General features: G+C 48.8%; 2 protein-coding genes across 3 annotated transcripts in view; one reads left to right on the top strand and one right to left on the bottom strand.

Moving 5' to 3' along the window:
- Positions 1 to 385,904: 385,904 nt before the first annotated feature.
- On the top strand, positions 385,905 to 944,192 carry NPR2 (natriuretic peptide receptor 2). The gene is made up of 22 exons (XM_069626775.1): positions 385,905 to 387,156; positions 594,257 to 594,459; positions 616,147 to 616,260; positions 652,653 to 652,788; positions 700,807 to 700,901; positions 719,896 to 720,028; positions 727,550 to 727,634; positions 733,734 to 733,854; positions 750,088 to 750,162; positions 750,255 to 750,332; positions 754,635 to 754,739; positions 767,873 to 767,944; positions 776,171 to 776,330; positions 780,195 to 780,350; positions 829,913 to 830,081; positions 835,341 to 835,487; positions 838,999 to 839,122; positions 869,032 to 869,100; positions 916,346 to 916,520; positions 920,439 to 920,537; positions 926,126 to 926,217; positions 932,439 to 944,192. Exons 1-22 carry the CDS (start codon positions 386,358 to 386,360, stop codon positions 932,499 to 932,501), a joined length of 3,270 nt encoding a protein of 1,089 aa, XP_069482876.1. The 5' UTR covers positions 385,905 to 386,357; the 3' UTR covers positions 932,502 to 944,192.
- A 112,664-nt stretch (positions 944,193 to 1,056,856) lies between these two features.
- Positions 1,056,857 to 1,124,102, bottom strand: part of SPAG8 (sperm associated antigen 8) — a 419,928-nt gene continuing 352,682 nt past the window's right edge. For both annotated transcript variants that reach the window (XM_069626773.1, XM_069626774.1), the window contains exons 5-7: positions 1,096,919 to 1,097,033; positions 1,076,353 to 1,076,415; positions 1,056,857 to 1,059,215 (exon numbers count right to left, since the gene is read on the bottom strand). In XM_069626773.1, the coding sequence (XP_069482874.1) occupies positions 1,059,093 to 1,059,215; positions 1,076,353 to 1,076,415; positions 1,096,919 to 1,097,033 (301 nt within the window). In that variant the 3' untranslated portion in view covers positions 1,056,857 to 1,059,092. The remainder of the gene's footprint in view (positions 1,059,216 to 1,076,352; positions 1,076,416 to 1,096,918; positions 1,097,034 to 1,124,102) is intronic.

Genomic DNA, 1,124,102 nt, shown 5'->3' with positions numbered 1-1,124,102 from the left:
TACCCCTACACCCCCCACCACCCCCACTACCCCTCCCACCCAACCCCTACGCCCCCACCATACCACTACCCCCCTCCACCATACCACTACTCACTAACCCCACCATACTACTACACCACACTCCACCATACCCACTACACCCCACCATACCACTACACCCCCACCACACCACTACACCTCCCACATACCACTACGCCCCCACCATACACTACACCCCCCACCATACCACTACACCCCCCACCATACCACTACACCCCCCACCATACCACTACACCCCCACCATACCACTACACCCCCCACCACACCACTACACCTCCCACCATACCACTACGCCCCCCCCCATACCACTACACCCCCCACCATACCACTACACTCCCACCATACCACTACGCCCCCCACCATACCACTACACCCCCCACCATACCACTACACCCCCACCATACCACTACACCCCCACCACACCACTACACCTCCCACCATACCACTACACCCCACCATACCACTACACCCCCCTCCATACCACTACACCCCCCTCCATACCACTACACCCCCCACCATACCACTACGCCCTCCACCATACTACTACACCCCCACCATACCACTACACCCCACCATACCACTACACCCCCTCCATACCACTACACCCCCCTCCCATACCACTACACCCCCACCACACCACTACACCTCCCACCATACCACTACACCCCACCATACCACTACACCCCCCTCCATACCACTACACCCCCCTCCATACCACTACACCCCCCACCATACCACTACACCCCCACCATACCACTACGCCCTCCACCATACTACTACACCCCCACCATACCACTACACCCCCCTCCATACCACTACACCCCACCATACCACTACACCCCCCTCCATACCACTACACCCCCCTCCATACCACTACACCCCCCACCATACCACTACACCCCCCACCATACCACTACACTCCCACCATACCACTACACCCCACCATACCACTACACCCCCACCACACCACTACACCTCCCACCATACCACTACGCTCCCCACCATACCACTACACCCCCCACCATACCACTACACCCCCCACCATACCACTACACCCCCCACCATACCACTACACCCCCACCATACCACTACACCCCCACCATACCACTACACCTCCCCACCATACCACTACACCCCCCACCATACCACTACACTCCCACAATACCACTATGCCCCCCACCATACCACTACGCCCACCATACCACTACGCCTCCACCATACTACTACACCCCCACCATACTACTACACCCCCACCATACCACACACCCCCACCATACCACTACACCCCCCACCATACCACTACGCCCCCACCATACCACTACACCCCCACCATATCACTATGCCCCACCATACCACTACGCCCCCACCATACCACTACACCCCCACCACACCACTACACCTCCCACCATACCACTACGCCCCCACCATACCACTACACCCCCCACCATACCACTACACTCCCACCATACCACTACACCCCCACCATACCACTACGCCCCCCCACCATACCACTACGCCCTCCACCATACTACTACACCCCCACCATACCACTACACCCCCCTCCATACCACTACACCCCCACCATACCACTACACCCCCCTCCATACCACTACACCCCCACCATACCACTACACCCCCCTCCATACCACTACACCCCATCATACCACTACACCCCCCTCCATACCACTACACCCCCTCCATACCACTACACCCCCCACCATACCACTACACCCCCCACCATACCACTACACCCCCACCATACCACTACACCCCCACCACACCACTACACCCCCCTCCATACCACTACACCCCACCATACCACTACACCCCCCACCATACCACACACCCCCACCATACCACTACACCCCCCTCCATACCACTACACCCCACCATACCACTACACCCCCCTCCATACATACCCCCCACCATACCACTACACCCCCTCCATACCACTACACCCCACCATACCACTACACCCCCCTCCATACCACTACACCCCCCACCATACCACTACACCCCCACCATACCACTACACCCCCCTCCATACCACTACACCCCATCATACCACTACACCCCCCTCCATACCACTACACCCCCTCCATACCACTACACCCCCCACCATACCACTACACCCCCCACCATACCACTCACCCCCCATACCACTACACCCCCACCATACCACTACACCCCCCTCCATACCACTACACCCCACCATACCACTACACCCCCCTCCATACCACTACACCCCCCTCCATACCACTACACCCCCCACCATACCACTACACCCCACCATACCACTACACCCCCCTCCATACCACTACACCCCCCACCATACCACTACACCCCCCTCCATACCACTACGCCCCCCACCATACTACTACGCCCCCACCATACCACTACACCCCCACCATACCACTACACCCCACCATACCACTACACCCCCCTCCATACCACTACACCCCCCACCATACCACTACACCCCCACCATACCACTACACCCCCCTCCATATTACTACGCCCCCCACCATACCACTACACCCCCACCATACCACTACACCCCCCTCCATACCACTACGCCCCCCACCATACTACTACGCCCCCACCATACTACTACGCCCCCCACCATACCACTACACCCCCCTCCATACCACTACACCCCACCATACCACTACACCCCCACCATACCACTACACCCCCACCATACCACTACACCCCCCTCCATACCACTACGCCCCCACCATACTACTACGCCCCCACCATACTACGCCCCCACCATACCACTACACCCCCCAGCATACCACTACACCCCCCACCATACCCCTACACCCCCCTCCATACCACTACACCCCCCTCCATACCACTACACCCCCCACCATACCACTACACCCCCACCATACCACTACACCCCCACCATACCACTACACCCCCACCACACCACTACACCCCCCTCCATACCACTACACCCCACCATACCACTACACCCCCCACCATACCACTACACCCCCACCATACCACTACACCCCCCTCCATACCACTACACCCCACCATACCACTACACCCCCCTCCATACCACTACACCCCCCTCCATACCACTACACCCCCCACCATACCACTACACCCCCCTCCATACCACTACACCCCACCATACCACTACACCCCCCTCCATACCACTACACCCCCCACCATACCACTACACCCCCCTCCATACCACTACGCCCCCCACCATACCACAACACCCCCCACCATACCACTACACCCCCCACCATACCACTACACTCCCACCATACCACTATGCCCCCCACCATACCACTACACCCCACCATACCACTACACCCCCCTCCATACCACTACACCCCCCACCATACTACTACACCCCCCTCCATACCACTACACCCCCCACCATACCACTACACCTCCCACCATACCACTACACCCCCCACCATACCACTACGCCCCCCACCATACCACTACACCCCCCACCATACCACTACACCTCCCACCATACCACTACACCCCCCACCATACCACTACGCCCCCACCATACTACTACACCTCCCACCATACCACTACACCCCCCACCATACCACTACGCCCCCACCATACTACTACGCCCCCCTCCATACCACTACACCCCCCACCATACCACTACACCTCCCACCATACCACTACACCCCCCACCATACCACTACGCCCCCACCATACTACTACGCCCCCACCATACTACTACGCCCCCCACCATACCACTACACCCCCACCATACCACTACACCCCCCACCATGCCACTACACTCCCACCATACCACTACACCCCCACCATACCACTACACCCCCCACCATACCACTACACCCCCCACCATACCACTACACTCCCACCATACCACTACACTCCCACCATACCACTACACCCCCACCATACCACTACACCCCCCACCATACCACTACGCCCCCACCATACTACTACACCTCCCACCATACCACTACACCCCCCACCATACCACTACGCCCCCACCATACTACTACGCCCCCCTCCATACCACTACACCCCCCACCATACCACTACACCTCCCACCATACCACTACACCCCCCACCATACCACTACGCCCCCACCATACTACTACGCCCCCACCATACTACTACGCCCCCCACCATACCACTACACCCCCACCATACCACTACACCCCCCACCATACCACTACACTCCCACCATACCACTACACCCCCACCATACCACTACACCCCCCACCATACCACTACACCCCCCACCATACCACTACACTCCCACCATACCACTTTGCCCCCCACCATACCACTACACCCCACCATACCACTACACCCCCCTCCATACTACTACGCCCCCACCATACTACTACGCCCCCACCATACTACTAAGCCCCCCTTTATTGTGAAATCCCAAAAAAGAGCCTAGCTCTTAAGATATTACTCGCTTGTCTGTTTGTGTTTCCCTCATGTCTTCATGGCGGTGCGTCTCTATGGCATGATCACGGGTCAGAGGTGAAAGGTGAACAGATATTGTCAGTGTTCTAGAGATGTCTGAACAAACAGAGGCTAAGGGTAAAGAAGCTTCGGACTCACCCTGTCAGAATGGGGATGGCACAGAAAGGGCCCAAGATAAGCTTCTAGGTAGAGGCGAGCAAGAGTTTGGGAATTGAGGGGCACGTGAGGGATTGTGGAGTAGGTTGAGGGAGTAGAGGGAGAAGATCAAGATGGATCCTCCCGGCTCCCTCTTCAGCCGCAGGCTGCCATTTTCTTGTCACCTCCCTCTTCTCCACTCTGCCTGCTGCCAGGCCACGTACTGGAAGCCGGGATCGTTGGCCATTCGGTTATCAAGTAGGCAAGCGTGCACGGTAAGATGATCAGGAAAAGGAGGTATGTGTTGCGGCCATTTGCTACCAATGTACTTGCATTGTTCTGATTCATGTGGGTAAGAAGAACGACTTAGCAATGGGTCTGACCCCCAACCTAGTGAAGGGCATGCATTCATGTGGGCAGAGCTTCTGCTCCTGAGGGTTTGGAAAGTGGCACATACACCGGCTGTGATCGAGGGGAAACTTAAGCAGAAGCGTGCAGAAGTTCTGTAAAGTCTGGAAGATGAGGGCAGTAGCGCACAGGGACCTTAAATAAAAGTACTAGCCGTGTCTAGGGAAGATGGGTGCTTCTCTCCATGACTGGCAATTCATTTCACGGTTCATTTCACTCAATATCCCTAAAGGCTCCCATTAATCCGTGTGGCGCGACGCAAAGCCCACTGGCTGCCAGTCTACGATCGACTCGTCTTCAAAACCCTTGCATTGTCACACAAATGTATCTCATTGTCAGTCCCCAAATACCTATCGAATACATTCTCACAGTACAAATCCAACAGACCTACTCGCACGGCCTACACGGATCTACTCATCATTCCAAAATACAAACTTCAGAAAACAGGGGGCAACAGCTTTCCAGTGGTCGCTGCTAAACACTGGAACGCACTACCACCATCACTTAGATCGGAATCCTCCTTCTGGGCCTTCCGCAAGAGTCTGAAAACTTAGCTCTTCACACATGAGCAATCTCACTTAGCCTAAGCCTGTTATGCCACTCGACTCACCCATGCTCGTACCTGCTTGATGTTATTGGCTTACCTGTATTGAAAATGTACTTCAACATGTATGTACTAACCAATGTTGTACCACCTTTGTATTGTAACTCTCATTGGAAAATGCCTTAACTATCTTCAGTATGTCAAGCTAGCTCTTCTCTTCCTTGCTTGAACAACTGCTGTACCACCAAGTGTAACTTCTAATTGCTTTATGATCTGCTTCACGGTATGTACTGCTCCTAAGAAACTCAGCGCCCAGATTACCTTAGGGTTGGGTGCGCTCAACAAATGCCAATATAAATAAATAAATAAATAAATAAATATTTTAGAATTGGTGTAGGCGGTTAGGGACTTCTTGATGGCACGGAAAGATGGGGCGTGGTTCAGTACTAACTCGTTGTGTGAATTTTTGGTGAGTGCTGAGGGGATGTAGGGGTTTGGTCCCTGGGGTTTGGTTTGTTGAATTTTGATGTAAAGCAGTTGCACGTTACTTTTAGGGAAGGATTCGTTCGGCGTCCATGATCAAGCTACAGAGGGTTGCAGAAACAGTGTGGAGCATCGGGCAAGAAGGAGGAGTTGGGACTCTGGACTTTGGAAATGAACTGAGAAATTTATTTCAGACAGATTTTCCTTTTGGAAGGTGGAGTGGGGGCGCTAGAAGGGGGGAGCTTAGTGTCAGGTGTATTAAGAAGAGTTGTTTGTTAAATAATGTTAGGTTTAGGTTATATGGCACTAAGCGTAGGTTAGCATCTCGAAGTGTCACATTAAAACTGCCTTCACCACCCAATTGGGATTCAGGTGTCTGCTTGAGGTCCGTCCGGCCGGTGCTAGTTTTGATTCGACTTTAAGATGGATCTTTAGCTTTGGTCCGGGTATGTACTTTGGGGCTCCCAACTCCCTGCTCCGGGTAATGTTCCTCTGTGTTTGGAGGTGTCGGCATGGGGCTCACTGGCAGATGTAGGCTTGGAGAGGAATGATTTTGCCTTTCGGCCGAGGTTCAGCTGCATGTTCTTCCACTCTGCGTGGCCGGGGCATGGAGGTACAATATCATTGCATTACTGAGGAGTGAACGGAGGAGGTTGCAGGAATTATGCATCTCCTCCATGGACAGTGGATCATTTGGACAGGGCTGTCTCAGGATCTAATCCTCCATGGACAGTGGATCTTTTGGACATAGCTGTCTCAGGGTCTTATCCTCCATGGACAGTGGATCTTTTGGACATGGCTGTCTCAGGGACCATCCTCCCTGGACAGTGGATCTTCTGGACAAGGCTGTCTCAGGGTCCATCCTCCATGGACAGTGGATCTTTTGGACATGGCTGTCTCAGGGTCCATCCTCCATGGACAGCGGATCTTTTGGACATGGCTGTCTCAGGGTCCATCCTCCATGGACAGTGGATCTTTTGGACATGGCTGTCTCAGGGTCCATCCTCCATGGACAGTGGATCTTTTTGGACAGGGCTGTCTCAGGGTCCATTGATCCCTCTGTGAACAGATCCCTTTCTGGAATGCCTTCTAAGGTAGGGAATACCACTGCTCCTTTAGTCAATCAAACCCAAGGGTCAAAGAGACATGGTTTTAATACCGGTGGGGGGGATGCTCACCGCCGCACTCCTTTGATATTCTCATTAGGAAACACCTATACAGGGTCCTCTCATCCCGAGATCGTGATGTTGGTTATTGCGTCCAAGACGATCCTTACGCTTTAGTCGCGAGGGTTGTCTGCTGACTAAGAGAGCATGGGTGCATCCTGCTCAGCCCCACCTGCATGCCCAAAGGATGGGTTGCCTATTCTATTTGATGCCCTGCCTTCTCAGGATGTACTGGACAATTTGGACCTGCCAGGTGGGCATAAGGACCCTAAGGGTTGACTAGTCTTAAACCAAGTCAATTATTCAACCTCGTTCCAATGAGTGGATTCCTCCTCCTTACATTGCACAACATGCACAAGTTCATATTTATACAGAGATAAACTCGACTGAGAGAGGTAGGAGGAAGTCAGAATGTTCCAGAACATCCTTGTCGAACACATCTACTCCAAATCCTTCAGTGCATCCTGACATGGGCAGGACCCACGCAAAGAAGTGGATAAAGCCTGGCAGCTTTGCCGGAACAAGGGATTGGGTGTTTCAGGTCGTCTGGCAAAGATTCTGGCAATAGCAGAGAATGTCAGGTTGGATTGATCTGCTGTTGATCCTGAGAATTTGTTTGGTTGTACTGAACGAGCTTCATGGTTCCGGGACAATGCTAATTCTGTTCTTATTATAGAACGAGAAAGATTGGGTTCATACATGGGGAAGGAAAATCATTTGGTTCGTAGACAGAAATGGAGAATAATGGGCTTCATAGACATAGTAGGAGACTCATTGGGTTCGTAGATTGGGTGAGACAATCACTGGTTAAGAGGGAGAATGATTGGATTAATTCACAAAGAAGGAGAACCATTCAGTTTCAAGGCTAAGCGGGAGAATCTTGTCTTCATAAATGGAGTCAGAGAATCTTTGAGTTCATAAATAGAGTGGGAGAATCATTAAGTTAATAGATGGAGAGGGAGGCAGATTGGGTTTGTACATGAAGAGGGACAATCATTGGTGTTGTAGATGAAGAGGGAGAATGATTGGATTAATTGACAGAAAAGGAGAACCATTCAGTTCGAAGTCTATGAGGGAGAATCGTGGCTTTATAGAAGGAGTGGGAGAATGGGAGAATCACGGGGTTCATAAATGGAGAGGGAGAATTAATGAGTTCATAGATGGAGAGGGAGAATGATTGGCTTCTTAGATGGAGAGGGGGAATCACAGGTTAATAGATGGGGAGGGAGAATCATTGGCTTTGAAGATGGAGAGGGAGAATGCTTGAGGTCATAGATGGGGGTGGAGAATGCTTGAGTTCATAGATGGAGAAGGCGAATGCTTGAGTTCATAGATGGGGAGGGAAAATTATTGGGTTCATAGATGAAGAGGGAGAAAGCTTGAGTTCATAGATGGATAGGGAGAAGTATTGGGTTCATAGATGGAGAGGGAGAAAGCTTGAGTTCATAGATGGAGAGGGAGAAGGCTTAGGTTCATAGAAGGAGAGGGAGAATGCTTGAGTTCATTGATGGAGAGGGAGAATGCTTGGGTTCATAGAAGGAGAGGGAGAGTGCTTGGGTTCATAGAAGGAGAGGGAGAGTGCTTGAGTTCATAGATGGAGAGGGAGAATGCTTGAGTTCATAGATGGGGAGGGAGAAGGCTTGAGTTAATCGATGGAGAGGCAGAATGACGGGTTAATAGATGGGGAGGGAGAATGCTTGAGTTCATAGATGGAGTGGGAGAATCACAGGTTCATAAATGGGGAGGGAAAGTTATTGGCTTTGAAGATGGAGAGGGAGAATGTTTGAGTTCATTGATGGAGAGGGAGAATCACGGGTTAATAGATGGGGAGGGAAAATGCTTGAGTTCATAGATGGAAAGGGAGAATGCTTGGGTTCTTAGATGGAGAGGGAGAATGCTTGAGTTCATAGATGGGGAGAGAGAATGCTTGAGTTCATAGATGGAGAGGGAGAATGCTTGGGTTCTTAGATGGAGAGGGAGAATGCTCGGGTTCTTAGATGGAGAGGGAGAATGCTTGAGTTCATAGATGGGGAGGGAGAATGCTTGGGTTCTTTGATGGAGAGAGAGAATGCTTGAGTTCATAGATGGGGAGGGAGAATGCTTGATTTCATAGATGGAGAGGGAGAATGCTTGAATTCATAGATGGACAGGGAGAATGCTTGAGTTCATAGATGGGGAGGGAGAATGCTTGAATTCATAGATGGACAGGGAGAATGCTTGAGTTCATAGATGGAGAGGGGGAATGCTTGGGTTCCTAGATGGAGAGGGAGAATGCTTGGTTTCCTAGATGGAGAGGGAGAGTCATTGGGTTCTTAGATGGAGAGGGAGAATGCTTGAGTTCATAGATGGAGAGGGAGAATGCTTGGGTTCTTAGATGGAGAGGGAGAATGCTTGGGTTCTTAGATGGAGAGGGAGAATGCTTGGTTTCATAGATGGAGAGGGAGAGTCATTCGGTTCTTAGATGGAGAGGGAGAATGCTTGAGTTCATAGTTGGAGAGGGAGAATGCTTGGGTTCTTAGATGGAGAGGGGGAATGCTTGGGTTCCTAGATGGAGAGGGAGAATTCATGGTTTCATAGATGGAGAGGGAGAGTCATTGGTCATTAGATGGAGAGGGAGAATGCTTGAGTTCATAGATGGAGAAGGAGAATGCTTGGGTTCTTAGATGGAGAGGGAGAATGCTTGGGTTCTTAGATGGAGAGGGAGAGTCATTGGGTTCTTAGATGGAGAGGGAGAATGCTTGAGTTCATAGATGGAGAAGGAGAATGTGTGGGTGCTTACATGGAGAGGGAGAATGCTTGACTTCATACATGGAAAGGGAGAATGCTTGAGTTCATAGATGGAGAGGGAGAATGCTTGAGTTCATAGATAGAGAGGGGGAATGCTTGAGTGCATAGATGGAGAGGGAGAATGCTTGAGTTCATAGATGGAGAGGGAGAATGCTTGACTTCATACATGGAAAGGGAGAATGCTTGAGTTCATAGATAGAGAGGGGGAATGCTTGAGTTCATAGACGGAGAGGGAGAATGCTTGAGTTCATAGATGGAGAGGGAGAATGCTTGAGTGCATAGATGGAGAGGGAGAATGCTTGAGTTCATAGATGAGAGGGAGACTGCTTGAGTTCATAGATGGAGAGGGAGAATGCTTGAGTGCATAGATGGAGAGGGAGAATGCTTGAGTTCATAGATGGAAAGGGAGAATGCTTGAGTGCATAGATGGAGAGGGAGAATGCTTGAGTGCATAGATGGAGGGGGAGAATGCTTGAGTTCGTAGATGGAGTGGGGGAATGCTTGAGTGCGTAGATGGAGAGGCAGAATGCTTGAGTTCGTAGATGGAGAGGGAGAATGCTTGAGTGCATAGATGGAGAGGGAGAATGCTTGAGTGCATAGATGGAGAGGGAGAATGCTACAGTGCATAGATGGAGAGGGAGAATGCTTGAGTTCATAGATGGGGAGGGAGAATGCTTGGGTTCTTTGATGGAGAAGGAGAATGCTTGAGTTCATAGATGGGGAGGGAGAATGCTTGAATTCATAGATGGACAGGGAGAATGCTTGAGTTCATAGATGGGGAGGGAGAATGCTTGAATTCATAGATGGACAGGGAGAATGGTTGAGTTCATAGATGGAGAGGGAGAATGCTTGGGTTCTTAGATGGAGAGGGAGAATGCTTGGGTTCTTAGATGGAGAGGGAGAATGCTTGGTTTCATAGATGGAGAGGGAGAGTCATTTGGTTCTTAGATGGAGAGGGAGAATGCTTGAGTTCATAGATGGAGAGGGAGAATGCTTGAGTTCATAGATGGAGAGGGAGAATGCTTGGGTTCTTAGATGGAAAGGGAGAATGCCTGTGTTCCTAGACGGAGAGGGAGAAGTCCTGGTTTCATAGATGGAGAGGGAGAGTCATTGGGTATTAGATGGAGAGGGAGAATGCTTGAGTTCATAGATGGAGAAGGAGAATGCTTGGGTTCTTAGATGGAGAGGGAGAATGCTTGGGTTCTTAGATGGAGAGGGAGAGTCATTGGGTTCTTAGATGGAGAGGGAGAATGCTTGAGTTCATAGATGGAGAAGGAGAATGTGTGGGCTCTTACATGGAGAGGGAGAATGCTTGACTTCATACATGGAAAGGGAGAATGCTTGAGTTCATAGATAGAGAGGGGGAATGCTTGAGTGCGTAGATGGAGAGGGAGAATGCTTGAGTTCATAGATGGAAAGGGAAAATGCTTGAGTTCATAGATGGAGAGGGAGAATGCTTGAGTTCATAGATAGAGAGGGGGAATGCTTGAGTGCATAGATAGAGAGGGGGGATGCTTGAGTGCATAGATGGAGAGGGAGAATGCTTGAGTTCATAGATAGAGAGGGGGAATGCTTGAGTGCATAGATGGAGAGGGAGAATGCTTGAGTTCATAGATGGAGAGGGAGAATGCTTGACTTCATACATGGAAAGGGAGAATGCTTGAGTTCATAGATAGAGAGGGGGAATGCTTGAGTTCATAGATGGAGAGGGAGAATGCTTGAGTTCATAGATGGAGAGGGAGAATGCTTGAGTGCATAGATGGAGAGGGAGAATGCTTGAGTTCATACATGGAGAGGGAGAATGCTTGATTTCATAGATGGAGAGGGAGAATGCTTGAGTTCATAGATGGAGAGGGAGAATGCTTGAGTGCATAGATGGAGAGGGAGAATGCTTGAGTTCATAGATGGAGAGGGAGAATGCTTGAGTTCATAGATGGAGAGGGAGAATGCTTGAGTTCATAGATGGAGAGGGAGAATGCTTGAGTTCATAGATGGAGAGGGGAAATGCTTGAGTTCATAGATAGAGAGGGAGAATGCTTGAGTTCATAGATGGAGAGGGGGAATGCTTGAGTGCATAGATGGAGAGGGAGAATGCTTGAGTGCATAGATGGAGAGGGAGAATGATTGAGTTCATAGATGGAGAGGGGGAATGCTTGAGTGCATAGATGGAGAGGGAGAATGCTTGAGTTCATAGATGGAGAGGGGGAATCCTTGAGTGCGTAGATGGAGAGGGAGAATGCTTGAGTGCATAGATGGAGAGGGAGAATGCTTGAGTGCGTAGATGGAGAGGGAGAATGCTTGAGTTCATAGATGGAGAGGGGGAATGCTTGAGTGCGTAGATGGAGAGGGAGAAAGCTTGATCTCGTAGATGGAGAGGGAGAATGCTTGAGTGCATAGATGGAGAGGGGGAATGCTTGAGTGCGTAGATGGAGAGGGAGAATGCTTGAGTTCATAGATGGAGAGGGAGAATGCTTGAGTGCATAGATGGAGAGGGAGAATGCTTGAGTGCATAGATGGAGAGGGAGAATGCTTGAGTTCATAGATGGAGAGGGAGAATACTTGAGTGCATAGATGGAGAGGGAGAATGCTTGAGTTCATAGATGGAGAGGGAGAATACTTGAGTGCATAGATGGAGAGGGAGAATGCTTGGGTTCATAGATGGAGAGGGAGAATGCTTGAGTTCATAGATGGAGAAGGAGATTGCTTGAGTTCTTAGATGGAGAGGGAGAATGCTTGGGTTCTTAGATGGAGAGGGAGAATGCTTGGGTTCTTAGATGGAGAGGGAGAATGCTTGAGTTCATAGATGGAGAGGGAGAATGCTTGAGTGCATAGATGGAGAGGGAGAATGTTTGGGTTCATAGATGGACAGTGAGAATGCTTGAGTGCATAGATGGAGAGGGAGAATGCTTGGGTTCTTAGATGGAGAGGGAGAATGCTTGGGTTCTTAGATGGAGAGGGAGAATGCTTGAGTTCATAGATGGAGAGGGAGAATGCTTGAGTTCATAGATGGAGAGGGGGAATGCTTGAGTTCATAGATGGGGAGGGGGAATGCTTGAGTGCATAGATGAAGAGGGAGAATGCTTGAGTTCATAGATGGAGAGGGGGAATGCTTGAGTAGATAGATGGAGAGGGAGAATGCTTGAGTTCGTAGATGGAAAGGGAGAATGCTTGAGTGCATAGATGGAGAGGGAGAATGCTTGAGTGCGTAGATGGAGAGGGAGAATGCTTGAGTTCATAGATGGAGTGGAGGAATGCTTGAGTGCATAGATGGAGAGGGAGAATGCTTGAGTTCATAGATGGAGAGGGAGAATGCTTGAGTGCATAGATGGAGAGGGAGAATGCTTGAGTGCATAGATGGAGAGGGAGAATGCTTGAGTTCATAGATGGAGAGGGGGAATGCTTGAGTGTGTAGATGGAGAGGGAGAATGCTTGAGTTCATAGATGGAGTGGGGGAATGCTTGAGTGCATAGCTGGAGAGGGAGAATGCTTGAGTTCATAGATGGAGAGGGAGAATGCTTGAGTGCATAGATGGAGAGGGAGAATGCTTGAGTTCGTAGATGGAGAGGGAGAATGCTTGAGTGCATAGATGGAGAGGGAGAATGCTTGACTTCGTAGATGGAGAGGGAGAATGCTTGAGTGCATAGATGGAGAGGGAGAATGCTTGGGTTCGTAGATGGAGAGGGAGAATGCTTGAGTGCATAGATGGAGTGGGGGAATGCTTGGGTGCGTAGATGGAGAGGGAGAATGCTTGAGTGCATAGATGGAGTGGGGGAATGCTTCAGTGCGTAGATGGAGAGCGAGAATGCTTGAGTGCGTAGATGGAGAGCGAGAATGCTTGAGTTCATAGATGGAGAGGGAGAATGCTTGGGTTCATAGATGGAGAGGGAGAATGCTTGAGCTCATAGATGGAGAGGGAGAATGCTTGGGTTCATAGATGGAGAGGGAGAATGCTTGAGCTCATAGATGGAGAGGGAGAATGCTTGGGTTCATAGATGGAGAGGGGGAATGCTTGAGCCCATAGATGGAGAGGGAGAATGCTTGAGCTCATAGATGGAGAGGGAGAATGCTTGGGTTCATAGATGGAGAGGGGGAATGCTTGAGCCCATAGATGGAGAGGGAGAATGCTTGAGTGCATAGATGAAGAGGGAGAATGCTTGAGATCATAGATGGAGAGGGAGAATGCTTGAGTGCATAGATGGAGAGGGAGAATGCTTGGGTTCATAGATGGAGAGGGGGAATGCTTGAGTTCATAGATGGAGAGGGAGAATGCTTGGGTTCATAGATGGAGAGGGAGAATGCTTGAACTCATAGATGGAGAGGGAGAATGCTTGAGCTCTTAGATGGAGAGGGAGAATGCTTGAGTTCTTAGATGGAGAGGGAGAATGCTTGAGTTCTTAGATGGAGAGGGAGAATGCTTGAGTTCTTAGATGGAGAGGGAGAATGCTTGAGTTCATAGATGGAGAGGGAGAATGCTTGGGTTCTTAGAGGGAGAATGCTTGAGTTCATAGATGGAGAGGGAGAATGCTTGAGTTCATAGATGGAGAGGGAGAATGCTTGAGTTCTTAGATGGAGAGGGAGAATGCTTCAGTGCATAGATGGAGAGGGGGAATGCTTGAGTTCATAGATGGAGAGGGAGAATGCTTGGGTTCATAGATGGAGAGGGAGAATGCTTGGGTTCATAGATGGAGAGGGGGAATGCTTGAGCCCATAGATGGAGAGGGAGAATGCTTGAGCTCATAGATGGAGAGGGAGAATGCTTGGGTTCATAGATGGAGAGGGGGAATGCTTGAGCCCATAGATGGAGAGGGAGAATGCTTGAGTGCATAGATGAAGAGGGAGAATGCTTGAGATCATAGATGGAGAGGGAGAATGCTTGAGTGCATAGATGGAGAGGGAGAATGCTTGGGTTCATAGATGGAGAGGGGGAATGCTTGAGTTCATAGATGGAGAGGGAGAATGCTTGGGTTCATAGATGGAGAGGGAGAATGCTTGAACTCATAGATGGAGAGGGAGAATGCTTGAGCTCTTAGATGGAGAGGGAGAATGCTTGAGTTCTTAGATGGAGAGGGAGAATGCTTGAGTTCTTAGATGGAGAGGGAGAATGCTTGAGTTCTTAGATGGAGAGGGAGAATGCTTGAGTTCATAGATGGAGAGGGAGAATGCTTGGGTTCTTAGAGAGAGAATGCTTGAGTTCATAGATGGAGAGGGAGAATGCTTGAGTTCATAGATGGAGAGGGAGAATGCTTGAGTTCTTAGATGGAGAGGGAGAATGCTTCAGTGCATAGATGGAGAGGGGGAATGCTTGAGTTCATAGATGGAGAGGGAGAATGCTTGGGTTCATAGATGGAGAGGGAGAATGCTTGAGCTCATAGATGGAGAGGGAGAATGCTTGAGCTCTTAGATGGAGAGGGAGAATGCTTGAGTTCTTAGATGGAGAGGGAGAATGCTTGAGTTCTTAGATGGAGAGGGAGAATGCTTGAGTTCTTAGATGGAGAGGGAGAATGCTTGAGTTCATAGATGGGGAGGGAGAATGCTTGAGTTCAGACTTCATAGATGGAGAGGGAGAATGCTTGAGTTCATAGATGGAGAGGGAGAATGCTTGAGTTCATAAATGGAGAGGGAGAATGCTTGAGTTCATAGAAGGAGAGGGAGAATGCTTGAGTTCTTAGATGGAGAGGGAGAATGCTTGAGTTCATAGATGGAGAGGGAGAATGCTTGAGTTCATAGATGGAGAGGGTGAATGCTTGAGTTCTTAGATGGAGAGGGAGAATGCTTGAGTTCTTAGATGGAGAGGGAGAATGCTTGAGTTCTTAGATGGAGAGGGAGAATGCTTGAGTGCATAGATGGAGAGGGAGAATGCTTGGGTTCATAGATGGAGAGGGGGAATGCTTGAGTTCATAGATGGAGAGGGAGAATGCTTGGGTTCATAGATGGAGAGGGAGAATTCTTGAGCTCATAGATGGAGAGGGAGAATGCTTGAGCTCTTAGATGGAGAGGGAGAATGCTTGAGCTCTTAGATGGAGAGGGAGAATGCTTGAGCTCTTAGATGGAGAGGGAGAATGCTTGAGCTCTTAGATGGAGAGGGAGAATGCTTGAGCTCTTAGATGGAGAGGGAGAATGCTTGAGTTCATAGATGGAGAGGGAGAATGCTTGAGTTAATAGATGGAGAGGGAGAATGCTTGAGTTCATAGATGGAGAGGGAGAATGCTTGGGTTCATAGATGGAGAGGGAGAATGCTTGAGTTCTTAGATGGAGAGGGAGAATGCTTGAGTTCTTAGATGGAGAGGGAGGATGCTTGGGTTCATAGATGGAGAGGGAGAATGCTTGAGTTCTTAGATGGAGAGGGAGAATGCTTGGGTTCATAGATGGAGAGGGAGAATGCTTGAGTTCTTAGATGGAGAGGGAGAATGCTTGGGTTCATAGATGGAGATCGAGGGTCATTGGGTTCTTGCATAGGGTATTTATTGAGCGCAGACCTAGCTTCGAGAAGCAATGACGAGCATCTACAATCCCAATGCCTCTACCCTCTTGACTTAATAACAGAACGGTTCTCTCTCTCCATCAACAAATCAAATGGCTATCCGTCCACTTCTTTACTCCTTCCCCTGGCAAAGACCCTATGGGCTGTGCTGGGTAACACTTGCAGCTAGAGCAGCACGTGGCATTGGCAGTAGACCTGCAGATAATGTGCATGCGCGTTGGCAAGGCACGGGACGTCATGTCAAGATTGGGCATGCGCACTCGCAGTATTCGTGTCAATCAAAACAGGCAATATTTGCTATCGTGCAAGAGTGGGTGCTCACCAATGAGCGCTTCTGGTGCATTGGAGTCACACCTTCCAATGCACCAGACACAAACATTCTGTAATATCTCGCATCCTCCATGGCTGCAAACCAAAGGGTTCTTCTCTTCCCTGTGCCAACTCAATGATGGGCCCTCCCCTCTCTAGAAACACAATGATGTGCCCTCTCATGTCTACACAATGGTCTGACTATTCCTGTCTATAAACACAACTGTTCTCCTACCCAATGCGCAGATCCAATTCTATCCCCTCTCCTTATACAAAACAAACAGCTGTTCATTCCCTTTCCACAATAGCAAAGCTACTACATTGTCATCTACACACCAAATACTCTCTCGTTATCATCTACAAAGCCACATTCTCTGCCTAAGCTATATCCCACTACAATGTTTCTACCAATCGCATCTACCGACCCAATTATTCCCTCATCCCCATCTCTTCACCCTTAAACCAATTGTTCTCTCTCTGGATAAACACATGCTGATGGATTCGTGCAGCTTTCGTTGCACACACGGCTCTCTCTCACATCAATGAACACAGTGTTCTCCCTCCACATCTCCCACTCCACTGGTTCCTCCACTTCCTTTACAGGCACAGCGATTCTCCCTCCTCATCCATGAATCCAATAATTCTCCCTCTACAAACAAAATGCTTCTATCCTCCCTTCTCTAAACCTGATTATTCAATCCTTTCTCTAGACCCAATGAGTCTATCCTCCCTTCTCTAAATCCAAAGCATACATCCTCACCTTCGCTAAACCCAATGCTAATATCCTCCCTTCTCTAAACCCAATGCTAATATCCTCCCTTCTCTAAGCCCAATGCTTATATCCTCCCTTCTCAAAACCCAGTGATTCTATCCTCCCTTCTCTAAACCTCATTATTCTATCCTTTCTTCAGACCCAATGAGTCTATCCTCCCTTCTCTAAATCCAAAGCATACATCCTCACCTTCGCTAAGCCCAATGCTAATATCCTCCCTTCTCTAAGCCCAATGCTAATATCCTCCCTTCTCTAAGCCCAATGCTTATATCCTCCCTTCTCAAAACCCATTGATTCTATCCCCCTTCTCAAAACCCATTGATGCTATCCTCCCTTCTCAAAACACAATGCTTATATCCTCCCTTCTCAAAACCCAGTGATTCTATCTCCCCTTCTCTAAACCCAATGCTCATATTCTCCCTTCTCAAACTCCAATGATTCTATCTTCCCTTCTCTAACCCCAATGCTTATAGCCTCCCTTCTCAAAACCCAATGATTCTATCCTCCATCCTCTAACCCCACTGCTTACATCATCCCTTCTCAAAACCCAATGGTTCTATCCTCCCTTCTCTAAACCCAATGCATACTTACTCCCTTCTCAAAACTCAATGGTTCTATCCTCCGTTCTCTAAACAGAATTCATATATCCTCTCAAAACCCAATGATTATATCCTCTCTTCTCAAAACCCAATGATTCTATCCCCCTTCTTAAATCCCAATGATGCTATCCTCCCTTCTCTAAACCCAATGCTTATATCCTCCCTTCTCAAAACCAAATTATTCTATCCTCCCTTCTCTAATCCCAATGCTTGTATCCTCCCTTCTCAAAACCCAATTATTCTATCCTCCCTTCTCTAAACCCAATGCTTATATCTTCCCTTCTCAAAACCCAATTATTCTATCCTCCCTTCTCTAAACCCAATGCTTATATCTTCCCTTCTCAAAACCCAATTATTCTATCCTCCCTTCTCTAAACCCAATGCTTATATCTTCCCTTCTCAAAACCCAATTATTCTATCCTCCCTTCTCTAAACCCAATGCTTATATCTTCCCTTCTCAAAACCCAATTATTCTATCCTCCCTTCTCTAAACCCAATGCTTATATCTTCCCTTTTCAAAACCCAATTATTCTATCCTCCCTTCTCTAAACCCAATGCTTATATCCTCCCTTCTCAAAACCCAATTATTCTATCCTCCCTTCTCTAATCCCAATGCTTATATCTTCCCTTCTCAAAACCCAATTATTCTATCCTCCCTTCTCTAAACCCAATGCTTATATCTTCCCTTCTCAAAACCCAATTATTCTATACTCCCTTCTCTAAACCCAATGCTTATATCTTCCCTTCTCAAAACCCAATTATTCTATCCTCCCTTCTCTAAACCCAATGCTTATATCTTCCCTTCTCAAAACCCAATTATTCTATCCTCCCTTCTCTAAACCCACTGCTTATATCTTCCCTTCTCAAAACCCAATTATGCTATCCTCCCTTCTCTAAACCCAATGCTTATATCTTCCCTTCTCAAAACCCAATTATTCTATCCTCCCTTCTCAAAACCCAATGAGTCTATCCTCCGTTCTCTAAACGGAATGCATATATCCTCTCAAAACCCAATGATTATATCCTCTCTTCTCAAAACCCAATGATTCTATCCCCCTTCTTAAATCCCAATGATGCTATCCTCCCTTCTCTAAACCCAATGCTTATATCCTCCCTTCTCAAAACCTAATTATTCTATCCTCCCTTCTCTAAACCCAATGCTTATATCTTCCCTTCTCAAAACCCAATGATTCTAACCTCCCTTCACTAAACCCAAAAAGTATATCCTCCTTTCTCTCAACCCATTGATTCTATTCTCCATTTAAAAAAAACAATGATTCACCCTCTGCCTCTCCAAACCTAATATTCTCCCTCTTGACTACAAACCTAATCTTCCCCCTGCAAATCTGAAACCCAATGTTTCTATCCTTCATTCTAAACCCAATGATTCTATGCTCCCTTCTCTAACCCCAATGATTCTATTCTCCCTTCCCTAAATGCAACAGTTATATTCTCCCTTTTCAATATCCAATGAGTGTATCCTCCTTTCTCTAAACAAAATTAGTACATCCTCCCATCACTAAACCAAATGATTCTATCCCCTTCACTAAACACAACAATTCTATCCTCCCTTCTCTAAACCCAATGTTTCTATCCCTCATTCTCTAAACCCAATGATTCTATTCTCCCTTCCCTAAATACAACAGTTATATTCTCCCTTCTCTAAACCCAATGTTTCTATGCTCCATCTCTAAACCCTCTTCCTCTACAAACGTCCTGTTCTCCCTCTCAACTACAAACCTAATGATTCTCCCTCCCAATCTAGAAACCCAATGTTTCTATCCGACCGTCTTTAAATTCAGTAATCCAATCCTCCCCTTTTGCAACCCAACGCCCTATTCTCCCTTCACTCTCTCCAAACCTAATGATATCGTTCTCTAACTTCAAACCTACTAATTTTTCCTCAGTGTTTGTGTCTCTCCATCTCTAAACTCAATTGTTCAAATCACTGTCTACAGTCCAATGGTTCCCGCTCCCAATCTGGGAAGTCAATGATCCTCCCTGTTCCCCCTACAGCCCTGGTATGTCTTCCTAGCTTGTCTAAAAAGACAGCTTCTCCTTCCAGATCTACTATCACAAGGAGTCACTCTATTGTCTCCAAACACAATGGTTCTCCTTCCCCATCACAATCCCGAAGCTTCTTCCTCCTCATCTTCAACCCCGACCCTACTCACATCCCCGTTTTAAACCCTATAGGCAGTATTATGAAATGTGTGCAACTGGCGCACCACACGGCACTCACAGCACACTCACAGACGTGTGTGCACCGCAATCAAGACATTTATGAAAAGGTGAGCATTCACTGATGGTCCATGGTAATTGTGATAGGAATCTAGCAAGCAGTAACCGCGGTTGTGCATGTGTAGGGGGCCACACGTGCACATTTACCTGTGCATCTTGATGGTCACAATTGCTTTGCACCTGCACGCACATGCTACCTACATGTCTGCGACCTTCACCTTACGATGGGCTGGATGCTTCAAACATGTCTGCCAAGACTGCGGTTTACCTTCGCTTGCGTACAAACACAACAGAGTGCCCTCACATGTCGGAACGCACAAGGATTCTCTTGCCTTATTTACAAACCCAACTGTTGTCCCTCCTCAAATGAAAAGCAAATAGTGCTTCATCCCCTGTTTACAAAATCAATGATTCTCCTAAATCCACACACACACACACACCATCTACAAAGCCAATTGTTCTGTCTATCCATAGGCAATCCAAAACCCAATAGTACTCCCAACTCAAACCCAATGGTTCCCAACATATAAATCTCTACTGGTTCTCCCTCCCTATCTACAAGCCAAGAAAGACCCCCAGTTATACATGTCATTGTCCTCCATATTACTCTACATACCCAGTGCTTGCCCAATGGTTCACTGTCTATATTTACATACCCAAGAGTTGTCCCCCCAGATCTACAAAATGGTGGCTCGTCACCCCAAATATACAAACCCAGTTGTTCTCCTTGCACATGTACACACCCAGTAGTCCTTTACTGGGATCTGCAACCTTTGGCTCACCAGTTGTTTTGGTCTTCAACTCCCATCATCCCTAGTCAGAACAGTCAATGGTGAGGGATCATGGGAATTGTAGTCCAACACATCTGGAGAGCCAAAGGTAGCAGACTCTGTTATATCCCCATCTAGAGCCACAAATCTTAACCATGCCTCAGTTGTGTTTCTTCCAGAGTCTACGAAAGATTTAAGCTATGCAAGTGGCAGAAGAAAGAGGGTGCTCGGCCAGGATAGAAAGGCGCCCCTTCTGTTCCTGGGCACGGGCAGCATTGGGACTGTGGGCGCCCTGGAAGGAGGTGCTCGTGAGATGCCACAGACCCCCCTGCGACAGCCAGCTCCGGTAGTGGCAGGAGGCCCTCACAAAACAGGAACCCTGGAGTGCCACAAATCCCAATTCTTTCCAGCAGGCAGGCTGTGCCAGGCAGGGGGGCACATGTCTCCCCAGAGGGCCAGCAAGGTCAACACAGCTTACGGAAAGGAAATTCCAGCCTCGCTCAAGAGGAAACAGGGAGCCCGGCGTTCCTCACTCTCCCCAGTGACAGCTCGGAAGGAAATGGTGTGGAGTGGAGTAATAAAAATGACTTTTGAAGGCGGCCGACTTTGTGCCTTATGACAAGTAGGCAAACTATGCGACGCGTTGCAATTAAAACGAGTGAAAATGGGCTTCCTCGTTAACTAGCTCCGCCGGGTGTTGCCAGTCTATGGGCAGAGTGAGGAGGTCCAAAAAAAATCCTTTTGCGCACACAGGGTCTGCCCCGGCCAGTTCTGGGGCTATTAAAACCCACTGTTATTGCAGCTTAATTGAGAACCTCTGTTTCTACGGTCTGGGCCAGTGTAAACGCCAGAGTCTTCCTGCTGGAAGCCAATGGGTACAATAACACCGCTGAGTGCCAGGAGGCCATCCGCTCGAACCCGTCGCTCAGTCCTGAGTCCGCGTGCCCGCGCGGCTGGCCGGCTTGCAGGCACACCTCTGAGAGGAGTGCAAAGGCCTGAGGAGCGCGAAGGCCTCAGGAGCGCATTTGATGAAAGAAACTTCTGCAAGAAGAACCTTATGCCCTACAGTTCCTGTAATCCTGGATGGATTTGTTGCACAGAATAGCAGAGATGTCCAGAAGCACATACCAGGCCTGGTTATTATTGATAAATGATATTGATTTATGAAGCTTTTTTGAGTAGAATCAGCTCCTCACCGCCATGTCGGCCTATGACCAGTTCAGGGAAGAGAGGCCCTTGGGAATTAGTGGTTGCTCCTGTAAAGGCTATTTCGACGATGACTGCTCTACCATGAAATATAAGGGCAGGAGTCAATGTCCTGTGCTAACCAGTGGGTGGTTGGGTTGGGAGGTGCTAGGTGTAACGAAGAGGCTCCCCACGGCTTTGTATGGTGAAGGATCTCTGAATGGTAGTCCTGATCCCTCAAGGAGGAGTAGGGGGGATCCAGTAGGTTTGTCTAACTTCATGAGGGTCAAGAGAGCTGCAGATCGCGGCCCGCCAGCCTTGAGGATCTGCCACGGTGTTGCCTGTCGGTCAAGTGGCACAGCGAGTAGAGCACTAGCTTTGACATTGGTGCAGAGCTTGCTAACGCAGGTTCGAATCCCTGCGGGGCCAAACTCAGCCTTTCATCCTTCCGAGGTCGATAAATGAGCACCGGTGGGTTTAATCCAGGTGGGATGAGAGTGGTGAAACTATTGCTTCCGAGGTCGAGAGAGGGTTAGTAGCGCTATATAAATGTCAAATTATTGTTATTTATGTAAATGTAGCCTTGCGCGGTGTGCTTGGGATCTGAGGCATGTGGGCGTTGGTAGCTGCCTTTAGACATTTTTCTGAGCGGCCTTGTCCTTGGAGCAGCAAAGTTTGGTTATTTATCTGTGTCCCCCTGGACCCATTTTAAAGACGGACTTATTTGCTTCTGTCCTTGCCAGGATGATGCTTATTCTGGCTTCCTGTGTTCACATTCTTTGTAGCTTTTAGATATATTTATTTAGTAGCTATTTTGCACTTTATTTTTGACATACCCTATTGCTGTAACAAAGACTGAGTTCATTTATAAAGCACCTAACTGGCCAAGCCAACTTCCCTGAATCTGGGCACTAGCTTGGAGATGGATACTGAAGGCTTATGCAAATAGGTGAGACTTAATTCCTTACTGAACTTGAATTGACAATTTGTGAGCCAAATAACAATAGGGAGTGAATTCCAGAGTGGGGAACCGTGGACAGAGAAACCCTCACCTTCTGTGTTAGTGACGAAGAGCTGGGAAATGGGCAGTACCTTTATTCGGTAGATATGTGCTACAGTTTTTTTAATACCACACATTTTTAGACGAGGAGCCAATGCAATTCTCGCTGAAAAGGGGAAACAGCTTGACATTTCTGCAGCCATTATTGGTGAAATAGGAATATTTTCCAGGCAAGTGCCACCTGGTAGCCTAGCAGAACTGGAGCAGGAGAAGGGCAAGCGGCTGGATTATTGAAGAGTTCTGCAGGCAACAGAGGCAGGACCTCGGCTTGGGCAGAACTGTACTCCAAGCCGCTTTCACACGTGACAGGTTCAGGACCATTTGCAGATGCAGGAAAGTGGCCTGTAGAGCCAGAAGCTCTTACCAGAATTACTACTGGAGACCCAAAGAATCTAGCAGGTGAACAGCGGGAGTGAATATTGATGAACGTGGGGGGAGGGGGGGCAATGGAGATCCCTGTGGCACACGTCATTCTACTGTAAGTAAATGCGATTGAAGAAGTCCCACACTGTTTTTGGTTGGTGAGGAAGGACCTAAACCAGTCCAGAGAAAGTTCATTCCCACCAGTATGACAAGATGATCCCGTCCGCAGCATATCAGGATGCGCGGCGTTGAATGCTATGGACATGTTCAGAAGAAGATTGAGATACAAGCATCCCTTAGTGGCCAGGGTAAGGGCAGAAGATGGACTGCAAGGTGTTCCTTCCACTGGTGGGTTTAATCCAGGTGGGATTAGAGTGGTGAAACTATTGCTTTCTCTAAGTTTCCAGAAAGCCAGGGAGGACCAGCAGTCATTATTAAAGAATAGTTCCCAGCGAGGGAGCAATGAGCTTGCAAAACGCAAGCTCAGTGGCCCTCACCCGGGCCTTACCTGCCCCAGAAGGCTCAGAGATCCATGCGGCCTGGAGTTCTTCCTGCGACTGGCCACCATGGAAGGGGAGGAGGGACTAGGTGTAGTTCTTTCTCCCTGTTCCATGGCGGCCATTTTTTAAAAACTTTTTTTTTCATTCTACTTTAATGGCCGCCATGGAAAGGGAGAAGGGACCAAACATAGTGTCTTCTTCCCTTCCATCGCGGCCATTTTCCTTGTTTACTATGGCCACCAAGGAAAGAGAAAACAAACTACCTTTTCTGTCCACGGCGTGCATTCTTTTAACTTTTTTAATTTAATATTCCTGCTGCGAAACACAGCGCGGTTCATAACAGGGAAAAAAAAACATTAGTGCCCCAGTCTAGCGGGCCGGGGTACTAATAGGAATATGCCCCTCGATTGCGGGTCTTTACCGCTTAAGGTAATTTCGTCTGGCTGAATAATTTGTGCTCATCTGGAATGTCATTATAATATTCTACTGATTTTGCTGAGAAATAGTTCTCCCGCTTCATCCAGCGGAGGTTAAGCGACCTCTTCTTTCACTCGTGGGCATCCAATATGGAGGTCACTTTGGGGAATCACTAATGCAGGAACATGTATGACCACGATGGAGCATACTCCTCCCAAATTTTTAGGCAGCTGCATATAAACTCTGGATCCTCAGTCCCAATATCGATCCATCAGCATGGCAGTTATTCTATTAATTCCTCGTACTTCAAGCACCTGCTTGCATCCTTTATTTTTTCCAACCAGAAGCAGGCCTTCATTTCTGAAGCATGTTGTTGCATTTTTCAGTGGTATTATAGACACAGGTCCTCCAAATTAGAATTCATACATATACTTTTGCTTGCCCACCCCTTTCTTTTCCATCTCTTTTGTTTTCACGTAAGTATCTTCATATGGAAATGTTCTCCTTGATCGCCATCATAGAGTTGGACATTTTCCTTCAAATTTTCCTCTGGTTGTGGACGCTGCTAAATGGCTGAGGTACTTTGCATCATGTGCGTATATCTATTTTGAAATAAATGTTCTTGCTGCATTCATAGAATACGGAATTAAGGAACAGACATAAGAGCTTTCATCTGAGGTTCTCTCTCCCACCTCCTTCATATGCTGATATCATAGATTATTCTTTAAATCAGCCGAATGATCAAGATGTGTATTTGTATCTTGATGATCTTCCCCAACATCCCTTTTAAATTGAAATAGGTGTCTAGTAAGATTATAAAAAATACTGTCTGTACCTTCAGTGGGAACAATAATACATGTTTCATTATCTCTCACCATGTCTGCATTGCTTTTTATAACATGCCTAAATGCCGTAATAATTAGAATGAAAACACAAATCATAAGACAAAATGAAATCACAATCATCATTCCATTAAAACCTTTCGACTTTCTTGATGGCAATGTGCCTCTTATATTCTGAAACCTTCTCATCTTGTTTTGACTTTTAATAATATAACTGTCATTTTCTATAAATCAAACTTTTATATCAAGAACTGCAAGATAATTGCTATAAGTATTCTATATATGATGTGATTGTTCTTGGGATTTCTGAGAAATGTCACGGCGTCCATGTGTCTTCTTACTAGAGCTGGATAAGACTGTAATATGTAGGTAAAAACAGCATATAAGAATGTGTGCAATGATATTTTAATGGGTAACATAAAAGATGGAGTGTGCTTCTTTTCTTCTAACTCTGGCTTTTTAACATTGTCTCTTTGACCTGCCTAAAAATGTGTCACTATAACTGCATGTCTATTTATTCTTTTAGCAAATGTGAAAGATATTGGTCCTCAATTCAAAGTGATTTTGTGCTCTTCATTTTCTTTACCCTTGCTCTTGGCCATTGAATGAGTCTGCATGCGCAAAACTTCTTTTCTTGTGTCACTGTCAGTAGATGTAGGAGGGTTCGATGTTTCTCCTTTACACGGTTTGATGTCATGTAGATCCAGATAGGCTCTCCGCCCTTGTAACTTGACAGCTGTGGGAGTAACTTCTTTCACCTCATAGGGTCATTCAAACCAGGGCTTATTTCAAGTGCGTACAAACTGTCGTACCAGCACCTGATCCCCTGGATACAGAATGGGTGGCTTTAATGAATCTTCTGAATGAATAGGTTGGTCATCTTTGTCACTTCCCTTTGACCGTTTCCTTCGGTTTTTGATCTGTTGATACATGAAAGAAACACTTTCAGTCATTCTCGCCAGCTAATTATGCATCTCATCACCTAGTTTTTTCGCTACACTATGGGCATCAGTTTCTACCCTAGTCAGAGGAGCAAGAGGTGTTCTCATTTGGCATCCAGTCACCAACTCATGAGGATTTAAGTGGTGATCTGAGCCAGGCTTGTTTTGTAGTACACATAGTGCAAGGGATAGGTAATGTAACATTACTTTCTTTAGATTCATCTTGATCTTAGCTATCCTCTCTTTAAGTAATCTGTTTAATCATTCACAAATTCCATTCACCTGTGGGTGATAGACCCAAAGAGAATATGTTTTTTTTTTTCTACGAAAAAAAGAGTGACTTACTCAAACAAATCATTTTATAAAATCCAGTCAATTATCAGACTGCAGAACCCTGCACACACCCCATCTTGGGAGCACCTCACGCACAAGGAACTTGGCAGCGCACGTGACATCGCGGTTTGTGCATGGACCTGCCTCGATCCATCTAGAAAAAGGACACACACACGACCAGCATATATCTACAGCGATTGCATGTCTGTAGCATATCTATATAATCTATATGTAGATGCTGAAATAGGCCGTTGAGTCTAGGGATTGCTCCTCTCTCTGTTCGCAACATATGTCCTACAGTAGATTTCTGGCACACGATGCAATTCACAACAAACTGTGGCAACTTCTCTAACAAATAAGGCCAGAATAAATCTGCAATGGTAGCATCAACACTCTCTCGAGTCATATGCGCTTGGTAGTGAAGCTTCTCCAGTGCCACCTCCAATAATACTAGAGGCATAACTGGCTTTCCAGTGCCATCCCATCTCCAGATCGCCTCAGTGGGGAATAAAGTACAATCCCGTATCTCAATCAATTGAACAATAGACAGCATGTTAAAGCCCTCCTTTGCCCTCCTTTGCCATCATGCACGATCATGCACCATCCTATCATCTGTTTAGAACTCTTTATTTCGAAATAAGAAATGTTTGGAAAATATGCTGCCTTTTTGGCTTCTAAGTCTGTGGCTTCATTTCGGTGACTGTCCAATGGGAGTCTTAATTCCTCAATAAGTTAATGCAAGAGTGCTGCATGTTGCACTGGAGTTTCATCTGCATGGAGGTAGACCCACATTTTCCAGCGTGCCAAGCATGCGTGTACAGTTGACATCACATAGGTGTAGTCAGAATACACCGTCACTTTCTCATCCTCATATCTTTGGAGTGCAGAAATAGGTGTCACTAAGTCGCTGCCTGTGCCAAGCAATGCGAGTGCAATCTCGCGCTTGTGACTACTTCAAATTCACCCTCCTTTCTCAGCTTTACTACTACTGATCTAGTATGCCTTTTGCCCGTAGCTTGGTCAATTTTCTAAGAATCATCAATAAAAAGACCTGCCCACCCCTTCGAGGCCATTTTCCTTAACATGGGGAATATCTTCATAAAAGCATCTTCCTCTATTGGTTCTGCTATGAACGTTGCTGGATTCACTATTCTGCATCTAACAATTTTGATTGCAGGGTTCAAAATAATAACCGCATAGCCTGATGCTCTTTGTGTAGTCAGCATATTCTTGGGCTTTTTTAGAATAGCAAATAATGCGTGCTCAACAAATAATATTACTGAATACCCATTGTAATACTTGAAGCCTTTTAAATTGCAAATGCATCAGCAGCTAAGGATTGTTCACAAGGATAATTCCCTTTCATAACTGGACCTAGAATCCCAGTGTAATAAGCCAGTGGGTTGTGACCATGTGCTAATGTTGTTTTTTGTGTAAGAAGTGCTGTCAGGACGTCTTCATTTGAATGGGAGAATAAGTATAATTCTTCATAATAATCTGGAATCTCTAACACAGGGGCTGTACTGATTGACTTTTTTAATTCTTCAAAACCTTCAGTAATTTCATCTGTTCATATTATCTTACTTGTCCACCTATGCTTCTATAAGTCCTTTTAAAAGTGGTTGAATATATGTACTGTAATCGAAAAGCTAGGCCCTACAATAATTGCACAGCCCTAAAAATGGTTGCATTTCCCTCTGAAGTCTTCATGCTTGCTTCTGCTCTTTCAGGTGTCACTTTTCTCCCTTCTTGAGAGGTGAATTATCCTTTATACAGGACTTTATACAGGGGTCCGGTGTCATTGATAGAACTGAACACATCAGGTCGCTCTGAGGGCTGTCCTATTGTGGATATAAATTCCTCCCTGTACCTGTAAAAGGATTTCTTCCCACCATAGTCACATTCTCTAGTCTAGGTGCAGATGTTTGCGGTATTCCTGTTTTTGCGTTCCATTGTGATACCATGGCCTGTTGTGACTGCGTATGCTGGGCCTCTACCTGTTGGACTTGCATAGGCACTTGCTGTGGTTGCCCTTGTGGCGATTGCATTTGAAATGGAGCTTGCTGTATCTGTTGTGGTTGCGGTGCACGTGTCTGATTCTGTGTCTGATCTTGGGCATAATATCACTGTGGCTCTACATTGAACTGTGGAACATAGCCCATCCTCCCTCTTGGAGCTTGCCAATTTTGCTGCATGCCTTCTCTGCTTATACATGTTCTAGCTATATGTCCTATTCTTCCCCGAGTCCAGTATTGTTGCTGATGTCCGCAATTAAATCCTCATCCTCCCTGAGGGCTTTGAAATCCACCTGATCCTCCTCCCCTAGGCCTATTCCCTCTTCCAAATATTGTATCCATTCTAGTCGATAGAATAACCTGCATTACTTTGCTACGCTGGTCGCATTTCTTGTGTCGCCACATTTTCACCACTTGTCAATACCGCTCCCTCTATGGCTAATTTTGACAGTTTTTTTCTGAACTAACTTTGCTTCCTCCTTTTTTCTACTCTCACCTTTGTTCCAATTCTTATTTCTGGCCATGGCTTCACCTCTAACCCTACCTGTTTCTTCATTTGCCTTTGCACTGACTCAGGCAGTCCCTGAGATAAAATGTGGTAAAATTATGCCACTGCTTTGTCCAAAGGCTCTCTCTTCTCAAGGCACCATCTCTCTTGAATATCTTGAATAAAAGCAACAGGCTCTTCATCCTCACCCATTTTCCTAGTCATAATTGCACCCATATCTGATTTATCAAGACATTGCACTGTGAGCGCCCGCCATACATCTGCTGTACAAACATTAAACGGTTTTGTGCTGTCACACCTAAATAACCTGCTCACTTCCAAATGCCATCAGCCTTCTCCTCTAGGATGGCTGCTAGCAGGACTTTTACATCACCTATAGCTAGCATCATTCCTGATGTCATCCTCTCTTACTCATAAATCAATTTTCCTGCACATGAAGTCAAACCTGGTAATTTACATTTCAAATTATCCTTATCCATTTGTGGCCATGGAATATATTCTGGATGTCCTCCCCCTTTCACGAAAACCCCAATCCATAAAAATGCCCACTTACACTTCTTGCCTTCCGGGTGGGTCTAGTCTCGCCCAATTGTCGCCGTCCTGCTAGTGACCTTAACCTGTTGATATATGGCAGGGATGCATCCCCTGCACTGCACGGATGTGCTTGTGCTTGCTTAGTATATGGTGTTGGTTCTGGTGTTTTCTCCTTAGGGTCCTCTAAATCTGACCATTTTACCCTGTTCCCTGTGCTTGATTCTTTTGAAAAATCACTGGTGCCCTCTCTTTGTGCTTTCTCATTTTGTTCCCTCTCTTTGTCTGAAATCATTATGCCTCAACTTGTATGACGTTCATCCCTTTCCACATCATCAAGATCTCGTCTACTTAAAGACAGCATTATGTGCTCGCCTGTTATGATATCATCTGACCTACCTCCTGTCTCCAACATTCCTTTGGCTCCACGCCACACGCATCATTATCCCTTATTTGCCTACATAAATCCCCAATCCTCTTCCCAATGACTTCTGCCTCATGCTCGTCAACCCATGTCTGTATTCTCGGTATGCCCTGCAGCGTCCTACGGGGCAGTGGTGATCCTCTCTCTAACTCCAATCGTTCTTGTACTTTGATCGGCACTATGCTTCTATGACATAGTCTATCTCATCAACCTTTAGTGCCCTACTTCTGTTCATTCCCTCTCGCTTCTCCTCCAGTCTCGCCTGTTCTTTCCTTGCCTTGTACTTTCTCTGGTCTTCCTTTTGCTCCCTCTCTTATTCCTTATCTTCTTCATATGATCTCTCATGTTCCCTTTCTTTCTTTTGCCACTCTTCCCTTTCTTCTCTTTTTCTCGAACCCCGTCAATGCCCTTATCGTCTATTTGAGTAATATATGTCCTCTCATCCATTCATTCTGTACTATTGTCACTTCCTTCACCTTATCTTTCACTTCCCTTTGCCTTCTTGCTTCTTCCTCTATTTTTATCTGTCTATCATGTCTGTCCTTTTTCTCATCACGCTGTTTACATTCATCGCGTGTTGACATATATTTACTTCACAATGTCCTCACTGTTATATGCGGGGGCTCATATATCGGATTAACATACCCCACTGCGGCTTTCAATTCCTTTAAAGGATAAAATCCCTGCTCCTCCTTATCTGCACTCTTGTTTTCAGGAGGGGAAATAGGAGTTTTTTCATGAGTGGAAAGAGGGTCCAGCGTTATAGTGCCCTCCTTATGCTGATTAAGCATCCACTCCTTCTCAGGAGGATCTTCCGTCTCACTCTCTTACATTTTCCACAATTCTAAAACAGCCAATTGTTTCTGTAATTTCTTTCCCTTATATGTAGCATGTAAATATGTTGTCATATGTCACAATACTGTTTTTAACAACAAACCATGTTGAGGCCACTGCATGGCTGTTTTATTAGTCATGCCTCTTACCCAATCTGCGTGATACTGTCTTATCATGGGAGCATTTCTCACGAGGGTCCTGCATAGGTGTAACAGAGGAGTGTCCCCCATGATGACAAGTCGATCTCGACTCTCGATACTTACCAGATATTTTATTCTTTGATTTATCGTATCAAGTATACTAGACTGATTAAATTACGTGGGCACCATCAATCGCCGCTTATTACTCGATAATGTTCTTTTTGTTCTCTTCTTTACACCTTCTATCTATCTTAACTGTTTGGTTGCTCTATTATTGATATTCTAAGAATCTCTTCTTTACTTATTTAGTATTCTCCTTTAATTGTTATCCTCTTGATGGACGTCAATCTCTTGATTTAAAAACTTTGAAACACAATTTACTGGAGGTATGAGCGCCTTACAAATGCACAGTAAAATAAATACATACAAATGAAATAATAACCACCTTAATTTTTTACTAGCCTTGTATAGCTCCTCATCTAGACACAATAACAGTTTTATACTGACATATTTATAACCCCATACATATGTGTACTTTTTCTTTTTTTTGCATACACCTTCCTTTAGTATCTTTTAGTAAGTGTATCTCCTCTCACTTTTTTACCCCACTTTGGAGTTTGATACGCACTCGTCTCTATTGGATTTGGCCTGAAGAATCCTCAATACACCTACTTAGATGTTCTAGAGCGTACCCTTCTGCCCCTCTTGGAACCAGGAATCAAGGTATCTATTCTTCTTCTTTCTAATCCCCAAAAACCTAGTTACTTATATACATATATTTATAAAACAGTCCCTCGCCCTATTGTTACCACCTTCGATGTTCTACTTACATCCGTGGCTCAGCTCGAGTCCCTCGGCATTGACTGTCCCCCAATCAACCAGTTCTCCTTCACTCCACAGGGCACCTGCAGGAAACGGACAGGAATTTCATTAAAGGGGCACCTGCTGACCGAATTTTCTTAAACGTGTATATTGCACGTCGCTCTCCACAGGAAGCTCCACGGTCTTCTGTCCGAGGGCCTAAATCTGGGGCTAGGTCGAATGGACCCGAGCCCTCTGCGCCGCTACCAATATGTGCTCTAGCACCTTGAAGCATCTAATGTGCTAGATGGAAATACCAATAAATGTCAAGACCCAAATAACCGGACAGACTCAAAGAATATGGCAAAGTACTACTTCAATATAACATGCAATAAAGTAGGGCAAACTGGCATACAAGGGACTAATGTTAGCACACTCATCACCCAAACTTGTTTATGCCAGGGTTTTATACCCCAATGTACGTCACATATGATGTCATCCTACATGGCAAACCGAAAACCTATTGCAGGGAGGTATTGGTTAGGGGAACATATGTACCTATTGTACATATGTATATTCAAATATTAGTAACACCATTGGCTACCCCTTCTCTGGTGGGGGTGCCTCACCAACCTATAAAGACATATAATACTGTTTATTGTAGAATACTAACTGCGGTTTGGCCTATGCAACAGTGTATAGCATGTTGCCACATTGGACCCTCTGATTGGTTGGCATCTCTTCCTAACCTTGGACTTTCGGCTCGTTAGCAGCACGCAAACAGAATGGACCACAGGTGCCTAGAGAAATTTCAGACTACAACCCACCGTCTCAATTAGTCCATCAACTCATATTTCTGGCTTATGCCAAGGCTTCAGCTTTGTTAGTTGGCCTCAAAGCCTTCTCTCTTTTCTAGGACGTTTATGGGAATGTAGAAGCACCATTATCTTTGTTTGTGTTTAACGAATAGCCCTTGTTTTGAGCTTCTGAATCACGTGTGAAGAGACCACAGATTTGTCCATTCCAACCTTCTATTTTCTGCTATTTGATTCACTTGTGCTGGTTGTCATTACCCGTCTTAGCCTCTAGAGACTTGCTCACTCCACCTTACATAGGCTTTCCACATCTTTGATTGTCCAGTACTTGGCTCTTGCAGATGTTTTCACTTCTGATTAATGTAAGAAATATCGCTTCATTCATAGCTTATCCTGATTAATTCCCCTGGTGCATTGCAATTATTCTTTAAAATTGCATCCTTGATCCCAAGCCAATAGACTCCTCTTTATTCCTCACACACAGCTGTTTTTCCCGCATCTCCTGACAGCCGTGGTCTGTCCCTGAGGTAGCTTGAATGGTTTTAATACGAGTCCGGCGCCCATCTCCCTGTCATTGCTGCTTTAGCCACGTTATATTTTTCTCTGCAGCAAACTTCTATATGTCTCATCTACCTTGCAGTTCTGCTCATATACACGTATTAATCAGCAGGTTACTTTATTCTTCTTTGCAATTTATGACCTTTAGTTACATGTTTTTCTTGTCGCTTCAGTTACATTGTTTCTCTTAAGAATGTTCATCATTTCAGTATGTCTTCATATCTCCTCTTTATAAAATCACTCTGCCCTCGTCAGATTTCACTTATAGCTCTATGATGTCCAATGGTACGTGTCAACATCCTTCCACTCATTCAGTGCGAGGATAAATTTGATACGGTTGTCTGAGTGCATATAGTCTCTCATACACTCAATGCGTTATTGGGATAATACCTGGGGTCTCACATAGGGTATTACCCGAATTGTTCGATCACAATTGTTCAAATGAACAATTGACTAAATCTAAAGTGTCCGAATTGACCTTTTCACAATTGACCGAATATATATATATATATATATATATATATATATTCCATGAACTGTGAACAAGCCACTAAGTTGTGGCGAAACGCGTCATGCTGCCGTCTGGCAAGAGACTCTTACTGGGACAATTTGATTTTTAAACTGCTCAAAATTAAAATAAAGGTTCTTTAATGACATGCAACATGCGTAGCAGTGTTTGTTGATTGCTACCCGTGATTGAAATTTGGAAAACTTTGTGTGGAGTGCTGCTCGCTGGAACAGCGTCTTGTATGCGTCTTGTATGCTGTTCAACATTGGAATATATATATATTTATATATATATATATATATATATATATATATATATATATATATATATATATATATATATATATATATTGGCCGTGGAACACAACCTATATATATATGGGGTTTTGCGTTGGGTGAGGGGTTGCAGGGGGTTTCCCCCAGCATATATGTTACAATTGACCTTCACAATTCAGTCAATTGTACAAAAGGTCAATTGTGACTGGAACAATTTGTATAGAACTTCACATAGGGCTCTTCTCCTACTGTTCCAGTATGACAGAGGTGAGGGGGCAGGGGCTAGATATGACGTGTCCAACTGCTCCTCTACACTGCCCAATATATGCACACTGCCCGCCCCTATTACATAAGAGTCTGTAATCGCAGGTGTATGTAACTCCTCCATAAGCGGCAGCCACTTTCCACCACTCTGAAAGCAACTGTCACCCCTTTAGTAAAAAAGATAATTCTAGTGCAACAGAACCTAGGAACATACATTCTATTTTCTGTACTTGCCCTTCCGGGCTCCCTCCCCCTGCACTAGCCTGGCTGGGCCCACACCCCTTGTGAGCCCATCCAGCCCCGTTCCTCCCACTTAGCTCGTGAATCTTCTTTCCCCTGCACACTCTGCACTCCCCTGGCACCTGCCCTCCCTTTAGCACTCGCACTTCAACCTCCCTCTCTCCCTCGCACTTCTTGTTACAGCACCTGCACGATCCGAAATGACATAGGTCCTAGTAGGACCATTTTTGTTTTTCATCCCTGTCCTCCCGCCTCTTTTGTCTTGTTGCGCCTTGAAACACCTTTTGCTGTACGGGTGCATTATAAATACCCAATAAATAAATAAATATACCATTTGGTGCCAATACCCGGGAGAAGCTATAGATCACCTACCTGTCCAAGTCAGTGCCCCCCCCTCAAGCTGCATCCAACCCTATGTTTTAGACTTCAGCTCTGACGACCCCTCGCCATTGATTGGGCAGTCTAAGGCAGATGTGAATTGTACCACAAAACATCTGGGGAGCCAACAGTTTCAGGCCCCTGGTCTATGTACTGTGTGCACAATAATGGTTTCCAAGGGTAGCCATCGGGGCACCCTCTTAATTAATTACTTTAGGGAACGCCCCACCATCCGCTCAGGGAAGTCATTTCACCAAAATGCCAAGGGTAGCGGAAGTGACATCACATGACCCTTGACCCCATGATGACATCACAGGAAGTGATGTCATTTGACCCCACCCCGAAGTGATATCGCGGGAAGCGATGGAACACGACCTTTCACCTGTTGACAAAACAGGAAGTGGCATCACATTGCATTGTACACTATGAAAAATATGGTTACGATATCACTATAATGTGATGTACATTTCATAGAAGAATGGATCGTCATATGTATCGTTAATATCAGTGTGTATAGGCCCATATTACCAAATTACTATGAATGGAAGCAGACGTCCATAACCAAATGATAATGAGTTATTATATAGCATTTACGCTTTATATAGAAAAAATATACACCCAACCTGTGTTGGTACTCATTTATCGACCTCAGAAGGATGAAAGGCTGAGTTGAGGCGTTTAAGAACAGACGAAATCAGTGACTCACCCCCTCAAGTGTGCCTGAAATAAACCTTTAATGAGTCTAGCAATGATTGTATAGAATTCCAGAAAGACACATTATTTGGTATTCCTATTCTTTCTTATTTAGGGTCAGTGCTGAAAGTGTTAGACTTGTGTCACTCCTGTTCTTATTTGTCTTCTTTTTTTAAGAGGCCTGAAAGATAAAGCCAGACACTCCAGAAGTAAAGCGCCACATGGTGCTGGCCACAGCCCTGGAGCTTGCATTACCACAAAAAAACCAAAATAAAAAATGTTTTGTGCTTTTTTTTTTAGAGGTTGCAATGGAGACCACACAGGTCGCAAGGGAGACCTCAGAGGTCACAGTTGCGACCTCTGGCGACCCCTAAATGACGTCCCTGCATCCGCTACATTCGCCTACAAGACCTGCAAACACAAATATTTGTACACAATAGATAACTATGAATAACTATACCTAATGTATACAAATGTTTGGTCAGTCTGTGGTTTCACCCTGTGTGTTTATCTCTATCATTCTTGGGTCTGCAGCCATTTTGCACTACGGCTCCCATGATCCCTTACCATCGACTATGCTTGCTAGGGCTGAGTGGAGTTGTAGTCCAACATAGCTGCAGAGCCAAACGTTGCAGTCCCCTATGAAAGCATCCTACTAAGGCACTCGCTGTTGCTGTCTTCATCTGAAGCTTAACAAGATCATTGATATTGGCCGAAACGAGCAGCTGCACAGAGCATCAACTCATCAAACTGGCCACTTTTTCTCACACAGGTGTCTCTATTGAGCCAAATGAACTGGCCTTGCGGTCATCTTCCTACATCCCTGTGAGCTAGCTCATGACTGGTGGAGCAGCACAAAACCCTGCAAAAGGTACATTTTCATTTGTCTTTTTAAGTTGCGATATTAGGTGGCGTGTGTCCAGCTAGGGAGACATGGCATATGAGCAGGGACCCAAAGCTTGCAGGTGTTTGCTCAGTTGTCCAAGGCAATGCTAATCCCTATGGCTATTGCCATCCTGTTCCTGCCCCTCCTGGCCCAAAGCACCTCCTCACAGCAGTCTTCAGAAAGTTAATGACTTAAATGGAGCTGTGAACATGCATTTGGTGGCTTTTCCGGTAGGCATTGCTAAACTTGCACAGACACTGGGTCATTCTTTACACTTGGCACTTAGGTTGAAGGTCTTGCTACTGTTTAATTTTGGATATTAGGTGGTGCTAAAGCTCTACCTAGAATTCAAAACTATTCCATTACAACACAGCTAAGAGAGGATTGGATTAGAGGAGGGACACACCTCTTGTGTGTGTTGTGTGGCTATTTGCCCTCTCAGGGAACTACCCACGGCCGTGGTAATCTCCATGACCATTCCCAACCATGGCCTGATCCTCCAAGCAGACGACGTATCCCCTTGGGATCTCTTTGAACTAGAGCTATCAAGCAGTAACATTACACTTTGTGATTTAAATCCCTAGCAATTTTCAAAGCAGTCTTCGGAGAGTTAATAGCTTCATTGTAGATATTAATGTGCTTCTAGTAAAAACTACTTAACCAAGTATACCTTCAGCCAGTTGATTTATAAGGAGGAAATCTGTTTAATGAAAAAAAAGTGACAAGGCCCAAAGTTTGAGCTTTTGTATAGGCATTAGATAGACATGTGCAGGTACTTGTGTCATCTGCCCTTGTACTCACACTATTTTGCAACTGTTACCATCATAGCCCCTGCACGGTTGCAGTATCACTCTCATACCAAGGCCTGGTGCCACGTCAAAACCTGGTGAGTTTGTGTCTGTTGGTGGTGGTGGAGAGCGGGATTTCACTGTGAAGTGTGAAGTGCACAAGAAGAGTTTGGGATTTGAGGGAGACAGCATGGTAGACCGCTACGTGAAATCAGAAGACAGTCTCGCCCCTGCTCCAACCAATGCCTGACAAACACCGGACAAAGGCCTTCATACCCTGCCAAGACAGGCCCTGCGCTGTTGGGGCAGAATTTCCAGCAAGCCGCTGGGCATTGCATGTTAGCGTGGTAGAGTGAGCTTCCGGGCATCTCCCATAACCCTTAGCTGTAGGTTATAGTAATTGACTGGAGTGCACAGCCGCCTTATCAGGCAACTCACAGAAAGAGAGAAAGAGAGAGAGAGAGAGAGCAAGAGAGAGAGAGAGAGAGAGAGAGAGAGAGAGAGAGAGAGAGAGAGAGAGAGAGAGAGAGAGAGAGAGAGAGAGAGAGAACTGGTCAAATGGGACCTGCATGCAAGAGGACAGTGGTGGGAGTGCAGGGTTGCATGTTGTTTTGCCTTGTAAGGAGTACTGCCCCAATTCCCATGACTTACCGTTTCCCCTCTAAGATCTCCTACCACCTTACAATACACACATAAACCCCCCCCACAGAGGTCCACCACAGCCCTCACTGTTAGCACATCAACACTCACCAAGCCACGGCTAAGCTCTCCTCTTTAGCACTGTTGCACACTTCCCCATCAGGGGTTAACCAGACCAAACACGCTGTAGTCTATCAGATTGTGGGCTCTTTGATGTGACAGACTCCCAAATGTCTGAGCTAAACCCAAAGAAAGCAGACGGGCACTGAGGAACCAGTTACTTCCGACCCGCATCCTTCACTACCACAGGTTTCGCATCTGTCTTTCCCATAGTCCCACTAATGAACCTTAACCCCCTCTTTTCTTACAGAGCCAAGCGCAGTGAGGCCACCAATAGTGACGGACGGGCATGACCAGGTATGGGGAACGAAGCAATGGTAGCCAGGAAAGACAATGCGACGGCAATGGCAGGGATTTGCTCCAGAGGGTTGATGCAGCTGGATCTGGAGTTGGGTCTCTCGGCATAAAGCAATTTCCATTCTCTGAAAGCTCTGCACAGCAGGGCGTGGAAACCTTGAGGTTAACAGCTTCCGCAGAGTCTTTCCACCATGGCAATTGTGCACAGAGATCTTCAGTCTGACCTGCTCCCAGTCGGGCTCCCCATGAATCGATCTTTTGGTTGATCCTCAGAGTGCGTCACTCCCCAGGTTCTGCTCAAGGTTTCCACCTCCATGGAGTAGGGGGAGTGGATGCCACAGCAATCCGGTGGCCTCCAGTTCTGCTCTGCGCCTTCCATCCTCTATCACTGCTTCCCAGGGTGATTACAAAGAGATCCAGCTTTCCCCTGCTTGTCCCAAATGGTTGCCCTTCACCTCTCCCCTCAATTCATGGGGAACCAGGCTTCTCTCCGGTGTCATATTCTCAGATGGGGGCTTGGATATTGAGAGGTAAAGCTTTGTCCATTTCTGCTTTTGATCTGCGGTTGATAGCGTCCGCACTCAGGGGTCAATGGCCAGCTATTCAGGGTTTTGGAGAACCTCAGTCTCTTGGATCAGAGGTAAAGGGTCTTGTGACAACACTTCTTAAGGGCTCTTTGCTTTCTGTAGAGGATTTTTATTACACAGCACACACCAACCATGGACTTCTTCCACTGACAATGAATGTTGGACACAACAAAAATACCTTTTTATTTTTATTTGAACCCTGGGTTCTTTCTTGAGAAGGCTGCCAAATCATCTGAAAGCGACCTTAACAAATACTCTGTGTCGCAATGGACTATGAACCAGGTCGGTGTGTAACAATGAAATATTTATTAATTTTTAGAATTCAATGGAAATCAAGCAAAATTGAATAATAGGGCAGTGGCCACCGCTATTGCAGCAATGCAAGGCAACAATCCTACAACACAAATAATTCGAATTCCTAACATCATCTACACAAACCTTTAATAGAAAACAGAAGAAAAATGACTTTTCTCTCTGAAATAACAGATGGCACACAGGTTATGCACTCCCCCTGCAACACTTCCCCCAAACACCTGCTAACTAAGTTCTTTGTGTATGGAAAGTAGTGGCAAGGAGTCAGTATGAAGAGAGAAAAATCAGATTTTAAATTCAACCCACCACCCCAAGATGGGAGGCCAGATATGGAAATGAAAACCTTCAAAAGGAGCAAAATGACATTCTTGGATTTTACTTGTCGCTTGTCTATCAGTTTACAATTGCAGCAGCAACGCTAGGACAGAAATTCGTGTGGCAGCACTTAAATAATAAGGATGTTTTCTGACTATTGAGCAGGGTACCGGGGCAATGTGAACACAGGTAAGAACATCGATTTTGGGAGGGAAAGATTGCAGGAAAAGAACACGCAGCAGAATTTCTACTCGTTTTTCACACAGGCTTTAAAGTGACAAGAAGCTAAGAAAAGGGGCGTAGCTGTCATAATCGGAATTCGGTTTTTGGATGAGAAACAAAGGCACATAACAGACAGGATTCTGAAGGAAAGGGAATATTCTTAATGGGATGATGTTTGGGTTTTTTGAGGGAAAAAAAGGAATTTAGAGAAAAACACAATACATGCACAAATTAGTTTTTTGTTGCACAATGACATGTTATACTGAGGCTATATTTTAATTACTATATTATTAAGGAAAGGCACTACGCGCAAGAGGATTAATTTCAAATGTTAACCAGCTCACACTGCGTACCTGCTTATAGGGGAATTAATTAATTTATTTCAAAATGGTACTAAGGATTTACACAGATAACTGAAATAAATATAAAAGGAATACGCTATCAGATATGGACTAACACAGATTCTTATAGGAAATGTGAACAGATGATACTAGCAATTTTGGGATTTTGGATGGGATTTTAATATGATTTGAATAAGATGCAAGGGTAAAGTAGCGGGATATGCAGTTTCTGGGGACTGGGTGATGTGATACTTACAAGGTAAGCTTGAGTTTGGTAATTTGGACAGCCAGTGAGGTATCTGGACAGCAGGGCCAAGGAATCTGGTCACTGGGACAGCAGTGCCAAGTGATCTGGTCACTGGGACAACTGGGCTCTCCTGGATGGGAACAGCTGGGCAAGGTCTGGTCACTGGGCTCTCCTAGATGAGTCAGCTGCCTTTCCTCCTTTCTCCCTGGACTATTGGGAATGCCTGCATCTGGATGGGTGTTTCTGCGTGGATAGATGGATCTCTGCAATCCTGGATCTTGAATGGATTTCAGTGGCTTTTTTTCATGTGTTTCTCCGTCTCCCACTTATATACGCAAAGTGACATCATAGGATTTTACAATCTTGGGGGAAGTACCCAAGAATTAGTTCTATCCTAGGATAGGCCAGCCTATCGGTTCTCCCACCTCCCCTTGGGCTGATTGGTTCAGGGAAAGTGGCATAATTTATGTGTGTGCATCTTGCTTTTTCACACCAGCCTAATTCTTGACAAAAAAGGGGTTATGGATCAAAACATCAGATCTATACTAGCCACCTTCATGAGAAGTAGATATGCAAATTCAATAGGTCAAAGGGAATTGGGCAAGCGGATCGCCAACTCTGTATGAGGTCGCAACCTCTTTTGGCACAATTTTTCCCTTTTTATGCACAGCATAGTACTTAAAATTCTACAAATAGCTACACATATGCCCACCGATATTTTGCATCTTTTCACCAAGTTTCATGTCTGTGTCATTTATGGTGCACCCTGAAATGCATTTTTCCTGCCATTCCAGTTCACCAAGTGCCAGAAACATGCCCTGGGTCTCTTTATTCTTGTCCAAAAATCCCATAAAATACTGGCATAATATAACATTACTGCTTATTCAGGGCATTGGGAAAAATGTGTTAATATCAAATGTTCTTCAATGTCAATGGGCTGGATTAGTCCCTTTGTGGGCGGTCCTGCAACCCCCACAGCCAAATTGTCTTCCTCCTGTGTCAGCTTGCACAAAGGACTTTTGGGAAAGGGCGCTGAAGGGAAATCGCACCTATGGGTCAAACACAGGGCCCAGTCACTTCCTTTGTATTTAATGGCAGTCCTGCCAGCCAGTCTTGTAGAAACAGTAATTATCACGCTCTTGGGCCTTTCATGTGCCCTTGTGTGCTTGTTCCCGTATGGGTGCAACTTCTTCCCTGGGAGCCAGTGCATCCTTGAAGTCATTGCATGGCCAAACCAGTTCTGCTGGTTTCTGAGTCCTTTCCAAGCACCACTTCTGATGGAAACAAATATAATGTACATTTAGGTAGCCATGTCACTGCAAAACCCCCACCCACATATACAATACTGTTTCTGTGAGAGCAACAGCTGTCATTTGACATTTGACTTTAAATGTCATTTTTCCTACGTTTTGCAAATAGCAATATAACACGTGTGCAAGCTTTACATTTCATGTTCCCAATGCGGTTTTGGAAATAATATTCTCTTCCCAGTGATCCCTTTTTGAGTGGGTTTGCAGGTAATATTGATTGATGAACACAGATGGGAAACTTCAGAGAGTTTCTTTGCTTTTGACACGGAATGAAATAGAACGCTGTATTCTTTTCTTTCCGAGTTTCACATTGCGGTGATTCATATTGAAGGAAAACAAAGCTGAGTCAGTTACACTGTGAGATTCTTGCGGCTCAAGTGAATGAACAGTCAGCCGCAGCTGTTATTGTGATGGATTGCCTAACGTTCCTTGGCATTTCAGATGGAATGAAGCATGCAGAGTTATTTTTTTTCAAAGTAGCGCATAACTTTTTGAAGTTTCACAAAGTTATTCCGTTTGTTATTCCGGGAACACACGCAGGGCTGTATTTAAATAGAGTGTACACTTTGTAGTGTTTAAATGGAGAAAAAGAAAAAATTGCAATGCCGTCTGAACTGCTGTGCGCAGCCTTTAATTTTCAAATGACAACGCAGCCAATGCAGAACCATTTTGAATGTAGGTTATTGTCTTCTTGATTTCATTGACATAAGCAAATGCAGCCATTCTTTGTGTGGCAGTGTTTCAAGCTTGCCACCCATGTGCCAGGGAAAGAAAGCACAGCCGTTTTTGGGCAAAATGTAGAAATGTAGTTTTGAGGTGAAGGGTATTTCTGTTGTGGCCCGTACATGTACCCCACATTTCTAAACTGGTGGCCTACTTGCACGATCCCCTTTGGGATCCTCATTTGGTAATCAAGTCTTTGAAAATGGCTCATGTTGAACCTATTGCCTCTAATAACATCAAGAGGCTTGCTCCGAAGGCAGTTTTTTGGTGGCAGTTGCTTCTGCATGAGGTTAGGGGAGACGGTTACTTCCCTCCTTCAGATCCAGTCTGATGCCTTGATTCTTAGTTCCAATCCTTCCTTTTTACCAAAGGTAATTTCTAAATTCCATCAGTCTCAGGACATAGGCCCCCATTACAAAGTTGACAATAGACCGCCAGTGTTACCGGTGGCCTACTGGCAACCTTGGCTTACCATTTCCGCTGCCCGATATCCCGGTAACACCAGGATATTACGGATGGCAGAGGAACAGTAAGCTCCCATTCCCGTGGAGTGTGGGAATACTGAAGCACCGCCACCATTGTTAACGGTGCCGGTGCTTCAGTGATTTACTTTCCGGTAAGGTCCTGAACTACCAGCAGGTCAGGCCTGCCGGTAGTTCACAGCCCCTACCAGCAGACTCGGCGTGAGCCTGTCTGGAAAAGGTGCTGGTAATTGTTGGTACTTGAACTTTATTCCAGCCTTATTTCATAATCCATCCTCTTCAGAGCGGTGATGACATGCCTAGCTAGGAGTGGTGTCGTTCTGGCAGTTAGACGGCCTGTAACGTTTGGTGGCTCACATCCGGGAAGAAGGCTTCTGTTGCTACCATCGGCAGATGGATTGGTCAGGCCATATCTACAGACTATTCTTTTTCAGGAGTCCCGTTGCTGGTCCTATTCTGGGGTGATCAACACAGGGAATGGGGGTCTCCTGGGCCGGTACAACGTCGTTTCATCGCAAGATGTTTTTTCGAAGGGGTTTTTACCATGATTTTTTTCAGGAAAAAAACGCCTCAAATGTTTAGGGGGGTTAGACAAATATATATATGAGGTGTGGGTGTTCGAGAATAGCAAAAATCCCAAAAAATAATTCTATGAGTTTTTTTGTTAAAAAATATGCGGTAAAAACCCCTGCGAAAAAACATCCTGCGATGAAATGACATGGAACCCCTGTGCCGAGCCCCATGGGTTGATCACCCAGAACATATGTAGTGTGGCAGTTTAGGCACACCAGAACTCATTTGTTAAGCAGAATCGCCGGAACTTGCCCAATGGGGTTTGACTGTGTTTGGTGCAAGGGTATTGAATTCTGGCGCCCACTGATAAGTAGGCACTAATTCATGCTTGATTAGTGGTGCTGGTGGATGCTTGCAGCATCCTTGAGGGTCTGTGTCTTTTCTTTGGACCACTCATCTAGTATTTGTTATTCCTTATATGTGAGTACTGGGTCGGTGAAGAGGGATATGGGGTGGTAATGATAAGATTACTTATATCAATCTCCATTGGTCCTAGTCCTGCTTTTCTTTGTCACGGTATTCTCAGCCCACCTCTCCCACTCAGAGGGCGATGAAATGGTCCTTATTGACAATAGTAACTGGGACCTTGTGGGCCATTGGCAGTGTTGTACTCTCTGCATGAGGGGGCGGGACACAAAGTAAAGTAGGTAGGAGTTCCTGTCGGGGGTGGTGGATACCCCGGATGTGAGTACTGTGGTGAGGAAGAGTAGGTTTAGGAGTAATGAAGATTACCGGCAAGTAATCCCATCGTGTCACTCTGACTGGGGAATGCGTTCAACACATACATAAGGTCAGGAAAATGATCAGAGTGTATTCTTTCGCTCCCAGTCGCTGGTAACAGATCGTGAGGGTAACCGGGTGCTTTTTTTTAGTTGCAATATGTTTTGACCAATCAGAATCCGAGGACAGAACATAATGACTTCAGCTATTTGAGGTGGGTGGCACTCAGACTCACACTGGATAGTTCCTGCTGATTAACACTGTTCCATAGAGGATTGTATGAGCGGTAGTTTCGCATGAAAGACATGACTAGAGGATTGCCAAGTTCTTATGATGGACTTACCATAAAATTGACTGTCTGTGGAGTTCATAGGCGGCACTCCCTGCCAGAGCCACGCTCTCAGCTTAGAATGTCGTTTTATAGCGATTAAGTAGGAGGGTGGGATTATTCGGTCCCTCCATACGAGCAACGCTTGCTCCGTTCATTTTTTTCTTACTATTTATTTGCTGTTTTGGTTTAAATCAAATCTTTCACCCCTAAAACAATCCAATAAACATATTTATGAATACATCCCATCGAAACAACCCCGGGTTAACACGAGTTCATTATATCAAGCTCACCACAATGAAGTAGTCACTTCAAATATTTAAATGAAGTGGTTTCCCAAAAGTGCAGGCCTCCTAGCACCGCAGCCACCTGTTCCCGAGTCATCAATCGGTGCCAGAAGATGACTAGATTTCAAAATCTCAGATGGTGAACACACCTGCCAAAGGGTTCCTTTCTCAAGTTATCCAAAGATTCACAGACCAAGCACAAGTGTTTTAAAGTTTCAATTACCTTTCTTTTTCCATGTTCCGCAAGACCTCAAGGCCCAGGGAGTGTATTCTAACAGCGTCTCTCAAGTCTTCTCTTTCTTATGAAACCCTTGCATAGGTAGGTTGGGAGCTTGCAATTGCTACATCTTGCTGGTTGGAGAGGGTATTTCATTTCATGATTTCTCAAGATTGTAATTAAGACAAGTACAAATGTTTTCCGCTTGCAGGAAGGACTCGTGTGCCAGAGAGCCCGACATATTTCCCCAGAGAGTTGGTGTATCTGTCCTCAAGATCACAGTCATTGTTTTGTAAGCAAAGCTCTATTGGACTGAGAATTCACTTTGGGAGGAATGTTGACGTGTATGAGAAAAGCCCTTCGCTGAGAACCTCGTACCCCAGAATGAGCAAAGCTCAGACCCAGGGAAGGCCCTGTTTCATCGGCTGGCAATGTTATTAATCGCACGGATCGGTTACATGCCAAACATGTCAACGTGCTGCATTTCATTCAAGTAAGTTCTAATGTCCAGGGCGATTACGTTCATATATAGAGAAGGGGTGTTATTTGCAGAAGTGGTGCGCAGAATGGTGGAAACAGGTGGAGTAAGGCACGGACGATGGCGAGAAATTCAGGGAGATCCCCATTCAAAGAAAAACACTGTCACAATGAAACCAACCGGGATGAAAGTCACGACTTTCAATGTTTAAGGATCAAATCACACAGAACTTATATAAATAGGAAAGGGTCTAAGGAGGACAGGTGAAAATGCACGAAATGTCATCAAACCATATACCAAAGCTACCCAGGATAAAAAAAAACATTGGGGACTTTAAGAGAATTGTAGCAAAGGTGTCTAAGAACCTGGTCAATGGAGAAGATGGAATTTCAATGCATTTCAAATTACAAAATGATTCTAAACAAAAGCATATCAGTATTAGCCACGAGGTGGCAGCATAACACAGAAATTGAAACGAATCTTTAAAAATTGAGGGACACCGGTGCACATGGAGGAGCTGAGACCCTCATGAAATTAGATCATTAAAACTAGCATATGATGTTCCCCAATACAGGGTTCTCTAAACAAATACTGTCAGACTTGTCATCATTTAACATATGAAAAATAGAAACATTTTTTATAGCTGTCTTGTCGCGCCTACAAGCACTTGTGTACAGGCGCGTTATAAATGCCACATCATAACATATGATATCATATCCACCAGCCCCTCCCACTCACAGCTGTCTAAGCAGCCTGGAAAGTGTATTGGCCGAAAACAGCATAACCCCTTCTGCAGCAATCAGAAATATTTCTTCTGAGAGTTTTCCCCAAGTCCGCTTTGGTCCAGCCGGGGCAGTAACACATCAGTTCCCTGTAAACAGAGGCCTTTGACAGGACTGTGAGCTTGCCCCAACACTCTTTAACTTCTACATTAACAGACTGGCCTTCAGCTTCTGGAGATGAACGCCCCTGGCTTGGGTGCAAGGAACGCTGCCAGGCTTCTCTCTGCAGACGATGCTGTTCTAATCAGCAGAACCTGCAGCGGCGTGTCACGCGCCCCATGGTTTTTCAGAGTAATTGCAGAAATATAGAAGACATTGCCGCAGAAGACTTGGTTACTGCTGTCAAAACACATCCCGATTCGTGGAATTATTTGCGTGTAAAGCGGGAATTTGCGGGCCATTCTGCCCGCAAATCCCCGTTTGACGAATGGGGATTTGCGGGCAGAAATGCAGGCAAATCCCAATTTTATACGCAAATAATTTCCCTGAATCGGAATATTCTTCCTGGGTACAAAGTTTGGTACTATAGTCAGTGGTGGAAGAGTCCGAAAAGAAGTAGTGGAACTATGTTCCCTGCTGGCCTGCCCTATCGTCACACCGCCTTCCACGCGCGTTCCAAACCCCCAAACAAACGCACCTGCTATTTAAGGGACTGCTCAGTGCCGTCCAAACTTCAACTTCTTCCTACACTTTTATTTTAAAACTAAACCATTCCGGAACAGATTCTTTTTAGCATGACATTATTTTTTAAGTAGCGAAGCACCACTCGCAACCGCTCCCGCCCCCTCCGACCACTGACATCAATGAGGAATAGCAGACCATCTGGTTTCATGTCTACTTCCCCGTATTATAAAAAGTACCAGGGCCTGGAAGGCTACTTACTGAGAGGCGAGAAAGCTCTGTGTGACACTTAGACTGGCAGGACTTCATTATTTATTTAAAGTTGCCTGCCCTGTGCTCACATCTGCGTGGAACGCGCTTATTTGCGATTTACAGAAATGGGACTTCGATAGGCGAGGCTATTCAATGCAGGATTACTCTAGGTTTTTAACGCCGGGCCAATATCTAAAAAGTGTTTGGGGGTTAGACATCGATTTGCCCCCCTCTCCCCTCTCCCATAAACAGTCAGCTACTTGGTACTTTTAACCGAAACTACAAGTGCACGTTGGTCACGTGGGAAAGTTGATTATTAAACAGCAGTGTTTACGTACATTTCAAAAAAACTAAAAATTGTATCATTTAGGATGTTTTTATGCTTTGCAATATGTCTGTTTTTTTTTGGTGATTTTATGGTTGTGTGCCGAAGTAATGCAGAGGCTTCCCGGGAAATCTCCAGAGTTCCCTATAGGCCAGTCCACCCCGGCCGAGGGTGCAAAGGCCTACCGGAAAATCTCCATAATTCCCTACAGGTCAGTCCACAGCTGCCGCTGACCATAGGCACCCCAGTCCCCTCAAGCAGTGCCATGACAGGGCGCGTGATTGCAGCTGTCCCTACAATGCCCCTCCCTGTCCTTTGCACACTAACATCACTGCCTAACCGCCTTCAGTGCCCCTGTTGGTTTGAAGCATATGCTAAAAACGAACACCGTGGAGATCCACGTCACCGCATGCCCCGCCCACATTCACAAAAAGCGAACACAGCAGCAGGATGCCAGAAAAGGGGTCAGGATTTCTTCGCTGTGCTTTCTATCCACCCACTCTCCCATGTGATTGGCTACACACATACTGCTGGTGGCCAATCACATGAAGGTGTGGGAAGGGTTTCTGGCACTCCTGGAAACCCAAGGACTCCAAACTCTTCCCTGCAGACCAACAGAAGAGCCTGGAAAGTTGAAACCCAGAGTCTCCGGGCTGAACCCAGAGACTAGGCAGGCCTGGTCACATCTTCTGTTTTGATCCTGCAATGTGTTCCGTGTTCACTGTAGAACAGCTAGTTTGCACGTTCTCTGTCGCACAACTCTTGTAGAGTGTGTATCTCTCACTCTGCAGAATATTGCGCAATACGTTGAACTACATACTGGCACGTTTAGTGCCACCATAGTTAAGATGCCATGTCGTAGTACCCCATCGTGGCAAGGCCAACTCAGCCTTTCCTCTCCCTGAGCTCGATATCTGTGTACATAAACGCTGTTGATAGTAAGACTTTCTCTGCAACTGAATAACGTACCTGAAAAAAGCACAAGTTGTAAAACTAGCATAACGTCAAACCACAGATGAATAATACATTTACATTATACACACCCGATGCACACTGTATCGTATGGGACCATGCATGCTGCTTGACCCAAAGTACATGGTTGCATGATGGATCTTTTAGGGCCGGTGACCCTACCTTTTGGCAATTCCCATCACTATCTAGACCAGTGCTCTTCAAACTTTTTTGGCCTGGGCCCCCCTGAGCAAAGTATGGGCAGGCCGGGCCCCCCCAAAAGTGCCAGATGGACAGTATGTAGAAATGGCTATGAACATTTGCGTGCCGTCACCGCACCCTATTCCCAGTGCAGTACCTGGGCTCTCCCCACCCTACTCCCACCACTATCCCAGTGTTTCCGCCCACCCTGCTCCCACCACAGTCCCATTACACAAGCATACACACATCCGTACACATTTAAATAAAAAATAAATCGCCATAAACGTACCTCGCTTGGTTGCTAAAATGCCCCGCTCCAGGTTGCTCTGCACCCCTGCGCAGGAGCACCCCCTCGCACATACATACATGCAGTGCCCCAGCCAGCATTTCCAATGAGCTATGCAAGGCTGGCGAAGCAAAACACCCTCAGCGTTGCATGGCTCAGTGATCATGTGCGGCTGGGGAACTGAACTGTCAAAGGCAAACAGTGTTTCCCTTTGACAGTTCAACCAGCCCAGGAGCACTCCCTCAGCTGGAAAAAGCAGCTGAGGGAGTGCTCAGTGTTTCACTGGTTTGGCTCCTTGGCTCCTCCATAATGGGTGAGGTGGCCAGTGGGTGGACGCCCCCTCACCCATTATGGATGAGCTGGAAGGCTTGGACTAGGGCGATGACCATACCAAAAATGCAAAATGCTAGTGTAGGCCCAGTAAAAATGGGTAAACAAAACCCAAAAGGAGTGGGAACCTCAACAATCACTGGTACCTTGAGGTAAGAACATATAATAATACACGAAAGGTGGTACCAGGAGGGGAGGAGACTCTAAAAAGAAGGGCGAATGGATGCAAATTCAAATAATCATTTTCATTTTATTTTGAATTATATAATACATAGTACTTAGAAAGTATTATTTTACTACTCATACATTCAAACACATTCATTCAAAATTATTTGCACATCTAAAAGTTATATAAATGTAATAAAGTGCCATAAAAAGAATAATTCATTTCATTGGTACATTTCATTATAAACCTAATTACTGATCATAGTTCATTCCAGAAAAAATATCGACTATTGGTGCTTTAACAGATAGTTCGTTTTTTCGAAAAAGCTCCCCAGATGGTGAATAGTTTCGACTTAACCAATTTAAGTGTCTTCATCAGGATTGGATGAACATTTAACAGATACTTCTGCAAACCCCATTTGGTTCACCCAATGGCTTGAGTTCCAGCAGCCTCTGGTAAAGAGCTAAGTGCTGGATATCCTTCTTTCCCAAAGAATATCTTCCACACTAGTCCTTTGAACAATATCAATTTGCCGTAAGTGCCGATTCTCTTCTTGCATTCAAAAAACGGCCGGCTATAAAGCCCCAGAGGTACTCTACTAGAGCCTACGGCTCTGTCCTGGATATCAGTAAGAACGGTACGCCGGTTTCACAACTAGCCACGTATCCTTCCCACAACGGTGATCTTAAGGTCATTTAGCACCGAGGGTGTTTACGTCCGCCATTTATCCACAGTGGTCCGATATTATTCAAAGGACTAGTGTGGAAGATATTCACCATCTGGGGAGCTTTTTCGAAAAAACGAACTATCTGTTAAAGCACCAATAGTCGATATTTTTTCTGGAATGAACTATGATCAGTAATTAGGTTTATAATGAAATGTACCAATGAAATGAATTATTCTTTTTATGGCACTTTATTACATTAATATAACTTTTAGATGTGCAAATAATTTTGAATGAATGTGTTTGAATGTATGAGTAGTAAAATAATACTTTCTAAGTACTATGTATTATATAATTCAAAATAAAATGAAAATGATTATTTGAATTTGCATCCATTCGCCCTTCTTTTTAGAGTCTCCTCCCCTCCTGGTACCACCTTTCGTGTACCAGTAAAAATGGGTAACTTTTTTGGCCAATGTGGGCCAGTTTGAGGAGTTACTTCACTATGCAGCTAGTAGTTTTGACCATTGTTGCCGAATAAATATTCTTTAAATATCACCATTTGTTTACATTTGAACAAAAAACAACCCCTTGGGTACTGTTCAAACAGTCTGTGACTAAACACTGAATATCCATTTGCAACTGCTGGCAATTTTTTCATTGGTGCCTAAGGCCGTTTTATGGCCCAGTCTGACCATGTGAGCTGCCCCTTCCCATTTCCTCCAATCTAAAAAAAATAAAAAATAAAAATAAAAAACGTTTTTTTTTTTTACTTTTCAAGCTGGGCTCTGGCGACCCCCCCCTGGGGATGCACGCCCCACAGTTTGAAGACCTCTGATCTAGACCGTGACTGAAATTCCGGACACGCCTCCTTGACAGAAACCCCTCTTCAAGCACCGCTAAGCAGTGATCAGCATTTCCCTCCCGCAGGCAGTTCATACATGTGTGAAGCATTGAGGTGCTGCTTATAACACATGGCGGCCTGAAATACGCTTCTGTGTGAGTTTACCCAAGATTTTTTATTCGAGGCATGTTTTAGCTAAACCTTTTAACTGAAAAAATACTGAAGCCCCCCAAACCCACAGTGTCCCGTCATTTTTAGCCCCTGAATCCTTTCCCCACCTATTTTAACCCCTTACAACGATATATATATATATATTTAAAAATAATTAAGTATTATATCTGTAAAATAGAGTTGGGAAAACATGCCTTGAATAAAAAATCCTCTGTAAAATAACTGGATTCCAGAAAATACCCATACAAAAGCTTGCAAATAATGCTTCTATCACAGGCTACTTGTGACATCAGTATTCACCTGTAATATGAAATGTATTTATTTATTTATTTATTCATATTTTTAAAGCGCACAATCAGCCCGTGGGCAGCGTGGCACTGTTACATATAAAGCATTTGGCTGGTTACAAGAAGGAAGGTTGTTAAGATGACAAGGCATTTTGATTTACAGTAGCATATTTTAGTTACATATGTTGGCAGTACAGACATCAAGGCGTTAAGGCAAGGTGTAGTTCATGTGCGAGGGGGAGGGAGGGAATAGATTATGTAAAGAGCGTGGTTTTGAGGGACTTACGAAAGGAGAACAGAGAGGGTTCGTCTCTGAGAGAGTTAGGGCAGTCATTCCAGTAATGACATCACTTCTGCTCTGCAATGAGTTATTCCACTTCATTTGTGATGTCACAAGGCCTGCTGCTTGATCCAGCGCAGAGCAGAATATCCCAACCACTACGGCACTTTATTGAAGGCATGCCAGCTTTTACAATTCCTATCTTGTAAAAGGCTGTGAAAATAAAGACACCAGGCGAACAAGACTCCAACGGGAGTTTATTGGTCAAAACAAACGTGACAGTTGGCACTTGACCGAGCGGCAGCTCCAACTGAACTCCACTGACGCTCCGGTCCCGGCGCATCAAAACCAAACATTCCTAGAACCTTATGACTCATAATGGAGTTGCTCTGTACGAAATACACACCACACAGTACTCTCGTGAGTCAACATAAAAGGATATGTGAATGCATAATGGTGCTGTGCACTTTGCCCATCACAACACATATCACCCCTTACATTTGGAACAGATGTATTCTACATAGCAGTCTTTAAACCAACTGGGTTTGTTCTTGACTCTCCCTGACCTTGTCTCTGTTCCAATTCTTGTTAAACCATTATCATAAGAGTCCCCATCCGACAGCTGATTGTTTCCCTTATCACAAAACTCATCAAGATTGTTGTTACCTTCATTGCATTCACGGTATTCATTGTTTTCAACCTCAACTGGACATTTCGCTAATCGGGACATTGACCAACATTCACCTCCCTCCATAATGACCATATTGCCCCTTATAGCAGAAATCTTTTTCGGACCAATATATTTGCTCTCCACACACTTGGACGCAAGTCTGGGATTCTTAATGAGTACAAAATCCCCCACTTTCCAAGTGTTAACCTTGGCCTTCATGTCCTCATCAAACCTCCCTTTGTACACATCCTGTGCCTCCTTGATGAGCGTCATAATTTTTCCTCGGTCAACATTGGCACTTTTAGCCAAATCCAGCCAACATGGACAAAGCTTCGTGCCAGGTTCCTTCCTTTAAGGGACATGAATGGAGAAATGTTTGTAACTGAGTGTGACGTAGTACAATAGTTCCATATCATTTCCTTCAAAACACAAGACCATTTCAATCCTGAAGCCATAGCTAGTTGTAGACCACCCTTTATAAACCTGTTAGCTCTCTCGACAAGGCCATATATCATCAATCTCCACAATAGTAATGGGTTCAAGAGCACTGGCCTGCACCCTGACCCTCAATTTTTTCTGTTCCTCCCAACCCAATAGGGAGGCACCCTCCTTTGCAACCAGAATGTTAGCCTTGCATTCCTTCCCCTTATATGCAACTCTTGCAGAAAATTGACCCAGAATCTCGATCGGAGACTCTCCATAACCACAGGGTTGAATGTCAGGTGGGTTCAGAATTGTTTCATCCCACTTAAGGGTTCTTTTCAAGGTGTCTTTCGATATGATGGTACATGGAGAGCATGTGTCTACTTTCATAACTATTTCCTGACCATCAATCATGAACACATCCACAGTCCCCTCTTTCTCCCCTCCTTCTCTCCTCCAATGGCTGATACTTCAAAGACATGCCTGGGACTTGAGTCCTGTGCAGTGGACACTTCCTGTTTATTGTAACTCAAACAAACACTTTCCTCGTTGTCGTTCCTGGATTCCAGGAGATTTATCGATGAGCCCTTACAAACATTAGCAAAGTGTCCCTTGCCTCTGCACTTGAAGCATTTAGCACATTTCGCCGGGCAAGAAGGATAATTTGATCCATGTCTGAAACTGCCACATCTGGCACATTTCGTGCTCGACGTTCCCTTTCGGTTCATGTTGACACTTGGCTTCCTCTTTTGATCAACAGCACACACGGCTTGGGCACTTTGTTTGTCAACTCTCAGTTCCTTGACATATTTTGACGTTTTCTCTGTACTTCTGGCTAGATCCACAGCCTCATCCAGCTTCATGTCCTTGGTTAGCAACTTTTCTTGGATTCTGACATTGTTCATACACCTTACCAGCTGATCCCTGATGAGTGAGTCAGAGAGGTGTTCGAATTCGCAAGAATGACTTAGAGTCCTCAAGGAGGCTATGTATGATTCTACTGACTCCGATGGCTCCTGCAAATGCTGGAAGAACCTGTGCCTTTCAAAACTCACTTTCTTTCTCGGTTCAAAGTGATCCTCTAATTGTTTGAGGGTGAAAGTATACTCATCCACATCTTCGGCTTCAGTGCTGTGACCTCTGCTTAGTCCATCAAACACAGTGCGCCCTTCTATTCCCAGATTATGAGGCAACAAAGCCTTTTTCCGAGCCGCATTGAACCTCTCTCCGCCCATCGCTACCAAGTAGTTCTCGAATATGTTCTTCCACCTGTTCCACCTGATGGAGGGACGGCCAGGCTCGTTCAGGAACAGCACAGGTGGGGGTATCGTCGCCGCCATGTTGCGGCCGACAGCAGAGGCTACTTGTGTGAGGCAACAGTGCAGGGAACAGAGCCTTCGATTGATTGCAGGGTCATTCAGTAGTTCATTGAGAGTGTGTCACAATGCCTCTCCAAGAAGACAGGTACATTCCAAAGAAAGCATTGGAAGAGCATTGCTCGGCAACCTAATAACAATGTCAGCATGGAAGGAAAGCTCTTCCTACGTCCGAGGGAGATCCCACTTCCTCACAGATGCTCGAGCTCAGGGGGCTGCAGGCACGTGGAATGGCTTGTGTTCAGTCTCGAGCTGGGCTGCAACAACGTTGCAAGCACGTGCTAATTTGGGAAGTGCAACACAACGGCAAACCAGGCCCCCACCCTCCGGGGTACGCCTCCTGACCTGGTCTTGATCCCGCTTCCACTGGACTCAATCTGCTCTGCCTGCTGTCATGCACGGAAGCAGAATGAACAGTGTTGGTCCGACGCAGCCCCGGCAGGGTAAGGTAAACAAGCCAGTAGCTCGACAATCCTCGTCGCCACTGTGAAAATAAAGACACCAGGCGAACAAGACTCCAATGGGAGTTTATTGGTCAAAACAAACGTGACAGCAGGCACTTGACCGAGCGGCAGCTCCAACTGAACTCCACTGACGCTCCGGTGCCGGCGCATCAAAACCAAACATTCCTAGAACCTTATGACTCATAATGGAGTTGCTCTGTACGAAATACACACCACACAGTACTCTCGTGAGTCAACATAAAAGGATATGTGAATGCATAATGGTGCTGTGCACTTTGCCCATCACAACAAAGCCATGCCAGCTTTTACAATTCCTATCTTGTAAAAGGCCTTCCTGTGGCCTTTTACAATCATGAATTGAAAAGGTCCGGTTTATGGTAGTATCTTTACTTTGTGCACTGCTTATTATAGATCACAAAATGAACATGTTTTTAGATGTATGTTCATTAAACTGCTTAAACTATTTCAGCAATAATCCCTGAACCGGAGGGGGAAAGGGGGGGAGTTCATTACCGAGTCAGGCCCGAGTGTAGCAAGGGCCTGACTCAGTAATGTTGGACCGGGGTGCTAAAAGCTTCCTTCTTCTTTGTGAAAGAAGAAAAAAAAGAAATGGCCGCCGTGGAAGGGAAAACAAAGTCCATTTTCCCATTCCATGGCGATCATTGAAAATAATACAAAAAAGTAAATAAATGAAATGGCCGCCATGAAAAAGGAGAAGGGACTAAAGGTAGTCCCTTCCCCCTTTCCATGGCAGCCATTGAAAAAATAGGGAAAAGGTCAACAAAAAGAATGGCTGCCATGGAAAGGAAGAAGGGACTATGTGTAGTCCCTTCTTCCTTTCCATGACAGCCTGTCACAGATCGGGAGTGGACGCGCCTTGGACTGAAATGTTCCTAGCTCTTCCGCTCCCGAATGGACAGAAAAGAAGGTGGGTGGAATTCTGTGGATGGGGGGAGGTGGGAGGGACGAGGGGAGAGGAGGACCACTTACCTGGTTCTCCTGCAGGGTGAGATAGCAGCCTCCAGCAGTGAGGAGGCTCGGAGTGGGGGATTACCATTTGGTAATTCCCCTGTCCGAAGCCTCCTCATTGGCTGAGAGGCTGCCACACCCCCCCCGCCACGTACTAATGTTCAATGACACATTAGGAGCTGCATATTTGTTTCAGCAACTGGAAGATCTCATACAATGCATTGAGCAATAGGCGAGGTATTAAAGGGCTTGGCGTGCGGCCATGTATTATAAGGAATAAAATACCCTGAACCGTACCGAAAAAGGATATTGCAAGACACCTCAGAGTGTCATGACCTTCGTCCTCGTTCCTCTATTTGGTCACGGAACTCCTCAGTGACGTCCAACATCCTCATTACGTGCGGTAGGGGGTGCTTTATCCCATATGTAAGCTGTTCACTCACGGTTTATTCATTACCATTCATTGAACATTTACTAAAAAGTTAATTACATTTTAAAATAATATAGCATTAAATATTTACTTGTGTAAAACTTGCTAAAAAGGCAGTTGCTAATCAGTTTTATGCATTTGCTTGACATGTTGAAATCAGCATGCACGCATTATCTAATTTAAATGTTTAGTGCCCTAGGCATGCATCGGTGTAGGGATTTTGAAAACAGTTTACTTAGTAAATGCTTAAGAAAGGTCTCCAGTCATGACTGGGGGAGTTAATAGAATTATTAGCTTCTATGAAGTGGGAGGTGGGAAGCAGAGACTCTGGACCTAATTCACAGACGCGTTTTATAATGGCAAACCCCCATTGAAAAACCCTCTGTGAATAAGGGAATCAGCCTTTATTGTGTTTTTTAGTGATATGTAAGACTGATATGTTTTGGAAATGTCTCCTCTGTGAAAGATAGTGAGCTAAAGAATCTGGATAAGGCTCTCACAACCAGGACTGATGTCTGGCAGAGAGACTCCCAGGACCCCCCCCCATTGTTAATTTGCATAATTTAAGTAGCTTTGGGTCTCACCCTAAGTTACTACGGCGATCCAGACGTGGACCCCTTGCTCACTATTCTTGGTGAGCCACAGCTCCACCTTACTGATGAGGTCCAACTGAACCAATGTGTCGGAGGTTGTTGTTGGTACTCTTGTTCAGAGGAAAGTTGTTGTTGGTACTCTTGTTCAGAGGAAAATTGCCTAGCATTTCGGTGCTGGATTGCCCCAAGACAAAGACTGTATGTTTTGGAAATGTCCCCTCTGTGAAAGATAGTGAGCTAAAGAATCTGGATAAGGCTCTCACAACCAGGACTGATGTCTGGCAGAGAGACTCCCAGGACCCCCCCCCATTGTTAATTTGCATAATTTAAGTAGCTTTGGGTCTCACCCTAAGTTACTACGGCGATCCAGACGTGGACCCCTTGCTCACTATTCTTGGTGAGCCACAGCTCCACCTTACTGATGAGGTCCAACTGAACCAATGTGTCGGAGGTTGTTGTTGGTACTCTTGTTCAGAGGAAAGTTGTTGTTGGTACTCTTGTTCAGAGGAAAATTGCCTAGCATTTCGGTGCTGGATTGCCCCAAGACAAAGACTGTATGTTTTGGAAATGTCCCCTCTGTGAAAGATAGTGAGCTAAAGAATCTGGATAAGGCTCTCACAACGAGGACTAATGTCTGGCAGAGAGACCCCCCCTTGTTAATTTGCATAATTTAAGTAGCTTTGGGTTTCACCCTAAGTTACTACGGCGATCCAGACGTGGACGCCTTGCTCACTATTCTTGGTGAGCCACAGCTCCACCTTACTGATGAGGTCCAACTGAACCAATGTGTCGGAGGTTGTTGTTGGTACTCTTGTTCAGAGGAAAATTGCCTAGCATTTCGGTGCTGGATTGCCCCAAGACAAAGACCGGTATGTTTTGGAAATGTCCCCTCTGTGAAAGATAGTGAGCTAAAGAATCTGGTTAAGTCTCTCGCAACCAGGACTAATATATGGTAGAGAGACTCCCAGAGCCCCCCTTGTTAATTTGAATGACGCGGTGCCTTCATGTTATCACAATCCTCTTCTGCCGGTCCCCAGTGTGTAAGTGAAAGAACCAACATAACCAATCGCCTTGTGTTGTCATGCCCCTGCACTGCACACAGCACACAGCACACCATCACAATGTTAAAGCCAAAATGTTGCAGGCAGGTGCGGGGTCCCGCTGCATGAGTCCCGCTGGCTCGCCCATGAAGACCTCTCGGCATACACTGTAACATGCTTTCAGAATGCTCCACTTCACGTGCATGTCCCGTTTAGCTGCATGCATTTTAAAGCCTTCAGTGCCTCATCTGTGCACATTTAAAAGTCTTCAGTGCCTCATCTGTGTGCATTTCAAAGCATTCAGTGCCTCACTGCGTGCATTTTAAAGCCTTCTGTGCCTCATCTGCATGCATTTTAAAGCCTTCAATGCCTCACCTACGTGCATTTTAAAGCCTTCTGTCCCTCATCTGCGTGCATTTTAAAGCCTTCAGTGCCTCACTGCGTGCATTTGAAAGCCTTCCGTGCGTCATCTGCATGCGTTTTAAAGCCTTCAATGCCTCACCTACTTGCATTTTAGGTAGGTATTAAAGGGCTTGGCGTGCGGCCATGTATTATAAGGAATAAAATACCCTGAACCGTACCGAAAAAGGATATTGCAAGACACCTCAGAGTGTCATGACCTTCGTCCTCGTTCCTCTATTTGGTCACGGAACTCCTCAGTGACGTCCAACATCCTCATTACGTGCGGTAGGGGGTACTTTATCCCATATGTAAGCTGTTCACTCACGGTTTATTCATTACCATTCATTGAACATTTACTAAAAAGTTAATTACATTTTAAAATAATATAGCATTAAATATTTACTTGTGTAAAACTTGCTAAAAAGGCAGTTGCTAATCAGTTTTATGCATTTGCTTGACATGTTGAAATCAGCATGCACGCATTATCTAATTTAAATGTTTAGTGCCCTAGGCATGCATCGGTGTAGGGATTTTGAAAACAGTTTACTTAGTAAATGCTTAAGAAAGGTCTCCAGTCATGACTGGGGGAGTTAATAGAATTATTAGCTTCTATGAAGTGGGAGGTGGGAAGCAGAGACTCTGGACCTAATTCACAGACGCGTTTTATAATGGCAAACCCCCATTGAAAAACCCTCTGTGAATAAGGGAATCAGCCTTTATTGTGTTTTTTAGTGATATGTAAGACTGATATGTTTTGGAAATGTCTCCTCTGTGAAAGATAGTGAGCTAAAGAATCTGGATAAGGCTCTCACAACCAGGACTGATGTCTGGCAGAGAGACTCCCAGGACCCCCCCCCCATTGTTAATTTGCATAATTTAAGTAGCTTTGGGTCTCACCCTAAGTTACTACGGCGATCCAGACGTGGACCCCTTGCTCACTATTCTTGGTGAGCCACAGCTCCACCTTACTGATGAGGTCCAACTGAACCAATGTGTCGGAGGTTGTTGTTGGTACTCTTGTTCAGAGGAAAGTTGTTGTTGGTACTCTTGTTCAGAGGAAAATTGCCTAGCATTTCGGTGCTGGATTGCCCCAAGACAAAGACTGTATGTTTTGGAAATGTCCCCTCTGTGAAAGATAGTGAGCTAAAGAATCTGGATAAGGCTCTCACAACCAGGACTAATGTCTGGCAGAGAGACCCCCCCTTGTTAATTTGCATAATTTAAGTAGCTTTGGGTTTCACCCTAAGTTACTACGGCGATCCAGACGTGGACGCCTTGCTCACTATTCTTGGTGAGCCACAGCTCCACCTTACTGATGAGGTCCAACTGAACCAATGTGTCGGAGGTTGTTGTTGGTACTCTTGTTCAGAGGAAAATTGCCTAGCATTTCGGTGCTGGATTGCCCCAAGACAAAGACTGGTATGTTTTGGAAATGTCCCCTCTGTGAAAGATAGTGAGCTAAAGAATCTGGTTAAGTCTCTCGCAACCAGGACTAATATATGGTAGAGAGACTCCCAGAGCCCCCCTTGTTAATTTGAATGACGCGGTGCCTTCATGTTATCACAATCCTCTTCTGCCGGTCCCCAGTGTGTAAGTGAAAGAACCAACATAACCAATCGCCTTGTGTTGTCATGCCCCTGCACTGCACACAGCACACAGCACACCATCACAATGTTAAAGCCAAAATGTTGCAGGCAGGTGCGGGGTCCCGCTGCATGAGTCCCGCTGGCTCGCCCATGAAGACCTCTCGGCATACACTGTAACATGCTTTCAGAATGCTCCACTTCACGTGCATGTCCCGTTTAGCTGCATGCATTTTAAAGCCTTCAGTGCCTCATCTGTGCACATTTAAAAGTCTTCAGTGCCTCATCTGTGTGCATTTCAAAGCATTCAGTGCCTCACTGCGTGCATTTTAAAGCCTTCTGTGCCTCATCTGCATGCATTTTAAAGCCTTCAATGCCTCACCTACGTGCATTTTAAAGCCTTCTGTCCCTCATCTGCGTGCATTTTAAAGCCTTCAGTGCCTCACTGCGTGCATTTGAAAGCCTTCCGTGCGTCATCTGCATGCGTTTTAAAGCCTTCAATGCCTCACCTACTTGCATTTTAGGTAGGTATTAAAGGGCTTGGCGTGCGGCCATGTATCATAAGGAATAAAATACCCTGAACCGTACCGAAAAAGGATATTGCAAGACACCTCAGAGTGTCATGACCTTCGTCCTCGTTCCTCTATTTGGTCACGGAACTCCTCAGTGACGTCCAACATCCTCATTACGTGCGGTAGGGGGTACTTTATCCCATATGTAAGCTGTTCACTCACGGTTTATTCATTACCATTCATTGAACATTTACTAAAAAGTTAATTACATTTTAAAATAATATAGCATTAAATATTTACTTGTGTAAAACTTGCTAAAAAGGCAGTTGCTAATCAGTTTTATGCATTTGCTTGACATGTTGAAATCAGCATGCACGCATTATCTAATTTAAATGTTTAGTGCCCTAGGCATGCATCGGTGTAGGGATTTTGAAAACAGTTTACTTAGTAAATGCTTAAGAAAGGTCTCCAGTCATGACTGGGGGAGTTAATAGAATTATTAGCTTCTATGAAGTGGGAGGTGGGAAGCAGAGACTCTGGACCTAATTCACAGACGCGTTTTATAATGGCAAACCCCCATTGAAAAACCCTCTGTGAATAAGGGAATCAGCCTTTATTGTGTTTTTTAGTGATATGTAAGACTGATATGTTTTGGAAATGTCTCCTCTGTGAAAGATAGTGAGCTAAAGAATCTGGATAAGGCTCTCACAACCAGGACTGATGTCTGGCAGAGAGACTCCCAGGACCCCCCCCCCATTGTTAATTTGCATAATTTAAGTAGCTTTGGGTCTCACCCTAAGTTACTACGGCGATCCAGACGTGGACCCCTTGCTCACTATTCTTGGTGAGCCACAGCTCCACCTTACTGATGAGGTCCAACTGAACCAATGTGTCGGAGGTTGTTGTTGGTACTCTTGTTCAGAGGAAAGTTGTTGTTGGTACTCTTGTTCAGAGGAAAATTGCCTAGCATTTCGGTGCTGGATTGCCCCAAGACAAAGACTGTATGTTTTGGAAATGTCCCCTCTGTGAAAGATAGTGAGCTAAAGAATCTGGATAAGGCTCTCACAACCAGGACTAATGTCTGGCAGAGAGACCCCCCCTTGTTAATTTGCATAATTTAAGTAGCTTTGGGTTTCACCCTAAGTTACTACGGCGATCCAGACGTGGACGCCTTGCTCACTATTCTTGGTGAGCCACAGCTCCACCTTACTGATGAGGTCCAACTGAACCAATGTGTCGGAGGTTGTTGTTGGTACTCTTGTTCAGAGGAAAATTGCCTAGCATTTCGGTGCTGGATTGCCCCAAGACAAAGACTGGTATGTTTTGGAAATGTCCCCTCTGTGAAAGATAGTGAGCTAAAGAATCTGGTTAAGTCTCTCGCAACCAGGACTAATATATGGTAGAGAGACTCCCAGAGCCCCCCTTGTTAATTTGAATGACGCGGTGCCTTCATGTTATCACAATCCTCTTCTGCCGGTCCCCAGTGTGTAAGTGAAAGAACCAACATAACCAATCGCCTTGTGTTGTCATGCCCCTGCACTGCACACAGCACACAGCACACCATCACAATGTTAAAGCCAAAATGTTGCAGGCTGGTGCGGGGTCCCGCTGCATGAGTCCCGCTGGCTCGCCCATGAAGACCTCTCGGCATACACTGTAACATGCTTTCAGAATGCTCCACTTCACGTGCATGTCCCGTTTAGCTACCATGACATGCCAAAGTGCTTCCTAGTTCCACCAGGTCACCTAACACATATTTATTTTTCACTGTAATATCTATTCAGAAAAGGGTCTATGACCTTTGGCTTTCCTGATGTTGTGAACTGCAACTTCCTACACTCCTCGCCAGCACGGTTAAAGGTGAAGGATCATGGGAGTAGTAGTGCCAAACAAATGGAGGGGAACGTGTTGCAGACCCCATATGAATGTTAGCAGACACAAATATAGGCAAGGCCAATAAATATCACTATCGCAGGATTCTGGGTTCTTTTTTATTTATTTTAATAATGACTTGTAGAATGGAAGCGGAGATAAACCTTTCATTTTTTGGGAAGCTGGACTATTTCAATGAGCTAAATACGTTGTGTTTGCCATCTAGTGGTTATTATACGACAGTACAGGTAAAACATGTAAACCAATTCTTTAGCAATCTTTTTGGTCTGCCCACTGCCTAAACCTCTAACGTCCATAGTGGATTGAGGGCCTGATTTCGAGGTGCATGTTATAAAAGCTTGTGTCTTAGCTGAAAGACACTTTACCATGAAGCGACGGATTCTGACCTAAACGAGAGTGCCGGTAAATTGCTACTCCTGGAAAGCTGTGATTTTACTGCCCAGCAACCAAGGCTGAAGTCGGGGGTACACGCGGGTGGATGGAGTCCACCCCCACTTTTTGCAGGAGTCCCCCCCCATATTTTTCAGAGGGCACCTGGATATGCCAATTTCTGGTAACACCACATTCAATTGGTATGTTAATGAGTCCCCACACTTATTTTTTTTAGGACATGACCCTCGCCAGCAACAAGCCTTGCCAACCAGCTCATGTGCAAGGGGCTGGCAGGGACTGTATTCTAAAGCCGAAGCACCCTTAATGAACCAGCCTGAAGAGGCACTCATTAATGGCACCCAAGAAAATAGGCGGCACCCCTTGTATGGTATTAGGTTTTAAATAAAAAAAGAACTATCTATGCGAAGAATATCCTGAAAAGACATCAAAATAATAATTAGGCATTTATATAGCGCTACGAACCCTCAGGTATCTGAGCGCTGCCTATTATTACCCACGGTGTGTGGTGCTCATTTATCGACCTCGGAAGGATGAAAGCTGAGTTTGGCCCCGCCGGGATTCGAACCTGCGCCTGCGTTAGCAAGCTCTGCACAGATGTTAAAGCGACCGCTCTACTCGCTGATTGACATCATGAGATGGCAGACTGTGCAAGTTGCAAGCAGACATTCTAAACGCAAGGACTATTTGCAATATGTGTTTTCAATCTGTCAGTGCCACGTTTCGGCGGTTCCATGTAATGATGTCCCTGCAAAAATGTCTCCTGACAAAATATTCGCCGTGTTTTGGCGGCGACATTCTTTTTTTTTTTTTGGTTATTTATATAGCGCACATAGCCCGAAGGCATCTAAGCGCATTTCTTGTCAGATAACCCGCGAAGAGAGTTGCAGTGGTTACAAAGTTGCAAGTTATTATATTTACTGTGTTGCAGTGCAGTACAATACTACACAGTACAAAAAGTAGTTATTACATTGAACATGCCTCCATACAAAATGTCACCATATATAATGTCGCCAATGGCTTTTCCCGGCCACATTGGGGACACTATGTATGGGGACATTATGTATGGGGACATTATGTATGGGGACATTATGTATGGGGATATTATGTATGGGGACATTATGTATGGGGATATTATGTATGGGGACATTATGTATGGGGATATTATGTATGGGGACATTATGTATGGGGACATTATGTATGGGGACATTATGTATGGGGATATTATGTATGGGGACATTATGTATGGGGATATTATGTATGGGGACATTATGTATGGGGACATTATGTATGGGGATCTTATGTATGGGGACATTATGTATGGGGATATTATGTATGGGGACATTATGTATGGGGATATTATGTATGGGGACATTATGTATGGGGACATTATGTATGGGGACATTATGTATGGGGACATTATGTATGGGGATATTATGTATGGGGACATTATGTATGGGGATATTATGTATGGGGACATTATGTATGGGGATATTATGTATGGGGACATTATGTATGGGGACATTATGTATGGGGACATTATTACCTGATACCCATTTCTACATTACACAAAGTGAGGTTGAGGATTTGCAAGCCCGCCGACACTTTCTGTATTCTGGAAATGTGACTTTCAATTTTGCATTTGGGTCAGAGGTGCTCTACACACAGGAAGCCTTCAGTGCCTCACCTGCGTGCATTTTTTTAAAGCCGTATGTGCCTCATCTGCGTGCATTTTAAAGCCTTCAGTGCCTCATCTGTGCACATTTAAAAGTCTTCAGTGCCTCATCTGTGTGCATTTCAAAGCATTCAGTGCCTCACTGCGTGCATTTCAAAGCCTTCCGTGCCTCATCTGCATGCATTTTAAAGCCTTCAATGCCTCACCTACGTGCATTTTAAAGCCTTCTGTCCCTCATCTGCGTGCATTTTAAAGCCTTCAGTGCCTCATCTGCGTGCATTTTAAAGCCTTCAGTGCCTCATCTGCATGCTTTTTTTCTTTGATTTTCTTGGCTGCTGCCACACCCAACATCTCTCCTGCGCTCCTCCGGTCACCCTCAGAATGAAGGTGTGAGGACTTGGAGGGGGAAGTGCTGTGTTTCTACATGGCATTACCTCCACGTCCACTCTTCCTCGTCCCAGTACTTACTTCATGAGGCACCCGCCTCCGACACAGGACCTTCTTCTATTTCTTTAAATCCCTATAACTCCTCCCCCACATCCATGTCACTCAGTTTAAATTTTTCCTGCCTCCGGCAGGTTGGACTTTTTCTTCCCGGTGCGGGGCACTGGGGAGCACCGATTGCTGGCCCCCTGGGGGGGGCTGTGTGGCGGGGCCCTCGGCTCCCTCAGGTGCGGCACTGCTCCTGGGCCCCCTGCGGGGCTTGGGGTCACAGTTGAGCTGGATTGCCTCGCTCGGTTCTTTGCTGGGCTCCGGACCGCAGCGTGAGCATTGTGTCCCGGGTCCTGCACGGCCCGGGGGAAGGTAAGGAGAGGGGAGGACTGGGCTTGATGTTTTTCCCCTCTCCTCCTGTTTTGGCCATCTTGATTCGACTTGGCAGTATGGGCTAGCCTTCCCTTTTGTTGTGAGGCCTCTCTGCTTCTTGTCGTGGGGTGACAGTGGCAGAGAGTCTTTGGGAGGGCGGGGGCTCTGTTCTGTCGCAGGCATGTCACATACCACCCGCTCCTCAGACACACACAGCACAGGATGCACCGGATGTTAGCTGCATTATCTGGGGGAAGGTAAGGAGAGGGGAGGACTGTGCTTGATATTTTTCCCCTCTCCTGCTGGTGTGGCCATCTTGACTCCTTCAACATGCCGTTTTCCTCGTGCTTTGTGTGCACATCTTTATTGGAAATGATGGCAAGCACTTGGCAGTATGGGCTAAGCCTTCCCTTTTGTTGTGAGGCCTCTCTGCTTCTTGTCGTGGGGTGACTGTGACAGAGTATTTTAAAGTGTGGGGGCTCTGTTCTGTCGCAGGCATGCCACATACCACCCGCTCCTCAGAGACACACGGCCCAGGATGCACCGGATGTCAGCTGCATTCTCTGGGGGAAGGTAAGGAGAGGGGAGGACTGTGCTTGATGTTTTCCCCTCTCTTGCTGGTATGGCCATCTTGACTCCTTTGAAAGGCCGTTACCTCGTGCTCTGTGTACACATCTTTATTGGAAATGATGGCAAGCACTTGGCAGTATGGGCTAGCCTTCCTTTTTTGCTGTGAGGACTCTCTGCTTCTTGTCGTGGGGTGACTGTGACAGAGTATTTGAAAGTGCGGGGCTCTGTTCTGTCACAGACATGTCACATACCACCAGCTCCTCAGACACACACAGCCCAGTATGCACCGGATGTTGGCTGCATTCCTTGCGTGCTGCCTGTGAATACGGCGCAGATTTTGGACACATCTGCAAGCGGCCGGAAGGGTACCGGCCTGGCATAGTCTACACTTCGGGTTCGAGTCTCAGCGGTGCTGACTCGGTCCTTCATCCTTCCTAGACCGATGCATTGGAACGATTTAGAGCATGGGGCTACCAGCTACTGGATACAGGGCTCAAGCCACCTCTCAGTCATGTGGTGTGTTAGTGGTGTGTTTGGGTCTGTGCTAGCTATGGACGCAGACTCCTTGTCCTGTCCTCTTCCTCTAAACTGCGCAAGGGAAAGTCAAAGGAGTTGATTTGCTTTTCCCTTGTCCGGCATGGGATTATGGAAAATGATCATGGAAGTAACGGCCATGCAGGGGGTTCCCAGTGTCTCTTCTTTTAGGCCCTAGGTCCTCCGGTGCTGACGTGTTGCTTTCATGCCTCCTCTCAGACTTGTGGGAAGTGATAGGGCACATGGTGGCACATGTCTGTGCTTAGAGGGGTTCTCAGAGCCCCTGGTGCCGGTGGAGGGGGATGTCACTTCAGTGGGTTTTCCAGTATAGGCATACCTCAGGTAGGGGGTTGCCTTTGATGTCGGCTATCCGGGATGGATTGCTTTGCCCCGCTTTGTGACAGTACTCTGCCCTTTTGACGCCAGCCTGGTGGCTCCTCTGTCGGCTGAGGGGGCCATAGTCTGCTGGACTTCTGGGCTGTCCAGTATCTTCCTTTTGATAGGTCAAATCTTTTTGTGGGCTGACAAGCATGCTGTTATATTGTGGCGCAGGCCTGTTTCAACGTCCTGTGATTTCCCTCTGGTGCAAGTGCAGTGACTGGCGGTTTTCCCTGGCTCCTCGTCTCTATCTTCTCGGAGGTGTATGGGACCGGTGGGGTTCGGCTTCCTGGGTAATGGGATCCTTCTGGAGGGGGTATCAGTTGCCGTTCCTGTCTCCTCCTGTCCAGGTTTGCATGGTTAGGACTTTGGTACCCAGCTCACGGTCCAAGTAGTTGGCCATGGGATCCGTTCTCTCCGAACGGTTGTTGTGGGTTACCGTCTTGCCCGTTCCTCTCCCTGTTCAGGGTCAAGTTTTCTACTTGCGGGTGTTCCTGGTCCCAATGCCTTCTAGGATGTGTCACCTGCTTATGGGTCTCAAGACCCTGCACTGCTTGTCCGGACGTCTGGGGAGAGCATACTCTGGATGTTGTGCAGGGGGGGCGCTTGCTGGCTGTTCTGGGCTGGGTTCTCAGAAGGCAGTATGTCTCGACTCACCTGTTGCTGAAGTTACGGGGCACGTGGCGTCTTGCATGTTTTCCAGTTCCTTGAGCCTGTCTTCGGTTACGTCTCCTGGTGTCTTATACTCTCTCCCACTGGCTCCCGACATCTCGGCTTTCGTAGTTTTGTTTTCAGTGTCCCCAGCGCTGCGAGTGTCCCTGCTATGGTGGCGGGGGGTTTCAGGTCTACAGGCTGAGGTGTGCTTGGTCCTTCCTCCTGTGACCTCTCCTACTACCAACACCAGCAGAAAGGGTATACATTGGGGGTCCTCTCAGCTCAAGGGTTGTGAGATCTGGGGAGAGCCGGTGATCATCCAATTGGCAAGAGTTGTGCCATTGTGCAAGCTCTGGTGTACTTCGAGGAGTTGCTGGACGGTCGGCGGTTTTTGGTCCGATCGGACAATACGACGGCCTTGGCATATGTGAACTGCAAAAGGGGTTCCGGCTGTTCCTTGAATGCTCTGGCAGCGCTGATAGGCACCTGGGAGGAATCTCATCTGGTGTATCTGCTGGCCTCACGGATCAGAAGGGTGGACAATGTTCAAGCGGATCTTCTCAGACGCCGGTTTTCACTCCTCTGCAGAACTGGTCCTGTTGGCCCAGGTCTTTACGGTGACCTGTGTCAGATTAGGGTCCTTGGTTCTAGACCTGTTTGCATCCCCGGCCTCAGCAGAAGTTCCCCTCTTCTGCTCTCGGTTTCAGGTTGAGGGGATTGGGGGATGGACGCCCTCTCTGTACAGTGGCCTTGGGGTTTTCCTTTATGCCTTTCCGCCTATTACCCTTCTGCCCCGGGTGGTTTGGCGCATCTGAGTGTCCAGGGTGACTGTGTTGTTGTTAGCTCTGTTCTGGTGCCGCCGGAGTTGGCTCCCCTCTCTGTTGGAGCTTCGTTCCTAGGAACCTTGGCTGGTTCCGAGGTGGCCGTGTCCCCTTCAAGGGGATCTGCGGTTAGAATTCCACCGGATGCAATGGGCGGTGTGGCTATTGCTCAGTCTAGGTTGATATCTCAGGGGTTCTCAGATCCTGTAGTTGAGTCCAAATGGATGCTCTTAGACCCTCCACTCTGAAGGTGTTAGGCAGACATTGGGGCCATTTCCGAGACTGGTATGGGCAGTCTGGGATCCCTCCCCTGCGTTCTGGCCTCTGCTATCCTTCGGTTCCTCCAGGAGGGGTTTTGACAGGGGCCTGGCAGTTTTTCCAGGCTTCGCTCTCAGCGGGCCTCCATGAAATTCCTTTTGGGGGACTCTGACGGTCACTTGGATGGGGAGGTGTTGGTGGGGAAGTTGATCCAGGGTTTTTCTTCTTCCCTTCCTTGTGCTGATAAAGGGCTTTCCTTTTGGGATCTCCCTCTTGTATTACGGTTCCTTCATGGGCCTCCTTTTGAGCCCATTTCCGAGATTGATATCAAACATCTTACACTGAAATCTGCTTTTCTTATTGCCCTCACTTCTGCCCGTAGGCTTGGGGAGATTGGGGCTCTCTTATGTCACGCTCCTTTCCTGAGGGTGCTGCCAGACTCGGTGGTGCCGGGGTGTGGTCCGAAGTTTCTCCCTTCAGTTGTCTCTCGGGTTTCACACCTCTCAGGGTCTGGTTCTCCCTGACTTCTTTCATGATCCAAGAACGCCTGAGGAGGTGGCTCAGCTTAACATTGATGTCCGGCGGGACGCGTTGGAGTATTTGGCTTGGTTTGCCTTTTCCACCAATCTGATAGTCTTCTGATTGCTTGTGGTCTGGCTGGGGCTGGGCATAACGCATCTGTGGTTTCCATTTTCCGGTGGTTCCGGGTTGTGATCTCTAGGGCCTATGTGGCTTCTGGCCTGCCTGTGTCTGCGCACAATCAGGGGCGGTCTACCAGGGGTTTCGCGGCTTCCTGGCCCGATGTAAGGAGGGTTTTTCTCTGCAAGAGATTTGTATGGCTGCCGCCTTGGCTGGTCTAGGCATTTTCATCAACCGCTATGGGTTGAGTTTCTCCCACTCGGGGGTTGGTTCCTTCGTGGTTGGAGTTTTTGTCTGTGGGGATGTGATTTAAGAGTTATTGTGGGTGTGTTTTGCTGCACTGTTTTTGGCTCTGTCTCATTGGGACCTTTTCCCCGTTGATGCTTTGGTATACCTCATGAAGTAAGTACTGGGACGAGGAAGAGTGGACGTGGAGGTAATGCTCTGATTACTTACCGGTAATCTTCATTACTCCTAGTCCTACTCTTCCTCGTCACAGTACTGACGACCCTCCTCACCCTCCCTGCGGGGAAGGTCCCATGCTCCGGCTTGGTAATATGAAACTGAGTGACATGGATGTGGGGGAGGAGTTATAGGGATTTAAAGAAATAGAAGAAGGTCCTGTGTCGGAGGCGGGTGCCTCATGAAGTAAGTACTGTGACGAGGAAGAGTATGACTAGGAGTAATGAAGATTACCGGTAAGTAATCAGAGCATTTACCACAACCTCAGAATCAGGGGCTCAGTCTCTGAACTCAGAATCATCTAGATTGTGCTGGTAGTCCTTTTTAGGTTTGGCAAGAGTGAGCCCGGTTTACTGCCAGAGCTAATGAAGATTCATACTCGAGAGGGGCCCGTTGTCAATTAGCTGCTCCATCATGCATAACCTGTGCATCCAGCTAAAAGCTCTGTTAGAGCAGCAGCAATTTTGAAGGAGCAACTGAAGATGCCCATGTTGGCCTGAGATTTGCTTAATGTTGCTTTTACATGCTTGTTTACCTGCTGGTATAATAATAGGCTTTCATTTTAGGGCTACTTTCGTTTGTATCTGTCTTATTGATGCTTATGACTGCCTCTGTTCGTTTGATCAAACTAGGAACAAAGTTGATATTCCATGGGCTCCCCATTAGCAGAGCAAATGCCGCAGTCCTTTCTTAATTTCTATTCCTTTGGCCATGCAAGTTTAGTGAGACCCAAGCTGGGGCCACATTTCCATATTTGCCTTTTCACAGCGTCTTTGTAGCTAAAAAAAATCAAAAGTCACAAAATCCAATGATGATCTTTCTACAATGTACAGTAAAGAGGCACTTCACCGCTTTGGTCCTTTGTTAATTTGTACAAGCATAATCATTATCTGATAACAGGTTATACATTGTCTTTATACACATCACCGGAAGAAACCATTTCTTTCCAAGATGGCCACCGCCTTTCCTGAAGGTGCTCACAGGTTCACAGGGTTAGGCAAATCACACAGTGTGGAAACAAAAGTAGGACTATAATGACCCAGCTTGCGTTTCTAGCTACCCAATTTGCCTATGGCAAGTTCTACACTGAATGCACTACTCTGTACATAGGAAGCCAGAACCTTATACCCTGATAGAAATGGTGCACTATTTCATAATAATACAGAACATAATGGGGGAACCAATCAATATTAAGACTTATTTGCACTGCAAACATGTCTTGTTTATCAGGTCTGGACATTTCAATATATTTTTATCACCTGTGCATCCACTGCCACTTGCACATTGGTAGTGCCCTCGCAGTTTGGCACTTCATCGTGGCACTGGTGATACTATTTCCCTTTTCAAACTTGCAAACCCAAATGGACAAGCTGCTCTCCTCTCCACCTCTCACTGGCCGAGTAGTGGGGAACCGAGAGCCAGGCATCTGGGAGAGCAGAGTCTCACACACGAGCCTTTTATTGAAGCTTCCTCTCCCCTTTTACATTACAAATCACCAAGGGGGCATGCGTTCCCTGTCTGGGCCTCTGTGAGGGACTGCAGCACATCTACACTACACAGTGTTTTACTTTCATTTGAAATCCGTTTTTTGGCTTGGTTATGGTACCTTTGGAGTGATTTGTGTGAGCGTTTGAATCCATGTTTTGGGCTGGTTGGTGGTTTTCTGTGCAGTTTATGTTGTGTTCTCCTTGTTTTTGGAGCTGGTCTCTATCTAGAGTGCCCTGTCTTTGTGTTGTAGTCCTTTGTTTGTTTCTGTTTTTTCCTTTCCCCGCCCAAACCCCTTTGCAATTGGCTTAGGCAGTCCAGGTGTCTCTAAGCTTTTGTCCTGGCGGCCACCTCTAACTGCTTTCCTCTTCCTTCTCCCATCCACCTTCATCCTTTCTCTGACACTCCCTCCCCACTTTCCCACTGCCCACCCGTTTGGTTCTTATTGGTCTGTGTCCCCCCACGTGACGGGAACAACTGCATTTCAGAGGCCCTCCCAGGGCAGCCATGCCTGGGCAGCCATAGGCTAAGAGCCAGAGGCAAAAGGCAGCTCGTTACTGACCAGCTCCACTCCATGGCTGCCCGTGTTCACCTGGGACACCCAACGCTGACTACCTACAGCAACCGATAAGGTAAGTGTGGTGTGGGTGGGGAGTAAAGCCATTACTGTACTCCAGTAAAATTCCACCACTCTTACTACCCAATATCCTATTCCTCCATACACCAAGCCTAATTTACGTAACTGGTATTCATTGTGCTTCCAAAGTTTAATCTATCTGACCCCACATTTGGCACAATTCCATTGTAAGTGATTTTATCTACACTGCCAAACCTGATTGGTTCTCATCACACTGCCAAAATGTTAGGTTCATTTATTTATTTATTTTATTTATTGCATTTATATAGCGCGCCTAACCCTGGGGCATCTGGGTGCTAGTGCTTAAGAATACGGATACAGGTACAAGTGCAGTCTTGAGCAACATGAAGTCGGTTAAATCCAGTTACATTCAAACTTTGATCAAAGGAAGTTGCTTGCGGTTGGTTACAGCCAGTTACTTTTGGCTTAGTCATAATCGCGCACATGATAGCGTCATACAAGGGTGCTTAAGGATTTTGTTACAACCAGTTACTTTTGGCTTAGTCATAGTCAGGTACATACTTTCGGCGTGGTCTTTGGGTTCCATTTGGGCAACATTGCACCCCCAGGTGAGACTGAAGGTGGAAGGTGGTGGATCAGTGGTCATTTTTGAGATCTTGGTGACATTCACATTGTTGTGCCAGAGTTAACTTTAGATAGTTTCCGATTGATGTGCCACAGCTGAATCCTCATTACGACCCTGGCGGAAGACCATGGTGCTACTAGCACCATGGTCCATGCCGGTAAGTTACTGACTCCGCCATGGAGAAAGGGGAAATTACCACCCCATTACAAGGTTGGCGGGGCGGTAATTCCCCCTTCCTCCATGGCCCTTCCCCATTCCCATTTTTTCCCCATAGGGCTCAATGGGAATGGGGAAGGCGCTAAGTACGGTGCCGCAAATTGCGGCACCGTAATTAGCACCAAGGTCCCTTTGCGGGTCCCTACTTAAACGGCTGGTCTACACCAGCCGTTAAGGTCGGGTCCCGCAAAGGGACCTCGTAATTAGGCGCTAATAGGTTAACGGCGCCGCAGCCTTTTACGGCGCCGTTAACCCATTAGCGCCTGGGTCGTAATGAGGCCCATAGTGTTTTTCTATTGCTGTGCCAAAATCGATTCTAGGTGGTTTTCTATCACTGAGCCCAAGTTAAACCTGTGTCTTTTCAATTGCACTGTCAAAGTAGAATCTGAGTGTTTTTCCTTTCTCTGCCAAAGTAGAATCTGAGCATTTTGCTGTGCCAAAGTGGAACACCAAATCCAAGTGTTTTCCATTACAATGCCAACAATTTTATTCTAGGTGGTTCTCCATTGGTCCTTCCGTGCCCTTTAGTTAGCCACTGTGATTCGCCCATAGTTAGCTTGTGTGAAACTGTGCAGTGCCCTATTAGCCAGACAGGGTGTCGAACTATGCTGCGCCCTACAGTTAGCCACTGTATTATACTGCGCTGGACCATATAGTTAGCCACCATGTTGAAATGTCCTGCCCATAGTTAACTTTTGTGTTCTACCCTACAGCTGGCTGGTGTTGAACTGTGCCACGCCCCATAGTTAGCCATTGGGTCTTGCTCCATAGTTAACTTGTGTTGAACTGTGCTGCACCCTATTAGCTATCCACTGTGTTGAAATATGCTACACCCTATAGTTAACCACAGCACAACACACCCAGACCACTCCAATCCCATAAGAAACCAGGATCGCATGGAACTATAACGTTGAACCGGGAAACAACCCAACCACGAGGGCTTACGCTCCTGGTTCACAATTCACAATTAATCAATTACAAGTTACAACTAGCAACACACATACACCTCAACTACAATGTAAACTGCAAAAGAGAAGGATACACTACTGGGGACCAGGAAGCTGCCTAACCAAGAGGACTTCGGCTCTGGGAAATGTAACCCACAACTTAACAAAAACACCCTGCCATGCCTCACCACAAGAAAGACAAAGAAGCAAGAAAGGAAAACAGAAACCGGAGGGAATCCACAACCCTACAAGAAGGAGATCAACCTCCAGAATTCACAACACCTGACAATGCTAAATGGACAAAGGACACAGACCAAGAAAAGAGCAAATGCAGAATATATCTCGTGCTACCTCTCCTCCTACGATTCCATCACAAGAGCAAATAAACGACCAGTAATCAACCCACATGCAAGAACCCAAACAAATGTAGACACCACCGGCACCCCAACCAAACACACCAACAAAACAACCATCACAACCCAGATAACACCTTAAAAAAACACCAACTAGAATCAGGGGCAAACTCGAGTCCATAACTATTAACATACCGTACATTACCAAAGACTGAAACAAATGACCCACGCGCAAACAACTCACCAACCTGCACAAACAAAACTAAGCAGCCCTGCCATCAACCTAATTAGCCTACTCGGCGAACGGATGTAACACACAAGAAAAATCCCATATAACAACCCAAATCAGGAGAGAACCCCAAGTAATGAAAACCCGACAAACACCACACCGACTCAGACAGTCAAAAGAACAAACAACAATACACAGGGAAAATAAACCAATTACACTGCAGCTTACTCAACGTAAGATCCATGGCAAAACACAAAACAAAGATCCACAACCTCCTAAGCGAGGGAGGCACAGGCGCTTTTCCTCACAGGAACATGGCTTTCAGGCAACTACAAAACTATCATGCATGAAGCCATACCGGAAAGTTTTAAATTAATACACGTCAAAAGAGAAGAATCACAATGCTGAATTTAAGAACGCATCTGAGTCTCGCAACTCCCCTCAACTGACATTGAAGACAGTGAATCCCTCGTCATCAAGATAACACTCAACAACCAAGCCAACATAGCGTTCCTCCTGATCTACAAACTACCATCATACAACCCGAACTTTGCGACAAAACTAGCAGACTTCATCACAATCCGATCAACCTACCATGACAACCTAATCGTATTAGGAGATTTCAACATCTGGTTTGAAAGAGAAATAAAAGCTAAGCAAATTCCCTCTGCGCACTCCTGGAAACACTCCACTTCAAGCAAATAGTAAACGGATCCACCCACAATGCCGGACACACCTTGGATGCAATCTTCTGCAGAGAAGGACTCGGTGTATACACCCCAACAACACCAATGGCATGGAGTGATCGATACCTAATACCATTCTACATCAAACTTCAAACCTGCTTACCGCCCGAGAACACCATATTACATGCCACTAGGAAAAGAACCTGGAATAGTCTTGACTTAGAAACCTTAACAGATCTGCTGGAATCGACACAACCAAACATCACTGAGCTGAACAGATTGACCCCAGACTCAGAGCAAAACATAGTCAACACCTGGATCACTGAGGCCCAACTGGCACCAGCGAAACCGTTCCAAGCCAAAGCAAAGAAACTGCCAGCAAGATGGTTCGCTGAAGAGCTGAAAGAACTCAGAAAAACTAACCACAAAGTGGAAAATATATGCAGAAACCATTACAACCTACCGGACAAAATTAAATACCAAAGACAAATACGATTATACAAATCGACAGTCTTCAAAGCAAGTAAAAAATACTACGCTACAAGAATCGATTTTAGTAACCAACCCACAAAAATAACTCTTCAGAATCATCAAAGAGATTAAAAAAAACTTCATCCTGCAACAAAGGTGTCATCCCAACACAGCCACTATGTGACAACATCATCAACCATGTCAGATCAAAAATAGAACCAATCCAACAGACCATTGACACAAACCACTCAAATATAAACATAATCCCTGAATCACGTATAAATGGCGAAACACTGACCACAGCAAGACTTGCCTGTTTTAAACCAATGAAGAAAGACATTTTCTCCAGACTTATAAAGGACACCAACCTCGCATGATCCCCAAGTGACCCTTTCCCACCGGACACTTACAAAGTAATCCTCAAACACAGCTCACCAGCTTCACACTTCCAGCACCTAATGAACCTGTCCATAAACACAGGAAGAGTACCAAACTCCTTCAAATCGGCATACATCAAACCACTGATAAAAAAGAAACGGAAAGTGCAGAAGACCCCAGAAACTACCGACCTATATGCAACCTGCCTTACCTGGCGAAGATACTGGAGAATCATGCACACAAAATCCTACTTTACTACACAGACGCTAATGGAATACTCGAACACTCGCAAGTTAGCTTCAGACCAATGAGAGGAATGGAATAGGCACTCCTATCCAGATGGGACGACCTAAAAATATATCCAGACAACAGAACTCAATCTGCCCTCATACTACTGGACATCTCAGCGGTAATCAACACAATCAGACACACAACACTAATAAAAAGACTGGTGGAAAGCGGCATAAAAGACTCCACCCTAAAATGGCTAATCGCCCTCCTCACAAATTGAACCGAAAGAACTTACCTACCGCCTTTCACCTCAAACACCTAAAAAGTACCTCAAGGATATAGCCTATTCGCACTCCTCTTCAATGTCTAAATGTCCCTTGATGAAAATCATTCAAACCCACAGACTGACCACCAACAACTATGCAGATGACACACAACTGATTGTGAAGATAGCCATGACCCAAGCACCAACCAATACCCTCAATAATTGTCTCAAAGACATATACAGCTGGATGACAACAAACAAGCTCCCGGCCAAAACATAAATAATGGTCTCACCCCCAGAGGGCAACAAAACCAACCCCCAACTGGACTGGCCGCCAGGCATGGGAACCCAAACGGAAACTTCAAGTGTGATAAAGAACTCAAGAATGCTCATGGACAATGGATTATCCCTAGAACCACAAGTCAACGCTATCACAAAGAAGTGCGTCTATCTCCTGATACTCTGCTGAGGGATGCTCCCATACCTCTCTTTTCCCCAGTGACTATGAAAACCACCTCTACGTCAGAAGGCTTGAAAGACTCACCAAAAAACGTCAACCCCTCCAGAACACTGCAGCAAAGGTACTCCTGAGATTGAACAGAAAGGAATACACCACACCAGCTCTGAGGTGCTTATGTTGGCTACCAGTAAAATAACTGCATTCAGTTCAAGGCATTCTACATTACTCACAAATCCCTACACAGACAAGGAGCCAGATTTCTCCAGGCCAGGATGAGCTGCTACCAACCAGGAAGAGACCTAAGATCGAGCGACTACCTCAAAATCAAGACGAAACAATACGAAAAAAAGGAAATTCTGAGGAACTGTATCCTCACGCCTAATTGCTAACCTATGGAATACAATGCCAAAGGAAATTAGAACCACAAAAGAACACCTTCAGGAAATGTCTAAAGAGATGGATATTCAACTGCCAATGACCAACAAAAAAGGACAATAGCAGCGAAACCTATGAGGAACGAAAGATACACATAAAGGGACAATAGCAGGGAGACCAATACAAACCGAAAGGAATGCCCCAACCCCACTCTCCCAGTCACGCATTACACCTTGAGGGACATGCGAAGAGTAGCCATGCAATACATTAGACAAATCTATGAAGACACCCCACGCGCCACAGCTAGACAAACCTTGGGAAGGTCAGCCATTCACAGTATTAAATTGAACTATGTAGACAAATCATGCATCACTCCAGATAGTCAGGGTAGATCAGCCATGCACCACTTCCTGAAGGTTTGTGAAGATCATCCATGCTCAACTTTAGCTGCTAATCTGACAACACACCGAAGCACAATTGTACCGAGCATATAGGGACCAATTGGGAGCAGCCAATGTGTTGAGTGAGTCTTACCCTTATGGTTACAGCAAGGCAGGTCGCACAACCAACCCACACGCAAGACAACATACACAGACGCCAGTTCCTCCTGGTTCTGAATCTATCCCATCATCCTATCCTTCACTAACCCACCCCAACCTCTTTTTCTTGCAGAGCCACGTGAGCACCTGAAGACTGCCCCTGGGTGGTAACGGTGCACGGTATAAGTCAACATAACATAACAACTACATGATTACTATAGAACAGACTAGGGATATAGCAATTCTTTGTCTCAAAACTATCTCCCTAACTGTTATTATTAGTACATCAACACCCAATTATTGGATATATTCTGGCACCTGATTATTTGTGCTTTGAAGCCGGGACTGCAAGCATCAGAATCCACAGGCAATAGTGAGCTACTTGCTTGCAATTGCACATGTCAGTGCCACACTTGTAGTGCCAAGTAAATGCAGAATTTACTCCTGACCTTGAAAACCGAAGACCTTCTAACTGAATTTTAAGGGCTGCCTGACTGATGCTTTTTGATATTGGTTTCTGGGCTGCACACACTCCCCCCTCTTTCCTATTGCTGCCTTTGACTAGCTGTCACCTCGGTATGGCAGAGTGAAATGCCCCCACCTAAGAGACCTCGCAGAGGGATTTCATATAGTGAGATGTCTTGTGGGCCAGTCTGCCAAAATTGAATGTTCCAACACCCCTGGATGAATCAGCTTCCGGGGAACTAGAGGTCCAGGAATTAATATCGGTTTCTAAACTGGCATGGGTAGTATAGCTCAGTAGCAATGCACTCCTCTTGGAAGTAAGATGACGCAAAGCAACACTGATTTGAATCCCGGGTCCATGCTGAGAAACCTCTTCAGTATTAAGCGCTTTATAAAAAAATAATTTTAATTATGAAAAACCCATCAATCAACACCAGGCCTCTAGTACATTAGAAGGGATCTGAACAGATTGGAAACACAAGCAAATTATAAACCTCCTTGTACAATGTTGGTTATGTGGACAGAAAGGCAGGCTTATTTCCACAAGATCCTGGATCGTTGGTTAGTTGCAACACAGCAAAAATGCAATGGGCCTCATTACTAGTAGGGCACAAAGGGATACCGGGCACCGGTAATGACACCGGTGCCGGTAATCCCTTTGCGCCCTACTACAAGTTCCCTTTGTGGGCCCCGTCCTTAACGCCTGCTTTTAGCAGGCGTTAAGGACGGGACCCGCAAAGGGACACTGAGGTCAATAACGGTACCATAATTTACAGTACAGTTATTGCCGCCTTCCTCCTTCCCATTGAGCCCTATGGGGGCTCAAATCGGAATGGGGAATGGCCCTGGCGAATGGGGAATTACTGGTACCTCCGACCTCGGAATGGACCGGTAATTACTCCATTCACCAGGCCAGAGTCGGAACGATTTTGGAGGCAGCCTTGCCGCAAATAGCGGCGTGGTTACCTCCAAAGTCGGAATGAGGCCCAATGATTACCTAATGATAAAAGGGACTGTCCAGTCAAGGTTGTGTACAAATATCTACTTTATTATTATTATCACAACAGACAATTCTAGGGACACTAAAAAATACAACACACCCTGTAAAGGAATATAGAGGACAGACAGTTTTAAAGAAGGCAAAGGGATGCACTCCGGATGCTGGCAGGAGGGTAGTCGGTATAGTATATAATGTCAGCAGTTGAAGAATACTTGGTTTCAGTACATGGGGAGCAATAGGTCGCAAAATGTCTTGAGGGTCCTTCTCAGAAGGACCAGGGGGATAAAACCACCATGTACCTTGTGATGTAGAAGTTCTTGGTGCTCAACATGGTCGAGACGGTTTGAGGGTGCTTTGCAGCTTCTGCGACAGAGTTCAAGATGGGAGACAGCTGCGGGTATCAGTCGGCAGGCAGTTCAGTGAGCGAAACTGGACAGATGACTGCAGGCTCGCCTACACAGCAGCTTGGGTTGAGGAATCATTGTCTCAGTGCTGATCGGCAGTTCTGAAGCACTAGTCGAGGCCTCACAGACGGCTTTAGCAACTCTAGCGTAACAACAGTCAGCGGTGCTGTCGGTTGTAGCTCAAGGGGCTCGACTGGCTCCGAAATGTCCTTTAAGGTGGACGGTGGTAGATGCTTGTCGAGATACACTTCTATCTCCTTCACTGGGCTTGTGTCGTCTTTTAAGGCGGATGGCCCAAAGCTGAGGAGTGTTACAGGCAGGTGCCTTGTCCTTGGTTTTGGGTTCAGAGACTCTCTGGCACTTCCCATCTATGAAGCTTACTGGAGAGGCTAGCAGGGGACGCTGCATGCTGGCTGGGTACTGGTTTTGGATCTGCTGGAGGGTCCTCTGGATTCAGTATCTTCCTCTGTTACTTGGGAGATGTTTAGGGGAGGGATCTTGCTTCCCTCTCGGAGGTCTTAGCCTTCCTTCACTGGCGGAAGATGTAAGGCAGACTGTACATTCAGCCAGGGTCCAATGCTGAGTTCTTCTTTCTGCTTCTGGTGAAGCCTTCATATGATCTGCCAAAAGAGGGTCTCAGCCCTCTTTTAAAGCCAAGTGGGCCACAGTGATTGGTGTAGGCTAAACCTACCTTAATGAACCATTCTTCGGGTCCCCACCAACAATCTTCTGTTTGCTTGAGGTCATAACCAGAGTGCTTTGCAACAGGAAAGGTAAAGAGGTCAAAACATGGGGTACTAAGTCCCACCCATCTTCCTGTCTGTTGTGGATCACAGGATCTCTCTGGTTAATGGAGCTCTCTGTGGTTCCAATTAAAGTGGCAGGTCTCCCTTGAATCTGCAGCGAGACCAGACTCTCTGAATGCTGAAAACCACATCATCATACCTTATGAATTGGGTCCCCCTACGAGGAGAACTTCTGTAACCATGCAGTCCAAGACATGACAGTTCATGTCAATCGATACTGAGGGTGGGAGCTGACTTCAGGTTGACACAGCTGCATATTAAAGGTTTTTGGGGTTTCCTGTCTCCTTTGTTAGCCTCTGCAGCCAAGCTGCATATGGGCATGTTTGAAGTACACTCTATTAGTATGTTAATCCCTGCCACCAGCTGCATGGGCCAACAAAAGGACAGGGAAGGCCGGCCATGGCAGGGGGAAAGTTTGTCCCTCCCCCTTCTGGAGATGCATTGTGTACTCCTCCTGTCATATCCCAACAAAATATTACAGGGGGGACTGCCTCTATAGGCTGTGTCCACCCAGAGTACACTGGTGTTTGTGTATGTCGTGCGTTGAGCATAGGAAAATGTGTGCAGATTAGCTGTGCAGATGATGAAATTCATCACATGCCCCTCAGCCTCAAAATGTGAACCACCACCCTACTGAGGGTCTGGTTTGTCATCAAGGCGAAAGTAACCGCTGAGGCCATATGAATTTCCATGCTGGGAACCTGGCTTGTGCTGGATGTCCATATCTAATCCCTGTAGGGATATGGCCCAACGCAAAAGCTTAGGGTTCTCCCCTTGCATGGCTGTTAACCATTGCAGAGGCCTGTGGTCCATCTGGATCATAAAGTGTGACCCAAAGATGTGGGGTTCAGCTTCTTTACTGCCCACAGTACAGCACAAGCCTCTTTTTCAACGATGGCCAAGTTCCTTTCCCTTTTTGTCAATCGCCTGCTAATGAAGGCAGCAGGTTAGTCTAGCCCATGAGAGTTTAGCTCTTCTAAAACTGCTCCAATCCCAAAATTACTGGCGTATGTCTGGATAATGAATTCCTGACCATAGTCTGACACTTTCAGAGCTGGGGTCCTGCACAATCCGTCCATTAAATCATGAAAGGAGGTTTGACAGGCGGGGGTCCAAGTTACCTTTTTCTGCATTATCTTGGAAGTTACATCATTCGGGGGCATGGCAATGGTCCCATACCCCTAAATGAATGACCGGTAGAACCCGGCGAGACCTAGAAGGCTCTCACCTTTGTCTGTGTGGGTGGGGATGTCCCAATCCTTCAGAGCCTGTACCTAAGGTTGTTTCTTACCTCCACCGACCAGGTGGCCTATGTAAATCATGGTGCACTGCGCTATCTGGCACTTTGTGGCCTTAATAGTCAGACTTGTGTTATGCAGTGCCTGAAGTGCTTGTTTCAGGTGGGATCATCAAACAAAAAAAGTAATGGATGGAAGGTTTTGAATGAATCTGAACCACTGGCATTGCACTGGCCAACCTCCACACCACTGTCTTTTAGCCCGTCTGCACCATTGCAGAAGGGGTCCAGCCATATACAAATCAGTCAGGTACTGCCACCAATGGTAGCAGCCCAGCCCGAACTGCTAGGCCTGGTCCCCTCTGCATAGAAACACAAGCAACCCCCGACATGTTTCGGCCTTGTTGGGCCTTCTCAGTGAGGTGCAGCTTGGTTCCCAGCTTGGTTCCAAGTGATCTTGCGAGATTTGGCTGAACACAGCAATGTCTTCTAAATAGGCGACACGGAAGTTGTCCAGACCAGACAACAACTGGTTAACCATCCTCTGAAAAGTGGCAGGGGCATTCTTCAATCCGAAGTGCATCACAGTGATCTGATAATGTCCTTCTGGGATTGAGAATTCTGACCTCTCTCTCGTGGCATCTGTCAAGCCGACCTGCCAATACCCCACTGTGAGGTCAAAGGTACTCATGTACTTGGCCATGCCGAGCTTGTCAATGAGCTAACCTGCCCGAGGAATGGGGTGAGAACCTGTCTTCGTAACAGAATTGAGTCTCCTGTAGTCCACAGAAAAGCAGACTTCAGTCTTCCCAGCACTGGTCTTATTAGGGACCAGTACCACCGTGCTAGCCCAGGGGCTGTGGAGTGGCTCTTTCTATCCTAGTGACAGCATCTTGGAAACTTCCTCCTTGATGGCATCTGGTAAATCCTGTTCTTCACTGTCTTACTGTCTCGCGTCCACATTATGATGCACCAATCTGCGCTACCTGGAATCAGCAAACCTGGAATCAGCAAAAGAAGACTGGCAAACTGTCCCAGTAAATGGCGACATTCTGTCAGTTGCTGTTCTGACAGGTCTGTTGCAATGCCAAAATGTTTCATAACTCATTGGCCTTACAACCAATCTTTATTTTATCCAAATATTTATCTATTTTCATAAAAACCTTTCCTAAAAAATGACAGACACTCATCACAAACTCTTTTCACATTAATTTACAAAATACTTACATATACATTTAATCATAATTTGTGCCCAGGGGTTAGTACAAGAAAAGTGTTTTGTCTTTACTACAGAAACCAATAAATGCAAGACAACATTTTCTGGATTTCTTAACGAAATAAACCACCTCACTTAACACAGAACAACATCACTGCCAAATGACCTGCTAAAGGAATTTGGAGAGCCATATCCAAAGGAACATTCTGTGGCATTGGGGAATCACCAACCTTCTGGTGCCCTTGCCTTCAGAGTCTTTTGGCTCACTGTATAGGAGGTATGTATAATATATGGGTGCTGGCCTCGTTTTTGTTTTTTGGGGCGACCTATGTTAAGACGGGAAGGTCTATGTAACACAATATATCAGCGAAAGAAAACAGGTTACCCCTCCCTTTTCCACAAACTTAGTTGAAGATTGCACATAATAAGGGCCAAAATGTTTCATAACTCATTGGCCTTACAACCAATCTTTATTTTATCCAAATATTTATCTATTTTCATAAAAACCTTTCATAAAAAATGACAGACACTCATCACAAACTCTTTTCACATTAATTTACAAAAACCTTACATATACATTTAATCATAATTTGTGCCCAGGGGTTAGTACAAGAAAAGTGTTTTGTCTTTACTACAGAAACCAATAAATGCAAGACAACATTTTCTGGATTTCTTAACGAAATAAACCACCTCACTTAACACAGAACAACATATCAGACAGGATATTTCCAGCGTACAAAATTATAAACCTGTTCTGACGTTGTCTTTTCTGTTACTTATTTTTTATACACATATGTGTAATGTTACGGAAAGGAAACCAAGATCCCACTAGAGATTATTTGTTGACCAGTCTTTTTTTCCCATTAAGAACAATATTTCTCCTTTCCATAACATTGCACATATGTATATCAAAAAATAAGTGACAGGCCAGAAAAGGTCAAAAGTAAAGCTGAACCGAGAGGGTGAAATCGAAGTAGTCACAATCACAAAATTGCCTTCGTATTGCTCAGCACAGGCTGCAGAATTAGTGGCACTTATTTCCGCACTCCAAAGAGGATGAGGAAGTGATGGTGTACTCTGACTCTGCCTATGTGACGTCAGCTGTACACGCAGGCTTATCACGCTGGAAAAGGAGGTTTTTTTATCACTCACCACGTCTGCATTGATTTTTATAACATGCCTGAATGCCACATGACCCAGTATGCCGTCTCTAAAACGTCAAAATTCCTACTGCACCTCCTCAGAGGTACTCTGCCTTTCCTCTCCTTCCACCAGAAGCTCACTGTCTCTCGAGCCCTGGTTCTCTCTAGGTTGGAAAATTGCAACAGCCTCTTTCTAAATCTACCTGCATCTACTCTCCGGCCTTTGCAACTCATCCAGAACAGGACTGCAAGACTTGTCCTGGGCCTCAAGCCCTGGGATCATATCTTATCTCTCCAGCTCAGAAATCTCTCCATTGGCTCCCAGTGGCTGCAAGGATAAAATTCAAGACCCTTTGCATTGTTCACAAGGCTTTCTGGGGCCTGGGTCCAAAATACCTTCAGCTTTCCCTCCGTAAATACCTTCCCTCTCTAGCTCTTCGCTCCTCTACCTCTACCTTCCTCAAGATCAGTTGTTTTTTCTAATAAAGAAGCTGGGGGTAGATCTCAGTCTTCAGCTGGGGCCTCCCTCTGGAACACCCCCACCCCCAGCCACACTGAAACTTGAGGCAAACCATCTCCGGTTCCGGAAGGACCTTAAGACCTTCCTCATTGCTTCTGCCTTTGCTCCTCCTCTCCCCTGCTGGTCTGTTCTGTCTCAGCATCATGCACCTGGACACCGCCTGACTTTCAGGCCCAGGTACCTGCTCACCCTGCCACACACCTGCACTGCCTCCCTGCAATCTCCTGCAGTTGGGTCTGTATCTGTAACTCTACAGTATCTCCTTTGTTCTTTCTGCACTTAACAGACACACCCTGTCTGCTGTCCTAAACCTAGCACTTGCCACTTGTTGTCTGCACTACCACTGTTTGGTGCTTTTTATTACTTATTTACTTATTTATTATTTATTTTTATGTTCATTTATTCTTCATTCCTTTGCTCAGCACTTTCCCTCTTTCCCTCTCCCATGCATTTTTCCCCTTTCCCTCTACTATGCACTTGCGTGTTCTCAATGTCACTGGGCCTAGTAAGATCGCTGTTTTGTTTCTCCCTGTGCCCCTCCCTTGCCTCGTTGTGCTCTGAAACACTTGTGTACAAGCGTGATACAAATAGAATATCAATATCAATGCCTATCACCAGCAGTTTGGTCAATTTTCAAAGAACCATCAATAACCCCCCCCCCCTCCGAGGGCATTTTCCTTAGCATGGGCCATATCATCATAAAATTCAGTATACGTTGTGCAGTCATGTACATAATCATCCTCATCTATTGGTTCTGCTACGAATGTTACTGGATAAACTATTCTGCATCTAACACATTTGATTGCAGGGTTCGAAATATTAACCTCATAGACTGATGCTCTTTGTGTAGTCAGCGTACTCTTTGGCATTTCTAGAATAGTAAATAATGCATGCTCAACAAATAATGTTACTGAACACCCCATTGTAATACTTAAAGCCTTTTCATTTGCAAATACGGCGGCAGCTAAACCTTATTCACAAGGGTAATGCCCTTTCATAACTGGATCTAAAATCCCACTTAAAGGTTATAAGGGTACCTGTAATCTGAAGGTCCTTCAGGTAAGCAATATAGTAAAATTCAAAAATGGACCTCGGTAATGAAGTTGGACAGATACAGTTAACAATTGATTTGTATATACAAAATGAATTTATTTCACAAAATACCACAATATTAAAAACCATACAATTTATAAAGACAAATCACTATTTTGACAACTAAGTCATTCCACATTTCATACCCAAACTCTCACTCACACAGCCAATGTCAATATTAAACACAACTAAAGGTCACCCTTTACATGGAACCCTTTTTGTATTTCTACACACAATTTTTTATTTGTGTTACATCCGTGTCTCCTGATCATGTGTATATCTGTACAATAGCAAACCAAGCTTATTGACCACGTCCACATATGTTTCGGTCTGCAAAATAGAGGCTTTCAATTGCAGCCTGGCGTAGTTCCAACCTTCTTCAGGACAAACAATGAGGTATCAATCTTCCCTCACATTCATAGCACAATCTGGTGGAAGATCTCTTCCAATATTCACTCTACATGGAACAAAGAAACAAACTCGAATTACAGTCCAACCTCTTTTCATCATATTTTAGGCATACTTTAATTATGCTAGTAAATCTTTCATGATTTATGTGTCTGCACTCACCTCCAATACTGGTTGCTGGGGTTAACGCAAAATCAGGACTTAATCCACTATGCTCCAGGACTTAATCCACAATGCTCCAGGGGAAAATACCACGAAGCCTGTAAGTGACATAGGCAAAGAGATATATAAACAACTGAGAGGAGTGAGCTTGGGCGCAACCTTTTCACCCAATGTAGCTAATTTGAATTTGTCTAACTTCGAAGACTTATACATCTTGGGTTCAGACAACATCTTAAGCAACTAAATTTCACTGACATACTGGTTGTATGGAAGCGTTACATAGATGACGTTTTCTTGATCAGGAGAGGCACGAATCACTCTTAACTTTCTTTGAATGGGCCAATACCTGCGATCCTAATATTAGGTTCACCATAGAATGGGGCAAGACACAATTGAGCTTTCTAGACCTGGTGATCTGAAAATCAGGCAACCATTTAGAAACTACACTCTATAGAAAGCCCACCAACAATAACTCACTTCTACATTACTCTAGTTTCCATCCCAATGGTTTAAAACACGATTTGCCTTATGGACAGTTTCTCCGTATTCATAGAAACTATACGAGCAAAGCTGACTTTATAGATCATGCAACTAAATTGAAGGAGAGACTTGTTGACAGAGGATACCTGAAAAAACTGGTGAGATAAAATATGAAAAGGGCACTAAATACACACCGAGAGGTGTTTTTGAACACCAAGGTAAAACCAGTGAGAAACCAACTGATGTGTGTTTCCACCTACTCCCCATCAGTAATGCTCTAAAACAGAGCATTAACAAGAACTGGCTCCTGAATAGACAACCAGGCAGCTTGGGAAAAAAAGAAACTATTTTTGCCTTTACGAGGAACAATAACCTAGGGCAAAAGCTTGTACATACATGTGTGGACAAGGAAGTGAATCAGACAATAATGAACCAGTGGGGCCTGCCCCTGATCATTGGCCACTATAAATGTGACAATTGTGCAGCTTTTCCATACACTGAGACCAGACACGTGTTTGAACACGGGAACATCAAATGGCAACTAAAGGTGTATGCTAATTGTTTGACTAAGAATGCCGTCTATATCATCTCATGTCCTTGTCCCCTCATTTATGTGTGCAAAAGGCAGATCCGACAGAGAATTTCGGAACACAGGTCATGTGTCAAGAACAGGGTAAAAGATAAGCCCCTGGTTGAGAATTTTATAAAAGCCAGATATACAGAAAGAGACATCAAGTGGTTTGTATTACTAACCATAAGGGCTCCATCACGGGAAGGAGATGTGAGCACCATGCATCATCGGCTAGAGCAGTGATGGATTTACTCCCTAGATTCAGTGAGACATGGCATGAATATTGCCATCGAGTGGAATAAATTGTTCTAACATAGGAACACCTTTGTTAGATTGTGTGCCTCTATTAATACACTGGGCTAAAGAGCACAGTAACAGCATCCGGCATCTTTACCATGAATTTATTCTGTTAATATTATACACTGGCATCTGTTTGCCCTTTCGCCCCTATACAGTGCTTATCCACTATCAGCAATCACATGTTCATGAGTCCCTACTGGTCTAATGTGCACCCACTTGTTCGCTTTTGTTGAGTGGCTGCCACCGTACATAGCCCTGATCTTTCCTGAGTGGATTCCTGCCACTACCATTCCCACTCAGATCTACTCCTCTTTTGAATGCCTTGTCTGCAGGCTCTCAATCTCGCTTAGTCACTCTCTTACTGTGTCTACTCTCTATCGGCGCCCTCGTCAGATCCCCATCTTTTCGCTCTGAGTGGGCGTCCCTCTCCTCCTCCCTCCAGGCCTCAATCACTCGACTCCTCTTCCTTGGTGACCTCAACATCCATCTTGATTCTGCCTGTCCCTCTTCTTTGCTCTTTTGCAACCTCTGTGATTCCCCCTCTCTCTCGATTCTCCCCTCTGGCCCGACTCATTCTGCAGTTCACACACTTGATGTCTTGATCTCCTCTGGCCACCCCCTCTCGATCCCTCTGAGCACTCCTCTCTCCTGGAGTGACCACTGCCTCCTCTCATCTCTCGCTCTCTTCCCCACAAGCCAAGTCTACCCCCACACTGCCACCTACCTTCTCGGACATTCAGCCTATGAAGCACGTTTCAGTTGAGGCTTTCGCCTCCACCTTCTCCCCCCCTTCCTCCACTGGCTGACTCACACTCGAAGTCCAAAGCCAAGTGCAATTCCTGGTTTGACTCTGACCTAGCTACACTTAAACGTAAGTGTAGGGCAGCTGAGAGGAAATGGAGTACTTCTTACTCATCCTCTGATAAACTGGCCTGTTGCCTGCTCCAAAGGCAATACCGACTCTCTGTCCGCATCAAGACGAGAGTCCACATTCAAGCCCGTGACTCAGCGGCATCTAACAACTCGGCCAAACTCTTTCATCCTGTCCACCTTCTCCGTGCTTGTTGACCCTCCCTCAGCTGTCCCCCAACCCCCTTCTCATCCTTTCCTCTTTTCTCCCCCGATGAGGTCGCTAGACAAGTCCGATCTATGAAAGCCTCGTCAAAACAGGTTCATCCCTGTTCCTCCAAAACCATCAAGGACCACATTGACACCCTTGCTCCGGCCCTTGCCAATTTCTGCAACCACTTCTTTGCCTCAGGATCCTTCCGCTCCCCTCTGAAGCACTCCCTTGTGCATCCTCTTCTCAAGAAACCCACATCTCATCCTTCTTGTCCTGCCAATTATCGCCAAATTTCCATTACTCCCTTTCTGGGCAAACTCCTTGAAAAGCTGGCCATTTTCCAGCTTAAAATTAATTCTGATTCTGTTGGCTGTCTCCACGACCACCAGTCTAGCTTCAGAGCTGCCAGAAGCACGGAAACTGCTCTCCTGAACATCTTTGAAGACCTGCTCTCCAACCTTGACTCTAGCATTCCCTCTCTCCTCATCCTACTCAATCTCTCTTCTGCCTTTGACACGGTCAACCATACCATCCTGCTCAACCATCTCCATGATAACTTGGGTATCACTGATCAGGCTCTGGCCTGCCTGACCTCTTTCCTCTCTGATCTACCCTCCCCAGTCATACAGGGGTCCTTCCTATTATCTATCTCCCTCTCTACCTGTAGTGTTCCCCAGGGGTCTAACCTCTCGTCCTGGCTTTTTAACCAATACTTGGAAACTCTCGCCCACTGCATTGCCATTTTCTGCTCAAATTTCCAGTGTTACGCTGACGACACTCAACTCATTTTCAGGCTGCCCTCGGCCACTTCCTCTCCCTCTCTCATCTCTGACTGCCTTACTGCCATTCAAGATTGGTGTTCCGCCAATGATCTTGTCTGAATGCCAGCAAGACTGAGATCCTCCTCATCGGCACACCTTCACCATCCTTTCCCCTCACTCTCTGGCCGGCCCCCCTTTGCCCTCCTCCTATCCCCACCTGCTAGGCTAAGAACCTCAGGTCATCTTTGACACCTACTTCCCTTCTCGGCCCATATCTCTGATGTCTCTAAAAAATCAAACTTCCTACTGCACCTCCTCAGAGGTACATTGCCTTTCCTCTCCTTCCCCCAGAAGCTCATGGTATCCCAAGCTCTGGTTCTCTCTAGGTTGGACTATTGTAACAGCCTCTTTCTAAATCTACCTGCCTCTACTCTCCGCCCTCTGCAACTAATCCAGAACAGAACTGCAAGTCTTGTCCTTGGCCTCAAGCCCTGGGATCGGATCTCTCCAGCTCTGAAATCTCTCCATTGGCTCCCAGTGGATGCAAGGATTAAATTCAAAACCCTCTGCATTGTCCACAAAGCTTTCTGGGGCCTGGGTCCAAAATACCTTCAGCTATCCCTCCGAAAATACCTCCCCTCTCGAGCTCTTCGCTCCTCTACCTCGAACTCGCTCCGGGTTAGTCGTTTTTCAAAGAAAAATGAGATGGGGGTAGATCTCTGTCTTCGACTGGTGCCTCCCTCTGGAACAGTCTCCCTGCCACTCTAAAACTTGAGGAGAAGCACCTCTTTTCTTCTGCCTTCGCTCCCCCTCTCCCCTGCTGATCTGTTCATACCTGGCCCCGTGCACCTGGCCACCCTCTGGCCTCCAGGCCCAGGTTCCTGCTCACCCTGCCATCCTCCCTCACTGCCTCCTGGCCACGCCTTGTACTAAGGCGTTCATCTGTATCCATACAGTGCCCCCTTTTTGAAGTTATCTGACCTACCCCGTACGCGGCCTTAAACTCAGCACTTACCACTTGCTTGCTGCACTACAACTTTTGTTTGCTTTTGTTATCTATTTATTTATGTTTCTTAAGTATTTATTCTGTTCTCCTTTTGCTCGGCACTTTCCACCCCCCCGTTTCACTTTCCCCCGTCCCCTTGCACTTGCACGTTCTCAATGTCAATGGGCCTAGTAAAATCGTTGTTTTGTTCTCCCATGTTTCCTCTCCCTTGCCTTTGTCGCGCTCTGAAACACTTGTGTATGAGTGCAATAGAAATAAAATATCAATTCAATTCAATTCAATACCTGTTGGGCTTGCAGAGGCACTTGCCGTGGTTGCCCTTGTGGTGATTGCATTTGAAATGGAGCTTACTGTATCTGCTGTGGTTGTGGTGCACATGTCTGATTCTGTATGTGATCTTGGGCATAATATCATAATATTCCTGTGGCTCTGCATTATACTGTGGAACATAGCCCATCCCCCTCTTGGAGCATGCCAATTTACTGCATGCCTCCTCTGCTTCTACATGTTCCAGCTATGTGTCCTATCCTTCCAGAATTCCAACATGGTTGTGGATGTCTGCCATTAAATCCTCCTCCTCCATGAGGGTTTTGAAATCCACCTCAGCCTTCTCCTCTAGGTCCATTCCATCTTCCTCTTGGCCAAATATTGTACCCACTCTGATTCATAGGATAAACTGCATTACTTTGTTGCACTGGTCGCATTTCTTGTGTTGCCACACTTATACCACTTGTCAATACCGCTCCATCCAAAGCTAATTTTGACTGTTTTTTCTTAACTAACTTCGTTCCTCCTGTTTCTGCTCTCTGCTTTCTTCCTATTCTTCTCCTATAGCAATCAGCAATGATGCATTATCATCAACTGTATTTCTGGCCATGGCTTCGCTTCCATCCCTGCCTGTTCTTCATTTGCCTTTGCACTGGCTCGGGCAGTTCCTGACATAAAATGTGGCAAAATAATGCCACCGTTTTGTCCCAAGGCTCTCTCATCTCAAGACGCCATCTCTCTTGAATATCTTGAATAAAAGCAACAGCATCTTCATCCTCCCCCATTTTCCTTGTCACATTTGCACCCATATGTGATGTATGATGTACAGCCAGTAGGAACCGACAGTATAGGCTATGTGTGAGTCTAAGTTTCTAAGATGAGATGGGAGAGAGTTCCAGTGGGTAGCTGCCATGACTGGAAAGCTGAAGCCTCCTGCACGAATCCTTAGGGTCTTGGGGATGGTGAGGCTATTAGAGTAAGCTGTCCTAGTGGGCCTGAGTATGCTGGGTTTAGAGAATCTCTGAGATAAGTATCAAGGGGCAGTGTTGTGGACACACGTGTGTGTGAGAGCAAGGATCTTAAAGAGGATACGCTCTTTGATGGGAAGCCACTGAATTAGTGTCCGAGTTTCAGAGATATGTTCCCTCCTGGAGATGCCAGTGGTGTCCCGAAGGGCATTATTTTGAACTGTCTGTAATTTACAGATGTTTTTCGCAGAGGTGCCAGCTAGGAGAGCATTACAGTAATCTAGCCTGGAATCAATTATTGCTCTCGCTATAGTGAGGCAGTTCTGCTCTGAGAAGATGGGTCTTGCGCAATTGAGCAGTTTGGAGTGGTAAGCTGCAGCCGAAGCAATCGCATTTACCTGCCTGACCATAGATAGGTTGAAGTATAGGTAGAACGCCAGGGTTTTGACCGCTTCCCCCACGAAGGAGCTGTACTGTTTGTCAAGCTTTTTTAGTGTGGCCGGTGAAACGATTAGCAGTAGTTTTTTTTTTTTTTGAGGCACAACCAATTTTCAGCCATCCACTTTTGAATAGTGGAGTAGATAGAGTTGAGGGTTTCCATGTCTGAGTCGCAATTGCCAGAGAGGGGGATGAGAACCTGTGTGTTATCGGCATAATTTGTGTAGGTAATGCCTTGCGCATCCAAGAGGTTGAAGAGAGGCCTCGTGAACAGGTTATTCAGGGTCGAGAGATGTAAGACCCCTATGGGACTCCACATTTGATGATGTTTGGGTGAGCGCAGGCTTCGCTGGAGAAGACCTTCATGACTCTTTCCCTAAGGAAGGAGGGAATTCAGGTTATGGTTTATGGGGGTAAGTTGGCCGTAGATGAGAGATGGTGGCATAGGGTGTTATGGTCCACCAAATCAAAAGCCGCTGATAGGTCCAGGAGTAGAAGGAGTGCTGGTTTGCCTGAGTCCCTGAAATCATCCATTCAGTTTTTCAGGTCTAATAATGCGTTCTCTGTGCCGTGGCTTGGGCACGAAGCCATATTGGCGAAGACCTAGCAGGTTATTAGCCTCAAGGAATTTTTGGACTTGCAGGTAGGCTGGTTTGTCCAGGATCTTCAAGAGAAAAGGGACTGTTGTAATCGATCTATAGTTACCAGGAATTGTGGGGTCTAGTGCAGGTTTCTTAAGGATTGGTCAAACCCACGCTTCTTTTAGGCAGGGAGGGACCTGGCCTTCAGTGAAAGAGGCATTAATGAAAGCTGTTAGGAAAGGGGCGAGGGTGGGGGCACAATCCTTGATAAGTTGTGCAGGGCACGCATCTCCCTTACAATTGGATGGTTTAATAGTTTTGAGGAGGGCTAGAACTTCAGTCTCGTTCATTTCTTTGAAGGAGAAAGGTGGGGAGTCACCGGATGTGCTACTCTGTAGGTGGGCAATTTGGTGGCTGAGAGTCTTTTGGTGAGCGAGAATTTTTTCTTGAAGGTTGTTGAGTTTGTGCAGCGTGGCATCTTGCATGCTGTTACACCACTCTTCGTTTTTGGTGAATGTCTGTGGGGTAGGAGTTGGTGATTCTAACGCCCTAAAAATGGGGAAACTTCTTTCGTGTCAGATTTGGCATTCGCTATCCTGGTGTTTAAGGATGTCACCTTGGCTTTGGGTATGGCCCTTTTGTATTCTTTAGAGATATCCTGGAAGGCTCGTTTGGTGGAGTCAGTGGGTTTGGCCTTCCATGCGGAGTGTGCTGCCCTTTTCCTGTTGTGCAACTCGAGAAGCTCCTGTGAGAACCAAGCATTGGAATGCTTGGAGCGTTTGGCTTTCCTCATGGTAAGTGGGGCAATGGCATCCACCGCTTAGGTGATAATGGAATTGAAGGAGCTAGCTAGGGTATTAGGGTCTCTGGAGAAGGGGGTACGAAGGGCAGGAACAAGGAGGCATGGGGTAACCCTTTTCTTGGTGAGAAGGCAGAAGGGAGGGGTTTTTCTTGTTTAGGAGGCCCCGTTGCGATGTTGAGATCAAAGAGGATGGGGTGGTGGTCTGACCATGGATTGGGAGAGATGGCTATGACTGTAGGCGGGCAGTTATGGTGAGCCACCCAGTCGAGAGTGCTTCCTTTGATGTGAGTAGGCTGGGAGACGGCCTGTTTGAAGCCCAGGGTAGTTAGTGCTTTGAGAAGCATAGCTGCTTGGGAGTCGTTGTGGTCGTTGAGCCCTAAATTGAGGTCACCTAGGAGGATGGCTTTCGTAGTCTTCTTCAGGTTGTTTGAGAGGTGGTGAAGGAGGGTTACTTGGAAGTCAGTGGCAGGGCCTGGTGGTCGGTAGACAATATGCAAGGTGATGGTGCAGTTTGGTGAGGGGTTCACTTTAAGTAGTAGGTAGTCCCACTTGTGTCCAAGTTGTACTTCAGCCTTCCTAATAGGTATGGTCTCTTTGGCTGAGGGCAACCCACCCCCTCCTTTCTGACCAGTATGGTCTTACCTGTAAATGGTGTAGCCCTGAGGGATTGCTAGGGTAAGGACAGGGCCCGAGGCTTCATGCAGACATGTTTCACTGATAATAAGGAGATCAAGGATGCTGCTAATGATTAGGTTGTGAATGTCGACAGCGTGAGCTGGTAGAGAACGGGAGTTGATAAGTGCGCATCTAAGCAGTGGCGTAGTGGGTTGCAGTGTAGCAGAGGTATTCTCATAATCAACAATAGAAGGTGAGAGCTTGGGAGCACGCACTAAGGTATCTGTACATCAACAGTACATAGTGGAGGTAAGCTAGCATTGAGTGTGGTGACCAGCTCATTGGGTATTACTAAATCAACATCAACAGCAGTGGTATCAACAGCAGAGACCTTAACGGTGGTGGTGTCACAGCTACATCCGCAGCCTGAAGAGTTATGGGAGCATACATAGTGGCATTAGTTTTGTTAGGTATTTATATGATAGTGGTTTGGGATCATACATAGTGTTATCATTGTTGTCCAGAACCGCTAATGCGGGTATAGGAGCATATATAGTGACATTTGGAATGTTAGGCATTGCAGCCAGAGAAATAGAAGACATGGGCACATATGCCCTACTCGGAAGGGGAGGTGTCTCTGAGTAAGAGGTTATGATGTTGGTTCTGGTATGCAAGGGTGCTGGTGATTCAGGCCCGGTGGTGGTGTTAGGTAAGAGATTAAGGCATGGTGCATAGTTTGGAATTGCTGCATGTGCACTTGGTGCCTGAATATGGGATGGCCGTGAGACTGTGCGAGTGTTACCCAAATACTTAAAGAGTGGGCCTTTGTGAGCCGATCTGGCAACCGACCCTAAGTGTTGGGCTTAGTCTATCAGATTTGTGCGCGCGGACTGTGCAGTGTGCACAGCTGGTGTCGGCTAGGTATGAGAACCTCGCCCGCAGCCGCTGGTTTCTGGTGTGAGGGAGCGAATGGAGGGAGGCAAGTGAAGCTGTGTGAAAACGAGTGCGGAGACGCGTACCTCTTATGGCTAACCACATTGAAAGAGTGCTTATAAATCCTCAATCCTCTTTCTTATGTCTTCTGCCTCATGCTCGTCAACCCATTTCCGTATTCTCAGTGTTCCTTGCATCTCCCTACGGGACAGTGGTGACCCTTTCTCATCCTCCAATCGTTCTCGTGCTTCGATCAGCACTATGCTTCTATGACATAGATAATCTCATCACCCTTTAGTCCCCTACTTCTGTTAATTTCTTCTTCCCTTCTCTTCATCTCTCTTTGCTCTTCTTCCTCTTACCTTCTTTGAAACCTACATACTTTCAATCTCTGTATTTCTATCTCCTCACGTTTCTTCTCTTCTAGTCTCTCCTTTTCTTCCCTTGCCTCGTACTTTCTCAGTTCTTCCTTTCACTTCCTCTCTTTTTCCTTCTCTACTTTATATGATCTGTCGTGTTCCTTTTCTTTCTTTTCCCCTCTTCTCTTTCTTCTCTTTCTCGAACCCCATCAATGACCATATCGTCTAATTTGAGTAATATCTGTCCTCCCATCCATTCGTTCTGTACTATTGTCACTCCCTTCGCCTTATCTTTCACTTCCCTTTGCCTTCTTGCTTCTTCCTCTATCTCCATGTGTCTATCCTGTCTGTCCTTTCTCTCATCACGCTGTTTACTACCATCAGGTGTTGACATATATTTGCGCGGTCTGATTCTGCTTTTCTTCTGATTAGTCCTCACTGTTACACGCGGGGGGTTCAAATGTTGTATTAACATACCCCACTGTTGCTTTAAATTCCTTTAAAAGATAAAGCTCCTTTGTATCTGCGCTCTTGTTTTTCAGAAGGGGACAGGGGAGCTGAAGGCGTTACATCTTCCACTTTATGCTGACTAAGCATCCACTCTTTTTCAGGCGGATCCTCATTCTCACTCTGATACATTTTCCACAACCCTAAAACGGCTAATCTTTTCTGCAACCTCTTTCCCTTATGTTGTCATGTGTAGCAATACTGTTTTTGACAACAAACTCTCCCAAGCCCACGACATAAGTGTCTTATTAGTTGTGCTTTTAACCCACTCCACGTGATATTGCCTTATCTTGGGTGTATACATGGGCAGTGTCCTGCATAAGTGTAAAATGGGAGTGTATCCCATGATGAGGAGTCGATCTCAACTGTCGATACTTACCAGATCTTTTATTCTTTGATTTATCCTATCAAGAATACTACACTGATTAATTTGCGCGGGCACCTTCAATCGCTGCTTATTATCACAAAACGATATTTTTTAAACAAATTGAAAAATCTATGTGCTGACGTTGTTTTTGTTCCTTTGTTTACACCTTCTATTCATTTTATTGGTTTCGTTGTTCTATTATTGCTATTCTAAGAATCTCTTATTTTTTTATTTATTATTCTCCTTTGATTTTTATCCTCCTGATTGACGTCAATCTCTGGAATTAAAAATCTGATAACCCCCTTAAGTTTTTATTAACATTTTATATCTCTTCATCTAGATGCAATACATGTTTTATACTGACATATATATAACCCCATACACATGTGCACTTTTGTCCTTTTTCTATATCCGCCTTCCTTTACTATCTTTTAGTAAATGTATCTCTCACTTTTTTTACCCCACTTTGTAGTTTGTAACACACTCTTCTATATTGGCTTTTTCCTCAGGAATACTTAACACCCCTGCTTGGAAGTTCTAGTGTGTACCCTTCTGTCCCTCTTGGAACCAGGAATCGAGGTATCTATTTCCCTTCTTTCTAATGGTCGGACTAATCAAGAGTCCAAGGGCCTTATCTGGCCCTAGGTCGATTGGACCTGAACCATCCACACCGCTATCTAAATGTGATTCTAGCACCTTGAAGCATCTCATGTGCTAGATGGAATTACCAATAAAGATGAAGACCCAAATAACAAGACAGACTCAAAGAATATGGCAAAGTACTACTTTATTATAACATGAAATAAAGTAGGGAATACTGGCAGGCATCGGACTGATGCTAGCACACTCACAGTCAAACTTGTTTATGCCAGGGTTTTATACCCTAATGTACATCACCTATGATGTCATCCTATGTGGCAAACCAAAAATCTATTGTGGGGAAGGATTGGGTAGGGGAAGATATGTACCTATAGTATATTCAAATATTAGTAACACCACTGGCACCCCTTATCTGGTGGGTATGCCTCGAACTACCACTAAATACATATAATACTGATTATAGTAAAATACTAACAGCGGGTTGGCCTATGCAACATTGTATAGCATGTTGGTACATAGACCCTTTGAATGGTTGGCATCTCTTCCTAACCTTGGACTTTCGGCTCGTTAGCATCATGTAAGCAAAACTAAACCCAGGTGTTGTGAGCAACGTCAGACTACTCCCCACTTTCCCAATTAGTCCATCATCTCTCACCGGCCATGCCTCAAGCCAAGGCTACATCTTTGTAGTTGATCTCAAAGCCTGCTCTCAGTTCTGGGACATTCAATGGAGTGTAGATACACCATTATCTTCGTTTGGCCTTAATGAATAGCCCTTCTTTTGAGCTTCTGAATCATGTGTGAGGAGACCATGAATGTGTCATTTTCGACCTTCTATTTACTGGTATTTGATTCAATTGTGCAGGGTGTCGTTACCCTTCTGGGCCTCTAGAGACTTGCTCACTTCACCTTATATAGGTTTTCTGAATCTTTGATTGTCTAATACTTGACTCTTACAGATGTTTTTGCTTCTGATTAATCTAAGAAATATGCCCTTCATTTATAGCTTATCCAGCTTAACTCCTCTTGTGCCTTGCAATTATTCTTTAAAGTAGCATCTTTGATCCCAAGGCAATAGACTTCTATTTATTCTTCACATTAAGATGTTTTTCCAGTGTCACATGACTCTGCAGCCCTCGTATGTCCATGAGGTAGTTTGAATGGTTTTAATATGAGTCTAGCGACCATCTTCCTGCAATGGCTGCTTTAGCCATGCTATTTTTCTTCTGCAGCAAGCTTCTATATGTCTCATCTACATTGCAGTTCTGCGTATATTCACTTGTTAGCCAGCGGGTTACTTTATCTTCTTTGTATATATGATTTCTTCATGTTTCTCTTGTCACTTCCGTTACATCGTTACTCTTAAGTAGGTTCATATCATTTCAGTATGTCTTTGTATCTCTGCTTTATGACGTAACTCTGCCCTCATCAGATTTCACATATAGCTCCATGATGTCTAAAGGTGTGTGCCGACATCCTTCCACTGTCTCTCATTCACTCGATGCTGTATTGGGATAATACTTGGTGTCTCAAATAGGGCACTTCTCCTGCTGTTCCAGTATGATGCAGGGGCGGGGGTAGGAGCTAGGGATAACATATCTAACTGCTCCTCTACAAGTCTGATCTTGGCCCCCAGCTGATGCAAACTCATCCAACTTGGGCAGGCCCTACAGATCTGTGCTCACCTGGTCCTCCACCTCAGGTTCCTGCACTGCGGCAGACAACTCTGAAGCCACTGAGTCCCCTGCTGGCAAATTGGGGTCCTCAGTAGCTATTGGCCCCTTTCCTGCATGAGTAGGCAATTCACCAGTCTCTGGAACTGAACTAGGGGCTAATGGCCACACCGTTCCCTCCAACAAGCCCTCTGGAAGCATTCCAGACCCTAAGGCTCTGAGAGAGTTTAATCTGGCAATCTCTATGGCACTGGAACAGGTAGCCGCCGTGACTATCTCGGGGTCAGCAAGATCATCACCCAACAGACATGGGACAGGGATGGAATCTTTCTCGGCTACATGGAGCTGGGTCATTTGACCTCACCAGATGAACTCTACTATCACCAAGGGGGACTTACTCTTTCCATCAAACCTACTAATGCTACAATCAGCCCTATCGATATACTAGCCTGACTGCATCCACTGCCGGGTCACAGCAGTGACGCGAGCCGTGGTGTCTTGGAATGCAGGAGGTTTGTGTCCATTAATATACACATGTTCTAAATAGAGTTAAGTATCATTGGAAACTGGGATCTCTTCTGGAGACCCGGTACCATTCCCACTCAGTCTAACCAATCCACATTCAGCCACTCCTTGGCCTAGTAGGAAGTTCTTCTCTAGGAGGCCCACACTAATGATGGCCTCCTCCATGAGTCCAACATTCACTTTGGCTTGCTTGTGTAAGCCCTTGCGAGCAGGATCCCCTTTCCTATGGCCCAGCTCCTTTTACACGAAACAACCTTTGGGTGGTGAACTTAGGTGTCCCAGTGTTAGGGCTGCCTGCGCATTTCTTTTCAGTGTTTCTGGCTGTAAAGATACTGGTGGGGGGTGTCTGTACTTCTGCTCTCTATATGGTAGAGGAGAGGTACAGTGGACCCCAGCCAAGATTCTCTATAAGGAAGCAATGGAGACTAATCAAGGCCTAGCTTCTCAGGAGGTGATGCTGGCTGTATCTTAAGTACAGTATAGTCCCCAAACCCCCACAAAGGAATGTCCACACACTGTATTACTGAAAACACAGTCTTTATATAATTAATATTCAAAGGTATGTACACGATCACAATAACGCACTTTGTACTCGGAAATCAACAATGATAAATATATACAATTCTAAAGTGGTACCACCAATGTTATGAAATCTCATTAAAGTGCATGAACTGTACGGTTAAAATGTCACACAGATCAATAACAAGGAAACCAGCAATAGAGCTAGGAGGGAAAGCAAGATGGTTGAAACAATAGGCAGAATACTGGCCCTTACTGATAAACACAGTTTAAAAAACCTGCGAACCCTGGTCGACAGCAATAGACTTCGACAGCGGCGAAGTCCGGGTGCTTTGCTTCATTCTCCTCAGCGGTCCCGTCTCGGGTCAGCAGCCTTTCGAGGGTCTGACTTCCAGGGAGCTTCGGCAAAGGTTAGCGGTGCTCGATGGTCCCTCGGAGCATGGGAGGAGGGCGCATTACCAGGTCCTCTCTCGGATCAGTCTTCGACGAATTTGGCAGCTTTCAGATCAGGCCGAAGCAAATGCAACAGCAAGTCTTATTCTTCCAGCTGGGCGTCGAGGATCAGCAGTTCCAGTTACTCTTCAAGTGTAGACACAGCTTCTGAACAATTTCCAGTGGTGAGAGGTCCCCCGATATACTGTCCTGTCTCTCATCCACACGGCTGGGTCACACGCAGCAGCCAATCATACAGAAGGGCATTCATGCAGTCAGTCAGCCAATCAGGCACACAGTGCATTCAGGCCATCCTCCTCCCTCTCAGACACTAACAACAAGGAATGTGGATTGGGACAAGTACCCAGCCATTCAACACTACACACTGCATTCAGGCCAGTTTCGGGCAGGGCTGTCTCAGTCTTTGTCTCTCTTACCAGAAACCAGACAGCCACAACAAGAAGTGCATATTGATCACACACTACATTCACCCGGGTCCCACCAACAGGGCGTACCCACAACATACAGTCACTGGGAAGGCTCCAGCCAGTCTGGACTGGACTTCACAACGACACCACATATGGAACTTCCACCCAACAGCCAGTCAGGGGGAAGGGACAGAGTCAGGGCTTCCCAGGACTTTGGGAAAACAAGATAACAGGCAATAGAAAGCAAGTGGCCACAGGGGCCATCTTGTTTTCCATCAGGAATCAACTGATTCCAATGGCAGGGCCTGGGTATCCCAAAATGGAGGATACTCAGAGCACTTGTCAAATTCAGCATGGAGCTGCCACCAGCCCATACCCTGCTCTGTGGGCCACCCACAGGTGCCCAAAAACAAACACTAGGGGCACAGGGTTGTACCCCCCACCCATGGGTGCCGTAAGGGTATCTCATGGGTCTGTTCACCAAACCAAAAGAGAGAGAGCTGCACCGCCAGGAGTCCCACATGAACTCTTGCGCGGAAAACACGACAGAACACACAATAAAAAGGCAGTAAAGGGAACTGACTTGACTCCAGGGATTTGTTCTAGCGTTCCATTGGTGAGTTTAAGGTTCGCATTGATATGTATTTTACATATATGGTATTCCAATTGGTAGGGGCTTCGTTTCCCATTGCACTTTTAGGATATAAATTGTTCCCTTCTCTTTTCCTTTTTGCTTTTCTGGATTCATTACCTTTTCTTACTTCTTCTTTTATATGTAGCTGAATTTGCCACTTTGGATACTCCTGTTTTACTGCACATAAACCTTTGGAGACATTCTTATGTGTGATTTTTATACCCTCACATCTAGGTCTAATTTATAGAGACCTAGTCTATGGCACGGCCTGATTAATACTTCCTGGATTTATCGTCATGATTCCGGGACCAGCCTAATTGGTTGAGACTATGGTAAATATCTTTTCTCCCACATTGTTTTTTAGACCTCATGACGCAATTGAGCTATGGTTAACTCACAGATCATCCACTTTTATATGTCTATTTTTCATATTGTTGATGGAACTGTTAAAATTTCTATTTTTGTCTCTTTTTTCTTTTTTCCTCTGTGTTTACATTTTAGGTGTGTTTTATACATTGTGAAATGTTTAACCCTGTTCTCTAAATATATTGTATAAATTAAGACACAGATGAATTTCAAAGAATCATGATGCCTACGGGAATGCCACGTCCTGATGAAGACGGATATCGTCGGCTTTTGAGTTAGATGTGTTGTCTCCATCGAAACTACTATCTGTTAATTGTGCCAGGTCTATTGTACTTTATGTCACATTGTTCCTGTCCTGACACAAGAGTAGTTGACGCATAGCATCCCTTGGCTAATTTTAGCGTTTTTTTCAATGTTTATATGTTCATTATATTGTGCAGTGCTGTAACTAACCATTGTGATTGGCTACATGATCCTTTAGTGACCAGATTGCCCTTTGTTGATTTATTTTTTGGCCCTTTTGCCCTCAGATCTGAATAGGCGATTGTGGTTTCCCTTACCGAGTGACTTTCTTCGCTCGCACGGGAAACCCCTTTTTGGGATCAATCTAGTAGCATCTAGGTCTACTGTGATTTATTTCTCTGACTTTTTCACTTACAGCCAACAGTGAAACTAGCATTCAGTCACTTTACACAATGCACTTTATGATTGATACATTAATGTTGTCACTTTGCGTATTTTTTGTACAGAATTTCAGATGATTTAAACCTTATTTTAACGAGTACAAATTCTAAATAAATACAGTATTTTTAACGATTGCTTCGTTCTTAGTGGATTGATCTGTGTTGTGACCCTTGGGGGTCCTCCCCCGTTTTGGTGGCCTTTTAGCGCCCTGTTTGAGTATCTTCAATTCATTCCGCTGGCTGGTTTTTCATTTATATTGATCGCTGCTTCCCCTCTGCCAGCGAAGTAGAGGAAACCCACCTCTTTGTTTTGCGGTAACATTTCTCTCAAGCAGCTCTGGAATATGCCCAGGGACTAGGCTCCAGGATACGGTGTCATGGGATAGCATTTCTCTTGGGAGGCAAAGGGAATGTGCCCAGGGTGCAGGCTCTAGGATACAGTGTCATGGGATAACATTTCTCTCCAGAGACAACGGGAATATGCCCAGGGTCTAGGTTCCAGAATACAGTTTCATGAGATAACATTCCTTATTTGGGCATGCAGCCTCCCACAAAAACCACATATTTCGTGGGCTCCTGCATGCCACGTGTGCTAGTGCCCAGAAAGAGGGTTGGGACTGCCTAGTCCCAATCCACACTACTGGTGCCAGTATGTCTGGTAGTCATGTATGACTGGAACCACCATGGGCCACAATTGGCCCATGCCTGGTGTGCATGCAAGAGAACAGATCTTCCAGCTATCTGAGATTAGGGCACAACACAAATCTTGGATAAAATGAAGGGCTCTGCATTCATTCCAGGTTGATCTACTGAGGTTCAGATCGAACTTCATAAGGAGCCAAGTATCCTTAATGAGAGCGCAGATTCCATGAACCGCTGATGATGTGCTAGGAAGGTTTGGCTGCCTGACCCCGCTGTTGTCCCATCGGATCCCTGCTTTTTCATCAAACCAAGAAGGCCTGCAAGGGGGATTCATCTCTTGGGAGTAGTGGGAACAACCACTCTCGGCACCTCCTACTTACCCTCGCAAAGAGCCTCTTCGAAAGTGTTTCTGGGCCATCTAGTGAACTGTCCAGCTCAAACCTACGGTATCGCACAGGAACGTTGCCATCCCAAGTTGAGACTCGAGACTTTGGGAGTTGCTAGCTTGTCGTCCTAGGCCCTCTCCCACCAACTCATTGTCCTAGCTCCTCTGGGTCACGATTTATGAGAGTGCACCACCCACAAGCATTTGCGATACTGTTTTGCCCGCTGTGGTGACCGTCGCTGAAAGTGCCTGCAGCTCTGCCCTACAGTGTTCTGAGACGTGCTGCACCAGAACTATCCTTCTCCTTTCTCCGAGAGCTGAGTAAAGGCTACTGTCCCGCCACAATCATCCTGTCCCCCAGCTGCTGAGAGCCAGAGCATTCTGAAACTGCAGGGTTAACAGCTACGAGCAAAGTTGGCTAGACTGCCAAAGTTTGGTCTGGACCGTGAGGGTCGGTGAGTATTTACCTAACTTACTGGTGGCCCCCTGGCACATCCATCCCTTTTTACACACGAGAATCCATTAAAAGATGCTCATCTTGGCTGGGAGAGCCTGCGCTCCCCAGCTCTCTCCAGCTATTCCTGAACTCCGAAAGTTGCTCTATCTGCAAGCATTGCCCTCCTCTATGAATGGGAACTAGTTCTTCATCGCCTCAAGCCCCTTTCTGAGAAGCTACAGCCCCCTGAAGAGAACCCATTTTTCGCTGCTGTTAACGCACAACAGTACTTTGAGTGCTAGGCTCCTCACTTCGTAGGCCTGGACTACATAAGTTAGGGATTGCTGATGAAGGACTGCCTAAACTGACATTTGTACCGATCTAACCCCTTTCTGTTGCAGGTTGTGGTTATTTTCTCCCCCATCATCAGCATTAGGCTAATCGTATTATTGTATATATGTTACATAGTGAATATGTGTGTGTGGTAATTGCTTTCTTGATAACTGTGGTTTAATCATGTTTTTGTTATAAAGGCCTATAATAAATGTATTTTTGATATACATCTGTCTAGGGGTAATCTGTGGAGTATTACTGTGTGTGTTAATTGTAGGCTTCTGATCACTCTCACCCCGCCCTAGATTTAGGGGGTCATTACAAGGTGGGCGGTAAGGGATTACCAGCACCGGTAAGGGCACCGGTGCCAGCAATCCCTTACTGCCCTACTACAAGGTCCCTTAGAGGGTCCCTTCCTTAACGCCTGGTTTTACCAGGCGTTATGGTAGGGACCCGTTAAGGGACTTCAGAGCTAATAACGGGCCCGCTAATAGCTGGCCCGTTATTAGCTCCATCCCCATTCCCATTGAGCCCTATGGGGCTCGAATGGGAATGGGGAATGGTTCCCGGAATGGCGACTTACCGGGTCCTCCAAGGTCGGAATGACCCAGCAAGTCCCTATTCCGGGAACCCGGACCCAGAATGCGGTAACGGGGTAGCCAGGTCGCTAATAGCGCCATGGCTACCTTCAACCTTGTAAGGACCCCCTTAGTCTTGACCATCTGCCAAGCTACCGTAGATTGGTCTGGTTTGTCCAGAAGGTTCCCCAGTTCCACTAAACTAGGGCGGCCTCCTAAACGTCTGCCCACCAGGTCAGAGTTTCGAAATCCATCTTAACACTATCCCTGCTTGCATTTTGAATATTTCCCTCTACCAGTGTAGTGAGTCACTTTTATAATGTATGCCTGAACCTGCCTCCTGTATTGATGTCAGCAAACTGTGTGCTCTGTTATTATCTAATTTTAGGTTCTACACTAATGTCATATTAAACTAACTACTTCTTCGTGGCACTTGACATACCCATTGCATGTTTAAATGTATTCTGTTTTAGTGCATGTGTGACTTTTATATTTCTGGAATGGAGTAAAGTTGCCTCTGCTTATATTTTTTTTTCACATGCTCGGTACTGGTATGTACTAGGGGAAAAGGATGGTACTTGCATATTCATCTGTACCCTCACAGAGGAATTACCACGCTCGATCCCTGAGATTTTGCTCTAGTTGCGCCCGACTTCACAAATGGTTAAACTACAATGTGGCACTGCAGATATTTAGGCTGCTCATAAATAAACCTAATTGTAACCAGACTAACATTTTAAACATAACCAAACGTAAAAATGCACCAAGAAGGGACAGTAGGCATGCACAGAATTTGCCTCCTGTCACCACAGACATATTCTTGTGCAAAGCTTTCAGAAGCTGGGCAACCTGTTACTGAGGTTACATGTCCGGCTCCATCGCAGCAATTATTTTGGGCCCAGTATGGAATGGTGAGCTGCCTCTGCAACACAGTTCTTAGTTCTCAGGTGGCTTCCAGGTGTAGGGATATATTATGAAGGGTTTCCATACTTCCTTGTGCTAATCCAGAGCCTCCAGAGAGAAATGTTATCCCATGACACCATATCCTGGATCCTGGACCCTGGGCATATTCCTGAGCCTCTGGAAATAAATGTTATCCCATGATACCATATCACAGACCAAAGACCCTGGGCATATTCCCGAGCCTCTGAAGAGACATGTTATCCCATGACATTCTATCCTGGAGCCTAGTCCCTGGGCATATTCCTGAGCCTCTGGAAATAAATGTTATCCCATGATACCATATCACAGACCAAAGACCCTGGGCATATTCCCGAGCCTCTGAAGAGACATGTTATCCCATGACATTCTATCCTGGAGCCTAGTCCCTGGGCATATTCCTGAGCCTCTGGAAATAAATGTTATCCCATGATACCATATCACAGACCACGGACCCTGGGCATATTCCCGAGCCTCTGAAGAGACATGTTATCCCATGACATTTTATCCTGGAGCCTAGTCCCTGGGCATATTTCTGTTGCCTCCGGAGAGAAAGGTAATCCCATGACACTCTATCCTGGAGCCTAGTCCCTGGGCATATTCCCGAGCCTCTGAAGAGACATGTTATCCCATGACACTGTATCCTGGACCCTGGGCATATTCCCATTGCCTCCGGAGAGAAAGGTAATCCCATGACATTCTATCCTGGAGCCTAGTCCCTGGGCATATTTCTGTTGCATCAAGAGAGACATGTTATTCTATGACACTGTATCCTGAAGTCTGGTCCCTTTGGGCTTATTCCTGAGCCTCTGGAAATAATTGTTATCCCATAATGCCATATCCCAGAGCACGGACCCTAGGCATATTTCCGAGCCTCTTAAGAGACATGCTATCCCATGACACTCTATCCTGGAGCCTAGTCCCTGGGCATATTCCTGAGCCTCTGGAAATAAATGTTATCCCATGATACCATATCCCAGAGCACGGACCCTGGGCATATTCCCGAGCCTCTGAAGAGACATGTTATCCCATGACACTCTATCCTGGAGCCTAGTCCCTGGGCATATTTCTGTTGCATCAAGAGAGACATGTTATTCTATGACACTGTATCCTGGAGCCTGGACCCTGGGCATATTCCCATTGCCTCCGGAGAGAAAGGTAATCCCATGACACTGTATCCTGGAGCCCGGTCCCTGGGCATTTTCACGATCCTCCGGAGAGAAATGTTATCCCATGACACTGTATCCTGGAGCACTGACCTTGGGCATATTCCTGTTGCCTCCAGAGAGAAATGTATCCTTATTTAGGCTGCATGCCCAAATAAGGACTACCTGGGTCTCTCGACCTGGGGGAAGGCAAAGGGACAAAATGGCCAAAGGACAGAACAAAAGACTTTGTGGCACGGCCATTTTCAGCACTGGCCACATTCTGGGACCAAACGTGGTAAATGCAGTATGGTCCATAAAAATGACGTAAAAATACTTTAAAAGTAAACTGCTGACACCAGTTTGTGCCAGGCACATTTGTATAAACACCCAAAATCCTTAGAGGCTGGCTATGGCGATAAAATAAAAGGACGCCAATGCGCGGTCCTGTAAGGTACTTTACCCATAAATAAAAAGTTACCAAGAAATGGCAACATAGTCAAAGACTAAGGGAAACATAGTTTCCCAGTACTGACAGCCTGAAGGATGTGTCGGATTTCCCATAAAAAATTAGAGAAAGACCAGACGAGTGCAGCGGAAGGCTGTGCTCCACGGGAAAAAGTCAGGTTAGGTAAGCCAAACAAAAGCAAAAGGTTTGGGGGCTTCACAAATGGAGGGAAAATTGCATCTACGGGAAATCTTTCCTAACAGATAGTTGCAGAATACACTTACACGGCAAGCAACATATGGCAGAAAATGCATCAAAAACCTGTTCACTCGAAAATTGTCAGCATTAACAATAAACGTGACAGCCACTGCCATCTTTTAAACTTTGCAAATGAAAAGCAAGATAGGCTTTACAAATTGGGCAAAGCTGCAACTGGGCCATGGTACAAATAAATCTCAGCAAGTTGCAAGAGCTGCAGGAAAAATAAACCACCCAGACGATGCAATGAGAAATGCTTCCAGTAATTAGCCGGACAGGATGCACCTTCCGTGGTAGTAAAAATCGGAACAAAATATAGGTTTTTCAAGCTGAAACAAGGCCGGGGAGCACGTGAGTCAGACGGAAGTTAGTCAATGTGCCGAAACTAAGATAGCACATCTGCCGTACTAGGAAGAGACAGGGGGTGACTCAAGGAGAGCTGCCTTGGACATTTGCAGACATGGCGCTGGGCTAATGAAGGGCTGTTCTTTAATTGCTGCTCTATAATTGCAATTATTGAAGTACGCTGATCCCCTCCTTATAAAACACCATATCTCCTCACACCTGGTCAGTGCAAGGTTGGCCACATCATATGCACAACAAAAGAGGTCCCAGTCTCGCTGCGTCAAGGAATCGAAATTTATTAAAGGTGAAAAACGCCTAACACGTGTTTCAAGCTGCATACAGCTCTTCTTCAGAGGCTACAGTTATACAAAAATGGCAAGCAGATTATAGATAAATTACAATGTATGCAGTTGGTGCAATTTATCAAAAACAAACAAAGGTACAAGGGAAGGGAAAGGAATCAGGGCAAGGTGCAACCACAATTAACACGTGTAATACATGTAAAAAGCCAAATAATAAATGAGGTTAAATTACCTTAAATTGTCAATTTCATTCGTAGCAGCACGTGTGCATGGAAACAATTACAGAGAAAAATGAAAGCACAATTTTTGGAAACAAAGGTTGACCATAGCAGCGCAATCATGTACCAAACAAATCAATCAGATAAGTCTTAAAATAAAAGACTAGTATGTGCCCCATAATTGTGATGTAAACGGATTTACCTTGAATTACAGCAATTAGTCGTCAAAATTGAACGTAGGACAATGCCCGGATAAATTCTTAAAGGACCCCAATATGTAATTAATATAATCAACCAAAATTAGAACAAAAACATTTATAACCAAGATACCAGGTTCATTAAAGATTATAACATACCTCAAACTGCCTCGCTATTGCGGAAGGCTAAAATAAAAGAAGAAAAACCGAGTCTCAATTAATGTTACAAAAGGCCAGCAAGAACCCTTTTAAACCATTCATTGGCTCCTGATCAACAAGGAATTAAATACATCAGCCGTAAATATGCCGTAATATACAAGTATTGCAAGAATAATTGTACCAGGAAACAACCAATTGGGTCGTTGACCATCCTTAATTAGGGGGAGCGTATTAACACACCACCCAGACACCTGCAGCCTTGGTTGATCTCTTTAATTGTTATACAAGCGCTGTGGACCTGTGACTTTATCTGCCATAACCTCGTTTTTGTCACATCATATGCACACCGATGTGCGCCCACACTTACCCCAATCTAGTGCCAAAGCGCTTTGGCGTAAGGTGCTTTATAAATAAAATAAAATACAAATACAAAATACAAATGTAAAACAAAGTGATGTAAGTGTATGTGTTATCTAAAAATGGGTTGGCCAGTAGATAGGGACCCTCCAATCCTGATTGTTGCACCTATGGAATGTATATGTAGCCTAGGGATGGAAATCAATGAATGTTAGAGATGTTGTAACTTGTTGTCACCTTGACATCATGAATGACAAGGTAGCACTTTAACAGGAATTGTCAAGTGACGACACACAGGAAGAAACTTGAGTGAGGGCATAACTGCGAATCGTCTTTCCCCCCAGCGTTTGTGTATTCTCAATAAAGGCTAGGTTTACCTAGCACTTAGCAACCTCCATCCTCTGTCGCCCATTTCATTGGCAGTTACCAGGTAGTGGGCTGAGTTACTTCTTGGGAACCCGAGATCCCGCCGCAAATGGTGGCTGAAGGGACACCTTTAGAGACTGTGCGGGGGCAAGGCACTCTTAATATTGGGGAGGGTGTTTTCCACCAAAGAATGTTTGTGAAACCTAGTGCCACGTTATTAGAAGAAAGTGCGATTCTAAGGACACCAGGGCACTGACACTACCAGTAAAGATGATAAACTTAAAGGACAAAATGCACATTTTGTATTGGGACTTGCCAGCACGAATACATGGTGGTTTCATGCGTGTGGGTGACTTGGTCTGCTGCTAGTTGAGTGGGCATTTCCACCTGCATTGTATGCATGACATAGGCCCTCATTCCGAGTTTGGAGGTAATCATGGCGCTATTTGCGCCATGACTACCTCCAATACCGGTACCGAGTCCGCCCTGGCTCAATGGGGATTTACCGGTCTATTCCGACCTCTGCGGGACCGGTAAGTCCCCACTGAAAAAGCCATTCCCCATTCCCATTTCAGCCCCCATAGGTCTCAATGGGAAGGGGGAAGGCGCTAATAACGGTACCGCAAATTGTGGTACCGTTATTCGCTCTGAAGTCCCTTAACGGGCCCCGTCCATAACGCCTGGTAAAACCAGGCGTTAAGGAAGGGACCCACTAAGGGACCTCGGAACAGGGCGCAAAGGGATTACCGGCACCGATGTCCTTAACGGTGCCCGGTATCCCTTTGCGCCCAACTCGGAATGAGGGCCATAGTGTGACTTGACCTGGCTTCTCAATAATGCATTATGTGCTGTTATCCGCTTCACTCCTAAACTGTGTGTCTACCTGTGACTCACTTGGATTGCCTTGTAAGCAGGCACACATTTTTAGGTAATTGCAGCTGGGTGGGAGCTCTAAGCTGGAAATACCCCAGCAAGGTTTAAATGACCTTACTACATATGTCTGCATAAGAAAAGCACTGCTGCTAACAATGGGAGCACCACTGCTCATTGCCATTGCGTATAGGCACTATGTTAATAAACTATCATAACATATCATCTAATTATAGGCACCCTGTCCTGCACAGGACAGCTCTGGGGGTGAGGGAGGTCCAATCAGGAGACTAATGGGTGGGCTAAAGGCCCACTAGCCCAGTGGTTGTTCCACGCCTGCGTGCAGTAATCAGAGATCATCCTGACTGTTCATCCTCGTTACCCATCCTTGGGTTGCACACAGTCGCCGGCTTGGAAACCACGCGTGCCCTCAGATAGTGCAGCTTTTGTCCTTGTAAAGATTCAAAGGTCGTAGTAGCCAAATTGCACTTCACATGGACAATTACCGAGGGCCATTGGAGAGAGTGCAAGACGGATAGCACACGGCACCGCCCCCCCCCCCTCCGGAGCACACCTGTAGCCTCAGAGTTGGGCAGATGAGTGATGCAAGGTCCGAAGATATGAGGTGTGCCACCCCCTGGCTGCCCAGGAATGGATCGCCAGCTGCAAGCGGGCTAAGGCTGCAGCCAGCGAGGATGCTGAGGTAACAGGGCTCGGTCTCCGCGGCATCTCATCGTTTGTCTTTTGGAACCAATCCTAAATATTTCCTGTTTGCCCATGTTCACCTTTAGTTCATTTGCCCCACCCAGATGGCGACTTAAGCCCGTTGTGGAAGGGCCTCCAAAAAAGGCCTTTCAACCCTTGAAGTTGAAATGGCCCTTGAGCTTCACGGGCTCCCCGAGCCGTCACCCCTATGTTGTCAGTCTTAGCATAAAGCAAAGTTTGTGTGTCTTCTTCTGGTCGAACCCACCTGTTCACCCCCCCTCAACTTCTCCCCCATATTATTGCCTATGAGCAGTTGCATATTGGCCAGCTCCAGGTGGCTGACATATGCAACTGCTCGACACCCCCCTTACAAAAACGAACGCCCACCTCCTCTTCTGCCTTATTGCTTCTCCACCGGTGGCCTCCCTGTTCTCTTTATTTCATAGGTGTACCCCTAAATCTATCCTTCCTACCCCCACATCGCTCCACCCAAATGCTGCCACCCACTGACCCTGTGCTGCACCACCCCTGATGCCCCCTGCCCACCGCATTTAAACCTTGTAGTCATGTACCCCCTATAACTCTGTTGGCCCATCGTCTTCTCCGGATCTGCCACCCCATGCGTTCCCCCACCTTATCCCACCCCGACCCCCTCCCCAGCTTACAAGCCACCTCCCACAACAAGTATAGGTTGTGGTCCCTGCTTATCACTAAGCGGTTGATTAGTTGCACAGTTTGACCTTTGTAAAGTGCCTACCACTGCAAACTGGCGACCACTTAATGACGAGCAGGGCTCGCAATGGGCAGGTGGGGGGGGGGGTCAAGCTATTTATAACGCGCTTAATACCGAGAGGTTCTAAGCGCAGACCCGGGGATCGAACCTGTGTTGCTCAGTGTTGTCTTGCTTCCACGTTGCCCCTGAGCTATCCTCCCGAGACTATGTGCACTCTGCAGCACGCACGTTACTGGCTGCGCTGGTCAATGGGCCGGCTCTTGCCGGGTCCGATATCCGGCAGCAGATGTCTCCCGGGATCTGGATCCCGTAGCCAGCCTGCCTCAGCCCAGACAAGTCTTTCCAGGGTCCCCAGCTTCGCCAAGGGAAGCTGGGGACTCGGTGATCTAATCTGCTCTTTCTTGATGTCACTCGCGCGTTTGCAGGTCCCGTTTGCTGAACCTGTTTTTTTTCTTCCAGCCTGAAAGGGCCACCACCCGAATTAATGGGCCATGACTATCACTGGGGTGGGGGCCATCACTGTTAAAAGTAGGCTTTCTACATGCCGGGCACACTATTGTTTCCCAAATGTGCAGCTTACATTTTCATGCAAAAAAAGTCTGTTCCAAACTCTACTGCTTAAACTTGCTTTCACTAGTTTTTTTTTTAAAGTGTTTCTTTTTTTGTCAGACTTCTTCACAACTACCCTGTACTCTGTGTGTTCTTTCCTTTGTGTGTTATCACAGGTCATATTTATAAAGATGTTATATGCTTGTCAAACTGCTTAATCACAAATACATGTTTCGGTTCTGCTGACAGCAGTTATTAGGAAATTAAACTGTGGGTTCATGGGGGCCAACTTTTGATTTTCATTACAGGGGCACAAATACCCCCACCTCTGCCCTGAATATAAGCAACCGACCAGCCCAACCCATGCCCTGGCCAAGCACATTTTTTTATAAGAAATTGCAAAAAGTCAGACGATTAACAACCAGTTGTGAATATATCACATCTCAGCAACGGTCTCTCATCCTGCTTAGCTACCCTGGCAACCTTCTACTGTAGAGCGTGTCTATGGATCCCTCAATGTACTAAGAATCACTGCATTACCAACAGTACTTTGGGTGCACCACTGCCATGGAAGTAATTTAAAGTGGAATTGATGTACAGCGTGGAGTTTGGAAAGAAGCAGCATGAAAGAAATTGCATCATTTTAAAACTATTATTTTGAACATTTCCTTTGAGTGTTGTTCAAATACCAACCCTGCCCACTCGGAACCACGCCCCCTCCTCCAAACTCAGCCCCCACCCTGGCCTTTGTGGGATCTCTCTTTAAATGTTTTCCATTTCCACCACTTCTTACTGGTAATGGTAACATCAGGCCGTCCTCTCCCTCTGGCCTTGAAGATCTAGCATAGCACTAGTTCCCATAGCTTCATTGCCACAGAAAGTTAAATAACTTTTCTAAGTGGTCATTTAGTGTTTCAAATCCCAGCTGGTTGACTTTCTTTGTTCTACCTGCAGAAGCCCATAAAGTTGTCCCGTGGTATTCTGCAGCTACTCGCCCCTTCCCTCAGTTGCTACCCACCCGCCCCCCGTGCCTCCAGTCTCTTAAAAAGCATCAGTTCTCCCAAACTAAAGGCTTTCACTTTAAAGGTGTACTTGCCAGCCAAAGACGACCCCCTATACATGGTGTAAACTATACCACAGACTGGCCAGGGGGAACCCGGGCCTCATTTTGAAATGGGCCCCCACAAACTCCCAGGCATTTTCAGTTGGTCGCGGTTGTACGGCTGCCTTTGAAAGAGGCTTGGGGTAGTGTGTGATTAGATACAGGTGTGTGTGCAGGTGATATGTGCCAGGCACCTGGCCTACACACTGCCCAAAACAGGGAGATGAGCGAAAACTTCCGAACACCAGACTACCCACTAGCGAGACCTGGGTTATCCGCACTGACCAGCTGGGTCCTACCTGAAAGAATGAGGGGACCCATTGAAGAACCATTGCTAGGTCTCAGAGGCTGACAAGCAGCACGCAGAGGTCAAAGGTTGCACAATGACACACCCTTGCCTGATTCGTGCCTGATGTCAGTAAGGGGGGGGGGTCTCGGCGGCAGTTTCCAGGCAATACTGGTCCCTGATCAGCTACAGATTTGCAGTCCAAGCAGTTTAGCTGCTAGAAACAGACGACTTGACGCGCTATGGGCGATGCAAACTCATTATGTATTCTGAGTTCCATGGGTGTACCTTCCCTCGATGTGCTGTTCTTGATTCGGGATTGTGAAGCTCAGGTGCTCTGATCTTGTGTAAGAGGGAGAAGTGTGGGGGGGGCGGATAGGGAGGTGCGTGAGCGTTCTTCTTTTCCGGGTGCGAGTGCACCAGTGCAATGTGTTGTGGGCCACTGGGAGGAGGCATTTTAAGAATGGGATCTGATTACCAAGAATACCTCCCTCTTAGGGATCCCCGCCTCGCCCCCCCTCCCCCCGGTGCCTCCTAGTATCCCGGGCAGGGTGTCTTCCCAGGGGCCGGAGCCCCTCCCTGCGTGTTTAAGCCGCCGCATTCCGCCCTTGCTTCAAGTCCCATCCGGAGGCACCCGGCTGCGGCTGCTGACTTTATTTTTTTTATTTTTTTTTTGTTGTTGTTGTTTTATTGGTTAAGTATAGTTAAACCTTAAACATGACATCCTTATTCCTTTAGTAAAAACATTGTTCCTTTGTTAAAACTTCTTTAGTTCCAATTCTCTTCAGACAGTAATTACCAAATCATTGTCATAGTCTCTCCGTTATCTTATGATCCACTGCTCCATTAATTCAAGGTTTGGGCAATCAAGGTAACTCGATCATTAATTACCTAGGACTACTCTTAACTTTCTCTTACAGATCAGATCCTTACTCCTCCTGATTCAAGTTCAACATTTCAACAAATTTTAATGCATCAAGAGTTTTGCCAATTTTTTCAACTGTGAGGATTCTTTCCCAATAGTTTTCTTCCGTCTCCTCTGTGATATTCATTATGTAGCTTCCCATATAGATCTCTCTTTTGCATTTTAAAGCTGGGCAAATTAACATAACATGTCTTATCGTTTCCAGTTGGTCCTTCCGTTTACAGAACCGACAATATGCAGCTGTTCTTTCAATTTGCCTTCTTTTCCATTTCACTTCTCTGCTATTCCAGATGTTGAGTCTGCAGCGCAGCAGCAGGTCCCGGTAATGCTCAGTTGGAAATTTCAACAGATATGGAGGTAAGATGTTCAAGCCTTATTTTTCCCAGATGATGTTATAACATAGATTTCTTTTCAATCTTTGTTCCTGGGTTTCCTCCCACTCTTTTCCCTGAATCACTCTTTTTGCTTTATCCGGGTTATTCTTTATTCTTTATTTCGGTATGTTCCGTTGGAGATTTACTTGCTCCAACTGAGCCTTACATCTGCTTTTCCAGTCATTAAGCATTTTGTCTTCATTCAGGATGTTCGTCTGGGCTAGAATTTCAAATGGTTTTGATGGTATATCCAGAATGCACTTTCTATACAATGATAGAGTTTTCCAAAGTACGACAGAGTTTACTGATTGGAGTCTGAGCTCAGTTCTGATGAGCTCCACTGGTAATGAGGTTGGTAGGCGCAAGATTTTACGCCAAAAATATGCTTCACAGAGATTCCAAACCTCCCATCTAAGGGCTAAGAGTGCTTCAGTGCCATAAGTGATGACCGCCACCACTTTTTGCTTGTAGAAGGTTACAATTGGAGTTAAAGAAAACTTCCCATATCTGCGATGTAAGCAAATCCCTTGGTTTGTCAGAGCCACTAGTTTTTCCCGGATCAGAGAGTAGTGCGCCTGTTCGTTGCAGTTTTTGTTTATCATTATCCCCAGGTAGAGTGTCATTTCTACTTCTTCCAAATTCTGGTTTTCTAATGACCACCTTATAGTTTTTCCGGACTGTTTCCTGCCCCCACTAGATTTCATAGTTAAGATCATGGATTTTTTGATATTCATCTTCAGGCTATTTTCCTTTAGGTAGTTGTTAAACGTCTCAATCCGTCTTTGTAGGCCTATTGGTGTTTGATCGATGAATACCGCATCATCAGCGTACAGCATCCAAGGTATTTCTTTTCCATTTATTTTCGGCGGGAATGCACAAATCTTCTCCTGAGCTGTGTTCATATTGGCCATATATAGGACATATATAGGACAAAGAGGAATGGGGCTACTGCACAGCCCTGCTTGATTCCTCTAAAGGTTCTAATCCTCCTCGAGAGTCCCCCATTACTTGTGATTTGGACTTTAATTGAGGTATCAGTGTATAATGTTTTAATAGCTTCAAGTAGATCCTTGGGGCACCCCCAATTTCTCATCTTTGACCACAAGAGCTCTCCATTGATTCCATCGAAGGCTTGTTCGAGGTCAATAACTGCTAGATAAAGCTTTTTTTTTCCCAGCTAGTGTCTTTGCCTTCAACAAGTTGATCAAAAATAGATTCAAGGCAGTGCCAACTCCACTTACAAAGGCTGTCTGTCTTTCATCTAGGATTTTCGCCTCGGAGGCCCATTTTTTTTAGATCTCTCAATAGCAGTGATGCAAATAGCTTGCCAATTGAGTCTAGGAGCGCTATGGGCCTATAGTTCCTAGGGTTTTCACGATCTCCCTTCTTATATATCGGTACTATAAAAGCCTCCGTCCATGTAGCTGGTATTTGTTTGGTTTTCATGATTTGTTGAAATAGTATATATATTAGATCCGTCCAGGTCTCACAGTTTTCTTTCAGTAATTTGTTGGAAATGCAGTCTGGGCCAGCTGCTCTTGAGGTAGTACATTTTTTTATTAGGATTCGGATATTATCCTTATCAAAGTTCAAGGCCCAGGGAGTTGTGTCCGAGATCTCTTTTATGGTTTTTCCCCCACTTTTACCTTCATAAAGAGCAGTGTAGTGTTCGAACCATTTGTCTTCTGAGACTTGATTGATACCTACGGCAGATTGATTGTGCTCTCTGTCGTTAAGTAAGTCCCAAGTGCTTCTAGCCTTGTTTGTCGATATGGCTGCTATCATTTTTTTCGGCATCTCTCTGCAATCTTAAATATCAAGTTTGTCTCAGCCAGTTTTTATATGTTTGTTGACATTTTCTCTGGAGTTCGTATCTTTCTGGGCCGTTTTTCATTTTTATGAGTCTCAATTCTGACCTATATTGTTTCCTTCTCAACACAAGTTGTTCATCATAGGCATGTTTTTTTTAATGTTCTTTTTTTTAGTTGGATCATACTTAATCTCATGGGCTTCCAACAGCCATTTGTAATCAACCAGCTCCTCATTGTTGTTTCTCGCTTTTTTATATCCTAGTAGTAAATTCGGGATTGCCTGATTTTTAATTCTCAAACAGTTTCTTCCCCCTTTAGCCTCGGTTTCCATTGTTCTTTCGGTCCCTCTATTAGTTCTTATTTCCCAGGCAAGTTCAGTTGCTAACAGGCAGTGATCAATACTCATTTGTTTTGGTATTGTAAAGGAAAGTATCCACTCCGTGTTTCCTCCCACAAAGCAATAATCTAAGCAAGCACCTGATTTCCCACTGTGCCAAGTATTGGCCCCCTGGAGATTTCCCTTAGTCTGGCCATTTAACATCTTCATCTCACGGATTCTCATTTCTTGCATCCATACTTTTTCCTTTCCTAGCAGATGTTCAGTTGCTTTGATCTTACCAACTATATCCAGCAGTTTGATATTTAGATCACCATTTAATAATATCAGCTGGCCATCTCCTTCCACTGATCAATTACCTCCATGATTGACGTTATAAAGTTCATCTGACCCTGCATATTCTCACTCCAGTAGGCATTAATCAGGACCATTTGTTTCGGGCTTTTTGGGTATTCCACTTCAGATGTTACTTTCAGGATTTGCACGTATGGGTTTGGTGTCAGATGTTCCATTACTTTTAGTGTACATTCCAGTTTCTTAAGTATCATGAGGCCTCCAAACGGTCTTCCCTTGGGCCCCTTCCTAGCCGGGTTTGTGTAGACCTCATAGCCCTCGCATATAGGGTTTACGTAGCCATGATTCTTGTATTGAAATAAAATCATATTGGGTCAGGAAGTCGCTTTTACTTGAGAGCAGATATTTGAAACCTCTTGTGTTCCACGATGCACAAAGGATCAGGTTCTGCTCATTCTCCGTACTCTATTGTTTCTTCTTGGAATTCAAAGCATTTGCCATCCAGGCCCATTCCTTTCCCTGACTATCTGCTTTAGTGGGTTTGTTCTTGTCCCGCCTTAAGTTTTCAGAGTTATCCACTGTGAACCTCAGGGTTTTCAATATCTCCTTACTCTTTTTAGTTGTTAAAGACTCTTCCTCCTGAGACTCTTTCTCTTCTTTGCTCTTTCCATTGTTTTTCTTCAAATTTTCCCCCAGAATTATTGATCTAGTTTTTACTGAGATCTCCTTCTTTGTCTCCTTTCTTTGTTCTGTTTGGGCTTTTTCTTTTAATTGTCTAGATTCCTCGCCCAGGTCCTCCAGCAGGAACTCTCTTTTTCTTAAAGTGTCTGACACTTCCAAAAGTTTCTGCTTTGTATTTTTAGATGACAAGTCTAGCCTCTGTTCCTTTGGGAATTCCACTATTCATATATCTTCCGTTGATATCGTCCTTGGTGACAGGACTTGCAGAGCTCCACCACATATCTTCTATTTAAGATCACCCTTCTTGGTCCATTTGCAGCTGTTTCTAATTTTAGATAACATCCTTTGAATAAAATGGATATCTTCGGGGGTGATCTTAGCGGTAGCTCTTTCCTTTTCTTGACTTCAATGTCCTTTTCCTTCCCCTTATCAATTAATTGTTTAAGACAAGGGTTGTCCTGGATTTTTTTTTCTATCCTCTCTTTAGTCACCATTTCTTTTCTTTTTTGTTCCAATGTCTTAAATCTAATAGATTCCTGGTCAGAATCCAATTCAATTTCATTTGTGCCTGGTCTTCTTTCTTTTTCCCTGATGTTTTCTTGGGCATTTTTCTTGTGGGACTTTGGCTTCAGATCTTCCTTAGATTTTTGGGTTAGGTCTACTGTTTCCCAATTGTCTAAAGTTTGCCAGTCCGATATACTTATGCTATCCCAGTCTTCCTTCTCACTATCGGATTCCATCAACTCAATAAGATCATTCAAATTTGCTAGCTGTTCTGGATCCTCCCTGCTTTCTTCCCTTGACACCTTTTCTTGATCTTTTAGTCCCTCGGTCTCTATATGTCCACTCATATTCATCTCTCTTCTAGATTTCTTAGCACACTGTGTGTTATCTCTTCTTGGTGGAGTTCTTAGATTTTTCAAAAATGCTCTTGAACCATTTACATTAGGTTTGAGGGATTCATTTTTGTTTTTTTTCCCATTTCGATGGGTCGGATCCTTCGGCAAAAGATCGGCAAATATTGCAAAAGAAGATCGTTCTAAATCTGCAGAGGTCAGCTTGTTAGTTTCTTTTATCTCGGACGGGATCAAGATCACCTCCTCTTGGTGTTGCTCCTTTTGGTTTGGGTGGTCAGTTGCATCCTTTTTCAATTTCGTTGGTCCCTTGCCTTTTTTAAGTTTTGTATCTGTACAATCCTCCTTATTCCTCTGGCTGTTGTGTTTGTGGGTGCTTCTCATCCATTTACAGTCTTCTAGGACCGCTTCCATTAATACAGATTTGTCAGTCGCATCTCGACTAGCTAGATCACTAAGGCGAGATTGCCAAATTTGAGTTAGCTCAGCTTCTTTGTTTGTTCTTTCATTTAAGCTCTGCAGGACCGAGGTCATATTAACATGATTCTCTTTTATTTGAGTGTTGCTGATGGTTACCTCTTGAACAGAATCTTTAATTGCCTCATAGAGCTTAGGAAAAGGGGCCATTGTTATAGTTAGCGAGGACATAACCACTTTTTCAATATGGTTCAAGTCTTTTTCTCTTTCAGTTTTACAGGCCTCAGTTATTATCCTTAGAATTTGTTTATTCCATATGTCTCCTGTAGGCCTGTTTTCCTCTTCCAAGGTTAAGAGGCTGGCTAGATTGCTTCCTGTTTGGTCCTTCCTCACTTCTGCATTTTCCATACCTTCATCCACCCTAACCACTGGCAAAGTTTTATTTCTCCCGTCCCAAATTGGCAAATGAGTGCCTTTCAGGGCTGTCCTATTTTCCCGATGGCCAAAAGGAGGTGTAGCGTTATTCTCAATCTGTTCTTTATCCAAGGCAGCCATTTTTTCATTTATGAAGCAGAAACTCCTTCTTTTTTCTCTTCCTATTTTATCCGTCAATACAGTGATGTCGTGCATGATTTTATCTGCAAGGCATAAATTACTCAAGCTTGCCGGTACAGTGTCTACCGCACTGTTGGTATTCAATCTTTCTAATGGCCTCCGCCCTCCCAGGCAGAAATTAATAGATTCTGCGTCATAGTCATCTGTATGAACTCCTTTATTTACTTCATTTGGGGGATTTGCAGATCGATTCCCCTTCCCCTTTGTGGGGTTAGCTGCTATGGGGCATTTCTTCAATGTGGGACTAATCCTCTCTTCCCTATATGGTTGAAAAAAGTCTATAGGGTCTTGCAATATCATTGATGGCCTTCTGTGGTCAATATTTTCATTCTGATTGATCGAGTCCTGTAGAGCGTCTGTGATATGTCCCAATTCCAACACGTCCCATTTGTCACCTTGATCCCATGATGTTTCTACTGTTTGCTGGCTATTTACAATACTAGTCACGCCAGAGCTAATCGCTACCGCTGGTGGCCTTATAGAGTTTTCTAGACTCATGTCCAGTCTTTCTTCAGTTATTGATTCACTGAGGTCCACCCTTATCCCATCATTAGGTACTGTTCCGATGACCTCATCCTTTGTTTGTAGAGTCTTCTGATTACCTACAATTTCTTCAAATGGATGAGTTGACAATAAGTTTGACTTTGTTGTCTCCTTTTCCTGTGTAGAGATAGAGTCCTTACCTGCTGGCACTTCATCGGGTGGAGCTACTTTCTCCTTGCAAATATCCTCAATTTTTATTTCAACTACTTCATTGGATTCTAGAAAGCTTTGTCCAGCTACTTTCCCCTCGCAAGTAGCCTCAAATACCGCCTCTACCTAGCCTGCAAATGTTGATGGGGAAAGCATTTTTATGATTTCTCTTTCCGTGGGGATAGTACATGCCATGGGTAGTTCTGGAGAATTAGGTGCCAACCACAACTTATCACCTTTTTCCGCCAGCTGTGAAAGTGGTTTTTCCATATTTGATTGATTGTCTCCCACTGATAAACTTTTCCTTTTATCAGTACAAAATGGTAATCGGCTTTGTTTTAGCATCGTAGTTCTCAAGGTTTGCTCCGGGCTCCCATTTACTTCTGGGAGTGAAGCAAATCTCTCTCTTACCTGCAGGCGTGTTCTTAATCCTGTTCCTTGCGTACCCTTTGAGCCCGGGATTGACTTCATTCTCTCGAAGGGGTCTTCGTTATCTCTCGCCTCAGTAGCTTCCCGCAGCTGGTAGTCAGGCAGTACCTGTACCACCACCGCAAGCAGCCAAACAGCCTAACAGCTCCTTCAATCCACAACAAACGATGCCCTTTGCGCGCCAGGTTTAGCGCCGCAAGGGTGTCCGGGGGCAGGTCTTCTTGCACTTCCTGATGTCATCACAGAGGGCGGGCAGGGGGCGGAGCCAACTAGCGCAATGGCACTCGAGCCTGCACGGCCCTCTCCTCGCAGGCAGGCACCTCAAATCCTCCAACGGCTGTCAGAGGGCAGGTGAGGAGGGCGAGGGGGGTCGCAGCCACAGCCTAACAGATCCTTCAATCCACAACAAATGATGCCCTTTGCGCGCCGGGCTTAGCTGACTTTATGGCAAGAGTCTGTTCGCAACTCCGACATAAACGAGCAGAGCAAAACTCCGGGCACAGGACCCGACTCTCCATCCCCCGGAGGAGAGGATCAGAGGGCTGCCTGCCACCCCTACAGCCGCCCATCACTCACCCGCAACAACAGCCCATTGTTAGGCAGCCAAGGTTGAAAGTGCGGGCACAGAGGCAATGCAAGACCCCAAATGTTATCCACTTATTCCGCGCCCGTGTGGTTATTACCTAACGCAACTTCATCTATTTTATCAAGGATGAAAGGACGAGTTAGCTATGTGGTATACAGAGCATAAAATCGCCAATGCTTTGAAATGGGTGCTTGGCCTTCCCAGACCAGCAGGAGGTCCAGGTCGTCTGACAGCTGGCCCATGGCCTGTATGGAAGACCAGACCGGACACTGCACGTATAGGTCAAGGAGAACACCCATTGCCAGGCACAACCCTGCACCAAGCATCCGTAGGAAAGACAGACACTCATTATAAGAAAGGAGTTTCTGGTTAGCCCGCCCCCGCCCACTCCTCCAGAATTCAGGTGATGGGCACCAGTGTGCGTCCCTATCACGGAGCATGCTCACACCGTCTGTAGCTGCTTCGCCCTAAAACGATACCAGAAAGGACTCAGAAACAGCCAAGTGAAAGGAAAATGTAACAGAAGGAGGTCCTTCAGTATTGCTTTTCCTTAATTTCTCTCAGTTGGTCAGATCAATGTTATGGCCTTGTGAAATCCATCGCCTCTACTCGCTGATCTGGACTCTGCTGGACTCCATACTTGAACGCCTACCTCAACAGCTGCAAATTCAAAAGGGTCCTGCCACTAGAAAAATATGTGCTGTAATATACCGAATTTGGTAATTTATTACAAAGTCTAAAACCCAAGACTGACACTTTGTTTATCTCCTCTAGTCTGACAGAGTCTGAGGATGAATAGTCTTTGGTCCTGAAGTATCTCACAGGAGTTCTTTGCCCGCTGTACCTCTCCCGCGTCCTCTACCACCTCTACTCCTGCCCCAAAAAAATGTGGAATCCTGGCTATATCTTTCAGCATCATAAGTAATATTCCTCACTGGTGTCAGTGTTTCCCACTCCTGCTCCTCCATGTATTTGCCCTCTGCCCACTCTTTACATTCTCTTACAGGAATCATTTTTCGTACCGCTAGCCATGTATCATCTGCTGCATTCAACACACATGCCCATCCTTGACATGTTTTGAGCCTTTCTTCAACATCCAATTTCCCTTCCACCACCCTTGTAATCTCATCCGGCAGCAATTGCCAAATGGTCATCTTTTCTTCCACCCCCAAGTCCCTCATTAATGTCTGTGTTAACATATCCGCGAAGTCGGACGGGCTCTGGTGCCTTCCAATCTTTAGTATCTGCATTAGCTTTGGGAGCGCCAGTATCCTGTGGTGTTTTTTCATTAGTCCCATAATGGGTTCTATGTGCACCCTCCATCTTGTGCCTGCCCCTTTATCCACATCTTCTACTAAGTTCCTATCATCCACATCAGAAAATCCCGGAATTATTAACGAGATGGGTTGCATACTACCTTCAGTATCATAATTACTTGTCCCCTATCCAATCTGTCTGCATCCAAAGTTTTCTATGTGGAGTGAAGTGCGCTAAATAGTTCCATCGGGCTAGCCCCTCCATACCGTGGCATTTCTTTTAGGAGTGCTAACATTTTCATAATGTCCTGTGGCCTGCCTTGGTGGGGTTCCTGTGACTCCCGTGTACCCTCAGCTCTTTTCAGGTCTTGTTCGATTCGTATCCCCACTTCCCTGTCATTGCGCGCAATTTTGTGCACAACATCCTATTTACCTATAGCCTCTTTCACCCTATCCCACACTACCTTCGTCACATTATTGTAGTTTATATTATCCAAATCTAAGTCGACCTGTAATTCCTCCACCGTTGGTGTATCATCCACTTCTGTTTTTTGTGAAATTTCCCCCAGTTGGCAGTGATATTGGTGCCATTTGAACTGCGTTATTATATGGTGGGAGACTTACATATTCCTCCGGTTGCGTAGTTTTTACAGGCAACACCGGATAGTGCTCTGACTAAAACTGCAGCTCTGTTGCTGCCCTTTGACCCTGTACCAACAAAAAATAGTACTCTGAGGCAACTGACCCTACCAGACAGACAGTTGGCGGCACCTCTACATATGTCTCAGAGACCCCAGTCCTCGGAAGTCAGTCTCCCTTGCAACAATAATTAATCAATTTGTAGTGCTACTTTGACCTAAAAAAAAAACAAAATTACACATACATTGGTACAGCGAAAAACACTCTTTTCACTTACCGTATTTGATGTTGCCTCTGTGACTGTGCCAGTGATAGGCGAGAAAGAGAGCTCCCGGGTTTCAGCACCAAATGTTACAATCGTCCGTCTTGCTCCCTCCTGCAATCGCCCTGCTTCACTGCACACTCAGCAACACTCCGAAATGAACACACGGGAGACCAGAGGTAGAAGGGTATTTGCATATAATGAAAGCACAGGTCCAAACCGCCTGGGTGGACTGCTCTGCTCCCTCAGGCCGGCAACATCCTTATATACAGTTTAGGTGGCTATCCCAGTCCTCAACAACATTACTCATGTCAAAGGGGATGCCTGCGGCCTGCATCCGGGCTCATGTATGGAGGTTAGCAATCAGAACCCAAGCGATAAAAGTGTTCAAGTTCCTATAATGGACTGTTTCCTGAGCACAGGGCAATGTGGCCGTGGGTTCTGGTTACAGCTTGTTAGGCACTGTTCGGTCTGTGTACATTCTCTCAGAAATGGTTGTCCATCCCTGGAGGCATGACGGTCACGCATTCCACAGCCACAGTGACCTTGCCGGTGCCAGATCCCATCTCCTCCTGCGCAGGGGCCTCCAAGAAAATAGAAAAAACACATAATTAGATCACGTAACAATAGTCACTAAAACTCCACCTATAACTGCACATTTGTTCAGTGGCATGAAGGAGCAAATTCCATGCAGCCAACTAATGTTAAAAGAAAATCCTCGGGAAACGGCCTGGAATCCATAAACTGCAACATCCTAATATTTAACATTAGATAACTAGATAGGTTTCTAAAAGTCAAGGGGAGATGGGGTGTTGCAAAGCATAATTTCTAAGTGTTAGCAGAACCTCGTCCAGCTTCCAATAGTGTACATGAAGCCAGACGGAGCTCATCCAGGCCGAGATGTACATCAAGTTACGTATAATACACCACTGCACTGGCCGCAGGCATGGCTATCCACACACATCAGAATACAGCAAGGGCTACGACAAAAATTGGGTTCTGCTGTTCACATAAACTCTCCAGCTACCTACACCCAACGACGCTTCAAGACCTCTGATACCGGAACGCAGCGCAGACCAATGATAAATTCAGGCACGCTGAACACATAGCGAGTCTCGGGTACTGACGCCACCCCTACTCCGCTCAGCACGCATCCACCTGCCTGACCGCATGGGATGCTTCTCTACCGGAGCCTAGACAGTAATGCTCAGCCTTTTTCGGCCAAATGCACTGATGCATCATAATCATGCTCATGACCTCAAACTCTCTGGACCTCGGCCCTCCGAGGGCGTTCCCACTAAGAGTGCATTGAACCTATAATAACGGTAACATTGGTGATATACACATAACAAGTACAATACAATACAATATGAGCTGGCAAGATGTTGTGGTCACTTAGGAATGTATCTCTGATCCTTACTTCTTCACAAATATCTCGGAAGACATAAACAAGTAGTCTGAGAATTATGTTTTTCTCCCAAGTGACCATCTGAAGTTTGGAGGAACGTCACCAGAAATAGCACGATGAACCATCTTTAGATTCCAGGTATCAATGCTGTCTATCCATTGAACACTCTCAATTCTTGTCCTGCTGAATTATTAGACTTTGCCAAATGATTGCAATGCACGGCAGCAATACAATCTGCATTTACGTCCTGACAATCACACTCCAAGCCCCATGTGCATTTGCCCTTCCTGTCTCTGGTTGCAATCCCCCCATCCCTTATCTGCCGAGGCAAGCTTTTCCCTCACAATGCTCATTATTAAATGCTTGTTTCTCTCTGATCACAACCTCATTTCAGGTATCTCCTGAAGAGCCGCCGGGGGCCCCCTTTTAGACTCTTGCACTCATCCCCAAAACACCCCTTAGGAGCAGGGCATTGACCCTGGCGATAAGCAACAGCCATCAGTCTGTCAATTCTGCAAATGCATGCAGTGTACCACCCTCGGTGGTCTTGGACTCAAGGTGCAAGCCACTAGATGGCCAAACGCACTGCAATAATCTTTACATGCAGTAGAGGCGGAGTCATTGCACGCCGTTCGATGCTTTTACTAGTGTCGGTCACCACCACGGAGAAGGTGGGTGAAGGCTCTGATTCCACTTTGGACGCATTCCCCAATCTGGCATTTGTGTTCTGAGGATTACGATCACGCTCCTGGTCGGGTCTATGGTTGGGTGTGTGGTGACTCCTCCCTCCCCAAATATGTGACCCGTCAAATCCCACACACAGAACTGCCCCTCCTACCAAAACCAATCCCACCGAATCTTCCTATTTGCCATCTTTCCTCCTGCCCCATCTCTGCTCTGAAATGGGGGAGGGGGTTGTACGGTCACCACCATCTACCCCAGTGCACAACAAACCTCAACTTGATCTTTTGGATATGGTGTGACTCTGTGGGGGGTAAGCGGGGGTATCTTTCACTGTACATAGTTTGTTGTTCCTTACTGTGTTTGATGGATATTGTTTTGCAATTGTCTATGTATCTTGTTATTGTTTACATTTTTGAAAATAAAAATGTAAAAAAAAAAACAAAACAAACAAACCTCATCTCCCCTCCTAGACAAGCCCCAATGCCTTCTTCCCACGATCACCCCCATCACAGTTCATTTATATCTGTACCCCTCAATGTGGGCTTCGAAACCCCTTGCGTCTTCACCGTCACCTAGTCACCCCATGCACCCTAACCCCACCTCCATGCTCTCCTTACCTCTTCTTTCTTGGCAGCCGATCCTCTTCCTGCCTCGGTGTTGAGTAGACTAGCCATAGAAAGAGGACCATGCTTTCTTCGACTGTGTTTGCTGTGCGGAGGATTTAGCGGCCACCATTCCGGAAACTCGGGATCGGCGGGAAAGGGTTCGGTGAATCTGCCATTGACCTAATTGGGTAAATCGCTTCACTTATCTGGGGTGATGTTCCCACAAACCAGCTTTAAACTGAAATGTGGAAGAAATTGCAAAAATACAAATTCCTTGTTCCGGTCCTTGGATGAGCTATGACTGGGGAGTCAATTTTATATACTAAGATGTCTTCTTCTAGACCAGAGGTCGACAACCTCTGACCCTCCAGATGTTGTGGAATGTTACTCCCATGATCCCTCAGCATTGACTATTTTCTGTTTATGCCTAATTGGAGTTGTATTCCAAAACATCTGGAGATCCGAAGGTTGCAGCCCTTGTTCTAGCCAGTAGACCCCATGAAATCCCATCTTTAGATGAAAACCCAGATGGTGCAATTACCTTACTGGTGTCCCCTGCTATCTGGTTCTTGAAGGGGTACACAGCTCCCCTTTGGTTTCTCTGGATACTAACACACACAAGAGCTCTTTAAACCTTTTGGTGAGACACCAGTGCATTGGCGCGTTATAAATGCCATATCACATCATATCATATCCAATGCACCACCTGCATGTCTTCCGAGTTACTCTCCTCTATACGAAAGGAGCGGCCCAATCTATATTATTAATCTTCTGGGCATCGCCTCTTCCTTTTGGAGGAGGTAGTGGTACAGATAGTATAGATTGCAGACCATCAATGCCACGTCTGAAGATGTAACCAGTCTAAGTGCCGGAATTGTGGGTGCATGGGTGTTGCTAGGTCTAGAAAAGATCTGGGGCTATGCTAATGTCGGGACTTTTGGGACTCGGGGCTACCTGGCCTTTTGGTTGCAGCCCCTGAGCTTCTATCCAGGGATACAAGCAAATGACCCGGGGCTATAGCCCCCAGATCCCCATAGCGACACCTCTGGGTGGGCGTAAACATTGGCAGGGTTGTTTTTGTTTGGAGGGACAGCCACTTCCCCCAGAGCACTCTGCCACACAGGCGCGAATGGTCTGTGTATTGACAATGGGCTTTTTAGCATGGGTTACGTGTAACACTCAGAACACAGAATTTTAGCAGAACTTACTCTACACATGTATGAATTATGCTCGATGCCATTTTATCCCAATACTCCACTGCACTCTACATAGTTAAAACACACAAACAATTGAAAATGCAGTTTATGTATCTTTGGAAGGCAGTGCCAAGAAGGGTCATATGCACAATATCCTACCAAGGCACGGCCAAAAAGTTGCCAAAAAAGAAGAGGGTACCAACCAGAACAGGGGTCTGTCCTATGGCTCTCCAGATGTTTTGGACTACAACTCCCATGATCCCTCATTATTGACTATGCTGGTGGTAGTATCTTGGGAGCTTGAGGTTGCAGACCGCTGAACTAGAACCTTTTATAATGCTACTCTTTTGTCTTTCATGGGCTGCTGAAACCTCTCCAGAGTTGCTTTAGTGCAGGGAGCGGGTGGGCATCACCATTCTCCCACTCTCGCCCCGCTGCTAGGCCCTGACAGAGAGACAGCAGTGAGCACCGTTGCATCAGGCCCCTGTAGCCAACTTAACAGTCCGTGCCCCTGAAAGCTTTTTAGAGCAATGTATTCTTTAGATATTACTGAAAATTCTTGGTAGAAAGACAAACGAGCTCCTGAAGAAGGGATTCTCCCGAAACGCATTGAGCTATTTTTATGTTATGTTGAAATTGAAGTGTGATTGTGAATAATATTCATTGTCATCATTAAAAACATTGTGAATTTTTTATGAACACTATGGCTAAAGAATGTACTTTATAAGAATTATCATTACGATAGATCTAAAATCTCGATCAAAACTTTGACTGCGTTTTTTGACAGCACTATAGGTGTGCAGGGGACGGGAGTGTCATCAACGAGGACACTGTTTCATGTATTAGGCATTGTAACAGTTCACTTGTGTAAGGACCGTAGTTTTCTCCTCAGCACCCTTATATTCTGATAAAAAATATCTTACAACATCACTGAATTTGATTATAAAATTAGGTGTGCAGCACGGCCATTACCTGAAATTGTAGAACGTGTTGTGCGTTACCACCATCTAAATATGCTGCCTAAATGTGTGGGGCCCTTGTGAGAGTCAGTCAAGGGTTCCAAACCCATGTGCCAGTGTCCATAGGCATCTATACATCTGGTCCATTCTACCCTGATCTCACTGCTGGAAGTTCATAACGGTGTCAGCCCCCATTGCCCCCCCCCCCCCCCTTGTCGTGTACAGATGACATATCTTGGAAACCACACCTGAGCAGTCAGTGAATAATAGTCCAACAACCTTTTACATTTTGGAAACACAGATCACAGTTTATTGGAGCATACAACAAAATTGGGGGGGGGGGGCAGTCCCAGCCCTAAAACACCATGTTTCATGACCATCTATACCACAAAAAAGTCCTAGCCCCCAAAAAGGGTGGGGCATCTTCTGACTGTTCCGGTGTCCCCTTGCTGCCTCCACGCATGTCGCAAGGCACCAGACATTTGCGCCAGATTGGTGCACAGAGTGCTTCTCCCTCGGGCCACTGCACATGAAGGTGAGGAGTCTCCATTGTCCATAGGGATCCAATGCCCGCCATTCCGACTTTGGCTCGGGTACGGCCATCGGGAAACCGCCCACGGTTCAAGCCGTGGCGAACTCCTTCCTGCTAGGAATGCCCCTAACTCCGCCACGCTTTGGGGGTGGCCGCCTTGCTACCCCCAATGCCCACATTCTCCAAAAACCTACCAACACACCATCGCTCATTTACATCCGACCTTCAAGAGGCTGCCCAAAATGGCCGTAAGGAACAAGTTGTATCCCTTCTCCGACAGATGCACGCCGTCAAATATATAGTGGGAAGGTTGCGAGTTTAGCAATGTGTGTCTCACAAAGCCAAAGCCATTTGCTAGTGTAAACCTTTCAATACCTCTATTGAGCCTGCGTCTAGATTTTTCCATGGCCCTCTGCGATTCAACCCCGCGCCATTGCAGCCTGGGCACCAACTCCGACCATATCACCTCTGTACCCGGTAACTCCTGGGCGAGTGCACGTAAGCCCACTTGGATCTGTGCCCATAATCGTCCCCTTCCCATGGTTGCGAGGTCATTGCCACCCAGGTGGACCACCAGCACCCTAGGAGCGGGCCTCCATTGTAAATGCCTATGGACGGCCGGCAAAAGAGAGTGCCATCGCATCCCTGATCTTCCTAACCACACTGTTTTATTATGGTGTTACGAAGGAATGTCCCACAATCCATACTGTGTCATCTGTGGGTAAAAAGTTTCAAAAGAGTTAAGAAAGTGGAATTGTGAAGAAAAACAGAAATCAATGTATTATGCAGTAAACCAGTTCTCTCCTGGCTGCGGCAACCTACGTCCCTGCTGCTGGGTGCCCCGTGGCCCCCTGAGGTCTTACATAAAGCTGAAACCTGTTTGACTGCCATCTCCTAATCTTCATGATATCGTGTGCTGGAATGCCCTGTAAAAATGTTGCCGTGGCAGCACCTATGCGAAAGCTGTGGGATGACCAGCCCTGCTCCCTTATCCCCAGAGCCCCCAACGTGGTAGACAGGACCTTTCTAAACTGGTAGTTAGTCAGTGGTGAACCACTTTGGTGCACCAGTAGCGTACCCGGCTGTTGGGGCCTCGTGGCCAGGTACCTCTTTAACAAACGCACTGGTCAGCTGCTGTTATGGTTGCATTGGTGGAGCACCACCGTCTTCCCCTTCCCTGCCTGGTCCGTCTTACTTTTCCGTTTTCCGATCCTTAGCTTGACCCTGTCTGCCTCTGGACAGATCTGGACATCCCCCACTGCTATTGTCCTGCCCGAAACATCACCTTTCCCCGCTGCCACTAGTTCGCTGATCCTAAAGGCACCAGAAAATGCCAGTGAAAATGTGGCCCCGAAGAGTGCTGTCTCAAATCCATCAAAAATATTCCAGGTAATGCCTCAATTAGCTTATTCAACAAATCTAAGTCAATTGGCTTCCTGCTGTCCTGCTTAGGCCCCTCTGTCCTTCCCCATCCCTTCAAAGCCATACGAACCCTACACCCCCCCGTTGGGTTTCCCAATCCCCTCAGTTTGCAGTGGAAAGCTATGGCGGGCAGGTGCTGCCCAGCTCCTGCTCTTCCCATTACCATGGGCCCATACCACAAATGCCTGTACCTGTTCCTCCAGAGAACCACCCAAAATGACATTGCTCTCAATCATTTGGATGAACATACCATAGCCCTGCCGGTACCGGGATCTGACGCCTGGTGTGAGTGATCGCTCCCCCATTTCCCAGAGCGCCTGGTCCACATCACCAGCTGCCACCACTCGTCCCTGAAAGCCATCCCCTCCGTGTTTGCCTTTGGATGTGCCACCCGGAACTTGTGCCACTGGAAACGAGAAAGAGAGTCAGCCGCAATATTTACTACACCCTGTAAATGTCTGGCCTGAATTCAATGTTTCTTCTCAAACACACCTCCACCAGCCTTCTGAGTAAGCTCAAAACCACCGGGCAAGAGGCTGACTGCAAGTTGATGGCCTGAACCACTGCTTTGTTATCTCACCAGAATCACACCCTTCTGTTGCCCAATTCGCCGGGCCATAGCATGAGTGCCAGTACAATAGGGAATAGCTCCAAAGCCATGATGTTCTTAGTCTTCCCCTGCTTATGCCACTGGCCTGGCCCTTTCTGGGCACACCACTCACAGCCCAGTATCACCCCAAAGCATTCACTCCCTGAAGCATTGGAGTATAACTGCAGTTCTTCACTGGACTGCCAAGGGCCCCTCCATAAAGTGACCCCATTGAAATCTTTGAGAAATGCCCGCCACATGAGCAGATCTTCTTTCAGCCCTGCCCCTAAGCGGATGTGATGGTGTGCCATTGTCACCCCCGCTGTTGCCCTGGCTAGCCTGTGTGCGAATACCCTCCCAGCCGGGATGACCTTTGCCGCAAAATTCAGCTTCCCCAGTAGTTGCTGGACATTCCCCAAAGTTGTCCTGTTTTTTTCCAATGTGGCCCCAATTTCCTCAACCAATTCTGTCACTTTGTCTCGGGGCAGTCTGCAGGTGCGCTCCCTTGTGTCTATCTAAATCCCCAAGAAAGTCAACACCTCGGTGGGCCCCTGTGTCTTTTCCGTTGCCAATGGGACTCCCAATCTAGCTATCAATCCCTGAAATGAGGACACAGCCTGCATACAATCCCCAGAACCCTCCTGGCCAACAAACAGAAAATCGTCCAGATAATGTACCATGTTCCCGCTCCTCTCCACTCTCCGGGCAACCCATTCGAGAAATGTACTGAAAGCCTCGAAATAAGAACAAGATACTGAGTAACCCATTGGCATGCACTTATCCACATAAAACAGACCCTCCCAATGAAAACCCAATAGATGAAAACTCTCTGGGTGTACAGGGAGGAGTCTAAATGCAGATTCGATGTCTACTTTTGCCAAGAGAGCCCTCCGGCCTGTGGCCGCAACCATCAACATTGCCTGATCAAGGGGGCGCTGTTGCGCACATTGGAAATGGCCGCCTGTTCTAAGAGCTCCCGCTGCACCGAGAAATCCTGAGCTAGTTTATCCGTCCATCGCTGCCTGTTTCGGCTCGGACGACCTGGGGGGCTGGCCCGGCCACCCATGGGTGACCAGACGAAATCCTGAGGCTCGGGGTCCAGGGACGCCAGAGATACGGTGCGATTCAGATTGACCGGTACACGGAGGGACAGGAATCCGGAGGCGAGCTCCAGAGCAGTCTACTACAGAGCCGCGGCGCGGCTGAAACGGCTGGGCCCAAAGGGGGAGGAGCTTGGTCCCGGCTCGGCCCTGACACTCTTCTGGTGACACGTTATGACATCTGGGCTGCCGCGGCGTGGACGACTCTCCGGCCCGTACCTGCCCGAGGCCCGACCCAGCCCCGGTAATGATTGCTGCAGTTGCTAAACCCCAGAGAATTCCTTACGAACCCTACAGTGCGGTGCAGGGCGAGGCATCCGGTGCAAATCGCAGTACGTGGCCTGAGGAACTCTGTGGTAGTAATACCCACGCTGACGACCGGTAAGGAGACGAGGCTGGGCGGAGAGGGATGCCACATGGTCGGCCGGAGTAGCGGCTAAATCGGAACGCAATCACCCTTGTTGAGGCGGGAGGCTCCAGTGCCCGAGTGGGCGGGAGACCAGACGGGGTGTAGGCCCTGGTTCTGGCGGTGGCGCGGGACCCCTACTGGAAACTGTAAAACATTTGGGATACAGTATACTGCACCACCTGGAACGCCGTTCATCATGGGGGAACCACGGAGGCCGGCAAAGGGCTCCAAGACTCCGGGGAAGCTGAGGAAGGGCCCCATGGACGCCTACACGGGGGGTCAGGGTCAGGACGCGGCCGACACCGAGAACCCCGCTGCTGAATCCAGTGAGAATTTGGACAACCTAACAGCTATAGTCCAAAATGGGTTTCGCTCAATAAACACAAAATTGGATGACATAGTCTCTACCATCGGCTCCTTAAAGGCTAGAGTGGAGAAGGAAAGCCTACGCATAACGGAAACTGAAACCCGCATCAGCACTAATGAAGACACTATCTCGCACCACAGCCGTGATATCATCCAAATTAAGGAAAGCATGACGAAGCTACAGAACAAGTGTGAGGACCTAGAATCGCGCTCCAGGCGCCATAACATTTGTGTCGTGGGCGTAGCGGAATCATTTGGAAAGGGCCAAATGGAGAAACATCTTGAGACACTGCTTAAAACCCTATTCGGACCGGAGGCTTTCTCTGAACAATTTCTGGTGAAACAAGCACATCGTACGCTGGCCCCTGCACCTAAACCAGGCGCGCCACCACGCACCATAATTGCTCGGCTCCTCAACTATAGAGACAGGGACACAATCCTACGAAAAGCGAGAGAGGCAGGGATCCTTCACTATGAGGAAAGTCGCATACCTTTCTATCCTGATTTCTCCTCTGGAGTTCAAGCGAACAGAAGGTCCTATGAGCCAGTTAAGAAGCTCCTAAGAGAGCGCCAGATTCCATACGCTTTAATGTTACCGGCAAAAATGAGGCTTCAACGTGCGGGCAAGGCTCATTTCTTCGAGTCCCCAGCGGAGGCCATGCATTATATTGAAACTTCCATACCCCTTCCTCCCAGAGGGGGCAGACCAGCACAAAACAACAGGCCCAGACCCGTGGAATGAGAAACACTTGTGTGTCGACCCTGCTTGGGCCCGGGGCCCATATGAGTAACTGATTAAGGTACATCAGGCACTTTGGTTTGTGGAGTTGTTGGACCTGATCGGCGGCCATGTGAAGCAACATGGCCACCCGTGGAATGTTCCATAAATTTGATGGGCTACATCGTCAAGTTGGGGGTGATGATGAGGGGGGGCGGGTGGGACAGGGCGAAGGCGAAGTTACGTTCAGTAGTTGGTTGGGCTTATGGTGGCATTTTGTTGAGGATTTTGACTACCTTCCGGAGCTACCTCTGAAGGGAGGGTGGAATGGGACGACCTTTTGGTTGAAAAGTAAAGTTTTGGTCACGTTTGGGCTGGCACTGATTGTATGGCACGAATACTGTGAACTCGTCAGATTTGAAAATGGCTAATGTTCCATCGCGGGTCCCCGGTGGTGGGCTACAGGTTAAACTACTGACGTGGAATGTGAGGGGGTTGAACAATCCAGTTAAGGTTAGGAAGATCTCCAATTACGTCTCCAGGCATAATCCCCAAATACTGATGTTGCAGGAGACCCATGCAGTGGGGACGGGTAATTCTCACATCCTGCCCGGGTGGGGTCCCCTGAGGTTCCACACGGACTACTCGACTCAGTCCAGAGGGGTTCTCACCCTTATTCACCCAGGCCTTGGGTTCCGGGTTGGAGGTCACAAGGTCGACCCCCAGGGAAGATTTGTCATGGTCTGGGGAGGTGGCTAACCAACAGCTTGTCCTGGTCAATACATACGGCCCCAACATTGATGACCCAGCCTTCTACTTGGATACATATCAGATGGTTATATCACTGGATGTTTCGGGTGTCTTGTGGGGGGGGGGGGACTTCAACTTGGCCATTGATCCGGTTCTTGATAGATCCTCTACGGTAATGAGACCCCCAAGCAGGACAGCACTGAATCTTAGACATGTCATTGCACAGCTCTCACTGGTTGATGCGTGGAGGGAGGTCCACCCGGGCAGTAGAAGATACACGTTTTATTCCTCGGTACATGATTCCGAGTCCAGGATTGATTACTGGTTGGTCTCCATGCCCAAGACGCCCTCGGTTGAGCGATGTGAAATCCTGCCCCGCACCCTCTCAGATCACTCCCCAGTATTGTTGGAACTACTATTCCGGAACACCCCAAGTCCCTTCAGGAGGTGGAGGATGTCTGGTGGAATGTTATGTGACCCCGGGGTAGTGGAGTCACTCCATGTTGAAATTTCGGAGTTTCTGTCCAATAATATCGGATCGGTCGACAGACTCTTGACAGTGTGGGAATCATTCAAGGTCTGGATGAGGGGTCTGTTGATGTCTAGAACTACGGGTATGTTAAGGGCTGTGAGGACCGAACTGTCGTCTGTTGAAGGAAAGTTAGATGCACTTGAGAAAACATATTCAAATACGCAAGACAAGACAGTACTAGCTGATATACACACACCTCCAGGAATTTGACAAGCTTGCACTGAGGGAGGTCTGATGTGTGGCGGCCCCGATTCGGGCGCGCAGGTACGGGGAGGGCAACAAGGCTGGCAGGGCGCTCTCCAACCTAATTAAACACGATAAACAACCCACACAGATCACAAGCATACGCACGCAACAGGGGAGGGTTCTCCTTGGGGATAAGGACATTAACAGGGAATTTATGGAATTCTATAAGAGGCTATACTCAAACCAAGATAAGAAAACATCCGCAGAAATCAAGACCTATCTTGAAGCCCTCTCCCTCCCTAGGCTCCCTGACGAAGTGCGCCTGGCGATGGATCAGCCGGTAACGACGGAAGAGATTGGGGAGGAACTTGTGAGGAACTTGTGCCGATACTATTACTAGTGTGGGAGGAGGCACTTGAATCTGGTAGATTGCCCTCAACTATGAGAGAGGCCATAATAGTAGTACTCCACAATCCCAGGCTACCACCTCAGGATGTTTCGTCCTACTCGCCCTTGTCACTCATCAACACGGTTGCCAAAATCTTTGCAAAGGTCCTGGAGAATCGCCTTCTGCCAGCAGTCCCAACCCTAGTCCATCCCGATCAGAATGGGTTTGTCCCTACTCGATCTACAGCCCTAAACCTCAGACGACTCTTTGGTATTATGGCACAGATCGACCCCGCGAGGAGCGCAGTGGCCATGTCCCTTGACGCCGAAAAAGCATTTGACTCGGTATCGTGGGTCTATCTCCTTTCGGTGCTTGAGGCGTTTGGGGTGGGTCCCCACCTTTATACGATACGTAAAACTCCTATATACGGAACCTGGGGCCCATGTCCTGACCAATAAAGCCATTTCCGAGATGTTCCTCCTGGAGAGGGGGACCAGACAGAGGTGCCCTTTTTCGCCCCTACTATTCACACTGACCATTGAACCTATGGCGGCCGCTGTCCGTCTTAGACACTCAGACAAAGGGATCACAATGAAGGGATCCACCCAACTAATTTTGCTTTACGCGGATGACACATTGCTAAATATCAGGGAGCCTGAGGTAAATATAACACCCATCATGACAGAGATCCAGGGGTTTGCAGATTATTCCGGGTATACTATAAATATGTCCAAATCGGAAATATTCCCTCTAACACCTGCCACCCGATGCCCTACAGACACAGGGGGACTCAAGTGGTCCGCAGACTACATTAGATACCTGGGAATACTGGTCTCCAGGGACAAGCTCACACTCTATGCAGATAACCATGAGGGCTCCCTGTAGGCATTAGGCTCCAAGCTTCAGATTTGGGGGCGGCTCCCAATTTCCTAAGCCGGCCGCGTTGCCATTCTTAAAATGGTGGTCCTCCCTAAACTTTTATACTTATTTGTTAATATTCCTATATGGCCAGGCAGGGCCTTCTTCTCCAAGCTCAGATCCATGGTGGTAACATTTCTCTGGAACGGTAAGACAGCTAGGATTAGCTTGGAGAAAATGACAGAGCCCTATTTCTCTGGAGGGATAGCGGCCCCCGATTTCGAGCTTTATTATTACGTCTCCCAAGCCCAATTTGCGAAATATTGGTATAATGACGAGAACAGTACACCCCATGCATGGATAGAGGAACATACCACACACCCCACGAATATACAATCAGTTATTTTCGATCCAAAGTATAAAGACACATGTGCATATAATCCGGTTAGCTGTACAGTCAGGGCATGGATGGCTATATTCAAGAGGCTGGGAGTGGAGGTCCCCTACAATCCAGAGGTACCGCTTTGGGACTTCCCGGGTATACCCCCCATGCATGACGCTAACATACAGGAGTCCTGGGACCCTAACGGGGAAATGAAGCTGGGTGACATGTTTGTTAATGGTGTTTTTGTGGACCGGGGTCTCTTGCTGAGGGGAATGGGGGGTGGACCCCTGAAAACGTTGCAATATTACTGTATGAGGTCTGCATTCCAGAAGAGGTGGCCTCTCTTCCCGGATGAACCCCCACCCCATCCATGTGTGCAGTTAGTAACATCTAAAAATGGCCTGGGGATTTCTAGGTTATACACAGCTGTTCAAGCTCATACCCCCACATCAAATCAGATAAAGGAGCAGTGGGAAGCGGATTTACAGGGGACCATTGAAGAAAAGAAATGGGCCAGCTATTGTGCGTTATCCAAGAAGGTCTCGCTTAATGCTGGCCTAAGGGTGATCCAATTTAAAATCCTGAACAGGCTACATTATACGCCGGCCAGAATCGCAAGGTTTGCACCGGACGCCTCTGACGCCTGTCCTAAATGTAATGCTCCCCAGGCTGGATCCTTTCACATGTACTGGGACTGCCCGGGGCTGAAGGGATTCTGGAGGGCGGTGGCTGAGCTGCTGGAAGAAATCACTGAAGTGCCCCCCAAATCTCTGATTTGACTCCTCAGAAGTACTTGTTTGGGGACATTGGCAAGAAAACAGAAAATTAGATGATTATTTAACATCTCATGCGCCATTCCAAAAAAATGTATTTTACAGAAATGGAAAAGTTCTCTCCCGCCCACCATGAACCAATTCCTACAAGAATTGACACATGTCAACGAGTCAGAGGAACAGTTTGTTTTAACCCGACCCTCGGCATGCAGACCTAAGGACATTTGGGGCCTGTTCAGATTTTACCTATGTAATATGATTACTGATGCTGACTTGTCGTCATAATGTTGCTATGTGAAATGTAACAGATTTTTTTACTCCTGATGTAACAGTTAAACAGATGTGCTGTGGTGTAACAACCTATACGTGACAACTAATAAAAAAGAGTTTTAAAAAAAACATTGCCTGATCAAATGATGCATAGTGCACTGAACATTTGCCCTGGTCCAACCAGTCGTTCACCGAATCCCCCTTGGGATAGGACAGGTGGTGTATTAATCTGAACTTGCCCTCCTCCTTCTTAGGTACAATGCCTAGTGGTGAGGTAATGCAGTTCGGGAGAGGAGGGATGGAAAAAGGGCCCGCCAACCTGCCTAGTTCAACCTCATTTGCAATTTTCTGTGTGACCACCAGAGGATGCTGAAGTGCAGAGGGGAGATTTTTCGCCATCCGTCCCATCAAGGGACCTTCATACGGAATCCTAAATCCCTCAGAGAAACCTTCCCACAGCAAATCCCTATCCCCGGCCCTCGGGTATTCCTGTAAAAATTCCAGAAGCACCCCTCTATCCACCAGGGATGGCCCCATCGCCCAAGTCCCTTCATTGACCACCTTTTTGTCCTCCCTCTGCCCGTAGCACCCCCTCTGTCTTGATGCATGAAATGCTTGGGTTCGCCCCCGCACTTTGCACATTGATGCGAGAAATGGCACTTGATTCCCCATGTGCAAGCACCTTTATTGAATGACCTGCATTCTTTCCCATCCCTGAATCCTCCACCTGTTTGGTCCCTCCCCTCCTGTCTCTGTTTTCCTTCCATAGATCCCTTGTTGGTCTGTTCCCCCCCTCCCTGCTTTGGAGGGGGTAGTTGAAATGGCTGCCACTCCTTCTTCACCTCCCACTTATTCGCCCATGGCCACCCCGCTCCCTTGATCCCCACATCATTGGGTATGCTGGTCCTTTCTTTACCTCCCATAAACTCCATCCATGCATCCACATCCTTGTGATCCCATCTCATCTCCGGTTCCCGGGCCATCCTTCTTCTAAAGGCCCTATCATAGTCTATCCAGCCCGTGGTCCCATATTTTCTATGTTCAGTCGTTATTCCCTTTTTATATGTCATCAAGGCCTGACCATCGTTTGGGAATTTCTCCAACCAGACAGCTGCCAACAGATTAAATGCCAACTCCCAATTCTGTATGTTCTCCTCTGGTCTTACCCTCTTCTGCCTTTTTCTGTCCTCTTCCCTGCTAATGTTAAAATCGTGTCCTGCGTTTTCTGTTTCCAGAATGCATAGTATGTCGCATTGTTCCCTTGCCCATATTCTTTCTTTAAAATCCTTAGGCACGTGCCAAGCAACCCCCAGAGTAGAAGTTATTAAGGGTGTGTGTGCAACCCGCTGAATGGCAGGTTCTCCTCCCCCACTAGCCGGTGTGATGGTTGTGGGTGTGATAGTTGTGGCCCCATTGGCTGTCGTGATGGTTTTGGCCACGCTAACTGTCACCCCTGGTTGCTGGGCCGTCACCTGTGTCGGTAAGGTCGTTGTGGGTGCTGGGACCACCGCTGTTAACACTGATGTCGCGCTACTTGCTGTTCTACCCCCCGTACCTACCTGTGATTGTCCCACAACCTCAGACCCTGGTGGGACATTGCTTTTCTCTGCCAGGATTTGTAGGGCAGTGCTCCCAAATACTGCCTGGCTCTGTAGAGGTTATCCCTCCCACAATGCCCCCAGTTGCTAGCTGTGTTGTGGCTCCCCATGCTTCCCTTAACCCATTACTAGGTGTCCCTGCAGGTGGAACAATGGGCCCCCGTGATAACTTCAACATTTCACCCAGCTTTTCGTTCAATTTCGCGCTCACCCCTGCCATCACCGCCGGTAATGTACTCAATAAATCATTTACTGGTGCCGTCGGGATGGGCTCGTCCAATCGTAAAGCAATAGTTGGCGACTGCCCTCCCATGTGGGCCGGCCGCACCTCTGATATTTGTGGAAGGCAGATCGAAGGCTCTGTCACCTTGCTTTTCCTAACCGCCCGTTTCTTTGGGGTCAGTGTAACCCGAACCCCCAAACCTGCCCCTGCCTGCTCTATCTCAGGCGCCACCAATTGCCCCTCACCTTGCCTGGTGCCCTCTTAGGAGCCTGGAACTTGCCAGGGGTATTTCCGTGAGCGGGGGGGTGTCTGGAACAGCGTGTGCTTGAACAGTGCTCTGGTGGGGAAGTGGCCCTTGTTCTTCGCTCAGCACTTTCTCCGCCCAGTCCTTGCCTCTCGCCCGCATTTGTTCCTGGAATCGTGCAAACAACCTGGCCTCCTCATCAAATTCATTGGCTGATGTGTCCAAAACTATCTCTACCCCCGAGAACAGGTCCGGTGACCCTATATGAGACATTGCTACGAGAACCTAGACTGAATGACAAAATTAAGAACAAATTAATTACCATACATTTGCTTCCTCACTTTCAATATATTAACCTGATTTCCTGCTCCCTCCTGCTTTTTGCACAGCCCAACCTGGGATAAAGTTATTAATTGCAACCTAACCTCCCACCTCCTTAGCTCTGACCCCTGCTTCCCCTCCCGAAACACCCGTCCTGATCCTTCCAGCAAAACTTTTGTGCTGCTGTTTATTTCTTCCTGTATTTCAATCACCAAAGACCACCTTACCAGTGTGTGAGCGTTGTCCACTGTACCTCCTGTACTTTTAGAAATTGGTCCTTTTCAGCTGGCCTATAAACCTGTTTTGGTACAAAATTGACAGTTGTTATTCAGATATGGTGCAAAACCCCTTTGTCCTTTATAGAACACCTTGCCTCCGGCCTTTACCACTTCTGTCCTCGGTGGTGCATCACACAAGACCCCGATCAAGTTGCCCCGCCTGAAACAGTAGAGATCCATCAATTCCCTTGTTAGACACAGTGGCAGTCAGCTATGTTAACTGCGGCTCACGTCCCCGTGTAAAGAATTATTATTATTATTATTTTTTAATTGATTTATTTATTATTGTTATGCCCCCCCCCAACACCCTTCCTACAGACACCGAAACACGTGTGGCTAGTCGTGCTTTAAATATTGCTTCCTTGTCTCCCGGTAGTCCCCTGAAATTGGGTGCAACCGACAAGTTATTAAGGACCCCTCAAAATCTGTTTCCTGATGCCCTCTATTTGTAACACTATTCAGCCTCAGGGAGCCCCAATGGAAGCAGACCGATAAAAACAGCAAGAAACCACCTGACTGATGCAAGTGAATCACTAAAAAACCAGCCCGTTACCTCCTGACTGACCTACGTGAACCAACCAACCCGCGAGTACATCCTGACTGGTCCATGTAACCAATCCTTCCCATATCATTGCGCCTTGAAACACTTGTGTATAGTCGCTTTATAAATTACCCCCGTGTGGCATGAGACCACAAGCATTGCCCCCTCCTACAGCAATTCCCTCTCCATAGACCACCCGCTGGCTCACTGAAACCCTTGTGCCTAAGAGTTAGTTGTCTGTGAGCCTTGAAACATAAAAACAACCATTCCCAAAATGCATCTGGGTATAGTTGCCATCACACCATACTCCGAAATATTGCGCATTACTCACATCGAATGCACTACCCCCACAAAGCATTTGCTGTAGCCTGCTGACCTAAACCGCGCACCTTGGCTGTAACTGCGTGGAAATGGAAATGCAGCTGATCTTACTTTTTAACACGTAGTCCAAAATATTCCTAATGGGGGCACCGCAATAAAGAAAGTGACATCTTCATTGAAATATGTGTGGTATTCCACGTATCTGCTGGAAAGGGGAGCGAGCCCAATCCTTAAATTAAAAAGTGTGCCTTGAAACTTGTGTATAGGCGCGTTAGAAATACCTCATCATATTAACGTGCAGCGCAAAATTAAACCCAAGGCAACCCACGCCAACGGAGCCGTTTTGCCGACCAGTCAACCCTGATAGTTGCCTGCTGCCCTCCATGTGACTGAAGGATAAAACGTGCAGGTTACCACCACTACTTCGTGCATAAATACTCCCTCATCAAGCATGCGTGTCATGGTTTGCCCATTGGCTATTTGCCACGGCCGATTAAAGCGAAACGGCACCAGCTGACCACATTCATCCAACCACGGTTGGGGGCAAAATTGTAAATGCTTTCCTGTACGTTTACTGATATTCTGCAATACATCTTATTACCAAGCTCTGATTGGAAACTAAGGTTTTAAACAATTGTGTCTAGGCGCTACTGTCGCACGGGAAAAGTATATCGTGCCTCCTATTTGATGAATATATGTTTATTGGCCTACGCCAAGCTGCTTATAAGCCACTTGCGAGGAAATCTGCTTTGCAAGGTCCTGACCTTAGATCAGTGTAAACCGGCATTTTAGGTCTATCTGCCATTTTAGGTTCTCTCCGTAAAGTCACCCCGTGAGCTAAAATGGTGGACAGTGCCATTCCGAATGTAACATGGCCGTCTTGACCTCTGTGTACAAACTAATGTGTAACTTGCCTGCAGGCCATAGTTTAGGGTCATGAACTGAGACCTTGTCCTTCGCGGACCTGTGGGTAGAGGATTACCTGCGTCAATGAAGCTAATCCGCGAGCATATGTTAAACACAATGTATCCAAATACTGAACTGTGGACACTTGTTTGACTACATTGTATAAAACTGTTTGAGAAGGCTCTACGAGAAATCCTAAAATATACTGTTGCCATTGAGGCTTGTTGGCGAATGTATTAAAGGCAAAACCCTAAATGTATAGATGTACGAACTCGGCGCGAACCCTAGATCTGTAATGTATTAATTTATATTAACTTGCAGGAAGGTTGAACATCATGTTTTCAAGAGTATATAAAGTGAGACTATTCTAATGTATAGTCTCACTCACTGAGCACACCGAACCACGCTGGAATTCGCTATGTTGTACTGAGGACCGATAGCTATCTATTCCTTTGTCCTTTGAAACTGTTCAGTATAAAATAAAGATCTTTGTATGTTCCTTTGTAACCCGTGTTCGTTGTATCTCCTTTTGGGGCACTCAGCCTCGATATCTTCTCTTTGTTTTCACAGATGGCGCCCGAACAGGGACCCTCAAGATTGATGCCGGATCGTCGAAGGTTGACGCACGCTATCGGACCGGGATCAGACGGTGTGACAAAATAAAGGGGCCCCTTTTCAAATGAGATGCGACACCTCAGCAACGGTGCACGACCCGATCCCTGGATGATGAGCTTGTGGTCCAAGACAGCATCTTGACGAGGGTTCACTTATTGAGGCGGGCAGATTTGCCGAAATCACCAAACACGAGGTAGTATTAGTTAGAAAAGAATTTTGAAATCCGATCGGACCTTCTTAGGATTGATCAGGTGTCTCGTGACCCGATTCTTAAGTATCCTGATAATTTGTTTTGGCGCATTGTATCTGCAAATACATTTATTGACCAGGTAACACCAATATTTTGATATGCCTCGGAAATTGTCTACCTGCTTCAGGGCGTTATTCCGAAGCGTTAGGCAATCTTTGGAATTTAGCCATCCGGCACCACAGGAGGGGTCGCCGGCTTGTACTATGTACTGTAAGCATGGCATTGGTAGTATAGTGTTTAATGATATTTGGCACAGACAAACCAGACATGCTTCCGAACTTCAGTTGCCAATCAATGGTAGTTTTGAAATCCCTCATATTGAGTATTTAGAGTCAATTTTGTTAAACAAAAAGGGTAGACCTGCAGCATTCGATGTTTTGCAGAATTGGAAAAAAGAAGCTTTACAGCAGCCTAACAGTAGAGAAAAACATGTGCGTCGTCATAAGACGAATGCCGAAAAAGCATTGTTATATGACCAAGATAAACAGACTGAGTCAGCTAGGAATATGGATAGGGCTTTCTCACTCGGTATCCAGAAAACCTATCCTTCTAAAGACTTGTTTCCGACAAATTTATTGACAAATTGTTAAATGAATGAAGGCCTGGTGCCACTGCGCTACCTCCGTATGTTCCTCTTCCTGCTTTGCCTCTTCCTTCTGTTATTCCTGCTCTTCCTGCTCCTCCTGTTGTTCCTCTTCCTCCAGTCGTTGTTCCTCCTTTTGTTGTTCCTCCTCCACCTGCTCCTCCGCCTCTTCCTATTGCACCAGTAACAGGACCGCCGTTGAATTTGCCTGCTCCCCCTCTTCCAAGTGGTCCTGCACTGCTTGTAGTCGATCGGGGTGCGGGATCGAGGGTTGTCACTCGAAATACTGTACCTCCAGAGAAGAAACGTGACTTGATTGCATGGGCTAAGCATTGTATGGAGAGAGATGATCGAGCTAATGTTCTTGCCACACTTTCTAATATGGACAATTTTCCTGATAAAAATGTTTTTATTGAGGGATTGGGAATTCACTACTTATGTGTAATGTGGGACAGATTAAATAACGCAGATCTCCCACAAGGGTTAAGGGATCTGAACACGTTAGCGTTTTCAAGAGATACTGTGGACAAAGTACAAGAGCATGTTGAGAGGATATTTGAGTATAGAAAGGAGTTGGAAAGGTTACAGAATGAGGATGACGATGAGGATAGTATGTATGTACAGAAACGGTTCCTTCCTTGTCGTAAATCGATATCTGAGGAAGCACGAATTTGTACGAAAGACGCGATTAGATGGATCTCAGACATGTCGATAACTCCAGTTGAGGTATATGAAACATATAGTCAGTATACGCCAGAAATGCAGAGGAAAGTGATACAGGTAATGGTAGAGTACCTGCAGGATGAATGTGTAAAGAGAAAGATTAGTTGTCCCACAGAGTTATTGAGTATTTATAAGAGAGCTTTTTCACTTGACACTTCTTCAGCTGCTTTAGCGCTCGATTTGGCTCTGTTGCTTAGTAAGCGTTCAGAGTTGCCTACTTCTCAGTTGCCTATGAGAGAGGTTCCTCCGACATTTGACCCGAAGGTTGAGATTGGGGCTGATCCTGCAATGGGTGCAGCTGCTGTGGATATTCCTGCACATTATGTGTCGCAGTTCGTTCACGTCCCATTCTCGAGACAGGAAGTGAAAACCATTAGACAATCTATTCCAGACATTAGGAAAAATCCGACAGGGTTCTACAAAGAAATAGAGTCTGTCCTACAATCCTCAGTATTCACCTTAAGTGATATCGATTTGTTATTTCCTGTACTCCTGCCCGTAGATTTGTGGAAACAGGTTAGAACTATAGATGATGTAGCAGGGTTAGGAGATACATGGGCTAACATAATTAGACTCGATGGAGAAAGGCCAGCTGGTGAGGGGCCGCCTCAGGTGATACTAACTTTACCTGATATAATCATTGCAAAATTGAAAACTATAATTCCCGAGAAGAGAATTATTTGGGACAAGCTTACAGCCTGTGTCCAAGGGAAGTCTGAGCGTGCTACCGAGTTCTTTAATCGGTTCGAACAGGTATTCTCGGATTTCAGTGGACAAGACTTAGGCACAGAGTCTGGGAAAAGATTATTTGTTGACAAATTTGTGCGTGGATTGTTGCCTGACATCCAGTCGCAATTTATGTCTTCCAAGAGCGCTTGGCAAGCGAAGTCTCAATCAGAAGTACTGCACATGGCTCAGTACTATGAGAATTTTGTCAATAATGAAAAGGAAAGAGCCGAAAAGAGAAAAGGTGATTTGAAGACTAATGTATTATTACAGCAAATGGTTAGAGGCCCTAGAGGAGGTAGGTCGCAGATTAGAGGTCAGTATGTTCCACAAGGAAATGTGCCCTTGGGTCCTGTGAACATTAACCAGTGCGCCTATTGTAGGCAAGAGGGTCATTGGAGTGCACAATGCCCCGTCCTTCGACAAAGGTCAAATAACACATTTGGCAATATGGGTAGACGATCCAGAGGTCGCCCGGGTGTAGGGGGCCCTGGCATAGGTCAGTTTGCACAGGATCCACAGCAACCTTTTTCGCAGGATAATCAGACTCCGAATGTGGATACTAGAAACATATTTGATCATCCTTCTGCCGCTTACCTCTCTGAAGAACTTCCTTTTGACGATATTCTGTTTCGTTAGGATTGCCCAAAGCAGGGTTTGGAACCAACACCTATTCCCGTTAATCAGAAAGGTCCCTACATTGAAATTATAGTGGGAAATAGGAAACATCTGTTCTTAAAAGACACAGGGGCACAGAAGTGTTCCATTGATCATTCTTGGGTTCCAAACATTCCACTGTCAGGGCAAACCAATGGTTCTGTAGGGTTTTTTGGCACACCCATTGTCTGCCCAGTTTCTTCATCGGTACCTATTTCTTTGGGTCCCTTTACGGACCACTGTCCATTCCTTTTGACTTCAAATTGTGGAGAGAATTTGCTGGGGTTGAATTTGTTGAAGGAATTAAATGCGGTAATTCATTGTTCTTCTGATGGAGTGCGTTTGACGATTTCACCACAGTAACTTTCTGTCTCACGATTCTTAACCAGACCTTTGCCGCCAGAATTCAGTGATTTATTGATTTATTTGGATTTATAAAGCGCCCAGCGGCCCGAGAGCATTGTGGCGCTGTTACAGAATATTCACTTATGACATGGTACAGATAGTTCATAGGCAGTGGTACAGGTAAGAACATGACAACGTTCCAAGGTTACATAGGAACAGTATTAGAGGCAGTACATTTGGCAACAGACTAATTGAAGAGATTAGTTTTTAGCATCTTCCTGAAGGTTGTGAGGGATTGTTCATTTCTAAGGTTGCGTGGGAGCGCATTCCAAGCTTTTGCTGCTAGGACTTCAAAGCTTGTGCCGCTAGCTTTGGCTCTGTTGAAGGCTGGGACGGAGAGCAAGCGAGCGTATTTGTCACGTATTGGTCTGTGTACTGGGGCTTGATGAATTCTTTCTGCTAGGTATGCCGGGGCTGTCAGGGCAAGGCATCTGTGAGTGATAGTGAGGGCCTTAACTGTAATACATTCCTTGATAGGGATTTACCAGAGTGTTTATGGGCAATTGACGACAATGATGTTGGTGTTTTACAGATTGAGCCTGTTAAAATAGTCTTGAAACATGGAGTAAAGCTGCCACGTATTCCACAATATAAGATTTCAGTTGAGGGCGAGCAAGCTTTGAAATGCATCGTTTCTGATTTTGTACATTGAGGGGTAATTGAGGAAATTGCAGGTAATTTGTGCAATAGTCCAATTTTGCCCGTGTACAAAAAAGACGATAATGCAATTCCATTTCGTTTCATAATTGATTTGCGTGCCATTAATAAAGTCGTCGCTCCGCAATTTCCAATTGTGCCTGATGTGACTACAATACTAACTATGATTCCGGCTTCAGCTACTTACTTTAGTGTTGTGGATCTAAAGAATGCTTTCTTTAGCATTCCTATACACAAGGACAGTAGATACTTGTTCGCGTTCACCTTGGGGGGACTCTCGTTCACCTTTACCCATGCACCACAAGGTTGCACGGAAAGTCCTAGCATCTACAGTAGGGCTTTGAAAGAACAGCTTGATACCCTTGAATTGCCCTATACTTGTACATTGCTTCAGTATGTTGATGACTTGCTTTTAGCTGCTGACTCTGAGAACATTTGTAAGGAGGGCACTGTGTTATTACTTATTCATCTGGCTAAACATGGTCACAAAGCTTTGCTTAAAAAGTTTCAATATTGTTGTCAGGAGGTCGCCTATTTAGGCTATCTCCTGTCAAAGGAGGGAAGAAGACTGACACCTGAATGGATAAAACTAATTTCTGGCATGTCTGTCCCAACTACACTGAAGGAAGTCAGAGCCTTGATAGGTATGGCTTCATACTGTAGGTTGTTGATCCCGAACTTCTCACTAGTGATTAAGCCTATGTTGGCTTTGACGAGGAAAGGCATTTCTTCACCATAGCCGTGGAACACGGAGCACCAGCAATCATTTGATCTGCTCAAGACTGCATTGTGCTCGGTACTGGTTTTTGCACACCAAACTATGAAATGGCCTTTGTGTTGTTTGTGTATGAATGTTATGGATGTGCTTTGGCTGTATTAACGCAGGAACATGGAGGGAAGAATAGGCCATGTGGTTACTTTTCTTCTGCCCTTGATCCTGTAGCATGCGCTTTGCCAAGATGTTTGCGAGCTGTCGCTGCTGCTGCTGCGTCTGTAAAACAGAGTGAGGGAATGGTCCTAGGCCATGATCTAACCCTGACGGTGCCTCACTCTGTAGATGTTCTACTGAACAGAGCTCAAAAGCAACACCTCACTTCCGCACGGTTGACGAGAGATGAATTGATCTTGTTTGCTCCCCACATACAAATTAAGAGGTGTTGTGTTCTTAATCCGGCTGAACTCTTACCTTTCCCGCAAGGTACTGCTTGCAGTAACGAAGAGTCACATGACTGTCTGTACACTACCGAACAAGAGACAAAGGGTACAATTGATCTAAAAGACACTCCTTTGAATAATCCACAAGGGGAGCTGTTTTGTGATGGCTCCTGCTTCAAACTCCCGGATGGTACATGCACAGCTGCTTATGCAATCACCACATTAAGCACGGTCGTGGAAACCAAGAGAATCACGCATACCTCCACGCAGGCCACAGAGATTATAGCATTGACCCGAGCTTGTGAACTTTCCGAAGGGCTCACAGTAAACATATATACTGACTGTCAGTATGCTTTTGGGGTGGTTCACAACTTTGGGAGACTTTGGTCAGAAAGAGGGTTCTTAACTTCACACGGTACAAAGATTCAGCATGGCTCCCTAATAGTACAACTGCTCTCAGTGCTTGCGCTCTCTACTCAGTTAGCTGTTGTGAAATGTGCAGCACATCGAAAGATTGTAGATCATATAGGAACAGGGAATGCTTTCGCTGATCAGATAGCTAAGCAGACTGCCACTCATTTCTCTGCAGAAATGTACATTTCAAGGGAGACTGTAAATGCCTATGCAATGGATGAGGGTGTTGACTCTGTAAGGGATATCCAAGCCGATGCCACATTAGAAGAGTCCAAGAGGTGGGCTGAAGGCTTGGGGAAACTTGATGATGATGGATGTTGGGTGGACATAGTTGAAGGGAATAGCTACTCCTTGATGCATATATAATGATGATGGTCGTTATGGCTCACGGCCCTACACATATATGTGCCCGGAAGCTTACAAAAATGTTGGAGAAAGTTTGGGCGAATGACAAAATCTCAAAAATAGCTCAGCAATATGTTCAGAACTGCATGATCTGTTTGCAGCACAATGCAGGAAAAGGAACATCGACTCCTAGGGGAAGTTTTGGGCCACCTTCTGTCCCCTTTGAGGTTATTCACTTTGATTTTATTGAAATGGAACGGTGTAATAATTTGAAATATGTCTTAGTTGTCATCTGTGCTTTCAGTAAATGGGTTGAGGCTTTCCCTGTCAAAGACGTTACAGCCATGACTACTGCAAAAACTGTGTTAAAGGAGTATTTTCCCAGGTTCGGGCTACCAAGAGTCATCTGGTCGGACAATGGTCCACATTTTGTCGCTGCTGTAATTCTGCAGATATGTGCAGCATTGCTGATCGACAAACGGTTCCATTCGACCATACACACTCAGAGTGCCGGACTAGTAGAAAGACACAACGGCATCATCAAGAACAAGCTCGCTAAGACGTGTGCCGGCACCAAACTAAAATGGCCGGACGCCTTACGGATCATGTTACTAGCCATGTGTACAACCCCTCAAACTAAGAATGGGCTCTCTCCATTTGAGATGGTAATGGGGAGACCTGCCAATATCTGGAACCTTCCAAAATGTCAGTCTCCGAAAAATGTTGAAAATGTACTTCTTTCAGATTACTGTAGCCAGATAACTAAAAACTTGTATTTGATTTATCACCAGGTGCGAAAGGCTTTACCTGTACGATACGAGGGCCCGGGCCACAGCATTCGGCCCGGAGACTGGGTGTTAACAAAGGCATTTGAGCGATCTTCTTGCCTTGCACCTCGGTGGCGGGGCCCATTTCACCTACTGGTCACACAGACGGCGGTGCGTGTCGCAGGCAGAAAGAACTGGATCCACGTGACGCATGTCAAGAGACTTCCTCACCCAGTGCCATACGATACAGAAGAAACAGAGCCCTTCGCTAACGCTGCAACCAATGATCCCGAAGCAGTAAATAGCATTGAGAGTGCATCGGAGTCCCTCTCTGAGCCCGTGAGGCCTGGGGAACCAGACATTTTGTCTCCACACTCTCCAAAAGTTTTGCTTCCGGAAACTGTTGTTCCGGATCTTGCATCTTCACTTGCTCTTGATACGCTGCTTCCAACGGGAAGTGACGACACGTTGTTCTTGGATCAATCAGTACCAGGGACAACAAGGTACAATTAACGTCCAAGAAAATAGACTTACGGCACGGTTCGGCTGTGCATTTGAAGAAAGAAGGAAAATCATCAAGGGCTTGCTTTTGGGCCAAATAATTGTTTGAAAAAGGGGATTCTGTTGGCTAGGGTTGTGGAAAGACTAAGAAGTCGCTCGGCCTGGAGGCCGCCAGCAAATAACATTGGAGTTTCCGTTTGAGGACTGCAATGCTTTCAACCGCTACCGCTCATACAGGACTGATAAATGATCGTGTGACCAGCCGGGAAAATGGACAAACTGTTTGGGCCCCGAAAACTTATTGCTGTCTTTTGATAATGTTAATAGGTTTTTTAATAGTCACTGTCTTAGGCTTTTGGCATCTCGAAGAAGTACATCTATTAGAGACCTTGTTACCGACTGAAAATGTACCAACTGTTCCTACTCCTTTCGTGCATCTGCACACTTTATCTCCTAGAGACTCCCAGCATAGACAAAAATATTACAACAATACATTGTTACTTATCATGAATGCTACACATGCCATTTTTAATAAGTCCAACTGTTGGGTCTGTTCGCATTTACCGCAACATGGGGATAAAGGGCTAGGTTGGTATATTCATCCTTTACCTTTGACAACTGCTTGTTATGCCTCTCTTAGAGCACTGTTCTTTGGCCGATGGAACGATAGCATTTCGGGGAACTTTAATGGTACTAATTTGAATAGTTTTGAGAAATGTGTCCTTACGCCCCTGGGATGCTCGCTTTTCGCAAATAGGAGTAAGCTTAACGTTGCTTCTATTAGGCCTTCTGACAGACTGTCTCGTCCTTTTCAATCTTTGATTTCTTTCAAGATGGCTCCTATAGGCAATAAGGATGCCATGCCTCCATTTTACGCTGTTAACCATAGCCTCGATTCAGTTTCTTTCTACATACAGAGGAATGGTACTCAGTCAATGGGAAATTTTAAAGCTTGTGCCAACATTGCAAATTTGACTTGGGAAGACAGACCTTTGTATGTAGGCGAACCTGTCTACTTTGTTTGCGGTAATGTAGTATTTCCATGGTTACCCAGGGATTGGCAGGGAACTTGTTATTTGGGGATCTTGTTACCTGGGGTATTCATAGCCAGTACTATAGAGGTTTCAAAGGCTCGTCCACGGCGGGACGAGAATCGTGACACTCCAGCACAGGTTCTGGGAGATGTAGCGAAAGCCTTTGTGCCATTTTGGGGACAAAGAGCGAACTCCGAAGACATCAGAAGACTAGCGAGATTTCTGGAGAGAACCATCAACCGGACAACGGACATACTCTATAATATGACATTAGAGCAAAAAGCAATAAGATTAGTAGCACTTCAGAACCGGATGGCATTAGATGTAATTCTGGCGGAACGTGGTGGAGTGTGTAAATTAGTGGGGTCCACTTGCTGTGTTTTCGTGCCAGATTCCTCCCCAACTTTCTTTAAGGCAATACAAAATCTGCACGTCCTTAGTTCAGAAGTGCATGTTCTCGAGGGAAACTGGGATTTTGGCGCTTGGCTCTGGGACTTCTTGCGATCTTGGGGTTGGAAGGTGATTTCGGTCTTGCTGATCATTTTGGGAATTCTGTTGTTTCTTTGCTGTTGTATTCAGTGTTTACGTAGTATATGTTTGATGCTAGGGGGATGTTGCGCACAGGCGATAGGTACAATAGGACATAAGGTATATGCCCCAGATAAGAACTCCAATGAATACGTGCTAAAAGAAATCCTGATAGACGATCTAATGGCAATAGATATTTCCGACAGTGATTCAGGGTGTATGGACGATGAGACTTGGAGTTGTTCATAAAAGTGATCAGAAGTAGTTTTAGCACTTGGCATAGGCCAAAAGGAGGGTTTGTCGAACGGGAAAAGTATATCGTGCCTCCTATTTGATGAATATATGTATATTGGCCTACGCCAAGCTCCTTATAAGCCACTTGCGAGGAAATCTGGGTTGGAAGGCCCTGACCTTAGATCAGTGTAAACCGCCATTTTAGGTCTATCCGCCATTTTAGGTTCTCTCCGTAAAGTCACCCTGTGAGCTAAAATGGTGGACAGTGTCATTCCGAAAGTAACATGGCCGCCTTGACCTCTGTGTACAAACTAATGTGTAACTTGCCTGCAGGCCACATGTTAGGGTCATGAACTGAGACCTTGTCCTTCGCTGACCTGTGTGTAGAGGATTACCTGCGCCAATGATGCTAATCCGCGAGCATATGTTAAACACAATGTATCCAAATACTGAACTGTGGACACTTGTTTGACTACATTGTATAAAACTGTTTGAGAAGGCTCTACGAGAAATCCTAAAATATACTGTTGCCATTGAGGCTTGTTGGCGAATGTATTAAAGGCAAAACCCTAAATGTATAGATGTACGAACTCGGCGCAAACCCTAGATCTGTGATGTATTAACTTATATCAACTTGCAGGAGGGTTGAACATCATGTTTTCAAGGGTATGTAAAGTGAGACTATTCTAATGTACAGTCCGACTCACTAAGCACACCGAACCACGCTGGAGTTCGCTGTGTTGTACTGAGGGCCGATAGCTATCTGTTGCTTTGTCCTTTGAAACTGTTCAGTATAAAATAAAGATCTTTGTATGTTCCTTTGTAACCCGTGTTTGGTGTATTTCCTTTTGGTGTACTCAGCCTCGATATCTTCTCTTTGTTTTCACACTACATAATGCCCCTTCATATCATTGCAACAGTCATAATTGTTACTGCAGGACCCGTGTGTATTCCGCGTGCACAATCCTTAAAGCCGACCACGGCCACCATATCTGTGTGCAAAAATTGTGTAAATGTTCCCCTGCTCGTCACAAATGTCCTGTAGCAACTAAGGTTTTAAACACTTGTGTATATAGGCGCATTACAAATGCCTGAACTAAAACGAACCCCCATATTCATAATTCAGAAAAATACCCCGATTCAAATTGCTCGCGTCTTTGCCATTTTTTTTATGCCGAGGCTCAATAATGGGTGCAACTCAGGAAATCCCTCATGCCCCATGTTTAATTGTGTAAGTGATGCCGACTGCCGAGCCACAAGAAGTGAGTGTGCCTCCCCTGTCCTTTAGCATGACATCCCATTCTCTGGGGGTGGCCCTGACACTTTGATAAGACATGCTCCCAAACTCGTGCCGTTCATATACTGGCAATCGGTGAAAAAACGCCCATGCTGCATGGCGGCCACATGCTTTGAATTTGCAACAACCCTAGCGCCAATCCGTGCGCACATACATATTTCATTTCATTTTTATATAGCGCCGGTAGCCCAAGGGCATCAGGGCACTTTAAACGAACAGAGACACACATAGAACACAGAAATAATGCATATATAATGCAAAACTGCGGCATGTCCTGTTTCGGATAGACCCGCCATGCGGAACGTGTGCCTGATTATGGTACATCCTAATCTTGATCTTCCCAATCATCATTATAGGCGCGCCACATGTTCCGGAAGCAAAACTAACTGCAGCCGCAAGAGGCGCGTAGCACCACACATAGCTAATTATATAAAGTGCAACTGCGACGCTAGCCTGTAATCCGACATACTTTACCCATCCCGGCACTGCCCCCCAGGGCAAGGCGGCCAACCTGGAGCACATTTATTCACGGGAAAACGAAAATGCTGTGCCTACACATAGCATCTGTGCCGTAGCCCCCACTCCACAGCCCGCAACATTGCACCTGTTGGGGCGACCTGTCTTAGCATTAAACTTTGCATTTAAAACGGAAGTATATCGTAAATAAGACCCAATGGCGTGGCAGCCGATTGTGAAAGACATAGTTTGAGAAATGTTCTCATGCGTCGCTACAACAGAGCTTTTGGTGAAACCAATCCAAATCGGCCATAACCGCCCAATGTGGCCCAAAACCCATCGCCGTGCTCCACCTGCCTCGCGGCACTACTCCTAGTAAACCATGACAGCATGACTCGGGGCCCATTTCATACTATCAATGGCCAGCCGTCCAAGGCCAAATACCTGCTTCAAACAACTTAGTACCTAGCCAAAACCCATCGCCCTGGACCCCCCACCTTCGAGGCACGACGGTACCATTGAACAAATCCCCATGCGGCACGGCGGCCGTCCATGGGTGAATGCACACAATAGAACCAAGCCACCCATGGATGCACACAATAGAACCAAGCCACCCATGCGGCACGGCGGCCGTCCATGGGAGAATGCACGCAATAGAACCAAGCCACCCATGCGGCACGGCGGCCGTCCATGGGTGAATGCACGCAATAGAACCAAGCCACCCATGCGGCACGGCGGCCGTCCATGGGTGAATGCACGCAATAGAACCAAGCCACCCATGCGGCACGGCGGCCGTCCATGGGTGAATGCACGCAATAGAACCAAGCCACCCATGCGGCACGGCGGCCGTCCATGGGAGAATGCACGCAATAGAACCAAGCCACCCATGCGGCACGGCGGCCGTCCATGGGTGAATGCACGCAATAGAACCAAGCCACCCATGCGGCACGGCGGCCGTCCATGGGTGAATGCACGCAATAGAACCAAGCCACCCATGCGGCACGGCGGCCGTCCATGGGTGAATGCACGCAATAGAACCAAGCCACCCATGCGCCACGGCGGCCGTCCATGGGTGAATGCACGCAATAGAACCAAGCCACCCATGCGGCACGGCGGCCGTCCATGGGTGAATGCACACAATAGAACCAAGCCACCCATGCGGCACGGCGGCCGTCCATGGGTGAATGCACACAATAGAACCAAGCCACCCATGCGGCACGGCGGCCGCCCATGGGTGAATGCACACAATAGAACCAAGCCACCCATGCGGCACGGCGGCCGCCCATGGGTGAATGCACACAATAGAACCAAGCCACCCATGCGGCACGGCGGCCGCCCATGGGTGAATGCACACAATAGAACCAAGCCACCCATGCGGCACGGCGGCCGCCCATGGGTGAATGCACACAATAGAACCAAGCCACCCATGCGGCACGGCGGCCGCCCATGGGTGAATGCACACAATAGAACCAAGCCACCCATGCGGCACGGCGGCCATCCATGGGTGAATGCACACAATAGAACCAAGCCACCCATGCGGCATGGCGGCCGCCTATGGGTGAATGCACACACAGAACAAAGCGACCCATGCCTTCTGCCCCCTTTTCCTCCCTCGCCCCTGGGCCTGAGAAAGGACGGTGCACGTCCCCTTCCACCAGCCCGCCCAAATGGACGGAGGAAGGCCCATGCTTACCTGTTAGTTCAAACGGCCGACGATATTTCCAAGCAACAGCACTCAAGCAATTCGACCTAATTCGACGGATGAGGACTGTAACAGAGGCTGCTTTTGCAGTCCTCATCCATATTTAGGCCATCCCCAGGGCCCGGCCGGAAATGCCCGCCCTTGGGCAGCCCTCCTCTACGTACTACACAAAGCACGCTAGGATCCGTCATCCTTTAAAAACTCGACACCGAAACCTCTGTGGAAAAACCTGCTGGGAGTGGCTTTGCCGGCGTGCACCTCACGCAAGACTGTTCTATCAAAACTTAGCCTTCTAGGCCTCACACAACCAATGTAGCCCACCCCCCCGCTGGGAGTGGCTTTGCTGGCGTGCACCTTGCGCAGCACTGTTCTATCCAAACTTAGCCTCATAGGCCTCACACAACCGATGCAGCCCCCGGGCTCCACTGGGTGTGGCTTTTCCGGCGTGTGTCTGCAACCTATTGTTCTGCTGTTCCCCATATAGGTCTTGCTGTGATCCTGCACGCCCACTGTGCTTTAATATAGACCCAGCAAGAGGGGTGTGTCTCGTAAGTTATCTATGTAAACTGGGAAGACATCATGAAGTAAGACACAGACAACAGACTTCAATTTCAAACAAAAGATATTTATAAACTTCAATGTCAGGATGGTTAAAGGCCTAACTTGTCCTATGCTAATGTGGGATTTCCCTACCTGAAGGGCACTAAGGAAAGTCTGAGTCAGGAAGTTCAACTTAAAGGTCTGTCTGTGTCCAAAACCTATCCCTGCCCTTACAACTAAAGCTAATCAATGTGTAGGGATGCCAAAGTAAAAAGAAATAGTGTTCAACTTAAAGTTCTGGGCTTCTTCCAGCTCCTAGCTTTCTTTCAGCTCTCCTTCCCCAAGCATAAGAAAGTTCCATGAACCAGTCTCGAGATTACCTTCCTCCTGTTCAAGGTAATGCAGCTCAAAATCAATCCTTGGGGTTTCCTTTCCCCAAGTTTCAATTAACACAATTCATAAAAGCAAAGGCTTTGAAACTCTGTTTTCAAGACAAGTGTGGTCCTTTGAGGCTCAAGGTTCCCTTCCCCAAGACTTCAACGTTGCCACTTATTCTTGCTTCAGTCTTCTCAAAGAGTCTTAACCAAACTCTATTTGCAGTGGTTTCATTGGGCTGTTTCATGGTGTTCTTATGTTTCACCATTCCGGGCTCTCTGGTCTAGGTGCAGTTGTTCGACCGCACGGTCCACCCACAACAGGTCACTCAACCAGGATCCACGGGTTCCTCAGCCCACACAGGTTCATTGGCATGTGCTCCTGTGCACCAAATCACCTCTTTTAGTTCCTTTTATTGGCCTCTTGGCTTTGTGAGTATTCTTGCACTCCTCTGGCTTCTCCTTGTTAGCCGTGTGGCCCTGCCACCACGTGTTTCACACCTCTGGCCAATCTGTGGCCTTGCCGCACCGTATTCACTCATAAACGTTTTGCTTCCTTCAGCCTTTATATACTTGACTTCAAGGTGTGAGTTAAATCGGTGTGCAACCTATATTCAATATTGTTTACTTCCAGTTCAGTGTTCAACGTGCACTTATTCTGCTTAATTTTAAGTTTCATTTTTTGGTTCGTATTCAATATGAATTTGTTTGTTTAAATGTTAGGTTTCCATTTAGTTCGGTATTCAATTTGCATTAATTTGCTCACTTTCATGGGCCGTTATTCATTTGTGGTCCCATAGAAGTGCCCCGGGCCCTCAAGCACCCTCCCGACATTCACCGGCCTTCTGTCTCTTCCCAGTGGTTTTCGCTACTTCCTCTTGTCTTCAGAAGCCGGGAAATCCACTCGTGCGAGCGCCGCTCACATGCTGTGAGTTTCTCTCTACACGCCAGCACTTATGCGGCTTCTCCCTAGACGTGGGTGGCGTCCTCTCTGCTGCAGGCTCATTAGCAGTTCCTGCTGCTCGCTCTACGTTGTGGAGGCTCTCAGGCCTGTGGCGAATAATCAGCCCACTTGTTTCGGGTCCCACAAGTCACCTGGAATAACTGCTGGCATCCTGGCTCCTTCTCCGATCCCACCACGGCTGCCTCCTCAGAAGGGTCTCCTGCTGGCCTCCCTGTTGTTCTCGTACTTGCATGGCTGGTCTCTCTTTATACGCCTGCAGCCACTTGACAGGCTGCAGGTGTGGATGCTTGTTTATCCCTGCCTGACCATAATTAAAGGGGCATGCCTGACCGTTACAGCTCTTTGTAGGCATCCATCTCGTCCCAGTACTAAAGTGGTGAAAGGGTGTAATCTTTATTACTCTTAGTTGCCTCTTCTTCGTCCCAGTACCGTCAAGTGTCACATGTGGGGAATTTAAGGGAACTGGCTTATATAAGCCCATAAAGGTCGGGGGAGGGTTAGGTTGGTTGTCAATAGGGAAAGTACTATGTCTCACCGAATGGCACCCCACTCCCAATCCTCAAGGACCCTCCACCCAGGCGATCACCCCTCGCTTCTCCACCCCAGGGACAGGATCCAAAAGCAATGGCCTTTCCCTGGCCTCCTGCGCAGAGGACCCAAGGGGAGAAGATAGGGAATACCTTCAGATTTCTCACAAAACATTATTCTCTATGTCAAGTATCGCACTACAACTGTCTCGTAACTCTGTAACTAGCGACCGCCTTGAAATTCTGTAACTTGTCACGGTCGTTCAACTGTGTAACTTATATCATAGTGGCAAGCCGTCAACCAGCAGCAACTAAATCAGGTAGGAGTAGCCCAGGTTAGGGATGGAGCCCTCACTCTACCCTAATAGCCTGGCCACATAGTAGACTCTCAGACTTAGGTGTGTTTTCTCCTGTATTTAACTTGCATTGAGAAAGTATCTTAAAATTGCATTGTGAAACCTCGGCCTTTCTTCCCCACTATACAGGACTCTCAGACTTGGGTGCCTTTTCTTCTGTATTTAACTTGCATTGAGAAAGTATTTTAAAATTGCATAGTGAAATGTAGGCCTTTTTTCCCCACTATACAGGACTCTCAGACTCTGGTGTGTTTTTTTCTGGTATTTATACTGCATTGTGAAAGTAGTGCAGTCCTGTGGTGTTTGCCTCCTATCAGAGCATTCATCTAGCGAACATTTCTACCATTATCTAAACTCCTGTCATCTTGTCAAACTGTCTACTTGTCTCATCTCTCTCTGTCTGGTCTGCTTGCGCCCCGCCCTGTGTCCTTCACCCTTCCTCCCAGCTCACCCTCTCTACCCCTCAGGCCAAGCCAACTCCAGCACTGCCACTACCTTCTCGGTTATCCGACCCATGAAGCGTGTGTCAGTTGAGGCTTTTGCTGCCACTTTCTCACCCCTCCTCCCCTTGGCTGACACACACTGTGACACCGCCCTTTCCATGCTCCACTCTGCTATATATGATACTCTCGATGCTCTTACCCCTGTCATGAGGATCTGCTTGAAGCCCAAAGGCAAGTGCAACTCTTGGTATGACTCAGACCTAGTCACCCTTAAACGCAAGTGCAGAGCAGCAGAATGGAATAGGGGTGCTTCAGGTACACCCTCTGTCACACTGGCCTGCTGCATGCTCCAGAGGCAATACCGGCCTCTCTGTCCGCACCAAGAAGAGAGCTCAAATCCAGGCCTGCGTCTCTGCGGCATCTAACAAACTTGGCCGAACTCTTTAAAATCTGCAAGGAGCTGGCCAATCCTGCTGCAGCCTCTACCTCTCCTGTCCCCTTCCAGGCCCTCTGCATGGCCTTGGCTTCTCATTTCATCTCTAAAACTTGGACATCCTGTCCTCTCTCTCTTCTCCCCCTCCTCCCTCTACTCCCTGCTCTTCCCGTGGTCCTTCTTCGGTCACCCCTCCTCCTTCTCTGCCTTTCCCCTGTTCTCCCCAGACAAGGTTTCTAGACAAGTCCGATCTATGAAAGTGTCATCAAAACAGATTCACCCCTATTCCTCCAAAACCATCAAGGACCATATTGACACCCTGGCTCCTAGTCTGGCTGATTTGTGCAACCACTCGTTCGCCACCGGAGTCTTCGCTTCCTCCCTGAAGCACTGCCTTGTGCACCCTCTTCTTAAGAAACCCTCTGCTGACCCTTCCTGCCCAGCTAACTATCACCCAATCTTCATCACTCCTTTCCTGGAAAAGCTGGCCATCTCACTGCTCAATCTTCACACTGAATCTGTCGGTTGTCCCCATGACCATCAGTCTGGCTTCAGAGCTGCCAGAAGCACAGAAACTGCTCTCCTGAACATCCATGAAGGCGACCATCAGTCTGGCTTCAGAGCTGCCAGAAGCACAGAAACTGCCCTCCTGAACATCCATGAAGGCCTGCTCTCAAACCTCGATTCCAATACCCCATGTGTCCTCATCTTACTTTATCACTCTTTTTCCTTTGACACTGTCAACTATGCCATCCTGCTCAAATGTCTCTGTGATAACCTGAGTATCACTGATCAGGCCCTGGCTTGGCTGACTTCTTTCCTCTCGGACCGACCCTCCAGATCCAACTTGGGTCCTTCCTCTCCTCTATCTCTATCTCTACCTGTGGTGTTCCCCAGGGGTCTAACCTCTCTCCCTTCAACCAATACCTGGCACTTCTTGCCCACAGCATTGCCGCTCTCTGCTCCAACTTTCAGTGCTATGCGGATGACACTCAACTCATGTTCAGGCTCCCTTCTGCCACCTCTTCTCCTTCTCCCATCTCTGACTGTCTTTCTGCCATCCAGGAGTAGTGTGCCGCCAATGATCTCTGCCTTAATGCCAGTAAGACTGAGATTCTCCTCATTGGCGCACCTGCTCCCTCCTTTCCTGTTACTCTCTGGCCGGCCTCTCTTGACCCTCATCCTGCTCCCACCTGTGAGGCTAAAAACCTCGGGGTCATCTTCAGCTTCACACTTTCCTTCTCCTCTCACATTTCTCACCTCTCTAAGAAGTCACACTACCAGCTGAACCTCCTCAGAGGTATTCTTCCTTTCCTCTCCTTCCCCCAGAAGCTCACTGTCTCCAGAGATCTGGTTCTCTCTAGGCTGGACTACTGCAACAGCCTCTTTCTAAATCTGTCTGCCTCTACTCTACGCCCTCTGCAACTCATCCAAAACAGGACTTTGGGACTTGTCCTTGGCCTCAAGCCCAGGGATCGTATCTCTCCAGGACTGAGATCTCTGCGCTGGCTCCCAGTGGCTGCAAGTATTAAGTTCAAAACCCTCTGCATTGCCTACAAGTCCTTCTGGGGCCTGGGGTCTCAATACCTTCAACTCTCTGTTCCTAAATATCTTCCTTCTCGAGCTCTTCGCCCATCTGCCTCCAACTCCCTCAGGGTCAGTCGCTTCTCCAAGCAACAAGTTGGTGGTAGATCTCTTTCTTCTACTGGGGCCTCCCCCTGGAACAGCCTCCCTGCCTCCCTGAAACTTGAGGAGAACCATCTCCGGTTCCAGAAGCACCTCAAGACCTTCCTCTTTGCTTCTGCTTTCTCTCCTCCTCTCCCCTGTTGATCTCCTGGCTTAAAGTGAAACTGCATTGTCTTGGGAGGATAGCTCTGTGGCAATGTGCTTGCCTTGGAAGCAAGATGACACGGAGCAGCACAGGTTCAATCCTCAGGCCCGTGCTTAGAAACCTCTGGGTATTAAGCACATTATAAGTAACCTATTATATCACTGGTCACCTGGTTACCCTCTGATCTCGGGCCCAGATCCCCTCTCCGCCAGTTGCACACCTGCACTGCCACCCTGGCAACCCTTGCACTCTGGGACTGTTCTGAATCCCTACAGTCCCCACCAGCACTTGACACCTGATGTCTGCACTGGCCGCACTTTATTTTGACTGTCTTTGGTTTTTTTACTGTTATCCTATGTACTGCACTGCCCTCCCCCCCTCTTTCCCCGCACACTTTTCCCCTTCCCTCTCCCCTGCACTGCGCGTTCTGAATGTCACCTGGCTTAGTAGGATCGTTATGTCTTCCCTTTGTTTCCCCTCCCTTGCCTCGTCATGCCTTGAAACACTTGTATATAGGTGCATTATAAATGCCATATCATATCATATCGTATTAATCCTGTAACTTTAACTAGTGCCTAGATGCCCCAGTGCTTGGTGCGCTGCTATGAATGTATAAATAAATGAAATATGCCACATATGTGTGACCTAATGTACAGTTTGTAGAACGGATAAGGGTGGAGAGAGTCTCACAATTGGGCAGGATAATGGGACAGGGAGAGCAGAGGACCCCTTCTGGCAAAGAAGGTGGATTTTCAGTGTGGCTTTGAATGATGGAATCGTGGTTATATTTTTATGTCTGCGGTGTGAAGGCGCTGCAGTGATGGAGGCCTGAAGAGAGTATGTGGGAAGCGGGAGGCGGTTCCTGGTGGGCTGAAGGTGGACAGGTTAAGAAGGCCTCCGGAGCTGAGCAGCTCAGGTTGGGGGGGGGAGCAGTGGGTGGTGGAGTTACTGCCCGGTGATTCTGGAATTCAAGCAACGCCCAGCTCGGGTCACGGTGCAGCGCCAGAACAGGCTTCAGTCCGTGTGTCCTGCCTCAAGGGTTTGCTGGTGGCTTTACCACACACGGACCTCACCCTATTTAGGTGCCTTCAAAGAGGGAGTAATTGCACCCCCGGCGTTTTAACGGCTTAAGTTCCTTTTCTAAGCGTAGACTCGTGCGTAAGAATCTCCTGTTTGCCCACAGAACTGTCCCCCGAAAGACACCTTGCTGCCGAATTCCCTGTAAGGACCGACAACTCCCCCTTAACTTATACCCATTTACTAGCCAGCTGTCGGCCCCTACTTATCCGATGCCTTTCAGAAATGTAGCGCCACCCTCTATCACATCCTTGCCTCACTCTGATCTCTGACACCGCACAGTTCTGTGCTTCCTCGGGGCGCAAGAACAACACACTCCCACATCTGCATTGCTTTATTTTACCACCCTGAGGCATCTGGTGACCCCGACTGATTCCCTCCATGTGGCACAGCTAAGTTACCTCCCAAATTATAGCGCCTAGTTAAAATGGGGGAGTATGCAGTTTCCGTTAACCGCATGTTCGCGTGTCGAGGGCACTGTATAGTCAATGGCTACTGGTGCATATGGCAGCACACCCCACGCGCCTGTCCCGCCAGGTCCACCCTTTATAATTGACGCTAGAACTCCGCCTCTGACCCATGAAAGAGCCAGGCAAGCACCCGCACAGCTCGGCGCTTATGGAATGACTACGCGTGAAAGAACAAGCTTTATAATGCATGGGGTCACCAGAGGAAGTTACAGTTTGCTTTTCCTGCAGCTGTGACCCGTATCAAAGTGAGTCTGAGTGGTAAGTCTTATGTAAAAGATGACACACGCACACCTGCAGAGTCAAAGCTGCCTACAATGCACGACAACTACCCACACCCCACTGCACCTCCCCTCCCATCAGAATGCCAGCACAAAACCAATCAGTGATAATGGCCCACCACTAGCAGTTTCGTGCGCTACATTGTGATTGGAGGAGCTGGTCATGGCGGCAATGTGCTGCTCCGCTGTCCTACTCCAGGCCGTTGCAGGCAATTTTTTTTTCTTATTTTTTTCCCCAGTGCAGAGCATGGGTTTGGGGCAGCTGACTCTGGCCGGATCCCCAGATCCGGCTACACATCTGGTGCCAGATCTCGGATCCGGTGGGAGCCGACCCAATGACCAGCACTGATGGCAGTAATGCAAGATTTTGCTATAAGGCCGGTGTCTGTAACCTGCATCTCTCCAGATGTTTTTGCACTACGACTCCTATGGTCCTTCACCAGTGACTCTGTTGGCTAGGGCTGATGGGAGATGTAGTCCAAAACATCTGGAGATCCAAAGGATGCACACCATGTCGTCACAACGCTCTGTTGCTTCCTGAATCTAGGACCCCGATCGCTAAATATTTCAAATAAACCGAAAGCAAAACAAATATGGAATACATCAAATATGTTTGGTAAATAGCGACTTGTGACCTGCAAGGCTTCAGCAGAGCGCTAACTAGTGTTCACGCAACACTTTGGTTAAGTTGCAGCCAGCGCAGCGCCGGCTCAAGTGTCGTTGAAGCGTTGCAGCTCGCAAGACAATTTCCCATATGTAGGGGGATAAAATGAATGACCACCAGAGGGTAGCAGAGCTCCACACATGGTAATCTTCCGCAAAGCGTTCTTTTATTGGTGTCTGCAGCAGAGTCCGGCAGGGTCTCTGGGCCCTGCATTGGGGCACTCTCCGAACACAGGCACTACAGAAAAAAAAACACATGTCCCGGGTAAAGAAGAGCCAATCGCAGAGCAAGTCCACAATGAGTGCCCGCTCTGGAGTAAGCCCCACACGAGTGCCCCAGAAGGCGGGTTCGGGGGATTGGAATGAGGGGTTTCACCCCATCTCAACACTCGGAGAATGTGGTAAAGGGAATTTAACGCGCGCCACTGAGATGCACGAGTGTTTATTTGCGGACATTTCTCTACGTCAAACCCAGCCCTGCTAGCGTGCATGCCACATCTGAGTGAACTGCAATGCCAGTTCCCTGTGGTGTCTCTTGAAACCGCTGCGTGCACAGGGCACCTCGACGGGGACACCCTCCTGCCAGGTCATGTGCCCTGCCTGGGTATTTAGGACCCGGGCCAAGAAATGAGCCTGGTTATCGCTCGCTGTGTCAATTCCCGCAAACCCTTCACATGCCACCCCTGCCCCTTCCTTCCTCTGCCTGCGGGAAGCCATCTGTCCATCCTCACATCAGCTGTCGCCGCGCTGCAGAGGACACGGCCACTCAGGGCCACTGGGAAAGCCCTGTGGCGAGCACGTCCACCCAGCGTTACCGGGACAGCTGAGGAGGACATGTCCACTCACGGCTACCAGGAACACTGAGGAGGACATGCCCACTCAGGGCTACTGGGAACACTGCAGAGGACACATCCACTCAGGGCTAGTGGGAACACTGCAGAGGACACGGGAATACTGAGGAGGACACGTCCACTCAGGGCTAGCGGGAACACTGAGGAGGACACGTCCACTAAAGGCTACCAGGAACACTCAGGAGGACATGTCCACTCATGACTACCGGGAACACTGAGGAGGACATGTCCACTCAGGGCTAGCGGGAACACTGAGGAGGACATGTCAACTCAGGACTACCAGGAACACTACAGAGGACACATCCATTCAGGGCTAGCGGGAACACTGAGGAGGACATGTCCACTCAGGGCTATCAGGAACACTGAGGAGGACATGTCCACTCAGGACTACCGGGAACACTGCAGAGGACACATCCACTCAGGGCTACTGGGAACACTGCAGAGGACACATCCACTCAGGTCTACTGGGAACACTGCAGAGGACACAACCACTCAGGGGTAGAGGGAACACTGCAGAGGACACATCCACTCAGGACTACGTGGAACACTGCAGAGGACACATCACTCAGGGCTAGCGGGAACAATGCAGAGGACACAAACACTCAGGGCTAGCGGGAACACTGCAGAGGACACATCCACTCAGGGTTACCGGGAATGCTACAGAGGCCACATCCACTCAGGGCTAGCGGGAACACTGCAGAGGAAACATCCACTCAGGGCTAGCGGGAACACTGCAGAGGATACATCCACTCAGGGCTAGCGGGAACACTGCAGAGGACACATCCACTCAGGACTACCGGGAACACTACAGAGGACACATCCACTCAGGGCTAGCGGGAACACTGCAGAGGATACATCCACTCAGGACTACGGGAACACTGCAGAGGACGCATCCACTCAGGGCTAGCGGGAACGCTGCAGAGGACACATCCACTCAGGACTACCGGGAACACTACAGAGGACACATCCACTCAGGGCTAGCGGGAACACTGCAGAGGATACATCCACTCAGGACTACGGGAACACTGCAGAGGACGCATCCACTCAGGGCTAGCGGGAACACTGCAGAGGACACATCCACTCAGGGCTACCGGGAACACTGCAGAGGACACATCCACTCAGGGCTAGCGGGAACACTGCAGAGGACACATCCATTCAGGGCTACCGGGAACACTGCAGAGGACACATCCACTCAGGACTAGCGGGAACACTGCAGAGGACACATCCACTCAGGGCTAGAGGGAACACTGCAGAGGACATGTCCACTCACGGCTACCAGGAACACTGAGGAGGACATGCCCACTCAGGGCTACTGGGAACACTGCAGAGGACACATCCACTCAGGGCTAGCGGGAACACTGCAGAGGACACGGGAATACTGAGGAGGACATGTCCACTCAGGACTACCGGGAACACTGAGGAGGACATGTCAACTCAGGACTACCAGGAACACTACAGAGGACACATCCACTCAGGGCTAGCGGGAACACTGAGGAGGACATGTCCACTCAGGACTATCAGGAACACTGAGGAGGACATGTCCACTCAGGACTACCGGGAACACTGCAGAGGACACATCCACTCAGGGCTACTGGGAACACTGCAGAGGATACATCCACTCAGGTCTACTGGGAACACTGCAGAGGACACAACCACTCAGGGGTAGAGGGAACACTGCAGAGGACACATCCACTCAGGACTACGGGGAACACTGCAGAGGACACATCACTCAGGGCTAGCGGGAACACTGCAGAGGACACAAACACTCAGGGCTAGCGGGAACACTGCAGAGGACACATCCACTCAGGGTTACCGGGAATGCTACAGAGGCCACATCCACTCAGGGCTAGCAGGAACACTGCAGAGGAAACATCCACTCAGGGCTAGCGGGAACACTGCAGAGGACACATCCACTCAGGGCTAGCGGGAACACTGCAGAGGACACATCCACTCAGGGCTAGCGGGAACACTGCAGAGGACACATCCACTCAGGGCTAGCGGGAACACTGCAGAGGACACATCCACTCAGGGCTACCGGGAACACTGCAGAGGACACATCCACTCAGGGCTACCGGGAACACTGCAGAGGACACATCCACTCAGGGCTACCGGGAACACTGCAGAGGACACATCCACTCAGGGCTACCGGGAACACTGCAGAGGACACATCCACTCAGGGCTACCGGGAACACTGCAGAGGACACATCCACTCAGGGCTACCGGGAACACTGCCGAGGACACATCCACTCAGGGCTACCAGGAACGTGGCAGAGGACACATCCACTCAGGGCTACTGGGAACACTGCAGAGGATACATCCACTCAGGGCTAGCGGGAACACTGCAGAGGACACATCCACTCAGGACTACTGGGAACACTACATAGGACACATCCACTCAGGGCTAGCGGGAACACTGCAGAGGATACATCCACTCAGGACTACGGGAACACTGCAGAGGACGCATCCACTCAGGGCTAGCGGGAACACTGCAGAGGACACATCCACTCAGGGCTACCGGGAACACTGCAGAGGACACATCCACTCAGGGCTAGCGGGAACACTGCAGAGGACACATCCATTCAGGGCTACCGGGAACACTGCAGAGGACACATCCACTCAGGACTAGCGGGAACACTGCAGAGGACACATCCACTCAGGGCTAGAGGGAACACTGCAGAGGACACGTCCACTCAGGACTACCGAGAACACTACAGAGGACACATCCACTCAGGGTTAGTGGGAACACTGCAGAGGACACGTCCACTCAGGGCTAGCGGGAACACTGCAGAGGACACATCCACTCAGGGCTAGCGGGAACACTGCAGAGGACACATCCACTCAGGGCTAGTGGGAACACTGAGGAGGACACATCCACTCAGGACTACCGGGAACTCTGCAGAGGACACATCCACTCAGGACTACCGGGAACACTGCAGAGGACACGGGAATACTGAGGAGGACATGTCCACTCAGGGCTAGCGGGAACACTGAGGAGGACACGTCCACTCAGGGCTACCAGGAACTCTGAGGAGGACATGTCCACTCAGGACTACCGGGAACACTGAGGAGGACATGTCCACACAGGGCTAGCGGGAAAACTGAGGAGGACATGTCCACTCAGGACTATCAGGAACACTGAGGAGGACATGTCCACTCAGGGCTAGCGGGAACAATGCAGAGGACACATCCACTCAGGGCTAGTGGGAACACTAAGGAGGACTTGCCGACTCAGGGCTACTAGGAACACTGCAGAGGACACATCCACTCAGGGCTAGCGGGAACACTGCAGAGGACACATCCACTCAGGGCTAGCGGGAACACTGCAGAGGACACATCCACTCAGGGCTAGCGGGGACACTGCAGAGGACACGTCCACTCAGGACTACCGAGAACACTACAGAGGACACATCCACTCAGGGTTAGCGGGAACACTGCAGAGGACACGTCCACTCAGGGCTAGTGGGAACACTGCAGAGGACACATCCACTCAGGGCTACCGGGAACACTGCATAGGATATATCCACTCAGGGCTACCGGGAACACTGCAGAGGACACATCCACTCAGGGCTACCAGGAACACTGCAGAGGACACATCCACTCAGGGCTATCAGGAACACTGCAGAGGACACGTCCACTCAGGACTAGCGGGAACACTGCAGAGGGCACATCCACTCAGGGCTAGCGGGAACACTGCAGAGGATACATCCACTCAGGGCTAGCGGGAACACTGCAGAGGACACATCCACTCAGGGCTAGCAGGAACACTGAGGAGGACACGTCCACTCAGGACTACCGGGAACACTGCAGAGGACACATCCACTCAGGGCTACCAGGAACACTGAGGAGGACATGTCCACTCAGGTCTACCGGGAACACTGCAGAGGACACATCCACTCAGGGCTAGCGGGAACACTGCAGAGGACACGGGAATACTGAGGAGGACACATCCACTCGGGGCTAGCGGGAACACTGAGGAGGACACGTCCACTCAGGGCTACCAGGAACACTGAGGAGGACATGTCCACTCAGGACTACCGGGAACACTGACGAGGACATGTCCACTCAGGGCTAGCGGGAACACTGAGGAAGACATGTCAACTCAGGACTACCAGGAACACTACAGAGGACACATCCACTCAGGGCTAGCGGGATCACTGAGGAGGACATGTCCACTCAGGACTATCAGGAACACTGAGGAGGACATGCCCACTCAGGACTACCGGGAACACTGCAGAGGACACATCCACTCAGGGCTACTGGGAACACGGCAGAGGACACATCCACTCAGGGCTACTGGGAACACTGCAGAGGACACAACCACTTGGGCTAGAGGGAACACTGCAGAGGACACATCCACTCATGACTACCGGGTTCACTGCAGAGGACACATCACTCAGGGCTAGCGGGAACACTGCAGAGGACACATCCACTCAGGGCTAGCGGGAACAATGCAGAGGACACATCCACTCAGGGTTACCGGGAATGCTGCAGAGGCCACATCCACTCAGGGCTAGCGGGAACACTGCAGAGGAAACATCCACTCAGAGATAGCTGGAACAATGCAGAGGACACATCCACTCAGGGCTAGCGGGAACACTGCAGAGGACACATCCACTCAGGGCTACCGGGAACACTGCATAGGATATATCCACTCAGGGCTACCGGGAAAACTGCAGAGGACACATCCACTCAGGGCTAGCAGGAACACTGCAGAGGACACATCCACTCAGGGCTACCGGGAACACTGCAGAGGACACATCCACTCAGGGCTACCAGGAATACTGCAGAGGACACATCCACTCAGGGCTACCGGGAACACTGCAGAGGACACATCCACTTAGGGCTACCAGGAACGTGGCAGAGGACACATCCACTCAGGGCTAGCGGGAACACTGCAGAGGACACATCCACTCAGGGCTACCGGGAACACTGCAGAGGACACATCCACTCAGGGCTAGCGGGAACACTGCAGAGGACACATCCACTCAGGTCTACCGGGAACACTGCAGAGGACACATCCACTCAGGGCTAGCGGGAACACTGCAGAGGACACGTCCACTCAGGACTACCGAGAACACTACAGAGGACACATCCACTTAGGGTTAGTGGGAACACTGCAGAGGACACGTCCACTCAGGCTAGCGGGAACACTGCAGAGGACACATCCACTCAGGGCTAGCGGGAACACTGAGGAGGACATGTCCACTCAGGACTACCGGGAACACTGCAGAGGACACATCCACTCAGGGCTACCAGGAACACTGAGGAGGACATGTCCACTCAGGACTACCAGGAACACCACAGAGGACACATCCACTCAGGGCTAGCGGGAACACTGCAGAGGACACGGGAATACTGAGGAAGACACATCCACTCAGGGCTAGCGGGAACACTGAGGAGGACACGTCCACTCAGGGCTACCAGGAACACTGAGGAGGACATGTCCACTCAGGACTACCGGGAACACTGACGAGGACATGTCCACTCAGGGCTAGCGGGAACACTGAGGAAGACATGTCAACTCAGGACTACCAGGAACACTACAGAGGACACATCCACTCAGGGCTAGCGGGATCACTGAGGAGGACATGTCCACTCAGGACTATCAGGAACACTGAGGAGGACATGCCCACTCAGGACTACCGGGAACACTGCAGAGGACACATCCACTCAGGGCTACTGGGAACACGGCAGAGGACACATCCACTCAGGGCTACTGGGAACACTGCAGAGGACACAACCACTTGGGCTAGAGGGACAACTGCAGAGGACACATCCACTCAGGACTACCGGGATCACTGCAGAGGACACATCACTCAGGGCTAGCGGGAACACTGCAGAGGACACATCCACTCAGGGCTAGCGGGAACAATGCAGAGGACACATCCACTCAGGGTTACCGGGAATGCTGCAGAGGCCACATCCACTCAGGGCTAGCGGGAACACTGCAGAGGAAACATCCACTCAGAGCTAGCGGGAACAATGCAGAGGACACATCCACTCTGGGCTAGCGGGAACACTGCAGAGGACACATTCACTCAGGGCTACCGGGAACACTGCATAGGATATATCCACTCAGGCTACTGGGAAAACTGCAGAGGACACATCCACTCAGGGCTAGCAGGAACACTGCAGAGGACACATCCACTCAGGGCTACCGGGAACACTGCAGAGGACACATCCACTCAGGGCTACCAGGAAAACTGCAGAGGACACATCCACTCAGGGCTACCGGGAACACTGCAGAGGACACATCCACTTAGGGCTACCAGGAACGTGGCAGAGGACACATCCACTCAGGGCTAGCGGGAACACTGCAGAGGACACATCCACTCAGGGCTACCGGGAACACTGCAGAGGACACATCCACTCAGGGCTAGCGGGAACACTGCAGAGGACACATCCACTCAGGTCTACCGGGAACACTGCAGAGGACACATCCACTCAGGGCTAGCGGGAACACTGCAGAGGACACGTCCACTCAGGACTACCGAGAACACTACAGAGGACACATCCACTTAGGGTTAGTGGGAACACTGCAGAGGACACGTCCACTCAGGGCTAGCGGGAACACTGCAGAGGACACATCCACTCAGGGCTAGCGGGAACACTGAGGAGGACATGTCCACTCAGGACTACCGGGAACACTGCAGAGGACACATCCACTCAGGGCTACCAGGAACACTGAGGAGGACATGTCCACTCAGGACTACCAGGAACACCACAGAGGAGACATCCACTCAGGGCTAGCGGGAACACTGCAGAGGACACGGGAATACTGAGGAAGACACATCCACTCAGGGCTAGCGGGAATACTGAGGAGGACACGTCCACTCAGGGCTACCAGGAACACTGAGGAGGACATGTCCACTCAGGACTACCGGGAACACTGAGGAGGACATGTCCACTCAGGGCTAGCGGGAACACTGAGGAGGACATGTCAACTCAGGACTACCAGGAAAACAAAAGAGGACACATCCACTCAGGGCTAGCGGGATCACTGAGGAGGACATGTCCACTCAGGACTATCAGGAACACTGAGGAGGACATGTCCACTCAGGACTACCGGGAACACTGCAGAGGACACATCCACTCAGGGCTACTGGGAACACTGCAGAGGACACATCCACTCAGGGCTACTGGGAACACTGCAGAGGACACAACCACTCAGGGCTAGAGGGAACACTGCAGAGGACACATCCACTCAGGACTACCGGGAACACTGCAGAGGACACATCACTCAGGGCTAGCGGGAACACTGCAGAGGACACAAACACTCAGGGCTAGCGGGAACACTGCAGAGGACACATCCACTCAGGGTTACCGGGAATGCTACAGAGGCCACATCCACTCAGGGCTAGCGGGAACACTGCAGAGGAAACATCCACTCAGGGCTAGCGGGAACACTGCAGAGGATACATCCACTCAGGGCTAGCGGGAACACTGCAGAGGACACATCCACTCAGGACTACCGGGAACACTACAGAGGACACATCCACTCAGGGCTGGTGGGAACACTGCAGAGGATACATCCACTCAGGACTACGGGAACACTGCAGAGGACACATCCACTCAGGGCTAGCGGGAACACTGCAGAGGACACGTCCACTCAGGACTACCGAGAACACTACAGAGGACACATTCACTTAGGGTTAGTGGGAACACTGCAGAGGACACGTCCACTCAGGGCTAGCGGGAACACTGCAGAGGACACATCCACTCAGGGCTAGCGGGAACACTGAGGAGGACATGTCCACTCAGGACTACCGGGAACACTGCAGAGGACACATCCACTCAGGTCTACCAGGAACACTGAGGAGGACATGTCCATTCAGGACTACCAGGAACACTACAGAGGACACATCCACTCAGGGCTAGCGGGAACACTGCAGAGGATACATCCACTCAGGACTACGGGAACACTGCAGAGGACACATCCACTCAGGGCTAGCGGGAACACTGCAGAGGACACGTCCACTCAGGACTACCAGGAACACTACAGAGGACACATCCACTCAGGGCTAGCGGGAACACTGCAGAGGATACATCCACTCAGGACTACGGGAACACTGCAGAGGACACATCCACTCAGGGCTAGCGGGAACACTGCAGAGGACACATCCACTCAGGTCTACCGGGAACACTGCAGAGGACACATCCACTCAGGGCTAGCGGGAACACTGCAGAGGACACGTCCACTCAGGACTACCGAGAACACTACAGAGGATACATCCACTTAGGGTTAGTGGGAACACTGCAGAGGACACGTCCACTCAGGGCTAGCGGGAACACTGCAGAGGACACATCCACTCAGGGCTAGCGGGAACACTGAGGAGGACATGTCCACTCAGGACTACCGGGAACACTGCAGAGGACACATCCACTCAGGGCTACCAGGAACACTGAGGAGGACATGTCCACTCAGGACTACCAGGAACACCACAGAGGACACATCCACTCAGGGCTAGCGGGAACACTGCAGAGGACACGGGAATACTGAGGAAGACACATCCACTCAGGGCTAGCGGGAATACTGAGGAGGACACGTCCACTCAGGGCTACCAGGAACACTGAGGAGGACATGTTCACTCAGGACTACCGGGAACACTGAGGAGGACATGTCCACTCAGGGCTAGCGGGAACACTGAGGAGGACATGTCAACTCAGGACTACCAGGAAAACTACAGAGGACACATCCACTCAGGGCTAGCGGGATCACTGAGGAGGACATGTCCACTCAGGACTATCAGGAACACTGAGGAGGACATGTCCACTCAGGACTACCGGGAACACTGCAGAGGACACATCCACTCAGGGCTACTGGGAACACTGCAGAGGACACATCCACTCAGGGCTACTGGGAACACTGCAGAGGACACAACCACTCAGGGCTAGAGGGAACACTGCAGAGGACACATCCACTCAGGACTACCGGGAACACTGCAGAGGACACATCACTCAGGGCTAGAGGGAACACTGCAGAGGACACAAACACTCAGGGCTAGCGGGAACACTGCAGAGGACACATCCACTCAGGGTTACCGGGAATGCTACAGAGGCCACATCCACTCAGGGCTAGCGGGAACACTGCAGAGGAAACATCCACTCAGGGCTAGCGGGAACACTGCAGAGGATACATCCACTCAGGGCTAGCGGGAACACTGCAGAGGACACATCCACTCAGGACTACCGGGAACACTACAGAGGACACATCCACTCAGGGCTAGCGGGAACACTGCAGAGGATACATCCACTCAGGACTACGGGAACACTGCAGAGGACACATCCACTCAGGGCTAGCGGGAACACTGCAGAGGACACGTCCACTCAGGACTACCGAGAACACTACAGAGGACACATCCACTTAGGGTTAGTGGGAACACTGCAGAGGACACGTCCACTCAGGGCTAGCGGGAACACTGCAGAGGACACATCCACTCAGGGCTAGCGGGAACACTGAGGAGGACATGTCCACTCAGGACTACCGGGAACACTGCAGAGGACACATCCACTCAGGGCTACCAGGAACACTGAGGAGGACATGTCCACTCAGGACTACCAGGAACACTACAGAGGACACATCCACTCAGGGCTAGCGGGAACACTGCAGAGGATACATCCACTCAGGACTACGGGAACACTGCAGAGGACACATCCACTCAGGGCTAGCGGGAACACTGCAGAGGACACGTCCACTCAGGACTACCAGGAACACTACAGAGGACACATCCACTCAGGGCTAGCGGGAACACTGCAGAGGATACATCCACTCAGGACTACGGGAACACTGCAGAGGACACATCCACTCAGGGCTAGCGGGAACACTGCAGAGGACACGTCCACTCAGGGCTAGCGGGAACACTGCAGAGGACACATCCACTCAGGGCTAGCGGGAACACTGAGGAGGACATGTCCACTCAGGACTACCAGGAACACCACAGAGGACACATCCACTCAGGGCTAGCGGGAACACTGAGGAGGACACGTCCACTCAGGGCTACCAGGAACACTGAGGAGGACATGTCCACTCAGGACTACCGGGAACACTGATGAGGACATGTCCACTCAGGGCTAGCGGGAACACTGAGGAAGACATGTCAACTCAGGACTACCAGGAACACTACAGAGGACACATCCACTCAGGGCTAGCGGGATCACTGAGGAGGACATGTCCACTCAGGACTATCAGGAACACTGAGGAGGACATGCCCACTCAGGACTACCGGGAACACTGCAGAGGACACATCCACTCAGGGCTACTGGGAACACGGCAGAGGACACATCCACTCAGGGCTACTGGGAACACTGCAGAGGACACAACCACTTGGGCTAGAGGGAACACTGCAGAGGACACATCCACTCAGGACTACCGGGATCACTGCAGAGGACACATCACTCAGGGCTAGCGGGAACACTGCAGAGGACACATCCACTCAGGGCTAGCGGGAACAATGCAGAGGACACATCCACTCAGGGTTACCGGGAATGCTGCAGAGGCCACATCCACTCAGGGCTAGTGGGAACACTGCAGAGGAAACATCCACTCAGAGCTAGCGGGAACAATGCAGAGGACACATCCACTCAGGGCTAGCGGGAACACTGCAGAGGACACATCCACTCAGGGCTACCGGGAACACTGCATAGGATATATCCACTCAGGGCTACCGGGAAAACTGCAGAGGACACATCCACTCAGGGCTAGCAGGAACACTGCAGAAGACACATCCACTCAGGGCTACCGGGAACACTGCAGCGGACACATCCACTCAGGGCTACCAGGAATACTGCAGAGGACACATCCACTCAGGGCTACCGGGAACACTGCAGAGGACACATCCACTTAGGGCTACCAGGAACGTGGCAGAGGACACATCCACTCAGGGCTAGCGGGAACACTGCAGAGGACACATCCACTCAGGGCTACCGGGAACACTGCAGAGGACACATCCACTCAGGGCTAGCGGGAACACTGCAGAGGACACATCCACTCAGGTCTACCGGGAACACTGCAGAGGACACATCCACTCAGGGCTAGCGGGAACACTGCAGAGGACAAGTCCACTCAGGACTACCGAGAACACTACAGAGGACACATCCACTTAGGGCTAGCGGGAACACTGCAGAGGACACATCCACTCAGGGCTAGCGGGAACACTGAGGAGGACATGTCCACTCAGGACTACCGGGAACACTGCAGAGGACACATCCACTCAGGGCTACCAGGAACACTGAGGAGGATATGTCCACTCAGGACTACCAGGAACACCACAGAGGACACATCCACTCAGGGCTAGCGGGAACACTGCAGAGGACACGGGAATACTGAGGAAGACACATCCACTCAGGGCTAGCGGGAATACTGAGGAGGACACGTCCACTCAGGGCTACCAGGAACACTGAGGAGGACATGTCCACTCAGGACTACCGGGAACACTGAGGAGGACATGTCCACTCAGGGCTAGCGGGAACACTGAGGAGGACATGTCAACTCAGGACTACCAGGAAAACTACAGAGGACACATCCACTCAGGGCTAGCGGGATCACTGAGGAGGACATGTCCACTCAGGACTATCAGGAACACTGAGGAGGACATGTCCACTCAGGACTACCGGGAACACTGCAGAGGACACATCCACTCAGGGCTACTGGGAACACTGCAGAGGACACATCCACTCAGGGCTACTGGTAACACTGCAGAGGACACAACCACTCAGGGCTAGAGGGAACACTGCAGAGGACACATCCACTCAGGACTACCGGGAACACTGCAGAGGACACATCACTCAGGGCTAGCCAGAACACTGCAGAGGACACATCCACTCAGGGCTAGCGGGAACACTGCAGAGGACACATCCACTCAGGGTTACCGGGAATGCTGCAGAGGCCACATCCACTCAGGGCTAGCGGGAACACTGCAGAGGAAACATCCACTCAGGGCTAGCGGGAACACTGCAGAGGACACATCCACTCAGGGCTAGCGGGAACACTGCAGAGGACACATCCACTGAGGGCTAGCGGGAACACTGCAGAGGACACATCCACTCAGGCCTACCGGGAACACTGCAGAGGACACATCCACTCAGGGCTACCGGGAATGCTGCAGAGGCCACATCCACTCAGGGCTAGCGGGAACACTGCAGAGGAAACATCCACTCAGGGCTAGCGGGAACACTGCAGAGGACACATCCACTCAGGGCTAGCGGGAACACTGCAGAGGACACATCCACTGAGGGCTAGCGGGAACACTGCAGAGGAAACATCCACTCAGGGTTACCGGGAATGCTGCAGAGGCCACATCCACTCAGGGCTAGCGGGAACACTGCAGAGGAAACATCCACTCAGGGCTAGCGGGAACACTGCAGAGGACACATCCACTCAGGGCTAGCGGGAACACTGCAGAGGACACATCCACTGAGGGCTAGCGGGAACACTGCAGAGGACACATCCACTCAGGGCTACCGGGAACACTGAAGAGGACACATCCACTCAGGGCTACCGGGAACACTGCAGAGGACACATCCACTCAGGACTACCGAGAACACTACAGAGGACACATCCACTTAGGGTTAGTGGGAACACTGCAGAGGACACGTCCACTGAGGGCTAGCGGGAACACTGCAGAGGACACATCCACTCAGGGCTAGCGGGAACACTGAGGAGGACATGTCCACTCAGGACTACCGGGAACACTGCAGAGGACACATCCACTCAGGGCTACCAGGAACACTGAGGAGGACATGTCCACTCAGGACTACCAGGAACACTACAGAGGACACATCCACTCAGGGCTAGCGGGAACACTGCAGAGGATACATCCACTCAGGACTACGGGAACACTGCAGAGGACACATCCACTCAGGGCTAGCGGGAACACTGCAGAGGACACGTCCACTCAGGACTACCAGGAACACTACAGAGGACACATCCACTCAGGGCTAGCGGGAACACTGCAGAGGATACATCCACTCAGGACTACGGGAACACTGCAGAGGACACATCCACTCAGGGCTAGCGGGAACACTGCAGAGGACACGTCCACTCAGGGCTAGCGGGAACACTGCAGAGGACACATCCACTCAGGGCTAGCGGGAACACTGAGGAGGACATGTCCACTCAGGACTACCAGGAACACCACAGAGGACACATCCACTCAGGGCTAGCGGGAACACTGAGGAGGACACGTCCACTCAGGACTACCAGGAACACCACAGAGGACATGTCCACTCAGGACTACCGGGAACACTGATGAGGACATGTCCACTCAGGGCTAGCGGGAACACTGAGGAAGACATGTCAACTCAGGACTACCAGGAACACTACAGAGGACACATCCACTCAGGGCTAGCGGGATCACTGAGGAGGACATGTCCACTCAGGACTATCAGGAACACTGAGGAGGACATGCCCACTCAGGACTACCGGGAACACTGCAGAGGACACATCCACTCAGGGCTACTGGGAACACGGCAGAGGACACATCCACTCAGGGCTACTGGGAACACTGCAGAGGACACAACCACTTGGGCTAGAGGGAACACTGCAGAGGACACATCCACTCAGGACTACCGGGATCACTGCAGAGGACACATCACTCAGGGCTAGCGGGAACACTGCAGAGGACACATCCACTCAGGGCTAGCGGGAACAATGCAGAGGACACATCCACTCAGGGTTACCGGGAATGCTGCAGAGGCCACATCCACTCAGGGCTAGTGGGAACACTGCAGAGGAAACATCCACTCAGAGCTAGCGGGAACAATGCAGAGGACACATCCACTCAGGGCTAGCGGGAACACTGCAGAGGACACATCCACTCAGGGCTACCGGGAACACTGCATAGGATATATCCACTCAGGGCTACCGGGAAAACTGCAGAGGACACATCCACTCAGGGCTAGCAGGAACACTGCAGAAGACACATCCACTCAGGGCTACCGGGAACACTGCAGCGGACACATCCACTCAGGGCTACCAGGAATACTGCAGAGGACACATCCACTCAGGGCTACCGGGAACACTGCAGAGGACACATCCACTTAGGGCTACCAGGAACGTGGCAGAGGACACATCCACTCAGGGCTAGCGGGAACACTGCAGAGGACACATCCACTCAGGGCTACCGGGAACACTGCAGAGGACACATCCACTCAGGGCTAGCGGGAACACTGCAGAGGACACATCCACTCAGGTCTACCGGGAACACTGCAGAGGACACATCCACTCAGGGCTAGCGGGAACACTGCAGAGGACAAGTCCACTCAGGACTACCGAGAACACTACAGAGGACACATCCACTTAGGGCTAGCGGGAACACTGCAGAGGACACATCCACTCAGGGCTAGCGGGAACACTGAGGAGGACATGTCCACTCAGGACTACCGGGAACACTGCAGAGGACACATCCACTCAGGGCTACCAGGAACACTGAGGAGGATATGTCCACTCAGGACTACCAGGAACACCACAGAGGACACATCCACTCAGGGCTAGCGGGAACACTGCAGAGGACACGGGAATACTGAGGAAGACACATCCACTCAGGGCTAGCGGGAATACTGAGGAGGACACGTCCACTCAGGGCTACCAGGAACACTGAGGAGGACATGTCCACTCAGGACTACCGGGAACACTGAGGAGGACATGTCCACTCAGGGCTAGCGGGAACACTGAGGAGGACATGTCAACTCAGGACTACCAGGAAAACTACAGAGGACACATCCACTCAGGGCTAGCGGGATCACTGAGGAGGACATGTCCACTCAGGACTATCAGGAACACTGAGGAGGACATGTCCACTCAGGACTACCGGGAACACTGCAGAGGACACATCCACTCAGGGCTACTGGGAACACTGCAGAGGACACATCCACTCAGGGCTACTGGTAACACTGCAGAGGACACAACCACTCAGGGCTAGAGGGAACACTGCAGAGGACACATCCACTCAGGACTACCGGGAACACTGCAGAGGACACATCACTCAGGGCTAGCCAGAACACTGCAGAGGACACATCCACTCAGGGCTAGCGGGAACACTGCAGAGGACACATCCACTCAGGGTTACCGGGAATGCTGCAGAGGCCACATCCACTCAGGGCTAGCGGGAACACTGCAGAGGAAACATCCACTCAGGGCTAGCGGGAACACTGCAGAGGACACATCCACTCAGGGCTAGCGGGAACACTGCAGAGGACACATCCACTGAGGGCTAGCGGGAACACTGCAGAGGACACATCCACTCAGGCCTACCGGGAACACTGCAGAGGACACATCCACTCAGGGCTACCGGGAATGCTGCAGAGGCCACATCCACTCAGGGCTAGCGGGAACACTGCAGAGGAAACATCCACTCAGGGCTAGCGGGAACACTGCAGAGGACACATACACTCAGGGCTAGCGGGAACACTGCAGAGGACACATCCACTGAGGGCTAGCGGGAACACTGCAGAGGAAACATCCACTCAGGGTTACCGGGAATGCTGCAGAGGCCACATCCACTCAGGGCTAGCGGGAACACTGCAGAGGAAACATCCACTCAGGGCTAGCGGGAACACTGCAGAGGACACATCCACTCAGGGCTAGCGGGAACACTGCAGAGGACACATCCACTGAGGGCTAGCGGGAACACTGCAGAGGACACATCCACTCAGGGCTACCGGGAACACTGAAGAGGACACATCCACTCAGGGCTACCGGGAACACTGCAGAGGACACATCCACTCAGGCCTACCGGGAACACTGCAGAGGACACATCCACTCAGGGCTACTGGGAACACTGCAGAGGACACATCCACTCAGGGCTAGCGGGAACACTGCAGAGGACACATCCACTCAGGGCTACCAGGAACATTGAGGAGGACATGTCCACTCAGGGCTACCGGGAACACTGCAGAGGACACATCCATTTAGGACTACCGGGAACACTGCAGAGGACATGTCTACTCAGGGCTAGCGGGAACACTGCAGAGGAAACATCCACTCAGGGCTAGCGGGAACACTGCAGAGGACACATCCACTGAGGGCTAGCAGGAACACTGCAGAGGACACATCCACTCAGGACACCGGGAACACTGCAGAGGACACACCCACTCAGGGCTACTGGGAACACTGCAGAGGACACATCCACTCAGGGCTAGCGGGAACACTGCAGAGGACACATCCACTCAGGGCTAGCGGGAACACTGCAGAGTGCACATCCACTCAGGGCTAGCGGGAACACTGCAGAAGACACATCCATTCAGGGCTAGCAGGAACACTGCAGAGGACACATCCACTCAGGGCTAGCTGGAACACTGCAGAGGACACGTCCACTCAGGACTATCGAGAACACTACAGAGGACACATCCACTCAGGGCTACCAGGAACAATGAGGAGGACATGTCCACTCAGGGCTACCGGGAACACTGCAGAGGACACATCCATTTAGGACTACAGGGAACACTGCAGAGGACATGTCTACTCAGGGCTAGCGGGAACACTGCAGAGGAAACATCCACTCAGGGCTAGCGGGAACACTGCAGAGGACACATCCACTGAGGGCTAGCAGGAACACTGCAGAGGACACATCCACTCAGGACTACCGGGAACACTGCAGAGGACACACCCACTCAGGGCTACTGGGAACACTGCAGAGGACACATCCACTCAGGGCTAGCGGGAACACTGCAGAGGACACATCCACTCAGGACTACCGGGGACACTGCAGAGGACACATCCACTCAGGGCTAGCAGGTACACAGTAGAGGACACATCCACTCAGGGCTAGCGGGAACACTGCAGAGGACACATCCACTCAGGGCTAGCGGGAACACTGCAGAGGACACATCCACTCAGGATTACTGGGAACACTGCAGAGGACACATCCACTCAGGGCTAGCAGGAACACTGCAGAGGACACATCCACTCAGGGCTACCGGGAACACTGAAGAGGACACATCCACTCAGGGCTAGCGGGAACACTGCAGAGGACACATCCACTCAGGGTTACTGGGAACACTGCATAGGACACATCCACTCACGGCTAGCGGGAACACTGCAGAGGACACATCCACTCAGGGCTACCGGGAACACTGAAGAGGACACATCCACTCAGGGCTACCGGGAACACTGCAGAGGACACATCCACTCAGGGCTAGCGGGAACACTGCAGAGGACACATCCACTCAGGGCTAGCGGGAACACTGCAGAGGACACATCCACTCAGAGCTAGCAGGAACACTGCAGAGGACACGTCCACTCAGGACTACCGAAAACACTACAGAGGACACATCCACTCAGGGTTAGCGGGAACACTGCAGAGGACACGTCCTCTCAGGGCTAGCGGGAACACTGCAGAGGACACATCCACTCAGGGCTACCAGGAACACTGAGGAGGACATGTCCACTCAGGGCTACCAGGAACACTGCAGAGGACACATCCACTCAGTGCTAGCGGGAACACTGCAGAGGACACATCCACTCAGGACTACCGGGAACACTGCAGAGGACACATCCACTCAGGACTACTGGGAACACTGCAGAGGACACATTCACTCAGGGCTACTGGGAACACTGCAGAGGACACATCCACTCAGGGCTACTGGGAACACTGCAGAGGACACATCCACTCAGGGCTAGTGGGAACACTGCAGAGGACACATCCACTCAGGGCTAGCGGGAACGCTGCAGAGGATACATCCACTCAGGGTTACCGGGAATGCTGCAGAGGCCACATCCACTCAGGGCTAGCGGGAACACTGCAGAGGAAACATCCACTCTGGGCTAGCGGGAACACTGCAGAGGACACATCCACTCAGGACTACCGGGGACACTGCAGAGGACACATCCACTCAGGGCTAGCAGGAACACAGTAGAGGACACATCCACTCAGGGCTAGTGGGAACACTGCAGAGGACACATCCACTCAGGGCTAGCGGGAGCACTGCAGAAGACACATCCACTCAGGGCTAGCGGGAACACTGCAGAGGACACATCCACTCAGGGCTAGCGGGAACACTGCAGAGGACACATCCACTGAGGGCTAGCAGGAACACTGCAGAGGACACATCCACTCAGGACTACCGGGAAGACTACAGAGGACACATCCACTCAGGGCTAGCGGGAACACTGCAGAGGATACATCCACTCAGGACTACGGGAACACTGCAGAGGACACATCCACTCAGGGCTAGCGGGAACACTGCAGAGGACACATCCACTCAGGGCTACCGGGAACACTGCAGAGGACACATCCACTCAGGGCTAGCGGGAACACTGCAGAGGACACATCCACTCAGGACTACTGGGAACACTGCAGAGGACACATCCACTCAGGGCTGGCGGGAACACTGCAGAGGACACGTCCACTCAGGACTACCGAGAACACTACAGAGGACACGTCCACTCAGGGTTAGTGGGAACACTGCAGAGGACACGTCCACTCAGGGCTAGCGGGAACACCGCAGAGGACACATCCACTCAGGGCTAGCGGGAACACTGAGGAGGACATGTCCACTCAGGACTACCGGGAACACTGCGGAGGACACATCCACTCAGGGCTAGCGGGAACACTGCAGAGGGCACATCCACTCAGGGCTAGCGGGAACACTGCAGAAGACACATCCACTCAGGACTAGCAGGAACACTGCAGAGGACACATCCACTAAGGGCTAGCTGGAACACTGCAGAGGACACGTCCACTCAGGACTACCGAGAACACTGCAGAGGACACGTCCACTCAGGGCTACCAGCAACACTGAGGAGGACATGTCCACTCAGGGCTACCGGGAACACTGCAGAGGACACATCCATTCAGGACTACCGGGAACACTGCAGAGGACACATCCACTCAGGGCAACCAGGAACACTGAGGAGGACATGTCCACTCAGGGCTACCAGGAACACTGCAGAGGACACATCCACTCAGGGCTAGCGGGAACACTGCAGAGGACACATCCACTCAGGACTACTGGGAACACTGCAGAGGACACATCCACTCAGGACTACTGGGAACACTGCAGAGGACACATCCACCCAGGGCTACTGGGAACACTGCAGAGGACACATCCACTCAGGGCTACTGGGAACACTGCAGAGGACACATCCACTCAGGGCTAGCGGGAACACTGCAGAGGACACATCCACTCAGGACTACCGGAGACACTGCAGAGGACACATCCACTCAGGGCTAGCGGGAACACAGTAGAGGACAAATCCACTCAGGGCTAGCGGGAACACTGCAGAGGGCACATCCACTCAGGGCTAGCGTGAACACTGCAGAGGACACATCCACTCAGGACTTCTGGGAACACTGCAGAGGACACATCCACTCAGGACTACCGGGAACACTGCAGAGGACACATCAACTCAGGTCTAGCTGGAACACTGCAGAGGACACGTCCACTCAGGACTACCGAGAACACTACAGAGGACACGTCCACTCAGGGCTACCAGCAACACTGAGGAGGACATGTCCACTCAGGGCTACCGGGAACACTGCAGAGGACACATCCATTCACGACTACCGGGAACACTGCAGAGGACACATCCACTCAGGGCTACCAGGAACACTGAGGAGGACATGTCCACTCAGGGCTACCAGGAACACTGCAGAGGACACATCCACTCAGGGCTAGTGGGAACACTGCAGAGGACACATCCACTCAGGATTACAGGGAACACTGCAGAGGACACATCCACTCAGGACTACCGGGAACACTGCAGAGGACACATCCACTCAGGGCTACTGGGAACACTGCAGAGGACACATCCACTCAGGGCTACTGGGAACACTGCAGAGGACACGTCCACTCAGGACTACCGAGAACACTACAGAGGACACATCCACTCAGGGTTAGCGGGAACACTGCAGAGGACATGTCCACTCAGGGCTAGCGGGAACACTGCAGAGGACACATCCACTCAGGGCTAGCGGGAACACTGCAGAGGACACGTCCACTCAAGACTACCGAGAACACTACAGAGGACACATCCACTCAGGGTTAGCGGGAACACTGCAGAGGACACGTCCTCTCAGGGCTAGCGGGAACACTGCAGAGGACACATCCACTCAGGGCTACCAGGAACACTGAGGAGGACATGTCCACTCAGGGCTACCAGGAACACTGCAGAGGACACATCCACTCAGGGCTAGCGGGAACACTGCAGAGGACACATCCACTCAGGACTACCGGGAACACTGCAGAGGACACATCCACTCAGGACTACTGGGAACACTGCAGAGGACACATTCACTCAGGGCTACTGGGAACACTGCAGAGGACACATCCACTCAGGGCTACTGGGAACACTGCAGAGGACAGATCCACTCAGGGCTAGTGGGAACACTGCAGAGGACACATCCACTCAGGGCTAGCGGGAATGCTGCAGAGGACACATCCACTCAGGGTTACCGGGAATGCTGCAGAGGCCACATCCACTCAGTGCTAGCGGGAACACTGCAGAGGAATAATCCACTCAAGGCTAGCGGGAACACTGCAGAGGACACATCCACTGAGGGCTAGCAGGAACACTGCAGAGGACACATCCACTCAGGACTACCGGGAACACTACAGAGGACACATCCACTCAGGGCTAGCGGGAACACTGCAGAGGATACATCCACTCAGGACTATGGGAACACTGCAGAGGACACATCCACTCAGGGCTAGCGGGAACTCTGTAGAGGACACATCCACTCAGGGCTACCGGGAACACTGCAGAGGACACATCCACTCAGGGCTAGCGGGAACACTGCTGAGGACACATCCACTCAGGACTACTGGGAACACTGCAGAGGACACATCCACTCAGGGCTGGCGGGAACACTGCAGAGGACACGTCCACTCAGGACTACCGAGAACACTACAGAGGACACGTCCACTCAGGGTTAGTGGGAACACTGCAGAGGTCACGTCCACTCAGGGCTAGCGGGAACACCGCAGAGGACACATCCACTCAGGGCTAGCGGGAACACTGAGGAGGACATGTCCACTCAGGACTACCGGGAACACTGCAGAGGACACATCCACTCAGGGCTAGCGGGAACACTGCAGAGGACACATCCACTCAGGGCTAGCGGGAACACTGCAGAGGGCACATCCACTCAGGGCTAGCGGGAACACTGCAGAAGACACATCCACTCAGGACTAGCAGGAATACTGCAGAGGACACATCCACTCAGGGCTAGCTGGAACACTGCAGAGGACACGTCCACTCAGGACTACCGAGAACACTACAGAGGACACGTCCACTCAGGGCTACCAGCAACACTGAGGAGGACATGTCCACTCAGGGCTACCGGGAACACTGCAGAGGACACATCCATTCAGGACTACCGGGAACACTGCAGAGGACACATCCACTCAGGGCTAGCGGGAACACTGAGGAGGACATGTCCACTCAGGGCTAGCAGGAAAACTGCAGAGGACACATCCACTCAGGGCTAGCGGGAACACTGCAGAGGACACATCCACTCAGGACTACTGGGAACACTGCAGAGGACACATCCACTAAGGACTACCGGGAACACTGCAGAGGACACATCCACTCAGGGCTACTGGGAACACTGCAGAGGACACATCCACTCAGGGCTACTGGGAACACTGCAGAGGACACATCCACTCAGGGCTAGCGGGAACACTGCAGAGGACACATCCACTCAGGACTACCTGGGACACTGCAGAGGACACATCCACTCAGGGCTAGCGGGAACACAGTAGAGGACAAATCCACTCAGGGCTAGCGGGAACACTGCAGAGGACACATCCACTCAGGGCTAGCGGGAACACTGCAGAGGACACATCCACTCAGGGTTACCGGGAACGCTGCAGAGGCCACATCCACTCAGGGCTACCGAGAAAACTGCAGAGGACACATCCACTCAGGGCTAGCGGGAACACTGCAGAGGACACATCCACTCAGGGCTAGCGGGAACACTGCATAGGACACATCCACTCAGGGCTACCAGGAACACTGAGGAGGACATGTCCACTCAGGGCTACCAGGAACACTGCAGAGGACACATCCACTCAGGGCTACCGGGAACATTGCAGAGGACACATCCACTAGCGGGAACACTGCAGAGGACACATCCCCTCAGGGCTAGCTGGAACACTGCAGAGGACACGTCCACTCAGGGCTAGCGGGAACACTGCAGAGGACACATCCACTCAGGGCTATCAGGAACACTGAGGAGGATATGTCCACTCAGGGCTACCAGGAACACTGCAGAGGACACATCCACTCAGGACTACCGGGAAAACTGCAGAGGACACATCCACTCAGGACTACTGGGAACACTGCAGAGGACACATTCAATCAGGGCTACTGGGAACACTGCAGATGACACATCCACTCAGGGCTACTGAGAACACTGCAGAGGACACATCCACTCAGGGCTAGCGGTCACTGCAGAGGACACATCCACTCAGGGCTAGCGGGAACACTGCAGAGGACACATCCACTCAGGGCTAGCGGGAACACTGCAGAGGACACGTCCACTCAGGACTACCGAGAACACTACAGAGGACACATCCACTCAGGGTTAGCGGGAACACTGCAGAGGACACGTCCACTCAGGGCTAGCGGGAACACTGCAGAGGACACATCCACTCAGGGTTACCGGGAATGCTGCAGAGGCCACATCCACTCAGGGCTAGCGGGAACACTGCAGAGGAAACATCCACTCAGGACTAGCGGGAACACTGCAGAGGACACATCCACTCAGGACTACCGAGAACACTACAGAGGACATATCCACTCAGGGTTAGTGGGCACACTGCAGAGGACACGTCCACTCAGGGCTAGCGGGAACACTGCAGAGGACACATCCACTCAGGGCTAGCGGGAACACTGAGGAGGACATGTCCACTCAGGACTACCGGGAACACTGCAGAGGACACATCCACTCAGGGCTAGCGGGAACACTGCAGAGGACACATCCACTCAGGGCTAGCGGGAACACTGCAGAGGGCACATCCACTCAGGGCTAGCGGGAACACTGCAGAAGACACATCCACTCAGGGCTAGCAGGAACACTGCAGAGGACACATTCACTCAGGGCTAGCTGGAACACTGCAAAGGACACGTCCACTCAGGACTACCGAGAACACTACAGAGGAATTATCCACTCAGGGCTACCAGGAACACTGAGGAGGACATGTCCACTCAGGGCTACTGGGAACACTGCAGAGGACACATCCATTCAGGCCTACCGGGAACACTGTAGAGGACACATCCACTCAGGGCTACCAGGAACACTGAGGAGGACATGTCCACTCAGGGCTACCAGGAACACTGCAGAGGACCGATCCACTCAGGGCTAGCGGGAACACTGCAGAGGACACATCCACTCAGGACTACCGGGAACACTGCAGAGGACACATCCACTCAGGACTACCGGGAACACTGCAGAGGACACATCCACTCAGGGCTACTGGGAACACTGCAGAGGACACATCCACTCAGGACTACCGGGGACACTGCAGAGGACACATCCACTCAGGGCTAGCGGGAACACAGTAGAGGCCACATCCACTCAGGGCTAGCGGGAACACTGCAGAGGACACAGCCACTCAGGGCTACCGGGAACAATGCAGAGGACACATCCACTCAGGGCTACTGGGAACACTGCAGAGGACACATCCACTCAGGGCTACCGGGAACACTGCAGAGGACACATCCACTCAGGGCTAGCGGGAACACTGCAGAGGACACATCCACTCAGGGCTAGCGGGAACACTGCAGAGGACATGTCCACTCAGGGCTAGCGGGAACACTGCAGAGGACACATCCACTCAGGGATAGCGGGAACACTGCAGAGGACATGTCCACTCAGGACTACCGAGAACACTACAGAGGACACATCCACTCAGGGTTAGCGGGAACACTGCAGAGGACACGGCAACTCAGGGCTAGCGGGAATACTGCAGAGGACACATCCACTCAGGGCTACCGGGAACACTGAGGAGGACATGTCCACTCAGGGCTACCGGGAACACTGCAGAGGACACATCCACTCAGGGCTAGCGGGAACACTGCAGAGGACACAACCACTCAGGGCTAGAGGAAACACTGCAGAGGACAGATCCACTCAGGACTACCGGGAACACTGCAGAGGACACATCACTCAGGGCTAGCAGGAACACTGCAGAGGACACATCCACTCAGGGCTAGCGGGAACACTGCAGAGGACACATCCACTCAGGGTTACCGGGAATACTGCAGAGGCCACATCCACTCAGGGCTAGCGGGAACACTGCAGAGGAAACATTATCTCAGGGCTACGGGAACACTGCAGAGGACACATCCACTCAGGGCTAGCGGGAACACTGCAGAGGACACATCCACTGAGGGCTAGCGGGAACACTGCAGAGGAAACATCCACTCAGGGTTACCGGGAACGCTGTAGAGGCCACATCCACTCAATGCTAGTGGGAACACTGCAGAGGAAACATCCACTCAGGGCTAGCGGGAACACTGCAGAGGACAAATCCACTCAGGGCTAGCGGGAACACTGCAGAGGACACATCCACTGAGGGCTAGCGGGAACACTGCAGAGGACACATCCACTCAGGGCTAGCGGGAACACTGCAGAGGATACATCCACTCAGGACTACGGGAACACTGCAGAGGACACATCGACTCAGGGCTAGCGGGAACACTGCAGAGGACACATCCACTCAGGGCTACCGGGAACACTGCAAAGGACACATCCACTCAGGGCTAGCGGGAACACTGCAGAGGACACATCCACTCCGGACTACTGGGAACACTGCAGAGGACACATCCACTCAGGGCTGGCGGGAACACTGCAGAGGACACGTCCACTCAGGACTAACGAGAACACTACAGAGGACGAATCCACTCAGGGTTAGTGGGAACACTGCAGAGGACACGTCCACTCAGGGCTAGCGGGAACACTGCAGAGGACACATCCATTCAGGGCTAGCGGGAACACTGAGGAGGACATGTCCACTCAGGACTACCGGGAACACTGCAGAGGACACATCCACTCAGGGCTAGCGGGAACACTGCAGAGGACACATCCACTCAGGGCTAGCGGGAACACTGCAGAGGGCACATCCACTCAGGGCTAGCGGGAACACTGCAGAAGACACATCCACTCAGGACTACCGAGAACACTACAGAGGACACATCCACTCAGGGTTAGCGGGAACACTGCAGAGGACACGTCCACTCAGGGCTAGCGGGAACACTGCAGAGGACACATCCACTCAGGGTTACCGGGAATGCTGCAGAGGCCACATCCACTCAGGGATAGCGGGAACACTGCAGAGGAAACATCCACTCAGGGCTAGCGGGAACAATGCAGAGGACACATCCACTCAGGACTATCGAGAACACTACAGAGGACATATCCACTCAGGGTTAGTGGGCACACTGCAGAGGACACGTCCACTCAGGGCTAGCGGGAACACTGCAGAGGACACATCCACTCAGGGCTAGCGGGAACACTGCAGAGGACACATCCACTGAGGGTTACCGGGAACGCTGCAGAGGCCACATCCACTCAGGGCTAGCGGGAACACTGCAGAGGAAACATCCACTCAGGGCTAGCGGGAACACTGCAGAGGACACATCCACTCAGGGCTAGCGGGAACACTGCAGAGGACACATCCACTGAGGGCTAGCGGGAACACTGCAGAGGACACATCCACTCAGGGCTAGCGGGAACACTGCAGAGGATACATCCACTCAGGACTACGGGAACACTGCAGAGGACACATCGACTCAGGGCTAGCGGGAACACTGCAGAGGAACCATCCACTCAGGGCTACCGGGAACACTGCAAAGGACACATCCACTCAGGGCTAGCGGGAACACTGCAGAGGACACATCCACTCCGGACTACTGGGAACACTGCAGAGGACACATCCACTCAGGGCTGGCGGGAACACTGCAGAGGACACGTCCACTCAGGACTAACGAGAACACTACAGAGGACGAATCCACTCAGGGTTAGTGGGAACACTGCAGAGGACACGTCCACTCAGGGCTAGCGGGAACACTGCAGAGGACACATCCATTCAGGGCTAGCGGGAACACTGAGGAGGACATGTCCACTCAGGACTACCGGGAACACTGCAGAGGACACATCCACTCAGGGCTAGCGGGAACACTGCAGAGGACACATCCACTCAGGGCTAGCGGGAACACTGCAGAGGGCACATCCACTCAGGGCTAGCGGGAACACTGCAGAAGACACATCCACTCAGGACTACCGAGAACACTACAGAGGACACATCCACTCAGGGTTAGCGGGAACACTGCAGAGGACACGTCCACTCAGGGCTAGCGGGAACACTGCAGAGGACACATCCACTCAGGGTTACCGGGAATGCTGCAGAGGCCACATCCACTCAGGGATAGCGGGAACACTGCAGAGGAAACATCCACTCAGGGCTAGCGGGAACACTGCAGAGGACACATCCACTCAGGACTATCGAGAACACTACAGAGGACATATCCACTCAGGGTTAGTGGGCACACTGCAGAGGACACGTCCACTCAGGGCTAGCGGGAACACTGCAGAGGACACATCCACTCAGGGTAGCGGGAACACTGAGGAGGACATGTCCACTCAGGACTACCGGGAACACTGCAGAGGACACATCCACTCAGGGCTAGCGGGAACACTGCAGAGGACACATCCACTCAGGGCTAGCGGGAACACTGCAGAGGGCACATCCACTCAGGGCTAGCGGGAACACTGCAGAAGACACATCCACTCAGGGCTAGCAGGAACACTGCAGAGGACACATTCATTCAGGGCTAGCTGGAACACTGCAAAGGACACGTCCACTCAGGACTACCGAGAACACTACAGAGGAATTATCCACTCAGGGCTACCAGGAACACTGAGGAGGACATGTCCACTCAGGGCTACTGGGAACACTGCAGAGGACACATACATTCAGGCCTACCGGGAACACTGTAGAGGACACATCCACTCAGGGCTACCAGGAACACTGAGGAGGACATGTCCACTCAGGGCTACCAGGAACACTGCAGAGGACCGATCCACTCAGGGCTAGCGGGAACACTGCAGAGGACACATCCACTCAGGACTACCGGGAACACTGCAGAGGACACATCCACTCAGGACTACCGGGAACACTGCAGAGGACACATCCACTCAGGGCTACTGGGAACACTGCAGAGGACACATCCACTCAGGACTACCGGGGACACTGCAGAGGACACATCCACTCAGGGCTAGCGGGAACACAGTAGAGGCCACATCCACTCAGGGCTAGCGGGAACACTGCAGAGGACACAGCCACTCAGGGCTACCGGGAACAATGCAGAGGACACATCCACTCAGGGCTACTGGGAACACTGCAGAGGACACATCCACTCAGGGCTACCGGGAACACTGCAGAGGACACATCCACTCAGGGCTAGCTGGAAAACTGCAGAGGACACATCCACTCAGGGCTAGCGGGAACACTGCAGAGGACATGTCCACTCAGGGTTAGCGGGAACACTGCAGAGGACACGGCCACTCAGGGCTAGCGGGAACACTGCAGAGGACACATCCACTCAGGGCTACCGGGAACACTGAGGAGGACACGTCCACTCAGGGCTACCGGGAACACTGCAGAGGACACATCCACTCAGGGCTAGCGGGAACACTGCAGAGGACACAACCACTCAGGGCTAGAGGAAACACTGCAGAGGACAGATCCACTCAGGACTACCGGGAACACTGCAGAGGACACATCACTCAGGGCTAGCAGGAACACTGCAGAGGACACATCCACTCAGGGCTAGCGGGAACACTGCAGAGGACACATCCACTCAGGGTTACCGGGAATACTGCAGAGGCCACATCCACTCAGGGCTAGCGGGAACACTGCAGAGGAAACATTATCTCAGGGCTACGGGAACACTGCAGAGGACACATCCACTCAGGGCTAGCAGGAACACTGCAGAGGACACATCCACTGAGGGCTAGCGGGAACACTGCAGAGGAAACATCCACTCAGGGTTACCGGGAACGCTGCAGAGGCCACATCCACTCAGGGCTAGCGGGAACACTGCAGAGGAAACATCCACTCAGGGCTAGCGGGAACACTGCAGAGGACACATCCACTCAGGGCTAGCGGGAACACTGCAGAGGACACATCCACTGAGGGCTAGCGGGAACACTGCAGAGGACACATCCACTCAGGGCTAGCGGGAACACTGCAGAGGACACATCCACTCAGGGCTAGCGGGAACACTGCAGAGGACACATCCACTCAGGGCTAGCGGGAACACTGCAGAGGACACATCCACTGAGGGCTAGCGGGAACACTGCAGAGGATACATCCACTCAGGACTACGGGAACACTGCAGAGGACACATCGACTCAGGGCTAGCGGGAACACTGCAGAGGACACATCCACTCAGGGCTACCGGGAACACTGCAAAGGACACATCCACTCAGGGCTAGCGGGAACACTGCAGAGGACACATCCACTCCGGACTACTGGGAACACTGCAGAGGACACATCCACTCAGGGCTGGCGGGAACACTGCAGAGGACACGTCCACTCAGGACTAACGAGAACACTACAGAGGACGAATCCACTCAGGGTTAGTGGGAACACTGCAGAGGACACGTCCACTCAGGGCTAGCGGGAACACTGCAGAGGACACATCCACTCAGGGCTAGCGGGAACACTGCAGAGGACACATCCACTGAGGGCTAGCGGGAACACTGCAGAGGACACATCCACTCAGGGCTAGCGGGAACACTGCAGAGGATACATCCACTCAGGACTACGGGAACACTGCAGAGGACACATCCACTCAGGGCTAGTGGGAACACTGCAGAGGACACATCCACTCAGGGCTACCGGGAACACTGCAAAGGACACATCCACTCAGGGCTAGCGGGAACACTGCAGAGGACACATCCACTCCGGACTACTGGGAACACTGCAGAGGACACATCCACTCAGGGCTGGCGGGAACACTGCAGAGGACACGTCCACTCAGGACTAACGAGAACACTACAGAGGACGAATCCACTCAGGGTTAGTGGGAACACTGCAGAGGACACGTCCACTCAGGGCTAGCGGGAACACTGCAGAGGACACATCCACTCAGGGCTAGCGGGAACACTGAGGAGGACATGTCCACTCAGGACTACCGGGAACACTGCAGAGGACACATCCACTCAGGGCTAGCGGGAACACTGCAGAGGACACATCCACTCAGGGCTAGCGGGAACACTGCAGAGGACACATCCACTCAGGGCTAGCGGGAACACTGCAGAAGACACATCCACTCAGGACTACCGAGAACACTACAGAGGACACATCCACTCAGGGTTAGCGGGAACACTGCAGAGGACACGTCCACTCAGGGCTAGCGGGAACACTGCAGAGGACACATCCACTCAGGGTTACCGGGAATGCTGCAGAGGCCACATCCACTCAGGGATAGCGGGAACACTGCAGAGGAAACATCCACTCAGGGCTAGCGGGAACACTGCAGAGGACACATCCACTCAGGACTACCGAGAACACTACAGAGGACACATCCACTCAGGGTTAGCGGGAACACTGCAGAGGACACGGCCACTCAGGGCTAGCGGGAATACTGCAGAGGACACATCCACTCAGGGCTACCGGGAACACTGAGGAGGACATGTCCACTCAGGGCTACCGGGAACACTGCAGAGGACACATCCACTCAGGGCTAGCGGGAACACTGCAGAGGACACAACCACTTAGGGCTAGAGGAAACACTGCAGAGGACAGATCCGCTCAGGACTACCGGGAACACTGCAGAGGACACATCACTCAGGGCTAGCAGGAACACTGCAGAGGACACATCCACTCAGGGCTAGCGGGAACACTGCAGAGGACACATCCACTCAGGGTTACCGGGAATACTGCAGAGGCCACATCCACTCAGGGCTAGCGGGAACACTGCAGAGGAAACATTATCTCAGGGCTACGGGAACACTGCAGAGGACACATCCACTCAGGGCTAGCGGGAACACTGCAGAGGACACATCCACTGAGGGCTAGCGGGAACACTGCAGAGGACACATCCACTCAGGGTTACCGGGAACGCTGCAGAGGCCACATCCACTCAGGGCTAGCGGGAACACTGCAGAGGAAACATCCACTCAGGGCTAGCGGGAACACTGCAGAGGACACATCCACTCAGGGCTAGCGGGAACACTGCAGAGGACACATCCACTGAGGGCTAGCGGGAACACTGCAGAGGACACATCCACTCAGGGCTAGCGGGAACACTGCAGAGGATACATCCACTCAGGACTACGGGAACACTGCAGAGGACACATCGACTCAGGGCTAGCGGGAACACTGCAGAGGACACATCCACTCAGGGCTACCGGGAACACTGCAAAGGACACATCCACTCAGGGCTAGCGGGAACACTGCAGAGGACACATCCACTCCGGACTACTGGGAACACTGCAGAGGACACATCCACTCAGGGCTGGCGGGAACACTGCAGAGGACACGTCCACTCAGGACTAACGAGAACACTACAGAGGACGAATCCACTCAGGGTTAGTGGGAACACTGCAGAGGACACGTCCACTCAGGGCTAGCGGGAACACTGCAGAGGACACATCCATTCAGGGCTAGCGGGAACACTGAGGAGGACATGTCCACTCAGGACTACCGGGAACACTGCAGAGGACACATCCACTCAGGGCTAGCGGGAACACTGCAGAGGACACATCCACTCAGGGCTAGCGGGAACACTGCAGAGGGCACATCCACTCAGGGCTAGCGGGAACACTGCAGAAGACACATCCACTCAGGACTACCGAGAACACTACAGAGGACACATCCACTCAGGGTTAGCGGGAACACTGCAGAGGACACGTCCACTCAGGGCTAGCGGGAACACTGCAGAGGACACATCCACTCAGGGTTACCGGGAATGCTGCAGAGGCCACATCCACTCAGGGATAGCGGGAACACTGCAGAGGAAACATCCACTCAGGGCTAGCGGGAACACTGCAGAGGACACATCCACTCAGGACTATCGAGAACACTACAGAGGACATATCCACTCAGGGTTAGTGGGCACACTGCAGAGGACACGTCCACTCAGGGCTAGCGGGAACACTGCAGAGGACACATCCACTCAGGGCTAGCGGGAACACTGCAGAGGACACATCCACTGAGGGTTACCGGGAACGCTGCAGAGGCCACATCCACTCAGGGCTAGCGGGAACACTGCAGAGGAAACATCCACTCAGGGCTAGCGGGAACACTGCAGAGGACACATCCACTCAGGGCTAGCGGGAACACTGCAGAGGACACATCCACTGAGGGCTAGCGGGAACACTGCAGAGGATACATCCACTCAGGACTACTGGGAACACTGCAGAGGACACATCCACTCAGGGCTGGCGGGAACACTGCAGAGGACACGTCCACTCAGGACTACCGAGAACACTACAGAGGACACGTCCACTCAGGGTTAGTGGGAACACTGCAGAGGTCACGTCCACTCAGGGCTAGCGGGAACACCGCAGAGGACACATCCACTCAGGGCTAGCGGGAACACTGAGGAGGACATGTCCACTCAGGACTACCGGGAACACTGCAGAGGACACATCCACTCAGGGCTAGCGGGAACACTGCAGAGGACACATCCACTCAGGGCTAGCGGGAACACTGCAGAGGGCACATCCACTCAGGGCTAGCGGGAACACTGCAGAAGACACATCCACTCAGGACTAGCAGGAATACTGCAGAGGACACATCCACTCAGGGCTAGCTGGAACACTGCAGAGGACACGTCCACTCAGGACTACCGAGAACACTACAGAGGACACGTCCACTCAGGGCTACCAGCAACACTGAGGAGGACATGTCCACTCAGGGCTACCGGGAACACTGCAGAGGACACATCCATTCAGGACTACCGGGAACACTGCAGAGGACACATCCACTCAGGGCTAGCGGGAACACTGAGGAGGACATGTCCACTCAGGGCTAGCAGGAAAACTGCAGAGGACACATCCACTCAGGGCTAGCGGGAACACTGCAGAGGACACATCCACTCAGGACTACTGGGAACACTGCAGAGGACACATCCACTAAGGACTACCGGGAACACTGCAGAGGACACATCCACTCAGGGCTACTGGGAACACTGCAGAGGACACATCCACTCAGGGCTACTGGGAACACTGCAGAGGACACATCCACTCAGGGCTAGCGGGAACACTGCAGAGGACACATCCACTCAGGACTACCTGGGACACTGCAGAGGACACATCCACTCAGGGCTAGCGGGAACACAGTAGAGGACAAATCCACTCAGGGCTAGCGGGAACACTGCAGAGGACACATCCACTCAGGGCTAGCGGGAACACTGCAGAGGACACATCCACTCAGGGTTACCGGGAACGCTGCAGAGGCCACATCCACTCAGGGCTACCGAGAAAACTGCAGAGGACACATCCACTCAGGGCTAGCGGGAACACTGCAGAGGACACATCCACTCAGGGCTAGCGGGAACACTGCATAGGACACATCCACTCAGGGCTACCAGGAACACTGAGGAGGACATGTCCACTCAGGGCTACCAGGAACACTGCAGAGGACACATCCACTCAGGGCTACCGGGAACATTGCAGAGGACACATCCACTAGCGGGAACACTGCAGAGGACACATCCCCTCAGGGCTAGCTGGAACACTGCAGAGGACACGTCCACTCAGGGCTAGCGGGAACACTGCAGAGGACACATCCACTCAGGGCTATCAGGAACACTGAGGAGGATATGTCCACTCAGGGCTACCAGGAACACTGCAGAGGACACATCCACTCAGGACTACCGGGAAAACTGCAGAGGACACATCCACTCAGGACTACTGGGAACACTGCAGAGGACACATTCAATCAGGGCTACTGGGAACACTGCAGATGACACATCCACTCAGGGCTACTGAGAACACTGCAGAGGACACATCCACTCAGGGCTAGCGGTCACTGCAGAGGACACATCCACTCAGGGCTAGCGGGAACACTGCAGAGGACACATCCACTCAGGGCTAGCGGGAACACTGCAGAGGACACGTCCACTCAGGACTACCGAGAACACTACAGAGGACACATCCACTCAGGGTTAGCGGGAACACTGCAGAGGACACGTCCACTCAGGGCTAGCGGGAACACTGCAGAGGACACATCCACTCAGGGTTACCGGGAATGCTGCAGAGGCCACATCCACTCAGGGCTAGCGGGAACACTGCAGAGGAAACATCCACTCAGGACTAGCGGGAACACTGCAGAGGACACATCCACTCAGGACTACCGAGAACACTACAGAGGACATATCCACTCAGGGTTAGTGGGCACACTGCAGAGGACACGTCCACTCAGGGCTAGCGGGAACACTGCAGAGGACACATCCACTCAGGGCTAGCGGGAACACTGAGGAGGACATGTCCACTCAGGACTACCGGGAACACTGCAGAGGACACATCCACTCAGGGCTAGCGGGAACACTGCAGAGGACACATCCACTCAGGGCTAGCGGGAACACTGCAGAGGGCACATCCACTCAGGGCTAGCGGGAACACTGCAGAAGACACATCCACTCAGGGCTAGCAGGAACACTGCAGAGGACACATTCACTCAGGGCTAGCTGGAACACTGCAAAGGACACGTCCACTCAGGACTACCGAGAACACTACAGAGGAATTATCCACTCAGGGCTACCAGGAACACTGAGGAGGACATGTCCACTCAGGGCTACTGGGAACACTGCAGAGGACACATCCATTCAGGCCTACCGGGAACACTGTAGAGGACACATCCACTCAGGGCTACCAGGAACACTGAGGAGGACATGTCCACTCAGGGCTACCAGGAACACTGCAGAGGACCGATCCACTCAGGGCTAGCGGGAACACTGCAGAGGACACATCCACTCAGGACTACCGGGAACACTGCAGAGGACACATCCACTCAGGACTACCGGGAACACTGCAGAGGACACATCCACTCAGGGCTACTGGGAACACTGCAGAGGACACATCCACTCAGGACTACCGGGGACACTGCAGAGGACACATCCACTCAGGGCTAGCGGGAACACAGTAGAGGCCACATCCACTCAGGGCTAGCGGGAACACTGCAGAGGACACAGCCACTCAGGGCTACCGGGAACAATGCAGAGGACACATCCACTCAGGGCTACTGGGAACACTGCAGAGGACACATCCACTCAGGGCTACCGGGAACACTGCAGAGGACACATCCACTCAGGGCTAGCGGGAACACTGCAGAGGACACATCCACTCAGGGCTAGCGGGAACACTGCAGAGGACATGTCCACTCAGGGCTAGCGGGAACACTGCAGAGGACACATCCACTCAGGGATAGCGGGAACACTGCAGAGGACATGTCCACTCAGGACTACCGAGAACACTACAGAGGACACATCCACTCAGGGTTAGCGGGAACACTGCAGAGGACACGGCAACTCAGGGCTAGCGGGAATACTGCAGAGGACACATCCACTCAGGGCTACCGGGAACACTGAGGAGGACATGTCCACTCAGGGCTACCGGGAACACTGCAGAGGACACATCCACTCAGGGCTAGCGGGAACACTGCAGAGGACACAACCACTCAGGGCTAGAGGAAACACTGCAGAGGACAGATCCACTCAGGACTACCGGGAACACTGCAGAGGACACATCACTCAGGGCTAGCAGGAACACTGCAGAGGACACATCCACTCAGGGCTAGCGGGAACACTGCAGAGGACACATCCACTCAGGGTTACCGGGAATACTGCAGAGGCCACATCCACTCAGGGCTAGCGGGAACACTGCAGAGGAAACATTATCTCAGGGCTACGGGAACACTGCAGAGGACACATCCACTCAGGGCTAGCGGGAACACTGCAGAGGACACATCCACTGAGGGCTAGCGGGAACACTGCAGAGGAAACATCCACTCAGGGTTACCGGGAACGCTGTAGAGGCCACATCCACTCAATGCTAGTGGGAACACTGCAGAGGAAACATCCACTCAGGGCTAGCGGGAACACTGCAGAGGACAAATCCACTCAGGGCTAGCGGGAACACTGCAGAGGACACATCCACTGAGGGCTAGCGGGAACACTGCAGAGGACACATCCACTCAGGGCTAGCGGGAACACTGCAGAGGATACATCCACTCAGGACTACGGGAACACTGCAGAGGACACATCGACTCAGGGCTAGCGGGAACACTGCAGAGGACACATCCACTCAGGGCTACCGGGAACACTGCAAAGGACACATCCACTCAGGGCTAGCGGGAACACTGCAGAGGACACATCCACTCCGGACTACTGGGAACACTGCAGAGGACACATCCACTCAGGGCTGGCGGGAACACTGCAGAGGACACGTCCACTCAGGACTAACGAGAACACTACAGAGGACGAATCCACTCAGGGTTAGTGGGAACACTGCAGAGGACACGTCCACTCAGGGCTAGCGGGAACACTGCAGAGGACACATCCATTCAGGGCTAGCGGGAACACTGAGGAGGACATGTCCACTCAGGACTACCGGGAACACTGCAGAGGACACATCCACTCAGGGCTAGCGGGAACACTGCAGAGGACACATCCACTCAGGGCTAGCGGGAACACTGCAGAGGGCACATCCACTCAGGGCTAGCGGGAACACTGCAGAAGACACATCCACTCAGGACTACCGAGAACACTACAGAGGACACATCCACTCAGGGTTAGCGGGAACACTGCAGAGGACACGTCCACTCAGGGCTAGCGGGAACACTGCAGAGGACACATCCACTCAGGGTTACCGGGAATGCTGCAGAGGCCACATCCACTCAGGGATAGCGGGAACACTGCAGAGGAAACATCCACTCAGGGCTAGCGGGAACAATGCAGAGGACACATCCACTCAGGACTATCGAGAACACTACAGAGGACATATCCACTCAGGGTTAGTGGGCACACTGCAGAGGACACGTCCACTCAGGGCTAGCGGGAACACTGCAGAGGACACATCCACTCAGGGCTAGCGGGAACACTGCAGAGGACACATCCACTGAGGGTTACCGGGAACGCTGCAGAGGCCACATCCACTCAGGGCTAGCGGGAACACTGCAGAGGAAACATCCACTCAGGGCTAGCGGGAACACTGCAGAGGACACATCCACTCAGGGCTAGCGGGAACACTGCAGAGGACACATCCACTGAGGGCTAGCGGGAACACTGCAGAGGACACATCCACTCAGGGCTAGCGGGAACACTGCAGAGGATACATCCACTCAGGACTACGGGAACACTGCAGAGGACACATCGACTCAGGGCTAGCGGGAACACTGCAGAGGAACCATCCACTCAGGGCTACCGGGAACACTGCAAAGGACACATCCACTCAGGGCTAGCGGGAACACTGCAGAGGACACATCCACTCCGGACTACTGGGAACACTGCAGAGGACACATCCACTCAGGGCTGGCGGGAACACTGCAGAGGACACGTCCACTCAGGACTAACGAGAACACTACAGAGGACGAATCCACTCAGGGTTAGTGGGAACACTGCAGAGGACACGTCCACTCAGGGCTAGCGGGAACACTGCAGAGGACACATCCATTCAGGGCTAGCGGGAACACTGAGGAGGACATGTCCACTCAGGACTACCGGGAACACTGCAGAGGACACATCCACTCAGGGCTAGCGGGAACACTGCAGAGGACACATCCACTCAGGGCTAGCGGGAACACTGCAGAGGGCACATCCACTCAGGGCTAGCGGGAACACTGCAGAAGACACATCCACTCAGGACTACCGAGAACACTACAGAGGACACATCCACTCAGGGTTAGCGGGAACACTGCAGAGGACACGTCCACTCAGGGCTAGCGGGAACACTGCAGAGGACACATCCACTCAGGGTTACCGGGAATGCTGCAGAGGCCACATCCACTCAGGGATAGCGGGAACACTGCAGAGGAAACATCCACTCAGGGCTAGCGGGAACACTGCAGAGGACACATCCACTCAGGACTATCGAGAACACTACAGAGGACATATCCACTCAGGGTTAGTGGGCACACTGCAGAGGACACGTCCACTCAGGGCTAGCGGGAACACTGCAGAGGACACATCCACTCAGGGTAGCGGGAACACTGAGGAGGACATGTCCACTCAGGACTACCGGGAACACTGCAGAGGACACATCCACTCAGGGCTAGCGGGAACACTGCAGAGGACACATCCACTCAGGGCTAGCGGGAACACTGCAGAGGGCACATCCACTCAGGGCTAGCGGGAACACTGCAGAAGACACATCCACTCAGGGCTAGCAGGAACACTGCAGAGGACACATTCATTCAGGGCTAGCTGGAACACTGCAAAGGACACGTCCACTCAGGACTACCGAGAACACTACAGAGGAATTATCCACTCAGGGCTACCAGGAACACTGAGGAGGACATGTCCACTCAGGGCTACTGGGAACACTGCAGAGGACACATACATTCAGGCCTACCGGGAACACTGTAGAGGACACATCCACTCAGGGCTACCAGGAACACTGAGGAGGACATGTCCACTCAGGGCTACCAGGAACACTGCAGAGGACCGATCCACTCAGGGCTAGCGGGAACACTGCAGAGGACACATCCACTCAGGACTACCGGGAACACTGCAGAGGACACATCCACTCAGGACTACCGGGAACACTGCAGAGGACACATCCACTCAGGGCTACTGGGAACACTGCAGAGGACACATCCACTCAGGACTACCGGGGACACTGCAGAGGACACATCCACTCAGGGCTAGCGGGAACACAGTAGAGGCCACATCCACTCAGGGCTAGCGGGAACACTGCAGAGGACACAGCCACTCAGGGCTACCGGGAACAATGCAGAGGACACATCCACTCAGGGCTACTGGGAACACTGCAGAGGACACATCCACTCAGGGCTACCGGGAACACTGCAGAGGACACATCCACTCAGGGCTAGCTGGAAAACTGCAGAGGACACATCCACTCAGGGCTAGCGGGAACACTGCAGAGGACATGTCCACTCAGGGTTAGCGGGAACACTGCAGAGGACACGGCCACTCAGGGCTAGCGGGAACACTGCAGAGGACACATCCACTCAGGGCTACCGGGAACACTGAGGAGGACACGTCCACTCAGGGCTACCGGGAACACTGCAGAGGACACATCCACTCAGGGCTAGCGGGAACACTGCAGAGGACACAACCACTCAGGGCTAGAGGAAACACTGCAGAGGACAGATCCACTCAGGACTACCGGGAACACTGCAGAGGACACATCACTCAGGGCTAGCAGGAACACTGCAGAGGACACATCCACTCAGGGCTAGCGGGAACACTGCAGAGGACACATCCACTCAGGGTTACCGGGAATACTGCAGAGGCCACATCCACTCAGGGCTAGCGGGAACACTGCAGAGGAAACATTATCTCAGGGCTACGGGAACACTGCAGAGGACACATCCACTCAGGGCTAGCAGGAACACTGCAGAGGACACATCCACTGAGGGCTAGCGGGAACACTGCAGAGGAAACATCCACTCAGGGTTACCGGGAACGCTGCAGAGGCCACATCCACTCAGGGCTAGCGGGAACACTGCAGAGGAAACATCCACTCAGGGCTAGCGGGAACACTGCAGAGGACACATCCACTCAGGGCTAGCGGGAACACTGCAGAGGACACATCCACTGAGGGCTAGCGGGAACACTGCAGAGGACACATCCACTCAGGGCTAGCGGGAACACTGCAGAGGACACATCCACTCAGGGCTAGCGGGAACACTGCAGAGGACACATCCACTCAGGGCTAGCGGGAACACTGCAGAGGACACATCCACTGAGGGCTAGCGGGAACACTGCAGAGGATACATCCACTCAGGACTACGGGAACACTGCAGAGGACACATCGACTCAGGGCTAGCGGGAACACTGCAGAGGACACATCCACTCAGGGCTACCGGGAACACTGCAAAGGACACATCCACTCAGGGCTAGCGGGAACACTGCAGAGGACACATCCACTCCGGACTACTGGGAACACTGCAGAGGACACATCCACTCAGGGCTGGCGGGAACACTGCAGAGGACACGTCCACTCAGGACTAACGAGAACACTACAGAGGACGAATCCACTCAGGGTTAGTGGGAACACTGCAGAGGACACGTCCACTCAGGGCTAGCGGGAACACTGCAGAGGACACATCCACTCAGGGCTAGCGGGAACACTGCAGAGGACACATCCACTGAGGGCTAGCGGGAACACTGCAGAGGACACATCCACTCAGGGCTAGCGGGAACACTGCAGAGGATACATCCACTCAGGACTACGGGAACACTGCAGAGGACACATCCACTCAGGGCTAGTGGGAACACTGCAGAGGACACATCCACTCAGGGCTACCGGGAACACTGCAAAGGACACATCCACTCAGGGCTAGCGGGAACACTGCAGAGGACACATCCACTCCGGACTACTGGGAACACTGCAGAGGACACATCCACTCAGGGCTGGCGGGAACACTGCAGAGGACACGTCCACTCAGGACTAACGAGAACACTACAGAGGACGAATCCACTCAGGGTTAGTGGGAACACTGCAGAGGACACGTCCACTCAGGGCTAGCGGGAACACTGCAGAGGACACATCCACTCAGGGCTAGCGGGAACACTGAGGAGGACATGTCCACTCAGGACTACCGGGAACACTGCAGAGGACACATCCACTCAGGGCTAGCGGGAACACTGCAGAGGACACATCCACTCAGGGCTAGCGGGAACACTGCAGAGGACACATCCACTCAGGGCTAGCGGGAACACTGCAGAAGACACATCCACTCAGGACTACCGAGAACACTACAGAGGACACATCCACTCAGGGTTAGCGGGAACACTGCAGAGGACACGTCCACTCAGGGCTAGCGGGAACACTGCAGAGGACACATCCACTCAGGGTTACCGGGAATGCTGCAGAGGCCACATCCACTCAGGGATAGCGGGAACACTGCAGAGGAAACATCCACTCAGGGCTAGCGGGAACACTGCAGAGGACACATCCACTCAGGACTACCGAGAACACTACAGAGGACACATCCACTCAGGGTTAGCGGGAACACTGCAGAGGACACGGCCACTCAGGGCTAGCGGGAATACTGCAGAGGACACATCCACTCAGGGCTACCGGGAACACTGAGGAGGACATGTCCACTCAGGGCTACCGGGAACACTGCAGAGGACACATCCACTCAGGGCTAGCGGGAACACTGCAGAGGACACAACCACTTAGGGCTAGAGGAAACACTGCAGAGGACAGATCCGCTCAGGACTACCGGGAACACTGCAGAGGACACATCACTCAGGGCTAGCAGGAACACTGCAGAGGACACATCCACTCAGGGCTAGCGGGAACACTGCAGAGGACACATCCACTCAGGGTTACCGGGAATACTGCAGAGGCCACATCCACTCAGGGCTAGCGGGAACACTGCAGAGGAAACATTATCTCAGGGCTACGGGAACACTGCAGAGGACACATCCACTCAGGGCTAGCGGGAACACTGCAGAGGACACATCCACTGAGGGCTAGCGGGAACACTGCAGAGGACACATCCACTCAGGGTTACCGGGAACGCTGCAGAGGCCACATCCACTCAGGGCTAGCGGGAACACTGCAGAGGAAACATCCACTCAGGGCTAGCGGGAACACTGCAGAGGACACATCCACTCAGGGCTAGCGGGAACACTGCAGAGGACACATCCACTGAGGGCTAGCGGGAACACTGCAGAGGACACATCCACTCAGGGCTAGCGGGAACACTGCAGAGGATACATCCACTCAGGACTACGGGAACACTGCAGAGGACACATCGACTCAGGGCTAGCGGGAACACTGCAGAGGACACATCCACTCAGGGCTACCGGGAACACTGCAAAGGACACATCCACTCAGGGCTAGCGGGAACACTGCAGAGGACACATCCACTCCGGACTACTGGGAACACTGCAGAGGACACATCCACTCAGGGCTGGCGGGAACACTGCAGAGGACACGTCCACTCAGGACTAACGAGAACACTACAGAGGACGAATCCACTCAGGGTTAGTGGGAACACTGCAGAGGACACGTCCACTCAGGGCTAGCGGGAACACTGCAGAGGACACATCCATTCAGGGCTAGCGGGAACACTGAGGAGGACATGTCCACTCAGGACTACCGGGAACACTGCAGAGGACACATCCACTCAGGGCTAGCGGGAACACTGCAGAGGACACATCCACTCAGGGCTAGCGGGAACACTGCAGAGGGCACATCCACTCAGGGCTAGCGGGAACACTGCAGAAGACACATCCACTCAGGACTACCGAGAACACTACAGAGGACACATCCACTCAGGGTTAGCGGGAACACTGCAGAGGACACGTCCACTCAGGGCTAGCGGGAACACTGCAGAGGACACATCCACTCAGGGTTACCGGGAATGCTGCAGAGGCCACATCCACTCAGGGATAGCGGGAACACTGCAGAGGAAACATCCACTCAGGGCTAGCGGGAACACTGCAGAGGACACATCCACTCAGGACTATCGAGAACACTACAGAGGACATATCCACTCAGGGTTAGTGGGCACACTGCAGAGGACACGTCCACTCAGGGCTAGCGGGAACACTGCAGAGGACACATCCACTCAGGGCTAGCGGGAACACTGCAGAGGACACATCCACTGAGGGTTACCGGGAACGCTGCAGAGGCCACATCCACTCAGGGCTAGCGGGAACACTGCAGAGGAAACATCCACTCAGGGCTAGCGGGAACACTGCAGAGGACACATCCACTCAGGGCTAGCGGGAACACTGCAGAGGACACATCCACTGAGGGCTAGCGGGAACACTGCAGAGGATACATCCACTCAGGACTACGGGAACACTGCAGAGGACACATCGACTCAGGGCTAGCGGGAACACTGCAGAGGAACCATCCACTCAGGGCTACCGGGAACACTGCAAAGGACACATCCACTCAGGGCTAGCGGGAACACTGCAGAGGACACATCCACTCCGGACTACTGGGAACACTGCAGAGGACACATCCACTCAGGGCTGGCGGGAACACTGCAGAGGACACGTCCACTCAGGACTAACGAGAACACTACAGAGGACGAATCCACTCAGGGTTAGTGGGAACACTGCAGAGGACACGTCCACTCAGGGCTAGCGGGAACACTGCAGAGGACACATCCATTCAGGGCTAGCGGGAACACTGAGGAGGACATGTCCACTCAGGACTACCGGGAACACTGCAGAGGACACATCCACTCAGGGCTAGCGGGAACACTGCAGAGGACACATCCACTCAGGGCTAGCGGGAACACTGCAGAGGGCACATCCACTCAGGGCTAGCGGGAACACTGCAGAAGACACATCCACTCAGGACTACCGAGAACACTACAGAGGACACATCCACTCAGGGTTAGCGGGAACACTGCAGAGGACACGTCCACTCAGGGCTAGCGGGAACACTGCAGAGGACACATCCACTCAGGGTTACCGGGAATGCTGCAGAGGCCACATCCACTCAGGGATAGCGGGAACACTGCAGAGGAAACATCCACTCAGGGCTAGCGGGAACACTGCAGAGGACACATCCACTCAGGACTATCGAGAACACTACAGAGGACATATCCACTCAGGGTTAGTGGGCACACTGCAGAGGACACGTCCACTCAGGGCTAGCGGGAACACTGCAGAGGACACATCCACTCAGGGTAGCGGGAACACTGAGGAGGACATGTCCACTCAGGACTACCGGGAACACTGCAGAGGACACATCCACTCAGGGCTAGCGGGAACACTGCAGAGGACACATCCACTCAGGGCTAGCGGGAACACTGCAGAGGGCACATCCACTCAGGGCTAGCGGGAACACTGCAGAGGACACATCCACTCAGGACTACGGGAACACTGCAGAGGACACATCGACTCAGGGCTAGCGGGAACACTGCAGAGGAACCATCCACTCAGGGCTACCGGGAACACTGCAAAGGACACATCCACTCAGGGCTAGCGGGAACACTGCAGAGGACACATCCACTCCGGACTACTGGGAACACTGCAGAGGACACATCCACTCAGGGCTGGCGGGAACACTGCAGAGGACACGTCCACTCAGGACTAACGAGAACACTACAGAGGACGAATCCACTCAGGGTTAGTGGGAACACTGCAGAGGACACGTCCACTCAGGGCTAGCGGGAACACTGCAGAGGACACATCCATTCAGGGCTAGCGGGAACACTGAGGAGGACATGTCCACTCAGGACTACCGGGAACACTGCAGAGGACACATCCACTCAGGGCTAGCGGGAACACTGCAGAGGACACATCCACTCAGGGCTAGCGGGAACACTGCAGAGGGCACATCCACTCAGGGCTAGCGGGAACACTGCAGAAGACACATCCACTCAGGACTACCGAGAACACTACAGAGGACACATCCACTCAGGGTTAGCGGGAACACTGCAGAGGACACGTCCACTCAGGGCTAGCGGGAACACTGCAGAGGACACATCCACTCAGGGTTACCGGGAATGCTGCAGAGGCCACATCCACTCAGGGATAGCGGGAACACTGCAGAGGAAACATCCACTCAGGGCTAGCGGGAACACTGCAGAGGACACATCCACTCAGGACTATCGAGAACACTACAGAGGACATATCCACTCAGGGTTAGTGGGCACACTGCAGAGGACACGTCCACTCAGGGCTAGCGGGAACACTGCAGAGGACACATCCACTCAGGGTAGCGGGAACACTGAGGAGGACATGTCCACTCAGGACTACCGGGAACACTGCAGAGGACACATCCACTCAGGGCTAGCGGGAACACTGCAGAGGACACATCCACTCAGGGCTAGCGGGAACACTGCAGAGGGCACATCCACTCAGGGCTAGCGGGAACACTGCAGAAGACACATCCACTCAGGGCTAGCAGGAACACTGCAGAGGACACATTCATTCAGGTCTAGCTGGAACACTGCAAAGGACACGTCCACTCAGGACTACCGAGAACACTACAGAGGAATTATCCACTCAGGGCTACCAGGAACACTGAGGAGGACATGTCCACTCAGGGCTACTGGGAACACTGCAGAGGACACATACATTCAGGCCTACCGGGAACACTGTAGAGGACACATCCACTCAGGGCTACCAGGAACACTGAGGAGGACATGTCCACTCAGGGCTACCAGGAACACTGCAGAGGACCGATCCACTCAGGGCTAGCGGGAACACTGCAGAGGACACATCCACTCAGGACTACCGGGAACACTGCAGAGGACACATCCACTCAGGACTACCGGGAACACTGCAGAGGACACATCCACTCAGGGCTACTGGGAACACTGCAGAGGACACATCCACTCAGGACTACCGGGGACACTGCAGAGGACACATCCACTCAGGGCTAGCGGGAACACAGTAGAGGCCACATCCACTCAGGGCTAGCGGGAACACTGCAGAGGACACAGCCACTCAGGGCTACCGGGAACAATGCAGAGGACACATCCACTCAGGGCTACTGGGAACACTGCAGAGGACACATCCACTCAGGGCTACCGGGAACACTGCAGAGGACACATCCACTCAGGGCTAGCAGGAAAACTGCAGAGGACACATCCACTCAGGGCTAGCGGGAACACTGCAGAGGACATGTCCACTCAGGGTTAGCGGGAACACTGCAGAGGACACGGCCACTCAGGGCTAGCGGGAACACTGCAGAGGACACATCCACTCAGGGCTACCGGGAACACTGAGGAGGACACGTCCACTCAGGGCTAGAGGAAACACTGCAGAGGACAGATCCACTCAGGACTACCGGGAACACTGCAGAGGACACATCACTCAGGGCTAGCAGGAACACTGCAGAGGACACATCCACTCAGGGCTAGCGGGAACACTGCAGAGGACACATCCACTCAGGGTTACCGGGAATACTGCAGAGGCCACATCCACTCAGGGCTAGCGGGAACACTGCAGAGGAAACATTATCTCAGGGCTACGGGAACACTGCAGAGGACACATCCACTCAGGGCTAGCAGGAACACTGCAGAGGACACATCCACTGAGGGCTAGCGGGAACACTGCAGAGGAAACATCCACTCAGGGTTACCGGGAACGCTGCAGAGGCCACATCCACTCAGGGCTAGCGGGAACACTGCAGAGGAAACATCCACTCAGGGCTAGCGGGAACACTGCAGAGGACACATCCACTCAGGGCTAGCGGGAACACTGCAGAGGACACATCCACTGAGGGCTAGCGGGAACACTGCAGAGGACACATCCACTCAGGGCTAGCGGGAACACTGCAGAGGACACATCCACTCAGGGCTAGCGGGAACACTGCAGAGGACACATCCACTCAGGGCTAGCGGGAACACTGCAGAGGACACATCCACTGAGGGCTAGCGGGAACACTGCAGAGGATACATCCACTCAGGACTACGGGAACACTGCAGAGGACACATCGACTCAGGGCTAGCGGGAACACTGCAGAGGACACATCCACTCAGGGCTACCGGGAACACTGCAAAGGACACATCCACTCAGGGCTAGCGGGAACACTGCAGAGGACACATCCACTCCGGACTACTGGGAACACTGCAGAGGACACATCCACTCAGGGCTGGCGGGAACACTGCAGAGGACACGTCCACTCAGGACTAACGAGAACACTACAGAGGACGAATCCACTCAGGGTTAGTGGGAACACTGCAGAGGACACGTCCACTCAGGGCTAGCGGGAACACTGCAGAGGACACATCCACTCAGGGCTAGCGGGAACACTGCAGAGGACACATCCACTGAGGGCTAGCGGGAACACTGCAGAGGACACATCCACTCAGGGCTAGCGGGAACACTGCAGAGGATACATCCACTCAGGACTACGGGAACACTGCAGAGGACACATCCACTCAGGGCTAGCGGGAACACTGCAGAGGACACATCCACTCAGGGCTAACGGGAACACTGCAAAGGACACATCCACTCAGGGCTAGCGGGAACACTGCAGAGGACACATCCACTCCGGACTACTGGGAACACTGCAGAGGACACATCCACTCAGGGCTGGCGGGAACACTGCAGAGGACACGTCCACTCAGGACTAACGAGAACACTACAGAGGACGAATCCACTCAGGGTTAGTGGGAACACTGCAGAGGACACGTCCACTCAGGGCTAGCGGGAACACTGCAGAGGACACATCCACTCAGGGCTAGCGGGAACACTGAGGAGGACATGTCCACTCAGGACTACCGGGAACACTGCAGAGGACACATCCACTCAGGGCTAGCGGGAACACTGCAGAGGACACATCCACTCAGGGCTAGCGGGAACACTGCAGAGGACACATCCACTCAGGGCTAGCGGGAACACTGCAGAAGACACATCCACTCAGGACTACCGAGAACACTACAGAGGACACATCCACTCAGGGTTAGCGGGAACACTGCAGAGGACACGTCCACTCAGGGCTAGCGGGAACACTGCAGAGGACACATCCACTCAGGGTTACCGGGAATGCTGCAGAGGCCACATCCACTCAGGGATAGCGGGAACACTGCAGAGGAAACATCCACTCAGGGCTAGCGGGAACACTGCAGAGGACACATCCACTCAGGACTACCGAGAACACTACAGAGGACATATCCACTCAGGGTTAGTGGGCACACTGCAGAGGACACGTCCACTCAGGGCTAGCGGGAACACTGCAGAGGACACATCCACTCAGGGTAGCGGGAACACTGAGGAGGACATGTCCACTCAGGACTACCGGGAACACTGCAGAGGACACATCCACTCAGGGCTAGCGGGAACACTGCAGAGGACACATCCACTCAGGGCTAGCGGGAACACTGCAGAGGGCACATCCACTCAGGGCTAGCGGGAACACTGCAGAAGACACATCCACTCAGGGCTAGCAGGAACACTGCAGAGGACACATTCACTCAGGGCTAGCTGGAACACTGCAAAGGACACGTCCACTCAGGACTACCGAGAACACTACAGAGGAATTATCCACTCAGGGCTACCAGGAACACTGAGGAGGACATGTCCACTCAGGGCTACTGGGAACACTGCAGAGGACACATCCATTCAGGCCTACCGGGAACACTGTAGAGGACACATCCACTCAGGGCTACCAGGAACACTGAGGAGGACATGTCCACTCAGGGCTACCAGGAACACTGCAGAGGACCGATACACTCAGGGCTAGCGGGAACACTGCAGAGGACACATCCACTCAGGACTACCGGGAACACTGCAGAGGACACATCCACTCAGGACTACCGGGAACACTGCAGAGGACACATCCACTCAGGGCTACTGGGAACACTGAAGAGGACACATCCACTCAGGACTACCGGGGACACTGCAGAGGGAACACAGTAGAGGCCACATCCACTCAGGGCTAGCGGGAACACTGCAGAGGACACAGCCACTCAGGGCTACCGGGAACAATGCAGAGGACACATCCACTCAGGGCTACTGGGAACACTGCAGAGGACACATCCACTCAGGGCTACCGGGAACACTGCAGAGGACACATCCACTCAGGGCTAGCAGGAACACTGCAGAGGACACATCCACTCAGGGCTAGCGGGAACACTGCAGAGGACATGTCCACTCAGGGCTAGCGGGAACACTGCAGAGGACACATCCACTCAGGGATAGCGGGAACACTGCAGAGGACATGTCCACTCAGGACTACCGAGAACACTACAGAGGACACATCCACTCAGGGTTAGCGGGAACACTGCAGAGGACATGTCCACTCAGGGCTACCGGGAACACTGCAGAGGACACATCCACTCAGGGCTAGCGGGAACACTGCAGAGGACACAACCACTCAGGGCTAGAGGAAACACTGCAGAGGACAGATCCACTCAGGACTACGGGGAACACTGCAGAGGACACATCACTCAGGGCTAGCAGGAACACTGCAGAGGACACATCCACTCAGGGCTAGCCGGAACACTGCAGAGGACACATCCACTCAGGGTTACCGGGAATACTGCAGAGGCCACATCCACTCAGGGCTAGCGGGAACACTGCAGGCGAAACATTATCTCAGGGCTACGGGAACACTGCAGAGGACACATCCACTCAGGGCTAGCGGGAACACTGCAGAGGACACATCCACTGAGGGCTAGCGGGAACACTGCAGAGGAAACATCCACTCAGGGTTACCGGGAACGCTGCAGAGGCCACATCCACTCAGGGCTAGCGGGAACACTGCAGAGGACACATCCACTCAGGGCTAGCGGGAACACTGCAGAGGACACATCCACTGAGGGCTAGCGGGAACACTGCAGAGGACACATCCACTCAGGGCTAGCGGGAACACTGCAGAGGATACATCCACTCAGGACTACGGGAACACTGCAGAGGACACATCGACTCAGGGCTAGCGGGAACACTGCAGAGGACACATCCACTCAGGGCTACCGGGAACACTGCAAAGGACACATCCACTCAGTGCTAGCGGGAACACTGCAGAGGACACATCCACTCCGGACTACTGGGAACACTGCAGAGGACACATCCACTCAGGGCTGGCGGGAACACTGCAGAGGACACGTCCACTCAGGACTAACGAGAACACTACAGAGGACGAATCCACTCAGGGTTAGTGGGAACACTGCAGAGGACACGTCCACTCAGGGCTAGCGGGAACAGTGCAGAGGACACATCCACTTAGGGCTAGCGGGACACATCCACTCAGGGCTAGCGGGAACACTGCAGAGGACACATCCACTCAGGGCTAGCGGGAACACTGCAGAGGGCACATCCACTCAGGGCTAGCGGGAACACTGCAGAAGACACATCCACTCAGGACTAGCAGGAACACTGCAGAGGACACATCCACTCAGGACTAGCAGGAACAATGCAGAGGACACATCCACTCAGGACTACCGGGAACACTGCAGAGGACACATCCACTCAGGGCTACCGGGAACACTGAGGAGGACACGTCCACTCAGGGCTACCAGGAACACTGCAGAGGACACATCCACTCAGGGCTACCGGGAACACTGCAGAGGACACATCCACGCAGGACTACTAGGAACACTGCAGAGGACACATCCACTCAGGACTACTGGGAACACTGCAGAGGACACATCCACTCAGGGCTACTGGGAACACTGCAGAGGACACATCCACTCAGTGCTACTGGGAACACGGCAGAGGACACATCCACTCAGGGCTAGCGGGAACACTGCAGAGGACACATCCACTCAGGACTACCGGGGACACTGCAGAGGACACATCCACTCAGGGCTAGCGGGAACACAGTAGAGGACACATCCACTCAGGGCTAACGGGAACACTGCAGAGGACACATCCACTCAGGGCTAGCGGGAACACTGCAGAGGACACATCCACTCAGGGTTACCGGGAACGCTGCAGAGGCCACATCCACTCAGGGCTACCGGGAAAACTGTAGAGGACACATCCACTCAGGGCTACCGGGAACACTGCAGAGGACACATCCACTCAGGGCTAGCGGGAACACTGCATAGGACACATCCACTCAGGGCTACCAGGAACACTGAGGAGGACATGTCCACTCAGGGCTACCAGGAACACTGCAGAGGACACATCCACTCAGGGCTACCGGGAACATTGCAGAGGACACATCCACTCAGGGCTACTGGGAACACTGCAGAGGACACATCCACTCAGGGCTACCGGGAACACTGCAGAGGACACATCCACTCAGGGCTAGCGGGAACACTGCAGAGGACACATCCACTCAGGATTACCGGGAACACTGCAGAGGACACATCTATTCAGGACTACTGGGAACACTGCAGAGGACACATCCACTCAGGGCTACCAGGAACACTGAGGAGGACATGTCCACTCAGGGCTACCAGGAACACTGCAGAGGACACATCCACTCAGGGCTAGCGGGAACACTGCAGAGGACACGTCCACTCAGGACTACTGGGAACACTGCAGAGGACACATCCACTCAGGACTTCCGGGAACACTGCAGAGGACACATCCACTCAGGACTACCGGGGACACGTCCACTGCAGAGGACACATCCACTCAGGGCTAGCGGGAACACAGAAGAGGACACATCCACTCTGGGCTAACGGGAACACTGCAGAGGACACATCCACTCAGGGCTAGCGGGAACACTGCAGAGGACACATCCACTCAGGGTTACCGGGAACGCTGCAGTGGCCACATCCACTCAGGGCTACCGGGAAAACTGCAGAGGACACATCCACTCAGGGCTAGCGGGAACACTGCAGATGTCACATCCACTCAGGGCTAGCGGGAACACTGCATAGGACACATCCACTCAGGGCTACCAGGAACACTGAGGAGGACATGTCCACTCAGGGCTACCAGGAACACTGCAGAGGACACATCCACTCAGGGCTACCGGGAACATTGCAGAGGACACATCCACTCGGGGCTACTGGGAACACTGCAGAGGACACATCCACTCAGGGCTACCGGGAACACTGCAGAGGACACATCCACTCAGGGCTAGCGGGAACACTGCAGAGGACACATCCACTCAGGATTACCGGGAACACTGCAGAGGACACATCCATTCAGGACTACCGGGAACACTGCAGAGGACACATCCACTCAGGGCTACCAGGAACACTGAGGAGGACATGTCCACTCAGGGCTTCCAGGAACACTGCAGAGGACACATCCACTCAGGGCTTCCAGGAACACTGCAGAGGACACATCCACTCAGGACTACTGGGAACACTGCAGAGGACACATCCACTCAGGACTACCGGGAACACTGCAGAGGACACATCCACTCAGGGCTACTGAGAACACTGCAGAGGACACATCCACTCAGGGCTACTGGGAACACTGCAGAGGACACATCCACTCAGGGCTACTGGGAACACTGCAGAGGACACGTCCACTCAGGGCTAGCGGGAACACTGCAGAGGACACATCCACTCAGGGCTAGCGGGAACACTGCAGAGGACACATCCACTCAGGGCTAGCGGGAACACTGGATAGGACACATCCACTCAGGGCTTCCAGGAACACTGAGGAGGACATGTCCACTCAGGGCTACCAGGAACACTGCAGAGGACACATCCACTCAGGGCTACCGGGAACATTGCAGAGGACACATCCACTCAGGGCTACTGGGAACACTGCAGAGGACACATCCACTCAGGGCTAGCAGGAACACTGAAGAGGAAACATCCACTCAGGGCTAGCGGGAACACTGCAGAGGACACATCCACTCAGGGCTAGCGGGATCACTGCAGAGGACACATCCACTCAGGGGTAGCGGGAACACTGCAGAGGACACGTCCACTCAGGGCTAGCGGGAACACTGCAGAGGACACATCCACTCAGGGCTAGCAGGAAAACTGCAGAGGACACATCCACTCAGGGCTAGCGGGAACACTGCAGAGGACACATCCACTCAGGGCTAGCGGGAACACTGCAGAGGACACATCCACTCAGGGCTAGCAGGAAAACTGCAGAGGACACATCCACTCAGAGCTAGCGGGAACACTGCAGAGGACACATCCACTCAGGGCTAGCGGGAACACTGCAGAGGACACATCCACTCAGGACTACCGAGAACACTACAGAGGACACATCCACTCAGGGCTAGCAGGAACACTGCAGAGGACACATCCACTCAGGGCTAGCGGGAACACTGCAGAGGACACATCCACTCAGGACTACCGAGAACACTACAGAGGACACATTCACTCAGGGTTAGCGGGAACACTGCAGAGGACACGTCCACTCAGGGCTAGCGGGAACACTGCAGAGGACACATCCACTCAGGGCTAGCGGGAACACTGAGGAGGACATGTCCACTCAGGACTACCGGGAACACTGTAGAGGACACATCCACTCAGGGCTAGCGGGAACACTGCAGAGGACACATCCACTCAGGGCTAGGGGGAACACTGCAGAGGGCATATCCACTCAGGGCTAGCGGGAACAATGCAGAGGACACATCCACTCAGGGCTAGCGGGAACACTGCAGACGACACATCCACTCAGGGCTAGCAGGAAAACTGCAGAGGACACATCCACTCAGGGCTAGCGGGAACACTGCAGAGGACACATCCACTCAGGGCTAGCGGGAACACTGCAGAGGACACATCCACTCAGGACTACCGAGAACACTACAGAGGACACATCCACTCAGGGTTAGCGGGAACACTGCAGAGGACACGTCCACTCAGGGCTAGCAGGAACACTGCAGAGGACACATCCACTCAGGGCTAGCGGGAACACTGCAGAGGACACATCCACTCAGGACTACCGAGAACACTACAGAGGACACATTCACTCAGGGTTAGCGGGAACACTGCAGAGGACACGTCCACTCAGGGCTAGCGGGAACACTGCAGAGGACACATCCACTCAGGGCTAGCGGGAACACTGAGGAAGACGTGTCCACTCAGGACTACCGGGAACACTGCAGAGGACGCATCCACTCAGGGCTAGCGGGAACACTGCAGAGGACACATCCACTCAGGGCTAGGGGGAACACTGCAGAGGGCACATCCACTCAGGGCTAGCGGGAACACTGCAGAAGACACATCCACTCAGGACTACCGGGAACAATGCAGAGGACACATCCACTCAGGGCTAGCGGGAATGCTGTGGAGGACACGTCCACTCAGGGCTAGCGGGAACACTGAGGAGGACATGTCCACTCAGGACTACCGGGAACACTGCAGAGGAAACATCCACTCAGGACTACCGGGAACACTGCAAAGGACGCATCCACTCAGGGCTACTAGGAACGCTGTGAAGGACACATCCACTTAGGGCTGCTGGGAATGCGCTGCGAAGGGCACGTCCACTCAGGGCTACTGGGAATGCGCTGCAGAAGGCACGTCCACTCAGTGCTACCGGAAATGCTGCGAACGGCACGTCCACTCAGGGCTGCTGGGAATGCGCTGCGAAGGGCACGCCCACTCAAGGATACTGGGAGCGCACTGCAGAGGACACATCCACTCAGGACTACTGGGAACACTGCAGAGGACACATCCACTCAGGGCTACTGGGAACACTGCAGAGGACACATCCACTCAGGGCTACTGGGAACACTGCAGAGGACACATCCACTCAGGGCTACTGGGAACACTGCAGAGGACACGTCCACTCAGGGCTAGCGGGAACACTGCAGAGGACACATCCACTCAGGGCTAGCGGGAACACTGCAGAGGACACATCCACTCAGGGCTAACAGGAACACTGGATAGGACACATCCACTCAGGGCTACCAGGAACACTGAGGAGGACATGTCCACTCAGGGCTACCAGGAACACTGCAGAGGACACATCCACTCAGGGCTACCGGGAACATTGCAGAGGACACATCCACTCAGGGCTACTGGGAACACTGCAGAGGACACATCCACTCAGGTCTAGCGGGAACACTGAAGAGGAAACATCCACTCAGGGCTAGCGGGAACACTGCAGAGGACACATCCACTCAGGGCTAGCGGGATCACTGCAGAGGACACATCCACTCAGGGGTAGCGGGAACACTGCAGAGGACACGTCCACTCAGGACTACCGAGAACACTACAGAGGACACATCCACTCAGGGTTAGCGGGAAAACTGCAGAGGACACGTCCACTCAGGGCTAGCGGGAACACTGCAGAGGACACATCCACTCAGGGCTAGCAGGAAAACTGCAGAGGACACATCCACTCAGGGCTAGCGGGAACACTGCAGAGGACACATCCACTCAGGGCTAGCGGAACACTGCAGAGGACACATCCACTCAGGGCTAGCAGGAAAACTGCAGAGGACACATCCACTCAGGGCTAGCGGGAACACTGCAGAGGACACATCCACTCAGGGCTAGCGGGAACACTGCAGAGGACACATCCAATCAGGACTACCGAGAACACTACAGAGGACACATCCACTCAGTGCTAGCAGGAACACTGCAGAGGACACATCCACTCAGGGCTAGCGGGAACACTGCAGAGGACACATCCACTCAGGACTACCGAGAACACTACAGAGGACACATTCACTCAGGGTTAGCGGGAACACTGCAGAGGACACGTCCACTCAGGGCTAGCGGGAACACTGCAGAGGACACATCCACTCAGGGCTAGCGGGAACACTGAGGAGGACATGTCCACTCAGGACTACCGGGAACACTGTAGAGGACACATCCACTCAGGGCTAGCGGGAACACTGAGGAAGACGTGTCCACTCAGGACTACCGGGAACACTGCAGAGGACGCATCCACTCAGGGCTAGCGGGAACACTGCAGAGGACACATCCACTCAGGGCTAGGGGGAACACTGCAGAGGGCATATCCACTCAGGGCTAGCGGGAACACTGCAGAAGACACATCCACTCAGGACTACCGGGAACAATGCAGAGGACACATCCACTCAGGGCTAGTGGGAACACTGCAGAGGACACATCCACTCAGGGCTAGCAGGAAAACTGCAGAGGACACATCCACTCAGGGCTAGCGGGAACACTGCAGAGGACACATCCACTCAGGGCTAGCGGGAACACTGCAGAGGACACATCCACTCAGGACTACCGAGAACACTACAGAGGACACATCCACTCAGGGTTAGCGGGAACACTGCAGAGGACACGTCCACTCAGGGCTAGCAGGAACACTGCAGAGGACACATCCACTCAGGGCTAGCGGGAACACTGCAGAGGACACATCCACTCAGGACTACCGAGAACACTACAGAGGACACATTCACTCAGGGTTAGCGGGAACACTGCAGAGGACACGTCCACTCAGGGCTAGCGGGAACACTGCAGAGGACACATCCACTCAGGGCTAACGGGAACACTGAGGAGGACATGTCCACTCAGGACTACCGGGAACACTGTAGAGGACACATCCACTCAGGGCTAGCGGGAACACTGAGGAAGACGTGTCCACTCAGGACTACCGGGAACACTGCAGAGGACGCATCCACTCAGGGCTAGCGGGAACACTGCAGAGGACACATCCACTCAGGGCTAGGGGGAACACTGCAGAGGGCACATCCACTCAGGGCTAGCGGGAACACTGCAGAAGACACATCCACTCAGGACTACCGGGAACAATGCAGAGGACACATCCACTCAGGGCTAGCGGGAATGCTGTGGAGGACATGTCCACTCAGGGTTACCGGGAACGCTGAGGAGGACACGTCCACTCAGGGCTAGCGGGAACACTGAGGAGGACATGTCCACTCAGGACTACCGGGAACACTGCAGAGGAAACATCCACTCAGGACTACCGGGAACACTGCAAAGGACACATCCACTCAGGGCTACTAGGAACGCTGTGAAGGACACATCCACTTAGGGCTGCTGGGAATGCGCTGCGAAGGGCACGTCCACTCAGGGCTACTGGGAATGCGCTGCAGAAGGCACGTCCACTCAGTGCTACCGGAAATGCTGCGAACGGCACGTCCACTCAGGGCTGCTGGGAATGCGCTGCGAAGGGCACGCCCACTCAAGGATACTGGGAGCGCACTGCAGAGGACACGTCCACTCAGGGCTACCGGAAACGCTGTGGAGGACACGTCCACTCAGGGCTGCTGGGAACGCTGCAGAGGGAACGTCCACTCAGGGTTACTGGGAACCAGAGGCGTTGCTAGGGGGGGGCTGAGGGGGCTATAGCCCCAGGGCTTTTGGTTGTAGCCCTGGATAGAAGCATAGGGGCTACAACCAAAAGGCTATAGTTATCCCCGAATCCCACCAGTCCCAACATTATCATAGGCCTGGATCTTTTCCAGACCTAGCAGCACCCCTGTTGGGAACACGCTGCAGTGAATATGTCCACTCAGGGCTACCGGGAATGCTGTGGAGGATACGTCCATTCAGGGCTACTGGGAATGCGCTGCAAAGGACACATCCACTCAGGGCTTGCGGGAACGAGCTGTGGAAGGCACGTCCACTCAGGGATAACAGGAACGCTGTGGATGACATGACCACTCAGGGCTACCGGGAACACTGAGGGGGACACGTCCACTCAGGGCTACCGGGAATGCTGCAGATGGCACGTCCACTCAGGGCTACTGGGAATGCGCTGAAGAAGGCACATCCACTCAGTGCTACTGGAAACGCTGCGAAGGGCACGTCCACTCAGGGCTGCTGGGAATGCGCTGCGAAGGGCACATCCACTCAGGGATACTGGGAACACACTGCAGAGGACACTCCACTCAGGGCTACTGGGAACGCGGCAGAGGGCATGTCCACTCAGGGCTACTGGGAACGCACTTCAGAGGGCACGTCCACTCAGGGCTAGCGGGAACACTGCAGAGGACACATCCACTCAGGACTACCGGGAACACTGCAGAGGACACATCCACTCAGGACTACCGAGAACACTGCAGAGTACACATCCACTCAGGGCTACTGGGTACACTGCAGAGGACACATCCACTCAGGGCTACTGGGAACACTGCAGACGATACATCCACTCAGGGCTAGCGGGAACACTGCAGAGGACACATCCACTCAGGGCTAGCGGGAACACAGTAGAGGTGACATGCACTCAGGGCTAGCGGGATCACTGCAGAGGACACATCCACTCAGGGCTAGCGGGAACACTGCAGAGGAAACATCCACTCAGGACTACTGGGAACACTGCAGAGGACACATCCACTCAGGACTACCGGGAACACTGCAGAGGACACATCCACTCAGGGCTACTGGGAACACTGCAGAGGACACATCCACTCAGGACTACCGAGAACACTACAGAGGACACATTCACTCAGGGTTAGCGGGAACACTGCAGAGGACACGTCCACTCAGGGCTAGCGGGAACACTGCAGAGGACACATCCACTCAGGGCTAGCGGGAACACTGCAGAGGACACATCCACTCAGGGCTAATGGGAACACTGAGGAGGACATGTCCACTCAGGGCTACCAGGAACACTGCAGAGGACACATCCACTCAGGGCTAGCGGGAACACTGCAGAGGACACATCCACTCAGGACTACTGGGAACACTGCAGAGGACACATCCACTCAGGACTACCGGGAACACTGCAGAGGACACATCCACTCAGGGCTACTGGGAACACTGCAGAGGACACATTCACTCAGGGCTACTGGGAACACTGCAGAGGACACATCCACTCAGGGTTAGCGGGAACACTGCAGAGGACACGTCCACTCAGGGCTAGCGGGAACACTGCAGAGGACACATCCACTCAGGGCTAGCGGGAACACTGCAGAAGACACATCCACTCAGGGCTAGCAGTAACACTGCAGAGGACACATCCACTCAGGGCTAGCTGGAACACTGCAAAGGACACGTCCACTCAGGACTACCGAGAACACTACAGAGGAATTATCCACTCAGGGCTACCAGGAACACTGAGGAGGACATGTCCACTCAGGGCTACTGGGAACACTGCAGAGGACACATCCATTCAGGCCTACCGGGAACACTGTAGAGGACACATCCACTCAGGGCTACCAGGAACACTGAGGAGGACATGTCCCCTCAGGGCTACCAGGAACACTGCAGAGGACACATCCACTCAGGGCTAGCGAGAACACTGCAGAGGACACATCCACTCAGGACTACCGGGAACACTGCAGAGGACACATCCACTCAGGACTACCGGGAACACTGCAGAGGACACATCCACTCAGGGCTAGCGGGAACACTGCAGAGGACACATCCACTCAGGACTACTGGGAACACTGCAGAGGCCACATTCACTCAGGGCTACTGGGAACACTGCAGAGGACACATCCACTCAGGGCTACTGAGAACACTGCAGAGGACACGTCCACTCAGGGCTAGCGGTCACTGCAGAGGACACATCCACTCAGAGCTAGCGGGAACACTGCAGAGGACACATCCAGTCAGGGCTAGCGGGAACACTGCAGAGGACACGTCCACTCAGGACTACCGAGAACACTACAGAGGACACATCCACTCAGGGTTAGCGGGAACACTGCAGAGGACACGTCCACTCAGGGCTAGCGGGAACACTGCAGAGGACACATCCACTCAGGGTTACCGGGAATGCTGCAGAGACCACATCCACTCAGGGCTAGCGGGAACACTGCAGAGGAAACATCCACTCAGGGCTAGCGGGAACACTGCAGAGGACACATCCACTCAGGACTACCGAGAACACTACAGAGGACACATCCAATCAGGGTTACTGCGAACACTGCAGTTGACACGTCCACTCACGGCTAGGGGGAACACTGCAGAGGACACATCCACTCAGGGCTAGCGGGAACACTGAGGAGGACATGTCCACTCAGGACTACCGGGAACACTGCAGAGGACACATCCACTCAGGGCTAGCGGGAACACTGCAGAGGACACATCCACTCAGGGCTAGCGGGAACACTGCAGAGGGCAAATCCACTCAGGGCTAGCGGGAACACTGCAGAAGACACATCCACTCAGGGCTAGCAGTAACACTGCAGAGGACACATCCACTCAGGGCTAGCTGGAACACTGCAAAGGACACGTCCACTCAGGACTACCGAGAACACTACAGAGGAATTATCCACTCAGGGCTACCAGGAACACTGAGGAGGACATGTCCACTCAGGGCTACTGGGAACACTGCAGAGGACACATCCATTCAGGCCTACCGGGAACACTGTAGAGGACACATCCACTCAGGGCTACCAGGAACACTGAGGAGGACATGTCCCCTCAGGGCTACCAGGAACACTGCAGAGGACACATCCACTCAGGGCTAGCGGGAACACTGCAGAGGACACATCCACTCAGGACTACCGGGAACACTGCAGAGGACACATCCACTCAGGACTACCGGGAACACTGCAGAGGACACATCCACTCAGGGCTACTGGGAACACTGCAGAGGACACATCCACTCAGGACTACCGGGGACACTGCAGAGGACACATCCACTCAGGGCTAGCGGGAACACAGTAGGGGCCACATCCACTCAGGGCTAGCGGGAACACTGCAGAGGACACAGCCACTCAGGGCTACCGGGAACAATGCAGAGGACACATCCACTCAGGGCTACTGGGAACACTGCAGAGGACACATCCACTCAGGGCTACCGGGAACACTGCAGAGGACACGTCCACTCAGGGAACACTGCAGAGGACACATCCACTCAGGGCTAGCGGGAACACAGTAGGGGCCACATCCACTCAGGGCTAGCGGGAACACTGCAGAGGACACAGCCACTCAGGGCTACCGGGAACACTGCAGAGGACACGTCCACTCAAGGCTAGCGGGAACACTGCAGAGGACACATCCACTCAGGGCTTGCGGGAACACTGCAGAGGACATGTCCACTCAGGACTACCGAGAACACTACAGAGGACACATCCACTCAGGGTTAGCGGGAACACTGCAGAGGACACGTCCACTCAGGGCTACCGGGAACACTGCAGAGGACACATCCACTCAGGGCTACCGGGAACACTGAGGAGGACATGTCCACTCAGGGCTACCGGGAACACTGCAGAGGACACATCCACTCAGGGCTAGCGGGAACACTGCAGAGGACACAACTACTCAGGGCTAGAGGGAACACTGCAGAGGACACATCCACTCAGGACTACCGGGAACACTGCAGAGGACACATCACTCAGGGCTAGCAGGAACACTGCAGAGGACACATCCACTCAGGGCTAGCGGGAACACTGCAGAGGACACATCCACTCAGGGTTACCGGGAATACTACAGAGGCCACATCCACTCAGGGCTAGCTGGAACACTGCAGAGGAAACATTCACTCAGGGCTATGGGAACACTGCAGAGGACACATCCACTCAGGGCTAGCGGGAACACTGCAGAGGACACATCCACTCAGGGCTAGCGGGAACACTGCAGAGGACACATCCACTCAGGGTTACCGGGAACACTGCAGAGGATACATCCACTCAGGGCTAGCGGGAACACTGCAGAGGACACATCGACTCAGGGCTAGCGGGAACACTGCAGAGGACACATCCACTCAGGGCTACCGGGAACACTGCAGAGGACACATCCACTCAGGGCTAGCGGGAACACTGCAGAGGACACATCCACTCCGGACTACTGGGAACACTGCAGAGGACCCATCCACTCAGGGCTGGCGGGGACACTGCAGAGGACACGTCCACTCAGGATTACCGAGAACACTGCAGAGGACAAATCCACTCAGGGTTAGTGGGAACACTGCAGAGGACACGTGCACTCAGGGCTAGCGGGAACACTGCAGAGGACACATCCACTCAGGGCTAGCGGGAACACTGAGGAGGACATGTCCACTCAGGACTACCGGGAACACTGCAGAGGACACATCCACTCAGGGCTAGCGGGAACAGTGCAGAGGACACATCCACTCAGGGCTAGCGGGAACACTGCAGAGGGCACATCCACTCAGGGCTAGCGGGAACACTGCAGAAGACACATCCACTCAGGACTAGCAGGAACACTGCAGAGGACACATCCACTCAGGGCTAGCTGGAACACTGCAGAGGACACGTCCACTCAGGACTACCGAGAACATTACAGATGACACATCCACTCAGGGCTACCAGGAACACTGAGGAGGACATGTCCACTCAGGGCTACCGGGAACACTGCAGAGGACACATCCATTCAGGACTACCGGGAACACTGCAGAGGACACATCCACTCAGGGCTACCAGGAACACTGAGGAGGACATGTCCACTCAGGGCTACCAGGAACACTGCAGAGGACACATCCACTCAGGGCTACCGGGAACACTGCAGAGGACACATCCACGCAGGACTACTGGGAACACTGCAGAGGACACATCCACTCAGGACTACCGGGAACACTGCAGAGGACACATCCACTCAGGGCTACTGGGAACACTGCAGAGGACACATCCACTCAGTGCTACTGGGAACACGGCAGAGGACACGTCCACTCAGGGCTAGCGGGAACACTGCAGAGGACACATCCACTCAGGGCTAGCGGGAACACTGCAGAGGACACGTCCACTCAAGGCTAGCGGGAACACTGCAGAGGACACATCCACTCAGGGCTAGCGGGAACACTGCAGAGGACATGTCCACTCAGGACTACCGAGAACACTACAGAGGACACATCCACTCAGGGTTAGCGGGAACACTGCAGAGGACACGTCCACTCAGGGCTAGCGGGAACACTGCAGAGGACACATCCACTCAGGGCTACTGGGAACACTGAGGAGGACATGTCCACTCAGGGCTACCGGGAACACTGCAGAGGACACATCCACTCAGGGCTAGCGGGAACACTGCAGAGCACACAACCACTCAGGGCTAGAGGGAACACTGCAGAGGACTCATCCACTCAGGACTACCGGGAACACTGCAGAGGACACATCACTCAGGGCTAGCAGGAACACTGCAGAGGACACATCCACTCAGGGCTAGCGGGAACACTGCAGAGGACACATCCACTCAGGGTTACCGGGAACACTGCAGAGGATACATCCACTCAGGGCTAGCGGGAACACTGCAGAGGACACATCGACTCAGGGCTAGCGGGAACACTGCAGAGGACACATCCACTCAGGGCTATCGGGAACACTGCAGAGGACACATCCACTCAGGGCTAGCGGGAACACTGCAGAGGACACATCCACTCCGGACTACTGGGAACACTGCAGAGGACACATCCACTCAGGGCTGGCGGGGACACTGCAGAGGACACGTCCACTCAGGACTACCGAGAACACTGCAGAGGACAAATCCACTCAGGGTTAGTGGGAACACTGCAGAGGACACATCCACTCAGGGTTAGCGGGAACACTGAGGAGGACATGTCCACTCAGGACTACCGGGAACATTGCAGAGGACACATCCACTCAGGGCTAGCGGGAACACTGCAGAGGACACATCCACTCAGGGCTAGCGGGAACACTGCAGAGGGCACATCCACTCAGGGCTAGCGGGAACACTGCAGAAGACACATCCACTCAGGACTAGCAGGAACACTGCAGAGGACACATCCACTCAGGGCTAGCTGGAACACTGCAGAGGACACGTCCACTCAGGACTACCGAGAACACTACAGAGGACACATCCACTCAGGGCTACCAGGAACACTGAGGAGGACATGTCCACTCAGGGCTACCAGGAACACTGCAGAGGACACATCCACTCAGGGCTACCGGGAACACTGCAGAGGACACATCCACGCAGGACTACTGGGAACACTGCAGAGGACACATCCACTCAGGACTACCGGGAACACTGCAGAGGACACATCCACTCAGGGCTACTGGGAACACTGCAGAGGACACATCCACTCAGTGCTACTGGGAACACGGCAGAGGACACATCCACTCAGGGCTAGCGGGAACACTGCAGAGGACAAATCCACTCAGGACTACCGGAGACACTGCAGAGGACACATCCACTCAGGGCTAGCGGGAACATTGAGGAGGACATGTCCACTCAGGACTACCGGGAACACTGCAGAGGACACATCCACTCAGGGCTAGCGGGAACACTGCAGAGGACACATCCACTCAGGGCTAGCGGGAACACTGCAGAGGGCAAATCCACTCAGGGCTAGCGGGAACACTGCAGAAGACACATCCACTCAGGGCTAGCAGTAACACTGCAGAGGACACATCCACTCAGGGCTAGCTGGAACACTGCAAAGGACACGTCCACTCAGGACTACCGAGAACACTACAGAGGAATTATCCACTCAGGGCTACCAGGAACACTGAGGAGGACATGTCCACTCAGGGCTACTGGGAACACTGCAGAGGACACATCCATTCAGGCCTACCGGGAACACTGTAGAGGACACATCCACTCAGGGCTACCAGGAACACTGAGGAGGACATGTCCCCTCAGGGCTACCAGGAACACTGCAGAGGACACATCCACTCAGGGCTAGCGGGAACACTGCAGAGGACACATCCACTCAGGACTACCGGGAACACTGCAGAGGACACATCCACTCAGGACTACCGGGAACACTGCAGAGGACACATCCACTCAGGGCTAGCGGGAACACTGCAGAGTACACATCCACTCAGGACTACTGGGAACACTGCAGAGGCCACATTCACTCAGGGCTACTGGGAACACTGCAGAGGACACACCAACTCAGGGCTACTGAGAACACTGCAGAGGACACATCCACTCAGGGCTAGCGGTCACTGCAGAGGACACATCCACTCAGAGCTAGCGGGAACACTGCAGAGGACACATCCAGTCAGGGCTAGCGGGAACACTGCAGAGGACACGTCCACTCAGGACTACCGAGAACACTACAGAGGACACATCCACTCAGGGTTAGCGGAAACACTGCAGAGGACACGTCCACTCAGGGCTAGCGGGAACACTGCAGAGGACACATCCACTGAGGGTTACCGGGAATGCTGCAGAGGCCACATCCACTCAGGGCTAGCGGGAACACTGCAGAGGAAACATCCACTCACGGCTAGCGGGAACACTGCAGAGGACTCATCCACTCAGGACTACCGAGAACACTACAGAGGACACATCCAATCAGGGTTACTGCGAACACTGCAGTTGACACGTCCACTCACGGCTAGGAGGAACACTGCAGAGGACACATCCACTCAGGGCTAGCGGGAACACTGAGGAGGACATGTCCACTCAGGACTACCGGGAACACTGCAGAGGACACATCCACTCAGGGCTAGCGGGAACACTGCAGAGGACACATCCACTCAGGGCTAGCGGGAACACTGCAGAGGGCAAATCCACTCAGGGCTAGCGGGAACACTGCAGAAGACACATCCACTCAGGGCTAGCAGTAACACTGCAGAGGACACATCCACTCAGGGCTAGCTGGAACACTGCAAAGGACACGTCCACTCAGGACTACCGAGAACACTACAGAGGAATTATCCACTCAGGGCTACCAGGAACACTGAGGAGGACATGTCCACTCAGGGCTACTGGGAACACTGCAGAGGACACATCCATTCAGGCCTACCGGGAACACTGTAGAGGACACATCCACTCAGGGCTACCAGGAACACTGAGGAGGACATGTCCCCTCAGGGCTACCAGGAACACTGCAGAGGACACATCCACTCAGGGCTAGCGGGAACACTGCAGAGGAGACATCCACTCAGGACTACCGGGAACACTGCAGAGGACACATCCACTCAGGACTACCGGGAACACTGCAGAGGACACATCCACTCAGGGCTACTGGGAACACTGCAGAGGACACATCCACTCAGGACTACCGGGGACACTGCAGAGGACACATCCACTCAGGGCTAGCGGGAACACAGTAGAGGCCACATCCACTCAGGGCTAGCGGGAACACTGCAGAGGACACAGCCACTCAGGGCTACCGGGAACAATGCAGAGGACACATCCACTCAGGGCTACTGGGAACACTGCAGAGGACACATCCACTCAGGGCTACCGGGAACACTGCAGAGGACACGTCCACTCAGGGCTAGCGGGAACACTGCAGAGGACACATCCACTCAGGGCTAGCGGGAACACTGCAGAGGACACGTCCACTCAAGGCTAGCGGGAACACTGCAGAGGACACATCCACTCAGGGCTAGCGGGAACACTGCAGAGGACATGTCCACTCGGGACTACCGAGAACACTACAGAGGACACATCCACTCAGGGTTAGCGGGAACACTGCAGAGGACACGTCCACTCAGGGCTAGCGGGAACACTGCAGAGGACACATCCACTCAGGGCTACCGGGAACACTGAGGAGGACATGTCCACTCAGGGCTACCGGGAACACTGCAGAGGACACATCCACTCAGGGCTAGCAGGAACACTGCAGAGGACACAACCACTCAGGGCTAGAGGGAACACTGCAGAGGACACATCCACTCAGGACTACCGGGAACACTGCAGAGGACACATCACTCAGAGGACACATCCACTAGGGCTAGCGGGAACACTGCAGAGGACACAACCACTCAGGGCTAGAGGGAACACTGCAGAGGACACATCCACTCAGGACTACCGGGAACACTGCAGAGGACACATCACTCAGGGCTAGCAGGAACACTGCAGAGGACACATCCACTCAGGGCTAGCGGGAACACTGCAGAGGACACATCCACTCAGGGTTACTGGGAATACTACAGAGGCCACATCCACTCAGGGCTAGCGGGAACACTGCAGAGGAAACATTCACTCAGGGCTACGGGAACACTGCAGAGGACACATCCACTCAGGGCTAGCGGGAACACTGCAGAGGACACATCCACTCAGGGCTAGCGGGAACACTGCAGAGGACACATCCACTCAGGGTTACCGGGAACACTGCAGAGGATACATCCACTCAGGGCTAGTGGGAACACTGCAGAGGACACATCGACTCAGGGCTAGCGGGAACACTGCAGAGGACACATCCACTCAGGGCTACCGGTAACACTGCAGAGGACACATCCACTCAGGGCTAGCGGGAACACTGCAGAGGACACATCCAGTCCGGACTACTGGGAACACTGCAGAGGACACATCCACTAAGGGCTGGCGGGGACACTGCAGAGGACACGTCCACTCAGGGCTACCGAGAACACTGCAGAGGACAAATCCACTCAGGGTTAGTGGGAACACTGCAGAGGACACGTGCACTCAGGGCTAGCGGGAACACTGCAGAGGACACATCCACTCAGGGCTAGCGGGAACACTGAGAAGGACATGTCCACTCAGGACTACCGGGAACACTGCAGAGGACACATCCACTCAGGGCTAGCGGGAACACTGCAGAGGACACATCCACTCAGGGCTAGCGGGAACACTGGAGAGGGCACATCCACTCAGGGCTAGCGGGAACACTGCAGAAGACACATCCACTCAGGACTAGCAGGAACACTGCAGAGGACACATCCACTCAGGGCTAGCTGGAACACTGCAGAGGACACGTCCACTCAGGACTACCGAGAACACTACAGAGGACACATCCACTCAGGGCTACCAGGAACACTGAGGAGGACATGTCCACTCAGGGCTACCGGGAACACTGCAGAGGACACATCCATTCAGGACTACCGGGAACACTGCAGAGGACATATCCACTCAGGGCTACCAGGAACACTGAGGAGGACATGTCCACTCAGGGCTATCAGGAACACTGCAGAGGACACATCCACTCAGGGCTACCGGGAACACTGCAGAGGACACATCCACGCAGGACTACTGGGAACACTGCAGAGGACACATCCACTCAGGACTACCGGGAACACTGCAGAGGACACATCCACTCAGGGCTACTGGGAACACTGCAGAGGACACATCCACTCAGTGCTACTGGGAACATGGCAGAGGACACATCCACTCAGGGCTAGCGGGAACACTGCAGAGGACACATCCACTCAGGACTACTGGGGACACTGCAGAGGACACATCCACTCAGGGCTAGCGGGAACACAGTAGAGGACACATCCACTCAGGGCTAACGGGAACAATGCAGAGGACACATCCACTCAGGGCTAGCGGGAACACTGCAGAGGACACATCCACTCAGGGTTACCGGGAACGCTGCAGAGGCCACATCCACTCAGGGCTACCAGGAACACTGAGGAGGACATGTCCACTCAGGGCTACCAGGAACACTGCAGAGGACACATCCACTCAGGGCTACCGGGAACATTGCAGAGGACACATCCACTCAGGGCTACTGGGAACACTGCAGAGGACACATCCACTCAGGGCTACCGGGAACACTGCAGAGGACACATCGACTCAGGGCTAGCGGGAACACTGCAGAGGACACATCCACTCAGGATTACTGGGAACACTGCAGAGGACACATCCATTCAGGACTACCGGGAACACTGCAGAGGACACATCCACTCAGGGCTACCAGGAACACTGAGGAGGACATGTCCACTCAGGGCTACCAGGAACACTGCAGAGGACACATCCACTCAGGGCTAGAGGGAACACTGCAGAGGACACATCCACTCAGGACTACTGGGAAAACTGCAGAGGACACATCCACTCAGGACTACCGGGAACACTGCAGAGGACACATCCACTCAGGGCTACTGGGAACACTGCAGAGGACACATCCACTCAGGGCTACTGGGAACACTGCAGAGGACACGTCCACTCAGGGCTAGCGGGAACACTGCAGAGGACACATCCACTCAGGGCTAGCGGGAACACTGCAGAGGACACATCCACTCAGGGCTAGCGGGAACACTGGATAGGACACATCCACTCAGGGCTACCAGGAACACTGAGGAGGACATGTCCACTCAGGGCTACCAGGAACACTGCAGAGGACACATCCACTCAGGGCTACCGGGAACATTGCAGAGGACACATCCACTCAGGGCTACTGGGAACACTGCCGAGGACACATCCACTCAGGGCTAGCGGGAACACTGAAGAGGAAACATCCACTCAGGGCTAGCGGGAACACTGCAGAGGACACATCCACTCAGGGCTAGCAGGATCACTGCAGAGGACACATCCACTCAGGGGTAGCGGGAACACTGCAGAGGACACGTCCACTCAGGACTACCGAGAACACTACAGAGGACACATCCACTCAGGGTTAGCGGGAACACTGCAGAGGACACGTCCACTCAGGGCTAGCGGGAACACTGCAGTGGACACATCCACTCAGGCCTAGCGGAACACTGCAGAGGACACGTTCACTCAGGACTACCGAGAACACTACAGAGGACACATCCACTCAGGGTTAGCGGGAACACTGCAGAGGACACGTCCACTCAGGGCTAGCGGGAACACTGCAGAGGACACATCCACTCAGGGCTACCAGGAACACTGAGGAGGACATGTCCACTCAGGGCTACCAGGAGCACTGCAGAGGACACATCCACTCAGGGCTAGCGGGAAAACTGCAGAGGACACATCCACTCAGGACTACCGGGAACACTGCAGAGGACACATCCACTCAGGACTACTGGGAACACTGCAGAGGACACATTCACTCAGGGCTACTGGGAACACTGCAGAGGACACATCCACTCAGGACTACTGGGAACACTGCAGAGGACACATCCACTCAGGGCTACTGGGAACACTGCAGAGGACACATCCACTCAGGGCTAGCGGGAACACTGCAGAGGACACATCCACTCAGGGCTAGCGGGAACACTGCAGAGGACACATCCACTCAGGGCTAGCGGGAACACTGCAGAGGACACATCCACTCAGGGCTAGCGGGAACACTGCAGAGGACACATCCACTCAGGGCTAGCGGGAACACTGCAGAGGACACATCCACTGAGGTCTAGCGGGAACACTGCAGAGGACACATCCACTCAGGACTACGGGAACACTGCAGAGGACACATCCACTCAGGGCTAGCAGGAACACTGCAGAGGACACATCCACTCAGGGCTACCGGGAACACTGCAGAGGACACATCCACTCAGGGCTAGCGGGAACACTGCAGAGGACACATCCACTCAGGACTACCGGGAACACTGCAGAGTACACATCCACTCAGGGCTGGCGGGAATACTGCAGAGGACACGTCCACTCAGGACTACCGAGAACACTACAGATGACACATCCACTCAGGGTTAGTGGGAACACTGCAGAGGACACGTCCACTCAGGGCTAGCGGGAACACTGCAGAGGACACATCCACTCAGGGCTAGCGGGAACACTGAGGAGGACATGTCCACTCAGGACTACCGGGAACACTGCAGAGGACACATCCACTCAGGGCTAGCGGGAACACTGCAGAGGACACATCCACTCAGGGCTAGCGGGAACACTGCAGAGGGCACATCCACTCAGGGCTAGCGGGAACACTGCAGAAGACACATCCACTCAGGGCTAGCTGGAACACTGCAAAGGACACGTCCACTCAGGACTACCGAGAACACTACAGAGGACACATCCACTCAGGGCTACCAGGAACACTGAGGAGGACATGTCCACTCAGGGCTACCGGGAACACTGCAGAGGACACATCCATTCAGGACTACCGGGAACACTGTAGAGGACACATCCACTCAGGGCTACCGAGAACACTGAAGAGGACACATCCACTCAGGGCTACTGGGAACACTGCAGAGGACACACCCACTCAGGGCTAGCGGGAACACTGCAGAGGACACATCCACTCAGGGCTAGCGGGAACACTGAGGAGGACATGTCCACTCAGGACTACCGGGAACACTGCAGAGGACACATCCACTCAGGGCTAGCGGGAACAGTGCAGAGGACACATCCACTCAGGGCTAGCGGGAACACTGCAGAGGGCACATCCACTCAGGGCTAGCGGGAACACTGCAGAAGACACATCCACTCAGGACTAGCAGGAACACTGCAGAGGACACATCCACTCAGGGCTAGCTGGAACACTGCAGAGGACACGTCCACTCAGGACTACCGAGAACATTACAGATGACACATCCACTCAGGGCTACCAGGAACACTGAGGAGGACATGTCCACTCAGGGCTACCGGGAACACTGCAGAGGACACATCCATTCAGGACTACCGGGAACACTGCAGAGGACACATCCACTCAGGGCTACCAGGAACACTGAGGAGGACATGTCCACTCAGGGCTACCAGGAACACTGCAGAGGACACATCCACTCAGGGCTACCGGGAACACTGCAGAGGACACATCCACGCAGGACTACTGGGAACACTGCAGAGGACACATCCACTCAGGACTACCGGGAACACTGCAGAGGACACATCCACTCAGGGCTACTGGGAACACTGCAGAGGACACATCCACTCAGTGCTACTGGGAACACGGCAGAGGACACGTCCACTCAGGGCTAGCGGGAACACTGCAGAGGACACATCCACTCAGGGCTAGCGGGAACACTGCAGAGGACACGTCCACTCAAGGCTAGCGGGAACACTGCAGAGGACACATCCACTCAGGGCTAGCGGGAACACTGCAGAGGACATGTCCACTCAGGACTACCGAGAACACTACAGAGGACACATCCACTCAGGGTTAGCGGGAACACTGCAGAGGACACGTCCACTCAGGGCTAGCGGGAACACTGCAGAGGAAACATTCACTCAGGGCTACGGGAACACTGCAGAGGACACATCCACTCACGGCTAGCGGGAACACTGCAGAGGACACATCCACTCAGGGCTAGCGGGAACACTGCAGAGGACACATCCACTCAGGGTTACCGGGAACACTGAGGAGGACATGTCCACTCAGGGCTACCGGGAACACTGCAGAGGACACATCCACTCAGGGCTAGCGGGAACACTGCAGAGCACACAACCACTCAGGGCTAGAGGGAACACTGCAGAGGACTCATCCACTCAGGACTACCGGGAACACTGCAGAGGACACATCACTCAGGGCTAGCAGGAACACTGCAGAGGACACATCCACTCAGGGCTAGCGGGAACACTGCAGAGGACACATCCACTCAGGGTTACCGGGAATACTACAGAGGCCACATCCACTCAGGGCTAGCGGGAACACTGCAGAGGAAACATTCACTCAGGGCTACGGGAACACTGCAGAGGACACATCCACTCAGGGCTAGCGGGAACACTGCAGAGGACACATCCACTCAGGGCTAGCGGGAACACTGCAGAGGACACATCCACTCAGGGTTACCGGGAACACTGCAGAGGATACATCCACTCAGGGCTAGCGGGAACACTGCAGAGGACACATCGACTCAGGGCTAGCGGGAACACTGCAGAGGACACATCCACTCAGGGCTATCGGGAACACTGCAGAGGACACATCCACTCAGGGCTAGCGGGAACACTGCAGAGGACACATCCACTCCGGACTACTGGGAACACTGCAGAGGACACATCCACTCAGGGCTGGCGGGGACACTGCAGAGGACACGTCCACTCAGGACTACCGAGAACACTGCAGAGGACAAATCCACTCAGGGTTAGTGGGAACACTGCAGAGGACACATCCACTCAGGGTTAGCGGGAACACTGAGGAGGACATGTCCACTCAGGACTACCGGGAACATTGCAGAGGACACATCCACTCAGGGCTAGCGGGAACACTGCAGAGGACACATCCACTCAGGGCTAGCGGGAACACTGCAGAGGGCACATCCACTCAGGGCTAGCGGGAACACTGCAAAAGACACATCCACTCAGGACTAGCAGGAACACTGCAGAGGACACATCCACTCAGGGCTAGCTGGAACACTGCAGAGGACACGTCCACTCAGGACTACCGAGAACACTACAGAGGACACATCCACTCAGGGCTACCAGGAACACTGAGGAGGACATGTCCACTCAGGGCTACCAGGAACACTGCAGAGGACACATCCATTCAGGACTACCGGGAACACTGCAGAGGACACATCCACTCAGGGCTACCAGGAACACTGAGGAGGACATGTCCACTCAGGGCTACCAGGAACACTGCAGAGGACACATCCACTCAGGGCTACCGGGAACACTGCAGAGGACACATCCACGCAGGACTACTGGGAACACTGCAGAGGACACATCCACTCAGGACTACCGGGAACACTGCAGAGGACACATCCACTCAGGGCTACTGGGAACACTGCAGAGGACACATCCACTCAGTGCTACTGGGAACACGGCAGAGGACACATCCACTCAGGGCTAGCGGGAACACTGCAGAGGACAAATCCACTCAGGACTACCGGAGACACTGCAGAGGACACATCCACTCAGGGCTAGCGGGAACATTGAGGAGGACATGTCCACTCAGGACTACCGGGAACACTGCAGAGGACACATCCACTCAGGGCTAGCGGGAACACTGCAGAGGACACATCCACTCAGGGCTAGCGGGAACACTGCAGAGGGCAAATCCACTCAGGGCTAGCGGGAACACTGCAGAAGACACATCCACTCAGGGCTAGCAGTAACACTGCAGAGGACACATCCACTCAGGGCTAGCTGGAACACTGCAAAGGACACGTCCACTCAGGACTACCGAGAACACTACAGAGGAATTATCCACTCAGGGCTACCAGGAACACTGAGGAGGACATGTCCACTCAGGGCTACTGGGAACACTGCAGAGGACACATCCATTCAGGCCTACCGGGAACACTGTAGAGGACACATCCACTCAGGGCTACCAGGAACACTGAGGAGGACATGTCCCCTCAGGGCTACCAGGAACACTGCAGAGGACACATCCACTCAGGGCTAGCGGGAACACTGCAGAGGACACATCCACTCAGGACTACCGGGAACACTGCAGAGGACACATCCACTCAGGACTACCGGGAACACTGCAGAGGACACATCCACTCAGGGCTAGCGGGAACACTGCAGAGGACACATCCACTCAGGACTACTGGGAACACTGCAGAGGCCACATTCACTCAGGGCTACTGGGAACACTGCAGAGGACACACCCACTCAGGGCTACTGAGAACACTGCAGAGGACACATCCACTCAGGGCTAGCGGTCACTGCAGAGGACACATCCACTCAGAGCTAGCGGGAACACTGCAGAGGACACATCCAGTCAGGGCTAGCGGGAACACTGCAGAGGACACGTCCACTCAGGACTACCGAGAACACTACAGAGGACACATCCACTCAGGGTTAGCGGAAACACTGCAGAGGACACGTCCACTCAGGGCTAGCGGGAACACTGCAGAGGACACATCCACTCAGGGTTACCGGGAATGCTGCAGAGGCCACATCCACTCAGGGCTAGCGGGAACACTGCAGAGGAAACATCCACTCACGGCTAGCGGGAACACTGCAGAGGACTCATCCACTCAGGACTACCGAGAACACTACAGAGGACACATCCAATCAGGGTTACTGCGAACACTGCAGTTGACACGTCCACTCACGGCTAGGAGGAACACTGCAGAGGACACATCCACTCAGGGCTAGCGGGAACACTGAGGAGGAAATGTCCACTCAGGACTACCGGGAACACTGCAGAGGACACATCCACTCAGGGCTAGCGGGAACACTGCAGAGGACACATCCACTCAGGGCTAGCGGGAACACTGCAGAGGGCAAATCCACTCAGGGCTAGCGGGAACACTGCAGAAGACACATCCACTCAGGGCTAGCAGTAACACTGCAGAGGACACATCCACTCAGGGCTAGCTGGAACACTGCAAAGGACACGTCCACTCAGGACTACCGAGAACACTACAGAGGAATTATCCACTCAGGGCTACCAGGAACACTGAGGAGGACATGTCCACTCAGGGCTACTGGGAACACTGCAGAGGACACATCCATTCAGGCCTACCGGGAACACTGTAGAGGACACATCCACTCAGGGCTACCAGGAACACTGAGGAGGACATGTCCCCTCAGGGCTACCAGGAACACTGCAGAGGACACATCCACTCAGGGCTAGCGGGAACACTGCAGAGGACACATCCACTCAGGACTACCGGGAACACTGCAGAGGACACATCCACTCAGGACTACCGGGAACACTGCAGAGGACACATCCACTCAGGGCTACTGGGAACACTGCAGAGGACACATCCACTCAGGACTACCGGGGACACTGCAGAGGACACATCCACTCAGGGCTAGCGGGAACACAGTAGAGGCCACATCCACTCAGGGCTAGCGGGAACACTGCAGAGGACACAGCCACTCAGGGCTACCGGGAACAATGCAGAGGACACATCCACTCAGGGCTACTGGGAACACTGCAGAGGACACATCCACTCAGGGCTACCGGGAACACTGCAGAGGACACGTCCACTCAGGGCTAGCGGGAACACTGCAGAGGACACATCCACTCAGGGCTAGCGGGAACACTGCAGAGGACACGTCCACTCAAGGCTAGCGGGAACACTGCAGAGGACACATCCACTCAGGGCTAGCGGGAACACTGCAGAGGACATGTCCACTCAGGACTACCGAGAACACTACAGAGGACACATCCACTCAGGGTTAGCGGGAACACTGCAGAGGACACGTCCACTCAGGGCTAGCGGGAACACTGCAGAGGACACATCCACTCAGGGCTACCGGGAACACTGAGGAGGACATGTCCACTCAGGGCTACCGGGAACACTGCAGAGGACACATCCACTCAGGGCTAGCAGGAACACTGCAGAGGACACAACCACTCAGGGCTAGAGGGAACACTGCAGAGGACACATCCACTCAGGACTACCGGGAACACTGCAGAGGACACATCACTCAGAGGACACATCCACTCAGGGCTAGCGGGAACACTGCAGAGGACACAACCACTCAGGGCTAGAGGGAACACTGCAGAGGACACATCCACTCAGGACTACCGGGAACACTGCAGAGGACACATCACTCAGGGCTAGCAGGAACACTGCAGAGGACACATCCACTCAGGGCTAGCGGGAACACTGCAGAGGACACATCCACTCAGGGTTACTGGGAATACTACAGAGGCCACATCCACTCAGGGCTAGCGGGAACACTGCAGAGGAAACATTCACTCAGGGCTACGGGAACACTGCAGAGGACACATCCACTCAGGGCTAGCGGGAACACTGCAGAGGACACATCCACTCAGGGCTAGCGGGAACACTGCAGAGGACACATCCACTCAGGGTTACCGGGAACACTGCAGAGGATACATCCACTCAGGGCTAGTGGGAACACTGCAGAGGACACATCGACTCAGGGCTAGCGGGAACACTGCAGAGGACACATCCACTCAGGGCTACCGGGAACACTGCAGAGGACACATCCACTCAGGGCTAGCGGGAACACTGCAGAGGACACATCCAGTCCGGACTACTGGGAACACTGCAGAGGACACATCCACTAAGGGCTGGCGGGGACACTGCAGAGGACACGTCCACTCAGGGCTACCGAGAACACTGCAGAGGACAAATCCACTCAGGGTTAGTGGGAACACTGCAGAGGACACGTGCACTCAGGGCTAGCGGGAACACTGCAGAGGACACATCCACTCAGGGCTAGCGGGAACACTGAGAAGGACATGTCCACTCAGGACTACCGGGAACACTGCAGAGGACACATCCACTCAGGGCTAGCGGGAACACTGCAGAGGACACATCCACTCAGGGCTAGCGGGAACACTGCAGAGGGCACATCCACTCAGGGCTAGCGGGAACACTGCAGAAGACACATCCACTCAGGACTAGCAGGAACACTGCAGAGGACACATCCACTCAGGGCTAGCTGGAACACTGCAGAGGACACGTCCACTCAGGACTACCGAGAACACTACAGAGGACACATCCACTCAGGGCTACCAGGAACACTGAGGAGGACATGTCCACTCAGGGCTACCGGGAACACTGCAGAGGACACATCCATTCAGGACTACCGGGAACACTGCAGAGGACATATCCACTCAGGGCTACCAGGAACACTGAGGAGGACATGTCCACTCAGGGCTATCAGGAACACTGCAGAGGACACATCCACTCAGGGCTACCGGGAACACTGCAGAGGACACATCCACGCAGGACTACTGGGAACACTGCAGAGGACACATCCACTCAGGACTACCGGGAACACTGCAGAGGACACATCCACTCAGGGCTACTGGGAACACTGCAATGGACACATCCACTCAGTGCTACTGGGAACATGGCAGAGGACACATCCACTCAGGGCTAGCGGGAACACTGCAGAGGACACATCCACTCAGGACTACTGGGGACACTGCAGAGGACACATCCACTCAGGGCTAGCGGGAACACAGTAGAGGACACATCCACTCAGGGCTAACGGGAACAATGCAGAGGACACATCCACTCAGGGCTAGCGGGAACACTGCAGAGGACACATCCACTCAGGGTTACCGGGAACGCTGCAGAGGCCACATCCACTCAGGGCTACCAGGAACACTGAGGAGGACATGTCCACTCAGGGCTACCAGGAACACTGCAGAGGACACATCCACTCAGGGCTACCGGGAACATTGCAGAGGACACATCCACTCAGGGCTACTGGGAACACTGCAGAGGACACATCCACTCAGGGCTACCGGGAACACTGCAGAGGACACATCGACTCAGGGCTAGCGGGAACACTGCAGAGGACACATCCACTCAGGATTACTGGGAACACTGCAGAGGACACATCCATTCAGGACTACCGGGAACACTGCAGAGGACACATCCACTCAGGGCTACCAGGAACACTGAGGAGGACATGTCCACTCAGGGCTACCAGGAACACTGCAGAGGACACATCCACTCAGGGCTAGAGGGAACACTGCAGAGGACACATCCACTCAGGACTACTGGGAAAACTGCAGAGGACACATCCACTCAGGACTACCGGGAACACTGCAGAGGACACATCCACTCAGGGCTACTGGGAACACTGCAGAGGACACATCCACTCAGGGCTACTGGGAACACTGCAGAGGACACGTCCACTCAGGGCTAGCGGGAACACTGCAGAGGACACATCCACTCAGGGCTAGCGGGAACACTGCAGAGGACACATCCACTCAGGGCTAGCGGGAACACTGGATAGGACACATCCACGCAGGGCTACCAGGAACACTGAGGAGGACATGTCCACTCAGGGCTACCAGGAACACTGCAGAGGACACATCCACTCAGGGCTACCGGGAACATTGCAGAGGACACATCCACTCAGGGCTACTGGGAACACTGCCGAGGACACATCCACTCAGGGCTAGCGGGAACACTGAAGAGGAAACATCCACTCAGGGCTAGCGGGAACACTGCAGAGGACACATCCACTCAGGGCTAGCAGGATCACTGCAGAGGACACATCCACTCAGGGGTAGCGGGAACACTGCAGAGGACACGTCCACTCAGGACTACCGAGAACACTACAGAGGACACATCCACTCAGGGTTAGCGGGAACACTGCAGAGGACACGTCCACTCAGGGCTAGCGGGATCACTGCAGTGGACACATCCACTCAGGCCTAGCGGAACACTGCAGAGGACACGTTCACTCAGGACTACCGAGAACACTACAGAGGACACATCCACTCAGGGTTAGCGGGAACACTGCAGAGGACATGTCCACTCAGGGCTAGCGGGAACACTGCAGAGGACACATCCACTCAGGGCTACCAGGAACACTGAGGAGGACATGTCCACTCAGGGCTACCAGGAGCACTGCAGAGGACACATCCACTCAGGGCTAGCGGGAAAACTGCAGAGGACACATCCACTCAGGACTACCGGGAACACTGCAGAGGACACATCCACTCAGGACTACTGGGAACACTGCAGAGGACACATTCACTCAGGGCTACTGGGAACACTGCAGAGGACACATCCACTCAGGGCTACTGGGAACACTGCAGAGGACACATCCACTCAGGGCTAGCGGGAACACTGCAGAGGACACATCCACTCAGGGCTAGCCGGAACACTGCAGAGGACACATCCACTCAGGGCTAGCGGGAACACTGCAGAGGACACATCCACTCAGGGCTAGCGGGAACACTGCAGAGGACACATCCACTCAGGGCTAGCGGGAACACTACAGAGGACATATCCACTCAGGGTTAGTGGGCACACTGCAGAGGACACATCCACTGAGGTCTAGCGGGAACACTGCAGAGGACACATCCACTCAGGACTACGGGAACACTGCAGAGGACACATCCACTCAGGGCTAGCAGGAACACTGCAGAGGACACATTCACTCAGGGCTACTGGGAACACTGCAGAGGACACATCCACTCAGGGCTACTGGGAACACTGCAGAGGACACATCCACTCAGGGCTAGCGGGAACACTGCAGAGGACACATCCACTCAGGGCTAGCCGGAACACTGCAGAGGACACATCCACTCAGGGCTAGCGGGAACACTGCAGAGGACACATCCACTCAGGGCTAGCGGGAACACTGCAGAGGACACATCCACTCAGGGCTAGCGGGAACACTACAGAGGACATATCCACTCAGGGTTAGTGGGCACACTGCAGAGGACACATCCACTGAGGTCTAGCGGGAACACTGCAGAGGACACATCCACTCAGGACTACGGGAACACTGCAGAGGACACATCCACTCAGGGCTAGCAGGAACACTGCAGAGGACACATCCACTCAGGGCTACCGGGAACACTGCAGAGGACACATCCACTCAGGGCTAGCGGGAACACTGCAGAGGACACATCCACTCAGGACTACCGGGAACACTGCAGAGTACACATCCACTCAGGGCTGGCGGGAATACTGCAGAGGACACGTCCACTCAGGACTACCGAGAACACTACAGATGACACATCCACTCAGGGTTAGTGGGAACACTGCAGAGGACACGTCCACTCAGGGCTAGCGGGAACACTGCAGAGGACACATCCACTCAGGGCTAGCGGGAACACTGAGGAGGACATGTCCACTCAGGACTACCGGGAACACTGCAGAGGACACATCCACTCAGGGCTAGCGGGAACACTGCAGAGGACACATCCACTCAGGGCTAGCGGGAACACTGCAGAGGGCACATCCACTCAGGGCTAGCGGGAACACTGCAGAAGACACATCCACTCAGGGCTAGCTGGAACACTGCAAAGGACACGTCCACTCAGGACTACCGAGAACACTACAGAAGACACATCCACTCAGGGCTAGCTGGAACACTGCAAAGGACACGTCCACTCAGGGCTACCGGGAACACTGCAGAGGACACATCCATTCAGGACTACCGGGAACACTGTAGAGGACATGTCCACTCAGGGCTACCGAGAACACTGAAGAGGACACATCCACTCAGGGCTACTGGGAACACTGCAGAGGACACACCCACTCAGGGCTAGCGGGAACACTGCAGAGGACACATCCACTCAGGGCTAGCGGGAACACTGCAGAGGACACATCCACTCAGGGCTAGCGGGAACACTGCAGAGGACACGTCCACTCAGGACTACCGAGAACACTACAGAGGACACATCCACTCAGGGTTAGTGGGAACACTGCAGAGGACACGTCCACTCAGGGCTAGCAGGAACACTGCAGAGGACACATCCACTGAGGGCTAGCGGGAACACTGCAGAGGACACGTCCACTCAGGACTACCGAGAACACTACAGAGGACACATCCACTCAGGGTTAGCTGGAAAACTGCAGAGGACACGTCCACTCAGGGCTAGCGGGAACACTGCAGAGGACACATCCACTCAGGGCTACCAGGAACACTGAGGAGGACGTGTCCACTCAGGGCTACCAAAAACACTGCAGAGCACACATCCACTCAGGACTACCGGGAACACTGCAGAGGACACATTCACTCAGGGCTACTGGGAACACTGCAGAGGACACATCCACTCAGGGCTAGCGGGAACACTGCAGAGGACACATCCACTCAGGACTACTGGGGACACTGCAGAGGACACATCCACTCAGGGCTAGCGGGAACACAGTAGAGGACACATCCACTCAGGGCTAGCGGGAACACTGCAGAGGACACATCCACTCAGGGCTAGCGGGAACACTGCAGAGGACACATCCACTCAGGGTTACCGGGAACACTGCAGAGGCCACATCCACTCAGGGCTAGCGGGAACACTGCAGAGGACACATCCACTCAGGGCTAGCGGGAACACTGCAGAAGACACATCCACTCAGGGCTAGCGGGAACACTCCATAGGACACATCCACTCAGGGCTAGCGGGAACACTGCAGAGGACACATCCACTCAGGGCTACCGAGAACACTGAAGAGGACACATCCACTCAGGGCTAGCGGGAACACTGCAGAGGACACATCCACTCAGGACTATTGGGGACACTGCAGAGGACACATCCACTCAGGGCTAGCGGGAACACAGTAGAGGCCACATCCACTCAGGACTAGTGGGAACACTGAAGAGGACACATCCACTCAGGGCTACCGAGAACACTGAAGAGGACACATCCACTCAGGGTTACTGGGAACACTGCAGAGGACACATCCACGCAGGGCTACTGGAACACTGCAGAGGACACATCCACTCAGGGCTAGCAGGAACACTGCAGAGGACACATCCACTCAGGGCTAGCGGGAACACTGCAGAGGACACATCCACTCAGGGCTAGCGGGAACACTGCAGAGGACACATCCACTCAGGACTACCGAGAACACTACAGAGGACACATCCACTCAGGGTTAGCGGGAACACTGCAGAGGACACGTCCACTCAGGGCTAGCAGGAACACTGCAGAGGACACATCCACTCAGGGCTAGCGGGAACACTGCAGAGGACACATCCACTCAGGACTACCGAGAACACTACAGAGGACACATTCACTCAGGGTTAGCGGGAACACTGCAGAGGACACATCCACTCAGGGCTAGCGGGAACACTGCAGAAGACACATCCACTCAGGGCTAGCGGGAACACTCCATAGGACACATCCACTCAGGGCTAGCGGGAACACTGCAGAGGACACATCCACTCAGGGCTACCGAGAACACTGAAGAGGACACATCCACTCAGGGCTAGCGGGAACACTGCAGAGGACACATCCACTCAGGACTATTGGGGACACTGCAGAGGACACATCCACTCAGGGCTAGCGGGAACACAGTAGAGGCCACATCCACTCAGGACTAGTGGGAACACTGAAGAGGACACATCCACTCAGGGCTACCGAGAACACTGAAGAGGACACATCCACTCAGGGTTACTGGGAACACTGCAGAGGACACATCCACGCAGGGCTACTGGAACACTGCAGAGGACACATCCACTCAGGGCTAGCAGGAACACTGCAGAGGACACATCCACTCAGGGCTAGCGGGAACACTGCAGAGGACACATCCACTCAGGGCTAGCGGGAACACTGCAGAGGACACATCCACTCAGGACTACCGAGAACACTACAGAGGACACATCCACTCAGGGTTAGCGGGAACACTGCAGAGGACACGTCCACTCAGGGCTAGCAGGAACACTGCAGAGGACACATCCACTCAGGGCTAGCGGGAACACTGCAGAGGACACATCCACTCAGGACTACCGAGAACACTACAGAGGACACATTCACTCAGGGTTAGCGGGAACACTGCAGAGGACACGTCCACTCAGGGCTAACAGGAACACTGCAGAGGACACATCCACTCAGGGCTAGCGGGAACACTGAGGAGGACATGTCCACTCAGGACTACCGGGAACACTGTAGAGGACACATCCACTCAGGGCTAGCGGGAACACTGAGGAAGACGTGTCCACTCAGGACTACCGGGAACACTGCAGAGGACGCATCCACTCAGGGCTAGCGGGAACACTGCAGAGGACACATCCACTCAGGGCTAGGGGGAACACTGCAGAGGGCACATCCACTCAGGGCTAGCGGGAACACTGCAGAAGACACATCCACTCAGGACTACCGGGAACAATGCAGAGGACACATCCACTCAGGGCTAGCGGGAATGCTGTGGAGGACATGTCCACTCAGGGTTACCGGGAACGCTGAGGAGGACACGTCCACTCAGGGCTAGCGGGAACACTGAGGAGGACATGTCCACTCAGGACTACCGGGAACACTGCAGAGGACACATCCACTCAAGACTACCGGGAACACTGCAAAGGACACATCCACTCAGGGCTACTAGGAACGCTGTGGAGGACACATCCACTTAGGGCTACTGGGAATGCGCTGCAGAAGGCACATCCACTCAGTGCTACCGGAAACGCTGCGAACGGCACGTCCACTCAGGGCTGCTGGGAATGCGCTGCGAAGGGCACGCCCACTCAAGGATACTGGGAGCGCACTGCAGAGAACACGTCCACTCAGGGCTACCGGAAACCCCGTGGAGGACACGTCCATTCAGGGCTGCTGGGAACGCTGCAGAGGGAACGTCCACTCAGGGTTACTGGGAACCAGAGGCGTTGCTAGGGGGGGGCTAAGGGGGCTATAGCCCCAGGGCTTTTGGTTGTAGCCCTGGATAGAATCTTAGGGGCTACAACCAAAAGGCTATAGTTATCCCCGAATCCCACCAGTCCCAACATTATCATAGGCCTGGATCTTTTCCAGACCTAGCAGCACCCCTGTTGGGAACACGCTGCGGTGAATATGTCCACTCAGGGCTACCGGGAATGCTGTGGAGGATACGTCCATTCAGGGCTACTGGGAATGCGCTGCAAAGGACACATCCACTCAGGGCTAGCGGGAACGAGCTGTGGAAGGCACGTCCACTCAGGGATAACAGGAATGCTGTGGATGACATGACCACTCAGGGCTACCGGGAACACTGAGGGGGACACGTCCACGCAGGGCTACCGGGAATGCTGCAGATGGCACGTCCACTCAGGGCTACTGGGAATGCGCTGAAGAAGGCACATCCACTCAGTGCTACTGGAAACGCTGCAAAGGGCACGTCCACTCAGGGCTGCTGGGAATGCGCTGCGAAGGGCGCATCCACTCAGGGATACTGGGAACACACTGCAGAGGACACTCCACTCAGGGCTACTGGGAACGCAGCAGAGGGCATGTTCACTCAGGGCTACTGGGAACGCACTTCAGAGGGCACGTCCACTCAGGGCTAGCGGGAACACTGCAGAGGACACATCCACTCAGGACTACCGGGAACACTGCAGAGGACACATCCACTCAGGACTACTGAGAACACTGCAGAGTACACATCCACTCAGGGCTACTGGGTACACTGCAGAGGACACATCCACTCAGGGCTACTGGGAACACTGCAGACGATACATCCACTCAGGGCTAGCGGGAACACTGCAGAGGACACATCCACTCAGGACTACCGGGGACACTGCAGAGGACACATCCACTCAGGGCTAGCATGAACACTGCAGAGGACACATCCACTCAGGGCTAGCGGGAACACTGCAGAGGACACATCCACTCAGGGCTAGAGGGAACACTGCAGAGGACACATCCACTCAGGACTACCGGGAACACTGCAGAGGACACATCACTCAGGGCTAGCAGGAACACTGCAGAGGACACATCCACTCAGGGCTAGCGGGAACACTGCAGAGGACACATCCACTCAGGACTACCGAGAACACTACAGAGGACACATTCACTCAGGGTTAGCGGGAACACTGCAGAGGACACGTCCACTCAGGGCTAACAGGAACACTGCAGAGGACACATCCACTCAGGGCTAGCGGGAACACTGAGGAGGACATGTCCACTCAGGACTACCGGGAACACTGTAGAGGACACATCCACTCAGGGCTAGCGGGAACACTGAGGAAGACGTGTCCACTCAGGACTACCGGGAACACTGCAGAGGACGCATCCACTCAGGGCTAGCGGGAACACTGCAGAGGACACATCCACTCAGGGCTAGGGGGAACACTGCAGAGGGCACATCCACTCAGGGCTAGCGGGAACACTGCAGAAGACACATCCACTCAGGACTACCGGGAACAATGCAGAGGACACATCCACTCAGGGCTAGCGGGAATGCTGTGGAGGACATGTCCACTCAGGGTTACCGGGAACGCTGAGGAGGACACGTCCACTCAGGGCTAGCGGGAACACTGAGGAGGACATGTCCACTCAGGACTACCGGGAACACTGCAGAGGACACATCCACTCAAGACTACCGGGAACACTGCAAAGGACACATCCACTCAGGGCTACTAGGAACGCTGTGGAGGACACATCCACTTAGGGCTACTGGGAATGCGCTGCAGAAGGCACGTCCACTCAGTGCTACCGGAAACGCTGCGAACGGCACGTCCACTCAGGGCTGCTGGGAATGCGCTGCGAAGGGCACGCCCACTCAAGGATACTGGGAGCGCACTGCAGAGAACACGTCCACTCAGGGCTACCGGAAACGCTGTGGAGGACACGTCCACTCAGGGCTGCTGGGAACGCTGCAGAGGGAACGTCCACTCAGGGTTACTGGGAACCAGAGGCGTTGCTAGGGGGGGGCTAAGGGGGCTATAGCCCCAGGGCTTTTGGTTGTAGCCCTGGATAGAATCTTAGGGGCTACAACCAAAAGGCTATAGTTATCCCCGAATCCCACCAGTCCCAACATTATCATAGGCCTGGATCTTTTCCAGACCTAGCAGCACCCCTGTTGGGAACACGCTGCAGTGAATATGTCCACTCAGGGCTACCGGGAATGCTGTGGAGGATACGTCCATTCAGGGCTACTGGGAATGCGCTGCAAAGGACACATCCACTCAGGGCTAGCGGGAACGAGCTGTGGAAGGCACGTCCACTCAGGGATAACAGGAATGCTGTGGATGACATGACCACTCAGGGCTACCGGGAACACTGAGGGGGACACGTCCACGCAGGGCTACCGGGAATGCTGCAGATGGCACATCCACTCAGGGCTACTGGGAATGCGCTGAAGAAGGCACATCCACTCAGTGCTACTGGAAACGCTGCAAAGGGCACGTCCACTCAGGGCTGCTGGGAATGCGCTGCGAAGGGCGCATCCACTCAGGGATACTGGGAACACACTGCAGAGGACACTCCACTCAGGGCTACTGGGAACGCAGCAGAGGGCATGTTCACTCAGGGCTACTGGGAACGCACTTCAGAGGGCACGTCCACTCAGGGCTAGCGGGAACACTGCAGAGGACACATCCACTCAGGACTACCGGGAACACTGCAGAGGACACATCCACTCAGGACTACTGAGAACACTGCAGAGTACACATCCACTCAGGGCTACTGGGTACACTGCAGAGGACACATCCACTCAGGGCTACTGGGAACACTGCAGACGATACATCCACTCAGGGCTAGCGGGAACACTGCAGAGGACACATCCACTCAGGACTACCGGGGACACTGCAGAGGACACATCCACTCAGGGCTAGCATGAACACTGCAGAGGACACATCCACTCAGGGCTAGCGGGAACACTGCAGAGGACACATCCACTCAGGGCTAGAGGGAACACTGCAGAGGACACATCCACTCAGGACTACCGGGAACACTGCAGAGGACACATCACTCAGGGCTAGCAGGAACACTGCAGAGGACACATCCACTCAGGGCTAGCGGGAACACTGCAGAGGACACATCCACTCAGGGCTAGCGGGAACACTGCAGAGGACACGTCCACTCAGGGCTAGCGGGAACACTGCAGAGGACTCGTCCACTCAGGGCTAGCGGGAACACTGCAGAGGACATGTCCCCTCAGGACTACCGAGAACACTACAGAGGACACATCCACTCAGGGTTACTGGGAATACTGCAGAGGCCACATCCACTCAGGGCTAGCGGGAACACTGCAGAGGAAACATTCACTCAGGGCTACAGGAACACTGCAGAGGACACATCCACTCAGGGCTAGCGGGAACACTGCAGAGGACACATCCACTGAGGGCTAGCGGGAACACTGCAGAGGACACATCCACTCAGGGTTACCGGGAACGCTGCAGAGGCCACATCCACTCAGGGCTAGCGGGAACACTGCAGAGGAAACATCCACTCAGGGCTAGCGGGGACACTGCAGAGGACACATCCACTCAGGGCTAGCGGGAACACTGCAGAGGACACATCCACTGAGGGCTAGCGGGAACACTGCAGAGGACACATCCACTCAGGGCTAGCGGGAACACTGCAGAGGATACATCCACTCAGGGCTACGGGAACACTGCAGAGGACACATCGACTCAGGGCTAGCGGGAACACTGCAGAGGACACATCCACTCAGGGCTACCGGGAACACTGCAGAGGACATATCCACTCAGGGCTAGCGGGAACACGACAGAGGACACATTTACTCAGGACTACTGGGAACACTGCAGTGGACACATCCACTCAGGGCTGGCGGGAACACTGCTGAGGACACGTCCACTCAGGACTACCGAGAACACTACAGAGGACACATCCACTCAGGGTTAGTGGGAACACTGCAGAGGACATGTCCACTCAGGGCTAGCGGGAACACTGCAGAGGACACATCCACTCAGGGCTAGCGGGAACACTGAGGAGGTCATGTCCACTCAGGACTACCGGGAACACTGCAGAGGACACATCCACTCAGGGCTAGCGGGAACACTGCAGAGGACACATCCACTCAGGGCTAGCGGGAACACTGCAGAGGGCACATCCACTCAGGGCTAGCGGGAACACTGCAGAAGACACATCCACTCAGGACTAGCAGGAACACTGCAGAGGACACATCCACTCAGGGCTAGCTGGAACACTGCAGAGGACACGTCCACTCAGGACTACCGAGAACACTACAGAGGACACATCCACTCAGGGCTACCAGGAACACTGAGGAGGACATGTCCACTCAGGGCTACCGGGAACACTGCAGAGGACACATCCATTCAGGACTACCGGGAACACTGCAGAGGACACATCCACTCAGGGCTACCAGGAACACTGAGGAGGACATGTCCACTCAGGGCTACCAGGAACACTGCAGAGGACACATCCACTCAGGGCTACCGGGAACACTGCAGAGGACACATCCACGCAGGACTACTGGGAACACTGCAGAGGACACATCCACTCAGGACTACCGGGAACACTGCAGAGGACACATCCACTCAGGGCTACTGGGAACACTGCAGAGGACACATCCACTCAGTGCTACTGGGAACACGGCAGAGGACACATCCACTCAGGGCTAGCGGGAACACTGCAGAGGACACATCCACTCAGGACTACCGGGGACACTGCAGAGGACACATCCACTCAGGGCTAGCGGGAACACTGAGGAGGACATGTCCACTCAGGACTACCGGGAACACTGCAGAGGACACATCCACTCAGGGCTAGCGGGAACACTGCAGAGGACACATCCACTCAGGGCTAGCGGGAACACTGCAGAGGGCAAATCCACTCAGGGCTAGCGGGAACACTGCAGAAGACACATCCACTCAGGGTTAGCAGTAACACTGCAGAGGACACATCCACTCAGGGCTAGCTGGAACACTGCAAAGGACACGTCCACTCAGGACTACCGAGAACACTACAGAGGAATTATCCACTCAGGGCTACCAGGAACACTGAGGAGGACATGTCCACTCAGGGCTACTGGGAACACTGCAGAGGACACATCCATTCAGGCCTACCGGGAACACTGTAGAGGACACATCCACTCAGGGCTACCAGGAACACTGAGGAGGACATGTCCCCTCAGGGCTACCAGGAACACTGCAGAGGACACATCCACTCAGGGCTAGCGGGAACACTGCAGAGGACACATCCACTCAGGACTACCGGGAACACTGCAGAGGACACATCCACTCAGGACTACCGGGAACACTGCAGAGGACACATCCACTCAGGGCTAGCGGGAACACTGCAGAGGACACATCCACTCAGGACTACTGGGAACACTGCAGAGGCCACATTCACTCAGGGCTACTGGGAACACTGCAGAGGACACACCCACTCAGGGCTACTGAGAACACTGCAGAGGACACATCCACTCAGGGCTAGCGGTCACTGCAGAGGACACATCCACTCAGAGCTAGCGGGAACACTGCAGAGGACACATCCAGTCAGGGCTAGCGGGAACACTGCAGAGGACACGTCCACTCAGGACTACCGAGAACACTACAGAGGACACATCCACTCAGGGTTAGCGGGAACACTGCAGAGGACACGTCCACTCAGGGCTAGCGGGAACACTGCAGAGGACTCATCCACTCAGGGTTACCAGGAATGCTGCAGAGGCCACATCCACTCAGGGCTAGCGGGAACACTGCAGAGGAAACATCCACTCAGGGCTAGCGGGAACACTGCAGAGGACTCATCCACTCAGGACTACCGAGAACACTACAGAGGACACATCCAATCAGGGTTACTGCGAACACTGCAGTTGAAACGTCCACTCACGGCTAGGGGGAACACTGCAGAGGACACATCCACTCAGGGCAGGCGGAACACTGAGGAGGACACGTCCACTCAGGACTAGCGGGAACACTGCAGAGGACACATCCACTCAGGGCTAGCGGGAACACTGCAGAGGGCAAATCCACTCAGGGCTAGCAGGAACACTGCAGAAGACACATCCACTCAGGGCTAGCAGTAACACTGCAGAGGACACATCCACTCAGGGCTAGCTGGAACACTGCAAAGGACACGTCCACTCAGGACTACCGAGAACACTACAGAGGAATTATCCACTCAGGGCTACCAGGAACACTGAGGAGGACATGTCCACTCAGGGCTACTGGGAACACTGCAGAGGACACATCCATTCAGGCCTACCGGGAACACTGTAGAGGACACATCCACTCAGGGCTACCAGGAACACTGAGGAGGACATGTCCCCTCAGGGCTACCAGGAACACTGCAGAGGACACATCCACTCAGGGCTAGCGGGAACACTTCAGAGGACACATCCACTCAGGACTACCGGGAACACTGCAGAGGACACATCCACTCAGGACTACCGGGAACACTGCAGAGGACACATCCACTCAGGGCTACTGGGAACACTGCAGAGGACACATCCACTCAGGACTACCAGGGACACTGCAGAGGACACATCCACTCAGGGCTAGCGGGAACACAGTAGAGGCCACATCCACTCAGGGCTAGCGGGAACACTGCAGAGGACACAGCCACTCAGGGCTACCGGGAACAATGCAGAGGACACATCCACTCAGGGCTACTGGGAACACCGCAGAGGACACATCCACTCAGGGCTACCGGGAACACTGCAGAGGACACGTCCACTCAGGGCTAGCGGGAACACTGCAGAGGACACATCCACTCAGGGCTAGCGGGAACACTGCAGAGGACACGTCCACTCAAGGCTAGCGGGAACACTGCAGAGGACACATCCACTCAGGGCTAGCGGGAACACTGCAGAGGACATGTCCACTCAGGACTACCGAGAACACTACAGAGGACACATCCACTCAGGGTTAGCGGGAACACTGCAGAGGACACGTCCACTCAGGGCTAGCGGGAACACTGCAGAGGACACAGCCACTCAGGGCTACCGGGAACACTGCAGAGGACACATCCACTCAGGGCTACTGGGAACACTGCAGAGGACACATCCACTCAGGGCTACCGGGAACACTGCAGAGGACACATCCACTGAGGGCTAGCGGGAACACTGCAGAGGACACATCCACTCAGGGCTAGCGGGAACACTGCAGAGGACACGTCCACTCAGGGCTAGCGGGAACACTGCAGAGGACTCGTCCACTCAGGGCTAGCGGGAACACTGCAGAGGACATGTCCCCTGAGGACTACCGAGAACACTACAGAGGACACATCCACTCAGGGTTAGCGGGAACACTGCAGAGGACACGTCCACTCAGGGCTAGCGGGAACACTGCAGAGGACACATCGACTCAGGGCTACCGGGAACACTGAGGAGGACATGTCCACTCAGGGCTACCGGGAACACTGCAGAGGACACATCCACTCAGGGCTAGCGGGAACACTGCAGAGGACACAACCACTCAGGGCTAGAGGGAACACTGCAGAGGACACATCCACTCAGGACTACCGGGAACACTGTAGAGGATACATCACTCAGGGCTAGCAGGAACACTGCAGAGGACACATCCACTCAGGGCTAGCGGGAACACTGCAGAGGACACATCCACTCAGGGCTAGCGGGAACACTGCAGAGGACACGTCCACTCAGGGCTAGCGGGAACACTGCAGAGGACTCGTCCACTCAGGGCTAGCGGGAACACTGCAGAGGACATGTCCCCTCAGGACTACCGAGAACACTACAGAGGACACATCCACTCAGGGTTACTGGGAATACTGCAGAGGCCACATCCACTCAGGGCTAGCGGGAACACTGCAGAGGAAACATTCACTCAGGGCTACAGGAACACTGCAGAGGACACATCCACTCAGGGCTAGCGGGAACACTGCAGAGGACACATCCACTGAGGGCTAGCGGGAACACTGCAGAGGACACATCCACTCAGGGTTACCGGGAACGCTGCAGAGGCCACATCCACTCAGGGCTAGCGGGAACACTGCAGAGGAAACATCCACTCAGGGCTAGCGGGGACACTGCAGAGGACACATCCACTCAGGGCTAGCGGGAACACTGCAGAGGACACATCCACTGAGGGCTAGCGGGAACACTGCAGAGGACACATCCACTCAGGGTTAGCGGGAACACTGCAGAGGATACATCCACTCAGGGCTACGGGAACACTGCAGAGGACACATCGACTCAGGGCTAGCGGGAACACTGCAGAGGACACATCCACTCAGGGCTACCGGGAACACTGCAGAGGACACATCCACTCAGGGCTAGCGGGAACACGACAGAGGACACATTTACTCAGGACTACTGGGAACACTGCAGTGGACACATCCACTCAGGGTTGGCGGGAACACTGCTGAGGACACGTCCACTCAGGACTACCGAGAACACTACAGAGGACACATCCACTCAGGGTTAGTGGGAACACTGCAGAGGACATGTCCACTCAGGGCTAGCGGGAACACTGCAGAGGACACATCCACTCAGGGCTAGCGGGAACACTGAGGAGGTCATGTCCACTCAGGACTACCGGGAACACTGCAGAGGACACATCCACTCAGGGCTAGCGGGAACACTGCAGAGGACACATCCACTCAGGGCTAGCGGGAACACTGCAGAGGGCACATCCACTCAGGGCTAGCGGGAACACTGCAGAAGACACATCCACTCAGGACTAGCAGGAACACTGCAGAGGACACATCCACTCAGGGCTAGCTGGAACACTGCAGAGGACACGTCCACTCAGGACTACCGAGAACACTACAGAGGACACATCCACTCAGGGCTACCAGGAACACTGAGGAGGACATGTCCACTCCGGGCTACCGGGAACACTGCAGAGGACATATCCATTCAGGACTACTGGGAACACTGCAGAGGACACATCCACTCAGGGCTACCAGGAACACTGAGGAGGACATGTCCACTCAGGGCTACCAGGAACACTGCAGAGGACACATCCACTCAGGGCTACCGGGAACACTGCAGAGGACACATCCACGCAGGACTACTGGGAACACTGCAGAGGACACATCCACTCAGGACTACCGGGAACACTGCAGAGGACACATCCACTCAGGGCTACTGGGAACACTGCAGAGGACACATCCACTCAGTGCTACTGGGAACACGGCAGAGGACACATCCACTCAGGGCTAGCGGGAACACTGCAGAGGACACATCCACTCAGGACTACCGGGGACACTGCAGAGGACACATCCACTCAGGGCTAGCGGGAACACTGAGGAGGACATGTCCACTCAGGACTACCGGGAACACTGCAGAGGACACATCCACTCAGGGCTAGCGGGAACACTGCAGAGGACACATCCACTCAGGGCTAGCGGGAACACTGCAGAGGGCAAATCCACTCAGGGCTAGCGGGAACACTGCAGAAGACACATCCACTCAGGGTTAGCAGTAACACTGCAGAGGACACATCCACTCAGGGCTAGCTGGAACACTGCAAAGGACACGTCCACTCAGGACTACCGAGAACACTACAGAGGAATTATCCACTCAGGGCTACCAGGAACACTGAGGAGGACATGTCCACTCAGGGCTACTGGGAACAATGCAGAGGACACATCCATTCAGGCCTACCGGGAACACTGTAGAGGACACATCCACTCAGGGCTACCAGGAACACTGAGGAGGACATGTCCCCTCAGGGCTACCAGGAACACTGCAGAGGACACATCCACTCAGGGCTAGCGGGAACACTGCAGAGGACACATCCACTCAGGACTACCGGGAACACTGCAGAGGACACATCCACTCAGGACTACCGGGAACACTGCAGAGGACACATCCACTCAGGGCTAGCGGGAACACTGCAGAGGACACATCCACTCAGGACTACTGGGAACACTGCAGAGGCCACATTCACTCAGGGCTACTGGGAACACTGCAGAGGACACACCCACTCAGGGCTACTGAGAACACTGCAGAGGACACATCCACTCAGGGCTAGCGGTCACTGCAGAGGACACATCCGCTCAGAGCTAGCGGGAACACTGCAGAGGACACATCCAGTCAGGGCTAGCGGGAACACTGCAGAGGACACGTCCACTCAGGACTACCGAGAACACTACAGAGGACACATCCACTCAGGGTTAGCGGGAACACTGCAGAGGACACGTCCACTCAGGGCTAGCGGGAACACTGCAGAGGACACATCCACTCAGGGTTACCAGGAATGCTGCAGAGGCCACATCCACTCAGGGCTAGCGGGAACACTGCAGAGGAAACATCCACTCAGGGCTAGCGGGAACACTGCAGAGGACTCATCCACTCAGGACTACCGAGAACACTACAGAGGACACATCCAATCAGGGTTACTGCGAACACTGCAGTTGACACGTCCACTCATGGCTAGGGGGAACACTGCAGAGGACACATCCACTCAGGGCTAGCGGAACACTGAGGAGGACATGTCCACTCAGGACTACCGGGAACACTGCAGAGGACACATCCACTCAGGGCTAGCGGGAACACTGCAGAGGACACATCCACTCAGGGCTAGCGGGAACACTGCAGAGGGCAAATCCACTCAGGGCTAGCAGGAACACTGCAGAAGACACATCCACTCAGGGCTAGCAGTAACACTGCAGAGGACACATCCACTCAGGGCTAGCTGGAACACTGCAAAGGACACGTCCACTCAGGACTACCGAGAACACTACAGAGGAATTATCCACTCAGGGCTACCAGGAACACTGAGGAGGACATGTCCACTCAGGGCGACTGGGAACACTGCAGAGGACACATCCATTCAGGCCTACCGGGAACACTGTAGAGGACACATCCACTCAGGGCTACCAGGAACACTGAGGAGGACATGTCCCCTCAGGGCTACCAGGAACACTGCAGAGGACACATCCACTCAGGGCTAGCGGGAACACTTCAGAGGACACATCCACTCAGGACTACCGGGAACACTGCAGAGGACACATCCACTCAGGACTACCGGGAACACTGCAGAGGACACATCCACTCAGGGCTACTGGGAACACTGCAGAGGACACATCCACTCAGGACTACCAGGGACACTGCAGAGGACACATCCACTCAGGGCTAGCGGGAACACAGTAGAGGCCACATCCACTCAGGGCTAGCGGGAACACTGCAGAGGACACAGCCACTCAGGGCTACCGGGAACAATGCAGAGGACACATCCACTCAGGGCTACTGGGAACACTGCAGAGGACACATCCACTCAGGGCTACCGGGAACACTGCAGAGGACACGTCCACTCAGGGCTAGCGGGAACACTGCAGAGGACACATCCACTCAGGGCTAGCGGGAACACTGCAGAGGACACGTCCTCTCAAGGCTAGCGGGAACACTGCAGAGGACACATCCACTCAGGGCTAGCGGGAACACTGCAGAGGACATGTCCACTCAGGACTACCGAGAACACTACAGAGGACACATCCACTCAGGGTTAGCGGGAACACTGCAGAGGACACGTCCACTCAGGGCTAGCGGGAACACTGCAGAGGACACATCCACTCAGGGCTACCGGGAACACTGAGGAGGACATGTCCACTCAGGGCTACCGGGAACACTGCAGAGGACACATCCACTCAGGGCTAGCGGGAACACTGCAGAGGACACAACCACTCAGGGCTAGAGGGAACACTGCAGAGGACACATCCACTCAGGACTACCGGGAACACTGCAGAGGACACATCACTCAGGGCTAGCAGGAACACTGCAGAGGACACATCCACTCAGGGCTAGCGGGAACACTGCAGAGGACACATCCACTCAGGGTTACCGGGAATACTACAGAGGCCACATCAACTCAGGGCTAGCGGGAACACTGCAGAGGAAACATTCACTCAGTGCTACGGGAACACTGCAGAGGACACATCCACTCAGGGCTAGCGGGAACACTGCAGAGGACACATCCACTCAGGGTTACCGGGAACACTGCAGAGGATACATCCACTCAGGGCTAGCGGGAACACTGCAGAGGACACATCGACTCAGGGCTAGCGGGAACACTGCAGAAGACACATCCACTCAGGGCTACCGGGAACACTGCAGAGGACACATCCACTCAGGGCTAGCGGGAACACTGCAGAGGACACATTCACTCCGGACTACTGGGAACACTGCAGAGGACACATCCACTCAGGGCTGGCGGGAACACTGAAGAGGACACGTCCACTCAGGACTACCGAGAACACTGCAGAGGACAAATCCACTCAGGGTTAGTGGGAACACTGCAGAGGACACGTGCACTCAGGGCTAGCGGGAACACTGCAGAGGACACATCCACTCAGGGCTAGCGGGAACACTGAGGAGGACATGTCCACTCAGGACTACCGGGAACACTGCAGAGGACACATCCACTCAGGGCTAGCGGGAACACTGCAGAGGACACATCCACTCAGGGCTAGCGGGAACACTGCAGAGGGCACATCCACTCAGGGCTAGCGGGAACACTGCAGAAGACACATCCACTCAGGACTAGCAGGAACACTGCAGAGGACACATCCACTCAGGGCTAGCTGGAACACTGCAGAGGACACGTCCACTCAGGACTACCGAGAACACTACAGAGGACACATCCACTCAGGGCTACCAGGAACACTGAGGAGGACATGTCCACTCAGGGCTACCGGGAACACTGCAGAGGACACATCCATTCAGGACTACCGGGAACACTGCAGAGGACATATCCACTCAGGGCTACCAGAAACACTGAGGAGGACATGTCCACTCAGGGCTATCAGGAACACTGCAGAGGACACATCCACTCAGGGCTACCGGGAACACTGCAGAGGACACATCCACGCATGACTACTGGGAACACTGCAGAGGACACATCCACTCAGGACTACCGGGAACACTGCAGAGGACACATCCACTCAGGGCTACTGGGAACACTGCAGAGGACAGATCCACTCAGTGCTACTGGGAACATGGCAGAGGACACATCCACTCAGGGCTAGCGGGAACACTGCAGAGGACACATCCACTCAGGACTACCGGGGACACTGCAGAGGACACATCCACTCAGGGCTAGCGGGAACACAGTAGAGGACACATCCACTCAGGGCTAACGGGAACAATGCAGAGGACACATCCACTCAGGGCTAGCGGGAACACTGCAGAGGACACATCCACTCAGGGTTACCGGGAACGCTGCAGAGGCCACATCCACTCAGGGCTACCAGGAACACTGAGGAGGACATGTCCACTCAGGGCTACCAGGAACACTGCAGAGGACACATCCACTCAGGGCTACCGGGAACATTGCAGAGGACACATCCACTCAGGGCTACTGGGAACACTGCAGAGGACATGTCCACTCATGGCTACCGGGAACACTGCAGAGGACACATCCATTCAGGACTACCGGGAACACTGCAGAGGACATATCCACTCAGGGCTACCAGGAACACTGAGGAGGACATGTCCACTCAGGGCTATCAGGAACACTGCAGAGGACACATCCACTCAGGGCTACCGGGAACACTGCAGAGGACACATCCACGCAGGACTACTGGGAACACTGCAGAGGACACATCCACTCAGGACTACCGGGAACACTGCAGAGGACACATCCACTCAGGGCTACTGGGAACACTGCAGAGGACAGATCCACTCAGTGCTACTGGGAACATGGCAGAGGACACATCCACTCAGGGCTAGCGGGAACACTGCAGAGGACACATCCACTCAGGACTACCGGGGACACTGCAGAGGACACATCCACTCAGGGCTAGCGGGAACACAGTAGAGGACACATCCACTCAGGGCTAACGGGAACAATGCAGAGGACACATCCACTCAGGGCTAGCGGGAACACTGCAGAGGACACATCCACTCAGGGTTACCGGGAACGCTGCAGAGGCCACATCCACTCAGGGCTACCAGGAACACTGAGGAGGACATGTCCACTCAGGGCTACCAGGAACACTGCAGAGGACACATCCACTCAGGGCTACCGGGAACATTGCAGAGGACACATCCACTCAGGGCTACTGGGAACACTGCAGAGGACACATCCACTCAGGGCTACCGGGAACACTGCAGAGGACACATCGACTCAGGGCTAGCGGGAACACTGCAGAGGACACATCCACTCAGGATTACTGGGAACACTGCAGAAGACACATCCATTCAGGACTACCGGGAACACTGCAGAGGACACATCCACTCAGGGCTACCAGGAACACTGAGGAGGACATGTCCACCTAGGGCTACCAGGAACACTGCAGAGGACACATCCACTCAGGGCTAGCGGGAACACTGCAGAGAACACATCCACTCAGGACTACTGGGAAAACTGCAGAGGACACATCCACTCAGGACTACCGGGAACACTGCAGAGGACATATCCACTCAGGGCTACTGGGAACACTGCAGAGGACACATCCACTCAGGGCTACTGGGAACACTGCAGAGGACACGTCCACTCAGGGCTAGCAGGAACACTGCAGAGGACACATCCACTCAGGGCTAGCGGGAACACTGCAGAGGACACATCCACTCAGGGCTAGCGGGAACACTAGATAGGACACATCCACTCAGGGCTACCAGGAACACTGAGGAGGACATGTCCACTCAGGGCTACCAGGAACACTGCAGAGGACACATCCACTCAGGGCTACCGGGAACATTGCAGAGGACACATCCACTCAGGGCTACCAGGAACACTGCAGAGGACACATCCACTCAGGGCTAGCGGGAACACAGTAGAGGACACATCCACTCAGGGCTAACGGGAACAATGCAGAGGACACATCCACTCAGGGCTACCAGGAACACTGAGGAGGACATGTCCACTCAGGGCTATCAGGAACACTGCAGAGGACACATCCACTCAGGGCTACCGGGAACACTGCAGAGGACACATCCACGCAGGACTACTGGGAACACTGCAGAGGACACATCCACTCAGGACTACCGGGAACACTGCAGAGGACACATCCACTGAGGGCTACTGGGAACACTGCAGAGGACAGATCCACTCAGTGCTACTGGGAACATGGCAGAGGACACATCCACTCAGGGCTAGCGGGAACACTGCAGAGGACACATCCACTCAGGACTACCGGGGACACTGCAGAGGACACATCCACTCAGGGCTAGCGGGAACACAGTAGAGGACACATCCACTCAGGGCTAACGGGAACAATGCAGAGGACACATCCACTCAGGGCTAGCGGGAACACTGCAGAGGACACATCCACTCAGGGTTACCGGGAACGCTGCAGAGGCCACATCCACTCAGGGCTACCAGGAACACTGAGGAGGACATGTCCACTCAGGGCTACCAGGAACACTGCAGAGGACACATCCACTCAGGGCTACCGGGAACATTGCAGAGGACACATCCACTCAGGGCTACTGGGAACACTGCAGAGGACACATCCACTCAGGGCTACCGGGAACACTGCAGAGGACACATCGACTCAGGGCTAGCGGGAACACTGCAGAGGACACATCCACTCAGGATTACTGGGAACACTGCAGAGGACACATCCATTCAGGACTACCGGGAACACTGCAGAGGACACATCCACTCAGGGCTACCAGGAACACTGAGGAGGACATGTCCACCTAGGGCTACCAGGAACACTGCAGAGGACACATCCACTCAGGGCTAGCGGGAACACTGCAGAGAACACATCCACTCAGGACTACTGGGAAAACTGCAGAGGACACATCCACTCAGGACTACCAGGAACACTGCAGAGGACATATCCACTCAGGGCTACTGGGAACACTGCAGAGGACACATCCACTCAGGGCTACTGGGAACACTGCAGAAGACACGTCCACTCAGGGCTAGCAGGAACACTGCAGAGGACACATCCACTCAGGGCTAGCGGGAACACTGCAGAGGACACATCCACTCAGGGCTAGCGGGAACACTGGATAGGACACATCCACTCAGGGCTACCAGGAACACTGAGGAGGACATGTCCACTCAGGGCTACCAGGAACACTGCAGAGGACACATCCACTCAGGGCTACCGGGAACATTGCAGAGGACACATCCACTCAGGGCTACTGGGAACACTGCCGAGGACACATCCACTCAGGGCTAGCGGGAACATTGAAGAGGAAACATCCACTCAGGGCTAGCGGGAACACTGCAGAGGACACATCCACTCAGGGCTAGCGGGATCACTGCAGAGGACACATCCACTCAGGGGTAGCGGGAACACTGCAGAGGACACGTCCACTCAGGACTACCGAGAACACTACAGAGGACACATCCACTCAGGGTTAGCGGGAACACTGCAGAGGACACGTCCACTCAGGGCTAGCGGGAACACTGCAGTGGACACATCCACTCAGGCCTAGCGGAACACTGCAGAGGACACGTTCACTCAGGACTACCGAGAACACTATAGAGGACACATCTACTCAGGGTTAGCGGGAACACTGCAGAGGACACGTCCACTCAGGGCTAGCGGGAACACTGAGGAGGACATGTCCACTCAGGGCTACCAGGAACACTGCAGAGGACACATCCACTGAGGGCTAGCGGGAAAACTGCAGAGGACACATCCACTCAGGACTACCGGGAACACTGCAGAGGACACATCCACTCAGGACTACTGGGAACACTGCAGAGGACACATTCACTCAGGGCTACTGGGAACACTGCAGAGGACACATCCACTCAGGGCTACTGGGAACACTGCAGAGGACACATCCACTCAGGGCTAGCGGGAACACTGCAGAGGACACATCCACTCAGGGCTAGCGGGAACACTGCAGAGGACACATCCACTCAGGGCTAGCGGGAACACTGCAGAGGACACATCCACTCAGGGCTAGCGGGAACACTGCAGAGGACACATCCACTCAGGGCTAGCAGGAACACTGCAGAGGACACATCCACTGAGGTCTAGCGGGAACACTGCAGAGGACACATCCACTCATGACTACGGGAACACTGCAGAGGACACATCCACTCAGGGCTAGCAGGAACACTGCAGAGGACACATCCACTCAGGGCTACCGGGAACACTGCAGAGGACACATCCACTCAGGGCTAGCGGGAACACTGCAGAGGACACATCCACTCAGGACTACCGGGAACACTGCAGAGTACACATCCACTCAGGGCTGGCGGGAACACTGCAGAGGACACGTCCACTCAGGACTACCGAGAACACTACAGAGGACACATCCACTCAGGGTTAGTGGGAACACTGCAGAGGACACGTCCACTCAGGTCTAGCGGGAACACTGCAGAGGACACATCCACTCAGGGCTAGCGGGAACACTGCAGAGGGCAAATCCACTCAGGGGTAGCGGGAACACTGCAGAAGACACATCCACTCAGGGCTAGCAGGAACACTGCAGAGGACACATCCACTCAGGGCTAGCTGGAACACTGCAAAGGACACGTCCACTCAGGACTACCGAGAACACTACAGAGGACACATCCACTCAGGGCTACCAGGAACACTGAGGAGGACATGTCCACTCAGGGCTACCGGGAACACTGCAGAGGACACATCCATTCAGGACTACCGGGAACACTGTAGAGGACACATCCACTCAGGGCTACCGAGAACACTGAAGAGGACACATCCACTCAGGGCTACTGTGAACACTGCAGAGGACACACCCACTCAGGGCTAGCGGGAACACTGCTGAGGACACATCCACTCAGGGCTAGCGGGAACACTGCAGAGGACACATCCACTCAGGGCTAGCGGGAACACTGCAGAGGACACGTCCACTCAGGACTACCGAGAACACTACAGAGGACACATCCACTCAGGGTTAGCGGGAACACTGCAGAGGACACGTCCACACAGGGCTAGCAGGAACACTGCAGAGGACACATCCACTGAGGGCTAGCGGGAACACTGCAGAGGACACGTCCACTCAGGACTACCGAGAACACTACAGAGGACACATCCACTCAGGGTTAGCGGGAAAACTGCAGAGGACACGTCCACTCAGGGCTAGCGGGAACACTGCAGAGGACACATCCACTCAGGGCTACCAGGAACACTGAGGAGGACGTGTCCACTCAGGGCTACCAAGAACACTGCAGAGGACACATCCATTCAGGGCTAGCGGGAACACTGCTTAGGACACATCCACTCAGGACTACCGGGAACACTGCAGAGGACACATTCACTCAGGGCTACTGGGAACACTGCAGAGGACACATCCACTCAGGGCTAGCGGGAACACTGCAGAGGACACATCCACTCAGGACTACTGGGGACACTGCAGAGGACACATCCACTCAGGGCTAGCGGGAACACAGTAGAGGATACATCCACTCAGGGCTAGCGGGAACACTGCAGAGGACACATCCACTCAGGGCTAGCGGGAACACTGCAGAGGACACATCCACTCAGGGTTACCGGGAACACTGCAGAGGCCACATCCACTCAGGACTATTGGGGACACTGCAGAGGACACATCCACTCAGGGCTAGCGGGAACACAGTAGAGGCCACATCCACTCAGGACTAGTGGGAACACTGAAGAGGACACATCCACTCAGGGCTACCGAGAACACTGAAGAGGACACATCCACTCAGGGTTACTGGGAACACTGCAGAGCACACATCCACTCAGGGCTACTGGAACACTGCAGAGGACACATCCACTCAGGGCTAGCAGGAACACTGCAGAGGACACATCCACTCAGGGCTAGCGGGAACACTGCAGAGGACACATCCACTCAGGGCTAGTGGGAACACTGCAGAGGACACATCCACTCAGGACTACCGAGAACACTACAGAGGACACATCCACTCAGGGTTAGCGGGAACACTGCAGAGGACACGTCCACTCAGGGCTAGCAGGAACACTGCAGAGGACACATCCACTCAGGGCTAGCGGGAACACTGCAGAGGACACATCCACTCAGGACTACCGAGAACACTACAGAGGACACATTCACTCAGGGTTAGCGGGAACACTGCAGAGGACACGTCCACTCAGGGCTAGCGGGAACACTGCAGAGGACACATCCACTCAGGGCTAGCGGGAACACTGAGGAGGACATGTCCACTCAGGACCACCGGGAACACTGTAGAGGACACATCCACTCAGGGCTAGCGGGAACACTGAGGAAGACGTGTCCACTCAGGACTACCGGGAACACTGCAGAGGACGCATCCACTCAGGGCTAGCGGGAACACTGCAGAGGACACATCCACTCAGGGCTAGGGGGAACACTGCAGAGGGCACATCCACTCAGGGCTAGCGGGAACATTGCAGAAGACACATCCACTCAGGACTACCGGGAACAATGCAGAGGACACATCCACTCAGGGCTAGCGGGAATGCTGTGGAGGACATGTCCACTCAGGGTTACCGGGAACGCTGAGGAGGCCACGTCCACTCAGGGCTAGCGGGAACACTGAGGAGGACATGTCCACTCAGGACTACCGGGAACACTGCAGAGGACACATCCACTCAGGACTACCGGGAACACTGCAAAGGACACATCCACTCAGGGCTACTAGGAACGCTGTGGAGGACACATCCACTTAGGGCTGCTGGGAATGCGCTGCGAAGGGCACGTCCACTCAGGGCTACTGGGAATGCGCTGCAGAAGGCACGTCCACTCAGTGCTACCGGAAACGCTGCGAACGGCACGTCCACTCAGGGCTGCTGGGAATGCGCTGCGAAGGGCACGCCCACTCAAGGATACTGGGAGCGCACTGCAGAGAACACGTCCACTCAGGGCTACCAGAAACGCTGTGGAGGACACGTCCACTCAGGGCTGCTGGGAACGCTGCAGAGGGAACGTCCACTCAGGGTTACTGGGAACCAGAGGCGTTGCTAGGGGTGGGCTAAGGGGGCTATAGCCCCAGGGCTTTTGGTTGTAGCCCTGGATAGAAGCTTAGGGGCTACAACCAAAAGGCTATAGTTATCCCCGAATCCCACCAGTCCCAACATTATCATAGGCCTGGATCTTTTCCAGACCTAGCAGCACCCCTGTTGGGAACACGCTGCAGTGAATATGTCCACTCAGGGCTACCGGGAATGCTGTGGAGGATACGTCCATTCAGGGCTACTGGGAATGCGCTGCAAAGGACACATCCACTCAGGGCTAGCGGGAACGAGCTGTGGAAGGCACGTCCACTCAGGGATAACAGGAACGCTGTGGATGACATGACCACTCAGGGCTACCGGGAACACTGAGGGGGACAGGACCAAGCAGGGCTACCGGGAATGCTGCAGATGGCACGTCCACTCAGGGCTACTGGGAATGCGCTGAAGAAGGCACATCCACTCAGTGCTACTGGAAACGCTGCGAAGGGCACGTCCACTCAGGGCTGCTGGGAATGCGCTGCGAAGGGCACATCCACTCAGGGATACTGGGAACACACTGCAGAGGGCACTCCACTCAGGGCTACTGGGAAAGCGGCAGAGGGCATGTTCACTCAGGGCTACTGGGAACGCACTTCAGAGGGCACGTCCACTCAGGGCTAGCGGGAACACTGCAGAGGACACATCCACTCAGGACTACCGGGAACACTGCAGAGGACACATCCACTCAGGACTACTGAGAACACTGCAGAGTACACATCCACTCAGGGCTACTGGGTACACTGCAGAGGACACATCCACTCAGGGCTACTGGGAACACTGCAGACGATACATCCACTCAGGGCTAGCGGGAACACTGCAGAGGACACATCCACTCAGGACTACCGGGGACACTGCAGAGGACACATCCACTCAGGGCTAGCGGGAACACAGTAGAGGACACATGCACTCAGGGCTCTCGGGATCACTGCAGAGGACACATCCACTCAAGGCTAGCGGGAACACTGCAGAGGAAACATCCACTCAGGACTACCGGGAACACTGCAGAGGACACATCCACTCAGGACTACCGGGAACACTGCAGAGGACACATCCACTCAGGGCAACTGGGAACACTGCAGAGGACACATCCACTCAGGACTACCGAGAACACTACAGAGGACACATTCACTCAGGGTTAGCGGGAACACTGCAGAGGACACGTCCACTCAGGGCTAGCGGGAACACTGCAGAGGACACATCCACTCAGGGCTAGCGGGAACACTGCAGAGGACACATCCACTCAGGGCTAGCGGGAACACTGCAGAGGGCACATCCACTCAGGGCTAGCGGGAACACTGCAGAAGACACATCCACTCAGGAATAGCAGGAACACTGCAGAGGACACATCCAATCAGGGCTAGCTGGAACACTGCAGAGGACACGTCCACTCAGGACTACCGAGAACACTACAGAGGACACATTCACTCAGGGCTACCAGGAACACTGAGGAGGACATGTCCACTCAGGGCTGCCGGGAACACTGCAGAGGACACATCCATTCAGGACTACCGGGAACACTGCAGAGGACACATCCATTCAGGGCTACCAGGAACACTGAGGAGGACTTGTCCACTCAGGGCTACCAGGAACACTGCAGAGGACACGTCCACTCAGGACTACCGAGAACACTACAGAGGACACATCCACTCAGGGTTAGTGGGAACACTACAGAGGACACATCCACTCATGACTACCGGGAACACTGCAGAGGACACATCCACTCAGGGCTAGCGGGAACACTGCAGAGGACACATCCACTCAGGGCTAGCGGGAACACTGCAGAGGGCACATCCACTCAGGGCTAGCGGGAACACTGCAGAAGACACATCCACTCAGGGTTAGCGGGAACACTGCAGAAGACACATCCACTCAGGGTTAGCGGGAACACTGAAGAGGACACGTCCACTCAGGGCTAGCGGGAATACTGCAGAGGACACATCCCCTCAGGGCTAGCTGGAACACTACAGAGGACACGTCCACTCAGGGCTAGCGGGAACACTGCAGAGGACACATCCACTCAGGGCTAGCGGGAACACTGTAGAGGACTCATCCACTCAGGGCTATCAGGAACACTGAGGAGGACATGTCCACTCAGGGCTACCAGGAACACTGCAGAGGACATATCCACTCAGGACTACCGGGAACACTGCAGAGGACACATTCACTCAGGGCTACTGGGAACACTGCAGAGGACACATCCACTCAGGGCTACTGAGAACACTGCAGAGGACACATCCACTCAGGGCTAGCGGGAACACTGCAGAGGACACATCCACTCAGGGCTATCGGGAACACTGCAGAGGACGCATCCACTCAGGGCTAGCGGGAACACTGCAGAGGACACATCCACTCAGGGTTAGCGGGAACACTGCAGAGGACACGTCCACTCAGGGCTAGCGGGAACACTGCAGAGGACACATCCACTCAGGGTTACCGGGAATGCTGCAGAGGCCACATCCACTCAGGGCTAGCGGGAACACTGCAGAGAACACATCCACTCAGGGCTAGCGGGAACACTGCAGAGGACACATCCACTCAGGACTACCGAGAACACTACAGGGGACACATCCACTCAGGGTTAGTGGGAACACTGCAGAGGACACGTCCACTCAGGGCTAGCGGGAACACTGCAGAGGACACATCCACTCAGGGCTAGCGGGAACACTGAGGAGGACATGTCCACTCAGGACTACCGGGAACACTGCAGAGGACACATCCACTCAGGGCTAGCGGGAACACTGCAGAGGACACATCCACTCAGGGCTAGCGGGAACACTGCAGAGGGCATATCCACTCAGGGCTAGCAGGAACACTGCAGAAGACACATCCACTCTGGGCTAGCAGGAACACTGCAGAGGACACGTCCACTCAGGACTACCGAGAACACTACAGAGGAATTATCCACTCAGGGCTACCAGGAACACTGAGGAGGACATGTCCACTCAGGGCTACCAGGAACACTGCAGAGGACACATCCACTCAGGGCTAGCGGGAACACTGCAGAGGACACATCCACTCAGGACTACCAGGAACACTGCAGAGGACACATCCACTCAGGACTACCGGGAACACTGCAGAGGACACATCCACGCAGGGCTACTGGGAACACTGCAGAGGACACATCCACTCAGGGCTAACGGGAACACTGCAGAGGACACATCCACTCAGGGCTAGCGGGAACACAGTAGAGGCCACATCCACTCAGGGCTAGCGGGAACACTGCAGAGGACACAGCCACTCAGGGCTACCGGGAACACTGCAGAGGACACATCCACTCAGGGCTACTGGGAACACTGCAGAGGACACATCCACTCAGGGCTACCGGGAACACTGCAGAGGACACATCCACTGAGGGCTAGCGGGAACACTGCAGAGGACACATCCACTCAGGGCTAGCGGGAACACTGCAGAGGACACGTCCACTCAGGGCTAGCGGGAACACTGCAGAGGACTCGTCCACTCAGGGCTAGCGGGAACACTGCAGAGGACATGTCCCCTCAGGACTACCCAGAACACTACAGAGGACACATCCACTCAGGGTTAGCGGGAACACTGCAGAGGACACGTCCACTCAGGGCTAGCGGGAACACTGCAGAGGACACATCGACTCAGGGCTACCAGGAACACTGAGGAGGACATGTCCACTCAGGGCTACCGGGAACACTGCAGAGGACACATCCACTCAGGGCTAGCGGGAACACTGCAGAGGACACAACCACTCAGGGCTAGAGGGAACACTGCAGAGGACACATCCACTCAGGACTACCGGGAACACTGCAGAGGACACATCACTTGAGGCTAGCAGGAACACTGCAGAGGACACATCCACTCAGGGCTAGCGGGAACACTGCAGAGGACACATCCACTCAGGGCTAGCGGGAACACTGCAGAGGACACGTCCACTCAGGGCTAGCGGGAACACTGCAGAGGACACATCCACTCAGGGCTAGCGGGAACACTGCAGAGGACACGTCCACTCAGGGCTAGCGGGAACACTGCAGAGGACTCGTCCACTCAGGGCTAGCGGGAACACTGCAGAGGACATGTCCCCTCAGGACTACCGAGAACACTACAGAGGACACATCCACTCAGGGTTACTGGGAATACTGCAGAGGCCACATCCACTCAGGGCTAGCGGGAACACTGCAGAGGAAACATTCACTCAGGGCTACGGGAACACTGCAGAGGACACATCCACTCAGGGCTAGCGGGAACACTGCAGAGGACACATCCACTGAGGGCTAGCGGGAACACTGCAGAGGACACATCCACTCAGGGTTACCGGGAACGCTGCAGAGGCCACATCCACTCAGGGCTAGCGGGAACACTGCAGAGGAAACATCCACTCAGGGCTAGCGGGAACACTGCAGAGGACACATCCACTCAGGGCTAGCGGGAACACTGCAGAGGACACATCCACTGAGGGCTAGCGGGAACACTGCAGAGGACACATCCACTCAGGGCTAGCGGGAACACTGCAGAGGATACATCCACTCAGGGCTACGGGAACACTGCAGAGGACACATCGACTCAGGGCTAGCGGGAACACTGCAGAGGACACATCCACTCAGGGCTACTGGGAACACTGCAGAGGACACATCCACTCAGGGCTAGCGGGAACACTACAGTGGACACATTTACTCAGGACTACTGGGAACACTGCAGTGGACACATCCACTCAGGGCTGGCGGGAACACTGCTGAGGAAACGTCCACTCAGGACTACCGAGAACACTACAGAGGACACATCCACTCAGGGTTAGTGGGAACACTGCAGAGGACACGTCCACTCAGGGCTAGCGGGAACACTGCAGAGGACACATCCACTCAGGGCTAGCGGGAACACTGAGGAGGTCATGTCCACTCAGGACTACCGGGAACACTGCAGAGGACACATCCACTCAGGGCTAGCGGGAACACTGCAGAGGACACATCCACTCAGGGCTAGCGGGAACACTGCAGAGGGCACATCCACTCAGGGCTAGCGGGAACACTGCAGAAGACACATCCACTCAGGACTAGCAGGAACACTGCAGAGGACACATCCACTCAGGGCTAGCTGGAACACTGCAGAGGACACGTCCACTCAGGACTACCGAGAACACTACAGAGGACACATCCACTCAGGGCTACCAGGAACACTGAGGAGGACATGTCCACTCAGGGCTACCGGGAACACTGCAGAGGACACATCCATTCAGGACTACCGGGAACACTGCAGAGGACACATCCACTCAGGGCTACCAGGAACACTGAGGAGGACATGTCCACTCAGGGCTACCAGGAACACTGCAGAGGACACATCCACTCAGGGCTACCGGGAACACTGCATAGGACACATCCACGCAGGACTACTGGGAACACTGCAGAGGACACATCCACTCAGGACTACCGGGAACACTGCAGAGGACACATCCAGTCAGGGCTACTGGGAACACTGCAGAGGACACATCCACTCAGGACTACCGGGAACACTGCAGAGGACACATCCACTCAGGGCTACTGGGAACACTGCAGAGGACACATCCACTCAGGGCTAACGGGAACACTGCAGAGGACACATCCACTCAGGGCTAGCGGGAACACAGTAGAGGCCACATCCACTCAGGGCTAGCGGGAACACTGCAGAGGACACAGCCACTCAGGGCTACCGGGAACACTGCAGAGGACACATCCACTCAGGGCTACTGGGAACACTGCAGAGGACACATCCACTCAGGGCTACCGGGAACACTGCAGAGGACACATCCACTGAGGGCTAGCGGGAACACTGCAGAGGACACATCCACTCAGGGCTAGCGGGAACACTGCAGAGGACACATCCACTCAGGGCTAGCGGGAACACTGCAGAGGACTCGTCCACTCAGGGCTAGCGGGAACACTGCAGAGGACATGTCCCCTCAGGACTACCCAGAACACTACAGAGGACACATCCACTCAGGGTTAGCGGGAACACTGCAGAGGACACGTCCACTCAGGGCTAGCGGGAACACTGCAGAGGACACATCAACTCAGGGCTACCAGGAACACTGAGGAGGACATGTCCACTCAGGGCTACCGGGAACACTGCAGAGGACACATCCACTCAGGGCTAGCGGGAACACTGCAGAGGACACAACCACTCAGGGCTAGAGGGAACACTGCAGAGGACACATCCACTCAGGACTACCGGGAACACTGCAGAGGACACATCACTTAAGACTAGCAGGAACACTGCAGAGGACACATCCACTCAGGGCTAGCGGGAACGCTGCAGAGGACACATCCACTCAGGGCTAGCGGGAACACTGCAGAGGACACGTCCACTCAGGGCTAGCGGGAACACTGCAGAGGACACATCCACTCAGGGCTAGCGGGAACACTGCAGAGGACACGTCCACTCAGGGCTAGCGGGAACACTGCAGAGGACTCGTCCACTCAGGGCTAGCGGGAACACTGCAGAGGACATGTCCCCTCAGGACTACCGAGAACACTACAGAGGACACATCCACTCAGGGTTACTGGGAATACTGCAGAGGCCACATCCACTCAGGGCTAGCGGGAACACTGCAGAGGAAACATTCACTCAGGGCTACGGGAACACTGCAGAGGACACATCCACTCAGGGCTAGCGGGAACACTGCAGAGGACACATACACTGAGGGCTAGCGGGAACACTGCAGAGGACACATCCACTCAGGGTTACCGGGAACGCTGCAGAGGCCACATCCACTCAGGGCTAGCGGGAACACTGCAGAGGAAACATCCACTCAGGGCTAGCGGGAACACTGCAGAGGACACATCCACTCAGGGCTAGCGGGAACACTGCAGAGGACACATCCACTGAGGGCTAGCGGGAACACTGCAGAGGACACATCCACTCAGGGCTAGCGGGAACACTGCAGAGGATACATCCACTCAGGGCTACGGGAACACTGCAGAGGACACATCGACTCAGGGCTAGCGGGAACACTGCAGAGGACACATCCACTCAGGGCTACTGGGAACACTGCAGAGGACACATCCACTCAGGGCTAGCGGGAACACTACAGTGGACACATTTACTCAGGACTACTGGGAACACTGCAGTGGACACATCCACTCAGTGCTGGCGGGAACACTGCTGAGGAAACGTCCACTCAGGACTACCGAGAACACTACAGAGGACACATCCACTCAGGGTTAGTGGGAACACTGCAGAGGACACGTCCACTCAGGGCTAGCGGGAACACTGCAGAGGACACATCCACTCAGGGCTAGCGGGAACACTGAGGAGGTCAGGTCCACTCAGGACTACCGGGAACACTGCAGAGGACACATCCACTCAGGGCTAGCGGGAACACTGCAGAGGACACATCCACTCAGGGCTAGCGGGAACACTGCAGAGGGCACATCCACTCAGGGCTAGCGGGAACACTGCAGAAGACACATCCACTCAGGACTAGCAGGAACACTGCAGAGGACACATCCACTCAGGGCTAGCTGGAACACTGCAGAGGACACGTCCACTCAGGACTACCGAGAACACTACAGAGGACACATCCACTCAGGGCTACCAGGAACACTGAGGAGGACATGTCCACTCAGGGCTACCGGGAACACTGCAGAGGACACATCCATTCAGGACTACCGGGAACACTGCAGAGGACACATCCACTCAGGGCTACCAGGAACACTGAGGAGGACATGTCCACTCAGGGCTACCAGGAACACTGCAGAGGACACATCCACTCAGGGCTACCGGGAACACTGCATAGGACACATCCACGCAGGACTACTGGGAACACTGCAGAGGACACATCCACTCAGGACTACCGGGAACACTGCAGAGGACACATCCAGTCAGGGCTACTGGGAACACTGCAGAGGACACATCCACTCAGGGCTACTGGGAACACTGCAGAGGACACATCCACTCAGGGCTAGCGGGAACACTGCAGAGGACACATCCACTCAGGACTACCGGAGACACTGCAGAGGACACATCCACTCAGGGCTAGCGGGAACACAGTAGAGGACACATCCACTCAGGGCTAACGGGAACACTACAGAGGGCACATCCACTCAGGGTTAGCGGGAACACTGCAGAGGACACGTCCACTCAGGGCTAGCGGGAACACTGCAGAGGACACATCGACTCAGGGCTACCGGGAACACTGAGGAGGACATGTCCACTCAGGGCTACCAGGAACACTGCAGAGGACACATCCACTGAGGGCTAGCGGGAACACTGCAGAGGACACATCCACTCAGGGCTAGCGGGAACACTGCAGAGGACACGTCCACTCAGGGCTAGCGGGAACACTGCAGAGGACTCGTCCACTCATGGCTAGCGGGAACACTGCAGAGGACACATCCACTCAGGCCTAGCGGAACACTGCAGAGGACACGTTCACTCAGGACTACCGAGAACACTATAGAGGACACATCTACTCAGGGTTAGCGGGAACACTGCAGAGGACACATCCACTCAGGGTTAGCGGGAACACTGCAGAGGACACGTCCACTCAGGGCTAGCGGGAACACTGCAGTGGACACATCCACTCAGGCCTAGCGGAACACTGCAGAGGACACGTTCACTCAGGACTACCGAGAACACTATAGAGGACACATCTACTCAGGGTTAGCGGGAACACTGCAGAGGACACGTCCACTCAGGGCTAGCGGGAACACTGAGGAGGACATGTCCACTCAGGGCTACCAGGAACACTGCAGAGGACACATCCACTCAGGGCTAGCGGGAAAACTGCAGAGGACACATCCACTCAGGACTACCGGGAACACTGCAGAGGACACATCCACTCAGGACTACTGGGAACACTGCAGAGGACACATTCACTCAGGGCTACTGGGAACACTGCAGAGGACACATCCACTCAGGGCTACTGGGAACACTGCAGAGGACACATCCACTCAGGGCTAGCGGGAACACTGCAGAGGACACATCCACTCAGGGCTAGCGGGAACACTGCAGAGGACACATCCACTCAGGGCTAGCGGGAACACTGCAGAGGACACATCCACTCAGGGCTAGCGGGAACACTGCAGAGGACACATCCACTCAGGGCTAGCAGGAACACTGCAGAGGACACATCCACTGAGGTCTAGCGGGAACACTGCAGAGGACACATCCACTCATGACTACGGGAACACTGCAGAGGACACATCCACTCAGGGCTAGCAGGAACACTGCAGAGGACACATCCACTCAGGGCTACCGGGAACACTGCAGAGGACACATCCACTCAGGGCTAGCGGGAACACTGCAGAGGACACATCCACTCAGGACTACCGGGAACACTGCAGAGTACACATCCACTCAGGGCTGGCGGGAACACTGCAGAGGACACGTCCACTCAGGACTACCGAGAACACTACAGAGGACACATCCACTCAGGGTTAGTGGGAACACTGCAGAGGACACGTCCACTCAGGTCTAGCGGGAACACTGCAGAGGACACATCCACTCAGGGCTAGCGGGAACACTGCAGAGGGCAAATCCACTCAGGGGTAGCGGGAACACTGCAGAAGACACATCCACTCAGGGCTAGCAGGAACACTGCAGAGGACACATCCACTCAGGGCTAGCTGGAACACTGCAAAGGACACGTCCACTCAGGACTACCGAGAACACTACAGAGGACACATCCACTCAGGGCTACCAGGAACACTGAGGAGGACATGTCCACTCAGGGCTACCGGGAACACTGCAGAGGACACATCCATTCAGGACTACCGGGAACACTGTAGAGGACACATCCACTCAGGGCTACCGAGAACACTGAAGAGGACACATCCACTCAGGGCTACTGTGAACACTGCAGAGGACACACCCACTCAGGGCTAGCGGGAACACTGCTGAGGACACATCCACTCAGGGCTAGCGGGAACACTGCAGAGGACACATCCACTCAGGGCTAGCGGGAACACTGCAGAGGACACGTCCACTCAGGACTACCGAGAACACTACAGAGGACACATCCACTCAGGGTTAGCGGGAACACTGCAGAGGACACGTCCACACAGGGCTAGCAGGAACACTGCAGAGGACACATCCACTGAGGGCTAGCGGGAACACTGCAGAGGACACGTCCACTCAGGACTACCGAGAACACTACAGAGGACACATCCACTCAGGGTTAGCGGGAAAACTGCAGAGGACACGTCCACTCAGGGCTAGCGGGAACACTGCAGAGGACACATCCACTCAGGGCTACCAGGAACACTGAGGAGGACGTGTCCACTCAGGGCTACCAAGAACACTGCAGAGGACACATCCATTCAGGGCTAGCGGGAACACTGCTTAGGACACATCCACTCAGGACTACCGGGAACACTGCAGAGGACACATTCACTCAGGGCTACTGGGAACACTGCAGAGGACACATCCACTCAGGGCTAGCGGGAACACTGCAGAGGACACATCCACTCAGGACTACTGGGGACACTGCAGAGGACACATCCACTCAGGGCTAGCGGGAACACAGTAGAGGATACATCCACTCAGGGCTAGCGGGAACACTGCAGAGGACACATCCACTCAGGGCTAGCGGGAACACTGCAGAGGACACATCCACTCAGGGTTACCGGGAACACTGCAGAGGCCACATCCACTCAGGACTATTGGGGACACTGCAGAGGACACATCCACTCAGGGCTAGCGGGAACACAGTAGAGGCCACATCCACTCAGGACTAGTGGGAACACTGAAGAGGACACATCCACTCAGGGCTACCGAGAACACTGAAGAGGACACATCCACTCAGGGTTACTGGGAACACTGCAGAGCACACATCCACTCAGGGCTACTGGAACACTGCAGAGGACACATCCACTCAGGGCTAGCAGGAACACTGCAGAGGACACATCCACTCAGGGCTAGCGGGAACACTGCAGAGGACACATCCACTCAGGGCTAGTGGGAACACTGCAGAGGACACATCCACTCAGGACTACCGAGAACACTACAGAGGACACATCCACTCAGGGTTAGCGGGAACACTGCAGAGGACACGTCCACTCAGGGCTAGCAGGAACACTGCAGAGGACACATCCACTCAGGGCTAGCGGGAACACTGCAGAGGACACATCCACTCAGGACTACCGAGAACACTACAGAGGACACATTCACTCAGGGTTAGCGGGAACACTGCAGAGGACACGTCCACTCAGGGCTAGCGGGAACACTGCAGAGGACACATCCACTCAGGGCTAGCGGGAACACTGAGGAGGACATGTCCACTCAGGACCACCGGGAACACTGTAGAGGACACATCCACTCAGGGCTAGCGGGAACACTGAGGAAGACGTGTCCACTCAGGACTACCGGGAACACTGCAGAGGACGCATCCACTCAGGGCTAGCGGGAACACTGCAGAGGACACATCCACTCAGGGCTAGGGGGAACACTGCAGAGGGCACATCCACTCAGGGCTAGCGGGAACATTGCAGAAGACACATCCACTCAGGACTACCGGGAACAATGCAGAGGACACATCCACTCAGGGCTAGCGGGAATGCTGTGGAGGACATGTCCACTCAGGGTTACCGGGAACGCTGAGGAGGCCACGTCCACTCAGGGCTAGCGGGAACACTGAGGAGGACATGTCCACTCAGGACTACCGGGAACACTGCAGAGGACACATCCACTCAGGACTACCGGGAACACTGCAAAGGACACATCCACTCAGGGCTACTAGGAACGCTGTGGAGGACACATCCACTTAGGGCTGCTGGGAATGCGCTGCGAAGGGCACGTCCACTCAGGGCTACTGGGAATGCGCTGCAGAAGGCACGTCCACTCAGTGCTACCGGAAACGCTGCGAACGGCACGTCCACTCAGGGCTGCTGGGAATGCGCTGCGAAGGGCACGCCCACTCAAGGATACTGGGAGCGCACTGCAGAGAACACGTCCACTCAGGGCTACCAGAAACGCTGTGGAGGACACGTCCACTCAGGGCTGCTGGGAACGCTGCAGAGGGAACGTCCACTCAGGGTTACTGGGAACCAGAGGCGTTGCTAGGGGTGGGCTAAGGGGGCTATAGCCCCAGGGCTTTTGGTTGTAGCCCTGGATAGAAGCTTAGGGGCTACAACCAAAAGGCTATAGTTATCCCCGAATCCCACCAGTCCCAACATTATCATAGGCCTGGATCTTTTCCAGACCTAGCAGCACCCCTGTTGGGAACACGCTGCAGTGAATATGTCCACTCAGGGCTACCGGGAATGCTGTGGAGGATACGTCCATTCAGGGCTACTGGGAATGCGCTGCAAAGGACACATCCACTCAGGGCTAGCGGGAACGAGCTGTGGAAGGCACGTCCACTCAGGGATAACAGGAACGCTGTGGATGACATGACCACTCAGGGCTACCGGGAACACTGAGGGGGACAGGACCAAGCAGGGCTACCGGGAATGCTGCAGATGGCACGTCCACTCAGGGCTACTGGGAATGCGCTGAAGAAGGCACATCCACTCAGTGCTACTGGAAACGCTGCGAAGGGCACGTCCACTCAGGGCTGCTGGGAATGCGCTGCGAAGGGCACATCCACTCAGGGATACTGGGAACACACTGCAGAGGGCACTCCACTCAGGGCTACTGGGAAAGCGGCAGAGGGCATGTTCACTCAGGGCTACTGGGAACGCACTTCAGAGGGCACGTCCACTCAGGGCTAGCGGGAACACTGCAGAGGACACATCCACTCAGGACTACCGGGAACACTGCAGAGGACACATCCACTCAGGACTACTGAGAACACTGCAGAGTACACATCCACTCAGGGCTACTGGGTACACTGCAGAGGACACATCCACTCAGGGCTACTGGGAACACTGCAGACGATACATCCACTCAGGGCTAGCGGGAACACTGCAGAGGACACATCCACTCAGGACTACCGGGGACACTGCAGAGGACACATCCACTCAGGGCTAGCGGGAACACAGTAGAGGACACATGCACTCAGGGCTCTCGGGATCACTGCAGAGGACACATCCACTCAAGGCTAGCGGGAACACTGCAGAGGAAACATCCACTCAGGACTACCGGGAACACTGCAGAGGACACATCCACTCAGGACTACCGGGAACACTGCAGAGGACACATCCACTCAGGGCAACTGGGAACACTGCAGAGGACACATCCACTCAGGACTACCGAGAACACTACAGAGGACACATTCACTCAGGGTTAGCGGGAACACTGCAGAGGACACGTCCACTCAGGGCTAGCGGGAACACTGCAGAGGACACATCCACTCAGGGCTAGCGGGAACACTGCAGAGGACACATCCACTCAGGGCTAGCGGGAACACTGCAGAGGGCACATCCACTCAGGGCTAGCGGGAACACTGCAGAAGACACATCCACTCAGGAATAGCAGGAACACTGCAGAGGACACATCCAATCAGGGCTAGCTGGAACACTGCAGAGGACACGTCCACTCAGGACTACCGAGAACACTACAGAGGACACATTCACTCAGGGCTACCAGGAACACTGAGGAGGACATGTCCACTCAGGGCTGCCGGGAACACTGCAGAGGACACATCCATTCAGGACTACCGGGAACACTGCAGAGGACACATCCATTCAGGGCTACCAGGAACACTGAGGAGGACTTGTCCACTCAGGGCTACCAGGAACACTGCAGAGGACACGTCCACTCAGGACTACCGAGAACACTACAGAGGACACATCCACTCAGGGTTAGTGGGAACACTACAGAGGACACATCCACTCATGACTACCGGGAACACTGCAGAGGACACATCCACTCAGGGCTAGCGGGAACACTGCAGAGGACACATCCACTCAGGGCTAGCGGGAACACTGCAGAGGGCACATCCACTCAGGGCTAGCGGGAACACTGCAGAAGACACATCCACTCAGGGTTAGCGGGAACACTGCAGAAGACACATCCACTCAGGGTTAGCGGGAACACTGAAGAGGACACGTCCACTCAGGGCTAGCGGGAATACTGCAGAGGACACATCCCCTCAGGGCTAGCTGGAACACTACAGAGGACACGTCCACTCAGGGCTAGCGGGAACACTGCAGAGGACACATCCACTCAGGGCTAGCGGGAACACTGTAGAGGACTCATCCACTCAGGGCTATCAGGAACACTGAGGAGGACATGTCCACTCAGGGCTACCAGGAACACTGCAGAGGACATATCCACTCAGGACTACCGGGAACACTGCAGAGGACACATTCACTCAGGGCTACTGGGAACACTGCAGAGGACACATCCACTCAGGGCTACTGAGAACACTGCAGAGGACACATCCACTCAGGGCTAGCGGGAACACTGCAGAGGACACATCCACTCAGGGCTATCGGGAACACTGCAGAGGACGCATCCACTCAGGGCTAGCGGGAACACTGCAGAGGACACATCCACTCAGGGTTAGCGGGAACACTGCAGAGGACACGTCCACTCAGGGCTAGCGGGAACACTGCAGAGGACACATCCACTCAGGGTTACCGGGAATGCTGCAGAGGCCACATCCACTCAGGGCTAGCGGGAACACTGCAGAGAACACATCCACTCAGGGCTAGCGGGAACACTGCAGAGGACACATCCACTCAGGACTACCGAGAACACTACAGGGGACACATCCACTCAGGGTTAGTGGGAACACTGCAGAGGACACGTCCACTCAGGGCTAGCGGGAACACTGCAGAGGACACATCCACTCAGGGCTAGCGGGAACACTGAGGAGGACATGTCCACTCAGGACTACCAGGAACACTGAGGAGGACATGTCCACTCAGGGCTACCAGGAACACTGCAGAGGACACATCCACTCAGGGCTAGCGGGAACACTGCAGAGGACACATCCACTCAGGACTACCAGGAACACTGCAGAGGACACATCCACTCAGGACTACCGGGAACACTGCAGAGGACACATCCACGCAGGGCTACTGGGAACACTGCAGAGGACACATCCACTCAGGGCTAACGGGAACACTGCAGAGGACACATCCACTCAGGGCTAGCGGGAACACAGTAGAGGCCACATCCACTCAGGGCTAGCGGGAACACTGCAGAGGACACAGCCACTCAGGGCTACCGGGAACACTGCAGAGGACACATCCACTCAGGGCTACTGGGAACACTGCAGAGGACACATCCACTCAGGGCTACCGGGAACACTGCAGAGGACACATCCACTGAGGGCTAGCGGGAACACTGCAGAGGACACATCCACTCAGGGCTAGCGGGAACACTGCAGAGGACACGTCCACTCAGGGCTAGCGGGAACACTGCAGAGGACTCGTCCACTCAGGGCTAGCGGGAACACTGCAGAGGACATGTCCCCTCAGGACTACCCAGAACACTACAGAGGACACATCCACTCAGGGTTAGCGGGAACACTGCAGAGGACACGTCCACTCAGGGCTAGCGGGAACACTGCAGAGGACACATCGACTCAGGGCTACCAGGAACACTGAGGAGGACATGTCCACTCAGGGCTACCGGGAACACTGCAGAGGACACATCCACTCAGGGCTAGCGGGAACACTGCAGAGGACACAACCACTCAGGGCTAGAGGGAACACTGCAGAGGACACATCCACTCAGGACTACCGGGAACACTGCAGAGGACACATCACTTGAGGCTAGCAGGAACACTGCAGAGGACACATCCACTCAGGGCTAGCGGGAACACTGCAGAGGACACATCCACTCAGGGCTAGCGGGAACACTGCAGAGGACACGTCCACTCAGGGCTAGCGGGAACACTGCAGAGGACACATCCACTCAGGGCTAGCGGGAACACTGCAGAGGACACGTCCACTCAGGGCTAGCGGGAACACTGCAGAGGACTCGTCCACTCAGGGCTAGCGGGAACACTGCAGAGGACATGTCCCCTCAGGACTACCGAGAACACTACAGAGGACACATCCACTCAGGGTTACTGGGAATACTGCAGAGGCCACATCCACTCAGGGCTAGCGGGAACACTGCAGAGGAAACATTCACTCAGGGCTACGGGAACACTGCAGAGGACACATCCACTCAGGGCTAGCGGGAACACTGCAGAGGACACATCCACTGAGGGCTAGCGGGAACACTGCAGAGGACACATCCACTCAGGGTTACCGGGAACGCTGCAGAGGCCACATCCACTCAGGGCTAGCGGGAACACTGCAGAGGAAACATCCACTCAGGGCTAGCGGGAACACTGCAGAGGACACATCCACTCAGGGCTAGCGGGAACACTGCAGAGGACACATCCACTGAGGGCTAGCGGGAACACTGCAGAGGACACATCCACTCAGGGCTAGCGGGAACACTGCAGAGGATACATCCACTCAGGGCTACGGGAACACTGCAGAGGACACATCGACTCAGGGCTAGCGGGAACACTGCAGAGGACACATCCACTCAGGGCTACTGGGAACACTGCAGAGGACACATCCACTCAGGGCTAGCGGGAACACTACAGTGGACACATTTACTCAGGACTACTGGGAACACTGCAGTGGACACATCCACTCAGGGCTGGCGGGAACACTGCTGAGGAAACGTCCACTCAGGACTACCGAGAACACTACAGAGGACACATCCACTCAGGGTTAGTGGGAACACTGCAGAGGACACGTCCACTCAGGGCTAGCGGGAACACTGCAGAGGACACATCCACTCAGGGCTAGCGGGAACACTGAGGAGGTCATGTCCACTCAGGACTACCGGGAACACTGCAGAGGACACATCCACTCAGGGCTAGCGGGAACACTGCAGAGGACACATCCACTCAGGGCTAGCGGGAACACTGCAGAGGGCACATCCACTCAGGGCTAGCGGGAACACTGCAGAAGACACATCCACTCAGGACTAGCAGGAACACTGCAGAGGACACATCCACTCAGGGCTAGCTGGAACACTGCAGAGGACACGTCCACTCAGGACTACCGAGAACACTACAGAGGACACATCCACTCAGGGCTACCAGGAACACTGAGGAGGACATGTCCACTCAGGGCTACCGGGAACACTGCAGAGGACACATCCATTCAGGACTACCGGGAACACTGCAGAGGACACATCCACTCAGGGCTACCAGGAACACTGAGGAGGACATGTCCACTCAGGGCTACCAGGAACACTGCAGAGGACACATCCACTCAGGGCTACCGGGAACACTGCATAGGACACATCCACGCAGGACTACTGGGAACACTGCAGAGGACACATCCACTCAGGACTACCGGGAACACTGCAGAGGACACATCCAGTCAGGGCTACTGGGAACACTGCAGAGGACACATCCACTCAGGACTACCGGGAACACTGCAGAGGACACATCCACTCAGGGCTACTGGGAACACTGCAGAGGACACATCCACTCAGGGCTAACGGGAACACTGCAGAGGACACATCCACTCAGGGCTAGCGGGAACACAGTAGAGGCCACATCCACTCAGGGCTAGCGGGAACACTGCAGAGGACACAGCCACTCAGGGCTACCGGGAACACTGCAGAGGACACATCCACTCAGGGCTACTGGGAACACTGCAGAGGACACATCCACTCAGGGCTACCGGGAACACTGCAGAGGACACATCCACTGAGGGCTAGCGGGAACACTGCAGAGGACACATCCACTCAGGGCTAGCGGGAACACTGCAGAGGACACATCCACTCAGGGCTAGCGGGAACACTGCAGAGGACTCGTCCACTCAGGGCTAGCGGGAACACTGCAGAGGACATGTCCCCTCAGGACTACCCAGAACACTACAGAGGACACATCCACTCAGGGTTAGCGGGAACACTGCAGAGGACACGTCCACTCAGGGCTAGCGGGAACACTGCAGAGGACACATCAACTCAGGGCTACCAGGAACACTGAGGAGGACATGTCCACTCAGGGCTACCGGGAACACTGCAGAGGACACATCCACTCAGGGCTAGCGGGAACACTGCAGAGGACACAACCACTCAGGGCTAGAGGGAACACTGCAGAGGACACATCCACTCAGGACTACCGGGAACACTGCAGAGGACACATCACTTAAGACTAGCAGGAACACTGCAGAGGACACATCCACTCAGGGCTAGCGGGAACGCTGCAGAGGACACATCCACTCAGGGCTAGCGGGAACACTGCAGAGGACACGTCCACTCAGGGCTAGCGGGAACACTGCAGAGGACACATCCACTCAGGGCTAGCGGGAACACTGCAGAGGACACGTCCACTCAGGGCTAGCGGGAACACTGCAGAGGACTCGTCCACTCAGGGCTAGCGGGAACACTGCAGAGGACATGTCCCCTCAGGACTACCGAGAACACTACAGAGGACACATCCACTCAGGGTTACTGGGAATACTGCAGAGGCCACATCCACTCAGGGCTAGCGGGAACACTGCAGAGGAAACATTCACTCAGGGCTACGGGAACACTGCAGAGGACACATCCACTCAGGGCTAGCGGGAACACTGCAGAGGACACATACACTGAGGGCTAGCGGGAACACTGCAGAGGACACATCCACTCAGGGTTACCGGGAACGCTGCAGAGGCCACATCCACTCAGGGCTAGCGGGAACACTGCAGAGGAAACATCCACTCAGGGCTAGCGGGAACACTGCAGAGGACACATCCACTCAGGGCTAGCGGGAACACTGCAGAGGACACATCCACTGAGGGCTAGCGGGAACACTGCAGAGGACACATCCACTCAGGGCTAGCGGGAACACTGCAGAGGATACATCCACTCAGGGCTACGGGAACACTGCAGAGGACACATCGACTCAGGGCTAGCGGGAACACTGCAGAGGACACATCCACTCAGGGCTACTGGGAACACTGCAGAGGACACATCCACTCAGGGCTAGCGGGAACACTACAGTGGACACATTTACTCAGGACTACTGGGAACACTGCAGTGGACACATCCACTCAGTGCTGGCGGGAACACTGCTGAGGAAACGTCCACTCAGGACTACCGAGAACACTACAGAGGACACATCCACTCAGGGTTAGTGGGAACACTGCAGAGGACACGTCCACTCAGGGCTAGCGGGAACACTGCAGAGGACACATCCACTCAGGGCTAGCGGGAACACTGAGGAGGTCAGGTCCACTCAGGACTACCGGGAACACTGCAGAGGACACATCCACTCAGGGCTAGCGGGAACACTGCAGAGGACACATCCACTCAGGGCTAGCGGGAACACTGCAGAGGGCACATCCACTCAGGGCTAGCGGGAACACTGCAGAAGACACATCCACTCAGGACTAGCAGGAACACTGCAGAGGACACATCCACTCAGGGCTAGCTGGAACACTGCAGAGGACACGTCCACTCAGGACTACCGAGAACACTACAGAGGACACATCCACTCAGGGCTACCAGGAACACTGAGGAGGACATGTCCACTCAGGGCTACCGGGAACACTGCAGAGGACACATCCATTCAGGACTACCGGGAACACTGCAGAGGACACATCCACTCAGGGCTACCAGGAACACTGAGGAGGACATGTCCACTCAGGGCTACCAGGAACACTGCAGAGGACACATCCACTCAGGGCTACCGGGAACACTGCATAGGACACATCCACGCAGGACTACTGGGAACACTGCAGAGGACACATCCACTCAGGACTACCGGGAACACTGCAGAGGACACATCCAGTCAGGGCTACTGGGAACACTGCAGAGGACACATCCACTCAGGGCTACTGGGAACACTGCAGAGGACACATCCACTCAGGGCTAGCGGGAACACTGCAGAGGACACATCCACTCAGGACTACCGGAGACACTGCAGAGGACACATCCACTCAGGGCTAGCGGGAACACAGTAGAGGACACATCCACTCAGGGCTAACGGGAACACTACAGAGGGCACATCCACTCAGGGTTAGCGGGAACACTGCAGAGGACACGTCCACTCAGGGCTAGCGGGAACACTGCAGAGGACACATCGACTCAGGGCTACCGGGAACACTGAGGAGGACATGTCCACTCAGGGCTACCAGGAACACTGCAGAGGACACATCCACTGAGGGCTAGCGGGAACACTGCAGAGGACACATCCACTCAGGGCTAGCGGGAACACTGCAGAGGACACGTCCACTCAGGGCTAGCGGGAACACTGCAGAGGACTCGTCCACTCATGGCTAGCGGGAACACTGCAGAGGACATGTCCCCTCAAGACTACCGAGAACACTACAGAGGACACATCCACTCAGGGTTAGCGGGAACACTGCAGAGGACACGTCCACTCAGGGCTAGCGGGAACACTGCAGAGGACACATCGACTCAGGGCTACCGGGAACACTGAGGAGGACATGTCCACTCAGGGCTACCGGGAACACTGCAGAGGACACATCCACTCAGGGCTAGCGGGAACACTGCAGAGGACACAACCACTCAGGGCTAGAGGGAACACTGCAGAGGACACATCCACTCAGGACTACCGGGAACACTGCAGAGGACACATCACTCAGGGCTAGCAGGAACACTGCAGAGGACACATCCACTCAGGGCTAGCGGGAACACTGCAGAGGACACATCCACTCAGGGTTACTGGGAATACTGCAGAGGCCACATCCACTCAGGGCTAGCGGGAACACTGCAGAGGAAACATTCACTCAGGGCTACGGGAACACTGCAGAGGACACATCCACTCAGGGCTAGCGGGAACACTGCAGAGGACACATCCACTGAGGGCTAGCGGGAACACTGCAGAGGACACATCCACTCAGGGTTACCGGGAACGCTGCAGAGGCCACATCCACTCAGGACTAGCAGGAACACTGCAGAGGACACATCCACTCAGGGCTAGCTGGAACACTGCAGAGGACACGTCCACTCAGGACTACCGAGAACACTACAGAGGACACATCCACTCAGGGCTACCAGGAACACTGAGGAGGACATGTCCACTCAGGGCTACCGGGAACACTGCAGAGGACACATCCATTCAGGACTACCGGGAACACTGCAGAGGACACATCCACTCAGGGCTACCAGGAACACTGAGGAGGACATGTCCACTCAGGGCTACCAGGAACACTGCAGAGGACACATCCACTCAGGGCTACCGGGAACACTGCATAGGACACATCCACGCAGGACTACTGGGAACACTGCAGAGGACACATCCACTCAGGACTACCTGGAACACTGCAGAGGACACATCCAGTCAGGGCTACTGGGAACACTGCAGAGGACACATCCACTCAGTGCTACTGGGAACACTGCAGAGGACACATCCACTCAGGGCTAGCGGGAACACTGCAGAGGACACATCCACTCAGGACTACCGGAGACACTGCAGAGGACACATCCACTCAGGGCTAGCGGGAACACAGTAGAGGACACATCCACTCAGGGCTAACGGGAACACTACAGAGGGCACATCCACTCAGGGTTAGCGGGAACACTGCAGAGGACACGTCCACTCAGGGCTAGCGGGAACACTGCAGAGGACACATCGACTCAGGGCTACCGGGAACACTGAGGAGGACATGTCCACTCAGGGCTACCGGGAACACTGCAGAGGACACATCCACTGAGGGCTAGCGGGAACACTGCAGAGGACACATCCACTCAGGGCTAGCGGGAACACTGCAGAGGACACGTCCACTCAGGGCTAGCGGGAACACTGCAGAGGACTCGTCCACTCAGGTCTAGCGGGAACACTGCAGAGGACATGTCCCCTCAAGACTACCGAGAACACTACAGAGGACACATCCACTCAGGGTTAGCGGGAACACTGCAGAGGACACGTCCACTCAGGGCTAGCGGGAACACTGCAGAGGACACATCGACTCAGGGCTACCGGGAACACTGAGGAGGACATGTCCACTCAGGGCTACCGGGAACACTGCAGAGGACACATCCACTCAGGGCTAGCGGGAACACTGCAGAGGACACAACCACTCAGGGCTAGAGGGAACACTGCAGAGGACACATCCACTCAGGACTACCGGGAACACTGCAGAGGACACATCACTCAGGGCTAGCAGGAACACTGCAGAGGACACATCCACTCAGGGCTAGCGGGAACACTGCAGAGGACACATCCACTCAGGGTTACTGGGAATACTGCAGAGGCCACATCCACTCAGGGCTAGCGGGAACACTGCAGAGGAAACATTCACTCAGGGCTACGGGAACACTGCAGAGGACACATCCACTCAGGGCTAGCGGGAACACTGCAGAGGACACATCCACTGAGGGCTAGCGGGAACACTGCAGAGGACACATCCACTCAGGGTTACCGGGAACGCTGCAGAGGCCACATCCACTCAGGGCTAGCGGGAACACTGCAGAGGAAACATCCACTCAGGGCTAGCGGGAACACTGCAGAGGACACATCCACTCAGGGCTAGCGGGAACACTGCAGAGGACACATCCACTGAGGGCTAGCGGGAACACTGCAGAGGACACATCCACTCAGGGCTAGCGGGAACACTGCAGAGGATACATCCACTCAGGGCTACGGGAACACTGCAGAGGACACATCGACTCAGGGCTAGCGGGAACACTGCAGAGGACACATCCACTCAGGGCTACCGGGAACACTGCAGAGGACACATCCACTCAGGGCTAGCGGGAACACTACAGAGGACACATTTACTCAGGACTACTGGGAACACTGCAGTGGACACATCCACTCAGGGCTGGCGGGAACACTGCTGAGGACACGTCCACTCAGGACTACCGAGAACACTACAGAGGACACATCCACTCAGGGTTAGTGGGAACACTGCAGAGGACACGTCCACTCAGGGCTAGCGGGAACACTGCAGAGGACACATCCACTCATGGCTAGCGGGAACACTGAGGAGGTCATGTCCACTCAGGACTACCGGGAACACTGCAGAGGGCACATCCACTCAGGGCTAGCGGGAACACTGCAGAGGACACATCCACTCAGGGCTAGCGGGAACACTGCAGAGGGCACATCCACTCAGGGCTAGCGGGAACACTGCAGAAGACACATCCACTCAGGACTAGCAGGAACACTGCAGAGGACACATCCACTCAGGGCTAGCTGGAACACTGCAGAGGACACGTCCACTCAGGACTACCGAGAACACTACAGAGGACACATCCACTCAGGGCTACCAGGAACACTGAGGAGGACATGTCCACTCAGGGCTACCGGGAACACTGCAGAGGACACATCCATTCAGGACTACCGGGAACACTGCAGAGGACACATCCACTCAGGGCTACCAGGAACACTGAGGAGGACATGTCCACTCAGGGCTACCAGGAACACTGCAGAGGACACATCCACTCAGGGCTACCGGGAACACTGCATAGGACACATCCATGCAGGACTACTGGGAACACTGCAGAGGACACATCCACTCAGGACTACCCGGAACACTGCAGAGGACACATCCAGTCAGGGCTACTGGGAACACTGCAGAGGACACATCCACTCAGGGCTACTGGGAACACTGCAGAGGACACATCCACTCAGGGCTAGCGGGAACACTGCAGAGGACACATCCACTCAGGACTACCGGGGACACTGCAGAGGACACATCCACTCAGGGCTAGCGGGAACACAGTAGAGGACACATCCACTCAGGGCTAACGGGAACACTGCAGAGGACACATCCACTCAGGGCTAGCGGGAACACTGCAGAGGACACATCCACTCAGGGTTACCGGGAACGCTGCAGAGGCCACATCCACTCAGGGCTACCGGGAAAACTGCAGAGGACACATCCACTCAGGGCTAGCGGGAACACTGCAGAGGACACATCCACTCAGGGCTAGCGGGAACACTGCATAGGACACATCCACTCAGGGCTACCAGGAACACTAAGGAGGACATGTCCACTCAGGGCTACCAGGAACACTGCAGAGGACACATCCACTCAGGGCTACCGGGAACATTGCAGAGGACACATCCACTCAGGGCTACTGGGAACACTGCAGAGGACACATCCACTCAGGGCTACCGGGAACACTGCAGAGGACACATCCACTCAGGGCTAGCGGGAACACTGCAGAGGACATATCCACTCAGGACTACCGGGAACACTGCAGAGGACATATCCATTCAGGACTACCGGGAACACTGCAGAGGAAACATCCACTCAGGGCTACCAGGAACACTGAGGAGGACATGTCCACTCAGGGCTACCAGGAACACTGCAGAGGACACATCCACTCAGGGCTAGCGGGAACACTGCAGAGGACACATCCACTCAGGACTACTGGAAACACTGCAGAGGACACATCCACTCAGGACTACCGGGAACACTGCAGAGGACACATCCACTCAGGGCTACTTTGAACACTGCAGAGGACACATCCACTCAGGGCTACTGGGAACACTGCAGAGGACACATCCACTCAGGGCTAGCGGGAACACTGCAGAGGACACATCCACTCAGGGCTAGCGGGAACACTGCAGAGGACACATCCACTCAGGGCTAGCGGGAACACTGGATAGGACACATCCACTCAGGGCTACCAGGAACACTGAGGAGGACATGTCCACTCAGGGCTACCAGGAACACTGCAGAGGACACATCCACTCAGGGCTACCGGGAACATTGCAGAGGACACATCCACTCAGGGCTACTGGGAACACTGCAGAGGACACATCCACTCAGGGCTAGCGGGAACACTGAAGAGGAAACATCCACTCAGGGCTAGCGGGAACACTGCAGAGGACATATCCACTCAGGGCTAGCGGGATCACTGCAGAGGACACATCCACTCAGGGGTAGCGGGAACACTGCAGAGGACACATCCACTCAGGACTACCGAGAACACTACAGAGGACACATCCACTCAGGGTTAGCGGGAACACTGCAGAGGACACGTCCACTCAGGGCTAGCGGAACACTGCAGAGGACACGTCCACTCAGGACCACCGAGAACACTACAGAGGACACATCCACTCAGGGTTAGCGGGAACACTGCAGAGGAAACGTCCACTCAGGGCTAGCGGGAACACTGCAGAGGACACATCCACTCAGGGCTACCAGGAACACTGAGGAAGACATGTCCACTCAGGGCTACCAGGAACACTGCAGAGGACACATCCACTCAGGGCTAGCGGGAAAACTGCAGAGGACACATCCACTCAGGACTACTGGGAACACTGCAGAGGACACATTCACTCAGGGCTACTGGGAACACTGCAGAGGACACATCCACTCAGGGCTACTGGGAACACTGCAGAGGACACATCCACTCAGGGCTAGCGGGAACACTGCAGAGGACACATCCACTCAGGGCTAGCGGGAACACTGCAGAGGACACATCCACTCAGGGCTAGCGGGAACACTGCAGAGGACACATCCACTCAGGGCTAGCGGGAACACTGCAGAGGACACAACCACTGAGGTCTAGCGGGAACACTGCAGAGGACACATCCACTCAGGACTACGGGAACACTGCAGAGGACACATCCACTCAGGGCTAGCGGGAACACTGTAGAGGACACATCCACTCAGGGCTACCGGGAACACTGCAGAGGACACATCCACTCAGGGCTAGCGGGAACACTACAGAGGACACATCCACTCAGGACTACCGGGAACACTGCAGAGTACACATCCACTCAGGGCTGGCCGGAACACTGCAGAGGACACGTCCACTCAGGACTACCGAGAACACTACAGAGGACACATCCACTCAGGGTTAGTGGGAACACTGCAGAGGACACGTCCACTCAGGGCTAGCGGGAACACTGCAGAGGACACATCCACTCAGGGCTAGCGGGAACACTGCGGAGGACATGTCCACTCAGGACTACCGGGAACACTGCAGAGGACACATCCACTCAGGGCTAGCGGGAACACTGCAGAGGACACATCCACTCAGGGCTAGCGGGAACACTGCAGAGGGCACATCCACTCAGGGCTAGCGGGAACACTGCAGAAGACACATCCACTCAGGACTAGCAGGAACACTGCAGAGGACACATCCACTCAGGGCTAGCTGGAACACTGCAGAGGACACGTCCACTCAGGACTACCGAGAACACTACAGAGGACACATCCACTCAGGGCTACCAGGAACACTGAGGAGGACATGTCCACTCAGGGCTACCGGGAACACTGCAGAGGAAACATACATTCAGGACTACCGGGAACACTGTAGAGGACACATCCACTCAGGGCTACCAAGAACACTGAAGAGGACACATCCACTCAGGGCTACTGGGAACACTGCAGAGGACACACCCACTCAGGGCTAGCGGGAACACTGCAGAGGACACATCCACTCAGGGCTAGCGGGAACACTGCAGAGGACACATCCACTCAGGGCTAGCGGGAACACTGCAGAGGACACGTCTACTCAGGACTACCGAGAACACTACAGAGGACACATCCACTCAGGGTTAGCGGGAACACTGCAGAGGACACGTCCACTCAGGGCTAGCAGGAACACTGCAGAGGACACATCCACTGAAGGCTAGCGGGAACACTGCAGAGGACACGTCCACTCAGGACTACCGAGAACACTACAGAGGACACATCCACTCAGGGTTAGCGGGAAAACTGCAGAGGACACGTCCACTCAGGGCTAGCGGGAACACTGCAGAGGACACATCCACTCAGGGCTACCAGGAACACTGAGGAGGACGTGTCCACTCAGGGCTACCAAGAACACTGCAGAGGACACATCCACTCAGGGCTAGCGGGAACACTGCTTAGGACACATCCACTCAGGACTACAGGGAACACTGCAGAGGACACATTCACTCAGGGCTACTGGGAACACTGCAGAGGACACATCCACTCAGGGCTAGCGGGAACACTGCAGAGGACACATCCACTCAGGGCTACCGGGAACACTGAAGAGGACACATCCACTCAGGGCTACCGGGAACACTGCAGAGGACTCATCCACTCAGGGCTACTGCGAACACTGCAGAGGACACATCCACTCAGGGCTACCGGGAACACTGCAGAGGACACATCCACTCAGGGCTAGCATGAACACTGCAGAGGACACATCCACTCAAGGCTAGCGGGAACACTGCAGAGGACACATCCACTCAGGGCTAGCGGGAACACTGCAGAGGACACGTCCACTCAGGACTACCGAGAACACTACAGAGGACACATCCACTCAGGGTTAGCAGGAACACTGCAGAGGACACGTCCACTCAGGGCTAGCGGGAACACTGCAGAGGATACATCCACTCAGGGCTAGCGGGAACACTGCAGAGGACACGTCCACTCAGGACTACCGAGAACACTACAGAGGACACATCCACTCCGGGCTACTGGGAACACTGCAGAGGACACATCCACTCAGGGCTACCGGGAACACTGCAGAGGACACATCCACTCAGGGCTAGCATGAACATTGCAGAGGACACATCCACTCAGGGCTAGCGGGAACACTGCAGAGGACACATCCACTCAGGGCTAGCGGGAACACTGCAGAGGACACGTCCACTCAGGACTACCGAGAACACTACAGAGGACACATCCACTCAGGGTTAGCGGGAACACTGCAGAGGACACGTCCACTCAGGGCTAGCGGGAACACTGCAGAGGACACATCCACTCAGGGCTACCGGGAACACTGCAGAGGACACATCCACTCAGGGCTAGCATGAACACTGCAGAGGACACATCCACTCAGGGCTAGCGGGAACACTGCAGAGGACACATCCACTCAGGGCTAGCGGGAACACTGCGAAGGGCACGTCCACTCAGGGCTGCTGGGAATGTGCTGCGAAGGGCACATCCACTCAGGGATACTGGGAACACACTGCAGAGGAAACTCCACTCAGGGCTACTGGGAACGCGGCAGAGGGCATGTCCACTCAGGGCTACTGGGAACGCACTTCAGAGGACACGTCCACTCAGGGCTAGCGGGAACATTGCAGAGGACACATCCACTCAGGACTACCGGGAACACTGCAGAGGACACATCCACTCAGGACTACCGGGAACACTGCAGAGTACACATCCACTCAGGGCTACTGGGAACACTGCAGAGGACACATCCACTCAGGGCTACTGGGATCACTGCAGACGATACATCCACTCAGGGCTAGCGGGAACACTGCAGAGGACACATCCACTTAGGACTACCGGGGACACTGCAGAGGACACATCCACTCAGGGCTAGCGGGAACACAGTAGAGGACACATCCACTCAGGGCTAGCGGGAACACTGCAGAGGACACATCCTCCTAGGGCTAGCGGGAATACTGCAGAGGACACATCCACTCAGGGTTACTGGGAACGCTGCAGAGGCCACATCCACTCAGGGCTACCGAGAACACTGCAGAGGACACATCCACTCAGGGCTAGCAGGAACACTGCAGAGGACACATCCTCTCAGGGCTAGCGGGAACACTGCATAGGACACTTCCACTCAGGGCTAGCGGGAACACTGCAGAGGACACATCCACTCAGGGCTACCGGGAACACTGAAGTGGACACATCCACTCAGGGCTACCGGGAACACTGCAGAGGACTCATCCACTCAGGGCTACTGGGAACACTGCAGAGGACACATCCACTCAGGGCTACCGGGAACACTGCAGAGGACACATCCACTCAGGGCTAGCATGAACACTGCAGAGGACACATCCACTCAGGGCTAGCGGGAACACTGCAGAGGACACATCCACTCAGAGCTAGCGGGAACACTGCAGAGGACACGTCCACTCAGGACTACCGAGAACACTACAGAGGACACATCCACTCAGGGTTAGCGGGAACACTGCAGAGGACACGTCCACTCAGGGCTAGCGGGAACACTGCAGAGGATACATCCACTCAGGGCTAGCGGGAACACTGCAGAGGACACGTCCCCTCAGGACTACCGAGAACACTACAGAGGACACATCCACTCAGGGTTAGCGGGAACACTGCAGAGGACACGTCCACTCAGGGCTAGCGGGAACACTGCAGAGGACAGGTCCACTCAGGGCTACCAGGAACACTGAGAAGGACATGTCCACTCAGGGCTACAGGGAACACTGCAGAGGACACGTCCACTCAGGGCTAGAGGGAACACTGCAGAGGACACATCCACTCAGGACTACCGGGAACACTGCAGAGGACACATCCACTCAGGACTACCGGGAACACTGCAGAGGACACATTCACTCAGGGCTACTGGGAACACTGCAGAGGACACATCCATTCAGGGCTACTGGGAACACTACAGAGGACACATCCACTCAGGGCTAGCGGGAACACTGCAGAGGACACATCCACTCAGGACTACGGGGGACACTGCAGAGGACACATCCACTCAGGGCTAGCGGGAACACTGCAGACGACACATCCACTCAGGGTTATCGGGAACGCTGCAGAGGCCACATCCACTCAGGGCTAGCGGGAACACTGCAGAGGACACATCCACTCAGGGCTAGCGGGAACACTGCATAGGACACATCCACTCAGGGCTAGCGGGAGCACTGCAGAGGACACATCCACTCAGGGCTACCGAGAACACTGAAGAGGACACATCCACTCAGGGCTACCGGGAACACTGCAGAGGACACATCCACTCAGGGCTACTGGGAACACTGCAGAGGACACATCCACTCAGGGCTAGCGGCAACACTGCAGAGGACACATCCACTCAGGGCTAGCGGGAACACTGCAGAGGACACATCCACTCAGGGCTAGCGGGAACACTGCAGAGGACACATCCACTCAGGACTACCGGGAACACTGCAGAGTAGACATCCACTCAGGGCTACTGGGAACACTGCAGAGGACACATCCACTCAGGGCTACTGGGATCACTGCAGACGATACATCCACTCAGGGCTAGCGGGAACACTGCAGAGGACACATCCACTTAGGACTACCGGGGACACTGCAGAGGACACATCCACTCAGGGCTAGCGGGAACACAGTAGAGGACACATCCACTCAGGGCTAGCGGGAACACTGCAGAGGACACATCCTCCTAGGGCTAGCGGGAATACTGCAGAGGACACATCCACTCAGGGTTACTGGGAACGCTGCAGAGGCCACATCCACTCAGGGCTACCGAGAACACTGCAGAGGACACATCCACTCAGGGCTACCGGGAACACTGAAGTGGACACATCCACTCAGGGCTACCGGGAACACTGCAGAGGACTCATCCACTCAGGGCTACTGGGAACACTGCAGAGGACACATCCACTCAGGGCTACCGGGAACACTGCAGAGGACACATCCACTCAGGGCTAGCATGAACACTGCAGAGGACACATCCACTCAGGGCTAGCGGGAACACTGCAGAGGACACATCCACTCAGAGCTAGCGGGAACACTGCAGAGGACACGTCCACTCAGGACTACCGAGAACACTACAGAGGACACATCCACTCAGGGTTAGCGGGAACACTGCAGAGGACACGTCCACTCAGGGCTAGCGGGAACACTGCAGAGGATACATCCACTCAGGGCTAGCGGGAACACTGCAGAGGACACGTCCCCTCAGGACTACCGAGAACACTACAGAGGACACATCCACTCAGGGTTAGCGGGAACACTGCAGAGGACACGTCCACTCAGGGCTAGCGGGAACACTGCAGAGGACAGGTCCACTCAGGGCTACCAGGAACACTGAGAAGGACATGTCCACTCAGGGCTACCGGGAACACTGCAGAGGACACGTCCACTCAGGGCTAGAGGGAACACTGCAGAGGACACATCCACTCAGGACTACCGGGAACACTGCAGAGGACACATCCACTCAGGACTACCGGGAACACTGCAGAGGACACATTCACTCAGGGCTACTGGGAACACTGCAGAGGACACATCCATTCAGGGCTACTGGGAACACTACAGAGGACACATCCACTCAGGGCTAGCGGGAACACTGCAGAGGACACATCCACTCAGGACTACGGGGGACACTGCAGAGGACACATCCACTCAGGGCTAGCGGGAACACTGCAGACGACACATCCACTCAGGGTTATCGGGAACGCTGCAGAGGCCACATCCACTCAGGGCTAGCGGGAACACTGCAGAGGACACATCCACTCAGGGCTAGCGGGAACACTGCATAGGACACATCCACTCAGGGCTAGCGGGAGCACTGCAGAGGACACATCCACTCAGGGCTACCGAGAACACTGAAGAGGACACATCCACTCAGGGCTACCGGGAACACTGCAGAGGACACATCCACTCAGGGCTACTGGGAACACTGCAGAGGACACATCCACTCAGGGCTAGCGGCAACACTGCAGAGGACACATCCACTCAGGGCTAGCGGGAACACTGCAGAGGACACATCCACTCAGGGCTAGCGGGAACACTGCAGAGGGCACATCCACTCAGGGCTAGCGGGAACACTGCAGAAGACACATCCACTCAGGGCTAGCAGGAACACTGCAGAGGACACATCCACTCAGGGCTAGCTGGAACACTGCAAAGGACACGTCCACTCAGGACTACCGAGAACACTACAGAGGACACATCCACTCAGGGCTACCAGGAACACTGAGGAGGACATGTCCACTCAGGGCTATCGGGAACACTGCAGAGGACACATCCATTCAGGACTACCGGGAACACTGTAGAGGACACATCCACTCAGGGCTACCGAGAACACTGAAGAGGACACATCCACTCAGGGCTACTGGGAACACTGCAGAGGACACACCCACTCAGGGCTAGCGGGAACACTGCAGAGGACACATCCACTCAGGGCTAGCGGGAACACTGCAGAGGACACATCCACTCAGGGCTAGCGGGAACACTGCAGAGGACACGTCAACTCAGGACTACCGAGAACACTACAGAGGACACATCCACTCAGGGTTAGCAGGAACACTGCAGAGGACACGTCGAATCAGGGCTAGCAGGAACACTGCAGAGGACACATCCACTGAGGGCTAGGGGGAACACTGCAGAGGACACGTCCACTCAGGACTACCGAGAACACTACAGAGGACACATCCACTCAGGGTTAGCGGGAACACTGCAGAGGACACGTCCACTCAGGGCTAGTGGGAACACTGCAGAGGACACATCCACTCAGGGCTACCAGGAACACTGAGGAGGATATGTCCACTCAGGGCTACCAAGAACACTGCAGAGGACACATCCACTCAGGGCTAGCGGGAACACTGCTTAGGACACATCCACTCAGGACTACCGGGAACACTGCAGAGGACACATTCACTCAGGGCTACTGGAAACACTGCAGAGGACACATCCACTCAGGGCTACTGGCAACACTGCAGAGGACACATCCACTCAGGGCTAGCGGGAACACTGCAGAGGACACATCCACTCAGGACTACTGGGGACACTGCAGAAGACACATCCACTCAGGGCTAGCGGGAACACGGTAGAGGACACATCCACTCAGGGCTACCAGGAACACTGCAGAGGACACATCCACTCAGGGCTAGCGGGAACACTGCAGAGGACACATCCACTCAGGGTTACCGGGAACACTGCAGAGGCCACATCCACTCAGGGCTAGCGGGAACACTGCAGAGGACACATCCACTCAGGGCTAGAGGGAACACTGCAGAAGACACATCCGCTCAGGGCTAGCGGGAACACTCCATAGGACACATCCACTCAGGGCTAGCGGGAACACTGCAGAGGACACATCCACTCAGGGCTACCGAGAACACTGAAGAGGACATATCCACTCAGGGCTACCGGGAACACTGCAGAGGACATGTCCACTCAGGGCTAGCGGGAACACTGCAGAGGACACATCCACTCAGGACTATTGGGGACACTGCAGAGGACACATCCACTCAGGGCTAGCGGGAACACAGTAGAGGACACATCCACTCAGGACTAGCGGGAACACTGAAGAGGACACATCCACTCAGGGCTACCGAGAACACTGAAGAGGACACATCCACTCAGGGTTACTGGGAACACTGCAGAGGACACATCCACTCAGGGCTACTGGGAACACTGCAGAGGACACATCCACTCAGGGCTAGCGGGAACACTGCAGAGGACACATCCACTCAGGGCTAGCAGGAACACTGCAGAGGACACATCCACTCAGGGCTAGCGGGAACACTGCAGAGGACACATCCACTCAGGACTACCGAGAACACTACAGAGGACATATCCACTCAGGGTTAGTGGGAACACTGCAGAGGACACGTCCACTCAGGGCTAGCAGGAACACTGCAGAGGACACATCCACTCAGGGCTAGCGGGAACACTGCAGAGGACACATCCACTCAGGACTACCGAGAACACTACAGAGGACACATTCACTCAGGGTTAGCGGGAACACTGCAGAGGACACGTCCACTCAATGCTAGCGGGAACACTGCAGAGGACACATCCACTCAGGGCTAGCGGGAACACTGAGGAGGACATGTCCACTCAGGACTACCGGGAACACTGTAGAGGACACATCCACTCAGGGCTAGCGGGAACACTGAGGAGGACGTGTCCACTCAGGACTACCGGGAACACTGCAGAGGACGCATCCACTCAGGGCTAGCGGGAACACTGCAGAGGACACATCCACTCAGGGCTAGCGGGAACACTGCAGAGGGCACATCCACTCAGGGCTAGCGGGAACACTGCAGAAGACACATCCACTCAGGACTACCGGGAACAATGCAGAGGACACATCCATTCAGGGCTAGCAGGAATGCTGTGGAGGACATGTCCACTCAGGGTTACCGGGAACGCTGAGGAGGACACGTCCACTCAGGGCTAGCGGGAAAACTGAGGAGGACATGTCCACTCAGGACTACCGGGAACACTGCAGAGGACACATTCACTCAGGACTACCGGGAACACTGCAAAGGACACATCCACTCAGGGCTACTAGGAACGCTGTGGAGGACACATCCACTTAGGGCTGCTGGGAATGCGCTGCGAAGGGCACGTCCACTCAGGGCTACTGGGAATGCGCTGCAGAAGGCACGTCCACTCAGTGCTACCGGGAACGCTGCGAACGGCACGTCCACTCAGGGCTGCTGGGAATGCGCTGCGAAGGGCACGTCCACTCAAGGATACTGGGAGCGCACTGCAGAGGACACGTCCACTCAGGGCTACCGGAAACGCTGTGGAGGACATGTCCACTCAGGGCTGCTGGGAATGTGCTGCTAAGGGCACGTCCACTCAGGGCTACCGGGAACGCTGCAGAGGGAACGTCCACTCAGGGTTACTGGGAACCAGAGGCGTTGCTAGGGGGGGCTGAGGGGGCTATAGCCCCAGGGCTTTTGGTTGTAGCCCTGGATAGAAGCTTAGGGGCTACAACCAAAAGGCTATAGTTATCCTCGAATCCCACCAGTCCCAACATTAGCATAGGCCTGGATCTTTTCCAGACCTAGCAGCACCCCTGTTGGGAACACGCTGCGTTGAATATGTCCACTCAGGCCTACCGGGAATGCTGTGGAGGATACTTCCATTCAGGGCTACTGGGACTGCGCTGCAAAGGACACATCCACTCAGGGCTAGCGGGAACGAGCTGTGGAAGGCACGTCCACTCAGGGATAACAGGAACGCTGTGGATGACATGACCACTCAGGGCTACCGGGAACACTGAGGGGGACACGTCCACTCAGGGCTACCGGGAATGCTGCAGATGGCACGTCCACTCTGGGCTACTGGGAATGCGCTGAAGAAGGCACATCCACTCAGTGCTACCGGGAACGCTGCGAAGGGCACGTCCACTCAGGGCTGCTGGGTATGCGCTGCGAAGGGCACATTCACTCAGGGATACTGGGAACACACTGCAGAGGACACTCCACTCAGGGCTACTGGGAACGCGGCAGAGGGCATGTCCACTCAGGGCTACTGGGAACACACTTCAGAGGGCACGTCCACTCAGGGCTAGCGGGAACACTGCAGAGGACACATCCACTCAGGACTACCGGGAACACTGCAGAGGACACATCCACTCAGGACTACATAGAACACTGCAGACTACACATCCACTCAGGGCTACTGGGTACACTGCAGAGGACACATCCACTCAGGGCTACTGGGAACACTGCAGACGATACACCCACTCAGGGCTAGCGGGAACACTGCAGAGGACACATCCACTCAGGACTACCGGGGACACTGCAGAGGACACATCCACTCAGGGCTAGTGGGAACACAGTAGAGGACACATGCACTCAGGGCTAGCGGGATCACTGCAGAGGACACATCCACTCAGGGCTAGCGGGAACACTGCAGAGGAAACATCCACTCAGGACTACCGGGAACACTGCAGAGGACACATCCACTCAGGACTACCGGGAACACTGCAGAGGACACATCCATTCAGGGCTACTGGGAACACTGCAGAGGACACATCCACTCAGGGCTACTGGGAACACTGCAGAGGACACATCCACTCAGGACTACCGAGAACACTACAGAGGACACATTCTCTCAGGGTTAGCGGGAACACTGCAGAGGACACGTCCACTCAGGGCTAGCGGGAACACTGCAGAGGACACATCCACTCAGGGCTAATGGGAACACTGAGGAGGACGTGTCCACTCAGGACTACCGGGAACACTGTAGAGGACACATCCACTCAGGGCTAGCGGGAACACTGAGGAGGACGTGTCCACTCAGGACTACCGGGAACACTCAGGGCTAACGGGAACACTGCAGAGGAAACATCCACTCAGGGCTAGCGGGAACACTGCAGAGGGCACATCCACTCAGGGCTAGCGGGAACACTGCAGAAGACACATCCACTCAGGACTACCGGGAACAATGCAGAGGACACAACCACTCATGGCTAGCAGGAATGCTGTGGAGGACATGTCCACTCAGGGTTACCGGGAACGCTGAGGAGGACACGTCCACTCAGGGCTAGCGGGAACACTGAGGAGGACATGTCCACTCAGGACTACCGGGAACACTGCAAAGGACACATCCACTCAGGGCTACTGGGAACGCTGTGGAGGACACATCCACTTAGGGCTGCTGGGAATGCGCTGCGAAGGGCACGTCCACTCAGGGCTACTGGGAATGCGCTGCAGAAGGCACGTCCACTCAGTGCTACCGGAAACGCTGCCAACGGCACGTCCACTCAGGGCTGCTGGGAATGCGCTGCAGAAGGCACATCCACGCAGTGCTACCGGAAACGCTGCGAACGGCACGTCCACTCAAGGATACTGGGAACGCACTGCAGAGGACACGTCCACTCAGGGCTACCGGGAACGCTGCAGAGGGAACGTCCACTCAGGGTTACTGGGAACCAGAGGCGTTGCTAGGGGGGGCTAAGGGGGCTATAGCCCCAGGGCTTTTGGTTGTAGCCCTGGATAGAAGCTTAGGGGCTACAACCAAAAGGCTATAGTTATCCCCGAATCCCACCAGTCCCAACATTAGCATAGGCCTGGATCTTTTCCAGACCTAGCAGCACCCCTGTTGGGAACACGCTGCGGTGAATATGTCCACTCAGGCCTACCGGGAATGCTGTGGAGGATACTTCCATTCAGGGCTACTGGGACTGCGCTGCAAAGGACACATCCACTCAGGGCTAGCGGGAACGAGCTGTGGAAGGCACGTCCACTCAGGGATAACAGGAACGCTGTGGATGACATGACCACTCAGGGCTACCGGGAACACTGAGGGGGACACGTCCACTCAGGGCTACCGGGAATGCTGCAGATGGCACGTCCACTCTGGGCTACTGGGAATGCGCTGAAGAAGGCACATCCACTCAGTGCTACCGGGAACGCTGCGAAGGGCACGTCCACTCAGGGCTGCTGGGTATGCGCTGCGAAGGGCACATTCACTCAGGGATACTGGGAACACACTGCAGAGGACACTCCACTCAGGGCTACTGGGAACGCGGCAGAGGGCATGTCCACTCAGGGCTACTGGGAACGCACTTCAGAGGGCACGTCCACTCAGGGCTAGCGGGAACACTGCAGAGGACACATCCACTCAGGACTACCGGGAACACTGCAGAGGACACATCCACTCAGGACTACATAGAACACTGCAGACTACACATCCACTCAGGGCTACTGGGTACACTGCAGAGGACACATCCACTCAGGGCTACTGGGAACACTGCAGACGATACACCCACTCAGGGCTAGCGGGAACACTGCAGAGGACACATCCACTCAGGACTACCGGGGACACTGCAGAGGACACATCCACTCAGGGCTAGTGGGAACACAGTAGAGGACACATGCACTCAGGGCTAGCGGGATCACTGCAGAGGACACATCCACTCAGGGCTAGCGGGAACACTGCAGAGGAAACATCCACTCAGGACTACCGGGAACACTGCAGAGGACACATCCACTCAGGGTTAGCGGGAACACTGCAGAGGAAACGTCCACTCAGGGCTAGCGGGAACACTGCAGAGGACACATCCACTCAGGGCTACCAGGAACACTGAGGAAGACATGTCCACTCAGGGCTACCAGGAACACTGCAGAGGACACATCCACTCAGGGCTAGCGGGAAAACTGCAGAGGACACATCCACTCAGGACTACTGGGAACACTGCAGAGGACACATTCACTCAGGGCTACTGGGAACACTGCAGAGGACACATCCACTCAGGGCTACTGGGAACACTGCAGAGGACACATCCACTCAGGGCTAGCGGGAACACTGCAGAGGACACATCCACTCAGGGCTAGCGGGAACACTGCAGAGGACACATCCACTCAGGGCTAGCGGGAACACTGCAGAGGACACATCCACTCAGGGCTAGCGGGAACACTGCAGAGGACACAACCACTGAGGTCTAGCGGGAACACTGCAGAGGACACATCCACTCAGGACTACGGGAACACTGCAGAGGACACATCCACTCAGGGCTAGCGGGAACACTGTAGAGGACACATCCACTCAGGGCTACCGGGAACACTGCAGAGGACACATCCACTCAGGGCTAGCGGGAACACTGCAGAGGACACATCCACTCAGGACTACCGGGAACACTGCAGAGTACACATCCACTCAGGGCTGGCCGGAACACTGCAGAGGACACGTCCACTCAGGACTACCGAGAACACTACAGAGGACACATCCACTCAGGGTTAGTGGGAACACTGCAGAGGACACGTCCACTCAGGGCTAGCGGGAACACTGCAGAGGACACATCCACTCAGGGCTAGCGGGAACACTGCGGAGGACATGTCCACTCAGGACTACCGGGAACACTGCAGAGGACACATCCACTCAGGGCTAGCGGGAACACTGCAGAGGACACATCCACTCAGGGCTAGCGGGAACACTGCAGAGGGCACATCCACTCAGGGCTAGCGGGAACACTGCAGAAGACACATCCACTCAGGACTAGCAGGAACACTGCAGAGGACACATCCACTCAGGGCTAGCTGGAACACTGCAGAGGACACGTCCACTCAGGACTACCGAGAACACTACAGAGGACACATCCACTCAGGGCTACCAGGAACACTGAGGAGGACATGTCCACTCAGGGCTACCGGGAACACTGCAGAGGAAACATACATTCAGGACTACCGGGAACACTGTAGAGGACACATCCACTCAGGGCTACCAAGAACACTGAAGAGGACACATCCACTCAGGGCTACTGGGAACACTGCAGAGGACACACCCACTCAGGGCTAGCGGGAACACTGCAGAGGACACATCCACTCAGGGCTAGCGGGAACACTGCAGAGGACACATCCACTCAGGGCTAGCGGGAACACTGCAGAGGACACGTCTACTCAGGACTACCGAGGACACTACAGAGGACACATCCACTCAGGGTTAGCGGGAACACTGCAGAGGACACGTCCACTCAGGGCTAGCAGGAACACTGCAGAGGACACATCCACTGAAGGCTAGCGGGAACACTGCAGAGGACACGTCCACTCAGGACTACCGAGAACACTACAGAGGACACATCCACTCAGGGTTAGCGGGAAAACTGCAGAGGACACGTCCACTCAGGGCTAGCGGGAACACTGCAGAGGACACATCCACTCAGGGCTACCAGGAACACTGAGGAGGACGTGTCCACTCAGGGCTACCAAGAACACTGCAGAGGACACATCCACTCAGGGCTAGCGGGAACACTGCTTAGGACACATCCACTCAGGACTACAGGGAACACTGCAGAGGACACATTCACTCAGGGCTACTGGGAACACTGCAGAGGACACATCCACTCAGGGCTAGCGGGAACACTGCAGAGGACACATCCACTCAGGGCTACCGGGAACACTGAAGAGGACACATCCACTCAGGGCTACCGGGAACACTGCAGAGGACTCATCCACTCAGGGCTACTGCGAACACTGCAGAGGACACATCCACTCAGGGCTACCGGGAACACTGCAGAGGACACATCCACTCAGGGCTAGCATGAACACTGCAGAGGACACATCCACTCAAGGCTAGCGGGAACACTGCAGAGGACACATCCACTCAGGGCTAGCGGGAACACTGCAGAGGACACGTCCACTCAGGACTACCGAGAACACTACAGAGGACACATCCACTCAGGGTTAGCAGGAACACTGCAGAGGACACGTCCACTCAGGGCTAGCGGGAACACTGCAGAGGATACATCCACTCAGGGCTAGCGGGAACACTGCAGAGGACACGTCCACTCAGGACTACCGAGAACACTACAGAGGACACATCCACTCCGGGCTACTGGGAACACTGCAGTGGACACATCCACTCAGGGCTACCGGGAACACTGCAGAGGACACATCCACTCAGGGCTAGCATGAACATTGCAGAGGACACATCCACTCAGGGCTAGCGGGAACACTGCAGAGGACACATCCACTCAGGGCTAGCGGGAACACTGCAGAGGACACGTCCACTCAGGACTACCGAGAACACTACAGAGGACACATCCACTCAGGGTTAGCGGGAACACTGCAGAGGACACATCCACTCAGGGCTACCGGGAACACTGCAGAGGACACATCCACTCAGGGCTAGCATGAACACTGCAGAGGACACATCCACTCAGGGCTAGCGGGAACACTGCAGAGGACACATCCACTCAGGGCTAGCGGGAACACTGCGAAGGGCACGTCCACTCAGGGCTGCTGGGAATGTGCTGCGAAGGGCACATCCACTCAGGGATACTGGGAACACACTGCAGAGGAAACTCCACTCAGGGCTACTGGGAACGCGGCAGAGGGCATGTCCACTCAGGGCTACTGGGAACGCACTTCAGAGGACACGTCCACTCAGGGCTAGCGGGAACATTGCAGAGGACACATCCACTCAGGACTACCGGGAACACTGCAGAGGACACATCCACTCAGGACTACCGGGAACACTGCAGAGTACACATCCACTCAGGGCTACTGGGAACACTGCAGAGGACACATCCACTCAGGGCTACTGGGATCACTGCAGACGATACATCCACTCAGGGCTAGCGGGAACACTGCAGAGGACACATCCACTTAGGACTACCGGGGACACTGCAGAGGACACATCCACTCAGGGCTAGCGGGAACACAGTAGAGGACACATCCACTCAGGGCTAGCGGGAACACTGCAGAGGACACATCCTCCTAGGGCTAGCGGGAATACTGCAGAGGACACATCCACTCAGGGTTACTGGGAACGCTGCAGAGGCCACATCCACTCAGGGCTACCGAGAACACTGCAGAGGACACATCCACTCAGGGCTAGCAGGAACACTGCAGAGGACACATCCTCTCAGGGCTAGCGGGAACACTGCATAGGACACTTCCACTCAGGGCTAGCGGGATCACTGCAGAGGACACATCCACTCAGGGCTACCGGGAACACTGAAGTGGACACATCCACTCAGGGCTACCGGGAACACTGCAGAGGACTCATCCACTCAGGGCTACTGGGAACACTGCAGAGGACACATCCACTCAGGGCTACCGGGAACACTGCAGAGGACACATCCACTCAGGGCTAGCATGAACACTGCAGAGGACACATCCACTCAGGGCTAGCGGGAACACTGCAGAGGACACATCCACTCAGAGCTAGCGGGAATACTGCAGAGGACACGTCCACTCAGGACTACCGAGAACACTACAGAGGACACATCCACTCAGGGTTAGCGGGAACACTGCAGAGGACACGTCCACTCAGGGCTAGCGGGAACACTGCAGAGGATACATCCACTCAGGGCTAGCGGGAACACTGCAGAGGACACGTCCCCTCAGGACTACCGAGAACACTACAGAGGACACATCCACTCAGGGTTAGCGGGAACACTGCAGAGGACACGTCCACTCAGGGCTAGCGGGAACACTGCAGAGGACAGGTCCACTCAGGGCTACCAGGAACACTGAGAAGGACATGTCCACTCAGGGCTACCGGGAACACTGCAGAGGACACGTCCACTCAGGGCTAGAGGGAACACTGCAGAGGACACATCCACTCAGGACTACCGGGAACACTGCAGAGGACACATCCACTCAGGACTACCGGGAACACTGCAGAGGACACATTCACTCAGGGCTACTGGGAACACTGCAGAGGACACATCCATTCAGGGCTACTGGGAACACTACAGAGGACACATCCACTCAGGGCTAGCGGGAACACTGCAGAGGACACATCCACTCAGGACTACGGGGGACACTGCAGAGGACACATCCACTCAGGGCTAGCGGGAACACTGCAGACGACACATCCACTCAGGGTTATCGGGAACGCTGCAGAGGCCACATCCACTCAGGGCTAGCGGGAACACTGCAGAGGACACATCCACTCAGGGCTAGCGGGAACACTGCATAGGACACATCCACTCAGGGCTAGCGGGAGCACTGCAGAGGACACATCCACTCAGGGCTACCGAGAACACTGAAGAGGACACATCCACTCAGGGCTACCGGGAACACTGCAGAGGACACATCCACTCAGGGCTACTGGGAACACTGCAGAGGACACATCCACTCAGGGCTAGCGGCAACACTGCAGAGGACACATCCACTCAGGGCTAGCGGGAACACTGCAGAGGACACATCCACTCAGGGCTAGCGGGAACACTGCAGAGGACACATCCACTCAGGACTACCGGGAACACTGCAGAGTAGACATCCACTCAGGGCTACTGGGAACACTGCAGAGGACACATCCACTCAGGGCTACTGGGATCACTGCAGACGATACATCCACTCAGGGCTAGCGGGAACACTGCAGAGGACACATCCACTTAGGACTACCGGGGACACTGCAGAGGACACATCCACTCAGGGCTAGCGGGAACACAGTAGAGGACACATCCACTCAGGGCTAGCGGGAACACTGCAGAGGACACATCCTCCTAGGGCTAGCGGGAATACTGCAGAGGACACATCCACTCAGGGTTACTGGGAACGCTGCAGAGGCCACATCCACTCAGGGCTACCGAGAACACTGCAGAGGACACATCCACTCAGGGCTAGCAGGAACACTGCAGAGGACACATCCTCTCAGGGCTAGCGGGAACACTGCATAGGACACTTCCACTCAGGGCTAGCGGGAACACTGCAGAGGACACATCCACTCAGGGCTACCGGGAACACTGAAGTGGACACATCCACTCAGGGCTACCGGGAACACTGCAGAGGACTCATCCACTCAGGGCTACTGGGAACACTGCAGAGGACACATCCACTCAGGGCTACCGGGAACACTGCAGAGGACACATCCACTCAGGGCTAGCATGAACACTGCAGAGGACACATCCACTCAGGGCTAGCGGGAACACTGCAGAGGACACATCCACTCAGAGCTAGCGGGAACACTGCAGAGGACACGTCCACTCAGGACTACCGAGAACACTACAGAGGACACATCCACTCAGGGTTAGCGGGAACACTGCAGAGGACACGTCCACTCAGGGCTAGCGGGAACACTGCAGAGGATACATCCACTCAGGGCTAGCGGGAACACTGCAGAGGACACGTCCCCTCAGGACTACCGAGAACACTACAGAGGACACATCCACTCAGGGTTAGCGGGAACACTGCAGAGGACACGTCCACTCAGGGCTAGCGGGAACACTGCAGAGGACAGGTCCACTCAGGGCTACCAGGAACACTGAGAAGGACATGTCCACTCAGGGCTACCGGGAACACTGCAGAGGACACGTCCACTCAGGGCTAGAGGGAACACTGCAGAGGACACATCCACTCAGGACTACCGGGAACACTGCAGAGGACACATCCACTCAGGACTACCGGGAACACTGCAGAGGACACATTCACTCAGGGCTACTGGGAACACTGCAGAGGACACATCCATTCAGGGCTACTGGGAACACTACAGAGGACACATCCACTCAGGGCTAGCGGGAACACTGCAGAGGACACATCCACTCAGGACTACGGGGGACACTGCAGAGGACACATCCACTCAGGGCTAGCGGGAACACTGCAGACGACACATCCACTCAGGGTTATCGGGAACGCTGCAGAGGCCACATCCACTCAGGGCTAGCGGGAACACTGCAGAGGACACATCCACTCAGGGCTAGCGGGAACACTGCATAGGACACATCCACTCAGGGCTAGCGGGAGCACTGCAGAGGACACATCCACTCAGGGCTACCGAGAACACTGAAGAGGACACATCCACTCAGGGCTACCGGGAACACTGCAGAGGACACATCCACTCAGGGCTACTGGGAACACTGCAGAGGACACATCCACTCAGGGCTAGCGGCAACACTGCAGAGGACACATCCACTCAGGGCTAGCGGGAACACTGCAGAGGACACATCCACTCAGGGCTAGCGGGAACACTGCAGAGGGCACATCCACTCAGGGCTAGCGGGAACACTGCAGAAGACACATCCACTCAGGGCTAGCAGGAACACTGCAGAGGACACATCCACTCAGGGCTAGCTGGAACACTGCAAAGGACACGTCCACTCAGGACTACCGAGAACACTACAGAGGACACATCCACTCAGGGCTACCAGGAACACTGAGGAGGACATGTCCACTCAGGGCTATCGGGAACACTGCAGAGGACACATCCATTCAGGACTACCGGGAACACTGTAGAGGACACATCCACTCAGGGCTACCGAGAACACTGAAGAGGACACATCCACTCAGGGCTACTGGGAACACTGCAGAGGACACACCCACTCAGGGCTAGCGGGAACACTGCAGAGGACACATCCACTCAGGGCTAGCGGGAACACTGCAGAGGACACATCCACTCAGGGCTAGCGGGAACACTGCAGAGGACACGTCAACTCAGGACTACCGAGAACACTACAGAGGACACATCCACTCAGGGTTAGCAGGAACACTGCAGAGGACACGTCGAATCAGGGCTAGCAGGAACACTGCAGAGGACACATCCACTGAGGGCTAGGGGGAACACTGCAGAGGACACGTCCACTCAGGACTACCGAGAACACTACAGAGGACACATCCACTCAGGGTTAGCGGGAACACTGCAGAGGACACGTCCACTCAGGGCTAGTGGGAACACTGCAGAGGACACATCCACTCAGGGCTACCAGGAACACTGAGGAGGATATGTCCACTCAGGGCTACCAAGAACACTGCAGAGGACACATCCACTCAGGGCTAGCGGGAACACTGCTTAGGACACATCCACTCAGGACTACCGGGAACACTGCAGAGGACACATTCACTCAGGGCTACTGGAAACACTGCAGAGGACACATCCACTCAGGGCTACTGGCAACACTGCAGAGGACACATCCACTCAGGGCTAGCGGGAACACTGCAGAGGACACATCCACTCAGGACTACTGGGGACACTGCAGAAGACACATCCACTCAGGGCTAGCGGGAACACGGTAGAGGACACATCCACTCAGGGCTACCAGGAACACTGCAGAGGACACATCCACTCAGGGCTAGCGGGAACACTGCAGAGGACACATCCACTCAGGGTTACCGGGAACACTGCAGAGGCCACATCCACTCAGGGCTAGCGGGAACACTGCAGAGGACACATCCACTCAGGGCTAGAGGGAACACTGCAGAAGACACATCCGCTCAGGGCTAGCGGGAACACTCCATAGGACACATCCACTCAGGGCTAGCGGGAACACTGCAGAGGACACATCCACTCAGGGCTACCGAGAACACTGAAGAGGACATATCCACTCAGGGCTACCGGGAACACTGCAGAGGACATGTCCACTCAGGGCTAGCGGGAACACTGCAGAGGACACATCCACTCAGGACTATTGGGGACACTGCAGAGGACACATCCACTCAGGGCTAGCGGGAACACAGTAGAGGACACATCCACTCAGGACTAGCGGGAACACTGAAGAGGACACATCCACTCAGGGCTACCGAGAACACTGAAGAGGACACATCCACTCAGGGTTACTGGGAACACTGCAGAGGACACATCCACTCAGGGCTACTGGGAACACTGCAGAGGACACATCCACTCAGGGCTAGCGGGAACACTGCAGAGGACACATCCACTCAGGGCTAGCAGGAACACTGCAGAGGACACATCCACTCAGGGCTAGCTGGAACACTGCAGAGGACACATCCACTCAGGACTACCGAGAACACTACAGAGGACATATCCACTCAGGGTTAGTGGGAACACTGCAGAGGACACGTCCACTCAGGGCTAGCAGGAACACTGCAGAGGACACATCCACTCAGGGCTAGCGGGAACACTGCAGAGGACACATCCACTCAGGACTACCGAGAACACTACAGAGGACACATTCACTCAGGGTTAGCGGGAACACTGCAGAGGACACGTCCACTCAATGCTAGCGGGAACACTGCAGAGGACACATCCACTCAGGGCTAGCGGGAACACTGAGGAGGACATGTCCACTCAGGACTACCGGGAACACTGTAGAGGACACATCCACTCAGGGCTAGCGGGAACACTGAGGAGGACGTGTCCACTCAGGACTACCGGGAACACTGCAGAGGACGCATCCACTCAGGGCTAGCGGGAACACTGCAGAGGACACATCCACTCAGGGCTAGCGGGAACACTGCAGAGGGCACATCCACTCAGGGCTAGCGGGAACACTGCAGAAGACACATCCACTCAGGACTACCGGGAACAATGCAGAGGACACATCCATTCAGGGCTAGCAGGAATGCTGTGGAGGACATGTCCACTCAGGGTTACCGGGAACGCTGAGGAGGACACGTCCACTCAGGGCTAGCGGGAAAACTGAGGAGGACATGTCCACTCAGGACTACCGGGAACACTGCAGAGGACACATTCACTCAGGACTACCGGGAACACTGCAAAGGACACATCCACTCAGGGCTACTAGGAACGCTGTGGAGGACACATCCACTCAGGGCTGCTGGGAATGCGCTGCGAAGGGCACGTCCACTCAAGGATACTGGGAGCGCACTGCAGAGGACACGTCCACTCAGGGCTACCGGAAACGCTGTGGAGGACATGTCCACTCAGGGCTGCTGGGAATGTGCTGCTAAGGGCACGTCCACTCAGGGCTACCGGGAACGCTGCAGAGGGAACGTCCACTCAGGGTTACTGGGAACCAGAGGCGTTGCTAGGGGGGGCTGAGGGGGCTATAGCCCCAGGGCTTTTGGTTGTAGCCCTGGATAGAAGCTTAGGGGCTACAACCAAAAGGCTATAGTTATCCTCGAATCCCACCAGTCCCAACATTAGCATAGGCCTGGATCTTTTCCAGACCTAGCAGCACCCCTGTTGGGAACACGCTGCGTTGAATATGTCCACTCAGGCCTACCGGGAATGCTGTGGAGGATACTTCCATTCAGGGCTACTGGGACTGCGCTGCAAAGGACACATCCACTCAGGGCTAGCGGGAACGAGCTGTGGAAGGCACGTCCACTCAGGGATAACAGGAACGCTGTGGATGACATGACCACTCAGGGCTACCGGGAACACTGAGGGGGACACGTCCACTCAGGGCTACCGGGAATGCTGCAGATGGCACGTCCACTCTGGGCTACTGGGAATGCGCTGAAGAAGGCACATCCACTCAGTGCTACCGGGAACGCTGCGAAGGGCACGTCCACTCAGGGCTGCTGGGTATGCGCTGCGAAGGGCACATTCACTCAGGGATACTGGGAACACACTGCAGAGGACACTCCACTCAGGGCTACTGGGAACGCGGCAGAGGGCATGTCCACTCAGGGCTACTGGGAACGCACTTCAGAGGGCACGTCCACTCAGGGCTAGCGGGAACACTGCAGAGGACACATCCACTCAGGACTACCGGGAACACTGCAGAGGACACATCCACTCAGGACTACATAGAACACTGCAGACTACACATCCACTCAGGGCTACTGGGTACACTGCAGAGGACACATCCACTCAGGGCTACTGGGAACACTGCAGACGATACACCCACTCAGGGCTAGCGGGAACACTGCAGAGGACACATCCACTCAGGACTACCGGGGACACTGCAGAGGACACATCCACTCAGGGCTAGTGGGAACACAGTAGAGGACACATGCACTCAGGGCTAGCGGGATCACTGCAGAGGACACATCCACTCAGGGCTAGCGGGAACACTGCAGAGGAAACATCCACTCAGGACTACCGGGAACACTGCAGAGGACACATCCACTCAGGACTACCGGGAACACTGCAGAGGACACATCCATTCAGGGCTACTGGGAACACTGCAGAGGACACATCCACTCAGGGCTACTGGGAACACTGCAGAGGACACATCCACTCAGGACTACCGAGAACACTACAGAGGACACATTCTCTCAGGGTTAGCGGGAACACTGCAGAGGACACGTCCACTCAGGGCTAGCGGGAACACTGCAGAGGACACATCCACTCAGGGCTAATGGGAACACTGAGGAGGACGTGTCCACTCAGGACTACCGGGAACACTGTAGAGGACACATCCACTCAGGGCTAGCGGGAACACTGAGGAGGACGTGTCCACTCAGGACTACCGGGAACACTCAGGGCTAACGGGAACACTGCAGAGGAAACATCCACTCAGGGCTAGCGGGAACACTGCAGAGGGCACATCCACTCAGGGCTAGCGGGAACACTGCAGAAGACACATCCACTCAGGACTACCGGGAACAATGCAGAGGACACAACCACTCATGGCTAGCAGGAATGCTGTGGAGGACATGTCCACTCAGGGTTACCGGGAACGCTGAGGAGGACACGTCCACTCAGGGCTAGCGGGAACACTGAGGAGGACATGTCCACTCAGGACTACCGGGAACACTGCAAAGGACACATCCACTCAGGGCTACTGGGAACGCTGTGGAGGACACATCCACTTAGGGCTGCTGGGAATGCGCTGCGAAGGGCACGTCCACTCAGGGCTACTGGGAATGCGCTGCAGAAGGCACGTCCACTCAGTGCTACCGGAAACGCTGCCAACGGCACGTCCACTCAGGGCTGCTGGGAATGCGCTGCAGAAGGCACATCCACGCAGTGCTACCGGAAACGCTGCGAACGGCACGTCCACTCAAGGATACTGGGAACGCACTGCAGAGGACACGTCCACTCAGGGCTACCGGGAACGCTGCAGAGGGAACGTCCACTCAGGGTTACTGGGAACCAGAGGCGTTGCTAGGGGGGGCTAAGGGGGCTATAGCCCCAGGGCTTTTGGTTGTAGCCCTGGATAGAAGCTTAGGGGCTACAACCAAAAGGCTATAGTTATCCCCGAATCCCACCAGTCCCAACATTAGCATAGGCCTGGATCTTTTCCAGACCTAGCAGCACCCCTGTTGGGAACACGCTGCGGTGAATATGTCCACTCAGGCCTACCGGGAATGCTGTGGAGGATACTTCCATTCAGGGCTACTGGGACTGCGCTGCAAAGGACACATCCACTCAGGGCTAGCGGGAACGAGCTGTGGAAGGCACTTCCACTCAGGGATAACAGGAACGCTGTGGATGACATGACCACTCAGGGCTACCGGGAACACTGAGGGGGACACGTCCACTCAGGGCTACCGGGAATGCTGCAGATGGCACGTCCACTCTGGGCTACTGGGAATGCGCTGAAGAAGGCACATCCACTCAGTGCTACCGGGAACGCTGCGAAGGGCACGTCCACTCAGGGCTGCTGGGTATGCGCTGCGAAGGGCACATTCACTCAGGGATACTGGGAACACACTGCAGAGGACACTCCACTCAGGGCTACTGGGAACGCGGCAGAGGGCATGTCCACTCAGGGCTACTGGGAACGCACTTCAGAGGGCACGTCCACTCAGGGCTAGCGGGAACACTGCAGAGGACACATCCACTCAGGACTACCGGGAACACTGCAGAGGACACATCCACTCAGGACTACATAGAACACTGCAGACTACACATCCACTCAGGGCTACTGGGTACACTGCAGAGGACACATCCACTCAGGGCTACTGGGAACACTGCAGACGATACACCCACTCAGGGCTAGCGGGAACACTGCAGAGGACACATCCACTCAGGACTACCGGGGACACTGCAGAGGACACATCCACTCAGGGCTAGTGGGAACACAGTAGAGGACACATGCACTCAGGGCTAGCGGGATCACTGCAGAGGACACATCCACTCAGGGCTAGCGGGAACACTGCAGAGGAAACATCCACTCAGGACTACCGGGAACACTGCAGAGGACACATCCACTCAGGACTACCGGGAACACTGCAGAGGACACATCCATTCAGGGCTACTGGGAACACTGCAGAGGACACATCCACTCAGGGCTACTGGGAACACTGCAGAGGACACATCCACTCAGGACTACCGAGAACACTACAGAGGACACATTCTCTCAGGGTTAGCGGGAACACTGCAGAGGACACGTCCACTCAGGGCTAGCGGGAACACTGCAGAGGACACATCCACTCAGGGCTAATGGGAACACTGAGGAGGACGTGTCCACTCAGGACTACCGGGAACACTGTAGAGGACACATCCACTCAGGGCTAGCGGGAACACTGAGGAGGACGTGTCCACTCAGGACTACCGGGAACACTGCAGAGGACACATCCACTCAGGGCTAACGGGAACACTGCAGAGGAAACATCCACTCAGGGCTAGCGGGAACACTGCAGAGGGCACATCCACTCAGGGCTAGCGTGAACACTGCAGAAGACACATCCACTCAGGACTACCGGGAACAATGCAGAGGACACATCCACTCATGGCTAGCAGGAATGCTGTGGAGGACATGTCCACTCAGGGTTACCGGGAACGCTGAGGAGGACACGTCCACTCAGGGCTAGCGGGAACACTGAGGAGGACATGTCCACTCAGGACTACCGGGAACACTGCAAAGGACACATCCACTCAGGGCTACTGGGAATGCTGTGGAGGACACATCCACTTAGGGCTGCTGGGAATGCGCTGCGAAGGGCACGTCCACTCAGGGCTACTGGGAATGCGCTGCAGAAGGCACGTCCACTCAGTGCTACCGGAAACGCTGCCAACGGCACGTCCACTCAGGGCTGCTGGGAATGCGCTGCAGAAGGCACATCCACGCAGTGCTACCGGAAACGCTGCGAACGGCACGTCCACTCAAGGATACTGGGAACGCACTGCAGAGGACACGTCCACTCAGTGCTACTGGAAACGCTGTGGAGGACACGTCCACTCAGGGCTGCTGGGAATGTGCTGCTAAGGGCACGTCCACTCAGGGCTACCGGGAACGCTGCAGAGGGAACGTCCACTCAGGTTACTGGGAACCAGAGGCGTTGCTAGGGGGGGGGGCTGAGGGGGCTATAGCCCAAGGGCTTTTGGTTGTAGCCCTGGATAGAAGCTTAGGGGCTACAACCAAAAGCCTATAGTTATCCCCGAATCCCACCAGTCCCAACATAAGCATAGGCCTGGATCTTTTCCAGGCCTAGCAGCACCCCTGTTGGGAACATGCTGCGGAGAATATGCCCACTCAGGGCTACCGGGAATGCTGTGGAGGATACGTCCATTCAGGGCTACTGGGAATGCGCTGCAAAGGACACATCCACTCAGGGCTAGCGGGAACGAGCTGTGGAAGGCACGTCCACTCAGGGATAACAGGAACGCTGTGGATGACATGACCACTCAGGGCTACCGGGAACACTGAGGGGGGCACGTCCACTCAGGACTACCGGGAATGCTGCAGATGGCACGTCCACTCTGGGCTACTGGGAATGCGCTGAAGAAGGCACATCCACTCAGTGCTACCGGGAACGCTGCGAAGGGCACGTCCACTCAGGGCTGCTGGGAATGTGCTGCGAAGGGCACATCCACTCAGGGATACTGGGAACACACTGCAGAGGAAACTCCACTCAGGGCTACTGGGAACGCGGCAGAGGGCATGTCCACTCAGGGCTACTGGGAACGCACTTCAGAGGACACGTCCACTCAGGGCTAGCGGGAACATTGCAGAGGACACATCCACTCAGGACTACCGGGAACACTGCAGAGGACACATCCACTCAGGACTACCGGGAACACTGCAGAGTACACATCCACTCAGGGCTACTGGGAACACTGCAGAGGACACATCCACTCAGGGCTACTGGGAACACTGCAGACGATACGTCCACTCAGGGCTAGCGGGAACACTGCAGAGGACACATCCACTTAGGACTACCGGGGACACTGCAGAGGACACATCCACTCAGGGCTAGCGGGAACACTGCAGAGGACACATCCACTCAGGGCTACTGGGAACACTGCAGAGGACACGTCCACTCAGGGCTAGCGGGAACACTGCAGAGGACACATCCACTCAGGGTTACTGGGAATGCTGCAGAGGCCACATTCACTCAGGGCTACCGAGAACACAGTAGAGGACACATCCACTCAGGGCTAGCGGGAACACTGCAGAGGACACATCCACTCAGGGCTAGCTGGAACACAGTAGAGGACACATCCACTCACGGCTAGCGGGAACACTGCAGAGGACACATCCACTCAGGGCTAGCGGGAATACTGCAGAGGACACATCCACTCAGGGTTACTGGGAACGCTGCAGAGGCCACATCTACTCAGGGCTACCGAGAACACTGCAGAGGACACATCCACTCAGGGCTAGCGGGAACACTGCAGAGGACACATCCACTCAGGGCTAGCGGGAACACTGCATAGGAAACTTCCACTCAGGGCTAGCGGGAACACTGCAGAGGACACATCCACTCAGGGCTACCGGGAACACTGAAGAGGACACATCCACTCAGGGCTACCGGGAACACTGCAGAGGACTCATCCACTCAGGGCTACTGGGAACACTGCAGAGGACACATCCACTCAGGGCTAGCGGGAACACTGCAGAGGACACATCCACTCAGGGCTAGCGGGAATACTGCAGAGGACACATCCACTCAGGGTTACTGGGAACGCTGCAGAGGCCACATCCACTCAGGGCTACCGAAAACACTGCAGAGGACACATCCACTCAGGGCTAGCGGGAACACTGCAGAGGACACATCCACTCAGGGCTAGCGGGAACACTGCATAGGACACTTCCACTCAGGGCTAGCGGGAACACTGCAGAGGACACATCCACTCAGGGCTACCGGGAACACTGAAGAGGACACATCCACTCAGGGCTACCGGGAACACTGCAGAGGACTCATCCACTCAGGGCTACTGCGAACACTGCAGAGGACACATCCACTCAGGGCTACCGGGAACACTGCAGAGGACACATCCACTCAGGGCTAGCATGAATACTGCAGAGGACACATCCACTCAGGGCTAGCGGGAACACTGCAGAGGACACGTCCACTCAGGACTACCGAGAACACTACAGAGGACACATCCACTCAGGGTTAGCGGGAACACTGCAGAGGACACGTCCACTCAGGGCTAGCGGGAACACTGCAGAGGATACATCCACTCAGGGCTAGCGGGAACACTGCAGAGGACACGTCCACTCAGGACTACCGAGAACACTACAGAGGACACATCCACTCAGGGCTACTGGGAACACTGCAGAGGACACATCCACTCAGGGCTACCGGGAACACTGCAGAGGACACATCCACTCAGGGCTAGCATGAACACTGCAGAGGACACATCCACTCAGGGCTAGCGGGAACACTGCAGAGGACACATCCACTCAGGGCTAGCGGGAACACTGCAGAGGACACGTCCACTCAGGACTACCGAGAACACTACAGAGGACACATCCACTCAGGGTTAGCGGGAACACTGCAGAGGACACATCCACTCAGGGCTACCGGGAACACTGCAGAGGACACATCCACTCAGGGCTAGCATGAACACTGCAGAGGACACATCCACTCAGGGCTAGTGGGAACACTGCAGAGGACACATCCACTCAGGGCTAGCGGGAACACTGCGAAGGGCACATCCACTCAGGGCTGCTGGGAATGTGCTGCGAAGGGCACATCCACTCAGAGATACTGGGAACACACTGCAGAGGAAACTCCACTCAGGGCTACTGGGAACGCGGCAGAAGGCATGTCCACTCAGGGGTACTGGGAACGCACTTCAGAGGACACGTCCACTCAGGGCTAGCGGGAACATTGCAGAGGACACATCCACTCAGGACTACCGGGAACACTGCAGAGGACACATCCACTCAGGACTACCGGGAACACTGCAGAGTACACATCCACTCAGGGCTACTGGGAACACTGCAGAGGACACATCCACTCAGGGCTACTGGGATCACTGCAGACGATACATCCACTCAGGGCTAGCGGGAACACTGCAGAGGACACATCCACTTAGGACTACCGGGGACACTGCAGAGGACACATCCACTCAGGGCTAGCGGGAACACAGTAGAGGACACATCCACTCAGGGCTAGCAGGAACACTGCAGAGGACACATCCACCTAGGGCTAGCGGGAATACTGCAGAGGACACATCCACTCAGGGTTACTGGGAACGCTGCAGAGGCCACATCCACTCAGGGCTACCGAGAACACTGCAGAGGACACATCCACTCAGGGCTAGCGGGAACACTGCAGAGGACACATCCTCTCAGGGCTAGCGGGAACACTGCATAGGACACTTCCACTCAGGGCTAGCGGGAACACTGCAGAGGACACATCCACTCAGGGCTACTGGGAACACTGAAGTGGACACATCCACTCAGGGCTACCGGGAACACTGCAGAGGACTCATCCACTCAGGGCTACTGGGAACACTGCAGAGGACACATCCACTCAGGGCTACCGGGAACACTGCAGAGGACACATCCACTCAGGGCTAGCATGAACACTGCAGAGGACACATCCACTCAGGGCTAGCGGGAACACTGCAGAGGACACATCCACTCAGAGCTAGCGGGAACACTGCAGAGGACACGTCCACTCAGGACTACCGAGAACACTACAGAGGACACATCCACTCAGGGTTAGCGGGAACACTGCAGAGGACACGTCCACTTAGGGCTAGCGGGAACACTGCAGAGGATACATCCACTCAGGGCTAGCGGGAACACTGCAGAGGACACGTCCCCTCAGGACTACCGAGAACACTACAGAGGACACATCCACTCAGGGTTAGCGGGAACACTGCAGAGGACACGTCCACTCAGGGCTAGCGGGAACACTGCAGAGGACAGGTCCACTCAGGGCTACCAGGAACACTGAGAAGGACATGTCCACTCAGGGCTTCCGGGAACACTGCAGAGGACACGTCCACTCAGGGCTAGAGGGAACACTGCAGAGGACACATCCACTCAGGACTACCGGGAACACTGCAGAGGACACATCCACTCAGGACTACCGGGAACACTGCAGAGGACACATTCACTCAGGGCTACTGGGAACACTGCAGAGGACACATCCATTCAGGGCTACTGGGAACACTACAGAGGACACATCCACTCAGGGCTAGCGGGAACACTGCAGAGGACACATCCACTCAGGACTACGGGGGACACTGCAGAGGACACATACACTCAGGGCTAGCGGGAACACTGCAGACGACACATCCACTCAGGGTTATCGGGAACGCTGCAGAGGCCACATCCACTCAGGGCTAGCGGGAACACTGCAGAGGACACATCCACTCAGGGCTAGCGGGAACACTGCATAGGACACATCCACTCAGGGCTAGCGGGAACACTGCAGAGGACACATCCACTCAGGGCTACCGAGAACACTGAAGAGGACACATCCACTCAGGGCTACCGGGAACACTGCAGAGGACGCATCCACTCAGGGCTACTGGGAACACTGCAGAGGACACATCCACTCAGGCTAGCGGCAACACTGCAGAGGACACATCCACTCAGGGCTAGCGGGAACACTGCAGAGGACATGTCCACTCAGGACTACCGAGAACACTACAGAGGACACATCCACTCAGGGTTAGCGGGAACACTGCAGAGGATACGTCCACTCAGGGCTAGTGGGAACACTGCAGAAGACACATCCACTCAGGACTGCCGGGAACACTGCATAGGACACTACCACTCAGGGATAACAGGAACGCTGTGGATGACATGACCACTCAGGGCTACCGGGAACACTGAGGGGGACATGTCCACTCAGGGCTACCGGGAATGCTGCAGATGGCACGTCCACTCAGGGCTACTGGGAATGCGCTGAAGAAGGCACACACTCAGTGCTACCGGGAACGCTGTGGAGGACACGTCCACTCAGGGCTGCTGGGAATGTGCTGCTAAGGGCACGTCCACTCAGGGCTACCGGGAACGCTGCAGAGGGCACGTCCACTCAGGGTTACTGGGAACCAGAGGCGTTGCTAGGGCGGGGGCTAAAGGGGCTATAGCCCCAGGACTTTTGGTTGTAGCCCTGGATGGAAGCTTAGGGGCTACAACCAAAAGGCTATAGTTATCCCCGAATCCCACCAGTCCCAACATTATCATAGGCCTGGATCTTTTCCAGACCTAGCAGCACCCCTGCTGGGAACACGCTGCAGTGAATATGTCCACTCAGGGCTACCGGGAATGCTGTGGAGGATACGTCCATTCAGGGCTACTGGGAATGCTGTGGAGGATACGTCCATTCAGGGCTACTGGGAATGCGCTGCAAAGGACACATCCACTCAGGGCTAGCGGGAACGAGCTGTGGAAGGCACGTCCAGTCAGGGCTAACAGGAACGCTGTGGATGACATGACCACTCAGGGCTACCGGGAACACTGAGGGGGTCACGTCCACTCAGGGCTACCGGGAATGCTGCAGATGGCACGTCCACTCAGGGCTACTGGGAATGTGCTGAAGAAGGCACATCCACTCAGTGCTACCGGGAACGCTGCGTAGGGGCACGTCCACTCAGGGCTGCTGGTAATGCGCTGCGAAGGGCACATCCACTCAGGGATACTGGGAACACACTGCAGAGGACACTCCACTCAGGGCTACTGGGAACGCGGCAGAGGGCACGTCCACTCAGGGCTACTGGGAACGCACTTCAGAGGGCACGTCCACTCAGGGCTAGCGGGAACACTGCAGAGGACACATCCACTCAGGACTACCGAGAACACTGCAGAATACACATCCACTCAGGGCTACTGGGTACACTGCAGAGGACACATCCACTAAGGGCTACTGGGAACACTGCAGACGATACATCCACTCAGGGCTAGCGGGAACACTGCAGGGGACACATCAACTCAGGACTACCGGGGACACTGCAGAGGACACATCCACTCAGGGCTAGCGGGAACACAGTAGAGGACACATGCACTCAGGGCTAGCGGGATCACTGCAGAGGACACATCCACTCAGGGCTAGCGGGAACACTGCAGAGGAAACATCCACTCAGGACTACCGGGAACACTGCAGAGGACACATCCACTCAGGACTACCGGGAACACTGCAGAGGACACATCCATTCAGGGCTACTGGGAACACTGCAGAGGACACATCCACTCAGGGCTACTGGGAACACTGCAGAGGACACATCCACTCAGGACTACCGAGAACACTACAGAGGACACATTCTCTCAGGGTTAGCGGGAACACTGCAGAGGACACGTCCACTCAGGGCTAGCGGGAACACTGCAGAGGACACATCCACTCAGGGCTAATGGGAACACTGAGGAGGACATGTCCACTCAGGACTACCGGGAACACTGTAGAGGACACATCCACTCAGGGCTAGCGGGAACACTGAGGAGGACGTGTCCACTCAGGACTACCGGGAACACTGCAGAGGACACATCCACTCAGGGCTAGCGGGAACACTGCAGAGGACACATCCACTCAGGGCTAGCGGGAACACTGCAGAGGGCACATCCACTCAGGGCTAGCGGGAACACTGCAGAAGACACATCCACTCAGGACTACCGGGAACAATGCAGAGGACACATCCACTCATGGCTAGCAGGAATGCTGTGGAGGACATGTCCACTAAGGGTTACCGGGAACGCTGAGGAGGACACGTCCACTCAGGGCTAGCGGGAACACTGAGGAGGACATGTCCACTCAGGACTACCGGGAACACTGCAAAGGACACATCCACTCAGGGCTACTGGGAACGCTGTGGAGGACACATCCACTTAGGGCTGCTGGGAATGCGCTGCGAAGGGCACGTCCACTCAGGGCTACTGGGAATGCGCTGCAGAAGGCACATCCACGCAGTGCTACCGGGAACGCTGCGAACGGCACGTCCACTCAGGGCTGCTGGGAATGCGCTGTAAAGGGCACGTCCACTCAAGGATACTGGGAATGCACTGCAGAGGACACGTCCACTCAGGGCTACCGGAAACGCTGTGGAGGACACGTCCACTCAGGGCTGCTGGGAATGTGCTGCTAAGGGCACGTCCACTCAGGGCTACCGGGAACGCTGCAGAGGGAACGTCCACTCAGGGTTACTGGGAACCAGAGGCGTTGCTAGGTGGAGGCTGAGGGGGCTATAGCCCCAGGGCTTTTGGTTGTAGCCTTGGATAGAAGCTTAGGGGCTACAACCAAAAGCCTATAGTTATCCCCGAATCCCACCAGTCCCAACATTAGCATAGGCCTGGATCTTTTCCAGGCCTAGCAGCACCCCTGTTGGGAACATGCTGCGGAGAATATGTCCACTCAGGGCTACCGGGAATGCTATGGAGGATACGTCCATTCAGGGCTACTGGGAATGCCCTGCAAAGGACACATCCACTCAGGGCTAGCGGGAACGAGCTGTGGAAGGCACGTCCACACAGGGATAACAGGAACGCTGTGGATGACATGACCACTCAGGGCTACCGGGAACACTGAGGGGGGCACGTCCACTCAGGGCTACCGGGAATGCTGCAGATGGCACGTCCACTCTGGGCAACTGGGAATGCGCTGAAGAAGACACATCCACTCAGTGCTACCGGGAACGCTGCGAAGGGCACGTCCACTCAGGGCTGCTGGGAATGTGCTGCGAAGGGCACATCCACTCAGGGATACTGGGAACACACTGCAGAGGAAACTCCACTCAGGGCTACTGGGAACACTGCAGAGGACACATCCACTCAGGACTACCGGGAACACTGCAGAGGACACATCCACTCAGGACTACCGGGAACACTGCAGAGGACACATCCACTCAGGACTACCGGGAACACTGCAGAGTACACATCCACTCAGGGCTACTGGGAACACTGCAGAGGACACATCCACTCAGGGCTACTGGGAACACTGCAGACGATACATCCACTCAGGGCTAGCGGGAACACTGCAGAGGACACATCCACTTAGGACTACCGGGGACACTGCAGAGGACACATCCACTCAGGGCTAGCGGGAACACTGCAGAGGACACATCCACTCAGGGCTACTGGGAACACTGCAGAGGACACGTCCACTCAGGGCTAGCGGGAACACTGCAGAGGTCACATCCACTCAGGGTTACTGGGAACGCTGCAGAGGCCACATTCACTCAGGGCTACCGAGAACACAGTAGAGGACACATCCACTCAGGGCTAGCAGGAACACTGCAGAGGACACATCCACTCAGGGCTAGCGGGAACACAGTAGAGGACACATCCACTCACGGCTAGCGGGAACACTGCAGAGGACACTTCCACTCAGGGCTAGCGGGAACACTGAAGAGGACACATCCACTCAGGGCTACCGGGAACACTGCAGAGGACTCATCCACTCAGGGCTACTGGGAACACTGCAGAGGACACATCCACTCAGGGCTATCGGGAACACTGCAGAGGACACATCCACTCAGGGCTAGCATGAACACTGCAGAGGACACATCCACTCAGGGCTAGCGGGAACACTGCAGAGGACACATCCACTCAGGGCTAGCGGGAACACTGCAGAGGACATGTCCACTCAGGATTACCGAGAACACTACAGAGGACACATCCACTCAGGGTTAGCGGGAACACTGCAGAGGACACGTCCACTCATGGCTAGCGGGAACACTGCAGAGGATACATCCACTCAAGGCTAGCGGGAACACTGCAGAGGACACGTCCACTCAGGACTACCGAGAACACTACAGAGGACACATCCACTCAGGGCTACTGGGAACACTGCAGAGGACACACCCACTCAGGGCTAGCGGGAAAACTGCAGAGGACACGTCCACTCAGGACTACCGAGAACACTACAGAGGACACATCCACTCAGGGCTACTGGGAACACTGCAGAGGACACATCCACTCAGGGCTAGCATGAACACTGCAGAGGACACATCCACTCAGGGCTAGCGGGAACACTGCAGAGGACAAATCAACTCAGGGCTAGCGGGAACACTGCAGAGGACACGTCCACTCAGGACTACCGAGAACACTACAGAGGACACATCCACTCAGGGTTAGCGGGAACACTGCAGAGGACACGTCCACTCAGGGCTAGCGGGAACACTGCAGAGGACACATCCACTCAGGGCTACCGGGAACACTGCAGAGGACACATCCACTCAGGGCTAGCATGAACACTGCAGAGGACACATCCACTCAGGGCTAGCGGGAACACTGCAGAGGACACATCCACTCAGGGCTAGCGGGAACACTGCGAAGGGCACATCCACTCAGGGATACTGGGAATGTGCTGCGAAGGGCACATCCACTCAGGGATACTGGGAACACACTGCAGAGGAAACTCCACTCAGGGCTACTGGGAACGCGGCAGAGGGCATGTCCACTCAGGGCTACTGGGAACGCACTTCAGAGGACACGTCCACTCAGGGCTAGCGGGAACATTGCAGAGGACACATCCACTCAGGACTACCGGGAACACTGCAGAGGACACATCCACTCAGGACTACCGGGAACACTGCAGAGTACACATCCACTCAGGGCTACTGGGAACACTGCAGAGGACACATCCACTCAGGGCTACTGGGAACACTGCAGACGATACATCCACTCAGGGCTAGCGGGAACACTGCAGAGGACACATCCACTTAGGACTACCGGGGACACTGCAGAGGACACATCCACTCAGGGCTAGTGGGAACACAGTAGAGGACACATCCACTCAGTGCTAGCGGGAACACTGCAGAGGACACATCCACTCAGGGCTAGCGGGAATACTTCAGAGGACACATCCACTCAGGGTTACTGGGAACGCTGCAGAGGCCACATCCACTCAGGGCTACCGAGAACACTGCAGAGGACACATCCACTCAGGGCTAGCGGGAACACTGCAGAGGACACATCCACTCAGGGCTAGCGGGAACACTGCATAGGACACTTCCACTCAGGGCTAGCGGGAACACTGCAGAGGACACATCCACTCAGGGCTACCGGGAACACTGAAGTGGACACATCCACTCAGGGCTACCGGGAACACTGCAGAGGACTCATCCACTCAGGGCTACTGGGAACACTGCAGAGGACACATCCACTCAGGGCTACCGGGAACACTGCAGAGGACACATCCACTCAGGGCTAGCATGAACACTGCAGAGGACACATCCACTCAGGGCTAGCGGGAACACTGCAGAGGACACATCCACTCAGGGCTAGCGGGAACACTGCAGAGGACACGTCCACTCAGGACTACCGAGAACATTACAGAGGACACATCCACTCAGGGTTAGCGGGAACACTGCAGAGGACACGTCCACTCAGGGCTAGCGGGAACACTGCAGAGGATACATCCACTCAGGGCTAGCGGGAACACTGCAGAGGACACGTCCACCCAGGACTACCGAGAACACTACAGAGGACACATCCACTCAGGGTTAGCGGGAACACTGCAGAGGACACGTCCACTCAGGGCTAGCGGGAACACTGCAGAGGACACGTCCACTCAGGGCTACCAGGAACACTGAGAAGGACATGTCCACTCAGGGCTACCGGGAACACTGCAGAGGACACGTCCACTCAGGGCTAGAGGGAACACTGCAGAGGACACATCCACTCAGGACTACCGGGAACACTGCAGAGGACACATCCACTCAGGACTACCGGGAACACTGCAGAGGACACATTCACTCAGGGCTACTGGGAACACTGCAGAGGACACATCCATTCAGGGCTACTGGGAACACTACAGAGGACACATCCACTCAGGGCTAGCGGGAACACTGCAGAGGACACATCCACTCAGGACTACCGGGGACACTGCAGAGGACACATCCACTCAGGGCTAGCGGGAACACTGCAGACGACACATCCACTCAGGGTTACCGGGAACGCTGCAGAGGCCACATCCACTCAGGGCTAGCGGGAACACTGCAGAGGACACATCCACTCAGGGCTAGCGGGAACACTGCATAGGACACATCCACTCAGGGCTAGCGGGAACACTGCAGAGGACACATCCACTCAGGGCTACCGAGAACACTGAAGAGGACACATCCACTCAGGGCTACCGGGAACATGGCAGAGGACACATCCACTCAGGGCTACTGGGAACACTGCAGAGGACACATCCACTCAGGGCTAGCGGCAACACTGCAGAGGACACATCCACTCAGGGCTAGCGGGAACACTGCAGAGGACATGTCCACTCAGGACTACCGAGAACACTACAGAGGACACATCCACTCAGGGTTAGCGGGAACACTGCAGAGGACACGTCCACTCAGGGCTAGCGGGAACACTGCAGAAGACACATCCACTCAGGACTACCGGGAACACTGCATAGGACACTACCACTCAGGGATAACAGGAACGCTGTGGATGACATGACCACTCAGGGCTACCGGGAACACTGAGGGGGACACGTCCACTCAGGGCTACCGGGAATGCTGCAGATGGCACGTCCACTCAGGGCTACTGGGAATGCGCTGAAGAAGGCACACACTCAGTGCTACCGGGAACGCTGTGGAGGACACGTCCACTCAGGGCTGCTGGGAATGTGCTGCTAAGGGCACGTCCACTCAGGGCTACCAGGAACGCTGCAGAGGGACCTAGCAGCACCCCTGCTGGGAACACGCTGCGGAGAACATGTCCACTCAGGGCTACAGGGAATGCTGTGGAGGATACGTCCATTCAGGGCTACTGGGAATGCGCTGCAAAGGACACATCCACTCAGGGCTAGCGGGAACGAGCTGTGGAAGGCACGTCCAGTCAGGGCTAACAGGAACGCTGTGGATGACATGACCACTCAGGGCTACCGGGAACACTGAGGGGGTCACGTCCACTCAGGGCTACCGGGAATGCTGCAGATGGTACGTCCACTCAGGGCTACTGGGAATGTGCTGAAGAAGGCACATCCACTCAGTGCTACCGGGAACGCTGCGTAGGGGCACGTCCACTCAGGGCTGCTGGTAATGCGCTGCGAAGGGCACATCCACTCAGGGATACTGGGAACACACTGCAGAGGACACTCCACTCAGGGCTACTGGGAACGCGGCAGAGGGCACGACCACTCAGGGCTACTGGGAACGCACTTCAGAGTACACGTCCACTTAGGGCTACCGGGAACGCTGCAGAGGGCACGTTCACTCAGGGCTACTGGGAACGCACTGCAGAGAACAGGTCCACTCAGGGCTACCGGGAACGCACTGCAGGGGGCACGCCCACTCAGTGCAACCGGGAACACTGTGGATGACATGTCCACTCAGAGCTACCAGGAATTCGCTGCAGAGGATACGTCCACTCAGGGCTACTGGGAACATGCTACAGAGGGCACGTCTACTCAGAACTACTGGGAAAGCTGTGGAGGGCACGTCCACTCAGGGCTACTGGGAATGCGATGCAGAGGACACCTTCACTCAGAGCTTCTGGAATGCATTGCAGAGGACACGTTCACTCAGGGCTACTGGGCACACTGTGGAGGACACGTCCACTCAGGGCAACCGGAAACACGCTGCAGAGGACACATCCAGTGAGGGCTACCGGGAACGTGCTTAGGAGTACATGCCCACTCATGGTTACCGGGGGCGCGCTGCAGAGGACATGTCCACTCAGGGCTCCCGGGAACACGCTGCAAAGGACATGTCCACTCAGGGCTACTTGGAACGCATTGCAGAGCACACACCCACTCAGGGCTACACTGGGACCGCGCTGCAGAGGACAGGTTCACTCAGGGCTACCGGGACTGCTGTGGAGGACACGTCCACTCATGGCTACTGGGAACGCACTGCAGAGGACACATCCACTCAGGGCTAGCGGGAACACTGCAGAGGACACATCCACTCAGGGCTAGCGGGAACACTGCAAAGGACACGTCCACTCAGGGCTACTTGCAACGCAGTGCAGAGCACACATCCACTCAGGGCTACACTGGGACCGCGCTGCAGAGGACACGTTCACTCAGGGCTACCGAGACCGCGCTGCAGAGGTCACGTTCACTCAGGGCTACTGGGACCGCGCTGCAGAGGGCACGTTCACTCAGGGCTACTGGGAACGCACTGCAGAGAACAGGTCCACTCAGGGCTACCGGGAACGCACTGCAGGGGGCACGTCCACTCAGTGCAACCGGGAACGCTGTGGAAGACATGTCCACTCAGAGCTACCAGGAATGCGCTGCAGAGGATACGTCCACTCAGGGCTACTGGGAACATGCTACAGAGGGCACGTCCACTCAGAACTACTGGGAAAGCTGTGGAGGGCACGTCCACTCAGGGCTACTGGGAATGCGATGCAGAGGACACCTTCACTCAGAGCTTCTGGAACGCATTGCAGAGGACACGTTCACTCAGGGCTACTGGGAACACTGTGGAGGACACGTCCACTCAGGGCAACCGGAAACACGCTGCAGAGGACACATCCAGTGAGGGCTACTGGGAACGTGCTTAGGCGTACATGCCCACTCATGGTTACCGGGGGCGCGCTGCAGAGGACATGTCCACGCAGGGCTCCCGGGAACACGCTGCAAAGGACATGTCCACTCAGGGCTACTTGGAACGCAGTGCAGAGCACACACCCACTCAGGGCTACACTGGGACCGCGCTGCAGAGGACAGGTTCACTCAGGGCTACCGGGACTGCTGTGGAGGACACGTCCACTCATGGCTACTGGGAACGCACTGCAGAGGACACATCCACTCAGGGCTAGCGGGAACACTGCAGAGGACACATCCACTCAGGGCTAGCGGGAACACTGCAAAGGACACGTCCACTCAGGGCTACTTGGAACGCAGTGCAGAGCACACATCCACTCAGGGCTACACTGGGACCGCGCTGCAGAGGACACCTTCACTCAGGGCTACCGGGACCGCGCTGCAGAGGACACGTTCACTCAGGGCTACTGGGACCGCGCTGCAGAGGACACGTTCACTCAGGGCTACTGGGAACGCACTGTGGAGGACACATACAGTCAGTGCTACCAGGAGCGCTGTGAAAGATACGACCACTCAGGGCTACAGAGAATGCATTGCAGAGGACACGTCCACCCAGAGCTACCGGGAACGAGCTGTGGAGGATACGTCCACTCAGGGCTACTGGGAAAGCGCTGCGCAGGACACGTCCACTATAAACCACTGGAAAAGTTGTGGAGGACACGTCCACTCAGGGCTATCGGGAACCCGCTCCGGAGGACACACCCACTCAGGGCTACTGGAAGACTGTGGAGGCCACGTCCACTCAGTGCTACCAGGAGTGCTGTGAAAGATACGACCACTCAGGGTTACAGAGAATGCGTTGGCCATGTCCATTCAGAACTACCGGGAACGCGCTGCACAGGACACGTCCGCTAAGAACCACTGGAAAGGTTGTGGAGGACATGTCCACTCAGGGCTTCCGGAACGCACTGCGAAGGGCACGTCCACTCAGGGTAACCAGGAATGCGCTGGTGGTCTATGCCTGGAAATCGACCTAGCACCAGAACTCTCAAGTTTCCTGTGGCCATGCCTATGAAGGAAATGCAGTCAATTTTTCTCTGTTTGGATTCTGGGACTCGTAGTTTTTTCTTTGCAGTTTGAAATTTAGGAAAATTACAAGTTCCAGAATTCTAAGCAAAAACAAGACTGGATGGGCTTCTAACACATGGCCACAGGAAACTTGAGAACTCGGCCTTTGGGCCGTACCCAAAAATCCTATCTTTAGGTGCTAAATTCTACGTCTGTGGAGCGGGCTTACACCTGTGCAGTTTGCCGACCGTGCTGCTTCTATGCTATATATGTAGTGGACATAAATACAGGGTAAACGCATCAAATAAACCTAAAATACACTGAGGACAAAATGTGAGCTGTGGGCAATATTAGAGGTCGGGGCTTCAAGCTGGCTACAGCATTTCACATTAGGCCTACAGGGATCAAGTCCTAAAAGAATTGGGGAGGGAGGGGGGGGCTCCAACGTACACAATGGGAAGTGACGTCACAGGAAGTGACATTCCTTAAGTGAAATATGCACATTTTCATTTCATGTGTTTGTACCTATTGAAAAAAGGGCACAGGAGAAATGACCATTTGATAGGAGAGCCGATGTGTCTATGACAAGCATAAAAGATGCGCACCTTTTATGTCTAAGAATCTGTATTAAATCCTGTTCTGTGTGGTGGAGTGTCAGTACGTGATTCATAGGGGCTTGTGGCTATAGCCACGCACATCCATCGCGGCGCTGAGCCTTTCCTGAGGGCTCAATTCATTCTCAATGTGTTCATTCTTTTAAATTATTTTTAAACCCGCAATAGGTGTGGATCCCACCGTCTGAAAAAAGTGCCTGGGCGCCATCCATTCGCATGGTCCCTCAATGTGGTCTGTAGAAATGGGCCTAATACAGCAGAAAAGTGTCCAGAACTGGGCACAATGCTATAAAATAGGTATTCAGAACTGTGTGAAATATTTTCTATAAGGCTGGCAGAACTTGGCACAGAATGTCAGAAAAGGCCACCAAGATTGAACTCAATCCTGTATGTGCTACCCTGAGAACCAGGGCTTTAAGTTGGCCAGGGCAAGCCGGCACGTCTTGGGAGGATAGCTCAGTGGCAACGTTGTCACCTTGGAAGCAAGACGATACAGAGCAACACTGGTTCGATCCCCGGGTCCGCACTTAGAAACCTCTGGGTATTAAGCGTGTTATAAGTAACCTATCATATCATATCATATCACGGTGCCCCAGCAGGCTCTGAAAATTGTATTTGAGTTGGGGCCCTGCAGGGGCCCTTGAAATTCCCTGCTAATCCGAGCCCAGCAGGCTGGTAGTAGGCAAGGCGTTTTTTGTAAATTCTGAAGCTCTACTGTGTGAGCGAGAGCTTCAGGCTTTAGAAAAAAGTCTTGCCTTGTCATTGTGTCCCCGACTTCCCAGCATCGCTAATGAAAGGGGTTTCTGGCGGGGGGTCAGCGACACAATCACAAGGCAAGTTTTTTTTGTAAGGCTTGAAGCTGTCGCATGCCAGGCAGTCCTTCAGGCTTTACACAAAAAAGCCTAGCTTTTCATTGCATCTGCAACCCCCTGCCAGGTACCCCTTTTATTGGAGATGCAGGAATCATGACCCTCGATGCATCTCCAGTGAAAGGGTGCCTGTCAGGGGGTCAGCGCCGCAATTAAAGGACATGATATGATATGATATTATATGATATGATATGGCATTTATAACTCGCCTGTACACAAGTGGTTCAAGGTGTGACGAAGCAAGGGAGGGGAAAAACAGTGGAAGACGGACAACAATCCTACCAGGCCAGGCATCATTCAGATCACACAAGTGTGAGGGAAGGGAAAAGGGGAAGAGTGCCAGGGGGAAGGGAAGTACATGGGATAGAAGAATAAATACGCTAAATGAGACGGCCTGATAGTGGCAAGTGCAAGGTAGGAGCAGACGTAAGTGCTGGGAGGCGGACTGTCGGGATACAGAACCAGTCCCTAAGTGCAGGGGGTTGCCAGGGAGGCAGGGCAGGTGTCCAAAAGGTGGGAAATGGCCCCAAGATCAGAAAGGGTGGCCGGGTAACCAGTGCAGAATCAGCAGGGAATTTCAGCAGGGGAGAGAGGCAGAGAAAGCAGAAGCAAAGAGGAAGGTTTTGAGGTGTTTCCGGAACCGGAGATGGTTCTCCTCAATTTTCAGGGAGGCAGGAAGGCTGTTCCAGAGGGAGGCCCCTGCCGAAGAGAGAGATCGACCACCAACTCGTTGCTTGGAGAAGCGGCTAACCCTGAGGGAGATGGAGGCAGATGAGCGAAGAGCCAGAGAAGGAAGGTATTTAGGAAGAGAGAGTTGAAACACTTACCCGACCTGAATGGTGCCTATTAGGCTGCAGCCCTGCTCTTTTGCAAAATCGAGCTGGGGCTCTCACAGGGGCGTTGCCTAACAGGCGGCATTCAGGTAAGGTAAGTGTTGCCTCCTTTTGGCAGCACTGTCCCCCTGCCAGGCCATGCACCCTAAAAACCCTGACTCGAGTGTGCTGGACACTTAAAGCATTGCTGAAAACTGTGCCTAATTCTCCAAATACTGGCTCTAAAACAGGGCACAATGCTCTAGATGAGGCCCCAAGAGGATGGACACAGTACTCTAGATGAAGCATCTAGAACTGGGCACAATACTCTAGATGAGGCCTTCAGTACTGGACACAGTACTCTAGATGACGCATCTTGAACTGTGCACAATGCTCTAGATGAGGCCTCCAGATGATGACCCGATCGTCTAGATGAAACATCTAGAACTGGGCACAATGCTCTGAATGAGACCTCCAGAGGATGGACACAGCACTCTAGATGAAGCATCTAGAACTGGGCATAATGCTCTAGATGAGGCCTCCAGAGGATGGACACAGTACTCTAGATGATGTATTTAGAATTGGGCACAATGCTCTAGATGAGGCCTCCAGAGGATAGACACAGTACTCTAGATGAAGCATCTAGAACTGCGCAAAATGCTCTAGATGAGGCCTCCAGAGAATGGACGGAGTACTCTAGATGAAGCATCAGGAACAGGGCCCAATGCTCTAGATGAGGCCCCTGGAGGATAGACACAGTACCCTAGATGTAGCATCGAGAACTGTGCAAAATTCTCTAGATGAGGCCTCCAGAGGATGGGCACAATACTCTAGATGAAACATCTAGAACTGTGCACAATGCTCCAGATGAGGCCTCCAGAGAATGGGCACATTGCTCAAGATGCAGCATCTAGAACTGTGCACAATTCTCTAGATTAGGCCTCCAGAAGACGGACACATTAATCTTGATGAAACCTCTAGAACTGGGCACACTGCTCTAGATGATGCCTCCAGAGAATGGAAACAGTGCTCTAGATGAATCATCTAGAACAGGGCACAGTGCTCTAGATAAGCCCTCAAGAGGATGGACAGAGTACTCTAGATGAAGCATCTAGAAATGGGCATATTGCTCTAGATGAGACCTCCAGATGATGGACAGAGTACTGCAGATGAGGCATCTAGTGCAAGGCACAATGCTCTAGATGAGGCCTCCAGAGGATGGACAGAGAACCCTAGATGATACATCTAGAACTGGGCACATTGCTCAAGATGAGGCCTCAAGATGATGGACAGAATACTCTAGATGAAGCATCTATTACAGGGCACAATGCTCTAGATGAGGCCTCCAGAGGATGGACATAGTACTCTAGATGAAGCATCTAGACCTACTATGCACAGTGCTCTAGATGAGGCCTCCTGAGAATGGAGACAGTGCTCTAGATGAAGCATCTAGAATTGGGCACAATGCTCTATATAACTCCTCCAGAGGATGGACACAGTGCTCTAGAGGAAGCATCTAGAACTGTGTAGAATGCTCTAGATGAGGCCTCCAGAAGATGGACACATTACTCTTGATGAAGCCTCTAGAACGGGGCACAATGCTCTAGATGAGGCCTCCAGAGAATGGACAAAGTACTCGATGAAACATCTAGAATTGTGCAAAAATGCTCTAGACGAGGCCTCAAGAGGATGGTGAGAGTACTCTAGATGAAACATCTAGAACTGGCCACAATGCTCTGAATGAGACCTCCAGAGGATGGACACAGCACTCTAGATGAAGCATCTAGAATGGGCATAATGCTCTAGATGAGGCCTCCAGAGGATGGACACAGTACTCTAGATGATGTATTTAGAATTGGGCACAATGCTCTAGATGAGGCCTCCAGAGGATGGACACAGTACTCTAGATGAAGCATCTAGAACTGCGCACAATGCTCTAGATGAGGCCTCCAGAGAATGGACGGAGTACTCTAGATGAAGCATCAGGAACAGGGCCCAATACTCTAGTTGAGGCCCCCGAAGGATAGACACAGTACCCTAGATGAAGCATCTAGAACTGTGCAAAATTCTCTAGATGAGGCCTCCAGAGGATGGGCAGAGTACTCTAGATGAAACATCTAGAACTGTGCACAATGCTCCAGATGAGGCCTCCAGAGAATGGGCAAATTGTTCTAGATGCAGCATCTAGAACTGTGCACACTTCTCTAGATGAGGCCTCTGGAGGATGGACACAGTGCTCTAGATAAAACATTTAGAACTGGGCACAATGCTCTAGATGATGCCTCCAGAGAATGGAAACAGTGCTCTAGATGAAGCATCTAGAACTGCATAGAATGCTCTAGATGAGGCCACCAGAAGACAGACACATTAATCTTGATGAAACCTCTAGCACAGGGCACAATGCTCTAGATGAGGCATCCATAGGATGGACACAGTGCTCTAGATGAACCATCTAGAACAGGGCACAGTGCTCTAGATAAGCCCTCAAGAGGATGGACAGAGTACTCTAGATGAAGCATCTATAACTGGGCATATTGCTCTAGATGAGACCTCCAGATGATGGACAGAGTACTGTAGAAGAGGCATCTAGTGCAAGGCACAATGCTCTAGATGAGGCCTCCAGATGATGGACAGAGAACTCCAGATGATACATCTAGAACTGGGCACATTGCTCAAGATGAGGCCTCAAGATTATGGACAGAATATTCTAGATGAAGCAATTAGACCTACTATGCACAATGCTCTAGATGAGGCCTCCTGAGAATGGAGACAGTGCTCTAGATGAACCATCTAGAATTGGGCACATGCTCTAGATAATTCCTCCAGAGGATGGACACAGTGCTCTAGAGGAAGCATCTAGAACTGTGTAGAATGCTCTAGATGAGGCCTCCAGAAGATGGACACATTACTCTTGATGAAGCCTCTAGAACAGGGCACAATGCTCTAGATGAGGCCTCCAGAGAATGGACAGAGTACTCGATGAAACATCTAGAATTGTGCAAACATGCTCTAGACGAGGCCTCCAGAGGATGGCGAGAGTACTCTATATGAAGCATCTAGAAATGGGCACCTTACTCTAGATGAGGCCTCCAGGTGATGGACAGAGTACTCTAGATGAAGCATCTAGAACTATGCACAGTGCTCTAGATGAGGCCTCCAGAGAATGGACACAGTGCTCTAGATTAAGCATCTAGAACTGGGCACAATGCTCTAGTTGAAGCCTCCAGAGAATGGACACAGTGCTATAGATGAAGCATCTAGATCTGGGCACAATGCTCTAGATAATTCCTCCAGAGGATGGACACAGTGCTCTATAGGAAGCATCTAGAACTGTGTAGAATGCTCTAGATGAGGCCTCCAGAAGATGGACACATTACTCTTGATGAAGCCTCTAGAATAGGGCACAATGCTCTAGATGAGGCCTCCAGAGAATGGACAGAGTACTCGATGAAACATCTAGAATTGTGCAAAAATGGTCTAGAAGAGGCCTCAAGAGGATGGTGAGAGTAATCTAGATGAAACATCTAGAACTGGGCACAATGCTCTGAATGAGACCTCCAGATGATGGACAGAGTACTGTAGATGAGGTATCTAGTGCAAGGCACAATTCTCTAGATGAGGCCTCCAGAGGATGGACAGAGAACTCCAGATGATACATCTAGAACTGGGCACATTGCTCAAGATGAGGCCTCAAGATGATGGACAGAATACTCTAGATGAAGCATCTATTACAGGGCATAATGCTCTAGATGAGGCCTCCAGAGGATGGACACCGTACTCTAGATGAAGCATCTAGACCTACTATGCACAGTGCTCTAGATGAGGCCTCCTGAGAATGGAGACAGTGCTCTAGATGAATCATCTAGAATTGGGCACACTGCTCTAGATAATTCCTCCACAGGATGGACACAGTGCTCTAGAGGAAGCATCTAGAACTGTGTAGAATGCTATAGATGAGGCCTCCAGAAGATGGACACCTTACTCTTGATGAAGCCTCTAGAACAGGGCACAATGCTCTAGATGAGGCCTCCAGAGAATGGACAGAGTACTCGATGAAACATCTAGAATTGTGCAAACATGCTCTAGACGAGGCCTCCAGAGGATGGCGAGTGTACTCTAGATGAAGCATCCAGAAATGGGCACATTGCTCTAGATGAGGCCTCCAGGTGATGGACAGAGTACTCTAGATGAAGCATCTAGAACTATGCACAGTGCTCTAGATGAGGCCACCAGAGAATGGACACAGTGCTCTAGATGAAGCATCTAGGTCTGGGCACAATGCTCTAGATAATGCCTCCAGAGGATGGACACAGTGCTCTAGAGTAAGCATCTAGAACTGTGTAGAATTCTCTAGATTAGGCCTCCAGAAGATGGACACATTACTCTTGATGACACATCTAGAACAGGCACACTGCTCTAGATGAGGTCTCCAGAGGATGGACAGAGTACCCAGATGCAGCATCTAGAACAGGGCACAATGCTCTAGAGGAGGCCTCCAGAGGATGACGAGAGTACTCTAGATGAAGCATCTAGAATAATGCATAGTGCTCTAGATGAGGCCTCCAGAGAATGGACACAGTGCTCTAGATAAAGCATCTAGAACTGGGCACAATGCTATAGATAATGCGTTCAGAAAATTGACACAGTGCTCTAGAGGAAGCATATAGAACTGTGTAGAATGCTCTAGATGAGGCCTCCAGAAGATGGACACACTAATCTTGATAATGCATCTAGACCAGGACACAATGCTCTAGATGAGGCTTCCAGAGGATGCACAGAGTACTCAGATGAAGCATCTAGAACCATGCACAATGCTTGTGATGAGGCCTCCAGAGGATGGACAGAGTACTCAGATGAAGCATCTAGAACTGGGCACATTGCTCTAAATGAGGCTTCCAGAGGATGCACAGAGTACTCAGATGAAGCATCTAGAACCATGCACAATGCTTGAGATGAGGCCTCCAGAGGATGGACAGAGTACTCAGATGAAGCATCTAGAACTGGGCACATTGCTCTAGATGAGGCCTCCAGATGATGGGCAGAGTACTCTAGATGAAGCATCTAGAACAGGCCACAATGCTCTAGAGGAGGCCTCCAGAAGATGCACAGGGTACTCAGATGAAACATCTAGAACTGTGACATTGCTCTAGATGAGGCATCCAGAGGATGGACAAAGTGCTCTAGAGGAATCATCTAGAACTGTGTAGAAAGCTCTAGATGAGGCCTCCAGAAGATGGACGCATTACTCTTGATGAAGCATCTAGAACAGGTTACAATGCTCTAGATGATGCCTCCAGAGGACAGACACAGTACCCTCATATAAGGCATCTATAACTGTGCACAATGCTCTAGATGAGGCCTCCAGAGGATGGACAGAGTACTCTAGATGAAGGATGTGACCACCGAAACAGAGAACAATATTCCAGCCGAACACTCCAGAGGAGATCTTGTCCATAATAATCGTGCTGCAACTTCCCCTTCACTCCTATTGCTCACACCACACACTGTTACGCTCACCTGGTCTCTGCGGGGACGTTGGGGCACGGTTGCAAGCCTCCCAGGATGTGGAACCCCCCAATCTGCTTCCTCCTGCTGCAAATAGTCTGTGGGCTGCTGCGAAGAATTGGAACCCTGTTCCTGCGGAGATATGAGAGGACGTAGGTTTAGTGGCCTGTGTGCGATTTCCCTCTCAACACCTTCCTCCCATAGTGTGGTGAGCATGCATCGTTCCATTAAGGCTCGCCTGTGGATTTTTTAGGATGAGCTCTCCGTCCTGCTACTTCTGGCAGGGGCGCATGTAGAATGAGGACAGAGTTTCTTCACTGGTCCTTTATACATAGTGTCCAGTGCAGCTGTGACGATTCCACGCCTTTCTGGTAAGTGTCTTTCTGTTTTCTGTTTGTCGTGAAGTATTGATATTATCTTGTTCTCAGCCTGTTGTCAGCTTTGTAACAATGTCTATCTTTTTCCCCACATAAGTGTGATTACTGCCCGCAGAGCAACAGAGCCCGGAATGGTTCCGGGTGGAGAGCGGAGGATTCGGTGGCGTTCCGTCAGTAGGTAAAGGTGCTCTTTAGAACAAGCACAAAGTATTTTGCAAGCGTTGCCTTTAGATTGCAGGTTTGTATGTCTAACCTTGTCTTTTGATTTTTTACAGGGTCCGCCTTCATGGAAGAAGAAGATGTCGTGCTGCAGAGTGCAGTGTTGAAGTTCTGCATGCCGGAGATGAAGAGGATGCCATGCTGTGGTGCCGGGAGCTGGAGATCTGCGTGCCGGAGATGAAGAAGATGTCATGCTGCGGCCCAAGAGCTGGATATTTGCATACCAGAGATGGAGTCCTGCGATCTGGAAGATGGAGAATGGATGCCAGGCTCAGCGGAGAAGGATGCTGGTGTAAGCTGATTCCAGGAGGTAAGCGTAGGAACAGGAGACTGGATTTCCAAGTTAAGTGCTAGTTAGCAAAGGCTGCAGTGAGCGTCACTCTGCATGCGAATGCTGAGTAACGCGAAGCGTGTGCCTTGGGGTTGGGCTGGCTTTTATAGCTGAGCTCTTGAGGCCACGACCACTGGCTCAGCCCTGCTTGCCACACCCTGCCACTCCTTGAAGTTGCAGGTGCATCTGTAGATAGAAGGCCACACCCGGACTGGTTACACACAAGTGGAGAGTTTATGAAAGTATTCCTGCCCATAATAAAGTAGTCCTGCCCATAATAAAAGTGTCTTGTTTATGTTCTTCCATGAGCCTCAGTCCAACCGGACCCGCCAGGTATAAACGTCCCAAAGGGACGTGCGTGAACCATGGTGCCTCTTGCTCCCTCCACTTGATGGTGCCAATCCTGTGATCCTGGGCAAGTGGCAATGACAGCACACCCCCTCAAGGCCCCTCTCAAGGGTGGTCCTCTTCTTGGTCCTGGTTTGGTGGGGTTATTACGATGGAACCGCCTAACCAATCGAGGGGCATGAACATATTTGCTGGGTTCCCAGGTTTGGTCTTGAGGCCCATATCCTTTCCAATCTATGAGGTAGTATAATTTGGATTGGACTATCTTAGAGTCTAGGATACTTTTGACTTTGTACTCTGGCTTCCCCTGAATTATCTCAGGATCTGGTGGAATGCTGATACGTGTACCCGGTTCCATTGGTTTTAGAAGTGAAACGTGTAACACCGGATGAATTTGCATGTTGGATGGCAACTCTAATTTCATGGCAGCAGGATTGATTATGGCCTTGATTGTGTAGGGCCCCAAGTATCTGGGACGAAATGCTCTTGGTCCTTTCAGAGGAATGTACCTTGATGCCAACCAGACTTTGTCTCCGATTTGGTAACTGGGAGCTTTCCTTCGATGTCGATCTGCAAACCTTTTCTGTCTCTCCTTGGCTCTGGTCAGGTGTTCAGTTGCTATAAACATGGGTGATGGTTTTGTGCAGGTTTGCTATTGCTGGCATTTATAATGTGTCGAGTGGATCACTCCCAGATATCCCTGGGTGTCTTCCGTACACAGTATAAAATGGACTTTGCCCTGTACTGGTGTGAATGGAATTGTTGTATGTGTACTCCCCCAACCAGAGGATGTCTTTCCAGGAGTCTTCAGATTGTTGTAACATGTATCTTATATATTGCTCCAGGGTCTGGTTGGTTCGTTCGGTCTGGCCATCGGTTTGGGGGAGGTGACTTGTGGATAGCCGAAGGCCGATTTTGGCAATTTTACAATACCGTCTCCAGAATGCCGAAACAAATTGGGTTCGACGATCCAATATCAATACCGTTGGGAACCCGTGCAGTTGCACAATTTGTTCTAGAAACACTGTCGCGAGAACCAAAGCGGTGGGGAGCCCTTTCAAAGGAAGGAAGTGGGCCATTTTGGTGAACAAATCCACAGTAACCAAGATGATGTTGTAACCTTTGCAAGAAGAGAGTTCTGTAATAAAATCCATGGACAGAGTGTGCCAAGGTGCTGGTGGTACCATCAGTGGATTTAGTAAGCCGGCAGGGTTTTGGTTTTGAGATTTGTGTCGAGCACAAACACCACAGGTTGCAATGAAGGGGATAATGTCCTTCCTCCAAGTGGGCCACCAATAGTGTTTCTTTATTTTAGCTTGAGTTTTTGCTATTCCTGGATGTCCTTCCACCAAGGAACCATGATAGTCGGCGATGATCTGGTTTTGTATCTTCTTGTCTGAAATGTACAGTCGCCCTTGGAAGTAGGGTAGATCATCTTTAATGGTGTATTGGTCTCCTTTTCGAAGCCATTCCTGTTGGACAGTTTCATTCATCTGGCATCATACGTCGGAATGTAGATCATCCAGACACGTTGCCATGACAGTCATAGTGTGGATTGCTCTTCAGGAATGATAGCCACAGGGTCCGGTGGAGTGAAAGCTTCCTTTTCCTCACTCATGTGGGAGAGGGCATCCACTTTCCCATTATGAACTCCTGGTCTAGAGGTAATGAGGAAGTCATATTCGGCAAAGAAGAGGGCCCATTGAAGTTGGCGTGATGATTGCGCCTTAGCAGATTTTAAGTATTGTAGATTGCAGTGATCTGTGATGACAGTGACTGTATAGGCCTCATTACGACCCTGGCGCTGACAGAATGAAGGGGGCCGGTATGGGACCGCCCCCTTCATTCCGTCAGGGCCGATTACGAGCTTCCCTTCGAGGGACCTGGATCAGACATCTGGTAAAACCAGATGTCTTTTCCGGGTCCTGTGAGGGGAAGAGGGAGGTAACAACGGGACACTTGTAATGTGCCCGTTGTTACCTCCGTCCCCATTCCCATTGCGCCCTATGGCGGCTCAATGGGAATGGGGAATGGTTCCTTCAAGGAGGACTTACCGGGTCCTCCTGTGTCGGAATGACCCGGTAAGCCCCATTGCAGGAACCCAGTAGTGGAGCCCGGTTTGGAGCTAATAACTCCATGGCTACCTCCAAACTCATAATGAGGCCCTATGTCTGGCTACAAGAAGATAATGTCTCCACGCTTTGAACGATGCTTTGATTGCTAGCAATTCTTTGTCAGTGATTGCTTAGTTCAATTCGGGAGGAGAAAACCTAAAGGACCAGAATGCCACGTGGTGCAATTGTCCGGTTTCCGGGTTCCATTGTGACACTACAGCGCCCATTGCTATGTTAGAGGCATCAGTTTCAACAACATACGGCAAATCTGGATGTGGGTGTCGTAGAACGGGTGCTGTGGTAAACGTTCGTTTTAGTTTCTGGAAGGATTCTTCAGCCTCTGGAGACCAGCAGAATTGTTTGTTTTTCCACAACAGAGAGGTAATAGGATGGACGATCTGAGAGAAACCGGGTATGAACCGGCGATAGAAGTTGGCAAAATCTGAGCACACATTGTACTCCTTTTGTAGATGTCAGTGGGGTCCATTGGAGGATAGCGTCCACTTTACGTATATCCATGCGAACGCCTCGTGGTGTTAGAATAAAGCCAAGAAATTTGACCTCTGTTACATGGAAAAAGCACTTCTCCAACTTGGCAAATAGTCAATGTTGCCGAAGCTTTTCTAGCACTGCCCAAACATGACCAATATACTCTTCTTTGGAAGTTGAATAGATGAGAATGTCATCAATATAGACAAGTGTGCAAACATCCAGTAATTCATGGAGCATGTCATTCATAAAGAACTGGAATGCTGCAGGGGCATTACATAACCCAAAGGGCATCACATGGTATTCGTAGAGACCATATTTAGTATGAAACGCTGTCTTCCACTCGTCTCCTTCTTTGACACTTGCAAGGTGGTAGGCCCCTCGTAAGTCCAATTTGGTGTAGATCTGAGCATTTTTTTACCTGATCCGAGAGTTCTCGGATAAGAGGTAACGGGTATCTATTCTTCACTGTGATCTGTTTGAGTGCTCTGTAATCAATGCACATTCTTAAATCACCCTCTTTTTTAGGCATGAAGAAGAGTGCCGAGGAGGCAGGGGATTTAGATGGACGGATTAAGCCATTGGCTAGATACTGGTCTAGGTAAGACTTTAGGTGTTGGTTTTCCTGCAGGGTATCTGGGCTCCGGGTATGAGATCAATTTGGCAATCGTAGGACCAGTGCAGAGGAAGGACGTTTGCTTGTTGAAAGACGACCGGATAATCTACGTATGTGGGTGGCAAAGAGCTAGTGAGACCCAGTACAGTCTGTCTATTACCCCAAAAGGGGAAATAAGAGTACCAAACGATGGGTTATAATTACCTTTCGTGGTGCTCGTGGGGGCTCACAACATAAGTCAATCGACTTGTAATCAGCTAAACAATTGCCGAAAAACTGTATTAAATACATGAAAAACCTAGATGAGTGGTTTTCGAGGGAGCTTAAAAACGGTGTTCGAGAATTCCAGTTAGTCATGACCACTAGTAAGAATGTTCTAATACAGTGGTGCTCACCTGGCTGGAGAACAATGCGTGGACCTATACATATGGAGGTGGCAGCAGATGCTAGGAGGTGCTCCTCAACTAGCTCCACTCTGTAAGCGATATTCAATCAACACTACAGCCAAGTCAATGCCTAGTCTGGGATGCTGAGGAAAACCCTTATTAATGTATGTTTATGTCTAGTTCAGTACTCTGGATGACCACCCTTGTATAACACCCCCTCTTAGAACCCCCCTGGCCCCACTGAGCCAAGAAGTGGGTTTGTTTTGCAAATTAAAAGGTTTATTTGAGAATTTAAACAATATATTTATATCACACTTTATAATAAATTAATATCTAAGAGTACACTTAGACATATGATATTGATCAACAATGGGTAATCTGGCACTAGCACACTGCTTTACAATCAATGAGGAGTTAGTATAGGATGGATAAAGTAGCAAAAATACTTTTATGATTTCAAGGAAAAAGCAACGAGGAATAAATGCAGTACAGAAATACTTGATATGATTTTAGCAAAAGATAAGATAATCACTTTTTCTCTGGCGAGTCACCCCCCTCCCCTATGCAATGTAAGAAATGGAAGGAGATGGAAAGAGGAGCACACAGTTCTCAGGAATGCAATCAAATACAATACGAAATTCAGTTCCCCCCCAGCAAGCTTAGAGGAAACAGGTAGGAGTTTGAAACACAGGCCCAAAATGCTTTTTAAATGTGATGGCAATGGATGGGAAAATGTGCCAACTGATTTTAATTCCCTCTAGAGATTCAGGGTGAGTTGGAGATGCGTGTTGGTATTAGTTCAGGCTCACTTTAGCAATTCTCTATGAGTTATTACCAAGTTGCAATGGATTTTAACAAAAGAAAGAATGGAGCTGCTATTTTGACAAGTGGAGAAATTGCGCAAAAATCGCAAATCGCGGTAAATTTCGTGAATGCGTGTCTCGCGATTGCGGTGAAAGTATAAGGAGTTGGAAAGCTTAGGTTCTAGGCTTTCAGAGGAAAGTTAAATTTCGTTCCTAGCCCAAACGGTTCCAGAGATACGGACGATTTTTGGATTTAAAGTAAACTCAAAATGACAGGTGACAGCTTGCAGCTGCAGAATTGACAGGTGACAGTTGTGCAGCTTTAAAATTGACAGATGACACGATTTCTAGGAGGCAGTTCTACTTAGGTTAAAATAGTTTGGATTAGATTATTTTAACTAAGAGATTGGTTCTGCATAGTTCTGCTAGGTACTCACAATATAAATTTGAACTAGGCCTCGTCACGGATCTGGCCAACACGTCCGGCTGCGGTTCTGTCTGCTCGGTGGGTCAATCAGGTACCAGTTCTGCTCACAGCGATCTGGGTCAGCTCTGCTCTGCTGGTCTAGCCTCTCTGGATTCAGCGGCCTCTGGTTCTGGATACTGCTCTGCTTTCCAGTCCGGATCAAGTGGATTCTGGATGTAACACTGCTTTCTGGATACTGGCAAGAGTTCTTGGCAAAAGAATTCAGACAGCTCGCCCGGCTGTGGAATAGTTTGCAAATGATTTTGAGGCCTGCTGACAAATACTTTTGCTTGCAGTGGGCCTTCTTGGTTCAAAGTTCTGAAGTCTCTGTTTAGCTTGGAAGTCTAAGTGTTGGATCTCTGGATGTGAAGTCGTCGGTCAGCATGCTCCGCAGCAAATGGAATTGAATGTCTCTACCTGTCCCAGCAGTCTCTTTTTATGTGTTTTGAAAATGGGTGTGTGCCTGGGCCTAGCTAAGCCTGCCCCTCTCTACTTGTCATTGGCCCAATTCTCCCCTCTCCCATGATTGGGGGAAGGAAATGGATTGTCATCATGATGAGGTCTGTTTATGGGTCAGAGGATCCTCCCCTGGTCAGTTTGCCCACAAATCTATATTTGATTCAAATACATCTTTCCCAGATATACAATTTGTTGAAATTACATGTGCACATTATATATTCCTCATGGTCCATGCTTGTCCGCCTCTGATCTTCCTGGGGGCTTGCATTAAAAAATGACAACATTTTGCGCTTTTTAACTGGTTTTGCAATATCGGACATTTACCCAAAATTTACACACATGTGCGCAAGAAGTATGGACATTAATTGATGAAGTGTCAGATTTTTAACATGCAGAAATTTGGAGTGAGGCTCTATTTTCCGCTAGCAACCCCCCAGAATACACCACAGGGTCCTAACGCCTCTCAAAATGTTCACAGAAAAATCACAAAAATAATGATATTACTTATATAATTCTGACAAGTCCGCACTATGAGGTATCTATCTTTTTAAAATTATGCCCTGGTCAAAAAGGGGTGTGGCTTTCCACATCACAGGGTGGAATAACTGGTTTATCCACTTCCCCCAAGCTCAGCTGCTAGCAGAGGCACTGCCCCTCCCAGTTTCCCCTAAGAGGAAGCCACTTTACGACGCCCCCGATATAACATTTGCCTGAGTCAAGGGAGTTGCATTGTTCTGTTCCTTCCAGTTCCCAGGTGCTCCACCCCTAATCTAATCAGAGAGGTGACAACTCCTTTTGGCAAGGGGCAGCAGGATGCAGCTAGGCCTGGGAAGAGTGGCTGAACAGGTTTCTCCTGTCGGGGGTAGTTGTCAGGCAGAATTCAGTTTCATTAAGCCAGGTTTCAGCTAAATGTCACTTTTTGTTCCCAGTTTAAATCACTTACAATTTTTACATGTACATTAAATAATTACTTCCTTCAAATCATTTCAGAATATAGTTTTACATTGTATCCACCTCTTAGCAAGTCTTTCCTTGGCCTGGTTTTGTTTCATTTGTTCAGTTTTACACAAATGGCTGGTGGTTTTAAAACGCCGGCTTTCTGATAGTGGTGAGTACTGGTAATGCAACCATTTTTGGGATTAAGAAAATGAATTCCCCACAGTTCTGAGTTTTTTTTTTTTTGCAATCAGCATTGCCATTCCCAATGGTTTCAGGCTACTGTGTGTGTAGCCCAATGGTGCTTTTAGGCAGTGCCCTCCTGTGCTCACAACATAGGCAAAAATGGATGGCAGCCTATTCTTCATGTTTTCCCTGTGCACTCTCTGGGGAGTTCTGGCCATCATGATGTTTTCCATGCCAGTACTGCACAGTTTTTGTGGTAGGGCTCGGATGCATGGGTAAAAACATCCCACAAGCCCCCCCTTCTTGCGATGGCCATTCTGATCCTTCAAAGATGGAACTCGCAAGATCTGGGATGTTCTCCTCATCTTCTTCCGGTAGATGGCACAGTTCAGCATCTTTTCCCCCACCCGGTTAGATCGATCGGTTCTCCTCGCCAGTCCTGATGGGAATATTGGGCGGTACCCCGGGCCCATTGGGTCTCTGCTCCTGGTCCCTGGTCGTCCTCCTTGGTCAGTCTCCAGGTTTTCTTTCTCCTAGGACGACAAAGGAAAAGCGGCAATACCTATTCGTAGACATTTTTCCATCACTACTAATGGTGTGGCAGACATATACATTTTATACTTTAATATACCTAACATTTTACTTTTGAGATACGAGTTATCATTCAAAGACATTGGCTTACAAGAGTATAATATTTTAGAGACTATATGTGGGATATTTTAGTGTTGGAACTGAATTAATCTGGAGCGGTCCCCTCTGGTATTGCAGAGGACTCCTCCAGTTGCTGCAAAGTGTGCCTGGGATGGCAATACTTTAGCTGGTTAATATGGACCCACTTGTCTTCCCCCTCTGCCAAACCGCCTTTGGGGATGCGGATTTTATAAGCTACAGGGGAGATCTTGTCTATAATTTCAAACGGTCCCTTCCATGTAGGCAAGAATTTTCGCTGTTTGGCCTGGTTCCTTTGGAAATTGTATAGATAGACCCGATCACCCACCTTATATTCCTTCCGGGTGGTCTTCAGGTCGTAGTGGGTCTTCATGCTCTCGGCTGATCTTTCTAGATTCCGCTGAGCATAGGCAAAAGCATGTTGAAGGTGTTTCCTTAAATTCTCCACATACTCATGAGTTGTGGAGGCATTTATCAGTGTCTGCTCTTGGGTCCTGTCGAGCAAATGCTGGGGAAGCACCATCTTGCGTCTCGTCATTAACTCAAATGGTGACATTTTGGTTGCAGATGAAGGGGTAGATCTGATGGCCATTAGGACCAGAGGTAATCGGATATCCCAACTTGGCCCAGAATCTGCCACAAACTTTTTTAAGATGCTCACAATGGTTTGGTTATATCTCTCCACTGCTCCAGAAGAAGCTGGCCTGTAAGCAATGTGTAGCTTCCTTTTAACCCCCAGTATCTCCCACATCTTTGTCGTTACTTCACTGTTGAAGTGGCTACCCCTGTCTGACTCAATCCTTTGAGGTAGACCAAAACGGGAAAAGATGTGGTTAATCATCAGGGCAGCTGCTGTTTCTGCCTTGCAATTTGGGGCCGGGAGACATTCCACCCACTTGGTAAACAAGCATGTAACGGTCAACATGTACTTTTTTCCTCTAGACGAAGGAATCACAGGGCCTACAAAGTCGATTTGCAAATCTGACCATGGCAGTGTCATCCCCCTCTTTTGGAGAGGCGCACGGTGTGTGAGGGATGATGGCTGAAATTGTGCACACACAAGACACACCTTCAAGTATTGGTCGAGGTCCTGCCCCATGTGTGGCCAGTATGCAACCTCTCTTAAGATTTCCAGTGTTGTGTGAAACCCCCTATGACCGGCGGTGGCCGCATCATGGGCGTGACTTAACATCAGGCTTCGGAATGAGATAGGAACCACCCACTGATCATGGCCAGCTTTGGATTTCCTTACCAGCAAACCGTCTTGGATTCGGAACATTTTTGGACATTTCATCAACACTCTTAGGCCCTCTTTCCCAATGTAATCTGTGTCCGTCAGAGGAAAGTTCTCAGGGTCCTCAAGGTGTTGGTAAAACTTACCAATGATTGGATCCCCCTTCTGAGCTGTAATCAAATCGGCATCAGGGGTCTCCTTGCTCCATTGGGCAGTTGAAAGATCATTGTGAGCATTTGTCTGGGACCTAGTGATCGCAGTGACCTGGATTTCCCCCAACAGGAACTCTATTTCTATTAGATCCCCTTGGATGGCCCCGGTTTTGGCCAGCTGATCAGCTAAGTCATTTCCAGTTTTGTTAGGTCCCTCGACTTTGGGACTGACCTTCGATCTTTTTCCAGTAGATGGTCATCCCATTCGATGTGTTCAGATCATCAATATTTTAGATTAACTTCCCATGTTTCAGGGGTTTGTTATTTGCACATAACATGCCTCTGGTTTTCCAGTTGACCAGGTGCTCCACGAACCCGTTCCGTACATAATCCAAATATGTGATTATGACCAGTTCGTGCAGTTGATGCTGGACAGCAGTGAGGATGGCCTGATGCACAGCCATCACTTCTGCCACCTGACTACTTCGGGGACCAATTTTGTATCCAGCGGAGGGTTCTGGGAACTCCTTCACCCATACATTCCCTACGCCAGCCACCAGTTCTTTCTCCCCATCGTTGTCAACATGGTAAGAGCATCCATCCACATAGACAGTGGGCATTCCCTCACACTTGTCTTCTTCAAAGACTTTGTGTGGGGAATTAAGGTATGCCTCCATGTTGTCCTTGATTTTTAGACTTTCGTCCTCGAGACAGTTTTCTCTGGCACAATCATGCAAGTCAGCCAGACCTTGCGCGAGGGGACTCTTCTTGTTTTGGCCATATCTGACCTCCACAGGAAAGCCTTGCATTGACAGAATCCAGGAAGTAATTCGGGAATCCGGCCCGGATTCTCTCACTTTGGAGATATTGCAGAGGCTGGTGTGGAGTCTCCACTATGATGTGTTCCCCCTGGATAAACGGGCGGTAATTCTTCAATGCCCACACCGTTGCCAGGAGTGCCTTCTCACAATCGTTGAATTTTTCCTCCACAGAGGATAAAGTTTTGCTCGCATAGGAGATTACTTTATTGACCTTGTCATGCTTTTGGTATAATACTGCCATCAAGCACGTATTAGAGATCCCCGTCTCCAGGAAGAACTCCTTGTTTCTGACAGGGTAAGCTAGGCAAGGCGCTTGTGAGAGGCTTCTTTTGAGTCTTACCGCCTCTGATTTTTCTGGACCCCATTCCCACTTGACCCCCCCCTTCAAGAGATGAATCAGGGGTCTAGTGATCTCTGCGCAGCCTTCAATGAACTTTCTGCTGTAATTAGTCAGTCCAAGGAGGCTCCTTAGTTCCCGCAGAGTTGTGGGGTCTTTCAGTTTCTGGAGTGCTTCCACTTTCTTTTCTTGGGGACAGAGACCCTGAGGAGTAATCTCATGCCCCAAGAAATTAACACGGGTTCTACAACACTGTGCTTTCTGAAAGGAAAGTTTTGCTCCGGCGGCCCTCAACTGTGTCAGAACATAACGGATCTCCGCTATGTGTTCCTCCACAGATGAACTTTTGATGAGGACATCATCTAGATAAGCCAGGTTACCCCTCGCACCCAGGTCGGGCATGGCCTTATGTAGGAAAATGTTGAATTAATTGCCGGAGTTGAGGTATCCGAAGGGAGACCGGGTCCATGTGTACTGCTGGCCCCCAAAGGTAAAAGCCAGTTTGTATTGGTCCTCCCTACTGACAGGCACGGTCCAGTATCCATTGGTCAGGTCTACTGCTGTGAATACCTGTGACCCCTGAATCTGGACCAGCCCTTGGTCAATATAGGGCAGAGGCCATCGGGAAGTATGGACCCATTTGTTGAGCTCCCTAAGGTCGGCGCAGAGTCTCCACTGGCCGTTTGGCTTCAATATTCCCAGCACCGGATTATTGAAAGTGCTGTGGACTGGACGGATTATTCCCCGGGACTCAAGGTTCTTAATTATTTCAGTAAGGGACTCCATGGATGCGATAGGCAAGCGATATTGCTTCACAAACACTGGAGTCATTCCAGGGTCCGTGGGAATTGTTGTGGTGCGGATGTCGGTGTGACCACAGTCATATGAGTCTACCACAAAGAGATCTTGGAAATCCAAGAAAACTTGTTTCAACTTTTGCTTCTGTTCTAAAGTCACACAGGCATCAGCTATGTTGACTCTCTCTTCCACCATCTGCCTGAAGCCTGGAAAGACTTCTGGTTTGGCTATCTCAGCGGCCTCCTCCAGCTGGGTGGAGAAGTCCCTGGTCAGAGTGCTGATTTGGACTGGAGGCTTCAGGTGGGAAAGGCAGCCCTCATGGACCTGGAAAATCACCTCATCCCTCCTGAAGTCACAAGTCACATCTTCCTTACCATAAGGGCAAGAAGTGTACACCAGGAAGTTCCCCCCATGTCGGGTGAAAATCCTGTCTGGTGTTGTATTGTCCTCACTGTCACTGTCAAAACAGTCCTTGGGGATTGGTCCTAACAGTTCATTTCTTAAATCAATGGAGAAATGTCGGTCATCAATCGCCATTCCAATAATGGTGCCTGCGGCTAGAGTAATACTCTTTAAGTCGCTGTTATCCACCTCTATTGGAATGCTGTCATGTTCTATGCTGACTAATGGTGTTGGGTTTACCCCTAATCCTTGCTGTTGGAGAGAAGCATTTAAATGGATATAAGCATCAGGGTTTTTCAATTTTTGTCCTCTTTTAACTTTCACTCCCAGGGAGAATTGTCGGGTCCTTTCTGGGATGGTGACTTCCTCTTTAATCTGAATTTCAACTGCATAAGGTAGCAATTGAGCTGACCTAAATGCTTTTTCTGGATCATCAAAGCCCATGGGATTATCCGCTAATCGGGACCAAGCTTTGAGGTTTATTAGGTCCAAACTAATGGCAAAGCGATTGAGAATGTCACTGCCTAAGTAAAAGGCGGCAGTGACGTCTCGCACGACCCAACAATTATGGACTATGCTCTTGTTGCCAATGGAGATTTTGAGCATACACCTGCTTGGCAGGAGATGTTTGAAATTAGGTGCTTCCAGGTCCATTTCCCATTTGTCTATCAGTTTGAATGTGGGAATGGCTGGAGTTGGCGGAACATGGCTTCGCTGATGAAGCTCTTACCCTTGTTCACACACACTAGAGCAAGAACAGAGTCCTTCCCATCATTTAACTGAACAGGGATGAACACCTGCTCTCCAATTTGCTGAATATCAGCCAGGCTGTGAGCTGATTTCACATCTTTCTGGACTATTGGAGTGGGAGTTTCTGATTGTGGATTAGTAAAGAATTTCAGGGTGTTTCCTTCAAGTGTGGAATACCACCTTAAACTGGAAGGAAGGTTGATTTTCAGAAATAGAGAGGACCCCCCATCACCAGTCTGTTTTCCTACTCCTATTACTGCCAAGTCTGGAGTTTGGTTGTTCTGGAAGTGAAATTCTACTTGGTCAGATTTTTGTTCAACCATGTGGCAGGTGCCGTTTAAACTAACATGGTTGACACTCTGTTTTAATTTTATTGGTCGGCTAGTCTGGGTCCAGAGGACCTTGTTTACACAATCTATTAGGGGTGACAACCTTCTCAGGAGGTCATTCCCTAGTAAACAAGGGGTGCCCTCTGGAGTCACTACTATGACCGGGTGTTTCACCTTGTGTCGCCCAATTTTAATGTCCAAGTCTGCGGTCCCCTCAAAAGGAATTTCCTTCCCGTCAAAGTTCTGCAGTTGTCCAGGAAGAGAGGTGAGAGTAATTCGGTAATTCTCCCCCCTTCCTGCATTTAGTTCATCAAAGGCCCTTTTGGACAGAAGGGTAGCTTGGGATCCAGTGTCCACCAGTGCCAAAATTGCACCCTGCCCCTGTACTTGTACCGGGGCATAGTATCTTCCCTCCTTCTCCTCAAGGGGGCACAGATAATGCACATTTCTGGACAACTGGTGGGCTAACTTTCTGGTTTTAGACATTGCTAGCGAAGAGATTTGGGCAGAATTCTGTGGAGAGCCTTGGGAATCTGAAAAAAAAAGTTGGCAACTGGAGATCAGAGCCATTGTGGGTTCCCCTGGTTCCGGTTCTGGGCCGCCCCACCCTTTTTGGAGGCAGTCACCAGGATGGGTTTGAACCAGGGGATTTCGGTATTGTGGGTTCCGGGATGAGATGATGGGCGGCGGTAGCTCAGTCTCCACATCTCCCCAGTCTGAATTGGCGTCCCTTGGGACCCATTTTTCCTTGGGAGGAGTTCCCCCATCTCTAAAGGAGAAGATCCTTTCCCCAGGATCCTCTGAGGATCCCTCTCCCTCAAATTGGAAGATCTGTACCTCCTCCACAAACTGGGTCTGTTTGGGTACTTTGTTTCTCCTACCTCCTCTCTGCTCCTTGGGTGGCAGACTTTCAGGGGTAGGAGATTTTGTTTCCGGTTCCTGGTTTTCCAGGGGCTGTTTACAATTTGGGAAGGAAGCTTCCTCCAAGGCTTTACACACCTCTTCCCCTTGTGCCTCCTCCCTGGGAACCGGTGGATTATCGGGGTGCTGCCCCTGTCATTGTTCTGGAGCACCAGGTCCAGAGTTTGGGGCATTCTGCGGTGGCATGCTCATCTGAGGGTTCTGTTGAGCCCTCAGTATGTGACCCAGATCCCGTGCCATATTTTGGACCTGGCGCTCAAGTTGTGAAACCCGCTCAGGCTGATACGGGGCTCTATTTTCTCCCCTGGGCTGATCCCGGGAAGGGTAGCTATCCCTTCTCTGGTAGTACCCCTGGTTGGGAAGATTTTGGTACCCCTCCACCCTTGGCCTCCCCTCTCCCAGATTAGGCTGTCTGGGCTCAGGGAATTGGGGAAAGAACGATGGATGATTTTGGGTCTGGAAATTGGGCGGATACCTGGGGAAAAAGTTCTGCCCAGGATTTGGAGAATTTCTGCCCTCCTGGGGGAAGTTAGGAGGGAAGTTCCCCGGGTCAGGTGCTTGGCTGGATCCCCCCCTTGGGCTTGAGGAGTCCACACATAACCCAGGATTGGTCGGTTTCCCTTGTAGCGGGGACTTACATCGTCAGGGGAGCGGGGGACCCCATTTGTGGGACTACCTCCTCCACTCCCTGTCTGTGACTGACCCGAGGGCCTTCTGGGCTGTGAATTATTTGGTGCAGGCAGGTTTTTAGGCCCCCCCATCTCCAAATCTAAAACGGGGGCAACCTTTACCTCTGCCACCTTTTCAGCAGCAGGGGTGCTGTTGGTTTTGGGGGTTTTCGGAGCATTATTTTTATTTTCGATGGGCTTCTGCACCTCATAGATCCGGGTAGCCTGTTCAATGACCCAGTCTAAAGATCTTTTCTCATGAAAATCTCTCACGAGCTGGGTCATTATGTATTTGGGTAAGGCATGGAAAAACGTATTGATAAATTCTCTGCTATCCGTGCGCACCCTTCTGGTGGTCTGCGCAAAAGCACGCTTTAATTCTTGCACAAACTCTTGTGGGGCCTGATCCTCCCACATTGCAAATTGTAGGCTGCCTTGCGAGCCTCTTGAGGATTTCTGTGCACAGAAAAATGTTTCAAGATGGCCGCCCTGTATGTGGACCACCTTGAATGGTTTTGATCCTCCAGCCCCACAAAGAAACTGGAGTATTCTGGTGAGAAGGTCCACTTTACATATTGAATACAGCTTTGGCTGTCCTTCAAATGGAAAGTCTCCATCATTTGCTCATAGAGCTCCAAGTGTTCCCAAACAGAATACTTGGCGTTCTTATGATAAGCCGTGATGACACTCCTTATTGCCTTTATTTGTTTCAATGGGTCCTTAAGCAAGGCCCTTTTTGCCTTATTGGCCTTTTTGGTTCCGGTAACCCTGGTCCATCTCAGAAGTGCTGCTCCCAGAGGTGCCCGTCTGAACTTCCAGGTTTTCCCGGATTCTGCGAGCCTGGGAATGGCTGGCAGAATGTGGGGACCTGGTCTCCTGTGTCCTGTAATGCTCAGAGGAGTCTTCAGATCCCTCCTTGCTGCCAGGATGTGATGGGTACCCCCCCATTGACCTAACTGGGCAGAGGTTTTCAGGATGCCCTTAATGGGCCTACTCTCCTGGGGTTCCCCACTAAATTGCACTGTGCTTGGGTGCCCATACCCGTTTGCCCGCCCATCCATTCCTGGGAGGTACTGGCCTATGAGACCCATACTTCTAGCTGGATAGTAATCTGCCATCCCCGTGGCCCTGGGCTCATGTGCACGAGGGAACATGGGGGTGGCAGAGTCCAGGGACTGGGAGAGATGAAGGCCTCTGGTACTAGGGCTCCTGAGGTTATGCTCAGGAGTTTCTCTTTCCCAGCGAACCTCATCTCTATCCGCCCCTGCTTCCTTTTGCAATGCACGAGCCTGTGCTTTCAGTTCCTCAGTTAAGGCCTTACTAGACTCTATCAGTCTCTCCTGCATCGCTACCTGTTGCTGGAGCCTATCATTGTGCTGACAGAGAGCCTCATTTTCTCTCTGTGCCTCCTGATTGGTCCTGGACTACGGGGCCAGTCTCTGCTGCAGGAGGGTTACCTCCTGAGCTGTGTCCCTATTGGCCTGCTCCTTTCTTGCCAGAGCATCCTCCACCCTCCTGGTGTGCTCTAACAAGTTCTGGTGTTCTTTTTGGAGGTTACCCAGTCCCTGGAGGGCCAGGTGATTTTCTTCCGTTTTCCTTTTTAAGTGGCAGACTTCCTGGCCTAAGGTATCCCTTTCCTGACTAAGAGCCTGCATCTGTGCCGCCAGGTCGTCCCTTTGCCTTTGGAAGGCACCAGCTTTCTGGCACTCCTGATCAAACTCTGCCTGGGTATCCAGGTCTTTCAGAATCAATTTACTGCTTTCCTCTTTCTCTCTGTCTAATCAAATTTGCAGGGTGGCTACCTGCTCTGTGCATGCCCTGTTGAAGTCCAGTTGTTGCTCCAGCTTTTTCTGGCTCTGCAGAAGGGAGTCCAAACCTTCTTGGTACTCCTTCTGCAAGGCCAGAAATCTGGTATCCTGGTCAGCCTTCTCCTGTTGCAGTCTATCCATGTCCTCTTTTATTTTAATGATATACTGCCTACTATAATTTTCTGACTCCTGGCTCCTCTGCAGCCTCTGCTTAGAAGAGACCAGGTCAGATTGGGCCTTTTCTAACACCATCTGTTGCCTATTTGCCAGGTCTTGGCCTTCAGCACATTTGTCCTACATGGCTCCCATATATAGATACAAATATGCCGCTATCCTGGCAATCTTATTATGTTCATATTTGGCTTCAGGGGCCATATATAGTTCACTCAGGGCCACATGTAGGGGACCCTGATCTCTTCATCTATCTGACCCTGTTTCAGTGACTTGTTGCGCGATTGCCTGCAGCCAGACCGTTTGGTCCTGATGAGTCCACTCACCTCTCACAAATAGCTTATGTAAGAAGTGCTCTCTGGCTATGTTCATATCTACCAAGGTCGTCATTCTGGAATTTGAGTTCCTTCCTGACTTACAGAAGTTTGTATTTTATTTTACAAAACAGACCGTTTCCTTAGAGCGTTCCTTTGAGGGGTGCTTTCACAGTGTAAAACAGCGTGGTGATCTAACCGGATATGTGTATCTGGTCAGTTGGCACACTGTATTAATCTGCCCAAATGGTAAATCTAACCCAGAATATCCCGGACGAGCCCCCACTTTTGTAAGCGATATTCAATCAACACTACAGCCAAGTCAATGCCTAGTCTGGGATGCTGAGTAAAACCATTATTAATGTATTTTTATGTCTAGTTCAGTACTCTGGATGACCACCCTTGTATAACACCCCCTCTTAGAATCCCCATGACCCCACTGAGCCAAGAAGTAGGTTTGTTTTGCAAATTAAAAGGTTTATTTGAGAATTTAAACAATATATTTATATCACACTTTATAATAAATTAATATCTGGTGGTACACTTAGACATATGATGTTGATCAACAATGGGTAATCTGGCACTAGCACACTTCTTTACAATCACTGAGGAGTTAGTATAGGATGGATAAAGTAGCAAAAATACTTTTATGATTTCAAGGGAAAAGCAACGAGGAATAAATGCAGTACAGAAATACTTGATATGATTTTAGCAAAAGATAAGATAATCACTTTTTCTCTGGCAAGTCACCCCCCTCCGCTATGCAATGTAAGAAATGGAAGGAGATGGAAAGAGGAGCACACAGTTCTCAGGAATGCAATCAAATACAATACGAAATTCAGTTCCCCCCCAGCAAGCTTAGAGGAAACAGGTAGGAGTTTGAAACACAGGCCCAAAATGATTTTTAAATGTGATGGCAATGGATGGGAAAATGTGGCAACTGATTTTAATTCCCTCTAGAGATTCAGGGTGAGTGTTGGTATTAGTTCAGGCTCACTTTAGCAATTCTGTATGAGTTATTACCAAGTTGCAACGGATTTTAACAAAAGAAAGAATGGAGCTGCTATTTTGACAAGTGGAGAAATTGAGCCAAAATCGCAAATCGGGGTAAATTTCGTGAGTGCGTGTCCAGAGATACGGACGATTTTTGGATTTAAAGTAAACTCAAAATGACAGGTGACAGCTTGCAGATGCAGAATTGACAGGTGACAGCTGTGCAGCTTTAAAATTGACAGATGACACGATTTCTAGGAGGCAGTTCTACTTAGGTTAAAATAGTTTGGATTAGATTATTTTAACTAAGAGATTGGTTCTGCACAGTTCTGCTAGGTACTCACAATATAAATTTGAACTAGGCCTCGTCACGGATCTGGTCAACACGTCCGGCTGCGGTTCTGTCTGCTCGGCGGGTCAATCAGGCACCGGTTCTGCTCACAGCGATCTGGGTCAGCTCTGCTCTGCTGGTCTAGCCTCTCTGGATTCAGCGGCCTCTGGTTATGGATACTGCTCTGCTTTCCGGTCCGGATCAAGTGGATTCTGGATGTAACACTGCTTTCGGGTACTGGCAAGAGTTCTTGGCAAAAGAATTCAGACAGCTCGCCCGGCTGTGGAATAGTTTGCAAATGATTTTGAGGCCTGCTGACAAATACTTTTGGTTGCAGTGGACCTTCTTGGTTCAAAGTTCTGTAGTCTCTGTTTAGCTTGGAAGTCTAAGTGTTGGATCTCTGGATGTGAAGTCGTCGGTCAGCATGCTCTGCAGCAAATGGAATTGAATGTCTCTACCTGTCCCAGCAGTCTCTTTTTATGTGTTTTGAAAATGGGTGTGTGCCTGGGCCTAGCTAAGCCTGCCCCTCTCTACTTGTCATTGGCCCAATTCTCCCCTCTCCCATGATTGGGGTAAGGAAATGGATTATCATCATGATGAGGTCTGTTTATGGGTCAGAGGATCCTCCCCTGGTCAGTTTGCCCACAAATCTATATTTGATTCAAATACATCTTTCCCAGATATACAAGTTGTTGAAATTACATGTGCACATTATATATTCCTCATGGTCCATGCTTGTCCGCCTCTGATCTTCCTGGGGGCTTGCATTCAGAAATGACAACATTTTGCGCTTTTTAACTGGTTTTGCAATATCGGACATTTACCCAAAATTACACACATGTACGCAAGGAGTATGGACATTAATTGATGAAGTGTCAGATTTTTAACATGCAGACATTTGGAGTGAGACCCTATTTTCTGCTAGCAACCCCCCAGAATACACCACAGGGTCCTAACGCCTCTCAAAATGTTCACAGAAAAATCACAAAAATAATTATATTACTTATATAATTCTGACAAGTCCGCACTATGAGTTATCTATCTTTTTAAAATTATGCCCTGGTCAAAAAGGGGTGTGGCTTTCCACATCACAGGGTGGAATAACTGGTTTATCCACTTCTCCCAAGCTCAGCTGCTAGCAGAGGCACTGCCCCTCCCAGTTTCCCCTAAGAGGAAGCCACGTTACGACGCCCCCAATATAACATTTGCCTGAGTCAAGGGAGTTGCATTGTTCTGTTCCTTCCAGTTCCCAGGTGCTCCACCCCTAATCTAATCAGAGAGGTGACAACTCCTTTTGGCAAGGGGCAGCAGGATGCAGCTAGGCCTGGGAAGAGTGGCTGAACAGGTTTCTCCTGTCGGGGGTAGTTGTCAGGCAGAATAGTTTCATTAAGCCAGGTTTCAGCTAAATGTCACTTTTTGTTCCCAGTTTAAATCACTTACAATTTTTACATATACATTAAATAATTACTTCCTTCAAGTAATTTCAGAATATAGTTTTCCATTGTATCCACCTCTTAGCAAGTCTTTCTTTGGTCTGTTTTTTTTTCATTTGTTCAGTTTTACACAAAAGTCTGGTGGTTTTAAAACGCTGGCTTTCTGATAGTGGAGAGTACTGGTAATGCAACCATTTTGGGATTAAGAAAATGAATTCCCCACAGTTCTGAGTTGCTTTTTTGGCAATCAGCATTGCCATTCCCAATGGTTTCAGGCTACTGTGTGTGTAGCCCAATGGTGGTTTTAGGCAGTGCCCTCCTGTGCTCACAACATAGGCAAAAATGGGTGGCAACCTATTCTTCATGTTTTCCCTGTGCACTCTCTGGGGAGTTCTGGCCATCATGATGTTTTCCATGCCAGTACTGCACAGTTTTTGTGGTAGGGCTCGGATGCATGGTTAAAAACATCCCACAAGCCGAGAGGATATTCTTTGTAAGTCGATCTCCAGCCAAGAGTCTCTATAAAAACCACATACAAAGGGAACTCTTAGATGAATTGTCATCTATGGACAGATCAGTCTAACATCCTCATCTCTTAAAGAGGGATCTAGGTGTCATTGTAATCAGCGCCTGAATAATAAGCTTGAGGAGGTAAATTAATCACAGATTGATACCCGCAGGGGCAGGCAACAAACTCAGAATAATAATATTCAGGGAGGTCTACGATGTGAGCCAATGAGTGACACTCTGCAACAAGCTACGTGCCGTAGGTGCCGCGACAGACTTGTGCGAGGCCAATAAGGCTGATGTCGGCATGAGTGCAAAAGATTCAGAAGCCCAAAATCCACTGCGTGCAGAAACATGTCCGTGTGGAGGGCACCCGTGTAGAGCATAAGGATGGTGTCTAAATAGTGTGGGGGGAACGCTTACCGCCTGTTAAGTAGGCAAAATATGCTCATATATCCCTCAGAATGTAGAAACTTGCAATCAGCAAGGCATCGTTCATCGACCGAGCAGTACATCTATGCCTGCATGAAAACGAAAGGGAAATACCCGTATCTATAAACATCGCTACAGTAACTCGTACTTACTATAATAATGCTGTTCTATATAAAACAAAGTCTGGCATCTCCGTACCTCAGATGTGTAGTCGGTATGTAGAAGTTGGGCAAGCCTCTAGTGCGGTGTCCTCGGAATACTGCAGCGTCTCTAGGTAGCGCGCATTGTTGCAGTCGCTGTTTATAAAAGTTACTATAGTAACCCTGCGAACATGCGCACGGGGATCCGGACACGATAGAAAATAGTAGAGTAAAAAGGGCAGCCATCTTTGAATGCGTCTGGCAAAGGGAAACACTCAAGCTTATTCTGTTACATACTAGAGTGAATAGTGTAACATGCAATCATTGTTAATAATTATGAAAACAAAGTTGAGCGGGGCGAGCATCTCGTGCACTGAGACCTAACAGTACACAATTAAAAGGGATAGGTAAAGTGTAACTCTTAAGCCTACCATTCACCTAAGAATATGCTGAGCTTATATCTCCCTGATCTGCAATCACATAGAAAGTTGCCCTGGGATTCGGGACTCTTGTCAGTGGCTTAACACATCTCTCGTCCGTATTACAATCAAACCAGCCATACATTTAAAAAAAATGCATCTTCTTAGCCATCAGATGTCAATCAGCTGTTTCACTTATTTCTCACTGTGGACTAATATGTTAAATGGAGTACACCGTAATATCTAGAGCATCTATAAACCAGACCTACTATCGACTCTTGACCACATGTGTATTACATTTCAGAATTACATGACATCTGTTCCTTTTAATAACCAAATTTTCAAGCCTGGTTCTGTACATAAACATGTACATGTTGACTTCAATTATGATTTAAATGATACTCGATACATGATTATTATTGAATATATACCATTCTCCAGAGTCATTCTGTCATGGGGTGTCAATCGGAGGTTTCACCTATTGTCCATTAAGGTATAATACATTAACGAAGTACCCCATGATTTCGAGACCATCTATATGCAAACCCTAGCATCGACTCTATAATCGTTTGTGTGACACATTTCGGAATTACATGAAATCTGGTTATTTAATAAACAAATGTTCCAACCTGATTTTGTACATAAACCTGTAATTGTTACCTTCAATTATGATTTTTATGATATTCGATACATGATCATTAGTGAATTTTATGCCATTCTACAGAGTCATTCAGACCCCTAGTATCACTTTGTAATCTGAAAATCATTTCCTGTTCTTTCCTTAAGAGTCTGTTTTCTAGTGTCTGTGGGTTTCCACCTGTAAGTGTCAAGAGTACAGTCCAGGTGAAGTCTTCATATTCATGTTTAGCCTGAATAAAGTGCTTAACCATAGGTACATTATCGGTTTTTTTTTGAGGCAACTTCGGTGTTCCATAATTCGCACTTTGATCTTACGTATAGTTTTTCCTACATACATCAGACCGCAGCTGCATTTTATTAGGTAAACTACATAGTTGGTGTTACAATTAGTTAGAGTGTTCTGTATCCAGGGTTTGGAAAGCCCTACATCGATCTCTTTGCTTTTGCAGGCAAGTTTACATACTCCGCAGGCTCCACACGGATAGTGGCCGCTTATAGGTGGCAACCCCCAAAGTGTAGTCAGATTCACAGTATTGTGGGGTTGTGGTTTAAGTCTACTTCCACTTATTCTGTTTCCAATGGTGGTACTTCTTTTGTAGGTGAACATTGGTGTAGGTAACAGAGTTTTAGAGGTTTTAAAGATTTTCCACTCTTTGGTAATCGCATTTTATAATTTTTTTCTGAGATCCGTGAATGTGTTAACACATACAATTATTTCCTCTTTGGGTTTCTTGGGTTTGCCTTCTAACAAAGCATCTCTGTTATTGTTAAATGCTCGTTTGGCTGCATGTTTAATCAGTTTGTTAGGGTAACCCCTTTGTTTGAGCTTTTTACTCAACACTCTAGCTTCAGTTTCGTAGGTACTGTTGTTTGAACTATTCCTTTTGAGTCACAGAAATTGCCCAAACGGTAAGTTATCGCGTAGGTGTTTAATGTGGTGGCTGGTATATTGTAGAAGCAAATGCTTATCAGTAGGTTTATGATAAGGTTTTACTTGCAAAGAGCCATTTTCATGGAAAATGGTCAAGTCAAGGAAGTTTGTAGTTTCTCTATCCACAGTCATCGTGAATTGAAGATGGGGATTCAAATTATTCATCCATGTCAGAAAGACGGTTGCTTGTTCACTAGTTCCTTCCCATATCACCAAGATATCAGCATTATATTGATTCCATTTTTTTATGTTCAATTTAAACGAGTTGTGGTCGCTATATATATTACTCTTTTCAAAGGTTTCTACTTATAGATTGGCAATACTCGGGGCCATTGTGGCCCCCATCGCCGTGCCTTCCACCTGTTGGTAATGCGTCCCATTGAACTCAAAATAGTTTCTTTTTAAGGCGACTTCCACACACCAGAGTATAAACGAGGTGGGAACTGGATCTTGATCTAGTCTATTAAGTAGAATTTACTCCACTGTCTCTACGGTCGCTTGTTGCTGGATATTAGTTTAGAGGGATACAATATCAAGACTAAGTAGGAGCATAGTCTCAGGATTGAAATTGAGATTTTCGTAGCTGTTAATCACATCTATAGTGTTTTTCAGGTATGAGGTCATCTTCTGCACATACCCCTTCAGGTGGTGATCCGTAAAAGTGGAGAGGGGTTCTAAAATAGAATTAATCCCTGCCACAATAGGTCTACCCGGCAGTTTAACCAGAGTCTTCTGCACTTTCGGAAGGGTGTAGAAAATAGGTGTAGTGGGTTTAATATTTAAAAGGAACTCAGCCTCTTGTCTGGAAATCCACTCCCGATCCTTGGCTTTGGTAACTTTCTCCGTGATCAGACCCAGGAGTTCTTTAGTGGGATCTTCTTTAAGCCGTCTATAGTAGTGGGTATTATCCGGTTGATTTTCACACTCTGTGATATAATCAGACCGATTCAGCATCACGATACCCCCGCCCATGTCTGCCTTTTTAATGATAATGGCGGGGATGTTGGCTATTGACTTAAGTGCTCCCTGTTCAGCTTTAGTGAGATTTTGGAAAGGTTTGCAATGGTTAGCTTCTAGAATAGCCACTTCAGTAATTACTTTTTTCTCAAAAATGAGAGATTCGGGAGAGAAACAGCAAGAGGGTGGGCAAAAAGTAGAAGGGTTGCGGAGTCCTGTGTAGTTCACCATCTTATCACTGTCTGTGTTGGTTTCTTGTGCAAAGAATTCCCATAGGTGGATCTTTCTAAGTAACTTGTTAAATTCCATCCAAAACTCGAACGGATCATGTTCTTTGGTAGTTACGTACCCTAATCCTTTGTTCAGCACTTTTAGTTCAGCTTCTGTGGGTTGGTAGTTCGAGAGTTTAATCATAAGCGACTCCCGCTCTGGGTTTGTTTTGCTCCCTGGTCCCAATTGCTGCGATTCGTGGCCTGATATAAAAAACAGCCCTGATTGCCTCTTCTGTTCCCATTGCCTGGTCCTCTCATTGGTCTACCATGTCCTCTATTCGTCTGTTGTTTCTTTCCTGTAGATGTTCCTTCACCGCTATCATCGGTGTCAGTACTATCGTTACTGGTACTGTAAGATGTATTTCTATTTGGCACGTTCTGTTGCAAGGCCTTATTTGCATATTCAGCTTTGACATAAGGAAACGCTTTCTCATGTGCGAAACGGGCCAAGTCTTTTTTAAGTCGTTGTATTCTTTCATTGGTATTGTTCACTTTGAAATCTTTCATTTCTTTTTCAATTTCTTCTAACCTTTTCTTATAGGTTTCCAGTGGTAGTTGTTTCTTAATGTTTTCTTCAATCTTCACCAATTCGACCTCTATTTTTAATGCTGATTCTTTCGCTGTATCGATAATTAATATCAGCCAATCACGGCCGCATCGGTCAATTCATCTAAGAGTTCCCTTTGTATGTGGTTTTTATAGAGACTCTTGGCCGGAGATCGACTAACAAAGACTATCCTCTCGAGTGGAGCTAGTTGAGGAGCCCCTCCTAGCCCCTGCTGCCACCTCCATACGTATAAGTTCACGCATTGTTCTCCATCCAGGTGAGCACCACTGTATTAGAACTTTCTTACTAGTGGTCATGACTAACTGGAATTCTCGAACACCGTTTTTAAGCTCCCTCGAAAAATACGGATCTAGGTTTTTCATGTATTTATTAGAGTTTTTCAGCAATTGTTTAGCTGATCACAAGTCAATTGACTTATGTTGTGAGCCCCCACGAGCACCACGAAAGGTAATTATAATATCTCGTCCTGATGAAGGCCACACCATCAGATCTCATTCTAGCTCACCTTTTGGCCGAAACACTGTCTTGTTGACTTGTTATATTGTGTGTGTTGTTGTCTTTCAACCCTACATTGTTTTGACGCATTTGTGCTGTTTAATATGCTATTACCTCACTAAGTCCACTAGTCTCCTTCCCAAGGACTCCTTAGTGGATGTAGAAGCAATAGAAAGATGCTACAAATATTGAACATTTGTTCCCTATGAATTGGGTACTACACCGTGAAAATGTGTAAATGCTGATATATCTTATGTTGCTCCAAATCAAGTGTGTCCAAAACACTAACTGCAATTTAATTAAAAATCCAATTGCAGTGCATAAAACTGTCCCGGTACATATTTGTCAGAAACTATTTATAGCATGTGGTGTTCACCACGTGAAGGTGTAACCCACAAAGGAGTGTGTTCGTCCTTCGTTCAACAGTTAGGTATCTCATGACCTTGCTCATTTTTTGTTCTAAATACGTTATTACCCACCTGGGTAGAGCAAGGCATCGACCAGGTGCCCTTTTTGATAATTACACCTGTAGTACTTCATCAGGAAGCCAGGCTGTGCTCTACGTCAACAGTCTAGTATCATAATCACCTGATTGGCCAGAAGCCCCGGTGAGCTCCATTAGGCACACATTGCCTTTTCTTTGCACTGACCCATTGGCCTATATATATATTCCTACTAAGGTGCCAAGCCCGTGAGGCGTTCTGTTCATTTGTGGGTTTTGCAAAGCTGTTAGGTAAGGTGTTACAAAGGAAAAGCCCACACTTGGAGCACGGTTGTACATTGGTATATTTTGGAGTGTTTGAGAAGTCTTTTGAGGAGTTTGGAGGAGTGTTTTCTGTTTGTCGTTGGTCCTCCATGTGGTGTCTTTCTGTCAGTGACGGCTGTTGAATATTTTAATTGGTGGTGGTGTCGATATTTCGATATTTCCAACAAATAAGTATGAGTCACCCAGAAGGGCGAGGGAGCCCAAAACAACCAAGTGCATTTTTTGAATAGTGGGTTAAAATGCTGCATTATACAACAAACATTCAAACTGGATAAAAAGCCAGGCAGTTTGGCATTGGATTTTGTAGGGTAACACATTAAAAGATCCATTAGATGCAAGACATCAAAAGTGCACAGCAGCATTATCCAACCCATTCTCATGATGCCTTTCACCACAGTACATGCCAGTATAAAAAATAAATTCACACTGACTGTGCCCATACATGTCCATGCTGGTTGCACCTATTCATGTGAATATTCCCAAATAAGAACATTCACATTTTTGCTTGGTGCCAATACATGGCAGTACCTTCGCATAAGAACATACTGCTGTTAGCTTTTCCATTAAAAATACCATGTCACAACAAGACAACATGTCATCCATGACATAACACTTATCATTTTTGCTTTATCATAAATTGCAATGTCATGACACAGTAAGAAATAGCACACCAAAAGGCCAGTCGAGCCACGTAATGACACCTATCATGCTTGATTTATCACAGATGCCCAGCAAAAAATGTCATGTCACAGTAGGAAATGGCTAGACTGGTGGTACCATAATGCCAGTCTAGCCACACAATAAGACTTATCATGCTTGCTTTATCATAAATGACCAGTAAAACATGTTATGCCACAGTAAGAAATGGCTAGACTGGCTACAACAAAATGCAAGTCTAACTAGTTAATAAAACATATCATGCTTGCTTTATCATAGATGCCCAGTAAAAAATGTCATGCTACAATATGAAATGGCTAGACTGGCTACACCAAAATTCAAATTTGGGTGCTTTGAAACAGTATTTATTTGCAGTATAAGCACCTAACAAGCAAACAATAAATAAAATGAATAAATAAAGTGTAGCCACCTAATAACACTTATCATGAATGACATATGTTAGATTAGAGAAATAGGGAGTGTCCCAGTCTACTGTGCTGCAAATGGAGAAGTAGATGGCAGCGGTTTATAGTGAAAAAGTCGACTGCAAAAATGTTGGAAAATAAATGTCGAAAAAATAAAATTTAGAATGTTTTTTTTTAATGGGGGTTCCCCCCGTAGCCCCCTGTTTATTTTTACTACCTAACCCCAAAAAAACATACTAATTAAAAAAATCACGTCATTTTTGCCGACATTTTTTTTTCCGACATTTTTGCATTCGACTTTCTTTTCGATATTATAACTGGCAATCGATGACAGCATAGCAAGTCACACTGAAGGCAGCGAAAGAGGGTGTGTCCGCCTAACACACCTATTGACAAAGGTTTGTGCGAACACACTGCCACACCTGGCGTCTCACAAATGTATAACAAAATGGAAACTAGAATACCAGAGTGGTGCAAAGTGTTTTTTTTATATATGTTAACAAACACAAATGTTAGTTAGATACACTATGGAGCAATCTTAAGGAATTGCACAAATCAAGGATGTACAAGATGACATGAATCTGTCCAAAGTATAATAAATGAACAATTTATAACACAGAAGAGGCATATTGTAGAGAAGCCCCTCAATGCTCATACCAGAAAAAATACGATCCACTAGGGAAAAAGGTACAGCACACATCTTCCAAGGAAAACAAAGTTTATTCTCATAAAAAAAGACAAAAATACCCCAGCAAAGGACTCTGTTGCCATGGAGCACTCCGACGAAATCAGCATGGGCTATAGGTTGTAAAGGTAAAAAGCAACACAACTGACGTACATCACATAGGTTACAGATCCATGTAGCTGGTTGGTGTGACCCTAGACATAGGCGGCCTACTCTGTATGGGATGCCAGGTCATTGAGGAGAACCATCTCCGGATCTGGTAGCACCTCAAAACCTTCCTCTTTGCTTCTGCTTTTTCACCACCTCTCCCCCTGCTGAACTTCTGGCAGAAACTTAAACTGCACTGGTCGCCTGGCCACCCTCTTATCTCGAGCCCAGGTCCCCTCCCCCACCCGTTGCACACCTGCACTGCCTCCCTGACAACCCCCACATTTGTGGACTGTTTCTGTATCCCTACAGTCCACTACCTGCACTTGACACCTGATTTCTGCACTTACCCTTGCACTTGCCACCAGCTGGCCGCACCTTTTACTAATGGCTTTCTATTTATTCTATATTTTCTACTGTTGATCTCATGTACTGCACTGACCCCTCCCTCTTACCCCCAGCACTTTTCCACCTTCCCCTTCCCCTGCACTTGCGCAATCTCAATGTCACCTGGCCTAGAAAGATTGTTGTCTCTGTCTTGCCTCTGTTCCCCATTCCTTGCCTCGTTGCGCCTTGAAACACGTGTGTATAGGTGCGTTATGAATGCCACTTCATATCATATCATCATATCACATCATATAATATCATATCATTGGTCCCAGCTTGTCCTGTCCGTCTTCTTCCACGTGGAGTTCTTCATTGCACGTCATTGAGCTCGAAGCTACTAATTGGCAATTATTAACACAATTCAGCGCATCTCCTATCTATGGTCTAATGTGCACCTGTTACTGCAGACATGGGCGCAGAGCCTACTTTTGAGGTCACGATAACTCTAAACCACAGCTCGAGCTCAGATGCGTTAGCGCCTTTCCAGTTTTTCCCACCCCAGGTTCAAATGTGTTACTTTCCATTCCAGGCACCGCGCAGCACAAATCACAAGTGTCCCGGATATTATGCTAGGATCTTCCTGATAAATTGGTGAGCTAAGAGTTTTATGGTTGGTGGTCTGGGGCTGGCTGGTACCCTGGAATGTTGGGGTCACTATGTTCTGGGCCGGGGCCTACTGCCCTGGCTACAGTGTGGCACTAGACCTCGGTTCCAAAATGACAGCTAGTTTCTAAAATGGCGCTTCACTCTTAGCACAATCTATACCTGAGCAGATCATATCTACCCATTTGGCAGCTTTTATGAACATCCCCCTCTCCTATATCCTCCCCAAATACCTATAACATGCTCACAGGTCTCTGCCTCACCCAGAACTTCTTGGGGGCTCAGGATGATCGTCCCTCCTCCCCAACATTGCCCCTTTCGTTAATCCCACATTAACAAACTCCCATGCAAGCCTTACTCAACCCTCCTTTTCTATTTTCTCCCTTTTCAACACCTCAGCATCTAGGTACGGCCATGCTCCTTCCTTGGGTACCCATGCTTTGCACACAGATCATAAACTTTTGCCTACTTGCACTTACTGCTCTGAGGTACATGTGCGGTATATACACCCCCCGTCTCCTGCTAGGTCAACTCAGTGTTCCTCATAGTTCTCGGGGTCTGGTGGGGGAATTGTGTTGGTGCCTGGGGGGGTGAAGGCGTTGCTCTAGTCTAACCATGCAAGGTATGTTAGGGTCATCTGTTTATACCTGACTGTCTTCTGTACTGCGAGGTGCAACCTGTACCCCAATTGGAATCATCATCATTGTGCTGCTAGGCATTGCTTTGGCAGAGCATCGTAGTCCCATCTGGCAGGTGCAGAAGATCACCAACACAAACACTATCAATGGTACCAGTAATTTCACGATCGCCCCATCCATGATGGTACTCAACCCAAAAAGAAAAGGTTGTTCAACCAGTCACTTCTTTGAATGCCGGACTCTGTTTGTATGTGGGTACAGAGGGTGTGCAGTGCCTCTATAATGAGTGTGAGAGACTCATTGGTGGCGTCCTTTGGGGGGGTGTATGTGCAACATGAATCCCAGATTTTCTTGCAAACCCCGCCTTCCATCACTATATGTAAGTTCATGACATAGTGACTCTGCAACACCATCAACCTGATCACTTGCATCGCCATCTTTATTGAGGACTTGTTCAGTTCTTGTTCAGTGTGATTTACCAGCTGTATCTCCTCCCAGTGGACGATTTGGAGACACTTGGCATTGGCAGCTGCACTCCTGGCAATGATGCGAAACATGACTCTTCTGCTATACAATCAGTATTGATCTGGTATTTCTTTGAGCAACTGTGACGAATCTTTGGGACAAGTAGTTGGATCTCCGTTTTCTCTTCAATTTTCTTTCTTTTCCTTCTTTGGCAGGATACGTAATATGGGTCGCTGTGGTGGAACTGTGGTGGAGGTATGTTGTTGTTGGGGCGGACAACCCACCTGGCACCAATATCAAGTGCCCCTCAGGGTCCCCCAGGAGAGCAGAGTGCAATGAGGCCAGCGAGCAGGTGCCCTTCCATGGTGTAGGGAGGTGCAGGAACGCCTGCTGGCCGCAGACCCCCTAATTATCCATCATTGCTGCCGTCTCTCTTTTGAGGTCTGGGATGTATAATGTCTTTCTGCACTTGTTCTTGGCCCCCACAAAGATGTTTCCTTCGTTATAAAAACACAGTTCATATTCTCCTTGCTTCTGGAGTTTCATTGGTTTTTCCATCGTCTCTTGATCATTGTGAGTTTTGCCACATGCACATTCCAGTATTCCCGGCATACAGCATTCACCCATTGGATTACTTCTTCTCCGAATCCCACAAAGCCTCCCGCCATGCAGCTCATTGTAATCTCTTGCCATCTGTTTGCCACAAATTACACACCTTCCACCTTCAGGTATGTTCGCTGTAAACACTTGGGGCTTCTGGGATTGTGGGCACAATGCAGCACGTCTGGGTCCATCATCATGAGTTGTACGTTCCGTGCGTGAAAAGTGTTTCGCAACCAGCATAACGTCAGATGGACCAAACATTGAGCCTCCAAAAGCAGAGTTTTAGTAAACTACCCCATTTGATCCCGGGTAACATTTGTGTTAATAACAGGTGTTCGTTTTTATGACAGCTTTGTTGTCTTTCCCAGTTCCCCCATTTGATGAAGAAATATTAGCAGTATTAGCATTCCCCGTCTCCTCCTTTTATATGCTCACTCCATATAAAACTGAATCCGAAATATATCCCCAATCCAAAAAAAGACAAAGCAACAGTCCAGAGACACAATGCAGAAGAAAACGTGGTAAGCGCAGGGTGTTCAGGAGAACGTAAATATTGCTCTTTTCCAAATAAATGTGCAGGTGGCTAAAGTTTCTTCATTAAAAAAACAGAAGAAACAAGGAAAACAGGGGAAGAAAGAGGAAGAGAGAGGAGAGAGAGAGAGAGAGAGAGAGAGAGAGAGAGAGAGAGAGAGAGAGAGAGAGAGAGAGAGAGATCTACAGAAGTAATGGAGGTGATAGAACGAAAGTGCAAATTGTGCGCAGCACCGTTAGTAGTTTGTGAAGATAAACAGATTGCATGAACAAAATGAAAAACTGACACCATTGAACAATGTTTTGTGGCAAATTATAGTTATGTACATGGGGTGCGACATGGGGAGCCTTCGGACATCCGAAAGATGTGTCCAATACCCAAGCTCCCTAACCTTTACCGCCAGGCGAGTGGCATAGACAAAGGTGATGGGACCGTTGTATCTAGGCTCACTCTATCTGCGGACAACAGTTTTAACAACAATCGTGTCCCCTGGGAACAGCTGTGTAGAGGAGCAGGTAGATGCTTTCTCACTAGTTCCCGCCCCCTCACCACTGTCATATTGGAGCTGCAGGAGACTGTTGTGGTTTATTAAGCGGTCACACTCAACTCAGAGAGTTCCTTTCCCCCCAATGAATGTGGCACACAATAAATCACTATGATTTTGATTAAGGTTCAGTTAGGTTGGCCCTCCAACCCGTCTCACACCCAACCCCAACAAATACCTGGTGCCTGGTGCATCAAATTTGACCAACAGACTTACATCAGCCACCAATGCTGTGGGAACGCAAGAACAAAAATGACTTCCGTAATGGCACCAACACAGAGATCACACTGAGATATGCAATCACAATTTCCTTTCAAATCATCCACCAATACAGAAAAAGAACAATTCAAGACACACAGTGATTGCTGATTTTCTTATAATACTTTTTCTCCCAGCAACCCCCACCCTCCAAACATCAATTAGACTTGATCCCTCTGATTAGAGGGCCAGTGGCAGAGAGTGGGAACATAATGGGAAATCGTTTTTGGGATTCTGATAAAATGCACTCTTTGGAAAAAGGTATTCAAGGGGCAAAACCTTTTTTTTTTTTTACTTCTTACCACAGATGTAATATGAGGGAAAGAAAATCAATGGGAATTTTGTTTTACTGCACCTAAAAAGACAGGAAGGGCTTTGTGGTTTTGGTCAGAGCACAATGGGAACACAGGGGCAGTGAGCTTAGATGTCAGATGTGAGCTTGCAGCTCTCTAAAAAAATGTTTTTAGGGTTACTTTTGAATGCTTAAAGAAAACATGTCTTATGTGCAAATACTGACATATTGGCACAGCCAGCATCAACTTGTCTTCTTACAGTGGCATTACCTGAATTATGGGCAAAGCAAACATGAAGGTGTTCTTACATGGGACCAATGGCATTTACTAGCACGTTCACCATGGTTGTTTTCTCATACATTAACGGCATTGTGTATAAGAGTGTATACTAGCACATTCAACACAGCTGTTTTCTCATACATTAACGGCATTGTGTATAAGAGTGTATACTAGCACATTCACCACAGCTGTTTTCTCATACATTAACGGCATTGTGTATAAGAGTGTATACTAGCACATTCACCACATCTGTTTTCTCATACATTAACGGAATTGTGTATAAGAGTGTATACTAGCACATTCACCACATCTGTTTTCTCATACATTAACGGCATTGTGTATAAGAGTGTATACTAGCACATTCACCGCAGCTGTTTTCTCATACATTAACGGCATTGTGTATAGGAGTGTATACTAGCACATTCACCGCAGCTGTTTTCTCATACATTAACGGCATTGTGTATAAGAGTGTATACTAGCACATTCACCGCAGCTGTTTTCTCATACATTAACGGCATTGTGTATAAGAGTGTATACTAGCACATTCACCGCAGCTGTTTTCTCATACATTAACGGCATTGTGTATAAGAGTGTATACTAGCACATTCACTGCAGCTGTTTTCTCATACATTAACGGCATTGTGTATAAGAGTTTATACTAGCACATTCACCGCAGCTGTTTTCTCATACATTAACTGCATTGTGTATAAGAGTGTATACTAGCACATTCACCGCAGCTGTTTTCTCATACATTAACGGCATTGTGTATAAGAGTGTTTACTAGCACATTCACCGCAGCTGTTTTCTCATACATTAACGGCATTGTGTATAAGAGTGTTTACTAGCACATTCACCGCAGCTGTTTTCTCATACATTAACGGCATTGTGTATAAGAGTGTTTACTAGCACATTCACCACAGCTGTTTTCTCATACATTAACGGCATTGTGTATAAGAGTGTATACTAGCACATTCACCACGGCTGTTTTCTCATACATTAACGGCATTGTGTATAAGTGTGTATACTAGCACATTCACCACGGCTGTTTTCTCATACATTAACGGCATTGTGTATAAGAGTGTATACTAGCACATTCACCACGGCTGTTTTCTCATACATTAACGGCATTGTGTATAAGAGTGTATACTAGCACATTCACCACGGCTGTTTTCTCATACATTAACGGCATTGTGTATAAGAGTGTATACTAGCACATTCACCACGGCTGTTTTCTCATACATTAACGGCATTGTGTATAAGAGTGTATACTAGCACATTCACCACGGCTGTTTTCTCATACATTAACGGCATTGTGAATAAGAGTGTATACTAGCACATTCACCAAAGCTGTTTTCTCATACATTAACGGCATTGTGTATAAGAGTGTATACTAGCACATTCACCACAGCTGTTTTCTCATACATTAACGGCATTGTGTATAAGAGTGTATACTACCACATTCACCACAGCTGTTTTCTCATACATTAACGGCATTGTGTATAAGAGTGTATACTAGCACATTCACCACAGCTGTTTTCTCATACATTAACGGCATTGTGTATAAGAGTGTATACTAGCACATTCACCACAGCTGTTTTCTCATACATTAACGGCATTGTGTATAAGAGTGTATACTAGCACATTCACCACAGCTGTTTTCTTATACATTAACGGCATTGTGTATAAGAGTGTATACTAGCACATTCACCACAGCTGTTTTCTCATACATTAACGGCATTGTGTATAAGAGTGTATACTAGCACATTCACCACAGCTGTTTTCTCATACATTAACGGCATTGTGTATAAGAGTGTATACTAGCACATTCACCACAGCTGTTTTCTCATACATTAATGGCATTGTGTATAAGAGTGTTTGCTAGCACAGTCACCACAGCTGTTTTCTCATAGGCATTGGGCCTCATTACACGGTATGCGGTAACCATGGTGGCATTAGCGCCATGGTTGCCGCCGGTATTTTACCGTGTCCGCCTTGGTGGATGGCGGAATTACCACCCTACTCCAAGGTGAGCGGGGGCGGTAATTCCCCATTTACCAAGGCACTTCCCCATTTCCATTTTTGCCCCCATATGGCTCAATGGGAATGGGGAAGGAGCTAATTACGGTACCGGAAATTGCGGTACTGTAATTAGCACCAAGGTCCCTTTGCGGGCCTGTTCCTTAACAGCTGTTAAAACCAGCCGTTAAGGTTGGGTCCCGCAAAGGGACCTCGTAGTAAGGCGGTAAGGGTTTATCGGTATTGGTGCCCTTACCGGTACCGGTAAACCCTTACCGCATTCCGTGTAATGAGGCCCATTGTGTATAAGAGTGTTTACTAGCACATTCACCACAGCAGTTTTCTTATACATTAATGGCATTGTGTATAAGAGTGTCGGAGAAGGGTGTTGGTACAAGGGTGGCATTTTGATTGGCAAAAACCTTTATTTTCAAGAAAAGGGACCCACACTATCCCTATCTTTTAAGAGGGGTTTCCCTGCCTCAAAGTAATACCAATGCAAGGTGTTTCTGTCAGTATCCATCTGCCACCCCCCCATCCCCCACGCCTCTTTCACTACAGGAGTTGTCTCGATTCACTATTGTCTCACCATCACCGACCTGTTGCCAACGCTTGGATTTGACCTTATGGACACATTGACTTGGTGTTTCTCCTTCTCAACTCTCATGCTGGTCCTCCCCGGGATCTCGCACTCAGGGTGGCTCTGAATCATGCTGAGCCATTCTGGATTCCTTGCCTACATTCTCTGTTCCCTGCAACAGTATGTGTTTTAATGACCTCTGCAATTGTACTCACTCTCCCATCTGCTTCTCTGCTCTCAGCTCCTTTTCACTGTTTATTTTCTGTTCTCTCCTCCTCTCCCTTCTCCCTTCTGCCTCCTTTACTTTTCTATGCACTTATTGTATCAGAATTGTCCCTTGACCTAGTAAGAAAGCAACAATGTTTGTCTCCCCCACCACACTTGTTCTCCCCCCCTTCCAGCACTATCTGAAATGTCATCAGGCATAGTACAATTATTGCTTGCTTTGTTCCCCTCCCTCCTTTCTCCACCCCTCTCCCTCACCTCTTGCCAATCTCCGGCTCTACCAGAAATGTCACCAGGCCTAGTACGGTAGTCGCCTGTCTGTTTCCCATTCCTTCCTATCTATGTCTTAGCTCTTGCCCTATCTGAAATGTCGCCAGGTTCAGTACGATAGTTAACTTCACATTCTTGTTGTTATTGCCTGTATGAATGTCATTGTATTTTTCCCTTGTTCCCTCTCTTGCCGTGAAGCCCTTTGAAACACAATGTGTATAGGCGCTATATAAATAAAGTATCATATCATATCATAAGGGACCTGTCAGAATGTCAGTTGAAATCAAACCTCCACACTCCTGTGTCATAACCTACTTCTTTCCCTTACACTACAACTAAGGAATAAGTCAACAGAACGTTCCTTCTCCAGGAGCATAGGTCTCTTCTCCTGGTATTTGGCTAGTATTCCCAGAAATGTTCTTTGGCAAACGGATGCCAGGGTGGATGCATCCCTTCCCCTGGCGCGTGGTTCCAACAAACCTTTATAACAGTTAACTTTAAGAATCAAGAGAATGTCTCCCTTCTCCTGATATTGGTTCGCACACTCCAATATAGTTCACACAAGGCCAGTGGGAATGACTCCCTTCTCCTGATATTGGTTCCCACACTCCAATATAGTTCACACAAAGCCAGGGGGAATGACTCGATTCTCCTGATATTGTTTCCCACACTGCAATATAGTTCACAAGGCCAGGGGGAATGACTCCCTTCCCCTGATGTCTCTTGATCAAAAAGGGTTTTCAATTTCTTCACCAGGAGACTGACTCACTTCTCCTGTTGTTTGAGGGTTCTTTTCCATTTCTCTCCACTTGATATTAATTTCTCCCCCCTCTTGGGGAATCAGCAAAGTTCCAAGTCCTTCTCGGAGCCTCAGTGGACTTTTCCCTGCCACTGCAATGAGGATGCTTTCCTCTGAGGCTTAGTACACTTATGTCGGGATCCCAGACGGTTCTCTGGTGATCAGTGGGCTTATTGTTGCCACTGCAATGAGGGATTTCTCCTCTGATGCTTAGTTCACTTGGGTTAGGGTCCCAGGCGCTTCTCTGGCAGTCAGTGGTCTCCTTGTGGCCACTGTGACGAGAATGTTCTCCTCAGACTTTTGGTGGACTTGTGTTGACATCCCAGACCCTTATCTGGTGGTCAGTGACCTCCTTGTTGCCACTGTAATGATGGGTTTCTCCTCTGATGCTTAGTTCACTTGGGTTAGGGTCCCAGGCACTTCTCTGGTGGTCAGTGGTCTCCTTGTGGCCACTGCGACGAGAACGTTCCCCTCAGAAGTTCGGTGCCCTTGTGTAGGGGTCCCAGACCCTTCTCTGGTGGTCAGTGATGGTAATCTATCCGCTAAGGTTTGAGAATGGTGGGTATAATCGTTCACATAGGTTCGTGGGAATTGCCCATATGAGAGATTGACCTTGAGAGATTGGGGAAGTTGACTCGTGTGTAATAGCAAGGTGTTTCTGTCAGTCTCTTTGTGAAGAAGGGTGGCGTAGATTTTGCCTCCCTGATGTCCGATGTTTAAATCTAGGAAAGGGAGCATATTCTGATTGACATGACTCATAAAAATTAGATTGGATTCACACTGATTCGGCCAATCCATAAACCAACTCAACTCTTCCGTCTGTCCATGCCAGATGAACAAGACGTCTCTATGTAGTGCCTGCACTATAGTATCTGATGGGCACAGGGGTTGTGATGATTCCAAATAAACAGCTCTACAAAATCAGCCTTGTAAATGCTGGCCACAGCTGGAGCAAAAGTGGCTGTGATTGCTACTCCATGTTTTTGTAAAAACAGCCCATTGTTGAATTAAAAAAATCTGTTACAGAGAGCTATCTGGGGGGCCGGGCGATTGTCCAACTTGCCCTGAGCTATGGTCACAGCCTGTTAGTATACAAGGCAGTGATGCCTAGTGAGACCAACAGATCCGTGGTGCTATTGTAGTCCACTCCTTCAAACGCATTAATGGCCGCCATGGTGTCTTGTAAATGGATGGCAGTTGCTTACCAAAGTCATGAAGAAATGTTCTATGTATCGCCCAATGGGTTCCAGAATGGACCCAAACAAAGAAACGATGGGTCTACCCGGTGGGTTCCTAACAGTTTTGTGAACCTTGGGAAGGGCATATATAGCCAGAGTGTGGCAGTCGCTGGGTACCAAGACATTAGCCTCTTCAAGGGATAGAAAACCCAGTTTCATGGCCCTATCGCACAGGGCCTGAATTTCTGTCCTCAGTTCTATCTTGGGGTCGGATCTCGTTTTAACATAGTGATTGGGATTATTTATCATTCTAAGTACCACTGTAGTGTATCGTTCCTTGTTCATCATGACAATACCTCTGCCTTTGTCTGTCGGTTTAATTATGATGTCTATGTTATTTGATCATTTTTTAAGTACTTCCCTTTCTTCCAGAGACGAATTCTGATGTGCTACAAAGTTAGGATGTTCCACCATTAAGGTAGGAAGACCCCATAGTACCATCTGCTCAAAGGTTAAAATTTAATTTGGGATGTTGTTGTCCCTGGGTTAAAATGTAGATTTGGGTCTGAAAGTAGTGTTGGATTTGACTGCCCTAACCTCTTTATCCATAAAGAAGGCCCTGAGTCATACTGACCGTATCAAAATGGTCTCAATTCTAGCTCCAATGCTTTGACAGATGTGGTTTGAGTAGGTACAAAGACAAGGCCCTTGGTACGAATGCCGGTCTCTGCCTCTGAGAGTATATCATCTGATAAATTGAAGAGGGGAGGTACTAGCATGGATAGCCCTGTGGTCGGGTATTGAATGTTTGTAGTCAACCTACATATTGGTTGGTCATACTCCGCCCTGGGCGGCGCCCGCGCCCCTGACTGCCTCCTAAAAAAAACTGCCGCCTGATGATGAAGAGGAGCCAGATGAAATCGAGGGTTGGTTTTGGTGCAAAGTGTCGTCGTCTGATGAATTGCTGGTGTCTGAAAATGTTATCTATCTTTTATTCTGTTTCTTCTGTTGGTGATTCAAAACCCCACAGGTTTCACTTGGCTCTGGACTCGCTTTCCGGTCCGTGACACCTCTGCTACTGGGTTTGAGTTGGCTGCACTGGCCTCAGTCCGTCCGTTATCAATTTAACTGATTTTGCAAACAACGCATTAAGAATCCTTTAGCCTGAAATTAATTTCAATTGATGCATGTTTTGCACGTCGACAGCTGTGCCTTACAACTCAGTTCTTGACTGTTTGTTTTTTTTTTTTGCTTTGAAGATTCTCTCTTTTCAACACCTTTGCATTTCGTCCTGATGAGGCTGGTCCTACTGGTTGGTTGAGGACCCCGATAGCCGAAACTTGAGTAGGCGATTCACAACACAGACATCTTTCCATCTGTTTCTGTTCTGTGAAGGAGATGATTATTGATATTAGTCGCAATCAAAGTATTAGAGACTGGCGGACAATATAGGTCACACCAATAGAGGTGCACAAGCTATGTATAGCAATTTATGACATACCGGGTCTAGGCTTTGAGACACCTTGCATAATAGAATTGTTAATCAGCCACACCATAGTTAATCTTTGTGTATTGTTGTTATGTATGAGTGTTATGTATGTGAAGTGTGTCTAGGAGAGGAACCATTTTATTAATTATTCCCCCTAGTATAATTTTCTCAGAGAAAGGCACAGATTGATGTTGAAATTTGCAGAAAATGATTCAATAAAAATATTTTGCTATCAAATTGAAACTGTTTTTGAATGACTTATGTCTACGTAAAATCGCTAGAGGGTATTTTCGGTATTTGATTTCCTGTTTTCTTCTTGTATATCGCAGCCTAAACGTAAGGTCTAGCTTTACTTCCCCTTTTTTGTTGTTCAAACTACTTGTAGCAATACTAGTGTTGGTGTTGCTGGTATTCTGTGTCATAAGGATCATTTTGGGACAATGCCAGAACGCCGCCACGAAAGCTGTTGGGATGAAGATAATGATCGATGTGAAGGGAAACCATGCACCACAGACTGAAGACACCACCTGTGAGAACATAAAGAAAAGTCCCCTGGTACCTCCAGAAACTACGTTCTACTACCCCAAGTATCATAAGGAATATGTAGCACACTGGGTATTCTGTCATCCAACTGGAGAATGCTGTCACATGACCTGGAGTGTGGATGCGCATATAAAGAATGCAGGTGACTTGAGGGGGGTGAAGAAAATGTGGGTGCCAAAGAAACCTAGATATGAAGAGAAGATGAAGAAGATTGAAGAAGAGGACGTAGTCGAGGACTCGACCAGAGGGGGGAATGTAGAGGAGCAGGTGGGCATGTCATCCATAGCTCCCGCCCCCTCAACTCCATCATAATGGAACAGCAGGAGAAGAGCCCTATGTGGGGCACCAGGTATCATTCCAATACTGCATCGAGTGTGTGAGAGACGATATGCACTCAGACAACTGTATAGAATGTAGCCTCGCACTGAGTGGGTGGAAGGATGTCTGCACACACCATTAGACATCATAGAGCTGTAAGTGAAATCTGACAAGGGCAGGGTGACGTCATGGAGGAAAGATGCTGAGACCTACTGAAACGATTTAAAATACTTGAGAATAAAGATGTGACTAAAGTAATAAGAGAAACATGTAATTGAACATGAAGAAATCCTATATGCAAAGAAGATAAATTAACCAGCTGACCAATGCGTCTATATACACAGAAACGCAAGGTAGGTGAGACATATAGAAGCTTGCTGCAGCGGAAAACATAAGGCGGCTAGAGCGGCCATGATGAAAAGATGGACGCCGGACTTGTGTTGAAACCAATCAAGCTAAATCATGGAGAGAGAGTCGGGCTCCAGAGTCAGGAGACGCTGGAAAACACAGCTTTGTTTGGGAATAAAGAGGAGTCTATTGGCCTGGGGTCAAGGATGCTACTTCAAGGAATAATTGCAAAGCACAAAGGGAGTCAAAAGGATAATCCATGTACGTAAGACATATTTCTCTTAGATTAAGCAAAGAAGAAAACATCTGGAAGAGCTAAGTATTGGACAATTAAAGATGCGGAAAACCTATGCAAGATGGAGTGAGCAAGTCCCCAGAGGCCAAGAAGGGTAATTACACTCAGCTCAATTGAATCAATCAGCAGTAAATGGAAGGTCAAGATGGACACGAATGTGGTCTCTTCACACATGATTCAGAAGTCAAAAACAAGGGCTATTCATTAAGTTCCACATAAAGATGATGTTGTACCTACACTTCCTTAAAAGTTCTAGAAGCGAGAGCAGGCTTCGAGGTCAACCACAAACGAGAAGCCTTAGCTTCGGGCCGGACTGATGAGAGACGATGGACTCATTGGGAAAGTGGCGAGTAGTTTGGCGTTACTCTTGGAACCCGAGTTTTGTTTTGCTTATGTGCTGCTAACGAGCCGAAAGTCCAAGGTTGGAAAACATGCCAACCAATCGGAGGGTCTATGTAGCAACATGCTATGCAATGTTGCACAGACCAACCGGCTGCCATTTTTCCGCTATTACCAGTATTATACGTATTTAGAGGTAGTTTGAGGCATGCCTAACAGATAAGGGTCAGCCAATGATGTTATTAACACTTATACATACCATAGGTAGATATGTTCCCTCCAGTAGGTTTTACAGTTTTCCACGTAAGATGACGTCATAGATGACCCATATCACGGTATAAACCTTTGTATGATCACATTTGGTGTGAGTGTGTGAACTACTGCTTATAGTTTTCCAGATTGCCCTACTTTATTTTATGCTAATAATAAAGTAGTACTTTGCCATATTCTTTGAGTCTATCCAGTTATTTGGGTCCAAGCTCTTTATTGGTAATTCCATCTAGCACATGAGACGCTTCAAGGTGCTAGAGCACATCTTCACCATTTTCCTTCCTCTCTCACCTTTCTTCCCTCCTTCTCTCCCTCTCTTCCATTCCGCTCGGCTAGTCTCTTCAGCAGCTGGACACTCTGATTGCACACAGCATTCCACGACAGGTGCATAAACATGCTGAGCTATCTGACTGAGTTTCAATCAGTGGCCTCAGGTACGAAAAAGCTAGGAACGTGTGACCTGGGAGCGGGTGGGGGGCTGACTCACCACTTAAGAGAGAGAGGGAGACAGAAGGCACTAAATTAATGGGTTAGGGGGGATGGAAGGGAGAAGGGAGGGTTGACTGGTGAGATGGCCGGAAAAAAAAAAGCTTTAGAAAGAAGGAGAAAGTCAGGAAAGAAGGAATGGAAAGAAAGGAACATGCAGTCAAAGCAAGAAAAATTAAACTTCAAGAGAAAAAAGTAAGGAATAGCGAAAGGAAACAATGAGGACCACTGTCCCCCCAATCAAGCCTGAGGTGATGTGGAGGCGGCCTTCCCGCTTGGAAGTGAGCAGCACGTGCTAGTTTTAAGATGCCTGCTACGACAGCAGGGGAGGGACCGGGGCACTGCCCAGTGAGGGTGGTCACAGCTTGCTTGCCTTCGAGGCTGCCCTCCCTCCAGCCAGATGCTTTGTTATTTCCGTTTTTGGAAGCACTTACACAGATCCCATGTGCAAAATGGCACTCCTGTCCCCGGTGGTGCTCAAGGGAACGGGGGCAGCTGCCCCATGTGCTCCCCAACCCCCACCTTACTCAGACATTGTGTAAAAAGGGCTCATGGAATTGCGATTGTCTGTCACAAACGTGCAGATTTATGTTTTGCCTGATGTTAAAGGCATGGTCTAGTAAAAAATGTTATTTAAAAAATAGATAGGCGACATAAAAAAAAAAAATACTAGCATTCTCTTTTTTAAAACTTCCTATGTAAAATTTTGAGCTATTCAAGCTCAAAATTCGCAAAAGCAAGCACACGGGCGCCTCCATTTTGTGAAATGGATGCCCTCCTGTGCTGGCTTTTGCGGCAATAATGAAGGAAAAGCCAGCCAGCTGTAGTAAACAAAAGCTGCCGCTGGGTGGCTTTCCCTTCATTAGTGCTCTACGCGGAGGACGGGGACCGGAGACCAGAGCAGGAAAGCTGCAGCTGAATCTCGGTAAGTGCTATTTATTTATTTTTTTTGAAATAAGCACTAGCTGCGTTTTTTTTTCTAAGTTTTCACGGCCGGAGGAGCCCGGAAAACTTAGAAATAAAACTGCAGCTTTAAAAACGTTGTATTTATGTTTGCGGTCGCTTTTGAAGCGAACGCAAACATAAATACAACATTATTGTGTTAGAAAACGCTGCGGTTTTTCTTTCCGAGTTTCTCAGGCTCCTCGGAGGAGCCTGAGAAACTCGGAAAGAAAAACCGCAGCGTTTTCCAACACAACCGCGTTGTGTTTCTGCCTGCTGTGGCTATCACTTTGAGTCTCCGGTGCTCCGGAGACCCAAAGTGAAAGCCAAGGCAGGCAGAAACACAACACGGTTGTGTTTACATGCCGCTTAGTGTTTCTGCCTACAGCTGATTTCCCATTTGGGGCTCTCGGAGAGCCCCAAATGGGAAATGCTAAATGCTGCGTTGTTTCTGCCTGAATCTGCTTTCCCATTTGGGGCTCTCGGGCTCCCCGAGGGGAGCCCGAGAGCCCCAAATGGGAAAGCATATTCAGGAAGAAACACAATGCGGTTGTGTTGGAAAACGCTGCGGTTTTTCTTTCCGAGTTTCTCAGGCTCCTCCGAGGAGCCTGAGAAACTCGGAAAGAAAAACCGCAGCGTTTTCCAACACAATAATGTTGTATTTATGTTTGCAGTCGCTTCAAAAGCGACTGCAAACATAAATACGTTTTTAAAGCTGCGGTTTTATTTCTAAGTTTTCCGGGCTCCTCCAGCCCGGAAAACTTAGAAAAAAAAACCTAGCTAGTGCTTATTTTTTTTTTTAAATAAATAGCACTTACCGAGATTCAGCTGCAGCTTTCCTGCTCTGGTCTCCGGTCCCCGTCCTCCGCGTACAGCACTAATGAAGTGAAAGCCACCCAGTGGTAGCTTTTGTTTACTACAGCTGGCTGGCTTTTCCTTCATTAGTGCCGCAAAAGCAAAAGCCAGCACAGGAGGGCCTCCATTTCACAAAATGGCTGCGCCCCTGTGCTTGCTTTTGCTAATTTTGAGCTTGAATAGCTCAACATTTTACATAGGAAGTTTTAAAAAAGAGAATGCTAGTATTTTTTTTTTATGTTGCCTATCTATTTTTTAAATAACATTTTTTACTAGACCATGCCTTTAAGAACATTTGCTATTCACATAATAGCAAACCCTTTTTTGACATGCCAAGGTAGTGGACAAAACGGAAATAAGCTCATATTTAAAAGGGAGCTTTATTGTGTTGCTGAATTTAATTGCCTGGGAGCCAGGCACAGATTTGCTAGGTAATGGGAGCTGCAAACTTGCCAACAGGACCCATTCCAATTTGTGGGGGCTTATCCAGTCCCGTTTTTTTTTTCTCCTTTGTATTCTGGGAGTTGTAGCTCCACTTACCCATTATAAAACTCGGACTCCAAGTCCCAGAATGCAAAGAAAAAAAACAGGACTGGATAAGCACCTATAGATTGGAACGGGTCATGTTGGCAACTATGGAGCTGCATAGGGTGGGGCTGGTCTTTTAGCTAAAAATGCCCCATTAAAGTGCCAATAGGCTAACAACACCCGCCTAAAGAAGGCACTGCTGAGAACGAAAAGAAAGGCGTTGCGTAGACTCGGACTCCGTTCATCGTCTGCATTTCATCCCAGTCATGACGCCTCAGGAGGTCAGCCGGGTCTCCCCAGAAAGGGCGAAGGATTTCAGGGGTGGGAAGGGGGTGCCGAAGTCCACTTACCCAATGGTGGTGCGCAGCGCCCCTTCTAGATAGACTTGAAATCGTTGCTGGGGCTACAGCAGAGAGCCTGTTTGCAAATTACTACTGCACAGCGGCAACGTGCTCGCCTTGGAAGCAGGACGACACGGAGCAGCACCGGTTCGATCCCTGGGTCCGCGCTTAGAAACCTCTGGCTGTTAAGCGCGCTATAAACAACCGCTCATTTCACGCAGCCGTTTTAGTATAGCTGCTGAAGATCTGCCAATCACGCCTGACAATGTCACCTTTTTTTAACGCTACTCAGATTATCAACGGCACAGAGATGAAAGCCTGAGTCGGTCCATTGGAAAGTGGGCGCTGGCACGCTGCCAGCAGTTGCGCTCTTTCCAGCGCGTGCTTTCGCGTGCTTATTTATAGAACACGCGGGGCGAGGCAGGAACACCGCGCACCCCGGGCCAGAAGAAGCTTGCACGGCTGCTGCGATGTTAAAATGCGGCGCAGCTCGCAACACGAGTATGACGCTGGAACTGGCCTGCCGCTTGTAAAACGTATGTGACGTCGGAGCGCATCCCCTGTGGTTTGCAATACGCGTATTACGCCAGAAATCGCGTGTACCTTGCAGCAAGAATTCATGCAAGAACTCGCCTTGAGCTCGCAATACGAACGTGACGCCAGAAATCCCCTGTAGCGTGTAAAACGACTGTGACGTCAGAGCTCACGTGGAGTTCGCAATACGACTAAGACCCCGGAACTCACCTCTAGAGTAAAACGATTGTGACGTTAGAGCTCGCGTAGCTTGTAAAGCGATTGTGGCGTCAGAGCTCATATGGACATCACAATACAAATATACCAGAGCTTAGCCTCTTAGCCTGTAGCCTGTTAAATGATTGTGAGATCAGAACTCACGTGTCGCTCGCAATATAAATGCCACATTAGAGTTCGCCTGGAGCTTGTAATACAAATGTAACGCCAAAAGTCGTCTGTAGCTTAAAATACTAATACTACGTCAGAGCTGGCCTGTGCCTTGAAATACGGATATTACGCCAGAGTTCGCCTGTAAGTTTGGAATACGAATATGACGCCAGCACTCACATGTACGCTTGCAATATGAATATTATCCTCCTGGAGCTTGTAATACGAATATTAGGCCTGAACTAGCCTGTAGCTTGCAATACGAACGTGACGTCTGGGTGGAGCTTGCAATACCTTGCTATACAAATGTAATGCCAGAGGTCGTCTGGAGCTTGCAGTACAAATATTTCGCCAGAACTTGCCTGTAGCTTGCAATACGAATATTACGCCACTACGCGCTTGTAGCTTGCAATATGGGTGCAACGCTAGAATACGATTGTTGCTTGCTATACAAATGTAGTGCCATACGTCGCCTGGAGCTTGCACTTGCAATACAAATATTACGCTACATCTCACCTGTAGCTTCAATACGAACGTGAAGCCAGAGCTCGCCTGTAGCTTGCAACACGAATATTGCGTTACAGCTCACCTGTAGCTTCAATACGAACGTGAAGCCAGAGCTCGCCTGTAGCTTGCAACACGAATATTGCGTTACACCTCACCTGTAGCTTCAATACGAACGTGAAGCCAGAGCTCGCCTGTAGCTTGCAACACGAATATTACGCTACATCTCACCTGTAGCTTCAATACGAACGTGAAGCCAGAGCTCGCCTGTAGCTTGCAACACGAATATTGCGTTACAGCTCACCTGTAGCTTCAATACGAACGTGAAGCCAGAGCTCGCCTGTAGCTTGCAACACGAATATTGCGTTACAGCTCACCTGTAGCTTGCAATACGAATGTGAAGCCAGAGCTCGCCTGTAGCTTGCAACACGAATATTGCGTTACAGCTCACCTGTAGCTTCAATACGAACGTGAAGCCAGAGCTCGCCTGTAGCTTGCAACACGAATATTACGTTACAGCTCGCCTGCAGCTTGCAATACGAATGTGAAGCCAGAGCTCGCCTGTAGCTTGCAACACGAATATTGCGTTACAGCTCACCTGTAGCTTCAATACGAACGTGAAGCCAGAGCTCGCCTGTAGCTTGCAACACGAATATTACGTTACAGCTCGCCTGCAGCTTGCAATACGAATGTGAAGCCAGAGCTCGCCTGTAGCTTGCAACACGAATATTGCGTTACAGCTCACCTGTAGCTTCAATACGAACGTGAAGCCAGAGCTCGCCTGTAGCTTGCAACACGAATATTACGTTACAGCTCGCCTGCAGCTTGCAATACGAATAAGACGTCTGAGCTCACGTGTAGCTTGCAATATGGGTGCAACGCTAGAATACGATTGTTACTTGCAATACAAATATTACGCTACATCTCACCTGTAGCTTCAATACGAACGTGAAGCCAGAGCTCGCCTGTAGCTTGCAACACGAATATTACGTTACAGATCTCACGTGTAAGTTTATGTTACGTATACGACGCAAGAACTTGCCCGTAGCTTGCAACACGAATAGTGTGCCAGAGCTCACCTGCCGCCTGCAATAACGTGTTAGGGGCGTTTCTGCATCTGCCGCACGGGGACCCCCACCCCTGTGTTAAAATGGTCACAGGTCGTTCAGCGAGCACAAAAGGAAAGCGAGGTGTGAGTGACATCACTAAGAAAAACGTTGCATTCTTTTTGATGTACCGGACTTTTGGAATGCAGGAAGTAAAAATGTAGAGAGAGGGAGAGGGGGGTGAGAGGGGTTTGGGGGGGGCACATAACTGACTCGGGACATACATTTTTTTTACTAAAACACAATTCGATTTTTCTCTTTCGGCGGGGGCGTGCGGGGGTCGCTTTGCGACATCACTCATTGGACGGTTTTAACGCAGGGGACTGTGATATGATCACAGCTGGTGGCTGAAAAATAATATCCTGTGTATAAGAAGAAAAAAACTCCTACCAGGGTGACATGGGGGGCGGGTAGGGGGGCGCCCGTAAATGCGCACCAGGGTGACATAGAGGGAGCGGGGACATGCGCTTGGCCTGCGGATTCGTGTCTCTGCTTGGGCAGTGAAACCCCCCCCCCGTGTCTGGTCGCTCAGAGTTGGGGGCACTTTATCTGGAATAGTGCATAACTACGTAAACTGGGACAGGTCTCAAAGGAGTGGCTCTTTGATCCCAAAGAACAAGCCTTTTTTTGTTGAAAGTTCCCTTTCATCGAAAATAAACCGTTCACCGGGTCCTCGGGGTATACACCCCTCCAAGCCACTGCCCACCCTCTGACCTGTACTTACCTCTGGCGCCCACACTCCAATCTGTGCTCACTTACTTCCTGCCCCGTGTGTACTTACCGCCGCTGCCCAGACTCCAGCCTGCCTCTGCTAAACCCCAGTACCCAGACCATCCATTCATGGCTCTGTCTTAACCCCTTAAGTGCCAAGGACGGGTATGCTTGTCCTTTTGGCATAGACTTGCATAATAGCCTGGCACATGAAGGCTACTGCATTTGTTGACAAACGGGCACCCAGTGCGCCCGCCGCCAGCCTCTGAAATTCTGAATGAAAGGCCTTCGGGCGGCCGATGCTCCCCGCGGCCGGCAGGGGGCGCTGCGCCGCCGCTTTCCCTATGCAGGCCCCTGGAAAGTGGTGAGCGCAGGAGGCTGGACGGGGGGAGCCGGGCAGAGGTGGAGGGGGGGGGGAGAGGGGTGCGGAGGAGGGGAAGTTGGACTAAAAGCTTTTACTGCTCCGGTGCCCGGCTTCCTTTGGGATATCTCATTCACAGAGAGTGAGGCGGTCCATTGAGAGAGGGGTCGGAGCGCGTGCGTGTGTGTGAGTGTGTGTATGTGTGTGGATCAGTGCGTCAAGGCACTGGACCTCAACAGTGCGGAGCGGAGCCCAGTGATGCCAAGGTGAACCCAGCCAGGAGGAGTGCCCAGGGGACGCAGCACACAGGCGTGCCCAGCCGGCCCGGGAGTACACAGGGCAGCGACCCTCCTGCCCATTCCTCAAGGTGGCCTGAAAGTCGAGTTGGCTACTTCGCAGCGCTCCCACAGAAAGGATTTCGAGCGCGCCGTGGAGGTGCCCGAAGGGGCAGTTTCTTGGAATATCTGACTTTTTTTGATTGCAAAGGATTTTTTTTTGCTGCTTTTGTTTTTTTTTTCCCTCTGGAGTTTGGCGTTTCTGTCTTTTTCTGGCATCCTCGCGTGCCGTGGGCTTCAGTGTTGGAACATGAAGTCCTCTTCTCGTGGTCATCTTCCTCTTGGGATCCCATTGGTCGGATTTGGATCTTCCGTGTCTTGGCCAAAAAGTTGGGCGCGCTCAGTGGCTATTGGATGTCTCTTCTACCAGGTCCTGCTGGCCTCCGGCGTGAGCACCAAGTGGGATCAGGTGCCTAGGCCGGAGAACAACAAAACCATCACCCTGGCGGTGGTGTTGCCCGAGACCAACCTGCGCTACGCCTGGGCCTGGCCCCGGGTGGCACCAGCCATTGGCATGGCCATTGAGGTGATCCAAGGCGAGCAGCACCTCCTCCACGGCTACACCGTGGACATCAAGTTCTTGACCTCAGAGCTAGATGGTGCCTGCTCGGAGTATGTGGCGCCCCTCAATGCCGTGGACCTCAAACTCTACAATGACCCCGATGTCCTCATCGGGCCTGGCTGTGTCTACCCGGCAGCCTCGGTGGCCAGGTTTGCTACTCACTGGAAGCTGCCGCTACTCACTGCCGGTGCCATAGCCTTCGGCTTCAAGCAGGAAGACGAGCACTACAACACGACGGTGCGCACGGGCCCCACGGCCCTCAAACTGGGGGAGTTTGTCTATCACCTCCACGAGCACTTCAACTGGAGTTCGCGGGCGGCCCTGGTGTACCATGATGTCAAAATGGATGACCGGCCGCACTACTTCATCATCGAGGGGGTCTTCCTGGCCCTGGAGGAGCTCAACAACTTGACCGTGCGACACCAGATCTATTCGGACCATGGCGACGTGGACAGCGTCATCCAATTTATTAAGGCCAACGGACGCAGTGAGTATGAAGGCTGGGCTACCTTGGGTGGCGGCGTCACATGGTTGTAGGCATCACAGTGGTGTTGAGATCAGATGGCAAGAGTGGCATTGGACCAAGAGTTTCACCAAGCTTTGGCCATCACTGGGGCAAGGGCCAAGGGTATCACTTGGGCATTGAATCGGTGAGGCACGGTTATCAATGGGACAAAGAGCTATGGACCCTACTCGGGCAAGGGGCATCCCTTGGCATGGTATTTATGTCTCATGGCCATCATATGGCGTGGATATCACATGGCATGGGCAGTCAGGGGATCACCGCCGCCAAGACAATAACCCGCTATGAGCATGACCGGGCAAAGGATGGTGGGTTACCAGGGCAAGGTGGTCACTGCTTGATGGGCAGATACTGGCAAACGTAGGACGTTGGCATCAGCAAAGGCACCATTCGTTTGAGGGACGTCATGGGAGATAGGCATAGCCGTGGCACGGGCATCGATCGGTGTGGGATAGAGTGCCTGGCCAGAGGAATCACCCCACACGTAGCACAGTGGCGAGGGCCATCACCGGCAGCCCAGGGCTCAGGCACTACTCCACGTGGGCATTGCAAGGGCTTTGGCCAGCGTGATCATTACCCGGGAGTATTGGGGTGTGGTGGGTAGTACCAGCACCCTGGCATCGCTTCTGGAGGGGGGCCTGGGACTGGAAGTGGGAACAGCTGGTTCCACGGTCATTACTCAGCCATAGCTAGCTACTCTCTCCGTGCCCGAGAGCTGCAGAGGCCGGCATCCGGTGCCCGCCGGACATTGTGAGTGCTGCTGTGTTGGAGCATTACGCATGGTGGTGGGCGCTCACACACAAACACGCGCACACAGACACACACACGTGCATACACACACGGGCTAGCGCAAACACACACAAATACGCACACACACACGTACACGCGCACACAGACACACACACGTGCATACACACACGCGCCGTCACACACACAAACATGCGCACACAGACACACACACGTGCTGCACATATGCCCCGAGTGTGACGCTCGGCGCCCTGTGGTGCTAGAAACAGCCTTAGGTAGACGCACTGACTGTGTGATGGTGGCAGCCTAACATTGGTAGACACCATGTGAAGGTCGGAGACCTTCGCTGTTAGAAATACTGAGCGTGTGATAGTTGGAACCACATTTGCTATATGCATCTTATTAAAATAACACAACATAACTGTGTGATGTTTGCAGCACTGTTTTGTCAGATATACTGACTGTGTAATGGCGAAGCCCTACAGTATCACACGTTCTCTATTGACATAGCCTAACACTGTGATGGTGATAGTACTATGCTGTTAAATATACTGATTTTGATGATGGAGGGCATATATTCAGGGCTTTAAGTGTGCCGGGGCTAGTCATTGCAGAGCTCCAGCAGTACTTCTTACACAGATGTTGAGCTGGGGCTCCCACAGTACCCCATGATTAACATCGGGTGCTATTTTGACTGCAAGTGTATGGCAGGGATGTTGTCTCACTGCTGGATACCCAGCACTTGACTCCCAAATGATAACTCTCTCCTTACATACGTACATGACTCGTAGTTTGCCATCATGTTTCTAGTAGGGTGTTATACGAAACTATAAAAGGAGAAAAGCCAGTGTGTGTTATGTGCTCAGAAGAGGCGCAGGCTTCAATCTCTGAAACAGATATGTCCTACATGACAATGTGTGTTTGTTCTAATGTTCCCAAAATGCCCTTTGATTTAATGGAAAGCACCGGGCAGTTAACATTGGTGCTATTTGCCCCTCCCCCCTCCTCCCCTTTTCTCAACGGTGCTGGTTCTCCTGGGTGATTTCAGGGCTGGATGACGATATCAGGTATCAGTTAGCACCTAGAGGTTTGTCTCTTGCCAGCAAAACTCATGTAAAATAACGCAGACTTTAATTTGAGAAAAAAAAAACTGCGCCTCCATAGGGAATATGTGCACACTATTAGCCCTTCCTTGCAGGGGGTAAAAGCTACAGATTATCCCCGGGGAGGCTGACAGCAGAGGAGCTAAAACCCTAAAGGAGCACTTAAGAGCTCTTAAGGACACTGACTAATGTATTTCCAGAATGATGAAGATTTACTCACTGGTTGAACTGCTCTGCTCCTATTCGCGCCATTTGGAAACTGACCCAAAAGGAGCTTTATTTACAATATGCAGACGGGATGCAAAGAAGACCACCCAAGCCCATACTGGCTGGCCCAAAGAACAGGGTTGAAAGGCCTAGTGATGTATTGTTCGTTTAGGGCAAGTGGCCCTTGCCTTATTCACCTGCCCATCCTGTAGTCAGCACCCAGCAACATTTGGCCATGCCCACTTTCCAGGATTCCGTATTCCACATAAAGCCCTGCCAATATTGTTAAATATACTGACTCTGTGACTGTGGGCACCCTATGTTGTGCCTTTAGTGGGACCCACTGCGTGACTGTGGGCACCCTATGTTGTTAGAAATACTGAGTGTGATTTTGGCCGCCTTTAGTGGGACCCACTGTGTGACTGTGGGGACCCTATGTTGTGCCTTTAGTGGAACCCACTGTGTGACTGTGGGCACCCTATGTTGTTAGTGGGACCCACTGTGTGACTGTGGGCACCCTATGTTGTTAGTGGGACCCACTGTGTGACTGTGGGCACCCTATGTTGTTAGTGGGACCCACTGTGTGACTGTGGGCACCCTATGATGTGCCTTTAGTGGAACCCACTGTGTGACTGTGGGCACCCTATGTTGTTAGTGGGACCCACTGTGTGACTGTGGGCACCCTATGTTGTTAGTGGGACCCACTGTGTGACTGTGGGCACCCTATGTTGTTAGACAGTGTGATTTTAGGAGCCTTTAGTGGGACCCACTGTGTGACTGTGGGAGACCCTATGTTGTTAGTGGGACCCACTGCGTGACTGTGGGCACCCTATGTTGTTAGAAATACTGAGTGTGATTTTGGCCGCCTTTAGTGGGACCCACTGTGTGACTGTGGGGACCCTATGTTGTGCCTTTAGTGGAACCCACTGTGTGACTGTGGGCACCCTATGTTGTTAGTGGGACCCACTGTGTGACTGTGGGCACCCTATGTTGTTAGTGGGACCCACTGTGTGACTGTGGGCACCCTATGTTGTTAGTGGGACCCACTGTGTGACTGTGGGCACCCTATGTTGTTAGTGGGACCCACTGTGTGACTGTGGGCACCCTATGATGTGCCTTTAGTGGAACCCACTGTGTGACTGTGGGCACCCTATGTTGTTAGTGGGACCCACTGTGTGACTGTGGGCACCCTATGTTGTTAGTGGGACCCACTGTGTGACTGTGGGCACCCTATGTTGTTAGACAGTGTGATTTTAGGAGCCTTTAGTGGGACCCACTGTGTGACTGTGGGAGACCCTATGTTGTTAGTGGAACCCACTGAGTGACTGTGGAACACCCTTCTTTGTATGCAAGCGACTCAGCGATTTTGGGAACCATTGTTAATCGTACTCTTGGACTCTCGGTCTGACATTAGGAGCTGTATGTTTTTAGATACACTGTGTGAGGGGGGCTCTATATTTGTAGAACTACTCCTTGTGTGATGGTTGGCACTTTACGTTGTTACCATGTGACGTCCGGGGCGGTGCAATATCAGACATACTGTGTGATGACGTGTAGTATATTGTCCAATATATTGACTGGCGCATTTTGGGAGCTGTGCGTTGTTAGACATACTAACTAATCATTTTAGATACAGCACTCCATGACTTGGGAGGAATTGTTAGATGTACTCACGGTGTGACACACGGAGCTGTGCATTGTCAGATGCTCTCATTGTGTGACATTGGGAGCTGTGCATTGTTAGATGCACTCATTGTGTGGCAGTGGGAGCTGAGCATTGTTAGATGAACTCACTGTGTGACATTGGGAGCTATGCACTGATTGTGTGACTTTGGGAGCTGTGCATTGTTAGATGCACTCGTTGTGTGAGATTGGGAGCTGTGCATTGTTAGATACACTTAGTGTGTGTGAATGAGATCTGCGCATTGTTAGATGCACTCATTGTGTGACAGTGGGAGCTGAGCATTGTTAGATGCACTCATTGTGGTACGGTTCAAAGTGACTTTGCATTGCTGGAAAGTGACTTTGCACTGCCGACACAATCCCTGTTTCATGGAACTTTGCAAAGTGTATTTTTTACTGCAAAGATGACTATGCACTGACTTTGCACGGACTTTGCACTGCAAAAAGATACTTTGCACAGTTGTATTAATTAGGGTTTGTGTCAGCTGTGCAAAGTCACTTTTCAGCAGCTCAAAGTCACTTTGAACCGTGTAAAAATGTACATGAAACGGGCCCATTGTGTGACAGTGGGAGCTGAGTATTGTTAGATGCACTCGTTATGTGACACTTGGAGCTTTGCATTGTTAGATGCACTCATTGCGTGACATTGGGAGCGGTGCATTCTAAGATGCACTCACTGCGTGATATTTGGGGCTGTGCACTGCTATATGCACTCAGTTTGACACTTTGAGTTGTGCATTGTTAGATGCACTGACTGTGTGACAGTGGGAGCTGTGCATTATTAGATGCACTGATTGTGTGACAGTGGGAGCTGTGCATTGTTAGATGCACTAATTGTGTGACATTGGGAACTGTGCATTGTTAGATGCACTTATTGTGTGTGAATGGGATCTGTGCATTATTAGATGCACTGATTGTGTGACAGTGGGAGCTGTGCATTGTTAGATGCACTGATTGTGTGACAGTGGGAGCTGTGCATTGTTAGATACACTCATTGTGTGACATTGGGAGCTGTGCATTGTTAGATGCACTCATTGTGTGACAGTGGGAGCAGCGCATTGTTAGATGCATTCATTGTGTGACATTGGGAGCTGTGCATTGTTAAATGCACTCATTGTGTGACATTGGGAGCTGTGCATTGTTAGATGCACTCATTGTGTCACATTGGGAGCTGTGCATTGTTAGATGCACTGATTGTGTGACAGTGGGAGCTGTGCATTGTTAGATGCACTCATTGTGTCACATTGGGAGCTGTGCATTGTTAGATGCACTGATTGTGTGACAGTGGGAGCTGTGCATTGTTAGATGCATTCATTGTGTGACATTGGGAGCTGTGCATTGTTAGATGCACTGAATGTGTGACAGTGGGAGCTGTGCATTGTTAGATGCACTCATTGTGTGACATTGGGAGCTGTGCATTGTTAGATGCACTTATTGTGTGTAAATGGGATCTGTGCATTATTAGATGCACTGATTCGGTGACATTGGGAACTGTGCATTGTTAGATACACTTAGTGTGTGTGAATGAGATCTGTGCATTGTTAGATGCACTCATTGTGTCACATTGGGAGCTGTGCATTGCTTGATGCACTGATTGTGTGGCTTTGGGAGCTGTGCATTGGTAGATGCAGGATTCATGGCTTTTTCTGCACGGTTCAAAGTGACTTTGCATTGCTGGAAAGTGACTTTGCACTGCAAAAAGACACTTTGCACAGTTCTATTAATTAGGGTTTGTGTAGGCTGTGCAAAGTCAGTTTTCAGCAGTGCAAAGTCACTTTGAACCGTTTAAAAATGTACATGAGCTGGGCTCATTGTGTGACAGTGGTAGCTGAGTATTGTTAGATGCACTCATTGTGTGACACTGGGAACTGTGCATTGTTAGATGCACTCATTGTGTGACATGGGGAACTGTGCATTGTTAGATGCACTTATTGTGTGTGAATGGGATCTGTGCATTGTTAGATGCACTCATTGTGTGACAGTGGGAGCTGTGCATTGTTAGATGCACTCGTGGGACATTGGGAGCTGTGCATTGTTAGATGCACCCGTGTGACATTGGGAGCTGTGCATTGTTAGATGCATTGATTGTGTGACAGTGGGAGCTGTGCATTGTTAGATGCACTCATTGCGTGACATTGGGAGCTGTGCATTCTAAGATGCACTCACTGCGTGATATTTGGGGCTGTGCACTGCTATATGCACTCAGTTTGACACTTTGAGTTGTGCATTTTTGGATGCACTCATTGTGTGACATTGGCAGATGTGCATTATTAGATGCATACACTATGTGTCATTGGGAGTTGAGCATTGTTAGATGCACTTAGTATGTGATAGTGGGAGTTGTGCATTGTTCGATGCACTCATTGTGTGACTTTTGGAGCTATACATTGTTACATAGAGTCTGTGTTATTTGGAGCTGTGCATTTTTAGATGCACTCATTGTGTGACATTTGGAGCTGTGCATTGCTAGATGCACTCATTGTGTGACATTGGGAGCTGCGCATTATTAGATGCACTCACTGTGTGACCGTGGAAGCTGAGCATTGTTAGGTGCACTCACTGCGTGACAGTGGGTGCTGAGTGTTGCTAGATGCACTGACTGTGTGACAGTGGGAGCTGAGCATTGTTAGATGCACTCACTGTGTGACAGTGGGAGCGAACATTGTTAGGTGCACTCTCTGTGCGACAGTGGGACCTGTTCATTGTTAGATGCACTCAATGTGTAACAGTGGGAGCTGAGCATTGTTAGGTGCACTCACTGCGTGACAGTGGGTGCTGAGTGTTGCTAGATGCACTGACTGTGTGACAGTGGGAGCTGAGCATTGTTAGATGCACTCACTGTGTGACAGTGGGAGCGAACATTGTTAGGTGCACTCTCTGTGCGACAGTGGGACCTGTTCATTGTTAGATGCACTCAATGTGTAACAGTGGGAGCTGAGCATTGTTAGGTGCACTCACTGTGTGACAGTGGGAGCTGAGCATTGTTAGGTGCACTCACTGCATGATACTGGGAGCTGGTGTAGCTAGGTGAACTCACTGTGTGACAATGGGAGCTGAGCATTGTTAGGTGCACTCACTGCGTGACAGTGGGTTGCGAGTGTTGCTAGATTCACTCACTGTGTGACAGTTGGAGCTGCGCATTATTAGATGCACTCACTGTGTGACAGTGGGAGCTGAGTGTTGCTAGGTGCACTCATTGTGTGATGGTGGGAGCGAGCATTGTTAGGTGCACTCACTGTGCGACAGTGGGAGCTGAGTGTTGCTAGGTGCACTCACTGAGTGACGGTGGCAGCGAGCATTGTTAGGTGCACTCACTGTGTGACCGTGGGAACAGAGCATTGTTAGATGCACTCACTGTGTGATAGTGGGAGCTGAGTGTTGCTAGATGCACTCACTGTGTGACAGTGGGAGCTGAGTATTGCTAGATGCACTCACTGTGTGACAGTGGGAGCTGAGTGTTGCTAGGTGCACTCACTGAGTGACGGTGGGAGCGAGCATTGTTAGGTGCACTCACTGTGTGACCGTGGGAGCAGAGCATTGTTAGATGCACTCACTGTGTAACAGTGGGAGCTGAGCATTGTTAGGTGCACTCACTGTGTGACAGTGGGAGCTGAGCATTGTTAGATGCACTCAATGTGTAACAGTGGGAGCTGAGCATTGTTAGGTGCACTCTCTGTGCGACAGTGGGACCTGTTCATTGTTAGATGCACTCAATGTGTAACAGTGGGAGCTGAGCATTGTTAGGTGCACTCACTGCATGATAGTGGGAGCTGAGTGTAGCTAGGTGAAGTCACTGTGTGACAATGGGAGCTGAGCATTGTTAGGTGCACTCACTGTGTGACAGTGGGAGCTGAGTGTTGCTAGGTGCACTCATTGTGTGATGGTGGGAGCGAGCATTGTTAGGTGCACTCACTGTGTGCCAGTGGGAGCTGAGTGCTGCTAGGTGCACTCACTGAGTGACGGTGGGAGCGAGCATTGTTAGGTGCACTCACTGTGTGACCGTGGGAGCAGAGCATTGTTAGATGCACTCACTGTGTGACAGTGGGAGCTGAGTGTTGCTAGATGCACTCACTGTGTGACAGTGGGAGCTGAGTGTTGCTAGATGCACTCACAGTTTGACAGTGTGAGAGGGGCAGTCCAATAGTAGAAATACTGATTTAGAGGCAGGTAGAGTACGCCAGTATCCCATTCCTTTTAATCCTCAATGATCAATGACCTTATTCCTTCCACATTATCTGGGCTGTTTATATGCCCTATGTGGGTAGTGAAAGTCTTTCCATCCATACCTGAGTTTATTCGTACATATGCAAAAAAAAAACAGCATACACAGCGAGTACCCATGTTTCAATGTATAGTGGCGGTTGGTGATATAATACAGCACGTGCTTCTAGGCCGTCGAAGGCCAAGTTATTTGTAAATGTCGGCCAAGCCCCGAGAAGGCATTATTGGACTATAAAACATGATTTCCTAAGTACTTTTCTGTTACATGTAAAACATTATGTAGGGCCTCACAGAGAATGAAATCCTTAATTCAGGGCAATGACCTGCAAATACGTAGCTTAGCAGTGTATAGCCTGGTCTGTGGCTCATTGGACTAACTCATCCACTACAAGAGCTTGTGTTTGAACTACTGGTCACAGGTTCGAATCCTGGCAGGTTCTCTCTGATCTTTGTGCTCCCGAGGTCGATAAAATAATTCCCCATAAGTGGGGTGACAATAAACATCTGTGGGGGCATGTGTGGATTTTACAAATATACCTGTTATAGCTGTGATAAAGTACCCCCTTGCATGGTCTAAGGATATTGCAAGTCACAGAGGAGTTCTGTGACCATATAGAGGAACGTAAGCGAAGGCCAAAACCCTTTTTACATGTTTTATTCTTAAAATAATACGTGGCCATGCACTATCTTCTTTAATACCTGGCCACTTATGTAACCTATTATATTGTGCAGAATATTTATAGGGAAACAATTAATGAAGGGAAATTGTCCCCAAATCAAAAGCGCTACACCAGTTTACCTGTTTATAAAATTCAATCCAGCCCTGCCTATGAACCATATAATACCACGTAGATCCCTCACCGCTGTGCGATAGATAAAACAAAAATAGCCCGGTGTGTAGAAAGAATATATCTGTATTAGTTAATAGGAAAATTAATATTTGTACAAAATCACAAGTCACGCCACCTCACTCCGTGGCCCAATTGCTTTTTTTTTCAAACAATTCACTTTTCACATAAATTGAAAACACAAATTGGTTAAGGGTAACACAGATCCCAGACACGTTAACCCAACAACACGTACAGTTTTTCTTCTTGTGTTCTTTTCCACCCTGGGTACATCGAAACACAGGTCTATAGAATACTTCAGATACCTGGGTCACTCACAAAAAACTCTAATGTATAGAATCCTGCAGCCCTCTGGACGTGACAAAACAATGTAACTTCACAATCTACTTGAGTTTACTTTAAATAACATGCAGCACTTTTCAGTTGGTAAAAATGATTTAACATGCAAAGCACTCTTTATTTTAATCTTCCTGCACACTTGGCAATGCTAGTGGTGTTATAGCACAAAAAAGGTTTAAGAACAACAAAACACTGTTTATATATATGGAACCCTTACTTCTCCGCCACTATGCAATGCAGAATCTCCCTTCTACCAGGAATCACTTTCTCACTCTCTGTAGAGGGTATGTTTTTATACAGGGGCTTCATCTATTTAAACTTTTCTGCCCCAGCCCAAACCTGGATATTAGGTTTACTATGGAAAGCCCTCTGCTTTAAGGCACAGTCTGGGAAATAGGGAGCAAATGGACATTTTGTTTTCATGCACCCCTCCCTTTAGGGAAATCTGGGGTTGGCAAAAAGAAACAGGAGCACCCAATTACTTTAACAGACCATATATGTATCCACACTGGAAGCAATGTTTTTTTTAATTTCAGAAAAATCACCCCATGTCAGTTGGCAAGAAGGAATTTAATTAAATGATTACTTGGTAAGAACATGCTAGGGATCTACTCCCATACCCCACCCGCTAAATAAGGAGAAGGTATTAACTCAAACATATCACCACAAGACTTGGTTTGGATGGACAAGTTACTTAAAAGTTGCCATAAAATTCCACCCTCAGTCATTGATAGTTCCAGCGTAAATCCACCAAGATTTGCCTCTCCTTGTGTGGATATCATCTTCTATCTTTCCCTGGATTCTTCCACCTCCCAGGCAATGTTGGTTCTCCAGCAATTTGTTTTCAGCAGTTCCACTCAGAGGATATCATGCAACTCTCCCCTTTTCCCATTCTGCATCCCCTTTGAAATCCACAATCACACCATAAATTATCTAAATTAGGATATGTCTGCTGATTTGCTAACTATTCTGGTTGGACATCTATTGCCTACCCCCATGGCAATGATTGGTTCCTTGAGTTACTATGCAACATCTGTATGAGTTATAACCCTTCCGCTTTGAAATGTGCATATTTGACTACTTCAGTTATGACCATAAAATCTACAACATGGTAATTTTTTAAAATGTATATATAAGTGTGCCAAACTTTGTTTCCGAAATGGTCTAAGCATGCCGCATTTAATGAAATGTGATTTATTTTGGCACAATGTTCCAGGTTTGAATGGCAGTCTTTTGTAATTTATTCAATAAATATAACCATAATCAACATGAGATTTTTTTTAACAGATATCTAATTCAACAAGCTATCGTCCCCCCGAATCTCTGCTTCGTGACATTTTATGGGAACCTATCATGATATTTCAGCTTTTAACTTTAATTCCTAAGGTCAAATTTCTATCAAAGAATCCCAACAGGCTGGTCTTCTCATAAACTTTCCAATGATATTTGAACCATTACTGTGCACATTATGATTCCCGGGGTAATCAACAATTTGATTTCCCCATAGCACCTATGGTAGTTTCAAATGATATGCATACTTTTATTTCTATATATATTTCGTATTCTTCAAGAAACTTCACATATAATTCAGGCCATTTGCTTCATTGTTCGTTTGGCCTGCTGTAAAACACATTCTTGTGAAGTCAATGGCCTGAAGAAGTTTTCTTATCTTCCTGACCAGATGCGTCTAATTCCACCCCTTAGCATCATGTGGCTGTCTCCTGGGCATTTGAACTGTCATAAGCTCAAGGATAGGGACCACAGATTGAGTTGTTAATTCCAACTATTCCCAACTCATTAAGGGCTGCCTCTCTGTTTATAAAGGTGTTAGCTTCTCACTACAATGAATTCCTTCCCAGGCACTGCTTTAACTTCAAAGACATTTCCAGATCATAGTGAGAAGGTCAGAGTTTTGGCGTTCAGCATAGACTGAAGTCAATTCTTATGAACAGAAACTGGTGATTTTAAAATACATGTTTATTTCCATTACATGGTGCCTGCTTCGATGTCTTCTATCCCATCCGATACATTTCACTTCCATCTTCCTTCTGGCATCTTATTTATAACAGTTTTACTATATCCACCAGTTTCCTAACTGTGTGCCTTTGAATTCTCATCTGCAGTGTGGTTTCATTTTTAAAATGTTCCTTGTTCCGAGCTGCAGAATGCACACATTTCCATGGATTTTTAGCAAATGACCCAGCGTTTTCATGGTTTTGCAGTTGAAATGAACTGCTGGCATTTTAACTGCCAGTCCACAGTGACCTTTACAATTACCAGGAAGTATTTCTACTCTTTTAGGCCCAACGTGGGCAGGGCAGTTTATTGGTCTTGGGGCTAAGGCTACCCCACAGTAGGAGATCTCCCAGGTGTTGGTTCATGTAATCAATGTAGAATCTATTTGGAATAAAAAACAAACAAATATGCAGCTTCTAACATGTTGCAGAAAAATAGTTTACAAAATGCATCTAAAAATGTTTGCGTTTTGTGCTCTAAAATAAGGAATAACATGCTTCCATGCATTAAACTCCAGCAGTGTACCAAATGAACACAGTACAATAAACAGGTTCTTTTATCAGTTAATGGCTGTAAAGTGTCACAGGAAGTGTTATTACAAGAAAGGAATGTGTACATCTTGTGAAGTCTTTAATTAAGTTCTGCAGTGGCAGCTGGAATTCTTCTTTGTGCTGGCTCAAGCAGTAGGCCTTGAGACCTCCCAACTGAAGCATAATGACTGATTACAGAGCAGTAGTGATGTCATTTTATTATTACAGAGCAGTAGGGATGTCACAACTAGCCTGTAATAAGAACATTATTTACAAACTTTTATACTGGTATTGCATGCTGACATGTATAACAAAATGATTAACAGACTTTTATGCTGCGCTTTTATACTGATATTGCAGACTACCATGTATTGTAAGAAAATGATTAACAAGTGTTTATGCTGGGCCTTAATGCTGGTATTGCAGGCCACCATGTATTGTATGAAAATGATTTACAGGCTTTTATGCTAGTTTTGTAGGCAACTGATTTACAGGCTTTTATGCTGGGGTTTTATACTGGTATTTCATACTACCATGTATTTAAGAAAATGATTCACAGGCTTTTATGCTGGTATTGCAGTCTACCATGTGTTGTAAGAAAATGATTAACAGGTGTTTATGCTGGGCGTTTATGCTGGTATTGCAGGCTGCCATGTATTGTAAGAAAATGATTTACAGGCTTTTATGCTAGTATTGTAGGAAACTGATTTACAGGCTTGTATGCTGGGATTTTATACTGATATTGCAGGCTGCCATGTATTGTAAGAAAATGATTTACTGGCCTTTATGCTGGCCTTTTATACTGGTATTGCAGGCTACCATGCACTGTAAGAAAATTATTTACAGACATTTATGCTGGGTTTTATACTGGTATTGCAGTCTTCCATGTATTGTAAAACAATGATTTACAGGCTGTTATGCTAGTATTGCAGGCTGCCATGTATTTGTATGACAATGATTTACAGGCTGTTATGCTAGTATTGCAGGCTGCCATGTATTGTAAGACAATGATTTAGAGGCATTTATGCTGGGTTTTATACTGGTATTGCAGGCTGCCATGCATTGTAAAACAATGATTTACAGGCTGTTATGCTGGTATTGCAGGCTGCTATGTTTTATCAGAAAATGATTTATAGGCATTTATGATGGGTTTTATACTGGTATTGCAGGCTGCCATGTATTGTAAAACAATGATTTACAGGCTGTTATGCTATTATTGCAGGCTGCCATGTATTTGTATGACAATGATTTACAGGCTGTTATGCTAGTATTGCAGGCTACCATGTATTGTATGACAATGATTTACAGGCTGTTATGCTAGTATTGCAGGCTGCCATGTATTTGTATGACAATGATTTACAGGCTGTTATGCTAGTATTGAAGGCTGCCATGTATTTGTATGACAATGATTTACAGGCTGTTATGCTAGTATTGCAGGCTGCCATGTATTTGTATGACAATGATTTACAGGCTGTTATGCTAGTATTGCAGGCTGCCATGTATTTGTAAGACAATGATTTACAGGCTGTTATGCTATTATTGCAGGCTGCCATGTATTTGTATGACAATGATTTACAGGCTGTTATGCTAGTATTGCAGGCTGCCATGTATTTGTAAGACAATGATTTACAGGCTGTTATGCTAGTATTGCAGGCTGCCATGTATTTGTATGACAATGATTTACAGGCTGTTATGCTAGTATTGCAGGCTGCCATGTATTTGTAAGACAATGATTTACAGGCTGTTATGCTAGTATTGCAGGCTGCCATGTATTTGTAAGACAATGATTTACAGGCTGTTATGCTAGTATTGCAGGCTGCCATGTATTTGTATGACAATGATTTACAGGCTGTTATGCTAGTATTGCAGGCTGCCATGTATTTGTAAGACAATGATTTACAGGATGTTATGCTAGTATTGCAGGCTGCCATGTATTTGTATGACAATGATTTACAGGCTGTTATGCTAGTATTGCAGGCTGCCATGTATTTGTATGACAATGATTTACAGGCTGTTATGCTAGTATTGCAGGCTGCCATGTATTTGTAAGACAATGATTTACAGGCTGTTATGCTAGTATTGCAGGCTGCCATGTATTTGTAAAACAATGATTTACAGGCTGTTATGCTAGTATTGCAGGCTGCCATGTATTTGTATGACAATGATTTACAGGCTGTTATGCTAGTATTGAAGGCTGCCATGTATTTGTATGACAATGATTTACAGGCTGTTATGCTAGTATTGCAGGCTGCCATGTATTTGTATGACAATGATTTACAGGCTGTTATGCTAGTATTGCAGGCTGCCATGTATTTGTAAGACAATGATTTACAGGCTGTTATGCTATTATTGCAGGCTGCCATGTATTTGTATGACAATGATTTACAGGCTGTTATGCTAGTATTGCAGGCTGCCATGTATTTGTAAGACAATGATTTACAGGCTGTTATGCTAGTATTGCAGGCTGCCATGTATTTGTATGACAATGATTTACAGGCTGTTATGCTAGTATTGCAGGCTGCCATGTATTTGTAAGACAATGATTTACAGGCTGTTATGCTAGTATTGCAGGCTGCCATGTATTTGTAAGACAATGATTTACAGGCTGTTATGCTAGTATTGCAGGCTGCCATGTATTTGTATGACAATGATTTACAGGCTGTTATGCTAGTATTGCAGGCTGCCATGTATTTGTAAGACAATGATTTACAGGATGTTATGCTAGTATTGCAGGCTGCCATGTATTTGTATGACAATGATTTACAGGCTGTTATGCTAGTATTGCAGGCTGCCATGTATTTGTATGACAATGATTTACAGGCTGTTATGCTAGTATTGCAGGCTGCCATGTATTTGTAAGACAATGATTTACAGGCTGTTATGCTAGTATTGCAGGCTGCCATGTATTTGTAAAACAATGATTTACAGGCTGTTATGCTAGTATTGCAGGCTGCCATGTATTTGTATGACAATGATTTACAGGCTGTTATGCTAGTATTGCAGGCTGCCATGTATTTGTAAGACAATGATTTACAGGATGTTATGCTAGTATTGCAGGCTGCCATGTATTAGAGCAGCATATAGAATAGCATTATTGTCAGGTCATTCACCGCTGCCATTCACACACTCCTGTCATTTACTTTTTATAGTGCGTTGAATCGTTCATCTTATTTTGGCACATTATTTTTAAATGGCAAAGACATTATTTCATGTAGGAAATTAAATGACGTTGCATAATTTTTATTAAGTTGTGTCCTGGACTGGTTTTCTGCATCCCTACAGTCCCCCTACCAGCACTTACGTCTGCTCTTACCTTGCACTTGCCACCATCAGGCCGCTTTTATCTATCATATTTATTCTTCTATCCCATGCACTGCTCTTCCCCCTCTCCCTTCCCCCAGGCACTTGCCCTTTCTCCCTTCCCCTGCACTTGCGCGATCTGAATGACACCCGGCCTAGTAGGATCATTGTCTGTCTTCCCTCTGTTCCCCCTCCCCTGCCTCGTGGCGCCTCGAAACACTTGTGTATCATATCCTGTATGCAATTCACTACAAGGGTTTACTGACAACGTTTTTCAGTTTTTAAAGAGCAAATACAAAACAGTGTGTCTGCATAAACAGAGGGTTTCCAACTCTGCTGCCTGCAGTGTGCAGCTGACATTGGAACACCCAGAATGAGTGTTTACCTTTCCTGTGAAGGCAGCTGAGGTCCAGAAAGGGGAGATTAACTAATTGTGCTCCTAGCTTCTCCCTGCAATGTCCCGCTCACAATGTGCACCAATTGAAAGATTTACAAGAAGGCTAATGACATGCTGTGTTTTAATTATTTCAAGTGACTGTTGTGCTTGGTGAACAGTAGGTATAATTGACTAGGTTAATATTCTACGCTTCCTGTTGGGTGGAATCCATATTTCATGTAATCTGTGTAAATTAACCCCTTAAGTGTCAAGGGCGCAGTATCTCGTCCTTGGGATTACCTCCCAGTTGCTTAAGGGGTTAATGAAACAGAAAACGTTAGAAGGCATTGAATGGCGAAATACCAAAATGACCAAAAAAGGCCTTGGCACTGGGGGGGAAAACCCAGTCAAACCAGTTGGGCGATCGCGCAAACCTACCTCAGCGCAAACTTACCTCCGCGCAAACCTACCTCTTTACAGTGCTAGCTCATCCTCAATGAAAAAGTGTCAAGCTATCCTGGTACTTGTGGCTCGCTATTATAAAGAGTTTAGTGAAACCAAGCAACGATTTTACAAACTTCATAGTGGAACATGATTTAAATAAACTCTTGATTAGCCAATGAAAATGCAAAAAAACAATGAATCGATTGCTAAGTGCACCTTGCTTTTGCGTCAGATAGGTCACCTGATTGGGAACATATATACAAATAAGTAGCGCCTGGTGAAAAAATCCATTGTCTTCAGGTGGTACTACCCGGCCATAAGATGGCAATAGCTGCTGAAGGGCACTAGTACGGGCATATGAAGAGGTACTGCCTGGATAATCTAAAACCTGTACAAGAGCCCAAACTGTTGGCTTTGTCTATGTGTGTTGTTCACACGAATTCAGTTAAAGGAACAGGTGAAAGGAGACACATATCTCGATGAATCATGTTGCTGAAGCCACACTTAGGAAACTTTTATTACGGCAGGAGCTGGTTTGCAACTGCAATTGAATCAATTCCCTTTCAGAAGACTGACTAGAAATAACATTGGCAACCCCATAGGAACACAGATGTAGTATAGAGAGATCCCAGCAATATGGTTTTGGGCAGGGAGCTCAGGCAGAGGGTGGGAGTGGCCATAGGGATTAGCATGGCCATGGGCGCTCAGCAGGTGGGAAAAGGGTTCAACAGCACCCAAAGGTTGTGTCCCTCCTCACATCTCATCATTCTCCTAGCTTCCCTTCCCATGACAATAGTTTCCACTCATAAGCAGTATATATATATAGCACAACCTAAGAGCCGAAACTAAAATTCTGTGTACGGTCTTCATAACGGAACTGGGAAAATGCTTTTTTGTCCATAGGTATAAAGGCAGAAACAGTAACAGTACAAACATAGAGACGAGTCTCCACATTATAATGGAGTGCCCAGAATTACAACAGGAGAGACTGTTGTGTAGAAACTTCTTCACGATCAAGGAAATAAATACAGACGCTATAACCAGATGGGCACAGATCCTTTTAGGACAAGATGACAAGATGATATACACAATCATACAAGTCTGGATCAGAATTATGAAAATGGACTCATTTGAGACAAAGGAAAATGCAAAAGCTTAAGCTGTGCTTGTAATTGCAATAATTTTTAAAAGAGATCAAATGAAAAGTTTAATTTAAAGTATAACATTTTAATAAAATAAATAAATAAATAAATAAAGGTGGAAACATGAACAGCATCTGAAATCTGTGTGTTAAAAGGGAAGCGTGCCTGGTGTGTTGCACAGGGGTGCAAGAAGACGGGTGGATGAAGGAGACCTTTAGACTCCCGCAGGCTTGCTCCCCTTCATAGAGGCCAAGACTGGGAGTTACGACGCTTGACTGCTACGAAAGACGACCAAGCGAACACTGTCCACATCTGGCTATAGCGCCTGGAGAGACCCGATGTCCCCATTTCTTGTAAGGGAAGAGTCTTGTGAGAAGGAGGAGTCTTTGAAGGTAGACGTTCATTGGCTGGAGGAAACGGGCCCGTCAAGTGGCCTAGCAGGACGACATGTTTCTTCTTTGAGAAATCACTCTCGCCATCACCCACCACCTCAGGTTTAGTGTCTAAAGCTGAAGAGGCAACCTTGAAGCTGGCAACATCAGAACAGTTCACCTCAAGCCCCAACACTGGGCACCTGGGGCAGTTCTAAGCAGGATGCACTTTTGGAGGGCGGGTCCCTATGTCACGTGTGTTATATGTTGATAATTTCCTGATGCTGCTTGCAGCAAGATTCAGAAGCACCGGGGAAGCGATGCAGTTCCTTATGCAGCCAAACACGTGTTCAATGCGTTACCCAGCACCTGGCCTTAACAGTTTCTTACACTGACCTTCTGGAAGTCGATATGAATGATTGTGAGGAGTGGGTATCATAGCGTTCATTTTCACATCTTATTTGGAGCGGCCATGATTGATTTCGTTACATTGCGCACACGACCCCTGAGTATCAACGCGCACGGCTGCTTCAACGCGGGGAAGAACCAAGGGAGCGCAGAAACACTTGTGTACAGGCGCGTTATAAATGACTCATCATATCATATCATATCATATCATTTCATGATCGTGGGTTAGAAGAGAGGAATTTCGTTTTTTTAGGTTTTGAAAGGATAAACGATCCAATGTGTGGCAGCTCATCCCATGGTTCTGCTCCCAATACCCTCAGGGATCCAGCCAATGCTTGTGATCTCCCAACACGTGGGATCTCCCAAGTCCTACGTGATCTGGCTCTGAGAGGCCGGACGCCGGTCTTCAGATACAGAGGAGCAGAGCCGCGCAAGACCTTATGTAGAACTTTCAACGTAACTCGGGCCTCATAGTGAAGGTATCCAAGTACGTGTTTTGTGTGGTAGCGTTGATCCTAGACCGAGTGGCCGAGTTTAGAATGACTTGAAGCTTTTTAATGATTGCTGTCTCCCAGCCATAGGATGTTACAGGGATCTAACTTGGGTCAAATCCATTGGTTGAACAATTGTTGTGCTACACTGTTAAAGATAACAAATGGTTTATTTGTTGAAGCACCATAAGATAATTGATGGCTTCATGATGTATTGCCTTGTGCGTCAAAGGAAAAAGAGGAGTCAAAGGCTACTCAAAGTTTAGAATTTGGTCAAAAGAGGATTAGCATTAGCTCAAGGATAGATGTCGGGATAGAGGTCCACGCTATTAGGATAGCCGTGGGGCGAAGATATTAATAGAATCCCAGTGTTACATTGATTTAGTGCAGGGTTGCCCAACTCCAGGCCTCGAGGGCTGGATCCGTGTCGGAATTTCGGGATATCCCTCATTAATATTCATGAGATAAATTTGCATACAATGATTCTAAATGCCTGCCAATTTTTGCTCATGAGTATTAATGAGGGATATCCTGAAAACCCATCAGGTTTCTGGCCCTTGAAGCCTGGAGTTGGACAATCCTGGTTTAAACCCATTGAGATTTCCCATCTTCTATTCTTTCACCAAGGTGAGGACGGGTTTGATGTGGGCTCTACTGAACTAAAGATAATTTGTTTGTCCTCGACTTAATTCTGGAAGATCACCCCAAAGATCATGCACGGGCTCAGACATTTGCAAATTCGTTGTGTATGTAAAGAGGTAATTCTTCTTTTATAACGCACTTAATACCGGAGACCAGTCTCTAAGCGTAGCACGGGACCAAGATTCACACCTGTGTTATGCTGTGTTGTTTTGCATTGTTTTGCTCGCCAGACAAACACGTTGCCCTACAGCTATCCTCCCGGCCCAGGTAGGTCCTTTATAAATTCTGAAACATATCTTTATCGAATGCTCTTGCCTGTAATATCTTAGGCAACTGTTATCAATTGTTTAGTATATGATGGAACCTTTTTACAGACATATGAATCTTGGGCCTCGACTTTTGGATGGTCGCCATAGTTCGCTTTTATGACACTTTGACCTACACAAGTGTTTGATGAAATTTTTGAAAGAAATCAATGGTGTAATCCACTTTCATTTTTCTGGAACATATGGATCTAATGTATGGACTCAGTGTAGGGTTAGATTCAAACTATATACACAAATAAATACATATTGAAAAGCAGGCCTGACGGGCAAGCACTTTGAGCGACTACTCATACTACTGGATGGGGCAGTGAAGTAGATAAAGGAATCTGTACTAGCCATCTTCTGGAATCCAAAAAGGCTATGAGCCAGCACACGGGTTCTCCGGGAATGCCCAATATTCCATTAAAGCGGCGCGCGAGCAAAGGATGCCGGTGCGCATCAGATGCCGCAGAGCGCATGACTTCCTGCTCTGCTCTTCTCCAGAATTGACAGTGAGTACTTTTGTGCATGCGCCAGCACCTTCTAGGGCCTCCCCAAAGGACGCCTCCCAGAATGCAAAGCTCCGAGGACAGAGTGTTCTTCCATATATGTTTTCCATGGTAGGACAGTGGCCTTGTCAAGTATTTTCAGCAGAAATGGGATGTTGCCAATAGGCTGATAATTTGGGCAGCCGCTGGGTCCGAAGGAGGGTTTTCTCTGGGGAAATCCAGGGGTTTTTTTTTGTTACACTTTTGGTACTTTAGTCTGATTAAATGTATTTATTTTATTTATTTGGCATTTGTATAGCACACATAACCCAGAGGCATCCGAATGACGTGTCAATGAAAGCCATAATGGCACGTGCTAGCGTGACGCCACATAATCTATTTTTGATTTTTTAATATCAGGCTTCTTATTTTATATATCTCTCTTCATGCTGGAGACCAGCTTCTAAGCGCTCAAACCCATGGCGCTCGGCATTGCCTTGCTTCCAAGGTAAACATGTTGCCCCTGAGACAGCCTTCACTAAACAGGAGTGGTGTGGGATGGACACCTATTCGGGGTAATACTTGTTGCCTCGCCTGGGCTTCTGGGGGAAACTTGAAAGCGCCTGGGGCACGACCTTTGTCTGAACTGTCAGAAGAAGAACCTAGCGGGTAAATTACGCAGGGAAATTCCGAGTTTAGATCATATTTAATTTTGCCATAAAAGGCTGTGTCTGTTTTCTGGTGGCGTGAGCACAAGATGTGAAGGTTATGATATGATGGGTTGTTTATAATGCGCTTAATACCCAGAGGTTTCTAAGCGCGGGCCCGGGGATCGAACCTGTGTTGCTCCGTGCAGTCTTGCTTCCAAGGCGAGCACGCGCCCCCTGGCCTACCCTTCCGATACGAGGCTGCAGTGTTTCTCAAGGATGCAGTATTCTGGAGCCTTCTGGGCTCGAGCGGTTTGTTTTTTTCATAGTGCTTTGTCTTTGCTGCTTTGCAAGCGCTTCTTGAGCGCTTCAGTGTGTTATGATTCGTGATACTTGACCTTTCCTCGGTTTCCTCTGCGCTCTCCTTTGTGAGTGCTGCGGTTTGGAGTGCGCCACTCATTGAAAGCGCGTTTTACACGAGCTGCTTTGAGTTTGACGGAACGCCTCTCGCAGTTGTCCGGCCTGTAGGATTGTGCTATGTCAAGGCGAACCCCGCGACGGCAACCATAGGCTCTGTTTGCACAGGCAGCGGCTTGAAGCCGCGTCATAGCCTGTGTCATCATGAAGCAGCCGCCTGCCCAGACGCACGAGTGCTTTCTTTACCATCAGGGTTCCTGCCTCTAAACTGGAGCGCACGCACCCTGATCGGGCCAAGTTCCCAAACTCTATGGAATCGCCCAGTCGACGGTCCGAGCCAGTCTGTTGGATGGCAATGAGGGGGAGAAAGAGACCCCTACGCATTGTGACGTTGCACCCAGCCGACCTGCTTAGGGCAACGGAGCTGTTCAAATGCAGGCGGAGGTCTCCTAGAATAATGAGTGGGTCTGACGTGCACCAGCGCGTCGCTATATGCCTCCACTGCATATGGTACATATAGTATGTACAGTGAGCTCGCACATAGCATTTCACAGCAAGGAATGGGCAGGCATGGAGTCATGGAAGGTTTCCATTTTGTTTTGATAATCAACGCCAACGCCAACCCACACCCCCTACCCGCAGGCCTCTACTCACACCCCCAACCCGCAGGCCTCTACCCACCACCCCCAACCCGCAGGCCTCTACCCACACCCCCTACCCGCAGGCCCCTACCCACCACCCCCTACCCGCAGCCTCTACCCACACCCCCTACCCGCAGGCCTCTACCCACTACCCCCACCCGCAGGCCCCTAGACCCACCACCCCCTACCCGCAGGCCTCTACCCACATCCCCAACCCGCAGGCCTCTACCCACACCCCCTACCCGCAGGCCTCAACCCACCACCCCCAACCCGCAGGCCTCTACCCACACCCCCTACCCGCAGGCCTCTACTCACACCCCCAACCCGCAGGCCTCTACTCACACCCCCAACCCGCAGGCCTCTACCCACCACCCCCTACCCGCAGGCCTCTACCCACATCCCCAACCCGCAGGCCTCTACCCACACCCCCTACCCGCAGGCCTCTACCCACCACCCCCAACCCGCAGGCCTCTACCCACACCCCCTACCCGCAGGCCTCTACTCACACCCCCAACCCGCAGGCCTCTACCCACCACCCCCAACCCGCAGGCCTCTACCCACACCCCCTACCTGCAGGCCTCTACCCACTACCCCCACCCGCAGGCCCCTAGACCCACCACCCCCTACCCGCAGGCCTCTACCCACATCCCCAACCCGCAGGCCTCTACCCACACCCCCTACCCGCAGGCCTCTACCCACTACCCCCACCCGCAGGCCCCTAGACCCACCACCCCCTACCCGCAGGCCTCTACCCATATCCCCAACCCGCAGGCCTCTACCCACACCCCCTACCCGCAGGCCTCTACCCACCACCCCCAACCCGCAGGCCTCTACCCACACCCCCTACCCGCAGGCCTCTACCCACCACCCCCACCCGCAGGCCCCTAGACCCACCAGCCCCTACCCGCAGGGCTCTACCCACACTCCCTACCCGCACGCCCCTACCCACACCCCCTACCTGCAAACCCCTACCCACACTCCCAACCTGCAGGCCACTACCCACACCCCCTACCCACACGCCCCTACCCACACCCCCTACCCGCAGGACCCTACTCACCCCCCATACCCGCAGGCCCCTACCCACACCGCCAACCTGGAGGCCCCTAGTCACCCCCCATACCTGCAGCCCCCTACACACACCCCAACCGCAGGCCCCTACCCACCCCTCCTACCCGCAGGCCCCTACCCACACCTCAGACCCGCAGGCCCCTACCCACCCCTACTACCCGCCGGCCCCTACTCACCCCCCATACCCACAGGCCCCTACCCACCCCCCTACCCGCAGGCCCCTACCCACACCCCCAACCCGCAGGCCCCTACGGACCCTCCTACCCGCAGGCCCCTACCCACCCCTCCTACCCGCAGGGCCCTACTCACCCCCCATACCCGCAGGCCTATTTAAACGCAGCTTGATATCATCTGCAGGAAGAGCCATGAATATGGGCGGGCGTCAGTGATCTTTTAACCAAGTCTCAAACATGGCGATAACATCTGGGAATTGAATTAGGACATTGCTTGCTGACCCTGGCCTATCACGTGCCGCTCTAGCACGCTCTGTCTCTTGCACGCTATACCAGTCTCTCTGTCACTTGCACGCTCCCTCACTCGCTCTCTCCGACTCTATATCTCTTGCACACTCCATCAGTCTCTCTGTCTCACTCTCTGTCTCTTGCATGCTCTCTCTCTCCGACTCTCTGTCTCTTGCACACTCTATCAGTCTCTCTGTCTCACTCTCTGTCTCTTGCATGCTCTCTCACTCTCTATCTCTTGCAGGTTCTCTCACTCTCTGTCTCTCTCTTACTGCCTCACTCTCTGTCTCTTGCATACTCTCTCACTCTCTGCCTCACTCTTTCTGTCTTGCTCTCTGTCTCTTGCAGGTTCTCTCACTCTCTGCCTCATTTGTGTATAGGCGCGTTACAAATGCCAGATCATATCATATCATATCACTCTCTCTGTCTCGCTCTCTGTCTCTTGCAGGTTCTCTCACTCTCTGCCTCACTCTCTCTGTCTCGCTCTCTGTCTCTTGCATGCTCTCTCACTCGCTGCCTCACCCTCTCTGTCCTACTCTGTCTCTTGCCCGCTCCCTAACTCTCTCACTCTATGTTTCTGGCATGCTCCCTCTGTCTCTCTGTCTCACTCTCTTTTGCTTTGATGCTCTCTCACTCTGTCTCTTGCACGCTCCCTCACTCTCTGTCTTACTCTCTCTGTCTCTTGCACGCTCCCTCACTCTCTCTCACCCTGTCTCTCGCACGCTCCTTCACTCTCTCTGACTCACTCTCTGTCTCTTGCAAGCTCCCTCACTCTCTGTCTCACTCTCTGTCTCCTGCACACTCTCTCACTCTCTGACTCTCGCTGTCTCACTCTCTCTCTTGCACGCTCCGTCACTCTCTCTGTCTCACTCTCTGTCTCTTGCATGCTCTCTCACTCTCTATCTCTTGCATGCTCTCTCATTCTCTTTCTCACTCTCTGTCTCACTGTTTGTCTCTTGCAAACTCCCTCACTCTCTCTGTCTCACTCTGTCTCTTGCAAGCTCCCTCATTCTCTCTATCTCACTCTCTGTCTCTTGACACGCTCTCTCTCACTCTGTCTCACTTTGTCTGTCTCACTCTGTTTCTGGCACGCTTCCTCAGTCTCTCTGTCTCACCCTCTCTGTCTAACTCTTGGTCTCTTGCATGCTATCCCAGTCTCAATGTCTCACTCTTTGTCTCTTGCACGCTCTCTCACTCTCTGTCTCACTCTCCTCACTCTCTGTCTCTTGCACGCTCCGTCACACTCTCTCCCTTGCACACTCTCTCACTCTCTGTCTCACTCTTTCTGTCTCACGCTCTGTCTCTTGCAAGCTCCCTCACTTGCTCTGTCTCACCCTCTGTTTTCTGCACGCTCTCTTACTCTCTGTCTCACACTCTCTGTCTCACTCTCTGTCTCTTGCAAGCTCCCTCATTCTATCTGTCTCACTCTCTGTCTCTTGCAAACTCCCTCACTTTCTTTGTCTCACTCTGTCAGTTGCAAGCTCCCTCACTCTCTCTGTCTCACTCCCTGTCTCTTGCACGCTCTCTCACTCTCTGTCTCCCTCTGGGTGAGAGTTCTGATGTCAGGCGCCCATTTTCCACAGCCAACCCAGTCTTTTCTGATGGCAGCACAACCAGAGAAACTAGAAATGGCAAAACTATAAATTGTGGCTTTTGTGTAGTTATGGGATAGGCATTTACCAGGCGGTATCATAATGGCACTAGAAACAATGAAAAGAGCTGGAAAATGATGAGATCTCTTGGATGTTTGATAGGAACTTGCCAGACACTGTTATTCAATACCTAACCTTTAGCCAAACCTGCTGGCTCTGTCAATGCTTATTTTTGACGTGACTTCCTTGCAAATAGCAGAGATAAACCAAGTGGCTGCAGGTATACTTGGTTAATACATATTTATGACAGCAGTAGTGCATTTGCAGCTGCAACTAAGCCATTAACTCTCAGAAGAATGACTAAAAATAACACTGATAGGTCAAACTTTGATGTTACTGTTTGATAGAGCTAGCTCAAAGAGAACTCAGGAGGATGATCTCCGTGTAGGTCGATGGCCAGGTAGGGGGGCGGAGGGAATGGCCTCATGAGTTGGCATGCATGGCAATGGGCAGTCACTAGCAAGGTACATGATTAAAAAAACACTCACCAGCTATGTGCCCCCCCCCCAAGTTGAATTGCTTTACTAGGTGCACCCCAATGCAGCAGTTTCATCTTATAGGTGGAATTTTCTACTAATAGTTAAAACTAAAAGCACAGATAACTTGATAGTGTAGGCGGTGCTGTAAATGTTTTATGGTAAAAAGTAGAATGAAAGCAGTGACAGAATATTTTACCACCATGGGGCCAGCCTGTTATTTGAAGTCAGACATAGGGGGTCATTACGAGTTTGGAGGTAGCCATGGCGCTATTAACACCATGGCTGCCTCCAAACTCGTGTCCGGGTTCTCTGAATGGGGACTTACTGGGTCATTCCAACCTTGGAGGACCCGGTAAGTCCCCATTCAGAAAACCAATCCCCATTCCCATTCGAGCCCTCATAGGACCCATTGGGAATGGCGAGGGAGCTAAGAATGGGCCCGTAAATTACCAGCCCGTTATTAGCTCCCTGGTCCCTTAGTGGCTCCCCCTAAGGCCGGCTGCTTTTACCGGACCTCGGAATGCAGCGGTAAGGGGTTAACGGCACCGGCATCCTTACCGGTGCCGTTAACCCCTTACCGCCGACCTCGTAATGACCCCCATAGCCATTATGTGTGTCCTGCAGGAATGTCTCCTTCTCACTGTCGACACATTATCCCTATCGGGGAGGTACGATGGACGGGATAGATTCTGCGTGCAAAGGGGTGGGGGGGTCTGTCAGACTGTGCAATGGGCCAGAGAACCAGTCTGCAAAGTCTAAAAAAGCAAATGGCATTTCCGTTCTTTGTTTGCACGTACTGTAACAAATGTGCAGCTTCAGGAGCACTACTAGCCAATCAGTGGCCAGCACACAACTTGACACATTGCCTTTGGGTTTAAAGAAGAAAGATAATTGGTTTTAGTGTGTGTGCAACCCTTTCCAAGATGGAATGGTATTTTGAGAGAAACAGTGGTGTGTATTAAAAAAGAAAATGATTCAATTGTGTTAACATTGTAAACTGGCTCCTTTTAAAATCTTACAATCTACCTTTTGAACGATCACTTCCAGTATATATGTTAGTCATAATACGTGAGTCTTACTGCGAAAAGCACTTTATCAAAACCTAAACTAAGCATATACATTATTTTCTGATAGAGGTTCTCATTCCAAGATGAGCAGTCTGGTACACTTCAATTGCATTCTTTTGAAATTCCACTTTTAGACAGGCGAATGGGACAAATAGCACCAATGAGCCTTACTGGCTGTTTTGCATAAAATCAAAGAGTATTTTGGGATCCTACGCATGACAATGGAGCTTTACATTTGATAAATAGGTCTGTAATAAAAGGGCTGCATGCTTTACTATTCGGGCACATACTGCACACTGGGTTTTGTGCTCATTTCAGTATTTAAAACAACCCTAACGTTCAAGTGTTTATAACCATGAACTATATATACTCATTTGGACAGCCTCCTCTGGTGTAATGGAGTGTAAAATAGCACCAGGTGTCTGTTATTCACCAGGCATATTTTGTCTGTGTTTATCTTTTTGTGTGTGCAGATAAAAGCTCTTTATTAAGTAAATGTTTCCTTTTCTATATGAGGGTGACTCCTGCAATTCCAGAAGAAGAGGGCAGGATCTCAGGGTATGTGCCCTGTGACTTTCTCTAGTGAGCGTTGGGGTACGGGCCATGTGAGGGGTGCAACTGGTAGGGACTTCATTTCACCAAAAGTGACATCACACAACCCTTGATCGGTGATGACATCACAGGAAGCAAATAACACTCTGTAGTGGATACCATTAAACTGGTCACTAAGATTTAGCAGCAGGCCAGTCCATCTTCATGTGTGGCAGAAAGTTGGCCACATGTCTGGCCTGCGTGGATCTACTTTTCAGGCTTCAGAGGTTGGCAAAATACATACCATTGGGAGGGTTCATAACTGTGTATTAAAGAATTTAGAGTACTGCAGGAAAAGAAGCGCACTCACATGGCATCCTGTACTCTGGGCACTCGTTACCTCATACATGCAAACAAACATCCTGAACAGCATGCCAGGGAGATGGGAAAGATAGACACATTACAACAAAGCATTCATTCTGGCACAATGAAGTCAATGGCCACTTGATGTGCGATGGTCAAATATTTGTACACTGTACAGAAGCTTTTAGGCACAAGGATTTTGTCAAGTCACTGGGGACACCGAGATGGAATGTCTTGTGATGATCGTAACAGAGACGAAGGCAGAAACAAAACATGCTAAACTGCAACTTGCGAAAAGCAAAATACATAGTCCGAAATGGATGCTTATTCTACTCTAAATGCTTATTGGAAGTGTTTGTCTGCATTGTGAATTTGAGGTGTTTAAGAACAGACTAAGGGCCTCATTACACGTTATGCGGTAACCATGGCGCTGTTAGCGCCGTGGTTGTCGCCTGCATTTTACTGTGTCCGCCTTGGCGGATGGCAGAATTACCGCCCTACTCCAAGGTGAGTGGGGGCGGTAATTCCCCATTCACCAAGGCACTTCCCCATTCCCATTTTTGCCCCCATAGGGCTCAATGGGAATGGGGAAGGAGCTAATTACGGTACCGCAAATTGCGGTACCGTAATTAGCACCAAGTTCCCTTTGCAGGTCCGTTCCTTAACGGCTGGTAAAGCCAGCCGTTGAGGTGGGGTCCCGCAAAGGGACCTCGTAGTAAGGCGGTAAGGGTTTACCGGTACCGGTGCCCTTACCGGTACCGGTAAACCCTTACCGCATTCCGTGTAATGAGGTCCTAAATCAGTGACTCACCCCCTGAAGTGTGCCCGAAATAAACCTTTAATCAGTCTTGAAATTATTGTATAAAATTCCAGAAAGACAAATTATTTGTTATTCCTATTCTTTCTTATTTAGGGTCACTGCTGAAAGTGTTAGACTTGTGGAACCCCCTGTTTTTTTAAGAGGCTTGAACAAGAAAGCCAGCCACTCCAGAAACAAAGTGCCACATGGAACTGGCCACAGCCCAGAAGCTTCAATATAAAAGAAAAACAAAAAACATCTTTTTTTTCTAGGAGTAGATGGCGACCACAGGGGTAGCAAGGGAGACCTTTGTGAGAGGTTGGAGCTGTGAATGCACCGTGCACTGCGCTGTGCACATGGTGATACTGTGCATAGATGGCAGAGCTTGCACATACATCCTGAGCCTTTGATATAGGGTTCTCCACTTAAAGACAACCCCTGGCCATATTGCTATGCCCTATGCGGGTTTTGGGACACTTCTTAACTCCTTGAGAAAATGTGGCTGTGTCCTTGGTAAACGGTGCCAGGCAGAAGTGTTGGGCTTTTATTCATGGACCTGCCAGGCCTCGGGGTGGTGACGACACCTGCCTCGCACGGTGCTGCATTCCTCACAGATTCTGGGCTCTGTGTTCCCTGCTGCGGAGGGCCAATTGGGCCCCCAGACTCCGGGCAGTTCGCCATCGTACCCAGCGCAGAATGCGTCTTGGGTTCCGGGTCCTTCTTATCCTTTCATCATTACAGGAGTGGAGGGTGGTGTCCCCGCGCGGCCCGGTGCTGCCTGATACCTTTTAGGGAACTGTGTGCAAACGCCTTCTTATTGATTAATCTGTCTCTCCTGTGGAGCCAGACAGCGCTCTCTCCTCTCTGATGTGGAAAGTATGCAGGAATAGTGAGTATGCAGGAATGGTGTGTGCCTCTGCGTGTGTGTGTGGCTACGGGTGCACGCGTGTGTGTGAGCGTATCTGTGCACGTGTGTGTGTTTGTGTGCACGTACGTGTGTGTCTGTGTGTGTGTGTGTTTATGGGCGTCTGTGTGTGTGTGTGTCTGTGGGTGTGTTTGTGTGTGTGTCTGTGGGTGTCTGGGTGTGTCTGTGTGTGTGTGTGTGTGTGTGTCTATGGGTGTCTCTCTGTGTGTGTGTGTGTGTGCGTGCGTGTGTATATGTGTCTGTGCGTGTGTCTGTGTCTATGTGCATGAGTGTGTTTGTCTGTGTGTGTGTGTGTGTGTGTCCATGGGTGTCTGTGTGTGTGTCTGTGTGTGTGTGTCTATGGGTGCCTGTGTGTGTGTGTGTGTCTGTGGGTGTCTGTGTGTGTCTAGGTGTGCGTGCGTGCGTGTGTATATGTGTCTGTGCGTGTGTCTGTGTCTATGTGCATGAGTGTGTTTGTCTGTGTGTGTGTGTGTGTGTGTGTATGCATGTGTGTGTCTGTTTTGTGTGTGTGTCTGTGTGTGTCTGTGGGTGTCTGTGTGTGTGTGTGTGTCTGTGGGTGTCTGTGTGTGTGTGTGTGTGGGTGTCTGTGTGTGAGTCTGTGTGTGTGTCTATGGGTGTCTGTGTGTGCGTGTGTGTCTGTCTCTGTGGGTGTCTGTGTGTGTCTGTGTGTCTGTGTGTGTCTGTGTGCATGTGTGTGTGTTTGTCTCTATGGGTGTCTGTGTGTGTGTGTGTCTATGTGTGCGTGCCTGTGTCTCTGTGTGTGCACGTGCGTGTGCATGTGTGAATTTGTGTGTGTGTGTGTGTGTGTGTCTATGGGTGTCTGTGTGTGTGTGTGTGGCTGTGTGTCTGAGTGTGTCTTTGTGTGAGTGTGTGTGTGTGTGTCTGTGTGTGAGTGTGTGTGTGTGTGTCTCTATGGGTGTCTGTGTGTGTGTGTGTCTATGTGTGTGTGTGCGTGCCTGTGTGTGTCTGTGTGTGCACGTGTGCGTGTATGTGTGTCTGTGTGAATTTGTGTGTGTGTGTCTATGGGTGTGTGTGTGTGTGTGTGGCTGTGTGTGTGAGTGTGTCTTTGTGTGAGTGTGTGTGTGTGTCTGTGTGTGAGTGTGTGTGTGTGTGTGTGTGTGTGTGTCTCTATGGGTGTCTGTGTGTGTGTGTGTCTATGTGTCTGTGTGCGTGCCTGTGTGTGTCTGTGTGTGCACGTGCGCGTGTATGTGTGTCTGTGTGAATTTGTGTGTGTGTGTGTCTATGGGTGTCTGTGTGTGTGTGTGTGGCTGTGTGTGTGAGTGTGTCTTTGTGTGAGTGTGTGTGTGTGTGTCTGTGTGTGAGTGTGTGTGTCTCTATGGGTGTCTGTGTGTGTGTGTGTCTATGTGTGTGTGTGGGTGCCTGTGTGTGTCTGTGTGTGCACGTGCGCGTGTATGTGTGTCTGTGTGAATTTGTGTGTGTGTGTCTATGGGTGTGTGTGTGTGTTTGTGGCTGTGTGTGTGAGTGTGTCTTTGTGTGAGTGTGTGTGTGTGTGTGTCTGTGTGTGAGTGTGTGTGTGTGTGTCTCTATGGGTGTCTGTGTGTGTGTGTGTCTATGTGTCTGTGTGCGTGCCTGTGTGTGTCTGTGTGTGCACGTGCGCGTGTATGTGTGTCTGTGTGAATTTGGGTGTGTGTGTGTCTATGGGTGTCTTTGTGTGTGGTTGTGTGTGTGTGTGTGTCTGTGTGTGAGTGTGTGTGTGTGTGTGTGTGTGTCTCTATGGGTGTCTGTGTGTGTGTGTGTCTATGTCTCTGTGTGCGTGCCTGTGTGTCTGTGTGTGCACGTGCGCGTGTATGTGTGTCTGTGTGAATTTGTGTGTGTGTGTCTATGGGTGTCTGTGTGTGTGGCTGTGTGTGAGTGTGTCTTTGTGTGAGTGTGTGTGTGTGTGTGTGTGTGAGAGTGTGTGTGTGTGTGTGTATAGTATTTATTTTCTTTTAGCACACACCTAGCTTTGAGACGCAGCGGAGCACTGTTCATTGGCAGAAGTTGCAGGCGTACATTTCATGTTTATAGGAGGATCAGCAATTACACCAAAGCATGTACTACTGTAATAGAATGTAGAGTAGGAGGGAGAGTTGGCATTTAGTTAGTTGGTAACATCCGTGCTGGAAATGGACAAAATGTACTGCAGAAACCCCCCTCCTTCCATTTCGCTCAGGGGTAGAGGTGGCTGGGTGACACTGGGGCTGGAATGCCAGTGCTGTGGGTGGTATTGGGGGCGGGGCTAGGTGTCAAATGATGTGGTGCCCTGAATATAGGATGCTATCTGCTTTACATAAAAACAAAGTGCATTTTGGGAACATAAGAATGACCACCAATTCATCAAACATGTCTGCGCTGGTAATGCAAACGTTCATTCCTTCTGAGCATGCAATGCCCACTTGGCATGGTGCTCATTTCTTCTGTCAGAATAGTCCTCATGACAGTAAAATGTGTGCAAAGTTTCAGACATATATACAGCTCTGGAAGGTTTAAAGAGCTGGAGACCTCATCCATGAGCAGCCCAGCTGAGAGCTGGACCTCTACAATGTGCAGGCCAGCTGAGTGCTGGAGACCTCACCCATGTACAGACCAGCTGATACCTGCAGCCTGTCCATGTGCAGCCCAGTTGAGAGCTGGAAACCTCGTCCATGTGCATACCAGCGGAGTGCTGGAGACATCACACACGTATAGCCCATCTGAGAGCTGGAAATCTCGCCCGTGTACAGACCAGATAATATCTGGACCCCCCATGCCCTTGTACAGGCCAGCTGAGAGCTGGAGACCTCGTCCATGTACATCTTAGCTGAGCTGCAATGGAGGAGGGCTTCAGATATCAGCTGGGCAGTAGTAGAAAAGGTCTCCAGCTTCTAGCTCTGGATTAATTGAAAGGCACTTTGTTGGGTAGCAGCTGGGCAGTGATGGAAGGGGCTCCAGGTAGAAGCTCGGAAGGTAGCCGTCACTCCTTGGAGGCACTTGCGTGTGATGCCTTGTACCTCTGCCCTAGCCCTAGCATGGTATTCTGGGATGGATTGGCGGCCAGTGTGGGCTCTGATTGACACAGCCACCATGTCCTCATTCCTCAGGGCAAGGTGGCATGGATTGTACCTTCCCGAATCTGAGGGCTCGGCTGCTGGAGACGTTTGGTTAGAAGATGGTTATGGCATGAGAGGACTAGAGCACCCGTGTTCACAGCACGCTTCTAATAATAGTGGGGACCCAGGGAAGCTTTGCTGCAGGAGCCCCAGTTGGTAATCACAAGATTCGCCCACTGCTTCCATTTTGACGCTGAGGCTGAGTTGAGCACCCCAGAGGACCCAGGAGACTGGACTTTTCTTCAGAAATGGATCTCTTTTCTGAAGATGGTGGGACGAAAGCAGAGCGTGGCAGCCTTTTCTGGAGATGCTTGACGCCTAAGAGGCGGGGTTCAGTCTCTGACCCGGTGAGCTTCATGTCTTTAAGGGCCAGACCTTAGAGACAGGGTTGGCTACGCAGGTAGATCTGTCTGTCAATAGCCTAGGAAAGGAGACGGACCTGCCATTGGCATAGAAGGGGGATAGTGGAGGCCCTTGTGGGACGCCACATCGCACTAATGTGGAGGGGATGTTCTCTAGATTTGCATACATGGAAAGGGTCGTAGGCTAAACCGTTTCTAGAGACTGTCTCCATCCATCCATCCATTGAGTCAATGGCTCTTCAGCCTTCAGCTGAGCCATGTAGAAGGGGCCTCCCACTACCAGCTACGCTGAGCTGAGGGGGGTCTCCAGCTGAGCCATGTATAAGGGGCGTCCCATTAGCAGCTACGCTGAGCCGAGGGGGGTCTCCAGCTGAGCCCTGTATTGAAGGGGCATCCCACTAGCAGCTACGCTGAGCCGAGGGGGGTCTCCAGCTGAGCCTGTATTGAAGGTGCATCCCGCTAGCAGCTACGCTGAACTGAGGGGGGTCTCCAGCTGAGCCATGTATTGAAGGGGCGTCCCACTAGCAGCTACGCTGAACTGAGGGGGGTCTCCAGCTGAGCCATGTATTGAAGGGGCGTCCCACTAGCAGCTACGCTGAACTGAGGGGGGTCTCCAGCTGAGCCATGTAGAAGGGGGGTCCCACTACCAGCTACGCTGAGCTGAGGGGGGTCTCCAGCTGAGCCATGTAGAAGGGGCATCCCACTAGCAACTACGCTGAGCCGAGGGGGTTCTCCAGCTGAGCACTGTATTGAAGGGGTGTCCCACTAGCAGCTACGCTGAGCTGAAAGGGTCTCCAGCTGAGCCATGTATTGAAGGGGCGTCCCACTAGCAGCTACGCTGAGCCGAGGGGGGTCTCCAGCTGAGCCATGTAGAAGGGGGGTCCCACTAGCAGCTACACTGAGCCGAGGGGGTCTCCAGCTGAGCCATGTATTGAAGGGGCTTCCCACTAGCAGCTACGCTGAGCCGAGGGGGGTCTCCAGCTGAGCCCTGTATTGAAGGTGCGTCCCATTAGCAGCTACACTGAGCCGAGGGGGGTCTCCAGCTGAGCCATGTAGAAGGGTGGTCCCACTAGCAGCTACGCTGAGCCGAGGGGGGTCTCCAGCTGAGCCCTGTATTGAAGGGGCATCCCACTAGCAGCTACGCTGAGCCGAGGGGGGTCTCCAGCTGAGCCATGTAGAAGGGGGGGTCCCACTAGCAGCTACACTAAGCCGAGGGGGGTCTCCAGCTGAGCCATGTATTGAAGAGGCTTCCCACTAGCAGCTACGCTGAGCCGAGGGGGGTTTCCAGCTGAGCCCTGTATTGAAGGTGCGTACCATTAGCAGCTACGTTGAGCCGAGGGGGGTCTCCAGTTGAGCCCTGTATTGAAGGGGCATCCCACTAGCAGCTACGCTGAGCTGAGGGGGTCTCCAGCTGAGCCCTGTATTGAAGGGGCATCCCACTAGCAGCTACGCTGAGCCGAGGGGGGTCTCCACCTGAGTGCTGAGCTGAGGGGGGTCTCCAGCTCTCGGCTCAGCTCGCTGGAGAAGGGAACTACAGCTGGCAGCTCAGCTGCTCTGAGTTGGGGTCCTTGCCATCGGCTCAGCTGCCTGTACATGAGGTGTGTTGGTTCTGCTGAGGTGGACAGGTACAAATACCTTTCAAGTCCTAAGTGGAAATCCCTTAAGAGCTCCTTGTAGTAGGGCGCATGCCCAGCCAGCAGTTCTTTTCTTGGGGACAGAAGGGTTCGGGGGCCCCTTGGCCTGCACACAGTTGCTGTGTGTTCCCAAAGTTATTCACAGTATTCACCCGGACTGCAGTAAGCCTCTGCACCCTGGTAAGGGGTGGACTGGCCTATAGGGAACTCTCGAAATTTCCCAGTAGGCCTCTGCACCCTGGGCAGGGATGGACTGGCCTATACAGAACTCTGGAGATTTCCCAGTAGGCCTCTGCAACCTGTTAAGGGGTGGACTGGCCTATAGGGAACTCTCACAATTTCCCAGTAGGCCTCTGCACCCTGGTAAGGGGTGGACTGGCGTATAGGGAACTCTGTAGATTTCCTGATAGGTCTCTGAACCCTGGTAAGGGGTGGACTGGCCGATACGGAACTCTGGAGATTTCCCAGTAGGCCTCTGCTCCCTGGGCAGGGGTAGACTGGCCTATACAGAACTTTGGAGATTTCCCAATGGGCCTCTGCGCCCTGGGCAGGAGTTAACTGGCCTATAGGGAACTCTGTGGATTTCCCAGTAGGCCTCGGCACCCTGGGCAGGGGTAGATTGGCCTATAGGGAATTCTGGAGATTTCCTGGTAGGCCTCTGCCCGCTGGACAGGGGTGAACTGCCTAGCTTAAAGGGAACTCTGCAGATTTCCTGGTAGGTCTATGCACCGTTGGCAGGGATGGACTGGCCTATAGGGAACTCTGCAGATTTCCCAGTAGCCCTCTGCACGCTCAGCAGGGGTGGACTGGCCTATAGGGAATTCAGGAGATTTCCCAGTAGGCCTCTGTAACCTCAGCAGGGGTGGACTGGCCTATAGGGAACTCTGGAGATTTCCCAGTGGGCCTCTACGCCCTGGGCAGGGGTGAACTGGCCTATAGGGAACTCTGCGGATTTCCCAGTAGGCTTCTGCACGCTCAGTAGGGGTGGACTGGCCTATGGGGAACTCAGGACATTTCCCAGTAGGCCTCTGCACGCTCAGCAGGGGTGGACTGGCCTATAGGGAACTCTGGAGATTTCCCAGTGGGCCTCTGCGCCCTGGGCAGGGGTGGACTGACCTATACAGAACTCTGGAGATTTCTCAGTGGGCCTCTGCACCCTGGACAGGGGTGGATTGGCCTATAGTGAATTCTGGAGATTTCCTGGTAGGCCTCTGCACCCTGGACAGGGGTGAACTGCCTAGCTTAAAGGGAACTCTGCAGATTACCCAGTAGGCCTCTGCACGATCAGCAGGGGTGGACTGGCCTATAGGGAACTCAGGAGATTTCCCAGAAGGACTCTGCACGATCAGCAGGGGTGGACCGGCTTATAGGGAACTCTGGAGATTTCCCAGTAGGACTCTGCGCCCTGCGCAGGGGTGGACTGGCCTATAGGGAACCCTGGAGATTTCCCGGTAGGCCTCTGCACCCTAGTAAGGGGTGAACTGGCTTACAGGGCACTCTGTATATTTCCCAGTAGACCTCTGCAGCCTAGGCCTCTTTTGTGTGGTAATCTATTTTATTTCCAAATGTTCTCATAGGAGAAGATTTGTGCCTGCAGAAAATGTGTAATATGGCGCCACTTCGACCATTATTTCCCGGGCCTCTTTTGGATCCCAGTCCACCCCTGGGCCACCACCGACAATAATCAAGGGCCCCAAAAATAATGATGCTCCACTTATAAGGATCATCCCTCTCCCCCACCAACCAAGACTGATCACAACCTCACCGGCTCACCAATGAGGATCATATTTCAGCAATAATGACCAGGACCCGCCCATAATGACCAGGAACACCCATTATGAGCAGGAACACCCATAATGACCAGGACCCGCCCATAATGACCAGGAACACCCATTATGAGCAGGAACACCCATAATGACCAGGAACACCCATAATGAGCAGGAACACCCATAATGAGCAGGAACACCCATAATGAGCAGGAACACCCATAATGAGCAGGAACGCCCATAATGAGCAGGAACACCCATACCGACTAGGACCCACCCATAATGACCAGGAACACCTTAATGACCAGGACCCACCCATAATGACCAGGACCCGCCCATAATGACCAGGAACACCTTAATGACCAGGACCCACCCATAATGACCAGGACCCGCCCATAATGACCAGGAACACCCATAATGACCAGGAACACCCATAATGACCAGTTACACCCTTAATAACCAGAACCCAACCAATAAGGACCTGGAACACCTTAATGACCAGGACCCACCCATAATGACCAGGACCCGCCCATAATGACCAGGAACACCCATAATGAGCAGGAACACCCATAATGACCAGTAACACCCATAATAACCAGGACCCACCCATAAGGACCAGGAACACCCATAATGACCAGGACCCACCCATAATGACCAGGCCCCACCCATAATGACCAGGAACACCCATTATGACCAGGAACACCCATAATGAGCAGGAACACCCATAATGACCAGGAACATCCATAATGACCAGTAACACCCATAATAACCAGGACCCACCCATAAGGACCAGGAACACCCATAATGACCAGGACCCACCCATAATGACCAGGAACACCCATAATGACCAGGACCCACCCATAATGACCAGGAACACCCATAATGACCAGGACCCACCCATAATGACCAGAAACACCCATAATGACCAGGACCCACCCATAATGACCAGGAACACCCATAATGTCCAGGACCCACCCATAACGACCAGGGCCCATCCATAATGACCAGGACCCACCCATAATGACCAGGAACACCCATAATGTCCAGGACCCACCCATAACGACCAGGGCCCACCCATAAGGACCAGGAACACCCATAATGACCAGGACCCACCCATAATGACCAGGAACACCCATAATGTCCAGGACCCACCCATAACGACCAGGGCCCATCCATAATGACCAGGAACACCCATAATGACCAGGACCCACCCATAACGACCAGGGCCCATCCATAATGACCAGGACCCACCCAGAATGACCAGAAACACCCATAATGACCAGGACCCACCCATAATGACCAGGAACACCCATAATGTCCAGGACCCACCCATAACGACCAGGGCCCATCCATAATGACCAGGACCCACCCATAATGACCAGGAACACCCATAATGTCCAGGACCCACCCATAACGACCAGGGCCCACCCATAAGGACCAGGAACACCCATAATGACCAGGGCCCACCCATAATGACCAGGAACACCCATAATGACCAGGACCCACCCATAATGACCAGGAACACCCATAATGACCAGGACCCACCCATAACGACCAGGGCCCATCCATAATGACCAGGAACAACCATAATGACCAGTACCCACCCATAATGACCAGGAACAGCCATAATGAAATCTAGGCCCACATTGGCTGGAAAGGGCTTCACTCATGAGTACTTTGGAGATCTGAATGGAAACGCTGTGTGCTGTCACTGCCATTACCGCAAGCACTCTTACTGCAACTCTGACTAACTCTGGTGGTAATGCATGCAGATTTCCAGCAATACTGGATGCTGCATTTGTACAACTTTACATGCACTATTTCTATTTGCATCCTCGTGTTGAGTATGGAAATTAATTTGATGACACAATCGTCCAAACAAACACTGTGCAATTTTTGTAAGGTCAATAAGGACCCGATTAATGGAAAAGGGCGCATTGATCCCACAAATGCTGCGCGCCGAAAATGATTATGCGCTCTGCGTATTCATGGAAATAGCCGCACTCCATGAATTGATGAACAGGGATTTGCATGCAAATTGGCACGCCAAGACCGGATTTTCCGCGTAGGTTATTCCATGCATCAGGCACAGTATTTCTATTTTCGTTGTGTTTTTATGCATATCATGTGTTTCGATGTATTAAGAAAACAAATATATTAAAACCGAATTATAGAGTCACAGAAATTGGACTCGTGATACTTGCAATCCTTCAGTGATTAAGAGAAACAAATATTAAATAATACAGGGCAATGAAAAAACCCTGACTAAAATAAAGCTAATACCAATGTGGTTGTTGTGTATTCTGAATGGTTTAATTGCCATCCGAAAGGGAAGTAAACTAGGTACACCACGCAAGGATGATGAAATAGCAGAGAAAAAAATGACCTCATGAAATTATCCTATTAGGACTCTTCCCTTGTTATTACAGAGCCGGGGACATGGAGCACAGACAGACATCTGGAGATCAGGAACAGGCTAGCTAGGGACATGGAGCACAGACAGACATCTGGAGATCAGGAACGGGCTAGCCAGGGACATGGAGCACAGACAGACATCTGGAGATCAGGAACAGGCTAGCCAGGGACATGGAGCACAGACAGACATCTGGAGATCAGGAACAGGCTAGCCAGGGACATGGAGCACAGACAGACATCTGGAGATCAGGAACAGGCTAGCCAGGGACATGGAGCACAGACAGACATCTGGAGATCAGGAACAGGCTAGCCGGGGACATGGAGCACAGACAGACATCTGGAGATCAGGAACAGGCTAGCCAGGGACATGGAGCACAGACAGACATCTGGAGATCAGGAACAGGCTAGCCGGGGACATGGAGCACAGACAGACATCTGGAGATCAGGAACAGGCTAGCCAGGGATATGGAGCACAGACAGACATCTGGAGATCAGGAACAGGCTAGCTAGGGACATGGAGCACAGACAGACATCTGGAGATCAGGAACAGGCTAGCCAGGGACATGGAGCACAGACAGACATCTGGAGAACAGGAGCAGGCTAGCCGGGGACATGGAACACAGACAGACATCTGGAGATCAGGAACAGGCCAGCCAGGGACATGAAGCACAGACAGACATATGGAGAACAGGAACAGGCTAGCTAGGGACATGGAGCACAGACAGACATCTGGAGATCAGGAACAGGCTAGCCAGGGACATGGAGCACAGACAGACATCTGGAGATCAGGAACAGGCTAGCCAGGGACATGGAGCACAGACAGACATCTGGAGATCAGGAACAGGCTAGCCGGGGACATGGAGCACAGACAGACATCTGGAGATCAGGAACAGGCTAGCCAGGGACATGGAGCACAGACAGACATCTGGAGATCAGGAACAGGCTAGCCGGGGACATGGAGCACAGACAGACATCTGGAGATCAGGAACAGGCTAGCCAGGGATATGGAGCACAGACAGACATCTGGAGATCAGGAACAGGCTAGCCAGGGACATGGAGCACAGACAGACATCTGGAGATCAGGAACAGGCTAGCCAGGGACATGGAGCACAGACAGACATCTGGAGAACAGGAGCAGGCTAGCCGGGGACATGGAACACAGACAGACATCTGGAGATCAGGAACAGGCCAGCCAGGGACATGAAGCACAGACAGACATATGGAGAACAGGAACAGGCTAGCTAGGGACATGGAGCACAGACAGACATCTGGAGATCAGGAACAGGCTAGCCAGGGACATGGAGCACAGACAGACATCTGGAGATCAGGAACAGGCTAGCCAGGGACATGGAGCACAGACAGACATCTGGAGATCAGGAACAGGCTAGCCAGGGACATGGAGCACAGACAGACATCTGGAGAACAGGAGCAGGCTAGCCGGGGACATGGAACACAGACAGACATCTGGAGATCAGGAACAGGCCAGCCAGGGACATGAAGCACAGACAGACATATGGAGAACAGGAGCAGGCTAGCCGGGGACATGGAACACAGACAGACATCTGGAGATCAGGAACAGGCTAGCCAGGGACATGGAGCACAGACAGACATCTGGAGATCAGGAACAGGCTAGCCAGGGACATGGAGCACAGACAGACATCTGGAGATCAGGAACAGGCTAGCCAGGGACATGGAGCACAGACAGACATCTGGAGATCAGGAACAGGCTAGCCAGGGACATGGAGCACAGACAGACATCTGGAGAACAGGAGCAGGCTAGCCGGGGACATGGAACACAGACAGACATCTGGAGATCAGGAACAGGCCAGCCAGGGACATGAAGCACAGACAGACATATGGAGAACAGGAGCAGGCTAGCCGGGGACATGGAACACAGACAGACATCTGGAGATCAGGAACAGGCCAGCCAGGGACATGAAGCACAGACAGACATATGGAGAACAGGAGCAGGCTAGCCGGGGACATGGAACACAGACAGACATCTGGAGATCAGGAACAGGCCAGCCAGGGACATGAAGCACAGACAGACATATGGAGAACAGGAGCAGGCTAGCCGGGGACATGGAACACAGACAGACATCTGGAGATCAGGAACAGGCCAGCCAGGGACATGAAGCACAGACAGACATATGGAGAACAGGAGCAGGCTAGCCGGGGACATGGAACACAGACAGACATCTGGAGATCAGGAACAGGCTAGCTAGGGACATGAAGCACAGACAGACATATGGAGAACAGGAGCAGGCTAGCCGGGGACATGGAACACAGACAGACATCTGGAGATCAGGAACAGGCTAGCTAGGGACATGGAGCACAGACAGACATCTGGATCTCAGGAACAGGCCAGCCAGGGACATGGAGCACAGACAGACATCTGGAGAACAGGAGCAGGCTAGCCAGGGACATGGAGCACAGACAGACATCTGGAGAATAGTTATAGGCTAGCCAGGGACATGGAGCACAGACGCATGTTCCTTTCCCCTTAACCTACTATAGTCTACAAAGTATGGGCCAGGCCCCCTGGCATTGTGCAATACGGCCTAACTCCTGCCCACTCACTGTGTCCACATCTACCATAGCGGCACGGACATGTGCACTATGTATGCCGCCACCCACTGGTACTGCTTGCCATACCCATTGCATACCTCAATACTCATAGCCTTATCTACCTCAGCCGTGGGTTCCCTCCCCCCTACTGCACTACATCTACACCCATCCTTGGCAAATGTAACGACACCAAGACTGGACCTTAAATCTGCACCATCCCTACCCTCGCTGAAGCCCATCCCGTTCACAACATTTACCATTCCTAACCTCCCATGTTCCACTAAAGCGAGAATTCTCAGACTCCGTGCCAGGCTACCCAGACTCTTCGAACCACTAAGCAGAATTACTTTGAAACCCTGTCCCACTATAATGAAGGATAATGCTGCCAAACTTTACTCTAGGAAGTTGCATAATAGTATGCCTCCCACTAACACCACTTAGACTAGTAACAGCCACTTCAACAATTTATACAAGCGTACGCCCATCCCCAAGCCACACTGCAATATACTTAATCAGAACAAACCCCACACTACTACACATCGAAACTTCATCAAACCTAATATTAAAGGAGCCTTAATTAACGCCAGATCTATGGTCGGCCATGCCAAGGAGATAGCTGACCTGATACAGGCAGCTGATTATGATTTCCTAGCAATAACAGAATCCTGGCCACACCCAGCGACGGGCCCAGCCATCCTACTAGCAGTCCTTGACAACTATACCATCCTCAGAGCTGACAGAGCCAATGCTAGAGGGGGAGGCATAGCAGTCATTGCCAAAGCAAGCCCTGCCATGGGAACAGTCACCTCACCAGTGGTCAACTCCTGTGAATTACTCACCCTTAGAATACCCCTCTCTGACTCCTGTAGGCTTACAGTACATCTTAGCTACAGACCTCCTGGTCCTATTGGATCCCTCGCTGAGGATATCTCTATAATCCGAGCCGAAACCACTAAAGACTCCTCACAAATATTAGTACTGGGGGACTTCAACCTGGGCTTCAATGATCCTAGAGACCAACAAGCCTCTGCCATGGCCAATGTGCTCACCGGACTGGGTTTTATACAACAAGTGACCCCATCCACCCATGACAAAGGTAGAACCTTGGACTGGGTGGCAGACTTCAATTCTATTACAGCTATAACCACCATCACGCCTCAACTATGGGCTGACCACTTCCTTCTGTCCTTCACCGTTGCAGCTAATCCCATATCTAAAAAGGTGAACTCCATAGCCCCTACTACCTTAACCAGAAACAAAAAGAGCATTACGGTGGACAAGATCCTACCACTTATTCTCCCCACCCTTAACTCATTGCCAGCATTTAATGACCCCGACACATTAATAGATGTGTATAACGCCACCATGACTAGAGCATTGAACACCATCACCCCCCCACACCATCACCCCCCATCACCCCTCTCAAATCACCCAAAAGTAAACCTAGAGCTCACTTGAAGACTTCGTTCACCCCCCACCCTAAATCAATTAGATCCGATAAGAGAAAATGTGAAACCCTTTGGAGACCCTCACCCACAGAGTTAAATAAAACTAACCTAATTAATATTTCTGCCAATACAAAATTGAAATCATCCGCACCAAGCAGGAAGCGTATAATAATAGGATCCACCAAGCCAGTTCAATACCAAGGAACTCTTTGTCATCTTAAAGGAGTTGGAGGCCCCCATACAACCGATAGATGATTGTATCAACCTATGGTGCACCAACATTCAGACAGCTCTCTCCGGCAAAACTGCTCTTCTTCAGAATAGGATTGCTGACAAAAGAGTGAACTAACCTAGCCAGTCATGAGAACCCACAGACAGCCTCAACCAATCTACCACAACGATTCAGATTTGTACAAGTCTCTATCCTTGAGGTAGAAACAATTATCTTATCCCTCAAACCATCAAATAGTAAGGGAGACAGCTTCCCAGCCCAGATCCTTGAAGATGCCGCTAGAGACTTGGCACCTTTCATTGCCAAATTAATGAATGCCTCCTTCACCTCTGGCACTATCCCGAGCAATCTAAAGGAGTTTTGGGACCCCATCGACCCATCCATGCCCACTAACTACCGGCCCATCACCGCGGTACCATTCTTACTTAAGGTCTTAGATAAAGTGGCCTGCACTCAAATACAGAAATACCTCGAGATCAATCATCTCCTAGGAGTCCGCCAATCGGGATTCAGGCCCCAACACGGCACTGAAACGGCGCTGATTGATCTGAAAACACAAATCGAGGAATTGAAAGACAAGGGGAGAATAGCCCTGCTACATCTCCTTGATCTTTCTGCTGCTTTTGATCTGGTGGATCATATAGTGCTTTGCAAACACCTTGACTCAGTAGCAAAGAAGCCATAGCATGGATCAGATCCTTCTTAAACAATAAAACCATGAGAGTCTTCTCACCTTCGGCAGCTGCGGATCCCATACCAACCACTTGTGGCATGCCGCAGGGCTCCTGCGGCATGCCCACAATGTATAATATATTCACGAAACCTTTGTTTGATGATTTGGACCATCTGGGTGTCACCTACACAAATTATGCAGATGACACCCAGATCTTAATCCCACTTACTGGTGACTATGACATTGACGCTGCACTTCTACATAAAATGTACCTCATTATCCAAGCATGGATGGCCGATAAAGGCCTATGCTTGAATGATGACAAAACTGAGATCATCATTCTTGCCACCCTTACCAACCTGAACAAACTTAACCCGAACTATACCTCATTCAACATTGATGGAAAACACAACAAAGTGGTCAAAGAGGTCAAGACGGGCTTTTACACAAATTCCACCCTCACCTTTGGTAAACAGATCAATGCCATGGCCTCGGCCACAGCATACACCTGCAGGGTGATCAGAGCATGCAAACCGTTTCTCTCCAAAGAGAGTTGTACTATTCTAGCCAGAGCCCTCATTCTCTCGTAGCCGGACTATTGCAATGCCGTATATCTTGGCGCGAGCAAGCACATGATCAACCAGATACAAAGCCTACGTAATAATGCCCTTAGAGCGACACAGGACATTCCCAGGGGAGAACACATCTCAGAACTAAGGAGACCTAACAAGTAGCGATCTATCAAAGACAAAGGTTTCTTTGTTTCATTAACCCACAAGTGCCTCCACAAAGCTGCCCCTAGCTACCTCCCTGACAGAATCATCAGAAGAACCTCAGAACACCCCACCAGAACAGCTAATGCATTGTGCTTGCTCGTCCCTAGATATAAACTGAAAAGATCCGGGGGGAGCAGCTCCCCTGTCATGGCGGCATAGCATTGGAACGCCTTCCCTCCAGCATTGAGAGCTGACCAAACATTCCCTAAATTCAGGCACAATAGCTTAATTTGGCTCAGAATCAAAGACCAAGTCTCCATCTGATTGCCCGACCTTACCCATTCATCTATGTATAAACCTGCTTTAATAAACTTGCTTGTCATTTATAATGACATATGTACATTAATCCTGTAATCATTGTCTATTATTATTGTGTCCTTCTTGTACCTAACTAAGACAGTTGCTTTTGGGATGTAACCCTATTGTATATCCTGTCACACATACTGTGTAATAATGTGCATTGTACATAACCTGCAATACCTGTAACTTTGTGTATATATCCTGCTTTAACTACTGTAGTAACTGATGCCTAAAGTATACTTGTAACCTTCTGCGATGCTCGCCCAGTTACCTTCGGGATTGGTGCACCCTGTAAATAAACAAACAAAAAAACACGCATTTGGAGAACAGGCTTATGCCAGTCAGGGATATGCAGCACAGACAGACATCTGATGATCAGGCATAGGCTAGCCAGGGACATGGAGCACAGACAGGCATATGGTAAACAGGGGACATGGAGCACAGACAGACATCTGGAGAACAGGCATGGGCTAGCCAGGAACATAACGCACAGACAGACATCTGGTGATCAGGCATGGGATAGCCAGGGATATGGAGCACAGACAGACATCGGGAGAACAGGAATAGGCTAGCCAGGGACATGGAGCACAGACAGACATCTGGAGAACAGGTATAGGCTATCCAGGGACATGAAGCACAGACATGCATTTGGAGAACAGCCAGTCAGGGACATGCAGCACAGAACGACATCTGGAGAACAGGCATGGGCTAGCCAGGAACATGGAGCCCAGACAGGCCTCTGGTGAACAGGCATGGGCTAGCCATGGACATGAAGCACAGACACGCATTTGGAGAACGGGCATATGCCAGTCAGGGACATGCAGCACAGAAAGACATCTGGAGAACAGGCATGGGCTAGCCAGGGACATGGAGCACAGCCAAGCATATGGAGAACAGGGGACATGGAGCAAAGACAGACATCTGGATAACAGGCATGGGCTAGCCAGGACATGGGGCACAGACAGGTATCTGGTGATCAGGCATGGGCTAGCCAGGGACATGGGGCACAGACAGATAACTGGAGAACAGGCAATGGCTAGCCAGGGGCACGGACCACAGGCAGACATTTGGAGAACAGGCATAGGCTAGTCAAGGGCATGGAACACACACAGACATTTGGAGAACAGGCACTGGCTAGACAGGGGCATGGAACATGGAACACAGACAGACATTTGGAGAACAGGCATAGGCTAGTCAGGGACATGGAGGACAGACAGACATATGGAGAACAGGGGACATGGAGCACAGGCAGACATTTGGAGAACAGGCATAGGCTATTCAGGGACATGGCACACAGGCATATCTCTGGCGCATGTGCACAGAATCCATACTGTAACATGGAGCAAAGACAAGGTATACAGAGAGGTGCATGATGCGGGGACATGCACATGAAACTCAGATAGGCCCATGGAGCACAGGCAAAGAACTGAGATAGGTGCATGGGGCACATAACACAGGCAGACATATGGAACACAGACAATTACAGATTGGCACATGGAGGACAGACATGGGATACAGACAGGGACATGGGGCACAGACACAGAACGCGGATGGGCGAATGGACCATAGACATAACCACACAGAAGAGACAGGCACAAAAACAAAAGCCACAAACACAACGTGGACAGGCACATGCGGGACAGGTACAGAATACAGAAAGGTACATGAAGTACAGACACAGAACACTTACAGGTACCCTGCCATAGTGGTATTAACTGCCTATTGATGGTAGCAGGTGCAAAATGGTGCGAGCACCTGGGCACATTATAGTGCCTGGCAAATGCCCCATACATATATACAGTCCAAAACGGTTGGCTTTGCCAATGCTTGTTTTTCACAGGATTTCAGTGATGGACACGCATTGTGCTTATAAATCGATTGGCCGAAAGCAGACATGGTTAAGACATTTGTAGTACACTGGTAGCAGGTTTACAGCTCCAATTAAGTCATGAACTCACAGAAGACTGCTTTGAAAAACACTGGCAGGTACTTTGAATGCAAAGCCTGATGGTAAGGCTTGATTAAAGCGAGCTCAAAGAGTTCCCATGAGGAGGTGTTTTGGGGCAGGGATTACCATGTAAAAACAAAGGTGGGGACCCCTACATGGGCATCTGGGGGGAGTTCAATATATACTAAACAGAGAGGATGCCCTATGTGCTGAAAAAATCAATACATCTGTTTCAGAAAGTGCATGCTGAGGACCACAGAGTGTGTTCTTATTAAAAATATATCATTTTATGCTGTTACAATTTCATAAAATACATCATTTTTGAACAATTATAAGACAACAATTCATTTCCAATCAACATATATTTTTGTGAACAAAAGGTTTTTTGTGCAAATAGCGCATGTTTGTGCAAATAGCACAACATTTCTCCTATGTGTATATCACTAACGCACCATTCTACCAAAGTAGGAATATTACTGCTGTAAAAGGTATTTAGAATGTCTCTATACAAACTAGATTTGATTGGGAAGATGAATGGTAGAATGGTGTGTTAGTGATATACACATAGGAGAAATGTTGTGCTATTTGCACAAAAAAACTTAGTTTCACAAAAATATATGTTGACTGGAAATGAATTGTTGTCTTATAATTGTTCAGAAATGATCTATTTTATGAAATCGTAACAGAATAAAATGATATATTTTTAATAAGAACACACTCTCTGGTCCTCAGCATGCGCTTTCTGAAGCACATTTATGGATTTTTTCAGCATACAGGGCATCCTCTCTGTTTAGTACATAGGGATTACAATGGCCATGGGCTGTTAACTGCCCATCTCCCAGCTGAATCTCCACACTGAATCTGTTGGCTGTCTTCATGACCATCAGTCTGGCTTCAGAGCAGCCAGAGGCACGGAAACTGCTCTCCTGAACATCCGTGAAGACCTGCTCTCCAACCTCGACTCCAACACCCCTTGCGTCCTCATCTTGCTTGATCTCTCTTCTGCCTTTAACACGGTCAACCATGCCATCCTGCTTAACCGTCTCTGTGATAACCTGGGTAACACCGATCAGACCCTGGCATGGCTGACTTCCTTCCTCTCCGATCGACCCACCCAGGTCCAACTTGGGTCCTTCCTCTCCGCTATCTTTTTCTCTACCTGTGGGGTCCCCCAGGGATCTAACCTCTCTCCCTGGCTGTTCAACTAATACCTGGCACTCCTTGCCCACTGCATCGCCACTCTCTGCTCCAACTTTCAGTGCTATGCGGATGACATCCAGCTCATTTTCAGGCTACCCTCTGCCTCTTCCTCTCTTTCCCTCATCTCTGACTGTCTGCCATCCAGGAATGGTGTGCCGCCAATGACCTCTGCCTTAATGCCAGTAAGACTGAGATTCTACTCATTGGCACACCCACTCCCTCCTTTTCTGCAGCTCTCTGGCCGGCCTCTCTTGGCCCTCTTCCTGCTCCCACCTGAAAGGCTAAAAACCTTGAGGTCATCTTCGACTCCACACTCTCCTGCTCTACTCAAATGTCTGACGTCTCTAACAAGTCACACTACCAGCTGCACCTCTTCAGAGGTATTCTTCCTTTCCTCTCCTTCCCCCAGAAGCTCACTGTCTCCAGATCCCTGGTTCTCTCCAGGCTGGGCTATTGTAACAGCCTCTATCTAAATTTGCCTGCTTCTACTCTCCGCCCTCTGCAACTTATCCAGAACAGGACTGCAAGACTTGTCCTTGGCATCAATCCCAGGGATCGTATCTCTCCAGGACTGAAATCCCTGCCCTGCACTGGCTCCCAGTGGCTGCGAGGATTAAGTTCAAAACCCACTGCATCATTCACAAGGCCATCTGGGGCCTGTGGCCTCAATACCTTCAACTCTCTCTTCCTAAATATCTTCCTTCTCAAGCTCTTCGCTCATCTGCCTCCAACTCCCTCAGGGTCAGTCGCTTCTCCAAGCAACGATTAGATCTCTTTCTTCGGCTGGCGTCTCCCTCTGGAACAGCTTCACTGCCTCCCTTAAACTTGAGGAGGTCCATCTCTGGTTCCGGAAGCACCTCAAAACCTTTGCTTCTCTTTGCTTCTTCTTTTTCTCCTCCCCTCCTCTGCTGACCTCCTGGCTGTAACCGGAAATGCACTGGCTACCTGGACACCCTCTGATCTCGGACCCTGGTCCCTCCCCTGCCAGCGTCACACACCTGCACTGCCCTCCTGGGAACCCCCGCACTTGGGGACTGTTTCTGTATCCCTACAGTCCCCCTACCAGCCCTTGACTACTGATGCCCGCACTTACCCATGCACTTGCCACATGCTGGCCATTCATTTATTTATTGTTATCATCTTTTCCCATGTACTGCACTCTCCCTGCCCCCTTCCCACGCACTTGCGCGATCTGAAAGACACCTGGCATAGTAGGATCGTTGTCCGTCCTCCCTTTATTCCCCTCCCTTGCCTCGTCGCACCTTGAAACACTTGTGTATAGTCGCGTTATAAATGCCATATCATATCAATGGGTGGGCACATACCAAACAACACCTGTGTGTCCCTCCACATGTGCTACTTATCCCTATCTGTACTCTAATGCAATAGTTTTGGTTCAGAGGTGGTGCAAGTGCCCCCTATTAGCCTGAACTAAAAAGCATGGGTCTGGTGGCCTCTCAGAAAAAAAAAACTGCGGCTTGGGGTGCAGGCCCCACTAAGAAGGAAGCTCTTCTTTTAAAAAAAGAGTCCTTCCTGTGCCTTTGTTTCTTGCCAGCTCTCGCCACATTTCTCAAAATGTCTCTAGCACTTCCTGAGGTATCATTTAAAGACCCCCCCTCTCTGCTGTGTGCATGCTAACAGGCACTAAAATGCAAATTACTCATTGGCACGGTGTAAACGTGTAAGCCCCCAAGCCCCTAAGTTTCACACACCTTGTCACACATTCGTGTTGCTCTGCTTCAAAGATATAAAAATAACAGTTATGAAAAACTGGTATACTTAGGTGTGCACGCCCACAGCGTCAGCCCCTCCCTTCTCTGAAATACGATAAGTACCTATAGCTGTAAAAGAGTACCGCCGAGTAACGTGAGGGACTGTTAAAGAGCTTCAGAGTACTAACGATAATAGTTATAATGTGTATTCATAAATAGCGCTTCCTGGCAGATTGCAGCCACTTCAAGTGGCTGTAATAACAGCTCTGCTTTCTGTAGCTCTATGAGGAAATTACACATTCTTATTTTCCTCCCTGTTTTTTGTCCATGTTGTCTTCTTTCCGGTGGGTTGGGCTGAGGGGCGGGGGCGGAGGGGGGGGTCTAAACTCTTTTCATGTATGGGATGTTTGCTCATTTTAATATTTGTTCTAAAAACTAGCGGCCCATGCCCAGTGGTAGAAGTGAACCAAAAAAGTAGTGGTACAGAGCAGGCAGGAAGGCTGCAATGCGCAAAACATGTGTCAAGGGTTGCGGTCATGTTGGTTGACAGTAAATGAAGATGAAACAGATTTCAGTTTAGCTGTAACTGATATCTGATGGAGAAAGCAGAGAAGCGTGCTTTAACTAAAGAACACGTCCGGAATGGTAAAAATGATTGCAAAAAGTAGTGGTGCAGTTAACAGTAAAAAAATAACAGTCAAGGAACGCCACTCCCGACCGTTCCCGCTCACTTTGACCACTGTCTATGCCCATTCTGTGTGTCAAATCCCGCTCTGTATCCGGTTCCTGTTTTCATGATGTGTTTCTATGCTTCAGGTTCTTCTGTGAGTCCATTGTCTGTTCCAAAAAATTGTGTTTGCTTCATGTCCCTGTGTGCTTTCGGGGTCCGTGCTCCAGATGTCTGTCTGTGCTCCGTGTGTCTTTCTGTATTCCGTGTATCTTATTCAGGTGTCTGTCTGTGCTGCGCGTGCCTGTCTGCATTTTCTTTCTGTCATCCTGGTGTCTGTCTGTCCTTCGTGTGTCTGCCTGCAGTTTCCAGATGTCTGTCTGTTTTCTGTGTGTCTTTCTGTATTCAATGTTTCTTATCCAAGTGTATCTCTGTGCTCCGCGTGCCTGTCTGCAGTTTCTGTCCTCCCGATGTCTGTTCTCTTTATGTCTTTCTGTATTCGGTGTATCTTATCCAGGTGTCTGCCTGTGCTCCGCATGCCTGCAGTTTCTTTCTGTCATCCACATGTCTGTCTGTTCTCTGTGTGTCTTTCGGTATTCAGTATATCTTATCCAGGTGTCTGCCTGTGCTCCGCGTGTCTTTCTGTATTCCGTGTATCTTATCCAGGTGTCTGTCTGTGCTCCGTGTGCCTGCCTGCTGTTTCCTTCTGTCATCCAGATGTCTGTCAGTTTTCTGTGTGTCTTTCGGTATTCAGTGTATCTTATCCAGGCGTCTGGCTGTGCTCCGTGTCACTGTCTGCAGTTTCTTTCTGTTCTCTAGATATCTGTCTGTTCTCTTAATGTCTTTCTGTATTCATTGTATCTTATCCAGGTGTCTGTCTGTGCTCCGTGTGCCTGCCTGCAGTTTCCAGATGTTTGTCTTTTTTCTGTGTGTCTTTCTGTATTCAGTGTGTCTTATCCAGGTGTCTGGCTATGCTCTGCGTGCCTGTCTGCAGTTTCTGTCTGTTCTCCCGATGTCTGTTCGCTTTATGTCTTTCTGTATTCGATGTATCTTATCAGGTGTCTGTCTGTGTTCCGTGTGCCTGTCTGCAGTTTATTTCTGTTCTAGATGTCTGTCTGCTCTCCATGTGTCTTTCTGTATTTAGTGTCTTTTATCCAGATGGCTGTCATTCCCTTGAGAGACGCCTGTGCGTATTCATTCTCTGTTCCCTGCCAGTTTGTCCGTGCCCCATGGGCCTGCCTGTTGCCTGTGTTCCATGCGTGTTCTCGAGTCTCCAAACCTCCAGAAGCTACCCCCAAAGGCCAACAATACCAAACATGGAGAGCGGGGGACACCCCTGCACCCCCCTCCCTATGCTTGGCAGTGATTACCCAATCTGATCGTTTCCAAACGATTGAATGGTACTGGACGAATTCGGCCAAGTTTACCATATGATCAATTGGAAACGATCAGTTTGGCTACTACCGTGTTAAACCGTGCATATGCCGACTGGAACCCAGGTCGTTAAGGCTAGGGGATGGGCAGTTACCCACAATTCCACACGAAGATGTGCCCACTCCTTAGGATTGTAGAAGTCAAGGAAATATTTAAGTAGAGCTTTCTAAGTTTAAAAGTGGTGCACCTTTTATAATTAGCTAGCAACCTAACCGGAAACGCCGCTTTCTTGGGTTACTTTCCAGCTGTATATGATTACTCTGAGAGGGAAATGTTGTTTACTGGCCGGAGAGGCAAACTTCCCCGTGAATAATAAAGAGTTTATGCGACAGGGTCTCAATTGAGACAGTGGAAGAGATGTCCAATTTTCCAACACTCTATGGTAAAGCGTTTAATTATTTATTTGCAGGGATAGTCCTTAGCATCACAATAGTGGGGTTAAGGTGAGCAGATAAAGTAAAATAGCTGAAAATTGCAAGAGTTTTTATAACTCTTGAGAGAAGATTTTAAAAATACAAAATAGGTTTGTGTTTTTTCTTTAAATGTTAATGTCCAATTTATGTACATTTTGTCCGCTTGTGATGAATTGAGTACTGGAGGTTGCCACCGAGGTTCGACTAAAGCCAACAACTACTTTACTTGTCTATTTATCTATTGCTTGTAATGTAGAGAAAGGACACGTGAAGCCTTCAACAAGTACATTCTAAACCTTAGAGCGCCATTTATCATTTTTAGGTGTGGTTCGCAAGTGTAATCTTGTTGACATCTAGTGGAGCACAAACTATTGCTGTGGATAGTGGTACATTTAAAATGTGTATGAAAATGTGTGTGTGCTGGTGATGTGCCATTATTTCCTCTTATGTTTATGTCATTGTGATTTGATGAATAGGGAACAACTTGTGATTGCCTTGGATGCAATTGATTGCCTCTGCTGCCAATTAAACGGAAAGAGTTCCAGATGTCCAGGCTTGACAGAACAGTGCTTGTTTTGGTCTACATTTTTGTTTAAAGGGTTTGCCTGTATTGTGCCAAACACTTTAATGTGGCGTTAAGCACCCATTCCAAGGGCTGGAATGCGTGGTAACGGCCCTGCAGTCCAAGTTAAAGGCCTGAGTGAAGCATATGGAAGATGATAATCTGGGCACACTTATTTTGGGCAAGACTATCACTCTCTAAACATAACCTTTCACACACCGTGGTGGCAAAAAAAGTGTAAGGTCTATATGCCATGCTCAGTCCCTTCATACCTCCCCCCTCCTTCACTCCCTCCTCTCCCTACCACAACCACTAAATTCAGAGTAGGGGTGGGCAAAATTAATTCCAGTGAAACAGAAACTGCAACACTTTTGCCCATTTTTTTTGTTTTGTTTGCGAAAATGTAGCTTTTTCCACAAAACTTCTTTTTTTTGGGTGCGAAACACACACAAAACAAACTTTCGGGAAAAACAAAATGTAAATGGGCTAAGCATCCCTTTCCAGCCCAAAATTGTGTTTTTCAAAAGACGAAAGCTTGGGTGAGAAAATGCAGCAAACGGCCTATTCCACTCCCCAGGCGAAATTGGCAGAATAGGCCCATTTTTCCTGGAATCCACCAGTTTTACCCCAGAACAGAAATACAACATTTCTCCCACCACTATTTAAGAGTACCAATTCTTTTGTACGGTTCCACCGCTGAGTGCTTGCTCAAATTTGGTCTCTTAATCACCTTCAGGTCAGTTGAAACCCTCCCATTTGATAGCCCACGGTTATTAATTTGCATGGAGCATGTGGGGTGCATTTAAAGTTCCCAAACAGAAGTCACTTGGACATGAATGGCAGGATTTTAAACACTGACACAAACACGGCCTGGCCTTTGTTTTAGTTTTTCAAGTCAAATTAAAGAGCCATTTGGAAAGGGGCCTACCTGTCATTACCAATGGATGAGAGCATTTCAATTTTCAAAAGTAGGAGGAATCCAAGCTGTCACATGGAAAACAGGATTTTTAAACATTAAAAATAAAAACGGCCTGCACATGTGTGTGCAAATAAAAACGTTTTTAAAAAAAAGTAAAAGTGAAAAAAATATCACTACTCACAGAAAAATGTTAGGAAAACAAATGTGTGGGTTAACAAAGAGCAATGTATATAATGTTTCACCCACAAAACTCCAGAGACATTTGAAGAGCCACTATGTCTTCCTGAAAAAAATGTCAGGCCAAGGCAGACCCTCTGGCTGGCTGTGGGCAAAACTTCACAAGGAAAAATCACACTCCTAGTCTGGATGTCTCCCATCTAATGACCAATTGCAATAAAAATGCCCTGCTAAAAGGGTCGAAAATCAATGCTCTCCAGATCTGCTGGCACTGAAATCAAAAGTCACCCTTGGCGGGCGCACGACTTATATGTGTAGAAAATTGGGGCTCCCACTTCAAAGAGCAAGCTTCCAACACAAAGGAGGCTGATAACGGTACAGGCGGACCCAGTGAAAACAAATGGCTGGAAGCAGGAGCAGGACCATTTGTCCCACATGAACAATCACAATTTATTTAAAAGGACTATTATCATTTAGGCCTTTTTCTCAGCCATCATAAAATTTATGAATTTCATCTATGTACCATTTTTTATGTAATTTCCAGGAGATTTTGGGCATATAAAATGCATCTACCTGTGACTCTGTGAACTGTAAGGGCCAGTTAAACTAGGTTTCTGGCTGATCTGAACATGTTCCAACTGTAAGAGTTGGTGAGCGCGTGGAAACGTTTAATAACTTACATTTTCATAACTGTTGTGCTTTTTATGGACACAGCCGAAAGGTGCCACATGGCCGTGCTACCTGATACCGATTTGGTGGTTGGCTTATCTAATTCCCCATGATTAGCTAAAACAGAAAATATGTTTAGTCTGGCAGTTGCTAGTAAAATTATGAAGTTGTGATACACATCTAGTTTTTGTCAAAACGTTGAAAGGAGAACAAAGGATGGTGACAAATGGGAATTGCTATATGTTGCTCCAGACCCCTAAACCAATCCTGACTTGGAGGCTGTGTTTGGGAGGAGAAAGAAGGGCAACTATCCAATCCTATTGGTAGGGATTACTGCAGGGTACTTCCCCAAGATTGTACAATTGGTGGTGTCATTGCTGCTATAAGGGGTGTTGCTGAAACATACCCTCTAACAGCTGTAAGGAGACGCCAAAGGAGATTGCTAAGAGCACATCTGAGTGGAGATGGCTATTCCTAGGAATACCTCAGAGCTGACTGGGTCCTATGGTGGAGAGCGGGAGTGGAGTGACCAGACCCTTGCCCTATCTCTCCAGAGGGTCCTGAGATTCAGCTCACATTCCTGGACCTTAAACAGAGGCTTGCTGTGTAAGTAGAACTGAGCCCTGGGAAATGAAAAGGTGTGGGAGTCTGCTTGCCTTGAATCCCTTCCCTTTATAGTGGCTAGGGGGCAACACTGTGCAGATCCTTAGACTATTTAACCAAAAATATTAATTTAATTAATTCCCCATTTGGCACAACACTACGTGTGAATTTTGTTAACATTCAAAATTAACAAAGCTCACTTCCCAGTGTGCACTGAAAACTATAGCTTATAATTTAATTGGGTAATTCTTGTTGTCCAGCTGATTCTGACTTCTTTAAGGAAGAGGGGTGTCTTGGTTCTTAAATCAGTCCAACCTTTTTATTCAAATTCTCCAACAAAGGCCTTTCAGTAAGGTGGGTCTGAAATCTAGAATTTCTCAAATCATTCCAATTTTTCTGTCTGACTTCCCAACATAGACCAAAGCAAGGGGGGGCCTGAAAAAAAGTGATAAATCACCCTGTGTTTACTTTAAAGCAAAAGTGTGGGTGGAATTATAATTGCCATATGTATTTTTACCAATCTTGAAATCCGACTGCTACATTTTTAAGCCTGCAGGAAAATAAAAATCACACAACATTACATAAGTGCCTTTGTTATTGATCAGCACACCAGGGAACCACTACAGTGGTGACAGTACACAGTATAAATATTCTTTAACTTTAACATTAACATCAGTGTAATTATTTTGTGAAGTGAAATTTGCAGAAAGTAAGAATTGTGATTGTGTCTTTTTAACTCATTTTTGTGATTTATTTATGCTGAGAGAAGTTGATTGTGTTGTGCATGGATAAAGTGGTGTTTCGACATTTTCTTGCTCATTTCAATTACTGTTAATTTAAATAAATACCAATATATTTCCTGTACACCGGCCTGGTTCTTGGCTCATTGCTAGCTCAGGGGAGAAGGCACCAAGGGGCATGACATGTGTCAGAGATAAGGCTAAAAAAAGAATCTGTTAAACAGTTTGTTGCATAACCACGTGAGTGGGGAGGGAAGGAACTCCCTGCATTGAGTGTGGCTTCTCAATACACTGTCACAAGCGTAGTCCTTGTAGGTGTAATGGGTGCCGGCCGTTCTGTTGTTCTTTGTATGTTTTATCTGTACTGTGTTTTGTATATGCTGAACGTGCTAGATGTTGGCGTGTAATGACCCAATCGAAGCATTTTGCCTATTTTTATAGCAGAACTTTAAGTGGGCCTGGGCTCCCCTCAAACTGGACATTGGTAGGATTTTAAATTCAGCCTCATGAAACAACCCTGCTAGGCTCTGTTCTTAAGCCCCATTTCACAGGCAAACAAGCAGCACAACTTCCCTGCTGAGTTTACTACTTAATTTACCCTCTTCCTCCATGCCATGTTCATTGAACTCAGACACATTGGTATGTTGGTAATGCATGCTTTGCTGTCAAGACTGTCTCCCTCCCTCGTAACTGGTATGCTTATAACCCCTAGTGATGGACAGTGCTGCATTGCTTCTCAAAGCTAGGTTCACACTCACAGTGGGTGCCTTTGACCCAAATAGATCAGGAATAGATTTGGGGGCCCAGAGCAGGAGCAATACTTCTGTGTCTTCTCATGTTTGAGGGAGGAGGCAGGTGATATGAGTGAGCTACTTCCTGTCTGCAGTCCGAAAGAGATATGTGTCTGTGCAAGGGCAAGAGGTGGAGGGGAGGAGTGTCTCTACAAGGATAAGACGTGGAGGGGATGTGTTTCTTCACAGGGATACTGAAAGGGGCTGTGTGGCTGCACTCATACAAGATGTGGAAGGGATGTGTGCCTGTACAAGGACAATAAATGGAGGGGATGTGTTTCTTGACAGGGATACTGACGGGGGATGTGTGCATGCACGAGAACAAAACGTGGAGGAATCTGTGACTCTATAAAATAGAAGTGGAGGGGATGGGCTTCTTTACAGGGATACTGAGAGGGGGTGTGTGCATGTGCAAGGACCGGAAATGGAGAGATCCGTGACTGTATAAAAGAGAGGAAGCGCAAGGGTTGTGTGTGTTTAGAGGGATGCTGCAAGGGATGTGGGCCTGTACAAATACCAAAAATGAACATGATGTTTTACATGGACCAGAACTGCAGTGGGTATACTATGATTAATTCAATTATTTATCTTTGTTGTAATTCATTGTCTACCTTCCTCTCGCCCAACCCTGTTGCCCTGTGGGTGCTTTGAAACAGTTTTTCTAATTGTGTAAGCGCCTAACAAGTGACCAATAAATAAATAAATAAATACTGTGGCTATAGAAGGAAAGGGAGTGGAATGGATGTCTGTCTTTACAGGGACACTGCAAGGGGATGTGTGTCTGCATGAGGATATTCATTTTTATTTATTTATTTTGATTGTTCATTTATAGCGCGCTTAACACCAACGAGTGGTTTCTCAGTGCAGGATCGGGATTCGAACCAGTGTTGCCTTGCATTGTCTTGCTTCCAAGACAAACGCGTTGCTGATAAGAAGGGAAGGGTTGTGTGTATGTGCTAGGCCAAGGCACGAAGGAATCAGTGACTGTATAAAACAGAAGTGGAGGGGATGTGTGCCTGTACAAGGACCAAAAGTGAACATGATGTTTTTAAAGCACCCAGATACTTCAGGGTTAGGTTGAGCTATGCAAATAATAAACTAAACTAAACTAAACCTGAAGTGGCATACAGTGGCTGTACGAGGACATGGACAGGAAGGGATGTGTGTCTTTACAAGGAAACAGAAAGGGGAAGTGTTTCTGCACAAGGACAGGAATTTGAGGAGATGTGCATCAGTGCAAGGACAAGTTGTGTATTATAAAGTGGACACGCAGGTAAGTCCACATACTCTATTGTGGTTTAAAGCTTAAAGCCATGACTGCAGTTTATCTCCAGGCTTTCTCTCTATCTGCTAGTCAGGCTCCAACCTCCCAACCATGACATTTCCATTACCAAGGAAACATGCTCCAAAAAAGAAAAAGAAGGCAACAGTGGGGAAGGATTAGCCTGGATGTAGATGAAGATAAGGAGAATGGGCTTAACGACACACAGCAGGCCTTGTATTCTGTGCAAGGACGAGAAGGAGATGTAACGCTCACCTGGTATCCACAGGGATGCCACCCAATCTGGCTGGACTGCTTCCGACCTGGACCCACTCCCTCAGGTTCCTGTTCTACCGAGGACCTAGTCTAGAATACAGGAGTTTTGATTTTAGCTTATTGTCTCTTTTTCCCTGAGCCCACCTCCCTTGTGGACCCAACGACCACTTAGTGTTTTCCTCACGTTGGTTTTCGATATGGTGCACTCTCTGTCCTGTTGTTCTGTGCAGAGGTGCGTCGTGGGTGGGCGCGTCGCAACCGAGTTGCTTCACTGGTGCGGGCCCTGTGAGTCCAGTCCTGCTGCGACTCAGTTCCTCAGGTAAGTATGCTGTTTTGACAGCTTGTCCTTAAATTGCAATTGCCCCTGTTAATGTCTTTCCTTCTCTCTTAGGTGCGGTAGGAGTTCTGAAGATGCCGTGCTGGCTGGGGCTGCGAGATGGTAAGCGAAGGCGCGGAGCGTGGCGCTATGTGCTTTTCTTGCAGTGTGCTAACCTTTGTTGTACCTCTCTTACGTGATGTTCTGGATGATAAGCTGCTGAGAGGATGCAGAGCGGTGAGTAGGTGTTGTTCGAATTGCCTCTGGGTAATTATGCGTGTTAATCAGCCTTGCCTTTTTCTCTTGCAGGTTGTCGGAAGACCGGAATGGGCTTGAACCAGAAGCAAGTTCAACTCAGGTAAGGATGAGTCTGCCGATTGTCATTTAAATGTGAAGAATAAATGCTTACTAATGCTGCTTTTCTATTTCCCCCCAGGTTGTGGCTTCCAGGAGAGAGAGCGGCGTTCACCAAGATGCTGGATGTTCGGGACACTGGAGAGGATGACAGGAGCTGGGCTCGCTAACAGGTAAGAGTAACTAATGGTGTTCTTCTTCTTCATGCAGGTGTCGGACCGGAATGCTGAGGAAGATCCGACAGGCCATGGTGAACGTCACGCTGTGAGCGCAGAGCAACACGAAACATGTTCTTCAGCTTGGGCGTGGCTTATATAGCCTGCAGGTATCCCAGGTGCCTTCAGGCCTGACTACACCCTAAATGCTAGACCGCATGGTTCAGTTCTGGACCATGTGGGGGCATCCATGTTGTGACACTACCATTGTGAGCTCCAGCTCCCCCTTCTGCCATATGAGCCTGGCACCAAAGGCGCCAGGTCTGACTCCAAGAGAGTCTTGGGGACATGATTGGCCCTTGGGGCCATGATGAGACACTGTGGTGCAGCCCAGGGGGCCTGACTGCCAGGGCAAAGGGCAGTGGTCATGACAGTAGAGGGCATGTGTGTATGTACAAAGACACATGAAGTAGGCCTGTGTCTATATCAGAAGAAGAAGCAGAAAGGTTGTTATGTTACGCTGCTAGGTATGGATATAGAACCGACTGTTCTTGGTATGGCCTCGAAGCACTGTGGGGTGAATGGCCCTCTGTCATTGTAGATGCAGGGAGAGCACCTTCTTGTTCTTTCCTATTAGATAGGCGGCACACCACCTCTGACCTCGGGATAGAGCCACTCTATAGGGATAGGCTATCCTTCCCCCTAGGGATAGTTGTAGCATACACATTGAATAGTAATAAGTAAACTAGCATCACTACTATCAAATATTGCTTTTACATGTGTTCTTATGTGATATACCTGATGTTGTACCTAACACATAAGGCCAATGTCTACCCATAATCAGGTTCCCTGATTGTTGTTGTGGCCCTGTGTCAGACCATAGCGAAAAGAAACATGAACATAAAAGAGCATTACATTGCATGCAAACAGTCATTGCAATGTAGGCAACTGTTCAGTGGCTAGCAGAGGTGACTAGTTTGAAGACAGTATACTAGTCATGCAATGCAGAGTGTTCAAAGGCAGAGAGGATTACTATTTCTGTGACTAGGTGACAGTGGGACCAATCGGTTCCTGCGGCCCAGCCCTATTCTGTGGGTTGCAGTGCTAAAGGGAAAACAGGCCATTGTTAATTATCCTAGCTAAGTGCAACTGTTTACTGCTGAGGGCTCTGCTATAGTTTACATACAGAACACATGCCTGGTAATGGCCTGCAGCTCATGACTTTATGGTGGCATGCAGTTGCCAAACAGTATAGATGGGTCCCAATGCCGTCCACGCCATATTAAAATCATCTTTGGAATATCAAGCTAATCACACAGTGGGACACGTTGGCATTATCTACCGGGACAAAACTGTGTTCTGCGTGCATTCTGTGCCCCTTGCCACCCCCTTTGCCATGCCCCATTCTGGCTCCACTTACCAGCTGCCACTGTTGGCCAGACCCACACCGCAACTCTCTGGCCCTCGCTCACCTGGTGTCATGCGTCTCCAATAAAGCCTCGACTCTTCCTTCATCCGTCCTTCTGCCACCCTCCTTACATGAATCCGCCAAGCAGAAGTGGCGCTAGAGGAGTCTGGGGGTGAGGAGGGGGAGATAGCCATGGTCTTTTGCTTGTAGCCCTGGATAGAAGCTCAGGGGCTAACTAGTCCCGAAGGCTAGCTACAGTCCTGACATTAGCGTAGCCCCGGATCTTTTCCAGACCTAGCAACACCGTTGCCTCCAAGCATCCCACCCACCTTCCAGCTGGCGCACATTGGCATGTTGCTGGTTGTGCATGCCACCCCCACCCTGTCATGCAGCTTCAGCACAGGTCAGGTTTTCCATTTTTATTTATTTTGTATTTATTATATTTATAGAGCGCCAGAACTGTTTGAGCTTGGCATGGGTGCTTGTTTTTTGTTTTCATTACAGGGACATATATAAAAGGTCAACTGTCTACTGTTGAGGGCCCTGCTATACTTTACATGGCATGGGTGCCTGTTTTTTGTTTTCATTACAGGGACAAAAATCCCACTCCAGCCTTGAATAAGTGCAAGCAAACTAGCTGACGCCCCCCACCCCCTGCCCCAGGTGACAATGTTTGATTTTTGAAGCACATTTTACAGAAGGAGTTTGAAAAATCGTAAAGGGTTTATAAGTTGATCCCAATACATAATATCTTAGCAACAGTTGCCTAACCTGCTGTGCTGCCTTGCAGCTTTCTGCTTTGGAGAGTGTCCCACAATTCACAGCTGCAGGTGGATCCTTGACGCTGCTCAAAGTGCCTGCATGACCAACGGTGCAGCTCGTGTGCATCATGCAGTGTGGCAGTGCAGCTCGTGTGCATTGTGCAGTGTGGCAGCATGCAGTGTGGCAGTGCAGCTCATGTGCAACATACAGTGTGGCAGTGTAGCTCGTATGCATCATGCAGTGTGGCAGCATGCAGTTTGGGGGTGCAGCTCATGTGCATCATGCAGTGTGGCAGTGCAGCTCGTGTGCATCATCCAGTGTTGCAGCATGCAGTGTGTCAGTGCAGCTCGTGTGCATCATGTAGTGTGGCAGCATGCAGTGTGGCAGTGCAGTGCGTGTGCATCATGCAGTGTGGCAGCATGCAGTGTGGCAGTGCAGCTCATGTGCATCATGCAGTGTGGCAGAGCAGCTCGTATGCATCATGCAGTGTGTCCGTGCAGCTCGTGTGCATCATGCAGTGTGGCAGCATGCAGTGTGGCAGTGTAGCTCGTGTGCTTCAGTGTGCTTCATGCAGTGTGGCTTGATGCTTCAGGGTTAGCGCTGCATGTAGTCTCATTGGGGAAGTACATTCGGAAGCTGGTGCGTGTACAGCTCTCTATGGGGTCAGAGTAGTGTGGTTCCTGCCCGTTCCTACAGGTGGAAGCTGGCAGGCTGGCAGCTGCCCCCTTTGCTCCTCTGTGCTCAGCGCCTAGTCTCGCCCCATTACCCCACTCGTCTCTCTGACTACCCCAGTCTTGCCACCTAGGCCATGCGTATTTTCCAGCGGAATCATAGACTCTTGTGATGTGATTTCTCCCTCTCGTGGCCCCCTACCTCTGCTTACCGCCAGTCTATACATGTTTAGATGTGTGTGACCTTTGCGTGTAGGACTTGCGGTCGCCTGTCTGTGGGCTGTCTACAGTCTGTATTTATGCTCCTAGAGTCGTGCTCCCCCCCCCCCCCCACCAGCTCAGGGCACAGTGAGTGCTCTGTCACCTAGCCCAAGCCCTGCTTTTTTGTGCATCCGCTTTGCTCCGGATGCTTCACCCTGTGGATGCTTTGGTCAGTATTTGAATTTCACCGGGACCTGCGCCCCCAGTGTGTGTGTGTGTGTGTGTGTGTGTGTGCGTGCGTGCGTGCGTGCTTGCGTGCGTGCGTCCTCCCATGCTTGTCACAGCATGGGAGGACGCAGTGTCACAGTGAGGAGTGCCCTGCATCTGATAGTGGTTGGAGGTCACAGGGACACATTCAGACGCCCCCATGCACTTGGGCTGAATTGGAGGGGGTGGGGTGGGGCAGTTACAGGCAATCATTCCCCTCAAATGTTACACCTGGTTGCCTGTTCGCCAATCTTCTTTTCATTAAAAGGATTGTGAATGTGTTTAGTTATCAAAACCAAAAAAGTGGGAGTCCCCTTGTTCAGGGGCATCTTTATTTATTCAGCAACACTGGTCAAAACTACTAGCTGCCTAGTGAAGTAACTCCTCAAACTGGCCCACATTGGCCAAAAAAGTGGCCCATTTTTACTGGCCCACACTAGCATTTTGCATTTTTGGTACAGTCATCACCCTATTGCCCTATAGGCAAGTCCAAGCCTGGTGGCTCATCCATAATGGGTGAGGGGGCGTCCGCCCGCTGGCCCCCTCACCCATTATGGAGGAGCCGATGAGCCAGCCCAGTGAAACACTGAGCACTCCCTCAGCTGCTTTTTCCAGCTGAGGGAGTGCTCTTGGGCTGGCTGAACTGTCAAAGGGAAACACTGTTTGCCTTTGACAGTTCAGTTCCCCAGCCGCACATGATCACTGAGCCATGCAGCGCTTGGGGCGTTTTGCTTCGCCAGCCTTGCATAGCTCATTGGAAATGCTGGCTGGGGCACTGCATGTATGTATGTGCGAGGGGGTGCTCCTGCGCCTCCTCACACATACGGGCAGAGCAACCTGGAGCAGGGCATTTTAGCAACCATGCGCAGGCCCCTGCAGAAGGTACGTTTATGGTGATTTATTTTTTATTTACATATGTACGGATGTGTGTATGCTTGTGTTATGGGACTGTGGTGGGAGCAGGATGGGCGGAAGTACTAGGATAGTGGGGGGAGTAGGGTGGGGAGAGCCCAGGGTCTGTACTGGGAGTATGGTGCAGTGACGGCGCGCAAACGTTCATAGCCATTTCTACATACTGTCCATCTGGCACTTTTGGGGGGGCCCCGCCTGTCCAAATTTTGCTCAGGGGGGGCCAAGGCCAAAAAAAGTTTGAAGACCACTGGGCTAGTGCCTTTCTCAGACTTGCTCTTGCCATCTGACTGTCTCCTGCCCACTTCACTGCTGCTGACCCCACTCTGCCTGCATATCGTCTTCTTCTCACTGTCTCCCTCCTTCGTCTGGTCCTTTGATCCGCGCACTGAGTCTCGGACACTCTGTGCCTTCCATCTCCCATCCACGCTCCCTTCCAGCCGCCTCGTTCTGTCCTTGGTCCTCGGGGTCCCCCACACTCCAGCCTCCTGCCGATTCCTGCAGCGGCAGCTGCTCTAATGCTCGGCCGGCTCTGCAGCCCAGGTGCAGGTGGGAAGATGTGTGAGAGCAGGAGGCCGGGCATGTCTTTGGAAAAGGAAACGCCCCTCCCGGCCCTGCAATAGCAGCCTCCTAAACTGCCGGGACGTTCCTAATAAAAGGGAAGCAGCCCCCTAGTGACGAACTGCTGAGAAATTATTATCCTTAATTCTACTGGGATCAGTGCTTTAAATGGGAAAAAAGAAGTGCAGGTACTCACCAATCTAGGCTTTAAGTGGGCTGGGGCTGAGCCTGAGAAGGGTCTTAAAATGGCTCTCATGCTGGAGCCCAGCAGAGGCTCATTGACTCATTTGAATTAATCTCACACTGCGTCTCCTTCCACAACACAATTTCCTAGTTCTCTACGTGTCTCGCTCTATCTGTCTCATTCTCCATTTGTGTTTATTTCTGCATCTCACCCTCACACTCGCCGCTTAGTTATGTTCTCACACCCTCTTCTGTGGAGTCTGGCCTTGAGAGCATGTTCCACTGAAACATCTCAATGTTTACAAATAACATTTAGTATCATGGTTTACTGCTAAGTAATTACCTATAGACTTGATTCTGGCAGCCTAATGCAACCATCTCTCAATAACACTCATCAATCACAGACTGGTATTGACACCCATATTGTTGTGTATAAAAGATGGCAGGCTTTGAGAACTCCCAGTTTTTGCCGGCGATGCACCATGCAATTAAATTATTCGCCAAGGATTACACACTTTGTGGAAGCAGTGTATCTGGGATTATTTCACACAAACTTCCAGTTTGTTGTTCTGCACTGTGCTCATTGTGTTAAGACCATTTGAATATCCATATAAATGAAGACTTTCTTTTTTGCATGTCAAACTAGCAGACATCATAGCTGTAAACTAAAGGGGGGTTTCATTATTGCTCGCTTTCATTGTGTAATAATGAGTTTGGTGGGTAACTGGAGCCGCGTGGGTGTTTTCGGTCCAAAACGTTCCATCACAACTCCATTTATTTAACTATTTACCCATTAGAGTAGGCATTGCTAATAACAAAGAAACATCTTTAAAAAAGTAATTCCCCAGGCGTTCCAAATCAAAAAACTCTCAAGGGGCCCCATACTTAGGTGGGTGAAGCCACTTAGAGAATTGGGGGTCCGCACATAGAGTACTCGGAGCTCAGGGGTTGCATGTCTGTCTCTCCTTTTGTTCTGCAGGGTGGGCCCTGAAGGAGACATTATGGGCACTGCGGGTGGTGGAGAGAGGAGGAGGGAGAGGGTGCTGCTTCCCCCAGCAAATTACGCAGGTGCTTAGGCCTGTATTGTGATGACGTGGAAACGAAATCTTTCATTTTCACCTTGCCTCCCAATTCAGTGCCAGTACTCTCGTTCGGACTTTGAGAAGTGCAGGCACTCAAATGCTCAAAAATACTAAGTGCAGAAACTGAGGTACAGGTAGGACCGGCCCATTTAAAGCACTGATGGGATCATACTAAAAGTGCTGGCAATGTCCTGTCAACCCCCACCAGGGCTCCTAGTGCTCAACCTGCCTTTTTAGTGCTGATGTCTGGCTGAAAATTGTTGTCACAGGGTCCATAGAACTGCCAACAATGTTCTTAAGTGCTTGCGTTTTATAGTGTTGATACCCTGCTGAAAAGTGCTGGTTCTGTGCCCGACGGCAGTCTCATAATTGCTTGTACTATTCAACTAAAGCGCTAAACCTCTATTGAGAAGTGCTTATACCGCCTTTTTAAAGTGCCTACATGATCTTCTCAAACATGCTCTTACTGTCCCGTCAGTTTCACTGAGAGCCTGCTCAGAATTGCTTGCACTTTCCCACTAAAGCGTTAAACCTCTGTTGAGAAGTGTTTGTACTGCCTTTTTAAAGTGCCTACATGGTCTTCTCAAACGTGCTCTTACTGTCCCGTCAGTTTCACTGAGAGCCTGCTCAGAATTGCTTGCACTTTCCCACTAAAGCGCTAAACCTCTGTTGAGAAGTGCTTGTACTGCCTTTTTAAAGTGCCTACATGGTCTTCTCAAACGTGCTCTTACTGTCCCGTCAGTTTCACTGAGAGCCTGCTCAGAATTGCTTGCACTTTCCCACTAAAGCGCTAAACCTCTGTTGAGAAGTGATTGTACTGCCTTTTTAAAGTGCCTGCAGGGTCTGGAGAAACGTGCTCGTTCTGAGCCACCAGTAGTGCTCAGTTCCTGCCAGGAGGTGCTTACACTGTGTCCTCAGTAGTGTTGACACCCTTTTGAGAAGTGCTAGTACCAACCCACTAAACTACTGAAACTATGTTGAAAAGTGCTAGTACCACCCCAACAAATTTGGCATAGCGAGGGTTGCTCACCCCAAGGACGGGTGGTGCTGTGAAATAGGCATTACTGCCCATTTCATTGGGTTTGTCAATAATTTGGCCGACACCGTGCCCACTCTGAGACAGGAGCCATGCCCACCCACTGAAAAACACAAAGGGGGCTTCAGCTCCAGAGCTAATGGGTTTCTGGCTCCGATACATATACTATTGATTTCCCTGCTATAGCAGCCCTGGAGAATAGCAGGCGAGGAGATGGTGAAAGCAGTGTGAGCTATGGCTGCAGATGGACGCTTTACGGGTCAAGATGGCCGCCACATACTAATCCTTTCGGGCATTCATTCAAACTCTCACAGAAGTCTCTTGTTCCGATGGGGCCACCGTAGTCTACAGTATATCCACAATGCTACAGTAGGGCGCTGCACCTCTTGTTCTCCAGATCTTTTGGACTATGACTCCAAGGATGCCATGCCATTGGCTACGGTGACTGGGGCTGATGGGTATTGTGGTCCTAAACATCTGGAAAGCCAAAGGTTGCAGACCCCTGGTCATGGCCATACCTGCCTAACCTCCGGAATTATTCCGGAGACTCCAGAATTTTAAGCATTTCTCCGGAAAAGTCCCTTGAATCTCAGGAATTTTGACATTCTTTCCGGGTTCGGTCATGTTCTCCACCTGATTGGCTGCCGCCGGTAGCCAATCGGGTGAAGAAGTGGGGGGACCCGGAAACAGCTCGATATGTTCGTGCCCACTGCCTGTACCACTATATGAAGCCGTTGCTGGCGGCCAGCATACACAGATTTTTTTTTTCTCTCTCAATGCGACCCCCGGCCGCTGTAATAATACTGTTTTCGATCCATGTCATTGGATTGAAAGCAGCATTATTTCGGCGTCGGCCCCGCCTTCATTTTGCTTACTATAGCATTGAATGAATGACTTTCAATGCTATAGTAAGCAAACTGAAGGCTACAACAACCGAGTTTACCTTTTTGACAGGTGGGCGGTGGGCGTGTGGGCGGAGCTGTGTGCAAATGGGCAGGGTCTTGTGTGGATGTGGGCGGGGCATACATCTCAGGATTTTTGATTTTCAAATGTAGGCAGGTATGGTCATTGCTCTTTTGTAAGAAACACTTTACATGGGGCAAAATGCAGCCATAGCAGCCATCTTGCAGTGTGCCTCACAGAGGGTATGGGTAATGAGGGTGCCACGAGACCCCAATGTTTGAGGCAGAAGCTGGCTACACGGGCTAGCACCCTTGACTTCAAGACCCACACCGTAAAGGAAATCCTGACACCCTTGCGCCATGTTTCTCTCCTTTGGAAAATAATGTCCTTCCACCAGAAACGCCATCCAAGTCCTGATCTTTCCCCGTGCTCTCCTCGCTGGTGTCCCGACCTCCATCTTGGCCCCATGCAGAAGGCTGTTCCAACACATGACTGCAGACATATGTAGAGTTCTGATGGTTATCCCTCCAAGGCCACATCACCTACAGAACAGCCAGCGCACGAGGAAAAGGCAAGAGGTCCATCCAACCTGCTGAGGAACCCACCATCTCCTTTGCCCGCCGCAGCCCCAAATACCAGAGAATCTGTAAACTAGACTCTAAGGGGTGCATGTAGAAAAGAACCTGAAACAGGCCCTCACCTGTTACACACCCAGACCTTAGAGTAGGATTCTGCACACGCTGGCACTCTAGATGTGTTGGACTACAACTCCCATCAGCCCTAATCAATGTTGAAGGATCACAGCAGTCACGCTCCAAACCAACAGGAGAGCTTCAGATTGCAGACCCCTGCTTTAGCATAAGAAACCAGCGCCCTTCAGAGGGGCCCCATCTCCTGCACTTCAGGAAGGAACAGAAGACCATGGTCTTCAAGGAACTCCTGATAGCACCTCCTTCCCCTCTCACCTTTCCACCCCCACCTCAGCAATCCACGCCCTCCATGCTCTATAGACTCACAATGTTTTGTGTAGCCCTCTGTTACTTGCTAGCTAGGTTTGAGCTCTGTGAATCCCATACCTAAACTGATCATACATACATATATGCATCGGTGCCATGGAAACAGACAGCAATATTTATTTGGGGAAGGGACTACACCAATTTCACTTGTTAGGGGTCCTTCAAGGACATGGGGAGGGCTTTTCAGGGGGATCTTGAAGCAATGGAATGAGGAGATGTGCGTTATTTCAGCAGGCTTGGAGTCTCAAAGGTGGGGTACCAGGTGGGTGAAGGATGAGAAGCGGGTGGTGGCACAAGGTGAGCGGCACACAGTGTGGTGAAGCAACAGTAGTGGAGGCAGCTTTGGTGCCAGGGGGCTGCTAATAGGGCTTGAGCGGGAAGCTGGAGAGTGGACTGGGCACTAGGTGGGAGCAAGCGTGGCGCGTGCCACCCTTGCCCCTTCCTGGCTCTGCCATTGTAAAGCGAGGCTTGGTATTGTAGAGAGTGGAGTGGAGTCATACTTGAGATGGAGTCGGCCAGGTAGTCAGGGATAGGCTGTAGGTGGGTTTGGATTCAAAGAGAATATCTTTGAAGAGGATGCCCTTGCCCATGGTGTGCCAGCTTGCCTCACTGCGGTGCGCAGAGGCACGTGAGAGCGCCAGTGGGTGTTCCAGTGTGCTGAGCGCGTGAGTTGGGACTCAGTTCTACTAAAGCAATAGAGTATCTGGGGGCGTGATTGTCCACATTTTCATATGTGAAAGTGACAACTCCCGCGTTGGGAGCCTTGGGGGATTGGCTGAAGGGATTGATTATTGGCTGACGAAAGGGAGAGATGAGCTTCAGAGAACCTTTCTATTTCTGAGGAGTTGAGTATCTGGCAACGCATGGCCACCAAGGGGTGGATAGCAAACAGACCATAAGGGTAGTATTGAGGCGAAGGAGAAGATTTGGGTGAAAAGTGTGAAGAGATTGTGGGATAAACTGAAGTTGGAGATTAATTTGCCAGGCAAGGAGGGGTAGAGTGTTAAAAAGAGAGGTCCCAGACAGAGAGGTCTCAGCAGGGTTGGGGTAACATAGGCGGTGCTGGAGTTCCAGGAAGTGGCTAAGGAGTGGTCCGCTAGGTAGGAAGCAATCCAAGCGAGGGCTTGTCTTTCAAGCCGAGGTGAGGGAGAGCCAGAAGGAGAGACTTGGCAAAAGCGGAAATGATATTCAGGGAGATGAGAACAAAATAGGAACAGGAGTGGTGAGCCATAATAGGAGTGGCAGGATTGGTGGGCCGTCATAGGAGGGGCAGGAGTGATGAGCCGTCATAGGGGCAGGAGCTGTGAGCCATCAAAAGAGGAACAGGTGTGGTGAGTCATCATAAGAGGGGCAGGAGTGATGAGCCATCATAAGAGGGGCATGTGCTGCAAGCCGTCTAGAGGTTTAGGAGTGGTGAGCCGTCATAAGAAGGGCAGGAGTTTTGAGCCATCAAAAGAGGAACAGAAGTAGCGAGTCATCATAAGAGTGGTAAAAGTGGTGAGCCGTCATAAGAGGGGCAACAGTGGTGAGCCATCATTAGAGGGGCAGGTGTGGCAAGCCCTCATAAAAGGGTCAGGAGTGGTGAGCCATCATAAGAGGGACAGGAGAAGTGAGACGTCATAAGAGGGACAGTAGAGGTGCGACGTCATAGAAGGGACAGGAGTGGTGAGCCATCATAGGAGGGACAGGAGTGGTGAGCCATCATAAGAGGAACAGGAGTGGTGAGCCGTCACAGGGAATATGGAGACTTGAATAATAACAGTTTCCATGGAACGTCTGATGAGGATGAAGAAGGGGCCTGGGGTCCTGGTCTCCAAGTAGGTGGCGATTAAGTGCCACCCTCTGCAAAGCCTTGGAGTAGTGGGTAAGATTTGCAGATGGCTCCATGGCATGAAGGACATCCTACTCCACTCCTGGGCTTTGACTTAGTTTTACTTCAGGTCATCCTAATGACCTGAAATGACTGAAAAACTACAACTCCCAGCAAGCAATTGAAGGGGAAGTGAAAGCCCAGTACTGGAACAAGGTGTCCTTCCTGACATTGAGTGATGTAGTAACCCCAGTAGAGGGGAAGAAGGCCCATAGGCCAGCAGTTGGGTAAATTGATTGGCCCAGCTGTTCTTTTCTGGAGTGGAAGTTTACCATTGGCCACCTTACCAGGATCAGCATTTATGCTTTTAATAAAACCTTGACCTGGCGAGACCAGGAGTGTGCACTGGTCAGACCTTCCCTCCCTGTAACCTTACATAATATCACATGGCCAGGGAGTGCCATGTCTAACTAGTTGAAGGGGTGCATTGACATCTTTAAGGAATGGATTTTCTATTTCCGATTTAGGAGACTGGATTGTAATGGTGTGGTTAAAATCTGGCATGTGAGTGGCTGAATTTTCCCAATCCCTGTTGGCTGTCAGAGGGGCTGGATGTAGTGGCTTGCAACTGACTCCACCCCAGCCCTAGTGCTGAGAAGTTCGCGATCTGCTCGCTTGTGGCTAAGACCTGCTCCCTGGCCCCTACCTTCCTACTGGTGACACCAGCCTCCCCTTCCAGAGTGGTGTCACACAGGGGACAGGACGTCCTTCCGGTGTCACACCTCTCCTAGACCCACCCCTTCCAGAGCGGTGTCACACAGGGGACAGGACTTCCTTCTGGTGACACCAGCCTCTCCTAGACCCACCCCCTTCCAGAGTGGTGTCATACAGGGGACAGGACTTCCTTCCGGTGTCACACCTCTCCTAGACCCACCCCTTCCAGAGCGGTGTCACAAAGGGGACAGGACTTCCTTCCAGTGACACCAGCCTCTTCTAAACCCACCCCTTCCAGAGCGGTGTCACATAGGCGACAGAAGTTCCTTCCAGTGACACCAGCCTCTCCTAGACCCACCCCTTCCAGAGCGGTGTCACACAAGGGACAGGACTTCCTTCCGGTGACACCAGCTCTCCTAGACCCACCCCTTCCAGAGCGGTGTCACACAGGGGACAGGACTTCCTTCCGGTGTCACACCTCTCCTAGACCCACCACTGCCAGAGCGGTGTCACACAGGGGACAGGACTTCCTTCCGGTGACACCAGCCTCTCCTAGACCCACCCCTTCCAGAGCGGTGTCAAACAGGGGAAAGGACTTCCTTCCGGTGACACCAGCCTCTCCTAGACCCACCCCTTCCAGAGCGGTGTCACACAGGGGACAGGACTTCCTTCCGGTGACACCAGCCTCTCCTAGACCCACCCCTTCCAGAGCGGTGTCACACAGGGGACAGGACTTCCTTCCGGTGACACAAGCCTCTCCTAGACCCACCCCTTCCAGAGCGGTGTCACACAGGGGACAGGACTTCCTTCCAGTGACGCCAGCCTTTCCTATACTCACTCCCTGTCAGAGCGGTGTCACACAGGGGACAGGACTTCCTTCTGGTGTCACCCCTCTCCTAGACCCACCCCTTCCAGAGCGGTGTCACACAGGGGACAGGACTTCCTTCCGGTGACACCAGCCTCTCCTAGACCCACCCCTTCCAGAGCGATGTCACACAGGGGACAGGACTTCCTTCGGTGACAACAGCCTCTCCTAGACCCACCCCTTCCAGAGCAGTGTCACACAGGGGACAGGACTTCCTTCTGGTGACACAAGCCTCTCCTAGACCCACCCCTTCCAGAGCGGTGTCACACAGGGGACAGGACTTCCTTCCGGTGACACCAGCCTTTCCTAGACTCACCCCCTTCCAGAGCGGTGTCACACAGGGGACAGGACTTCCTTCCGGTGTCACACATCTCCTAGACCCACCCCTTCCAGAGCGATGTCACACAGGGGACAGGAATTCCTTCCGGTGACACCAGCCTCTCCTAGACCCACCCCTTCCAGAGCGGTGTCACACAGGGGACAGGACTTCCTTCGGTGACAACAGCCTCTCCTAGACCCACCCCTTCCAGAGTGGTGTCACACAGGGGACAGGACTTCCTTCCGGTGACACACCTCTCCTAGACCCACCCCTTCCAGAGCGGTGTCACACAGGGGACAGGACTTCCTTCTGGTGACACCAGCCTCTCCTAGACCCACCCCCTTCCAGAGTGGTGTCATACAGGGGACAGGACTTCCTTCCGGTGACACCAGCCTCTCCTAGACCCACCCCTTCCAGAGCGGTGTCACACAGGGGACAGGACTTCCTTCGGTGACAACAGCCTCTCCTAGACCCTCCCCTTCCAGAGTGGTGTCACACAGGGGACAGGACGTCCTTCCGGTGTCACACCTCTCCTAGACCCACCCCTTCCAGAGCGGTGTCACACAGGGGACAGGACTTCCTTCTGGTGACACCAGCCTCTCCTAGACCCACCCCCTTCCAGAGTGGTGTCATACAGGGGACAGGACTTCCTTCCGGTGTCACACCTCTCCTAGACCCACCCCTTCCAGAGCGGTGTCACAAAGGGGACAGGACTTCCTTCCAGTGACACCAGCCTCTTCTAAACCCACCCCTTCCAGAGCGGTGTCACATAGGCGACAGAAGTTCCTTCCAGTGACACCAGCCTCTCCTAGACCCACCCCTTCCAGAGCGGTGTCACACAAGGGACAGGACTTCCTTCCGGTGACACCAGCTCTCCTAGACCCACCCCTTCCAGAGCGGTGTCACACAGGGGACAGGACTTCCTTCCGGTGTCACACCTCTCCTAGACCCACCACTGCCAGAGCGGTGTCACACAGGGGACAGGACTTCCTTCCGGTGACACCAGCCTCTCCTAGACCCACCCCTTCCAGAGCGGTGTCAAACAGGGGAAAGGACTTCCTTCCGGTGACACCAGCCTCTCCTAGACCCACCCCTTCCAGAGCGGTGTCACACAGGGGACAGGACTTCCTTCCGGTGACACCAGCCTCTCCTAGACCCACCCCTTCCAGAGCGGTGTCACACAGGGGACAGGACTTCCTTCCGGTGACACAAGCCTCTCCTAGACCCACCCCTTCCAGAGCGGTGTCACACAGGGGACAGGACTTCCTTCCAGTGACGCCAGCCTTTCCTATACTCACTCCCTGTCAGAGCGGTGTCACACAGGGGACAGGACTTCCTTCTGGTGTCACCCCTCTCCTAGACCCACCCCTTCCAGAGCGGTGTCACACAGGGGACAGGACTTCCTTCCGGTGACACCAGCCTCTCCTAGACCCACCCCTTCCAGAGCGATGTCACACAGGGGACAGGACTTCCTTCGGTGACAACAGCCTCTCCTAGACCCACCCCTTCCAGAGCAGTGTCACACAGGGGACAGGACTTCCTTCTGGTGACACAAGCCTCTCCTAGACCCACCCCTTCCAGAGCGGTGTCACACAGGGGACAGGACTTCCTTCCGGTGACACCAGCCTTTCCTAGACTCACCCCCTTCCAGAGCGGTGTCACACAGGGGACAGGACTTCCTTCCGGTGTCACACATCTCCTAGACCCACCCCTTCCAGAGCGATGTCACACAGGGGACAGGAATTCCTTCCGGTGACACCAGCCTCTCCTAGACCCACCCCTTCCAGAGCGGTGTCACACAGGGGACAGGACTTCCTTCGGTGACAACAGCCTCTCCTAGACCCACCCCTTCCAGAGTGGTGTCACACAGGGGACAGGACTTCCTTCCGGTGACACCAGCCTCTCCTATACCCACCCCTTCCAGAGCGGTATCACACAGGGGACAGGACTTCCTTCCGGTGACACAAGCCTCTCCTAGACCCACCCCTTCCAGAGCAGTGTCACACAGGGGACAGGACTTCCTTCCGGTGACACCAGCCTATCCTAGACTCACCCCCTTCCAGAGCAGTGTCACAAAGGGGACAGGACTTCCTTCTGGTGTCACACCTCTCCTAGACCCACCCCTTCCAGAGCGGTGTCACACAGGGGACAGGACTTCCTTCCTGTGACACCAGCCTCTCCTAGACCCAACCCTTCCAGGGCGGTGTCACACAGGGGACAGGACTTCCTTCCGGTGACACCAGCCTCTCCTAGACCCACCCCTTCCAGAGCAGTGTCACACAGGGGACAGGACTTCCTTCCGGTGACACCAGCCTCTCCTAGACTCACCCCCTTCCAGAGCGGTGTCACACAGTGGACAGGACTTCCTTCCAGTGTCACACCTCTCCTAGACCCACCCCTTCCAGAGCGGTGTCACACAGGGGACAGGACTTCCTTCCGGTGACACCAGCCTCTCCTAGACCCACCCCTTCCAGAGCGGTGTCACACAGGGGACAGGGCTTTCTTCCGGTGTCACACCTCTCCTAGACCCACCCCCTTCTAGAGCGGTGTCACACAGGGGACAGGGCTTCCTTCCGGTGTCACATCTCTCCTAGACCCACCCCTACATCTCTCCTAGACCCACCCCCTTCCAGAGCGGTGTCACACAGGGGACAGGGCTTCCTTCCGGTGTCACATCTCTCCTAGACCCACCCCTACATCTCTCCTAGACCCACCCTCTTCCAGAGTGGTGTCACACAGGGGACAGGGCTATGGGGGTGGATCGAGAGCAGGCGCAGTCAGCCAGGCCGGTGAGTGGGGGCGGCCGCAGATACTGTTCGAGCCCCAATGTGTTTAGCAGACGCCTGACAGCGGGTCCGCGTTTCTCATACTCGCAGAACTGGCTGTAACTTTTCCCTGTTCCAGAATATTCTAAAACTTTATGATGATACGGCTGAGAAAATCCAACATCAAAGAGCGGGGAAAGGCATTCCTTGGCTTCTCTGCCTCGCAAAACCTTCAGAAGGGCAGAACGTCCCTGGTCCGCCTCCAGCCATACACAGCACCCCCGACGCCTGTGTAGAGAGGCAGTGACACGCTCTAGGCTGAGCCCAAAAGAAACACCGCACGCGCCGTCCTGATCCACGCATTCCAAGCCCACGTCATGACGTGGCGGCACACATCCCTGCTCTATCTTATCATGCTAAGCCCCTTATGTCAGCCAGAGGTGCGTCAGGGGTGCCTCGTCCCCCGCCACGTTCCCCACGCTTAGGCAAACTTTCCTGGCCCAAGCACGAGGCATAAATACACCACAAATCACCCAAAGACGTGGCTGTCACTCAATAACCAGAGACTTGGTCACAAGTGTGTGCCACGCAAAGGGGCTCAACCCAAGCATACCGCATGCAGTGTCAGGCCCGATTCACTAAGATGTGCACTGGAGCAAATCATGACTTGCCTGTGCGCGCTTCTGATGTGAGCCTGCTACCTTATACCGGATTCACAGAGGTTTGCACTGGAGCAAATCATGACTTGCCTGTGCGCGCTTCTGATGTGAGCCTGCTACCTTATACCGGATTCACAGAGGTTTGCACTGGAGCAAATCATGACTTGCCCGTGAGCATTTCTGATGTGCGCCTCCTACCTTATACCGGATTCACAAAGGTTTGCACTGGAGCAAATCATTACTTGCCCGCGAGCATTTCTGATGTGCGCCTCCTACCTTATACCGGATTCACAAAGGTTTGCACTGGAGCAAATCATTACTTGCCCGTGCGCGCTTCTGATGTGAGCCTGCTACCTTATACCGGATTCACAGAGGTTTGCACTGGAGCAAATCATGACTTGCCCGTGAGCATTTCTGATGTGCGCCTCCTACCTTATACCGGATTCACAGAGGTGTGCACTGGAGCAAATCATTATTTGCCCGTTACCATTTCTGATGTGCGCCTGCTACCTTATACCAGAATCACAAAGGTTTGCACTGGAGCAAATCATGACTTGCCTGTGCGCGCTTCTGATGTGAGCTGCCCGTGAGCATTTCTGATGTGAGCCTCCTTCCTTATACCGGATTCACAGAGGTGTGCACTGGAGCAAATCATTATTTGCCCGTTACCATTTCTGATGTGCGCCTGCTACCTTATACCAGAATCACAAAGGTTTGCACTGGAGCAAATCATGACTTGCCCGTGAGCATTTCTGATGTGAGCCTCCTTCCTTATACCGGATTCACAGAGGTTTGCACTGGAGCAAATCATTATTTGCCCGTTACCATTTCTGATGTGCGCCTGCTACCTTATACCAGAATCACAAAGGTTTGCACTGGAGCAAATCATGACTTGCCCGTGAGCATTTCTGATGTACGCCTCCTACCTTATACCGGATTCACAAAGGTTTGCACTGGAGCAAATCATTACTTGCTCGCGAGCATTTCTGATGTGCGCCTGCTACCTTATACCGGATTCACAGAGGTTTGCACTGGAGCAAATCATTATTTGCCTGTTACCATTTCTGATGAGCGCCTGCTACCTTATACCAGATTCACAAAGGTTTGCACTGGAGCAAATCATTACTTACCCGCGAGCATTTCTGATGTGCGCCTCCTTCCTTATACCGGATTCACAAAGGTTTGTACTGGAGCAAATCATGACTTGCCCGCGAGCATTTCTGATGTGAGCCTGCTACCTTATACCGGATTCACAAAGGTTTGCACTGGAGCAAATCATTACTTGCCCATGAGCATTTCTGATGTGAGCCTCCTTCCTTAAACCGGATTCACAAAGGTTTGTACTGGAGCAAATCATGACTTGCCCGTGAGCATTTCTGATGTGAGCCTGCTACCTTATACCGGATTCACAAAGGTTTGCACTGGAGCAAATCATTACTTGCCCGCGAGCATTTCTGATGTGCGCCTCCTTCCTTAAACCGGATTCACAAAGGTTTGTACTGGAGCAAATCATGACTTGCCCGTGAGCATTTCTGATGTGAGCCTGCTACCTTATACCGGATTCACAAAGGTTTGCACTGGAGCAAATCATTACTTGCCCGCGAGCATTTCTGATGTGCGCCTCCTACCTTATACCGGATTCACAAAGGTTTGTACTGGAGCAAATCATTACTTGCCCGCGAGCATTTCTGATGTGAGCCTCCTTCCTTATACCGGATTCACAGAGGTTTGCACTGGAGCAAATCATTATTTGCCCGTTACCATTTCTGATGTGCGCCTGCTACCTTATACCAGAATCACAAAGGTTTGCACTGGAGCAAATCATGACTTGCCCGTGAGCATTTCTGATGTACGCCTCCTACCTTATACCGGATTCACAAAGGTTTGCACTGGAGCAAATCATTACTTGCTCGCGAGCATTTCTGATGTGCGCCTGCTACCTTATACCGGATTCACAGAGGTTTGCACTGGAGCAAATCATTACTTGCCTGTTACCATTTCTGATGAGCGCCTGCTACCTTATACCGGATTCACAAAGGTTTGTACTGGAGCAAATCATTACTTGCCCGCGAGCATTTCTGATGTGAGCCTGCTACCTTATACCGGATTCACAAAGGTTTGTACTGGAGCAAATCATTACTTGCCCGCGAGCATTTCTGATGTGAGCCTGCTACCTTATACCGGATTCACAAAGGTTTGTACTGGAGCAAATCATTACTTGCCCGCGAGCATTTCTGATGTGAGCCTGCTACCTTATACCGGATTCACAAAGGTTTGTACTGGAGCAAATCATTACTTGCCCGCGAGCATTTCTGATGTGAGCCTGCTACCTTATACCGGATTCACAAAGGTTTGTACTGGAGCAAATCATTACTTGCCCGCGAGCATTTCTGATGTGAGCGTGCTGTCTTGTACCTGAGCCACAGAGACTAAAACTGGAGCAAAACCAGCACTTCTGGGAGCGTCTCAGAGATGCCCTGAGGCTAATCTTTATGAATCACTTGAGCACGTGAGAATCTCAGAGTGGCTCCAGGTGTGAGGTAGAAGGACACATCTGAAACGCTCATGGCATCACACTATTTGCATCAGTGTGAATCTTTGTGAATCAGGCCCAGAGTGTTGATCCCACACGCACGTGAAAGTCCCTTTTCGTTCCAAACATGCATTGGTCAAAGAAGGTTTGCTTCTATTTGTCATCAATCAGCAAGCTTTTGCTGCAACCACACATCAGAACTACTTCACCCCAATCATACATCAGTCAGAGAGAATGTACTCCAAACATACATGGGAGACATCCCTCAAATTACACATCAATCAGTGAACTTTCATTTCAAACATACAGAAATCAATTACTTATTTACTGTCATACATCAGCCAAGGAAACATTTCAACAAACATGCATGACATGAAAGATTGGTCACCTTGAACACACAACTAGTATTTGGCCCACCAGACATCAACTAGTCGGCATTCACTCCAAACACACATCTTCAAAGACACTTTGCCCAGCACACATCAATCAACGAGCATTCTCTACAAACATACATCTGAGATTTCACCCCAAATACAGACCAATCAAATAGCATTCTCTACCAACATACATCAGAGACTCCACCCCAAATACACACCAATCAAATAGCATTCTCTACCAACATAGATCAGAGACTCCACCCCAAATACACACTCACCAATCAAATAGCATTCTCTAGAAACATACATCATCAACTTCACCCCAAATACACATCAATCAAATAGCATTCTCTACAAACATACATCAGAGACTCCACCCCAAATACACACCAATCAAATAGCATTCTCTTCAAACATACATCATCGACTTCACCCCAAATACACATCAATCAAATAGCATTCTCTTCAGACATACATCCGAGAATCCACCCCAAATACACATCAATCAAATAGCATTCTCTACAAGCATACTCCAGAGACTTCACCCCAAATACACACACCAATCAAATAGCATTCTCTACAAACGTACATCATCGACTTCACCCCAAATACACACCAATCAAATAGCATTTGCAACCAACATACATCAGAGACTCCACCCCAAATACACACCAATCAAATAGCATTCTCGTCAAACATACATCATCGACTTCACCCCAAATACACAACAGTAAAATAGCATTCTCTTCAAACATACATCATCGACTTCACCCCAAATACACATGAATCAAATAGCATTCTCTACAAACATACATCAGAGACTCCACCCCAAATACACACCAATCAAATAGCATTCTCAACAAACCTATATCAGAGACTTCGCCCCAAATACACGCCAATCAAATGGCATTCTCTACAAACACACATCAAAGAGACTTCACTCCATACACACATCAATCAAATAGCATTCTCTACAAACATGTACCAGGGACTCCACTCCAAATACACACCAATCAAATAGCATTCTCTATAAACATGCATCAAAGACTTCACCCCAAATACACATAATTCAAATAGCATTCTCTACAAACATACATCACACACTCCACCCCAAATACACACCAATCAAATACCATTCTATACAAACATGCATAGTCGACTTCACCCCAAATACACATCAATCAAATAGCATTCTCTACAAATATACATCAGAGACTCCACCCCAAATACACACCACTCAAATAGCATTCTCTACAAACATACATCAGAGACTCCATCCCAAATACACACCAATCAAATAGCTTTGTCTACAAACATACATCATCGACTTCATCCCAAATACACATCAATCAAATAGCATTCTCTACAAGCACATATCAAAGAGACTTTACTCCATACACACACCAATCAAATAACATTCTCTACAAGCATACATCAGAGACTCCACTCCAAATACACACGAATCATCGAGCATTCTCTACAAACATACATCACAGACTCCACCCCAAATACACACCAATCAAATAGCATTCTCTACAAGCATACATCAGAGACTCCAACCCAAATACACACCAATCAAGTAGCATTCTCTCCAAACATACATCACAGACTCCACCCTAAATACACACCAATCCAGTAACATTCTCTACAAGCATGCATCAGAGACTGAACCCCAAATACACATCAATCAAATAGCATTCTCTACAAGCATGCATCAGAGACAACACACCAAATACACACCAATCAAATAGCATTCTCTACAAGAATACATCAGAGACTCCACCCTAAATACACACCAATCAAGTAGCATTCTCTACAAACATACATCCGAGACTCCACCCCAAATACACACCAATCAAATACCAATCAAATAGCATTCTCTACAAGAATACATAACAGACTCCACCCTAAATGCACACCAATCAAGTAGCATTCTCTACAAGCATAAGCATGCATCAGAGACTGCACCCCAAATACACATCAATCAAATAGCATTCTCTCCAACCATTCATCATCGACTCCACCCCAAATACTCACCAATCAAATAGCATTCTCTACAAGCATACATCAGAGACTCCACCCCAAATACATACCAATCAAGTAGCATTCTCTACAAACAGAGGAGACAAGAAGTGATCAGTGGAGAGTACAACAGCAGATGATTTTCTCATGAATGGGTGCATTGGGAGAAGGGAAGGAGAACAGTGGATAGAAGAGGAGAGGAGAGTGCAACAGCAGAGAATGGTCTAGTTGACGGGTGCATTAGAGGAAGGGAAGGACAACAGTGGATAGCAGAGGAGAGAAGAGAGCAGAGCAGAGGAGACGAGAGTTCAAGTGCAGATCATTTTCTCATGGATTGGTGTACTGGGAGAAGGGAAGGGGAACAGGGGATAGAGAGGGGATGAGAAGAGAGCAGAGGAGAGTGCAACAGCAGAGAATGTTCTAGTGGAAGGGTCCATTAGAGGAAGGGAAGGAGAACAGTGGATAGCAGAGGAGAGGAGAGCAGAGGAGAGGAGAGGAGAGCAGAGCAGAGGAAAGGAGAGTAGAGGAGAGCAGAGCAGAGGAGAGGAGAGTAGAGCAGAGCAGAGGAGAGTACAAGTGCAGATCATTTGCTCATGGATGGGTGTTCTGGGAGAAGGGAGAGGGAACAGTGGATAGTAGAAGAGAGGAGAGCAGAGAAGAGCAGTAGAGGAGAGGAAACGCTGAAGGGAGGAGAGGAGAGTATCGGCTACGGGAAGTGTGGGCAGGGAGAAGGGCAGGAGAGCAGAGGGTGGCGGAGGTCAGAGGTACAGGCAGGGACCCGGGCTGGATGTACCACGATCAGTAAGGACATCCATGGCGGCGCCAGTGACGTCATCCGCAGTGGTGAGATGTGCCCAGGAGAGCGGGTCTATATTAGGAGCAGGAGGAAGTGGGGCGGATGTGAGGGAGGGCGGGGGACATGATTTCATTATTGATGAGAGCCGATTATCGATCCGGCACGCAGCTGCGCTGTATCATCCGCTAATGGAGGCTCGGATGCTGTGTCAGGCCGATCTTCAGCGGCGGCCATTGGGTGCGTGGAGCCCGGGCCCTGGCCGCACTCTCCTCCGGCGCGACGATGCCCTGCCTTCATTCAGACCCTCAGCTCCCGCAAGCGGATTTAGAGTGCCACGGAGAGTGCAATCTGAGAAGGAGCACTGATGCCCACCTCTACGGGAGTCCAAGGGGCATTCAATGCTACGCTGCCCATCGCCCTTTCCTGGCTCCCATCCAGGATTCAGTGGCTTCATTGAAACTCTACCATGGGTTCGGGTGCGTCTGGATGAGGAGGAGGGAATTAATGAGTCATGACAGAACAGGAGCGTTACCAATCCGCCTCGACCATTCCTCCATCACCCCCTGCCCCACTCCAGATGGGATGTACCATGCCCCACTTGGCTGTTAGTTGTGGGAGTATATGCTTCCATAAACAGGGCACAGCCCCACAGAAGGACATCCTTACCCCCTAGACAGGGCACAGCCCCATAGAGGGACATCCTACTCCCTTAGACAGGGCACAGCCCATAGAAGCACCTCCTACTCCCATAGACAGGGCACAGCCCATAGAAGCACCTCCTACTTCCACAGACAGGGCACAGCCCCATAGAATGGCATCCTATTCCCAAAAACAGGGCATACTCCAAGACAGGGCACCTATTCCCATGCCGGGGGCACAGCCCCACAGACGGACACCCTACCCCCTAGACAGGGCACAGCCCCATAGAGGGACATCCTACTCTCTTAGACAGGGCACAGCCCATAGAAGCACCTCCTACTCCCATAGACAGGGCACAGCCCCTAGAAGCACCTCCTACTTCCACAGACAGGGCACAGCCCCATAGAATGACATCCTATTCCCATGCTCATTGCACAGCCCCATAGAAGCACCTCCTACTCCCATAGACAGGGCACAGCCCATAGAAGCACCTCCTACTTCCACAGACAGGGCACAGCCCCATAGAATGGCATCCTATTCCCACAAACAGGGCATACTCCAAGACAGGGCACCTATTCCCATGCCGGGGGCACAGCCCCACAGACGGACACGCTACCCCCCTACACAGGGCACAGCCCCATAGAAGCACACCCTACTCCCCTAGACAGGGCACAGCCCCATAGAATGACAGCCTACTCCCATAGACAGGGCAAACCCCATAGAATGACATCCTACTCCCATGCCCAGGGCACAGCCCCATAGAAGCACATCCTACTCCCATAGCCAGGGCAGAGCCCCATAGAATGACATCCTACTCCCATGCTCAGGGCACAGCCCCATAGAAGCACACCCTAATCCCATAGACAGGGCATACTCCAAGACAGGGCACCTATTCCCATGCTTGGGGCACAGCCCCACAGAAGGACACCCTACCCCCCTAGACAGGGCACAGCCCCATAGAAGCACACCCTACTCCCCTAGACAGGGCACAGCCCCATAGAATGACACCCTACTCCCATAGACAGGGCAAAGTCCCATAGAATGACATCCTACTCCCATGCCCAGGGCACAGCCCCATAGAAGCACATCCTACTCCCATAGACAGGGCAGAGCCCTGCAGAAGCACATCCTACTCCCATAGACAGGGCAGAGCCCTGCAGAAGCACATTCTACTCCCATAGACAGGACAAAGCCCCATAGAATGACATCCTACTCCCATGCCCATGGCACAGCCCCATAGAAGGACATACTACTCCCATAGACAAGGCACAGGCCCATAGAAGGACACCCTACTCCCCTTGACAGGACACAGTCCCATAGACGGACATCCTACTCCCCTAGACAGGGCACAGCCCCATAGAATGACACCCTACTCCCATAGACAGGGCAAAGCCCCATAGAATGACATCCTACTCCCATGCCCAGGGCACAGCCCCATAGAAGCACATCCTACTCCCATAGACAGGGCAGAGCCCTGCAGAAGCACATCCTACTCCCATAGACAGGGCAAAGCCCCATAGAATGACATCCTACTCCCATGCCCAGGGCACAGCCCCATAGAAGGACATACTACTCCCATAGACAAGGCACAGGCCCATAGAAGGACACCCTACTCCCCTAGACAGGGCACAGTCCCATAGACGGACATCCTACTCCCCTAGACAGGGCACAGCCCCATAGAAGGACACCCTAGTCCCCTAGACAGGGCACAGTCCCATAGAAGGACACCCTACTCCCCTAGACAGGGCAGACAGGGCACAGCCCCATAGAAGGACACCCTACTCCCCTAGACATGGCACAGTCCCGTAGAAGGACACCCTACTCCCCTAGACAGGGCACAGTCCCGTAGAACATCCTACTCCCATAGACAGGGCCCAGCCCCGTAGAATGACATCCTACTCCCCTAGACAGGGCCCAGCCCCGTAGAAGGACATCCTACTCCCATAGACAGGGCCCAGCCCCGTAGAAGGACACCACACTCCCCTAGACAGGGCCCAGCCCCATAGAAGGACACCCTACTCTCCTAGACAGGGCACAGTCCCATAGAAGGACACCTTACTCCCCTAGACAGGGCACAGTCCCAAAGAAGGACACCCTACTCCGCTAGACAGGACACAGCCCCATAGAAGGACACCCTACTCCCCTAGACAGGGCACAGCCCCATAGAAGGACACCCTACTCACCTAGACAGGGCACAGTCCCATAGAAGGACACCTTACTCCCCTAGACAGGGCAGAGTCCCATAGAAGGACACCCTACTCCCCTAGACAGGGCACAGCCCCACAGAAGGACACCCTACTCCCCTAGACAGGGCACAGCCCCACAGAAGGACACCCTACTCTCCTAGACAGGGCACAGTCCCACAGAATGACACCTTACTCCCCTAGACAGGGCACAGTCCCATAGAAGGACACCCAACTCCCATAGACAAGGCACAGCCCCATAGAAGCACATCCTACTCCCATAGACAGGGCCCAGCCCCATAGAATGACACCCTACTCCCATAGACAGGGCACAGTCCCATAGAGGGACATCCTAGACAGGGCACAGCCCCATAGAATGACATCCTACTCCCATAGCCAGGGCACAGCCCCATAGAATGACATCCTACTCCCCTAGGCAGGGCACAGCCCCACAGAAGGACACCCTACTCCCATAGAGAGGGCACAGTCCCACAGAAGGACATCCTACTCCCATAGACAGGGCAAAGCCCCACAGAAGCACATCCTATCCCCTAGGCAGGGCACAGCCCCACAGAAGGACACCCTACTCCCTTAGAGAGGGCACAGTCCCATAGAAGGACACCCTACTCCCCTAGACACAGCCCCACAGAAGCACATCCTACTCCCATAGACAGGGCAAAGCCCCATAGAAGCACATCCTCCCCTAGACAGGGCAAAGCCCCATAGAAGCACATCCTACTCCCCTAGACAGGGCACAGCCCCATAGAAGGACACCCTACTCCCCTAGACAGGGCACAGCCCCACAGAAGGACATCCTACTCCCCTAGACAGGGCACAGCCCCACAGAAGGACATCCTACTCCCCTAGACAGGGCACAGCCCCATCCCCACAGCCCCACAGTCCCACAGAAGGACACCCTACTCCCCTAGACAGGGCACAGCCCCATAGAAGGGCACCCTACTCCCCTAGACAGGGCACAGCCCCATAGAAGGGCACCCTACTCCCCTAGACAGGGCACAGCCCCATAGAAGGACACCCTACTCCCCTAAACAGGGCACAGCCCCATAGAATGACATCCTACTCCCATGCCCAGGGCACGGACTCATAGACGGACATCCTACTCCCATAGACAGGGCCCAGCCCCATAGAAGGACACCCTACTCCCATAGACAAGGCACAGGCCCATAGACGGACATTCTACTCCCATGGACAGGGCACAGCCCCATAGAAGGACACCCTACTCACCTAGACAGGGCCCAGCCCCATAAAAGGACATACTACTCCCATAGACAAGGCACAGGCCCATAGACGGACATTCTACTCCCATGGACAGGGCACAGCCCCACAGAAGGACACCCTACTCCCCTAGACAGAGCACAGCCCCACAGAAGGACATCCTACTCCCCTCGACAGGGCACAGTCCCACAGAAGGACACCCTACTTCCCTAGACAGGGCACAGCCGCATAGAAGGACACCCTGCTCCCATAGACAGGGCAGAGCCCCAGAGAAGGACATCCTACTCCCATAGACAGGACCCAGTCCCACAGAAGGACATCCTACTCCCATAGGCAGGGCAAAGCCCCACAGAAGTATATCCTACTCCCTTAGACAGGGCACAGCCCCACAGAAGCACATCCTACTCCCCTAGACAGGGCACAGCCCCATAGAAGGACATCCTACTCCCATAGACAGGGCACAGCCCCACAGAAGCACATCCTACTCCCCTAGACAGGGCACAGCCCCACAGAAGCACATCCTACTCCCCTAGACAGGGCACAGACCCATAGAAGGACATCCTACTCCCCTAGACAAGGCACAGGCCCATAGAAGGACATACTACTCCCATAGACAGGGCCTAGCCCCATAGAATGACACCCTACTACCCTAGATAGGGCCCAGCCCCATAGAAGGACACCCTACTCCCCTAGACAGGGCACAGCCCCACAGAAGCACACCCTACTTCCCTAGACAGGGCACAGCCCCACAGAAGCACATCCTACTCCCATAGACAGGGCAAAGCCCCATAGAAGCACATCCTCCCCTAGACAGGGCAAAGCCCCATAGAAGCACATCCTACTCCCCTAGACAGGGCACAGCCCCATAGAAGGACACCCTACTCCCCTAGACAGGGCACAGCCCCACAGAAGCACATCCCACTCCCCTAGACAGGGCACAGCCCCATAGAAGGACACCCTACTCCCCTAGACAAGGCACAGGCCCATAGAAGGACATACTACTCCCGTAGACAGGGCCCAGCCCCATAGAATGACACCCTACTCCCCTAGACAGGGCCCAGCCCCATAGAAGGACATCCTACTCCCATAGACAGGGCACAGCCCCACAGAAGCACATCCTACTCACCTAGAGAGGGCACAGCCCCACAGAAGCACATCCTACTCCCCTGGACAGGGCCCAGCCCCATAGAAGGACACCCTACTCCCATAGACAGGGCACAGCCCCATAGAATGACATCCTACTCCCATAGACAGGGCACAGCCCCACAGAAGCACATCCTACTCCCATAGACAGGGCACAGCCCCACAGAAGCACCTCCTACTCCCCTAGACAAGGCACAGGCCCATAGAAGGACATCCTACTCCCATAGACAGGGCACAGCCCCACAGAAGCACACCCTACTCCCCTAGACAGGGCACAGCCCCACAGAAGCACATCCTACTCCCCTAGACAGGCCACAGCCCCACAGAAGCACATCCTACTCCCATAGACAGGGCAAAGCCCCATAGAAGCATATCCTCCCCTAGACAGGACAAAGCCCCATAGAAGCACATCCTACTCCCCTAGACAGGGCACAGCCCCTTAGAAGGACACCCTACTCCCCTAGACAGGGCACAGCCCCACAGAAGCACATCCTACTCCCCTAGACAGGGCACACCCCCATAGAAGGACACCCTACTCCCCTAGACAAGGCACAGGCCCATAGAAGGACATACTACTCCCATAGACAGGGCCCAGCCCCATAGAATGACACCCTACTCCCCTAGACAGGGCCCAGCCCCATAGAAGGACACCCTACTCCCCTAGACAGGGCACAGCCCCACAGAAGCACATCCTACTCCCATAGACCGGGCAGAGCCCTGCAGAAGCACATCCTACTCCCATAGACAGGGCAAAGCCCCATAGAATGACATCCTACTCCCATGCCCAGGGCACAGCCCCATAGAAGGACATACTACTCCCATAGACAAGGCACAGGCCCATAGAAGGACACCCTACTCCCCTAGACAGGGCACAGTCCCATAGACGGACATCCTACTCCCCTAGACAGGGCACAGCCCCATAGAAGGACACCCTAGTCCCCTAGACAGGGCACAGTCCCATAGAAGGACACCCTACTCCCCTAGACAGGGCAGACAGGGCACAGCCCCATAGAAGGACACCCTACTCCCCTAGACAGGGCACAGTCCCGTAGAAGGACACCCTACTCCCCTAGACAGGGCACAGTCCCGTAGAATGACACCCTACTCCCCTAGACAGGGCACAGTCCTGTAGAAGGACATCCTACTCCCATAGACAGGGCCCAGCCCCGTAGAATGACATCCTACTCCCCTAGACAGGGCCCAGCCCCGTAGAAGGACATCCTACTCCCATAGACAGGGCCCAGCCGCGTAGAAGGACACCCCACTCCCCTAGACAGGGCCCAGCCCCATAGAAGGACAGCCTACTCTCCTAGACAGGGCACAGTCCCATAGAAGGACACCTTACTCCCCTAGACAGGGCACAGTCCCAAAGAAGGACACCCTACTCCCCTAGACAGGGCACAGCCCCATAGAAGGACACCCTACTCCGCTAGACAGGGCACAGCCCCATAGAAGGACACCCTACTCCCCTAGACAGGGCACAGCCCCATAGAAGGACACCCTACTCTCCTAGACAGGGCACAGTCCCATAGAAGGACACCTTACTCCCCTAGACAGGGCAGAGTCCCATAGAAGGACACCCTACTCCCCTAGACAGGGCACAGCCCCACAGAAGGACACCCTACTCCCCTAGACAGGGCACAGCCCCACAGAAGGACACCCTACTCTCCTAGACAGGGCACAGTCCCATAGAATGACACCTTACTCCCCTAGACAGGGCACAGTCCCATAGAAGGACACCCTAGTCCCATAGACAAGGCACAGCCCCATAGAAGCACATCCTACTCCCATAGACAGGGCCCAGCCCCCTAGAATGACACCCTACTCCCATAGACAGGGCACAGACCCATAGAGGGACATCCTACTCCCCTAGACAGGGCACAGCCCCATAGAATGACATCCTACTCCCATAGCCAGGGCACAGCCCCATAGAATGACATCCTACTCCCCTAGGCAGGGCACAGCCCCACAGAAGGACACCCTACTCCCCTAGAGAGGGCACAGTCCCACAGAAGGACATCCTACTCCCATAGACAGGGCAAAGCCCCACAGAAGCACATCCTACTCCCATAGACAGGGCACAGCCCCACAGAAGGACACCCTACTCCCCTAGACAGGGCACAGTCCCACAGAAGGACACCCTACTCCCCTAGACAGGGCACAGCCCCACAGAAGGACATCCTACTCCCCTAGACAGCGCACAGCCCCATCCCCTAGACAGGGCACAGTCCCATAGAAGGACATCCTACTCCCATAGACAGGGCACAGCCCCACAGAAGCACATCCTACTCCCCTAGACAGGGCACAGCCCCATAGAAGGACACCCTGCTCCCATAGACAGGGCAGAGCCCCAGAGAAGGACATCCTACTCCCATAGACAGGGCACAGCCCCACAGAAGCACATCCTACTCCCCTAGACAGGGAACAGCCCCACGGAAGCACATCCTACTCCTCTAGACAGGGCACAGCCCCACAGAAGCACATCCTACTCCCCTAGACAGGGCACGGCCCCATAGAAGGACATCCTACTCCCATAGACAGGGCACAGCCCCACAGAAGCACATCCTACTCCCCTAGACAGGGCACAGCCCCACAGAAGCACATCCTACTCCCCTAGACAGGGCACAGACCCATAGAAGGACATCCTACTCCCCTAGACAAGGCACAGGCCCATAGAAGGACATACTACTCCCATAGACAGGGCCCAGCCCCATAGAAGGACACCCTACTCCCCTAGACAGGGCACAGCCCAACAGAAGCACACCCTACTTCCCTAGACAGGGCACAGCCCCACAGAAGCACATCCTACTCCCATAGACAGGGCAAAGCCCCATAGAAGCACATCCTCCCCTAGACAGGGCAAAGCCCCATAGAAGCACATCCTACTCCCCTATACAGGGCACAGCCCCATAGAAGGACGCCCTACTCCCCTAGACAGGGCACAGCCCCACAGAAGCACATCCCACTCCCCTAGACAGGGCACAGTCCCATAGAATGACACCTTACTCCCCTAGACAGGGCACAGTCCCATAGAAGGACATCCTACTCCCATAGACAGGGCCCAGCCGCGTAGAAGGACACCCCACTCCCATAGACAGGGCCCAGCCCCGTAGAATGACATCCTACTCCCCTAGACAGGGCCCAGCCCCGTAGAAGGACATCCTACTCCCATAGACAGGGCCCAGCCGCGTAGAAGGACACCCCACTCCCCTAGACAGGGCCCAGCCCCATAGAAGGACAGCCTACTCTCCTAGACAGGGCACAGTCCCATAGAAGGACACCTTACTCCCCTAGACAGGGCACAGTCCCAAAGAAGGACACCCTACTCCCCTAGACAGGGCACAGCCCCATAGAAGGACACCCTACTCCGCTAGACAGGGCACAGTCCCATAGACGGACATCCTACTCCCCTAGACAGGGCACAGCCCCATAGAAGGACACCCTAGTCCCCTAGACAGGGCACAGTCCCATAGAAGGACACCCTACTCCCCTAGACAGGGCAGACAGGGCACAGCCCCATAGAAGGACACCCTACTCCCCTAGACAGGGCACAGTCCCGTAGAAGGACACCCTACTCCCCTAGACAGGGCACAGTCCCGTAGAATGACACCCTACTCCCCTAGACAGGGCACAGTCCTGTAGAAGGACATCCTACTCCCATAGACAGGGCCCAGCCCCGTAGAATGACATCCTACTCCCCTAGACAGGGCCCAGCCCCGTAGAAGGACATCCTACTCCCATAGACAGGGCCCAGCCGCGTAGAAGGACACCCCACTCCCCTAGACAGGGCCCAGCCCCATAGAAGGACAGCCTACTCTCCTAGACAGGGCACAGTCCCATAGAAGGACACCTTACTCCCCTAGACAGGGCACAGTCCCAAAGAAGGACACCCTACTCCCCTAGACAGGGCACAGCCCCATAGAAGGACACCCTACTCCGCTAGACAGGGCACAGCCCCATAGAAGGACACCCTACTCCCCTAGACAGGGCACAGCCCCATAGAAGGACACCCTACTCTCCTAGACAGGGCACAGTCCCATAGAAGGACACCTTACTCCCCTAGACAGGGCAGAGTCCCATAGAAGGACACCCTACTCCCCTAGACAGGGCACAGCCCCACAGAAGGACACCCTACTCCCCTAGACAGGGCACAGCCCCACAGAAGGACACCCTACTCTCCTAGACAGGGCACAGTCCCATAGAATGACACCTTACTCCCCTAGACAGGGCACAGTCCCATAGAAGGACACCCTAGTCCCATAGACAAGGCACAGCCCCATAGAAGCACATCCTACTCCCATAGACAGGGCCCAGCCCCCTAGAATGACACCCTACTCCCATAGACAGGGCACAGACCCATAGAGGGACATCCTACTCCCTTAGACAGGGCACAGCCCCATAGAATGACATCCTACTCCCATAGCCAGGGCACAGCCCCATAGAATGACATCCTACTCCCCTAGGCAGGGCACAGCCCCACAGAAGGACACCCTACTCCCCTAGAGAGGGCACAGTCCCACAGAAGGACATCCTACTCCCATAGACAGGGCAAAGCCCCACAGAAGCACATCCTACTCCCATAGACAGGGCACAGCCCCACAGAAGGACACCCTACTCCCCTAGACAGGGCACAGTCCCACAGAAGGACACCCTACTCCCCTAGACAGGGCACAGCCCCACAGAAGGACATCCTACTCCCCTAGACAGCGCACAGCCCCATCCCCTAGACAGGGCACAGTCCCATAGAAGGACATCCTACTCCCATAGACAGGGCACAGCCCCACAGAAGCACATCCTACTCCCCTAGACAGGGCACAGCCCCATAGAAGGACACCCTGCTCCCATAGACAGGGCAGAGCCCCAGAGAAGGACATCCTACTCCCATAGACAGGGCACAGCCCCACAGAAGCACATCCTACTCCCCTAGACAGGGAACAGCCCCACAGAAGCACATCCTACTCCTCTAGACAGGGCACAGCCCCACAGAAGCACATCCTACTCCCCTAGACAGGGCACGGCCCCATAGAAGGACATCCTACTCCCATAGACAGGGCACAGCCCCACAGAAGCACATCCTACTCCCCTAGACAGGGCACAGCCCCACAGAAGCACATCCTACTCCCCTAGACAGGGCACAGACCCATAGAAGGACATCCTACTCCCCTAGACAAGGCACAGGCCCATAGAAGGACATACTACTCCCATAGACAGGGCCCAGCCCCATAGAAGGACACCCTACTCCCCTAGACAGGGCACAGCCCAACAGAAGCACACCCTACTTCCCTAGACAGGGCACAGCCCCACAGAAGCACATCCTACTCCCATAGACAGGGCAAAGCCCCATAGAAGCACATCCTCCCCTAGACAGGGCAAAGCCCCATAGAAGCACATCCTACTCCCCTATACAGGGCACAGCCCCATAGAAGGACGCCCTACTCCCCTAGACAGGGCACAGCCCCACAGAAGCACATCCCACTCCCCTAGACAGGGCACAGTCCCATAGAATGACACCTTACTCCCCTAGACAGGGCACAGTCCCATAGAAGGACATCCTACTCCCATAGACAGGGCCCAGCCGCGTAGAAGGACACCCCACTCCCATAGACAGGGCCCAGCCCCGTAGAATGACATCCTACTCCCCTAGACAGGGCCCAGCCCCGTAGAAGGACATCCTACTCCCATAGACAGGGCCCAGCCGCGTAGAAGGACACCCCACTCCCCTAGACAGGGCCCAGCCCCATAGAAGGACAGCCTACTCTCCTAGACAGGGCACAGTCCCATAGAAGGACACCTTACTCCCCTAGACAGGGCACAGTCCCAAAGAAGGACACCCTACTCCCCTAGACAGGGCACAGCCCCATAGAAGGACACCCTACTCCGCTAGACAGGGCACAGCCCCATAGAAGGACACCCTACTCCCCTAGACAGGGCACAGCCCCATAGAAGGACACCCTACTCTCCTAGACAGGGCACAGTCCCATAGAAGGACACCTTACTCCCCTAGACAGGGCAGAGTCCCATAGAAGGACACCCTACTCCCCTAGACAGGGCACAGCCCCACAGAAGGACACCCTACTCCCCTAGACAGGGCACAGCCCCACAGAAGGACACCCTACTCTCCTAGACAGGGCACAGTCCCATAGAATGACACCTTACTCCCCTAGACAGGGCACAGTCCCATAGAAGGACACCCTAGTCCCATAGACAAGGCACAGCCCCATAGAAGCACATCCTACTCCCATAGACAGGGCCCAGCCCCCTAGAATGACACCCTACTCCCATAGACAGGGCACAGTCCCATAGAGGGACATCCTACTCCCCTAGACAGGGCACAGCCCCATAGAATGACATCCTACTCCCATAGCCAGGGCACAGCCCCATAGAATGACATCCTACTCCCCTAGGCAGGGCACAGCCCCACAGAAGGACACCCTACTCCCCTAGAGAGGGCACAGTCCCACAGAAGGACATCCTACTCCCATAGACAGGGCAAAGCCCCACAGAAGCACATCCTACTCCCATAGACAGGGCACAGCCCCACAGAAGGACACCCTACTCCCCTAGACAGGGCACAGTCCCACAGAAGGACACCCTACTCCCCTAGACAGGGCACAGCCCCACAGAAGGACATCCTACTCCCCTAGACAGCGCACAGCCCCATCCCCTAGACAGGGCACAGTCCCATAGAAGGACATCCTACTCCCATAGACAGGGCACAGCCCCACAGAAGCACATCCTACTCCCCTAGACAGGGCACAGCCCCATAGAAGGACACCCTGCTCCCATAGACAGGGCAGAGCCCCAGAGAAGGACATCCTACTCCCATAGACAGGGCACAGCCCCACAGAAGCACATCCTACTCCCCTAGACAGGGAACAGCCCCACAGAAGCACATCCTACTCCTCTAGACAGGGCACAGCCCCACAGAAGCACATCCTACTCCCCTAGACAGGGCACGGCCCCATAGAAGGGCATCCTACTCCCATAGACAGGGCACAGCCCCACAGAAGCACATCCTACTCCCCTAGACAGGGCACAGCCCCACAGAAGCACATCCTACTCCCCTAGACAGGGCACAGACCCATAGAAGGACATCCTACTCCCCTAGACAAGGCACAGGCCCATAGAAGGACATACTACTCCCATAGACAGGGCCCAGCCCCATAGAAGGACACCCTACTCCCCTAGACAGGGCACAGCCCAACAGAAGCACACCCTACTTCCCTAGACAGGGCACAGCCCCACAGAAGCACATCCTACTCCCATAGACAGGGCAAAGCCCCATAGAAGCACATCCTCCCCTAGACAGGGCAAAGCCCCATAGAAGCACATCCTACTCCCCTATACAGGGCACAGCCCCATAGAAGGACGCCCTACTCCCCTAGACAGGGCACAGCCCCACAGAAGCACATCCCACTCCCCTAGACAGGGCACAGCCCCATAGAAGGACACCCTACTCCCCTAGACAAGGCACAGGCCCATAGAAGGACATACTACTCCCATAGACAGGGCCCAGCCCCATAGAATGACACCCTACTCCCCTAGACAGGGCCCAGCCCCATAGAAGGACATCCTACTCCCATAGACAGGGCACAGCCCCACAGAAGCACATCCTACTCACCTAGAGAGGGCACAGCCCCACAGAAGCACATCCTACTCCCCTAGACAGGGCCCATCCCCATAGAAGGACACCCTACTCCCATAGACAGGGCACAGCCCCATAGAAGGACATCCTACTCCCATAGACAGGGCACAGCCCCACAGAAGCACATCCTACTCCCATAGACAGGGCACAGCCCCACAGAAGCACCTCCTACTCCCCTAGACAAGGCACAGGCCCATAGAAGGACATCCTACTCCCATAGACAGGGCACAGCCCCACAGAAGCACACCCTACTCCCCTAAACAGGGCACAGCCCCACAGAAGCACATTCTACTCCCCTAGACAGGGCACAGCCCCACAGAAGCACATCCTACTCCCATAGACAGGGCAAAGCCCCATAGAAGCATATCCTCCCCTAGACAGGGCAAAGCCCCATAGAAGCACATCCTACTCCCCTAGACAGGGCACAGCCCCATAGAAGGACACCCTACTCCCCTAGACAGGGCACAGCCCCACAGAAGCACATCCTACTCCCCTAGACAGGGCACAGCCCCATAGAAGGACACCCTACTCCCCTAGACAAGGCACAGGCCCATAGAAGGACATACTACTCCCATAGACAGGGCCCAGCCCCATAGAATGACACCCTACTCCCCTAGACAGGGCCCAGCCCCATAGAAGGACACCCTACTCCCCTAGACAGGGCACAGCCCCACAGAAGCACATCCTACTCCCCCAGACAGGGCACAGCCCCACAGAAGCACATCCTACTCCCATAGACAGGGCAAAGCCCCATAGAAGCACATCCTACTCCCCTAGACAGGGCAAAGACCCATAGAAGCATATCCTACTCCCCTAGACAGGACACAGCCCCATAGAAGGACATCCTACTACCCTAGACAGGGCACATCCCCACATAAGCACATCCTACTCCCCTAGACAGGGCACAGACCCATAGAAGGACACCCTACTCCCCTAGACAAGGCACAGGCCCATAGAAGGACACCCTACTCCCCTAGACAGGGCCCAGCCCCATAGAAGGACACCCTACTCCCCTAGACAGGGCACAGCCCCACATAAGCACATCCTACTCCCCTAGACAGGGCACAGCCCCACAGAAGCACATCCTACTCCCATAGACAGGGCAAAGCCTCATAGAAGCACATCCTACTCCCCTAGACAGGGCAAAGCCCCATAGAAGCACATCCTACTCCCCTAGACAGGGCACAGCCCCATAAAAGGACACCCTACTCCCCTAGACAGGGCACAGCCCCACAGAAGCACATCCTACTCCCCTAGACAGGGCACAGCCCCACAGAAGCACATCCTACTCCCATAGACAGGGCACAGGCCCACAGAAGGACACCCTACTCCCCTAGACAGGGCACAGTCCCATAGAAGAACACCCTACTCCCCTAGACAGGGCACAGCCCCATAGAAGGGCACACTACTCCCCTAGACAGGGCACAGCCCCATAGAAGGGCACCCTACTCCCCTAGACAGGGCACAGCCCCATAGAAGGACACCCTACTCCCCTAGACAGGGCACAGCCCCATAGAATGACATCCTACTCCCATGCCCAGGGCACAGACCCATAGACGGACATCCTACTCCCATAGACAGGGCCCAGCCGCATAGAAGGACACCTTACTCCCCTAGACAGGGCCCAGCCCCATAAAAGGACATGCTACTCCCATAGACAAGGCACAGGCCCATAGACGGACATTCTACTCCCATGGACAGGGCACAGCCCCATAGAAGGACACCCTACTCCCCTAGACAGGGCACAGCCCCATAGAAGGTCACCCACCTCCCCTAGACAGGGCACAGCCCCATAGAAGGACACCCTACTCCCCTAGACAGGGCACAGCCCCACAGAAGCACATCCTACTCCCCTAGACAGGGCACAGCCCCACAGAAGCACATCCTACTCCCATAGACAGGGCACAGGCCCACAGAAGGACACCCTACTCCCCTAGACAGGGCACAGCCCCATAGAAGGGCACCCTACTCCCCTAGACAGGGCACAGCCCCATAGAAGGGCACCCTACTCCCCTAGACAGGGCACAGCCCCATAGAAGGACACCCTACTCCCCTAAACAGGGCACAGCCCCATAGAATGACATCCTACTCCCATGCCCAGGGCACGGACTCATAGACGGACATCCTACTCCCATAGACTGGGCCCAGCCCCATAGAAGGACACCCTACTCCCATAGACAAGGCACAGGCCCATAGACGGACACCCTGCTCCCATAGACAGGGCGCAGCCCCATAGAAGGACACCCTACTCCCCTAGACAGGGCGCAGCCGCATAAAAGGACACCCTACTCCCCTAGACAGGGCGCAGCCCCATAGAAGGACACCCTACTCCCCTAGACAGGGCGCAGCCCCATAGAAGGACACCCTACTCCCCTAGACAGGGTGCAGTCCCATAGAAGGACACCCTACTCCCCTAGACAGGGCACAGCCCCACAGAAGGACATCCTACTCCCCTAGACAGGGCACAGTCCCACAGAAGGACACCCTACTCCCCTAGACAGGGCCCAGCCCCACAGAAGGACACCCTACTCCCCCAGACAGGAAACAGTCCCATAGAAGGACACCCTACTTCTATAAGCAGTCCAGCACAGCCAGGTTTTGGAATGATGTTTTGACACTGAAGCTGGTAATGCTCGGGAAACACCCCGCGTCATTGGAAAGCTGCACCTATAACCCCAAGTCTTCTATAGTGGAGCTGGGGGGCAGGATAGGGGCTGCAAGAAGCGACATTTAACAGAGAATGTCTTCTGGAATGTTCTGTGAACTGCTCTGTGCTCCTCAGGGAAGTGGCACGGATCCCAGCCCCCAAACAGACTACACCTCTTGGTGGGGGAGGGGACAGGCCAGGGTGGAAAAGTATCATCAGCTGGCAAATCCATTATCACAGGGTTTCTCTTAGGGGGCGGGTCTCTGCCTGCTTATAGGGGCGGTAACGTCGCTAGGACGGTGTCTTGCGGATAAACCGCTTGCTGGCTGTTCGGGGGCGCGGGGTGGGGGGAGAAGAGGCACTGATGGCAAAGGCACGGGAACTCAAAAAGATGACATTTCAGCAGGGAACTAGGCACCATGAGTGGGAGTGTGGGGGCCCGTTTTGCCACTCCCAGTCCTGGGGTGCAGCGCTACTGGTTGGTTTTGGTCTCGCCAGCGTCCTTCCAGAGATACAGGCCAACAGTTGAATTGGCTGCACGTTTCCCAATGGCCTGCTCTCCTCACTGGCATCCCCTTACCTGTGGGAAGGGCACGGGGATTGACAGGATGGAGTGGGTGTCTTGGAAGGTACCACATAGTTTGTAGATGAGCCTGTTCGGCCAACCGGGGTGAGACCCTGTCAACAATGGTCGAAGTGCATGAAAAGAAGTAGTGAACCTATGTTCCCTGCTGGCATGCCCCCGCTACCCACAAACCCATCACCACACCCCATACAAACCCCCAAACACATGCACACGCTGTTTAAGGGAACGTTCAGTGCCGTGCACATTTTAACGGCCTACTACACTTTTATTTGAAAACAAAACCCTTTTAAAAAAAAATATATATATAACAACAGTACAACATAATTATCCCGGGAGGATAGCTCAGCGGCAACGTACGCGCCTTGGAAGCAAGACAACACGAAGCAACACAGGTTCGATCCCCAGGTCCGGGTGGTTAAGTGCATTATAAATGCGCAACTAAGACCCAAAAAAAAAAAAAAAAAAACAATTACGCAACTGAAAAACAAATAATTCCTGCCTCGATGCCCCAATGCAAATAAAAAATAAAGTAGAGGACCACTTCGACCACTGTCCCTCAACCACGTGCTCCCTCAACCTTGCGCTGCACCCCTGGTGGGTGAACGGAGGATAGCGCAGGGGAAGCAAGACACAACAGAGGTCGCAACAAAGGTTCGGATCCCGGAGCCGTGCTTAGAAACCGACCTCAGGTACGGTATTAGGTGCGTTATGAAAAACAATGGAATAAATCAAATAGGGGAAGCAGGTGTTTTAGTGCTGTCTTGATTAACGTTGCGAGAACATGTGTCACCTTTACAAAGTGTGCATTATGTAAAGAAACTGCAACTCATTGCCAGAGGTTATGATTAATTCAAAATCATTCAGCAATCCCATTTCAGATGTGCCAATGTCACCTTGAGTGGGGTGGCTATTCCCAGAGACTGATGATGCCAACGGGGGCTGAAACATGTCTGGGGTGGCTGTGACCTAGCAGTTCTAGCTGGACTGATCCTTTAAGGCGTCCTGGCCATCTCCAAGCTGGAATTGGCTTTCCCCGATCTCTAATGACGTGGCAGGGTGAAAAGCAATGCTCTTCAGGATAACCCGGAGCAATGCCAGCGGTTATGGTTATTTCTAAACCTTCCGGCAATCAACGCCTGAAAGATGTGGCACGCAGCTTCATGGGCAGGCTAGGTCCGGGTGACTTGTGCCTGGGTCCATGTCCTCGGGATTTCCTTCCCACCCTCCCTCCAGAACGTCAGGCTTTCTTATGGCTCTTTTGTGAACGGAACCAGCATCCTGTACCTCCCTGCACCCGCGCATCCTGGGCTATTGTTGCAACATTCTTTATATATATATTTATTGTTTGCTTCTTAGGCGGTCATACAGCAAGTCAAATACTGTTTCAAAGCACCCACAGGGCGAAGGGAGGGAACAAGAGAGCGAAACACATTGCAAAACACAATATTTAAGGGGCAGCCTTCCACAAGTCCTGTGACACTCAATCTGTTGCCGGTCCTTTTCGGATGTGTCTCTGGTGTGTGAATGAGGGTTCTTCTGTGGGCTTGAGTCCGGCTCTGCAGGCATCCCTCTCTGGCCCGCTGCTGGTGTAACCTGGGTGCTGAGATCTCCTAGTGGTCCTCATTTGGGTGGATGTCCTTTCCCTTGCACCTTTGCACTGTAACATTTCCCTGTTCTTTCACCATAACTGCACTAGAACTATTGACTTTGCCCCAATGGGTCGCTTGGAGAAACTTTTCTGAACCTATGAAATTCCCCACAGTCACCACAAGTTATTATTGTCACCACCGGCCTGTGTTCGTTTGTTCCCCTTGGGATCCTGGAGATTTTAAATTATTTCTTGTGTTCTTTCACCCTGCTGTGGGGGAGGGGGGGAGGACATGGCTGTTAATGGCCCACAGACCTCATGAGGCCCTCATGGAGGGCCTATCTGGGCTCGGGATGGCAGGCCGTTAAAGGCCATGTCCGCCCATCCACAGTGGGGTGAAAGCCATTCGCACTCCGGGGTTTATCAGGGGGTGCAAATGGTTTATTTTTTCCTCTGGGTTTTGGCCGCGCAATCAATGCCAGTCACCGGAGAAAAAAAACCAAGATGGTTGCCACCATAGAGAAAGTGACTAAGTCCCTTTTCCATTTCTATGGCGGCCGGGAGTGGGGGTGCCAGGAACAGCAGGTAAGTGGGGGAGAGAGAGGGGCTGGGGAAAGGCTATGATTTGTTTTGGGAGTTTGGGGAGGCAACAGGGAGATGTTGCCTGTTGCCTCCCTACATTTGAGAAGAAAAAATGGGATGGCTGCAAACCGCAGGCAGAGTATGTGTATTCTCGCCCGTTGTTCCAGTCACCTGATTGGCTCAGCACCCTTCCCTGGGTGCAAATCTTCTAATTAACACCTTTTTTCCTTAAGAGGTGTAAATCCTTTTTGCATCTGCTGTTCATTTTCTTTTACTAGTGGAATCTTTGGTTTTCTCCTGGCTTGACTTGGGTAACTCCTTATGATCAAGCCTTCCCCAATCGCTACTTGTTCCATTGGAAGCAGTCTTTGGCGCTGCTGCCCGCTCAACAGATGGAGCCAGGAAATGCCATCCTGTTAGTCCGATTAAGTGCCAAGGACGAGTATGCTCGTCCTTTTTGCATAGACTTTCATAACAGCCTGGCAGTTAAGGGTTACAAAGTCTCTCTTGGCTTTTGGTGCTCTTTTCTTTTTTGTTGTCAGTGGTTTCATTGCTTTACTCCATGTTTGGCTCAGATGTGGTATAGATTGCATATGTGGGCATTGTTCCGCACTCCGATGCACTTGGGCCCTGTTCGCGGTGTAGAAACATTTCAAATAAATAAATAAAGGTCTGCAAACACAGCGCAGTCCAGGGAGATGCCAGCCCTGCTCTGCACTGTGACAGACAGCAGGAGGGGGGGGGGTTTCCCAGATTTAGAAACTGGGCAGTGCGGCCGCAGCTTGTGGCCGAGCATTGCGACCGACATTTTCTGGATGTTTGGAATTCATTAGTCTTTAGGTGTTGAAAGTTTAGCGCCTCAACTTGTCGTATCCGACCATTCATGACGTTTTGGGCCTTATAGAGGCAGTAATATCTCAAAGACCTGGACTGGAGTCTAAAGAGTAGGCTGGGACCGTGCCCTGGCAGTAGCTCCTGCCTGTAGAGTTCGTCAAGTCAAGGGCCATTGTCCCAGGATTGACTGCAGACACAAGCTTCTCTTTCATAAGCACTAGGGGTGCTTCAAGTCGCTGTAGCCTCAAAGATGGGATACAGCCAGTGCCAGCTGCCCCAATCGAGAGATACAGTCAATGGCTCCACCCCAAAGAGTGGGCAACAGACAGTGGCAATGCCCTCAAAAGTAGGGCAGAGCTACAAGAGTTTGCCCCAGGTGTAAGGTACAGCCGGGGTATTTTGCCTCAAGAGTTGGTGACACTAGGTGGCCAAGATGTAAGCGTTTGCCCGCTCATTTCGACCACTGCTTGCCCCCTGCAGGCCCTGAACTCACTCTCTTCATTTTAGTCCACGTCCATTTGTTTTTTTATACTTCTTAGTGCCACGCGCGTGCACTCGTGTAGTATTTAAACTTGTGTTCATAGTGTATGTGTGCGTGTGTTATGTATGTCTACATCTAATGTATATGTACGCCATTGTTTCTAACTTTAAAAATGTTAGACATGTACTTATGCTGTTGGTGTGTGTGCAATTTACATGTATAGATGTGCCTGTTCAACTATATAATGCGTGCAGTCATGTGTGTGGGTGTATGTTCGTGTATACCCGTAGGCATCCCATTCTTTCTTAGTTCTGGTATAGTGCGTATGAACTTGGACATACTTTTAACAGTGTTTCTCAATTCACATACGTTTATTCCAATGTGTGCTTGTATGTACACGCCCATAGGTCTGCCATTGTTTCCCAGGTCACATGTAGTACAACTGTGTGTGCATGTCTGTCCCAGCCATGGGAAAGCTACAAACAACCCTCCAAGTTGGGCGCCTGCCATGCCCCTCTACTGAAGGCATTGCGGTTCAGTTGTCAGCAAAAACCAACCATCTCCAGGATTCCTGCAGTAGAAGATGTGGCATTTGAGACCAGAAGACTAATCGCTGCTTCGCTACAGCGCAAATATTGTGTGATCCTGGCCAGAACAGTGTATCAGTCTGTACCTCAGTCCACTTATTTGGCAAAGTTGTGAGTGCGTGACACATTGTTCAAAATAAGAACTTAGTGCTTTATAAAAGCCGGTAGAAACAAAAGCACTTCGTTTTCTCATTCACTTTCAGGCTACCTTACACAAAGCAAGATTAGAGCTTGGTGTTGAATACGCCAGAGCAAAATTCCTAATCTCTGAACAGGCTACTAACTTGCAGCCGATCATATCATGAGCCTTAACAAAATGCTGAGTTATTATTACCAAATAATAATCTTGGAATGATAGCTCAGTCGCAACGTGCTCGCCTTGGAAGCAAAACAACATGGAGCAACACAGGTTGGATCCCCGGGTCTGTGCTCAGAAACCTCTGGGTATTAAGTGTGTTGTAAATAACATATCATAAATGGCACCCCCTGTTTTCTGAGGCATTCCCCTTTTATAGTGCTTTAGGGACCCACCCTCCTGTCTTTTTGTTCCTCTTAACTCAATGTGGGGGTGTGATTTCTCTGCTCAAATATGGTATGTGTGTATCCTTAAGACTATATGTATTCATAGTTGCATATTTGTATTTGTTCATTTATATTGCGCACCTTGCCCTGGGGCATCTGGGCGCATGGTTTACACGTAGATAGTTACATACATGGTAAAAGGTTTCCCACAGGGAGAGCTTCACAAGTAGATGGTTACATACATGGTAGAAAGTTTCCCACAGGAAGAGCCAATCTTCACAAGGAGAAAAACCTGGGCAAACATGTTACATACAGGTGCATCATAGGACTAAATAAAATATATAGATTAAAGGATATATGGATAGTCGCAGGTGTGAAAGTTAAGAAGAAAAAGAGGAAGCATCTAGCTCGAATAGCCAAATTTTAATTTTGTTGTTAAATGCGTGGAAAGTCGGTTCTGTTCTGAGTGTAGTGGGTATTGTGTTCCAGAGTTTGGCCGCGAGGACTGGGAAACTTGCGCCCCCGGCGGTCTGCAACTGAAAGCTAGGTATAGACAAAGTGCGCACATAAGCTGACCTCAGTCGTCTGATGGCAGAGTGTCGCATGAAGCGATTGACCAGATAGTCAGGTGCAAAATTGTTCTGTGCCTTGTATGCTAAAGCTAAAATTTTAAGCGATATTCTATGCGCGACAGGGAGCCAGTGAAGGTTGCGTCTAGTGTCAGAGATGTGAGATCTCCTAGGGAAGTTAAGGGCAGCCCTGATAGCATTATTCTGCATTATTCTGAATCACTTGGAGCTTGTCAATGTTTCTTTGGCTTGTCCCTAAATGTAGGGCGTTGCAGTAATCCATTTTTGGCATAACTAGTGTTCTAGCAAGGTGATGCTGGTCTCGGTCGTCAGGAAAGGTCTGCAGGCGGTGATAAGTTTGCATGTATATGCCGTTGCAGATGCCACTGCATTTGTTTGTCTGGTGAGAGATAATGATGAGTCGAGATAGATACCTAGAGTTTTTGTTTCGTTGGACACTTTGATGGTGTTACCATCAATTATAAATGCTTTGTAGTCAGGGGATAGTTTAGTTAGTTTGGAGTGCGAGCCGAGTACAAGCAGCTCGGTTTTCTCATCATTGAGGCAGAGCACATGATGTGCCATCCAGGAGGTGGAGGACTGAGTACATTTCATTGAGTGCTTTAGTGACATAGACATACTCACAAGTGATAGGGATGAGTATCTGGGTGTCGTCTGCATAATTGGTGTATGAGACACCCAGATAGTATACCAAAGAGTGGCTTTGTAAACACATTGTATAGAGTGGGGGAGACACAGGACCCTTGGGGACTCCACAAAGGACAGGTGCTGGTACCACAGATGGCAATGGAGAAAAAACCCTCACGGTTCTGTTAGTCAGGAAGGAACTAATCCAAGATGAGGCCTCGTCAGAGAAGTGAGCTGCAGTTTTGAGGTGGTGACAGAGAATCATATGGTCTACCAAGTCAAAAGCAGCTGATAGGTCAAGAAGAAGGAGGAGTGCCAATTTGCCCTTGTCTTTTAGGTCCTCGATTTGAGTTTTTAGGTCAATCAGGGCGGTTTCTGTTCCTCAGTCCAGTTGAAGGCAGCTCTAACACGACAAGGTCCTGCCACTGCTCGGTCAGCTCTAGGTTTCTGCTTTTATTGACTCTGTTCACTGGATCGTGTTGCTTTTCTGATGCCATGTGTAATCTACTGCCTTGCTCTCCCGTGCATGCGTCCCGCCTGTTAACGCCTTCTGTCTCTTATTTTCTTCTTCACAGCAAGGGGTTTAAGTGGCCTGGGTCCCCCAGGATCGTAGACCTGGCAAAGCAACAACATGCCCCCTTGGATTACTTTTCATTTTGTCTTTGGTCAAAAGAGATTTCAATTTAGAGATTTGAGTGATGGGAGGTTTTCCTCCCGCAAATTGTATCAGTTCTAGAAAAGTGGCAGGGGCAAGGGGGGCATTTAGATTTTTCTATCGCTTTATCTTTTCCAAAAACGCAGAACTCAAGCAGAGAAGGGGAATGCCCTGGCTTTTGTCATGCTTTTATTTTATTTTATTTATTTATTTCTTGTAACGGGCATCACACCCAGCGGCCTCAGCGCACCCATAAGACAGGAGAAAAACAAACACCACGGAAGGAAGCCAGCAGGAAGAGAACACGTCAAGAAGCAGGAGATCCACACCTGCAACTCAAAGGCTGGCTTTAGTCATTAGAATTACGCAAAAGTGTCTTTATAGCCTTCTCAAAGCTGAAGAGATTAGAGCCCTCCCGCAGGGCATCTGCCAGCTGATATGTAGTTCAATAATGATGGCAACTTTGCCCATCCCCCTATGCACCGCACCTATACTGCTGGAGGTTGTAAGGACCATGGGTGGATTCCTTTCTGCAAACATCACACGTGCACACCTTGGAGCAGCAAGAAGGGAAAATGTGGCAAATATTGACGGCAAAGGGAGATATCCATACTAGAAATGGAGACCCGGGCTCTTCCAGAGCTTTTAATAAGAGCCGAGGGGATGCATAACGGGATGAAGTGGTGCCCGGACACTCACACAGCTGCTTAAATGAGCCACTTCAACCAGGGCAAGCTCTCTCTTCAGTCGCCTTCGCCCTCGCATACGTGCTAGAAAGCAGCGCGCAACAAGGTCCTACGCGCCGATTTGCCGCTCACCGGTTCAACCCTGGAACTGTGAACATGATTGTACAAAGTCGGGGAACTATGAACAGTTGGCGAAATAAAAGCAGTGGCGTTCGGTTCCGGTTAGTGCTCGCTCACTTCGACCTCTGTCCTTTATAAGTCTTGAAAGTGTGAGCCCCAATGCCAACCCCCTATGAAAGACGCCCAGCTTTTGTTTCCCCCTGCATGCAATCTTGGGGTTCTGCATTGCAACCTTGTGGGCTGGGATAATGATGAGCCACCGTGGCCCCCATTAAAAGCCTAACTTGCAGAGTGTGGGCAGGACCCGCAGAGGAAGTCAATGCAATGACTAGTGTCCTAGTTTGGATCATTCGCACATTCTCATCAGTAGGCTCCTGTGTCAGCTACCTGACTGGCGGGGTCTTGCAGGGTTTGGGGCCTTTCGGGGGAGGGAAAGAGAGAGAGAGGGGGACTGACTACCAGGGCCCGCTTCAGCAAGTCCACCACGCAACCACTCACCGACTAACTGCATCTGGTACCATGCTTCGCTGCTCCTAGATAATTCCACCCCAATAAACTGAGCTGTACTCTCCTGGAACCCCACACTCTTACTGACCAATAACGGTCGAGTCCCTCTTTCTTATCCCTCCTCCCCAAACGTCCCCTTCCTTTCTACAGACACCCTGGCAGGGTCATAATATGACACTTTTCGGACAAGGCCCGGTGCCATAAGACCACTACGGGGCTGATGACCGCAGTATAGAAATTCGATAACGTAATATATAAAGATGTCCTGGCGTGTCACCAGTGGTCGAAGTGAGCGGGAGCTGTCGGGATCAGTGCTCCTATACTTTTTAAAATTACCTTGTACAGCTCCTATACTTTGATTTTTAAAAGAAACCGTTCCGGAATGGTTTTGTTTTAAAATAAAAGTGTAGGAAGAAGTTGAAACCTTCACTTTCAGTGTGCTGCACTGAACGTTCCCTTAAACAGCAGGTGCAAGTGTTTGGGGGGGGGGTGTATTGTGTGTGGGAGGGGTTGTGGCAATGAGGGTTTGTGGGGAGCAGGGGCAGGTCAGCAGGGAACATAGTTCCACTACTTCTTTTCGTACACTTCGACCACTGCGTGTCACATAAATCTTCAAGCCCCTCATGTTTTCCCGCCGGATTCACCCTAGCATGTTTGGTCTTCCCACGCGCCATGCTGACAACGAAATAGGACTGGAGGTGTGATGAGGGCTCCTAGATAGCAACCAGGCACTTTTGAAGTTAGTCGTCATGTCTGCCACACGTCACACACCCTTGTCTCCTGTCACTCGTCTTTCTCAGTGAGTGGGCACATTCCAGGGACTTGTTCCCTAGGTGGACCTAACCGCTCCAGCAAATAACAGAGTAACCCTGTCACGGTAGACCTGCAGAAAGTGCCAGGAGAGGGCTGCTTAAGTGATCCGAAACATGTTGAAACGTTTCCTCAAGGGGCACGTTCGTCTCTCTCCTGATGAGTTTCACAGGGTAGTAGGCGCTTGTTAGGAAGAAAACACACCGCGTTCCAGCAGCCGGGGGTCAGACTTTGGGAAGTGGAAGGAATTCCGGGTGGGTGGAACACACTGATCGCTCAGGAGCATACCAGACATACTTCCTCTGTAAATGTGGCGTTCCAAGGAACGCATTCATGAAAGATGCAGCAGATTCTAGCTCCTTGTAGCAGCTGGAGTGCCGCCTTCCGGACCGCAGAAACAGGGTCACGTGACCGTACATCTATATCCATACTGCTGCGTTCTTCACTACCAGCATAGGCAGAGGAGAGGGTGGGCGGTAAACTATTCCAATCCTCGGACTTGCAGTGTGAATCCACGGTTTTACCCTCCTGACCCATCTGAGGTGGAGAAGCAACAGCTGCACTGATGCTGCAAGAGGATTCCATTGCCAGTTCTGTTCACCTCGTAATGCAGGCTGTTGGCTACCTTAGGTAACATCTAGTGTTGGAACTCTGGGTGTAGAGAGTAGAACAAACTTGCTCTAAATGCTTCTTTTGACAACATTCTGCTCAAGCACTTAAAAATGTTACACAATAATCTAGAAAACGTGCCTATTCTACTAGAACTCATCCTATGTTGCCTAGGAATCCTGCACAATAATCTAGAAAACATGCTTATTCTACTAGAACTCATCCTCTGTTGCCTAGGAATCCAGCACAATAATCTAGAAAACATCCTCATTATACTAGAACTCATCCACTCTTGCCTATGAATCCTGCACAATAATCTAGAAAACATGCTCAGTCTACTAGAACTCATCCTCTGTTGCTTAGGAATCATGCACAATAATCTAGAAAACATGTTCATTCTTCTAGAACTCATCCTCTGTTGCCTAGGAATCCTCATTCTACTAGAACTCATCCTCTGGTGCCTAGAAATCCTGCACAATAATCTAGAAAACGTGCTCATTCTACTAGAACTCATCCTCTGTTGCCTAGGAATCCTGCACAATAATCTAGAAAACATACTCATTCTACTAGAACTCATTCTCTGTTTCCTAGGAATCCTGCACAATAATTTAGAAAACTTACTCATTCTATTAGAACTCATCCTCTGTTGCCTAGGAATCCTGCACAATAATCTAGAAAACATGCTCATTCTACTAGAACTAATCTTCTGTTGCCTAGGATTCCTGCACAATAATCTAGAAAACGTGTTAATTCTTCTAGAACTCATCCTCTGTTGCCTAAGAATACTCATTTGACTAGAACTCATCCTCTGTTGCCTAGAAATCCTGCACAATAATCCAGTAAACGTGCTCATTCTACTAGAACCCATCCTCTGTTTCCCAGCAATCCTGCACAATAATCTAGAAAACGTGCTCATTCTACTAGAACTCATCCTGTGTTGCCTATGAATCCTGGACAATATTCTAGAAAACATACTCATTCTACTAGAACTAATCTTCTGTTGCCTAGGATTCCTGCACAATAATATAGAAAAGGTATTGATTCTTCTAGAATTCATCCTCTGTTGCCTAAGAATCCTCATTTTACTAGAACTCATCCTCTGTTGCCTAGAAATCCTGCACAATAATCTAGTAAACATGCTCATTCTACTAGAACCCATCCTCTGTTGCCCAGCAATCCTGCACAATATTCTAGAAAGCCTGCTGAAGGTACTCAAACCATGCTCAATCACCAAGATTTTGTGCACAGCATCCTGCTTGCCCTCAGAGAAATCATGCTCACTCACCACGTAATCCTGCACGACAGTATGTAAACCCTACCAAATCACCTAGAAATCCAGCTACATCGCCTCGAATCCTGCACAATAACCTAGAAAGTCTGCTCAGTGGGCTCAAACCATGCTCAATCGCCAAGAAAGCCTGAACGGCAGTCTAGCCATCCCACTCACTCATATGGAATTTCATCACAATTGCCACGAAGACCTGCGTACATTATTTATTTATGTATCATGTACATACCACTAAAGACAAGCAAGCCTGGAGGCATCAGAGCGCTAACAAGAAACAAAACAAAATGGATAAAAAACACCAAACAATATGTGCATTCATGGGCAAGCTGAGTAAGACAGTAAGGATTTGAGAGAAAGCTCAGGCAAATAACTGGATCTTCAGGGTGCTCTTAGATAGCCTCTGCAGTGGTTTCAAACCATTTTAAATTGCCTCAAAATCCTGCACAATAGTGTAGATACCTTGCTTTCTCACCTCGAAATCATTCTCGATCAGCTCGACATCCTGCACAGTAGTCTAGATATCCTGCTCACTCACATAGACATCCTGCTCAATCACCTCAAAATCATTATCAATCACCTTGAAATCCTGCACAGTAGTCTAGACATCCTGCTCACTCACATAGAAATCCTGCTCAATCACCTCAAAATACTACACAGTAGTTTAGACATCAATACTCACTCACCTCAAAATCATACTCAATCACCTCGACATCCTGCACAATAGTCTAGACATCCTGCTCTCTCACATAGAAATCATGCTCAATCGCTTCAAAATCTGCACAATAGTCTAGACATCCTGCTCACTCACATAGAAATCATGTTCAATCGCCTCCAAATCCCGTAGAGTAGTCTAGACATCCTGCTCAGTCTGCAAGAAATGTGCTGAATCCACAAAAAATCCGGCATGACAGTTTATAAATGCTGGCGATTCACCTAGAAATCATGATCTGTGCCCTTAATATCCTGCATAGTAGCTGGGAAACCACATTAAGTCCCCGAGAATCATTCACAGCAGTCAAGAGATCCTGAAAAATACTCTAGAAATGCTGAACAGTACTGTAGGAATCCTACTCAATCATCTAGAAATCATGCACACTAGTCTAGAAACAATGCTCAATGACTCAACCCATTCTCAATTAGCAAGACATCTGGCAGAACAGTAAATAAATCCTGGCCAATCACCTAGAAATCATGCTCGGTTCCCTCAATGTAGTGCGCTGTAGCCTCAGACACCTTAAATATGTGTATAAATCCTGCTCAATCATCTAGAAGTTCTGTTCAATAGTGTAGAAAACCTACGCAATCACTTTGAATTATGCACCATAATCTAAACGTTATGTTACGTGGATTTATACTACGCACTGCTGCCATTTGCATTGTCTCCAGCCACTCACGTAGCTCTGTAAGAAAAGTGGATAGGCTTGCTTAGTTTGCAAGAGAGGGATAGGATCAAAATTGTGCACATCTGTTGATGTGTGAAGAATCAGGAGAAACTTGTGTCTGTGCATGGGAGCTTTCTATATGTATTTGTTATGTGCACTGAGCTTGTTGTGTTCATAATAGTGGTGTCCAGTGTCTCTGTGCGATTATTGGGTTTGTAGTATGATTAGAGAGGGGTGTGTGGTTTGTGTATCCTGCAAAAAAATCCATAAATCCTGATAAATAGTCTATGAATCTGGATTAATCTGCAGAGATCCTGCACATTTCTCAATAACCCCCACTCCCTCCTTAGTCACCTAGAAACCATGCCCAATTACCTAGCAATCATGATTAATAGTCTAGAAAACCAAACAACTAGAATCCTGCACATTAATCTAGAAATATTCCACAGTACTCTAGGAATCCTGCTCAATCACCTTTAAATCCTAGGCAGTTGTCTAGAAATCCTGCACAGTAGTTTGAAAATCCTGCTCCTTCACTTAGAAACCTTGTGTAGGTATTTAGAAATTCCAGCACAAATCATGTTCAATAGTCTAGAAATCCTGCTTAGTAGTCTAGAAAACAATCATCTAGAATCCTTTCCATTATTCTAGAAGTACTCCACAGTATTCTGGAAATGTAGCTCAATTACCATTAAATACTACTCCATTTTCTAGAAATCATGCACAATAGTCAAGAAATCCTGCTCAATCACCAAGAAACCTTTTGTAGTTTTCGAGAACTGCCACTCAAGCACTTGGAAATTATGCCCAAAAGCCTAGAAATCCACATTAATAGTCTAGAAAAACAAACTAAAATCCTACTCAGTGGTCTAGAAATCTTGCAAAATAGTCTACATATCCTGCTCAAGCACCTGTAAAGCATGCTCGATTGCCCGGAAATCCTGCTTAATAGTACAGAAAACCAATCAATCATCTAGAATCCTGCTCATTATTCTAGAAATACTTCACAGTATTATAGAAATCCTGATCAATCACTAGAAAAACAAACTAGAATACTACTCAGTTGTCTAGAAATCTTGCAAAATAGTCTAGAAATCATGCTCAAGCACCTGGAAAAGCATGCTCAATTGCCTAGAAATCCCGATTAATAGTATAGAACACTAATCAACCATTAAGAATCCTGCACATAAGTCTAGAACTGCTTCACAGTATTATGGAAATCCTGCTGAATCACGAGGAAAACTAGGCTCAATTGCCTAGAAATCCAGATTAATAGTCTAGAAAACCAAGCAGCTAGAATCCTACTCTGTCATATAAATGTCCTAGACAAAAGTCTAGAAAACCTGCTCAGTCACCTAGAAACTCTGTTTAGTTATCTGGAACTCCTGCTCAAGCACCTGGAAATCATGATCAATTACTTGGAAATGTTGCACAATAGTCTACAAATCAAATCATTCAGTTAGAATCCTCCAAATTAGTCTAAAAATCCGAAATGCAGCCCAATCAACCTTAAATCCTGCTCAGTCATCTGGAAATTTAGCACAATATTCTAGACAGCATGCCAAAACACCAATAAACCCTGTTTTATTATCTAGAAAACCTGCTCAATTACCAATAAACCCAGTGTAGTTATCTAGAAATCCTTCTCAGTCACCTCGAACCCTGTTTAGTTATCTAGAAATCCTGCTCAAACATCTAGAAACCCTCTGTAGTTACGTAGATATCTTTCTCAATTGCATAGAAATTCTGCGCAGTCACCTAGAAACCCTCTGTAGTTATCTAGAAATCCTGCTGAGTCACCTAGAAACCCTGTGTAGTTATCTAGAAATCCTTCTCAAGCACCTGGAAATCATGCTCAGTGGCCCAGAAATCCTGCGCATACTCTAGAAATCATAGTCAGTCCACGAGCAATCCTGCAATATAGCCTAGCAATCCTGCTCATGTTATGCTATGTTCACATGCTCCAACTGTAGTAGTTTGAGGGAGCCTAGATTAGTTCATAGTATGGAGTATTGTGTGCAGGCATTGTCCTGCGGTAGGCGGGGTAGGTGGAAGCAGGACATAGACCTTAGTGAGGGAAGATGCAATGGGAAGGATGGCTCTGTGGGAGCACTGTATACCTGTCAGTCCACCTGGTGAAAGGGAGGAGCGTGTATGTCCCAAGGTGTTGTGATAGTTAGACTGTGTTTGCAGCCTGAGTGGGAATAAGAGCTAGCACTCAATCAGACCAGCACTGCAATCCGTCAGCAGCAATCTCATTCCCCAGGCCCCTGCTTCTCCTGCAAAGGCAGCCACAGAAAGGTAAACACTGCAAAGGACTTCTTCCAGGTCCCTTTAAGAATCCGGCATGAAGCTGGAAATCTGGCCTTCAAAAACGACTAAAACCTCTTCTCTTTCTGATCCGGCCATCAAACTCACTCCTCAAAGTAGCAAGCGCCTTGAGTGGAAGCAGGTGGAAGATGTGCCATACACCAGCACTGAGCTGCCATATGCAAGTGATCTCATTCATCATTCATTCACCGAAATGATCATCAACATACAATGGTATTCATTCATTCATGCCTTCATTACTAGAACTCTATAACAAAGGGGATGTCCTACCCTCTATGAATCAAAAGAATGCAAACTGTAATTCAAGTGCAAACTAGCTTTTAGACCCTTATGGGTGCCCATATAACTGGGGCAACCATTGAAGGAAATAGCATGCTTGCTGCTGGTAAACACATATCTCTTACTCATATGAACATTTCAGCTTTTTATTATTAGTTGGCTGAAGCTTTTTCTTTTGCAAAATATTTAAATTTTAACATATACATGACAGTACATGATGACCATTATAGTGAACAAACACATGGTTATATTGGAAATCAAATGTAACGCGTTTACAGATGTCGTAGGATGTAAACCATCCACTTATACATTTAAGAGACAACTTGTTCGTAAGTGGAATGTTCCAAGTGGTTAGGTACATAAAACACAGGATGAAAATGCAAATGGAGGAGACATAGATTGTAGGTCTCCTATGCCCGGCTAAAGTCTGACCTCATATTCATTACTAGAACTCAGCATCAGTTGTACAATAGACCTCATTCATTCACAACTCTGAACTGCGACATATAAGAAATTAATTTTATTCAGTCACAGAACTGATCTACAATGTAAACGTGATATCATTCATACAAATGATCGGCACTATACAAGTGATCTCATTCACCATTCATTCACCGAACTGAGCTGATCTCATTCATTCACCAAACTGATCTACGATATACAAGTGATCTCATTCATTCACTCATTCATTGATCTACGATATACAAGTGATCTCATTCATTCACTCATTCGCTGATCTACGATATACAAGTGACCTCATTCATTCACAGCATTAACCTGTGATATACAAGTGATTTCATTCATTCACTCATTCACTGAGCTGCATTATACAGGCGATCTCATTCACCAAACTGATCTACGAAATACAAGTGATCTCATTCATTCTTTCATTCACTGATCTACGATATTCCAGTGATATTATTCATTCACCGAACTGATCTACGATATACAAGTGATTTCATTCATTCACTCATTGGCGGATCTACGATATACAAGTGATTTCATTCATTCACTCATTGGCGGATCTACGATATACAAGTGACCTCATTCATTCACACATTCGCTGATCTACGATATACAAGTGATTTCATTCATTCACTCATTGGCGGATCTACGATATACAAGTGATTTCATTCATTCACTCATTGGCGGATCTACGATATACAAGTGACCTCATTCATTCACAGCATTAACCTGTGGTATAGAAGTGATTTCATTCATTCACTCATTCACTGATCTAAGATATACACGTGATCTCTTTCATTCACTCATTCACTGATCTACGATATACAAGTGATCTCATTCATTCTTTCATTCACTGATCTACGATATACACGTGATCTCTTTCATTCACTCATTCACTGATCTACGAAATACAAGTGATCTCATTCATTCTTTCATTCACTGATCTACGATATACACGTGATCTCTTTCATTCACTCATTCACTGTTCTACGATATACACGTGATCTCTTTCATTCACTCATTCACTGTTCTACGATATACACGTGATCTCTTTCATTCACTCATTCACTGATCTACGATATACACGTGATCTCTTTCATTCACTCATTCACTGATCTACGATATACACGTGATCTCTTTCATTCACTCATTCACTGATCTACGATATACACGTGATCTCTTTCATTCACTCATTCAGTGATCTACGATATACACGTGATCTCTTTCATTCATTTATGGAGCTGCGATATACACGTGACCTCGTTCGTTCGTTCGTTCGTTCGTTCGTTCGCCCATTCCTTCACAGCACCGAGCAGAAGTCCCCTCTCAGCAATACCGACATTTGCGCCATGCCTTCTCTTTTTCGCTCAGTCCTATTATCTTTCATTTCCTCTCTCGCTTGGTCACTGTCTCTCTTTTTTTCTCTGTCTCCCTTGCTCTCACTCTCCAAGTCGCTTGCTCCCCTTCATTTTCTGATTCTCTCCATTTCTTTCCTCCTCAGCTATCTCGCTTTCTTCCCATCTCTCCCTATTTCTCAAAGCCTACCGCTGGCTCTGCCTCTCTCTTTTTCTCCCTCTCTCAGTCTCCCGCTCCCTATTGCTATCGTTGTCTCACTCCCACTGACTCCTTCATCCTTACCCACTCTCCCAGACTCGTCACTGTATCTCTCCTTCCTGACATTTCTTTAATTCGTCTCTCAGCCACTCTTTCTGTCTCTTCGCTTCTCTCTCGCCCACTCTCTTTTTCTCCCTCTCTCCTTTTCTCCCTCTCTCAGTCCCCAGCTCCCCATTTCTATTGTTGTCTTCCTCACTCCCACTGACTCCCACCCCCTGGCCCACTCTCCCACACTCGTCACTGTATCTCTCCTTCCTGCCATTTCTTTCATTCGTCTCTCACCCACTCTTTCCGTCTCTTCACTTCTCTCTCACCCACTCTCTTTTTCTTTCTTCGTTTCTCTCATCACCCACTCCATTTCTCTTTGATTCTACCTACTTCTATAATTCTTTCTTCTACAGTCTCCCTTTCACACCGGCATCACTGTACATACCCCTCTTTCTCTCGCCTTAGTTTCTATTTCTGTCTTCTTTTCTTCTTTGGCAATATTCCCTTTCTCTCTCTCACTCTCTCTCTCTCTCTCGCTCACTCTCACACACACACACACACACTCTTAACACCTTCCTTTCTTCTTCTCTTTTTCTCCCCTCTCTCACTTTGCCCACTCTCTCCCTTCTTCCCTTTATTGTTTTCTCGTTCTTCCTCTGTTTCTCTCTCTTGTCTCACTTTCTCTCTCACATTCTCACCCTCACTCCCTCCCCTTTGCTCCCTATTTCGATTGCCCCTTTCTCTGGTTCTCTTTCTGTTCTCTCTGTTTCTACAATGCTCTCTATCACCCGTTATCTCTTTCCTTCTACCGAATCCATTGCAGGTTATACGAGTTGTTTGCGTTTGCCTAGAGCCGACACCTTCCTCGAACATTCTCATCATTTCTTGTTACTTGTAATACTGTAATATGGAATGTGAGTCCCTCCCAGCTGCACACATCTAATTTTCAATTTAGAAATTAGCGGGGTGCGCCGGTGTAATCCTGTGAGCCAGAAGCTCTCTGTGGAGTTGTGCAGTGTGGCAGTCTGACTGCATGCGAATGAATATCTGGAACGGAGTCTATTTGGGTCTCTCAACAGGTGTGTCCAAGTGCATGTCTTAGTGCGCCTTTGTGCGTCATTTGCTTGTCATTCAGCGTGCATGGGTCGGCATGTGCACCTGTTTCTGCCTGCCAGGGAACGTGTGTCGTGTGATGTACAGTAGGGTGTGTGTCTCAAAGTGTGTGTAGAACCAGTGAACGTGTGTGTTTTTTTTCTGGCAAAGTTAAGCTTACTGAGAATGATGGGTGTTTACTGACAGCATTAAACTGGGAGCTTACTGGGAATGCCAAAGTGGGAGCTTACTGCTGATATTAAAGTGTGAGCTTGTTGGGAATGCCAAACTGAGAGCTTACTCGGAATGTAAAAAGTGGGAGCTTAATGGCAATGCCAAACAGGGAACTTACTGCAAATATTAAACTGGGAGTTTACTGGGAATGCCAAACTGGGAGCTTACTGAGAATATTAAACTGGGAGTTTACCGGCAAAGAGAAGATGTGAACGTACTGGAAATGGTAGGCTTTTAGAGAATGTCAAACTGGGAGGTTATGGGTATGGCAAGCTGGCTGGGAGATTTCTGAGCCTATCACACGGGTTGGGAATGTCAGCTTGGGAGCACTCAGTGAATTTCAAATCGTGATTGTACTTGCATGTCAATGTAGAGCTTAAACAGTGGCATATTGGGATCTTACTGTGAATGACAAGATACTGGGAATTCCATATCTGGACCTTAATGGCAATTTCAAACTGGGATCCAACTGGGAATGTCAAACTACCAGGAATGACACACTTGGATATTGCTAGACTTGTTAAATTGTGATGTCACAGGGAATGTGAAAATGGAGCTTACTAGAAACCATAAACTGGAAGCTCACTGGGAATTTGGGATTTTACTGGGAATGTCATCCTTACAAGGAGCTTATTCAGAATGGAAAACTGGGAGCTAACCTGTGAGTGTACTGGGAATGCCAATCTTTCACATACTGTCAAACTGGGAGCCTACGGGGAGTGACAAGCCTACTGGAAGGTTTCTGAGAATATCAAACTTGCTGGGAGTGCCAGCTTGAGAGCGTGCTGTGGAGTTCAATCCCCAAGTTTACTTGAATATAAATGTAGGAGTTCAAAACTATGCAAAACTTGGGGCTTACTGTGAATAACACATCCGACCCTTAATGGCAATTTCAAACTGGGAGCTTACTGTGAATGACAAGATACTGGGAATGTCATATCTGGACCTTGATGGCAATGTGGAGTCAATTGCGAATGTTTAATGACTAGGAATGTGGGAGTCTGAGGATGTCAAGTTCACTGGCAATGTCCACCAGGGATCTTATGGATAGTGTAAAACTGTGATCTGAGTGGGAATATTAAGCTGGAACCTTTTGGGGCTGTCAAGTTTACTCTAAATGTTAAACTGATTCTTTACTTTGATTGTCAGTCTGAGGATGTCAAATTGAGAGTTTAAGGGGAATGTTAAATTGGTAGTTAATTAGTGCGGGGAAGCAAATTGACACTCTGAAAATGGTAGATGGCTGGTTGTCAATCTGGGAGTTTACTGGTAATGTGTAGTCATTCCATGCTTGGGTATGACACACTCTGGCATAATAAGGCATGACATAACATACCATAATATATCATGAGATAGCACATCATAACATGCCTTTATGTCATGATATATCCTTCCCCCAGAAGCTCACTGTCTCCAGAGCTCTGGTTCTCTCTAGGCTGGACTACTGCAAGAGCCTCTTTCTAAATCTGCCCGCCTATACTCTCCGCCCTCTGCAACTCATCCAGAACAGGACTGCAAGGCTTGTCCTTGGTCTCAAGCCCAGGGATCGTATCTCTCCAGGTCTGAAATCTCTGCACTGGCCCCCACTAGCTGCGAGGATTAACTTCAAAACCCTCTGCATTGTCCAAAAGGCATTAAGGCCTTCTGGGGCCTAGGGCCTCAATACCTTCATCTCTCTCTTCCAAAATATCTTCCTTGTCGAACTCTTCACTCGTCCGCCTTCAGGGTCAGTCGCTTCTATAAGCAACGGGTTGATGGTAAATCTCTTTCTTCTGCTGGGGCCTCCCTCTGGAACAGCCTCCCAGCCTCCCTGAAACTTGAGGCGAACCATCTCCGGTTCCGGAAGCACATCAAGATCTTCCTCTTTGCTTCTGCTTTCTCTCCTCCTCTCCCCTGCTGAACTCCTGGCTGAAACTGAAACTGCACTGGTTACCTGGCTACCCTCTGATCTCGGACCCAGGTCCCCTCCCCCGCCAGCTGAACACCTGCACTGCCCCCCTGGCAACCCTTCCACTCAGGGACTGTTTCTGTATCCTACAGTCCTTACTAGCACTTGACCCTTGTTGTCTGCACTTACCCCTGCACTTGACAAAAGCTGGCTTCACCTTTCTTTATTGTTTTATTTATTCACTGTTATCCTATGTACTACACTGTCCCCTCCCCTTTCCCCCCACACTTTCCCCTTCCCCCCTCCCCTGCACTTGCACGATCTTAATGTCACCTGGCCCAGTAGGCTCGTTGTCTGTCTACCCTCTGTTTCCCCTCCCTTGCCTCGTCGCACCTTGAAACACTTGTGTATCGGCGCGTTATAAATGCCATATCATATCATATCATGATGTGGCGTAACATGAAATATTATGTTGAGGTATGACATATAACTTGGCATATCATGATATAGCATAACATATGGCAAGGCATTATGAAAAGACATAGCATTTATTATTAATATTCTTTTATGCCATGTCATATGACATGCCATGACCTAAATGGCATAGTGTGACATGGTCAGATCAGGACATTATCTTTATTGCCGCGATATACGTTATGTCGAATCTGGGAAAATATTGCAGTTGCCAGAGGTTTGCATCTTGGACTACTTTAATGGCATGCATGAAATACTGGCAAAAGCCAGACATATGGCGAGCTTATTGATGTTGTAATAAAAGGATGTGCACAAGTGTTAGGACTAGTGCAAAAAACACACTTGCACTGCTGTGAGTTACCAGCCATATTTGGTCAGTCTGATTGTTGGGGTACAATTAACATTGTAAGTGCAATGACGCCCCCTGCTCCGCCTCAGGGTTGCAACAAAGACATGACATGTGCCGAGGGTCCCATTGGGGCACATCCTGACATGTTGCCCTTGTGAAACCCTGCCATGCTTAGTCATTTCACTGACACTGCAACCGGCACAAATCAATCGTGTTCCCTCTCCAGCGCTTACACCACCGGAAAGTGTGTTATTGACCCAGTAAAACACATGTTTGAGTGCTCCCTAAAGGAGGTGTTGCCATCTGCACGTCCACACCTTGCCTGTAGACGGGGGCGGGATGAGCATGGCACTGATTTGGGGCAGAGTCTTTATTGCGCTGCCCGCTGCTGGTTGCAGACCCGCTGCCCGCCGACGCCCGAGACCAACCTGAGGAGCATTGGCATGCCTGATTTCTGTCAACACAAGGTAAATCCTGTACAGAATGGTGGGCACACATCCTTTCAGTCAAGAATCAGCAACCTGCGTCTCTCCAGTTGTTTTGGACTCCAACTCCCAAGAGCCTTCACCATTGACTATTCTGGCTATGATTGATGGGAGCTGTGGTCCAAAAACATATAGAGACCCAATGGTGGCAGACCCCACGTGCTAAGTAAACATGATGGAAAACTGCCGCAATGTGGGACCTATTGGAAACTGGAACTTACGTGGAAAGGGAGCACGGTGTAACCTCGCACCCTGGAAATCTATCATGACCTGCCAAGGGGGCATAATGGAGACTGGAAGCGACCAAACAAATGATGAGGCGCCTGGCAATCATGCATTAAAGGGGCACAATGGGCCACGTTGTCATCTGCTTCAGTACTTTTGGCCTCAATATGAATGTGGCGGTGTGGTAAATATGGCAGTAATTCCGTTACTGCTATGCTTTTACTGCACTGCCGAATTTGACCTTGACGTGGAGGAGTTACCGCCATCATGGTGCTGGAGTTAAATCCTCCGATTTAGCGCACAGAAATACCGCTTGTGGTAAATCCACCAAAAATCCCCATGGATTCCTAGGGACTCCAAAAATAGAGATTTACACTGCCGTCCCAAAACTCCTACGTCCTGTGGTAATGCCACAGGACCGCGTGGCGTTAAGGGTAAATAAATGACCACCTATTTAGCAACAAACTTTGAATTATTGCTTTGTCAAGCAGTCCCACTGATTCAAGAGATTCTTTATATGTAGATTACAAGTGTCAAATATTACAGGTGGCATAAACACCAGGAATGTGTCATGTAACATGAGCAGACTTAATGCAATGCATGTAAAAAAGTGTCTGTGGTTTTATATGCAGATAGAAGCAACATATTACCAGGAATGCTTCTTCCGCTACTAGTGGCTGTGAAGTGTCCCAGACAGCTCAGAATTAAGGAATCTGTGACGCTCGGCAGACCTTCCAGTAGAAGCTCCAGTTCCAACTGGAATTCTGCATCATGATGTCACAGCACGACTGTAATATGAGATTACAGCTGGAAGTGCTGCCATGTCATCATAACAGGCAGGGCCGGCCTTAGGGGCAGCAGCGCCCTGGGCGAATTGGCGCCCACCCCTTCCCCAACGCACCCCTGGTCAACAGGTAATGGGGCCAGGAAGTGCCCCTTTCTTTTTTTTCTTTTTTATTCCTCCTCGCTCCGGCGATTAGGTAATGAATAGGGTGCATCAGCGCCCTGTTGTTGTTGAATACGCTCCGCCACCGCAGGCACATTCTGTAACAGTGAGGCACCTGCCACACCTTGTGCCACTATGCCAGCTCGGGGGAGCCCTTGAAAGACTCCCCACGAGCTGGGGTGGTGGGGGACTAATGGCGCCTTTTGTTGTTGAAGGCGCCCGCGGCGGAGGTGCGCATTTGGTGACAATGGGGTGCTGAGCACCCTATTGTCATTGAATGCGTGAATGCGCCCACCGCCGCGGGTGCATTTAATAGCAACAACCCGCCTGCCTCTCCTTCTCCCGGGCGGTCGCCCGTCTTGACACCCCCTCCCCACCTCCCCCGCCCCTAAGGCCGGGCCTGATAACAGGTGCTGCATGCAATATGTTATTACAGCTGGAATGATGCCCTTTTCTTATTACAGGTGAGTAGTGATCCGAAAATCCGAAAACTGGAGTCTAATATGATAATTATTCACATGTTTTGAAACAGATGTTGCAAGCTCTTTTATAGATATATATATATATATATATGTGTGTGTGTTGGAAAAAATAATTTGTAATAATCAAAATATTTGCCATGGTGCAGAGCACGGTGTAGCCTGCTACAATGGTGTTTGCAACTGTGTAGCTGGTGTACAAATCGTTGTGTGGCTTGGGTGGTGTTCCTTCTGTTAAGACGATTTCTTCTGTCATTGTGCTTTGTCTATTTTGTTGGCGCTGGCGTCCTCCGAGTGCAAAACTGTTGACCAAGTAAACGGACAGAGACCAGCTTTCTGGTATGGTGCAAGATGATGGCTATTGGGCAGGGGTCAGAAAACTGTGGCTCGCCAGATGTTTTGGACTTTCATTCCCATGATCCCTCACCAGTGACTTTGCTGGCTATGGCTGATGGGAGTTGTAGTCTGAAGAGGCAAACGTTGCATACCTCTGATATAAGATATTGGGGCATTCCACCCTGTAGTTGGGGGTAAGGTATGTTTTGGACTTTCATTCCCATGATCCCTCACCAGTGACTTTGCTGGCTACGGCTGATGGGAGTTGTAGTCTGAAGAGCCAAACGTCGCATACCTCTGATGTAAGATATTGGGGCATTCCACCCTGTAGTTGGGATTAAGGTATGTTTTGGACTTTCATTCCCATGATCCCTAACCAGTGACTTTGCTGGCTATAGCTGATGGGAGTTGTAGTCTGAAGAGCCAACAGTTGTATACCTCTGATATGAGATATTGGGGCATCACACCCTATAGTTAGGGGCAAGTTATGTTTTGGACTTTCATTCCCATGATCCCTCACCAGTGACTTTGCTGGCTATGGCTGATGGGAGTTGTAGTCTGAAGAGCCAAACGTTGCATACCTCTGATGTAAGATATTGGGGCATCCCACCCTGTAGTTGGGGGTAAGGTATGTGAAAGGGTGCAGACCGACTGCAGGGCTTAGTAGGGTGGACCAATGTGTTTAGGTTGATATTAGTAACTCTATTTTGTAAGTCACTATTTTTAACTTGATTTTTACATTTGTTATAATATTACCCAGAGGAATATAAAATGACTGAAGGTAACATTATTCGTTCAATAGATGTGCTGCTTATGTTATAGCAGTTCCTACCCACAGCCACTTTTCCAGGCCACTCTGCTGCCCTTTGCCCATTCTGTTGTCTCCAGACCAGGTCTCCATTGCTCGATTGGTGGGGCAGGCTGGCCACTCACATCCCACTGTCCCTCCAATGATGGACATCCAGACCGCCCATCACACGAGAATCTTAGCCATCACACCAGAGCCCTCACTCACACTTGGCCTACTCGTAATCCCAGCAAAAGGACTTCTTTTCCTAGACAGATGGGTTTCTTGCTAATGAGTGTGATAGCGCATCTCACACCAAACGTGGCATCGCTCACAGCTCCTACCAATTTGTAGTCAGCGTGAAATAGTTTGTGCCCGTATCGGTGAATCACTAGGGGGCCACTGACACGTTAGCTCCAGAGCTTGCAGTGCCCTTGAAATATCCAGATGGCAGATTGCTGCAGTGTGTTTACTTCCTAGAGCAAGGGCTGGCAAACTGCTGCTCCCATGATCCATCTGCATTGATTATGATGCCTGGGGCTGATGGTAGCTGTAGTCCAAAACATCCCCAGAGCCAAAGGTTGAAGGCCCTACTCCGAGAGGTACCATAACCACTGTGTCATGGTCCAAATCATACATAAAGAAATGAGGCAGATTTATGAACTGCACTTTTGCAAGTATCGGGAGGCTAGCTCAGGGGCAACACGCTCACCTTGGAAGCAAGACGACATGGAGCAACACAGGTTTGATCCCCTGGTCCGTGCTTATAAACCGCCGGGTAGTAAGCGGGTTATAAATGACCAATCATTATCATAAGTACTAATTTTCTTTTGGCATCAATCAAGATTAGAAAGGGTGCAGCATAGCGTCAGTGTGGGAGGCACGGGGAGTACTGCTTTCACCTATGCGTCCCGCGCTCCGTGTTTCTCACGTGCTGGGCCTCCGCGCATATGTTTTTTCCTTTAGACATTAGGGCATCCGTGTGCCCGGCACTGACCGCTGCATACCCCCTTAGCGCATAAACAGAATGCCTTTATACTTGATTGGCATCTTCTTGGGGTGCACCCTGGATCTGCTCTGCGGTGCAGCTGGCGCGTATGCTATTTTCTCAGGGTCTTACATCATCGCTGGTCACGTCCTCACTTTGTGTCCCGTGTGATGAGTTCAGACTTAGTTAACTTTCCAACAGACCATTTACTGTGTGGCTTTTATGCGGATATTAGAATTCTGTCAAAGCGCCATACTGTTGCTCTTAGAATATGCCATGGCATGCTTGCATATGTTCTTGCCTGTTTGCTGTTCTTTCTTGATCTCGTCTTTTGAGAAAGGCTCTCTTCTCTATGTGCTACCTACGTCTGTCTTCTGTGTATGCGAAGATCTCCTCTGTGTGGGTAATTCTCTTGTGTTTAATACCCTGCACCTAGTTACCCTCTGACTTCGGGCCCAGGTCCCTGACGGCCCATCCACTCACCTGCACTGCCTCCTGGCAATCCCTGCACTTGGGTCTGTATCTGTAACTCTACAGTCCCCTTACGTGCACTAATCAGACATCCCTTGTCTGCGCGTTCAACCCTACACTTGCCACCCAACTGGATGCACTATCAATTGTTGTTTTTATACCTTGCTCAGCACTTTCCACTCCTCCCCTCTCCCTTGCACCTTCCCTCTTCCCTATCCCCTGCACTTGTGTGTTCTCAATGTCACTAGGCCTAGTAAGATCGCTGTTTTGTCCTCTATTGTTCCCCTCCCTTGCATCGGCGCGCTCTAAAACACTTGTACATCAGCGTGATACAAATAACATATCATATCATATCATAGTTCGAATTTGTTTCTTTGACCTTGTGTGTTATTCAGATTTTAACAATGTCTCCAATTTGTATGGTTGGTTCTTTTATGGTAAGTTTTCGGTGGTCAAACTGCGCACTCGCCACTGCACGAAATCCGCATCGTAGTAGTTTCAGAGCACCCAGGCTTGTCCATGGAGTGCTCTCCTGTTACCTCACCAGGGCTATCCAGATGTTTGTCTGCTGGAGGAAAGAAAATGAGTAAGGGGAAGATAAGAGGATTGGAAAGCTGGAAATAGATGTTAAAAAGAGAGGAAAGGAAGAGTGTAGTGGGGAAGAACGTATGCATGATGGATGACGGTTCTGCAAAAGCCCAGAGCTGGATATGTCTTTAAGTGTTGTTGTAATTGGGTTGTGAGTTAGTACACAATGTAATGTTGGATGCCTGAGGGGCTTGAAAGTGTTCTCGGGCAATCCTGAAGATTGCTGCCCTATTTGTCCTTTTGCTGCTTTTTGTTTGTCGTACTGCACTGTCTGTTTGCGGTGTGATGTTCTGAACTCGTAAATGATGTCCGTAATATTGTCCGAGTCGCCTTCTATCAGACTTGGAAGCCAGGGTAGGGGGAGGGAAGCAAACCTCAATCATTGAAAAGCGTGTTGTTTAGTAAAAGTATCCGCATTAAGGCGATCCACCGTCCCTGCTAATAATGCTTCTGCACAGCCTCCTTGCTTTGAGGTAGCTGGAGCGATGGGACTCAATCACCTTAATGGTACCTTCTAAGATTAGACCTTCCAGAAGTTTCTTCAATGGGTCCAATACAGGGCTTACCTTGTGTTTTACGGGAGCAGCTCCTTTGTGTTGTTAGGTTTCATGGGAGTAGCCTCAACACATCCTAGAACTTCATAGCACAGGGTGATGTATGTAGCTACTACTTCTATCCACGTGGGTTCTACTACCATCATAATCTCCTCTGTTCTACAAGGGCATAAGCAAATGCATAGATTTGCTCGGTCTTCTAAAATTCCCCTTTTGCCTACATAGATCTTAACAGCTCTGCTCCAGGAAGTGATTATGCTCTTATTTTATCTTATAAAATTTCTGACTTTTGCACCTCTCAAAGCAACTGGACAGACATTTGGTTTCAAAGTTTTGTGTCTTCTTTCCCTACTTGGGGCATATAGTGAGCACAGAAAACAACGGGGCGCATTGCCAAGTAATTGGGGAAACTACAGGAAGGGGGAGTTAGTAACGAGGGGTATAGCATAAGAGCAGAGACCAAGCGATGAAGGGTGGAGGGGGTGACCATCCAGAAATGCAGGCAATATTAGGTTAGAGACAGGTAGCAGGCAGGGTTAACACAGAAGAAGGTACAGTAGCGGCGGGTGGATAGAGCAGGGGAACACAGAACAGAGGATATTCAGGAGAGGGTGATAGTCTGTACTGGCCGCGAGGAGCCCCCTGGGGGGGGGGACCTCTATGAGCGAAGGGCACAGACGGCCCCAATGTTATAGTCCATGGGGCGAGCAGGGGTGAAGTCCTAGGATGCAGAATCTGCCTCTGTGTGCCGTCCTTTCTCTTTCAGAAAGCTTTCGGTGCACCGCCACGATTTCTGTTGCTCGGGATACGGTGGCGGCGGAATCCTTGAAATCACATGCTACAGACAGTTCTTGCAATGCATCATGGTTGGTTTACTTCCTGGTATGGAAGTCCAATCTGTGAATGGCTATGTGGGATTTTGGCTCAAATCTTCTTTCTAGGCTCTGACTGGCTGCTTATTCTGGTAATGGATATGCAGGCAAACTGTTAAATAGCCCCTGGCTCTCAATGCCGCTCTTATTCAATAACATGACTCTTTTTCCTTGTAATGCGAAATGTGCGCCATCTAATGGATCAAGATAAATGTCAAACATTAATTTTCACTGGCGCCATTGAATATGCAGTATGCACGCAAAATGGCGGTGGTGGACTAGTGCGTTGATGTTCGATGTTGATTGCACATCGCTATGTTGGATTGTGCTGGCAGGTCCATTAGCTACACTGATTTTGTAAGTATCCATTTTATCTGGGTATTAATCAAGAAAGTGCACAGCACAGCGGCGGTGCACGACGCATGGCGACGGCTGCTTTTACCTCTGCTTCCTATGCTTAAGTGTTTTGCAGTGTGTTGTGGTATTCTGCTGCACGTGCTAAGCAGCTACTCACTGCCAGGCCGCTGCAGTCTGTTTACCTTCAGGAACTAAGCATCGCCAGGCCCATCCATTCTGTTTATATGCTGCAGGTAAGCAGCATCAGTCCCATCCATTCTGTTTATATCTTCCAGCTAAGGACCATCGGGCCCATCCATTCTGTTTGTCTTCTGCAGCTAAGCACCAACAGACCCCTCCATTCTGTTTATATCCTGTAGCTAAGCACCACCAGGCCCATCCATTCTGTTTATATCCTGCAGCTAAGCACCACCAGGCCCATCCATGCTGTGAATATCATGTAGCTAAGCACCACCAGGCCCATTAATTCTGTGTATATTCTGCAGCTATGCACCACTAGGTCCATTCGTTCTGTTTTTTCCCGCAGCTAAGCATCACCAGGCCCATCCATTCTGTTTATATCTTCCAGCTAAGCATCACCAGGCCCATCCATTCTGTTTATATCTTCCAGCTAAGCACCACCAGGCCCATCCATTCTGTTTATATCTTCCAGCTAAGCACCAACAGGCTCATCCAGCATGTCTGACAGATTCATACAGTTAACCACAGAGGTATAGCACTGAAATAAAAAGTGGGGGGGGGGGCTCATTCATCTATCAATTGAATGTGCTGTCACCAGAAAATAGCATAGCAAGGTGCCCTCTGAAAAAAAGTAGGGGGACTTCTGAAAAAAGTGGGGGACTCCATCCACCCGCGTGTACTCTCGACTTGAGCCCTGGTTAACCACTAGGCCCAGTGCAGACTGCGCATTCATGAATAGGAGAAGCAAACGCTTCACTTTGAGGCAAAGTGCAAAGTGCAACTGCCTGTAGTAGGAACACACACTTTGCATTGTCTGAAGCGAAACGGGATTCGAATCACCTGCACACGGAGGAGAAACACATGCGCGATGAAGGCGCAGGAATAAAGGAAGTGACGAACGCTCTTTGTGAAAAATCAAGCCATGTCATTATTGCACGTGCTCTTTTGTCCACCTATGCTCAGCAGAATACCAGGCAAGACGAGTGGTGTAAAGTAGGAGCAGAGGACAAATAGCAGCCCTTTGGTTGATTCCCTCGGGTGGGAGGGTCCTTGAGGAGAAGGAGGTGGGGGTCCAGTACAGAGTCTTAGTGGGTACCCAGGTGGGATAGTGGGTGAGGAGCAGCAGGTGGGGGCCCAATAATGGGGAGCCTTGGCGGATACCCAGGTAAGAGGCTGGATGAGGAGCAGTGGGACCCAGTACAGATCCTTAGTGGATACCCGGGTGGGATAGTGGGTGAGGGACAGGAGGAGGGGCCCAGTACAGGTTCTTAGTGGATACCCAGGTGGGATAGTGGGTGAGGAGCAGCAGGTGGGGCCACAGTACAGAATCTTGGTGGATACCCAGGTAGGATAGTGAGTGAGGAGCAGGAGGAGGGGGCCTAGTACAGAGCCTTGGCGAATACCCAGGTAGGATATGGAGTGAGGAGCAGGAGGTGGGGGTCCATTACAGAACCTTGGTGGATACCCAGGTAGGATCTGGAGTGAGGAGCAGGAGGTGGGGGTCCATTACAGAACCTTGGTGGATACCCAGGTAGGATCTGGAGTGAGGAGCAGGAGGTGGGGGTCCATTACAGAGCCTTAGTGGATACCCAGGTGGGATAGTGAGTGAGGAGCAGGAGGAGGGGGCCTAGTACAGAGCCTTGGCGGATACCCAGGTAGGATATGGAGTGAGGAGCAGGAGGTGGGGGTCCATTACAGAACCTTGGTGGATACCCAGGTAGGATCTGGAGTCAGGAGCAGGAGGTGGGGGTCCATTACAGAGCCTTAGTGGATACCCAGGTGGGATAGTGGGTGAGGAGCAGCAGGTGGGGGCCCAATAATGGAGAGCCTTGGCGGATACCCAGGTAAGAGGCTGAATGAGGAGCAGTGGGACCCAGTAAAGATCCTTAGTGGATACCCGGGTGGGATAGTGGTTGAGGGACAGGAGGACGGGCCCAGTACAGGGCCTTAGTGGATACCCAGTTGGGATATGGAGTGAGGAGCAGGAGGTGGGGGTCCATTACAGAACCTTGGTGGATACCCAGGTAGGATAGTGGGTGAGGGACAGGAGGAGGGGCCCGGTACAAACCCTTAGAGGATACAAATAGCAGCAGGAAGTAATGCAGCTCAAGCCTTGGGGGGCCTCTCCAGGTAAGAGGGTGTATGATGAGCAGGGGGTAGGTCCCATGCACAGAGCCTAGGGGGGCTCCACCAGTTACGAGGGAGGATCCCTAGTAGGAAGTAGGGTCTTAGTACAAAAAGGTTAGGGCAAGGCCTGGTAAGAGGGCGGGCTTGAACCAGGAAGTCTTGGGGGTGTCCCTCAGGGAGGTGGGTGTGTGAATTGCAGGAGCCATGTACCCCCCATACAAAGCCTTGGTGATCTTTGTAGATCACCACGGCTAGTAGTAAGATGGGGAGGAACAGCGGGGGGGGGACCCTGTACATTGACTAGGCAGATGCCTTCCAATCATGTGGGTGGTTGAGGAGCAGCAGGATGTGTCCCAGGGGGCGAGTGGGGGGTTCACTGGCCGATCCGTTTAATGGGAAAGACTCCAACTCAGCCCTCCCAACCCTTCAGCGACCCTGGCTATCCCTGCCATGGAATAATATTCCCCAGATCTGCCTACTTTTCAGAGACACCGGCCTATGCCTCGCGTGGGAAATACTCTACCCCAGCCCTCCCAACCCTTCAGCGACCCTGGTTACCCCGCAGATGGGGCAGCCTCTGCTTCGGCTCTATTCTCCCTTCTGGGGAAGCCGCCGGTGCCTGGTTTCGGACTGCCTCCACCCAGACCCTACTGGCCACTCACAAGCACTGGCCTGGACTGGGCTGGGCTTATCATGCTGGAGCTGTCGATCTGCGCGAGGCACCGTGGCGCACACGCCGCACCAGCAGACGCCCAGACTTGCAGGGAAGGCAGCCAAGGGGCCAGGCCTGAAATTGGGCAGTTTAAGATGTTTACATTCCAGCGAATAAATCTGAGGCCCGTGTTTGGAATCCAGAGAGGGCCAAGGCAAACACCAGCATAAAGCCAGATTTATGGAGCTCTGATGTGAAAAAATAGCAGCGGGCTGTGAATAATGGCCAGTGTGTGCTGGAGGGGCGAGGGGGGAGGCAGCGGCGTGCGCACAGTTCACGGAGTCATATCAATACAGTCTACTCAGGTCTGGGGCAATGCAGGCAGCCAAGATCGCCCCAAGCAAGTGCCCCCTTACATCATCCCTGGGGTCGCAGGCGCCCCACCCTGCGCGGCTCTGGGGCCCTGCAGGGAGCCAGGATAGCCCCCCTATATCATCCCTGGGGTCGCAGGCGCCCCACCCTGCGCGGCTCTGGGGCCCTGCAGGGAGCCAGGATAGCCCCCCTATATCATCCCAGGGGTCGCAGGCGCCCCAACCTGCGCGGCTCTGGGGCCCAGCAGGGAGCCAGGGTAGCCCCCTTACATCATCCCAGCCAGGATAGCCCCCTTACATCATCCCAGGGGTCCCAGGCGCCCCACCCTGCGCGGCTCTGGGGCCCTGCAGGGAGCCAGGCTAGCCCCCTTACATCATCCCAGGGGTCGCAGGCGCCCCACCCTGCGCGGCTCTGGGGCCCAGCAGGGAGCCAGGATAGCCCCCCTATATCATCCCAGGGGTCGCAGGCGCCCACCCTGCGCGGCTCTGGGGCCCAGCAGGGAGCCAGGATAGCCCCCCTACATCATCCCAGGGGTCGCAGGCGCCCCACCCTGCGCGGCTCTGGGGCCCTGCAGGGAGCCAGGATAGCCCCCCTACATCATCCCAGGGGTCCCAGACGCCCCACCCTGCGCGGCTCTGGGGCCCTGCAGGGAGCCAGGCTAGCCCCCTTACATCATCCCAGGGGCCGCAGGCGCCCCACCCTGCGCGGCTCTTGCGCCCGATAGCCCCTGGGGCCGTGGAGGGAATTCTGAGGGTCCATAAGGCAGTGGTCCTATGTTCCTCTGCCCCGCCCCCTTCTCCCGCACCAGCCACCAACGCGCCCTACTGCCCAGCGACCTCATACTCAACCCCTCCCCACAATGCAAACACTGTACCTTCCTTTTCTTTTCTCCACTGCACCCCACACTGCTGTTCTTACTATGAAGGATTGAACCAAAAGTAAGCGTCCTACCTACCAATTGGTTAGGTGTTTGAACCTTTCACGTGTCTAATTTGTAGTATTTTTATAGCGCTGACACAGCCCTTGGGCATCAAGGAGCTGTTACAAGAATAGATTGTTATTTTTTTAGTTGCGTAATTGTTTTTTGTCTTAGTTGGTATTACCCAGGGGTTTCTGAGCACGGACCCGGGGATGGAACCTGTGTTGTTTCGTGTTGTTTTGCTGTCAAGGCGAGCACATTGCCGCTGAGCTATCCTCCTGGGACAGCTCAACAGAGATGTCTCTGTATCTATTGTCACCTTAGTGTTAAATAGAAGAACATACAATCAAATTTGAGTTCTTACAGCATTCTTTATTTTGCTGTTGAAACTGTTTTTTTCTTTTTTTGTTTTACTTTTTTTTAGACTTTTTTGATTCATTGGTCATTTTACAGCAATTCTGAAAAACAACAGACAGTACAATGCTAATTATGTTCAAATAGACGGTCAATAACAGATAACTGCACAAGACTCAATTTCGCATATTTAGGTTTCATGATTGTATAACATACATTTAATACAAAATAGACAATAACAACAATTAGAGCTTCTGGAAGAGTCAGGGCTCTGTTAGTGCAAAAAAATGATGCCGAGTGTCACGCTCCGGTGGAACGTGCTAGATGTCATACTCCTTTCTTGGCACCTCTCTGGGGTCTGATATGCCAACCAAAAGAGTGACGCAGTGGTAGGTCTACGTCAGGAAGTAAATCGAAGGCATGTGTTCTTAGTGGGGACTGCTGAAGCACACGGGCTGCGGCGTCGCGTGACGCTTCGGCTTGTAAGTCAAAGAGCCTTCTGCTAGGGCTAGGACCAGGTCTCCCTTGGATGGGTTCCTCTCCCTTGGGGGAAGGGGCTGCTATCTTGAGATATTTCTTGTAGCAAAGGGGCTTGCCACGTGGGCTGCGGGTGAATAGTCCTGCTCGTGTGGTCGGCCAGGTAAACTTGGCTTGCGGAGGAAATGGAGGGCTTCTGACAGCTGTGAGGCTTAGGCCTACATGGCTCCCTCTAGTGGAGCCCAAGCTTAGGGTCAGTGGATTCTCACTGTTTAGGGAGCCATGTGGCGTCTTATGGTAATAATGATAATGATTTGTTATTTATATAGCGCCTTAATCCAAAACGCTTTACAGAGCACATATTTACATACAATATCACCCAACCGAAATTGGTACTCATTTATCGACCTCGGAAGGATGAAAGGCTGAGTTGCTACTTTTGTTTCAATCCTATTTAGCCAATAGTCCTGCCATCACCAGGGCTGTCCCTCCTGTTACTAAAGTGCTTACTATTAAGACAGTCGAGAACACAACAAAGAAAATGCAGCATTTCAATAACAACTATTAGTTGGTCATTGTCCCCCACAGCATGCAGCTTAAAGCAGCCTCCCTCTCGAATCCCCCGTCATTCCCACCTCTTAAGGAACAGACGTAGGACTATAGCCACACACCCCTGCACATTACATGTATGGACACCCTGGCCGCGATTCATGAAATTATTTGCGTGTAAAAGGGGGATTTGCGTGCCATTCCTCCCGCAAAGGCCTGTTTGGCGAATGGGGATTTGTGGGCAGAATGGCACGCACATTTTATGTTACGTTATACAGTACTTGTATAGTGCACCGCCACCAATGGAATTGGTCCCCAGGTGCTCTGGTGGATCTGTAAACGAGAAGGTGGGATGGGTTAGTAAAGTGAAGAGGGGGTAGGATAGTGAGCGGAGTGGTGTACTGTTGGCAGCTTCAACTCGGTAGACACCGGGTGCCGAGCTTTGGTGCGAGTATTGGGTCGGTGTCAGTCTGCGTGTGCTGTTGGTGTGGCTTATTTGTTGCGGTGTGGTCGAGTGCGTGCAGCTTGTTGTTCAAGAGATGGTTGTGTGAGTTTTTTGAGTGAGATAAGTAGGCAGACAGTTTGAGGTTATATTGGTTAGTGGGTTATATGACATTTAACATGCTAACATTCACAGTTCTGTCTAAGTGTAGCACTTGCTGACCTACGTAATTCTGTCTAAGTGCGGCCCTCGCCAGCTTTCATAATCCCATCTAGATGCGGTGCAGGCTAACTTGCACAATTCTATCTAAGTGTGGGACACGCTAGCATTCTCAGTTCCTTTAAGTGTTGTTCTTGGTAAGCTTCATAATTCCATCTAGGTATGGCAAATACTAACATTGACAATTCCATCTAAGTGTGTCAATGGCTAGCCTTCCTACTTCCGTCTAAGTGTAGCGCCTGCTAAAATTTACAATATTATCCAAGTGTGGCTGATGCTAACATTCAACAATCCTATCCAGGTGTGACGCAGGCCAATGTTCACAATTCTATCTATGTATGGGCGCACTAACTTTCACAATCCTATCTAGATACGGCGCAGGCCAATGTTCTAAATTCTAAGTGTGGAACATGCTAACGCTCAAGCTCCATCCAGGTGTGGCAGACGCTAATCTTCACAATCCTATCTAGATACGGCGCAGGCTAATGTTCTTAATTCTATGTGTGGAACATGCTAACATTCAAGTTCCATCTAGATACGGCGCAGGCTAATGTTCTAGATTGTATGTGTGGCAGATGCCAACATTCACAATCCCATCTAGATACGTGTTAGGAAAGATTTCTTAATTGTGGGTAATTTTCCTTCCATGTGGCAACCCCTAAACATTTTGCTGTTGTTTTCACCATGATCTAGACTTTGCCAGAGAAGTGCAGCCCTCTGCCGCACTCCTCTGGGCTTTCGCTCCATTTTTACGGGGAAACTGACATGCCCTTAAGACAGTCTGTACCGGGAAACGTTGTTTTCCGTAGTTTCTTAATCATGTTGCAGCTTTCGCGCAACATGGCACAAGAGGGCACTGTAAGCTAAGTTACTGCTCTCTTCGGGTCGCTAGTCTACTACAGGCCCTAGATACTCTCTTGGGATTGTTATCGAACGGTGCAAGTGAATCACGGACGGGAATGGTGGCAGCAATCGTTTCTTTGTGTTTTTGAGCTCCTTTTGGCGTTTAAGAACGTTTCTCGCGCTTAGCCCAACATGGTGGCCTGGCCCCCAAAATGGCCAGACCACGAGGCTCGTTGTCCTGTCAGCTGACCATCTTGCCCCCTTCACCTTCCCCAGGTCGAGCCGACCCGGGGCCTTCCTTATTTGGGCCTGTACTTTCCCGCGAAACACAGATGCTTTCGCGGGCTTCTACAGGCCTTGTGTGTGCCTCCAGGATGTGGGCTGGGATGTCTGGTCCGAATACACATCCTGGGTGCCATAGAGTCTAGGGTGGTGTGAATGCCTGGGACCTCCGTGGTCCGTGATAGGTCCACGTATGGTGTGAGTGTTTTGTGAGGAGATCTCCCATTGGGTCCCCTCTGTTTTGGCGTGAAGGGAACCGTGGATAAGAGGGGGCTGGAAACACCACTACCATGTCGATCTCCTGAGTTCTCACGAACAAAGGAATACAGGAGCCAAGTATCCTGCAACCACGAGGCTGAACCGAGGAATCGCTGGTGACCCGCTGAAGGACTGCTCCTCTGCACTGCTGTCGCTTTGTGAAACCCTTTCTACCTCGGATCGAACGAGAAAGCCTGTACTGGTACTTCGACCCTTGGAATAGTGGGAACCACTATTCTCGGCATCTTCACCATCTCCTGCACGTAAGCCTTCGGAAGTGTCTCTGGGCCATCCAGCACACTGACCAACCTACCCAGGAGTCTTGCTCTGTAACCGCCGTCAGGTTGTGTTGTATTACGAGTCCTTGTCACTCTCACACGATCTGTACACTTGGCATTCCCAGGTCTGAAGTGAGTAGTGTACATTTGGCTGAAATACACACGGCCGCTCCGTTGCCCTGCTGTGGTAAGAAACTGTGCGGGTTCACTGCGTTTGGGACGTCCTCAACTCAACTTCTGATGCTGCGGAATCTACACGGCGACGAGACGTCCCCTGCTCCTATCTGAACCTGCCAGCACTGAAACTGACGCAGAGAAGCCTGGGTCTGCTTACATCGGGGACCAGTGAGTAGCATCACTAGGAACTGGTCGCCCTCCTGCAGGAGCCCATAGCTTTTCCCCGCTGTGTCTAACAGCATGCCTTTCCGTACTCACGCTCTGCTTCTGCCCACAGTGAAGGCTGCGCTTGAGTCGCGGAGCTCTGTTCACCTTCATTTGTTCACCGAACTAAACTGCCTGATTCCCTCGAAGAGACTCCCCTCTTTGGCCGTTGGCACCAGCGTGTGCAGGTACTTTTGAGCACAAGGCTCCACTCTTCGTATTTTAGTTAGGAGCATCTGAAGGCGGACTGGGTCTAATTATTATTCGCACTGCCTGTTTTCCTCCCCATCTAGGTGGTCTACACATTTCGTGTGTCTAACTCGTTAGACTCGTTTGTATTTGTATATATATTGTATTGGTTTGGTATGTGTTGGTTTACTTGAGTTTTATTGTGATTTCTCGCTACGGTCAATGTTACAAAGGTCTTGTAATAAATGTGTATATATTTTTAATATAACACCTGCTTGGAGTAATTTGTAAGTGTCCTTGCTTTGTGTGCTCATTGCGGGCTTTCAGTCACCCTCACCCCTCTGGAGACCTAGTCTTGACCGCCACGATCGCTACCCTGATTGGTCTGGCTTGTCCAGAGGTTACCCTGTTCCAAGAAACTAGGCTGGCCTTCTGAACCTCTGCCCCTCCAGGACAGAGTTCAGAAATCCGTCTTAAGAATAGGGCGCAGGCTAATGTTCTAAATTCTAAGTGTGGCACATGCTAACATTCAGGTTCCATCTAGATACGGTGCAGGCTAATGTTCTAAATTCCAAGTGTGACACAGGCTAACATTCAAGTTCCATCTAGGTGTGGCAGATGCTAAAATTCACAATCCTATCTAGATACGGCGCAGGCTAATGTTCTTAATTCTATGTGTGGCACATGCTATCATTTACAATCCCATCTAGATACTTATTTATTTATTTATTTATTTATTTGGATTTGTAGAGCGCACATCTGCCCGGGGGCATCGTGGCGCTAAGAAGTCTTACTTGTTACAGGCATACATGGTGAATATACAGATATACAGATTAGCATAGACGCGTTTTTTCATACATTTGCTCTTATTTCCATAATTACAGTGGTGAGAATACAGGTGAGGCGGGGTTAGTGGAACAGCGTGGTTTTGAGTAGTCTACGGAAGGCATGGTATGATTTTTCGCTTCTTAAGGCGGTGGGGAGTGCGTTCCAATTTTTGGGTGCTAGGTGTTGGAAGCTGGACCCTCCGGCTTTGCTTCTTTTGAAAGTGGGTACATAGGTCTGGTTGGTCAGGTGTGACCTGGTAGGTCTAGTGCAGGTATGGAGGGTGATCCTTTCAGAAAGATAGGGTGGGGCATTGGCAGAGAGGCATCTGTGTGTGATGGCCATGGATTTAAATAGTATGCGTTCTTTTATAGGTAGCCAGTGTGCTTCTTTTCTGGCTTGGGAGATGTGCTCCCTTTTTGTTTGTTTGTTTGTTTGTTTATTGATTTGTATGGCGCACCTAACCCAAGGGCAACAGGGCGCAGGCAAAAGATAATTCGAAGCTTACAATGTTGCAGAAATATACACTTTGGAGTAGTAATAAAAGTAATCAGGATTACTGGAATAGGAAATATACAAGTCTTCATACATACAAAGTCAATATCTAAACAGGGTAAGTATACAGTTATGTACAGGGCTGTTGGAGGCGGGTAATCCTGACAAAAAAAATATTCTGGGTTACAGGATTAAGAGATTTACAAATCTTCATGCATAAAAAGTCAATATCTATACAGGAGGTGAATGTATAGGTGAGTGTAGGGCTGTTAAGGGCGAGGGCAAAATCGCGAACAAAGGTATCAAAATCTATACATAGGTGTAGAAAGTGCAGCTAGATGCAAGGGTTATTGGAGTTGAGGTGGCTGATGAGGTGTCTTCTAAAGTGCAAATATGGTTGGTCAGCTCTTAGGTTGTGTGGCAGAGAATTCCAGAGCTTGGCAACTTTCACCGGGAAACTGTTCCCGCCAATGGTGGATAGTTTGAATCTGGGAATTATCAGACGGTTGGAGTTGATAGTTCTTGTTTGTCGGATGGAGGACTTTCTCTTTGCCTTGTCCATCAGATAACTGGGGGCGGCATTGTTGAGGGCTTTATGGGTTAGGGAGGCCAACTTTAGTTTGATTTTGTTGTCTGTGGAGAGCCATTTCTGTTGGTGTCTGGTGGCTGAGATATGATCTCTCTTGTTAATGCCGAGGGCAGCTCTCAAGGCATTATTTTGTAGGATTTGAAGCCTGTGGATAATGGCTTTGTTAGCACCGCTATAGAGGGCATTACAATAATCGAGCCTAGATAGTATGAGTGCTCTTGCCAGGATCAAGCAGCTGTCATTGGAGAGGAATGGTCTGCCTGCCCTTATTAATTTGCAAGTGTACGCAGTGGTAGATGCTAGTGAGTTGACCTGTTTGGTGAATGACATAGTGGCATCCAGATAAAAGCCAAGGGTTTTTACTTCCCTGGATACTCTGATGATATTGCCATCTATGTTGAATTCGGCATATTCAAGGCCTAGTTTGTTGATATTAGCAGGGGTACCTAAGATGATGAGCTCTGTCTTGTCGTCATTCAGGCATAGACCATGAGAAGCCATCCATGCCTGAATGATGAGATATACCCTGTTCACCAACTCACTGTCCTTACTATGATCCCCTGAAAGTGGGAGGAGAATCTGAGTGTCATCAGCATAGTTGGTGTAGGTGACACCCAGATGGTCCAGATCGTCGAACAGAGGTTTGGTGAAGATGTTATATAGTGTGGGGGAGACACATGAGCCCTGCGGGACTCCGCAAGTAATAGGAGAGGGGTCTGCTGCTGCTGAAGGGGAGAAGACTCTCATGGTTCTCTCACTCAGAAAAGATTCAATCCATTTGATAGCTGCTGGGGAGAAATGGGCAGCTGAGTCTAGGTGTCTGCAGAGGACCTTGTGGTCGACAAGGTCGAAAGCCGCGGAGAGGTCGAGTAGGAGGAGGAGTGCTGTCTTACCCTTGTCCCTCAGATCATCAATTTGGGTTTTCAGATCAATAAGGGCTGTTTCCGTGCCGTGTAATGGGCGGAAACCTGATTGTCTGGAGCCTAGTAATTTATGTAGTTCTAGGTATTTTTGAATCTGGACATAGGCAACTTTGTCCAAGATTTTCAGTAGGAAAGGTACCGTTGTGATGGGTCGGTAGTTGGTGGGGATGAGGGGATCAAGCGTCTGTTTTTTGAGGAGGGGGAGCACCCAAGATTGTTTTAAGTTGGAAGGGATACTGCCTGAGGAGAAAGATGCGTTTATGAGTTTAGAGATAAAGGGCGACAGGTCTCTGGCTGCGTCCTTTATTATGTGTGCAGGGCAGATATCGCCTTTGCAGTTTGATGGTTTAAGAGAAAGGATGATTTTCTCAACCTCCAGGGTGGTGGTTTTAGAGAAGGTGAATGAGTTGGTGTGTGTACTTGGTGAGGCATTGGGCGGAGTAGAAGGAGGGTTAGTGAGGTTTAGGGAGTCTTTTTTTAGTTGAATTTTATTTTGTAAGGTGTTTATTTTATTTGCTAGTGCTTGTTGGATGTCTGTACACCAGGTCTGGTTCTTAGTGCAGGTATCGGGTGTGACAATGGGTGACTCAAGTTCCTTCAGTATGGAAAAGAGCTCCTTCATACTTGAGTTGGAATTGGCAATGCGGATGTTGTAGGAATTTCGTTTAGCTAAGCAGATTTCAGCTTTGTAGTGACGAGAAATCGTGTCAAGGGTGGCTTTCTTATCACTGGAGGGGCATAATTTCCAGTCAGCTTCACATTTATGCTTTTTTAGGCGGAGGGCTTTGAGTTCGGGTGTGTACCATTTGTTTAAATGGGTTTTTGGCTTGCTGGTGCGAAGTTTGAGTGGGGCAATTTTGTCCATGGTAGTTAACATGATTTTATTATATTCGTGAACTAGTGTGTTGGGATCTAGATTGTCAGGGAATGCGTTTAGGGTTGGAAGGATAGCTGGGATGATTTTTTCTACTGAGATATTTTTCTTGTTTCTTGTGAGGCAGGGTGGTGCAAGTGACACAGTTGTGGTAGGTGGTCTAGAGGTCAGTAGGTTGAATGAGACCAGCGAATGGTCGGTCCAGGGTAGTGGTGTGGTGGCGGAGATGACCGCTGAGCAATTAGCATCAGCAACCCAGTCTAGGGTTCTACCCTTCAGGTGGGTGGGTAGGTTGAGTTTTTGTGAGAGTCCGAGTGATGAGATCGTATTGGCTATGGTAGAGGCATGTATGTCTGCAGGGTCGTTGAACCCTAAGTTAAGGTCCCCTAGTAGTAGTAGTTGTGAGGAGGTTTTAGCGTTGTTAGAAATTAGGTTATGTAGATCTTCCTCAAAGGTTCCGAGTGGACCTGGTGGTCTGTAGATCAGGTGGATAGTGAGCGATTGGGTGTTATTTATGGGGAGTTTGGCAGTGAGGGATTCACACGATTGCAGAGTTTGGGTCGGGGCTAGTCTGAGAGCTAAGCTTACTTTAGATATGATGGCGATGCCACCGCCCCGGTTACCTACCCGGTCCTGCCTAGATATAGTGTAGCCATCTGGGATGGCCAGCATTAGAGATGGGCCTGCTGCATTGTGGAGCCACGTTTCAGTTAGGGCAATAAAGTCTAATTTATCTTTGATAATTAGGTCTGCTATATCAAGGGCATGTGCGACCAATGATCTGGTATTGAGGACAGCTCCTTTGTAGGAGTGTACATCCGTTTTTACCGAGATGTTTGTATGAATGATAGGTTTGTACTTGGTTATGGGGATGGCGGTGCCTATGGTGGAAGTTTTGGCTTCGCATTTGGAATCAGACAGGAATCTTCGGGGCGGCTCATAAAGTTTAGAGAGTCTAGCGCGAAGTTTGTTGTTTCTTTCGGTGGTAGTGCAGGGGTGGGAGGCGAAGGTTATAGGTCCTGACTTGCAATGATATTTTTGGTGGGAGGGGTCAGGATAGTACCTAGTTGTGTAGGAGTCGTTGGTGAGACTGGTGCCTGGCTGGGAGGGGGAGGCTCCTAAGTCAGTATCCTGGATGGGAATGTCTGGGGATGCGGGCGTGGCCATTACACAGAAGATGAGTAATATAGTTAGCATTTTCTGCAGTACTGCGCTGGCGTTGTGAGAGCAGAGTGGGAGTAGCAATGTAAGTGTGATCTGGGAGATGGGGTGGGCAGGGCGAGAAGCAATACAATTGCGTAACTCCTAGATTCAAATAGCACAATTTGGCAAAAATGCAGTGGGATAATACCTAGATTCAAATAGCACAGTTTGGCAAAAATGCAGTGGGGTAACACCTAGGTTCAGAGTAGCACAGTTTGGCAAAAATGCAGTGGGGTAACACCTAGATTCAAATAGCACAGTTTGGCAAAAATGCAGTGGGATAATACCTAGATTCAAATAGCACAGTTTGGCAAAAATGCAGTGGGGTAACACCTAGGTTCAGAGTAGCACAGTTTGGCAAAAATGCAGTGGGGTAACACCTAGATTCAGAGTAGCACATTTAGGCAAAACATGCAATGGGGTAATACCTAGATTCAAATAGCGCATTTAGGCAAAAAATGCAATGGGGTAACACCTAGATTCAGAGTAGCACATTTAGGCAAAAAATGCAATGGGGTAATACCTAGATACAAATAGCACATTTGGGCAAAAATGCAATGGGGTAATACCTAGATTCAAATAGCACAGTTTGGCAAAAATGCAGTGGGGTAACACCTAGATTCAGAGTAGCACATTTAGGCAAAAAATGCAATGGGGTAACATCTAACAGTCCTGTGGTACACACGGGTTGTGCACTTTGGTTACTATTTCTTGGGGTGTCATAGGCACATAATGCTGGAGACAATGGGTAGCTGGGAGTAGTGCAGTAGTGTTGGCCAAAGGTTACCTGGAATAGGATGGGCATAGGGCATTTTTGGAATGCTTAGGGCTGCTCTTAGAGCATTGTTTTGTGTGACTTGCATTTTTTTAATGTTTTGTGCAGATGTGCCCAGGAAGAGGGCGTTGCAGTAGTCCAATTTGGTACCTACTGTGGCTCTGGCTACATTCAGGCAGTTTTTAGGGGATAGGAAGGGTTTAACGGCGTTGATTATCTTAGTGGTTAGTGCAGCAGAGGAGGCTATGGCATTGACTTGCCGTGTCATGGAGAGAGTGGAGTCGAGGTATACTCCTAGCGTTTTTACCACAGTGGAGACTGTGATGGTGCAGTTATCGACGTTAAAGGATTTGTATAGAGGCAGGAGTTTATTTAGTGTTTCTTTGGTGCCAACTAGTAGGATCTCTGTTTTGTCCCCGTTAAGGCAGAGTCCGTTGGCTGCCATCCAGGTTTGAATGGCTGTGTATATTTTAGTTAGTGCTGCGGCGCCTTGTTCATATAAGCCAGTAAGGGGGAGCAGGACTTGTGTGTAGTCAGCATAGTTGGTGTAAGCTATGTGGTGATGGTCGAGGTCATTGAACAGAGGGAGGGTGAAAATGTTGTATAGGGTGGGTGCAGTGCAGGATCCTTGTGGGACGCCACAGTGGATGGTGGTTGGGGTAGCGTTTGCAGATTCAGAAGAAACTTTCATAAGTCGACCCTCGAGGAAGGATTTGACCCAGGAGACGGCTTCCGGCGAGAAGTGAGCTTCATTTTAAGTTGTGTGCCTAGAATGTCATGATTGACCAGGTCGAAGGCAGCAGATAGGTCTAATAGTAGGAGGAGAGCCGGTTTGCCTTTGTCCATGATGTCATTAAGTTGAATTTTAAGGTCTAGAAGGGCCGATTCGGTCCCATGCCCCAGGCGGAAGCCCGATTGCCTTTTGCCTAAGATGCGATTTTCTTCGAGGTAGTGCTGTATTTGTGAGTAGGCGACTTTGTCGAGGATCTTGAGCAGGAAGGGAACTGTTGTAATGGGTCTATAGTTGTTGGCGTTTTCTGGATCTAGAGTGGGTTTCTTGAGAAGGGGGCGCACCCAAGCTTCTTTTAGGCTGGTTGGGACTGAGTTAGAGTTGAAGGATGCATTAATGAAGGATTTGAGGAATGGTGCTAGTGTGGCGGGGCAGGCGTCGCCTTTGCAGTTGGAGGGTTTGATTCTGTTAACAATATCGATTACCTCTTTTTCTGAGACTTCTCTAAATTTAAAGGGTGTGATGTGACTTATCTTTTTGTTCTCAATCACTGTTTCCTTAGGGGATGCAACTAAGTTTTGCTGAGTGTGATTTTTGTGATGGTTTAAGATTTTGGCTTGGAGGAGTTCGATTTTTTTTAGAAGGGCGGTTTGTATGGTGTTACACCAGGCTTGGTCCTTGACAATCTCTTGTGACTTAGTGGCTGGTGTGGAGAGTTCCTTGAAGATGGCGAAGAGCTCTTTGGATTCTGAGGTGGCGTTGGAGATTCTTTCATTATATGAAGCAGATTTGGCTGCTATGATGCTTTTTTTGTATTGGGTGGCCAGTGATTTATAGGACGATAGTGAGGGGGCATTGGGTGTTTTTTTCCATACGTTGAGGGCTTTGCGTTTTTTAGTTCGTAGTTCTTTTAGTTCTGCTGAGAACCACGTATTGGAGTGTTTGGAGTTTTTGGATTTTTTCTTTTGTAGGGGGGCGATGATGTCAATGGCAGTGCTAATGGTGGTTTTGTAGATATCTGCCAGTGCAGCTGGGTCAAGTGAGGCAGGGAGGTTGTTCGTGAGAGGAGCTAGGTAGGGTGTGATGCTTTCTTTGGTGATGTTCTTGGCGCTCCTGGCCATGGCTAGGGGTGCAGGTGAGAGTTTTTTTACCGAGTTGATAGGTAGGGGGATGAAGAAGTGAATGAGAAAGTGGTCGGACCATGGCGTGGGCGTGGTGGAGCTGATGTCGATGCCGCAGTTGTGGTCAACTACCCAGTCAAGAGTGCGCCCTTTACTGTGGGTAGGTTGGAGAACTCTTTGTACAAAGCCCATTTCTTGGAGAGCTTGAGCTAGCTTAGTGGATGGTTTATCTTTCTGGTCGTGGAGCCCCAAGTTGAGGTCTCCTAGGAGAATGGTTTTGGTAGTGGTTTTAAGGTTTTCACCTAGCAGGTGTGTGAGGTTGTCTTGGAAGTCCAGTAAAGGGCCTGGTGGGCGATATACTAGATTGAGAGTGATGGTGGTGTTGTGAGATAGTGCGATCTTGGCAGATAGAAAGTCGATGTTATCCCCTAGTTTGGAGGGAGTTTGTCTTAATTCAAGGTGGTCTTTGACTATGAGTGTATAGTCAAGGCGCAGGCTAATGTTCTAAATTATAAGTGTGTCACATGCTAATGCTCAAGCTCCATCTAGATACGGTGCAGGCTAATGTTCTAAATTCTAAGTGTGGCACATGCTAACATTCACAATCCCATCTAGATACGGCGCAGGCTAATGTTCTAAATTATAAGTGTGGCACATGCTAATGCTCAAGCTCCATCCAGGTGTGGCAGACGCTAACCTTCACAATCCTATCTAGATACGGCGCAGGCTAATGTTCTTAATTCTATGTGTGGCACATGCTAACATTCACAATCCCATCTAGATACGGCGCAGGCTAATGTTCTAAATTCTAAGTGTGGCACATGCTAACATTCAAGTTCCATCTAGGTGTGGCACATGCTAACATTCAAGTTCCATCTAGATACGGTGCAGGCTAATGTTCTAAATTCTAAGTGTGGCACATGCTAACATTCACAATCCCATCTAGATACGGCGCAGGCTAATGTTCTAAATTCTAAGTGTGGCACATGCTAACATTCAAGTTCCATCTAGGTGTGGCAGATGCTAAAATTCAAGTTCCATCTAAGTGTGGCAGATGCTAACATTCGGATTCCGTCTAAGAGTGGTAGATACAGTCCTATCTAGATACGGCGCAGGCTTAAGTGTGGCATATGCTAACTTTCACAATCCTATCTAGATACGGCGCAGGCCAATGTTCTAAATTCTAAGTATGGCACATGCTAACGCTCAAGCTCCATCCAGGTTCGGCAGACGCTAACCTTCACAATCCTATCTAGATACGGTGCAGGCTAATGTTCTTAATTCTAAGTGTGGCATATGCTAACATTCACAATCCCATCTAGATATGGTGCAGGCTAATGTTCTAAATTCTAAATGTGGCACATTCTAACATTCAAGTTCCACCTAGCTGTGGCAGATGCTAACATTCAAGTTCCATCCAAGTGTGGCAGATGTTAACATTCAGGTTCCATCTAGGTGTGGCAGATGCCAACATTCGGATTCCATCTAAGAGTGGCAGATACAATCCTATCTAGATACGGCACAGGCCAATGTTCTAAATTCTAAGTGTGGCATATGCTAACATTCACGGTTCTATAAGGATGCAATGCAGGCTGGTGTTCACAATTTCATCTAAGTGTGGCGCCTGTTGACCTAGACAGGTATGTTAGTATATAGTGGAAGGCAACATCTACGGTCCTGTCATGGATAGGTTCAGGCGGGTGGTCACAAACATTTCCAATTATGCCTGGTGTAAGTCTATGACAGTCTATGTCATGGGAAGTTAAGATAGATTAGCAAGGGCTTTCTGAAGTAATTGCTCTACACCCCACCCATGTGTCTGTTAGCTGCTCGCTTCATTGGCTTCCCTTGCTGACACCGGCAGACACATATTGGAGCCGCCAATGTAGGAGCTGCCCTTTGCCTTAGGGCCCTTCGCCGCAGGGGCTGCATGGGTAGAGGGCTGCCCTGGGATGGTCAGTTAAGACCAGCTAAGTAGCCTACCAGGAGAGGTGATGGGGAGGATTGGAGGGAGGAGAAAGGGAAAACAACACGGAAGGGGCAGGGGGAGCAAGCAACGACACTGGGCCCAGTAGGGTTCAGCAGATGTTTAAAAATAAATAAATAATAAATAAGTAAATTGCATCCCAGGAGGATCGAGGCTGCAAGCACTCACCAGATGGAAGCCTGCAGAGAGTGCCCAATCCCCAATTTACACTCAAATAATTCCATGAATCAGGGCATGTGTCTGCAGCAATCAATTAAGGCACATAATAGTGCCGAGAATGGGGCTTTGTGACTGCTTGACAATGAGCACTATGTCCCAGGCAGTCAATACAAAGGAACAACAGCATCCCAGCACCTGCAAGGTAGTGCAGCAGGGTGTGCAACTGGAGTGTTACCCACACCACCCGGGTTCAAATCCCCAGAAGGGAGGAAGTTACTAAATACATAAATAAAGGTGGCCCTCACTGACGTCCTGGAACGGTGCTCCAGGTTAAATAAAGCCCTGGAACAATCACTGATTTCCCAAAAAAGTAAGAGAACGTTCTACCATTTAGTCCCGCCCACTTACAATCTCAGGGACCATAGACCATCCACCCTCTCTGCATCTGGGGCAGTGCAGGGAACTCTTACATGATCTCAGGTGCCATGTCCACTCTGGGGCAGTACGAGAATCCTATGCAGGGTCACCAGTACGGCATCGCAGGGGCCATGTAGCATACGCCCTGCACAGCACAGCCCTGGGGCCGTGCAGGAATGTATCAAGGTTTCATGAAGGAGCATTGTCACACCATCTCAGGGGTCATATACCCTCCACCTGCACAGCTCTGGGGCTGTGGATGGGAGTATAAGAGTCACAGGGAGGAATCCTCCTACAGCAATACATGGGGGAAAAATATTCTCCTATCTGCAAGTATGTTTATGTTTGAAGGTAATCATATATTGCAATACTGGCTAGAAAGTAGCAGGGAGCAGAATAATAAAGTAGGCTTTTATCGTCCCCATTTGGTGATCTTTTCAGCTAGGTATGATGTCCTCTTGGACAGTATATATATATATATATATATATATATATATATATATATATACAGAGCTTCTGGACACTTATCGTGGTGGCAGTTGCCACTATCCAGGTTCGGAGCACCAGAACCTGGACAACGGATCTGAAGTGTCCAGGGATAAAGGGTTCGATAAGGTGCCGGACTGAGAGCTTGTGTCAGGCTGCTTGTCTCGTCTTGGTGATGTGTGCTTTGAGGGAGAGGTCCTAATCGTTGGTGAAGACGAGGGAATTTGTACTGGGTGTGAGTCGTGGTAGAAGCCATCAAGACTCATCTCTGTCGGCCAGTTTTGAACTTGGTGCACTTGGTAGCACCTACACGGAGCATGAACTCTGTTTTGCTGAGGCTTAGTTTCGAGTAGGCATTTGACATACAGATATAAATGGCAAAATAGTTAGTGTTTCCCTTGGTGAGTGACATTAAGGCAGTTGACCTTCAGGTATAGCTCTGTGTCATCAGCTTACAGGTGGATTTTGATCTTGAATTTTGCCATGATGCGTCCCAATGACTCCGTGTAGGGGTTGAAGAGGACACTGGAGAGGATGGAGCCTTGTGGGACTCTTGCAGGTCACCGGGTATTGTAGCGATCTGCAGGTGCCCATTTGGACGAGCTGGTGTTTTTTGGTGAGGTAGGAGTCAAACCATTGATAGACTGGGCCATCGAATCCTGTGCGGGTGGACAGGAGGTTCAGTATCACTTTGTGGTCGATTGTGTCGAATGTGTGTGGAGGTTGAGTAGGATCCAAAAGTATGGGTTGCCTTAGTCCGTAACCAGGAGTGCCGCGTGAATTATCTGAATGGTGGCAGTCTTAGAGCCGCATCCCGGTCTGAAGCCGAACTTGCATTCTTAAAGTAAGGATTGTTGAATGATCTTGTTGTGTAGTTGGACTGTGACTGTCTTCTCTATGGTCTTGCCAATGAAAGGGAGGTGGGAGGTGGGCCGGTAGTTTGCTAGGCTGTCTGAGTCAAGTGTGGCGGTTTCTTACTAGAGATATGAGCAGTTTTCAATGCATCAGAGAAGAGACTTTGCATGAATGGGCTGAAAGTTGATTGTTGATGATGTTGATACTGAGGAGAAGAGGAGAGGAAGGGTTTCCTGTGATGTTTTTTTAGTTTGAAGGCTGGTATGAAGTTGTCCTTGTAGGAGGTGGCCTTGATTCATGCAAGGATAATTGTGAATTTTTCTAGTGTTAGGGACTTGCATTTTGACCCTCTTAGGACATGCGCAGTGGTTTACCCAGCGTGTCTGTGGTGCCCGGACATTTCGTCGAAAGACATTTCGTCGAAAGTCATTTGGTCGACGGAATTTGGTCGAAAACCAAATGGTCGAATTTTTTTTTTATTTATATATATTTTTTAGGTTTTAGTTTAGGGAAAAAAAGGTTTTTTTAGAAAAAAAGGGGATTTGGAGGGGACCCCCACAAAAAAAATAAAAATAAGTGAAAATAAAAATAAAAAAAAATTCGACCATTTGGTTTTCGACCAAATGGTTTCGACCAAATGTCCTGTCGACCATTTGTTTTCGACGAAATGTCTGGTAACCGGGTAGGGTGTCTTCCATTTACTTTGTATCTTGTCGTTTTTGTCTGTAGAAAAACATGGTGATTGTTTTGCATCTCTCCGTGGATTCTGGTGCTGCTAGTGTTGGTAAGGGCTGATGCAGTGTTTGATGCCCTTGAGCAGAGCTATGCTGTTGCTCAGTGCTCCAGATAAGATATCGAAGTGGGAGTATTTTACTCCCTATTTTTTAAAGTTGGGAGTAACATGATTATTTAGGGAGTAAAAATGTAAGTCCAATTCTCCATGGGAGTATTTTATAAGAGAGTACAAATACGTTTAACTGGGAAACAGAAATGTTTTTGTAATAATTATTTCTTTGCACGTAGTTATGCATGCAGATTAAAAGATAACTGTTTACTTCTTCTGATCACACATAAATAGTAATAGTTTCGTCCTGTGCTACTACGGGCACCGCTGGTCTAAATATATCCATGGAGCTTTGTGAGCGAAACCAGTGGCACAAGGTCATATGTGTCTGTTTCCCATTTTTTATGTAAAGTATTTTTACTGGTTTTGGGAGTATTTGCCTATTTTTAGCGAGTAAACTTGGCCGATGCACCCCTTATCTGCAGGGCTGCTCTTGCTGGAGTCTTCACCTGTGGATTCTGGGTAGTAATGTGCTTTGGCTGATGTGATGATCTTCTGCCGGTCTGACCAGAGGGTTTCCAAGATGGTGAGCACTCATACACCATCACAGGGGCAATAGACCACCCGCCCTACAAGGTTATGGAGCCGTGGAGGGAGGCAATAGAATCCCAGAGTAGTGAACTCTCACACCATCACTGTGAAACACGAACATCCACCGTGCAGGAGCACTCTCACCATTTCTAGGGTCATTGACCATCCACACCGCAGAGCACTTGGGTTATGGCACGCATATGCCATCACCGGGACTCATCATATAGTCAAACTGCACTGCCCTGGGGCTATGTCCTCAAACAAGAGAGCCCCAGATTCCTACACTCTCACATCATCACAAGGGCTACAGACCATCCAACCTACAGAGTTTCAGGGCCATGGAGAAGAAAGAGAGCACTAGAAATATGCCCCCCTATGCCATCACAGGGGTCAAAGGCCAACCGCCCTACACAGCTTCAGGGCCATTTGCAAGAGAGAGAGAGCACTAGAAATATGCACCCTTATGCTATGGTCAAAGGCCATCCCCCCTAGACAGCTTCAGGGCCATGGAGAAGAACGAGAGCACTAGAAATATGCCCTTCTTCTGCTATCACAGGGGTCAAAGGCCAACCCCTACACAGCTTCAGGGCCATGGAGAAGAACGAGAGCGCTAGAAATATGCCCCCTTATGCTATCATAGGGGTCAAAGGCCAACCGCCCTACACAGCTTCAGGGCCATGGAGAAGAACGATAGCGCTAGAAATATGCCCCCTTATGCTATCACAGGGTTCAAAGGCCAACTGCCCTACACAGCTTCAGGGCCATGGGGAAGAAAGAGAGCACTAGAAATATGCACCCTTATACTATGGTCAAAGGCCAATCCCCCTACACAGCTTCAGGGCCATGGAGAAGGACGAGAGCGCTAGAAATATGCCCCCTTATACTATCACAGGGGTCAAAGGCCAACCACCCCACACAGCTTCAGGGCCATGGAGAAGAACGAGAGCGCTAGAAATATGCCCCCTTATGCTATCACAGGGGTCAAAGGCCAACTGCCCTACACAGCTTCAGGGCCATGGGGAAGAAAGAGAGCACTAGAAATATGCACCCTTATGCTATGGTCAAAGGCCATCCCCCCTACACAGCTTCAGGGCCATGGAGAAGAACGAGAGCGCTAGAAATATGCCCCCTTATGCTATCACAGGGGTCAAAGGCCAACCACCCTACACAGTTTCAGGGCCATGGGGAAGAAAGAGAGCACTAGAAATATGCACCCTTATGCTATCACAGGGGTCATAGGCCACCCATCCTACACAGTTCTAGAGCTGTGGGGGAGAGCAATTGAGTCACAGATAAGTGCACTCTCACACCATCACAGGGTGTGACACAATGTCATCTGAAAGAGGAAAGCTTGAGTTCTTTTGATTTTTATATATATAAAATAGTGCGGGTAGTTCTGTTTCTGTTTCTGGAAATGAGGCCTGCTAATCAGATCTCACCCCCTTGCTCAATGCCAGGAAAAGCATAGTGCACCCATGGAACTTCAATGAGCAGCCTCTTTACAGCCCCTGCAAATGCTTGGCAGCAACCGTAGCAATGAAAATAAATGAGGGCTGGAAGGATTTTAATTCATCTGGATCTTTGGCACAGATCTGCAAAACCCTCGGATCATTGTTCTTCAGCCTGCAGAAAGGAGAAAATTCAATGGGCAGTGCAGCTGGAACTGCGTGGTTGCATCCCTTATGCACAAGACCGCAAGCAACCCCGGACATGTTTCGGCCTCACTGGGAGACATTAGTCAGGTGTAGCTTGGTCTCTAGGCGCAGCCGTCCCGGGTCCCATCCTGGCCATACCTTCACACTCGGGGTGACTAAAGCAAACAAAAGGGGTGATAGCTGGAAGGTTTTTAATTAATTTGAACCTCTGACATAACTGTGGGCAACCCCACAGACTATCTTTCTTCAGCCTAAACAAATCATTAAATAGTATCATTGAAAAGTCAGATAGTCTAGTTCCCTGCACACCTTTGATACTGTAATTAGTCATAATTCCAAGTATGTTTTTTTTTTATGTCGGTGAAGACTTATTTTTATTTGGTATTTAGGAGTGACAGATTGTATTGGTGGGTTTTTTCTTTTTATCATAATGTTTAATGTTTTGTAAAAGTTGAAGTTTCTTTTACCAAACACACAAAAAAAGAAACAAATGGTGCTCTAGTACCTTGAAGCATCTCATGTGCTAGATGGAATGACCAATAATGATCTCAGACCCAAATAACCGGACAGACTCAAAGAATATGGAAAAGTACTACTTTATTGTCAGCTCAAATAAAGTAGGGCAATCTGTCGAACAACAAGCGTCCACGCACTCACACTTGAATTTTGATTACACAAAGGTTTTATACCTCAATGTATGTAATCTATGACGTCATCCTACATGGCAAACAGTAAAACCTATTGAAGGGAGGGACTGGTTAACAGAAAATATGTACTTGTACATCATAAAAGTATTACTAATATTACTGGGTGCCCCTTATCTAGTAGGCACGCCTTGAACCACCTCTAAATACGTATACTACAGATTATAGCAGAATAACAGCAGCAGGCTGGCCTGTGTAGCATGTCTTTTCATAGAGCCTTCGATTGGTTGGGACTCTCTCCCAACCTTTTGACTCCTTAAAAGCATGTATGCAAAACGAAACTCAGGTGCAAAGAGAAACATCAGACTACTACCCATTTGCCCAAATAGTCCATCATCTCTCATCGGTCAGGCCCCAAGGCAAGGCTTCTTTATAGTTGATCTTGCAACCTGTTCTCTGTTCTGGGACTTTCAAGGGAGTGTCGTTACACCATTATCTTCATCTGGGGCCTAATGAATGGCCCTTGTTTTCGAATTCTGAGTCACATGTGAGGAGACCACAATTTCATCCATTTCGTCCTTTTATTTACTACTATTTGATTTAATTAAGCTGGGTGTCATCCATCACTCCTCTTGGCCTCAGGAGACTTGCTCACTCAACCTTGCATAGGTTTTTCGCATCCTTGATTGTCCAAAACTTGGCTCTTGCAGATGCTTTCTTCTTTACTTAATCGAAGAGAATATGTCTTACATACTTGGCCCATCCTCTTGACTCCCTTTGGCGTCTTGCAATTATTCCAGGATGAGGCATCTTTGCTCCCAGGCCAGTAGACTCAGCTTTATTCCTCACAGGAAGCTCTTTTCCAGCTTCTCTTGATTCTGCAGCCCCGGTCTGTCTCTGAGGTAGCTTGATTGGTTTCAACACGAGTCTGATATCCATCTTCCCATCATGGCCACCTTAGCCACGTTATATTTTCTGCAGCAGAAAGGTTCTATATGTCTCAACTACCGTGCATTTCAGCATCTGTACATTCACTTCATCTCTCATCATTTATTTCTTTGATGCATATGATTTCTTAGTCTTCAATTACAAGTTTCTCTTATCACTTCCAGTTACATCTTTATTCTTTAAGTATTTGCATATCTTTTCAGTGCATCTTCGTGTCTTTCCCTTATGACATCACTCTGCTCTAGTCAGATTTCACTTATAGCTCGTCGATGTCCAATGGTGTGTGCAGACATCCTTTCACCCTTCCAGTGCAAGGGCACATTTGGTACGTTTGTCTGAGCGCATATCGTCTATCATATACTCAATGCGGTATTTGGACAATGCCTGCTGTCCCAGATAGGGACACCAGGTATTGCTGTTCCAATATGATGGAGGTGAGGGTGCGGGAGCTAGGGATGGCGTGTCCACATGATCCTCTACAAAATAATAATAATAATTCCAAGTAAATTCAAACTGGTTGATAGATTATATATTCAATAACATTTACGTAGAAAAAAAACAATACAAAAGCACAGTGAACTCTTTTACATTGAATGCTGTATTATCTAACTCTGCCAAAGATCACTATTGTACAAATCAGGTTTATGAATTCCAACCATTTAAATGAATTTCCTCAATGCGTTTCGGGATTGTAGCTATAATATTCTCAATTCTTCTTCTGTTTGGATGATATAATATTTACAATTAAATGTCAAAGTCTTGTTGAATTTGTTACAGATACATGTTATACATCCATTTCTATTTTATATCATGTAATGTTGATGTAGAATATTATTTTAACTTCTCATATATACAGAGATACCTGATGGAATTCTCAGGTTCAACTTTGTGTACATTTTCTAAAATGTTAAAACATGGTTTTCCACTTTATCCACTTGAATAAATCCTATGTATTAAAGTATCTGTATCCATAAGAGAAATAAACAGTACTGAAATTTAAGCTGGATGTAGCATTATATTGTGATATTAAAAACTGAGTGATTGTACTATTCATTGTTGAAATAGTAATTTACCTCTTGGCACAAGAAGACCTTCACTGTTCTGTGAACAATTCGAGGAAAAATGATAAAAATTATAACATAATTCTATTAGTTGGATAAAAGTAGATACGTTCCCTATTCTAATGATAGATCTAATAGCTTAACGCTTATATATATTTCCCAAATGTTTCAACTCGACCGCATTGGTGTGGAATAGCATTATGCTGTATCAAAAGGTGTCACAAAATGGCATCTAAATAAATAGACGTGATTATGTTAATGCTTGGAGTTTATTTCATTTCATAGTTAAAAAAAATCCTTATCTGTAGTTTCTGAAATTAAAGCATATTGCTAGTTTGGACAATATGAACACATATATACATAATCAAAATAAAAACAATTGCAAAACCTCTGCAAAAAGAGCAGTTAGTTCCAGTTGTTTTGGGAGGATAGCTCAGGGGCAACGTGCTCGCCTTGGAAGCAAGACGAAACGGAGCACCACAGGTTCGGTCCTTGGGTCTGCGCTTAGAAACCTCTGGGTATTAAGTCCTTTACAAATAACCTATCATATCATATCAGTTAGCAAAACACAATCACCATATTTTTGCCATGCTGTCCAGAGTCATATGGTGTTTTCACACTAAGGTTTCAAAAATACCTGTTCCCAACAATATTTCGACCAATTACACCATGGAAGAGATTTGTTAAAGTGCCTGAATTGGAGACTGGTCTCAAATCCTGGCTTCTCCACTTAGCCAAAGTGTGTGCTTGCTGGCAAATCCTTTATGTATGTCTTGTCTGCCAAAATTAGAAGTCTCTCCAAGACATTCAGATCACACTGCTACTTCAAAAAAAGCCTCACTCCTGATATTTCCACATAAGTAAATATTAACAGTGACGATAAACTGGGCATCCCAGTTTATAAGCCCTACTCCTGATATTCCCACAAAGGTAAATATTAACAGTGACGATATACTGGGCATCACAGTTTAAAAGCCTCACTCCGGTCATTCCCCAGAGGTAAATATTAACAGTGACAATATACTGGGCATCACAGTTTAAAAGCCTCACTCCGGATATTCCCAGAGAGGTATAGATTAACAGTGACAATATACTGGGCATTACCGTTTTTTTGGCTCCTGACTTACTCATGGAAACATGTTTTTAATTTAGCTTCCTCTTATACTTTTGCATACTAAAGAACAGTGCTTTAAGTGACCTGCCAAATCGAGCATGGGCTCTTAGAGGGGATGGGGCTGCAAAATGAGCATGGCCTGGCAGGGGTGTGGCTCCACAATTAAGAGGCAATGCTTGCCTCAGCTGAATTCCGCTTGTTCAAACCTGGTAAGAATTGCTGCCTAATTGCAGCACCGAACCCCTGTCAGGCAGGATTTTGCATCCATTATCACCTTCGCACCTGGGGCGCAATGGTGATATCCCTGCCTTTCTAATGAAAGGGGTTCCGTGAAGGGGGGTAGTTCTGCATCGAAAAGGCAGGCAAGGCTTTTTTTCTAAAGCGTGAAGCTTTTTTGTGTATTCGTGAGAGCTTCAGGCTTTCGAAAAAAGCCTGGGCTTCTAGTGGGCTGGGGCTAGCAGGGGACATTAGGGAGCCCCAGGGCGGCCCCATCTCAGACACAATTGGTTGAGCCTGTCAGGGTTATGCTCCGGCTAGCCCCAACCCACTTAAAGCTGTTCTAAAAGATTCCTTCTGTGATATTACTGATGTCACTATTTTGGAAATAAGGGGATGGAAGAGGGCACCCATATTTTGCCTGGGGGGGGGCAGCCCTGCATCACTAATTATTGATTCAGATATATCTGGGGACAAGGGCTACACACGTTCACAGCTAATAATCCACTCCCCCCCCTTTCAGCGGCGCAGGAGGAGTGGTGCCCAGACTTCCTGCAGGAACGGCTGGAATGTGCCGCGCGCTCCGTCAGATCAGGGCCCTGCCATTGGAGCAGCAGGCGTGCGTGCGCGCGCGCGCGCTCCCCCAGAGCGCAGCGTGCGTATGACGAGCTGCGGCGGCGGCGCACGCAACCCCCTTTCAAGTCTGGCGTGAGTGCACGGGCTCGCGCTCTATCTATTTCGGAACTTTGGCTGGAATGCCGGCCCGCTAAGTGTTTGCAGGCATCTGTTTCTCGGGCCCCCTGAAACAACCGCATTCCTCGGCGCGAGCTTTCAAAAACATGTGCAGGTGTTGCAGCGGGGGAGCGATAGCATCGGAGCTTGCCCGCTATTTATTGCAAGAAAGGGCGCCTGAAGTCTGGAATTCTTGGAGGGGAGGGTTAGGGATTGGACTCCACAGGCAGTTTTTAACAAAAGATGGCACTATGTAGGGCAGTGACTCATAGCTTTGGGGGTGGCGGGAGAGAAGAGGAGGAGGGTGAACGGCAAAGCTTGTAAAGCAGGGGGGCCACACGCAATCGTAAAGTGGGCTGGATTGGATTCAAGTGCACCCTTCACAGGCCACAGAGGCAAGCCACTGAAAATGCACAGAACATTAATAAAAAGCGTGGCAGGGGAGTTTTAAAGTGGTGTGACTTTAATGGGTTCCCTCATATCAAGTGAGTGAAACCGCACAGGAGGATTGGTGGTCTTCCCACACGTTTAACAAAAATAAATAATAATAGTTCGATCTGGTGCAGTTACAGCAACATTTCAGCAACTATTAGATAAAAGGCCATAGGATTCGCACACAGTTCGGTCGGGGATTACAATATTCCAATACTCCAGAAGTTTTACCAGGAAAAGTCCAGAACGTTGTGTGCTCCCCCACCCTCCCGAAATAATGGACACACAATGCACAAATGTATATTTCTGCCACGCCATCACTAAAGCGGATGCTGTTGCCACTGCCATGCCCGGACCATGTTATTTGGAAAATAAAATGACTCAAGTTGTGACAATGTTTTTGAAAGAACTGTGTCTCAGTCTGCAGCTTTAATTTACTTCTGTGGGGTGTGCTTACGATTTAAGATTTTCATGCAAGGTAACTGTTGCTCGGATGGGCCCCTCAATTACTGAACGCAAAGACCGGAGAGTAAACATGCGTCTTCTTTATTCAGATACAAACTTGGAACTACTGTTACGTTCACACTCCTCCCCTCTCCCTCCTATGTCAAAAACACGCCCCCGAACTTTGGCGTTCCTGCCTAAAGTGGCAGAGGCAGGTAACACCACCCCCGGACAAATGTTCATGCGTCCACGTTAACCTTCTTTGACCCAGTGGGTCGGTTTCTGGACGGTACTCGGGGTCTGGCACTTCTGTCACCTGAGTCCTCTAGCTCTGGTGACTCAGATGCTATCAGCCCTCGATGACCGGTTTCGCTGGACGGGACCCACATGTCATTGCATGGCTTCCGTGGCTCCAAGTCTGGTTCCGGAGGGAGTGGTTCACAGTCCTCTCTTTTGACAAGGTGTTTGAACAGGGAGCTGTTCCTTGTGACTTCCTTGTCTTCATTTTGGGCAGTCACCATCGTGCCCTTGAGAGCTATGACATTCAGGGGTTTCGGGGCATATCGGGAGTCTGTCTTTTTAGTCATCGGTTTTTGGACAAGGACTTCATCCGCGACCTGAAAGTCCTTGGGCACTGCTCTCCACCTCAGGTCTGATTCGCGTTTGGTTCTTTCTTTCCCTTCAGTGTCTCTTCAAATGACCTCAACATCTTCCTCTTCTAGGGCATTGGAGTCTCTCATGATGCAAGTGTGTATGTCATAGTGTACTATCAGTTCAGCGGGGGCCTTGTTGGAGGCCTCATGTGGCTTGTTGGATAGTCACGCAGGAGCCTGCATAAGGCTTGGTGAGGACTGGTGCCTTCTATGGGAGCTCTTTGTAGCGTCTTTTTTATGGAGGCCATGAAGCGCTCTGCCATGCCGTTGGCCTGTGACCACCTTGGGGTTATCTTCAGATGTTTGAACCCCAGATGTTTTGCAAACGCCTCAAACTCTTGGCTGTTGACGGGCAGCCCATTGTCCGACTTTATTATTCTCGGGATGCCCCATTCACTGAGAACTTCATCAAGCTTTGCCACTCTGTGAGAGTATGCTGTGCTAGCGACTCTCTTGACGATGGGGAAACGCGAGTACTCGTCTATGAGTAACAGCAGGTATTGCCCTGACTCCAATGGCCATAGAAATCAACAGCGACCCTCTCCCAGGATCGAACCTTTGACTGTACATGTATACAGCACTGTAACCACAGCTGTATTTTTCTGTGTATAACCTGTAACCTAAACATAAGCGGAACAACCCTCATTATGCCTTCACGCCCGAATACCCCTGGGTCTGGTGCACAATATAAATAATAAAACAAACAACCAAACAAAAACCATACATAGGAGCGTAGTTGCCTTTTTGTGTTCTCTGCTCCTCAGTGTCCTTATTGGGCCGTTTTCACTACTTTGGCCCTGAGAGCTGCAGGAATGACTAGTCAGCATCCTCTTAGTAGGATGTTGTGATCTTTGACAGCCAGCTCTGTTTGTATCCTTGCTAGTCTTTCGATTTCTTCTTTGCACACCCCTGGGCGGCTCAGCATTGCTCATCGGTAGTCCTTCCATCTGTTGTTGTTGCTCAAACTGATGGCTAGAGCCATTGTTGGGTCAGCAGCTGATGCAGCTGCAACTGTATCTAAGGACAGGGCAGGAGGCAGCGAGCTGACGGCGACATAATCAATGTATTCGACGTCGCCGGCTCGGGTGGTGGGAGGGCCCGCAGGATGGTAGAACAGATAGTCTCCTGGATTCCGGTCACCCCCAGGCCTATAGATAATGTTGTCGTTATATTCTTGAAGCCTGATGCCCCATCGCTCTATTCTGGGGGGCATCCTTGTGCGTGGATTGCCAAACAAGGATAACAGCGCCTGGTGGTCTGTAATTAGGGTGAAAGTTTTCCCAATTATGAAGTTATGAAAATGTTCGCAGACCCAGAGGGCTGCTAGACTCTCTTTTTTGGCCTGCGAGTACGCGGACTGAGGGGTGGACAAGGCACTGCTGGCATACTCAACGATGTGTCTAGGATGTGTGTCCGCACCACTGGTCTGCGCTAGAATGGCCCCGAGGCCAACGGGCCTGGCGTCAACAGTAATTTCAGTGTGCCAGCTCGGGTCAAAGTAGGCCAGGCGGTGGGCTTCAGCCAAGGCTCTTTTGATGGATTAGAAGGCTCTGCGGCAGGCGGGGGACCAGCCGAATGCTGTCTCCTTTTGCAGAAGCTTCTTGATTGGTTCAGTGATGGATGCATAGTGTGGGATGTATCTTCTACTATTGAAAGGGGCTTTTTCAGCAACTGCTTCGTGAGGGTGGGTGATAGGCAGCTCTCAATGATGCACAGTCATATAGCCTCATCTAGTGAGAATGCATCGAACTGGCAGTGGGCTCCTTTGACTCTTAGGTAGGTAATGTAATCATCTACGATTTCTTCGGGATTCTGTGTACATTGATTGAATAGATATCTTTTGTAGTCCCTATTTGGTTCAATGATATGTATTTTGTTCAGGGCAGTGATCAGGGAGGCAAAGTCTGACTGGTCGGCTTCTGGGATTGTCTTGACGATTGTCTTTATCTCACTTCCAGCTACATTGATGAACACGTCTCGTGGTTGAGGCGAGTCCCCTTCACCTGAACCCCTCACAAAGTGATGAAAGTCCTCCATCCAGTCGGTCTATCGCGGTCTCTTATCAGCTTGCAGGGTCATTGAGAAGGGAAGTGGCATGCGCAGAATAACAGATTTGGTGCTGCGCACCAGAGGTGGCGTTTCAGGGTTGGTCATGGTGGCTGGTGGGTCCTGCGAGCTTGATAGCTATGTCCCTGGCTGGGGTCGTTTTTGGGGCGTGCCCCTTGTCTTTCTTGCAGGTGTGTCTCACACTAAACCCCCTTGTGTCATTGGGGTGAGACTGAGCCACCTTGAGGGAGGTGGCTTGCACTCGCCCAAATGCTGGCACATGGGTATTTTGTCTGCTGCTGCTCGGTGTTGGGTAATGGCCTGGGTCCTGGTGGCAGGCATGTGTGGCATCACAGGAGGAGGAGCCACGGTGGCAAAATGGTCGGCGTGGAGGTGTGAGTTCACCAACCTTTCTTTTGTGCAGCTGGACGTAGGTGTGCAGTTTCATGGGTGAAACGCTGGCGGGGTGCTGCGCGGTTTATACGTGGAGTGACTTTGGTTGCTCCCACGTGGACATCCACAGCAGGATTCCTTCAGGGGGCTCGGGAACAAGCACTTAGTTTCGGCGGGATCTCCGGTGTACGTATCGGAGGCCCTCAGGATGTGTGCTTCACCTTGGAGTTTAGGAGGACAGCGGGGTCGGTGTGGTTCGGGCGCAGGATTCTGAGTATTTCACCACTCGGCAGCCAGAGTGTGTAATTGAGGTGTGTGGACTGTGTGTCTCACGTCAGGAGGGTGCGGCGTGGTGGGATCACCAACCGACCACGGTCGGAGCGCGGTGGGATCACCCGCTGGAAGGATAGGTCTCCGGTCTGCCGGAGACGTTCTCATCGCCAGTTGTTGCCCGGCAGAGGCCCTCAATAACTGGACGCAAAGACCGGAGAGTAAACACGTCTTCTTAATTAGAATACAAACTCAGAATTGCCGTTCCGTTCAAACTCCTGCCCTCTCCCTCATACGTCAAAGAACACGGCCCGAACTTTGGCGCCTCTGCCTTAAAGTCGCAGAGGCAGGTAACAATAACCTTCGTATACACTTTTTTTGTAAGCAGGGTTGAACAGTTTGACATCCTGAATTAACATGAGCTTGTGTTTTATAATAATCTCTCTATCACACATAGAATAGGTATCAGGTAGGTGTGTAACAAACTTCATCTTACTTTGATTAGCTACCTTCTTCCAGTTTGAGAGATGATAAACAATCACAGAGAGCGGTACTGGCGGAGAAAGGATGTAGCACCAAACACGCTATTTGCTTATTCGCTGCTGAAAGGCCCAGCAGCAAGGGTGTCACGTGCTGCAGCCAATAAGCAAATAGCTCATTGGTTACTCGAGCCTTCCCCCTGGCAGTATTTTTCCCACAGTATTTTGCATACATAGATTCCCCAAAAGAAATCTTTGGGGACTCTCCATGAGCGAAATACACAATGCAAATCAGTGAAGGTGGTTCCCCTTCACCGGTGTGTAGAGTGTATTTTGCTCACAAAGGGTCTCCAAGGATTTCCTTTTGAGACTCTCGGTGAGTAAAATAAATTCAGCAATTAGCACACCTATGAAGGTGGTGTTTACATAATGTGCCTGAAGCAGAAGCAAGTTATGTAAATGCCACCTTCACTGGTGTGCAGAATGCATTTCCATAACATGCCTCCAGCAATATATTAATCTTTATTAGCACCTGGTGGGGGGAGCCTGCCAATAAGGTGGCTAGAAACGCGGACTGAATCCAGCAATCTCACCTCATGTTCCATACCGCCTAACGGCCGGTTCCCACTTCAGCCATCTGCCCCCACTCTTTATCCCTCTTTTTCTTCCACCGTCCCACCACCCGCTTACCTAATTTCTGGCTCCTCGGCTCCCACAGGGTGCCATGGAAAGGGAAGAGGGGCGCCCTACGGAGTGCCGCCGTCCCTTTCCATTGCGGCCATCTTGGAAAAGTATTTTTCTTTGCTCAACGGGACAACCTAGGGTGCTAATAGCCTTAAGCCCCCTTTCCAAGTGCTGGAACGGGGAGTAACGGCCCAGAGCATTCGTTATCCCTCGTTGCTTTGCTCGAGCCAATAACTTGAGCAGCCGGGCCGTTACCCCCCATTCGAGCCCTTGGAATGGGGGATTAACACCATAATATACTGCTGGAGGCAGTGTGACTCTAGCAGCATATAATATACTGCTTGAGGAACATTCTGGAACTGGTGCAGCATTTTGTTCCTCCACATTTTCTGATCGGTTTAGTAATCAGACCTTCAGAATATGTGCATGTAATCATAGGAACATGCTGGGCCATTTCCATAACATGCCTCCAGCAATATATTAAGCTTGTAGAGAAGCAGCTGCATGCCGTTGCAGGAAATACGGCCCCCTACCTCCTATATGTTGGAAGCCTGAGATTGCGCCGTGTTTGACACCAGCAGTTGTGCCAATACCGCAGCATATATTCGAAAGAAGGTACCCATTGAGACAACCCTATCGAATGTAATCCCGGAAGCTACGACAATCTGAGGGAGGAACTCCCTGAAGGACTATGAAAAAGAGCAAAGAAGCCTGTGACATCATAAGAGAGTATGAAGAACATCTCAGGATACTGGCTGAAGAGGATGTATGGTTCTTACAGAAACTAATGAAGTAAGAGTCAAGTGAACTTTTAAATATGAAAAAAGATTACACCTGCATGACCGCTCAATAATTGTACAGACGCTGAAACGCAAGGTAGACTGAGTTATCATAGAAGCTGGCCATACATAGTGAATAGAATGCAGGCGGAGCTGCCATTGTATAAGGAGCTGGCAATTGTTATCATGAACTTTTGTAAACCAAGAACAATGAAGAGGAAAGGGAGAATTGTGTCGCAGCAAGGAAAAGCTGAAATCGTGGCGCTGCATGGCGAGGCTGTCTGGCCTGAAGTCACAATTGGAGCGGCCAAGGTTGCTATCTATTCTGGAAAGGAGTGAACGTGCGAAGGATGAATTATCCCTTGTTCAGATGCAAAGAAAGAACACCAAGAGTGCCAAGTTTAATTCATTTAGAGCATTTTAAACCTACAGAATGGATACATTCGTAGTCTCTTGTCACGTGAACTATGGATGAAAATAAAGTGCAAACTTGGAGTCCTAGAACACGATAGTGAATTCCCGCACTTCCATGTATTTTCAGAGACAAGGATATTTTGTAAGGACAAGTTCAAAGACAATCTTCATGGCAGAAGGTTTGGGTGATGAGAGATGCTGGGCTAATTGGGTGGGGAGGTAGAGTCAGGCCCATCTCCTTGCACCTGGGTCTGGGTTTACGTGCTGCTAAATGAGCCGATTGTTCCAGAAGCGTGACAACTAATTGTAGTGGTCCATATAACGAAGGACCATATAGTGTAAAGACCAAAGAGAAATCACATATCTAATGGTTTTTGAAATGACTTGTTTTAGAGGTAGGCATAAATTGCCCACTTGACAGTGGGCAGCCAATCACAATCCTAGTTCCTATATAATGTGTACTTAGATGTTCCCCTTAAGCCTATCCCTATCCACAGTCGGTTTTTCATTATTTGCCACGCAGAATGACATCACTTCTGACATATTTTTAGTATAAAGTCCATGTTGTGTGAAAAAGTCAGAGAGAGAAACCGAGCGTACATCCATTGATGTTCGTTGTAACTCCCTATTTTAGATAATTGTTAATAAAAGAGTACTTCATTAGTTGGTTCGGTTATTTGGACTCAGAGTTATTCTGTGAACCCATCCATTGCATGCACGTTCCTAAAGGGCCAAAAGCTCAAGCTTTTATATACTGCTGGAGGCAAGGTGCTTCTAGCGGAGTAACGAACCGATCAGAAAAGTGCATGCAATCATAGGAAAATTGTGGTCCATTTCCGTAACATGCCTCAAGCAGTATTTTACATGTTCCTCTGTAGCAATGGGGGCAGGAAACACACATTATCCCCAGAGTGAACTCTTTCGTTCTCTATTCGGCTTCAGCCTACCATCTTAAGCCAACTACTTGGCATTTGGCAAAATAGTATTTTCACTGTTCGATACACCCTTGCTCACAGCTATAGCTTCTTGATAGTAATATGTCCCAGGTATCAGTGATGTTTTACTGGGCCATTTTATTTTATCCTGATGAGCTCAGAACAGTTCCATTCTTTGTTTATATATTGAGCTAAAATCTCTTTATGCGGCTGCAGGAAAATATACCATAACAATTTAGCTTAAAAGGAAAGCACTGTTTAATGGGATGGTGACTATGCATTGCTGTGTGTTTCTTTTATTGGTTACACTATTGCTCGACATTGCACTGTTTACCCTGCTCTAATTCCCCAGTCTTATAGGCTGCAGAGATGCAATGAGCTTCTGGTGACAGTGCTTTCTTCTCAAGGTAATGCAGCAGAAGCCTCTGCAGCTGGCCTTTGATAGCCTCTGTCAGAGGACATTCCATGGCAACATGCCATCTGCATGGGGGGCCAGAGGAAAGGAAGGGGCTCCTCGCCTCACTCCTAAAGTGACTCATAGCGGAGGAGGGGGCAACAACTACCTCTCTAGTAGGGCAGGTTTGGCAGTAGTTTGACTGGAGATGAGTGGGGTTCAAGTGCTTACTGGACCAGACAGCCTATAAAGTGACTTAGAGATGGTGGCTGGAGGGGGGAGCGGCGACACACAGTGGTATTAAACAGGCTGGGATAGCCTGTAAAGAGACTCTGTTCATATAAGGAGTTATTTAACAGGACAAGACAGCTTGTCAAAGGATCAGAGATAGACACAGGGTCATGAGTTACTGAACAGGACAGGACAGACTATAAAGTGAGTTAGAGATGGTGGCAGGGACGGGGGGGTCACAGAGTGGTATTAAACATGCTGAGATGTGCATATAAGGAGTTATTTAGCTGGACAAGACAGCCTGTAAAGTAATCAGAGATAGGCACAGGGCATTGAGTTACTGAACAGGATAGGGCAGACTATCAAGTGAGTTAGACATACATAGGGGTGTTACAAGGAAGCGTTAGACAGGTGGAGTTACCAGTATAGTGACTCTGGGTTTATAAGGAGTTCTATAACAGGGAAAGACAGCCTGTAAAGTGAATTAGATATAGGAAAAGTAGTCATAAGGATATATGAAACAGGCTGTGATAGCCTGTTAAGTGAGTTGGGCCACATAAAGAAGTAACAGGACATTATCTGTAGGAGAGCCTGTAAAGTACATATCGTTTGTGACAGGGTCATAAGGAGTTGACCAGGACAGCCTGTAGAGTCGCTTGGTGGTTGGGGCAGTCACAAGGAAGTGTTAATCAGACTGAGATGCCCTGTAAAGTGGCTCTGGACATATACAGAGTTGTACAGCACAATACAGCCTGTAAAGTGATTTAGAGATAGGGAGAGGACCATACAAAGGTATTAAATAGGCTGTAATAGCCTGTAAAGTGTCCCAGACCACAGAGTTAACAGGACATAACGTGACGAGAGAGTCTGTAAAGTACCTATAGATAAGGTCATAGTCATAAAGAGTTATAGGACAGGATAGCCTGTAAGGTGCTTGGAGTTCTGTAGGGGTGGGGTCACACGTAGGTAGTAACAAGGCTGAAATTGCCTGCAAAGTGACTCTGGCCATATGAAGAGTTTACAAGACAATATAGCCTGTAGGGTGGCTTAAAGTTAGGGACAAGAGCATAAACAGTTATTTAACAGGACAAGACAGCCTGTAAAGCGACTTAAATGTAGGGATAGGTTGACAAGGAGGTATTACACAAGCTGTACACTGAAAGAGTTAACAGAACCAAACATGAAAAGAGAGCCTCAAAGAACGTATAGACAGGGACCGGTCGTAAGGAGTAATCGAAGGGGACAGGGCAGCCTGCAAAGAGACTTGGAGGTGGGTAGAAGGGGGTCACAGGGAGGTGTTAAACACACTGAGGTATCCTGCAAGTGGACTCTGCCATATAAAGAGTGTTACAGGACAATACCTAGGGACATGGCTCTAAGCAGTTATTTATCAGGACAAGACAACCTGTACAGTGAATTAGAGCTGGGGACAGGGTCATGACAAGTTATTGAGCAGGACGAGACAGCCTGTGAAGTGACTTAGAGAAATGGGGCGGGGAGCCTTAAGCAGGCATTAAACAGGCTGAGCTAGCCTGAAATGTGTCTGCGGCCATATAGCGAGTTCTTTGACAGGCAAGGCAGCTTGTGGAAGGACTGGGTCGGAGAGAGAGGGCCATAAGTTATTAAACGCGATGCGATATCATGCTATCTCCCCAATCGATGGAGCGGTGCGGGGTGTGGGGAGGGTCGCCAGAGTTCTTAAACAGGTCAAGGTAAGCAGAGCCGGTGCAAGGCATGGACCCTATGTCCCCTGGTGACATCGCTGCCCTCCTTGCTACGTAGGCGAAAGCCATGTGGGGGACACCACTGCACCACTCGGTTTCTCAGGAGGATAGCTCAGGGGCAACGTGCTCGCCTTAGGAGCACTAGAACATGGAGCAATACAGGTTCGATTCCCAGCGCCGCGCTTAGAAACCTCTGGGTGTGAAGTGCGTTATAAATAACCTATCATATTACCTGCCACAAAGGCCTCCAAAATGTCTTATTATACATCCTTAATTGGCAGCAAGTCGCCCTAATTTAGCATTACTGTTTGGATCATAAGAACTGATGGGGTTTGCATCTGAAAACCCAAACATCTTCTCCAGGTGGCAACTGAAAACTGTATCTTTTCTCAAGACAATTAAACCCTTCTCTCCCGCATTTAAACTTTTGAGAGGTATTTTCGTGGTCTTTTTGCTTTTTAGGAATTGTGCACAATCACACTCATTTGGTTTGACATATGTCATAACTTGGGTCGTGGGTGCCTTCTGCGTTATTGGGCGGGGAGTGGAATGATGTGATGTCACCATGCAGTTTTGGGGGAGAGGCTGGTCTGAGTGTTTTAGAAGTGTCAGTCAGATCTGGGAAGCTGGGTGGAGTGGTCGTGCCAGCGTCTCTGTCACATGTACTCATCTGGTAGGCATGCCACTTACTTGTGTGGCACGGACAATACGCCTTCTTACACGAAGCTTGACCTCAGCGTCTTCCTAAGCCCACAGTGGTTACTTCAACATACCAGTATAAAGATGTATTTGCTTTTCGGGTAACTTTCATTGTATATTTTTACCAACCAGATCTGAGAAGGTATTTAGGCAAGTGACTAAATCTCAGACTGAACTAAAATCTCAACTTCACCAATGAACTTAATTGTGTGACCTTGGGCAAATCATGTTGTTGTACTGTGCCTTATCTGTCAACATGTAATTTTTTGGGCTGTTCAGCATGAGTTTTTTGTCAATCATTAGGCTGCACAATGCCCCCCCCACTACCCCTATTGGCTAAAATGTGAAAAATCACCCAAGAAATATGACATGTCGGGCAGGAAAGTGAAATTTGCATACATTGCATGGAACATGTGTGGCTGTCCCACACAAAGGCTGAGTGGCTATGAGCACCTAGAGACTGTCCCTAGGTGGTAGCAGTGCACAATATATGTTAACATAACTATACCAGGCATCTGTGACATTTACTGGCATAAAATAGCAGCACCTTGATATGCCAGTGTGCCTGGCATATTATGAACATACCTGGCAGGCGAGGCTTATGGCATAATGCATATGGCACTGCCCTTGCCCTATGATGGCAGTGCATGGCTCTGCCGACTCACATCATTATACCTGTTGTTTGAGTCTAGAGCAGGCATCAAATGGCAGGGCCTGCATCTAGAAGGCTACTCATTGAGTATTCTGGCCGCACCTGGCAATGTAGGGCTTTCTTGTATGCCTAGATGAGGTATGTGAGGATATAATTGCAATATAATGGCTCTAACTGGGTATCTGCCGCTGTAGGTGGCAGAGTGCCTGCATGCTCCTGGACTGTGCTGTTTCTTTGTTGTGTTAATATTATGCACTAGGCCATGGGTTATCAAGGTGAGAAACCTAGGTCAATGATCCTCTCCGAGCCCAGGCCCAACTGGCGCGGTGGCGGAGTGGTCCTTATCTTTCCTGAGTGGATTCCTGCCTCCATCATTCCCACTCTGACCTACTCTTCTTTGAATGCCTGGTCTGCAGACTCTCTATCTCTCCTGGCTTCTCTCTGACCTTGGTCACCTTCTACAGGCCACCTGGCCAGGTTACCCACTTCCTCTCTGAATGGGCCAACCTCACTCCTTCTCCTCTTTCCTCTACCTCCCAGCTTCTCCTCCTTGGTGATCTCAACATCCAGCTGGACTCTCCAGGCTCCTCTCGGCTCTTCTGCAACCTATGCGACTCTGTCCCCTTCCATTCTACCCTCTGGTCCGACTCACTTTTCCGGGCACCCATTGGATGCTCTCATCTCTTCAGACATCCCCCTGTCTCATCCTCTCACTGATCCTCTCTCCTGGACTGACCACTCTCTTCTTTCTTCTCACTTGAAGCTTCAAGTGTCCTTGGCAAATGCCCTTCCTTTGCGGTCATTTGGGCTATGAAGTGAGTGTCAGTGACCACCTTTGCCTCCACTTTCTCTCCTCCATGTACTCCTGAGGCTGACTCCCACCCTGACACAGCCCTTTCCAACCTCCACCTTTCTATGCCTAACACTCTGGACATCCTTCCCCCTGTCATGAGGATCCGCATTAAGCCTGCCAAAAAGTGCAACTCTTGGTATGCCTTCTATCTGGCCACTCTAAAAGACCAGTGCAGAGCAGCAGAATGGAATTGGGGAGCTTCAGGTGCACCCTCTGACAAACTGGCCTACCGCCTACTCCAAAGGCAATACAGACTCTCCATCCTCTCTAAAAGAGGGTCTATATTCAAGCACCCATCTCCGCGGGATATAACAACACGGCTGAACTATTCAAAATCTGCCAATCCTATTGCAGGATTTTACTCTTCTAACCTACCAAGGCCCTCTGCATAGCCCTGGCCTCTCATTTCACCACTAAAACCTAGGACATCTTGTCCATACCCTCTAACTCTTCTCCTCTATCGCCCTCCTCCATCTCTTCTGTCACACCTCATGATGTTTCCAGAAAAGTCTGGTTTATAAAAGTGTCATCCAAACAGGTGACCCCCTGCTCTTCCAAAACCACTAAGGACAACATTGGTTCTCTCGCTCCAGCCTTGGCCGATTTCTGTAATCACTCCTTCGCCACTGGTTCCTTCCCCTCTCTTCTCAAGCACTGTCTTGTGCACCCCCTACTAAAAAAGCTTTCTGCCAACTCCTCCATTACGGCAAACTATCGCCCAATCTCTATCACTCTGTTCCCGGCCAAACTCATGGAGAAGTTGACTATCTGCTCTCAAATCTTGACTCTAACTCTCCCGCTGTGCTCATTCTCCTTGACCTATCCTTTGCCTTTGATACTTTGAACCACACCATCCCGATCGCTTGTCTCTGTGATACCATGGGCATCACGGATCAGGCTCTGGCGTGGCTGTCCTCTTTCCTCTTGGACTGACCTTCCCAGATTCAACTTGGGTCTATCCTCTCCACTATCCCTCTCTCCACATGAGGTGTTCCCCAGGGCTCTATCCTCCCCCCTGGCTTTTCAATGTGAACCTGCCCCCTTTGGCCCTCCTGATCTCTAACTTTTGCTCTAACTTTAAGTGTTATGTGGATGACACTCAACTCTCTTTCATGTTTCCCTCTGCATTCTCCCCGCTCATCCCTGGCTGCTTATCCACTATTCAGACATCGTGCACCTCTAATGATCTCTGCCTTAATGTCAGTAAGACTGAGAACCTTCTCATCGGGATCCCTGCTCCTGCTTTTTTTTCAAAAACCTTGGAGTCATCGTAAACTCCACTCTCTCCTTCTCTCCACACATCACGGACCTTGCCAGAAAGGCCCATTTTCAGCTGCACCTCCTTAGAAGTATTTTCCCTTTTGTCACATACCCCCAGAAGCTCACAGTCCTGGTTCTCTCTAGCTGGTACTACTGCAACAGCCTTTTCTCAATCGGCCTAACTCTACTCTTCACCCTCTCCAATTCATCCAGAACATGACAGTGAGACCTATCCTTGGCCTCAAGCTCAGGGATTGCATCTCTCTGTCCCTGAAATCCCCCCACTGGCTCCCAGTGGCTGCAAGGATCAAGTTCAAGACCCTCTGCATCGTCCACAAGGCTTTCTGGGGCCGGGGCCCGTACTGTATCCAGCGCTCTCTGCCTAAGTACCTTCCAGATCCCTCTGCTCATCTTCCTCCAAATCTCTACGAGTGAGTTGCTTCTCCAAGGAGCGACTGAGTGGTAGATTTCTTTCCCCTGCAGGTGCCTCCCTCAAGAACGGCCTCCCTGCCTCTCTCCTCCTTGAGCCAGTGCTCCTTAGGTTCTGGAAGATCCTCAAGACCTTCCTTTTCTCCTCTTCCTTCTCGCTCCCTCTCCCCTGCTAACCTTCCCTTGATCCTACTCTGTCTGCTGACTGGCTGCTCGGTGTTCTCTGATTCATACAGGACACCAGGCCCCCCCCCTCCTGTCCAGTCCCCCTGCACTTGCCGCCTGGCCCACCTTGCTCTGAATCCTGGTTTACCTTGCACTACTGGGCTGGTATTGTCCCCTCTAGTCCCATCCTTCCTTGCATTAACTCAGGGCCCTACTGCTCTGGGCGCACACCTCCCTGTACCCTCTCCCCTGAACTTCTTGTTGTGCACTTGCATGATCTAAATGATACTAGGCCTAGTAAGATTGTTTGTTTTGTCCTCCCTTGTTCCCCCTCCCTTGCCTGGTTGCACCTAGAAACACTTGTTTATAGGCGCATTATAAATATATCAATCAATCAAACTAAATGTGTCTTTTTACTGATTTAATAGTTGGTATTTTATATAACAACCTGAGTTACTTTTTCTTACATCCGTAACATCACTCCATGTGACGGCATCAAAGTCAAAGGGTATATGACACTTCCAGTGAAATCATCAAGCTCATAGATCATGGGACATTAAACGTGTGATGTCATTTTGGCCACCCCAATCATTTTCTTGAATTGACGTTGCTACCAAATAGGTAAATCTGAGATAAAATCTGCTCCTTGTGCAAGGCGTACGCGGGGTGAATTCTGTTGCGCTGGCATTACTGGCACTGACTGTGACGAGGCCAGATGGAGTTGTACCATTACTGCGACAACACTATGTCACCTGGTACGATTCCTGCGCCTTTACGCAGTAAATAATTGCCGACCCCCATTACTACGATTAAGGGAAGCAAGGGTTGCAGGGGTGTCCCCCGCTCCTCTTAGTCCTGGTAATGGTGGTCAGGGTTTGAGCGGGGTCAAGAAAGTGTAAAGAAAAAAAAGGGACCCTGCGGCACCTGCGCTGACACGCGTCAGTGGGTGGGAACTGACGCAGTAGGGATCGAGGGAAGTCGGTGGCACACTTCCGTGTGTGCCGCCGTTAAGGTAAGTGGCCAGAGGAGGGAACGGGGTAGGCGGATGCAGGCCACAGTGAACTATCTGATCACTGCGCTGTGCCGCAATGGTCATCGACATTTTTTCGTCGGCGGAATTACGGGCTGCGCACTGACTACATAGATTCGGCCATATGAGAAACCGGCGCTCTTAGGATGGTGTTGTGTACGTAGTACACCGAAGGCGCATGCGCGGCTTGCAAGCCGGCGCATGCGCAGTTAAGAATAAAGGCGGCGCCCGGCAGTTGGAGCCGGAGCGCCGGAACGAGCAGACGCTTCCGTGTCTGTTCATGCGCGGCGTTGCTGCGCGCAGGCCACATACACCGGAGGGGCCCTCCTGACACAGCGGCCCCCCCGACCATCACACTGGCGACGAGGACGAGCCACGGCCCACTCACGTGCCCGGCTACAAGGCTATAGTTAAGCCCGCCGCGTCTCACGCTGACGACGCACCGGCGGCCTTTTTTTTTTTCTCTTCTTCGATCCGCTCCCCGTCACGCGCGGCGACCGTGGTTGCGGCCCAACAGGGTGCTCGTGCGCCACTCGCCGACGGCGCTAGAAGGAAATAAAAAAAGACAATCAATTTTTGGAACCCCCACAGTCTTGCTGGTGCAAGGCTGTGGCAAACAAGAAGAAAGAAGGGAATTTCGCTCCCACCACTACCACAAGGCCACATCTACCACCTGTGAGTACCTAGCAGGAAGAAATGGGTGACGGCGCAGACGACGAGGGTGCCGCAGCCCCAGTTCCCCGCAGAGCCCGCAGCTCCCTAGCCCCCATGCCAGAGTTTGATGCCACTGGGCCCCCTTCCAAGCTAGGACCGAAGTGGCTGCTGTGGGTCAAAAGACTGGACATGTTCTTCAGGGCAGCAGGGGTTGACGACGATGATGAAAAGATTGCGACCATGATCTATTCAGCAGGCGCAGAAGTCCACAAGATCTATGACTCCCTGACCATCCCCGTGGTCAATTATGACGCCGTCAAGCAGGCACTCAAAGACCACTTCTTACCCATGGCCAATGTGGATTTTGATAGATTCGTCATGGGCGCTGAGAAACAGTTAGACGATGAACCCCTAGACAAATTCTGCGCCCGCCTGAGACACCTGGCGTCCTCTTGCAGATGGGCCGACGAAGAGGAGATGGTCCGCAACCAACTGCTGCAGGGGTGCAGCTCCGGTAAACTCCGGAGGCAGGTGTTGAGGGAGCCTGGCCTAACCCTCCAGCAGATTCTAGACCTGGGCAGAGCACACGAACTAGCAGAGGCCAGAGGCGCGAAAATGGACGCTGCCTCGCGACCAGGACACAACGAAGACGCATTTGCAGTAGGGCGGTCGTCTGCGAATAGGCCAAGATGGGCGCCGAGAAAGCCTGACACCGCGTCCGCTCCAAGCACCGCCCCATCGTGCTCGAACTGTGGGTATGACCTCCCCCACAGCGGTGACTGCCCGGCCAGGTCAAGAACATGCGCCCGATGCGGCGTACCAGGCCACTTTGCCAGGACGTGCCGTGCAGCTGCCCCTGTCACAACAACGAGAGGACCAGAGAGAGCGGAGCGAAGCAGTTCCCGCAGAGTGAGAGGCATCTCCTCCATTGACCAAGGCCTGCAAGACCTGGATCTCGCAGAAGAAGAAGAGGAGGAAGAGGAAGAAGTCTTCTTCATCTCCAGCATCGCGAGATGTCCCAGCACGAAACGCCAGCCCAAGTGCACCGTCGACATCAAGGGCATTCCCACCCCCATCCTCATTGACACTGGGGCCTCAGTCTGCGTGCTAGCCACCAAACACTACGTAGCCCTGCCAGGCCCACCAGAACTGTCGACGTCGACAGCGAGGATATATGCATTCGGTGGCGACACCCCCTTACCCATCCAAGGTGCATTTATCGCCCCAGTATCGCATGGACAGAACTCCATCAAGGCAAGATTCTTCGTCACCGACGTCAGCCCCCATTCGCTGCTGAGCTGCGCTGCGTCAGAAGCGCTTGACATCGTGCATTTCACATTTGGGGTATACCATGCAGATCTAAAAGGCATGTTACACAAGTTCGCGAGCCTCTTCAAGGGCATCGGCAAACTGAACGCTGACCCCATTCGATTGCACATCGACAAGTCCGTAAGGCCGACGGCCCTCAAACACCGCCGAATTCCGTTTCACCTGAGAGCACAAGTAGAGGCGGAATTGCAGCAGCTAATGGACCGAGACATCATCGAACGGGTAGAAGGGCCCACCCCGTGGGTTTCACCCATCGTAGTGGCCCCGAAGCCGAAGCAACCAGGGGCTGTGCGCATCTGCGTGGACATGAGGCTACCTAATGCGGCCATCAAAAGAGAACGCCACCTCACGCCCACCCTGGACGACATCGTCGGTGAACTCCAAGGCGCCAAAGTCTTCTCCAAACTAGACCTCAGATCAGGCTACCATCAACTGGAACTGCACCCCGAGTCGAGGTACATCACCACGTTCACGACGCACGAAGGGTTGTACCAATACAAGAGACTCAACTTCGGGATCTCATCCGCGGCTGAGGTCTTCCAGAACGCAATAAGAGGAGCGTTGTCCGGCTTGAGGGGTGTCATTAACATGTCCGACGACATTCTGGTCTTCGCCAGGTCAGAGAGCGAACACCTTAAAAGACTAGAACGCACGTTTGAGAGACTCCAGGCGGTGGGTCTTACACTTCACCAAGAAAAATGCGAATTCCTGAAAGATCGGCTGGAATTCTTTGGGTTCACCTTCCATGCGAACGGCATTTCACCTGATCCCGGCAAAGTAAAAGACATAAGAGATGCGCCTCCGCCCACATCCCCTGCAGAAGTTCGGAGCTTCCTGGGGATGGTCAATTACTGTGGCAGATTCATCAAAGACTTGGCCTCCCTATCAGAACCATTGAGAGCACTCACCAGGAATGACGTACCGTGGCAATGGACAGCGGCAGAACAAAGATCATTCAACGCCATCAAAGAGGCCCTGTCAGAGCAGGAGACGATGGCCTACTTCCACCCCAGCCGGGAATCAGAGATCGTCGTTGACGCCAGCCCCGTAGGACTAGGGGCAGTCCTCATGCAGGCCGACGAACTGGGAGCAATGAGACCCATTGCCTACGCTAGCAAGGCCCTCACGGACACGGAAAGGCGCTACTCGCAAATCGAGAGAGAGGCCCTTGCCATCCTATGGGGATGCAAACACTTCAGGATATACATCCTCGGCAAACCCGTCGTCGTGGTCACCGACCATAAACCCCTGATTCCCATTCTGTCAGGCACCTCTTCAAAGCCACCTCCCCGGATCGAAAGGTGGATGCTATCGCTCATCGAATACAGCGTCAAGCTGGTGTACCGCCCAGGCACCCACAACCCCGCAGACTACCTGTCCCGCCACCCCGGCACGAGGGACGCCCAGAATCCAGTCGAGTTGTCCGACGCGGGGGACGCTGTGCATCTCGTCGTCGAATCAGCCCTGCCTGTGGCCCTGTCGAGGGAGAACATTGCGGATGACTCAAATTCTGACGAGGCATTCCTGCGAGTGAAAAGGGCGGTTGCGACAGGAGAATGGCGTGACGTCCTCCTGAACAACGCCAGAAGGCACCCAGAGACGCAGAGAGACCTGCAACTGTTGTGGAAGGCTCGACACGAGCTCTCAGTGTCCACGGACGGCCTACTACTGCGGGGAGACCAGATCGTGATCCCCAGATCCCTGGTCACAAGAATCCTCCAGCTAGCCCACACGGGCCATCAAGGCATGGCCAAGATGAAGGCGCGCCTGAGGCTGAAAGTCTGGTTCCCCGACCTAGAACACCGAGTGACCGAGTTCGTAAAGGCATGCATACCTTGCCAAGCTGCGAGTCCGGCAGAAAAGAGCCCACCCATCCAAGCCATGCCACGGAGCGACGTGCCGTGGGGTACCGTCCACGCAGACTTCGGTTCGACCGGCAGAGGCCTACACTTCATAGTGGTGACAGACCAGTGGTCAAGGTACCCCGAGGTGGAGCTCGTAGAATCCACCGCCAGCGATCACACCATCCTGGCCATGGACAAAATTTTCGCCACCCACGGCTTCCCGCTCGAGATCTGCTCTGACAACGGTGCTCCTTTCCAAGGGCAGCGTTTTGCCAGATACTGCGCTGAACGTGGCATCAAACACCGTAAAGTGACCCCACTGTGGCCAAGAACCAATGGAGAGGTTGAACGGTTCATGCGGACACTTAATAAAATTTTTCGCATCTCCGTCAATGGAGGGGAAGACCTGCGCCATAATCTGATCGAATTCCTCCGTGAGTACAGGTCCACCCCACATCAGTCCACCGGAATCGCGCCCGCCGAAGCCCTATTCAAGCGCATACCAAGAGGGCTGATACCGGAAGCAGGTGAGCGACGTCCGGGGGTGATTGATGACACACAAGTGGCAGCGGACAGGGCAGCGAGGAACGAAAAGGAGACAATGAGGCGGAGGCTGCCGGAAAAAGAGATAGCGGTAGGAGACACCGTCCTGGTCCGAAACAGGAAGCCAGAGGGGAAACTCTCAATGACATATGAGACACACCCGATGGGTGTCACCCACGTCAAGGGATCCATGGTCACAGCGGCGAACGCGCGTGGGACCGTGACCAGAAACGCGTCCTTCTTCAAACGCATAGGACCAGCAACCTCTGGAGAGGAACCGGACCCTGGCCAAAGGCAAGCGGCAGATGCGCCACCGGAGGACGTTGACACGCCCGGAGACCCTGCGGAACCAGAGAATGTCGAAATGGGACCGCCCAGGTACCCCCGCAGAGAGGGGCGCCGCCCTCCACAAAGGTTCCAAGACTTTATCATGGACTCAGCGACCTGAGCAACAAAAGTCTGTTAAGTATATAATGTTTGTGCCACGTTGGCCCCATGTTTAATGTTTTGTCGTTTGAGGGGGAAAAGGAGGGATGTTGTGTACGTAGTACACCGAAGGCGCATGCGCGGCTTGCAAGCCGGCGCATGCGCAGTTAAGAATAAAGGCGGCGCCCGGCAGTTGGAGCCGGAGCGCCGGAACGAGCAGACGCTTCCGTGTCTGTTCCTGCGCGGCGTTGCTGCGCGCAGGCCACATACACCGGAGGGGCCCTCCTGACACAGCGGCCCCCCCGACCATCACAGATGGGAGACACAAGCATGCAATGCCGCCTCTTGGTAGAAAGGCAGGCGTGGGCTTGCTGTGACATCATATTGGCTATGTCGCCCAACTGTGCTCGTGGGCAGATGTATGCCTTGGGGCACTGAGGGACGACAGGGTGAATAACAGTCTTACTGTGTGAGCTGATTTAGGTGGGATGCAAAAGTAGTGCCTGACAGGATGTAGAGGGAGACACAAGTAATAAGGGGTGCCCATAGATAGTGATACAAAAAGACAGAGAGGGGCACGTGCAGACAGCAAGGCAAACAGACAGACAGGGGCACGTGCAGATAGTGAGACATATAGATAAACATAGGGGCATGTGCAGACAGCAAGACAAATAGAGAAACATAGAGGGGCACGTGCAGACAGCGAGACAAATAGAGAAACAGAGAGGGGCACGTGCAGACAGCGAGAGAGATAGACAAACAGAGAGGGGCATGTGCAGATAGTGAGACATATAGATAAACAGAGGGGCACGTGCAGACAGCAAGACAAACAGACAGAGATAGACAGAGTGGGGCATGTGCAGACAGCGAGACAAATAGACAAACTGAGAGCGGCACGTGCAGACAGCGAGACAGATAGACAAACAGAGAGGGGCACGTGCAGATAGTGAGACATATAGATAAACAAAGGGGCACGTGCAGACAGCAAGACAAACAGACAGAGATAGACAGAGTCGGGCATGTGCAGACAGCGAGACAAATAGGGAAACAGAGAGGGGCATGTGCAGACAGCGAGACAAATAGACAAACAGAGAGGGGCACGTGCAGACAGCGAGACAAATAGACAAACAGAGAGGGGCACATGCAGACAGTGAGAAAAATAGACAAACAGAGAGGGCCACATGCAGACAGTGAGAGAAATAGACAAACTGAGAGTGGCACGTGCAGACAGTGACAGAAACAGACAAACTGAGAGGGGCATGTGCAGACAGCGAGACAGATAGACAAACAGAAAGGGGCATGTGCAGATAGTGAGACATATAGATAAACAGAGGGGCACGTGCAGACAGCAAGACAAACAGACAGAGATAGACAGAGAGGGGCACGTGCAGACAGCGAGACAAATAGACAAACTGAGAGGGGCACGTGCAGACAGCGAGACAAATAGACAAACTTTGAGGGGTACATGCAGACAGTGAGAGAAATAGACAAACAGAGAGGGGCACGTGCAGACAGTGAGACAGATAGACAAACAGAGAGGGGCACGTGCAGACATTGAGACAAGACAAACTGAGAGGGGAACATGCAGACAGCGAGAGAAATAGACAAACAGAGAGGGGCACGTGCAGACTTTGAGACAAATAGACAAACAGAGAGGGGCACGTGCAGACCTTGAGACAAATAGACAAACAGAGAGGGGTATGTGCAGACAGTGAGAAAAATAGACAAACAGAGAGGGCCACATGCAGACAGTGAGGGAAATAAACAAACTGAGAGGGGCACGTGCAGACAGTGAGAGAAATAGACAAACAGAGAGGGGCACGTGCAGACTTTGAGACAAATGGACAAACAGAGAGGGGTATATGCAGACAGTGAGAAAAATAGACAAACAGAGAGGGCCACATGATGACAGTGAGAGAAATAGACAAACTGAGAGAGGCACGTGCAGACAGCGAGAGAAATAGACAAACTAAGAGGGGCACGTGCAGACAGTGAGAGAAATATACAAACTGAGAGGGGCACGTGCAGACAGCGAGACAAATAGAGAAACAGAGAGCGGTGTATGCACACAGTGAGACGAATAGGGTGGGACATAAATAGCGAGGGGACATTGAGGGGACATATAGTCACAAAAATAGCATGGAGGGGACTGCCAAAGGTGGCTAAAGGGGGCGTTCCAATGCATTTGTTGCAACTTCTTTTTTCAAAACAATATTTTATTGATTTTTACAAAATAATATATTCATTACAACAATGCGGTAATTATGAGTTAATTCATGATTGAGTGACTCTCAGAATGTTTGTAGATTGGGGGCGAGGTTGATGCTGGTCTCCTGGTCATCTTGGTTGCGGATAGGTGTCCGACTTGGCTCTGGCGAGTTTAGGGGAACTCCGGGGTTCAGTAAAGTGGGCTACATTGGAGCCATCTGGTGAGTGGGGGTCGTCTAGTGAGGGCTGGGAATTTGGCTGCGTAATCCAGAAATGGGTCCCATACATTCAAGGTTTTATTTAGGGAGTCTGTTCGTATTGGCGTGATATTTTCAGCTACTGCTATGTCCCAGCATTTGGCCCACCATAGGGCAATCGAGGACATGTTCATAATTTGCAGTGCCAAGTGCAAAAAACAATGTTAAATCTGGCAAATACATGTTAAGAATGCAACACGTGTAAACGCCTGCCACCACTGAGGTTTGCAGGGCTTTACAATCAATTCAATGGTTTCTGTCTGCTTTCAGCAGGGTGGAAATGGCAACTCTGTTCCTTGTCCCCACACTGCCTGAAAACACGCAGTGTAACCACTGCATGCCAACGGGAGCTTGAGGCAAAAGAAGTGTTGAAAAGTGACGTAAAGGTAAAAAGGCTAAGACCAGGTTAAAGCACACAGAGCTCTGGGGGATCTTTTTCATTTTTGAGGGCTGATTATTGGCAGGCCATGGGGTTACTGTCTCCGCCTTGTATTCCTGTTTCACCTGCTAACACCACACGGTTTTGTGCCTTCATGGCGTTTTCGTGCTGCATTAAACCAATTCTTCACGTTGAATCCGCCTGCCTTTTACACCTGCTAAAAGCAGGAGGATTCCATTGGAAATGCCCTGAGCAAGCCTAACTTCCCTAACTTAGACTTTTTGCAATGCCCAGAGCAAAACAATGGCGTTAACACATTTTCTCAAGGTTTTCATTTTTGTGCACTTCATAGTGAAAATGATGCACATGAAAACGTGGGCAGTACTTAAGCAGAGACGTCATTTAGGGGTCTCCCTTGCTACCCCTGTGATCTCCCTTGCTACCCCTAAAAAAATTCATTCAATTCAATAAACAATGCAAAAGAGTTTATTTCAAAATGATTAAAGAAAAAACTAGGAATGAAATCTAACAACAACCTGTCTATTGCTACTTAATGTGACACATAACCATCTGTGTTGTAAACAATTTCATTGAGTCATGATAGGGGTGCTATCACAAAAAGTGCTTAGTGCCAAAAGGCACATAGCACTTTTGGTACTAAACACTTTTTGTGATAGCACCCTGCATGCATTTTAAGGATGTTATTGTGTGAATGTATTATGTATTTTTATGATATTATGATGTTTTTGACTAATATTAAAATATGAAGTTATAATTAGTTTTCTGACTGAGCCTCTTCCCTCTCCACATTTATCCGAATCAATAAGTACTTGAACAGTTTTTGTACTTACCCATGTGACCTTTGCTCTTGCTTCTTTATGTATATTGCTCCCCCGGTCCAAGGTTCAGGGGATACCCATTAATTTTTTCTTAGAATCTGTACATAACAGACCAGGAATATTTTTTTTTATTTTTTTTTTAATGAAAAGCAAAACGTCTTCTGTGATGAGAACCCATTTCTAGGCAACATCGGCCTTTGGAAGCAATATATAGATGACGTCATCCTGATTTGGAATGGGACACCAAGCAGACTACAGTATTTTCATCATTGGATAAACCAGCGTGATCCCCACATTCACTTCACCATACAATGGGATCATCACCAGATTGATTTTCTTGACCTACACATATACAAAACAGGGGGCCACCTCAAGACTGAACTATACTGAAAGCCAACAGACAGGAACAGTCTGCTCCATTTTCATAGTTATCATCCCCTTGGCCTGAAATATAACTTACTCTATGGACAGTTTTTGAGAATTCGACGCAATTGCACTGATGTTGAAAAATTTAAAACACACGCAGAAACCTACACGCCAGACTAACAGAGAGAGGTTATCCCAGAAAGGCTATCAGAGACGCGAGGAAAAGAGCCACACACACCGCAAGAGACATTTGTCTTGAAACAAAATCGAAAAAACAATGGATACACTAGTCTGTGTCACCACCTTTAGTCCATTGAGTGACATCATTCAGAAACCTATAAAAAAAAACTGGCACCTGGTAAAACAAACAGGCACACTGAGTAAATGTGTGTGTTTTGCCTTTAAAAAGAATAAGAACCTCAAAGATGCATTAGTGCACACTTTTCTTGAACCAGCACCTCCTGTAGAAAACACCTTGTGGAATTTACGCGCTGTAGTTCGGCACTACAAATGTGGCAAATGTGTGGCATGTGCCCTGACCTTACAAAAGAAAGTTTTCAAACACAAAATTGTAAAATGGACAATGAAAGAACACACAAACTGTAACACAAAGGGAGTAATCTACGTCATTGAGTGCTCTTGTGGCCTTTTATATGTAAGTAAGACCATCCATCCTATCAAGATGCGGATATCGGAACACCGTTCCTGCATCAGGAAAAATATTCCTGACAAACCCCTAGTAGACCATTTCTTCAGACTAAAACACAAAGACACAGACCTCAGATGGTTTGTCATTCAAAAACTTGCACCCACTGTAAGAGGGGCTGATTTGAACAGGGCTTTAACACAATTGGAACAAAGATGGGTCCATAGATTAGACACGGTACAATCAGGTCTCAATATATCTGTAGAATGGAAAACTTTTCTTTGAATTGACGTGTTGCTTTTTGTAAAATATTGACATTATGTCTGCTCCCTGTGAGAAAAAAGTTTCTGCTTTTGAAGTAAGCACTGGGTACATAGGTCAGAATGTGTGTAACAGTATTCCACCACAATAAGTCCATGGGACTACACAAATAATGTCTTCAGGTTCAAATTTCGACTGTTTTTCAGTTCTGTATTTGACCACCATGACGGTTCTTAATTTTGTTACTAGAAATCGATGCAATAAGATACTATTAATGTGTTTTGGGAACATGCAACACAACGCATAAGAATACGTTCTGTACCAATAATTGAAGTAACAGGTGTCTACCACAATAAGGCTTTGGGCCATAATAACCTTTTGGGTTTTCACTGGATTTTTTATGCTTGTGACCAAGATGACTTGTGTGAAGATCGACACGAGTGATTGATACAACATGTGGTGATTAACCTGATTTTCTGACTACTCAAGATAACGTATAAGGATGCGACCTGTTAAAGCGTTTGGTATAATTTCTGTGCATTATCCATACATTTTCATGATGAAATACAGCGGTGTAAATACGCTGACATTTATGTAACACTAATCCATATATTCTGTGCCCCCTAGAACTTCCATTTTGTTTGTTGCTTTGAGGGACACTGAAGACTGACTTGGACCGCACCTCTGTCCCCATATGGTTTTTTGGCCCGCCGCACATCCTCAGGCCCCTTGCGAGCCCTCTGTGACCGTAAGCCACCCTCAGCACAATAACTGACGCGGCATCGGTCAGTTTTATTCCTGTCAGCATGGGAACGGGCTCCAACACTGCCCGTACCATATCTATTCTACAGGTACACTAGGGGCCGATTCAGCTTGTTTCTATTCAGCCACCCATAGCGCCATTCACCCACTGGCTGCGGTCCGTTTCTAGCAAAACCGTTGACATGACAACGGACCCCCACTTGTGTTGATTAATACCTCTAAATTATTGGATGCGTCTCTGGTGCTCCGACAATTAATTTAAACAAGGTACTCTAGCTTACAAACCCCGTTTGTAGTTCTACGAATCGGCCGTCAACATACACCATTCCAATATGGCCGACGCTACATAGAGCACCCGCTCCTAGCAACAGCGTCCTCATTGCTCGGATACCGTGATACCGAGCGGAGCTCTTTCCATCAACCTCACGCTCCCTGTGTCCAGATTAAAACACGCAGGCTGTCGCGCTCGATAGCCTGCAACAGGTATGTCAAGTAACTTTAATACTTACACACATTTGGTGCACACACTTAGATAGATCCTGATTCTGTCATATTTCCATCTAGGGCACCATTTTACTGAACCTTATCCGGCCCTTTGAAAGCAATCAATTAATAAGCACAGCGGCTGCCGCAAGATAGGTAAGCCTGTTTTTCTGCATTGATTGTAATCTACACAATGTTGTGTACCATATACCAAGGAGTCATTAAAGCTCCATTACAACCCTGTAATTTTGTTCTTTTGAATCTCATTTAGGAGACATCTTGGGAAATAATCCGCTGCTTTACCCAGCGGATCACCCGCAATAGGTGCCTATTGTGACACCTACCACCTGGCACTTTTGGCCTCGGGACCACCATACCTATGGGTCAATCTCGATTTCCGTATGTAAGTGATGCCCATTTATTAGACATCCAGTGATTCATTCTTTTGGAGCTTCCCCTTACCAATCCTCTTTACCTTGGCAGCACCTCTGAACATCCAGACCATACAGTCTTTTCCTGTCCTGACGAAGACCCCAACACCAATAGGCTCACCAGAGCCCCCATACAGGGCCGAAACACCGGGTGTAGACACAATCTCCTTCAAAGCACAGTGTTGTCAACTTTGACTGTTGAATGCCTATGCATGTATTAGAGACTTGCCTTTTCATTTGTTCACCTGTTTTTGACCCCTTTTGTATGATGTCCACCGTATAGAATGTTGAACAAGAATACTAACTTGTTCTTTCTTTTTGTTTTATGATGCAAACTGTTGTTGCTGATGTTCCTTGTAATGAATGATGTTCAGCATTATGTCTAAACCACAGAAAAACATCAGAAACTATTTATAAAATGATTTTTGTTTCTGATATTGAGGTGTTTTTGTTTTCTCTGCTTGGTAGCATCTTTTGACGTGTGAGTCCTCTAAGTGAGCAATAAGGGGTAAGCTCCTGATCAAATTGTTGTTTCCCAACCCTTTCATTTGTGTTTTATAAACATAACAGACCAGGGAAAGCAAAACCCAGTTGGTGAACTTACACACTAATATTCTGAAAGAAATAGTTAAGTGAAGCCAACAGCATTACCTTTGGGAAGTAGCAGAACCAATTCATAGGTGAGTAAGTACTTACATATACTTTTCAGAATGGCAGAACACATTCAAGGTAAGTAAGAACATGTGTGACTGTTCACTCTCAGAGTTACAGTTACCAACCAACTCATTTCACAGTAGGTACACCTTTAAACACTTGTTCTCTTTTCTAGGCAACAGGCCCAATCCTTAGAAAGCCCTTCCCTTATTCTTGGAGCATGAGTGTTCTCAGTGGCAGAAGGGGGGGCACTAGGTCTCTAGTATCCAACAGACAGTTCAGGAAGGCACAGAAGTCGCAAAGGTCAGAGTTTCTAAGGAAGAATGTTCGAACAGGTAAGTATTACACTTAGAGAGGTCAAAAGAGTACAGGGACTTCTGAGAAGACACCCCATGAGGGTTCCAACAGTGGGCCTGGGTGAACTGGATGAGAGGACTCCCAATCACAAGAAACACCCCAAAGCTACACAGGAATCACAAAGGCTTAAGGTAAGTAAAAGTCCCAGCCAGCACAGCACCTTAGCAAAGAAGAAGGGTTGCAGCAGGGGAGACTTCTGGATCTGCAGCCAAAAAGCCAGTCGATGGATTCCTTTGTCATGAAGACAGAGACAGCACTTTGGAAGGGATTTTGCAGTAAGGATCAACGGGGGAGGCTGCAGGCAAGAGTTTCCTCATGACTAGATGTGGCTCTGTGGTTTTGTCGCCCTTTTCAGAAGCCAGAAGAAGACTGAATATCACTGATTGGATTTGCGTCGCTAATCTGGCGAAACACTCTGATGAGGGGACTTCAAGAAGTGGAATCACGTCTCTGAAAGTCTAGCAGGATGCCACCAAAATTACAGCTCAATTCGGAATTCAGAAGACCATGCACCGCGTGATGGCTCGAGTTCCCTAGGTATTCTGGTATTGAAACCCCGCAAGGATGTATCATGATGTGTGATGGCTCTGGGTCAGGGCCATCGTTTTTGGAGTCCCCAGGTCACTTGGAAGGAAGGGCTACAGCAGGCTCCAGTTACACAGCAGGCTCTCTGGTCACTGGAAATCGTCTCAGCCGCGTTTTCTCCATCTTCCTCTTTGGATTCTGGTCCTCTGAGCAGGCTTTGCAGCCTGGGTGTGAACAGTAAGGCTCCCCTTGAGCCCATTTGTTTTCTTCATGAACTACTGACTGCTTAAGTACGTTTTCCTCTGAAGATCTTCATCAGAACTGGAACTGTCCATTTGACTTTGGCTGTCCTGGTTCTCAAAAGGACCATCTTCTGATCCTATTGGCTTTGGCAATTCTGGGTCTTCCGTAGGTTTTAAATGTGAACACTTTTATTGCTAGGAACCAAACTGCCTCTATCCCTCTGGGAGAGTGTACTTGTTATTAACGGTTGCTAGACTGCGTACTGTATAACCTTTATTTCTCCTCGATACGCCATGTTGCCAAGGTGATACTTACACGTGCTTTACTGACCTTAACGTACGTCACTCTGCGTGCTGGATATGAAAAGTATATGAAAAGTTACCCACCTGCATTATTGTTCCATGTATATCTTATTCAATGTTATTTTTAGTTGCTGCATTTTAGAATTGATTGTGCCTTGTGTATATATAAATACATATATGTTAATATAACTTTGAGTAAGTCAGTGTTTTCTTGGGTCTACGTATGCACTGATTTCATTGTAATGCTCTACAGCTCACATAAGTCCCTCCTAAGCTAAGCCTGGCTGCTCAGCCACTCTACCAACTTGTGTAGTACAGGCCTATATTTAGAGTTGGGTCCCTATTACCAAGACAGAAGTCTTATAGGTCCCACACCAGTTGGACTTTAGAAAAACTTAACTAACAAGTGCAATGACTAACACAGGAGGGTGAAGCTAGCAGCCTAGTCCTTTGTGTTGAACTTTGACTTATATACTGAAGTGGCCAGTGGTAGTCACATTCTTGCAGTTAATTCTGATTGCATGAATATTAGGAAAGGAACAATTATGTGCATTAAATTATAATTCTTCTCTATTCGTGTAGGTGTGTAGTAGAGCGCCAGCACGCAGAGAGAACTGCTTCGTAGCGCTGGGGAGGTAGGGAAAAGAGGGAGGCAAAGGGGACTAGAAGTTGAAGAACATTTGACGCAATACCATGGTCTGCAGACAGGTGGCGGGCAAGGAGATGTGTGATCAGGGCCATAGGGAGAGGGCGAGGGCTCAGTCCATGGTGATTAGCACCCAGGCATCCAAACCAGGTAGAAGTGTGAGAGAGCCGGGGGAGGGGTTGTGAAAGTGGGTGGGGGAGCAAAGCCCTTAATCATTCCTAAGGGCGTGTGGGGTCCTAATGAAACACCCTGGAGCCTAGGCGCAATGTTTACAGCTTGTGTGATTTCTGCTGCCATGTGATTTACGAGTGGGATTCCTTCCAGTGTGGTGTGGCACACACACACACACACACACGTATATTTGTGTACAAACACACCCAATAAATACATCAACTGTCCATTCTGTGTTTCTGGGCGCATCCATGCTTTGCGACAGTGAATGGCCCCTGTGTGCCCTTGGCAGCCAGCCTGGCATCGAGATTTTGGAATCATTCATGGAATCCCCACAGATCTACATGCAAACCTCCCAGCTCTTTATTCAACATCTCCTGAGAAATAGTAAATGCCACTGCGACTTTCTTTGTAAATAAAATACGTGGGTGCTCTTTAACCTCCACAACAAGAAGGTTGTGGGGACCCATTTTAAAATGCCTCGGCACCCCTTTTCCTGCAGCTAGGAAAACCTGACTCCATATGTCTGCACAGCAAATGCACTAACGGAGTAGTTTAATGTGAAAGGGAATTTTTTTAAATGTTAAAGGGATTTGTACCGCGCACCGTCACCAACGGTGTTGGTCCCCAGGCGCTCTGGCGGATCTGCAAACGAGAAGGCGGGAAGGGTTAGTAAGGTGAAGAGGGAGCAGGATAGTGAGAGGGTGGTGTACTGTTGGCAGCTTATCGGATCGATGTCAGTCCTCGTGTGCTGTTGGTGCGGCTTATGTGTTGGTGCAGTGTGGTGAAGTGCATGCGGCTTGTGGTGCGAGAGGTGTTTGTGTACCTTGCCAAACATCCAATTGAGATGCGTCGCAAGGCAACATCCCCAATACCATCCAGACATGGCACATGCCACCATTCACATTTCCAAGTGTGTCGCTTGTGAGTTTCCACAGCTCTGACCAGGTCTTTAGTCTTCACTGTCCTCCTCTTCATGTGTATCTCTCATTGTGCCGTATGATGCATCGTGGAATGCGTTCCCTAGGCTCTGTTTGTATTCGATTGTTTGTTGAGAACCGGGATTGGTTTCTACATTCATTGTTGTTTTAGCAGTGTGTGTATTCTTGGGGTGGTCTTTGGTTATACGTTGAAGAGCCAGGATTTGAGCAGTTTCCTGAATAGTAGGTGGTTTCTTGTGTTCCGTATATCCTTTGGTAAGTCATTCCAAGTTTTCAGAGCCTGGTGAGAGAAAGAGTTTTCTTTTGTTGTAGGGTTTCGGTTCCAAGCGGATGTCGTTGCTTGATCTGAGCATTCTTGGTGGCTGATGTAGGGCCGTTGTTAAGTTTCTCCCGTTCTCCTGCTCTCCTGCTCTCCGGCCCCTTGTTGGCTGGGCCTGGGAAAGCTGGAGTGGGAATGCAGAGGGGAGGGCTGTGCGCACTGTGTGGGGAAATCCACGGCCACACTGCTTTGGGTCTGCCCGTCGACTGCCTCCACGCCTGGGGTGATTTCCTCACGTTTATTGCACGCACCGCCTTAGCACGGTGACGTAAACATAACATCACTATTAATTTCCCTTAATAACACAAATATAAACTCATTTACAAAACTGACGCTTGTAATAATAGTTCACATTATCGCCCATAGTCACTTAGCTTTCCTGGTGGTTTGGGCACTGTCCGCAGGTGGCACTGGCTGTGCTGCCGAGCCCTGGGATCTAGAGCGGGGTTGGTTGGCTCCGTCCCCTCCAGACTGCCGGGTAGGACTGTCCACTTGGGCTTTTACTTTCACTAGGCCGGGGTCTGTTGCCATCCTCCTTCTTGAGTTGGTTTCAACACCGTTACCTCTGCCTCTGCAGGCTCTCGTTCGATTGGTCCAGTTCCTCTCTCCACACTGTCAGGGGAATTTTCTTGAACCATGATGCGTTCCTGGTGATGAACTTTCCATCCCGGCCTGCTTTGATCATGGTTCCTCTTCGTGTGGTCACAGTCAAGGGGGTGGTTTCAAAAGAGCTTGCCAGCTTGGTCCTTGATGAGTTCCTGAGGACCAATACCTGATCCCCAATATTGTGTTGTGCCTTCCTGACTCGCCGTTTGCTGCTCATTTGTTTGTTTGCTCAGAGTCTTTTGGTGTGGATCCTCTGCTTATTCATGGCTTTTGCCTTGTGGTGGTGGCAATGAGTTATGGAGGAGTGTAACATCGCTCCAAATATGATGTCTGCCGGGGGAGTGTCATTTGACACATGTGGTGTCACCCAGTAGTTACGGAGGAACCGGTATAGTTCAAACTCCCATGGGGCTCCTTGAGCCTTTCAGATCCTGACGACCTTATTAATTGTTCTCATGAAGCGTTCCACATTGCTGTTCGCCTGGGGCCAACGCAGTGTGATGAGGTGGTGTGTGATCTGGAGGTCATCCATGTATTTGAGGAATTCACCCCCTTGGATTGGGGGCCTTTTGTTGCTTTTTATATGCCTGGGTAGCCTGTGTGTTATAAAAATCTTCTCCATAGCTGGCAATACTGCTTCTGCGGCTGTCGATTGGACTACTTCTACCTCCGGGTATCATGCGTGTTTGTCGATTGCTACTACAAAATATGTCCCCTCTTGTACTGTGCACAAATCGACACTCACTGATTCCCATTGTGTCATGCCCCTTGGGGCGGATTGGATTGGTTCCAGTAGTGGGGGTGCGCCTGTGGCCAGGCATGGGAGGCACAATGATATGATTTCCTTGGCCTTTGCATCAATCTGTGGGAACCACACTCAGCTTCTTATTCTTGCTTTGGTACTTATCCTGCCATGGTAACGTTTGTGAACTAACACCACTATTCTGTCCTGCAGTCTAGGCGGTACCAAACTGCACATCCATCTCAAGATGAGGCCTTCGTCTGTGATGGATAGTTCTTGGCAGACTGTGAACACCCCTGCCATGAAGTTCTTTGCATCCGTGGTGTGGTTGTGGTTGTTTTGGAGGAACGAGTTCCAATCCCCTGCCAGGACGACCTTCTTTGTTAGGGTACAACAGGGGTTGCTATTAGTGGAGTGTTCTAAGTCTGATATGTTCACAGCCTTTGGTTGCATTGCTTGGATGACCAGGCATATGTGTTCTTCTGTCTCTGCTGACTGTAATTTCTGCCGCTGTGGCAGTTTGTGGGTGCCTTGATAAAAAGTCTGCAGGGTTGTCCGATTCGGGTCTGTATGGAAGGTCAAAATCATATTGTTGCAGCTGCAGCAGCCATTTCCTGATCCGTGCTGGGGTTTGGGGTGCTGATCCCGAGAAGATAGAGATAAGTGGTTTGTGGTCCGTGTAGGTTTTACATCTCTGTCCATACAGGTTTAAGTGGAAGTGCTTGCACACCCACCTAACGAGATGGCTTCTTTCTCAATGTGGGTGTAACATTGTTCTGTGGGGGTGAGGGCTCTCAATGTGTAGGCCACTGGTTGCATGTCTCCTGATGGGGTGTTTTGCACTAGTATGTCCCCTAGGCCCACAGGGCTTGCATCCACATACAGTTCTGTCTGGAGGCGGGTATCGTAGGCCATGGTGGTATCAGCCAACAGAGACTCTTTGATGCTCTTAATGGCTTCTTGGTACGTCTTGTCCCACTTCTACTTGGTGTTTGATTTAATCAGGGCTTGCAGTGGTTCTGAGAGCGTGGCCAGTTTGTTGATGAATCTCTCGCGGTAGGTGGCCATCCCCAGGAAACTGTGAACCTCCATGGGCTTTATGTTGGTGGTGATGTTCCCTTGTCAACAGCTATGTTGATGGGGCCTGCCAACACACCCTTGCTCTTGAACACATAGCCGAAGAAGAATGGCTCCTCCTTAAGGAACTTGCACTTGTTCTTATAGATGGTCAGACCAGCTTGGTCTAGTCGGGCGAGGGCTGCTGCCGACCTGCCCTTGTGTTCTGTTTTGTCTTTGGCATGCACTAAGATGTCATCACTGACATTTAGGACTCTGGGAGGCCCTGTAGGACGGTCTGGATGTTTTGTTGGAATACTTCTGCTGCGGACGATATTCCAATATTCAATCTTTTATATCTCCTTATCCCTAGTGCATCGCAAATGTTATTATATATCTCGAGTCCTTGTGTAGCTTGAGCAGGGGATAGCCCACGTTTAGGGATTTTTTGAGAAAATCGTGGGCCCTTGTGAGGTCTGCAATTATTACATCGAGCGTTGGGGTGATTTGTCTATCCAGAATGATGGCTGCATTGGGGAGACGCATGTCAATGCATTTTCAGATCGTCCCCGGTTGCTTGGGTTTCTTTGTTACTCTCATCAGGGAGCCCCATGTGTTGGTCCTGTTTCCTCTTCAATTATACCAGCTTTCTCTAATTCACGTAGTTCTTTGGCGACCAGGTCCCTCATGTGGGAAGATGTCCTCCGGTGCCGTACTGCTTGTGGTTGTATGAGCGGGTCAATGTTAGTTTGATTACTTTGTCCTTCAAGCACCCGATCCCTTGGAATAGTGTGGGGTGTCTCGCTAGGAGGTTGTGGATTTTGTCATCATCTGGGATGTCGCAAATGAATTTGATCAGTCCCAGGTCTAGGTCTTCGGCTGAGCCCCAGTTTTATTTCACATTTATAAAGCGCTCACACAGCCCGCAGGCATCGAGGCGCTGTTACAGGAATTGAGCAGGCATTCGATTCCTGCATCCACAACGTATATTTTGGACTATTTTGTCAGTACCCCATACCTGCTGAGTGCAGCGCGAAGCCCCCCACCACCGGTAGTGGATTCATGCCACCATATGCATATAGTGGTGTGTGTGTCCTTCAGCGTTGGTTGAGGTTCCATCTAGCCCAGTGTATCGAGGGGCATCACGTTCAGTGAAGCTCCAGTGTGGATGGTCATTGTCATCTCTTGCTCACCTACTCGAATGTTGCATCAGCGTCTACTCTTCTACTTCCTTGTTTGCTGGTCCCCTTGCTCTATTGCGGATATCAAATGTACCTTCCCTTTCCTTTTCCGGGGCTGTTGGGCTGCAATTGCCACCATCGTCCTCCCATCTTCATCCTCTGACTCCACTGACAAGGAGTTGTTTTCGATTTCGACCTACCATGCTTTTCCCTGCTTCTTGTTCTTGGGTGTCATGCTCCTGACTGGTGGTTATTTGGCCTGCTGGAGTACCCAACGATCAGCACACTTTGGTGGAGTGTTCCAGTCGACCACATGCGCTGCACGTGGTACCCGTTGCAGGGCAGTTGCGCTTTCCGTTTTGCTGTCCACCACACCATCCACAGTCGTTGGGCCCTGGAATTCTGGGTTTACCCCAGGGGTTTGGGTAAGTCTGTTGTCATCCCCTCACGTTTGCGGTCGGTTGGTGAGCACTGCAATCGTAGGAGGTGGTGTCAGCTGTCCTTCATGCCTTGTATTCATCATCTTCATTCAGCACGCATGGGAGTGAGTTAAAGATGTGTAGTGTGTATCCCCTACATTCAGTAGCAGGTGGGACCACATTTCCAACGGCGTGGTTATGTCTTTGCAGTCCATGGCCATTTCAAACTTGTGTATCCACAGGGCCCGTCTGAGTCCGACGATGATGGCTCTGAGTATGGGTCAAAGAGGGCTATGGCCATACCCACGTGCCCCAGCGTACGTTGTGAGAAGGTTGGACTGAATGTGGGTGCCAATCAAATAAGGGTTGGATGGCCCCGGCATGGAGGCCATTGTCAGGTATGTTGAGGGGGTGGGGGTTCAGCCAGCCACTCTCTCTTAATAGCAGTTCTGGGGCCTGAACCCACCTGGTTCATAGGGCTCACTGCGGGCGTTATTGTTCTTTTCTTTCCTTCCCGTAGGTGGGGGTTTCTGATTCAGCAGCGTTATGGGGACTCACCTCTGGTGGGCCTCCTGTGATTGCACGTGTTTCTGTATTTCCTGTTGGGCCCTGTGCAGGCTTAAGTGCTGCGGTGCCTGTTGGGCCCTGTGAATGGCTGAGCTGTGTTTTTATTTTTATCATTCTGGGTGCCCCTGCCGCCTAGGCCACATTACCCCCTCGTCGCCAGTGTTATGTCTCTCCCGTTCTCCTGCTCTCTGGGCCGTTTTGGCTGGTGCTGGGAGAGCTGGAGTTGCTAGCTTCGGGTCTGCCCACTGACTTCCTACCCGTCTGGGGTGATGTCGTCGAGTTTAGTGCGCGCACTGCCTCAGCGCGGTGACGTAAACATAACAGGCATGGGGAAAGGTTTTTGGGGGACAAGCAGTTTCCATTAGTGGAATTTGTACCACTGAGTTAACCCAATGCATAAACAACCCAGACAGCACCCCCCGCCACCCCCAACCCCGACTAACTCTGCTAAGAACTCTCTAACACTCGGCATGCCCACAACAAAGACCTTTGCCACAAAACACCCAAACTAAAGGCACTCTATGAACTCTCCACAGCACCCAACACGCGCATGAAACACCCACATACAACCACCCACACAAAACATCACTCAAATGCCAATCAACTAAAATCATACCAGCGCACAGTGACCTGTTTTTCTGAAAGGAAGCTGCCGACAGCACATCAAAGCCCTCAACCTTGCTAATTAACCACCCATCCCCCTTCCTTTTCAGATCCGCCTGAGCACCTGGAGACCATGGAAAATGGCAGTGGTGCGCGTGCAAGTCACAATAACATAACCACAGTTCACTTATATGATCACACAATCAATATATAGCGGGGAATGTGAAGAAGTCTTGGAAATGATCTGTTTTTTTTCTTCTACTTCACAACCTTTTTAATGTAGTCTTTGCCAGGCTATAGGACTCCAAGATCACTGTAATGCTAAGAATGCGGCCTCATTGGTGATTTACGTATGGCCACAAGGCCCTGTCTTGTCTCTGTGGCAAAATCCTAAATAAAGCAATTTGGGGGACAGCAGGGGGGTCGGGGACGGGTGTGGGGGGCTGAGGGAAGCAGATTATCAAGAAACATGTTTTTTTGTCCTCTGAACGGCAGAACAAAGGGTGGCTGCTCTGGGGGGGAGCTGAAACCATTAATTGCCACTTAGGGAAAACCATTACGCAATCTTTGCCTGTCACAGGGGACCCCTAATGTCAGTCTTGTCCCCAATATCCCCTGGAGGGTTGGTCTCGCTCGTCCTAAGTCACTCATAATATTTACACCCCATGACTTTCACTATGGATATGCTGATTGTGTACCTCATATATATGTCTCAGAGAGCACATCTAGTAGTTTCGTTCTTTTTTGTATCAGAGATGGGTAATCTTATATAAAATCCTTTTAGGATGTCCGTGCATGAGTACAGACATCCTCATCCAAAGAACCAGCTGAAAGTATGGGTGTCCCATGCACCATAATGGATTGATTGATGTCCTCTCATCCTAATCCTGAAGCTGTCCAAATGAGTATATTTGGCTCAATGTTACAAACAACGTAATGTTAGGGTGAGTGTTTTGAAAAATGAAATGACCACTAATCCCAGTATGTAATATTTATTTAGAGATTGAAGCGTACCGCCGTTTCATCACAGACATATCTATCAAATACAGAGATAAATATTTGCTCCTAAAACGGCTCTTTGGTTTTATGCAAAGCAGGCAGGAACCCTCACTGGTGCTATTTGTCCATCCCTTTTCTCATAGGGGTATTTCAAGAGAGTGCAATGGAAGTATACCAGACTGTGCATCTAAGAATAATCAACTTGTTTCCAAAAATAATTGATTATTCTAGGTTCTGAAATTGTGCTTTACTAAGTAAGGCAAGCGCAACATTTTTATTATGGCTAAAATATATTCTAGGAGTTACCATTAGAAATTAACATCCTAAAAGGGGCTTCAGTCAAAAGGCTAGCTAGCCCCGAGTCCCGACAGTCCCGACCCGAGCTTAGCCCCGGATCTTTTCCAGACCTAGCAACAGCCCTGGTCACTTGTAATTGTAACATGCATGGGAGCACGTGCATTACAGCATTAGCACTGGTCGAAGGGGCAATCAGGGCGGTGCACCACTGAAGCAATACATCAGTGCATGGCTATGGCAATGCCAGGCCCTTTTGCCCTGCATATTTCGAAGTCTCCAGCAATAGCTGTGCAGCACACCAGAGTGTGCTTTGAAGCAATTCAGTTCCCACAGCCATGTAATGCATACTCTCTCATTCATTCATTCATTCATTCATTCATTCATTCATTCATTCTTCATTCATTCTTCATTCATTAAACGTGACCTGTAATATCCAAACTGAGCATTTTCCTAAGATTTGTCTGCACCCAGTAGTTGCAATCTTATGAGCAGGCGAGAGGGGGGCTCGTCTTTATGAGGGGCTCAGCCTCTGACAAATAGAAACATGCAGAGCTTTATAGCATGTATTCACTTATGGAAGAAAGACCTCTGAGGGATAGAACTCAGAGAAGGCTCCAAACAGTAGGCTTGGTCCTGGAGAGGCTTTGCTCGAAGTCGTTTCAGCTGGGCTATCCAATTGCCTAATGGTTGTCTAAATTTAAATAGTTTATTAATAACACCTTTTATTACAGTGCTTCGAAGCACTGGGAATCCGGAATTTATGAGTGCTATGTAAGAGCACACATTACTGTTAAGTCATTGCTGTGTGATGTTGATCATTTCTATTGAAGCAAGGCTCCGTGCAGCCGGGTAACTTTGGGATACGGGGGCTCCCAGGCTCCTGCTTCCTATACTCTTGCCCTCCCTCCCACCCCCCCAGCTTCTGGTTGTTGGGGTGATTCAGACATTTTAAGGATCTCGTAAAGAGTCACTTTCTCCTAGTAGAGAAAAGGCCAACACCCTGGAGTTCCAGTAGAGAAGACGCGTCACTATAGCCACATGAAGGGGCGACTAACCTGTCACACGCCAGATGTTCTGGCCTACGACTTCCATCATCACTCACCACTTACTTTCCTAGCTTGGGATGATGGGGCTTGTAGGCCATGACTTCTGGCAGGGTCTGGCAGGGTGACGGCTTGGATACCCCTACACGGTGAAGCAAGCAATGCGGGATCGCTCAGCTCTGAACCTCTGGACCTCACTACCTGATGGTGTGGGCGGGAGCTAGGCCTCCTCAGGATGGCGATGAGTGCTAATCATGGCACTGGATTGGTGAGCGCCATCGTCTCACTGGCCGCTCTGCCTGTCTGTCACATGGGCCATCCAGTTCTTCATCAGGCTCGTCACACCGGCATCTGAGTCAACTCATTGGTCAACGTTGTCCCAAACCGGCAGCCTTATCTGCCTCAGGAATGGACCCATCTTTTCCTCAGGAAAAATAGCCTCAAACAGGAGGGCACCTGGAAGACGCTGGAAGAATCTAGAAGACTCTGGAAAAGCCTTGCTTTATCTTGACTTCCCGCGCAGGTTGCTGATGGAAGGCAAAGCAAGGGCCTTCCATTTGGGCCTCTCAAGCTCAGCTTGGAGGGTCTCAGACAGAGCTGCTCAGCATCTTCTCCTATTGCACGGTGTCTGGACCTCACTGTGTGTGTGTGTGGGCGCCATCTTGGTGGTGGCATGAGTGCTGTACTTCTAGGTGCCGTCATTCCTCCTTGTCCCCTCTTCCCATTGAATGCCATCAACAGGGGACCTCAGAGGGCAGGGTATCAGGTAATAAAATCACGGCAAAAATGCCGCTGGTAAAAAAATTAGCGGCAAAAATGCTGTAGTTTGACCCGGTAAAGGTGTACCCCATTATACCATTTAAGGGGAGCGGGGGTGGCGGCAGTGTCCCACTCTCCCCTTAAATGGTATAATGGGTCCAGGGGTTCCAGGGTTGTCCCCCGCATCCTTTACAGGATTGTGGCGGAAAACCAGGACATTTTTGGTGCGATATATTCACAGCCATTTTTGCTGCAATATTAAGACATGGAACCGTGCCCATGATACACTGGCTACCCATCGTCCCGGGCACCATCGCCTTTGTGGCATACTTCCCGTAGCAGTTTTGCAGCTACTGCCATCGTCTGCCCTGCCATTTTGCCCTGGCATCCCACACCCCCGCTAACTCCAAGCTGGGATTACGTAGAGCCATTGTGGACTTGTTGCCTTTGCATCTAAAGATGGAAAGTGCCTCGAGGTGGGCTAGGAAGGGGATAGGCAAACATTGTCTAGCGCCGAGTCTCTCCCTCCCTGGTACAGAGCAGCAGCACTATTTGGTGATTTATGCAAAACTACTTACTCCAGGGTACTGGGTGGGGGCGGAACGTGGACGGTGGGGGTTGGAGAGGCAGGGATGGTAGAGGAAAGGGGGTTAGGCAGTCTAAGCACAGGCAAACATCATTGGCCTATGCACCCCATGGCTGACTATGGGATCCAGTACTCTGGGGTCTGGGTGATGCTAACTCATCAATATACAAGAAGCACCATTGTTAAAAATGCCTTCCTCGCCTAGGAACGGCATAGCCATTTCAGTGGCAGTGCTTTTGGCGGTGGCATTGCTGTCTCTCCTTTCTCACAATGTGGCAGCAGAAGAGTGGTGTCCTTTGGCTGTAATCAGAAGGCTATGATATGATAGGTTATTTATAACGCACTTAATACCCAGAGGTTTCTAAGCACGCACTCGGGGATCGAACCTGTGTTGCTCCGTGTAGTCTTGCTTCCAAGGCGAGCACGTTGCCACTGAGCTATCCTACCAAGCCAAGGCTGGGTTTATCCAACGGATAAGCTCGGTAACAGAGAATGTGTGGCCCCTGCTATTAATAGGGCTATCCTCATTGCCAACACGATGAGGCTAAGTGAACGCTTGCTCAGAAAACAAACATTGCCACGCAGTGCAGCTCGACTAACACTGCACAGAAGAATCACACTCACTCTGGCCTGATTCATTCTGAATTATGAAATACTGCCAAAAAGAGACACCTCGTCTTCAAGGAGCACGTAGCAAGGAAGACACGAATGGTGTGGTACCCACTTTTCCCCATGCCCTTCATCCCAGCAAACAACTTCAGATCCGCTGTCCAAGCCTTGGTCCTCTCCCACCTGGATGGTGGCAAAGCCCTTCTGAAAGGCATTCTGGACCAACCTGGCACCCTGCTGCATGGGTCATCAGAGGACTCTGAAGGTTCAACCACATCGCCCTTACCTTCATCGAACTGCACTGTTTCATGCAGGCTTCACAATGTATGTCAGACAAGACACATAATAACATCTATCATGTTTGCTTTACTTTTAATTATAAAGTAAGCATAATAACACTTATGCTTACTTTATAATAGATGCCCAGAATAAAATACCATGCACAGTAAGAAATAGCTAGACTGGCTGCTCCAAGATGTCAGTCTACTCAGGTAATAACACTTATCATGCTTGCTTTATCATAGGTGCCTGATACAAAATGCCATGCCAATGTAAGAAATGTCTAGACCTGCTGCACCAAAATGCCAATCTAGCCATGTAGTAACACTTATTATGCTTGCTTTATCATAGATGCCCAGTGAAAGATGTCATCCCACACTAAGGAATGTCTAGACTGCCTGTAAAAAATGTGCCAGTCTAGCCACATAATAGCACATATTATCCTTGCTTTATCAACACATTTTTTTAACTGGCATCTATGATAGAGGCCCAGTAAAAAATGATCTTGTTGCCACACCCGTTCATTCCTCAAGTAGCAGGAGCATACTCATATTCAAATGTGCCATTCCCCTGACTGCATCCCCAATGGGCCATGCCAAGCTGGTGATCTAAAACTCCCCCGGGCTTGCATGGTCCATTAGACATGCATGTTGGGAAAATAAACTGTCAAAGGGAAACCATGTTTCCCTTTGTCATTTTAGGCCAGCCTAGGGGTACTCCCACAGCTGCAGTAAGAAGCTGAGGGAATACTCAATGTTTCCACTGGACTGGGGTGTCTTCCCCATGGTGGGCGAGAGCTATGGCTTATCGCACCCCCTCTCCCATTATGGACAAGCCGCCCCTGGCTTCAAGAAGGGATCACCTTCAAACCCTGCTGCATCATCTACAAGGCTGTCTTCATTAAGTCCTTAATCTACCTTGCAGACAAGCTCTGCATCTCCGGAGACCTATGATGCACCAGAAGTAAGGACAGGTGCAGACTTGAAATCCACCAGCGCGCAATGGAAAGAACCAGAAGGCATGCCTTTTCTGTCTATGCCGCCAGAATTTGGAACCTCCCCCCTGTCAACACGTGACTCGCCCTTTCACGTCTACAATTCAGGAAGGAGTTCAAAAGCCTCCTCCTCAAGGAACAGCTCCTCCCCAATGCTTAGGTCCACACACAATCCCCACCTTTCCTGAGACTGGGTGATCTTCTTCCTCTGTGGCCCCCCTAGTTGCTTGCTGACCCCTTGCTGCCAAACTGCTCGCCCTCCCCCTTTTCTGTTGTTTGCTCTCCTCTCCTTTGTATCACTGCATCCCTGACTGTGTACTTCCCCCATGACTTGTAAAGTGTTCCATTGCTTCCTGAAGCTATGTCTTTATTCAATAAATTCCCTAATAATCATATTTATTTATTTATTTATTTATTTGCCTTAAAATTGAAACAACAATTGAAATCTCTCCAAATAGGGCGAAGTGAACACTGTAAGGGAAAGCAGAGGACTAGACTTCAGCATTCAGAGGGTACCCGGAATAAAAAAACTCACAAACCCTAACTCGGGCGGTGCATGAAACATCACGGTGCAACAAAACCCACAACCCCAAATGCTCTTCTTTTTATATTTATCTATATGCTACGCCCTTTTGCGTACTGCTTACTGTTTACTGTAACTACTTCAATGAAATGCCAGTAAATTGTGTTTAAAAAGTAAATAAATAAATAAATAAAAAATTGAAACAACAATTTTTTGGAAACAACCTAAAACTAAGTACGGTACAATTCTCATGACCAATTTGCTTCTTAACAGACAAACTGACTTAAGTAAGACAAGAAATGGAAAACAGAAGAAAACAAATCATATTATTAATATATTAAAAATCCATAAACTGCTGTAAGAAAATCTCTGATCCACTCACACTATTATCAACTCTGTGGCCCCCTAGCTGACAATGGAGTCTGTTGTGGTTTGAAATAAAGAAATACAGGCGAATGGGGGGGTCTTGTTTTTTCTAATGGTCTATTTCAACATACGCCATGGCATATAAACGAGCCCTGGCAATCCATTTGTTCCTGACACAAAAGTGACCTAAGGTAAAGCTCCAGCCTTTTATAGCGTCTCCGACCATGTGCTCTCTAAGGGTTTTCCGCTAGGAAATTTCACCTGGCTCCCTACAAGTCCTCCTTGCAGGGGACACAACAAAGTTTCAATGAACTTGTCTCCCTAGCACTCATTCTTAATTTACTATTGTACGCATGCATACAAACTAAGGTGATACTATGAGAATGTGTCTTGGTCCTGAAGAAGGTCACGCTGACCATGTTGGCCCTAGAGACCGAAACAATTGTTGGCGTTTGGTGTATTTCCTTAATGTCAGATGGAGGTCATTCCAAAGCCACGGTGCATAGATAGAGAATGCTTCGGCCTTGCAAGTGTGGGCCTGCGAGTAGTGTAGAAGTGTCCGGACATTAGCGGTTATGGATCGAATGGTAGTCCACATTTCTTGAAGACAATGCAATATGTTGAATGCAGTTAGAGAGGGAGAACCAGTGCACATCCTTTTGAAGTGGGCAGTGATCAGGTGGATGGCTGCCTAGAGTACAGCCTTGTGAATGGCCTGTAGGGACTGGTGCTCCTCCTGTCAAGTTAATGACGCTTCGTGCCGGAGTCCAGCCTCTAAGTGCAGGACCAGGTATCAAGCTCACGCTGCTCAGTGTTGTTTTGCAAGCTCCAAGACAAGCATGGTGCTGTGAGCTGGGATGAGGGTCTGCCATTCATAGGAGGCTCAGCACATAACAGTCAGTATGTGACTTTTTGTTCCCAACGTATATGTTGGAGTTAATGTAGGGACAGGGGCACCTGGCATATTCTGTGAGGGGTGCCCATTGCTGCCCGAAACGCATTAGAAAGCCAATACTGGCTCTGTGATACCCAGGCCTCGCCCCTCCCTCCCTCCCACGCCCCCTCCCGCCCCGCAGGTGAACACATTCTGAAAGCACTGGGAGAATGTCCAGAAATGCCAGTCCTTGCCACTGGTGGCTCAAGTCGGGTTCTGTTTTGGGGCAATGCCCTGGGGGAGCAGGACTACGTGTTTACTGTTAAAAAAAGCAGGTGCGAGGCACACACTCCAATTCCTGGTCAATATATTACCTGAACAAGTATCCAACAACATTCACAGGATTAAATTCCAACAAAGTTCTCAGGGTTAATTCCCTTCTTGCACTGTTGTTCTCCTCCAAGCGCTTTCGTATCTGCAATACTCATCAGGGAGGCTGAGTTGCCATTCAATTCAGGTGAAACCAATATAAATGCAGTTGCAGTCTCTAGGAATTATGGTCAATGTAGTGAACCCATTTAAACAATTCAGGTGACCAGTGAAAGACTCCGCTCCAACACACACATCATACCCTTAGCAGGGGGAGGGAGGAAAACCATGATTATGGCTCTCCAGTGTAGGGCAAATATACGTGTTTACTGGCGTGTTTTCTGATTCTAGTCAGGGAAGTAGCCGCCCTAGTTTCCATGTGTTTGGGCAGTACCACTCCAGAGCTAGTTTAGGGGGAGCATCTGGCTTTATAATACTCCATATTTTCAATGCTTGTTTCTCGGACTAGAAAAACTCCCACAAAAAGGGCGGCATCAGGTAAGGTGCTTAGAAGTCAGTTCACCTTCACGTTATTAATTGGATAATTTACACAACATTATGATAGGTTATTTATAACGTGCTTCATACCCAGAGGTTTCTAAGCCGGACCCGGGGATTGAACCTGTGTTGTCTTGCTTCGAGCACGTTGCCCCTGGTGGCCACTGGGTTGAATTGCTCTCGTTCTGGCTCAGTCATCTATATCTGATGCGCATTTCACCTATAGATTATGTAGGCGACTGTGCACCTGCTTGCAAGACAGTGTTTTTGTTTGGAAGTGTTCAGATTTCTCTGAAAGTCAATGCGTGAGCACGAGGAAGGGAACGTGTCTCATTTACGGTGTGCTATCACCATCGTGTAGCGTGAGACCAAAGCTGCCGGTGCCAAGGGGTGATAATGGAGACAAGGAGGGTGTGACTCCAGTAATTGCTGCCCGCCGAGCTACTGGCAGAGAAAGAAATGTAATCAGCAGCGAAATGGGACTGGAAAGGGAGCGCCGAGCACGTGCGAGGAAAGAGTACACGAATGAATGAATGAATAAACTTACGCAGTATGGCCTAGATTGACCGTACTCACCTCAAGGCGCTCCCTACCTATTTCCCTGCATTACCCTTCCTTGGGTACAAAAGAGGGGGGGCAAGATATCTGCACTTACAACAGGGACGTCATTTAGGGGCCGGCAGGGGTCGCAACTGCGACCCCTGAGGTCTCCCTTGCAACCTCTGTGGTCTCCCTTGCTACCCCTAAAAAAAAGAAGAAAAACATTTTATTCTTTACTTTGTTGCAAGGTACTGGGCTATGGCCAGTGCCACGTTGCTATTTGCTTCCTGAGTGGCTGGCTTTCTTCTTCATGCGTCTTAACATTTTTACAGAGGTTCCACAAGTCTAACACTTTCAGCAGTGACCCTAAATAAGAAAGAATGGGAATACTAAATAATTTATCTTTCCAAAATTCTATAGAATAATTGCTAGACTCATGTAAGATTTATTTCAGGCATGCTTCAGGGGGTGAGTCATTGAGTTAGTCGGTTCTCAAACACCTTAACTCAGCCTTTCATCCTTCTGAGGTCAATAAATGAGTACCAACACAGGTTGGGTGATATTGTATGTATATTTGTTCTATAAAGCGCTGAAGTGTAAGTGCTATATAATAACACGTCATTATCATCTGGCCTTGGACTTGCATTCACAGTAGTTTGGTAATATGGGCCTATACAAACTGATCTTAATGATACATAAGGCGATCCATTCTTGTATGAAATGTATATCACATTATAGTGATATCGTAACCATATTTTTCGTAGTCTGCTTAGGAACAATGCTATGTGATGCCACTTCCTGTTTTGCAAAGGGGTGAAAGGTCGTGTTCCTCCACTTCCCGTGATATCTCTTCGGGGTGGGGGTCAAATGACAACACTTCCTGTGATGTTATCAGATGTCAAAGTTCGTGTGATGTCACTTACATTACCCCTGGCATTTTGGTGAAATGATGTCCCTGACTTACAAAAGGTTGGCACACATGACTATCACTGTTGCTAATGTCCTACGTGCACTGTAGAGTTAGAGAAATTCACATGATCTCACCTGGGTTGCACTCATTGACAAATATGCTCTCTCCACCCCCCTGCATGGGTCTAGGCAAACACAAGGACAACCCGATATTCATAAAGGCTTTCTGAAGTGTCTAGCTTGTCAGACATTTTGATCGAGGAATTACCCATCAGCTTTAGAATTAATGGGTGACTCTGTTTTCTAACAGTAGCATTTCATTTTTACTGGCATTATGGGCAAAGCCAACAGGATTAGTGTCATTATGTGGGGTTACTAGCACACCCTGGTGCAGCCACTATGGCCATGTTTTTCTAACAGTGGAACAAACTATAACCACAAAGTGAAACACAAGCAAGCCGAGACATATTTTCGACTTGCTGGGCCTCATCAGAAAGGTAGATACATATACAAGAGAACCTCGAGACTCACAACCTATTGGGCCCCCGTCAGTCCGGATACCGCCCTAAACACGGCACGGAAACCACATTACGAGACCTTAAAATCCAAATGGATGAGATCATAGACAAAGGCATCCTACTACTCCTCGATCTCTCTGCGGCCTGTGACCTCCTGAATCATACAATCTTATACCAACTACTATCACTATTCACGAGGGGATAGCACCCTCGTGAACTCCAACATGCATGGATTGCATATCTAGGGATTGATCTGTGCATATATTTTGCTTGGAACCCAATAGCAACTACCTGAATACCAAAGATTCATTGAACTGAGCTAATTTCACTTTCAAGCCAACATATGCACATATCTATTGGGATCACCTATCTGTTATTATATGATGATATAGCTTTTCCTCATATTAGAACCTCACATTTCCAATTGACATCGCAATACTTTAGAAACGGGACAGACTGCTCCCTGAGATTTAAGTTTGTGAAATTCTCTGATGCCTTGATAACGACCAAGCTGGTCGAAACACGTGTCGGCTGTTCTGCTGAACAATAAGAAATCAAATACAACATATATTGTTTGCTAGTCAAGATGATTCCATGGCAAGACTCTGTCTAGTTATTTCAACTACCATTTGTTTAACTACCTATGATCTATATAGAGTACTAAGAAACAATTCATACCAATTGCGAATATTGTCTCGGAACGTTCACTTTAACACACCAACAACTATCTTCACCTGCCCAATTCTCTACCAAAGCCATTGCCTGGATCAAATCATTCCTGTCCAACCGTACCAGGATAGTCTTCTCTAACATAGCATCTGCCGTCCCAGCCCCAGTCCCCTGTGGAGTGCCACAAGGCTCATGTGTATCGCTGACACCCTACAATATTTTCATGAAGCCCCTCGTCGACTATTTGGATGAACTGGGCATCCTTTATACCAATTATGCGGATGATACGCAGATCCTTCTGCCTAACGGAGGTGACTACAATACCGACGCCGCAGCCCTCAAAACATACCAATTCATAAAAACATGAACTCTGTGTCAACGATGATAAGTCAGAGCTCCTGCTAGTAGGAAGCCACTGCGACGCAAAAAACTGGACACCATATACCAATCCTTCTCTATCGACAGAAACACTATCTTCATCCTAAAAGAAGTCAAAACACTGGGGGTCTACCTGGACTCATCGCTAGCACTAACCAGACAAGTCAAGGCAACAGCTTCAGCGGCAGCCTACACAGCCAAACTCATTACTTCTTGCAGACCCTTTCTCTCAATGGATAACTGCACCACACTAGCTAGAGCCCTCAAACGTTCATGCCTAGACTATTGCAAGGCCTTATTCACAGGTTCCTCCGCAAGCAACGTAAAAAATTGCAAGTCATTCAGAACAACGCGTTGCGTGCAGCTCTGAACAACCACAAGAAAGAACATATCTCAGCACCAGACATTATGGCCACTGGCTCCCAGTCCGAGACCGTGTCAGGTTCAAAACCCTCGCCATCATGCACAAATGCCTCCACAACACAGCACCAAAATACCTCTTCTCCAAAATCTCCACCTCCCACTCCACCAGACCTACTAGAACATCAACCTCACACCTCCTCACAACACCTAAATTCAAAAGAGTCAAAGCAGGGGGCAGAAACATCCCAGCCATAGCCGTATAACAATGGAACACCATACCACTTGATATCAGGTCAGAACCCTCACACACTTCCTTCTGCAAAAAGCTCAAAACCTGGCTTTTCAAACAAAGCCTCTAAGACCACACAGAGATATTAATACTTGCTTACTACTGATCCAATTGACTCTACTCCTATTTAAACAAAGCTGCTAAGTCACTGAAATCACCATGAAATGTTTCTACCTGTTTTACCTACTATTTGCATGTATGCCTGATGTATGACTTCCTGTAACCTTACTGCAGCCAGCGCCCAGATACCCGGGGTTAGGCGCGCTTGTACAAATGCCTATGAATATATACTGTACCAAATTGGCAAAACCAGTTTTGCCTTGTTTTCTAACAGTGCCATATTATTTGCAATGTCATTATGGGCAAAGCCAACATTCAAGTGTTTTTACGTGGGCATACTGGCCTAAATTGTTGCAGCTAGTATGGACATGTTTTCTGACAGAGGCGTACAATTGTTACTGGCATTATTGGCAAAGTAAACTTGATGAGTGTTCTTATTTGGTTTGAGCATCCTACATTGTTCTGCCAAAATTGAGATTTTTTCATAAAGTCACATTTAATTGTTACTGGCTTTATGGGCAACGTAAATAGGAGTGTTCTTAAATGGGTATAATGTCCTATGTTGGTGCTTCCAGTACGGATGTGTTTACTAACAATGACATGTCATTTTTACTGCATTTTGGGCAAAGTAAACATGATGAGTGATGTTAAATGGTGATACTATACTGGCCTTGATTGCTGTAGATTGTATGCACATGTTTTCATAATGGCATGGCATGTTTTACTGACAATATGGAAAAGCCAACACAACAAGTATTCTTTTGTGGGCATACTGGCCTACATTGGTGCACTCTATATGGGAATGTTATCATAGATTGGCAATTATTACTGCCATTATGTGCAAAGCTGACACACAACGATTCCAGGAAACCCCATAAATCACTGGCACCTGGGGTAGATAATAAGTAAATAAAACAAAAGCTGGTACCACCTGGAATATCCAATCGGTCGAAAAAATGAAGACAGGACCGATTTCGAACCTCACAATAATAGAGTCGACCTCCTGTGTAGAAATTCAAACATCTGTGTCCTATCTTCAATAGTATTTTTATTTCTTTCCCAAATGGATAAAAATAAATACATAATTAGTTATATGAAGTCATAAAAAGTATCAAACATGATAAACAAGGACAAACACATTATAATCAAGTAACATGAAAGTATGAGAATACTGAAAGAATCTTGTTGACCAAAGTGCTATAGTGCATTTAGATTTAAAGGAACACATCCATTTCTGAGGCGGATACTGACAATTAAAGACCATCATGTAATATACTCAAGGCCTACTAGCTCAGTGTTGAGGCGCCCTAATAACAATTTTCATGACCTCCCACTGTGCTAGTTTGAACCGTAGCAGGAAAAAGATCCCGAATGTGGCAGTTTTCTTCAGGGCCTCTCAAACATCTGTGTAAATAGATCAGACATAGACCAAAATCAATGACATGGCCACCAGTGTGTGAATTAACCGCCGCCAAGAGATGCACAACATCTAATTACTAGTTAGGTTCGGCACCATTTCTGCCGGAAAACGCAGTGTTAAAATTAGAATGCAACCTCGTGGCTGTGATATTCATTCGCTGGCTCATGTGTTTTGCTCTCTTTGCACACTCCCCCCCCTCCTCCCCTGATGGCTTCCGCCAAGCGGTATAACACTTCCGGACAATGTCCTTTCTACAGAACGTCTTGTGGCTTGTAAATAAAGTGCTCGCATCTGGGATGGTGCCACCGAAGTCCATAAATACAAGTGATTCCGGAACTCACAGACCTGATCATGGAGGATACGTCATTTTCAAGCATTACTTGAAGGTACTGGACTAGTGTCATGTCACAGTACATTTTCAGCTCACCTAATCTCTATCATCGTGGGTATGAAATGCCTTCATGTCTCTACAATGTGAAGCCCCCCGCTCCTTATGTGACCAGCCGTGAGAAGCTCACCTCTTGACGCTGTTAAGCATGTCAATCACATCTCATTTTTGCATCTTAAAGGTACAATGCCTGTGCACGTAATTTTCATCGCATATACTAGCTATGTGTTGCATAATGGAAAGAGATCAATTGCTCAGTTGCAAAAAATAGCGAGGACCCAGGAGGTTTGAAACGATTGTAATTGATTATGTGCAAATCCGCCAGGAGGAATATTCTTGCATGGGCATTGTGCTGCCAATCTAGACATATTTTCTTAGACTGGCATGGCATTTTTACTGGCATTATTGGCAAAGCCAACATGATGAGTGTTCTTACATGGTCATACTGATCTACATTAGTGCGGCCAGCATAGACATGTTTTCTAACAGCAACATTTCATTTTTACTGGAATTATGGTCAAAGTAAACATGATGCGTGGTCTTAAGTGAGGACACTGGATTACATTGTTGCAGCCAGTATGTACATGTTTATAAACAATGGAATATAATTTCTTATTGGCATTATGGGCAAAGCTAACATGATGACTGTTCTGACATGGAGATAATGGTCAACATTGGTGCAGCTATTATGGACTATTTTCTTACAATGGCATATCACTTCCTACTGGCATTGCGGGCAAGACTAACACGATGAGTGTTCTTACATGGACAAAATTGCCTGCGCTGGTGCATTCAGTATGGTCATGTTTTCTTACAGTAGCAGGGCATTTTATACTGGCCTTGTGGGTAAAGTTAGCATGATGAGTATTCTTATTTGGCCATAGTGGCATACATTGGTGGGACAGTGTGGGCATGTTTTCTTACATGTGGTATAATATTATTACTGGCATTTTGAGCAAAGCAAATATGATCAGTATTCCTATGTAGGGATGCAAGATTACATGGCGTGACATTTATTACTGGGATTATAGGAAATACCAACATGATGAGTGATTTTACATGGGCATACTGGCCTACATTGATGTATCCAGTATTGACATGTTTTCCTACATGGCATGGCAATTGTTACAGGTATTATGGGCAAAACTAACATGATGAGTGTTCTTGTGTGGGTACACTGGCCTTTATTGGTATAGACATGTTTTTTTAAGGCGGCATGGAAGTTTTTACTAGTATTTTGTGCTAAACCACTATGATGAGTGTTCTTACGTGTGCATACTGTCTACATTGGTGCAGTCATCATATATATGTTTTTATACAATGGCATTGCTTTTTACTGGCATTATGTGCACAGCCAACAGAAGTATGTTCGTAACTGGGGATACTGGCATATTAGCAAAGCTAGCATAGATATGTTTTTTTCAACGTATCATAACTGGCATTAGGGGCATGAGAAACACTTCCACATATTGGTGCTGGCAGCACATACATATTTGATAACAGCCATCGTGAAAATGTTGTTTTACATTGGTAGTTTAGTGTAATGTGTTGTGGGCAAAGACATCATGAAAATGCATTGGAAAGTTCTCCTGTATGTTGGTGACTTGGCATCTATTGGAGTTTTTGGATGTGTTACCGTACAAAACTGAGTGAAAACTGTGTGGCTTTTTAGCCAATTGTTTACAGAATGTGTGCTGGAAAATGCTTCATTTTTATCCATTATTATAAAAATATTCTGAGGTGGAAGAGCCCATCAGAATCCCCCTTGGTGGGTTGGTTCTGCCTTACTGCACATGGTCGCTCCTGCACATTCATAGGAAATGCTTACGCCGCCTCCAATTAATCAATTCACCAGCTGCCACTAGGGCCAACCCCATTGTTTCCTATGGGAGAATGTTTGAAAATTTTAAAACTATACCCATTAAAAGTGAGTTTTATTTACCTTTAACGGTTGGGTGGCACTTTCCATGCCCATCTTCCCCCATGGGCCCTAGTGTTTTCAGAATAATCTTTGTATTTTTAGAAGGTACTTGTGATTTTTTAAATTGATTTTAGAGTCTTAAGCCACTGCAGGCCACTCACACTCACAGCTACTGATGTAACTAAATTGTGTACAGCTGCTCTAACTAACCTATAGAGCCAGAATGACATTTAAAACCCGCTGCATTGTCCACAAGGATTTCTGGGGTCTTGGTCCAAAGTACTTTCAACTATTCCTCCGTAAATACCTCCCCTCTCGAGCCCTTCACTCCTCTACTTCTAACTCCCTCAGGGTTAGTTGTTTTGCAGAGACACGAGCTGGGGGTAGATCTCTGTTTTCGGCCGGGGTCTCCCTTCGCAATAGCCTCCCGGCCACCTTAAAACTTGAGGAAAACCATCACTGGTTCCGGAAGCACCTCAAGACCTTCCCCTCTGCCTTTGCCCCCTTCCCCCCTGTTGATCTGTTTCTTCTCTTGGCATCGTGCACCTGGCCACCCTCTGTCATTCGGGCCCAGGTACCTGCCCACCCTGCCACCCTCCTGCACTGCCTCCAGGCCACCATCTGAACTAGGGTTCTGTATATGTACCCCTACAGCCCCCCTCCCACGTTTCTTCTGCACTTATCAGATATATCTTTCTGACTAACTTTCACCTGCCACTTGCTGGCTGCACTACCATGGTGGAAAGCCCTTATTTATTATTTATTTTAGTTAGTATTTATTCTGTTCTCTCCTCTATTCCATGCACTTTCCACTCCCCCCCTTTCCATGCACTTCACCCCTTCTTCCTTTTCCATGCACTTGCGCTTTCTTAATGTCACTGGGCCTAGTAAGATCATTGTTGTGTTCTCCCCTGCTCCCCTCCCTTTTGCCTTGTTGCGCTCTGAAACACTTGTGTACGAGCGCAATATAAATAAAATATCATTTCATTTACATCTCTATATTTTACTTATATGATTGTTGCCCAGTTGGACTTTCCTAATTGTTCGAATCCCTGTTCTCCCTGCTGTAATAAACTATAGAGCTTGTAGAAGTTCCACCTTACTGTTTTTAAAAAAAATGTAAATATTGTTACTTGTAGAGAGCTCATGAGGTCACAACTCATCACCTGTAGAGAACCAGTGATGTTAGGGCATGGCACTTGGCAGAAGCCAATGCAGTAATGACCCATCAGTTGCCAAAAGTGGGTGATGCTTTGACTTGCTACTATTTTAGAAGCTGTGATGTCATAAGTCATCACTTTTGGAGATTCTGTTATGTCACAATGTGTTGCTTGTAGAGAGTGCGTAGCGTCAAACGAATAGCTTGGAAACTCAAAGTAGTGGATACATTACACAAATCAGAAAAAATAATTTGTCATATAAAAACACAACAATATGGGCCTGAGGTTCATGTTCAAGCTGACCCCTCAATAGTGCAGATCCTATAATATCGCAGACTGCCACCTATATGGTCATCTAGCCAGCCTACTGTACAGAATCCAGGAATACCTGTCCCACCACCTGAAAACCATGCTCTACAGGAGCACACGTGACCTTGTGACATAGGCATCTTGCGCTGATTGTATCACGCGTGGGGTTAAGCACTCAGCTAAGACTTGAAGTTCAATTCCTGGCATCGCCGAATCAGCTCTTCGCCCCTCCGATTTGATACATTGAGTATCACTTTATTGGGTGATAATTGCAGCAAACATTGCACTGTGATACAGCATTATGCACTATCTATAAGGCTATTGTTATTATCCAAAGCTCCATGATCTGATACTGAAGCTTAAAATGACACAGCAATGCCCTTTTCGACTCGTTAATCTATGGAAATTGAGTAGATAGGTACAGGGATATTTGGCATCTTGGAAGGGTCTATGATATAGATATTCTGAGCCTCAGCGTAATCATTCGTAGCATGGACTAGGCTATGAAAAGGATGCTCTGCCGATCTTCATTAACGAAGCCAATAATTGAACTCTGCAATGTCCACTGTGTCTCCTCGACTACCTTTGTGGTTCCTCGCCCTCCCTGGGCTTCCTCTCGCTTCCTCTCTTTCTCTCTTCTTGCTTCGCTAGCATGGAATTCTCTTCCCCGGACATCAGAGAAACAGTCCACATGGATTTGTTCAAAGCCAAATTGAAAGCCTACCTCCAGACCTCTGAGTTACCCTCTTAACCTACCTCTCATCTGCCAGCTAGCTAACATTTTCCCTCACCACTAATCTGCCTCTGTTCCTCACTTTCTCTGCCTCCACTCTAGCACGTCATCCAGCTGGCCGTACTGCCTACAATGTCCCTCAAACTCACCCCATTTTAAGTAGCTCACCACTTCCTGTCAAATCTTATCTCTTATCGAGATTGTATGCTATTTTGTAATCAAAAGAGACTTGGTCCTCCATGTATATATAAATAAATAAATAAATAAATAAATAAACACATTTTAAAAAATAGTGCCCTTCTGCCATTTTGGTGGCCTTGCTGTACGTGGTTCTGCAAGAAAAGTTAAGGGGATGGCATAGAGGGGCAGACACGTGCGAAACTTGAGATGTTGATTAGTGAGCCCAGAAGACCTGAGTTCTGGGTGCTTGCTGGTCTGATTGAAGGTAGTTTGGCAGTCACTATTTGGGGATGTTCTGTGAGACCAGATTAGCTGCTGGCTTGGGCATGGTGTGCGAGAGCTAAGGATGTGAACTTTGGCATGTCTCCATCAATGTTGTCCTTGCGTTGGTAGGCATGAAGTTGCTGTGTGTGAGGTGGTCTGTGGGTGTGTTTTGTGGTAGGAGGTTTAGAGGTGACTTATGCAGTTGGGGACAGGAGCGCGATTGGAATTACGGAGGACTCTTCCTATGGAGGTTACTACAAGACAGAACTGTTAAGAGTTTGTATGCTATCATTATTATTATCAGGGTATTTATTGAGCGTGGACCTAGCTTCAGGAAGCAACAGAGCGCTTTACAATCCTAGGGGGAGGAACACAGTGAGGGAATCAGAGAAAAAGCGAGCAGGGAGCTAACAGGGGAGGGTGAGGGTGGTAAATTGGCAGCAACGGTGGGGTGATCCACGAGTGGGCTTCTTTAGTTATGCTGTTCTCCATGGGAAGGGAAGAGTTCTTACCTTGTCTGTGTGTACCGGCTGTGTGCGCAGACTGGGCACAGACCTCCATTTTGGTAAATCAGCTGTTCCATGCTTGCGTTTGGCAAGTGTTCCCGTAGAAGATAAGTGACTGAATTGGAAGCTGAGTGTGAGTCGGGAACAGGCGAGGAAGCATAGCCTAGGGGCAAAGCGTTTGTCTGGGAAAGAAGAGAAGCCAGCGCCACACAGGCTCGAATCCTGATCCCGGACTTAGAAACGGCAGCGCAGGTGTTAAGCGTGTTATAAATGATTATATAAATAAAGGGCGCTTGTCTCCTCTGCCTTTTTTAAAAAAAATGATGTTTTAGTTAATTTTCCCGAAGGGAGCCTCTTGCAAGGTTCTTAGAGAAGTGGATTATTTATTAAATTAGCGATGCTTGAATTTTCAAATGCGTTATTTGTAAAAAATAATGTGCACACAAAAAATGAGTTGTTTTTCCTCTGTAAGAAGCATTTCCTCTGACATCCTACGGAAAATTGGTTGCTGGCCCCAGCTACTCATCGATTCACACATGTTCCTAGTGTTGACTTAAAACAGCATTCTTATTAAGCATTGAAAAAGTAATATATACAGCACACACTACATCGGGTTTTTTGTGTGCCAATTGTTCATATTTATTCGATTTGAAAACTTAAGTGGTGCCAATTTATTAAATAAGCCACCTCTGAAATAATTTTGGTCAAATCTCATTTTGATAGAATCACTCTAAATATATTGCTTGGCTCTCCAGATGCTTTGGACTGCAACTACCATCTTCCACAGACTTCATGTTCAATGGTGAGGGATCATGGGAGTGGTAGTTCAAAAGATCGGGCGAGTGCAGACCCTTAGCATAAAGCAACAGGCTGCAGTAATATGGACCCAATTGCCATGATAGGGTATAAGGGCACACTTAGAAGGATATGGCGAGAGGGGCGGGGCCAGCGGGTTTCTTTGTTCCCTTTTGCCCCCACCTGGTAGGCGGTTTGCATAAGTGTCCACTGTCTGTTGACTGAAGCAGGCACTCTCTTCTTCTTCCTCTGCAGTTATTTACATCTGTGGCCCCCTGGACATGCTACACGGGATCATGCTGCAGGCCCACAAGGAGGATCTCACCAACGGCGACTACGTGTTCTTCTACGTTGACGTGTTTGGAGAAAGTCTACGTGCGGACGCTGGCAGGGGTGCCTTGAAGCCCTGGCAGACCAACAAGAGCCAGGATCAGCCATTATTGAAGGAGGCTTTCAAGGTATGCCCATTACTATCTGACTTGGCCATGGGGGGTCGTGTTCACCTCTGAAATCCTGAGTACTAGGGTGTGCCCATTTTAAGTAGGTGATGAGGAGATTCAAAAGGGACTTGGAGTCAGAAATCAAGCCTCATATCAGATTGATTGAATTTGACTATTTATTACAGAGACACCTCATATATTGAAAAAATTAAGTATGAACCCGCGCAGCGCAGACCCTTCAATAAAGCATCAAAACTAACAGAGTCATCATTTTAGACACTGACCTATTAGTTCAGAAGAATCTCCACCTGTGTTGTCAATGACCGGCCTGCAATATCTCCAACCTCTTACGTATCAAGATAGCGCCTGAGTCACCAGTGACAATGCGGAGCAGACACCTCCCTACCGTACACACACACCATTCCATTCCTGGAAAACCTGGCCAAAGGGAGAGAAGGATTATCTAACACAGAACCTCTGATGGACTCTGAAACTTAACAAACACCGTCAATACAGGAAGGTACCCTGGTCTTGGGAGGAAAGCTCAGGGGCAAGGCGCTTGCCTTGGAAGCAAGAAGACGCAAAGCAACACAGGTTCGATCCCCGAGTCTGTGCTTAGAAACCTCTGGGTATTAAGCGTGTTATAAATAACCAATTACAATTTACATTTGCAATTGCCCAGCAACCCAAAAACAACACCAGCAACTTCCTTCCCATCCTGCCTTGAAACACCACAGGTTGCACCATTTATCATAAAAGGCCTCCCTAATACCAATTTACACAGGAGCAAAGAAGCCAATCTCACCCCTAAAAGAACCACCAACCCAACACAAACGTGTAACCAAAATCCATGGCCCCAGCCAACAAATCACCCGAAAGACACAACAGAACCATATGAGAAAACCAAGAACAACCACAGCACCAGATGCCTTTCCCATCAATGCCATGCAATATCAAAGCACAGTACCAACATCGACAACGTGCACATTGATGACCACTCAGCAGTTATACAACGGGTCATCCCCTCAGATTATAAAATCAAATTCACCAACTGCGGCACCAAGCGAGGATGTGGAATCGCACAGAAATCCCTTCCATGCAAGAGATTCACACTCTGACACCATCTTAGGCTGCAATTCGCTCCTGCAACTCTGCACAACCTCGCACACGCACTGCTTCCTCTGAGTCCACATATCCCTTTCATCCAATTCCTCGTTTCCAGGCAACTTTGTGGATGTGAAAGTCAACATCATGATCGGTGGCCAACACCTCAACAAAGAGGGACATTTCAAACTTTGGCTAGAGTAAAAGTATAACACATCCACTAAATCCTCCTCAACAAATCTTGACACCCTTCATTTTAAAGTATTGGTAGCACCCGGAGTGGGGGAAGCAACCAATCAGTTTGCTTGAATCACGGGGTCTATACTATGATCCAAGTCCGCGTTCCAATCAAGCTGACGGCTGCTTCCCCTGCCCCACCATCTTCTCTTCCTTTCCTCTCTGTTTGCTTGTACCACCCATCCCCAGCCCATGTTTCCTTTTTTCTATAGCAGCGGCGGTGCCCCCGCTACTGTGTGTTCCAGCCAGAAATGGAAGAGGGGTTCTGGTTGGCACCCCATATACCTGCTCCGTGGCGGCCATCTTGTGTAAGTATTTTGTATGAATGAATGGGATGCCGCATTCTACTTTGGAGTTTTCTGCAATGAAAATATCACTACCATGGCACTCTCCTTACCTTTCGTTAAGGAGAGTGTCACTACTGAAGGAAACAGGTAAGTGCATTGGGGGTGGGAGGTGACCACCTTGATATTCGAGAAGAGCACCTTGTCAAAACTGGAAACATCCAAACCCCATCGCCCCTGACCGACTCAGCCAGGAACACCGACAACCAATGCCATTGACTTCTTGACCGGATCCCACAATTTCTTGATATACTGGCACCAAAGAAGCCCTTGAAATATTCCCAAAAGAAGCAAGTCACAAGAAGGTTCACCGCCAACCTCTGCCATCTCAAAGAAGAAAACAGTAGACTAGAGAATGTCTAAGGTACAAATGACATACCAAACAAAAAAATGGTATATTCTCGACAGAACTAGATTCGCTGGGAAGAAACGCACAGGCCACAAAAGCACATTATGCACACCACATCGAGTCCGCACAATGCCCAGATGGACATTTTTTTTTTAAAACTTTGGTTTTATTGGCATTTTCTTAATTTTACAAACCGGGCTGAGTAACCCATAAGGCTCACAAAGCGATTGACTGTCCCGTTCAACCCTTAACCCCCCCCTTCCCTCACCCCCCTCCCCAACAATACCCCCCCCCGCAATCCTGATATAACTTCAAACGTGAGAGACAATGAGCGGCCTTGTCCTCTCCTGTACTCAGGAGACGATGTGGTAGGTGACCATTTTTGCCGGCTGAGGTCGACGTTGCTGTTCCCCCGGTCGTGGGCATTCAAAGCGAACCCAGCTGGACTCCGGGCCCTCCTCCCCCCCTCGGTGCGGGCCAGTGTCTCGAGTCAGTGGACGTCCCATCCCCAAGATTGTTGCACCCCATACCAATTAGCCATGAAAGGCCCTGGGTCATTGTTCACCATAGCTGTGAGTTTGTCCATCAAGAACATATTCCTTACTTTCTTCAGCCATTCCTCCTTGGAGGGGGGTTCCGGGCTCTTCCTCTTCTGTGCCAGGGCCACCCTCCCCGCCCGCAGCATTGTTTCCATCATCCTTGGATATCTATATATTTCCATGTTTTCCGGGGGTACGCCCAACAACATCGACAAAGGGTCCTGGGGGAGAGGCTCATCCGACACCTCCGCAATCCAGGCCCGTACTCTTCCCCAGAAGACCTGAACTTTCGGACAAAGCCACCACATGTGGTTCCTGGATCCCCTCTGGCCACATCCCCTCGGGCACATCGGAGTAACACCTGGGAACATTTTAGACAGTTTCACTGGGTGCCTATGCCACCCCTGCAATATCTTGAAGTTATGCTCCATATCTGCGGTGAACAAGTTCCCATGGAAAGCGGTTTTGAAAATTATTGACCAGGTGTCTTCTGAAATGACCTCCCCCACCAAATCGTCCCAGAATGAGCGGAAGCCCCTTTCTCCCGGTGAGGTTGAAAGTGTTCAAGATTTTATACATGTTCGACACCGCGCCCTTTCTCGAGGTCGCTGTATCTAAGAACTTTTCAAAGGGAGTCAGCTGCCTCCTCAAATTTTGGCCCCTTGTTTGGTCACACAGTATGCCCTTGAGGCGGAGGTATTCAAAAATAGTTAGGGACCCATGGCCGAGTGCCTCCCTCAGGTACTCGTATGAGAGGAGCTCTCCCTCCATGAACATCTGCCCAGCCCATTCCATCCCCAAGTCAGACCAGATCTGGGAATTTCGAAACCCCCTCCTGCCCTGGTCAAGGGGGAGTCACCAAAGGGAGGACATCCAGGACGGCCATGAAGTAAGGTAGGCTGTCTGTGGATCCTCCTTCCAAATTTCCCAAAGAACTCCCAGGGTCGGGTGACCTCTTAACTTCCCTGGGATAGATTTGCGTGGGGCCCACAGGAGGTCCCTGACCTTCAGGGGGTGGGCGTCCATGTCCTCTAAGTAAGCCCAATATGTCCCCATCCCTTCTTTCATGTGTTCCAAGAGTACCCTAAACTGTGCAGCCCAAAAGTACAGGCGGAAATCAGGTAGCCCAAACCCCCCCTCCTCCCTCGGCAATGTCAGGGTCGCTCTCCCGGTCCTCAGGGTTTTCCCCTGCTATATGAATTCTTGGACTGCGTTTTGTAGGACCCTGAAGGTCTGCTCTGGGATGATGGTGGGGAGCGCAGTGAACAGGTACAGAAGCATCAGTAAGACATTAATCTTGACCGCTGTCATCCGGCCGTACCAGGACAGGATCATCTTGTCCCATCTCCTCAAATCTGACCTGATCCCTGCAATTATAGGGTCATAGTTGGTGGAGGCTAGTTTAGATAGATCCCTAGTTAGCAGGACTCCCAGGTATCGGATGAAGGTCTTTCCCACCGCAATTCCCTCGAACCTGTGCAGAGGGTCCAGCTCGGGGTCTCGTACTTTCATTGGGAGCAGGACTGATTTGGTTGTGTTGATTCTCAGTCCGGAGAAGCGGCCAAATGTGGACACCAGGGACAAAAAGGGGGAGCGAGGCGGCCGGGTCCACCACATAGGCAAGGATGTCGTCCGCAAACAGGGATAGCTTAAGTTCCACATTGCCTCTGCTAATCCCCCTGATGCCCGCATGCGCTCTGATCGCTATAGCTAACGGTTCTATCGTGAGGATGTATATCAAAGGGGAGAGGGGACAACCCTGCCTGGTCCCTCGTGAAAGTGCAAAGGACTCGGACAACCTCCCGTTCACCTGGACCCTCGCTGTGGGGGCTCTATAGAGTGCCGATACCCAGCTCCTAATGTGCGACCCGAAGCCCATTTTCTGGAGAAGGAGTTCCATGTATCTCCACTCCACCCTGTCGAAAGCTTTTTCGGAATCTAGGGAGAGGACATATGCGTCCAGGTCAGATTCCTGCGCGAAGTGGAACAGATCTATTGTTTTACAGATGTTGTCCGACCCCTGTCTCCCTCTTATGAAGCCCACCTGATCCCCATGAACCAACCTTGGCATTATCCCCTCCATCCGCCTCCCCACCACCTTGGCCAAGATCTTGACATCCGTGTTCAATAATGATATTGGGCGGTATGAGGAGCACTCTGCGGGATCTTTACTCTCCTTGGGCAGTACTGCTATAATGGCTCCCATCATGGAGTCGGGGAGAATACCTCCTTAGAGGACAGAATTGAAGAGCTTCGCCAGATGCGGGGCCAAGCTGGAGCGGAACCTCTTGTAAAAGTACACTGTAAAACCATCCTCCCCCGGGGAGGTTTCCACCTTCATCCCGCTAATCACTTTGTCTATCTTCTCCTCGGTGACCTGCCACTCTTGCCCCTCCGACATCTCTTTTGTTAAGGCCGGGACTTGAATAGATTCCAGGAAGCTCCCTATCTGGGCATCGCCCTCGTCATATTCTGAGGTGTATAGTTTCTCATAGTAGTGGCGGAAAGCCTCCCCTATGTGGGGAGAATCATAGCCTATCGTCCCATGGGCGTCCTCCACCGCCTTGACCATTCTGCTTCGTTGGACTTCCCTCAGTTTCCAGGCTAGGATACTATCTGCCTTATCCCCTTTGTCGTAATATTTTTGTTTCACCATCTGGAGGCTCCTCTCTGTTTTGTGCAGGAGGAGGTCTTTTAGTTGGAGTCTATAGTCCTCCAGGGCAGTGACCTGGTCGCGCTCGAGCAGCCGGTCCAGAGGGCCACCAGGCTGGAGCTGGGCTATCTTATCCCTTAGGGTCTTTTCCTGGGCCTCCCTTTCCCTTTTCTTCTGGGCTCCTATTTTGATTAGCACGCCTCATAGGGTCGCCTTAAAGGCGTCCCGCAGTGTGTGTATGCCGACTTCCCCATTATCATTCAAATCAAAGAACTTCGTTATGGCATCTAGCACTTCCTGTGCAATGACCTTGTCTTTGAGAAGGGAGTCATTGCATTTCCAGCGGCCTCTGCGTTCCGCGTGCCAGCCCTCAGCTATAGTGATGCGGGCCATGTCATGGTCCGTCCAAGGGATCGAGTCAACACTGTAGCCCGAGACGTGTGGGCGAAGCGTCTCGTCCACCAGAATATAATCGATTCTGGAGAATGAGGTGTGAATGGCCGAGTAGTACGTGAACGAGGGGACGTCAGACCTGGGGGACGGAATCGTGTCGACCAGGCCCAGCTCGGTGTTGACCCTCAGGAAGCTGCGTGCCGTGGCCTCGTCTGCAGGTATAACGTTTGGAGGGCCAAGTCGCTTCCTATCTAAGGCCGGATCTAGGACCATGTTAAAATCTCCCCCTACCACTATTTTACCATGAACAAAGAGTTTTAGCCTGTCCCTTACTTCCTCCCAGAACTGGGCTTGGCCTTCATTTGGACCATATACAACTGCGAGGGTTAAGGGGGTCCCCTGTAGTGAGCCCCTTACCATTAGGTAGCGGCCCTCGGGGTCCTTCAGGGTCGCTTCCTGCTCAAAGCCTATGCTCCTTGCTAGCAAAATAGCCACTCCCCTATTCTTAGACCTGTGTGATGTGCAAAAAATCTCGCCGATTCCTCCTCCCCTCATCTTGAGTTCCTTCCCCCGGGCCCAATGAGTCTCCTGCAAGAAAAGCAGGTCTAGCTTAGCTCTTCTAAACTCCCTGCAAACCAGGGATCTCTTTGTGGGGGTATTCAGACCTCGCACATTCAAGGTGCCCACCTCCAGGGCCGGCAAGCCATCAGCCATTATCTATGCAACTCTCCCGGCTGGCCACCCACATTATGTCAAAAAACCTGTCTCGCTTCATTTGTCTCGCTTCTAGATTGCTTGGATTCTCCCATCCTCCCTCCCCAGGGGCCCTAAAACTGACCCCAAACATCCCCTCCTCCCCTCTCCCTGAAAGAACTACCCCTGCCAACTTGAAAGAACACCCCACCCCCCTACCCGACGTCCAGCAAGTAAGTTCCGCCATCGCTGACATGTGGCCAGACCACCAGCCTGACCTCTCCTGGCCAGGCCCACAGTACAATGCTCATCTCCTTGAGTCCCCCTTTCCCCCCCCGGCCTCTTCCCGTCAGTTGCCCACTGTATACTTGCTGTTCCAGGGGACAGAGTCATCACTAGGACCTCACGAACTTCCATACCTGTCCCGCAACTTGTCGGGGCTCTCCCGCCGTCAGCCCTCCGAGTCCATTTGCTCTCCTTCCTGGGCGGGAGGCGGAGTGTTCAATTGTTTGTATTTTCGTGAGGCTGTCTTCCTTCTCCTAGGTCCCGACTGACCTGGACCACCCCTGGCCAGTGCCTCCGGGCCGATCGGGCTTCTTCGGGGGGTTGGGTCCACCACGTAGTCACGTATGGCTCCTCTAATATCCTCTTCTGTGACCAACGTAGTGCGTTGGCCCATGTATTCGAAGGACAGGGAGAAAGGATACCCGCACCTGTAGCGCACCCCCTTCTCCTTGAGTAGCTGCGTCAGGGGACGGCACATTCTGCGCTTCGCCAAGGTGTAGGCGGAGAGGTCCTGAAAAATAGTGATCTGGGCATTGTTGTAAGTGATCACCCCTGCCTTCCTCGCTTCTTCCAAAACCTTGGTCTTTTCCGTATAGTAGTGGAATCGGGTTAGGACAGATCGGGGGTTCCCCGCCCTGCCCCCTGCTCTGTGCACCCTGTCGAACGTGGGTTCCATGGTCATCTCCTCCGCGAAAAGAAGGGTAATAATGTCTTTCACAACTCGAGTTAGGTCTCTCTCTGTCTCCCCCTCCGTTTCCGGAATCCCAAAAAATCTTAAGTTATTCCTCCTTTCCCTGTTTTCAAAGTCGTCGAACTGTCTGGCCTTCTCCTCATCCCTTTTCTCCAAGGCCGAGAGCCTCATGTCAAATTGGACTTCCTGTGCCGTTGACGAGGACTGGTTGGTTTCTACCCGTAGGAGCCTCTCCTCCACTTTGTCCACCCTCTGGTCCATTTTTTCAAACTTCTGGGCGATGTCTGATCGCATTTCCCTAATTTCCTGAAGGATGGAGGCAAAGCCCCTCTCCATCGCCGTCGAGGATTCCGTCATGTTTCCGGGGTGGGTCGGGTCACTGAAGCCTGTGTAGCTGTTGTTGCGATCCCCCGTCTCCCTGTACCTAAACGCTTGTAGAGACTCTAGTCAGTTCATGCGATCCCCCTCTGTGCCCCCCTCGGGGTCCGCCGCAGGCCAAGAGCTTCCTCGTCTTGGTGCGGTCCCGTGGGTGGGGGGGGCTGCCGACGTCGTGTTCCAACCTCTGTTTGCTGTCAGAGTACTCCACCCGGGGGGGAGTCAGGCGGACACACGCCCCGAGGATGTTACCGGGGGCCACCACCTGATTAAGCAGGAGCGGGCTAAAGCTGGCTTGTTATCTGTGCCTCCGGGCTCAATGGGTTCCTCGTTGGGTGGGTGGGTGCACTCCCTTCTCCCCAGTGTGTTCGCGCTGGGCTCGGCGGCAAGGCCGGGGCCCTAGTGGGCCTGTGTTGCTGGGGGTGGGGTGTGCCGCGACTGCGCCCGGGCAGCGCGTGCTGGGGGGTGGCCACGGCGGCTGCTGTTCCCAGGTGTGCTCCCCTTTCCTGCGGCTGTTTCCTGGGGGTGTAAGGGAGCGACGTCGCTGTTTCCAGGCCCCGGGTGCTGGGCTCGGGACCGCTGATAAGTTCCTCCCGGCCTGGTGCGGCCGGGGAGAGGGGAGCAAGAGCAAGGGGGCCCGGTTCCCCTCTCGGGGGGTATTGCTCGGGGTGGGCCCGGCTGGGAGAACTTGTGGCGGCGGGAGGGGCTGTTCCCGCCCGTCAGGTGCTTGAACTTTTCGGGCTGCTTCCCTATCGCGGCTGCCGGGATCAGGCAGGGGAGGGCGCTGGCTGCTTCTTTGTGGCGTCCGCCGGGGTCTGTCCGGGGAGGGCCCGATCAGCGAGCCGCCTCACTTCCGCGGCCCCCCCTATCTCCTCCGTCTGGCGTTGGCGGCCGACTCCATTCGCCGGCCCCGTCTGGGTCAGCGGGGCGCTGCAATCCGGCTGACAGCCGGGCTAACCAGCTGGGCTCCACCCGTCCGCAGGCCTCTCCCCGTCCTCGGTCGCTCGGCCGCGGCTCGGATGCGGCCCGAACTCTGGTTCCCGGGGGGTGGCGAGATCCGCTCCTTCGTGCAGGCGTCTCTCGGGGGGTCACCGATCGATGGCCATTCAGCTATTCCGCCTGGGGGGTCCCGGGGGGGCTCAATCCCACTAAAATGCCCAGTCCTGGCGGGAGCTTGGCACTAGGCAGCCATTGCCTCTGCGCCCCCTGGTGGTCTCTCCAGATGGCATTTTAAAGATTGTCAAAGAATTAAAAACATATTCAGCCTGTAAAACCAAACAAACTCCAACCCTATAACTCTGAAACTCAAACTCAGCACATTTCAGTGACTTCATTTTACATGTCCAAGACTACCTAGATAAAAAAGCCCCAAAAACAAGACACAAGCCAGCCATGAAAGTAGCACCAGCAAAATCACTACAATGATCCGGGGAGCCAGCAGGCCCTCTGAATACAAGAAGTAGTGAGGGACGTCAACACTAGCAACCCACCCAGATCGCGTGACGACTTACGCCCCAAAACATCCACAAAGCCATAGGAACAAACTGGGCTATGCGTCCTCTTCCAACGAATCCTCAATTCTCCAACAGAACAAGGTGTCGGCCTGTGAGCCTCCAGAATTGCTTATGTTAAGCCACTGCTACAGAAGACCACATCTAACCTCAATGAAACTGCAAGCTACCGCCCCGTTCCCCGAAACACCAATCCTGGCAGACATCCTCCAACATCACAGAATCACGTAGAAGCCAACAACTTTATACACGTATACACTCTCTGAGTGTGCTCATCTTCCTGTAGGTATGTGATGTGCAAACTAGTCTCAGTAGTAGTGGAGCACAGTACACAGAGGACGCGCTCAGGGGATTACACAGGCTGGCGTGTGCCAGCAAAGGAGCTGCTTAATATTACTGTAGTTACGTTGCGACCAATGAAAGGCAATCCATTTGATAGACCATCAAAGTTTTATGATATGATAGGTTATTTATAATGCGCTTAATACTCATAGGTTACTAAGCGCAGTCCCGGGGATCGAACCTGTGTTGCTTTGTGGCATCTTGCTTCCAAGCGGAGCACGTTGCCCCTCAGCTATCCTTCCGGGACATGTAATGTCAGCCTCATTATTTTACTCCTTAAATAGACTAATAAAGCACACAAGGGGAATCAAACATCAGCATAGAAATAAAAAGCTATTAAACCGAATATTCTATAACTCTCACCCCAACTTAAACAGTTGAACTAGCTTCTACAAAATGGCCGACACTTTAACAACCTTCAGAATCATGCACCCTTCCTGCGCCACAGAGAAGCTGATTGGCACCAGGGCCCCTCTTCAAACTGCTGCAAGAGTTCTGGCAGAGAGCTGAAGGTCTCTGGCCAGACTTAAAAACCCTCAAAACGCGACACCCCGAAAGAAAGATGAAAAAGCGTGATCCCTCAAATCCAACAGATGGTGCTCACATTTCGTATTCAGTCCCCAAAAATATTATAGGCTGTCCAACTTGATTGTGAACTACTCTGTCTTGCAATGTGAGAAATGTTTAGTTTTCATAAGTGGGTGATTACCAAAAATAGCAAAGGTTGGTGGGTAGGCCTACAGAAGACCCTCAATAGAAAGCGACACAATAGTCTACCTAATCCTTCCTCCCACACAGCTGTGTAGATATTTAGCAGAGCAGTGCCACAGGGAGATGCCTTGACTATTATTATTGTCTGATCAGAAGAGGAGCTATAAGATACACATTTAGTAGGTGCAAAGAGGTATGGGTAAAAAAAGATCTGTTTGAGTTGCATATTAATACCCACTTAAAACACACTCAATTGGGAATGCATGGGAAACAGCCAGGGACAATCCCTCCATTGACGTCTCCAGTGCTAAGTGTGGTGTTACCCAGGTATTGGCGCTGTCCTTTGCAATCTATACCTACAGCTGCTGCTTCTTCTGTTCTTATGCCCATGACCCGCTGGTGCTTATCCATTGGGATGGTCACCTGGGCATAGTAGCACAGGGCTTCTCAGGGTGTAGGTACAAAGCCTGGAAGTGGAAGGCTCTCAATAGAACACATTCCGTCTATCGAAGACAGAGATCTTTCTATGGAGAAATTATCAGGAACTTTGGGCCAGCTCTCTCATGCCACCTTCATTTCGTGTCTTAATACACAAGGATTTGACTCCATGCCCACAAATAAAGGTAGTGCTCAGCTAATGTTGGCTACTTCTTTGCTTACTTAAAAAGATTCAACCTTAAAAAATAGGTTGGGGTTAAGTGCATAGGCCATAGGGAATCTCCCCTCTCAGCGCTGTCTGCCATTACTCCTCTCCTAGCAGACTATCGTCCCCCTGACTATCCTGTTCTGATATGGATAGTGTGGCTACTAATTGTCTCAAAGCTACCCACGTGTCTACTTCTGCTGCTCCATCCTCCCCCTTCGCTTCTTCCCACACCCTTGTTTCAGCATTCACCCATTTCTTTAAATCTTGCCACCACACCCGTGCTGACGGTCTCCTACGCGCATTCCAGCTCAGTGCTATTCTACGTTTTGCCAATATGTATGCCAGATCTCTGAGTTTGCTTACATGTTTTGCTCTAAGCGGCCTCTGGAACCCCCCCAGAAGGCAAGCCCAGAGGGTGCTCACACATAGAACAATCTCCGTTTCTGCCATGATTTGGGCCACCTCCCTCTAAAAACCACCTATTTCTGGGCATGCCCAAAACATATGAACATTTCAATTCACTGTTATTGTCATTCACTGTTTTCTATTAGATAAAATCCCATTGATCCGCTGGCATGACATATTAGGCACGCCGGGGCTCGGCCGGCTATTTCTGAAGAAACAATTGAAGACCCGCTTCATTATTCTGATGGTAACAGAATAGGAGAGTGAGCCCTGGGGTGCAGGCTGCATGACTCTGGAATATGCTCCCAGGAATGCCAGCTGCCCGATTATCTAAGATTCTGAACATTGCTAAAGGTTCCTTTGTTCTCACGGAAATATTGACCTCGCTCTTACTAATTGAAACAGGTTTGTCTATCTCATCATCCGCTCCACAAGAGCTCTGTCAAGCCGTGCCAGCACGCAGGTGCCTATCATTTACTTATTTTACTCCTTAAAGAATAATTTGACCCTTAACTTAAAATAATACGGAGTAAAATGCTTCACATTCAAAATCTTATCTGGGGATCTGGGTAGAGGAGGGTCTACTAGCAGTCCTAAGGCTCCATTTTTAGGCAAACAGCTACAAAGTAAATTCTTGCTTATCGATTCCAAATGCAAAAAAACAAGAGAATCTCATTTTTTACGATCCGGGAGCAACCATTACCTTAAGATGACGTTGAACAGCAGTTAAGTTAACGGTATTCTTATACAGTACCTAAAATCCTGGTAAGCATTTCATCATTTCTTTTAAGATGGAATTTCTGTGACATTGCTGGACATGTCATTGGCTTTCGACTCTGTTAGCTACAAGACACTCTTAAGGAGGTAATTGCCCATTGGGTTTCAGGGGACCGTGCAAGGCTACTCTGGATTCCCTCTTTCCTCTCTGGCAGGACAAAGACTACGCACTGCACTTCCAGGATCCAGCCGTATTTGAATCGCTTTGAATCCCCTGACCTGGGATCCAGCCGTACTTAGCTCGCTTTTAATCCCCTGACCTGGGGAGCACTTCCAGGATCCAGCCGTACCTGGCTCACTTTAAATCACCTGACCTGTGGAGCACGTCCAGGATCCAGCCGCACTTTGCTCACTTTAAATCATCTGACCTGGGAAGCACTTCCAGGATCCAGCCGTACCTGGCTCGCTTTTAATCCCCTGACCTGGGGAGCACTTCCAGGATCCAGCCATACTTGGCTCACTTTAAATCCCCTGACCTGGGGAGTACTTCCAGGATCCAGCCGTACCTGGCTCACTTTAAATCACCTGACCTGGGGAGCACTTCCAGGATCCAGCCGTACCTGGCTCACTTTAAATCACCTGACCTGGGGAGCACTTCCAGGATCCAGCCGCACTTGGCTCACTTTTAATCATCTGACCTGGGAAGCACTTCCAGGATCCATTTTAGGAACACCACTTTTCAACAGCTCCATGGACTGGCTCTGTTAAATCATCACCAACTCAGGCCTCAGATTTTACAACTAGGCCGATGCCACTCAAATCACATCAAAGGGACAAAACCGCAACCATCATCGTTTGGACCTTGGGTCCTGGCTCGCATATATAAAGTCATGGATGATGACAAAAGGACTAAAGCGAAACCCGGCTGAAGTGAAAGTAATGGTATGTGGCCACAAACCTATCGGCAAGGAAATAAGGATATGAGTGGACGCTGCGTAAAGAATAACATAGATGACATCAGTTACAAAGAAATTCTGCGGTCCTGTTGCCAACGGTGGCCTCTTTGCACTCAGGGCCAATAAATGATAAGCTGGGCCCGGGCAGCGGTGTCAAGAATTGAAGGTCCTCCCATGTAGGTACATGAATAATTCTGAAATGTCCAGTGATCAGATTTTCATCAATAAACAATGCCTTGCCAAATGCTTTAGAGGAAGTTCAAAGTTCAAAGATAACTACAATGAATTGCATCACAGGCACACAACAATTGAAAATGTCCAATGCATTTCGGACACAGAGTCCATCCTCAGTGACCACGTGCGGCCTGACTGTTTATTAAAACCATATTCCTTCAATACCGGATGTTCGTTGATTCTGGACTTCACAGCTGTGACACTCAAGTGGCACACTTTGCAAGGAAGTTGCGTGCTCCAGTGCGACAGGGGTGACGTAAACAGGTGGCTCGGCAGGAACCTTCTCCATGTATTCCAAAAGGATTGGGCCCCAGAATCATTGCATTGTCTGAAGGTTTGGGACCCTGCCCCCAACCAACAGCAAAAGTACAAATATGTTGATTCAGCTTGGACAGCTCTCACTCACTCACTCACTCACTCACTCACTCACTCACTCACTCACTCACTCACTCACTTACTCACTCACTCACTCACTCAGTGAAAGCCAGATTGAGAAGCAGCTTCCTGTTCATCAGGCCATGGATGACCATCCATCACTGAACTGTGGTTGCGGCAATAGCCTCCTCAAGGCCATTACATCTATTAAACTTCGGGCACTGTAGTCAAACGCCTGCTCAGAATGGAAAGATGGGAACACATCGCCCCCAAATGCCGAATGCATATCAAAACCCTTTATACTGCCCACCACGCCTCCCAAGGTAGGGGCAATGAACCCACTAACACAAATTCATCCTCTACACGCCTACAAGCATGCCTTGCGCTAGACATGTGCCCTGTGCTTCGTCCAGAAAGGTCAAAGATCCTTGTACTCAGCCCTGCCAACCAGTCTATGGATCCCCACGCCCAGGTGGCTCCCACAGAGGAAGATCACCCGCCCTTCAGAAGATCTCCGAAAACCTGGCTGTTCACGAGACCACCATAGACAAATTCCAAAAACCGGAAAAATCACATCCTTGAATGCACCTGCCATATCTAACCGGCACCCAAAGGCCACCGCCTGAAACAAATTAGCTCAGAGATACAACTTCCAGCGAATAGACCAAGTGGATCCTCAAAAGTATTAGCCATCTCCATCTATGACCGAAAGACTCACTAAAGCACTAATCTCACAAACAATAGTGCGCTTGAGACCAGACTCATTAGGCTCAGCCTCAACCATGGGTGAAAGTACAGCAGCTTACAACCCTTAAAGAAACAACACCATTGAGAATGAATCACAATTCGGGGACGCCTGGCTCTCTCCCTGTTCCTCCCAGGTACCAATAGATATACAATAGCAAGTTCATAAGGGCAATTTTGGAAAGACCTAGGACCACTATACGTGTCTCATTGCAAAATACTTATTTTATTTCATACAATTCATGTTTCAAAAAACCTTTAAAACATTACATTGGACAATATACAATACAAATGTTCAACATTGACATAGACACAGGACTATGATGATGATAAGACTGATTTACTACAAGTCGGCTCACCTAACAACCTGCTTAAACTGAGCCCTAACTACACAAGTATCCTCATTGATGGGAACAATATACCCATAGCCAAAAAGGTAAAAACCCTAGGTTTTTACCTTGATGCCCACTCTAATCTAACCAAACAGGTAAACTTGACCTCCTCTGCCACTGCCTACACTGGCAAGCTGGTCAGGGCCTGTAGACCCTACTGTCACCCACCAGCTGCCTCACACTGGCTAGAGCTCTCATACAATCCAAACTGGACTATTGCAACAGCCTTTACCTAGGTGACAATAAATCCATTACAAACAAATTGCAGATTCTGCAAAATAATGCACTCAGAGCGGCATTAAACATCCCCAGACGAGAGCACATCTCAGCAACCAGAAAGCAACACAAATGGCTCTCCATACAAGAAAGAAATGGACCTAAAAACAATCTGCCTTATCCATAAGGTGCTCAACCACCAAGCCCCTCCTTATCTTACCGACAAATTCACATGGAAACTGCCCAATAGAATCACTAGATATTCCAACACACCTTGCCTGGTGGTGCGTAGATACAACCTAAAAAGAGCTGGCGGTGCCAGTTTCCCGGTTCCAGCCGCACAGTTACGGAACACTCTCCCGCGGGACATTAAAACCATTCAAGCATTTGGCAAATTCCGAAGCCACGTTATCACGTGGATACTCAACAAAACCTAAACGTTACATTCAACTTCTCCCACCGTTATGACCTACCTATCATCCCTGTATATTGACTATTCTAAAAATCTGTGTATGTAATTATATCCTGACTGTATAAATTGAATTTCTCCTGTATAAAATGTAAATACTGTACCATGTAACCATTACCTCATACAAGCGCCCAGATACCTTTGGGTCAGGTGCGCTTTATAAATAAAATAAACAAACAAACAAACTAAAGTGCTTCACCTTATGCATATCTCTTATTTAACATTTTTCACGGCTACTCATGCATTACTGTAACCCATCCTCCCAGACAAAGGATTGGCTTGATTTTTTACGCCTTATCACTTGGCTCATTGTGCAATGTATACATATTGACACTGTTATTATCAAAATATGTCGACACTGATGTGTGTCGGCCTCATGAGCAAGCAGAGTGCTCTCACTCCCACAGCCTTCATCAGGACAAAGGTCACTACTTAGGTCTGCCACAAGTGCCTTCCTGTGTTTCAAAGATCTACAACATACACAAGACAGAAATTAAGGATTCATGCTATGTCTCTCCAAATTAGTTTGAATCATGTTTAATATGTTGAGCATTTATTTGTGTGACATCAATGGGCAAAATAGAATGTGCTTTCTCACCTGGTGTCTTGCATGGCTGAATATAATTTCCATTCGATTTTTCTCCCCGCACAGCTTGGTTCGTCACAGCAGCGCAATACAAATAACTCAATCAATCACAGCTGTATATCATGTACCCAAATGACAGCGCACAGACCCAATATGTCTGCCTAATGGAGTATACATCTTTTTGAATCACATCTAAATAAATGTATTGAGAGAGGTAACTCTTATCAAATTTCTGCAGGATCACTTCACTATATCGTTCCCCGAGTGGTCTTCTGTCTGTAATGTCATTTCAAGCAAACATCTTGTCACTCTCATCGCCTACACATATTCATTTGGCAGTGTTATATTTGCTAGACCGCTAATATGACTTGCGAAAAAAAAATTCAAACATGCAAACATGACTCCTCAAGAACCTCACTGACGACGTCTCCTCCCCCAACTTAACATCTCAACATTCACACTACTATAACCTCTACACCACACAGGCAGGTCCCCACGCACACTACAGTCTTACACCTGCTAGAATACGCAGCCACTTAAACTCCTGCAAAACCACTTAGAGATATCTGCCCCACCCACAATATCGTTAGCCCCATCCCTTGTCCCCCCACGCCCTCGCAGACCAATGGCTCCCCTGTTGCCAAATGCTGGCAGGTAAGGCATCTTACATTCTCACCCCACCTCAACATACAACTAAGTGCCAGTGCCACAAACCAGGAAGAATCAAACTGATGAGCAGCCATCAACACTTCACGTTTCCCACCCGCCTCTCCCTCTAACCTCACTAACACTCCCGGACCACCCCCTTTATTCAAGAGCCATGCACGATGGGATGCACGTGATTATTTTGAATACGATCATTTCAAACACGAAAATCTTGCATTCTAAATGTTCGTATTCAGAATAATCACCCCACTACTAAATGCCCTTTCTACACCCTGCTCCCCCCACCCCTTACTTACCTTTTGGTGGCACACTTCGCTGTGTGCTGCTGAGTCCCTGCAGTGCCAGTTCCCTTCACTTCCGGGGATGGGAACCGGCGCTGCAGGGTCCTTTTTTTTCTTCAAAACTTTGTTTTGGATGGGGGGAGACCCCTGCCATCCCTAATTCCATTACAGTGAACTATGGTGCGTTGGACACCCCGCAACCCCTGTTTCTCTTGTTCGCTATAATGAAAACCGAACGGTTAAAATGTTCGGCATTTTGCGCTGTACATAATTTTGGTACAGCCAAAATCCAAACATTTCAACCATTCGGTTTTTAATTTACGATATTTTCGGACGTTACTGCACCATGAGGCTGTAATTTATATACGCTCACACTACAATAAATCAGACCTCAGCAGATTTAAATTGCGTTCGATTGAATGCCTGTTCATCTTCCAAATGTATCTATTTCATTGGCTGTTCACACGCCAGGCACTTTCTTTTCTTTTTGGCAATGTTTTGAGTAAACAGTACAGGAACAGTAAGGGCACATCCAATCGTTAACCTGCCTGCAAGGGAATGTAGTTTACTATGAGTATTTAAGTTAACATTATTTATCTAGCATAGAATTTTACCATAAGTCGATCAATGACCGTAATCGTAATGACTCGTCTAGCCTCTCGTAATGCTCTTCAAATGACTCGTCTAGCCTCTCGTAATGTGCTGTCACAATGACTCGTCTAGCCTATGACTCGTCTAGCCTCTTGTAATGCGCTGTCACACATAGTAATGTAGTAACGACTCGTCTAGCCGATGACTCGTCTAGGCTCTTGTAATGCTCTGTCATGCATAATAATGACTCATCTAGCCTCTTGTAATGGGCTAAGTCACGCATAGTAATCACACGTCTTGCCTATACCTTGTCTAGCCTCTCGAAATGCTCTGTCACGCATAGTAATAACTCGTCTAGCCTCTCGTAATGTGCTGCCATGCATAGTAATGACTCACCTAGCCTATGACTCGTCTAACCCCTCGTAATGCTCTGTCATGCATAGTAATGACTCATCTAGCCTCTTGTAATGGGCTGTCACGCATAGTAATGACTCGTCTAGCCTATAGCTTCTCTAGCCTCTCGTAATGCTCTGTCACGCATAGTAATGACTCATCTAGCCTCTTGTAATGGGCTGTCACGCATAGTAATGACTCGTCTAGCCTATAGCTTGTCTAGCCTCTCGTAATGCTCTGTCACGCATAGTAATGACTCGTCTAGCCTCTCGTAATGCGCTGTCACGCATAGTAATGACTCGTCTAGCCTATGACTCATCTAGCCTCTCGTAATGCTCTGTCACGCATAGTAATGACTCGTCTAGCCTCTTGTAATGCGTTGCCACGCTTAGTAATGACTCGTCTAGCCTATGACTTGTCTAGCCTCTCATAATGCTCTGTCATGCATAGTAATAACTCGTCTAGCCTCTCGTAATGCGCTGTCATGTATACAATTCCAGGAAGTGGATCCATACTCCGTAGAGTCCACCCGATCATTCAGTCTGTAGGCTGCTCTTTGCAATGTTGCTAATTTTGGCATTTCCACATACTAATGGGCAATATGACTACATGGTTGTCTTTCCAATGCCGGGGAGCAACCCTTAACACCACCATGCAGCCCTTTTTAGCCCTTTACAACAGTATAGTGTTTACCAAATACGGTTAGTACCCAAGTTCCTTCAAGAGCATATTCCTATGCCGTGCCCTTGATCAGTTAAAGTCATTTTTGCAGATTCATGTTCTATTGGCATACCCTCCTATAATGCAGTTTAAATATAACCGAGGACAGTCCACCTCCCACTATCATAGCATGTATTGCGGTGACAGGACAGTGATCCAAAGTCATATGTTGAACTGTGGGTAGAGCCAAAAGTTAGGGCACAGTAGAGTCACCCTGCTTCACCCAAGTTTGTCTGGACATGGCTGGGCAGCAACAGCTGTCTCTAGCCTGGCATGCAAAGAGGCTTAGTATTCTGCCTCCTCCGTGTAGCCCTTTCTAGCATGGCATCCATTTGGGAAAATACACTGCATGGACGGTTTGCACTGCTAAAATGCTGGCCAGCACCAAGAAAAAAAGAACTAAAGATTCCAGGTCAGGATTCACAGGTCTAGAGCAAAAATGTACTACCCTTGGCCACAAGTCTTAACAGAGTCATACATCACCGTGACATGCAGCGACACACAATATGGTTACCACTTTCCATAGGCTAGCAGTGGGACAACTCCTTCCCACGAGGATCAACCACAGGGTCCTCAGTACCACAATTCTTCTTTATGCTCAGGAGTTCTACAGTAATTCGGTTATTCGTTTTAAAGCCTAATCATGTGACTAAACACAATCACAAATAAATTAAAAAGGGTAAGCATAGAAATAGAGAAAAGCTGCCACCCAGGTCTAGGAAGACCCTGGTGGTACAGACAAAGATACACCAACCAGCAACGCCTTTCTGCTGTCACAACCATCATCGCTGGAATTACTGGCTCCCAATCTCCTCGGATAGCTTACATCCCTTAAGGGCAAAAGATAAAACTGTGCTTTCCCTTTTACTATTGCGGATGTACTCTAACCAAGACAATGAGTTTTAGTGGGTCCGGGCACAAAACAAAAAATGTAGAGAATATGGCTGCTGCACTGAAGAGCCCAGACTATGGCCGAATATGCCTTTCCGACTAGTCAGCACTGTTTGTCTCTGCGCAACCACATATGGAATAGGTACATATGGGGCTGCACCACGGACTCATCAATTTATTTATTTAACGCACCTAATACCATACCTGAGTTCGGTTTCTAAGCGTGGATCGGGGATTCGAACCTCTGTTGATCTGGGTGGTGTTGCTTCCAAGACCAGCGCGTTGCCCCTGTGCTCAGCTCAAATCTCCTCATCAGAAGCATCAGTGTGGACAGAAAAGCTGCTCGTGCTCCTTGGTGGCCAACACAAGGCCCCACCCTTGAATGTGTTCAGCCATTTGCATGGCCTCTTGCACCTGAGGGCCACGTGACCTTCCTTCCCAATCCATGTTTGTGCTGCTCAGTACAGGAGCTGCCATATTACTAAACACAGCAATGAAGTGCTTCTAGGTTTTGAGCACACACCAGACCAACATAGTCTCAACTTTAGGTTCCATGCACCATTCCACTGATAATGAACTCCACTAAAATTGCAATGCAACCTCTAGGATTGAATTATTAACCCTTCCTTGCTATGCCTTTTAAGTACCATTCTGAGGAGTTCAAGATGTGAACCCCAGTCTGGGATTAGAATAGACATATCATGCAGAGGTTTCAGGGAAAAGTCCAGTCCCACTGAGGACCCTGTTTAATCCGAAACTGAAAGACCCCAGGGACACTCTGCATGCAAGGGCTTACCTAACCTGCACCTATCCTGTGGGAGCCTCACCTGACATTACCCCATGTTATATCCATGATGGCCATGCATCCAGAACATTCATGGCTGTCTAGGGGCTGCCAAGCTTCTCAGCAGGGGGTAAGATGCTGCTGCTGCCCAGCACTGTTTTAATTCTGCCCCGCTGCCATGGAGCAACACCATGGCCGTCACTGTACCCAAGCAGTTCCTAAGCTCTACCGACGTACCGTTCTTTTCTCTACTGACCTTCTCTGATATTGAGTAAGTGTTCGACACTTGCTATATACTCTATTTACTCCTTCCTTCCCAGCCTACTGCAGTGAGTTGGAGATGGTCTTTCACCCACCAACCCCACACTCGCTGAAGGAGGCTTCCCTGGGGTGCCTCTCCCTTGCGGAGGTTAGGTGATGGGCAGACACTATGGATCCTGACCCTATAATTCGCCATACATTTGTATGAAGTCCCAGAGTATGTTCTCCATAGGTCTCAGGGTCATAGTCCTTAATGGGTGTCAGTTCCCGGAGATGCACCTTCACTCAGGCGGCTCCCTACTCATAAACCGCTGCTCTTAGTCAGAGTTCAACCACTGTGGAAACCTCATGGGGTACCCAGTGGCGTAATCCGCAGCCACGCAAGGAGATGGACCCTACCATCCAACAAGATCCTTCTAAGGAGATGTTAAGTCAACACGTCTGTATTTCTGGGTGGCTGCCATCTTCTGTAGGGAACCCTATGATGGCGCCCAGGGTGGGCATTCTGTCCGCTGTCACCTACTGACCATGCTCGGGTTGATATGGGCCCCCCTATTGGCCAGCTGCCCCTGTTGGCAGATGGGCTTGTCCTCCTGATAGCCACTGTTCTTCTCTCCCTGGGGGCAGCTGCTTCCATGGAAGACAGAAGTGATGGCCCAGGGGTTGGTGGGTGGACTGTATAACGGTAATGTGGTAGTCCAGGATGGGAGAAAAAGACCCCCAACATCTCAGAAAAAGAAACCTCTCGATGCCTAGTCAATGAGGGGCCTCTGTATCATGGTATCGGGTAGAAGTTTACTTACATGACAGAGGTATCTTGATCAATCTTCCCACATGGCAAAGGATAAGGGATATGGCAGGCTAGTTATCCATATGACACATAGGACTCCCTTGTTATCTTTTCAGTGTGTCCCAGGGATCTGCTTGGCATCCCATCCCTTGTCTGCATGCTTTCAGGTGGTCTTTGAACTCATCCCCCCTCCCTGCCCCAACCCCCCCTGCGACTGGTTTCTACATGAAGTCGAATCTCTGATAAGTCAAATCTTCTCCTTTTTGGAGAATGCTGTTGGATTAATGCTGCTCCCTCTTTGCCTGTAGGAGGTGCTGTGAACTCTTGCTTATGTACTGAACCCCCTCCTTCCTCCTTGCAGACCGTGCTCATCATCACCTATCGCGAGCCCCAGAACCCGGAGTACCTGCAGTTCCAGACGAAGCTCATCGAGAGGGCCAAGTTGCAGTTTGGAGTGGACCTGAACTACTCGCTGGTAGGATATCTCCTTGGCACTGTCCGCTCTGCTTCTATTCTAGGTTTCTTCTGCTTGTCCGACACTCTGTCCATCTTCCTGCCTGACTCTGGCACCTGCTTCCGCTGTCCTAATCTCCTGTGAGTCTGATGACTCCCTGCCTCTCTGGTGCTCTCTCTCTACCTCATCTCTGTCTGAGAGTGCCTAGGATGTGTTTGCTGCTATGCTGAGCACAGCTTTACCCAGTACTCCATTTTTTAAAATATGTATTTGTTTTTTAAATATGTTTTTGTTTAAATTGATATTATATTTACATATTTGTATGTGTTTAAGGTTTTAATTAACCAATTACACTATAAATAAATAAAAAAAGTACTCCAGAAACAAAGTAGGGCAGAGGGGTAAGATAAGTAAGCAAGCATTGGCAAAGCCAGTCGTTTTGGCTTTGTTGTTGGCAACCATGTTCCCTTTATTTGTGGATTTAATATAGTACCACATTCTCTCTATTTAATTTTTCATTCATCCCAATAAAATGATTAACATGCGTCCACCAGTCTTTACTTGGGATGCTGTATGCCTTAGACATCAAGTATAGCAACAATTAACCCATTGCGTGTAAAGCAGTTATTTGCCAGGAAGAAATGACTGTTTAAAATAAATACGTGTGCCCCCATGAAATGCAGAAAAAGAGTGCCCGCCCACATATGCTTCCTGTCTCTATAGCTGTGTCTCATGCAGGCGGCTGAGTCCTACCACTAGGGGGCAAAAACTGAAAAGGACAGGAATTGACGTTGAAGGAAGTCGACGTAGATGCATTTGTTTTATTTATTTATTTCATTTATTGGATATTTGTAAAGGCGCCTATACAACAAATGGTGTTTCAATGTATGCACGTGTTAAGGCGGTCATATACCACTTAGCTTCGTGCTGCACATAAACCAAATCAGGGGTCTTTGGCTCTCCAGATGTTTTGCACTACAACTCCCATCAGTCCTAGCCAAGAAAGTCAATGGTATGGGATCATGGGAATCATAGTCCAAAAGACCTGGAGAGCCACCGGTTGCAGACCCCTGTACTAATTGGATGGATAAGAGATGCAACATAATAAAGGTGGGGGTCGTGGCGGGAGGTCACCTGGATCCCTGGAGAACGCCATCGCAGAGAATGCACTACACATGTGAGGAATGCATGTCTGCCTGTCTGTTTTAGTGACTGCCTGGTTTGCAGCCCCTCCACCCAGAATGGTCTCTGCTGAGCTGGCTGGCTTTACCTCTGTCTTTCCTTCCATATTCCTCCCCTGTGTCTGCCTTTCTGTTTGTCAATTAGATATTTCTATCTATGTATATATAACGTATAGTGTGACAGCCTCAGTAAGCAGAATGCTTTGGGGTGGCACCCCACTCAATCTAAAAGTCCAACCGATATAACGCTAAGCGGACAGGGTTGACAATGGCCCACCAGCCCAAACCATGTGCTTTGGCCACATGAGGGCCCAGGGCCCTTACTGGTCCTATCCATCCCTGTGTATGGGACTTTTCAGTATTAGCACCTTGGGCTTTTGTTCCAGGTGCTAATAAGGAAAATTTCGGCCACGAGAAAAATGCATGCCCAATTTCCCTTAAAGAAAACTACAAACAAATAATAGCTGTTTTGGGGAATAGTAAAGGAAGCAAAACCCCACTACCGCAAGTTAGATCCACAAGAGGCGGGTGTGGAGACAGAGCGGACGGGTAAGCAGGGAGGCATTAAGTGGGAGTAAGGGCAAGCTATTCATGGGACTGTGGGGCAGCAGGGGCGGGAAAGGTGCGTAGGGCACTGGCTGAAAATAAAACATTGTGGGCAGCGGAGAGGAGGAACAGTTGGCTGAGAGAACGCAGTCAAGTACAGGTGGATTCCACCTGCGATATCAGACACCTTACTGGCCAGACGCTCTCCCCTGGCACAAATAAAAGAATATAGAACCAAAGGATCTCTCTCAGAACATCATACTTCCAGAAAGATGGAAAGATCAAAAAAGTCCCAGAGGAGCTTCGGATGAGGAGTTAAGTCCTCACCCCTGCTTCCAGCATGTCCATTGGTAGTGGGTGCCCCATCCAACAGGGTGTAGTATCTTTGTCACTGCTGATTGACCAGTGAGGACCACATGCCATCTGTGTGGGCGCCAGTACTTGAGTTTAATTTGGTCTTGGGTTCCCAGTGAATTTTCGTCTCCCCCTCCTTCACAGACACTTAGGTATCAAGGTGGTTTCTGTCCTCTGCTCACCATCGTAAACTGTCCCCTATCCTGACCTTCCTGGCTCTTTCAACAGCTTTGCCTAAAATGGACCACTCCTGTGTTCGCTGACCTTTGCCGCTCTTGGTATGCAGGACCCAGATCTTGACTGGGTTGCCTCCTACCTTTCTCACAGGTGTTGGGTTCTCCTATCACATCCTTAAAGATGATACAGTTTTATCACGATTTATGTCAACATATGAGATTAATGAAGAATAGAATTCTATTTTTTGTAATTAGGTTTTGCTTCGGCACAGTGTAATTTCATTTGCCACTTCCCAGCTATAAGTAGGTGCCTTGCGGTTTAAAGAAGTTTTCATCTCTGGGTAGCTGCTCTTTTTACACTCAGTCACTGTAACGGATTGATTTCTGAAGATAGCTCAGCGGCAACGTGCGCACCTTGGAGACAAGACAATGGGCCTCATTACAAGGTATGCCGGTAGCCATGCCGCTATTGGCGGCATGGCTGCCGGCAAAACCGCATCCGTGTCCTCGGAATGAGGATTTACCGGACCATTCCGAGTTCGGATGGCCTGGTAATTCCTCACTCGAGGACACGGACACGGTTCATCCCCATTCCCATTTCAGCCCCCATAGGGCTGAATGGGAATGGGAGAGGGAGTAAACAACGGGCCATTACGAGATTGGTTTTCCCAGGCGTGCTTAACGTGTCCCGCGAGGGGACCTCGTAATGTGGCGGAACGGGTTGAACAGTGCCGCAGCCTTTTACGGTGCCGTTTAACCCGTTCCGCCAGGGTCGTAATGAGGCCAAATATGAAGCAACACAGGTTCGATCCCCATGTCCTCGCTTAGAAACCTCTGCGTGTTTAAGTGCATTATAAATTTGCAACTAAGACAAAAACAATTACGCAACTACAAACAAAATAACAATTCCTGTAACAGCGCCTCGATGCCCGCAGGCTGTGTTAGTGCTTTAAAAAAGTAAAATAAATGTGTTTTTTTTTAATTTTTACTTTAGCCATAAGCCATAACAGGTTATGGTATTATGACAGTTAAGAACACACAATTCTTAATGGCACACTAAATTGATATCACATAAGTGGCAGATCTGTGAGAACACACCAGCTATGGGAAAGCTATGATACCTGGATTTTCTGCTTCTTTTAGCTCTGCTTTGGACCAACAGGGCTACCCCAGCCCCACTCAACCAGACATTGACTCCAACTGCTGATCTTTTTTTTTTTTTTTTTTTTTACTTTATTGTATATGGTTTACAAGAAACCTTTACAAAAAAAAAAATAATAATGTATCTTTAAAAGGTAGAAAAACATTCATTACATTTAAATTTCAAATTATACAAACAAGCATTAAAACATAGATCCAATTTCCAGTTAAAATTTCCAGAGAATGAGGGACAAATTTAAATTTAAATTTTAAAAGGTACAACTGCTGATCTGAACCTGTTGATCCCCTTGAAACCCAACATATCAAATGCGGCTTTTAACCACATGGAGCCCAACCTTGAAAATGTGCGGGTGGGCCCTTAATCACCTTAACCCAAACAGACCCATCACTTAAAAAAAAAGTACTAGGTTGTACATTAGGCACATTTATATTACAAATATCCAGGGAGCAGTTAGATGGTGTTGCATGACCAAACTAACCCAAGTCTCAACAGACCACATCAGTTCACATCTTTTATACAGTTTTGCAACAGTTAAAGCACTCCTTAGTACTTCATTGCAATCCACCCCCAAACATGATTGGACAAATCCCTCTTCAAAGAAATCTGATCTTTTCCCAGTTCCTATGTTTTCATTGGCCTGTTTCATCTTAATAGTCATCTTCAGATCATATTCATAACACACCTCTTCTTAGGATTCGTCCATAGTAGGTCATGACATCAGCATATGGTTAAACATTGGTATTGAAGCATAATTCATTACTAGCAATAACTGGCGTAAGCCGTTTAAACCCTAACTCTTGATTTGCACATGGCTCGCATGAATATTCCCTGTGATATGAGGAAGGCCGGCTGAATGATTTCTATTTGAGTTAGCGATACTATCTCATTCCCCAGGCCAACGTTCCATTGAAACTTTCCAATCTACAAAACCCCCACTTCATTGCACAATTGAAACTCCTGAATAGCCTTAGGCACTGTCTTACCCCACATTTTACTACTGACCAAAATTAATAATGAAACTCCTTCTGTCACGCTCTCAGGCATCAAGAGATTACATCTACTATCTACGAAACCTATTAGAACATAAAAACCCATGGCTATTTTCTACAGTTATACTCACTGCAAAGGTTGAAAGTACTCATTCACCTGCCTTCTGCTTCTGAAAACCTGGCAAGGTCAGTTTAAAAGTCAAAGTGCGTTTTGCAACAAGCATCCCAAATACTGTGTTTCTGATTCTTTTGTGCGATTCATGAATTCCCGATGTATTTGTATGTACATGTATGTTTTTACATTTGGTGGGTTTAACATTTTATCTTTCTGCCCGCATGCAAGCTAATATGTATTTTTAGTTATTTATTTATTTATTTATTACATATGGATAGCACCCAGACCCAGAGCTATCACAGGGCTTGTACAGTAATTGTGAGAGTTAGCAGCCAGAAACAGTAGATAGCAGTGAATACATACATGCATACAGTCAGTGCAATATCATAATCCACAAGGTGCGAGACCACCAAAGGGTCACAAACATAGGGGTGTATCTAGAAATTAAACTCCGGTGAAGTCCCACCTATGGTATGGGGGGCTACTTCAGGTATGTAAGCAAACAAGAGTGACCAAGTAGGTATGACCTAGCAGAGAGCTAGAGTTCAGTCATTGCAAGTATGTTACAGGTTAAACAATTGACTTAGAGGCAAGGGTACGGTGTGTAGCAGAGCAAGAACATACATAGACAGTTGCAACATTCAGGTGCAACTTGAAAAGCATTATCTGGAAAAGCCACACCTCACGGTATCGGAGGCTACATTAGATATGCAAGTACAGTTAGGTAAAAAGTAACACTGGTAAGTGTGAAAGGTCTGGAAAAGTCCACCTCATGGTATGGGGCTACATCAGATATGCAAGTACAGTTAGGTAACAAATAACACTGGTAAGTGTGCACGGTCTGCCAAAGCCACACCTCATGGTATTGGGGCTACATCAGACATGGAAGTACAGTTAGGTAAAACGTAACATTTGTAAGTGTGCAAGGTCTGGCAAAGTCACACCTCATGGTATGGAGGGCTACATCATATATGCAAGTACAGTTAGGTAAATACATAACATTGGTAAGGGTGCATGGTCTGTCAAAGCCACACCTCATGGCATGGCGGGGCTACATCGGATATGCAAGTACTGTTAGGTAAAAAGTAACATTTGTAAGTGTGCATGGTCTGGCAAAGCCATACCTCATGGTATGGGGGGGAGGGTACATCAGATATGCAAGTACAGGTAGGTAAAAAGTAACATTGGTAAGTGTGCAGGGTATGGCAAAGCCACACCTCATGGTTTGGGTGGCTATAGCAGATATGCTAGTACAGTTAAGTAAAACGTAACACTGGTAAGTGTGCATGGTCTTAAGCAAAACAAAAAGGTGATGGCTGGAAGGTTTTGAATTAATCATAGCCATGGGCAAAGCTCTGGACAGCCATCCAGACCATTGTTTTTTCACCCTGTCAATCCATTACAGAAGGGGAACGATCATATGCAAATCAGGCGTGGTCCCATCCCAAGCAGTCCAACATGAACCTCTACACCAAATCCCTTTGACACAAGACCACAAGCATCCCCAAACATGTTTCAGCCTTGTTGGGCATCATCAGTGAGGAGTAGCTTGGGTCTCTAGGCCCACCAGGCTCGGGGCCCACGTCTGGGCATACCTTTACCCACTCGGGGTGACTTGAGCAAAACAAAAAGGTGATGGCTGGAAGGTTTTGAATTCATCATAACCACGGGAACAGCTCTGGGCAACCCTCCAGACCATCGTTTTTCAGCCTGCCAAACCATTACAGAAGGGGAAATACCATATAAAAATCAGGCTTGTTTCCACCCCAAAAGGGGCAGTCCAGCCTGAACTGCTATTCCACATCACTTCTGCACGAGACCACAAGCATCCCCAAACATGTTTCAGTCTTGTTGGACGCACCTAATGGTAAGGGGGGCTGCATCAGGTAAGTAGGCAGGCAAGATGTGTAACAAGTACAGCACGCGGCTGCAAGGTCAAGACAGGAATGAGGAATTGTCAAAGTACTAGCGTGGATTAGTGATAATATAGATATGGTAACTGCCATGCTGTCGCATGAAGTAGCAAGTTAGTTATCTGCCACTGCAAGCGGGGTGTGTGCCCAGATCATTTCAGCAAGTGGCCTTCAGTGTTGGAGGTAGATGGGGTGGAGTAGATCCACATTAAGCCTGGCTGAAGCAGACTGGTAGTAGTTGCTTTCATGCAGCGGGGAAGAACTGGGGGTGGTAGTGTAGTGAAAACAATGTGGGAGTGGGGCTGGGGCCAATCGTGTACGTATGTGGGCCGCAGCAGTACCAGGGAGTCTGGGCCGACAATATGCCCACAAGGCAAAGGAGGTGAAAATCTCCTTACCTAGCGCTGTAGTATTTGGCTCAATGATGCGGCTATAGTGGTCATGGGTTTCCGGGTGGTTTTCAAATTGAGTATGAAGCAATCAAGGGGATGAGTGAAATATGGCTCTGATGTGCCGTACAAGCCCGGACAGGCTCAGACAGGGGTGAAGGTCTTATGACCCGGCCTGGGTATGTGTGTTTCAGTCTCCTGTGTCTGTAGGTATGTGTGTTTCAGTCTCTGTGTCTGTGGGTATGTGTGGTTCAGTGTCTGTGTCTATGGGTATGTGTGTTTCAGTCTCTGTGTCTGTGGGTATGTGTGTTTCAGTCTCCTGTGTCTGTAGGTTTGTGTGTTTCAGTCTCTGTGTCTGTGGGTATGTGTGGTTCAGTGTCTGTGTCTATGGGTATGTGTGTTTCAGTCTCTGTGTCTGTGGGTATGTGTGGTTCAGTGTCTGTGTCTATGGGTATGTTTGTTTCAGTCTCTGTGTCTGTGGGTATGTGTGTTTCAGTCTCCTGTGTCTGTAGGTATGTGTGTTTCAGTCTCTGTGTCTGTGGGTATGTGTGGTTCAGTGTATGTGTCTATGGGTATGTGTGTTTCAGTCTCTGTGTCTGTGGGTATGTGTGTTTCAGTCTCCTGTGTCTGTAGGTTTGTGTGTTTCAGTCTCTGTGTCTGTGGGTATGTGTGGTTCAGTGTCTGTGTCTATGGGTATGTGTGTTTCAGTCTCTGTGTCTGTGGGTATGTGTGGTTCAGTGTCTGTGTCTATGGGTATGTTTGTTTCAGTCTCTGTGTCTGTGGGTATGTGTGTTTCAGTCTCCTGTGTCTGTAGGTATGTGTGTTTCAGTCTCTGTGTCTGTGGGTATGTGTGGTTCAGTGTATGTGTCTATGGGTATGTGTGTTTCAGTCTCTGTGTCTGTGGGTAATGTGTGTTTCAAAGCATGTACCTGTGCGTTTGTGTGTTTCAGTCTCTGTGCTTATGTTTATGTTTATATTTTTGAATTTATAACGTACTCCTGGTACCCTGGGGCTTAAGGGCACAGAACATATAGAAACTACAAAAATAAACGGCATAAGCAACATCAGCCAGTACCTGACTAGGGCGAAACACGTAGAGAGACTAGCAGAATAAAAAGGTTTTACATTTTTTCTTAAACACGTTAGTTGGCTCAATGGTTCTGAGATCCGGGGGCAAGGCATTCCATGCCAGTGGAGATGCTACATTAAAGGCTCCATTCCACACTGTATTAGTTTTGAAGCGAGTGGTTTTAAGGACATTTGAATTGTCAGATATTAAAGATCTCAAAGGGGGCTTTATGCCCACAGCTTGCATTAGATATATTGGCATATGCCCTACAACGCTTTTCTGGGTAATTAATACCAGCCTGAAGCGTACTCTGGCTTGCACAGGGAGCCAATGCATCCGAGACGTGATCTCTGAGATTCAGTCTTTTCACGACTCTTACTGTCCGATTCTGTATTACCTGAAGGCGATGTGGAGCAGTTTGGGTAGCGCCAGCTAAGAGACTACAGCAGTAGTCTATCTTATACCCTATCATAGCTCTTGCTAAGGTTTCAGATTTGTTTCAGAGATTAGTGGGCAAAGATGGTGCAGATGTTTGATATAATAGTAAGAAGTAGAGACTCGGCTACTAATTTGAGCCTTTATATTCAAGTTTTTGTCCAATATGACACCCAGAGTCTTGACTTTATTTTGAACCTTAATACTGCATTGAACCATGTTAAAGCTGCAGTACATCGGGTCAAGTTTAGCCAATTTGGAATCAGAGCCAACAATCAGGACCTCCGTCTTTGCGCCTTGGCAGTTTCAAGTTCTTTTAGGATTTTGAGTAATTCTTTACTATCGGATGCGGCATTTAATATTTTGTAGTTCAGAGATTCCTTTTTTGCTGAAATGATTGCCGCTTTGTAAATGAGCGCTGCTTATTTATAATTATCCAGACGTGACTGGTCCCGGGATTGTCTCCAAGCATAAAACGATTAGATTTTTATTGCTTTAAGCTCCAAATGATTATCATTGGACCAGGAGTTGCCTTTCCGCTTCGCCAGGCATATTTCCTTGGGACAGGCTAAGGTGTCTGTGACAGACTTGAGAGATGTCATTAGACTATCTGTAATGTCCTCCAGACTTTCCGTATTCTGAATTTCAACCTTCAGGGATTTGGCCCAAGGTGTAAGGTTCTCCAGAGTCAGGTTCTTGTAACTTCTAACACGAGTGGTGACCGTCATGGCCACTTGTTTCTTAGTATACAGGGAAATGCAGGTTTTGGAAATAAATACAGTAGTGATCTGACTAAGGACATGGTAAAATTTCGACTTTAGATTGAGGTTATGAGAGGACAACCAATCAAGGGTGTGACCCTTTATATGCGTAGGCTCTCTAATCAATTGTGTGAAACCCAAGGAATCCAAAGTTGACTCCAAAACCCCTGTAGTAACATCCGTGTTACACCCCAAGCAGAGGGTAAAATCTCCAAGGAGAATCAGCTTGGTATTAGGGTTAAGAATGGAGAGAAAATAGTTGCTCAGCTGTAAGGGGAAATTGGGATCTGGGTGGGGGCCCTATAAAACAACACGATATTCAAGGTTGTTTCAGCACTAATCCCCACGTTGATCAGTAGAATTTCAGGTCCAAGGATAATTTGGGTCTTAATTTCCCACACTTTTAGATCAGATTTAAGGATGAAGGCCACTCCTCCCCCTTTAGTATCCGTTCTGTCTTGCCTAATCATGCAGTAGCCAACAGGAATGGCATGTGCAAGGGAAGGCCCTGCTGCCTTGTGCCCCCAAGTTTCGGTGAGGGTGCAAATATCTAATTCGTGCTCCGCAATGTGCGTAGCCACCTCTGTAGCTTGTTTCTGCAGCGATCTGGTATATAGTTGCATATATTTTAAATTAGAAGAGGGGAGTGTCAGTGAGGTGGAATTAACTTGGTGTTGACTGAACACTTGGACTTTTTCCCATCTTGTCTCTTGTGTCTACTGGGACATCTGGACATAGTCGGGGTTTGGAGGGTTGGGTAGGTGGCTATACACATGGGAGCTGTAGTGGGAAAGATCTTAATTTGTGGGCCCTTCGCCAACTACCCCTCCATTTGTGCCTTGGAAGCAGCCTCACAATGAGCAGGAATGGCTATTTGGCTAGGTGCGATATTCCCATGGTCAGAGCCACAACCCAAATCCTCCTTCACCTTCTCCGTGTGCTTGATAGTCTGAAGATTTTCCCACTGATCCGTGTTTTTCTGGTCATTCAACGAGCCTGCGTGGGGGTCTGCGTGTTTCAGTCTCTGTGTCTGTGGGTATGTGTGTTTCAGTCTCTATGTTTGTGGGTATTTGTGTTTCATTCTTTGTGCCTGTGGGTATGTGTGTTTCAGGCTCTGTGCCTGTGGATATGTGCCTTTCAGTCTCTGTGCCTGTGGGTAGGTGTGTTTCAGTGTCTGTGCCTGTGATATGTGTGTTTCAGTCCCTGAGTCAGTCGGTATGTGTGTTTCAGTCCCTGAGTCTGTGGGTATGTGTGTTTCAGTCTCTGTGTTTGTGGGTATGTGTGTTTCAGTCTCCTTTGTCTGTGTGGTTGTGTGTTTCAGTCTCTGTGTCTGTAGGTATGTGTGTTTCAGACTTTGTGCCTGTGGGTTTGTGTGTTTCAGTCTCTGTGTCTGTGAGTATGTGTGTTTGTGTGTCTGTGGGTATGTGTGCTTGAGTCTCCAGTGTCTGTGGGTATGTGTGTTTCAGTCTCTGTGCCTGTGTGTATGTGTGTTTCAGTCTCTGTGCCTTTGAGTATGTGTTTTACAGTCCCTATGTCTGTGGGTATGTGTGTTTCAGTCTCTGTGCCTGTGTGGTTGTGTGTTTCAGTCTCTGTGTCTGTGGGTATGTGTGTTCAGTCTCTGTGCCCGTGGGTTTGTGTGTTTCCATCTCTGTGCCTGTGTGGTTGTGTGTTTCATTCTCTGTGTCTGTGGGTATGTGTGTTTCAGTGTCTGTGTCTGTGGGCTTGTGTGTTTCAGTCTTTGTGTCTGTGGCTATGTGTGTTTCAGTGTCTGTGTCTGTGGGTATCTGTGTTTTGCTCCTTGTGTCTGTGGGTATGTGTGTTTCAGTCTCCTGTGTCTGTAGGTATGTGTGTTTCAGTGTCTGTGCCTGTGGGATTGTGTGTTTCAGTCTCTGTGACTGTGGGTGTGTGCCTTTCAGTCTCTGTGTCTGTGGGCATTTGCCTTTTAGTCTCTGTGCCTGTGGGTATGTGTGTTTCAGTCTATGTTCCTGTGAGTTTGCATGTTTCAGTCTCTGTGGGTATGTGCCTTTCAGTCTCTGTGTCTGTGGGTATTTTCCTTTTAGTCTCTGTGCCTGTGGGTTTGTGTGTTCAGTCTCTGTGCCTGTGTGGTTGCGTGTTTCAGTCTCTGTGTCTGTGGGTATGTGTTTTTCAGTGTCTGTGTCTGTAGGTATGTGTGTTTCAGTCTTTGTGCCTGTGGGTATGTGTGTTTCAGTATCTGTGTTTGTGGGTATGTGTGTTTCAGTCCCTCTGTCTGTGGGTATGTGCCTTTCAGTCTCTGTGTCTGTTGGCATTTGCCTTTTAGTCTCAGTGCCTGTGTGTATGTGTGTATCAGTCATTGTGCCTGTGTGGTTGTTTGTTTCAGTCTCTGTACCTGTGGTTATATGTGTTTCAGTCTCTGTTGCTCTGGGTTTGTGTGTTTCAGTATCTATGTCTGTGGGTATGTGACTTTCAGATTCTGTGTCTGCGGGAAATTGCCTTTCAGTCTCTCCGCCTGTGTGTATGTGTGTTTCAGTCTCTGTGTCTGTGGGTTTGTGTGTTTCAGTATCTGTGGGTATGTGCATTTCAGTTTCTGTGTCTGTGGGCATTTGCCTTTCAGTATCTGTGTCTGTGGGTATGTGCCTTTCAGTTTCTGTGTCTGTGGGCATTTGCCTTTCAGTCTCTGTGCTGTGGGTATGTGTGTTTTGGTCCCTGTGTCTGTGGGTATGTGTGTTTCAGTCTCCTGTGTCTGTAGGTATGTGTGTTCCAGTCTCTGTGCCTGTGGGCTTGTGTGTTTCAGTATCTGTGGGTATGTGCCTTTCAGTTTATGTGTCGGTGGGCATTAGCATTTCAGTCTCTGTGTCTGTGGGTATGTGTGTTTCAGTCTCTGTGTCTGTGGGTTTGTGTGTTTCAGTATCTGTGTCTGTGGGCATTTGCCTTTCAGTATCTGTGTCTGTGGGTATGTGCCTTTCGGTTTCTGTGTCTGTGGGCATTTGCCTTTCAGTCTCTGTGCTGTGGGGAAGTGTGTCTTGGTCCCTGTGTCTGTGGGTATGCATGTTTCAGTCTCATGTGCCTGTAGGTATGTGTGTTTCAGTCTCTGTGCCTGTGGGTTTGTGTGTTTCAGTATCTTTGTCTGTGGGTATGTGCCTTTCAGTTTATGTGTCGGTGGGCATTTGCACTTCAGTCTCTGTGCCTGTGGGTATGTGTGTTTCAGTCTCTGTGCCCGTGGGTTTGTGTGTTTCAGTATCTGTGTCTGTGGGTATGTGCCTTTCGGTTTCTGTGTCTGTGGACATTTGCCTTTCAGTATCTGTGTCTGTTGGTATGTTCCTTTCAGTTTCTGTGTTTGTGGGCATTTGCCTGTCAGTCTCCGTGCTGTGGGTATGTGTGCTTTGGTTCCTGTGTCTGTGGGTATGTGTGTTACAGTCTCCTATGTCTGTAGGTATGTGTGTTCAGTCTCTGTGCCTGTGGGTTTGTGTGTTTCCGTCTCTGTGCCTGTGGGTTTTTGTGTTTCAGTATCTGTGACTGTGGTATGTTTGTTTCAGTCTCTATGTCGGTGGGTATTTGTGTTTCAGTCTCTGTGTCTGTGGGTATGTGTTTCAGTCTCTATGTCTGTGGGTATTTGTGTTTCAGTCTCTGTGTTTATGGGTTTGTGCCTTTCAGTTTCATTTGTCTGTGGGTATGTGTGTTTCAGTCTCTGTGCCTGTGGGTATGTATGTTTCAGTCCCTGTGTCTGTGGGTATGTGTGTTTCAGTCTCTGTGTTTGTGGGTATGTGTGTTTCAGTCTCTGTGCCTGTGGGTATGTGTGTTTCAGTCCCGGTGTCTGTGGGTAGGTGCGTGTCAGTCTCTGTGCCTGTGGATATGTGCTTTTCAGTCTCTGTGCCTGTGGGTATTTGTGTTTCAGTCCCTCTGTCTGTGGGTATGTGTGTTTCAGTTTCCTTTGTCTGTGGGTATGTGTGTTTCAGTCTCTGTGCTTGTGGGTATGTGTGATTTAGTCCCTGTGTCTGTGGGTATGTGTGTTTCAGTCTCTGTGTTTGTGAGTATGTGTGTTTCAGTCTCTGTGCCTGTGGGTATGCGTGTTTCAGTCCTGGTGTCTCTGGATAGGTGCGTGTCGGTCTATGTGCCTGTGGGTATGTGTGTTTCAGTCTCTGTGCCCGTGAGTAGGTGTGTTTCAATGTCTGTGTCTGTGGGTATGTGTGTTTCAGTCTCTGTGCTTGTGGGTTTGTGTGTTTCAGTCTCTGTGCCTGTGTGGTTGTGTGTTTCTGTCTCTGTGGCTGTGGGTATGCTTGTTTCAGTGTCTGTGCCTGTGGGTTTGTGTGTTTCAGTCTCTGTCTGTGGGTATGTGTGTTCCATTCTCTCGTACCTGTGGACATGTGTGTTTCAGTCTCCTTTGTCTGTGGGTATGTGTGTTCAGTCTCTGTGTCTGTGGGTTTGTGTGCTTCAGTGTCTGTGCCTTTGTGGTTGTGTCTTCAGTCTCTGTGTCTGTGGGTATTTGCCTTTTAGTCTCTGTGCCTGTGGGTATGTGTGTTTCAGTCTCTGTGTCCATGAGTAACATCTTTCCGCAAACTGCTGAAAACCTGGCTCTTCCCCTAAAACCAACCGGTAACCAAACTAACCCAAACAGACAATCAGCATCTCAACGACACCTACCCAGCAAATTACCTGTGGCAAGAAATTGACAGCTAATGACCCCAAATATAAGCTAGATAGACAAACAGAATTAAATGAGTAAAGTAGATCAAAACAGTGAAGCAGTTAATAAGAATAAATCAAGAATAAATCATAGGGAAACTCTAATAAGACGTAAACTGCATGAAGAGGGAACAAAATGAATGGCGATGATGAAATAGTTAGAATAGATGAAGCGTGTTGAAAAAGATGAATGCACTGAGTGAAAGAATGCATGAATGGAAGAACTGATGACTATATAGACTGAATAAGTGTGTAAACTAAATGAGTATGTACATCGGATAAGTGTATAGAATGGATGAACTTGCTAAGCGTTTGAGTGTGTAGAGTGGTTGAGTGTAAACAGTTGAATGCACTGAATGGAAGAATGCATGAGTGGAAGAACAGATGACTACATAGATCAAATGAGTGTGTAAATTGAATGAGTATGTAGATTGGATGAAGGTATAGAATGGATGAACCTGCTTAGCGAATGTGCGTCTCGAATGGTTGAGTGTGGAGAGTGGATGAGCGTGTATGGCGGATCGGTGCATGAATACAGAGAAGCGGATATAGGACTGATGAATGTACAGAAGGTATGAGCATGTAGAGTGAGTGAGCAGATAGAGTGAATGAGCGTGTAGAGTGGGGGAGCGTCTGGAGTGGGGGAGCGTGTAGAGTCGGGGAGCGCGTAGAGTGGGGGAGCGTGTAGAGCAGAGGAGTGTGTAGAGCAGAGGAGCGTGTAGAACGGTGGAGCGTGTAGAGTGGAGCAGCGTGTAGAGCGGAAGAGCGTGTAGAGCGGAAGAGTATGTAGAGCGGAAGAGTATGTAGGGCGTAAGAGTATGGAAATGCGGATGAGCGTGTAAGCGTATAGAGCGGATGAGTGTATAGAGCGGATGAATGTATGGAACGGATGACGAGTGTATAAAGCCGATGAGTACATAGAACGGATGAGGGTATAGAACGGATGAGATCACAGAGCGGATGAGGTTACAGAGCAGATGAACTTATAGACCAGGATTACTGCGTATTACCAAACGCCTCTAAGGGACTGATTAGTGCATATTAATGTTGAACGTGGGGAAAACATGAGTGCATAGAGCGGATGAGTGCATGGAGCGAATGAGTGTACGGAGCGGATGAGTGCAGGGAGAAGATTAGCTGAATGCATGGAAAGCACGAATGCATTGAGCGAATGAGTACAGGGAGTGGATGAGTACAGGGAGTGGATGAGTATGGGGAGTGGATGAGTACGGAGAGTGGATGAGTACGGGGAGCGAATGAATACGTGAGCGGATTAGTACCGGGAGCGGATGAGTACCGTGAGCGGATGAATACGGGGAACTGATGAGCGCCGGGAGCAGATGAATGAAGTGAGCGAGTGAGTGCGGGGAGCGGATGAGTTGAATGCATGGAAAGCACGAGAGCACTGAGCAGATGAGTACATAGAGCGGATGAGTGCATAGAGCGGAGAATTGAGGAGAGCTGATGAGTGAGGGAACAGATGAGTGCAGGGGAGCGGATGAGTGAGGGGAGCTGGTGAGTGTGGAGAGCTGGTGAGTGCGGGGGGCTGGTAAGTGCGGGGAACTGGTGAGTGCGGGGAACAGATGGGTGCGGGGAGCAGATGGGTGCAGGAAGTGGAAGAGTGCTGGGAACGCGTGAGTGCGGGAGCGGGTGAATGCGGGGAGCGTGCAACTGCATAGGGTGGATGAATACGAAATACAGGGGCAGACAGGACTGCATGCATGGGGCAGACAGGAGTGCATGCATGGGGCAGACTGGAGCGCACATGCCGGACTTGAGCGCGCGGGGCGGACGGGAACGCATGGAATGAATAAAAGTACATAGAACGGACTGGAGCGCATAGAACTGCGCGACATACATAGTATGATCTGGAATGCAGGGAACGTTTGAAAGAACATGTAACCCATCATATCACACCCCACGCTTACTCTCTTCTTTACACCACCACTCAACTAGAACACAGAGATACTATGACACCATTCGGTATAACTGTTCTCATACTAACATCTCCCGCTCACTCCCCATCATTCTAAGTAAACACTGCTGGTTACACACCCCCCAGCCAGGCTTTCTCCTCAGGCCTAACGCAGCCACAGTCGGTCTGGATAAATCCTGCCAGAACGAACACATACCTCTGATCTCAACCATCACACCTATCGCTAAGAGGCAGCTATTTCATGAATACCGCCCCAGCTGAACACATACCCGGTGCGCACACGCGCCTTTGACTCTCTCTACTCTCTCTACTGACCTGAACTTCAGTTCCCAAGGGCGTTCAACCTACCAGCGCCTTCAGACCATACCAATGGTATATAAGGCGCTATAGAAATGCAAAATAACATAACATAACATAACATGCATGTTTTGTTGGCCACACCTGAATATAAACCCTTCTCCTATGACATTGCCTTCGGTGCAGGGAAGTGTGTTCTCCTTGCAAATGGCCGCCTGGTGACTTGGAGTCAGTATTGCACTGCTTGTATGATGGGAACATTTGCTGTGGCGTGTTCAACGTGCATCAAGGACTCCATGTAATGGAGGCTCCCACCGTCTGCCCCCACTCGTAATCCGACACCCATTCTACCAGATCGAATGGTGTCATCAGTAGATCCATTTGCCGGTATTCTGGTGGATTTACCGCCAGAATACCAGCAAACTTGTAATGAGCGCCATAATGTTCTGAATCTGGGTTTTGTGCAGAGCATCTCACCCGCTCCTGTATGTTATGCTATGGTGATGGGTCTTGTTATAACACAGCTTTTGCCATTGGGGTGGAATTTCAGTGCTTTGGTACCTGCTAGTAAACAGGCGGGGTGCTGGGTGGGGCAGTGGGGGCATATATCAGAAGAATCTGTGCAAAGCATTCTGAGCTTTATGGGTGCCTTGTGTGAGTGTGCATGTGGTTTGTTTGTGGCATGCATCATTGCTTTGCTGGGAGTGGATGTTCATTAGGCCAGTTGCTGTTCCCTGCATGTGGTTTAGTTTAGGGTATCGAGTGTGTATACCCTCTTAGCCTACCTCTCACCTGCCTGCTAGATAACATTTTGCCCTCACCTTTAACCTGCCCCTGTCTCTCACCTCCTCTGCCTCCACTCTAACACTTCACCCATCATGGTCACATCCCCAGCAGAGCTGGCCGTACCACCCACCTGCACTTAAACATGTCCAATGTTGGTTGTCCTTAATCTATGTATGTCCAATTTTGGATTGTCCCGGTGACTGTTCCGTTTACTCCCCTCCTCAACCTGGTCAGAATTTCCCTCAAACTCACCCCATAGTAAGAAGCTCTCCGCTTCCAGTCAAATCTGTTTTCTGATCTGTTGTGCGTTCTTTTGTGATCAAAAGAGCATTGCTCCTCCCTGTATGAATACATAAATAAATAAATAAATAAATAGTGAGGGGGCGAGGGTGGATGGTAGGGTTGTAGAATTTAGTGAGCGCTTGGATTGTAGGGTGTGTGTTGCCTGGAGACGGAGGCACGCTGAGGGCTGCTTTTGTAGAACTTGGTGGATGGTGGTGAGGGCAGCAGGTTGAGAGTTGACTGGTAGAGTATTGGTTCTTATATAATTCGGCAAAGGTTGTGGTCACCGGATCAGTAACAGGTATTGGGTCGATGCTTATACTCATACTGCACCTCTGGTCATTGAAGCTTGGCGTGGCATAGCATTTTACCATCGAATTCCGGGAGGATAGCTCAGGGGCAAGGCGCTCGCATTGGAAGCAAAACGATGCGGAGCAACGCCGTGTTCGATCGCATTATAAATAACAAATTATAATGAAAATAATGTGGGATAGCCCTTTGAGTCATGCCATCCATCGGAGCATGAGGCCTTTTCGGGTATGTTGTGATGAGGTTGTCATGGATGATGGCAAGCCTAGACACAGCCGAGGGCACGAGGAAGCAGCACGGCATATCAGATCAAAGGCATACCCCTCTTGGGTTCGCCCATATATCCCTTTGCGTGCTGTCAGCTGGGCACGTTTTTTTCTGTTATGCTTCCAGTATCTGACGTTCTACTTTTGTCCCAGGTGTTAAATGTGCCTGTCTTGCTTGCCTTCATATTGTATTTTGAAAGGGCTGGACTGGGGTTTCGGCTTTGAGTTGCATGTTCCACCAGTCGTTGGCTCTTCTTTTGCATAGCCAGGTTTTGAGAGCTTTTCTGAGGGCAGCGTGGTCTAGTAAGGTAGGGTATGCCATGTTCATTATACTTAGCCAGGTATTCAGAGCTTTTCTGAAGGCGGCGTGGTCTAGTAAGGTAGGATATGCCATGTTCATTATACATAGCAAGGTGTTCAGAGCTTTTCTGAAGGCGGCGTGGTCTAGTAAGGTAGGGTATGCCATGTTCATTATACATATCCAGGTTTTGAGAGCTTTTCTGAGGGCGGCGTGGTCTAGTAAGGTAGGGTATGCCATGTTCATTATACATAGCCAGGTTTTGAGAGCTTTTCTGAAGGCGGCGTGGTCTAGTAAGGTAGGGTATGCCATGTTCATTATGCATATCCAGGTTTTGAGAGCTTTTCTGAGGGCGGCGTGGTCTAGTAAGGTAGGATATGCCATGTTCATTATACATAGCCAGGTTTTGAGAGCTTTTCTGAGGACGGCGTGGTCTAGTAAGGTAGGGTATGCCATGTTCATTATACATAGCCAGGTTTTGAGAGCTTTTCTGAAGGCGGCGTGGTCTAGTAAGGTAGGGTATGCCATGTTCATTATACATAGCCAGGTTTTCAGAACTTTTCTGAAGGCGGCGTGGTCTAGTAAGGTAGGGTATGCCATGTTCATTATACATAGCCAGGTTTTCAGAACTTTTCTGAGGGCGGCGTGGTCTAGTAAGGTAGGGTATGCCATGTTCATTATACATAGCCAGGTTTTGAGAGCTTTTCTGAGGGCAGCGTGGTCTAGTAAGGTAGGGTATGCCATGTTCATTATACATAGCCAGGTTTTGAGAGCTTTTCTGAGGGCAGCGTGGTCTAGTAAGGTAGGGTATGCCATGTTCATTATACATAGCCAGGTTTTGAGAGCTTTTCTAAAGGCGGTTTGGTCTAGTAAGGTAGGGTATGCCATGTTCATTATACATAGCCAGGTTTTGAGAGTAAGGTAGGGTATGCCATGTTCATTATACATAGCCAGGTTTTGAGAGCTTTTCTGAAGGCGGCGTGGTCTAGTAAGGTAGGGTATGCCATGTTCATTATACATAGCCAGGTTTTGCTAGCTTTTCTGAGGGCGGCGTGGTCTAGTAAGGTAGGGTATGCCATGTTCATTATACATAGCCAGGTTTTGAGAGCTTTTCTGAGGGCGGCGTGGTCTAGTAAGGTAGGGTATGCCATGTTCATTATACATAGCCAGGTTTTGAGAGCTTTTCTAAAGGCGGCGTGGTCTAGTAAGGTAGGGTATGCCATGTTCATTATACATAGCCAGGTTTTGAGAGCTTTTCTGAGGGCGGCGTGGTCTAGTAAGGTAGGGTATGCCATGTTCATTATACATAGCCAGGTTTTCAGAGCTTTTCTGAGGGCAGCGTGGTCTAGTAAGGTAGGGTATGCCATGTTCTTTATACATAGCCAGGTTTTCAGAGCTTTTCTGAGGGCAGCGTGGTCTAGTAAGGTAGGGTATGCCATGTTCATTATACATAGCCAGGTTTTCAGAGCTTTTCTGAGGGCAGCGTGGTCTAGTAAGGTAGGGTATGCCATGTTCATTATACATAGGCAGGTTTTCAGAGCTTTTCAGAGGGCAGCGTGGTCTAGTAAGGTAGGGTATGCCATGTTCATTATACATAGCCAGGTTTTGAGAGCTTTTCTGAGGGCAGCGTGGTCTAGTAAGGTAGGGTATGCCATGTTCATTATACTTAGCCAGGTTTTGAGAGCTGTTCTGAAGGCTGAGTGGTCTAGTAAGGTAGAGTATGCCATGTTCATTATACTTAGCCAGGTTTTAAGAGCTGTTCTGAAGGCTGAGTGGTCTAGTAAGGTAGGGTATGCCATGTTCATTATACATAGCCAGGTTTTGAGAGCTTTTCCGAAGGCAGCGTGGTCTAGTAAGGTAGGGTATGCCATGTTCATTATACATAGCCAGGTTTTGAGAGCTTTTCCGAAGGCTGCGTGGTCTAGTAAGGTAGGGTATGCCATGTTCATTATACATAGCCAGGTTTTGAGAGCTTTTCCGAAGGCTGCGTGGTCTAGTAAGGTAGGGTATGCCATGTTCATTATACATAGCCAGGTTTTGAGAGCTTTTCCGAAGGCAGCGTGGTCTAGTAAGGTAGGGTATGCCATGTTCATTATACATAGCCAGGTTTTGAGAGCTTTTCCGAAGGCTGCGTGGTCTAGTAAGGTAGGGTATGCCATGTTCATTATACATAGCCAGGTTTTGAGAGCTTTTCCGAAGGCTGCGTGGTCTAGTAAGGTAGGGTATGCCATGTTCATTATACATAGCCAGGTTTTGAGAGCTTTTCCGAAGGCTGCGTGGTCTAGTAAGGTAGGGTATGCCATGTTCATTATACATAGCCAGGTTTTGAGAGCTTTTCCGAAGGCTGCGTGGTCTAGTAAGGTAGGGTATGCCATGTTCGTTATACATAGCCAGGTTTTGAGAGCTTTTCCGAAGGCTGCGTGGTCTAGTAAGGTAGGGTATGCCATGTTCGTTATACATAGCCAGGTTTTGAGAGCTTTTCCGAAGGCTGCGTGGTCTAGTAAGGTAGGGTATGCCATGTTCATTATACTTAGCCAGGTTGTGAGAGCTTTTCCGAAGGCAGTGTGGTCTAGTAGGGTAGGGTATGCCATGTTCATTATACTTAGCCAGGTTTTGAGAGCTTTTCCGAAGGCAGCGTGGTCTAGTAGGGTAGGGTATGCCCTGTTCATTATACATAGCCAGGTTTTGAGAGCTTTTCCGAAGGAAGCGTGGTCTAGTAAGGTAGGGTATGCCCTGTTCATTATACATAGCCAGGTTTTGAGAGTTTTTCTGAAGGCAGCGAGGTCTAGTAAGGTATGGTATGCCCTGTTCAGTCACCATAACAGCAAGCAGTGAGCCTGTCGGAGGTCTGTTGTACGGTGGTTCTAACAGGGGTAAGGCCGCATTGGAGAAACTGTGTGGCCTCCTCAGCTCGTAGTGCTGGACTTGAGCATGGGTGTACCTCAGCCCCGGTGTCTGCATGGTATGGTGGACCATGCCGAGTGCCTTGAAATGGATTGCCAGCTTGACGGCTGGTGTTGCGTGCCCCCTCCCATCCTGCCACGGTTGTAGCCTCGTGCCAGCATGGTGGACTCTCTTCGGCCATCTCAAGGGATATTCTAGTCAGATGCGGGTTTCAGTGTCGACGCGTGAGAGGGCTGGGCAGATGATGGTGAGTGTTTTTTGTGGGAATTGCCATACGAGGAATTGCATGCCTAACTGATTTCCTAAAAGGCCTTTCCACACCAGGTGGGTATGTGCTTTGTGGTTCCAGTGCCAGGCAGTAGTCAGTCTAGAACCCCACTCCCAGGTTCTTGACTGCTTTTGAGGTCTGAGGGCAGGTGCCCATTTGACCATATCACTTCCCCCTCCATGTGGAGCTGACCTTTGTCAGGGGAACCACAGTGTGCCGCCTCGGGTTATGTCACGGATTACCCCACATGGTGCCACCTCTCAGCAAAAGAACCATAGGGTTTCCCCCATGCCATAACACTGACCCCCTCGTGATGGACTGTCCTTCAGCAAAGGAAAAACATTGTGCTCTCCATGTCATATCACAGACCCCCCTAAACCCCATTTTTGAGACTGCCCCCATGTAATATCACTAGCCCCCACCCCCATGTGGAACTGTCCTTCGGCTGGGGAAAACAGTGTACCCCCACTTGCCATATCACTGATTTCACCCTTGTCTGTTGCTTTTGGGGGCCCCCAATGTCATATCACTGATCCCCCTCATGGGTAACCGCAGTGTGCCCTCATGTTATGTCACTGACCCCCATGAGGGAATGTCCTTAATCAGGGGAACCACAGGGTATTTTGCCATGCCATATCCCTGAATCCCCAAGCCTTGGGGGACCAAAGTGTGCTCCCCCAGTGCCATATCACTGACCTCCACGTGGGACTGTTCCTCAGCAGGGTAACCTTAGCATACCCCTGTGCCATGTCACTGATACTCCCAAGTGGAACAGTCCGTCAGTAGGTCAACACAGGGTTCCTCCACATGTCTCATCTCCGATTTCCCATAAAGCACGTCACTACGCAGGGGAACCATGCTGTAACCCCCTCTGCTATGTCACTGATTCCTCCCATGTGGGAGGTTTTCAGAGCTTTTCAGAGGGCAGCGTGGTCTAGTAAGGTAGGGTATGCCATGTTCATTATACATAGCCAGGTTTTGAGAGCTTTTCTGAGGGCAGCGTGGTCTAGTAAGGTAGGGTATGCCATGTTCATTATACTTAGCCAGGTTTTGAGAGCTTTTCTGAGGGCAGCGTGGTCTAGTAAGGTAGAGTATGCCATGTTCATTATACTTAGCCAGGTTTTGAGAGCTGTTCTGAAGGCTGAGTGGTCTAGTAAGGTAGGGTATGCCATGTTCATTATACATAGCCAGGTTTTGAGAGCTTTTCCGAAGGCAGCGTGGTCTAGTAAGGTAGGGTATGCCATGTTCATTATACATAGCCAGGTTTTGAGAGCTTTTCTGAAGGCAGCGTGGTCTAGTAAGGTAGGGTATGCCATGTTCATTATACTTAGCCAGGTTTTGATAGCTTTTCCGAAGGCAGCGTGGTCTAGTAGGGTAGGGTATGCCCTGTTCATTATACATAGCCAGGTTTTGAGAGCTTTTCCGAAGGCTGCGTGGTCTAGTAAGGTAGGGTATGCCATGTTCATTATACATAGCCAGGTTTTGAGAGCTTTTCCGAAGGCTGCGTGGTCTAGTACGGTAGGGTATGCCATGTTCATTATACATAGCCAGGTTTTGAGAGCTTTTCCGAAGGGTGCGTGGTCTAGTAAGGTAGGGTATGCCATGTTCATTATACTTAGCCAGGTTGTGAGAGCTTTTCCGAAGGCAGTGTGGTCTAGTAGGGTAGGGTATGCCATGTTCATTATACTTAGCCAGGTTTTGAGAGCTTTTCCGAAGGCTGCGTGGTCTAGTAAGGTAGGGTATGCCATGTTCATTATACATAGCCAGGTTTTGAGAGCTTTTCCGAAGGCTGCGTGGTCTAGTAAGGTAGGGTATGCCATGTTCATTATACTTAGCCAGGTTGTGAGAGCTTTTCCGAAGGCAGTGTGGTCTAGTAGGGTAGGGTATGCCATGTTCATTATACTTAGCCAGGTTTTGAGAGCTTTTCCGAAGGCAGCGTGGTCTAGTAGGGTAGGGTATGCCCTGTTCATTATACATAGCCAGGTTTTGAGAGCTTTTCCGAAGGAAGCGTGGTCTAGTAAGGTAGGGTATGCCCTGTTCATTATACATAGCCAGGTTTTGAGAGTTTTTCTGAAGGCAGCAAGGTCTAGTAGGGTAGGGTACGCCCTGTTCAGTCACCATAACAGCAAGCAGTGAGCCTGTCGGAGGCCTGTTGTACGGTGGTTCTAACAGGGGTAAGGCCGCATTGGAGAAACTGTGTGGCCTCCTCAGCTCGTAGTGCTGGACTTGAGCATGGGTGTACCTCAGCCCCGGTGTCTGCATGGTATGGTGGACCATGCCGAGTGCCTTGAAATGGATTGCCAGCTTGACTGCTGGTGTTGCGTGCCCCCTCCCATCCTGCCACGGTAGTAGCCTCGTGCCAGCATGGTGGACTCTCTTCGCCCATCTCAAGGGATATTCTAGTCAGATGCGGGTTTCAGTGTCGACGCGTGAGAGGGCTGGGCAGATGATGGTGAGTGTTTTTTGTGGGAATTGCCATACGAGGAATTGCATGCCTAACTGATTTCCTAAAAGGCCTTTCCACACCAGGCGGGTATGTGCTTTGTGGTTCCAGTGCCAGGCAGTAGTCAGTCTAGAACCCCACTCCCAGGTTCTTGACTGCTTTTGATGTCTGAGGGCAGGTGCCCATTTGACCATATCACTTCCCCCTCCATGTGGGGCTGACCTTTGTCAGGGGAACCACAGTGTGCCGCCTCGGGTTATGTCACGGATTACCCCACATGGTGCCACCTCTCAGCAAAGGAACCATAGGGTTTCCCCCATGCCATAACACTGACCCCCTCGTGATGGACTGTCCTTCAGCAAAGGAAAAACATTGTGCTCTCCATGTCATATCACAGGTCCCCCTAAACCCCATTTTTGAGACTGCCCCCATGTTATATCACTAGTGCCCACCCCCATGTGGAACTGTCCTTCGGCTGGGGAAAACAGTGTACCCCCACTTGCCATATCACTGATTTCACCCTTGTCTGTTGCTTTTGGGGGCCCCCAATGTCATATCACTGATCCCCCTCATGGGTAACCACAGTGTGCCCTCATGTTATGTCACTGACCCCCATGAGGGAATGTCCTTAATCAGGGGAACCACAGGGTATTTTGCCATGCCATATCCCTGAATCCCCAAGCCTTGGGGGACCAAAGTGTGCTCCCCCAGTGCCATATCACTGACCTCCACGTGGGACTGTTCCTCAGCAGGGTAACCTTATCATACCCCTGTGCCATGTCACTGATACTCCCAAGTGGAACAGTCCGTCAGTAGGTCAACACAGGGTTCCTCCACATGTCTCATCTCCGATTTCCCATAAAGCATGTCCCTACGCAGGGGAACCATGCTGTAACCCCCTCTGCTATGTCACTGATTCCTCCCATGTGGGACAGTCCATGGGGACCCCCAGTGTGCTCTCCACAGTTCATATCACTGCCCTACCCTCATATGGAACCATGCTTCAGCACAGGAATCACAGCATGCCTCCATGTACCATATTACTACTCCCACCATTTGGGACCACCGTTCAGATGTAGATCCACATTCAGCTGGTGAGCCACACTGTCTACACCATGGCATATTACTATTCCCACCATGTGGGACCACCGTTCAAATGGTGCTCCACACTGTCTCCACCATGATATATTACTAATCCCACCATGTGTGACCACCGTTCAACTGGTGATCCATGTTCAGCTGGAGATCCACACTGTCTCCACCATGGCATATTACTAATCCCATCATGTGGGACTACCATTCAGCTGGTGATCCACACTGTCTCCACCATGGCATATTACTAATCCCACCACGTGGGACTACCATTCAGCAGGTGATCCATGTTCAGCTGGTGATCCACACTGTCTCCACCATGTCATATTTCTAATCCCATCATGTGGGACTACCGTTCAACTGGTGATCCACACTGTCTCCACATGGCATATTACTAATCCCACCATGTGGGACTACCATTCAGCAGGTGATCCATGTTCAGCTGGTGATCCACACTGTCTCCACCATGGCATATTACTAATCCCATCATGTGGGACTACCGTTCAACTGGTGATCCACATGGTCTCCACATGGCATATTACTAATCCCACCATGTGGGACTACCATTGAGCAGGTGATCGATGTTCAACTGGTGATCCACACTTCTCCACCATGGCATTTTACTTATCCCCCCATGTGGGACCACCAATCAGCTAGCTGGTGATCCATGTGCAGCTGGTGATCCACGTTCAACTGGTGATCCACACTGTATCCACCATGGCATTTTACTAATCCCATCATGTGGGACTACCGTTCAGCAGGTGATCCACGTTCAGCTGGTGATCCACACTGTCTCCACCATGGCATATTACTAATCCCATCATGTGGCACTGCCGCTCAACGGGTGATCCAGACTGTCTCCACCGTGGCATTTTACTAATCCCACCATGTGGGACTACCGTTCAGCAGGTGATCCACGTTCAGCTGGTGATCCACACTGTCTCCACCATGGCATATTACTATTCCCACCATGTGGGACCACCGTTCAAATGGTGCTCCACACTGTCTCCACCATGGTATATTACTAATCCCACCATGTGTGACCACCGTTCAACTGGTGATCCATGTTCAGCTGGAGATCCACACTGTCTCCACCATGGCATATTACTAATCCCATCATGTGGGACTACCGTTCAGCAGGTGATCCACGTTCAGCTGGTGATCCACACTGTCTCCACCATGGCATATTACTAATCCCATCATGTGGGACTGCCGCTCAACGGGTGATCCACACTGTCTCCACCGTGGCATATTACTAATCCCACCATGTGGGACTACCGTTCAACAGGTGATCCACATTCAGCTGGTGATCCACACTGTCTCCACCATGGCATATTTCTTATCCCCTTATGTAGGACCACCATTCTGCAGGCGATTCACGTTCAGCTGGCGATCCACACTGTCCTCACCATGGCATATTACTAATCCCACCATGTGAGACAACCGTTCATTTTATCATCCACGCTGTCTCTACCATGGCATATTACTAATCCCATAATGTGGGACTACTGTTCAGCAGGTGATCCACGTTCAGCTGGTGACCCACACTGTCTCCACCATGGCATATTACTTATTCCCCCATGTGGGACCACAATTCAGCTGGTGGTCCACATTCGGCTGGTGATACACGTTCAGCTGGTGATCCACACTGTCTCTACCATGGCATATTACTAATCCCATCATGTCAGACTACCGTTCAGCAGGTGATCCATGTTCAGCAGGTGATTCACACTGTCTCCACCATGGCATATTACTAATCCCATCATGTGGGACTACCATTCAGCTGGTGATCCACACTGTCTCCACCATGGCATATTACTAATCCCATCACGTGGGACTACCGTTCAGCAGGTGATCCACGTTCAGCTGGCGATCCACACTGTCTCCACCATGGCATATTACTAATCCCACCACGTGGGACCACCATTGAGTTGGTGATCCACACTGACTCCACCATGGAATATTACTTATCCCACCATGTGGGACCACTGTTCAGATGGTGATCAACACTGTCTCCACCATGGCATATTACTAATCCCACCATGTGGGACCACCGTTCAGCAGGTGATCCACATTCTGCTGGTGACCCACACTGTCTCCACCATGGCATACTACTTATTCCCCCATGTGGGACCATCTTTAAGCAGGAGAATCACAGGTTGTTCTCCATGTTATATCAATGATCCCCTCAATGTGGGACCTTACTTCATCAGGGGAACCACAGTGCCCCCACTAACCTCCCGTTATTACTGATTCCACTTTGTTGGCCTGTTTGTGGGCAGGTGAACCACGTTGTGCTTCAGATATTATATCACTGATTTCCAAGTGGGACGGTCTTCCCACAGGGGTGTCAGGAGTGTGCACCCATATCATAGATGTAACATAATCCCGGAACATCCAGGCCCCCCTCTCAGATCCTCACTGAACTCCACATCTCATGAAAGGAGAAGGTGGAAGCTGAGGAAGCGGAGAAGAGGTGAGATATGTAGATTTATAGAGGGTAGCCATGAACCACCTGAACCTCTTCCACTGAGGGTTCAGAGAGACATCTGATAGACTGTGAAAGCCAAGCAGAAGCTGAAAGCCAAGCCAAAGCTGAAAGCCAAGCCAAAGCTGAAAGACAAGCCGAAGCTGAAAGCCAAGCCCAAGCGGTCAGTGTTGCCACGCGGACTCTTAAGTGGAGCTTACCTAAGAATTGATAGGTTCCCAACTGTGATTTAATGTTGTGTATACACCCCCCTGTTACTCTTCCGCCCCTTGTACTATCTTTATGGGCCGGCATTGGAGTCAGAAGGGGACGCGATATACAACATAAAATCACCTTGCTACCCACCTAAGAAGGATTATAAACACCCGAGCTCCTACACTCTGCTCCACTGTTTACATTTAAGGTGACCAGACGTCCCGGTTTGGCCGGGAGTGGATGATCTGTCCCCCTGTCCCGAGACTGGATGCTCTGCCCCCCTGTCCCGAGACTAGATACTCTGTCCCCCTGTCCCGAGAGGTTTTTGTTATTAAAAAACACTGTCCCGGTTTTAGGGAAAGGGAGGTTGACAGTTCCGGTTTTGGCTAAATTGTCAATAATTCTAGAGTAAATATACATCATAGGTGTGGTGTTGTCACTGCACCCATGTCACGTGGGAAGGACCATGGGGCAGAGGGAAGGGGAGGAGCAAGGAGGAGGAAAGAGGCGCCAGTTCCTGACAGTTAGTGAAGGTATAAAGAAGTGTTGCACCCCAGCTCCTGTCGGTCTCTTATGGCATGAGTGTAACTGAGTGACCGAGGGCAAGGCGTGAGGAGGTCCACTTAGGGGACACTATATTGGCGACGAGGCAGGTTCAGGAAACTCACCAAGCCAGCCACCTCGGAGGCTCTGCACTCATGGCGCGCCACCCGTTGTCACGGGAGATGCAAGCCACCAGCCCTGCAAGAAGCTCCAGAAGGAGGTGGTTTTGAGCGCGAAGGCTCCCCACCTGCTGGACACATTGTGCTAGCCCAGCCGAGACTGCACGCACTCAGCAATCCGCGGGTGGAGCAACAGCTCCCCCTGCGTAGAGGAACTCGGGCGATTGAGGGAAGAAGACCTCCCGCCGACGGCAATGGCACGAGTACAGGCGGCACTGCGTGCGCACAAACATCAGCGGGTGGAGCAGCAGCTTCCCGCTCGCAGTGATCCGGGTGGTCGAGGATCACAGGCCTCACGCCAATGGCAACGGGAACAGAAACGTTCTGGGAAGAGCCGTGGAGGTGTGGCCCTCCCACTCCAATGCGAACCAAGAAGAAGAGGGTAAAAGAGCAACACACTCATCCTGGCACCATCAAATGAGTATTGGGCTCATACTAGCCCTCCCAAAATCAAAACCGCAACACGAAGGCCACGCAGCACAGTGCCCCCACCTGGGCACCACAGCAGCACGAAGGCCGCACAGGTCCACAACGGTGGCCACAGCGCAGCGCCCCAACTGCGCCCCACAGCAGCTCGAAGGCCGCACAGGCCCACAACGGCAGCCAAAGCAGAACGCCCCCACCTGGGCCCATCTCACACATGAGAGGGGGAAAATCCTCCCATAATAATACAAACACAAGACACAGGGCCCAGCACAAAGGCGGGAAGAGCTGGCAACAGCGCCCCCAAGTGGCAGACACACTACAGATCGTCAAGGGACCCCCAGGAGGAAAAAATAGTCACAAGGGTTAACCTCCCATGAGCATCTCAGAAGAGGAGGCACTGACAGTTCCAGTGACCCCTGCCAGACCATCACATAAAAGAATGACGGACAGCCTTCTTTCCCGACTACCGTCCTACTTTGACCTCTCTGACACCAGCACACTTGGGTCACGATGGAAAAGGTGGCTGAGGGACTTCGAAGTGTTCCTAAAAGCGGCTGGACCATTAGAAGATGAACAGAAACACAGCCTAGTAAACCATGCAGAGGGATCAAACGTGAGGGATATTCTAGATGAGATACCAGAAAACACCATAGACACCAACATCAACATGAAAACAGCTCTCATGGACTATTTCACACCCCACACAAATGTGGACTATGAAAGACACATCTTTCACACCACAAAACAAAGCAGAGGTGAAACCATGGACGTGTTAGTGATGAGACTAAGGCTGAGAATGAAACACTGTGATTTTAACAACTTCTCGAACGATGAGCCCCTCAGATTACAGATCATAGTAGGGTGCGAAAGCACCGACTTCCGAAATCGGCTGCTGCAACAACCACGCAACTTGGAGGGAATACTAAGACTGGCCCGCTCGGACGCTGCCCTGGCGGCACAAGTGGAGAGCCTTGATGACATTAAAATCACACATGGAAAACATGAGAACATTAACAAGCTAGAAGACGCAGCAAGAAACAACGGAGACCCCTTTTGCTATAGGTGTGGGCACGAATATCCACATGAGGGGCTATGCCCTGCCATGGGCCAAACATGCTCTGCCTGTGGTGGTGAAAATCACTACAACGCTGTGTGTCTGATCTTCCACAGCAAAATGAAGGGAGTGGGGAGAAACGGGAAGTCTGCACTGGAACAAGAACAGAGTCAGACGACCCAACACCGGGCGACACACCTACCCCATGACATGGCTCGCTACAGACACTATGACGAACAACCCGAAAGAAGACAAGACAGAAGAGAATGGAGAGAAAGCAAGACCACACCATCCAAGCCAAGAAGGAGACCCAGGCAATACATCAGGTGCCTAGTAGAACAATCGCCATCTGACTGTGCCTCAAGTGCTTCGTTGGAAGAAAACAGACATGAGAAACACCAAGAACAACCGAGGAAAAAGGGCTACCTGTACGCACTAGGAAACAACACAGCGAAAGAACACAGCCCCATACTCATGATACAAATCAACCAAACAACAGCCGAATTTCTAGTAGACACGGGGGCAACATTGAACATAATCAGTGAAGAAGTGTACAAACGCATACCGAACGCCCCTCGCCTACAACCAGCAAGAGCTCTCATCTTCTCCTACGGCTCAAATATACCTCTGGCCTGCAAAGGATTCTTCATGGCGTCATGCCGCTACAAAGACAATGAGAAAGATATTCCCATGCCCGTTCTAGAAGCCGCCACTGACAGCGGATACATCCTAAGGTACCAAGCGGCCATAGAAATGGGGCTAATCCACATACTGTATCGACTCATGGTGCATAAATATCTGGACCCGACTGCAAGCATTGAGGTGTTTCCCTCACTCTTCAAAGGCCTAGGTAAACTGAAAAATAAACAAATCGAGCTGCACATCGATACCAATGTCCCACCGGTAGCTCAACACTACAGGGGAATCCCCATCAACATTCAGAAGCAAGTCGAAAACAAACTGACCAAGTTGTTGGAGGCAGACATCATAGAGCCATCCGAAAGTCCCACGCCATGGGTCTCCCCCATAGTACCAGTGCCCAAGAGTGACTCACCCGACATCCGAATATGTGTTGACATGAGAAGACCAAATGAAGCCATCCTGAGAGAACGCCACCAAGCCCCTCGAATAACCGATATGGTCATCTCCTAAATGGAGAAACAGTCTTCTCTAAACTGGTCCTGAACAAAGAATATCACCAGCTAGAACTCAGAAAGAAATCCCACTACATAACAACTTTTGTCACATACCTCGGGCTATTCCGATACAAGCAATTAAGTTTTGGCGTATCATCAGCGGCAGAAATATTTCAGGCAGAAATCCATAACATCATCAAACACGTGCCTAACTGCCTGAATTACACGACAACACGCTGATGATGGTATGCATGGCCTTGGAAGAGGCCCACTTCACTCTCAACAAGGAGAAGTGTGAATTCCAGAAGAAAACTCTTTGGTTTTTCAGGCACATTTTCTCGGAGAAGGGCATGACACCAGACCCAGAGAGGGTCAGCGCACTAAGGGAAGCCGAGCCACCCACCACCACCTCAGATCTCAGATCTTTCCTAGGACTCGCAAGCTACTGCACGAGGTACATCAGAGACTTTGCATCCGTCAGTGAGCCGCTTAGGGCTCTTACCAAACTCAACACTGATTTTGTCTGGTCGCCTCGGTGTCAGGAAGCATTTCAGATCATCAGGACCGCATCTTGAACGCCAAAAACATGGCCTACATTGACACTAGAAAAACCACAGAACTCATTGTAGATGCAAGTCCGGTAGGTCTGGGAGGCATTCTCACGCAACTGGACGAAAAAGAAGGACATGAAAAACACATCATGTCATACGCCAGCCGAAGTCTCTCCAAGACCGAACTAGCGTATTCTCAGGCTTAGAAGGAAGGATCAGCAGTGGTCTGGACCTGCGAATATTTCCACCTATTACTCTAGGGGAAACCATTCGTAGTAGTCACGGACCACCAAGCACCGCTCTTCATATACGGCAACCCGCAAGCCAAAATGCCTCCCAGAATAGCAAGATGGGTGCTCCGCCTCCGGGACTACCCGTTCACCATAACACACAGGAAAGGAAAAGAACAAAACCCTGCCGACTTTCTCTCACGACACCCACGAGAAAAATGTGAACCAGAGCTGTCCATAGCAGACCAATACATAAGATACGTCATCCAGACCAACACGCCCCAGGGTCTCGACATGGATCAAATCATTTGTGAATCCAACGCCGACCAAGGAGTGCAAATTATTATGAGATGCCTGGAATGGGGCGATGGTAACAAGCAAAACAACTCAAGCAGACAACAAACGAAGACACGAGACAAGACATCACGTGCTTCTAGCAGTGAAAGAGGAACTTTCAAAGTCAGAAGGGGGTCTGCTGCTAAAAGGTAGCACACAACCTGAGAAGGAAAGTCTTGGAGCTAGCCCATGAGGGACACAGGGGCAAAGTGTCCACAAAGAGAATGTTGAGACAAAGACTGTGGTTCCCACAACTAGATACCATAGTAGAAGAACTACTCAAAAACAGTTTTATGACTGACATGTGCAGTCATAAAACCCCACACGACACCCGAGCCACTGCACATGACAACCCTGCCTGAAGGGACATGGGAGGAAATAGCCGTCGACCACTTTGGGCCCATGGAAGGGGGAGAGTACATATTAGTGGCAGTTGATGAGTACTCGAGATACCCGGATTTACAAATAGTACCGTCCACGTCAGCTCATCATACCATTCCAGCACTGGACAGGCTGTTCGCCACATACAGAGTTCCCAAGGTAGTAAAATCCAACAACGGGCCCCCCTCCACTGGGCAGGATTTCAAAACTTTTGCATAATACATGGGATTCCAACATAGAAAAATAACACCTCTGTGGCCAGAAGCCATTGGCACTGTAGAAAGATTTATGAGCAACATCAAGCACACAACACAGATTGCGCGACTCACAGGAGAACCCATGGAGAAACTATTATACCAGCTCATGCGAGACTACCGAAATACCCCACACAGCACCACAGGGAAAACACTCTCAGAGGTCATGCTCGAACGAACAATCAGGACACGGTTGCCTCACGTTGCAGCGGATGAAGACCAATATGAGAATGACTATGAGATGAGAAGAAAATACTCCCTCATGAAAGAAGGCATGAAGAAGGCCGCTGACACCACCCGAAGGGACAAAGAAAGTGACCTATCACCAGGGGACATTGTGATAGTCCGACAACCACAGAACTGCAAGAACATGGCTCCATTCAATGAGGAACCCCTCACCGCCATCAAGACAAGAGGATCGCTCATCACCGCAGAAGGAGAATGAAGATCTACCACGAGAAACTCTTCCCACTTCAGGCGAATGCCCGGAATTGCGCACACTGTGGATAGGAGTTTCACTGATACCCACCACATTTGGGACGCCCCAGAGAAGATTTAGAAAATGAGGGGTTACCAGAGGCTGCCCCAAGCCAATCCACTACGATGGACATCCAAACCCAGAGAGCCCGAAAGAAACCTCACCGCCTCATTGAGGAAATGAACTGAAGGCAGGACTTTGTGTTTAGTAATGGGGGGGTGTGGTGTCGTCACTGCACCCATGTCACGTGGGAAGGACCATGGGGCAGAGGCAAGGGGAGGAGCAAGGAGGAGGAAAGAGGCACCAGTTCCTGGCAGTTAGGGAAGGAATAAAGAAATGTTGCACCCCAGCTCCTGTCGGTCTCTTATGGCATGAGTGTAACTGAGTGACCGAGGGCAAGGCATGAGGAGGTCCACTTAGGGGATACTACAATAACATTTTCAGAATTGTGTGGTGGCTGGTTGGGCTCGAACCCCTAACTTTTCAGGTATCCCTCCACACGCATTAACTCGTTGTGCCACAGAGAGAATAAACAGAAAGACCTGTTAAATCAATAGGAGCAGTCGCTCTGTCTGCATTAACATGCATACCTCCCGATTTTAAACCGCCCATTTTATAAGTAGGATCAGTGCTGGAAATACTGTGGGAGGGGGTAGGGCAGGTGTTTCGATTGTGGGGAGTTTAAGGGTCAAAACGCGTGGGGTGACTGGGGCGGCTTTTTTGAGGGGGCCGTCCTTCACTTATGTTGTTGGCCGACTCGCTTTTTCCTCTCGAAAATCTGATCACCCTATGTACATCCCTGCCCAGTACCCCAAATGGAATACAAGATACCTTCGCCCTACCAACCCCAGGTCCCTCCTCTCCACCATCACACAAAATCTATATGTGGGATCGTGTTATCATGCCCACCACTGTTTTGCAAATCCCCCATCTCTAAACTAAAATATTAGCTACATGGAACCCTACCGCCTACCTCATGTTTAGTCATGAAGTCCACACCTCCCAGAAAACAGACCTTCTACCCATCCCCACCTACCTCACCTCCAACAGCCCCTGCCTCCCAACATGGCTCCCTGAGAGCGCGGAGCCATGCGGGAGGTGCAGCTTCAACAAATTGTCATTGTGAAGGGGGAGGGCACAGATTTCACAGTAAGATGCTACATCATTGAAAATAATACACCCTCACCTTATATTATAGCTGCATGGCCTCATTGCATGAGTCGAGCTGTACTGTTGGGCAACCGTTGACTTTTCCAGTCATATCTATCCCATTCCCAATGACTGGAACAGGTCCTATTCCTTCCTCTGCGTCTATGCTAAAGGGGTGCACCCAGGACGGAGAACGAGTCCATCTTTTTCCTCGGGTACACCCGTTGTGGACTCATTAGGCACGACCTGGCTGGGAGCAGTTTGCATGTGATAGGTTCGTTAGTTTAAGTTTGTTTATCGTTTGCATGGAAACAAGGCCGAGTTTTAAGAAGAGAGATCATCAAGTCATTTCAATGAATAACATCAACGATCACATTTGTTTATTTATTTAATGTGCATCTGTAAGGTGCTTATACAGCAAGAAATTGTGTTTCAAAGCTCCCACGGAGCAAGAGAGGGAACGTGGGACAAATGCAATATAATACAATAATTAACAGGGTTGTGGTGGTCCTACTTGACTTTGTGAGCATTCGGCTCGTGGTTAAAGTTGTTCAACAAAGCACTCTGATTTAATCCCATTTACAGTACTCATTATGGAATAAAAATGAATGCAAATATGTGCACTCTGTATCATACTCATGCATGTATTACATGCAGTGTAGGTCACATATTGAATACATGTTCATTTCAAAGGGGAGTTCCTATAAGTCAACAATGTTGGACACACACACATCTTATACACACGGGTCACATCGTGGTCGTATTATGTCTTTGCATGGAATCTCTTCTCTTATCACTTCAATTGGCAACTACCCTAATTTAAATATTAAGTAAAATGTCTTGGAATCTACACTATGTAACTCCATCAATTATCTCTATGAATACATTTGTTGATACACCAGCAAGGTGATGGAATTTAGATCTTTCAGATGTTGATACACCAGCAAGGTGATGGAATTTAGATCTTTCAGATGTTGATATGCCAGCAAAGTGATTGAATTTAGATCTTTCAGATGTTGATACACCAGAAAAGTGATTGAATTTAGATCTTTCAGATGTTGATACACCAGCAAAGTGATTGAATTTAGATCTTTCAGATGTTGATACGCCAGCAAAGTGATGGAATTTAGATCTTTCAGATGTTGATACGCCAGCAAAGTGATTGAATTTAGATCTTTCAGATGTTGATACACCAGCAAAGTGATTGAATTTAGATCTTTCAGATGTTGATACACCAGCAAAGTGATTGAATTTAGATCTTTCAGATGTTGATACGCCAGCAAGGTGATGGAATTTAGATCTTTCAGATGTTGATACACCAGCAAGGTGATTGAATTTAGATCTTTCAGATGTTGATATGCCAGCAAAGTGATGGAATTTAGATCTTTTAGATGTTGATACACCAGCAAGGTGATGGAATTTAGATCTTTCAGTTGTTGATATGCCAGCAAAGTGATTGAATTTAGATCTTTCAGATGTTGATACACCAGCAAGGTTATGGAATTTAGATCTTTCAGATGTTGATACACCAGCAAGGTGATGGAATTTAGATCTTTCAGATGACGATACACCAGCAAAGTGATTGAATTTAGATCTTTCAGATGTTGATACACCAGTAAGGTGATGGAATTTAGATCTTTCAGATGACGATACACCAGCAAAGTGATTGAATTTAGATCTTTCAGATGTTGATACGCCAGCAAAGTGATGGAATTTAGATCTTTCAGATGTTGATACACCAGCAAGGTGATGGAATTTAGATCTTTCAGATGACGATACACTGGCAAGGTGATGGAATTTAGATCTTTCAGATGTTGATACACCAGCAAGGTGATGGAATTTAGAACTTTCAGATGTTGATACGCCAGCAAGGTGATGGAATTTAGAACTTTCAGATGTTGATACGCCAGCAAGGTGATTGAATTAAGATCTTTCCGATCACTACAATGTGTAATGTCTGTTTCAATGCTAGCCTGTCCCGAAAGATCATTTAGTGTTTATTTCAACATGCCTTTAGTTGTGAATAGGTGTACGTTCTGTTGACCCAACTTGAGGCACATTGCTACCTGTAAGGTCAGTGCCATGAAAAAGGAATTTACCTGGGGTATTCCATTAACTCTTCCTTTATAAAATGTTGGATGGTGCTTGTAGCTGCCTGTCTTACTGAGTACCATGATCATAAGGCCATGCAATAGCCTTTGTAGTCTTTACTTACTATACCTTATTTCAAGTGGATTGCTGCCATGGGCCCCGTCCGCTTAATCTGCATGTGTTAGGTGGCACTTCCAATGTGGAAGGGCACAGAACTGCTTTGTTCAGAACGTTGAAGATGTTGGAGCGACAAAGTCTACAAGATGTTCTCTTCCTCTTTCCCCGGCAGATGAACTTCATTGCAGGCTGTTTCCATGACGGAGTGCTGCTCTACGCCATGGCGCTGAACGAGACACTCAAAGCTGGCTTCTCCAAGAAGGATGGAATCCAGATTGTCAAGAACATTCAGAACCGAACATTCCATGGTAAGGAACATAATGTAGAACACACCTCCCCTACTTGAAAGTGCGATAGAGATAACCCAAGATTACCACCAGTGTCTGTAGCTGCTTCTGTAGGTTATTCTTAGACATTGATAATAAAAGAAGTCCCTTAAATTCACTGAGCTGCATAAGCTGCTGCTCGAGTAAGGATTGGGTATGCAGCAGCGATGTTGACTTCATGACATAAGGTTTCATGGCCTGAACCTCTCTATTAGTTGCGCATGTCTGAGTTGGTTTATGTTTATATACATGCCCACATGAGGTGACCAGAATAAGTCAAAGCCTTCAAGGATTCATTGAATCTTTAGTTGTTCAGTGCAATTTCAGTTTAGACAGCTCCATGTGAATAATGACTTTGCGCCTAGTTGAGTTTTGCAATAGCATAGATCATACAATATGAAGAATGCATCGATGAGTGGGGATTGTGTGCTTTTATTTAACAATACAGGCAGTTGTTCTATATATGCCAATGGCCGAGGTCCTCCAGTTTTCAGTTCAGAAAATCAAAATGCAATTTGAACCCAACTACATGAAGGCTGGATTGTGCAGAGCCTGTGAATTGATAATAAATATTGTGCAGCAAAACTACTGTTACAGGTAAGTAACATTTATCAGACCTGTTACCAACTTCACAGATGTTCTCAGCTCTTTGAGAGGTCACTGTGGTTTTGTAGTCTATGTCATGCATTCTGGATGGCTATGCGAAAGCAGCTGACAGGATGCAGATTCTTCTGGTATTAATGTTTACTTGCTGGAGGGCAGATATATTTTAGAAGCCACTGTCTCTTTTGCGCTCCAAAGTCTCTTAGCCAATGGTCCACTTAGTGGCACTGTGTTGTGGAGGCCATGAGTGTTGACACTGGTTATCGCAGTAAAGGAAAACCACTATATTATCACTCCACCACATACCATTGTGTGTGTGTGAGAACAACACATGGTTGGTACAATGTAAACAGATTGCATGTATCGTGTTGAAGTATTGAGACAAAGCTGTGTCTACCACCATCCAAACTGCCATTAAGTAATCTCTCAGACCTCTCCATTACCCAAGACAATTCAGAATAGTTTGAAGGTACCTTCAATGCACATCTCAGCCTTGGATATATTTGCATAACTTTGGAAAATGGGCAATCATTATTGGACTGGCCTTCATGTGTGGGATTCCAAGCGAAAAGCTAGCTTCCTCGCCATGTATTTAGAGGGGTGTCATTTTTCAACACATTACCAATTGTTTCAGTGGGTCTCAAAACAAATGGCATTTGAGTGTGATTGATGGATGTGTTCATATTTTATCATTCCATGTTAAAATATGTTTTCTAGTTATGCAACAAAACCGAGTAAGCATAGCTTTTCTTAGAATTTTCCGCTTGCAATTATTAGCCCAGTTGATTGATCTGGAATAGATACACGAATGATAGTTGTGCACTTCCTATGATGCAATAGATAAGTGTGCTTTGCATTATTTGTTACAAGAGAAGGGAGATTACCTGCTGCATTCGATTGTAGTCCAATTAAGTGTTTTCATTCTTAATTTCTATATCTGTACAACCAATTCCTATGTGGTTAATAATGACATACTGATATTGTCTATATATTGTTCATAACAACTACACTCTAACACTTGATTCCAACCTGTCCTACAGGTAGAAATGCTAGTACTCTGCTCACTTGTCATGATATAATTTTACCTGTGGGTATTGGAAGGATATCAGTAATTTATTGTGTGATCATGGCCAGTCCGCATTACTTCAGAGACCCGAAATTATATAAGTGTTTACGTTAGCAAAGCACTAGGAAATATGGCATCAATTGTGCTCCCATTAAGAACTAAGCCCCCTAAAGCATCTCACTCACACCTAGATCCTCAGGGTGGATTTTGACCATTAAAAGCCACCACATCACAAGTGCAGCCTTACAGTAGACACCCTCTTTGACTGCTATTTATACTCATAGAGGTTTACGGTATTTTACACAATCTTGTGAATTTACATCTCTTGGTTAATGATCTGGTCTGCGGCTAGAGCAATATTAGTGTGATGGGGCATGCAATTATTTGCTGACTTAGTACTTACCAGGCACAATCTTGCAGTGGTGCCTGCTAGTTATTTGAGACAATTAGTCAAATCTTGATCTCTGTTCTTCTTGAAGGTCTGATTTATGAAATGAGAGGAACGTGATTTTATAGTAAACCACCCCGAGACTGATTACATTAATGACGTTTACTAATCCATATACAGATACTATTCTTAGAGATGAAGTACCAGACCACTTACAGGTAACAGGCACCATCTTGACAGGCAAAGATTCCTATTTGTCAGTCCTCAGTTAATTACCAAAAGATGTTCATGTCAGTCAACTAATTATCGCAGTTGTAACTCTATCCAATATGTGCACCCCTCTTGTAGTGGTGCAATATATACAATTGTCTCGGGAGGATAGCTCAGGGACAACGTGCTGGCCTTGAACGCAAGACGATATGGAGCGCGTTATAAATAGCCAATTACAATATGGTATTAGAGAGTTTTACTTTATATAAAAGTAATATTGAGGTTGTGTCTCTTTTTTTATGCCACATGGATGCAAAAGGATTACTTGGAAGATATTCCTTGCATTTCATTTAATAAATGAAAGTTGTCCATTCTAATATATCATTGAGTCCTCACGCTTTGCCTTAACATCATATATCCATTTCCGTCCTCGTCTTCATAGGATAACATCTAATGAGGTTCTTCTAGTGTAATGATTTCTAGGATATGCTAATACATTTCTGAATTGTGATGCTTACATGCCACATATTCTTAAGTAGAATGCAGGAAGGATGTTTGCAAATTCTACAAGTAACTGGCCGCTTTGATTCGCCTACATGTAACTTACTATAAGGCCATGCAATGCAATAGACAACATTAGTGACAGACAGTGGATGTGAGAGGTCACATTTTTGGCAAGCTGACATGAAGAGCAGTTTCCACTTGGGTGCATTTGACACAGGCACCCACATTTTGGTCTGACCAAGTATTGATTTGGGATTTTTTTGAGATTGTGGACTAAATGGTTTTCTAATATTTTTCGCCTTTTTGGAAAGCAAATATAGGTTTGGTATAAGATAATTACAGGTCATGAAATGTGGCAGCTCTTCCTTATGAGTTATCCAAGGGCACTGCTTTATTTACTGAACTTAGTAGCACCCACACATTACTCTTCCATTGGGATTGTATACACTAATAATGATATTAGGACAAGGGTCTACGGGAGATAGTGGGAGGCATTAGTTGAAGCAAGTTGGGCCCTCCATTCACCACCGCCGCTGTTTCCTTTTGCTTCCCTCTACCCTGCCCCAAATTGCCCCACTCTTCCCTAACCCACCAACCCAACAAAGAGAACCCCAAGTCCACACTACCTACCCATCCATACCCTTCGCCCAGACACTGCACTTGCATCTCTCCTGCCTCTGCGCTCCAGGCGTCTTTCCACCTCCTGCCAAATGGCTGCCAGGGAAATGGAGAAAGGACAACTGGAGCCAAGTTCTTCTTTATTTCCTGTTGCAATTCTCTTTTGTCCCTTTTTTTTAAACGTGATGAACGGCTACTGCACCATTTCACGAATTGACATGGCCCAGGGGGTGTGAAAGCGATAATGCCTCTGAATGTGGGCTGCTCCATCTGGTTAAGGGACCAGGACCTATGACATTAGCTCTGGGCCATCACCAGTTGGTGAAGCCCATGGGATGGTGTACTATTGCTTAATCATAACATTGGAATGTTGGCGGCCATTGGGAACCGGGCCCAGCAGAGTACCTAAACATATGTCAGACATCTTAAGGTTTCCTTCCTAAATGTCTGTGTCAATGCCTAGCGTTTTCCTTAGTTAACACTGCAGGATCCAGAGGATCCTTCTCCAACAGTTTTATTTTTTATTTCTAACCTGTTTTTTTTTTGTTTATAACCTGCTTTTGTGAATTAGCCATATTATAATGGTATTACACCCCTAGAGAATAGGGCTGTGACAGGTTTTCTCATCCCTTACCCTTTTGATGCAGTCTCGGCTCAACTTCACGCCCATAGTTTGGGTGTGGGTCATTAACCCCTGTTATAGTTCTCTCCCCAGGGCTGTAATGCCTCTTTAGAGCACTCTGTCACTTTATTGTCTTCATGGAATTGTAAACATTCCAATGTTCGTTTTGAGGAATAATAATAACACATTCCACTGGTTTCATCTGCCGGTAAAAGCCCAGAGCCCAGGTTATAGGAGCGAGCAAGCCCATGGAACGGGCTGTTATTGCTATTAGCACCCTGGGTTGCAATCAAATGTGCTAAGAGCAAAGAATTTGTATGAAATAATGGGCCGCAGGAAGTGAGTGACTCGTCGTTCCATGAAAAGGAAACATCCTCACCTAAAATGGCCGCCAAGGAAGTGTGGGTCAGCACTCCATGTGGAGCCCCTCTTTAATTTCCAGCATTGGAGATGAGGTGTAGCAACACATAGATGTAAGTGCGGGCTGGGGAAGGGTAGGGTAGAGATATCCGACCGGATGGGGGCAGCTGAGGCTAAAGGGATGGAAGATGGCAGGCGAGGGTGAGCAGCACATGCCTTACGCTGAACCCGGTACGCTGAACCCGAACTTGCAGAGATCGATTCAGCTCTGCTTTGAAGTAACCTGATTGGCTGGCGGACCTGCCTGATATGCTAATTAATCCTTATAGACTGATGGAGAGACCTTGAGCGTGGTATAATGGCCCATGCCCACATTATTGCCAAAGATGAAGATGAGTGCTCTAAGTTGGCAAAGGTTCATTACCACAAGCAAGACAACGCCCAAGGATTGTACGGCTGGTATCATACAGATGTCAGCCGCTAGCAAGGAAAGTGAATCATTTAAGGCAGCTGCTCAGTCAGAATGTATGGACTGAGGTCTATACATGGGCTTACCATGTGTCTTTACATGGCTGCATGTGGGAAGATGTGTGGGAAATGGTGCATTGTATAAAGGAAAATTAGGCAGTACCATTGGTGGACAGTACTGTCTCTACACAGTGTGCTAAGTCATCAAACCTTCCTTCCTTGGCCCACGCAACTGTCCGACACCAGCCAGTCGATCTGGCCCTTGTGCCTGGCCCCATTGCTGTATGGGCCCGTCCCAGCCTAGCGACTCTTAAGTCTCGCTTTGTCCATTTTTAAGACCACTCCTTGCTTGGAGGGTTTCTGAAAAGGCTGTGTACTTCTACCCCTCGCCTACTGCTTAGAAGCTTTTGTTTTCTCTTTCTTGTAAGATTTGGAGCTATAAGAGGCCAGTTATAGACAGAGCTATAAGAGAGATGAGATTGCCTATTCAGGAGGTGTGACTGTGTGAAGAGGTTTAATTTCTGCTTTATTTCTGGGGGACATATTTTGTAATTATGCGGGGACATACATTTCTTTGTTTGATGTAGATATCCCTAGGTTAGTAACGTACATTGCTGTCTTGAGCACTTAAATATTCCTGCAGAATTACACAAATGGTAGGTGCTGCTACAAAACCTGACCTAATGGTTGGAGTTCATTAAATCCCACAAACCTATATTTTGTTCAACAATGTACGTAAAAGAAGTGCTTTAAAATGTACCTTAGACCTCACTCTGTGTCCCAAACTCTGTCAGTCAGCCCTAGAGAAATAGTTAAATGCTCCCCAAAAATCAAAATAGGGAGTCCAAATACTCGCAACAAAAAATAGGAAACAGACACACGGGACCATGTGCCCCTGCTTTCACCCCTCTATGTGGGTCAAAGCGCTTTGAAACACATTGTGTTTAGGCGCTATATGAATAAATGATCATATCATATCATGGATATGTTTGGAGCAGTGGTGCACGTACTACCACAGGAAGAAACTACAATGATTACTGCGTGATCAGAGAAGTAAACATATATCATTTAATGTGTATGAATAACTAGGCGCTAAGGAATAATTATTACAAAAACATTTTCATTTTTGAGTTAAAACAATGTACTCACTTATAAAATGATTCCATTGAAATTGGACTTACATTTTTACTCTCTAAAAAATCATTTTACTCCCAACTTTCAAAATCAGGGAGTAAAATACTCCCACTTCAAAATCTCATCTGGGGCACTGCTGGGAGTGTTCCAGGTTTGCTTGATCTAAATACGGTAACCCTATTCATACGGGAGAGTATAGACTGCATTCCAAGCATTGTGATTGGTTTTGAAGAAGTCTATAGAGCAATCCAAGTGCTAATTAAGGTTTATAGACCCGGTCCGAGAGCTGTACTTGGAATTCTGGGCCCTGAAAACGCAGGGCCTTTCATGCGGTTTAGGGGCCCATGAGGCCTGTGTGGCCTGAGGAGGAAGGGGGGGTATTTTAACCCGCACCATTCTTGATTGATTGATTTAAGACTTTTGTATGGCAGGGCAAACAAACAAGGTTTCTGGTGAAGCTTATCAAATTGCCACTGGGAAATGACATTTTATAGTGTATTGAAGTTGTTGGTACATAAAGCTGCCTGGGAAGTCGCAGTGAGTTGGCTGGCAATACGCGCTGCCCTCTGTCAGTGTTGTTCTCACTGGCCCCAGACTGCAGCTCCTGTTGTTGTTGTTGTTGGGCAGCTGGAGGGATGGGCTTCTGATGCTGAGGATTCTGACACTTGTCCATCCGGCTATCCCCGGTGAAACGCTGCAGATGATGTTGGTGTTGTCGTTGACCAGGTTGAGAGATGTTTCGGTAATGATGGTGCATGGGTTCTGTGCTCCCACATTGTTTGAGGCCTTTACCAATCTCATTGGTCCAGGCTAGAGCTGCTTCCGGTCTTATCTTCTTTGATATGGTCCTCGTAGCTCCTGGATTCCGCTCTTTGGACCTGATCTGGGATGTGGAGTCAGAGCTGCCACTGATGCCCATGAAGGTTGGCGGGAAGTAAGATGTGTATGTGGCATGGATTGCCCTCTTGAGGAAGTCTTAGTAGTACCTGCTCTACTCCCTGCTCGTGTCCTCTACTGCCCTTCGTTTTTCCTACACTATCTTTGCTGCGCATTCTAGCTCTTATCCGACGGGGAGGAATGGTTGTTTTCTTGACGTCACAGTTGATCTCCATCTGCTTTGCCTCCCATCTCCCTGATGGGTCTTGGGGTGAAGCTCATGTGGCCAGTGGGCAGAGTTATGGGGAATGGTGGACGCGTATATGTGTGTGGAACCTGCTCTTGGTGTTGCTACTGTAGGTCATAGGCCCAAATCTATGTGGTCTTTAATGGCCTTCACTGGTCTCTGGCTGTATGTTTGGCTTGACGGTGTGCTGCTCTCTTGATCAGACCACCACAGTTCATCCTCTCTTTTCTGAAACACGCACTGCTTCTCTCTTTTTATTAATTGAGCACGGACCTAGCTTCGAGAAGCAATGGAGCACTTTACAGAGATATTTAACAATACAGATACACAACGGAGCACTTTACAGAGGCATACAACAGTACAGATTTCAGTGGTAACAACAGAACAGATATACAGCAGGGTGTAGGATACAGACGGGTGCAGAGGAAGGGTACATCTGTACAGGATGGCGGAGAGGATAGGGGCGGGTGACGTCTAGCAAGTAAGGTAACGCAGGGGCGACGTGATGGCCTAGGTGTTGAGGAGGAGAGACTCCTTGAAGACGTGGGTCTTGAGTTCTTTTGTGAATTGTAGGGAGAGTCTGATGCTGAAGGGGAGGAGGTTCCATAGTCTTGGGGCGTAGGCTGAGAAGGTTTGTTTTCTGGTCCTTTCCTTTTTGCAGCTATGGGTTTCAAGTTTGCGCGTGCCAGGCCGTCTGGTGCTGCAGTGTCTTCCAGAGATGCTGAGTTTCTCTGCGAGGTAGCTGGGTGACTTGAGGGCGACTGCCTTATTGATGATGCTGCAAGACTTGAAGGTGATTTGTGCGTGCAGTGGGAACCAGTGAAGGTCGATGAGGGCTGGGGTGAAGTGGTCGTATCTGCGTAGAACCTTGATGAGGACACTTCTCAGGGGCAGAAGAGAGGACGGCGGGGGGCCGTCTGTTCACTCTGGTCTCTTACCGTGGCCACAGTGGCTCTCTGCATGCTATCGCTGCCTTCTCCCTGTTGGGTCTCAGGTTGCAGTCGGTTCCCCTAATGGCGGAGGGGGAGGGATGCTCTCCTGGTGTTGTCACTGATGGTCACGTGCACGTTTCTCCTTTCCATGCTAATGGATGATCCAGCCTCGATGGCGGCCTTCATTAATATTGCATCTGTAATGACATTAGCGCTCCATTATCTGGAGCCAGGATTCCTGCCTCGCTGCTCTGTGATCACTCTTCCATTGCCATGCCCTCTGCCCTGCTTGTGTCCCTCCCGGTCTCTTGGTCTGAGTGTGTTGTTCTCTCCCTCTGGTTCCCCATCTTCTCCTCTCCAGCTCGCTCCTCCTCTCATCATTCCCAGGGTTGGACAGACCCAGTGCAACATCTGAGATACTTCCAGACAGAATGGTGCCAAAGAAAGGTCTGTAGAACTGGGATAGTGCCAGTGACAGGTTAAGGGGTTGGTTTATGTTCACAAGTGTGTTATCTGTGTGTTTTTACAGGGCTGGTGTAGGATGTGTGTCCTGCCTGAGCGGGCTTTTTAAGATCAGTAAGGAAGAAGTGTGCTCTTTGGGTGCTGGTGTTCTGGGCCAGGGTCGGGTGTGTGTGCTTTCTCATTGGAGGAATCTGCAATGGCTGTGTGTGATGTATACATTAGTGTTGTATGGGAGGCAGAGGGTACAATGTGCAGTAGCAAGATGCAAAGTATAAGCAATTGTCAAGATTTATCCGTGTGTACAGGAAAAAAGAAATAAACAGGCCCTTGGCGATGAGAGGTGGATTAGAAGTCGTTTTCTTTGATCTAATGGATGTAGTTGCGCCTGACGTGTGATTACGTTTGGCTTGCTCTTAAGGCTTGGGGGAGGTAGTTCCATTGTTGTGCAGCTTTCACCTGAAAGCTAGTACCTCCAGTTTTGGAGTGTTTGTATCTGGGCACTCTGAGAGTATTGGAGTTGGCTGTTCTAGTGGGGTGGTTGGGGGAGTACCTTGTGAATCTATCCATGAGGTAATGGGGAGCAGCGTTATTGAGGCATTTGTGTGAAAGTGAGGCTACTTTTAACGCAATTTTGTCTTTAGTCGTCAGCCAGTTGTGAGCTCTCCTTGTGTCAGAGAAATGTTCTTTTTTGGGAATGCTTAATGCTGCTCTGAGAGTGTTATTTTGTAAAATCTGGGTAAAATCTGGGTTTTGTTTGTAATGTATGTTTTGGTTCCTAGGCAAAGGGCATTACAATAATCCAGTTTTGACAAAAACTCTGGCTAGGGTAATGCAGCTGTTAGTGGAGAGGAAGTGTTTGGCTGCTCTAATCAGTTTACATGTGTAAGCTGTTGAGGAGGCCATGGAACTGACCTGTTTTTGAAAGGAGAGGGTGGAGTCTATGTAGAAACCTAACGTTTTTACTTCCTTGGCTAACTTAATGATGTTTCCATCAATAGTGAAGCTCGAGTAGTTATGACCGAGTTTGTTGATGTTGGGGTGTTGCTAAGGATGATGAGCTCAGTCTTGCCATCATATAGGCATACACCATGAGAGGCCATCCATGCCTGGATGATGAGGTACACCCTGTTCATCAAGGCCAAATCCTTGCCATAATCTCCAGTCAGCGGTATGAGGATCTGGGTACCATCCGCATAATTAGTGTAGGTGATACCAAGACCATCGAGATCATCGAAAAGGGGCTTTGTGACAATGTTGTACAGTGTAGGGGAGACAAAGGATCCCTGAGGCACACCGTAAATGATGGGGATGGGGTCAACCACTGAGGATGTGGAGAAGACGCGCATAGTCCTATTGTTGAAGAACGATTGTATCCAGCCTATCGCTTCCTGTGAGAATTGGGCTGTTGAGTCAAGGTTGACAGCAGAGTATATTGTGATCTATTAAATCTAACACCACTGAAGGGTCAAGGAGTAGTAATAGGGTGGCTTTGCCTTTATCTCTCAGGGTGTCAATTTGTGCCTTGATGTTGATCATAGCTTTCTCGGTCCCGTGTTGTGGTCTGAAGCCAGACTGACGGACTCCCAGGAGGTGATTCTGTTCTAGGTATTGCTGTATTTGAAGGTAAGCTACCTTGTCTAAGATTTTGAGTAAGAAGGGGACGGTGGTGATGGGTCTGTAGTTGGTGGGTATGGAGGGGCCTAGGGATTGTTTTTTGAGTAATAATAGAACCCAGGACTCTTTGAGGTTGTTGGGGATGATTTCTGTGGGGAAGGAGGAGTTGATAAGTTTGGTGATAAAAGGTGAGAGATCTCTTTCTCTGTGAGACGATATAAGGTGATTGAACGTTATGCAGTGTGTGTATGTGTGCAATCAGTGAATTTTGTGTGTACTTTCTGTGTGGATGTATTGCATGCACATGGCTTGTGTGTGTGCCACTTGTGTGTCTCTGTGTCTGGAATATCAGATATGGTTGTGTGTGCTTTAACATGTTTAGTGAAGATTATACGTTTTCTCTGTGTCTTTGTTTTTTCTACGTATTGGTGATAGCAGGAGACCAGAAGATCTGTCAACTGGCTATCCACCAAAGACACCTGGTGCCCAGTGCACCCCTAGCCTCCCAATGGCACCTTATTAGCTGCCAGCCCTCCTGCCCCCTCACCCGGGACCAAAAGCTACCCCAGGGGATCTAAGACCCAGTCCAGGAAAGGGGGGGTCACCACATGAAGCACCCCATCCAGGGACCACAGAATCCACAAGGACGGGGAGACGTAAGGGTGGGATTCAGGGGAAGTCACATGAGACTATAGCAGAAAAGGTCAAATCTCCTACCTGACTCTCCGAGCCAGAAGGTGTAGCCTGGCCCCGGCTTCCCAGCAAAGGCAGAGGTGGGAAAGCATGGCATTAACCAACTTCTCTCTGCTGGTCCCTGGTGGAGGTTACCCTGGGGAGTTCAAGTAGGGCCAAGGGTCTATGTCAATGAACCTGGATGGCCACGCAGCGCTGGCCTCAGGCTCACAGAGGCTTCTGGGGTGCTTTTTACCAGCAGATTGTCAAGAGGACCCTCGCTGGCAGCGTTGATGGGACACAATAGGAGCACCACCTGTGCTCTAGTTTTCAATCTCTGATCCAGTCACTTGACCCAGAATGACTCCTCAGCTCCATCCTCTGGCGAGCAGGGGCTTCTGGGGCTTCCGGGGCACATTGTGCTGTCAGATTCTAAAGCCGATCTGAACCACTCTCACAGTGTCAAGCAAACAATAGAAGCACCACTGGTGCAATAGAAGCGGATACTGGTGCAATAGAAGCTGGCACTGGTGAAATAGAAGCAGACTCTGGTGCAAAGGAAGCTGGCACTGGTGCAATAGAAGCAGACTCTGGTGCAATAGAAGCTGACACTGGTGCAATAGAAGCTGGCACTGGTGTAATAGAAGCTGGCACTGGTACAATAGAAGCTGACACTGGTGCAATAGAAGCTCATACTGGTGCAATAGAAACTTACACACTGATGCAATAGAAGCTCACACTGGTGCAATAAAAAACCAACACTGGTGCAATAGAAGCTCACACTGGTGCAATAGAAGATAACACTGGTGCGATAGACGCACCACTGGTTCAATAGAAGCACCACTGGTGCAACCAAAGTACACACTGGTGAAATAGAAGCTCCCACTGGTGCAATAGAAGCTCACACTGGTACAATAGAAGCTCACACTGGTGCAATAGAAGCACCACTGGTGCAATCGAATCTCACACTGGTGCATTATAAGCTGGCACTGGTGCAAAAGAAGCCAACACTGGTGCAATAGAAGCTAACACTGGGGCAATAGAAGCTAAGACTGGTACAAAAGAAGTTCACACTTTTGCAATAGAAGCTCACACTGGTTCAATGGAGGCTCACACTGGTGCAATAGAAGCTCACACTGGTGCAATAGTAGCATCACTGGTGCACTAGAAGCTCACACTGGTGCAATAGAAGCTGACACTGGTACAATCGAAGCGGACCCTGGTGCAATAGAAGCAGACACTGGTGTAATACAAGCTCACACTGGGGCAATAGAAGCTAACACTGGTGCAATAGAAGTTCACACTGTTGCAATAGAAGCTCACACTGATTTAATGGAAGCTCACACTGGTGCATCAGAAGCTCACACTGGTGCAATAGAAGCTGACACTGGGGCAATAGAAGCTCACACTGGTGCAATAGAAGCTCGCACTAGTGCAATAGAAGCTGACACTGGTACAATAGAAGCGGACACTGGTACAATAGAAGCTCACACTGGTTCAATAGAAGCTGGCACTGGTGCAATAAACCTGACACTGGTGCAATAGAAGTTCGCACTGGTGCAATAGAAGCACCACTGGTGAAATTGAAGCTCACACTGGTGCAATAGAAGCTCCCTCTGGTGCAATAGAAGTTCACATTGGTGCAATAGAAGCACCTCTGGTGCAATCGATGCTCACACTGGTTCATTTGAAGCTGACACGGGTGCAATTGAAGTCGGCACTAGTGCAATAGAAGCTGACACTGGTGTAATAGAAGCTGACACTGGTGCAATACAAGTTCACAATGTTGCAATAGAAACCGACACTGGTGCAATAGAAGCTAACACTGGTGCAATAGAAGCTCACACTGGTGCAATAGAAACTCACACTGGTGAAATAGAAGCTGACACTGGTGCAATAGAAGCTCACACTGTTGCAATAGAACTTCACACTGCTGTAATAGAAGCACCACTGGTTCAATCGAAGCTGACACTGGTGCATTAGAAGCTCACACTGGTGCAATGGAAGCTCACACTGGTGCAATAGAAGCTCACACTGGTGCAATAGAAACGCACACAGGTGAAATAAAAGCTCACACTGGTGCTGTAAAAAAAAAGGAAATATCGAGGCTGAGTAGCACAAAAGGAATACACCAATCACGGACTAGAAAGATTCACAGATCTTTATTCTGTACAGTTACAAAGAAACACAGATAGCTACCTGGCTCTCAACACCCCGCAATGAGTACCAGCCCGTCAAAGAGAGGAGAGAGAGTGCTGGACATTTAAACATTTGTGCTTTTATACAATTTTTAAAAATTGTCCAGCCCCTCTACATGTTAATAATCTGCGGTCTAGAGTTCGTGCCTAGTTCACTTACAGCTTATACAATAATATGCAGAAGGATTACATGGGTTTGCATTTCCATCAATGTTATAATGGTGATGTATATTCTCGGATCCGCGGTAAGCCTATATCCCTTCACAATGTAGTTCGGTCTGTGTCCACGCTTGAGATTTACTTTGCATTGCCCCAACGTTTACACAGGGATGACTCTTATCTGCGCAGACAATGTTAGGACAACAGTTCATGTATAGTACAAGGTCCCATTACCTAGTCTAAACAGTAAGCCCTTGGACAGTCTAACCATTAACAGAACTCAAAGGTCGGGAGGTTTGGTTGCAAGTTGAAAACACAGTCCACCATTTTAGAATAGAGAATGTACAAACAGAAATCAAAATGGCGGATGATTCTAAAATGGCAGCGAAGTCGATCCAACATCGGAACTTTGCAACACGGTTTTCCCCATAGAGCGACTAGGCTTATGCCAATATAAATCTAAAGGAGGCACTATATGATTTCCCGTTTAACAAACCCTTCTTTTGGCCTAATCCAAGTGCTAAACTAAAAACTAGTCGCTTTACGAGTAACTCCACGTCTCAATGTCCATACATCCTGAATCACATTCATCAGATATATCAATCGCCATAAGATCTGCGGCGGAAATTTCCTTCATCACAAATCCGTTGGTCATTCTTTCCGGTACATGTACCTTTGGCCCTAACGTTCCCATAGTCTGTGCACAACATCCCCCTAACATTGAACATATGGCAGGAAGGCATTGTATACAGCAACAGCAGAACAACAGAATACCCAGAATTATCAATAAGACCGAGAGAAGCTTCCATCCCAAAGATCATAAGAAGTCCCAGAACCAGGTACCAAGATCCCAGTTTACCTCGGTAACATGTACTTCTGAACTCAGGACGTGCAGATTTTGTATTGCCTTAAAGATATTTGGGGAGGAATCTGGTTTGAAAACACAGCAAGCGGACCCCACTAATTTGCATACTCCACCATGCTCAGCCAAGATGACATCTAATACCATCCGGTTTTGTAGCGCCACTAATCTGATTGCCTTTTGCTCTAGAGTCATGTCATAGAGTATGTCAGTGGTCCGGTTGATGGTTTTCTCCAGTACTCTCGCTAGTCTCTTGATATCCTTGGAATTCATAATCTGCCCCCAAAAAGGTACAAAGGATTTTTCTACATCGCCCAGAACTTGTGATGAAGTATCGCCATTCTCGTCCCGCCCAGGATGAGCCCTGGAGATTTCAGTGGTACTGGCTACATATACCCCAGGTAGCAGAATTCCCAAATAACAAGTTCCCTGCCAATCCCTAGGTAGCCATGGATAAGCTTCATTACCACAAACGAAGTAGACAGGTTCACCTACATACAAAGGTCTATCCTCAATGGTCAAGTTTGCAACACTAGTGCAATCCTTGAAATCACCCATTGACTGAGTACCATTCCTTTGTATGCAGAAAGAAACTGAGTTGGGGCTATGGTTAACAGTGTAAGAAGGTGGCGTGGCATCCCTATTGCCTATAGGAGCCATCTTAAAAGAAATCAAAGATTGAAAAGGTCAGGACAGTCTATCAGAGGCCTAATAGAAGCAACATTAAGCTTGCTCCTATTTGCGAAGAGTGAGCATCCCAGAGGCGTTAGGACTCGCCTTCCAAATTCATTCAAATTTGTTCCATCAAAGTTCCCTGAGATGCTATCATTCCATCGGCCAAAGAATAGTGCCCGTCGAGAGGCATATCATGCAGTAGTTAAAGTCAAAGGATGAATATACCAGCCCAGCCCTTTTTCCCCATGTTGCGGTAAATGGGAGCAAATCCAGCAGTTTGTTCTGTTCAAAATGGCATGAGTTGCATTCATTATTAACAGTAATGTATTATCATGATAGCTATGTCTATGTTGAGAGTCTCTAGGAGATAGAGTGTGCAGGTGCACAAAAGGTGTAGATAAAGTAGTAACATTCTCAGTAGGCAAGAATGATTTAAGTGGGTGTACTTCTTCCATGTACCAAAATCCTAAGGCAGCTAATACTATGAAACTGGTTAACACAATTACAAGAAGACAACACGTCTTGAAAGACCATTTATTTGATTGTCCATTGTCATTGTTGGCCGCACACCCGACTATTTGTGCCGCACAAGTAGGCTCGATAACAGGCATTGTTCTTTAAAGCTCTTCTCCGATAAGTTCCTGCAAAAATCTCCATAGTCCGTTTGCTGGTGATCTCCTGATCACGTGTTTTCTTAGTCTTTCCCAATCCCCAGCCACCTACTTTCCTTCAGTGAAGAAAGTGGCAAAGGACAAGCTCTATAATTATTTTCCTGTGGGCACAGTCGTATCCATGCAGTGTGACTAGTGCTGCGGACGTAGATTGTACCTTGTGACTCCTGGTACCGTATGATCTGCAAACAGTTGTTGCTTCCTGATGGAAGTGATAAATTTGCAGGAGAATCAGACAAAGATGCAAAAGGATCTGCAGAAGAGTGTGGAGACGAAACAGCCATTTCCTCAGGCCCTACGGGCTCAAGGAGTGTCTCCGAAGCACCCTCAGTGCTGCTCAATGCTGAATGATTGCTGGGAACAGAGCAAGTAAGTTTCTCCTTACCTTCTTCGTCGTGTGGCAAAGGGAAAGGTATCCTCTTGACATGCGAAGCGTGGATCCAGTGATGCTTCCCAGCTACTCGTACAGCAGTCTGTGCGGCCAGTAGGACCTGATGGGGCCCTCTACACCGCGGTGCGAGACAGGATGCTCTCTCGAATGATTTGGTCAGCATCCAGTCACCAGGTCGGATGCTGTGACCTGGCCCCTCGTATTTGTCTGAGAGGGCTTCTCGCACCTGTTGATGAATCAAATACAAATTTTGAGTTAACCGTTCACAATATTCAGAAAGAAGTACATGCTCTATATCCCTCAAAGCCCTAGGTTTAGGAAGATTCCAATGTTATCTGGCCTCCCTATCACCACCTCGTACGGGGAGAGCCCAGTCCTAGTCTGTGGGGTTGTGCGCATGGAGAGTAACTTTATCGGTAAGGCATCCGCCCATTTCAAATTGGTGCCGGCACATGTCTTAGCGAGTTTGTTCTTCAAGATTCCATTGTGTTGTTCTACCAATCCAGCACTCTGAATGTGGAACATACTGTCCCCTAAGCTGTGTACTACCCCCTCTAGGACCTCTAACAATCTGTTGCAACATCTTAGTTTTCAAGTCTCCCTTTTTCTTTTCGATCCTTTCCTTCTCATTATCGGTTTTCATAATACTGAGCCATATGCACACTTCAGACTGAGACTTAGCTTGCCAAGCGCTCTCAGAAATCATAATTTGCGACTGGATGTCAGGTAACAATCCACACACAAATTTGTCTACAAATAATCGTTTTCCAGACTCTGTGCTTAAACCTTGTCCACTAATATCTGAAAATACTTGTTCAAACCGATTAAAGAATTCGGTAGCATACTCAGATTTTCTTTGAATACAAGCAGTAAGTTTGTCCCAAACAATCCCTCTCTCAGGAATTAAGGCTTTCAGTTTTGTGCACTCTGTGCACTCTGAGCATGTCTGGCCAAATGGAACCATTTATCGATCTGTAATCCTGCACCTATTTGTAGAATTACAGCAGCGATAAAATGTGGACCATTGTCCGACCAGATGACCCTCGGCAAACCAAACCTAGTAAAATATTCCTTAAGCATGGTTTTCACTGTTGTCATTGCTGTGGCATCTTTTACAGGGAAGGCTTCAACCCATTTACTAAAAGCACAAATAACAACCAGGACGTATTTCAGATTATTACAACGCTCCATTTCAATAAAGTTAAAGTGAATCACCTCGAAAGGGACAGAAGGTGGACCAAAACTACCCCTTGGTGTTGATGTACCCTTCCCCATATTGTGCTGTAGACAGACCATACAACTCTGGACAAAATGATCAGCAGTTTTCGGGATGTTAACATTTACCCAGACAATTTCTAACATTTTGCAAATTTTCCTAGCGCATATGTGAGTTTGACCATGAGCCATTGAAACCATCATAGTGATGTACGCGTCTGGCAGCATCCATTTTCCCTCCAAGTTATCCACCCAACACCCATCATCATCCAACCTCAACAAGCCCTCAGCCCGTTGCTTAGTGTCCTCTAGAGTGGCATCGGCTTGGATATTTTTTATAGAATCAATTCCTTCATCTATAGTACAGACAATTGTGGCTTCCCTTGTAGTGTACATATCTGAATAGAGATCACTAGCAGTTTGTTTGACTATCTGGTCAGCGAAAGCGTTCTCTTTTCCTTCATCATCTGTAATTTTCTGATGTGCCACGCACTTCATAATTTCTAACTGAGTGGGAAGTGCAAGCGCTGAGAGTAGCTGAACTATCAAGGTGCCATATTGGATCTTTGTTCCATGTGCGGTCAAGAAACCTTGTTCTGCCCAAAGTCTACCAAAGTTGTGAACTACCCCAAAAGCATACTGACTATCAGTATATATATTTACTTTAAGCCCTTCAGAAAGTTCACAAGCTCGAGTCAATACAATAATCTCTGCGGCCTGAGCGGAGTTATGCAAAATTCTTTTGGTTTCCACAATCGTGCTTAGTGTAGTGATTGCATAAGCAGCAGTGGATGTACCATCCGGAGGTTTGAAACAGGAGCCATCGCAAAACAGCTCCCCTTGTGGATCGTTCAAAGGTGTGTCTCTCAAATCAATCCTGCCTTTAGTTTCTTGCTCTGTGGTATAAAGGCAGTCATGTGACATTTCATCACTGCAAGCAATGTCTTGCGGAAGAGGTAATAATTCAGCCGGATTCAATACACAACATCTCTTAATTTCGATATGCGGTACAAACAAGATCAATTCGTATCTCGCTAATCGTATGGAAGTGAGATGTTGTGTTTGCATTCTATTTAATAGAACATCTACAGAGTGAGGTACCAACAAGCTTAAAGCATGGCCTAGGACCATACCCTTGCTCTGTTTTACATACGCAGCAGCGACAGCTCTCAGACATCTCGGCAAAGCGCATGCAACAGGATCAAGGGTGGAGGAAAAGTAACCGCACGGCCTATTCTTCCCCCATGTTCTTGCGTTAACACAGCCAAAGCACATCCATCACGTTCATGCACATACAACTCAAAGGGCTTTTTCGTAATTTGTTATGCCCAAAACCGTTGCTGAACACAATGCGGTCTTGAGCAAATCAAAAGCTTTCTGGCGTTCCAAGTTCCATGGCAATGGCAAAGAAATGCCCTTCTTTGTCAACGCCAACATTGGTTTGATCACTCGTGAAAAGTTTGGGATCCACTGCCTACAGTAAGAAGTCATTCCTATCAAGGCTCTGACTTCCTTCTGTGTATTTGGGACAGACATGCTAGAAATGATTTTAATCTGTTCAGGTGTCAATCTTTTTCCCTCCTTTGACAGGAGATAGCCTAAATAGGTGACCTCCTGTCGACAATATTGAAACTTTTTCAGTGAAGCTTTATGTCCATGCTTTGCTAGATGAATAAGCTAAATGAATAAGCTTGCCCTCTTTGCAAGCACTTTCTGAGTCTGCAGCTAAAAGGTCATTGACATATTGAAGCAATGTACAAGTAGCAGGCAACTCAAGTGTATCAAGCTGTTCTTTCAAAGCCCTACTGTAGATGCACAGACTTTCTGTGTACACCTGTGGTGCACGGGTGAATGTAAACGAGCGTCCCCCTAGGGTGAACGCGAACAAGTATCTACTATCCTTGTGTATAGGAATGCTAAAGAAGGCATTCTTAAGATCTACGACACTAAAATGAGTAGCAGAAGCTGGGATCATCGTTAATATCGTCGTTACATCAGGTACAATAGGAAATTGTGGAGCAACAATCTTGTTGATAGTGCGTAAATCAATAATAAAACAAAAAGGAATTGCATTATCTCCTTTCTTATACACCGGTAAAATCGGACTATTGCACAAACTACCTGCAATTTCTTCAATTACCCCACGGTGTACAAATTCAGAAACTATACACTTCAAAGGTTGCTCACCATCAACCGAAATCTTATACTGTGGAATACATGGCAACTTTACTCCTGGTTTCAAAATGATTTTAACAGGCTCAATCTGTAAAACACCGACATCATTGTCATCAATAGCCAATAAACACTCCGGAACATCACTAAATTCCGGCGGCAAAGGTCTAGTAAGAAAGTGTGAGGCAGAAAATTGCTGTGGTGAAATCGTCAAACGCACTCCATCCGAAGAACAATGAATTACCGAATTTAATTCCTTCAACAGATTCAACCCCAACAAATTCTCACCACAGTTTGATGTCAAAAGAAACGGACAGTGATCCGTGAATGGACCCAGTGAAATCGGTACCGGCGAAGAAACCGGACTAACCACTTGCGTACCGGAAAACCCTATAGAAACATTAGTTTGGCCTGACAGTGGAATGTCTGGAACCCGTGAATGGTCAATGGAACACTTCTGTGCCCCTGTATCTATCAAAAATAGATGTTTCCTATTTCCCACTATCATTTCAACATAGGGACCTTTCTGATTAACGGGAATATGAATTGGTGCCAAACCCTGATTTGGGCAATTCTAGCGAAACAATATATCAACGAAGGGAAGGTCTTCAGAGAGATAAGCAGTAGAAGGATGATCAAAAATGTTTCTATTATCCACATTTGATGGCTGATTGTCTTGCGAAAAAGACTGAGAATTTTGAGAAAACTGGCTTCTACCAGGACGCTCTGCCCCAGGGCGGCCTCTGGATCGTCTACCCATGATACAAAAATGTGTTATTCGACCTCTGCTGGAGGATCGGGCATTGTGCTCACCAATGACCCTCTTGTCTGCAAAAGCACATTGGTTTGCGTGTACAAGACCCAACGGCACATTACCTTGTGGAACATAATGTCCCTTAAGCTGTGTACTACCCCCTCTAGGACCTCTAACAATCTGTTGCAATAACACCTTAGTTTTCAAGGCTCCTTTTTCTTTTCAATCCTTTCCTTCTCATTATTGACACAGTTTTCATAATACTGAGCCATATGCACACTTCAGACTGAGATTTAGCTTGCCAAGCGCTCTCAGAAGTCATAATTTGCGACTGGATGTCAGGTAACAATCCACGCACAAATGTGTCTACAAATAATCGTTTTCCAGACTCTGTGCTTAAATCTTGTCCACTAACATCTGAAAATACTTGTTCAAACCGATAAAAGAATTTGGTAGCACCCTCAGATTTTCCTTGAATACAAGCAGTAAGTTTGTCCCAAACAATCCCTCTCTCAGGAATTAAGGCTTTCAGTTTTGTCACTATTTTATCAGGCAAAGTCAGTATCATCTGTGGTCGCCTTTCACTAGCTTTCCTTTCTCTATCTTGCCTAGCCAAATTATCCCATGTGTCCCCTAACCCTGGTACATCGTCTACTGTCCTAATCTGTTTCCACAAATCAGCAGGTAGGAGCACAGGAAATAACAAGTCTATATCACCCAGAGTGAATACTGATGACTGCAAGACAGATTCCATTTCTTTAAAAAACCATGTCATATTCTTCCTAATATCTGGGATAGATTGTCTAATGGTATTCACCTCAGGTCTTGAGAACGGCATTAGCCGGAACCTCAACTTTAGGGACAAATGTCGGAGGAACCTCTCTCATAGGCAACTAAGAAGTAGGCAACTCCGAACGCTTACTGAGCAACAGAGCCAAATCGAGCGCTAAAGCAGCTGAAGGAGTGTCAGATGAAAAAGCTCTCTTATAGACATTCAATAATTCTGCGGGACAACAAATCTTTCTTTTTATACATTCATCCTGCAGGTATTCTACCATAACCTTTTTCACTTTCCTCTGCATTTCTGGCGTATACTGACTGTACGTGTCATATACTTCTACGGGAGATATCGACATGTCTGAAATCCATCTAAGCGCATCTCTTGTGCAAATTCGTGTTTCTTCACTCATCGGTTTACAAAAAGAAAGGAACCGTTTCTGTACTATCACCATCTCTTTCAACATTCCGTAACCTTTCCAACTCCCTTCTATACGCAAAAACCCTCTCGACATGCTCATATACTTTCTGACATTCAGATCCCTCAACCCTTATGGGATATCTTCATCATTCAGTTTGTTCCACATTACGGATAAATTAATTCCCAGTCCTTCAATAAAAACAGTTTTCTCAGGAAATCTTCTAGATTAGAGAGTGTAGAAAAAACATCAGATTGTTCACCTTTCTCCATGCACTGTCTAGCCCATGCATTCACATCTCGCTTTCTTTCTGCCTCAGCAGTCTCCAAAAAGTGGGGCTGAGCCGGGGCCCCCGGTCCCACACAACATTGGCGGGGCGCATTATCCCGCTGCGGCCGCGGCCGCAACGGGAGATGCACCCGCCAGTTTAACGTTAGGCGAGCTGACAGAAGTGCCAGCCAGGTACAGCGTTGCTGTTACTGGCTGGCACTTCCGTCAGTCACTGTAACTTCCTCTGATGTCCCTTTGTTTGCCCTCCCCAGGTCACTGACCCTCAGCGAACCTGCGGGCTCCATGATCTAATATGCAGATTAGATCACGGAGCCCACGGGTTCGCAGAGGGTGAAAGGCGTTTTCGGGCTCAGTGATCTATCTGCTCTGAGCAGAGATCACTGAGCCCGAGGCGCCTTTCTCCATCGGCAAAGCTTTATAAAAGATGCCTTGAATTGTGTACGTTTCAAGCCATCTTTTATGAACACAGAAATATGTTGCAAATGTCTGTTTATAAAAGGTGGCTTGAAAAGTACACAAACCATAGTAAGGTAAGCACACAAGTGTGCGTAACTTACTATGGTTTGTGCACTTTCAAGCCACCTTTTATAAACATAGAAATATGTAACATTGCTATTTTTATAAAAGAAGGCTTGAAAAATACACAAACCATACTAGTACGCATACAAATATATAAATGCTCTACTACATTTATATATTTGTTTGCGCACCTTACTATGATTTGTGCACTTTCAGGCCACGCCCACAATGGAAGCCACGCCCCCAAACGAGGCCCCCCCTCAATTTCTTACCCCACTTAAAGCACTGGTTTGAGGTATGCGTGGAACTTAAGCCCTGTGATTAAGCGTGAATCCTCTGTGAACGGAGGATAGCACAGGGGCAACAGGCTGGTCTTGGAAAATTCCGGATCTGCGCTTAGAAGCGCATTCTAAGAAACCAATAAAATAAATAAATAAATAAATAAAACCTGCAGTCAAGCACTAAATAGAACATCTGCTTGAGTTGCCCCAGAGGTAAATAGGCGCGCATGCTGCTGAACTGCCATCTGCTTCACTCTATTGTTTCTCCCTTTCGTTAGTTACACCAGGCAGGTCTACATGAACGTTCATGCCATCACTGCATGGGCATGACTGGTAAATGGGCGATGTGTGTTGGCACAGCACCATATTCTCGTCTTGCATATCTGCACACCGTTGTCTGCACATCATGCACGTCTGTGTTCTATGTCGGAGGGGCACAGTCCTTCTTGCCCTCTAATAAATGTGCAGCGGGTGGGTAAACTGTTCTGGTGGACATCGTTTAAAGCCCAGGTAAATTGGACTTAAAAGGTGTGTTGTGGCACTACTAATGCCATGCTGGGTGGCACAGAGATCAAAGGCATTTTATGGGGCGGAGCAGTCGTTGCTGAGTGAAAGTGTTAGAAGCATGGAAGCAGCCGGCTTAACCCCACTTATGGCAGACTGCCGGGACCTGGACACGGTAAGCCCTGGCCCACTTAAAGCACCGCTTACAGCACAACTATCACTAGCCGCATGAGGACCAGCACTTCCGCCTGCGCGTTCTTCGAGCAGGCCGATTCTTTATGGGGTGACACACATGTATCTACGGCAAAAGCCATACCTTATTGGCTTTGCCAATGCGTGTTATGTACACACTTGCTGATCAGGGGCGGATAGGATTTGCATTTTCTGTTTTTGGAATGTGTATCTGCATTTCCTTGTTGACTGAGGACCCCCCATGCTCCACCTCTTTTCAGGCTTTCGCTTCTGCTGAGATATCCAGGGCGGCGTGTTTGTTTCCAGCTGTGGGCAGGGGCGCAGAGGCCCGCAGGCCACGGGCAAGGTGTGTGACCAGCTTCCACTGCATCCGGAGGCCCTCGCGGGGGGCAGCGTGGATAGAGCCCAGGCCCTGCTGGGTAAAGGTGATAATCCCGCACTCGCAGCCCCAAACCTCTCCTGCTGGACCAGAGAGGTCCCAAGAGGGGTAACCTGGAGCACGAAGAGGGAGAGAACATGATCGCCCCGCGGCACGCAGAGAGAGGCCACGCGGGCTTGAGAAGGTTACCTTTCTAGCTAAACAGAACATCTGCGGCTGCCGCAGAGGAAACCCCCCTCCTGTGCTGTAGGGGGGCATGCATGGAAAAATGCTAATATGCCCCGCTGTGGGGAATGGACACCGCCCTCTGCAAACATTGTCAATGGAGTCTTTCTTCATTTGTTTTCATCTGTACGGGAAGGTTACTAACATCTGCAGGGGATCTTTTTTTTTTGGTATATGCACAAATAGGCATTTTGCATTTTGCACATATGCACACACCAATAGACGTGTGTGTGCTAACCAGTACTGCGCATGTGCATGAATCATTATTGCAGGTCCTGGCTCACTCCGCGGAGAGTTTGTGTGATCTTGGACACATCGCCTTCTTCTCGGTGTTCTTTCTTTCGAACTTACATGGCATGGATTGGTCAAGGTCTTTCCATGAAATCTACAGGGACTGTGTCGTTGGAGAATCATGCAAGTTCATGCCTGGGTAGGGGTGGCGGGACTAGGCGCATGGGTAGTGACATCATGTCAGTGTGCTCAGGGCCGGCCTTAGGGCAGGGCGGGCCGGGCCACCGCCTGTGGTGCTATAAGCCTCCAGGGTTCAATTAGCCCCCTGCCATGCCATCTCCTGGGAATCTTTCAAGGGCTCCCCTGAGCTGGCGTAGTGGGAGAAGCCGAGGCAGGCACCCTATTGTTATGAAATGTTCCTGTGGAGCTGCACATTTTATAACAATAGGGTGCTGATACAAAAGCATCAGCACCCTATTGAGATAATGATCTCCCGCTCTGACACAGGAGCGAGGTAGTTTTCATTAAAACAGGGCGCTCACACATTAGCACGAGCGCCCCATTCCAGCGATTAACTCCCTGCTCATGCTCCTGAGCAGGGAGTTAAATAAAAAAGTTGGCACCCCCTCCCCCTGGCATTGACCAGGGACGTGCAGGGAGGGGACATTTTTCTTAAACCACCCGGTGCACTGCCACCGCTAAGCCCGGAACTGAGCGCGGTAATGGAGCAGCGGTGAACATTGGGGAAGCCAGGGGAGTGGGGAAGGCATAGGTCAACGTGACAGCCATGCGCTAAGGAGGGATGTGTGGGTACAATGGGCGGGCGGGCGAGTCTGTGTACCTGGAACCTCCGCCACCCATCCCACGTATGTACCCTTATCCCCCGGTGCTTACGCTTTCAGCACTCTTGTGCACTCCTTCGGGCAGAGGTGTTGCTAGGTCTGGAAAAGATCCGGGGCTACGCTAATGTCGGGACTTGCAGGATTCGGGGCTAGCCAAAGCCTTTTGGTTGTAACACCTGAGCTTCTATCCGGGGCTACAACCAAATGACCTGGGGCTATAGCCCCCTCAGCCCCCCTCTAGCAACGCCTCTGCCTTCGGGGTCTTTAGACTTCCGCACTGAATCGGTCTGCACCCGTATTCTTCAGGCCCTTTGGCAATCTTCTACAAAGGACATTTTACTAGTTGCCCAAAACCTGGTAAGATTGAACATACTTTTCCCTATACATGGGGGCTTCCAGATATGGAGAACAGTCAGCTTCTATACAGAATGCCCCCAGCGGCTGGAACGAGTTTATGCAAGCGGGTGCTGATTTAAATATCCCAACAGGGTTGTAGGACATGTTTTTTTCTGTTAATTCTACTGGACAAACTTCATAAACTATTCTAAACTGGATGAAACTAGCAAAACGTTTTACTTATATGTGAAATAACACTGTGCACTTATTCCGATTTCTTTGGATGTCATTTCATAGCCCCCCCTCTACCCCCCCATTGTTAAACCAGAGTGTAAACCAAAGGTTTTGCCATTTACGCTTTACTTTTACGATCCAGGTGATTTTGGTGCCATTTGAAGGCAGTGTGGGGGCACAGAAGGGGATATGCATTTCTGTGTTGCCCACCCGTTCTGCCAGCACCATGATTTTCCACCAGCTGGCAGAAAACCAAAGGATTCCTTTGGAATGCACCTGACCTTTCCACCTGGCAAAAACAGGCCAATTCCAAAGAAATATAATTGCGTTGATGCTTCACAAAGACGGAGTGGAAAAGGCAAGAGTAAAGGCAATTTCGCTTGTTCCTTATTCTTCACATTTATTTGAAAGGATATACGTGGCACGGGGGACATTATTCCATGTGCAAACAATAAAATAAAAAAGATGCCCTCCAGTGTAATTTAGGAGGGATCCAAAATCACCCATTGCCTGTCTTTTAGAAACACTAAGCTGTTGCTATGATAGGTCATTTATAACGCGCTTCATACCCAGAGGTTTGTAAGCACAGACCCGCGTCGTCTTGCTTCCTAGGCGAGCGCCTATCCTCCTGAGACATGGGGGCTGATTCATGGAATTATTTGCGCCGGAAAACGGGGATTTGTGCGCCATTCTGGCCGCAAATTCCCATTTGTTAAACAGGGATTTGCGGGCAGAATGGCGCACAAATCCACGTTTTTCGGCGCAAATAATTCCACGGACCAGCCCCATGCTCTTTGATGAATTTGTGGTTGCTTAATTCTTTAAAGATATATCTCATATACACGGCTTTATATAATAAGACTCGTTTTTCATTAAGTGTCACATACGGGTCATTCCTTGATTCTGTATTTGTGAGTGTGGGGGCTGTACCTTATTAGCAACCGCTCAGCCTGTAAGAGTGAAGCCAGGCTGCTTTGTCACAGTTCTGACAATCGGGACTAGCTCTCGAAATCCTGCAGACTCGCTAGAGGTTGCTCTGCCTGAGGACTTGCAAGATCTCCCTAACCCCCTGGAATTAAGATATTGAAGAAGCATGGACATGGAAGAGGTACTCCTATTTGGGGGCAGATCTGAAGGAAAGACTAGGGCAGCAATGATGCACAGGTCTGGAAGCCAATCCAATAAAATGTCTTCTAGAAAGTATAAGACATATTTGGTTTCTATGCAGAGCTCACAGTTATGGTATATTTTACAAATCCATTATTAGAAATTCAGAAACAATATTGGTTTCATCCTGACGGAAAACATTCTAATATTAAGTTAATACAGTTTTAAGGATCTAGAGTGGATGCTCGTAAAACTTAGTTGAATATGATATTTGGATAATTACACATTATTTTTTTATTTTTAGTTTTTTATCCAAATATCAGTTCTTCTGCGTAGCCAGAGTTCCCCTGATATTTTCGTAATGAGGGTTTCACTTACTTGGTTCTACTGGAGGGGGCGCTTCAGAGCTCTGAAAGCTTCTTGGGCAAGTTTGTGGAGTGCTTTAAGCTGATTTCTGTATTTACCACTTACGCTGTGCGTGGCACTGTGTGTAGTGCTCTTTTCCTGGACACGCTTTGCAGTGTGCATTGAAGCTCATTCCAGGTTATCACACTTCTTCTACACCTGGTACTTTGTGTTGTGTGCTTCTCATGGCCAAGCTTCACAGTGTGATTTGGATCTGATTCCTGGTTACCCACTTCTTCTACACCTGGTACTTTGTGTTGTCCTCTTCTTCTGGCCAAGCTTCACAGTGTGATTTGGATCTGATTCCTGGTTATCCCACTTCTTCTACACCTGGTACTTTGTGTTGTCCTCTTCTTCTGGCCAAGCTTCACAGTGTGATTTGGATCAGATTCCTGGTTATCCCCCTTCGTCTACACCAAGTACTTTGTGTTGTGGGATTTTCCTGGTCAAGCTTCACAGCATGATTTGAATCTGATCCCTAGTTATCCACTTCTTGTACACCAGGTACTTTGTGTTGTCCTCTTCTTCTGGCCAAGCTTCACAGTATGATTTGGATCTGATTCCTAGTTATCCCACTTCTTCTACATCAGGTACTTTGTGTTGTATGCTTCTCCTGGCCAAGCTTCACAGTGTGATTTGCATCTGATTCCTGGTTATCCCACTTCTTCTACACCTGGTACTTTGTGTTGTGTGCTTCTCCTGGCCAAGCTTCACAGTGTGATTTGAATCTGATTCCTGGTTATCCCACTTCTTCTACACCTGGTACTTTGTGTTGTCCTCTTCTTCTGGCCAAGCTTCACAGTGTGATTTGGATCTGATTCCTGGTTATCCCACTTCTTCTACACCTGGTACTTTGTGTTGTGGGATCTTCCTGGTCAAGCTTCACAGTATGATTTGGATCTGGTCCCTAGTTATCCACTTCTTCTACATCAGGTTCTTTGTGTTGTGTGCTTCTCCTGGCCAAGCTTCATGGTATGATTTGGATCTGATCCCTAGTTATCCACTTCTTGTACACCAGGTACTTTGTGGTGTCCTCTTCTTCTGGCCAAGCTTCACGGTATGATTTGGATCTGATTCCTAGTTATCCCACTTCTTCTACATCAGGTACTTTGTGTTGTGTGCTTCTCCTGGCCAAGCTTCACGGTATGATTTGGATCTGATCCCTAGTTATCCACTTCTTGTACACCTGGTACTCTGTGTTATGTGCTTCTCCTGGCCAAGCTTCAAAGTATGATTTGGATCTGATTCCTAGTTATCCCACTTCTTCTACACCTGGTACTTTGTGTTTTGTGCTTCTCCTGGCCAAGCTTCACAGTGTGATTTGGATCTGATTCCTGGTTATCCCACTTCTTCTACACCTGGTACTTTGTGTTGTCCTCTTCTTCTGGCCAAGCTTCACATTGTGATTTGGATCTGATTCCTGGTTATCCCACTTCTTCTACACCTGGTACTTTGTATTGTGTGCTTCTCCTGGTCAAGCTTCACAGTGTGATTTGGATCTGATTCCTGGTTATCCCACTTCTTCTACACCTGGTACTTTGTGTTGTCCTCTTCTTCTGGCCAAGCTTCACAGTGTGATTTGGATCTGATTCCTGGTTATCCCACTTCTTCTACACCTGGTACTTTGTGTTGTGTGCTTCTCCTGGCCAAGCTTCACAGTGTGATTTGGATCTGATTCCTGGTTATCCCACTTCTTCTACACCTGGTACTTTGTGTTGTGTGCTTCTCCTGGCCAAGCTTCACAGTGTGATTTGGGTCTGATTCCTGGTTATCCCACTTTTTCTACACCTGGTACTTTGTGTTGTCCTCTTCTTCTGGCCAAGCGTCACAGTGTGATTTGGATCTGATTCCTGGTTATCCCACTTCGTCTACACCAAGTACTTTGTGTTGTGGGATTTTCCTGGTCAAGCTTCACAGTATGATTTGGATCTGATCCCTAGTTATCCACTTCTTGTACACCAGGTACTTTGTGTTGTCCTCTTCTTCTGGCCAAGCTTCACGGTATGATTTGGATCTGATTTCTAGTTATCCCATTTCTTCTACATCAGGTACTTTGTGTTGTGTGCTTCTCCTGGCCAAGCTTCACAGTGTGATTTGGATCTGATTCCTGGTTATCCCACTTCTTCTACACCTGGTACTTTGTGTTGTCCTCTTCTTCTGGCCAAGCTTTACAGTGTGATTTGGATCTGATTCCTGGTTATCCCACTTCTTCTACACCTGGTACTTTGTGTTGTGTGCTTCTCCTGGCCAAGCTTGACAGTGTTATTTGAATCTGATTCCTGGTTATCCCACTTCTTCTACACCTGGTACTTTGTGCTGTCCTCTTCTTCTGGCCAAGCTTCACAGTGTGATTTGGATCTGATTCCTGGTTATCCCACTTCTTCTACACCAAGTACTTTGTGTTGTGGGATTTTCCTGGTCAAGCTTCACAGTATGATTTGGATCTGATCCCTAGTTATCCACTTCTTGTACACCAGGTACTTTGTGTTGTCCTCTTCTTCTGGCCAAGCTTCACGGTATGATTTGGATCTGATTCCTAGTTATCCCACTTCTTCTACATCAGGTACTTTGTGTTGTGTGCTTCTCCTGGCCAAGCTTCACGGTATGATTTGGATCTGATCCATAGTTATCCACTTCTTGTACACCTGGTACTCTGTGTTGTGTGCTTCTCCTGGCCAAGCTTCAAAGTATGATTTGGATCTGATTCCTAGTTATCCCATTTCTTCTACACCTGGTACTTTGTGTTGTGTGCTTCTCCTGGCCAAGCTTCACAGTGTGATTTGGATCTGATTCCTGGTTATCCACTTCTTGTACACCAGGTACTCTGTGTTGTCCTATTCTTCTGGCCAAGCTTCACGGTATGATTTGGATCTGATTCCTAGTTATCCCACTTCTTCTACATCAGGTACTTTGTGTTGTGGGCTTCTCCTGGCCAAGCTTCACGGTATGATTTGGATCTGATTCCTAGTTATTCCACTTCTTCTACACCTGGTACTTTGTGTTGTCCTCTTCTTCTGGCCAAGCTTCACAGTGTGATTTGGATCTGATTCCTGGTTATCCCACTTCTTCTACACCTGGTACTTTGTGTTGTCCTCTTCTTCTGGCCAAGCTTCACAGTGTGATTTGGATCTGATTCCTGGTTATCCCACTTCTTCTACACCTGGTACTTTGTGTTGTGGGCTTCTCCTGGCCAAGCTTCACAGTGTGATTTGGATCTGATTCCTGGTTTTCCCACTTCTTCTACACCTGGTACTTTGTGTTGTCCTCTTCTTCTGGCCAAGCTTCACAGTGTGATTTGGATCTGATTCCTGGTTATCCCACTTCTTCTACACCTGGTACTTTGTGTTGTGGGCTTCTCCTGGCCAAGCTTCACAGTGTGATTTGGATCTGATTCCTGGTTATCCCACTTCTTCTACACCTGGTACTTTGTGTTGTCCTCTTCTTCTGGCCAAGCTTCACAGTGTGATTTGGATCTGATTCCTGGTTATCCCACTTCTTCTACACCTGGTACTTTGTGGTGTGTGCCTCTCCTGGCCAAGCTTCACAGTGTGATTTGGATCTGATTCCTGGTTATCCCACTTCTTCTACACCTGGTACTTTGTGTTGTCCTCTTCTTCTGGCCAAGCTTCACAGTGTGATTTGGATCTGATTCCTGGTTATCCCACTTCTTCTACACCTGGTACTTTGTGTTGTGGGCTTCTCCTGGCCAAGCTTCACAGTGTGATTTGGATCTGATTCCTGGTTATCCCACTTCTTCTACACCTGGTACTTTGTGTTGTCCTCTTCTTCTGGCCAAGCTTCACAGTGTGATTTGGATCTGATTCCTGGTTATCCCACTTCTTCTACACCTGGTACTTTGTGTTGTGGGCTTCTCCTGGCCAAGCTTCACAGTGTGATTTGGATCTGATTCCTGGTTATCCCACTTCTTCTACACCTGGTACTTTGTGTTGTCCTCTTCTTCTGGCCAAGCTTCACAGTGTGATTTGGATCTGATTCCTGGTTATCCCACTTCTTCTACACCTGGTACTTTGTGTTTTGTGCTTCTCCTGGCCAAGCTTCACAGTGTGATTTGGATCTGATTCCTGGTTATCCACTTCTTGTACACCAGGTACTCTGTGTTGTCCTATTCTTCTGGCCAAGCTTCACGGTATGATTTGGATCTGATTCCTAGTTATCCCACTTCTTCTACATCAGGTACTTTGTGTTGTGGGCTTCTCCTGGCCAAGCTTCACGGTATGATTTGGATCTGATTCCTAGTTATTCCACTTCTTCTACACCTGGTACTTTGTGTTGTCCTCTTCTTCTGGCCAAGCTTCACAGTGTGATTTGGATCTGATTCCTGGTTATCCCACTTCTTCTACACCTGGTACTTTGTGTTGTCCTCTTCTTCTGGCCAAGCTTCACAGTGTGATTTGGATCTGATTCCTGGTTATCCCACTTCTTCTACACCTGGTACTTTGTGTTGTGGGCTTCTCCTGGCCAAGCTTCACAGTGTGATTTGGATCTGATTCCTGGTTTTCCCACTTCTTCTACACCTGGTACTTTGTGTTGTCCTCTTCTTCTGGCCAAGCTTCACAGTGTGATTTGGATCTGATTCCTGGTTATCCCACTTCTTCTACACCTGGTACTTTGTGTTGTGGGCTTCTCCTGGCCAAGCTTCACAGTGTGATTTGGATCTGATTCCTGGTTATCCCACTTCTTCTACACCTGGTACTTTGTGTTGTCCTCTTCTTCTGGCCAAGCTTCACAGTGTGATTTGGATCTGATTCCTGGTTATCCCACTTCTTCTACACCTGGTATTTTGTGGTGTGTGCCTCTCCTGGCCAAGCTTCACAGTGTGATTTGGATCTGATTCCTGGTTATCCCACTTCTTCTACACCTGGTACTTTGTGTTGTCCTCTTCTTCTGGCCAAGCTTCACAGTGTGATTTGGATCTGATTCCTGGTTATCCCACTTCTTCTACACCTGGTACTTTGTGTTGTGGGCTTCTCCTGGCCAAGCTTCACAGTGTGATTTGGATCTGATTCCTGGTTATCCCACTTCTTCTACACCTGGTACTTTGTGTTGTCCTCTTCTTCTGGCCAAGCTTCACAGTGTGATTTGGATCTGATTCCTGGTTATCCCACTTCTTCTACACCTGGTACTTTGTGTTGTGGGCTTCTCCTGGCCAAGCTTCACAGTGTGATTTGGATCTGATTCCTGGTTATCCCACTTCTTCTACACCTGGTACTTTGTGTTGTCCTCTTCTTCTGGCCAAGCTTCACAGTGTGATTTGGATCTGATTCCTGGTTATCCCACTTCTTCTACACCTGGTACTTTGTGTTTTGTGCTTCTCCTGGCCAAGCTTCACAGTGTGATTTGGATCTGATTCCTGGTTATCCCACTTCTTCTACACCTGGTACTTTGTGTTGTCCTCTTCTTCTGGCCAAGCTTCACATTGTGATTTGGATCTGATTCCTGGTTATCCCACTTCTTCTACACCTGGTACTTTGTATTGTGTGCTTCTCCTGGTCAAGCTTCACAGTGTGATTTGGATCTGATTCCTGGTTATCCCACTTCTTCTACACCTGGTACTTTGTGTTGTCCTCTTCTTCTGGCCAAGCTTCACAGTGTGATTTGGATCTGATTCCTGGTTATCCCACTTCTTCTACACCTGGTACTTTGTGTTGTGTGCTTCTCCTGGCCAAGCTTCACAGTGTTATTTGGATCTGATTCCTGGTTATCCCACTTCTTCTACACCTGGTACTTTGTGTTGTGTGCTTCTCCTGGCCAAGCCTCACAGTGTGATTTGGGTCTGATTCCTGGTTATCCCACTTTTTCTACACCTGGTACTGTGTGTTGTCCTCTTCTTCTGGCCAAGCGTCACAGTGTGATTTGGATCTGATTCCTGGTTATCCCACTTCGTCTACACCAAGTACTTTGTGTTGTGGGATTTTCCTGGTTAAGCTTCACAGTATGATTTGGATCTGATCCCTAGTTATCCACTTCTTGTAAACCAGGTACTTTGTGTTGTCCTCTTCTTCTGGCCAAGCTTTACGGTATGATTTGGATCTGATTTCTAGTTATCCCATTTCTTCTACATCAGGTACTTTGTGTTGTGTGCTTCTCCTGGCCAAGCTTCACAGTGTGATTTGGATCTGATTCCTGGTTATCCCACTTCTTCTACACCTGGTACTTTGTGTTGTCCTCTTCTTCTGGCCAAGCTTTACAGTGTGATTTGGATCTGATTCCTGGTTATCCCACTTCTTCTACACCTGGTACTTTGTGTTGTGTGCTTCTCCTGGCCAAGCTTCACAGTGTTATTTGAATCTGATTCCTGGTTATCCCACTTCTTCTACACCTGGTACTTTGTGCTGTCCTCTTCTTCTGGCCAAGCTTCACAGTGTGATTTGGATCTGATTCCTGGTTATCCCACTTCTTCTACACCAAGTACTTTGTGTTGTGGGATTTTCCTGGTCAAGCTTCACAGTATGATTTGGATCCGATCTCTAGTTATCCACTTCTTGTACACCAGGTACTTTGTGTTGTCCTCTTCTTCTGTCCAAGCTTCACGGTATGATTTGGATCTGATTCCTAGTTATCCCACTTCTTCTACATCAGGTACTTTGTGTTGTGTGCTTCTCCTGGCCAAGCTTCACGGTATGATTTGGATCTGATCCATAGTTATCCACTTCTTGTACACCTGGTACTCTGTGTTGTGTGCTTCTCCTGGCCAAGCTTCAAAGTATGATTTGGATCTGATTCCTAGTTATCCCACTTCTTCTACACCTGGTACTTTGTGTTGTGTGCTTCTCCTGGCCAAGCTTCACAGTGTGATTTGGATCTGATTCCTGGTTATCCACTTCTTGTACACCAGGTACTCTGTGTTGTCCTCTTCTTCTGGCCAAGCTTCACGGTATGATTTGGATCTGATTCCTAGTTATCCCACTTCTTCTACATCAGGTACTTTGTGTTGTGGGCTTCTCCTGGCCAAGCTTCACGGTATGATTTGGATCTGATTCCTAGTTATTCCACTTCTTCTACACCTGGTACTTTGTGTTGTCCTCTTCTTCTGGCCAAGATTCACAGTGTGATTTGGATCTGATTCCTGGTTATCCCACTTCTTCTACACCTGGTACTTTGTGTTGTCCTCTTCTTCTGGCCAAGCTTCACAGTGTGATTTGGATCTGATTCCTGGTTATCCCACTTCTTCTACACCTGGTACTTTGTGTTGTGGGCTTCTCCTGGCCAAGCTTCACAGTGTGATTTGGATCTGATTCCTGGTTTTCCCACTTCTTCTACACCTGGTACTTTGTGTTGTCCTCTTCTTCTGGCCAAGCTTCACAGTGTGATTTGGATCTGATTCCTGGTTATCCCACTTCCTCTACACCTGGTACTTTGTGTTGTGGGCTTCTCCTGGCCAAGCTTCACAGTGTGATTTGGATCTGATTCCTGGTTATCCCACTTCTTCTACACCTGGTACTTTGTGTTGTCCTCTTCTTCTGGCCAAGCTTCACAGTGTGATTTGGATCTGATTCCTGGTTATCCCACTTCTTCTACACCTGGTACTTTGTGGTGTGTGCCTCTCCTGGCCAAGCTTCACAGTGTGATTTGGATCTGATTCCTGGTTATCCCACTTCTTCTACACCTGGTACTTTGTGTTGTCCTCTTCTTCTGGCCAAGCTTCACAGTGTGATTTGGATCTGATTCCTGGTTATCCCACTTCTTCTACACCTGGTACTTTGTGTTGTGGGCTTCTCCTGGCCAAGCTTCACAGTGTGATTTGGATCTGATTCCTGGTTATCCCACTTCTTCTACACCTGGTACTTTGTGTTGTCCTCTTCTTCTGGCCAAGCTTCACAGTGTGATTTGGATCTGATTCCTGGTTATCCCACTTCTTCTACACCTGGTACTTTTTGTTGTGTGCTTCTCCTAGCCAAGCTTCACAGTGTGATTTGCATCTGATTCCTGGTTATCCCACTTCTTCTACACCTGGTACTTTGTGTTGTGTGCTTCTCCTGGCCAAGCTTCACAGTGTGATTTGAATCTGATTCCTGGTTATCCCACTTCTTCTACACCTGGTACTTTGTGTTGTCCTCTTCTTCTGGCCAAGCTTCACAGTGTGATTTGGATCTGATTCCTGGTTATCCCACTTCTTCTACACCTGGTACTTTGTGTTGTGGGCTTCTCCTGGCCAAGCTTCACAGTGTGATTTGGATCTGATTCCTGGTTATCCCACTTCTTCTACACCTGGTACTTTGTGTTGTCCTCTTCTTCTGGTCAAGCTTCACAGTGTGATTTGCATCTGATTCCTGGTTATCCCATTTCTTCTACACCTGGTACTTTGTGTTGTGTGCTTCTCCTGGCCAAGCTTCACAGTGTGATTTGAATCTGATTCCTGGTTATCCCACTTCTTCTACACCTGGTACTTTGTGTTGTCCTCTTCTTCTGGCCAAGCTTCACAGTGTGATTTGGATCTGATTCCTGGTTATCCCACTTCGTCTACACCAAGTACTTTGTGTTGTGGGATTTTCCTGGCCAAGCGTCACAGCATGATTTGGATCTGATCCCTAGTTATCCACTTCTTGTACACCTGGTACTCTGTGTTGTGTGCTTCTCCGGCCAAGCTTCACAGTGTGATTTGAATCTGATTCCTGGTTATCCCACTTCTTCTACACCTGGTACTTTGTGTTGTCCTCTTCTTCTGGTCAAGCTTCAAAGTATGATTTGGATCTGATTCCTAGTTATCCCACTTCTTCTACATCAGGTACTTTGTGTTGTGTGCCTCTCCTGGCCAAGCTTCACAGTATGATTTGGATCTGATTCCTGGATCTTCTGATTTTTCTGTAACCAGTTCTATGTCCTGTGCTCTTCTTCCAGGAAAGCGTTGCATGTACTTTGAACCTGATTCTAGGTTCTTCCAGTTTTTACATTTTTTTTTTTGTTGCATATAGCGCGCACCTAGCTCAAGTGCAGCGGCTCCCTTAACAACAGCAATGTGCCAGAATTGGGCTTGTTTTAAACAGTAACACAGTACCTTTGGTGGAGGGAGAGAGGGTTTTTCCTGCACCTGGTTCTCGGTATGGTGCTCTTCTACTGCTTCACAGTGTGCTATGGAGCTGATTTGAGGTTATTCAGCTTCTGCACTCTGTTGTGCTCTTCTTCTGGGCTGGCGTTGGTGTGTGTATTCAAGCTGATTCCTGGTTATCCTGCTTCTCCTGTACCTGGTACTCAGTATGATGCTCTACTACTGTGTACACTTTACAGTGTGCTTTGGAGCTGATTTCAGGTTATCACACTTCTCCTGCACTTGGTACTCTGTGTTGTGCTCTTCTCCTGGTTCGGCGTGTGTATTCATGCTGATTCTTAGTTATCCTGCTACTCCTGTACCTGGTACTCAGAATGGTGCTCTCCTACTGGGTTTCCTTCAGTGTGCTTTGAAGCTGATTTCAGGATTTCAGGTTATTCCACTTCATCTGGTCTTCGTACTCTGTGTTGTACTCTTCTCCTGGGCCTAAGTCAACGTGTGTATTCAAGCTGATGCCTGGTTATCCTGCTTCTCCTGTACCTGGTACTCAGTATGATGCTCTACTACTGTGTACACTTTACAGTGTGCTTTGGAGCTGATTTCAGGTTATCACACTTCTCCTGCACTTGGTACTCTGTGTTGTGCTCTTCTCCTGGTTCGGCGTGTGTATTCATGCTGATTTTTAGTTATCCTGCTACTCCTGTACCTGGTACTCAGAATGGTGCTCTCCTACTGGGTTTCCTTCAGTGTGCTTTGAAGCTGATTTCAGGATTTCAGGTTATTCCACTTCATCTGGTCTTCGTACTCTGTGTTGTACTCTTCTCCTGGGCCTAAGTCAATGTGTGTATTCAAGCTGATGCCTGGTTATCCTGCTTCTCCTGTACCTGGTACTCAGTATGATGCTCTACTACTGTGTACACTTTACAGTGTGCTTTGGAGCTGATTTCAGGTTATCACACTTCTCCTGCACTTGGTACTCTGTGTTGTGCTCTTCTCCTGGTTCGGCGTGTGTATTCATGCTGATTCTTAGTTATCCTGCTACTCCTGTACCTGGTACTCAGAATGGTGCTCTCCTACTGGGTTTCCTTCAGTGTGCTTTGAAGCTGATTTCAGGATTTCAGGTTATTCCACTTCATCTGGTCTTCGTACTCTGTGTTGTACTCTTCTCCTGGGCCTAAGTCAACGTGTGTATTCAAGCTGATGCCTGGTTATCCTGCTTCTCCTGTACCTGGTACTCAGTATGATGCTCTACTACTGTGTACACTTTACAGTGTGCTGTGGAGCTGATTTCAGGTTATCACACTTCTCCTGCACTTGGTACTCTGTGTTGTGCTCTTCTCCTGGTTCGGCGTGTGTATTCATGCTGATTCTTAGTTATCCTGCTACTCCTGTACCTGGTACTCAGAATGGTGCTCTCCTACTGGGTTTCCTTCAGTGTGCTTTGAAGCTGATTTCAGGATTTCAGGTTATTCCACTTCATCTGGTCTTCGTACTCTGTGTTGTACTCTTCTCCTGGGCCTAAGTCAACGTGTGTATTCAAGCTGATGCCTGGTTATCCTGCTTCTCCTGTACCTGGTACTCAGTATGATGCTCTACTACTGTGTACACTTTACAGTGTGCTTTGGAGCTGATTTCAGGTTATTCTGCTTCTCCTGTACCTGGTACTTATGGTGCTTTTTAAATGCATACACTTCACAGTATGCTTTAAAGCTGATTTCAGATTATTCGACTTCTCCTGCATTTGATACTCTGGTATTTTCCTGGTGAAGCGTAGTTGTGTGCATTAAAGCTGATTCTGGGTAATCCCACTTCTGCTGCACTTGTCACTCTGTTTTGTGCTCCTCTTTAAGTCTAGCATTTTGTGGCCTTTGAAGCACATTCGTGGTTATCCCCCTTCTCCCGCACCTGGTACTCTGTGTTGGACTCTTCTTCCGGGCAAGCTTCATGTGTGCTTTGGAGAGGATTCTAGATTATCCCACTTCTCCTGCACCTGGTACTCTGTGTTGGACTCTTCTTCCGGGCAAGCTACGTGTGTGATTTGGAGAGGATTCTAGATTATCCCACTTCTCCTGCACCTGGTACTCTGTATTTTGCTCTTCTTGAGGGCAAACTTCACATGGCCTTTGGAGCAGATTCCAGGTTATCCACCTTCTACCGCACCTGGTACTCTGTATTTTGCTTTTCTTGAGGGCAAGCTTTATGTGGCCTTTGGAGAGGATTCTAGATTATCCCACTTCTCCTGCACCTGGTACTCTGTGTTGGACTCTTCTTCCGGGCAAGCTACGTGTGTGCTTTGGAGAGGATTCTAGATTATCCCACTTATCCTGCACCTGGTACTTTGTGTTTTGCTGTTCTTGTGGGCAAGCTTCACAAGGCCTTTGGAGCGGATTCCAGGTTATCCCCCTTCTCCCGCACCTGGTATTCTGTATTTTGCTCTTCTTGAGGGCAAGCTTCATGTGGCCTTTGGAGAGGATTCTAGATTATTCCACTTCTCCGGCACCTGGTACTTTGTGTTGCACTCTTCTTCCGGGCAAGCTTTGTGTGTGCTTTGGAGAGGATTCTAGATTATCCCACTTCTCCTGCACCTGGTACTCTGTATTTTGCTCTTCTTGAGGGCTAAGCTTCATGTGTGCTTTGGAGAGGATTCTAGATTATCCCACTTCTCCTGCACCTGGTACTTTGTGTTTAGCTCTTCTTATGGGCAAGCTTCATGTGTGCTTTGCAGCGGATTTTAGATTTTCCCACTTCTCCGGCACCTGGTATTTTGTGGTGCACTCTTCTTCCGGGCAAGCTTTGTGTGTGCTTTGGAGAGGATTCTAGATTATCCCACTTCTCCCGCACCTGGTACTCTGTATTTTGCTCTTCTTGAGGGCAAGCTTCATGTGGCCTTTGGAGAGGATTCTAGATTATCGCACTTCTCCCGCACCTGGTACTCTGTATGTTGCTCTTCTTCTGGGCAAGCTTTGTGTGTGCTTTGGAGAGGATTCTAGATTATCCCAATTCTCCTGCACCTGGTACTTTGTGTTTTTCTCTTCTTATGGGCAAGCTTCATGTGTGCTTTGGAGCGGATTCTAGATTATCCCACTTCTCCGGCACCTGGTACTTTGTGGTGCACTCTTCTTCCGGGCAAGCTTTGTGTGTGCTTTGGAGAGGATTCTAGATTATCCCACTTCTCCCGCACCTGGTACTCTGTATTTTGCTCTTCTTGAGGGCAAGCTTCATGTGGCCTTTGGAGAGGATTCTAGATTATCGCACTTCTCCCGCACCTGGTACTCTGTATTTTGCTCTTCTTCCGGGCAAGCTTTGTGTGTGCTTTGGAGAGGATTCTAGATTATCCCACTTCTCCTGCAGCTGGTACTCTGTATTTTGCTCTTCTTCCGGGCAAGCTTCACATGGCCTTTGGAGCGGATTCTAGGTTATCCCCCTTCAGTTCGGTCAGTTACAGGAAAGAGTGGTGGGCGCAAAGCCTATGGCTTAAGATCAAAAATGCACAATAGGAGTTTAAGTTGAGTTTGTTGGGTCTGTGTTACATTTTGTTGTGTTGGATTGTTGCATTGCATGCCATCATTTGGTCTGGACTGTGTCAAATTCGGCAGGGCTCTGTTGGATGAGATACTTGCAGGGTGATTTATGCTGAAATGGAAAGATCTGTGCACTGCTGTGCGAGAACTGAGTTAACATGCTATGGTCTCATGTTTTTGGAAAAGTAATGTAAAATAAATCCATGTAAATCAGGCAAATAACTTTTAGGCCTTTATTTTCTGTTACACCTATTGTTCACCTCTTGCCAGCCTGCATAGGGATCTGAGCCTGGCACCTATGCAACTTGGAGCCTACTCTGTGAGCAAACAACCCCTTGCCCACCTCTCGCCAGCCTGCATAGGGATCTGAGCCTGGCACCTGTGCAACTTGGAGCCTCGTTTGGTTTGATGGTTTGAGGTATGCATGGAACTTAAGCTCTGTGATTAAGGTCAAAAGCGCTTTATAAGAAACCAAGAAATAAAAAGAATTAATAAATCCTGCAGTCAAGCACTAAATAGAACATCTGCTTGAGTTGTGCCATTGGTATCTGCTTCACCTTTCGTCAGTTACACCAGCACATTTGTATAGTGGAATGGCGGTGCAGATCGTAATTTATGATTCTACCCCCAGCTTCCACTCCGCGATAAAAACACTACAGCATTTACACAAGCATGGCATTTTCAGGCTGATAAAATGCTGTGGATTCCTAGGGAATCCACCTGCTTTTTACACTAGCAAAAAAGCAGGCGGATTCCATAGGAATCCATTGTAAATGCTGCTACCTGCTATGCGTAAATGGAAGGTTGGATTTACTCAATTAGCACTGTTGAGTACTTAAGAGAGGCGTGTAGTCGATTTTTCCTCCACTTTACACCTCCCGTTTGCACTCTAAAGTGCAAATGATAATTACTGCACAGAGAGGACGTGTTTGCATGTAAGAGCAAATGTAGGTTGCCTGGTTCATGCAATTTACAAACCTCCAAAAATGTGCCCTGTGGTGCATTCATAGTAACATTTAAATGCTGCTTTCCACGTAACTGCTATTCTCATAATGAGAGCCCAAAGGCTTATCATGAGTACATAAAATCAATAGTGTCAGTGAAAGGATAAATTCAAAGATGCCATGCAAAAAAGGGCAACAGAAGTTGCCATGCTGCCATGAATGCATGAGTATTTGTATGGTGGAGAAGAAGGGGTGTGCGTATTCATAAATTACGATCCGTGCCCCGACCAATTAATGAAATGTGACGTGGCAGGAAATAAGTATGTAAGATGGTTAGGCATGTATATGCATACATTTCCATGATGCAGTGCTATATTGAGAGACCACCCTTAACTTGGGGGGTAACCCCCAATCAGGGAGCACTTCTATATTTCGCTTAAGTTTTCTTTTAGCGCTGGCCTTATTGAAGACTCATGTAGAGCAGCATAAATCACCACCCCCCGCCCGTGCCAACAGTGCACAGTGACCAAAGAACCAGGCTGGGGTATAGAAAGATTATATATTTACTTTAATTATAAGCCCAATTAATAATAATTTGGTTCAATCACAGCCGGCACCTTCTTTGTGTGGCAGAAAACACAGCTTCAATTACAAAACACACTTTTCTGTAGGTTGTAGTTTTCAACACACTTTTTCTGCATTGACTTTGGTTTCGCAAACATGGAACACAGGCTGCATGAACTGGTCAACACTCTCTTCCCATGAACCCGTTGTAAGTTGAACTTCAATAATAATATATGGCACAATACTAGACCCTAATCTTCCCGTTTCTAGCTGAGAGTTTTGTTTAATATCCCACATAGGCACAATTTTCATTTTATGAAAACTAGTTCACCTTCAAGGCTTGATATATGGAGTTCCCTGCGCACTGAAAATGCTAGCAGTTTAAATCACAGATTTGTAAAAATGCATATAGTAAATAGGACTTAACCAGAATTAAGCTTCGGAAAAGAATCAGGGCTAATTTAAAAACAAGACATACATCACACATTCAGTGTCTCACTTTAGCAAAGCACTTCTCCCTCCAGCTCCAAAAACCCAAGCATCAATGACATGCAGAACCCTTCTATTCTAAGACCAGGTCTAGGGAGTGGGGACAGTTTAGGAATTTTGTTTTCAAGACCTCCCCACTCACTTAAAGGCCTGTGTTGGGGAGGTTTGGACAGTAAAATGGGGGTGATTATGAATTTTGGTTTTTCAGACCTGCCCGTCCCTTAAAGGCCCATGTTGCTGAGGATGGACAGTTTCAAATTTTCTTTTGTGGGGTAAAGGGCACACATTGGTTAAAAACAGTGTTGAAAGAGTGGTGACAATTGGGAAATTTGTTTTTAAGAGAAGAATGACTTTTAAATAAAATCACGTTTTTGGGGAATTGGTTTCAGTTGGTAATTTCTGTTTTAGGGACTCGTTCCTTTTGGTTTGAAAGGCAAGGTTTGGGGATTGTGACAATTATCAATTTCGTTTTGGTGGCAAGTATATCTTTTGTTAAAAACACATTTTTGGTAAGGGATTCGGTTGCACATTTTTGTTTTAGGAAGGGACACCCCTTCACATTAGAAAAGTCAGGGGTGAATAGAAAAATCAAGGCACCCCAATTACTTAAAATGACTATGTTGTCTCTTCCCGCTAGTTTCAAATTCATCCAAGCTCCCCCCCTGCTTCAATTTATTTGGGAGTTAATTAAATTAATATACAGTCAAATATGCTAAGGGTGTGCACAATTTTACCATTCCACCCACTAATGGAAGAGAACTCATTATGAAGGGGAATGGGTCAATTAAATAGATCGCCATGCTGACATTTGGTTGAACAATCTACTTACTTTTGGAAATCTCTCGGCTCTGCACTCATGGAGACTGAGCAGTTCTTTGTTCGTAGGGGAAATCAGGATTCTGGCCATCACTTCAGACAATGGATTTCCACAGCAATTCTCCCTCTATGGTTCCAGGGAAGCCTCAGGTCCGATGTTTTCTAGTTTCCCCAGCAATAGACAGCTCCAACCCTCTTGCAATATTTCGTCCCAGATGCAATTTCAGCAGATCTCCTTTGGTGATTTTTGGCAGCTTCCATAGTGCAAGACCTTTTGACTCTCTATGCTCCGCCCAAGGAAATTGAACATTAGGCGGTGCTAACTTTTGGTCTCACAACCTGGATTGGACATTTACATTTCTCTCCACCCTCAAGTCCAGCCTCTCTCTCTAAGGATTGGTTCAGGAGTCTAGAACAGAAATTTTGCAACTCCCATTTGAAATTCCTATTTTGTTTCTATGTCAACATTTTGCCCAAAAATACCTACATGGCAAAAGTTCATAATTTACTAATAAATGCCATGCTATATATTTATTCCACTTCAGCTGATCATGGGGGATTTTATAAAACGACAGCTCTGTTCGCATCGTGGGCATGCGGCAATTTATTGCCGTTCATACAAAAGGTATAATAGTTATGAACATGCAATTTACTCTCTAGCGACCTAATTTTATACCCATCAGCTTGCCAGTTCTTAAATTCAGGACATTTTCGGGGGAAGCCAGAAACAGAATTCAGGTAATAAACTGATTTCCAAAAATCGCATGTAATTTAAATTTACACTGCTTCCAAATATTAAGGTTCTAAAAGCTTCCCCAACTGTGCAAAAATCAGTGCACAGTATTAAGGGACAATATCTCACATTTCGGCCTGAGTCAGGGCTTGACCACATGACACTGTGATTTCGGGTACACTGTTCTAGCTGTTGAGCTACACAGGTTTCATGCCAGCCTGCCCCACATCAAACAGATTGCAGCTGTTATTATACCAATGTACTAACACACATGATCTAGTGATACTCAGGCAGTTTCGTACTCTAAGGCGTTATCAACGAAATAAGAAATACATATACCAAGTAGTACAAATCCTGAAAAGGAACCAGATTCCTGACCAGCACGGTAGAACACTAATAAAGTAAAAGTTCAATTATCCGGCATCAATCAGAAATGAGTAGTGCCAGATAGTTCAATTGACCAAATCAAATGTCCTTTATCAAGGTGGCAGCGAGTAAGAAAACAGAGAAAAACAGATGTGTGTCCAATCTTCCTGGTCCTGTGTTTACTTTCACTGACATCCTCTCATCAGGACCTTTAATTAGCCAGCTTGAAAACTTTGTTGTCCACATTTTCTTAGCCCGGTTAACAGAACCGTCCTGTTGATGAGGGTGCCAGATAGTTAAGCTTCCACAGTGCTTTCCTTTTCAAGCAATACTAAGAAGAAAACACTTACATTGGTAAGATCAGAACCGGAAGACTCATACGAAAGTGGGAGGGTCACGTCGACTCCATTCCAGGACAAAGAGTTGCAAACAAATATCCATATGCCAAGAGGATCATGTTCAAAATTGCTAAAGGATACTGTGAGCTTTCCCCTTGAATCCCTGGATGAATTGAAGGCTTTGGAAAAACGTGTCCACTTCTTAAATAAGGAATTAGAAAGCAAATGCCTTGCTTGTGAGAGACAGGCACAGTCTTCTTACCGAGAGGTGGAGCCCCCAGGGAGCGTTCCCCAGCAGAAAAATGACTGCCCCAACATCCTATGAAACTTACAAATGGAGTCCTAGTAAAATGGAGAGCAACAAGTCCAACCTATAAAATATGAAAATAGGAAGTGAATGGCCTGTTCTTGAGAAACTGGGGTGATCATGGAACAGTCGGACGAGGAACCCCAGGGAGCTCTTCACTGATGGGCACTGACCGTCACATTACTTTAAGACCAAGTGTCCCTGCAAACGGTAAAACAACTTTACCACTGATGCGAGAAAAGATGTACATAATTTGCAGACATTACAGAAATGAACAGTTTCACCTGAGAGGATTGGTGCCATAAGACTGAAATTATGAGTCTTGTCTATGTTCCATCATGGAGCCTGAACCTATGACCTCTATGTTAGGAGTCACAGGCTGTATCTACAGAGAAAATAACCAAACCAAACAGTAACTTTCCAATAGACAGAGAGAAAATAGGTCACACCTTCTCTTCTTTCATCTCCAAAACAGGAACAGCAGCTCGCCTCAACCTCCTAAATGTTAGGAAAATCAGACACCTCCTTCCTTTCAACACCACCAACCATCTCTTAACCACTCTTATCCTCTCTGAACTGGACTACTGTCACAAAATCCTCTTTGGTCTCCCCAACTATGCTTTCTGTCCTCTCAACAAGATCATTAACTTCACTATCAGAACTCTCTGTGAACTCCCTCACTTCACACCTACTTCCTCGTACCGTCGCCAGGCTGAAAGGGTGACGATGCAAAACAGGGCCAGATTTAAATGTCTTCTCCTGGTTCAGAAATCTATCCCTGGTAAGGCACCACTGTATCGATCCTCCTCTATCCAACTCTACAAGCCTTCTGGTAATCTCAGCTCTGGCTCCTCGACTACTCTTGTGGCTCCTCGCCCTCTTTGTGCTTCCTCTCGCTTCTGCCCTTTGCTTGTTTTGCTCCACTTGCGTGGGATTCTTATCCTCCGGACATCCGAGAAACAGTTCACATGGATTTGTTCAAAACCAAACTAAACGCCTACCTCCTCGAATCTGAGTTACCCACTTAACATACCTCTCATCTGCCTGCTAGCTAACATTTTTCCCTCACCTCAAACCTGCTTCTGTCCCTCACTTTCTCTGCTTCTACTCTAGCACTTCACCCATCATGGTCGCATCCCGAGCACAGCTGGCCGTGCCGCCTACCTTTACTTAAAAATGTCCAATGTTCTTTGTCCTTAACCCATGTAGGCCCACTTATGTATTGGCTCCGGTGACTGTTCCATTTACTCCCCTCCAAAACCTGGTCAGACTGTCCCTGAAACTCACCCTGTTGTAAAAAAACTCACTGCTTCCTGTGAAATCGGATTTCTGATCTATTGAATGTTCTTTTGTCATCAAAAGAGCATTGTTCCTCGGGTATATAAATACAAATGAATGTTTAAAAAAAGACTTCCTGTTAGGCAGGCAGAGTCACACCTGGTGGACTGTGGAATGAGTTCAAGGTGCAACCCCCTGACCTCCCACAGGGGGATCACTTGAGGGGGGATCGAGTGATGCGACAAATGTAGCCAATCAAGCCTACCCAATGGCACGAAGGAAGACGCTGAGAAATGCCAGTTCATGCCATCTGTTCTTGGTATATGATATGATAGGTTATTTATAACACGGTTAATACCCAGAGGTTTCTAAGCACGAATCCGGGGATCGAACCTGTCTTGCTCCGCGTCGTCTTGCTTCCAAGGTGAGCACGTTACCCCTGAGCTATCCTCCCGAGACATATGAGTAGCAATTGCTACCCAGCCCTCCTAGAAAAGGGGGTTGCGGGTAGAGTATAAAGCCACGCACACTTGAAGGTTCCCCCTCCACATAGGAAATGATTAGCAGGTGCGTGTACATGTTCAGGGAGGGGAGGCGAGCCACGAAAAAAGTCCTGCTATTTCCCCCCAAATGCAGTGTGCACGATTCCATATGGTCTCAATCAAGCCACTGGGAAGCAAGGTCACCACAAGCTGCAGGCCCCTCGCGGACTCCATTTCAACACACACCACCAGGAGGTTGGCTAACGCCATTCCTGAGTTTCACTCCGGCAAGGGATGAAAGCACGGTCGTCAATGCTTACTCCTCCCAAATAAACACAAACCAAGAGGCCTTTTCTTGTCAGAAGAAAAGGAAAGGTAGCGAATTTTGCAAAACCATAATATCTTACGAACAACAGGAAACATCGTTACCATTCTGACTGATTCCAATCTGTAGGTGTTTATCCAGTACTGGTTTTCTCTTTGCATTCTGGGACTTGTAGTCCAAGTTTTATAATGGGGAAACTGGAATTACAAATTCCTGAATGCAAACAAAAAACCAGGACTGTATAAGCACCTACATATTGGAATGGGGCATGTTGGCAAGTATGCAGGAAATAAGGGTACATAGCTAGGGCAAAGTGCTTTATGTCTAAGGCCGCTGCTAACTGTTTCCCAGATATGACTCCCCCACTATTAGAATAAAGCTATATAACATCCTATGTCAGAAGGTTTTTATATTCACAGCTCACGTGCTCCAGCTCGATCGCAAGTATGGCCGTTTCCCTGCACTTTCTATCATTCGTTACTATAAATCTAAGGTTCTGCCCTCGTTACTATGTGGTGTTGAATTTCTACACTTGAAAGGCTTACATTGGAACCGATTGGAGGGTATCCTCTGGAAAAAGGTTCTCGCCCTACCAATGTCCGTCCTCAGTGTTGTGGTCAGGTTTGAGCTGGGACTCGTGTCATTGGTTGCCAAACTACAGTGGAAAAAAATCCTATTGCTATAGGGAAATGTGTGATTGTCCTGCAAATTCTCTATTCTTGCCATTGAGAGACTCCCTTAGGAATGGCCATTGTGAGGGCCTCGCGGCTTGGGCCGGTACTTGCGATCGAATCCTTTTGGATCTGGGCGCTACCAGGCAGGACTTCATTGAAAATCCGCTCAGAGTAAAAGAAATCCTTGTAGGACACGAACTGGTGTCAAACGGTGGATTCAGTCTCCTCCTACAGGTCAATTTCTGACCGGGCCATGATGGAAAAGTAGGGAAACTCTATACCCATCCCCAACTAAGGGCGTGGCCATCGACACATGTACGCGCGCATTTTATGCGGATACGACTAAACCTGCATAAGTCTCATGAAACATTCAACACGAATTGCGGTATTGTAGGCGGTGTCAGGTGCCTGGCAATATAGAAACGCTTGAACATGGGTTTGTGAACTGTCCTAAACTGCATGAAATACGAGTTCTAACATGTGAGCGTCTTGTTGCAGGCACTGCACCTCTGTATTCTAAAAGTTGTTGGCATCGAATTTTAAAGGGGACCAGATATCTCTTACCAGCTGCAACTAATTTTATACCAGGTGTGATGAAACTAGTCAATTTTTAATCTTAATTGTTATGTTAATAAATCATTGGATTGTACTGTTTTATATTTAGTGCTATAATTGTATTTTGAATTTCCTTGGCTTTTTCATCTTTCTTTATATGTCTAACAAAGTGTGTGAAAAGTTTTTTATTTTTTTTACCTATATCACACAATAAAACATTTAAAAAAATAAAAAAAAGTTGTGGCATTGTTGTCAGTTTCCTAAACTTTGCCCATTTTGATGCTCCTACTGCCTGCCCCTTGACTTCGACCCCCTTGGTCCTTGACCCCCCTTGCCTTTGACACCCTTTGTCTTTGACCCCTTGCCTTCGAGCCCCTTTGTCTTTGACCCCCTTGCCTTCGACCCCCTTTGTCTTTGACCCCCCTTGTCTTCGAACCCCTTTGTCTTTGACCCCTTGCCTTCGACCCCCTTTGTCTTTTACCTATGTTCGTCCTTCGATGCGGCCCCTTTTACAAGTCTGCTTTTCTGAATATATTTATTCAAAAAATCATTGAGTTCAATTTTTTTAAAGACTGTAATAAAATGAGAACTGATCAATTACAAAATGTGTATATAGCGTGTATTGCCTTGCACTACCTGAGTCAAAGCGCCTTACCCACATAACATAGAAGAATATTGCAGCATACACAATTGTGGCGGTTAGGGGGATCCCAGGGCCGGCCAAGCACAGAAGGTCACTTTTTCCTTCAATGCCTATTTTAAGATCTACTCAAAAGGTTTAGCTGCCTTGTACAACTGTCCATTGTCTTGGAGCCCCTTGAGAATATTTAACATGTCTGATAATGTATCAATGGCAGGTGTTCGAGGTGAGGTGCATCCTGGCCTACCATCCCAACTCAATGAAGCAGCTCATAAAGCCCCAATGCATGATGGTCTCTGAAGTCCTGTTTATGTGCCACTAACTGGCCTTTCTTTTTTTGCTGCAGGCATCACCGGCCTAGTAAGCATGGACAAGAGCAATGACCGGGACACCGACTTCAATCTCTGGACAATGGGTGACCAGGACACGGGAGAGTTTGAGGTGAGTGTTTGAGCTGGAGGGAGCTTCTGTAGGTTTGGAGACCATTGGGGGTTCAGCAAGAGGGCTAGTGGGTGATTATATACCTAGATAAATGCTGGTCTTGCCCGATGTTGCTCCAATGGATACTGACCAGCTAATGATATTTCTAGCTCTTCATGATGGTTTCGACATGCTTCTTAGCACTAAAATAATTGCTTTTATTAATTAACCTATGATTCAGGGCTGGGACCTGTCTGTATGTCGCACAGGACGATCTGAGGCGAGCGCTTAACTCACTGAGAGCTTAGCCCTTAAAGTTCTCCATATGGGTTTTAAGTGAACGCATTCTGCCAATGGTGGGTAGTCATTGGGTGACATGTGGTCCATTGGTTGCATGTGTTTAATCATTGGCAGGCTCTGGGTCTCTTTGGCGTTCTACTGGCTGGCTTGCACTAATTGCACGTGGGTTTTTGAGGGTCCAGTTTGTATGAGGGTGTCAGGTGTTCAATTAATAGTGTACATCCTATGAAGCTCGTGCCATTGCCTATTGGTTATCTATGCTATGTTAAAAGTAGACCGCGGTAAATGCACCATGCATCTCTTATGCAAATATCAATGCCCAGCCAGCCACGGGCTGCTGCAACATCTCCTCTACTGACTTAAGCCTCACTCTGGAATATGCAACCTTGTTGACTGACAACCATCGCCTCTTCAGAAGCAAACTCCAAACCTGGCTTTCCACTAAATAACACTGGCATACCCCTAATCCTTCCTCCAGCTGCTCAGCTCCAGTGAGCCACTGCTCAGCTCCAGGCAATCACATCTTAGGTCCAGGCAGCCACTGCTCAGCTCCAGGCAGCCACTGCTCAGGTCCAGGAAGCCACTGATCAACTCCAGGCAGCCACTGCCCAGCTCCAGGCAGCCACTACTCAGCTCCAAGCAGCCACTGCTCAGCTCCAAGCAGCCACTGCTCAGCTCCAGGCAGTCAATTCTTAGCTCCAGGCAGTCACGTCTTAGCACCAGGCAGTCACTTCTTAGCTACAGGCAGTCACTGCTCAGTTCCAGGCAGTCACAGCTTGGCTCTAGATAGCCACTGCTCAGCTCCATGCAGCCACTGCTCAGCACCAGGCAGTCACTTCCTAGCTCCAGACAGTCACTGCTCAGTTCCAGGCAGTCACAGCTCAGATCTAGATAGCCACTGCTCAGCCTCAGGCAGCCACTGCTCAGCTCCAGGCAGCCACTGCTCAGCTCCAGGCAGTCACTGCTCAGCTCCAGGCAGCCACTGCTCAGCTCCAGGCAATCCCTTCTTAGCTCTAGGCAGTCACTACTCAGCTCCAGGCAGCCACTGCTCAGCTCCAGGCAGCCACCGCTCATTTCCAAGAATCCAATGCTCAGCTCCAGGCAGCCACTTCTCAGCTCCAGGCAGACACTTCTTAGCTCCAGGCAGCCACTGCTCAGATCCAGGCAGTCACTTCTTAACTCCAGGCAGTCACGTCTTAGCACCAGGCAGTCACTTCCTAGCTCCAGGCAGTCACTGCTCAGTTCCAGGCAGTCACAGCTCAGCTCTCGATAGCCACTGCTCAGCTCCAGGCAGCCACTGCTCAGCACCAGGAAGTCACTTCTTACCCCCAGACAGTCACTGCTCAGTTCCAGACAGTCACAGCTCAGAGCTCAGCTCTAGATAGCCACTGCTCAGCCCCGGGCAGCCACTGCTCAGCCCCAGGCAGCCAGTGCTCAGCTCCAGGCAGTCACTGCTCAACTCCAGGTAGCCACTGCTCAACTCCAGGCAGCCACTGCTCAGCTCCAAGCAGCCACAGCCGAGCTCCAGGAAGCCACTGCCCAGCTTCAGGCAGTCCCTTATTAGCTCCAGGCAGTCACTACTCAGCTCCAGGCAGCCACTGCTCAGCTCCAGGCAGCCACCACTCAGCTCCAGGAATCCACTGCTCAGCTCCAGGCAGCCACTGCTCAGCTCCAGGCAGTCACTGCCCAGCTCCAGGAAGCCACTGCTCAGCTCCAGGCAGACACTTCCTAGCTCCAGGCAGCCACTGGCCAGCTCCAGGAAGCCACTGCTCAGGACAAGGCAGATACGTCTTAGCTCCAGCCAGTCACTGCTCAGCTCCAGGCAGCCACTGCTCAGCTCCAGGCAGCCACTGCTCACCACTGCTCAGTTCCAGGCAGCCACTGCTCAGCTCCAGGAATCCACTGCACAGCTCCAGGCAGATACTTCTTAGCTCCAGGCAGTCACTGCTCAGCTCCAGGCAGCCACTGCTCAGCTCCAGGCAGCCACTGCTCACCACCTCTTAGCTCCAGGCAGCCACTGCCCTGCTCCAGGAAGCCACTGCTCAGCTCCAGGCAGATACATCATAGCTCCAGGCAGTCACTGCTCAGCTCCAGGCAGCCACTGCTCAGCTCCAGGCAGCCACTGCTCACCATTGCTCAGCTCCAGGCAGCCACTGCTCAGCTCCAGGAATCCATTGCACAGCTCCATGCAGCCACTGCTCAGCTACAGCCAGGCACTGGTCACCACTACTCATCTCCAGGCAGCCACTGCTCAGGTCCAGGCAGTCACTGCTCAGCTCCAGGCAGCCACTGCTAAGCTCCAGGCAACCACTGCTCAGCTCCAGGCAGACACTTCTTAACTCCAGGCAGTCACTGCTCAGCTTCAGGCAGCCACTGCTTACTGCTGCTCAGCTCCTTGCAGCCACTGCTCAGCTCCAGGAAGTCACTGCACAGCTCCAGGCAGCCACTGCTCAGCTCCAGGCAGCCACTATGGTGGCGTGAGCACACCTTACGAACTAAACTAACACAACATCAGAACTTAAATATAATCCTGTGCTTTCTCTGATGTCCTTCTGCTTGGGCTATACTCAGGGGAAGTATTTTAGGTGACTGTATTATTGTGTTATATGTTAGGAAAGATTTCATATTTGAATGTAATTTTCCCTCCATGTGTCGACCCCCAAACTTTTTGCTGCCGTTTTACACCCTGATCTAACCTTTGCCAGAGAAGCGCAGCCCTCCGTCGCACTCCTCTGGGCTTTCGCTCACTTCTTATGGGGAAACTGACATGCCCTTAAGACAGTCAGTACTGGGAGACTCTGTTTCCCTTAGTCCTTTCCTCATGTTGCAACTTTTGTGCAACATGTAACAAGAGTGCAATGTAACTTACTTTACTGCACCCTTGGGTCTCTAGTCGTTCCAAAGGCCCTAGAAACTCTCGCTGGACTTATTATGAACTGTGCAGGTGTGTCACGGACAGGACTGGTGGCAGCTACCGTTTATCCTATGTTTTGAACCCTTTTTTGCCATGTTATCCGCGCTTACCGCGTTTGGCACAAATAGGTGGCCTGGCTCCAAAATGGCCATGCCACGCGGTTCTTTGTCCTGTCCTTTGGCCACCGTGCCCCTTCACCTTCCCCAGGTCGAGCCGACCCGGGTCAGTCCTTATTTGGTCATGCACTTTCCCGTGAACCCCAAAGCTTTGGCATACTTCTGCATGCCTTGTGTGTGTGCCTCCAGGATGTGGGCTGGGATGTCTGTTCCCAATACACATCCTGGGTGCCAGAGAGTCTGGGGTGTCCTGAATGCCTGGAAACACTGTGGTCCGTGATTGGTCCACTTATGGAGTGAGTGTTTGTGAGCAGATCTCCCATTGGGTCCTCTCCGGTTTGGCGTGAAGGGAACTTTGGACATGAGGAGGCCGAAAACACCACTACCATGTCGATCTCCTGAGTTCACACGAACAAAGGATAAGGAGCCAAGTATCCTGCAACAAGAAGCCGAGTCGAGGAACCGCTGGTGACCCACTGGAAGGTTTGGCACCCTCAGCCCGCTGTCGTCCTGCGAGACCCCTCTGCATCTGATCGTCCTAGAAGGTCTGCGAAGGCGCTTCGACCCGTTGGAATAGTGGGACCAACTATTCTCGGCACCTTCATCAAACCCTGCAAGCAAGCCTCTTCAGAAGTGTCCTTGGGCCAACCAGTACGCTGACCACCTTACACGGGACGTTTGCTCTGTCACCGCTGCCGTTTCGAGGAAGCCCTGGAAACTTAGTATCCTGCTTGCTCTGTGTCCCCGGCACCCTCACACCGAATTTCGTACACTTGGCATTCCCAGGTCTGAAGTGAGACGAGTGCGCCCGGACGGGAGTAAAAGCGGTTACCGTGTTGCCCTGCTTCGGCAACTACCTGTGTAAGTTCGCTGCACTTGTGATCCCCTTGACCCTGAATCCTGCTACCGTGGAAACTACATGGTGTCAAGACGTCCTGATTGTCGCATCCGAACCTGCCAGCAAAGTGAACTGAACTGGCAAAGTCTGGGTCTGCTTGCGTCGGGGACCGGTGAGTAGTCCATACCCGAACCGGTGGCCCCTAGCGCAGGAACCCATTTCTTTTCTACCGCTGTTGCAAAATAGCGGCTCCATCCCGCACTATCACCCTGCCTCTGCCCGCAAGTGGAGGTCTTGCTTGAGTAGTGGGGACTTGTTCTTCATCACTTCATTCACCTTCCTGAACTGCCTCAGACCCTTGAAGAGACCCTACTTTATCAATTGGCACCAGCGCGTGCAGGTACTTTTGAGCATAAGGCTCCTCTCTTCGTAGGGCTCGGACTTCCTCCTAGTTAGGTGTATTTCTGATGTCAAACTGGGTCTAATGATTACTTGCACTGCCTGTTTTCCTCCCCATCTAGGTGGTCCACATATTTCATGTTTTAACTCCTTAGACCCCTCGGACTTGTATATATATTGTGTTGATTGTGATGTATTGGTTTACTTTAGTGTTACTGTGATTCTTTGTTATGGTCTATGTTACAAAGGTCTTGTAATAAATGTGTCTATATTTTTAATATAACACCTGTCTGGAGTAATTTGTAAGTGTCCTTGCTTTGTGTGCTCGTTGAGGGCTTTCAGTCACCCTCACCCCTCTTGAGACTTAGTTTTGACCGCCCTGATTGTTCTGGCTTGTCCAGAGGTTACCCTGTTCCAAGAAACTAGGCTGGCCTTCTGAACCTCTGCCCCTCCAGGTCAGAGTTCAGAAATCCATCTTAACATTATATTGTTAGGATTTACACAAGGCACCGATGCCAGGTGCATGGTCTTTGTGTGCTCGGGCAGCTCTATAAGAGAGGGGCGGGACCTTCCCTTCCTTAAATAAACTCAATACTGCAAAGGTGATAGCAATATAAATGTTATACTGACCTCAACGGACGTCACCTCTGGGTGCTGGAACATGCGTAACATATGAATTAATTACTCACCTGCTTTATTGTTCACTTTTTTAAATGAATTCTAACTTGGGATTAATGTTACAGCTAATTACTGCTTTTTAAAGAATGCTTTAAATATCTTTGTGTATAAATAAATTAATAATGTATTGTATAACTTTAAATGTGTGTTTACTTGGATACCTATGGTTACTGATTTCATTGTACAGCTCGGCAGCTCACATTACTCCTCTTGAGATAAGCCTGGCTGCTCAGTTACACTACCAACATGTGTAGTACAGACCCAGAGGCACAGCCAGGATGTCTAGCAAATGGGGCCTGAAGCTAATGGAGTTGGACTCACTACACTGACAAAAATAGCTGTAAATGCCCACACAGCGCTCTTTAGTGGGCATTTACAGATTTTGGGTGGGCCTTGCCCCTCAGGCCCTACCCCTCTGTACAGGCCTATATTAATAGGTGGGTTACCTAATACCAAGAGATAAGTCTTGCGTAGTCCCCACACCAGTTGGACTGCAACTGCACAGAGAGGTGCAGTGTTTGCAGTCTGCTGAGACTGATATTATGAAGCTGTGTAGGAGTGGCTCAGTTGGTGTGGATGAATCGAGTGACTGCTTTGTGGATATCATTTTGGGGTGGTTTGCCAGTATTCCTTGGCTCCTCAGGCACCTGTCGCGGGACGGGGGAGAACCTCCCGTGTGGTTCGGTTTGTATGGCATACGTTCTATTTACGATGTCACCCTGTGTACATGTTGGATATTGAGGGCCTAATTCACAGAAGCTGAGCACCTTGGCATAAGGCAGCGCCTTGCTGTAAGGCGCTACATAAATCACAAATATAAAATAATGGCAACACCCCCTTGGAAAACGTTCTGTGAATCAAGGCCTTAGTGGTAATGGTTGTGGGAGAGCAGCCATTTACCTTTGGGAACCACTAGGTGGAGGGTAATTAAACACGTGCTCACCTGAATGCACACTGCATCTCACCTAATTGTTTAAAATGTATTTCTTTTGCATTTTTAAAGCACTCACACAGCCGGGGCGCTGTTACAGGAATATGTCTCTTAGTTACGTATTAATACCCGGAAGTTTCTAAGCACAGACCGGGCGATCGAACCTGTGTTCAAAGGCGAGCTCGTTGCCGCTGAGCTATCCTCCCAGGAGAAGGATTCAAGCGCCGATTTTAACCTACTGTCTATTATTGTTAGGGACATAACACTGCTCTTAAAATCACACGCATTGGGGGTAGTGTGATAATCACACACGACAAACTGCCCCATCAGTAAAACATCAGGGGAACTCTTTGACGATAAGGTAACCATAGCCCCCTCAAACCTCGGCCTAATTCAATAAGGGGGTCACCACTTAAAAGTGGTTTGAGCCAGCATATGTTGCCTTGCTATAACACCAGGAGAGTCCAAGTTGCCAGGAGTCTTGTGATGTCACGTTTGGGTGATTATGCAAATAGCAAACTTCTGAGACTTCCAAAATAACTCGCGTATCGACTTCACAGGGTGCAGAACCTGGTACCCCATTCCACCCATTATTTGAACCCTGGCAGTAGGCCGGTGGCATCGACTTCACAGGGTGCAGAACCTGGTACCCCGTTTCACCCACTATTTGAACCCTGGCAGTAGGTCGGTGGCACCGATTTCACAGGGTGCAGAACCTGGTACCCCGTTCCCCCCACTATTTGAACGCTGGCAATAGGCCAGTGGCCTTGGCTCCCTGTGAACGACACACCACTTTCAAATCTATTTGTAGCGCAGTGGTCTGAAACCTGTGGCTCTACAGATGGTTTGGACTACATCTCCCATGAACCCTCAAATTGACTTTTTTGGTCAGGGCTCGTAGAACTTGTAGTCCAAATCATCTGGCAAACCAAAGGTTTTTTTATACAATTATTACTACCCATGCAAAGTTGATGCTCATGTCATGACCTCGGAGGGTTGGAAGGCTGAGTTGGCATTGCTGAGATTTGAATCTGGGACCTGCATATTACATACAAATATCAGCAGGACTCGCTTAACCGCTATGCTATTTTACCGGTAACTGGGCCCCCATTAGATACAGGAGAAGATCAAATGTTATAAACCATGAACTATTTTGAGGTCTTCTTCTGATTCCCACCTCGCGATCACTAATGAGACCCAGTGCAACTCAAGAGACCTCACGGAAGGCACGACCCCGGTCCCTAAGAGGTATGGAAGGCCCTGCACTCTCTAGCAAAGGCCTGCTCCTACAGTGATATGGTGTCGGGCGCTCTCCCAGTTTACAAAGCGCCAAGAGGCCCCTTCAGGGGTCACTGAGACACTCTGCAAATCCTTCCTTACACAAATAAAATAAATAAACAATGGCTGGTCTTAATGGTGGGCTGCTTGTCGTTTTGGGGTAATATGGTCTGGGTTGAGCTAATGATTGGGTGGTATTTTAGGTGGTCATATTGCCTGTAGGTTGGTTCGTTGTAACAGCGGTGGGTGGCCCCTGTGGTGGCCATGTTGTGTAGGTTGATGTGCAGCATACATTTTTATTTATTTATTTATTTATTTATTTATTTATTTATTTTATAGCGCCGGAGCCCACAGGCATCAGGGTGCATTACAAGTAGACATGGACAAACGAGTAGTAACGGGACAGCAGGGCAAGGTTACAAGGCCTGAATAGATAGATGACTTTAGCTGTTCTTTGTCAGCAGATGGATCATTTATTTAAACAGTAGTGTTTTTAGTTTCTTTCTAAAGATTGGATAGTTGGTTTCTGGGTTTTGGCTGTTTGGTAGCTCATCCCACTTGGATGCCGCTTTTGTTGCAAAAGCCCGACCAAGTCCGTTGGCTTTTTTGGCATGATTGACATTCACCAGTCCTCATGCTTTGGATCTTAAATTACGACTGTGGTTGGTATGTGGTAACTTGTTCTTTTAGGGAGGCAGGAGCAGTTCCAAATAATCAATGCTGGACAATGGTCCTTGCTTTGAAGGTGATACGGTCTTCCAAGGCTAACCAATGGAGGGATTTAATCTTTACGCTGCCACACTGACAGAGGGTGCATTTGGTGGTCCAATGTGGATAGGTGAGCTTCAGGGGGCTGCAGGGGCACATGCCCCATAGATCCTTGAAATGCCTTACTAATGGGGGTGATATTCAGTTTCACCATAATGTCTGCAGATTAGATGTGGTGTTTTATTGGCTGGCATTAGATCCCTGTGACTGGTATGTAGTGTCTGTGGAGGTGTTCATTAGGTGTGCTGTTTTTCAACATGCTTTGCTGTTTGAGTGATCTTCAATCTACCAAGGCATGATCTTTTGGTCGCAATGTTCAGTATGTCAACCACGTATGAGCACTGGAGACCATGCAAATGGCAGCCGTGTGTGGTATAAATCAACATAACATAACATAACATAACATAACATACATGATCTTTGAAGGAAGAGCGGACGAATAAGAAAAAAGTGAGGAAGGAGCAAAGAGGAGACAAAAGAGAAGTACTCAGTGGGTGGCGGTGGGAGAAGCAGTCGGGCATGTGAGGAGGAGCGTAGACGGAATGTGTTGGCAATCCTTAAATACACAAAGCTGCTGCCTATGACTTAATAGCAGCTGCTCCTTCTCACAGAGGAGAGCACACATGTTGTTTGCCTTGTTCTGAAATAGCCCCATGCATAAGGGGGACTTTCTGGATGACGCAGCATTAAAGGACACGGCGGCAAGCCAATGCAAAGGACAAGCAGAGCGCTGTGGTGCATCCGTGCTTGTTACCACATGCGTCCATTCTGTGTCGTAAGGATGCAACTCAAGGGCATCCCAAGCTCCTTTGCCGTTCGTGCCAGGCATGGATGGCGTTATGTGTCTGTGGCAGATAACCACATCCGGTGATAACTGAGGAAGCAGCAGCCCTGTTTCACATGCCAATCAGAGACAAAGCTATGTAACATGTCAGCATGTCCTGAAGAAGACATCGTGCCTTGAGAAAGCACCTACTGGCACGAAACACATGCCGGATGAGAAGTGTTGTCTGAAGAAGAAGTGACTCTTGGTTTAACCAATAAACCAACCATTGAATTATGTGTTTGTCTTAAAACTGTTTGGGTGCAAATAGCAAAGAATCTTGGGGCACAGAGGAGTTTCATGCTTGAATTGGCATTATTGCCTTTGGTTCAGAAGTGAAAGCTGGCACTCCCCAAAATCAATCTGCTCCCAGTCTCACTCAAGCAGCATGTTCATTAGAAAACCTTATCCTACTGACTGGACCAAGTCCAACCAAGGAGGATTTGTCACCTGTTCCTATACACTACTTGACTATTTGATCCCACCGAACTTTATGAGTTGGGATGAACCAAGTCCATCCAAGGAGGATTCGTCACCTGTTGCTTTACACTACTTGACTATTTGATTCCACCTAGCCTTCTGAGTTGGGATGGACCAAGTCCAACCAAGGAGGATTCGTCACCTGTTCGTTTACACTACTTGACTATTTGATTCCACCTAACCTTCTGAGTTGGGATGGACCAAATCCAACCAAGGAGGATTTGTCACCTGTTCCTTTACACTACTTGACTATTTGATCCCACCTAACCTTCTGAGTTGGGATGGACCAAGTCCAACCAAGGAGGATTTGTCACCTGTTCCTTTACACTACTTGACTATTTGATCCCACCTAACCTTCTGAGTTGGGCTGGATCAAGTCCTCCTCGTCACCTGTTCCTATACAGTACTTGACTATTTGATCCCACCTAACCTTCTGAGTTGGGATGGACCAAGTCCAACCAAGGAGGATTTGTCACCTGTTCCTATACACTATGTGATATTTGATTCCACCTAACCCTCTGAGTTGGGATGGACCAAGTCCAACCAAGGAGGATTTGTCACCTGTTCCTACACACTACTTGACTATTTGATCCCACCTAACTTTATGAGTTGGCACACTTCACCAACGCCTGACCAAAGACATGCACTATATGAATATTAATCCAAGTGCGAGTATGTTTCATCGGAAGGCATAAACATAATGACCTAACCAGCTCTGTGCCTGTTAGACAGCTCCGACCAAGCCCGGATGAGTGAATGGCTAAACCCCAGTTGCAGGTTCTGAGAGGTCAGAACTTGGTTGGTGGTTGAACGAAGGCTTTGCATGGATAGATGCTCCACCAGCTTCAGTAAGCTCCGCCAGTCTCACCTACTGTGGAGCTACGGCTAGACCTGCCACCACGATCCTGCACAACACCACTTGGAGGGACACAGAAGTGAGAAGAGCATATTACTATGATGAGGACTTGCAAGACTTGGAGGTTCACTTGCACCGGAGATCACGCATGCATCCAAGGAGCGAGCGCCTCACTGTGTGATAACATTTCCTACGGCCCACCCCCCCCTACATCACAGGACTAGCACAGCCGGTAAGAGGTGGCCAACTCCTTACGGGACTCTCAATATGGTTCTATGTGATTTCATCGAGGAGATTTGGTCAAATCCAAATCCATCGAATAGTTTTGTCTTTTAGGCTATTTGTCCGCAAATATATGCAGGGAAAGACCCTGCCCACAGCCCCTACTTGCCCACCACCTTAAGTAGAAAAACTTGTGTACAGGTGCGTTATAAATGACTTACCCTTACCCACACCAACTATATTTGCTTGCAAAAATAAGCTGAAATAATTCAATGGATTTGGCTTTGACCAAATCTTCTGAGATGAAACCTTCCTATCCCTCAATATGACCAGCTGTTTGCAGTCGGGTAGAAGATGTGTGTTGGGTGTACTTAACGGTTTGTGTGTATTTGACCAAATGTCTTTTGTTCGTGACAAACTGACCGCAATTTATCTGTTCGAGGCCCAATTTAAACGCACATGCATTTATTTCTGTCCCCTGCCTTCAATTTTAAGGAAGCAGGGGACACCCGTGCACCCTTCATATTGCAAAATATGAAACATGGGGAGCAGGGGACACCCCTGCAACCCTCGCTCTCCAGGGTTGGTATTTTGCAATATATGCGACAAAATTGCCCCAAAGACCAATTCACCCACGCAAAAACGACCAGATTGGTCACTAGGTCAAATGTTTTAGGTCAAATATATTGAACACCATAAAACACAAGTCTCTCTCTCAAGAAAATCATAGCAGTGCAATGAATGACAGTAGGTCGCCAACGGAAAATTGGGTGCACCAATTCAACACCCTGTCCAACAAATGAGACCTGCTCATGAGTGCGTACAGGGCTGGTGTCTCCTCCATTAACAAGGAAGCCGCAAAACATACATGTCTAAATGGGTGGTTATTTGTTCCGCATGAAGCTACAATGCAGGTGCAGCTTGCTATCGGAATTGGTTGCCTTGCAATGCCTGAAACTTAAAATGTTTTGTGTGGTCGTGCTTTTGTCGGATGTTCAGCTGTCTACAACCTCTTGAATGTTGCAATTTCATGTCGACGCAGCAATACTGGGGAGTGATCTCTTGTTATAGTCGTTTATTCTCCCTGACGGCATAAACATAATTTACTCTGCGGCTCGTTTATTAAATCCCCATAAATTACAAGGCAGAGACCTGGTCAATTTGCACTCAACTCCATACAGTTCCTCGCCACTGAATATTCATCATTTCAAATTTCGGAAAGAGCAAAAGGGAGGTGTAAAGTAGAGGGGAAATGGCCTTCATGCCTCCATTTTGAAATCCGCAGTGCAATTTGCATAACCACCTCCAGCTATTTACACATGGCAGGCGGATCTAGCAATGGATGCCTATGGAATTTGCCTGCTTTTTGCTGGTGTAAAAAACAGGCGGATTTGATAAAAATCCACAGGGATTAAGCCACCATGAAATTGTCACGTTGGGGTAAATGCTGCCACATTTGCACAGTGGAGTGGAAGTGACAGAAGCATCATAAATCACGAGCCGCACCCACTTTCTGCCATGCAAATGTGTGAAAATTAGGTGCAGCGTAATATTGATGGATAAATGATTTACCTATGACCATCACATGTTAATTTTACGCTATGTCTCGGGAAAATAAGCCCACTGAGTTACCCTGGCATCACCAAACCTGTACATTGTGCAGATGCCGGAGGAAGTCAGAGCAAGTACATTACCTGAGCCTGGCATGGTGCCAAGTACAAAGAAAACCTCAGCATGTAGGCAATGGGATCATTACGTGTCTTGAAGGTAATGGCCTGAAGATCCACTGCAATCTGGCTTCCATAGTAAACACTCCACTGAGACGGCACTCATTCATGTGTCGAACCTTCTCTCTAACGATCACCACTCCAAACTCTCTTCTATACTCATCCTTTTGGATCTCTCTTACTCCTCTCTCCGCCTCACTCTCCAATACCTTGGATCCCGCAAATCTGCTCTCAATTGGATCTCCTGCTACCTGTAAGGCTGATCCTTTAAATTCTCCTGGAACTCACAAACTCCTGGCACCACCCCACTCCATGTCTGTGTCCCAGAAGGATCAGTCCTCTGACCTCTGCTCTCCGCCTTCCGTAGCTCTGGCCAAGGTAGACGTAACTCAACCTTAGGCTTTCGATGTACCTTTTTGCTGATGACACTCACATCTTTTTCTCTTCTCCCTCTGTCACCCCAGCCATCTTGAAATGGATTATGAACTATCTCATTGCAATTCGTCACAGGATGGCTCTCTGCTGCCTTGCGCTGAACTCTTCCCCTAGCTTCCAATGCCATCCATTCCCTCCATTTTCTGATCTCCTTCCTACCTGACCTTCTTGTTCCCATGACCAAGGGTCCCAATCTTGGGGTCCTCTTTGATAGTGACCTCCAAATGCAACAATCCATCACTACCACTGCCTCTGCTGCTCGTATTACTGCCTCAACATCCTTTTCTTACTAACCACTCTACAATAACTCTATCTCATGCTCAGTAAACTTGACTACTGTTCAAGCCTATTACATGGTCTTCCTCCCTCTAGACAAAGACTTCAACTTTGCTACCTGGAATCGCCAGAACCTACCCAGACACTCCCCCACTTCTATCCACAGACAGCATGCTTGTTGCCTCACCATGTACAACAGCTCCCTTTTCACGTTTCTTCTCCGAGCCTAAAAAGCTTTAAATGTTCTTTCTCCTCAGTACCTGTCTGCTTGTTTCTCTGTTTACTTACAATGCCATTCCTTCCGATTCTTCTCGGTACAGAACACATGGTCACATACCCTCCCTGTGCCTCCTCTACCTCCGCTATTTCTCCCTACTCGCCCCACTCCACTGGGATCCAGCTGACCAGCAGAAGCAAAACCAGCCCATCTGTGGATCTCTTCAAAGCTCGGCTTAAACTTAACTTATTATCTGATGAGGGGGTTCCCCCTGCCCTCTCCTCCATCCTCCCCAGCTGACCCCTCCACTGCCTCCAGTGATGCTAACTAATGTCATTTTGTATATTTAAATAGTACTCCTCTTTAGTTTGAAGCACTTGGCCCGTAGGTTAATGTTACTTTTGTACGTCACCTGTTTTCTTATATATTGTATTCAGTTTGTTTAGTTTTTTCCCTGGTATATGTCCCACTTCTTTACACCCTCATGAACTGGGAATGCCTCTGTCATCTGTAAATGTGTTATTGTAAGTCATTTCTGTTCGAAATTGACGTCCCTCTTGTTCCAATAAATACAAATCGAAAAATAGAAATGTCAAAGTAACCATGGACATGTTGCCATTTATGGGAAATGCCTTGGCGTGTAGTCCTCACCATATGCCTAGTGATTGTATTATGGTTCAACCAGGCCCAACCATGCTACCAATGACTAAAGAAACCGGGGTGTATTTTTATTTATTTATATAATTTTAGCATTTGTAGCAGCGCACTGAACCCTCAGGTATCTAGGCGCTAGTTACATTAGGAAAAGGGGGGGTGTACAGATAAAGGTAAAACGGGAAAGCAGATGCGTAACCAACCGTGGTGTGGGCATGTTACCACGGACAGACTCAGCCTGTGCTTGTTGCCATATTTAAAGCAGGACCAATGCATGTTTACATGATCAAAGCAAGGAGGGGCACTGGGCAAACTAAAGCTGTGCAGGTCTTCACTCCCAAACCATGCGTGTGGGGAGTGCATTAAGGAGAACCCAGGGCTCATATAATCATACTCACGTGAGCATGCAGCAGCGATGATGCTTTTAGGCCACATCGCATTTAGTAATCTTCCCATGGACGAACCAAGCCTGGAGCACGATACAAAACACGCAGCAGGACAGGGCATGTTGCCAGGACTATGAGCCTCATTATAAGGCTGACAGACGCGGTATGAACGGTGCCGGTAAGGCACTGGCACCGTTCTTACCAGGCCGCCACATTACGAGTTCTGCTCGCGGGTTCCTGACAGCCCACCAGGTCTCACCTGGCGGCTGTGCGGCACCCGCGAGCATAACTCGTAATGCCGCCGACACTGTTATTAACGGCATCGACGCATCCATGCTCCCCACACCCATTATGCCCTATGGGGCAGAATGGGGATCGTGAGCCCTGCATTACCACCTCCCGTGAATGGGCAATTACCGGGCCACTCATCTCGTAATGGGGCGGTTATTGCCCAATCGTGGGAGGCGGTGCCGTAGCGAGCATGGCGATAGCTGTGTCTGCCATACAGGCACGGCTTCCGCCATGCTCGTAATGAAGCCCTATGTCTAGGTTTGTGAGCAGGTACCGCCAAATCAAGTCTTGGTTTATTGCCATGACAACCAACACCTGTGTAGGTTACTATGTCCAACTGAAGCCTGGCAAGGTTACCATCTCCAAAATGCGGCTGTGGTTAAACCAAAGTGAACTGGTGCATGACACTACGAACTAACCGAGCATGAGCAGGTTACCATACCAACCAGGCGTGAGCGTGAAATCATGACCTAACCAACCTGTGGAATGTTACCATGAACTAACCAAGGCAGGACATGTTACCATGGTCATATCAAGCCAGGGTGCATTACCTTGGTCACGTAAAGGCCGGTGTGCTACTCTGGCCACGTAAAGGCCGGTGTGCTACTCTGGCCACGTAAAGGCCGGTGTGCTACTCTGGCCACGTAAAGGCCGGTGTGCTACTCTGGCCACGTAAAGGCCGGTGTGCTACTCTGGCCACACCAAGCATGTCGGTTTCAGTAATGAACCAGGCCTGTGTATGAGGCAAAAGACTAACCAACCCCAAGCGCGATAACCCGAGCTCTGTGTTTGCATTGTGCCCATAGTCCCTGCTTGGTACAAGCCTTTTCCGGTCTAACAAGCATGTGGAGATGGGCTAGATTGGCTGACGAGTATCCCTTCTGTACCATGAACAGCACCGCTAAGGCTGGTCTATCGATGAGATAGTATAGAAGAGCTCGGCTTTCATAGTCAGACTTCCTTTATCCAATCACCAGTTTATTGGCACTTTTGCGAACAACTTGTGGTCTTTTAATATAGCCTTATAGACTTGGGCAGGTATCATTATCCTGGACTAAGGACATGAGTGAGAAACCAAATGGTGTCTCCCCGAGCAGTCCCTTGGGATCTGTCATCCAGGTGGCTGGGGCACACTATCGCTATTGAATCCAGATCCCGGGGGTGGACAAGAGCAGGGGGATCACCTGGATGAGGGGTCCCTGGGGAGTGGGAGTGGGACACCCGAAGGAGAGACGTGGTATCCCCTTCCAATTCCCCTATAAACCCTCCATGCACTATCTTGGAACTTTACTCCTTCTCCCCTTTCCTAAACACACTCTGCTGCATGGACAAAGCGATTCAGGGAAAGACAGGCTCACACACAGCCAGTCCATTTGACATGTCCAAACATCAGTGTCAGGCAGGGTCCGGCACTTGATCCTGACGGCTCACACCTGAATCCTGTTACCTTCCCCATTGGGATAAAAGGCAGGGCTTGAGAGCACCCAGAATGAGGCAAAGCACACAAGCAAGGCGAGATGGGCAACTGAAGTGAGCAAGACCAGCAGAACAGAAGAGCAGGAAATCCAGGGAAGGCGGCGCAACCATGGAAGCAGAACAGACAGCACCAGGAGGTGAATGAATGGCTGTGGTCCTACCAGCAGCGGGGTGAAGGTCGCTGCAGAATCCCAAAGGGGCAACTCCCTGTTACTTCAAAAGGTCACTGAGGTACCTCCATCATGTGCGGTGAGAGGACTTGGGCCAAAAGCCTTGACTAGAAGGAAGATCTTGATAAACTATATCAGCCGCTGCCGATGAGTGAAATGGGAGACCGGCTTGCGTTGATAACTGAAAAGGACATTAACATTTGAAGTGCTCATTGGGTTGTCGGGAAACCGCAAGCGAAAGCACATTGTAGCAAGAATGAAGAATGCTGAGATTGTGCGTGTGAGAGAAGCCACAAAAGAAATCTGAAGCACTTGAGAGTGTAACCGAGAGAGGAGGCGAATAGTCAAGGTGGGCATACGAGGTTAAGCCCCTGCTCGTACAGTCGAAAGTCTTGGACAAAAGGTGAAACGAAGTATAAAGTTAACCTAAGGAATTATTAGCCCAGTGATGCTAACTATGAACTACAGATACCAGAAGGCCTCGTTAGAGGAGGCCGGTAAAAACCTCTGAACTGTTTCCAGTATTGTGGTTTGCACATAGGACAGCAGCTGTGAGAAAGAGAAGCCTGATTGTTGAAAGTAAACGCACTTGCTACAATATAACAGTGACCCGGCGAGACGCGATCGCCTATCGGAAGTCTCTGTATTGCACTGGCAAGTACTTTGAAGTGAAAGCATAAAAGATTGCAAGTAACAAGTGTGATGCTTGTGGTTTGAAGGCTCGCGCCCAATCGAGGGAGGCTCGAACTGCCTACAGAGTACGGTCTGAGTCCGGAGGAGGAGGACCTGAGTAGATCAATGAAAGTGAACAAAATATTTGTTTAAGAAGACATTAAGAGCTCCTGAGTGTTATAAGTCAATAGAACTGGCCAATTTAACTGAACTGTGATTTGAAGGCTACAGTGAACCCGAGGAGCGATGCCAAGTGAAAGCAAGGGAAAGTGAATCCCACATTTTGATAAAGTGACTGAACAGTGGTGTAAAGATGAAATTGACCCCAACAAAGGGGTATCACGAGAAAGCCGGGGCAAGGGGAGTCCCGCATTGGATGGGAAAAGTCTTGTGATGTCAAGCAAAAGACATTGATTCGAGGGATCCTGCTTTTCTGAAGAAACTGCTTCGTGATGCCTACAGACTCAATGGGTGCTCACAGTCATGCCACTGTCCTGCCTTGTCCTGTGATGTAACGCGGCAAAGGGAGTGCACTAGCTCAGCAGTCCTGAACTACCGAAGCCCTTTTGGACATTTCAGTTTGTACTACACTCTTTTGTTATACATATCATTGTCCCACACCCTTTTGTTATATAGAGTAAGGATTTGCCAATAGGATTATTAGTGCAGGCCATTTTGCTTTGACACGACACCACTTAGACAGCATTTTCTTTACTTTGATGGTCGTAGCTTGCTCCCATCTCAGATTTGGTTTTAGATTAGGCATTTTTCTCACCCATATACTGTTCACTAAACACACTTGGATTGTACTCCTTCGGCATGTCGTACTTCTGATAACCATGTCTTCCGTACACATGCCACCAAGAAATAACGAGTCCTCCCAAGGTTAATAGTTTTTTTATTTATGGTATGGTTAAACAATAAACTTTAACAAATCTTCAACACAACATAATTGCATACAAAAAAGGAAGATGAGCTTCGGAAGGCTACAAAAGAATTAAAAGCGAACAATATTTGGAGCTTTGTCGGTGAAGTAAAACATGTTACTATAATAATGAGTAAAGGACACAAAAAGTGTTATTAAATGAGTGTGGGATTTTTGTTATATTTCAATATCTAAGTTCTCTTTCTTTATGAGGGAAGCATTTTCATTGTAAACTTGGTGGCACTGGAATGGATTTGGCAGGAGCTTGCATTGGGTGTAATGTTAAAGTGAAGGGGTTTTCTTTTAAAAGGAGGAAGCATTGTTCAATGTTTTAGCTTTCACTTCGTGTCCTGTTGAAAGTAAACATGCTGGGAAATTGCATTAGTGTTCCTTGAATGCAGAGACATGCTTTCTGTTGATTTCCAGGCTGCTTCAGAAGTCAAAATATCAGGAATGCAGTCCATACCAGTAGTTATTGACTACATTTGACACATTCTGATTGGCTGACTGGAATTCAATACGAGTGATAACGACCTTTGCAGCTACATTTAGGTAGACATTGTTGCAATATTTCTATTTATGAAAATCTAGGGCTCTCCCTGGGGTATACTTGTGGGAAAGAGGACAGAGTGAGAGAAGGCTCCTCACTCATAGAAGGTTAATATTGTCTAGTGCTCATTGCAGCCACTTGGGCCTCGCACGAGAGCGCTGAACAGGGCAGTCTAACCATCTTGTGTTCTATGGCTCTTGCTGACCTAAGGTAATGAGCTTGATAAGGAGCCCAACCCATCGGGCACCTTGGTCTCATCCAAGATTAAGCCAAGATGCCCTCTGCGTACGTGTGCTTTATAAATGTAGATAACATAACATGATGCCATATTGGGCAATGCCCAGACTGAGTGTGAGTGCGATTCCATGACCAACTCCTAATTATCTGCACCATGTCTATGTGAACCTTAGAGATGCCACCTCCTGCCAATCAGACATCAACATGTGACAAAGGCCCAATTGATGTGGGTAGGGAGCCCACTGTGCCCAAACAAGAGACAAGATCATGGGGGAGGCAAGATTGTGGGGGAGGCATGGTGCCCCACACAGGGACTAGGCAACATCTCTCAAGGCATGTCTTCAAATGACCCCTGCACCTTGCCCAGATGATACCAGCCTTCTCTTCTTCCCGCAGGTCACTGGATTCTACAACGGGATCAGCAAGCTGATCAACTGGGTCGGGAAGCCCATCCAATGGGTGAAGGGATCACCGCCCATGGACAACCCACCGTGTGTCTTCAATGTGGACGACCCTTCCTGCAACCAAAGTAGGTCTAATCCTGCTGCCCATAGCCATGCAGTGAATGCCCGTGTCCCAGGGTGGACCCTCAGGCCCCTGGTGTCGCGGTGGGTGCGCGTGCGCGCTTCTGTGTGCAGAGTACAGTAAGAATAAGAGGAATGGCCCCATCACCTGTGCGCAGAGAGCCTTACTCTCCCACATCTCTGCGATTTGGAGTGGAATCCATTCCTTTTGCTTCTATGATATGATTGGTTATTTATAATGCGCTTTATACCCAGAGATTTCCAAGCGCGGACCCAGGTATCGAACCTGTGTTACTCCCTTGGTTCCAAGGCGAGCACGTTGCCACTGAGCTATCCTCCTGGGACTATACCAACTAGGGATTTCTTATATTTCCCATAGAAGTAGTAAGATCAGGTTCTTGTAGCGACCGCATGCCCAGTTCATCCCACTAAGAGGCATTGCAGAGACAGGTGCGCCCTGCAGTTCCTAGTTCTCCCAGCAGGAGGCAGAGCAGGATGCGTGAGCGGAGCCTGTAGGGACCAGATGTAGGCTGTGCACATGGCAGTGGATGGCGCTGCTGAGCACTGTAAATGGGTGCTAACTGTGTGGGTTACACGTTGCCTACTGTTTCAGCCTTTGCCAGTAGTAGGCAGAGAGAGGTGCATGGGCGCTGGTTTTAGGGAGCGCCCATATCCCACAGATCAAGCTTCACACAGTAGGTAGCGCTTCTGAGCACCATGCACGGTGGCGCATCCTGCAGTTTAGGAATCTCTGAGCTGAGGGCACAGAGAGGTGCCAGGGCACCTCTTACAGGGTGAGTGCCTCTTGTGCAAATTCAGTGACAGAGAAGGGTGCAAATCACAAGGACACACATGTTCCTGGAGTTCCAGCCTTCCTACATGGAAGCAGAGCGAGATGTAGGAGTGCTGAGTGTAAAGTGCGCAGCTATCTTGCACCTACGCCCCCTCTCTGTGCACGAGTCCTCCAAGTGATGAGTGCACATATCCCTCAATTGCAGCTTTTCCAAGTGTCAGCTGCTGGGAGAGATGCAGTGGCTATGAGTTTAGAGAGCACACATATCATGCAGTCCCCTCTCACTGCATGAGTGCTCACTGTAATGAGTGCACATATCTCAAAGTAGCAGGAGAGATGCCGTGTTATCCTCTCTCACTGCATGAGTGCTCACTGTAATGAGTGCACATATCTCAAATTAGCCGGAGAGATGCCGTTTTATCCTCTCTCACTGCATGAGTGCTCACTGTAATGAGTGCACACATCTCAAAGCAGCAGGAGAGATGCCGTTTTATCCTCTCTCACTGCATGAGTGCTCACTGTAATGAGTGCACATATCTCAAAGTAGCAGGAGAGATGCCGTTTTATCCTCTCCCATTGCATGAGTGCTCACTGTAATGAGTGCAAATACACTACTTTCCAGCCCTTTCAATTGTGAGCTCGTGGCAGAGATGCATGGGTGCTGAGTTTAGATTGCACAGATATCATGCAGTTACCTCTCCCTCACTGCGTGGGTGCTCAGTGTAATGAGTGTACATATCCCAAGGTAGCAGGAGAGATGCAGTTTTATCCTCTCTCACTGCATGAGTGCTGACTGCAATGAGTGCACATATCTCGAGGTAGCAGGAGTGATGCAGTTTCATCCTCTCTCTTAGCGCATGGGTGTTCACTGTAATGAGTGCACCTATCTAGAGGTAACAGGAGAGATGCAGTTTCACCCTCCCTCTTACTGCATGGGTACTCACTGTAATGAGTGCACCTCTCCCTCGGGGTAGCAGGGCAGATGCAGTTTCACCCTCTCTCTCACTGCATGGGTGTTCACTGTAATGAGTGCACCTATCTCGAGGTAGCAGGAGAGATGCAGTTTCACCCTCTCTCTCACTGCATGGGTGTTCACTGTAATGAGTGCACCTATCTCGAGGTAGCAGGAGAAATGCAGTTTCATCCTCTCTCTCACTGCATGGTTGCTCACTGTAATGAGTGCACCTATCAAGAGAGTTGCAGTTTCATCCTCCCTCTCACTGCATGGGTGTTCACTGTAATGAGTGCACCTATCTCGAGGTAGCAGGAGAGATGCAGTTTCACCCTCTCTCTTACTGCATGGGTACTCACTGTAATGAGTGCACCTCTTCCTCGAGGTAGCAGGGCAGATGCAGTTTCACCCTCTCTCTCACTGCATGGGTGTTCACTGTAATGAGTGCACCTATCTCGAGGTAGCAGGAGAGATGCAGTTTCACCCTCTCTCTCACTGCATGGGTGCTCACTGTAATGAGTGCACCTATCTAGAGGTAACAGGAGAGATTCAGTTTCACCCTCTCTCTTACTGCATGGGTACTCACTGTAATGAGTGCACCTCTTCCTCGAGGTAGCAGGGCAGATGCAGTTTCACCCTCTCTCTCACTGCATGGGTGTTCACTGTAATGAGTGCACCTATCTCGAGGTGGCAGGGGAGATGCAGTTTCGTCCTCCCTCACTACAAGGGTGCTCACTGTAATGAGTGCACCTCTCTCGAGGTAGTAGTGGAGAGGTAATTTCACCCTCTCTCGCACTGCATGGGAGCTCACGGTAATGAGTGAAACTCTCTCGAGGTAGCAGGGAGATGCAGTTCCACCCTCTTTCTCACTGCATGGGTGTTCACTGTAATGAGTGCACCTATCTCGAGGTAGGAGGAGAGATGCAGTTTCACCCTCTCTCTCACTGCATGGGTGTTCACTGTAATGAGTGCACCTCTCTGGAGGTAGGAGGAGATGCAGTTTCACCCTCTCACTGCATGGGTGCTCCCTGTATTGAGTGCACCTCTCTCGAGGTAGGAGGAGAGATGCAGTTTCACCCTCTCACTGCATGGGTGGTCACTGTAATGAGTGCACCTCTCTCGAGGTAGCAAGAGAGATGTAGTTTCATCCTCTCTCTCACTGCATGGGGGCTCACTGTAATGAGCGCACCTATCTCGGAGTAGCAGGAGAGGTGCAGTTTCACCCTCTCACTCACTGCATGCGTGCTTACTGTAATGAGTGCACCTATCTCGAGGTAGCAAGAGAGATGCAGTTTCACACTCTCTCTCACTGCATGGGTGCTCACTGTAATGAGTGCACCTATCTGGGGTAGGAGGAGAGATGCAATTTCACCCTCTCACTGCATGGGTGCTCACTGTAATGAGTGCACCTATCTCGAGGTAGCAGGGGAGATGCAGTTTCATCCTTTCTCTCACACTGCATGGGTGCTCCCTGTAATGAGTGCACATGTCCATAAATTCCAGGCCTGCCAAATTGTAGGCAGAGAAAGCGAGACTGCAGACCTCGTGCTGTGCCATCCGGTCTCATTTAGAGGCATTTCTCCCTTTGCCTCCTACTGGGCGCTGTCTATATTGAACAGAGACACCTTGCAGTTCCATCCGCAGCCAGTAGGAGGCGAAGGGAGAAAAAAGAGAGAGATGGAGAGGGAGAGAGAGAGAGGGGGGGGAGAAGGAGAGATGGCTGTGTGCTGGGTGGAAGGATCCCACAGATAGGGGCTTTCAGTGCCCCCACTTCCCAGTAGTAGAAACAAGAGAGTGAAGCAAGGTTGTCAGGTGTGTGTGAGCAAAGTGTGTCAGTGGGAAATCACCGATTGTGATTGTATGTGTGGAGCCAGGCGACAATATGGAAGCTTCAAGGAGTTTTAAAGAAGTGCAAAGGTGGTCTTTCAAGGTCAAGCATGCTCAACCCTAAACTCAGACAAGGGACCTGCAAGCACACATGGTTCACCTTTTGGTAGCGATGCTGAACCCTCAGCCTGTATTCTGTGACAGGGTGAACTCAAATGACATGTTATGCAATCTCAATAAACAAAATCGGTTTTATCTTTATACTAAAAGAGTAACCTTTCACCCTGAGGTGGCACTTATTTACACAGACGGACACATGACTGCGTCCATCAGTTAGGGCAAGTGTGCCCAGATGCAAGCCTGTATGCAGCGGACCCTCCTCAGGGACAGGCGGCCATAACCACAGACTCTGCCCCTTACTGAAGGTTGGGTGCCAGCAGATCACTGCTAGACGAAGGCGGTTATCACCTCTAGGGAGGGACGGTGCAGCTCCAGATGCTGTCAGCTTCCACTGGACAGTTCAAAGCTTAGACACAGCTCCATTTAATGTGCACAACATAAGGGCAGACAGGCAATCAGAACACTGTGTCCCTTACCAAGGCACATCTCCTTCAGATGGATAAGTCCCCACTATTACAATAAGGGTGGCTCCCTGGAGAATCTGCTGTAACGTGCAGTATTCACTGGAGAATCTGCTGTAACGTGCAATATTCCCTGGAGAGTCTGCTGTAACGTGCCGTATTCCCTGGAGAATCTGCTGTAACGTGCAATATTCCCTGGAGAGTCTGCTGTAAGATACAGTATTCCTGTAATGTGCAGTATTCCCTGGAGAATCTGCTGTAACGTGCCGTATTCCCTGGATAATCTGCTGTAACGTGCAGTATTCACTGGAGAATCTGCTGTAACGTGCAATATTCCCTGGAGAGTCTGCTGTAACGTGCCGTATTCCCTGGAGAATCTGCTGATATGTGCAATATTCTCTGGAGAATCTGCTGTAACATACAGTATTCCTGTAATGTGCAGTATTCCCTGGATAATCTGCTGTAACGTGCAGGTATTACCTGGAGAATCTGCTGTAACGTGCAGTATTTCCCGACGAATCTGCTGTAACGTGCAGTATTCCCTGTTCAATCTGCTGTTACGTGCAATATTCCTTGAAGAATCTGATGTAACATGCAGTATTCCCTGGAGAATCTGCTGTAACGTGTAGTATTCCCTGGAAAATCTGCCGATACATGCAATATTCCCTGGAAAATCTGCTGTAACATACAGTATTCCTGTAATATGCAGTATTCCCTGGAGAATCTGCTGTAACGTGCAGTATTCATTGGAGAATCTGCTGTAACGTGCAGTATTCCCTGGAGAATCTGCTGTTATGAGCAATATTCCCTGGATAATCTACTGTAACGTGCAGTATTCCCTGGAGCATCTACTGTAATGTATAGTATTCCTTGGAGAATCTGTGCTCGACAGAGTGGCAAAACAAAAAGGTTGCTTACAGGTGAGACATTCTGTTCAGCCAGTATTGTGTGATGTGTCGATCGAATTCATGCACTTTGTGCTTTCCCAAGCATCTCACTAAGAACAAAGATGAGCATTCGAAACAATCTTATAGTGAAATATCTCTTGAAATGATATCACTGCAAACAAATGATCTCTCCTTAGTGCACCTATATAAAAGGCATTTCTGCTGCTTTTTAAATCTCCAGCATCAGCCCACTGTAGGGATTTCACATGGGAGAGACTCACTCTCTCAGAACTAGAGTTAGTTGTACATCTCTGAACTACAGCATCAAAAGCACACACCAGTCTCACAAAAGACGAGCCGCAGAAAAACGAAGTTGGCGCTACACGGTAGTGCCAGCGTCTCTTCAAAACATCAGAAAACAATGACATAATTCAGAGGAACAAATCTGAGGATTAATGTAACCTCACAATGTATCAAACTAAGTGTAGCAGGCAAGCTGCCTCAGATGGCGGATGTGTACGAGGCTGAGTGAAGCGGGTGCAGTTTCAGACGAGTACATGCACATGGCTCGGCTGGTGACTGATATGAGAGTTGTGTGCTCCAGTGGTGGGGGGAGGGGTTCTGAGTCTGGGCACGTATGGCCTGGGCGCTGTCCTGTATCCATCTAAGGCTGCATTCCCTGACTCTCCTCTCTTTTTCCTGTTTCCATCTAAGGCTGTATTCCCTGATCATTGACTCTCCTCTCTCTGTCCTGTATCCATCTAAGGCTGCATTCCCTGACTCTCCTCTCTTTTTCCTGTATCCATCTAAGGCTGTATTCCCTGATCATTGACTCTCCTCTCTTTTTCCTGTATCCATCTAAGGCTGCATTTCCTGATCATTGACTCTCCTCTCTCTGTCCTGTATTCCTCTAAGGCTGCATTCCCTGACTCTCCTCTCTTTTTCCTGTCTCCATCTAAGGCTGTATTCCTTGATCACTGACGCTCCTCTCTCTGTCCTGTATCCATCTAAGGCTGCATTCCCTGATCATTGACTCTCCTCTCTCTGTCATCTATCCAGCTAACGCTGCATTCCCTGATCACTGACTCTCCTCTCTCTGTCCTGTGTCCATCTAAGGCTGCATTCCCTGATCACTGACTCTCCTCTCTCTGTCATCTATCCAGCTAACGCTGCATTCCCTGATCACTGACTCTCCTCTCTCTGTCCTGTGTCCATCTAAGGCTGCATTCCCTGATCACTGACTCTCCTCTCTCTGTCCTGTATTCCTCTAAGGCTGCATTCCCTGATCACTGACTCTCCTCTCTCTGTCCTGTATCCATCTAAGGCTGCATTCCCTGACTCTCCTCTCTTTTTCCTGTCTCCATCTAAGGCTGCATTCCCTGATCACGGACTCTCCTCTCTCTGTCCTTTATCCATCTAAGGCTGCATTCCCTGATCACTGACTCTCCTCTCTCTGTCCTGTATTCCTCTAAGGCTGCATTCCCTGATCACTGACTCTCCTCTCTCTGTCCTGTATTCCTCTAAGGCTGCATTCCCTGATCACTGACTCTCCTCTCTCTGTCCTGTATTCCTCTAAGGCTGCATTCCCTGATCACTGACTCTCCTCTCTCTGTCCTGTATCCATCTAAGGCTGCATTCCCTGACTCTCCTCTCTTTTTCCTGTTTCCATCTAAGGCTGTATTCCCTGATCACTGACTCTCCTCTCTCTGTCCTGTATTCCTCTAAGGCTGCATTCCCTGATCACTGACTCTCCTCTCTCTGTCCTGTATTCCTCTAAGGCTGCATTCCCTGATCACTGACTCTCCTCTCTCTGTCCTGTATTCCTCTAAGGCTGCATTCCCTGATCACTGACTCTCCTCTCTCTGTCCTGTATCCATCTAAGGCTGCATTCCCTGACTCTCCTCTCTTTTTCCTGTTTCCATCTAAGGCTGTATTCCCTGATCACTGACTCTCCTCTCTCTGTCCTGTGTCCATCTAAGGCTGCATTCCCTGATCACTGACTCTCCTCTCTCTGTCATCTATCCAGCTAACGCTGCATTTCCTGATCACTGACTCTCCTCTCTCTGTCCTGTGTCCATCTAAGGCTGCATTCCCTGATCACTGACTCTCCTCTCTCTGTCATCTATCCAGCTAACGCTGCATTCCCTGATCACTGACTCTCCTCTCTCTGTCCTGTGTCCATCTAAGGCTGCATTCCCTGATCACTGACTCTCCTCTCTCTGTCCTGTGTCCATCTAAGGCTGCATTCCTTGATCACTGACGCTCCTCTCTCTGTCCTGTATCCATCTAAGGCTGCATTCCCTGATCATTGACTCTCCTCTCTTTTTCCTGTCTCCATCTAAGGCTGCATTCCCTGATCACTGACTCTCCTCTCTCTGTCATCTATCCAGCTAACGCTGCATTCCCTGATCACTGACTCTCCTCTCTCTGTCCTGTATCCATCTAAAGCTGCATTCCCTGATCATTAACTCTCCTCTCTCTTTCAGATCAACTCTCCACTTTGGCCATCGTGGCGCTGGGCACAGGACTCACCTTTGTCATATTTGGTATCTCCAGCTTCCTCATCTTCAGGTACACCAGCTGGGATTGCGTAAATACTCTTGACCTGACTCCCTGCATGCCATTTAAAAAAACCCATCACTAATGTATTCCATCATCCAGCAAGACCAGAAAAGCGTGAGTGTCGATAGAGGCGGGCAAAACTCCCATGGACAGTATGATATCAACTGCGAAAAACACCTGGAGGCAAGGCAGGGGCTTGACATGTAGAGGCATCAAGAGATTTTAGGATAGGCCATTGAAACTGACATGCCAGTATAGATGGGACTGAAGCAGTCATATGTTGACACTATAGTGACAGGGCAGAATCGGCCATGTGACTACCCTTTGAAGGGCCATCAGAACCAGAGCTGAGAGATCCTCATGGCTAGCTAAATAAAGTCCAGTAGAATGGGAGCAGAGATAGCATCCTGCCACGCCACAGGTGCCTTAACCCTGTGTTTGATTAATTCCGCAGCACCAGTTCTGCTTACCAGAATTGGTCCACTGGACTCTGGTGTTCAATCACGAGTAGAAATTGGGCAGAGTCATTTACAAGTTAGGGTCCTCTCCTGACTGGCTTCTGTTATTGTTATTAATTTCTTATAATGCACAGCACGCCCTAAGTCCTCAGTTCGCAAAGTCTGGTTGACTCTATGCCAACTCCATGGGTCTGCCGGAGGAAACAGACTTTCTAGACTATCCGGTTTCGTCCCTGTGGTGCAGAGTAACTCTTGATGGTGGTTTGTGGTGCCAGAAGAATATTTCAAAGTAAGTGGTCTGCCAAGGAATTCCCCTCCAAGGAAATTCTCTAGGGAAAGTTTTTCAGAAAGAGGGCCATCCATGGTAAACCCCGGAATAGAGGAATGGCAAATCTGTCTGATGTGCTGGAGCCAGGTGTCTGCATGGACAATGCATCAACATGCGGGACAGTGCATGATGTCATAGCCATGTCAACCTGAACGTAATCATCTGCACATAGTCTATGCCTAGCAATCTGTACCTAATCTATGCCTAACAATCTGCACCTAATCTATGTCTAGCAATCTGCACCTAATCTATGCCTAGCAATCAGTACCTAATCTATGCTAGCAATCTGCACCTAATCTATGCCTAGCAATCTGCACCTAATCTATGCCTAGCAATCTGCACATAACCTATCCCTGACAATCCGCACCTAATATATGCCTAGCAATCTGCACATACTCTATGCCTAGCAATCCGCACCTAACCTATACATAGCATTCTGCTCCTAATCTATGCCTAGCAATCTGCACCTAATCTATTCCTAGCAATCTGCACCTAACCCATGCCTAGCAATCTGCACCTAATCTATGTATAGCAATCGGCACCTAATCTATGCCTAGCAATCTGTACCTAATCTATGCCTAGCAACCGGCACCTAATCTATGCCTAGCAATCTCTACCTAATCTATGCCTAGCATATGCCTAGCAATCTGTACCTAATCTATGCCTAGCAATCTGCACCTATTCTATGCCTAGCAATCTGTACCTAATATATGACTAGCAATCTGCACCTAATCTATGCCTAGCAATCTGCACATAATCTATGCCTAGCAATCTGCACCTAATCTATGCCTAGCAATCTGTACCTAACCTATGCCTAGCACTCAGTACCTAATCTATGCCTAGCAACCTGTACCTAATCTATGCCTAGCAATCTGTACCTAATCTATGTCTAGCAATCAGTACCTAATCTATGTCGAGCAATCTGTACCTAATCTATGCCTAGCAATCTGCACCTAATTCTCTGGCCATTGATGTGGTTACACTTGCAATCAATGCTATTGATTTTACATTGGCCCAAAGATGAGGTTTCTTGGCTTCTAGGCACTGACGTTGTTCCTTATCAGTCACTGATGCTGTTCCCTGCGTGCGAGACACTGATGTTCTGTGTTACATTTCTGTTACTGATGTTGCTAGGATGCAGGCCACTCTAGCTGCTTTAGGCATCTTACTGATGTATGCTGCTTTATGGTTGCTATGTGCACTTCAATCATTGATGCTGTTTGTGGGGCAGTGCCACTGTTGCTGTTTTGTATCTGTCAATGATTTATGCCGTATCTGCAGCAGTGGTGACTTGTTGCTCTTTGAGAATCAGTCAATTATGCTGTTTGTGTGGCAGTAGTCGTTGTTGCTGTTTCTGGGGCAGTGGTCATGTGTGCTGTTTCTGTGGCAGTGGTCGGTGTTGCTGTTTCTGTGGCAGTGGTCATTGTTGCTTTTTCTGTGGCAGTGGTCATTGTTGCTTTTTCTGGGGAAGTGGACACTGTTGCTATTTCTATGCCAGTGATCGTGGGTGCTGTGTCTGTGGCAGTAGTTGTTGTTGCTATTTTTGTGGCAGTGGTCATTGTTGCTGTTTATGGGGCAGTGGTTGTGGATGGTGTCTCTGGGACAGGGGTTATTGTTGCTGTTTCTTGGCCAGTGGTTGTTGTTGCTGTTTCTGGGGCATTGGTCTTGAGTGCTGTTTCTGTGGCAGTGGTCATGGGTGCTGTTTATGTGGCAGTGGTCAGTGTTATTGTTTCTGGGGCAGTGGTCATTTTTGCAACTTCTGGGGCAGTGTTTGGGAGTGCTGTTTCTGTGGTAGTGGTCATGGGTGCTCTTTCTGTGGCCATCAAACACATTAAAAACAATTTTAAAATGATATTTAAAAATGATATCCATATCAAGTTACTGGGAACCATAGCAACCTACCTGGGAAAGGTGATTCATCTAGGGTAGAGGTCTGCAACCTGCAGCACTCCATTTTCTGATTGGACTACAACTCCCATGATACCTCACCATTGACTATGCTAGCTATGGTTGATGGGAGTCATAGTCCAAGACATCTGGCGAGCCGAAGGTTGCAGACACTTGATATAGGGAATGACAATAGTATATAAAGGGGGAATAACCCCTTAACCCAGCTGGAATCAACTGCATCCATTTGGAAACAGATCCTAAATAAATGGGCTCAGGATTTAGGAAAGTAAACAAGGGTTGTTGTGCTATGCCAGTTTGAGCCAAATCTATAAAAGAGCATGACGCTCTGGATGGAAAGGTGTGAATACTGGCTTAGGGCTCAGAAGCAAGAAAAGCCTGCTACTGGAGTCCCTAATCCCCCGCAGGTCTTGTGGAACCTCTGGGGGTGGGGTTCCCTTGATGAGGAGAGGAATCCTCTGCTAAGTTGATCTGCCCTCCCATTGGCCATGACCATGATGTGGATTACCCTGAAGGATATCAAGTTGAGCTCTGCCAACTCCCCTATTTCGCGTGCCACCATTTCAGAGATCTGGTCCAAGGCCCCGCTGCCAGTTTGCATATGTCATGGCTGGCGGATTGTCCGTCTTCACAACTGTGTATATCCCATGAAGGACCGTTGAACATGACCATAGAGTGCTCTGTATGGCTGATAGACCACTTCAACTGGATGGCCGGGCAGATTCCTGTTGGTTGCACTTGTGGAGCTGCATTTCCCCAGCGTATCCCCCCCCCCCCCGCCCATCTTAGGCCACCAGCATCTACTGGGATCATTGTTGTGGAGGACAGTCTGAGGGCGAAAGTCCTCTGCAGATTCTGTTGTGTTCAGCGACCAGTGGAGGTTGTCTCGTAAACCCTGAGCTATGGAAGCTTGCGCTTCTTAGCCTTGTGGTCTATCAACAGTCTCTTACACAGCTTTGCCCATGCGACCACGGCTGCCAAATGACCATCCACCTGGTGGATCTTCCTGGCTGTGGTCTGATTGCCCTCCAGGGCTAACCATAGAGCCTTCAGTTTCCTGTGTGATCTTTCGGCATCCACACCTAGCTGTCCAAAACCTGGCCCTGGTGAACTTCAGGTCTTGGGATGGAAGCATGTGAGATGGTTCCTGTTTCACCAACAGTCTTAAGGATTCCAAGGTCCAGCAAGTGTTCTTCAGGTGTTCTATCTACCGTGCCCTCAAAGATGTCAATCGTTGAGGTAAGGAAAGGTGTGTATTCCTTTCCTTTGCAGGTTGGCCCCTATCGGACCCAGGGTGTTGGTAAACCCACATGGCGCTATTTTCAGGCCAAAGCCAAGCACTTTGAACTGGAGCCGACATCCCGCTATAGGAAACATCAGGAACCTCTGATGCCACTTGTGAATCGAAATATGGAAGCATGCATTTTGCGGCTCTATAGCAGCGAGGAATTTCCGGTCTTTGATCATCGGAATTGTACATTGCAGGCCCGCCATCTTGGACCGGCTGGAATGAGGTCACTGGTGCTGTTGCCATTGCACTGGTCACTGATGCTGATTGTTGCCCATTGGTTACTGATGCTGATGCTTGGGCACCAGTCATTGGTGCTGTTGCCATTGCACTGGTCACTGTTGCTGATGCTTGGGCACCAGTCACTGGTGCTGTTGCCATTGCACTGGTCACTGATGCTGATGCTTGGGCACCAGTCACTGGTGCTGTTGCCATTGCACTAGTCACTGATGCTGATTGTTGCCCATTGGTTACTGATGCTGATGCTTGGGACCAGTCACTAGTGCTGTTGCCATTGCACTGGTCACTGATGCTGATTGTTGACCATTGGTTACTGATGCTGATGCTTGGGTACCAGTCATTGGTGCTGTTGCCATTGCACTGGTCACTGTTGCTGATGCTTGGGCACCAGTCACTGGTGCTGTTGCCATTGCACTGGTTACTGATGCTGATTGTTGCCCATTGGTTACTGATGCTGATGCTTGGGCACCAGTCACTGGTGCTGTTGCCATTGCACTGGTCACTGATGCTGATGCTTGGGCACCAGTCACTGGTGCTGTTGCCATTGCACTAGTCACTGATGCTGATTGTTGCCCATTGGTTACTGATGCTGATGCTTGGGACCAGTCACTAGTGCTGTTGCCATTGCACTGGTCACTGATGCTGATTGTTGCCCATTGGTTACTGATGCTGATGCTTGGGTACCAGTCATTGGTGCTGTTGCCATTGCACTGGTCACTGTTGCTGATGCTTGGGCACCAGTCACTGGTGCTGTTGCCATTGCACTGGTCACTGATGCTGATTGTTGCCCATTGGTTACTAATGCTGATGCTTGGGCACCAGTCATTGGTGCTGTTGCCATTGCACTGGTCACTGATGCTGATGCTTGGGCACCAGTCACTGGTGCTGATGCCATTGCACTGGTCACTGATGCTGATGCTTGGGCACCAGCCACTGGTGCTGATGCTTGGGCACCAGTCACTGGTGCTGTTGTCATTGCACTGGTCACTGATGCTGATTGTTGCCCATTGGTTACTGATGCTGATGCTTGGGGACCAGTCATTGGTGCCGTTGCAATTGTACTGGTCACTGATGCTGATGCTTGGGCACCAGTCACTGGTGCTGTTGCCATTGCACTGGTCACTGTTGCTGATGCTTGGGCACCCGTCACTGGTGCTGTTGTCATTGCACTGTTCACTGATGCTGATTGTTGCCCATTGGTTACTGATGCTGATGCTTGGGCACCAGTCATTGGTGCTGTTGCCATTGCACTGGTCACTGTTGCTGATGCTTGGGCACCAGTCACTGGTGCTGTTGTCATTGCACTGGTCACTGATGCTGATTGTTGCCCATTGGTTACTGATGCTGATGCTTGGGCACCAGTCATTGGTGCTGTTGCCATTGCACTGGTCACTGTTGCTGATGCTTGGGCACCAGTCACTGGTGCTGTTGCCATTGCACTGGTCACTGATGCTGATTGTTGCCCATTGGTTACTGATGCTGATGCTTGGGCACCAGTCATTGGTGCTGTTGCCATTGCAATGGCCACTGATGCTGATTGTTGCCCATTGGTTACTGATGCTGATGCTTGGCACCAGTCACTGGTGCTGTTGCCATTGCACTGGTCACTGAAGCTGATTGTTGCCCATTGGTTACTGATGCTGATGCTTGGGCACCAGTCATTGGTGCTGTTGCCATTGCACTGGTCACTGATGCTGATGCTTGGGCACCAGTCACTGGTGCTATTGTCATTGCACTGGTCACTGATGCTGATTGTTGCCCATTGGTTACTGATGCTCTGCCTGGACAGTGGTCACTGATGCTCTTGTTATTATACTGGTCACTGGTGCTGATGCTTGGGCACCAGTCATTGCACTGGTGACTGATATTTGCTCCTCCCCCCGCAGGAAGCTGATGCTGGAGAAGGAGCTGGCCAGCATGCTGTGGAGGATCCGCTGGGAGGAGCTGCAGTTTGGTAACTCAGAGCGCTACCACAAGAGTGCGGGCAGCAGACTCACCCTGTCCCTGGTAAGGAGACTGGGTTCTAATACAAGATGACAGCTGACCACGCCCCTTAATGCTTCATCATTCGCACTCCCAGCTACCCACACCACTCAATCCCCTAGCTACCCACACCACTCTAACTCCCATCTACCCACACCATCTAACTCCTAGCTACCCACACCACTCTAACTCCCAGGTACCCACACAACTCTAACTCGCATCTACCCACACCACTCTAACTCCTAGCTACCCACACCACTCTAACTCTCATCTACCCACACCTCCCTAACTCCTAGCTACCCACACCACTCTAACTCTCATCTACCCACACCACTCTAACTCCCAGCTACCCACACAACTTTAACTCTCTTCTACGCACACCACTCTAACTCCTAGCTACCCACACAACTTTAACTCTCATCTACCCACACCACTCTAACTCCTAGCTCCTCACACCACTCTAAATCTCATCTACCCACACCACCCCAACTCCCAGCTACCCACACAACTCTAACTCTCCTCTACCCACACCACTCTAACTCCCAGCTACCCACACAACTCTAACTATAATCTACCCACACCACTCTAACTCCTAGCTACCCACACCACTCTAACTCTCATCTACCCACACCACTCTAACTCCCAGCTACCCACACAACTCTAACTCTCCTCTACCCACACCACTCTAACTCCCAGCTACCCACACAACTCTAACTCTCATTTACCCACACCACTCTAACTCCCAGCTACCCACACAACTTTAACTCTCATCTACCCACACCACTCTAACTCCTAGCTACCCACACCACACTAACTCTCATCTACCCACACCACTCTAACTCCCAGGTACCCACACAACTCTAACTCTCATCTACCCATACCACTCTAACTCCTAGCTACCCACACCACTCTAACTCTCATCTACCCACACCACCCTAACTCCTAGCTACCCACACCACTCTAACTCTCATCTACCCACAACACTCTAACTCCTAGCTACCCAGACCACTCTAACTCCCAGCTACCCACCCCACTCTAACTCCCAGGTACCCACACAACTCTAACTCCCAGGTACCCACACCACTCTAACTCCTAGCTACCCACCCCACTCTAACTCCCAGGTACCCACACCACTTTAACTCTCATCTACCCAGACCACTCTAACTCCCAGCTACCCACCCCACTCTAACTCCCAGGTACCCAAACCACTCTAACACTCATCTCCCCACACCACTCTAACTCCTAGCTACCCACACCACACTAACTCTCATCTACCCACACCACTCTAACTCCCAGGTACCCACACAACTCTAACTCTCATCTACCCATACCACTCTAACTCCTAGCTACCCACAGCACTCTAACTCTCATCTACCCACACCACCCTAACTCCTAGCTACCCACACCACTCTAACTCTCATCTACCCACACCACTCTAACTCCTAGCTACCCAGACCACTCTAACTCCCAGCTACCCACCCCACTCTAACTCCTAGCTACCCACACCACTCTAACTCTCATCTACCCACACCACCCTTACTCCTATCTACCCACACCACTCTAACTCCCAGCTACCCACCCCACTCTAACTCCTAGCTACCCACACCACTCTAACTCTCATCTACCCACACCACTCTAACTCTCATCTACCCACACCACTGTAACTCCGAGCTACCCACACCACTCTAACTCTCATCTACCCACACCACTCTAACTCTCATCTACCCATACCACTCTAACTCTCATCTACCCACACCACTGTAACTCCTAGCTACCCACACCACTCTAACTCTCATCTACCCACACCACTCTAACTCTCATCTACCCACACCACTGTAACTCCTAGCTACCCACACCACTCTAACTCTCGTCTACCCACACCACTCTAACTCTCATCTACCCACACCACCCTAACTCCTAGCCAACCACACCACTCTGTATCACAGCTACCCACACCACTCGAACCCCCAGCTACCAACACCACTCTAACTCTCAGCTATCCATACCACTCTAACTCTTATCTACCCACACCACTCTAACTCCTAGTTACCCACCCAACTCTAACTCTCATCTACCCACACCACTCTAACTCCCAGGTACCCACACAACTCTAACTCGCATCTACCCACACCACTCTAACTCCTAGCTACCCATACCACTCTAACTCTCATCTACCCACACCACCATAACTCCTAGCTAACCACACCACTCTAACTCCCAGCTACCCACACAGCTCTAACTCTCATCTACCCACACCACTCTAACTCCTAGCTACCCACACCACTCTAACTCTCATCTACCCACACCACTCTAACTCTCATCTACCCACACCACTCTAACTCCTAGCTACCCACACAACTCTAACTTTCATCTACCCACCCCACTCTAACTCCTAGCTACCCACACAACTCTAACTCTCATCTACCCACACCACTCTTAACTCCTAGCTACCCACACCACTCTAACTCTCATCTACCCACACCACCCTAACTCCTAGCTACCCACACCACTCTAACTCCCAGCTACCCACACCACTCTAACTCCTAGCTACCCACACAGCTCTAACTCTCATCTACCCACACCACTCTAACTCCTAGCTACCCACACCACTCTAACTCCCATCTACCCACACCACTCTAACGCTCATCTACCCACACCACTCTAACTCCCAGGTACCCACACAACTCTAACTCGCATCTACCCGCACCACTCTAAATCCTAGCTACCCACACCACTCTAACTCTCATCTACCTACACCACCCTAACTCCTAGCTCACCACACCACTCTAACTCCCAGCTACCCACCCCACTCTAACTCCTAGCTACCCACACCACTCTAACTCTCATCTACCCACACCACTGTAACTCCTAGCTACCCACACACCACTCTAAATCTCATCTACCCACAACACTCTAACTCCCAGCTACCCACACAACTCTAACTCTCTTCTACCCACACCACTCTAACTCCAAGCTACCCACACAACTCTAACTCTCATCTACCCACACCACTCTAACCCCCAGATACCAACACCACTGTAACTCCTAGCCAACCACACCACTCTATATCCCAGCTACCTACACCACTCTAACTCCCAGCTACCAACACCACTCTAACTCTCAGCTATCCACACCACTCTAACTCTCACCTACCCTCACAACTCTAACTCTCAGCTACCCACACCACTCTACCTCTTAGCTAGCCACACAACTCTCTCAGCTACCCACACCACTCGTACCCCCAGCTACCCACACCACTCTAACCCCTTCTACCCACACTACTCTAAAGTCCAGCTACACACACCGCTCTAACCCCCAGCTACACACACAACTCTAACACCTAGCTACCCACACAACTCTAACTCACAGATACCCACATCCACTCTAACCCCCAGCTACCCACACCACTCTAACTCTCAGCTACCCACACAAGTCTACCTCACAGATGCCCACATCCACTCTAACTCCCAGCTACCCACACCACTCTAACTCCCAACTACCCACACCACTCTAATTCCCAGCTACCCACACCACTCTAACTCTCTGCTACCCACACCACTCTAACCCCCAGCTACCCACCTCTTTCTCCCAGCAACCCACACCACTCTAGCTCTCAGCTACCCACACCACTCTAACCCCCAGCTACCCACACCACTCTAACTCTCAGCTACTCACATAACTTTAACTCGCAGATTCCCACATCCACTCTAATTCCCAGCTACCCACACCACTCTAACTCTCAGCTACCCACACCACTCTAACTCCCAGCTACCCACATCTAACTCCCAACTACCAACACCACTCTAACTTCCAGGTACTAACACCACTCTAACTCGCAGATACCCACACCACTCTAACTCTCAGCTACCTACACCACTCTAACTCTCAGCTACCCACCTCTAACTACCAGCTGCCAACACCACTCTAACTCCCAGCTACCCACACCACTCTAACTCACAGACACCCACATACACTCTAACCCCCAGCTACCCACCTCTTTCTCCCAGCAACCCACACAACTCTAGCTCTCAGCTACCAACACCACTCTAACCCCCAGCTACCCACACCACTCTAACTATCAGCTACTCACATAACTTTAACTCGCAGATTCCCACATCCCTCTAATTCCCAGCTACCCACACCACTCTAACTCTCAGCTACCCACACCACTCTAACTCCCAGCTACCCACCTCTAACTCCCAACTACAACACCACTCTAACTCCCAGCTACCAACACCACTCTAACTCTCAGCTACCTACACCACTCTAACTCTCAGCTACCCACACCACTCTAACTCGCAGACACCCACATCCACTCTAACCCCCAGCTACCCACACCACTCTAAGTCTCAGCTACCCACACCACTCTAACTCCTAGATACCCACACCACTCTAGCTCTCAGCTACCCACACCACTCTAACTCTCAGCTACCCATACCAGTCTAGCTCGCTGAGTCCCACATCCACTGTAACTCGCAGATACCCGCATTCACTCTAACTCCCAACTACCCACACCACCCTAACTCCTAGCTACCCACACCACTCTAACTCTCAGCTACCCATACCACTCTAACTCGCTGATACCCACATCCACTCTAACTCCCAACTACCCACACCACTCAAACTCCTAGCTACGCAGACCACTCTAAGCTACCCACACCACTCTAACTCTCAGCTACCCATACCACTCTAAGTCACTGATACCCACATCCACTCTAACTGCCAGCTACACACACCTCTCTAACGCCTAGCTACCCACACCACTCTACCTCCCAGCTACCCACACCACTTTAACTCTCAGCTGCCCACACCACTCTTACTCGCAGATACCCACATCCACTCTAACTCCTAGCTACCCCTACCACTCTAACTCCCAGCTTCCCACACCACGCTAACTCGCAGATACCCACATCCACTCCAGCTGACCACAGCACTCTAACCCCCAGCTACCCACACCACTCTAACTCTCATCTACCCACACCACCATAACTCCTAGCTAACCACACCACTGTAACTCCCAGCTACCCACACAGCTCTAACTCTCATCTACCCACACCACTCTAACTCCTAGCTACCCACACCACTCTAACTCTCATCTAGCCACACCACTCTAACTCTCATCTACCCACACCACTCTAACTCCTAGCTACCCACACAACTCTAACTTTCATCTACCCACCCCACTCTAACTCCTAGCTACCCACACAACTCTAACTCGCATCTACCCGCACCACTCTAAATCCTAGCTACCCATACCACTCTAACTCTCATCTACCTACACCACCCTAACTCCTAGCTCACCACACCACTCTAACTCCCAGCTACCCACCCCACTCTAACTCCTAGCTACCCACACCACTCTAACTCTCATCTACCCACACCACTGTAACTCCTAGCTACCCACACACCACTCTAACTCTCATGTACCCACAACACTCTAACTCCCAGCTACCCACACAACTCTAACTCTCATCTACCCACACCACTCTAACTCTCATCTACCCACACCACTCTAACTCCAAGCTACCCACACAACTCTAACTCTCATCTACCCACACCACTCTAACCCCCAGATACCAACACCACTGTAACTCCTAGCCATCCACACCACTCTATATCCCAGCTACCTACACCACTCTAACTCCCAGCTACCAACACCACTCTAACTCTCAGCTATCCACACCACTCTAACTCTCACCTACCCTCACAACTCTAACTCTCAGCTACCCACACCACTCTACCTCTTAGCTAGCCACACAACTCTCTCAGCTACCCACACCACTCGTACCCCCAGCTACCCACACCACTCTAACCCCATCTACCCACACTACTCTAAAGTCCAGCTACACACACCGCTCTAACCCCCAGCTACACACACAACTCTAACACCTAGCTACCCACACAACTCTAACTCACAGATACCCACATCCACTCTAACCCCCAGCTACCCACACCACTCTAACTCTCAGCTACCCACACAAGTCTACCTCACAGATGCCCACATCCACTCTAACTCCCAGCTACCCACACCACTCTAACTCCCAACTACCCACACCACTCTAATTCCCAGCTACCCACACCACTCTACCTCTCTGCTACCCACACCACTCTAACCCCCAGCTACCCACCTCTTTCTCCCAGCAACCCACACCACTCTAGCTCTCAGCTACCCACACCACTCTAACCCCCAGCTACCCACACCACTCTAACTCTCAGCTACTCACATAACTTTAACTCGCAGATTCCCACATCCACTCTAATTCCCAGCTACCCACACCACTCTAACTCTCAGCTACCCACACCACTCTAACTCCCAGCTACCCACATCTAACTCCCAACTACCAACACCACTCTAACTTCCAGGTACCAACACCACTCTAACTCGCAGATACCCACACCACTCTAGCTCTCAGCTACCCACACCACTCTAACTCGCAGCTACTCACATAACTTTAACTCGCAGATTCCCACATCCACTCTAATTCCCAGCTACCCACACCACTCTAACTCTCAGCTACCCACACCACTCTAACTCCCAGCTACCCACATCTAACTCCCAACTACCAACACCACTCTAACTTCCAGCTACCAACACCACTATAACTCGCAGATACCCACACCACTCTAACTCTCAGCTACCTACACCACTCTAACTCTCAGCTACCCACCTCTAACTACCAGCTGCCAACACCACTCTAACTCCCAGCTACCCACACCACTCTAACTCACAGACACCCACATACACTCTAACCCCCAGCTACCCACCTCTTTCTCCCATCAACCCACACAACTCTAGCTCTCAGCTACCAACACCACTCTAACCCCCAGCTACCCACACCACTCTAACTATCAGCTACTCACATAACTTTAACTCGCAGATTCCCACATCCCTCTAATTCCCAGCTACCCACACCACTCTAACTCTCAGCTACCCACACCACTCTAACTCCCAGCTACCCACCTCTAACTCCCAACTACAACACCACTCTAACTCCCAGCTACCAACACCACTCTAACTCTCAGCTACCTACACCACTCTAAGTCTCAGCTACCCACACCACTCTAACTCGCAGACACCCACATCCACTCTAACCCTCAGCTACCCACACCACTCTAAGTCTCAGCTACCCACACCACTCTAACTCCTAGATACCCACACCACTCTAGCTCTCAGCTACCCACACCACTCTAACTCTCAGCTACCCATACCAGTCTAGCTCGCTGAGTCCCACATCCACTGTAACTCGCAGATACCCGCATTCACTCTAACTCCCAACTACCCACACCACCCTAACTCCTAGCTACCCACACCACTCTAACTCTCAGCTACCCATACCACTCTAACTCGCTGATACCCACATCCACTCTAACTCCCAACTACCCACACCACTTAAACTCCTAGCTACGCAGACCACTCTAAGCTACCCACACCACTCTAACTCTCAGCTACCCATACCACTCTAAGTCACTGATACCCACATCCACTCTAACTGCCAGCTACACACACCTCTCTAACGCCTAGCTACCCACACCACTCTACCTCCCAGCTACCCACACCACTTTAACTCTCAGCTGCCCACACCACTCTTACTCGCAGATACCCACATCCACTCTAACTTCTAGCTACCCACACCACTTTAACTCCCAGCTTCCCACACCACGCTAACTCGCAGATACCCACATCCACTCCAGCTGACCACAGCACTCTAACCCCCAGCTACCCACACCACTCTAACTCCTAGCTACCCACACCACTCTAACTCTCAGATACCCACATCCACTCCAGATGACCACAACACTCTTTCTCCAAATGTTCCAACCACTGTCACTCCAGACACCATCACCACACTTATGCCAGATGTGCTAACTACTCAATTCCTTGCTAACCACACCTGTGTTACCCCAGATGTCTTTACCACTAAATGAGTGTAAGGGTTTTGTAAAAGGGAGCATGGATCCTTATGACTGCTTCGCTGCAATCCCATGTTCACCCATTTTTGAAGGAGCCAATAATATTGTTACAGACCCTTTGCACCATTGGCAAAGCAAGTTGATGAGAGATGCTCGGGTGGCCGATCAGTGGATGGGTTCAGCGGGTCATTGGCTCGTCAGTAATAGGTGGGTTCACTGAGCCATAGGGACTTACCCCCCATGTACAGGTGGGTGAGTCATACCTTTTCACCATCAACCAATGAAAATGTGTAGGTCTAACCTGCACTTCTGGTGACTATCTTGTCAATGCAACGAGCAGTCCGCGTGGGTCCAGCATGTAGCCTGCATCTTGCTTAGTGCCCTTCCCCCATGTTTCCTTTATTGACCTCCTTGGCTCAATCAAATTAGATGGCTGGTTTGCCAACCTTTAGAAATCTAATGATGTCCCTTGCCCCGGCCTCGTGCATTGTCCATGGGCCCTCCAATGGTATTCTTTGGTCTGCTGGAAGCCAGGCATCGCTTTCAAGTAATTTTTGATATTAAGTCAGGTTCTGACTGCCTTGTTTAGTAACTCGGGGGGGGGGGGAGTAGATGTGAGCCCCCGCAGGCAGGTGTACATACTGTTGCAGTAGCTCAGCCACCACAAGATCAGAGGCTTTGCCAATTCTAATTGTTGGTTGGGAATTTGTTACCACGATTATGACCCAAGGTCAGAGGCTAAGTCGTGAGTAACGAAAGAAAAACGCTGTCCGATATTCATCCCGCAGCCCAAGAAAACATCGTGAGAAGCTGAACCACAGAGAATATCCATCCCCGACGGTAATATTTCCCAGACCATCTGACCGGATGGAACAACAAGTCCGCAGAAGGTCTGAAAGATCACCTTACAACCTCAGTGATAACCTTTCTAAATCTGACTCTTCACGCACTTACAAGACCAGACAGAAAGAGGGCAGACACCAATCTCCAGATCATACTACATACACATTGAAGGACCGCCGCTAGCCGACCAGACCTAGTAGGAGGAGAAACTCCACTCCTACGACAACTCTCAAAATAGAACAATCTACCCGGAATCATGGGGACCTCATTCTCAATAGAAGAACAGTAAGAAACCATTTTAGCAGAAACTCTGCCTTCAAACTTTTGAATTCAGAAGATTACTTTCAGGTGGAACCATACCACAGAGGGCCCTAGGCAAAGGCTCTTCTTCACACGAGAACCTCGGCTTTACCCTCATCTCTGAAAGAAGGAGTGGAAGAGCTGCTCAAGCAAGGCTTCCACCTGTCGGAGCTCACAGACATTTGATGCAAACCGTCCCCTCTGAGTCGCAGAAATCAGCAAACTCATGGGAGCGTCCACTACAGGTCCAAAACTGAGGATTTGTACAACATGAATGGGTTGCCTCGCCATGCGGTCAAGTCCTCAGACCTCAAACAAACTGACAGCAGACACGCCACCTTGGCGACCACCAAAGAATTGAAAGCAGAAGGGAGACCAAGAGACTCGTCATCAAATGCCTCGACTACATCGCCATTAACAAATCAGAGTCTCCATACATCGGGCAATGCCACTCAACCAGGCACATCCAGAGAACAAGCTCGAGATCTACCTGTCACGAGCCTAAGCAGCTCATCGAACCTACCTACAAAAACGACCCAGCTTCCCCCAATGAAACAACGGTGCGCCTGGCTGCCAAAAACGTTCTCGAGCTATGCCAAGAAATAGCAATTTGCGACATGCAGCAAAGGTTTCCGAACGTCGGCTACACCAACATCTATCAAGCCCTCCGTCGCTAGACTGAATATGCAGTCGTGGAGCACTCGAGGATACCAACATCTAATGAAAAGGGGTGGTGTTAACCTAAGCAACTTTGACATTCTGAGACATGGTTACCCGAAAAACCCCACTTGGACGGTTTTGATATAGAAATCTCACCAGCAAAAAAAGTCGACTAGGATGCCCCTCTGCAAGGCTACTACTCGCAGTCCCTTCGGGCAGCGTAGTTACCATCCAAAAGACATTAGCCTTTTCATTACACCATTTGGCAGTGTTGACAACTTCGACTTCGAACATCTCTGACCTCAATACCAACACTCCACTCAGGCGATTCCAGTAGCATCATCATTGCATATTGGAACCCACAAAAATTTCGGGCTCGAAGTTTCTAAAGACCATCGAAAAAGAACTCGACGACATTTATGCAGAAAAGGAAGTGACGCATATCATCACCTGTGGGGATCTAAACGCCAAGTGCACGAAATTACTGGCCTGCAAGAAGCAACTAAAAACACCAGCTGAAAAGAGAGGCGCGTGCTGGTTTGAGATGATGGAGTCTCGTGGCTGTCACAATATCGCCCAGGCCTTCCCAACCTGGATCACCATCCAACATGGGAAAGAGAAAGCTCTATGGCAAAAATTGATTACATCTTTGTGTCAGAAAGCATGATGAAGTTGGTTACCTCTTTTGAAGTTATTAGAACTGCTGCAAGTGACCACAATCTGCTGAAAGTGACTCGGGTCACACCGACACACCCGACTCCACCTCTGTCTCTATCGACCGAATGTAACATCCAAGGTAATCGCCTGAAGCTTACAGCCAACAGAGTCAAAGCTCTAACGATAAATTACCAAAGAAAGCTGGTCCATAACAAATCCAGTCTCCCAGCTGAACCAGATTACTAGACCCTCCTGAGTCCCTACAAGATAGCGACCCAATTTTCAAGAAGGACAACAGGACAGAGCCACAAAACTATCGACCGATCGCCCTTCTTGACACTATTGGGAAAATGTTCGGTATGCTCTTACTTCAGCAATTTCAAGAATGGTCAAAGACCGCCCCTAGCGACGACCCCTTCCAGGCAGGTTTCCCAAAAAATTCTGGAACAGCAGTTAACATCATGCTGCTCAGCATCTTAAAAAACAAAATTCAGGAAGGGCCCTCAAGGTTGTATCTAGCGTTCATAGACCTCACTCAGGCCTTTGACAAAGTCGATAGATCTTTGCTATGGGAAAAACTTCAGGCTGGCAACTGTCCAAAAAAACTCCTCGAACCAATAAAAGCCCTCCACTCTGCAACATCAATGACGGTGAAACTCAACAAAAACTGACTTTTATCAGCCGAAATTCCAACGAGCAAAGGGGTAAAATCAAGGGTGCCCTTTAGCTCCAGAACTTTGTATGGCTTTCATAGGGGACTACAAAGACTCAACTTCCTCCGTCAGAGCATTTCCACCGAATATTGGTGGAACGCTAGTCCCCTGAAAACTATATGCGGACGACATTACTCTGCTGGACCAAACCGCGATTGGCTTACAACGCCAACTGTCAAACCTGTCAGACTACATCAGACGAAACAAGCTGGAAATCAACAGAAACAAAACGAAGATCATGATTATAGAGAGAAAGGCAAAAAGATCTAAGACGCTGCACTGGCAACTGGAAAATGTCGAAATAGAAACAGTCTCCGAATTTAAATACTTATGATATGATATGATATGTTATTTGTAACGTGCCTAAACACACGTGTTTCAAGGCGCGGCGAGGCATGGAGGGGGGAACAAAGGGGAGACAGACAACAATCCTACTAGGCCAGGTGACATTCAGATCGCGCAAGTGCAAGGGAGGAGGGAAGGGAAAAGTGCAATGGGGAAGGGAGAGGGGAAAGTGTCGTACAGGGTTGGTAGAATACAGGATAGATAATAAGGGCCCACTGGTGGCAAGTGCAAGGTAAGTGCAGACAAGTGCTGGGAAGGGGGGCTGTAGGGATACAGAGACAATCCCGCAGTGCAGGGGTTGCCAGGGAGGCAGTGCAGGGGAGAGTGGCTGGAGAGTAACTTGGGGGTAATGCTCGACAGCTCCCGATCAGAACTGAACATGCAAAGGCACATCTGGACCAAAGCACGCTCCCTGACGACACAAGCGTGAATGATGGATAAGAAATTCGGACGCTTCTCCTTGATGCCACTAATCAAGTTCTACAAAGTAAAAGTCGCCCCCTCCCTGATCTACGGCGCAGAGGCTATGCCAATGATACCGGAAAGAATCTGGCAACAAATTGAGGGTTACTTTTGGAGAGCGGTGATGTCCTTCCCTAAATCAACTTCCCTGCCTTCGTCAGCAGAGAGCTCTGCCTCATCTCACTAAAGGCAACAGTTGATAACAGCAGCATGTCACTCTTCAGAAAAACCCTGCTACCGGATGCAGCTCTATATAAACTGATAAACAAAGAAACTAAGAAAGGAGGCTAAAAAATGATGACAACATGGGCATCTAGAAAAAGGGACCAACTTGAGCTAATTGCTTGCACAGAGGATGACTTGATCCGAAATCCACTCAGAGTCAAAAAGAAATGAGAGGAGCTAGACTGGATCGCAACGCTTGAGAAAGCCAGGAAGAACAAACTCTTAAGCCATCTGCCATTGCACTCAATGAAAGCAAATGACACCGCGGAAATTTACAAAAGATTTCCTAACAGACCCTTAAGGCAGATCTTGGTGAGAGCGAGACTAAATTTGCTCTCGACTAATGCAATTCTACATTTAAGAGGACTCTCGAGCTCCACCATCTGTAGGCTCTGCAAAAAGACAAACCAGATTGAATCAGTCGGCCATCTACTAATGTCTTGCCCCGAACTACGAGAAACGAGACAGGCATACCTTGCATCAGTCCTAGATGTATGGTGGCCGCGTCTGATAAGTGGTCAAAAAACTGCATGGTCAATTGCGACTGCAAAAATTCTACAAATCGCTCTAACACAGATTAAAATACAAAGACGACAAGAAACACTCCCAACCGAATAACAAGTTCAAACATCAGTTACTGAAAACTCAGAATGTGCCTTGTAAAACCAAGTAACCTTGGTAAACACAAGTAATAATAAAAAAATAAAAAATTAAAAAGAGAATTTCTAAGTTGCTGTTCTTGGTCACTGGTTGGAGGACGTCACGCAACAGCTGCGGTTGATGAGCAGAAGGCGGAACAGGTTACTGCTGCTTGGAGACCTCAGACAGAGGTGCTTGGGTTCCAAACATTCTGAGGTCCTGCTTTGAGTCTCCAGCCCCTCCACACGTTTCAGGTTGCTCTGGATACGGCTGCATACATTGGGAAATGGATGGGATGTGAATCGATTAATTATGCGAGGCGTTGGGCAACAGCGGGAATGCGGTGGATCCCTGAGGGACTCCACAGGTGAGGCTTAAGATGTTGGAACAAGATGGCCACCGTCTTACTTGTGTTTCTACATTTAAAGGAAACACTTCACCTATTTCAGGACCATTTCAGATACACACAGCACTATATGCAAAGAATGTGATCGGTGGAATTCATCTTTAATGCAGGCAGGACTGTGGGCAAGGTTCCACACCACTGTTTCTACCCTGTCTGTGCCATTGCTGAAGGGGACCAGACTTGTCCAAATCAGCCAGGTGCTTCCACTAACAGGAACAGTCCATCACAAACTAATAGGCCAGGTCTCCTCTGCATGTAAACACAAGCATCCTCAAACATGTTTCGGTCTTATTGGGCCTCATCAGTGAGCTGAAGCTTGGTTTCCTATAGCGTAGAAAGCAATAAACTATACATTTGGACATACCCTCTCTCAAGTAGAGAGACAAATTATAAGCAAAATATATGAGTGAAAGGTTTAGAATTATCCTTACTGATGGCAGCTTTCTGGGCAACCTTCAACACCACTGTTCTTTAGTCCATCTGTGCCATTGGAGAAGGGTACCAGCCATATGCAAATCAGCCAGGTACTTCCACCAATGGGAGCAGTGCATAACTGATAGGCCCCATCCTCTCCTCATGAAAGCACAAGCAACACTAGGCATGCTTCGACGTTATTGGTCCTCATCAGTGACTGAACCATTGTTCTCTATGGTGCCGTGAGTAAAGGGTCCACGCCAGGGCATACCATCTCACATAGCAGAGCTCTCTGTCACACCCTCTTGTTGGTGGTGTGTTCCTCTTACGCACCGCGTAATGCGTTGCCCTCTGTCAATCACTCTTGCTTGTGCTGTGTTTTTCCTTTGCACCTCATAGTGCAGTGATATCTACCAGGCACCCTATTCCCTAGGACCTCACTGTGTTGCAGGATACCTTAAGGTGTGTGCCAGCCTCCGCAGTGTCTGGGAGCCCAAGAAAAGGACTCACCTTGACCCTTGAGACCCTGAGTGGAACTCACAGCTCCTGAAAGCCTGTACAGCCAACATCTGTTTATTTTCAATGCTGACCCGCTGTGAGATGTGATCTGAGCATGTTCACAATGGAGCAAATCTCTAGGACCTGTCGGTATTCATCACTCTCTAAACTGCCGCTTGTCATACAACTCAGTTCACCGCTGCACCACACCAGCCACAGTGCGTTGTTGCCTCGGCTTAAACCAACGAAGTACAGCTGTCTTGCATTGCTCAAGTCACCGTTCGAAGCACCAGCGTCTTCATCGCCGCTCCTGTAAATTGATCGACTACACCCTGGTGTGAACCTCGACCTCTGAGCCTCCACATCGAACCATCTTGCATGTGTATCCTGGTACCCGCTCGACCGCCATCGAACCTCGATCATCAACCAAACCAGGTGACCGGCCCATCTGCAAAACTCGAGTAGATGCACCTAGACTGTAGCTATCGTCTCTTCGACTGTGACTCGACTTTAGCTTGCCGCTAGACCATAGCTACTGCCACATCCGCAAACTGACGAGAACTGCATAGGATGCCGAGGTGAATGGTTTGACGCTGTCAAACCCCAAATACATTTGGGGTGGTATTACTGACTGATATCTGCCCTCTGGCCCATCTATGGGCCCTAGAGACTGGCTCGGTCATTTGAATCCCTTTTTGCAAGCTCAAGACATATTCTTTTGAAAATTGTGGTGTTTTTACTGCCTTTTCTCCCCCGTTTCATCACCCAGTGCGCTGCATCTATTCTATCTTTGTATACTCTGTTATCCTTCTACAGGGGTGTTTTTTTTAGTTTGGGCTATTAATTGGCACTTGTGCCACCCATAAGCCAAAACTATCGAATTAGAGAACAGCGAGGTAGAAATGCCATATGAGGGGCACACAGCGTGTGGGCGTTGTTTGGTTATTTGCCCACCCATTGACTGCCCATGTCCCTATTAATCCGCATGGCCAGTTCCTGCCCCTCCATGCCCAAAACACCTCTTCATGAGAACTCTTTGAGCTCACTTTAATGAAGCCTTGCCATCAAACTTTACATAGAAAGAGCCTGCCAGTGGTTTTATTTTTCGGAGTCAGCGTTAATGACTTAAATGGAGCTGGCTGTAAACCTGCCATGGGGTAATAGAAATGCCTTAACAAGATCTGCCTTCTTCCACCCAATTTATAAGCACTATGCGTACCTAGGAAACTGGAGTCCTGTTAAAAACACACATTGCCAAAGCCAAGAGTTTTGGCTTGTGTATAAGTATTAGGCATTTGCCAGGCACTGCTATTACACGTCTATATTTTGGCATGCGCTGTTATCATTGGCCAGTTAATAACGTTACAGCAGTGCCTGGCAAGTGCCTTTCCCATGTCTACACAAAAGCCCAATATGTTGGCATTGCCAATGCTTGTTTTACACTGTTTTCTATTTGTTATTATATATTTTCATAGCACCTTGATTGGGCATTCCTTTATTTTGGACTGTTACACTTCGCTGTTTAGGTTTCCACTGAAACATATTCACCCCACTCTTAAGAGCATAGACTTCCCTTGGACCACGTTACCACAAAAGGAGTGGGAGGTATATCTCTTAACTGTGCCTGTTTTACCTTTGTGATTGTGTTGGCTCTTTGTAGAAGTGTGAGAGCTGAGTGGGCACTTTAGCCTCTCCTCATCCTTGTACTCCCACAGGGCAGAAGTCAATTGCCTCAACTCCCCCTGTGTGTGTTCCCATTGCAGCTCTCTTTCTCACTGCATCTGGGTTGGTGCAATGCTCTCCCTTTGGATTTCCCATAATAGGAATCCCATTGCAGTGCACTCGTTGCACTCTCTGGGTTAGTGCTGTGCTCTACCTTTGGATTTCCAATTGCAGTGCACTAATTGCACTCTCTGGGTTGGCCCTGTGCTCTCCCTTTGGATTTCCCATTGCAGTGCACTCGTTGCACTCTCTGGGTTGGCGCTGTGCTCTCCCTTTGGATTTCCCATTGCAGTGCACTTGTTGCACTTCTGGGTTGGCGCTGTGCTCCTGCTTTGCATTTCCCATTGCAGTGCACTCGTTGCACTCTCTGGGATGGCGCTGCGAGTGCTCATACTTGCGTTCTCTTGGTTGGTGCTGTTTCTCCATGCCTGTGTTTCCTTAATGTGTTTCTGTCTGTCCTAGAGAGGCTCCAGCTATGGCTCCTTGATGACTGCCCATGGAAAGTACCAGATCTTTGCCAACACTGGTCATTTCAAGGTGTGTTATGGTCTTCTCCAATTTCCCAAGCCTTGCCAGCCCCTCTCCCCGGTGTCTTTATAATCAAACATCTGTATCTTCTCTTCCTCCAGGGCAATGTGGTGGCCATTAAACACGTCAACAAGAAGAGGATCGAGCTGACCCGACAGGTCCTCTTTGAGCTGAAGCACGTGGGTATCTGCATCTCCGCATCCATTCGCGTCATTGTAATGCCGCCATTTCATTGGCGGCTAAGATTTGTTTTCCCGCAACATTATATGTGGTAACACCTTTTGGTTTGCAATTGAGAACCACGGCCCATACGCTCCCTCACTAATCACCCTATGGAAGTTGCTGTTTTGCTGGGTGCCCTGATGGTTGCATTAGATTTTAATTGTCCTGGAGTCGCTTTCCCATGCAGTTGGCTGTGGATATTTTCCTCAGTCATGGAGATGGCTTTGGGTGATTTCCATGAGGGCAGAGCAAGCATGGATGGGTCTTTAGACCATGAGTGTCAGCATGGATGGTTTGCACGGCCAAGCCTAAGGCTATGGATGGTTCGGTCCCTTTTCCTCTCTGCCTCTCCCTTAGCTTGCTAGTGGCTCTTCTGTGAGGCCTTTCCTCTGATATTCCCTCCGCCCACCACTGGATGACTCTTTCTTGCCACTCTCCTGATCTAGGGGGAGAAGCCCCCATTTCCTACCCTTGCATACCTACATTCCCAGTCCAGGGGAAGGAACCTGCCCCCCTACCCCTCCATTCATGGGCGTGACTGTGAACGGTTGCGATGATCATGGAAAGGACTGTGGATGCTAATGATGGTTATTGGTGTGACCATAGCTACTTGGATGACCATTGATTGAAGCATGTTTGATGAACATATGTGTAGACCTGGGTTGCTTTGCAGGCTATGGGTTCCTAGTACATGGATCGGACAGTGGATCATTTCCATGAGAACGAATATGACTATTGATGGTTACACTGACCATGGACTGCACCATGTATGACTTGGTGACTGCAGTTGTGGCCATTTCTATGTCTATGACAAAGGATGTGATCAGGGATAGTTTACATGCCAATGGCTTGGACTATGTTTAGGTTGACGTGCATGGATGTGGCAGTCAGGCGTGTTCTTGACTACAGATGGAACTGTGGAGGGTCTTCGGGTCATGGATGGGATCACAGTGGCTTGGATGACAATGAGTGCTCCAATGGACGGTCCCTATGACATTTGATGCTTGCCATGACTATGGATGTTGCTATTGATGGTTCATAAGACCTTACATTTGACAGATTCTCGTTTCTATGTCCTCTCGTTGCCCTCAATGACCTGTATGGATGATTTTGAGGGTAACTGTATGAGCATTGATTATTTATTTGCACAAAGATGTTCTTCAAGACCATTGATGCACCACCAATGATGTCCACGAGCCTGGATGAGGGTTTCAATGGTTCATATAACCATTGATCAACCCGTGGGGTATTTTCAGAAGTTTGTAGGGGATTTTACATCATCAAAATCATCGATCCATGTCCATAAGGTGCTTCTAGGTATGTTCTGTGGAACTTGAGGTGGTCACGAGTTCTTTGGCCACTCGTAGGGCCATGACATATTTTGATGATCTCCAGTGTTACTATGGATCATCTCATGGACTGTGAAGAGTTTCCATGTGTATCATGTCAGTCTACATGGCTTTCATAACAGATGACGGGCAACCGATTATTTTGAGAATCTTATTTGTGACTGTGGAGCTTATTGGTGACTGTGGAGCGTATTGGTGACTGTGGAGCTTATTTGAGATTGTGGAGCTTATTGGTGGCTGTGTTTGTGGAGCGTATTTGCGCCACTGTTCCAGAAACCTACCTGTGGGCGAGCCTGAGTCTCAAAAGTCACAGAAAGTGTAGTTGCAAAGCCAACGGGCGAGTAATAGTTCGAGAAGAAATGCACTTTAAAAGATTGGAGGTGGGTAAAAGCAGATTAGGGGTACACTCCAAATCCCACCACACTAGGGGGATCCTTGGCTAGAACTCCACTGATTATAACCAGGCATGGGAGAGTTAAGGAGTGGGATTTACACCCATACAATCCCAAAGATGGGAGGGGGGTGGAAACAGGCATGCAAGTTCCCACAGCAAGCGCTGATTTTCTGAGGGAACCTCAGAATCCCTGAGCCCATTTACCTCTGTTGTTGGTCTGGGCTCATGGGTTGCCATGGGTGCAGGGGCTGGTTTCTGCTTCGGGATTGGGTCTGGCTAGATGACGGTTCTGCTCTCCAATCATGGACAGTCTCTTGCCACACATCTTTCCAGCAACAGACATCTCCTGAATTGAATGTCGACTGGCACAAGACAAACCCAACCCACAGGTCCGCCTTGGATGCAGACACCTCCCCTTTGGCAGGGACTGCGAACCAGAGCCCAGGAAAGAGCTGGAAAAGCAAGAAGTAGGCCAACAGAGAAGCTGACCACAGTACAGGGCAAAATGTATAGCATTGCCATTTTGAGTATATGGCACTAAAAATGGCATTATGTAGTAACGCTAAACAGAGTATGTGGTAAAAACAAAAACACAGTAGAAAGACATCCGATACCAAGAACCTGCCCAGGACACATCAAAAAATGTAGCAAAAAGTGGTACAAAAGAAAAAGCAAAGGGGTGCAAAGCACCATGGCAGCACTTCTCTGTAAGGTGATGTGTGTTACAGTAAAACCACAAAGGAAGCTCTCAAGGAGGACTGCCCCCCCCTGCATGGGTAGCCATGTGGGCTGACTAGAGCCCCCCCAAAAGAGAGCAAGGGAGGTCATCTACCTGCAGAAGTAAGGACGGGGTTTAGGCACTGGCGAACGGAGGCCCCAGCATCCCCTGCGGTGCGGGCTGGCCCATGCTGCCTATGCCCAGTGAGGGGGCGAGCAGTGGCGGTGGGGGGCACCTGTGGCCCCAGCAGTGCAGGGGACCCATTCTGCCTATGCCCAGCGAGGGTCGAGCAGTAGCAGTGGGGGGGCCCTCAGCAGGGCTTGCAGCGGGACCCCGACATTTTGTGTTCCCTAAGACACATGAGATTGGGGCAGGCTTCCACACCGGCCTATACCTGGTGGTAGCAAGTGTCTGTTTCACCTTATCTTCCCACCAAGACCACAGTCTAGAAGTCCAGGAGCAGCGCTGGGAGAGCAATCCTTTGGGGGAAGGGCACAGTATAAATAGCTATTAGATAACATTACAGAGAAAAGGCTCCATGCACTATGTTTCCATGTCCTTCCCACTCTCCCCCTCCCTTCCTTATCTATGTCTTAGCTCTTGCACTATCTGAAATGTCGTCAGTCCTAGTACGATAGTCGCTTGTTTTGTTCCTCCCCTCCCTTTCTACAACCCTCTTCCTCACCTTTTGTTTTTCTCCGGCTGTACAGGAAATGTCGTCAGGCCTAGTACGGTAGTCGCCTGTCTGTTTCCATTTCCTTCCCACTCTCCCCCTCCTTTCCTTATCTGTGTCTAAGCTCTTGCGCTATCTGAACTGTCGCTAGCCCGAGTATGATAGTTAATTTCACATGCTTATTTTTAATGGCCCGTAAGAATGTCATTGTATTTTCCCTTGTTCGCTCCCTTGCCTTGTAGCGCTTTGAAACACATTGTGCATAGGCGCTATATAAATAAACATATCATATGCTCGTTGAGGTCATGGTCACACTGGCATGTGAAGCAAAGTTCTGCAGGCACAATAACACATGGATCATGGGAAGGCTCCTGATACTGTTTCCCAGCCCTTCTGGCCTTGGTCAGGAGGTTGGGGTTTGCTTTGGCTGTCCAATCCCGGATTCAGCAGAAAACGCCATGAGAGACCGGAATTGCTTCAAATGGAAGCCAATGTAGACCCTCCTCCTCTGTGTACATTGGTTTGACCTTTGTGTCCCCAGCAAACTGCACAACATTTCTTAGGATATCCAATGATGCTGACACGTGGGAGATAATCATAAATAACCTTATCCCAATCCCATTAAGTGGGAGGTTTGTATTTTGTATTTATTTAAGAGCATGGTGTCATTTCGAACAGAAATGACTTACAAAGTAAGCAATAACAGAGATCAGAGACAGTCACAAGATAAGTGCCTTTACATCAGAGCTGCATACTGTTGGATCGTGTCTATAGAGATGGCGCATTGGCGCGGCTCAAGGTGCACACCGTATACCACTAATCACGTCTGTAGGGAAGGACATTATGGGAGTTCAGACAGAACGATGCTGCTTTGAGAACAAGGCTCTGAAGGAATGATCAGATGGGATGCAAATGGGATGCAGAGAGGGGGCATGCTTTAATGATGAGACCTACTGCGCGGTGTTCAGGGTTCCTTGGTTCTGCATGCTAAAGCTGAAGAGGGGTTCCTCCGGGGACATCATTAAGCACAACACGTAGACCTTGATGGCGATGAAAGGAATGAGCTGTTCTTTCTCATTAGTGTCTCAATGTATTTTATTTTCTCTGAATGTGGTCTTCTTACAGATGAGAGACGTGCAATTCAATCACCTCACCAGGTTCATCGGGGCCTGCATCGATCCTCCAAACATCTGCATCGTGACGGAGTACTGCCCCCGCGGGAGCCTGCAGGTAGGAGGAGAGTGATGGCATGCTGAGGTAGGATGGATGCTGGGCAACCACGGGGACTCTGGGGCGGGGCACCTTTTGAGCAACTGCCAGGTTGCAGAGGCCAGAAATGACAGGTCCAACATCAAATCGTCAAATACTTCATCCGAACAATTCATCAACAGATGGTGAATATTGAAAACAGACAAGACACCTGTCTCCAGTCATCAACCATAAACCTATGTTGGGTAATCAAAATGCATAGCCAATGAAACCTTGATAACTGATGGGTTCAGTCTCCATGAGCTGGAGACCCTGATACTACAACAAGGGTTTGGGTTGAGGCATCGTCTGGTGCAGACACTTAGGGTGATCATTCTTTCTACGGCTATATACCTCCCTTTATAAATCGAATCATGTTTAGGAAGTAATTCCAGGCATTATTCTTACCAGACTCAGTGCTACTCATTTTGTCATCCTCCGCAGGGGACCATGTCTCTTCTTTCTCTGTTCATGTTTTACATATTACTGCTTTGCTTACATGCGCTACTGTCTATCCCCTGTATCATGATTGTATAAACTGTATTTCATCTGTATAAACTGTATCATGTAACCGTCATTCTTCACCTAACCGGCCACCCTGGGTCAGGCGCGCTATATAAATAAAATAAACAAACAAATAAACCAACAAACTCTTCCACGGATGCGTAGGGCCATAGAAATATCTCACCTGAACGGATACAGCCATCGGGGGTTGGAATCTAGTATCGGCCAGTACTGTAAGGCCGGTTCCACCAGCGGTGCTACCGCACGGAGCTGGGTCGAAGAATCAGATGGGTAGCTTGTTAGACGGCTGACATAAAAACCAGGCCTGGTTTTAATTCGAATGAGTTGGTGGATTCTAGCTAAATTCCACAGGTTCTCTATTCTGTGTTCCAGAGTTGCTTCGGCCACTGCATATAAAGTAGGAGGCATCACTTCTGGTGTAAACTTTAGGCATTTCAGCATTAGTTATAGCTTGAGATGTGATACCTTATAGAGCAGGGGTCTGCAACCTGCAGCCCTCCAGATGTTCTGAACAGCGACTCCCATGATCCTTCACTATGGACTATGCTGGCTAGGACCAGTGGGAGTTGTAGTTGAACATATAGAGTCTGTTCAGTCGTGTGGGATCTCATCGCGCAGCCCTTCGCTTACAGACTGCACCCATAGAGTGTTTTCATACTTTGAAACAAAAGAATGTGTGATGGGGAACTCCACACAATACGTATGGTTAAGAAACACACCAAAATAAAGTAAGAAGTGACATTTGATTCAACAAAATAAAACATTATGGCAATGATTAAAAATAAATAAAAAGGAAAATTGTCAAGAGCTACCAGGCAACTAAACTATAAAAAGGGACCAATCAAATCACTTGTCTTCAAATGTTTAAAATAAGTCTTCTAATCAGGAAATCATTGTACATTGACTGCAAATTTGCCTTATACAGTTATATATAATACCACCTGAAAAAGAGAATCTGGGGACTCTGTGAAACCCTAGATTGCAGGTAGGTGACATGCCCACCTGCATTTAGTTGCAAAAGTCCCCTCTGTGCAGTTTTTAACTTTTCATCTGCCTTTATACTTTACTTTGCCACTACGACTGGTAACGATTGCGGGAGACATTTACAATGGATTCCTATGGAATCCACCTCCATTTGCCAGGTGGTAATTCCAGGAGGATTTCATAGCAGTCCATCGCATTACTGCAAGCATGAAAAACCTTGCCAGGGGGTTGGTGTAGATGCATTGGTTAGGTGAAGTAGGAACAACAGGTAAAATGTGCTCTGCTCCCCAACTCCATGTGACTAATTGTGAAAAATCCCGTGGATTGGTAAAAATGGCGCAAAACTGTTCAGACACTTTTACTGCCATTTTTACTGATCCGGAAAGGCAACTCCCTGGTCTCCTACTATCGCATGGCAGCTTTCTGGCAGCTGATTGGATATACGGCCAATGAAGAGGGAGCGGCACGTAAAATGATTGGACGTCATGCAGGAAGGCCTCAGCCAGTAGTCTGACCCCTACGGCGCATGCGTTGGGAAGGTCATGGGCGTTGCCCCTGCGGCGTGTCATCCCTGAGGGATTTCAATGTCCTCACAGCATGAGGCAGTCTGAGGCCTGGAACCCCGCGGACCCGGAGTCCCGTGCTATGAACGGGCTCTGATCTCAGTAGCCTCGTTTGAGATCCGTCATGGCGGCCGCCATTAATTCGTGTGCACTGCTCCTGCTGCCTCAGCTTGTTTCCCTCACATCTGCCTCACTCTAAAATGTGGCATATTTTCCCAGAGACCTTCCATTGTGTCCCGCTCAGCGATGAGTTGTCACTAAATGGACTTAAGCAACAAACCATGGTATGAAGGCTAAGAAGACAGACAGGGATGGCGGGAAGTCTGCGTCTCTATGGTCTGTGGTGTGATCGTTGAGACTATAGGGCTGTGGTGTCAGTAGCTGCCATTGGTGGTTATGCACCTATAGAGTGGGCGTGGGCGCTTATAGCCGGAGCCAATGGCTGGGTGGTTTATAGCCACACTCTGCAGTGAGATGTGGGGAGGACGGCACTGGAGCCTAGTAAGACTCATGAAGGTTCCACTCAAAATACCGTTCAATTACAAGAGGGACTTGACGCCCCGCCTCCCCACCAACCCCCCCCCCCGTAATTAGGCTGGGGAGTGTTGGGGGTCTCTGGGTGCCCCCACGCGTGCCCGTGAGCCCCTCCACCCACAGACTCAGACCAGACACGTCTGTGTGCTTCGGGCTCCCCGGTCGCTCTGACGCGGCCGGGAACGCCCCGTTTATTTAAGGCGCACGCGGCGACGTGCAATGTCACGTCGCCGCGTGCGCGTCTCCCTCACGGGGCAACGCCACACTCCTCCTTTTTCCGGGAGGAACAACAACAACAGATACTTCCAAAAATTGCACTGCACACAACATAACAATTGCAAACTCAGAGCCCATGCCCCTTTAATGTCAGCCTCCCGATTCCCCTTACTCCGGACCACAGACAATCGGCCCCAGCACATAGTCTCCGAGATAGGCAGGTCTCCATCGCCCAGCCCTCTGGGGGTACCTCCCGCCTACCTCACCCGCAGGAGTCCCAGCTGCTCCAGTGCCTCGTTCTGGCGACCCCACGAGTTCCCCCCGGGGGGTATCTTCATCCGGGAGGACAGTCTCATCCGGGTCAGGCAGGAGCTCAGCTCGAGAGTCCCCCAGTTTCTTAAAGAAGCTCACATTCCGAGTGACAGCCGACTTCCCGTCCGAGGCCGTTACCATCGATCCCTTTACTGCCACCACGTCCAGCGGCTCCGGTTCATATGGGAGCGAGAGCTTTCCGTGGGGATGCCGATTCCTGATCAGCACTTCGTCGCCCGGTTCCAGCCGCTGCGGACGAAGACCCCGCCGTATGTTCTCTTGATGTGTCCTTGCCTGTCGCTCCGCTTCCACCCGTTGGTCATCTATTACGCCGGGTTCCTTTTCATGTACCTCCGGGAGGAGACCTCGGGGGCACCTTCGGAACAGGACTTCAGCCGGGGCCACCCCCGTTGAGGCGTGTGGGGTGGTGCGGTACACTCTCAAGAACTGGTATAGCGCCCGCTGGAGGGGCTGGCCCTGTCCCTGGGCTATCCGGAATGTTTTGTTCAATGTCCTCATCAGCCTCTCCGCGTCCCCGTTCGCACGGGGCCACAGCGGGGACACCTTCCGGTGCGCCACTCCACAGCTCTCCAGAAATTCCGAGAACCTAGCGCTCTGGAATGGGACCCATTATCCGAGCACAGAGTCACGGGAAACCCATGGGTGGCAAAGATTTTCTCCACAGCGCCCACCACGTGCTCAAATGCCACCGACTCGACGAATTCCACCTCAGGGTATCGGGAGTATTCATCCACAATGGCCAGGAAGTGAGTGCCTACGGCCGTGGATCCGAAGTCCGCATGTACGACCTCCCACGGCCGGGTCCCTCGTGGCATTACTTCGATTTCAGGCTCCCGCTGGACTGGGGAGGCCGCCTGGCACCACACACAGGCCGCTACGAATTCGTCCACCTTTTTCTCTAGCTCGGGAAACCACACCTTCATCCTCAGTCTCGCCTTCGTCTTGGCGGCCCCTTGGTGTCCCTGGTGTGCCAGGTTGATGACTTCATGGATCTTGGAGCCCGGCACCACCAGGCGATCGCCCCGCAGCAGCAGGCCCGACTCCGTGAAGGACAGTTCGTCCTTTACCTTCCAGAGTTGCTCGAGGGTCACTTTAGCTTCTTGAGTGCGCCCTGCCACCAATTCCAGCACGGACTTCCAGGACCCCGACCGCATCGAGCTCCTCAAGATGCGGAAACACTCGTCGTTGGCCGCAGCACTCTCCAGTTCGGGTAGCGGCATTGCGTTGGGGGTGGCACCCTCTACCACCATCCTGACGTGGTCATCGGCTTCCTCAGCACACGAGTCTTGTGCGGGTCCTCCACCGCCCACCGGGTGCCTGGACAGGTAGTCAGCAGCATTGTTGGTACCCGGCCGGTAGATTAGGGTGACGCTATACTCCAGCAGGGCCAACATCCACCTCTCGATTCTGGCTGGTGGTTTTGAAGATGATCCAGCCATGATCGGAAGCAGTGGCTTGTGGTCCGTTACCACTGTCACGGGTCTCCCCAGCACATAAAGCCGAAAATGCCGACAGCCCCACAAGACAGCCAGGGCCTCGCGTTCAATCTGCGAGTATCTCTGTTCGGTCTCGGAGAGGGCTTTGCTGGCATATGCCACTGGCCTTATCCCCCCATCTCTGCCCACTTGGCTGAGCACAGCACCGAGGCCAAACGGGCTGGCGTCCACCACAATCTCGGACTCCAGGGCGGGGTCAAAAAAAGCCACGGTATCATCTGCTGTCAGGGCGCCTTTGATGTCCTCGAACGCCGACTGTTCCAACGGGCCCCACTGCCAGGTGGTATCCTTTTTCGTCAGGGCCCTCAGAGGCTCCGACCTCGAGGCTAGATTCCTGATGAAGCGCCCACAGTATGTTACCATTCCCAGGAAGCTCCGCACATCTGACGCCGACTCAGGGGGGCGCGCGGTCCTGATGTCCTGGACCTTCCTGGGGTCCGGAGATACACCGCCCTCCTTGAAGATGAAACCAAAGAACTCAATGGTCGGGCGGAGGAACTCGCACTTGTCCCTGTGGAGAGTGAGCCCCAGCGACTGCAGCCTCTCAAGGGTCTTGGCCAGACGTCTCAGATGTTCAAGTTCCGTCCTGGCAAAGACCAGAATGTCGTCACTAATGTTTAGGACGCCCTCCAGGTCTGCGAGAGCGCCTCGGTCAAGTTCTGAAATACCTCGGCTGCTGACGACACTCCGAAACTCAGCCGCTTGTATCGGTAGAGCCCCCTGTGGGTAGTGAAGGTTGTAATATATCGGGACTCTGGGTGGAGGACAACTTGGTGGTATCCAGCTCGTAAGTCCAACTTAGAGAAGAACCGGGCCCCCTGCACTTCAGCAATGATGTCATCGATTGTCGGGGTCAGGTGTCGTTCTCTCCTGATGGCCTTGTTGGGCAGCCTCATGTCCACACAGATCCGGACGGAGTCCGGCTGTTTTGGTTTCCTCGCCACTACGATAGGGGATACCCATGGTGTGGGGCCCTCCACCTTTTCTATTATATCCAGGTTCACCAGGTTGTCTAGTTCCCTGTCCACCTGGTCCCTTAGATGAAACGGGATCCGCCTGTGTTTCAGAGCCACGGGCTGCACCGACCCATCAATGTGGAGTCTCACGGGGTCACCCTTCATTCTCCCAATCCCTTTAAAGATGTCAGCGTATTTGTCCAGCAGATCGTTGATGTCCTCTAAGTAGACTGAGTACGCGAAGCTCACTATGCCAAGAGCCTCCGCTGCCGCACAACTCAACAGGGTGTTGCTGCTCACCGGAGTCACGTAGAAGCGGGCCTTGATCTTCGTCCCGTCATGCTCCACCTTGGCGACAAACGCACCGTCCAGTGGCAGGGGCACCCGCCCACCAAATGCAAAAATGCAGGCTCTCGGCGTCGCCAGCCTCGGGGGTGGGTTGAGCGTGGCATAATGTCCTCTCGCCATTACGTTGACTGAGGCCCCCGTGTCGACCAGCACCGGGACCGGCGAGCAGTTCACCTCCACGACGCATCTCGGCTGTCTCCTGCTCCTCCCCTTGAGGACTTCCATGCTGGAGACGAAGAAGATATTCTCCTCATCCTCTTCCTCCACTTCTTCCGCCGGCGTCTCCTCTCCCGCCTGTTCCACCTGAGCTACATTGGGCGGGCGGTTTTGGCGAGGGGTCCACAGACGGGGTTGTCCCCTCGGAATCAGTACAGGCAGGGTCGCCCTGCACACCCTCGAGAAGTGGTCGGGCACCCCACAGCGTCCGCAGATCTTTCCTATTTCCATGCACTCAGACGAGTGGGGGAGGTCATAGCCGCACTTCTGGCATGACTCCACTGGCTTACCAGCTCTGTCTCTGGGAGCCCCACCGGGCCTTCGCACCCCTCTGCCGCCTCGCCAGACAGCACACACCTCTTCCGGCCTCGCTGCGCGGGATCCGGCCTCCATCTTGTTGGCACGGGCCTCTGCCACCTCATGGCACCGCCCGAGCTCCAGGATTCTGGGCAGGGTGAGTCCGGGCTCTCTCAGGACCTGTCGCCTCAGCTTGCCAGATGAACATGCCTGGATTAGCATGGTCCTCATCATATCCTCCGCATCCCCCCACGCACACCCTTGGGATAGGCGGCGTAGGCGGCCATAGAAGGTGTCGAGCGTTTCATCCTCCTTTTGTCTGGCCGAGAGCATGACGAACCTCTCATAGTCCACGTTGGCAAGGGGAATGAAATGCGCGAGGAGGGCGGCTTTGGCTTGGTCATAGGAGTTGTCCACCGGAGTTAACGACTCAAATATCTCCTGCACAGCTGCTCCGGCCGAATACAGCATCGTAGCCACCTTGCTGTCATTGTCCGTGACCTGGGCGGCCCGAAAGTACATGTCCAGCCGTCCAATCCATCTTCTCCATCGGGGGCCCAGGCTGGACGGAGGACCCGTAGCGTCAAACTCCGGAATGGGCTGCAAGGCCGCTTGCGCCCTGGCTTGGGCCATGGCCAGGGGTGGTGGTTGGTTCGGGGGAAGAGCGGCACCAACCGTGGGTGTAGGCAGCCCAGACGTCGCAGGATGTGGGGTTGGCTGTGGGGGATTCTGTTGAAACAAATCCGCCAGGCTTTCGTCCTGCGAATCCTCCGAGGCCGTGGCAGTCGCACCCTCCAGGGTGCCGAAATCACTCATGGGCCCAAGCGCACAGGCGCCCTCGTTCTAGTCCTGAGGGCCGCAACTTGCACCTCTCTCCACACTGCCACCACCCTCGTGATGATGAAAGGGTTAAAGAAGCTACCTTGAGGCGTCTCGTTCCAACGTGGATCTCAGGAGCGGGCATGCCATCACCCACGTGATGATGAAGGGGTTGAAGAGGGTCCTTGAACCAAATGTTCCAAAAATTGAGCTTCAAAAATGGAGTGGGCTGAGAAGGCCCAGCCACCTCAGTCCATCTTCCAGCTACCACACGACATTACAGACTGAAAATTGGCCAAAACATCAAAATTCAGGCATGGGCCTGCGGGTTAGGCTGCCCGCAGTCAGCTAATCCAAAAATTGGGCTTGGATGGCCTTCCGACTCCAAACCGGAGCTTTCGGAAGTTCCTCAGCCACGTGCGCAAGATGGCCGCCAGCCGCGTGTATGGTCCGCGGCCACAGCGTGAGACGAAACATCCGCGGATGTTTCGTCGTCGGAGAAAAATAATCCGGGATCGCTCTCACCGCCGGGCCCGGGCATCCAACACTCGTCGCCACTGTTGGGGGTCTCTGGGTGCCCCCACGCGTGCCCGTGAGCCCCTCCACCCACAGACTCAGACCAGACACGTCTGTGTGCTTCGGGCTCCCCGGTCGCTCTGACGCGGCCGGGAACGCCCCGTTTATTTAAGGCGCACGCGGTGAGCCCCTCCACCCACAGACTCAGACCAGACACGTCTGTGTGCTTCGGGCTCCCCGGTCGCTCTGACGCGGCCGGGAACGCCCCGTTTATTTAAGGCGCACGCGGCGACGTGCAACGTCACGTCGCCGCGCATGCCGACAGAATGGAAACATACAGACAGCCTGATGTTTCCCATTAATGAGTCTCACACGCGAATATCCACAGAATGGCCCACCATACCATCCAGTGCCAGCATGAAGGACTCATAATGACCATGCATTGAGGTTTCCAATCCATGAGTCTCACACGCCCGCCCGAGGGGTGGAAATCCACAGAATGGCCCACCATGCCATCCAGTGCCAGCATGAAGGACTCATGATGACCATGCATTGGGGTTCCCAAAGCACCTCAGTACCGTCCAGGGTCCAGCATGAAGGACTCATAATGACCGTGCATTGAGGTTCCAAAGCACACCAGTACCGTCCAGTGCCAGCATGAAGAGCTCATGATGACCATGCATTGGGGTTCCCAAAGCACCTCAGTACCGTCCAGGGTCCAGCATGAAGGACTCATAATGACCGTGCATTGAGGTTCCCAAACACCTCAGTACCATCCAGTGTCCAGCATGAAGGACTCATGGTGGCCATGCATTGAGGTTTCCAATCCATGAGTCTCACACGCCCGCCTGAGGGGTGGACATCCACAGAATGGCCCACCATGCCATCCAGTGCCAGCATGGACTAATAATGACCATGCATTGAGGTTTCCAATCCATGAGTCTCACACGCCCGCCCGAGCAGTGGAAATTCACAGAATGGCCCACCATGCCATCCAGTGCCAGCATGAAGGACTCATGATGACCATGCTTTGGGGTTCCTAAAGCACCTCAGTACCGTCCAGGGTCCAGCATGAAGGACTCATAATGACCGTGCATTGAGGTTCCAAAGCACACCAGTACCGTCCAGTGCCAGCATGAAGAGCTCATGATGACCATGCATTGGGGTTCCCAAAGCACCTCAGTACCGTCCAGGGTCCAGCATGAAGGACTCATGATGACCGTGCATTGAGGTTCCCAAACACCTCAGTACCATCCAGTGTCCAGCATGAAGGACTCATGGTGGCCATGCATTGAGGTTTCCAATCCATGAGTCTCACACGCCCGCCTGAGGGGTGGACATCCACAGAATGGCCCACCATGCCATCCAGTGCCAGCATGGACTAATAATGACCATGCATTGAGGTTTCCAATCCATGAGTCTCACACGCCCGCCCGAGCAGTGGAAATTCACAGAATGGCCCACCATGCCATCCAGTGCCAGCATGAAGGACTCATGATGACCATGCTTTGGGGTTCCTAAAGCACCTCAGTACCGTCCAGGGTCCAGCATGAAGGACTCATAATGACCGTGCATTGAGGTTCCAAAGCATGCCAGTACCGTCCAGTGCCAGCATGAAGGGCTCATGATGACCATGGATTGGGGTTCCCAAAGCACCTCAGTACCGTCCAGGGTCCAACATGAAGGACTCATGATGACCGTGCATTGAGGTTCTCAAACACCTCAGTACGATCCAGTGTCCAGCATGAAGGACTCATGGTGGCCATGCATTGAAGTTCCCAAAGCACCTCAGTACTGTCCAGGGTCCAGCATGAAGGACTCATGATGACCATGCATTGAGGTTCCCAAACACCTCAGTACTGTCCAGGGTCCAGCATGAAGGACTCATAATGACCGTGCACTGAGGTTCCCAAAGCACCACAGTACCGTGCAGTACCAGCCTGAAGGACTAATAAAGACTGTAAATTGAGGTTCCCAAAGCACCTCAGTACCGTCCAGTGTCAGCATGAAGGACTCATGATGACCATGCATTGAGGTTCCCAAAGCACCTCAGTACCGTGCAGTACCAGCCTGAAGGACTCATAAAGACTGTAAATTAAGGTTCCCAAAGCACCTCAGTACCGTCCAGTGTCAGCATGAAGGACTCATGATGACCGTGCATTGAGGTTCCCAAAGCACCTCAGTACCATCCAGTGCCAGCATGAAGAACTCATAATGACCATGCATTGAGGTTCCCAAACACCTCAGTACCATTCAGTGTCCAGCATGAAGGGCTCATGGTGGCCATGCATTGAGGTTCCCAAAGCACCTCCTTACTGTCCAGGGTCCAGCATGAAGGACTCATGATGACCATGCATTGAGGTTCCCAAACACCTCAGTACTGTCAAGGGTCCAGCATGAAGGACTCATAATGACCGTGCATTGAGGTTCCCAAAGCACCTCAGTACTGTGCAGTGTCCAGCATGAAGGACTCATGATGACCATGCATTGAGGTTCCCAAAGCACCTCAGTAACGTGCAGTACCAGCCTGAAGGACTCATAAAGACTGTGCATTGAGGTTCCCAAAGCATGTCAGTAACGTGCAGTACCAGCCTGAAGGACTCATAAAGACTGTGCATTGAGGTTCCCAAAGCACCTCAGTACCGTGCAGTGCCCAGCCTGAAGGACTCATAAAGACTGTGCATTGAGGTTCCCAACACACCTCAGTACCATACAGTACCCAGCATAAAGGACTCATGATGACCGTGCATTGAGGTTCCCAAAGCACCTCAGTACCATCCAGTACCCAGCGTGAAGGACTCATGATGAACGTTCATTGAGGTTCCCAAAGCACCTCAGTACCGTGCAGTGCCCAGCCTGAAGGACTCATAAAGACTGTGCATTGAGGTTCCCAAAGCACCTCAGTACGGTGCAGTGCCCAGCTTGAAGGACTCATGATGACCATGCATTGAGGTTCCCAAAGCACCTCAGTACCGTGCAGTGCCCAGCCTGAAGGACTCATAAAGACTGTGCATTGAGGTTCCCAAAGCACCTCAGTACTGTGCAGTGCCCAGCCTGAAGGACTCATAAAAGCTGTGCGTTGAGGTTCCCAAAGCACCTCAGTACCGTCCAGTGCCGAGCCTGAAGGAGTCATGATGACCATGCATTGAGGTTCCCAAAGCACCTCAGTACCGTGCAGTGCCCAGCCTGAAGGACTCATGATGGCCGTGCATTGAGGTTCCCAAAGCACCCCAGTTCCGTGCAGTGCCAGCATGAAGGACTCATGATGGCCATGCATTGAGGCTCCCAAAGCACCTCAGTACCGTGCAGTGCCTAGCCTGAAGGACTCATAAAGACTATGCATTGAGGTTCCCAAAGCACCTCAGTACCATCCAGTACCCAGCATGAAGGACTCATGATGACCGTGCATTGAGGTTCCCAAAGCAACTCAGTACCGTACAGTGCCAGCTAAAAGGACTCATGATGACCGTGCATTGAGGTTCCAAAGCACCTCAGTACCATGCAGTGCCAGCATGAATGACTCATGATGACCATGCATTGAGGTTCCCAAAGCACCTCAGTACTGTGCAGTGTCCAGCATGAAGGACTCCTGATGACCATGCATTGAGGTTCCCAAAGCACCTCAAAGCACCTCAGTACCGTGCAGTGCCCAGCCTGAAGGACTCATAAAGACTGCACTGAGGGTCCCAAAGCGCCTCAGTACCGTCCAGTGCCCAGCCTGAAGGACTCATGATGACCATGCCGCCATCACCACACTCCACACTGTGCGAAGTCATCGGAAATAGATTGTGCGTTTAGCCCATGGGTCACAAGCAGGTCTGTGGACGTACTGTCAGACGAGTAGTGTCGCACTCACTCTGTGCCCCCCCCTCCCCCGCCCCATATGTGGGACCTGCAACAGGTCTCCCTTCAGCCCGATGGTCTAAACCATCGCCTGGACATCGTGAGCATCCCGGCTCCTGAAAACAGCTGTGCACCCGCTTTAGGAAAGTCTAACATACTTTTGACACCCCTTGAAGCTTGTCCTGCAGGTCCCCCTTAAGAGAGCGAACTTGATCTATATCAGCGGCCCCCTTTTATGCCCCCACCTCTACGTATTATTCTGAACCAAGAGGGTATTTGTGTGGCACATGTTGCTCTGTAGAAGTAATTACCTTAGCATGGCTGTTGCCTCAACTGTGCCCTACCAGGTCCAACCACATCCGAAGACTCATTTGTGTTGCAGGAAGCCCCGGACAGGTAAACCCTTCTCATAGAAAACCACCCGGGGCTTTAGAGACTGTCGGGCTCACTGCACACAGATGCGCACATAGACACACACACACACACACACCCACACACAAGCATACACAGGCACACAAATCCTCAGACTCACAGGTGCACACAAACACACATACGCACACACACCCAAACTTAGACACACAAGCATACACATGCTCAAAAATCCTCAAACTCAAAGATGCACACACACGCACACACACACCCACAAGCATAAACAGCCACACAAATCCTCAAACTCAAAGATGCACACAGAAACACGCACACATACACATGCACCCACTCACTTACACACCCACACCCACAGGCAGGCACATGCAGCCCTCCCCCGCTCCACAAAGTCACACAGGCACAAAACGAAACACACCTCGGCAACCCTGCACTCAGTGGGGCTGTGGCAGCGGGGGATCTGAGGACAGGCCAGTTCCCAGCCTCATAGGGCACTTAGCATGCCTCCTTGCCAACCTCTATGGACTCTGTTTCCCCAACTACACTCTGCCTGGCTCACCTGTAGAAACCTGTCTCGTGCTTCAGCCAGAAGCCCTACTCTTGAGCTCTGCTTTCTTCAGTCTTTGAAGCCACTTGTATCAGCCACCTTATGAGGCCAGGTTATGCCCCCCTTATTGTCTTTGCAGCCACTTCTATCAGCCAACCCATGAAGCCAAATTATGCCCCCCTTATTGTCTTTGTAGCCACTTCTATCAGCCAACCTATGAGGCCAAGTTATGTTCCCCTTATTGTCTTTGCAGCCACTTCTATCAGCCAACCTATGAGCCCAAGTTATTTTCCCCTTATTGTCTTTGCAGCCCCTTCTATCAGCCAACCTATGAGGCCAAGTTATTTTCCCTTTATTGTTTTTGCAGCCCCTTCTATCAGCCAACCTATGAGGCCAAGTTATGTTCCCCTTATTGTCTTTGCAGCCACTTCTATCAGCCAACCTATGAGGCCAAGTTATGTTCCCCTTATTGTCTTTGCAGCCACTTCTATCAGCCAACCTATGAGGCCAAGTTATGTTCCCCTTATTGTCTTTGCAGGATATTCTGGAGAATGACAGCATCAACCTCGACTGGATGTTCCGCTACTCTCTCATCAACGACATTGTGAAGGTATGAGTGTGAAGGGGTTTGGTGGGGCAGCGCGTAACCACACTGATGTCCATACTGTGACATACCTTGTCCCCAGAGAGATGAGGCATTCGACATTCTGCACAGCTTTACCCCCGTCCTACAGCATCCCTTTACGCAACCCACCTCAAAAAACTCCACACTACTTATTGGAAAACCTCCTCTGGAGTTGTAGAGGTCCTTTGCAAACCTCTTTAGAACTACTGCATATACATTTACTTTCTATAGAGCCAAACTGGTTCTCTGTCATTATGCACATGTTGGATGGTTTGCTGTAAGCCTGCCAGCACCAGGAATCATGATTAACTTGCTTATAACATGTGCTGACTTCTGTAAGCACTGTTTATTGAAATCTCCGCTGTGCATGAAGGGGTCGCCATAGAGTACAGCGGATCCTCAAACTAATGACGTTTTAGAGCCTGAACGAAGGGCTCTATTGTGGGGTCGCGGACTGCCAAGCTGAAGACGAGGGCCTTTAAGGAGGATGAAGGTTCTCTAGAACACAATAAAGATTTATGGCAAGGGCTCTAATACTTTGTGCAGGGCAAAAGTAAGAAAAAGGGAGCCTCACCTTGATCTTCCCATGGCAGAACTGCACTATATCTCCTTGCCCATTGCTCAGTGTGTACATATCAGAAAGGGAAGCCTGGCATGTGGCCTTTGCAGGCAGTTAAAGCATCTATTCCTTGACTTCTGATTGGCTAGTGCTAAAAACAGCGAGAAGAACAAAAGAGACTGTGACGAATCAACTTCGGGGGCACCAGTGGTCCAGGGATGAATATCGGATTCTAAACCCTCAGTCAGCCCCACACCCCTACTACACCAGAAGGGATCTGAACAGATTGGAAACACAGGTAAATTATAAACATCCTTTTCCAATTTTGGTAACGTGGACGGAACGGCAGGCTTATCTCTGCAAGGTCGTGGATCGTTGGTTAGTTGCAACACAGCAAAAATAAAACTATTACCCACTGATAAAAGGGATTGTCCCGTCAAGGTTTCTTTCCAATATCTAGTTTATTATTATCACAACAGACAGTTCTAGCACACTACAAAATGCAACCCACCCTGTAGAGGAACACAGAGGACAGTTTCACGAAGGAAAGGGATGCACTCTGGATACTGACACAAGGGTAGTCGGTAAAGCAATCAGTCTTAGCTGTTGAAGGTTATTTGGTTTCAGAACCAAGGGAGCAAGCGGGTTGTAGATATCACTAGGGGCCTTCGGACAATCTACCTGGTGCTTCAGATGATCTTGATGCTGGACAGCGTCAAGTCAGTTCCAGGACGCTTTGCAGCTCCTGCAACAGAGTTGTAATTGTAATTGGTTATTTATAACACGCTTAAAACCCAGAGGTTTCTAAGCATGGACCCGGGGATTGAATCTCTGTTGCTCCGTGTTGTCTTGTTTCCAAAGCAAGCGCATTGGCCCTGAGCTATCCTCCCAAGACAACTGCCTCGTCCTTTGGTCAGAGACTCTCTGGCACTTCCCACCTAGGCAGCTTGCTGGCAGAACCTAACAGGGCACATTGTTTGCTGGTTGTGTACCGGTTCTGGAGCTGCTGGATGGGTCCTCTGAGGTCAGCATCTCCCTCTGTTCCCTGGGAGATGTTTAGTGGAGGGATATTGCTTCCCTCTTGGAAATCCTGGCCTTCCTTCACTGGTGGAAGCTGTAAGGCAGATTGTACCATCAGCCAGGGTCCAAATGAGTCCTTCTTTTTAATGTTGTCTGATGATCTGCCAAAAGAAGGGCTCAACCCTCTTTTAAAGCCAACTGGGCTCCAGTGATTGGTGCAGGCTAAGCCTACCTTAATGAGCCAATCCTGGGTCCCCACAAACAATCTTCTGTTATGAGTGAGGTCATAACCAGAGTGCTCTGTCTGTTGCGAATCAAAGTGCCTCTCTAGTTAATTGAGGTCTCTGTGGCTCCTGATCAAAGCACAGGTCTCCCCTGAAGTTTGTGGGTGAGAACAGACTTTCTGTCTCCATCAGATCACATGCTACTTCCCTCTGAAAGGGGTCACCCTGCAGGGGTTGCCTACTGTAAACAGTTGTCACAGGCAGACATTCACTGCCCTTCATACAGAAGGGTGGGAGCTAGCTTCAAGTTGATACATAGCATATCAAAGAGGTGTTGGTTTCCTGTCCCCTTTTGTGCGTTTTGCGATCAGGCCTCTGTCGAGCCTGTTTCAATGAACTCTCATCAGCATGTGCTGCCACCAGCAAAACTTTGACAATAGGCAGGGCGGATCCATGGACCCTTTGATGTTTAATTAGGCTGGCGATGGCAGGAGGAAGGTATTGCCTTCCCCCTTCCTGAGATGCTTTGATGTACCTGTGGCTATCACATTCCAGCAGTACATGACAGGGGCACTGCGCCTGTAGGATGTGCCCACCCTGAGAACACTCGACTTTGTGTTTGTCGTGCGGTGAGCATAAGAAAATGTGTGCAGTTTAGACCCACACATTTTCCGAGGTTGATCTCCCATCATTCAATTTCTTTAAACAATATGAGAAAAGCCCAGGCGAGGGCACACCCGCCGTGCGGATGGTCGAATTTAATGTTAGGTTATAAAGAATGAAAAGGCACCAGCATGACTCCAAATTTTCCACGTGTGGCGCTTCCTTTTAGAAACTTCAAGTATCACACGAAGTACAGGTTTTGATCTTTAATTACATAGACATATGTTTAGCAACAGCGTGATTGGGAGATACCATGAGGTCGGTGAAGGTATGTGGAAGTCGGCAGCCACAAGCCTTCCCATTGCAAGACTTTCTTCCTTGATCTAGAAACTTAAAGCCACAAAGCCAGAGCACAATGCAATTGCGTGTGCCACCAATAGCCAGGTGCATGCTCTGTGTTATAAAGCATTGAATGGGGATCTGGCCCTGTGCAGGCTGTGACACACAAACACAGATTGCCCACAAGCCAAACTTTCAAAGGGGAGAGGAGGGCAGCAGGAAGCCCCTGGGCCCTTCCCAAAAGTGTTTCCAGGCCTGAAGCTAGAGAATGGGACTGGGGTAAAACCAGGGGTCCGGGACCACCGCCCGCTTGGTGATGGAGGTCCCGGGGAGGGTTCATGGTGCTTCCCTACCCACAGATCCGCCAGAGCGCCAAGAGGCCATGCAAGTGGCCACAGTGCGTGGTACCAGACCCATTAACATAATATGTGTTTGCTCAGCCATGTTGACCTCAAAGCTCTTCAACAACATAGTTAACTCATGCAGGGCACTACAGATGTTGGGCAGAGGACTACGCGGTCACAGCATCTCCACAGCGGGCATCCATGACCCTCACAACAATGATAGTGAGCCCTGGTCCACTTAAAGACAAATGTTTGTGAGCACTACTTGTCGAGCTGCCTGTGGGCCTTGCGAGCTCGCATGGACCCAGATGTGTCAGAAAACTGAAACCATTGCAGAGTGTTTGAGTCTTCGGCCCTCACAACTCGCAGTGACATCAGCTGTTCAGGGAATGAATCTAAGATGGCGGGGGATTTGTTATAGCGCCGGCTAGCTGAGCCGCAATGTGACCCTGCAACCAAGTACTAGTCCCTGGCCAATCCGTGGTCCACACGACCAGCGCCCAATCAACAAGCACTCACGCATGGGGGTTAAAGGTGAGAGGGGCTGACCGGAAGTGAAGTCTGGCATGTGGATCAAGAGGTGCAGGGTAGAGTGGGGTGGGGAACAGGGGGAGAGAGTGGCATGGGAGAAAGAGAGAGGGGGCACAGAAGAGATGGTGGGCCAACAGGTGGAAGAACAGAGCTCCAGGAGGGGGAGTCATGGGCAGAGGTGGAAAATATTGCTCTATTCTGTCCTACATAGCCAAACTGGATTCTCTAAAAAGTATTCTTAGGGGCACCACAACAGCCAACACAACACGGGCTGTACTGAGGATTGTCCATACACAAACAACACGTGGTCGGGCCTGCTTTATTATTTGATAAATTGCGAAATCTTAGGCTAATCGATAAGCCTCACAAAACCTCAGGCTATATACAAACTCTCATAGCATTTAACAATTGATCCCCCTTTCGCAATCTCTTTACAATGGATTAAGCCTTCAATTGTTATCACAATATTCTTTATTATATTTTTACATAGAAAAAAGCAGTGTATAAAAAATGCATTCATTAAAAATACATAGCTAAATCCGTAGTTCTACAGTTATTTCAAATTGAACACACAAAACCACCTGTAACCACATGCAACCCATACAGTCAACACCACATTAATCCCCATACATTGGTCATTCGCACAGTGCAAAAAGCGCAATTACACAATTTATAAAAGGCAGTAGGTCGTGACGATTGCCCCACAGTGCAACGTGCTGTTTTGGCATTACATGCACCCTAATACTTAACTGCTGGCGTGTATCAGTTGTCTCGCTCTGATACACTAATTCTCCACACAATTCATATAGGCTATCCAGCTTTTGTTGTCCAACGGAGCTTTGTAAAATCGGTGTCTAGTCGAGTTTCGGCTCGGTAATGTAACTGCGTGTCATACCCAAGCCGTCCTCAGGACACACAAAACCATTCATGATCACATTGGGGTGTGTGACCGACCTGGTGTAATAAGTCTCTAGTCTAGCAACAAAAAGAACGGGTGAGAAAGGGAAGGGGAGAAGAAAATGGAAGGAACAATTTATAACTCCTCCAGATGCATTCTGATTTCTCATTAGTTATATAGTCGAGACAATTAATGTCAAAAGTGAAAATAAACCAACTCATACTCTATTTTACCAATATTAAAAAATGTAAGTCGTCGCTATAGCCCCTGTATGAACCCCTGTCTGTCACATTTGCAACCCCAAAATGGCACGGTACTTCACGCCGGATTCCGGCCTCTAAGTGCTGTCCGGATATCGAGCCCAGGTTGCTCAGCGTTGTCTTGTTTACAAAACAAGTGCATCACCCCTGACCCATCCTCCCACAGAGTAAGAGAGAGTGTGAGGAGGAGGGGCCGGGGAGACAGAGAAGAGCGGTGGAGGTAGAGAGGGGGTATAGGGGTGCAGAAGAGGTGGGGCAAGGATAGGAGAGCAGAAGAGACAGAAAGGATGGGAGGTTAAAATGAAGAGAGAAAGTGTACCCTAGAATATAAAATAGAGAGAGAAGAGTGAAGGAGGAGGGAAGGTTAAACACTGAGCGCAAGACGGAGGAGGAGCCAGTGGGGTAGAGGAGAGAATGAGGAATAGAGAGGCGAAGAACAAGGGGGCACAGGAGGGAGTCCCCAAACTCTAAGTCTTAAGTAAAGTAACGCAGTGGTGGGAAGTCAGTGCGACTCACAGCCCTGCAGAAACCCCAGCGAAGCGAGCCCCTCGTTCCAAGGGGGTAGGTGCTGGCTCTTGATAACGCCAAGGTCCAACACATAGAAGTGTTTAAGTGTCTGAGTCTTGTCCCTTGCCCATACAACCCAGGGCACCCGTGGCCTGGACAGCAGAGGCACCACCCCAAACCCCTTCAAAACATGTATGTGGCCACCAACTAACACTGACATAGGGAACACGCTGCATTGCTGGCGCCATCCAAAGCGCTGTACCTGTAGGCCACTTTAGAGAGTAGTAGGTGCACGCGCCACTCTGTACACTAAGCTGTGCCACTGCCATTTGCTGGGCTTGCGCTCACTGGAGCACTAACCCCCTCTGTGCCATAGGCACGGTCTGTGTGTCCTGCACCTGCCTCACACCGGCCACGATTAATTCCACCAGAATCGCGTAGGGTGGCGCCTTACCCAGGGCCCCTCTAATATACAGTCTCAAGGGCCCCTTCATTCATGGCACTGCCAGTTGTTCATTGTCATACATGAAGCATTAGGAGACCCTTCTGGCCGTAGAAAGGAAAGATGTTGCCTGCAGACATGGATTGGAAACAGACCTATGGGACTAACTCCACGTTTTCCACTCTTCCGCCAACAGTATCTTTATTTATTTATTTATTTATTTATTTATTTATTTATGTCTACTGCGCCATTGCCCGCAGGCCTCAGGGCGCAAAAGAGACAACATAAAAACTAGAGGGAAAAGTTATGTGGCAGAGAGAGCTAGTTTATTCAAACAGATATATTTTCAGGTTTTTCCGGATAGCAGTGTAACTTTCCTCTGATCGCAAGGATATAGGGAGTTTACTCCAATGTGTCGCCGCTTTAGGAGGGAAAGAGCTACCTTTCCCACAAGCTCTTTTAGCATGTGGGATAACCAGAAGGTGGGTGGCACTTGAGCGGAAAGTCCTGCGTGGGGAGTACTGGGCTACTGTCCAAGCACGCCATGTCCGCATGTTACCAAGTGCTCTGCCGCTCTCGAGCACTACACGATCAAATGAAATGGAGAAGATGAGAGGAGAGCTGAGCTGTACAGGCAGGAGCTTTGGGGACCATATTACACAACTCCAAGATGTCCTCATCTAGCCCCTTTACGCCCAGTACTGGGACCGCATCCCCAGAGGCGTGAGGGGCAAATCCCACAAAGCGGAGAGTGGGCAAGAGCGGAACGGTCTATACACTGAGGGACTGGGCATTTGGGAATCGAATAGGCACAGTACAGACTGAAGAGCACTGGGTAACTAGAGGCCAGGCTAAGAGACGGGGCATGCAGGGGAGTGCTAACATCTGTATTCTGCACCAGAGAGGGCGTAGAAGCAACGAATCCGCTCCAGAGCAGAAGTGCTGGAGACAAGCCCAGTACCGGACTACAAAGACACAAGGGAGAAAGGGCGGCAGCAGTATGGGGTGATCTGGGGCACCTCTGGAGCCATTATTGTCAGTGCCAAGAGTAGGCTGGATGGGCAGCCATCAGCTATAGGGGTATATCCCAGCAAGAAGTGCAGAGTGACATCTGCTAGACAGCGAGAGCGAAGCTGGATTGTTACCTACCCTAGGTTATGCCCCTGCTGTGACGTCAGGGCAGTTCCTTATGAGCTGCATAATCCTCCTCTGTGATGTCACGGCTGGGGGGCGGTGCTGGTGGCTTTCAGTTGGAACCATGCACAGTAAAGGTGCTATTCCTCAAAGTGGTCGGAGGAAGGCGGCGCTGAGCAATACTATTCGATCAAAGGCGAAACAGGCATATTACTAAGGGGCGGAAGCCCCCCTAGGAAGCTATTTCACGCTTATGCCATCAGCGCTCTACATCCACTCATGCCTTTTCTGCCATACAAATTCTTGTTTTATTTTGTCTATATATATAATAGAATGTTTTAATAAATATTGGTAAATTTGTCAAAAGACACTGGGCCTCATTACGAGTATGGCGGTAGCCGTGCCTGTAATACAGGTATTACAGGTATTTTTCCGGCGTCCAGAAAAGGGCAATTACCGGGTCATTATGACCTTGGCGGACCCGGTAATTGCCCTTTTCTGGGCGCCGGAAAAAATGATTCCCCATTCGCATTTAAGCCCCACAGGGCTCAATGGGAATGGGGAGGTTGTTAGCAGCGGTACCGTTGCTACCATCAAGTTCTCCTCGCGGGTGCTGGTACAGCCACTTGGTAAATCCTGGTGGCTGCAAGGGCACCCGGGAGCAGAACTCTTAGTATGGTGGTACGGTAGCAACGGTTAGGGTAGCGATACCGGCGCCCTTGTTGCCTTTCCAGCCATACTCGTAATGAGGCCCACTGCTTTCCAACTGTGTTTTGAGTCCACTGATTGTAAAAAGTAAAAAAAAAAAAAATTGTTAATAAAGAACATTTTGGTTAGATAGGAATTCTGAGTGGTTGCAGAGGTTTGTTGTAAGTGTAGCCAGGCAACGCCTGCGTCAGCGGACCCAGAGCGACGCGATCCTCTTCGTAATTGGATCCGGATCAACATCGTGTCTCCCGCTTGTCGCTTTGACGCCAGCCAATCAGAAATGTCCAGTGGGCCCCTTCTAATGATAAACACGCACCATGTGCAATGCTCATAAAAGAGCGAGACAACAGCTGCCTCTTGGTCTCCTGGACCGAAGCCATCCCGCCGGCCGGTGACTAGCGCTCTGCGGCCTCTGTCCCTGTGATTTCTGCACCACCACCGCTCCTTGATAGCTGCCTGGCCCTTCTTCTATTTCTATCGCCATGCTTGGCGGGCCAGGAATGGCGGGGGCTTTAGCTTACTGGAAGCCGGATCAGCTGTTGGTATCCTTTGGTCGGTGCCGCTCAGTGACGTTAATCAGTATTCTTCTTTTGTCTCTCCGACCCCCTTTCCACCACCATACACCCGTCTCCTGTGACGCAGGGAATGGCCTTTCTGCACAACAGCCTGATCGAGTCGCACGGGAGCCTCAAGTCATCCAACTGCGTGGTGGACAGCCGCTTTGTCCTGAAGATCACCGACTACGGGTTGGCCAGCTTCCGCTCCAGCTGCGACACAGAGGACTCCTACGCCCTGTACGCCAGTAAGTGCTAATCTAGGTAGGTTGAGAGGCCACACGCCTTGAGGGCACCAGGAAATCATGCATGTCCCCCCAACATACACCAACCACTGCAAGCATGAAGTAGTTTGTTAAATGGAAGCTCAGGCCCTGGATACATGGTCAACTGATGGGAGGTGCTCCGTCCTCCTGCGTGCCACACATCTGTAGGTTTTACATGGGCCGGAGGCAGTGGGTGGTGAGGACCGTACTCTGGCGATGGTGCAGTGGTGGTCTAGGCCTTGCAAATGCACCTATCGCTTCATGTGTAGAGTCAAGTCCTTTTTGATTGATAGCAAAAGTTCTGCCACATCACAGGCCATGCTCTAGACTATTTCCACGGGGCGGTCGGGTTCTCAAACCTCTCCAACACTCAAGTGTTGGTTCCTTCCAACCATTGCGGAAACATTTTGTGACTGCTGAGTGTGACTTGGCAGTGTCGGCTTGCTCACTTAGGCAGGCCGTATTTTTTTCAAAAAGGTACGGCAACATATGTGAAAACACATGATTTTACCCAAAAGCAGTCAGATCAACACAACTGTGGCCTGAAACTCAGGGAACACATTACTTCTGATCTCTTGGGACTCTGATCTGATCAGTTTGATGGGAATCTAAGTGCTTAACTGGTTGAGTGGTACAAGGACAAAATACATATGAGGCAAATAGGCTAGCGCCAGAATGCTCAAGGCAACGGCAACCCCACCCCCAACCCCACCATGGAATCCATATTACTGACCGTTGATTGGTTCACTTAGTCTTTAATCCATATACGGTTCCATGAGGATTCTGGAGACATAAATACTGGTCTTTGGTAAGGAGGCCTTTGGGTATCGACTATTCGTTTTCAGTCTAGAGAGCGTGGCCTCGGAAGCCCCAGGCACAAAAAGGTTGTACACAAAAGCTTGGAGTGCTGTGCCCTGGTCTTCCGGGGCCACACTATGTAGCGAGCACCTGGAGCCAGGAAGCAGGCAGCCGGGACCCACAGCAGGTAAGTGTGGGAGGTGGTATGAGCAGGTGGGCGGAGCAGAGGCTTACGCATAGCGGTTGGGAGTTAGGGGAGAATCCCCTCCGGCAGGGATCCAGAGAGGGCCGCGCACGAAAGGTGGCACCTGCGGACTACAGCGTTTTGTGCTGCACTCTGTAGGTGCCACCTTTTGAGTGCGGCGCCTAGCCATGGATCCCAAGTATTATCTAAGGGCAATGCTTGTTTTCTTCAGTGACCACTCCCATAACATGGACATTACATCTGAGATTGTCATTCTCTTATGATCTCTTGTGTGGGCGCCATTTTGACTTTTCTGGTCATATTAGTGGACCTTGGCCTCTTGCAGGGTCTCACCACAGCATTGAGTGGCAGACACTCTGCTGCCATTCCTCGCATGCCCAGCTCAAAATAGGTTACCTGAATCCTTGCCATTTACTAAGATCCTTATTTTTGAAACTATTTTTGAAGCATACAAATATATCTGTGGATTAAACTTTTATGCATGAGAAACAGCCTGTTGGGGGAAGATATTTGCGTCCCATTGCAGCCATCCAATTTTTAAAGTATATTTTTAATTATAATAATGTGAAGATGTCATATAATGGGTACCAATGTTGTAGAACAACCCCCCTTCCACCGCCCCCGATCCCAGTCCAAATTGCAGTGTTAGCGTCAGTGAAGATATTTGGTAATTGACTTTTTGTAGAAGCTGTCTGTGGATATCGACCTTTGACAAAAGTGCTCTAAATTAGGAAGTGCTGGAAATGGAACTTATTTACTGTGGGATCCCACCAGTGACTGGCGGGGAGGGAGAGGGGGAAGGGCTGTTTGTTCTCACCCCCTTCTCCATAAACATTTGCCTCTCAGAAGGTTGATCAGGAAGGCCTCGAAAATATCCCAACAGATTGGACTTCCCTAGAAGGTTGACGGCAAAGTATAAAAGGTGCACGGATTTTAAACATAAAAAGCTGTCGTTAAATGTGTTCTGCCGGGAACAGCCCTAACAAGCCATTTCACAGGCACCCTGAGAAGACCATAGAGTGCTCCTGCAAATAACCTTTTCTGGATTCACGATCCGGGATATATGTTTTGCCCGATCCCAGATTGGGGGAAATCCTGATCAGTCCAGTATTGATCTAAGGTCCAGAATTGAATTTAGGTCCAGCATTGAATTTAGGAACATTTTAAATTCAAATGTCCCCTTTTAGCCATCAGTCTTGTGATGGAGACAGACATCTCCTATTTTCTTTGTGACCATTCTTGTGCAAAATGTAGAAAGAGCAGCATGGAACATTTGGTAGTGTATGGGGTAAGTGCTTTAGGTTCTAGTTAATAATGAACCAAGGCGCTGTGGAAGGCCTCAAAGCTTGACCACCCCTGATTCCAAGACATACACCAGTAAACCACCCCACACAACAGGGTGTCAGGCCTTATCTTGGCCATCCCCCCCTCTCTACATGCCCCCCGCAAAGCCTCTTCTTGACTTGGCCACTGGCAGTCCCAGATCTACAGTTCTGAAGTTTTTTCAGACATTTCAAGGTTCCCCTTGAGCGCGTCTCCAGCCCTACACCAAGCGGCACACTACTTGTAGTAATACCTGTTTATCTCTCTGAAACCTCCCTCACGTAAATAGTCCCGTCTCCTTCGGACAGCTCAGAATTTGCCATTATCTTTTTCTGCCATCCTGATCTATGATCTACTTGGGCTGGATCGACATGCACCTGAGCAGGCCCAATACAGTCCTCCTTACTTTTCCAGCCCACCTCCGTTTAACCGCTCCCCCTTCCCATCGCTCCACCCCCCCCTTTTCCTTTCTTCGACTGACTACAGTCTGGCAAGCATGGCGGTGGGAACCATATACCAAGTACCAGACAATGCTTGGTGCCTCGAAACCACGACAATGGTGATTTGGGTCCATATTAAAGATGTATTTCATATCATTACAAGATATCCTCTCTAATGAGCATCAATTGGCTCCAGATCATCATTACGATTGGGTGGAGTCCCCTGATGTCAGTGAGTTCCGGACCGCTTCTAGAGGTGCCCGTGCACGATTGGATGGACGAACATCCGCTCCGCAAGTGAGATGTGTTCTTCGATCCATGGTAGCACACGTGTTGGTTCTGAAGCTAGACATCACTGTGAACATGCTCAGTAGGCACCGTATGATGGCGGCCAGGGACTCACTGCTTGAAGGGAGATGGTTCTGGAATGTAATGACGGGAGCGAGAGCCACTGTGTAGGTCATCTTCGTATGCAGACTCTTGCTATTAAGGGAGAGATCTTCAAGTCTAGGAAGCAACAACGTAGGTTAGATGAAAAAGCAGGGTCTGCAGCCTTTGGCTCTCCAGATGTTTTGGACTACAACTCCCATTAGGCCTAGCCAGCATTGCCAATGATGAGGGAACATGGGTGTCTGGAAAGCCTCAAGTTGCAGACCCCTGAAAGCACTTGGACAAGAACGGATGATTGAATCACTGCTAACACAGGAAGGCCATGTGATTAACATGTTTCTGGGTGTAACAAAATCCCAGTGCCTCTTCGACTTAGAGGTCAATAGAGCCTGACCACAAAACGTCTACAGGAGCGAACAAGATCCCTCCAAAATTGACGCAATGTCGAGATTTTTCTGCATGAGATGGCCTCTGTTCTTGGTGAAATCTTGGCCTACTGGTAGGGCTGTGCGCCGTTGAGTAAAGTGGTGTTTCCTCTAGTGCAGTCCTACTTCGATCCCCATTGGGCAACCACTATGCGTGCAGGTTCTTCTCCTAATGCCTTATTCCTGGGTGATCACAGAGGTAGAAGTCATCTTCATGCTCCGCCCGTCATCTGTTCAACATTCCTGCTTTTGTTTCATGTTACAGAGAAATTGTGGACGGCCCCAGAACTGCTGCGACGAGGGAGGCCGCCACCTCAAGGGACTCAAAAGGGCGACATCTACAGTTTCAGCATCATCCTGCAGGAGATCGCCCTGCGCAATGGACCCTTCTACATCGACGGCATGGACCTCAGCCCTAAAGGTGAGATGGCACTGCCTTGGTTATTGAGCCATTGGGTACTGTGTAACCCAGGGCTGTCCAACTCCAGACCTCGAGGGTCGGATCCATGTTGGGTTTTCAGGATACCCCTCATTAATATTCATGAGATACATTTGCCTACAATGATTCCAAATTTATAAACATTTTTCTTCATGAAAATTAATGAGGGATATCCTGAGAACCTGTCAGGATCCCCTCCCTCGAGGCCTGGAGTTGGACAACCCCACGTCAGTTCAGAACACAGCTACAGTTTGATGGCAAAGCACAAGCCAATCACATTGTGCCACACCTTGCTTAAATTAGTCTACAACTGAGATACTACCGTCTGACTTAGCCATCCTCTTATAATAGTGTCAGAAGGCAACCTTGGGTCAAGTAAATATGTTAATTATAATGTGTCCACTGTTATATTGTAAGGGTTGTAAAACCATATGCAATTTGGAAATCAATATAAGAAGATGAATATGTTACTGGAAATAACTATAATGTGTGCGGACAAACACTCATGCGGCAGGTCCTCCGCCTGATCGCACGCGTTCTCTACGCTATAGCACATCGCGTAAGTAAGGATGACGTTTGCCGATTTTCCAGTTTCCTTGTGGTGGTTGATGATCACTCACCGCTATGTGGCTCTTATTGGTGGATGTCAGCGCCTCTTTCAATTGGGTTACTTTCATTTTTAGTGGGGGCATACCCCACCTACCCTCTTCCTGTATTGAACGTTCCACCTCTTTGTCCGCCTCCTTATGTTGGCTGACTTTTCCACCTTTCCATATTGGTTGACTGCCCCCACTCTTTGTACCGGTTGACTCTCCACCACTCTTTCTGTCTATTGAATCTCACCGCAGTATTGTATCTGCTGATGACTCGCTCCACCATTTCATACTGACTGACCCGCCACTGCTGCTTATATCGATTGAGTCTCCCTGGCTCTTTGCTTTGGTAGACAGTCTCCAGCTTCTAGTATTGGGTGACTGTCCCACTTTTTGTAGTGGTTGACTCTGCACTGCTCTTTATAACATGTGATTGTCACCTCCTCTTTGCTTTGGTATACTGCTCTTCCCCTTCTTGTATTGATTGACTTTCCGATGAATCCCTATTGATTGACTACCCCACCTTTTTGTGGTGGTTCACTCTCTGATGCTCTTTGTAACATTTGATTGTCACCTCCTCTTTGCTTTGGTATACCGCCCTTCCCCTTCTTGTATTGGCTGACTTTTGGACCAATCACTATTGATTGATTACCCCACCTTTTTGTAGTTGTTGACTGTCTGTTGCTCTCTGTAATGGCTGAGTCTAGACCCACGCCTGCGTATATTTGCTATCTCACCCAGCCACTTTTTGTTGGTTGACAGTCCAACCCTTCCGTAGTGTTGACTGTTCTACCTTTTCATACTGGCTGTCTGCCACTGCCACTCATATCGATTGAGTCTCCCTGGCTCTTTGCTTTGGTAGACAGTCTCCAGCTTCTAGTATTGGGTGACTGTTCGACTTTTTGTAGTGGTTGGCTCTCTGCTGCTCTTTGTAACATTTGATTGTCACCTCCTCTTTGCTTTTGGATATTGCCCTCCCCCTTCTTGTATTGGATGATTTTTGGACCAATCCCCATTGATTGACTACCCAACCTTTTTTGTAGTGGGTGACTCCCTACTGCTCTTTGTGACATTTGATTGTCACCTCCTCTTTGCTTTGGAATACTGCCCTCTCCCTTCTTGTATTGGATGATTTTTGGACCAATCCCCATTGATTGACTACCCAACCTTTTTTGTAGTGGGTGACTCCCTACTGCTCTTTGTAACATGTGATTGTCACCTCCTCTTTGCTTTGGATATTGCCCTCCCCCTTCTTGTATTGGATGATTTTTGGACCAATCCCCATTGATTGACTAGTGGGTGACTCCCTACTGCTCTTTGTAACATTTGATTGTCACCTCCTCTTTGCTTTGGATACTGCCCTTCCCCTTCTTCTATTGGCTGACTTTTCGAGCAATCCCCATTGATTGACTACCCAACCTTTTTTGTAGTGGTTTGCTCTCTGCTGCTCTTTGTAACATGTGATTGTCACCTCCTCTTTGCTTTGGTATACTGCTCTTCCCCTTCTTCTATTGGCTGACTTTCCGATGAATCCCTATGATCCAAGGCAGGGCTAGCAGTCCCAATAAATCACTTTTTCTCTGCGACAACAGCACAGCAGCAAAATCCACAAAGGCTCCGCACAGTCACTGGCAGTAGATAGCAACAGAATGCCGCGGCACAGTGGTACTTAACACAGTACAATTCCTATTGATTGACCACCCCACCCCAACTTTTTGTAGTGGTTTACTCTGCGCTGCTCTTTGTAACATTTGATTGTCACCTCCTCTTTGCTTTGGCATACTGCCCTGCCCCTTCTTGTACTGGCTGATCTTTGGACCAATCCCTATTGATTGACTACCCCACCTTTTTGTAGTTGTTGACTGTCTGCTGGTCTTTGTAATGACTGAGTCTAGACCCATGCCTCCGTATATTTGCTATCTCACCCAGCCACTTTTTGTTGTTTGACAGTCCCACCCTTCTGCAGTGTTGACTGTTCTTCCTTTTCATACTGGCTGTCTACCACTTATATCGATTGAGTCACCCTGCTTCTTTGCTTTGGTAGAATGTTGCCCACCTCCTTGAATTGGTTGATTTCTCCCATTTTTTGTAGTTGTTGATGCCATACGGTTCCTTGTTTCGATTAAGTCGCCCCATCTCGTTGCTTTAGTAGACTGCCCCACCTTTTTGTAGCTGTCGACTCTCTGCTGCTCTTTGTAAGAAATGAGTCTCACCACCTCTTTGGTTTGGCAGACTGCCCCCCCCCCGCCTTCCTGTATTGACTGACTGTTCCACCAATCCGTATTGGTTGACCACCCAACCTTTTCTGTAGCAGTGGTCTCGATGCAGCTCTTTGAAATGACTGAGTTTCATCACCTCTTCGGTTTGGTAGACCGTCCCGACCTTATGGTATTAGTTGACTGCGGCACCTTTTCGTTCTGGTTGATTCTCTGCTGCTCTTTGTAATGACTGAGTCTAGGCACCGCCTCTTTGTATTTGTTATCTCTCCCCAACACGTTGTGTTGTTTGATTGCTACACCATTCTGTATTGCTGATTATTCCATCGTTTTTTAGTGGCTGACTCTCTGTCCCTCTATCTATTGGCTGGTTTTTCTAGCTCTTTTTAATGGTTGTCTATGCCCAACTATGAGTACTGATTGACTGTTACATATTTTCCTATTGGATGACTAGTGCATCCCTTTATCACTACCCACCCCTTTGCACTTTTTAGTGTCTCTCCAATTCTTTTTAGTGATTGATTGTTGGTTGACTACCCCCCAACCCTTACTGTTCCATCTCTTTGTACTGGTAGAATCATCAAGCTCTCTTTATTGGGTGACTATCGCCCACCCTTACTGTTCCATCTCTTTGTACTGGTAGAATCATCTACCTATCTTTATTGGTTGACTATCCCTCACCCCTACTGTTCTATCTCTTTGTACTGGTAGAACCATCTACCTCTCAATATTGGCTGACTATTCCTAACCATTACTGTTCTATCTCTTTGTACTGGTAGAATCAGCTACCTCTCTTTATTGGTTGACTATCCCCAGCCCCTACTGTTCTATCTATTTGTACTGGTAGACTCATCTACCTCTCTTTATTGGTTGACTTTCCCAAACCCCTACTGTTCTATCTCTTTGTACTGGTAGAATCATCTACCTCTTTTTATTGGTTGACTATCCCCAATCCTGATGGTTCTATCTCGTTGTACTGGTTGAATCTTCTACCTCTCTTTATTGGTTGACTATCCCCAACCCCTACTGTTCTATCTATTTGTACTGGTAGAATTATCTACCTCTCTGTATTGGTTGACTATCCCGAACCCCTTCTGTTCTATCTCTTTGTACTGGAAGAATCGTCAACCTCTTTTTATTGGTTGACTATCCCCAATGCCTACTGTTCTATCTCTTTGTACTGGAAGAATTGTGTACCTCTCTTTATTGGTTGACTATCCCCAACCCCTACTGTTCTATATCTTTGTACTGGTAGACTCATCTACCTCTCTTTATTGTTTGCCTATTCTCAACCCCTACTGTTCTATCTGTTTGTACTGGTAGACTCGCCTACCTCTCTTTATCGGTTGACTATCCCCAACCCCTACTGTTCTATCTCTTTGTAGACTCATCTACCTCTCTTGATTGGGTGCCTATCCCCAACCCCTACTGTTCTATCTCTTTGTACTAGTAGACTCGTCCACCTCTCTTTATTGGTTGACTGTCCCCAGACCCTACTGTTCTATCTCTTTGTACTGGTAAATGCACCAACCTCTATTTATTGTTTGACTACCCCCCACCCCTACTGTTCTATCTCTTTGTACTGGTAGAATCAACAACCTCTCTTTATTGGGTGCCTATCCCCAACCCCTACTGTTCTATCTGTTTGTACTGGTAGAATCATCTACCTCTCTTTAATGGTTGACTATCCCCAACCCCTACTATTCTGTCTCTTTGTACTGGTAGAATCATCTACCTCTCTTTGTTGGTTGAGAATCCCCAACGCCTACTGTCCTATCTATTTGTACTGGTTGACTTATCTACCTCTCTGAATTGGTTGACTATCCCCATCCCCTTCTGTTCTATCTCTTTGTACTGGAAGAATCGTCAACCTCTTTTTATTGGTTGACTATCCCCAATGCCTGCTGTTCTATCTCTTTGTACTGGAAGAATCATCTATCTCTCTTTATTGATTGACTATTCCCAACCCCTACTGTTCTATCTCTTTGTACTGGAAGAATCGTCAACCTCTCTTTATTGGTTGACTATCCCAACCCCTACTGTTCTATCTCTTTGTACTGGAAGAATCATCTACCTCGCTTGATTGGTTGACTATCCCCAACCCCTACTGTTCTATATCTTTGTACTGGTAGACTCGTCTGCCTCTCTTTATTTGTTGACTGTCCCCAGACCCTACTGTTCTATCTCTTTGTACTGGTAGAATCATCTACCTGTATTTTATCACCAACCCCTTCTGTTCTATCTCTTTGTACTGGAAGAATCGTCAACCTCTTTTTATTGGTTGACTATCCCCAATGCCTACTGTTCTATCTCTTTGTACTGAAAGAATTGTGTACCTCTCTTTATTGGTTGACTATCCCCAACCCCTACTGTTCTATATCTTTGTACTGGTAGACTCATCTACCTCTCTTTATTGTTTGCCTATTCTCAACCCCTACTGTTCTATCTGTTTGTACTGGTAGACTCGCCTACCTCTCTTTATCGGTTGACTATCCCCAACCCCTACTGTTCTATCTCTTTGTAGACTCATCTACCTCTCTTTATTGGGTGCCTATCCCCAACCCCTACTGTTCTATCTCTTTGTACTAGTAGACTCGTCCACCTCTCTTTATTGGTTGACTGTCCCCAGACCCTACTGTTCTATCTCTTTGTACTGGTAAATGAACCAACCTCTATTTATTGGTTGACTACCCCCCACCCCTACTGTTCTATCTCTTTGTACTGGTAGAATCATCAACCTCTCTTTATTGGGTGCCTATCCCCAACCCCTACTGTTCTATCTGTTTGTACTGGTAGAATCGTCTACCTCTCTTTAATGGTTGACTATCCCCAACCCCTACTATTCTGTCTCTTTGTACTGGTAGAATCATCTACCTCTCTTTGTTGGTTGAGAATCCCCAACGCCTACTGTTCTATCTATTTGTACAGGTTGACTTATCTACCTCTCTGAATTGGTTGACTATCCCCATCCCCTTCTGTTCTATCTCTTTGTACTGGAAGAATCGTCAACCTCTTTTTATTGGTTGACTATCCCCAATGCCTGCTGTTCTATCTCTTTGTACTGGAAGAATCATCTATCTCTCTTTATTGATTGACTATTCCCAACCCCTACTGTTCTATCTCTTTGTACTGGAAGAATCGTCAACCTCTCTTTATTGGTTGACTATCCCAACCCCTACTGTTCTATCTCTTTGTACTGGAAGAATCGTCTACCTCGCTTGATTGGTTGACTATCCCCAACCCCTACTGTTTTATATCTTTGTACTGGTAGACTCGTCTGCCTCTCTTTATTTGTTGACTGTCCCCAGACCCTACTGTTCTATCTCTTTGTACTGGTAGAATCATCTACCTGTATTTTATCACCAACCCCTACTGTTCTATCTCTTTGTACTGGAAGAATCGTCTACCTCTCTTTATTGGTTGCCTATCCCCAGACCCTACTGTTCTATCTCTTTGTACTGGTAGAATCATCTACCTGTATTTTATCACCAACCCCTACTGTTCTATATCTTTGTACTGGTAGACTCGTCTACCTCTCTTTATTGGTTGCCTATCCCCAACCCCTACTGTTCTATCTCTTTGTACTGGAAGAATCGTCTACCTCTCTTTATTGGTTGCCTATCCCCAGACCCTACTGTTCTTTCTCTTTGTACTGGAAGAATCGTCTACCTCTCTTTATTGGTTGCCTATCCCCAGACCCTACTGTTCTATCTCTTTGTTCTGGTAGAATCATCTACCTGTATTTTATCCCCAACCCCTACTGTTCTATATCTTTGTACTGGTAGACTCGTCTACTTCTCTTTATTGGTTGCCCATTCCCCACCCCTACTGCTCTATCTCTTTGTACTGGAAGAATAGTCTACCTCTCTTTATTGGTTGACTATCCCCAACCCCTACTGTTATATATCTTTGTACTGGTGGACTCATCTACATCTCTTTATTGGTTGACTATCCCCAACCCCTACTGTTCTATCTCTTTGCTCTTTGTTCCAGCAAGAGGCTCCACTTTTCCAGCAGAAACACAGCTGTTCTTAATATTGGTGTAAACTTTTGTAAGAGTAGGGGCACAGCTGGAAACTATGTATTCAGATATGCAGATAAGCAGATGAGCTGGGCATGGTACCCCTCATCTGCCATCAGGATTTACATACCACTGATTCGAGGACCTGCCTGTTTTATTCCTGGCAGCCCTTTAATGATCTGCTGGGTAGGAGAACCAGTCTGAGCTGAGCTTGACGATGTCGTCCATATACATCTGTGTTGTGCATGTAGGCAGAGGACACAGCATTTGATTGACACCAAGTGATATAATGCTCCAGAAGATTGAGTCCAGTCAGTGGGAAAAGCAGCAACTCTGATCTTTCTCTGATCCCAGTGATCAGTGGATCCTGCCAGTCTTCGTGCGCCAAGGCAGCAGTAGACATGGGCACATCTGCTCCAGGACTAAGGTGGAGTAGAGTCTCTCTCTCACCCCCCTCTTTCTGTTGCCCTCTCTCTCTTTTCCTCTCTCTTTCTCCTAGCTATCTCTATTTCTATATATCTATATATTTCACGGCCACAGTAGTGGCCATGTAGTTATGGTTAAGTTGCTGTTTCCATAGGAAGAGCACTTTTTGGGCGGCTTGTAACTTCGCTCTCCCTGGACAAATCCTCACCAAACTTTGCAAAGAAAAAGTATATGGCCCACTCTGAATTTTTTTGCAAAGTTTGGTGAGGTTTGGTCTAGGGGGGGGGCAAAGTTATAGGGGGGTCCCAAAATGTCTTTTTTCCCATAGACTGAATGGGGAAAAAGCTTTGCTCATGCCTACAGCCCAAACCGCTGGACGGATTTTCACCAAATTTGCAGCAGGAGCAGCGGCTTGGTCCCGAAAGCATGCTTTTGTAAATTTGGTGAAAATCCGTCCAGTAGTTTTTTTTAAAATGACCAAAAAGTAGGTAAAAATATATTTGTGATATCTATGTTCGGTCCGCGGACACATTTCCCTGTTTGCTCCGCGGACAGTGTCCTGATTGGCTAATCGACTTGCGTCATGTCCGCGGAAATGCAGTGTGTTTGCCGATTGGATGGTGGAGAGCGTGGCGTGCGTCCGTTTTTGGAAACGCCTGCCATCTTGTATCCGCGGACAACCGCGGACAGCGCAGTGACAAATGGTGGGGAGATATAATTTTGGCAAGTGTTTTGGCCTGTAAGACTGTTTGGGGAGGGTGGGGGAGTAAGAGATGGTTCAAATATTGTATCTATTTAGGTGGTAGGCACCGCTGTTGTGTTCGTTGTGCCCGCGGACAGCCGTGCTGTCCTTGATGTCCGCAATCGACCCAGATGGGGATGTCCTAAGGACAATGTACCTGTTCGTACTGTTCGCAGGCAAGTTGAAACTGCTCTTAGAACACACTCTTAGTGTCCGGGATGTCCGCAATTAAATGAAAATGGAGGTGTCCCAAGGACACTATACCTGTCCGTACTGTTCGCAGACAAGGTGATGCTGTTCTACGAACACACACGGTGTCCGAGATGTCCGTAATTAAATGAAAATGGAGGTGTCCGAAGGACACTATTCCTGTCCATATTGTTCACAGGCAAGTTGAAACTGTTGTAAGAACACACACAGTGTCCGAGATGTCCGTAATTAAATGAAAATGGAGGTGTCCTAAGGACACTGTACCTGTCCGTAGTGTTCGCAGGCAAGTTGAAACTGTTCTAAGAACACGCATGGTGTCCGCGGACATTAAAAAGGTTATATGGCATAGTTAAAATGTTTGATTCTATGGGTGTGATCTATGGGTGTGATATGCTGCAGTGGTTGTGGCCAGGGCCTAGTGTCTTGGGTGCATGACCGAAGGCCTACGGCTATAGTCTATTTGTTTGTTTGTTTTTACTGTTCACTTGTTGTTTTTGACTAATGTTCGATCTGTTGGCTTGGTGCACATTTTTGGAGCAGTTAGATACCTGTTGGCGTATTCTAACTGTCTATTGTTTGTTATAATTTAGTGGAATTGATTTATTTGTTTGGTTGTTGCAAAATATCGGGGCAGTTAGATACCTGTTGGCATTTTTTACTTGTTTATTTCTTGTTATAATTTAGTGGTATTCGTTTATCTGTTTGGTTGTTGTAGAATCTTGGGGCAGTTAGATATCTTTTGGCGTATTGAAACAGTTTATAGTTATTTAATTGAAGTTTTGTTAATGTTTAAGTACAGATTAGTTACTAAATTTTGGATTTAAGAATATTAAATAAGCGTTTGTAAGATTTGCTGGTAATCTTTGCTTTAGAGTAATGGTACTATCATTACATTACAACCAACCACATTTCTTTTTAATATATGCAGTGTAGTGACCTGCATTGATTGTGGCTCCTGCGTGGTAGATTATACCTATTGTTGTGAAGGTTTTCTTACCAAGTGATATTTGACCATGTGTGAATCCAGTCAGTTTGCAGTTGTTTTTGGTACCATCTGCATTGTAACATAGATGCATTAGTATCATGTATGTACTATGTGTTTGTATTAGTATGGTGGAGCGATTATCTGAATTGCAGGTAGTACATAATCTACCATGGTTTGCATTTTGTACAAGTTGCTGAAATGGAACAGATTCACAATTAGGTATGGATACATACACAAAGCGCTCATTAGGGATTTGTTCCTGTGTCACATTGTTGCAGAGAGTGCATGTATGTTTCCACATGTATGAAATCTGGAAGATTTATAGGTATGTTTTTGTTTTCCAGTACTTGTCGTAAGTACATTAGAAATTCTTGTGGATCTTCTTGTGAGTTTATAGTGAATTTTACCATTCCAGCACAGTAGTCTAATTCTTGTCTTATTCCATGAACACTATACGTGTTGTCAGGATTATTTGTTGCGTTTCTATGAAGTACTAACATTTGCAAACACAATTGGTCTGTACTGTGTAAGTAAATGTTCTCAACAATTGGTGGTAATTGAAATAGAATATTCATTGCTACATTTGCGTAGCAATTTACACCAGTTATATTTGAATGGACCAGATAGGTCTGTGTCCAAGTCATTTTTTTGGAGTGTTTGTTGCTTCTTTGAATAAGTACCTGAGTTACTTTGAGTAATAGGTTCTTCTTTGGTTGTGGTAATTGATGAAGTATTTGTTTCGTTTTTGTCTCTTTGGAGGATTTGCAGTGAGATCCTGTTGCATTCTTGTTTGAATTATTTTTCTTTTACAACGTTTTCTTTTTTGTGGAACAGGATATGTTTTTAGGTGGGGGTGTATAGAGAACGTAGTCTATTGTATTCCAAAATGAAAGGAATATGAGCGTTTACTTTATTTGCATCAAGGTTGATTAGAAATAGACCGTCAAGTGTACGTAAGCGTGATTGTGCTATGTAGCTGATGCCTTCTTTAAAGACTGTTACCAATATCTATCAATGATTATTTGTCTAGGGTAAGACCTTGTGATTTATGAATGGTGACTGAGTATGCTAGAGTTAGAGAAAATTGTTCTCTGCGTACATACATGTCTTTGAAGAGAAGGAATCGAGCTGTTGAGCGGCCTATCCTTTTCACTTCTGAAACTTTATCAAAGCAAATATTTACAAACTGAATGTTGCTATCACATGGGTATGATTGAAAGCCAACAACTGTACCCAGTGCTCCATTAACTAGTCATTGCTCCACGTCAAGGTTACGTTTAAGCATTACTCTACAGTTTAAGGATCATTTTAATATTTTTTTTCCAAACCAGCTGTATTTAGTATTGTTGTGGCTTGTTCACACATGGGTAGTGTCATACCATGTACGTCAAGTTTGTCTGTTGCGGAAATTTCAATTATTGGTTGCATTTCTTTTTTCAACATTGTTTCATTGAATTTGGAACAGCTTGCAAGAGTTGGCATTAAGGCCATATAATTGATATTATTGTGTGCTAATTGTTACATAACATCAGTGGCACATGCGTTATTCCCATAAGGTGCATGGATGTGCCGGGTTTTTAATATTGCTTGTGCTTCTTGAGATAGTACACCAACTCTAATACTTTTTAAAATGTTGGCGTAGGTGAGGTCTGTAGACTGTCGCATGTTTTCTGTTAATTCTCTGTATTGGAAATGTTGCCAAAGGTTGACATTTCCTATGCTACCGATAGTTTTCTGGCACAGTTTGTGTCCTAAGGTTTTAATAATTGGTTCACCTTCATAGTTCGTTTTAAATACTTCTTGTAATCTGAGGTGAATCAAAGCCAACATTAGGTTGTAGACCATGCTCACTTCATCTATTAGTAGCATTTTCATTTGTTTTAACACTCTGCGTAGTTCCGTTGCAGCTTCTGTAGAAAGTTTGTAATATTCTAATTTGTTTTTGTGTTCTACTGGTAGGAGTAGTAATCGATGTAAAGTTACACACCCTATGTTGTAGGCAGCTAAACCTGTGGGGGCAGTTACAACAGCTGACAGTTTGTTGTTTGTCAATTGTTAAAGGAACTTGCTGATGATTTTGATTAAGAATGTTTTGCCTGAACCATCTTCACCACTGACGTATAATAGTATAGGTTTGTAATTTTGGCAGGTATGTTCTTTATTTTCATGTTGTACACCATGTGCAATTTCTTTTGTTACTTCTTAAAAAATGCTACGCTGCTCATTGTTTAGTTTTGATTGTAGTGTACTTAAGTCTTCTGTATCTTCATAATGACACATGGTGTTTTCTACTTCTGTCATAGCTAATTCTGCCTCATTTGCTATTAGTTGCTGTCCCAGTGGTTCTTGGCTTCCTGTTACAGAAGGTTGACTAGTGTCAGGAGTGTCCTTATCTAGTTTAGCCTGGATTTCTTCTTCGTGTTGCTGTTCATTGTGCAACATTGTTTTGTACTGTGTAAAGTTTACATCGGTGATAGTGCTTTCATTTGCTTTGAAAGCATCTTCATAGGAGTCATAGTTATCTAGTATTTCTTCTTCTTTTCTCCATGGTTTAAAGAGTTGTAGCAGGGACATGTAATCTAGTTCTTTATGTTGAGGAGTTATTAATGACAATTTGATATGATTAATTAAACTTGGTTTGGTAAGTTTTACTAAGCTGCCTTCACAATTTGTCACTCTGTATCTACTTTTTTTTCATCAGGTTTTATATTATTTTTGTATGTGAGGTTTTGGGCTATGTGGTATAGACACATGGTTTCCAAAGTGGTACTTCTGTCGTATGATTTCAGAACTATTTTTCTAGATTTAGCAGGACCAAGACTTAGCCATACTATATTTTCAGATTTTCCATACAAAGCAGTACCGCTTAAACGATCTGCAGCTTCATATCAGCCACATTCTCTATGGGAGAGCATTTTTATGCCCAAGCTGTACAATTTATGAGACAGTGGTTTGTCTGATGACAGGTCATTCCAGAGGTCTTGAAGCTCTGTTTTTTCTGCTTTTGTTAAGTAGGCTGTAACATATCGTGCAACTGCAGTGGAATTGTCTGCAATGTACTGCACATCTATGTTTGCATTCCACAATAGGGCAATGATTACATTGTAATCATTGATATATTTTGCTTCTTCTGTTCTTTTTATGTAATATGTATTTTTAGGTGATTTGTCTTTAACACTATGTCTAACTGAAGACATGAAGTTGTTCACTTCACCTGTTTCTTTAACTGGTCTAGGGAAACCAAAACGGCATTTGGTGTAGTATTTCCCTTTGTTTTTGTATTTGCGACGACAATATTTGCCACATTTGTGTCTTTGAAATTGTACAATTTGTGCATGAAGATCACTATTTGTTGCTTCTGATGGAATTTCACAAGTGACATATTTTTTTATAAACTGTAACACAGTGGCATCACTGTCTTAACCAAATTTAGGAGCATCTTTAATCCATAAAAGCATGTGGATATGTGGTACTCCTCTGGCTTGTATTATTTTCTCCAAAAGAAGTGTTGCACTTCTCTGAGGGGAGGAACAGTTTTATTACAAATAAAGTGTAGCATAGCAATGAAGCGGTGATGGAAATATCTTGAAACATTAACAGGATCTAGAGAGCAAAGTTCTCCAGGTGTTAGTATATCTATGTTTGTTTTGTTTTTGTTTGATATGCGTAGGAAATTATGTAAATCTTCCCATGCATATTCTGCACAACTTAATGTAACAAACCAAGTGGGTGGGCCAAGGTTTCTTATCATGCAACGTACATCTCCATGATGTCAGAACCAGTACACTTTTGTACCACGCATGTTTGCTAACAGATTTGTAATGCTTGATTGTAAAACTTTTTCTTGCCCTTTTTGTAGTAATTGCATAGATTACATATTTTGAAAGTGGGTTCCTGATTTTAATGTGTGTGCAACTCCGTAACATAGAGTTGATAGTTCACTTTCAAAGAGTAGGTGGAATATGTATTCCACACTTTGTCTAAATCTGGGATCTTGAGAATACATTCGTAATGAGCGGTATTCTGATGCTGTTAACTGAGTGGGTCTACCATCGTACCTTCCACCTTTGCCAGTAGGAAAGAGTAAAGGAAAAGCACATGCTCGTATACTTTTTTCCCATATGCTGATTGGCGATCCTTTTGTTTGTCACATTTGGTACGTTTCTAGTGCATCATCTATGGTGCCTTTAGAGTGTAATGGATGAATTTTATAATGGTCTAAAATATTTGATATTGTAGCAGGATCTAGAAGTTCAAATTGACCAGTTTCTGGTGACTCTTGTATTATTTCAGTTGTTTCTCTTAAGTTTTCTTCAATATTTATTTCTTTGTAGTATTCATTATTGTCTTGTAGATATTGCAAGGCTTGTCTAACTTTATGTAAATCTACCAGTTGTTGCCAATTTTTTTTGTCTTGTGTAGGTACACCATTTACTAAGACAATTAAAGATTGTTCTATTGGACATTGCACTCACAGAGTGCACACATTTTCTTTTTGATCTAATGTAAAATATACTACTTTGCCACAAATGCCTTTCACCAATTCAGAGGGAGGTAATTTTGCTGTGTTTGGTTGAAGGCGTATTATTGCTTGGAATGGGTGTACTATTTGAATTATGATGCTCTCATATAAATTTTGTTGTTGCAGGGGTTTTGGGAGGGGGAATAATTCCAAATTATTTGTGATAGTACATGAAGGAGTTTGATTGTTGTCAAGTTTTGTAGTGCAGTAACTGCAAACTGTTAAGGGGTCAGTTATTTCGTATTTGTTTTGTGCTATAAGGTAGAGAGCTAATTCAAACCATTTGGAATCTTCATTGTCTTCTATTTAGTATGTTATGTCTACATGTTTTTGTGTTACTTTTATAAAAAGTTCTGCAACACACACACACATGGTTTGGTATTTCAGCGGATGTACTTTTGAATCTTAGTATTTCTTTTTTGTATGTGTGTTGTAGAAGGTTGCCATGTGCAGAATTGTTGCTAGTCTGTTGTAAAGCTATTGCATTTTGTAAGTGGTTTTCACTTCCAAAATATTTTCTCTGGATATGGTTGATTTCTTCGACTAGGTCTTTGGCTGTACCATGTAGAAGATTGTTATTTAAATTGGCTAGTGCTAAAGCAGGACTTTTAGCATAGTACAGATTATAGACTTCTATTTCTTATAGTTGAATGATGTGCTGATATCATTTTGATATGATGAAAGCTGCTTTTTCAAATAGGTCCTGAAATGCAGGCCAATGAATGTCCTTGCAGCCCTGTGTATTTGCGCACTGGACAGGTATCCATATTTCGTAGCAGTTTTATTTTGATTTTGTCTTTGCATTTCACATATTGATTGAGGAACTGGCGTAAAGATTTGAAAGATTTTTTGGCAATGTTACACATTGACGTGCATGACCATTTGTATACTGGACGTTCTGGTTCAGTAAATAGAGAATTGATTCTGAGTTATTTGGGGATATTTTTGTAAGCAGTATTTCATGTTCCATTATGGTATTATTACGTTTTTCATAACCTCGTCCACTGCGATGGATGGCAATTGTGTTTGTTTGATTTTGTTTGTATGCTTCTTCATTGAAATATGGTTCTGTGCTTGTGGTGTGACTCCATTCACCTCCACAGATATATAAGAAGTTATTTTTGTTGACATTCCGTTTATTGAGAAGCTTTTTTTCATAATTTAGTACTTAGTTTTGTTAGTGGTTTCATTCTGTTTAACACTAAAATAAATAACTTTCTTTTGAGAAGGATTGCACTGTCTATCAAAGCTTCTAAGATTAAATTTCTATGGTAGTTTTTAAGGGTTGTGCATGATTTGTCTCCTGATTTTATAAGATTCTGAAGGAGTCTGTGGTGGAACATTTTTGTTAATATACTTTTTTGGTATGATTACTTCCTGCTATATCAAGATTTATAGGAGCAGTTTTAGCAGTAGCTGTACCTATTTTTCTGTTAACCATTTTCTGTTTTCTTTTACATTTTGATAGAGGAGGCAAAGTTTCTGTACTGGAAGATTGTTTAGTTTTGCTAAATGACTGTATTAGCTTTTTTGTTTGAAATCTTTGTACAAACTCTGCTAGAGATGGATGCTTATTCTGGGCATTTTTATTTTCATTTGCTCTATGTCTGCGTTGCTTTCTACAGTCTGGCTTTCTGGTAGGCATTCTGTGGGGTCTGTTGGAACAAAAAAATATAAGGTATGGGTTGGGCTGTTGTGCAGTGTATGTGTGCTGTATGCATGAGTGTTTGAGTATGATTGTAAAGATGTTTCTGGTGGTGTGTGATTGTGCATTGGCAGCTACAATTAGTTGGGAAGGCTACTCTTTTATTTGTGTGTTACTATACTGCGGTTCAGATGACAGTAGAAAGTGAGCTAGTGGTCAGGATAAGCACTAATAGTAAATCAAATGGTATAAAATTAAAACTATTCTTTGTTTTGTAATACTAATATTCTAGGGGATGAGTTATGTTATTTGTGCTCTGAAAAACGGGGATTTGTGTGCCATTCTGCGGCTAATCCCTGTTTAATAAATGGTGATTTGTGCGTAGGATGGTGCACAAATATTCGTTTTTTTGGTGCACAAATTACATGAATCACCCGCACAGTGTGTTTGAGTCATATATTTTAATAACAAGATGATAAATATAACATGTAAAATTATAACACTAACAATGGAAACAATTTAAAATTGAGAATCAGACAAAAACAGTAAGTAGACCAATTAAAGTGAAGGGAAGAAGGTGAGTAGTGCAGTCGAAGTGAGAGGGAAGTGAGGGGAAGAGGAGGAGGAGGGAAACGGATGGGGTTAAAGGTGAGAGTGGGGCGAGGGAAGGGGGGAGATGATTAAGGAGATAAGGCAAGTGGGGAGGGGGCAAGAAGGTGGGAGGGGTTTCATGCTGGGGAATGGAGAAGGAGAGATTTGAGGAACATGTAGAATGAGGAAAAGGTAGAAATAGAGCGGAGTGAGAGAGGTAAGGAGTTCCAATGCTGGGGGGCTAGGAGATAAAAGGAGAGGAAGTGGGGTGTGGTACAAGGGGAAGGAGGAAGAGTGAGAAGAAAGTGGTCAGCAGAGTGAAGGGAGTGGGAGGGAGTGTAGAAAGAGAGGAGAGAGGAGAGATAAGGAGGAGCAAGATTGTGGAGAGATTTAAAGGCTAGGCAGAGAAAGTAAGGTAGTATTGTACTTACTCTTTTTTTGTGGAATGAGCAGGTTTCTTTGTAGTTGGTGTTTGTAGTTCAGATATTGCTGTTTTCCAGGAGAGCGGTCTTCACTGCAATTGTAAAAGAAAGAAGTTAGCAATTTTGTGTGTTTATATCAGTGATGTTAATTGAGAGATTCGTTTTTATGTTTTTGTAGTAGTATTCTTGTTGATATCTGAACATAGTGTATGCATGCAGTTTCATTTGACTATGTGCAGCCTTTATATTTCATTTACAATATGTTAGTTCAACATGCTTTGCAAATGAGTAGAATATTAAGTGAATGAAACTCACTTGGTTTTTGAAAGCTGTGTTATAGGATGTCAGGAGAAAGAAGAAATAATATATTTATTTTGCAGTTTTTATAAGGTAAATGGCAGGAACTGTATAGAAAAGCATGGAATGTATGCATTTGTGAAGTTGTGGGTAATAAACTAGAAGGATATGATTTACAGGTATTGGAGTTATTGCAGCTTGGAGCTTTTCAATAATAGTGTCTATGTGTGTGAGTGTATGAAGATGCATGTCCTTTTACTGGCTCTGTATCATTTTATAATATATATACTAAGTGTTTTTCCACAATTATATTGTTATTTCTCCTATCTTCTAATATTATAATTTTTTGATAGGTGTATGTGTAAAAAATAAAAATTAGATAGCAGACAAGTTTGGAAGTGACAGTTGATTATATCAGATGGGAAAAATGAAAGTTAGTTCATTTTATAGGTAATACAGTTTAAGAGGCAGTTACTCTGTTTATATGCATTTATCAGAGTTGTACATGTACTGTGCAGAAAATATGCATACCTGTAGTTTGTATTCATGCATGTGGATATGCATGCAGCTGCAAGTAGAAATCTTGGAGACTTGTAGAGCAGTTTTTGTAGTAGGTGCTTTGCAATAATATGAGACTTGTACTCGGAGTGATCAACAGTACATATGAACTCTGATGCTGGAGTTAGATGTAGAGGTCGTGGATGTGATTGGTGGATGGTTGTGTGACTGGTTAGCTGTATCCAATGAGGGAATGCACAGAGTGAAGTGGAAATGGTACAAGGGCTTTCCAAGTTACGATATGTCCGCGGACATGGCGGTAGTCCGCAGATATCGCGTATTGCGTACAGGGATTTTGGGGTGGAGAGGCATGGAAATGAGAGTGAGCAGAGCAAGTGATTGGTTAGTAAAGTTTAGTGGGTGTGTTGTGTATGGAGAGAGTTTGTCAGAAAGTCTTTTTCCTGAGAGAATAACAGTTAGCTATGGCTGTGTGCTTCAGAAAACAGATTGTGTGGATTTTGGGAGACTCATGGATACATTGGTTGGAGGTGCATGCACAACACTGTGGAGTAGCTGCAGATCTTGGATTCCCTCATGTGGAAGTTCACTGGAATAGAGTGTGTGGAATGAAGTGGATAGACTTGCTACCTCTCTGTGCTAGTTTGGAGAGAGAGATTCATCCAGACATAATTATAATTCATTGTGGAGGGAACAGGTTGGGACATGTGTCATAATTTTTGTTTAAATTTGCGATGAAAGAAGGACTTGGGAAGGTCATGGACAAATTGAGAAAGCGAGGCGCAATGTCAATAAGGCTGTTTGTGCCCTTATAAGAGATGTTGGCATGTCCTCTTTTCACAATGAATATATTATGTTTCGTAGCACATACATTTTTTGTAGAGATGGAGTCCATCTTGCTTATGCTGGTAATCAGATTTTTCTGAGAAATGTACAAAATGCATTGCGTCCTTTTGTGGAATTACAACCATCTTTCTGCAGTAGGTGTTGACTATTTCAAGTTTTTCAAATACAAAGAAACACCACCAAAGGCTCTTTTCAGAGCCACCACTTCCGCACAGAGAAAAGTGCAATGATTTGCACCCCAACATTGTTGATGTTCGCGAACTGTCCGCGGACTTCTAAATAAAATTGCACAGGGCCCTGCTCCATTTATTAGTCGCTTTTATTTTTAGACTATGAAGGGCGGCTCTGAAAAGAGCCTTTTTTTATTTTTGTTTTATATTTTTTGGTTTTTTACACACGACACACTAGGAGAGGAGGGGAAAGGAGGGTAAGGGTGGGACACCAACCACTGGGATAAGAAAGGGCGGGTGGAGAGAGGAAGATGTAGGGTGGGCCTTACTTAGGTAGTGGGCAGGTCTTCTCGTGCTCCGAGACCGTAGTCTCGAAAGCACTTCGAAGTCTCTCCACCTGCGTCGCAGCACATACACAAAACTGTGACCCTCGAAAGGTAAGGGTCATCAGCATTATGAATGGCCTGTGAGGCAGCTGGAGGGATGCGCTCTCCCACAGGAGTGTCTCTTGTGGTGAGAGGAGCGGAAATGGAGGATGAAGTAGAGGAACACAACCTACTATGCTCCTCGCAGGTGTCGCTTCATAGTAGTCGTATCAAAGCTGTATGAACGAAGCCTCCCGCGACTCAGCACCATTTTGCACTGCTTGCAGGTGACTTTGTTCACACGCGCCTTGGGTATGTTACCATGAATGGTAAATAACTGCCACACCCAAGACTCACGGCAAGTGCTGGTAGCAGGGACTTACACTACCTCATCCTCGTCATACTCTTCATCCTCCTCTGCATCCTCACACCTGTTCCCCTCTTCAGACCCTTGGGGAGGTGGTGTAAGGGGTGGGGATGGTGCTGAGGCAGAAGTAGCACCAGGTGACAGTAGAGGAGCCATGGACGCCATTAGGTTTCAGAAAAATCTGGAAGATTGGCAGCCAAAATACACCGTTTTCTGTAAGATAGCCAGAAACACAATGAGGATGAGCTCTGGGGTGTGGCCGTTTATAGGGGTGCGGGTGCGCGGTTTGCGGACACCCGCCCTGTCCGCAGACAAATCGACCATCCCAAAAAGGCTCAAAAAAGTTCCAAAAAGTATGGAGAGAGTCAGGGTGATTGTCTGGGACATGTGCTATGGTGAATGTATACTATAGAATACTGTGGATAGCCTGAAAATGCACTTTTAAAATGTTTGGGGACCCGGACAGTGTCCGCAATTCAGAACACACGCTGAGCGTGGGTGCGGTCACATGATGGCGTCACAGACATGTCCACAAAGGGAATTGGTGTCCGCAGGACATCAAATGCACGGGAACGGTTGAGCGCATGTGCGCGGGTGTTCTACAGACAGTGTTCGGGACCTGAAATTAATTTAAAGTGCGACACAAGTGACGCGAACAGTTACGGACAGGCGCGATGTTTGGAAAAGTTACAGGTGCGGAGCGCATGTGCGTAGATTTTCTTTAGGCAGTAAGGACAGGTATAGAGTCCTTAGAACACCCCCATTTTACATATATGCGGACAACCTGGACAGAGATTGTGCTCTTAGAACAGTTCCCATTTGCCTACGAACAATACGGACAGGTATAGTGTCCTTAGGACACCTCCATTTTGGGTTTTACGGACATCCCGGACAACAAGTGTTGTCTTAGAACAGTTTCAACTTGCCTGCGAACAGTACGGACAGGTATAGTGTCCTTAGGACACCCCAATTTTAGTTAATTGCGGACATTCCAGACACCCACACTGCCTGCGGACACCCTAACTGCCTTTTTTTTTTTAAACGCAAAAAAGAACTGAATACAGACATATAACATTTTTGTTTTATTATATATAGATGTACAATTTATGAAAGAGAAGGGGAAGCAGAAAGTGATACAAACACAGGGGAATTGGGTGGTTCAAGGGGATGGAAAGGAGGAGATGAAGGGATGGACGTCTCATCAAAGCGTTTATCTTCGTGGAGAGGGTTTGTGGATAATTGACTGGGATATGGAGAGGGGGGACAGGTACATGTGGGACAATGGTATTTAATTTTTTCTTTTATGTGGTCCTCCACAAAGTTCTTCAAATGGTTGAAATTTGCCATAAGCATGTCCATTTTTTCTTCGATGCGCTGGAGAGTCTTATCCAATGTATCTTTTGGAGTACTATTTTCAATGTTTGTATGGTCTGTTAAATATATATATATGTTAAGTGTACATAAAGTAATGCTTATTAATTTGGTTATATAGAGAAGTGTCTACCATTAGTATCCCTATCTTGAGACATTTCCTCACGTGGGAAATTCTCTTCAAGCCACTCCAAAGTACTGGACATTTCTGTGAATAAAAAATATCTTACTTTTATTGTTTGTAATACAGACATTTTAGAAATATATAAGAAAAATGAAGTACACTTACTAGCTACTGGTAAGTTGTGTTCTTACTGGTCTGTAGATCTGCTGTTGCTCCTAGTTGTGCAGTTTCTATGAGGTAATTATGTTGAAGGCTATCTTTTCTTTATTTTGGTATATACCATTTAGTACATATGGTATTTAAATGGTTGGTTGATGTGTTAGATATATAGGTTCTATTTCTTATTTGGTACAACATATAATGTGTTTGTGTGCTGGTTTTTGAACGTGTGTCCTGTTCATATGGCACAATATAACAATTTAAGAGACCCCCTGAGTTTTTGGGTGGTGTTGCTGTTGTCCGCGTCTGTCTGCGGACATACGCACAGTCCGCGGACATCAAAAACACTAGCTGGGGGTTCAATATGTTCTATGTTACATGTATATATAAAGTCAGGGATATTATGGTTAAGTTGTGCTACTAAAACCTATGAAATTCCGTAAAATATCTTTGTGAAAGGGATGTTATGGTTAAGTTGCGCTACTAAAAACCTATGAAATTCAGTAAAAAAACTTTGTTAAAGGGACGTTATGGTTCCAAGTAAAACCGAAAAACCCCTGAAATGCGCCAGTTATGGTAAACTAAGCAACCATAACTCGCGCCACCACCGTGCACTGCTAAGACTAACACCCAGGACATCAAAGATGACATTCAACCCCCCGTCCCCCTCTCACCATCCCTTTTAATTTTGTTAACAATTCTCGAACACCCACATCCCATCTATATATTTTTCTAACCCCCCCTTAAAAAATTTAATTAGTTTTTTCATTATAAAAATACCCTGCAAAATGTCATCCCGCGATGAAAGGACGTAGTACCTTTCTGTCTGCCCCCTCTCTTTTTCTCTGTCTTCCTCTCACACTTTCCCTCCCTCGTTCTCTCTCTGCCTGTCCCCCTCTCTTTCGATGTATCTCTCTATCTCTCTGTCTCTCTTTCTCTTCTCTATCTCTATTTCTCCCTCTCTCTTTCTCGATCTCTCTCTCTTTCTCTGTCCCCTCTCTCTGCCTCTTTTCTCTCTCTCTCTTAAACTTTCTCTCCTTCCTTCTCTGTCTCTCTCTTTACCTCTCTTTCTCTCCCGATCTCTTTCTTTGTCTGCCCCCTCTCTTTTCTCTCTCTCTCACCCTTTCTCTCCTTCCCTCTCTCTTTCCCTCTCCCTTTCTCTCGCTCTCTTTTTCTCTCTCTCTCTCTCTCTCTCTGTCTCTTTCTCTCTTTCCCTCTCTCTCGTTCTCGCTCTTTTCCATCTTTCTCTGTCTCTCTTTCTCTTTAGTTGGCAAGCTCACGCTTCCTGGCTCTTGTTCCCGGGAAGAGGGCACCAGCGGGATAACCTTTTGGTAACTAAATGTATGATTTCATTGGTTATTCTGGTCATTCTCGGACTCGGACAGAACAATAGATCCGGGCGGCACACATGTGTGACCCACATTCGCGAATATCAGTTTCTGGCTTTTTACAGCAAGCTGTGCGCTTATCGCCGAGTGGCGCATAACTTGTGTCACATGGAACAGCTCCGTAGCACAGTTAGCCGTGCATGCAGCGCTATCTTTCCATCAGCTGTTGTGGCAGGGGTATGCAACCTGCCGCGGCCTGTCTAGATGTTTTGAACTACAACTCCCTTGGCCCCTCTCTATTGACTATACTTGCTATGGCTGATGGAGGTTGTAGTCCAAAGCATCTGACCAGCCAATGAGCACAGATCCCTCTGCTCTTTGATGTCACAGTGGGCATATACATGTGCAGATTCATTCGCTTGGCATGACACTCCGTGTATACATATCTATAATTCTACGGCCTGCCTGCTTTTTTGCGCCACCCTCCATTCGCCATGCTGGCTGTGAGAACCAGTCTGAGCGGAGCATGGCGATGTGCCGTATTCTGGCTATGGCTGCTGGGGGGGGGGGGGGGGGGTCAGCGTGTGCTGACCCTGTGCCATCAGGGGTTTGGTATGGCGTGTTAGCAAGGTGACGTACCCCAATAAAGTGGCTGGGGGCGGGGGCTCCAACGAGGTTCATATCCTGTGTGCTGGCGAGGGTGGGGACATGCCCCAAACAATACATAGGGACCCCCTGCAATCATGTATTTTGGGTCCCTCGGCGTGGCCTTGGGTGATCTTTGCATACAGTCTGTATCTTGTAAATACATCTCTCTCTGGCTCATACTTGCCAACATGGGCCATTTAATCTGTAGGGGCTTATCCAGTCCTGTTTTTTTTTCTTTGCCTTCTGGGACCTATAGTTCCACTTTTCCCATTAAATAATTCGGACTACAATACCCAGAATGCAAAGAAAAAAAACAAAACTGGACAACCACCTACAGATTGGAACGGGTGATACTGGCAAGTTTGCGGGCTCATAAATTACTGTTGTTAATTCACTTTCCCACTGAGAATATAAACAATTAAATCAGTGATAAGAAGGAGAAGGAGGGCAAAAGGTACCAATGTCGGTTCCTAGCTGCTTTGAATAAAGTCGAAGAGCATTTTGGGAACTTAAGCAGGACAATACATTTATATATGTGATAAAGATGTGTGTGGCAGTGAGTCGGGCGTGGTAGTCCTTCTGAGCATGCAGTACACACAGGGTTGTCGTCCTTTTAATTTGGATAAACTCACATTCTAAAAATAAACTGATCGCAACTACAAACCCTATGTTTACTCAATTGGCCAAGCCGACCTCTCAGGAGGGAAGCTTGAGCTCGATAATTAAGAAGAAGGAGGAGCTGTCCTTCTTGTGCAGATAACGCATGCTCCTTAGATGCAGTCCGTTCACAGCTTGTACATGAATTGGCGGGTCCCTGCAGTTCTTAATTAGCGCATAACCTCCTGGAAAATGTTTTATACTTCTGCTTTCACGGAAAAAACTGCATCAATACCTTTTATTGGGGCATACTGTGAGCCCAGAGACTGTCAAGATGCAGTCCGTGCTAGTCCTGGCCCACTTTAAGCCATTCGTATAGCCATTCTTAATAGAAGTAATATTTCCACTTCAAAAAACAGTGTTGTTCAATTTTGAAAAGCTAAATCTATAATCGTGTGGTATGGTAAAATGAGGCTCGTGGGCTCAATGACTGCCACGTGGAGAACCAGTCGCTTTCCGTATGAATTACCACGCTGCAGTGTGCACACGAGACACAGTGGCCACGTGCAAGGACCAGGGCGTGTTGGAAACCACACTTCTGCATTACCCACAGCGCCCCTTCTCGATGTCTCTTCACCCTAGCACCCCTGATGGGAGCAGTGGGGTCGCCGCCTCTGCACCACAGTCCAGCCAACCTGCTGGCGCCGGCCTGTGCCGGCATCGCTCTATATCCAGGGCTTTGTCACGCACTGCATGCTGGGAGCGGGGGCTGCACGTAGGTAACAGGTGGTCAGGGGCAAGGCACAGTTGGGTTCATCATGATTTACTGCCCTGGGCTCCAGCACTGACACTGGAAGCCCCCCAGACAGAATGCCGGGAAGAGAGACGGCTTCCTGGCAGCCCCCAGCCCCCCCCCTCCCCCCAGCGGGTGTCAGTCACGCCCTGGCCTACACAATGAAGCGCGCGGTGATCCTGACCTATTGGGAAAGTGGAGAGAACTCACTCTCCCGGCTTCCTATCCCTTCCCTGGCTAAAGTCATTCCCGGGTTATTCGCTGTACTTAACATATTATTTAAGCATGTACGCTTCATTTAAATATTTATATTTTTATATCTAAAAAAAATCGTCCCTTCATTCCTTCCTTATCTCCCTCCCTCCTACCATCCTTTCTTACCTCTTCCTCCCTCCCTTCCTCCCTTCCTCCCTCCCTCCCTCCCTCCCTCCCTCCCTTCCTTCCTTCCTTCCTTCCTTCCTTCCTTCCTTCCTTCCTTCCTTCCTTCCTTCCTTCCTTCCTTCCTTCCTTCCTTCCTTCCTTCCTTCCTTCCTTCCTCCCTCCCTCCTTTCCTCCCTTCCTTTCTTCCCTCTACCTTCCTTCCTTCCTTCCTCCCTCCCTCCCTCCTTCCCTCCTTTCCTTTCTTCCCTCTACCTTCCTTCCTTCCTTCCCCTCCCTCCCTCCCTCCCTCCCTCCCTTCCTTCCTTCCTTCCTTCCTTCCTTCCTTCCTTCCTTCCTTCCTTCCTTCCTTCCTTCCTTCCTTCCTTCCTTCCTTCCTCCCTCCCTCCCTCCCTTCCTCCCTTCCTCCCTTCCTTCCTTCCTTCCTTCCTTTTCCTCCCTTCCTTCCTTCCTTCCTTCCTTCCTTCCTTCCTTCCTTCCTTCCTTCCTTCCTTCCTTCCTTCCTTCCTTCCTTCCTTCCCTCTTCCCTCCCTCCTCCCTCCCTCCCTCCCTCCCTCCCTCCCTCCCTCCTTCCTCCCTTCCTTCCTTCCTTCCTTCCTTCCTTCCTTCCTTCCTTCCTTCCTTCCTTCCTTCCTTCCTTCCTTCCTTCCTTCCTTCCTTCCTTCCTTCCTTCCTTCCTTCCTTCCTTCCTGCATTTTCGCTCACCCCCACACACTACTCTCCACATCCTCGTCCTTATCCTTTGTCTCCCAGCTGTTCCTACACCCACTTTCCCTCGTAGGTCCCTCGCTGTACTGGTCATTTCTAGGGGAACCTCGATAGCGGGGTCATGGCCCGGAACGAACAGGTTCCAGGCCATTACCACCCGTTACAGCCCGTGGGCCCTATTTTTATTGCTCAAATACAATACTAAGACACCTCAGTGGATTGTGACTGATTATAGAAGAGATACATATATATCATGTTACAAGCAAGAGTATCCTTACAAAAAGTAAAAATGTATAATTCATTAAGCAAAAACAGATTTGGGCTGAAAACAGGAAATATTTCATTTGAAATTGATATATTCAGGCAATAAGGCCTAAGCCGGCAGGCCATTAACGTATAAGGTAATGCTCCCGGGGCTCATAGTTACAGCAAAATTGCAACATCTCTGATGCTAAGGATATGAAACTGGTATGATAGCTCAGCTGGCACAGCACTCGCTGCTGAGATCTGTGTGTGATCTGCACGGCGCAGGTTCCAATCTCGCCAGGGCCAACTCAGCCTTTCATCCCTCTAAATGAGTAACACTTTCATTAGCATTATAAAAGTTGTGCATAAAACATTTGGCGAAAGTGCTACATAGATAACAAATTATTATATTAAAAACACAGCATTTTCCAACTGCTACTTTCAAACTTAAATAGTCAAACAAACCTGTCATCTATAACCCAGTTGTCGTGCGAGACGGACTCCATCTTCTCGCTTATTCCCAGTAGAAACCCCTGTGGAGGTGGCTGGCCATATGATATGATATGGCATTTATAACGCGCCTAATCACAAGTGTTTCAAGGCGCGACGAGGCAAGGGAGGGGGAACAGGGGGAAGACAGACAGTGATCCTTCTAGGCCAGGTGTTATTCAGATCGCGCAAGTGCAGGGGAAGGGAAAGGAGGAGAAGTGCAGGTGGTGAAGGGCAAGGGGACAGTGCAGTACATGGGATAAAACAATAATATACACTAAGTAAAAGTACGGCCAGCAGGTGGCAAGGGTAAGTGCAGACGTCCGGTGCCAAGTGCTGGAAGTGGGACCGTAGAGATACAGAAAACAGTCACCAAGTGTGGGGGTTGCCAGGAAGGCAGTGCAGGAGTGCAACTGGCGGGGGATTGGACCTGGGCCCGAGATCAGAGGGTGGCCAGGTAACCAGTGCAGTTTCAGTGTCAGCCAGGAAATCAGCAAGGGAGAGGAGGAGAAAAAGCGCACGCAAAGAGAATGGTTTTGAGGTGCTTACCGAACCGAAGATGATTCTCCTCAAGTTTCAGAGGGGCATGGAGGCTGTTCCAGAGAGAGGCCCCTGCCGAAGAGAGAGATCTACCACCAACTCGTTGCTTGGGGAAGCGACTGACCCTGAGGGAGTTGGAGGCGGATGAGCGAAGATCTCGAGAAAGAAGGTATTTAGGAAGGGAGAGTTGAAGGTATTGAGGCCCCAGGCCCCAGAAGGCCTTGTGGACGATGCAAAGGGTTTTGAACTTAATCCTTGGAGCCACTGGGAGCCAGTGCAGAGATTTCAGTTCTGGAGAGATATGATCCCTGGGCTTGAGGCCAAGGACAAGTCTCGCAGTCCTGTTCTGGATAAGTTGCAGAGGGCGGAGAGTAGAAGCAGGCAGATTGGGAAAAAACTCCTGATTCGAGAGGAGACTCCAGGAAGTCCTTACCTTCGTTTACTTTTGCCAAACATTTCACACAAATCCATTCCTTATCTTCCAAGGTCTGTGTAAATTCTGGCGGAGTTGCGAATTTAGAACCAGTGAGGTGTGCAGCCAGCGAGACACTCATTAGACAATTTCTATGAGCATAGTTTGAGAAATGGATAGGTTATCAAAGTACCTTCGTGCTGGAGACGCATACAACCGAAGACATCAGGCCTCATCACGAGTTCGGCAGTAGCCCTTAAATGCGGCAGTAACGCTATTACTACCGCATTTAAGGGTCCGCCCAATCACGAGTCTGGCATCATTTACCCCAGCTATAAACTGGGGTAAATGCGCCAACTTAATACCCATTGTCGGGCTGAATTGCATCGAAAATGCCCCATTGCGTCCAATGGGGAATACCCATTACCGCCCAACTCAAGATCCGTTGCTAATAGCGCCAGACCGGATGGCGCTAATGCTATTAGCCCGGGTGGTTTCCCAGTAGTAATACCGCCGGGATAGAACCCAACTCGTGATGAGGCCCATTGTCACGTTTAGTCACATCTGTAACCTGCACCATGTGGATGGAGTTACATTGTGTGGCTTTCCAGAGCCAGCACTTATCTTATCTACCAAGTCCCTTGAATGTTACTTGATGGCACAGTGACATGCACTTTTGGCTGGGGACAGCCGCTGCACTTTACAAGAAGACCTGCTTTTGCAAGTCTGAGGTCCTTTTAAAATGAGTAGGCTCTTTAAGATGCAAACATTGGGTTTAGGCATACACAGCCGGGGCTCCGGTAGAAGGGGTGACATCTAGGGGCAGAGCAGGGCAGGTTCACAGCTGAGCTGCTTATGCTATGAAGAGGCTATCAAGGGCGTAAGGGTAGGGTGACCAGACGTCCGGGTTTTCCCGGGACAGTTCGGGGAAATCACCAAACGTTCCGGGGTCCCGATAGTTTTTTATTTTATAAACCCCGTCCGGGGTTTTCACGCCCCCATTTCCTTCCCCTTTCCCTCCCCGGCGCTCTCCTCCAATGAAATGAGTGTGCAGGTTAGCACACCCCCTTCCCGCCTCTCGCAACGGACCAGCGACATAGAAGTGGGACTAATGTTATATGTGCATTTACTTTAGTCCTATTTCTATTTCAATGGCCCGTCTGGGTTTTTTTTCTTTCTAAAATCTGGTAACCCTAAGTAAGGGGCATTCAAATAATCCATTCTCAGGTGCGGGATAAACTTCAAAACGCTTCTAACACATACCCAGCATATTGCAGGCACTTTTTGCAAACATTCACAGATGCAGCTTTAAAAAGCTGGCAGGGAAAGATATTTTTCTGGAAGCTTCACATCTTTACAGAAGAGTGAGTGCCAGAAGAGCCATTTTACACTTTGTCATATAGAATAAGGCGGTTTTAAGAAAACACTCTCGGTTTTTACACAAGGGTATGTTAGCTTTTTGCATGAATCAGACTATTGAGTTAACAACTTTCTTTGAGAATACACAAGCCTCGGTAGGACCGACTCCGCACACCACAGATGTCAGGACAGGACATGTAACCTGTGGCTAAAACGAAGAGCTCAGGAAATCCAAGGCGCTCTCGCACCTGGGTGGGCTATGAGGATAAGCCTATCAACATATCAGAGATGGCAAGAGGAGGTGTGGAATGAATACAGTGTTGTTAGCAGTTGGCATGGAAACAGCTTCGGGCTATTCCAAGTGCACACTGAACTAGGGGCAGGTCACCTTTCCTCTTACATAATTACCTACAAGCAAGGCAGCCACTTAAAGCTCCATTCACAAATTCAGATAAAAGTGTGTGCAGATTCAGGTGAATAATAATCATAACAACAGGCATTTATTACATGCTTCGTGCAGCAATAATAGGTGTTATCATTACCCAATAGTAGCCATAACTGTCATATCATACGTACATCTAGAGACATTTATCTCTCTCCCTCTCTGCGCTATCTTTCCTCTGTCTATCTCCCTCTCTTTTGGTCTCTCTCTGTCTCAATCTGCGACTCACCCTCTTTGTGAGCAAGAGGCACATTGTCAGGTGTGGTTTTTGGTAGAGCCAGCGCCGCTGTTTCTGGCAGCAGTGTGACTAGAGACAAAAGGCAGATACCTGGAAAGGGGGGAGAGATATGATATGATATGATAGGTTATTTATAACGTGCTTAATAACCAGAGGTTTCTAAGCGCGGACCCGGGGATCAAACCTGTGTTGCTCGTGTCGTCTTGCTTCCAAGGCGAGCGCGTTGCTGCTGAGCTATCCTCCCGAGAGGGGTACATTTCCAGGGTTGAAACTAGCAGGAGGCCAGCAGCAACAGAGGCATCCCCCGAGGTGTTTGGAGACATACATTGTCATTGCATGTGTCCTGCAGGAATGTCCTCATCACACCAAGGGTTCATTTTCCATAGGGGGGTGAGCAGGGACTGATGGGCACTGGAGGGGTTGCTGCAGTTCTGACAGACTGTGTAAGGAACCAGAGGACCAGCCTACAGTGGCTAGAATTAAGTTTATTTTCAATGTTTTGTTAGTTAATTTTTTTTATTGTACATTGTTTTATTTCAAACCTTATACAAACTTCAATACACAATGTCATCACAGTAGTCCATGTAATAATTGTAACACAATTCCATATAATGAATAAAACTCAATTCTACATCATTTTGTCCATTAAAAGGTATACAAAGATTCAAATTCATTGTTTAATTTCATGTGTTTTAAAAATGTTACCACCTTACTTAGCAGGGAAGAGGGACAACCCCCTAAAATATAATACCAAAAGGAATCAAAGTTTAAAAATGATGAATCATGTACATATACGCGAAAAAAACTCCCTTTTCTTTTGTAAAGGGCGACAATCAATACATGTTTGAGTGTTTAATTGGACTGATGGCAAAACTGACATATTGCATTCAAACTCTGACCCCCAGGGCACGATTTATGGAAAAGTGCACAGAGATCCTGAAATGCCCACATGCAGAGAATGACACTGCGCGCAAACGTTTTTCTGCGCACTCCGCGCATTCATGGAATTGTTCATGCAGAGTAACCATATGCGCAAGTCATGGCCGGAAAGCCCCCCCGACACACCAATATCAAGGCAAAAACAGCCAGAAACAGCTACCTTTGCATGCTCCCGGGCGAGTGTAGGGTCCCCTGTAAGCAGGCTTTCCTCTCAGGGACCCTGTGCGGCGTCCCCCGGAACTGTTAGCAGAACCCCCCCGACAACAAGCGTACAATTCATCATAACTCGGGTAAAACTCTAAAAAATCTGCATCCGTACCCCCCATAACACATTCCTGCACCCCGCTACACTACATACGCAGAGCCATAACTTAGATTGGAACCCCCGGCGGCGTACACGCACTCCTAAATCCGACATTTGATCTTACCTCTGCACAGTGATTCCTATGCGCAAGTTTCTGCACGACTGCCTTCGGGCGGCGGATAGAATCATGACTTTGCATGGCCGAGAGGTCAGATCCATGAATAAGTATCATTCCGCGGATAGCGGGTGTGCAATAGACAGCCTGTGGGTTGTCCCTCGTAACGCCCATATTTTCCATTGTTCTTCCACTTTTTTCTGAGTTCCGCCCCCTTCCTTGCCCTCCGCACAAGCCTCGCCCACGCTCTGCGTGGTGGCTCGCGCAAGGAATTTAAGGAAAGTGCTTAAGTGCCTAAAGTCCATGAGCGACAGGTGCAGGTTATACACACCATGCTGGTGGGAAAGGTTCAGGCGTTCATCGAGGGCAAACCTGTTCCTTTAGAGCAGTCTCTGAATTCTAACTTGTCTTTGAGTTTCTCAACATCCATCTATAACTTATTCTTCTGTCTCTGAGCTTGAGACAAGAGGCTTTCCAAGTTCTTATTGTCTTCTGGGACTTTTCAGCTGGAGAAGATTTTCTGAAGAGCGGCTGACATGTCTAGCCGGTGGTGGGTGGGAGATTCCGATAGATCCAGCTTTGTGTGTCAGGCAAACAGCTTTCAACACAGCATGATGGCCTTTTCAAGGTGTAGCCACTTGACTGTATCCAAAGCAGGTGGGGCATGGTCTTGGGGTTGGAGGCATAAGATAGGTCTAGCGGCTTTGCTCATGGCCCTGACGGGCTTCCTTGGCAAGCCCGTACAGGCCAAAAGAATGGTCGAGTTGGGTTAGAACCAAAGCTTGCCTTAGTTTGATTTCATTTCTCATGTTAAGCAAGGGGGGAGATCTTGTTTTGGAAGGTGAAATTGGCGGTGGGCCTAGCGAGTGACTGCATGTATTTGTGGGTTCATTTGGTGAGAGAATCAAGGATGATAGCTAGGTTTAATGGTGCATTCCCTGGTTTGGGGGACATTAGTAGTGTTTCAGACCATTTGAAAGACAGGAGATCAGGATGTGGATTTGTCCTAGTTTAGGAGATCTGATTCCCCCCATCCACCCACAATGATTTAATGGATAACCATGTTCATAGCCGGTTAGTCATGAGTTCCCTTTTGAAATTGTCGCCAGACAGGATTTGGCCATCATCAGTGTAGAGAGCGAAGGATGTGGAAAACATTGCAGTGATGTCAGCAAAGGGCAGCATATAGCTATTAAAAAAACAAGTTGAGAGTGTAGAGCCCTGGGGGACTCCACAGGCGAGCGCCTTGGCACCAGGTGGAGGTTGCCATGCTTGCCTTTGTGGGTAGCTTTGGATGGCAAGATCACATCCTGTCTAACAAAGAAAGGGCTGACTTGGCCCTGCAGGACTCGAAGCCATGCGGCAAGCAGATGTCTGAGGTGAGAATGTATCCTGCGGTACCCCATGGCAATTTAGACAGGTTGCCATTCCAGACAAGATGCCTAGGATGGACAGGCAGGAGTTAAGATGGCACGCACGCCTGCCTGCTCTAAGTTTACACACAGGCTTGTCACTTGGTACCTACTTGATATTCGATGCAAATCATTTGAACATTCGCATCTTATCTGTAGCTCTAAAAGACTCGGAAAGAGGAAAGATTTCGTAATTGTAGGTAATTTTCCTTCCATGTGGCAACCCCTAAACTTTTTGCTGTTGTTTTTCACCTTGTTCTTGACTTTGCCAGAGAAGTGCAGCCTTCTGCCGCATTCCTCTGGGCTTTCGCTCCTTTCTTACGGGGAAACTGACATGCTCTTAAGACAGTCAGTACCGGGGAACGCTGTTTCCCGTAGTTTCTTTTATCATGTTGCGGCTTTCGTGCAACATGACACAAGAGGGCACTGTAAGCTAAGTTACAGCTCTCTTGGGTCTCTAGCCTTCTACAGACCCTAGATACTCGTTTAGGATTGCATCTGATCGGTGCAAGTGATTCAGGGACGGGAATGGTGGCAGCGATCATTTCTTGTGTTTTGAGCTCCTTTCGGCATTCTAAGCGCGTTTTCCGCGCTTAACCCAAAATGGTGGCCTGGCTCCCAAAATGGCCAGACCACGAGGCTCCTTTGTCCTGCCCGCTGACCGTCTTGCTCCCTTCACCTTCCCCAGGTCGAGCCGACCCAGGGCCTTCCTTATTTGGGCATGTACTTTCCCGCAAAACACGGATGCTTTCGCGGGCTTCTACATGTCTTGTGTGTGCCTCCAGGATGTGGGCTGGGATGTCTGGTCCCAATACACATCGTGGGTGCCAGAGAGTCTAGGGTGGTGTGAATGCCTGGGACCACCGTGGTCCGTGATTGGTCCACGAATGGTGTGAGTGTTGATGAGCGGATCTCCCATTGGGTCCCCTCCGTTTTGGCGCGAAGGGAACCGTGGATAAGAGGGGGCTGGAAACACCACTACCAGGTAGATCTCCTGAGTTCTCACGAACGAAGGAATACAGGAGCCAAGTATCCTGCAACCAAGAGGCTGGACCGAGGAATCGCTGGTGACCCGCTGAAGGACTTCTCCCCTGCACTGCTGTCGCCTTGTGAAACCCTTTTCACCTTTGATCGAACCAGAAGGCCTGTACTGGTACTTCGACCCTTGGAATAGCGGGAACAGCTATTCTCGGCATCTTCACCATCTCCTGCCAGTAAGCCTTCGGAAGCGTCTCTGGGCCATCCAGCTGACTGACCAGCTTACACGGGAGTCTTGCTCTGTAACCGCCGCCAGGTTGTGTAGTATTTCGAGTCCTTGTCACTCTCACACGCTTCGTACACTTGGCGTTCCCAGGTCTGAAGTGAGTAGTGTACATTTGGCTCAGATACACACGGCCGCTCCGTTGCCCTGCTGTGGTAACAAACTGTGCGGGTTTCTTCGATTGGGACGTCTTTTTACTCAACACGACGACGAGGCGTTCCCTGCTCTTCTGAACCTGCCAGCTGCTGAAACTGACGCGGAGAAGCCTGGGTCTGCTTGCATCGGGGACCGGTGAGTAGCATAGCTAGGATCTGGTCGCCCTCCTGCAGGAGCCCATTGCTTTTCCCCGCTGTGTCAAACAGCACCCTTTTCCGTACTCGCGCTCTGCTTCTGCCCACTGTGGAGGCTGTGCTTGAGTCGCAGAACTTGTTCTTCTTCTTTTGTGCACTAAACTGAACTGCCTGATTTCCCTCGAAGAGCTTCTCCTTTTGCCCGTTGGCACCAGCGCATGCATGTACTTTTGAGTACAAGGCTCCACTCTTCGCAGGGCTCGGACTTCCATCTAGTTAGGTGCCTCTGAAGGCGAACTGGGTCTAAGCATTATTGCGCACTGCCTGTTTTCCCTCCCTTTTACGTGGACTACACATTTCGTGCATATAACGCTTGAGACTTGTTGTATTTGTATATATATTGTGTTGATATGGTATGTGTTGGTTTACTATCGTTATATTGTGATTTTCTCGCTATGGTCATTGTTTTAAAGGCCTTGAAATAAATGTGTATATATTTTTAATATAACAACTGTTTGGAGTAGTTTGTAAGTGATCTTGCTTTGTGTGCTCATTGCGGGCTTTCAGTCACCCTCACCCCTCTTGAGACCTAGTCTTGACCGCCGCGATCGCTACCTTGATTGATCTGGCTCGTCCAGAGGTTACCCTGTTCCAAGTAATTAGGTTGGCCTTCTGAACTTCTGCGCCACCAGGACAGAGTTCAGAAATCCGTCTTAACAAATTGGTGTACAGCGGTGGGATACGACTGAAGGTATCCAGTGTTGCGCACGAACTAAGGCATTTCAGGTTATTCCAACCAGGACACATAGTGAATTGTTGTAGTATAACTTTAAAAAGGCCATAGTCCTATCTAACAGTATGGAAACAAATACCTTGTTAACTTTAAATGCTTCCAAATCAGAAACATTGAAAAAGATGTGTGCGGAGAGAGGTGTTTCCTCTCAAGGCACGAAATTGGAAATGATCCAAAGAATCGTGGCGTGGCAAGAAGCGCAGCTTGACGCTATAACTTCTGAGGACAGTGCGGAAGGAGGTGGGGCTGCTCTCACTGGTAGAACCGACGGTTCTGCCGCTGCACTGATCCATCGCGACCACGAGGACAGGGAGGACGAGATGTCTAATGTTTCCTCTGCCAGTGCTGATGGGGAGGCTATGCTTGAATTCAAGAAGCAAGAGCTGCGGTTTAGGCAGCAGGAGCTTGAATTCAGCATAGCCAAACTAAAAATCGAACAGGCAGAAAAACAAAAAGACAGGGATCACCAGTTGGAACTGGCCAAGCTTCAGGTTGCAAATGGGTCCAAGGGTCCTGGACATGGGTCTGGGGCCTCCTCTCATCCACGGTTTCCGAAAGATCTTCTCAGTGTGTATGAAGAAAGGAATGACATTATGGACTGGCTGAATGCGTTTGAGTATGCATGCGAAGTTCAACAAGTTGACAATGCTGATAAGATTGCCTGGTTACTCAGCAGACTGCCCCATTCTGGCTGTAGTGCCATTATGGAAATGTCGAAGGCTGAGCGAGCTGATTGCGCAATGTTAAAGCAAACTCTCATTTTAAAGTTTGGGAAGACTCCGGCCCAATATTTGAAACGTTTCAGAGAGTATAAGAAAAAGGAAGGTGGTACTTGGGTATCTTATGTCACTGAATCCTTGAAAAACTTAACTGGCTGGGTCGAAGGTTATAAGGTTTCTACCTTCGAAAGCATGATAAATCTTGTCATGCTGGAACACATTTTTGCATCTTCTTCCCTGGAGCTTAAGCAGCATTTGACCGATTCGAAGGCGATAGATCCTAAGAAGCTGGCCATTGCAGCCGACTTATGGGTGTCACATCGAGAGTCCCATAAGGACAAAACTCATCCTGGTAAGCAGGAGAAAGGGAAAAAGTCCAAAGATATGGAGGGTGGAGAATCTGATAAATCTTCTTCTCATAAGGGCCACAAAAAGAAAAATAAGGGTAAGACACAAGAGAACTCAGAGGGTAGTGGAGGTCAGCCTCCGAAACAGAACTCTGGTTACAATAAGCCTCCCTATGTAAACAGACCCAATGGATCTTGTTTTGCTTGTGGAGCAACTGACCACGTGAAGGGGGATCCCAGGTGTAAGGTTAGACCTTTGGGGGTCCACTCCGCTAATCTGGCCTTCTCCTCCTACGAGGAAGAAGAGATTACAGGAGCATCCTTCTCCTCGGACTCATTTCCCAGCGGGATAGAGGCTGAGGTAGTTTTAGTGTCCCTGGGTTCCTGGGAGCCTAAAGTCGCAGAGGCTTATCCTAGGATTCCGGATAATACCAAGCACTACTTTAAAGACAGTGTGCTGATCAATGGAGTAGATACTCCAGCTCTTAAGGATAGTGGGTGCAGTCGCACTGTAGTGGATTCTACCTTGGTAGACTCAGAGGAAGTTGCCAGAGCTACTCTGATGCCCACTAAGTTGGCTGACGGCCCACTCCGTATGTTCCCAGTAATACCTGTAAATCTTACTTTAAATGGTACAGCAGTCAGGATTCCAGTGAGCATTCAGAGAAACGTCCCGGGAAAGGTCTTGTTAGGTAATGATCTCAGAGCTTTAGGGCTCGTAGGAGACACTGCCGAAAGACCCTACACACGGTCTCAAGCACGGGCAGCATTGGCCAAGACCAATACGCTGCCCCAGCCGAAGGGGAAACCCAAGGCGAAAGGAGTCGACAAGTCAAGACGAGGGAAAGAGAATATTCCCCCGAGCTCGCCTACCACTGCGGTGGAGGAAGTTGGTCAATCGCCCGGGCCTGACGAGGAGGTGGCGATGCCTGAAGTATTTGACCCCAACGATCATCCTGAACTAAAAGACTTGTTAGTTGAAGGAGGTCCTGATAGGGACGAATTCAGTAAAGGCCAACGTGAGTGCCCATCTCTGGAAGGCCTAAGGAGACAGGCCTGCTCCCAGCTTGAGGGTGAACCTCCTGGGACGCATAGGATTTATTGGGAAGGTGGACTCCTGTATAGTGAGCCCACAGAGTCTACAGAAGGAGACCATAGGAGGTTGGTGGTTCCCCTTGCTGTTAGGCCCTTCCTCTTGCAGTTGGCGCATGAAGTTCCCCTTGCTGGTCACCTTGGTATGAAGAGGACCAAGCAAAGGTTATCCATGCACTTCTACTGGCCCAAGATGGGGGTGCAAGTAGAAAGTCACTGCAGGAGTTGTGCCTCCTGCCAGTTGTCTGGTAAGGTTGGCGCGACAATCCAAGCTCCGTTGGTACCGCTCCCAGTTGTGGGGGTACCATTTGAAAGGGTAGGGATCGACATCGTTGGTCCCCTTGACCCGCAAACATCCTCGGGCAATAGGTTTATCCTGGTGCTGGTCGACCATGCAACCAGATATCCTGAGGCCATCCCATTGAAAACTGTAACTGCCAAGTCAGTTGCAAAAGCTTTACTTGGCATATTTACTAGGGTTGGCTTCCCTAAAGAAGTTGTGTCGGATCGTGGCAGCAACTTTATGTCGAAGTATATGCAGGCTATGTGGAAAGAATGTGGGGTCACCTACAAGTTCTCTTCTGCATACCACCCCCAGACCAATGGTCTGGTGGAACGTTTCAACAGAACGTTAACGAGCATGATTGGGGCTCTGGAGGAACCTCAGAGAAGAAAACGGGATCTTCTTTTACCATGCTTACTGTTTGCCTACCGAGAGGTACCACAGGAGGGTGTTGGCTTCAGCCCCTTCGAACTTCTGTTCGGTCATCCCGTACGGGGACCCTTAGCCATCGTCAAAGAGGGATGGGAGATGCCCACTCCCCCTGTTACTACCAACGTAGTTGATTATGTGCTAGGGCTCAGAAAACGGATGGTACTTCTGATGGGCTTGGCTAGTGATAAATTGAAGGCAGGACAAGCGCTGGTGAAACATTGGTACGACCAGAAAGCTTCCCTCATCAACTTTACACCTGGTCAGCAAGTCCTGATCATGAATCCCATAAGGCCTCGAGCTTTACAGGACAAATGGTCAGGCCCTTACACAGTGGTGGAGCCCCTGGGTGAGGTTAACTATTTAGTGGACCTTGGAAGGCCTGGACAGGCTCCAAAAGTGTTTCACGTGAATAGGCTGAAGGCTTTCGTCCCAAGAGTCGAAATCGCAGCACTGCTACTGGCTTCAGATGTTGAGGAAGAGGAGTCTGAACCTCTCCCCGACCTGTTCCAAAGCGGTCCTTCAGATAGCTCCTTTGAGGGTGTCCGAGTGGCCCCTCACCTGACTTCTGATCAGCAGGCTGAGGTGAAAAGTTTGCTTAGGCAGTTTTCCCCCCTGTTTTCACAGTCGCCTGGTTTGACACCTTGGTGCAAACATAACATTGACACAGGAGACAGTGTACCTACCAAAAGTAGGGGATACAGGATGTCAGACAAAGTACAGTCTTATATTAAGACCGAGGTCAACAAGATGTTAGACCTTGGGGTGATTGAACCCTCTAGTAGTCCTTGGTCCAGCCCTGTGGTTTTCGTTCCAAAAGCAGGCACTTCTGAATTGAGTTTCTGTGTGGATTACAGGGCTCTGAATGCTGTCACCAAGACAGATGCACACCCCTTGCCTCGAACAGATGAGCTGGTGGATACTTTGGGTGCCTCCAAGTACCTCAGCACGTTTGACCTCACTGCTGGCTATTGGCAAATAGCTTTAGCAGAACATGCCAAGGAGAAGGCAGCATTTTCTACTCCAGACGGCCTTTACCAATTCCGGGTAATGCCGTTCGGGTTGAAGAATGCACCTGCCACTTTCCAGAGGCTTGTGAATCATGTTTTGAATGGGTTGGACGAATTCTGTCTTGCATATCTGGACGATATAGCAGTTTTCAGTGCCACCTGGGAAGACCATGTGAAACACCTCGGGATTGTGCTCCAGGCTCTTCAGAAAGCACACTTGACCATAAAGGCTAGTAAATGCCAGATTGGACAAGGCTCAGTGGTTTACCTTGGACATGAAGTAGGTGGAGGGAGGATACAGCCTCTTCCCAGTAAAGTACAAGCAGTACAAGACTGGCCTACCCCCACTACACAGACCCAAGTGAGAGCCTTCTTAGGACTCACGGGGTATTACCGCAATTTTGTGGCAGACTATGGCATCATAGCTGCCCCTCTGACTGCCCTCACAACTCCGAAGAAACCCAAGAAGGTAACTTGGACCGACGAGTGTGAGAAGGCCTTCAATGGCTTAAAAGACTCTTTGTGCCAGGCCCCTGTCCTCAGGGCCCCTGATTATCAAAGACCTTTTATCGTGCAGACGGACGCCTCTGACACTGGGATAGGAGCTGTACTATCACAAGTAGATGAGAAGGGTAAGGAACACCCTATTGGTTTTATTAGCCGCCAGCTTAAGGACAGAGAGCTCAGATGGTCCACGGTAGAGAAAGAATGTTTCTCTGTTGTGTGGGCCCTAAGGAAGCTGATGCCCTACCTCAATGGGACCCACTTCACTGTGCAAACTGACCATAAGCCCTTAAAGTGGCTAATGAACATGAAGGGGGAGAATCCAAAGTTGCTTAGGTGGTCCATAAGTCTACAAGGCTTCGACTTCACTATTGAGCATAGGCCAGGTGTCCAACATAGCAATGCTGATGGGTTGTCCAGAATGTTTAACCGACCTGAACAAGAGACTCATCCAGGGGTGGATTAGTTCCCCCTGTCCATAGTCTGGGAGGGGCGAGTGTTAGGAAAGATTTCGTAATTGTAGGTAATTTTCCTTCCATGTGGCAACCCCTAAACTTTTTGCTGTTGTTTTTCACCTTGTTCTTGACTTTGCCAGAGAAGTGCAGCCTTCTGCCGCACTCCTCTGGGCTTTCGCTCCTTTCTTACGGGGAAACTGACATGCCCTTAAGACAGTCAGTACCGGGGAACACTGTTTCCCGTAGTTTCTTTTATCATGTTGCGGCTTTCGTGCAACATGACACAAGAGGGCACTGTAAGCTAAGTTACAGCTCTCTTGGGTCTCTAGCCTTCTACAGGCCCTAGATACTCGTTTAGGATTGTATCTGATCGGTGCAAGTGATTCAGGGACGGGAATGGTGGCAGCGATCGTTTCTTGTGTTTTGAGCTCCTTTTGGCGTTCTAAGCGCGTTTTCCGCGCTTAACCCAAAATGGTGGCCTGGCTCCCAAAATGGCCAGACCACGAGGCTCCTTTGTCCTGTCCGCTGACCGTCTTACTCCCTTCACCTTCCCCAGGTCGAGCCGACCCGGGGCCTTCCTTATTTGGGCATGTACTTTCCCACGAAACACGGATGCTTTCGCGGGCTTCTACATGTCTTGTGTGTGTCTCCAGGATGTGGGCTGGGATGTCTGGTCTCAATACACATCGTGGGTGCCAGAGAGTCTAGGGTGGTGTGAATGCCTGGGACCACCGTGGTCCGTGATTGGTCCACGAATGGTGTGAGTGTTGATGAGCGGATCTCCCATTGGGTCCCCTCCGTTTTGGCGCGAAGGGAACCGTGGATGAGAGGGGTCTGGAAACACCACTACCAGAGTTCTCATGAACGAAGGAATACAGGAGCCAAGTATCCTGCAACCAAGAGGCTGGACCGAGGAATCGCTGGTGACCCGCTGAAGGACTTCTCCCCTGCACTGCTGTCGCCTTGTGAAACCCTTTTCACCTTTGATCGAATCAGAAGGCCTGTACTGGTACTTCGACCCTTGGAATAGCGGGAACAGCTATTCTCGGCATCTTCACCATCTCCTGCCAGTAAGCCTTCGGAAGCGTCTCTGGGCCATCCAGCTGACTGACCAGCTTACACGGGAGTCTTGCTCTGTAACCGCCGCCAGGTTGTGTAGTATTTTGAGTCCTTGTCACTCTCACACGCTTCGTACACTTGGCGTTCCCAGGTCTGAAGTGAGTAGTGTACATTTGGCTCAGATACACACGGCCGCTCCGTTGCCCTGCTGTGGTAACAAACTGTGCGGGTTTCTTCGATTGGGACGTCTTTTTACTCAACACGACGACGAGGCGTTCCCTGCTCTTCTGAACTTGCCAGCTGCTGAAACTGACGCGGAGAAGCCTGGGTCTGCTTGCATCGGGGACCGGTGAGTAGCATAGCTAGGATCTGGTCGCCCTCCTGCAGGAGCCCATTGCTTTTCCCCGCTGTGTCAAACAGCACCCTTTTCCGTACTCGCGCTCTGCTTCTGCCCACTGTGGAGGCTGCGCTTGAGTCGCGGAACTTGTTCTTCTTCTTTTGTGCACTAAACTGAACTGCCTGATTTCCCTCGAAGAGCTTCTCCTTTTGCCCGTTGGCACCAGCGCGTGCAGGTACTTTTGAGCACAAGGCTCCACTCTTCGCAGGGCTCGGACTTCCATCTAGTTAGGTGCCTCTGAAGGCGAACTGGGTCTAAGCATTATTGCGCACTGCCTGTTTTCCCTCCCTTTTAGGTGGACTACACATTTCGTGCATATAACGCTTGAGACTTGTTGTATTTGTATATATATTGTGTTGATATGGTATGTGTTGGTTTACTATCGTTATATTGTGATTTTCTCGCTGCGGTCATTGTTTTAAAGGCCTTGAAATAAATGTGTATATATTTTTAGTATAACAACTGTTTGGAGTAGTTTGTAAGTGATCTTGCTTTGTGTGCTCATTGCGGGCTTTCAGTCACCCTCACCCCTCTTGAGACCTAGTCTTGACCGCCGCGATCGCTACCTTGATTGGTCTGGCTCGTCCAGAGGTTACCCTGTTCCAAGTAATTAGGTTGGCCTTCTGAACTTCTGTGCCACCAGGACAGAGTTCAGAAATCCGTCTTAACACTCGTCGCGAGTTTGGCGGTGCATTTGGCAGTATTTAACAAATTCTGCCGGATTTACTGTTTGCCACATTCAGAGTTGTTCCCGATATCTCTGGTGGTATTCCAGGCGGCATGTCAACGGAAATTCAAACTATTCTTACCTCCACCTAAGAGGGAGTGGTGAAAATTCCAATATGGCGCCAACGTTTTTTCACTTTTTAAAAAATGCAAAATCAAAACGTGTTTACTATTGGCCATGGCAAGTCAGTGAAAAGAGGGGCATGTCTTAAGCGCCCTCTCACCACTGTACCCATATGATGCATGCCAGTACTAAGCCGTTTCTGCATTATAACATGTACTGTAGTGGTACTCCACACTGCTGTACACCATCCATTGCTACCGTAAGTGAAGGTGGGAGTGGATAGAAAATACAAGTTTAAAAAGCACCATTTCAGTTTACACTTCCGAAGGTCGTTTATCCGGAATTAAATACCAAACCCAACAGTGGTAACCCCTGAATTGGGCAAATTTGCATAAATACCTGCAAATGAGACCCTACGTGTGCAGACCGCCCATTGCGGAAAGCCTCTAAGGGTTCAATAAGCATCCCTAATGTCGTCATGACGTGTTTCCGGTTTCTCGTCCTCAACGTCCAGGACTGAGTCTCGTTACAGACGATTCCCACAAATAGCAGAACTTTTAAAAGTTCTTGAGACAATTCTAAATCCAAACACTAGATGGCAGGAGTCTGCACGGAATGTGATTCCCGTGCCGATATCAAGCCATCCAACTAGTTTTGTGAGGGTAGCTGATTGAAAACCTTAGCCAGGATTACATGCGGTTGTGTGCACACTGTCTTTTCTTACGTTTTACAAGTGCCACACCCTGAAAATCTTACTAAAACACATTTGATAAAAGTAGCCATCCCAGGAACCCCGTGGTAGGAGCCTTGCCTTAATCATACTCTGTTCTTTCCATCAATGATAACTTACCAAGTGGTGCAGAGTGTATACAACAGAACACTCTGCATGATAGCCTTATCTGGCCCTACATGTGACACACTGGCCCTCATTACAGTTTTGCCAGAATTACCGGTGGGATGACAGCGGAACTGCCTTACCATTTCCGCCGGCCGAAAGTCCGTTAGTACTGGGGTATTACGGGCTGCAGGGACGCCGTTAAGGTCCCATTCCATGCAGTGCCACAGGACTCCATGGGATGGGATTGCCGGAATTACTGTCACTGGTAATGGCGGTGATGGTGTTTCTGGCAACTCTTTGCCAGCAAGGGCCTGATCTACCGGAAGGTCAGGCATGTCGGTAGATCAGAGCCCCCAGGGTCCGGTAAAAATGCTGGTGCCGGTATTACCAGCAACTTCTCAAGCATTGTTACTGCACCAGGGATCTCGTGATGGGGCCCAGTGTACATCTGCATACCCACACATATGCAAGGCCAGGCAGGGGCATAGAGGCAATGCCCGGAAATGAAGCCATGTGCAGTGCAACTTAAAAGCTATAACACACTGGCGAGTGTAGGGTTGCTGAACCAGTTTTTTTATATATGGAGAGGGTTGAGATATAAAGGGTTGGAGACAGGGTGGGCAGGGAGCTGACAGGGAAGACGGAGGCTGCGTGGGACCAAATATACCACTTTCAAATGTGTGTTGATGAGACAACATGGAACCGTGCCGAGACGTCAGGCGACGTCACAACAGTAAGGCCTGAGGTTGTGTCCGCAAAAGCAAGATGGCTGCCCGTAACCTTGCACCAAGCACGCTCCTGAGTGAGTATGCGCACCGGAAAACAGGGGGCACGCGGGTGAAAAGGTGGGCACAAGCCTCTTCCTGAATCATGGGAACTGGGTCTTTCGCGCGAGCATGATTAGCGAGTGCAAGCTCAGGCCTAGCTGCTCTGCACATCAGGCATCGGGCTTTAGTGCCTGTCCGAAGGGATGAACTACGCACAGATCTAGCGGCTGCGCGACATTTCTGAGGGTCCCTCAGGAGGAGGTGGTAAGTTAGAATCAGCTTTGCTTTCTACTGTGTTGCGTAACATGTGTGGGCTTATAAAACTGCTTAGAGAAATGAAGGGACGAAAAAGGAGGGAAAAATCTGACCCATATTGATGCATCTCTTTCTCGTTCCGGCAAACATCACAAAAATCGCAGGCACCAATCGAGATGCGCCTATTTTATTATATTTAATTTTTTTGTTTAAAGCGCTGACCTAGCTTGGGAACAGCGCAGCGCGGCTGCACAGAGTGTGGGTAGCTGGCATTTGTGCTGCCATCTTTTAACAGTAGTGCAGTACTGCAAGGTCTGTGCATCGGTATGTGAAAGAGAGCAGCGGGGCGCTGTACAGAGTGTGGGCAGGCAGCATTTGGGCTGCCATCTTTTAACAGTAGCGCAGTACTGCAAGGTCTGTGCATCGGTATGTTAAACAGAGCAGTGGGGTCCTGTACAGAGTGTGGGTAACCAGCATTTGGGCTGCCATCTTTTAACAGTAGCGCAGTACTGTGAGGCGTGTGCGTCAGTATGGGAAAGAGAGCAGCGGAGCGCGGTACAGATTGTGTGTAGGCAGCATTTGGACTGCCATCTTTTAACAGTAGCGCAGTACTGTGAGGTCTGTGCGGCGGTATGTGAAAGAGAGCAGCGGGGCACTGTACAGCGTGTGGGTAGGCAGCATTTCGGCTGCCATCTTTTAACAGTAGCTCAGTACTATGAGGTCTATGCGTCAGTATGTGAAAGAGAGCAGCGGGGCGCTGTACAGAGAGTGGGTAGGCAGCATCTGGGCTGCCATCTTTTACCATTAGCGCAGTACTGGGAGGTTTGTGCGTTGGTATGAATCCTGTGCCACCACTGCTGCTCCTGGTAACTGCTGATCGGATCCTGCTGCACCTCTTTGCCTTATGTTGAATTTCTCTTCTTGGACCCTGCCCGTTCTGCCAGGTACACCTCTCCTGGTAGTTTCTGCACCTGCCGGGCCTTTGGCTGCGCCCCTGTCAATGTTGACAGCCTTACTCCTGGTACCAGCTCCTACAGTGCCCACAGCCCCACCACCAGCAACCCTTCTTCACCTTGTTAGCTTCCTGCTTACGGCAGCCCCTTCATGCCCGCCTGAGACCTGCTCAAGCTCCAACAGGTTCTCCTCTGGCACTACCAATCACTGCTCCCCCCAGGCGGAGCTCCGGGGCCAGGTAACCAGGACCTCACTGCTGAACCACCTTAGACCAGGTCTATAAGCCAATAGAAAGGGCTGTGTGCAGGTCAGTAGCTATGGCCTTGCCCAATGAGGATCCTTAGGCCAAGAGATTAAGACTGAGGTTCCATTGCTCTAGCCAACCTGATGCGGGTACTGACAGAGCACAGTGGTCACTATACTGCTTCCAGGGACGGTCTGGCGGAGCATCATTGCCCCACCAGAGAGTGTATGGACTGCCATGAAAAAGAGGGATTAAGGCCGTTCCGGCTAGCTCCACCGTGCAACTTCCACTTCTGGAAGAGATTGAAAATGTCCTCACACAGGAATGATACAATTTTGACCAGATATTTGGCTCACACCGATCCACTTCAGGGGTTTGAAGAAAACGCTCCTGTGACCCTCAAGGTCCACTCCCTGTTCCCTAGCATTGTAGAAAAGACAGTGGCGGCCTCGACAGATGCTCAACTGCATAGACAGAAGAACGGAGGCATCTTGTGCCCCATTCACAGGGGCCTCTGCAAACACGACCTCCATCTCCCAGAGGTTGCTGCAGAAATGTGGGATGCTATACTCAGGCTAATAAGAAGGTTGCAATTGTGCTGAATCGATTGCGGATGATGGACACATTATCACACTTCCTCACAATGATACCCTGAAGTCATCTGCCTCGCATTGCTCTTGGGGATAAAAAAATCGGGGCTGGGAATTCGAAACCTCCCATATGTCATCTCCCTTTTCAGTATATACATCAGAGCCTTCCTCAACCTCTTGTATAGTCTGGGCGCACACAATACCAACTATGCTGATGCCACCCAGATTCTCCTTGAGATGTCAGGAAATCATGCTCGAGACACCGAGGCCTTGAATGTGGTTCATACCGTGATCCAATCTTGGATGTCTGTAAATGGTCTTGCCCTCGACGATGAGAAGACAGAGCTGCTTATTAGCACCCCAGATGCCCGACTGAAGAAATTGGACCCTCTCTACAAGTGATTTTAGATAATGGGTAGCGAGATCCCTGTTGTTGGACAGGTCAATACTTTGGGAGTCTACCTGTACGCTGAGTTGTCCATGAAACCTCATGTCTCTCATCTCTGCTCCGCCTGCGGATACATGACAAAGCTTCTACATCAAAATCCTTCCTGGCCACTGCTTTGGTTAACACTAGACTTGACTATTGCAATGGTCTCTTAATTGGAACATCCCAATCAAACCTACACTCCCTTTAGACTGTTGCAAAATAGTGCGGTTAGAGCTCTTCATGGCCTACTAAAACAAGGGCCTTGCTTTGGCTTCTCGTTAAGTGCAGGATTAGACACAAATCGTTGTCACTAACATACAAATGTCAGTCACCCCTTGCTCCCCAATACTTAACCAACCGTCTGGTAGTAGACCAGCCCAGGTGCAATTTACATTTTAGTGACAATCAAAAGCTTTTGCAACCAAACCACGCTTCAGTCTGATGACATTTCGTGGGACAAGGTTCGATGTGCACGCACCAAAAGAACGGAATGCTCTTCCTTTTCCTCTGAGGATGTCTGCTACCAAAATAATGAAATGCTCTCCCTCTTCCTGTGAGGATGTCTGCTACCAAAAGAATGGAAAGCTCTCCCTCTTCCTGTGAGGATGTCTGCTACCAAAATAATGGGATGCTCTCCCTTTTCCTGTGAGGATGTCTGCTACCAAAAGAATGGAATGCTCTCCCTCTTCCTGTGAGGATGTCTGCTACCAAAATAATGGGATGCTCTCCCTTTTCCTGTGAGGATGTCTGCTACCAAAAGAATGGAATGCTCTCCCTCTTCCTGTGAGGATGTCCGTGAGGATGTCCGCTACCCTGATCGAGTTTAAAAGATCTATCAACACGTGTCTGTTCAACTTGAAATCAGGTTGAAGAGAGCGGATGCCTTTGCCTAACTGTCCTCCCACTGTCTGACTGTCCAGCTGCCTGTTCCCATTTGTTATTTGTGTGCCCTGTGTCCCATGGCATTATAGCACGTAATAAACAGTTAAATAAATACATACATAGAAATGATTCGGCACTAATTCTACCTTAGCTTGGTTTGAATCATATCTATCCCAGATAACATTTTTGGTTTCCTTGGCAGGGGCTTCTTCTGGAACATGTTCACTTACTTATGGTGTCCCTCAAGGTTCGGTCCTTGGTCCTTTTATTTTCGCACTTTACACTTCTGTGTTAGCTGGGGCTATTTATTCTTTTGGGTTCTCGCATCACTTCTACGCTTATGACACACAGCTCTTTCTTTTGTTTCCACACTTTACTGATGACATTCACCTTAAACCGAGCACCTGTCTTCTAGCCATCCAATTATGGATCTCAAATAATTTTTTAGTACTTAATTCTGCAAAAACTGAGGTTACCTTTTTTCCTTCTTCTACAGTTTCTACTTCACCATCACCTCCCTTCATAACATTTCTTCCGTCCCATTTATCTATTTCTTCTGTGGCTCGCAACCTAGGTCACTATCTTGATTAAGATCTTTCTTTCAGTCAACACATTTATTTATCTGCTCGTCCTGTCGATTTAATTTGTATAATATTCGAAAAGCCCGCCTTTTATGACTTTTAAAGCCACGCAGCTACTGGTGTCTGCTTTAATCTTTTCACAGATCTTCTACTGTTCTTCTGCTCTCTTTGGACTTCCTCTATCTTGTTTAGCTCCTTTAAAATCTATTTAATGCTTGTATTTGTGTTCTCTGCCTGCCTGCTCTTCGTGATTCTATTTCTTCTTCCTTGGCTAATCTTGAATGGCTTCCCTTTCAACACTGTTTAAAATAAAAATAATTATGTTTCGTTTTCAAAGCTCTCCATGGTCTTGCTCCTCCTATCTTTCACCTCTTGTCGCATTCTACCTTCTCTCTCGCACCCACTTCATTCTGCTTCTCACCATCTTCTTATAGTTCCTCGTCCCCCCTGTGCCCAATCTTGTTTTTGATCTTTCTCTTAGCACCCTTGAACTGGAACACACTCCCACTCTCTCTATTCTATCACTGTTTATTCACTCTTTCGTGTCTCTCTATGATCCTACCTTCTATCGTCTGGTTAATGAGGGTTACTGCAATCACAGAAATATTCTGTGTTTTTAAATGTTAATTCATTATTTGTACTGAGCTTGTTTTTATGTTCAGCACTTTGGTGTAAGGCTCTATATAAAACCAAATAAAATACATTAGGAACAATCAGCACGTCGATGAGGAACAGAAATTGGGAATCCAGTTCAGACCCCAAACTCGGCACTTGGATGGTGGCTGCCTACCCAAGGGGCAACATAGCAAGATTCCCTATGGCACTCTCCTCCAAGCAGTCATCTCAGAGAGGAGTACGTAGAACCCCCTCATTTCAAAGGAAGACCACCTACCACTTAACCAACCCAGATGCGACAGTAGCAAGCCTGACAACCTCAAGGCCCCCAACATCTCTGCTTCGCTTCTAGAAGGTCCTTAGGGGGTACATTTAATTTACACGGGCAGCTTGTGACTCGGACCGTTGCACACTGACTATGCTTGCTCAAGGATACAACAGAGAATTCCTTTGTATGTCTATAGTAACCAACTGTACAGGAGTTTTTAATGAGTTTACTCCATTGATTAAGGAGAACTATAGTATGGAAGAGTGTTATTCGTAGGGGGTACCTATGGAGCTATCCCAAAACCCTCCAATTGAAACTTAGAGGTTGCACCAGACTTCTGCAAGCATACGGGGGTTGCTAACCCCACGAGTTTGTTGTCTTGGAAAATGTTTAAGAAACAGATTTTGTCGGTCATTTCTGCCTGTAGGAAGATGGAAGACTTCCTCAGGTTGCCGTTGCTTATGGGCGCGAAGGAGCGCTCATTAGCGGTAACTTATCAACAGAAGCCTACCCAAGTAGTACAAGCCCGATTAAAAAAATCGACTCAATCAGTTCCATCTTTATAAGGGCTCCAGCAAAGCTGCCAAACAGATGGGTTAATGTTTCTTCCAGCAGGCCCCCACGTCAGGAGGAGCCGAGTTTACCAGTCACTTCTTTGGCGGTGGCACCTCACGGGATGCCAATGACTACCTTCTCTCCTTGGGTCAATGCCATGCTATGCATTATCACCCTCTTCTACTTAATCTTACAATGCCATGCTATGCAGTCTCACCCCCTTCTACTTAATCTTACAATGCTATGCTATTCACTCTCACCTCTTCTACTTAATCTTACAATGCCATGCTATTCACTCTCACCCCCTTCTACTTAATCTTACAATGCCATGCTATGCAGTCTCACCCCCTTCTACTTAATCTTACAATGCTATGCTATGCAGTCTCACCCCCTTCTACTTAATCTTACAATGCCATGCTATGCAGTCTCACCCCCTTCTACTTAATCTTACAATGCCATGTTATGCATTCTCACCTCTTCTACTTAATCTTACAATGCCATGTCATGCATTCTCACCCCCTTCTACTTAATCTTACAATGCTATGCTATGCAGTCTCACCCCCTTCTACTTAATCTTACAATGCCATGCTATGCAGTCTCAACCCCTTCTACTTAATCTTACAATGCTATGCTATTCACTCTCACCTCTTCTACTTAATCTTACAATGCCATGCTATTCACTCTCACCCCCTTCTACTTAATCTTACAATGCCATGCTATGCAGTCTCACCCCCTTCTACTTAATCTTACAATGCCATGCTATGCAGTCTCACCCCTTCTACTTAATCTTACAATGCCATGCTATGCAGTCTCCCCCCCTTCTACTTAATCTTACAATGCTATGCTATTCACTCTCACCTCTTCTACTTAATCTTACAATGCCATGCTATTCACTCTCACCCCCTTCTACTTAATCTTACAATGCCATGCTATGCAGTCTCACCCCCTTCTACTTAATCTTACAATGCTATGCTATGCAGTCTCACCCCCTTCTACTTAATCCTACAATGCTATGCTATTCACTCTCACCCCCTTCTACTTAATCTTACAATACCATGCTATGCAGTCTCACCCCCTTCTACTTAATCTTACAATGCTATGCTATGCAGTCTCACCCCCTTCTACTTAATCTTACAATGCCATGCTATGCAGTCTCACCCCCTTCTACTTAATCTTACAATGCCATGTTATGCATTCTCACCTCTTCTACTTAATCTTACAATGCCATGTCATGCATTCTCACCCCCTTCTACTTAATCTTACAATGCTATGCTATGCAGTCTCACCCCCTTCTACTTAATCTTACAATGCCATGCTACGCAGTCTCACCCCCTTCTACTTAATCTTACAATGCCATGTTATGCATTGTCTCCCGCTCATTCTTTACCTTGTTGAGTCCTACCAGTGCCATGCCATGCATTGTCAACCTCTCATTCTTGATCTTGTTTAGTCCTACCAGTGACATGTTATGCATTGTCTCCCGCTCGTTCTTTACCTTGATGAGTCCTACCAGTGCCATGTAATGCATTCTCCTATTTCTCATTGCCGCATACCCCCTGCTGCGATACACCCCATTTAATGCACTCTCCCTCCTTCTTAGAGATTGTCCAGAAGGTGCGGAATGGACAGAAGCCATATTTTCGTCCGTCGATCGACACAGGTCTTCACAGCGAGGAGTTGGCCATCCTGATGGACCGATGCTGGGCTGAAGACCCGCTGGACCGGCCGGAGTTCAGCCAGATCAAGATGTACATCCGCAAGTTCAACAAGTGAGTTACTGTGTTGCGTTGGGTTGTCTGAGTACGCGATGGGCGTAGCAGGCAGGAAAGTGGAAGTCCCACAATTTTACACTATTGTTTGAAGTGCGACCTAGCTCGAGAGCAGCAGCGCTGTACCGGGTGTAGGTAGGCAGCGTTTGGGCTAGCCAATCACATGTTTTATGGCACATGATTGGAGTAGGGTCTTTGCTCTAGCTATGAAGGAGCACGGGCCAGACGCATCTGCCTGACAAGTCCGGATCCTCCATAGTAAGAGTGGGCCGTTCAGGAAGAGATGACCTCAAGGATGTTTCACCTTTATGATTGGGATCGCGGCTGGTTTAGTAGTAGTGTGGGGCTGAGTAGGAGGTTTTGCCATTACTCATCCCTGTACTCCTGCAGAGCAGTAGTCATCTGGCCACACTGTGCTGGGGGTTGGAAGCAGTACAGACTGCGCATACAGCTTAGTCAGGCAAAATACTAGCCTGTGGAGGCAACGTTAGAAACGCTGGCAGGTCATTTCTTGATTTTTGCCCTATGGAATTGAACATGATTCCGTAAAGGACTGGAAATCTAGCATCCTTCTCTACCTATGTCAGGAAAGAGGTCTCCGCCAGGGCAAAAAGGTTAGCAAACGGAAAATGCTGAAAAGCCTCCAAGCTTTTAACGAAGCGTGGGTGATTGGAGACCCAGTTGGGCAAGTAGTGATCTTGAGCCCCCAAGCCAGCTACCCATTCTAGTGGGGGCCTGGTAGTGGATGGAGACAGGCATAGTAACAGCTGTTCCCGTCGTGTTAGGTAGATGTTTGAACATCCCCCGGTGAGGGTTGTCTAACAATCTAACCTAATAGTAGAACAGTGTGTCACTGAAAGGGGAGACCACACTTTCCAATGGTAGCCGTAGCTGATCAGTCAGGCTTAACTTTAGGATGGAAGAAGGCTGGCAGAGAGGTACGATTATTCTTAACAGTCACCACAACAAATATACCATTATACTGCTATACTGCTATACTGGTAAATATGCATCTTGATCACAAGGTCATATGTTAGGTGAAACAAAGCGCACAGCAGTCACTAGTATAGATATACGAACTGTAAACGGCCAGATGAGGCTTTACTCACTCGTTACTCTAACGAGCAAGCCCCATACCGGGTGCCAGACGCTATAAATACAGACGTTTAGAGGTGAGCACAGAGTAGACCCCTAGACCATTGGGTAAAGTAATACCATGACGATTCGAATCCGAGAAGCCGCACACATATCGTCGCCGGCTTCCTACTACCTGCCAGATAGATTCGACACCTAACACATATGCACACAGCACAGTGGTAAAACACATAGAGGTAGTAAAACAGGGGTGCACAATGTCCAACAGAGCAAGCACTGCTACCAAAGTGAAGGATATGCTTTAGCTGTACAGTCCATAAGCCCAGAAGGGTATAGTACAATACACCGAGGGAAACGGAAACAAACCGCGTGGAGACATCGAGGCAGCTGTACAATTCTAAAATGGAAAACTCCCTAATAAATCAGTGGGAGACCCTACAAATCCACGGCCCAGTGTTTTACTGTAAGGCCCCGAGGCAGACCCTAGGAAATTGTCTCATTGCAGGCACGTACTTCACAATGTCACTTGTAGGGGTTTCAATTTAGTGTAAAAAGCCTATAGGACATAAGTGGAGTATGGAGGCTGAGCTGTGATTGTGATGTAAAAACCAGGTGAGCCTCAGTTCCCCCCAAAAGGTGCAGAGATGGAGCAACCCCTCGAGGGGACCTCAGAGAAGACTCTCAAGCAGAGATCAAGGGCCAGGATCCAATCATTAGATGCTAGAAGCATCCAGAGAATATGTGTACGAGTCCATGGTCCCCGAGGTTCTTCCTGCGAGATCGTGTGAGAGACTGTACACTCCGGGCACTCTCCGAGTCCAGATCCCACTCCCGCTATGACGCCGGCTCCTGTGGCAGAGGGCCTACTGACTACTGCTCTGCCACTTTAGTAGCCTGTAGTCTAGGATTCAGTGATCTCAGGTGTAGAAAAGGATCCTGAGATGGGGACCCAATAGTTGCAGATCCTTTGGGCCTGCCAAAATGTCCCAATGACTGACTGGCGGCAGCCATCTTCATTGGGACGTACGTCAAAGGTTGCGCTTCGTAGCCTTGTTCCATTCTCCTGGCGAGCAGGTCTATTATCTTGGCAGGTACCCCCACTGGGTTTCATTTAGCTACAGTCCCTAGATGCATATCACATAAGCAGTACAAAAGTTGAAAATGATCAATTACTATTTCAAGGCTCCTATTATAGCTAAGGGCAGCTCAGGGATCTTATCGCTGGTAGCTCAAATACAACCGGATATCTGTCACAACGGCAACTGCTTCAAATTGCGCAGGTACAGCTATAGTCCTATTAGTGTTTGCTTGAATTAAAACACCACATTTATTATTGAAAGTGCAGGCTTTGGGCATTCCCTATTATACTTATACTTTGGATAAGTTTGTGACTTGTTTTATGTGTCACCAACATGTTTTCCAAAGAGTCTGGCTTTCCCTTTGCTCCCTCCCCGAATGTATAGCAATGATTATTTCCCTTCATTGGCTGGAATATTATAGTGCATTCTCATAGTTCATATTGGCCAGATTGCCTCTGAGATGAAAAGATATTGCTGTTTTTCCTTGCTGCCGAACATCAAGCTTGCACACTCTGTGGAGAAGCTTGACCAACTTGCCTCTGAGATGAAAAGTTATTGCTGTTTTTCCTTGATGTCGAACATTAAGCTTGCACACTGTGGAGAAGCTTGACCAACTTGCCTCTGTGATGAAAAGTTATTGCTGTTTTTCCTTGATGCCGAACATCAAGCTTGCACACTCCGTGGAGCAGCTTGACCAGCTTGCCTCTGAGATGAAAAGATGTTGCTGTTTTGCCTTGATGCCGAACATCAAGCTTGCCCGCTCGTGGAGAAGCTTGACCAGCTTGCCTCTGAAATGAAAAGATATTGCTGTTTTTCCTTGATGCCGAACATCAAGCTTGCACATCCTGTGGAGAAGCTTGACCAGCTTGCCTCTATGATGAAAAGATATTGCTGTTTTTCCTTGATGCCGAACATCAAGCTTGCACACTCTGGGGAGAAGCTTGACCAGCTTGCCTCCAAGATGAAAAGATATTGCTGTTTTTCCTTGTTGCCGAACATCAAGCTTGCACACTCTGTGGAGAAGCTTGACCAACTTGCCTCCGAGATGAAAAGATGTTGCTGTTTTGCCTTGATGCCGCACATCAAGCTTGCCCGCTCGTGGAGAACCTTGACCAGCTTGCCTCTGAAATGAAAAGATATTGCTGTTTTTCCCTGATGATGAACAACAAGCTTGCACACACTGTGGAGAAGCTTGACCAGCTTGCCTCTATGATGAAAAGATATTGCTGTTTTTCCTTGATGCCGAACATCAAGCTTGCACACTCTGGGGAGAAGCTTGACCAGCTTGTCTCTGAATTGAAAAGATATTGCTGTTTTTCCTTGATGCCGAACATCAAGCTTGCACACTCTGTGGAGAAGCTTGGCCCACTTGCCTCTGAAATGAAAAGATATTGCTGTTTTTCCTTGATGTCGAAAATCAAGCTTGCACACTCTGTGGAGAAGCTTGACCAGCTTGCCTCTGAGATCAAAATATATTGCTGTTTTTCCTTCATGCCTCTAATTAATGACCACACCATGGAGACAGTCCCTGCTCTTCTATATGGCATGGAAATTGCAAGATCTAGAGGATTCTTCAATTGGGGATTACTTGAAGCAAGGCTTTGGCGTAGGACCTTGAACCTTCCCGATTGCCTTCCTGTTGGCACATTGCCATTCGAATTGGGCCACACCTCATGAAGGTGCCATTTCCAGTGGAAGGTGCTGACCCTTTACAGAAGCGTACAAAGTTCCACTGGCCGGATCATTGGCTGAGGACCGGGCAGAGACTATGTCCTCTGGCAGGTCTATACCATTAGCGAACTTTGAGAGTGACCGGGAGGCGATATCAGTTGGTTGTAACTGATCTTGTTAGCAATCCAATGGAGGTCAAGTGGAAATTGCTCGACTTCCGCCGGTTATTCAAAATCGAGGGCGCGGACTCACAAAAATTGCACAAAGCCCTGCTAGTTGTTTATAAGAGATGGGGGTCAGTGGAGCTTTATTTGAAGAGGTTCCCGAATTCCTATTGGATGTCTCAGCATTTGAGGTTCCGTTTCAATGAATTGCCTACTGCTGAGGTATTGCAAACGCGTCTTCCAAATGACACTACTATTGGGGCGTTCTAGTTGCTGCAATACGGTGGGAGTGCTCCACACACAATTTCACATGCTGATGGAATGTGAGGCCCAGCAAGCAGGAAGGGAAGGATTGTGGTCACAATGCTTGCAGGACTTCAGGTACTTCAGTGTGCCAGAATGTTATAGTAGGCGGGCTAGCGGCGAGAAGACCGGGCTGACCTGCAGTCTAATGAAATAACTTAATACGGCAGGGCTTATTCAGGGCTCGTAGAAGCTGGAAACCCCTGTGCTTGCACTCTGTCTTGGCTTTGCACCTGCATTTTCCAAGGAATCTTATTTTCTACGTATTTTGGAACACAAAGGAAATGGGGACGGTGATCCCAAGCTTAGATCGCGTCCAGAGGTCAAGCTCCATTCTTGAAATCGGAGGGGATTCGTGAGTGTTAATAAAGACTATTAGTTTTGAACTCAGAGGTTTTCATGGATTTGGATTGTATCTATGTGTAGGAATAACGCCTGGATAGCTGATTATAATGTGGATTGGGTCTTGTATTTTAACTGGTGGGTTTAGTAATGCCTTTCTGGCTAGCACCTGTGATGAATCTGAGCTGCATGGTGTTGTTTTATACAACCGATAGTGCAGTTCAAAATCTTCTTATACTGATCAGGAACTAGGCTCATTATTCATATTCACTTGCCATTCAATTAATATGTATATACAATTTAATACCCATTCATGTTGTATGTTCCAATACACAATGGGTTACGTTTTAAATTAGACAGTCACTAAATACAATATCTTAGAAAATGTGTTTACATCCAATGAAGAAATGATGTAACCGTCCTCTAGCTACTATTGCTGTTGCTGGTGCCCTATGATGACCCCTGTGGACTAGAACATTGACAGTGGCTAGGCCTATGGCAAGATGCGGCCTCCTCCAGCCTATGACTGTGCAGAACTAGTCTTTCTTCTGTGTCTTCCCAGTGCGCAGTGCCACGCTATCACACGGTCTTTTCTTTCTCTGCAGAGAGGCCAGCAGCAGCATCCTGGACAACCTTCTCTCCCGCATGGAGCAGTATGCCAACAACCTGGAAAAGCTTGTGGAAGAGCGGACCCAGGCGTACCTAGAGGAGAAAAGGAAGGCTGAGAACCTGCTCTACCAGATACTCCCACAGTAAGAGAATACATCCTATCCAGTCCCCACTGCTGTGTGCTGGGCAGCAGAACATCCAGCCACATCACAGCTCTGAGCTGAGAATCTGCTCTACTACATTATATATTCCCACATTAAGAAAATACATCCTATCCAGCTCCCACTGCAGAACATCCAGCCACATCACACCTCTGAGCTGAGAATCTGCTCTACCAGATACTCCCACAGTAAGAGAATACATCCTATCCAGCTCCCACTGCTGCGTGCTGGGCAGCAGAACATCCAGCCACATCACAGCTCTGAGCTGAAAATCTGCTCTACTACATTATATATTCCTACAGTAGGAAAAGACATCCTATCCAGCTCCCACTGCAGAACATCCGGCCAGATCACAACTCTGAGATGAGAATCTGCTCTACTACATTACATATTCCCACAGTAAAGAAAGACATCCTATCCAGCTCCCACTGCAGAACATCCAGCCACATCACACCACTGAGCTGGGAATCTGCTCTACCAGATCCTCCTACAGCAAGAAAAGACATCCTATCCAGCTCCCACTGCAGAACATCCAGCCACATTACGCCTCTGAGCTGAAAATCTGCTCTACTACATTACATATACCCACAGTAGAAGAAACCATTCTATCCCAAATCCCAACCCCATGAGCTGGGCAGCAGAAATTCCAGTCACCCTACATCCCTCAACGGAGAACCTGCTCTACCAGATACTCCCACAGTAAGAGAATACATCCTATCCAGCTCCCACTGCTGTGTGCTGGGCAGTAGAACATCCAGCCACATCACAGCTCTAAGCTGAGAATCTGCTCTACTTCATTATGTATTCCCACAGTAAGAAAATACATCCTATCCAGCTCCCACTGCAGAACATCCAGCCACATCACAGCTCTGAGCTGAGAATCGTATCTACCAGATACTCCCACAGTAAGAGAATACATACTATCCAGCTCCCACTGCTGCGTGCTGGGCAGCAAAACATCCAGCCACATCACAGCTCTGAGCTGAGAATCTTCTCTACTACATTATATATTCCCACAGTAAGAAAAGACATCCTATCCAGCTCCCACTGCAGAACATCCAGCCACATCACACCCCTGAGCTGAGAATCTGCTCTACCAGATACTCCCACAGTAAGAGAATACATCCTATCCAGCTCCCACTGCTGCGGGCTGGGCAGCAGAAAATCCAGCCACATCACAGCTCTGAGCTGAGAATATGCTCTAATACATTATATATTCCCACAGTAAGAAAAGACATCCTATCCAGCTCCCACTCCAGAACATTCATCCACATCAAGCCCCTGAGCTGAGAATCTGCTCTACCAGATACTCCTACAGTAAGAAAAGACATCCTATCCAGCTCCCAATGCAGAACATCCAGCCACATTACACCTCTGAGCTGAGAATCTGCTCTACTACATTACATATACCCACAGTAGAAGAAAACATCCTATCCCAAATCCCAACCCCATGAGCTGGGCAGCAGAACATCCAGTCATCCTACATCCCTCAACTGAGAACCTGGCTCTACCAGATACTCCCACAGTAAGAGAATACATCCTATCCATCTCCCACTGCTGTGTGCTGGGCAGCAGAGCATCCAGCCACATCACACCTCTAAGCTGAGAATCTGCTCTACTACATTATATAGTCCCACAGTAAGAAAATACATCATATCCAGCTCCCACTGCAGAACATCCAGCCACATCACAGCTCTAAGCTGAGAATCTGCTCTACCAGATACTCCCACAGTAAGAGAATACATCCTATCCAGCTCCCACTGCAAAACATTCAGCCACATCACACCCCTGAGCTGAGAATCTGCTCTACCAGATACTCCCACCATAAGAGAATACACCCTATCAAGCTCCCACTGCTGCGTGCTGGGAAGCAGAACATCCAGCCACTTCACAGCTCTGAGCTGAGAATCTGCTCTACTACATTTTATATTCCCACAGTAAGAAAACACATCCTATCCAGCTCCCACTGCAAAACATCCAGCCACATCACACCCCTGAGCTGAGAATCTGCTCTACCAGATACTCCTACAGTAAGAAAATACATCCTATCCAGCTCCCACTGCAGGACATCCAGCCACATCACACCTCTGAGATGGGAATCTGCTCTACTACATTACATATACCCACAGTAAAAGAAAACATCCTATCCCAAATCCCAACCCCATGAGCTGGGTAGCAGAGCATCCAGTCACCCTACATCCCTCAACGGAGAACCTGCTCTACCAGATACTCCCACAGTAAGAAAAGACATCCAATCCAGCTCCCACTGCAGAACATCCAGCCACGTCACACCCCTGAGCTTAGAATCTGCTCTACCAGATACTCCCACAGTAAGAAAAGACATCCTATCCAGCTCCCAATGCAGAACATCCAGCCACATAACACCTCCGAGCAGAGAATCTGCTCCACTACACTACATATTCCCACAGTAGAAGAAAACATCCTATCCCAACTCCCAACCCCATGAGCTGGGTAGCAGAGCATCCAGTCACCCTACATCCCTCAACGGAGAACCTGCTCTACCAGATACTCCCACAGTAAGAAAAGACATCCAATCCAGCTCCCACTGCAGAACATCCAGCCACGTCACACCCCTGAGCTTAGAATCTGCTCTACCAGATACTCCCACAGTAAGAAAAGACATCCTATCCAGCTCCCAATGCAGAACATCCAGCCACATAACACCTCCGAGCAGAGAATCTGCTCCACTACACTACATATTCCCACAGTAGAAGAAAACATCCTATCCCAACTCCCATCCCCATGAGCTGGGCAGCAGAACATCCAGTCACCCTACATCCCTCAACTGAGAACCTGCTCTACCAGATACTCCCACGGTAAGAGAATACATCCTATCCATCTCCCACTGCTGTATGCTGGGCAGCAGATCATCCAGCCACATCACAGCTCTAAGCTGAGAATCTGCTCTACTACATTATATAGTCCCACAGTAAGAAAAAACATCCTATCCAGCTCCCAATGCAGAACATCCAGCCACATAACACCTCCGAGCAGAGAATCTGCTCCACTACACTACATATTCCCACAGTAGAAGAAAACATCCTATCCCAAATCCCAACCCCATGGGCTGGGCAGCAGAACATCCAGTCACCCTACATCCCTCAACGGAGAACCTGCTCTACCAGCTAATCGCACATTAAGAGAATACATCCTATCCCGACTCTCATTCCCATGATCTGGGTAGCAGAACAATCAGCCACCCCCATACCCCGCTCTCCACCCCCACCTTTTTTATTACTCAAACCACCCCCACATGTATTCGTGTTTAAATATGTTCAAAGATGTTCGATGAATTCTCCCTCGACCAATTCTTCTGCGGCAAAACCTTCCTATCCCCTCTGGATGGTAGATGAAAGTTGTGAGGAATGGCTCCGTTTTCCTCAGGCCTGGTGTTGAGTGTACCCCTGAGATCCTAGTGCCTGCTCTACCCCTGACTAAACCCCACTGTATTCCTTTCTCCCATCCTGGCCAGCTCTGTGGCAGAACAGCTGAAGCGTGGAGAGACAGTCCAGGCCGAAGCCTTCGATAGTGTCACCATCTACTTCAGCGACATTGTGGGCTTCACCTCCATGTCAGCGGAGAGCACGCCTATGCAGGTAAGCAACCCCGCGCCATGACATGGCCATCACACAGTCCATAGCAGGCAGCCCATTAACGCCATCCAGGCGACAAGCAGGTAAACGCTGCCCTTGATACAGGGCTCCTCCACGTAGGGACAGAGGTTCCTATGCAGGTAAGCAACCCCGCGCCATGACATGGCCATCATTGCTGTGCAGGAAACGCACTCACACAGTCCATAACAGGCAGCCCATTAACGCCATCCAGGCAACAAGCAGGTAAACGCTGCCCTTGATACAGGGCTCCTCCACGTAGGGACAGAGGTTCCTGTGCAGGTAACAAGCCCCACAGACGCAGCAAACACACTGCAACCTTAACACACTCTTCAGGACCTACCTAGAACTCATAAGAAACAAGGTTATTCCTCCTATCTCATGTCAACATATAGCTTTGAGCCCCACAACCGCTACAGCCAGACCCGACTGAGTCAACGTGCGCCTTAGCCTAGAGCAACTTCACCCAAGTCTCTCAAGAACAGGCCCTGAAACCATCCCTTTTACCAATTAACTTTATGATGCTTGTCCTTGTACTTGTCCTGCTCATCACCTGGTTCCTTCGTACTTCTCTCAGGGAGGGGGTAACCCACAACCCAAGAAAGCCATTATCGCCGGCGCATCTCTAGCCTCCCTTGTGGTCTCCTCCCCACTCACCGCTGGACCATTATGGCCCCCTTAGGGCTTTCAATCAGGCTTCTGCCCATGCCAGGGACCCTGAAACACGCACCCTAAACCTTTGTAAGGAACGGATTAACACGAGGCACCAGAACCTGGAAGAAGCCTAGACCCGTCTCAACCTCAGCCACATGGACCTCAGAATCCCCCATTACTTTGAAAGGTTTTAACTTCCTAGCAAGTCAAGGTCTGCGACTCCCCCCACCAACTCTTCAGGGGACCGCCTTGTCACTGACACTTCTTGACACCCACAAAGCTCCACTGAGCATAACCTAGGACATCACACGTACAAAGGCGAATTGCAGATCCAGGATTAAGATTATTTTACCAAAATCCAGTCCTGGATGGGTCATAAATTACTCTGCCTAATTGCAAACAAAATCAGAATTATGGCTTTCAGACCTGCCTTTCTCCTATGTTATCCAAATTGCTGCCTACCATGGATCCACCTGCAACTCTCACGCGAAAGTTCCGTGACTTAGGGGTGCTTTCCGGAAGCGTAGTCTCATTCGTGCTCTCCTGAGTGTGGTAACCAGAAGCGCCTGTAACCTGTATCTCTTCTGTAGAGTTCTTCCTCTACTGCCTCGATGGATTACGCAAGTCCTACTACTGTAGTGTCCTAACCCAGCTACGACAACGCCTTGGGCTTCCAGCGAAGTCGAAGGTTCGACTTCAAGGGTCACAAAACCCAGCGGCCCATTTCATGTTGGGTTTGAGAAAAGACGCCCTCATCACCTCCTTCTTGATACCCCTGCACTGGCTCAACCATAACAAAAAAGATCCAAATGCAAAGTGTCTGGGCCCCATGGATATCCTGGACTCGCATTCTAGATACTTGGCCAAACTCGTCTTAACCTCCCACCCAACTAGATTCCCAAGGTTGGCAACACAAACCAGTCTCTCACTTTGGATGGGTGTACGGCCCAGTATGGAACTCGCACCCCCTTCCAGTCCACCCAGGAACAGACTGCTTTAAGTTCCCAAGAGGACCTATAACTAACTTCTCATGCTCGGTCTTCTGCCTACAGTCCTTTCCCTGAGCCACACCTTCTCCTTGCCTTGTGCCCTCTCTCCTACGTTCTCTGTCTTCCTTTGTCCGATCATCCTTGGCAGCAGAAACGCTCTACAAGCACAATATAAGACAGATGAAAACATGAATGCAAGTAACGAGTGGCATGTGTATAGCATACATGACAACACATGATTCAGTCAACTATTGGCTCAGCTGTGATTAACAGCATACACCCGGCATTCCCCAGCTTCCACAGACTGGTGGATGGTCCTGGGATAAGGTGCACAATGCCATATCTTAAACGGTTTTTTAAAGTTCAAGGGTCTGTTTGCGCACATCTCGAGCTCAACAGCTTGAGCACATCTCAAGCGCATCAGCTTGAGCACATCTCAGGCTCATCAGCTTGAGCACATCTCAAGCTCATCAGCTTCAGCACATCTCGAGCGCATCAGCTTGAGTACATCTCAAATGCATCAGCTTGTGAACATCTCGAGCTCATCATCTTGAGCACATCTCAAGCTCATCAGCTTCAGCACATCTCGAGCTCATCGGCTTCAGCGCATCTCAAGCTCATCAGCTTGAGCACATCTCAAGTGCATCAGCTTGAGAACATCTCGAGCTCATCGGCTTCAGCGCATCTCAAGCTCATCAGCTTCAGCACATCTCGAGCTCATCGGCTTCAGCGCATCTCAAGCTCATCAGCTTGAGCACATCGCAAGCGCATCAGCTTGAGCACATTTTGGGCTCATCAGCTTGAGTACATCTCAAGCTCATCATCTTCAGCACATCTTGAGCTCATCAGCTTCAGTGCATCTCGAGCTCATCAGCTTGAGCACATCTCAAGCTCATCAGCTTGAGCACATCTCGAGCTCATCAGCTTCAGTGCATCTCGAGCTCATCAGCTTGAGCACATCTCGAGTGCATCAGTTTGAGCACATCTCAAGTGCATCAGCTTGAGAACATCTCGAGCTCATCAGCTTGAGCACATCTCAAGCTCATCAGCTTGAGCACATCGCAAGCGCATCAGCTTGAGCACATTTTGGGCTCATCAGCTTGAGTACATCTCAAGCTCATCATCTTCAGCACATCTTGAGCTCATCAGCTTCAGCGCATCTCAAGCTCAACAGCTTGAGCACATCCCAAGCGCATCAGCTTGAGCACATCACAAGCTCATCAGCTTCAGTGCATCTTGAGCTCATCAGCTTGAGCACATCTCAAGCTCATCAGCTTGAGCACATCGCAAGCGCATCAGCTTGAGCACATTTTGGGCTCATCAGCTTGAGTACATCTCAAGCTCATCATCTTCAGCACATCTTGAGCTCATCAGCTTCAGCGCATCTCAAGCTCATCAGCTTGAGCACATCCCAAGCGCATCAGCTTGAGCACATCTCAAGCTCATCAGCTTGAGAACATCTCGAGCTCATCAGCTTCAGTGCATCTCGAGCTCATCAGCTTCAGTGCATCTCGAGCTCATCAGCTTGAGCACATCTCAAGCTCATCAGCGTCAGTGCATCTCGAGCTCATCAGCTTGAGCACATCTCAAGCTCATCAGCTTGAGCACATCTCGAGCTCATCAGCTTCAGTGCATCTCGAACTCATCAGCTTGAGCACATCTCAAGTGCATCAGCTTGAGCACATCTCAAGTGCATCAGCTTGAGAACATCTCGAGCTCATCAGCTTGAGCACATCTCAAGCTCATCAGCTTGAGCACATCGCAAGCGCATCAGCTTGAGCACATTTTGGGCTCATCAGCTTGAGTACATCTCAAGCTCATCATCTTCAGCACATCTTGAGCCCATCAGCTTCAGCGCATCTCAAGCTCATCAGCTTGAGCACATCCCAAGCGTATCAGCTTGAGCACATCTCAAGCTCATCAGCTTCAGTGCATCTCGAGCTCATCAGCTTGAGCACATCTCAAGCTCATCAGCTTGAGCACATCGCAAGCGCATCAGCTTGAGCACATTTCGGGCTCATCAGCTTGAGTACATCTCAAGCTCATCATCTTCAGCACATCTTGAGCTCATCAGCTTCAGCGCATCTCAAGCTCATCAGCTTGAGCACATCCCAAGCGCATCAGCTTGAGCACATCGCAAGTGCATCAGCTTGAGAACATCTCGAGCTCATCAGCTTGAGCACATCTCAAGCTCATCAGCTTGAGCACATCTCGAGCTCATCAGCTTCAGTGCATCTCTAGCTCATCAGCTTCAGCACATCTCAAGTGCATCAGCTTGAGCACATCTCAAGTGCATCAGCTTGAGAACATCTCGAGCTCATCAGCTTGAGCACATGTCAAGCTCATCAGCTTGAGCACATCGCAAGCGCATCAGCTTGAGCACATTTCGGGCTCATCAGCTTGAGTACATCTCAAGCTCATCATCTTCAGCACATCTTGAGCTCATCAGCTTGAGCACATCCCAAGCGCATCAGCTTGAGCACATCTCAAGTGCATCAGCTTGAGAACATCTCGAGCTCATCAACTTGAGCACATCTCAAGCTCATCAGCTTGAGCACATCTCGAGCTCCTCAGCTTCAGTGCATCTCGAGCTCATCAGCTTGAGCACATCTCAAGCGCATCAGTTTGAACACATTGCGAACTCATCAGATTGAGCACATCTCAAACTCATCAACTTGACAACATCTTGAGCGCATCAGCTTGAACACATCTCAAGCTCGTCAGTTTAAGCACACCTCGAACTCATTCGCTTGAGCGCATCTCAAGCTCATCAGCTTGAGCGCATCTCGAGCTCATCAGCTTGAGCGCATCTCGAGCTCATCACACAGCCTCTTACGGTTCACTTGTACCTTAACGAGGCATAAACTTGCCGCAGAATAACTACTGACTCACCAGGAACCCGCAATTTTCTCACCAACTCTGCGTGCCCAATCCACTTCCCCTCTGATCCCACACATCCATACCGAAGCGGGCATTACCCTATATTCCCGATCTTCCCACACACTCTCCCTCCAGGATGTTCGCTCCTTCCGTTCTCTCTTCTCTTGTACGCCTCCCCTTTCTCCGTCTCACATCCACAGACCCAAATTTGGTTATCCCAACAGAGGGCGCGATAGGTGGTCCAGGCAAGTCATTGGACCACTATGCTGGTAACCGGAACAGGATACTTTTTCAAAATGTATTTATTTAGTGTGTTTGTTGCTTTATCAATCAAACCTTTTACACACACCATTTATTAAAATATGTCAAATATAACATCCTTCCTTCCTTGCAGTAAAAGTATTTTCTGAGCTTTGATTACAGATTCCACAGCTGCTGTTCCAACTCAATTCACATTAGTGGTCCCTTAACGGCTTTTTAGGGGCTCACAATAAAATAGTACTTCCTACAAAGTCCATTTTACGCCGGTCTGATCTTAAAACATTAATAAGACAGTTTGTCGCAGCGATACTGAGAGAAATGTGGGACCCCCTCGTGATCCTTCACCAAATCTCCTCCTCGCTGTTGAGTTTATAAGCATCTGTGCTTTAGGGTGCAGGCCAAAATCAGGCGTTCTAATGCTTCTGGCTCTGCCACCGCTTGGCAATGTCTGCATGTAGACACCCCCCGCCGGTACGACGCCCTTTCATTGCGGGGTGTTTTTTCGCGGGTTTTTTTACCGCGATTTTTTTGCCGAAAAAAACTCATCCATTTTTTTTGTGGGGGTTGGAAAAATATATATATTGGGTGTGGGTGTTCGGGGAGGTGTAAAAAGAATGGGTTGGGATTGTGTTGGGGGGGGGGCCCAAAAAAATACGAGTGTTTTTTCGTTAAAAAATCAGTGGTAAAAAAGCTTGCGAAAAAACATCCCGCGATGAAATGACATGGAACCCTCCCGCCACCACCGTCCACGAGATCTGATGTCCTTACTCTCGCGGGTGGGGAGCACATTCAGCATATAGCAAGCTCCCTCTGCAGCCCCTGCAGGTCACAACAGGCCCCCCAGGTCAGAGCCTCCCCCGAACCCCACCTTACTCATGGTAGTCGCCATGTGTAGGCAACCTTCATCCAAACCCCCGTAAATACAAAGAGCAGACTCTGCTCTGTGTGGACACCTGAGCTGTGCGGTGACTGCACTTTTGGACCAGGACCTAGTGTTGCAGAGTCATACAAATACGAGCTGGCATCCGCATTGGCATTTTGCAAGCGTCGTCCTCTAGCTGCCCAGCAAATCATTAGACTCCAGCCCCCCTATCCCTTCTCCTGTCTAGTGAGCCCATGCCTCTGGGGGAGGTAGGCTGATACAGCTGCCCTGTTAGCCATTGTCCTGTTAGGGCGTTTTCACGGTTTACGTCTACTTGGTAGAAAATATTTGACTTTTTCACATTTTACCAAATTGTTTTTGTTTGTTTTTTGGTTGAAAAATCCCACCTATTCCCTTACCCCACATATATATTTAATTACATTTTACCGAATTTCGACCAAGAAAAAAAAATAATTTGGTAAAAATTCAGTGCAGAATACATCCAAACTAAATGTCCCTACTATACGCTGTCTCGTCCTTTGCGCTCTCAGTCTGCTCTTTTGATTTTCATCCCCTGAGTTAGACGTTTGCGCATTGGCGGCCGCGCCTTCTCTGTGGTTGCCGCAAGAACCTGGAGCAGTCTTCCACTGTCGCTTCGTGCCGTTGACAATCATTGGTCCTTCCGCCAAGCCCTAAAGACGTATCTGTATTAGGTTTCTCTGGACTGTTGCTGCCTCCTGCTTCACCTAGCGCCAACATACCTCAGGGTGTATGTCCGCTTTAGAAATATATATTACATAACATAGCAAAAGTAAAAGGTCAAATGTTTTTCGAACAAGTAGGCTAATACCCTGTTTGCTCACAGGTTCCTTTCAGAGCTTATGCCCCAGCTGGCATCATCATTTTCTCCTGTAGAATGAATGCCCTTTTCTCTTGGACGTACCACTGAAATGGTAAAGGTTTATGCAACTCACCACTATATCACTAGGCGGACATGCAATGACACAGTGGAGGTCAGAAGCAACCCCAGGTAGGTACCAGCCATCTCATGTAGGTAACCGGCCCCATGCACGCTGATGCCCCGCAAGGTAATGAGGGACCGCATGTGGATACCACTTGCAGACAGCAAGGAGCCTGTGCACACAGCAAGCCTTTCTGTGTAGGCACCGGTCCCCTAACTCAAGATCCAAGCCGCCATTTTGATGACAGATAATGCCCCCTACAGGAAGAAAAGACCCTGTGCTGATGAGGATGACACTACACAAGAGGCAACTGCAATGTCCAAGGAAAGTTGGGCTGAAGAGTTCAGGAGGGTCACTCACATACGAATAATAGCTTTTTCCTCTCTTCGGCTGTGGTTGTGTCGGCCAATCAGAGGAGAGGGACTTCCAAGCGTGTTCCTGAGACTTTAGATGGTAGGCAAACATATGAACACTTGGAGACCTCATTGCGCACCAGTTATCATACACAAACTAGAGGCTGCTGCAGTGCAATCCCTTTCTTTCAGGTAGCAAGTACTTCGATGAAGGTGTGAGCCACCCCAAACAGTGACACACACCTCCACACAGGGAGCACGCACATCCATCCATGCAACACGCAGCCAGCTAGATGTCTACAACTGGCTGGCACCTTGACATATGCATGCCTGCTCTGCCACTGATCCAAGAATCCATGCACCGCCACCATGCTTGCATCACCACCATGCTTGCACTGCCACCATACTTGCACCGCCACCAGGCTTGCACCGCCACCATGCTTGCACCACCGCCACCAGGCTTGCATCACCACCATGCTTGCACCGCCACCATGCTTGCACCACCACCATGCTAGCACCGCTGCCACCAGACTTGCATCGCCACCATGCTTGCATCGCCAGCAGGCTTGCACCACCACCATGCCTGCACCGCCACCAGCTTTGCATCGCCACCATGCTTGCACCGCCACCAGGCTTGCATCGCCACCAGGCTTGCATCGCCACCATGCTTGCACCACCACCATGCTTGCACCACCACCATGCTAGCACCACCACCATGCTAGCACCACCGCCACCAAGCTTGCATCGCCACCATGCTTGCATCACCATCATGCTTGCACCGCCAACATGCTTGCACCGCCACAATGCTTGCACCACCGCCACAATGCTTGCATCGCCACCATGCTTGCACCGCCACCATGCTTGCACCGCCACCATGCTTGCACCACCACCATGCTTGCATCGCAAGAAGCTTCTCGAAAAGCACTATCCACATGAGAAGTACACACGTCCGAGTCGCATTCACCACTTCCAGGTAACACACACATTGCATACACCTCCATGCAGGCCACGAAACGTCCATACATCCGTCAACCAGCCAGAGCAGTTAATTCAGATAACAAACACCCATATCCAAGTGGTCAATAGCCTTGTTATTGGCATCCAGAAAACGTGTACAAATATTCCGGCTGTTTTATTGCTGTTTATTGCTACCGTTTGTATAGATTAATCATACACCACCTAAATAGTTTCTTGGCCCCGGGAACAAATGGAACTAGTAATTTTAGACTTGTTTGAAAAGCTATGTGTTGAGCTTACATCGGAAGGTGGACTACACAGATCTAGAAAGAGAGTTCCAGAGGGAAGAGGCCAGGAGTGAAAAGGTGCGTCCGCCTCTGCAGGCTTTAGAGGAATGTATGAGCCTTGAGGAGTATCTAGTTAGAGTCGAAGCAACTTAGGGGAGCAGTAAAGGATGGTGCACCACCTAGACAGGAAAGGTGGAGCCGGGCTGCAGGGACAGCGGAATACAGCGCAGAGTGTCCTAAACCACACCCGCTCTTGGAACGTTAGCCTGTGGATTTTTGCAAGGTAGCAAGACAAGTGGGAAGACTGAGCAACCAAAAACGAGCCAGGCTGTGGGATTCTGTGGGACTTGGAGGCATCTCGAATCAGGAAAGGGGAGGCACAGATAGAGCTGGTGAAAGCGAGGAGGGACTGAAGGCTGGCTGAGAGGATCTGGCTGAGAGAAGACTAGACCTATCAGATGGAGAAGGCGGAGCTAGTACCAGGAAGAAGAGGAAACCTGACCAATCTGAAGCGGCAGAGAGAGGGACTCATCTGGTCTACTTTCGCCAGGGGTAGCATAGGTTCCAAGTGAGATCGCACAAAACAGAAGGCACCAAATATTCGGGAAGCCATTGAATACAGTGACCTCAGTCTTGTCTGAGTTTAGCATAAGGGAGATGTGGCCCAGTCATAGGGTGACGGCCGTCATGCAAGATTGAAAGAGAGAAGAGGAGGCACCTGGATCCATCCGCGTGTCATCAGCATCAGTATAGAAAGAGAAGAGAAGCAAGAGGCTGAAGATAGAGATGGGACAAGACGAGGCCTCAGGGACACCACACATAAGAGGATAGAGACGGGTTGCAAGCGGACGGATAATAATGGTGAGAGCCGGGCGACCACCTCCCGTTCCACTGAGGACCAGTGAGTGGCGTCTACCTAGGAGGAGTCATGATCCACAGTGTCGAATGCTGCAGACAGATCGAGCGTCACAAGACCGATGACCGACGATATCAGTCGCTGACTGGCTGTTTCAAGGGCAGTGAGTAGAGCTGCCACTGCCCCTCGGCCCGGGTTGGAAACCAGCCTGAAAAGTATTACACATGTCCTGACTTAAGTGGAGCGTTGGAGGCACTCTCAAGATCTGTATTGCATAGGGGGAGAAGGGAATTTGTCCAGAAGTCTGAGGGTACAATAGAGTCGAGTGGAGGTTTTTTAAGAAGAGAGGAACTCTGAAAGTGGCAACGGAGGCATTTATTATGGGAAGGGGTGCTATAGTGTACACAGATTGTATTAGGGCAAAAGAATCTGCGCATCCCACTGAGGGAGCGTGTGCATCTCACGGAGGGAGCTGGTGCATCACACTGAGGGAGCGTGTGCATCTCACTGAGGGAGCTGGTGCATCTCACTGAGGGAGCTTGTGCATCTCACTGAGGGAGCGTGTGCATCTCACTGAGGGAGCTGGTGCATCTCACTGAGGGAGCTTGTGCATCTCACTGAGGGAGCTGGTGCATCTCACTGAGGGAGCTTGTGCATCTCACTGAGGGAGCTTGTGCATATCACTGAGCGAGCGTGTGCATCTCAATGAGGGAGCTGGTGCATCTCACTGAGGGAGCTTCCGTTCTCACTGATAGAGCTTGTGCATATCACGGAGCGAGCGTGTGCATCTCAATGAGGGTGCTTGTGCATCTCACTGAGGGAGCTGGTGCCTCTCACTGAGGGAGCTTGTGCATCTCACTGAGGGAGCTTGTGCATCTCACTGAGGGAGCTTGTGCATCTCACTGAGGGAGCTGGTGCATCTCACTGAGGGAGCTGGTGCATCTCACTGAGGGAGCTTGTGCATCTCACTGAGGGAGCTGGTGCATCTCACTGAGGGAGCTTGTGCATCTCACTGAGGGAGCTTGTGCATATCACGAAGCGAGCGTGTGCATCTCAATGAGGGAGCTGGTGCATCTCACTGAGGGAGCTTCCGTTCTCACTGATAGAGCTTGTGCATATCACGGAGCGAGCGTGTGCATCTCAATGAGGGAGCTTGTGCATCTCACTGAGGGAGCTGGTGCCTCTCACTGAGGGAGCTTGTGCATCTCACTGAGGGAGCTCGTGCATCTCACTGAGGGAGATGGTGCATCTCACTGAGGGAGCTTGTGCATCTCACTGAGGGAACTTGTGCATCTCACTGAGGGAGCTGGTGCATCTCACTGAGGGAGCTGGTGCATCTCACTGAGGGAGCTTGTGCATCTCACTTTGGCAGTTTGTGCATCTCACTGAGGGAACTTGTGCATCTCACTGAGGGAGCTGGTGCATCTCACTGAGGGAGATGGTGCATCTCACTGAGGGAGCTTGTGCATCTCACTGAGGGAACTTGTGCATCTCACTGAGGGAACTTGTGCATCTCACTGAGGGAGCTGGTGCATCTCACTGAGGGAGCTTGTGCATCTCACTTTGGCAGTTTGTGCATCTCACTGAGGGAACTTGTGCATCTCACTGAGGGAGCTGGTGCATCTCACTGAGGGAGCTGGTGCATCTCACTGAGAGAGATGGTGCATCTCACTGAGGGAGCTTGTGCATCTCACTTTGGGAGTTTGTGCATCTCACTGAGGGAACTTGTGCATCTCACTGAGGGAGCTTGTGCCTCTCACTGAGGGAGATGGTGCATCTCACTGAGGGAGCTTGTGCATCTCACTTTGGGCGTTTGTGCATCTCACTGAGGGAACTTGTGCATCTCACTGAGGGAGCTTGTGCATCTCACTGAGGGAGCTGGTGCATCTCACTGAGGGAGCTTGTGCATCTCACTGAGGGAGCTTGTGCATATCACGGAGCGAGCGTGTGCATCTCAATGAGGGAGCTGGTGCATCTCACTGAGGGAGCTTGTGCATCTCACTGAGGGAGCTGGTGCCTCTCACTGAGGGAGCTTGTGCATCTCACTGAGGGAGCTTGTGCATCTCACTGAGGGAGCTGGTGCATCTCACTGCGGGAGATGGTGCATCTCACTGAGGGAGCTTGTGCATCTCACTGAGGGAACTTGTGCATCTCACTGAGGGAGCTGGTGCATCTCACTGAGGGAGCTTGTGCATCTCACTTTGGCAGTTTGTGCATCTCACTGAGGGAACTTGTGCATCTCACTGAGGGAGCTTGTGCATCTCACTGAGGGAGCTGGTGCATCTCACTGAGGGAGATGGTGCATCTCACTGAGGGAGCTTGTGCATCTCACTTTGGGAGTTTGTGCATCTCACTGAGGGAACTTGTGCATCTCACTGAGGGAGCTTGTGCATCTCACTTTGGGAGTTTGTGCATCTCACTGAGGGAACTTGTGCATCTCACTGAGGGAGCTTGTGCATCTCACTGAGGGAGCTGGTGCATCTCACTGAGGGAGATGGTGCATCTCACTGAGGGAGCTTGTGCATCTCACTTTGTGAGTTTGTGCATCTCACTGAGGGAACTTGTGCATCTCTTGTGCATCTCACTGAGGGAGCTGGTGCATCTCACTGAGGGAGCGTGTGCATCTCACTGAGGGAGCTTGTGCATCTCACTGAGGGAGCTGGTGCATCTCACTGAGGGAGCTTGTGCATCTCACTGAGGGAGCGTGTGCATCTCAATGAGGGAGCTGGTGCATCTCACTGAGGGAGCTTCCATTCTCACTGATAGAGCTTGTGCATATCACGGAGCGAGCGTGTGCATCTCACTGAGGGAGCTGGTGCATCTCACTGAGGGAGCGTGTGCATCTCACTGAGGGAGCGTGTGCACCTCACTGAGGGAGCTGGTGCATCTCACTGAGGGAGCGTGTGCATCTCACTGAGGGAGCTTCCGTTCTCACTGATGGAGCTGGTGCATCTCACTGAGGGAGCTTCTGTTCTCACTGATGGAGCGTGTGCATCTCACTGAGGGAGCTTTTGCATCTCAATGAGGGAGCTTGTGCATCTCACTGAGGGAGCGTGTGCATCTCACTGAGGGAGCTGGTGCATCTCACTGAGGGAGCTTGTGCATCTCACTGAGGGAGCTGGTGCATCTCACTGAGGGAGCTTGTGCATCTCACTGAGGGAGCTGGTGCATCTCACTGAGGGAGCGTGTGCATATCACTGAGGGAGCGTGTGCATCTCACTGAGGGAGCGTGTGCATATCACGGAGCGAGCGTGTGCATCTCAATGAGGGAGCGTGTGCATCTCACTGAGGGAGCGTGTGCATCTCACTGAGGGAGCTGGTGCATCTCACTGATGGAGCTTGTGTATCTCACTGAGGGAGCTTGTGCATCTCACTGAGGGAGCTTGTGCATCTCACTGAGGGAGCTGGTGCATCTCACTGAGGGAGCTTGTGCATCTCACTGAGGGAGCTGGTGCATCTCACTGAGGGAGCTGGTGCATCTCACTGAGGGAGCTTGTGCATCTCACTGAGGGAGCTTGTGCATCTCACTGATAGAGCTTGTGCATATCACGGAGCGAGCGTGTGCATCTCAATGAGGGATCTTGTGCATCTCACTGAGGGAGCTGGTGCATCTCACTGATGGAGCTGGTGCATCTCACTGAGGGAGCTTGTGTATCTCACTGAGGGAGCTGGTGCATCTCACTGAGGGAGCTTCCGTTCTCACTGAAGGAGCTGGTGCATCTCACTGAGGGAGCGTGTGCATCTCACTGAGGGAGCTGGTGCTTCTCACTGAGGGAGCTTATGCATCTCACTGAGGGAGCTGGTGCATATGACTGAGGGAGCTTATGCATCTCACTGAGGGAGCTGGTGCATCTCACCGAGGGAGCTGGTGCATCTCACTGAGAGAGCTTGTGCATCTCACTGAGGGAGCTGGTGCATCTCACTGAGGGAGCTGGTGCATCTCACTGAGGGAGCTTGTGCATCTCACTGAGGGTGCTGGTGCACCTCATTGAGGGAGCTTCCGTTCTCACTGAGGGAGCTGGTGCATCTCACTGAGGGAGCTGGTGCTTCTCACTGAGGGAGCGTGTGCATCTCACTGAGGGAGCTTGTGCATCTCACTGGGGGAGCTGGTGCATCCCACTGAGGGAGCTTGTGCATCTCACTGAGGGAGCTGGTGCATCTCACTGAGGGAACTTGTGCATCTCACTGAGGGGGCTTCCGTTCTCACTGATGGAGCTTGTGCATATCACGGAGGGAGCGTGTGCATCTCAATGAGGAGGCGTGTGCATTTTACTGAGGGAGCTTGTGCACCTGACTGAGGGAATTTTTGCACCTGACTGAGGGAATTTTTGCATCTTACTGAAGGAACTTGTACTTCTCACTTTGGGAGCTTGTGCATTACACTGGGGGAGCTTGTGTGCCGCATTGAGGGAGATTGTGCATCAAACTGAGGGAGCTTGTGCAGCTCACTGAGGCAGCTTGGGTGCAGCATTGAGGGAGCCTGTGCATCTCAATGATGTAGTCTGTGCATCTCACTGAGGGAGCTTGTGCATATCACGGAGGGAGCGTGTGCATCTCAATGAGGAGGCGTGTGCATTTTACTGAGGGAATTTTTGCACCTGACTGAGGGAATTTTTGCATCTTACTGAAGGAACTTGTACGTCTCACTTTGGGAGCTTGTGCATTTTACTGAGGGAATTTTTGCATCTTACTGAAGGAACTTGCAGGTCTCACTTTGGGAGCTTGTGCAGCTCAGTGAGGCAGCTTGGGTGCAGCATTGAGGGAGCTTGTGCATCTCAATGATGTAGTCTGTGCATCTCACTGAGGGAGGTTTGTGTATCTCACTGATAAAACCTTTGTATGTCACTAAGAGCAGCGTGTGCATCTCACTAAGGAGCGGGGCTTAAGCATCTCTTATGGGAATCTTGTGCATCTCAATGAGAACGTTTCTGCATATCATTGAGGGAGCTTGTGCCCCTCATTGAGGGAGCTTGTGCCCCTCACTGAGGGAGCTTGTACATCTTACTTTGGGAGTTTGTGAATCTCACTAAGGGGAGGGAACTTGTGCTTCTCATTGTGTGAGCTTGTGCATTTCACTGTGTAGGTGTGTGCCTCTCACATTGGGAGCTTGTGAATCTCACTAAGTGGAGGAAGCTTGTGCTTCACACTGTGTGAGCTTGTGCATTTCACTGTGTAGGCTTGCACCTCTCACATTGGGAGCTTATGAATATCACTAAGGGGAGGACGCTTGAGCTTCTCACTGTGTGAGCTTGTGCGTCTCACTGTGCAGGCTTGTGGCTCCCACCTTAGGAGCTTGTGAATCTCACTAAGGGGAGGAAGCTTGTGCTTCACACTGTGTGAGCTTGTGCATCTCACTGTGTAGGCTTGCTCCTCTCACATTGTGAGCTTGTGAATCTCACTGAGGGGAGGAAGCTTGTGCTTCTCACCGTGTGAGCTTGTGCATCTCACTGTGTAGGCTTGCGCCTCTCACATTGGGAGCTTGTGAATCTCACTTAGGGGAGGAAGCTTATACTTCTTACCGTGTGAGCTTGTGCATTTCACTGTGTAGGCTTGCGCCTCTCATATTGGGAGCTTGTGAATCTCACTAAGCGGAGGAAGCTTGTGCTTCGCACTGTGTGAGCTTGTGCATCTCACTGTACAGGCTTGTGCCTCTCACATTGAGAGCTTGTGAATCTCACTAAGGGGAGAACGTTTGAGCTTCTCATTGTGTGAGCTTGTGCATCTCACTGTACAGGCCTGCGCCTCTCACATTGGGAGCTTGTGAATCTCACTAAGCAGAGGAAGCTTGTGCTTCGCACTGTGTGAGCTTGTGCATCTCACTGTGTAGGCTTGTGCCTCCCACCTTAGGAGCTTGTGAATCTCACTAAGGGTAGGAAGCTTGTGCTTCTCACTGTGTGAGCTTGTGCATCTCACTGTGTAGGCTTGCACCTCTCACATTGGGAGCTTATGAATCTCACTAAGGAGAGGACGCTTGAGCTTCTCACTGTGTGAGCTTGTGCATCTCAATGTGTAGGCTTGTGCCTCCCACCTTAGGAGCTTGTGAATCTCACTAAGGGGAGGAAGCTTGTGCTTCTCACTGTGTGAGCTTGTGCATCTCACTGTGTAGGCTTGCACCTCAAACATTGGGAGCTTGTGAATCTCACTGAGGGGAGGAAGCTTGTGCTTCTCACCGTGTGAGCTTGTGCATCTCACTGTGTAGGCTTGCGCCTCTCACATTGGGAGCTTGTGAATCTCACTAAGCGGAGGAAGCTTGTGCTTCGTAATGTGTGAGCTTGTGCATCTCACTGTACAGGCTTGTGCCTCTCACATTGGGAGATTGTGAATCAAACTAAGGGGAGAACGTTTGAGCTTCTCATTGTGTGAGCTTGTGCATGTCACTGTACAGGACTGCGCCTCTCACATTGGGAGCTTGTGAATCTCACTAAGCGGGGGAAGCTTGTGCTTCGCACAGTGTGAGCTTGTGCATCTCACACTGGGAGCTTGCGAATCTCACTGTGTAGGTGTGTGCCTCTCACATTAGGCACCTGTGAATATCACTAAGGGGAGACTTGTGCTTCTCACTGTGTGAGCTTGTGCATCTCACTGTGTAGGCTTGCGCCTCTCACACTGGGAGCTTGTGAATCTCACTGAGGGGAGGAAGCTTATGCTTCTCACCGTGTGAGCTTGTGCATTTCACTGTGTAGGCTTGTGCCTCCCACCTTAGGAGCTTGTGAATCTCACTAAGGGGAGGAAGCTTGAGCTTCTCACTGTGTGAGCTTGTGCATCTCACTGTGTAGGCTTGCACCTCTCACATTGGGAGCGTATGAATCTCACTAAGGGGAGGACGCTTGAGCTTCTCACTGTGTGAGCTAGTGCATCTCACTGTGTAGGCATGCACCTCTCACACTGGGAGCTTGTGAATATCACTGAGGGGAAGAAGCTTGTGCTTCTCACTGTGTGATCTTGTGCATCACACTGTGTAGGCTAGCGCCTCTCCCATTGGGAGCTTGTAAATCTCACTGAGGGGAGGACGCTTGAGCTTCTCACTGTGTGATCTTGTGCATCACACTGTGTAGGCCTGCGCCTCTGACATTGGCAGCTTGTGAATCTCACTAAAGGGATGTGATGCCTCACACCGAGTGGAGGCATTTGAGCATCTCACTGATGGAAGCTTATGAACCCCACTGCCGTGCAGGTAACATGCCTTCCTTGCCGTCTGCAAACGACGCCTGCATCAATATCCGCGATCCGAGAGGAAGTCTAGCTGGAATCCTGCCGCCCGGATCCGGCGTCTGCCGCTGATGCGGCTGTCTGCAGATGCGGCTGTCTGCAGATCCGCATCTCACATGCGGGCGCTTCGATGATGTAAGGAGTAGCGCAGGAAATCGATGTCTGTTCTTTCAGTTACCAGAAATGTGAGGAGAGTGTCGCAGAGTGCTCAAGGTGAATGCGGCCTTCTGGGTATGATGCCACAGCACTGCTGTCCTCCGCCTGCTCTGCGCCAAGAGGTTACAGGCCCCAGTGCACCCCGCTCCTCCCCTGCATGGCCCCCTGCGTCTCCAGGCTGAACAGCCTCACAAATCTCCTTTGATGCGCCTCATTCCTGACCCCAGGGCCCCTCTACTGACCTAGGACCGGACATGCAAGCGGCTTCCACAGTTCAACGCGATCCCTGGCGCTTTGCTGATCCACGAATGGACGTCATTGCGAATCCATCGTTCTCCAGTACCGGGGGTATCTCCAGCCAGGCACCTCAGTCGCCAGCGGTCCAAGCCACTTCCGGTGCCATACGGGGCCCTCAGACAGCTGGACACCTCCTAACCCACTGATACTCTAGGCGCGAGGCCTATCACGCTACAACACGTGCATTACCACCGACCAGAAGGTGTGCACCTCCAGTCGCTCCGTCAAAACACCTCCGCCCTGTGCTTCTTGGATCCCTTGAAGCTCTGGCACTGAAGCCAACAGCAGGTCCAATGGTGCCCGCAGCAACCTCCCACCGGACTGGCAGCCTCCTTGGTAGACTATTGGCGCCCCAGAAGCTCTAGGAATTCACCTTAGTTCAGACCTCTCTAATGCTGTGTCGCCCGGCTCCGACAGCTGCCACCGGGGCCCAAGTCTCAGAGGGCCAGCCACCTCCTAGAAATGTCGGAGGGCAGATTGCAGGTGGCCCCTTCTCATTTGGAGAGTCAGCCACTTGCACAGACAGTGTAAAGCTGAAGCGCCTTCTAGCTCACCTGTGGTAGCAGCACTGAACAGTAAGGCACCAGCGCTCTGGATATGAAGCACTCTAGCAAGCCAGGGTTATCAAGACACACATATTATTACAATAAAATAACATTATATTATTTTCAAGCCGCAACTAAGGCCAGCCAGGGCCAAGAGCATCAGTCTAGCACCACACACGCGTCTTACAAGACCAAGTCCAGTGGCGGGGTTGGTGTTCTTTGCACGTGGGCTGGGATTGTACTATACATCAACAACGAGCCATCAGCCCGCGTCACTCCTAGCATGCATGAGTCCTAGTGTACCTCTGCACTGGACCAGTCCTCCTAGTATACACCCACACTGAGCCGCCAGCACCGCATCACTCCTAGCATACACCAGGCCTAGTATACCGCAGCACTGAGCCAGTCCTCCTAGTATACACCCACACTGAGCCGCCGGCACTGCATCACTCCTAGCATACATCAGTCCTAGTATACTGCAGCACCGAGCCAGTCCTCATAGTATACACCCGCACTGAGCCACCGGCACTGCATCACTCCTAGCATACACCAGGCCTAGTATACTGCAGCACTGATCCAGTGCTCCTAGTATACACCCACACTGAGCCGCCAGCACTGCATCACTCCTAGCATACACCAGGCCTAGTATACTGCAGCACTGATCCAGTGCTCCTAGTATACACCCACACTGAGCCACCAGCACTGCATCACTCCTAGCATACACCGGTCCTAGTATACTGCAGCACCGAGCCAGTCCTCCTAGTATACACCCACACTGAGCCACCAGCACTGCATCACTCCTAGCATACACCGGTCCTAGTATACTGCAGCACCGAGCCAGTCCTCCTAGTACACACCCACACTGAGCCACCAGCACCGCATCACTCCTAGCATACACCAGGCCTAGTATACTGCAGCACCGAGCCAGTCCTCCTAGTATACACCCACACTGAGCCACCAGCACTGCATCACTCCTAGCATACACCGGTCCTAGTATACTGCAGCACTGAGCCAGTCCTCCTAGTATACACTCACACTGAGCCACCAGCACTGCATCACTCCTAGCATACACCAAGCCTAGTATACTGCAGCACCGAGCCAGTCCTCCTAGTATACACCCACACTGAGCCACCAGCACTGCATCACTCCTAGCATACACCGGTCCTAGTATACTGCAGCACCGAGCCAGTCCTCCTAGTACACACCCACACTGAGCCACCAGCACCGCATCACTCCTAGCATACACCAGGCCTAGTATACTGCAGCAATGAGCCAGTCCTCCTAGTATACACCCACACTGAGCCACCAGCACTGCATCACTCCTAGCATACACCTGGCCTAGTATACTGCAGCACCGAGCCAGTCCTACAAGTATACACCCACACTGAGCCACAGCACTGCATCACTCCTAGCATACACCAGGCCTAGTATACTGCAGCACCGAGCCAGTCCTACAAGTATACACCCACACTGAGCCACAGCACTGCATCACTCCTAGCATACACCAGGCCTAGTATACTGCAGCACTGAGCCAGTCCTCCTAGTATACACTCACACTGAGCCACCAGCACTGCATCACTCCTAGCATACACCAGGCCTAGTATACCGCAGCACTGAGCCAGTCCTCCTAGTATACACTCACACTGAGCTGCCAGCACTGCATCACTCCTAGCATACACCAGGCCTAGTATACCGCAGCACTGAGCCAGTCCTCCTAGTATAAACTCACACTGAGCCACCACCACTGCATGCATCACTCCCAGCATACACCAGGCCTAGTATACTGCAGCACTGAGCCAGTCCTCCTAGTATACACCCACACTGAGCCACCAGCACTGCATCATTCCTAGCATACACCGGTCCAAGTATACTGCAGCACTGATCCAGTCCTCCTAGTATACACCCACACTGAGCCACCAGCACTGCATCATTCCTAGCATACACCGGTCCAAGTATACTGCAGCACTGATCCAGTCCTCCTAGTATACACCCACACTGAGCCACCAGCACTGCATCACTCCTAGCATACACCAGGCCTAGTATACTGCAGCACTGAGCCACCAGCACCGCATCACTCCTAGCATACACCAAGCCTAGTATACTGCAGCACCGATCCAGTCCTCCTAGTATACATCCACACTAAGCCACCAGCACTGCATCTCTCCTAGCATACACCAGTCCTAGTACACTGCAGCACCGAGCCAGTCCTCCTAGTATACACCCACACTGAGCCACCAGCACTGCATCACTCCTAGCATACACCGGTCCTAGTATACTGCAGCACCGAGCCAGTCCTCCTAGTATACACCCACACTGAGCCACCAGCACCGCATCACTCCTACCATACACCAGGCCTAGTATACTGCAGCACCGAGCCAGTCCTCCTAGTATACACCCACACTGAGCTACCAGCACTGCATCACTCCTAGCATACACCGGTCCTAGTATACTGCAGCACCGAGCCAGTCCTCCTAGTATACACCCACACTGAGCCACCAGCACTGCATCACTCCTAGCATACACCGGTCCTAGTATACTGCAGCACCGAGCCAGTCCTCCTAGTATACACCCACACTGAGCCACCAGCACTGCATCACTCCTAGCATACACCGGTCCTAGTATACTGCAGCACCGAGCCAGTCCTCCTAGTATACACCCACACTGAGCCACCAGCACTGCATCACTCCTAGCATACACCAGGCCTAGTATACTGCAGCACAGAGCCAGTCCTCCTAGTATACACCCACACTGAGCCACCAGCACTGCATCACTCCTAGCATACACCAGGCCTAGTATACTGCAGCACCGAGCCAGTCCTCCTAGTATACACCCACACTGAGCCACCAGCACTGCATCACTCCTAGCATACACCAGGCCTAGTATACTGCAGCACCGAGCCAGTCCTCCTTGTATACACCCACACTGAGCCACCAGCACTGCATCATTCCTAGCATACACCGGTCCAAGTATACTGCAGCACCGAGCCAGTCCTCCTAGTATACACCCACACTGAGCCGCCGGCACTGCATCACTCCTAGCATACACCAGGCCTAGTATACTGCAGCACCGAGCCAGTCCTCCTTGTATACACCCACACTGAGCCACCAGCACTGCATCATTCCTAGCATACACCGGTCCAAGTATACTGCAGCACCGAGCCAGTCCTCCTAGTATACACCCACACTGAGCCACCAGCACTGCATCACTCCTAGCATACACCGGTCCTAGTATACTGCAGCACTGATCCAGTGCTCCTAGTATACACCCACACTGAGCCACCAGCACTGCATCCTTCCTAGCATACACCGGTCCTAGTATACTTCAGCACCGAGCCAGTCCTCCTAGTATACACCCACACTGAGCCACCAGCACTGCATCACTCCTAGCATACACCGGTCCAAGTATACTGCAGCACCGATCCAGTCCTCCTAGTATACACCCACACTGAGCCACCAGCACTGCATCACTCCTAGCATACACCAGGCCTAGTATACCGCAGCACTGAGCCAGTCCTCCTAGTATACACCCACACTGAGCCGCCGGCACTGCATCACTCCTAGCATACACCAGGCCTAGTATACTGCAGCACCGAGCCAGTCCTCCTAGTATACACCCACACTGAGCCACCAGCACCGCATCACTCCTAGCATACACCAAGCCTAGTATACAGCAGCACCGAGCCAGTCCTCCTAGTATACACCCACACTGAGCCACCAACACTGCATCTCTCCTAGCATACACCGGTCCTAGTACACTGCAGCACCGAGCCAGTCCTCCTAGTATACACCCACACTGAGCCACCAGCACTGCATCACTCCTAGCATACACCGGTCCTAGTATACTGCAGCACCGAGCCAGTCCTCCTAGTATACACCCACACTGAGCCACCAGCACTGCATCACTCCTAGCATACACCGGTCCTAGTATACTGCAGCACCGAGCCAGTCCTCCTAGTATACACCCACACTGAGCCACCAGCACTGCATCACTCCTAGCATACGCCAGGCCTAGTATACTGCAGCACCGAGCCAGTCCTCCTAGTATACACCCACACTGAGCCACCAGCACCGCATCACTCCTAGCATACGCCAGGCCTAGTATACTGCAGCATCGAGCCAGTCCTCCTAGTATACACCCACACTGAGCCACCAGCACTGCATCACTCCTAGCATACACCAGGCCTAGTATACTGCAGCACCGAGCCAGTCCTCCTAGTATACACTCACACTGAGCCACCAGCACCGCATCACTCCTAGCATACGCCAGGCCTAGTATACTGCAGCACCGAGCCAGTCCTCCTAGTATACACCCACACTGAGCCACCGGCACCGCATCACTCCTAGCATACACCAGGCCTAGTATACTGCAGCACCGAGCCAGTCCTCCTAGTGTACACCCACACTGAGCCACCGGCACCGCATCACTCCCAGCATACACCAAGCCTATTATACTGCAGCACCGAGCCAGTCCTCCTAGTGTACACCCACACTGAGCCACCGGCACCGCATCACTCCCAGCATACACCAAGCCTATTATACTGCAGCACCGAGCCAGTCCTACAAGTATACACCCACACTGAGCCACCAGCACTGCATCACTCCTAGCATACACCAAGCCTAGTATACTGCAGCACCGAGCCAGTCCTACAAGTATACACCCACATTGAGCCACCAGCACTGATTCACTCCTAGCATACACCAAGCCTAGCATGCGGCAGCACCGAGCCAGTCCTCCTAGTATACACCCACACTGAGCCACCAGCACTGCATCCCTCCTAGCATACAGCAGGCCTGGTATACTGCAGCACTGAGCCAGTCCTCCTAGTATACACCCACACTGAGCCACCAGCACCGCATCACTCCTAGCATACACCAAGCCTAGTATACTGCAGCACCGAGCCAGTCCTACAAGTATACACCCACATTGAGCCACCAGCACTGATTCACTCCTAGTATACACCAAGCTTAGCATGCGGCAGCACCGAGCCAGTCCTCCTAGTATACACCCACACTGAGCCACCAGCACTGCATCCCTCCTAGCATACAGCAGGCCTGGTATACTGCAGCACTGAGCCAGTCCTCCTAGTATACACCCACACTGAGCCACCAGCACTGCATCCCTCTTAGCATACACCAGGCCTAGTATACTGCAGCACTGAGCCAGTCCTCCTAGTACACACCCACACTGAGCCACCAGCACTGCATCACTCCTAGCATACACCGGTCCTAGTATACTGCAGCACCGAGCCAGTCTTCCTAGTATACACCCACACTGAGCCACCAGCAGCGTATCACTCCTAGCATACACCATTCGTAGTATACTGCAGCACCGAGCCAGTCCTCCTAGTATACACCCACACTGAGCCACCAGCACCGCATCACTCCTAGCATACACCGATCCTATTATACTGCAGCACCGAGCCAGTCCTCCTAGTATACACCCACACTGAGCCGCCGGCACTGCATCACTCCTAGCATACACCAGGCCTAGTATACAGCAGCACCGAGCCAGTCCTCCTAGTATACACCCACAATGAGCCACCAGCACCGCATCACTCCTAGCATACACCAGGCCTAGTATACTGCAGCACCGAGCCAGTCCACCTAGTATACACCCACGCTGAGCCACCAGCACCGCATCACTCCTAGCATACACCAAGCCTAGTATACAGCAGCACCGAGCCAGTCCTCCTAGTATACACCCACAATGAGCCACCAGCACCGCATCACTCCTAGCATACACCAGGCCCAGTATACTGCAGCACCGAGCCAGTCCTCCTAGTATACACCCACACTGAGCCACCAGCACTGCATCACTCCTAGCATACACCAGGCCTAGTATACTGCAGCACCGAGCCAGTCCTCCTAGTATACACCCACACTGAGCCGCCGGCATTGCATCACTCCCAGCATACACCAAGCCTAGTATACTGCAGCACCGAGGCAGTCCTACAAGTATACACCCACACTGAGCCACCAGCACTGCATCACTCCTAGCATACACCGGTCCTAGTATACTGCAGCACTGAGCCAGTCCTCCTAGTGTACACCCACAATGAGCCACCAGCACCGCATCACTCCTAGCATACACCGGTCCTAGTATACTGCAGCAATGAGCCAGTCCTCCTAGTATACACTCACACTGAGCCGCCAGCACTGCATCACTCCTAGCATACACCAAGCCTAGTATACTGCAGCACCGAGCCAGTCCTCCTAGTATACACCCACACTGAGCTACCAGCACTGCATCACTCCTAGCATACACCGGTCCTAGTATACTGCAGCACCGAGCCAGTCCTCCTAGTATACACCCACACTGAGCCGCCGGCACTGCATCACTCCTAGCATACACCAGGCCTAGTATACTGCAGCACCGAGCCAGTCCTCCTAGTATACACCCACACTGAGCCACCAGCACCGCATCACTCCTAGCATACACCAAGCCTAGTATACAGCAGCACCGAGCCAGTCCTCCTACTGTACACCCACACTGAGCCGCCGGCACTGCATCACTCCTAGCATACACCGGTCCTAGTATACTGCAGCACTGAGCCAGTCCTCCTAGTGTACACCCACAATGAGCCACCAGCACCGCATCACTCCTAGCATACACCGGTCCTAGTATACTGCAGCAATGAGCCAGTCCTCCTAGTATACACTCACACTGAGCCGCCAGCACTGCATCACTCCTAGCATACACCAAGCCTAGTATACTGCAGCACCGAGCCAGTCCTACAAGTATACACCCACATTGAGCCACCAGGACTGATTCACTCCTAGCATACACCAAGCTTAGCATGCGGCAGCACCGAGCCAGTCCTCCTAGTATACACCCACACTGAGCCACCAGCACTGCATCCCTCCTAGCATACAGCAGGCCTGGTATACTGCAGCACTGAGCCAGTCCTCCTAGTATACACCCACACTGAGCCACCAGCACTGCATCCCTCTTAGCATACACCAGGCCTAGTATACTGCAGCACTGAGCCAGTCCTCCTAGTACACACCCACACTGAGCCACCAGCACTGCATCACTCCTAGCATACACCGGTCCTAGTATACTGCAGCACCGAGCCAGTCTTCCTAGTATACACCCACACTGAGCCACCAGCAGCGTATCACTCCTAGCATACACCATTCGTAGTATACTGCAGCACCGAGCCAGTCCTCCTAGTATACACCCACACTGAGCCACCAGCACCGCATCACTCCTAGCATACACCGGTCCTATTATACTGCAGCACCGAGCCAGTCCTCCTAGTATACACCCACACTGAGCCGCCAGCACTGCATCACTCCTAGCATACACCGGTCCTAGTATACGGCAGCACCGAGCCAGTCCTCCTAGTATACACCCACACTGAGCCGCCGGCACTGCATCACTCCTAGCATACACCAGGCCTAGTATACTGCAGCACCGAGCCAGTCCTCCTAGTATACACCCACACTGAGCCACCAGCACCGCATCACTCCTAGCATACACCAGGCCCAGTATACTGCAGCACCGAGCCAGTCCTCCTAGTATACACCCACACTGAGCCACCAGCACTGCATCACTCCTAGCATACACCAGGCCTAGTATACTGCAGCACCGAGCCAGTCCTCCTAGTATACACCCACACTGAGCCGCCGGCATTGCATCACTCCCAGCATACACCAAGCCTAGTATACTGCAGCACCGAGCCAGTCCTACAAGTATACACCCACACTGAGCCACCAGCACTGCATCACTCCTAGCATACACCGGTCCTAGTATACTGCAGCACTGAGCCAGTCCTCCTAGTGTACACCCACAATGAGCCACCAGCACCGCATCACTCCTAGCATACACCGGTCCTAGTATACTGCAGCAATGAGCCAGTCCTCCTAGTATACACTCACACTGAGCCGCCAGCACTGCATCACTCCTAGCATACACCAAGCCTAGTATACTGCAGCACCGAGCCAGTCCTCCTAGTATACACCCACACTGAGCTACCAGCACTGCATCACTCCTAGCATACACCGGTCCTAGTATACTGCAGCACCGAGCCAGTCCTCCTAGTATACACCCACACTGAGCCGCCGGCACTGCATCACTCCTAGCATACACCAGGCCTAGTATACTGCAGCACCGAGCCAGTCCTCCTAGTATACACCCACACTGAGCCACCAGCACCGCATCACTCCTAGCATACACCAAGCCTAGTATACAGCAGCACCGAGCCAGTCCTCCTACTGTACACCCACACTGAGCCGCCGGCACTGCATCACTCCTAGCATACACCGGTCCTAGTATACTGCAGCACTGAGCCAGTCCTCCTAGTGTACACCCACAATGAGCCACCAGCACCGCATCACTCCTAGCATACACCGGTCCTAGTATACTGCAGCAATGAGCCAGTCCTCCTAGTATACACTCACACTGAGCCGCCAGCACTGCATCACTCCTAGCATACACCAAGCCTAGTATACTGCAGCACCGAGCCAGTCCTACAAGTATACACCCACATTGAGCCACCAGGACTGATTCACTCCTAGCATACACCAAGCTTAGCATGCGGCAGCACCGAGCCAGTCCTCCTAGTATACACCCACACTGAGCCACCAGCACTGCATCCCTCCTAGCATACAGCAGGCCTGGTATACTGCAGCACTGAGCCAGTCCTCCTAGTATACACCCACACTGAGCCACCAGCACTGCATCCCTCTTAGCATACACCAGGCCTAGTATACTGCAGCACTGAGCCAGTCCTCCTGGTACACACCCACACTGAGCCACCAGCACTGCATCACTCCTAGCATACACCGGTCCTAGTATACTGCAGCACCGAGCCAGTCTTCCTAGTATACACCCACACTGAGCCACCAGCAGCGTATCACTCCTAGCATACACCATTCGTAGTATACTGCAGCACCGAGCCAGTCCTCCTAGTATACACCCACACTGAGCCACCAGCACCGCATCACTCCTAGCATACACCGGTCCTATTATACTGCAGCACCGAGCCAGTCCTCCTAGTATACACCCACACTGAGCCGCCAGCACTGCATCACTCCTAGCATACACCGGTCCTAGTATACGGCAGCACCGAGCCAGTCCTCCTAGTATACACCCACACTGAGCCGCCGGCACTGCATCACTCCTAGCATACATCAGGCCTAGTATACTGCAGCACCGAGCCAGTCCTCCTAGTATACACCCACACTAAGCCAACAGCACTGCATCACTCCTAGCATACACCGGTCCTAGTATACTGCAGCACTGAGCCAGTCCACCTAGTATACACCCACGCTGAGCCACCAGCACCGCATCACTCCTAGCATACACCAAGCCTAGTATACAGCAGCGCCGAGCCAGTCCTCCTAGTATACACCCACAATGAGCCACCAGCACCGCATCACTCCTAGCATACACCAGGCCCAGTATACTGCAGCACCGAGCCAGTCCACCTAGTATACACCCACGCTGAGCCACCAGCACCGCATCACTCCTAGCATACACCAAGCCTAGTATACAGCAGCACCGAGCCAGTCCTCCTAGTATACACCCACAATGAGCCACCAGCACCGCATCACTCCTAGCATACACCAGGCCCAGTATACTGCAGCACCGAGCCAGTCCTCCTAGTATACACCCACACTGAGCCACCAGCACTGCATCACTCCTAGCATACACCAGGCCTAGTATACTGCAGCACCGAGCCAGTCCTCCTAGTATACACCCACACTGAGCCACCAGCACCGCATCACTCCTAGCATACACCAAGCCTAGTATACAGCAGCACCGAGCCAGTCCTCCTAGTATACACTCACACTGAGCCGCCAGCACTGCATCACTCCTAGCATACACCAAGCCTAGTATACAGCAGCACCGAGCCAGTCCTCCTACTGTACACCCACACTGAGCCGCCGGCACTGCATCACTCCTAGCATACACCGGTCCTAGTATACTGCAGCACTGAGCCAGTCCTCCTAGTGTACACCCACAATGAGCCACCAGCACCGCATCACTCCTAGCATACACCGGTCCTAGTATACTGCAGCAATGAGCCAGTCCTCCTAGTATACACTCACACTGAGCCGCCAGCACTGCATCACTCCTAGCATACACCAGGCCTAGTATACTGCAGCAATGAGCCAGTCCTCCTAGTATACACTCACACTGAGCCGCCAGCACTGCATCACTCCTAGCATACACTAGGCCTAGTATACTGCAGCAATGAGCCAGTCCTCCTAGTATACACCCACACTGAGCCACCAGCACTGCATCACTCCTAGCATACACCAGGCCTAGTATACTGCAGCACTGAGCCAGTCCTCCTAGTATACACTCACACTGAGCCGCCAGCACTGCATCACTCCTAGCATACACCAGGCCTAGTATACTGCAGCAATGAGCCAGTCCTCCTAGTATACACTCACACTGAGCCACCGGCAATGCATCACTCCTAGCATACACCAAGCCTAGTATACTGCAGCACAGAGCCAGTCCTCCTAGTATACACCCACACTGAGCCGCCGGCACTGCATCACTCCTAGCATACTCCAGGCCTAGTATACTGCAGCACCGAGCCAGTCCTCCTAGTATACACCCACACTGAGCCGCCAGCACTGCATCACTCCTAGCATACACCAGGCCTAGTATACCGCAGCACTGAGCCAGTCCTCCTAGTATACACCCACACTGAGCCACCAGCACTGCATCACTCCTAGCATACACCAGGCCTAGTATACTGCAGCACCGAGCCAGTCCTCCTAGTATACACTCACGCTGAGCCGCCAGCACTGCATCACTCCTAGCATACACCAGGCCTAGTATACTGCAGCAATGAGCCAGTCCTCCTAGTATACACCCACGCTGAGCCACCAGCACCGCATCCCTCCTAGCATACACCAGGCCTAGTATACTGCAGCACCGAGCCAGTCCTCCTAGTATACACCCACACTAAGCCACCAGCACTGCATCTCTCCTAGCATACACCAGTCCTAGTACACTGCAGCACCGAGCCAGTCCTCCTAGTACACACCCACACTGAGCCACCAGCACTGCATCACTCCTAGCATACACCAAGCCTAGTATACTGCAGCACCGAGCCAGTCATACAAGTATACACCCACATTGAGCCACCAGCACTGCATCACTCCTAGCATACACCAAGCCTAGTATACTGCAGCACCGAGCCAGTCCTACAAGTATACACCCACATTGAGCCACCAGCACTGATTCACTCCTAGCATACACCAATCCTAGTATACTGCAGCACTGAGCCAGTCCTCCTAGTATACACCCACACTGAGCCACCAGCACCGCATCACTCCTAGCATACACCAGGACTAGTATACTGCAGCACTGAGCCAGTCCTCCTAGTATACACCCACACTGAGCCACCAGCACTGCATCACTCCTAGCATACACCAGGCCTAGTATACAGCAGCACCGAGCCTCCTAGTATACACCCACACTAAGCCACCAGCACTGCATCTCTCCTAGCATACACCAGTCCTAGTACACTGCAGCACCGAGCCAGTCCTCCTAGTATACACCCACACTGAGCCGCCGGCACTGCATCACTCCTAGCATACACCAGGCCTAGTATACTGCAGCACTGAGCCAGTCCTCCTAGTATACACCCACACTGAGCCGCCGGCACTGCATCACTCCTAGCATACACCAGGCCTAGTATACTGCAGCACTGCGCCAGTCCTCCTAGTATACACCCACACTGAGCCGCCAGCACTGCATCACTCCTAGCATACACCAGGCCTAGCATACTGCAGCACCGAGCCAGTCCTCCTAGTACACACCCACACTGAGCCACCGGCACCGCATCACTCCTAGCATACACCAGTGCTAGTATACTGCAGCACCGAGCCAGTCCTCCTAGTATACACTCACACTGAGCCGCCGGCACCGCATCACTCCTAGCATACACCAGTGCTAGTATACTGCAGCACCGAGCCAGTCCTCCTAGTATACACTCACAATGAGCCGCCAGCACCGCATCACTCCTAGCATACACCAGGCCTAGTATACCGCAGCACTGAGCCAGTCCTCCTAGTGTACACCCACACTGAGCTGCCAGCACTGCATCACTCCTAGCATACACCAGGCCTAGTATACTGCAGCAATGAGCCAGTCCTCCTAGTATACACCCACACTGAGCCACCAGCACTGCATCACTCCTAGCATACACCAAGCCTAGTACACTGCAGCACTGAGCCAGTCCTCCTAGTGTACACCCACACTGAGCCACCGGCACTGCATCACTCCTAGCATACACCAGGCCTAGTATACTTCAGCACTCTGCCAGTTCTCGTATGCATTAAGAATGTGCAGTGGTAGTGCTCAATCCTCGTGTGCATTCGCACTCAGGCGAGTATGAGTGGGATTGCACAGTGAGGCACGCGGTAGTTATTAAGCGCCTTGTCCAGTCTCACTCCCAGCATCACTCTGCTGGGGCTTTCCTTACATTTGAATGATTGGGATCTGTGGGGATGCTGGGGTCAGAGGTCAGGCTTGGCCTGGGCCGTTAAAAGCAGCACAGTCATTATGAGCACGAGGACGCGGGGGAGGAGGGCGGCATAAATCACCCGGGCGATCTTTAAACTAATCTGCTAAAAGCTGCCTTCTGTCTCTCCTCACAGGTCGTGACCTTGCTGAATGACCTCTACACCTGCTTCGACGCCATCATCGATAACTTTGATGTTTACAAGGTAGGTGGAATTCCTCCCAGGGGGCTGCAAGAATAGACCAGCCCCAACAGCCCCCTTTTTAGAACAAGCGTACAAAGAAGAAAGAAAACACAAATGTCACATTTTATTAAGGGGGCAGCCAACTATCAGCTGCAAGGACCCATGAACAAGACGTTAGTGAGCCTATCAGATGCAAGGACACCTCAACAGGACGTTAGTGAGCCTATCAGATGCAAGGACACCTGAACAAGACGTTAGTGAGCCTATCAGCTGCAAGGGGCCATGAACAAGACGTTAGTGAGCCTATCAGATGCAAGGACACCTGAACAGGACGTTAGTGAGCCTATCAGCTGCAAGGGGCCATGAACAAGACGTTAGTGAGCCTATCAGATGCAAGGACACCTGAACAAGACGTTAGTGAGCCTATCAGATGGCAGGGCCATTGTGTGACTTTAGCAACACTTTGACACTATCAGATTCAAGTGCCCATGAGTCACACTTTAGCAATACATGTGGCCCTACCAGAGTCAAGGACCCTTGAGCACCATTTGAGTAATGCCTGTGGCCCTACCAGAGTCAAGTACCCTTGTGCACCAGTTGAGTAATACCTGTGGCCCTACCAGAGTCAAGTACCCTTGTGCACCAGTTGAGTAACACCTGTGGCCCTACCAGAGTCAAGTACCCTTGTGCACCAGTTGAGTAATACCTGTGGCCCTATCAGAGTCAAAGACCCTTGAGTACGAGTTGAGTAATGCCTGTGGCCCTACCAGAGTCAAGGACCCTTGTGCACCAGTTGAGTAATACCTGTGGCCCTACCATAGTCAAGGACCCTTGAGTACGAGTTGAGTAATGCCTGTGGCCCTACCAGAGTCAAGGACCCTTGTGCACCAGTTGAGTAATACCTGTGGCCCTACCAGAGTCAAGGACCCTTGAGCACCAGTTGAGTAACACCTGTGGCCCTATCAGAGTCAAGGACCCTTGAGCACCAGTTGAGTAACACCCGTGGCCCAACCAGAGTCAAGGACCCTTGAGCACCAGTTGAGTAACACCCGTGGCCCTAACAGAGTCAAGGACCCTTGTGCACCAGTTGAGTAATACTTGTGGCCCTACCAGAGCAAATGACCCTTGTGCACCAGTTTAGTAACACCTGTGTTCCTATCGGATTCACTTGAGTAATACTTGTGACACTATCTGATCCGGAGACCTGTGTTTAACACTTTAGCAGTATTCCCGATGTGCTCAGATCACAGGGCCATTGTGTCACTTTAATAGCACTAGTGAAGCCATCAGATTCAAGGATCCATGTGCAACAGTTTAGCAACACTCGTGAGCCTATGAGATCCAGGACCATGGTGTGACTTTAGTGAATCTGGTGACACTATCCGATTCAAGGAGCTAGAGGCAACAGTTAGTACTCGAGGCATTGCCATATATTAAGCCCCGGCGCGTCACTATAGTAGTACTTCTGACTCTGTCCCATTAATTTTAGTAATACTTAACATGCAGTTAGTATCACTTTATGAATATGTTTGGGCCTATCAGATCTAGGGACCCAAGTGTAACACTTAAATAATACATGTGATCATATCAAATACACTTTAGGAAAGCTTGTGGCCCCTATCAACCTGATGGATCCTTGTGCAACAGTTTAGTAGTACTTGTGATTCTATCTAATTCAGTGACCCATGTCTAATCCATAAGTCTATCAGGCCCTCAAAATGCCCTCGACGAAATCTTTGGCAACATATGTAAACCTGCAATGCATGTCAGTAGATCATTGTTTGGCAACCAAGAACTCTGTGCTGCTGTGTAAAAGGCCGCTTTAAGGTGACAAGTCTGAATTAACAACACATTCCCTCCACCTGGCTCGACCGGTGCACTCTAACCCTCAACCGAGTCATAGTAATTGTAAACACCTCTGCTCCCCTGAAAACAGCAGAAGGTTCTGGCCCACATTGTTCCCCGGATGCCGCTAAACTCCTATCCATTTCTTTTTTTCTTTTTTTTATTTACTTGTGTTTAGCCAAACTCGGGCTTTTACAAGGTCTGAAAAGATTTCTAGAGAATTTCAAAGGTTCAAACCAAACGGTTTTTGTAGTTGTAGCTAAAATAGCTGCTACAGTTTGGGCTTCACCTGCACATCATCACTTACATCGAAATTATTTTTTCAAAAGCAATGTTCACGATCTTTACCCCCGCGATTGTCCATCTGGTATTTTCTCCAGAGATGAGGCGAGCCCACCAAACGTCCTCTTCACGTAAATCGTTGGGAGAAAACAAAGGTAGAAGATATGCACTCCTCGCGTCTTGTGTTGCTGGACATGACATCATCAGGTGTTTTATAGATTCCAGCTTATGCTCTTCCGGACACAGTCTACATTCATTAGAGGTAGAGTGAGATCTTCTTTTCAAAATTTCCTGGGTCGGAAGAAGGTTAAGCCGCATTCGCATGAATTGTTCTCTTAGTTTTTTATCCGGATATTTCTTAACGTATTCCACCAACACTTTGCATTTCCTTGCTATAAGGGGCAAGTGGGCCAACGATTTAATGGTTGCAGTTTTATCTAAGGTCGTTATCCAATCCAGGGCTTCGAGTGTTTGCTTTACTCTCATTGGATTGGATTTCTGCTCTTCCTTCGTTATCCAATCCAGGTCTTCGAGTGTTTGCTTTACTCTCATTGGATTGGATTTCTGCTCTTCCTTCGTTATCCAATCCAGGTCTTCGAGTGTTTGCTTTACTCTCATTGGATTGGATTTCTGATCTTCCTTCGTTATCCAATCCAGGTCTTCGAGTGTTTGCTTTACTCTCATTGGATTGGATTTCTGCTCTTCCTTCGTTATCCAATCCAGGTCTTCGAGTGTTTGCTTTACTCTCATTGGATTGGATTTCTGATCTTCCTTCATTATCCAATCCAGGTCTTCGAGTGTTTGCTTTACTCTCATTGGATTGGATTTCTGCTCTTCCTTCGTTATCCAATCCAGAGCTTAGAGTGTTTGCTTTACTCTCATTGGATTGGATTTCTGCTCTTCCTTCGTTATCCAATCCAGGTCTTCGAGTGTTTGCTTTACTCTCATTGGATTGGATTTCTGATCTTCCTTCGTTATCCAATCCAGGTCTTCGAGTGTTTGCTTTACTCTCATTGGATTGGATTTCTGATCTTCCTTCGTTATCCAATCCAGGTCTTCGAGTGTTTGCTTTACTCTCATTGGATTGGATTTCTGATCTTCCTTCGTTATCCAATCCAGGTCTTCGAGTGTTTGCTTTACTCTCATTGGATTGGATTTCTGATCTTCCTTCGTTATCCAATCCAGGTCTTCGAGTTTTTGCTTTACTCTCATTGGATTGGATTTCTGCTCTTCCTCAGAGCATGTGATTGATTCAAGAAGGGATTTTTTTTCACCCTTCACCCAGGTCTTTAGCATGCAACACGTGCCTTTTGAGATCTTTTCAGCCATCCATCTGTATACTTTGGGACTGTCCAGCAACAGCCTCTGCCTATACAGTTGTATGCTGATGTGATCTGCCATGGCTGATAGTGAGGGCAGCCCCAGTTCATATCAGATTACTTCGATGGGTGTAGAATTAGGCAGTTTCAATAACGATGAATACACAAAAAATCTTCTAACTTGTTCCAAATAGCCTTAGGGATGGCTGGACTAGCATCCATTCCATATATCAAAGCTGGGATGACTTTCGATTTGTAGTATTGGATGGCAGGCATCAATGAACATCTTCCAAATCTTTTGTCAATCAGTCACGTTTGGTCCATTTCTTTAAATCTATGGAACTTTCTTGACCACATTGCCAGTCTCTGTGTGGATATTAGCCACTAGTCCTCTCCACTGTCTAATGATTCCTTTAATGTCAGCTAGCTTGCCCTTTACCATCAGCTAGCTTACACATTACCTACCAAATGCTACCTTCTGCTTTACATCTGCTTGCTTGTCCTTCATCTACCATCTGCTAGCTTGTAGTTTACCTAACTTCAGATGGTTGGTCATTACCATAAGCTAGAGTGTACTTAAACATCAGCTAGTTTTTCACCTACCGTCATCAAGCTTGTAAATTATCATCAGCTTGCTTGTCCTTCACTTACCGTCAGCAAGCTTGTAAATTATCAACAGCTAGCTTGTACATTACCTACTATAAGCTTGCTTCTCCTTTACTATCATCTTGTGTGTACCTTACTGTCAGGTAACTTGACCTTTAAGATAAACTAACTTCTCATTTACCATCAGCTACCTTGTCCTTTCCCATCAGCCAGCTTGTCCTTTATTTATTTATTTTATTGTGAATGTGTAATGCGCCTAAACAGCGAATGGTGTTTCAAGTCGCCACAAGACAAAAGAAAATCGTCTGATCTGCAGAGGGTTGGAGCTATGAGGCCCGAAGGGCTCTAGCAGGGAGGTATTTAGGGAGAGAGAGTTGCAGGTAGCTGGGTCCCAGGCCCCAGAAATCCTTGTGGGTGGTGCAGAGGTTCTTGAACTTGATACTCGCAACACCCGGGAGCCATTGGAGAGATTTTAGGGCTGGAAAGATGCGTTCCCTGGGCATGAGGCCAAGGATAAGTCTTGCAGTCCTATTTTGGATTAGTTGGATGGGCCACAGGGAGGTGTTAGGCAGATTGAGGAAGAGGTTGTTGCAGTAGTCCAGCCTGGAGAGAACCAGAGCTCTGGAGACAGTGAGCTTCTGGGGGTAGGCGAGTTAAGGGAGATGCCTCTGAGGAGGGGCCGCTGAAAGTGGGTTGTCTTGGCAGGGTACGCAGTGGGAGGAAAGAAGAGGAGAGAGAGGAGTCGAAGATGACACCAAGATTTTTTGCCCCACAGGAAGGGGGGGGAAGGGGACACATGGAGGGCGACCAGAGAGTAGGAGGGAAGGAGGGAGCAGGGGGTCCCAATGAGAAGAATCTCAGTCTTACTGGCGTTAAGGCAGAGTTCGTTAGCAGCGCACCATGCCTGAATAGCAGTCAGACAGAAATGAGAGAGGAGGAAGAGGAGGCAGTGGAGGGAAGATTGAAGGAGAGCTGAGTGTTGTCTGCACAACACTGGAAGTGAAGAGAGAAGGTGGAGATCAAGTGGGCTAGAGGGGCAAGGTAGATGTTGAAGAGCCACAGGGAGTGGATAGATCCCTGAGGGACATTGCAGACGGAGAGTGTGGTGGAGGAGAGAAAAGGGCCCAGTTGAACCTGGGAAGGTTGGTCAGAGAGGAAGGAGGTCAACCAGTCCAGGTCCGTGATGCAAAGGGTAACACAAAGACGATTTATCAGGGTGGCATGTTTGACCGTTTCAAAGGCAGCGGAAAGGTCAAGAAGGATGAGAATGGAAGGGGAGTTGGAGTCGAGTTTTCAGAGCAAGTCTTCACTGGTGTTCAGGAGTAGAGTTTCCGTGTCTCTGACTGCTCTGAAGCCAGACTGGTGGTCGTGGAGACAACCAACCGATTCAATGTAGTCGATCAGTTGGGAGATGGCCAGCTTCTCCAAGAGTTTGCCCAGGAAGGGGGTAATGGAGATAGGGTGGTAGTTAGCCAGGCAGGAGAGGTAGCCACAATGCTTTTTGAGGAGAGGGTGCACAAGGGAGTGCTTGGGGGTAGCGGGAAGAAGCCAGTGGCAAAGGAGTGATCACAGAAATCAGCCGGGGCAGCAGCAAGGGAGGCAACGTTGTCCTTGATAGTTCTGAAGGAGCAGGGGAGCACCTGTTGGGAGGACACGTTCATAGAGAGGACTTGTCTAGAGATCTCATCTGGTGCTATGGGTGAGAAAGAGGAGAGTAGGAGGGAAGAGCCAAGGGAGACCTGCGAGTGGGGGAGGGAAAAGGAGAGGGGTGAAGAGGAGAGTGAGGACAGGATGTCCTGAGCTTTGGTTATGAAGTGAGAGGCTAGAGGGTCTGGGATGTCAGAGGAGAGGTAAAGACTGCAGAAGGATGCTCGAGTTCCTTGCAGATTTTGAACATTCCAGCCGTGTTGTTAGTGGCCCAGAGATGCGGGCTGGGATATAGGCTTTCCTCTTCGAATGGATGGAGAGTCTGTATTGCCTTTGGAGCAGGTGGCAGGCCAGTCTGTCAGATGATGTGCTCGAGACCCACCACTTCCACTCCTCAACTCTGCACTTGCGTTTCAGAGAGAATAGGATTGGAATCAAACCAGGTGTTACATTTGGAGGCAGGCTTTATGCGGATCCTCATGACAGGGGCAAGGATGTACAGAGTTTTAGAGATCGAGAAGTGAAGGTTAGCAACGGCTGTGTCAGTGTGAGAGTCAGTGGCCGGAGTGGGAAGGGGAATGTAAGTGGCTGCGAAAGCAGCAGCAGTCACTAGCTTCATGGGCCGAATGACTGACAAGGAGCCGGGGACCCAAGAGATCCAGGTGAGAGGACGTTGCGTCAGACACTGGTGGAATAGACTCCTGCTGGGATTGTCTAAATGGACTCTGGCTTATTTTATTCACAGCATCTCAGATTTTATTTATTTGCAAATCATGGCCTTTTTGCACTCTTACTTACTCAGAACATTAAAACACAATGATATAGTTCTTATGTGAAATCAGATGACAGGTTTTTAATGCTTATTGTGCTTTATAATTATTATAATAATTAAATTATATTCTAATTGTTCTTTTATAATGCGCTTAATACCTGAGATTGGTTTCTAAGCACAAGACCAGGATTCAAACCTTTGTTGCTATGCGTTGTCTTGCTTCCAAGACAAAGGTGTTGTCCCTGAGCTATCCTCCTGGCTATCCTTATCAGCATATTAGTTTCAGTTAGTACCTGGTGAGGGAAAATCAGATTGTAACAATCAATCTGATTGCCCCTGGCTGAGTCCTTACCAGCCGGACTGTGACTCACCTGCAACGAGTTGGAGCCCTGCGTCCCACAGATTTCCATCCCTTTCTTCCTCAGGCCGCTACGGAAATGGAAAAAGGTCTATCTGGCCATTTTCTTCGTTTTCATTTTGTTACTATCTTTTCAATGGCCACCATGGAAAGGGAGAAGATACTATGTGTAGTGCCTTCTTCCTGTTCCATGGCGGACATCTTCTTTGTTTTCTTTTTTTCCCCTTTTTAATGGCTGCCATGGAAAGGGAGAAGGGACTACATGTAGTCCCTTCTCCCATTCAATGGCAGCCATCTTCTTTGTTTACATTTTATTTACTCTATTGAATGGCCACCATGGAAAGGGAGAATTAACTTCATATCCCGTTCCATGGCGGCCACGTCTCTTTGTTTTCTTTTTTTTCTCTTTGTTCTCTTTTTAATGGCCGCCATGGAAAGGGAGAAGGCACTACATATAGTCCCTTCTCCCGTTCGATGGTGGCTATCTTCTTTGTTTCCATTTTATTTACTCTTTTGAATGGCCGCCATGGAAAGAGAGAATGGACGTTGTGTCCTGTTCCATGGTGGCCATTTTAAAAAAAGAAATATTTCAGTTGCGAAATGCCACAGCATCTCACAACTGAATAAAGTTGCTATCAGTACCCCATTCCCACAGGGCAGAGTACTAATAGCAACAAGCCCCTCGCTGGGCGGGCATTACGACTTCAGGTAATGCCACGGTCCTGTGTTAAGGCCCTCTCTCTGCTCGAGCAGTAATGCTCAGGGTTTATTGCTTAATTAAGTATTGTAATGAGACAAATGTACCCGTTTGGTAGTTTTTGGGATAATGCCATTTGTTTATATTAGTCTGTTCTTTCAATAGATGGCATCTAGTATGCTTCTCACCTGAGCATTCGGCCATCGCTGTTCGCGCCTTTGAAAATGTATGGTTGGTACATAAACAATCACTTTTAGGGAACTTCTTCGGCCACTCAGGCCTCCTACTCACAGGTGCCAGGCAGAAACTCTATAATGCAGCCTGCATGACCGAAGGAGTGCCGACATAGATGAGGGGTGCTGCACCCCTGCACGCCCCATCCTCGCCTGCCTCTTCTGTCCCTGTGCCTTTCAGTGAGTACTCTCTGTCGCATGACACATCCAATATCTACATCAAAATGCTGGGCCTCAACACTGGCACCACTTTGTCGGTTCTGTTCTGTGGCGTTTCCAGACTCTTTTGACTGGGGTGGCCCAAGTGGGGCACTGACTTATGCAGGGGTGGCATGAAGTACGAGCGCACACAGACCTAACAATCATAGTTCAGGATAATGGGGTGGCACCTGGGGTGGCCAATCAGATTCCAGGGGTAGCACATGCCACCCCAGGTCACTCCCTAGACCCGCCACTGGTTTTGTTGTGTTAATGCCATAGTGTCTGGTTTACCTGCTTACTTCAATCAGAAAAAACACCCCACTCACTGCTCCTAAGGAGAAAGCACCTTGAGGCGATGCAATTGGTAGTGCAGACTTACATCATCATTTCATTCGTCCTTTCCTCCATTTATTGCTTCATTTAATTTCGGATATCTGTAAAGTAATACAACTCCCCACAAACGACAATAGCACACTCTTGATCAATCAATCGATAAGATTTGATTTGTACGTTTTCCATAGACAATGGCTTCATTACGAGTCTGGTGGTACATCCGTGGAATTATTAGCGTCACCACCGCATTAGTAGGAGTGGTGGCGAGGCCGATTCATGCCCATTTTTGGAGTCTGCACGACCACCCAAGGTACTTCTGCTGTGGTAGTTCCCATGATTTTTGGGTCTAGATTGGGGGCTCGACCTCTAGCAGCCCTTCCCCCCATTTCTTGCTTGGCGTTCTACCCAACTTTCCTCATAGTAGTCTAGTAAAGACACGACTTTCGATTCATGATTTTTGAAGACAGGGTTTGATATTATATTTAAGTAGATGCCTATATCTTCATCCAAAACAAATGCGAGCGCAAAAAAATGGCAGCTTGAAACTCGTCCCTCCCATACATTCCTTGGAGTCCCACTCTATGGATGTTTCGCCATAGTGGTTTGCTTAGATGAGAAAACATCCCTATATCAAGATATCAGGGAATGCGTCGACTATATCACGCACTAGATTTCCTGTGGATGTTTGGGCAACTCTGACCTTTTTTTTAGTTTTTGCATTTTCTCTTTTATTTCTATTTTACCCTGGTCCGGCGCATGGTTATGGCCTCTTACATATATTTAGCACATGGAAATTATTATTGACCTCCTCTAAGCCAATCAGACTCTTTAGAGTGCAGTCAATAACTACTGGTATTGACTGAATTTTGAACATTTGGTCTTCAGAAGCAGACACGGAAACAACAATGCAATTTTCATGCAAGATTTTCTTTCAAAAAGTCACTTCCTCTCCCCGGCAGGACCTTTGCTGCAACATGCTCTTCAACACACCGAGAGAAAGATAAGACATTGGAAGATGCTTTCTCTTTCTTATAGTGGAACCGTTTACTTTTACATGACATCTAAGGCCCGCTCATGTTAAACCTCTCCAGTACAGCCAAGGAGAAATTAAAATGCTTATCTTATAACGGCAACTGTGTTATTTAAATTCTACAAAATAAAACCACATTTAATGTGCTAAATCAGCTTGTGCCTTTCCTTACTATTAAAGCACCAGGTTTTCCTTCCCCCACGAAAACCCCAAGACATGTATTGCTACGACCGCCATTTGTTTAAAGCCCTCTAGACCTCGGCAGGGGCCTTTTTCGCTTGGGATAATGACCTGTCCCCAATTTATGGCCTGAGGTGAAAGTCTCTAAGGTTATAGACTTATTATATATTCCTGTCAAGACCCCCATGAAAAGCCACTAACCCGTGCGGTCAAATTGAATGGATATTAAAATAATTGCAGGTATGTCTTGGAGCACGTGGGACACATAGTAGAGAAATAAGGTAAAGCCGTGCTTTCACAAGTAGCTGAGAAAGACGGGATCATAATTCAGGACAGAATATGTGCCTTTTTTTAAGGAAATCACACTGGAAGGTTAAGATTGAATTCACAATCCCATCCGTACATATGATATGATAGGTTATTTATAACGCGCTACCAGAGGTTTCTAAGCGCGGACCCGGGTGTTTGAACCTGTGTTGCTCCATGTTGTCTTGCTTCCAAGGCGAGCACGTTGCCCCTGAAGTATCCTCCCAAGGCATCAGATAAAAGATCAATCAAATTACTTTTTCTTAATATAAGAGATGAGTTAGGTGACCCTAGGAGCCATCAAACTGTTAAGTAACAATGATGTTTTCTAAGAACACCAATATACAATCATTTCCGGTGGGGCTCTTTTGGTTTTGTTATAATTTTCCACAAAGTGCCTGTGTGAACTTAGTGTGACGAGTAGGCTCAGACTTGTGGCCCCAAGACTTCTGTGCCCAGAGACCCAAAGTAAACCCTCACTTGCATTGTCCAATGACTCTGAAACGTGCCTGGGGGTGCTTGTGATCTCGTGCAGCAGCGGTTTGGGCTGGACTGCCTCTTTTGGGGTGGACCAAGCCTAATTTGCATATGGTCCCACCCCTTCTGTAATTGAATGGTACGACCGTGAATACGCTGGCCTGGACGGTTGCCCAGAGCAATGCCTGTGCCTTATGACTCCTTCAAAACCTTCCAGCCATCACTCTTCAGCGCTGGGATTCAATTTAGCTTTTCAACGTTCGCATCAATTAAAAACTGCAAGTGGGCAAGTTTGCTCCGGTTGCTATTCAATAAGAATGATTAACACCTTACCATGAACTGTCATGTATGCTTCTGACCTATGAAATGTTACGCTTGTATAGTATGTTGCTCAACTGTAATAACGCCGTGATAGCTTTGGGTCTGGGCGTTACACAAATGTTAAAATAAAATAATAAACATACAACGTGTGTGCTCGATACTATGGGCACACAGATCTCATGAAATAACCTCTAGTTTTACAATCTCATTTTTTATTTTAGAATACATACTTGTTGACTGTTAATCTCCATCAAACCCAGGAAGGATATTATTTTCTGGTTGTAAATAACCCTGTGTTCTTATTTGCGTTCGTCCCATCTGGCGAAATGAGTTAAGTGGCTCGTGGGGATCGGCCAGGCCAGGCTCTGATCCACGAGTGGCTTGAGGATTGATCTGAAAGGCAACACTGCCAGATCCTGAGGAGAGCCAATTGGTCCCCATGATCGAGCTTAAAAGCCACAGGGCTTTGCACAGGATAAAATCAGCTAGCCTTCAGAAAATCTCAAGAAACCTGGGTACTTAAAGGACTCACTAGCAGGGCCCACTTAAAGCTTCAGCCAAACCCAAGCACCTCTGACCAATAACGAACATCAGAACTGCATTCCTGGAGACATCGCCCAGGCTGAACTTTCTCTGCTTACTCTCCCGAGAAGCTCTGCATCCAAAACCATCACTTCAGCCAAGGAATCTGGGTGATCAGACTCTTTCAGGCGGTGTTTCCTAAGCTTCTGTACTACACATATAGCCTCAGCCAAGGCATCTGGGCAATCAGACTCTTCAGGCGGTGTTTCCTGGGCTCCTGCGCCACACATAATGCCTCAGCCAAAGCACATGGGCGATCAGACTCTTTCAGGCGGTGTTTCCTAAGCTCCTGCACTACACATATAGCCTCAGCCAAGGCATCTGGGCAATCAGACTCTTCAGGCGGTGTTTCCTAAGCTCCTGCACTACACATATAGCCTCAGCCAAGGCATCTGGGCAATCAGACTCTTCAGGCGGTGTTTCCTAAGCTCCTGCACTACACATATAGCCTCAGCCAAGGCATCTGGGCAATCAGACTCTTCAGGCGGTGTTTCCTGAGCTCCTGCACCACACATGATGGAATTCACACAGCCAAGCAATTCAGGAGATCCGATTCTTTTGGGTCGGATTTCCACCTACACACACAGTGCTTCAAGCTCGGAATTTGGGAAATCGCCCTGACCACCTAAAAGGATCAGGACAATAAGTTCTCTTCATCCAGAAACAAAAATGCAAGGTGCGCATGCGTCTAGCCTTCCATACACACGCAACCAGGCCCTGCACGCAGTAACCAGCAGCATCCCATGCGAAGGGAAAGCCACAACTGCTCATGTCTCACTACACACACACTATGGCCAATCAGCTCGTGCAGTATTGACTTCATCTTCGCACAAACCCTGTAGCTTCACACCAGCACACAGGACGCCTCGTGTTCGTGTTCGCCTGCATGCATCAAGACCTCAGGATCGGCATCAGGGCCTGCCTTTAGCTCCATCCCACTCCCAGTCACCCCATCCACACACCTCAGGATCAGCGCCTGCCTTTAGCTCATCCCACACCCATCCACACACCTCAGGATCAGCACCTACCTTTAGCTCCATCCCACTCCTAGCCACCCCATCCACACACCTCAGGATCAGCATCAGCGCCTGCCTTTAGCTCATCCCACTCCCAGTCACCCCATCCACACACCTCGGGATCAGCGCCTGCCTTTAGCTCATCCCCCTCCCAGCCACACACCTCGGGATCAGCACCTGCCTTTAGCTCCATCCCACTCCCAGCCACCCCATCCACACACCTCAGGATCAGCATCAGCGCCTGCCTTTAGCTCATCCCACACCCATCCACACACCTCAGGATCAGCACCTGCCTTTAGCTCCATCCCACTCCCAGTCACCCCATCCACACACCTCGGGATCAGCGCCTGCCTTTAGCTCATCCCACACCCATCCACACACCACAGGATCAGCGCCTGCCTTTAGCTCCATCCCACTCCCAGTCACCCCATCCACACACCTCAGGATCAGCGCCTGCCTTTAGCTCATCCCACACCCATCCACACACCTCAGGATCAGCACCTACCTTTAGCTCCATCCCACTCCTAGCCACCCCATCCACACACCTCAGGATCAGCATCAGCGCCTGCCTTTAGCTCATCCCACTCCCAGTCACCCCATCCACACACCTCGGGATCAGCGCCTGCCTTTAGCTCATCCCCCTCCCAGCCACACACCTCGGGATCAGCACCTGCCTTTAGCTCCATCCCACTCCCAGCCACCCCATCCACACACCTCAGGATCAGCATCAGCGCCTGCCTTTAGCTCATCCCACACCCATCCACACACCTCAGGATCAGCACCTGCCTTTAGCTCCATCCCACTCCCAGTCACCCCATCCACACACCTCGGGATCAGCGCCTGCCTTTAGCTCATCCCACACCCATCCACACACCTCAGGATCAGCGCCTGCCTTTAGCTCATCCCACTCCCAGCCACCCCATCCACACACCACAGGATCAGCATCAGCGCCTGCCTTTAGCTCATCCCACACCCATCCACACACCTCAGGATCAGCGCCTGCCTTTAGCTCATCCCACTCCCATCCACACACCTCAGGATCAGCGCCTGCCTTTAGCTCATCCCACTCCCAGCCACACACCACAGGATCAGCATCAGCGCCTGCCTTTAGCTCATCCCCCTCCCATCCACACACCTCGGGAGCAGCACCTGCACCTGCCTTTAGCTCATCCCACACCCATCCACACACCTCGGGATCAGCGCCTGCCTTTAGCTCCAACCCACTCCCAGCCACACACCTCGGGATCAGCGCCTGCCTTTAGCTCCATCCCACTCCCAGCCACACACCTCGGGATCAGAGCCTGCCTTTAGCTCATCCCACTCCCAGCCACCCCATCCACACACCTCAGGATCAGCATCAGCGCCTGCCTTTAGCTCATCCCCCTCCCAGCCACACACCTCGGGATCAGCACCTGCCTTTAGCTCCATCCCACTCCCAGCCACCCCATCCACACACCTCAGGATCAGCATCAGCGCCTGCCTTTAGCTCATCCCACACCCATCCACACACCTCAGGATCAGCACCTGCCTTTAGCTCCATCCCACTCCCAGTCACCCCATCCACACACCTCGGGATCAGCGCCTGCCTTTAGCTCATCCCACACCCATCCACACACCTCAGGATCAGCATCAGCGCCTGCCTTTAGCTCCATCCCACTCCCAGTCACCCCATCCACACACCTCGGGATCAGCGCCTGCCTTTAGCTCATCCCACACCCATCCACACACCTCAGGATCAGCGCCTGCCTTTAGCTCCATCCCACTCCCAGCCACACACCTCGGGATCAGAGCCTGCCTTTAGCTCATCCCACTCCCAGCCACCCCATCCACACACCTCAGGATCAGCACCTCAGGATCAGCATCAGCGCCTGCCTTTAGCTCATCCCACACCCATCCACACACCTCAGGATCAGCACCTGCCTTTAGCTCCATCCCACTCCCAGTCACCCCATCCACACACCTCGGGATCAGCGCCTGCCTTTAGCTCATCCCCCTCCCAGCCACACACCTCGGGATCAGCACCTGCCTTTAGCTCCATCCCACTCCCAGCCACCCCATCCACACACCTCAGGATCAGCATCAGCGCCTGCCTTTAGCTCATCCCACACCCATCCACACACCTCAGGATCAGCGCCTGCCTTTAGCTCCATCCCACTCCCAGTCACCCCATCCACACACCTCGGGATCAGCGCCTGCCTTTAGCTCATCCCACACCCATCCACACACCTCAGGATCAGCATCAGCGCCTGCCTTTAGCTCCATCCCACTCCCAGTCACCCCATCCACACACCTCGGGATCAGCGCCTGCCTTTCGCTCATCCCACACCCATCCACACACCTCAGGATCAGCATCAGCGCCTGCCTTTAGCTCCATCCCACTCCCAGTCACCCCATCCACACACCTCGGGATCAGCGCCTGCCTTTAGCTCATCCCACACCCATCCACACACCTCAGGATCAGCACCTGCCTTTAGCTCCATCCCACTCCCAGTCACCCCATCCACACACCTCGGGATCAGCGCCTGCCTTTAGCTCCATCCCACTCCCAGCCACCCCATCCACACACCTCAGGATCAGCATCAGCGCCTGCCTTTAGCTCATCCCACTCCCAGTCACCCCATCCACACACCTCGGGATCAGCGCCTGCCTTTAGCTCATCCCACACCCATCCACACACCTCAGGATCAGCGCCTGCCTTTAGCTCCATCCCACTCCCAGCCACACACCTCGGGATCAGCGCCTGCCTTTAGCTCATCCCACTCCCAGCCACACACCACAGGATAAGCGCCTGCCTTTAGCTCATCCCCCTCCCAGCCACACACCTCGGGATCAGCACCTGCCTTTAGCTCCATCCCACTCCCAGCCACCCCATCCACACACCTCAGGATCAGCATCAGCGCCTGCCTTTAGCTCATCCCACACCCATCCACACACCTCAGGATCAGCACCTGCCTTTAGCTCCATCCCACTCCCAGCCACACACCTCGGGATCAGCGCCTGCCTTTAGCTCATCCCACTCCCAGCCACACACCACAGGATAAGCGCCTGCCTTTAGCTCATCCCCCTCCCAGCCACACACCTCGGGATCAGCACCTGCCTTTAGCTCCATCCCACTCCCAGCCACCCTATCCACACACCTCAGGATCAGCATCAGCGCCTGCCTTTAGCTCATCCCACACCCATCCACACACCTCAGGATCAGCACCTGCCTTTAGCTCCATCCCTCTCCCAGTCACCCCATCCACACACCTCGGGATCAGCGCCTGCCTTTAGCTCATCCCACACCCATCCACACACCTCAGGATCAGCATCAGCGCCTGCCTTTAGCTCCATCCCACTCCCAGTCACCCCATCTACACACCTCGGGATCAGCGCCTGCCTTTAGCTCATCCCACACCCATCCACACACCTCAGGATCAGCGCCTGCCTTTAGCTCCATCCCACTCCCAGCCACACACCTCGGGATCAGAGCCTGCCTTTAGCTCATCCCACTCCCAGCCACCCCATCCACACACCTCAGGATCAGCATCAGCGCCTGCCTTTAGCTCATCCCACACCCATCCACACACCTCAGGATCAGCACCTGCCTTTAGCTCATCCCCCTCCCAGCCACACACCTCGGGATCAGCACCTGCCTTTAGCTCATCCCCCTCCCAGCCACACACCTCGGGATCAGCACCTGCCTTTAGCTCCATCCCACTCCCAGTCACCCCATCCACACACCTCGGGATCAGCGCCTGCCTTTAGCTCATCCCCCTCCCAGCCACACACCTCGGGATCAGCACCTGCCTTTAGCTCCATCCCACTCCCAGCCACCCCATCCACACACCTCAGGATCAGCATCAGCGCCTGCCTTTAGCTCATCCCACACCCATCCACACACCTCAGGATCAGCACCTGCCTTTAGCTCCATCCCACTCCCAGTCACCCCATCCACACACCTCGGGATCAGCGCCTGCCTTTAGCTCATCCCACACCCATCCACACACCTCAGGATCAGCATCAGCGCCTGCCTTTAGCTCCATCCCACTCCCAGTCACCCCATCCACACACCTCGGGATCAGCGCCTGCCTTTAGCTCATCCCACACCCATCCACACACCTCAGGATCAGCACCTGCCTTTAGCTCCATCCCACTCCCAGTCACCCCATCCACACACCTCGGGATCAGCGCCTGCCTTTAGCTCCATCCCACTCCCAGCCACCCCATCCACACACCTCGGGATCAGCATCAGCGCCTGCCTTTAGCTCCATCCCACTCCCAGTCACCCCATCCACACACCTCGGGATCAGCGCCTGCCTTTAGCTCATCCCACACCCATCCACACACCTCAGGATCAGCACCTGCCTTTAGCTCCATCCCACTCCCAGTCACCCCATCCACACACCTCGGGATCAGCATCAGCGCCTGCCTTTAGCTCATCCCACTCCCAGCCACCCCATCCACACACCTCAGGATCAGCATCAGCGCCTGCCTTTAGCTCATCCCACACCCATCCACACACCTCAGGATCAGCACCTGCCTTTAGCTCCATCCCACTCCCAGCCACCCCATCCACACACCTCAGGATCAGCATCAGCGCCTGCCTTTAGCTCATCCCACTCCCAGCCACCCCATCCACACACCACAGGATCAGCATCAGCGCCTGCCTTTAGCTCATCCCACACCCATCCACACACCTCAGGATCAGCGCCTGCCTTTAGCTCCATCCCACTCCCAGCCACCCCAGCCACCCCAGCCACCCCAGCCACCCCATCTTTCTTGCAGTTTCACTACATTGATTCATGTATTTAGGGGGGTGGGGGCCTCTATGTTACTGTAAGTTTATATTTTTAGCCACTTAGTGCATGTAAGGAAGTGCTCATCTAATGTATATATGTATTTTGTAATTGGTTATTTATAACAAGCTTAATACCCAGAGGTTTCTAAGCGCGGACCCGGGGATCGAACCTGTGTTGCTCCGCATCGTCTTGCTTCCAAGGCGAGCACTTTGCCCCTGAGCTATCCTCCCGAGACTAATTGTTTTTTAAACTAATCTTTTTTAATTGTTGGTTTATGAAACATGTATATCTATTTTTGTACTACATTGTTAAGGTTGAACATGTTTTAACCATTATACATTAAAAACAAAAATAACAAAGAAACAGCAAAGTAAAATGGATGATGCAGAAATGATGGCGTGGAAGGAGAGTGGGGCACTGAATGGGGACAGCACACAATGTCAGATGCAGGGTGTGGTGTGAGCCTAATATTGAGAATCTAGATAGAATATTCGGTGATCACTGCGGGAGGGATAGTGGGTGCATAGTAGGTCCCTCTCTGGAGAAGATTAGGAAGGCTACTCCTGAGGGACGTTCGCAATCTCTGGGGGGGGGGGTATGTCATTCCAGCGGTGGGGGCCCGCAGGAAGAATGAGGCGGAAGCAGTGCGGGGGTGGTGGCGGAGCACAGTGAAGTTCAGAGAGAGAATAGTGGGAGATGGAGTGCAGCAGTGGGGGAGGAGGGGGGCGAGTCCGTCGATAGAGTTATAGATGCAACTGAAGGAATTTGAAAAGGGAGCCATTTTGCATGGAGGGGCCGCGTAGATATGAGGCATCGAGGTGGGAAACGATTGAGGGAGATTCAAAAGTCAAGAACTTGGTCAAAAAGGGGGAAAGGAAGAGAGCAGGAAGCTGGAGCTGTAGTTGAGTTTGTTGAGGACCAGAAAAGAGAGCAGATGTTTAGCAGAGTGGAGAGTGAGGGAGGTGCAGATGTTCCCGTAGTTGAGAAGGTTAGCGGGTGGCAGGTGTTGAGATTGAGGTAATTACATTGCTGGAGGTAACTATAGTCGCCAAAGCAGACCCCTAGGTTGTGAGTCCTGGTGTATGAGGTAAGGCGATCAGGGAGGCAAGAAATAGGGGAGCGGGCCTGAAGCGGATAGTGAGTGGCGAGATAGATTGTGTCTATTTTTCAAGAAAAAGCATGAGGCAAGTTAATGGCATTCAGCGATGAAGGGCAAAGAGAGAGAGTTGGTGATGACGGAAGAAACTTCCAGGGTGAAGGAGGGCAGGGCGAAGAAGATGATGGCAGCGGATTGGGTCAAAATGACCGAATCCAGATGACCTACACCACCAAATTACCTAAAATACATTCTACTAAATGTCCTACTGACTAAATGTCCGTAGGACATTTTGCAGTATCTATTTGGTCGTGTAGGTAATTTTTTTTTCTTTTGGTCGGAACAGCTACGGTGTATCCCCCACAACACCCTGCTCACTAAAGTGAGCAGGGTTTGTGGGGGGCACCCATGCAGTTGACCCGACAAAAAAAAGAAAAAAGGCTGTGGGAGTGTCCCCCACAAAACCCTGCTCACTATCGTGAGCGGGGGTTGCGGGGACACACCTGCAGCTGAACCGACCAAAATAAAAGAAAAAAGAAAAGGACCCTGCGGCTCTGGTTCCCTATCACGAAAGTGAAAGGGAACTGGTGTTGAAGGGACCAGCGTGACGGAAGGAAAGGTAAGTAGGGGGGTAGGAGGGGGTTAGAGTTTCTATAGATTTGGGGTTGTTTTACCTTGGATGACCAAATGGGAAGTGTACGAACAATTTTTGTGCTTTTTTCTGGTAGTCATTTTGCAACTCATGTGTACACAAGGTGAGTCAGGTAGAACTGCCTGCACCTGGCACAAGCATACATTAAAGATCTGGTTGGTAAGCCTACTTTGGGAAGGTAGGGCTGTGTATATTAATGTTTTTACATTCCCTGCAATCCTTGAAGAGATACCATGTATCTGGTCATTCACCATTTATTTGTGTATCCTCAAACCTTGTGGGACTCACATCAAGAGTACTCAGGCTCATGACGTCTCTGAGGGAACTTCCGAGGACCTCCTCACTGGACATTCATGCGGGTTAAGGGGGTCTTGTGTTCCGTGGCGGGGAAGGGTAAGTCTACAAGGCCTCACATATGACTAGTCCTGCCTCGCGAAGCAGGCCAAGGGACAGCGCCACGGAATCCCCGCCTTCCGGCCCAATGTTAACTGGCTCAAGGAGGCACCCGGCCCTCAGGGACCACTCTCCCAGAGGTCCGCAGAGGGAAACGCAATGGATTAAGCCATTGAAGTATAAAATCGGTTTGATGATTGAGAATTTGAGCTAGTGTCTACTTTGCCGCGCTGTACTTGGTTCGTTCTCTGGGTATTGCAGAGTTTATGATTTCTGTTTCTCTAGGATGCTAAACGTCGACTTGGTTGAGCGGGTAAACTTGGAGCAGTTGACACTAGGAGTGGGTTCTCAGGTGCACCAAATGGCTGGACTCTTAAACTGAAGAGGTGCCCTCTGTGTTAGCCCCGGCTTGCTTAAGAGAGCCCAGGCTATTGGCTGCTGAGCATGGTACCCTCTTCACCCATTGCCGTGCTCAGTGAGTCCCATGATCGCTCACCATTGACTAGACCAGCTAAGGACGGTGGGAATTGTAGTCCAAAACATCTGGAGAGCTAAAATATTGCAGACCCCCACAGGAACAGTCACAAAAGAGAAGCAGTCCTCATTTTTCATGGCATCTCGGCCATCACACAGCAACGCAAACCAGAAGTCAAACAGAATAGCAGCAATATTGTTAATTGCAATAATAATAATGTTATTTATTTCTTAATCACTAGCGACCCATGTACTTCATGTACACGGCAACGTTAAAAAAAGGAAATTGTATAATATTAATTGGACAGATCGTAAAAACAACCTACAGAAACGTTAAAATGGCACAATTAATTTAGCAAAAATAATATGCAATGCTGAATAATCCAGACGATAATAACATCTGGGGTTATGCAGTGTTTCATGATGATTCCCTCGCCCTGGTAAGCGCTATAATTAGGGTGACCAGATTTAAAAAGTAAAAAACAGGGACAAGGCAACTAACACAAAAGTAGGACTAGCTCTTGAAAGTGGCTGTCAAGGCACTTCAGTAGTGGTTGGAGAAGGGGGGGGTGGGCTTTAAGTGTTACTGTTCAACTAAACACATATTATAAATTATTTATCACAAACTAACACTATCCTATTATTTATCACAAACCGGGACCACTGCAGTTTCCAATAGAAACATAATCTTGAGAAAGGGGGTCAGAGCACCAAAATCCGGGGCAGTCCCGGGAAAACCGTTGGTTATCAGCCATATCCGCTGTACTCCAGAAGCATGCCTGGTCGATATATCCATTGTTCTAGAAATACAGAAAAGGCTGCGTCCCCTGGCCCCCGACTAACGGGAAGCTCCTATTAGTCGGTAGCGCCCCTATTGCAGGGAGTCGATCTGTTGCTGTATTTGGTTGCGGTGGGGCCAGAGAGGGGCGTTACCAGACACCCCAGTGGCTCTTGGCGCGCTGCGCGCAATGCATGCTGGTTCTTAAACGCAGGTGCAGCTTAGTCATTGAATGGCTCCACGCGCATCGTGAAGGGGGTCTCTGGCCTCGCGCCAATACCTGGTCATTGATGGGAACGCTTCAGGAAATGACACGTCGTCAAAGCCCAGGGAGAGGCGACTTGGTGGCGGGTCAGGGCCGCTGGGGCCCCTTGCTGCCTTCACGCTTCCTGACTTCTGCTGACTCAAGTATCCTACATGGTCTCGGACTTTACCCTGCCTTGCTCAGCACTGTTCCCTCCGAACCTGCCCTTCCGATGGAGGGATCGAGGGGGGAGTGGGTCTGGAAAGTGGGAAGCGATGGGACTCGTCCCAAGGAATAGCCAGACAGCCACGTGCCTTTTGGGGTAACTTGTTCAGACATCTCTGGGGTGGGTCGCTGACTCATCCCTGGTCCTGACCCGAGATGGGGTAATCTGTTGCAGATCGGAGGGGAGGGGGGTGCGGGGTGCTGCCATGATGCTCCCGCTGCATCCGGTATGTGGGTCTAAGGGCATAATAATAATGAGTTTAGCATCCAGCGCCTCCTGGCGCAGACTGGGTCTCGCAGAGCTGTAAGCAACGGTTTATAGTCATTCCATCGACAGCCAAAGCATCTAATACCATACCATCGAAAAAAAAGCATCGAAAAAAAAGATTGAATGCTTTTTAAAACATTTTTTTTAATGGGGGGGTACCCCCAACCGCTCTTTTTTAAACATTTAAACCCCATTGTTATTAAATGAACCCCTTTACCATCTAAAAAAATGCATTAGATGCTTTTTTGTAATGCTTTTTTTTAAGATGGTATGGCTGTCATGCTTTGGTTGTCGATTGCAATGACCGGATACCGTAAGCAACACATACATGTGCATTGTCTTGTAGCTTAACAGATAACAGGATGGTGTTATTAATGCTGAGCTGTGTTCTTTGTGTGGGAGACGCTTGCACTGCTGCCGCCTGTGCTCTACATGTTGTATTTGTGTAACACAAGCTTGAAGTGCTGCTGCCTGTGCTGCCCCGGTTCTATTTGTGCAAACAGACCTTGCTCCTCTGTTGCCTGTGCTGTGCAGGTTCTGCTTGTGTTAGAAAAGCTTGCAGTTCTGCAGCCAGTGATTTGCCTGTTCTGTGAACATACCTTGCTGTGTTTGTTCTTAGTGTGTGACTGTTGTTGCCTGTGCTTTAACTCGTCTCTTTGGGAGAGTGCTGCTGCCTGTGCTGTACCTGTGTGTGAGGGAAGCTTGCATTGCGCTCCTTGTGTGGTACATGTTCTGCTAGTGTGACTGAAGCTTGCACTGCAGCTGCCTGTGCTATGCCCATTATGTGTGAGGGAAGCTTGTACTGCAGCTGCCTATGCTATGCCTCTTCTGTGTCTGAGGAAAGCTTGCACTGTGACTGGCTGTGCTTTCCCTGTGCTGTGTGATGGAAGCTTGCACTACAGCTGCCTGTGCAGACCCTGAGCTGTGTGAGGGAAACTGGTACTGCGGCTGCCTGTGCCATGTCAGTTCTGTGTGTGAGGGAAGCTGGCACTGCGGCTGCATGTGCTGTCCCTGTTCTGTGTGTGAGGAAAGCTGGCACTGCAGCCGCCTGTGCTATATCTGTTCTGTGTCTGAGGGAAGCTTGAACCATGGCTTCATGTGCTGTCCCTGTACTGTGTGATGGAAGCTTGCACTGCAGCTGCCTATGCTATGCCTGTTCTGTGTCTGAGGGAAGCTGGCACTGCGGCTGCCTGTGCAGACCCTGTGCTGTCTGAGGGAAGCTTGCACTGCAGCTGCTTGTGCTATTTCTGTTCTGTGTCTGAGTGAAGCTTGCACTATGGCTACCTGTGCTGTTCCTGTTTTGTGTGCGGAAAGCATGCACTGCGGCTGCCTGTGCTGTACCAGTACAATATGTGAGGGAAGCTTACACTACGGCTGCCTGTACTGACCCTGCACTGTGTGACAGAAACTTGCACTGCAGCTGCCTATGCTATGCCTGTTCTGTGTCTGAGGGAAGCTTGCACCGTGCCTGCCTGTGCTGTCCCTGTACTGTGTGCAAGAAGCATGCACTGCAGCTGCCTGTGCTATGCCTGTTCTGTGTCTGAGGGAAGCTGGCACTGCAGCTGCCTGTGCTGTTCCTGTACTGTGTGCGGGAAGTTTGCACTGCGGCTGCTTGTAAGAGGATTCAATTCAGCACTACAGCCAAGTCAACGCCTAGTCTAGAATACTGAATGAAAACCCTTATTGATATATCTTTATGTCCAGTTCATGCGTTCTGGATGACTACCCCTATATAACACCCCTCTCTTGGAATCCTCCTGACCCCACTGAGCCAAGAAGTAGTTCTGTTTTGCAAATTAAAAGGTTTATTTGAGAAGTAAAGCAATATATATCTATCACACTTTATAATAAATTAATAATTGAATATCACACTTAATCTGATATGATAAAGATTAACAACGGAGAATCTGGCACTAGCACACTTCTTTATAATCACTAAGGAGTTGACATGAAATGGATAAGATAGCACACTGGTAAATAGGGACAGAAGAATAATGTGGAAGAGAATGTTTTATAGGGTTCAAGGAAATGCAAGGTTGAATGAATGAAATGCAGTATAGAAAATACTCAATATGATTTCAACAAAACAATGTAATCACTTTTCTCTGGCAATTCACCCCCCCTTTTATGCAATGCAAGGAAATGGAAGGAAGGCACACAATTCTCAGAAATGCAATTCAAATGTAATTCAGTTCACCCAGCAACTTAGACTACAGAAGTTTAAAACACAGGCAAAATGCTTTTATATGTGCTGGCAATGGAGTGAAAAATATGCTAAATTTGCTTTTAATTCCCTCTAGAAGTTCAGGGTGAGTGGTATCTAGTTAATATTAGTCCAGGCTCACTCTAGCAAGGATCTAGGAGTAACTAGCAGGTTAAACGAATTTCTGGCAAATGGAAGGCAAGCAGCTATCTTTTTGCAAGTGGAGAAATTTGCAAATCGCGGTAAAATTCGCGAATGCGTCTTTCACGATTACGGCAAAACTATAGGTTGCGGAGATATGAGCGATTAAATAAAGGTCGTTTTTCAGATTTGAAATTTTAAAGTTCAAAAAGACAAGTGCAGCTTGCAACTAGAAAATGACAAGTGACAGCTATGCAAATGACAGGTGACAGTTAGGAGACAGTTCTACTTAGATTAAAATAGGATTGAATTATATTATTTTAACTAAGAGATTGGTTCTGCACAGTTTTCTAGGTACTCACAATATATTAGAAATATGCCTTGCCACGGATCTGGTCAGGTTTAGGACTGGACTCTGGTCTCTGCACTTCACAGTGATCTGGGTCAGCTCTCTCTGGTTCTCTGGATTCTGGAGATTTGATAGATTTGAAGTCTCTATGTCTGCTCTCTGAAGGTTGAGGGAGGTAAAGTATGGATTTTCCGGCAGAGCTTCCAGCTGCAAATGGATTTGAAAGTCCCTATCTGTCCTGTCTCTCTACTTTTATGTGTTTAGAATGTGGGTGTGTTCTAGCATCACTAGACCCTACCTCTCTCTCAGCTTCTAATTGGTCAAACTTCCATTTCTCATTTGATTGGGGAAGGAAGTGTGTGTCAGCGTGATGTCATTTTACAGCCTGCAGAAAGTCCACTCCTCCTGTCAACTTACACACAAATCTAGATTTGAAACAAATACATATTTGCAGAGGTACATATTGTTTTAAAATCATATGCACCCATCATGCATTACAGGAGGTGTACCCTGTTCAAACTCTGCTCTTCCTGGGAGCTTGCATTCAGAAATGGCAGTATTTTGCACTTTTTAACTGGTTTGCAATTCCGGACATTACCCCAAATTTACACACATGTGCGCAAGGAGTATGGACATTAGTTGATGAAGTGTCAGATTTTTCACATGCACACATTTTGAGTAATATCCTCTTTTCCGCTAAAAACCCCCCTGAACATACCACCGGGTCCTAGCACGTCTTAAAATGTGGGCAGAAAAATCACAAGAATTATGGTATCATTTATAATTTTCACATGTCCGCTCTATGAGTTATTCATCTTTTTCTAAAACCATATTCTGGCTATAGAGGTGTGTCTTTTCATGTCACATGGTACAGAAACCAGTCTTTCCAGTTTCTGGCAAGCTCAGAGACCCTGCCCCTCCCAGCTTCTGCCAAGAGGAAGCTCCATTTACGACTCCCGCCAATAAAACATTTGCCTGAGTCAGGACAGGGCTTTGTTCAATTTCCTGCAGAGCCCAGGTAATTCAATCAGGGAAGTGTCATATCCCTTTTGGTGTGAGCAGCAAAAGGGCAGCTAGGCCTGGGAACACAGCTGTGACTCAAGTTTCACTCCTGATGGGGTGGTTGCCCGGCAGAATTCAGTTCCTTAAGCCAAGTTTCAGATAAAATGTCACTTTTTGTTCCCCAGTTTAAGTTAAGACATTTTTTTACATATGCAGCTAGAATGCTGATTCTAAGTTCAAAACTATGACATTTAAACAATTGCAACCTATGTGACACTCAAAGTAGGTCACTCATTTCTTTTAAACATTTACATTTGTAGTGTCTTTCAGTCCAAATTTACTTAAACTGCTGAAATCCCCACCTCAGCCAGTCTTGTTATACACCTTCAAGTCACTTCAGAATATAACTTTACATTGGATCCACCTCTCAGTAAGTCTTTCTTTGGCTTGCTTTGGGTTCATTTATTCAGTTTTCTACAAAATCTGGTGGTTTTAAAATGCCGGCTTTTGGATAGTGGTGAGTACTGGTACTGCACCCCTTTTTGGGATTTAAGAAAATGAATTCCCAACAGTTATGGGTTTGCTTTTGGCAATCAGCATTGCCACTCCCAATGGTTTCAGACTACTGTGTGGGTAGTCCAATGGTGGTTTTAGGCAGTGTCCTTCTGTGCCCATAACATCGGCAAAAATGAGTGGCAGCCTATTCTTCATGCATTTCCCTGTGCATTTTCTGGGAAGCTCTGGCCATCATGATGTTTTCATGTCAGTACTGCACAGTTTTGAGGTAGGGCTCGGATGCATGGGTAAATACATCCCACAAGCCCCCCTCTTGCGATGGCCATTCGGTTTCACTGATGGGACTCGCAAGGCCTGGGATGTTTCTTCATCTTCTTCCAATAGATGGCACAGTTCAGCATCTTTTCTCCATCCGGTCGGATCGATCGGTTCTCCTCGCCGGTCCTGATGGGAATATTGGGCGGTACCCCGGGCCCCCTTGCGTCATCCTCCCAGTCTCCGGATCATCCTGCTTGGCCCGTCTCCAGGTTTTCTTTCCCCTAGGACGACAAAGGAAGAGCGGCAATACCTACTCATAGACGTTTTTCCACCACTGTTGAGATAGTGGGGCAGCATATGCATTTCATCATAACAAAACATTACATTCTTATTTTGAAAAATAAAACAGTATAACTAAGAGACAGTTTCATGCAAATCACAATATTTTAGAGACTAGATATGGTATGTTTTATGATTGGAACTGAATTAGTCGGAGACAGTACCCGCTAGGATTCCAGAGGATTCCTCCAGTTGTTGCAGAGTGTGCCTGGGATGGCAACATTTCAACTGGTTTATGTGGACCCACTTGTCTTCCCCCTCTGCCGAACCGCCTTTGGGGATGCGGATCTTGTAGGCCACAGGGGAGATCTTGTCGATGATCTCAAAGGGTCCTTTCCATGTAGGCAAAAATTTGCGCTGCTTGGCCTGGTTCCTTTGGAAGTTGTATAGATAGACCCGGTCTCCCACCTGATATTCCTTCCTGGAAGCCTTCAGGTCATAGTGGGTCTTCATGCTATCAGCCGATCTTTCTAGATTCCGCTGAGCGTAAGCAAAAGCATGTTGGAGGTGTTTCCTTAAATTCTCCACATACTCATGAGTAGTGGAGGCATTTATCAGTGTCTGCTCTTGGGTCCTGTAGAGCAAATGCTGCGGAAGCACCATCTTGCGTCCAGTCATCAACTCAAATGGTGACATTTTGGTTGCAGATGAAGGGGTAGATCTGATGGCCATTAGGACCAGAGGTAATCGGATATCCCAACTTGGCCCAGAATCTGCCACAAACTTCTTTAATATGCTCACAATTGTCCGGTTATATCTCTCTACTGCCCCAGAAGAAGCTGGCCTGTAAGCAATATGCAGCTTTCTCTTGACCCCCAGTATCTCCCACATCTTTGTCATTACTTCACTGGTGAAGTGGCTACCTCTGTCTGACTCAATCCTTTGAGGTAGACCAAAACGGGAAAAGATGTGGTAAATCATCAAGGCATCTGCCGTTTCTGCCTTGCAATTTGGGGCTGGGAGACATTCCACCCACTTGGTAAACAAGCATGTCACAGTCAACATGTACTTATTCCCCCTAGCAGAGCGAATCACAGGGCCTACAAAGTCGATTTGTAAATCTGACCATGGCAGTGTCATCCCCCGCTTTTGGAGAGGCGCGCGGTGCGTGAGGGATGATGGCTGAAATTGTGCACACATGAGACACCCCTTCAAGTATTGGTCGAGGTCCTGCCCCATGTGTGGCCAGTATGCAACCTCTCTTAAGATTTCCAATGTTGTGTGAAACCCCCTATGACCGGCGGTGGCCGCATCATGGGCGTGAGTTAACATCAGGCTTCGGAATGAGGTAGGAACCACCCACTGATCGTGGCCAGCTTTGGATTTCCTTACCAACAAACCGTCTTGGATCCGGAACATTTTTGGACATTTCATCAACACTCTTAGGTCCTCTTTCCCAATGTAATCGGTATCCGTCAGGGGAAAGTTCTCAGGGTCCTCAAGGTGCTGGTAAAATTTACCAATTATTGGATCCCCCTTCTGAGCGGTAATCAAATCAGCATCAGGTGTCTCCTTACTCCCTTGTACAATTGAAAGGTCGTTGTGAGCATTTGTCTGGGACCTAGTGATGGCAGTGACCTGGATTTCCCCCAACAGGGACTCAATCTCAATTAGATCCCCTTGGATGGCCCCGGTTTTGGCCAGCTGATCAGCTAAGTCATTTCCAGTTTTGTCTGGTCCCTCTACCTTGGAATGACCCTTGATCTTTTTCCAGTAGATGGTCATCCCATTCGATGTGACCAGATCATCAATGTTTTGGATCAACTTCCCATGTTTCAAGGGTTTGTTGTTAGCACATAACATGCCTCTGGTTTTCCAATTAACCAGGTGCTCCACGAACCCGTTCCGTACATAATCCGAATCTGTGATTATGACCAGTTCGTGGAGTTGATGCTGGACAGCAGTGAGGATGGCCTGATGCACAGCCATCAATTCTGCCACCTGACTACTTCGGGGACCAATTTTGTATCCAGCGGAGGGTTCTGGGGACTCATTCACCCATGCATTCCCTACGCCAGCCACCAGTTCTTTCTCCCCGTTGTTGTCAACATGGTAAGAGCATCCATCCACATAGACAGTGGGCATTCCCTCACACTTGTCTTCTTCAAAGACTTTGTGTGGGGAATTAAGGTATGCCTCCATGTTGTCCTTGATTATTAGACTTTCGTCCTCGAGACAGTTTTCTCTGGCACAATCATGCAAGTCAGCCAGACCTTGCGCGAGGGGACTCTTCTTGTTTTGGCCATATCTGACCTCCACAGGAAAGCCTTGCATTGACAGAATCCAGGAAGTAATTCGGGAATTACTCACATTTCCGGCCCGGATTCTGTCACTTTGGAGATATTGCAGAGGCTGGTGTGGAGTCTCCACTATGATGTGTTCCCCCTGGATAAACGGGCGGTAATTCTTCAATGCCCACACCATTGCCAGGAGTGCCTTCTCACAATCGTTGAATTTTTCCTCCACAGAGGATAAAGTTTTGCTCGCATAGGAGATTACTTTATTGACCTTGTCATGCTTTTGGTATAATACTGCCGTCAAGCACGTATTAGAGAACCCTGTCTCCAGGAAGAACTCCTTGTTTCTGACAGGGTAAGCTAGGCAAGGCGCTTGTGAGAGGCTTCTTTTGAGTTGTTTTACCGCCTCGGCTTGTTCTGGACCCCATTCCCACTTGACCCCCCCCTTCAGGAGATGAATCAGGGGTCTGGTGATCTCTGCGTAGCCCTCAATGAACTTTCTGCTGTAATTAGTCAGTCCAAGGAGGCTCCTTAGTTCTCGCAGAGTTGTGGGGTCTTTCAGTTTCTGAAGTGCTTCCACTTTCTTTTCCTAGGGACAGAGACCCTGAGGAGTAATCTCATGCCCCAAGAAATTAACACGGGTTCTACACCACTGTGCTTTCTGAAAGGAAAGTTTTGCTCCGGCGGCCCTCAACTGTGTCAGAACATAACGGATCTCCGCTATGTGTTCCTCTACAGATGAACTTTTAATGAGGACATCATCTACATAAGCCAGGTTACCCCTCGCACCCAGGTCGGGCATGGCCTTATGTAGGAAAATGTTGAATTCATTGCCGGAGTTGAGGTATCCGAAGGGAGTCCGGGTCCATGTATACTGCTGGCCCCCAAAGGTAAAAGCCAGTTTGTATTGGTCCTCCCTGCTGACAGGCACGGTCCAGTATCCATTGGTCAGGTCTATTGCAGTGAATACCTGTGACCCCTGGATCTGGGCCAGCCCTTGGTCAATGTAGGGCAGAGGCCATCGGGAAGTATGGACCCATTTGTTGAGCTCCCTAAGGTCGGCGCAGAGTCTCCACTGGCCGCTTGGCTTCAATATTCCCAGCACTGGATTATTGAAGGTGCTGTGGACGGGACGGATTATTCCCCGGGACTCAAGGTTCTTGATTATTTCAGTAAGGGACTCCATTGATGCGAGAGGCAAGCGATATTGCTTCACAAACACAGGAGTCATGCCAGGGTCCGTGGGGATTGTTGTGGTGTGGATGTTGGTGCGACCACAGTCATATGAGTCTACCGCAAAGAGATCTTGGAAATCCAAGAAAACTTGTTTCAACTTTTGCTTCTGTTCCAGAGTCACACAGGCATCAGCTAGGTTGACTCTCTCTTCCACCATCTGCCTGAAGCCTGGAAAGACTTCTGGTTTGGCTATCTCAGCGGCCTCCTCCAGCTGGGTGGAGAAGTCCCTGGTCAGAGTGCTGATTTGGACTGGAGGCTTCAGGTGGGAAAGGCAGCCCTCATGGACCTGGAAAATCACCTCATCCCTCCTGAAGTCACAAGTCACATCTTCCTTACCATAGGGGCAGGAAGTGTACACAAGGAAGTTCCCCCCATGCCGGGTAAAAATCCTGTCTGGTGTTGTATTGTCATCACTGTCACTGTCAAAACAGTCCTTGGGGATTGGTCCTAACAGTTCATTTACTAAGTCGATGGAAAAATGTCGGTCATCAACCGCCATTCCAATAATGGTGCCTGCGGCTAGAGTAATACTCTTTAAGTCGCTGTTATCCACCTCTATTAGAATGGTGTCATGTTCTATGTTGACTAATGGAGTTGGGTTTACCCCCAACCCTTGCTGTTGGAGAGAAGCGTTTAGATGTATGTAAGCATCAGGGTTTTTCAACTCTTGTCCCCTTTTAACTTTCACTTCCAGGGAGAATTGTCGGGTCCTTTCTGGGATGGTGACTTCCTCTTTAATCTGAATTTCAACTGCATAAGGTAGCAATTGAGCTGACCTAAATGCTTTTTCTGGATCATCAAAGCCCATGGGATTATCCGCTAATCGGGACTAAGCTTTGAAGTTTATTAGGTCCAAACTAATGGTAAAGCGATTGAGAATGTCACTGCCTAAGTAAAAGGCGGCAGGGACGTCTCGCACGACCCAACAATTGTGGACTATGCTCTTGTTGCCAATGGAGATTTTGAGCATACACCTGCTTGGCAGGAGATGTTTGGAATTAGGCGCTTCCAGGTCCATTTCCCATTTGTCTATCAGTTTGAATGTGGGAATGTCTGGATCTTTTGGGAGTTGGCGAAACATGGCTTCGCTGATGAAGCTCTTACCGTTGTTCACACACACTCGAGCGAGAACAGAGTCCTTCCCATCATTTAATTGGACAGGGATGAACAACTGCTCTCCAATTTGCTGAATATCAGCCAGGCTCTGAGCTGATTTCACATCTTTCTGGACTATAGGAGTGGGAGTTTCTGATTGTGGATTAGTATAGAATCTCAGAGTGTTTCCTTCCAGCGTGGAGTACCACTTTAGACTGGAAGGAAGGTTGATTTTCAGAAATAGAGAGGACCCCCCATCACCAGTCTGTTGTCCTACTGCTATTACTGTCACGTCTGGAATTTGGCTATTCTGGAAGTGAAATTCTACTTGGTCAGATTTTTGTTCAACCATGTGGCAGGTGCCGTTTAAACTAACATGGTTGACACTCTGTTTTCATTTTATTGGTCGGCTAGTCTGGGTCCAGAGGACCTTGTTTACACAATCTATTAGGGGTGACAACCTTCTCAGGAGGTCATTCCCTAGTAAACAAGGGGTGCCCTCTGAAGTCGCAACTATGACCGGGTGTTTCAACTTGTGTCGCCCGATCTTAATGTCCAAGTCTGCAGTCCCCTCGACGGGAATTTCCTTCCCGTCAAAGTTCTGGAGTTGTCCAGGAAGTGAGGTGAGAGGAATTTGGTAATTCTCTCCCCTTCCTGCATTCAGTTCATCAAAGGCCCTTCTGGACAGAAGGGTAGCTTGAGATCCCGTGTCCACCAGTGCCAAAATTGTCCCCTGCCCCTGTACTTGTACCGGGGCGTAGTATCTTCCCTCCTTCTCCTCAAGGGGGCACAGATAATGTACATTTTTGGACAACTGGTGGGCTAATTTTCTGGTTTTGGACATCGCTAGCGAAGAGATTTGGGCAGAATTCTGTGGAGAGCCTTGGGAATCTGAAAGAAAAATTTGGCAACTGGAGATCAGAGCCATTGTGGGTTCCCCTGGCTCCGGTTCTGGGCCGCCCCCCCTTTTTGGAGGCAGTCACCAGGATGGGTTTGAACCAGGGGATTTTCTTGCTGTTGGTTCTGGGATAAGATGGTGGGCGGCGGTAGCTCAGTCTCCACATCTCTCCAGTCTGGATTTGCATCCCTAAGGACCCATTTTTCTTTGGGAGGAGTTCCCCCCTCTCTGAAGGAGAAGATCCTTTTCCCAAGATCTGTACCTCCTCCTCAAACTGAGTCTGTTTGGGTCTTTTGTTTCTCCTACCCCCCCTCTGCTCCTTAGGAGGCAGACTTTCAGGGGCAAGAGATTTTGTTTCCGGTTCCTGGGTTTCTAGGGGCTGTTTACAAGTGAGGAAGGAAGCTTCCTCCAAGGCTTTACACCCCCCTTCCCTTTGTGCCTCCTCCCTGGGAACCGGTGAGTTATCGGGGTGCTGCCCCCATCATTGTTCTGGAGCACCAGGTCCAGAGTTGGGTGCGTTCTGCGCCGGCACGCCCATCTGAGGGTTCTGCTGAGCCCTCAGTATGTGACCCAGATCCCGCGCCATGTTTTGAACCTGGCGCTCTAACTGGGAAACCCGCTCAGGCTGATACGGGGCCCTGTTTTCTCCCCTGGGCTGATCCCGGGAAGGGTAGCTGTCCCTCCTCTGGTAATACCCCGGGTTGGGAAGATTTGGGTACCCCTCCACCCTTGGCCTCCCCTCTCCCGGATTCAGTGGTCTGGGCTCAGGGAATTGGGGAAAGAAGGATGGATGGTTTTGGGGCTGAAAGTCGGGTGGATATCTGGGGAAAAAGTTCTGCCCAGGGTTTGGTAAATTTCTGCCCTCCTGTGGGAAGCTTGGAGGGGAGTTCCCTGGGTTAGGTGCTTGGCTGGATCCCCCCCCTTGGGCTGGAGGAGTCCACACATAACCCAGGATGGGTCGATTTCCCTTGTAACGGGGACTTACATAATCAGGAGAGCGAGGGACCCCATTTGTGGGGCTGCCTCCTTGGCTCCCTGTCTGTGACTGACCCGAGGACCTCCTGGGCCTAGCATTATTAGGTGCAGGTAGGTTTTTAGGCCCCCCCATCTCCAAATCCAAAACGGGGGTGACCTTTACCTCTGCCACCTTGGCAGCAGCAGGGGTGCTGTTGGCTTTGGGGTTTTTCTGGGCATTACTTTTGCTATCTATCGGTTTCTGCACCTCATAGATCCGGGTAGCCTGTTCAATGACCCAGTCTAAAGATCTTTTTCTCGTGAAAATCCCTCACGAGCTGGGTCATGATATATTTGGGAAAGGCATGGAAAAACGTATTAATAAATTCCCTGCTATCCGTGCGCACCCTTCTTGTGGTCTGTGCAAAAGCACGCTTTAACTCCTGCACAAATTCTTGTGGGGCCTGATCCTCCCCACATTGCAAATTGTAGGCTGCCTTGCGAGCCTCTTGAGGATTTCTGTGAACAGAAAAATGTTTCAAGATGGCCGCCTTATAGGTGGACCATCTTAAATGATTTTGGTCCTCCAGCCCCGCAAAGAAACTGGAGTATTCCGGGGAGAAGGTCCACTTTACATATTGAATACAGCTTTGGCTGTCCTTCAAATGGAAAGTCTCCATCATTTGTTCAAACAACTCTAAGTGCTCCCAAACAGAATACTTAGCGTTCTTATGGTAAGGCGTGATGACGCTCCTGATCGCCTTAATCTGCTTTAAGGGGTCCTTAAGCAAGGCCCTTTTTGCCTTATTGGCCTTTTTGGTTCGGGTAACCCTTGTCCATTCATCCTCGGACTCAGAGGCACTGCTCCCAGAGGTTCCCGTCTGTTCTTCCAGGTTTTCCCGGATTCTGCAAGCCTGGGAATGGCTGGCAGAATGTGGGGACCTGGTCTCCTGTGTCCTGCGCAGTTCAGAGGAGTCTTCAGATTCCTCCTTGCTGCCAGGATTTGATGGGTACCCCCTCCACTGACCTAACTGGGCAGAGGTTTTCAGGATGCCCTTAATGGGCCTACTCTCCTGGGGTTCCCCATTGAACTGTACTGTACTTGGGTGCCCATACCCGGATGCCCACCCCTCCATTCCTGAGTGGTACTGGCCTATGAGCCCCATACTCTTAGCTGGATAGTAATCTGCCATCCCTGTGGCCCTGTGCTCATGTGCGCCAGGGGACATGGGGGTGGTAGAGTCCAGGGACTGGGGGAGATGAAGGCCCCTGGTGTTAGGGCTCCTGCGGTTATGGTCAGGAATCTCTCTTTCCCAGCGGACCTCATCTCTATCCGCCCCTGCTCCCTGTTGCAATGCAAGAGCCTGCATTTGTGCTTTCAGTTCCTCTGTTAAGGCCTTACTCGACTCTATCAGTTTCTCCTGCATCGCTACCTGTTGCTGGAGCCTCTCATTGTGCTGGCAGAGAGCCTCATTTTCCCTCTGTGCTTCCTGATTGGTCCTGGAGCACTGGGCCAGTCTTTGCTGCAGGAGGGTTACCTCCTGATTCCCATCCCTACTGGCCTGCTCCTTTCTTGCCAGAGCATCTTCCACCCTTCTGGTGTGCTCTAACAAGTTTGCATGCTCTTTTTGGAGATCACCCAGCCCCTGGAGGGCCAAGTGATTTTCTTCCGTTTTTCTTTTTAACTGGCAGACTTCCTGGCCTAAGGTGTCCCTTTCCTGAGTAAGAGCCTGCATCTGTGCCGCCAGGTCATCCCTCTGCCTTTGAAGGGCACCAGCTTTCCGGCGCTCTTCATCAAACTCTGCCTGGGTATCCAGGTCTTTCAGAATCAGTTTATTGCTTTCTGCCTTTTCCCTATCTAGGTGGCCTTGCAGGGTGACTACCTGCTCAGCACATGCCCTGTTAAAGTCCAGTTGTTGCTCCAGCTTTTTCTGGCTTTGCAGTAGGGAGTCCAAACCTTCTTGGTGTTCCTTCTGCAAGGCCAGAAATCTGGTATCCTGTTCTGACTTTTCCTTTTGCAGCACATCCATATCCTCCTTTATTTTAGTGATGTACTGTCTGGTCTCATTTTCTGACTCCTGGCTTCTGTGCAGCCTTTGCTCAGAAGAGTCCAGATCAGATTGGGCCTTCTCTAACGCCATCTGTTGCCTTTTCGCCAAATCATGGCCTTCAGCACATTTATTCTGTATGGCTCCCATATATAAATATAAATATGCCGCTATCCTAACAATCTTGTCGTGTTCATCTTTGGCCTTAGGAGCCATATATAGTTCACTCAGGGCCACATGTAATGGACCCTGATCTCTCCATAAGTCTGACCCTGTTTCAGTGACCTGTCGCGTGATGGCCTGCAACCAGGCATCCTGGCCCTGCTCAGCCCATTCACCTCTCACAAATAGTTTATGTAAGAAGTGCTCTCTGGCTATTTTCATATCTACCAAGGTCGTCATTCTAGAGATTGGTCTCTGTCCTGACTTACAGAAGTTAGTATTTTATTTTTGCAGAACAGAACTTTTCTTGGAGTGTCCCTTTTGAGGAATGCTTCACAGCGTAATGCAGCGTGGTGATCCGACTGGATGTATGTATCCCGTCAGTTAGCACACTGTATTAAGCTGCACAAGTGGTATTCTAACCCAAACGTCCGGCCCGAGCCCCCAATTTGTAAGAGGATTCAATTCAGCACTACAGCCAAGTCAACGCCTAGTCTAGAATACTGAATGAAAACCCTTATTGATATATCTTTATGTCCAGTTCATGCGTTCTGGATGACTACCCCTATATAACACCCCTCTCTTGGAATCCTCCTGACCCCACTGAGCCAAGAAGTAGTTCTGTTTTGCAAATTAAAAGGTTTATTTGAGAAGTAAAGCAATATATATCTATCACACTTTATAATAAATTAATAATTGAATATCACACTTAATCTGATATGATAAAGATTAACAACGGAGAATCTGGCACTAGCACACTTCTTTATAATCACTAAGGAGTTGACATGAAATGGATAAGATAGCACACTGGTAAATAGGGACAGAAGAATAATGTGGAAGAGAATGTTTTATAGGGTTCAAGGAAATGCAAGGTTGAATGAATGAAATGCAGTATAGAAAATACTCAATATGATTTCAACAAAACAATGTAATCACTTTTCTCTGGCAATTCAACCCCCTTTTATGCAATGCAAGGAAATGGAAGGAAGGCACACAATTCTCAGAAATGCAATTCAAATGTAATTCAGTTCACCCAGCAACTTAGACTACAGAAGTTTAAAACACAGGCAAAATGCTTTTATATGTGCTGGCAATGGAGTGAAAAATATGCTAAATTTGCTTTTAATTCCCTCTAGAAGTTCAGGGTGAGTGGTATCTAGTTAATATTAGTCCAGGCTCACTCTAGCAAGGATCTAGGAGTAACTAGCAGGTTAAACGAATTTCTGGCAAATGGAAGGCAAGCAGCTATCCTTTTGCAAGTGGAGAAATTTGCAAATCGCGGTAAAATTCGCGAATGCGTCTTTCACGATTACGGCAAAACTATAGGTTGCGGAGATATGAGCGATTAAATAAAGGTCGTTTTTCAGATTTGAAATTTTAAAGTTCAAAAAGACAAGTGCAGCTTGCAACTAGAAAATGACAAGTGACAGCTATGCAAATGACAGGTGACAGTTAGGAGACAGTTCTACTTAGATTAAAATAGGATTGAATTATATTATTTTAACTAAGAGATTGGTTCTGCACAGTTTTCTAGGTACTCACAATATATTAGAAATATGCCTTGCCACGGATCTGGTCAGGTTTAGGACTGGACTCTGGTCTCTGCACTTCACAGTGATCTGGGTCAGCTCTCTCTGGTTCTCTGGATTCTGGAGATTTGATAGATTTGAAGTCTCTATGTCTGCTCTCTGAAGGTTGAGGGAGGTAAAGTATGGATTTTCCAGCAGAGCTTCCAGCTGCAAATGGATTTGAAAGTCCCTATCTGTCCTGTCTCTCTACTTTTATGTGTTTAGAATGTGGGTGTGTTCTAGCATCACTAGACCTTACCTCTCTCTCAGCTTCTAATTGGTCAAACTTCCATTTCTCATTTGATTGGGGAAGGAAGTGTGTGTCAGCGTGATGTCATTTTACAGCCTGCAGAAAGTCCACTCCTCCTGTCAACTTACACACAAATCTAGATTTGAAACAAATACATATTTGCAGAGGTACATATTGTTTTAAAATCATATGCACCCATCATGCATTACAGGAGGTGTACCCTGTTCAAACTCTGCTCTTCCTGGGAGCTTGCATTCAGAAATGGCAGTATTTTGCACTTTTTAACTGGTTTGCAATTCCGGACATTACCCCAAATTTACACACATGTGCGCAAGGAGTATGGACATTAGTTGATGAAGTGTCAGATTTTTCACATGCACACATTTTGAGTAATATCCTCTTTTCCGCTAAAAACCCCCCTGAACATACCACCGGGTCCTAGCACGTCTTAAAATGTGGGCAGAAAAATCACAATAATTATGGTATCATTTATAAAATGTTCACATGTCCGCTCTATGAGTTATTCATCTTTTTCTAAAACCATATTCTGGCCATAGAGGTGTGTCTTTTCATGTCACATGGTACAGAAACCAGTCTTTCCAGTTTCTGGCAAGCTCAGAGACCCTGCCCCTCCCAGCTTCTGCCAAGAGGAAGCTCCATTTACGACTCCCGCCAATAAAACATTTGCCTGAGTCAGGACAGGGCTTTGTTCAATTTCCTGCAGAGCCCAGGTAATTCAATCAGGGAAGTGTCATATCTCTTTTGGTGTGAGCAGCAAAAGGGCAGCTAGGCCTGGGAACACAGCTGTGACTCAAGTTTCACTCCTGATGGGGTGGTTGCCCGGCAGAATTCAGTTCCTTAAGCCAAGTTTCAGATAAAATGTCACTTTTTGTTCCCCAGTTTAAGTCAAGACATTTTTTTACATATGCAGCTAGAATGCTGATTCTAAGTTCAAAACTATGACATTTAAACAATTGCAACCTATGTGACACTCAAAGTAGGTCACTCATTTCTTTTAAACATTTAGATTTGTAGTGTCTTTCAGTCCAAATTTACTTAAACTGCTGAAATCCCCACCTCAGCCAGTCTTGTTATACACCTTCAAGTCACTTCAGAATATAACTTTACATTGGATCCACCTCTCAGTAAGTCTTTCTTTGGCTTGCTTTGGGTTCATTTATTCAGTTTTCTACAAAATCTGGTGGTTTTAAAATGCCGGCTTTTGGATAGTGGTGAGTACTGGTACTGCACCCCTTTTTGGGATTTAAGAAAATGAATTCCCAACAGTTATGGGTTTGCTTTTGGCAATCAGCATTGCCACTCCCAATGGTTTCAGACTACTGTGTGGGTAGTCCAATGGTGGTTTTAGGCAGTGTCCTTCTGTGCCCATAACATCGGCAAAAATGAGTGGCAGCCTATTCTTCATGCATTTCCCTGTGCATTTTCTGGGAAGCTCTGGGCATCATGATGTTTTCATGTCAGTACTGCACAGTTTTGAGGTAGGGCTCGGATGCATGGGTAAATACATCCCACAGCCTGTGTTGTACCAGTAGTATATGTGAGGGAAGCTTACACTACGGCTGCCTGTGCTGTTCCTGTACTGTGTGTGGGAAGCTGTCACTGCAGCTGCCTATGCTATGCCTGTTCTGTGTCTGAGGGAATTCTCTTACTGCAGCTGCCTGTGCTGACCCTGTACTGTGCAGTGGAAGCTTGCACTTCAGCTGCCTGTGCTATTCATGTTCTGTGTATGAGGGAAGCTTTGCACTGCAACTACCTGTGCAGACCCTGTGCTTTGTGATGGTAGCTTGCACTGTAGCTGCCTGTGCTATGCCCGTTCTGTGTCTGAGGGTAGCTTTGCACTGCAGCTGCCTGTGCTATGCCCGTTCTGTGTCTGAGGACAGCTTTGCACTGCAGCTACCTGTGCCATGTCTGTTCTGTGTGTGAGGGAAGCTAGCCCTGCGGCTGCCTGTGCTGCCCCTGTTCTGTGTGTGAGGGAAGGCGGCACTGCAGCTGCCTGTGCTATGCATGTTCTGTGTGTGAGGGAAGCTGGCACTGCTGCTGCATCTGCTCTCTGTTCTGTGTGTGAGGAAAGCTGGCACTGCAGCTGCCTGTGCTATGTCTGTTCTGTGTCTGAGGGAAGCTGGCACTGCAGCCGCCTGTGCTATGTCTGTTCTGTGCGTGAGGGAAGCTGGCACTGCAGCTGCATGTGCTGTCCCTGTTCTGTGTGTGAGGGAAGCTGGCACTGCAGCTGCATGTGCTGTCCCTGTTATGTGTGTGAGGGAAGCTGGCACTGCAGCTGCATGTGCTGCCCCTGTTCTGTGTGTGAGGGAAGCTGGCACTGCAGCTGCCTGTGCCATGTCTGTTCTATGTGTGAGAAAAGCTGGCACTGCGGCTGCATGTGCTGCCCCTGTTCTGTGTGTGAGGGAAGCTGGCACTGCAGCTGCATGTGCTGCCCCTGTTCTGTGTGTGAGGGAAGCTGGCACTGCAACTACCTATGCCATGTCTGTTCTGTGTGTGAAGGAAGCTGGCACTGCAGTTGCATGTGCTGCCCCTGTTCTGTGTGTGAGGGAAGCTGGCACTGCGGCTGCATGTGTTGTCCCTGTTCTGTGTGTGAGGGGAGCTGGCACTGCAGCTGCCTGTGCTGTCCCTGTTTTGTGTGTGAGGGAAACTGGCACTGCGGCTGCCTGTGCCATGTCTGTTCTGTGTGTGAGGGAAGCTGGCACTGTGGCTGCCTGTGCTGTCCCTGTTCTGTGTGTGAGGGAAGCTGACACTGCGGTTGCCTGTGCTGTCCCTGTTCTGTGTGTGAAGGAAGCATTCACTGCGGCTGCCTATGCTATGCCTGTTCTGTGTCTGGGGGAAGCTTGCACTGCGGCTGCCTATGCTATGCCTGTTCTGTGTCTGGGAGAAGCTTGCACTGCAGCTGCCTGTGCTATGCCTGTTCTGTGTCTGAGGGCAGATTTGCACTGCAGCTACCTGTGCAGACCCTGTGCTGTGTGATGGAAGCTTGCACTGCAGCTGCCTGTGCCATGTCTGTTCTGTGTGTGAGGGAAGCTGGCACTGCAGCTGCATGTGCTGTCCCTGTTCTGTGTGTGAGGGTAGCTGGCACTGCAGCTGCATGTGCTGTCCCTGTTCTGTGTGTGAGGGAAGCTGGCACTGCAGCTGCATGTGCTCTCCCTGTTCTGTGTGTGAGGGAAGCTGGCACTGAGGCTGCATGTGCTGTCCCTGTTCTGTGTGTGAGGGAAGCTGGCACTGCGGCTGCATGTGCTGTCCCTGTTATGTGTGTGAGGGTAGTTGGCACTGCAGCTGCCTGTGCTGTCCCTGTTCTGTGTGTGAAGGAAGCTGACACTGCGGCTGCCTGTGCTGTCACTGTTCTGTGTGTGAAGGAAGCGTGCACTGCGGCTGCCTATGTCTATGCCTGTTCTCTGTCTGGGGGAAGCTTGCAATGCGGCTGACTGTGCTATGCTTGTTCTGTGCCTGAGGGCAGCTGTGCACTGCAGCTACCTGTGCAGACCCTGTTCTGTGTGATGGAAGCTTGCACTGCAGCTGCCTGTGCCATGTCTGTTCTGTGTTTGAGGGAAGCTGGCACTGCGGCTGCATGTGCTGTCCCTGTTCTGTGTGTGAGGGAAGCTGGCACTGCAGCTGCCGGTGCTGCCCCTGTTCTGTGTGTGAGGGAAGCTGGCAGTGAAGCTGCACGCGCTGTCCCTGTTCTGTGTGTGAGGGACGCTAGTACTGCAGCTGCCTGTGCTATGCCTGTTCAGTGTGCTGCCTGTTCTGTGTGTGAGGGAAGGCGGCACTGCAGCTGTCAATGCTATGCATGTTCTGTGTGTGAGGGAAGCTGGCACTGCGTCTACCTGTGCCATGTGTGTGAGGGAAGCTGGCACTGCAGCTGCCTGTGCTATGTCTGTTCAGTGTGCTGCCTGTGCTGCCCCTGTTCTGTGTGTGAGGGAAGGCGGCACTGCAACTGTCAATGCTATGCATGTTCTGTGTGTGAGGGAAGCTGGCACTGCGTCTACCTGTGCCTTGTGTGTGAGGGAAGCTGGCACTGCAGCTGCCTGTGCTATGCCTGTTCTGTGTGTGGTCCGTGACACCCCCCACATGAACCACTGTTCTCATAATGGGCAAAAGGTTCTGCAACTGCACAATCCCCATCTCTACCTTTGTAATGACACTAGGGGCCCGATTCTCAACATGGCGCAGTGAACGTGCTAAATAGCACGATTCACTGCGCCATTTCGGGACGCCCAGGCACCACTGCTATTCTGAAGTGGGCATGGGTGTCATCAGAAAGCACGACAGTGCTTTCTTTAATGTCCGCCTGTTTCCTTTGGAAGATCTCGGCAGCAGTTTCGCTAAATAACGAGGAAATCGTTGTTTAACGAAACTGCTGCCGACAATCGAAACAAAAGCACGTGCTGCCTGGAGCCCTGCCAATGGAGTGACGGCTGTGGTAGTCTGCCAGTTTTTAGAGCGTACCACCATAGCACAGCATCTGGAATAAGTATGTACTCCCAGGCTGCTGCCACATAGCAGTGGCAAACGTTGCATACCAGCTCTACATGATTATATACTGTGAAGTTAGGTAATTGAATTGGGGGTTAACTTGAAGCATACATTTTAAACATTCCTCCAGTGGTGCTAACAATGTATGTTTTGTATTTTCCTGTAATGTCAGCATTATTTTTGAAACGTGTAAAATCCTACATCTTTTTGGTCACATATAATGTTGGCAAGTATGAATTTCTCACCCACCTCACACACAAAAAGAACTGCTTCTTGTGGCACTACTCTGTACGGCACCAATTGTGTGGTGTAGTTCAGCGCCAATTTCGAGCGATTGCAATATTGGAGGAGTGCCACAAGAATAACAATGCAAAGGCATGATTAACAAGAGTGCCGGTTGCTAGGGCGGTTTTCATTCCTTCCTAGCAACCGGCACCCATATTCCTAAAGTGGTGCAATGATTCCGATTTCGGAATATTGCGCCATCTTCAGAATAGGGTGTAATTACCGAAAATGTTCTTTGCCCTTTCTACGACATTTTCGGCAATTACCACGCAGTTGAGAATTCGGCCCTAAGAGTCTATTTTGACACCTCACTAAGTATGACTAGACAAGTAAGTGCCATTGCCTCCTTGGCAGCTTACGCCACCAACGTCCTCAATGCTACAAGACCCTTTCTCTCAAAAAACTACTGCCTCACCATTGCCCGCGCAATTATTGACTCAGAAATGGACTAATGCAATGTCTTATTCACAGGCACTACCGCTGGAAGTATCCATAAAGTGCAAGTCATACAAAACAATGCTCTCAGACCAGCCCCCAATGTCCCGAAAAGAGAACACATCTCCAAAGCCTGAAGAGAAGCAAACTAGCTCCCCGTCAGGAGCACATCACTTTCAAAACACTCTCCACTGACCACAAGTGATCTCAAAGATAGCTCCCCCATAACTCAACCAAAGACACTCCACCAGGCCCACCAGGGCCCCTTACACAGATGGTCTGTTGGTGCCGGAGTTTCTAGCTTCCCCTACACTGCCGCCAAACTTTGGAATGACCTCCCCCGTACCTTGAGAGCTGAGAAATCCTACTAGGTCTTTCGCAAAGCGCTCATAACTCAGCTATTCTTTACCCCTCATTACCTGCAACCACTCCTGCCCACCCCACCTGCTCATCAGGCCTACTCCCCCACTACTCCACTGCACTGTATAATAAACTTGTAGGACCATCACACTGTAGTAATGAAACTTTATCTACCTCTGTAAATGTACCTATACGTGCCCTGCAGTGCTGCACAGCAACTACAATACAGTACATCTTAGACTTTCCAATTGACGTGTTCTTGAAACAGCGCCTCAATGCCTCTGGGTTGTATGTGCGCCATACCAATGAAATAAATAAACAAGAGTTCAGAACCCATTTGGGATAAGTGTACCTGTCTTGGTGACATGTTCCAGGGCCCCTCAACAGGCCATTCTTCACGGTCTGTAGGCGCCCCGGCGAGCTCGTTTAGTTTCCGAGCTGAAATGTTCCATGGGCGAGCCGGAACCTGGACACATCCAGCCCAATGTTGGAATGATCTGAGACCAGGTGAATAAAGCCCCTGGGCAAAAAAAGTCCAAACCACGAGAAGAGGGATAACAAACATTCCACCAGGTCCCTTCTCCCTAGCCCTACCCCCACGTATAAAATCCCCAACTTTCCTTTCTGTGACTCCATCAGCGAGTGCACCTGGCACACCTGCAAACCCCCTGCACAAATCCAGTGTATGTCGACGCCTGTCATGTCGGATAACAATCGGTGAACTCCTGGACCCTTTGCTCCATTCTCCGAACGAATGAACGAACGAACGAACGAATGAACAAAGAAATGAATGGCCCACAATCCATATCCGTCATCCTCTACCTTACACAACATGATAAAGACAGTATGTTGGAGACATCCAGTTACCAACTGCCGGGGTTGGGGGGTACTATGAAAGGAGACTTGCTCAGTAAAACCTTGTTCATCATGTACCCTAACCATAAAAGGCGTAGGATCCATCATAGAGTACACGTTATAGTCTCATATCAGATGATGGCTTATTAAGGAAAAGGGCGAGTAAAGTGGGCAGGCACAGGGACCAGTGGGGCATGGGTCCTTTCAGTTTCAGAGTTGTACATGTTGCTGCGTGTCGGGTGTTTGGTTCCTGAAAATGTGATTGGATCGGACCAATCCTGTCAACTCCACTCTGCTTTCCAATGTTTTTATGCCTCACCTAAAAGGCCACTGGCATGAGCCTAGCTGGTTATACAACTAAAGGTTGTTGGTGGTGCTCATGCAGTGAAGAGCGGGGAGCTTTTGAGAGCAATGATCCCATTATTTCGAAATCTTGTTGCTCCGAGAGGTCCTTCGCAACTCTCATGCCTTGGCTACGGAAGTCCCTGGCACCCATGATCCATTGCTACCCTTGAGGAGAGCTCTCAATTCAAGCCATTTATTTTACTTTTGTTGTTTAATGATCACAAGCCTAGCTTCGGGAAGCCATGGAGTGCTGTATATTTGTAGGGGTTACTAGCATGCAGTAGTACAGAGGTCTGCAACCATTAGCTCGCTGGATCTTTTGGACTACAACTCCCATCATCCGCAGTCAGACCAGTCAAGGGCAGGGGATCATGGGAGTCGTAGTCCAAAGCACTTGGAGAGCCACAGGTGGCAGGCCCCTGCTTCAGTCGGTTATTGGAGACAACATTCCTAACAACATCTTCAGGGACATCTTTTACAATCCTTGGGCCGCAGGACAAAGAGGCAGTGCCAAGAGCAGATATCTGTGTTGCGCCTGAAAAAGGCGGTTGTAAATGCAGCTAAATGTGCCACAGCTTTTTTCACCTGGAATCCGGATCTCGTTAGCCAGAGAAATAACAGAGGTGCAGGCAAAACCATGAAGCGGCCATCACTAACAGGTTGGCAGTCCATTCTTGAAGAAGGCCTGAATGGTTGGGTTCAGAGGCGGGGCTGTCTGTGCAGCTCACACCCAGTACTGTAGCAACAGGAAGGGCATGGGGGCCAGGTTTAGCTAGCTGGGAATGGGTGGAACAGCCTGCAGTACTCAATGACAGCACAGCATGAATGCAAATCTCACCATTATTTCTCATTGTCTGCTTTGCACATCCTGCGAGCCACTGGGCAAGTGGTGAGAGGGAGGTGCTCCAGTGGCCTCTGCCACCAGTTCTGCTTGGGCACTGTGTGCCTGACCCAGATGTGCCAGACCTGCATCCCACGCACACTGCAGATGGACGCAAGGTGAGATAATTAATTTCATTGAAGTCGCCCTCTGCCTTTGAAGAAAACCATCTGTTGCTTCCTCAAGCAAAAACAATATATGTCTGAAAGGATAGCTCTGGGGCAGCGCACTCGCTTTGGGAACAAGAGGATGCAGTGTTTCATGGGTTCCGCTCCTGTTCCAGTGCTTAGAAGCTGGACGAGGCTGGCATAAAGCAACATATAAAGGACAAAAGAAAATAATGAAGTGGGCCTTTTCTATGGGTGGTGCCATGGTGCTGCTGCTGTTTACATTTTAAAATAAATTTTAAAAAACTGCAATTACTGTAACCTGCAACACACCCGTCCCCTCTATCTTCCATCTAACAAAAAACAGTGGGTTAATTACCAAATAAGTGAAACAGAAAGGTGATGGCTTTAAGGTTTTAAATTATTCATAACCACTGGCAAAGCTGTGGGTTTGAGCTGTGTGCTTGAGGCTCAGTGTTATGGAGGCGGGTACTGGAGACTTAAGATGTTGTACTATTTGAGACGTAATGTGTGGTAAGAGAGTTGAAATGCATTGAATGAAGATATAAGATGTTTAAGGAGGGTAATTGAGACTCATGCTGTTGGGGTGCTGAAGGAGGGTGCTGGAGACTTAAGTTGCTAGTTTGCTTGTGGTTGATGGTGTTGGAGAATGCTGGAGACTTAAGTTGCTAGTTTGCTTGTGGTTGATGGTGTTGGAGAATGCTGGAGACTTAAGTTGCGAGTTTACTTGAGGTTGATGGTGTTGGAGAATGCTGGAGACTTAAGTTGCTAGTTTGCTTGAGGTTGTTGGTGTTGGAGAATGCTGGAGACTTAGGCTGCTAGTTTGCTTGTGGTTGTTGGTGTTGGAGAATGCTGGAGACGTAGGTTGCTAGTTTGCTTTTAGTTGATGGTGTTGGAGAATGCTGGAGACCTAGGTTGCTAGTTTGCTTTTAGTTGATGGTGTTGGAGAATGCTGGAGACGTAGGTTGCTAGTTTGCTTGAGGTTGATGGTGTTGGAGAATGCTGGAGACTTAATTTGCTAGTTTGCTTGTGGTTGATGGTGTTGGAGAATGCTGGAGACTTAAGTTGCTGGAGGATGGCACTGTGGAAACATGAAGGTGTTGGTGCAAGGCATTGGAAGTGTAAGTTGTTGGGGGACGGAGTGTATTTCATACATTTAAAGCTGTTGATGAAGGGATCTTAGCGACTCAGTGGATGGTGGGGTGCCCGTGGTGAAAATGGTTGGGGTATAGTCATGCACTGGGTGACTGGCGGGAGTGGGTTGCTGTGCAATGTTTCAAAATGCACTTTTGACAAGAAAATCCCAGCACGTATTGTTCAAATGTAAAAGCATGAAGTGGTACAGCCTCTGATTGTCTTCTGGTTGGACTTGTGTTGGTCAGTGGCTGTTTCCAGTCTGCGGCCAGACACTTGGCAGGCACTGGATGTCTGCGCCTTGGGGTTTAGGCCTCTTCAAGACGCTCTGTCTTTTTACAGTTTAGCCCGAGTGATGTACAATAGTTTGTTGGGCGTCTGCTTACATTCACAGTCATTTTATCAGTAATTTTGTAAGATGGGGCTATGCACACTGATATTAACACTTAGGGCCTGATCACGAGTTTGGTGGTACTTTTATAAAGTTAGCACCCACCTGTCTGGCGGTATTACCGTTGGATCACGGTTGAGTGCTAACTGTAAGTCCCCATTCCCCACTGGGTCCATTCAACCCAATGGGGAATTTTCGGCGCAATTACTGTGCGTTAATACCTCCAGCTGTAACTGTGCCAAAAAAGGGAATTTTCTCAGTGTGTTTACCCCCAGCTCTGAGCTGGGGGTAAACACACTGTGATAGGGCTACCCCTATCACAAGCCAGACTTGTGATAGGGGCAGCCCTTAAATGCGACAGTAGCACCGTTAACGCTGCATTTAAGGGCTAACGCCCAACTCGTAATCAGGCCCCAAATATGGTGATCCATTCTTGTATGAAATGTATATCAGGTAAAAAATATAGGGCACCTGGCGGAGTCCTGATCCACCCAGGTGGGTAAACGTATAATACAAAAATAATCAGGATGGAGAGATCCAACAAGAAACAAAGTGATTCTGTGTACGTGTGTTTATTTTGCATTAACACAGAAGGTTTTAGATGACTTGACAATTTACTTTACAATCCTTTCGATAAGCACGAAAGTTGAGGAAGTACAAACGGACAAGGCTGGTTGTGGATAGTGGTAACACGGATGAGTGTCGACCTCTGAGGTTATTGAGGTCAAAACTTCATTACAATGCACATTTCCCAAAATGGATGAGGTAGGAAAACCCTACTATGCAGGGAAACATGCGCCTGAGACTTAAACTGGTCCACGGCATGGTTTACACATGGTGCACACAACAATATTTACATACAACATACACGAGGGGGGATGGTACAGTTGTATCATGTATGTTATATGTAAATATTGTTGTGTGCACCAAGTGTAAACCATGCCTTGGACCAGTTTAAGTCTCAGTAAATTGCCAAGTCATCCAAAACCTTCTGTGTTAAAGCAAAATAAATACACGTACACAGAATCACTTTGTTTCTTGTTGGATCTCTCCATCCTGATTATTTTTGTATTATATGAAATGTATATCATATTACAGTGATATTGCATCCATATTTTACTTTGTGTACTGCAGAACAATATGTGATGCCACTTCCTGTTTTGTCAAGGGGTGAAAGGTTGTATGCCATCACTTCCCATGATGTCACTTGGGGGTTGGGTCAAAGGACCTCACTTCTTGTGATGGCACTAGAGCTCGAGGGTAGTGTGATGTCACTTCTGCTACCCCATGCATTTTGGTGAAATGACATCCCTGATCATCTTCACGTCACTATTCCTCATTCTAGTACCTACTCTGGAAAGGCAGAGCTCTTCAAGAGGAAGTACTATAAATACTGTGACGAAGAAGAGTAACACCAAGAGTCATGAAGATTAACAGTAAGTAATCAAACCATTTGCAGCTGGATGGCATTGAGTAGCGAAGCCCTCAGGTCACCCTGGTTGTGTTTGGAACTCATAGGGGACCATAGCAAATTCTTCTATTTGGCTTCATTTCTAACATGGTGCTGATGTCTTCTCACAGGTGGAGACAATTGGTGATGCCTACATGGTGGTGTCCGGGTTGCCGGTGCGGAATGGAAAGCTTCATGCTCGCGAGATCGCCAGGATGTCTTTGGCTTTATTGGAGGCAGTAAAAACATTCAAAATCCGGCATCGGCCCAACACACAACTCTGGCTGAGGATAGGAATCCATACAGGTTAGTCTGGAGGAGAGCTCCACGTCAGCCATGTACAGAAACACCCAGCAGCGCTGCTCATTAGCACACTGCATCATGTGCCACAACTATGTTATATGTTGTTTGGTGCAATATATCATAATGTAACAGTTTATTGAGAGCCCACCCTCAACACAGGGAGTTCCTTTCCTCCCTCCTCAAGGTGTCACGCAACAAACTAACAGATTCTTTTCTTCAGCCCTACTTCAGATTCATATCATGCCCCTTGGATCCCTCCCCCCGAGCTACCAATAAGCCACGAAAGAGGCCGGTGTACGGGAAATATATTGGTATTTATTTAAATTAAAAGTAATAGAAATTGGGACGAAAATGTCATACACCACTTTATCCGTGGCACAACACAATCAACTTCTCTCAGCATAACTAAATCACAACAGCGAGTTAAAAGGAACCCTATCACAATTTTTCACTTTCTGCAAATTTCGCTTGAAGAAATAATTAAACTGATCAATACGAAAGAAATTATCATATAGTGTTGTGTAATTTTGATTTCCCTGCAGGCTTAAAAGGCAGTAGGATTTCAAGATTGGTACAAATACATATGGCAATTATGATTTCACCCACAATTTTGGTTTAAAATAAACACAGGGTGATTTAGCAGTTTGTTGTTCAGCCCCCCCACCCTACTTTGGTCTGTGTTGGGGAAGTCCAACAAAAAAATTTGAATGATTTGGGGATTTTTGGGTTTCAGACTCCCCTCCACTGAAAGGCCAGTGTTGGGGAATATGGATAAAAAGGTTGGACTGATTTAAGAACAAAGACACTCCTCTTCCTTATAGAAGTCGGGGTCAGCTGGATAACAAGAATTACCCAATTCAGCTATAGGACATAGTTTTCAGCGCACACTGGGAAGTGAGCTTTGTTCATTTCGAATTTTGACAAATTCACCCCATAGTGTTCTGCCAAATGGGGAATTAATGACATTAATATTTTAGTTAAATGGGCTAAGGATCTACACAGTTTGCTCCCTGCCCCCGCCCACTATAAAGGGAAAGGATTTAAGGCAAGCAGACTCCTCCACCTTTTAGTATCACAGGGCTCAGTTCTACTTACATAGAAGGCCTCTGTTTACTGTTCAGGAAAGCCAGCTGCATCTCAGGACACTGGAAAAATAGAACATGGATCTGTCCACTCCATTCTCAAAGGTGGCCTCCTGCTCTCCACCATAGGACCCAGTCAGCTTTGAGTTGTTCCTAGAAATAGACAGCTCCAACCAGATGCACTTGCAGCAATCTTCTCTGGTGTTTCCTTACAGCTGCCAGATGGTAGGTTTCAGCAGCCTTCCTGATTGTCTCTTTTCTGTGTCTCCTCTCTCCTAGTGCAGTCCACCTTATAAAGCAGCAATGACACCATCAATTTTACAATTGAGGGGTAGCACCCTGCTATAATTCCTGCAACTAGGATTGCACGGTTACCCTTCTCTCTCCTCCCAAACCCAGCCTCCAAGTCAGGATTGGTTTAGGGGTATGGTGCAACGTATGGCAATTCCATTTGTTCTCCTTTCCAAATTTTTGGCAAAATCTAGTTATGTATCACAACTTCATAATTTTACTAGCAACTGCCATAATATACATATTTTCTGATTCAGCTAAACACATGGACTAAGATAATCTGACCACCAGGTCCATACCATGTAACGCTGCCATGTGGCATATTTCTACCATTTACATAAAAAAGCATAACAGTTATGAAAATGTAAGTTATTTCCCATACTCCTTACTTTATTTTCCACCGCTCACCAAATCTCACATTTGCAACATGTTCAGATCGGCCAGAAGCACATCTTAGATAGTCATTACAGTTTCCTGAGTCACAGGGGGATGAATTTTAAATCTCCAAAATCATCTGGAATTTACCTAAAAAATGGTACATAAATGAAAAAATCCACCTTATGATTACTGGAAAAAGGCCTAAATGATAATAGTCCTTTTAAATGATTTGTCAATGAATCTTTGTTTTCAATGGGTCAGCCTGTACCCAGAGATTTTTTTTAATTTTTATATTAGTCTCTTTGTGTTGGAAGCTTGCTCTTTGAAGTTGTTATTCCCATTTTCACATATGCTCCAGCCAAAGGGAACTTTTCCTACAGTCAATGTCTTTAGAGCCAGCATGTCTGGAGAACACTGAATTCAGGACACTTCCTTGCAGTTGGTAATTAGATGAGAGATGTAACATCCAGACTGGCAGTGAGAGATTTCTTTGTGCAGTGTCCCACTGCCAGCAAAAGGGTTTGTCTTGGGTTGACATTTTTTCCATGAAAACAAAGTGGCTTTTCAAATGTCACTGGAGTTTTGTCGGTGAAACATAATATAGATTTTTCTGTTAGCAGTGATACATTTTCACATTGAAACTGCTTTTATTTGCACACACCTGTGCCAGACGTTTTTGTGTAACTGTTAAAAAAATCTTATTTTTCATGTGAAAGGGCCTTTGATTTTCGCTTCTTTTGTTAATTAAAATGCTGCTTTTCCTTTGGAAACGACAGGTAGTCCCCTTTTACACATGGCACTTCAATTGTACTTGATATAAAACACAGGACAGGCTCTTTTTGGTTCAGTGTCTCAAATCCTGCTGTTAATGAGAAAGGGACTTCGGATTGGGGCCGTTGAATGCACCCCACAATAACCCCAGCTACAATGTGTCTTAACATTTTCCACAGTGTGCTGTATGCTGTGCTACAATGTGTCATGCCCTGTGCTACACTATGCCATAACCTGGGCTCCACCCTCGCACCAAGTGCTACACTGTGGCATAATCTCTGCCACAGTGCATCATAACATGTGCTACTGTGTGTCACACTGTGTGCTATAGTATGCCATAGCCCTGATGGCATTTTGCTGTACAATATGCACACCAGTGTACTCTGGGCTAGAGTGAGCCATACCATGTGCTGCTGTATGCTGTGCCCCATGTAGGATGTGCCATACCACATGCCACATTAGGCCATTGCCGGTGCAAAGTGTGACTGCACTTTGCACCTCTCTCTGAATCAGGGTGTTTGTTGGCAGTGCAAAGTCTCTTTGCACTGTGCTAAAGGTTCCATGAATCAGGCCCACCCTAGCATCTCCCTTGCTGCAGTGCTTGGTGTCTTTCACTACAGTGTGTTATAGTATGCGCTACAGTGTCCTGTTTTCGGAACCCCGCTAAAGTATGGTATGTCCTGTGTTGCAGTGTGCCATATCCTATGTCTGTGTTACATCTCAGCTGTTTGTCACATCCTGTGTTGGTGCCATATTATGTTCCTGTGTCTGAGACCTTACCTGCCTCTGTGCCAGGACCCCAGTCTGTTTCAAGTCCTTTCTCTGTGCCATACTGTGTGGCTGACTGCATCTCAGGTCCCTGATCTAGAGTAGCCTAGGCTGTGTCTATGCCATTTGATGCACTGTGACCGACCTGAGGTCTTTGCCATTTTCTGTGTGATATGATATGATATGATATGATATGGCATTTGTAACGCGCCTATACACAAGTGTTTCAAGTGTGCAGAATATCCACCATACTGTATATCTGTAGTGCATTGTATATCTTGTGGTTCCGCGACATGTTCTAAGTCTGTGGCAGGGAGTCTGTTTGCACCTTGTCCTGTGTTGACAGCAAGTCCATTGCCTGCACAATGCCCTGTGCTCGTGCCATGCCTTATGTGTTCACCAGGCACCTGTGTCATATATGTTATCTCTGCCAGATCCTGTGCTTCAGGGCGTCCTGGGTCTTTGCCCTATCTTTGTGATATTGCCTCAGACATGACCTGGTGCAGGTTCATGGGTGCTCTGGGATCTCTATGCGCTATGTCTGCTGTTATAGTCGGGATTGTCCTGTGCTACTACGCAATCTTCACTCTTTGACTCCTCTTGACAAGCCTTCCTTTGTTCTTCAATTCAGGCCCAGTGTGCGCCGGGGTGGTGGGCCTTAAAATGCCCCGATACTGCCTATTCGGAGATACCGTGAACACTGCCTCGCGGATGGAGTCCAACGGTGAAGGTAAGGGCCAGAATAACATGGCATTTGCCCAAATATATATCAACGCCACACGAGAGAAAAACAAGCATTGGTACTGCCAAGAGTTTTGGCTTTCCTGTGGGCATGGGAAAGGGCCTCTCACTGCCATAGTGGTATTAACTGACCATCGATGGTAGCAGCTGTAAAAATGGTGCGAGTACCTGGGCATCTAATAGCAGTGCCTGGCAAATGCCTAATACTTATACACAAGACAAAACTATTGGCTTTGCACAGTGCTTATAAGTGGAGTAACTGAAGGCAGACCTGGTTAAGACATTTTTATTACACCAGTAGCGCCTTGACAGCTGAAATTAGGTAATTAACCCTCACAAGTCACACGACTACTTTGGTAGAAAAGCTGGCAGGCACTTCCAGCACAACGTTTGATGGTGAGGATTGATAAAGCTAGCCCAAAGAGATCCTAGGAGGATGTGTTTTGGGTTGGGAAGGGCATGAAGTGTGTGAAAATGTCCATGGGTGGGTAAATAACCAAACAATACCTGTGAGCTTTGTGGCCTTCCTCATATGCCATTTGGCTGTATTCCTTTGCCATAATTGTGGCTTATAATAGCAGAACTAAAAAGGCTCCAGCCAGCTCAGAGGCTCGAGACATTATTATGCGGTGCCGCGCCACCTGCATTTTGTGGGATATCAGCCTATTAGGACCGACAGCCAATGACCTGGTCTGCAGATTCTAGGTGACAATGACAGTCGTGTGAAGTCGTACTGCGCTGCTGTGATGTCACAACTGTGGAATACAAGTCATACCATCCCTTACTGTGATAAAGCAGATTGGCTGCATTTATTTGTGGCCAGTCTTGCACACAGGCCCGTTTCTAGGGGCGGGCGAAGTGGGCGGCGTCCCGGGGACTCAGAGTGGGGGCAGGGGCGCTGCAGGGGCAGGTGTGTATCGGTCTCCCCGCATCAGGGACAGATAGTGAGGGACCAACTGTTTCATCGGGTTAATCCAACATTTCCAGCAAAGTGACTCCATTGACAAAAGCTGAATCCAAGTCAAATTAAAGAGAGAGGCAGTGTGGGTGAGGGGGGAACTTGAGGTGCAGGGCAGCCCCTTCCAGCACCTCAAGATCTCCCCTCACCCACCCGGGAGGAGTGAGAAAGATCAAGGGTGGGGTTAGTGGTGGGAAAGGGCAAAGAACAGGAACCCAGGAATGAAAGGAGAAAACACAGAAAGAACATGTGCAAGCATGCCAGAATGAAAGAGAAGAGGGGGGGAAAGGAAGAAAGTGAACATTGCATGGAAAGCAAAAGGCAATTAACGAGGAAGAGAGCAACTCAAGTATGAAATGAGAAAAAAACAGCAAGAGGGTGGGGGTAGAAGATCAAACGAGAGCAGGGGATTGATAAAAAAACAAAAGGAATACAGAATGGAATTGAAAACAGAATATATAAATGAATGCATATTGAGCAATATCTCCAGAAAATGTCAATGTAAATGATAATATATTGAATGAATGATGTTGATCTTATTTTTTACGTAGCCTTGCATGCTTTATAAGATAATGTTTGTATTGTTCTTTGAACTAAAAACAACAAATACATAATAATAATGATAACAATAAAGCAATGGTGTAAGAGGGAAAGAGTAGGAACTTGCAGTAGAGGGGGATCAGGAGAGGTTGGGGTGCACACAGTGAGGGAAGGACTGCTCTCATCTCTTCCTGGATCTTGGGGGCCTCCTACTCCATAGCACAGGTTGCATGTTGCCTACTTGCTGGTGGTGGTGGTGGTGGTGGTGGTGGGCCGGGGAAGTGCCAGAACTCAGCCCTATCTGACAATTACTGGTATTGGGAATTAGGTCGCTTCCCAAGACTTCCTGAAAACATATTGCAATCACCATGTGTCTGGCTAGCAGCTGAAGCCTACACCAGCCTGCACTCCAGAAGACCCTGTTCTGACACAGCTATAAGGTCTGCACTATTCTCGCACATCGTGTGTGGGATGTGCGCCACAGGCTGGTGCGTGCCTTGTCTCGCTCACGGCATCGTCACATGAGAGGTATCACCCTTTCCGAACAGAATGGGGAGTCATACCTCGCAGCTCACATGGCGTTGGCGTGTGTCGCCCCCCCCTCCCCCCCAGGGAGCCAGTTCATAAACACAGCTAGGCCAATACCATCCATAGATTTCAACAGGCTCTCTCTACTAAATCTGATGTCTTCCACTTGGGTGGCTCAAAAAAGATTGAGATGTATGGGTGATGTGATCAATATACTGCAGTGTTTGGTGGGTAGAGGTGGCTGGGGCAAGAACTTTAACTGGGCGAGGAGCCATCATGCCTTTTGGCCAGCCCCAGGGCATTGAGCCCATAGCTGTGGAAGCTATACCTTCTGCTATGATATGTCTGCGGCAAGAGGGGCACACAGATGTTGGGTATGCCGTGGAGGAGAGATTACATGCGCTGTGCACAAGCTGGTAAGAGGGTGCACTTTAGCTGTTTGCCCTGGGCACCATACTGTCTAGAAACTGCCCTGCGTGCACACCTGGCACTCTGCAGAATTCTACAGGCTGTTGTGGGCTTCATCACGAGTTGGGCTGTAGCCCTTAAATGCGGCGGTAACGGTATTACCGTTACATTCAAGGGCTGGACCTATCACGAGTTGGGCTCTAAATGGGCTGTTTTACCTCCAGCTTTTTTCCGGAGGTGACAATCCCATTTAGCGTCCTGTTTTCGGCGGTATTGCCGCTGGCTGTATTAGCCCGCAGTATTAGCGCTGGAAATGCCCCATTGGATCCCATGGACCCAATGGGGAATGGGGATTTACCGTTAACGCCCAACGCGTAATCCGGCGGTAATACTACTGGACTGGTGGGTGCTAAGGCTTTTACAGTCGGGCGGTATTACAGCCGGGATAGAGCCCAACTCGTGATGACGCCAGGTTGTGGGGTGCTCAAAATGCCCTGCCTTATGCTCATAGGTAGCGCAGTCCATCCCACAGTTTTTTCTGGAAACGCTTATACCTTCCCAGTAATCATTTTGATCAGAATCATTTCGAGCCACTTGGGAAAAATCTGATAGCCGAAAATATTCTAGGTCTGGCTCTTTTTTAACTCTAATTAAACTGCTACATATTTGGGGGGAACTGGTGGACATTGTGCCATGCAAGATGTTTTTATCTATTTTGAAATTAGAATCTAAATTATTGCATTAAAATGCATTCCCCTCGCTGGGCATTATTACAGCATTAGATCTGAGCATTATTACAGCATTAAAGCCTGGGCATTATTACAGCATTAAAACCTGGTCATTATTACAGCATTAGAGCGGGGCATTATTACAGCATTAGAAATGAACGTTGAATGCATGAGGTGTATTGGCTAGACCAGGTGACCCCTCCTGCCTCACATTAACCCCTGTATATTTCGGATCCTGAGGGGTGGCTGGGTGGGGGGACGGGTAATCCTGTGTGTGATTCTTCCTGCCCAGTCACGGGCAGGGGTGATTTGGTTTGCTGGCACATACAGGGAGAGAGTCTGGAGTGGTGGTTGGATAGCCCTGTTTTTATTGTGTTGGTTTTTGATGTGCACAGGTCAGTCGAACGCAGGAGGCAGAAGGCTGTACATTTCAAATATGCAGAAAAGGACAATACTGTGTCATTACAGTCCAAGGAGGGGTATTATCATAATTGACCTAAAAACATTTGATTGAATTCTTTTGACCTTATTTTCGGTCAAATGTAATTAAATATATATATGGGGTTGGTAAGGGTATAGGTTACGTTGAGGGGAAGTGGGAGGGTGTTGCGGGGAGTCTCCCCCCCCTCATCGTAGACCGACAAAAAGGTCAAATAAATTTGATCAAATGAGATTAGATCAAATGTTTTAGGTGAAATAGACCCAAACCCGAGGAGGAGCCCTCTAACGGGTGTTACCGCCCCACCTATGAGTTATGGGTAAAGGCTGATGACACCATTATCAGCCCTTCTGCCACCGCACCCCCACCACTCAAATACAGGTTAAAAACAAAAGGAAAACAGAGGGAGTCCGTGTTAGTGAGCATAAGGACTGGTTCACCTATCTGGCTCCTTTTTATGCCAGACAACTACAGATATGAAAACTGTGAGGGGTAAAACATCTTTAGGTATACATTTGTAAACAATCATTGCAACCGATCTGCAGAGCTACAGAAACATTTGATTAGATTACACTGTGCTTAATTTACACCGGTTCCAGATGTTCACATCTGTGAAACCTACGCCCTCTGATCCAGAACGTCCTAGACCCAGCCAACTTCAAGGACTTGGACTCAAACAAGCTAGACCTCTACAATAATACTCTGGTGGCCTCTGTGAACAGCATTGACCCCATTAAATTAGCCAAAGCCCAACTAATTGCCCACATTAACAAATGGTTTACGTCTGAACTAAAAATCATCCAGAACCCCCAAAGAGCAGCAGAATTAATTTAGAGGAAATCACCTAACCCTACTAGCAAGGCGCTATTCACCGCAGCAGCCGCCTCCTATAAATCTGCTATCCTCAACGCTAAAAAGGAAACCTATGACAACTGTATCATCAATGCCAAATCCAAGACGAAAGAGCTCTTCAGTATTCTTAGGGGACTTGAGTCCCCAGCACCTCCATCGGAAACCTGTGTAAAAGACGCAGTTTGGTGTGCTAATATACAGAAAGCTCTTGCAGACAACATTGCTATGCTCCAATCCAAAATGGAGGAACAAAAGAACAGCCTGGTCAAGAACGCCAATCCCACCTCCCTCCCACCTATCAGCAGCCCAGATTGCCTGCCCTTTTCCTTCTCAGCGGTCTCGGCTAACGAAGTGGAAAAGATTATTAAAAGCCTCAAACCACTTCCGAAAGGAACCTCCAAAAGTCCAGGTCCTTCAAAAGAATGCCTTAAGAGCAGCATTAAGTAAACCGAGATCTACGCACATCACTAGTTACAGGCAAGTGCCCACTGGCTACCGGTACGGGATAGAATTGCTCGTCATCACCCACAAGTGCCTCTCAAATACCGCCCCCAAATACCTGGCAGATAAATTCAACAAACGCCAACCTACTAGACCAACCAGAGCCATTTACTCACACTGCCTGGCTGTTCCTAGATTTCTGCTAAAAGGAGCAGGGGGAGCAAGCTTCCTTGTGCTAGCTGCCAAACAGCGGAATGCCCTACCCCTTAGCCGCAGAACAGAACCTTCCTTCTGGACCTTCAGAGCCAAAGTAAAGAGTTGGCTCTTCGATAAGAAACAGGAATGATCAGCTACCCCCACCTGTGTACTCGTATTCTTGTTGTAACATTAACTGCTTGGCAGTGTAACTGATTCTCCCATCTTCGACCCCCATGTAACCATGGTCGACCTGCACTTATCTCTGCTGTTGTTTTTTTTGTCTGTTGCTGTCTAAACTGTCTGTAACTCTTTGTATAAGCTTTAAGCACCCAGTTAACTGAGGGTTTGGTGCGTAGTACAAATAAAGAAGCTAAACTGAACAGTGTACTTTTGTTGGGTGCACCTTGTCTGTATGTGTCTTTAATGTTCTTTTCTGTGTTTCACATTCCTCTCTCTAACATTCTTTCGCATTGCCCCTGGAACAGCTCTGAAGATCCACTTGTCGGACACCACAAAGCAGGTCCTGGACGACTTCCAATGCTTCCACCTGGATCTGCGAGGAGACGTGGAAATGAAGGTACCTGCCTGCAGACTAGAGACAGAGTTGGGGACGGACTTGCATTCCGGGGCAGCTTGTGGGGGCCCATTTCGCCATGCTGTCTGGGAGCCCCCTTGCCTACAGCTGGAAAAAACGGTCTGAGGCACAAGTTTAATGGTGACAAAGGAATTCAGTGAGGGGGTTAATAGCTGCAGACTATCATGAGAGTGGCAGCAATCAGGGAGCTGGAACGCTAAATGTCCATTGTAAAGCTTTTAATTGCACGTTGTCTGCAAAGTGCTAATGTAGGTGAAACTGGAGTAAAAAGGCAACAGGTTGATAAGAACTTTTTGGGATACTGCAGGAGGCCAGAGGCAGGTGCGGGCGCCAGCAAACGCTGCCCATAACATGCATACTCAAAGCTTACATTTAATGTCCTGAATTGAACAAGTATGTTGCTGTGTCATAAGACTGTCAACATAGATGCAGCTGCTCAGGGCCCTTTTGAACTGAAAACATTGAAAGGCCCCAACGCCATCTCTGGGTGCATTGAAGCACTTGGAAACATAGTCCCCTCAATTTAGATTAGAACCTGAAAGGGGTGGTTAAGTGTGAGTTATCTACTACAGTTCTCCAACAGAAGGGCCATCATCTGTTATTGTTTTTGTTTTAAGTAACTCTCCACTTGTGTGTTAAGTGCTTTGTTATGACAGCTGTTAGATAATTAGATATGCACTGACATGGAGGTAAATTATATAAGGTTTAAGCAACCTTAGCAAATTGTTCAATAGGCACTTTTCCATGCATGGTGGGAGCAGAAGGGAGGAGGTTTCCTGTACCTGCCCCCTCCAGTTTTGAAACAGCTGATTCCTAAACTGGCTCTACAGATCATGGAGTTTGTAGGTGCAAGGAGGAATAACTGTGGCCGCACCTGTTTTCTGGCACGGCACCCATTATTTCTTTGCAACCCCGCTGAGGAGAAAAATAAGAGTGGGGTGTACGTTTTATAGAAGTATCCCAGTACCCTATCTTCCACCACCTCCAGGAGGGTCTCGGGCTGGACTGCCATTCCTTGTTTCAATGTGTATCTCAGTACAGCCTGCAGCATGACCCCTGCCCTAACCTATGCACAGCAGCCCCTGCAATAGGTCTTTCCTAACCCACCTCCCTCAGATAAAGTGCAGGCACTGCAGGGTGCCGCCCACCCACCAGCACACATGCAGCAATCCCAGCGCCTTTCTGTTCTCCCTTCAGAATGCAGCATTCCATGCAAGCTTCAGTGGTCTCTGGCCTTCTGTGCCACTCGTGGAATTAGGACATCTTCGTTGTCTTCGTCCCCCGTCAGTGCATTTTAGACTGAAAAAAAGGTCAAATAAATTGGATCAAATGTGATTAGGTCAAATGTTTTAGGTCAAATAGACCCAAACCCACTATACTGCCAAGCCACTGGGAGGGCCTCGAGTGCAGGAATATACTTTTAGGGGCTAGTGAAGATGTATTCAAATGCATAGGCAGCCCACTATATCTGTGCATTATGCCACTTCCCACGCCAGAAAGACACGCCCCACAATAACCCACACATACGACGTACTGGTAACGTATCTTCCGGTTCATCCTTGCGACTCAACACAACACAGGACAAACATATTGTACAGATGTTTCGGACTACAACTCCCACCACCCCTAACCTGCACAGTCATTAGCCGGCTATCATGGGAACTGTAGTCTGAAACATCTGAAGAGCCAAAGGTTGAAGACCTCTGTTTAGACACACACACATTGCATGTGATATGTCCCAGAACAGATTAGGGTCTAGAAAATGTTAGAGGGAATTGCTGCCTTGAGGCTTGGCATCCACAGCACTGGGCATTTTGCTTTTCGGCAGAGGGCCTAGGGCATGTCTCCTCGAAGCCTCTCCATGCATCTACAGTGACAAAGAGATGCATCGAGTGAGTAGGCCTCGTCCTGGGCGAACCCACCTGCATTGGGGAAAGCAGCCCTGCCCGCCTTACTTCACCCCTCGGTCTCTCACCTCAGCCTCGCCACTCTTACTATCTCTCACTAGGCTTCGGGGCACAGGAAGAGTTAATTACCAGCCGCGGCAGGACAAGTGACGTGTTCAGACTCTTTCACTGGGGTGGCCCAAGTGGGGCACTGACTTATGCAGGGGTGGCATGAAGTACGAGCACACACACACATAACGATCATAGTTTAGGTTAATGGGGTGGCACCTGTGGGGCCAGTCAGATTTCAGGTGTAGCACTTGCCACCCCAGGCCAGTCTCTGGATGTGCCACTGGGGTGGTGGAAAAGGGGTAGAGAGAGGCCCCCCTTCAAGGAAGAGAACAGGGTGGCCATTGGGGGAGAGAGAAAAGTGAATAAGGGTAGTTAAAGGGATTAGTTTCAATAAAGAGGGTGGAGCAGTTGCACACGGCGACCACTAGGGATCAACCAAAATGCCACTGCTCATAGGCAGTAATGGGCGAGCAGTTGCGGTCGACCAGTAGTAAGGTCGACCACTTATGTCTAAAAACACCCATCAATTTGAACACTACACCTTTCCAAATCCAGTTCAATAATGTAATGTCAGAGTGTTTAATGATCCGTTAGAGAGAAGTTGGGTTCTGGTTTTGGAACTCTCCTGTGCTAAATTCTGTTTGTTGGTTTTGTAGTCCAGATTGTTATGTGCAAGGTCACAGGTAGGTAGGGGTGACCCCATACCCCTGGAAAAGTTTAGAGACTATTTCTCTAATGTTTAATGATGTGATATGATGTGATGAGGCATTTATAACGCGCCTGTACACAAGTGTTTCAGGCGTGACAAGAAAGGAGGGGGAAAGAGAGGGAGGACAAAATAGCGATCTTACTAGGCCTGTGTCATTCAGATCGCACAAGTGCGGGTAAGAGGGATGGGGAGAAGTGCCAGGGGGAGGAGTACGGGAAGTGCAGTTAACTCACAAGTGCAGCCAGTAGGTGGCTCATAAGTGCAGAGAGAAGGGACTGTAGGGTTGCAGATACAGACCCTTAAGTGCTGGGGAGCCGGGAGGCAGTGCAAGGGTAACTGGGCATGAAGGAGCCTGGGCCCGAGTTCAGAGGGTGACCAGGTGACCTATGCATGGAGCAGTCAGGTGCATCAGTAGGGGAGATGAAGAGAGAAAGCGGAAGCAAAAAGGAAGGTCTTGAGTTGCTTCCGGAACTGGAGGTGGTTCTGCTCAAGTTTGAGAGAGGCAGGGAGGCTGTTCCAGAGGGAGGCCCCAGCAGAGGAGATAGATCTGCCCCCAACTCTCTCCATCGAGAAGCGTCTGACCCTCAGAAAGTTGGAGATGGATGAGCGGAGAGCTCGAGAAGGAAGGTGTTTTGTAAAAGAAAGTTGGAGGTGGAGTGGTCCCAGACCCCAGTGCATGATGCTTTCCGTCCTGTAGCTTTCAGGACTGGTGGGTGGACATGGCGTTTAACAGCCCCCCAGCCCAAGCTTTGTTAGGCCTGATCGAAGTGCTTTCCTGGGGTGCTGATAGATTTAAAAAAATTCTTCTGACACGAGAAGTGCTCAGCACGAGCATATCTCCAATCGGAGAAAAAAAAGTAAAAAGAATGGTCTCTGCAATTAAAATAGAAAAGGGATTAGGTCCCTTTTCGGGTGATGGCATCCATGGAAACAGGTTCCAAAATTGCCACCGTCATCAGGAAAGGGACTAAGTCCCTTTTCTATTTTAATGGCGGCGGCCTTTTTTTAACTTTTTTTCTTCCCACTGTGGGCGGTAAATGCACAATCACGCCCAGGAAAGACAGGTTGTTATTGTTCAATCTGCCATTCCTGGGTGCGAATGCTGCTTCTCTCTTTAGTCCAGCAGAGGACACCACACCGTTGAGCATTTGATGCCTAAGGCCCTAACAGGCTCTTGACATATGGGTCTCAATCATAAGTGCTCCCTATACCCAGAAGTGAGGGAGATGAGCAAACTGTGGGGGACAAAGAGGCAACAGTGCTGAATGACAGGGAATGCGAATGCTGAGATTTTTAAGTTCAAGCTCAGATTCTTTCAAGGGGTCTGTTTTCAGTTCCTTTTAAGACAGAGAAGTTTGGGGGTATTCTGGAGCCTGCGTGTGTTGCTTGAGAAGGCTTGTTTTCTGTTCGTCCCATCTAACAATATAATAAAAGGCCATATGTATGTTTGTCCGATGCAGTAGCTTCGCCTGTTGCCACCGCTAGAGGCAGCTGTTGCCTTAGGATATATAGAGACAATTCCAATTCACGTAGCTTTTCACGTTGCCACTGCTAGAGGGAGCTGTTGGTTTCGGATTTATAGTGGTCCTACTGTGTCAATGAAAACCTGCCCTTTAGCCCGTGTACACTGGCCTGTACATTCATTTTTATATATTCTGATTTCCAGTCTGACAATGTGGACTTTTGTGTTGCTTTGTTGCCATAGACGGTGTGATTATCTTCCAGGTAGGAGGGGGCGCTGGCCCCCATTGCTATGGAGGTAGCACAGGTTGTGTTGAAGATAATACGCGCCTGGGGGGCTGCCGGTTTAGATACTTTAGTGTAAATAACAAAGACACAACTGGAGATTAAGTATTGCTGCAGTCTTGGAAATAGTCAAACTAGACAAACATGGTGGTGCGTCCAGTTACCTACATGTTAGTCTACCTGATATTAGCACCCCAGCTGGTGGCAGCCTCCCAACCAATAAGGAATCACAGAAATGGGTATATACCTCATGGTAGAGCCCCCGTTCTGAGTCTCCTCGGAGGCGGGAGGCTGGCATCTTCCCTGCTGGGAGGAAGGCAAGTCTGCCCTCATGCTCACCCACGTCTCATTCTCCACACCCCCAAATTCCACATCCCGAACCTAACCCCACCCCACTTACCTGGTGCTCCCTTGTACCTCGCTGGTGCCTGCAACAAGCAGTGTTCCCGCGCATCACAGTCACGACAGTGGCCTCCATGGAAAAGGAGAAGGGACTACACAGTCCTTCTCCCTTGTCCATGGCGACCATCATGGTCTGTAGTTTCTTCAAGTTGAGAAATGGCCAACACGCTGTTTAACTTGGAAAAAAACTATTCACCAGAAGCAATGTTTTAGCCGCACAGCTCCTGCAGCTCCCCTCTGAGAGCAGTTGGGTGGCTGCATCGTATGTCATTGTTCCAATGTTAATAGGGCTATTTATTTATTTATTCATGCAATGTTTGTGAATACCTGTATATTTATTTATTTATGCAACGTTTGTTGGATACAAGCATCCGACAAACCTTGCATAAATAAATAAATAATCTGGGTCCATGGATCCGACAGACATTACATAAATAAATAAACTGAGTCGTGGCCGAGGACTGTAACTTCCACTGGTGACCCCTTGCAGTGGGTCACCAGAGGAAGTTATAGTTTGCTTGTCCTGCAGTTGTGACCTGGATCAAAGTCCTGTAGTGGGGCGGAGCAGCTCAGCAACTCATTGCCGCCATGAGTGCTCTGCCGTCGTGGGCGTTTTTTGTTTTCTTCCTTCCATTTTTTTTTCCATGTAACCCAGCGCAGAGGATGGGTTTGTGGTGGCTGACTCTGGCCGGATCCCGAGATCTGGCTACACATCTGGTGCCGGATCTCAGATCCGGCAAGAGCGGGTCCAATGACCAGCACTGGTTCTGGTGAAATAGGCTTTCAGTGTTGATCGTAATGGCATAAGCAACAGAGAACTGACATCAGCAGACAAGAGCAACGTCAGAGATACTAAAGGGCCCTTAAGTTAAAATGTCTTTAGTGCCCACATGTTGCCATCACGAGTCCTAATGGTGATGCGGGTGGATGCAGGGGTAAAGTCTGCCTCGTTCTTAGGCCACTTCCACTGTGCGTTTGCATCAGTGAATATATAAAGTCTTCAGGGTAGCCTGATTGGCCGCATTCCCCTCTCAGGATGTTAGTTAATTTACTTGTGGTAACACGCTTAATACCGGAGACCAGTCTCTAAGAGCGGGACCAGGATCCGTACATTTGCTGCTCTGCAATGTATTGCTTCCAAGACAAGCAGGCTGCCCCTAAGCTATCCTCCCGCAACTCATGGCTGCCCTAAGTCTTCTCAGGCCACACTGTCAGCTAATGCTGGCCACATCTTCATGGGCCAGCACCTACAGCTTAAGCCTATAACTTGTGGGGAGGGCATTAATGGCCAGTATAGCCCTCAGCAGCAGGCCACAATGCTATATTAATCTATGTTACTTTGCATTGATTGCCTGAGACACTTACATTGATTTCTTGTTCCGTCACAGGGAAAAGGCAAAATGCGGACATATTGGCTCCTGGGAGAGCGAACGGAGGATGACATCATCTGAAGGACTCTTTTCATATCCACATATATCTATTTTTCAATATCTGTCGGCTCCCTGCTCCTGAGAGCTGAGAAAGAAGCTGCTTCCTTTCAGAGATACACCACCTTATCCGCAGAGTCCCGCTGGTCACGGCAGTGAGCCGCTCCACCCCGGATGGGACACCACACCCAGGCCGCCCCTTGCATTAGGGGCATGTTGTGGAGGGCGGGTTCGGAACAGAGTTCCTCCTTCAGAACCGTGGTCGCGCGGGCGGAACCGAGGCACCGCGCTCTACTGGAGCAGTCCTCGAGTGGACAACTTGCCAGTCACTCCAAGTTGGGACCTCGTCGGATCTGCGTTGCAAGCAATAGCCCTCGGAAGGCGCCTTGGCCGGCGCACCCAGCAATTTCCGAGAACCAATGAACTACGCTGGCCCGTAGCCAGATCTCTTGAAGGGTGGGTCAGAAACTGTGGACCCCGGACACGTTGTTGACTCTCAAAAGCCTCCCTCAGGGAGAAACGGTTTGTTGTATGTTGTGGTTGGAAGTAGAAGGTCGCGCGCTGGTGGAAAGAAGTAGTAAGCTGAATGCATTTGGGGCAAGGGGCTGCCAGTAATGAACCTTAGACCTTAGGGTCCCAGGCCCATCTTCCCTATGGACACTTAGAAGCAAATCTCTTGGTATCATTGGCAACCCTCTAACCCACGTGCAATCATTGAGATAGGTTTCTGAGGTTCTGAGTAGCTTATCGCTTCCAGGCCCAAGTGGGAGACCCTCGGAGTGTGCCTCCTGCACCTCAGCCATCTTGGGGAGAGTGTTCCCGAGTCACTCTCCTGACTGGGGGGTCTCACAGTTGTCATTAGCCTCCCAGGTCACAGAGTTCTCCCAGGTGTAGACTTCATGGTAAGTGGAATACGCTGCAGCCGAAGGACCGTGAGATATGGCGTATCCATCAAGCCGTGCCTTTGGGATACAGGCGCCTTATCTCCGACAGTGTCTTTCTGACACCCCACCTCTGCATCCAACTGTGCCCTCCCTACTCCCCCATGGAACACATCTGTCTCATCCCAATGTTTTAACTAAGATGTTTGATTGCACCTGCCATCTGCGAGTTGAAGGGTCTCCATCTGATCCAGTGTGCCTTCCTAAAGACCCCCTTTACTCTCTCCAGTGGTCCCTAATGCGCCTCTGGAATGCTATCATATGAGGACTATATTAGATTCGCTGTATAGGTGCTACTGTGGACTTTCTGTCACCCCCACCCATTTCTGTACCTCCTTACCAGATACCTTAATCTGCCTCTGCAGAGCAGCACCCCTAAAGGACCCCCCTACCTCTGCTGCAGCTTAATCTATCCATTCATCTAGTCTTCCTCCTCTGTATCTGTATGCCAGCGACTTAGCCATGTATCACAGCATATGATACCCACTGTTACCCTTAGAGACTGTCTTTAACTCACTGTGCCTTCTTTCAAGCACTCGTTCCTCCTCAAAGGCACTCCTAATCCCGCGAAACCCTCATTTAGCCCCCCAGCTGTGATTAATACCAATACTCTCTTTTAGCTCCTCAGATGTACTCTTTACCCCTCTATACCCTCACTCATGCACTGTTAGCTCCTCAGATGTACTCTTTACCCCTCTATAGCCTGACTGATGGACTGTGTTAACTCCTCAGATGTACTCTTTACCCCTCTATACCCTCACTGATGCACTGTGTTAGCTCCTCAGATGTACTCGTTACCCCTCTATACTCTCACTCATGCACTGTGTTAGCTCCTCAGATGTACTCTTTACCCCGCTATACCCTCATTGGTGCACTGTGTTAGCTCCTCAGATGTACTCTTTACCCCTCAACACCCTCACTGATGCACTGTGTTAGCTCCTCAGATGTACTCTTTACCCCTCAATACCCTCACTGATGCACTATGTTAGCTCCTCAGATGTACTCTGTACCCCTCAATGCCTTCACTGATGCACTGTGTTAGCGCCTCAGATGTACTCTTTACCCCTCTATACCCTCACTGATGCACTGTGTTAGCTCCTCAGATGTACTCGTTACCCCTCTATACCCTAACTGATGCACCGTGTTACCTCCTCAGATGTACTCTTTAGCCCTCTAAACCCCCACTCATGCACCGTGTTACATCCTCATATGTACTCTTTACCCCTCTATACCATCACTCATGCACTGTGTTAGCTCTTCTATGCCCCCACTGATGCATTGTGTTAGCTCCTCAGATGTACTCGTTACCACTCTATACCCTCACCCATGCACGGTGTTAGCTTCTCAGATGTACTCTTTACCCCGCTATACCCTCACTGATGCACTGTGCTAGCTCCTCAGATGTACTCTTTACCCCTCAATACCCTCAGATGTACTCTTTACCCCTCAATACCCTCACTGATGCACTGTGTTAGCTCCTCAGATGTACTCTGTACCCCTCTATACCATCACTGATGCACTTTGTTAGTGCCTCAGATGTACTCTTTACCCCTCTATACCCTCACTGATGCACTGTGCTAGCTCCTCAGATGTACTTGTTACCCCTCTATACCCTCACTGATGCACCTTGTTAGCTCCTCAGATGTACTCTTTACCCTTCTATACCCCCGCTCATGCACCGTATTACATCCTCATATGTACTCTTTACCCCTCTATACCCTCACTCATGCACTATGTTAGCTCATCAGAGGTACTCCTTACCCCTCTATACCCTCACTGATGCACTGTGTTAGCTTCTCAGTTGTACTCATTACCCCTCTATACCCTCAATGATGCACTGTATTAGCTCCTCAGATGTACTCTTTACCCTCTCTATACCCTCACTGATGCACTCTGTTAGCTCCTCAGATGTACTCTTTACCCCTCTGTACCCTCACTCATGCACTGTGTTAGCTCCTAAGATGTACTCTTTACCCTTCGATACCCTCACTGATGCACTGGGTTAGCTCCTCAGATGTACTCTTTACCCTTTTATACCCTCACTGATGCACCGTGTTAGCTACTCAGATATACTTGTTTCCCCTCTATACCCTCACTGATGCACCGTGTTAGCTCCTCAGATGTACTCTTTACCCCTCTATACCCCCGCTCATGCACCGTGTTACATCCTCATATGTACTCTTTACCCCTCTATACCCTCACTCATGCACTGTGTTAGCTGCTCAGAGGTACTCATTACCCCTCTATACCCTCAATGATGCACTGTATTAGCTCCTCAGATGTACTCTTTACCCCCTCTATACCCTCACTGATGCACTCTGTTAGCTCCTCAGATGTACTCTTTACCCCTCTATACCCTCACTCATGCACTGTGTTAGCTCCTCAGATGTACTCTTTACCCTTCGATACCCTCACTGATGCACTGTGTTAGCTCCTCAGATGTACTCTTTACCCTTCAATACCCTCACTGATGCACTGTGTTAGCTCCTCAGATGTACTCTTTACCCTTCCATACCCTCACTGATGCACTGTGTCAGCTCCTCCAATGTACTTGATAACCCTCTATACCCTCACTGATGCACTGTGTTAGCTCCTCATATGTACCTGTTACCCCTCTGTACCCTCACTGATGCACTGTGTTAGCTCCTCAGATGTACTCTTTACCCCTCTATGCCCTCACTTATGCACCGTGTTAGCTCCTCAGATGTACTCTTTACCCCTCTATAACCTCACTCAGGCACTGTGTTAGCTCCTCAGAGGTACTCTTTACCCCTCTATACCCTCACTCATGCACTGTGTTAGCTTCTCAGATGTACTCATTACCCCTCTATACCCTCACTCAGGCACTGTGTTAGCTCCTCAGAGGTACTCTTTACCCATCTATACCCTCACTCATGCACTGTGTTAGCTTCTCAGATGTACTCATTACCCCTCTAGACCCTCAATGATGCACTGTGTTAGCTCCTCAGCTGTTCTCTTTACCCCTTTATACCCTCACTGATGCACTCTGTTAGCTCCTCAGATGTACTCTTTACCTCTCTATACCCTCACTCATTCACTGTGTTAGCTCCTCAGATGTACTCTTTACCCTTCTATACCCTCACTGATGCACTGTGTTAGCTCCTCAGATGTACGCTTTACCCCTCAATACCCTCACTGATGCACTGTGTTAGCTCCTCAGATGTACTCTTTACCCCTCAATACCCTCACTGATGCACTGTGTTAGCTCCTCAGATGTACTCTGTACCCCCCAATGCCTTCACTGATGCACTGTGTTAGCGCCTCAGATGTACTCTTTACCCCTCTATACCCTCACTGATGCACTGTGTTAGCTCCTCAGATGTACTCGTTACCCCTCTATACCCCCACTCATGCACCGTGTTACATCCTCATATGTACTCTTTACCCCTCTATACCCTCACTCATGCACTGTGTTAGCTCCTCTATGCTCCCACTGATGCACTGTGTTAGCTCCTCAGATGTACTCGTTACCCCTCTATACCCCCACTCATGCACCGTGTTACATCCTCATATGTACTCTTTACCCCTCTATACCCTCACTCATGCACTGTGTTAGCTCCTCTATGCTCCCACTGATGCACTGTGTTAGCTCCTCAGATGTACTCGTTACCCCTCTATACCCTCACTCATGCACGGTGTTAGCTCCTCAGATGTACTCTTTACCCCGCTATACCCTCACTGATGCACTGTGTTAGCTCCTCAGATGTACTCTTTACCCCTCAATACCCTCACTGATGCACTGTGTGAGCTCCTCAGATGTACTCTGTACCCCTCTATACCATCACTGATGCACTGTGTTAGCGCCTCAGATGTACTCTTTACCCCTCTATACCCTCACTGATGCACTGTGTTAGCTCCTCAGATGTACTCTTTACTCCTCTATACCCTCACTAATGCACTGTGTTACATCCTCATAGATACTCTTTACCCCTCTTTACCCTCACTGATGCACCGTGTTAGCTCTTTAGATGTACCCTTTACCCCTCTATACCCTCACTGATGCACTGTGTTAGCTTCTCAGATGTATTCTTTACCCCTCTATACCCTCAATGATGCACTGTTTTTAGCTTCTCAGATGTATTCTTTACCCCTCTATACCCTCACTGATGCACTGTGTTCAAGGCCCTTGTTGTAGCACTCTTTTAGTTCTTCATTTGCATTCTTAACCCACCAGACCCTCGTTGAAGCACTCCTCATGTATTTTTATAACGTGCTATGCCCTGTTTAAGCACTCTTTTAGATCCTCAGGTGCACTCATATTTCCGCTAAAGCCTCATTGAAACGGCCTTTTATGCCTCGTGTGTCATCCCGACCCCACTATGCTCGCACTGCATGTGTCTCCCGACCCCTCTGTGCCACGGCAGTGGCTGCACGTTTATAGAATCTCCCTATATATATGTTTCTTTCTCCTTGCCCACCCACCTCCTTGGAAATGGACCTCACGATGTCCAGCTCTGCCTACCAAGAAGCTCCCAGTCTGTACCTCAAGGCGACCATTTCTCCCACATGTGCATTCTCCAAGATCAATCACTTCTATTCCAGAGGTTCCCTTTCTCCCCAGCTTTGCCCCAGCTGCAGAGTCCCTCTTCTCTTTTTGATAGGGTCCTCCTGCTGTCTGTCCTCTCCCCAGCTTTGGCCCAGCTGCAGAGTCCCTCTTCTCTTTTTGGTATGGTCCTCCTGCTGTCTGTCCTCTCCCCAGCTTTGCCCCAGCTGCAGAGTCCCTCATCTCTTTTTGGTAGGGTCCTCCTGCTGTCCGTCCTCTCCCCAGCTTTGGCCCAGCTGCAGAGTCCCTCTTCTCTTTTTGGTAGGGTCCTCCTGCTGTCTGTCCTCTCCCCAGCTTTGGCCCAGCTGCAGAGTCCCTCTTCTCTTTTTGGTAGGGTCCTCCTGCTGTCTGTCCTCCTCCCAGGTTTTCCCCAGCTGCATAGCCCCTCTTCTCTTTCTGCTAGGGTCCTCCTGCTCTCTGTCCATAGAATCCTTCTAAGACCATACACCCCACCCTCTCACAAGTTCATCACACATCTGATGCACTTGGCTCGTTGCACCCATCAGTTCATGTGTGCAATACCTGCCTCATTCTTTACACCGAGGATCTGCAACCCTTTGCTCACCAGAGGTTTTGGACTACATCTCCCATCAGCCCCAGCCCGCCTAGTCAATGGTGAGGGATGTTAGGGGTTATAGTCCATAACACCAGGACAGCCTCAGGTTGCACACACTGACTAGATAGCAATGTTCTTCTGCCTTAGGGTGCAGCTGTTGCTTGTGCCGAAGTCCCCATCTATCCAGGGGTCCATGTCAGCCATTCCTGATGAACCTCATTGGTTGCTTTCGTATTGACATCTTGGAGGGATTCTATTCTCCTCATACCCTCCTGGGAAATGTCGCCCTAGCGTGGCGATGGTCTTTGTGACGTAACCCGCGCCTCTGGTTCCCACTGATTTTTGAAATAAGAACCTTGGTGGCTTTGCTTGGCTCTCACTTCCAGAATCTCCCAACCTCATCTGTCTCTGACAATCTATGCCACGCCTTTATTGTCAGCTGTAGTGGCTCGTGCCAGCGCATTGCACCATGGAACTCTGCCCCCAATGTGGCTTGCCATGGTGCTTGAAAAAGGGAGGGTCATGGGAGTCTGCCCTTAAGGAGAAAGTCAAGGGGAGGGGACAGCACATGAGAAGGAGCAGATGGCAGAAGGGATTTCCGAGCTTGGAGGCACACCATGGAAAGGGTGCCATGGTAATGGAACCCCAAGACATAGGGGCAACCCTGAGATATGTCTGGTGTTTGCAGCAGGCACCAGAGTCATGACAGGCACCGGAGTCGTGAGAGTATCTAATCTCAGAGCTCGCCACAATCTCTATTCCAATGCTCAGTATCCTCCATGGCTACCCTTGGGTAGCGTGGGCTGAGCTCGCAGTTCACTCTACCTAGACTCATCCTTGGGTAGCGTGGGCCATCATTGGCCTGTGAGCACGGAGGCTTTTCCCATGGTAGGTCGCGGAATGTGGAGGCCACCTGACTTACCATGGCAAATGGTCTGTTTCCTTATATGTAGGGTGGCTGTCCTCACTTGGGCAATAAATCAGCGTCTGTAAGGTAACACACCTTATTTGAAACACTTATTTTAAAAAACATATTTTGAACTCTGATATCTGTGAAAACCATGAGATGGCCCATTATCCTGACATGCCATCTGGCAGCAAACCATGAGATGGCACATTATCCTGACATGCCATCTGGCAGCAAACCTTGAGATGGCCCATTATCCTGACACGCCATCTGGCAGCAAACCATGAGATGGCCCATTATCCTGACACACCATCTGGCAGCAAACCATGAGATGGCCCATTACCCTGACACGCCGTCTGGCAACAAACCATGAGATGGCCCATTACCCTGACACACCATCTGGTAACAAACCATGAAATGGCACATTATCCTGACATGCCATCTGGCAGAAAACCATGCAATGGCCCATTATCCTGACATGCCATCTGGTAGCAAACCATGCAATGGCCCATTATCCTGACATGCCATCTGGTAACAAAACATGAGATGGCCCATAATCCTGACACACGATCTGGTAACAAACCATGAGATGGCCCATTATGCTGAGATGCCACCTAGCAGAAAACCATGAGATGGCACATTATCCTCACATGCCATCTGGTAACAAACCATGAGATGGCCCATTACCCTGGCATGCCATCTGGCAGAAAACCATGATATGGCCCATAATCCTGACATGCCATCTGGCAGCAAACCACGAGATGGCGCATTATGCTGAGATGACACCCAGCAGAACACCATGCGATGGCCCATAATCCTGACATGCCATCTGGCAGAAAACCATGCAATGGCCCATTATCCTGACATGCCATCTGGCAGAAAACCATGCAATGGCCCATTATCCTGACATGACATCTGGTAGCAAACCATGCAATGGCCCATTATCCTGACATGCCATCTGGTAGCAAACCATGCAATGGCCCATTATCCTGACATGCCATCTGGTAGCAAACCATGCAATGGTCCATTATCCTGACATGCCATCTGGCAGAAAACCATGCAATGACCCATTATCCTGGCATACCATCTGGCAGAAAACCATGCAATGGCCCATTATCCTGACATGCCATCTGGTAGCAAACCATGCAATGGCCCATTATCCTGACATGCCATCTGGTAGCAAACCATGCAATGGCCCATTATCCTGACATGCCATCTGGTAGCAAACCATGCAATGGCCCATTATCCTAACATGCCATCTGGCAGGAAACCATGAGATGGCCCATTATGCTGAGATGCAACCCAGCAGAAAACCATGATATGGCCCATTATCCTGACATGCCATCTGGTAGCAAACCATGCAATGGCCCATTATCCTGACATGCCATCTGGCAGCAAACCATGAGATGGCCCATTATGCTGAGATGCCACCTAGCAGAAAACCATGAGATGGCACATTATCCTGACATGCCATCTGGTAACAAACCATGAGATGGCCCATTACCCTGGCATGCCATCTGGCAGAAAACCATGATATGGCCCATAATCCTGACATGCCTTCTGGCAGCAAACCACGAGATGGCGCATTATGCTGAGATGACAACCAGCAGAACACCATGCGATGGCCCATAATCCTGACATGCCATCTGGCAGCAAACCACGAGATGGCGCATTATGCTGAGATGACACCCAGCAGAACACCATGAGATGGCACATTATACCGACATGCCATTTGGCAGAAACCCATGCAATGGCCCATTATCCTGACATGCCATCTGGCAGAAAACCATGCAATGGCCCATTATCCTGACATGCCACCTGGCAGAAAACCATGCAATGGCCCATTATCCTGACATGCCATCTGGTAGCAAACCATGAGATGGCCCATTATCCTGACATGCCATCTGGTAGCAAACCATGCAATGGCCCATTATCCTGACATGCCATCTGGTAGCAAACCATGCAATGGCCCATTATCCTGACATGCCACCTGGCAGCAAACCATGAGATGGCCCATTATGCTGGGATGCCATCTGGCAGCAAACCTTGAGATGGCCCATTATCCTGACACACCATCTGTCAGAAAACCATGCAATGGCCCATTATCCTGACATGCCATCTGGCAGAAAACCATGCAATGGCCCATTATCCTGACATGCCATCTGGTAGCAAACCATGCAATGGCCCATTATCCTGACATGCCATCTGGTAGCAAACCATGCAATGGCCCATTTTCCTGACATGCCATCTGGCAGCAAACCATGAGATGGCCCATTATGCTGAGATGCCACCTAGCAGAAAACCATGAGATGGCACATTATCCTGACATGCCATCTGGTAACAAACCATGAGATGGCCCATTACCCTGGCATGCCATCTGGCAGAAAACCATGATATGGCCCATAATCCTGACATGCCATCTGGCAGCAAACCACAAGATGGCGCATTATGCTGAGATGACACCCAGCAGAACACCATGCGATGGCCCATAATCCTGACATGCCATCTGGTAGCAAACCATGCAATGGCCCATTATCCTGACATGCCATCTGGTAGCAAACCATGCAATGGCCCATTATCCTGACATGCCATCTGGTAGCAAACCATGCATTGACCCATTATCCTGACATGCCATCTGGCAGCAAACCATGAGATGGCCCATTATGCTGAGATGCAACCCAGCGGAAAACCATGATATGGCCCATTATCCTGACATGCCATCTGGTAGCAAACCATGCAATGGCCCATTATCCTGACATGCCATCTGGTAGCAAACCATGCAATTGCCCATTACCCTGACATGCCATCTGGCAGCAAACCATGAGATGGCCCATAATGCTGAGATGCCACCTAGCAGAAAACCATGAGATGGCACATTATCCTGACATGCCATCTGGTAACAAACCATGAGATGGCCCATTACCCTGGCATGCCATCTGGCAGCAAACCATGATATGGCCCATAATCCTGACATGCCATCTGGCAGCAAACCACGAGATGGCGCATTATGCTGAGATGACACCCAGCAGAACACCATGCGATGGCCCATAATCCTGACATGCCATCTGGCAGCAAACCACGAGATGGCGCATTATGCTGAGATGACACCCAGCAGAACACCATGAGATGGCACATTATACCGACATGCCATCTGGCAGAAAACCATGAGATGGCGCATTATCCTGACATGCCATCTGGCAGCAAAACATGAGATGGCACATTATCCTGACATGCCATCTGGCAAGACCATTCTGGTTACAGCTCCCTACCAGTCTCACTAAAAATTCCCACCTTAACTAACAAATCAGTGCCAGCCAATTTTTTATCCTTGCAGGCTTCCTTCGGGTGGCATCATTAGCCGACCGGCCGCACAGGAATCATTGTATCATTCCACTTCAATAGACACATCCTTCAGACATTTGACCTCCATCATCAGATCCTCTTAGACAGCACTATATCTCTCTTCTTAATGACCCACAGGCGTCACTTCAACTCTCTCCTCCTCCATCCCTCAGACATCACTCCTACTCACTCCTCAATGGCTGCAATGGCATTATTTCAACTCCCTTCTCACACTGACTCCACGTGCAACATTACAGCTCCATCTGTACTCACCCCCAGACTATAACTCCCTCCTCACCTACCGCACTGTCATCTTTAAATTTACTTCTGCACTGACCCTGCAGAGGGCATTGCTATCACTCGGTTCGTTGACCCACTGCGAATCATTAGTGGGCCCCGTCGTGTGGCCCCCATAGAGGACCACAGCCCTCCACGACACATGGATCCATGAGCTTGAGGAAAACCTCCCAAACTGCTTTCATCAGAGCTTTCTGTAATTTCTCACATTACTGAAATGCACATTTCAGGAGATCTTCCCTCAATATCTAACTCAGTGGCCTGGTCAGTTTCACCACAGCCTCCTCAATCTTCTCTTTTATCCTTTGAGTTCACACCAATCCCATGTATTATTTCTCTTTCTGGTCTAAAGGTCACCTCAAACATCCTTCTTTGACTACTTGTGTTTCGGCAAAGTCCTCTGACCCACCCCTTGCTTTTCAGTGTGCACCCTTAGTCTGCCAGATCTCAGTGCCCCTGTGCCTCTTTCATCTCTTGGATTTCAGTGGAGTCCCTTCACCCTACCCATTCTGGTCCCTTGGCTGTCCAGTTGTCACCTACTTTCATCTCTGTGTCATTATTGTTTCAGTGGTTTCTTCCCTTCGCCACACTATTTAGTGCGAGATATGATAGGACTAGTCTCTCACTTTCCCTCTCGTGCGTTGCTCTCTCTTTCTGGTTACGAAGGAGGTTCTTCTTCTTCAGTATTTTCTGTTACTCACCAATAACATCTTGCAATATGCCTTCCTCCTTCCTAAAGCATCAGCCGGCCCACGAATCTCACCCAGGCATCCACAGAATAAAATGGCGAGCAAGATCTGCACAGGAAATCATCTCGCTTAGGTATTTCCATCAGTAGACATGCCGCGCAAACTCCTAAACATTCTACTGGACATGCAGGGAGAGTTCCTGAGTTTACATACTTGACCTCAGAGAAATGCACTCGTCCCATGGTGACCGTATCTACCAGTGCTTTCTGTAAAATGGGGCATGACATGATTTAGCACGCTTCATATTGGGTCAATACTGCCACCCAAAAAGGCCCGCCATGCACAGTCAAACCTGTATTTACCATTTGCTGCAAAGTTTGCTTGAAGTAAATGGCAAATAAAAGTTTCAAAACTCGCCAGCAAGATCGAGTCCCACGTAAATGGGAACTTTGCAGCAGGCCTCCACCAATTCACATCCTCTGGCCAATATTACATAGGAACCACTGGCAGCTCATTTATAAAGAGGAGGTCCAAATTGTGTTGGGATCTGTGTGTCCACTGTTTATTAAGGGAATGGGGACAGTTCAAACAGGAAACTAGGGATGTGATATGACTGTCTGTAGATTGGAGACATGGCTTCTGGAAACCCATCTGCTCTACCGTGATTGTAGAGGCAGTTAGGCCCTTCAACGCCCCCCTCCTCCTCTGTCTGCTATTCAACCAGTGTTAAAAAATCCGAAACCAAAAGTATGTACTCAGGTGTGTGCACTCAGACAATACCTCTGACTCTCAGGTATAGGTACATTACTGGCCAGCAACTGCATTCTCTTCAAAGCACTGACAATCACACCCAAACTCATTTCCACCACTCAACACCTGTGCAATGTCCATGCGTTCCATGGAGGCTGCTTTCCCCGCCTCTGCTCAGCACATCATCTGCTCGGACTTAACACAGGACAGCATCCATTGCTTGACTCTCCTTCGCTCTTGCCCCGTTTCTCTTATCAAGAAGGTTTGATGTCTCTTACAAGTCAACTGGCAGTATGAGAACGTTTCTGCACCAGCAAACTCGATCAAAGTCAAGTCATAGAAATAGGACAGTCGTAAAAATGGCAGAACCATGCCTGAAGTAGGTGGCAGCCATATTGGAAAAGGTATCAGGGCGAGTGGAAGCTGCCTGACCTCACTAAAGGGACTCCACACTGGGTGGAGTGCAGGAACAAGTGCAGGGGCAACCACTGGAGCAAGGGAAAAAGTTGGTCAATCGAATCCACCTGCAGCATGAAATAGGTGCAAGCCACTGATCGGCCATTTTGTTTTGTGAGCCTCTAGAAGAGACAGGGTGCTCCCTCACTCCCCAACTGCAAAACACCATTGCTGGCATCCCCAGTATATGCCATGTATTGACTGAACATGCAGGCTGCCATACCCTGTCAAGTGACATTCAATCTCCGGCAAGCACAATGTTAACACTGCTCCACGATAGGTCGGAGAGGCCTACTTTTTTATCATGTTGCCAATCACTGGCTTGGGATGTTTCAGGAGCCTTTGGCCAAGCAGTACTTGGTATGGCCCAAATTGCCATAAGAGACTGATCATCCGAGTAAGTGATGAAAATTGACGTGCACAAATGTGGCAGCCTATTGGTTTGTGTGAGACTCTCTAGAACTAGGGCCTGCAACCTTTTGCTCTCCCGATGTTTTGAACTACAACTCCCATCAGCCCTATCCAGAATAGCAAAGGGGGAGGATTCATGGGAGCCGCAGGTTTCAGACCCATGCTCTAGAGGAACATCCTGGTGCCTGCAAGGAAAGCCCTGGTCCCAGTGATTGGGAAACAGCTGCCTGGCTGCAGTAGGGCTGTCAGTAGTGTGGCCCTTCTGCTGTGCAGTATGGACGAGGGGCATGCTCTCTAGAGAACCACCACCATGCCCATGAGGCTTCAAACAGGGTCCATGTGTTGGCAGGAAGATGGGGCAACTGAGTCCAAACATAAACATGTAGGCCTATGCCCACCCTCTCAAACATGCCGAGTACGTGAGGGGCGTAAGGTCCTTGAACATGGTGTGTGAAGGAGCCTTGAAAGAAGGGCAGTGTGTGCGAGGTTATAGGACCAGTGTTTGAGGCACCCTGGAACACAGAGTGTGTGAAGACAAAGAGGTATGGGGAATTTGGGCCACATGCAAGATGTGAGCAGCCTAGTGGCCTTGTACAGAGTGGATGTCCTGCTGAGGGTAGCCGGGGCACAATGAAATAATGGGTGAGGAGTTTAGAGCCCATGGACAGTGTGTGAGGTAGACTTGAAGAAAAGGCAGCGCGTGTCTGGGTTCTCCGGGCACATCAAAAAATGTGTGAGGTGCCCCGAAACAGAGTGTGCAAGAAGCAGAGGACAAAAGGACAGTGTGTGAGGTAGCACCGGACACAAGTATAGGGGAGGCGAGTAGTGTTGGGCACATATACATAGGATACAAAAATCCTAGGGGACTTGGGTACAGTGTATGAAAGACATAGGGTACACAGGGCGGGTGCGAGGTGCCCTGTAACAAAGAATGCATGAGGGCCCTAGGGTACAAGAACAGTGTGTGCATTACAGAATGCATGAGGGCCCTAGGGTACAAGAACAGTGTGTGCATTACAGAATGCATGAGGGCCCTAGGGTACAAGAACAGTGTGTGCATTACAGAATGCCTGAGGGCCCTAGGGTACAAGAACAGTGTGTGCATTACAGAATGCATGAGGGCCCTAGGGTACAAGAACAGTGTGTGCATTACAGAATGCATGAGGGCCCTAGGGTACAAGAACAGTGTGTGCATTACAGAATGCATGAGGGCCCTAGGGTACAAGAACAGTGTGTGCATTACAGAATGCATGAGGGCCCTAGGGTACAAGAACAGTGTGTGCATTACAGAATGCATGAGGGCCCTAGGGTACAAGAACAGTGTGTGCATTACAGAATGCATGAGGGCCCTAGGGTACAAGAACAGTGTGTGCATTACAGAATGCATGAGGGCCCTAGGGTACAAGAACAGTGTGTGCATTACAGAATGCATGAGGGCCCTAGGGTACAAGAACATGTGTGCATTACAGAATGCATGAGGGCCCTAGGGTACAAGGACTGTGTGCCAGGTATCCATAACAATTTTGCAGATACTAATACAGACCTGGTTTTACCTGTACATTCTGGGACGTGTAGTCTGGAGTTTATAATGGGGAAATCCAGGACTATAAATCCCAGAATACAAAGTTAAAACCAGGACTGAACTAGCATCTCCCTAATGGAATGAGCTATGCTGGCACGTATGAAGGCAGCTCACACCGCCCCAACTCTCTTAATCTGCCACCGCGCATGAGCACGTCACCCCAACAACCCAGCGTGATGCAGATCATAGAGTGCACATTATGCTCTGTCATTGGCTGTGTTTGCACCCCTCGTGCCTTGTGGCGCATCAGCGCTGGTGGCTGGCACCGGAGCAGTATAATGACGTGATACATACATGAGTTGTGGGTGCCCGGATTGTTCTGCGGGAGGTTTGGACGCGTCATTGGGCCTGGTCTACCAGTATTCATCGGCACCCATCCTCGGCTCTGCATTGTTTTAGGGGGAGACAGAGCACACAGGCTGCATTTTGCCTTTTATAGAACCTGTTTACCTCACACACCACCAGGACCACTGGGCGAGCCACACTCCTGCCAGGGATCGCTCCGCTCCAGTGCACTGCCAGGTCATATTTTCCTGCCACTCGAAAAGCTGGACAAACACAAACACAGGGTGTCCTTATTGACCACGTAGATGGGGCAGGAGGCCAGGTGGCAGGGAACACAAACACTTAGAATTTCTCAGTTAACTTCCAGGAAAAAGTAGCAATTTCTCAACATGCCAGCTTATTTGCCGTGCCACCAGGCACATTTACAGCCCTTATTTCCAGTCTGCAAAGATCCTGGCATTCACAGCGCACCCTGTTCAAGTTCTGTTTTATACTTAGAAGGAGGGTGCAAGGCCGACAGAAGAAATGAGAGAGTTTTTAACAGGCTGGCACATCTGTCCGTCCAGTAGGTCCAGGACTCCCAGGTGCTGAGGCTTTTCTGACAAGCTGATGCCTCTGTCCAGTAGGCCCATCGCTCTGCCCTGCTGCGGATGACCTGTCCAATAGACTTGGGCCTCTGTATGATCAGAAGGCTCGGGATTCTGCCCTTGCGCTAAGAGGCTCTGAGACGAGAGGCATGATGGGAAATTTCTCAATTTCTCTACTGGCGCGTCCTGAAGCGGTCTGACCCCAGAAATGGCCTTAATGAGTTGTGCTCAGCGTACGCTCCTTTAACTCACTATTTTCCTACGTGGATGATAAGAACTTTTGTCAACAGCGTAAAACAAATGCTTATTTTTTATTTTTCTTTGTGCTTTTACATAAGATTTTTAAAATGTATTCGAGAAGAAATATATCTGTAAATATATATTTATCCTCTCAAACCAAGGCTGTAAATATATGTATCAAAAATACGATTAAATATTTTGTTCAAATACGAAAATAAAAGGGAAAAAAAAAACAATGTTGTTTTTGTTTTCTTTTTTTCTATCTCAGAAGTGGGGACAAAGAAAACTGTACTAAAGGGTCGGGTTGTTCCAGGTTATTGAAGGACACAGAGATCAGGGACAAAACAGACCCCAACATATTGTATAACAACCAAGATGTTGACCTCAAGTATCCAGTGTCTAGAAAGTGGCCTGAGAGAACTAGAGCCAGCACACACTACAGAAGTTGTTAACATCATTAAAAATACTAATAACTGATGTGATGGTTAACCATAAAAACTTCAGATTTCAAATGTGTGACAGTATTTATGTCAGAGTTTGCAGTGCCAACCCTTATACTATGTAAGTGTGTATATAGATCGAAACTGTCTGCGACGGAAAGGAGACAGACTAACACCTATCAGGTCTGGCTAACAGAAAAAATATCAATATTCATATATATCACACTCCAACCTGAGGTGCACAAACTACCATCTTCTGTAAGAGACATTATGCATGTTCTAGACATACTCAGCAAAATTAAATGGATCACTCACTATCTGTTATGCACATAGATGTCAAGGCCTTATATACCTCTATAGAGCATGGCCTGGCTCTAACTACCATCAACCATTATTTTAATGATAAATCGGCTTCCTTTGACCTACAAACGGAGATGCTTAAGGAATTTCTAGCATTTACTTTACAAAATGACATATATTTGCTCAACAACACACCATACAGGCAAACAAAAGTAGTGGCGATGGGGGCGAGCTTTGCACCCTCATTGGCCAATCTATTCATGGGTGTATATGAATCAAATGCATGTTCTCTCTCATCCAGATTTCACAGATAAAATCCATACCTAGATTAGGTGTATTGATGATATTTTTCCAATATGGAAGGGAACGGAGGGAGAACTCACAACATTTAGTCAGCATCTTAATCAGAATGAATTTGGAATAGAACTAACCCTGGAGAAAAGTGCCTGTCACTTCACTTATTTAGACCTGCACTTTGAGATCCTCGATGGCACAATTGTTACAAGGGGCTTCAGAAAGCCGACTGCGTTGAATGCAGTTTTGCACTGACGCAGTTGTCACAAGAAATCAATACTGACCAATATCCCAAAAACCCACATCATCCAATGAAGATTTGTGGAGAGAGGTTACACAATCAAATGTACAGAAGAGGCAAGAGTGAAAGTTGATTAGATGGATAAGCTAAAGGTAGTGTGCTGGTGATTCAAGCTTGGCCCAAAAATAAATATGCTCTCTAATGCAATACAATGGTTTCTTATTGTCAGCCGACATGTGTTTTGACAGCTGGTCATCTTCAAGGCAACTTATCTTGATTGCGGGACCCTTGCATTCAGGTTGCTGGTTCTATAGGGTTCAATACAAGCTTGGAATCTTCTAATCAATTTGTTAGATTATAGGTCTTCTAATGGTTATTTATTCTTTAAATGTATCCCTGGCCCATTGATAGTCTGCTCTCATGGATGGGTTGTCCTTAATAGGCTAGAATCATCCTTCGGGATTGATCCCAGGCACGGCGCGTCTAGATAGGACCACACTGCTCAGTCCTTAAGGGAAACTCACTAAGGAGGACAATAAAACATGCATGATCACTAGATCCTGTAAGAATAGCAATGATATGCAAACATGTTTAGGAAGCACTGGTATATGGTATTACTGGATGAAAATTTGTCAAACTACATTTCAAACCGTCCAGACATTGTATTTACAAAAGCACCAACTCCGAAATTACAATGATGTCCTAGTTTCATGAGTAATTATAATCCTACAACCCAGATTAGGGTGGCCACAGGACTAACACTGAAGCGTGTCTTCAAATGAATGACATGCTTAATGTGCAAGCATGCACTGAACAACGTAAAGACATTTGAAACTAAATATAAACGACGAGTGCTAATACAGGATCTCATTAACTGCAGGACAGAAATTGCCAAATATGTCATTATCTGTGTATGCAACAAACTATAGGTTGGGTCCACCATTCGGGAACTGCGTCTGTGAATTAGGGAACACATGAACATGAATGTGACTAACACAATGGACAGAAGACGACCACTATAAGAGCACTGGGCGAGCAATCACCAAATGGATAACAGGGAAGATATTGCATTTGTGGGAATAAAGGCAAATCATAACATAACTGTGTATTATTGAACTGCATCGGTTGCAACATGATATAGTATGTCACAGGCATAGTCTAGTATTAAACCATACGTCTATGGACATCTCTTTGAATTAATTGGTTGTTTTACTGACTAGTATAAGAATCTGAGTGCACAGTGTGAGATGACAAATTCTGGTTAACCATAAAAGACAAGCCTCTTTTTGTTGGTCACCAACTTCTGTACTAATTTAACTGTATGCCTGATCCCTTTGGCAATGCCACAAGACAAGACCAGCTGAATGCAAACAGAGCAGCCATCTTTAACTAGCAAGTTTGGTTGGCAATGGCATTGACCTGGCTTGTGTTCTGGTAAAAGGGCAGCAGTAATCTAATGCATCTGTCTTCCATCTCTTAGCATTAGAGCCATATAAATATACATTAAAGGGTACACACATATAAAATAAAATATGTTTTTTCTTACAGTTAATGTTTGATCTTATGTCTGTTGCAATGTGGGAAAAATTTCCCATCTGCATTAATTTCAGTATTTTTGCAAGCATATTTCTTACTGTGGTTGCCCTGCATTTTGTGAGCTGTTTTCAAACCCTTACATAGGAAGTGACATCAGAGGAGGAGAGGAAGCACATCCATTATTGCAGCGAAGGGGTAAAGAAACAGGTATTGTTTTATTTTATTTACACCAACAAGGTTACTTACGTACTAATACTTCTCCATCACTAGCAGTAGTGCCATCCCCATAAGAATAGTGACAGTTACTCCAATACTACCAACAGTTATAACACTACTTCCAGCAGTAGTAGCACTACTATCAGCAGTAGTAACCTTCGTAGCAATATTCTTACTATTACTAGCAACTACTGACACTGCTAGCATTAGTAGAAGCAGCCCTGTTACCCGTAGTATTAGAAACAACACTAGTAGCATAAGAGGTAGCGCTACTACCAGCACTCGTGGCAGCACTAACACTTCTACCAGTAGCAGTAGTAGTGTATTAGTACTGACAGTATTAGTACTACCCCAGTTTACAAATGTATTTATTCAGGAATGTGGCAGATGCTTCAATAAATGTTTGCCTTATTAGTTGTGGGTATGGTGCCTATGTATATCAAAGGGAAAATCCTACAAACCACAAAACTATGCATGTTTCCACATGCAGATGCACACACACACACACACACACACACACACATACACAAATGCCACAGACAAAAAGTATGCTACACAGTTGCAAATGGACAGACGACACACATACTCATGGACATACTCACCCTTAAACTTACGTTTAAATGAGTGAACTGCACATAACATTTAAAATTAGCACTCAGGGAGAATTTCTGATCAATCCAGTTGCCAGGAACCTGGGTAGATTCTGCTAGTACTCACCCACGTTCAGACCTGGTTGCCTGTGCCTCCAGTCTCCATGTCCGCAATGTTTAGCTGTTGCTATTGCCATGGGCTACGTTACGCCCCTTGCCCCTCTAACCTCACACTGGAATACACCCCCTGCTGCACTCACAATACCACCCCCATACTGATTTAATTGCCCACTGCAGGCTCCATGGTCCCCTTCATGCCCGCCCGCCATTTTGGCACAAGAAATAGTAAAGGGCCTTGTTCCTTTGCTATTTTTGTTTCTGGCACTGTGATGAATGGTGTCATCACTCCTTTCCCAGCGGTCGCCTCTCCCCATGTGGCCAAGGGACGACAGGCGCTACCTGATGCTGACCCCGGGGGTGGCTATATGAGGGAGGATCACAAGGGTGAGGCAATTCTCAAGGGAGTGACACAACATCATGGAATGAGACATGGTATCCCCCTTTTCCTTTAGGGATACCCCTTCCATTCCCCATGTCTTGATGGCGCATTGTCACTTACTGAGAATACCTTTCCGTGTTCTATACATAGGTTTCCAAGAACTAGCTACTATTTTCCAAGCACGTGAGAGTACTGCGACGAGAAAGCTGGATGGAGTAATGAGGAACAGCAAAGGCACAAATGCGCTCTAGTGGATATTTAAAAACACTATCCAGCTGACAGGGGAGAGATGCTGCTTGGGGAAGTTTTGCCCTCTCTGTGCTGACATAGGGTACGCCGAGCCAAGAAGTCCATTGAGGCAACAGGCTAAGGGAGAAGGCAGAAGACAAAGAACTGTAAGAGCCGGTTTGTTGTGTGGAGACCGCAGGAGGTAGAAGAGAAGAGACTTCCTCGTGGCTATGGGAACCTGGGAGCAGCCTCAACAGTATCCAAAGACAGAGAGAGGCTCAGGAGGTAAGCGGGTGCTGCGATGGATGTGGAAGCTGCCGGACGAAGCCGGCAAGACTGTGAGGCAGAGACGGGACACCTCGCCACTTCCCATTTTACATAGAATGCTGCAAGAAGCTGGTGATTCCTTCAGTGGGTAACTGGGACACAGGGCGCTTTGGCAACATTGCCAAAGAAGGATACAGGAAATGAGAACAAATGAGAGGGAATATGAAACCCAATATTATCAGAAGAAGATTAATCAAATGAATGAGAGAAACATACCAGTTTGCAGATGTATAAAGTCCTGACAGGAGAGTATACCAGGCACAGACAACTTTACAAGTGTGTAAAGCAAGTCACATAAAAAAGCCCTGGCAGGGGAGACAAGGCACAGACAAGTTTACAAGTGTGGCAAGCAAGCCACATGGAAAGCCCTTGCAGGAGCGTATACAAGCACAGACATGTTTACACTGTATAAAGTAAATCACATGAAAAGCCCTAGCTGGAGTGTATACCAGGCATAGTTGAGTTTGCAAGTATGTAGAGAAAGTCATGTTAAGTTTGCACATATATTAAGTGAAGCACATGAGAAAGCCCTGGCAGGAGAGTATACCAGGCAAGGTCAAGTTGGCAAGAGTGCAAAGTGACTTACATGAGGAAGTCCTGATGGGACAAGACACCAGGCAAAGCCAAGACTGTGAGAAAATGTTACATTAATAAGGAGAAGAAACCTGGCAGGGGAGTATACAGGTATCCTGTGAAATGGGACTAACAGTCAAGTTGTTTTATATACAAGTTCTTCTTATTTTGTTAATCAGAGAGTTCCAAGGAAGACTCAACTCTTCGCAGTTTTAAGTATCGTGAAAAGAAAACCTGGGGAAGGGAGCAATCCCCTAAAACAGTTAACTGTATCCATTGGGAACCTTTGTGTTGGAGTTACTTGTTTTCCTTTTTTGCACATTTGTGCACTATCAAGGCCAAACACATTACCCTTTCACCTTAGAATTTTCTTTTTTAATGTGAGGCCCAGAATAATATTTCAGACACAGGACATTTTTGCCTTGGACATTTTTACATTGGACAGGCCCTTAGTTTGGGTTAAGGTAGGGAAATGCCTCTTAGAACATAGACAACAAGGCCTTTTCCAGCCCCTTTTATTTTGAATAAAGCTCTATAGACAAAAGCATAAAACACTCTGTGTCCGTGTCTCGTTCGCGTCTAGAAACACGTGTGTACAGGCGCATTATAAATGCCACATAATATCATATCATATAATTCCTGCTCCTCACAACACTTTTGCAGTTTACTTGGGGGTTAGGGGAGTGTGGAACCGGTACTGTGCAAAAGGAACAGCACAGATTTACCTATTTAAAAGGTATATACTCTTTATGGTTTAAAGCCATGGGGTGCTAATAGTGGTAAACAGTGTGTTCAGTTGCGACAGGGATGGGTTTAGCTTGCTCAGGCTGGTGGACTTTTTCCCGCCCTGTCCGCCCCCTAAATGGAGGTTACCGCTACATTGCTGTATTTCAAATAAAACACATTAACAAGTTGCAAAATGATCCTTAGCAATAAGCCTCGTCTGATAGCACAGCGAGTAGAGTGCTCGCTTTGACATCTGTGCTCAGCCTGCTGACGCAGGTTCGAATCATGGCAGAGCCAAACTCAGCCTTTCATCCTTCCGAGGTCGATCAATGAGCACCACACAGTGTGGGTAATAATAAGCAGCGCTCAAATGCCTGAGGGTTTGTAGCGCTATATAAATGCTAAATTATTAATTGATTTTCATTGGGCCTCATTACGGGCCCAGTGGTAACCCTGCCGGAAAGTCAGGAGCCTGTAAAATGTAAATTCCCATTCCCATAGAGTCCCATAGGACTCAACGGAGTGGCGACACTGGCACCGGTCTGCCTGCCATGGCCACTCTGCCCGACAGGGTCAGACCTGTTGGCCCCAGCGGCCCCAGCAGGCAGACTCCTATTTTGCCGGTCTGGAAACAAGGGTGCCGGTGAGCTTACCGGCACCCTTGTTTCCGGACCGGCAGGGTCCTAATGAGGCCCATTGTCTGTTAAAATGGGTATCAACGTCTCTAAAAATATTACTATCAGTCACAAAAATATTGATATGCTGAAGGGCAGACATGCCATGGGCCGGCATAAAAGCAAGACTTATTAGCATTTCTGGCTCCTCATCAATCTTTCGATTGAATACGTTCTTCTTCATTCAACTTCTTCTTTGCACAATTGTAGGAAATATAATGTGGCATCTGGGAAAACACATAAAATATTTGTTCAATCAATTTCACCCCTATCATCCAATCCAGTACAGTGCAGTATTCTGCACATATCCCTAGTCATATTGCTAATAACACACAATTGACCTCATTACGAGTTCGGCGGTAACCATGCTGCTATTGGCGGCATGGCTGCTGCCAAAATCGCGTCGGGGTCCGGGTCCTCGGAATGAGGACTTACCGGGCCATTCCGAGTTTGGAAGGCCCGGTAATTCCTCCCTCCAAGGACCCAGACACAGTCCTTCCCCATTCCCATTTCAGCCCCCATAGGGCTGAATGGGAATGGGAGAGGGAGCAAACAACGGGCCATTACGAGATGGGCCGTTGTTTGCTCCCTCTTCCCCTCACGGGACCCGGTAAGCACGCCTGGTTTTCGCAGGTGTGCTTACCGTGTCCCGCGAGGGGAACTCGTAATGCGGCGGTACAGAGTGAACGGCGCCGGCACCTTTTAGGGCGCCGTTCACTCCGTACCTCCAGGGTCGTAATGAGGCCCAATGTGTCCAACCATTTTACACCAAAGTGTCCACAAAATGTCTGCACTATCAGATCCAGATTGATAGCTGATCCAGTATTGGTCATGTATTGGGGTACCCAATGAAACTAGGAATCCCAGCACTCCATATTGTATACACTTCTCTTTCTTCAATAACCCTTACCAAAGTTGAATGCTACATTTAGGGCCCGATACATGGAATTATTTGCGGGGAAAATAGGGACTTTGTGCGCCAAACCGCGTGCCAATCCCCATTTGTTGATTTATGGAATCGACTGCACTGTACTTTTTTGTACTATGCGGGACTACCTACAGGCTAGGCATGTCTCTGTGAGCAGTCCAGTGCCTTGTGCGAGACTCTGTGCACAGCGTGGGCGAGACCTGCGCATAGGGCGTAGTTGGGGGCGTAACTCGGAAAAATGATAAAGAACAAAGGAAAAAGTGGGCGTTACGAGGGGTGGGCAGCAGGCAGCCCATAGCGCGCACACAAATGCACATGTGAAAGAGTATTCATGGATGTGACCCGCAATCTCTCGAAGGCAGGCGTAAAAACACTTGCGCATAGGAATCGCAGCATAGAGGTGGGTTTGCATGTCAGATTAAGGGGTGCATGCATGCAGACGGGGATCTGGTCGGATTTAGGGATGTGCTTACACAGCGTAGTGGGGTGCTGGGCCAGTTTACAGCGGATCACACGCATATTGGACGAAAATGACAACACTTACGGGAAATGGTACGCATGTTCTTGTGGTGCCGTTTACAGTTACGGGGGACCCTGTGCAATGCCGCAGAGGTGTTGGCTTGGTTGTGGTTTTCACTGGATGCGTGTGCCCACGCCGGTGAAGCCTGCAAAGGTAGGTGAATGTGTCTGTTTTGGCTTTGCGTGGGAGCATGTCGTGGAGGTTCTGGGTGCAACTTGCGGAAAGGCCTACTTTGCTGAAACAATTCCATCAATACACAGAGCGTGCAGATTTCCTTTTGCGCGCAGGCCCGCGCTGTCGTTCTCAGCACACAGGATTTGCGGGATCTCTGCGCACTTTTCCATGAATCAGGCCCTTAGTATTTAACTTCTAATCAACGTGCAGAATTCTCATCGATTACTAACAGAATAACTGGTGTCCAATTCTTTTTAATCTTCATTTAGTATTGAATATTATTGTATTACCACTATTGAGAAAACTAACAAAGTTAAAAAGAAAATCTTCCCCGTTGGTGAGGGTAGCACCATCACCCGCTTAATAAACAAAGTCAACTATTAAGAAATATTAAACATTTCTTAACTACTCTAATGTAACATCATGATTACAATTAGAACAATGTACATTAAAATAACATACGCAATACTCATGAACAGATCCAGCACTCAAAAAATTCCCAGTGCAAAGAGTTTGAAAATAATGCCAGTCGAAGAAACACTTCTCTGACAGTAGCGTACCAAGGTCTGGATGGCACTACCGCGGGCACAGTACGCCACTCCATGGGCAAGCCAACATGTCTTATACTACATCAGTGGTGCTTTGCCACAGTTTAAAACCATATTAGCATAACATGTTGCCTTAAGAAGGTCTTGCCACTGAATTTGCACCATGGCCATGCCCAGTTTTCCCTGAGACAACTACGAGGCCTCAGGGGTTTAGGGCTGGTCCTTTGGCCCTTTCATGGGGCAAACAGCTCATAGGGGTATGGATGCTGGCCATGTCCAATGAGCCCTGAGCCACCCAATTGGCACACTGGGCATGCCAGCAGCCATGCCCTCAGATACAGTTTGCCCAGGGCAGCGGCAAAAATCCAGGCCTCAGAAATCAAGCCTCCCGCAGTAGGCAATGGCCATGGCTAGCAGTCATTTTAGCCGGGGTATGAAGTGGGTAGCCATGGCCTGCCGTCATGGTCTGTTATGACATTGATGACGACATGGGCTTTGGCCAAGGCTTCCCAAAGTGACCTGTAGTAGGCACTGCCTATTGCTTTCACAAAATTACACCTGCATCACACAGCCATACCAAAGCAGAAACTACCACTTGAGACCAAGCTCAATACAAACTCTGGCCTTCATAAAGAAAACAGTTCACTACAGGCACACTCAGCAACAAGCACTCAGCGCCTGCCCTGTTCCTGTAGCTGCAGATCATATAGCTAATGTGATTTAAGATGATATGCAATGGGATGTGTTGGTGGTTTTGGACTACAATTCTCATCAGCCTTAGCTACTATAGCCATTGGTAAGGGATCATGGGTGGCTGGTGAGTTTGAAAACTGTTGGGGTGTACATTTCAAGGGGAAATTTTGGAGCTTGTGCGCGCAGCGCGCGAGCAGCATATGGAGTACTCCCCCACGAACATTTTTGAAAAATGGCCTCCAAAATGTGCAATTTACTGCCCAAACCCAACGAAATATGACATAAAAAGCATTAGCTTTTACATACTAGTGGTGGTTCATTATTCTTACGTGTGCAAGTGTGATGGAGTGTTATACAATTTGTATTGAGAATAGCTGGTACTATAGTGTATGCAGAAAGAAATTCCTTATATAGTCAGTAATGTTGGAAAAATATCATTTTATCATGCTGGTACTGGCATTCATACTCGTTCATCCTCATACTAAGATGGGATATTAGGCATTTTCTGAAAGGGGAGAAACCAAGCTAAAATATTACTTTTTAACCACTTAATGAATGCAACATTTGTCCTACCTCTAATGGCTCCTCGCTGAGCTGCCATTGCTCCAGTTGCTCAAAGTTGGAACATGGGGAATGCACAGGTCACAGAAATAGCACATACATATTGCATGGAGAAAAATGCAACAGAAATAGTTTACTAAGTTTATTTTCTTCAGTGTTTTATTATCACAACCAACAACCATAACATCACAATCTGCTCAACAATTAAACAAACTTCACATATCTGACTGTACTGTCAAATAGATCACTGCAACCTTACACAAAATCCTAACATGTAAGGACAGTGAAACAATTAAATAATTCAATGAAGGTATAAAACACAAATTAACTGCAAATCGTGTGTAATAGAACAACAGTGACCTGTCAGTCATTTTGAAAGTTTGTACACAAATTGTGCACGTCTATTTTTCAGAGAGGCAAATGTATCAATAGTCCGTGTATTGAAGTCAGGAATCTCTTGAATGAGTTCTTTTTCCATGGACAGCATGGCCAAAGCTTCAGATGATCCTCAGTCATTGTGTTTCTCAAGAATGTTTTAACTCACCTCACGGTCGAGAAACAGCGCTCAGACTCAGCTGTTGTCATGGGTGTAGTAATCAGAATTTTTATTAACTGCATTGTCTCACAAAATACATTGAATTAAGCAATATGACCCGAGCGGCGGGGGCATTACCGACTCAGGTAATGCCCCGGGGCCCATAGTTATAGTTAACGGAGTCGGTAATGCCCCCGCCGCGAGGGTCATATTGCTATTAGTATCCCGGCCCGCAATATTTGCGTGACCGGGGTACTAAAAGCAATTTTTTTCTGTCCCGAAACGCTGCGGAAAAGAAACGGCCAAGAAAATGGCCGCCGCCATGGAAAGGTAAACGGAGTCCGTTTTCCCTTTCCATGGCGGTCATCGGGAGCGGACGCGCTGGGAACACATGTGTTTCCCAGCGCGTCCGCTCCCAAAAAAGGATCAAGAAAAAGGTAAGTGGGGTTGGGAGGGGGAAAAAAACAAAAAACGTACCTGCGTCCCCGGCGGGGGATGAGGAAAGCCCCAAGCTGTGTGGAGGCGCGGAGCGGGGATGAAAAAAATTAAAAATGCTTACCCGAGTCCCCGTCGGGGGGCGAAGGCAGCCTCTCAGCCGCGGGGAGGCCCCGCTTCGAACCTCTCCATAGGCTGAGGGGTTGCCACGCCCCTCGCCAGGGAAAAAGGCCATGGAATCCTGACGGAGGGATTCCCGGCCGGGTATGGACCTGGCGAGAGCCAATCAGAATGCTTGTTTCATTCTGATTGTCTCTCGCCGGTGTACTAATAATTGTAACACCTCTGAGGACTTCGATGCATGGCTTGTGACTTTAGATATCTCTGCAGAAAAATATCATGCGCTCTTCTTTTCTCGAAATGCGCATGCAACCAATGTTCCCTTTACAAAGTTTGTTTGTTTGTTTGTTTGTTTATTTGGTAATGTGCACCAAACCCTTGGGTAGCCGGGCGCAGCAGTGTACAAGAAATCTTAAACTTATTACAATATTTGACATGAGTATAGCGAACACAAGGCAAAAAGAAATATATACAATAATATATACAAACATGTGTACAAGTACAGGACATAACTTAGAAAAGTCCGAAGCAGTCTAGCAAGCCTGTCTAACAGCTGAATATATAATCAGGTTTATAGGTCAGACTATAAATCTAGGTATCATATACCTGTGGTTGGGTGTTAGTCAGGTTATGTGTCATTGGCCCGTTGTGCCGTCTAATAATAAGGTGTCTTGTTCCTCTCAAACTGATCGGGCAGAAGCAGATTATACTCCATCTGTGAGCTTGCAGCATACGATTAAGGCAACCTGTTCTACTCAGACAGATTCTCCTTATAAAGAAGTTGCAACTTCTGCTCACCTGATGAGGGCGCTGCATACTGGCGTTAAAGCTGACATGTGCCCACCTCGAAAAGATATAGCATCGTTCTTCTCTCCTTCAGTGAACAAGCTACCACAGAACATCAGTCCGACTCTGGCAGAACCTGCTACTGTTCCTACGCCAGCCTGCTCGGCTGGTCATCGGGAGTCTCAGAAGCCCAGAAGGACAGACCTCAGGACTGTGCGCCTCAGTAAATCCAGTATTCCACCTCCGGAGAATGAAGACATTAAGGCCCTACTATTGGACAATCATACCTTTGTTATCTCTAATGTCCCCAGAACAGGTTAAGAACGAACCTAGAGATGCACTCCATAATAAGGTTCTGGCCTGGCTATGTGCAAGAACGGGGCCAGGCATAGTGCGTTCCTGCGACCTGAAACTCCTGCGTACTCCCAAGGAAATAGTGATTGTATCTTGGTAGGATGCGGAGTTGGCACTTTGCCCCATATTTGAAACTTTGTAAATAGCTGCCTGTGGGCTCTACAAATCTTGAGCTTATTGTCTGACTTTGCCTCCCACTTGTAAACCTGAATTGTTCTTGTACCAAAACGGGCCCCCACATTTTATGATTTTAGTATGATATTTCATTACTTGTACATTTTTCTCTTCCTTTTATCCATTCCCCGTGATGCTTTTTGGGGTTGTTTCCTTTGGATTTATTTTTTTGTATTTATTATATTTATTTATGTTGTTTGTAAGTTTCTGTTTTGTGTAGCGCTCTGAGGCCTATGGGTTTGTAGCGCTTTATAAGAAATACACCAAATCAAATCAAATCAAAATGCTTCTTTAAGTTTTCAATGAACAATTTTAATAAAGAAATTGCCCCACTCGCACTACAGAATTCCGGTGTCTAATAATACAATTGAAAGTTCAGTGCGCAGACTTTCCTTGTTTAACATGGGGTACGGTTTGACAGTTGCAGTCAGTGCATCATTGGGAAAGGACTGTCTATGTGTTTAAAATAGGTCACCCTGAAACAATTTGGCCCCCTCCAAGTATTAAGTTAATACAAAGCATTTTTGGGCTTGTGTAACTATGATATCACATACTTCTTTTACCAAACGATTTGAAGTGGTCATATTTATATTGCGACTTGCAAAAGTTGTGTCTGCTGGAAGTTTAGCTTCCAAATTGTCAGTGCTTTGCGTACTCTGCCAATGCACTTGATAAACCTTGCAGTAGCGTTCTGCACATACACAGAGTCAATGTCTCGCTTCTGAAGCCGGTTATATAGAATGTCAACTTGGGGCATTATGCCACTGAACAAAAAAAGCAAGAAAAGGATCTCCTTCTCTTTCAGAGTTCAATTGAATCCCTGGGCCTCATGCACAGTAACCCCCTCAAAATCATCCAGTTTTTCAATGACCTAAAAGCATCTACGGAGTGCGTTCCTATGCTAATATATGGCTTCTACTACCCGAATATGGTAGCTCCAATGATGATCTTGGAAGTCGTTTATCTGATAGCTCATCTAGAACTTAGGTTCTTTTTGGAGAACAAGAAAAAAATGTACAGAAGCCAGGGATATCAGTAAAGAAAATGCAAGCATATGATATTTTGGAAACCGCCTGTTCCATGATGAGGTTAAGCTGGCGTGCACAGCAATGTACATGATGGGCATTTGATACACTTCAGCTATTTTCTTTTGGACTCCAGCAGACACCCCCCTCATTACACTTGCATCATCAAATGTTTGCGCAATTACTTTTTTCTTGTGGCAATCTTCAGGGAATATTTTGTCCAATTTTTCCATTATTGCAGTAGCAATTGTCTGCGCACTAGAGTCTTTCAGATGAGTAAATCCATAAAACCTTTCAACAATTCTGTATTGTTCATCAATGTAGCAATAGAGGAGCACAGACTGAGTCTTAGTGGAAACATCAGTTGTATCGTCTGCTTGAATAGCCACATAATCTGTGTTTTAATTGCTCTACAATTATCTCTCTGGTGACCGTGTTGTATTCTTTAAATGCAGTTCCATTGCACTGTCTATGCTGGATACAAAATCCACCGGGCCTCTAAATACACCAGGATTCAAAGAAACTTCAGTTTCATCATGGCCACACAAAGCCAATTCAAACGCACTGCAAAAACGCACACAGTCGATTAACTTTGACAAGATGTATAGGTTTTCATCCATGTCCTCATTATGCTTCATCACGCTCCGGCGATAGGCATCGTCCAACTATGTTGCAATGCTTACGCTTCCCAACATGCGCAGCAGCTGTAATATATTCTCAATATGAGATTTGCTCGATTCATGTCTATTGCTTTTTTCTGACAAATGCTTTAAGTCAGTGACTCCTGTTTTCGTCCAGGCCGTTTCACCTCCAAACAGCAGGCAGTTGATGCAGAACAAAGGCCGCTTAGCAATGCTACCAATGAGCAATGTCTTCTTTTCATACCACACCATGGAAAATGTGTGTGTGTAGGCCTTTCCTCTATCTATTGCGGACTGTTCAATTTTTAAATTTGCCCGATCAGGCCCTAGTCTTGTCACAAACAGTTTTTCACTGTTTGCGAGTCCGGAAATAGTTTTGTGAACAATTGATTCACCAAATTCAATTACAGCAAGAGTGACACCTGTTAATAAGCAAAATATTATGTACATATTCATATGGGATCATGTAGTAATTGTTCAAAGGTATGCTCTTTCATAACACAGAAGTATAATTTGTCGGTACTAGGCACAGATAACATCTGCAACTATATCCAACTGAGCTGTACTTGTCATTGACCAGTAGAGCTGAGTTGGGTATAATTGCCGATGTTATCTATGCATGAGTTCGCATATATGCCCATTAGCAACTGTGACACCAGCCACACAGTGCGTATTGCAGCTTGTTTGGCAAATGTGTGCTTATGGAAGAAATGAGGCAATGTGTTCTGTTAATACTCTTCTAAAAAACATGGTTTACAATGTGGGGAGAAAAGCACTTTGATTTTTCCAACTGCATCACATGACCCCTACCCCTCCCAAGCACTGTGGGAGCAATGGTAAAGATTAAAAAGAAGGCCTTCTGATGTTTCAAAGGCTGTGGAATTTTTCAGCGATAAAACTGAAATCACTGCATGCCATTCAACTGGAAGATACAAGGACATCATGAGGTAAGTGGGAACCACCACCCAATCCTATCCTTCGAAAGACAGTTTCCAAATGGACAAGTTTGCTTCTGTTGAACCATAAGCAGGCTTTTTAGCAATATATGTCTCATGTCATTCCATTTTCACATGCCCCTCTCAGCTAGCCATAGATACCATTCTGCAGTCTGTACTGTCCATCTGCTTTTCCCCACATCTTTGATCCCCACAAACATGGTCTTCTTTTCTAATTTCTTTAAGCAAGATATCTGTGTGCCTTCTTTACTAAAGATGAACCCAAATGGAGCTGGAGTACCCAGAGCACCCAACCCTACAAAAGACTCATGCTAGCTCACCTGCCTTGTTCTGGAGAATGGTCACTGCAATGAACTCCTTTGCAGTCTATGGGAAAACCAAATCCCGGAAGGCACACTATGGAGGTTGAAGTCCGATGTTTTTAGTTTCACAATTACCCTGGACTGGTTGGATTTGCTCATGCAAGGTGTTTTCGATGGTCTGTAAAGAGAAAGCGAGAGACTGATCTGAGAAAGGGCAACATAGGCTCCGAGCAGTATTACAATGGTTTTCAGACAAACATTAAAGCTGCACCAGAATCCTCTCATTACAATGTGTGAACAAACTGCCAGAAACTACCACCATGTGCCAGTCATCAGTTGTATAACGCTGCAATAGATTATTTTTATAATGTTTTTGTTCTGGGGCTTTATATGCGCGCTTTGCGGAGCTCACATTTCAAAATTGCTGCAGCCCTTCAGGCCATCACTTGGACCGCCCTATAGGGCAATAGGCCCATGGCACAAACATAACCCAAAATGCTGTTGCGGGCCAGCTGTTTTGGTCGAAGTGGGTCACTTTTTTGGCCATTGTGACGGAGGCAGGTTGATAATAAGTAACTTTACCATGCAGCTACTAGTTTTGACCAGTGTTGCTGAGTAAATATGTTTTTAAATGCACAATTTGCATCTCATTTTATCAAAAAGCCTGCATCTTGGGTAATATTCAAACAGTGTCACAAAAGGAATGAATTGCCATTTGCAAGTCTGGTGGCCCACTTTTTCATTGGTGCCTGAGACCATTGCATGGCCCAGTGCAACTCGGACTGGGGCCTGGGCCATAAAATTGTCTCGGGCACCAATGAAAAAGTGACCGACCCTGTGTGCACTGAATATGCCTGACCGAATAGTTTAATTTGAGCTGCATTCTCTAGACATCAATGGCTTCCCTCTCTCAATACTGAGAATATGCAACTGTTGCAACACGTCACGTAACCACGCAGAGACCATGGCCAGGCCTCTTCTCACGGTGGCTCCTGTGTGCCACGACCCACATAAGGTAATCCGCGTTTGCATGTCGTTTTTTTAGCACTATTAGTGTTCGGACAACACATTCTGCTGTTGGACTCCCAAGCAGACCAACGCATGATCATTTCCAGACATCCCACGTGGTAATAAATACAGTGGTGAGAGGCAGCCGGTCTCCGAGAGTATGGACTGCTCTCATGGTGAGTCCGGTCCATATCCTTGGGGGATCGACGCCTCCCACACACACTACTGGGGAGAAAACAAGACACACAGGTAGTGGGGGCCTTGTGACCCACATGGCCTACCGGTACCTGATAGTGGAACCGGCTAGATAAAGAAAGGCCCAGGCTCGCATTGCTTACTTTGAAAGGAAGTGGTGCGCGCCTGGCCCAAAAAAGGTGAGCACGCTGCCAGCCAGCAGGGCAGAGCACACAAATCACTTTGCTGCCCGCGGTGAGGATGTGGGGATTCGGTATATTTTATAAGTTGGCAAGAAGCAAAGTTACACTGTACATTGAGTTTTTTAATTTTATTTCAAGGATATGAAAGAAAAATCAATACCTGCTCAGGGTGCGCATGCTCGAGCATCTGGGAAAATCTTAAAGCTTGAGGGCACCCGGCATCGAACCGTAGACGCCGTCGCCGGCCCAGGGCCAACATATCAAAACACTGCACCACCGACAATGCACTGTGCTGAGATAATGGTGGACATGAAAGCGCTGAGTTCTCACAGCTGGTCTGTGTCTGGATGTAACATATTTCTACGTTAATAAAAGACGGCTTGCAAAGTACACAAACCATAGTAAGGTACGCACACAAATATATAACATTTATATACAGTTGTGTGCATACACTACGGTTTGCCTAGTTTTCAGGCCATCTTTTTTAAACATTTCAGGTTTATAAAAGATGGCTTTGAAAGTACACAATTCAAGCCGTCTTTTATAAAGCTTTATTGTCCGTCGGCAAAGCTTTATAAAAGATGGCTTGAAATGTGTACTTTCAAAGCCATCTTTTATAAACCTCGAAATATGTCGAGGAATCCCCAGGTTCGTTGAGGGTTAAAGACGCCTCGGTGACCTTGGGAAACAAAGGGACAGTAACTTCTTCTGGTGACCTCTCGCGCGAGGGGTCACCAGATGTAGTTACTATGACTGACGGAAGTGGCAGCCAGTCACAACGTCCTGTGGCTGGCGGCCACTTCTGTCAGCTTGCCTAACTTCATTGCAGGCACATCTCCAGTCGCGGCTGCGGCCGCGACGGGATAATGCATCCCACCAATGTTGCGGTAGGACGGAGGCCACGGCAGGGCCCCGGCTCAGTCCCACTTTTTGGAGACTGCCGGGGCCCGGCCCCAGCAGGCCCCGCCCCACTTTAAGCACTGGTCCAGCCCTAGGTTACTACACTGGGCCTCGTGCGATCACCTTCCTGATTTAATGAACCAAGCAGAGCCCCAGACATGTATATCTATGAACAGCTTCCACAGATGTGTTATTTAAGACATCTGTGACAGGCCATCGCATGGCACATTTCACAGCATTTGTGTGGCATTCTATGGCGAGCAAAACCCATTGCCTCACTTCTACCAGGCTCAACCTGCAATCTCCCTTTTTCCTGACTGCACCCTCCCACCCCCCTAAACACAAATGTTGAAATCAAAGGTAGTGAAATATTCCTTCACCAAATGCTGTAAAAAGCAGCCAGTTTGGGGGGATGCCTATTTAACACCTATTTGAGTCTTTTCACACCATGACCAATCCTTATTTTTTTGGTTTTGTTGCTTAAATGAGAGAAGACATTGTCAGAGGAAAACATTGTGGTTCAAAATATGAATGTCTGTAGGCGTATTGTGGAAGCAAGAGGTCATTGTCAGTGTAAACTTCTAGTACCTGCGCCTTTGAGCCATCGTGATGCTGGGCTCCTAACTACCATGCAGTCAAGATGCACTCTACTGACCTTTTGATCTTCCTTGTGCTGCATTAATAGCATAAACTTCCTCTCCGAAGATGCATTTTGCTGGGCTTCTGGAAGCGGCGATCCAACACTTGGGTTAGAGGTACGCTTACCTGTGTATAGGCAAATAAACATCTAAAAGCGTGGAATTCTTTTTTCATCTTCCAAACTAAAACCTGTCAAAGATAAAAGCTAGTGCCATCGGGCTTTGTCGTGCGTGTTCTAAATGCAGTTGACTTTATTTTCAATTTGCATAACAAAATTGATTGTGTTATCAATGCATGCAAGACAGCAATTTGTTTAAATGATGCAATTGTGAATTCATTTGAACTCTCAAGAGTTATTAAATAAGATCATGAATAAGGAAGCTTTTATTTGGACGCGTGCAGCCATGGGTGGCAGAGCCTTGTGGGTACCCTAAAGTCATGTTTCTTCACTTCCATGGCATGATGGATGCCAGCCTCTGTGTCACACGAGAATCTACTTCTGAAGCCCAGGCAAAGAGCAGATCATCCTTTATGAAAAAACTGGCACTGGTGCTCAGTTTCTAGCACAGCAAAGGCCTTTCCCACCATCGGCTTAGCGGCTCCATGTCCAAATAAGCCATCTTTTGCACTCGACTTTGAGCTGGGAAACGCAGCTCTCAATAGAAACAAGTCGCTTCCAATAAGCACAGCAAAACGGCCACCAACTACATTCCAGTATTGGTAATATTAAAAGCGTCACTTCTGCAGGCAGAACGTAGAGTGCAAAAGAGTAGGCCCTGGGCCTGCGGCGCGCTTGGCGACGGCGTCTATGGTTCGATCCCCTGCTGGCTCAATTTTTTAGGCCCAGGCGCGCATCGCTTACTTTCAAAGTAAGCAGTGCGCGGCTGGCCTTTCTTTACCTACGGCACGTGGCCGGCCAAGGCCCCCGGGCCCCGCTACCTGGGACGTGGGAGTCCCATGTCCCAGGTAGTGCGGCAGGGGCCCTTGTGCCACAAGGCCCCAAGTCGCCTACACGGCCCCAACAGTCAGCACTGAAAGACGTGTAGCCTATACGTCTCTCAGTGCTGACTGTTAAGGCCGTGTTACATTGCCCCAACAATCAGAACGAGTACTTACCAGTGAACTTCTTTGGCAATGGCCTCTCTGGTGGGCAGGACAGCTCAGCTCAGCTCGTCAACAATTCTGAACACATGAATCCAGAAGAGAAGTGTGAAGGTGGGGCAGGTGCACAGACCCACCCTTCGCCATCACCCCTGCATAGATACAGTAATGTCATTGGCTGTATGCCACACTTAAATGTCATTCGCTGGCATACAGCCAATGACAATACTGTATCTATGCAGAGAGGGAATCCAAGCGCCCCGCCAGCCTCCTAATTAAAGGGTTTACGTAGAGTGCGTGGAGGTACAAGCTCCATGCACTTTACTATAGGGGAAAGCTGTGTAAAATGAGACGCGCCCAGCTGTGGCAGCCGGCCCGTGATAGGACAACGTATTGTTGCCACAGCGCCCCTGCGCTGCTGGCAAATGGAAAGATTCAGAAGAACTTCTTCTGAAACTTTATTCTGCTTTATTCTACTGGAACACTGGGGGGGCCCATTGGGGAGGGGTGCCACCCTGCCGCCCTATGATAGCAGCCGCCACTGGTGTATGTTGCTAAGTCTTAAATGCACTGCAAAATAATTGTTGCACTTCCCTCAAGACTGGGGCTCAGTGTATCCATGATTTTCAGAGCTCTATGTGCCAGGTGCGTTATTCAATGTCCCCCCAAAAGTCCCGTGAATGAAGCTTCCACAAAGCCCTTTCCAAGAAGGATTTTTTTTTTAATTAACTTCTGTTTATTAGGGTTACAATACATCAGTTCTACATAGGCTGAAACAAACAATAAAGCACTCAATTCAAATGAAAACACGAACAAACCAATTAAACCAAATCTTGCAATAAAATCAACTATGTAAAACTCAGCTAAATGAATCTCACCAAATGTCTAGCCCTACACACACAAAACACCACAAAGACAAAACACAACATCACAAGGAGAAGGGAAGTAAAAAAAAACAAACAAAAATAAATAAATAAACCTTATACCAATCTCCACCTGCCACCAAAATGTTCCATGAATGAGCAAATCAATCATAGAGAGCATCAAACGAACCCCACAGCAACAAATACTCGTCCTCCTTGCCTCTATTCTTCAACTAAACCTTACCATACCTAGACAACACCCTCAGGTCTATCAACCAATCCTCAATGCTTGGTTTCTTCCTAGTTTGCCAGATCCTGAGGATTAAACTAATCGCAACCATCACAGCTCTATCAATCCAAAAATTATGTTTCCTGATTTGAGCGTCCCTTTCAACATGCGAGAGCAAGATTATATTCACCGCAGATCTAGGTAAACGTATTCCAAAAATGAAATCAATCCTATCTATCACCTCACACCAAAATGACAGTACTCTAGGGTAGTCCCACAATAGATGTAAAAGTGTACCTCTATTCGTACCACAACTCCAACATAAATCATCCAAACTCAACCGCAACTTAAACATCCTCACTGGTGTCCAATACAACCTACCCACAATTTTCTGCCGAATTAAACGCAAGGTTAAATCTTTCCCTAGATTCACACCCACTCTCAAACATCAGAAATGACCCTGCTAATATCAATCGACCAAGCAGTCCTCAACCCACCCCATGCCAACAGGTGTTTCGCATTCATGGGCATGAAATTCATGTAAGTTCGTGCACCATACTCTGGACCATCCAATAATTTACTAATCTCCGGTCTCCTCCCAAGCGAGCCACCCGCCATAGAAATTCTATGTTCAACCATCGGAGCCAATCTCAAATATCTAGCCATTTCTCTTTGACCCAGATTAAATCTATCCACCAACTCCACAAAACTCAAAATCCGAGTGCCATCCAAAACATCTCCCAGTTTCAAAATACCCCTTGAGACCCAACTCTTCCAATGAAGACATTTATTATCAATCTTTATTGCTTCATTATGCCAAATGGAGGCATCTGCACTGAAACCATAAGAAGGATTTTGAGTGGAGCGGGATGGATCACTCCATGGCTCTCTCACTTCTGAGCCTCTGTGTCCAACGCTTATTTTCTTAAACAGTGCTGCACCCGAGCAGGGTCCTGGACAATTTTGAAGCCCCTCTCAACCATTCACATCACACAACATTTGGGGCCCACCCTGTGACCACCAAAGTGAAAGAAGTAAATATGTCTTTTAATCAAAGCTTTAATGTTTCACCTGCCATAGAATGAAGGAGGAGGTGCCTGGTCCCATAATATACCAGCCCCCAGTGGTGGCTGGTGAGTTATTTTATTGGAGGGTGTAAATATTTGCCACAACTATACAATTGCGACAGAGGATAGTGAGGGGGCCCCGAAATAACAAAAACAGGCTCTAGAGCAAAGGGATTGTGGCTAGGGGGATACTTCCCCCTACCATGATATGTTTTAAATAATGGATTATAATGGTGCATTAAGCAGCACACATTCTGTGAAAATGTGGGTAGAAGGCCAGACAGTTTACAATCGGTTTTGTAGGATGTAGGGTAACTAATGGAAAAAAGTACAAAAGATGCAAGTCACCAAAAGTGCACCGGCGCATTTCCCAATGCATTGTCATGCTGGTCCCTTCAATATTTGCCCGTATAAAAAACATTTTCATGCTGGTTCCACCAACATATGCTAGTATTCCCATATAGAACATACTCCTGTCCACTTTGAGATATTGTTTATAGTATCATTACTGGCACTAGGCACCAAGCTGGCTCTGCCAATATGCAAGAAAAAATGCTCCCATTGGTTTGGCCATTACATTTATTTCTTTATTTATTTTTACATTTATAAAGCTTACTAAGCCCAGGGCCATCAAGGCGGTGTTACAGAACAAGTTACATAGACATATATGAGACATGATACAAATCGGAGAGATGGCATAATACATTCCTAAAAACAATCATGCAGAGGTGATCCTTTGTAAAATGTCTGATAGCTATTAGGGAGACGGTAGTTAGGATATTAGCAACGTTTGTAGTGATTTGCTGAAGGCCCAATAGCAGTGGTCAGCTCCCGCGGTCGGCGGGAGTCGATTCCAATGTTTAGCAGCCAAGGAAGAGAAACTAGAGCCTCCTGCTTTAGCTCGTTTGGTTTTCTGCTGGGTGAGGCGATGAGCGTAGGTGGACCTTGTGGTATAGAGGAGGCAGTTTCAAACATGTTTGTGAGCGGTATGGTGGGCCATGCTTAGAGAGACATCTGTGAGTGATAGAGAGGGTTTTAAAGAGGATTTGCTCCCGGACGGGAAGCCAGTGGGCTTTTTTTCTTGCTGCTGTAATATGCTCTAGTTCAAGGATGTCCAGTGCTGCTCTTAGTGCGTTATTTTGGATAACCTGCATCTTTTTGATTTCCAGAGGTACCAACAAAGAGGGCATTGCAGTAGTCAAGCCGCAAACTGTCACGACTTCCGCACAACCAAGTGCACCCCCTACATGTACACGTCTACACCCACCTTCAGCCTCCATCCATCCCATCACCCGACACACACACCCAGGCACACGAACATCTTTACGTTCTCTCGCCCCTAGTAGAGTATGTTATGATAGACCTGCCGTGTATCGCCTCTCCCGTCATTGGCAACTAAACTGGAGAATCCCGCTTGGTCACAACACCCGACGCCTTTCACAGAGACCTGCGCGTCACGGTTCACGTGATGTTCCCCGAGTCCATTCACGGAGACCTGCGTGTCACGGATCACGTGACGTTCCATCACACATCAACGCTTCCGTGTTACGCATCACATGACTTCTGCTATTGGTTAAATACGTTCGGAAACACGGAAGCGTTGCTTCACAGCTGTTGCCTCCAGGATTGTGTGACGCTTTGTTCTTCATTTCGGATTTGGATTTCCTTCGCGACCACGTTTTGTCTTATGGACTGTCTTTGCCTACGCCCTGAATCTGCTTTGGAACTTTTGGACATTTGTTGCCAGACCACGGAATTGTCTTTTGGATACTCTACGGATTACGTTTTGTCTTGGAACTTTGGCCATCGGCCCTACGCTAGGTGTTTACCTGTCTGTGCCTCTGACTCCATCAAGCTATCCCGGTGGCTCACTTCTGCCATACCCCACTAGGAGAAGTTAGCCACGGATAATTCCCCGGGGTCCAGTCCCTCTCCCATCCCTGGGTGACCTTTCAGTGTTCATAGGTAAGCAGTGCTTAGATACCTCTTCCTGTGTTCTTGTGTTATTGCATTTCTGCCCTGTACATAAACATTTATTGCCTTTCAGGGTTCAAGGGGTTCTTCTGGCTGTTCCCAAATCCAGGCCCGACAGACTACCACACCTGTGGCCTCAAAGATCGCACAGGCAGTGTTTTTGGTATTGCCTGTGTGGTACTTGGGGACAGAGGTATTCATACTCTGCACGACCAGCAAGTCCGTAACACAAACCTATTATAGTTCTGGCAATGGTGAGGCAGTTATTTTGGGAGAGGAAGGGTCATGCTGCATTGATTCGTTTTGTTGTGTAGGCGGCTGGCATGTCATAAGAAAACATGTCCAAACTGGTTCCAAGGTAACCCAGTCCAGACCCATAATAAGAATTGTCATCCTTGGGTCATCATAGATGCTCAGTTAATTAAAAGTCATGCTACAGTAAGAAGTATACAGGCCGCTACACCAAAAGGTCAGTCTAGCGAGGTAATAACTCTTATCATGCTTGCTTTATCAAAGATGCCGAGTAATAAATGTCATTCCACAGTAAGCAATGGCTAGACTGGCTGTACCAAAATGCCAGTCTAGCCAGGTGATGACACACCAGAACTTGGCTTTGCCCGAAAATACAAGTAAAACATGCAAAGTCAATGCTCTAGTGATCTCCAGTCTCCCAGGGCCTTACACACACACACACACACGCAGGCACCCCCTTTCACCCACCCACATATCTCCTCTTACATTCATTCACACTGCATTCGCCACACAGGCATGCACCCATCCATCTAGAACATTCACTCACACAATTAAATTCATACCCATTCACCCACCAGTCACTCACCCATAAACCTTCTTTCACACACACTTACACTGGCATCGACCCCCCCAGAACATTTACACACAGACACTCGCATTCCTACTCACTCACCCACCCACCATTCATTCACCCATAAACCTGTCACGTCCGCTCACACTGCATTCTCCACACAGGAATGCGACCACCCACCCACCCAGAACATTCAAACACACACTATCACATTTGATCTCATTAGCTCAGCACTCACTGACCCATGGCGCCTACGCACACCTGCAAAATACACATCACATTTTAAACAAGCAATGGATGTAGGCAGTTGAAGTACTCCATTTTGTTTCTCTAACTAGACAATCACGTGCTCCCAGCAAGGACCTCTCCTGAGATGGCTGCCTATGCATTGCAGCCTCATGAATTTTGTCTTTTTTCGAAAAAGAAAATCCCCTTCTGGCGGCCCCTTGGAACTTAAACGGCAGGGCTATTTTGGGACGGTGGGTTCATCTGCGTAGGTGAGAGTTTTCTAGTGGGGCGACACAGAATAAAGCAGGCCTTGTAGACTGAGGCCTGGTCGTGCGCCCGCCCTGGCGTAGCTTCCAGCGTGCCACTGGCGGGAACCGGAGCCCCCTCACCCTCGTTCTTTAGGTGAGAAACCCACACTGGAAAATGACCTCACGGCGAGGCTTTATGATGAGTTCAGCACCTCATAAAAAGTGCTTTCCATAAGCCGAGTTTGGAGGCCCGCGGAGACACCTTAAGCCTTATAAACACACGAGTGAGAGGCCTCGTTGGCATAAGAGTGAGATGGGAGAGTCAGCAACCCTGTGCTCCAGTCTGTGAGCTGGGCATGAGGGAGCGCTCTCTCACCTGCATGGGAAGGGGAGAGGGGCAGTGGGCCAGTGCCCCAAATAAGGACACATTTCCTGGAAGAGCTGTAAAAGTGTCACCAGGAGCCTACGAGTGGCACCTTTCCCAGGCTGGCAGTTCCCATGCCAGTGTTTTCAGGTGTGGCGGGACGGAGCCAGGGATGAGCCTCCTTTTATGCATCACTCAGGGATTACGCCTGAGTGTGCCTATGCCCGGAAGTGGAGTTTGGAGGGTTCAAAGGGTCATTCATGACCGGAAGTGGAGTTTGGAGGGTTCAGAAGGGTGTGTTTTTAAGACTGCCGGCATTTGCTGTTGCCTAGAATCTGAACCTTAGGGTTAAATGTGATCTTGGAAGCAGGGTCGTAGCCACCCTCAACATTGTGGGGGCTGGATGACAGTTTTGAAGGCCGGGTGTGTGTGGGGACATTAACCCGTTGGGCTATCGAGCCCCACACCCCTTCCCCTTTGTTCCTCTAAGCCCAGGAGCAGTGGTGAAGTGTACGAAAAGAAGTAGTGGAACTATGTTTCCTGCTGGCCTGCACCCACTCCCCACAAATCCCATCACCACGCCCCCTCCCGAACACAATACACACACCCAAACACTTACACCTGCTGTTTAAGGAAACGCTCAGTGCAGTGCATTGAAAGTGCAAGTTTCAACGTCTTCCTACACTTTTATTTTAAAACGAAACCATTCCGGAACGGTTTCTTTTTAAAATAAAAGTATAGGAGCTGTAAAAGGTAATTAAAAAAAGTAGAGGAGCAACGCTCCCCACCGCTCCTGCTCACTTCGACCACTGCCCAGGAGGCTGAATAGCTATAACTTCTTCCTTTGGCCGATTAGATAAATCTTGTATCCACATTCACAGGATCCTTCTTTTCACAAAGCGATGCTAATCATGGGAGGCCTGGGCTTCCTAACAGCTGAGCCCAGCAGGTAAGCCTTTCGCTTCACCATAGGGGGTCTACTGGTATCACCTGGGCTGGCTTTTGCGTGCTGCTGTTGCTGCTGCGATGGTGCTGCTGTTGCTGCTGCTGTTGCTGCCGATGCTGCTGCTGTTGCTGCCGCTGCTGCTGCTGTTGTTGCTGCTGCTGTTGCTGCTGCTGCTGTTGCTGCCACTGCTGCTGCCGCTGCTGTCACTGCTGCTGCTGTTGCTGTTGCTGCTGCTGCTGCTGCTGCTGCTGCCACATGAATGATTGTCTTATCATAAATAATCTGCTCTCCCAAAGTAAAAACATGGCTGCTCTCGCTATCAAACTTACGGCCTCCATGCACCACCGTGACTCCTTGACCCTCCCACCCTCTTGACCACGCCATATCTTAGGCTATCTTCTCCCTTGACCACCTAGGACCCTTACAAGCTTGTCCTAAGCTATGCTATGCACCTGTGCATCTTGAAGATTTCCTCACCATGTCATTTTATTTTATATAGCACTATACATCTTCTATACCTCCTTGCTGTGTAAATATGTGTATAGTATTTTTGCTGCTACTGTGAACATGAGTGTGTCACATACTGTACCTTGTATATCTGTGTAACTATGTTGTACCCTAAGAAATGTGCCCAGATACCTTCAGGTTCGGTGCGCTGTATAAGCAAATAAAACAAACAAACAAAACAAACAGGATGTTTGATAGGCTCTCGCTGAAGTGACCCCTTTCGGATAAGGTGCACAGGGCTGGGAGTGGCAGAGTGCTGCCTGCAACCTCCTCAATGTGGAAGGGCGTAAATCCGCACATGCAGGAGCTGAGCCTGCTCCTGCTTGGGACGCCTAACATGTAAGACCTACGCAAGGGGAGGGGGCTGGGGGTGCATTGGTCCTTTATCACATTCGTCATAACGAACAGAGTCAAATTCTTGATGTCCTCAAATTAGGCTCACGGTTGACTCTCGGGTTAGTGCACAACGAATGTTGCTCATGCATATATATTTGTGACAGAATGCCATCTAGTGAGGGTGGGATTTTTAATAATAATATGATTTGGGTAACTCTGTTTATGAAAGTGAGATCTGCTAATAAGATTCCCTTTTACAATGCTCCATACCAAAAAGCAAAATGCACACATTAACCTTGACTGTCCGCTGGCATCCCGAACAGCTGCCCTAGACGGGCAGCAGGGAAGGTTCAAACGTCACATGTGCATTCATGAACACAGCTGCTAGAATACAACGTTCTAATAAGCAGAGGCAGCTTTTTAGCCGACTGCACCTCTGGTTCAAAATATTACAATTGTGTGACTCAGCTGTCTGGTGGCAGTTATTAATATCTAAATATAAGGCACATCTGGTTACCAATGGTGACTGCTGAGATTACACAACTATACAGCCACAAGTATTGGATGGCATTTTTTTTGCGAGCTTGAAGAGCAGTGACTCATTCATGACAGGGCCTAGCCGTCTGTCCTGGGTGTAACCAGAACAACCATAGTGGGACTTGCCCAGGAAGCCTTTCTTTGATCTCCTAGAGGAGGGTCACACCTGCTGCCAGGGAAAAGGAACCCTCTCCTGGAGACCCCTCTGAGAACCAGCGCTTCAAAGACAGTCTTACCATGACAATGGCCATCTCACACCAGGGTGCAGATTACTAGAGTTCTTGTGATGTAGGCAGACAGATGAAGGGAGTAGAGCCCATAGAAGAGAGTCAGTCCACAGAGGTCCTCACCGTCTTGGGTTTTGCTAGTGGCACTTTGGGTACTTATTTATTTATTTATTTATTTAAATGTAGAAAGCGCACAGAGGCCCTGGGGCATAGTGGCGCTGTTACAGAGTTCTTACTTGGTTGTGCAGTTAAATAGCATTGCATGGTATTAGTGGCATAACAGTGGCAGGAGTAGAAAAACTGTTTCCGTGGTTACAGTGGAGCGGGGTTTAGGCAGAGACAGTGGTTGCACGTTATGACATCAGCAGGCAGAGGGCACCTGTTGCAGCAGTCAAGATTGGATTCTTAACAGCAGGCTTGCTGTGGACCAATGCAATGTAGCATTTTGGCTTTACAAGGGTAAAAGGGGGCTCTTCCCTTAGCTGATTCAACTGTGGAACACTTTTGAAGAAGGGTTCACTTGAACGTGATTGGGAGTGCAGTCTACTCCAAAGTCCTCTGAGAGAGGTAACTACAGCAGCTCCAAGGAGGAAGAACGCTCTTCTCCCAACCCATCCCAAGGGCCTATTTGGGGAGGCCAGCTGCCATGAAAATCCCTCTGCAACTGAGCCGCTGGTACCCAGGCCCCTGCTCACCGGAGGAGACAGATCCATCAAAGTGATGTCTACAAACCTTTCTGGTTGGGAAGGACAGAAAAAAGGGTCCACCTTGCTCCTGAGTCCCCTAGGGACTGCAGAACCAACATAGCAACCCCTGGTTCTCCCTGTGTTTCCAAGCTGCCTCAATACCAGTTTGAGCACCTGTGAAACTGCCTAAGCGGCTGAAGGGGAACTGCCTGAGTCATCTCTGAACTAGACTGCCTCCGCATTGCAAGTTTCTCCTCAGGTAAAAACACCAAAACTCTGCTGTCTCTGCATTTGAGACTCACAGTGTCAAACTAGAAATTATATCGTGCCTCCTATTGCTATGAATATATGTATATTGGCCTACGCCAAGCTGCTAACAAGCTGCTTATAAACTACATGTGAATAAACTCGCATTGCAAGGTCCTGACCTTAGAAACCATGTAAACTGTCATTTTGGGTCAAGCCGCCATTTTAGGTTTTCTTGCTCTATAAAGTCAACATGTGAGCTAAAATGGTAGCCTATGTTATTCAGAACAGAACTCGATTGTCATGACCTCTGTATAGCTAATGTATAACTTGCCTGCAGGCCCCTTGTTAGGGTCATGAGATGAGACCTTGTCCTTCTGCTGACCTGTGTGCAATGGATTACCTGTATCACCGAAACTGATCTATAATTGAATGAGAACACCTGCTTAACTATATTGTATGAATTAAGTCCTGCATTGTAATGTTAGGCCTAGAGCATACATTATTACCATTTCTTTTTGTTAATGTATAAACCTAAGATGAACTAGATTTGACCTCGCAAGGGACCCTAGAGCAGTAACTTATTTATGGAATGGTTAACCCAAAGGAGGGCTGAACAGCAGGCTTGAAATGTATAAAAGCCTGACTGTTTCAATGAATATTTGCACTCACTGAGCACACCGAACCACGCCGGAGTTCGCTGTGTTGTACTGAGGGTCGATAGCTATCTGAATTTTGTTCTGTTCTTTTGTAACTGGATTCAGTATAAAATAAAGTACTTTGTATGTTCCTTTGTAACCTGTGTTTGGTGTGTTTCCTTTTTGGTTACCCTGCCTCATATTATTTCCTTGTTTTCACAGTTGTCGCCCGGAATAGGGACCCTCAAGATTGATGCCGGATTATTGAAGGTTGACGCATGCTATCGGACCGGGATCGGACGGTGTGACATAACGGGCCCGACTGAACGAGACGCGACACCTCAACAGCGCTGCACGATCCGTTCCCTGGACGATAGCCGTGTGGTCTGAGACCGCATCTTGACGAGGGTCAATTTTTTGAGGCGGGCAGATTTGCCGAAATCACCATACACAAGGTAAAATTCGTTAGGTAAGTCCTTTGTAAACCGATCGGTCCTTCTTAGGTTTGGTCAGGTGAGTCGTTACCCGACTCTTAATTCAACCCTGACAATTTGAATTTGGCGCATTGTATCTGCAGACACAATTATTGACCAGGTAAACCGAGTATTTGAGAAATGCCTGGGAAATTGTCTAGCTGCTTTAGGGCATTATTCCGCAGCAATAGACAATCTTTGGAATTTAGCCGTCCGGCACCACAGGAGGGGTCACCGGCATGTACTATGTACTGTAAGCATGGCATTGGAAGTGTAGTATTTAATAAAATTTGGCACAGACAAACCAGACATGCCTCTGAACTTCAGTGGCCAGTCAATGGTAGTTTTGAGATCCCTCGTATTGAATATTTAGAGTCAGTCTTGTTAAAAAAGAAGGCCAGACCTGCAGCATTTGATGTTTTGCAAAATTGGAAAAGAGAAGCGTTGCAGCAGCTTAAAGGTAGGGAAAAACATGTGCGCCGTCATAAAACAAATGCTGAAAAGGCGTTGTTATATGATCAGGACAAACAGTCTGAGTCGGTTAGGAATATGGACAGGGCTTTCTCACTCGGTATTCAGACAATCTATCCTTCTAAAGATCTTCATGTTTCTGATGAGTTTATCGACAAATTGTTAAATGAACGAAGGCCTGGTGCCTCTGCACCACCTCCGTATGTTCCTCTTCCTCCTGCTGTACCTCTTCCTGCTGTTATTCCTGCTCTTCCTGCTCAACCTGTTGTTCCTATTCCTCCGGTTGTTGTTCCTCCACCTGCTCCTCTGTCACTTCCCATTGCACCAGTAATAGTACCTCCATTGAATTTGCCTGCACCCTCACTCCCAAGTAGTTCTGTATCGCTTGTAGTTGATCAGGGTGCGGGGTCGAGGATTGTAACTCGTAATACTGTTCCTACAGAAAAGAAACAGGATTTGTTTGCATGGGCTAAGCATTGTATGGAGAGAGATGATCGAGCTAATGTTCTTGCCACACTTTCTTATATGGATAATTTTCCTGAGAAAAATGTTTTCATTGAAGGTTTTGGGATTCATTTATGTGTAATGTGGGGTAAATTAAATAATGCAGACCTCCCACAAGGGTTGAGGGACCTGAATACTTTAGCGTTTTCAAGAGACACTGTGGAGAAGGTACATGAGCATGTTGAGAGGATATTTGAGTATAGAAAGGAGTTGGAAAGGTTACGGAATGAGGATCACGAAGAAGAAAGTATGTATGTACAGAAACGATTTCTTCCGTGTCGTAAATCGACATCTGAGGAGGCGCGAATTTGTACAAAAGATGTAATTAGATGGAATTCAGACATATCGATAACTCCAGTTGAGGTATATGACACATACAGTCAATATACGCTAGAAATGCAGAGGAAAGTTATACAGGTAATGGTAGAGTACCTGCAGGATGAATGTTTAAAGAGAAAGGTTAGTTGTCCCACAGAGTTATTGAGAATTTATAAGAGAACTTTTTCACTTGACACTTCTTCAACTGCTTTAGCGCTCGATTTAGCTCTGTTGCTTAGTAAGCTTTCGGAGTTGCCTACATCTCAGTTGCCTATGAGAGAGGTTCCTCCGACATTTGTCCCAAAGGTTGAGATTCCTGCTAATCTGCAGCAGGTACACCTGCTGTGGACATTCCTGCACATTATGTATCGCAGTTTGTTCACATCCCGTTTTCACGACAGGAAGTGAATACTATTAGACAAACTATTCCTGACATTAGGAAAAATCCGACAGGGTTCTATAAAGAGATAGAGTCCGTTTTGCAGTCCTCAGTGTTTACCCTAGGCGACATTGATTTGCTATTCCCTGTACTCCTGCCTGTAGATTTGTGGAAACAAGTTAGAACTATAGACGATGTACCAGGGTTGGGAGATACATGGGCTAACATAGTTAGGCTTGATGGGGAAAGGCCAGCTGGTGAGAGACCACCTCAGGTGATACTAACTTTGCCTGACAGAATCATTGCAAAACTGAAAACTATAATCCCCGAAAAGAGAATTATTTGGGACAAGCTTACGGCCTGTGTCCAAGGAAAATCTGAGGGTGCTACCGAGTTCTTTAATCGGTTCGAACAGGTATTCTCGGATTTCAGTGGACAAGACTAGGCACAGAGTCTGGGAAAAGATTATTTGTGGACAAATTTGTACGTGGATTGCTGCCTGACATCCAGTCACAAATCATGTCTTCTGAGAGCGCTTGGCAGGCGAAATCCCAATCAGAAGTACTGCACATGGCTCAGTACTACGAGAACCGTGTCAATAATGAAAAAGATAGAGTCGAGAAGAGAAAAGGTGATTTGAAGACTAAAGTATTGTTACTGCAAATTGTTAGAGGCCCCAGAGGGGGTAGTTCGCAGTTTAGAGGTCAGTATGTTCCACAAGGGAATGTGCCTGTGAATATTAACTAGTGTGCCTATTGTCGCAAGGAGGGTCATTGGCGTGCACAATGCCCCATCCTTCGACAGAGGTCGAATAACACATTTGGAAATATGGGTAGACGATCCAGAGGTCGCCCTGGTGTAGGGGGCCCTGGTAGAGGCCAATTTTCGCAGGATCCCCAACAACCTTTTTCACAGGATAATCAGACTTCGAGTGTGGATACTAGAAACATATTTGATCATCCTTCTGCTGCATATCTATCTGAAGAGCTTCCTTTTGATGACATTTTGTTTCGTTAGGATTGCCCGAAGCAGGGTTTGGAACCTAAACCTATTCCCGTTAATCAGAAAGGTCCCTACGTTGAAATGGTAGTGGGAAATAGGAAACATCAATTTTTGATAGACACTGGAGCACAGAAGTGCTCCATTGATCATTCTCGGGTTCCAAACATTCCACTGTCAGGGCAAACCAATGTTTCTGTAGGGTTTTCTGGCACACCAGTTGTTTGTCCGGTTTCTTCACCGGTACCTATTTCTTTGGGTCCCTTTATGGACCACTGTCCATTTCTCTTGACTTCGAATTGTGGAGAGAATTTGCTGGGGTTGAATCTGTTGAAGGAATTAAATGCGGTAATTCATTGTTCTTCTGATAGAGTGCGTTTGACGATTTCACCACAGCAATGTTCTGTTTCGCAATTCTTGACTAGACCTTTGCCGCCAGAATTCAGTAATGTGTTTGTGGGCAGTTGATGACAATGATGTCGGTGTTTTGCAGATTGAGCCTGTTAAAATGGAATTAAGCTGCCCCGTATTCCACAGTATAAGATCTCAGTTGAAGGCGAGCGAGCTTTGAAGAGCATTGTTTCCGATTTTGTGCATCGTGGGGTGATTGAGGAGATTGCAGGAAGTTTGTGCAATAGTCCGATTTTATCCGTCTACAAAAAAGGTGATAATGCAATTCCATTTAGTTTTATAATTGATTTACGTGCCATTAATAAAGTCGTCGCTCTGCAATTTCCAATTGTGCCTGATGTGACGACAATATTAACCATGATTCCAGCTACGGCTACTCACTTCAGTGTTGTGGACCTAAAGAATGCTTTCTTCAGTATTCCTATACATGAGGATAGTAGATACTTGTTCGCGTTCACCTTAGGGGGACGCTCATTCACATTTACTCGTGCACATCAAGGTTATACTGAGAGCCCTAGTATTTATAGTAGGGCTTTGAAAGAGCAGCTTGATACCCTTGGATTGCCCCCTACTTGTATGTTACTTCAATATGTTGATGATTTGCTTTTAGCCGCTGACTCTGAGAGCTCTTGTAAAGAGGGCACTGTGTTGTTGCTCATCCATCTAGCTAAGCATGGTCACAAAGCTTCGCTCAAAAAGTTTCAATATTGTTGCCAGGAGGTTGTCTATTTAGGCTATCTCCTGTCAAAGGAGGGAAGAAGATTGACACCTGAAAGAATAAAACACATTTCTGGCATGTCTGTCCTAAATACACAAAAGGAAGTTAGAGCCTTGATAGGTATGGCTTCTTACTGTAGGTTATGTATCCCAAACTTCTCACTAGTGATAAAACCGATGTTGGCCTTGACGAAGAAGGGTATTTCTTCGCCATTGCCATGGAATACGGAGCATCAACATTCATTCGAGTTGCTCAAGACTGCATTATGTTCGGCGTCAGTTTTGGGCACACCGAACTATGAGAAGGCCTTTGTGTTGTTTGTGCATGAATGTGATGGATGTGCTTTGGCTGTATTAACGCAGGAACATGGAGGGAAGAATAGGCCATGCGGTTACTACTCTTCCGCCCTTGATCCTGTTGCATGCGCTTTGCCAAGATGTTTGCGCGCTGTCGCTGCTGCTGCTGCGTCTGTAAAACAGAGTGAGCGAATGGTCCTAGGCCATGATTTAACCCTGATGGCGCCTCACTCTGTAGATATTCTATTGAACAAAACCCAAACGCAACACCTCACTTCCGCACGACTGACAAGATATGAATTAATCTTGTTTGCTCCCCACATTCAAATTAGGAGGTGCTGCGTTCTTAATCCGGCTGAACTCCTACCTTTCCCGCAAAATACTGTTTGCGGTGTCGAAGAGTCACATGACTGCCTGTATACTACTGAACAAGACACAAAAGGCAGAGTTGATTTGAGGGACACTCCTTTGGATAACCCACAAGGGAAGCTGTTTTGTGATGGCTCCTGCTTCAAACTACTGGATGGTACATCCACAGCTGCTTATGCAGTCACTACATTGAGTACGGTTGTGGAGACCAAGAGAATTACGCATAACTCTGCGCAGGCCGCAGAGATTATAGCATTGACTCGAGCTTGTGAGCTTTCCGAAGGGCTAACAGTAAACATATATACTGATAGCCAGTATGCCTTTGGGGTGGCTCACAACTTTGGGAGACTTTGGTCAGAGAGAGGGTTTTTAACTTCGCATGGCACCAATATCCAACATGGCTCCCTGATAGTACAATTGCTTTCAGCGCTTGCGCTCCCCAGTCAGTTAGCAATCATTAAGTGTGCAGCACATCGCAAGATTATAGATGATGTAGGGAAAGGGAATGCTTTCGCTGATCAAATAGCTAGACAAACTGCCTCTGATCTCTTCACGGAGATGTATGTTTCATGGGAGACTGTAGATGCCTATGCAATGGATGAGTGTGTTGGGTCTGTACGGGATATCCAAGCCGATGCCACATTAGAAGAATCCAAGAGGTGGGCTGAGGGCTTGGGGAAACTCGATGATGATGGGTGTTGGGTGGACATGGTTGAAGGGAAATGGTTGCTTCCTAATGCCTATATAGTAATGATGGTTACCATGGCACACGGTCCCACACATGTGTGCGCTCAACAGATCATGAGAATGTTAGAGAAAGTCTGGGTAAATGGTAAGATTTCAAAAATTGCCCAGCATTATGCCCAAAATTGCATGATTTGCCTACAACACAATGTGGGAAAGGGGACAGCAACTCCAAGAGGTAGCTTTGGGCCTCCTTCTGTCCCGTTTGAAGTGATTCACTTTGACTTTATTGAAATGGAGCGATGTAACAATCTAAAATATGTCCTTGTGGTCATTTGCGCCTTTAGTAAGTGGGTCGAGGCTTTCCCTGTTAAAGACGCTACAGCCATGACCACTGCAAAGACCATGTTAAAAGAATTCTTCCCACGGTTCGGTTTGCCGAGAGTTATCTGGTCGGATAATGGTCCGCATTTTATCGCTGCTGTAATTCTACAGATATGTACTGCATTGCAAATTGACAAACGATTCCATTCGGCCAGACATGCTCAGAGCGCCGGATTAGTGGAAAGACACAATGGTATCATAAAAAACAAGCTTGCTAAGACGTGTGCCGGCACCAAACTAAAATGGCCGGACGCCTTACCGATCGTGTTACTTTCAATGCGGAAAACCCCTCAAACTAAGACTGGGCTCTCTCCCTTTGAGGTGGTAATGGGGAGACCTGCTAATATTTGGGGTTTGCCTAAAAGCTGCGCATTGCGCGATGTAGAAAATGTTCTTCTCTCCCACTACTGTAACCAGTTAACTAAAAACCTGAATTTCATTTATCACCAGGTGTTTTCAGATTTACCTGTACGGTTCACGGGCCCAGGACACGATATACAGCCTGGAAGTTGGGTCCTAGTGAAGGCCTACGAAAGGTCTTCCTGTCTCGCTCCTCGTTGGAAGGGACCCTACCAGGTGCTGTTGGTCACTCGGACAGCAGTGCAGGTGGCTGGAAAGAAACACTGGATCCACGCGACGCATGTCAAGAAACTTCCTCACCCGACGCCACACGTTACAGAAGAAGCAGAACCCCTCGCTGATGCTACAGACCCTGATCTTGGAGTAGCAAACAGCGCTGTGAGTGCGTCGGAGAATTTCTCTGAGCCCGTGGAGCTTGGGGAACAGTCCATTTCGTCTCCGCACTCTTTTGAAAAATCACTTCCGGAAAATACTGTTTCAAGCTCTGCGACTTCCATCGCCTCTGATACGTCGCTTCCCTCAGGAAGTGACAACACCTTATTTTCGGACCAAACAATCTTGGGTACCACCAGGTACAACCTTCGACGAAGAAAATAGAAGTACGGCACAGGTTTTTCCGTGCATTTGAGAAAGAGAAGTGATCAAAAGTTTTCCTTTGTAAAAGAAAGTTTCTGTTGAACAAAAGGGAAAAAAAGGGATTCTGCTGGCTAGGGTTGGGAAGGACTAAGAAATGGCGCGACCGTAGCGTCGCCAGCAACGAACATTGGGGTCGTCGATTGAGGAACTACAATGCCTGCCACCTCCACTGCTGCTCCCCGCACTGGACTTGTGAATAAGGGGGTGACCAACTTGTACAATGAACAATGTGCCTGGGCCCCGAAAACGTACTGCTGTGTTTTGATAACGATAATTGTTATTTTTGCAATTACTGCTGTAGGACTTTGGTACTTTGAACAAATCTATCCTCTAAAACCTTTACTACCGACCGAGATTGTACCGACTGCTTTGATTCCCTCTGTACACCTTCACACTCTGTCCCCTAGAGACTCCCAAAATAGACAAAAGTATCATAATAACACTCTAATGATAGTAATGAATGCAACGCATGCCATTTTTAATAGAAGTAATTGTTGGATTTGCACTCATTTACCGCAACATGGGAACAAGGGACTGGGATGGTATATTCACCCTTTACCTTTAACGACTGCTTGCTATGCCTCTCTTAGAGCACTATTCTTTGGCCGTTGGAATGATAGCCTCTCAGGGAACTTTGATGGAACTAATTTGAATGATTTTGAGAAACGTGAATTAACTCCCCTGGGATGCCCGCTTTTTGCAAATAGAAGTAAACCTAATGTCGCTTCTATTAGGCCGTCTGATAAACTGTCTCTTCCTTTTCAAATTTTAATTTCCTTTAAAATGGCTCTGATAGGCAATAAGGACGCCGTGCCTCCTTCTTACTCTATAAATCATAGCCCTGACTCGGTCCCCTTTTGTGTACAAAGAAATGGCACTCGGCCAATGGGAGATTTTGAAGGTTGTATGAACATTGTAAATTTGACTGGAGAAAACAGGCCTCTGTATGTAGGGGGGTCTGTTTATTTTGTTTGTGGTAGTTTAGCATTTCCCTGGTTGCCCAAGGATTGGCAGGGAACCTGTTATTTAGGAATCCTGTTACCCGGGGTATTTGTAGCTAGTACATTGGAGGTTTCTAAGGCTCGCCCACGGCGGGACAAGAATGGAGATACCCCTGGGCAAGTATTGGGAGATATAGCAAAATCAGTTGTGCCCTTTTGGGGACAAATAACAAACTCTGAGAACATTAGGGCATTAGCAAGGGTACTGGAGAGAACGATCAACCGGACCACGGACATACTCTACAATATGACACTAGAACAAAAAGCAATAAGATTGGTAGCACTCCAAAATCGGATGGCATTAGATGTCATTCTGGCAGAACGAGGTGGAGTATGCAAATTAGTGGGGTCCGCTTGCTGTGTTTTCGTACCAGATTCCTCGCCGACAATTTCTAAGGCAATACAGAATCTGCACATTCTTAGTTCAGAAGTGCATGTTCCCGAGGGAAATTGGGATCTTAGCGCTTGGTTCTGGGACTTCTTGCGGTCTTGGGGTTGGAAAGTGCTTTCAGTCTTGCTGATTATTTTGGGATTTGGGAATTCTGCTATTTCTTTGTTGTTGTATCCAATGTCTACCAAGTATATGTTCAATGCTAGGGGGATGTTGCGCTCAGGCGATAGGTACAATAGGACATAAAGTGTATGCCCCGGATAAAACCTCTAAGGAGTATGTACTGAAAGAGATCTTAGTAAAAGATAGATATTTCTGACAGCTATTCAGGGTGTATGGACGATGACACATGACGATGACACATGGAGTTATTTGCAGGGAGATCAGAAGTAGTTTAGCACTTGGCATAGGCCAAAAGGAGGGTTTGTCAAACTAGAAATTATATTGTGCCTCCTATTGCTATGAATATATGTATATTGGCCTACGCCAAGCTGCTAACAAGCTTAGGGTCATGAGCTGAGACCTTGTCCTTCTGCTGACCTGTGTGCAATGGATTACCTGTATAACCGAAACTGATCTATAATTGAATGAGAACATCTGCTTAACTATATTGTATAAATTAAGTCCCGCATTGTAATGTTAGGCCTAGAGCATACATTATTACCATTTCTTCTTGTTAATGTATAAACCTAAGATGAACTAGATTTACCTGGCAAAGGACCCTAGAGCAGTAACTTATTCATGGAATGGTTAACCCAAAGCAGGGCTGAACAGCAGGCTTGAAATGTATAAAAGCCTGACTGTTTCAATGAATATTTGCACTCACTGAGCACACCGAACCACGCCGGAGTTCGCTGTGTTGTACTGAGGGTCGATAGCTATCTGAATTTTGTTCTGTTCTTTTGTAACTGGATTCAGTATAAAATAAAGTACTTTGTATGTTCCTTTGTAACCTGTGTTTGGTGTGTTTCCTTTTTGGTTACCCTGCCTCATATTATTTCCTTGTTTTCACAACAGAGTCTTCTAGCATTGCCAGATCAACACTGCCTTCCTGGTTATCAGCTCCTTCAAGCTCCAAGCTGTCACCAGTGCAGTACCACAATGTTGGGCCAATTGAGCTGCATTTGCCTCTGAAGGTAAGTCTCTGCTTCTCTGCACCCAAGGCGGCCAAGTCTTCGAGTGCTGCTGACCTGACACCACCAGCTGTTCCCAGCATCTCTGACCTGCAAGCCATTGCCACTGCTGAACAGCGCCACATTGTTGAAGTCCATCTCCACTGCTCCTTAACCTGACCACAGCTCGGCACTGAAAGTGCCTAGTCTCCCTTTTCGACACCCAAAAGCCTGGCTCAATGGTGCTGAGCAAAGAAAGACAAGAACGAAAGGTATCTTAAGTGGTCCTGCCCGTGTCTTGAAAGATATATACAATAACTTTAATAATTTGCTTCTGACATCTTTGCCCAAGCACCCATCTCCACCAATGAGAGTCTTATTTCTCTGTGTTTTCCATTACAGGAGTGGGCCAGTCATGATTTTATTAAAGGTCCTATCTTTATAGAACCTTGGTTGGGCATTCTTTTATATTGGCACTGCCATACTATTGTTGTTTGGATTGCTTCAGTATCAGCTCACACCCCTCCAGAAGAGTATAGCCTGCCTGCGGCACACATTACCAGAAGACGTGAAGCAGATATACCTGTCCAGCTGTGCATATTGCTACTTTATGATTGGGATCCCTGTTGGTTTTGTGGTAGTGTGGGACTAAGTCACCACTTTAGGCAGTGCTCATCACTGTTCTCTTGCAGAGCAGTAGTCATTTTGTCACAGTGTTGTGTATTTGTTATGATCCAGTAAGCCATTTCAAACAGAAATGGCAAGCAGAGTAAACAATAACAGAGGAAGGTGGCATCCTCTGTGAGGGTGTAATTACCAGATTCATTTATGGACCGGATGTGGCAGGCCAGATGATGACACAGTAATATCGGAAAAAGAGGAGAAACACATAAATATTCTAGCATTATAGGCCTAGGAGCAGTATTATATATCACAATATACATGTCATGATCGTGAGAAACAAAAGGCAGTGAGAAGGAATAGGTGGTCAGTTTGGAGTGAATGATGTGAGGGTTGTGGGGCTCCTTCTAATGGTAGAAGGTGGAGTTTGGGTCTTGTTTTGAATAGTCTTTACCCTCCATAACTGGTGGAGGAAGGAATTATAGTGGAGTGTGGCAATCAGAGCATAGTAAGAGGTGCAACAAACTCTGGGACCAATAGGTTGCACAGAGACATGTAGAGGAGAGTCCAGAGATGAGGAGCTCAAAGATATGCAATCAGCAAGTTAGCGGGGGGCAAGACATTGCATGGATTTAAGGACGAGGAGCAGGATCTTAAACTGAGTCATTTTTAATGGAAAGCTATCCACCATGGTGGTAGTGGGTTGAGGTGGGGGAACATCTGGTAGGGTGTGTGTTGCAAGTTGTGAGCTCTGCTGAGTGGAGCAAATGAGTGGAGGGCAAGGTCAAGAAGTAGGATTGAACAGTGGTGCAGTTTGCAGAGCATTAGAGTAGAGATGATAGTTTTTATTCAGTGGTGTATGAGATGCAGGCAGAGAGTGGGGGGGAGGCCAAGAAGTAGGGCTGAACAGTGGTGAAGTTTGCTGAGCATTAGAGTAGAGATGATAGCTTTAGTTGAGTGGTGTATGAGATGGGGGCATAGAGTGGATGGGAAGGCCAAGAAGAAGGCCTAACAGTGGTGCAGTTTGCAGAGCATTAGAGTAGAGATGATAGCTTTAGTTCAGTGGTGTATGAGATGCAGGCAGAGAGTGGAGGGGAAGGCCAAGAAGTAGACCTGAATAGTGGTGCAGTTTGCTGAGCATTAGGGTAGAGATTATAGCTTTAGCTGAGTGGTGTATGAGATGGGGGCAGAGAGTGGAGGGGAAGGCCAAGAAGTAGGCCTGAACAGTGGTGCAGTGTGCAGAGCATTAGAGTAGAGATGATAGCTTTAGTTCAGCGGTGTATGAGATGCAGGCAGAGAGTGGTGGGGAAGGCCAAGAAGTAGGCCTGAAAAGTGGTGCAGTTTGCTGAGCATTAGAATAGAGATGATAGCTTTAGTTGAGTGGTGTATGAGATGGGGGCAGAGAGTGGAGGGGAAGGCCAAGAAGTAGGCCTGAACAGTGGTGCAGTTTGCTGAGCATTAGAGTAGAGATGATAGCTTTAGCTGAGTGGTGTATGAGATGTGGGAAGATTTCTCTAATGTTTAGGAGGTTGACACTAAGTGCAGGTTCAGTGGCCATGATAATGTAGAGTTTCTGGTAGTTCTCTAAGAGAACCCCAAGATTTCCAGCTTTGCATGAGAGGGTGAGTACGTCAGGGGAAATGTAAGAGTGGAGAGCGGGGTTGGCATGAGATACCGGCAGTAGGATGGCTTCTTCCCCCTTTGAGTCGTTGCAGTGCAGGTGTAGCCTGAGGTAGATGGCAGCTAGGCAATCGGTTATACGTTCAGAGATTGTCGGGGGGAAGGAAGAAGATCTAGTTGTCACGGTGAAATTGTGATTTTATTGAGCCAAAGGAAATAAAGAATTTACCAAAAGAGGCGGAGTAAAGGTTGAAGAGAAGTGGGCGTAGGACGGATCCTCAGACAACTCCCACAGGGGGGAACATAGAGTAGGAGGTTCTGGAGATCCCTGGGAGGCAGGAAGAACAGTGAAATAGATAGGAAGAGACCCCGCCAATTGAAGTCCCTTAGAAGTCAAGAGAGTAGAGAGTTTGAAGGGGGGGTCGAATGATCCATGGTATCAAAGGCTCCAGGGAGGTCTAGAAGATTGAGGATGGAAGAAAGGCAGGAGTGGTAGTTAGTGGAGAAGAAGTTGGGGATATGGGGGAGAAAAGCCTTGGTGAAATGTTCGGACCAAATTAGCTTGTAGTGAGTGAGTGAATGTCAAGACAGTTAACAATCCCGATGAAGACAACCCGCGCCTAGAAACACTCGTGTATAAGCGCGTTATAAATGTCATATCATATGAGTGGTGGGGTACGAGAGGCAGGTCTGTAGAAAGAGGGATTGTTCTGGTCCGGAGTGATTTATTTTTTAGTAGAAGGTAAACTCTGGCTGTTTTATAGCAGACTAGAAAGATTCCAGTTACAAGGAGAAGTTGAATAGTGAGGCAAACAGAGGTTATAGGTGCAATTTACTTGGCGGTTTAGGGTGCAAGATTGTCCTCTGGACTGCAGGATGAGTTGGCAGAGTGACGGATGGGTAGATGTTCAGTAGTGGAGGTGTTTAAGAAATAAAATAGTGCGGGCTTCAGTGAGATGAGAGGTGGGGAGAAAGAAGTAACGCGGGGAGCACTGGAAGGGTTTACGGCATCCACAGGTAGCCTCAGAAATATATACATATTCCTCTGGTAGCTCATGAGTGGCAACTGCAGGCTCCTCAGCCACCGGAAGGGACCCAGACACTGGTGCGTCCTCCCACAGAATGAGGGATTTCTTGACCACTGCTAGGGAAGGCCTGCACCCAAAGCCGTGGAGGGTTTACTGCTTCTGCTAAGACTGAAGTCTCTTTTACTGGTCAGGGAGAGCGTACTACTTTACCTGGACGCAATGCCACTTTCACCTTGAGGGACAACTTGTTGACGTTGAAAAGAAAGCGGTGTTTGACAAATGGAAGAGACCCGTTGGCGTCCAAGGATCACAGGACACGGTTGTATATTAGTTTCAGAAGAGAAAATTGGTAGAGGAGGAAAGGTGTAGAAGGAAAGGAGTGGAAGTTGAGGATGTGAAGAGGAGTAGCAAAGAGATAGAAAGAGAAGCAGAGGTGAAGAGGGACACGGCGGAAGAGGAAAGGAGCACATCATAGAGAAAGAGAGGAACTGAAAAGCGATCAGGTGGGGATGGAAGAAGTTCATGGAAAATAGGAGGGGAGAGAACAGGAGCATTGGAACATCAGAAGGGGGAATAGGTAGGGGAATTGAGTCTAAAGATGGAAAGAGCAACAGCACACAAGAAGAGGGAATAGAAGACAAGAATAAAGAAGATAGGGGAGGACGAGTAAATCAGAGTCTGGCAGAAGAGAGAAGCAGGAGGGGAGAAAGGAGGTGAATATAGCGCCCTCTGCGTCAGAACTCGGTACTTCATTAGAAGATGGCCCCCTGTGCAGCTCCCAGGAAATACCACTTATGTTCGGTCTTCTCTAGGCCACGCCTCTGGAGCGTCAAGTGATTCATTACCTTTAGGTTTTTGGCACTGTGGGGGTACGCAAGTTGGCGCTTCACAAGCTGCCAGTGTTCCCTCAGTGTATGGACAAGTGCCGGTCATGGTGGCAGATTGCTGGAGAAACTAGGCACACATGTTTTATTTTACAGAGTAGCAAAGATAGAAACAGTCAGACGCTTCTCCAGGCAGAGAGTGGGGGGTAGATCTCTCTCCTCTGCAGGTGCCTCTCTCTGGAATGGCCTCCCTGCCCCTCTCAAACTTGAACGGGACCACCTAAAGTTCGGGAAGCAGCTAGAGACCTTCCTTTTCTCCTCTGCGTTCTCTCTCTCTCCCCTGCTGACTTACCTGTCTGCTGCGCTGATTGGTTGCTTGGCTACCCTCAGTGTCTCACTGAGTACCAGGCTCCTCCGTGATCAGTCTCCCCTGCACTGCCTCTGGGCCCACCTTGCACTTAGGGGTTGTAACTGTAACCCTACAGTCCCATGCCTCCTGCACGTACCCAGAGCCACGCTGCCCTGGATGCACTTACTCAAAGCATTGTTGCCCTGATTGCACTTCCCCTTCCTCTCCCTCTCCCTTGCACTTCCCCTTCTCTCTCCCTGGCACTTTCCCCCTTCTCCCTTCCCGTTGCACTTTGTGTTGTCCCACTTGTACGATCTGAATGACAAAAGGCCTAGTAAGATTGTCTTGTTCTCCCTGCCTTGCCGCGCCTAGAAACACTTGTGTACAGGTGCGTTATTAATGACATATATGATATTCATTGCACTGCAACACAATAAAGCAGACAGCATAATGTAGAGATCGCTGACCTCATCTCGTACAAACTTGATACCCTGTTCATCACTGAAACATGGTTTACCCCTTCCTCCCCACCAATGTTCCCTCTAATTATTTTTCTCCAAGTGCAGAAATGTTTGGCTTTCGTGCACACACATTTTCCATGCGCGCAACTGACTAACGAGCTAAGCCACTTTGTGAGCATGTGTATTTAGTGAACTATCATCTCTCAATACTGCTGAGGGAATTTCACTTTCCCAACCACTGAATTCTTAGCAAATGAGTGTAAAAGGAGCATCTCACAGCACTTTTCCCAAAGATACAAGGTAAAAAAACAAATACGTTATACATGGTTATGAAGAGTGCTCACCAACCAGTGCAAGACTTCAAGATGTGCCACAGTACCTAGCAACATTACTCCTGTGCTGAGAATAAGAACATGCATATGCACACAGATATTGTATGCTCAGTTTAAACAAGTTTAGTTGTAGTTATTCATTTGTCAACAATGTGCAGAAACTGTTTGATGCCACTGGAAAAAACACTAAAGTTAATTACTAAAATCAAATATCACTTATCATTAGTGATGCGGTTGGCAAAAAATTCAGACATGATAACATATTTGCAGATGGAATAATGGCAACTAAAAGAAATGCGGCAGAAAACATGCCAATAAGAATTCATGCGCCAGAACATGTCTCTTATGATGATAATTGCATCAGAATCACTGATGATCAACATTCCTGGGCCTCTGCTTACTACCCACATTACAGTGCCCTGGGAACAGAGCTTTGAAAACATTGGGCCTCATTACGAGTTGGGCGGTAAAAAAAGCAAATTACCGGCATGCCGTTGCTACCGTGTCCATGTAGCACTGCTGCCGGAATCTATGGTAGATTCTGAGTCAGCGTGCACATGCACACTGGCATGCCGGTAACGGCAGTACCAGCATGCTGGTAATGGCCCCCTAACCCCCGATAGCAGCATCCTCGATGCCGCAGTCAACGACTCCAGCACCGATGAGGCCGCAAACACTGGTACCGGCAATACCGGTACCAGAAGCAACATCACCGCGCCGGAACGGGAAATCCACTGGTGGCCATCTTTAAAATCAGAATCCATTGCAATCCTCGACCGACAGGAGTGGAACTGAACTGCAAAGTGCCGAGCTACACTGGGGACCATGTCAGGGACACAAGGAACCGTCCGAAGCGGTAAATCCCGCTTCAGTGAGGCGGAGCTTAACATGCTTGCGGACACTCTGGTGGAGCATGCAGATGTAGTGTTTGGAGGAGACTTGCGCTGCCCAGCACTGATCCAGAAGAAGGCAATATGGACAGATGTGGCCTCAAAAGGGCCTGCGGTAGGTACAACGCCCAGGACTGTGAAAGACTGCTGCAAAAGGTGGGACAACTTGCGTGTCTGCGTTCAGAACCTCCTCACAGCTGAGCGCGGCCAGGGGCAGGCCACAGAAGGCGGTGCACCTTCCCCAAACTGTACTGCCAAAACCACTTGACTTGGTTTTTGAAAGTTGCCTATTTGTTCTTCGCCCTCAGGGAGTGTTCTCTTGTGTCCTCTCCTCCATCCCCCACCCTGGCTCCTGTGCTAGCCTCCAATACTAGATAACAGGGTGCTATAAAAAGTGAGGGATTGTAGCAGTAAAACATTAACTGGTAGATAGGCATTAACTGCCCCCCCTCACACACACCTCACCCCGTTAAAAAAGATTGAAGAAGAGTCATGTATCAAAGTCTAGGGCATTAAGGTGTTATGTTCGGCTCTGGTTTGTGGGGGACAGCATGTGGTTGCTTGTCACATAACGCACACAGAGACAGATGGGGCAGCTTACACCTGCACAAAAGGTTTCTTCTATCGTAGTGGTAGCCGACTCATGGATACATTCATAACCAGGGAGTTTTCTTTAAACTAAGTCCTGGTCAATGATTTAATTTTCAGACCTTGCTCGTGCAGCATTTTGCTCCTGGGTAAACAGTCAGCGCACGCCTCCGTGGGTCAGTGCTTTTTTGGCTTGCTTAACACATCAATGACACAGATAAGGAGTACTTCTGTGTCCATTGATCTATCGATGCTTCATACACTATCTGTAGCTTCCATTAGAGATTTCAGTTACTCTGTTAAAAATACTGAATTATGTATGTTTTACATATAGGGTCCACGTCAAATCTGGAAAATGACATTCCCCAAATGTGTGATCGTCTACAAATCTCGCCTCCCTCAGTGCCTTGGTTCTTATATCTGTCTGAAATGAGAACACCTGCAAACACAGGTGTTAGACACATCTGAAGGTCGTGTGCCATCACTTTATGTGATGTCACTTGGGGGGTGGGCTTAAAAGACATCACTTCCTGTGATGTCATCAGAGGTCAAGGGTTGTGTGATGTCACTTCCGCTACCCTTGGCATTTTGGTGAAATGACATCCCTGGTGCCCTGTATTTTGAGCGATGGGATGTCTATTTTATTTTATGTATTTTATTGGAGCTCTGTAACACTCTTCATTGGTAGCAAGCCACACCAAAAACTCAAGCACTGTTGGGTTAAGCAGAGGTGCGAGGCGGGGTCAAGTACTGATTGTGTTGCACTAGCAGCTGGCCATCAGAAATATCATAGACAGAATAGTCAACGCAATAGAGCTCTTAACAGAGGAAAACAAAGTTGACCCTGCCCAACATCCGTCCCCTGGGTTAACATTGGAACCTACTAAGGTTCTGAATTTGTCTTATGCAAATTGGGACGGTGTCCAGAGGTCCGGGGTGATATATGTAAGTTTATTTCCACCTGCTCAGGCTGTTTTGAACCTAGAGCTGCTAAGTATACGTTTGCTGGTTGACCTGAGTAGTCTAGCCACGGTGTAGAGGTTTTACAGTTTATTCGGCTAAGTAGAATCGGTGGTGGTGGAACAGGGCACTTGCCCAGCATCAATTGGGGTTTATTATACTCCTGGCACAGCCTTGCTCATGACAAATGATGCCCACAGCTGACCATCTCCCATCGCCATCTTGTACGACCTTGACAGTTAAACTAGATCCAACCACTGCTAACCTCACTAAGGTATCGGCCGAACATGCATGGTCAAGCAGCAGCGTGGGACCCAGTTTGCAACCTACCTGCTGATGAGGTCATTACTATTGGGTCTGCCATGCTACTTACCTCATAGCGGTTCCCGATTGTTTCCAATGTCTCCACTGCAAAGCTGGCAATGGACCAGATACAGATGTGGTTACAGCATGCATCAACCACAGTGGTAGTATATCCAATTACGATGTGGGTGGTGTCCAATGTTCGATCGATGGCAATAACACACATATTGCTGCAACCATGATCTCACATTGTACATGATGCTGCAATTTTCAGTATCGGCAAGTTGTAATCAAAGGGTTATGGTCACACACAGAGGAACAATAAAGTTAATTGAGTGCACGGTAGGGGATGCAGCTTCACAGAGCTCTCATATCGCCTGCTAACAAAACAACCTGCTGTGTTTCCATCTTATGCAACTGCAGGGGTGTTGCTAGGTCTGTAAAAGATCCGGGACCACAGTAATGTCAGGACTGTCGGACTCGGGGCTAGCTAGCCTTTTGGTTGTAGCTCCTGGGTTTCTATCCAGAGCTATAACCAAAAGAGCCAGGGATATAGCCCCCATCAGCCATCCCCTAGCAATGCCTCTGTTACACTGGGAGAGGGTGCTTTTCTAGTGAGGTCAATGGTTACCTCTTGTTGAACCAATTAACACCAAGTAGAATCGGAACCTGGAAAGCCCAATCTTGTTTCTTCAGGTTGTCCAGACAACTAGGGCCGGTCCGCAGACAACTTGACTCCACCTTCAAGTTTCAAGTTTCAAAATCTGAAGGGGTATAGCTCAGGGCCAACACATTTGTCTTGGAAGCAAGTAAACGCAGCACAACACAGGTTCGAAATCCCGATCCAGCGCTTAGAAACCAATCTCTGGTATTAAGCATTTTATAAAAGATCAATTATACTTAAAGGATCGCAGCCACGGAATGAATGAAGTTTGAGGCCACAAAACCTACATTCAAAAACCTGCATTGACAACTCGTTGGGACACACTTCTAGGAGAGAACCCTGGTGAACTACGTGGTCCCATTGATCAAACTCTGGGAGTGACTTCAAGGATCCAGTTTTCCAGTAAGGAGGTCTGGAATTTCCGTATCTCACTGTCAGGGTACAATGTGTATTAGTGAAGAGGAGGGCACTCTATCCATGAGAAAGCATCTCAAACTGTTCCTAGTTCCTAGTTTGATGGCTTACCACCATCTGGATTCTATGTAGCAATAGGTTGTTGAGAATCGAGAGATGGTCAACCCTGTAAAGAATGTACATAGCTGCGTGCATTCACTTTCTCTCTTCTCTCAGTCGCCCTGAGCTACCCTACATATTAGAGGACAAAGGTTTGAGGAAAATGGAGGGAGGGTAAAAGAACCAGTGAAGGGCAGTTCTTGTCATTCCTGCCACTTCTATTCTATGTAGTAGTGTTTTATGGTCAACTATATCAAAAGCAGCAGAGCAGTCCAGAGGATCAGTGGATATATACCATCACAGTTACCTGCCATCGGTTCAATGAACACAGGCAGGAGCAGTGAGGCTAGGTAGTAACCTCCCCATTACGAATCCCGTCAATTCGAGTATTCAGTTAAGTTTCTCAAAGATCGAGCGGTGAAGTGCTCTATAATCTTGGCCAACAAGACACATGAGAAATTGGTGGAAGGTTTGAGGGTGAGCGAGGAAAAAGATCTCTTTCGACAGCTGAAAGGATGTAGACAGAATTAAATCACTGTGAGAGCTATCATGATAATAGCTGGTGGAAGTCATTGAAATGTTGTACTGGTCAGAGATCAAGAAGGGAGTGAATAGATAAACAGAGGGCCACAATCTTTGACTGCAATCTCCTCGAGTCAAGAGTGCACGTGTGCGGAAAGTCATGCTTCTGCGTCTAATTCAAAGGCTTTTCGATTTTTGTATGCGGCTTGATTACATAGTTCCCAGGGAGTAGGAATATTATGGATACAAGCTTCAGCTGAAGAAAGCTCTTTAACGATGCAAACGCCTCTGTGTGAACATTAGTGCAGATCGATATGTGATTAGAATAATACAATGTCTTTGCCATTGCAATAGTTCAAGCAGTCTGCTTACTTGCAGATTATGTGTTTTATATATATGTATATATATATTTTACAGGGTCTGTGTTAGCGACCCTGTAGTTATGGTTAAATTGCTCAACCCATAGGAAGAGCACTTGTTGGGCGGCTTATAAATTTGCTCCCCCTGGACGAATCCTCACAAAACTTTGCGTCAGATTGATTCTGTGAAGTTTCGTGAGGTTTCGTCAAAGGGGGTGGGGGGGAGCTATAGGGAGGGTCCCAAAATGTGTGATTTTTTCCCATAGACACAATGACAATAAATGTTGCTCATGCCTACAGCCCAAACCGCTGGATGGATGTTCACCAAATTTGCGGCAGGAGCAGCGCTTGGTCCCGGAAGCATGCTTTTGTAAATTTGGTGTAAATCCGTCCAGGAGTCTTTTTGTAAATGGCCAAAAAGTAGAGAAAAATAAATGAGTGATATCTGGGTTCGGTCCGTGGACTCAATTCCCTGTTTGGTCTGCAGACAGGCCTCCGATTAGCACAGAGGGTGGCGTGATGTCTGCGGACATCGGACATGCCCACTGATTGGAGGGTGAAAAGCGTGAGGTTCGTCATATTTTTGGGGAACGCCCACCATGTTGGATTCACGGACAGAGCCTGTTGTCCACGAACATCGTGGTAAAAACATATTAAAACACACAACATTGTACTTGTCAAACTAATGAAACAATCTCTGGCGAGTTGACGGGTGATGGGATGGTGTATGGCCATAAAAAGTCATAAAATTGGCATTTTCATTCTCCGATGTCCGCAAACAGACTGGGTACGGTCCTGTGATGTTTGTGGACATCTGAGATGTTCGGGGGCATCTATGCTTAATTCTGCATTGCAGGGTTGGTGAAAAGCAGTTGTTTTAGAACTTTGGCGCCGCTCAATGAAACTGCAGGTCATTTTGGAATTTAATTCTAGACCTGATTCTGAATGGTTTTGCAAAGTGTGGTGCTGTTCTGTCAAGTGGAAACAAAATTAGAGGGGGTCCCAAAATATTGTAAAGGCTTATAAATGTGGTGCCATTTGATGAATCTGCAAAAAAGTAACAAAAAGATTTGAGATCTAGATATTAATGTTTTTGCAAAGTTTGGTGGGATTTTGTCAAGAGGGGCAAAATTAGAGGGGTGGTCTCAACATTTTTATATGGCTTATAACTTTGTTGCCATTTGACGAATGTGGCAAAAGGTTTCCAAAAGATTATAGACCCAACCTTGAATGTTTGTGCTAAATCTGAATGGATTTTGTCAAGTGGGGGCTAAGGTATATGACTATTGTATGTACATACATTTTGACACTTTTGAAAAAATAAAACATGGACGCGTTTGCATCAAACCCATGTAAGGAGCATTGGCAAGGATCTGAAAGCATGGTTTTGCAAACGTGTCGTGTTTTATTTTTTGAAAAGTGTCAGAATTTAGGTACAAGAAAGGTACAAAAAATAGTGATATGCCTTTGGTGACTGAGGTATAGCCTGTGGACATGGGCAGTGGCCAGATTATCCGGGTCATGGCCTATGACTACGAGGGACCAGCATTGGGGTTAAAGTGGGCATGGCCACCAGGCACCGGCTATGGGGTAACGTTTGTTTAAATTGGGATAGGTTTGAAAGGGGAAAAAAATGTGCTTGTGGGTACAGGTTGAAGTGCTGGTGGCATTGCAGCAAATATGCACGTGGAGGGTCAGCAAGACCTGGAAGCATGGTTTAGCAGATATGATCTTTGTTATTTATTGTTTTTTTTTAAGTGTAAAATGTAAGTACACAACACAGTGATATAACATTGGTGTCTGGGTGATGGGCCTGGCCGTCAGCAAGGAGAAATGTGTACTGTATTTTCCTCATTGGGGAAGGCGGCTTGGCCGAAGCAAGAGGTTTGAATGGGAACACATGTTCTGCTTGCAGTTACAGACTGAAGTGGTGGACTAGACTATAACTAACGTGCGCAATGAGCATTAGCAAGGACCTGAAAGCATGTTTTTGGAAATATGGCTTGTGTTTTATTTTTCCGAAAGTGTAAGAATGTAAGTGGAAAAACTAGTGATATACATTTGGTGTCTGGGTAGTGGGCCTGGCTCTCGGGAAACGCAAATGTCTACTCTGATTTGCTTATTGGGGAATGCGCCATGGCCGAAGCCAATGCCCCATGGATTTGGAGACTGGCCATGGTTGCAAGCCATGAGCACTGGCCATTGGTTACATTATTAGGGTACAGTGGACACTGAGCTAGGATGCAGGGTAGGTGCAGTGAATAATAGGGGTGGTTTGGTTAGGCTGGGGTCATGGTGGAGCCTTATGCCGTAGGCAATTGAACAATGATTTCCATCCTTGGTGTATGCTGCTGATGACGACAGACATAAGTATGTGTTGCAAAAAATATGTTTCTTAAAGGAGATTTATAGTTCTTTCATATATACGAAAAGAGGAATCAATAATAATGTATATATAGTGATGTAACTCCATGAAACATTGTAACCTATAAAAACCTATTATATTGACAGAAACAACTTTGTTAAAGGGATGTTATGGTTAGGATGCATCCCATCATGGGGACTGCTCTGCTCCAGCAGTTACCCAGTGGCGTCCCACCTTGGCATGCCTTGGCATTTCCCTCCTTGGTTCTCATGAGCACTTGTCCATCCGTACTGCCCCTTCTATTTATGCACTTCTCTCACTGCACAATGCATAGGTGCATTTATAGGAGCATTGTGTACAATTGTTTTGTATAAGTAAGAGAAACGTAGATGCAAAAGATTTGGAAAAGATTGTTAAGTGGCAGTTATGATATGATATGATATTTTATTTATATAGCGCTCGTACACAGGTGTTTCAGAGCGCGACCAGGCAAAGGGAGGGGAACAGGTGAGAAAACAAAAACAACGATCTTACTAGGCCCAGTGACATTGAGAACGTGCAAGTGCATGGGGAAGGGAAAAGGGGGAGAGTGCTTGGGAGGTGGGAGAAATTGGAAAGTGCAGAGCATAAAAGAGGACAAGATAAATAATAAGTAAATAAATAAATAAGGTGATCCAAAACAGTGGTAGTGCAGCCTGTGAGTGGCCAAGTGCAGGGTTAGTCAGATTGGGAGTATCTGATAAGTGCAGAGTGGGGGTATGGGTACAGATACAGGCCCCAGTGTAAGGGGTGGCCAGGAGGCAGTGCAGGAGGGTGGCAGGGTGAGCAGGTACCTGGGCCCGAAGGGAAGAGGGTGTCCAGGTGCAGCATTGCCGAGAGAGAAAGCAGATCAGCAGGGGAGAAGAGAGGCAAAGGAAGAGGCGAAGAGGAAAGTCTTGAGGCGCTTCCAGAACCGTAGATAGTTCTCCTCAAGTCTCGAGGTGGCAGGTGGTGGGTGGAAGCTTAATATGGTCATAGGGTTATATGTACAGTTTTTGGAAGTAATTGATTACAAATATAAAATTATAAAGTGTAAAAGGGCTGCCCTCTGCGATGGTGTGCACGTGCCATCCGGGTATTTCAATGATCCATGGCATGGAAAGAGGACTGTGGAAACCGTGATAGTTATAAAGGTCCTTTGATTATGGTACTTATTGTATGCTAGAGAAAAGTATTTGGGGCAGAAAATGGTTTCTGTTGTTTTATATTTTCTCTAATATACAGTTGTATATTAGCACAGTGGAGGGGAGCTAGTCAATCAGGTGGGTAGGAACGCAGGCTTGAACTGCTGGTACAAGCCCAGGCTCCAAGCTGCCTGTCGGACGGTTGGCCCTGCCGCCATCTTCCTCCCCACCCTCCTTCCCATTTTATTCCACTGCCCACCCCTACTACTTACTTTATTTCGGCGGCGCTGCTGCCGCCGCATTCGCTCCTTCTTTTTGCCTCCCGCAGGCCGCCATGCAAAGGAAAGAGGGCCTCCATATGGAGCTCTGCCTTCCTTTGCCATGCTGGCCATTTTGGAAAAGGATATCCCTTCCTACAGCGGGAAGCCACGCGCATCCCGCTGTAGGAAAAAATAATATCGTTTTTAGCACTCCGGGTTACCGCTTTGGCAACTTGGGGTGCTAATGGCCTTCATCCCCCATTGCAGGGGCTGGAACGGGGGATAATGGTCTGGATCCCTCATTATCCACCCTTGCTTTGCATGGGCTGATAATTTGGGCTGCCGGGCCATTATCCCCCGTTCCAGCCCATGGAATGGGGGATAAACCTTATGTTATTTCTATTAGCATATCACAAGATGCTCATGGAAATGTTGGAGAATCTTATTGAGTCTATTTACTTTACTGAAAAATGTAAAGTAGATGGAGTTTATGAGATAATTTTTTTAGTTCTATTTTTTAACTGTGAAAGGTGGTTCCTAAAGGAACCTTTTTTGTTGTTTTATTGTTTTTTTGCAGGAGAGGGAGGGAAATGAGTGAAGAGGCGTCAAGCACTAACATGGAGGGGCAGGTGCACAGGAGAAGATGTTGCGCGTGTGTTACATCTAAGGTAGGGGGCAGTGTTTCTCATGCTCCTTGATTACAGCTTCAAAAGCCCTTTGACATTGCTCCCACTCTGCAGAGTGGCGTGTTGCAGTATATACAGAGTACTGTTGCCTTCTAAAGATCTGGAGCAGCAGCCTCTTTTATCTTTGCCCCTCCCCACGACTGTGACAAAACCAACTTTTCAGGGACTATATTTTTTTGGCAAAGTTTTGTGCGGATTCGTGAAACTGCGCTAAAGTTATGAGCCACTCAAACACTGTTCTTCCTATGGGAAAGCCAACTTAACCATAACTAAAATATCACTATCGCCGACCATGTAATACATATATATATATATATATATATATATATATATATATATATATATATATATGTTCTTAGTAGAAGATAAGCAGAGGCTATACATATATACATTACAGGTATTTCATGCTATTCCTCATATACTGTTATTCTATAATGTCAGCAAAATATAGTATAGAATACCCCACCACTACATATCAGCATAGTAATGCATGGAAATGCTGGGTCCTAGTGCCTCTAACTGGGAAAGAGACCTTGCATTTTTCTTTAGGATGTGTATGTATAGAGGGAGCAGAGGAAGGTATAGTGTCCTGCTTACTCCATTTCACCCACACACACAGTAACTAGCTCATGGACAATGAGGTTCTAAGGCAGTGTTGCTAAGAACCGGGGTTTGCACCCATCTTCCCTGGGGTCTGGAGGAAATGTCAGACACTGCCTGCTCAGAGATGTCTGCAAGATCAGACTAGCAAAGTTTGCGCGCGCAAAACATGCCAGCGTGCTTCTGCCAGAATGTGAAAACATTGCACAGTGACGTGCTCTGGTTTCCCATTGGCAGGTGCATTGCATGCAACCTCTGCAAGCCAAGGATTTCCATTGAATGCTCCGTTGAAGGTCCCACCAGTGCCACGTGTGAGGTATGAGATTTTTCAAGATGGCGATGACGCCTTTACCGCAAACTGAATCCTAACCTGCCAACGATTGCCACCCTTCAGTGCCTTATGAGGCCCTCTTCTTCCACACCTTCAAACACCAAACACACCACTATGCATGGAATACACACTTCACTAAAATGTTTGCTTTCCCTAGCAGTTTGGGTACTTTTTTGGCCATCCAGTGCTTGCAAAGAGCAGTTTGTCGAGTACACTGAGTCGTTACACAACGATATCCAGGTTTACCCTACTGCCACCTGTTAACAGAAGTAGACAACTGATGCAAAGTGACATGGGTAGAAATGGTGGCATATATGCAGATTATTCCCAGAGGAGCCCAGCAACCACACAGTGACTTGTTTGGAAAGGCTGGCATGTATGCAGATTATTCCCAGAGGAGCCCAGCAACCACACAGTGACTTGTTTGGAAAGGCTGGCATGTATGCAGATTATTCCCAGAGGAGCCCAGCAACCACACAGTGACTTGTTTGGAAAGGCTGGCATGTATGCAGATTATTCCCAGAGGAGCCCATCAACCACACAGTGACCTGTTTGGAAAGGCTGGCATGTATGCAGATTATTCCCAGAGGGGCCCAGCAACCACACAGTGACCTGTTTGGAAAGGCTGGCATGTATGCAGATTATTCCCAGAAGAGCCCATCAACCACACAGTGACTTGTTTGGAAAGGCTGGCATGTATGCAGATTATTCCCAGAGGAGCCCATCAACCACACAGTGACCTGTTTGGAAAGGCTGGCATGTATGCAGATTATTCCCAGAGGGGCCCAGCAACCACACAGTGACCTGTTTGGAAAGGCTGGCATGTATGCAGATTATTCCCAGAGGAGCCCAGCAACCACACAGTGACCTGTTTGGAAAGGCTGGCATCTATGCAGATTATTCCCAGAGAGCCCAGCAACCACACAGTGACCTGTTTGGAAAGGCTGGCATGTATGCAGATTATTCCCAGAGGAGCCCAGCAACCACACAGTGACCTGTTTGGAAAGGCTGGCATGTATGCAGATTATTCCCAGAGGAGCCCAGCAACCACACAGTGACCTGTTTGGAAAGCCTGGCATGTATGCAGATTATTCCCAGAGGAGCCCAGCAACCACACAACAGGGAGTCAGTCTCCACACAGGCACCACAGGCTGTAGGCACCTTTACACCCTTACACAAGAGACTTCAGGGTCACCCAGTTATCCACAGGCCTTTTGGTGTATCCTGACCTATCTTTGGCATTCATAGAGCACCTACTTCCCGAGTGGTCTCAAAGTACTGACTAAAAAGGAGAACCAAAGAAAAGTGCATGTAGAAGAAATTGATTTTGAGTTGGTGCCAAAAGTATAGGAGCTGATCGATGCAAGAAAGTTCCATAGTGGCTAATACCTGAAAAGAGCACCCCATAGCTCTGAGCCCTTTTTATTGTATGGTGCACTGAGTGTTACTGTGCAATGATCATAGGGATAAGGACGGGCAGTAGAATTGAAACATATGCTGACATCTTAGTTGTCCCATTCTCTGGATTTGGTCATGGCTTTAGATGTCACTCTAGCTGCATTCGGAAGCCAATGTAGAAGCTTGAGAAAAGCAGCGTGAGCGACAATTCTTGCAGCAGCGTTTTGGACCATTTGTAGCCGGTCCAAGACACATTGCGGAGCACCCAATAGCCACGCATTTCCATAATCAATCCGGATGCACTCTGGGCGTATGATACGAACGATCTAATTTACTCTAAGATCATAAAGTGGATCTGGCAACCTTATTAGCTGGTTCAGTCATGGACAAAGAAGAGTCCATATATACTCCCAGGTTACCGTCAGATTAATTTCAATATTGGCATTTGGAAGTGGAATTGCATCATGAGGTTCTGAATTGTGTAGATCCGAGGGTTTGGAGGACACCATAAGATATTGTGCCTCATTACGAGTAGCGCGGTAAAACCGTGGTCATTACTAGCATGGTGGAACGAGCGGCTCCGTGCTCGTATGACGCCGCTAATAGCGGGTGATTACGAGTGCGCGAGCACGCGCGAACCCCCATGCCGGTAATGGCCATACCGGCATGCCGCAAAAGTCCCTCGAACCCCCATATAGCGCCTTCACGGGACCCGCCGATACCGCCACCGCCTAGGAGGAATCCCTAAATACCGACCCGGTAATACCAACATGCTAATACTGGACTCGTAAAACCGGACCCGGAAATAACATTATCGCGTCGGAACGGGAAGTGGGCCAGCGGCCATCTTTAAAAACACAATCCATTGCAATCCTCCCAAACCACCAGTCGATTCCTGTTGTGCTCTGTGGCAATCCTCTGAGGATGTCCAAGGCTACCCGGAAGACCACCCCCCGGCAGCGGAAACATTGTTTCTCTGACGCAGAACTGAATATGTTGGAGGACACTCTCGCTGCACATGCAGACATCATTAAAGCAAATGATATGAAGCGTGAGGCCCAGCTCAAAAAAAAGGAAATCTGGCAGGAGGTAGCCCGCAAGGTGTCGGCTGTGGGGACCACCCCACGTACTGTCCGGGACTGCCGTAAGAGGTGGGACGACCTCCGCTTGAGGGTCACAAACATCATGTCAAGCAACAGGAGGGTGGCCATGGCCACAGGCGGGGGTCCCCACTCACCTGCAAAGATGATGCCCTGGGAGGAGACCGCTAGCAGCTTCATTGATCCAGAGTCGATTGAGAGATTCAGGGAGATGGAGATGGGTGCGGCATCATCCCCAGAAGGAGGTGAGTGACCCTGCATACCCCTGTAGGGGAAACCATGACGTAGCACAAGTGATGTGGAAGAGAGACTAGGCATGGCAATGCACGTCCCTACACCCACATCAACATATCCAAGTCCAGATTACAGCCCAAACCCTGCCACACAGAAATGCATGCTGAGTGCCAATCCCATAACCAACACACGGCCAACACACCTGGACCGTGCCATGTAACACATCACACAAACCCCAAATCAACGGCAAGCCACCTGCCATGCAGTGAAAGCCAAAATGCCCCCTCAGAACACCCAGTGTGACACACCTGTAAGACATGAATGCATGAATGAATGAATATTGAACAGCACAATTGTATGCCTCTGGCATGTGAAACCATCAATGATGCCCTGCATCTCTTCTACCCCCCCAAGCACCGATGAGGAAGATGCCAGTCAAGAGAACACTGCAAGGACATCCACGTCACACCAAAAGAAAAGGACCACCACCACCACAACCCCCATGGTAGACAATCAGGCCACACACACAGGCAGTGTGCCTGACCAAGTGGAAACACAGCCACCAACAACTTCTGCCAGTGTGCCGGACACACATCAGACCCAGCAGCCCACACCCACACCCCTTGAGGGAGTCACAGTTGTGACTTGTCCTCCAACCCCAAACCCCCTGCCCACCGCCCACCCCATATGGAGCCCTCATCCAGCTACAGCAGTGACGATCCCTGCCTCCATGACTCGGACCTGACCTCCTCCGAGTTGGCCTTCATGCCAACACGAGTTCCCCGTGAGTGCACCACCCACCACTCCAGCTCCCACCAACACCCTGGAGTCACGCTTGTCGAGGGTGGAGGCCCGACAGGTGGCCATGTTGGATCTCCTACGGCAGTATATTGCAGATGGTGAGGACACAAGGAGGGGTATTGCAACTGCCATTGCGGGGACCACAGCGGCCATCGCACTGAACACAGCCGCCGTGAATGCGTCAGCTGTGCTCATGAGGGACTGTCTGGGGGCAGTAACCCAAGTCCTCACTTCCATCCTGCTCCATATGCAGCGGCCACGCCTTGGAGCAGGCATGGCACCTGCCTCAGACTCATCCACAGCCACCACACCTGCATCCTCAGTCCCCGCAAGCCCTGTGCACCAGACCCGGAGGAGTCACATTTTTCCCTGTTTGATCAAATACACCCGTTGTGTGCAAAAAGATTCAATGGCTGGACATTGTTCATCTATTGTATAACCATTTAATGTGTGACGGTGTTCAGTGGCCAACTCCCAGCAATCCCAATGTGCATGTCCACATGGACCCAGTGTGTCACTGATACATGTCTATCATAGTCCCTGTGGTACAGGAGTATTCGTGAATCATTGCTTGGCGTACTGCATGGCCATCCTGTGCATCACGTGCTGGCAGGGGGGCTACTTCACCTCCGTCTCCATCCTCATCTTCCTCACCCGGTGCGTGCATGTCAATGTCAGGTGGCAGTGGTACATTTCTCCGGACGCACATGTTGTGCAGCATGACACAGGCCATGGTGATCTTTGCCACCTTCTCAGGACTATTTAGGAGTGCCCCACCAGACCTGCTTAGGCAGCGGAAACGCGCCTTCAACAGGCCAATGGTCTGCTGAATCACAACACGGGTACGGGTGTGCTCACGATTGTACTCCTCTTCATGGCTGTTCTGCGGGTTCCGCACAGGGGTAAGTAGCCACGGCCTCAAGGGATATCCTCCACCATCTGCAAGCAAATACGAATAGGTGTGTGTCACTCTGAGCTGCCACCTTCAGGAAGCACAGTCATGGCCGCAGCTATTTGGTATGGACATGCACATGTCCCTGTACGTATGCAAGATTGTTACCTAGATGCATACTATACTGCTATGAGGTGTGGTAGTCTGGATGGCGTTCAATAGATGATGCAGGGTGTAATAATGCATGCTGAGGCGGATGTAGTGTGGTTGTATGACAATGTTTAGCCTCCCATTCATGCTGTGTATTCTACACTGTGCATGGACACACTATCCACATTGGCACAGTTGCAATCCTGTTCAGTCATGCATTGCTTCACATACCCATGGTGGCCTGGTCGTGCCTCTTACCTGTTGTCTTCGATATGCATAAATGGTAAAATGTGTGCCAGTGATGTGTCATGTTCTGTTTGGGAGGTTCAGGTCAGGAGTGTTTAGCTCTGCATGCATTCTCCAATCACTGACATATGCCACCCAGGTGGAGTATGCATCCCCCCCTTTCCCACCCAGGTGGAGTATGCATCCCCCCCTTTCCCACCCAGGTGGAGTATGCATCCCTACACATCAGTACCCCAAAGCACTGCCATGGGCCAGTTGGGCAACTCATCAAGCAGCCAGGCATGTGGTCCAGCATGTGGCACCATGTGACGGGGTAGCGTGGAGTTGCGCAGCACCGTGACATCATGTGTTGATCCGGTAAATAGGATGCAGCAATGTGTGATGATCTTGCTGGAGTCACATACCTTTTGCACATGGATGGAGTGGTATTGCTTGCGATTGCGGTACACCGCCTCTATGGCATGGGGGACTACCAATTCCACATGGGTGCAGTCCAGGGCACCAACACAATTGGGCATGCCTGCCAGTGCACAGACACCTACTTTGGTGTCGGCTATCTCCTGGGCAGTCCTGGTAGGGATTTGTGGGTGCTTGCTTGCTTGCTTCAGGAGAGCATCCAGCACTTGGTTCAACATGCGTGAAAATAGTGGTTGTGAAATGCCATGCAGCTGACCCACTGTGTGTTGATAGGTGCCTGTCTCTGGCTCCCAGCGCTCGCGTACACTCTGAACACGATCAGAAGCTGTCCACGCAAGTCTTTCTGCACGGTTTTTCCTGCTCTGGTGTTCTATCTGGGCCGAGCCCCCAGCACAGTTTTCCTGACCCATGCAGGATTCATCCCAAGTTCCCAGTTGGTTGATTGCAAGCATCATTACCGCACGCTTTACCAACAATGTCAAGCATCGGTTCATTTGTTGCCCGATTGACAGCCCTATGATGTAGAGTTCACCCTCCGTAACTAGGGTCCGCAGCTTCCAGCAGGACCTAGCTGGAAAAGGTCCTTTCCTCAGCCTTGGCCTCCTAGTGGAATCAGAACCGAGAGCTTGGGATTTTAAGCACCGGCAGGGTCGCCCCCACGGAGCCCTGATGAAGGCGGATGCAATCTCATGCATCTCCGCCGAAACGTGATAGGGCCTGGGAAGACCTGCTTTGAAAGGTTCCCAGCCATACCAGTCTCTGCACTTTCAGTTTCTGCCACATTGGCTTAAAAGATATCTAGGCTTAATAGATATCTAGTTTTTTCTATGACCCTGGAACATTCATTGTCATATTCAGAAGAAATACATATTAGAAACAAGAATTCCCAAATGAATGAGGATTTTCTTTTGAAGTTTGGGTAGCCCTTTAGCCCCTCCTGTTTCCATTCTTTTTGAATTTTACAATTTTGGATTGTTTTCACAAAAAAACATTCACAGTTCTATAAGGACTTGCATACTGTCTTACAGCAATGGAATTGTTGAACTCTACCTGTATACTCAACATATAGGTCTCCATTCTCACCAAGTTGTATATATTACATTTTTTTCTATGTTATTTGATGTCATTCTGTAATAGTGTTGCTTTTGTATCTGTATGTTGTATTTCACAGCATTGTTTTATAATGTATGCACTATATGTTTGTCTGTATGAGCAAATAAATCTTTGCTTTTGAATTTATTTTTTGTACATAATTCCTTTGAACACAGTGAGCACTTGGTACATTTTTTTGACTCCTTGTTTGGACCTGCCACTAAGCAGAGCAGACCAACCTCCTTTATTGAACCTTTTGGACCAGCCCAAATACCTGAACTGGTACAATCATATATTTGCCTTTGAGCATTGTTCTCTGGCAAGGCTATTCTCATTTTTTCTCATGATAGGTGCCTGTGGCCAGGAAGTGGAGCACAGACACCACCTTTAGTAGCAGGGGGATGCCAGTGCGTATTTCTATGAGGCTGCCAATGTCGTTGTGTATCATGTCCACTATTGTGGTGATGGTGTCCCAGTCCAACCGGTACAGGGTGTGGATCTGCTCAGGGGTTAGGTTGAATGGCCTAGGTCTGATGCAAGGGATTGGTGGCTGCCTACGAGGCACTGCTGGCTGCACTGGTGGTAATTGCTGGGCCTGTCTCACCCTCCTTCTCCTCCTGCGTCTCCTCTCTGCTGCCTGTTGTTGCTGCTGTAGTTGTTGTTGTAGTTGATGTTGTTGCTGTAGTTTTGCAGTATAGGCATGTCCTCCAGCGCCATGATTGCAACAGCTAGTGGTAGCATTTTGGTGTAGGAAGGGGTGTGGTGTGTGAGTGTGCTCATTTAATACTGGCCCAGCCTCCATTGACTCCACCTATGGTGATTGTGTGCACCTGTGGCAGTTGGCTTGATTGATGATTGCTGTTTGAGGGGGGTCCGCGATGCCTGTATGGCCGGCATCGTGCAGCCTGTGATTACTGGCTTCTGGATGCCGGTATTTGCATGTCCGCGTGGGTTGTGATGTCCTCCTATTACCGGTATGCCGGTATTTGCTACCCGAAGGGGCGCGTGTACGTGCCCATGTCGCTATTAGAGGCACCGTTATTTAGGGTGTTGCTAATAGCGGGTTGTCGGGTCATAATATACCAGAGCGGTAAGCGATGCCGGTAATCCTTTACCGGCATTGTTTTTCCATTACCTCCAACCTCGTAATAAGGCCCATTCTGTCTTAGATGCTTTCAGGCTACGCCTGTTGGACTCCATCTACTTCTGAATGTATTGGATCTCATCTATCATATTGGTAAAATGATTAAGGCCAGTCCTCTGTAGTTTGATAATTGGCTAAGTATTGTATCATAACTATGGGGGGAAAAAATCTGCGAGATCAACCAGTCATGCAGGGGATTGCAAACACATTAAACAGTAGAATGAACATGCATGATTCCTGAGGTCTACCACATTTAATAATCACTGTGTCGCAACGTGGTCCCCAATCCTTAACTGGGTTACTCTATTTTTCAGGAAAGGTGAGAGTCATTTGGATGCATTTGAGGAAGTTCCCAATACTTTACTTAGCCTGGAAATAAGTAAGGAATGATCGAGGGTATCAAACGCTGTTGAAAGATCCTGTAACATTAATAGACCTACTGAGTCCTGGTCTAAAGTGTTGAGATCAGTGCTGTTTCTGGTTCTTGCGAGTGCAAAATCCCAATTTGTAGTCACACAAGAGATGGTTGCGTTCCAGATACCTTTGGAAATGCAAGAAGGCTACCTCATTGAGAATTGTCAACAGGAAGAGCTGTTGCCAATCTACTGGATCATTAGGATTAAGGGAGGCTGTTTTAAGCCGGGGAGCAACCCATGTTGTTTTTAAGGAGACTGCAATTTCACAATCAAGAAATTATCTATTCACAAATTCTGAAATTGTGGTGAAAGTTCTGTAATACATTGTTACAGACATTGGAAGGGCCGGGATCTCCCAGGCAAGTTGTAGGTTATATGCTGATGATCATTTCAACTGTTTGGTCTTAAATTAAAGGTGTGAAGTTGAAAGACTACGTGGCACACCTTGTAGAAGAGATGTGTAAAGGAGAGTGTGTGGGTCAAGCTTCTCGTTATCTAAATTTTCTGCTACAGCATATTTGATGTTACAAATTCTATATTGAAATGACATGGAAAGGTAAATAGGCCATTCAATTGACAAGGGAGATGAATATTTGTAGGAATTGGGGTAAAACAAGTAGGTACAATATTTGAAAACCAATACGGTTTCTTCAATTTCTCAAGCAAAGTTAATGTGCTTTGCTCCAATAATAGCTTTCTTATATTTGTAGAATCGTGGTTGGCTCTAGGTATGGAAACAGCCAGTGCTAGGCTCTGTTGTTGTCTAAGTCTAATAAGTGGTTCTTGTGTTGCAAGATCACAGGAGCTGTCAGGGTTTAGCCAGCACCCCAAGTTGTAAAGTAGAAGAAGGACGTTTTCTCCTGGTTATCTTGCTTCAGTGGTTGAAATAATAGTTCTAACACAGTAGTTGTAGCGATACAGGTTTCACTTTTATTTGTGCTAGTGCTGGGTTGTTTTTCACATTCAATTCGTATGCATTGAGTACATTTACGGGCAATTGTATGCCTTGTTTGTCAGCTGACTCGTGTTTCGACCCGTGGGTCTTTATCAAGGATATTGTCAATAGTCTCTAGCGCCCTATGGGGTCCTGGTATGCGGTATGGGTGCTGTCCTGTAGAGAACAGTGGCTCCTGTTGGGCCCTATGGTTGCGGCTTGTATCTCTGGTCCGTCCCGGCTCCTGTGATCCAAAATAAAAGCGAAACCTGTATCGCCGCTGGGGCATTAGTTAACTTCCACAGGGTAGCCAAACAACCCAGATATATTCTACAAAGGATGTGCATCAGGTTAAACTCCAATTGGACCATCTCAATTGCTGTTCACTGTGGGAGGCGTAAAAGGCTCCTCAGCAGACATCTTTCTAATTTAGCACTTCCTCTAGTCTTAGCAGTGACCAGGTTTCAGCTCCATAGAGCACGAGAGGCGCCAGCTCAGTTTTTTTAATAGCTGTAACAACGATCCAATGGAGAACCCCACTCCCTTAGAAGTGACAGAGCGGATATCCTGCAGGGTCGCCTTGGTCCTTAGCTTAACCGGGCCAAAATTGATCACTCCTTTTAGGCCAGGGTGCAAGTGCATAACCAGATATTTATAGGACACCTCCTCTATCCTGGTACTGGCTAATGTCCAAGGCCAATGTTCCTTTAAATTAATCTTTACTCAGCATGTTGAACTTGCTGGCATCAATGTCCATTGGAAGCTTAGCATCCTCTCCTTAGAAGGGCACATTGAGCTCCCGTCTGTTGGCCTTAGGGCAGGGTATAGCACCTTGCAGTGAAAACCTTAGCTCCTGGTTGCTGGAGATAAATGATACATTTGGGTGGATGCATGTGGGCAGGGCAGGTGTAGGGGTTAGTTAAACCTCGGTCTGCTTTCTCCTTATATCTCATACAACTGCTCATGCTCCCTATCTGAAATCCCTGAAAAGGAAAACATATTTAGAAACTGTTGGAATCCATACAATCAATTTATGTTGCAAATCAGCAGCATTAGGATAACTAGGTATGAAACTGTTTGACCGCACTGATATGTATTTTCTGCTTAATATGGCCTGTGATCTGAGTCACAGAACAGGCTTATACACTGTGCGATGAAAACAGTTTAATATTAAGTGCAATGCATAGTGCGATGTAAACACATTTATATTCTGTGAAATGCACAGCGCAATGGAAACACATTTAAATGCAGGCTGTGAGAGTCCCTTTTCCTTGTTGCAGTGAAATATATTAGATTTTTTTTTTATTATTCTGGGCGGTGAACCAACGACCTTGAGACTGGTACACTTTACTCTGCTTAAATAAACATCACCATCAATTGCTATTTAGGGCCTCTCTGGGAAGAGAGCCAATGTTCTTGCAAAACACAAATCACAGACACCGGCAAAGACTGAACTACAAAGTGCAGGCCTTTCTGTAGTTCTATTCGGTAGCCCGCTGGTATAGTCATGGAATAAGCCCAAAAAAGACATTGACGGACAGAGCATCGTGCTTGGCTCGTCTTTGCAATAAAGTCAGGGGACTTGCAATCACTGGCAATATTCCTAGTGGCCTCTGAAGGATTGTGCTATATCCTTATCCATGCTGCGTATGTGAACAATGAGCCAGTTAAAGATACAATTGTTGGTGGAATTCCTAGTGCCCTCTGAAGGACAAGACCATGGGCCTCATCATGAGTTTGGTGGTAGCCCTTAAATCCGGTGGTAGCGCTGTTACCGCCGGATTTAAAGGTCCGGCAAATCTCGGCCTCAGCTGATTTCCCCCCAGCTCTAAACTGGGGGGAAATCTGCTGGCGGTAAAAGCGCAAAATGTCTCCATTGAGCCCAATGGGGAATTCCCAAATGGCCACAATGGGGAATGGGCAATACCCGTTCTGCCAAACCCGTGATCCGGTGCTAATAGCGCCGGTGGGTTTGGCAGTAGGGCTAATAACGCCAGCGCTTTTAGCGCTAGCGTTATCGCCCAACTCATGATGAGGCCCCATGTCCTTTGCTAGTGTTTGCAAGAGAAAGATGTTGTCAGCTGAAATGCTATTGTTGACAGAATTCCTAGTGTTCTCTGAATGACAGACAGTAGGTGTGGAGGGCTTGAAAATAGGGAAGGCACAGAGGGTATATAACAGAGTATATAACAGATTCAGCTCAGCCTTTGGTCATTGCTGTTTGTGGCGAGAGAGCTGGCAGGAAGTCTGAGGTAGAGGCAGATGGCTGGATAGAGATGGGGAGCAGAGAGGCTTTACATGAAGCTGGACCTTGGCTATTTTGAAACATTTCGGAGCAGAACTCATTTCATTTTTAGCTGCTTTTTGATCTGTTTGAGGAAGTAACTTTTGTGTTTTCTTCCAAGATACTTCAGCTCACAGCCTAAGGGCCTAAGAGCAGACACCTTATTCTGGATTGGCTATATGCTAAGCACCATTAAGTCCAAAGGACATTTAATTCTTTTTGAAGCATTCCATACTATTACTATGCATTTTTGATGAAACGCCCATAGGGGAGCAATAGGTGTCTTTTGGGATTTTTTCCAATTATTTCCCTTTTTCCATTTTTCCATTTTGTTTTGAATTGTGGGATTTTTCCAGGCACACAGCCTTTTCTTCCAGCCCTCTTCAAAACTCTACCTTCTGAAGTTAGTGACTATAAGGAGGCTCATAAGGAATGTGTTTGAGAAAAAATCAAATGCTGATATCTACATGTTACATGTAGCGTGTCTGTTCCATTCACTTGCCAGGAGTCTCCCCCCATTACTTGTTAAGAGGGACTGCTTCTTGTCATGTATTCCCTGTCTTTGTGGCATCATATGTGGCATCATATGCCATAGAAAGCGTAGACCACATAAACTGGCCATCTGCACGAGGTGGGAGAATATATATCCATTTTGCACCATACGATCTCCCAGCACTTGGGACTTTGGTATATGAGGAATGTGTGTCTTAATCTCTGATGATGAGTTAATAAGAGGAAACGAACAATGCTTCCAGTAGGTTGCGTCTAACATGTTTACCCTAACAGATTAGGAATGTGTCTAAAAGAATCACAAAACATGCATGGTCTGCCATGTCGTCCAGCTTTTCTAGATCATTTATAGGATCTAACAATACTCCTTGAGCAAAAGCATTATCTTGAAAATCTCAACAGGTACCCATAGGTGTTGGTGATGTGTACCACAGGGGTCACTAGCCTAGACTCATCTATCATCAATAGTGTATGTACCCGGAACTGCAAACTAGGCCCCCTGTAGATGTTAATCGGGCATGTCCAGAATTGCCCTAACTCTAGTGGGTATATGTTTATTTGTGCTGAGACTCCTCCCACCTCAGCTTGCACCTCCCTCTTATGTATTGGGTTTGGAGTATGTGCTGTATATGAAGATGAAATGTTCAAATGTCGGCTGATCGCTGGGATCTCCATTGGGATTAAAAATGTCTCAAAGTCAAAAGGACAAAGTAGGTGAGAAGGCCTATCCACATCCAGGTGTAAAACAGGATCACTGTTCCAATAAAAAGGTGTCTAAGAATCTGTGCACTTTAGATGGCTAAAAATATTCATCTTCATCTTCACGATGGAACTTGCACTTGGCTCTGTTTCTACCCTTGTTTCTGGCTCTTCAGTTCCCGGAAAAATAGACATGTTTTCATGTGACTTGGTGGTTTTTGGAGTTATTGTTAACTTCACATTTTCATCTATTCTTGCCTGCTTTTCAGGTTGTTAAAGAAAGTGAATATCCTCTCTCAGGAACAGGGGCAGCGCCATCTGGAGCTGGCTTAAGGTGGTCAATGGACACTTCTCAATTATCTTTCCCAGGAGGCATGGCTGGTAGGACCGCTGTTCTTGATCCGTCATGTTTCAATACCTCCACAGGAGGTCAGTAGCGCGGTCCAAGTGCTTCTTTGTCTTGAATCTCCATGATTCTTTTTTTAGGACTTAGTGTAATGGTTTCCACCCTTACATCTCAGAATGTGCATGGCAAACGGGACTTTACTGGGTCTACTGCGGTTCAGGCAGATCCCGTCATTGGGGTTCTAGTGGTTAATGCGTCCTCTACGCATCTATCGGAAGGAGTGCGTCGACGGGAAACCACGACACGCCCCCAGTGAGCAACGTAGACACGTTAAAAGAGGAGAACGCGGACTGCAAGTCGCGTCACTACTCTGCTAGAGACTACGAGATGCTCCGTGAGTATGCATCAGGGCTAATCCAAAAGTTTCATTCTGTTGTTGATCTGTTTAGGATTCTGTCAGCCTTTTTAAGCTTACACACCTTTCTTTACTGCCTTATTCAAGGGTCAAGGACTTGCTTCAGTGGACGCGTGCGATCCGCCCTCCATTCTATTCCATCAGCTTCTGTTTTGAGCTCCGGTTTTCTACATACCAGTAGGCACGCCTTTAGGGGCATACTTGTTAGTCGTATCTACCTCCACTGTGGGAGAGACAGTATCCAATTCCTGTTTTCTTCCTCGTCCTCTAGGAAACAGCAATTGTCACAGGAATCGCATTTACCAGCTCCGGGACTACCATTCCCTGAATCCTTTTCCGGATGTGATTCACACTCCTTCTCATTCTTACAGGGAGGCGAGGCTTCTTCTCCGTGCAGGTGGATAGGCTTTCTTTCTCATCTTTTCTCGACAGTATAGAGCCTTCTGTTATCAATCTATTTTTACAACCTCTGCTTGGTATTTTAGCTTTCGCAGGCTTAGGGAATTTCCTCCTCTACCTCCGTCATTGAGATTCCAGTTCATATTGCATATCTGGTAAGGGGCGGGGAGACACTTTGTAGCATCAGTTACCCTTCTTCTTGGCAGTCTGTAGCTAATGATTGTTCTTTAACCTATTGTGCAGCTGGGCGAATTAGAATACGCAGCTACTCCTTCACCTGAAAGCAAGAACACCTGGCTGGTTCCGTGAGAAGGAAGGAGTTAATCAACACTCCCTAGCAGCTCAGCACGGGGTTTTTTCCCCCTTGAGGGTTTCCCTGGGGTTCTCTTCGGGGGATAGCCTTCTGGTGCTTTCCGCGCAGGGAGTCCCAGGTGAATCCTCTTTCTCGTCCGGGTATGGTGCCATCCACCCTTGCACCTGTCTCGACGAAGACAAGGTAGGAACCCCTGTCAGACTGAATTATCTGTATATTGTTGGCACTCGAGAACTAATCAAGGTTGATTAAATACGTAATAGTTACAGTATTACACTTAGTCCCCAGGTTTCGGGGTCAGTCTGTTTGTGACTTCTCTTTTCCTTCATGCTGTGGTGCTTCTTCACCATTGATGGAGTCTTTTAGGAAGTGTATGATGAGCCTGTTGAGAGAACTGACAAGAATTGTGTAAACCAGGCATATACATTGGAGCATCAAACAGCAACTCAAGAAGAGGTTTTACCCCGACATTGAGAAAGGCAATACTACACTGCACTACAGGAATGTAAATCACCCAATTTTATTTTTTTTTACATTTTTTATTTTATTTCATTTAGTTTATACAAACTTTTTGAAAAAGGAAGAAAAAGAAAAAAGTTAAACAATTCCTCCCTTGTCTAACGGGTGCTTCAAAATAGGTCGTATCAGTATACTGTTATATACCAAAATATTACATTCCGTGCCTTACTCCTTCCACCCACCTCTGGTTAATACCATCTTTCATTTGTTCTATTCACTTTAAGCGATTCATTGTTCTTATACCATTTATGTCCGACATTACTTCACATCATAATTACATCTCAACTTTCTTGAAGCACCCATAGCCTAGTTCAGAAAAACTCCCTCCCATTTAGCTGTCTTTTAGCAAGCTTTCGAGTATTTGCAAAAAATGTGTTAACCCAAAAATATCTTTTTCACAAGGGTTATGACATTTTTGCCATAAATCCTCTCCGCTTAAAGTGGAGTATTTCCAAACTAATTGTCCTAGCTGCACAGATCTCTGGTCTTTTAGGGCTTTGCAATACAGTGTAAGATGTTTGAGGGTCTCTTGCTGTTTATTACAAAGGCGACACCTGAGTAGCGCTGTCGTTTTCCACGTTCTTATGGCTTGGCTTACTCTGGTGTTTATTAAGTTCAGCCGAAATTTCATGTAGATTGCTCGATGTCTTGCGTTTGCAGTTTTCATCAGATATTGTAACATATTCTTTCGATCTTTTACCTCAGTTACTGCATCTTCAATAAGCTTATGACGATTACGATCGTCGACTGTCGAGCACCAATCCTGAACCCATAACTTTTTCTTCACATAGTTCGGGTTATTTCTCAAAGTATCTTGATCAGTTCCCAATAACTCTAACTGATTTCTGCAACCATCTACCCATTTGCATAGTAGGGTTTCTGGACTACCCTTCAGAGCATCTTGTAAGATCTTAAACTGAGGAGCGCACCCAACTATGATGATTTTCCGATATATGGATAGCGTGTTCCATAACACTCGGGCATGCATGGATATCAGATTCAGCTCGTATCTCACACGTGCACTCGAGATTCCTTTCTGTAGGTGCAGAACTCGCCTCCAATATAGGTTTTCTAGTTCAGGCCATAAGGTGGCAGGCACTCCTAAACCGCTTTCTACTCCGTAGAGCAGTGTCGGTATAACTTTTTGATTGTAATGGACTATTACTGGTTGCAATGAAAATTTCCCAAACTTTTTATTTATTATTACTCCTTGACATGCAAGTTGTCTGCATTTTTGTTTAGCATTCTCTGTCCAGGGTGCATCATTTATGTTACTATTGATCCAGACACCTAGATACTTTGTCTTTTTCACACATCTCAAATTGTCATTTCCCAATCTCCACTTCGGGTCGCGTTTTATATTCCGTTTGTTGTTTCGTGTTAAGTCTTGCAGGACTATTATTTCAGACTTTTCAGGATTGATTTTTAGTTTGTTTTCTTCTACGTAGCTCTCCAGGGCAGCTAGCTTTCGTGTTAATCCAAATGGTGTTAAATCCAATAGTGCAATATCATCTGCATGTAACATCCAACTTATTGGCTACCCATTTATTTTTGGTGGAAAACAGTTTACATCTTCAAGACTATCGCCAATGTCGGACATAAATAGGCCAAACAACGTAGCTGCAAGCGGGCATCCTTGTTTCACACCTTGAGTCCTTTCAATTGACTTGCTCAACGTTCCGCCAGAATCTAGTCTGATTTTAATGACTGTGTCCGTGTGGAGTTCTTTTATCGGTTGAAGTAGATTTGCCGGGCAATTCCATTTCTTCAACTTTTCCCAGAGCATTTCTCGGTCTATGGTATCGAAAGCGCTAGACAGATCAACAAACGCTACATAGATCTTTCTATTTTGGCGCATAGCTTCCATCTTCAGGAAATTCAAGATTGTCAAATTCAGCCCACATCCCACCCCTTTCACAAATCCTGTTTGTCGAGGATTGTATCTTTTAGCGTCCTGGATCCATTGTAATAGTTAGCTTTGAAGCTGGGTGGCAAAAACTTTCCCAACCACATCAAGCAGGGCGATCGGCCGGTAGTTCCTGGGGTCTGCACGATCGCCCTTTCTTAAAAATTGGTACTACAATGGCGCTCTGCCAGGATGTGGGTATCTTTTTCATCTGAAGAATGGTCCGAAATAGTGAGTAGCAAAATTCTGCCTATAATTCTGAATGTTGTTTTAGCTGTTGATTTGTTAGACCATCTGGTCCCGGCGCTCTAGATGTACTTAATTTCAGAATGTTTCTATAAATGTCTTCTTTCTTTATTTCGATTGACCACTCATGCTCTGTGGTTGGTAATATTCTTATCTTAGTTAGATTATTGTTGAAGGACCCTGCGTAATGTCTTACCCACTGATCTTCCGGAATCATAGATTTTATCACAGCTCCTTGGGGAATTAAGGTGTTATTCAGTAAGGTCCAAAAATCCCTGGTATTTCTCTTGCCGAGTACTTTCATCCTGTTTTCAGCATCTCTTTGTAACATGATGTGTTTATGGCTAATTAGCCAGTTCTTATAGGATTGTTTCAGATGATTTATCTTTCTTTGATTGTTCGTATTCATTTTCTTTTTAAGCATTCTCAATTCTTTTTTCAGGTTTTTTTTCTTTTTATTAACCTCGGCATCCCATACGTGGAGCTGTGAAAAGTCTGGTTTCTTATTGACACCTTTTTTCTCCCGGTATGTCTCTAGTAAAGTGGTTTACTCAATTTGATCCTTTTCTGTTTTTTTTTCCAATGCTTTCCGCAGAGAGATGACATTGTTCTCATTTAAACTTAGTCTATTGCGACCAGGGCCCACTTCAAGCGTCTGTTCTTCATTGACAGCTGAATCTTCTATTTTTGTTTAGTTTCAAATAAAGTTTTACTAGGGAATGATCGCTGACCTCCATTTCAATGATTTTAAGGCGTATAACATTGCTTCTTAAGTTTTCGTCTGCAAACATATAATCGATTTTCCGATCTTTGCATGTTTCTTCGCCAGGTTGATTGGGCAGGAATGTCTCCTGCAGTATGTCCATTCAACATCTGTAGGTTGCAACCTTTCATTTCTAACATCCACCGCCTAGCTGCCTGTTCGCCATTAGTTGCCTTCTCTTCAAGAGGATCATTATTTTTATTAGGCAGGCAATTTATATTTAGATCTCCACATATTAAGATGTTTATGTCTTTTTCATTCCTTTTAATATTACAGATTTGTTTGGAGATGGTTTCAATGAAGATATCCAAAGATGTTGCTGCGTGTTGCCAATATATATTGATCAGAATTAGTAAATTATCTCTGTTCGCTGATGTCACAGGAAACTTCACTTTACACACTTGTAGATATGATGACATGTTGGTTTAGGAGAGAATGCGTATTCCACTTTTAATTTTTGCTAGAATTACCATTCCTGACATAGGTTGGCCTTTTTTCCCTTTGATTGCGCTGTTAAAGGCTATCTCATAACCGTCTGCTACTGGCGGCTGCAGTAACCAGGTCTCTTGCAAGCAGAGCAAGTCTATGTCCTTCAATTAATTTAATGTGTCTTCAAAAAGGTGTGAGTGCCCACGTGTATTCCATGAGGCAATACATATATTGCCAAACTCCTGGATCTTTGGGCATTAACTGTTTTTCGTGGTATTGATAGTTTTGGCAACCCATGACCAATCCATATCCTCCTTTTGTGGATTAGCAGTTTTCTTAATTTCGGGGTCCTGGTGCTCAGTCGTTGTTCCTTCTAGATCTTTTTCTGGGATTTGGCTTTCATCATTAATGTGTCTCTTTACGGTGACAGATTTACTTCTTGCACATTGATATTCTACACATTGCGCACCTCCGTTGTCAATTGCAGCTTTATGATCTGATGCCGTTCCTTTGTCCCTTGATTGCATTGTCTCCTTTGAATTCCGAATTTCATGTATTTCAAACCCCATTGAATTCAGGATGGCCCTCATGTCTAATAGTGAGTCACAAATGATTTTAGAAGCTATGTGCAGAATCACGCAATCATTATTTTTCTCGTCTTCCAATTCTACTATTAGAATGTCTTCAGAAACCACAGTTCTTAATTGTGGAATGTGGTGTAATAGTCTCATTACATTATTCCTATTTAACAGCAGACCATCTTTTTCTCTCACTATTCGTTCTAGACGCAAAAGATATTTCCCCATTTTATTGCATCTTCGAATTTGTTGGCCATAATCAGAGTCAACATCATCATTTGCCCATGATTGGTCTGCGATTTCAGACGCGGGTTGACGCTGTACCCAGTTGCCCTTTTGTTGCACAGATGAGTCTTTCGAGAACTGTTCCGAGAGGGGTTTAAGATTATGAGATGGCCTTGCTCTCGGGCCAGTGTCATTTATCGGATCTGTTTCGATTAATCAGTCATCCATTAATGCCATTTTTGCTTCCAGAACCGCAAAGTCTTGCTCATATTTCCACAAGTCTGTGTTACGCAAGATATACTTTATCTCAGGCTGTTCGCGTTTCTTAGTAGCTATAGTTAACGCTCTTTTAGCCTCAATCGTAAAACATTCTAGGGAGGCGTCCTCTAAGGCAAGTGGCGTTATGCCAGATTGTTTCAGAGAATCCCTATTAACGCCTCTTAGTCGATTTGCAGGTTTATCAAGTTCTGAACTGCCGGATTTAGTAGTTGGAATGACTCTAATGGCTGACTGCTTTATAAGAGACTTCATTTTAGCGAGCACTTGATCTCCTTTTTTATCCATTGTAAGGTCGATATTTACTATAGCATCTGAGGGAAGATGATCCTTATTCATGGCCGAGTCGGGGATCTCGGACCATTCGTCCTGATCTTCTTCACAATGCTCATACGTTGAGAGATCTAAAAGATCTTCTATAGTGCCCACATTTCCAAGTGACTGATCATTTGATATTTCTTTAGTACTGAGTTGCTCTGCAAAAGCGAGTGTCTTCACTTTGCTAGAGCCGGCCTTTACTGCGATTTCATCGACTTGCTTGGCAGTTATTGAAGAGCAAATGCCTTTGATGTTCCTTAAAAATGATCGTTCACTCGATCTACTTTGTATTTTCTTTTTTTTTTCATATTTTTGGATTTTTTCCTGGTGATTAAGTCTCCAACTTTGTTTTTTGATACAGCATCCGATTTTGGTTCAAATATTGGAAACATCTCTTTTTGCTTTGCCTTTGGCTTGATAGAGGCAGCTGCGGCACCAGATTCCTCAGACTCATGTGCTAAGTTCGTATGGCCTATGTTCTCTAACTCACTACAGTGTTGTTGAGGTTTAATAGCTGGGTCATCAGCGTCAGGCGTGCGCTTGCTTACAGATTTTTTGGACATAAGGTCCTTAACTCTATCCGAGGAGTTAACCTGCGTGTGATGTGGGTTTGATTTCTTATTTCCTTCACACATTTGTGGGACATCTTCTGAAAGTGCAATGGTCATAATCGCTTGTTCTCTACTACGGCTTATATTGATGACACTTTTACAATTGAGGGCTTCATTTGACCGATTTAGTATTTGTTTACATTTCCCTGGAGGTTCTTTCTCACCTCCCTTATCACACCTCATCTCTTGCGTGATTATCTCTGCATCTTTTTCGGTGTCTGGGAGTGCAATTGGAGCCTTTAGATCAATTGCATTAGTCACTGGAGTAATCGCCACATTGTCATTATTGTGCAAAGTGATCTCTTTTGATGTCAACGAGTTAAAGGTAGAATTTGGTTTATGTTGTTGCAGCAGTACTATGGCTTCTCGAGCTACTTCAGCGAACAGACGTTTGTCTGCCGCGCTGTTCTTGGTTTGTTCCACGATGGTCTTGACATGCGCGTCAGATCTTAGTTGCTCATCGGACCACACTTTTTTCATCCAGTTTAAGTCTTGATCCACGTTTATCATTTTCGAGTTCAACAAAGCTATGAGAGTTGTTTGATCGTTAATACTCTCATTCAGCTGTTCGTATAATTTAATGTATGGCGACATTGAGATCATATGGTCAGCCATTATGAGTGCGTTTAGCTCTCTCGTGATTTCTTTAGCCAAGTATTCTGCCATATTTTGTGTTTGCATATTTTGTTTTTTGATGTTATTCAATTTTAGTCTGGAAAGTCTTAGTTTTTTCTTTCGTAAATTACATTTTTTCTTGAATGGAATATCTAGGTGTATATCAACAACAGATGGTGAACAGTGGGACTCGTGTCCGGAAATAACGGGGCCCGCCAAATCCTTTTCTTCGGCGTGCCTTTTTTGGGATATAATAAGCAGGTCGCTGTAATCCTCATTGGAAGAATCTAATTGTTTCCTTTTCAACACCGGTTTCAACTATGGTTTACGTTGTTCATTTGAACCTCGGAGTACAAATGGATTACTGCAAACATTCTCTGCGCCGGACAGAGATACACTCTGCGCTTGCTCCACGAGGTTACAATTTTCAATCGGTGCTATTTCCAATCTATTTCCCAAAGAGTTCTGGTCTGCTGAGTCCTTCGAGCTGTGCCGGTTAGGGCTCTTCGGGGTGTTGTAATTCACCCAATTAAAACCAGAAGAAAGGATGCATTTGATCAAGGCTTGCCTTTCTATCCCATTGGCTCTCTCTCTGACACCATTAGCTTATGAGACAAAACAGGTTTAGAGACTTGCAGAGTACAGCCCCAGCCTGACACGGCCTCTCTTAAGGACCTGCCTGAAAAGTCTGACCTATTGTCAGTTTGGAGCGAATTTGGTGCTGTCATAGCTACTAAGGACAGCAAACCCTTTATGACCTCTTTACAATCCGCATTCTTCTGAAAAATTAGCCAACTGAACCTTCTGCACTAGTCCACCACGACAATTGTTCGTACTTGTTGACAGGTGTCAGTGGACCTATGTGGTCCATATATTTGCTAGAAACGGCACCGTTGCCACCGATAGTGTGCTCACTGGTGCTTTGCAGAAGTTGTTCATTGTTATCTGAAATCGATTCACTATGTACAGTCGTACCTCCTTACTAAGCCCTGGTCACCAGTATGTATTCTGCAAGATTCATTTAGTAGCTAACGTTCTCCAAAGCGGGTTGAGGCTACACTTGCATGTGCAGTGTAGATTCATTTGAATCCATCCTGCTTGATCAGTAGTACCCTGTCAACAGGGCCTCCGTTTGACCTAGCTATAGTGATTATCACTGTATGTGAGCTTACAGCATAGTTGTAAGTAAGTAGTGGGGAACCCTTGAGGGTTAGGACTGTTTGCATCTAGTCATGCTTTTATGTCCTCATCAATGTATGTGGCTGAGCGTGTTACTGCTGCTACCACTTTGCACTGTCCACTGTCATGCAGATAGATCAGCAAGTGCATTGCCTGCACTGTGCACAGAATCAGTTCTGTGTGCATGACCCAGATGAGAGGTCTGGCCTTCCAGATATCCCATAAATTCTGCCAAATTTGTTTTGAAAATATTGGCTTGCCTTTAGAATCTCTGAAAGAGTTAACTTGCCACTGTTAAAGGCTAAAGTTAGAACCTTGTTTTGCATAGTCTGAATCAGACACCATTAGAGTGAGCTTATGTGGATCCATTTGTTTTAGTGCAAGTAGGAGGCCTTGTGTCTCACCAACCTTCGCTGATGTATGCTCTAATTGGTTGGTTTGTGTATCCTGGTGTTCAATCTCATTGTCATGAGTGAATCGCTCCTTTACAACAGAGGGCAGCGGAATACTTAGAACGTGTCTCGATTGCTGGAACCACATTCTCTTCATAGTATAGCACGTTTGCAAACATCCATAGAAGGATGTCTGGTACTGCTGCTTCTACTTCTGACCGTAGAGACCGTTCCAGTGCATACATTTGCTGGTAGCTATTCTGGTTTATAGAGATGTGTTATGTCTGGTGCTGTCTGCGCTGCTTCTGCACTTATAATGTGTGCAGCCACCAGAATCCTTTCTTCTGGCGCAAGGTCTAGCTCAGAAACTGTTTAGACACGTGAATGGTATGCTATGAGTTTTGTCTCTCTATGGTTACATATAACATCATAAGAGTTAGTAGGCTAGGAACCTATTGTCATTTATAATTTCTTGTTTGTGTTCCTGTCCTGAAGTGAACTACTTTGATTTTCATGTTGGTAGACTTGGTGTAGGAGGCGTGTGTGCTCTCCCTACCAGTCTGTTGGACAGACATAATGCTTCAAATAGTCATGTCGTGGTTTCACAAATGCTGCATGGTCTGCCACCTATGATTGCCCAAAGTTAAGTAGGCCAAGTAAGGCCTGCAGCAGCTTAAGCACACGTGGGCTTTGCAAGTGTATAGAATTGGGGAGCAAGTCCCCTTCCCTTATTAGATTATGAGAGCCCCAGAATTATGATTTCTGTACGGGTTTGCTAAAACTTCTTGAATTTGAAATATGTAGTCTTTAGCTGCTAGTGTCCTAATGATGAAATCCACATTCTCTAAATGTAAATTGAAGTCATCATGTGTACCATACATGTCATCTACATGTATTTAGTGTGTCAATATGTCTGCATGCCTTCTAAGAGGATTGTTTTCTACTAGAGAATAGTCCAGGAGTATTGTGTACACTTGTGCGAATCTAGTGATGCATGTTATTGCCCTTAAAGGGTATAACTGTGTATGCCTAGCTCTATGAATCCAGCGGTTGTGCAATACATCAATTCCCCAGATCCAGGACGGTCTTATAATTGTATCTCTGTATGCTACCCCAAAAGACCTGAACTATGCATGTTCTATGCAGCCTCTGTGCTTCTTTTAGCATGTATGATCCTGAAATCTATTACCAGTCAATATGAACCATCTGGTGTGGAAATTGGTTTTAATTCTGTAATGTAGGGGCGTGGCTGTTATATCAGAACCCCTTGTTCCAATAACTGATTCACAATTACTTTTAAATGTGGTATAGCTTGTGCTTTGATTGGATGAGGCAACACCAAGGTCTGAGGCTTTGGTGTTGCCAACACTTGGCATAATATGTGGAGGGTAATCAATGTGCTGTCATTCCCTACATGATTCTTGTATCACTGTCTGCCCCTAGAACAACCCATGAGGCTGCATAGGAGATCACTCCATGGGCTTTTCATTTCCTTCAGTACGTTTTCTAGGTTTATCTGAAATGATCGGGTTTAACTACTTCTTCCCTTCCAGGGTTCCCCCTAACATATAGCCTGGTCCAAATATATTCTGCTGAAAGATCATCTTGTGTTTTATGCATCTCAGACGAAAATAGTGCCTCTATTTCCTGTAGATATTCCCCTTCAAGGTGAATTGTAACTATATACTCATCATTGTCCTCAACCACTCCTCCTGTGGGAGCATCCACTTCTATATTTCAATTAGAAGGAATGTGTTATATAAGCTTCTTGTGTCTCTCTTTGAATATGGAGACCTGTGTGCCAGAGTCCAACTGGGACCCTAACCAATCCTTTGGATCCTTAGTCTCTAATATTATCTCGTGAGTCTGGTTTAGAGTTTCTACCATTGTTGCCATTGTCCACTCTCTAAACTGCAGTTTGCATTATTTCTCCTTTCTCTTGGCGGGATTCTGCTCTCCCTTGGGTGCCGAGTCCTGAAGGATGGTCTCCATTTCTGTATCTTTGTGGCTGCCTAAGCTATGTCCTATCCTTCAACTGATAGGTACCTCTTTTTCACCACTTGTGCCCTTAAAGGATCTTCTATCCCTACCAGATGTTTGCCTGGGACTGGTGCTTTCTTGTTCTGCTACTAAAGGCCTCCCTCTCTTCTTTGGCAGGGGGCATACTGGAAGCCCTTGTACTTCCCTTTCTGCTTCTAGCTGAGAATGTGTGGCTCCTGGGATTGAGTAGGTTTAGTAAGTGGTGCTGTTTTAGAGTGTTTACTCTCACCTAATTCCTTCCTCTGCCTTTCACAGATTTGTTACACAGGTGATCCCTGCCTAGGGACCTGTAAGTAGCTGTTACCAAACTGGAGTTTTCTTTCTTGGTCACCGGGTAATGTTGCTAGAGTCTGACGACTTCTAGTCTTACTGACATCGTCTCTTACAAGGGGCATAAGTGCTCCTTCGTCCATGGAATAATTGCCCGCTGCTATTACCAGCCTTCAAATCATTGCTGTTTCTGATCCCTGAGTGCTCTTTCAGAATGGAGGTTAGTGCTGTAACTGAAGGGGTCCAAATTAATTGAAGGTGATCCAACTGTACACGGATACCCAACTATCGCAGTGCTCCATGGGTGGATGACAACCTGTTGGCATTATGATTGCTAACGCCCTCTGCTTCTGCTGAGAAGTGACCTGAGGGTAAGCTGCCTCTAGCTGGCTAAGTTCACTGGAATACCATCAAGGGATGTCCTCCTGCCTTGTGAGGTAAGTGCCCAGTAGGGCTTTAAGGGTCTGGAATGGAATTGTTCCTTCCTCCCCTGGTAACAGTGGTCTGGGTTCTGTTGGGGGAGCTCCCATGGCTCAATATTCTACAGCTTGAGCACGGACAGTGTCAAAATGTCTCATCAGAATGTCATAGCACTCCCAGGTATATGGGCCATTTGCCCCCTTTGTTTGAGTGGCACCTCATGATGTGGTCTAAGGTTAACCCTTCCATAGTAAAGGAAAGTACCATGTCTAGCCCTTGTGGTGGGGTGTGTCAAGCCCCCATGAAACCAGTTCTGGTGGTCTACCTGCTGTAAGGCTACTTCAGGATACCCATAGAGTGTGTACTATATTTGCTCTAGATCTACATGTGTTGTAGGGTCTCAAAACATGTATCCTAGCTTGGTGCCAGGTGTCTTCATATATGTGAACAGGGTTTCCCCTGGCAATCCTCCAGGCACTGCCACTGCGAAGTTGGTGTTGACGGTTATAGCACCTCTTTCCTGTAACTATGTGGTTACTGTACGGCGGCAGTTCACCGATATAGAGACATCATCATGTGGGTTAGCCCTTCTAATACATATTAGCTAGATAGCTGTCAAGAGTATGTATTAAACACCATGCTCTTTACTAGATTTGATATGATATGGCATTTATAACGTGCCCATACACAAGTGTTTCAGGGCGCGACGAGGCAAGGGAGGGGAAAACAGTGGGAAACAGACAACGATCCTACTAGCCCAGGTGACATTCAGATCGCGCAAGGGTAGGGAGAAAGGGCAAGTGCCTAGGGGGAAAGGACAGTGCAAGGAAGGAAAAATAATAAGATAATAAAATAATACAAGCGGCAAGATGTTGGCAAGTGCAGGGTAAGCGCAGAATAAGTGCTGGTGGGGGACTGTAGGGATACAGAAACAGTCCCCAGGAAAGATCGGTTGCCAGGGGGGCATGGCAAGTGTGCAAAAGACAGGCCTGGCCTGGGCCCAAGATCAGAAAGGGTGGCCAGGTGATCAGTGCAGTTTCAGCCAGGAATTCAGCATGGGAGATAGAGTGTTTTAATGCCTCCGAGCTTAAGAGCTGCATAGAGGACTTGCTTGAAAAGACACCCTGCTCTTCGCTAGAGTGCTTTACACTTTGGTTTACACCCTGCTCTTCACTCGAGTGTTTAATGCCTCTTAGCTTGATAGCTGTATAGAGGACTTGCTTGAAAAGACACCCTGCTCTTCACTAGAGGGCCTTAAGCTCTGGTTTACACGCTGCTCTTCACTAGAGTAGATTATCATTTGTATCGCTCAGGCCTGAAGCAATCCCTCTGGCCCCTCTTCAGTAGCCAGGTGGGAGGTATATAGAATATTATTAGGGTATATGAAAGGTGAGGACCAGGGGTGTAGGAGACCCGTAAAATCTGGGGGGGACAGGGGACACCTTGGGGACTTGTGGAGGGGGGGGAGAGGCAGGAATTGCCTGCTCGCAGATACTCCTTTACATCTTTCCCCCGTCACTGACACATGCAGTAGATTGTACAGTAGCTTACCCTTTTGTATGGAAATACTTTGGTCTTAATAATATTCCCCCCACAGGCCTTGTTTTTCTCTTCCACCTCAGTTGGTCTCCCAGTGATGGACCTTTAGAGAGATCTTTTATAATACTCTCACCTGCGGTTTAAGTGCAGATGCTTTATGGTGTTTCGCCAGCCCATCCTATCCTATTCCACTTGAACCCTCAAGGATGGAACATGAGTGTTCCCCTTTACAGCAGTGTATGAGCTGCAATCATACCTCGGCACCAGGGTATTGACCAGGTATTCACTGGATTTACATGGATAGCGGAGCAAGTGCTGCTGTGAATCTCGAGGCACTGCTTTCTTTTTTTCTGGGTCACCCAGATGGCTAATGGTGGCCTCTATTAAAACTTGCCTAAAACTCATTATTCAGCTTGTGGTGGGTACCAGAAATTCAGTTGCATCCCTATATTAAAACAAGCGTTGGCAACGCCAACCATTTGGGTTTTAATGTAGGCATGGAAAAGGCACTTGCCGGGCACCGCCATAGTGGTATTAGGTACCCTCTGATGGTAGCAGCTGCAAAATGCAAGCTGGAAATGTAAAATGCCCAATATGTATACACAAGAAAACACTTGCCAGCGCTGGTTTTTAGCAGGACTTCAGTGAAGGAAATGCAAAGTGCTAATAGAGTGGCTGAAGGCATCCCTGGACAAGACATTTGTATTACACCAGTAGTATGTTCCCAGCTCCAATTAAGTTATTAACTACACAGGGCTTTGTATTATGATATGATATGATATATGGCATTTATAACACGCCTATACACAAGTGTTTCAAGGCGCGATGAGGCAAGGGAGGGTGAACAGAGGGAAGACAGACAACAATCCTACTAGGCCAGGTGTCATTCAGATTGTGCAAGTGCATGGGAGGGGGAAGGAGGAAGGTGTGGAGGGGGTCGGGGGATGGGACAGTGCAGTACATGGGATAATAAGATAAATAAACAAAGTAAAAGTAAGGCCAACAGGTGGCAAATGCAAGGGTAAGTGCAGGCAACAGGTGTCAAGTGCTGGTAGTTGGACTGTAGGGATACAGAAAACAGTCCCCAAGTGTGGGAGTTGCCAGGAAGGCAGTGCAGGAGTGCGACTGGTGGGGGAGGGGCCCTGGGTCCGAGATCAGAGGGTGGCCAGGTAACCAGTGCAGTTTCAGTATCAGCCAGGAAGTCAGCAGTGGAGAATAGGACAAAAAGCAGAAGCAAAGAGAAAGGTTTTGAGGTGCTTCTGGAACCGGAGATGGTTCTCCTCAAGTTTCAGGGAGGCTGTTCCAGAGGGAGGCCGCAGCCGAAGAAAGAGATCTACCACCAACTCGTTGCTTGGAGGAGCATCTGATCCTGAGGGAGTTGGAGGCGGATGAGCGAAGAGCTTGAGAAGGAAGATATTTAGGGAGAGAGAGTTGAAGGTATTGAGGCCCCAGGCCCCAGAAGGCCTTATGGACAATGCAGAGGGTTTTGAACTTATTCCTCACAGCCACTGGGAGCCAATGCAGAGATTTCAGTCCTGGAGAGATACAATCCCTGGGCTTGAGGCCAAAGTCTCGCAGTCCTGTTCTGGATGAGTTGCAGAGGGCATAGAGTAGCAGGCAGATTTAGAAATAGGCTGTTGCACCAGTCCAGCCTAGAGAGAACCAGAGCTCTGGAGACAGGTTACCTTCTGTGGGAAGGAGAAAAATGGAAGAATACTTCTGAGGATGTGCAGCTGGTAGTGAGACTTCTTAGAGACTTCAGAGATGTGAGGAGAGAAGGAGAGTGCGGAGTCGAAGATGACGCCGAGGTTTTTGGCCTCACAGGTGGGAGCAGGAAGAGACTGACAGGAAAGGAGGGAGCGGGTGTGCCGAAGAGGTGAATCTCGGTCTTACTGGCATTAAGGCAGAGATCATTGGTGGCACACCACTCCTGTATGGTGGCCAGACAGAGATGACAGAGGGAGAAGAGGTGGCTGAGGAAAGCCTGAAAGTGAGCTGAGTGTCATCCGCATAGCACTGGAAGTTGGGGCAGAGTGCAGCAATGCGGTGGGCAAGAAGTGCCAGGTATTGGTTGAACAGCCAGGGAAAGAGGTTAGACCCCTGGGGAACACCACATGTAGAGATAGAGATAGAGGAGAGGAAGAACCCAAGTTGAACCTGGGAAGGTCAATCAAAGAGGAAAGAAGTCAGCCACGCCAGGGCCTGACCGGTGATCTCCAGGTTATCACGGAGACGGGTCCGCGGGATGGCATGGTTGATTATGTCAAAGGCAGAAGAGAGATCAAGTAAGATGAGGACACAGGGGGAGTTGGAATCAAGGTTGGAGAGCAGGTCTTAACGGATGTTCAGGAGAGCAGTTTCTGTGCTTCTGGCAGCTCTGAAGCCAGACTGATGATCATGGAGACAACCAACACATTCAGTGTTAAGATTGAGCTGGGAGATGGCCAGCTCTTCCAAGAGTTTGCCCAGGAAAGGAGGGATGGAGATTGGGCGATAGTTAGCCGGGCAAGACGGGTCGGCAGAAGTTTTCTTAAGGAGAGGGTGCACAAGGGAAGACTCCAGTAGTGAAGGAGTGGTTGCAGAAGTCGGCCAGAGCAGGAGGCCAGGAGCCAGGGAGTCAATGTGGTCCTTGATGGCTTTGGAGGAACAGGGATGAACCTGTTTTGATGAGACTTTCATAGATTGGACTTGTCTAGACACCTTGTCTGGGGAGAACAGGGGAAAGGCAGAGAAGGAGGGGGAGAAGTGGCCGAAGGAGGGTCAGAGTAAGAGCAGATAGTAGAGGGAGGAAGGGGCGAGGAGGAGAGAGAGGGCAGGATGTCCTGAGTGTTAGAGATGAAATGAGAAGTCAGTGCTGTGCCGTGCAAACATCCCTGAGTCAATGGCTTTATCTAAACCTGAAGCACATCCTATGCCATTTCTGCCCTACACCACTCTCCCTGTGTTCTAGTCTTCCCTGAACCCCTCTATCCCCTGCACACACTGGTCATCCCATGCTGCAAACCATCCCCATCTTTCATCTGCACTCCGCTCTTTTTCCCATCTTTCCCCTCCCTTGCTCCTCTCTTTTTCTGTCCTCTGCACTCCCCCACTCTACTGCACCACAGTCCCTCACTTCCCATTCCCCCATGGCTAGAAACCCATAACTCCCATCTGTACGCTTACTCAGCACTTTCTCCTCAGTCTTCAGAGCACCCTCAATATCCTTTGGCGCTTTTCTACAACTATAAGGCATGCTCCATTGTCGTACCTCATTTTGGGGTCTTCTCGAGGTCACTGTTGAGGCAAGGCCCAGCCAGTGCTGTGCACACATTCTTGTATTTATTATTTACGCTATAATGCTGCTTGCAGCTTGCCGGATGCTGCCCCACCCCATACTGGCCTGCACCGCACTGGTCTGAGACCACATGTTTGACTCACCGGCACTGTATGCAGTGTCAGTATACATACACTCATCGCTCTGTGGTGATGAAGTCCAGATATGGACCCAGCAGGGTGTTGAGGGGGCAAGTGGGTAATCGGGATTATAAGCCACTTGAACTTCCATAAGCTAGTGCCCTGTTCTGGATGTGCTAAGGGAACGGAAGGGAAGATGGCAACATGCTTCTTCTCACAGCAACAGCATTAATACTGCATATACCATAGGGACCCCTGGGAGCTCTGGGAGGCAAACACACAACACAAGGGAAAGGAAACTGCAACGGAGCATGGACAGGAATGTGCGCTGGCACGCAGGTCCATGGGGGAAAGAGGCCCGCTAACAAGGCCATACAGTGCTGTCTCGGGTCGCTGTCACCAGGTAAGTTGAAAGATGTAAGTGACTGGCCTGCACTTATTTTTGGGGTGTTGAGCTGTGGGGTCAGGTCTTTGTAATATTTACACATTAGCCTGCAGTGCAGGTCTAAGTAATTTCTCATTTCTGCATTCATGTAATACAGACTATTCTTTGTAGTTGACACGATTTCCAAACGGTCACCCCCCTATCATGGCTTTTTAAATCCCACAAGGTGCAGGTGGCGTGGCGGTGGTGGTGCTCTGACCTCACACTACACTTATGGTTCCTAAATCCGAAATTCAAGCTCTGCAGAGCCTAAACAAGCTCCCCCTGGACCCGAGACAGCCGCTCCCTGCGACGCACACCTCCCCTCAGCCGCAGCCACCACAGTACCGTAGTTGGGTTCAACTGCTTCAAATGAATCCACAGACGTGTGAGCACATCCTTTTGCTCCGGGTACAGGCTGAGGCAACTTGCATTTCACACCCACTTTTGTGGTCCTCAAAAATGGCCTCATTATCGGGAAGACCACACTGCACAATGCACCCCATCATGAGCTTCAACATAAACAAATAGCTTCATTTTCTAAACAATGGAGACCTTCCCAGAATAGCGCTCCGGTGTATTTGCTCCAGGTATGTCACCACAAGCCAGTTTGCCTGCAGCGACCTATAAAGAGTTCCACCAGCTGGTAAAAATTGGTAAATATTGAATCCCTCTGAGCTGGGGGCTTTTTTCTGAAGTCGTATAAGTTTGCGATGCACTCGTGAGCACGTTGCGCAACACAGGGGTCTGGGGTGTTGATTTAGCATTTATGTTCTGTAATGGGGCTATGCGAAATGTGAACAGTGCATGCAACACATCAGGGACGTATGTATTTTACTCATTGTTTAAAAGTGCACATTGCATGCACAGAACAGCCCAATTTAGCACTTATGTGCTGTTGGGTCACCTGCATGTAATTTGAAACCTTCACGAGGTATGGGGCGAAGCCTGTCTTTTCCTGTTATCATGAAATAAAACGAGGGTTTGACCCTCAGGTTTTTCAATTCACGATGAAACATTAAGAGGCCAGGATTCCCTGAGCAGTTTGCAACACACTGCACGTGTTTAGAAACTGTATAAATATGACGTTGGCAAATTCCCCCTAATAAATCCTCCCTATGCCGGCCTGCACTGCACCTGGGAGAGGGGGCCCATTTCACTTACCTTAAGTACGGTAGCTGAGGTCAAAGGAGGTCGAGTTGCAGTCAGTCTCACACTGTCTCCCTCGATATTAACACATGCTGTCAGACAGTCACTCTCAGCAGGAGCATGCTTCACTGCCTGGCTTCTCCTTTGTTCTGGGAGCTGAGGCTGAGCAGCAGTGCACTGCGCAGGGGCACATGCAGTTCCCTGGCCTGGGCACATTCCAAATGCACAGGCGCGGGACATGCATGAGCAAGCAGCAGAAGTTCTTGTTTTAGCCCGCTGCTGCAGACAGTCTGAAGTTAACTTCTACTTTTGCATGCATGACCAGGGACGTAATTTCACCAAAATGCCAGGGGTAGCAAAAGTGACATCACACGACCCTTGACCTCTGATGACATCACAGGAGGTGATGTCATTTGACCTCAACCCGAAGCGATATCGCGGGAAGCGATGGAACTCAACCTTTCACCCTTTGACAAAACAGTAAGTGGCATCACATAGCATTGTTCCCATGTACACTACGAAAAATATGTTTACGATATCACTGTAATGTGATGTGCATTTCATACAAGAATGGATCATCATATGATCCGTTAGGATCAGTGTGTATAGACCCATATTACCAAATTACTGTGAATGCAAGCCGACGTCCATGGCCAAATGATGATGATGTGTTATTATATAGCACTTACGCTTAAGCGCTTTATATAGAAAACATATACACCCAAAATCACCCAACCTGTGATGGTACTCATTTATCGACCTCAGAAGGATGAAAGGCTGAGTTGAGGTGTTTAAGAACAGACTAAATCAGTGACTCACCCACTGAAGTGTGCCTGAAATTAAACTTTAATGAGTCTAGCAATTATTGTATAGAATTCCAGAAATACACATTATTTGGTTTTCCTATTCTTTCATATTTAGGGTCAGTGCTGAAAGTGTTAGACTTCTGGCACCCCTGTTCTTTTTTTCCTTCTTTTTTTGTAAGAGGCCTGAACAAGAAAGCCAGCCACTCCAGAAGTAAAGATCCACATTTTTCCATTTGTTTTAGGGGTAGCAAGGGAGACCACAGGGGTAGCAAGGGAGACCTCAGAGGTCACAGTTGCGACCCCTGGCGACCACTAAATGACGTCCTGCGCATGACATCTGCAGCCTGCAGTGCAGGCTGCAGACGTATTTTACATGCTGAAGTGACACAAATTCTGGGGGGGATAAATGACATTATATTCCCCCCACTTAAAATTGTGGGGGGATTTGTCTCACCTGCCCCCCCATGTCCTACGCCCATGGTGAGGACTGTCCCTTCGTGGTCACCAAAGTGACATGATTTCTTATCACCCCTATCTCCAGGGTCCATGACCCGCCCAGCAGGGGCTCTGGTATTTCTAGGGGTAGGGGAAAGCATGTACCTGTCATTGTGCAACAGATAAGAGAGCAGGCAACAACCCCTGCAGAATGCGGCGTCTCTCAATTGTCAACACAGGAGAGGTATAGCAACGTCACCTATATTTTTATTCATTATTAATTGCTCACATCATCCATTAACCCGTGGTCAGATTAAAAGACGTGTACCAAGTATAACACATCAATACCCAGTAGTTTAAATAGATGCCCTACACTTAATGTTTAAAGTCATCTGATACCACTTAGTAACGAACACTCAATTAATGTGTCTTACTCTCATATAAAAAAGAAATCATTTTAATTATGAGAAATATGTAATAAAGAAACATCATCATTATTACCATTACTGTAAACAACACACTTAAAATGCAATAAACCATTAATAGAAAAGTTGTACCATTGTCATTTGCCTTTACCTCAAGTCAAGACCAAGACTGATCAACCTTCTCCAAGAAATAAAAAGTCACCTGAAAAAGCAACTACCTACCTCAGCAGGTCGTGATAGGCAGCCTCACAGAACATGATAGACAATCTATCTCCTGCCTCACCGAATCATGATAGGCAATCTCATGGAGGCATATGCCTCAATCAATAATCAATACCTCAATATCTTTCTCAATGTGATATCAAATGCAGGGTTTAAAGAGCCTCCTTATACTCACTAACTTTAGAAGGTAAGAAGTTGAAGAGGGCTGGAAGAAAAGGCTGTGTGCCTGGAAAAATCCCACAATTCAAAACAAAATGGAAAAATGGAAAAAGGGAAATAATTGGAAAAAATCCAAAAAGAGACCTATTGCTGCCCTATGGACCTTGTCATTAAAAATGCATAATAATAGGATGGAATGTTTCAAAAATAATGAAATGTCCTTTGGATTTAATGATGCTTAGCATATAGCCAATCCAGAATAAAGTGTCTGCTCTTAGGCCCTTAACCCCTGAGCTGAAGTGTCTTGTAAGAAAAGGCTAAATATCCTTTCTCAAACTCAAAAAGCAGCTCGAAATGAAATGAGATCTGCTCAAAAATGCTTCAAATAGCCAAGGTCCAGATTGGAGGCTTCAAAATCGAGTAAAAGAAAAGAGAGTGAGTTGGCCCCTCCCAACTTAAAAGCCTTGATGCTCGCCATCACTCTCCAGTCATCTGCTTCTGCCTTAGAATTCCTGTCAGCTCTCTTGCCCCGAACAACAATGGCCAGAGGCTTAGCTGACTCGGTTATATACCCTCTGTACCTTCCCTAATTTCAAGCCCTCCCAACCTACTGTTTGGCCTTCTTTTTTTTATTTTTTATTAAGTGTTTTGCCCAAAAAGTATAAACCTTTCACTTGATGCAAAAAACAAGAAAAACAAGTAGAAATATAAGAATTTAAAAAAGGAAAAAAGAAGAATTAGAATCAACATTTCTCATTCGAAAAATACAATATGTGTTTTTAAAACAGATTTCATAAAGCTATCACATCAATGAGAGGGAAAGTAGGCACTCCGTGTCTGCCATCATAGGTCCACTATTTCTTTCAACATCCAGGCAAGAAAACCAGTTAGAGCCAATATCCGGGTCTGCCCCCGGCCAACCATCAAGCTAGACCATACAAATTGATTAACAGTTTCCATTCCCAAGGGCTTTTCTCTTTCTTTTCAAAGGGCGGGGCAATCAGCTACCAGATGCTTGATAGTTTCTTTAATTGCCAAGTTCTTACAAAATATGCAGGTCTGATTGCTCCAACCCCGCTCCCACTTGCTCGTCCTTTCCAGAGTCTGGAATTGGTTGAGCCTAAATTGTAGATAGGTTAGTCTACGTTTAGGACAAGGGAATATATGGACATAATTGGGGAGCGCCACTTTTTTTGAGAGAAATTTGCTGTATTTAGCATATGTACTATAAGGCCCCACCTGTTCCGAGGAGATCACCCAGTCATATGTATGTAGCTTCTTCTTAACAGAGGCTGCGTTATAGGCAAGCTCTTCTCTGGATTACCCTATCAAGGTAAGTATTCCACTCATCTGTTCCTTAAATTCCATGATTGAGGCTCCAGATGCTCTGTTTTGCTCCGCCCCCCAGCTCTGGTAGGGGGCATAGGTGGCGGATTTAAGAGCTTTGCATATCCCGCCAGTTTCCTCCATATAGCTCGGTGCTAACACGTCTGAATAGGCCATGCTAATTTGTGACTTCTCACTCATCCAATCAGCAGAGCCTGAATATAAGCAATACACCAACCATCCCAACCAGGCCTAACATATGTTATTCTGAGTACTGCAGCCTTATGGACAAAGGGATTGGTCATTATTGCAGACTAATGACCCATGCACAATGTATGGCCCAAAGTGAAGCCAAGGGCCATAAAATGGGGAAGGATTATTGTCCCTGCCCGAGGTCTGTTATGCTATTAGAACAAAGTGGAAATAGCAATAAAGGTTTGGGCAATGGAGTGTTGAAAAATGAAACATTTGTTTAATGGTGAGTACGATGAATACAGAAAACATTAGAAAATAATTGTGTAATATTTAAATAACAATGCTGTGTTTATAAGGTAAGCATTTTAACTGTTATCCTGGTTAGTCTGGAACAGTTTTAACATGAGCTTGAATTGAATGCATTGTAGAAGTTAACTGTTTCTCTATACAAAAGTAAAACCATTGTCGCTATTTTATCTTTGACTTTGGTGCAATACATTGGATGTTCAGTGTCATGCTAAAGAAACATTGATAAAATAATGTCTTGTTGAAAGAAATCTTGCTGGGAAATTGTACTTCTGTTTCTTGAATGGAGAGACCTGTTTCATGTTGTTTCCTTGTCTGCTGCTGAAGTTGGAGGGTTTGGAATGCAGCCAGTAGAAGTCGTTATTTACAGCATTCCAAGCAGTCTTATTGGCTGAGAGGCAGTCAATAATGATCTCCATGTGCTAATAACATATGATCTGTATAGTCCCTTCTGCTGTTATAATAGTCCGTATTATGCCATGTTCTGCTTGATTCTGCAATGCAGTACTGGACCAGTCTGTCTAAGCGCTTCGATGCCATACCAATGAAACAATAGAACCTGAGGAGGAGAGGCATTACCGGTCTGGTAATTGCACCCACGGGGAGAAAGTTACAAGCCTGGGCGAAGGGAGGTCTTTAACTTTGTCCTGGCGGCATACATGCCAAACCTCGGCCTAAAATAACTCCCAATTTCTGTGGGGAAGCCGCCCTCTCAGGGGCTTCAGAATGTTGACATATCTGCAGGGGCATTACCAGACCAGTAATGCCCCCCTCTGAGGGGCCTATTGCTATTAGTGCCCCGGCATGTCATACTGGGGTACTAATAGCATCTTTCTCTGAAGGTGAGAAACAGTGTTGAAACCGTTTCTCGACTTTAGAAAACAAAGGCAAAAAATGGCCACCAGGGATCAGGGAGAACAGACTACACATAGCCCCTTCTTCTTTTTTTAGGGTGACCATTGAAATTAATGGCGAGAAAAAATAAACAACCAAAATGGCAACAATGGAAAGGGACCTTTTCCCTTTCTATGGAGGCTAATCACATGCCAGTGGTTTTGCTCCCGGCACCAGCGAGGGACAGAGGAGCACAGTTAAGTGGGGTTTGGGTAGCGAGGGGTTCGGATATGTGGAAAAGGGGGAGGGTAAAGGGGCAGGGGACGCAGGGAGCGCACTTACCTTTGGTCCCAGCAAGGGAAGATGGCGGCCTCCCGCTTCAAGGAGGCTTGGAGCAGGGTCTTTCTCTGTGTGGTAAGGACCCTGGTCCAAGCCTCATCATTGGCTGGGAGGCTGACACACATCCCTCGTCGGGTACTAATGGATGTTAAGCACTTGGCAAATGCCACATAACATAACCTCTCTCCTGTAAGAAATTGTCCTCAAACAATGTGCCACCCGATTAGAGCCAAACATGCTAAATTGTCAGAAAATTCCTCAAAGCGTAGCTAAAAAATAATGTAGAAGTCTGCAATCTTTGGCTCATCATATGTATGGTATGTGACTCCCAATAGACATAGCCAGCATAGTCAATGGCGAAGAAGCAAGGGAGTAGTAGTGCAAAACATCTGGAGAGGCAGAACTTGCAGACCCATGAAATAATTTGACCTCAAAAAACGTAATCTGCTCCAACACCACATTTATGGGCATATGGGAATTAAAGGATTGTGCACATGGACCCAAATCTACTTCCTGCTGGTCATCAATCTGAAACCAACTTACTTTCACATCATACTACAAAACACAGGCAGATTTTTAGTGCCAGCTGGGAAATCTATCCTCTAACTCACCTCCAGTTCTCATCCTACTCGATCTCTCCTCTGCTTTCGATACTGTCAACCACTCTATCCTCATAAAGTGGCTCCAAGACACCCTGGGTATTTCGGAGGGGGCACTAGACCGGCAGACCTCCTTCCTCACCGACGGTGCCTCCCAGGTTTTCCTGGATTCTTTCTCCTCCACCACCTCTATATCCACTTGTGGTGTCCCCCAGGGTTTTATCCTATCGCCCTGGTTCTTCAACATCTATCTTGCCCCTCTTGCTCACCTTATCTCCACTTTCTCCCCGCACTTCCAATGTAGTGTAGATGACACCCAACTCTTTTTCAAACCTCCCTCTGAACCTCTCCCCATTTCCTTTACTATTCCTAACTGCTTCTCTGCTATCCAGTCTTGGTGCGCCTCCAACGATCTCTGTCTCAATGCCAGGAAGACTGAGATCATTCCGGTTGGGACTGCTGTTCCCTCTTTCCACCCGTCACTCAGGGCAGTCTATATGTGCTCCCTCCCTCTCCTTCCTCTGAAGCCAGAAACCTTCGAGTCATCTTTGACTGCCCTCTCTCCTTCCTTCTTCACAACCTGGACCTTGCCAAGAAGGCCCATTTCCAACTCTACCTCCTCAGGGGCATCCTCCCTTTCTTCACTTTCCTCCTGAAGCTCAATATCTCCAGAGCTCTGGTTCTCTCTAGGCTAGACTACTGCAATAGCCTCTTCCTTAATATACCCTCTTCCTATCTCCACCCCCCCCCCCCCAGCTAATCGAGAATAGGGCTGGGAGACTTTTTCCTTGGCCTCAAGCCCAGTGACTGCATCTCTCCAGCCATAACATCTCTCCACTGGCTCCCAGTTGCTTCAAAGATCAGATTAAAATCCCTCTGCATCATCCATTAGACTGTCTGGGGTGTGATACCATGCTATCTACAACTTGCTGTCACCAAACACTCTCCCTCGAGATCTCTCCGATCTTCCAGCTCCAACTTTCTGATTGTCAAGTGCTTATCTAAGCAGCGAGAGCGGGGCCGAGCTTCCTCGGCTGGCTCCCTCCTCTGGAACAGCCTTCCCCTTCCTCTCTGTCTCTGCAAGGTCCTTAAGACTTTCCTCTTCTCCTCCTCCTTTCGCCTATCCCTCTCGTGCTAACCCCCAGTCGCTGAGATTGGTGGCCTGTTATGTGTCCTCCTGGGCCCTGGCCTTCTGTCCAATCGCTTGCAGCCTCTGCCCTCCTCCTGCACTTGCCTTTGGACACCCACTAGAATGTGTTGTCTGACAGGCCTGCACTTATTGTACTTGCAGGTGACCACTCTCCTACCTACTGGTTACTGCCTGGCACTTACCAATTGCTCTCTGGCACTTCCCCCCTTTGAGGAACCTCTAGCACTTACCCACCTCCTCTGTTCCCTTCTCTCTCTCTCTCTCTCTCTCTCTCTGCACGTGCACGTTCCGAATGTTCACAAGGCCTATTAGTACCCAGCGAGGGTGCAATCAGAATGATGGGACCCTTCTGATTGGCCCTCGCTGGGGCATTACCCAGCCGGGAATCCCTCGGATTCCATGGCTTTGTCCCTGGCGGGGGGCGTGGCAGCGCCTCAGCCAATAAGGAGGCTCGAAAGCGGGGCCATCCCCGCTCCGAGCCTCCACATGGCTGGAGGCCGCCTTCGTCCCCCGCCGGGGATTCAGGTATGTTTTTCTTTTTTTTGTCCTCCCGTCTCCCCCCTCCACTTACCTTCTGCCTGCTTTGTCCCCTGTGGGGGATAATGGCAGCCTCCAGCCGTGTGGAGACTCGAAGCGGGGACATCCCGCTCCATGCCTCCACACGGACGGGGGCTTCCATCGTCCCCCGCCGGGGACACAGGTCTGTTTTTATTTCCCTCCCTTCCTTAGGCCCTCCCAACCCGATTTACCTTCTTCTCTGTCATCTTTCAGGATCGCATGTGTTGGGAACACTCCTGTTCCCAGCGCGTCTGCTCCCATGGCCGCCATGGAGAGGGAAAACGGACTCCGTTTTCCCGTTCCTGGCTGCCATTTTCTTGGTGTTTTTTTATTTTATTTTTTTGTCCCTTAACGTTGCAGCGTTATGGGTCAGAAAAAAAAAACCAAAAAAATGATTTTAGTGCCCCGGTCAGGCAGTTCTTGTGGGCGGGGGTACTAATACCTATATGCCCCTCGTGGTGGGGGCATTACCGACTCTGGTAATGCCCCGGGGCCCATAGTTATAGGCTCGAGCAGAGCGAGGGCCTTAACGAAGGCCCTGGGGCATTATCAGAGTCGGAAATGCCCCCACTGCTCGGGGCATATTGCTTAAGTACGACCACCTCAGCTTTTTGCCCGTCATTGTTGTTTTATTGCATTGTCTTGTCTTGTTTCCTTGTTCCCTCTCCTTTGACCTGTGGGCATAGCTCTCAACCATTTGTGTCGTAAAGGCGGATGAAATCACCCGATTTTGTTTTTGGCGGGTGAGATGCCCATTGGAATGAATGGGCGTGCAGGAGGCTTGGCGGGTGATTCAGCCCTTTGCAAGGCGGGTGACACCTGCCAAAAGCGGGTGAGTTGAGAGCTATGCTGTGGGTGCTTTGAAACAAAATTTCTTGATGTATAAGCGCCTTACAAATGCACAATACATAAAATAATAATCTCAAAGCACTCAGAGTGGATTCCAGTGTCACATGACTGAAAGCACAATATCCTTTAGCATAGCTCTGTGGGTTAATGCACCTGCTGCAGAAATGTGTGTGAGGCCTCCAGGTCACAGGGTTGCATCACGGTGAGGCTAGCTCCTCCATTAACCCCTTCCACCCTCCCCGACTTGAGTTAAGTAACAGTAGCATCTATCATTGAAAGCCTGCCACAATGATGGCTCAATTAAACCGGGGGGGGGGCGTATGAGGGGGTTTATAGCTCAGGGGCAACGAGCTCGCCTTGGAAGCAAGACGATATGGAGCACCACAGGTTCGATCCCCAGGTCCGCGCTTAGAAACCTCTGGGTATTAAGGGCGTTATAAATAACCTATCATCAGATCATATCAACCACAGCCATTATTAAACATTTGATTGCAATAAAGCGGGCATGAACGATCTAAGGGTCAGCGGTGCTGCTGGCAAAAGCTGTGCATTCTGTGTGCATTTAGCCATGTGAAGCAGGGCAGGTATGTGGGTGGCGAAGTAGCAAACATTGCCATGTACCCCCCCCCCCAAAAAAAGCTGGAGGCCATGTGCTTCTCAATGCATGGGTTCCTTCTTTTCCCACTGGCACAGACATGAAGATATGGCATAGCAAGGAATGGGTGAGTATCGTACACAGTATGGAATAGAATAGACGGATCGTATTTAGAGAGAGTCATTTACACCATTACAAATATTGCATTATATTCACTGGAACAAGCTCAGGATCACAATATATGTAAATCCTCTCTCTTTCTGACTAAGCAGTCACATACCCTCTCCCTCACCATGCTCATACCTTTCCAGTTTGCAATCTTGGGAAGATTTTCATGCAAGTGCATTTGTCAATTACTAAAAGCAGGCGGATTCCATAGGAAATTGAAAAGGGGGGGTCCTGGGAGTCCCTCTGCCAGACATTAGTCCTGGTCCTGGTTACGAGAGACTTACCCAGAGTCTTTAGCTCACTATCTTTCACAGAGAAGAAATATCCCAAACATATCAGTCTTTGTCCTGGCCTGGGGCAGTCCAGCAACGAAATGCTAGGCAATTCTCCCCTGAACAAGAGTACCAACAACATCCCCAGACACGTGTTTCGGTCTGGTTGGACCTCATCAGTAGGGAGGTAAGTCCCTCATAACCAGGACTAATGTCTGGCAGAGGGACTCCCAGGACCCCCCTTTGTCAATTTGGATTCCATAGGAATCCACCGTAAATGGAGTCTGCAAAATATAGTTTACAGGCACTAAATCCTACAAAAAACGGATTATGAAGATTAAATCCAATAGCAAGTAATTACTTTCAAGGGAATTCCCCTGCATGCAATTACCGTTTCGTAGAAAATCAGCCCCTGTGTGTTTCTGTTGTAGCCCTGCTTTGTCATCCTCCCAGCTGTTGCCCTCGTCACTTTCCTCCACACACCATGGCCTGGTTAAACCAGCAGGGGGCAAAATAAGTCACTTTCCAGACAGACGCAGTCCAGAAGCTGGGACAGAATGCCATCTGTGAGGGCGGAAAAGTTTGAGCTTTTTGATTTTTAACAATTCAATGACACGGGTAGATCTCGTTCTGAAAGTGAGATGTGCTGACCTACCCCCCTCCCCCTTCATAATGCCCCATGCTGTGAAGAAGAGTACAAGCATGGAACACTTCTCTGCATGTCTACTGACGCCTCCCAGCAGATGTCTTGTAGCTAGCCAACATGGCAGTACAAAGTGAATCGCAGAAGTGGACTGGCCTACAGGGAACTCTGGAGATGTCCCAGCGGGCCTCGGCACCATGGGTCTCTTTTGTGTGTATGGCATGCTTTTCTGCTCCTCTTACCCTCTTACGCATGCACCCCACACGTTGGGCTTACACTTCCGAGGCTACCTTTGGTTCACAGTCCACCCCTTGTGACATGCGGATTCATGCCAACAGGCTGACGAAGCACACATCTCTACCGCGGACAATCCGGGCTCTAAATTAAAATGATATTATTGTGTTTTCACAGAACGCAGTGCCAGTTGATTAATGACTAAATATAAGCCATGGCACAGCGGTCTCTGGGAATCTACAATTATAACGCCCGTTTATCGTGTCATGGAATTGTCTCCTTGGTTTAACGTGATCTTCCTGTCTAGGCCACCTGTGCATTCACTGTCTGGGACTGAGTATCAGCCAAAACAGACCATTTGGAGTCTGCCCCAGCAAAGGACTTGTCTTCTGTGGGAAAGGGGTGTCACTTCCCAGGAAGACAGAAACTACCCCCAGGGGCTGGGAAATGTCCATCCTGTACCCCGCCCCATTTCCTGCAGACAAAGCACTCTGGGTATGACATCACCAGACAGAAGATTCTAAAAGAGCAGCCAGGATCAGACCTCATACAGAAGACTAGAAGGGAACCGATCTGCTGTGGACGTTTGCCTATTTAGGGGGGTGAGCCCGCCGCCCCTTGGTTGTATCATCTTTGGACATGTACAGTGGGGGGATTACATCTGGAACTTTGTTCATAGTATCGGCTGCTCGAAAGTCCTCTTCCTTAGAGGGCAAGGCAGAGCCTTCCACACAGAGCCTTTTCCTTCAACCATCCCAGAGGGCAGATTTGGGATTAAGTACTGGATAGACAAGGCCTACTGCAAACTGAGACCACCAGTTACTAGGGACCCTGCAAGTGCTCTCCAAAGGACTTCCAGCTGGAGGGTACAGAGCAAAAGACTTTTCTCTGGAATCCCTGGATGCGGCCCACAGCACCCACAAGACATGCAACAACTCTGGACCCTGTTTTTCGGCTCAGATTCTTTTTCGTGTTGACTGCGTCAAGACACTCTGAGCCCCTGCTAGCACTTGGAGGTTCCTTACTTGCTGCTTTTTGATTTGCTGTCGCGACATCACGTCGCTAACTCGACCCATCGCGTGCGTGCACGGCAGCCATTTTTAAGCCGATCGTCACTAAAGAAGACATGATACTGTTGGACCTCTTCGAGATGGCTCACCTGATTCAAGACACCGACTCGGCCTGCCCATTACTTCACCCTATTCAAGGCAATCACTGCTACAGGACCTAAGTGCATTGACGGACCGTCTCCAGTCGGCTCGCCTGTCTCGACGCCCGCACTTCAATGGGTACCATCGACTCAAAATGTCTCGATACTGCCTCAAACCATATAAAGCACCTTGACGCCTGGCTCTACAGTGCTGAGCCTCAAGAACAAGTATTTAAAGGTCTTTGAACCGGTCATGTCCCACTGACCTGCCTTAAAGTGCCCCAGTGACTAGTAAGGCCCTGTGCTCCACCTTTTTAAAAGGCAACTTGAGTGAACTGACATTGCTGCTGAAATTACTGTCTAGGAAACCCTGTCTCCAAACCCAAAGTGCCCCCTTTCTTTAAAAAGTCCGCGTATTGTGTGTCTTGTTTTAGAGCGGCAGAGTGTAGTGTTTGTAATGAGTCTATTTGTATTGTTTGATTAATTAAAGGCCTCTATTTGTATAGAGCTTTGATTGGACAGTCTTTTATGTTGCTACCAAAGTCCTGTTGTTATTTGGTCTGCTTCTGGGATAGCTAACCCTCTCAGTGTATAGTACCAAAAGGTGGTGTGCCTGTTCCGCCTCTGTGATTGGGATCGCGGCTGGTTTAGTAGTAGTGTGGGGCTGAGTAGGAGTATTATCCACGCCTAACCTCTGTACTCCTGCAGGGCAGTAGTCAGATAGGGCCATCCCAATAAGATATAACATGGATACACAAGACCCACTGCATTCTACCTGAGATCACTGCAGCATTTTCCATTCCTGGGTCATGCAGTGAGCTTAGGCTCCTTTCCTCTCTGCTGTGCATTAATGTTGCTCACCATATGGATGATTTATTTTTTGTATTCAAAATGGTAAAACAACCACTTAATACCAAAATGGAAATGAACCTTCGCTAATTGCATTGAAAAAAAAGGGCACATATTTAGTTTAGGTTTTTTCTTCTGCCTTCATTGCCGTGTGACAACGGCTCCAGAGCGCACCGGAAGTAATGTAAAGTTTAGCAGGCCTAGGCACTCTCCAGGTGGCAATGGGAATACCTCCAAGGATGCTCCAGAGCGCACCGGAAGCAATGTAAAGTTTAGCAGGCCTAGACACTGTCCAGGGTGCAATGGGAATACCTCCAAAGATGCTGCAGAGCGCACCTGAAGTAATGAGTTTAGCAGGCCTAGTCACTCTCCAGGTAGCAATGGGAATACCTCCGAGGATGCTCCAGAGCGCACCGGAAGCAATGTACAGTTTAGCAGGCCTAGACACTCTCCAGGTTGCAATGGGAATACCTCCGAGGATGCTCCAGAGTGCACCGGAAGCAATGAGTTTAGCAGGCCTAGACACTCTCCAGGTTGCAATGGGAATACCTCCGAGGATGCTCCAGAGCGCACCGGAAGCAATGTAAAGTTTAGCAGGTCTAGACTCTCTCCAGTTTGCAATGGGAATACCTCCGAGGATGCTCCAGAACGCACCGGAAGCAATGTACAGTTTAGCAAGCCTAGACACTCTCCAGGTTGCAATGGGACTACCTCCGAGGATGCTCCAGAACGCACCGGAAGTAATGTAAAGTTTAGCAGGCTTAGACACTCTCCAGGTTGCAATGGGAATACCTCCAAGGATGCTGCAGAGCGCACCGGAAGTAATGTAAAGTTTAGCAGGCCTAGGCACTCTCCAGGTGGCAATGGGAATACCTCCGAGGATGCTCCAGAGTGCACCGGAAGCAATGAGTTTAGCAGGCCTAGTCACTCTCCAGGTAGCAATGGGAATACCTCTGAGGATGCTGCAGAGCGCACCGGAAGTAATGTAAAGTTTAGCAGGCCTAGGCACTCTCCAGGTTGCAATGGGAATACCTCCGAGGATGCTGCAGAGCGCACCGGAAGTAATGTAAAGTTTAGCAGGCCTAGGCACTCTCCAAGGTGCAATGGGAATACCTCCAAGGATGCTGCAGAGCGCACCGGAAGTAATGTAAAGTTTAGCAGGCCTAGGCACTCTCCAGGTTGTAATGGGAATACCTCCAAGGATGCTGCAGAGCGCACCGGAAGTAATGTAAAGTTTAGCAGGCCTAGGCACTCTCCAGGTTGCAATGGGAATACTTCCAAGGATGCTGCAGAGCGCACCGGAAGTAATGTAAAGTTTAGCAGGCCTATGCACTCTCCAGGTTGCAATGGGAATACCTCCAAGGATGCTCCAGAGCGCACCGGAAGTAATGTAAAGTTTAGCAGGCCTAGGCACTCTCCAGGTGGCAATGGGAATACCTCCGAGGATGCTCCAGAGCGCACCGGAAGTAATGTAAAGTTTAGCAGGCCTAGGCACTCTCCAGGTTGCAATGGGAATACCTCTGAGGATGCTCCAGAGCGCACCGGAAGTAATGTAAAGTTTAGCAGGCCTAGGCACTCTCCAGGTTGCAATGGGAATACCTCCGAGGATGGTCCATAGTGCACCGGAAGTAATGTAAAGTTTAGCAGGCCTAGGCACTCTCCAGGTTGCAATGGGAATACCTCCGAGGATGCTGCAGAGCGCACCGGAAGTAATGTAAAGTTTAGCAGGCCTAGGCACTCTCCAAGGTGCAATGGGAATACCTCCAAGGATGCTGCAGAGCGCACCGGAAGTAATGTAAAGTTTAGCAGGCCTAGGCACTCTCCAGGTTGTAATGGGAATACCTCCAAGGATGCTGCAGAGCGCACCGGAAGTAATGTAAAGTTTAGCAGGCCTAGGCACTCTCCAGGTTGCAATGGGAATACTTCCAAGGATGCTGCAGAGCGCACCGGAAGTAATGTAAAGTTTAGCAGGCCTATGCACTCTCCAGGTTGCAATGGGAATACCTCCAAGGATGCTCCAGAGCGCACCGGAAGTAATGTAAAGTTTAGCAGGCCTAGGCACTCTCCAGGTGGCAATGGGAATACCTCCGAGGATGCTCCAGAGCGCACCGGAAGTAATGTAAAGTTTAGCAGGCCTAGGCACTCTCCAGGTTGCAATGGGAATACCTCTGAGGATGCTCCAGAGCGCACCGGAAGTAATGTAAAGTTTAGCAGGCCTAGGCACTCTCCAGGTTGCAATGGGAATACCTCCGAGGATGGTCCATAGTGCACCGGAAGTAATGTAAAGTTTAGCAGGCCTAGGCACTCTCCAGGTTGCAATGGGAATACCTCCGAGGATGCTGCAGAGCGCACCGGAAGTAATGTAAAGTTTAGCAGGCCTAGGCACTCTCCAGGTTGCAATGGGAATACCTCCGAGGATGCTCCAGAGCGCATCAGAAGTAATGTAAAGTTTAGCAGGCCTAGACACTCTCCAGGTTGTAATGGGAATACCTCCAAGGATGTTGCAGAGCTCACCGGAAGTAATGTAAAGTTTAGCAGGCCTAGGCACTCTCCAGGTTGTAATGGGAATACCTCCAAGGATGCTGCAGAGCTCACCGGAAGTAATGTAAAGTTTAGCAGGCCTAGGCACTCTCCAGGTTGTAATGGGAATACCTCCAAGGATGCTGCAGAGCTCACCGGAAGTAATGTAAAGTTTAGCAGGCCTAGACACTCTCCAGGTTGCAATGGGAATACCTACAAGGATGCTCCATAGTGCACCGGAAGTAATGTAAAGTTTAGCAGGCCTAGACACTCTCCAGGTTGCAATGGGACTACCTCCGAGGATGCTCCAGAGTGCACCGGAAGCAATGAATTTAGCAGGCCTAGTCAATCTCCAGGTAGCAATGGGAATACCTCCGAGGATGCTCCAGAGCGCACCGGAAGCAATGTAAAGTTTAGCAGGTCTAGACTCTCTCCAGTTTGCAATGGGAATACCTCCGAGGATGCTCCAGAACGCAACGGAAGCAATGTACAGTTTAGCAGGCCTAGACACTCTCCAGGTTGCAATGGGAATACCTCCGAGGATGCTCCAGAACGCACCGGAAGCAATGTAAAATTTAGCAAGCCTAGACACTCTCCAAGGTGCAATGGGAATACCTCCAAGGATGCTGCAGAGCGCCCCGGAAGCAATGTAAAGTTTAGCAGGCCTAGGCACTCTCCAGGTTGCAATGGGAATACCTCCAAGGATGCTGCAGAGCGCACCGGAAGTAATGTAAAGTTTAGCAGGCCTAGGCACTCTCCAGGTTGTAATGGGAATATCTCCAAGGATGCTGCAGAGCGCACCGGAAGTAATGTAAAGTTTAGCAGGCCTAGGCACTCTCCAGGTTGCAATGGGAATACTTCCAAGGATGCTGCAGAGCGCACCGGAAGTAATGTAAAGTTTAGCAGGCCTAGGCACTCTCCAGGTTGCAATGGGAATACCTCCAAGGATGCTCCAGAGCGCACCGGAAGTAATGTAAAGTTTAGCATGCCTAGACACTCTCCAGGTGGCAATGGGAATACCTCCGAGGATGCTCCAGAGCGCACCGGAAGTAATGTAAAGTTTAGCAGGCCTAGGCACTCTCCAGGTTGCAATGGGAATACCTCTGAGGATGCTCCAGAGCGCACCGGAAGTAATGTAAAGTTTAGCAGGCCTAGGCACTCTCCAGGTTGCAATGGGAATACCTCCGAGGATGGTCCATAGTGCACCGGAAGTAATGTAAAGTTTAGCAGGCCTAGGCACTCTCCAGGTTGCAATGGGAATACCTCCGAGGATGCTGCAGAGCGCACCGGAAGTAATGTAAAGTTTAGCAGGCCTAGGCACTCTCCAAGGTGCAATGGGAATACCTCCAAGGATGCTGCAGAGCGCACCGGAAGTAATGTAAAGTTTAGCAGGCCTAGGCACTCTCCAGGTTGTAATGGGAATACCTCCAAGGATGCTGCAGAGCGCACCGGAAGTAATGTAAAGTTTAGCAGGCCTAGGCACTCTCCAGGTTGCAATGGGAATACTTCCAAGGATGCTGCAGAGCGCACCGGAAGTAATGTAAAGTTTAGCAGGCCTATGCACTCTCCAGGTTGCAATGGGAATACCTCCAAGGATGCTCCAGAGCGCACCGGAAGTAATGTAAAGTTTAGCAGGCCTAGGCACTCTCCAGGTGGCAATGGGAATACCTCCGAGGATGCTCCAGAGCGCACCGGAAGTAATGTAAAGTTTAGCAGGCCTAGGCACTCTCCAGGTTGCAATGGGAATACCTCTGAGGATGCTCCAGAGCGCACCGGAAGTAATGTAAAGTTTAGCAGGCCTAGGCACTCTCCAGGTTGCAATGGGAATACCTCCGAGGATGGTCCATAGTGCACCGGAAGTAATGTAAAGTTTAGCAGGCCTAGGCACTCTCCAGGTTGCAATGGGAATACCTCCGAGGATGCTGCAGAGCGCACCGGAAGTAATGTAAAGTTTAGCAGGCCTAGGCACTCTCCAGGTTGCAATGGGAATACCTCCGAGGATGCTCCAGAGCGCATCAGAAGTAATGTAAAGTTTAGCAGGCCTAGACACTCTCCAGGTTGTAATGGGAATACCTCCAAGGATGTTGCAGAGCTCACCGGAAGTAATGTAAAGTTTAGCAGGCCTAGGCACTCTCCAGGTTGTAATGGGAATACCTCCAAGGATGCTGCAGAGCTCACCGGAAGTAATGTAAAGTTTAGCAGGCCTAGGCACTCTCCAGGTTGTAATGGGAATACCTCCAAGGATGCTGCAGAGCTCACCGGAAGTAATGTAAAGTTTAGCAGGCCTAGACACTCTCCAGGTTGCAATGGGAATACCTACAAGGATGCTCCATAGTGCACCGGAAGTAATGTAAAGTTTAGCAGGCCTAGACACTCTCCAGGTTGCAATGGGACTACCTCCGAGGATGCTCCAGAGTGCACCGGAAGCAATGAATTTAGCAGGCCTAGTCAATCTCCAGGTAGCAATGGGAATACCTCCGAGGATGCTCCAGAGCGCACCGGAAGCAATGTAAAGTTTAGCAGGTCTAGACTCTCTCCAGTTTGCAATGGGAATACCTCCGAGGATGCTCCAGAACGCAACGGAAGCAATGTACAGTTTAGCAGGCCTAGACACTCTCCAGGTTGCAATGGGAATACCTCCGAGGATGCTCCAGAACGCACCGGAAGCAATGTAAAATTTAGCAAGCCTAGACACTCTCCAAGGTGCAATGGGAATACCTCCAAGGATGCTGCAGAGCGCCCCGGAAGCAATGTAAAGTTTAGCAGGCCTAGGCACTCTCCAGGTTGCAATGGGAATACCTCCAAGGATGCTGCAGAGCGCACCGGAAGTAATGTAAAGTTTAGCAGGCCTAGGCACTCTCCAGGTTGTAATGGGAATATCTCCAAGGATGCTGCAGAGCGCACCGGAAGTAATGTAAAGTTTAGCAGGCCTAGGCACTCTCCAGGTTGCAATGGGAATACTTCCAAGGATGCTGCAGAGCGCACCGGAAGTAATGTAAAGTTTAGCAGGCCTAGGCACTCTCCAGGTTGCAATGGGAATACCTCCAAGGATGCTCCAGAGCGCACCGGAAGTAATGTAAAGTTTAGCATGCCTAGACACTCTCCAGGTGGCAATGGGAATACCTCCAAGGATGCTCCAGAGCGCACCGGACGTAATGTAAAGTTTAGCAGGCCTAGGCACTCTCCAGGTTGCAATGGGAATACCTCCAAGGATGCTCCAGAGCGCACCGGAAGTAATGTAAAGTTTAGCAGGCCTAGGCACTCTCCAGGTGGCAATGGGAATACCTCCAAGGATGCTCCAGAACGCACCGGACGTAATGTAAAGTTTATCAGGCCTAGGCACTCTCCAGGTTGCAATGGGAATACCTCCAAGGATGCTCCAGAGCGCACCGGAAGTAATGTAAAGTTTAGCAGGCCTAGACACTCTCCAGGTTGCAATGAGAATACCTACAAGGATGCTCCATAGTGCACTGGAAGTAATGTGAAGTTTAGCAGGCCTAGACACTCTCCAGGTTGCAATGGGACTACTTCCAAGGATGTTTTACCGGAAAGAAAATCCAGCGAAAAAACCTCATCTCATTTTTTGTTTCTGATGTTGGGGGAGTCCCCCCTCCAAGGACCCATATTATTAACTCCATCTCTACCCCCTCCCCATAGCTTTTAACCCCTTACCCACCCATAAATGTTTTGATGAGTTTTTTGGATGGAATACATTTTTTCTCTAAAAATTCTATCTAAAAAATTACTGTCTGCAAAAGGAGGTTGTACCCCTCCAAGTGTAGCAGGTGTCATTTCACATAATGACACTGCACAATAAATGGGTCAGAAAGTCCCCAGCAACACCCATTGAAAAGAGTGAAACAGAGAGAAATAGCAGAGTCAAGAGGATACCTTGGGGGATTGTGTTCAACAGGGGTTCGATCCGTGGGTCCAGGGTTTAGAAACTGGAGGAGTCTGGCATTAAGCACAACAAAAATCCACAATAAAAGAAATAGCATGTGTAGCTCGCCATAGAAAACACTATGCAGCGGGAGAAAGCAATCTTTGCATCTCCAGATAGTTTGGGCTACAACTCCCATCAACCTTAGCCAGTTTCGACAGTGGTGAGGGATCATGGGAGTTGCAGTTCAAAACGTCTGGAGAGCCACAAGTTGCACACCCCCAATTTATAGCTACCGTGGACAGCGTCCTCTGCATGAACAATGCAACACACGGGGCTCAGGCAACCTGAACAGGTAGGGGTGTGGGCGAATATGGGGAGCACTAGCATTAGGAAACGAGGGGAATATGGCCATTAGCTTGGAGAAGAAAAAGGAACATCTCCGAAGCAGGGTAAGGAAGCTTCCCAGAGAGGGCATTGATGCAAAGGATTGGCAAAGACGCCAGTAATGGAGGCCAGTTGGGGTCTGTCGAATCTATCACTGTGGCGCAGCTGTGGCCTCAGGCTCACAGTCTATCCAGCGCCCTTCGAGACGAGACGATGGGTATTGAGATTGATCGTTTATTTCTATCGCACTCGTACACAAGTGTTTCAGAGCGCGACAAGGCAAGGGAGGGGAACAGGGGAGAACAAAACAGCGATCTTACTAGGCCCAGTGACATTGAGAACGCGCAAGTGCATGGGAGAGGGGGAGGGGAAAAGTGCATGCAAGGGGGGAGAAGTGGAAAGTGCGGAGCAAAGAAGACAGATAAATAATAAATGACAAAAAGCAAAAAAAAAATTACAAACATTACAAAAAAACTCAGGATGAAGGAAATGGGGGTATTATAAGCAGACATTCCAACATTTTGTAGCACCAGGGAGGGAGATTTTGCAACAAAAAGCGGGAGATTTAAATGTTCCCATTGGATTGCTTTGGGGTTAGAATTATTTAAGGTGGGAGAAAGTAAAAAATAGCAAGAATTTAGATGAAGAAAATCGGGAGTCTCCCGCCGGAATCGGGAGGGTTGGCATGTATGTTCGAAGTGCTTTTCAGGGCTTTTTCAAGAGTTATTCAAGGACACCCTGAATTAAATAGAAAAGCGAGGGTCAAACAGGAGCACTGTACACACCAACAAGTGCGCAAGTTCAGATGGGTGTTATGTCTTGAGAGAATCGTACATCTCAAGAGAGACAGTCAGTATGGGTGAGACTTCTTACTTCTGTGTCCTTTGCGGTGGTGAGGTCTGGGAAATGGTGAGCAATTCTCTCCATCGCCATGTTCCCCAGAGCCGTCAGCAGGGCAAATAGTTCTATGTCATAGTTTTGCTTTTTGTAGGTCGCTGAACCCCCCGAACCCTCATCAGACCCTGCCACCTCCCTCCCCACCCAAGACTCTCCTAACCCAAACGCACACAGACACACAGCACACACCCAAACATACACTTACCCGTTCCCCCTCGATGGCGCTTCCCGGTCCTGGTGTGCCCGTCAGCCCCTGCGCGCACTTGTGTGCGGAAGGGGCGCGACAGTTCGAATTAGAAAGACGACTCTGCAGTCACGGAGTGATTTTTATGAATCGATGTTTTTTGTCATTTTTTTAAAATGTACTTATTCACTTAGGACCGGGCAAATCCATCTACATGAATGTGGACGATTATTCCACTGAGGTCAAAGGTACTGACCAGCCAGCAGATGCAAAGGAGTCTGCAGACCACCTCGGATTTCAGTAGCCAGAATAGCAAAGCTGCCCAGAGCCAAGGTTCTGTCTGCCAGGACAGGGTCAGTGTGGAAAACTGCCCGCCCTTTATACAAACCCCAAGCTGTGTCCCCAAGAAATAGCCCCCCTCTTAAGTGGGCTTGTGGGGGCCTGAGAAGGGGCGGCAAGACAGTGCATCCCTTTCTCTCAGTGTTGGCCATACACAACCTCCTTTTAAAGAAATGTCTGCCCTATTGACCGTGAGGGACTTGCTGGGGTGGGCATGAGGCGGACTAGACTGGCATAGTGCCCGCAGAGCACTGAGTAGGTCATGCACGAATGTCTGAGGGTATTGCTTGATGGGCCATCACCGGGCCACTTAATTCCTCACAAAATACTTCAGAATTATTTTTCTTGCTACAGATCCATCTCGCTCTCTGGCAGCGGAGACATTCCTGGGGGCCAGGATGGACCGCAGGGCTGAGAGATCAGATAAACATGAAATCCTGGTTGTTTGAGGGTACACAGTTGGCTGTCTCCTTTGAGGTGAGCGCCACACTGGCTTGTGGGTTTCGGCACACTCTTTGCAAATGATGTGATTATATGTAAATTCTGGATAGATGTAATACTGATCATTGCTTGTCTGTTTGTTTTTGTGTTACAAAACTCAATCAAAAAGATTGATAAATACATGAAAAATCCCATTAATTCCCACCCATATAGTTCAGCCTGATATATCCAACTTCATATTCTTTTATACGCAAACCACCATCTCCATCAATTACCTCCCAGGGCTAATCTTTATCATGGAATTCCATGATGACCAGCATATACCCTAGAATGTGCCCCATCAGACCCTCTTGCTCCTCAGCTAGTCAAGCCTATTGCCCCTTTCGTGGCCTCTCACCTCACAGAACTGTTTAACCTGGCCTTCGACTCTGCTTGCATACCCTCTATTTTCAAAATGGCCAGGGTCATCCCTCTCCTAAAAAACCAAGGGGCTACCCCAAACCTACCAGATAAAATTTGCCCTACGTCTCTGCTTCCGCACTACCCTAAAGTGCTTTAAAGGGTAGTGTTCAACCATCTTACCAATTTCTTAGACATCCGCAACCTTCAAGACCCCCTACAAGCAGGCTTCCGCTCATGTGACTCCACAGAAACTGCTCTCATGAAAGACTCTTCCTCTGCCTCTCCAGTATCCACCTGCCACCCGCCCCTAATCTTCTTCAGCTAGAAACCTCAGCATCATATATGACCCTTCTCACAACTTCTCTACTTTCATCTCTAAAACTGCAACAGCGACTCGACAACCTCCTAAATATTAGGAAAATCAGGCACCTCCTTCCTTTGAACACCGCCAAGCATCTCCCAGCCACTCTTGTCTTCTCTAAACTGCAATACTGTGCCAGCATCCTCTTTAGGCTCCCCATTATGCTTTCTGTCTTCTTGCCAAGAGTAATAACTTCGCTAACAGGACTCTCTTTAAACTCCCTCACTTCACACCTACACCCTCGTACCGTCAGCAGGCTGGATGGCTGACCATGCAAAACAGGGCCAGATTTCAATTTCCTCTCCTGGTTCACAAATCTATCCACGGTAAGGCACCACCATATCTATCCAACTCTACTAAGCTTCTCGTAATCTCTGCTCTGCCTCCTTGGCTACTCTGGTGGCTCCTCCCCTCCCTGTGCAGCCTCTCGTTTCTGCTCTTTCTCTCTTTGTGCTCCACGTGCATGGAATTCTCTTCCCCGGACATCCAAGAAACAGTCCACACAGATTTGTTCAAAATCAAACTAAACGCCTACATCCTCGCCTCTGAATTACCTTCTTAACCTACCTCTCATCTGACTTCTAGCAAACATTTTTCCCTCATCTCTAACCTGCCTCTGTCCATCACTTTCTCTGCCTCCACTTTTGCACTTTACCCATAATGAGCACACTCCGAGCACAGCTGCCTGTACTGCCTATCTGCACTTAATCTATGTATGTCCACCTATGTTTTGTGCCCGGTGATTGTTCCATTTACTCCCCCCACAACCTGCTCAGAATGTCCCTCTAACTCACCCTATTGTAAGAAGCTCACCGCTTCCTGGCCAATATGATGTCTTATATATTGTACTCTATTTTGTGATCCAAAGAGCAGTGTTCCTCCCTGCATATAAATAAATAAATAACATAAAAGTACGAGGCATCGGCCTTGCAACATGAATAAAATTCTATACCCTTTAAATGCAGCCTTTAAAGTAATACTAAGGCCCTGCACTGAGGATTACACTCGCCGCACACAGAACCAATACCTTTCTCCTGAAGGGTGATGTGCAGTATACACTCACAACTTTCTTCAACTCCACCCTCCTGCACCCCCTCTTGCTTCTGCTTCTTCTCACTGCTTGCACCCTCAAATGGGTTCTCCCCCCACCCCCAAACATTGAAGGCATCCTATCTGCAGATTCAAGCTGCACTTGGTGGCCAATGAAAAGGCAGCACTCACCACCACTACCACAGACCCCGGCCCAACCTCTCCTCTAAGACATACACCTATGTGTATGTTTCATGTGCAAATATACATATTAATGTATGGCAGTAGATCAACATTGTCCCAGAAATGTGTGTATGTTCCCTAGTCCAGGACATTGGCTCATGTCCCATAAGCCTAACCCCTTAACATCCAATGACTCTTGCTTAGATGTCCTTAGACTTCAGTACCGGCACCCCACCCAAGGGCAGCCACTGTTACCTGTATTGCTTCCTATGTACATCCTTTCTGTTCAGAACGGCGTCCCAATACCCAATACATACGATACATGGCTCCCATATGAAAAGTAAACTGTACAAGGCTCTGTGCCAGAGGACGGAAACGCTGGTCTGGAGGACCAGATCCTTATACAGGGTTACAGGTTCCTAGCAATCCCCTACACCCAATGGTCTCTCTATCAGGTAATAATGTCCTCATACATAATGTCGCCGGGAAAATGTTTTGCGGGGACATTATTACATGGAACCATGATCTCAAGGTGGTGTTGTTTATGACCCCATGTCCCCCCATGACCTTTGGCATACATAGGGAAGCAGTGGCTGTGCAGGCTGGCCTTTGGAAGTGGTGCCCACCAAGAGACAACACACATCAGTACAGACTACCCAGGTGAATCAATGTTGCACACTGTTTATTTGTTCTCAAAGGACCTTGTGACGTGAAGTCATACATAATGAATTCCATGAAATTGACAGAGTGGTGCCACACCACGAGACAAAGAAAAAACTCCACTTTTAGCCCATCCCACAGGTCTGAGCTCATCCGAGAGAAGCAAAGATCACCTCATTGTTGGTTGGACAGAAACAGGCCGCAGCAATGCACCAATGGCTGTCAAGTTAAAGGAGAAAGCGCTGCTTGGTGTTCAGAGGGTCAACGGTGGAACGCTGAAGGTGGGATGCAGGGTGCAGGCAAGAGGAGGTGTGGAAAGGATTGATCCATTCTGCGGCACATAAGGGAACTGTACCTGGTAGGCGTTGACTGGACGGGTTGGCGAGGGTTAGCAAAAAGAGCAGGCTTTGTGGATACGAGTGGAAGGAATGACCCGGAAGAACCTAGAGTTGAGTTTCCTTTTCCCCATCAGGCTTTCATGCACAGGGTTGTGGGTATTGACCTGCAAAAGGAAGAGTGTATGAATGGTGGCTGGGTTCCTTCAGATGAAGAGCTCGGAGAATTTGACTACCCTGTTCTGAAATGTTCATAGTCTAACATATACATGGCGGCTGGATCCCACCAGATGAAGAGCTCGGAGAATTTGACTATCCTGTTCTGAAACTTTCATAGTCTAACATATACAAGGCGGCTGGATCCCATCAGATGAAGAGCTCGGAGAATTTGACTACCCTGTTCTGAAACTTTCATAGCCTAACATATATATTTATCAATGAGTTTCCAGAGTTGCGCTGCGAGGGCCAGGAGAATCGTTGGAAGAGGTGGAGCCGTGTATTGACTGACGGGTTTCTGAAGGTGTTCTGGGTCAGCATAGGGAAGACGCTTTGGAAGAGTTGAAGAGACAGGTTAATACTCGGCTGTATAGGGTACAGGTCCACAATCGTATTGACTGGTTTGTTGCTGCAGAGTGTTCTGCAAGGGTCAGGCTGTGGAGGAAGGATTTGGAAGGTTTTGCAGAGCTCAATAGTTATGTCCATAAGCCGTAAATGCATCCGCATATTCTCCAGGGAGGTTCCTCAGGGGATCTGTCCAAGTCAAGATGTAGGGGACAGATCTGGAAGACTTTTCAGAGTGGGGTAGTTCTCCTGTGTACAAGGTACATCGGTTCATCTATGAATCCACTGTTGGGTTGGCCAAAGAGGGAAGGCAGTGAATAGCAAAACTGACAGACTTTACAGGTTGGGAAGTTCTCCTGTGCTTAGGGCGTTATTCAATATGCTCAAGGTAATCATTAATGGCCCACCTGTGAAAGGCGTTATTGGAAGAGTATTTAGTATGCAATATCACATAGGGTAAAGGCTCATCCATGTATTCACTGATGGGGTGGCTGAAGAGGACTTTAAGGGTCAGGCTACACATAGTTGATTCAGAGGGTTTATAGGTTGGGGGTAGTTCTCCTGGGTGAAGGTCATAGGCTCATCCATGTATTCACTGATGGGGCGGCTGAAGAGGACTTTAAGGGTCAGGCTACTCATAGTTGATTCAGAGAGTTTATAGGTTGGGGTAGTTCTCCTGGGTGTAGGGCATAGGCTCATCCATGTAGTCACTGATGGGGCGGCTGAGGAGGTCTTTATGGGTTAGGCTATACATAGTGGATTCAGAGAGTTCATAGGTTGGGAGAGTTCTCCTGGGTGTAGGGCGTAGGTCCATCGATGTAGTCACTGATGGGGCGGCTGAGGAGGACTTTATGGGATCGGCTATACATAGTGGATTCAGAGAGTTCATAGGTTGGGAGAGTTCTCCTGGGTGTAGGGCGTAGGTTCATCCATGTAGTCACTGATGGGGCGGCTGAGGTGGACTTTAAGGGTCAGGCTATACAGAGGGAATTCAGAGAGTTCATAGGTTGGGATAGTTCTCCTGGGTGTAGGTTGTAGGTTCATCCATGTAGTCACTGATGGGGCGGCTGAGGAGGACTTTAAGGGTCAGGCTATACAGAGGGAATTCAGAGAGTTCATAGGTTGGGATAGTTCTCCTGGGTGTAGGTTGTAGGTTCATCCATGTAGTCACTGATGGGGCAGCTGAGGAGGACTTTATGGGATAGGCTATACAGAGGGGATTCAGCGAGTTCATAGGTTGGGAGAGTTCTCCTGGGTGTAGGGCGTAGGTTCATCCATGTAGTCACTGATGGGGCGGCTGAGGAGGACTTTAAGGGTCAGGCTATACAGAGGGGATTCAGAGAGTTCATAGGTTGGGGTAGTTCTCCTGGGTGTAGGGCATAGGCTCATCCATGTATTCACTGATGGGGGTGCTGAACGTGGCACTCTTCTTAAATGGTGTGTCTCTCGTCCTTATAGTCGAAACTCCCTAAAAATAGAAAATCAAGGATTAATCATTCAAATTAAGACGGAAAAACACTTTGGTCACCGAAAAAAAAGATGTTGGGCATTAAGGATAGCAAAACAACACTCAGGGACTGGATAAGGCAGTCTGGATGGGAAACTACTGTTATCCCTCCCTTAAACCACAACGTTTTATCACACACATAAAAGGAAGGAAATGGGGGATCTTAGGGATCTCATTGGTTTTTTCAGCTCTAATAAATGGTGTTTGGAGAACACTACCACTGTCTCTCGTCGAAGGCACACCCTGAGCCTGTCGGGAAGTGCTAGCCCTAGGTTGACGGTGATGCACCGCTTATCTAAACGGGAAAGGAAGAGAACACTCTCCCTACTTAAGAAGACTGCCTATCTAGAAGGGAAAGGAAGAGAACACTGTCCCTTCCTAACAACACCGCCTATCTAAAAGGGAAAGGAAGAGAACAATGTCCCTACTTAAGAAGACTGCCTATCTAGAAGGGAAAGGAAGAGAACACTGTCCCTTCCTAACAACACCGCCTATCTAAACGGGAAAGGAAGAGAACACTCTCCCTACTTAAGAAGACTGCCTATCTAGAAGGGAAAGGAAGAGAACACTGTCCCTTCCTAACAACACCGCCTATCTAAACGGGAAAGGAAGAGAACACTCTCCCTACTTAAGAAGACTGCCTATCTAGAAGGGAAAGGAAGAGAACACTGTCCCTTCCTAACAACACCGCCTATCTAAACGGGAAAGGAAGAGAACACTCTCCCTACTTAAGAAGACTGCCTATCTAGAAGGGAAAGGAAGAGAACACTGTCCCTTCCTAACAACACCGCCTATCTAAACGGGAAAGGAAGAGAACACTCTCCCTACTTAAGAAGACTGCCTATCTAGAAGGGAAAGGAAGAGAACACTGTCCCTTCCTAACAACACCGCCTATCTAAACGGGAAAGGAAGAGAACACTCTCCCTACTTAAGAAGACTGCCTATCTAGAAGGGAAAGGAAGAGAACACTGTCCCTACCTAACAACTCCGCCTATCTATAAGGGAAAGGAAGAGAACACTGTCCCTACTTAACAACACCGCCTATCTAAAAGAGAAAGGAAGAGAACACTGTCCCTACTTAACAACACCGCCTATCTAAAAGGGAAAGGAAGAGAACACTCTCCCTACTTAACAACACCGCCTATCTAAAAGGGAAAGGAAGAGAACACTGTCCCTACTTAACAACACCGCCTATCTAAAAGGGAAATGAAGAGAACACTCTCCCTACTTAACAACACCGCCTATCTAAAAGGGAAAGGAAGAGAACACTCTCCCTACTTAACAACACCGCCTATCTATAAGAGAAAGGAAGAGAACACTGTCCCTACTTAAGAACACTGCCTATCTAGAAGGGAAAGGAAGAGAACACTCTCCCTACTTAACAACGCCGCCTATCTAGAAGGGAAAGGAAGAGAACACTGTCCCTACCTAACAACACCGCCTATCTAAAAGGGAAAGGAAGAGAACACTGTCCCTACCTAACAACACCGCCTATCTAAAAGGGAAAGGAAGAGAACACTCTCCCTACTTAACAACACCGCCTATCTAAAAGGGAAAGGAAGAGAACACTGTCCCTACTTAACAACACCGCCTATCTAAACGGGAAAGGAAGAGAACACTCTCCCTACTTAAGAAGACTGCCTATCTAGAAGGGAAAGGAAGAGAACAATGTCCCTACTTAAGAAGACTGCCTATCTAGAAGGGAAAGGAAGAGAACACTGTCCCTTCCTAACAACACCGCCTATCTAAACGGGAAAGGAAGAGAACAATGTCCCTACTTAAGAACACTGCCTATCTAGAAGGGAAAGGAAGAGAACACTGTCCCTACCTAACAACACCGCCTATCTAAAAGGGAAAGGAAGAGAACACTCTCCCTACTTAACAACACCGCCTATCTATAAGGGAAAGGAAGAGAACACTGTCCCTACTTAACAACACCGCCTATCTAAAAGGGAAAGGAAGAGAACACTGTCCCTACTAAACAACACCGCCTATCTAAAAGGGAAAGGAAGAGAACACTCTCCCTACTTAACAACGCCGCCTATCTATAAGGGAAAGGAAGAGAACACTGTCCCTACTTAACGATATGGCATCATACGATTGCTCAATAGAAATCCAATCAGGAAGTGGCCCAACCAGGGTGGCCAATTATAACCCTGATTAGGCGCAAGAGTCACACTGCCTAGGGGAATTTAACATATATCTATTAACCAACTTGGCAGTCTCTTCTCAGTACGTATGTATCGATCACTTGTGGATATTAAAACCAAGGCGCCTGATGGGGGATCGGAGATAAAAGACTCACAGATGCCCTGTTACCATGAGCAAAATCGGGCTAGTTCAGAGACATGTAGCCCAACACTATTCTAGGATATGGCCAGAATAACACAAGCGAGTCTCCGGATCAGGCCTATGACCCGAGCGGATCTAAGACACTAGGGAACTGCACCAGTGCCGTGTGCCGATAGACGAGGAGCAGCAGGCACCCACGCCCCTCGCCTTTAGAAAATGCCCCCAATTTTGGAGCTACGAGTAGACGGGGGTGAATGCTGAATCCGGATTTGCAGATTTGTTACGAAGTAATCCCCACATTCGAATGATCGGGTCTTGAAGAAGATGACAGCAGCAGTACTGTCATCGAAACCAGCAACCTTTTGTTACTCTTATCTTTTTGGCGCGGAGGAGTCAGGATTTCCTGTTGAGAGGTATTTTCTGGGCTGTATATTTGTGACCCAGGTTTCCCCCATCTAACCACCCCTCCTCCCCGAGAGAACTGCAGGGGAAGCAGAGCTTGCTGCAATGCAAGGGGGAGGAGTGTATGGGTGGGAGACAGGGAGGTACAGAGATACAAAAGAGAAAGAGTGAGGGGGAGAGGAAGCAGGAGTGGGCGTGAGAAGAAGGGCAAGAGGAAGCAGGAGTAGGCGTGAGAGGAAGAGAGAGAAGACAGGGAGAGAGTGTGAGAGGAGAGTGGGGTAGAGTGGGCAGAGGGTGAGGTAGAGAGGCAGCAAGAGCGTGAGGGAGTGAGAAGAAAGAGATAGAGCGTGTGGGAGAGGAGAGAGGGAGGTACAGAGAGCGTGAGAGGAAGAGAGAGAAGAAAGGGAGAGAGTGTGGGAGGAGAGTGGGGTAGAGCGAGGAGAGGGTGAGGTAGAGAGGCAGCGAGAGCGTGAGGGAGTGAGAAGAAAGAGATGGAGTGTGAGAGAGGAGAGAGGGAGGTGCAGAAAGGTAGAGAGAGCCTGAGATGAAGAGAGAGAAGAAAGGGAGAGAGTGTGAGAGGAGAGTGAGGTAGAGCGAGCAGAGGGTGAGGCAGAGAGGCAGCGAGAGCATGAGGGATTGAGAAGAAAGAGATGTAGAGAGTGTGAGAGAGGAGAGAGGGAGGTACAGAGAGGTAGAGATCGTGAGAGGAAGGGAGAAACAGAGAGAGAGAGAGAGAGGGAGAAAGAGATGTCTAGAGATTGGGAGAGGTAGATAGAAGGTAAAATAGAGCGAGAAGTAGCAGGAGACAGAGTGATACAGTGAGAGATATAGGTCGAGAGAGAGAAAGGTAGAGAGAAAAGGAGATAAGTAGAGAGAGAGAGAGAGGGACCGAGAATGAAGGTGACGAACAGAGACCCGAAGGGAAATGGAGGAGGCACCCCGATAACCGGGGCAGGGGCCTTCCTCCTTCCGCTCTCTCGTCCCTCCCCCCGCGGGGGCAGGGGAGAGGGCGGCAAGAGGCCGAAAAAGAGCGCCAAGCGCTGCAAAAGCCCGCGAAGGGCAACAAAAGAAAGGGGAGGAGCTTGGGATTCATAAGCGGCAGGCGCCCGGCACAGGAGCACTTGCAGCTCTTCCAGCAGCCGGGCGCCCGCCAAGCATGAGAGGATTTTCGTTTCATGAGAGGATTTTCGTTTTGTTCGTGTTACTGTTCCCAAGCGAGAAGAGGAAGCGTTCCGGTTTTATCGGGGTTCCAGCGGAGCAGTGATAAGGAGGCAGCCAGGAGGGTGCGTCGGGTAAGGAGCGGCGTAGTAAGCTTGGAAAGGGCCAGTATCGGATAAAGGGTTAGTAGTACAGTCAGCTGGGTGTCGAGTGCTGAGAGCAGGGGGTTCCAGCAAGTTATTGGGGATCATTGAACTCCCACTGTTTCCTGCTGTACGTCGGGTATGCCGGGCCAAATGGTACTAGTGTACGGGGTTGCCTTGCGACATGGGGTTAGCCAGCAGTCGGGTGACCTTTGGTGAGAGGAGCTGGCAAGGTTGGGCGGTAAGGGGACACACTAGTTTGCCGTTGCCCAAGCCGGCCTGTGTTTACAAGGATAGACGTGGTTATATTGTATGCGTATTGTGGTCTTCTTGGGCATGTCAGGGGGCGGATTATCAAAGGCCCAGACAGGTTTCCCACGGTGGATTGCACCGGTGCCGCGTGTCCGGGCATTCAGGGGTTAAAGTGTCCGCCGTGCTGCATAGGAAATGCTGAGAGAGGATCTGCGGTTCAGGTGCGTTTTGCAGAGTTGTACGAATTAGGTAGTATGCGTTTTCAACGTCGATGTGTCTATTATGGTATGGTTAATGCAGATGCAGCACCCTGTTCCGCTTTACGTCCGCCTGGCCCAAGGCTCCAGAATGTCAATGTGAGGTAGGGTTCCGGGGTCGCATTTAAAGGTGGTGTACTAATTGCGAAAATGTACCGGCGTATTTACTTTATGCACCTAGGATTATGAGTTGGGAAATACAGGAACAACGCTTAGAACGACTGGTTATCTGGGGGGCCTTGAGGTTATAAGGGGTTTATCAATATGTCATTCAGAGATGGCCGCTTTGTCTGTTAATGAGCAGGGGAAAGATGTATGTTCGGACGAAGAGTGTCCATTGCTGGAATGGCTACACAAGGTTTTGATGAAATGCATTGTGGGATAGCTCTGGGGAGCTTATACGCCTCGTCAGTGAACTTGCTACGGAGCTGCACATTAATACTGCCAGGGCTGATAGCAGTGCCTGGATGGGAAAGCAGTTTCCGTTTTCACCGTCAGTATTTTATGTTTTGATTTGGTGCACATGGTAGCCGGGATGGGGTCTCTTTGGGCATGTCGGGGGCTGTAATACTTTGCAACCAAAGTAGCGGACAGGTGCTGCAACTACAGGTGTGGCAGTTGCAGTATGCGGGGAACCCGCGGTGTATATATAATGAAGGTCAGCCGGGGAGATTATGTTCCCGGGCCCGCATTCGAGGGCTGATGTTTGTTACGTGCCACTCAGTGTGCTTGGAGGGGCCCCCAGGCGGGGGGTCACCAGTCGGAGTGTTAGATGGTGGATCGCTAGTGCCGTGAGCACTAATGCACAGCTGGGGGTATTGTAATTCCGTTTGGGTTAAATGAGGTATGAAGTCATGGTAAAGGGGTTTTTGTGACTGCATGTAGACGTGGGTAGGCAAATGTGCTATACCGGATAAAATTACAGTTTTAGGGTACAGGCCGGTTATAAGGCGTGTTCCGTGGGTCGTTTGTCTGACCATAGCGGGGGCGGTTCTATTAAACGCCATTTTGGTGCGCAAGTTGTTGGAGCTGCGCAAGAGGCAGCATTCGATTCAGACGCTATGGTTTCTGGTATAAGGGCAGGAGATGGTATGGATTGCAAGGAAGCGGGCGCCGTCCCGCAAGTCGGCTGTGTTGCTCATGTGCTGAATTGATAAGAGCAGGTTCAATGCAGCTGACCCGGCGAATTGAGGGTCGGTTGTCACGGTAGGAAGTGATAAAAGTACGAAGGGTATAGCCGGTAGGGGCTTAGCATGGGGTTATGAGCGGCGGCGTTTAATACGCAAAGGTATAGGGGTAGATAATTACACAGGGGTTTTATGGTGGAGGCGAACCCTATACGATTTTATGGATGCACACGATGATTCAGCACGTGTAAAGGCGGAAAGGGCAAGGCGTTGCAATCAAGGTAGTTGCCCCTGTGGGTACGATGTCAGATTCACCTTAAAATGGAAGGGACAACAGCTGGTCCGGTAGCACAGCGAGTAGAACGCTCACATAGATAGCTGTGCAGAGCCCGCGGACGCAGGTTCGGATCTCGGCAGGGCCTAGCTCACCCAGGCACCCTTCCAAAGTCAATAAATGGCCACCACTCACCAGGTGGAAAATGAGCAGGGCTCAGAAGCCTGAGGGTTCGCAGCGCTATATAGCTGCTTAAGTATTATGTTAACGCGTGGTTGGCGCTGTGTAGGCTGCATGTATGATAAATAAATGACTGGACTGAGGCTGTGCTGAACTGCACGTCTTGTTAAATACAGGCGTACCCGGCGAAAGCTTTAGGGCTAAACAGGTAGGGCCGAGTACGAGCATGGTTTCGAGTTTGAACGAGGCTGAAAGAAAATTGTTCTCTTCAGCTACGGGGGGAAGATGAGTTTTCACCACTAAGATGGATTGTGTGGCCAGGCTACAGGGGTGTGGAGTGGCGGAGCTACGCAGATGGTAAAGGCTCGCGGTCGGAAGCCGTGCCGCATGCCCGGTTACAAGATGGAGGTTTTGAAGCATTTTGGGGATCATGGGCAGGCTCCGTTTACGTACAAATATGACTAGGCGCCACACATGCGTTATGTGGCGCATTGCAGGGAAGGTTGCGAGGCGCCCGCGTGTTCAGTATGGGTGACATTGAGTGTCTCCTCGTGGGCTTAGGTAGGGCATTGGCGCTCATGAACAGCGGAAATGAGGGCAAACTACCGTCAGTTGGGATGGGTGAACAGTGCAGTGGGCTTGCATGTGTCAGCAAGGGAATATTCCATGTTTACAGCCAGGTTTCAACTTGTCTTATGTGGCGTTTTTATTTTGGCCAGGCTGAGCGACCCACTAGCAGCAAGGTGATGGGGCGCAGTCAGGGAAAGTATGGAAGGCTACAGCCGGGGGATTAACATGGGTAAGTTCGGTGGCGCAACTGCACATGGGAGGGTTAAAGCTTTCGATTGGGCCACAGTTCACCTGGGCGGAGCGTTCTGTAAGGATCACATCTCTGGTGCGGTGCTATCGCAACTGCCACGTGGTGCAGGGGTTGGTGGTACAGCTGCTATGACACAGCAGCAGCGGATTAGTTATCAGCCACGTGGGTTGGGTTGACGGCATTTGTTTGTTTTTTGTGGTAGCAGCCACAGAGGTGACACAGGGGCTACAGAGTGTTCAAATGCGTCAGCTGAATTCGCAAGTAACGGATAGGGGTTTGCAGTGAGGGACTCTATTACGGAACTCACGTTGTGGCCCGTGATGAGACGTTGCGGTACACAAACTTTTCTGTGCAGCAGGCTTTTAAAGGAATTTCCACCACGGAAAGGTGGTTGGTCGGGATCACGCAGGGTCACACGGTTTGACAGGAGTGGCAAGGCATTGCAAATTTGTAGGACATAAGAGTGAATGTACCTAAGTGAATAGGGCGAATCAGGGGATGTACAAAAGCGTAGAGGTGAGGACAGCTCAGGGGGAGCAGGCTGGACTTGGAAGCAAGATGACACAGAGCAACAAAAGTTTGATCCCATGTTAGCGCGTGGAAACCTCGGGGTATTAAGCGCATTAGAAAAAACCTATCCTCCTACCAACTTTCCAAATGATATAAAGCAGGTTAGGAGAGGATGGGAGAATAGGCCGGGGAGGCAATAAGGGCACGGAGGTAGATGGATACCCTTGTAGGCAACCATATCTGGGCAGATTCGAGTGGGCATGGGATGGGACATATCTGAATTGGCCAGGGGGTGAAGGTTGCTGGGGCACTCAGGTCAGGGGCGGAGCCACCGAGGTCAATGCACAGGAGGGCATACCCTATAAAACAGGTTGTCCATGTTGGGTCATGGTGGGGTACCTTATCACTGCAGGGCCTGGTAGTTGCAAGGGCATTGATGCGGGGGAGAGGGCTCAGGCTAGCCATTGGGCTACAGAAGTGGTCATGAAAGTTACTAATACACAACGCAATATATTGGGCTTGCGCACATGGGCCAGTTCGGTGGAATCAATATAACACCACTAGTATGTGGCAAAGGTGGGATAAGTTTTGAGCCAAAAGACATGTCAGTATGTACAGTAGCTTCGTGTATAGACTCCACTAAGCGGGAGTCGGAGCAGCGCCTCTTGGGAGCCTAACACGGCAGGGGCGTCTGGTGGTGGCAACGAGGGCTCCGCTTCCTCGAACAAATGACTTTTTCTCAGCCCGAAAACACCCGCAAGGGCAGGGAGGTATCAGGCACGGAGGGTTGAGAGAGTTGTGTCCACGAAGGAGAGGGTTGGATAATGCAAGGACGGAGTCGGACCAGCGCCTCTTGGGAGCCTAAAAACGGCAGGGGCGTCTGGTGTTGGCAACGAGGGCTCAGCCTTCTCGAACAAATGGCGCTCTCTCACCCCTAAAACACCTGCAGGGGCAGGGTGTTACCAGGCACGGAGTGTTGGGAGAGTTGTGCCTGGTAAGGAGATGGTTGGAAGTGAAGGAGGCAGTTGGCTTCAAAGCAGTGGTAGAACCAGGAGCCGGTGGTGCGAGAGCAGGTCAAGGAGGATGGAAAGGTGGGGGGGGGACTGAGGTACCCCAGGATCAGGCACAACTGGCAAAGGTGACATCCCTGGTCAAGGAAGGATAGAAGGACTGGCACCGGGCAGCAAGGTGTACACAGAACTTTCTAGAGTTACAAATTAGGAAAAGGGGGAGCCACGGTGGGCTGTAACCCACCTTTGGCGTGGCGGTGTTGTGGCGACCAATGAGAACAGAAAGACTCCGAATGAGCCATTGCTAAACCGGAAGGGGCTTCGCCCATTCTGGACCGCGCCTCCTGGGAGCCTAAACGGCGGGGGTGCCTGGCGGTAGCAATTGGGGCTCAGCTTCCCCCCAACAAACGGCGCTCCCCCACTCCGCAAATACCTGCAGGGGCAGGCGATTCTCAGACTCGAAGGTCTTGGGGGAGTTGGGCCTGCAATGGACATGGATAAAAAGGGGGAAGCAGGACGAGGAGCAGTCGCCGCATCTTTGGAGCTATTTTCAATATCGTTTGCTGTGGTTATATATATGTGTGAAAATAAATCTGCGGCCTTGTTATGCCAAAACAAAGGAAAATGTCTCATTCAGCACCTTACTGGAGGGGAAAGGAAAGGGGCTGGCAAGAATGAGTAATGGGTGATGCATATGGTATAGCTAATGGACAAATGCCCAGGTTATGAGAGAGCACAAATGGAAACAGAGACTGCAGTCGAGTTCCTGGGGAAATATGACTTGGGATGAAAGATCACTGCAGATCGTAGGGGGCAGTCTCTGAAAGGGAATAAGGGTGCAGAGGAGAGGGAAAGACTGCGGGTATTGGGGGAAGTGATCGGAAGAAGGAAAAGAACGAACCATAAAGGAGACTTCCTGGAAGGATAGAGTGGTGAGAGAGGTGGTCTACTGTGGGAATGACTGCAAAAGGTGAAAGAACGGTGTGGAAAGCGACTGCCGGGGCAGAGCTGCAGGTAAAGGACACTGGCGGGAATCGAGTACAGAGAGGAGCGGAGCAGCCATAGTATCGAGACCAGTAAAGACAGACTGTACAGAGGTAGAACTGCCAGGCAGCGTACTGGCTCATCTTTACAGAGAAGCTGCTCTGCATATAGTGAAGCATTGGCCCACCTGACCCCCTCCCTGCAGCTGCAACTTCCTTCCAGACATAGCCCCCCTCTTACTTCAGTCCACTTCTTGCTCTCCTTCCCAGCAGGCTAAGGTCCGGCTTCCTCAAAAGGGGGCGCAAAACGCCTCGGGCAAGGATCAGCACTTTGAAACTACTGTGGTGGTGATTCGGCAAAGTAAAAAAGCATAGTAGCATAACATACCAATAAAACAACGCCGTGGCAATCTCACTATTCATAGCTAAAGGCGGTGTAAGAGACTTGAGCGACGCCTTAGTTTCAGATGTGAGGGGTGGTTCAGATAACTGGGTCAGTCCATGCTTGGGTCGCATTCTATGCATGGGCAACTAAACAAATGGGTAGCATACATGAATGGTTTGTGGATTTATGACTTGTCAACAGTAGGAGATAAGCTTATGGGGTTCCCTATCGATACCAGATAGGGTGTGGCTCTAAGTGGCAGCCATTTTGGAGTCTCCCCAAATGCCCCTGATTTATTACTTGTCAACAGTAGGAGATAAGCTCACATGGTTCCCTATTCATTACCAGATAGGGCATGGCTCTAAGGAGCAGCCATTTTGGAGTCCCTCCAAATGCCCCAGATTTAGGACTTGTCAACAGTACGAGATATACTCACAGAGCCTCTTATCCAATTCCAGATAGGGCGGGTCTCCTCACGGCAGCCATTTTGGAGTCTCCCCAAATGCCCCTGATTTATGACTTGTCAACAGCGGGAGATACACTCGTGGCTCCCTATATGGACACAGCCCTGACTCTGTACAGCCCACTAAAGAGTGCATGCAAACGATGCACGCTATACCCACACAGCAAGTCTGAAAGAACAGCGGAGCCCTATGAACATGGGAGCCCTCACTATATAAAGAGAGCAGTTGCCTCGTGAAGCTGTTGAGAATAGTTTGTGGTCCTGACTTGTCTGGCAGACCAAGAAAAGAAAACACCCGCTTTCATGCGGTGAGACGGCCCGGTGATGGGCGCGGTGACTCATGCCCCCATGTTGGGATACGTCGAGGTCACAGGGCTTTTCGCTGTGCTGGAAGGCCAGGTGTCTGAAAGATGTAATATGGTAACTTCCAGGCATCAGAAAAGTAACCAGCCAGAAATGTGGTCTCACTCAGGCCTATGCCTTCAGTCATTGGCAAGAGCGGCATCTTGGCACTTAAAGGCCCAGTATCCAATAAAAACAGCTTCACTGGCCAGCATATTCCCATCTGCTGAGAGGTAGGAGTGAGTGGCTTTACATGTTGGGCAAGTCATTAAGATAATCAAGTCCAGATGCTAGACTCACAACACTGATCAAATGGGACAGGGGTGAGAAGTAGCCTGAAAAAATGGGTAACCAGATATTGGGTAAATTAAGGTAGGAGGCCTTTTGAACATGATTTCGAAGCTGCTCTCTATACCTCACAACATATGAGCTTGTGGGTGACTTGTGTATACACTGACATGTTTCCATTAGTGCATTTGCATCTGTGCATTTACACTGGTTGTGCTCATTTTTCAGGGAACAACACAGATGCATTGGCGTGGAGAGAGATATAGACAAAATAAAAAAGGGAGGGGAATGTGAGGCGTGTCCACATTATTTGGCAACAAAATAAAATCATGCGAATGCACAGATTTAAATGCAAGACTGCACATGCTTAAAGATGTAAAAGCAGAAATGAGGCAACATGGAATGGCCAGGAGGCATGTAGGGTCCAGGTGTGTGCGCTGCTCCCTACAAAGGGAAGCCTTGGGTTATAGAATGGGGAACCTTTGATTCATACTTTCTGAACTTTACAATTCACCACAATGTGTGCAAGTGTGAGCATTTCACCAAATTTGAGGATATCTAGATTAACCCAAGAGCGCATTATTTGGGGATGACACACATTGTTGACATGTGCCCAGGCAGGGGTGCACTTGCAGGGGCTCTGTCTGCAGCAGAAGTATGAAAGGGGTGCAGTACACATTAAGGTATGCAGAGTAATGCTGGAGAGGAGGTTGTCTTTTACTGCTTTGCAGAGAGGATCACCTTTGTGGAGTTCTGTGCATTCCTGGCAGTGTTGCATTGACACAAACGTAAGCACAGTCATGGTACAGGATGTGACAGGCTGGTCACAGGATGTGTGGTGACAGGATATGACTTGTCATCAACATTTGTAATATATGCTGCCTCTGCCCTAATACAAGACCTTTGGTCTCGCCGAGTGACCGCAGGTAAAATTATTTTGTACCATTGCCAATGGGCCTTCAGAGGAACTAACAGCATATCTCAACTCTCTCCATAATGGTGCATTAGACAAAATCTGTGCGCCCCATCTGCAAAGTGCCCCCCGAGGTGGGTGCATGGTGACATATGATGATGTTTGAATGCTTCTGTATGTTTCTGCGGGATCCAGAGTTAAGGCGTTGGTTGCAAAGTGGCTTAGCCACATGCCTCATAAAAGGGAGAAGCCATGCCTATTTTCAATTTACCTTGTTTTAAAGTTTATTTTGATGCTTTTGTTCACACCTTGAAAAAAGGAACAAAAACCTATAGAAAGTGAAGCTCGTCTATGCTTGGGGCAGCAACTTAGTGCACAGGTGGCGGTTGCGCCAGCCTCGGCAACAATGTGTGATCATTTGAAGTAGTCGGTCGATGGATCAATAGGGGTGGATCCGTTTTGGAGCCCCATAAAATACAACACTCTTTTTTTAGTTCCCTTTCTGAAAACAGTCACACTTTTTAAATACAGGATTGAAATGTGCACTACTGTTGGGCTGCTTTTAGAGAATTTTGGGTTGGGTTGCAGTGGGGTCAAGGCATCTGGAGTGTGATTATCTTTTAGACCGCCCAGGCTTGGTTGGTGTTAAGACTCAATTACTCTGCATATTCTAGTCTCTCGCATGGTTTGACTTCAAGGCACATCTCCTTATTAGCGCATTCATTACATTCTACATGTTCTAATGGTATCTCTTTATTGAAATACCCTTGTGTCTGGGCCACTATTTTAATTTCTTTCATTTGAATATTGGGCTTGGTTGCTGTGGGGTGAGGGCTCCACACTGCTATGGAGATGTTACCATTCTGCAGAGCATCGCCTCTGGCATCTTGCAACCGGTGACCCACTTTTTACATGGGTGACTGCTGTCTACCCGGGATGAAAAAGATCACTAGGCCATGATTAAGGTGCCAACTGTTGATGTCTGTACTGAGCAAGGTACTGGATACATCAATTGTGCACCAGACTTCATGAACCTTGCGTACCCCTCCTCCCTATTCTTCCCCATATAAAACAAGCATTGGCAATGCCAACAGTTTGGGCTCTTTTATATGCATGAGAAAGGTCCTTTGACAGGCACTGCCGTAGTGGTACTAACTGGCCATTGATGGTAGCAGTTGTAAAATGGTATGAGTAGCTAGGCATCTAGTAGCAGTGCCTGGCAAATGCCTTTTTACACAAGCCAACATTTTTGTTTTTGTCAATGTTTGTTTGTAATAGGACGTCATTGAGGGACACGTGTAGTGCTTATGAATCGTGTGGCTGAAGGCAGACCTGGTTACCAAATTTGTATTACACCAGTAGCGGGTTGAGCTCCAATTAAGTCATTAACTCTGAGAAGACTGCTTTGAACAAACACCGGCAGGCACTTTCAATGCAATGTTTGATGGTAAGGCTTGATTAAAGCAAGCTCATAGAGTTCCCATGAGGAGGTGTTTTGGGCAGGGAGGTGCAGTGACTGGGCGGGGATGGCCACAGGGATTAGCATGGCCATGGGCTGTCAATGGGTGGGCAAATAACCAAACATCTACAAGCTGTGGGTCCATCCTCCTATGCATTTCTCGCAATTTGTACTCTAATGCTCTAATGTAATAGTTTTGGCTTCTAGGTGGTACAAGTGACACCTAATAGATCAAACACAAAAAAAAACTGTTGAAGGCGACCGTAAAGGTATTCTTTGTGATTTGCAACTTGTAAGCTTCTTCACCTGATGTACCTGTCACTTATAAAGCAAAATGCTTCAATGTCCCAGTGCAGAGGGGAGTGCAGGGCTGAGTAACCTTCATGGTGCAATGCATTCCTAACATAAAATCTAGCAATTGATTCACACTCCTGCGATTTCCCTAATGCAATCTGCCATCTACTACCACACGCACACAGTGGAATGGTAGTATATACTTTAGGAAGTGGGTGTGTTATGGGGTGAAGTGGTTTTGTACTTTAGGATGTCGGGGGTAACTATACACCCACATTGGGGAGGAGTGAAAAATGGTTTCTTTCAATCAAAATCGTGCTACTGCATGGATTATTTTCTCCCTTCTAAAATGTCACTCATCCCGATGCAAGTCAATGGGCATTTGGGCATTTCTCCCCTCTAAAATGTCACTCATCTCGATGCAAGTCAATGGGCATTTGGGCATTTCTCCCCTCTAAAATGTCACTCATCCCGATGCAAGTCAATGGGCATTTCTCCCCTCTAAAATGTCACTCATCCCGATGCAAGTCAATGGGCATTTCTCCCCTCTAAAATGTCACTCATCCCAATGCAAGTCAATGGGCATTTCTCCCCTCTAAAATGTCACTCATCCCGATGCAAGTCAATGGGCATTTGGGCATTTCTCCCCTCTAAAATGTCACTCATCCAGATGCAAGTCAATGGGCATTTGGGCATTTCTCCCCTCTAAAATGTCACTCATCCCGATGCAAGTCAATGGGCATTTCTCCCCTCTAAAATGTCACTCATCCCGATGCAAGTCAATGGGCATTTCTCCCCTCTAAAATGTCACTCATCCCAATGCAAGTCAATGGGCATTTCTCCCCTCTAAAATGTCACTCATCCCGATGCAAGTCAATGGGCATTTGGGCATTTCTCCCCTCTAAAATGTCACTCATCCCGATGCAAGTCAATGGGCATTTGGGCATTTCTCCCCTCTAAAATGTCACTCATCCCGATGCAAGTCAATGGGCATTTCTCCCCTCTAAAATGTCACTCATCCCGATGCAAGTCAATGGGCATTTCTCCCCTCTAAAATGTCACTCATCCCGATGCAAGTCAATGGGCATTTCTCCCCTCTAAAATGTCACTCATCCCGATGCAAGTCAATGGGCATTTGGGCATTTCTCCCCTCTAAAATGTCACTCATCCCGATGCAAGTCAATGGGCATTTCTCCCCTCTAAAATGTCACTCATCCCGATGCAAGTCAATGGGCATGTGGGCATTTTCTCCCCTCTAAAATGTCACTCATCCCAATGCAAGACAATGGGCATTTCTCCCTTCTAAAATGTCACTCATCCCAATGCAAGTCAATGGGCACAGTCAGTTCCCCCAGTTTCCTTCTTAAAATCTCAAAACAAATGTTTGCATGGTTCTGAACACTAATGTTCCCGAACATTAAATGTGGGATGTACTTCGGGGCATGTGTGCGAGATCACTGACTTTTCAATTAAGGATGATGAAGAAAACTCGCCCGGCTCTAAACTCTGCTGTTCTATCATCACGTGATTCAAGTGGCAACAAGGAGCCATCTACCATAGCGAGCTCTGGTTTGGAAATGGCCGACTGCGACAGGGGTCAGACTTTACAGTTGCCCTGGGCTAAAGGGGTGATGGCAGGTGGTTTGCACCAGTGTTGGGAGTATACCAAAATAAGTAGTGACCTGGGTGGGGGACATGCTAGGTGGAAGGGAGCACTGTGCAACACATTTTTTCAAGGGTTGCTGCCATGCTGATTGACAGCCAACTGAGTTGAAACAGATTTCAGTTTAGCTTTAACTTCACAAAGAACAGTTCTGGAATGGTGAAAATGGTTGCAAAAAGTAGTGGAAAAGTAAAAAATAAAAGTAGTGGAACGCCGCTCCCGGCCGTTACCGCTCACTTCGACCACTGGTCAAGTGTTTCTACTGTAAATATACTTGTTAACGTGATTCATTTCAATCTGTAGGTCCATTTCAAGTCCTGTTATTTGCTTTGCATTCTGGGACTTATAGTCCTGGATTTATAATGGGAAAAGCAGCACTACAGTCCTAAGAATAAAAAATCCAAAAAACGGGAATGCACACGCGCCTACAGATTGGTAGGGATGATACTGGGACATAAGCAGTACAGTAAGGCATGCTACCCGACACTCCCCATTAGCTGGTGGGCGCCCGATGACTCCAATGATATCACTAGTCTAAGTGGGGGTAAGAAAGCAGCCTTACATTGTGTGCCTGGTGAATCTGCAGTGTTTGTGGTTCAGAATTATGCCACCTCTGATGCGTGATGCGAACAAGGTGAAGCGGCTGTTGCATGTGTGGCCTGGATCCATAAAGGTATCGATTGCGCACGAGCGGTTCAGACAGAGGGCACCTCTGTAGTAAACACTGAAGAAGGACTCAGTGAGGGTTCATGCCTCAGGCCTGAGGGTGACCTCCAAGGATGGCTGAGGCCATCATTGATGGGATAATGGATGCAGCATTCTTCAAATGGCACATTGTCTAAGGGGCGCAGGGCCCACAAGTGCAAACATTTTTATCCCCTGGAAACCCCAAAATTAAGAATAATAAAGGACAACAATCCAAAATATTCCTCAACTGCAGGATTGATTCAGAGCTCAATGGGTCCAGGAGACTCCGGGATTAAATGGTGTTGGCACACCTAAAGTGATATTAAAATGAGTTCAATAAATCCATGAGTGAGGCTGAACTACTTGCTCTCCCTCTCCGCCTTGCCTCCTTCTCTCGCTCTCTACCCTCACCATCTCTCCCCCATATCTCCCCCTCTCTATGTCTGCTCACCTCTCCCTCACTCTCATCTCACCCTCTCCACCTCTCCCCCTCCTCTCCACCATATTTCTCTTTATACCCCTCTTTCTCTCTATCCCTCTCTCTCCCTCTATCTTTTCCTACTTGCTCTCCCTCTCCCCCTTGCTTCCTACTCTCGCTATCTTCCCTCTCCATCTCTCCACCATATCTCCCCGTCTCTATCTCTCGACACCTCTCCCTCTCCCCCTATCTCTTGCTCTCTTTCTCTGTCCTCCCTCTCTGTACATTATTTCTCTTTATCCCCCTCCTTTTCTGTCCCTCCGTCTACCCCTCTCACCATCTCTTCTCCTCCCTATCCCCCTTTCACCATCCCCCTCACACTGTCCTCCCAACCACACTCCCCTCTTCTTAGGGTTGGGCCACCAGACCCCTCTTTTCGAGCACTCCACCTTCTAGCTCCAGGCGCATTCTAGTCTTCCTGTTACCAGGGAAAGGGTATCCACTTTGAGAACAACAAAACGTGAATTATCATGGAACTCTGGAACCCCATTAACTGGCCCCTTTGAAAGAATTGCTCGTGTGTGTTCCCCACCCATACTGAGAGCTGTCTAAACCCTACCATGCTGCACAATAATCCCTGGGAACCCCGAAGCCTAGATATAGCTGTACTACCTTAAGTGCTCCTGGTAGTACTGGTATTTTAGAAGAATCAGACACGTGTTTCTACCGCAAGTTGTGAGCACATTAGAATATGAGAAAGGAAACATATTACACTTACAGTAACTTCATGCTTGTTCTCAGACCAGAAGGTGACCGGTTGCTCAGTGCGATAATCGTGGTCCTGGAAATATAGAAAAATGGATACATGTTGATCATGTGTAAGAGACATTTCAGTGAAAGCCCAAGAAATATGGAACACATGCCCCTGGGGTCAACTTCACTATAACAACTGCATGCACCCAACCAAGTTTATGGATTACTAGCAAATTGAGAGTGCCCCCTTTTCCCCATCTCTCCATAAGAAATCAAACTTCTGGACTATGAACTTCACTGTCACAGCTAATGACCGAGCTGAATACTTTGCTTCAAAATTGTCCAAAATTAGAGTCTCTCTCTTGAATTTCCAAATACTCCCTCCTCCTAAATTGTACACTCTGCCTACTCTACCATCATCCTCTGACTCTATCTCCCACTTTAGTCACACGAATACCGACAAGGCGCCATCTCTACTGATGAAGGCTAACTCCTCTTGTGCCCCATCAGACCCTCTCGCGCCTCAGCTAGTCAAGCCTTTTGCCCCTTTTAGTCTACTCTCACCTCACTGAACTCTTCAACCTGTCCTTCGACTCCTCTTTCTTTACTTCTGTTTACAAAACAGCCCTGGTCATCCCTCTCTTAAAAAAGCAAGGGGCTGACCTGAGCCTCCCGGCTAACAGACGGTCTCCCTGGGCCTGTCCTTCCGCACTTCTCTAAAGTGCTGGAAAGGGTTATCTTCAACTATATTAGCAATTTCTTATAGATCCACAACCTTCGAAACCCCCTACGAGCAGGTTTCCGCTCCTGTCACTCCACAGAAACAGCTCTCATGAATGTATCTAACTTCATCACCTCGGCTAAGCACGCCAACCAATCCTCTATCCTACATCTCCTTGACCTGTGTGCTGCCTTTAACACTTTTGTCACTCTGATTACCTTAGTACTCTCTTTCTTCTTACGTTTCACAATCAAGCCCTTGCCTGCATTGAATCCCACCTTGCACCGCACCAATTCTCTGTCTCCTGGAACAATAACACCTCCTCTCAAATAAGTCCTCTACCTTTTGGTGTTCCATAAAGCTCTGTCTTGGGTCTGCTCATCCTTACACTCTACACCTCTACTCTTGGGGCACTAATCACCTCCTTTGGGTTATCGAACCAACTCTTAGCGGCTGACCCCCAAATCTTCTACACTTATCATGTTCTCTCTTTTGATATCTCTATCTAAATATTTGATGGCCTCACACTCTCTGATGATGTTAAACTCTACTAAAACAGAGGTGCTCTTCTCCCATCTTCTTCCCTGCCAACATCTCTCTATCATCTCTTCCTCTACCTATCCAATTCCCACCTGACACTCTCCCCTACACTTCTTCAGCTAGAAACCACAGTGTCATCTATGACCCTTCTGACACATTCTCTAATTTCATCTCCAAAACTGGAACAGCAGAACACCCCAACCTGCTGAATATTAGGAACATCAGACACATCCTTCCTGTCAACACTGCCAAAAATCTCTTAACCACTCTTGTCTTCTCTAAACTGAACTACAGTGCCTCTCAACAAGATCAGTAACTTTTCTACCAGGACTCCCTGTGAACACCCCCACATAACACCTACTCCCTTGTACTGTCAGCCGGCTGGATGACCAATGATGCAAAACAGGGGCAGATTAAAATGTCTTCTCCAGGTTCTCAAATCTATCCACAGTAAGACACAACTGTATCTATCCTCCTCTATTCAATTCTTCAAGCCTTCTCATAATCTCTGCTCTCCCTCCTTGACTACCCTTGTAGCTCCTCGCTCTCCCTGTGCTTCCTCTCACTTCCTCTCTTTCTCTCTTCTTGCTTCGCTAGCATGGAATTCTCTTCCCCGGACATCAGAGAAACAGTCCACATGGATTTGTTCAAAAGCAAAGTTACCATCTTAACCCACCTCTCATCTGCCTGCTAGCCAACACTTTTCCCTCACCTCTAACCTGCTTCTGCCCCTCACTTTCTCTGCCTCCACTCTAGCACTTCACCCATCATGGTCACATCCCAAGCACAGCTGGCCGTACGGCCTACCTGCACTAAAATATTTCCAATGTTGGTTGTCCTTGATCTATATATGTCCACTTACGTATTGTCTCTGCTGACTGTTCCATTTACTTCCCCCTACTGCCTGGTCAGTATGTCCCTCAAACTCATCCCATTGTAAGACGCTCACTGCTTCCCATCAAATCTGATATTGTATCTATTGTACATTCTTGTGTGATCAATAGCGCATTGTATATATATATAAATATATAAATATATAAATATATATATATATACTGCAATTCTTTGTTTATATAATATATATAAACAAAGAATTGCAGTTTTAGGATTGTTTTTATCATTTGAAAAAGTGCAAGTGCATCTTCAAGTAATTCTTGTGTTTCTTTTAATGTTTTTTATTGAATAAAAGTTACCTGTTAGCACTATTCCGGGGTTGAGTGGTTTTGCTTCAAGCTGTATAATGGGAGTGTGTTTTTGACATATAAAGTGCACTGCACTGATTTACAGTCTAGTTTGTGATAGATAGATATATATACGTAATCAAGGGCTTAGTGCAGCGCGAAGCGCGTTGTGTCGCAGGACTTGCCCCATGGCGTTCTGCTGCTCTTGGTTTTTGTTGCTATCCTTTTGTTTTGTCATTGTATGAATACACTCGTATCTATTATGTTGTGAGTTGTTTATTCTTTGCCTTGGAGATGTTCGCTGGCCTGCGGTTTTCTTTCCTCTTTTCTTTGTTTATTTATATATGGGTTAAACAATGCGCTATGGATCACACAAGAACGTACAATAGATAAGACATCAGATACAGTCTAGTTTGTGAGAATTGTGAGGTTTTTTCCAACCTGCAAAAGCAGCCGCTGATAGAGGTTTGAATTCACCAAGGAAAATAAGTTTTTTTAATATACATATATGAGGCAAAGCACCAATTATGGTGAAGTAAGCCATCCTTCCCCCAGGCTACGAGTCGGGTGGGCGTGTCATTCACCACTTTACCATTTCCTGCTCCTCAGGCAGGAAGTCTGCTGTCTGCTGTGTGAGAGAGGAAGTTCTAATTGGCCTTAAAGAAAGAATACTTTAATGTGGGATCTAGCCTATAAAATGGCTGCCTCACTAGAAAAGGGCTGTCGCTGGGCCACACCTTATATTGTGCCAGGAGAGCTGAGGGAGGAGGACCTCCCACTCTCATTGACCTGCATAAAAATGCCACACTCAGAAAACGTGCCCATCATAAAGCAAGAAAGAGAGTGGGTACAAAGGGAGAAGGATTGGCCTTTTGGAAAAAGCGGGCAGAGTCGGACCCTGTAGGAGTGGCTCATGCCACCTACGCAACACACAACTCTTGGCAATCGCCACGTGGTAGTGAAGCATCAGTGACAACCCTGAGTCCTCATCATGCAGACCCATGGATGACTTCTGATCACACAGGGACTGGCAATCTGTGAGTCATGACGGATACACATTATCAGCCCACAACTGACACTATATGGTGACGACAGCATAGAGCCTGATATTGGGAGATCACAGTAGCAAAGGTATCGTGTGGGGTGGAGGGGAAGAGAGAGAAAGAGTCAGGAAGGGGTAGGGCAAGATGAAGAGGTACAGGGGTCTCCCCCACACACAGAAAGGGCAGTAGGGCAGCAACAATGCAATGCACAGCCATATTGCCACAGCATGGTGGCATGGATCCGTCCTATGGATCCGGCGCTCATGTTGAGTGTCAGACTGTTTGCATCATAAGAAGCATAGGAAGAAGACTCGTAGCCAGGTCTCCGTTGGTGTGTAGTTTGTTCCTCCTCTTAGATGGTCGAGTCCACAGTTAATATGTTAGTAGAAGGTATGACGACAGCAACCACCAGTGATCCTCTCTCCCTCTCTTATCTAAATGCTCTCTGAGAGCAGCCTCTCACCTCTCAAGCCAGGGTTCCATCTGTGACATCACTCAGCCCCATGCTCACAGTGTCTAGACAGGGCTGATAAGAGTAGGATATAACTCACACTTTCATTTGACCCTCACAGTGCTCTCATCTTTTGTACAACGGTCTCTATCCTCAAAGGGATCTTACTTGGCGTTCAGATACTTCTAATTTGACTCCATACATGTTCTTAGTTGGTGTTCTGAATGCCAGCAATTGCCCCGCAAAGGGATTCTACTTTGAATTTAGAATTCCTCTGGCAAGTTAGGGCACATGTCCCTCACAGGAATTTCACAAGCCACCCACAGTGCTTCTCCTTTTCCCTCACAATACTCTTCTATTGCTGAGGATGCCTTTAAATTGACCTTTTATAATGTTCTCAGTTGACCAGGAATGAACACTCATAATAGAACTTCTCACATGATTCAGTTAAAGTGACCCACACAGTGTTATGTTATGTTAAAGGTTCTTGTACCGCGCAGTGCTGCCACCTGCGTGGTCTCTTGGTGCTCTGGCGGATCTGGAATGCAAGCAGGGTGGCAGGGTTTGTTAGTCGGATTGAGCGGGAGGTGAGCAAGAGAGCTGTGATGTGCTGTTGGCAGCTTCATTTAGGAGAAACCAGTCTCTAAGCGTAGCTGCGTTTTCGCTTGGTAGGCATCATGTGGTGTTGGGTGAGATTGTATATAGTTTGTTTCTTTGTCAGGGTGTTGTGAGGTTTGTGTGGTTTGTGGTGCTATAGAGATTCTCCCCGATATGCACGGTTCATTTCACAATCTACCCAAGTGTGATGCATGGCTAATGTTCACAATATAAGTGAGACGCATGGTTCATCTTCACAATTCTATCTACGTGTGGTTAGTCTCTGCAATTGCTAAGTGGAGAATGTTGCTATCTAACACAAACAGCCTAAATACAGAATATGGCCACTCCACATAAACAGGCTAAATGCAGGCTACGGCTGCCCCACACAGTTCAGCTAGATGCAGCTTATGGCTACTGTGATGCTGGAAATGCATCAGGGGGACAGGGCCTCCGAATCCTTGTCCTTTATTGTTTTATCGTGTATGTTCTGTTTTGTTTTCCATGCAAGAGTTCATGTGGGACTCCTTGCGGTGCGGCTCTTCCTCTTTTTGGTTTAGTGAACAGACCCTTGGGATACCCTTATGGCACCCATGGGTGGGGGTACAACCCTGTACCCCTAGTGTATGTTTTTGGGGACCTGTGTGTGGCCCACAGAGCAGGGTATGGGCTGGTGGCAGCTCCATGCTGAATTTTACAGGTGCTCTGAGTATCCTCCATTTTGGGATACCCAGGCCCTGCCATTGGAATCAGTTGATTCCTGATAGGCGACAAGATGGCCCCCATGGCCGCTTGCTTTCTATTGCTTGTTACCTTGTTCTTCCCGAAGTCCCGGGAAGCCCTGACTCTGTCCCTTCCCCTGACTGGATGTTGGGTGGAAGTTCCATATATGGTGTTGTGGGAAAGTTCAGGCCAGACTGGCTGGAGCCTTCCCAATGTCTGTATGTTGTGGGTACTCCCGTGGGGTGGGACCTGGGTGAATGGAGTGTGTGACGAATACGGATTTCATGTTATGGGTGTCTGGTATCTGTGTGATTGACAAAATGACTGCGACAGCCCTGCCGGAAACTGGTATGAATGCAGTGTGGAGTGCTGAATGGCAGCGTGCTTGTCCCAATCCACATTCTGTGTTTTGAGTGTCTGGATGGAGAAGAATGGGCTGAATGCACTGTGAGCCCGATTGGCTGCCTGCCTGCTTGAATGCCCTTCTGGATGATTGGTTGCCCGAGCGTGACCCAGCAGAGTGAATGGGAGACCAAACAATATATCCGGGGACCTCTCACTGATGGAAATGGTTCAGAAGCTGAAGTTGATACTTGATGCTTAACCTTGAAGACCACTGGAAGAAGAATAATTGCGGCTGCTGCCCTTCGCCAATCTGAAAGCTGCTGTGCCTTCAAGGAACTGATCCAAGAGAGGACCTGGCTAGGAGACCTCTCCCCAAGCTACAAGGGACCATCGTGCACCAGCTGACCTTTGCCGAAGCGCCCTGGAAGTCAGTCCTCGAAAGGCTGCCAACTGGAGACGGGGAATGCCGTAGAATCACGAAGCGAAGCGCCCGGACAGTGAAGTCCATCACCTTTGATGACTGCACTCAATCCCTGCCAGGGTGGTCGCTTCACCTGCCCCTACAGTACACCTCGGGCATTGCGAGGTCACAGGAGAAGATGACCGCAGAAAGAAGGGTGTGATGTAAATCCTACTTAGCAAAACGTTCTTGAAATGTGATGGTATGTTAAAGGTCCTTATATTGTGCACTGTCGCTACTTGCATGGTTCCTTGGTGCTCAGCATGGTAGGTCTTATGGTGCATGCCCTTGTTCAAAAATGCCATATCATGAGCCACCCGCCAGGATCTAACCAAACCCTAGTCCAGGCATTTGCAAACTTTGTCACTCCAGATGTTTTAGACTACACCTCCCATGGGCCTTAGCCAGCATTGTCAATGGTGAGGGATCAATGTAGTCATAGTCCAAAACACCTGGAGAGCCGCAGGTTGCAGACTCCTGCCGCGGTCTGTGGATATGATATGATATGATATCGCATTTATAAAAAAGAGAAGAAGGACTTCACAAGGGAGGTGTTAGGAAAGAGGGGCTAGGCGATAGAACACAGGGAATAAGGTAAGGGTGCATGCTTATGAAGTATAGATTAGTTATCAAGGGCACGTGCAAGACCCTAGGGCATGCTAACTCACATTGTAAGTCGTAGCATTAAGAGATTCTGCGCAGTGGTGATTTCTACATGTGCTCTAGTAACTTGCATTTGAGGTTCAGGCATGCAAGAGATCTAGTCAATGTGGCACTGCACTTGGCCTCTAGTAACATGCATTTGAGGTTCCATCAGGCAATGGATCTTGTCAATGTGGCACTGCACTTCTGCTGTAGTAACTTGCATTTGAGGTTCCAGCATGCAATGGATCTTGTCAATGTGGCACTGCGCTTGTGATCTAGTAACTTGCATTTGAGGTTCCAGCATGCAATGGATCTAGTCAATGTGGCACTGCACTTGTGCTGTAGTAACTTGCATTTGAGGTTCCAGCCTGCAATGGATCTAGTCAATGTGGCACTGCACTTGTGCTCTAGTAACTTGCATTTGAGGTTCCATCAGGCAATGGATCTTGTCAATGTGGCACAACACTTGTGCTGTAGTAACTTGCATTTGAGGTTCTAGCATGTAATGGATCTTGTCAATGTGGCACTGCACTTGTGATCTAGTAACTTGCATTTGAGGTTCCAGCATGCAATGGATCTAGTCAATGTGGCACTGCACTTGTGCTGTAGTAATTGCATTTGAGGTTCCAGCCTGCAGTGGATCTTGTCAATTTGGCACTGCACTTGTGCTCTAGTAACTTGCATTTGATGTTCCAGCAGGCAATGGATCTAGTCAATGTGGCACTGCACTTGTGCTCTAGTAACTTGCATTTTATGTTCCAGCAGGCAATGGATCTAGCCAATGCGGCACTGCACTTGTGCTTAAGTAACTTGCATTTGATGTTTCAGCAGGCAATGGATCTAGTCAATGTGGCACTGCACTTGTGCTTAAGTAACTTGCATTTGAGGTTCCAGCAGGCAATGGAGCTAGTCAATGCGGCACTGCACTTGTGCTTAAGTAACTTGCATTTGATGTTTCAGCAGGCAATGGATCTAGTCAATGTGGCACTGCACTTGTGCTCTAGTAACTTGCACTTGAGGTTCCATCTTGCAACGGATCTTGTCATTGTGGCACTGCACTTGTGCTCTAGTAACTTGCACTTTAGGTTCTGGTATGCAGTGGATCTTGTCAATGTGGCACTCCACATGCGCTCTAGTAACTTGCATTTGAGGTTCCAGCTTGCAGTGGATCTTGTCAATGTGGCACTCCACATACGCTCTAGTAACTTGCATTTGAGGTTCCAAAATGCAATGGATCTCGTCAATGTGGCACTGCACTTGTGCTCTAGTAACTTGCATTTGAGGTTCCATCAGGCAATGGATCTTGTCAATGTGGCACTGCACTTGTGCTGTAGTAACTTGCGTTTGAGGTTCCAGCATGCAATGGATCTTGTCAATGTGGCACTGCACTTGTGCTCTAGTAACTTGCACTTGAGGTTCCAGCCTGCAGCGGGTCTTGTCAATGTGGCACTGCACATTTGCTCTAGTAACATGCATTTGAGGTTCCATCAGGCAATGGATCTTGTCAATGTGGCACTGCACTTGTGCTATAGTAACTTGCATTTGAGGTTCCAGCATGCAATGGATCTTGTCAATGTGGCACTGCACTTGTGATCTAGTAACTTGCATTTGAGGTTCCAGCATGCAATGGATCTAGTCAATGTGGCACTGCACTTGTGCTTAAGTAACTTGCATTTGAGGTTCCAGCAGGCAACAGATCTAGTCAATGGGGCACTGCACTTGTGCTCTAGTAACTTGCATTTGAGGTTCCAGCCTGCAGTGGATATTGTCAATGTGGCAATGCACTTGTGCTCTAGTAACTTGCATTTGAGGTTCCAGCCTGCAGTGGATCTTGTCAATGTGGCACTGCACTTGTGCTTAAGTAACTTAAATTTGATGTTTCAGCAGGCAATGGATCTAGTCAATGTGGCACTGCACTTGTGCTTAAGTAACTTAAATTTGATGTTTCAGCAGGCAATGGATCTAGTCAATGTGGCACTGCACTTGTGCTTAAGTAACTTGCATTTGAGGTTCCAGCAGGCAATGGATCTAGTCAATGTGGCACTGCACTTGTGCTTAAGTAACTTGCATTTGAGGTTCCAGCAGGCAATGGATCTAGTCAATGTGGCACTGCACTTGTGCTTAAGTAACTTGCATTTGAGGTTCCAGCAGGCAATGGATCTAGTCAATGTGGCACTGCACTTGTCCTCTAGTAACTTGCACTTGAGGTTACAGCCTGCAATGGATCTTGTCAATGTGGCACTCCACATGCGTTCTAGTAACTTGCATTAGAGGTTCCAGCTTGCAGTGGATCTTGTCAATGTGGCACGCCACATACGCTCTAGTAACTTGCATTTGAGGTTCCGGCATGCAATGGATCTCGTCAATGTGGCACTGCACTTGTGCTGTAGTAACTTGCATTTGAGGTTCCAGCCTGCAGTGGACCTTGTCAATGTGGCACTCCGCATGCGCTCTAGTAAGTTGCATTTGCAGTTCCGTCAAATAATAGATTTCGTCCATGTGGCACTGCATTTGTGCTCTAGTAACTTGCACTTGAGGTTCCAGCCTGCAATGGATCATGTCAATGTGGCACTCCACATGCGCTCTAGTAACTTGCATTAGAGGTTCCAGCTTGCAGTGGATCTTGTCAATGTGGCTCTCCACATACGCTCCAGTAACTTGCATTTGAGGTTCCGGCATGCAATGGATCTCGTCAATGTGGCACTGCACTTGTGCTGTAGTAACTTGCATTTGAGGTTCCAGCCTGCAGTGGACCGTGTCAATGTGGCACTCCACATGCGCTCTAGTAACTTGCATTTGCGGTTCCGGCAAATAATAGATTTCGTCCATTTGGCACTGCATTTGTGTTCTAGTAACTTGCATTTGAGGTTCCAGCAGGCAATGGATCTAGTCAATGTGGCACTGCACTTGTGCTCTAGTAACTTGCACTTGAGGTTACAGCCTGCAATGGATCTTGTCAATGTGGCACTCCACATGCGCTCTAGTAACTTGCATTTGAGGTTCCAGCTTGCAGTGGATCTTGTCAATGTGGCACGGCACTTACGATCTAGTAACTTGCATTTGAGGTTCCAGCATGCAATGGATCTAGTCAATGTGGCACTGCACTTGTGCTGTAGTAACTTGCATTTGAGGTTCCAGCCTGCAGCGGGTCTTGTCAATGTGGCACTCCACATACGCTCTAGTAACTTGCATTTGAGGTTCCGGCATGCAATGGATCTCGTCAATGTGGCACTGCACTTGTGCTCTAGTAACTTGCACTTGAGGTTCCAGCCTGCAGCGGGTCTTGTCAATGTGGCACTCCACATGTCCAATGATCACAATCATGGAAGACAGACTCCAGACACAATCTCTCTTGGTCAGATGAAGGCGGCAATTTATCTCAATGGGGATCATCCTTTTGAGAGCTTTTAGATCAAAGACAGCAAAAAAGTTAACTTCAGCAACACAGGAGGAGAGTGGAAGATTGCAATGGAAAGTGACCACACAATTCTGAACACTCAAGGCAGGAGGTGAAGAACCCCCAGGGGCGTGGTGCCAAGAAATGGGTAGCGAGAGAGGAACAGAGTCTGAGTGGGGGACATTTCTGATTTCAACCAAACCTCTAAGGAAGATGTAATTGGTGCCTGTGGTCCATGCCTTTCTAGCAGTCCTTTCTCCTTACCATCGACGGGTGTAGTTTGTATCGTAGCTTCGTATTTGGGGTGAGAATTAATTGAGTATCACCCACTTACCAGCACTCAACAGAAGGTGTTTATGCTTACAAAAAAAGGAATGCAGAAAACACGGTTTGGCATAGAGAGCCATACAATATTTCAAAAAAGGTTTTCATCACGTCTAAAAAATGGAGCAAAGTCATTGGGCAAAATGTATGTTCCCCACAAAACAGGAAACATGGTAAATGCATGTTGCTGTACTTTCAAAGCGTGAACGTCTGCCGCAATTGTTGGCCATTTAAGTGGCAAGCTTAGCATCAAATAATCATGCTTGTTTTTGCACCAGTCCAACACTCTACGTAATACTTGTATATTCCAAGTAATGTAAAGGGTTGGTTCCGCTGCACCACAACTCTCACATCTTTCAATCAGACATGATTATTCAAAGGAGATCAAAAGATCTTCAAAATACCATTGCATAGTATGTCTGCTGTGCTATTTATTAATAGTTGCCGACACGTGTTTCGACCGACTGGTCTTCATCAAGGCATACATCCATTTTTATATCACTCAGAGGTTTCAAATATTTGCGTAATTCCAGTGGCATAACTAAGTAAATAGACGTTTTCATGTTTTCAATATGTCAAGTCACATTGAAATATTGAGCAGAAAGAATTTTATTGCAAATATTAAGATGAAAAAATGTATGATGATAAAATTGAAATACCTTGAACAGACTTCTCTGATTAGCAATGTATGTTTAGCGAGGAACACATGGAAGAATCATTATAATAGTGTTAGTGGCTGTGTGGGGGCGGGGCTGGGAGTTTTGCCAGCCAGCTACCTGTAGTGATAGGCCTGAGCAAAGTGAGGATCTTTTCTAAAGGCCTATGGCCATTACAGGCTGGGCAAGCCGCAGCGGCCATTAATACTACCATCTCCTCAGCATTATGTACGATGTCTCATTGGTGCTTTCAATAAAAGGGTGTGCATAACCGTGCACTCTTTCATGAAAGGGAAGGAAGGCCCAAGTAAAGATGGCCACCATGGAAATGTGATGCAGATGCTGAGGGCGGAATCCCTTTTTCCTTTGAATGGTGGCAGACGCAGAGGGGACCTGGGGGCCAATGATGGTGGTGGCGTGAGGTTGCAGAGGTAATGCTATGATATCATAGGTTATTTATAAAGCCCTTAATATCCAGAGGTTTCTAAGCGTGGTCCCGGGGTGCGAACCTGTGATTGAGTAGGCAGGGCGAGTGCGTGGGAACAGCGAAGGGCAAGATGCGGTGGCGGGGAGGTGGGCTGAGGAAGGTACAGCTGCAGTAAGAGACACGAGGGAAGCAGCCTTCAGCTCCTTCAAAGCGTGAGTCTTCTTTCCTGGATTCAGCCCACATTCCGAGGCAGGAGATTGGTTGACTACCTTTCACCAGGTGTTAAATAGACACCAACTACTTAATGTTGAGAGTTGGATTTACTACGCATAAGGGCAGGTTCAGGCGCCTCGGTAAACAATTTCATTTACACAAGCACAGAAGGAATTGTAATCGAGGCAAGCCTTAATTCAGAAAAAAGGGATTGTAAGGTCAAAAGTGAAGCGCTTATGTCAGGTTAGATTCAAACCTGAAAATTCAGGGAAATAAAGACTTTTCCCACTGAACAATTGGAGTAAAGGCAAGATTCTGTCAGAGGTTTTGGGAAAAGAGAAAAAGATATAGGAGCGGCAAGTTGAATACAATAGCCTTTTCAGCTGAAGGCAAAAGCTTTCAGGTATGTTAGGTAAGATTTTCACAGAACTGGTAAATCTTCCTGACCTCGGTCAACCCCAGATTTTTTTTTTCTTTATTAGTGGGATATTTTTCCTTAATACCTCAGTGAGTGGGAACCTTTTTCCAGACTCACAGAATCTTTAATTCTTTTTATGGGTATCATTTTGTTGACCCTCCACAGTCTGTTTTTAAGGTTATCCTCTTTAACACTTATTGGCAATAAGTGCCTTTTGTTGCTGTGTTGCCCTAGGGGCTCCCCTTTTAACTTTCTCTGGATAACCTTGAGAGAACTACAGGTTCCAAGGAAAGAAAGGATCTTTGGATCCCTTTTACATTTTATTCTCTGAAGCCAACACACCCCACCTTATGTGGAGTGCTGGGGAGATACAGTGTATCCCCTTTCACATTAAAGCTGTAACAATTCTGTTACAGGGATAAGCTTACCTTCACTGGCTACTGGCAGTGATACCTTGCATTAATCTGGTGCACCTTTACCGCGGGCTGTGTGCCCAGCTGCATTAAAGGCACCGAAGGGTGCTCGTTTTACCAAAATGGCCCATGTCTTCTTTTTATGGCATTTTAGTGTTTCTTGTCATTTCTTGTTCCTTCCCCTGACATCCAGGGTGGGATATTCCTTTGTGTGATTTTTATCTTTGGCGGGAGACCCCTGGACTCCCCTCCCAAGTTCCAGTCTGTCTGTAATGGCAGGGAGCGAGGGAGGAGTCTAAAACTCCCCAGTCCTTTGTCTTTCGCCTTGCTTGAATGGGGACAAATCCTACTGGGGGGCTGACTGTCCTGATTGAACAACCAGACCGCCCCTTCTTGTAAAATGCAGGGTGAGAATGCAGAGGTTGTGCTGTAGTTCCTGATAAATACTGCGAACCTGGAAGCTGAAGAAAAGTCGACCACTGGAACCAAAACCAAAGAGGATGATGAAGAAAAGGCAGCTGAAACAATTTCCAGCGACCAGAGAGCCTGCTGTGTAACCAGAGTCTGCTATAGCCAGACCTTCCAATCAGCCTGGGGACTCTGAGTACAATGATCCAGACCCAGAGCCTAGAGAGACCCACTAGACTAAAAAAGCCATCCCATGCGTAGCTGCGACCTTGCTTTGCTGTAATACCCCAGTACCCTGGGACCTCGAGCCACTGTGCAGTGCACGGTCTTCCGAATTCCGAATCTCGCTGAAACATTGTGGGCATTCTGGTGGATCTCCAGAGACACTAATCAAGTCTGAAAATCCCCTCAACAGAGTGCTGGACCTTTGTAATGATGAGAATCCAACCGCGATTTTCTGTCTTCTTCTGTGCTCCTTGAAAAGGGGCCAAATCCGCAGAACCGCATTCAGGCATGACGGAAACCTTTCCTACAGCCTTCTTCTTCTTCAGTGATCCCTGCTGCAAAGTACCTTCCAAGGTCCTGTTTTCAGTCACCACGACAAGGAATCCACTGACCAGGTTTTTGGCTGCAGATCCTGAAGTCTTCCTGCTGCAAAATCTTCTTTAATGCTGAGGTACTGAGTTGGATTAGGTATGTACTTAGGTTAAGCCTGTTATGATTTCTGTGTAGCTGTGGGGTGTTTTCTGTGATGGGGAGGCCTCTCATCCAGTGCACCCAGTCTCACTTTTAGAATCCTGCTAGGGTGTCTTCTGAGAAGCCCTGGACCCACTTCTAACCCTAGAAGTAAAGTACTCACCTGTTTGCCCAGTTGTCCTAAGGAACTCTGACTTTTGCTACTAAAGAACTTATTCTAGCACTGCCTGCTGGTCACTAGTCCTAGTGACCCCCTTCTGTCACTGAGAACACTCATGCTCTAAGGTAAAGACTTTGAAGGGATTGGGACTTTTGCGTAGAAGAGAAAAAACGTGTTTAAAAAGTACTTAATTGTAAAGAGTTGGTTTGTAACTGTAATTCTAAGAGTGAGCAGTTACAAAGGTTCTTACTTAGCTTGGATGTGTGATGCACTATTCTTAAAAGTATGGTTAACATCTTTTCTTCCTTGGCAACTGTTTTGCCAGTATAATAGAACGTAGATGTGAAGGTATTTTATTCTCCTGGGATTAGGTTGTGCCTCTTCCCAAAAGTAAAGTGTTGGTTTCACCAGATTATTGCCGGCAGGGTAATTGTATGAAGGTCCTCCAACTGTTGGTATCACCAGATAGGTCCTTTGAGGATATTTGTATGAGTGTCCCCCAACTGGGTCTGTCTTCCCCTGACTTGCTGTTAGCCAAGATAAGTCTGTATTAGGTTTTTGCCTACCTAGAATAACTTTGAGTCATTCTGTAAAGTGTAACCTAGAGTCTGTGGTCTAACTGTTCCTGATAAGTCATACTTCAGTTCTCCTTATAGTTGGGAAAGATCTAACCTGGGCTGCTTGTGAGATATAAAAAGCATATGGGGCTGATTCATGGAATTTGTGCGCCGCAAAATGGGGATTTGTGTGCCATTCTGCCCGAAAATCCCTGTCGAACAAATGGGGATTTGCAGGCAGAAGAGCGCACAAATCCCTGTTTTTCGGCGCACAAATTCCATGAATCAGCCCCTATGGGTTTTACTTACCTTGGGGTAGCAATGTGCCATCCAAAATAAGTTACAAGAGTTACTGCTTATCTCTAGCTGTGTTTCACTGATCTCAAAAGCACCTGTAATTGAATATTACATCCTTAGGCTTTACTCACCTAGTATAACTGTGTGTTATCACAAAAGTAGTTATAGGTTTTTACTGTACCTAGAATAGGTGTTTAACTATTCACAAGTATATTGTCCAGTTGACTGATTACGTGATTTGTACTGAGAGTCACTGTACAACTGGAAGCGTCTACTGCCCTTGCATTACTGAATGTAATTGTGAAAGTAGCCATTGGTTTTTACTCCCCAAGAATAGGTGTGACCTATACTGAATGTGTATGAAAAGGTTTTGACTTTCCTAGAACTACTGTTAGGTATTTCAAATAAGGTCTACACTTGGTCTGTGTGCCTTCAAGTATAGTGTTGTTTTCTTTTATAATTGTGACTTCATATAATGTATTAGTACTTATTTATCTGGGCCTACTTGTATTTAAATAAATCATTTATTTTTACAATACAAAGTGTTTCAGTATTTCTTTGGATGATTTGTATTACAATTTCATTTGTACTGATTCTACAGCCCTCTCTCCCTCCTAAGATAAATCTGGCTGCTCTGTCTGTGCTGCCATGTACTCAAGTGGTACAGCCTTATACTAAGTGTGGAGTCTTGTACTGATTCAGTTGAATGGTTTTACTAAGCCCTTAGTTGGACTTCAGAAAAACTGTCCTAACAAGGTATTACTGAGTAATCGAGGGAATGGTAAACTGTTGGGAAGCCTGTCCCGCAATCCAAAGCAACTAACTGAAGCCAACATACAGCCTTTGATTGGTAACACGTTAGATTTCTCTTCTGATAAAGGACTATCGGCACAACACATAGCCATAGCACTTACGAAAAGCTTTAATAGTATATCTGACAATCTAGCACCATTAAAATCAAGAAAGTCACACTTAGATGGCAATAACAAAAAGATTTGGTTTACAGAAGAACTGAGAAGACTAAAATCCATCTCCTCAAAGGCTTTTCAGAAATGGAAAAGGGAGCCCATTTCAGACTTACTAGAAAAATACAAGAAGTCCGTAATATATATGCCATAAATATGCCATTCTTCAGGCTAAAAGAAATCATCATAATACTCGTATAAGCAAAGCCGAGTCCGATACCAGAGAATTGTTAAAAATTCTTAAGGAACAGGAAAGTACCCAGGTTCCATCAGGCTTAACTGAATTAAAGGATAAAGACTGGTGCCAACGTATCCAAGACGGGCTTCAAAACAAGCTTCTTAACATTCAGTCGGTAATGCTTGAAAAAAAGTTACAGAACCAGGCCTGTCCGGACGTTGGTAACCCTAAGGCTTTTACAAGGAGCTTAGATGTTCCAATCTTTAATTTTCATCCAGTAAGTGAACCAGAATTAATAAAGGTCATCGAACAAATGAAATGTTCGCATTGCAGAGGCGATGTTTGCACATCTAGGATAATAACGAGCTGTTCCCCTTCCATCATTGGTGCAGTCTGCTCCTTTGTTAATGCCTCACTAGCAGATGGTATAGTAGCCAAAGAACTGAAACACACTATGGTTACACCACTCAATTAGAAGCCAGGTCTATCAAGGGATAATCCTCTGAATTTCCGCTCCCATCTGAAACACCCCTTTTCTCCTAGAAATACTGGACAGGGTAGCCTACCAACAAAGCTCGGAACACCTGAATCAGCATACCATCTTGCACTCCCACCAGTCGGGTTTCAGGAAACTCTATGGGACTGAGACATCTCTCCTAGAGCTCAAATCTAGACTACTCTCACAAATGGAAATAAGTAAGCTTTCACTGATTATATCCTTGGACCAATCAGCGGCCTTTGATTTAATCGATCACACTATATTAAACACAAGGCTAAAGGAAGTAGCCAACTTCTCGGTGCAAGCAGCACTGTGGATCTCTTCCTTTCTCGAACACCAGCTGAGTAGTGTTTGCTCGGACACGGCGGAAGCAGAACCTACTGCGGTACTCTATGGAGTTCCACAGGGGGCTAGTACATCGCCATGCATCTACAATCTTTTCATGGCTCCCTTCTTTTTCATGTTAGAACAGGAGGGGGTTGTCTCCTCAAACTATGCTGACGACACTCAATGCATAGTTCTACAGACAGGCAATCATGGACAGGATGAGGCTGAAGTAAATAGAGTTTTCAGCCTAATCGAGAGGTGGATGTTAGACAACTATCTGCCCTCAATAGGAGTAAAACTGAACTAATGATTGTAGGGAGTCCACACGCACTTAAAATGTTAGAACCATCCTACAGTGCCTTTAAGTTAGGGGATGACATCATTAACCCTCTCTCCAAAACCAAGATACTGGGTGTTACACTGGATCAATCCCTTAATATGAAAGTGCATGTGTCCTCTGTGGTATCCTCAGCAGTATACTATGTAAAACTGCTGTCACATTTGAGGCCTCTAATCTCCCAAAACAGTGCCGAAACTATTGCCAGGGCAATAATAGGGGCCAAGCTGGACTATTGTTGCAGTCTTTTGTTGGGATCCAGTAAGGGGGTCATACAGAGACTACAGGTGGCCTAGAACTGGGCCGTGAGAGTGGTGGTCAGCCTCTCTAGACGTGAACATGTTACAGAGGCTAGGCGAGGTCTTCACTGGCTGCCAGTGGAATCCAGAATTACATTTCGAACATTGATAATTACTTTTAAGTGTTGAATGTTGATAATGACTCTGTACCTTCAATGTTATATTACAGACAAAGCTATTAGGAGATCCCTAAGGTCGGATTCAAAAAACTTTCTGGAGCAACCTAGAGCCAGGACATCTAAGGCCGAACATGGTGCCGTTGCATTTAAGGCACCAAGTCTATGGAACAATCTGCCAGATTATCTGCGTAATCTTGGTTGCCTTGTTAAATTCAAGAAGGCTCTTAAAACCTTCCTCTTTTGACTCATATTTCTAGTACCATCCATTTCACTTCTGCTATTTCTAGGGCACTAGGGGCCCTTCTTTTCTCCTCTTCTTTTTTTGTTGTCCGCGCCTTCATGCCTGAGGGTCTATAGTGCGCTATATAAATACCTTGTAATGTAATGTAATGTAAAGATCACACTAGAAATATAGGGAGCACTCATAGCGGTTATGTAATAACCATTTGTATGTTTGTCAACAGGTCAGAGAGTCGTCAAGTAGAGCACAAGGTTTCAGAGGGCGGTAAACAAGCCCTGGTTTGTTGTTTTATCCACTTCCCCTTTCCCCTCGCGGTTGTCAATCTTGCAATTTTAATTTAGAAGATTGTAGAGTGGGTGAACCTAGGGGGTCTGTGTGTGCATCATCCACGCCTGCAACAAGAAAGTGCTGGGCCCTGAAACCCACAGGATGCTAATGGCCAATTCGGCAAAAGAAATGTCCTATTAGTAACTGAGAAAGGAGAGCCAATGACAGCATTCAGATATCACAGCGTCATCCGACATCTGAGCTTCCATCAAAAATGCTAGATTTCATATCAGTGAGGCAGCAGAAAGGTATCTTACATTAGTTACTCATTAAAAAATGCACTGCCTCAGCAGGGGCATCTCTCAGGCCTAAAGAAATTGAGCGAAACCTTTTGTCAGTGTAATGGTTGGGTCATAAAAAGCTGTGTGAACTCAGCAGGTGGCACTCCTTTCCCAGTTGGACTGGCACCACCCATTTGTAGAGGTGGGTAACCATCGAAAACCTTGTTGATAAAACAGTGCACAAATAAAAGCCGCTGAGCTAACGCTGAATTCATTTATTGCGTTTGACAATATAAAATTGAATGTTGCACCACGACGTGTCCATGCATGAACAACAACTCCAACGTGCGCATTTAAGTGAGAGTTTTGGGGTATCAAGAACTGGAGGCACAAGGAACATGAACATACATTCTCTAGATATTTGAAGTTGACAGCAGCACTCCACCTTCCAGAGTTTCCATTGACAGCAGCATTCCAGAGTTTCCATTCAGTCTCTGCACATCACATCAGACATTCGAAGTTGACAGCAGCACTCCAGCTTCCAGAGTTTCCATTCAGTCTCTGCACATCACATCATACATTCGAAGTTGACAGCAGCACTCCAGCTTCCAGAGTTTCCATTCAGTCTCTGCACATCACATCAGACATTCGAAGTTGACAGCAGCACTCCACCTTCCAGAGTTTCCATTCAGTCTCTGCACATCACATCATACATTCGAAGTTGACAGCAGCACTCCAGCTTCCAGAGTTTCCATTCAGTCTCTGCACATCACATCAGACATTCGAAGTTGACAGCAGCACTCCAGCTTCCAGAGTTTCCATTCAGTCTCTGCACATCACATCAGACATTCGAAGTCGACAGCAGCACTCCAGCTTCCAGAGTTTCCGGAGTTTCCATTCAGTCTCTGCACATCACATCAGACATTCGAAGTTGACAGCAGCACTCTTGCTTCCAGAGTTTCCATTCAGTCTATGCACATTACATCAGACATTCGAAGTTGACAGCAGCACTCCAGCTTCCAGAGTTTCCGGAGTTTCCATTCAGTCTCTGCACATCACATCAGACATTCGAAGTTGACAGCAGCACTCCAGCTTCCAGAGTTTCCGGAGTTTCCATTCAGTCTCTGCACATCACATCAGACATTCGAAGTTGACAGCAGCACTCCTGCTTCCAGAGTTTCCGGAGTTTCCATTCAGTCTCTGCACATCACATCAGACATTCGAAGTTGACAGCAGCACTCCAGCTTCCAGAGTTTCCATTCAGTCTCTGCACATCACATCAGACATTCGAAGTTGACAGCAGCACTCCAGCTTCCAGAGTTTCCGGAGTTTCCATTCAGTATCTGCACATCACATCAGACATTCGAAGTTGACAGAAGCACTCCTGCTTCCAGAGTTTCCATTCAGTCTCTGCACATCACATCAGACATTCGAAGTTGACAGCAGCACTCCAGCTTCCAGAGTTTCCGGAGTTTCCATTCAGTCTCTGCACATCACATCAGACATTCGAAGTTGACAGCAGCACTCCTGCTTCCAGAATTTCCATTCATACTCTGCACATCACATCAGACATTCGAAGTTGACAGCAGCACTCCAGCTTCCAGAGTTTCCGGAGTTTCCATTCAGTCTCTGCACATCAGATCAGACATTCGAAGTTGACAGCAGCACTCCAGCTTCCAGAGTTTCCGGAGTTTCCATTCAGTCTCTGCACATCACATCAGACATTCGAGGTTGACAGCAGCACTCCTGCTTCCAGAGATTCATTCAGTCTCTGCACATCACATCTTGAAATATGGTTGGCTTCAGAGCTCGTGAATTTTACTTCCTTGAGCAGACTTGCCTGACTCAGGCTGAAGTGGTGTGACCCTTATCTCGACGCTTTATTTCTGCCTGGTTTTTTGTTTCACTGCCTGTTTAATCTGTGTGATATTTATCTGTTCTGTTTTACTGAAGGGCTTCAAAGCATAACAAATATTTGATTTCCCAACTTCCAGCACATCTCTGGTTTCCAACAATGTTTTAAGAAGGATATTTTTACACGTAAATATGACCTCCAGTCGTAGAGGTGCTATATGTGCTGGGTTTATAGTGTGCAGCCTTGCAAGGAGCTACATTAGAAGGACACCATTATAAGGAAAAACAAAGAAGGGTACTCTTGCCAAGGGGGATACAGAGGACTGACCATAATCCCAGGACAGATGGAGGGCAGCAGCCAGGCACCTCTGTCCGCCTTGATTGACCTGTGGACCTTCTCAGCTTTCCCAATATAGGGGGTTTAGCCTGACTGGGTTCACTAGAGAACAGACTGATGTGGGATTAGGACAGTCCCTGCCAGCAGCCCCCGCGGGGCAGGCCAGTGGTAACGTCCTTGCGGCACGATCATCCAAAGGTCTGACGTGTGCTTACCTTAGTTGGAGGAGGAGGGACTGATTGGAAGCATCCCGCCAAATAGTCCCGATGCGTGATGGACATTTTCACCGGTGGATGTGGGGCTGGATTCAGCTCATCAAAGGCTTCCTTACTGAAAAGACAAACAATTTTTATTTTCAATACAACGAATAGAAACATAATACAACAAGCAATCATATATACAACAATAGAATGAACCTTAAGTAAACTAAACGACTGGTTATTAACAACAACGGATTATCCAAACACATCTAGTAGTCAGAACTTACAGAAAATAATAGAAGTATAGATGGAAGAAAGAAAATGAAAAGGGAACCAGCTCAGAGGGCAGCCCCTCTGGACCATATGGGCACCCAGGAAGGCGGCTGGGAAAGGCCACTAGTATGGGACTCCACCTGCCCTAGCACTCGGCGCTTTCTGCAGCAATCCCCTATAAGAAAGCTCACATTCTTACTATTGAATCACGGGCATGCAAAGGTCGTATTAACAATAATAATTTGCATTCTTCAATAGCGCTTAATGACAAATCTCTCCTGCTGGTTCGTGCTGTTACAAGCATTGTCATTCATACCTAATGCAATGTTACTAAATGTCTGGAGCTCAGCCTTCACTTTCTATCCCACATGCTCCGAAACCTCCTCCCAGTCAAGACCAAACCCCCTGCCACCTCTCGCATCCTGAGTTCAGCAAGGAGCTCAAGACCCTCCTCTTCAAGGAATGGCTCCTGCCTAATACTTAAGTCCACACACGCTCAACTCCTCCACAGGCTCAGAAACCTCCTCCCAGTCAAGACCAAACCCCCTGCCACCTCTCGCAGGCTGAGTTCAGCAAGGAGCTCAAGACCCTCCTCTTCAAGGAATGGCTCCTGCCTAATACTTAGGTCTACATGTGGAAATCGATATAATATTGTGACCCCAATCGCATTGTTTAAATGTATGTTGGCCTACGCCAAGCTGTCTAAAGAATACCATGTACATAGGTTCCGCGGCAAGGTCTTGACCTTAATGTATTGTGTAAGCCGCCATCTTGGATCTAGCCGCCATTTTAGGTACTCTTGCAGTGTGGAAGTCACCCTGAATCACAAAATGGAGGCCGAATGACATTTCGAGTAAGACTCCGGCCATGGTGACCTCCGCACACGTGAATAAATAATATGTCCGCAGGCCACTTGTTAGGGTCACGAACTAAGACCTTGTCCTCTCTTTAACCTGTGTGTAAATATGTAACTGTATCAGCGGAACTGATCAAATTATGTAAATTGTGTGTCCGACCTGGCTACGAACCCTAGCCACAGTTCCAAGAATGGTTAACTTGCGAGAGGGCTGGCCAATGCAGGACAAAACGTATAAAAACCCAAGCATCCCGATGATCGGTCTCTCCCACTTTCAGTGCGAACCTTACGTTGAAGGTTCGCGTGTTAGTCAGAGGGCCGAATAGCTATTCGTATGTCAATTGACTTTGGTAACTTTGTAACTTTGAAATAAAGCGCTTTGTATGTCCTTTGTAACCTGTGTTGGTGTGTTTCCTTTTGGGCTTCCCGGCCTCATATCAATTTCTCTGTTTCCACAGTTGGCGCCCGAATAGGGACCCTCAAGATTGATGCCGGATCATTGAAGGTTGACGCAGACTATCGAATCGGGATCGGACGGTGTGATTCTGCGGGCCCGACCGATCGAGACGCGATACCTCGGCAGCGCTGCACGATCCGATCCTTGGGCGATAGTCGTGCGGTCTGACACGGCATCTTGACGAGGGTCCAAATCCGAGGCGGGCAGATTTGCCGAAACCACCGAACGCAGGTAAAAATTCGTTAGCTGAAGTCCTTTGTAAACCGTACGGTCCTCCTTAGGTTTGGTCAGGCGCAGTCGTGACCCGGCTCTTAATTTAACCCTGACAATTTGAATTTGGCGTATTGTATCTGCAGACACAATTATTGGACCAGGTAACACCAATTCTTTGAGAAATGCCTGGGAAATTGTCTAGCTGCTTTAGGGCTCTGTTCCGCAGCGATCGACAATCTTTGGAATTTAGCCGTCCGGCACCACAGGAGGGGTCGCCGGCGTGTACTATGTACTGTAAGTATGGCATTGGTAGTATTGTATTTAATGACATTTGGCACAGACAGACCAGAAATGCCTCCGAATTTCAGTGGCCAATCAATGGTAGTTTTGAGATCCCCCGTATTGAATAATTAGAATCGATCTTGCTTAAGAAAAAGGCTAGGCCAGCAGCCTTTGATGTGTTACAAAATTGGAAAAAGGAAGCATTGCAGCAGCTTAAAAGTAGGGATAAACATGCACGTCGTCATAAAACGAATGCCGAAAAGGCATTGTTGTATGACAAGGAAAAACGATTAGAAGAAGCCCAGAAAATGGATAGAGCTTTCTCGCTCGGGGTCCAGAAAATTTACCCCTCTAAAGATTTCCATGTTTCCGAGGAGTTTATTGAGAAAATATTGAACGAACGGAGGCCTGATTCTTCAGCGCCACCTCCGTATGCTCCTGTTGTGGGCACCTTGCCCGTTCCTGCTATTGTTCCCGTTGCTATCCCTACTCCCCCTGCACAGCCTACTGCTCCTAGTTCTTTGGTTGTCGCTCCTCTGTCTATTACACTGCCTCTCTCCCCTGCACCCTTGTTAAGTCCACCTACACTTTCGATTCCGGGGAGCCCCGTGTTCGTTAAAACAGATCCCGGTGCAGGGTCAACAATTGTGACTCGTAGTACTGTTCCTGCGGGCAGGAAACAGGAACTATTTGCTTGGGCTAAGCATTGCATGGAAAAAGGTGATCAAACTGAAGCATTTTCAACATTATCTAATTTGCTCGATTTTCCCGAGAAAAATGTTTTTATTGAAGGACTGGGGATTCACTTAGGTGTAATGTGGGGTAGATTGCAGACTTCGGATCTCCCACAAGGGGTGAGAGATCTGAATGCTTTGGCACTTTCGAGGGATACAGAGCAGAAAGTATGTGGACATGTTGATAGGTTGTTTGAGTTTAGGAGGGATTTTGAAAGGTTACAAAACGAGGATGATGAGGACGATAGGATATATGTACAGAAACGGTTCCTTTCGTGCCGGAGATCAGCACCTGAGGAAGTACGAATTTGTACCAAAGACGCGATTCGATGGATCTCGGATTCATCGATACCGCCAGATGAGGTGTATGACACATATAGTCAATACACGGTAGAGATGCAAAGAAAGGTAATCCAAGTGATGGTACAGCACTTACAGGAGGAATGTATAAGGAAGAAGGTCGGTTGCCCCATAGAGTTATTAGGTATTTGTAAAAGAGCTTTTTCGCCCGACACTTCTACAGCTGCTTTAGCGCTCGATTTGGCCCTATTGCTCAGTAAGCGGTTGGAGGTCCCTATATCTCAGTTGCCTATGAGAGAGGTCCCTTCAACCCTTGTCCCAAAAGCAGAAATCCCCGCCGACGCGGCGGCTGGTACTCCCGCGGTGGATATCCCTGCACATTACGTATCGCAGTTTGTTCACGTCCCGTTCTCTCGACAGGAAGTGAACACGATTAGACAATCAGTCCCTGATATTAGGAAAAACCCGACAGGGTTTTATAAAGAGATAGAATCCGTCTTACAGTCTTCTGTGTTCACCTTAAGTGACATGGACTTATTGTTTCCAGTGCTTTTGCCAGTTGATGTATGGAAACAGATACGGACAGTAGATGATGTGCCGGGGCTAGGGGATACATGGGTAAATCTGATTAGAATAGATGGGGAATGACCAGCTGGTGAGAAACCACCCCAGGTAATACTTACCTTACCCGATAGAATAGTTGCTAAACTAAAAACTATAATCCCAGAAAAAAGGATTATTTGGGACAAGCTTACGGCCTGCGTCCAAGGGAAAACTGAAGGTACTACTGAATTCTTTAATAGATTTGAACAGGTGTTCTCTGACTTCAGTGGACAGGATTTAGGCACAGAGTCGGGGAAGAGGTTGTTTGCGGACAAATTTGTACGTGGATTGTTGCCCGACATCCAGTCACAAATTATGTCCTCAGAGAGCGCTTGGCAGGCGAAATCTCAGTCAGAGGTTTTGCATATGGCTCAGTATTATGAGAATCGGGTTAATAATGAAAAAGAGAAAATCGAAAAAAGAAGGGGCGACTTAAAGACTAAGGTATTGTTGCAGCAAATTGTCAGAAACCCCAGAAGAGGTACGACACAGACTAGAGGTCAGTACATTCCAAGAGGAAATACTCCTCCGAATTCTATAAATATTAATCAGTGTGCTTATTGCCGCCAGGAAGGTCACTGGCGAGCACAGTGCCCTGCCCTTCGTCAGAGGTCAGGAGGCACATTTGGAGGTATGGGTAGGCGACCAAGGGGCCGCCCCGGAGCAGGGGGCCCTGATAGGGGTCAGCTTCTACAAGATCCACAACAACCTTTTTCACGGGAAAATCAGACTCCGAGTATGGACTCGAGAAATATATTTGATCACCCTTCTGCTGCCTATCTTTCTGAAGAACTTCCCTTTGACAAAGTTCTGCCTTACTAGGATTGCCCGAAGCAGCGTTTGGAACCTTTACCTATTCCCGTTATTCAGAAGGGCCCCTACGTTGAATTATTGGTGGGGAATAGGAAACATCAGTTCTTGATCGACACTGGAGCACAGAAGTGCTCCATTGACCATTCTAGGGTTCCAAACATCCCACTGTCAGGGCAAACAAACGTTTCTATAGGGTTCTCTTGCTAGGGTTGAATTTGTTAAAGAAACTGAATGCAGTGATTAATTGTTCCCCTGACGGAATAAGATTAACAGTTTCACCACAGCAACCCTTTAACTCCCAGTACTTGACCCGACCTCTACCTCCCGAGTTTGACATTGTCCCGGAATGTTTGTGGGCAATAGCCGACAATGATGTCGGGATATTGCACATCGAGCCTATTAAGATAGTCTTGAAACATGGGGTTAAGCTACCGCGCATTCCGCAATATATAATTTCAATTGAAGGTGAGCGTGCTCTGAAATGCATTGTCTCCGATTTTGCACATCGTGGAGTGATCGAAGAGATAACAGGTAGCTTATGAAATAGCCCGATCTTGCCAGTATATAAGAAAGGCGACAATGCAATTCCGTACCGGTTTATAATAGATCTTCGTGCTATTAACCGGGTGGTAGCCCCACAATTTCCAATCGTGCCTGATGTAACAACGATCTTAACAATGATCCCTGCTACGGCTACACACTTTAGTGTCGTAGATTTGAAAAACGCCTTCTTTAGTATTCCGATACATGAGGAGAGCAGGTATTTGTTCGCATTTACCTTGGGGGGACGCTCGTTTACATTCACAAGGGCACCTCAAGGGTATACTGAAAGTCCTAGTATCTATAGTAGAGCCTTAAAGGAGCAGCTCGATACCCTTGAATTGCCACCTACTTGCACGCTGCTTCAATATGTAGACGATTTGCTCTTGGCTGCAGACTCTGAGAAAGCTTGAAAATGGTCACAAAGCTTCACTTAAAAAATTTCAATATTGTTGCCAGGAGGTTGCCTATTTAGGCTACCTCCTGTCAAAGGAGGGGAGAAGATTGACACCTGAACGAATAAAACACATTTCTGGCATGTCTGTCCCAAAAACACTGAAGGAAGTCAGAGCCCTGATAGGGATGGCGTCCTACTGTAGACTGTGGATCCCGAATTTTGCCCTAGTGGTAAAACCGATGTTGGCTTTGACGAAGAAGGGCATTTCTCTGCCACTGCCATGGGAATCGGAACATCAACGATCATTTGAGCTTCTCAAAACCGCGCTATGTTCAGCACCGGTTCTGGGTACACCAAATTACGATAAGGCCTTTGTGTTGTTTGTGCATGAATGTGATGGATGTGCTTTGTCTGTGTTAACACAGGAACATGGAGGGAAGAATAGGCCGTGCGGCTATTATTCCTCCGCCCTCGATCCTGTTGCATGCGCTTTGCCGCGATGTCTGCGCGCTGTTGCTGCTGCCGCTGCGTCTGTAAAACAGAGTGAGGGGATGGTCCTAGGCCACGATTTAATTCTGATGGTACCTCACTCTGTTGATATTCTATTGAATAAAACTCAAACGCAACACCTTACCTCTGCCCGGTTGACAAGGTACGAATTAGTCCTATTTGCTCCTCATATCCAAATTAAAAGGTGTTGTGTTCTCAATCCGGCTGAACTCTTACCTCTCCCGCAAAATATTGTTTGCGGTGATGAAGGATCACATGACTGCCTGTATGCCACCGAACAAGAAACAAAGGGCAGGATAGACCTCTCAGATACTCCTTTGGAGAATGCGGAAGGGGAGCTGTTTTGCGATGGCTCCTGCTTCAAACTTCCGAATGGCACATCTACAGCTGCTTATGCAGTTACTACTTTGAACAAGATTGTTGAAACTAAAAGGATTCCGCATAACTCCGCGCAGGCCGCGGAGATTATAGCGTTGACCCGCGCTTGTGAGCTCTCCCAAGGGCATAGAGTCAATATTTATACGGATAGCCAGTACGCCTTTGGGGTGGCTCACAACTTCGGAAAACTGTGGTCGGAAAGAGGGTTTCTGACCTCACATGGGACCAAGATTCAGCATGGTCCCTTAATAGTACAACTACTTTCAGCGCTCTCACTCCCTGCACAATTAGCAATCATGAAATGTGCAGCACATCGCAAGGTCATAGACAATGTGGGCAGAGGAAATGCTTTTGCAGATTTGATAGCTAGACAAACAGCCACAGACCTTAGCACAGACATGTACACCTCGAGGGAAGTGAGAGATGTTTGTATAATAGATGAAGGCATTGGGTCTGTGCGAGACATGCAGACTGATGCCTCAGTTGAAGAGTCTAGGAAGTGGGCTGAAGGCATGGGAAAATTGGATGATGAAGGGTGTTGGGTGGACGCATCCAACGGGAAATGGTTGCTTCCTGATTCTTATGTGTTAGCAATGGTTACAATGGCACACGGTCCAACGCATGTGTGTGCCCAGCAAATTACGAAGATATTACAGCAGGTTTGGGTGAATGATAAAATTTTGGAAACTGCAAAGAGACACGTTCAGAATTGCATGATTTGCCTGCAGCACAATGTGGGTAAAGGGACAGTGACTCCAAGGGGAAGTTTCGGGCCCCCCTCTGTCCCCTTTGAAACCATTCACCTTGATTTTATTGAAATGGAGCGATGTAATAACTTGAAATATGTTCTTGTTATCATTTGTGCTTTTAGCAAATGGGTCGAGGCTTTCCCTGTCAAAGATGCTACCGCCATGACTACCGCAAAGATCCTGGTGAAAGAGTACTTCCCTCGATTTGGGCTCCCGAGGATAATTTGGTCGGACAACGGCCCCCATTTCATCGCAGCCGTAATGTTGCAAATATGTGTTGCCCTAGGGATTGAGAAACGTTTTCATTCAGCTAGGCACCCTCAAAGTGCGGGATTGGTAGAGAGACACAACGGTATTTTGAAAAACAAACTTGCAAAAACATGTGCCGACACTAAACTAAAATGGCCCGACGCTTTACCTATTGTGTTGTTAGCTATGCGCACCACACCCCAGACTAGAACTGGGCTCTCTCCGTTCGAGGTGGTAATGGGAAGGCCTGCTAATATCTGGGGTCTCCCTAAACCTAAAGCCCTGAGGGTTGTGGATAATGTATTGCTCATAGATTACTGTAATCAATTGATTAAAAATCTGTATTTCATTTACCACCAGGTGAATGCTGCCTTACCTGTACGGTTTACGGGCCCAGGACACGATATACTGCCCGGTAGCTGGATCCTGGTGAAGGCCTACGAGAGGTCTTCCTGTCTTGCGCCTCGCTGGCGCGGACCCTACCAGGTATTATTGGTCACCAGGACGGCAGTGCGGGTGGCAGGAAAGAAGAACTGGATACATGCAACACACGTTAAGAAGATCCCTCACCCGACGCCACACGCTACAGAAGAAACAGAACCCCTCGCTGGTGCTACAATCTCTGATCTCGGAGTAGCAGGCAGCATTGTGAGTGCATCGGAGAAGTTCTCTGAGCCTGAGGAGCTCGGGGAGCCGTCCATTTTGTCTCCGCACTCTCTTATCAATCACTTCCGGAAAATCTTGTTTCGAGCTCTGCGACCTCCGTCGCCACCGACACGACGCTCCCCTCAGGGAGCGACGACACTTTGCTTTTGGATTCAACAAACTTGGGTACCATCAGGTACAACCTTCGACCGCGGAAATAGAATTACTGCACGAGTGTCGTGCATCTGGAAGGAAAAGAGTGATTGAAGTACTGTTGTCTTTCTTTTTTCGAACAAAGAAAAGGAGGGTTCTGTTGGCTAGGGTTGGGAAGGACTAAGAAATCACGCGGCCGAAGTGCCGCCAGCAACGAACATTGGGGCCGTCGATCGGGATGACCATGATGCCTGCCGCCTTCACCGCTGCTCCCCGTATTGAACTATTAGATAAGGAGGTGACCAAATCGAACAATGAACAATGTGCCTGGGCCCCGAAAACGTACTGTTGTGTTCTCGTTCTGATTATTGTTACTTTTGCAACTGCTGCCGTGGGACTTTGGTATTTTGAAGAAATTTATCCTTTGAAGCCTCTGTTACCGACCAAAATCGTACCAACTGTTTTGACTCCCTCTGTACACCTTCACACTCTGTCCCCTAGGGACTCTCGGCATAGACAGAAATATCATAATAACACTTTGATGATAGTGATGAATGCTACGCATGCTATTTTTAATAAGAGTAATTGTTGGATCTGCACTCACTTACCACAACATGGGAACAAGGGCCTGGGATGGTATATACATCCCTTACCTTTAACAACTTCTTGCTATGCCTCTCTTAGAGCACTCTTCTTTGGCCGATGGAATGATAGCATCTCAGGGAACTTCGATGGGACTAATTTGAATGAATTTGAAAAACGTGAATTGACTCCCCTGGGATGCTCGCTTTTCGCAAATAGAAGTAAACCTAACGTCACTTCTATTGGGCCGTCTGATAAACTATCTTTTCCTTTCCAAAATCTAGTTTCTTTTAAGATGGCTCCGATAGGCAATAAGGATGCCGTGCCTCCTTCTTATTCTGTGAATCATAGTCCTGATTCAGTTCCCTTCTGTGTACAAAGAAATGGCACTAGGCCAATGGGAGACTTCGAGCCTTGTGTAAATACTGTAAACTTGACTGGGGAAAATAGGCCTTTATATGTAGGGGGACCCGTTTATTTTGTTTGTGGTAGTTTAGCTTTTTCCTGGTTGCCGAAGGATTGGCAGGGGACTTGTTATTTAGGGATATTGTTACCAGGTGTATTTATAGCCAGTACCTTAGAGGTATCTAAGGCTCGCCCGCGACGGGATAGTAATGGAGACACCCCTGGACAAGTGTTCGGGGATATAGCCAAATCAGTAGTGCCCTTTTGGGGACAAATAGCAAATTCAGAAAACATTAGGGGATTAGCGAGGGTGTTGGAGAAAACGATCAACCGGACCACGGACATAATTTACAATATGACCTTAGAGCAAAAGGCGATAAGATTGGTAGCACTTCAAAATCGAATGGCATTAGATGTCATTTTAGCCGAACGAGGTGGAGTATGTAAATTAGTGGGGTCCGCTTGTTGTGTTTTCGTACCAGATTCTTCGCCAACATTTTTTAAAGCAATTCAGAATTTACACACTCTCAGTTCTGAAGTCCATATCCATGTAGGAGACTGGAACCTTAGTACTTGGTTTTGGGATTCTTTACGATCTTGGGGGTGGAAGGTGCTTTCTGTCATTTTAGGTATTTTAGGGATTCTGTTAGTTCTTTGCTGTTGTTTTCAATGCCTCCCGAGTATATGTGGAATGATGGGGGGATGTTGTGCTCAGGTAATGAGCGCAATAGGGCATAAGATATACACCCCGAAGACAGCATCTAAAGAGTTCATGTTGCAAGAAGTTCTTATGAACAATTTTATGGCTATTGACATTTCGGACAATGATGCAGAACCTATGGATGATAATGCCTTCAGTTATTTTCGAAAGTATTAGGAAATGATGTATTAGCACTTGGCATAGGCCAAAAAGGAGGGTCTGTGGAAATCGATATAATATTGTGACCCCAATCGCATTGTTTAAATGTATGTTGGCCTACGCCAAGCTGTCTTAAGAATACCATGTACATAGGTTCCGCGGCAAGGTCTTGACCTTAATGTATTGTGTAAGCCGCCATCTTGGATCTAGCCGCCATTTTAGGTACTCTTGCAGTGTGGAAGTCACCCTGAATCACAAAATGGAGGCCGAATGACATTTCGAGTAAGACTCCGGCCATGGTGACCTCCGCACACGTGAATAAATAATATGTCCGCAGGCCACTTGTTAGGGTCACGAACTAAGACCTTGTCCTCTCTTTAATCTGTGTGTAAATATGTAACTGTATCAGCGGAACTGATCAAATTATGTAAATTGTGTGTTCGACCTGGCTACGAACCCTAGCCACAGTTCCAAGAATGGTTAACTTGCGAGAGGGCTGGCCAATGCAGGACAAAACGTATAAAAACCCAAGCATCCTGATGATCGGTCTCTCCCACTTTCAGTGCGAACCTTACGTTGAAGGTTCGCGTGTTAGTCAGAGGGCCGAATAGCTATTCGTATGTCAATTGACTTTGGTAACTTTGTAACTTTGAAATAAAGCGCTTTGTATGTCCTTTGTAACCTGTGTTGGTGTGTTTCCTTTTGGGCTTCCCGGCCTCATATCAATTTCTCTGTTTCCACATACACACGCTCAACTCCTCCATAGGCTCCGAAACCTCCTCCCAGTCAAGACCAAACCCCCTACCCCCTCTCGCATCCTGAGTTCAGCAAGGAGCTCAAGACCCTCCTCTTCAAGGAATGGCTCCTGCCTAATACTTAAGTCCACACACGCTCAACTCCTCCACAGGCTCCGAAACCTCCTCCCAGTCAAGACCAAACCCCCTGCCACCTCTCGCAGGCTGAGTTCAGCAAGGAGCTCAAGACCCTCCTCTTCAAGGAATGGCTCCTGCCTAATACTTAAGTCCACACACGCTCAACTCCTCCACAGGCTCCGAAACCTCCTCCCAGTCAAGACCAAACCCCCTGCCACCTCTCGCAGGCTGAGTTCAGCAAGGGGCTCAAGACCCTCCTCTTCAAGGAATGGCTCCTGCCTAATACTTAGGTCTACACACGCTCAACTCCTCCATAGGCTCCGAAACCTCCTTCCAGTCAAGACCAAACCCCCTACCCCCTCTCGCATCCTGAGTTCAGCAAGGAGCTCAAGACCCTCCTCTTCAAGGAATGGCTCCTGCCTAATACTTAAGTCCACACACCCTCAACTCCTCCACAGGCTCCGAAACCTCCTCCCAGTCAAGACCAAACCCCCTGCCACCTCTCGCAGGCTGAGTTCAGCAAGGAGCTCAAGACCCTCCTCTTCAAGGAATGGCTCCTGCCTAATACCTAGGTCTACACACTCCTCACCCGACCCGAGACTGGGTGATTTGCTCCGCTCGCCCGGTTCCTCTGCTGGCTGCATGTGGACACCTTGCAGCCTAGTTGCCCGCCCTCCGCCTCCCTGTTGTTAGCTCCCCGCTCCTTTGCATCAATCCCTTGCGGAGCACTTCCAACTGTGACTTGTAAAGCACTCCATTCCTGCCCAAAGCTAGGTTCCCACTCAATAAATATAATAATAATAATGATAATAATGATGATGATGATGCTGGGCTGAGCCAGCCCTGCCGTGAGAGCTAAGCCGGCGCAGTGCCGGCTGCACCAATGTTTGAGGCCTGCGCTTAGCTCGCGAGTATCCGCATTGGCATTTTGAGGCAGTAACCCAAGAAGGTGAAACTGAAGGATGTCAAGGTCTGAGGGAACCATTTTATTTCATGGTCACATGTCATGGACCGGATCGAACGACCCAATTGGGAAGCGTTTCCCAGTACATTAAGATTTGCAGAGAGCACATGTATTCCTTTTTAGCAAATCAGATCACGGTTTGCCACAGAAAGTTACTTTTTATTAACATCCGATTTATGTTTGTCACAACATGCCTTTTCTGTTTTATTAGATTTCTTTTATTGAAGGAATTCATTTGTTTTTGTAACAGGTCGATGTAGTTCTATTGTTCACTGCGATAAAAAAAGATCAAAAACATTTATTTTTTATGCAAATATATATTTTTTTTATTTTAATTTAAATTTGGGGGAGTCCCTGTCCCAAGCCACCCCTTTTCACTTAGTTTATAACCCCACTCCAACCCTCTCCCCACTCGTTTTAACCCCTTGCCCCACCCTCCATATATATATATAATATATATATATATATATATATATATATATATATATATATATATATATATATATATAATTAAAAAAGAAATCAGTATTTTTTTCGGTAAAAATGATTCGTTATAAAAGTAGTTCGTCATTTTGTTTTCGTTATTTTCACTGGATTCTATTACGAATCAATTTGTTGTCATAAATTGATTCTATTTTTAATATTTTATGTATAGCCTTTCCAGCAGGGTAAACATTTTAGGTGAAAATGTGTGATTTGCGATTTGGCAGCAAAGCCCGGTTTGAACCTCTACCTTGGGAACATGAAAAGTTCACAGACTGAGGCCTCCTTGAAGCACTGGAAGAACAATTGTGGAAAGCGGCCCCAGGGACTCAAGGAAAACGGATTGGGCCAGTCTCTAGTAGAGGACCACACCAAGCCAGGATTTACTCATGTAACAGAAGCTTAAGAGGGGCAACACCTCTTTTAGTCTCAAAGTGTGTCCTAAAACACACTCCTTTATAAAGATCCAGGGGCAACATGTTTGTCTTGGAAGCAAGACAACGCAGAGCAACACAGGTTTGAATCCAGATCCTGCCCTTAGACACTGGTCTCAGCTATTAAGCGCATTATAAAAGATTAATTAGCTCACAATCTCTCCAAGATCCTGTCCCACTCTGACTCTGTACTAAGAGTACCAGGAGTACCCCACACCTTCACAGCAGAATGAGGGGGCAATAGGTGGGCATCACATATAACATGGTGCACTGTGTGGCCTGTGTAATCCCTTGACAGCTTAATGAATAGATCTCTATCAAAGATAAACCAGGAAATTGACCTGCACACTCAAATGTCTTTGTAAGGGCTCAACAGTGGCGGGGCATGTCGATCCCAACATTGGCATTGATCATACCGGGTGGATGTTCTCATCCTGTCACTGGCATATCTCGGAGGAGACGTCAGATTATTTTTCTTCAGGAAACAATAAAACAGATTGGGGGAAAAAAGGTAAGGGGACATAGTAAAAGCAGGTGGTATCAGGGCACTTGTCTGCAATCTACAAAATAAGTAAAAAAGGATGCCCCCTGACAGGGGTGTTGGTAGGTCTGGAAAAGATCCGGGGCTACGCTAATGTCGGGACTGGCGGGATTCGGGGCTAGCTATAGCCTTTTGGTTGTAGCCCCTGAGCTTCTATCTGGGGCAACAATCAAAGGACCTTGGGCTATAGCCCCCTTGCCCCCCCCAGCAACGCCTCTACCTCCTGCAGCGATGGTCTGAGTGTCTTACCACCAATGGAGCTGATGAACACTAGCGCAAGGACAACAAAATAACTTTCCCAGGAAGAAGTGAGCGCTTAGTAGAGAATGTTCTTACTGAAATGGAATGACTTGTTATCGACACATTGCACACAGGTCAAGCATCTTCTTAAAGAGAAAGCAAAGGTATACAGCACAGTTCAGAAGAATTAAGAGCCGCTTAAAAAGGCCCACCATGACCCATGTTGGGGTAGGACGCGCTCCAACGGTAAAGAGTCATCCAAGCGGGGCCCGCGCAAATAGGAGAGCTCACAGTCCATAAGGAGATAAAGTCACAGAATTGGGTCTACATGTCGGAGATGCAGGGAGCGGTCATGCAAAGGGGTGGGGGTGATACATCTCGCATGTCCATGGCAGTAGGTGTAGAAGGGTCGCAAAGCCAGAGGAGGAAGTCTATACACAAGAGGTGGTCATGAGTCATTCAAAGGATCAGAACTGACTGGTCCCGAGGAAGAATATTCTCTTCTGAGTCATCGGTTTAGTGTTGGGGATAAGTTCACGGGCCAGGATTTACAACACCAACACATGGGGCCCAGCGGCAAAGCAGGTTTCTACATATCGTCCTTCCTTCTCCGTAACACCACAGGTGACCTAGCAGCCCTACTGCACGTCTGAAGTTTGAGCAAGCCTACCTGCGCGATTCTCTGGACTGAACACACTCTTATCCATCGGAGGCCATGTCATCCCTGCGGTCGCCATTCAGAATCCAAGATGGAGGATGCCTTCTCTCAGAGAAGGCCTAGTATACTGTCTGACGCGGAGTCCTTTTCACTTCATGACCTTTACACATTCAACTATTTACTGATATATCGAAATTATTACCCGGAGTAGTCCTCGATATATGTGCATGGCTCATTATTTTTCTCTTTTGCCTGGCATCGATGCAGCAAGCTCGGCTGCCAGAAAACACGGTTACCCATGGATACGATGTGACTTAGGATCCTTCGCGAACTGCCAGCTTGCTCGCGGAACCAAACCAAGATGGCTGCACGCATGTCCATTGCAGAACACTGGCGAAAGGGAATAAGGGCGGCCTCCACCTTATGTTATGTTAAATTGAATTGCATAGCACAACGCACCCAAGGGTGTTGCATCGCTCGAGTACAGGGAGACTGAAGCAAAGTTAGAGCACTGGGGAAGCCGCGCAGCGCTGGAAAAGGAATTTCTAAACCGGCCTGAGTTTCACTCGATTCTAAGAGAGTCAGACAGGTTGTTCCAGATGTTAGCTAAGAGAGTCAGGCAGGTTGTTCCAGATGTTGGCTAAGAGACAGGTTGTTCCAGAGGTTGGCCCCTTGAGGAACGTTCGTCTCCAGCAGTGGACAGGTGAAATCTTGGGGGAGGAGAGCGGCAATAACAAAGAGTTTGAGGAATGAAGAAGCCACGCGGAACGGTACGCGCACCTTGAGTGTGCTTGCCATGAATTGGCGGTATTCCCGTGCAGACATTAATGCGCCAAAGTGGCGCTTCTGGAGATAAAGCGTGAGTAGTGAGAGCTAGCAGCAATCCTTGCTGATTATTTTGGATAAGAGTTTTAGATAAGACTATACATAGTCACATTTTTATTCCAGGATGGCTCATGACTCTCTGGTTTAGGATAATCTGTGCCGGGTGCCACTTCCATACAGGTCACTGAAGCCCTCGCGTCTCTCTGGTTTAGGCTGATCTGTACCAGGTGCCACTTCCATACAGGTCACTCAAGCCCTCGCGTCTCTCTGGTTTAGGCTGACCTGTGCCGGGGGCCACTTCCATACAGGTCACTGAAGCCCTCGAGTCTCTCTGGTTTAGGCTGACCTGTGCCAGGGGCCACTTCCATACATGTCACTGAAGCCCTCATGTCTCTCTGGTTTAGGCTGACCTGTGCCGGGGACCACTTCCATACAGGTCACTGAAGCCCTCGAGTCTCTCTGGTTTAGGCTGACCTGTGCCGGGGGCCACTTCCATACACGTCACTGAAGCCCTCATGTCTCTCTGGTTTAGGCTGACCTCTGCCGGGGGCCACCTCAATACAGGTCACTGAAGCCCTAATGACTCTCTGGTTTAGGCTGATCTATACCGAGCGGCACTTCCATACAGGTCACTAAAGCTTTGAAGCTCATGTCTCTCTGGTTTAGGCGGCTCTGTACCAGGCGCCACTTCCATACAGGTCACTGAAGCCCTCATGTCTCTCTGGTTTAGGCTGACCTGTACCGGGCGCCACTTCCATACAGGTCACTGACGCCCTCATGTCTCTCTGGTTTAGGCTGACCTCTGCCGGGGGCCACTTCCATACAGGTCACTGAAGCCCTCATGACTCTCTGGTTTAGGCTGATCTATACCGAGCGGCACTTCCATACAGGTCACTAAAGCTTTGAAGCTCATGTCTCTCTGGTTTAGGCGGCTCTGTACCAGGCGCCACTTCCATACAGGTCACTGACGCCCTCATGTCTCTCTGGTTTAGGCTGACCTGTACCGGGCGCCACTTCCATACAGGTCACTGACGCCCTCATGTCTCTCTGGTTTAGGCTGACCGCTACCGGGCGCCACTTCCATACAGGTCACTGACGCCCTCATGTCTCTCTGGTTTAGGCTGACCGGTACCGGGCGCCTCTTCCATACAGGTCACTGAAGCCCTCATGACTCTCTGGTTTAGGCTGATCTATACCGAGCGGCACTTCCATACAGGTCACTAAAGCTTTGAAGCTCATGTCTCTCTGGTTTAGGCGGCTCTGTACCAGGCGCCACTTCCATACAGGTCACTGAAGCCCTCATGTCTCTCTGGTTTAGGCTGACCTGTACCGGGCGCCACTTCCATACAGGTCACTGACGCCCTCATGTCTCTCTGGTTTAGGCTGACCGGTACCGGGCGCCACTTCCATACAGGTCACTGACGCCCTCATGTCTCTCTGGTTTAGGCTGACCGGTACCGGGCGCCACTTCCATACAGGTCACTGACGCCCTCATGTCTCTCTGGTTTAGGCTGACCTGTACCGGGCGCCACTTCCATACAGGTCACTGACGCCCTCATGTCTCTCTGGTTTAGGCTGACCGGTACCGGGCGCCACTTCCATACAGGTCACTGACGCCCTCATGTCTCTCTGGTTTAGGCTGACCTGTACCGGGCGCCACTTCCATACAGGTCACTGACGCCCTCATGTCTCTCTGGTTTAGGCTGACCGGTACCGGGCGCCACTTCCATACAGGTCACTGACGCCCTCATGTCTCTCTGGTTTAGGCTGACCGGTACCGGGCGCCACTTCCATACAGGTCACTGACGCCCTCATGTCTCTCTGGTTTAGGCTGACCGGTACCGGGCGCCACTTCCATACAGGTCACTGACGCCCTCATGTCTCTCTGGTTTAGGCTGACCGGTACCGGGCGCCACTTCCATACAGGTCACTGACGCCCTCATGTCTCTCTGGTTTAGGCTGACCTGTACCGGGCGCCACTTCCATACAGGTCACTGACGCCCTCATGTCTCTCTGGTTTAGGCTGACCTGTACCGGGCGCCACTTCCATACAGGTCACTGACGCCCTCATGTCTCTCTGGTTTAGGCTGACCTGTACCGGGCGCCACTTCCATACAGGTCACTGACGCCCTCATGTCTCTCTGGTTTAGGCTGACCGGTACCGGGCGCCACTTCCATACAGGTCACTGACGCCCTCATGTCTCTCTGGTTTAGGCTGACCTGTACCGGGCGCCACTTCCATACAGGTCACTGACGCCCTCATGTCTCTCTGGTTTAGGCTGACCTGTACCGGGCGCCACTTCCATACAGGTCACTGACGCCCTCATGTCTCTCTGGTTTAGGCTGACCGGTACCGGGCACCACTTCCATACAGGTCACTGACGCCCTCATGTCTCTCTGGTTTAGGCTGACCTGTACCGGGCGCCACTTCCATACAGGTCACTGACGCCCTCATGTCTCTCTGGTTTAGGCTGACCGGTACCGGGCGCCACTTCCATACAGGTCACTGACGCCCTCATGTCTCTCTGGTTTAGGCTGACCGGTACCGGGCGCCACTTCCATACAGGTCACTGACGCCCTCATGTCTCTCTGGTTTAGGCTGACCTGTACCGGGCGCCTCTTCCATACAGGTCACTGACGCCCTCATGTCTCTCTGGTTTAGGCTGACCTGTACCGGGCGCCTCTTCCATACAGGTCACTGACGCCCTCATGTCTCTCTGGTTTAGGCTGACCGGTACCGGGCGCCACTTCCATACAGGTCACTGACGCCCTCATGTCTCTCTGGTTTAGGCTGACCTGTACCGGACGCCACTTCCATACAGGTCACTGACGCCCTCATGTCTCTCTGGTTTAGGCTGACCTGTACCGAGCGGCACTTCCATACAGGTCACTGACGCCCTCATGTCTCTCTGGTTTAGGCTGACCTGTGCCGGGGGCCACTTCCATACAGGTCACTGGCGCCCTCATGTCTCTCTGGTTTAGGCTGACCTGTACCGGGCGCCTCTTCCATACAGGTCACTGACGCCCTCATGTCTCTCTGGTTTAGGCTGACCTGTACCGGGCGCCTCTTCCATACAGGTCACTGACGCCCTCATGACTCTCTGGTTTAGGCTGACCGGTACCGGGCGCCTCTTCCATACAGGTCACTGACGCCCTCATGTCTCTCTGGTTTAGGCTGACCGGTACCGGGCGCCACTTCCATACAGGTCACTGACGCCCTCATGTCTCTCTGGTTTAGGCTGACCGGTACCGGGCGCCACTTCCATACAGGTCACTGACGCCCTCATGTCTCTCTGGTTTAGGCTGACCTGTACCGGGCGCCACTTCCATACAGGTCACTGACGCCCTCATGTCTCTCTGGTTTAGGCTGACCGGTACCGGGCGCCACTTCCATACAGGTCACTGACGCCCTCATGTCTCTCTGGTTTAGGCTGACCGGTACCGGGCGCCACTTCCATACAGGTCACTGACGCCCTCATGTCTCTCTGGTTTAGGCTGACCGGTACCGGGCGCCACTTCCATACAGGTCACTGACGCCCTCATGTCTCTCTGGTTTAGGCTGACCGGTACCGGGCGCCACTTCCATACAGGTCACTGACGCCCTCATGTCTCTCTGGTTTAGGCTGACCGGTACCGGGCGCCACTTCCATACAGGTCACTGACGCCCTCATGTCTCTCTGGTTTAGGCTGACCTGTACCGGGCGCCACTTCCATACAGGTCACTGACGCCCTCATGTCTCTCTGGTTTAGGCTGACCTGTACCGGGCGCCACTTCCATACAGGTCACTGACGCCCTCATGTCTCTCTGGTTTAGGCTGACCTGTACCGGGCGCCACTTCCATACAGGTCACTGACGCCCTCATGTCTCTCTGGTTTAGGCTGACCGGTACCGGGCGCCACTTCCATACAGGTCACTGACGCCCTCATGTCTCTCTGGTTTAGGCTGACCGGTACCGGGCGCCACTTCCATACAGGTCACTGACGCCCTCATGTCTCTCTGGTTTAGGCTGACCGGTACCGGGCGCCACTTCCATACAGGTCACTGACGCCCTCATGTCTCTCTGGTTTAGGCTGACCGGTACCGGGCGCCACTTCCATACAGGTCACTGACGCCCTCATGTCTCTCTGGTTTAGGCTGACCGGTACCGGGCGCCACTTCCATACAGGTCACTGACGCCCTCATGTCTCTCTGGTTTAGGCTGACCGGTACCGGGCGCCACTTCCATACAGGTCACTGACGCCCTCATGTCTCTCTGGTTTAGGCTGACCGGTACCGGGCGCCACTTCCATACAGGTCACTGACGCCCTCATGTCTCTCTGGTTTAGGCTGACCGGTACCGGGCGCCACTTCCATACAGGTCACTGACGCCCTCATGTCTCTCTGGTTTAGGCTGACCGGTACCGGGCGCCACTTCCATACAGGTCACTGACGCCCTCATGTCTCTCTGGTTTAGGCTGACCTGTACCGGGCGCCACTTCCATACAGGTCACTGACGCCCTCATGTCTCTCTGGTTTAGGCTGACCGGTACCGGGCGCCACTTCCATACAGGTCACTGACGCCCTCATGTCTCTCTGGTTTAGGCTGACCGGTACCGGGCGCCACTTCCATACAGGTCACTGACGCCCTCATGTCTCTCTGGTTTAGGCTGACCGGTACCGGGCGCCACTTCCATACAGGTCACTGACGCCCTCATGTCTCTCTGGTTTAGGCTGACCGGTACCGGGCGCCACTTCCATACAGGTCACTGACGCCCTCATGTCTCTCTGGTTTAGGCTGACCGGTACCGGGCACCACTTCCATACAGGTCACTGACGCCCTCATGTCTCTCTGGTTTAGGCTGACCGGTACCGGGCGCCACTTCCATACAGGTCACTGACGCCCTCATGTCTCTCTGGTTTAGGCTGACCGGTACCGGGCGCCACTTCCATACAGGGCACTGACGCCCTCATGTCTCTCTGGTTTAGGCTGACCGGTACCGGGCGCCACTTCCATACAGGTCACTGACGCCCTCATGTCTCTCTGGTTTAGGCTGACCGGTACCGGGCGCCACTTCCATACAGGTCACTGACGCCCTCATGTCTCTATGGCTTATCTGCTCTACGCCCAAGTGTATCCACCACAAGTTTCGATTCCACACGAGCACCCTGCTCAGGTTCATCTTTGATTTAGGCTGACCTTTACCAAGTCTCAATTGACTTATTGTGATGATTAAGGTCAACCTGTAATCACCTACCCTCCAGCCAGTTGGATTTGGATGCCTTCCCTTTCGCCAGTCAGCAAGCTCAAAGGCGAGTTCCTGATTCCTGGTCATCAACCTTGGATGCATTGTCATTGAAAGCTTTCTAGTCCATAATTGTATAGTTGCCAGAGGGACATAGTCTGGCACGAAGCGTATGCCCTTGGTAACCATTGATTCAATGGGCATTGTCTCATTGACACTTCATGGGTGTAGATTAGGCAGTAATTGGTCCAATTAGTTTCATCCCTGGGTCGCTGCTGGTCTTACGGAAGCCGAAGATAATTTTTCTTGAATCACCATTTTGTAAGTGATGAGATCTGGCCAAGAAGCTTTGATGAAAAGCTAAGATTCTGCGATTCACAAGAGGGTTTCCATCGGAAGGCCTTCTGCTCCATTTCAATCGAGGCCTAAATCCAAGAACTGTGTTCTACGTGCGCAGAGCGGCGATCCAATTAACGGAAAGTCAGACAATCTAATCACTACTCAATTGAAGGTCGGTGAGATGCACAATGCCAAAAGGACTCTGCTCCGAAGGGAGGAATCTTGAAAATTCACCACTCGCGGCTTGGACAGAAGTACTGCACTCCACACTGACGCGGCCCAGGCTTTCGGCCTCAATTAGCTCTCAGTTACCATGGATACATCAGGTTTCTGTAAGATTTTGATCGGCTTCTAACAGCATCACTAATGGACCTTTTCTGCCTTCCAATTACAGGGCAGGCTCAGAAGCAGCACTTAATATCTGGAAATGAAATAAGGCAGAGTCCACCAGGAGCTGAGTCACCGGGCGCCTCCTCGTCCTATTGCCGCAAACAGCTGAGTGATGGAGCGCCCTCCTCTTCAGCCCGGCACAGAACATTCATTGGACGAAGAACTGCAGCGGATGCAATGAAGATCTGAACCATCCCCAAGAACAGGCAATAGAGGGCACCACCTCAGATCTACAAACCTGAGTCATTTAAGACCCAAGGATCAAGGTACCTGCAGCACCCGCCAAGCCACCTGCATGCCAACCTCAGGAGCGGATACAATGAAGATCTGAACTATCCCTAAGAACAGGTGCCAGAGGGCACCACCTCAGATCTAGAAACCTAAGTCATTTCAGACCACAGGATCAAGGTACCTGCAGCATCCGCCAAGCCGCCTGCGCCTGCATGCCAACATCAGGAGCGGATGCAGTGAAGATCTGAACTATCCCTAAGAACAGGTGCCAGAGGCCACCACCTCAGATCTACAAACCTAAGTCATTTCAGACCACAGGATCAAGGTACCTGCAGCACCCGCCAAGCCGCCTGCGTGCCATCCTCAGGAGCGGATGCAATGAAGATCTGAACCATCCCCAAGAACAGGCAATAGAGGGCACGACCTCAGATCTACAAACTTAAGTCATTTCAGACCCCAGGATCAAGGTACCTGTCAAGCTGCCTGCGCCTGCCTGCCAATCTCAGGAGCGGATGCAATGAAGATATGGAATAATCCTAAGAACTGGTCCCAGAGAGCACCACCTCAGATCTACAAACCTAAGTCATTTCAGAGCAAAGGATCAAGGTACCTGCAGCACCTGCCAAGCCGCCTGCCTGCCAACCTCAGGAGCGGATGCAATGAAGATCTGAACTATCCCTAAGAACAGGTGCCAGAGGCCACCACCTCAGATCTACAAACCTAAGTCATTTCAGACCCAAGGATCAAGGTACCTGTAGCACCCGCCAAGCCGCCTGCCTGCCAACCTCAGAAGCGGATGCAATGAAGATCTGAACTATCCCTAAGAACAGGTGCCAGAGGGCACCACCTCAGATCTACAAACCTAAGTCATTTCAGAGCAAAGGATCAAGGTACCTGTAGCACCCGCCAAGCCGTCTGCCTGCCAACCTCAGGAGCGGATGCAATGAAGATTTGAACTATCCCTAAGAACAGGTGCCAGAGGGCACCACCTCAGATCTACGAACCTAAGTCATTTCAGACCAAAGGATCAAGGTACCTGAATCACCCGCAAAGCCGCCTGCCTGCCAACCTCAGGAGCGGATGCAATGCAGATCTGAACTATCCCTAAGAACAGGTGCCAGAGGGCACCACCTCAGATCTACACACTTAAGTCATTTCAGAGCAAAGGATCATGCAGCACCCGCCAAGCCACCTGCATGCCAACCTCAGGAGCGGATGCAGTGAAGATCTGAACTATCCCTAAGAACAGGTGCCAGAGGGCACCACCTCAGATCTACAAACCTAAGTCATTTCAGAGCAAAGGATCATGCAGCCCCTGCCAAGCCACCTGCCTGCCAATCTCTGGAGCGGACGCAGTGAAGGTCTGAACTATCCCTAAGAATAGGTGCCAGAGGGCACCACCTTAGATCTACAAACCTAAGTCATTTCAGACCACAGGATCAAGGTACCTGCAGCACCCGCCAAGCCACCTGCCTGCCAACATCAGGAGCGGATGCAGTGAAGATCTGAACTATCACTAAGAACAGGTGCCAGAGGCCACCACCTCAGATCTACAAACCTAAGTCATTTCAGACCCAAGGATCAAGGTACCTGTCAAGCTGCCTGCGCCTGCCCGCCAACCTCAGGAGCGGATGCAATGAAGATATGGAATAATCCTAAGAACAGGTCCCAGAGGGAACCACCTCAGATCTACAAACCTAAGTCATTTCAGAGCAAAGGATCAAGGTACCTGCAGCAACCGCCAAGCCACCTGCGCCTGCGTGCCAACCTCAGGAGCAGATGCAATGAAGATCTGAGCTATCCCTAAGAACAGGTGCCAGAGGGCACCACCTCAGATCTACAAACCAGAGTCATTTCAGACCCAAGGATCTAGGTACCTGCATCACCCGCCAAGCCGCCAGCCTGCCAACCTCAGTAGCGGATGCAATGAAGATTTGAACTATCCCTAAGAACAGGTGCCAGAGGGCACCACCTTAGATCTACGAACCTAAGTCATTTCAGACCAAAGGATCATGCAGCACCTGCCAAGCCACCTGCCTGCCAATCTCTGGAGCGGACGCAGTGAAGATCTGAACTATCCCCAAGACCAGGTGCCAGAGGCCACCACCTCAGATCTAGAAACCTAAGTCATTTCAGACCCAAGGATCAAGGTACCTGAATCACCCGCCAAGCCACCTGCATGCCAACCTCAGGAGCGGATGCAATGAAGATCTGAACTATCCCTAAGAACAGGTGCCAGAGGGCACCACCTCAGATCTACAAACCTGAGTCATTTCAGACCAAAGGATCGAGGTACCTGCCAAGCCGCCTGCCAACCTCAGAACATGGGCTGGCATGTACTGGCAGATTTGCCAGGATTTCTGTAAGATCAGTGAGTGTGTCCAGCTGCAGGAAGCTGACATCTAATTGGGTATTCCTAAAAGCACCTAAAACACTGCTGTTTTTATAATCTTAGACACCCCCCGCGCCCTGATCACCTCAACAAATGCGCTGTATGCTTAAAACCTAATGCAAGTCACATGTACCTGTAACAGCGCTCATGTAAACACATGGTATTGTATGTGCAAAACCTAATGCAAATCACATGCACTTTCAACAGCACCTCGATGCCTCCGGGCTGTATGCGCGCTTTACAAATGAAATAAATAAATGATTTTTACACGCCTGCTCCTGGTTGACTTAGAAGATCATATAAGAAACCATAATATTTTGTCTAAAGCTCAGGTGGGATTTCGTAGGGCATTGGGTACTCAATTAAACGCCGCTATCTTAGCACATTTAAGGAGAGCTGTGCATAGAGAATCAAAGGGCACCATATATATGGCTGCCATAGACCTTACATGTGCTTTCGATAATGTTCTTCGTGCCCGCCTTTGGCGCAAGATGTTGGCATATGGCATTCCATCTTCTTTGGTGGCCTTAATTGCCGCACTCCATACAAATACCTCATGTCAGATTCGGATCAATGCTAAGGGGCTCCTCTCTGCTATTATTCCTACGAGTATAGGGGTTAAGCAGGGATGTAATTTAGCTGCAGTTTTATTTAATTTATATCTCGCTGATATTGAGAATCTTTGGAAAGAGATTAATGCTTTCCCCGTAATATTGGGTCCCATGCGTCTACATTGGTTAGCTTTTGCCGATGATATTGTTCTATTCGACAGAGTGCCTTTCGGTCTGCAGAACAAATTAAACACACTTCATGACTACTGTCTGCAAAATAACATGACAATTAACCCGGCGAAATCCCATATTATGATTTTTACGGCCAAAAAAAAACTGCCTAGATTTACATTTACTATCAACCAGCAGACCATTGCCAGGCAAGAGGCGATTGTATATCTGGGCTATCAGCTGTCTAATGGGAGCTCAATTGAGGGATGGCGGGCCCTGCTGAAAGAGAAGCTTGCCCCGTTAATGGGACAAATGAGAATAATCAACGCTAAATATTGCAGCTTCTCTCTCCTGCCCCTCATCCAATTTTATACGATGAAGATAGAGCCCATCCTGCTTTATACTCTTGATATATGCCTGTTGAAGTTGGGGCCCCTGTTAAATCAAATACAAGGTCAGCTCTGGAAGAAGATTCTAGGGCTACCAAGTTATTTACCAAATCCCATCATATTACATGAGTTGGGACTCTATTCTCTAGCTGATAAATATCTTTGGAGGAAGGTAAATGCCTTTTGTAAATTTCTTGTACCTCCCCCTAACTCACTCTATGAAGAGTTTCATATAATGATGGAAAATCATTGCCCGGCCTCGGTTCGGGAAGTAATGGAGGAAATAATGGAGGCGCTGGCCTCGCTTAATATGACTTTGATAGACCTAATTAAAACCCCAAGCAAAGTCAGAACTCGATTTTTTTGCAATGCGTGGGCTCTAAATTCGGACAAGGTCGGGGAATATCCTTCCTTTGCGACCTATGCGCTGTTCAGACATGCCGTGACCCCAAGGTTACCTTACATCTTATGTTTTCCTGATAAAAGGGCCAGACAGACCTATATGCGTTTCCGTTTGGATCTTATCCAAACGAGAGAGCGCATTCGGTCTTGGGCCGGTTATGGAGAGTTGGCAATGGGACATGGATGTCGATTTTGCTTGAACAGATTGGAAAAGGAAACACTTCAACATCTATTTATTTATTGTAAATTTTTTGCGAATCAATGATCGTGTTGCTTGGCTTCTTTGTTCTTTTCTCATTCGAGCTTTGAAGCCAATCTAATATGGATAAGATGCATGCAGGGCTCCTCTAATACTATTATACTAGCAACTGTTAGACTGGTTAATTTGATTGAAGAACAGTTACTGATGATGAATCACGCAAGTTTTAACAGCATTGGGTTGGCACTTGCGAATAGGTAACAGGAGGTTTGGCTGATATGATTAGTTGGGATATGAACTTATTGTTATATTTACTTATGTGTTGAGTGTTATTGAACTTTGATTGACTGCGTGTTGTATCTCCTTTGTTTTTTGTTCACCTCTGCCCTCTCATATATAAGGGTACTTTTTGGGAGAGGGTTGTTCTGTTAAGTTGTATACGTTTACAGTATATTGTAGTAGTTTTATGTTTGCTAACACACTGTTTCCGCTCACCCGAAGGATTTTATCTTAAAAGTTTGTTTTAGAGGAAATGAAATTTGGCTGTTTTATGTATACAAGAGATCTTAAGATGTTGTATGTTTTTTTAATATTTGTAAAGGTGTAAAGTAAAATTTACCACCGAAACAATAAAGAAAAAAAAAAAAAAAAAAAAAATAAAATCCCTTGTGCTCCTATCGGGAGAATGCGCCAGTGATAGAACGGTGCAGGCCAAAACGCTGCATGTAGGATTTCCCTTTGTGCATTATTTGTGTTTTGAATTTTTTAAAGAATGGGTGTCATTTGTTTAAAAAAAGAACTAGGCATTGAACAGAGGCCAGAGGCAGTCCTAGAGTGGGGTGCCTTGGACGTGACATGATAGGCTATTAATAACTAACTTAATACTCAGAGGTTTCTAAGCGCGGACCCAGGGCTCGAACTTGTGTTGCTCCATGTCGGCTTGCTTCCAAGGCGGGGCACGCGCCCCCTGAGCTATGCTCCCGAGACGTAAGACTGAGTGATGTATACCGGGCGAAGGGGTATGGACAGAAAATCAACCGGAGGCAAGAACTGGAGGACATTGAGATCCAGAGGCCAGTGTTTCCACAGAGCAGTCCTGAGGGCAGAGTGCAGGCGCGTGGTTAGTGTGGATAGGAGGGTGGAGGGGTCCAGGGGAGCCCCTGCATTGCTATCCGGTACAGTATAACCCCCCACTAAAAAAAGAGGTCTTTGATGGCCCCGGGGAGAGCATTCCAGTGCAGTGGCGAAAGTAGGGAAAGGAAGGGAAAATGTGGGGGTGCAGTCTCCTGATGCATCCAAAGAGCTAGTGTGGGGCACACCCTAGATGGATAGATAGATGAGTAAGAGAGGACATGTCACACGGAGAACCATGCAGTGTGGTGACGGTAGGTAGAGGAGGGGGCACATCCGAGTAGGCTGAAAAGGGAACATGAGGACTTCTCTTGCTTTGCGCATTAGTCCACTTTGCCGAGCACGAGAGAAGGGATAAGGTTTTTAGCCCAGTGGTGGACTAGAGCAGAAGACCTAAAGGAACGTGTTTTGTAATGTATGCGTGCGCGCTTGTTTCTAGATAATGCATGCAGTGCTCCTCTGTATACTGTGTGTAGGCCTGTTAATACCAGAGGGAGGGGGAGAGAGAGGGGGGAGGGAGAGGGGGAGAGGAGGGAGGGAGGAGAGAGAGAGAGAGAGAGAGAGGGAGAGGGGGGGGGGGGGAGGGAGAGAACGGAGAGAGAGAGAAAAGGAGGGAGGGAGGGAGGAGGGAGAGAAAAGAGGGAGAGGGGAGAGAGAGAGAGAGAGAGGAGAGTGAAAAGACGGGAGGAGGAGGGTAGAGGGGAGAGTAGAGAAGGAGATAGAAGAGAGAGAGGGGAGGGGAGAAGAGGGGAAAGAGGGAGAGAAG

Source organism: Ambystoma mexicanum, chromosome 6p, assembly GCF_040938575.1.
Source record: "Ambystoma mexicanum isolate Mex_15411 chromosome 6p, UKY_AmexF1_1, whole genome shotgun sequence".
Taxonomy (NCBI): Eukaryota; Metazoa; Chordata; class Amphibia; order Caudata; family Ambystomatidae; genus Ambystoma; species Ambystoma mexicanum.
This window is presented reverse-complemented; position numbering and strand designations above follow the sequence as displayed.

What these genes read in the sequence shown, in the direction of transcription:
- NPR2 (XM_069626775.1), top strand. Translation starts at nt 386,358, where the DNA reads ATGAAGTCCTCTTCTCGTGGTCATCTTCCTCTTGGGATCCCATTGGTC. An exon ending in TCCAGCTTCCTCATCTTCAG is followed by an intron (nt 727,635 to 733,733) that starts GTACACCAGCTG and finishes CTCCCCCCGCAG; the next exon opens with GAAGCTGATGCTGGAGAAGG. An exon ending in CCAACACTGGTCATTTCAAG is followed by an intron (nt 750,163 to 750,254) that starts GTGTGTTATGGT and finishes CTCTTCCTCCAG; the next exon opens with GGCAATGTGGTGGCCATTAA.